This window comes from Symphalangus syndactylus, chromosome 6 (assembly GCF_028878055.3).
Source record: "Symphalangus syndactylus isolate Jambi chromosome 6, NHGRI_mSymSyn1-v2.1_pri, whole genome shotgun sequence".
Classification (NCBI taxonomy): Eukaryota; Metazoa; Chordata; class Mammalia; order Primates; family Hylobatidae; genus Symphalangus; species Symphalangus syndactylus.
The window spans coordinates 117,461,045-118,490,977 of NC_072428.2; the positions used below are offsets into that span (position 1 = coordinate 117,461,045).

At 44.4% G+C, this 1,029,933-nt stretch overlaps 11 protein-coding genes, 4 long non-coding RNA genes, 2 other non-coding genes and 2 pseudogenes across 62 annotated transcripts; 10 read left to right on the forward strand and 9 right to left on the reverse strand.

The window, feature by feature from the left end:
- The first annotated feature begins 11,237 nt into the window (after positions 1 to 11,237).
- On the forward strand, positions 11,238 to 32,548 carry LOC129484028 (uncharacterized). The gene is made up of 4 exons (XR_008658343.2): positions 11,238 to 11,332; positions 28,557 to 28,724; positions 30,918 to 30,989; positions 32,363 to 32,548. It is a non-coding gene; the product is annotated as an uncharacterized lncRNA (long non-coding RNA).
- Positions 32,549 to 133,410: 100,862 nt separating this feature from the next.
- GCC1 (GRIP and coiled-coil domain containing 1) lies at positions 133,411 to 138,403 on the reverse strand. The gene is made up of 2 exons (XM_055283886.2): positions 136,934 to 138,403; positions 133,411 to 136,090 (listed from the first exon to the last, which is right to left on the reverse strand). The coding sequence occupies exons 1-2, from the start codon at positions 137,963 to 137,965 to the stop codon at positions 134,795 to 134,797; spliced, it is 2,328 nt and encodes a 775-aa protein (XP_055139861.1). The 5' UTR covers positions 137,966 to 138,403; the 3' UTR covers positions 133,411 to 134,794.
- A 113-nt stretch (positions 138,404 to 138,516) lies between these two features.
- On the forward strand, positions 138,517 to 140,128 carry LOC134737044 (uncharacterized). Its single transcript, XR_010121597.1, has 2 exons — positions 138,517 to 138,661; positions 139,990 to 140,128. It is a non-coding gene; the product is annotated as an uncharacterized lncRNA (long non-coding RNA).
- A 1,019-nt stretch (positions 140,129 to 141,147) lies between these two features.
- Positions 141,148 to 144,469, forward strand: ARF5 (ADP ribosylation factor 5). 2 transcript variants are annotated; one of them, XM_055283889.2, is made up of 6 exons: positions 141,148 to 141,355; positions 141,873 to 141,953; positions 142,276 to 142,385; positions 142,839 to 142,910; positions 143,734 to 143,859; positions 143,984 to 144,469. In XM_055283889.2, the coding sequence occupies exons 1-6, from the start codon at positions 141,289 to 141,291 to the stop codon at positions 144,068 to 144,070; spliced, it is 543 nt and encodes a 180-aa protein (XP_055139864.1). In that variant the 5' UTR covers positions 141,148 to 141,288; the 3' UTR covers positions 144,071 to 144,469. The 2 variants fall into 2 exon arrangements, with proteins under 2 accessions (XP_055139864.1, XP_055139865.1); XM_055283890.2 differs by lacking the exon at positions 142,276 to 142,385 and having other exon boundaries at positions 141,163 to 141,355; positions 141,873 to 141,952.
- Positions 144,470 to 146,481: 2,012 nt separating this feature from the next.
- Positions 146,482 to 154,592, forward strand: FSCN3 (fascin actin-bundling protein 3). 2 transcript variants are annotated; one of them, XR_008658577.2, is made up of 7 exons: positions 146,482 to 146,758; positions 147,896 to 148,592; positions 148,924 to 149,042; positions 151,232 to 151,391; positions 152,175 to 152,345; positions 152,991 to 153,191; positions 154,418 to 154,592. XR_008658577.2 is itself a non-coding variant. In XM_055283887.2 (7 exons), exons 1-6 carry the CDS (start codon positions 146,615 to 146,617, stop codon positions 153,189 to 153,191), a joined length of 1,497 nt encoding a protein of 498 aa, XP_055139862.1. In that variant the 5' UTR covers positions 146,483 to 146,614; the 3' UTR covers positions 154,418 to 154,592. The 2 variants fall into 2 exon arrangements, 1 of the variants encoding a protein (XP_055139862.1); XM_055283887.2 differs by having other exon boundaries at positions 146,483 to 146,758; positions 152,986 to 153,191.
- Positions 154,593 to 163,644: 9,052 nt separating this feature from the next.
- On the reverse strand, positions 163,645 to 192,664 carry PAX4 (paired box 4). Of its 20 annotated transcripts, XM_055281436.1 has the most exons (15): positions 192,623 to 192,664; positions 187,859 to 187,936; positions 186,560 to 186,622; positions 171,311 to 171,742; positions 170,594 to 170,772; positions 168,549 to 168,660; positions 168,034 to 168,164; positions 167,513 to 167,728; positions 167,116 to 167,191; positions 166,439 to 166,564; positions 166,133 to 166,215; positions 165,703 to 165,772; positions 164,782 to 164,837; positions 164,373 to 164,514; positions 163,645 to 164,044 (listed from the first exon to the last, which is right to left on the reverse strand). In XM_055281436.1, the coding sequence occupies exons 6-15, from the start codon at positions 168,559 to 168,561 to the stop codon at positions 163,902 to 163,904; spliced, it is 1,056 nt and encodes a 351-aa protein (XP_055137411.1). In that variant the 5' UTR covers positions 168,562 to 168,660; positions 170,594 to 170,772; positions 171,311 to 171,742; positions 186,560 to 186,622; positions 187,859 to 187,936; positions 192,623 to 192,664; the 3' UTR covers positions 163,645 to 163,901. The 20 variants fall into 20 exon arrangements, with proteins under 20 accessions (XP_055137411.1, XP_055137415.1, XP_055137416.1 ...); XM_055281440.2 differs by lacking the exons at positions 186,560 to 186,622; positions 187,859 to 187,936; positions 192,623 to 192,664 and adding an exon at positions 171,956 to 172,249 and having other exon boundaries at positions 171,311 to 171,533; positions 171,631 to 171,742; XM_055281441.2 differs by lacking the exons at positions 186,560 to 186,622; positions 187,859 to 187,936; positions 192,623 to 192,664 and adding an exon at positions 171,956 to 172,249 and having other exon boundaries at positions 171,311 to 171,543; positions 171,631 to 171,742.
- A 12,541-nt stretch (positions 192,665 to 205,205) lies between these two features.
- Positions 205,206 to 650,524, forward strand: SND1 (staphylococcal nuclease and tudor domain containing 1). Its single transcript, XM_055283891.2, has 24 exons — positions 205,206 to 205,562; positions 242,652 to 242,801; positions 250,853 to 250,973; positions 254,898 to 254,976; positions 257,272 to 257,432; positions 258,545 to 258,636; positions 259,280 to 259,438; positions 260,959 to 261,065; positions 263,620 to 263,710; positions 277,477 to 277,590; positions 364,861 to 364,950; positions 401,993 to 402,093; positions 447,423 to 447,533; positions 464,563 to 464,635; positions 488,817 to 488,958; positions 548,490 to 548,599; positions 632,418 to 632,606; positions 639,303 to 639,444; positions 642,661 to 642,784; positions 643,639 to 643,708; positions 644,874 to 644,987; positions 647,418 to 647,621; positions 649,772 to 649,816; positions 649,928 to 650,524. Exons 1-24 carry the CDS (start codon positions 205,485 to 205,487, stop codon positions 649,991 to 649,993), a joined length of 2,733 nt encoding a protein of 910 aa, XP_055139866.1. The 5' UTR covers positions 205,206 to 205,484; the 3' UTR covers positions 649,994 to 650,524.
- Positions 415,629 to 430,769, reverse strand: LOC129484111 (CD2 antigen cytoplasmic tail-binding protein 2-like; annotated as a pseudogene).
- On the reverse strand, positions 584,479 to 589,009 carry LRRC4 (leucine rich repeat containing 4). Its single transcript, XM_055283892.2, has 2 exons — positions 588,326 to 589,009; positions 584,479 to 588,153 (listed from the first exon to the last, which is right to left on the reverse strand). Exon 2 carries the CDS (start codon positions 588,051 to 588,053, stop codon positions 586,092 to 586,094), a length of 1,962 nt encoding a protein of 653 aa, XP_055139867.1. The 5' UTR covers positions 588,054 to 588,153; positions 588,326 to 589,009; the 3' UTR covers positions 584,479 to 586,091.
- Positions 650,525 to 727,743: 77,219 nt separating the features above from the next.
- Positions 727,744 to 733,137, forward strand: LOC134737045 (uncharacterized). The gene is made up of 3 exons (XR_010121598.1): positions 727,744 to 728,005; positions 730,337 to 730,423; positions 731,853 to 733,137. It is a non-coding gene; the product is annotated as an uncharacterized lncRNA (long non-coding RNA).
- Positions 733,138 to 803,017: 69,880 nt separating this feature from the next.
- Positions 803,018 to 817,174, forward strand: LEP (leptin). Its single transcript, XM_055281456.1, has 3 exons — positions 803,018 to 803,046; positions 811,222 to 811,393; positions 813,958 to 817,174. Exons 2-3 carry the CDS (start codon positions 811,250 to 811,252, stop codon positions 814,315 to 814,317), a joined length of 504 nt encoding a protein of 167 aa, XP_055137431.1. The 5' UTR covers positions 803,018 to 803,046; positions 811,222 to 811,249; the 3' UTR covers positions 814,318 to 817,174.
- Positions 817,175 to 850,284: 33,110 nt separating this feature from the next.
- On the reverse strand, positions 850,285 to 898,630 carry RBM28 (RNA binding motif protein 28). 5 transcript variants are annotated; one of them, XM_055283902.2, is made up of 19 exons: positions 898,334 to 898,561; positions 894,000 to 894,158; positions 893,594 to 893,688; positions 893,089 to 893,164; positions 892,617 to 892,709; positions 891,495 to 891,566; positions 890,214 to 890,397; positions 889,907 to 890,042; positions 887,649 to 887,722; positions 884,866 to 884,975; positions 879,836 to 879,909; positions 878,528 to 878,663; positions 877,486 to 877,550; positions 875,241 to 875,399; positions 871,971 to 872,120; positions 871,670 to 871,744; positions 868,782 to 869,038; positions 867,149 to 867,248; positions 850,285 to 857,316 (listed from the first exon to the last, which is right to left on the reverse strand). In XM_055283902.2, the coding sequence occupies exons 1-19, from the start codon at positions 898,449 to 898,451 to the stop codon at positions 857,173 to 857,175; spliced, it is 2,277 nt and encodes a 758-aa protein (XP_055139877.1). In that variant the 5' UTR covers positions 898,452 to 898,561; the 3' UTR covers positions 850,285 to 857,172. The 5 variants fall into 5 exon arrangements, with proteins under 5 accessions (XP_055139877.1, XP_063498313.1, XP_055139878.1 ...); XM_055283903.2 differs by lacking the exon at positions 850,285 to 857,316 and adding an exon at positions 864,046 to 864,590 and having other exon boundaries at positions 887,649 to 887,721; positions 889,903 to 890,042; positions 898,334 to 898,630; XM_063642243.1 differs by lacking the exon at positions 892,617 to 892,709 and having other exon boundaries at positions 887,649 to 887,721; positions 889,903 to 890,042.
- Positions 898,631 to 898,739: 109 nt separating this feature from the next.
- LOC129485543 (U7 small nuclear RNA) lies at positions 898,740 to 898,801 on the forward strand. The gene has a single exon (XR_008658687.1). It is a non-coding gene; the product is annotated as a U7 small nuclear RNA (small nuclear RNA).
- Positions 898,802 to 905,308: 6,507 nt separating this feature from the next.
- PRRT4 (proline rich transmembrane protein 4) lies at positions 905,309 to 917,471 on the reverse strand. 11 transcript variants are annotated; one of them, XM_063642235.1, is made up of 7 exons: positions 917,086 to 917,427; positions 916,585 to 916,701; positions 914,648 to 915,371; positions 914,457 to 914,561; positions 913,988 to 914,107; positions 907,425 to 907,654; positions 905,309 to 906,390 (listed from the first exon to the last, which is right to left on the reverse strand). In XM_063642235.1, the coding sequence occupies exons 3-7, from the start codon at positions 915,297 to 915,299 to the stop codon at positions 906,208 to 906,210; spliced, it is 1,290 nt and encodes a 429-aa protein (XP_063498305.1). In that variant the 5' UTR covers positions 915,300 to 915,371; positions 916,585 to 916,701; positions 917,086 to 917,427; the 3' UTR covers positions 905,309 to 906,207. The 11 variants fall into 11 exon arrangements, with proteins under 11 accessions (XP_063498305.1, XP_063498302.1, XP_063498304.1 ...); XM_063642232.1 differs by having other exon boundaries at positions 905,309 to 907,654; positions 917,086 to 917,471; XM_063642234.1 differs by lacking the exon at positions 907,425 to 907,654 and having other exon boundaries at positions 917,086 to 917,428.
- A 23,294-nt stretch (positions 917,472 to 940,765) lies between these two features.
- LOC129484975 (uncharacterized) lies at positions 940,766 to 946,405 on the forward strand. Its single transcript, XR_008658582.1, has 2 exons — positions 940,766 to 940,891; positions 945,959 to 946,405. It is a non-coding gene; the product is annotated as an uncharacterized lncRNA (long non-coding RNA).
- On the reverse strand, positions 946,338 to 963,999 carry IMPDH1 (inosine monophosphate dehydrogenase 1). Of its 11 annotated transcripts, XM_055283906.2 has the most exons (17): positions 963,746 to 963,967; positions 963,440 to 963,469; positions 963,279 to 963,356; positions 959,824 to 959,922; positions 957,770 to 957,818; positions 955,098 to 955,199; positions 954,900 to 954,974; positions 954,415 to 954,621; positions 954,177 to 954,264; positions 952,487 to 952,686; positions 951,006 to 951,096; positions 950,674 to 950,769; positions 949,210 to 949,353; positions 948,962 to 949,106; positions 948,525 to 948,668; positions 948,347 to 948,430; positions 946,338 to 947,084 (listed from the first exon to the last, which is right to left on the reverse strand). In XM_055283906.2, exons 1-17 carry the CDS (start codon positions 963,889 to 963,891, stop codon positions 947,063 to 947,065), a joined length of 1,800 nt encoding a protein of 599 aa, XP_055139881.1. In that variant the 5' UTR covers positions 963,892 to 963,967; the 3' UTR covers positions 946,338 to 947,062. The 11 variants fall into 11 exon arrangements, with proteins under 11 accessions (XP_055139881.1, XP_055139880.1, XP_063498315.1 ...); XM_055283905.1 differs by lacking the exon at positions 963,440 to 963,469 and having other exon boundaries at positions 963,746 to 963,977; XM_063642245.1 differs by lacking the exons at positions 963,279 to 963,356; positions 963,440 to 963,469 and adding an exon at positions 947,791 to 947,807 and having other exon boundaries at positions 963,746 to 963,966.
- Positions 964,000 to 991,060: 27,061 nt separating this feature from the next.
- LOC129484973 (large ribosomal subunit protein eL37-like) lies at positions 991,061 to 1,014,121 on the reverse strand (annotated as a pseudogene).
- On the reverse strand, positions 1,001,114 to 1,001,175 carry LOC129485544 (U7 small nuclear RNA). Its single transcript, XR_008658688.1, has one exon. It is a non-coding gene; the product is annotated as a U7 small nuclear RNA (small nuclear RNA).
- Positions 1,014,122 to 1,014,178: 57 nt separating the features above from the next.
- Positions 1,014,179 to 1,016,782, forward strand: HILPDA (hypoxia inducible lipid droplet associated). The gene is made up of 2 exons (XM_055283919.2): positions 1,014,179 to 1,014,389; positions 1,015,562 to 1,016,782. Exon 2 carries the CDS (start codon positions 1,015,630 to 1,015,632, stop codon positions 1,015,819 to 1,015,821), a length of 192 nt encoding a protein of 63 aa, XP_055139894.1. The 5' UTR covers positions 1,014,179 to 1,014,389; positions 1,015,562 to 1,015,629; the 3' UTR covers positions 1,015,822 to 1,016,782.
- Positions 1,016,783 to 1,029,933: the final 13,151 nt, after the last annotated feature.

A 1,029,933-nucleotide genomic window follows, 5' to 3' on the forward strand; every position in this document is an offset into this window, starting at 1 on the left:
ACATAGTGCTGGAAGTTCTGGCCAGGGCAATCAGGCAAGAGAAGGAAATAAAGGGTATTCAATTAGGAAAAGAGGAAGTCAAATTGTCCCTGTTTGCAGATGACATGATTGTATATCTAGAAAACCCCATCGTCTCAGCCCAAAATCTCCTTAAGCTGATAAGCAACTTCAGCAAAGTCACAAGATACAAAATCAATGTACAAAAATCACAAGCATTCTTGTACACCAACCACAGACAAACAGAGAGCCAAATCATGAGTGAACGCCCATTCGCAATTGCTTCAAAGAAAATAAAATACCTAGGAATCCAACTTACAAGGGATGTGAAGGACCTCTTCAAGGAGAACTATAAACCACTGCTCAATGAAATAAAAGAGGATACAAACAAATGGAAGAACATTCCATGCTCATGGGTTGGAAGAATCAATATCATGAAAATGGCCATACTGCCCAAGGTAATTTATAGATTCAATGCCATCCCCATCAAGCTACCAATGACTTTCTTCACAGAATTGGAAAAAACTACTTTAAAGTTCATATGGAACCAAAAAATGCCCACATCGCCAAGTCAATCCTAAGCCAAAAGAACAAAGCTGGAGACATCACGCTATCTGACTTCAAACTATACTACAAGGCTACAGTAACCAAAACAGCATGGTACTGGTACCACAACAGAGACATAGATCAATGGAACAGAACAGAGCCCTCAGAAGTGATGCCGCATATCTACAACCATCTGATCTTTGACAAAACTGACAAAAACAAGAAATGGGGAAAGGATTCCCTATTTAATAAATGGTGCTGGGAAAACTGGCTAGCCATCTGTAGAAAGCTGAAACTGGATCCCTTCCTTACACCTTATACAAAAATTAATTCAAGATGGATTAAAGACTTAAATGTTAGACCTAAAACCATTAAAATCCTACAAGAAAACCTAGGCAATACCATTCAGGACATAGGCGTGGGCAAGGACTTCATGTCTAAAACACCAAAAGCAATGGCAACAAAAGCCAAAATTGACAAATGGGATCTAATTAAACTAAAGAGCTTCTGCACAGCAAAAGAAACTACCATCAGAGTAAACAGGCAACCTACAGAATGGGAGAAAATTTTTGCAACCTACTCATCTGACAAAGGGCTAATATCCAGAATCTACAATGAACTCAAACAAATTTACAAGAAAAAAACAAACAACCCCATCAAAAAGTGGGCAAAGGACATGAACAGACACTTCTCAAAAGAAGACATTTATGCAGCCAAAAAACACATGGAAAAATGCTCATCATCACTGGCCATCAGAGAAATGCAAATCAAAACCACAGTGAGATACCATCTCACACCAGTTAGAATGGCCATCATTAAAAAGTCAGGAAACACATGGATACATATGTAACAAACCTGCACATTGTGCACATGTACCCTAAAACCTAAAGTATAATAAAAAAAAAAAAAAGAAGAACTGAAAAGACAGTAAGCTAATGGCACAAAAAAAAAAAAAAAAAGTCAGGAAACAACAGGTGCTGGAGAGGATGTGGAGAAATAGGAACACTTTTACACTGTTGGTGGGACTGTAAACTAGTTCAACCATTGTGGAAGTCAGTGTGGCGATTCCTCAGGGATCTAGAACTAGAAATACCATTTGACCCAGCCATCCCAATACTGGGTATATACCCAAAGGACTATGAATCATGCTGCTATAAAGACACATGCACACGTATGTTTATTGTGGCACTATTCACAATAGCAAAGAGTTGGAACCAACCCGAATGTCCAACAACGATAGACTGGATTAAGAAAATGTGGCACATATACACCATGGAATACTATGCAGCCACAAAAAATGATGAGTTCATGTCCTTTGTAGGGACATGGATGAAACTGGAAAACATCATTCTCAGTAAACTATTGCAAGGACAAAAAACCAAACACCGCATGTTCTCACTCATAGGTGGGAATTGAACAATAAGAACTCATGGACACAGAAAGGGAACATCACACTCCGGGGACTGTTGTGGGGTGGGGGGAGAGGGGAGGGACAGCATTAGGAGATATACCTACTGCTAAATGACGAGTTAATGGGTGCAGCAAACCAACATGGCACATGGATACATATATAACAAACCTTCACATTGTGCACATGTAACCTAAAACCTAAAGTATAATAAAAAAAAATCAGCAGCATTTCTATAAACCAATAATGTTGAAACTGAGAGCCAAATCAAGAATGCAAACCCATTTACAATAGCCACAAAATAATAAAATACCTAGGAATATATCTAAATAAGGAGATGAAAGATCTTTACAAGGAGAACTACAACACGCTGCTGAAAGAAATTATAGATGACACAAACAAATGGAAAAACATACCATGCTCATGGATTAGAAGAATCAACATCATTAAAAGTCCACACTTCCCAAAGCAATCTACAGAGTCAAAGCTATTCCTATCAAACTATCAGTGGCATTTTTCAAAGAACCAGAAAAAACTATTCTAAACTTCATATGGAACTGAAAAAGAGCCCAAATAGCCAGCTATTCTAAGCAAAAAACAAAAATCTGGAGGCATCACATTACCCAGCTTAAAACTACACTATAAGGCTACAGTAACCAAAACAGGATGGTACAAAAACAGTCACATAAACCAGTGGAACAGAATAGAGAATGAAGAAATAAAGCCATATCCTACAGCCATCTGATCTTCAACAAAGTCAACAAAAATAAGCAATGGGGAAACAACTCCCTATTCAACAAATGGTGCTGGGATACCTCACTAGCCATTATGCAGAAGAATGAAATTGGACTCCTACCTCTCACCATACATGAAAATTACCATAGGATAAATTAGAGATTTAAATATAAGACTTCAACCTATAAGAATCCTAGAAAAAAACCTAGGAAACACCATTCTGGACATCAGTTTTGGGAAAGAATTTATGGCTAAGTCCTCAAAAGCTATTGCAACAAAAACAAATTCACAAGTGAGAATTAAACTAAAGAGATTCTGCTCCACATAAGAAACTATGAACAGAGTAAAAAAAACCCTAAAAATTTGGAGAAAATGTTCACAAACTATGCATATAATAAAGGTCTAATATCCAGAATCTATAAGGAACTTAAACAATTCAAAAAGCAAAAAACAAATAATCCCATTTAAAATGGGCAAGAGATATGAATAGACACTTCTTAAAAGAAGACATACAAGCAGCCAACAAAAATTTGAAAAAAAAATGCTCAACATCCCTAATCATCAGAGACATGCAAATCAAAACCACAAGGAGATACCATCTAACGCCAGTCAGAATGGGTACTATTAGGAAGTCAAAAAACAAAAGATGTTGGCGAGGCACAGAGAAAAGAGAACACTTATATACTGTCAGTGGGAAAGTAAATTAGTTCAACCACTGTGAAAAGCAGTTTGGAGATTTCTCAAAGAACTTAAACCAGAACTACCATTCAACCCGGCAATTTTATTACTTGCTATATATAAAAAAGAAAATAAATCACTTTACCAAAAAGATACATGCACTTGCATGTTAAACACAGCATTAGTCACAATATAAAAGACATGAAATCAACCTAGGTGCCCATCAATGGTGGGCTGGATAAAGAAAATGAGGTACAGAAGATGGCTGAATAGGAACAGCTCCAGTCTGCAGCTCCCAGCATGACTGATGCAGAAGACGGGTGATTCTGCATTTCCAACTGAGGTACCTGGTTCATCTCATTGGGACTGGTTGGACAGTGGGTGCAGCCCACGGAGGGTGAGCCGAAGCAGGGCAGGGTATCACCTCACCTGGGAAGTGCAAGTGTTTGGGGGATTTCCCTTTCCTAGCCAAGGGAAGCCATGACAGACTACCTGGAAAAATGGGAAACTCCCACCCAAATACTGCGCTTTTCCCAAGGTCTTAGCAACCGGCAGACAAGGAGATTCTCTCCCGTGCTTGGTTCGGCAGGTCCCACACCCACGAAGCCTTGCGTGCTGCTAGTGCAGCAGTCTGAGATTGAACTGTGAGGCGGCAGCCTGGCTGGGGAAGGGGCATCCGCCATTGCTGAGGCTTGAGTAGGTAAACAAAGTGGCCAGGAAGCTTGAACTGGGTGGAGCCCACCACAGCTCAACAAGGCCTACTGCCTCTGTGGGCAGGGCATAGCTGAACAAAAGGCAGCAGACAACTTCTGCAGACTTAAGTGTCCTTAAATGTCCCTGTCTGACAGCTCTGAAGAGACCAGTGGTTCTCCAGCGTGGCATTTGAGCTCTGAGAATGGACAGACTGCCACCTCAAGTGGATCCCTGACCCTGTGTAGCCTAACTAGGAGACACCTCCCAGTAGAGGCTGACAGACACCTCATACAGGTGGCTGCCCTTCTGGGTCAAAGCTTCCAGAGGAAGGATCAGGCAGCAATATTTGCTGTTCTGCAATATTTGTTGTTCTGCAGCCTCCGCTGGTGATATCCAGGTAAACAAGGTCATCTGGAGTGGACCTCCAGCAAATTCCAACACACCTGCAGCTGAGGGTCCTGACTGTTAGAAGTAAAACTAACAAACAGAAAGGAATAGCATCAACATCAACAAAAAGTTCATCCACATCAAAACCCCATCTGCAGGGCACCAGCATCAAAGACCAAAGGTAGATAAAACCACAAAGATGGGGAGAAACCAAGCAGAAAAGCTGAAAATTCTAAAAATCAGAGTGCCTCTTCTCCTCCAAAGGATCACAGCTCCTCACCAGCAACAGAACAAAGATGGACTGAGAATGACTTTGATAAGTTGACAGAAGCAGGCTTCAGAAGGTCGGTAATAACAAACTTCTCCGAGCTAAAGGACGATATTTGAACCCATCACAAGGAAGCTAAAAACCTTGAAAAATGATTAGATGAATGGCTAACTAGAATAAACAGTGTGGAGAAGACCTTAAATGATCTGATGGAGCTGAAAACCATGGCACGAGAACTTTGTGACACATGCGCAAGCTTCAGTAGCTGATTCAATCGAGTGGAAGAAAGGATATCAGTGATTGAAGATCAAATTAATGAAATAAAGCAAGAAGACAAAGTTAGAGAAAAAAGAGTAAAAACAAACAAACAAAGCCTCCAAGAAATATGGGACTATGTGAAAAGACCAAATCTACGTTTCATTAGTGTACCTGAAAGTGACGGGGAGAATGGAACCAAGTTGGAAAACACTTTTCAGGATACTATCCAGGAGAACTTCCCCAACCTAGCAAGGCAGGCCAACATTCAAATTCAGGAAATACAGAGAACACCACAAAGATATTGGATCTAATTAAACTAAAGAGCTTCTGCAGAGCAAAAGAAACTACCATCAGAGTGAACAGGCAACCTACGGAATGGGAGAAAATTTTTGCAACTTACTCATCTGACAAAAGGCTAATATCCAGAATCTACAATGAACTCAAATTTACAAGAAAAAAAAAAACCCATCAAAAAGTGGGCAAAGGACATGAACAGACACTTCTCAAAAGAAGACATTTATGCAGCAAAAAAACACATGGAAAAATGCTCATCATCACTGGCCATCAGAGAAATGCAAATCAAAACCACAATGAGATACCATCTCACACCAGTTAGAATGGCCATCATTAAAAATTCAGGAAACAACAGGTGCTGGAGAGGATGTGGAGAAATAGGAACACTTTTACACTGTTGGTGGGACTGTAAACTAGTTCAACCATTGTGGAAGTCAGTGTGGCGATTCCTCAGGGATCTAGAACTAGAAATACCACTTGACCCAGCCATCCCATTACTGGGTATATACCCAAAGGACTATAAATCATGCTGCTATAAAGACACATGCACACGTATGTTTATTGTGGCACTATTCACAATAGCAAAGAGTTGGAACCAGCCCAAATGTCCAACAACGATAGACTGGATTAAGAAAATGTGGCACATATACACCATGGAATACTATGCAGCCATAAAAAATGATCAGTTCATGTCCTTTGTAGGGACATGGATGAAACTGGAAAACATCATTCTCAGTAAACTATCGCAAGGACAAAAAACCAAACACCGCATGTTCTCACTCATAGGTGGGAATTGAACAATGAGAACTCATGGACACGGGAAGGGGAACATCACACTCCAGGGACTGTTGTGGGGTGGGGGGAGAGGGGAGGGACAGCATTAGGAGATATACCTACTGCTAAATGACGAGTTAATGGGTGCAGCAAACCAACACGGCACATGGATACATATGTAACAAACCTGCACATTGTGCACATGTACCCTAAAACCTAAAGTATAATAATCAAATAAAAAAAAAGATATTCCTCGAGAAGAGCAACCCCAACACACATAACTGTCAGATTCACCAAGGTTGAAAAGAAGGAAAAAGTGTTAAGGGCAGCCAGAGGGAAAGGTCGGGTTACCCACAAAGGGAAGCCCATCAGATTAACAGCGGATCTCTCGGCAGAAACCCTACAAGCCAGAAGAGAGTGAGGGCCAATATTCAACATTCTTAAAGAAAAGAATTTTCAACCCAGAATTTCATATCCAGCCAAACTAAGCTTCATAAGTGAAGGAGAAATAAAATCCTTTACAGACAGGCAAATGCTGAGAGATTTTGTCACTACCAGGCCTGCCTTCCAAGAGCTCCTGAAGGAAGCACTAAACATGGAAAGAAACAATCAGAACGAGCCACTGCAAAAACATGCCGAATTGTAAAGATCATCGATGCTAGGAAGAAGCTGCATCAATTAACGGGCAAAATAACCAGCTAACATCATAATGACGGGATCAAATTCACACATAACAATATTAACCTTAAATGTAAATGGGCTAAATGCCCCAATTAAAAGACACAGACTGGCAAATTGGATAGAGTCAAGACCCATCAGCGTGCTGTATTCAGGAAACACATCTCATATGCAAAGACGCACATAGGCTCAAAATAAATGGATGGAGGAAGATCTACCAAGCAAATGGAAAGCAAAAAAAAAGCAGGGTTGCAATCCTACTCACTGATAAAACAGACTTTAAACCAACAAAGACCAAAAGAGACAAAGAAGGCCATTACATAATGGAAAAGGGATCAGTTCAACAAGAAGAGCTAACGATCCTAAATACATATGCACCCAATACAGGAGCACCCAGATTCATAAAGCAGGTCCTTAAAGATGTACACACAGACATAGACTCCCACACAATAATAATGGGAGACTTTAACACCTCACCATCAATATTAGACAGATCAACAAGACAGAAGGTTAACAAGGGTATCCAGGACTTGAACACAGCTCTGCAGCAAGCAGACCTAACAGACATATACAGGCCTCTCCATCCCAAATCAACAGAATATTAATTCTCAGCACCACATCACACTTATTCTAAAATTGACCACATACTTGGAAGTAAAGCACTCCTCAGCAAATGTAAAAGAACAGAAATCACAACAAACTGTCTCTCAGGCCACAGTGCAATCAAATTAGAACTCAGGATCAAGAAACTCACTCAAAACCGCACAACTACATGGAAACTGAACAACTTGCCCCTGAATGACAACTGGGTAAATAAGGAAATGAAGGCAGAAATAAAGATGTTCTTTGAAACCAAGGAGAACAAAGACAAAACGTACCAGAATCCCTGGGACACATTTAAAGCAGTGTGTAGAGGGAAATTTATAGCACTAAATGCCCACAAGAGAAATCAGGAAAGATCTAAAATCGACACCCTAAAATCACAATTAAAAGAACTAGAGAAGTAAGAGCAAACAAATTCAAAAGCTAACGGAAGGCAAGAAATAACTAAGATCAGAGCAGAACTGAAGGAGATAAGAGACACAAAAACCCCTTCAAAAAATCAATAACTCCAGGAGCTGGTTTTTTTCAAAGGGTCAAAAAAATTGATAGACCACTAGCCAGACAAATAAAGAAGAAAAGAGAGAAGAATCAAATAGATGCAATAAAAAATGATAAAGGGGATATCACCACCGATCCCACAGAAATAAAAACTACCATCAGAGAATATGATAAACACCTCTACGCAAGTAAACTAGAAAATCTAGAAGAAATGGATAAATTCCTGGACACATATGCCCTCCCAAGACTAAACCAGGAAGAAGTTGAATCTCTGAATAGACCAATAACAGGCTCTGAAATTGAGGCAATAATTAATAGCCTACCAACCAAAAAAAAGTCCAGGACCAGACGGATTCACAGCCAAATTCTACCAGAGGTACAAAGAGGAGCTGGTACCATTCCTTCTGAAACTATTCCAATCAATAGAAAAAAAGGGAATCCTCCCTAACTCATTTTATGAGGCCAGCATCATCCTGATACCAAAGCCTGGCAGAGACACAACAAAAAAAGAGAATTTTAGACCAATATCCCTGATGAACATCAATGCAAAAATCCTCAATAAAATACTGGCAGACAGAATCCAGCAGCACATCAAAAAGTTATCCACCACAACCAAGTCAGCTTCATCACTGGGATGCAAGGCTGGTTCAACATATGCAAATCAATAAACATAATCCATCACATAAACAGAACCAATGACAAAAACCACATGATTATCTCAATAGATGCAGAAAAGGCCTTCAACAAAATTCAACAGCCCTTTATGCTAAAAACTCTCAATAGACTAGGTATTGATGGAACAGATCTCAAAATCATCAGAGCTATTTATGACAAACCCACAGCCAATATCATACTGAATGGGCAAAAACTGGAAGCATTCCCTTTGAAAACTGGCACAAGACAGGGATGCCCTCTCTCACCACTCCTATTCAACATAATGTTGAAGTTCTGGCCAGGGCAATCAGACAACAGAAAGAAATAAAGGATATTCAAGTAGGAAATGAGAAAGGCAAACTGTCCCTGTTTGCAGATGACATGATTGTATATTTAGAAAACCCCATCATCTCAGCCACAAATCTCCTTAAGCTGATAAGCAACTTTAGCAAAGTCTCAAGATACAAAATCAATGGGCAAAAATCACAAGCATTCCTATACACCATTAACAGTCAAACAGAGAGCCAAATCATGAGTGAACTCCCATTCACAATTGCTACAAAGAGAATAAAATACCTAGGAATCAAACTTACAAGAGATATGAAGGACCTCTTCAAGGAGAACCACAGACCACTGCTCAATGAAATAAAAGAGGACACAAACAAATGGAAGAACATTCCATGCTCATGGATAGGAAGAATCAATATCGTGAAAATGGCCATACTGCCCAAGGTAATTTACAGATTCAATGCATCCCCATCAAGCTACCAATGATTTTCTTCACAGAATCGGAAAAAACTACTTTAAAGTTCATATGGAACCAAAAAAGGGGCTGCATCGCCAAGTCAATCCTAAGCCAAAAGAACAAAGTTGGAGGCATCACGCTACCTGACTCCAAACTATACTGCAAGGCTACAGTAACCAAAACAGCATGGTACTGGTAGCAAAACAGAGATATAGACCAATGGAACAGAACAGAGCCCTCAGAAATGATACCACACATCTACAACCATCTGATCTTTGACAAACCTGACAAAAACCAGAAATGGGGAAAGGATTCCCTATTTAATACATGGTGCTGGGAAAACTGGCTAGCCATGTGTAGAAAGCTGAAACTGATCCCTTCCTTACACCTTATACAAAAATTAATTCAAGATGGATTAAAGACTTAAATGTTAGACCTAAAACCACAAAAACCCTAGAAGAAAACCTAGGCAATACCATTCAGGACATAGGCATGGGCAAAGACTTCATGACTAAAACACCAAAAGCAATGGCAACAAAAGCCAAAATTGACAAATGGGATCTAATTAAACTAAAGAGCTTCTGCACAGCAGAAGAAACTACCATCAGAGTGAAGAGACAATCTACAAAATGGGAGAAAATTTTTGCAATCTACCCATCTGACAAAGGGCTAATATTCAGAATCTACAAAGAACTTAAACAAATTTACAAGAAAAAAAAAACAACCCCATCAAAAAGTGGGCACAGGATATGAACTGACACTTCTCAAAAGAAGACATTTATGCAGCCAACAGACACATGAAAAAATGCTCATCAACATTGGTCATCAGAAAAATGCAAATCAAAACCACAATGAGATACCATCTCACACCAGTAAGAACGCCAATCATTAATAAGTCAGGAAACAAAAGATGCTGGAGAGGATGTGGAGAAACAGGAATGCTTTTACACTGTTGGTGGGAGTGTAAACTTGTTCAATCATTGTGAAGACAGTGTGGTGATTCCTCAAGGATCTAGAACTAGAAATACCATTTGACCCAGCAATCCCATTACTGGGTATATACCCAAAGGATTATAAATCATGCTACTATAAAGACACATGCACACTTATGTTTATTGTGGCACTATTCACAATAGCAAAGACTTGGAACCAACCCAAATGCCCATCAATGATAGACTGGATTAAGAAAATGTGGCACATATACACCATGGAATACTATGCAGCCATGAAAAAGGATGATTTCATGTCCTTTGCAGGGACATGGATGAAGCTGGAAACCATCATTCTGAGCAAACTATCGCAAGGACAGAAAACGAAACACCGCATGTTCTCACTTATAGGTGGGAACTGAACAATGAAAACACTTGGACACATGGCGGGGAACATGACACACGGGGGCCTACCATGGGGTGGGGGACAGGGGGAGGGATAGCATTAGGAGAAATACCTAATATAAATGACGAGTTAATGGGTGCAGCAAACCAACATGGCACATGTATACCTCTGTAACAAACCTGCACATTGTGCACAAGTACCCTAGAACTTAGAGTATAATAAAAAATAAAAATAAAAATGAACTTCAACTCTTTACAAAAAGTAACTCAAAATGGATCATATACCTAAATGTAAAAGCTAAAACTATAAAATATCTAGAAGAAAACTGAAAATCTGGGAGTAAGATGGCCCAATAGAAGCCTCTATCAATGGTTCACCCTAGAATACCAAACTGAAAAACTATCCATGCAAAAAAAGAAAAAAAAATGCACCTTCAGAAAAACAAAAAATCAGGTGAGTAGTCACAGTACCTGGTTTTTACTTCATATCACTGAAAGAGGCACTAAAGAGGCTAGGAAAGACAGTCTTTAATTGCCAGCCCCACCCCTCCTCCACCCCCAGCTGCAACCATGTGGCATAGAGAATCAGTGTGCTTGAGGGAGGGAGAACACAGTAATTGTGGGGCTTTGGAACTCTGTGTTGTTCTGTCACAGCAGAAAGGAACACCAAGCAGAATTCACCCAGCACCCACAGAGGGAGGATTTAGACCAGCCCTAGCCAGAGAGTAATAGCCCATCCCAGCAGTCAAAACCTGAATTCCAGCAACTCCTGCCACCATGAGGTAAAATGCTCTGTTGTTCTAAATAAGCTTGAAAGACAGTCTATGCCATAAGGACTGAAATTCCTGGGCATGGCCTGGTGCTGTGCTGGGCTCAGAGCCAGTGGACTTGTAGGGAATGTAACCTAGTGAGACATTAGCCAGGGCAGCCAAGGGAGTGTATACGCCACCCTCCTCCTTACCCTAGGCAGTGCAGCTCACAGCTTCAGGAGACTCCTTCCTTCTACTTGAGAGGCAGAGCAGGAAAAGTAAAAAGGACTTTTCCTTGCAACATGGATACCAGCTCAGTCACAGTAGGATAGGACACCAGGCAGAGATTTGAGGCCCAATTCCAGGCCCTAGCTCCTGGATGAAATTTTTAGACACATCGTTGGCCAGAAGGCAACCCACTCCCTTGAAGGGAAGGAACTAGTGCTCGCAAGATGTATCACCTGCTGACTAAAGAGATCCTGGGCCCTGAATAATCATCAGTCGTAGCACTGATGAATAAGCACCAGGTGGTGCTCACCGTGGGCCTTGGGTGAGATTCAGAGACACACCAGCTTCCCAGCTGTGGTCACTACAGGGAGAGACTCCTTCTGCTTGAGAAAAGGAGAGGGACCAGTAAAGAGGACTTTGCCTTGCAGCCTAGGTGCCAGCTCAGCCACAGTGGTTGATATAGTTTGGACATTTGTCCCCACCCAAATCTCATGTTGAAATGTAATCCCCTGGAGGTGGGGCCTGGTGGGAGGTGTTTGAATCATGGTTGTGGATCCTTCATGAATGACTTCAGCCATCTCCTTGGTGGTAAGTGAGCTCTCACTCTGAGTTCACATGAGATCTGGATGGTTAAAAGTATGTGACATTCCCCTCCCCACTTCTGTCTCACTTGCTCTTGCTTTTGCAATGTGACATGCCTGCTTCCCCTTTGCCTTCTGCCATGATTGGAAGCCTTCTAAGGCCTCCTCAGAAACTGAGTAGATGTGAGTACCATGCTTCCTGTAAAGCCTGCAGAACTGTGGGTGAAGTAAACCTCTTTTCTTTACAAATTAGCCAGTCTCAGGTGTTTCTTTACAGCAATGCAAAAATGGCTGAATTCAGTGGGGTTAGAGCACAAAGCAGACTCTTGGGATCCCTAATTCCAGGTCTTGGCCCTTAGAAGACATTTCTGGACCTGCCCTGGGCCAGAGGGGAGCCCACTGCCCTAAAGGGAGAGTCCCCGGCCTGGTAGCATTCACCACATGCCGATTGAAGAGCCCTTGGGCCTTGAGTGAACATCAGTGGGAGCCAAACAGTACAAGCCATGGGCCTGGGGTGGTGGCGGCCACAGGGATAGATTCCTCTACTTGTGGAAAGAGGAGGAAAGAGTGGGAAGAACTTTGTCTTGTTGCATTGGTGCCAGTTCAGCCACAGTAGAATAGAGCACCAGGTAGATCTGCCTAAGATGTCTGACTCAAGGCTCTGGCTCCTGGACAGCATCTCTCGACCCACCCAGGACCATGAAGAACTCACTACCCTGAAAAGCAGAACACAAGCCTGACTGGCTTCACCACCTGCTGATTTTAGAGCCCTAGGGCCTTGATGGAACATTGGCAGTAGCCAGGAAGTGGTTACCATGGGCCTTATGTAATATTGACTGTTGTGCTGGCCTCAGGTCTGACCCAGTGCAGTCCTAGTGGTGTGGCCACGGGGTATTTGTGTCACCCCCTCCCCCCGTTCCAGGCAGCTCAGCACAGAGAGACTACATTTGTTTGGGAGAAAGTTAGCGATGAAAACAAGAATCTCCTCCTGGTAATCCAGGGAATTCTTTGGGATCTTATCCAATACCACCAATGCGGTACCTCTACAAGTCTGCACGAGCTACAGCATTACTGGACTTGGGGTGCCCCCTAATGCAGATATGGTTGCAGTGACCAAAATTTTAGATGAAAATACTCAAGTCCCTTCAATATCTGGAAGGATGATTACAAACAAGCCCAGATTATGAAGACTACAATAAATACCTAACTCTTCAATGCACAGACACCAACAAACATCCACAAGCACCAAGACTATCCAGGGAAAGATAACCTCACCAAACAAACTAAATAAGGCACCAGGGACCAATCCTGGACAGACAGAGATACGTGATCTTTCAGACAGAGAATTCAAAATAGCTGTTTTGAGGAAACGCAATGAAATTTAAGATAACATGAAGAAGGAATTCAGAATCCTCTCAGAAAAATTTGACAAAGAGATAGAAATGTTTAAAAAGAATCCAGTGAAACTCTGGAATTGAAAATGCAATTAACATACTGAAAAATGCATCAGAGTCTCTTAAAAGCAGAATTAATGAAGAAGAAAGAATTAGTCAGTTTAAAGACATGTTATTTGAAAATACACAGTCAGAAAAGACAAAAGAAAAAGGATTTAAAAGAATGAAACATACCTAGGAAATCTAAAAAATAACCTCAAAAGGGCAAATCTAACAGTTCTTGGCATTAAAGAGAAGGTTTCCTAGAAGAGTGTATCCAGTGAAAATATCCTTTAAAACTGAAGGAGAGGCCAAGCCTGGTGGCTTACGCCTGTAATCCTAGCACTTTGGGAAGCTGAGGTGGGTGGATCACTTGAGCCCAGGAGTTCAAGACCAGCATGGGCAACATAGAGAGCTCCCATCTCTATTAAAAAAAAAAAAAAGAAAGAGAAATAAAGTCTTTCCCAGACAAACAAAAGCTGACAGATTTCATCAACAGAAGGATCAATGAAGCAAAAACTTGGTTTTTTGAAAAGATAAACAAAATCAACAAACCTTTAGCCAGACTAACAAAGAAAAACAGAGAAGACTCAAATAAATAACATCAGAGATGAAAAAGGAGACATTACAACAAATACCACAGAAATTCAAAGGATCATTATAGGCTACTAAAAGCTGCTATATGCCAATAAATTGAAAAACCAATAAGCGATGGACAAATTCCTAGACTCATACAATCTACCAAGATTGAACCATGAAGAAATCAAAAACCTGAACAGACCAATAACAAGTAATGAAATTGAAAGTGTAATAAAAAGTTTCCCAGCAAAGAAAAGCCTGGGACCCAATGGCTTCACTGCTGAATTCTACCAAACATTTAAAGAAGAACTAACATTAACTCTACTCAAGCTATTTCAAAAAAAGAGAGGAGGAAGGAATGTTTCCAAACTCATTCTATGAGTATTACTCTAATACCAAAACCAGGCAAAGACACATCAAAGAAAGAAAACTACAGGCCAATATCTTTGAGGAACACTGATGCAAAAATTCTCAAGAAAAAACTAGCAAACCAAATTCAACAACTCATTAATAAGATCATTCATCATGACCAAACGGGATTAATTTCAGGAATATATGGATGGCTCGACATATGTAAATCGATATGATACATCATATCAACAGAATGAAGGACAAAACCACACGATCATTTCAATTGATGCTGAAAAAGCATTTAACAAAATTCAGTATCTCTTCATGATAAAGCCCTCAAAAACTGTGTATAGAAGGAACACACCTCACCAAAATAAAAGGGATATATGACAGACCCATAACTGCTATCGTACTGAATGGGAAAATACTAAAAGACTTTCCTCTAAGATCTGGACAAGACAAGGATGCCCATTTTCACCATTGTTATTCAACATAGTACTGGAACTCTTCACTAAAGCAGTCAGACAAGAGAAAGCTATAAAGACACACTTCCTTTCCTTCTGAATTGGAAAGGAAGAAGTCAAATTATCTTTGTTTGCACATGATATGATACTATGTTTGGAAAAGCCTAAGTTTTCCACGAGAAAACTATTAGAACTGATAAACAAATTCAACAAAGTTGCAGGATACAAAATCAACATACAAAAATCAATAGTGTTTATATATACCAACAGTGAGCAATGTGAAAAAGAAATTTTAAAAGTAATCCCATTTACAATAGCCACACATAAAATTAAATACCTAGGAATTAATTTAATCCAAAGAAGTGAAAGATCTCATAACGAAAACTATAAAACACTGATGAAAGACATTGAAGACGACACCAAAAATGGAAAAAGATTCCATGATCATGAATTGGAAGAATCAATATTGTTAAAATGTGATTACCACCCAAAGCAATCTACAGATTCAATGCAATCCCTATCAGAATACCAATGACATTATTCACATAAATAGAAAAAACAAACCTAAAATTCATATGGAATAACAAAAGACCCAAAATTGCCAAAGCTATCCTAAGCAAAAAGAACAAAACTGGAGGAATCACATTACCTGACTTCAAATTATACTACAGAGCTATAGTAACCAAAACAGCATGGTACTAGCACAAAAATAGACACATAGACCAGTGGAACAGAACACAGTGCCCAGAAACAAATCCACCTACCTATAGTGAACTCATTTTTGACAAAGATCCCAAGAACATACACTGGGGAAAAGACAATCTCTTCAATCAATAGTGCTGGGAAAACTGGCCGTCCATATGCAGAAGAATGAAATTAGACTGCTATCTTTTACCATACACAAAAATCAAATCGAAATGGATTAAAGACTTACATCTAAGACCTCAAACTATGAAACTACTACAATAAAACATTGGGAAAAATCTCTAAGAAATTGGTCTGGCAGAAATTTCCTGAGCAGTACCCCATAAGCATAGGCAACCAAAGCAAAAATGGGTAAATGGGATCACATCAAGTTAAAAGGCTTCTGCACAGCAGAAATATATATACATGTATATATTTTTGTGTTGTATTAAAAAAACTTTGCCTAACCCAAGATCAATAAGATTTTCTGTTTTTTATTTTTTAAATTTTTGTGGGTACATGGTAGATATATATATTTACAGAATACATGAGGATTTTTTGGTCTTTTTTTTTCTTTTTGTGGAGAACAGGGTTTTGCTATATCGTCCAGGCAGGTTTAGAACTCCTGGGCTCCAGCTGTCCTCCTGCCTCTGCCTCCCTAAGTGCTGGGATTACAGACATGAGCCATCGTGCCTGACTACATGAGATATTTTGAAACAGGCATGCCTGTTCGTAGGAGATATAGTCATAATAGCCCAAAACTGGAAACAACCCAAACATAGGTATTCATCAACTGATGAATAGATAGACAAATTGTGGTATATTCATAAAATGCGATACTACTCTGCAATGAAAAGGAACAAACTACTGATACAGGAATGAACTTAAAAAGCATTAGGCTAAGTGAAAGAAGCCGGACACAAAATATTTCATTTCTATGAAATCCTAGAAATAGCAAAATTATAATGATAGAAAGCAGATTGGTTATTACCACAGGCCATGCTGTAGAGTATTGGTGGACACGTGTGGGAACTTTTTGTAATGACATAATTATTCTATATCTTGATTGTAGTGGCTGTTACATGGTTGCACACATTTTTCAAAACTCATTGAATTGTCCACGTCAAATAGGTGGATTTTATTGTATGTAAATTATACCTCAATAAAGCTGATTGAAAATCCTCTAGATAATAATAGTTTCTTTTTTATTTTTTTAGATAGCGGATGAAAGAAATATTCTGATGCGAGTGTTTTGATGTGGATGGGGAACTGGCTTTATAAAGATGGGAGATGACAGGATAAATACTGAGTACAACTTTCCCTGGGTGGAGATGTGTCAAGAACAACATTTCTTCCCCTGGAGATTAGTGCTCAAATTGATCTTATTTAATGCTAATATAAAGAAAGGTGATTGTGTAGAAAGCAGAGTTTGCAGATAAGTTTTAAACTTCCTTCAGTAGTGTATGTCAAGTGGATGAAGATGAATTGCTGGATGATTTCATACTGAGTGTATAAAGATAGGTAATGCATTTTAGGAAAAGCCATCTAAGCCTACATTAATACTATCATAAGGGCTCAAGTTATTTTATTGGAATATGTTAAACTGTTTCCTGAAAATATTAATAACTATTGTAGACATGATATGGTATTCTGGTTAAAAAAGAATTTGTTATCTTTAGAGGTAAATACTGAAGTATTTATAAATGAAGTTATAGGATATCTGGGGTTTGTTTTAAAATAATTCAGTGGGGTTGTGGGGAGAAGTTAGGGGTGGGAGTGGCTAGGAACATGGATGAAATAAGATTAGATACGTACTGATAATTGTTAAAGCTGAGTGATGGGCACAGGATGTTTACTTTTCTGTTCTCTTTATTTTGTATATGCTATAGTTTGAATATTTATCCCCTCCAAAACTCATGTTGAAACAATCCCCAATGTGGCAGTATTGAGAAGTGGGGCTATTGAAAGGTAATGGAATTGACTGACTAATGGGTTAATGGATCAGTGGGTTATCATGGGAGAGGAACTGGTGACTTTATAAAAAGAAGAGAGACCTGAGCTAGCATGTTAGCATGCTCAGCCTCCTTGCCATGTGATAACCTGTGCAGTCTCCAGACTCCAGAAAGTCCCAATCAACAAGAAGGCCCTCATCAGACGTGGCTCCCCTGACCTTGGATTTCTCAGTCTCTATAACTGTAAGAAATAAATTTGTTTTTTATATAAATTACTCACTTTCAGATATTCTGTTATAAGCAGCAGAAAATGGACTAAGACTAAGACAGTGTATGTCTGAACATTTCCATAAAAATAGGTTGATTTTGTTTGTTTTTTAGTTTTCTAGGAAAAAAAAAAATCTGTCTTCACTTAGATGAGCTTGGCCTGGAGTCACCCTGGACTCAACTACATGGTCCATAAGGAAATAAAAATAAGTTGAAACTAGGCTCTCTAAAAGTGTTTTTTTTAGGTCAAGGGAATGGGTTAGACAGCAGAATTACCAGGGGTGCTCATCTATTCTATGCTGAGGGTCTCTCCAGAGGATTTAATTTGATTGGGTGGCAAGTTCAGCAGGTATCACCTGGCAGAGGTGACACCCAAAGTCTGATGGATACGGGTTTGTGCTTCTGAACTAATCTGGTTCTGCGCTATTTGAACTGGGTCCCAAGGCAAAAACTGAGGCTTTAAAAGACAGTATTCAAACCCTTGGGGAAATGAAAGGGCTACGTAGACTTGTAGGATCCCTGCCAATGAGAAATATTTTGGGAATATCCATAATCAATGGGAAGGGAGAGGATCACCACATCATTCCAACAGGCTGCTGTGAATCATAAACCCAACAGAATGCTAGGATCAGACACAACATGGAACATAGAATTATTCCATCCCATACATTAATTGCCAATCCCCAAAAAATACACATTAGAAATTAAAGAAAAATTAGAGAAGGATAACTAATTATTTTATTAGAAAACCAGCCATAAAAAATGATGAGTTCATGTCCTTTGTAAAGACATGGATGAAGCTGGAAACCATCATTCTCAGCAAGGACAAAAAAACCAACTATCGCAAGGACAAAAAAACAAACATCGCATGTTCTCACTCATAGGTGGGAATTGAACAATGAGAACACATGGACACAGGAAGGGGAACATCACACACCGGGGCCTGTTGTGGGGTGGGGGAAGCGGGGAGGGACAGCATTAGGAGATATACCTAATGTTAAATGACGAGTTAATGGGTGCAGCACACCAACATGGCACATGTATACATATGTAACTAACCTGCACGTTGTGCACATGTACCCTAAAACTTGAAGGATAATAAAAAAAAGAAAGAAAGAAAACCAATGGAAATCTATGACAACAAGAGACCAAAATATGGCAGTTTTGGAGATTTGAAGGCTGTAAATTCATAGAAATGTAAACATGGTAATATAGACTTTTTCACTAAATCCTAATATGCCAGATTAGGATTAGAGGATACAACTCAAAGCTTAAAAGACGTAGTTTTATCTCAATGAAAGGAGGTACTACTTTATAAGAACATTTTAGCTAAAAACAGGAAAATGCTCATGCAGGATTTAACTAACAAATAATAAAATATAATTAAAGTAAGGCAGGGTGTTTGAGAAAAAAGAAAATCCTAAACATTTTGAGGCTGACATCATGGAAGTCATCTAAGCTTTTTACTACGTATCCATTGGCACTACTTCCAAGGCTGAATTGGACAGATCATCTGTGTTGCCAAATATTGCAGTTTTTAAGTTTTCAAGATGTGAATAAAAGCCATGAGTCACTGCTAGAATGGCTATTGGTCGTTGTATATACAAAGAGTCTCCATTTCTAGAGTTAGACATAAGAATACACTTTAGCCAGGAGCAGAATTATGGGGCATTGTGCCATCCCAGCCACCATCCCCTGAAAACCTGCCCTTCTAGATATGTAACTGTGTAACAGCTACCACAAAACTTAGTGCCCTAAAACAGCATCCACTTTGTTTCATAATTTTACGAGTCACAAATTTGAGAAGGGCTCAACTAGGTGATTCTTCTGCTCCATGTGTCATCAACTGGGGTCACTCGTGCTGTGCTATTCAGCTGGTGCCTGGGCTAGGCTGGAGTGCCCATGATGCTTCTTTCATGCACCTGATGTCTCAGCAGAGATTGCAAACGGCTGGGTTCTGCTGAGCCCCTCTCCCTCATTATGTAATATCAGGGTCTCTCCACACGCTTACATCAGCAGAGTAGTTAGACTTCTTATCTGATAGCTGATTTAAATCAGGTGCCAAGAACAGAGGACGCTGTCAGACCTCTTAAAATTCAGGCTCACTACTGGCATCATGTCACTTCTGTTGTACTCTGTTGATCAAAGTAATCCAGGCCAGCTCAGATTCAAAGGGAGAAGAAATGGATCTCTCAATGGCAGGAATTTTAAATAACTTGAGGCCATCTTTAATTCACCACAGATGCCCTTAAAAAAAACTGTCAGAAACTGAAAGATATCCCCATCTGCATTTAAGGAAAACCAGAACGAAATTTTCCTGGACTAAATTCTTTTTCAATTAAAAAAAAAGATAACTAGTTCTACATACCTTAATATTCCTGTCATTTTTTGTTTTGTTTTGTTTTAGATGGAGTCTCGCTGTGTCGCTCAGGCTGGAGTGCAGTGGTGCGATCCTGGCTCACTGCAAGCTCCACCTCCTGGGTTCACACCATTCTCCTGCTTCAGCCTCCCAAGTAGCTGGGACTACAGGCGTCTGCCACCATGCCCGGCTAATTTTTTTTATATTTTTAGTAGAGACGGGGTTTCACTGTGAATATTCCTGTTCTTAACCCAAAAAAAGAATATTCCCAGGCACATATGGAAGTGTTCTGTTCCTCAGTTTGCCCATATGTATATATGCATATGCATCATATGGAATATGCGTTCATCATATTCACGTGTTGAAATTCTCACCCCCAAGGTGATGGTGACCAGCCTGGCCAACATGGCAAAACTCCATCTCTACTAAAAATACAAAAATTACTTCATTGTAAGTAAATTAGCCAGGCATGGTGGCAGGCACCTGTGGTCCCAGCTACTTGGGAGGCTGAGGCAGGAGAATCGCTTGAACTCAAGAGCGGGAGGTTGCAGTAAGCCGAGATCATGCCACTGCACTCCAGCCTGGGCGACAGAGCAAGACTCCATCTCAAACAAAAAACAAAAAGAAGAAGAAAAAGAAGGAGTGAGGCTTTCACGAGGTGATTGATTCATGAAGGCCTTCATGAATAGGATTGGTGCCTTATAAAAGAAGCCCGAGAGACCCCTCGCCCCTTCTGCTGTGTGAGAACACAACAAGAAGGTGTCATCTGTGAGCCAGAACACAGGCCTTCACCAGACACCAAATCTGCTGGTGACGTAATCTTTGACTTCCCAGCATCCAGAACTGTGCAAAATAAATTTGTGATTTTTGTAAGCTACCCAGTCTATGGCATTTTGGTATAGCAGCCCAAATAGACTAACAGAGGCATCTCTTAATACATTGCATTACATAATCATTACAATAACTTGGCAAGCAGAGATTATTAGCCCAGCATCACAAACTATGACCTGAATTTGAAGCCAGGTTCATTATGACTGTAAAGCCTACAGTCACATTACAAATGTAGAGAAATAAGTATTGGCAAGAATTTGAAGCAACAGGAACTCTCCTACACAGCTGAGGAAAGCATATGTTGTCGCAGTCATTACAACCAATTTGGAAAACGCTTATTCAAAGGCATATCTTGGGTGACCCAGTATTTCCAATACCAGATAAATTTCCTAGGGACACTCATGCACATGTACACAAGAAGATGTGTACATGTATTTGTAACTTCATTGTTAGTAACACCAAAGAAACAGGAAACAAAACAAATGTCAATCAATAGTAGAACAGATAGCTAAGTGGTAGTGTGTTCATACACTGGAATATGCAGAGGTGAAAATGAAACACATGGAACAGCATGCATCCACAAGGATGAATCTTAAAAATCCAATAATAATAATACACTGGAGACTCCAAAGGGGAAGGAGAGAGGAGAGGGCTAAAAAAAAGTACCTATTGGGTACAATGTTCACAATTTAGGTGATGAGTACACTAGAAGCCCAAACCTCACCATCATGCAATATATTCCTGTATATCGGCTGAATTTTGTGTTCTATGTTTTATCACTTTACTTCTTCATAGTTTTATCCTCAATGTTGTATTTTAACTAACATATTGTTCATTTTTTATCTTTTTAAGCTTTATACAAATGGAATCATAGGTATTTATCTGTTACATATCCATGTAACAAACCTGAACATGTACCCCTGAATCTAGAAAAAATAAATAGATAGTAACATGAAAAAAATCTAAAAAGAACAAAAAAGGAAATCTAATACTGAGACACTGGAGTAAGCCAAAGATGAATCCCTAGCTAGGATTCTATTTGCATAAAGCATAAAAACGGGAAAAAAGAACAACATAGTAGTTTAAATGCAACATAGAGGATAAAACTATGAAGAAGTAAGGTGATCAAACATGGAATTCAGCCAGGAAGAAGAGAGATGTGATCTGACAGGAACACACAAGGGGCATCTAGAAGACGACAGCGTTTTATTTCTTGACCTAGGTGGGAGTTATTTCACTGTTTTTCTTCTGACTAAAAGTTCATTCTTTACACAGCTAACTATCTCAGTTGTTCTCCTACCACGTTTCAATACCCACAGCTACTTAGCCACACTGCAGCTATCTGTCGATTGCTTTCCCATCATCCATCCCAGCATGACTGGGCAGGATGAACTACCGTGATTGATGTCCCTGCTCCTACACTGGCCAGCTCCCGCTGAAGGTCCATTAATACACCAGGGCAATCTGCTTTACTATGTGTTTGAAGATCTGTTACAAAAAAGGATAGGTTACTGTTTTTCTAATAAATCTCCATGAAAGAACATTTTTTATTTTTTAACTTATTTTGGTAAAATATTATTCTCAAGTTTTCCTTTGCATCTCACTTTTTAAACCATCACCACATGCCACTGTGAGATATGTTACTTTAGAAGCAAAAGACTCATTATATCTATATAGAAAGAGTAACCATAGTCTTCATTGTAAGTAAATTTGTCTATGTTTGTCATGTACAAAGAACAGGAAAAACATGTTTATAGCTTGATATTGCAGATAGATGTAATGAAAGAGGATGGGAAATTTCACTGCCCCAGTGTAGAAAAACAAAATCATTAGAAAAGTAAACAATGCATTTAAATAATGCATTCTGTTTTACTAACAGATATGCTAGAGCAAATACAGATTTCTAAAATTATCAGTTTTCCACATCCACAAAGGAAATAAATATGATAACTAGAAAAATCCAAGTGAAATATATTTTATTTCTGCTTGTTGGCATAAAAGCAAAGCAGAAAGACTTCTTAGGGGTTTTTCCCCCTTTAACAATAAGTTAATGTCAAAATAACTGAAGAATTTAACATTACAACTCTCTCTCCCTCATACCAAGGCCCTAATAGCTCTTAGTTCAACAGGTAACTATTAAGTCAAAACAAAGCAAATTAAAATCTATTCCCTGGAGGTCATACTTCTACCAGATTAAAATGACACAGTAAGTTATGCATCAGGTAAGAAAAATTATGCTTCTAGAGCAATTTAATAAGAAAGTATTTTTCTCCACTCGTGAAACCTTTAAAAATTGGCAGTTTGACACTGTTGGTAAACTAGCACAGCCACTGTGAAGAACAGTGTGGAAGTTCCTCAGAAAACTACAAATAGATCTACTATATGATCCAGCAATCCCACTACTGGTCCAAAGAAAAGGGAATCATTATATTGAAGAGATACCTACATCCCCATGATTATTGCAGCAGTATTTACACTAGTCATTATATAGAATCAACCTAGGTGTCCAACAATAGATGAATGCCTAAAGAAAATGTGGTGTATATACACACACACAGTGAAATACTATTCAGCCATAAAAAAAGAATGAAATCTTGTCATTTGCAGCAACATGGATGGAGGATATTGTGTTAAGTGAAATAAGCCAGGAACAGAAAGTTAAACACAGCATGTTCTCAATCACGTGGGAGCTTTAAAACAGTGAAATACTATTCAGCCATAAAAAAAGAATGAAATCTTGTCATTTGCAGCAACATGGATGGAGGATATTGTGTTAAGTGAAATAAGCCAGGAACAGAAAGTTAAACACAGCATGTTCTCAATCACGTGGGAGCTTTAAAAAGTGGATTTCATAGAACTAAAAAGTAGAAGAGAGGATACTAGAGACTGGGAAGGGCAAGAGAAGGAAGGGATACGGAGAGATTTGTTAAAGTACACAAAACTACAGCTAGATAGGAGGAAGAAGTTCTAGGGTTCTCTAGCACTGTAAGATTACTATAGCTAACAAGAATGTATTATATAGCTTCAAATGACTGAAAGGAGGATATTGAATGTTCCCAACACAAACAAATGATAAATGTTTGAGATGATGGATGTGCTAATCACTCTGATCTGACCACTATACATTATATACATCATATACATCAAAACATCACTATGCACCCATGAATACATACAATTAGTTTTTGCCAATTTACAAAAATAAAATTGGTAAATTAAAAACAAAAACAAGTAATGGGGAAAGCAGAAAAAAGGAAAAAGATAAATCTTAGAAGCCACATGAGACTGGTGTCAGTCTCTACAAAGCTGGAAGTGGGTAAAATCTGTCCTCACCTTCTCCAGTTACCCTCTCTGCTCTTCCTCCTCTGGTTTCCCTTGTGAACTGCTCTTCTACAGGTCACAAAGGATGAATCTTCTCAGGGTTTGGTCCTGTGCCCTCTTCTCTTCTCTCTACATTCTTGGGTGCTTTCATTTATCCCCACAGGAATACTGTGTCTTATATTTACCGAGAGCCTATTGGCCCAGGGCTTACAGTCCATTGGATAGTCACTTGAATGTCCTAAAATCAACACATTCCCAAATGAAAACCTCACCTTCTTTGTGATCCTCCTTTTAGATTGGTGGCATCAACTTTTCGTTATCTCGCTCCCACGTGCAATGATTCCCTAAGTCTTATTGATTATACTTCTGAAATATTCTTTTTTAAATGTGTCTTATGTCCAAGCTCACAACCTCTGTTAACTCTAAGAGACAACCCTCTAAATAAATGGTCTTTGAATCTCGAGGAACTTTCTCCCAAACTGTGTTTTTTTTTTGTAACAGTTTCCTCAAAGTTATGTTTTAGAACTCAGATCTAATCATGCTGTTTTTTCTATGTAAACAGAAAAACAAAGAACAAAAAATTGGTAGTTTGGCTGGGCACGGTGGCTCATGCCTGGAATCCCAGCACTTTGGGAGTCTGAGCCAGGTGGATCATGAGGTCAGGAGATTGAGACAATACTGGCCAACACGGTGAAACTCCGTCTCTACTAAAAACACAAAAATTAGCTGGGAGTGGTGGTGCATGCCAGTAGTCCCCCCTATGCGGGAGGTTGAGGCAGGAGAATTGCTTGAACCCAGGAGGTGGAGGTTGCAGTGAGCTGAGATCGTGTCACTGCACTCCAGCCTGGTGACAGAGCAAGACTCCATCTCAAAAATAAATTAAAAAAAAAAAACTTGGTAGTTTGACATATTCTTGACATATTCCATTTCTTTTTAATTTTACAAAAAATACATTCCCAAATCATGTGATTTTCTATTACATATGCTTAAGATAACTATTTTCAAAGTAAAGAACAAAATCAAGATATATGATGAGGGTTTATGTTTGCCTTTAGTAGTATTAAATAGGATTCCCTAGTAACACTCATTATCATTATTAATATAATACTAGATTTCCTAAATCTTTCCTAGACAATAGGGAACATAAGTAATATAAAATCAATTCTACCATTTTGTGCTAAGCCTTGTATATTATCTCTAATCCTTAGAACATCCATGCAAGGTTGAACTATTCCCACTTTATACATGAGGACATTGAGGCTTAGAGAAGTTGAACAACTTGCTCAACACTGCATTGCTGGCAAATGACCTGATGGGGATTTGAATCCAGATCTTCCATTGTTCCTGTGTTATTATGGAATGTGTTAAAGTTGTTATAATACAAGAGCTTTATTTATACTTATGTCAGTTAAAATATAGCTTTTGGGCCAGGCGCAGTGGCTCACGCCTGTAATCCTAACACTTTCGGAGGCCGAGGCAGGCAGATCACTTGAGGTCAGGAGTTCGAAACCAGCCTGGCCAACATGGTGAAACACTGTCTCTACTAAAAGTACAAAAAACTTAGCCAGGCATGGTGGTGGGCACCTGTAATCCCAGATACTTGGGAGGCTGAGGCAGGAGAATTGCTGGAACCTGGGAGGCAGAGGTTGCAGTGAGCCGACATCACGCCACTGCACTCCAGCCTGGGTGACAGAACGAGACTCCATCTCAAAAAATAAAATATATGTTTTTTTATTATAACAACTTTAACACAGCAATGCCTGCCACAGATGAGAAAATTTGTAATGTTCCCAAAAGACCATCATTTTTAAAAGTTTCGACTCTCAAGGAGTGTTTTCTGCTATTTAAAACTTGATTAGAACACAGATTCATTCATATAGCTACTACCCTTACAATAACACAAAGGTTGATGGTGGTGAATGTTCTAGAATAGCAGTCGGTTGTAAATATTATTGCTGACAGTTAACTAGAAACACAGTATTCAATAAAGATATTATATATCCACTAAAACTCAAAGCACAATTTTAAACTGATCTTTACTTGATGAGTTTAAACTCAGAATCCTACATAAAAGAGACATCTTTGAAAAATAATATAACCACCTGCATTTTCAAATAGATTTGCACATTACTGTTTGAGATTTTGAAAAACACTGCACTGACAAAACTCCCTTTGTTCCAGTAATAAACAAGATTCTGATTCTGGACATACTGCAGTTCTCACAGTAGGAGCAGAAGGAAAAAAAAGGGGAAAAAAAGAAGAAGAGAATAAAAATAAGGAGGAGGAAGAGGAAGGATGCGGAAAAAAGGGAAGAAGGAAGAAAAGGAAAATAAAGAAGAAGAGAAAGAGGTAAAGGAAGAAGAAAAGGAATGATGGAAGAAGAGGAAGCGGAGAAGAAGGAAGAAGAAAAGAGGCAGGAGAATGATAATCTGCTATGATAGTCTAATGCCAGATAACCATTTGGAATTCGGTTCACAGATCTTTGGAACACCTCCACGTTTTTCTGAGTACTTGATTTACATCGCTCTACTAGACCCTACTTGGGGTTAGACCAAAAAAAAAAAAAATGACTAAGTCATCTCTGTCACTAAATATAGACACCGCCACCAGAGAGCAGACTCTGTACAATAAGTTGGGGCTGGCCTCATTAGGAGTATGAAGTTCAACTTACCAAGAGTGGAAATAGAACTAATATTTGTTGATTACCTACTAGGTTTCCGGTCTTATGTTAAGTGCTTTACATATATTTTGTCACTTGTATTATTATTAAATTATTATCATACTATTATTTTTATTTTATTGGTACATAATTTTACATAATTACAAGGTACTTGGGATATTTCAATGCATGTATATGTTGTATGCATCTCTTGTTAAGCAAATCATGGTTATGGTACACCCATCACCTCAAACATTTACCATTTCTTTGTGCTGAGAACTTTCCACATCTTCTCTATTAGTAGTGATCTTGACATATACAATAAGTTATTGATAACTATAGTCACCCTACTATACTATTGTAGACTAGAATTTATTCCTTCTATCTAACCATATTTTTGTACCCATTAACTAACCTCTCTTTATCATGTCCTCCCCCTACCCTTCCCAACCTCTGATAATCATTCTACTCTACCTCAATGAGATCAATTTTTTTAGCTCCCACTAAGAGTGAGAACATGCAATATTTGCTTTTCTGTGCCTGGCTCATTTTATATTATCATAATATTATTATAGTTGTTTACAGATTGGAAAACTGTGACTTGGAGAGATTAAGTAACATTTCCATGGTTGCACCCAAGTAAATGGAAGCTCAGAACTTAATCCTGCTTGACTTTATGTTTATCTCCTACCTCACTGCCCTACACATGTACACTGTTTCTTAGTGATATATTTTAAATAGTAGCTCAAGCTCCCCTTCCACCTACTTCTCTTTGAGGAGAAGAGCTGATGTGGGTAGAGACCAAAGTCAATGCAACTGGGCTATGGGATTATGGAGTGAAGTTTTCAGAATAAGTCAAAGACTCTTGTGTCTACTTTGCTTGCTGCCTTCTTTAGCCACCCATTCTTGGCTTCTCACTTGCTTAGACTTAAGTACAGTGTGAGCAAAACTATTTGAGGGGAGGGATAGCCACGTGTGCTATTGTCCATTGTCCTGAAACAGCATGCACATTATGGATTGCTTCTCTAGGAACTAGATGTGGCTATGGACCTGGAATAGGGACACCAAACCTAGCAGAACCAGATGTGATCAAAGGAAACTGAAGCACAGAGTTGATGGCTTGAACAGCACTGTCCAATAGAAATTTCTGCAATGATGGCAATGTTCTAATTCTGCACTGTCTAATACAGTAGCTACTAGCTACATGTGGCTATTATGCTCTTGAAATTTGACCAGTAGACAACTAATTGTTTAAGTTTATTTAACTGTAGCTAATTTATATTGAAATAACTACATGTGTACCATATTGGACAACACAGGTTAGATCATCAATACTAAGCTGTTTACTGAAAACACAAATTCTTGGGTACCGTGTAAGATATACTAAAATCAGAATCTCTGAGGTAAGCTCAGGTATGGGCATTTTTAACCAGAAGTTCCTGTGCTTATTGATGTTTGAGAACCAATATCCTACCAGGCATTTGTGTCAGCCTTCTAAAAGTCCCTACCTGTGCCCACTAATGCCTGCCACTTTCACCTCGTCCTCAGGTCCGTCCTGACTTAGCGTGTTTAATAGCCGCAGCCTCACTGTCAGCCTTGCCTTCAAACCTGGACCCAGTGGCTCAGGATGGTTGCAAAGCTTCCACAACCACCACCCCCCACCCACCCTGCATTCCAAGATTCCTTGAAGACCAACTTTAAGGGCACTCATGACAGGTAAAGTCTACACACCTGACTAACACTGCCCTAAGCACAGTACTCCCAAATTCATATGCTGTTTGTCCTCCTCTTCCTGCATTTTTGTCTAGTCCAGAGAAATAGGCATTTGCCTTGTCTCTGCCTTCTTAAGCCTCTTGTCCTCACCTTAATCCCCTCGGTTCTAGGGCTAGTTCCCATTCCTCTGCCTCAGATGGATCCTCATCTCCATAATCTCCCTCCATGGTCAGGATGTGTGAAAAGCTCTCATGACCTCTACCCTCCTGACTTTCAAATTAACTCACCTAGAATGAACCTCTATGATCTGAGGAATGACCAATTTATCCATTAATTTGGTAAATTTTTGAAATGCTGAGCATTTGACTCCCAGTTCTCTGTAGCTGAGTCCATTTCTCCAAGCTTCACATCTTTTCACCTCCCAACTGATCCCGTTATCCAGGTTCCAGCATGCTACACTCCTGAGTGCACCTGAGTTAAGTATGTTTAATGTAATTATGACAGCCAGAGGTAAAACTAAACAATTATTTCCAGGACTGTAAATTCAATGTCTATTAAGGTTTTCAAGTACATGCCTCCCCATCACAATTCGCCAACTGCCACCACCCATACACACGCAGACACACACCATACAACATTTACACTGATGTAACACTTCAAAAATAATTTCCCATGTATTGTCACGTTTGACCGACACAGTGTATAGATTATTACACTAATGGTTCCACATAAACAAAGCCTCTACCCTCAGCATCGTTCCTTCTTTCATTGACCCTGGGCTCAGCCATGTGACTTACTTTGGCTAACAAGATATCAGCAAATATGACACAAGGAGAGGATAGGTAAACACTTGCACACTGGGATTTGCCTTCTTGAAATCATTGTCATTGTCATGTAAGAAACCTGGTCTCCACTGCAAAAGCAGCCACATAGAGAACTGAGGTATTCTGCTGACAGTCTCAGTTGACTGCCATATGAGAGTAAGGCCAGCTTGGATCATCAAATTCCAGTCAAACCCCCAGATCACTGTGTCTATATGAGGGGCCCCAGGAAAGATCAGCAAAAGAACTACCCAGCTGAACCCAGTCCAAATGTAAGCAAATAAATTATTGTGTTTTAAGCCACCAAGTTTTGAGATGGTTTATTACTTAGCACCAGATAACTGATACATAAAATGACTCTGAGAAATAGTATTATTATTCCTATTCATGAATTAGGAATGTGAAGTTCAGATAGATTAGGAAATTTATCCAAGGTTCTAGAGCTAGAAAGCAGCAAAAAGAGGCCCAGAACTTCAGTCTGTCCCCAAGTTCAGCACTTCTGCACTACACTAGGCTGCATTTATACAAACTCCACTCAACTAGTAAAAGGTCACTGACAATCCTAGTCCTCCCAGATCCTATTTGCTGACCTAGTTACCAACCTCCGGCACCGCTTTATTGAGAAAGAGTCTCCTCCCAGCTCCTTCCTGGCCTGCTAGTGAGTTTGCCTTGTTACTTTCTGCAAAAACTAAAGCCAGGAATCATTTTTAGTGAACCAATTGAATACAGTTAGTAGAAACATAAAAAGGTAAGACCTATTTTATATGAAAAATGAATATTCTGGTTTCCATGTTGATTTAGAGCATCATAATGAGAAAAACGGAAACAAATTTACATGGTCTGGAGGAAAACAGTAAGAATTATCAAAGGATTAAGAGAAATTAATCATTAGTCAAAAACAGATTTTAGAATTAAAGTTCTTATTCATAGAAAACATTATGGTTTATGTTAGTTCCTGAGGAATGAAATTGATTCAAGTGACAAAACTGTGAACACATGCTAGAAAACTGGATAAAAAATTTAAATGGAAATCTCGGATTAAAATAGAAGGAATAAGGCTCTGCTGAATGTACAATGAAAAATCTCATCTTTTAAGATATTTGTATAGAAATTATCAAAAGAGAAAGAAGATGCGAACAGGTTATCCTTTATTTCTTCCCCCAATTTTTTAATCACATCATCGTAACCATTGGGATAATTCACAGATTTTATTCTAGGTGAAGCAAATGACTTGTAAAAGCCCCTGCCTCTCAGCTAGAGGTGTGTTTACTTTGCTATGAACAAAAAGCAACTTAACCAGTCTTGCAAGTTTTTGATTTGAGAGCCCAAAACAATTTTAAAACAAAAATCTTCATATCTAAATGTTATTTTGCAGGTGGCAATTAAACAGTAAGAAAGCATCTGGCATAAATTAAGTGAACAGATCACCAAATCATTTGGAAAACAAGTAAGTCTTAGTGCAATGATCTAAAGTCATTATGAAAACTGACTTGTCCACAGAGTTTGAATGACAGAATAGATAAAACACGTGAAGTCATACACAGCTTTCTCTGAACAAATTAATTAGCTTTCCTGCATCCCTCCGTCCATGCCATAGAGAGCAATCACACAAGTGAATCAAGCAGCCACGCATAGCCTTGCTCAGTGTTTGTTGCAGGAGAACTTGTGTGCCCACGTCATTTCACTCTAGGAAGGAAAACAGCATGGGATAGTGGGAGGATGCTGCAGCCTTTAACCAATCACTTAACCACTGTGTGGCTCACTGTTCTTATCTCTACAAGGTGGGTAGAAAAATCCATGCTTCCTACTTCACAGAGCTGTAAGCATAAAAGATGTAAACAGACTATGAAAAAGTTAAAAGAGCTGTGCAAATACAAGGTGGTTTATACTTGAAGAAGAGTATAAAAAGGCAGAATCTGTGATGTAGCAGCAGCAATTCTACCACCCAGCCACAAGGCTGCTGGTGATGTCTCACATGAAAGCAAAGGCATTTTAAAACACAAAGACTTAACAGAGAGCAGGAATGAAAAGACATGCTGTTTGCAAAACTGGTTGTGTTTAGTCTGGGGTTTTCACATAAGAAAATAGTATTTTGAGAAATTGTCATGTTAAATTTAAGCTGCTCTTGGGTGACTTCAAACTATGAAATTTGCAAGTAGCCCATGAGTAACTCTGTCCTAGAAGAATTCCTTGAATTCTCTTTCATGACAATAATCTTGCAAAATTTAACTTAGCTCCACTTACAAAGACTTAGGCACAAGGTTAAAATAATGAATCAATGATTTTTTTCACCTACTTTCTGAATAATGATTCTCTTTCTTCTGCATAGCACAAGGCTTCTAAATCTTGTTTACATATAAGCCACACATTTTTCCCCAAATAATTGTATCTCCATACATAATTTTGCCTGCACTAACACTGAAAAAAGGAGTGCTCCATATTCAAGCCAGTGTATTTCATTCAATTCAACAAATGGGGCTGGGCAGTGACTCACACCTGTAATCCCAACACTTTAGGAAGCTGAGGAAAGAGGATCACTTGAAGCCAGGAGTTCAAGATCAGCCTAGAAAATATAGCAAGACCCTCATATCTACAGAAAAAAAATTTAAGTAGCTGGGCACCTGTAGTATGCACCTGTAGTCCAGCTGCCTGGGAGGCTGGGGTGGGAGGATTGCTTGAGCCCAGGAGTTTGAGGCTGCAGGGAGCTATGATTACGCCACTGCCTTCCAGCCTAGGTGAGAGAGTGAAACCCTGTTTCTGAAAAATAAATAAATATATGGGTTTTAAAAATTATATGTGGTGCTTTTCTTGTTCCTACAGCACATTTATTTGGCACTGATTTTGGCATTTGGAGGGAACACACTTAGGAGTAAGGGTCTGCATCCAAGAAGCTTACATTCTAAGAGAGAAAAGAAGATAAAGGTAAATAACAATGGAAGGCAAAATGGAAAGATTGTAAGGGTGGTTCAAAAGGCTCTGAGTGGCAAAAAAAAGAGATCACATCTTGTTGGTGTGAGGTTTCAAAAGGATGCTTTCTAAATAAATTTTGAAGCGGAAATAAAGATAGCAAAGAAAAGATACATTGCTTGCCCAAACTATGTTATTTCAAAAAATAATAAAGGCATTGGTGGGAGAAGGAGAAAGAGCATCTTGAGTCAAGGGAACAGCAGATGCAAAGGCTTTGAAGTAGCCAAGCAAAGAACATAGACAGGATCCACTGGTGGTAAACTCTGGCTGGAGTTCAGGGCACCAGTGCTTTACAGGGGAGTGGTGGAAACATAAAGCAAAATAAGCTCTTATTTTGAAGATCTTTGATTGCCAGGCCAAGGATGTTAGAGGATCTTTGAAGACTGGAAGGCAGGAAAATAAAAAACGCCACCCCTACAAAATCCCAGCTCTTTCTATTACAAAATCATTAACACAGACAATGAATTAAATGACACAAACAAATGTTTATGTTTTCATTAAAATCCTTGTTGGTTCTTGAGGTCAGGAGTTTGAGGCCAGCCTGGGAAACATAGCAAGACCCCATTTCTACAAATAAAAATTTTTTAAAAAATTAACCGAGCATGGTGGTGTGCACCTGTAGTCCTAACTACTAGGGAGGCTGAGGTGGGAAGACTTCTCAAGCCCAGGAGTTCCGGTTTGCAGTGAACTATGATCATGCCACTGCACCCCAGCCTGGACAACAGAATGAGACCCTGTCTCTTAAAAAAAATACTGATCGGGGCTGGGCGCAGTGACTCACACCTGTAATCCCAGCACTTTGGGAGGCCGAGGAGGGTGGATCACGGGGTCAGGAGTTCAGGACCAGCCTGGCCAAGATGCTGAAACCCCATCTCTACTAAAAATACAAAAATTAGCCAGGCATGCTGATGGGTGCCTGGAATCCCAGCTACTTGGGAGGCTGAGGCAGAGAATTGCTTGAACCTGGGAGGCGGAGGTTGCAGTGAGCCAAGATCACTCGACTGTACTCCAGTTTGGGTGACAGAGTGAGACTCCATCCCCCCCAAAAAAAATACTGATTGGGTACTGCTTTGCTCTTTTTCTTACATATTTACAATATTTGTGTTTGCTATAGTTATTATTAATCCTACAGTTATTACTAACCCTAGCCCTAACCTCATCAAAATTATTATCAGACATTTCACATTCTGGTTGTCAACTGCTAGCTAGTTATTAGTAAAGTTTTCCCCAATATAATTTCAAATTGGTATCTGGATTTCTATTTCCATCAGTATGATGAATAAAGTACCTGATTGGTTCTCCTATGGAAAACAAATCAAAATACTGGGTAAAACACAATAAAAAGATTTTAATACATTAACTACATGGCTAATTAGTAAAGGGAACTTGATGAAAGTAGACCCAAAGAGTTAATCAGAGAAATAAAGCCATCTTGTGCCTTGTGGACCATTTTTCAAGCTGAATGTACTTCACCTTTGTGCTTTCCAGCTCTATAAAGCTATAGAATAGAGAAAATAAAGCCCAAGATTCACTCAAGATCCCTCTTTATAAAACAAAGACTGCAAAGGGCCACATCTCCATCATAAAAGTGAAGTAGGAAAACATTCTGCCACCCAACACACCAAAAGCAAGATTGCCTAATTAGAAATTTAGCAGTGGAAAGAGAGGGACTCGTCCCTGAAACTACTAACCATAAGTCAGTCTTCATGCAGTTTTGCATGCCAAATTCACACTTCTTGGCCAAGAAATCTCAAGCCAAGAAGTCAGTTGAAGTTGTCCTGGGCTGGTAGTTTTCCGGCTTCCTGGCAGAAACAAATTCAATCCTCTTTGGAGTATTAGTTTTATCACAGTCTGAAAGAATTCATGCAAAAAAAGTTCACAAAAATATGAGGCCACAGTAAACACTGTATTTGTTCTCATGTTGCTAATAAAGACATGCCCGATACTGGGTAATTTACAAAGAAAAGAGGTTTAATGGACTCATAGTTCCATATTGCTGGGGAAGCCTCACAATCATGGCAGAAGAGGAAGGATGTCTAAATGTCAGCAGGCAAGATGAGAGCATGCGCAGGGGAGCTCCTCTTTATAAAACCATCAGATCTCGTGAGACTTATTCACTATCACGAGAACAGCATGGCAAAGACCCACTCCCATGATTTAACTACTTCCCCTCAGGTCCCTCCCACAACACCTGGGAATTGTGAGAGCTACAATTCAAGATTAGATTTGGGTGGGGACACAGCCAAACCATATCAGCACACACACACACACACACACACGCACACACACACACACACACAGAGAGAGAGAGAGAGAGACAGAGCAAACAGTATGACGAACAAACACCAATAGAACAGATCTTTGTAAAAATGTCTAAAAGGCTTTATGTCTAAATAAATTTAAAAGTGATTTAAAATATAAGGAAAGGGAAAGACACCATAGAAATGAAGCAGATTTTTTTAAAAATATATAATTCTAAAAATTTTAAAATACAATAAAGAAAGCTTAAAACTCAATAGACAGATTAGAAAAAGCTGACATGTGAAATCGAAAGATAGATCCAAATAAATCATCCAGAATGCAGCATAGAATGATCACGATAGAAATTATAAAACAGAGATCGAAAGATATGCCAAACCAGAGCTCTAAAAGGACAAGAGAGAAAAAGGATACGTGAAATAATATTTCGATTGATGGTTACTGAAAATTTTTCAGAAATAATAGAACACTTCTCCACAGATTGAAGAAGCCAGTGAATTCCAAGCTTAATAATAAAAAGAAACTCATGGCTAAACACATCATAGGGAATCTGTAAATAACAAAGACAAAAGAAATATCTGAAAAACAGCCAGAGAGAAAAGACAACTAAACTTTAGCTGAAGGACAAAGACAGACACAATGAAAGCCAGAAGAATGCAGAGCAATATGTTCAAAGGGCTGAGGAAAAAAAAAATTTTTTAATTATTTTAAACATCTTTCAAAAAGTGGGACAAAGAAAGATATATTTAAACAAAAATATCCTAATAGACTGCTATAAATAGATACTCAGTAAGAGAAATTCTAAAGAATATATTTTATGCAGAAGGAAATTGATCCCAGATGAAAGATCTAAGATGCAAAAAGAAATGATCAATAAAGAAAACAGTAAGTATATAGATAAAACTAAATAAACATTGAGATAAATATATAGCTAAAATAAATACAGAGATAAAATAATATTATTATCTGGTGGGATTAAAATAAAAATAAAATAAACCTACAATGCATGACAAAAATAATACATTTCAGGAATGGAATCATTAGAGTTCACGCATTTTAAGATAATTGTATTGCTAGACAAGAGGGTGACAATATGATTGACTTTAGCACTTGAGAAGCCAAATATGTATGCTAAAATGTCTAGCATAACAATTAAAAGAATAGAAACAAAGTATATAGCTTCTAAATTAGTAAAAGAGGAAAATAGAATGAGAGAAACAAACACTCTGTCCAAGAGAATCCAAGGAAAAAAATTAAAAAGAAACAGAAAAGCTAGGACAAATAAAAAGCCCATGATAAGATGGTAGAAATAAATCCAAACATATTAATAACTACAAAAATAAATGTAAATGAATGAGATATCTAAGTGGAAGAAATATATTTTTAACTGTATTTAAAAAAAAATAAGTGGATATCTACAAGATATCCACAGAAGAGTATATAAAAAGGAAACGGCATGTACCCTTCATAAATATTAAGAACATGAAAGAAAGACTGAACAAATGTTCCTGGTCAAAGAGACTAAAGAAACATGACAAGTAAATGTAATATCAAGTCCTAAATTGGATCCTAAACCAGAAAAATATTTTTCCTTTGAAATATAGGCTACTAGGGAGCCAATGGTGATATTAAGATAAAGTCTGAATATTAGGTAACAGTATTTGATAAGTGTTTATTTCCTGATAGTGCCTTACCATGCCATGAGAAGCACGTGCCCTTTCTAGTCTCCTGATCCAAGAAGGGTGAGGGACATGCAGAGTACAGTTGCCCCAGTACAGCCACATGTATGCAGTGAGAGGCTGAGGTGCCCCTGCTGCCACAGCCTGAAACAAAGCCACCCAGCCTAGATCAGCCAGCCCCTAGATGACTCAAGATTCCTGGGAATAAATACGGATATACATGACGTTGAGATTTGGGGTTGTCTATTTTGCCGCAATAAGTAACTGATACAATGACAAAGTTAGATTATTCCAGGAATAAAATTTATTTTAACCTTAGAAAAATCAATTGGTCCAGTTGCAGTGGCTCAGGCCTGTAATCCTAGCACTTTGGGAGGCAGAGGCGGGAGGATTGCGTGAGCTCAGGAGTTGAAGACTGGCCTGGGCATATATATATATATATATATATATATATATATATATATATATATGAAAAATTAGCCAGGCATGGTGGCATACACCTGTAGTCCCAGCTACTCAGGAGGCTGAGGCACAAGAATTACTTGAACCCGGAGGTTGCAGTGAGCCAAGATCGCACCACTGCACTCCAGCGTGGGTGACAGAGCGAGACTCCATCAAAAAAAAAAAATCTATTGGTATAATTTACTATATGATTAGAGTAAAAGAAACAATATGAACATCTCAATAGGTACTGAAAAATATCATTTGATAACATTTAACATTCAATTGTGATGGTTAAAAAAATTAGGACTAGGAGAGCTTGCTCCAACAGATGTGTACCTATTATGAAACTATAACAAGTCAGATTGGTATGGTTTGGCTGTGTTCTCACACAGCCAAATTTCATCTGGAATTGTAGCTCCCATAATTCCCACGTGTTGTGGGAGGGAACTGGTGGGAGATAATTGAATCATGGGGGCGGTTTTCCCCATACTGTTCTGGTGGTAGTGAATAAGCCTCACGAGATCTGATGGTTTTATAAGAGGAAACCCCTTTCTGTTGGTTCTCATACTCTCTTGTTTGCCACCACGTAAGATGTGCCTTTTGCCTTCCATCATGAGTGTAAAGCCTCCCCAGCCACATGCAACTGTGAATCCATTAAACCTCTTTTTCTTTATAAATGATCCAGTCTCAGGTACATCTTTATCAGCAGTGTGAAAATGGACTAATACAAAGATGATGTAGTATTTGCACAGAAATAGCCAAATAGAAAAAAATGAGAGAGTCCAGAAAAGGATACACTAATATATAGACAATTTATAATGAAGAGAGGTAGTATGGCAGTTTAATTAGGAAAAGACAAGTAGGCCTTCAATAAATGGGAAAGTAAGTTATTCAAATGAAAAATATTAAATTGCACCTCTATATCACATGATATATAAGAATCAATTCCAGATGGATTAAAGATCTAAATGTAGTAAGGAAAAAACGCATAACATCATACAAATAACAAAGGAAAATATATTTATGACCTCAGGATAGAGAAGTATTCTTAAACAAGACATAAAAAGCAGAAACTGTAACAATAGAGACTAATAAATTATACTACATTAAATAAAAACTTCTGTTCATGAAAGACACCATAAGAAAATGAAAGCAGCCACAGAGCAGGAAAAGATATTCACATCATCAGCGAAGGACTGGTATCCAGAATATACAAAGCACTATAGTTGACAGGAAGAATAATGAAATTAAGAAAAATTCCAACTAGCAATATGGAGAATAATAGCTTTTGGTTTTATTAAAACTGTGGAATCGCTGAACTCAGTGCTCTTTAGAGATCATCACGCTAACTACCCAAACTCTTTATTTCACAGCGGAGCACGCCAAGAACCAAGGAGCCCAGAGCAGGCTGCACGGCATGCCCTGTGCCCCAACCACACTGCTTCCTCTTCTGAATCTCTGCACCCCCAAGTCTGGTTCAATTTTGAGCTTCAGGCATGGTCTCATCCCTTTGACACTTCTTTTTTCCAACCAAAAGTTCTCAGCTTCAAAAAAAAAAAGATGAGCATGTTCAATGATGAGAAAGTCTGTTTGATGGAAATCTGTAAATTTGCCACATAAAGCATAAACCTTACCACATAAAGCTTAAAGGAGTACCTACTGAATTCCAACTGCGGAAGGCCGTCCTGCCCTTTCTTTATGATCCCCAAAGACAAGCTTGTTTTATGTCACATTATTTTCTCCCCTCTTTATGGGCCAGATTCAATTTGTCACTATTTGGATATTGAACACTTTTTGCAAATTAAAGAGAAAGTCACCTCAGGCAACTTTCAAATAGAGGCTTATTGGGGACTTGATGATACTGCAAATCATTAAAGAACTTAGGTTCTGTACCCCTGCCCTCACTGATCAAATAGAGGTCACTGCTTTGAAGCCAGCAAGGACCCATGGGACTGACCCAACGCTTTTTGCCTTCAGCTTCTGAAGCTTATCACATTACTAATGTTTGAGTCTCTAATCCAGCTGGCTAGTTTAATCATCTTGAAGTAAAACAATACTAACATTGTTAGAAATGATTTATCCTTCTCTGCGCTGTTACCCTCTGCTTGATTCATTCATTTTATTTATAATTTTGCAATTACAAGTTTCCTTCTCAGAATCGTTCTCTTTCTCATTGTTAAAAGTAAAGACTATATCATCCTCTTTCTTTTACGATACTCTGTTGCTATGGAAATAGAGTTTCCAAACAGGGATTAATGATCCAGGGATAATAAAGAAAGAAAAAAGGTATTCTCTAAGAGAAAATTCGTTTCCAAATATAATCCCTTTCAATTAAGCTGTCATATAAAATTATACAATTATTGGTTGAGCACAGTGCAAGTAGAAAGGTGCTAGGTCCTAATGAAAACAGAGAAGATAAAGACCAAGAAATTGTATTTTAGCTAAGGAAATAAGACACATGACACAATGTACAAGCAGTATGTTACTGTTCATATGTAATTTGGGTGTAAAAATTTGTGTTTGAGATCATAAAAGCAGTAAAAAAAAATCAAAGTATACAAACAAAAACAGATGGGCTTGATATGAACAACCACTGGAATAAGATTTAAAGCCAAAATCAGGAATTTTAATTTCATAACTAGAAGTTAGGATTGGAGATAAAGTGTAATATGATCAGCATGCTACCCAAGGAAGATGACTTTATTTGTTCATTTGGTGAACATTTTCTGAAGGCACAGTAGGCTTCGCGTCCTGGGCTAAGCATGAGGGCGTGGGACAATAGAAATTGTCAATGAAATAATAGAATTGACAATGAAATAATGTGGTCTTGAGTCATCTTCCCTAGAAGCAGAGCCTGAGACAGGAATTTGGGTATACATGGCTATTAAGGCAGTGTTCTGAGAGAGGGAATAAGGAAAATGGGATAGGGCAGGGGAAGTAACTAAGTGGTATCCACAGGTGTCTAGCTTCAATCTATCCCACAGAGAGCCCTAGAACATGAACATTCACCCAGGTAGTTCCCATGTTGAAGCTAAGGGGAAAGTCTTTTGTACTCTTCTATCAGCCAGCAATTGGCTGGAGCCTGCCACTAGGGGAAATAGGTGAGTAATTTAACAAATGAGTTAGCTCTCACTGAGTAAAGAGCGATTATTTAGAGGGGCAAGAGTGAGCCAATGCTCACAACAGTTGAAGGATGGATGACCTAGGGTGGTAAAAGGGATCTGAGTGGGGCACCAGCAGCGTATAAAATGTCTTCAAATTATTAAGATAGGTTACTTTGAACTTAGAATACTATACCTAGCCCTCAAGCCCATCTCTGAAAGAACTACTGGAGGGCACTACTATGGCAACAAGATACATGAATTCGAGAAAGAGGACTGTATGGCGTAAAAGAAAAAATGACGATAAAGAAATGTGAAAAATTTATAGTGAAGTCCAATAATTGATAATGCAGAACGCAAGAAAAAATGGGGAACTAAAATCCCAGATGATTACAATATGGCAAATGGTGATGAAGGACGGGAAAGAGAAAAATCAAAGTGTCCTAACATTAGCAGCAGTGTATCTGGTGAGAAAGCAATAAATACAGATGAAGTCTGGACCAATATGTTGTGATGCTCTCCAATATGGTTGTTATGGAATGAACAGTGTCCCCACAAAATTCCTCCATTGAAGTCCTAACTCTCTACATTTCAGAATGTGACCGATTTGGAGAAAGGACCTTTAAAGAGCTGATTATGTTAAAACGAGGCCCTTAGGATAAGCCCTGATCTAATCTGACTGATGTCCTTAGAAGAAGAGATTAAGACTCACAAGGAGATACCAGGGATGCAAGCACACAGAGGAAAAACCATGTGAGGACGCAGCGAGAAGGAGGCGTCTGCAAGGCAGGAAGAGAGGCTTCAGAAGAAACCAGACCTGCCGACACCTTGATCTTGGACTTCCAGTCTCCAGAACTTTGAGAAAATTAATTTCTGTTATTTAGGCCACCCAATCTACAGTATTTTGTTATGGCAGCCCAAGAAAATTAATACAATAGTAGTCAGTGGCTACATGTGGCTATTTAATTTACATTAATTAAAATTAAATAAAAGTAAAACTTCAGTTTCTCCCTCATATTAGCCACACATCAAGTACTCAATAGCCACATGTAGCTAGTGGTTACTTTACAAGACAGTGTCAGAGATATAGAACATTTTCATCATTGCAGAAATTTCTATTGGACAATGTTGCTCCTCTAAAGGCAGGTTGAAAGCAATTTTTGTTTAAATATATGGGATAAAAATTTTAAACATAATGATTAAGAAAATAGAGATACCTATAATCCTAGCACTTTGGGGGTCCAAGGTGGGTGGACTGCTTGAGCCCAGGAGTTTGAGATCAGCCTAGGAAACGTGGTGAAACCCCATCTCTACAAAAAATACAAAAAATTAGCTGAGCATGGTAGCATACGCCTATAGTCCCAGCTACTCATGAAGCTGAGGTGGGAGTCTCACTTGAGCCCTGGAGGTCAGGCTGCAATAAGCCAGGATCACACCACTGCATTCCAGCCTGGATGGCAGAGTGCAACCCAGTGAGAGAGAAAGGAAGATGGGAGGCAGGGAGGGAGGGAGGCAGAGAGGGAGGGAGGGAGGGAAAATATATCATAACCAAATAAGGCTTATTGCAGGAATGCAAAGATGATTCAACATTAAGAAATCTCATTAACAAAGGGGAGAATATCAGGATTTCCCCATTTTAACAATAATTAATATTCAAAATGCATTGTGAATATAACAACCTTTTTGAACTAAAAATTACATTCTACATTTTAAAAAACTTTTTATGAGGTAGGAATGGAAAGAAAATTTTGTTCCTGGATAGAAACTAAATAACTATCAGAAACACATAAAACATTTTGGATGGTGAAATATTGGAGGCATTCTAATTGAACAGGACAAAGAAAATGTATCAAATAAGAGTTCTTGGGTTGCAAGCAACAGAAATCAATTCTTTTTTTTTTATTATTATACTTTAAGTTCTAGGGTACATGTGCACAATGTGCAGGTTTGTTGCATATGTATACATGTGCCATGTTGGTGTACTGCACCCATTAACTCGTCATTTACATTAGGCATATCTCCTAATGTTATCCCTCCCCTATCCCTCTACCCCACGACAGGCCCCAGTGTCTGATATTCCCCTTCCTGTGTCCAAGTGTTCTCATTGTTCAATTCCCACCTATGAGTGAGAACATGTGGTGTTTGGTTTTTTGTCCTTGCGATAGTTTGCTGAGAATGATGGTTTCCAGTTTCATCCATGTCCCTACAAAGGACATGAACTCATCATTTTTTATGGCTGTATAGTATTCCATGGTGTATATGTGCCACATTTTCTAAATCCAGTCTATCATTGATGGACATTTGGGTTGGTTCCAAGTCTTTGCTCTTGTGAATAGTGCCGCAATAAACATGCATGTGCATGTGTCTTTATAGCAGCATGATTTACAATCCTTTGGGTATATACTCAATAATGGGATGGCTGGGTCAAATGGTATTTCCAGTTCTAGATCCTTGAGGAATCGCCACACTGTCTTCCACAATGGTTGAACTAGTTTACAGTCCCACCAACAGTATAAAAGTGTTCCTATTTCTCCACATCCTCTCCAGCACCTGTTGTTTCCTGACTTTTTAAATGATCTCCATTCTAACTGGTGTGAGATGGTATCTCATTGTGGTTTTGATTTGCATTTCTCTGATGGCCAGTGATGATAAGCATTTTTTCACGTGTCTGTTGGCTGCATAAATTTATTCCTTTGAGAAGTGTCTGTTCATATCCTTTGCCCACTTTTTGATGGGGTTTTTTTTTCTTGTAAATTTGTTTGAGTTCTTTGTAGATTCTGGATATCAGCCCTTTGTCAGATGAGTAGATTGCAAAAATTTTCTCCCATTTTGTAGGTTGCCTGTTAACTCTGATGGTAGTTTCTTTTGCTGTGCAGAAGCTCTTTAGTTTAATTAGATCCCATTTGTCAATTTTGGCTTTTGTTGCCATTGCTTTTGGTGTTTTAGTCATGAAGTCTTTGCCCATGCCTATGTCCTGAATGGTATTGCCTAGGTTTTCTTCTAGGGTTTTTGTGGCTTTAGGTCTAACATTTAAGTCTTTAATCCATCTTGAATTAATTTTTGTATAAGGTGTAAGGAAGGGATCAGTTTCAGCTTTCTACACATGGCTAGCCAGTTTTCCCAGCACCATGTATTAAATAGGGAATCCTTTCCCCATTTCTGGTTTTTGTCAGGTTTGTCAAAGATCAGATGGTTGTAGATGTGTGGTATTATTTCTGAGGGCTCTGTTCTGTTCCATTGGTCTATATCTCTGTTTTGCTACCAGTACCATGCTGTTTTGGTTACTGTAGCCTTGCAGTATAGTTTGGAGTCAGGTAGCGTAATGCCTCCAACTTTGTTCTTTTGGCTTAGGATTGACTTGGCGATGCAGCCCCTTTTTTGGTTCCATATGAACTTTAAAGTAGTTTTTTCCAATTCTGTGAAGAAAATCATTGGTAGCTTGATGGGGATGGCATTGAATCTATAAATTACCTTGGGCAGTATGGCCATTTTCACAATATTGATTCTTCCTATCCATGAGCATGAAATGTTCTTCCATTTGTTTGTGTCCTCTTTTATTTCATTGAGGAGTGGTTCGTAGTTCTCCTTGAAGAGGTCCTTCATATCCTTTGTAAGTTGGATTCCTAGGTATTTTATTCTCTTTGAGGCAATTGTGAATGGGAGTTCACTGATGATTTGGCTCTCTGTTTGTCTGTTATTGGTGTATAAGAATGCTTGTGATTTTTGCACATTGATTTTGTATCCTGAGACTTTACTGAAGTTGCTTATCAGCTTAAGGAGATTTTGGGCTGAGACAATGGGGTTTTCTAGATATACAATCATGTCATCTGCAAACAGGGACAATTTGACTTCCTCTTTTCCTAATTGAATACCCTTTATTTCTTTCTCCTGCCTGACTGCCCTGGCCAGAACTTCCAACACTATGTTGAATAAGAGTGGTGAGGGAGGGAAAACTGAATCCGGCAGCACAGCAAAAAGCTTATCCACCATGATTAAGTGGGCTTCATCCCTGCGATGCAAGGCTGGTTCAACATACGCAAATCAATAAACGTAATCCAGCATATAAACAGAAACAAAGAGAAAAACCACATGGTTATCTCAATAGATGCAGAAAAGGCCTTTGACAAAATTCAACAGCCCTTCATGCTAAAAACTCTCAATAAATTAGGTATTGATGGGACGTATCTCAAAATAATAAGAACTACTTATGACAAACCCACAGCCAATATCATACTGAATGGGCAAAAACAGAAATCAATTCTAATTTAATCCCCCCAAAAGGAAGATTTACTGGAAAGCTTTTAGAAAGCTTACAAAATCAACCAGAAGGCTGGAGAAAAGGCTCAAAAGCAGACATGGAATTACTTGGTTTCTGGAAATAATAAATTCTAGTTTTTCTTGCTTGCTTACACATGAGTTACTTTCTTCAAGAGCCAAAGTCCTAGGACAGTAACTCCAATTGACTAGGCTTAGATTATGGGCCTTCCCTTTGAATGTGCAGAACCACTGACGGAAGAGATGTAATGAAAGAAATGTCCAAGATCCCTTCCATCCATGATAGGAAAACGGGGTCCCCTGGATCTACCTTTCTTCAATGACTGCCTACAATAGAGGAGAGATAATTTCAAAAAAAAATCAGTCGACTGGTCAAGGCACTGTAGGATGCTGGGATACAAACAAACAAACAAACAAAAATTCTTGCACAACTTCCTAGCCTGTCTCATAAGGCAAAAAAAAAAAAAAAAGAGAGAGAGAGAAAGAAAAAGGAAATAAGTGGTAAATATCTCGAGAATAAATTAAACATTCATTATTTGAAGATAATGTAATAGTCAAGATGGAAATTCTAATAAACTGAAAATTATTAATATATTATATTCATAATTAGTACAAGTACACTAAAGTGGCTGAATCCAAGATCAAACCAAAAAATCAATAAATTTCTTATATACCAGCAATCACCAAGTAGAAAATGTAATGAGAAAAAAGTCCATTTACAGAAACAGCAAAACCTAGGAAATACTCACAATCTTAACAAGAAATGCATACAACTCATCTAAATGAAAATATAAAAATTTGCTGAAGGATATTCTGAAGAAGGCCTAAGTAAATGAAATATACCGTGTTTCTGAATGGGAAAACCCAACACTGTAAAGCTACCCAATAAATCTATGAATCCAATAAATCTCAATGAAGATGCAAGTGTAATTATTTTATGAAACTTACAAGCTTTTTACAAAGTTCATCTGGAAGAGAAAACATACAAGAATACATTTGAAAAAGAACATTCATGCAGCATTTTCCATACCAAGCTTCAAAGCTAAAGCTTTAATATTTAAAATATGTAGTATAGACAACAGAGGACAAGAGAGATTCTAGAAATAGAAACATATTCATAATTTCTGTTGTGAATCAAATGGCATTGGTAAAATTGGCTGACCATTTGGAAACAAAATTAGATCCCTACAACCTATGTTCCACAAAAATAAATATACATAGATTAAAGAGCTGAATGTAAAATCAAAACTATACAAGATAATTTTAATATAATCTTGAAGTAGAAGGTTTTTATCAAACTCATAGGCCATATATTGACCATTTGACTATACTAAAATTTTAAACTTTTATATAATAAAAGGTACCTTTAAAAAGGGGGGAAAGGGGGCAACACACTGTGAGAAAGTATCTGTAAGAGCTCCTAAAAATCAGTAAGAAAAAGACAAACCAATTTTAAAGTAGGCAAAGGATAAAAGAAGAATTTTACTAAAATGTTTCACACCACACATGTGAAAAGATGTTTAATATTACTGTTGATCAAAATAATGCAAATAAAAGCAACAATTGAATATTTTTACAACTGGATTTGCAAATGTTAAATATTTGGTGTTGGTATAAAAATTTTACAAAACAGTCTTTATGGAAATACAAATTGGCTACAGCTTTTTGGCAGTCAATTTGGCAGTATCTGCTGAAATTTTAAATGCGTATGCTCTTTGACCCAGCAATTCCATTTCTAAGCATCTACCCAACACAAATACACTCTCAATTTTGATACAATATATGTACAAAGATTTTTATATCAGCATTGTCTGCAACGACCAAAAAAAGAAAAAAATCTAAATGTCCATTAGCAAGAGAAAGAAAATTAAGCCTATGCTACGTAAAATGCAGCCATTTGAATTATGTGGATATGTTTATACTGATACGGAAAGTGTGCCATGATATATTAAGAGAAAAAGTGAACTTGAGTGAGCAGTATAGTCCCATTTATGTAAAATCTAATCCTGTATTTTTGTTTATGAAATAAGTGTATGTAAATGCATATGAAAAGAACTGGAAAGATGCACACCAAATCGTTCATGCTGATTGCCTCTGGAGAAGAGCAGGATTGGAGAAAAGAGACTTTCATTTCTTGCTCAACTGTTTTGTTTAACATTTTTACAGCAAAAATATGCTAATGTCTGTTTGTATGATCCTATTACAAATTTCAAAAAATAAAAATTATTCCAATGGCAGAGTAGGAAAAACTAAAGAGGAGTAAGATTAGAAACAGGGAGACCAATGAGAAGGATGCTGTCATTATGCAAACAGGAAAAGATGGGAGCCCAGGGTGGGAGTGGCACTGGGATAAAGAGGACATGGATTCAAGAGAGATAGGAAAGTGGAAATGGTGATTATTCAAGTGTGGGCATGAAGAGGGAGGAATGCTAAAAACTATGAAAGTAACTTAATTGGTGGAGGGTACCATAAACTGAAAAGGAAAGCCTTGGAGGAGAAGCAGGTTTAGGGAAAAATATAATGAGTTCAGTTTTAGTCATATTTTGGGATGCCGTGGAGAACTCAAGTGGAGATGTTTCTTAAAATTAGGTTGGAGGTATAGGCACAAATAATTAGTGTGCAAATGGTGCCTGAAGCTATGGGTCTAAATGACATGCCCCACAAACTTCATAGAACGAGAAGAAATCCAAGCAGAATGCCCGAGAAAACACTAACCTTTAAGGGGTAACCAAAGGAAGAGCAAATCATGAGAAACACTGAGAAGGCATGACCATGGAGGATGGAGAAAAATTGAGGAAAAATGGTGTCACAGAAGTTAAATGAGGGGAGAATTTGAACAAGGAAGAAATGGTCAACAGGACTTATCACCAAGAGGAAAAGCAAGAACCAGAAAATGTAAAAGTCACTAGTAAGGGACAGGATCAACTTCAGTGAAAGGGAGGAGCTTACACCAGACCACAGAGGCTTTCAAGGGGATGGCTGTGAAAAGGGCAACAACAGGATTCCTGCCTCAGTTTGTTATGGCTGCTATAATAAAATACCTTGGATCAGTAGCTTATAAACAACATACATGTATTGCTCACAGTTCTGCAGGCTGGGAAGCCCAAGATCAAAATACCAGGATATTCAGTATCTGGTGAGGACCCACTCTCTGGTTCAGAGATGGCCACCTTCCGGCTGTGTCCTTACATAGTGGAAAGAGCAAGGGGTCCCTCTTAAGCTTCTTTTATAAAGGCACTAATGCCATGTATGAGGTCTCCACCTTTGTCATCTAATCACTCCCCAAAGGCCCCACCTCCTAATACCATCACCTTGGGGGTTACGATTTCAACACATCAATTTCAAGGGGACATAAATATTGAAACCATAGTAATCAAGAAAAAGGAAAGGATGAGCTCCAGTTCAATGGGAGAGTGGTACCATCTCTCCCATTAAGAAAAGAAGAAGAACAAGGGCAGATTGATGTGTATTTCTTGGTGAAAGAGAAGAATTTTTCCAGGGAGTTTTCACCTGATAGCCTCTATTTGCATTGCAAAATGAAGGCAAACTCTCCGAGAGTTGTGAAGGAGGCAATAGAGAACAGAGTCGAAGACTGAAGGGAAATTTTTAAATAGCTGTGGAAGGCATTGGGCACATTGAAGAATTGCTAGACAATATAGAGCATTAGCTGTCAAACATTGTTATTCTACATTAAGACATACATTTTATATTATGGCCCAGCACACACATACATATATATGTATATAACTAATTTTAAAAATTATGAAACAATACTTACACTTAATTTCTGAAATGAATATTTTCTACTCTATTTACTTTTTTAAAAATTCACTATTCATGATAAAAAACCCTCAACAGATTAGGGATAGAGGGAATGTATCTCAATACAATAAAGATCACATATGACAAAACCATAACTAACATTATTTTCAAAAGTCAAAAGTTGAAAGCTTTTCCTCTAAGATCAGCAACAAGATAAGGAAGCCCACTCTCACTACTTCTTTTCAACATACTACCAGAAGTTTTAGCAAGAGCAAGTAGGCAAGGGAAAGAAACAAAGGCATCCTAATAAGAAAGGAAAAAGTGAAATTGTCTCTATTTGCTGATGACATGATGCTATATATAGAAAACCCTAAAGACTCCACCACAAAAACCATTAGAACTGATCAATGAATTCAGTAAAGTTGCACAATACAAAATCCGTACACAAAAATCAGTAGCATTTCTATATACTAATAATAAACTATCTAAAAAGGAAATTAAGAAAACAATTCACAATAGCAACAATTTACATTATCAAAAACAACAACAAAAATACTTCAGTGTAAATTTAATCAAGGAGGTAAAAGATTTGTATATTGAAAACTATAAGACACTAATGAAAGAAAATTTATAAAACACAAATAAATAGAAAAATGTCCCATGTTTATGGATTGAAAGAATTAACATTGTGAAAATATACATACTACCAAAGCTTTCTACAGATTCAGTGCAATCTCTATCAAAATTTCAATGCCATTTTTCACAGAAGTAAGAAAAAACAGTCCTTAAATTTGTACAAAAGACTCCTAATATCCAAAATAATCTTGAGCATAAAGAGCTAAGATTGAGGCATCACACTCTCTGATTTCAAAACCTACTTTAAAGCAATTGTAATCAAAACAGCATGGTACTGGCATAAAAACAGACACATCAACCAATGGAACAGGACAGAAAGCCCAGAAATAAATCCACATGGTTATGATCAATTGATTTTCAACAGAGGTGACAAGAACACACAATGCAGAAAGGACACTCTCGTCAATAAATGGTGTTGGGAAAACTGGTGAAAAAGAATAAAATTAGATTATATTTCACACCATATACAAAAATCAACTCAAAATGAATTATACTTAAATGTAAGACCTGAAGCTGTAAAACTAGCAGAAGACAACATAGGCAAAACAGTTCCATAACATTGGCCTGGGCAAGGATTTTTTGTATATAACCCTAAAAGCACAGGAAACAAAACCAAAAGTAGACAAATGGGATGGAATCACACTAAAAAGCTTCTTCACAGCAAGAGAAACTAGTAACAGAGTGAAGAGACAACCAACGTAATGGGAGAAAATATGTGTAAATCATACATCTAATAAGGGGTTAATATCCAAAACATATAAGGAACTAAAACAACTCATTTGCAAGAAAACAAATAGCCCAATTAAAAAATGGGCAAAAAGCCTGAATAGATATTTCTCAAAAGAATACGTACAGGCCAGGCACGGTGGCTCACATCTGTAATCCCAGCACTTTAGGAGGCCAAGGCAGGTGGATCGCTTGAGGTCAGGAGTTTGAGACCAGCCTGACCAATATGGTGAAACCCCATCTCTACTAAAAATACACACACAAAAAAAATTAGCTAGGCATGGTGATACACTCCTGTAATCCCAGCTACTTGGGAGGCTGAGGCAGGAAAATCGCTTGAACCCAGGAGGCAGAGGTTGCAGTGAGCCGAAATCGCACCATTGCTCTCCAGCCTGGGCAACAAGAGTGAAACTCCTACTGAAAAAAAAAAAAAAAATACACACAAAGAGCTAATTGGTACATGCAAAAATGCTCACCATCACTAATCATTAGGGAAATGCAAACTAAGACCATGATGAGATATCACCTCTCACCTGTTAGAGTAGCTTTTATCAAAATGATGAAAGATAACAAGTATTGGCAAGGATGTGAAGAAAAGGGAACTTTTGTACATTATAGGTGGGGATGTGAATTAGCACAGCCATTATGAAAAATGGTAGAATGTTTCTCAAACAACTAAAAGTAGATCTACCATATGATCCACTAATCCTACTTCTGCATATATACCCCAAGGAATTGAAATCCGTATCTCAAAGGGATATCTGCCCTCCCATATTTACTGCAGCATTGTTCACAATAGCCAAGATATGGTATCAACCTAAGTGTCCATTAATGGATGAACGGATAAAGAAAATGTGGTATATATACACAATGGAATGCTATTCCACTTTAAAAACAAAAGAAATTCTGTCATTTGTGACAACATGGATAAACCTGGAGAACATTATTCTAAATGAAATAAGCCAGGCATGGAAAGACAAATACCACATGATCTCACTTTTATATGAAATCTGAAAAGTTGAACTCACAGAAGTAGAGAGTATAAAAATGGTTACCAGAGGCTAAGGGATTGGGGAGGGAAGGAATGGGGAATTTTTATCAAAGGATATAAAGTTTCAGAAAAGAGGAATAATTTTTTAGATCTATTGCACAGCAGGATGACTACAGCCAATAATAGTGCATTGTATATTTCAAAATAACAAAGTAAATTTCAAATGCATCACCATAAAAAATGATAGGTAAGCAAGGTGATGGATATGTTAGTTTGACTTATTCCACATTGTGCACATATATCAAAGCATTATATTGTACTCCATAAATGTATGCAAGTATGATTTGTCAATTCAAAATAATGTTAATTCCTGAAAATTCACTAAATTTAGTTAATGATCCATCAATGGGCTGTGATCCAATGTTCAAAAAACACTAGTATAGAGCACCTAACTTCAGTTGCATATAGTTTTCTCAGTTTTCCTGATCCACTTACCTGACATGGGACCAGAGATCTAAAGGAGGATGTATCAGAAGGACAAGGGTTTATATATTCTAGGATAATGGCAAGAGAATTGTACAAAGATAGACACTGGTTGAATAAGAAAGAAGTCAAATGAGAACAAACGGAGAGGCCCAGGAACTGCAGGTCTCAGTGTAACTGAAGATTAGCAGGTATTAGAAGGAAAAAAAGAGCTGAGAACTAGTTCTTAGACTTAAAGTGCCAGAGGCAGAGTGATTCTGGATGATGACAAGCCCAGGTATGACCCTGAGATTCTGGACGCTTCATGGAAATAGATGCAAGTATTGAGGAATCAGACAGAAACCATAAAGTGTTTGTTGCAAAAGTCTAGACGTATTGTGAGTATTGCCTAGGTTAGTTGGTGGAGAAAATTAAAAGCTCAAGATAAATATGAGAAATGTTTTAAATCAGCACCATCCAAGAGAACTTCCTCCAATGATGAAAGTGTTCTATATCTGCCCTATCCAATTCAGTAGCCACTAGACACGTGAGGCTATTGAACATTTGAAATGTGGCTAGTGTGACAGAGAAACTTAAATTTTAATTGCATCAATTTCAATTAATTTAAATTTAAATAGTCACATGTGGCTATTTAGTGGATGTAATAGTAGGCAGTACAGTTCTAGATGAAGAATTATCAGGAAGACATAAAGTCAATTAAAAGTTCCACAGTGGGATGCTTCTATAGCACTGGGGACCTGTTGGTACAATTTCTTTGATAGGAAAAAGAAATGTAACCTTTTTATTTTACTTAATGGAATTTTAATCATGCAGAAATGTCCTTTAGAGATCCAGAATCCTTGGTTGGCAGAGAATATAAGATATTGGGGCAAGAGATGTAGAAATACAATTTATCTTTGTAAGCTAATACATAAACCCATGAGTGGATGAATTCCCCAAGACAGTGAAGGTGATTGTAAACCAATAGTGATTCATGTGACCACTATCACACACGTTGGGGGACTTGTAGATTAATAATGTGGGAGTGAAACTGAAAGATTTCATAGAGGGATATAAGAGGAAATTTTAAAATACTTCAACAACTTTCATAAAAATGTATTTGCATACTTATAGCTCTTTCTGTTAAATTTTTCTACTTATTCCCATATGGTTTCTGTTTCTTCATTTAACTCTAGGACACTCAGTTATCATTAAAAGATATCATATGTTTTGAAGCAAACATTATCACAGCCTGAACTGAGCCACAGCTCACCAAGCAACTGCTTCCCAAGTCTAGAGATCTCAAATACAATGAAACATCACACACGTTGTAGTCTCCAGGCAGGAACTCGAGCTATAGAGAGAATAAGTACACTTTGTAGAGTATACCTGTGGGGAAACTCAGGTGAACCCCTGAGCACCTAAAGCTTTACCACTCTGCCCATATCATCAAATTTTATGGGACCTGTGGCGTCCTAAATTCCAGGCGGAAGGTGTTTGTCTTAGAGAGATACTCTTGACTTTATGGAATTAGACAGCTAAGAGAGAAATCTCTTTCATTAAGTTCTCAACATTTGGCTTTAAGCACAATGCTTACTTTGTACATGTGCCTCTAGACTCTCCTTCCCCCAATTTTTCCTGGCCCGAAGCCTATTTCCCACACTGAAGGTGTCCTATAACACTCCCTGTAAAAGCAGCCCCTTCCAGAAATGAAGCTTACTCAAATCTTAGGATTCTACCTTTCGTCATTAAGTTTCTTTCATAGCAGTGCTATTTGCATCCACGTAATTCACTTGCTCTGTCTCAGTTCCACTCTGTTGAGTGTATGATCAGATGAGGAAAAACTATGCCAACCAGAGTAGAATTCACAAAAGGTCACTTATAAAATTTGTACTAATTTTCAGGCTGCTATGCTCTGACATTTACTAGGACCATACAGTTTAACAACAACAACAACAACAAAAAACTCACCCTAAGTCACAGAATCATAGAATTACAAAATTACATCATTCCCTTACATCATTGTACATACATGGTACAAATCAATGAAATTGTAATACTGAATTCTTCTTTACTCCACATCCAAGAGCCAGCCTATCACCAGGGGCCCTGGTCCTTCCCCTCCTCCCCGATATGGCCCAAGTTTTAGTCATTTGGCTACAAATTACTGAAACAAGTAGGAGGAAAGAAAGTCAGGATTTAAAAACACATCATCAGTGTACTTTTTGGTGTAAATAATCATTACAAACTTTTAACCAAGCTTAGAGGATGGAGGTTGAGTCTAATTACTAAAGCACACTTGGAAAATTCTCTGTCTCCGTCTCTATGGCATATACCCCTGCCATCTCCTCCATCAACACCACAGATGACCAAGACCAAGCATAAATGATGCCTCCTTTGAAAAAATGGCCTCCACTTCCCCTTACAGAGTTTTGCTTCAGCTCTCCTTGTTCTAGCAGCACTAGGCTTGGTACCTACTATATTCTAGTAGTTGACATACTGTATCTTAATAATTTCCAGGTATGTCCTGCCCTCTAGTTTATGAGTGCTTCATAGTTAGGAATCTGTCTGATGCATCTCTTACATCTGTCTGTATCTCTTGTGCCAGCCACAGTGTTTGAGACATAGGAGATAAGCAGACTTTTGTTGAATAAATGGTGTGACTTTTTTCAGCAGTTTTTCACTTTTGACCAATCTTGCTTGGTCCACTATGTGTGCCTCTTCCACCACCCAAGGAATACAAGTTTATTCCTTCCCTTTTTGATGCCAGTTCTCTGGATACTACTTACCTCCTTATTCTTTTGCAGATTGACATCATCCCAATACACTCCCTCTTCATTCAAACTCAAAAAAGAGGAAGAAGCAGGCAGGAAAGGCAAAGGAAATAGGAAACTTAGTTCCATAACTGTTAGGAGCCATGTAATTTGAACAGTAGCTATATATACTCCAGGCCTTATAAACAGTCTGAAAATTTCCAGGGGATGTGTTTTGAAATTCTAGCACTGGGAAAATAAGCAATCCTTAGAATGTTGCAAAAGAATTAAGTATTGAAAATATGTGAACAACATAATAATAATAACTAACATGTATTGAGCACTGAATCTGGATCAGCTCCTGTTCTAAATAATTGTAATTGTACTATACCATTATAAATGGTCCTGATATCTGATAGGACAAGTCCCTCATCTTGCTGTTCTTCAATAGTATCATGGCTATTTTTGGTTTGTGGCTCCTTCATATAAAATTTACATTCAGTTTTCCTTTTTCTTTTTCTTTCTTTTTTTTAGACAAGGTTTCACTCTGTTGCTTAGGCTGGAGTGTAATGGCATGAATATGGTTCACTGAAGCTCAACCTCCTGGTTTCAAGTAATCCTCCTGCTTCAGCCTCCCAAGTAGCTGAAGCCACAAGTGTGTGCCACCACCATACACCACCACGCATGCCACCATGCCCAGCTAATTTTTTAATTTTGTAGAAATAGAGTTTCACCATGTTGCCCAGGCTGGTCTCTAACTCCTGGACTCAAGCAATCCTCCCACCTTGGCCTCTCGGAGTGCTGGAATTACAAGTGTGAGCCACTGTGCCCAGCCTACAATCAGTTTTTCAAGTTCCACCAAAATGTTGAAAATTTTTATTAAAATTCCAGTGAAGCTATAAATCACTGTGGAAGGAATCAATGTCTCATGATAGTGAGTCTTCTAATATATCAACATGGTATATCTCTCCACTCATTTAGCTCTTCCTTAATGTCTTTCTATAAAGTTTTATAATTTATTTCAAAGGGGTCATATACATCTTTTGGTAGATTTATTCCTAAGTACCATATTTTTTGTTGCTATTGTAAATGAGATTTTCTTTCTTCTGTTGCACTTTCTATTTGTTGATGGCAAAAAAGTTTATACAATAATATGATATCCAACCATCCTCTCATTAATTCCATAAGAAGCCAATAGATTCTTTGAACTTTCCTGGTAGACAGTCACATTATCTGCAACGACCATTTTGTGACTCATTTATTTCTTGCCTTACTGAAAATCCAATAAAATGTTGATGAAAACTGACAATGGTGGAAGTTTTTTTGCCTTTTCCTGTTCTTAAAAGAATGCTTCTAAAATGTCACCAAGAATTATTCACTAAGAATAATGTTCTAGTATTAGAAGTCCTGGCCAGAGCAATCAGGCAAGAGAAAGAAATAAAGTGCATCCAAATAGAAAGATAAGAAGTCAAACTATCCCTGTTTGCAGATGACATGATTCTATACCTAGAAAACCCCATAATGTTGGCGCAAATGCTCCTTCAGCTGATAAACAACTTCAGCAAAGTTTCAGGACACAAAATCAATGTACGATAATCACTTGCACTCCTATACACCAACAACACCCAAGCTGAGAGCCAAATCAGGAACACAATCCTATTCACAATTGCCACAAAAAGAATAAAATACCTAGGAATACAGCTAACCAGGGAGGTGAAAGATCTCTCCAATGAGAATTACAAAACACTGCTCAAGGAAATCAGAGATAACACAAAGGGAAAAACATCCCCCATGCTCATAGATAGGAAGAATCAGTATCATTAAAATGGCCATACTGCCCAAAGCAATTTACAGATTCGATGCTATTCCTATCAAATTACCAATGGCACTTTCACAGAACTAGAAAAAAATATTTTAAAATTCAGACAGAACCAAAAAAAGAGCCCAAATAGCCAAGGTCCTAAGCAAAAAGAACAAAACTGGAGGTATCATGTTACCTGACTTCAAACTATACAACAGGGCTACAGTAACCAAAACAGTGTGGTACTGCTACAAAAACAGACACATAGACCAATGGAACAGAATAGAAAGCCCAGAAATAAGACTGCACACCTACAACCACCTAATCTTCAACCAAGCTGACAAAAACAAGCAATAAGGAAAGGACTCCCTATTCAACGAATGGTGCTGGGATAACTGGCTAGCCACATGCAGAAGATTGAAACAGGACCCCTTCCTTACACCATATACAAAGTCAACTCAGGATGGATTAGTGACTTAAATGTAAAACCCAAAACCATAAAACCCTGGAAATAAACTAGGCAATACCATCCTAAACATAGGAACTGGCAACAATTTCATAAAGAAGCTGCCAAAAGCAATTGCGACAAGAACAAAAATTAACAAATGGGATCTAATTAAACTTAGAGCTTCTGCACAGCAAAAGAAAGTATCAACAGACATGGGCTACATTAATTAATTAATTTAATTAATACAGAATGGGAGAAAATATTTGCAAACTATATATCTGACAAAGATATTAATTCAGTACCTAGAAGGAACTTAAACAAATTTACAAGATAAAAACAACCTCGTTAAAAAGTGGGTGAAAAACATGAACAGACACTTTTCAAAAGAAGACATATATGCAGCCAAAAAGCATGTGAAAAAAAGCTCAAATAATAATGATCATTAGAGAAATGCAAATGAAAACCACAATGAGATACCATCTCACACCAGTCAGAATGACTGTTATTAAAAAGTCAAAAAATAACACATGCTGGCAAGGTTTCAGAGAAAAAGGAAAACTTATACACTATTGGTGGAAGTGTAAATTAGTTCAACTATTGTAGAAAGCAGTGTGGTAATTCCTCAGAGAGCTAAGATCAGAAATACCATTTGACCCAGCAATGCCATTACTGAGTATACCCAGAGGGATATAAATTATTCTGCCATAAAGACACATGCATGCAAATGTTCACTGCAGCACTATTCACAATAGCAAAGACAAAAATCAGCCTAAATGCCCATTGACAACAGATGGGATAAAGAAAATGTGGTACACATACACCATGGAATACTATGTCACCATAAAAAAGAACGAGATCATGTCTTTCCCGGGAAAATGTTTGGAGCTGCAGGCCATTATCTTTAGCAAACTAACAGAGTAACAGAAAACCAAATACCAGATGTTCTCACTTATAACTGAGAGCTAAATGATGAGAACACATGGACACAAAGAAGAGAACAACAGACACTGGGGCCTACTTGAGTGGGGAGAAAGTTAGAGGAGGAAGAGAGGCAAAAAAAATAACTGGGCACTGGGCTTAGTACCTGGGTAACGAAATAATATCTACAACAAATCCCCGTGACATGAGTTTACCCATATAACAAACCTGCATGTGTACCCCAAACCTAAAGAAAAAGTTAAAAAAGAAAAACAGAATAACGTTCACTGTAGGTTTGATTTGGTTTGGTTTAGATACCCTTTACCTGGTTAAGGAATTGTCCTTCAATATTTAGCTTCATGCAAATTTTTAAAATTGTGAATGGGTTTTGAATTTGTCATATGTTTTCTGCTGACTTCTCTTGCAAGCTTGGAGCTCAGTTTTCCCAGGTTGTCAAAATCAGTTGCCACTCATTCAACTGCTTTCCACCTTCCTACTTTTGACTGCTATTGTCTCCTCACTTTTCCTATAGGTTTATATCTTTTAAAAAACATCCATTGGTTGTCATTTTTATAATTTGGGGGAGGGAGTGAAGTGAATGCATACATTCAACCCATAATCTTTAACTGGACATTTTCCATCCTTAAAATTTTTCCTTCATATTTAAGTTAAATTCTAAAGTGTCACTCCTAGGCAACCCCCCCAACTTACATGCTATTTTTACCCTTTGCAATTTATGTTACTGTTGTCTATCATTTAACTTTAATTTTTTAATCCCCACAGAAGACATTATCGTTTTAGATAGATAAGATTTGTTAGATTACCAACTTTTTTTGCCCACTGGACCTTCTTCTATTTCAGACCTTACTCCTGGAGGTATTTTTCTTATTCCTTCAGAATCGTAGTCTCAAGGTGTAGTTTATGGACCTGTAGGGACCCTGAGACCCTTTCTGGGGCCCACAAGGTCAAAACTACTTTCATAATAATACCAAGATGTTACTAGTCTTTTTCACTGTGTTGACACGTACACTGGCGGTGCAGAAGCAATGGTGGGTTCAAACCTCTGGTGACTTAGCATGAATCAAGACAGTGGCACCAAATGATGCTGGTAATCTTGCATTCTTCACTGCCGCACGCTCACAGTAAATTTCTAAAATGTCAGTTATGCTTAACAATGTGCTTGGTGAAGCAGAAAAAAAATATTAATTTTATTAAATCTTGACCTTTAAGCAATGTCTTTTTAATATTCTCTGTGACAAAATGGGAACTACAAAAGGCACTTCTTCTGAATACTGAAGTATGATCGTTTTCTCAAGGAAAAACACTTCTGTGATTGAGTTGCAAGCTGACATAACCAGTTTTTTCATGGAACACTATCTTTACTTAAAAGGATGACTGACAGATGAACTATGGCTATTCAGACTTGGATAATTGGCAGACATTTTCTCAAAATGGGACGAAGTGAGCCTGTTACTTCAAGAAAAACAACCAACAGAACTTGTTGCCAATGATACAATTCAAGTTTTTAAGCAAAAATTAGAATTTTAGAAAATTTGTATTTGCCACCATGGGTCTGACAGCTTCCCAATACTTGGACTTTTCTAATGAGATCAGTGGTGATGTTAATGAACGTAATTTTGGCATAAATGTTTGGAAGATCTACCTAATTCAATGAATCAATATTTTCAAAACAGAAAAATATAATTGTTAAAATTTTTTAAATTAATGGGTTAATTAAACAGTAAACAGTTGAAGAGAGAATTATTGATATATGGATTTTTTAAAAAGTACTCATAATACAGCAGAGAAAACAAGGAGATGGAAACAGTGAAAGACAATTTAGCACAAACAGGCCTGTTTCTATTTTGCAAATTCTGTGTGGTTTCTTTTATATATTCCTGCTTATTTTGGGTAGTTTCTTACTGCTTTACATTTCTGTGAGATATCTGGGTATACATAATTGTTTGATATTCTACATCTTGATCATTCCAAAATCAGAATTCATGAGGACTCTAAATCCTTCGTTTATGGTTTCTGCTGACTCTCCTCATGGTGATACAGAGGCTTTTTCTTCTGTCATGTTGGTGATCTTCGATGGTGAGCCCATATTTGGTAGATCTTCATCTATGGAATCCTGAGGGGCTGATTGAGGTTGACTTCCTCCAGAGCCGCTTTATCCTTGCTTCCACTGGGGGCCAGGGGGCGCCAGACGTCAGCTGCCTTATTCCCTTCCAGGTTCCATTCACTGGCCTTGGGTTGAGCCCAAAGCTTAGTGTCCTGATTGCATTTGCTTACTGCTCACTGCATCTCCTTTTCAGATTTCAACAAAGTATTCTCTCTCTCCTTTTTTTTAACACGCTTGGATATTTCTCTCATTTCCTACAAATCTAGCACTGCATTTGAAATTACAATGTTACTCAAGCAGATATAATGTAATCAAAATACAACTTTATTTTTTCCTCCCACTGTTCCATTAGGCTTTATTTAGCAGCAGTAAAGTTCCCCTGAGCCTAGATGAAAAACAATCTTGATTCAGAAACTAGATTGTCCAATTCTGTATAATAATTATAACTCTGGCCTTGACTTACAGTAAAACTCCTCCTCCCCCAGCTTGCTTCTGCTTCAGGCTGAAAGCCTACAATGAGAAAGAGTAGCTGATTAGCTTCTTCCTTGATTTACTGCCTTGTGCTTCCCTTCTCCCCCTTCCCCTTCCCTCTTCCAGCTGTTTTCGTGTCCTCAAAGTCAAAGCAGGAAGATGGTAGACAGGAAAACGACAAAATATTCTATGAACTGATATCTTCATGCCCTGACGGTCATGAGCTCTTCGAAGGTTCCTATCACTGTACTCCTTTCTCCTGCAACTTCTAGCCCCAGGTAGGAGCATTTCTAACCTGAATGATCATGCATGATCCCTCTCTTCATTTTTGTACATCAGCGGTACGTAACCAGCTTCTATCTTCAGAAATCACTCCTTTCTTCCAGGTGGCAGGCTCTAAGAGAACCCATGCTGGCTCTCAGTACCCACACGTAGTCCCTTTGAAACAATGAGACAGGCTTTGCCAAAAAACAAAACACAAGAAACCCTAGGCCAACCCCTTCCCACATCTGCCAAGAGAGTGGTTAGTCAGCTCTTTTCTTGCCCTCTAGATTTCCAACATCAGAGTCAAGCCCCAGCCCACACATATCAAAGCTCTCCAGGTACCATGGTAGTCCTCCTCAGTAGACCTCAGATGAAGAAGAAAGTATCTTCCTCTGTGTCGGGGGAGGAAGTGGGACTTTACTGTTTTCTCCAAAGATACTTCCTCACTAAATGCTTTTCCTCTCTCCTTGCGCTAACCCCATTTCATATTATTGGTCTACCACGTCACGGAGTGGGTTCTCCAAATATTCACATTCTCCTTGGTATCTATCATATTGGTGTTTCAGTCAACCTCAAGGGGAAGGATTTCAGTCCAACATCCTGTTACTCATCATAAATATGTTTTATCCAATCTCTAGCTGTGTATTTAGTTCAACATAGTGGAGGAAGCAGAATACTGTTCTAATAAACTTGATGTGAAATAACTCATTTACGTTTCATAAATATATGACAAACTGATTTAAAAATAAGGACTTTGGGAGGCTGAGGCGGGCAGATCATGAGGTCAGGAGATCAAGACCATTCTGGCCAACATGGTGAAACCCCATCTCCACTAAAAATACAAAAAATTAGTCAGCAGTGGTGGCATGTGCCTGTAGTCCCAGCTACTAGGGAGGCTGAGGCAGGAGAATCACTTGAACTCGAGAGGCAGAGGTTGCAGTGAGCCGAGACTGTGCCACTGCACTCCAGCCTGGTGATAGAGCGAGACTCTGTCTCAAAAAAATAAAAAAATAAAAAATAAGGAATAAGGCTGCAGTGTTTATTTAGTCCTATGCTAAAGGCCCTGAGCTGTGAAGAAGAGTGTAGCCATAAATCAATGTCATGTCCAGAAAATAATGATCAAGAATACTATAGAGAAGGGCCTGGTTTCTTCATTACACATTGTGCTTCATATACCTCATTTGGATGCACATGAGGCCATTTATATTCCTCCAGATACACATTGAAGAGTTATTTTCTGCTCTAGTAAATTAATAGCTTAATTAGCACCTTCATTTGATTTTAAAGGCTGAAAAATATAGGTAATAGTATATTCTTTTTAGAGAAAAATTCTAAATAATCACACTTTGTGTCTAGTTATTAAATATGCAAACTGCAGTTTTTATACAAAAATAGAAAAAACCAATATCTACTAAAAGCTATTTTGGGCAATTAGGAGGAATTCTCTTGTTTACATTAGAGGAGAAATAGTACAAAAGTAACCGAACACATGACAGAATAATTAGCAGGCTCTTGGTTCATTTAAATTATGTGCACATTGCCATTTTAATGCATTTTTTAAATACCCACTTGCAATTCTATTTTATTTTTGGAAGAAAATTAGTAGCTTTCTACTAGGTATGATTAGTAAAACCAGATTTGTTTCCTGTTTTCCTGAAAAACATAAAACTTCCTGGCTTTATAGACCCACTTTTAATAATAATTAAAAACATAAAATAATAATAATCATAATTTGGATTTGTACAACACTTGTGCCTGAAAACTGGAGGCATTCTTTTTTGTAAGATAATTTCTGTGTAAGAATATTATGCTGTTTCTTCATGCTCACTATATAATATGTTGATTCTAAGGATCATCTAATATTAATGATAAAAGGATTAAGACTGCAATTTTCTTTTTTTAGGAAAATACCCGAGTGACCTCCTCAAAACAAATTCAGGGCATGAATTTTACACATTTTCTTCTAAATTTAAGGTCTCTGATGATTAGTTACAAAGTAATGATTAGCAAGAAGTGCACCAATTAGCATGCTTTGTATCCTAAGAAATAAAAACAAGAGAGCAAAGACAGAAGATAGGCATTTCTCTTTTCGAAGGCATAAATGCAGAGAATTTAGTCAAAAGGATGGCAGACACACTGATCTAAAAGCCATAATCTAGACCAATAAAATTCTTATCATTAAAATGTCACAACATACGCAGCTCAGCTAAGTAGCATACATGCCTCACTCAGACTTCAGAATACGTGGAAAACATAAACACCACCTGTCCACAGTTATCCTGTGCCCAATCTGCTCTAGGCCCCAACCAGGTGCCATGTGAGGATGCAAAAGTAACTGTGACAAGGCATGAGCCCTTCAGAAGTTTCCAGTCTGCTAAGAAAGATGACTGGTGTATAGATGGCTATTATATCAAGGTAACTTCAGAAAATCTCTAAGAGAGAATCAAAGTGCTGAGGAAATTCACAGAAGGGAGCTACTACTTTTGCAAGGAGGGACCGGGGAAGTCAAACACTGCCCTCAACCAAATGGCCATACAAAGCCATAGGAAGGGCCCTTTAAGGCTAACGTGAACATTTGTCACATTCAATCATTGGGCAGGGACACAGTCCCACTTCATTCATACAAACTCTGCTTGCAGAAACTATACAAAAATAAAATTATAAGGGTATGTCTATCATGGAAACGTCTACAAGCAAAAGATGGTGAGGCAAGTTCAGAAAATATGATCAAGTTACCCAAAAAGACAAAAGCAGAGACCCTGGTGGAGTAATTAATGTCACACAGGATATTTTATTTGGGGTCCTTTAGCTCTAGATTCACATCTTAAGTAGGATATTTAGAAGGTGTGATCTGGTCCCACCTAATCTGGATACATAGTGTTAGGGAGCTGTCATCTAATGAAGGAGTCTGCGTGTCATATAACATTTCTGTGCTCTCTCTAAGACTGAGAATGAGGAACGACTAGCATATTAAGTTGAGACCAAGTGAAAGGAGGAAACTTCACTGTTAGCTCAAGAACACCGAGGTTTTCTGCCTTCATTCCCTTGTTTGCTTTGAAAGAAAAATGCTAACTACAATGGTATCTTCTTTACTTTTGGAGGTTTATTCCTGTTTGGTGATCTACAATCAAGCTACAATTATGGAGAATAGATACATCACTGAGGTTCTTGAAATTATGCGTTCATAGTTTTCAAGATATGTGTGCAATCATATTCATACTATTTTATCATATTTTTGACAACAAAATAACATGTATAAAATATTCTCTTTAATAATTTTTGCAAAAATATAAAGATATGATTACATACAGTATTTTAAAACAGCTCTTCCAGCACGTGTAGCTTCTAGTTTGTGAGCTGATTTAATTTGACATGTGAAAATTAATCAACATTCTATCTTTGATCCATGCATGTAATTCCATTGATTTCAGTGGAATCTATATCTTCAAGGGCTAAGCGTAGAATTGCTCCATAATTATCTTTACCAATACAGTTGCTATATTTATTGCAAAAGCCACTCCACTTTCCATACGGGCTTTTTGAAGCTCAGAGTACCTACACTGTATTCTATTGGATTTGTTTCTCCCATATGCAGAATGTAAAATCCGTCATGAAATCTGTAATATAAAATAACCAGAAAAAGAATTTGTCTGAATTGATGACAGTGAATGCTCCTGAATATTTCAGAGGAAGACATAAGTTTGTGTTTACTTCTTTATTATGTAACCTGGGATGGAGTCAAAGGCATCGGATTGTTCCCTCTACCAGTCTGTTATTATCATTCAGCATTAATATTGATATGCATTAATATATGTAAACCTTATGTTTTTGTCTTTTTTTTAATTAATTTTATTTTAAGTTCCAGGATACATGTGCAGGACATGCAGGTTTGTTACATAGGTAAATGTGCCATGGTGGTTTGCTGCACCTATCAATCTGTCACCTAGGTATTAAGCCCCGCATACATTAGCTGTTTTTCCTGATGCTGTCCCTCCTCCAGGACCCAGTGTGTGTTGTTCCCCATGTATTCTCATTGTTCAGCTCCCACTTATAAGTAAGAACATGTGGTATTTGGTTTTCCGTTCCTTTGTTAGTTTGCTGGGGATAATGGATTCCAGTTCCATCCATGTCCCTGCAAAGTACATGATTGTGTTCCTTTTTATGGCTGCGTAGTGTTCCATTGTATATGTACCACATTTTCTTTTCTTTTATTATTATTATTATTATTATACTTTAGGTTTTAGGGTACATGTGCACAATGTGCAGGTTTGTTACATATGTATCCATGTGCCATGTTGGTGTGCTGCACCCATTAACTCGTCGTTTAGCATTAGGTATCTCTCCTAATGCTTTCCCTCCCCCCTCCCCCCACCCCACAACAGTCCCTGGAGTGTGATGTTCCCCTTCCTGTGTCCATGTGTTCTCATTGTTCAATTCCCACCTATGAGTGAGAACACGCGGTGTTTTGTTTTTGTCCTTGCGACAGTTTACTGAGAATGATGGTTTCCAGTTTCATCCATGTCCCTACAAAGGACATGAACTCATCATTTTTTGTGGCTGCATAGTATTCCATGGTGTATATGTGCCACATTCTCTTAATCCAGTCTATCACTGTTGGACATTTGAGTTGGTTCCAACTCTTTGCTATTGTGAATAGTGCCGCAATAACATACGTGTGCATGTGTCTTTATAGCAGCATGATTTTATCTTATCCTTCAAGATGATATCGTTAAGCTTTTACGATCTCTTCCTGATCCCTTTCCAAAATTCATTCTATCACATGCCTCAGCAGTACCTTCTAGCCATAGTCCAACAATATGACATGGAACTTAGATGCTTAACCACTGAAAAGGGCACTTCCCACTTTCAAAACCAGAAGAATGGGTACTGAAATAACCAGTACCAAGAAAATTAAACCAGTTCACAGAGCTTTCTCATAAGGCATCAGTTAAAATTACTCAAGCCCATAGCAAAACAAATTGAGTAGGATGTTGTCGATTCAAAATGTCACAGAATCTTTTTCATTAGTTTTCTTCAGAAAAGAACTACAAAGTTACAGGTACATATGAAAAAGGGTCCAGGACTATGACCAGGGTAATCAGGAACATTTTGGATTTCTTTCTGCTATCAAAACCTGCGATCAGCACTTTGGGAGGCCGAGGCAGGCGGATCACAAGGTCAGGAGTTCGAGACCAGCCTGGCCAATACGGTGACAGTCTCTACCACAAATACAAAAATTAGCCAGGCGTGGTGGCATGCACCTGTAGTCCCAGCTGCTCGGGAGGCTGAAGCAGGAGAATCACTTGAACCTCGGGGGCAGAGGTTGCAGTAAGCCGAGATCGTGCCACTGCACTCCAGCCTGGGCAACAGAGTGCGACTCCATCAAAAACAAACAAACAAACAAAAAAATAAAAAAAACACCTGCCATGAGGCACAGTTTATCTGCAAAGTACATAGCTACATTGGAACCAACTGACAGTCTTACTAAACTAGTGTCATCATCAATACAGTCTTCAGGACCCAAAAGATATTAAAATCAGCACATATCACCTAATTTTTCCTATTAAAAGTATCTATTTCTTCTATAAAAATTTGCTCAAAATTGATTATGGACTTCCATGTAAACATAAAACTATAAAACTTTAGAAACAAGAACATTGAAGAAAAACTTCAGGTCTAGGGCTAGGCAAAAAGTTCTCAGACTTGACACAAAAAAGCACGATATATATAAGGAAAATGTGATAAATCGAACTTTATCCAGTTAAGAACTTTTGCTTTCAAAAGATAATGTCAAGAGGATGAAAAGTAGGCTACAGTCTGGGAGAAAATATTTGCAAACCACATATCTGACAAAAGGCTAGTATTTAAAATTGTAAAGAATTCCCCGAATTCTGTTTTTTAAAAATCTGTTAGAAAATGGGCAAAAGCCATGAATGGATATTTCAATGAAAAGGACACATGAAATAAGAGCATGAAAAAATGTTCGATGTTATTAGCCATCAGGAAAATGCAAATAAGAGCCAACCACAATGTGATATCACTACACACCTAATCAGAATGGCTACAGTGAAAAATGGTGGCAACATCAAATAATGCTAGTGAAAATGCAGAAAAAAAAATTACTCATACATTGCTGGTGGAAATGTAGAATGGTTTGGTTACTCTGCAAAATAGTTGGGCAGTGTGGGAAGCTGAATGTTTCCCCCCCAAAGATGTCCATGTCCTAATCTCCTATACCTTTGAAAATATTTCCTTATATGGCCAAAGAGACTTTGTAGATGTAATTAAGTTAAAATCTTGAGATGACAGGATTCTTCTAAATTATCTAGGTAGATATGTAGGTGCAATATAATCACAAGAGTCCTTCTAAGAGGAAGGCAGGAGGTCAGAGAGAGGAGGAGACGCTACAAACCTGGCTTTAAACGTGGAGAAAGGAACCACAAACAGCCTCTAGAAGCTAAAGGAGGCAAGGAATAGATTCTCCCCTGGAGCCTCCAGAAAAAAAATTAGCCCCTACTGACCCCATAAGGCTCACTGCAGACTTCTGACCTCTAGTCCTTCAAGAGAACAAATTTGTGTTTTCTTTAAGCCATCGAGTTTGCAGCAACAATGGGAAACTAATACAGGCAGGTTCTTATAAAACTAAATATACAACTCCCATACAGCACAGTAATTGTACTCTTGGGGATTTATGCCAGAGAAATGAAAAACTTATGTTTGCACAAATTGTTACAGCAGCCTTTTTTGTAATAGTCAAAGCTGCAAACAGTCCAGATGTCATTTAACAGGTGGGTTAGACAAACAGTGGTACATACATACATCATATCTACATACCTTTAATTGCTGAAAATATTACTCAGCAATAAAAAGGAATGAATTATTGATACATGTAGCAACTTGAATGAACCTCAATAAAATTATGCTGAGTGAAAAAGGCCAATCCCAAAAGCTTACAGACTGTATAATTCCATTTGTCATTCTTGAAATTACAAAATTATAGAAATGGATGACAGATTAGGAACAGAAGGTATGGCAGGAGGGAGAAAGGTGGGTGTGGTTATAACAGGTCAACATGAAGGATCCTTGCAGTGATGGAATTGTTCAGGATCTTGACTGCAGTGGTGGGTGTGTGAACCAACACATGTGATAAAATCATAGAGAACAAAATACACACATACACAAGTACAAATAAAACTTGAGAAATCTGAAAAAGAAAGGAAGGGCCAAGCACAATGGCTTGCACCTATAACCCCAGTGCTTTGAGATATCAATGTGGGAGGATCATTTAAGGCCAGGAGTTTGAGACCAACCTGGACAACATAGCGAGGCCCTACCTCTACAAAAAAATATATATTTTTTAATTAGCCAGGTGTCATGGTACATGCCTATAGTCCTGGCTACTCAGGATACTGAGGCAACAGGATTGCTTGAGTCTGGGAGCTTGAGGCTGCAGTGACCTGTGATTGCAACACCACACTCCAGGCAGAGTGACCTAGTAAAACTTTGTCTATAAAAAAAAAAAAATCAAAACTTAAAATTTAAAAAGGTAGGTTTTATCAATGTCAGTGTCTTGGTTGTGATATTGTACTATAGTTTTGCAGGATGCTACCATTGAAGAAAACTGAATAAAGGGCAAATGGGATTTCTCTATATTATTTCTTACAAATGTATGTGAATTTATAATTATCTCAAAATTTCAATTAAAAGAGATATTTATTAAAAAGGAAGTCCTGTCATTTGCAACAACCTAGATTAACCTGGAAGACATTGTGTTAAGTGAAATAACCCAGGCACAGATATGGCATGATCTCACCTATATGTGGAATCTAAAAAAGATGAACTCACAGACGCAGAGAGTAGAACTTCTTCCAACCAGAAGTTGGAAGAATGTTGGCCAAAATGAAGTAGGAGGTGGGACTCAACTCTAGGCAGGGCTTGGATCAAATTGAGGACTAGCTAAAACAGGGACAGGGTGGAAGCAGCTTACAATAAGAAACGCCTACCATGGTGCCATGTCAGTTTACCATCGCCATGGCAACACCTGGGAGTTACCACCCCTTTCCATGACAATGACCTGACAACCCAGAGGTTACCACCCCTTTCCTAGAAATTTCTGCATAATCCACCCTTTAATTTACATATTCTGAAAAGTGGGTATAAACACAGCATGTTCTCATTCATAAGTGGGAGTTGAACAATGAGAACACATGGACACAGGGAGCGGAACATCACACACCAGGGCCTGTTGTTGGGTGGGGGACTAGGGGAGGGATAGCATTAGGAGAAATACCTAATGTAGATGACGGGTTGATGGGTGCAGCAAACCACCATGGCACATGTATACCTATGTAACAAATCTGCATATTCTGCACATGTACCCCAGAACTTAAAATGTAATTAAAAAAAAAAAAGAACTAGTAGGGGAATGGGGAAGGGAGACAAGAAAGGAAAAATGAGCAGATTATGAGTGCAAGCAACTGGGGCTCAATCCCACTGGGGACCTCTAGGAGACAGTGAAGAACATGACTCAGAGTTCTCCCACGTGAAGGGTGAGGGTGCTGGATTATTTATTATAAATAAAGATACAGGGAACAGAGAAAAAATTAAAAATTAAAGTGGGTATAAATATGAGTGCAGAACTGCCTCTGAACTGCTACTCTGGGCACACTGCCTGTGGGGTAGCCCTGCTGTGCAAGGAACAGTACCGCTGCTGCTGCTGTACACTGCTGCTGCTGTACACTGCTGCTTCACTAAAAGTTGCTAGCATTACTAGCTCATCCTTGAATTCTTTCCTGCACTTTCACCAGACAGTTTCTTATGCTGTCAACAATAGCCACAGGAACAAAGCCTAAAAGAAACTGGACTCACCCAAAAATAATTCTGTCTGCAAGCTTATCATCATTCAATTAAAAGTTTAATATCCGCGGGGCGCAGTGGCTCACACCTGTAATCCCAGCACTTTGGGAGGCTGAGGCAGGCAGATCACAAGGTCAGGAGTTCAAGACCAGCCTGGCCAACATGGTGAAACCCTGTCTCTACTAAAAATACAAAAGTTAGCCAGGCATGGTGGCATGTGCCTGTAATCCCAGCTACTTGGGAGGCTGAGGCAGGAGAATCGCTTGAACCCAGGAGGTGGAGGTAGAAGTGAGCCGAGATCGCACCATTGCACTCCAGCCTGGGAGACAGAGTGAGACTCCGTCTTAGAAAAAAAAAAAAAGTTTAATATCCAGGTCACCACTTTGCATAATGGTCTAAAGAACAGCAGCCTAGTGATACATGTAGATCAGCCTCTAACAACATGTGCTTTTGGTCACAGTATCAGGCAGTCACAATGAAAGAAATCAACTGCTTATCCTACTCTTGGTACTCTCAGAGCTGCACAAATCCCACAAAACCACTGGGGCCAAGGACCTGTAACACCTAGGCATGAGGCAAGAAGAATGGAACATACCATAGATCTATTGCATCTCTTAAGTCAGCATAAATTTTCAAAGGACACAATGGATCCTGATGAAAGGGTAAATATGGCATTCTTAAGAGCCAGTGACTGTGTCCAAAAAAATATATATTTGCTAACATTTAGCCAATTTATTCTTTACCATTAACTAGCCCCTCCCTGCACAAAACCCTGGTCCATTCCAAGACATTCATTATCAGACAGTTTCACCCAACTGCTATCATGCTGCAGTTTGTTGCAAAAAGATGTATCGAAGTGGCATCAACTCTCCTCCATTCTCATGATCAGATGAAATTTCCAGAATGTAAGAAGCTATTCTCTGTACATAGAAAAGCTTTCATTATAATGAACTTGTGTTGACACTTTTTAAGGGGGAGAGGTAGCTGACAAAATTCATACATTAAATCAGAGCCTAAAAGTATGGCATGAGAGGAGACTCCCAAACCCTGCTGTGTATTGTATCACAACACTGACATCTGTTGGATATAAGTGTACTGAATCCTCCTTGTGTCCTGTCCCTTCTTTCTCTGCAGCTTTCACAGCTCCTTCTAAATCAAATCTCCTACTGACCCTAAACCATTTAATGTGTGTTATGTCCTTCATTCCTAAAAGATTACAAACTCATATTCGTGGTTTCTCATATTAGCTTTTCACTCTCTTAGAAAATAAGATTTTATGCCATGTTAATTCTTTTCTAAATCAAAATCAAACACCCATTTATGCAACAGCCCCATTAACTCAGGCACAAGCTACACAAATGAGAACTGTCATGTTACTGATAGAATTATAAAAGGTAACCTATGAGAAAGATTACACACACATGTTTTTTGAAACATCATGTGTTCCCATATAAATACTTCCTGCCATGCATGCTGCTGACTACTTTCTCCTCCTTGACTCTCCTCTAATTCTCCTTTCTTTACCCCATCCTCCACTAAGTGTTCTTCTCCTCTCTGTGATCTTACACTCCTTTTTTTCCTCTGCCTACTAACTCTGGGGATGCAGAAAAACCCCCTATCCAGCCCTTCAGAGGTTCCCTTCCAACACTTAGTATCTAGGGGACTGCATCTAAGCATATGGTTTAATTTGCAATATAATCTGAATGCACAAATCAATACCTGCAGTCCTGACCTTCCCTTCTCTCTCCTAGTCAATATCTCCTGATGTTTCAAAGGCTTAGAATAAGAGGATTACCTTCACAGTCCCTTCTTTGATGCAATAATTTTATACCCTATCAATATCTATTGCTTTAACGGCTAAAAATTAAGAATTGTCTCCCTACTGAATCATCACCCTTTTCCAACTCCCCTATTTCATCAAATGCAGCATAACCTTCCCAGCCTTGTCATGGATACGAGGCTGGCTCCTGTCTTCCCCTGTACCCCTTCCTACAGTAAGAGTTCTAATCTCAAATCCCACTGCCTTTCACCTAGACAGAAATAATGGAGTGCTTATCTTCTTTCAAGAAACCAATCACGATGTACTGATGACTCCCAAATCCCCATCTCCAGCCCAGACCTCTCACCTAACCATCAGACCTACATAATCCAAACAGTTACTGGTCATCCTCTCTTGGATAACCTCAGGATATCTGAAATTCTACATATCCAGAATCAAATTTCTATTCTCCCCTTTCCCCTCCACACCTGCCTCCCTACCCCCTGCACCTCCCCCATTCTTTATCTCTCTAATGGAAGGACCAGTGATTTATTATCCAAGCTGGAAACCTGGGAGTTATCTACAACTCCTGCCTGTCCTTCAGATATCATATCCAATCAATCACAGAAGTTTAATGTGCCTGTTGATTCTGGCTCCTGAGTAACTTTATTTCATTCATGGCTCACCAACCCAACTGTGGCAGAGACTGCTGTCTGACCATCCAAGATTTGTGCTCCTCTTCTGTAGTATGGAATTGTTACATGGAAACCACTAGTGTCTGGGGTGGAGAAGGGAGCCTATGAGTAGTTCTTGCTCATGGAGTGTAGCTGATGTTACTTGTACTATTTAGTACTAAAGAAGCAGATGGGCCTTCCTCAGGCTGTTTCTTCATCCACCAGCTGAATGGAGCAGACTCTCAAGTCTCAGAGGACCATAGGGCCATGAAATAGAAGGAGCCTGGGTCTGTGACTGAGCACTTAGAAGGCCATCTACAGGGAATACCCATGTTGGGCTGTGACATAGCATAAAACAAACTTTATCATGTCAAGCCACGGAGAAATTTGGGCTTACCTGTTACAGTGCCTACAACACTCTGACACTACCTAGTTCAGGCTACTATCATTCTCCCCCAGACAATTGCAGGTGGTCCCAGTTGATCTCTGTGCCTTTGGTCCTTATCTATGTCCTCCTCTAGATTGTAAATTCTAGGAAGGCAGAGGCTGGATCTGCCTTGTTCACAGTGTACCCCCATAATGCAGCACAGAGGCTAATACGCAATAAAAATAACCAGGATCTTTCTTCCCAATTACTCCCTAGCTCATACCCTCCACTCTTGGATTTTACTACCTGATGTTTCTCTCCCCATCTCTTATCCCAACAGACACACACACACACACACACACACACATTCATGGCGGGTTGACTCGAGCCCTCCTTCTAGTCCCAGTTGCTGGTGATTCCCTTATATCCCACCCACTCTCATTCCTTCCTATAAAGGCCCATAAATTTTTCCCTGACTTCATCCAAAACTGATTATTCTAACACTGAGTTATCCCATTGCCTTATGTACCTTGTCCTAGGCTTCTCCTTATGTTTGTGATAAGTCCTTTGTGCCTGGTGTGTGTTCTTTCCTCCCTCACGGTATTACACAATCACAGAGGAAAGCATCAAGGTTCACTCTTTATAGAGCTTCTCTGTGAATGCTCAAGAAATGTCACCCACTGAATCCAATATTTTGCTTTGTGTACTATTCTATCTGGCATCTTCTGGAGTACCTCTGGGTCCAACCTTTTCTTAATATACTTCAATGTGAGGGATTTTAGTGGAAATTCTACATAAATATAAAATGAAACACAGTATTTACAAAGAAAGGGATCTTTCTATTACCTCCTTTGTGGCTATGTAGTTTTCCACAAAGGGGAAATCGATTGTTAGAGCATGAAATAAGCAATTAGGTATACCGTATAATTAATATTAATATTAATGACAATTAACAATAGTAATTGAATGTCTACTAAATCAGTGTCTAGCACATAGTAAATACTCTATAAACATCTCATTTAATTCCAACAACAACCCTGTAAAATGGTCTTCCTTCTGGCCTGAATTTTATCTGCCTTTTCCCGGGATTGCTTTCTTGAAAGAACTCGTCACTGAGGAAGGGGGCTTCACTTGAGACATCTGAAAGGCTCACTGCCTAGGGCTTCCCAAGATAAGGGTATGCCAGAAAACAGCTGAAGAAGAGGCACCTGGGATCAGCCTCAGAGAAGATGCGTCTGTCTTTGTAAGGTAGCTGCTGGGGCAGCAAGGAAATCCTGGCAGTGTGAGACCTATTCCTAATACCGCCATCATCACCACCACTGCCATCCACCCAGTCCCTGTGCTCCACTCATCACACTACTCTATACACCAGTGTCTGACATTTGGTCTTCCCAATGGTTATGGGTCATCTTAACCACACAGAAGCTGTGCACCCCATATTCCTGGGATGTCAACACACAGGCCAGCCCAGGACCAAAATGTCTTCAAACTATTCAATTTAGCCCTCCTCAAAGAGATGTAACCTAGCTCTCAAGTAAATTTGTTAAAGCTTTCAGGCATGCCTCACCCTGTTTTTGAAACATTATTTTTCATTTATGTGCTGTACATTATTACTTTGTGTGCAGGCATTATCTATATTGTACTGCACAAAAATAATTGATTACTCATGAGTGACAGAATAATTGGCACTACTCTGGTTATTCAGCTATTTTTATGCATTATAATTATCAGCTTCACTACACTAGACAGAATTTAATGTTCTTGAAAATTAATATTATCTAAGGACTTGATACAAAAGAATGTAATGTTCTTAAATTAAAAACTTGTCACACACTGATAGAGTCTCACATTGTTGGGTATTTATCAACATTTTGTTTTAATCATTTCCAACCCTTTATCAAATTGTAGAGCTTGTAGTCCAAACCAATTCAGTACAACTGAATTCTAGTAAGTTTACGATCTGAATTAGTGTTTGCAATGGTAATATTACATGTTTACAGCTGTACACGTATTGAAGACCTAGAATCTTTTGCCTACTGACCTGCATTATAACTCTGAGTTTCTTGAAAGCAAAAAAAAAAAAAAAAAAATGGATGGGGGTGTTATTTATATAAGATCCTAAGTGCCTCATGTGCTAAGGCTGCTTGAAATATATTAAATAAGCGGAATAATGTACAACTATAATGCCTAAAAGCTAGAAGAAATTCTATCCTCTGCACTGTGGTCTAGCTGTCATGCAAGAGAGAGACCTTTCCAGGATAAAGGCATGGTATGGAGCTGGACCTGGCTCTTAGTATCATTCTACCCATGGTGGCAGGACCCAAATAGGATATCTGTAACTATGCTTTTGACTGTATAAAGGGAACCCTCCTTTAAAATGCCAAAATGCTAATTACTCATGAAACTTGGTATTCTATTCACCACTGTGTATAATTCCTATGTTTATTCCAGTCTCTTTCTTTCCTCTTGTATTGTCTACCTTTGTATTTTTAACAGCACAGGAATGTTTACATGTTTGTCATCAAGTGCCACTCATCAGGATGGGTCCACAGTCCTCCACTCCCTATTGCTCACCCCCTTGTTGCCTCCCAAACCATGTGCACTGCCATCTGCATGACAGGAATGATTATCCATTTCTCTTCTTTTTCATTTTACCTCATCCTTCCCTCCCAATCCCTTCTATCCTTTTTTTTTTCTCAGCAGTTGGTCAAAATATACAACTACAGCACTTCAATAAAGGCCATCCAAATAGGAAGAGAAGAAATCAAACTATCCCTGTTTGCAGATGACGTTATTCTATATCTAAGAAACACCATGGTCTAAGCCCAAAAGCTCCTTCAGCTGACAAACAACTTCAGGAAAGGTGCAGGATACAAAAATCTATGTACAAAAATCACTAGCATTCCTGTACACCAACAACAGCCAAGCCGAGAGCCAAATCACAATCCCATTCACAATTGCCACAACCTAGGAATACAGCTAAGCAGGGAGGTGAAAGATCTCTACAAGAAGAGCTACCAAACACTGCTCAAAGAAATCAGAGATGACACAAATGCATGGAAAAACACTCCATGCTCATGGATAGAAAGAATCAATATCATTAAAATGGCCATACTGCCCAAAGCAATTTACAGATTCAATGCTATTCCTATCAAATTACCAACGACATTCTTCACAGAACTAGAAAAAAATTATTTTAAAATTTAAATGGAACCGGCCGGGCGTGGTGGCTCACGCCTGTAATCCCAGCACTTTGGGAGGCCGAGGCGGGCAGATCACGAGTCAGGAGATCAAGACCATCCTGGCTAACATGGTGAAACCCCGTTTACTAAAAATGCAAAAAATTAGCCGGGCGCGGTGGCAGGCGCCTGTAGTCCCAGCTACTTGGGAGGCTGAGGCAGGAGAATGGCATGAACCTGGGAGGCAGAGCTTGCAGTGAGCCGAGATAGCGCCACTGCACTCCGGCCTGGGCGAAAGAGCGAGACTCCATCTCAAAAAAAAAAAAAAAAAAAAAATTTAGATGGAACCAAAAAAGAGCCCAAATACCCAAAGCAATCCTAAGCAAAAAGAACAAAGCTGCAGGAATCATGTTACCTGACTTCAAACTACACTACAGGGCCACAGTCAAGCAGCATGGTACTGCTACAAAAACAGACACATAGACCAAAAGAATGGAATAGAGAGCCCAGAAATAAGGCCGCACATCTACAGCCATCTGATCTTCAACAAAGCTGACAAAAACAAGCAATGGGGAAAAGACTGCTGTGCTGGGATAACTGACTAGCCATATGCAGAAGATTGAAACTGGACCCCTTCCTTGCACCAGATTCAAAAATCAACTCAAGATGGGTTAATGACTTAAATGTAAAACCCAAAACTATTAAAACTCTGGAAGACAAACTAGGCAATACATACCGGACTTAAGAACTGGTAATGATTTCTTGACAAAGATGCCAAAAGCAATCGCAACAAAAGCAAAAACTGACAAATAAGATCTAATTAACCTTAAGAGCTTCTGCACAGAAAAAGAAACTATCCTTTGGGTATATACCCAGTAATGGGATTGCTGGGTCAAATGGTATTTCTTGTTCTAGATCCTTGAGGAATCGCCACACTGTCTTCCACAATGGTTGAACTAATTTACACTCCCATCAACAGTGCGAAAGCGTTCCTATTTCTCCACATCCTCTCCAGCGTCTATTGTTTTCTGACTTTTAATGATCGCCATTCTTTTTTTTTTTATTATTATACTTCAGGTTTTAGGGTACATGTGCAAAATGTGCAGGTTTGTTACATATGTATCCATGGGTGCAGCAAAACAACATGGCACATGGATACATATGTAATGATCGCCATTCTAACTGGCATGAGATGGTATCTCATTGTGGTTTTGATCTGCATTCCTCTAATGACAAGTGATGATGAGCTTTTTTTCATATGTTTGTTGGCCACATAAATGTCTTCTTTTGAGAAGTGTCTGTTCATATCCTTCACCCACTTTTTGATGGGGTTGTTTTTTTCTTGTAAATTTGTTTAAGTTCCTTGTAGATTCTGGATATTAGCCCTTTGTCAGATGGATAGATTGCAAAAATTTTCTCCCATTCTGTAGGTTGCCTGTTCACTCTGATGATAGTTTCTTCTGCTGTGCAGAAGCTCTTTAGTTTAATTAGATCCCACTTGTCAATTTTGGCTTTTGTTGCCATTGCTTTTTGGTGTTTTAGTCATGAAGTCTTTGCCCATGCCTATTTCCTGAATGGTATTGCCTAGGTTTTCTTCTTGGGTTTTTCTGGTTTTAGGTCTTACGTTTAAGTCATTAATCCATCTTGCGTTAATTTTTGTATAAGGTGTAAGGAAGGGGTCCAGTTTCACTTTTCTGCATATGGCTGGCCAGTTTTCCCAACACCAATTATTAAATATGGAATCCTTTCCCCATGGCTTGTTTTTGTCAGGTTTGTCAAAGATCAGATGGCTGTAGATGTGTGGCATTATTTCTGAGGCCTCTGTTCTGTTCCATTGGTCTATATATCTGTTTGGTACCAGTACCATGCTGTTTTGGTTACTGTAGCCTTGTAGCATAGAAGATTGGTGGACATGTAAATTAGTTCAACCATTGTGGAAAGCAGTGTGGTGATTTCTCAAAGAGCTACAAATGGAGCTACCATTCGACCCAGCAGTCCCATTACTGGGTATATACCAAAGGTATATAAATGATTCTGTCATAAAGACACATCCACGCACATGTTCATTGCAGCACTATTCACAATAGCAAAGACATGGAATCAACCTAAATACCTGAATAAAGACTGAATAAAGAAAATGTACATATATACTCTGGAATACTACATAGCCATAAAAAAGAATGAGATCATGTTCTTTCAGGAACATGGAACATGGAGCTGGAGGCCATCATCCTTGGCAAACTAACACAGGAACAGAAAACCAAATACCACATGTTCTCATTTATAAGTGGGAGCTAAATGATGAAAATACATGGATAAATGAGAGAAACAACAGACACTGGGGCCTACTTGAGGGTGGAGGGTGGGAGGAAGGAGAGGAACAGGAAAAACAACTATTGGTTACAAGGCTTAGTACCTGGGTGACTAGATAATCTGTACCATAAGCCCCTGTGACACAAGTTTACCTATATGACAAACCTGCAAGTATACCCCTGAACCTAACATAAAAGTTTAAAAAAAAAAATAAAGTACTTAATACTTAAGTACTCAGTTATTTAAATTGCCTGTTCCTAATGCAAGAACTAGATTGGTGGACTCTTTTTTTTTCAGTCTTATCTTATTTTAAATGATAATTAGGTTGATTCCATATCTCTGCTATTGTGCATAGTGCTGCAATGAACATACAAGTTTGTGTGTCTTTTTGGTAGGACGATTTATTTTCCTTTGAGTATATATCCAGTAATGGAATTACTGGGTCAAATGGATGTTCTAAGTTCTTTGAGAAATTTCCAAACTGCTTTCTACAGTAGCTGAACTAATTTACATTCCCACCAACAGTGTATAAGCATTCCCTTTTCTCTGCAACCTCATCAACAGCTGTTATTTTTTTACTTTGTAATGGCCATTCTGACGTGCCCATCAATGGTAGAGTGGATAAAGAAAATGTGGTCCATACACACCATGGACTACTACGTAGCCATAAAAAAGAATAAAAGCATGTCCTTTGCAGCAACATGGATGCACCTGGAGGCCATTATCCTAAGCCAATTAATGCAGAAACAGAAGAACAAATACCACATGTTCTCATTTATAAGTGGGAGCTAAACATCAAGTATACACAGACATAAAGATGGCAACAATACACACTGGGGACTACTAGAGGCAGGGGGGGAAGGGGGTGAGTGTTGAAAAACTACCTATTGGGTGCTCTGCTCACTATGAGGGTAACGGGATCATTCATATACCAAACCGGCAACAGACAATTTACTCATGTAACAAACCTGCCCATGTACGCCCTGAACCAAAAATAAAAGTTGAAAAAATAAAATAATTTGAAAAAAAATGAGTCTTTTGTAGGAAAATATAATAAAATGATAAAGTTACATTTTCTTTCTGTGGCTTCTGAATTTCTTTTTTTTCCCCTGTGAATTAGCAAAGGCTCCTTGACAGAAATTATTTCCCACCCCAACATAACGGTTTAATAGATGTGAATCAAAGAATCAGAACATTTACTATTATTGGCTTTAGAAAAATTAAAGTTAAAAAAGACAAAGCTAGGATTAATCCTAAATTTGGAGTCAAAATTCTATTTTTTGAACTATCAGATTAATAGATTAACATAATTGCAAGTAATTGACTATACTGCTTAATATACATCAGTTTAGTAATTGAAGTGATATCTGCCAACATGATTAACTCCCATAAATTTGCATAGAGGTGCTGGGCACAGTGGCTCACGCCTGTAATCCCAGCACTTTGGGAGGCCAAGGCAGAAGGATTGCCTGAGGTCAGGAGTTTGAGATCAGCCTGGCCAAGATGGCAAAACCCTGTCTCTACTAAAAATACAAAAATTAGTTGGCGTGGTGGCATGCGCCTGTAATCCCACCTACTCGAGAGGCTGAGGCAGGAGAATCGCTTGAACCTGGGAGGCAGAGGTTGCAGTGAGAAGAGATCATGCCACTGCACTCCAGCCTGGGCAACAGAATGAGACTCTGTCTCAAAAAAAAAAAAAAAAGTGTGAATAGAGAAAATGCTCATTACCTCATATCATATATAAAAACTAGCTCAAAATGGATTATAGACCTAAATGTAAGAATTAAAACTACAAAACTCTTAGAAGAAAACACAAGAATAAATCTTTGTGACTTTAGGTAATATTTTCTTGGATATTACTTTAAAAGTGCAAGTGACAAAAGAAAAAAATAGATAAATTGGACCTCATCAATATTAAAAACTTTGTGCTTTAAAGGACACAAGAAAGTGAAAAGACAACCCATGGAATGGGAGAAATATTTGCAAATCACATAATTGGTAAGGGTCTAGTATCCAGAATATATAAAGAACTCTCAAAAGTGAACCCAATTAACAATGGGCAAATGATTTGAATAGGTATAGCTCCAAAGATGATATACAAATAGCAATAAGCGCATGAAAAGATGCTCAACATAAACTGTATTTTCCTAATAAAGGAAAATACAAATAAAAACATTTATGAGATACCACTTCACACCCAGTAGGATGGTTACAATAAAAAAGATAGATGATAACAAGTGTTGGCAAGGATACAGAAAAATTGGAACCTTCATACATTGCTGGTGAGAATGTAAAATGGTGCAGCCACTGTGGAAAACAGTTTGAAAGCTCTTCAAAAGCTAAACATAGAGTTACATATTACCCAGCTATTCCGATCCTAGATATATAGATATACATACAAAAAAAATTTGAAAACACACATCTACACAAAAACTTGTACATGAATGTTCATAGCAGCACTATTCACAATAGCTAAAAAGTGGAAATAACCCAAAAATGTCCATTGATTGATGAATACATAAATAAAATGTGGTATATTCAATGGAATATTATTCAGCTTTAAAAAGCAACTGATTCGTGCTGCAACATGGGTAAGCCTTGAAAATATGCTAAGTGAAAGAAGCTAGACACAAAAGAACCTGCATATTATGTGATTCCATTTACACAAAATGTCCAGAATAGACAAATTCATAGAGACAGAAAGTGGTTGCCAGGGGATGGGGAAGCAGGGTAATGGAAACTGACTGCTAAAAGGTGTGGAGTTTCTTTTTGGAGCAATTAAAATACTCTGGAATTAGAAATCAGTGATGGTTGCACAACTCCATGAATATACTAAAAACAACTGGATTGTATACTTTAAAAGTGTGAACATTATAGTATGTCAATATTATCTCAAAAAAGCTGTTATTTCTCTGCAAATGCTTGTTGATAGGAAGAGGATTGTGTTCCTAATCAGCGAAGGAGTCTCCAGAAAGAGATGGGAGTGGGGCTCCTAACCCCTGGAGGGGTTAGAATTTCATTCCTCTCAGAGCACCAGGTTCTTGACCCTGGCCTTCCCCTCTCTTTCTCTTTTTAATTCAAAAAACCAGTGGTGTGTTGATGTTACTTTAGGTAAATTAACTTCTTCTGACCTCAGTTTTCTTTTCTAAAGTATTCACCCAAGGGAGTCGTACCCTAGATATTAAGCACACACAATGGACTCAGCAGGGCTACTATTTTAATCTCAGCTCGTCCAGCTGGGAGACTCTGGTCATGTTATTTAACCTTGCCAGCCTCACTTATGCTCACTGTAAAGTGACGGATAATTATACCCACCTCACACATTGTAGAGAATGAAACAATCTACAGAGCACTAATTGGGGTCTTGACAGGGAGTGAACACTCTGTAATTATAGCCATTATCTCAGAGGCCCCTTCCAGTTTTAAAATTCTCTGAGATGTCAAATAGAATTATATTTAAGTCATATATAGTACAAAAATAGTAATCAACATAGAATAATAGCTTATGATGACATAATGCAGAACTTAATAAGAAAATGTGGAAGAAGTCTTCTGATCATTTTGCACAAACACTTCCATTACGACACTGTGTACTTGGTACTTTTTTCCATCTTTTGCCAGTTGCCAGATTTCTCAGATGAGAAAGAATGCCTAATAAGGTTTGATGTGTAGTTCAGTTGTCCCTGAATACACAAACATTTTCTTTCCATAATGCAGCTAAATTCTGGGCCACGACTCTCTTATTGCTCTTGTGGGTCACAAAATTGATGGATGTGCACATGTGAGTCTGTGGCAGGTCACAGCAACAGACACTGTTGTCTCTGCCCTTTATGTTCCGAGTCAGACAGAAGACACTTTGATGATGGCCTAGCAGGTTTTTTTCCAGCTAATTTTGATGCCTGTGTGCTTGAGATGCTATTACTTACATCATCAAGCAAACATTACTGGCATAATTGGAAAAATGACAAAATTACGGGGATGTCTCTATTTACTGTTTTGACAGACTGACTTCTTGTTCTCAAGGTGTCTCCCCTTTCCTTCAAGTGGTAATTTACCAAAAAGTTAGTTACCAATAGTTCCCACATGGACCTAGCCCAGTAGTCTAAATTAAGAGTGAAAAAAGAGGAAAATCATATAGCTTACCCCCAGTGCAGCCACCAATTTTTCTCAGAAAATAGAGAAACAGAAATTACTAAAGGAGAAATTACTATTAATTTCATTAATAATAATAATGCCAACAATAACAATTCCTGCAAAAAAAAAAAAACCCTTAGACTTAGTCGTGAGATAATGAAGCCCCATTTTATTTTTAAGTGAATACATGCTGCATGAAGAAACAGCAGCTTGTGGTTAAATCTAGAGCCATTCAAATCTTTCCAAGCCTACAAACATACCATAAAATAAAAAACATTCTGGTATTCCTAGGTAAGCACATCTGTAGTGAATTTGCTAACTAGGGAAGACAGAGAACAGATACATGCATGCTTCAGATAATTCCTCTAAAACTTATTAGGATTTCCACATCAAGCTTGTCCTTCATCATCAAAGGTCCCATGGGAAAATAACAATCAGTGAACGTAAACAAATGACACATTCTAATGAACTCATAATGTCAAATAAACGAAAATGACACAATTCAACAAATTATTCCCATTGTTTCCCTAAGATGGTGGATTAGAGGCTTTCATCATGCCTCGGCCACTTGCAAATAGTAAGATAGTATATAAAGATCAAATCTGTGAGCTTTAATTCAAGAAGGAAAATGGGAATCCACCAGAATCATAAAAGATACCCCAGATCCCTGAGAGGAGAACGCCAGCAAACAGCCCCTGTGACAATGTCTGGTTGACAAAAATAAGTGAAGCCCCAGTACATGAGGAGGCAGAGACCCCTTTCTCTGTGACTCACCTTTCCACTGGGGCTCTGAGCAACCCAGGCCGAGGGAGACCACTTTGTTTCTCCCAAGCCCTGGAGCTAAGTTGGGGAGAGGCTTGGAGATGCTGTGAGGGAAAGACACCAGGAAAAGCTGCAGACATTTTTCTAGACCCAGGACTGAGAGCTGGATGCCATTCTTAATTCAAACACATAACAATCAGCCACTCTTAGGCAGCGCGGCAGCATGGCCACGCAGGCATTTTAGTCTCAAGCACCTACTCTGAACTATGGAAGGGGCCTCAACAGCCAGAACTGTCGAAAGTGCCTCAGCAGTAGGGCTAGAATTGGGCTCTCTCCAGTCACAAGCCTGGGGCAGGAAGAGGCTACTACAGCTGCAGTTTCTCCTTGGCAAAAAACAAGCACAAAGTAATCTGAAAGCTAGCAGAATAAAAGAAATAACTAAAATCAGAGCTGAGGTGAATGAAATAGAGACCCGAAAAATCAAGACCTGAAAATCCATAAGAAGAATCAACAAAACCAAAAGTTGGTTCTACGAAAGTATAAACAGGATTGACAGACCGCTAGCTAGATTAACAAAGAAAAAAAGAGACAAGGTCCAATCAGGCACTATCAGAAATGACAAAAGTGACATTACAACTCATCCCTCAGAAATACAAAAGACCCTCAGAGACTATTATGAACACCTCTATGCACACAAACTAGAAAATCTAGAGGAAATAAATTTCTGAAAACACATAATGTCCCAAGATTGAATAAGGAAGAAATTGAAACACTGAACAAAGTAATGTCAAGTTCCGAAATTGAATCAGTATAAAAAACCTACCAATCATAAAAAGCCCTGGACCAGACAGATTCACTGCTGAATTCTACCAGATGTACAAAGAAGAGCTGGTACCAATTCTACTGAAACTATTCCAAAAAAAAACAAATAGGAGGGACTCCTCCCTAACTCATTCCACAAAGCCAGCATCACCCTGATACCAAAATCTGGCAAAGACACAATGAAAAAAGAAAACCACAGGCCAATATTGCTGATGAACATAGACACAAAAAGCCTCAACAAAATACTGAATTCAAAAACACATCAAAAAGTTAATTCACCATGATCAAGTAGGCTTGTTTCCTGGGATGCAAGGTTGGTTCAACATATGCAAATCAATACATGTGATTGACCACATAAACAGAATTAAAAACGAAAACCATAAAATCATCTTGATAGATGCAGAAAAAGCTTTTGATAAATCCCACATCCCTTCATGACAAAAACCCTCAAGAAACTAGGCATCAAAGAACATACCTCAAAATAATAAGAGCCATCTATGACAAACTCACAGCCAACATCACACCAAATTGGCAAAAACTAGAAGCATTTCCCATGAGATCTGGAACAAGACAAGGATGCCCACTCTCACCACCTGTATTCAACATAGTACTGGAAGTGCTGGCGAGAGCAACTGGGCAAGAGAAAGAAATAAAAGGGATCCAAATAGGAAAATAAAAAGTCAAGTTATCTCTCTTCACTGGCAATATAATTCTATACTTAGAAAACCCTAAGGACTCTGCCAAAAGGCTATTAGAACTGATTATTTTAGCAAGGTTTCAGGATATAAAACTAATGTACAAAAAACAGTAGCATTTCTATACTTCAATAATGTTTAAGCTGAGAATCAAATCAAGAATGCAAACCCATTTACAATAGCCACAATGCAAACCTAATTACAATAGTGCCCCCTGCTGACACACACACACACACACACACACACACACACACATACACAAATACCTAATACCTAGGAACACATCTAGCTAAGGGAGTGAAAGAACTCAACAAGGAGAACTACAAAACTCTGCTAAAAGAAATCATAGATGATACAAACAAATAGAAAGACATTCCCTGCTCGTGAATTGGGAGAATCAATATTATTAAAACGGCCATACTACCCAAAACAATCTACAGATTCAAAGCTATGCCTATGAGACTACCAATGTCATTTTTCACAGAATTGGAAAAAAAAACTATGCTAAAATTTATACAGAACCAAAAGAGCCCAGATAGCCAAAGCAATTTTAAGCAAAAAGAACAAAGCCAGAGGCATCACATTACCCACCTTCAAACTATACTATAAGGCTACAGTAAACAAAACAGCATGGTACTGGTACAAAAACAGACACATAGACCAGTGGATGAGAAGAGAGAATCAAAAAGTAAAGCCATACACCTATAGCCATCTGATCTTTGACAAAGTTGACAAAAATAAGCAATGAGGAAAGGACCGCCTATTGAATAAACAATACTGTGATAACTGGTTAGCCATATGCAGAAGAATGAAACTGGACTTTCATCTCCACCATATACAAAAATTAACTCAAAATGAATTAAAGACTTAAATGTAAGACCTCAAACTAAAAGAATCCTAGAAGAAAACCTAGGAAACACCATTCTAGACATTGACTTTGGGAAAGAATTTATGACTAAGTCCTTAAAAGCAATCACAAAAAAAATCATTGACAAGTGGGACCTAATTAAACTAAAGAGCTTCTGCAGAGCAAAAAAAACTATTAACAGAATAAAAAGACAACCTACAGAATAGAAGAAAATATTTGCAAACTATGTATCTAACAAAGGTCTACTGTCTAACAAAGGATTCTACTATCCAGAATCCATAAAGAACTTAATTCAACAAGGAAAACACAGAAAACCCTATTTAAAAATGGGCAAAGGATATGAACAGACACTTCTCAAAAGAAGTCATACAAGCCACCAACAAACATGAAAAATGCTCCACATCACTAATCATCAGAGAAATGCAAATCAAAACCACAATGAGATATCATCTCACACCAGTAAGAGCAGCTATTATTAACGTCAAAAAAACAACAGACGTTGGCAAGGTTGTGGAGAAAAGGGAATGCTTACACACTGTTGATGGGAATGCAAATTAATTAAGTCATCATGGAAAGCAGTTTAGAGATTTCTCAAAGAACTTAAAACAGAAATTCCATTTGCAGCAATCCCATTACTAGGTATATACCCAAAGGAAAACAAATCATTCTACCAAAAGGACACATGTACTTGCATGTTCATCGCAGCACTATTCACAATAGCAAAGACAGGGAATCAACATAGGTGCCCCTCAGTGGTGGATTGGATAAAGAAAATGTAGTATATATACACCATAGAATACTACATAGCCATACAGAAGAATGAAAGTATGTGATTTGCAGCAATATGGATGCAGTTGGAGGCCATTTCCCTAAGCAAATTAACATAGGAATAGAAAACCAAATACCACATGTTCTCACTTATAAATAGGAGCTAAACGCTGGGTACTCATGAACATAAAGATGACAACAATATAGACACTGGGGACTACTGGAGCAGGAAGGGAAAGGGGGGGACAAGGGTTGAAAAACTAACTGTTGGGTACCATGTTCAGTACCTGGGTGACAGGATCATTCTTACCCAAAACTTCAGCATCGTGCAATATATCCAGGCAACAAACCTGCATATGTACCCCTGAATCTAAAATAAAAGTTGAAAAATACATATATTCCATAGTACCAGTAAATTATGCAGGATTTCTCAAAACAGATAACACACACAATGACATTTAGAATCATATTACTCTATCTTGATACCATTGTGCCATCTGCAAGACTCTACAATTAATGCATCCTGCTGTAACTTTACTATTTTGTCAAACTGGAATATTGCACGTAGGTCCAAAGGCTTTGTGATATAGACACTTAATGGATAAACTGATTTAGAAAAGGGAACCAAGACAAATTCCAGGAAATTCAGGGCATGTTAAAACATTTGGCATTCAAATAGATGACCTGTTATAAAGCCTACGTATTTGTATACTTTTTGAAAGGGACTGGACCCCAGAGCCAGATGAACTAAGTTCTACTAAGCTTTGACACTGGAAAATTTAACTTCTCTGTGACTCAGTTTTTTCATTAGTGAAGTGGGGATAGGAGCAGTACACATCATAGAGTTGTAAAGAGAACTAAAAGTGAGTTAACATGTGTAAAACACTTAGAATAGTGTCTGGCACATAGTAAATACTATATGGGAATCAGCTGTTTTTACTTCTCAGTTACTAGAGGTAGGAGCTCCAGTAAGGTGCCATTTCAGCATGACCAATACAAACAAATCCCTTGGCTTGGCACTTCAGGATTCCTGAACCCAAAGATCCAACTGGGCTAATGATCTAAGCTAAAAGATGAGCCCTTCTATTAGCAACATAATGAGTTTGGAGTTCTGTCTCCTCCAAATGCCTTCAACCCTAAACATCTAGGTGCTGGAGAAGAGCATGCTCTGGATCAGCAGCCAGTAATTAATCAAGAGACACCATTAGGAGACCATCTATGGGTACCACTTTGCAGAAAACAGTGATACAGTAGAGTCTACCGATAATAACACTTATAAAACATTTTTGATAATTGAAAAGCACTTCAAGATTCAATAATATTTCAGAACTGTTGTTATGAGCATTAGTTATTGATATGGTTTGGATTTGTGTCCCTGCCCAAATCTCATGACGGATTGTAGTCCCCAGTGTTAGAGGAGGGGCCTGGTAGCAGGTGATTGGTTCATGGGGACAGACTTCCCCCTTGCTGTTCTCATGATAGTGAGTTCTCACGAGATCCTGTTGCTTAAAAGTGTATGGCACCTCCCTCTTCTCTCTCTTCCTCCTGCTCTGGCCAAGTAAGACGTGCCTCCTTCCTCTTTGTCTTCTGTCATAATTGTAAGTTTCCTGAGACCTCCCCTGCCATGCTTCCTGTACAGCCTGTGGAAGAGTGAGCCAATTAAACCTTTTTTCTTTATAAATTACCCAGTCTCAGGTAGTTCTTTATAGCAATGCCAGAACAGACTAATACAGTTATCACCATATTATAGAGATACCAGCATGCATAGAAAGATAACAACTTGGCTGGGTGCCAGGGGCTCATGCCTGTAATCCCAGTGCTTTGGGAGGCCAAGGCAGAAGAATTACTTGAGGCCAGGAGCTCAAGACCAGTCTGGGCAATATAACAAGACCCTGTCTATACAAACATAAATTTTTTTTTTAATTAGCTAAGTATGATGATGCAAACCTGTAGTCCTAGCTACTCAGGGGGCTGAGACAGGAGGATCACTTGAGCCCAGGAGTTCGAGGCTGCAGTGAGCTATGATTGCACCATTGCATTCCAGCCTGAACAACAGAACAAGACTAAGGAAGGAAGGAAGATAGGAAGGAAGGAAGGAAGGAAGGAAGGAAGGAAGGAAGGAAGGAAGGAAGGAGAAGGGGAAAGGGAAGGGGAAGGGAGGGGGAAGGGGAAGGGAGGGAAGGGGAAGGGGAAGGGGAAGGGAGGGGAAGGGAGGGGAAGGGAGGGAAGGGAAGGGAGGGAAGGAGGGAGGGAGGGAGGGAGGGAAGCTTTACTATTTTACGTTGCCACTAGCAATATATGAGTGATTCATTTTGTCCCCATCCTCACCAGTATTCATCACTGTTATTTTTCATTTTAGCCATTCTGATAGGCATGTAAAGAAATCTCATTGTGGTTTTTACTTTGCATACCTCTAATGCCTTGTTATGTTGAACATCTTCTCATGTGCTGATTTGACATCTGCGTAGTTTCTTCAGTGAATACTTTTTCATGCCTTTTGCCCATTTTCTAATTGAATTATTTGGTTTTTATTTCTATGTTTTGAAAATTCTTTATATATTGTAAATACTGGTCCTTTATCAGATATGTGGTTTGAAAATACCTTCTCCCAGTCTCTAGCTTATCTTTTCATCTCCTTGACATAGACTTTCTCAAAGCAAAAGTTTTCTAGATCCAATTTATCAATTTTCCCTTTTATGAATTATGCTTTTGATGTCAAATTTAGAACCCCACAGTAACAGTCATCACACTAGAAGTAGGGTGACCTATTCATCCAGGTTTCCCCAGGACTTTCCTGATTTTAGCACTGAAAGTTTCACATTCTGGGAAACCCTTCAGTTCCAGAGAAACCACGACAATCACCCAAACTGGAACCTGCCCCTCTTTTGCACCAAAGCAACAGTGAAGGGGCTAGTTCACTTTTAGGACCAGGAAGATAGCAGTAACTGTGACTTAGAACCAGTACGTGAGATCACTATACATCAGTATATTGTGATGCTGCAAGGTTATGCCATGTGCAGTGGTAACTTTGCCATTTCCTCCTTTACTATAATGGGCTTGATGCTCTAGAAAGGTGGGCTGGCAGGGAAACAGAGCTTCACTTACATGCTCATCCCTTAGATCCTGAGCCCCCCATTCTGGAGTCTGGACCTGGGACAGCTCTTCTCCCAATTCCCACCCACATCCTCCCCCATGTAGTTCAATCCTCTGAGCCGGGGTCCTCTATCCTGGCTGCACACCAGAATCCCCTGAGTAGCTCTGCAAAAATGCTGATGACTGGGCTTCCTCCCCAACCAGTTAAATTTGATTCCCTGGGAGTGGGGCCCAGGCATTTATCAACTGTAAAAAATCCTCAAATGATTCCAGTGTGTGGCTAGGGTTGAGCCTCCCTGCTCCAGGCTCTAGGAATGTAAACCGAGGGGGAGCAGGGATGAGATCTGTCTGCTACCACTGTACCCACAGCACCTGGTACAGCACCCACCTGTAGTAGGCCTCTGATATATATTTGGTAATTTTTTAAATGAGTGAATAATACAGAAATGATCAAAGACTGAGACCAAATACCACTTACTTTGTCTCTGCCGCTTGAAACTGAAGAATCAAATCAGGTGCAAGATAAACTGTTAGATAAGCCTACCTAAAACTAGACTGTCCCCACACCCTTCCTAATCTCCCAAAAAAGCTATTGGAGTTGAAAAGTCAAGAAATTCCTCATTGCATCAATGGGCATTTTTATTCCCATCATGTTACAAATGGATATTTGGCTCTGGGACAATGAGAGTGCACCTCATCTCCAGGTGAGTTAGAATCCAGAGCCCCTGGCAGCATCAGCCTCACCAGGGAGCTGGCTAGAAATGCAGATTGTCAGGCCCCATTCCAGGTCAACTGAATTAGAATCTATTTTAACAAGAACCCCAGTCATCCACATGCTCACCAAAATTTGGAAAGCACCCATCCAAACCAAATGACTGAGAAGTGATCGTGGGAGAGAATCAGGTAGCTGTCCTGGGAGAGCAATGACCCCGCATCCCTCCCCCCAACCAAGCCTGTGAAGGAAAGAGACCCTCAGTGAGATCGGGGAAAGAGAAAGGGGTGGAGCCATACACAGAGGTCAAATGACTGGCCTTCACAAAACCCTGTGAGGCATCTTAGGACTTGAATCCTTAACCTTTCAAGTCTAAGCCTTGAGCTTGGAAGATTCATGAGCAAGCAAATGGATGCAGCAGAGAAGAAGAACCTGCAGATGCCGTGTCGTGTGTTTTTAATTTCCTGAAGGATTTGGGTGACAACAGGGCTAAGTATCATCCTGAGATGGATTGGAGAACGTGGCAGTGTCTCTGAATTACCCGGCAGCAGAGGCAAGCTCCCTGGAGTTGCTGTGGGAGGCAGGGTGGGTGGGCCTCCTCGCTCCCTCCCCCACGTGGCCAGAGTTTTGTAATTCCCACATGACGTCCACCATGCTGGGCAGTCCCCTCACACCACAAGGCCCCTTAGAAACCCTTGCTTGTCTCTGTCCCAGCTAGCATTTTAGTTAGCATGTCGGCATCCTCACCAGTGTTTACAATTGGGAGCTTATTATTTTCATCACTTACTTCTTTCTAAAAGCAGCCATTGCTGGAGTTTGACGATGAGAAGGGATGGCTATGGTCATTTTGTACATCAGGGGCACTTATACCTGCAAGGAAATAATTTATTTTTTGCAAATTCTAGATACCTGATTGTACTCCTTTATGCAATTTTCTCTAGATTCTAGTATTATCTATGCATCCCTTCCTGCAGAGATAATAGCTTATGCCCACCACACGTTTACAGAGAACAGCTCCCAAACCAGGATAAACATTGATGAAAGAGCTAAAACCTCAACAAACTTCATCCGAAGTCCCTCTCTGCCCTCAACCCTAACCTGAGTGTGGTGGCAGAGACACAGAAGCACCAGAATGGGCTCTCTCAGGTAGAAACTGTACTGAAACAATTATGCTTTGCTCTTGATGAAATTGCTTAAACTATTTGCTGCTTTACAACATCATATACGGAAAACATTTTTCTTGCCTAGACATGGCTTGAGGTGGTTTTTGCATTTTGCATCAGGAGGAAATTGATTAATGTGAATGTTTTAGCTGTGGTTGTTGTTTGTGTATAAACTTTTGTCGAAACAAGTACGACAGAATAAATGACCTTTATGTAGACACCTATTAAGGCACTAAAAGGCTTGGCTACATTCATCTGAGACGCGTACACATAACGAGTAGAACAATAAGGGGATCAGCAGCTGCAAGGAGTTGAATTGAATTCTTCAACAATAGAAAAGTTTTTCAGACCCAAATACCAGCAATCAAAGAGAATTTTTGCAGATAATCCAAGAGAAAGAAAATAAAAAAAAAAAAATGCTAGCCAACTTTGCACCAGTTAGCATAAGGTTGCCATCTGAAACATGTCAGCTTAAAAGCAGACCATACCTCCATTCTTTTGCCCAACTGCAGTATTCAGAACTGTTTCCCCAAATAATCCCAGATGGCATGCCACAAAATTTCAATTCATTTTAAAAGCTTTCTTTGCTGTTATTATGTGATTGAAAGTGCAAAAGCAAGTTGCCATTCTCATGGCACTATTTGCATTGGCTATTATCCCCTAAAATCCCCTTTAAACAGCTACATTGTCAGCCCATAGGCCTCATTTAGAACTACAAAAAAGCCCAGATTAATTCGATCAAAGAAAGAGCCAAGTACAAAATGCACTTTTCAAACTGTATCAGAGTGGGTTCGCTTTACAGATCGCTTTGGGGCAAGAACCGCAGGGGAAAGAAAGTCCTGAAATAAAGCTTGGTTACGAAGCGAAATAACTAGGTTTGGCTCCCTGATTTATTTGAGCATCTCAAGGCGAAATCTCCAATTAAAAATTCTTCGAGGGAAATGTATTTAAATATAAATGCTGAAACAGATCCCCACAAATTGCAGCATCCCATTTGCTTTCAGCCACCATTCTCAGGGGCAGCTTGAAGCCCTGCCTGGGTAACCTGGTTAGTAGGAGGCATTTCTGAAATCTCACACCCTGAATCAAGCCAAAGTACTTTACACTTGTAAAAATGTCTATCTGACTTTTCTCAGCCCATCCCAGAGGAAATGCTTTACGTTACCACAAGAAAATAAATTGCTGGAAAACAATGATGACACCATTTCTTTCAGCAAAACAAAACATGCTAGGATTCAGGTCGAATTGCGCGATGATCCGCGTGCTGCAAGCCCAGGTTCTTACGGGAACGCTGACCGGGCTGTCTGCTGGTGGCGTGGTGTGCTGTTTGTTTTAGTCTCACCTGGGGGTCTGAAGGTTGGGGGAGAAGGTTGGGGTGAGCCAAGCTGGAGTTTGGATTTCTTAGGGACGCTCCATTAGTTTCTTAGGCAGGGTTTGCAGCCTCTGTCACCACTGAAGATGGTGCAGCGGCGCGCTGCAGCCGGCATGCTGCACCGAAGCTGTATCCTTCAACGGCTGCTTTTGTGTGCTGAGAACATTTTACTGAGGAGGGAACGGCTGCACAAAGGTAGGGCTACAGGGCATGTGCAGCAAGATGTGCAATTGCCTCTTCAGGGACTGAGCAGGACCCAGAAAGCACTGAAAATAGGCAGCAACAGCAAATATGGAAGTCATCCGCAGGAAGGAGCAACCAGGGATGATTTTCGCCGTTTTTTTGGGCTCAATCTTTTGCTCCAGAAGAAATGAACTCAAAATCCTGGGCTGTCTGCTGCTCCCTAAACCCACTCTGGAAACAAAAGGCCATCATGCTGCTCCAATCATCACACAAAATGTTTAGACAGGGCGCTATTACAAGGGGCTCCAGTCTTAATACCCTGATCCAAACTTCTTGGTCACATGCTTAGCTAGAATTTGACAGAGCTAATAAGACATTCAAATTGCACATAGGTGTTCACCACCTCCAGCCACCAAATCCTTCTAATCATCTTGAGAATTATCTAGAGAAAACAAATATGGATGCAAAACTCTGCAAACTGAAAATGTTACCCCACCTCCACCCCTGGAGTCAGGAAGGCAGGGAAAGATGTCAGTGGTGAGCACATACACAGGAAAGGGAATATGGAATTGAATTGTTTTCAGCGATAGAAAATATTCAGTTTTCCCCAAATCTTCTAAATTATTTGCAGTCCTGATAGTCCTAACTATTAATTACAGCAATACAGTACAAAGAAAAAGAGTTCTGATTTTTTGAGAGCTGTATAAATTTTCTGAAATTCTGCAAACCTAAACCTGTCAAGGAAAGGTAGAAAGGCAACCACATGTGTTGATTCCTTAGGTGACAAACTATGTCACTGTGAGAAAACACACTGCAAGGAATTTATTTCTAGTGAGTTTCAATAGGGTGTTAACTGGTCGGAATGAGAATGTTTACCGTGACTTTTTAAGTTTCACTGGAGCCCTAGATGAAAATACAATGACTTCCTTTTGATGATAAATATTTGTTTGATAATGAGTCAAGAATATTCCAAGCAAAACAAGACAGGAAGATCAGCGCCTTCCTCATTACCACCACTGCAGGCTTCAGAGACCAAGGTGATTCCACCAGCGCTCACGAGAACATTGTTGAAGACAAATCTAAGCAGGTTTGTTTTTTGGGTTTCTTTTTTTTTCTTGGGAATGCGAGAATAAGAGAAAGGATGCCATGCTATTCTGTAAAACTCTTCTTAGGAGCTCTGAATTCTAGTCCTGGCTCTGCCTCTAAGTAACGGAATGACCTTGAACTAGTCACTTTATCTCTCTAGTCCTTACTTTCCTCATCTATAAAATGAGAAAGCTAAACGAGATGATTTCCAAGGGCAGCCCCAAACATAACATCAAAGAATGATGAGGGCATCCCTGTGGAGAGTGCATGTGATTGTAATATAATGGTTCTAGAATATGCTTCTTGTTTTGTATGCTTTCTACTTAACGGAAACACCTTCCTGGCACAATATGGAGATTTGAAGGTTTTCTCTTAGCCTCCTAGAGGCTCCAGTCCTCTCTGTGCTACACAAATGAATTAACTTGAATGTGGTCAATTTAAAATTTTCAGCCATGTTAGTCACGACTAACTGAACCAACTGACCCAAAATCCGAATCCTCCTTAGGAAATCCTGCATTACCTCTCAGGGCCACCGGCCTCCAACTGTTAGTCCTCTGGAAACAGCCTTTATGTCTTCTTCTGTCAAATGGGAAAACGATGCCATTAAAAAAAATTATTCGACAAATATATCTCTTGGGCATTTTGTATTTATAAAGAAGAAGTCTTTAGTTATAAATACTTCCATTACCAGTATCAGTATCCATGAACTCATTCAAGAAATATTTATTTATTCATTTATTTATTTTTGAGACAGAGTTTCGCTCTTATCACCCAGGCTGGAGTGCAACGGTGCAGTCTTGGCTCACTGCAACCTCCGCCTCCTGGGTTCAAGCTATTCTCTTGTCTCAGACTCCCAAGTAGCTGGGATTACAGGTGTATGCCACCATGCGTGGCTAATTTTTGTATTTTCAGTAGAGATGGGGTTTCACCATGTCGGCCAGGCTGGTCTCGAACTCCTGATGTCAGGTGATTCACCCACCCTGGCCTCCCAAAGTGCTGGGTGGCATGAGCCACCACACCCAGCCAATAAATATTTATTATTGAGTGCCTAGTTTGTACCAAGCACTCTTCTTATATTTAGAGGTAAGTAAATACAAGAGCAAAAAAGAATGACAAGTTCTCTGCTCTCGCGGAGCTCACGCTCTAATGGGGGCAAGGCAAAGAAAATAAACAAGCAAAGATAAAATTATAGATAGGGAGATGTGATAGATACCCGGTGGACTCTTTGAGATGACCTTTAGGCTAAGCTACGTATCACAAGAACCAGTCATGCACACACTGGGGAGAAGAGCATTCTGGGCAGAGGGAACAGCTAGTGCAAATGATATAAGATTTAAAAAGAAATTATTTAGGCAGATAGTGAGGGTATGGGAGTCCTCGGTAACGTTTTCCTTTTAATGAAAAGCAGCCCCAAAATCATTGTCTTTTCTAACAAAGAGCAGCCTGTAAAATCAAACTGCAGACATAGACAAGCAAGCTGGAAGCCCACATGGATGAATGCCGGCATTTGTGCCAATAGGAAAAGGCCACCTGGGACTAGGCATCTTCAAAACGGCAGCTCCACATTCTCTTCTCTTTGCCAGCCACATGTACAGTAAGGAGCAGATAAGATGGCACTGACCAAGTGGAAAGTCCATTAGCATAATAAGATTAGGGTGGAATGGCCAACCTTCCTTCATGCTATGTAAACATCACACCTGGTCCAACCAATCTGTGGGCCCTACATAAATCAGACACCGTCTCCTCAAGCCTGCCTATAAAATCTGGTGCACAACTGCCTCGGGCCAGATTTCCCTTTTGGGCGCTCCTCTCTCTTGCAAGAGAGAGAGCTGTTCTCCCTTCTCTTTCTTTTGCCTATTAAACCTCTACTCCTAAATTCACTCCTTCTGTGTGTCCGTGTCCTTAATCTTCTTGGCACAAGATGACAAACTCCGGGTATTTATTTACCCCAGACAACGACGCCACTTCACAAAGTCCTAAAAAAAAAAAAAAAAAAAAAAAAAAAAAGAGACAGAAATCCAGTGTGGCTAGAGAGGAAAGCAGGAATCAGACCCTGTCCATCACTCAATTTTCTGCTAACTACAGGAGGGAGCATATTAGAGAGTTTTAAGCAGAACAGTGACATGATATACTTCAGTTGTTTTTGTTTGTTTGTTTTTTGAGACAGTCTCGCTCTGTCACCCAGGCTGGAGTGCAGTGGCGCCATCTCGGCTCACTGCAAGCTCCGCCTCCTGGGTTCACGCCATTCTCCTGCCTCAGCCTCCTGAGTAGCTGGGACTACAGGCGCCTGCCACCACGCATGGCTAATTTTTTTGTATTTTTAGTGGAGACAGGGTTTCACCATGTTAGCCAGGATGGTCACGATCTCCTGACCTCGTGATCCGCCCACCTCAGCCTCCCAAAGTGCTGGGATTACAGGCGGAAGCCACCGCGCCTGGCCTGCTTCACATTTTTAGAACATTACTCCTGCTGCTATGTGAAGAATGGATTCTAGGCAGAGCAAGTGTAGAAGGAAGAAGTATTGGGAAGTTACTGCAATAGTACAAGTAAAGGAATGTGGCTTTGTCTGGGAAGCAGTCATAAAGATGGAGAAAAGCAAACGGAGTCAAGATATATCCTGGAAGATTTGTTACTGAAGTAATGGGGGTAAGTGGGGCAGGGGGGCGTGGATACCAAGGGAAAGGGAAGAACAAGTGTTAACTTGTAGAGGTTGGAATTGAGCAACTCAATGGGGAAGAAGCAAGCCTGATGCAGTGGGAGGAATAATGAGTTCCATTATGGCCATGTTAAGTTTGAGATGTCCTATTAAATGTCCATGGAGAGAGATTAAGTAGGCAGTTGGACACATGAGTTTGGAGTTTCAGGGACAAGTCAGGGTTGCAGATGAGATTTGTGCATCATTAGGATAGGGTGAATGATTCTCACAGTCGATTCTAATTAAGACACTTCATCTTGGAGATAAATGCCACAGAAACCCTCTGATCCGATTCACCCAGGACCTGTAGTTGATTGATAAGCCAGACATCTGTTCTGTGCTGCTTCAGGGCTGTCAGTCTCACTTGAATCCAGGGATTTTGGTCACTTGCTTTGTACCCAGCTGCCAACCCAACAGCACTTACCTTTGTGCCCTTATCCCACATCTGTCACATCCAACATCCAAGTTTTCCAGGCATCCTCCCTATTAATATACCAAAGGCCTCCTGCTAAGGTAGCCCTGCTCAGCCCCCACCTAGTAACATTTGGGAAATGCAAGGAAATTCATGCCTGGTGGTGTGCATCTTTGAGGTATGATGACAGCTGACAGATAAATTCTCCCTTCTACCTCCATATGGACTGCCCTGAAAAAAAAGTGATCCCACGAGATTGAGAAGTCTGTCATTCTCAAGTACGAGTGGTGACCAGTTGAATAATAACACATTTGTCTTTTCTCACTCTCTTCTCCCACCTCACTCCCACTTTTCCCTCACCCTTCTCCCCGTGATTGCATTCAAAAGGCAGCAATCCACTCAGGGGTGCAAGCTGCTCTGCCACCTTATCACTTAGCAGATCTGCTGGTGCTGGAAGTATATCTGGTATCCGTAGTGGATAAGAATAATTCATGAAGCATCTGAAAATCCTCAATAGGAGTGTTAGCTAGGGTTCTAAAGCAAGGCCACAGCTTCTGTGGCCAAGAGCTATTTTCCATTTGTAAAACAGCTGCTGGTATACCACTGAGACCTAGTAGAGATTGAGCACCTGACCTTGGGGCACCAAATAACTATGCAACTGAAATTGCCCATCAAGCCGGATATGAGCAGACTCACAGAATCATGAGCTCAGGCAAGCAAAGCGGCAATTCACTGTGAAAATGGTATATTCAGGTTTGGGCCTGAGCAAGTCCAGAAGTAATGAATAAATCACATGAATAGGTAGCCCAGATTCCCAATCACCTAACTCCATTGCACTAACACCTCTTCCTCAACTCACTCTCACAGCCTTGTAAAGGGTTTGCTAATGCCAATTAACAGAGGAAGGGAAAACTCAGCCATGATTCATATAATAGACAGTCAATATAATACATTGGTGGTAAAATAAAATAAACTATGCTGCAGCTGCATTATCCAGGAGCAGGCCTAAAGGACAGTGATAAGGAAAATTCTACCTGTAGGCATAGCTGTAAGCAGTATACTTGGTGATTCACTCTATATGAAATGGTCTGAAGTAAAGATATATATTGATTCCTAGGAAGTGGCAAAAAAAAATGGTGTAATTATTTGGTCAGGGTCCTGAAAAAAATAAGATTAGAAAATTGGAAATAAGGAGGTCTGGGGAAGAGGCATGTGGCTGGACATATGGATATAGTACTAAGTGCCTAGATCTTTGTGTTCCACCAGAGAGCATCCCTCCTAGACAAGGCTCTCACCATCTGGATGAACAGGGTGACTTGTCTTATGAATATTTTTGGTCACCACAGTGCTGGTGCAATAGACCCATGCCATTTGGCTCATACATAGGCTCCATCCATGTTGCCATGCCAAGGATGCACCCAATAGCATAAATTGCTCCTCACTAAGGTCAGCATAGCTAATATCACTGCTGAGTGCCCAACCTTCCAACAGCCGAGACTGACCCTGAGATATTGATATGGCACCACTCCTCAAGGAATTACACTTACATCACCTTCTGCCTCAGATAGAAGAGATCTTTTCAGATTTGATACCTGCTTTAGATTAGGTTTGCCTTTCCTCTCCATAATGCCTCCATCATCCAAGCCATCCAAGGTTTACATATGCCTATTCTGTTGACATTGTATCACACATAATATTGCCTGGTGCAAGGGACCCATTTTACATCAAAGGAAGGTGACAATGGACATGTGACCATGAGCTCCACTGTCTTACCACACACTTCATCGCCCTGAAACATCCAGGCTAATAAGACAGTGTAATAACCTGTTAGGACTCATTTAATGTGCTAGAATAACACTCTGCAAACTTACTGTGCTCTTTTCCAGTTTGTGATCTAGGCATTGAACCAGCAAGCAGTAGTACATGGTTCTGTGTATCCAATAACTAGAATATCCAAGTCCAAGAACCAGTGGGTAGAAGAAGGATTAACCCTTTTCATCATAATTCCCAGTGATTCACATAATGTGTGCTTCCCATTCCCTAAGCCTTAGGCTCTGCTTAAACTAGGAGGCCTGGTCCTGGGTGGGGATACTTCCATCAGGGAACAGAGTAAGATTTCTACTGCCTTGAAACCTCAACTCCTCCTTGCTCACTTTCATCTCGTCCAGGAGATCAACAGGCAGATGCATGAGTTTATTTCTAATTATCATGAAAAGCTAGGTGATGCTACACGATGGGATTGAGAAGGAGTATGTCAGAAACCCCAGGGGACTCACTGGGGTACTTCCTGGTGCTTCCATGTCCAGTGATATCAGTAAATAGACCATTGAACAACCAGTGCCTGACCAAGCTAAGGCAACTAAGGACGAGGCCCCTCAAGGATGGTCTGGGTCTCTCCACCAGCAAAGAAACCCAGACCGGTCAAAGTATTGGCCAAGGGAGAGGGAAATCTGGAATAAGTGGTAGAGGAGAGAGATGATGGGGCTGTAGTTCATTTTGCTCTCTCACTAAAAATCTTTTCAGAAACTGCAGCTGGCCACGCTTTTGAAGATGACTCTGAATTTTTGACCTTGTACCTCATTTCTCAGGGAAGACATAAAGACATCTTCATATCACAAAAATAAAGGCCACATACTATAGTGTGAAAGACAGGTATAATTGGTGGGGGGGGTGCAGAGCTGATTTGAGTGATGAAAGGGGAGAATTTTATCAGTATATCTTATGTGCCAGTTCAGATCTTGGCCTTCCCTCACCCCTGGGCCTTTGGCTGCTTGTTTCAGACATAGCTGCAACTGTAATGACCTTCTCCGTGTGGCCTCTGACCCACTTCAGTCAAAGAAAACCTGGTAATATCTTGCCCCATGCCTGTGCTGCACACTCCTACCACTTGCCTCAGTGCATCCCTATTGACACCAAGATATGATACAAACAGACCCACTTAGTGCCCATTAGAGCCAGCTGCATGACTTTCAGGTCCCAGTACAAACTAAAAATGTGAAGTCATTTGTTCAAAAAGCAGGAAAAAGCTTTTTCCTTTCTTCCACAGTGTATCTCTTGACCTCTCGTGGTCTATTTTATTTTCTATTTAGTGTTGCGCTCCCTGGAGCACAGGATGAGTGCGAACACTCCCAGGAGTCAAGTAACCCTCCCCATGACTGAGCATACCCAACACAGTCCTCCCCATGCTGGAGTCCACATCCCCACAGAGGAAGAGGGCTGACGCAGTAGGAGTAAGGAAGCAGGCTGCTGAGAACACATCCTCCTAAAAGGCAGGGAGAAGCAGGGGAGACAGGACTACCTGTGAGCCCTGGCTCCAACCCACCAGTGCATACTTTCTTGTCCCTCAGACTTCACTTACAAAACACAAATTCAGAGATAAAATTATTAAGCATTTCAAAACAGTGACTGCAAAGCATTAAACCCCAAGAGTGGGACCTCTTCTGATCCCAGGGCCCCATATGACTGCACGGGCCAGCACCCATGAAGCTGGCACTGGTCCTCATGCATGCCCAACTGTGAGTGTAAGGGAATTAATGCCCCGTGGAACAAACTTTAAACCAATGGGAGATGGATGCCTGCAAGTAAATGCTTCTTTCTTCTTACTGTATGTACCATCCTAAGAAGCACTCATTTACATAGCCTCTTGGAAACTGCATTAGTCCATTTTCACACTGCTGTAAAGAACTTCCCTTAGACTCGGTAATTTATAAAGGAAAGAGATTTAATTGACTCAAATTTCCACATGGATGAAAAGGCCTCAGGAATCTTACAATCATGGTGGAAGGCGAAGCAGGCACCTTCTTCACAGGGCAGCAGGAAGGACAGCAACAAAGGAAGAACTTCCAAACACTTATAAAACCATCAGATCTTGTGAGAACTCACTATCACGAGAACAGTATGGGGAAAACTGCCTCAATGATCCAATTACCTCCCACCAGTTCCCTCTCTCTACACCTGGAGATTACAATTTGGATTACAATTCATGATGAGATTTGGGTGGGGACACAGAGCCAAACCATATCATTCTGCCCCCGGCCCCTCCCAAATCTCATCCCCATTTCACATTTCAAAAATCAATCATGCCTTCCCAACAGTCCTCCAAAGTTGTAACTCATTCCAGCATTAACCCAAAACTCCAAGTCCAAAGTTTCATCTGAGACAGGGCAAGTCCCTTCAACCTATGAGCCTGTAAAATCAAAAGCAAGTTAGTTACTTCCAAGATACAATGGGGATACAGGAATTGGATAAATGCTCCCATTCTAAATGGGAGAAATTGGCCAAAACAAAGGGGCTACAGGTCCCATGCAAGTACGAAATCAGTGGGGCAGTCGTTAAATCTTAAAGCTCCAAAATAATCTCCTTTGACTCCACATCTCACATCCAGGGCATGCTGATTCAAAGGGTGGATTCCCACAGCCTTGGACAGCTCCACCCCTGTTGCTTCCTGTGGCTTTTCAGGGTTCAGTCCCTGCGGCTGTTCTCATGGGCTGGCATTGAGTGCCTGCAGCTTTTCCAAGTGCATGGTGCAAGCTGTCCATGGATCTACCATTCTGGGATCTAAGGATGGTGGCCCTCTTCTCACAGCTCCACTAGGCAGTGCCCCAGTGGGGACTCTTTGTGGGGCTTCAAATCCACATTTTCCTTCAACACTGCCCTAGCAGAGGTTCTTCATAATGGCTCTGCCCCTGAAGCTGACTTCCTGGACATCCAGGCATTTCCATACATCCTCTGAAATCTAGGTAGAGATTCCCAATCCTCAATTCTTGACTTCTATGCACCTGTAGGCCCAACACTATGTGGAAGCCACCAAGGCTTGGGGCTTGCACCCTCTGATGCAATGCCCTGAGCTGTACCTTGGCCCCTTTTAGCCACATCTGGAGCTGGAGCTGGAGCATCTGGAACACAGGGCACCAAGTACTGAAGATGCACACAGTGGCAGGGCCCTGGGCCCAGCCCATGAAACCATTTTTTCCTCCTAGCCCTCTGGGCCTGTGATGGGAGGGGCTGCCACCAAGATTTTTGACATGCCCTGGAGAAATTTTCCCCATTATCTTGGTTATTAACATTTGTTTCCTTCTTACTTATACAAATTTCTGCAGCTGACTTGAATTTCTCCCCAGAAAATGGGTTTTTCTTTTCTATTGTACCATCAGGCTGAAAATTTTCCAAACTTTTATGCTCTGCTTCCCTTTTAAATATAAATTCCAGTTTGAGATCATCTCTCTCAAGTTCAAAGTTCCACAGATCTCTAGGGCAAGGGCAAAATGCCGCCAGTCTCTTCGCTAAAGCATAGCAAGACTGACCTTTGCTCTAGCTCCCAAGAAGTTCCTCATCTCCATCTGAGACCATCTCAGCCTGGACTTCATTGTCCATATACTATCAGCATTTTGGTCAAAACGATCAACAAGTCTCTAGGAAGCTCCAAATTCTCCCACATATTCCTGTCTTCTTCTAAGCCCTCCAAGCTGTTCCAACATCTGCCTGTTACCCAGTTCCAAAGTTCTTCCACGTTTTCACGTATCTTTATAACAGTATCCCACTCTCTGAGATACCAATTTACTATATTAGTCTGTTCTCACACTGCTATAAAGAACTTCCCTGAGACTGGGTAATTTATAAAGGAAAGAGGTTTAATTGACTCACAATTCCACATGGCTGGGGAGGCCTCAGGAAACTTACAATCATGGCAGAAGGGGAAGCAGGCACCTTCTTCACAAGGGGGCAGGAGAGAGAGCAATGAAGGAGGAATTTCCAAACACTTATAAAACCATCAGATCCATGAGAAGTCACCGTCATGAGAACAGCATGGGGAAAACCACCCTCATGATCCCATCGCCTCCCACCAGATTCCTCCCTCTACACCTGGGGATTATAATTCAGATTACAATTCAAGATGAGATTTGGTTGGGGAGACAGAGCCAAACCACATCAGAAACAGTTGTACCAGATCAATAAATCAGTCACATGAATCTAAGTGCAGTCCAGAGCAATTCAGCATTCTCATGTTAGCTCTCCCTCCGCTTTTCTTCATTCTGTTTAAATAGCGTTCCTCATTAATAGCACATAAGCCATTTTCATATGCTCTGCATTTTTATTATAGTAACCCAGGCTAAGCAATCCGTTAACTGAAAAAGTAAGGAAGCAAAGAACACACCAGGCATATTTTAATTTAAACATTTTATTTTAACTTAGAATGTTAATTTAAAATGTTTAAGTATGCACTCATTTGCCAAATTTCCAAAGGGTTTTTTTTTTGAAGATTGGATCCACTGATTAAAGTTCTATATTGTCTTTATTGACTAAATCATATGATTCTGCCCCTGGCCCTCCCAAATCTCATCTCCATTTCACATTTCAAAAATCAATCATGCCTTCCCAACAGTCCACCAAAGTTCTCATTCCAGCATTAACACATCATTTACAATTTATAGACTTAATTTATTTAAAGTAAAACAATAAAGTCTCTTTTTAAAGCAACTTGAATGTATAATTGCTTTAGATATAGATATATGGATATATCTAGGTAAATAGATAGATAGATAGATGATAGATAGATAGATAGATAGATAGATAGATAGATAGATAGATAGATAATTTATTCTGATATTTAACAGTGGCCCCACCAATCTCACTTGGTAGCTTTATTTTAAGGAATACCTACATTAAGTTGTTACAAAGTATTTGATTTAGTTTTCATAGAAACAACTATTTTTTCAACTAAATTCTCATAGATGAATATAGTATTTAGTTAAATTACACAATGACAATCAGAAATACAATACACATAATCAGCGTAAGAACAGATACAATTGCTTCCTATTAACATTCAGCTCTGCTGATAAAAACCAAAGGCTATGGTGTCCTAGATCAGTAGTTCCCCAAGTATGTCCCCAGACCAGCAGCATCAAAGTCCTGAGAACTTATCAGAAATGTCAAGTTCTCAGGCCCCACTCCAGACCCACAGAATCAGAAAATCTCAAGGTAATTCTGATGCACATGTAAATTGAGATCCACTGTCCTAGAGAACAGTTTAATAGCTGGGAGTATGCATGTGATGGCCATGATTAGCACAGTTTACTAAGGAGATGGAGAGTCTGTTAATTTAACTAGTTTATTGAAGATCAGTTAAAAAAAACCACTGTGTTTTAGTTAGGATTAAGTTTGGTTCCATATAATTAAAAAATTAAAACTATAGTAGCTTATATGAATATAGTTAACACTGCTGAACTGTACACTTAAAATGGTTAAGATGGTAAATTTTACTTTATTTTTACTACAAAAAATAAATTTAATAAAATTAAAATTTTTAATTAAAAAACGGTGGCTGAAACAAATTAGAAATTTATTTATCTTACATCAAAGAAATCCACAAGTAGACAGTCCATGACCTGTAAGGCACTCCACTAAGTGACCAAGGACCCAGGAACCTTCTGGCTTACTCTCCACCATCCCTCATATGGGGCCCTCGTCCTCATGGTCCAAAACAGCTACTAGAGCTTCAGCCACTGCATCTACATCCCAGGCAAGAGAAGAGAACAAAAGAAAAAACAGAGGTACCCCCTCCCTTAAAAAGAGGCTTCCCAGAAATCCCATACAACACTTTGTTTCAATATCTCATTGTCTAGTAGTCACTTGGTAATGCAAAGGAGCATGGCAAATGCCTTCTGGCTTGAGGCAGCAGTATGCCCTCTTAAATCCTGAGATGCTATTCCTAAGGGAGAAGAGGTGAATAAATACTGGGAAACAATTAGCAGACTCTATCACACACTGTAATTGTAAAATTATACTGGCTGTTATCCAACCCTAAAATGAAGAACTCTCTCGTGTAAACATTTCTAGACATTGCTGTAGGAAAAATACATACAGATTCAGCTTTTTAAAAAATTCATTAGATTTTTTTTCATGAAAGTGGGAAGAAAAATACCCTTTGCTGAGACCTGTTACATGTTGATCATTGTGCTTTGCATCTGTCATCTCACTGATTGTCCATCACCAGGTTTGATGGGAAGTCTAACTTACTTTCTGTGATAAGTAGGATGGGCTAGATTTGATGCAGTAAAAAGAAAACTCACTGGTTACTTGTTAGGAGAGAGATAAGAAGGAAGGGGAATCTTCCCCAGGTTCCCTGTCTTAGTTTAGGCTGCAATAACAGAATACCATAGCCTAGGTGGCTTAAACAACAAACATGTATTGTTCACAATTCTGGAAGCTAGAAGTCCAAGATCAAGGTGCCAGCAGATCTAATGTCTAGTGAGGGCTCTCTTCCTGGTTTAGAAACGGCTGCCTTCTTGTTGTATCCCCACATGGCAGGGAGAAAGGTGGGGGGTTGAAGAAGCCAGGTGTCTTGTGACTCTTCTTATAAAGGCACTACTCCCATTCATGAAGGCTCCACCCTCATGACCTAATTACCTCCTAAAGGCTCTACCTCCTCATACCATCATGTTGAGTGTTAGGATTTCAACATATGAATTTAAGGTGGGGAAACACAAACATTCAGTCCATAACAGTTCCTGTAAGTCAAAGCAAAAGATATAACCAGGCCTAACTTCAGGCAGGTGACCAAGTGCCCAAGGAGAACTGGAAACATTGATGACTAGTAGCCCAGGCTCATTGAGGCCAGAAACAATGTCTTATTAACTTGGTATCTATCATCTATCCCACATCCTCACAGATCTAAGGATTCCAGTAAATGTTGAATTGTTTGCTCAATGGAAGTTTAAAAATCCCCTCAAATTATCTTATCGAATCAATTGTCTTTCTAGGACTACCCTCCAACCCCACCAAAATTAGCTTATGCAACATTTATTTCTAGAATTCATCCAGGCAGTGAAAAAATTAAAACTTGCTGAAAATTAGATTCTGCCCAACTCCATCACCTGCTACCATCCGGGGGAAGGACTTTCCAAAACAGACCAAGCACCAGCCCTCTAGTGGAAGAAACACTTATTTTGGCTTTTGTGCTGCAGTCCAATTTGATGTGTCAAAATTCTGTCTTTAATCTGCTCTTCTACAAAACAGTAATAACAAATGTTTTTATGGGAATTAAATTTTTCAGATGATTAGGTTATATAGCAGGATAATCACTTTTGCTTTAATGAAGAATAAAGTATACGACACTGCTGGCATTGTTATTAGAGATTGTCAAATAAATAATTTAAGATGCGCTGTTTATGTAAGTCCCTAATTACTTCTGGGATTTGTACAGTAAGGTAGAGTTAATGGTCTTTTCTGTCATTTCCCTTCTAATTGCATAAAATAAATAAGGCACTCTGTTAAAGAAAAATGGGTAACTAAATCATGATGAGTCAAAACCCACCTAATTAAGACATGAATGCCAGAATTGAGCCCAAAGCTGCTCATGGGCACACTTCAAATCATTACTGGATATCTCAAAAACAAACTGTGCTTAATATACCAGGGGAAATAGCCAGTGTTATCCATCCGAGTATCTTCATCAGTACATTACTGAGCCTGTAATGTCAGAACCTCAACATATTTAGCAATGAAATGTTGGAATTAGATAAGTTTACACCATATTTGGAAATAAATTTTATTATGTGGGTTTCCATCCAATTACGGGAAAAAAGGGTCTTGATCCAGACCCTAAGAGGGGGTTCTTGGATCTCACACAGGAAGAAATTCAAGGCGAGTTTCAGAGCACAGTGAAAGAAGCAAATTTATTAGAAACTACTCCATTGCAGAGTAGGGTATCTCCAGAAAGCAGGCCAAGGAACACATCATCTCTGTTTTAAGTGTTTCTTATATGGGGGTCTTGTCTATGTAAAGACTAAACTAAGCTGTGACTACATGCAGGTGAGCAGAGAGCATAACAAAATGTATTATTATATTGATTTAAAGAAACTATCTTTGACATTTTACCGTGTGAGTACATCAAAGCATAAATATAATTATCTTGAAAGCATATATTGTTATGGGTATTAGGACATCTGGACTTTCTGTTGTAGGAATGTGTCCTTGTAGGTTTTCCTCAACTATAAACATCTTAGGACCATTGGTGATGACTGGCAAGATATGTGTCGTGCTAGTTTCGAGATGACGCTGAACTTAAAATCTTGTCACTCTGGCTCTCCTAGGCTCTTGATTCCCTAATGATCCCACCACTCAACTCTCCAGTTCCATTCTGGATCCATAAACACTCTAAAAGGAAAAACTGGGCTGGGCACGGTGGCTCACGCCTGTAATCCCAGCACTTTTGGAGGCCAAGGCGGGCGGATCACGATGTCAGGAGATCGAGACCATCCGGGCTAACACGGTGAAACCCTGTCTCTACTAAAAATACAAAAAATTAGCCAGGCATGGTGGCAGGTGCCTGTAGTCCCAGCTACTTGGGAGGCTGAGGCAGGAGAATGGCGTGAACCCAGGAGGTGGAGCTTGCAGTGAGCCAAGATCGCACCACTGCACTCCAGCCTGGGCGACAGAGCGAGACTCCGTCTCAAAAAAAAAAAAGAAGAAAAGAAAAACTCGTCCTTGGAGCACTGTAGGCTTTTTATCTTTCTTATGATTTCCTGAATGTGTTTGCTTGGACTCTGAGGCAAGAGGGTGGAGAGAGAAGTGTGGTGGCCTTGAGGCACAGGACTCAGGACAATGGATCGATAAGAGGTTCTAGGTTCATCCACCTGCTGGTATGTACCAAAAGCAAGGCTAGGAATTTGTCATTACAGACAGGATGGGCAGAACCTAGCTGCATGGTTGAGGAGGGGACAGGAAAACACTGCTTTTTCATCAGAAGACTTCAAAGGGCTCAGCCTGGCCTGACGGTGAAACAAGGTGGCCAAAAAGAGTGGCCCCTACTTCAGGTCTGAGAATCAAAAAGGAGAGAGATGAAAGGATCTGGAAGGAGCTATAAGATGTGTTACACTTTGACCTCAATTTCCTCAACTGTGTATATTTTGTGTCCTAAAATCCCCTTGTATCATATTGAAAGTTTGTACAGAAAACTAGTTCAACCATTGTGGAAGACAGTGTGGCGATTCCTCAAGGATCTAGAACTAGAAATACCGTTTGACCCAGCCATCCCATTACTGGGCATATACCCAAAGGATTAGAAATCATGCTGCTATAAAGACACATGCACACGTATGTTTATTGTGGCACTATTCACAACAGTAAAGACTTGGAACCAACCCAAATGTCCATCAATGATAGACTGGATTAAGAAAATGTGGCACATATACACCATGGAATACTATGTAGCCATAAAAAAGGATGAGTTCATGTCCTTCATAGGGATATGGATGAAGCTGGAAATCATCATTCTCAGCAAACTATTGCAAGGACAGAAAACCAAACACCGCATGTTCTCACTCATAGGTGGGAATTGAACAATGAGATCACTTGGACACAGGGTGGGGAACATCACACACCAGGGCCTGTCATGGGGTGAGGGAGAGGGGAGGGATAACATTAGGAGATATACCTAATGTAAATGATGAGTTAATGGGTGCAGCACACCAACATGGCACATGTATACATACGTAACAAACCTGCACGTTGTGCACATGTACCCTAGAACTTAAAGTATGATAAAAATTTAAAAAAAAGGAAAGTTTGTACAGATAAGCTTTGATAGTCTATTGATTGGGTAATTCCTGCACTGCCACCAACCATAATTCTTTCTGTGGTTTGGGGGTTTTGTTCTTTTTTACTTTCTCCAAAACTGCCCAGTATCCATCTTTTTAATCTTAATTAAAAACTCTGCATGAATTCATTCTGAAAGAGGGGAGTCTATAATTCTAGCCAGGGGAAGAGTTAAATTGGTAAATGGTTTGGAACACACTGAGTCTGAAGTGCCTGGCAGTCCTAGACGGAGACATTGCATTGACTCCATGAAAATGAAGCTTAAGAGAAAGCTCTGAACTGGAGCAGAGATTTGGCAGTCATGTGGTGGATGGCAATTAAAGCAAGGACAATGGATGCTTACCCAAGAGAGCTGTTAAAAGAGAACCAAAGACAGAACTCAAGCAAACACACATTTCTCAGCAAGGTCAAGGAAGAAGAGGCAATTAAGTCATACATATAAGAGAAGAAGTTACAGGAGAAAGAAGAAAAGAGGTATTGCTGCCTAGAAGAAAAGTTTCCAGAAGGGCTGGTTAATAGTGTCAGAGGCCACAGGGATCCAATGGATCAAGAATCTGAAGGAGAGGTGCTTCTGTATAGAGGTGCAGGAGACGTAACTCTAGAGAAGAAAAGGTAGACACAAACCATGGAACCATGAGGCAGTCTTTGCTGGAGGAATCTATACCTTTTAGTCCCTTCAGATAACAGCACAAGGGTTCACAAAGAAATACCCCTTGGGAGAGCCTTCACCGTAGGAAGTGGAAGGAAGGAAGGAGTAACCTATTTTATTACCTATACTAATTACTCATTGATTTTTGGACCATATCAGCACCCACAAGTATGAGGCACAAGCTCTAGGCCTTAGAGCTTCCAGGGAACAGGAATGCCCATAATCCCTGGCTCTCAAAAGGACATATACAGCTAAGTAGCCCATACCCTTCCAGCATTGTCCTCATCAAATGTATGTTTCCCAGGGCTGCCATAACAAAGTACCAGAAACTAGGTGCCTTAAAACAACGGAAATTCATTCTCACAAAATTCTGGAGGTTAGAAATCCAAGATCAAGAAGTTGGCAGAGCCATGCTCCCTCTAAAGGCACAGGGAGGCTTCTTCCTAACACTGGTAGCTCCCAGCTATCCTTAGTGTTCTTTGACTCATAGCTGCATCACTCCAACCTCTGCATCACTCTAACCTCTACCTCTGTCTTCACATGGCTTTCTTCCCTGTCAGTGTCTGTGTCCTCTCCTCTTATAAGGACAGCAGTCATTGGATTAAGGTCCATTCTGATCCAGTATGACCTCATCTTAACTAATTATATCTGCAAGACCCTAATTCCAAAAAAGGTCACATTCTGAGGTCTTGGTAGACACGAATGTTGGGGGACATGATTCAACCTGCTAGACTGAATGTGTAAGCACCTCCTGGGAAAACCAGTCACAGCTCGAAGAGTAGGACTGGCTGCCAAGTCATCTCCTTCCACCTCTTCAATCCCTCTTTTTTCTCATCAATGTCCCCTGTTAGGCCAGGGAATAGTTCCAGAAGCATCTTGTTAGGCCTGGCTGCCTATCTTTAACAGTGTGTCATGGGAAGTGTGCTACCCATTGTGCTCAGAATCAGAGTCCTGGGACTCAGGGCCTCAGAATTCACTCCTGATTGACTCAGTTGCTCTGGCTTGTATAGCCTTAGCTCCTGCTCATTTTCAGACTAACTCTCATATTTGACAGTAGTGTGGGTACACCTTCAGTTCCTGACATTTGGCTGTGTGTTCTGGATGCAAAACTTACCTCGACTCTCTGAGATGATGTCTTCATGGATCAATCATTCCCTAACAGCTATGTGGACGTGGGCCAGGTTGACTGCAGGCTCACTCATTGCCATTCAGTGTCCTTAAGGGCTTCACTCACTCTAGAACCAGAATGTGCACTTCTGCTCCATCACTTCCATCTTTTTAGCCACCCACCCAGGACTTTAAAACTATTCTTTCTGAACAGGTAAATATAATCTTTCCAGAAAGCACTGATGATACAGGTGATGTCTGATTACTACCCGTCAAGAAAGGCATATTGAATGACACTCATCTTTTAAACAGTCCAGCCAGGAAAGAGATGAATGCTATGATGTGGGTGAGCACATTCTTTTTGCTGAGGACAAGGGAGTTAATGAAGCTCTTATTTTATATTTTAGAATAATTTTATATTTACAGGAAAAACTCAAAGACAATGCACACAATGCCCATATACCCAAGCCCAGCTTTCCCCATGATGAACGCCTTACAATAGTATAGCACATTGTCACAATTAATGTTGACAACATTATTATTAATTAAAGTCCATACTTTACTCATACAAATATCCAGCCCTGAAATATCATTAGTTTTTACTCAATGTCCTTTTTCTGTCCTCGGATACTATAATACATTCAGTCATCACATCTCCTTGGGCCTCTCTTAGCTGGAACAGTTGGGACACTATCTTTTACAATGTCTCTGCCATCTCAGACTCAACCTCCATGCATCTCCACACCACCTAGACCCCAGGAACCCATGATCACAGGGAGGAAGGTCATAGAGGAAAATAAGTCATTCAGTGTGATGCATGGAGCCTGATCCAAACTGTAGGTTCTAAAGGCCTCCTAGAACAAGTGAAATAAATTTTACAATGGTGTTAAGAGCCGTATCTTGTCCTGTAAGAAATAGTACTTTGGTTTCTACAGCACAAGATGAGAAACAGGAAACAGATCAAGAAAAAAGCCACATGGCTGGGAAGGAGACATCAGAATGTGTGTTAATGAGGAAATGTTCTATCAAAGGGGACAGAGAGAAGGTAGACAGCTGGAGGGCCCTGGGTGCAGGCCAACCAGGGAGCAAGGACAGACACTACTAGCTCTCCACTGTGGAGATTAGGAACACAGTTAGCTTTGAGCATTCCCCGCTCCAAGATTCCTCACTCTCCAAACAGATGGGTAAACTGTGTGGCGGGCTCACAGGGCCTGGCATCCCAAGGGCATTTGTTCCCCAGAGCCAGAGGGGCCTCTCATGTGGGAACGCCCTCAAGAGTAAGGGGCATGAATCCTATTCCATTCTCTATTTTCATCAGCACATTCTCCATTTTCTCTGCATAAGGAATAGAACTGCCAACTCTCTCCTTGTCTGGGGTCAGAGTCAGCTTCACATAGTGAACATTCTGCTGATTGTAGTAGGGGTGTAGGAGAGGGAAAGTAATACATGGGGAAAAAAGGGACCACTCTGAGATCTGAAGAAAGAACCCAAGGAGCAAAAAACTAATTGGAGGCACTTTTCTAATCTCTCGTTCATGTCCTCTAATTACTTATCACTCTTTTTGTCTCCTTGATCCTTTTGGTATTTTTTAGTAATTTCATTGAGATACAATTCACATACAAAGCAATTCACCCATTTAAAGTATACAATTAAATGGTTTTTAGGGTTCCTATTACATCTACAAAGTTGTGCAATCATCACCACTGATATGGTTTGACTGTGTCCCCACCCAAATCTCATCTTGAATTGTAGCTCCCATAATTCCCATTTGTCATCGGAGGAATTCAGTGGGAGGTAACTGAATCATGGGGATGGGTCTTTCCCATGCTGTTGTCGTGATGGTGAATAAATCTCATGAGAATCTGATGATTTTATAAAGGGGAGTTTCCCTGCACATGCTCTCTGGCCTGCCACCATGTAAGATGTGCCTTTGCTCCTCCTTTGCCTTCCACCATGATTGTGAGGCCTCCCCAGCCATGTAGAACTGTAAGTCCATTAAACCTCTTTTTCTTTATAAATTACCCAGTCTTAGGTATGTCTTTATTAGCAACGTGAGACCAGACTAATAACCACCATCTAATACCAGAACTTTGTCATCGCCCCCAAAATAAACCCTGCACCCACTAGCAGCTATTCCTAATTCCCCCTTCCCCAATTCCCAGGCCCTAGTATCCACTAATCTGCTTTCTGTCTCTATGGTTTTGCCTATTCGGGACATTTCATACAAATTAAATCATATAATATGTGGCCTTTAATGACTGACTTTTTTCACTTAGTATAGTGTTTTCAACTTTCATCCATGTTGTACCATGTATCAATACTTTATTTCTTTTTATGGTTGAATAATATTTTATTGTATGGATATACCACATTTTGCTTATCCATTGATCAGCTGATGGGCATTTGGGTTGTTTCTACTTTTTGGACTTTATGAATAATTCTACTATGAACATTCATGTACAAGTTTTTGTGTGGATATACATTTTCAATCCTCTCGGATATATACCTAGGAGTAGAATTGCTGGGTCACATAGTAACTCTATATTTAACTTTTTGAGGAACTGCCAAACTGTTTTCCAAAGTAGCTGTATCAGTTCTTTCACAAGAGCAAGAAATAAATTTTTCTGCTGTTTAATTCACTATTCTTTAGGGTTCTGCTGTTGTATAGTTGCTGTATGTACAACTGAACCTAATTATAACTAGCACACTTGGCCCTTAAGTCTTCAGTGCTTTGTAAATGAGTACATATGCTTTAATCACTAGAGTGTGTCTCATCTGCCCAATAAGACTGGAAGCAATTTGAGGACAGGGATTACATTTTTATCTTTCCACATCTTCCACAGAGCCCAGTATGGTGCCATGCTCCAAACAGAATTAATTTAAATACCTCTGGATAAATGCACAGATGTGGGGGCTCAAAATGAATCAAAAGGACATACAGAAGACAGAATTGCTAGCCTTCTTTCTCTTTGAATAGTGAGAATTTCCTTTCTCCACCATCAGTCACTGAGCTTAATTACAGGACACTTTAAATAAGCTTGCTGTTGAAATTTATTTGGAGAGACACTAGGTGTTGCTGGTTACCCATGAAAAGGATATTGTTAGGATTCATTCAGCAGTACCTGAAGCAAATTAGGAAGAATTTTGACTTTCCATTGTGCTTTTGCCAAAGTTATTTCCAGATAGAAAGTGCACAAAATATATATTGGGTGGTTGGACTAATGGCCCACTATAGATGTCCATGTCCTAATCCCAAGAACATATGACCATGTTAGGTTACCAGGCAAAGGGGAATTAAAGTTGCTAATTGGCTGATTTTAAAATAGGGAGATTATGCTGGATGATCTGGATGAGCCTAATTGATATGGTTTGGCTATGTCCCCACCCAGATCTCATCATGAATTGTAGCTCCCATAATTCCCACGTATGTCATGGGAGAGACCCAAAGGGAAGTAATTGAATCATGGAGGAAAGTCTTTCCAATACTGTTCTCATGATAGTGAATAAGTCTCATGAGATCTGATGGTTTTATGAATGGAAGTTTCACTGCACAAGCCCTCTTGTCTGCTGCCTAGTAAGAGGTACCTTTGTTTCTCCTTCACCTTTCTCCATGATTGTGAGGCCTCCCCAGCCATGTAGAACTGTGAGTCCATTAAACCTCTTCCCTTTATAAATTGCCCAGTCTCAAGTATGTCTTTATTAGGAGCATGCAAACAGACTAATACACTAATGTAATCACAAGGGTCCTTAAGAGTGGAAGAGAGAAGAAGAAGAGAGGGGAAGATGTGACTACAGAAGAAAGGCACAGAGCAATGTCACGTGGCTGGCTTTGAAGATGGAGGAAGGGGACCATGAGGAAAGAAATGCAAATGGTCTCTGGATGCTGGAAAAGGCAAGTGGCCTCCAGAATGGAATACAGCCCTGTCAATACCTTGATTTTAGCCCAATCAGACCCCTTTCATGCTTCTTTCCTCCAGAACTATAAGATAATAAATTTATATTGTTTTAAAGCCACTAAGTTTGTGATAACTTGTTATGACAGCAATAGAAAATTAATATATATACTAATAATGTTTTTCCATTTCATTTTGAAAGTGTGAAACCTACTTCTTAGGGAGACGGTGAGATGGGGGAGTCAGGGTGGAGGTGGGAGTTAGGTGACAGTTCACCCACATAGTTAATTGTATTATGTTATCTAATGTGTATTATGTCAGGCATTAATAATAATTGCATTTTATGATATTTTACACTTTCCCAAGGACTTTCAACATATTGTTTCATTCAATCATGACAATAACTTTGAGAAGCTGTGTAGACACATTGCTTCCCATTTTGACAGGTAGAAAACAATGAGTCACAAAGAAGGTCCCTGAGACAGGTGATGACAGAATCAGCACCTTGTTTTTATCTCTTTCAGGACTTGTCTTAGCCTTTTATATCTTACTCTTTCAAAGAACTTGGGTCCCAGAGCACAAGAAACAAAAAGCCCACCTTCCTGAGGATACTTGTATATTTGTAGGTATTCTGCCGCCATCTCTGGCACTTAGGGAAAGAGTTCCAAGACATCGAATTAACGTGAAGTATTAACCATCTGGCTTCTAGACAATGGCCTGGAATCAGGCAGAAAGGCAGGGCTTACATATTCCAGATGGATTTGCACCACACATGCTTCCCAGGGCAGAAGGGAACTGTCAGACCCAAAGATTCTCTCCTGCAGGGATTTACTCCTCACTCTCCCGCTCCTTCCACCCAGCCTCCACCTTCTTCTGAACTGGTCCCAGCCCTGTAGGCAGGAGCTTCACCATTTGACTGACATCAAGAATCTCTGGCTTGAAGTCAGGCGGGGTAATTCCAGCACTTTGGGAAGCAGAGGCAGGTGGGTCACCTGAGATCAGGAACTCGAGACCAGCATGGCCAACATGGCAAAACACCATCTCTACTAAAAATACAAAAATTAGCCAGGCATGGCGATGGGCACCTGTAATCCCAGCTACTCGGGAGGCTAAAGCAGAGAATCACTTGAACCCGGGAGGTGGAGGTTGCAGAGCAAGACTCTGTCTCAAAAAAAAAAAAAAAAAAAAAAGCATGTCTGGCTTAAACTCATCCCTGTAGTCCGTCCTACTCTGGACCCCTGAAATAGAAAATACATCCTGTTTGTGGCCCCTCAAAGCCTAATTCCCATACAAGTCAAACAGACACAGTCTATAATATAATTTATCTCACCTGCCGCCTCCTCAGTCCTCAATCACCTACCTTCCCCCTTCCACCTTCCACTTTCCCTCTTTCCTTTCTTCTGTCAATAAATATTGAGGAGCATATTTATTTTATGCCCTGTACAGTGAATTAGGGATGTTGTGGTGAGGAACAGGCCCACTCCCTAGCCTCTGGGCCATACAGCTATTGAATGCACACATATGTAAAACAATACTTTCTAAAAAGGGAGAAGCACCGGGCACTGGCACTCACTTGGCAGGGAGGCTGGCTCCCACTCCCTTAACAACATTGGATTTGGTTATTTTTAACTCAGTGATGCCATTCCAGAGAGGCAGTGGTTAAAGGACCCAGTCTCCAAAGCCAGACTTCCTGGGCCCAAATCCTGAATCTATCACTTGCTAGCTACGTGATCTTGGGCAAGTTATTTAACTTCTCTTTGCCTCAGTTTCTTCATACGTAAATGGGGATGATGATAATAACACTCAACACTTTAGATGTTTTTGATGATTTAGTTAATACATGTAAATGCAGTACCTGACATATATTGGATTGAAAATCATATGAAATTGCTGTTGTCAGTAATTGACAGCGACATCAGCAACTCCACGTTTTAATCTTAGCAAACACTATATAAATGTTCATCACTGGCTTTTCAGCAGGGTGGTGAGGGAGCATGCAAGGGGCAATGGAATGAGTAGCTAGTGAGGCCGTAAGAAGCAGGAAGAAGAAGGCCTCTTCCCTTTCTTTAATCAGTAAAGCCATTAAAACAGGCCAGAATGAAAGGGACACAGACAAGTAGAAAATGAACACGTGTTACAAGATAATCTCAGGTAAAAAGCAAAACACCCAGTTATAATGCATAATGCTACAATTAGCATCAAGAAAAGTATTCTATGGACAGACATCAGAAGGGAACATCGAAGTGAAAACAGTCACTGAATTAGATGCCAGGAATATGGGGAAATGTTTAAAAGCTTTTTACAATACTGTTGTAAAGTGGCTTAAATAGCTTTTTTTTTTTTTTTAAGTAAAGAAGTGTGTTCATGAAAAGAAGGCAAGCATAGGCTGAGGAATTGGAGTCTGTTGATGCTCTGTGTGGGCAAGAACCAGTTGCTCTTTATTCTGAAGTTAGAAAGCCTGAGTGCAAATCCCCACTCTAGGGCCGCATATCTGTGTGGCCTTTGGCAAGTAACTTACCTCTCTGTGCTTTGGCTTCCTCTTCTTGAAAATAAGAATAGTGTATTAGTCAGGATTCTCCAGTGGGACAGAACTAATAGGATGTATGTATATATGAAAGGGAGTTTATTAAGGAGAATTGGCTCATACAGTCACAACGTGGAGTCCCATGATAGGCCATCTGCAAGCTGAGGAAGAAAGAAGCTAATACTGACTCAGTCTGAGTCCAAAAGCCTCAGTAAGAAGGGGAGCTGACAGTGCAGCCTTCAGTCTGTGGCTGAAGGCCCAAGAGCCCCCGGTAAACCACTAGCATAAGTCCTAGAGTCCAAAGGCCGAAGAACCTGGAGTCTGATGTCCAGGGGCAGGAGAAACAGATGGAGGCATCCAGCATGGGAGAAAAATGAAAGCCAGAAGGCTCAGCAAGCCGGCTTAACCCACCTTCTTGCACCTGCTTTGTTCTAGCCATGCTGGCAGCTGATTGGATGGCGCCCACCCACATGGAGGGTGGGTCTTCTTCTCCCAGTCCACCGACTCAAATGTTAACCTCCTCTGGCAACATCCTCACACCCAGAAACAGTACTTTACCAGCTATCTAGGCATCCTTCAATCCAATCAAGTTGACACCTAATATTCACCATCACAAATAGAAACTACCACCACTAAAGGCTCTCATAGATACTAACTGAAGTAATAAATGTAAAACACTTGGAGCAGTGCCCGACATATAGTGTGAGCTTTTAGTGTTATCATTCCCAGCAACTAGCAAAAGAGCAATGTCTTGGAACACATCACAGGGCTTATAATCCAGTGACAGACAAACATATGACAGTAATAGTAACACCTAACACTAAGTGCTTACTATGTGTGACACACTTATTAAGTTATTCATAGGAATTCACTCATTTAATTCTTCTCTTTTCTTTTTTAAGAGAGATAGGGTCTCACTCTGTTGCCCTGGCCGGAGTGAAGTAGCACAATCATAGCTCATATAGCCTCAAACTCCTGGGCTCAGGTGATCCTCCCACCTCAGCCTCCCAAGCAGCTGGGACTACAGGTGTGCACCACCATGCCCAGATCATATTTAAATTTTTTGTAGAAACAGGGTCTCACTCTGTTACCCAGGCCAATCTCAAACTCCTGGCCTCAAGTCATCCTCCCACCTTGGCCTCCCAAAGTGCTAGGATTACAGGCATGAGCCACTGCACCCGGCCTTACTAATTTAATTCTTGCAACAACTCTAAGAGCTAAGAATTATTATTACTGTCATACTATTGATGATACTGTTGAGGCACAGAGAGGTGAACTAGCCCAAAGTCACACAGCTAGTAAGTGATGGATCTTTTGCTATTATAGTATAGAAAGGGTCTTAGTGAGGTAATTAACAGATGCACTGAGAATAGCCTATCCTCATCCATGGATACCGTATTTGCAAATTCTCCTACTTGCTAATATGTATTTGTAACCTCCAAGTCCATACTCTCAGTGCTGTCAAGGTCATTCACAAACATGCACAAAGTGGCAATAAAAATGTGAGTCACCCCATGTGCATGTTCCCGACGAGATTGAACAAGGTGACATTTTGCCTTTTTATTTCCATTCTCATACTATAAACAAGTGTCCTTTTCAAGGTCCATTTAGTGCCACACTTTTTTGTATCCTTATGCTTTTTCTTGGTGATTTCACTGTTTATAATGGCCCCCAACTTAGTGCTGAAGCACTGTCTAGTGTTCCTAAGCATGAGAAAACTGTGATGTGCCCTGTGGAGCAAAACAGGTGTTTGGATAAGCTTCATTCAGGTGACTCATGGTGCTGTTGGCTATGGGTTCAATGTTAATGAATCGACAACATATTAAAAAAGAAATACACACAGAACAAGGTTATGCCTTTAAACAGAAACACACATAGAACAGATTACGCTTTAATCAGTTGATGACAATGCATTGACCAGAAGCTTACAGGAACCTAACCCTGTATTACCTCTAGGAACCATGGCTCAGTATTTGCTAATGCAGTGCTCATGGCAACTTTCTAGAATGTAACTACTGTGGATAATGAGAATCAACTGTACTTAGGAGGCCACTTCCCCCAGACTCAAGGGTCAGGAGGGTTCTAAGAGACCTGAGGTAGGAGTGAGCCAGAAGTGACAGATGGGGGAAAGAGTGTCCCAGGTAGAAGATACAGCAAGAGCAAAGCCCTGGAGGCCTCAGCCACAGCAGAGACTTTGAGGGGCTGAGGAGCAGTGTGATTGGCAGGGAGTTGGAGGAGGAGAGGCCGGAGGACTAAACTAAGGGCCAACCACACAAGAACCCATAAATCCTATTGAAGGTGTGGGATTTACAAATTTAAGCAGCTGAGCTCCACAAAGTCTATACCATTCACATTAAAATTCACCGATGGCCAAATCTGTGGGACTCTGACAAATTTAAGCAGCTGAGCTCTGCAAAGTCTATACCATTCACATTAAAGTTCACTGATGGCCAAATCTGATGGTGGGTTCTCTGTTTCCACAACCCCTGACCCCTCAGCAGGTAGCTTTTGACACGGCAGCCCCTGCTTCTTGATGTGCTTTCTTGTTTGGGCTTTGGTGACTCCATGCTCACCTGGTTTAATCCCTACTTAATGGGCTTCCCCCCTATCTCCTATGCCAGCTCCTCCTTCCCTGCCCACCTCTAAAAGCTGATATGCCTCAAGCTCTGTCCTCTCATCTCCTTAGTGGCTTTCATCCAGGCCTACAGCTTTACTATCAGGTATATGCCAATGGCTCCAGCGTAAGTCAGGATCCTAGCAAGAAGTGTATGGCACCCTCCCTGGGTCATGAGACAAGTTTAATAAAAGGCAGGATTTAGGGAAACCACAAATGACAGTTCAGCCCTACTGGGCTAATAACAGTGAGATACATTATCACCCCTAGGCTTGACGGGGAATGGATGCAGTAGTTCCTGAAACTTGGAGACAGGAGCTGTGACCTTCAGTTGAATGACACAGTCAGCCCTAAGTGATACTACATAAACAGAGGGCTAGAGGAATAAACAGCCCAACCTCACTCTCCTCGCTCCCTTCCCCCAGATCTTCCTTCAGGGCTCTTTATTGGCCAAACACAATGGGAAGCCACAGGACAAGAGAGCCTGTTGAGTCAATACAGGTCAGATTATTAGGGTTCAGTGCAGGGTAAAAAAAGAGTGGACAGTGGTTCTGAAGGGCAAATTGAAGACACACAGCACAACTCCCAAATCTGTCTCTGGTCTTGACCTCTCCCCTGAGGTCAAACTCCTACGACCAACCTTTAACCCAACTCCCCAACTTGGCCTATCTAAGAGCATCTCAAACTTAACTTTTGACAAATCAAAACTCTTGGTTTGCTGCCCCCTACATTCACCTCCATCCTCAAACCTGCTTCTTTTCCTTAGTTTTCTCCATCTCTGTAAATAGTACCACTGTAACCTACTTACTCAGGCCAAAACCTTGGGAGTCATTATTGTTTTCTCTCTCTCCCTCACAGTTGACATCCAAACATTCAGTCAATCACACAGGCTCCTTCCAAAATATATCCCAAGTCTCATGACTTCCATTGCTAAAACCCCATTTCAAACCATCATCAACTCCTCCCATGACTGCTACAATAGTGTCTTCATTGGCCACCCTTCTTCCACTGTTGGACTCCTTCCACTCAATCCTCCAAATAGTAGCCAGAGAGGACTTCTCAAAGGATAAACCAGAATACAGCCTCCTCTGTTTTACATGGCTTCATACAGTAATTTGAATAAAATCCAAACTCCTTACCATGACCCCAAGGCCTCCACGATCTGACACAGTCTACTTATATGACTCATCTCTTATTCCCTTCCTCCTCTTTCCTTTCACTATGGCCAGTCTGGTCCAATTTTGTGTTTCTCAAAAAATTTGGCCAGGCACAGTGGCTCACACTTGTAATCCTGGCACTTTGGGAGGCTGAAGTGGGTGGATCCCTTGAGCTCAGGAGCTCTAGACCAGCCTGGGCAACATGGTGAAACCCCATCTGTACAAAAAATACAAAAATTAGCCTGGTGTGGTGGCACATACCTGTAATCCAAGCTACTCAGGAGGCTGAGTTTAGAGGATTTCTTGAGCCCAGGAGGTCCAGGCTGCAGTGAGCCATGTTCACACCACTGCACTCCAGTCTGGGTGACAAAGCAAGATCTGTCTCAACAACAACAAAAAAATCAAGTCTGTTCCAACATCAAGGGTTTTGTACCTACTTTTTCTTCTGCCTGGAAATCTTTCCTTCCTGAAAAATCTTCAAAGGGCTGCTTCCTTCTCATCAAATATTTACATTTTAATTCAGTTGTCGTGTTCTCAAAAATGCCTTCCATTTTACTTGAAAATAATCCATCCAGAATCAGGGAGGGGTAAGAGATGCAGGTGTAAATGAAACAACATGCGGCCCTGATATAATAATGGTCAATGATGGATGATGGATGTGTGGCTGTTCATTATTCTGTTCTCTTTATTTTAAATACATTTGAACTTTTCTGTATAAAAAGGCTTCTAAGGGATCCATCCCCTCCCTGCACTCAGGCTCTCTCTTTGCTCTTCTTACTTTCTGCTGCTTCACCTGCTCATGCCTGTTGGGCATGTGGTACTGTTTCCTCTGCTTTGATTCTCTGCTCACTCTCCAGAACAGCTTAATTCCTACTCATCCCTCAGGTCGCAGATTATACACGCCTTCCCTAGGGAAACCTTCCCTGACTCATTTATGTTCCAACTTGCCTTGTTCACAAGTGAGAGCTCAAACTGGTTCAGGTAACTGTAAAGTCCAGAGTTAGCTTCTGGCTTGATCCAGGCCTCAAGAAGTGTTACCAGGACTACTCATCTCTCCATCTCTTGGCCCCATTTCCTCCGTGTTGGCTCCATCCTCAGAGAAGCTCACCCTCCATAGTGGTAAGATGACTGCCATGTCTCCAGCTTTCTCCTTCACATTCAAATCTAACATGAAGAATGGATTTATTTCTCCAACAGGGTTCCAAAAAAAAGCCCCATAGCTTATTCTTACTAGCTTGGGTGACTTGACTCTGGGCATAGTCCTGTTTCAGAACCAACCATTGGTGCTGTGGAAAAGCAATGATCTGATTGACCAAACAGGACTGGGTCTTCCCTGACGCTGATTGATAGATTATGTGTGGGGTGAGGTTGCCAAACCCCAACCGGAATTGTAGGAAGTCTGAGGATGAATCCTGGAGAGGCAAACAACAAATGTCCACCAGGAATTTCTTTTTTTTTTTTTTTTTGAGATGGAGTCTCGCTCTGTCGCCCAGGCTGGAGGAAATTTCTTAACTGTTTGCATAACAACTTGTCCTCTTTAATAGCACTATGATAATTATACACTTATGTATAATTTGTTTAATATATGTGTCTCCCATAACACTGTACGGTCAACTTGAGAGAGACTCTGTCTCCTTTTTTCACTGCCATACGCCCAGTGCCCAGCACAGTTTTGGCACAGGGTAGATACTCAGTAAGTATTTTTTTCAATAACTATGGTACTAACACACACACATACACACACACACACACACACACACACACAGCAGGACACAAAGCAGTAAAAAATAAAGAATTTTTTCAAAAAACAATTTATCCTTAACCAAGTTAAGAAAAAACCCAATCCTCCCATTTATCCCTAATTTATCCCTTACTAAACGTTCTTTTTTATTTTCTTCACAGTAAGTATCACTGTCTGAAGTCATATCTCACATATTTACCTATACGTTTATGGTCTGTTTCCCTGCCTGTCCCACGACCATCCCTTGCAATAGATTAACTCCATGACAGCCAGTGTCTTTGCCTTATTTACCACTCAACATGTCACCAAGGTCCAGCACAGTGGCTTCAGAGTGAATGTTTAATAAATATTTGACCAATGAAGGAAGAAAGGCTGGGAATGGTGGCTCATGCCTGTAATCCTAGCACTTTAGAAGGCCAAGACAGAGGGATCACTTGAGGCCTGTTCCTGTTCCAGGTGGGAGTTTGAAACCAGCCTGAGCAACATAGTGAGACCATGTCTTTACAAAAAACTTAAAAATTAGTCAGGTGTGATGATTTTGCCTGAAGTCCCAGCTACTTGGGAGGCTGAGATGGGAGGATTGCTTGAGCCCAGGAAATTGAGGCTTCAGTGAGCCATGATCCTGCCATTGCACTCCAGCCTGGGTGACAGAGCAAGACTCTATCTCAAAAAAAGAAAAAAGAAAAGAATAAATGAAGGCTCCAAAATTTCCATTCATGGCCATGAGCTCTCTCCTGAGTTCAAATCTATCCTTGAGCATTATTTCTAGACAACTTCACCTGGATCCCCACAGTGGTCTTAAATTCAGTATACTCAAACTAGATACATCCAAAATTGATCTCAATATGGCCAAAATCTTCCCCCAAAATGTGTCCTTCTTCCTCTGTCCCTTATTTCAGTCAAAATAAAATTTGAGAGGGCTGAAATGCATTTCTCCCTGGACTTCTTTAATGTCCTTCTTCTGATTTTCTCTTCCTTTTCTGGTTGGGCCTTGTTATTTCTTGTCTGTCTCTGTGTGCTCTTCTCACTGCCTACTTTTTAAATGTTAATGAGATATTTAACACTAATGAAAGATTGAAAAAGCTCCATCCCAGGGTTCTTGCAATAGAAGAAAAGAAATACAAATATGGAATGGGGGGTGGTAAGGAAAAACCTTGTGAACAGGAACTGGAATTAGAGATATTGGTATAAATTCATGATTTCTAAAATGTGTATGTGTATGTGTTCATGTATAGTTACATGTGTACATATGTATTATATACTTATATACAATACACACAGACATTTCCTACCTCTGTCTGCTATAGGAACCTAGGAACAAGCCACCCCAGTAGCCATGAGCTCACATAACCATCCAGATATTGGTCTCTAATACTAGTCACCACTAAAAGGAACCAGAAATCTGTGGGCAAACAGCTGATTCTAGGGCTGGGACACAGAAGGTGTAAGGTGAGCCAGAAACACATTTTTGTTTGTTTGGGATTTTTTTTTTTTTTTTTTTTGGATGTTGTTTCGCCCAGGCTGGAGTACAATGGCAAGATCTTGGCTTACTGCAACCTCTGCCTCCCAGGTTCAAGAAATTATCCTGCCTCAGCATCCTGAGTAGCTGGGATTACAGGTACCCACCACCACGCCTGGCTAATTTTTTATATTTTTTAGTAGAGATGGGGTTTCACCATATTGGCCAGGCTGGTCTTGAACTCCTGACCTCAGGTGATCCACCTGTCTCTCTCTCCCCAAGTGCTGGGATTACAGGAGTGAGCCACCACGCCTGGCCCCAGAAACATGTTTTTATGCAAGAAAGTAAGACAGTACTCCAAAAAATAATGGAGGTATATCACAAGAACACAAGAGTTTGAAGGGACTCTTGTTCTCCAAATCCAATTTGAAAGGGAATTTTGAGCACAAAATAATTATGTAAAATAACGAACTGCAAACCATTGAGAAACTATTAGTCCATAGTTATGATGAATGGATGGATGGATGGACGGACGGACGGATGGATGGTAGAGAGGGGAGAGTTCTTGCTTAAGAGGATGTCAAGGACTAAAAGGTCAATGCAGTGCAATGCTAAAGATGAAAAATCATCATTTTGCAATCATCATAGCAAAGATTGGACTATCAGTAGATGCTAAATTTAGGAGGGGAACTTTGATGAGGAACAGAATATTTGCATGGACTTAAGTGTCTCCCCACAGATTACTTATTAGTAGCAAAACAGACTATATTAACTATAGTGAAGAAATCAGACATCTTGTTCAACTGATCAAAGTTAACATCACCAATGAGGAGCAGATGAATACACTTTGCCTCTGGATCTGATACCTTAAGAAGATCACAACGTCTCTGGTAGGGAATACATAACCTGAATCTAATCATGAGGAAACATCTGACAAACTCAAAATCAAGAACCTTCTATTAAAAGGGAGTGGGAAGTTGTATTATTTTTAAAATGTCAGTATCATAAAAGACAGTGAAAAAGTGAGAAACTATTCCACATTAAATGCAACTAAAGAGACATGACAACTAAAAGCGATATGTAATCCTAGACAGGATTCTGTACTAGAGAGGGAAATAATCCTGCAAAGGACATTATTGGGTTAATTAACAAATTAGAATGCAGATGGTAGATTAGATCACACGAATAAGGGAGGAGACCACCCCTCATATTGTCTTATGCCCAATTTCTGCCTCCAAAGAAAGAAGTAAAAACTAAAAGGCAGAAATGGAATCCACAGGCAGATAGCCCAGCACCGCGTCCTGGGCCTGGTAGTTAAAAAATCAACCCCTGACCTTACTGCTTGTGTTATCTATAGATTTCAGACATTGTATGGAAAAGTATCATGAAAATCCCCGTCCTGTTCTGTTCTGTTCTGATTACCAGTGCATGCAGCCCCCAGTCACATACCCCCTGCTTGCTCAATCTATCATGACCCTTTACACGGACCCCCTTGTAAGCCCTTAAAAGGGACAGGAATTGCTCACTCAGGGAGCTCAAAAGCCCTTTCCTTCTACAACTTGGTGTCTGAGGGGTTCTTGTTGGCGGCTCGTCCTGCTACAATACAACTGTAAATATTAAATTTACTGAAGTTGATAACTACACTGTGGTTATGTAAGAGAATATCCTTGTTCTTAGGAAATACTCACTGAAGATTTAAAGGGCAGAGAGCCATGACATATATAATTTACTATCAAATGGTTCAGAAAAATATACATATGTGCACAGAGCGAGCAAATGATAAAGCAAATGGAACAAAATTTTAACAATAGATGAATCTGAGTAAAGAATATGTGAGTGTTCTTTGTAGTATTTTGAAACTTTGCAGTCAATGTGAAATTACTTCCAAAAAGTTTTTCTCGAAGGGGGCAAGTGCCACTCTTGGCCCTCTTGTCTCTAGATGCTACACATTCCTCGAGTAATCTCACCCACACTAATGCCTACATCACACACTATGACAACCTTTATCTCTATTCCAACCTGTGCTCTTGAATTCCCAAACTCTATTTTCAACTCACTTCTAGACATCTCCACCCAAATGTGTCCTGGGTGAAACACACCCACATCCTAAAGGCATCTTCTTTCTTCTATGAAATGGGCACCATTCTCCTCCCAGCTGCTTGGGTTCCTCAAAGGGAGCTGCACTCCCTTTGCCACATCTGGGGAACAGGAAGACACTGGAGCCACACCAGAAAAATGGAAGCCTCGCTGTGACCCACTCTCTCCCACTCAAATCAGTTCTTGATTCTAATCTCCAATGTAGCTTCAATTACCTTGGGAATCCTAGTTGCAAGAGCAACTGACATTGTTTTTGATGTGCTAGTCTCTGCAATCCAGGAAAACAGAACCACAAGGACACTGGAACAAATGGAAGAACTAATCTACTCCATCTGCTACATTCCCCCCTGCCCATTGTCACCACCTCTGCCTGTCCATGTGGCTAATGCCAGTTGGGCCTAGTCTTACAAAGCTTGCAAAGTGAAGTGTCACTTTCACTTGAGTTTCTTGATTCCTTGCTGACAGAATTTCATGTCCTGTCCCTTCTTCGTATTCCTCCATTATAGCACTTGCCACATTGAATTATAATCTTTACTCTTTGAGACTATATCCTGGGCTAAACATTGACAAGATGCATTTCTAGTGACTAGAATAGTGCCTGGGATAGAATAGGATGAATAAATAGTAACACAGTCATGTGCCACATAAGGAAATCTCAGTCAACCACAGACCACTTATACAACAGTGGTCCCATAAGATTACAATGGAGCTGAGAAACTCCTGTTGCCCAGTGATGTCACTGCCATTGCAATGCTAAACCATCACGTATGTTTGTGGTGATGCTGCCAGTCATATAAAAGTACACAATACACAAATAAAAGTACACCCATATAAAAGTGCACACAATTATGTACAGTACATAGCACTGAATAACAATAATAAATGACTATGTTACTGGTTTATGTATTTATTATACTACACTTTTTATCATTATTTTAGAGTATACCCCTTCTACTTATATTTTTTTTAAGTTAACTGTAAAACAGCCACCAGCAATTCTTAAAGTAGTATTCCAGAGGAAGGCATTGTTATCATAGATGACAGCTCCATGCGTGTTATTGCTCCAAAGACCTTCTAGTGGGAAAAGATGCAGAGGTGGAAGACAGTGATCTTGATGATCCTGACCCTGTATAGGCCTAGGCTAATGTGTGTGTTTGTGTCTTTTTTTTTTTAAGACAGAGTCTCACTCTGTCACCCAGGCTGGAGTACAGTGGCGCTATCTCAGCTCTCTGCAACCTCCACCTCCCAGGTTCAGGCTATTCTCCTGGCTCAGCCTCCCGAGTAGCTGGGATTACAGGCACCCATCACCACGCCTGGCTAATTTTTGTATTGTTAGCAGAGACAGGTTTCACCATGTTGCCAGGCTGGTCTCAAACACCTGACCTCAAGTGATCCGCCTGCTTCAGCCTCCCAAAGTGCTGAGACTACAGGCATAAGCCACAGCACCCGGCCTGTGTCTTAGTCTTAAACAAGAACATTTAAAAAGTAAAAACATAAGTAATTTTTAACATAGAAAAAAGCTCTTAGAATAAGGATATAAAGAAATAAAAGGCTAGGTGTAGCAGTACACACCTGTAGTCCTAGCTGCTTGGAAGGATTGCTTGAGCCCAGGAATTTGAGTCCAGCCTGTGCAACATAGCAAGACCCTGTCTCTAAAAATAAATAAAATGTTTTTGTACACCTCTACAATGGGTTTGTGTTTTAAGCTAAGTATTATTATAAAAGAGTCAAAAAGTTTCTAAAATGTAAAAGTTCATAAAGTAAAAAAGTTACAGTAAACTAAGGTTAATTTATTATTAAAGAAAGAATAGGCTAGGCACGGTGGCTCATGCCTGTAATCCCAGCACTTTGGGAGGCTGAGGCGAGCAGATCACTTGAGGTCACGAGTTCAAGACCAGCCTGGTCAACATGATGAAATCCTGTCTCTACTAAAAATACAAAAATTAGCCGGACATGGTGACACACATCTGTAATCCCAGCTACTCAGGAGGCTGAGGCAGGAGAATCACTTGAATCCAGGAGGCAGAGGTTGCAGTGAGCTGAGATCATGCCACTGCACTCCAACCTGGGCCACAAAGTGAGACCCCATCTCAAAAAATATATATAATAATAATTTTTACAAATTAAGAGTAGCCTAAGTATACAGTGTTTATAAAGTCTACAGTAGTGTACAATAATTCCTAGGCCTTCATATTCACTCACTCACTCACTCACCCAGAGCAACTTCCAGTCCCATAAGCTCCATTCATGGTGAGTGCCCAATACACATGTACCATTTTTATCATATAAAAATTTTTTTTCCTTTAGTACTGTATTTTTTTACTGTACCTTTTTTAAGTTTAGATATACAAATACTTAGAATTGTGTTACAATTGCCTATAGCATCCAGTACAGTAACATGCCATGTAGGCTTGCAGCCTAGGAGCACCAGGTTGTCCATATAGTCTAGGTGTGCAGTCGCCTATACCATCTAGGCTGTGTAAGTACACTCTATGATGTTCACACAATGACAAAATTGCCTAACAACACGTTTCTCAGAACACATTCCAGTCATTCAGCAACACATGACTATATAACCTAAATGTTCCAGGCTCCACCTGTAGGGTTAAAATTTTGGCCCATAAACACTAGCCCTCACAGGTGGGAGTTCCTGGGTAAGTTATCCTCAGTTGGCCAAATCAATAGCATCATCCTTCTTGGGTCTCCCCTTTCTCTTCTTCTTTTTTTTTTTTTTTTTGAGACGGAGTCTCGTTCTGTCACCCAGGCTGGAGTGCAGTGGCACGATCTTGGCTCACACCGCTTCCCCAGTTCAAGTGATTCTCCTGCCTCAGCCACCCAAGTAGCTGAAACTACCGGTGCGCGCCACCGTGCCCAGCTAAATTTTGTAGTTTTAGTAGAGATGAGGTTTCACCATGTTGGCCAGGCTGGTCTCAAATGCCTGGCCTCAGGTGATCCACCCGCCTCCACCTCCCTAAGTGCTGGTATTACAGGCGTGAGCCACCATGCCCGGCCTCCCTTCTTGTATCTCTTTAAGAGTCCCAGGAGCAGTGGCAGGGGAGGAAAGGGAAGGCTGGCACATCAATGGAGCTGCTGCCTTGCTGTCCCCCTCCCTCTCTGTGCCTACTGCTGCTCTGCTCACCCAGACTGACAGTGCACAAACCCCTCATGAACCTGGCATCCTACTCTGCTAGCCATCCAACCATGACCCATCACTCTGGACAAGAGTTTCTACTCTACTCCTAAGCCAGACTGGTGATAGAGCCAATTTGTCCTGTGTGGGTCTTGGTTTCCTCTTTTGTTAAGAGAGGGGCATGACTGAACATGCTCTAATATCCCTTTCAGATCTAACATCCTGTGATTCCACAAATGTTGTTCTCCCTCAATATTCAATCTATTAACACAATGGGCTTGCACAGTCTGGGCCTTTGGTCCATGCTTTTCTGCTGTGGTGGATGCACTTCCCCATCTAAGCCATATTATGCAGGTCAGATCATCACTCACAGCCAGGTTCATATCCTGAAGCCTTTCTTCATCACCCTGGATCACTCCCTGCCTCCTCACCCTCATACGATCCATTGATCAACCACTCTCAGCAAACAGAGTCCTCCTGGAATTGCAGTCTGGATGCACATGCTGTGACCCTTGACAGACTGTAAACAACTTCAGGGAAGGAATTATGATTTATATTGGAGAAGCAAAAGGGCTGAAATGGAGAGAGGAGGAGAGACGGGTACAGCAGCATCACTCATACTGGGTTAGCGAATCTCCTCTGGTTGGGAAATCAGGCTCTGATTCTCTGGGCCTGTTGGCCAAGTCAGCCACCACAACTTGAAAGATACATCCAGATACAGCCAGAGTCATCCTCAGGGCTGAATGACCAGGGGCTGCTGACTTGAGTGATTTGGGCCCCAGGTGTCTCAAAACTATGGTTCACTGACCACTGAAAATACATTTCCTTCTGTACCCAGGGGACTCACTGACCACCAACCATTCACAAATACTAACCAAGGCACTAGAAGGGCTCCCAGAAAGTGCCCTGAAAAGACTTAGAAGAGAAAGAGCACACCATGGTTGACTCTTACCTCATGCCAGACAAGCATATCTCACCTAGTCCCTCTCCAGAAGTTGGGTGCTGGTCTGAAGGAGCAAGTGTCAGCTCACAGAAAAATACCAACTTTTTTTGTCTATGACTGAGCCTAGGCATCAGAGAGAGAACAAAATTCCATTTGTCAAGAAGTTTGCCACAGCCATAGAAAGACAAGAAAGGACAATCCATAATCCCCTTGAGATCAGGTAATGGAGGTGCTTATTCTATGCAGCCCTCAAGTCCAGGGGCCTCTAATATACAGGTTCCCCATCAGGGAAGCTTATTGTTGGAGTCTTCATCAAGGGTAAGACCTGAGAGGCCAGGCACAGTGTCTCACACTTGCAATGACAGCACTTTGGGACGCCAAGGTGGGAGGAATGCTTGAGCCCAGGAGATCTAGACCAGCCTGGGCAACATAGCAGGATGCCATCTGTAAAAAATAAAATTAGCCAGGCAAGGGCCGGGCGTGGTGGCTCACACCTGTAATCCCAGCACTCTGGGAGGCTGAGGCGGGTGGATCACTTGAGGTCAGGAGTTCGAGACCAGTCTGGCCAACATGGTGAAACCCTGTCTCTACTAAAAATACAAAAATTAGCCTGGTGTGGTGGCGCACACCTGTAATCTCAGTTACTCAGGAGGCTAAGGCAGGAGAACCGCTTGAACTCGGGAGGCAGAGGTTGCAGTGAGCCGAGATAGCACCACTGCACTCCAGCCTAGGGGACAGAGGGAGACTCCATCTCAAAAAAAAAAAAAAAAAGAAAATTAGCCACCCATGGTGGTGCACACCTGAAGTCCCAGTTGCCTAGGAGGCTGGGGCAGGAGGATCACATGAACCCAAGAGTTCAAGGCTGCAGTGAGCTATGGTCATGCCGCCACACTCCAGCCTAGGCAACAAAGCAAGACCCTGCCTCAGGAAAAACAAAAAAAAAATCCTCCAGATATGGGGGTAAAAAATAAAAATTTAAAAAATAATAAGACCTGAGACCCAAAGTTTGGCTATATGCCTGAGCCTAGAGTCCCTGCCACATCTTATTTTCTCCTTTTCTCGGCGATCCTCCAATCAGCTCTGAAGAGAATTCCTTGATGGGACCAGGACTAGCTCCCCAAGTTCTCCAACAACCAAAGGAAACTATTTTACTTAACATCAATTATAGTCATATTCCCAAAGTCAATTCTAGTCACGTTCACTAATATGGCTAAAGAAAAAACTAGTAGGAAAGCAGACCAGTGGGAGAAAGCAATACTAGCAAAAATTAAATCTCTCATTCTGAAGGTACAAGATTAGTATTTTTCAGTCTCTTGTTGATTCATTCAGCTATTTATATTGAACACTTACTATGTGCCAGGATATGAAAAGTCCTGAGAGCACAAAGATGAATGGGGCATGGAAGTGACCTTCAGGGATTTATAGGGCAGTCAAGGAGACAGAGAAGTAACTAGAATAATGAAAGTACAAGAAATCACTTCTGTGTCCAAGCACTGAGCAAAGTGCTGGAGGACCTCAGAGGATGAAGACCCTGGGTATCAGAAAAGTCAGGATGGAGGAAGTGACATTTCAGGTGAGTCTTAAAGGATAAGATCATACTACAAAGGTTTGGGATAGGGGCGGGGAAGGACTTTGAAGGCAGAGGGAACAGTGTGCCTGAGGATTCTAGATGTGAAAAATGTAAACTTGCTGAGTAATACAGTGCAGGCACTCAAAAACACCAAACCAAAGAAGCTTGGCCTCCAGACTTACCTCAAATCTCATCTCGGCTGGCTCGGGCTCCATTTTGGACAGCTATTCCAGTGGAGTGGAGTAAACGGGATACCAGGGCAGAATGCCCCCAAGGGGCCTGTGAAATTGCCTAGACTGAGGCTTCCCTCATGCTCAAAAGCCTGGTAGCTGTTGAACTAAGGGAAAGACAATGGACTCTACTCTAAATACTACCCCTTCATACATTTTGACTGCGGACAGCACAGCCTCAGTTAATATAAAATGTATGGGCCAGGTGTGGTGGTTCACGCCTGTAATCCCTGCATTTTGGGAGGCCGAGGCAGGCAGATCATTTGGGGTCAGTTCAAGAACAGCCTGGCCAACATGGTGAAACCCCATCTCCACTAAAAATACAAAAATTAGCCAAGCGTGGTGGTGCATGCCTGTAAACCCAGCTACTTGGGAGGCTGAGGCAGGAGAATCATTTGAACATGGGAGGCGGAGGTTGCAGTGAGCTAAGAGCTGAGATTGCGTGGGCAACAGAGGGAGACTCAAAAAAAAAAAGTATGAAATGTATGTGTAAACCTACATTTAAAAACTCATTCATGTAAAGTGGTATCAGGATTCAGATTCCTTCTGTGAGATATGGAAGGAGATCATGGCAATAGATGAATTTATACTGAACCAGAGATGCTTTCCTTGCTAAAGTCAAGGGATGGGGCATTTCTTCTTAGGAGGGTCATTTTCTCCAGGCATCCTTTGCTTTTATGGGCTCCCTGCAGTGTGAGTCTGTCAGCACCTTCAATATTTAGGTTATCCAGGAGATCTGGGTCCCAGGAAAAACAGTCTGTCACTATTCAAACTCTCATAAAACTGACTTGTAACAAGAGTCCATTTCATAAATTTCAGTGTGTAACAGCTCTGCTGCTAGGAAAGTAGGTTTCCCAGAAATTAGGAGGCAGTCATTTGGCACTGAAGAGAGGACCACCTGAACAAGGACCCCTTCTTCCCTAGCCCGTGCCAGCAGCTCAGCCCCCTAAATTTCTTAGTGAGCAACACTTCTTCAGTGTTCCACGTTGCCCTCTGCTGGGAGACACCACAGACATCAGAAAGGGCCTGAGCCTTTTGGTCCATGTAAACATGTCTGATTCCTGATTCTGCCATGACTGGCTCCGGCCCTTGGCCAATTCATCCCATCTTGCCAAGTCTCCACTCACTCATCTGCAAAACAGATATGCTTCTGATTGTTGTGTGATTTAAATAAGGTAGGGGAAATGTTAGTAGTCTCCCTCAAAGCACAACTTGGATAAAAGACAGTCGTCATTTTTCCTTTTGTTTACAGCCACACTTGTGACTAAGAAACACTGGATTTAAATCCAGAAGGCCTCAGTCTGATTTCTAATTCTGCTACTTAACATTCCTGGTGGAGGTAAAAAGAGTGTTTCAGCACTTACCTTGTTTCAGATACTACGCTGGCTATTTATGTAATTAGGGGTTTTTTTGCTCCAAAACCCATCCATCTGAGGTCACCAGACTGCCTGGGGGAAAAGGGGGATGAGGGGGGAGAAGAGAGTAAAGTGACTTATTCATTAGGATTCTATTTCCAATTCCCAAAACTGTTTCCCCGGTTTTTCCAGAGCTGATAGTTGGAACATACTGTAACACCAGCTAGTACCCAGTCCTCTTTTATTGTGTTAGAATTACCCAAGTTCTAAAGTTAGCAATGATCTGGAAACTGGGGACAGAGCAGCTTTAGGGCTCTTATGAAGAACCACTGTTGCCTGTTCAACCCTATAGCATAGCAACTTTGCTTGGCTGCAATTTATAGCTGGAGATGTTCTCTCCATTTGAGCCAGTCCAGTCCAGCCTAGAGAGCAGTCTCCCCATCCCTAGAAATCTAGGGAGAGGCTCTGACCCTCCCAAGGGCTGAGGAGGCAGGAGCATACCCAGATTAAGTAGGCTTTGTGGCTAATCAGACCTGACACAGACATTTACTAGTTATATGATCTTCCACAAATTTAACATCTGTAAGATGGGGGGATAATAGCCCCTGGGAGGAGTAAATGATAAAAATGGGTGTAAATGGCTCAACATGACACCAGGACACTCTACAAGAATGAGCAAAAATGATCCTTAGTAGCAGTAGCTTCACAAAACAAGGTTGAGAGCTCAAGTCCTAGGTAACAGACAGGGATTTAGCAACAGCCAGGGCATGATACAGGGACAGGTTTATTCCCCAGATGGGAGGTGCCCAAGAAGGGGTCAGACTGCCTTCCCTCCACATTCTCCATCCATCTCTTCTTCATAGCAATCCTCCTCTGACTTGCGTGGTAATGGTTAATCACATAAGGCTCAGCCTCATTACCTTACTGACACATCTCCTATACTGTCTGATATTCTGGGACCAGGGCCCAAGGAAAATGTGTTTTTCTCTAATTCTGATCTCAATTCTTTCACCCTCGCTCTCCCTTTCCTTCCTTCAGTATCTGTCACAGGCAAACCAGCCAAATAACTGGAAAACTTGTTTCAGGGAAGGGTGTGGGAGATAAGGAATTTTGAATTTAGCATGTCTGCATTGATTTTGTCTGTTTCTAGACTGTGTCAAGGGTAGGAAGGGAGTAAGTCTTTTAGTTTCAGTTGGGAGTCTTCACAGCTTTATGTATCTCCCGATTTTTAAAACTATTAATCAGAAATTGACTTGCTTCTTTTCCTGTTTGGTATCTTCTCAAAAGTCAAAAGCACAGGGATTATTAGTCCTAGGAAAGCAACTGTGACTATGGATCTTTCTACTCTGTCCACAGCTACCTAGAAATAACAGTTACAAGACATCCTACATTTAGAGAGAACAAGGTAAGAAAATTAAGCAAGTTTATTACTATTTTTTAGTTTAGCTTGATGTCCTGAGACACTTTTTCGGGATACTATGAATCCTGATTTTAAGAATAATAAAGTATTCATAAACAGATTACTTATAGAGGTTGAAGTGTAATTATGGAAGTTTTAAGCCTGCCTACTAAACCCATAAGAAAGCATTTTCCAGCATAGGTGGCCACACACAAACATATACACACACAATTCCAGGATAAGAAATGTGTTATAACCAAGGTGGTTAAAGCACCGAGGTATTCTTCCCTGGATTCAAGCTCATGGATTAACATATGAAAACATTATTTCCATCCTTTTCATTCACCATTTACATTCACAATCTATTTTTGTCTAGATATATAGATACCATTAAGGTGCCACACAGGTCAAGTCACTCAGGTTTAATGATTCCATCATTTGAACACATAAACTTCTGTTCCATTTAAGTCTGTTCACTGTATATAATCCAGGTCACCCAGCCTCCCAGTAAGATTTAATCAGTTTTCTGCACCCCAAACCTTCACAAAACAGACCTCTATGATGAAATCACAGAAAGATATATATTAGTCCAGTTAGTGGCCAAACATTGGTCTTTAGAGTCCAAAGACCTCTATAACCAGTAAGAGTTGTTGGGAGAAAAGAAGGAACAAAGAAACTGAGTTTTCTGAGAACCCCCTTTCCAGACTGCCTGAATAAGTTGCCTTTCCTTAAAAGAGCAGGATTAATCTACTTATGCCAAGACCCACTGGGCAGAAAGCACCCCAACCCAGGTTTAGCTGATCTTTACCACTGCCCTGTGAGAGCTGCAGCAATCTTTTGGAATTTTCTGCAGCAAATTTTCCCCTTTTGCTGCCCCTACAAAGGCAGAAAAGCTAGGGGCCAATCTCTGAGCTAATTCCTTGAATCCAGGCAGGATGAGCATTCACCATTTGGACCCCTCTCTGTAAGAAGCTAGGACTTTATTTCTTAATGAAAGTTCAACACTGAGGAAAAGATAGCAAAATCGTTGACTCACAATCTCAGGCCAACCTCAGGCAGATAGGTTAAGGCAGGGATAGGCAAGAGAGGTCTATTTTAACCCTATCCAGGCAAAAAGCAGGTTACTTAGGAAATCCCTAAGATCAAGCTGGTGCTCAGGGCCCTCTCTAGGATGGTCATAAGCAGTGTGATTGCATAGGTCATCCCCAGGCACTAACTAGACTAAGCTTCCCAGTTCCTTCCAGAATAAACTCACTATTCCTTAGCCCTTGGGACTAGTGGATGATCTGTCACTATTTCAAACTTCCTGGTCCCTTTCCAGCCTGGCTTTATGTCCCCAGAGAATTGGGGCAGCAATGGACCAGACTCAGACTGTGATGAGAGGGAGAAAATAGCTGGTTTTTGTGCATTTCAGAGATTAACTGAACTCCCTTTGGAGTCACATTTACTCCTAGCTTTGTGCCAGGAGCATATTATTAAAACAAAACATCTTATTTTAAAACAGCCCTATCACTGTTCCAACTTTTGCACTTCTCAGTCCTAACCTCATCTTCTCCTCACATGCACACCATCAGAAGATACTGCCCCAGGACTTTCAGTATCTCTAGGGCCTAAGGATAAAGCAGCATTAATGGCATCTGGCAGAAAATCCCATCCCACATTTAAGACTCCTCCCAGCTCAACACAGTGAAGAAATAAATGACAATGTAAGAGAAGAGGCAGCAGAAACCAGAGCCTGCCCCTTCCCACATAAAAGAGGCACAGAAATTCCACGAATTCGTGAAAATGGCATCATCTCTTGCCAGAAGGCCACCAGCTGGCACTAGTTGGGAGTCGCATTATCACTTGTTTCTCCTCTGGACTGAAGTGCAAGATAGTCAGTATGGCTGTGAGAGTCTGCTGGCGGCCCAGGGAGTCAGGTAAGGTCAGGAAGCGGTAGATGATGTTTTTGAGGTACTCCAGATTGGCTCCCTCCCTGCTCTGGTCCCTGATGTTCTTTTCAATGTGGCTCTGCAGGGCTGCAACCTCCTCACTATGCCGTTCGCCCTCCTCCAGCAGCCGATCCTGCAGCTGATGCACCTCGACCTCCAGCCTGTGCTTCTGCTTCCTCAGTGATGTGATCTCCACCTCCTTGCGGGCCAGTTGTTCAGCGTACAGAAAGAAAGTGGGCTCATTGGCCGCTGCAAGTTGTAATGCTTGGGTCAGACTATCAGAGGATGATGTGTCAGCCGGGTCCCCAGGACCGCCACCACCCACAGGACTTCTGCGTCCTGGCAGCCCAGAGGCCAAGGCCACAGACCGCAGTTGCTCCAGTTCCAAGTCCTTCTCGGTGAGCACAGCCAGGGCACGATCCCGCTGCTTGTGCAGCTCCTCCTCCAGTTTCAGTGTGCGGTCCCTGAAGTCCAGCTGGCACCGCTCCAGCTCCTGCCGGTGGAGCTGCTGCAGCCGGACCAGCTCCTGTTTCCAGTCATCAGCCTCCTGCTGGTGTTGGTGCTCCAGCTCCTCGCAGGAGAGCCGCAGGGAGATATACTTCTCCTTCAGCTCTGCAAGCTGTTCCTGGGCTGCCTCCAGCTCCTTTCCCAGGTTACCATCTTTGGTATTCTTGCTTTTGAGGACGACCTGGGCTCTCATCTTGTACCTCTCAAACTCTTCCTTCAGCTGTTTCAGCTCCTGTTGGTAATAGAGTGCAGTAGCCTTCTCCCCATCAGCAGCCTCCGAGCTGGGCATTATCTCCAGGTCACAGAGCTTCTCCATATCCAGGGTCACCTGGCTTTTCCTGGCCGCAACCTGCAGCAGCCTCTTCAGCTTCTCCATCTTATCTTTCAGGACACTGACATCCAGACTGGACTCCTCTCCATGGCTGTCTAAAGGAGACCTGCTGGAGGCTGCTAGAGCCAGTGTCTTGTTCTCCAGGTCCAGCTGCAGAATGCGCTCCTTCAGCTTCTGAATGGCCAGCTGGTCCTTCTGCTTGGCTTTCTCATAAGTGCCTAGCAGCTCAGACACCTCAGATATTTGATTCTCCAGGGCTGCCACCCTCTGTTCTTCCACCTGAGATTGCTGACGGAGTTGATCCTCTGCAAGAGCTGTCTGCAAAACAAGGGAACAGACAAAAATGCATCCACAAAAGCCCCACAGCAAACTCTGAGAAAGCAGGAGAGGGGAGCAAAAGGGTCACAGGTTTGGGATGGCCTGGCAAGAATGCTAACTAGGGATTTTTCGGTTGATTCAGGAGCTAACAAAAGTTCCTATTACCTGCTTGGGTTCTGCAAGACACATATTATACCGAACAATATTAAGCACCTTGGTACATCTGCTATTGTTCTGCTTTCCACCTAACCACATATAATGTGTGTTACTGTTGTTTCTCAAGTGCTTCCTCAAATCCTATTAAGAAATCATACAGCATTCTTTTCCTTATCCAATATTCCTGGAAGTTCAAAACTGTGCTGGATCTCCCTCTCCACATTGAAAGGAGGCACCCTTTCAATACCTGTTCTGGAAAATAGCACTTCTCCAGAACAGGCAAATCTTGAGTAAAGGCAATGACAAGAGGTTACTTCTGAGAAAATCCCCTTTGCCTTCAGCCACCCTCCCTAGAGGCACATACCAACAGAAGACACGCTGCCTTTTACTGTACAGCTGCCACTATACTGCTTCATAGAGCACAGCTGGTAAGATGCCAATGCCCAGAAGTGCAGAGCTGTCTGGCTTCAACCCAGCCTACACTGAGAAGCTCCACATCCTCCTGGAAGCACACATGTCAACACCACATAGAACAGGACTTCCCAGGTTCACTAGTGGAACTTCTCAGGTAGCATCAAAAATGACAGTGTAGATGCTTAGCTCTAACTAGCAAAGGAGGAAAAAAAAAGCCTAATATTTCTCACTTCAGGTCAATGACTGATGTTTGAAAGAGATGTGGATAATTACCTTTCTCATTTCCTGCTGTAACTGAGCCTGGAAATGGCTCTTAAGGCGGGCAGCCTCTTCCTGAAGTTCTTGCAGCCGGGGGTCTGGCTGATTCTTCTCATCTCGAATGGCCTGCAGTTCACTTTTCAGCTCCTCCACCTCACGGGTCAGCTGCTTGGTCTGCAGTTCAAATCCTTCCATCTGTTCAGCTGCATATGCTCGTCCTGCCAGGGCTTCTCTGGTCTCTTCTAACCTAAGCTCCAAGTCCTGGCGCTGGGTCCTCTCCTCCTGCAGCAGCTTCTGGAGCTCACGCAGCATCAAGGCATGGTCACTCTGTTCTTGGGCCCGATCATGCTGCTGCGTGATAAGCCGGGCTTTGGTTTCTGCTATTTGCTCCTGCAGCCCCTTCAATTCTCCCTCCAGGCGGGCCCTCTCCTCCTCTGCCTTGTTACTAGCATCCTCTAAGTCCTGCTTCATCTTCTTCTTGTCAGCCACGTAAGAAGCCTCCATGCGGGACTTCTCCTGAGTGACTGTGGCCAAAGAACTGGTCAAAGTAGCCAACTGAGTCTTCATCTGGTGCAGTCTTTTGTCCACCTCCCCACCTGCAAATGGCCCATCCCCACTGCTACTGCTAACGCCACTCTCGGACCCACTGGCCTCTTCGGACTTTGGAGGTGGTGGTCCACGGGCCGGTATGTCATCTTCTACCCCAAACTCACCCTTGGTGCTGGTGAGACTGGCCGCAGTATCCAAGCTAGTGGCGGTCCCAGTGCTATCCTCGCTGTGAGTGGAGCACCGGTCATCCACAGAGTCAGGAAAGGTGAGGCCTGGAAGCTGGACACCTGCGAGGCCCACATCTGCCTCGTGGGATACCGACAGCACCTTGATGCTGGCCTCTAATGCCTCTTTCTCCTTCAGCAGGCTTTTATAGGCACGGACCACATCTTTGAGCCGTGCCTGGTACTGGAGAAGCTGTTTCTTCTGCGTCTCTATAGTCTCCAGCAAGTTTTTCTTGCTCGGGCCGCCCCCGAAATTCATCCCAAACTTCTCCATGGAGGGTCTGAACGGATTGCCCCACGTCAGCTTTCCAGCAGAACGGGAGAGGGCCGCGAAGACGCAGGCGGGGGCTTAAAGAAACAGCGAGCGGGCTGTCCGGCGGCGGGCCGCACACCTACCCCACCTAGTTATCCCGGATCTAACGCGGATCGGCCGGACGGACCGGCGAAAGCGGTGGCCAGGTCCCAGGCCCGGAGGGCTGGGGCTGATTCTACCCCGGAGGCGGGGCGACACTGGCACCAGAGGGGCACACTGCCAGGGCTCGTTAGCGCTGGCCCAGAAGCCGTTCCGCACTCTCCGCTCGTCTGGGCCACAGCAGCCCGGGCCGGCCCCTTCGGCCCACGTCGGCCAAAGGGTTATGCTGAGCGCGGCCCCATAACGACTTCCTAACTAAAGCTGCCTGCCGACAACGGCGCTTCCGTGTCCGCTGGAAGTGACGTCAGCGAGGCGCCGCAGGCTCCGCCCCGAGTAGGCGCAAGGTAGGCGGGGCCACGTCGGCCGGCGGGTGGGCGCGGCCTGTTGAGAACGCAGTGGGGCCGCGAGCGGCAAAAACAGGCTTGGGAAAGGCGAAGCCAGCAAAGTCGAAGACACCAGAGTGGTACTGGTTTTGTGAGGGCACCCACGCTTGACCTCAGGCTACGATCAGCGAGCGACAGAGAGCAACGTCGCACTGCATTCTTACCAAACACCCAGGTGAACGACGCATCCAACGATTTGGGAGCTCAGGACCCATGTCCCTAAAAGGCAACAATTAAGACTCCCATTTAGACCACGAAAACTGCAGTCCTCTATAGCACAGTGCTTGGTACCTAGTGGGCATACAGCGTAATAGTACCCTTCCCTAGTTCTGCTGAGTTGATTCCACAAATATTTACGGAGGGCACTGTATAGCCATGTCTATCCTGAATGCCAGCTATATACCAGGAGCTCACAAGAGTTTTGCTATTTAGTCTTTACAATAATTCTTGTAAGCACTGTACTCATTAGCACTATTTTACAGATATGAAAACATGACGCAGAAAGGTTATACGTAAAATGCCCAAGGTCACACAGCTAGTAAGTTTAGGAGTTCTAATCAGTCTGATTCTCAACGTATCACGTGCTGTGCCAGATGGTAACACCATTAAGAGACACGACCTTGCCCTCAGGGAACTCACAATCTAGTGAGGAACCAGACATACAAATATGTCCTGCAATCACACCAGTATGTCTGGGTATATACAAAGTGGTATGAAAGTTAAGAGGAAAGAGGCCTGTCTAGGTGAGGCATGGAAGGCTCTTGGGAATAATACTTTGGGATTTGAAGGATGAGTCGTGATTGTCCACCTAACCAGAGATCAGGGAAACTAGCATTCCAGGCAGGTGGAAAAAAATGCAAAGACCTGTAGGGTATCAGAGTTTGACTCACCCAGAAAGCATTCAGTAGCTTAGGGTATGTGAAGGAGGTGACAACAGAGGGGCTGGCACAATAGGTAGGGACCCAACTTATGGCATTTAAATTTTATCTTGGGTTATAGTAAGGCCCTAATGGATTTTAATCTGAAAAGTGGGATGTCATCAAGACTTCTATGACATGTTGGAGGGAACAAGGGGCAGGAAACCTGTGAGGAGTCTCTTTCAGTCATGGGGAACAGAAGGTAGTGACAACAGAGATGGAAGCAAAGAGGCTGATAAAAGAGCTAAATGTAGAATTGACCTAACTTGGTGAACACTAGTTCTGTTATTACATTGGAACTCTCTAAAATGTACTCTTCAGCCTCGTAAAAGCCTTCTTAAGGATGCAAGTCTATGACTGAAGAGAAAAGGAAAGTCATGCACTCACTCACACCTGTTTCCCAAAGTCTGTCCTTGTTACAGACTTTGCAGATCAGGATGGGGCAGGCCCTGGAGGTCTGTTCAGACCCCGTTTCTCAGTGGCCCAAATAACATCAAGCTGTATTATACATACCATTCAGTCACATTATCAAATCATTTTAATATTCACCATAACCCCTTAAGTTAGAACAAGTCTCCTTTTATAGATGACGAAATAACAGAAGAGTTATGAGGAGTGCTGAAGCCAAATCCTCAAGAAATGGCAGAATTAAGATCTGAACTAAAGCCTGAAATCATGTGCTGGCACGTGGTGGGTGCTCAGTAAATATCTGCTGAAAAAGCAAATGAATGAGTGAAGGTTTTTTTATTCCCAGCTCAGTTTACCTCGAGTCCATAAACAATTGATCCTAGAAGCCCACTGGGAATCCAGAGTAGACATAACACCTGCCCTTGCTCCATTGAGAATCTATCAGTCCAGTTCAACTGAACAAGCATTTGTTAGGCCTAATAATGCCTGGCAATAAGCCAGTTTCCACCGCAGAATAATTTCATTCCTATTTTGCTATTCTCCTCTCAGATGTTAAAATGAGGCAGGGAAATGACATGTGAAGCTCTTTGGGTCTACGGAGTCAAGATCCTCACAAAATCCTGAATGGGTGTGCAAGAATAAGCCAGGTCCACAAGTCTGTGGCAAAGTGAGGAACTTCAGCAAAGCGGCCAGCGCCTGGACTGAGAGGCGGGGCCCGCAGGGCGATCCAAACGAAGGTGGACTTCTCCAACAGCCTAGGAGTGGGTCTGCCACTACGCCGCCCAAGGCCGGGAATCTTACACTGGTTCTGCGGATTGGGAATTAGGAAGTAGGCGTTTTGAGGAACCATGGAAGCTAGCTAGCACTCGGGCACCTTCCCCTACCTCCCGCGCACTCTTCACACGACCACCTACTACGCGCAAGTCCCTCGGTGGAAGATGAGGCAGTAAAGGGAGGACCAGGACCTCTCCCTAATCGCAGCTTCCGCTCCCCAAAGAAGAGTGGTGCACACGTTCAGTGCTACTGGTTCCCAAGGGCTAAAACCGGAGCCCCTAGGGGCCTGGACGCAACAAACCAAAGCCCAGCGGCCGGCCACTGAAAATGCGGGCAGGGGCCGCGGCGGAGCGATGAATCCTTTCCTCAGCCGCGCGCGGGTTGCTGGTTCGGCGGCCACAGGCCTGGCAGGCGCGTTAGAGACCCAGACCCGTTCCCCAGTAAGGGCCGCGCGGGATGCAGGCCAGCAGCTGCAACTCGCGGAGCTTCGGCTCCCCGAGGAGCCAGAGCCGGGGGGGGCGGGGCCGAGAGCCGGGGGCGGGGCCCGGGCGGGGGCCGGCCCGCGGTGACGTCGGGAGGGCAGCGACGCGCGGAGGCGGCGGCGGAGCCTCCTCCTGCTGCTGCTGCGCCCCATCCCCCCGCGGCCGGCCAGTTCCAGCCCGCACCCCGCGTCGGTGCCCGCGCCCCCTCCCCGGGCCCCGCCATGGGCCTCACCGTGTCCGCGCTCTTTTCGCGGATCTTCGGGAAGAAGCAGATGCGGATTCTCATGGGTGAGGCAGATCGAGCGCGCGGCCCGGACCGGGGCGCCGGCCCCGGCGCAGCCCTTCCGCCCCCGCGTCCCTCCAGCCCCGCTCACCTGGGTCTCTGGCCCCGAGTCACCCACCTCCTAACGCCTCGGGGCCTCTGGTCTCTGGCGGGTCCCGGTCTGCAGCGCCAACCCCGGGGCCTGACACCCGGAGCTGCGGGCCTGGGTGGGGTGAAGCTCCCTCCGCCCCAGCCCGGCTAGTAAGAAGGGAGGATTCCGCCCTTGGAGACGACTTTTAAAAGGAGCGCGGCCCACCTTCCGTACCCCTTGCCTCCCAGCCCTCTCCCCCTCCGCGCCCTCTTTGGAGTTGGCTCACGCCACCCGACTGCCCTCCAGGCCCCGAAGGTAGATAACGACGCGCACCTGGAGGCGCTCCCGCTCTCCGCCCCAGTCACCATCAGCTGTTGTGGCCTCTCCCTTTCCCTGGTCTCTAGGGGGCTCCCTCGCTCCCATCTCCATCCCTGTGCCCCTCTCCGTTGCAGTTGGCTTGGATGCGGCTGGCAAGACCACAATCCTGTACAAACTGAAGTTGGGGGAGATTGTCACCACCATCCCAACCATAGGTGAGCCCGGGGACGAAGCAGGGAGCGGGAGCGCCGCGGCGGGCCCTCGCGGGGTCTGCTCCCAGTTCTGCCACTTTTCTGGAGCTGACCCTGACACTAGATACAGCTATTTGAGAAGTGGGTCAGGGTATCTCTACGTGGATACCGGAGGCGTGGTGGATGTGACCTAGCCCCGCCCTGTTGACTGCCAGTTCTGGGGTTCTGTTCCCCTGGGCCTTGATCATTGCCTTCTGGTTTTGTGTCCCTGCTGAGATCTAAGTAGTTTTAGTGAGTTCCTTTCTTTCAGGAGTTTTCTCATATTTTTTTTTCCAATTATCTGCAGGCTTCAATGTAGAAACAGTGGAATATAAGAACATCTGTTTCACAGTCTGGGACGTGGGAGGCCAGGACAAGATTCGGCCTCTGTGGCGGCACTACTTCCAGAACACTCAGGTGGAGTGTTGGGAGGGGACTTTCTAACCCCACGGGAAAAGGTGTTAGGGCTGGGAGAACAGAATTGTTGGCCTAGGCTGGGCCCCCAGGCCAAGGAAAAAACCCTTCTACCCCTTCTGTTTGGCTACCCCCTACTCACTCTTCAGAACTCACCTTAGTCTTCCCCAGCTTGGACTTCTCTTTAGAAGCAGGATTCTGGGGCCAGGCTGCCTGATGTAGCCCTCATCACATGTCTTTATTTCCTTGCACATCTTTAGATAAACTACTTCCTCTTTGCAGTGGGGTCTGTAGTTTGTGCCATGACTCCTGTAGAGCTTCTATAGAGTTCTGTAAACTTCCGTAGTTTACTAGATGAGAAGGATTGACACAATTACAGATGGGAAGAAAACAGAAAGGGCCACACTACGGTATGTCCCAGGCAGAAGTGATTGCTTCTCCTTCCTTCCTGCCCAGGGCCTCATCTTTGTGGTGGACAGTAATGACCGGGAGCGGGTCCAAGAATCTGCTGATGAACTCCAGAAGATGGTGAGTACCCAGAGCCCTGGGAACTGAGCCCTCAGCTTGGGGACAGAGTGATCTCTGTAGTGGTATAGAAGTCAGGGAGCCCCCCACAGGCATTGAAGACCAGGAATATAAGTTTTTCTTTGTGGACAGACACATTGTGTATCTCACCCTGTTTTGGATGGGAGTGACTTTTTCACTTTTTCTGTGCATTCTCGTGTCTTTTTTTTTTTTTGAGACGGAGTTTTGCTGTTATTGCCCAAGCTGGAGTGCAGTGGTGCAATCTCGGCTCACTGCAACCTCCCCCCCCCGAGTTCAAGCAATTCTCCTGCCTCAGCCTCCCAAGTAGCTGGGATTACAGGCGCCCGCTGCCATGCCCAGTTAATTTTTGTATTTTTAGTAGAGACGGGGTTTCATCATGTTGGCCAGGCTGGTCTCGAACCCCCGACCTCAGGTGATCCACCCGTCTCGGCCTCCCAAAGTGCTGGGATTACAGGCATGAGCCACCGGGCCCGGCCGCATTGTCATGTCTTTACATCTGAGTCTGAGAAGTTGTGGGGGAGATGGGACTTATATGTGGTAAAGAGAAACATTTTACATTCTTGCCTTTTCCATTTGGAAATGTTGTCATTTTGCCTAGGCAAGTACTCAAATTAGGAAAAGGTCTTTCTTTTCTGGACTTACGGCTCAGGTTACCTCAAGCTCATTTACAACTATGTCTTGTCTTCAACGGCAGACTACACAATACTTTTTTTTCCCAATCAAGATGCTAGGAGGTAGAAAGGGAATTCCCCAACACAGTAGAGGAGACGCAGCCTGGGTCCCACCTTCTCTTCTCCTCTCTCAGCTGCAGGAGGACGAGCTGCGGGATGCAGTGCTGCTGGTATTTGCCAACAAGCAGGACATGCCCAACGCCATGCCCGTGAGCGAGTTGACTGACAAGCTGGGGCTACAGCACTTGCGCAGCCGCACGGTAGGGGTCCTGCCCTCCTGGTGCTGAATCGTGCCTCTTGAGGGAAGCTGCGGTCTGGGACAGGGATATAAAGGCATCCCTTTTGTTCCTGGTTGCTGACCTCTTTCTTTCCTTTTCCCCACAGTGGTATGTCCAGGCCACCTGTGCCACCCAAGGCACAGGTCTGTACGATGGTCTGGACTGGCTGTCCCACGAGCTGTCAAAGCGCTAACCAGCCAGGGGCAGGCCCCTGATGCCCGGAAGCTCCTGCGTGCATCCCCGGGATGACCAGACTCCCGGACTCCTCAGGCAGTGCCCTTTCCTCCCACTCTTCCTCCCCCACAACCACAGGCCTCTGCTCCTGCTCCTGCCTGCATGTTCTCTCTGTTGTTGGAGCCTGGAGCCTTGCTCTCTGGGCACAGAGGGGTCCACTCTCCTGCCTGCTGGGACCTATGGAAGGGGCTTCCTGGCCAAGGCCCCCTCTTCCAGAGGAGGAGCAGGGATCTGGGTTTCCTTTTTTTTCTGTTTTGGGTGTACTCTAGGGGCCAGGTTGCGGGGGGGAAGGTGAGGGCTCCGGGTGGTGCTATAATGTGGCACTGGATCTTGAGTAATAAATTTGCTGTGGTTTGTACATGGTGTTGTCTGTAGCCTGCAAGGGAGAGGCTGGGTTACTGGGTACCAAGAGACAACGTGGGAGAGGATCAAAGCAGCTAAGGCTGCAGGGCAACCCCACCCACACATACCCTCAGCTCAGCTTCTCCCTCCTTATTCTTGGGCTGGAAATACTGTAGGGTTTCCAGTGGTGCAAATCTCATTCCTTCCCAGCTCCAAGGAGCCTTTGCTGAAGATTACAGGATCTCCCTTCATAGTTCCATGAACCACGTAACTGTTTCCCATCGTTCTCGTAGCTACTTAGAGCAGTTCTTCATGTTTGCCTTGCACATTAAAATTAGAGGGGGAAGGAAAGCGCATTAATAATACTAATCCTGAGGTACATTTCAGAAAATGTGATTCATCAGGACTAGTCTGATGCCCAACAATATGCATCTTTAAAATTACCCAGAGGAGGCTGGGTGCGGTGGCTCACGCCTGTAATCCCAGCACTCTGGGAGGCTGAGGCAGGTAGATCACGAGGTCAGAAGATTGAGACCACAGTGAAACCCTGTCTCTACTAGAAAAAAAAAAATACAAAAAATTATCCAGGCGCGGTGGCAGGCACCTGTAGTCCCAGCTACTCGGGAGGCTGAGGCAGGAGAATGGTGTGAACCTGGGAGGCGGATCTTGCAGTGAGCTGAGATCGTGCCACTGCACTCCAGCCTGGGTGACAAGAGTGAGACTCCGTCTCAAAAAAAATTATAAAAAAATAAAATTACCGAGAGGATTCTGCCACTAATAGTCTATTACCCTTATTTTATAAGACATCGGTGGGGTCTGGGGCTTGTAGTTCCTTGCTGCACACCACTGAGACTTGCTACTTGGGAAGACCCCTCCTATGGGGAATAGGAAAGCAGGTATAAGGAACCAGGGGCGGCTGGGCACTGTGGCTCATGCCTGTAATCCTAGCACTTTGGGAGGCTGAGGTAGGAGGATTGCTTGAGCCCAGAAGTTAAAGACCAGCCTGGGCAACATGGCAAGACCCCATCTCTACAAAAAACAAAAATGAAAAATTACCTGGGCATGGAGATGCACACCTGTGGTCCCAGCACCTCAGGAGGCTGAGGTGGGAGTATCGCTTGAGCTTGGGAGATCAAGGCTGCAGTCAACTGAGATGCACTCCAACCTGGCTAGCAGAGCAAGACCCTGACTCAAAAAAAGGAACAGGGGTGTGGCCTATTCCCCAAGTGTGATCGACTGCCCGTTTTCCCTTGGATCCTAGCCAGGCTTAGGCAGAACTCATCATCACTTCTCTTTGCCTTTGTTTTTCTTTCATGTCACTTTTTCCAGGTTCTGAGCTGGGTTTTCTCCTCAAGCTTTGCAGGAAGTGAGTCCAAGAGACTATAACTCAGAGATTCTTTGGAGGGGAAAGATACCCTTGCAGGAGCTCTGACTATCTGCCCAGCCAGATGTCCTACCCACCGGCAGAGCAGCTGGGGTTGAGGAGGGGTGCTTGGCGCTCTCTCCACCTAGGCCCTTCTCCTTCCCCAGGTCCTGAGCCAGCCTTCCTGATGAATATGAGTAATTTGACGTCAACTGATTAACTAGGGTTTCCTCATACTCTCTGCAAAGTAACATCTGGAACATTTTGACCTCATCCTCCTAAGGGCCATAAAAACTGATAGATCTATTTCTTGGATATCTTGAAATTAAAATACTTGAGTTGCAAGGGAGCCAGGCAGAACTCACTTCCTTGGGAGGAAGGAGGTTGCTTTCTATCGTGTTATCAGAATGAGAAATGGAGGTAAAGAGAGGAAAAAACTTGCTTAAATTCACATGTTGAAGTTCTGGATCCTGGTCTCAGCTCAGCCTACCTTGGTGCCCAGAGGGGAATAGGAAGGCAAACACCGGAGGCTCTGCACCTGCTTCCTCTAGGCCATGGATTAATGCTGCTGGGCCAGGGCCCTTTCCCCACTGTGGTGGGATAAGAGGCTGCCCTCACAGTCACAATGCTCCCGGGTCACAGAGGTGCTGGGCCCCAGGCCAGCCTCTGCCTGGGAAGTTCTCTCTGGGAACATCTGGTGGGTACTACAGTCCCTATTCCAGGCCCTATGGCCTGTGGAACCTCACCACGGGGGGGAGGGCTGGGCCAGACAGAGACATCACCTGTGGTGTCGGCCCCATGGATGAGATGGAGTGGACACACAGACATCCCAAGGCTGAGGACCTAAGGGTTGGGCTCATCAGCTGGGCAGGAACCTACCTCACCTTTGAGGCATGCAAGAATACAGTCACTGCAACTGCGAAGAGTTTGGGCAGGAGACAGGTGACAAAGCAAACCCATGCTAGAACCAGTTTTCTGAGTGGCCAAGCTGTGTGTGTGTGTGTACTTGCCTGTATATGAAAGTATACTGGAACCAGTTTTCTGAGTGGCCAAGCTGTGTGTGTGTGTGTGTGTGTGTGTGTGTGTATGTGTATGCACTTGCCTGTATATGAAAGCAGGGTGTACTCTCAACCTAATCACTTTCCTAGGTTCTGCCAGTGCCAGGCCTGAGACTTTTCTACTCTAGGCTTTTGTTCACAGACCCTATTGCCCCATCTCCCACCTCTCAATTTATTCCACAAGGTGAAGCCTCAGCCTTGCCCTTGCTGCCTTGTCTTGCTCTAACTGTCCCTATTCCCCATCCCAGCACAGGGTGGTTGTGTCAGAAAGAGGAGAAGTGGAGAGCCCAGGTGGGAAAGCAGAATTGTGGGCATCCAGGGGAAGTTGGACCAGTGGAGTTATTGCAAAGCCTATGTTTCTGTTCTGGTTGTGGTTTGAGAATGCGGAACTCCAGAAGCCCTAGCAGTGTCGGTCTTCATTCTAGAGAGGAATGTAGGCACCTCTGGGATGGCTGCCAGAGTGAGGCAGGGGCGAAGTTCTTCCTCTTATAACAAGGTTAATCACAGCTGAACCAGGCAGTTGCATCTGAACTGTTTGTGCTCCCATCTTCATCCCTGGAGCCAGGCCTGCCTGTAAAAGCTTTTGCTTCTGTCTTGCCATGCTGGAAGGCAATCTCTGGGGATGGAGGTATTGGCTAAGTGTGCTCTCTGCGGACTACAGTGAGGAAGAAAAAAGTAAGACTTACACCAAAGCATTTCTTTAAAAATTAGGTATTGAAGAGTGGGATTAAGAAAGGAGGGAGGTTTACCTTCTGTTAGCTGAAGGAGGTAGACATCTAGAACTTCTCTTTGGATCTTGCTGTCTGGCTGCAGGGGTGGAAGGGCCCAGAGATCTCTTGATGAGGGGAGAGTGGGAAAGTGGAAGAGTTGACAGCAAGGAGATACCAGGGCTGACGTGGAAGAGGAGATGGTTGGTGCTGATGAAGGTGCCAGGGTGATGCCAGCCATGATAGTTGCAGGGCTCCTGGGTCTCGTAACTTCGTGATACTGATTTCCCTCTTCTCCTTCCTGATGCCTCCAGACCTGGGAGATCCTGGTGAGCAATGAGCATGAGACACAGGCCGTGGTGCGACTAAAGAGCATGCAGGGCCTCTACCTGCTGTGTGAGTGTGATGGCACCATGTGTTATGGCCGCCCAAGGACCAGCCACCACGGGTGCTTTCTACTGCGTTTCCACCGAAACAGCAAGTGGACCCTCCAGTGCCTAATCTCTGGTCGTTATTTGGAGTCCAATGGCAAGGACGTGTTTTGCACTTCCCGGGTCCTCTCAGCTTACCACATGTGGACCCCCCGACCAGCCCTCCATGTCCACGTGATCCTCTACAGCCCCATCCACCACCGCTATGCCCGGGCTGACCCCACTATGGGCCGCATCTGGGTGGATGCAGCAGTTCCCTGCCTGGAGGAGTGTGGCTTCCTGTTGCATTTCCGAGATGGATGCTACCACCTGGAGACCTCTACACACCACTTCTTGTCCCATGTAGACCGGCTGTTCTCCCAACCCTCATCACAGACAGCTTTTCACATGCAAGTGCGGCCTGGAGGGCTTGTGGCACTGTGTGATGGAGAAGGAGGCATGTTATATCCACAGGGCACGCATCTGCTCTTGGGCCTGGGCTGCAACCCCGTGAGGGGTGAGGAGTGGTTCATCTTACAGCACTGCCCAACCTGGGTCAGCCTCAGGTCAAAGACTCGGCGGTTCATCTCAGTCATCTACGGCAAGTGCTGGACCCAACACAGCGATGGAGGGAGGGAGGGCTGGCTGTTGAAAGAGGAAAATGTGTTTGGGATCAGCACAGATTTTTGTGTCTGCTAATAAGGAAGATCCTGGAATCCCAAGGGGATCTTTTGTGCCATCGAGGACAGAAAAGCATGGGTATGGGATTTAGGGGAAAGTTGCCCTGAGTCTTCTCCAGACCTACCATGGTCCAACAGAAAGTGATGAAGTTTGAGGAGGGAAAGAGGAGGGATAGAAGCCCCGGTCATAAAACATGGAGGAGGGGCCGAGACTGAGGGGGAGGCTTTTACTGACGTGCGCTTCCTCTGCAGATGGTGAGGTGCGTGCTGCTTCTGAGCGCTTAACCCCAATGTCCTTGTTCCAGTTTGAATGTGACAGTGAGAGCCCCACTGTGCAGCTTCGTTCAGCCAATGGCTACTACCTAGCCCAGGTGAGACCTTGGCTTCCTGAGCAAGAGAAACCTTAAGCTCTGAGCTCTCCCTCCCTAGACTTCCTTCTCCTTTTTTCAAGGCAAATGATGAGAGGATGATGGGGGCTGTGGAGGCACTTGTTGATAAACATTCATTTTCACCCAATGGGGGCTCCTTTAAAAAAAAATCAACTTTATTAAGGTATAATTTGAATGTATGTAAATTATATAATACACATATGTATTAATTATGTATATTTTTACAAATAAGTATATTATGTATGTTTTATTAATAAAATGCCCCCATTAAGTATAAAATTCAGTAAGTTTTGACAAATGTATCCATCCATGCAACCATGCCATAAGCATATCACAAGTGAGAGAATATTTCCAACACCACAAAATTTCCTCTTGCTTCTTTGCAGTCAGTTTCCCTCCACCCTTGCCTCCCTCTCCCGACTACCGCTGGTCTGTGTTCTGTCTCTGTGAATTAGATTTGCCTACCTACTTTAGCATTTCTGATCAATGGAAACATACAGTATGTATGGTACATATGTTTCTTTTGCTTGGCACAATGTTTTTAAGATTTGTTCATAATGTTCGTGTATCAGTAGTCCATTCCTTTTTTTTTTTTTTTTTTTTTTTTTGAGAAGGAGTCTCGCTCTTTCACCCAGGCTGGAGTGCGGTGGCGCGATCTCGGCTCACTGCAGGCTCCGCCCCCTGGGGTTCACGCCATTCTCCTGCCTCAGCCTCCTGCATAGCTGGGACTACAGGCGCCCGCCACCTTGCCCGGCTAATTTTTTGTATTTTTAGTAGAGACGGGGTTAGTCCATTCCTTTTTATTGCCAAGTAGTATTCTATAATGCTGCTCATAAACATGATTTATCTATTCACTTGTTGATGAACACTTGGGTTGTTTCTAGTCTGGGCTATTATGAACAAAGTTGGCATAAGCATTCATGTACAAGTCTTCTTGTGAACATACATTTTCATTTATCTTGGGTAAATATGTAAGAGTGGAATTACTAGGTAGTATAATAGATATGTGCTTAACTTTGTAAGAAAGTGTCAGTTTTCTAAAGTGATTATACTATTTTACATTCTTGTCAATAATGTATGAGGGTTCTAAGAATTCCATATCCTCACCAGCAGTAAAGCTGGCTTTTGGATTGTCTTTTTTATTTTATCCACTCTAATGGGTGTGTAATTTATGGATTTAATTCACATTTACCTTATAATTAGTAAGGTTTAGAATTTTTTTTTTTTTTTTTTTGAGATGAAGTCTCGCTCTGTTGCCTGGGCTGGAGTGCAGTGGTTCAGTCTTGGCTCACCACAACCTCCGCTTCCTGTGTTCAAGAGATTCTCCTACCTCAACCTCCCAAGTAGCTGGGACTACAGGCATGCGCTACCATGCCCGGCTAATTTTTTGTATTTTTAGTAGAGATGGGGTTTCACTACATTGGCCAGGCTGGTGTTGAACTCCTGACCTCATGATCTGCCCACGTCAGCTTCCCAAAGTGCTGGGATTACAAGCGTGAGCCACCGTGCCTGTTTTCATGTGCTCATTGGCCATTTGTATATCTTCTCTGTGACATATCTGTTCAGGTGCTTTGCCATTTGTTACTGGGTTGTTTGTCTTATTAATGAGGTGTAAGAATTCTTTATGTGTTCTAAATCCAAGTCGTTTGCCAAATATATGTATTGCAAAAGTTTTCTCCCAACCTGGGGCTTACCTTTTTATTTGTTTAATGGGTCTTTTGAGAAGCAAGTTTTTAATTTCAGTGAAGTTCAGTTTATCAATTTTTAAAATGGTTACTGCTTTTCTTGTCCCAAGAAATCATTGCCTACCCCAAAGTTGCGAAGAACTTCTCTTATGTTTTCTTCTAGATGTTTCATAGTTTAACTTTCACTTTTATGCCTATGATCTACTTCAAAATGATTTTGGAGTCAAGACTGAGGTTTATTTCTCTCCCTATGATATCCTGGCATAGTTTTTATGCTGTGCTCTGGGATACAGCACAGACTGGGGGAAGAGGGAGAGCTGAGGTCCCAGCACATCTTCCAAAAAGGTTCTGAAAGCATCAACTCTGGGAACATGAAAAAGGCTGATGGGTGGGATGTGGGAAGAGGGTCTAGGAATAAAACTGGTGGGAAGAAAGCTGAGATTGTCAGTCCTTACTCCTCACCTCTGTTTCTGACATTCTTTCCAGAGGCGCCACAGGGCCGTAATGGCTGATGGGCACCCCCTGGAGTCTGACACGTTCTTCCGAATGCACTGGAACTGTGGCAGGATCATCCTGCAGTCCTGCAGGGGGCGCTTCCTGGGCATTGCACCCAACAGCCTGCTGATGGCCAATGCCATCCTTCCAGGTGAGTGGAGCAGCCTTCCTGCCAGATGATTCCAAGTCAGGGAGAACTTTAGAGGGAGATGGAATATGATTATTAAAAAGAGCACTGAAGGCCGGGCGTGGTGGCTCACGCCTGTAATCCCAGCACTTTGGGAGGCTGAGGTGGGTGGATCATGAGGTTAGGAGTTTGAGACCAGCCTGACCACGTGAAACCCCGTCTCTACTAAAAATACAAAAATTAGCCAGACGTGGTGGTGCGTGTCTGTAGTCCCAGCTACTTAGTAGGCTGAGGCAGGAGAATTGCTTGAACCTGGGACTTGGAGGTTGCAGTGAGCCAAGATCCTGCCACTGCATTGCAGCCTGACTCCATCTCCAAAAAAAAAAAAAAAAAAAAAAAAAAAGCACTGGAGTTGGGGTCAGAAGATTTGGGTCTGTACTCGTTCAGTCACTGAATTTTTGTCATCACTTGAGCAAAGCACCTCCTTGAGCCTCAGTTTTGCCGTCTATAAAAATGGACATTTCATTGTCTGCAACTCTGCAGCCTCACAGAGTTGTCATGAGGATTAAACACATCAACACATCTCAAAGGAAGGAAGAATATTAAAGCTTCTTGGGTTTCGCATGTGCTAGGCACTCTCACAAACATTTCACAAGCACCTAGCATAAGACCTGACACATAGTAGGTGTTCATTCAATGTTAAAATATTGACCACACCCTTCTGCAATTAGCGTCCCCCCTCCTGCTTCCACTTGGAAAAACACCTAAAGGCAGTCCATCTCCATAACTCCTTCCTATTTCTTTCAGGCCCAAATGAGGAATTTGGGATTTTATTTGCCAATCGCTCCTTCCTTGTATTGCGAGGTCGTTATGGCTATGTGGGCTCCTCGTCGGGCCATGACCTCATACAGTGCAACCAGGATCAGCCCGACCGCATTCATCTACTACCCTGCCAACAGGGTATCTACCACTTCCAGGGTGAGTGGCTCCTCTTCCCTGCCCGAGGGTTCACAGTCTAGTCCCTACCTTAGCCCCAGCTCAGACTTCAGGGCCTGCCACTCAGGGCTTGCTCATTATAAAAGGAAAAACAGGCCAGGCGCGGTGGCTCACGCCTGTAATCCCAGCACTTTGGGAGGCCAAGGCGGGCAGATCACGAGGTCAGGAGATCGAGACCATCCTGGCTAACATGGTGAAACCCCGTCTGTACTAAAAATACAAAAAATTAGCCGGGCGTGGTGGTGGGCGCCTGTAGTCCCAGCTACTCGGGAGGCTGAGGCAGGAGAATGGCGTGAACCCAGGAGGCGGAGCATGCAGTGAGCCAAGATCGCACCACTGCACTCCAGCCTGGGTGACAGAGCGAGACTCCGTTTCCAAAAAAAAAAAGGAAAAACAGGACCTCTGTTTGTTTTCACACTTCAAAGCCCCAAGGTGGGTTGGCAGAACAGAAAACAGTGGAATCCCTATTGGCACTCCTGCATTTCCATAGAAGGACCTGCCAATGCAGGCAGGATGGGGCAGCCAGGGGAGGGTGGCATGCCTCCACAAAGCCCCTCCAAGGCCAGATCGCTGGAGGACTCCCCTATGAATGGCCCACCAACCTGAGCTCTTCCTTCTCCAGCACAGGGGGGATACTTCTGGTCAATAACATCCTTTGGCACCTTTCGCCCTTGGGGCAAGTTTGCCCTCAACTTCTGTATCGAGCTTCGGGGGAGCAACTTACTCACCGTACTGGCCCCCAATGGCTTCTACATGCGAGCTGACCAAAGCGGCACCCTGTTGGCAGACAGCGAAGACGTTACCAAAGAGTGTATCTGGGAATTTTAGGTAAGGGAGAGGAAGAGGTAAGGGGCTAGGGGAGCAGAAGCCATGGGGCAAGAGGAGAAGGGAGGTGGGTGGGGAGGCATGTGATGGGAAGACCAAAATGCACTCCCAGGCTGACTTCTGTCCCGTAATTTGATCAACTCCAGACATTTATTCCGAATCTGTGCCATTTCTTGAAAGCTTATAAACCTGGGCTTGGTAGAGAGGGGAGACAGTTTCCTACTGCTATGCCACACTGACAGGTGGGCTTGGAAGCACACCTGGAGGGGACAGGGTGAGGTGTTCTTGTACATTTCTATCTCCATTAAGATGCAGAATTTCACTCTATTTTTAGGGAAAACAGGTGACTTTGATCATGCGTGTAGGTGAAAAAAAAGATGTGCTTTCTATCCTTTGCACTTTCTATCCCTACCTCTTGGACCCCTGGGGCTCTTGAATATTTGTCCCCAGCCCCAACCCTTCTCCTGACCTCTAATGTCATGTCTCTCCAACCTCCTGATAGACAGTTGACTGACTTCGTCCTGCCAGTTCCTAAAAATCAACATAGCTGATATCAGCCTGCTCATCTTCCCTTCCTAAGATGATCCTGTTTTCCTGCCTTCCCCAGGGCCATCTTGGGCATTCCCTCCTCCCAAATGCTCAGGCTCAAGAGCTCAGCACCATCTCTCCACCCTTTCTTTCACTTCCTTCATCAAACCCTGCAAATTCTTGGCTACTTCTTTAACAATGCCTCTTGTGTGCTTGCTCCTTCTTAATTATCATTGCCACCACTTGGCTCCAGGCTTTTCTCCAGAAGCACTGCTTCTAGGGCTCCCCCGAAGCATTTCCTGCTGCCAGATCCATCCATCCAATCTCATCTCTGACATCCAATCTCATCTCCACACTGTTTGCTTTTATAACGTGCTGCTTCCCTTCCATCATTCCCTGTCCACACACTTCAGGGCACCTTGTTGCTCTTGGTCCTGTCCCTTCCTAATGGACCTCACTTTCCTGACTTATTGTGCAAAGTGCTTTGTTTTTGACATCACACAGACCTGGAATCAAGAGCTATTAAGCTTCTTCCTGTAAGTTAACTTCACATATGTCTAGGGTGGATCCCTCATCAAGAATGGGATAAATCACTTCATTCTCTTTCCTCCCACAGGATCTTACCCAGTGTTCTAAAAGCCAGAGATCAGCAAATGACTGACTTGATTGCTGACCATTTATATTTACTCTTTCCTCTCCAGGTCAATGGGATGTCACCTACCAAAATCCAAATCCTCCAGGAAAAACTACTACACTAAATGGAACAGGAACCTCAGAGTCAAGATCCAAGAGAAGAATATCTGTTACAGCTTTTCCTACCCAGTTTAGCAAAACACCTGTTTTGTGCAACAATACATCACAACAGGCCACCCCCAAGATCCTTGTGTGCATCTTACTCGGTATAGAGTAGGGGTCTGGATGAGGGTTGAAACAGAGGCCCCAGGCTGCTCTAAGTTCTATCCAGGAGAGACCAAATGGCACGCAGTTCTTCCACTGATCTTCCCCGTCCCCTTCCAGAGCTGCTAGACTTTTTCCAGTGAACCCATGAGCAGCCAGCATTGCCCTGAAGGGTTTAGAATCCAGTTATGACTTTAAATATCTTTTTGGTTTAGAAAAAAGGAAAGGTTATTAATCTTGTGGGCACAGGATAATGGTAATAACACCTCATGCCTGTATAGGCCACTTTACCTCCTCCTACCACGATTTATTCAACTTCCCCACCCATCATTACCTTTTTTCCAGTGAAGTGGGTACTTCCTCCACCACTTCTTACCTTTTTTTTTTTTTTTTTTTTTTTTTGACAGAGTCTTGCTCAGTCACCCAGGCTGGAGTGCAGTGGCAGTGGTGTGATCTTGGCCCACTGCAACCTCCGCCTCCCGGGTTCAAGCAATTCTCCTGCCTCAGTCTCCCAAGTAGCTGGGATTACAGGCGCCTGCCACCACCACCAGCTACTTTTTTTTTTTTTTTTTTTAGTAGAGACAGAGTTTCGTCATGTTTGCCAGCCTGGTCTCGAACTCCTGACCTCAGGTGATCCACCCGCTTTGGCCTCCCAAAGTGCTGGGATTACAGGTGTGAGCCACCATGACCGGCAGACTTCTTACCTTTCACAGACAGCCAAAGTGATTTGCCCAAGATCTCATGACTAATCACAACACAGCTAGGCTTCTGACTCAAATCCAACTCTAATGTCCACCATTCTTTCAATCAAAGCAGGATTTCCAAAATGTCTGTCATTCTTACACTGTCTTTGTGATTTTGGCCTTTACCTACCATCTGCCCTATTAATGTTTTTATTGACGTAGACTCAAATACATTTATTTAGAAAGGAATATTTTTTCACTATCATAAAATGGAAAACCAGAATCACTTATCATAAGTGGAAAATGACTATAAAAATAACTACAGGTATACCTCAGCGATATTGTGGGTTCAGTTCCAGACTACTGTGGTAAAGCAAATATGGCAATAAAACAAGTCACACAAATTTTTTGGTTTCCCCAGACATATAAAAATTATGCTTACACTATACTATGAAGTATGCAATAGCATTATGTCTTAAAAACAATGTACATACCTTAATTTTAAAATACTTTATTGCTAAACAATGCTAATGATTGGCCAGGCACAGTGGCTCACACCTGTAATCCTAGCACTGGGCATTAGGGAGGCCTAGGCAGGCAGATCACTTAAGGTCAGGAGTTTAAAACCAGCCTGGCCAATACAGTTGAAACCCCGTCTCTACTAAAAATACAAAAAACTAGCCGGGTGTGGTGGCAGATGCCTGTAATCCCAGCTACTCGGGAGGCTGAGGCAAGAGAATCACTTGAACACAGGAGGCAGAGGTTGCAGTGAGCTGAGATGGCGCCACTGCACTCCAACCTGGGCAAAAGAGCAAGACTCCATCTCAAAAAACATATAGATATGCTAATGATCATTTGAACCTTCAGTGAGTCATAATCTTTTTGCTGGTGGAGGATCTTGCCTCATTGTTGATGGCTGCTAACTGATCAAGACGATGGTTGCTGAAGGTCGGGGTAGCTGTGGCGATTTCTTAAAATATGACAATAAAGTTTGCTGCACTGATTGATTCTTTCACAGAAGATTTCTCTGTAGTATGTGATGCTGTTTGATAGCATTTGACCCACAGCAGAACCTCTTGAAAAGTCGGAATCCTCTCAAACCCTGTTGCTGTTTTATCAATTAAGTTTATGTAATGTTCTAAATCTTCCATTGTCATTTCAGAAATGTTCACAGCATTTTCAGTAGGAGTAGATTCCATCTCAAGAAACCACTTTCTGGCCGGGCACGGTGGCTCAGGCCTGTAATCCTAGCACTTTGGGAGGCCAAGGCGGACGGATCATGAGGTCAGGAGAACAAGACCATCCTGGCTAACATGGTGAAGCCCCGTCTCTACTAAAAATACAAAAAATTAGCCAGGCATGGTGGCGGGCACTTGTAGTCCCAGCTACTCGGGAGGCTGAGACAGGAGAATGGCGTGAACCCAGGAGGCGGAGCTTGCAGTGAGCCGAGATTGCACCACTGCACTCCAGCCTGGGCGACAGAGCAAGACTCTGTCTAAATAAATAAATAAATAAATAAATAAATAAATAAATAAAAAACACTTTATTTGCTCATCCATAAGAAACAACTCTTCACCGGTTCAAGTTTCATCACAAGATTATAGTAATTCAGTCTCATCTTCAGGCTCCACTTCTAATTCTAGTTCTCTTGCTATTTCACCACATCTACAGTGGTTTCCTCCAATGAAGTGTTGAATTCTTCAAACTCATCCATGAGGGTTGGAATAAACTTCTTCCAAACTCCTGTTACTATTAATATTTTGACCTTCTCCCATGAATCATGAATGTTCTTAATGGGCATCTAGAGTGGTGAATTCATTTCAGAAGGTTTTCAGTTTACTTTGCTTGGATCCATCAGAGGAATCACTAATGTAAGACAGGTATAGGCTTATAAAATGTATTTCTTAAATACTAAGACTTGAAAGTCAAAATTACTCCTTGATCCACAGGCTGCAGAATGGATGTTAGGTTAGCAGGCATGAAAACAACATTAATCTCCTTATACATCACCATCAGAGCTCTTGGGTTACCTCTCAATTAAGGCATTGTCAATGAGCAGTAATATTTTAAAATCAATATTTTCTTCTGAGCAGTAGGTCTCAATAGTGGGCTTAAAATATTCCATAAACCACGCCATGAATAGATGTGCTGTCACCCAAGATTTGTTGTTCCATTTACAGAGCACAGGCAGAGTAGATTTAGCATTATTCTTCAGGGCCCTAGGATTTTCGGAATGATAAATGAGCACTGGCTTCCACTTAAAGTCACCAGCTGCAGTAGCCCCTCACAAGAGAGTCAATGACTGTCTGTTGAAACTTTGAAACCAGGCATTGACTTCTCCTGTGTAGTTATAAAAGTCCAGTGGCATCCTTTAATAGAAGCCTGTTTTATCTATATTGAAATCTGTTGTTTCATATAGCCACCTTTATCAATGATCTTAGCTGGATCTTCTGGATCTTGCTGCAGCTTCTATAATATATCAGCACTTGCTGCTTCACTTTGCACTTTTATGTTATGGAGATGGCTTCTTCCCTTAAGCCTCATGAACCAACCTCTGTTAGCTTCAAACTTTTCTTCTGCAGCTTCCTTACTTCTCTCAGCTTCATAGAATTGAAGAGAGTTAGGGCCTTGCTCTGGATTAGGCTTTGGCTTAAGAGAGTGTTGTGGCTGGTTTGATCTATCCAGGCCACTAAAACTTTCTCCTGTCAGCAATAACACTCTTTTACTTTCTTATCATTTGTAGGTTCACTGGAGTAGTCCTTTTAATTTCCTTCAAGAACTTTTCTTTTGCATTCACAATCTGCTAATAACTGTTTGGCAAAAGAGGCCTCGCTTTCCACCTATCTCAGCTTTCAACAGGCCTTCCTTACTAAGCTTCATCATTTCTAGCTTTTGCTTTAAAGTGAGAGACGTGTGACTGTCCTTTCTTGAACACTAATAGGGAATTGTAGGGTTATTCATTGGCCTAATTTCAATATTGTTGTCTTAGGGATTAGGGAGGCCTGAGGAGAGGGAGAGAGAAGTGGGAAAGGCCAGTCCATGGAGCAGTCAGAACACACATCACATTTATCAATTAAGTTCACCATTTTATTTTATTTTATTTCAGACAAAGTCTCGCTCTGTCACCCAGACTGGAGTACAGTGGTGCAATCTCAGCTCACTGCAACCTCCGCCTCCCAGGTTCAAGGGATTCTCCTGCCTCAGCCTCCCAAGTAGCTGGGATTATAGGTATGTGCTGCTACACCTAGCTACTTTTTGTATTTTTAGTAGAGACAGGGTTTCACCATGTTGGCCAGGTTGGTCTCAAACTCCTGACCTCAAGTGATCCACCTGCCTCGGCCTCCCAAAATGCTAGGATTACAGGCATGAACCACCAAGCCCGGCCAAGTTCTCCATTTTATACGGGTGTGAGTTGCGGCGCCCCAAAACAATTACAATGGTAACATCAAAGACCATTAATCACAGGTTACCATAACAGATAACAATGAAAAAGCTTGAAATACTGCAAGAATTACCAAATTACCAAAATGTGACACAGAGACAGAAAGTGAGCACGTGCTCTTAGAAAAGCAGTACCAACAGACTTTCCACAAACCTTCAATTTGTTTTTTTAAAAAAAAAAAAACAGTATCTGTGAAATGCGCTAAAGCAAAATCAAAGTGCACTAAAATGAGGTGCACCTGGATAACGAAAATAAAGTGATGATATCAAATCCTAGTTAAACTTTTCTTCCCTGCCCAAGGCTCAGAGCCTGAGGTTCCTTTTCCCTTTACTAATAAAGGAGATGAACAACTTTTTTTTTTTTATTTAGACAGAGTCTTGCTCTACTGTCCAGGCTGGAGTGCCGTGGCATGATCTGGGCTCACTACAACCTTCACCTCCCGATTCAAGCAATTCTTCTGTCTCAGCCTCCCGAGTAGCTGGGACCACTTTTGTATTTTTAGTAGACACGAGGTTTTGCCATGTTGGCCTGGCGGGTCTCAAATTCCTGACCTCAAGTGATCGGCCCACCTCAGCCTCCCAAAGTTGGGATTACAGGTATGAGCCACCGCACCTGGCCAACAACTGTTAAAGTGGCACCAAAGACTAGGACCAAAATGAAACTTTCTCCTTGATACAATCAGAATTGAAAGGAATTGAAAAGGGAATAATTTTCTCACTTCTGACTCAATATTATTTGAATCAACATACACACACCTCCTAAAACATTCTTAAATACCAACAGTACTTCCTATTCTCCACTTTGGAAAAATTGCCCCATACCATAATGAATGTCTGATTTTTAAATCTGTTGACAAGAGAAGGCTGAAACTGGAACATAAGAGAGATTCAGTTTGGATAGAGGAAAATGACTTTATTTTTGTAAGTATATTACCCCTCAGGAGATATAAAAGAATTTTTTAAAAATTTCAGTCCAGTAATAGGTGAGGTAAGTGAAAAGTGAGAACACTGGAGATGAGGGCATCTCCTTTCCTAGAAAGCATTAAGAATAGGCCACTTGCTGGGTGCAGTGGCTCATGCCTGTAATCCTTGGGAAGCCGAGGCAGGAGGATCACTAGAGCCCAGGAATTCGAGAACAGCCTGGGCAACACAGTGAGACTTTGTCTCTACTAAAAATACAAAACAATTATCCAGGCATGGTGGTGTGCACCTGTACTCCCAGCTACTTGGGAGGCTGAAGCAGAAGGATTGCTTGAGCCTGGAGGTCAAGGCTGCAGTGAGCTGAGGTTGCACCAGTGCACTCCAGCCTGGGCAACAGAGAAATAACGTGTTTCAAAAAAAAAAAAAAAAAAGATAGTGCTCTATTAACCTTGAAATTTAATATCCACATATATGCAGTGGGATATGCTCTTCAGAGAGATAGGACCTTGGAGGTCATTTAATGCCGAATCTCTCCCTCAGTATTCTAATCCCCCCAGCTACCTGCAAGGGATGCATTTAAGACTTCCAGCAGATACCTGAAACCACAGATAGTACAATATCATACATATACTCTTTTTTCCTATACATACACACCTAAGGTAAAGTTTAATTTATAAATTAGGCACAGTGAGAAGTAAACAATACTAATAGTAAAATAGAATGATTATCACAAATGCCACTATCACGACTCTTGCACTTTGGGGCCATTATTAAGTAAAATAAGGGTTACTTGAACACAGGCACTGCAATGCCAAGACAGTTATCTGGTAATCAAGACTGCTACTGACTAGTGAGCAGGTAGCATAAACAACATGGAGATGCAAGATTTCTGAAACTACTCAGAATGACATGCAATTAAAATCAATGAGTTGCTTATTTCTGGAATTTTCCATTTAATATCTTCAGGTTGCAGTTAATCACAAGTAACTGAAACCCAAAAAGCAAAACCATGGACAAAGAGGAGAATACTGCACACACTCAGATGCATGGGCATGCATGTGTGTGCACGCATGCATGCACAGGCATGCACACACACACACACACACACACAATCTTATGCCCTGTTCCCCACATGGCCAACTGTCACGGGATCCTTGAGGGGTTGCTTTTCCAGCCGGAAACTTCTGTGGCTAGTGGTGCCTTTGCCTGAGTTTTGCTCAGCCTGCTGGGCTCATTCCACACAATCGGACTGGCAGGCTGCACTCAGCTCATGCTACTGTCCTGGATCACCTGCCAAGAGCGAGCCAGGAGTGGAGCAGTGAGGGGTGTGTGAACAAGTGGGGGGTCTAGCCACTGTGCACAGCCAGGCATGCCGGCTGTTGGGGGCAGGCAGCTCCAGGTGCTGGTACAGATGCCAGCTCTGTGCAAGGCTTCAGCAGGACCGCAAGAAGCTTCCACTGCAGGTGCTGGGGAATGCAGTGGTGCCTGGAAACTTGGAGATGCCAGGAACCACAGGGCCCCAAAGAGGGTATCACAGCCCTGGCTCGAGGAACCCCTAGGTCTGGGGTCCCTGAAGAGCCACAGCTCTTCTCTCTTTCTCATCACCCACAACATGGTGAGTGTGTGTGTGTGAGTGTTTCAGTTCTGTTGGTGTTACAGCTCTTTCAGTCCCACCATTTGGTGGATCTGGAGTTTTTGTCCCATGTCCAGGAAGAATGAGGTATGTGGACAACTGCAGGGTGAGCAAGGCAGAGAGGAGCTTCACTGAGCAACAGAACAGCTCTCGGAACACTGGAAGTAGGTAGGTCCTTTCTGCCAGGAGGTCATTTCAACTAGTCGAGGACACCTGAGGTGGGTAGCTCCTTCCCGTAGCTGGTAGTCCCAATGTCTGTGAGACTCTGGCTGAGCCCTGGGGTTTTCATGGGCTCAGAAGGGAAGAGTGTGTGCTAACTGGTCCGTAAGTGGCCATGGGTAGGTCTGGAAAAAGCACCATCCGATTGGCCAAAGGGTCATCAATGAAGTCCTCACTCTGGGCCTCCTACTTCACCCAGAACTGGCAGCCTGGCCTCCAGGCTTCAGGCTATTCCTGGCTTAAAGGTGTGGTTTCTCTGCAGAATTGCACCTTACTGCCCAGGGGCAGAAACTGTCTGCCTCCCACTATCAGCATGCTATCCGTGGCACCCAGGCTGTTTGTGCTGAGGGGTGCCTGCAGTCCCATACCAAGATGCCCTCAGTCCCCTCCCTCTGGCCTTTCTCCTGCACATGTTGGCACCCAAAGTCTGGAGGGGGCCAAGGTGGTAGGGGGGCTGGTGTGTCAGTGCTGCCCAGACCATGCACACACCCAGCCGGGTCATGACAGTGCCCAGGTGCAGCCACAACTTTATTCCACACCCGAGTGGACTCTGGGGGCAAGGAGAAGCCAGGGAGTGGGAGCAGGCACTTCTAAGCCTGTGGGGCAGGGGCTTCCTGTGCCCCTGAGAGTGCAGGGATGCCTGGGTCTGGAGCCACAGCTAGGCAGCTGCAGCTGTGTCCAGGATGTGCTCCCATTCTGCCAACTCTGTTGGGGGCATGGCTCCTGCCTGTTCTGGGTTCCCGCTGTCCTTGCAGAGCACACAACCCCAGCCATGCCTCCCCATCTGCAGCCAGCATCTCCACAGCAGCAGCTCAAGATGGGCTGCCACTACCACCACAACCATGAGGCCTCAGCTGAGACAGCTCCTTCTGTGACCAATGCCAGTCCTGTCGCTGAAGTGAATGAATGCTTGTTCTCAGACTACACCGTGCAGATTGTCACCCCATAAAACCTCATCTCTTTCTGTTCTGCCTAGCAGGACCTCCAGCTTGAAAGTAGAGAAGGCAAGGCAGGGGCAAGATGTGCTCTATTACCCTTGAAATTTCATTCTAGAGCTGTGCAGTGTCATAGAACTTTCTGCAATGACTGAAATGCTAGATAGTCCTTACAAGCCACATGTAACTACTGAGCATTTGAAATGTGGCTAATGTGAGTGAAGAACTGCATTCTTCTTTTTTTTAATGTGAATTATATTTAAATAGTCACATGTGGTTGGTGACTACTTATTTAACAGCACAGTTCAGCACAGCACAGTATTTGATAATGAAGAGGCCTCTTGAATGACATCTTCTGGATCAGTACCTATCCCAGATAGGAGTAAATAACGCCCCCACCTCCCCGCCTGCCGACCAGCATTGCACCATCATTATCCATCCCCTGCCTTTCAAAAGGGAAAGAATTTGGAAGGATGAGCCTATCCTCCTTGCTGAATATCCCATTCTTCACCTCCTTTCCCCCATATTCCTCCCTTTCTCCACATCCTGAGACTTCTCAGGAAGGGCCTAGACCTCTATTTGAAGGGACAGAATTGAGAAGGTTTGGAACTTACTGCCAAAAGAACGAAGCAAACGTGCCCCTGGAGCATGTATAAATAAAGCACATATAAATGGAAAGCAGAATATGAAAAATGGCATTTCACTCTGTTTGCTGCTACGACAAAAATACATGTGCAGTTAGGGAATGAATGTCTATTTTCTTAGATTAAGAAGTTACAGTAAATTTTCTTTGATGTGGATATAATATTGTGATTATGTAAGACAAGTTTCTTGTTTTTTGGGATGCATGCTGGAAGATTTAGGAATAAAATGCCATGATATAATATGAGTGTGTGTGTGTGTGTGTGCACACGCACACACACACATGTGCATACATGTAGGCATATGAGCACCCAAACATCAAGATAGACACATATGTAATACACGTATAGATACATACATAGAGTAGATACATTGATGCATTGACAAATACATTGTTTAGATACATGTATTGCCTACATACACACATACATGCATAGATTAGATGGTAGATACATAGATGTTAATAAATGATAGGGCAAACTGTCTATAATTGTTGAATATTAGAGTGGGCATAGGGGTGCTCATAGGGAAAACATGATGGACAACAGAACTACTACTAATAAAAACTGCTTTTATTACTGCTGAGTGGAGGCCTCTTAAGGCCAGTGTGAGAAGTGAGTGGGTGTTGCTTTACCAGCCCCTCCAATCAGGTGATGTGCCGGAGAGGCGTCGAGGCAGGGCCAGGCAAGGTCCACACAGGAGGGAGCAATCACAGGAAGGAGGAAGGAGCCACAGTCTGTATGGGCAGGACAGTAAGGACAATGGGCAGGATGGTATTAGATCCTCCCTATGCCATCTCCTTCCCACTCCTGCCTTATTCCAAGCCATACAGTAGTGGGCAGCCAGGCCAGAGCAGGGCCTGAGAGCCACTAAGACTGGCCAGGGGACAGTGGGAGGAAGGGCAAGGAAGGCAAAGCAGTCGTGAGTCCGGGGAATTCGGCTGTGGGGGCGAGTGGCCTGTGGGGACAAATAGAGAGAGCTTGGGGTTATTGCTCCCACCCCACCTCTCAAAGTCACTATGGGAGAGAGGCTGAGACATCAGTTTCCCACCCTGCATATACACACTTGAATCCCAGTCTCACACCCTTTACCTGCTATGGCTGTCAGTGATACCATAGACTCAGGGGTTACTAGTCTCCGTAACTTTGTGGACCATGCAAAGAATGAGGAAAGCTGTATTGAGATTCCTTTGATAATCCCCAGTGGAGATCCACGCCCTCCTGGAGGTTGAGTCAGTCGGCCCTCCCCACACCCTCCAGGACTGAGGTCTGGCCTGAATTCTTACCCCAGCAGGGCTTGAGACAGGCTTTAGGTGGGGTGTCACTCAGACACCTTTCTGGTGCTGTTGCCCAGCACAGCTGATAGCAGGAGGGACCCAGTGGTTCCAAGGCAGGCAGGGCTGCTGTGGGCACACTGCCAGGGGACTGCTAAAAAAAATAGCAAGAGAAGAACCTTAGCTTCCAGTGATGCCTCCTGTAGAGAAGGCCAGGACCCCAGAGCTGCCTGCCACCCAAGTAGTATCCTGCACAACTCCAGAGGGCACAGTTCATATAGTAGACTTCGGGATAGTACTTTGTTGACATGAACACTGTGGGGACCTGGAGAGCCAGAGATCCTGGCTCAGGCCAGAAATGGAAGAGCCCATGAGCCCTTCAGTCTTCCCAGGGCACAGACTCCCCTCTCCTCCCGAGTACCTGTGCAGAGATGATTCCTGGGGCAACCCTTGGTACAGTCAGCCCCTGGGAAGCACCTATAAAATGAGAGTGAATCCACTCAGAAGGAGGAATTGGGGTTGGGGACAGGAGGAGTGTGGTGAGAGGCAGGAAGGTTGGATACAAAGAGGTTCTAGGAAAGTCAGCCACTTCTGGCAGGGGTGTGAGCAGATGGCTATTTTAACCCAAAACTGTCCTCTTCCCCAAGACGGGTCCTTGGGAAACTGGAGAAGAATGATTAAATTCCAGTGATGGTACTGGTGACAGTGCAGCCTTAAGAGTGGGGACTCTGTGTGCCCAGCATCTAGCACAGGGCCTGGCATTTGGGAGATGCTGAGTAAATGTTGGATGGATGGGTGGATGGATGCATAGATTAATGGAAAGATGGATGGATGGATGGATGCATGGGTGCATGGGTGGCTGGATGGATGCATGGGTGGATGGATGGATGAATGCATGAGCAGATGCATGGATGGATGCATGGGGAGATGCATGAATGAATGGATGGATGGATGGATGGATGGATGGATGGATGAATGGATAGGTAGATAGGTGGGTGAGCAGGTGGGTGAGTGACTGGCTGGCTGGCTGGCTGGATGGATAGATGGGTGGATGGATAAATGGATGGATGGATGGAGGGATGGATGCATGGATAGATGGGTGGATAAATGGGTAGCTGGGCGGATGGGTGGGTGGGATGGGTGGATGATGCATGGATGAATGGATGTATGGATAGATGAATGGATGGATGGATGGATACATGGGTGGATGGATAAATGGATGGATGAATGGAGGATGGATAAATGGATGAATGGATGGAGGATGGATGGATGGATGGATGGATGGATGGATGGATGGATAGATGACTGAGCAGGCAGATGGATGATGGTGCAGAGAAATCACCTGGCAGCTGCATTTCCCACTTGAGCTTCTCTTGCCGACGCCATTTGGCTCTTCTGTTGGAAAACCAGACCTGAGCGAGGACAGGGACAATGCAGCTGGCTGTACTTTATGCTCCCTGTCACCTGCTGGTCTTACCACATGTTCCTAGCCTGAACTCAGAATGTTGACCCTTCCTTGGGCCTGACATCCTCCCTCCCTGCTCTAGCTTTTGCTCTCTGGACCCTTCCTCAACTCAAAGGTTTGGGTTGGGGAAGAGAGGAGAGCAGTCAGCAGAAGGTGAACAAGGAGGATCTCATCTCTGATTGTTGCTCCAAACAAGTTTGCTTCCAATTTCTCACCTCCCCTCTCCACCTCATTGGAACCCAAAGCCCTGGCCGGCCCAGACTCTTCCTCCTTGTGGTTTGTGCACAGTATTGCAGAGGTCACTCACCCTTACCGTGTCCTCAGGCAGAGAGGTGGCAGCAGCCAGCTTTCCACGGGCCACTGAATCAGGATACTGCCCACGCTGGAACTCTGCAGAGATCAAGGCTCACAAAGTAAGGGCACCGGGAGAGGAGCAAGGCATGGGTCTTGCTCAGGCAACACTCCCCATCTGCTACAACCCCAAACTACCTTCCTCCTCAAGGCAGGGCCACTCACAGCATGCACCTCTCAGGCTTTGCCCACAGGCGTCAGGGCCACTGTCCCTGTGTCACACTGAGGACTCTCTGACCCTCCATCTGCCCCAGCCCAGCACCTTTCTCCAGTGCCTCTGCTTGGCTTGGGGAGAAGATAGTCCGATTCCGGTGGCCGGTCCCTGGGTGGGGACCCCGGGGAGTCTCAGAACCACTATGGGGAGTGAGGAGAGCTGGAGCCAAAACAGCTGAAAAGGAAGACAACAGTTTGTAGTGGTTTGTGATGGTAATTCCTCTGGTCAGATGGGGTCCCTGAGTCTCTGGGGCTGCAGCCAGGAGACACCATGGGTAGAAGAGCAGAGCCAAGCTGGTGGGGCATTCATAGTTACTTAGAGGTCACTGCAGGGTCACTTGGTGGAAAGGGTGCTCAATACCATGGTGGGGTTCACGCTTAATGTGCAAAGAACATGAATGATGCTCTAAGAAGCTATGCACGGGGCAGAGGGAGGGCATAAGATGCAGTCCTGCCTCTTTTTCAATAGATCCTGTGAACCCAGGGGCTAGGGGACCTGGGTTCTGTTCCAGGGCCTGCCATCAACTAGCTGGCGAACTTGGGTAAATCACTTCACTTTTCTGGACCTCAATTTTCTTCTGCTGGGAGAGAATGAGACTCCCTGCCTGGTCCTCCTTATTGGGTTGTTGTGAGGGTGATCCAAGAAAGAACGAGAAAGGGCTTTAAGAACTACAAAATGCTGGAGATTTGGTTCTGATTAGCCCTGGGGACAACTCCAAGGCCCACCTGGTGACCTGAGCTGTGTCCACAGTAGTCCCTGGTCCTCCTGTAATGCCCGCAGGACTCGGTTGATGGAGGAGACCTGGGAGTGTCAGGGTGTTGAGTGGAGAGATGGTGCTTAGACTCAGGTCTATACCCTGAGGACATTGCCCTTAATATCCTTTTCCCCATCTGTCTCCACCTACACATTGCTCCCAAGGGCAGCCTCGTCTCTCTCTCTCTATGCTTTCTCCTTCCCAATTCTTTTATTAACACCACTTCTCAAAAGAAAAACTTATGGGTCAGAAGAGCCCAGGAGCCCTGTCACCAGCTTGGGATGCCCACATTGCCAAATAAGAAAGGTTCTTTGTCTCCCCAGAAAGCCTCTTTTCCAGCCCCAGTGTGGGGAGGGAAGGGTACTTACACTGGGAGTCTTGTCCTGGGTGCAAAGCCCTTCAGCACAAAGCTGGCGTTGGATTTCCCAGGCAAAGAGGGCTGGACACTCACCCTTCAGCTGGGCAATTCGAGCCACCACAGGGGGTGTAGCCAGCCGTGGCTTGCTTCCCCCAATGCCCTTAGGCTCCAAGACACCTGTGCGGTAGTAACGCCCTAGGATCTTGCTCACACAGCCGTTAGATACCTGATTCAGGTGAGAAGCAGGGACAGGTGAGGCACGATGGGCAGAAGGAAGGAGAGTGTCCCTGGGACAGGAGGAGGCTATAAGACAAAGCCAAGACTTACTGGACCAGGCCATGGAGTTGGGAGTCCAGCCTCACCTTTGAGGGCCTGAAGCTCCCCTTTTCAACCTCCAAGAGGATCTCCCAGGAAGTGACCCAAGTCCCAAAAGCCCTCGGAGCCTGCAGCAGCCCTGGGCTCTTGCCTTCAGGGGAGCCCTTTCTCCCTGCTTCCTGTCCCCATCACTGGGTAAAGGTGCTGGCCCATTACCTTAAGGCTCCGTGAGATGTCACAGGGCCGCATTCCACTGACTGCTAGCCGCACAATCTGCTGCCGGGTATCCAGAGGCAGGGGCCGGCCATTCACAAAGAGTCCCCCCAGCTGGTTCATGCTGCTGATCCCTGGGCATGAGACAGAGGTGTCCACACACCACCTCTCCCACTGCCCTGCCTGCCTGTGGAGAGGGTCACTCAGACCCCTCCAGCCTGGCTTCCCACCACTGAGTGCATCCTCTCCTGGGAGACTGCATCCTTGCTGCTCCCAGGCTGTCAACGCAAGCCACTTTCTTTAAGAGATGGCTCACAGGTGAGTCTTTGTTCCTTGCCCATACCCGCCAACTCTCCTGATCTAAGGGAAGCAGGACAGGGCAGGAAGGGAGGGACTGGAAAAAGCTTCCCCAGAACATTGGCCAACGGCAGATGAAACAGTTGATGGAAGCAAAGCCCTGAGGTCTTCCCTTGTCTCTGTTTTCCTCCCTGTCTTCCCACTTCCCCCAGGCTCCTCACCGTCCTGATGCATGCTCCAGGCTGACCCTCCTCAGAAGGATGAGACTCCAGCTGGGAAGCCTGGGAAGGGAAGTTCCTTCTAGGAGCTCCTTTTCCAGCTTGGGGGCTGGCTCTGCAACAACGGGGGGTTATCTGGGTGAGGTCTTTTGCTTGAAATCGTCCTGGGAGGTAGTGTTTTGTGATAGAGGGTCAGGTTTCTAAAATTTGCCAGTGGGTTGGCTAAAATCAGAAAATTCTAATTCCTTTTATTTAAATCTTTGTGGGATAAAAACTAAAACACTGCAGGTTGGCTGAGGACTGGATCTTTCTTGAAGTCCTGATAAGGGGCTGGGAGGATTGAGAGGGTTCTCATTTCCTGCACATTCATTACAAAAGGTTGGGGAGGTAGAACGGGATGATGCTTTCAGATATTCAAGATTTCCCCATTCCAAATGGACAGCTGTTGTCTCCAGCTGCTCCTAAGCCTTCTCAGCCCTGGATGACACACCTGAGCCAGAGATTCTGGGGTCCTCAAGTTCAGGGGTCCACCTTCACTATTAGGCAGTCCTCAGTTGGGCTCTCCAAACTGCCAGCCAAGTGCTGCACTTCAGAAAGTCTTGCTCCTGTTTTTTTATACTCTCCAGGAAGCTCTAGGGAAACTGGGACTCAGCTCTAACCCACCAGGCATTGAGGCTCTGGTCCTACACACTGGGCATAGAGACGAACACGCCTGAAGAGTCGACTTCTCCTAGGAGACTCATCTCTTAGCATCTCTAACCTGCTGAGATTGTTCATTCTGTTCATTCTCTGAAGAGTTCTAGATCTCACAGTGAAGCTTCAATTTCAGAGACCATCTTTCTGGTATCAGACACTCATTCATTCAACTAACATTTATCAAAGGCATATTGAAGGGAATGAGAAGCAGGAGAGGACTGTCCGCTGACCAACACAGAAACCATCATGAGCCCAAGAGAGACTCTGAGCAACAAGGGACACAGGTCCCACAGGCCACCATACCTCTTCTACTTTCACTAGTAATTAATGGGAGTTGAAGATGCCTCCTTTCATGCCTGGAACCCTGGTAGTGCTGGAGATCACCCCAAGGAACAGCTTATGCATAGAATTTTCTTATAATAAGCGTGCCATCTGGGCTCAGTTAATTCATCTGCAGTTATATGCTGAATAAGGTATTAAGCACCAGCACATTGCTGGTTGTTCAGGATGAAGGCAGTAAACAGAAAAGGGTAAAGTCATTGCTCTCCAACAGATTAGAGAGCAACTGGAGAAAGGAGACTAGCACCAGTGAAACAAAGAATTACAAAGAGTTTGGAATCCAGAGTCTACTTTTTAAGTTCAGTAGCTAAATTGGCTTTTACTCACTTGTTTCTAGGTAGGTAGAGATACAGACCCCTTCAAATTCTCATCTTTCCAAAAAGTCGGGAAAGAAGGCAGAGGTTTTCCAAAGAGAAAACTGAGGCACAGATTGGCATTGCCACAAGTCAGGGGCTGTCCAAAGACTAAAATTCAAGGTTTAGAAGCCAGTTCCTCACCAGAAGCTACAATTTCTGGCTCCTAATCCTGGGCTCTCTTTCTCTTCTCCCACCCCCGCTTCATGTTTGTGTAACTGCCACAAAAACAATGGAGAGAGGAGAGTCAAGCAGGACGGTAAAGGGCTGTGCCAAGACAGGGTGAAGGAGCTCCAAATATCAGCCAAACCCTAAATCCTTCATGGGACTCAGTTCTCCTAAGTGACCAGAATTCAAAGGAGCAGTAGGGATGCAGGTTCAGTATCCAAACCTAAATAATCTCCAAACCTAAATCATTATGCCCCAACTCACAAACAGAAACCCCATTCCCAATAGCCACACCACACGTTCCCAACATTCATATTAACATGTCTGAAAAGATAACTGGTGCTTCCAAGATAGAAAAACAGGAAACGGGGTGGAAGGGGCAGGAGGGTGGTAGCTGCAAAGGCAGAGTGGGAGAGAAGTTGGGTTTGGCCACACAGAAGCATGGAGACAGCGTGAGAGGCAGGGCAGACAATGAGCCTGCAGGTGAGCTACCTGTGTGGAGGAAATGAGGTGGGAGCTTCAGTGGGAGGTCTCAGCTTCTGAGACCCCTGCAGGCTCCAGGGGTGATGATGGTCTGGTCTTGGTAACAGCCTCCACTCTGCTCCTGCTTCAGTCCTGCCAGGGGGTCCAGAGCTACAGAGATCCTGTGCTCAAGAGCAGAGGGCAGCCTTCTGGGAGTAGCCAATGATGTCACAGGCCATGAGCAGAGGAGAGAGGAGGAGGGAGGTGTGCATGGGCTGACTGACACCAGCCCTGAGGCAGGGCAAACCACAGCCAATGACCCACTGTGTCCTTCTATGGGGAATCCTCAGAGCCCTCTTTGTGTCCATCTACCACCCTGAAGCAGGGACAGAGCCATTCTCATACAGGCAAAAGTGTACCCACACAAGCACCAGTATTCCTGAAGGGCGTGCTGAGCATGGAAGATGGGGAACTTCAGGTTGTGTTCTTAAGGCTTTGAATACACAGAAGCAAAAAGATGCCTTCCCCAACCACCAACACAGCTTCCCAGCCAGAATGCACATGCATGGGCTTTGGGGTCAACTCCTGAGTCATGTGTGTTGCTATAAAAGATAAATGAGTATACAGACTGTTGCCTAAATACTCACTGAGTTGGCTCCTAGCACTCTGAGATAATGAGAGTGAATGGAGAAGAGTGTGAAGAGTGTGTGTCACCTAGCACCAGCTGTCCCCAGAGAGTGTCCTCACCAATTCTCCAACTGACTCCTTGACTGAGGTGACACCAAGGGTGAATTCTTGCCTGGAAATGGAAGGATCCTGGACTTCAGAACACTGACAATGGTAGTGGTGGTGGAAATGAGCCTCAGGATAGTCAGAGATGCATGTGGGTGTTTATAAGGAGGCTTGCAGCAGGATTTTCCTTCTTCCATCTTTAGATGTTATCAGGCTCCATTCTGTTAGGGATCTGATGCTTTTAGACTCTAAGTTAGTAATGGCACTGCTGTTTCCACAAAGGTTACCTGGGTCATTGGCGAGGTCAGAGGCATCGGTAGCTGGGCATGTGGTACCTGTGGAGTGGGATGCTGGAAGTGAAACACAGCCTCTAGTGCATGGAGTTTTTGTTGCCAGTCATCAGGGTCTTGGGCAGATGGCCTTTGGGTCCATTCCACACCTCAGAGTCTGTGAAACCATGGCAAAAGTTAGACTAGAAGTAAGCAGAGTGTAGGGCAATAAGACTAGACCCAGAAATCAGAGAATGGAAGACGTATGTCGTTGGTAAATGTTTTGAGGTTTTGGGGGTGAAAGTGGTTGTTGTGCATTCAGCTTGATCCTAGGGTTGGGAACTCTTGCTCTCAAAGGCCAAATATCACATAAGTGAGTTTTCCACTTTACCCTGACACATACTCTCTTCCTCTTCCACCCTCCTCCAGCATCCTCAGGCTGGTCTTGGGGTACAAGGGAGACTGCAGAGGGTGATTTCAGGACCTCGGGCAGGATAGCATTTGCCCAAGTGTCCTTACAGCCCATTCCATCCCCGGGCAGCTGGGGACTGCTGGTCACTCTATTTAGCCATGCCTGGGTGGGAGGAGGTCCCCAGTAAGGCCTGTGGTAGCCCTGCTCCTAGTCCCCCATTCCTGCCTCATCCCTCCCCGCTAGATCTGCCCCTGCGTCTAGGGGCTCAAGGCTTATGTCCTGACCAGCTATTCCTATAGACAGCTGCATGAGGGTGGAGATAGGGGTATCAGGGGGAGCAGGGACAAGCCCTGGCAGATGGTGGTGGCAGCGATTTACCCCATAAACTACCCTCTCCCTCCGCCTTTATGACGCGCTCTTGGGTCTGAACAAACAGAGGCTTTCGACCCAGAGGTGATGGGGGAGGGAAAAGTGGTAAAGGGCCCTGGCAGGGGGGCCTAGAGAGCCCAAAGGCTCTGCCACTCAGCCCTCTGCCCAGCGCGCTAGACTGTTTGAGGAGCAAATATCTGCCTTCACTGTCTGACTCTCTCAACCACCCCCACCAGGTTTGGGGCTAATTGTCCCTCATTAGCTGGGCCCAGGCCCCGGGCTGCCGCCAGCCCCCGCCATCTGCTCACAATTATACATTAACTCAAAGGTCTTGCCACCCGCCAACAGGCTGTGCGCCCCTCTCCGGGGCCAGCCGTGGCCATTCCAGCCTGTCCCTCGCCCTGATGTAGAGCCCTGATCTCTGGCTTCTTCTGCCCTTAGGAGTCCCTGGTAGAAAGGCCCGTGTCTGTAGGGAAAGTCCTGTCCTCAGGAAAGGTGGCTGGAGTTCCCCTGCCTTCCTCAAGGGACCAGAGTGCGAGCCAAGCCCGTGCGTAAAGCTGGAGAGGACTGGGCGCGGCCAGCGCAGAGACCCGCTGGCGTCGGTCTGACACCTCGTCTTGGGCTCTTGGCACCTGTTGTGGGAGGTAACACCAGCTCTAGGCTGTTTCCACCCCTCCCTATGGTGCATTTTCGTAGGCTGTGGGGTCCTGGGCCCCTTCTTCTTTTTCTCCGGAAAGCCCCATCTCCTGCCAGCCCTCAGCTTTCCGGAGCGCACGCGCCACCTGTCCAAAACCGCTCGCTGGCGGCCTGTGCCTCCCACTTTAAAGTCAAAGTTATTTCCTTGCTACAAAAATACGGGGGCTATTCGAGTTCCCTGAAAATTCTGAACTTGAGACCCTCACGCTAAAGTCGCGCTACCCCCGCAAAGCTTTATGCAGTTACCCTACTCTCCCAGCCCAGCCCCTGCTCTGACACCAAAACTCCCTCCCTGCAAATCCCTGCAGTCTCCTGCTCAGCTCCTGGGAGGCTGGCACCCGGATCCCTCCCTCTGAACGCCCCAGGGAGAGAGGAAGGCGCACACCCTCCCAACTGTAACTTTGAACTCGGGGCACAGAAGAGCCCTCCCTTTCCCCCTGTTTTTCACCATGAGCTTCTAACCTCTGAGCTCAACCTTGCCTCATACTTCTCTCAGGGCTAGGGTAGATGAGGCGGGATGTTGAGTCTGCACTTCCCCAGACTAACTCCCAACAGAGCTGGGTTGTTCAGGGGCCACAGCCTAGGGCCTAAGGCGGCCAGGAGGAAGCCCATGGGGGATGTGAAGGGCAGGCTGTGCAGAGCCCAGCCCAGAGCCACCAGGACCCGCAGCCACCATGCGCCTCTGACCGCCCTTGGAGAGTTTCTCCTCGGGTCTGCCTGTGCACCAAACCCGCCAGTGTGGGGAAGGTGCTGCTTCAGGGCTGCGGTGTTCACACCCACGCTGATAACTGGAAACTGGAAACCTGAAGTTCGTCTGTTCCATGAGATCTGCCAGCTCTGCCCTCCTAGAAGCTTTCCTCACCCCACTGTGTCCCACTTTGCATGGGGTGGAAGATCTGGGGAGGCAGCTGCAGTTTGTTTTTCTTTCATTTTCTTTCTTTCTTCTTTCTCTTTCCTTTTTTTTTTTTTTTTTTTTTTTTTTTTTTTTTTTTTTAAGACCTCTATGGTTTGACTCCGGGATGTTTGTTTTTAAGTAAACATTATTTCAATGAATCTTATTTTTTAGGACAGCTTGAGATTTACAGAGACACTTCAAAGATAGTACAGACAGTTCTCATATGACCCACACTGCATTCCCTTCATTATTAACATCTTACATTGGTATGGTACATTTATTATAACTAATAAACTAATGGTAAATATGTTATTATTACCTAAAGCTCATACTATCTTCAGATTTTCTCAGTTTTACCTGAATGTTCTTTTTCTATGCCAGGAACCCATCCAGGAGCCCGCTTTCCATTAACCACCATGTCTGTGGCTCCTCTTGGCTGTGACAGTTTCTCAGACTTTGCTTGTTTTTGATGACTTGGACAGTTTTGAGAAGTCAGGTATTTTGTGGAATGTCCCTCAGTGGGGATCTATGCTTTTCTCATGATTAGCCTGGGGTTATGGATTTGGGAGAAGAAGACTAAAGAGGTAAAGTACCATTTTCATCATATCATACCTGGGCTTTGGGGTCAACTCCTGAGTCATTACATCATGTTAAGGGTATATACTGTCAACATGGTGTATCTATCACTGTTGATGGTGACCTTGAGCACCTGGCTAAGGTAGTGTTTTTCAGATTTGTCCACTAACATTACTATGCCCCCCTTTCCTAATGGCACTTTTCTGAAGGAAGTCATTGTGCACAGCTCACACTTAATGAGTGAGGAGTTATGCTCCACTTACTTGAGAGCGGAGTGTCTGCATAAATCATTTGGATTTTTTCCGCTGGAGCGATCTCTTTTTTTTCTCCCATTTATTTATATCAATATGGACTTATTTTATTCTAAAGAAATGTGTTTTATTTTGGGGTGTTATAATACAATATACTACTTTATTTTGTTGATCAAATTATTCCACCTTTGACAATTGGGAACCCTTTCAGTTGACTCCTGTGTCCTTTGGCATGCCCCCATTATTGTAGGGTTTGAATTTTTTTGTTTGTTTCTTTTGGGGTTTTTTTTTTGTACTTCTTTACTTTCTGCAACTGCAAGATGCTCCAGGTTATCTTGTATATTCCCTGCCCCAGTCCTAGAATCAACCATTTCTCCAAGGAGCCCTGGTTCCTTCTATAGAAGAATGGTATGAGAAACCAAGATCTGGACCCTAGGTATGTTTGTTGCTACTGGGGTGTTAGTGCTTCTCTGTTCTCTCAGTTGACCAGGCAAAGAAATATATGTGTGTATACTGACCCATGTATATACACATATCTTTAATATTTCTATATGTAACCACTTGTATCTAAATTAAGCTATTCGTGAGTTCACACTGATGTCTCCAACTCTAATCCATTATTACATGGATCATTCTGGTTTCCACCCTGCTTATCTGTAAGCTCCCACTCCAGCAGTGAGACACCTGGCTCCCATAATCCATCATCTATTACTTAAGTGCCCAATTCCAGCATATATTATTGTGGCATCTGAATTGTTAACACAAACCATATAGAAAAATGAAACAACTTTATCAACTGGAGTACAATGCTTTTGTACAATTTATTTTACCTTAAATTTACAGACTCTGTTCATTCCCAAAGTTACTTAAATCAGTAACTTTACCCCCACTCCCTTCAATTAGGTGGTTTCATATATCTGTAATACAGTTAGATTATTTTATCACATTCTGCATTCTATTTTAGGATCCCCTGACCTTCGATATGGCTTTTAAAAATTTGCATACATTAAGGTTCACTCTTTGTGCTGTAAAGTTCTATAGTTTTTGACAAATGCATAATGTTATGTATCCACCGCTACAGTATCATACAGAATAGTTTCACCATTGTAAGAAACCCTGATGCTTCACCTGGTAACCATTGATCTTTTTACCATTGCTGATTTTTTTGTTTTTTGGGGTTTTTTTGCCTTTTCCAGGATGTCATATAATGGAATTAGAGAGCATATAGCATTTCCAGACTGGCTTCTTTCACTTAGCAATATGTGTTTAAGTTTTATCCATGTCTACTCATGGCTTGAGAGCTCATTTCTTTTTAGTACTGAGTAATGTTTTATTGTATGGATGTACCACAGTTTATCCACTCACCTATTGAAGGATGCCTTGGTTGCTTCCAAGTTCTGGCAATTATAAATAAGGCTACTATAAACATTTATGTGCAAGTGTGCAAGTTTTTGTGTGAACATAAATTTTCAACCCATTCAATTAAATACAAAGAAGCACAATGGGTTGTATGGCAAGACTATGTTTAGCTTTGTTAAAAAAAAAAATCTGCCAAACTGTTTTCCAAAGTGACTGCACGATTTTGCATTTCTAGCAACATAGATGATAGTTCCTGTCACTTTGCATCCTTGCCAGCAATTGGTTTTGCCAGTTTTTTGTATTTCAGCTATCCTAAAAGATATAACGGAATTTCATTGTTGTTTTAATTTGTAATTCTCTAACAACAAATGATTTGGGGCATCTTTCCGTATGCTTATTTGCCATATGTACACATTCTCTGGTGAAGTTTCAGTTCAGACATTTAACCCATTTTTGTTTGTTTTTAAGAGATGGAGTCTTACTATGTTGTCCAGGTTGGATTCAAACTTCTGGGCTCAAGTGATCCTCCCACCTCAGCCTCCCAGGTAGCTGGGATTACAAGCATACTCCACTGTGCCCAGCTTTGCCCACTGTTTTTTTTTTTTTTTAGATGGAGTCTCACTCTGTCGCCCAGGCTGGAGTGCGGTGGTACGATCTTGGCTCACTGCAAGCTCTGCCTCCCGGGTTCACGCCATTCTCTTGCCTCAGCCTCCCGAGTAGCTGGGACTACAGGTGCCTGCCACCACGCCTGGTTAATTTTTTGTATTTTTAGTAGAAACTGGGTTTCACCATGTTAGCCAGGACGGTCTCAATCTCCTGACATCATGATCCGCCCGCCTCAGCCTCCCAAAGTGCTGGGATTACAGGCGTGAGCCACTGTGCCCAGCCTGCCCACTTTTTAATTGGATTTTTTTTATTTTTGAGTTTTAAGAATTCTTTGTATATTTTGGATACAAGTCCTTTATCAGATATACATTTTGCAAATATTTTCTCCAAGTCTGTGGTTTGTCTTTTGATTTTCTTAACAATGTTTTTTGCAGAGCAGAAATTTTTAATTTTAATAAAGTCCAATTTATCAATTTTTTTCATTGGTCATGCTTTCGGTTTACATCTAAATACTCATCACCAAATCTGAAGTCATCTATGTTTTCTTCTGTGTTCCCTTCTAGAAGTTTTAAAGTTTTGCATTTTACATCTAGATTTATAAACCATTTTGAGTTAATTTTATGAAATGTGTAAGATCTGTGTCTAAGTTCATTTTTTAACATATGTTCCAATTGTTGAACATTTGTTGAAAAGACCACCCTTTCTCCACTGAATTGCCTTTGCACCTTTATCAAAGATTAACTGGCTGTATTTGTGTGGACTCTCTATTCTGGGCTCTCTATTCTGGGCTCTCTATTCTGTTCCTTTGATCTATGTGTCTGTTCTTTGAACAACACCATACTGTCTTGATTACATAGCTTTATAGTAAGTCCTGAAATTGGGTAAAGTGAGTCCTCTAACTTTATTCTTCTTCCACATTGTATTGGAATCTGTGTCCTTGCCTTTTCATATAAACTTTAGAATCAATTTGTCAAGATCTATAAAACAGTTTGCTGGGATTTTGATAGGGATTTCATTGAGTCTATAGATCAAGTTGGGAAGAATTGACATTTTAATAATATTGAGTTTTCCAATCCATAAACATGAACTATATCTTCATTTATTTAGATCTTCTTTGATTTATTTCATCAGAGTTTTATAGTTTTCCCCATAAATATCCTGTGTATATTTTGTTAGATTTATATCTAAGTACTTTACTTTTTTGGTGCTTCATTTTGATAAATGCTATCACTTAAAAAATTCTAATTCCAATTGTTTATTGCTGGTATAAAGGAAAGCAACTGGCTTTTATAAATTATCCTTGTATCCTCAGAAGTACTATTAATTAATTCCTGGAGGTTTTTGTTTGGTTGGTTGGTTCTTTGGAATTTTACATATAAACAATCATGTCTTCTGTCAACAAGGACAGTTGTATTTCTTCCTTCCCAATCTATGTATCTTTCATTTCCCTTTCTTGTCTTATTGCGCCAGCTAGGACTTCCAATATGATGTTGAATAGGAGTGTTGAGAGAGAACATCTTTTCCTTGTTCTCAATCTCGGGTAAATGTCCAGTTACTCACCATCAAGTATGATGCTAGCTTTAGTTTAGTTTTATTTTTTTATCTTCTGGAAATTTTATTCTGCTCATTGCTTATTTCAAACTTATAATTGTGCTATAATGCATTTTATTCTTTATTCTCTCTCTTATTTACTTTATTTTTATTTTACCTATTTCTGTTTATTTTTAAATTTTTCATCTTTTTTGGTTTTTTATATTTCTTTTTATTTCTTTTTTATTTTTTGTAGAGATGGGGGTCTCACTATATTGATCAGGCTCATCTCGAACTGCTGGCCTCAAGTGATCTTCCTGCATCAACCTCCCAAAGTTTTGAGATTACAAGCCTAAGCCACTACACCCTGCTTATAATGCATTTTAATATAATAGCTGGAAGAGCTAGTACCCTTTTCATTACTCTTTATTCAGAACTTTTCTTATTCGTCCACTCAAGTTTATTTTTCAGTTGAGCAATAGTATCATTTTGTCAAATTAAAAATTTTGAGCCAGGTGCGTTGACTCACACCTGTAATCCTAGCAACTTGGGAGGCCAAGGGGGGTGGATCACTTGAGCCCAGGAGTTAAAGACTAGCCTGGGCAACATGGCAAACCCCACCACTATAAAAAAAAAAAAAAAAAAAATTAGCAGGGTGTGGTGGAGCCTGCCTGTAGTCTCAGCTACTCAGGAGGCTAAGGTGGGAGGATCACTTGAGCCCCAGAGGTGGAGGCTGCAGTGAGCCATGATCATGCCACTGCACTCCAGCCTGGGTGACAGAATGAGACTCTGTCTCAAAAAAAAAAAAAGATTGGACTGTATAATAATTAATTTAGAGAGAATTGTCATCTTCACAATATCAAGTCTCCCTGTCCAAAGCAATGTGTATTTTTTAATAGACTTTACTTTTTAGAGGAGTTTTAGGTTCACAACAAACTTAAACACAAGGTACAGAGATTTCTCATATACCCTTTGTCCTACACATGCATAGCTCCCCGTTATCAATATCCCCAACCAGAATGGTACATTTGTTACAACTGATGAACCTAAGCTGTGGGATTTTTGTAGATTTCTTTATCAAATTGAGGAAGTTCTCCTCCATTCCTAGTTTGCTGAGCATTTTTATCATGAGTGGGTATTGGATTTTGTGAAATGCTTTTTTTACGTCAGCTGATATGATTATATGTTTTTTTCTTCTTTAGCTTGTTGATGTGGTGAATTACATTGAATGGTTTTTGATGTGGAGCCAGCTTTGCAAACCTGAAATAAATCCCACTTGGTCATGGTGTATATTTCTTTTTATACAGTGTTGGATTTGATATGCTAATATTTTGTTGAGAATTTTTGCATCTAGGTTCATGAGCAATGTTGGTCTGTGTTTTCCTTTCTTGCAATGTCTTTATCTCTTGTATAAGGGTGATATTGGCCTCATAAAACAAGTTAGGAAGTGTTTCCTCAGCTAGCCAGCTTTGAGGGTGAGGATTTATCAAGCAGACGTAACTCAGGCTGAGAGACACATGAAGTTCATCTCCTATAACAGCATCTAGGACAGTATGGCTCAGTAATTAACAGTGGGAATTCTAGAAACATCAAACTTCAGTTCCTATCCCAGCCCTGTCATGCCATCTGCATGATCTTGGATCAGTTAACTGTTAATTCAACAAATAATTATTGAACATGTGCCAGGCACTGGAAAAACAGCAGTGAATAAAAAGGGCAGAAATCTCTGCCCTCTTGGAGCCTACATCCCTTTTTAAGCTTACATTTTAAAACTTTCTGTGCTTCATTTTTCTGCATGTGTAAAATAAAAATGACAATAGTAGCTACAACATAGGATTGTTGTGAATATTATATAAATTAACAAATGTAAAACATTCTATATAAGTGTTTTATATTATTACTATTAATACTACTATTGTGCACCGACAGTTAATATTATTATTTATTGACTGAGTTCAGTAGTTATAGTCTAGGAGACTCCCAGGCCATCCTCCCTGCTTTAACTCTGTGCTCCCGTTATTTCTGTCTCTCTGCTTCTTCAGTTGGCCTTTTTTATCTTTGGGATCACTACCCTATTATATGAAACTCCTTCTCTGGCCTAGATTTATCTTGCCTAGGAGATAGTTGGGTGGCTATCTTTCTGCTGCTTTTGAAAACTACCAAAACTTTGCCCGGCGTGGTGGCTCATTCCCATAATCCCAGCATTTGAAGAGGCTATGGTGGAAGGATTGTTTGAGGGCAGGAGTTTGAGACCAGCCTGGACAACATAGTTTTTTGGTAGAGATCCCCATCTCAAAAGAGAGAGAGAGAGAGAGACAGAGAGACAGAGAGAAAGGAAAGAAAGGAAGGAAGGAAGGAAGGAAGGAAGGAAGGAAGGAAGGAAGGAAAAAGAAAGAAAGAAGAAAGAAAGAAAGAAAGAAAAGAAAGAAAGAAAGAAAGAGAAAGAAAGAAAGAAAGAAAGAGAAAGAAAGAAAGAAAGAAAGAAAGAAAGAAAGAAAGAAAGAAAGAGAAAGAAAGAAAGAAAGAAAAAGAAACACAACAAAAAAACCCTGATAATTGTAATACCAGCAGCCTGGCAGACCGGCTGCACTGGCATCACCCTGGACTAGTTAGAAATGCCATAAAAGCTTGACCCATCCCCAGATCAGGAAGACAGATTTAAGCATTAGCCTCCTGTCTCCTTGCCAGTCTGCTTGCAGTAAAGCTTTCTTAAAAATGGCTGGGTGCAGTGGCTCATGCCTGTAATCCCAGCACTTTAGGAGGCTGAAGCTGGAGGATCACTTGAGCCCAGGAGTTCAAGACCAGCCTGGGCAACATAGTGAGACCCCATCTCTATAAAAATTAGCCAGGCATGGTGGCACACACCTGTAGTACCAGCTCCCCTCCCAAGGAGGCTGAGGAGGTAGGATTCCTTGGGCCTGGGAAGTCGAGGCTACAGTGAGCAATGCTTGCACCACTGAACTCTAGCCTGGATGACAGAGTGAGATCCTGTCTCTAAAAAAATAAAAAGAAAAGAAAAATACCCAAACTTTTGCATTTTTTAAAGGGAAGGGGATAAGGAGCATAAGCCACCAATAGTCCAGGTCTTTGCCTGTGTGCTTTCTAAAGGTTGTGGAGTCTTGGCCTGGCCTAGGTTAGAGTGGCGGGGGGCGCTGTATTTTCTCTAGCCATCACTGAAAATCAGGCTGTGTCAAGCCCCACATAGGAAAGCTCAGTATTCCAGCTTGGGTAACTTTCCACTGCTTAGCAAGACCCAGAGGAAATGGGAAAGAAAATTCACTCCCTAAGGATAAGGGTCCTACCTCTCTGCCAGGAATCCAGAGCTCTTCAGCTTTACTGTGCCCACAAAGGCCCCCAAAGCAACACCTGCTCAGCCCAGCGAAAGCATTATACTACCCAGAGAACAAGCTATGCAAAGATAGGTGATTATAAATTAAGTCTCATCACTATTTTCAGCTTGGCATCATTGAATGCAATAACCACACTTGAAAGGAACCATTGTCCCAGGTTTCATTATTAGTCTAGCTGGCTTCTCCTCCACTGCTAATCCCGGCTCATCCAATTCCTCTTCACTGGTCCTCAGGTCCACTTCTTGGTTCTGGATCAAAACAGCTCTTACTCTCTGAAGTCTCCGTTACCTGAAATCAGTGATGTAAGCCCTCCCTAGCCTGCTCCACGTTTCTTTTTTTTCTGGAAGACAGCCCAACACTAATGTTTACAGGAAACTTTTTACTCTCTGATTTTATTGCCTTCTCCCACTCTCCAGCATTTAGACCTTTCATGGCAACCCTTTCTTTACTTCCTATGCTGGTTTCTCTTCAGCATTCTATTTTTATAATTGAATGCATAATTATAATTGTCTCAACCAGTGTTTGGAAAGAAAGCTCTGTAGAGCTGTTTGACCTTACCTGGATAAGTCACCTGGGGTCCTGGCAGATACCCACCAGGTCAGCACCAGGGCTCCCCCTGCAGCCTGCCCAGTGCTCTGCATTTGCAGAGACAGCCTGAGCGTAATTGTCAGCAACCCAGGCTCCCTTCATTGCCACTTCTCCTGAGAGCCTCAGCAGTGTGATAGGAAGGGGAGACACCACTGAAAGGGCAAGAGGACGTGCAGACTTGGGAAAGAGATGGCTGCAGTGAGTGCTCTGAAGTCCCAGTTCCCCTCCGGCACTGGATCTCCGGACACCCCCACCCTGCACTGTGTGCCTGACTTTCTTTACGGATGGAACTGAAAGGACAGGCTCTGGAACCCAAGAGTTAGATTCTCTGGGTGTTGGAGGAAGCTGGGTCTGAGATTGGAATGCTTCTTCTTTTTCTCGAAAAAATGAGGAGTTTATTTTAAAACAACTGATAAAAAGATCGATCAAATTATCTAACATGATTGTCCAAAGGTGCTAATCTTTTTTTTTTTTTTTTTGAGATGGATCTCTCTCTGTCCCCTGGAGTGCAGTGGCAAAATCTCAGCTCACTGCAACCTCCGCCTCCCAGGTTCAAGCAATTCTCCTGCCTCAGCCTCCCGAGTAGGTGGGACTATAGGCATGCACCACCACACCTGGCTAATTGTTTTGTATTTTTAGTAGAGACGGGGTTTCACCATGTTGGCCAGGCTCGTCTTGAACTCCTGACCTCAAGTGATCCACCCGCCTCAGCCTCCCAAAGTGCTGGGATTACAGGCATGAGCCACTGTGCCTGGCCCAAAGTTGCTAATCTTAGTAACTCGGAATAACAATTATGTTGGATCAGTAGTAAAGAATGCTAATTTTCACTTGAGCCCAGGAGTTTGAGACCAGCCTTAGCAACCTAGGCAGACCCATCTGTACAAAAAAAAAAAAAACCCCAAGGAAAAAAAAAGAAACAACAACAACAAAAAACTAAAAACAAAAAATTGACTGAGAGTGTTGGTGCACACCTGTAGCACCAGCTACTTGGGAGACTGAGGTAGGAGAATCACCAGAGCCTGGGAGGTCAAGGCTGCAGTGAGCTGGGATGGCATCACTGCACTCCAGCCTGGGTGACAGAATGAGACCTTGTCTCAAAATAATAACAATAATAATAACAATAATTTTATTTCTGGAATTTTCTTGTCTTCTTTTTTTTTTTTTTTTTGAGACGGAGTCTTGCTCTGTCACCCAGGCTGGAGTGCAATGGTGCGATCTTGGCTCACTGCAACCTCCGCCTCCTGGGCTCAAGCGACTCTCCTGCCTCAGCCTCCCGAGTAGCTGGGATTACAGGCGCCCACCACCATGACCTGCTAATTTTTATATTTTTAGTAGAGATGGGGTTTCACCATGTTGGCCAGGCTGGTCTCGAACTCCTGACCTTGTGATCCGCCCACCTCGGCCTCCCAAAGTGCTGGGACTACAGGCGTGAGCCACCGTGCCTGGCCCCTCTTTTCTTTTCAATTGTGGTAAAAAATACATAACATAAAACTTGCCTCTTTAACCATTTTTTACATGTACAATTCATTGCTATTAAGTGCATTCACAATGTTGTACAACCATCACCACCATCCATCTCCAGAAGTTTTTCATCATTCCAAGCAGCCACTCTGTACCCATTGAACAGTAACTCCCCAACCCTTCCTCCACTCAGCCCTTCGTAAACTCTATTCTACTCTCTATGTGAATTTGCCTATTCTAGGTACCACATATGCATGAAACCATACAATATGTGTCCTTTTGTGTGAGGCTTATTTCACTTCCCATGATGTTTGTGAGAATAGATTTCTTATGCATGCTTTCTCTCCCCTCCTCCTTACCGCCCTTGCCTCAGTTAAAAATGAAAGCTTGGCTGGGCGCAGTCGCTCATGCCTGTAATCCCAACATTTTGGGAGGCCGAGGTGGGCAGACCACGAGGTCAAGAGATCGAGACCATCCTGGCCAACATGGTGAAACCCCGTCTCTACTAAAAATACAAAACTTAGCTGGGCATGCACGCCTGTAGTCCCAGCTACTTGGGAGGCTGAGGCAGAAGAATCGCTTGAACCTAGGAGGTGGAGGTTGTGGTGAGCCGAGATCGCACCACTGCACTCCAGCCTGGCGAAAGAGTGAGACTCCATCTCAAAACAAAAACAAAAACAAAAACAAAATGAAAGCTGCTTTTGGAGCTATTGGTAGAGCCTTGGGCAATAATGAAGATGTCAGTCTATGAAGATGAATGGTAAAGGTAAAACAAGTGTGCAAAGGTGTCAGTCTATGAAGAACAGACTCCCTTAGAGTTTACATATCTTTTTTTTTTTTTTTTGAGACGGAGTCTCGCTCTGTTGCCCAGACTGGAGTGCAGTGATACCATCTCAGCTCACTGCAAGCTCCGCCTCCTGGGTTCACACCATTCTCCCACCTCAGCCTCCTGAGCAGCTGAGGCTACAGGCGCCTGCCACAGCGCCCGGCTAATTTTTTGTATTTTTAGTAGAGACAGGGTTTTCACCGTGTTAGCCCGGATGGTCTCAATATCCTGACCTGGTGATCCGCCCACCTCGGCCTCCCAAAGTGCTGGGATTACAGGTGTGAGCCACCGCGCCCCGCCTTTTTTTTTTTTTTTTTTTTAACTTTGAGGCAGAGTCTTACTTTGTTACACAAGCTGGAGTGCAATGGCATGATCTTGGCTCACTGCAGCCTTAACATTCTGGACTCAAGCGATCCTCCTGCTTTAGCCTACTTAGCTGGGACTACAGGCGTGCACCACCACACCAGGCTAATATTTTGATTTTTAGTAAAGATGAGGTCTCAGTATGTTGCACAGGTTGGTCTCAAACTTTTGAACCCAAGCGATCCTCCCACCTCAGCCTCCTGAAGTGCTGGGATTACAGGCACGAGTCATCACATCCAGCCAGAGTTTACATATCTTGAGTTCTGGCAGAGCCCCATATGAGACAGAAGACATGGCAAGAGCAATTCATCAGCCCACAGAGATACCAAGCAACTCAAACAAGAAATGGCAGCTTGCCTCTCTCCCCATGTTTCTTCTGGCCAAACCTGGGTTGGAGTTGCCCCAAGCATCACAGCAGGGGAATTCCCACAAGGGAGAGCCCAAGCCATCCTGAGATGGGGCTGGTTGGGATTCCAAAGAAAGAAGCACTAAATGCCAGGATGATGAGTCCAACGCATCTATTAGGGGGAACTTATATACAGAGTGGCCTGCAGCAATGCTTGCGGCAGACAGTGAGAGAAAAGGGAAGGTCTACCTAGGTATGTCCATAGCGAGGGTGTCAGGGTATGGAGTCTATACGAGGAATTTGGCTCAGGGCTGGGGCCAGTTTCTTTCAGTGTTTTGGGCAACAACCTAGATACCTTTATTAGTACCTGGGAATGTTCAAGGCCCCAGGCTGGGTTCAAGCCTGCTGGGGAAAATCTGTAGCTGGCTGGATCACAGCGTAGTCAAGGCACTCTGTGATTTTTGGTCTGGACACAGAAAGAAAGTGGGGGTAACTAGGGGACCCAGCACCTCAGATACCTGGATTTCTCTGAACTGAAGAGTGAGACTCCCTGAGCTCTGATCGGGTTAGCGAGGCAATAAAGAGTTAGCAGCAAAATAGAAGAATTAAGGTCCCAGAGTGAGTCCTGCCTCCTAGTTCTTTCTCTCCCAATCCAGTATCATTTTTTAGAAGACATTAAAGCTGTAATCTTCAAAATTCAAGGAGTAGGAGACAAAGGGAGAAAGTTTGAAGTAAGAAGAAGGAGCATGTGGGAGGGCAAGGGAGAAAAAGAAAGCACAGGAAACTCCCTCTTCTGGACTTCTGGCTTCTTCTGTCCTGCCATCCAGAGACAGTGGGAAGACACCATTGTCAAGTGTGTGGAGGGAGGACATTGCCTAGAGAAACTGAGTTAGGCCAAACTCTGCTGCTTCTTTTTGTTGTGAAACCTCAGCTTTCTATGAATAAACTAACCCTAGTTCATCCTTTTCTTTTCATCAAAGGGAATTGTGTTCTTTTGTTATATAGCTGCCTAACAAAGTACTACAGACTGAGTGACTTAGACTACATAAATTTATATTGCCTCACAGTTCTGGGGGCTAGAAGCCTGAGATCCAGATGTTGGCAGGGCCATGCTTCCTCTGAAGGCACCAGGGAAGGATATGCTCCAGGCCTTTCTACTAGCTTCTGGTAGTTCCTTCGCTTGCATCAGCATAACTGAAATAATCACGTGTGTGTGTGTGTGTGTGTGTGTTTCTGTGTATCTCTTCACTGTGTCTCTGCATTCTTTTCCTAAGGACACCAATTGTATTACTCCGTTTTCATGCTGCTGATAAAGACATACCTGAGACTGGGTAATTTATAAAGAAAAAGAGGCTTAATGGACTCACAGTTCCACATGGCTGGGGAAGCTTCACAATCATGGCAGAAGGCAAAAGGCACGTCTTACATGGCTGCAGACAGGAGAGAATGAGAGCCAAGTGAAAGGGGTTTCCCCTTATAAAACCATCAGATTTCATGATACTTATTCCCTACCACAGGAACAGTGTGGGGAAAACCACCCCCATGATTCAATTGTCTCCCACTGGGTCCCTCTCACAAGCATGTGGGAATTACAGGAGCTACAATTCAAAATGAGATTTGGGTGGGGACACAGCCAAACCATATCACCAGTCATGTTGGATTAGGTCCCATCCTATGCCAGTATGCCCTCATCTTAACTAATTACACCTGCAATGACCCTATCTCCAAATACAGTTACCTTATGAAGTACTGGGACGTGAGGACTTCAACATGTGAATTTTGGGAAGACACAATTTAACCCATAACAGAAATGATTCCATTGTTTTAATTAGCACCTCTCTTACAGTAATCCCTTAGCACTGAGGCCCAGAGAGAGATCGCCGGGCCCCTTCTAAACCACATCCCCAAGAACCAAGCATCTTCCCTTCTGTTCTTTCCTTCCTGGCGCCAAAGATGAGGTCCTACTCTATTTCCTAGGCAAGAACTGTAGAGTGAGTGCCCAGCAAGGCAATAATTCTCCTGGTTCTCACCAACATGCCATTTATCCTTTCACCTTCCCCACAAGCACTTATTTGGGGGCCGCTCCATGGGGCAGACATGGGGTCAACACCACTTTCTACCGTCATCATGTTCTCGGTGGTGCTTTTAGATTTCAGTTTAGATTCATCCTCTCTTTCTCTGAAAGTTCCCTGAAAGTTCTAGGCCTCAAGGTGAGGAGAAGACCAGGAGCTGTTCAGAGTCCATCTGACCAACACAGTCTTCAAGTTACTTGCTGCCTCCTGAAGACATCTGACCATAGGACCAGGATATATGGGGTAGAGGAAGAGGCCAGAGCACTGGGTATGCATGCCAGCAAGGCTTCTGCTGGGCAGCCTGAGGGCAGCATTTGGCCTCTAGCATTTGACCTAGAGGGAAGAAACCTCTAAAAGGGGGCAAAGGCTCTGATAATGAGCATAGGGTTGAGACAATCAAGGACTATGAAAGCAAATCCCCTTCTTAAAAAGCACTCCTAGGGCTTCCGAAATTTCTCAGATACTGTCATCTCTGTCTTAACCCAAGAAGAAGATTAGAGTAGACTGGACTCCCTCTAATCTCTAAATTGTAGGAACAGAAATTTTCTTGGAAGATAAAGGACAAACAAGTTGGATAAAAGGGAAAAAACTTACCCAAGGTGCTGAATAAACGTTTCCGTAGGAGGAACATAGAGAATTGCCACAGTAACTTGAAGCAATGACTCATCCAGCCTGATGGAGAAAACAGAGATGGGTGGGCAAGAGGCCTTGTGGGATAAGAAAAAATGGGCATATGTGGTGAATATCATGAAATGAAGAGGTCTTTGGCAATGCCCCAGGCCGGTGTGTGTGTGTGTGTGTGTGTGTCGGGGGGCGGGGGGGGGGCGGTGGATGGTCTCTAAGAGACTTCCAAAAACAATGACTCATGTATAGTTTAACTGGCAGAAGGACTATGAGCTTGAATTTAGGAGTCAAATAAAGTGGGTTGGAATCTTGACCTCCTGAGCCTCAGTTTTATTGTCTTTATAATGGAAATATGTCTTCTATGAGATAATTACAGTAATTTCATGAGATAATATGATTATATATATAAAATATCTAGTAATGTGCCTGTCCCATTGTAGAGATTGAATAAATGGTAGTTTTTATAATTTACTGAAGCACCAATAGAAGGCAACAAGAGAATTCTTAGCTATCAAAAATCACAAGCATAGGGTTTATACAGGTACACTGAAATAGTGCACAGCAAAACAAGGCTAAGCAAAAAACTCAAATAGCAAAAAGTCTTTTGCTGTTTTTCTAGGCTGCTGTTTTATGGTCACATGGGATTCACGCCTATTCATTCTTCTCACCTAGGTGAATTCTACCTGGAGGCTAGAACAGTATAAACATCAATCATGCTGTCACTGAAGAGAAGCAATTTGCTGTCCTTCCAGGGTGCACTATGGATTGTTTTGGCCAGGAGACAGGGCTGGTGGGACCAAGGCCTGCAGTGTAGCAGTGACACTATTCCCCGAATGAGTAATTAAAACTGAGTTTGGGGGCTTTTCTCTAGCATTATACAATCAGCACTCCCTCCTTCTTCCCCTCTGGGGAATTGACCCTGAGAAATGCCCTCCCTCTCTTTGGAGGCTCGGGGTGGAGGGAGGTGAGGACCTCTGTGAGCACCCAAGCAGTTCAGGGCCACCTTTTGGGGAAAAGTTCCACAGTGCCACCTACTTTCTAACCAATTACAATCTTTTCTGTGAGCATTGATTATGCTCCCACTATGTTCTGACTCCTTTTCTCTCTCTTGCTTTTCCTGGTCCCAGAAAGTTCTTACATTGATATGAGATGCAGGCTGAAAATCTTTAAGGAAAATTATGTATTAAGGTGGAATATATTTTTGTGGGGTACTGTTTAGTTATAATTTGTTTATTTTTAGTTTGGGGGAAGAGACAAAGCCATTTAACAACATGGAGAAGGCATAAGCAAGAAATAAGATGAATCGGAGGAAAAGAGAAAGAAGGGAAGTGAATGACTAGTGGAGTCTGTGTACCTATAAACATTAGAGTAATTAAACAGATTTTCCCATTTGTCTGTCCTGGCTAGGAAGATGAAATTGGTCTCACATCTTAGGAAATAGCAAGCTAGAAATCTAACTTCCTTGAAATTCCATGAGTAGCAACCCCCAGGAAGAGAAACCGTTCTAATCCTTCCAGGGGAACTCAAATACCAAGACGGAAATGTTTAAAGTTATAGTTAAAATGAATGAACATCCTTGTGTTTGCTCCTGAATCTAGGGATCCAGAGTTCAGAAGAGACATTCCTCTTAATCACCTCGTCCTGACTACAAGGGCCAGATGGGTGGGGAAAGTTTATGTTTGTTTGACTATCACGGTGAAAGAGGTGGAGAGCCACAGCTTCAAGTGGAGCTTGGTCTGGAGGAGAGGTCTGGGCTGGGGAGATTGTAGTGAGTAGGCAACATAAGTATTTTAGACCTCTTCTGTAGAAGTTGGGTCCCAAATGACTTAGTCAAATTAGGCTGCTTGAAGAATACAGAGTTTGAATCTTCTAGTGCCTTAGGATTTTGATTTTATCATTTGATTTGTAATTAAGAACTTCTAAGCTCTAGGAGGAGGAGAATATTTGAGGGTCAGATGCTTTCTTTCTCTCCTGCCTCATTTTGGATTAGAATAGGACATAAATGGCTACAGTCCCAGAAGATGACTTAAGGGAGGACAAACAAAATGATCTTACAGTATCTCCTGGAATTATTGCCATTAATGTGAAAGGCAAAATAGTAAAGCTCCTAGAAGATATAAGAAAATATCTTTATGACCATATGCCAGATACATGTATTGTAAAATGCTCAACCCTGATTAGAAATCAGGGAAATACAGGCCAGGTGCAGAGGCTCATGCCTGTAATCCCAGCTGAGATTAATTTTGGGAGGCCGAGGCGGGCGGATCACTTGAGGTCAGGAGTTATAAAGAGCAGCCTGGACAATATAGTGAAACACCGTCTCTAGTAAAAATACAAAAAGTAGCCGGGTGTGATGGCACACGCCTGTAATCCCAGCTACTCAGGACGCTGAGGCATGAGAATCGCTTGAACCCAGGAAGGGGAGGTTGCAGTGAGCCAAGATCATGCCATTGCACTCCAGTGTGGGCGACAGAGCAAGACCCTGCCTCAGAAAAAAAAAGAAGAAAGAAAGAAAAGAAAAAAAAAAACGAAATCAGGGAAATGCAAATTAAGACCACAGTGAGATACTGCTATGCATCCACCAGAATGACTGAAATTTGAAAAGACTGACAATATCAAATGTTGGTGAGGATGCAGACCTAGAATTCTCATATATAAAAATACAAAATTAGCTGGGCGTGGTGGCACATGCCTGTAATCCCAGCTACTCAGGAGGCTGAGGCAGAATTGCTTGAACCTGGGAGGCGGAGGTGGTGAGCTGAGATCACACCATTGCACTCCAGCCTGGGCAACAAGAGCGAAGCTCCCTCAGAAAGAAAGAAAGAAAGAAAGAAAGGAAGGAAGGAAGGAAAGAAAGAGAGAAAGAAAGGAAGAAAGGAAGAAAGAAAGAAAGAAAGAAAGAAAGAAAGAAAGAAAGAAAGAAAGGAAGAAAGAGAAAGAGAAAGAGAAGAAAGGAGAAAGAAAGAAAACAATTCACTATGAACCCTAGAAACATTACCCAGCAAACCAACAGTACATTAAACTCTGCTGTGTCTCTAAAATTCTGTTAGGTTATTTCTAATGTACACATGTCCTATCACTGTGTTGTAATCGGTATGCAAAACTGTTTTGTGTCCTGGCTTTTTATATTGCACTTGATTTACATAAATATGACTTACATACATGTCATTTAAATAGTTACCTAGTATTTCATTCTGTTTATATACCATAAGTTTTCTTAGCTATTTTCATGTCTTTGGGGCTTTGAGTGGTTTCAAACTCTCAAGATCATCATCATATCACTAACCTTATTAAGAACTCCCTAGATCCCAGGCACTCTAAGTAGAACTTTTCATTCATTATTTCACTCATATTGGAGACCAACCCTGTGAGCCAGGCACTATTTTTATTCCCATTTTACAGATGAGGAAACTGAGATTTGGAGAGATGAAGTAACCTGCAAGTTTCACAAAGAACTTTCACAAACAATTCTTACCCTGACAAACACATTCCATTGTCCTTACTCTCAACCCCTATGTCATAACACTTGCTTTGAACTCCTCTGTTCTTCCCTGGTAATTTTGTTTTTTCCCTTAGAGTTCCCAAAGTGGAATTGCCAGGTCAAAAGACTTGAACAATTTTTGAAGGCTCTTATGCATATTCCAGTTTCTTCTCCAGCTACTCTGAACCAGTTCGCAATGACATCAGGAAGGTTTATGTGAAGACTCAGAGTCATGTCAAGTGTAGGAAACCCAACTTTAGGGTCTCTCTGTACAACTTCCCTCACTAAGATGGTGTGCGCTGGTGAATGCCTAAATATTACCCTCTTCATTTGACCCTCTTAGAATGTTTTAAAAGATCTTGTTTTCCCTTTATTACATGTTTTGTTTGACTGTCAGTACCTAGTAAGAGAGAATTAGATATTTTGGCCCTTTTATTTATTTATTTTTTGAGATAGAGTCTCACTCTGTTGCCCAGGCTGGAGTGCAGTAGCATGGCTCACTGCAACCTCTGCCTCCCGGGTTTAAGCAATGCTCCTGCCCCAGTCTCCTGGGTAGCTGGGATTACAGGCATGTGCCACCACACCCAGCTAGTTTTTGTATTTTTAGTAGAGAGGGGATTTCACTCTGTTGGCCAGGCTGGTCTCGAACTCCTGAACTCAGATGATCTGCCCACTTGGCCTCCCAAAGTGCTGGGATTACAGGCTTGAGCCACTGTACCTGGCCTTGATCCTTTTATTTTTAAGCAGAGTTTTTGCTTTTATAGTGATTTCTGTTTCTTACCACAGAATCTTTCACTGAATCACAATTCAGCAAATTCCTATAGGTTTTATGTGAACTTTTGTAAGAAATAGCCACATTTCTGCACCTCTTACTAACCTCTGTTAAAAAACATTGCCTATTGGAGCTATCATCTCACCCCAGTTAAAATGGCTTTTATCCAAAAGACAGGCAATAACAAATGCTGGCAAAGATGTGAAGAAAATGGAACCTGTACACACTGTTGATGGGAATATAAATTAGTACAACCACCGTGGAGGACAGTGGTTGTACTAATTAAAAATAGGCTAATTAAAAGTTAAAAACAGGCTGAGTATGGTGGCCCATGCCTGCAATCCCAGCACTTTGGGAGGCTGAGAGAGGAGGTTCATTTCTGAGTCCAGGAGTTTGAGACCAGCTTGGGCAACACAGTGAGACCTCATCTCTACAAAATAAAAATTAAGTTAAAAAATTAGTTGATTGTGGTGGCACATACCTGTAGTCCTAGCTACTGGGGAGGCTAAGGCAGGAGGATCACTTGAGCCCAAGAGTTCTAGGCTGCAGTGAGCCATGGTTGTTCCACTGCACTCCAGCGTGGGTGACAGAGCAAGACCCTGTATCAGTAACAACAACAACAAAAATTAAAATAGAGCTACCATATGATCCAGCAATCTTGCTGCTAGATATATACCCAAAATAAAGGAAATCAGTCTATGAAAGAGATATATGCACTCTCATGTTTACTGCAGCACTATTCACAATAGCCAAGACTTGGAAGCAACCTAAGTGTCCATCAATAGATGAATGGATAAAGAAACTGTGGTACATATACACAGTGGAGTACTGTTCAGCCATAAAAAAGAATGAGAACCTGTCATTTGCAACAACATGGATGGAGCTGGAGGACATTATGTTAAGTAAAATAAGCCAGGCACAGAAAGACAAATTTCACGTTTTCACTTAATTGCGAGAGCTAAAAATTGAACTCCCAGAGATAGAATGATGGTTATCAGAGGCTGGGAACGGTAGTGGCATGAGGGATTGGAGGAGGTGGGGATGGTTAAGGGTACAAAAATATAGTTAGATAGAATGAATAGGAGCTAGTATTTGATAGCACAACAGGGTGACTACAGTAAACAAGAATTTATTGTACATTTAAAAACAACTAATTATAATTGGAATGTTTGCAAAACAAAGAAATGATCAATGTTTGAAGTGATGGATACCGCATTTACCCTGATGTGATTACTATACTTGTATGCCTCCATCAAAGTATCATACATACCCCATAAATACATTCACCTATTATGTACCCATGAAAATTAAAATTTGAGAAAAAACCAAAAAACATTGCCCATTATAGTACTCATTGTTCTTTAAATAAACAGTCATGTAATGAAAGTCTTCTGGAATTCAGTGTCAAGGGAAATGTTTGTCTCTTCCCATTAAATAATATGCTTACTTTGATCAGACAGTGAGAATTATATAACCTTAATGTGTCTTCTTTGTTTTTGCCTTGGTTACAAGTACTTCTAATTCAAATTTGAAGTTTAACCATTATAATGATCTCATCCTGAGTTTCTGATATTAGAATGTGAGCTCCCAGAATGCAGAGATTTTGTCCATTTTTGTTCCCTGTTCTAGGGACAGAGCTCCAGGCAGAGGGAAACAGCTCAAAGGCTCTGTATTGAGATCTTAAAAAAAAAAAAGTAGGCCGGGCGTGGTGGCTCACGCCTGCAATCCCAGAACTTTGGGAGGCAGAGGTAGGAGGATCACAAGGTCAGCAGTTCGAGACCAGCCTGGCCAATATGGTGAAACCCTATCTCTACTAAAAATACAAAAATTAGCCAAGAGTGGTGGCGGGCCCCTGTAGTCCCAGCTGCTTGGGAGGTTGAGGCAGGAGAATCGTTTGAACTGGGGAGGCGGAGGTTGCAGTGAGCCGAGATCGTGCCACTGCACTCCAGCCTGGGCAACAGAGCAAGACTCTTTCTCAAAAAAAAAAAAAAAAAAGAAAAAAGTAAAAGGCCGGGCGTGGTGGCTCACACCTGTAATCCTAGCACTTTGGGAGCCCGAGGCAGGCAGATTGCCTGAGCTCAAGAGTTCAAGACCAGCCTGGGCAACACAGTGAAACCCTGTCTCTATTAAAATACAAAAAAATTAGCCAGGCATGGCGGCGAGTGCCTGTAGTCCCAGCTACTCAGCAGGCTGAGACAGGAGAATTGCTTGAACCCAGGAGGCAGAGGTTGTAGTGAGCTGAGATCATGTCACTGCACTCCAGCCTGGGCGACAGAGGGAGACTCCATCAAAAAAAAAAAAAAAAAAAGAAAGAAAGAAAGAAAGAAAGAAAGAAAGAAAGAAAGAAAGAAAGAAAGAAAGAAAGAAAATGTAAACATTACATAACTCATTGGTAGTTTAGCCTGTTTCAATTGCTCATAAAGCAACATCTTATCCTCTGAAGCACTCTTAAGAGAGCAAACTCTATTAACTGCTGTCCACTGAACAACAGAGTATGGTATAAATAGCAAATATACTTTGATATTTCACAAAATCATTTTATATTGGAATTTATGCCACTCTCAAAAGCACGAAACAAAGACTTGGAGTAAAGAGGAAAGAGATGATTTTCCACTTTTTGGTATCTGTGGTATTTGTGTGGAATGTGGCTGAAATAGATCATTATTCTACCTGAAATAGTTATCCTCCAGGAGAATTAATATGGAGGAGAGCCAGAAAAAGGCACCTGAAAAAAATGCAAGGACCATCCTGAAATCCGCCCTGAGTTGACTGTGCCCTTTCAACTGCTGCCTGAACCCTGTCCCTATCCTCTGACTCCCAGCAATGACAAATCTGTCTTCTTGGTGGTAGCTCCACCCTCAGCATTCCAGTTACCCTGTCTCTATTCACAGGCCCTGGGGCCCATTCTCTCATTTCTGGGCTTGCCCCTGCACTCCTGACCCTTACCATTCATCCAGATCCTGACCTCTTTCTTTGCTTCATCTTCATTGCTCTGGTCCCTAAGCTCTGACAGCTGACAGCAGTTGTCCTAGTGGTGACCATGCCCACCCAGTCCAGAGGTCTGGCTTCGGTCTGGATCCACTACTGGATTCCAGGGCCTGCCTTCCCTGGAAAGGGCTTCATCTTCAGTCTTGGGGTCACTGACTCTACAGAAATTCATCCTGTCTTCTGATTCCCAAGTCCTTCCACTTTATTTAGAAGATTGAGAACATCTAATGCGACTATCTCAACATCTATCTTCTCCTCCTTAAAATGTTTCTGCATCATTACATGACCTCTTCGTTTGCTCTTGACTTTATTTCATTTATTTATTTTTTTTGAGATGAAGTTTTGCTCTTGTTACCCAGGCTGGAGTGCAACGGCTTGATCTCGGCTCACTGCAACCTCCGCCTCCGGGGTTCAAGCGATTCTCCTGCCTCAGCCTCCCGAGTAGCTGGGATTACAGGCATGCTCCACCATGCCCAGCTAATTTTGTATTTTTAGTAGAGACGGGGTTTCTCCGTTGGTCAGGCTGGTCTCGAACTGCTGACCTCAGGTGATCCGCCTGCCTCAGCCTCCCAAAGTGCTGGGATTACAGGTGTGAGCCACCGCACCTGGCCTGCTCTTGACTTTAAATGAGAACTGTTTTGCTATTAGAACTCCTGTTAGTAGATGGGAGAGCTGCCACCAGCCTCAGTCTTTGGATGATTATGTGAGGAAAGTCACCATCCTGGGCTGTTGTGTAAGAAAGAAATACACCTTTGTATTATTTAGGTCACTGAATAATTGTCAGTTCTTTTGTTCCCACAGCCGGCCTCCCTTATCTAATATACAGGAGCAGGCTATAGTTAAGGTATGTGTGGGTACAGGAAGAAGTGCAGACACATTCTATTGTTGGCAGAAGTTAAATAATATTTATGATTCCATGAACTATACTATGTTGGGATCCGTCCAATGATAGTAACCCCCACTAAGATCCTTAACTTTCACCCTAACTGTACCTGACACTCTTAGGTTCAATTTCCAGAAATCACAAAGGATATAAAACAGATATAAGGAATGCAAAGAGAAGGTAAATAAGTCATCTCAGACATTCAAACAGACTGAATACTTCAATTTAGTGCAAAATACACTTATTGAGTGCTTATTCTTTACAAGGCAGTGCCAGGCCTATGGAAAACACAAAAGTTAACAAGATTCATAGGAACTTATTGCCAAAAAGTTTACTGGTCAGTTCAACTGTTACACAAATAACTATGACACGAGGAGAGTGCAGTGCACACCACCAGAAGGGCATTATCTAAAACGTCTGGGGATAAAAGGGAAGGAAGAGTCACTTCTGATTGGGGGCCTCTCAGATAACTTTATGGGGAAAGCTGTGTCTGAACTGAGCTGTAGAACGGCATTCCAAGTGGAGGGAATTTGGAGTAGGCAAAAAAACAGGGACGGAAAGCTCTAGGTGTATTTGGGGTGAGATTTTTAGTGTGGCTATTGCTGCTGGAGCCACACTAAGCAAGAGAGGGCAATGTACACAGGGTTATGTCCTTCCGTGGACAGGAGGCCTTCCTGCAGGCACAAGATAGCAGAGAAGTGGAGGAAGCTGGTGGTCCCGGGTCTACACGTTCCCTGAGGCAAGCCTTTAGTACTGGGAGCCCTGGACCAGAGACAGCAACCATGAAACACAGGCTTACTGCTTTTGGCTTTTTGGGTCTGGAGAGAATGAGAGGCCAGGATTCTGCCTTGAAAGAGAGAATGGAGGCCAGATGCGGTGGCTCACGCCTGTAATCCCAGCACTTTGAGAGGCTGAGGTGGGCAGATCATGAGTTCAAGATATCGAGACCATCCCAGCCAACATGGTGAAACCGTGTCTCTACTAAAAATACAAAAATTAGCTGGGCATGGTGGCATGCGCCTGTAGTCCCAGCTACTCGGGAGGCTGAGGCAGGAGAATTGCTTGAACCTGGGAGGTGGAGGTTGCAGCGAGCCAAGATCATGCCACTGCACTCCAGCCTGGTGACAAACAGAGAAAGACTCCATCTCAAAAAAAAAAAAAAAGAAAGAGAGAGAGAGAGAATGGAGCTTGGGAATAGGCCAGAGTTCTAGAAAGGCAGAATTGGCCAGAAGAAAAGAAGAGGCCCAAGGTTCAGGCCATCCTAATACCCATTTCTGATTCCCTCTCTCTTGTCAATCAGAGTGCAATTTTCAGCCGGGCACGGAGGCTCACACCTGTAATCCCAGTACTTTGGGAGGCCAAAGCAGGCAGATCACCTGAGGTCAGTTTGAGACCAGCCTAGCCAACATGGCAAAACCCCGTCTCTACTAAAAATACAAAAATTAGTCAGGCATGGTGGCATGCGCCTGTAATCCCAGCTAATAGGGAGGCTGAGGCAGGAGAATTGTTTGCCTTCCCAGCCTCCCCTGCAGCAAGGAGAGGCCTTAGGCCTTAGGATAGGCACTTCTGGGAAAACTTGCTCTCCTGATAAAACTGAGCAGACGTTTCTGGCATTGGTCTTTTCCCTCTTCTTTTTGTTGCCTCCTTCTCCTCTTCCTCCTCTTTTTCCTTCTTGTTCCAGTGTCTGGAGCTGAAGCAGCTGTTTTGCAACTACAAAGGAAAAGCCAAGGAAATTGCTGAGATGCCTGCACTGAGATGGTTGAACTTTTAAACAAATACCTCCAGCTTCTTGATCTGTAAGAGAAAAATGTATAGTAGTGCTCGCTGTGATCTGCAGTTTTGCTTTCTGCAGTTTCAGTTACCCACAGTCAATTGTGGTTGAAAAACATTGAGATATTTTCAGAGAGTAAGAGAGAATCATTCATATAACATTTATTATAGTATATTGTATAATTGTTCTGTTTTCTTATTAGTTATTATTGTTAATCTCTTACTGTGCCTAATTTATAAATTAAACATACATAGGTATGTAAATATGCATAGGAAAAAACAATATATATTTGCAATTACTGCAGTACCATCTGCAGTTTCAGGCATCTGCTGGGGGTCTTGGAACATATACCTTTCGGATAAGGGGGGACTTCTGTATGTTTATGCCATGGTTAATCTAGTTTGCTGTTACTTGCTGAAACTTTAACTCTGAGTTTGCTGACTTTAGGACCGACTTCGGGATTCTGGGGAGAGAAAGGAATCTTCATAATATCTTGATCATCTCAGTTTACAGAGTCTCAGAACAACATGCTATACCTTATAATAAGAGTGGTACAATTGCATAAAGTTTTTTTATGCCTTTTTTCTTAGAAATTTGTGTAGCAAGCAAGGTTGGGAGTGATACAACGTGACAGTGGCCAAAGCCAACAGCTGCAGCAGGAGCGAATTAATATACAATTATCTAAGGCTACTGAGAACCCAGAGGCATTGATTAATGACATTTGGGAGAATAGAATGAAGTTTGGCCTTGCCATTAAATGACAACAGGACAGGGTACAAAGTTGATCCATTAACTAAAAGTTTTGTAATTGTTACCCGGTCATAGACTTACATAAATGAGGATTACACTTTCGTAAGTCCTTTACATTGAGTTATTATATAGATAGGGCAAATTGGGAAAAGCGCACTATTATCCTTATGTTGAAATAATTTTTTTTCTACTATGAGGTTTGAGAAATAATGTCTAAGCCTAAAGCATAGGATTTTTTTTCTTTTTTCTTAACAGTATGTGTGCATTCCACTTTTAATGTTACAAACTAAACTTTTTTGTTGTTTCTTAAAACTTTTTTTAAATGATGGGTTATGCTATTACTCATTTTAACCAAGTTTGGGCTACACAAAGGATACAGAAATATTTTTTAAACCTACATAGAAGATTATGGTAACAGATATGACAGCAATATTCAAATTTAATCACCTAATCTGATGCTATGCAATAGTCACTAGCCATATGTGTCACATTAATTAAAATTAAACAACATTAAAACTCTACTTCCTCAGTTGCACTAGCCACATTTCAAGGGCTCATTAGCTGGTGGCTACTGTGTTGGACAGAGCATATATATGACATTTTCGTCACTGCAGAAAGTTCTTTTAGATAGCACTAGTTTAGACAAGTTGGGTTTGTGAGGCTTTTCTCTTAAAAAAATATACAGTGTATCTTGACTCCATCCTTACTAGTTGTTGACCTAGAGTTGGTTGGTCACCTTTTCTAAGCACTAATGTCCTCCTTTGTGGAAAGAGATTGATTATATCTACTTCATAGGGTTGTTCTAAAAAAAAAAAAAAAAGGAGGAGGAGTGTGAAAGGACAAGCTGAAAAGTAGGTCAGGGCCACGTGGTGAGGGTGCTATGCTATGTGGGGTGGGGGGTAGTGGGGTGGGGGAGGCACTGCAATTTTAAGGAAGCAGTTGATGTGATTGAAAATTGTCTCTCTCTGTCATCCAGGCTGGAGTGCTGTGGCACAATCTCAGCTCATTGCAACCTCTGCCTCCCAGGTACAAGCGATTCTCCTGCCTCAGCCTCCCTAGTAGCTGGGATTACAGGCGCATGCCACCATGCCTGACTAATTTTTGTATTTTTAGTAGAGACGGGGTTTTGCCATGTTGGCTAGGCTGGTCTCAAACTGACCTCAGGTGATCTGCCTGCTTTGGCCTCCCAAAGTACTGGGATTACAGGTGTGAGCCTCCGTGCCTGGCTGAAAATTGCATTTTAGAAAGAACATCAGGTTAGCAGTATGGGGAATGGGTTGAAGCTGGAGGTGGGCTGGGAACAATGGAGGCAGAAAGTTATTCCACAGTGTTGAGTTTTCTCCTGTTTTCCCAAAGGAAACTTACTGGAGAGTTGAAAACTGTTTCTTTGCTCAGCTTCTGAATTCTACAGGTGCAGGCCCAGGATGACAGGAACATGCTTGGATATCTTGGAAGCAGGCTAGTCAAATAGCTCAGAGAAGACTATTTATGGTAGAAAGTTCTACGTTCAAATCTTGACTCCATCCTTATTAGCTGTTGACCTAGAGTTGGTTCATCACCTTTTCTAAGCACTAATGTCCTCCTTTGTGGAAAGAGATTGACTATATCTACTTCATAGGATTGTTTTAAGGGTTAAATTATGTAATGTAGGTAAAAGCATGTAGCACAGAGTCTGTTTAGTGCATATGTTTAGTGCTCAATATATTCAGGCCATTATTACTGAGAGGAACATATTTCCTAAATTTATTTTCAAGGAAGTTCAAGAAATAGGATGCTTTGTTTGTTTCAGTGAATCTTGTGCATCTTCAGACTACATTCTGTGTTTGTTCTCCATTGCACACAAAAAAGTCTTCTTTAAGGATTTCAAAGTCCCTTTCCTTCCTGTAAAGGCACAGGGGAAAGATCATGAGCTTTAGAGTCATAAGAGCTAGTGTCAAATCCCTTCTCTATTAGCATTCATTAAAAAATTAACGCATAGGTCTAGGCAATGTTCTAAGTCTTTAACATTTACTGATTCATATGATCCTGCAAACCAAAGCAACCCTATGAGGTAGGTCCTATTATCATTTTTATTCTACAGACAAGAAACCTAAGGCACAGAGATACTACACAACCTGGTCAAGGTATACAGTGTTGGGATGTGAACCATGCAGTCTGGTTCCAGGGCCTGTGTGTTTGAGTGTGCTGCTGTAGATCCAACAGATTTCCAAGATTGACTAAGGAATGAGAAAGAAGGAAGGGGGAGGAATCACAGATGACACAAAGGCTTTAGACTTGCAACTGGGTAGCTTCAGGTACCATTGTATGGGCTGAGACACATACTAAGGCAGAGCAGGTTTGGGAGGAAAGAGAATTAGTTCCTTGTGAGACATGTTGAATTTGAATTCTTCAGGTGATAGGCATGAGCAGATCTTTTTTTTTTTTTTTTTTTTTTGAGATGGAGTTTCGCTCTTGTTGCCCAGGCTAGAGTGCAATGGTGTGATCTCGGCTCACTGCAACCTCCACCTCCTGGGTTCAAGGGATTCTCCTGCAGCCAAGTAGCTGGGATTACAGGCATGCGCCACCACACCCGGCTAATTTTGTATTTTTAGTAGAGATGGGGTTTCTCCATGTTGGTCAGGCTGGTCTCGAACTCCTGACCTCAGGTGATCCCCCTGCTTTGGCCTCCCAAAGTGCTGGGATTACAGGTGTGAGTCACTGCGCCCAGCCCAGCCATGAGCAGATCTTTAGAGTATCGCTGGACAGATGGGTCTGGAGCTCAAGAGAGATTTTAACAGGAGTTGTATATATTTGGGAGTCATTGGTATGCAGTTATGGAAGTAGATACGATGTCTTAAGAATGTTTAGAATTAGAAAAGAAGATGCCTTCCGGAGAACCCTGAGGAACGTCAATACTAAGGGGCAGGCAAAGGAGTCATCACAATGGAGATGAGAAGGAGCAGCTAGGAGATGGGAGGGATACACAGGTATAGTATCTCAGTAGAAAGGCATTTCAAGGGGCAAACAGTGTCAAATGCTATGGAGACCTCAGCAAATTGAGGTCTGAAAAGTGTCCACTGAATGTAGTAACAAGGAGGTCATCGGTGACCTTGGAGAGAACTGTTTTGGTAAATTGGTAAGGGCAATAGTCAGAATGCGGAGGGCTGAGGATTGAATATGGTGTGATGAAGTGAAGGCAACAAAGAGAATTTTAGCAAGAATATTTGCCGTGAAGGGAGGAGAGATATATGGAGATGGATGTGGAATGAAGGAAAAATTTATTTAATTAATTGACTTTTACAAAGAAGAAATTTGAGAATACTTAAATGCTAATGAGGCTGGTCTGAAGGTAGTGTTATATCAACTGATTGTTCACTGTCAGTTATAGATTGAACTCCTGTTCTACTCTTTTTTAAGATTAAAAAAAATTTTTTTTAATGCTAATGAGGAGAACCTAGGATAAACTGAGAAGCTGTAAAAACCGGAGAAGGAATGATTGGAAATGTGGAGGGGGCAGATCAAGAACTAAGACGAAGAGTTTAGCCTGAAGAGTAGGAGGGAGTTTTTTCTTTGTAATGTGAGACAAAGTTGCAAATGTAAGAAGCCATGTTTCCTCATTTCTGCTTCTCAGCAGAATTTCACAAAGCCCCTGACTGTGACAATGACACACCGCTATCCTGAAAGATGCTCTGAAGACAAAACAGGATAAAGCACACGGCCCCCAATGTCTCTTGCCTGAGTCAATATAGTCCATAAAAGATAAACGACCTTAGTCCTTGCCTTTCCCTGCACATAAGATAACATCTGACAGAGTTAGCGGTTCTGCTTCTACCATGTATAACCAAATGTACTTTAGAGATCTATAACCAGATGTACTCTTAACACCCAAGCTTTGATGTGATTTTGCATGTACTGAACCTCTACCTCCTATATATAAGCAATGAGCTGGAACACTGTGCAGCAGCAGTCTGGCAACTGCTCCTGGGCTATATGTAGTCCTTGGGCCTCAGTAAGACTTCTGGATAAAACTAATTCTTTAAAAGCTTGATTTTTTTTTTCCTTTAGTTGACAGGAACAAGGGAGAAGAGAGGAATGAGAAGGAAGATAAGATTTTAGATTCAGTGGTGGGAAATTGAGGGAGTTCTTGGTCTCCCAAGTAGGAGGCCTTATCATTTTCAGAGTATGGGAGACAGCGGAGTCAGTTAAAACAAACTCAATAGAGTTCAAGGCTGAACTGACTGAATAAAGAGAAGAAATTCCAGACACCGTGTGAGGGCCCATTAAATTAATTCACTGTGGCACCAACCTGCAGAATTGAGTGTTTTCTCCAGGTAAGTGGTAGGTTTGAAGAAAGTAGAGAGCTATAGAGGGCCTAGAGTTGAGGTTTTGACAGGTGGGCCCAGTGAAAGACAATGGGAATTACAGATGAAGATATTGGTAGGAAAGGGGCTAAAATGATGGACAGTGCATGGAGTCCAGCCAAGGATCCAGGAGAAGGCAGAGGGGAGCTGGTAAAGCAAGGGTAGTGAGTTCAGGGACTTTAAATTCTAGTTAAAGCTTGTCCTCTGTTCTCTCTCGCTTGCTCTGATGGAAACCAGTTGTTATGTTGTGAGTTGCCCTATGGAGAGACCCATGTAGAAGGAAACTGAACCATTGAAAAACTGAGGCTCTTAGTCCAACATCTCGAGGAACTGAATTCTGTCAGCAACTATGAGTCAGCTTGGGAAGCAATCTACCTTCGGCCAGAGGCGGACCTTCAGATGAAACTACAGTCCCCTTCCCAACTCCCCTTGACACCTTGACTGCAGATTTATAAGAGAAGACCTGGAGGAAAAGGCAGGCACCCAGCCCAGATTCCTTACCCACAAAAACTGTGAGATAAATGCTTATTGTTTTCTTTAGTATTTAAGTTTTGGGGCAAATTCTTATGCAACTAATACAAGATACAAGATAATTAATGGAGTGAGAAGGGAGAGAGGACAGCAGTTATGATCAAAGACAAAGTGTTTGAGTTTACAATAGTATCTATGAAGTTATGGTGTTTTATCTGTCTTGGAGAACGTCCTAAATTGGTGCAGAGGTCAAGTTTACTGATGAGGTCAAGGAGCAAAGAGGCCAGGGTATGGGATAAGTCATGCTCATAGATATTGAAGTATTTCAGGATTATTGGCTGAAGACCGTGCACCAAGTGTTAACAGTTTCAATGAATGACAGGGTAGAAATAGGGGTACAGTAGATAAAAAGCCACGAGATGGAGAGGGGTATAATCTGATGGAACGAACTTCCACAGAGGTTTTTTTTTTTTTTGGAAAAGGGTGGCAAATTGGGGATCTAAGAAGGTGACCTCAAAACTTAACCCTGGGATATGTTTAGTGTGGGAGAATAAACTTACAATCTTTTAAGATAGCAGGGGGCCAGGCACTGTGGATAATGCATGTAATCCCAGCACTTTAGGAGGCCGAGGTAGGAGGATAGCTTGAGCCCAGGAGACCAGCCTGGGCAACAAAGTGAGATCTCAGCTCTACAAAAAAAAAAAAAAAAAAAAAAGAAAATTAGCTGGGCGTGGTGGCGCGGACCCGTGGTACCGCGGACCCGTGGTACCAGCTCCAGCAACACGGGAGACTGAGGCAGGAGGATCGCTTGAGCCGGGGAACGTCAAGGCTGCAGTGAGCCGTGATCGTGCCCCTGCACTCCAGCCTGAGCGACAGAGCGAGACTTTGTCTCAAAAAAGCCACAAAACCAAAGAAACAAAAAGAACTGCAGGGGAAGTACTGTCTTCAGTGTAGAGCCAGTTTTACGATTAAATGACATAACACATGCAAAGTCCTTGGTTCCACATAGTGGGCACTCAACGAATATTAGTTCTCACTAAACAGTCACTTAAATATTTGTAGGCCCTGGCTCTCCCGTTCCTTCCCCCACCTTTTTACTGGGGCTAGGGAAGGTATCCAGTGGCTGGAGGCGCTTCACACTGGGTCGGGGGAAAGCGTGAAGCGAGGCTTTTCCCTAACGTCACGGGAGCAGCTGGGAAGAGACCGAAGAACAAGGGTCACTCTCCCCTGTATACGTGGCATGTCCTTCCTCTAAGAGACATTTATTCCTCCCACCAACAAACATTAATGGAACGCCTCACAAGTGCTAGACCCCAGCGACACAAACAAGAGCGAGACACACTCTGACTGCAAGCAGGACGCGCGGCCGCGTGGCAGGTCAAAGCCCACATCGGTAGGAGGTTCCACAAAGCTCTGACTTTTCCAAGTTCTCTCCATACTTTTGGCCAACGTAAAATGTCAGAAGTCGAGTGGAGCGGGTACTGAGATTCCTCCAGGACTCTGCCTGCGTGGCTCCACCCTCCCAGGCCGCATTCCCGGGTACAGCGGCGCCCACCTAGGTGGGTATACAAGTGTGCGCCTCTGAGGCCAGCGGAGAGGGGCGTCATGGGCGGGGTCACGCGGGAGGGCGCGGCTGGCTCCGCCCCTGGGGCTCCCATGGCCCCCCGCGCCCCGCGGCCAGATGCTGACGTGTCCTTTCCTTCCCACTACACCTCCCGACATTACCTACTCCGGCTGCCCCGGAAGTCCCGCCCCATATTTAGCCCATCCTCGCAAATCAACTCTTTCAGCGCTTCCTGGAACTCGCCACCGTTTTGGGGACCAAGGGGCGGGGCTCCGCGAGCAGGGTGCCTATTGGCCTGAGGTCCGGCGGGCTCTGGGCGCTAATTGGCCGGAGGGCGGTAGCGCTCTGGCACGCTTGCGCGGCGAGTAGAACGTGTGGCGGCGGCGGAGATCGCGTCTCTTTCGCTCCGTGTCCCGCTGCTGCCCCTGTGAGCGCCGGGCGAGTCCGTCCCGTCCACCGTCGGCAGCTGGTAGCCAGCCTGCCCCTCGCCTCGACTCCCTTTCACCAACACCGACACCCACATTGACACCTCCAGTCCGGCCCGCCGCTCCACTCGTTGCCTTTGCATCTCCACACATGGCGTCCTCCGCGCAGAGCGGCGGCTCCTTCGGGGGACCCGCGGTCCCCACCGTGCAGCGGGGCATCGTCAAGATGGTGAGAACGGGCCCCGGACACCGACCCCTCTGCCTGCCTTCGGGCGGGAGTCAGGCATTGACTCCACCTCCCGCCAGCCTGCTCCGTGTCCCAGATCCCCTTTCCTCTGCCCCCTTCCTCACTTTTCGTCGATTCTCCGAATCCTCTCACTAGACGGAAGCAGACACGGAGTCCCCTTGTTCCCTGCCTCCCGGACACCTTGACATCAGGGGTCACAGTGATTTCCGAGGTTGCGGCATTCGGATCTCCTGTCTGTTACCAGGACAGATCGATTACTGATTGATTAACAGAGACAATTCATTGATATCTGTCCTCCCATCCCCCGTCTTTCTGTTCATTTTGACATATGCTGAGTATTTAGCAGTTTCTCGAGATCCTGACATCGGCTCTTCTCTACGAGTGCTTGGCCATCGTGAAACTTTTCTGTTCCCACAAACGCTGTTATTTGACTCCCAAGTTTTCTCACTCTGTGGCCCTCTTTTCCTCTCTTTCCCTCCACCTCTTGTGTCGACCTGAAAGCTCCTGATCTTTGTGTACTTTTGACTTCTAAAAGGTTAGGCCGGCAAGAATCTTAGTAATCATTATTGTTCTCCCGTCCCTTAAAGATAAGGAGATAGGCTTGAAGAAGGCAAGTGACTTGCTTAAGGTCACATGGTGGTTTGAGTTGGAGCCATAGCAAGAGCCCAAGTGTTCGGATTCCTGGTCTAGTGCTCATAGCACTGTAGATTCTGCCTGATTTTATATACCCTCAACTTTTTGAAAATTCTTAAATTTTGAATTTGAACCTGCAAAGTTTGTTTTTACAATTTACTCCTAGCTCCATGATAACTAGATAATATAAATTCAGTTTATCACCTGCCCCCAGTTGTCCTCCCCAAAACCCTCCCAAATCTTGGAACCTGACATTTCTTGGTTTTACCAATTTTCCGGTTTATGATGACTGTAAACTTTTAGATGTCGTTTCATACTGCAGTTCTGACATTTCTATCTGCAACAGCAAATATCCTTTGTGATACTTTCTCCCAAAGCTCCACAAGTTTTGCTGTTGCAGAAAGTTTTGAAAAATTCTATTTTAGGCCCGGTGCGGTGGCTCATGGTGGTAATCCCAGCACTTAGGAGGCCGAGGTGGGAGGATTGCTCGAGGCCAGGAGTTGGAGACCAGCCTGGGCAACATAGCAAGACCCAGTTTAAAAAAAATTCTATTTTATTATCCTGTTCGCTTTCACAAGATTAAAATGTTCTGCAGCTTATGTGTGTGTAAAGCTGATTTTAAGATCCCCTCACCAAATTCCCATGTGTTCATTTCTTAAGGTAATAGTCTGCCACCAGTCAAGATTCTTGGGATTTTCAATACTGCCTTTTCCTTTTGTTTATGTGTAATGGAGGGTCAGAACTGATCTGAAACTGAATGAGAAGAGAATTTCCAAGATCTGCATATATTTTTCCTCTGAAATACTGACCTGACCCATGAAAGGATTATCCTAAAGTGGCTCTTCTTTCGTTAGCTTTTTCATTTGCACTGATCTTCTCTTCACCATAAGAACAAAAACATCTCTTGGCTGTCCAGTGTTGGGTTTGGCAGTAAGAAGAGTGGATCTTTCTGAGATTTCTCCTTGCTGAGGGTTAAATTGTTCTTAAAGGTCTCTCTCATTTGTGGAATGGAAATAGAATGAGGCTGAACATAGTTTTGTTTCCGCCAATGCTGGAGGCTTTTAGGGCATCTGGATTCTGTGCGGTGACTGCCCACAAATTACCCCCATGGATACTGAATATCACCAATTACTTGTTTATTGTCATGTCTTGTGCTAATTCTGCTCATATTGTCTCATTTGTAATACCTAACAAGTAGATAACGATTATCAGCCACATTTTACAGTTGTGTAATTTGAGGTTTAGAAAGAATAGTTTACCCAAGGACAGGTACCTTATATTGGTAATAAGAGGCAGAGCTGAGACTTGAATCCAGGCCTGTCTGCCACGGCACATACTCTTCAATATCATGCATGATGTCTCTGACTCCAGGGTATTACTTTATAACATGGAGGGTGGGGCCAGTGATGCATAACCACAAATTGCAGGAAAGTGAAGCTGTCTATAATTGAGAAAAGATTAGATGTTACTCCTTGTCTTGTCTGGGAGCTGCTGTTATGGTAAATGACTTCATTTGGTGCTTATGATCTTCACATAGGAGTATGGTGTGGAAGATGATTGAGTCTGGGAAGTGGCATATACAATTCAGTGATTTGAGCCATCTGTACTGAGTACAGATTGCACTGCCTTCTCTGACCACACTACAGGGGATGGGTGAGTTACAGGCAGGGATTAGGGGAGGAAAGCTGAGTGAACTGCAGAGTGACAGGCAGATTTATGCCAGGCTTAGAAGCCTTGTCTGGAATGAAAAATTGACCACTGGCAAATTGCTCTGTGTGAAGCTCTTCTGCTAAGCAAAGTTGTATTTTCCTGTAGAGTAATAGTTTCCATTGGTACTAGGAACTGCTTTGCAAGAACTCTACAAAGGAAGATGGAGCTCTGTGACAGATGAAAGTGAGAAAGAAATGGTTTGATGAATAGGAAAACAGGAGACACTACTTTTCTGCCTTTTGGGAGAGAGGTAGAAATTGGAACACTGACCTATGCTTTTCATTGTGAACTCTGGATTTATCTGGACTCAGGCTGAGCTGAAGGTCTGAAATCGTCTAGGGTTGAAGTTTGCTGCTGTAAAGAGGAATAGTCCTTCCTCTTTTTTGGCAAAAGAAAGTGTTGTAGGGCCGTGAAAACCACGTTTCTTCTGGTTTCTGCTTTGCTATCCTATTAAGTCCTACATTATTTTGTTTAAGGTTGAAGAACTTGGGAATCCAGTTGTAAAACACTTTGACCAATTTTTGAAAAACGAGGGTGATGTTAACACCTGTGTCTGCTATTGAGAGTTGGGGTGAAGGGACAGAGTTGGTTCTGGAATATTTAAGGAGGAAGTGGACAGTAAGTTGATACAGATATTTTGGAGTTGTTCTGTTACAGAAAAAATCAGTAAGGATGATGGAAAAACTTAAGATGGATTTGTATTTTCTGAGTTGGGATGAGACTAGCAAGTATGTGGGTGGACAAAATATAACTCGGATAAATACATGTCTTCTATCAAATCAGATCTTATTTTCTTGAAACCCTGAAGGATTTAAAATCTGGGTTTCTTTGAATAATTTGCTTGATATTCTTTAACTGCAACAGAATATTGTCAGCAGATGTTAAGTAGATGAGGTTGGGAGAAGTGTTGGGGTACTTAGTATAAATTGAGTCACCCCCCTTAGCTTTGAGATGGCTCTTTTCTCTGGTTTTACTGACCTGGTTTACTCTCTGTTCTTTTCTCTTTGGGTATGTTCACATGTCTTGTCAAGCATTTGCAACAGCAGAATGAATCTTGAATTCTTGAATCTTCTGTGCTTATCGGAAGCAGCCATGGAGGCAGCATATCTTATCCTGCTTATGGTGTGGAAGGCTGAAGGGAGGACAGACAGTGCCAAATCCCAGTTCCCATTTCACTTTACCCTCCCCCCACCCACTTAATTGCCTCAGAAGGGGAAAGGAATGTCTCTGCCAGTCTTTTATTTTATACTAAGAACCATGATTCTCACTGAGTGACCAAAGCAAAAGGACACAAGAGAGGAAAGGGCCATAATTTTCTCCTTCAATGGGACTTATGCTGTCAGGTTGTTGTAAAGCAAGATGTAGACTTCTTGCTGGGTAGCTTAGTGGAGATTCCTTGAGTGTACAGCCTCTAGGAAATGCCACCTATAATTCAGTTCATTGTAGCTAAATGTTTCTTAGGTTTCTTTCTTTTCCTTTTTCTTTTCTTTTTTTTTTTTTTTTTTAAGATGGAGTCTTGCTTTGTCGCCCAGGCTGTAGTGCAGTGGCGCTATGTTGGCTCACTGCAACCTCCACCTCTTGGGTTCAAGTGATTCTCCTGCCTCAGCCTCCTGAGTAGCTGGGATTATAGGCACGTGTCAGCATGCCCAGCTAACTTTTGTATTTTTAGTAGAGTCATGGTTTCACCATGTTGGCTGGTCTTGAACTCCTGGCCTCAAGCTGTCTGCCTGCCTCGGCCTCCCAAAGTGCTGGGATTACAGGTGTAATCTTAGGTTTCTGAACTAAGAAGTGTGTGTCTTTGAAAAGTTCAGTGGGGACAGAGTAGTTTGTTGACCTGCTCTTTCTTACGTCTACTTATCTCATGCAGGAATGTTGTGGGAAGTCAGGGACCCCGAATGGAGAGACTGGCTATGTTGAAATATTGGGGGCGGGTTCCCCCAACAGGAAAAAACAAACAAAACCCACCTTTCCTAAGCTACTTAAAATACCCTTCTACTATTCCAAGGGATAAGGTAGCTGAATAACAATATTTAGAAGGGCCATTTGTAAAGAAGTAGATAGGCTAGGGTGGAAGGCTTTTCCCTGTGGTCTTAAAACGCCCATTTCCCAGCAGGTAAGCCTGGTAGCTTTTAATCAAGATTGTAAGTAAAGGAACACTAAGTTTTTACTGTATCTTAAAGGTTTTCTGTCAAAAGGAAGCATCCATCTGGCTCTAGTTACGTTAGCAGTGTAGTAACTAATGAAATAGAATCGTAAGCAATCATACTTCCTTTCTTTCTTGAACAAATATTTATTGATCATCTGCTATCTGTCAAGCTCTGTCTGGGCAATGGAGAAACAGAATTTAAAAAGTAGATCAAATTTCTGTCCTTATGGCTTATGGAGGAGTCAGACAATAAAGAAGTTAACAAGAAATAAGCATGATCATACAAGATAGTGATACCAGGTAAGGGACTGGGACAGAGTGGTTGGTAGTAAGGGAGAAGGTGGGTCCTTTGGATACTGTGTTTAGGAAACACTTCTCAGAAGATGGCATTTGTGCTGAGATCTGACGGACATCAAAAACTAACCATAAAGGAAGTGCGTTCCCGGCTGAGGAAACAGCAAATGCAAAGCCTCTGGGGTTTCCACCATTGATGATTTATTTTTTATTTATTTTTTTCAGTCAGGATTTTGCTTAGTTGCCAGGCTGGAATGCCGTGGCACAATCATGGCTCATTGCAGCCTTGAACTCCTGGGCTCAAGGGATCCTCCTGCCTCAGCCTCCTGAGTAGCTAGGACTACAGGTGCGTGCTACCACACCTGGCTAAACTTTTATTCTTTTTTGTAGAGATGGGGTCTTGCTATGTTGCCCAGGCTGGTCTCGAACTCCCAGACTCAAGTCACCTTCTCCACTCTGGCCTCCCAAAGTGCCGGGTTTATAGGCATGAGCCACTGCACTTGGCCTGTGATTTATTTAGTGTTTTTATAGTAGCTCTTCAGTTTCTTCACGTTCAGTATCCCATGTAAATAGTTTGGGTTTAACCTGAGTAATTATGTAATATATGTGTTTAAGAGTGATAAAAGGAAGAGAGGCAGTGGAGGTGGTAATTTTGCTGGTACCCTGGTGAGATGAACAGCTGACATTAAGTACACTGAATAAATATTAAGAATGGGAGGCTGGCACAGTGGCTCATGCCTGTAATCCCAGCACCGCAATCCCAGGCCGAAGCAGGCAGATCACCTGAGGTCAGGAGTTCGGGACTAGCCCAACCAACATGGTGAAACCCTGTCTCTACTAAAAATACAAAAAAAAGTAGCCAGGCATGGTGGTGCGTGCCTGTAGTCCCAGGTATTTCGGAGGCTGAGGCAGGAGAATCACTCGTACCTGGGAGGTGGAGGTTGCAGTGAACTGAGATCGAGCCATTGTCCTCCAGCCTGGGTGTTAGAGTGAGACTGTCTCAAAAAAAAAAAAAAAAAAAAAAAAAGAATGGGAGACTGATAAGAAAAAATACTTAGTCATATGCTTGTTTCTAATAGGATTAAGACTAAGATTTTCTGACTATCAGCTAGTCCTGTGTATTCCCAAGGTCACTATTTTTCTTCTAATGGAGGGAAAAACATGGATTTAAAAAGAAAATGCCAAAAGTAGGCTTTGTAAGAACTAAATAGCATCTAGAACTTGCCATTGTTTATAGTTCTCTTAGCATTTTGTTACTACCTGGAATTTACTGCTGCTCTGGCCTCTGGCAGTACTTTTTTGCCTAGCAAGCTTTAGTGAACTGTGTTAGTGAAAAGCAAAGTAGCATGCTTCAGGGATCGAAACTAATTATCAGGTAAGAACTCGCTTACGCATCCTGTGGCTCATTAACATGAGTGGGAACTTCTGAGGCCAGTGACTAGTGCTAGCAATAGTGGGCAAATGATTTGGTGAAGTCTATGCCCCAGTTTATTTGGAGGATGAAATTTGGGGAGCAAGTGAAAATTGTGATTTCTGTTTGTAGGTTTAGCAGAGAAAATTGGCCAGGTTTTTGAATTCAGGTAACAAGGTATCTAAGGCCTGTTGTCCACTCACTTCTCAGCATAGGCTAGCTATCCACCTGACAGGTGTAGTTCTAACAGGGGCATAGTAGATATCCTTTGGAGTCTAATCTTTGGATTTATTTCGTTTCTCCAAGAAGAGCATAGGTACATACTGTAGGAAGTTTTGTGCCTTATCAGGGAAAACAAATGTAATGAAGGAACTCAACTCTTACTGGGCTTATCTGGCTTTTCCTCTTATTTCTTGCTGGGAGATGGATACACAACCCAGTTTCTGTTGCTACTTCCTCTCTTGGGAGACTGACATATGCTTTTTGCTTTTACAGCAGAAATTTATGTGGAATCACAGGTTGTGAACATTCGATATAGATGGAAGGTTACGGGATTTCACTTACTTTCATTAGACTCAATATGATACATTAATGATCTTTTTCTTCACTCTAAGAAAAAAATGAACAGTGGTTTCAGTTGGCATTTTTTAAAAATTAGGAAGTTAAGCAACTTATGGGAAAAATAAAACTAATTAAAATTTTGATGTCATTTTCAGATGCCATTTTTCAAATGTGTAATCTATGATATAAACTGGTTTGGCACATTTTCTTCACTTATGTGTTTATCATGCGTGACTTAAGGTATCATCTCTATTCCTCAACAAATTTTGAGGCTCTTTGAGTTCTCAGTTCTGTTTATGTGGCAAGTAGTCTGCTTGGGATGGTCTTGTAGCACCAACCTCATGTATATCAAGAGGAATAAAGGAGATTTAAGGAATCTGTGCTTGAAGTTAATAATCTAATTTATTAACTTTGTCCCTGGAAAGCAGCATGGCAGAGAGAAGAGATCATTGGCCTAGAAGTCAGGGAACACAAGTTCTGGCCTGGGTGCTGCCATTTGGGTAATGTTGGGTAAGATATTCCACCTCAAACTCTCCTTTTCTCTATCATGAGGTTGCTGGATGCATTGTCTCTAAGCATTTTCCAGTCCCATAAGGCTGTAATTTTATAAGAAACCCTGTGTTACATTTCATTTAGGCATGCTGAAACAAAGTTGAGAAATCTCATACCTTAATGGCTTGACTTTGAATTGCTGTTTATCTTGCATAAAGGAGGTTTTCTGTTCCTATTCTTTTTTTTTGTTTTTTTTCTAATCTTTAGTCTGAGAAAGAAGATTAGTGGAAATATGGTTTTCCAGTGTGGAAGACCAGAGAGTTAGAATGAGACTAAATGATTGAATGGTGGAGTGGAGAGAGGGTAGATAGAAGTAAGGGGAGTTCTTGGTTTCCTTTCAGTAGCGTATCATGATAAACTAGTGGGAGTGTTGCTTGAGACCCAGAGGAACATGGTTCTGGTGGGTTTTATTCACCTAGTACTATCTCTACTTCAGAATACTGTGACATTTTCTTGGTGCAGCAGATCTTGACTTGAGAAGGGAAGGAGAGAGGAGGCAACTTAGGGAGCCTCTGGCTCATAGGGAGAGTCTATTCTTGCCCTGCTCTTTACTGGGAGACTGTGGTGGGAGTGTGGGGGCTAATAGGGTCCTGAGCTCTGTTCTTCTTGCTTGGAGCCAGGACTTTGGTTTTTGTTTAGTTTTTTTTTTTTCCACTTCCATTTTATGCACAGGTACAAGTTGAGTAGCCATTTTTCACTTCCATTTAATGCACAGGTACAAGTTGAGTAGCCCTTATCTGAAATGCTTGGACCAGAAGTGTTTCAGTTTTTGGAATATTTGCATTATTCTTAGGGCTTAGCTTCCTTCATCTGTAAATCTGATACTCAAAATCCTCCAATGAGCATTTCCTTTGAGCATTATGTTAGTGTTCAAAACATTTAAGATTTTGGATTTTTGGATTAGGGATGTTCCACCTGTATAGGAATTATTTTAATCTATTCTTGGCAGTTGCTCACACGGTTTCTTTACTTTTGAGTTTATTTTTTATGGTAAGCCTTCTTAAATCCTTTCTGGGAGTAGATTCAGAGTGAGAGAACGGAGCCCAGTGATTTCCTAAACAGGTCATCGCATCAGGACAGCCTAGAAGATGTTTCCCGGGCATTGAATTAGAAGCTCTGGGACTGGCCTGGAAAGGTCTATTTTCAAAAAAAGCCACTCCTAGGCTATTCTGAAAGAATCAGTTTGGGATTGATCTGGGGCTGGCATGTGAGATACACTGATCTTGTTTAACTCCTGTACTGTTTGTAGTTGAAGGGGCAGGACATAAATGATAAATGAAATGTATGTATGTGGGGGTGGGTGCACCAGAATTTTATGAGGGGAGGATAGTGGTTTCTCTCTCTTCGCATTTGTCTTGATGGTTCCCAGGGTGCTTTGTTTTTAATTTGTGGCTCAGTATTGGGCTGGGGTCCTCAGGGTCCACTTATAGTGACTCAGATCCTATTCCTAGGTCACAACTGACAGCTGAGAAGTTGTTTTAGATGCCTGATTTAGGCCATATGCTCATTTTAACACTCATCTGCGACTTTTCCTTCTGTTTGCATAGATTCCCAGGATCTTCCTGTAATTTGGCACCAATAACTTGGCACATTATTTCAATGGAAGTCTTTAGTGTCATTTACAAAACTAAGATTTTAAATTCCTCACTTTCTGTTCTTGCAATCCTGAGGAGCTTCATCCCTAGGCCTTTTGGATCTCTCCTGTTTCTTATTCATAGGCCCCATTCTTAACAACACTAAAACCCCAAATGATCTACTCAGTGGTCTTAGCCTTTATATTCCACTAGCTTGTCTAATATGGAAGTAAAAATAATTATCAGGTCTTATGAAGTCCTTATGATTAGGGGTCACATTTACAGTTCCCTTGATGGCCTTTTTTCATTTTGGTCAACAGTTTTCCAGTTTATCCTGGAATTCCTTTAAAGCGTTCAGGTGGATGTCATCCAGTATTAGTAATTGAATAATTGGTATTTCTATACTAAACCTGCTGTTAAAATTTCAAGCAGTAGAGAGGTATGAAGTCAAAAACAAAAATCCCTCGCTGGGCATGGTGGCCCACGCCTGTAATCTCAGCACTTTGGGAAGCCGAGGTGGGTAGATCAGTTGAGGTTAGGAGTTCGAGACCAGCCTGGCCAACATGGCAAAACCCCATCTCTACTAAAAATACAAAAATTAGCCGGGCATGGTGGTGTGTGCCTGTAATCCCAGTTACTCAGGAGGCTGAGGGATGAGAATCTCTTGAACCCAGGAGGTGGAAGTTGCAGTGAGCCAAGATCACACCACTGCACTGCAGCCTGGGCGGCAGAGGGAGACACAGTCTCAAAAAAAAAAAAAAAAAAAATTCTCTCTCTGCCCTCCTTGCCCCTCAGTTTTCTACCATTCACTCTCATCCTCCCAGCAAATGTCAACAGTATATTTGCTTCCAAAATGTTTCATGCAGATACATACCGTCTCCTTTTTAAAAGAAACTGAAATAGGGTCAATCTCTATGTGTCTGGCAATTGTCTTTTTTTAGTAAATTGTCATGACTATCTTTCTATGGTAGATCTAACTCATTCTTTTTTAATGGTTGAGCAGTATTCCACAGTTTGGATGTATATTATCTATTTTTCTGTTGATGTATGTTGTTTTTAGCTTTTCATAGTTCTAAGCACTATTGCACTGACTGAACTGTACATCTTTGTGCTCTGATGCTAGCATTTGTATAAGATTCTGAAAGTGCAGCCACTGGTACCTTTTTTGTAACCTTTTTTGTTTTTGGTGGTGGTTGGAGTGCTTTACTTGTACCTTACCTGTTTATTTCTTACAGGTGTCATGTTAGATAAAATTTAGGGTAAAATACTGCTTAATAGCTCATTACTCAATAGTTTTTTTATGTTTGGTGGTTTTATTTCCCCAATAAGACTATTCCTGAAAGCCACTTTGCCTTTCCTATGGAGCGCAGGGCCTAGCACCTGGGCCTTGGTAAATAATTACAGTTGTCCCTTGGTATTTGGTCCCAAGACTTCTCTGACCTCCCAATATCTGGAGATGCTCAAGTCCCTTGTATAAAATGGGATAGTATTTGCACATAACCCGTGCACAACCTCTTTTATCTTTTTTTTTTTTTTTTGAGACAGAATCTCTCTGTCACCCAGGCTAGAGTACAGTGGCACAATCATGGCTCACTGCAGCCTCAACCTCCCAGGCTTAGGTGATCCTCCCACCTCGGCCCCCTGAGTAGCTGGGACTACAGGTACATGCCACCACACCCGGCTAATAAATTTTTTGTGGAGATGGGGTCTCCCTATCTTGCCTAGGCTGGTGTTGAACTCCTGGGCTGAAATGATCCTCCTGCCTGAGCCTCCAAAAGTGCTGGAATTACAGGTGTGAGCCACTGTGCCCAGCCTCCTGTATGCTTTAAATCATGTCTAGGTTACTAATAATACCTAATACAGTGTAAATGCCATGTAGATAGTTGCTATATTTTATTGTTTTAAAATTTTTTTATTATTGCATTATTACTCTTACTGTTTTTTTCTTGAATATTTTTGACCCATGGTTGGTTGAATCCACAAATGTGAGGGCCTACTGTACTACTTCTTTTTTTTTTTTTTTTTTTTGAGATGGAATCTTGCTCTGTCGCCAGGCTGGCGTGCAGTGGCACAATCTCGGCTCACTGAAACCTCCACCTCTCGGGTTCAAGCGATTCCCCTGCCTCAGCCTCCCAAGTAGCTGGGACTACAGGCGCATGCCACTATGCCTAGCTAATGTTTGTTTTTTGTATTTTAGTAGAGATGGGGTTTTACCATGTTGGCCAGGATGGTCTCCATCTCCTTACCTCGTGATCTGCCCACCTCTGCCTACCAAAGTGCTGGGATTACAGGCATGAGCCACCACGCCTGGCCTTACTGTACTTCTTAATTGGTTGCCGGCCCCGCCAACCCCAGGTGTCTTAAGGTCTTAATACTGACAGGTGGAGTAGGTCCTTTTTGGCTTTGTTTTTAATCTGCTTTCTCTGGGTTCTGGAGAGTTCCATGACTAAGGAAATTTTTGACTTCCTGAAGTGCAGATGACAGGTGGAGGTGAGAGTCAAAATCACGTGAGAGAAGTCTGACTCTTTTCCTATTTGCTGGCTCATAGGTCTTCCTCTTTTTCCTTTTTCTTCTTGGATAAGAAGGTGGTGTGTGATATTGTGATGTAAAAATAAATATATATCTGGTCATGGTCTTCTTGGCACAGAGCTCCTAAAACTCTAGTCATTTCTTTTTTGCTTTTTTAGAGACAAGGACTCTTGCTCAGGCTGGAGTGCAGTGGTGCGGTCACAACTCACCGCAGCCTCAGCCTGCGAGGCTTAAGGGATCCTCTGGCTAATTTTTGTATTTTTTGTAGAGGCGGGGTCTCTCTGGGCTGCCCAGGCTGGTCTTGAACTTCTGGGCTCAAGTGATCCTCCTACCTTGACCTCCCAAAGTGTTGGGATTACAGGCGTGAGCCACTCTGCCCAGCAAACAAGCCCCTTTGAACCACACTTGAGTTAATGAGTGACTCTGGGAAGCTCCTGTGAGTGGGGCCTGGTTGCTAGAGATCGAGTTCAATCACTGATGGCCAGTGATTTAATAAATCATGCCTATGTAAGGTAACCTCCTTAAATGATGGGGTTTGGAGAGCTTTGGGGTTGGGGAAAATGGTGAGGTGCTGAGAGGGTGGTGTGCCCAGAGAGGGCATGGAGGCTGTGCACTCCGCCCCCCATATATTACCTTATGTATCTCTTCCATCTGGCTGTTCCTGAGTTGTATACTTTTATATAAATCTAGTTACTAGTAAGTAAGCTGTTTGCCAGAGTTCTGTGAGCTATCCTAACAAATTAATAAACCCGAGAAGAGGCTCATGAGAACACGTAATTTATAGCTGGTCAGTCATTAAGGGTGGCTTGAGCTTGGCATCTGCAGTGGGAGGAGTATTGTGGGATGGCACCTTTAACTTGTGGGATCTGACACTAATTCCAGGAAGACAGTGTCTGAATTGAATTGAATTGTAGAACACCCAGTTGGTGTCTGCAGAGAATTAGAGGATTGCTTGATGTGGAAAAAAACCCACACACATTTGGTATCAGAAATGTTTGTGTGACTATAGAAGAAAGTTTTTTGTCCTTTTTAGCGTGGTAGGTGGTAGTAAGAATGACAATATCTGGCACGGAGAACACTTGTTTTTTAGAGGTGTTTGGGAAGATATCACTGGACCGGGGATCTGGTTTGCAGTCTTTCTGGATACTGGGAAGTGCTCATCCTAATCCTGATATTCGTTTACCCAGAGTTTCCCAGGCTTCACCTGTTTCTGTACTCCTGCAGTGGTTTTGATATATCACTTTATTGAGTTTTGGAAATCTTTTTGACAGTCAACATTTTTTTTTTTTTTTTTGAGACAGAGTCTCGCTCTGTTGCCCAGGCTGGAGTGCAGTGGCGCAATCTTGGCTCACTGCAAGCTCTGTCTCCCGGGTTCACGCCATTCTCCTGCCTCAGCCTCCCGCATAGCTGGGACTACAGGCGCCCGCCACCACGCCCAGCTAATTTAGTATTTTTAGTAGAGATGGAGTTTCACCGTGTTAGCCAGGATGGTGTCACTCTCCTGACCTCGTGATCTGCCCGCCTCGGCCTCCCAAAGTGCTGGGATTACAGGCGTGAGCCACCGCGCCCGGTCGACAAGTCAACAATTTTTAAAATTTAAATAATTTTATTTTTAAAGGTGACTTAAATTTCACTATTGAAAATGGAAAGTCAATATTAAAGAAAAAATTATTCATGACACTTGTTAAAGATGGTCAGGCAGACTTTATTCAAGGAGGGCCATGGCGATAGGTATAGGGGCCACTGCAGTGGAGTCTTGCGGTGGGAAGGAGCGATTTAGAGGTATTCGTTTCCCGTCTCTGAAATAACTAAAGTGATGTTATTTTCAGCCTTAGGAATTCTGTTCCAGGAGAGGGGGAATTACTGTTTTATAGCCTTTAATACAAGGACATTAAAAAAATTTTTGGTAATAACCCAAAACAGAATCATTGTGCCAAGTGACATTTATCTGCTTGCCTATCAGGACTCTGTCGCAGGTTTTAATGAGAAAAGTGGTGCATTCTATTCCTCCCCGCGTGTAAGGTAGAGGGACACTCCTGAGTACCTGGGTCCTGAAATCCCGCCGTGATCTATTATTGTGTGTGGTAATTACTTGCATTATTGCTCTTGGCAGGTGAGCCCTTTCACAGCCCAGAGGCCAGGAGGCTGCCTCTATCACTTAAAAGCTGAATTATCTTGTTAAGCTGTTCTCTTGTGAGGGCTTTAGAATCTCCTGAGATCTCCCCACAAGCTCTCAGCAGGACACAGGTCCAGCTCCTGGCTAAGCCCGCCCTGCCCTTGTATTCAGCCCCTGAACCGTAGCTCTAGAGGAATAACTTGCCATTACATTACAAGTAAGGCGGTGTGGGGCTGCTAGACCGGACTGCTTGGTTTCCATTTAATCCTTAAGAGTTCCCATGTTGGTGCTCTTAATGAAAGTTCTTAGGAGAAAATGTGTTCCTTTGATTATCAACAGGAGGAGCTGAAAGGCAATGTAGAGAGAATAATAAGCTCAGGACTCAGATTATCCGAGGAAAAGGGCCTCAGAAAATTGATTTTTGGTAGTGGTTGATGGCACAAGGCTAAGCATAGAGTAAAGGTGGCCCCTGAGTCTGAGCTGTCCATAAACTTTCATTTGAAATCTCTGCTTTATATGTTAAAGAGTTTAATTATTTGTTATTCATTGGAGAGAGTGCCCCCCTCAAAAAAAAAAGGTGTGGACAATCACAGAGCTGCGTTTAGTGATAGCATAGGGAAGGTAGAATATTATGAGTGTTTTTAATAAAAATGGATGAGCAGTCTCTTTTATGGGCAGTACTTGCAGCGCCGGGATCATAAACAAGTTCCAGATCATGCCGATACAGCTGCCTGTTTAATATCTTGATGTGTGCAGATCTGTGTTTGATGACAGAGGGTGGGAAGGGGCAAGGACACTGGCATCGTGGTGGGGAAGGAATGACCAGTTCTCTTGTAATCGCCAGCTGAGTTAGATGACCAGGGACTTGAGTTTTTATTCCTTTATGATAATCTCCCTAGGATTTTAATAATGAGGAGAATCCTAGGATGGTACCTTAATTCAGCAATAATGGACTTTAAAATGTTTATGGTAGACTTGTGATTTGTACTTTATTTTGACATCTAAAATTGACTATCAGTATTTCAAATAGGAAGAATTTCCTATTTGAGTTTGGGAAATAAATGGGGAAAAGTCATGCTTCTCGTGAGTATCATAGAAGCTGAGTTATTTCCTCAAGCTGTATGGTCAGCTCTGTATATAAACCCGAGTAAGTATATTAGACATTCTTTAGAGATGATTCATTCTGAGTAATACTGAGTATTATGCTTAACATCACTATTTCTATAGGTCAAGTTTAGGGAAAAGTGTGCATGACTTTACAGGAACAAAGCTGAGGAAGAGTAAATGCAGTTATTTTCATTTCTCTAAGATATTTCAAGATCTCTATTCGGCTTTCATTTAGTTGTATCTGGTATACAGGTCCCCTACCACGTTTTATCATTTTATTATGATTTGCTATTTTGTACAGTACATTTCACTCAGGGACACAGTGATGGCAGTGCTGTGAGGAGGAGAGATGAGATGACAGCAGCCATTGCCATTACGGCTAGTAACGCAGTGGCTGCTCTCCCCCGTCCCTGGATCAGAAACAGCAGCTGCTGTGCTTCTCTCCTTTCTGTGGGCCTTGGAACTGGGGAGGAGGAAAGTTAAAGTTAAAGGAAGTTAAAGGAAGGGGTTGCTGGTCTTAACGGTTTTCTGGTAGTGCCCAAACTAAATCTTTAGACTAGGGCTGAGTCCATCATTGTTTGGTAAACAATATTACAGATCAGGCGTCGAAAAATATTCAGAAAGCACAGTCCTTGGAATTGTTAATCCCACTCGTGACAGGCACAAGAACACGTCTGTATTACAGACATATGCACATACAGTGCTTAGTTAGAATAGGTCTTTATGTCAAAATCAGAGTGTAGAATTTGGTGTTTTGAGTGGCTGCATTGTTTTCCATTATGTAAAATGCTGTTGATCAACTACACTTTGAAAGCACTGAAGAGTTAAGTTATATGACTGCTAGTCAACATGGCTGCAGACTCAGGGGAAGAAAAATGACTCAGTTAAATCCCATCATCTTTCAATAGAAACAAAAGAAAAAGGCAGAATCGAAGAGAGGCATGTGCAGAAATCTTCTGAAGGAGACTATAGAACAGTAATCACCTGAGAACTTGTTAGAAATGCAGACCCTCAGACCCTACCCCAAACCTAGTAAATCAGAATCTGCATTTTTACAAGATCCCCAGGTGATTGATGTTTGCACAGTAAAGTCTGAGAAGTGCTGTCCATTAATTCCCTGCCTCTATTCCCCACTCTAACTTCCTCATTCAGAAACATATGTTCTCCAGCAAATTCTGCTTAAACTTTGGCCTTCCTCAAAGAGGACTCCCCAAACCCTAGACTAGATCAGATTGCCCTGCTGTATGAACACCATACTTCTCTCCCATAGAACTCGTGACAATATTACATAAGAGAATAATTGTTTAGTATCAGTCTTCCTCTCTATGCTGGATGCTCTGTAAGGGCAAAGACCATGTCTGTCCTATTCACCATAGTAAATCCAGAGCCCAGAACAAGACCAGGAACAAATAAATATTTTTTCGAATAAATAAATGGCTCTACTGCATATCGAGTACAGTGCTAGACTCAGGAGACGACAAACACAATTGAGACATGGTCCTTGACCTTACCACAGCTCATAGCTTAGTGAATTTTTGTTCAAATGAATGAAAGCTGAACTCCTAAGAGCATGTACTGCACTCACAGCTGCTTTACCTATTTCTCTGCCAAATGACAAGAGGTGGCCCTAATGTCTCTGGGGCCTTCCACTCCCTCGGCATGATCTCTAGGCAAGCATGCCCTCACCTCTTTCTCCCCTCATTTGGATTCTCCATTTCCATGGTGCAGTCCCCTGTCCCACCTTCTCCCTCTGCCCTCTTTAATGCAACTCCAACTTGCCTCTGCATCACTGCATTCTCCCCTCAGTAGTTCATGTTATCTTTGACAACGTTTGCTCCAGTCAGATTCCCTCAGCAGTGCCTCCCCCCCACTTTTTTTTTTTATTAATTTTTTTTTGCATACAAAAACAATAAACATTTTCTAAAAATACATACAAACAAAAAGATGCGTATCAAACATATTAGGAAGGTTGCACATGGGAAGTCGGGGAATAGAAATGGGGGTGGGAGTTAAAATAAATGAGAGAGGGACTTTATATGGATCAGTGATAATAACTCAATCCTCTATTTGACAAAGAAGAGGGAGAAGGAAGAGGAAGAAAAAGAAAGTGGGATAAAGGATCAGAAAGGGAGGAAAATAGAAAAAATTAGAGTATGACTCCAGGGTAGACCTGTTTTGTTGTCATTGAGTTGGTTGGTTGGTTTGTCTGTTGTATTCTTCATGTTTCGCCAAGTTGGCCAGACTGGTCTCGAACTCCTAGCCCGAAGTGATCAACCCGCCTCGCCCCCCAGAGTGCTGGGACCACAGGCATGAGCCAACACGTCCAGCCCCCACATTGCTTCTGGCCTCCGTGGTAGACCTCCCAGACGGAGCGGCCAGGCAGAGGAGCTCCTCACTTCTACCCAGACACGGGGCGGCCGGGCAGAGGGGCTCCTCACTTCCCAGACGGGGCGGCCAGGCAGAGACGCTCCTCACTTCTTCCCAGACGATAGGTGGCCGGGCAGAGGCGCTCCTCACTTCCCAGACGATGGGTGGTCGGGCATAGGCGCTCCCCACTTCCCAGACAATGGGTGGCTGGGCAGAAGCGCTCCTCACCTCCCAGACGATGCGTGGCCGGGCAGAGGCACTCCTCACTTCCCAGATGGGGCAGCCGGGCAGAGGCGCTCCTCACTTTCCAGACGATGGGTGGCCGGGCAGAGGCGCTCCTCACCTCCCAGACGATGGGTGGCCGGGCAGAGGCGCTCCTCACCTCCCAGACGATGGGTGGCCGGGCAGAGGCGCTCCTCACCTCCCAGACGGGGCAGCCAGGCAGAGGTGCTCCTCACTTCTTCCCGGACGGGGCGGCCGGGCAGAGGCGCTCCTCACTTCTTCCCGACGGGGCGGCCGGGCAGAGGCGCTCCTCACTTCTTCCCGGACGGGGCGGCCGGGCAGAGGCTCTCCTCACTTCTTCCCGGACGGGGGCGGCCGGGCAGAGGCGCTCCTCACTTCTTCCCGGACGGGGCGGCCGGGCAGAGGCGCCCCTCACTTCTTCCCGGACGGGGCGGCCGGGCAGAGGCGCTCCTCACTTCCCAGACGGTGGGTGGCCGGGCAGAGGCGCTCCTCACTTCCCAGACAGGGTGGCCGGGCAGAGGCGCTCCTCACTTCCCAGACGATGGGTGGCCGGGCAGAGGCGCTCCTCACTTCCCAGACGATGGGTGGCCGGGCAGAGGCGCTCCTCACTTCCCAGACGGGGCGGCCGGGCAGAGGCGCTCCTCACTTCTTCCTGGACGGGGCGGCCGGGCAGAGGCGCTCCTCACTTCCTCCCGGACGGGGCGGCCGGGCAGAGGCGCTCCTCACTTCCTCCCGGACGGGGCGGCCGGGCAGAGGCGCTCCTCACCTCCCAGACGATGGGAGGCCGGGCAGAGGCGCTCCTCACTTCCCAGACGATGGGTGGCCGGGCAGAGGCGCTCCTCACTTCCCAGACGGGGCGGCCGGGCAGAGGTGCTCCTCACTTCCCAGACAGGGTGGCCGGGCAGAGGCGCTCCTCACTTCCCAGACGATGGGTGGCCGGGCAGAGGCGCTTCTCACTTCCCAGACGGGGTGGCTGGGCAGAGGCGCTCCTCACTTCCCAGACGGTGGGTGGCCGGGCAGAGGCGCTCCTCACTTCCCAGACGGTGGGTGGCCGGGCAGAGGCGCTCCTCACTTCCCAGACGGTGGGTGGCCGGGCAGAGGCGCTCCTCACTTCCCAGACGGTGGGTGGCCGGGCAGAGGCGCTCCTCACTTCCCAGACGGTGGGTGGCCGGGCAGAGGCGCTCCTCACTTCCCAGACGGTGGGTGGCCGGGCAGAGGCGCTCCTCACTTCCCAGACGGTGGGTGGCCGGGCAGAGGCGCTCCTCACTTCCCAGACGGGGTGGCCGGGCAGAGGCGCTCCTCACTTCCCAGACGGTGGGTGGCCGGGCAGAGGCGCTCCTCATTTCTTCCCGGACGGGGCGGCCGGGCAGAGGCGCTCCTCATTTCTTCCCGGACGGGGCGGCCGGGCAGAGGCGCTCCTCACCTCTTCCCGGACGGGGGCGGCCGGGCAGAGGCGCTCCTCACCTCTTCCCGGACGGGGGCGGCCGGGCAGAGGCGCTCCTCACCTCTTCCCGGACGGGGGCGGCCGGGCAGAGGCGCTCCTCACCTCTTCCCGGACGGGGCGGCCGGGCAGAGGCGCTCCTCACCTCTTCCCGGACGGGGCGGCCGGGCAGAGGCGCTCCTCACCTCCTCCCGGACGGGGCGGCCGGGCAGAGGCGCTCCTCACCTCCTCCCGGACGGGGCGGCCGGGCAGAGGCGCTCCTCACCTCCCAGACGATGGGAGGCCGGGCAGAGGCGCTCCTCACCTCCCAGACGATGGGTGGCCGGGCAGAGGCGCTCCTCACTTCCCAGACGGGGCGGCCGGGCAGAGGCTCTCCTCACTTCCCAGACGGGGCGGCCGGGCAGAGGCGCTCCTCACTTCCCAGACGGGGCGGCCGGGCAGAGGCGCTCCTCACTTCCCAGACGATGGGTGGCCGGGCAGAGGCGCTCCTCACTTCCCAGACGATGGGTGGCCGGGCAGAGGCGCTCCTCACTTCCCAGACGGGGCGGCCGGGCAGAGGCGCTCCTCACTTCCCAGACGGTGGGTGGCCGGGCAGAGGCGCTCCTCACTTCCCAGAGGGTGGGTGGCCGGGCAGAGGCGCTCCTCACTTCCCAGACGGTGGGTGGCCGGGCAGAGGCGCTCCTCACCTCCCAGACGGTGGGTGGCCGGGCAGAGGCGCTCTTCACCTCCCAGACGGTGGGTGGCCGGGCAGAGGCGCTCCTCACCTCCCAGACGGTGGGTGGCCGGGCAGAGGCGCTCCTCACTTCCCAGACGGGGCGGCCGGGCAGAGGCGCTCCTCACCTCCCAGACGGGGCGGCCGGGCAGAGGCGCTCCCCACCTTCCAGACGGGGCGGCGGCCGGGCAGGGGCTGCAATCCCAGCACCCTGGCAGGCCAAGGCAGGCGGCCGGGGGGTAGAGGCTGCCGCGAGGCCAGACCACGCCACCGCACTCCAGCCCGGGCAACACCGAGCACTGGGTGAGGGAGACTCCGTCTGTAGTCCCAGTACCTCGGGAGGCCGAGGCGGGCAGAGCACTCGGCGTCAGGAGCTGGCGAGCAGCGTGGCCAAGATGGCGAACGCGTGCCTGCAGCGAAAGGAGAAAAGGCAGGCAGCGGTGGCGCGCGCCGGCAGACCCAGGCAGTCCGTGGCGCGGGCAGCAGCAAGCCGAGTAGATTGTAAAGGGAGGCGGTGGGGCGCGCCCGGAGACCCAGGCAGTCCGCGGCACGGGCGGCAGCAAGCCGAGTAGATTGTAGCCTGGGCCAGAGAGGGAAAGAAAGAAAGAAGGAAAGAAGGAAGGAAGTCCACTTTTTTTTTTTTGAGATGGAGTCTCGCTCTGTTGCCCAGGCTGGAATGCAGTGGCATAATCCTGGCTCACTGCAACCTCTGCCTTCCGGGTTCAAGCGATTCTCCTGCCTCAGCCTCCCAAGTAGCTGGGACTATAGGCGCTCGACACCATGACCAGCTCATTTTTGTGTTTTTAGTAGAGACGGGGTTTCACCATGTTGGCCAGGCTGGTCTCGAACTCTTGCTCAGGTGATCCGCCCACCTTAGCCTCCCAAAGTGCTGGGATTACAGGTGTGAGCCACTGCGCCCGGCCAGCGGTCCCCTTTTTACAGTATATCAAATTTCACTTGTTACCCACTTCAGTAATGTTTTACCTAACTCATTTCTAACCACTCAATTGATTATTTCCTGTGAGCTGTCAAGCCTACTCTATTCTCAACCAAAACCACTCAAATCTATACAATATCCCTGACCACTTTGGAGAATCTCTCAATTAACTGTTCAATATTCAGTTGTCTTCCCACTTTCCTCAGTCACTACCTATATCCTCCAAAGGGATGCTTGGTGTCCGAGCAAATGCTATAATCTCTTCTATGATTATATTGTCCACGAGTCTTACATTTGTTCTTGCTTCCTAGGCAAGACTCTCAGATTTACCCCAAAGCCTATATCCAATACCATGGTAACAAAAATACATCTGAATGCCTACACTGAGAGCAATGACAGAGTAACAGTATTTCCTTCCTGTCCCCTCCATGTACTGTGCTGACTAAAAATATTACTCTGTTACCTTTGCATTTTGATCCAGACAGCCTGCATTTTAGAGAATATCAAAGGTGTGGGGACAGGAGGAAGAAGTGTTAGGATTTGATAAGGAAAAAAGGAAATGAAATTCAGCATCTTGCAGATTAACATAGAGAATTTCTCTTGGCATTCTCAAAGCATCTTTTCTTTTTGTTTCTAGTTTAGACTGGAGGACTTAGGCATTGTTATTTATGTATGTATTCAACTAATTCTAATTTTTTTTTTTTTTTTGAGACAGAGTCTCTCACCCAGGCTGGAGTGCAGTGGCGTGATCTTGGCCTACTGCAACCTCTGCCTCCTGGGTTCAAGTGATTCTTGTGCCTCACCCTCCTGAGTAGCTGGGATCACAGGCGTGTGCCACTGCATCTGGCTAATTTTTGTATTTGTAGTAGAGACAGTTTCACCATGTTGGCCAGGCTGGTCTCGAACTCCTGATCTCAGATTATCTGCCTGCCTCAGCCTCCCAAAGTGCTGGGATTACAGGCATGAGCCACCACGCCTAGCCTAATTTTAATTTTTCTTTTTAAGATATCTGTGTTGCCCAGGCTGATCTTAAACTCCTTGGCTCAAGCCATCCTCCCACTGCAGCCTCCAGAGTAGCTGGGATTACAGATGTGAGCCACTGCTCCTGGTTCTCAGGCATTGTTTTTGATAATACGATTCTTTTTTGAAAATAAAGACATCCAACTCTCAAGAGTGAAGGGTTTGCGGCCAGATTGGAAAACTTCACTTAAACCAAAAATAGATTTAATAGTCTTGCCTCTTATAGAAAGTTCTCAGTTACTTTAACTCTGAACTTCCATGACTTGTTTCTCAAATCTTTTGAGACACTAAGGGGTTTCTAGCTTTTCTGAATATAAAACCTAATTAGATCACATTTATTTCTTTATTTATTTTTAATTTTAATTTTTCCGTAGTAATGGGTGTCACTTTGTTGACCTAGCTGGTCTTGAAATCCTGGCCCCAAGAGATCTTCTTGCCTTGGCCTCCCAAAGTGCTGAGATTATAGGCATGAGCCATTGCGCTCAGCCATAGATCACGTTTATATGCAATTTAAAAAAAAAAAAACAACCATGAGATAATTGGCATAGGAAGGAAAAGGGATATCTCTAAAACCCAAGATCTTTTTTGGGGCATTAGTCTTTTTCAACAGCACACTCAGAAAGTTTGGATTCTGTGATTTGAAAGCGTCTGCCATTTTATTTCATTTGGAAAAGATACTGAAACAGTGCATGGATCACACAGAAAGAGTTATGGTCCATGCAACATAATAATAGTTTGATATTCAAATTCCTAGAAGTTGTATGTGCATGGAGAGAGGGAGGACTGGGCTAGGGAGAGACAAAGTTTCAGAACCACCAGCGAGACCTAGTTCCAGTGATTTGTCTATCATTGAGGCTCTACAACAGCCTTTAGTATGTTTAGCATCTTGAAAGGTGTTTTAAAAAACTTCTTATTGTGAAATAATTTCAAACTTTGAGAAAAGTTGGAATAATAGAGATAACTCCTGTATCCCCTTTACCAAGAGTCCCTAACTGCCTTATCATCCTCTCTATATTTATTACATCCAATCATTATTCATTCACAGTAGTTATGTTCTATAAAGTTGCAAGCACTGTGAATCTATGAGTACTGATGGTTAGATCCTAAGCTTCTGGTCACATTTTCATCAACTGATCAATACCTGACCTTGTTCTATGTGCACGTTCCTTGTTGGTTTGTTTTGTTTGTTTGTTTGGAGATGGAGTCTTGCTATGTTGCCTGGGCTGGAGTGCAGTGGCTCTTCACAGGCTGAATCATCATAGTACACTATAGCCTTGAACTCCTGGCTTCAAGTGATTCTCCTGCCTCAGCCTCCCGAGTAGCTGAAACTACTTGCAGGTACCACTGTGCTTAGCTATTTGTGTACTTCTGTTTAAAGACACTTTATTTAATATATATTTTTGATTCTTTAACTTTGAATTCAAAGCCAATAGCACTATAACTCATGACTGAATGAAGTTTATCTGTCACTTACCTGTTTTCTCTGTAAGGTACATCACAGCAGCTTTCTTGTGCTAGGGATACTAGACAGCAACTCAGAACTACCCTTTGGGGCTATTTTAAACAGTGCAATCAACAGTAGCACTAAAATGTAAAAAATGTGGCACTAAATAGACCACATAAAGAACACTTGTTTACTGTGTGAAAGCCGAAACAAGAAGGCAGAGCATTTCCCTGCTGGGAACGAGGACATCAGGCAACTCAAATTTTTGCCACTTTTTGTGTGTACATGGCCCGTAAATAACAGTAACAGTGCCGAGAGTATTGATTTGGGGGTTACAAATATATTATAGTGAGTAGGCAAATTGGAAAATTCAGAATCTGAACAGTGAGGATCTTCCGTATCCCATATACCATATCCCTTTAATACTTTAATACTTCTAACTATTGTCTTAAAACCGGGGATACCCATCTATAGGAACACAATAAAACCATCAAGATCAGAAATTAACATGGTTATGGCAGGTGCAGTGGCTCATGCCTGTAATCCTAGCACTTTGGGAGGCTGAGGCAGGAGGCAGGCAGATTACTTGAGGTCAGGAGTTCGAGACCAACCTGTTCAACATGGCGAAATCCTGTCTCTACTAAAAATACAAAAATTAGCTGAGCATGGTGGCATGTGCCTGTAGTCCCAGCTACTCGGGGCTGAGACCGGAGAATTGCTTGAACCCAGGAAGCAGAGGTTGCAGTGAGCCGAGATCGCACCACTGCACTCCAGCCTGGGCGACAGAGCAAGACTCCATCTCAAAAAAAAAAAAAAGAAAAGAAAAAGACATTAACGTGGATACAATACTGCCACCCAACTGGCAAACTTCCTTCAGATTTTGCCAGTTGCCCCAGGGTCACCTATTAGCTGTCATGTCTCTGGTTTCCTTCATTCAGGAATAATTCCTCAGTCTTTCCTTGATTTTCATGATCCTGACATTTTTTCCAAGAGTAACTTTATAGAATGTGCCTTGTCATGAGTTTGTCTGTTGCTTCCTTATGATTGAATTTAAGACTGTAATTTTGGCAGAAATACCACATAAATGATGCTAAGTTCTCCTCAGTGCACCATATCAGTGAGGCACACCATGTCACTGTCACATTACTAGTGTTGATAACTGTAATTACTTGATTAAGATGGTGTCTGTCATGTTTCCTCAGTGCAATTTTAGGTATTAGTATTTTATATAATAAGCTATTTTATGTAATAAGTAATACATATTTTAACCTATTCATTATTTAATAATGTATATCCTTCAGTAGGAGATAGCTAAACTATAATATTCTATGATATATATAATATATATCATATAAACATATACTATATATTATATGATATATAATAGATATCATATAATGTTATATATACTATATATATTATATAGTATATATAAGTAATATGTAACTAGTACTTTGTGAGAAGCTATTTTGAGATTCTACAAATATCTTATTTATTTTTTTGAGATGGAGTCTCGCTGTATCGCCCCGGCTGGCTTACAGTGTGTGATATCAGCTCACTGCAGCCTTCGCCTCCTGGGTTTAAGCAATTCTCCTGCCTTAGCCTCTCGAGTACCTGAGACTATAGACACACGTCACCACGCCTGGCTAATTTTTGTATTTTTAGTAGAGACGGGGTTTTGCCATGTTGGCCAGGCTGATCTCCAACTCCTGACCTCAGGTGATCAGCCCACCTCAGCCTCCCAAAGTCCTGGGATTACAGGTGTGAGCCACTGTGCCTGGCCTCCATTAATGATTCTTATTAGTGTGATTTGTTGGCACACAATTATTTTCTAATTCCATCATCAATTCTACATTTATTAGTTGTTGTTCAACTGTAATAGAGAACTTTCTCTTCCACATTTTTTATTTACGTATTTATTCAATGGATTATAATGTATTACTATTAATTATGTTGATTTTCAAGTTGTCCCAGTTTGGGCTAATGAGAGCTCTTGTAAGCTGGTTCTTATATCATTTTGTTATGTCCCCATTATTTGAGCACTTTCTTCTGACACAGCAAGGTATTCCAGGCTCATATTATACTTTCCCTGCCCCAACCCTGGAATCAGCTGTTTCTTCAAGAAACCTTGGTTCTATTTAGCAGAGAAGAGTTTTCCTTCCTTCCCTTTCCTTTTCCTTCCTTCCTTCTTCCTTCTCCTTCCTCCTTCTCCCTCCCTCCCTGCCTGCCTGCCTCCCTGTCTCCCTGTCTTCCTGCCTTCCTCTCTCCCTTCCTGCCTTGCTCTCTCCTTTCCTGCCTTCCTCCCTCCCTTCCTGCCCTCCTCCCTCCTTCTGTCCCCACCTGCATTCCTGCATTCCCTCCAAGAAACAGGAATGTTTAGCCAAGATCTGGGTACTAGATGTGCCCATTGCTACTAGGGTATCATAGTTTTTGGGCCCTCTTCTTTAGTGGATGGAGCCAGGAAATATTTGTATATATAAACAACACACATATATCTCTCTATTTTTATATTTATCTATATATATTAAAAAGCAAAGGTTTACTTCTAATCCAACAGGATTTTTTTTTTCTGGCCTTTCTGTATCTGTAACTCTCCTCTGAGAAACCTAGCTGTCATTATCCTCCAGGTATGATTTGCTCAGTTCCCCTGTAGGTAACAAATCTGCTCACACTAGCTGAGTCTTCAGCTTTCTGTGACCTGCCAGCAAATGCTGGTTTAATCTTCAGGTCCTAGTACCCTGCCAGCTTGCGCTGACCAAGGGGAGTGTTTATAGCTTTTTTGACCTGTTGGTAGCTTAAAGTGATTTAGCCATAGGATTAGTCACCCTTAAAATAAGGACTGCCTAGCATCACAGCAGAAAATTAGCATCTCTTTTGTTTTTGGAGGAAAAAAATGCTTTGCTTTTAGGCATTTTTTTCTTTGAAATATTTCCACCTTCCTTTTAAACTTCTTGGAAGGCTTGAGCTGGGTTTATTTTTTTCCTCCAAATTTAATGTGCTTTTGGTATTTGTCTGGAATTGAAATAAAGTACTTTTAAAAATGATCTCCAGTTTTTCTGTGATGTATTTAGTGTTTAAAACAAACACTTTATTTTGGCCGGGTGCAGTGACTCATGCCTTAATCCCAGCACTTTGGGAGGCCAAGGCAGGCAGATCACCTGAAGTCAGGAGTTTGAGACCAGTCTGGCCAACATGGTGAAGTCCCGTTTCTATTAAAAATACAAAAATTAGCCGCACTTGGTGGCACACGCCTGTGGTCCTATCTCCTTGGGAGGGTGAGGCATGAAAATCACTTGAGCCTGGGAGGTGGAGATTGCAGTGAGCCGAGATCGTGCCATTGCACTCCAGCCTGGGCAACAGAGTGAGACTCCATCTCAAAAAAACCTTCATTTTTTTTCCTTATTAAAACATGTTTCTTCACTAGAGGTTTATACATTTTACCCCAATAGTATATGTTTGATTCCTTTTTCCCATCAGAATGTTATATTTATGAGTTGTGATAACTGTTAGACCTAAATTCTCAGTGGCTGTTCAGAATCAAACTTCTTGATTTTTAGTGTATACGTTTAGATGCACGCTCCAGAAATTCTGGTTTCTCTGACTTGTTAGTATCGTTATTCAAGGAAATAATATGTAGTAGTTAATCTTACTGAGTGGTTTGGTGCTCTAGTCTGTCTTTATGCTTTGTTTTCTCAGATTACAACACTTAAGGAAATTCAGAAATGCTCCTTTCTGAAGGGGAACATGGGAAGAGAAAAATGAACACTGATCACTGCAGTAACTTTCCCTTACCTTTAATAGCCTGAGTACTTGACCCTCGCCATTTGATAGAGGAGAAAGTCCCCTCTATATAATGATACTCTTTTTTATGTCCTGGAGTCAGTTAATTTTTGGTTCCTCCTCTGGTAAGTTAACACATAACTGTTACGTATCCTGAAAGATTTTCTTTCGACAGCTGGGCTAGATTTCTCTTAAATGACACTTCACATTTGTCTGCTATGTGTGGTTAGTTCTTCCTGAGTTGTTTTGTCTTATTTCTGAGTAAATAAGCCTTGATCTCCCAGGTCCTTGGCAACAGCAGAGCTCAGCGTGAGGTAGTGAGGACCTGGCTTTGCAGAGGACCATTGTCTTGGAGACAGTCCTGACCCTGGTTTCCAGGAGGTTGAGTGAGTTCCTTCATGGTGAAGGCTTCGATTGTGAAGTCTAAGCTACAGTCTTGATTGTGTTCTTTTATGTAAGTCATCGATATTTTGGCTCATGATTCTCATATCATAGATTTAGTATTTGGAGTTTATTAGCAAGTACACTGGGAAAACCTGTGTTCTAGCCCTCATGCCATCTGACTGTGCCATAGTTTTCTCATCTGTAAAATGAGGATAAGGGTCCCTGTCTTGCTTCCTCAGGGCATTGTTGTGAGGTTGAGGAGGGGAGGAGAGCAGGGAAGGAAGGGAAGAGAGATTAATGTTCCTTTAACATTTATTGAGTTACCTTCTTGGTTTCAGGGAGTCAGGGATCTTATGTAATAATCCAAATAACCCAGAGGAGATAGTGGTATTATCTTTATTTATAGATGAAGGAATATCACACTGTTCAGAATGATTTTCACTCGAGTTTGTGTTCAGGTGTGAGCCACTGCGCCCGACCATGATATTTTCTTCTATATCCCTAGAGAAATGTCCATCTTTTTCTATTGTACATACTCTTCCAATCTTTATAGCAGACCACACTTTGAGCCATTTCTTATAACAACAATGTTGGCTCTATTTATTGTGTCCTTGGGCTGGGCTCTGTGCTAAGTGCGTTTATTTTGTTTAGGTTTCATAACAACTCTTTTATTTTTATTTCAGCAACAGATTGACAAACTGGATCATAACAACTTATATATATTCTTATGTATTTATTTTATGAATGATGAAATGGAGGCTAATGGAGCCAATTAAATAACTTTCAAAGGTCACTGCTGACACTGATTTGATTCTGAAACTAAATTCTTATTGCCATATACTGCAGCTCCTTCTCTGATTATAAAAACGAGCAGTTTGTGTAACTTGAATTGGTCCAGAATTTATTTTTGCCATGCACTTGCTATTTAGACGACCATAAAACTAGTTTTCATCTCACTCGCTTGTCATAATGCTTTATATCAGGGGTTGGCAAACTTACTCTGTAAAGGGCCAGGTAATAAATATTTTAGGCTTTGCCAGCCATATGGTCTCTGTCGCAACTACTCAACTCTGCCATTCTACTGCAAAAGCAGCCCTAGACAATACATAAATGAATGAGCTTGACGTGTTCCAATAAAACTTTATTTATGGACACTGAAATTTGACTTTCATACTCTTTTGCATGTTACATAATCTTCTTTTGATGTTTTTCCAACCTTTTAAAAATGTAAAAACCATTTTTAGCTCATGGACTGTACAAAAACAGGCAGTAGGCTGGATTTGGCTAGTAGGCTGTAGTTTGCCAATCCTGCATTTTATCGTTTTGAAGTTTTCTTCTTTGCGTCTACTTTTTGGGTGTCCTTTTGTAATATTGAACTCTAAGTCAGCTTGCCTTGCAGATGGTACGGTTTAATAAATGTTGGTATGATTTGGGACAGCCAGCTCATGGAAGCTTTACTTGCTTAGTGGTTTGGTCTCCAACACCTGTTCTACTGGCACATATAAACAGAGATTTTAATTGGGAAAAAGATTTAATCAGTAGGTAACCTCAGATACCATTTTGACAGAAATCAGCTCCCAAATGCTTGTTTGTGGAATATCAGGATTGGGAAACTTCAACCCCAATCCTTGCTCTACTGTCAATCCTGGTTATTTTAGGCAAAAGTTGCTTTACCTGTCTTGCTCTCAGATTTCTCAGCTGTAAAATAAAAGGGCCCAGATTAGATGCTGTCTTTATGTGAAGTCTCTCTGTAGATGATTGTTAGGGTCCTCCTGAGATTTAAACTCCGTATGTGTAAACTGAGGCCCGATTTTTGGCACAGTTGGCTCGGGAGCAGCGACTTGTGCTTGTATCTGTTGGGTCTGCAAGTGTATCCAGAGCCAGTGAGTCAGCACTGCCATGAGCTCCTGGGCTTCTGGTTCATTGGGTTTGAATGTTGGGCCCTCTAATTTAGGTTTGCCTCTTGTTCTTGCCAGGAAAAAAACAAAAAGCAACACAAAAACACACACGCACACACACATAAAGCAAACAAAAAACTGGCTGTGTTGGTGAGTATTCAGGGAAAGGCCTCCCAGACCACACAGCTTATGTTGTTTTGGGATTGCTTGCTTTGTCTAAATGACTTTTTAATTTTCAAGAGATGATTCTTCCTGTGGAGGCAACAGCTCTGGCTGCCAGGAAGCTTTTTCCTGATATGCTTTTTGAAATATTCCCCAATTGAGTTTCCTTTTAGTTACTCTTCCTTTCATTACATTTCTTTAAATGTTTTCATTTCATTAAAGGGGATCCAGTAGGACCAAACTTTGCCTCCTCTTTTTACAGCAGCTCCTTCCCCATCCCCTGATGGTATTTTTAGGTGTAGAAAGCACCTTGTCCAGAGGGGAGTCCCTGGCCTACTGCTTTGCCACTCTGACGTAGAGTCCCTGCATGTGCAACCTTTGGGTTGTGGCACTTGAAGAATGGCATCATGGACCCTTCAGCTCAATGACTTTCCTGGTTCTCCTTTCTGTGTGACACACAGGATGCTCACTATATTGTTTCTGAGAAAAAGCTTATATTGCTTCTGGCCATTTTCATCCTCTTTAGAGCTTTGTAGATTTCACTGAAGTTCTGTCTTTTTCCTGTGGCTTCCTACCTAGTTATTTCTAGAGGATTTGAAGGTTTATACTTATAGCCTCTTCTGGGGTGAGTCACCATGCCTGACTTTTGCTTCTCAGTCAGCTGCTATTTTAAAAAAAATTTTTGTTAATGTTTTTCAGCTAGCATCTAATCTTCCTGCAAGAATATGGAAGTCTCTATAGTGAAACATACATTTTATGTCCCCATGTTTTTGTACTTTTGTATTGGACCTTAAAATTTTTTTTTAGATATAATTAACATACCATAAAGTTGACACTTTTAAAGTATATAATTCAGTGGCTTTTTACTACAATCATATAACAATCACTACTAATTTGGAATATTTTCATCACCTCCAAAGAAATCTGTATCCGTTAGTGTATTCCCCACTCTTCCCTCCTCTCAGTCCCTGGGAACCACTAGTCTGTGTTCTGTCTATGGATTTCCCTATTCTGCACATTTCATATAACGGGAACAATTCAGTATGTGGCCTTTTGTGTCTGGCTTCTTTTACTTAACATAATGTTTTCAAGGTTCACGCATGTTGTAACATCAATCAGTACTTAATCTCTTTTTATTTCTGAATGATATTCCAATTGTATGGATATACGACATTTTATCACCAGTTGACAGCTGTTGATGAACGTTTATTGTTTTCTCTCTTTTTTTTTGGCTATTATGAATGATGTTGCAATGAGCATTGGTGTACAAGTTTCTGTGTGGGCATATGTTTGTATTTCTCTTGGATATATACTATTGGGGAACCTGTCCCCGATAGTCACGTAGGTTCTTTTCTATTTTCCCTAAGCGTCGGCCGGTTTGAGAAATAAAGGGACAGAGTACAAAAGAGAGAAATTTTAAAGCTGGGCGTCCGGGGGAGACATCACATGTCAGTAGGTTTCGTGATGCTCCCTGAGCCGTAAAACCAGCAAGTTTTTATTAGGGATTTTCAAAAGGGGAGGGAGTGTGTACAAATAGGGTGTGGGTCACAGAGATCACATACTTCACAAGGTAATAGAATATCACAAGGCAAATGGAGGCAGGGCGAGATCACAGGACCTCGGCGAAATTAAAATTGCTAATAAAGTTTCAGGCACCATTGTCATTGATAACATCTTATCTGGAGACAGGGTTTGAGAGCAACCGGTCTGACCAAATTTATTAGGCAGGAATTTCCTCATCCTAATAAGCCTGGGAGCGCTGTGGGAGACTGGGGCTTATTTCATCCCTATAGTTTCAACCGTAGAAAACGGCCACACCCAAGGGGGCCATTTTAGAGGCCCACCCTCAGGGACGCATTCTCTTTCTCAGGGATGTTCCTTGCTGAGAAAAATAATTCAGCGATATTTCTCCCATTTGCTTTTGAAAGAAGAGAAATACGGCTCTATTCTACCCGGCTCACTGGCGGTCAGAGTTTAAGGTTATCTCTCTTGTTCCTGAACATTGCTGTTATCCTCTTCTTTTTTCAAGGTGCCCAGATTTCATATTGTTCAAACACACATGCTCTACAATTTGTGCAGTTAACACAATCATCACAGGGTCCTGAGGTGACCTACATCCTCCTCAGCTTACGAGATGACAGGATTAAGAGATTAAAGTAAAGACAGGCATAGGAAATCAAAGGGTATTGATTGGGGAAGTGATAAGTGTCCATGAAATCTTCACAATTTATGTTTAGAGATTGCAGTAAAGACAGGCATAAGAAATTATAAAAGTATTAATTTGGGGAACTAATAAATGTCCGTGAAATCTTCACAATTTATTTTTAGAGATTGCAGTAAAGACAGGCATAAGAAATTATAAAAGTATTAATTTGGGGAACTAATAAATGTCCGTGAAATCTTCACAATCTACGTTCTTCTGCCATGGCTTCAGCCGGTCCCTCCGTGCGGGGTGCCTGACTTCCCCCAACATATACACCTAGGAGTGAAGTCACAGGGTCATATGATAACTGTTTAACTTTTGAGAAACCTCCAGGCCGTTTTCCAAAGCAGCTATACCACCCATAATATATGAGGGGTCCAGTTTCTACACATCCTTGTCAACACTTGTTATTGCCTGTCTTATTGATTTTAGCTATCCTAGTGGTGGTGAAGTGATATGTCATTGTAGCTTTGATTTGCATTTGTCTGATGACTAATAATGTAGAGCATCTTTTCATGTGCTTTTTGGACATTTATATTTATTTTTTGGATGAATGTCTCTTCAACTTACTTTAATTGGGTTATTGTCTTCTTATCGAATTATGATAGTTCTTTATTCTGGGTACTAGACCCTTGTCAGATATACGAGATAAGAGTCTAGTATTCAGAATTTGCATATACTCATATTTTTTTCTTTCTTGGTAGTGTCCATTGAAGCACACTGTTTTTAATTTTTATGAAGTCCAATTTATTTATTTATTTTTAAGTTGCTTGGTTTTGGTATCACCTAAGAAACCATCACCTAATGCAAGGTCATGTAGATTTACAGGTTTGTTTTCTTCTAAGACTTTTATAGTTTAACTCTTAAATTTAGGTCTCTGGTCCTTTTTGAGTTATCTTTTGTATATGGTATGACGTAGTGGGCCAACTTCATTCTTTTGCACATGGAGATCTAGTTGTCCCAACACATTTTTGTTGAAAGGGCTACTCTTTTCCCCATTGAATTATCCTGGCACCCTTGTTGAAAGTCAGTGGGCCATATATGTATAGATTTGTATTGGGCCTTGTTTTTGTAATATTTATCATCAGATATCTGCCCTTGTTCTTTATGTTGGTTCTTCACGCAGGTAGATATTGCTGTTATAGTACACCTACTATACTGTCTTAACTAGCGGATATGCCCATTAAACCAGTCCTCTTTGCAGAGCTGGTAAGATGCCATTCTCAGACCAAAGTGATTTTTGCTCTTGGGCTGGGAAAAAATATTGGCTTCATTGACATACAAATTTCTGTACCATCCCTTTCTTTGCCCTTAGTGTGGCTGGGTTTTTGTATAAGAAGTTTTCTGTCTTCTTCTGTCATTGGCCCGGGAGTTAAAGAGTTAAACCAAGTCATTTATCAGAATCTAGTGAAGATTTAATGTGGTGTTCCTGTTGCTGGGCAACATTTTAGTGGCTGCCCATATAGTGTTTCACTGTAGGTAAATCTCCCAGTAAACCTGTAAGTGGGTTTGAACAATTTGAGTCCCCAATTTTCCTTCTCAGCTGCCTTGTTTCAGCCTTTGTAACCGTGTGACTTGTGCCCTGAAGCCAGGTCCTTTGAATCACACCAGGTCCCTCTGCAACCTTTATTGGCAGAACTGAGAAATGTCTAATCCATAACGTCAATCAAACTGACTCATTGTGACACCTGGTTTCACAAACCTCCTGTTGTATCAGGTAGTCCTAAGATCATTTTTCTAGAATGTCAGTTTATTAATATAATTGGATAAAGCAGTAACCATTTGACTTGATTTCTGTGCTCTATAAATTAGCAATTAAGGATAATTACTGCATCCATGAAAGTTTGCAACATGAATCAGCACAGCTTTGGCAGACTAATTACCCATGACAGTTTCTTCTCAATCTTAAGATTATTCTACTGAAATTAAAATTCTGGTAAACAACATATTATACTTACATGTGATGTTTATTGTTTGTCTGTCTCCCCCTACTAGAATATCAGCTCCCCAAGAGCAGAAATTTTTGTCTACTTTGTTTCACTGAAACATGCCACTTGCCTAGAACAATGTCTGGCACATAGTAGGCACTCAGTAAGTTTGTAGTGAATTAATAACTGAATAAATCAAGGAATAAAATTATAACAATAATCAACTTGGCAGGTCTTTCTGAGAAGAAAAATGGCTTGTTTTGGTGCCATATGAGATATAAATTGTTGAGCATATAGACCCTTGGCCCTTTTCATATTTTACCTAGACATTTAAAGTATTTTTCCCCCAGAAGGTATTTCTCATTGGTTTTATTTGGTGGCGACTGTTAGCTACAAGAAGGCCATTACAATGTTTTCATTGAGGAAGAACTTGAATAAAGACTGGTGAGTAAGACAGGTGAGAGAGTTTAACATTGGTTGGCAGATGAAGTGGAAATAGCAAAAAGGAGGTGTAGTGTGTTTCTGTTTGTTTCTTTGTTTTTTGAGAGAGAGTCTTGCTCTGTCACCCAGGCTGGAATGCAGTGGCACAACCATGGCTCACTGCAACCTTGACCTCCCAGGCTCAAGCGATTCTCCTACTTCAGCCTCCCAAGTAGCTGGGACTACTGTTGTGCACCACCACACCAGCTACTTTTTTTGATTTTTAGTAGAGATGAGGTCTTGCTGTGTTGGCCAGGCTGGTTTTGAACTTCTAAGTTCAAGCAGCCCTTTCGCCTCGTCCTCCCAAAGTGCTGAGATTACAACCTTGAGCCATTGCACGTAGCCTGTAGTGTGTTTTGAATGATTTCAGTTTCTGTGAGTGGTAGGAGGGAAACTAGTTCTTCCCTATTAGAAATAGTTCTCTTACTTCCGTAACTGTGTACAGTCAGTCTTTTCTTACCTCTCCACCAAGGCAATAGCCAAATGAGGGGAAGAGAGTTTCAGAAGAAGGGTGCACACATGCCAATCCTCTCCTCCTGGAGGAGTAGGAATAGCAGTACCTGCCACAGTGAATCTATTTCTTTTGCTTAGGAAGTTGAATTGGTGACAGCTGCTTGAATTCATATATTCAATGGTATAAAAGGTGTAGAGAGCCTATAGAGTAAAAATCGTCTCTGTAACATTGATTCAAGCGTTAACTGAATGGCATTTTTGGTACAACAATGCAAGGAAGTTCTGACAGCAGCCTTTAGCATTCAGGGAGAGGAGAGGGCATACAAAGGAGTTTTGCACAATTACTGTGTACAAGTTGTTTGCCAAAGCCCTTAATGGGGCCAGGATAATAGTTGTAGACCCATTGTCCCCAGGGATCCGGTTTACTAGGCAGAGGCATTAGAGAGGCAATACCTTTCTGATATTTAGAGATGAGGGGCTCTTCTCATCAGTCCCTCTGTTCTTGAGCTTCTCAGTTGCATTTGTCAGGCTTGAGAAACAAAGATGGTTTCCTAGGCTAGGTTAATGCTTGCTTATCAGAGTTCACCTTTGTCAGAGAGGATGAGTTTTCTTGTAAATAGGCCTTAGCTTTTATGACTGGGCTTTACCAGGAGGTCTCCTGGGAATGCGTTATTACTTTTTTTGTGTGAAAACTTGACCAAAATTGAGCAGCAAGCACTAGAAACAGATGTTCTGGTTTGTGTGCTGTATGTAGTTTGGCTGTCCTCAGCCTCATTTGGAATTTGTGCTTGAATGATTTCAAGTGCAGGTATTCTACACTATGCTCTTCTTGCTGCGTGTTTTGTTTCTGCCACTTGTGAGAAAGAATTGAATATAAATGAGTCAGATCCAAGCTCTCCTTTTCTTCTTTGGCCCTTCTTATTCAGGAACTTCAAGCAGCCTCTACTGTAGTATACCTGTTCTTTCCTGGCTTTGTTTGGTTTGAGAGCTTATCTTTTGGAATGTCAGTTCCCTGGGATAATGCCTAGGACATGAATTCTCAGGATAGGGTGTTAGCATGGTTATTCGGCTAGAAGTTTTAGGGTTTAATTGCTGATAACAGGCTAAAAATGAAAAGTGTGCCTATAACTGGATTAGGAAGACAGTCTTTTTGTGTGTGTGTGCCATGGTATATAACCAGGGATTAAAGTGACTTAGGCCAGGGCCTGTGTGCTTAAGGTGTTGGGGATATTGAGACATTATCAGAGTACTAATTTAATGTGAATTAAATATTGTGTATTGGAATGTACAATTAAATATTGTATATTGGAATATACAATATTGTTTGATAGAATTTCCATAAAAAGGTAGTATGGATAAATGAATTGTGATATATTCATACAAAATCCTTGGTCAGGGTAATGGTGGGGTTCAAGAGAAGGGACTGCAAGTAGAGGGGGCACATGGAATCCAAGATTCTGGCAGTGTGCAATATTCCAGTTCTTAACTTGGGTGGTGGTTGCTCAGATGTTTACTTTTCTTATTCTTTAATTTGTACATGTGGGTTTAAATTCATTTGTGTATTTATATCAATATTTAACACTTGAAAGCATTAGTTAAGGTAGAGAGGTGGGGAGCAATGCACTCTAAGTGAAAGGAGCAGCTTCCTTTCATTCTCCTTTTTCTCTTCCTTTGATTCAAGTTCTTCATAAGGATTATTCCTTTACTGAGAACTCCATGGTCTTGTCTGAACAGTGTTCTGTGTTGACAGAACCCTCCAACCTTCTCACTGCTAACCTTTCAGAAGCATTCTTTATTAAGCGTGAAATTGAGAGTCTTTCAGATCTAGTGAAGCCACGGCATGAGCCCCCGCCTGTTTGTTGTATTGAGTCTCTTCACAAAGACAATTTGAATAGCTTGGGTCGTTTTTCCCTTATGCCTCTTCTTCCCTTCTTTCACTTGAAATCCTTTCTTCTTCTCCCCTGCAAATACTTTAAGGTTAATGCCAGTGAGCTTCAGAGCTCTTTTCACAGTTGCAAGTGGGTTCTATGCCTGGCATCTTTGATTAGAGAGATGAAAGGAGCCACTGACTGCACTTGGGAGCCTTAAGGTGCTTATTAGATTCTTATGTTTTAATCATGTAGGGCATGGGTTTTCTAGATTACTTCTGTATTTCTCTCTTGTACTGTCCACAAGGGAAACTCTAGGTATTGCATCCACCTTAGCCTTGGGCATGTTCAGTTCCTCCCAGGGGTGTGTAGGGACTTCCTTCAGCTTCTCCTTTTTTTTCTTTTTTTGTTTGAGACAGGGTTTCACTTTTGTTGCCCAGACTGGAATGCAATGGTGCGATCTTGGCTCACCACAACCTCCACCTCCTGGGTTCAAGTGATTCTCCTGCCTCAGCCTTCTAAGTAGCTGGAACTACAGGCATGCGCCACCACACCCAGCTAATTTTGTATTTTTAGTAGATACAGGGTTTCTCCATGTTGGTCAGGCTGGTCTCGAACTCTCGACCTCAGGTGATCCACCCGCCTCGGCCTCCCAAAGTGCTAGGATTACAGGTGTGAGCCACTGTGCATGGCCGCAGCTTCCCCTTTTCTTAAGCCTTTCATTGTTCGCTTCAATCTGAGAATGGAAAGTGTTGATGGAGATATTAATTTCTTAATAATTGGAAAGAATGCAAGGGGTGGTACTTGCTAGGATGAAATTATAGAGGTCATTAATCTGTATGTCTCACATGCCTTTTTACCCCTGTCTGTTTATTCTATGACTTTTCTATTGTTGGATTTCTGGGTCAATCATTTCAGAATTTGGCCCCAGGCTTTACGTAGGTATTTCTCTTATAAAATTAAAAACAATCCTGTTTATTTAGTCATTCAACAGATGACTTTGCATGCCTTTGAAGTGCAAATGCTATTTGAAATGTTGGGGATACGGTGGTACACAACCTGCATTATGGTGATATGGCCTCTGGACCATTGATTTTCTCCTTCTTCCCCCTACGTAGGTCCTCTCAGGGTGCGCCATCATTGTCCGAGGTCAGCCTCGTGGTGGGCCTCCTCCTGAGCGGCAGATCAACCTCAGCAACATCCGTGCTGGAAATCTTGCTCGCCGGGCAGCCGCCACACAACCTGATGCAAAGGATACCCCTGATGAGGTAGGTGTTTCGCGAGGCCATCGTGAGCCTGTGGACCTAGGCAATAGCCCACTGTCTTCTGTGGCTGATGCTATTTTGATGTACTCTTTCTTTGTATTTTGAGTATTTTTATATCATAGAACTGCTGATTCTGGATGTGCCCACAAGCAGCTTGTATCTGTTGTTTATATGTTTACTACCTTTAGTGGCAGTCGAAGTCTTAGAGCTTTTTCTTGTACCTTTTCCCATAGACAGATTTGTCTTGTTTTCACTACTACTTTTCTTGGAATAGGTTAGGAACATTTCCTGGGTAGCCTCAAGCATTTGAAATCACCATTGGTTATGGCAGAGCTCTTTTATTAATTTATTTTTGAATTCTTCATTCATTTACATTATTCAAAATGCAGAAGGATATATAGTGAAAAATCAAGTACTTCCCCTGAGACACCTGATGTTACCAGGGTCTTGTGTCTCCTTCCAGAGATAGTTAAAACCTGTATGATCAGACACTTTCATTTTCATAAATGGTAGCGTGCTATAAATGCTAGGCCCATATTTTATTATTTTATTAAAGATTCTTTTTCTTTAAGGTTCAGAGGATACATTTGCATGTTTGTTACACGGGTATATTGTGTAATGTTGGGGATTGGGCTTCTAGTGTATCCATCACCAAAATATTGAACATTGTATCCAATAGATAATCTTTTAATTCTCACCCCCCTCACTCCTTCTCCCCTTTTGGAGTCCCCAGTGTCTATTATTTCCATCTTTATGTCCATGTGTACCCATTGTTTAGTTCCCACTTATAAAAGTTAGAACATGTGATATTTGATTGTCTGCTTCTGAGTTAGTTCACTTAGGATACTGGCCTCTAGCTCCATCCATGTTGCTGCAGAGGACATGATTTCAGTCTTTTTTATGGCTGCCCATACTTTATTACTGATTTTTTTTGTTTTGTTTTGAGACAAGGTCTCTGTTGCCCAGGCTGGAGTGCAGTGGTGTAATCATGGCTCACTGTAGTCTCAACCTCCCAGGCTCAAGTGATCCTCCCACCTCAGCCTCCTGGGAGTAGCTGGGACTACAGGCGTGTGCTATCATACCTGGCTAATTTTTATTTTTATTTTTTTTTAGTAGAAAGGAGGTCTCACTAGTTTGCACAGCCTTGAGTTCCTGAATTCAAGCAATCCTTCTGCCTCGCCCTAAAGTACTGGGATTACAGGCGTGAGCCACTGCCCCTGGCCTATTCCAGATTCTTAATCTGGGATCCATGCACCTGTGAAGGCATATATAAATCCCATGAAATTGCAAAATTTTGTGTAAACATGAATTGTTTTAGAGAGGGAGTTTTAAAAATCAGTTTCTTAAGGGAACTTATGGCTCAAAAGTAGTTAAGAACCATTGTTTTTATGGTTATTTGAGAACCTTCTGTGCCTAATGGTGATTTGAGAACTTTCTGTGCCTATGTCCCATCATCTCCTCCATCCTTCCCTCACACCCCTCAGCCTCTAATGCCCAGCCCCCTTGCTTTTGTGGTCTGCCTTTGACCCCTTAAGTTTCTGCTCTTCGGGCAGCTGCTATGCGTACCAGTTTGGCATTGTTTAGTCTTTTTGGCTTCTACACTTTGAAATATTAGTGCTTTGCTGTCCTTTAGCAGTGCTTTGGCTATCAGAAGTGAAATTTCTGGGCTGGTCATGGTGACTCATACCTGTAATCCAAGCACTTTGGGAGGCTGAGTGGGATTGATTGCTTGAGCCCAGGAGTTCAAGACCAGTCCCGACAACTGACAACATAGCAAGATCCCATCTCAAAAAAAAAAAAAAAAGAAAAATTAGCCGGGCATGGTGGTGCACACCTGTAGTCTCAACTACTTGAGAGGTGGAGGTGGAAGGATCGCTTGAACCTGGGACTTCAAGGCTGCAGTGCATCATGATTGTGCCACTGCACTGCAGCCTGGGTGACAGTGTAAGACCCTGTCTAAAAAAAAAAATAAAAAAAAAAAGCAAAATTTCTGGATTCTAATTATTTGTCCTTTGCCCCAACTTGATGATGTTGGGCAGGTGGGTACCTCAGCTTTTGTGTGCTATTCCCTACCAGGGAGGTAAAGAAGAAAAAGCAAGAGTTTATGTGGATCTTTTATTAATATTTAAGTAAAGCATTTAGTTTTTAAAATTATAATAAAGGACATTTTATTTTAATTAAGAAGTTAGTGAAGCAACGATATAGATAAAAGAGATAGAGAAAAACTCTCATAATTCTACTACCAACAGCAATCAGACTAAATAGATTAAAATAAATTTAAGTAGATTAAAATCAGTTCTTTTTCACTGGTCCTCCATCAGGGACCACAAATATTGAGAATATTAGCATATACCTCAGGGTTGTTTAATGAAGATTAAACAAGATAACATGAAGTGCTTAGTGCATGCTTATAAAATACTTAATAAATATTAGTTGTGGTAATCACTACTACTGCTTGCTAATTTCTCTTACTACAGATACTCCTAGTACTGTTAGATCAACCACTGAAGATTAAATATCTTTCAGCATTTTTCACATTTTGGGCATTAACGAATGGTTGAACCAACATTTTGAATAGTTTCTTTTCCTATTGTGTAACAGCTTGATTGCTTCCAAGTGAAGAGTGTTGACCCTTCTTGGAGCTGACCAAGTTCATTTGCCTGGAAGGAAGAAGTAGTGTAGCCTCTAAGAAAGAAGGGTTGGATTTTAATTTCCTGTTTTGTGGATGAGAATCTTGGGCAGAGAAATACAAGGCCAGTTGGAACTTGTTCTAAAATATCATAACTGTGTCCCATGTTAACAGGACAGTGAAATCTTACCAGAACTATCCTAGATGAAAGGATACTGTGTAACCTGATCCTAGCATTCGAGTATAGTCCATATATTTATACAGTCTGGTGCTTTTTGCCTCTCCCAGACTAACTCAGTCTCACTCTTTCTCCTGGTAACTCTTCAAAGATCCCTGTGAGATGAAATATTTGATAGCTGCAGATTTCATCTTTTCCTAGCCCACAGTCATCATTTCTCCTTCCTAATAATCCAATGTCTCCTCACCCTGCTGTGATTTGGTTTTCCTCCTACTGTACCCTCAAAGCTGCATCGACACAAGTTACCAGTAATGCCAGCTGATTGAAAAACCTGATTTCCCTGCTCTCATTTTGACTTCCCCACCCCCCACCCCAACGCTGACATCCAGGCCTTTAACAAGGCCTAGAGATTCTGCCTCCTTAAAACCTCTCTTATCCATCCTTGACATTTGATTAATACTGCTATTCTTTGTTCGTCTCTGATAGAGTGCTTAGATGTTGAAATAATAGTCTCTTTGCCCTCATTCTCCTTCCCTCTTATCCTTTCTCCATATGCTCTCAGATTTTTTTGAAACATAATTTTATTTTTTCCCAGACTCTTCAGTGGTTCCTCATATTCCAAGACACTTTAGTGATTCTTCATTACCTCTGTGACAAATCTAAATGCCTTAGCCTGGGTTACAAGCCCATTTGTGATTTGACTTTTAGACTTCTCTTACTGAAACCCCTCTGGGATGCCAAGCCCCCACCATGCTGAAGAACTGAGGTCTTCTTACAGGCTGGGGTCCTGCCTTCTGCCCTCAGCTTATGCCGCCTCCTCTATCAGTAGTTCTTTCGCCACCTCTGTGGCTGGTGAGCACCTGCTGTCTTTTAAGATTCAGCCACTTAAGAAATCACACCTGACATTTCCTTTCATCATCCCATCTTTGTGCTGTCATAGCATTCACAACATTTCATTGCATGTTTACACGTTTATATATCTTTCTCTACTGGATTTCAAGCTCCAAAGAAGAGAACCTTTCTCTCATCTCTGTGTCTTTGTGCCTAGTAAGTACCTGACACAATACAGGTAAGCAGTGAATAAACATTTAAGTGAATAATGAGGAAAAGAACCTGAGTGTCTCCGTTTTAGGGGTTGAAAGATTGTGCAACGTGGCACTACGCTTTCTCGCTGGCTTTCTATTTCTTTGGAGCGTGTTTAGCTTTTTCACATTCAGGAATAATCAAGGACCTTATTGCTTATTTGCATCCCTTTGTATCACTGTCCCAAATATCTTCACGTGATTATTCTTTGCCTTCCGTCATGATATCGTCTTTCAAAGAAACTCAGCTGTCTCTTAAGTCCTGTGGCAATGAAAGCAGCCCCACTGTATGCCCCCAGCCATCTCTTCCCTGTTCCAAGCTAATCCCCAGCGTTGCCTAGCTACTCCAGGCAGCCTAGATACTGCATTGATGGGCACTGTGGGAATTATATATTTATTTCCCACAGAATTATTGAGCTCCTGCTGAGGGTAAAGTTGTTTATGGTTTCATGAGAAATATAGAAATGAGTGTCACAACCATTAAAGAACTTACCCATTTAACTAAACACCACCCATTCCCCAAAACCTATTGAAATAAAAAAATTAGGAAATACTATCTTTAAAAAATAATAAAAGTGGCCAGACGCAGTGGCTTACGCCTGTAATGCCAGCACTTTGGGAGGCCGAGGCGGGCGGATCATGAGGTCAGGAGTTCGAGACCAGCCTGGCCAACATGGTGAAACCTTGTCTCTACTAAAAATACAAAAAAAATTAGCCGGGCGTGGTGGCGCATGCGTGTAGTCCCAGCTACTCGGGAGGCTGAGGCAGGAGAATCGCTTGAACCCTGGAAGCGGAGGTTGCAGTGAGCCGAGATTACGCCACTGCATTCCAGCCTGGCGACAGAGCGAGACTCCGTCTCAAAAATAAATAAATAAATAAATAATTAAATAAAACAAAATAAAAGAAGGTAAAAAATAAATATTTTGCTATTTTTGTTTGTTTCTGAGACAGAGCCTTGCTTTGTTGCCCAGGCTGGAGTGCAGTGGCGCAATCTCGGCTCACTGCAACCTCCACCTCCCAGGTTCAAGCAATTCTCCTGTCTCAGCTTCCCAAGTAGCTAGGATTGCAGGCATGCGCCAACATGCCTGGCTAATTTTTTTTTTTTTTTTTTTTTTTTGGATTTTTAGTAGAGATGGAGTTTCACCATGTTGGCCAGGCTGGTCTTGAACACCTGACCTCAGGTGACCTGCCTGTCTTGGCCTCCCAAAGTGTTGGGATTATAGCCGTGAGCCTCCCAAAGTGTTGGGATTACAGGCCCGGCCATGTTTTGCTATTATTTAAAAAAAGAAATGAATGTCACAATCCTGCATTCATTGGAGCTGTTGAGGACTGGGGTAGCTGGGGAAAGACAGCAGAGCAGGATTATCAGTTACATATCCAGATGGTACGGTGGGATGGTTGGAAGAGAAAGAGGGACAAAAAGTATTGAGTGTTGGGCCATGTACATAGTAACTAGTTAAGGTTTTACGTTCTGGGGTTTCATCTTGTCCTGGTAGTTTGAAGAGTCTATCTGGTCAAAGAGAAGATTAGAATTAAAAGCTCAGTTTCATTGTGGTAGACATGACAACCTTGCTTGGGTCTGGAAGTGCTGAGCAGGCTGTCAGATTGCCTGCAGTTGGGCATTCTAAAGGAAAGAGTAATTTTGAGTCTCAACTACTTAAAAGCCACTTGTTTCTTAGATGGGACTCTGGGGCATCATTTGAATAGACCACAGTTATTCTTCCTGTTAGACCATTCTGGCCCTTATTTGAATAAATGCTTGGAGCAAATTTCCTTATACCTGACTTTTAGAGTTGTTCTGCAAGCTTCTGTTAGGATAGACTTCTCCATCAGATAGTCCTCTGCCTGGCCGTCCTTTGTGTGGACACATGGGTAACACTGGCCTCACTTCCACAAGGGTTCTGTCCCAGAGCACTCTCTTGCCCTCGGAGGAGTGATGTGGTCAGTTGCTTTCCTGTATAGCTCTTTGAGTCTCTTGATTGCCTCTTTTCTTAACTAATGTCTTGTCCAGTTATTGAATTTGCCCAACTCTGGATGGAACACAACTTGAGAAGGCTTATTTAGGAAAGGAAGATTGCAGAAACTAGGTTCTTTTTTCTTATACGGTTAGGCATATGTCCTTTGCAAGACCTCCAGTGTGGTTTTCTCTTATTGACCGGTAACTAACCAGCTGGAAAACATGAGGTCCTAAGGGGAAGGTGTTTCTTCAGCGAGCCTTAAAAGTTTTTTAGAAAAGTTCTGTCTGGTTGGTAGAAATTGGAAGTTTCCCTGCAGGGGCTAGTTATTTTCCTGTGAACTGACCCTTTGTAAAAGTGAGTTTTCACCAAAGTCTTGGCCTCTTTTAGGAGCACTGGTCTTGTCAGAGCTTTTCCAAGTATTTAGGAAAGTTCTATGTTACTGAATTTTAAATATTAATACTCAGGACTACATCTTAAACTTATCTATAGCTGCGTATGTTTTTAGAGTAAGTTGATCCCTAAGGTAATAAAAATTTGGGAGGCTTTATTCATTGGTTCGGTGCTGTTTCTGTGATATGGTTGGTAATTGGGATCATTTGTCAATCATCAGACTCTTTGGTGACTGGTATCTGATTTTATTTTTAGAGATTGGAGTGGGGGGCAGAAATGAGACATAAAATCAAGGTGAACTTGATATTGTCATTGAGTGAATTGGGTTGGCTGGTGCTTTGAAGAGAGGGCATGATGTGAGCAAGTATCCGTTCATTTTTGCATCTTTAAGAACCCTTACTGAGGATCAGTTCTCTAGAACCTCATGATTTATGTTATGTAACAGTACTGTTTTTATGAATACCAGCCCAACAGGTTGGTGGACCTGCCACCTTTTGATTGGTTTCTGGTTTCTTAGAAGTCATATGGATATTTTTCTTCTAGAAAAGCTTGTTGGGTGACTTCATGGAATAATTAGCATGGACCAAAAAGGTTAACAGAGGCTTCCTTTCAGGCCATCAGTTTACTCTTTTGCCTTTACTATGTGTAGCATGAGTTCTGTGGTTTGAAGAGATTATAATAGACAATGTATGCATATTGTATATCACTTTTCCCTTTTATACTTCACATTTTTTTCAGCATGTGAGCTCCTACTGATCATACGCTCCTTGAACACCTACCCTGTCCCTCCCCATTTCGGTACTAAGGGAACTTGGGACATTAAACCAGGTCCAGACTATAAATTCAAGTGCCAGTGGCCACTGTGCCAATGGCTTCAGAGGAGAATCTCCATTTGTCTGAACCATCCCAGGAGTGATAGGATGGGGAGGGGCAAAACCACCCCTTTGTGTATTATCTTGAGATGACATGGAGACTGTGCTTCTACTGTGTGGATGTGTAGCTCAGTCCTCGTGTCTGCATGGAACGGTGAGAGGAAAGAATCACCATTATCAAGGTGATCCTTTGTCAGGGGCTGTTACTGGTGTCCTCCCAAGGATGTTGGGACCTAGTAAAGGCTTCAGACTAGAGCAGAAGTAGAAGAAGAGGCATTTTGGGGGATATCTTCTTACTGTTGCTGATCTTCAAAGAGGGGAGTGGAGATGACTTAAATAAGGCTCACTTGAGCAGGGGATTCACTCTGAAATAAGAACACTAGAATCATGTACCTCTTCCAACAATGGCTTTAACTGGTTTCAGGCTAGTTTAATAGGCAGTGAAAGTGTTTTAGAAACTGGAAAGAGGCGGAGAAATGGAGGTGGTAGTTGTTAATTATGACTTCCCTCTGCCTAGGTGGGTGCCTGGAGCCTGGACTTCCCATTTAAAGGAGTGGGTTGATATATATACAGCATTTAGAGCAGTGGCTGGCACATGGTATGTGCTATAAAAGCATTGGCAAAATGTTATTCACAAAGTAAGCTATAACTGAACAGACAGTGATAGGGAAAAAGTCCTGCTGCCAGTGTCTGGAAAACTCTGAGGCCTGTTTTTAGTGTCTGTGTTAGTTAAACCAACTGCTGGACCCTCCTTTTTTTAAGAGCCCCCTAAGTGTGCGATCTGCATTGTGTGCATTTCATTTTTATATTCTCAAAGTCCAGCGCAGGGCCAAGACCGTGGTAGGTAGGTACACAGACATTTACTGAAGGAATGAAGTTGCTTGAATGCTGATTGGCATCTGAAACTAGGCAGTTCTCATATGACATATTTGTTTTGTCTTTCAGCCCTGGGCATTTCCAGCTCGAGAGTTCCTTCGAAAGAAGCTGATTGGGAAGGAAGTCTGTTTCACAATAGAAAACAAGACTCCCCAGGGGCGAGAGTATGGCATGATCTACCTTGGAAAAGGTGAGCTGCAGGGAGAGGACTCATTTCTCTCAAGTCTAAAGTTCCTTTAAAGATCAGTTTTCTTATGGTGGAAGGCCAATGTGGGTTCTGGTGGAGGAAGCTCTAGGACAGTTGGCTGAAGGCATAAATGCAAATACTTTGGGTCCTGAGCACATGGAATATATAGGTACAGAGGCATGCCCCCGGTGTTCCTGTTCCTTGTGTACCCCTTTTCCTGCTTTCCTGGCTTGGTTTAGGTGCATGTAGTATGGAGTTGCTTTCTTCCTTGTGTTTAGGCCATTCACTCATGGAGCTCAGTGGCTCTGTGCTTCTAGGTCAGAATGCTAATTGAATTTCTATAGATTTCCTTTTGCATCTTCTGTTTCTTTTATCTATCTTGTGGCTTTTCTTCTCTTGGGAACTCTTTTGGAAAGGAAGATTTGTTGAGGGCCTATGGTTTTTTGCAGCCTACATGTTTTGTAATGGAATGGAAGGAGCACAGATGTCGGGGTTGCATAGATGTAGGTTAGAATTCTGATTTCTTACCATGTGCCCTTACTTAACCCTTAACCTCTGTAAGCCCTAGTTTCTTCATTTGTAACTTACTGAGAGAGTTGAAAGAAATATATAGGCCAGGCACAGTGGCTCACCTGTAATCCCAGCACTTTGGGAGCGTGAGGCAGGAGGATCTCTTAAGCACAAGAGTTCGAGACCAGCCTGGGGCAACATGGTGAAACCCCGTTTCTATGGAAAAATTAGCCAGGCGTGGTGGTGCACGCCTGTAGTCCTAGCTACTCGGGAGGCTGAGGTGGGAGGATCACCTGAGTCTGGGAGGTCAAGTCTGTAGTGAGCCATGATCATGCCACTGCACTCTAGCCTGAGTGACTGACTGAGATGCTGGTCAAAAAACAAAAAAATAGTATATGTAAAGCACCTCACTCTGGATATTTGTGTGTGTGCATATTGTATAGCTGGGCCAGATGGTTCATGGGATATTAGATGTTCTGGGCTTTTTGGATTAGGTAGTAAGAGAATAAGATTGAGGAATGGAGTTGGAACAGAAATAGGACATTGAAAGAGGAATTGGTAGGATGTTCTCCAGAAAGCAGCCAGATGAACATGAAGTTATGTTCATTGAACTATTTGTGGAGCAGAATTTTTTTTAAGTTTCCTATGATTCTTTGATTAAAAACCTTTCAGATAGCTCATGTAACGGAGTTGATTTGGATAATGTATTTGTGTTGGATAGTCAGTGCTAGCAATAAGCAAGCAGGGTAGAATGACAGTGCTAACAGTATTCTGCTAAGACTCTGTTTTTAATGATACAGGTCTCAGAAAAATGAGTTGAGAATGACCTTGGAGGCATCTTGTTCAATTTCCTACCTAGTAGAGAAATACCTCTTTTTAGTCTCCCAGAAAACGGCTAGCTGCTTCTTATTTGAATGAGAAATTCTAGAAACCTAAGGCCTCTTTTCAAAAAGGGAAATAAGTTTGCTTTTTACTCATAATTTTTTATAATATAGCAAGAAACAAAACGCTTAAAGATAATTATTGAGTGGTTACTGGTTAGAAAGAATGTAAGAGGAAAAGAAGTGTATTATCTTCAAAATGCAATTGTTAAGGATTTCATTACCTAAAAAATTTCAATTCCATGACAGCTGATCAGTCTTCTGTTACCCCACAAGAGACCTTACGGAACCACAGATAATTGTGGGCACAGATATTTCTATATGTAGACCACCCCTAGGAGTTCATTTTAATACCCTTGGTCTTCAACCAAAATGGCCAAATTGTTTATTCTAAGAGAAGCTGATATTTTTAATTATCTGTAGAGTTGTTTTTTAAAAGTTTACTTTTTAAACTGACTCACATTACAAACTGGGTGTAATTTAGTATGTTAACACATTAGTGTTTAGAATAAGAACTGGCACATAGTAGGTGATCAATAAATATGTACTTAAAGAATGGTTGGAATTACCTATATCTTTCCATTTTAAAGATAAAGAAGTGGTTTAATGTTTAATATTTTCACTAAGGTATTTTAACTAACTCTTAATGCCAATTCTATTATAATGAAAGAAAACAGTGGTTTAGATAATAAGCATTTGTATATTTATTTTATTGCTACCCACTATTTTTTATGATGGGAGAGAATGGTAAAATTTGAGACTTTGTGGTTAACCTAGAACTTTATTAAAGAGATGATTAGTTTTCTGACTTTTGAAGACAATATAGCCACCCACCTGCTCTGAATACTGTCTCCAGATGTGACTTGGTCAAATTCAGAATTTGATAAGTAAGAAGCAAGAATAAGATCCTTGGCCTACAAATTCCTGTTTCACTTTCCTATCCACCACATTTCGTTGCCTCCGTTGAGGGTTCACCCCAGGGGAAGATACTTTTCTCCTTTTTGTAGGCACATTCAGAACTCACTTTTTAGAAGTGGGCCATTTCAGCATGCTGTGTGCCAAGAAAATGTCTGGCTTATCGGGTGTGCTGTTGATCAGCCCATTTTATGGTCACTCACCTTGTTTGTACCTGAGCTTCGTTCTTTCCACCCCCAGATCTCCTGGCACTTCACTGCTCAATTTTCCCTTAATCGTTGAGTCCTTCCTTTTGACTTTTCACTCTTTGGGATTCCTGTTGCTTGGAAGAACCAATGCAAAATTTACTAATGTGTCTTTGGCTGGCCTCAGCAGTAACCTTAATGGAAAGGGTCAGGTGATCCACACTCACCCTCGGAACCTGAACCTTCTTTGTATAAACTTCTCAGTTCAACTTTTCTTGGTAGGAAAAGAGGCTTAAGATTTGCCCCTGCAGAAATTTGGGCATGATAATGGTGAGGCAATTAGGTTGGGCTTGGGGGGCGGTGTATGTACCTGTTACTGCTTGCAGAAGTCGATGTGTAGTGTGCCGAATGTAAATCTTACAGAATTTTATTCTTTGCTGGCATTACCTATCAGACTGCTGTGTTTCATGTTATCTTGGAGTTTGTTCTCTGCCATATTAAAGATTTTTATGTGGTTATTCCCTCAAAGATATCTTCCTTTATGGTTTTGGCCGACAAGCAGAGATTTAAGAGAAAACACTGAGCCTGAAAGCTTTTTCAATAGCCTCAAACTACAATTAATGTTTCAAGTGCCTGGGTAGAACCTAATCAGATTGGGTTTTATGTTTAACTTTATTTTTCTTGCTAGGTCTGATGGCTGCTTTGTGAGAGATGAGAAATCTGCCAGTGTTCTCTCAGTATCTCTGTGAGAGCAAGAGAAAGTCTTTGTCAAATGGTGTAGCTTGTTTTGGTGTCCTCTTGGAGCAGAGAATAAGACATCCCTGAGAGGAGTTGGACTTTCTGGCATAACATGTGATAGGCAGCCCTAAATGAATCCGTCTCTCTGATCGTACATGGTGAAGGGACTAACTTTTTCTAATTCTTGCCATGCGCTTGGCACTGTGCTTGGTGATTTACACACATTACTATTTAATTCTCACAAGAACCCATCAAGGCAAGTGCCCTCCCCACTTTAGAGATGAGTAAATTACGATGCTGGGAGAGCTTGTCGAAGCTATTAAGCAGCCGGATTTGTGTTCAGCTCCAGGCTTCTATTCCTCCAGTCACCACTTTATACTCTCTTGAGCTGCCAGCTGCATGTGTCTTGCGTTCTTGTCTGTCTCCCATGGTTCCTGAGATGCCTTTGGCCTGGAAGATACACTAGAAAATTAAAAACAAAGTCCTGAGAAGATTGATAGACCTTTGGGTCCTAGAGACTAGATATTATGGGAAAAGAGGTTTTCTGAAAAACCCAATGCTACATTGCTGCCGTGTCCATTTCTCTGGCAGCATTATTCTCCTTGAGGAGCTAAGTGTGAAAGTGGTCCCATTTGGGCTCTGTTGCTGTTGGAGGCAGGTTTGAATCTTGTTTTTAAATCCCCCCTTTTCCTCCTCAGATACCAATGGGGAAAACATTGCAGAATCACTGGTTGCAGAGGGCTTAGCCACCCGGAGAGAAGGCATGAGAGCTAATAAGTAAGTATTCATTACTCCGCTGTCTCTCTGACTTCCTTGAGACGTCAAGGGAGGTTGGGTAGTCAGCTGTAAATTGGCTTTGCTGCATTTTTTCATTCTTGCCCCCAGACATGGGTAACTGCAGGGGCTTTCACAGCTTCGAGGACATTCTTGCCCAGGTATGGATTATTCTGAGCTAGGAAGTCACTCAGCATTCATTAATGGTGTTTGAGGTATATGACTCTTTTAAACACAGGCTTTGAGACTAGGCAATTCTATCCTTCATATTGATAAGAGTCAGCAAGTCTTAGACTGTAGATATTTAGTTCCAGAGTATTTATCTATCTGTCTAGCCAGTCCCAAATATTTATTGAGCACTTACTATGTGCCAGGCAGTTTTCTAGGCACTGAGAATATAGTGTGAATAGACTTAGCTTTTGCTGACATTTTAATGGGGAGACAGGCAGTCTCCTCATTACAATCAGTGCAAGGAATAAGTACAGTCAAAATTAAGGGGGCGAATAAATAGAATACAAAGCAAAATCTGTTGTTTAGAATCTGGAGAAACTGACAAGGCCTCACTTGTTCTGTTTTGAGAGTCAGGAAAAATTTATATCTCTTCAAAGTCTTTCAAGTCTGTGTTGTTTATGTATCTGTAGTTGCTTAATAGGTAAAATGTATTTGTTTAGCCAATGGCAATGTGAACCTGTTAGAAAGGGGTTGTGTGTATATCAGGTTTATAGTATGTATATCATGTTCAAGTTCACTAGTGTTGGCTGTCAGTAGGATGGATTGAAGCTGGCTTTCATTAACACTTTAGTCTCTGAAAAGTGCTGCATCTGTAATTTGGAGGCTGTAATAATGCTGTTTTATATCATTAAGTCCCTGCTGTCTTATATGACTGTCATAGCTATAGGAAAGGCTTTAGAGAAACATTCGCATGAGGTATACCAATGATGAGGATGAGCAAAGGCAAAAATGTGCCTTTTGCATTCTTTCTGCCTTCACAGACATAGGGGCCAGGTCTTTCACCATAGACTTCTGTGGTCCTTTCTGACTGCGAGGAGACATTTGCTGGACTCTATAATTGGGATGTGCCAGTGGGAATTTGTTGAATTAAGATACTTGTTTTGGTGGTGTGTTTGGACGTATGCCAAATTTGTATCTTAAGGACAATTACTGGCTTGATTACCATTTCAGTATTTTTTGGGAATTCAGTTTGCAATTGGAATGAATAATAAAAAAATCTCACGGCAGGATTGGACCATCTCAACAAATAAATCTCCCCTGGAGTACCAGTCCTTTTTCCTCCAAAATTGTTTTGACTTCAAGTCAAAACAATTTTGTGTTTTGTTCAATCTCTTACACTATTTTGTGTTTGGTTCAATCTCTTACACAATTTTGTGTTTGGTTCAATCTCTTACACTACATTTCTTCATCTAATTTTGACTGTGAATTTGGATCCCTGAGGGTGTGGTTGCCTTTTGGGGTAGGGAAGGGAAGAGAGGTGAAGACTTCTGGCTTGAGAAATTGGTAGGTCATCCTTGCTTAGGAATCCCTCCTGCTGAAGATGAGGAGATTCAGTTTATGCATACAGTCGTTGATGGCACCGGGTGTCTGAGATTATGCAGAAGCCATGCAGTTCCATGCTGCCTTTAGCTCAGATATAACAGAGAAAGAGGAGCCATTTCTAGCCTTTTTTAAAAAACTTGATTTGATTTGTCTACTGATATTTTGGCTGCTCTAGTACATAGTTTGGTTTCTTGCCTGATGAAGGAGGAGGCTTCCATTTTCAAGCTGCTTTTGTCTAGCTTGCCTTATTGAATGTGTGAGTAGTTTGGGGGTAACATTATCTGTGATAGCAGTATTCATTCCACATTCCTCAGCCTTGTTCTGTAAACTGAGAAAGAGAAAGAGTGGTTCTTAGTCGGCCTCTCTGCACTACTGAGCTGTGCCTGGGATTCCAGTTCCTGAATCTGGGATGGTTAAATGAAGCTCTACCCCCTGGAGCAACTCTGAGCCACTAACTTGTTCTCTTCTAATTGGTGATGGTGGCAGTGCTGAGATGTGTGTTCTTTAGATTGTCTCATTAAATACTCTTACTATTTAACCTTTTGTTTGAAAGGACAAGTCTGGAATCTAGAAATTGCAATCATGGTGATTTTCTGGTTATAGGCTTGGGTCTTAAGCCATAGATCTGAAACAGACCTTTGTTGTCTTCAAGGAGTGAAGATGCTGAAGAAAACCTATGTCAGAGAGCCTCGTATTTCTGTTTGTGAACTCACTAACCACTCTTGTTTATTTTTTATGTCACAGTCCTGAGCAGAACCGGCTTTCAGAATGTGAAGAACAAGCAAAGGCAGCCAAGAAAGGGATGTGGAGTGAGGGGAACGGTTCACATACTATCCGGGATCTCAAGTATACCATTGAAAACCCAAGGCACTTTGTGGACTCACACCACCAGAAGCCTGTTAATGGTGAGGCTGGCGGGAACAGACAGATATGACTCAGGGTGATTTCTTTCTGTTTGCACTCTTTGCTTCTTGAGGTTTGTAAAATCTAGTAAGCCTTTCTTATACTTATTTAGTATCCATGGGAAATCCTTAAGGTTAAAACAGCACCTTAGTATTTCAGAAGGGAATTTGGATTCAGTTCATGTAGGTCACATCAGATATATTCTGCAGAGGCTAGTCCTGTGCTGTTGCAGGGTAGTAAATTGCTGGTATTTTGCACATTGATTGTGTTCTATTCTCTAAAAGAAGGCTACTTAAATACCAACCCTGAAACTTAGAGGTAGCAAAATGTATTCTGTATACATCTAAACAGATATAGTCATGCTTCATTGGGGATTGGTTCCAGGACCCTACCCTGCTCTTCCTCCTGGGAATACCAGAATCAAAGATGCTTAAGTCCTTTATATAAAATGGTGCAGTATTTGCCTATAACCCACTCACATCCTCCCATATACTTTAAATCATCGCTAGATTACTTACAATACCTATTAGAGTGCCTACACACCACTTCATTTGTGTGGACTCAACATAATACTTGGTGTGTGGCAAATTCATGTTTTGCTTTTAGGAACTTTGTGGAATTTTTTCTTTTTTCTGAATATTTTTGACCAGTGGTTGGTTGAGTCCATGAATGTGGAACCCACGGATATAGAGGGCTGACTGTATGTGTATTTATATGCTGTATAGTTTTTGGCCCGGTTTTGAGACCTTGCTAACTGCAGACTCAGTAAAATAAGATTTTTACCAATCTTAAGTTACTAATTATTTTTTGTTGGGCACCTGGTACTCAGGTGAGCATCCTAGCTTATGGATAACAAACCTTCAGTGTGAGCCATGAGGTCCCAGAAGGTTCAGAAGACAGAGAAGCAGGTCTAATCTGCATTCTCCAGGAATCGTTTGTGCAAGAGTCTTTTATGTAAACTCTCATGATCTGCAAGTGCATCCTTACTTTTCAGAGGGAGGCTTTCTCACGGTTTTTGGGGAGAGGAAACTGTGTTAAGTGCAGTTTGATTGGGCAGTGTTCATCCTTGTTAGGATGTTTGCTAAGGACTTAAGCTGTTTATTCTGTCACGCAGCTATCATCGAGCATGTGCGGGACGGCAGTGTGGTCAGGGCCCTGCTCCTCCCAGATTACTACCTGGTTACAGTCATGCTGTCAGGCATCAAGGTCAGACCATACTCTTGGCTATGTGGTGGGTTTAGAGTTTGTGGATGTTCAGTGATGGATTCTTCTACTTGGGGACTCTGGATCTGCTGTTTCTTCCTAATGTGGGCCATTAACATTGACTTTATACTTGTTTTAGTTTAAACTTTGTAGTGCAACAGTTCTAATTTGATCAAATAACTTTATTTATTTATTTTTTAAAGTATTCTGGGTCTGGAATGGGCTGTGCTTAGGGTTGTTAAGTATGTAAACCTAGAGAAATGGAACAATGAGAGGCTATGAAGTTTGCTGAATATGGCTTGCATTAAGCATTAATGTAAAATATTCATTTTGGTTTTTAAAAAATCAGAGATTAAAAGCTGAGCACTGGCAAGTCTTTTTTTGGTAAGGGGCCACTTTTTACTGTAATTAAAATTATTGTCCTCACGATAATGTGAGTTTTATTGTCTACCTTTGCCAGGAAGTCTGAGATGATGATATTTCCAGTCCCTTTTTACCAGTGTGTTTTAAATTAGAAGGGCTGATTTAAGACCTTCCTGAGTTTAGCTTCGTGGCATGTGTGTTTTTTGGAAGGCTTAGTGTGGGGTGAGAGTGCCTAGCACTCACATTTAGGCTGCATTACTCACCTACCTTGCCTTTGCTTTAGTGCCCAACTTTTCGACGGGAAGCAGATGGCAGTGAAACTCCAGAGCCTTTTGCTGCAGAAGCCAAATTTTTCACCGAGTCGCGACTGCTTCAGAGAGATGTTCAGATCATTCTGGAGAGCTGCCACAACCAGAACATTCTGGGTACCATCCTTCATCCAGTGAGTGTGTCTGTGCAGACTGGGTGGTGATGGGCTAGGGATGCGTTTGAGGTTTGAAGAACAGGAGTTTGCTTCTCTTTCTCTGTATTTAACATCCATTAAAATATTGGCCAGTTGCCGTGGCTCACGCCTGTAATCCCAGCACTTTGGGAGGCCAGGGCGGGTGGATCATGAGGTCAGGAGATCGAGACCATCCTGGCCAACATGGTGAAACCCTGTTTCTACTAAAAATACAAAAATTAGCCTGTTGTGGTGTCGTGCGCCTATAGTCCCAGCTACTCAGGAGGCTGAGGCCGGAGAATCGCTTGAACCCGGGAGGCGGAGGTTGCAGTGAGCCAAGATTGCACCACTGCACTCCAGCCTGGGCGACAGAGCAAGACTCTGTCTCAAAAAAAAAAATTATGGCAGGATTATTATTAATATCTGCTGATTTTTGAGGCATTTTCTAGGGAATTATCATTTGTCTTAAGGAATTGGACAATTTTCTCACCTTTAGGAAATTAATCTCAAGTGTTACTGGGTTCATAAGAAGAAGAGAAACTTGATCACATATTTTATCTAACTGTTTGGTCCTAGGGGTTGCTACATTCGTTAGAAGTAGAACTGAAATTTGTAGAATAGGGTTGATGGGGTCTAGAAGTCAGCTAGCTGAAGTATTGATAGATCAATGATGAGGAAACTGAGGTATGGAAAAATTATGTTTTGTATTCCAGGCTTTATCCAGCTACCTCCTAACTCTGCTTTTAGCAGGGAGTAGGTTCTTTATGTTCTTATAGTTCCGATTGTTGGATGTTTTACCTTATTGTGCACTTTGATAGTTGGGTTATTCTTAGACGTAAGATGGCCTTCTTTTTAACACCTAAAATTGAATGGATTTTCATTATTTTAACCTGTGTCCAATACAGAGCTAAGCTACTTACTCTTTGTCTAGATAATTCTTCCATGATGGCAGTTGTGGAAGGTTGAAAGGCTTGGTTTGGGGTGTGCCAAGGTCATGTCTGTTTCTCCTGGAGTGCTGTCTGGCTGTGCCCTGCCAGATGGCTCTGTGTTACAGTAGAGTGTGAATTTTAATTCACTGGGCAAAATGTAGCTTCCGTTATTCCCTGCTCAGCCTGTTCTTCAGCTCTTAAGAAAGGGGGAGGAAGTGCTGATCTTAAGGGAGGGAAGAATAAGGTGTAATCTCTATTAAAGATTAACATCCTCCTCTGCCCACAAGAAGAGCTATTGAAATGTCAATTCCATTCAAAGCCATTCAAAGCATTTATCCTACTTCTATTAAGTAAGTTATTATGGTGGATATTGTGGGGATACCAAGCCAAGGCTATTGAAAGGAGTCTCAGAGTGGCATCTCTCCCATCTTAGGAGTGGTTTCGTAGTGAGAGAAGCTACTCTACTGTAAACAAACAAACAAACTGCAGACTAGTTTGTGACTGTGTTAATTGTGTCAGAAGTCTAGAGAAATGGTTTCTTTTGCAACAGAGTCTAATCTATGCCTGCCTCTCATGTACCTTGTTTTTCAGAACGGCAACATCACAGAGCTCCTCCTGAAGGAAGGTTTCGCACGCTGTGTGGACTGGTCGATTGCAGTTTACACCCGGGGCGCAGAAAAGCTGAGGGCAGCTGAGAGGTAAGGTCTGTCCGAGAGGCCTTCCAGCTGTGGATCTTGTTAAGGATCTTTAGAGAAAGAAATCTGGTGATTTGCTCACACCTCTGTGTGTCAGTGTTCATTTTACTTCAGTAAAGGTGTAGGGCAGTTCCTTATAGAGGAGTGACTTAAATATTGGTCTTCAGGTTCAGTCTAATTGAATGCTGGATGGTAAGAACTTAGAGTTTTCACTTAGACATTATTCTTCACTTGATTTGCTTTTTTAATGTTTTCAGGTCATTTTTTTCCCAAGCCCCTTGCTTAAGTTCTGGGTTTTAGACATTTAGAATGTAATAAACTTGAAGCTTATTTGAGAAAGATGAAATTGCTTATTAGCTGCTCCCAAACAGACAGACAACAGCAAGGATATGATGGAAAGACAGAGCCTGTGGATTTTAAACCAGGACCATTCAATATTGTTGTGAGGCCTGTTCCCTAGCTTATTTAAAAGTGTGTTTCAGTTATAAATGCTAATATAACTCTGAGATGTTATTGTGTGTTTTTGACTTGTTGGCTATCATTAAAGCAGATATAGGAATAACTTGTTTCTAGAAAACTGCATGTAGAAATTCCAAATATTAGTCACCATTTCAACTGTCAGGGTCAAGATGTAGATGTAGATGTAGATGTCGGTGAACTTTCTCCATTTGATGGGTAGATGGAAGAAAATAAAGCAGGTAGCAACAGTAGATGAATGGAAATGATGCTCAGGAAAGTCTGACTCACCACCTTGCATGATACGTTTAAGCAAAGACAGCACACAGCTGATGACAGTAATCCACTCTCAAGGCTTGCTGTATGACTTGTTTCAGAATCTTAAAGTTATAATGGTCTTGATAACTACATTTTTGTGACTGAGATATACAGCTAAGAGATGTGCAATGACATGAATGAATAACTAGTATTTGTTCCATTTCTTAGGTCTTTTTCATCCTTGAGTACCTATAAGCAGAAGTATTTGCAGGTTTTTATAAAAGTAGATATTAATCTAGGCCATTTGATATGGCACATCTGACATGTGTATTGTCTGATGGAAAAGAACAGTGATTACTTAGAATTTTTTTTATGTTGTTCTACAATTAAGTTAGAAAGATATAATAACCGTATCAAGTACAGTGTTTCAGATACTTCTGATTATTCTACAATGCTCAATTTCTTTTGGTTCAGAGAATCCTGTTATGTTCATTAGTATTCTAAATTAATTTGATTTTTTTTTGCATTCTTTAATTTCTTGCCCCCTCCCCCCCTCTTTTTTGAGACGGAGTCTTGCTCTGTCGCTGGGCTGGAGTGCAGTGGCACGATCTCCACTTACTGCAACCTCTACCTCCCTGTTTCAAGCGATTCCCCTGCCTCAGCCTCCCCAGTAGCTGGGACTACAGGCGCATGCCACCACACCTGGCTAATTTTTTTTTGTATTTTAGTGGAGACTGGGTTTCACCATGTTGGCCAGGATGGTCTCGATCTCCTGGCCTCGTGATCCGCCCGCCTTGGCCTCCCAAAGTGCTGGGATTACAGGTGTGAGCCACTGCGCCTGGCCCAGTATCTTGCCTTTCTTTGAAGAAAGTGAATGCAATGAAAATAATATCTACATGTTATATGACATCAGTAGAAGATTTTATGGATTTTTTGGGGGAGTGCTCATCATTAAAAAATAAGCTTAGACCAGAGAATGCAAATCCTATTTTGATAATATGTGATTACTTGTCTGCTGTTTTGCATGCTGTATTTGAGCTACTTGAATTGTAGGTAAAATTGCATCTTCTGTATTGAATTACTTCTTGTATTTTACAACTACTACATCCTGCTTTGTGTTTTTCTCATTTTAGTGCTTCTCTAAAACAAAAGATTGGAATACTGTTTTCAGAAATAATAGTTCCTTTTCACTGCACATGTATCCACTTATTTGTAAGTGGTTTAAGACAGCTGTTCATTGATTTTTTTTAATCTTTGCACATATTCCATTTTCCTACTCATAGTCTGGCTCAGAAAATATCTACTGGGCATAATACTTCAAAATAAATTTCTGGCTACATAGCTTTTTTTTTTTTTAACTCTTGTCAGTGAACTTATAAGGATTTTGTTCATTTTCTAATTATTCTATAGATGCACTGTCATGACAGTTCTTATATATACGATTTGGTAGCTGGTAACCTTTTTATAATTCAGATAGAAATTGAGCAGGTCTGTGCTTTTTAAGAAAGATGTTTGTTTAGATGTGTGGGTTCTTCTCATTTTTTGTAGTAGTCACCCAGGACATATTGGATAAACCAGAGTTAATAATGAAGGTGGACTTGAACCAACTAGGCTCAAAAAATTGTATGCCTGGACCATAGTCTCCCAGCTGTGGGCTTACAGTATACATATGTATCTTGCATGTTTTCATTTACTCTCGCTCTTTGTTCTGGTTTGACTGGTAGTCTTCCTTCTGGATACATCTACAGGGTAGAGTAGGATGCTGCACCAACTGTGCCCCCATGGTAGTGGTGGATTCCATTTGCTGAGTCTGAATGATCCTGCATCCTTGCTTTGTTGTCAGGTTTGCCAAAGAGCGCAGGCTGAGAATATGGAGAGACTATGTGGCTCCCACTGCTAATTTGGACCAAAAGGACAAGCAGTTTGTTGCCAAGGTGAGTCATTCTCAGCATCTTGATATGCATAGTGGACATTGCCAGGCAAGTAATAATACAAGGATTTGAACAATTAGAAATGCTGAAGCTCTTGAAAATATCAAGGCAAGCCAGTAGGAGTGTGTGTGTGTGTGTGTGTGTGTGTGTGTGTGTGTGTGTGTGTGTGTGTGTTTATTGTAGGGGGCTTAGAAACCATTAGACTATTTAAATTTCTTTGTAAATTAGCTAACTTCAAACTAGCTTGAAATATCTCTCATATTTTAGGACTTCTTTTTTATCTGCCTAGCAAATAGCATTGTCTTAAGATTTCCTATGTCCAAGTATAGATGGTCCCTGACTTATACTGGGTCGACTTAAGATATTTTGACTTTACAATGGTGTGAAAGCAATAGATTCAGTAGGAACCACATTTGGAGTATCCATACAGCCATTCTGTTTATCACTTTTGGTCTAGTATTCAGTAAATTAATTAAATGAGATATTCATACTTTATTATAAAATAGGCTTTGTGTTAGATTATTTTGCCCAATTGTAGACTTATGTAGTGTTCCAAATGTGTTTAAGGTAGGTTAGGCCAAGCTATGATGTTTGGTAGGAAGTATTAAGTGCCCTTCCTCCTTCCCTCCCTTCCTGCCTTCCTCCCTTCCTTCCTGGCTGAAGAGAGATAAATGCATTTTCAACTTACAGTATTTTCAGCTTATGATGGGTTTATCAGGAGTTAAGCCTGTTGCAAATCAAGGAGCATCTATAGATATATGACCTCAAGTTTCTCTTCTTTCTGTTTTGGAGGTCTTGGTTTTTTTTTTTCCCCCGCCCCAAGAGTTCTCCATTGATGTGTCTCAGGATAGACTGCTTTGAAGGAAACTAGAGCTATTATCCTTGGTGGTATCAGCAGTGCTGTAAAAGTCTTTTTTCTTAGTTGCATGGTTTTGTAACTTGAGTAGCAGACCTGTTCTCTGTGTCTTCCCAAAATGCTGTAATGTTTTCCAGCCTGTTTTTACTTTTGCCCAGAGATGCTAGAAGTTTTGTTTTTATGGGCTAAAAGTGGTTAAGTGCCAAATTCTTGGACTGAGAGGTTCTGTCAACTAACCATGAGTTTAGCATGGAAAGCCACTAGGTGGCACTGTGAGCCTGAGAGATCCTGTCTTTTAGCAACCTCTGAGGAACTGGCTAAATTTCTTCACTCTCTTTTTTATGATGCCCAAAGTAATAGGTCACAGAGTGGTCTAGTGGCCTCTTTCCCCTCTTTTTGTAGGTGATGTCCAGGCAGCTGTGAGGTTAGCCATAATCATTCCTTTTGGTAGGCATGAGTGGGAGTTGCCCCTGGTGGGATATCCTGGCATCCTCCAGGTCTTGATGCAGACCCAGAATGTCCCTTCTGTGTGAGGCGTGTACCTGTGTGGACACTTGGACATGGCTTGCTCTGCCTACTTGGAACTCACTCAGTTGTGCTTATGCTTCCCATAGTTAGCATAGCTGTGTTAACATAGCTACAGAATGAAAGGATGATTTTTCACCCAAAAAGGGAGGCAGGCCTTCAATTTTTCGCCATCTTCACTTTGAGAGTCTGTGACATTAGTGATGTAGATGAGGCGTATGAGGATCTTAATACCCTGTCGTGTTCCTACCAGCCTGTCCTCGATTAAAACTGAGTGTGTAGAAAAACCTAGAATATTTTGAAGCGTTTTGGGCCTTGGCTGGTTGGGGAGTTAACTGAAGCACTGCATAAGAACAAAATTCAAAGGATTTAGATTATTGAGCTTTGCATTTATCTTAAATATGACTTTATTGGTAATTAGAAAAGGGAGACCTACCTGTAGGAGAATTTTTTCCATTTTTAAAAATCTAGGATCCTAGGATATGTTTTTTCTTTAAAAGAGAGTGAGGCTTTTATCATGACAATGAAGTTTTATTCATTACAGTGCCAAAGTAGAGGAGATTGCCGCTAGGAATCATCTGATGGAGGATTATGAGGAATAACCAATCTTCTGTAGAAATTGAAACATAAATTGAGGCTATTTGGGTATATGTCCACTTAGAGGGTAGAGAGAAATAGGAAAAGAGTTTTTAAAACTTGACTTTAAAAAATTCTTTAGCATTCGTTTTACTTTTAAAACAGGAAAAAAACATAAAGAAGATAAGCATAAATACCCATACTACATGAAACACTATGACTTGGCCTTGTTTTTTAATTTTTCTTTTTTTTTTTTTTTAACAAAATTGATCATAGTGTCTGTCTCAAGGTTGGCAAGCTATGGCCCATGGGCTGAATTTGGCTGGGCACTTGTTTTTGCATGATATGTGGATTTTACATTGAAAAAAATGGATTTTGCATTAATAAAAAATATATCGTGGCATGTGAAAATTATGTGAAATTAAATGTCAGTATCATAAATAAATTGGAACATAACTATATGTGTTCGCTTGTGTATTGTCTGTGTCTGTTCTTGTGCTATAATGGCAGAGGTGAGTAGTTGTGATAGAAACCGTGTGGCCTGCAAAGCCTAAAATATTTGTTATATGGCTTTTTACTTAATAGTTTGATGATCTCTGATCTATACCAGTCCTACTCAAAATGCCTTGATAAAGTGACATAAGGAGCTTGGGCCAGAATGTAAATCAAGGCATTGCTTCCTTCATCAAGAAAAGCTTACTACAAAAAAAAAAAAAAAAAAAAGTCAGCAATGTTCTTAGTGATGTAGTTGATTAATGTTCTAGTACAAGTTCCTTATCTTACTGCAGACTGGCAGCCACTTTGAATAGCACTGATCTGTACTCTTTTGTGTGTAATTTTTAAGTTTGCACATTTTTATTTCACTCTTCCTTGAGGCAGTCACTTTCAACTCTTGGCTAATTCATCTCTGAATAAAACATTTACATGGCTATTTCTTAATTTTTCAGCTTTAGGTACAACTCCTTCCCTTCATACCATGGAAGAGGAGGACTTAGTTTTTTCACATAAGCACACATACTCATGTGGGCGCACAGTGCTCTTACCCAGTTCTTCCAATATGATTATGTCGTAAGTTAGTTAATATTCAGTATTTTTTTAAATGATAATCACCACTGTGCTATATAGCATATTATGGCTACTTTTAGTTTCCTGCACAATTTTTTTGTTTTCCCTGGAGTTAATAATTTTTAAAATTTACATTTTTTTACGTACTTATTTTAATTCAGCCTCCAAACTCTGTCTAAATCTCCTCTCAAGAGGAGATTCATTCAGTCTTCTAACAGTATCTTGGAGCTTTGCAACCTGCATCAGTCTGGACTGGTTTCTCTTTTTGCCTGTTTTAGAGCTGTCATCTTTGGATTTCTTCACCATTGTCCTGAGGGATTTCTTTGTCTTACTCTTGGATTGGAGCTAGGATTGCTGGATCTCACAGCTTCCTCTTTATAATTTGCTGCTTTGTTTTAGTGGCCTACATTCTCTAACTTCATGGCAAAGAATGCTTGGGAGGTAAATTTTCTGAGACCTTTCGTGTCCATTCTCTACGTACACTTGATAGTTTAGCTGGATATAGAATTGTATTTTAGAAGTCATTTTCCATTAGAATTGTATCTATCAGTATCACTCCACTGTCAGTAGTTATCAGAAACTTTTTTGATTTCTTGTTTTTTTATGGATCTGAAACCATCCTGATTTTTCATCCTTATATATTTTTTCTTTCTGAAAGGTTTTAGCAAATTCTTTTTGATCCTAGTGTTCCAACATTTCATAGTGATGCACTTTGTTTATCTATATTTGAGCATATTATGCCTCAATGTTTAGTTGTTTTGTTCTGAGACATTTTCTCCCAACTCTTTTGTTGGTTTCCATCTAGAATCTTTGTTCTCTTTTTTGTAGAACTGCTATTATTTGGTTGTTGGATTTTGTGGGCTCATCTTCCAGTTTTTTTCTCCTATTTTCTATCTCATCTTCTATTCTTTTTAGATTTCTTTATAGTTATCTTTCAGTAGTTTTATTGACATGATACTGTTTTATTTTTTATTGTATTTTATTTTTTTGAAACGGAGTTTTGCTCTTGTTGCCCAGGCTGGAGGGCAATGGCGTGATCTCGGCTCACCGCAACCTCCACCTCCTAGGTTCAAGCAATTCTCTTGCCTCAGCCTTCCCAAGTAGCTGGGATTATAGGCATGCACCACCAAGCCAGGCTAATTTTGTATTTTTTTTTTTTAGTAGAGAGGGGGTTTCTCCGTGTGGGTCAGGCTGATCTGGAACTCCCAACCTCAGGTGATCTGCCCACCTCGGCCTCCCAAAGTACTGGGATTACAGGCGTGAGCCACTGCGCCCGGCCTGATACTGTTTTATTTTTTAAGAGCTTTTTTTGTTCTCTGCATGTTTCTCTTTTACTATTTTAAAAAATAAAGTGTAATACTGACTTCAGAGATAAAAATCATCTCTTAGCTTTCTGTGAAATTGATTTTTTTTTTTTAGTTTCATTTTTACTGCACACTCAGTGTGTTCTTCAAGCCTCTCCTCTCCCCTCCTTGGGTTATTTTGGTCCCTTATTTTTCATATTAGAGGCTTTCTTCAGATGTTTGCTGAGTCTTGGTTTTCTGTCTTATTTGAGAATGAGATATTAAAACACTGAGTTTAGAAGCAATGACCCTAGTGTGGGATTTAGGGTATACATATTTGCTTGTTTGTTTTTGAGACAGGGTCTTGCTCTGTCACCCAGGCTGGAGTGCAGTGGTAGCATCACAGCTCACTGCAGCTTCAACCTCATGGGCTTAAGCGATCCTCCTGCCTCAGCCTCCCAAATAGCTGGGACTACAGGTGCACGCTAACACACCTGGCTAATTTTTAAATTTTTTGTAGAGACAGGGTCTCCCTATGTTGCCCAGGCTGGTCTTGAACTCCTGGGCTCAAGTGATCCTCCCACCTTGGCCTCCCAAAGTGCAGGGATTACAGGTGTGAGCCACCATGCCTGGCCAGAGTATACATCTTTAAATCCATCTGTTTCTTACAAAGATTTGAAACCATTCATCGTTTTTGGTCCCATTTTCATTCCCAATTGAGATGCTTGATTTGACAGTTTCTGAGTCTTGGCAGATTAGGGAGAGTGGGACTGCGGTATAAATCAGATTGGCTATTGTGTTTTCTCGCCACTGTCTCAGGATTTAGCTTTTGTGAGTCAGTGGAGTAAGTTACTACTCATCCATCTGCTTTCCAGCTTCCAGAGTTTTGTTGCAGTGTTCTCTCTCATTATCTTCTTCCTTTTGGGCTTATGTATAGATAGGTTTTACAGATCCCTTTTATCTAGAGGTGTTTAGAGAGGGACCCAAAATAAAGAGCTTACTTCTTTAATTGATATGTAGTATTTCATTGTAGGCTGCAACATAATATTTTTGACCAGTCTCTAATAGGTTTATATTCATGTAGTTTAGAATTTTTTTCATTATTTAGAAAGTGGAATAAATCTCCAAGTAATTGGCAGTTATTTCCTTAGAAATGATTTGGCTCACATTTGCCAAAAATGTCTTTAGAAATGTTAACCAGTATATACCACTAAGTGTGTTCATTTTCTAATATGTTGTAAAACAGGGATTGGACAGCTTTTTCTTAAAGGACCACATTGTAAATATTTTAGGCTTGGTGGCCATATGGTCTCTATTGCAACTACTGAACTCTGCCATGGTAGCAGGAGAACAGACATGGACAGTGTGTAAACGAATGGTTGTGGCAATATTCCAGGAAAACTTTACAACAATATGAAGTGGGCTGGATGGCCCTTGGGCCATAGTTTGCCCGCCTTTCTTGTAGAACACTGGATATCAACATTAAGTTAAAAATGAAAAAAATACATACATTACTTTTCATAACCTGGAACTCAACAGCAGTTATGTATCATTTTACCTGATTTAAATTATCTGTTAGTGGCAAACAGCTTTTTTCAGGGAATCCTAAAAAAGTTCTAAGGTACCTGGGACCTTCACATCGTCTGAAAGTCCTGCAAGTCTTCCCTGAGTGATTGTGCTTTAAAGATCATCTGATTGTGAAGCCTTAACAAATAGTGATTCTCTCTTCAACAGTCACCCTGTTTTTTAGGAATTAATTGTACAGGGCCCCGCTAAAAGCCTCAAAAGTGCAAAGGGTAACCTATGGCCTCTAACTGGATGCCTCTGGGGCTCTACAGTTGATTTCTGGAACTGAGGCAAAGCTGTAGGTCAGAGTGTCAAGAGGCTTAAGCCTGAGAAATGTGAAACTTGACAAAGTATTCTCTGATACATGGGGCCTATTGGGAGACTGGTTCCCTTTGTCTGCTTAAGCAGTTTTACTTCTTGAGAAATGAAATGCAAAGGAAGGGCTCTCCTTGTCTTTCTAGGTTAGCAGAGAAGCATGTTCACTTCACAGCGATTAGCTGAGCTTGCCTGAGACTTTTGTGCCTGTCGTGGCCTGCCAGTTCCCTCCCTGCCTTCCCTGTGGCGTTTTAGCTGATCTGTGCTGTTTGTAGCCATATGTCCCCTGAGCACGTGGCTTGGCTTCCCTGTTCCTGCTGCTGGATCCTTGGGCATTGCAGATTTCACAGACCTGAATTACATTGTTGTGGGGGGTGGGGGAGGGATGGAGTGGAATCATGTCCTCAAGAGGTGTCTCCTTACCACCCTGCCTGGTTAGATGCTTCTTGCGTGGTTCTCTGTACCTATATATAGATTAAGCAGAGCCCTGAACTAGGTGCTTTGAAAAGATATAAAAGAACTAGAAGTGGTTCCTGCCTTCAAGGAGCTTACCTGTTAGGGCTTTGTCTGGGAGCACTAAGTGGTTAACTAGCATTGGTGGCCAAGTCCGGTTTTGGAGATCAGGATATAAACTATCCATGAGTACAGTAGATTTTAAAATGTATTTGGTTTTACCCTGATAGTTTTTTGCTGTGCTTCCAGTCATAGCTCTAGATGGAGTTCATTATCATGTCTCTGAGAATTTTTTTCCTCAAATTTTTTATAATGACAAAATTCACAACATAATATGTAGTATCTTAATGATTTCTAAGTGTACAGTTCAGTGGTATTTATATTCATATTGTTATGTAGCTATCACCACCACCTATCTCTACAACTCTTCATTTTATAAAACTAAAACTATACTATTAAACAATAACTCTACATCCCTCTGTTTCCCCTCTTCCAGGCCCTGGCAACCACAATTCTACTTTTTGCTTCTGTGATTTTGACTAAGTAATTCATATAAGTGAAATCAGACAGTCTTTTTGTCATTGTGACTGGGTTATTTCATTTAGCATAGTGTCCTCAGGGTTCATCCATGTTGTTGGATGAGTCAGAATTTTCTTCCTTTTTAAGGATGAATAATATTCCATTGTATGTGTATACATTTTGCTTACAACCTGTTCATCTGTCCATGGGGATACACTTGGGTTGCTTCTACATTTTAACTATTATGAACAATGCTGCTATCAACATGGTTATACAAATATCCCTTTGAGACCCTGTTTTCAATTATTTTGAGTTTGTACCCAAAAGTGGAATTGCTGGATTATATGGTAATTGTATTTTTAAGTTGTTGAGGGAATTACTATATTGTACCATTTTACATCGGTGCACAAGGGTTCTACTTTCTGTACATCCTCACCAACATCTGTTATTTTCTGTTTTGGTTTTTTTTTTGTTTTTTTTTTTATAGTGGCCGCCCTAATGGGTGTGAGGTGATGTCTCATTGTGGTTTTCATTTGTATTTCCCTAATGATTAGTAATGTTGAGCATCTTTTCCTGTGCATTTGCATATCTTCTTTGGAGAAATGTCTATTCAAGTCCTTTGCGCATTTGAAAAAGAAATTTCAGCTTTTCTTTTAGATTCGGGGGTACATATGCAGGTTTGTTACATGGGTATATTGTTTGGAATAGGAATGATCCAGTCACCCAGGTCACGAGCATAGTACCCAATAGGAGGTTTTTCAGCCCTGGCCCTCTCCTTACTCTCCCCCAGCTGCAGGAGTCCCCAGTGTCTATTGTTCCTGTCTTTAGTCCATGTGTACCCAGTGCTTAGCTCCCACTTACAAGCCTCTTTGCCTGTTTTTTAATTGAGGTTTTTGTTTTTCTGTTGTTGAGTTTTAGGAGTTCTGTATATATTCTGGATATTAATCCTTTGTTGGGTATATGATTGGCAAATATTTTCTCCTGTTCTGTCAGTTGCCTTTTACTTTGTTACACAAAATTTTCATGAAATCTGATTTGTATTTGTACTATTGTTGCCTGTTCCTTTGGTGTCATATTTGAGAAATCATTGCCAAATCCAATGTTGCAAAGTTTCTGCCCTGTGTTTTCTTCTAAGAGTTTTGTAGTTTTATAGGTCTTATATTTAAGTAATGAATCCATTTTGAGTTCATTTTTAGTTTTGGTGTTACATAAGGGTTCCACTTCGTTTTTTTGAGTGAGGATATCTAGTTTTCTTAGTACCATTTGTTGAATACTGTCATTTCCTCATTGATTGGTCTTTGCACCCATCTCAAAAATCATTTGACTGTATATGCAAGTGTTTATTTCTGGACTTCATTCTGTTTCATTTGTTTGTATTTCTGATTTTATGCCAGTACCATGTGGTATTGATTACTGTAGCTTTGTAGTAAGCTTTGAAATCAGGAATTGTGAGTTTTCCTGCTTTGTCCTTTTTCCGGATTGTTTTGGCTATTCAGGGTCTCTTGAGATTCCACATGAAGTTTAGGATGAGTTGTTCTGTTTCCATAAAAATCATCATTGGGATTTTGATAAGGGTTGCATTACATCTGTAAATCACTTTTGGTTAGTATTGACATCTTGACAGTATTGTCTTCCAGTCCATGATCGTGGGATGTGTTTCCATTTATTTATGTCTCTAATTTCTTTCAACAGTGTTTTGTAGTTTTCTTTGTACAAATTTTTCACTTCCTTGGTTAATTCCTAAATATTTTGTTCTTTTTTGATGATACTGGAAAAGGAACTATTTTCTTTTTTTTTTTTTTTTTTTGGATTGTTTATTATAGAAATGCAGCTGATTCTGAGTGTTGGCTTTATATCCTGCTACTTCATGAATTCATTTATTCTAACAGTTTTTGTGGAATTATTAGGGTTTTTTACCTATACATCATCTGGGAACAGTGATAATTTTATTTCTTTCCTTCCAATTTAGATGCCTTTTGTTTCTTTTTCTTGCTGAACTTCTTTGGCTAAGACTGTCAGTACTATGTTAAATGGAAGTGGCTCTCTGACATGGTTTTTAAGCAAGGATGCAGCTGAATATTTTTGGCATTATCTGGATTTCTCCAGTATATTCCTATGTGGTAATATGGAGAGAATCAAAAAATACCTGCCACTTCCTTGCCTTTTGCCATTTGACTTTCAGTTGGAAAGGAAGTTCTGGAGATTGTCTCACTAGAAAGGTGGGCTCTGATGAACCAAAAAGGGATCAAGACTTGGTTTGCAGCTTGTACTAGTAAACCAGTGTGCTGATAAGAAAAAGAAAGTGATTGAGTTAGAAGAGATTGAAAGAATATTAACCTGGCTTTAAAAATTAAATTATTAGAGACTTCATTTTCTAGGTCACTCTTTAGATTTACAGAAAAATTAAGCAGGTAGCACAGAGTTCTTGGATTACTCATCCACCCTCAGCCCAGTTTCCCCTGTCATTAATATTTTACGGGAGTACTGTATATTTGTTATAGTTAGTATATCAATATAGATACATTGTTATTAAGTAAAGTTTATATTTTATTCAGGTATTCATTTATTTATACTTTATTTCTGTTCCAGGATACCTACATTGCATTTAGTTGTGCATATCTCCTTAGGTTCCTTTTGGATATGCCAGTTTCTCAGACTTTTTTTTTGTTTTTGATGACTTTGACAATCTTGAAGTACTGGTCAGGTAGTGTGTAGGACGTCCCTCTGTTGAAAGTTGTCTGATGCCTGATTTCCATGTAAGTACATCTTAAGAGTATCTGGTTTGGTTGTGCTTAGGTGCCTGGAGGTGCCTGCATCAGGATATTGTTGTAGTTTGTTTTTGTTGAGGGCAAGGGTGGCAGCTGTACTCTTCTGGGGGACTGGGGAGAAGAGACATAGCATACAACCTTAGGGAGTGGGAAAAACAGCCAGATGTCATGATTTCAGAGAGAAGAATAGGTATCTGTGTGTCATTCTCAGTGAACCTCATCAAAGCACAGTCCCTGGTCATGCCTGTAGAAGGCCCTTTTGGGCTGAGAATCCTTTTGTTTCTATCTGGTACTGGAAATTTTGGCAGCATTGGGACTATTGGTGGTTATGTCCACAGCTCAGGAGGCTGTTGAACAAAAAGGAGGCTTTTTTGTTTGTTTTATGTGTGCTTCAGGGTTTTCAGAATCTGAATAACAGCAGCCTGTTGCATGCAGTGAGCACTGTGGATGGGCTGTACAGATGAGAGTGTGACAGAGGCTGAAGATAGGCATGGATGTTCACCTAACAGAACTCTGTAGTTTTCTTGACTCATGGCAGCCCTTAGCCTACACCTTGTTATCATTAAACCATTTTTTCCTTTTATGATTGGGCTTCAAGAAATGGGGAGGGAATTGGATTTAGCGCATGTATTTGAGTCCAGCTGGTGACTTTTTCCATGTAGACTTCTGCTGCGATGCCTTAGGTTATCTCTTGGTGTGTGGGGTGTGAGCATGCATGGGGTTGGCTTGATTAGGGATCTGTAGCTAGCAGAGAAAGTGGGCAGTGTGGGCATACTTCAGTTATCCTGATGAAAAGCACCAGAAGAAATATCACTGTTAAAATGTGATCCGTAACGGTGCTGATGAGCTGGCTTCAGATAGTAATCCACTCTGCATCTCACTTACTGCACAGTACGTGGCTATACCCAGTATTTTATTGCCGATTCCATGTCTCTAAACAGGAGCTGCTTGTTCTCTGGACAGTAATGACACGATTTACAGAGGAATAAAAAACCATAAATCCCACTTATACACACACGTGGACACGCACACATGCACTCACCCTTCCTATCTTCACCAGCAAGCCAAACCTTGCTTAGCTGGCAGTGGCAGAGTGCACAGTTCCTGAAGAGGAGGTTTCTAATCAGGGAGATGCTGAGCAGCAGAGAGAGTCTGCTGCTGGGGCCTAAAATTTACAGCTCCAAGAATTCATTGCTGCCGCTGCTGCTAACATATTACAAGGGGTGCCTAATTCCAGTAACTTGTTACAGGACATCCTTAGGTCTTCATGTTCTGTAATCAGCAGGTAAAGGTGTGAGCACTATGATACTTTGTTTGGTTTTATTACTCTCTAAGCATGACATTACTCTCTAAAGCATGCTCCATGACTAGGGAGCAGAAAACGTCTAGATATTTCTCGTGTCTTGATTATAGGAATTTCCTTATGTTTTTGGGAATTCACAGTAAGAATTCGTTTTGGTTTGAGAGAAGGTGTAGATCTGTCCAGTATTAAGATTTGGGAAATCCTGTGATGTATGTGCCTTTGATACATCTGACGGTTACCCTCTATCCTTTGGGTATCTGTTTGGAGGAGGAGCGGTATTGATTTGCTATAGTAGCTATTTTGCTTAGTATGTCTTAGTGGAATTTTTTTTCTTTTCTTTAGCTTGAAATTAGGATACCAGAATAGCAGATATCATGGAAACCACCCCCCTGAAATGTTCTGTCATCTATTTTATAATATCTTTCCCTTCATCCAAATGTGGGATTTTGAAGGACTGGGAAATCATTAGCTGGGGTCTTTCTTTTTGGTCAATTGTCCAACCCACTACTGGAATTCCATTACTGTGGACATTTTTACTTGGCATTAGTGTGTTTAGATGGTAATGGGAATAAGATGTACTCTATTTTTTCTTTCAGTGACTGAATCTGTATTTTTGGTTATACTGTCTAGACAGTTTTTAAATTCTAAACTCACGAATGTGTTTTTGTGATTGGGCTGGCATTAAGGGGCTGTTTGGTTTGGGGTAACTAGCCCTGACCTTGGTCCTGGTATGATCACTCATCCTGCCTTTGATTACCATTGATCTTCATGTTTTTCTGGCAAGATGAATTTTGGGTTCTGGCTCTCTGGGTTTTCGTGTTTAGCTTATGATTCTCAGATCTGTCAAAAAGGTTATAGGAGAATGGTTATGGTTATTCGAAATTGTCGTTTTGCTGTTTTCAGGGTTGTAAGTTAATTTTAAGTACAGTAGAAAATTAAAAATTTCTCCTTCTGATCTACTCAGTTCTTTCTTAGAACTTTCATTACTTTTCTGATTGCTGGGCTGTTCTCTACACTGCTTTCATTGCTTACAGTGGTAAAACCCAGGGATATCTTCCCATCCACCAGCCATAGTAAACCTTCTATGGACTTAACAGATTGATTCCAGCTGTCATCTTTCTTTTTTCATTCATTCTGTTTGATGGCACTTAACTCCTGCTGTTTTCTGTTATATATAATTTCTCACTTGTTTATGTTTTATATCCTTCTTCAGATTGTTTCTTAAGGCATTCCTTACTCTTTGGTGTGTGGTTGGCTGGTTCTTTGTGTTTCCGGTGTGTGGCTGGCTGGTTCTTTGGAAAAGGTAGAGAATTGCTGTTTTTGGAGGAAGCTGCAAGTAAATGAATACATTCTGTGCTAGAAGATCCAAGGCCTTTCAAGAAATAGTTAGAGAGGCCTCCTTTAAGATACTTATCAGTGTGACATCCATGATGGCAAAAAAGAGTCTACCTCCTTTTGTTTCACGTGTGAAAGAGGAGGGAAATTTTGCCAGTCCACCCTCGCTGTGTGGCAGCTGACCCTGTAAGTTTGTTCAGTCTGGTATCTCTTAAAGAGGCCCGATTGAAGCCTAGAAGAGTTTGATTTTGATTCTGCAGATGAAGTAGATGGTGATAGTGTTTTGTAGTCTGTAGCTACCTTGTAATAAAGTGTTGCTTGAAAGGAAAAAAAAAGGCATTGAATATAATTGGGCGAATTGTAGACTGCTGGCTGTATTATGTGTTCTGGTTACAACACTGATGTGGTTAGATCCCAGTTTGAATGGAGTTTTATTCTGTACACATTGTAGAATGTTCTAATAACCTTCACAGAGGAATATTTATGCTTTTGTCCTTTGACTACATACCCTTGTCATTTATCCCAGACTAGTTCTTTTTCTTCTGAGTGTGGGGTCCTGTGTTACTGATCTTGGGTTCCAAAACAAAGATGTCCATAGTAGTAGTGCTCTGAAAAGGTGGCTTTCAGAGTATCTGAGGTAATATCTCAGTAATTTCATGTTTCTGCCTGTGAGATTAACAGCTGAGCATCTCCTTTCCCATGCTGAGATGACAATTCTTTTTGCCCTTCACTTGCCTTTGATTTTTCTGCTCTCTATTGGGGCATCCTATTTTGGTTCTTTCTCATCTAGTGCTGGTATCTTCTTCAAATCCAACCCTTGCCTCTTTTTCTAGATTCACATTGAGATTTGATTTGTTTAGAAGCTGTTTCAAGGAAAATCTTCAATTACATGTAAGAGACAGGATTTCCAGTTCTTAAGCTTTGTAGTGAACCACAAATCTTTGTCAGGGCAAAAATAAAAAAAGATTGGCCATCTTTGTGAATGATACAGATTTTGTCTCATTGAGAAATCATAATAAGTTCTCTGGGAACTGATAATTATAGCATAGTTTTCTCTGACATTGTTGCACCATGAAAAATGATACTGTTTTTCCCACAAATGGCTATTGATCTCACTTTCTACCTGTGAGGGTGGTGGGCCTTGCTCTTGGACATGTGGTGGGGGACATAGAAGCAGGTTTAAGCATATTCCTTTTTGCTCACAGGTGATGCAGGTTCTGAATGCTGATGCCATTGTTGTGAAGCTGACCTCAGGAGATTACAAGACGATTCACCTGTCCAGCATCCGACCACCGAGGCTGGAGGGGGAGAACACCCAGGTAAGAATAGGGAAGCAGCTGCGCCTCTTTGCATAAACCAAAAGGAAGAAGTTGGAGAATTAATTAATATATGACATATATAATACATATATGTGGGAATGCAAAGGGACAAGTATTTTAAATCACCACAGTATTATTTTCTAATATTTTTAGCCTGACTACCATTGGGCAGGTCTCAGTGTCCTGTGGCCCACACCCACTGCTCTGCCGCATTTCACATGGGCACTGTTGGCACCTCTCCCTAGGGGGCTTGAGTGCAGTGAGGGTTGGGATATGTGAGATGGTGGATGAGTTTAATTAATAAGATCTTATTTTTCTGTGAATAAGGAGAGGAGAAGGTCTGTATATCGTGTACATTGTAATAGGACCCGTTTCTGCTGGTCATTTTGATTTGATAGTTCTTTATGTTTTTGCTCTAGGAAGAAATGAATCTTGGTATATATATTCACTGGGGTCATCTACTCATTTTTTGCAGGTAGTAACTATAATTAGTAGTTAAACTGTTTGCTATTTTTTGGATCTTTTGGCAGATAGGTTGGTGTATGACTCAGGTATATAATTTTTGAGAAATGCTTTGTATGAAAACTAACAAGAGTTGGTATTACATGTGCAGATAGACTGATTATTTTGGAGTCATGACAGTTATGTAGCCATAAGAGTTATGAGAATTGGGAATAGGGATTAAGGTTGAACATTTTTGGGGGTTTGGTTATGTCGTATTTTTACAGACATCTTTCCCGCTTCTGTTTTTGTCCTCTGATAACTAAAGTGTGTGATTATGTTAACTAGTTATAGAACTAGTTCCTCAGTGAGAACCAGCGCCAAAGGCAAATATTTGGACAGTGTTCAGTCATTAACTATTGTGGATTGAAGTTACTGCTGTGTGTAGTATCTACTGCCTCCTTTTTTTGTCTTTTTTTTAAAGAAACAGGGTCTTGTTACGTTGCCCACACTGGAGTGCAGTGGCTATTCACAGGTGTGATCATTGCGCACTACAACTTCAAACTCCTGGGCTCAAACAGTCCTTCTGTCTCAGCCTCCTGAGTAGCTAGGACTATAGGTGTGAGCCACTGCACCCAACTTATCTACCTTTTTTTAGTTATCCCTTTATACAAAAAGGATGGGATTAAAAAAAATCCCTTTTGTATAAAAGGATTACTAAAAAAAGGTAGATAAGTTGGGTACAGTGGTTCTAAAGGTGTGAAATTTGCTTTTCTGATGTTTTGCACATATACATATCTTGGTGCATTCACAAGTTGAAATTCATGCATTGTTTTCATTTGTGTGAGAGTTTATAGACAGCCCGTAAAAGTAAAATAAAAATATGATTGTCTTTTGAATCAGATCATACATAAAAACCATGTACAGGATGGGTGATTTGAATGTCTGGCCAATCAGTTCTTTCTCTCTCTTTTTTTCCCTTAGAGGAGGCAGCTTAATGCAGCAAACAGTATTATGGTAAGGTTGAGAATTTAAATGCATGAAAGCCTAGAAATGCCAAAATAAGATTCTCTCAGTAACTGTAGCTCTGCCTCATTGCACAGAGTAAATACACATCTCCAATTTTATCAGTATTGGGAGTAGTCCACAATTCTGCATCTGTGTCGTACAGTTGGAATTAAGGTTCCCACAGCAACCACAACTTTGAAATTCTTGAACGTTAATTTTTGTGCCTGTATCATCAGCCAGTGCATTATGTTAATGTAGACTATATAGCTGAATTTTAAGCAGTTTTTAGGGGGATGGGGGTGTTATAGCTTAGGTAGGATGATAGCAGGTTTTCTGAAGTAAGCACTAACCTACTACTGAGTATTTTTAGTTTTCCCAGTATCCTTTGGAACTCATCAGTGGGTAAAAGATGCATTTCCCTTAGCCTACTGGCTGACGGGAAATTGTTGGAATTGGAGTATTTCCTAGTTTAGGCAGAATCCTGATTATAGAATTTCTTGTCTCTTACAAGGCGTGTTACCTCTTTTTTTTCTTCTTTTTTCTTTATTCTTTCTTTTTCTTCCTGTTCATTCCTGAGATCTTACTCCATTTTAAGACAGTTCTAAGTAAGGCTTAGCTGCAATAATCTACAACATATGGCTTGTGAGGAAGATAGAGGAATGATTTCCATTATTTGTCTGTTAAAGTCCTTTGGAAGAGTTTACTGAAGGGCCACATAAGAAATAAGTTAATATAATGGGGCTGGGTGCGGTGGCTCTCGCTTGTAATCCCAGCACTTTGGGAGGCCGAGGTGGGCGGATCCCGAGGTCAGGAGATCGAGACCACGGTGAAACCCTGCCTCTACTAAAAAATACAAAAAAAAAAAAAAAAAAATTAGCTGGGCGTGGTGGCGGGCGCCTGTAGTCCCAGCTGCTCGGAGAGGCTGAGACAGGAGAATGGCGTGAACCCGGGAGGCGGAGCTTGCAGTGAGCCGAGATTGCGCCACTGCACTCCAGACTGGGCGACAGAGCGAGACTCCGTCTCAAAAAAAAAAAAAAAAAAAGTTAATATAATGAACCTTGAATGTAGTGGTAGAAGGCACCCTGAAGAGTAGCCGGTTTTGGTGGGTGGTCTGGGTGATCTTCTCAGGTCAGCTGTTGTACCTTGTGAGTGTCAAGGGTGAGAAGTGAGTCAACAGGAGGAATGGCTTTCTAGGCCAATGCTGTCCGACAGATATATAAATGTGAGCCACACATGTGAGCTCTATTTGTTATTTTAAATTATCACATAACTATGTTAAAAAACTAAAAAGAAACATTAATTGTAATTTTTAAATTTGACTTATATCCAAATTATTATATCATTTCAACATTTAATGAATATAAAAAATAAATGAGACATTCTCCCCCTTTTTAAAACTGAATATTTGACATATGGTATATATTATACATTGGCACTACATTTTAATTCATCATAGCATATTTCAAGGACTCAATAGGCACATGAGGCTAGTGGCTACCATTATGGATAGCACAGCTTTAGAAATTTGCGTGAACAGGTAGTCATTGTTGATATATATTTACAGATACTTATTTTATGCCAGATACTGTGCTGGGGGTGCAGCAGGGAATAGACAGATGTCCCTTCTCTGCCTCATGGAACTTTAGAGTCTAGTAGGGGAAATACACAAGTAATTTCATTTATGTTAAGTGCTATGAAAGAAAAGCTTAGAGTTTAGCAGAGTGCATAGTCTGGGAAGGCTACTTTGAGGAAGTGACATTTGAGGCCTGAAGAGATATTAGGAATTAGCTAGATAAAAAGTGGGAGAAGACAGTTTCTGACCTGGAGAGCAGCAATGACAAGAATTAGGTGAGTTTTGGGGACTAGAGAATGGATGGCTCCTGTGGATGGTGCATGAGTGGTATGATACCTGTGTGATACGAAACCATAGGCAAGGCCAGATCAAACATGTCCTGAGAACATCTCAGGATACTCAGGAAGGGAGAGAGAAAATGGGGCATATGATGAACTGCAAGTGATTTTGTATGACTGGAATAGAGGATAAATTTCGGGGGAGTGTTAAGAAATGGGCCTGGGAGTTAGACAGGGGCCACTTGTTGAAGGCTTATAGGCCATGCATTTTAGGTTTGTCTTGAAGAATTTTGAACTGGTGAATGGCATGTTTGGATTAAAATACTCTTGTTTTGGTTGTTTGAATTTACAAGATACGAAAGCAGTTTGCATATAGAGAGAATATTATGCCTGGTAAAAACTTACTTTAGCAAGGAACTCTGGGTTTTCTTTTGGTAAGTCTCAGTTGACCAAAGACCTGGAAAATGGCGTGATGAAGAGTTAACGTCTTACGAGACGTTAACTCTTTCAGGCTGATGAGTGAGAACTGTGGGTGCTGCTCCAGCAGTCTTTCTTTATACTTGCCTTTTGACTTAAAGAATTCCCCCCGCCCCCACAACCCCTGCCCCTTTCCTTGGCCTGGGATTACTAAAATAAAAAAGAAAAAGAAGAAGAAGAAAAAAGAATTCCCCAGAGCTCTTATAAAGAATACAGGATCCTGCTCTATGCTTATCTTAAAGTTACCAGAGATTTACAATATGGGTGTGGTAAGAAGCATCACCTGGGCATCCTAGTGTGACTGTAACTATATGTGTTTAAAGACTGAGCAACAGGCATCCTCTTGGAGTCTTAGGTTTCTGGTTTCCTTTACTACGTACCAGCTGTTACAGTCACAAGTGGAGCCCAGTCAAGTGTTCATGGCATAGATGTTGGGGCCAGGACCTCTGTTAGCTCATATGGCATCTTTGTGGAAATTTAGAGAAGGGTACTGCTTCTTCCTGTAAGCATCATGCCAGGGGCCATGGCTTGGCAAGCAGAATGGAAGCTAAATTTTAGCTCCATTTGTTCTCCCTTTGTCCGCTTTGCCTGGTACCCTTCTGCAAGGCACAGCATGCGCAAAAATATGGGCCTGCCCTAGTTAGAACAGGCTGGTAGAATCTCCAGGGAAAACATCAAGGGCATTTTTTGGGAACTAAGGAGTGGTTTTGTAGTTGCGGAAACATGGAGTGCTTGAGGAATGTTAAGAGATGAAGGTCTGTGATGGATGGACTGTGGAGGGCCTTGAAAGAAACACTAAGGACATTTCCTTCTCTCTAATTACAGGACTCTGCCTGGGGGTCAGTGGCTTTGGCATGGAAAGGATAACCTGGTAACTTATGGTACCAGAGGCTTTTCTAAACCAAAGAACAAAGCGGGAGAGGGTGCAGAATAAGGAACTAGATGAGTAGGAGAAGAGGGAAAGTCTGTGGCATGGGCTTCCTCAAGGACAGGCAGATGGGGCAGACATTCCTGCTCTAGGGCAGGCCTCCACTGCTAGCTCCCAGATGAGGACTTAGTGGGACTTTCCCTTCAAGGTAGCATGGGGGAGGTTCTTTTAATATTTTCTTCCTCCGAGATAACTCTACATTTGGAGGATAGTAGAGCAAATTGGTTTTTTCTGTTTTGTACACAGAGACAAGTTCATTTCTCTTAAATTATACTGGAAGATGAGCTTTTTGCCTATGGCTAACCATATTTCCGCTCCCTTAATTTGGTTACTTTCTAATTGGAGCCAGAGGAAGTACTTGGACAAACACTGTGATCAAAGGAACTGTTTTCACCCTAGGCTTTCCAATATTACCCAGAAATTCATGGGTAGCCACTTCTGGATTTTGGTTGGGGCTTGGTTTGTTGCTAGGTAGTGTTATGGGAGAGTTAAAAGGAGGGATGTGCAATATTTCCCTCTGTAGGATTCTAGCTGGATATGTCTGATGTTGATGGTGTTTCTGTGGCACCCTGCTTCTGGATTAATCCAGTGTCAACTCGTAGGAGACGTTAACTCTTTCAGGCTGAGAGCCAGTTAAGAAAGCTGACGTGTGATGCTCTTGTGAACCTGGCCATGTGTCAGGGTTTCTCTAAAGGTGTAGTTTGTTTTATCCAGTTGTTTGCTATAAAGAAATGTGCTAAATCTTGGAGAAAGGCTATGCGTTTTCTGAGCTGCTGCCTTAAAGGAGATAACACATTTTGCGATCTCAGGACTTCCTAGAGAGTGCTTGGCTTTGATCTGAAACTGGAAAGCCTAGTGCTGTATTGCCCAGGGCTGCTGTGGGCTTTGTGTTACACTTGGAGTGTTAATGACAAAGGAAACAGCCCCCAGGCATCCGATGAAGGGGCTGACTTACTCTCCCTGAAGTCTGTTCTTGCGGTGCTATTGTAGTTGACTAAGAGATACAGAGCTGCAATTTACCTTGAAAACAGGTACATAATTTACCCAATCCCCAGGTGTATAAATTTGCTTTAGGTTGCTGGGCCTTTTTCTCGGATTCCTTTTCTTAGCTCTCTGTCTCTCCCATTCTCTCTCTTTGTATCTGTTTCTCTGTCTCTGACAGCCCCCACTGCCAGCGCTCCCGCTTAGTATTTTGGGAAGAAAGTGTGGAAACCCAAAGGTGGAGTCTTTCTCTCAGCTGGTAGTCAACCCCTGCTACCAGCCTCTATTCATTTCCATCACCCTGTCTTTTAGTGTCCTCCTTGTGAATTTATTTACCACATAAAGGTTTGTTCACACCAGGGCCTCCAAATATTCAGACCGGGGCACTAAAGGATCAGTTTTGTTAAAGCTGCCATCTGCTGAAGCTCCCAGTGTCTTTGTTGCCTTCGTTCGGGGAGTTCATCTCCCAGACCTGGCCCGCTTGGCTCTCCAGGGCAGGCAGGTGGGAGAGAGGAGCTGAGATAGGTGCATTATTAGTGATGCCCTGGGATTCTTAAGGGCTTTTTGTCAGAGGCAGGGTCATGTAAGGCACTGATAACTCCATTCATGTATGGGGCTCTGGGATGCTTTGCCATTAAAAGCGATTTTCAACCTATTCCCTCCAGTTTAGATTTCTAAAGGCAAAATGACTGGTCTCTCTGGACCCTCAAGCCGACTTTGCTGACTCTGAGACGCATGCCAACAGAAAGCTGTGGGGTTAGAGACCCTAAGTGAAATTGGAGCAGGCCAGTAAACCCACTCACTCTGATCTCCTGCTTGTTACTGGGAGCATAAGGCAAATAGCAAATTAGAGAGGGACTCTAGCTTGGCATTAAGGACCTTGGAGAAAAGCAAAAGCTCTTTGAAATGGATATAGCATTTCACCAGTCTCTAGTGGAGAGATTTTGGGACTGCAGCAATGTGATCAAAAGATGCAGAATATGTTAGAGGCTGGCGGAGGCATTCTGTACGAGTTTCAGATTTGTTTGATCTGGGCATTTTTGGAAGAACACTTGAAATCTTCTTTGTTAGAAGACTGAAAAAAAATTACTATTAGAAGACTGTGGGTGGGTCTTAGCTCATCTGTTTAAGATTCCAGGATATATATGTCCTGATTTTTAAGATTAATATCTGGGTACCAACACTTAAAACATCCCTGTGACCTATTCCTCAGCAGTAGAGGTCATGGAGTAGGGGGACAAGCCTGCCTCCTTCTGATGAGGTCAAGACATGTGGTATCTGGGTAGATAGCAGACTTGGCTTAAGTGCACATTTCACTGATCTCTCTAAGTGAATTTTAAACTGGAGGAGACAGCATGTGCCTATCTTGTTGCCATTTGATTTCCTTGCTTCTCCCCATTACAAATTATATTTTCTTTCATTTCCTTTAGTTATATATTCCCTTTCCCAGGATCTTGCTTATCTCCTTCAAATAATTTTTTGGGATTTTGACAATCTCCTACAGGGTCTTGGTGGTTTGTCCCTGAACTGGGTGCATTTACTTCTATCAGTCCATATCTCTCTCTTCCTTTAATCATCACTGTCACACAGTTCTACATTTTCAATTTATCTAAATCTTTCTAGTGCTGGTGTGTTCACATTTCTTGTCTCTTCTCAGTCTTGTGAGCTGCAGTAATTCTATGTTGCCTCCAGAGTTGTCAGCACCATCATATTCACTGCCCTGTGAGCATTTACTGTACTTGCTGTGCTGAGGTAACCCTCTTTCTTGACCTAGTTCTTGAAGGCCCCTTTAGGCCAGAGACTTCCATATACACCATCTTTCCCTTCTCTGTAGCATCGTGCATGGTTTATTTGTGTACATCTCTACTTTCCATTGTGAAGTCTCACCTCTACCAAGGCCAGGAATGGCAGGGTCTTCCCAGCTTCATATCCCTTCTTTCAGAATCTTACAGAGTGCTGTGAATAAATAAACATTTAATAAATGTTTGAATCAGAATATCTGCTGAGGCATAGACCTAATTCCATATATTGCTTGTGAATGGGCATCATTTTTACCACCTCCCAGTCCATGGCTAACCCCCTTGACTGCTCTGACAGCCATGTTGGCTTGAGCCAATATTGTGGTATCTATCTCCGGAGGGAGGTTTTGCACTCCTGTTTTTTACTGCTTCCTAATTGGATTGCTTGTTTTGCTGGCTAGGTCACACATGGCTGTTTTCTGTAGGCACTTCTTCTTCTACACTCCCAGTTTTAATCTAGTTGCTGCCATTGGGTTGACTCACCCTGCCTCTCTCTGTATGGTGGTTTTCCTCATAATGTGTATTCCATTAGCACAGTGAAGATTGAGTTCAGTCCACCAGAGGGGTTAATTTCAGGATTTTAAGTGCTTTTGAAGATTGGTCCCCAATTGACTTTTTTTCAACACCTCTACTCTGATTCAGGCTTTTCTGAATATCTTCCTTTCATAGTAGTTCAGGTATCTTGATTCATTGAAGTTTATAGTTGCAGTTTTTTCTGAGGGGTATATATATATTTTACTGTTGTCGACCTTGTTGGTTGTCAGATTATTTCTTTGCTTGGAACTAATTTTAAAATCAATTAGAGATCTTTCCCTTCATCTTTCTCTTTTATTTATGAGATACTGATTGCAGAGCTACCTACACTGTGTTTAGATAAATTACTTTTTTTTTTTTTTTTTTTGCATAATGTTTATATTCAAGGCAAGTTTAGTGCATTCATCCAGTGCTTCACATTTTTGCAGGCCGGGCTGTAGGTTTCATTCCTTGGTGGGCTAATTAGCTTTGTACTGGGAAAATTTTGTGCAATTCAGAAACCAAACATTTAAGTTCCTTGTGTACTTTAGGCACTGTAGGTCTGGGAAATTATTTTTATGAATAAGGTGTTTATAATTTTAGGATCCATATCTCTAATCCTGACAAGTATGTGTGTGTGTTGTGGTCGGTCACCAGGTAGACTTTAGACTGGATGATGGATTATGGATGAAGCAACATCATTTCTGTCACTGTTCTAGAAAAAAGCTTTTTAGAACTGAGACTGGAATGGGAAGCTGAAGGACACAAATGATTTCCCTACCAAATGACAGGCCAATTGCTTAGGCATATTTTTGATGTCACTTTTCATTTTAGCCTTCCTCTGAAAATCTACGGTCAGTTTATGGGTTGTTCACATTGGACAGCTCTTTATTTATTTATTTATTTAAGATGAAGTCTCGCTCTTGTTGCCCAGGCTGTAATGCAATGTGGCAATCTCGGGTCACCACAACCTCTGCCTCTGCCTTCAAGCGATTCTCCTGTCTCAGCCTCCTGAGTAGCTGGGATTACAGGCATGTGCCACCACATCCAGCTAATTTTGTATTTTTAGTAGAGAATGGTGTTTCTCCATGTTGGTTAGGCTGGTCTCAAACTCCGACCTCAGGTGATCCGCCCGCCCCGGCCTCCCAAAGTGCTGGGATTACAGGCGTGAGCCACTGCGCCCAGCCTGACATTGGACAGCTCTTAGTCTCACTATCTACTCTGATATCCATCTGTTTTTGGCAAATGCCTTTGCCTGGTTTAGTAGTGTCCAAGGAGTATTGCTGTTTCACAGTAGGATCTCTATTAGCTGTGAAGACATTCTGGAGACTTTGTGTTCCTTGCCTTTTCATTTCTCTGCTAGTAGCCACTTGATGTAATAGCCTTCATCCTTGTTTCACTTTATTGGGCAATTAGTGTGGATAAGCAGAAATATCCCCTTTATGTGTGTTCAGATACTGGTCTCAGAATCTGCTTACCTCTGCTGTCCTGCTGGTTCTGGATAGCCCACATGATGGATGCCTGTAGTTCTGCTGTAAAATACTTTTTCATTTTTTTCTGCATTTTTTTCTCCTTCTCTACTCAGTTTGATTTTTCTGGGTCATGTAGATTTGTCATTTCTTCAGATCTGTTGCTAACTAAATGTCTAGCACATAGTTGATACTCAGGTGTTAGTGTCTCATTGCATTCTCATTGGGGGTCTTTACTCATTATTCATAATTTGGGGATATAGGGATGGGCAGAATATGCTGACACTTGGCTTTCTGATTCTACCACTCTGCTTTTCCTAGGACATGTTCCTCATCACTACTGGGAACGCTAGACTTTTTTCACATGCTGTTGTCTTTTGTAAGGTGGGCCACAATTAGGAGAAAGCCACATTCATATTCGTATGGAGCTGCCTTTAGCAGCATCTGCTTCTCCAGCTGGAGAGGCTTGTTTTAGAACGACTGGCATGCGGAAGCGGTAGGTGGAGGTCTGGGAGGGGCTGTGTAGCCAGGGCTCCCCTTCCAGCCTCCCGTCTCCCTTAGGCTCTTTCTGGCCTGAGGTGTGGTCGCCATGGGTGGGGGCACTGCCCACCCGATTCTGGTTGGACCCTCTTTCCTCTACTTCATACCGCAGCTGCTGTGAGCGAGTGCACTGTGTTCTGCACAGGAGAATTGGCAGACAGTTCCATATGCTGGTTTTGGCCATTGGGACATCCAGGATTATTAGGCCAGTTTGTACTTTAAGAGGAGGGAGACTTGACATTGCTCAAAGCAGTTTATTTTATTTATTTCTATTTCTTATAAAGGGGAAAGAAGCTAGCTCAGCCCTTCGCTGTTCCTTTCAACGTAGCCGGCTCAACGTTTTCCTTGGGAAAACATGCAGGGTTCCTCACAGCTGCTTGAGCCAGGCTCTGTCCTTCCTTCGCAGATTGCCCTGTGGTGCCTGCCTCTTCACTCTCCTAAAGCTTTTTGGCTTTACCTTCCTTCCCTCACCCCTCCCAGTCTTCCCTCAGAAGACTGTGGTTCTTTCAGCCTAGACACTCCTGTTTGCGTGCCAAGTTACCCTTCTTCCGGAGGTGCATAGCCTCAGCACTGTCAGAGTTCAGGAAAACAGAAGCTCCTCCGGTGAGAAGCCAGTTAATAACAGCTTTTGGACCCATTGTTGTTATTATTAGATACCTATAAAATCTAGCAGGTAGAGAATCGTCATTGGGGCTCTGCTGGAGAGATATGTCTCAATCCTAAAAGATACAAATTAGTCCCAGAGTACCTGATACCGTAGATGGAACCTGACAAACTGGAAAGTCAGTGTGATAAAATCCTACAGCCTTTCATCTCTCACCCCCATCACCCAGTAAAAAGTGCATTCTCAGGGCAGAAGCTGATGGTGTTGAATGTCTCTCTCTTGTCTCTTTGTCTAGGAATATAGTGGAGTGTGCTCCGGTGGGAACACACTGTCTCCTTGCCCTTGTGCCCACCCCAGAGATGGAGGATCTGGAGACTTCGGCCCTTTTGGCCAAGCACGTTGTCTTCCTCACCTCATGGTTCTCAAAAGTTTTGTTTGTTTCTTTGTTTGCTTTCGTGTTTTGACTTGCCAATATTTCTGAAAGTATCTGAATGGTAAGAGTATAGGTATGTGCTCCTGCTACTTTAGTTTTCATCTGGATTTCTTTGAATTACCTTCCCCATGCCACACTGTGGTTCCTTCCATTTCCACCTGCTACCCTCCCTCTTGGAGTGCAGAGGGAATTTGTAAACTTGGGCATTTCTGACCAACACAATTTGGTCGTTCTATTAGTTGTTCCTGCAGACCTTACAAAGGAGTATGTTGCTGTTCTTATATGCCCTTGTCTTGTGTTGTTCAAAAATCTTCTGTGCTATGCGTTGGATGCTGCATGAACCTGCAAATGAATGCTTAGCATTGTTGAAGTTGACTGCTGCCCTTTAGCTGTCTGGCTTTGGGTTCGGCCAGAAAGAGTGGCATCTTTAATCTGAGTCACTTTTTAAAACGTGGACAACAACAAAACTCTATTCTAGTTTTCTTGAGCAACCGCATTTAAGCTGCTTATTAAATACAATTTTATATTCTAGAAAACTACATTTGTGCAGTTTAAGCAAGACCAACATTCTGCTCCTAGAAGAAGTTAAATAAATTTATATCTTAATTGGTAAAATCTCTAAATCTGTAGCTTGTAGGTATTGATTTCAAGAAGACACCTCACTGATCACAGAAACGAGTGAGTGGATGCTGCATGCTCATGGTATGGCACAGTGTTCCTCATTCTGGCTTGTTTGTAATGTCAGGTTTCAACTTTGGTGTTTGTAGATAGTGGCAGGAGGTTTCAAAACTACAGTTGTTTAGAGACTGTAAGATTTACTTCCTTGATGCCTATGGAAGGAATCAGGCTTTAGACAGCTGTGGTTCAAGATACTTTTTTCAGCTTCTTTCTCATTCCCTTTTTCACACCCATCTTTAACTTTCTCTCTCCCTCTTCCCTCCCGCTAGCTTGGTCTTCATTATTACTGTCTTGGTGTTGGTCAGGATTAATATAAGGGAGTGAGGAATGAAGAGGTTAGTTTTATTTCCCCCTTTCTCCCTTTACCTTAAGTCCACATTGACTCTGTATTTTCTGCCTAATTGTAACCTACTGCCATGGATAATTGAGGGATAGAAAGTCCCTCATGGTATTTGAGGTTACTGATCTTAATGCAGTACAGGACTGGGAAGACGTAAAATCTCAGGAAGCAGATTTGACTCTCCCATCCCCATGCTTTGTATATCTTTCAGTGATCATGTTGTCCCTAAAGTAATTTTTGAACAGTTCTGAAGCTAAGGAGTAGGGACTCTGTTATTTCTGGCTGCGATTTGACTTTGGTACGTCTGTCTTTTACCTAGGTCCCCTTCCCTGCTAGGGAAATTATGTCCATATGTATGGTTCTAAGGTATCCCCTGATGCAAAGTTTTACAAGGGCAAATCATTTGATTGTTAACTGTTAGATAGATTCACTGCAAATATGGCTGCCCAACATTATTGCTTCTCATTTGCTACAAACAAGCTCCAAGCCTTCTGGGTTTACACAGGACTGCTCTGAGGACAAAGATTAAGTGGATTTCTGTTGATGCCATATATTTTGATTGCACAGCAGAGTCGCAGTGTGTATTTGGGGCCTGCCACTGACTGCCACTGCCCTTCTTTTCATGGTTTCTCTCCCTCCCCTCCCTCTAAGCCCTAGCTGAGAGGCACAGGTGCATGCCCTGTTGACTCTCATGGTGAAATCTAGTTGAGCTTTTCCCCTAGAGTAGAGGCCAGATCAGTTTTTCTTAAGATGTAGTTCATAAGCTACTTGTGTTAAAATCTCTGATCGGAATGTTCATTTTTCACAATTGCCAGGTATCTCTATTGCACTTCAGCTTGAGAACCACCGTTCTAGATTGTTGCTCTTAGCAATGGAAGAGTTCGGGCTTACTAAAGCTCTATCTCCAGGATTTTGGTCTCTGACAATGCAATTTTTCTTTTCTGAGCCAGACTTCAGTGCAGTAATATCTCTGCAATTTCCTGTGTGAAATTCCCCGCTCCAGGTCTCAGAGCCAGATGCTAAGCAGACATGTCCCTCTTAGCTTAGAACATCTCCTGAGGATTCCCGTGAAAGGAGATATAAGAGTTCTGCCTGAAGAAATTTATCTGCTTCAGAGAACAGAGTTCTCTAGGGAATAGTAGAGTTTCTTTGGGTTTATAACATACTATTTGAGCTGATGTTTAGGTGGGGCCCGCTATTTACAGTTTCAGGTTGAATTTTACTTCATGATAAAAAGAGAAAAGGTTTATGAAGTGGTGCCTTGTTAGATCTGGGGTCACACCTCATGTGCGATTATATTAGCTGAACTCGGTAAGGCAGAGAAAAGGATGCAGGTTAAAGAATGTGCTTGCCTCTGGTGTGTGCAGGCAGCCCTCAAATGGTTGGAAGGAAGTACAGGTGCTTTATGGTACACACAGAGAATGTAGGAGCTTGATGGCGGTTCAGGATACAGCACAGCAAAATCCTCAAGCGCCTTCTGAACTGTGACTGGCACCCTAACACAGTGTGCAGGTTTAGTGCTAGCGGGCGATCTGTATTAGGACTGATGGAGGAAATCTTGTCCTTGTTCTGAGGCCTTACAGTTTTCTTCGGCCGAGTTCTTTTCAGAACTCAGCTCTGAGCATTACAGGATGAGAAATGCTGTCTGTTAGACTAATTATCTGATTTATGCTAAATAAATGCACAGATGTGATTTAAAAGTCAGTTTTCGGTTTATTAATTTATGATGCAATTTCCAGCTGCCAAACAGACCAGAATATTTTGATGAGCCAAGGGCGTTCTTTTTGTGGAGAAAGTTTGCTTATTATTTACAGAGTCTGAGTAAAGGAGGTTGCTGGATACTGAGGAAAACTGAGGTGACCCTGAGTATGTGCCTGGCCCAGGTAGAGTGTGAGGTGCTGGTCATGCACTATTTTGTTGACTCCTCTACCCCGTCCTTGGGAGAATAATGACAACTTACTCAGGGTTCCTTCTCTGGTAAGTGGAGGAACCAGGATTCTAATTGCCTCCAAAAGTGCCACCTGGACCCTGGAGGTTGGTTGGGTGGGTTGATGGCCTTCTCCTTAGTGTTGACTGGACTTCTTCCTAAGCTCCTGTGTTTCAGGATTTCCGCTATCTACCAGAAGCTGTAACTGACTGTCTTTGTTACTGTAACACATGCTTTCTTATTTCAACATATTTTTACAAATGAAAATATTTCTTACAACCACTTTTGGAGGCACCATAATTTATATCAAGAGAGGCTCTAGGGCTGGGCATGGTGGCTCATACCTGTAATCCTAGTACTTTGGGAGGCCGAGAGAGGAGGATTGTTTCAGGCTAGGAGTTCCAGACCAGCCCTGGCAACATAGTGAGACCCCCTTCTCTATAAAAAAGAAAAATATACCTTTAATTAAAAAAAAAGAGGCTGTAACTTTTCTAAAGGGTGACCTGTATTTTTTTTTTTTTTTTTTGAGACAGAGTCTCACTCTGTTGCCCAGGCTGGAGTGCAGTGGCATGATCTTGGCTCACTGCAACTTCCACCTCCCGAGTTCAAGTGATTTTCGTGCCTCATCCTCCCAACTAGCTGGGATTACAGGCAATGGCCACTATGCCTGGCTAATTTTTGTATTTTTAGTAGAGGTGGGGTTTCACTGTGTTGGCCAGGCTGGTCTCAAACTCCTGACCTCAGGAGATCCCCCGCCCGCCTCGGCCTCCCAAAGTGCTGCGATTACAGGTGTGAGCCACTGTGCCCAGCCTGACCTATGTCTTTTAAATTGTCCTGTCTCCTTTCTGAAGTTTTCCTGGCAATGATCTCATGGTTTAAAAGAGTCAGGCCAACTCTGTGAAGAGACTGAATTCTCCCTTTTTAATAGAGAGTCCCAATACTAGTCATTTTTGTACAGTTTCTGAGCCCTGAGAGCACCTGCTTCTAAATAGTTCGTTGTCAATTTAATTTTCATTCGTTATTTTCACACATTAACCCCAATAGATAGATGGCTTGCGTTTCTGCTTTCATCTTCTCTACCCTAGAAATTTTCCTGATTATAAATGTGACATAATCACTTTATAAATTTGGGAAAATTTAAAGAAGAAAATACAAATTACTTAAATTTCACTGCCCAGAGGCAACATCACAACTGTTAATAATTGCATGGCCTTCTCACTAGCTTCTCTGTTCATGTTTTATAACTGAGAACTTCTTCTGGCCTTTAAATAATTTCCTGAAACATGATTTTTAATGGCTATGCAGTTGTTAATGTGGATGTGTCATAATTTAACCAGCTTTCACCTATTTTTAGATATATCAGTTATTTCCAATTTTTATGATTATATCTTCGTTCTTAAAATGAAAATTTGCCTTGAAATACAAAGCATTAAACGGTCCGTTCAGATCAGAGGTAGCTCTTAGGTAAGTTGTGCTGTCGTACAATGTATGCGGTTCGTACCACAGATATGTGTTCCCAGAGGGGCTGATATTTAGTCCTGCTGGCAGTACACTCTCTAATCACCTAATTCCTTATCTATTTGTATTATTTAGAAGCAGGCTGTGATCCAGGCCCTTTGTGTTTTGTTGCCAGAATGCCCATCCCCCCAAACAGCTGAACTTGCTGCTTCTGAAATAAAGGGTAGAGTGGATAGGTACATCTTCTCCTGGGCACCACTGCTCTTTTCTGTTGCCCTGGCTGGGAACCAGTGAGACGTTTTATGGGAACACAGAGGCTCCCGTGGCAGCTTCATGCATGCAGCCTGCAGTATTTACTTGTTTTGGCCAATAAGCTGCTCTGTCGGGTACTTCTATAGTGCACTTGTGAGTATTTGCACAATTACATTACAGATTATTAAATTGCACCCTATTGTGATAAAAACAGTCACCCCCAAGTAAGTGTATGTAAAGCAATTATATGTAATTAAAATGTAAAAGCATAAGTGACCAGTAGATAATTAAAATCACTGTTGCTAAAGAAATACACCACACCCTCACCTTGAGGAGGATGATGCTGCCAGTTCAGGGCTGGCAAGAAATTAGACAAATGAGGGTTCTCCCCAGCTGTTCTGTCTACTGTGCGTGAAGTCTGAGCACTGTCAACCTAGTCTTGTTTGTTCTCAAGAAGTGGTATGGTGGCTGGGCACAGTGGCTCATGCCTGTAATCCCAGCACTTTGGGAGGCCAAGGGAAGTGGATCACCTGAGGTCAGGAGTTCGAGACCAGCCTGGCCAACATGGCGAAACCCCGTCTCTACTGAAAATACGAAAATTAGCTGGGTGTGGTGGCGGGCATCTGTAATCCCAGCTACTTGGGAGGCTGAGGCAGGAGAATCACTTGAACCTGGGAGGCAGAGGTTGCAGGGAGCCGAGATCACGACATTGCACTCCAGCCTGGGCAATAAGAATGAGACTCTGTCTCAAAGAAGTGGTATGGTATGTATAGGAGGGTTATGGCTCACATTGTTGAGATCTCTGCAGGTTTAGTATCCCCTGTCTAAAGTGATTGGGACCAGAAGTGATTCGGATTTTGGATTTTGGAGTATTTGAATGTGCTTACTAGATGAGGATCCCTAGTACGAAAATCTGAAATCTGAAATGTTCCCATGAGTATTTCTTTTGAGTATTATGTTGGCATTCAAAGAGTTTAAGCAGTTGAGCATTTTGATTTTTGGATAAGGGATACTCAACCTGTATAACCTACAGTCCGCAGCTCAAATACACTTTAAGGCAAGAAGGCAGCCATTGACAAATGCAGACCCAGGGACAGTGTACTGTCTGTGTTCCATGTCACTCAACAATTGAGGTGCTCGTTTTTTACTGGCTTAATATTCTGGTTTGATGCCTGGAAAGCATAGAGAATGTTACAGTAATCCAACCCGGAAGTGACAATAACTCTATATGGTTAACATGTGTATGGCATTATGAGAAAACACTCTCAGATCCTCTAGAGTGTTCACATGTTCAGCTTCGTATCTTCTCTAATTATTTTTCATGTGTCCTTTCTCACTGTGGGCAGCTTCTCCTCCCACTCCCAAGGACTGGTACATTGAGTACTCCTAGTGCATTCTCTTAGCCACTGGAAGTCTTGCTCTGGCCTTCCTAAAAGGTGTTTCTTTTTTTTTCTTTTTTCTTTTCTTTTTTTTTTTTTGAGATGGAGTTTTGCTCTTGTTGCCCAGGCTGGAGTGCAATGGCACGATCTCGGCTCACTGCAATCTCCCAGGTTCAATCGATTCTCCTGCCTCAGCCTCTTGAGTAACTGGTATTACAGGCACCTGCCATCACGCTCGTCTAATTTTTTGTATTTTTAGTAGAGATGGGGTTTCACCACGTCGGCCAGGCTGGTCTTGAACTCCTGACCTCAGGTGATCCACAGGCCTCAGACTCCCAAAGTGCTGGGATTACAGGTGTGAGCCACTGGTTCTGGCCCTGAAAGTTGTTTTTTTAAGGCTCATGTGTTTATCTGGGAGAAGTCCATTGGTAGGAGGGGAGAAGGCCCAAACGGAAGTTGCATCTGTTTGCTGCTTTTTTCCTGAGGTCTTTTTCTTATCTCTCTTCCTCTCAGAGAGGATCATCTCTTCAGATAAACAGGCTCCAGGGAACCTAGGAGACCAGGGGAGGATGGGGGAGGTAAGAGCTAAGTTACCAGCTTCCGGCTTGCTTTAGGGGGTCACCCTGTGTGACCCTCTAGGGTGGTCTCCCAATCATTCTTCCTACCTTCCTGCCTGCACTTGTATACTTTCCCACTGTTCCTCTCTTTCTGGCTCTGGAGAGCTAGACTGATGAGCCAGTAGAGGGCTTTGGAAGGACACTTGCAGGGTGTGTTTGTGTGATGCACAGGAAGTGTGAGTGGAGGTATTTTAATTTGTGCACAGGTGTGTAGCTTGGAGCAACATTGGCTCCCTCTGGTTCAGTTCTGATGAAACAGAGCAGTGGGTTTGTGCTGAAATGTGTCTGCAGTTTCAGTAAGAGAAAGAATGGGTTCAGGGCTGGTGATCATTCAGTGATACTGTGTCATTTGTATAGGTCCTTCCCTGTGGTTCTGAAGAATAAATTAGTCTCTTGGTCATTTGAAAAAGTAATTTTAGCTCGTAGACTTCCTGTCACACTCAAGTAACTTTTGGAAAGTATAATATTTTTACCCAAATCCCTTTAAATGTTAGGCTCTCTTTCTATATTCCCTTTACTGTCCTTTTACTGATTAGTGAAATATTTGTGTGAACCCAGAAGGCTGATTTATTTATTTTATTGTCTTTTTTAATAACTTGCTTCTCCCTAGTGCTGGGTGCTGAGGCCCAGACAACCATCATGATTTCTTTGGTGATAATCTTCTGCCCTCCCCTGGCCTGCATCCTCAAGGGATTACTTGGAGCTTTCTTAGCTTTAATGAAGCCTCTAGCTGTTCCGTCCCCTGGGTGGGTGGTAATAAATCTAACTAAAATGCCTAGCAGGGGAGAGTGTAACTCATTTTAGGGCGTATGGCGCATTAGTGGCTAGGACTCAGCATCCTGACTCCTGACTCCCAGGGACAGCCATGGAAGAGATGTGGAAGTAAAATGCCACATTCCAAGTTGGACTTGGTCCTCTTGCCCAGGAAGCCTATTTCTTGTCCTAGGTCTGAGGGTTTAGTACATGGTTAAATTACTGGCCAAGGTGCTTCAGGTATTCTTTAGCACCTGCCTCTGTCTGGACAAGGAATCAGGCAGGGGCTGATGAGAGTGGTCTCTGATATGTGGTCTCTGGAAGTTCTTTTGGCCCAAGTCTTAAGGTCATGGTGGTAAAAGGTTGACTAGAAGAGAGCTTCTGAGTGGAGAGACATCCTATGCACAATGCTCGTTCTCTTCTCCCGCTTCTTATTGCCAGCATAAACAGTTGCACTTCTGGCTGGCAGATTTGCCCTTGCTAAGTCTGTGCTCAGGTTGCTGTCCATGATTAAATTCTCACTGCCTGCAAGCACAGATTCCAGGTGTTGTTTTAAGGTTCAGGGCAAAACAGTTTTCTGTAATCTCTCCTGCTGTAAGGGTAACTGGCTATATTTGTTTGTAATGGACACATGTCTGGCTGTGTGTGTGTTTGTGTGGACTACCTTTCTTTTATTCATTAGGCATCTATTGAATGGATAAGGTTTGTAAAAAAGCCATTTTCTTTAGCAAGTAGCTTGGGTATTTTTTTAAGCATTTATTTTTCATGTGTTGATTTGGAATAAAAAGCACACACAACTTGGAATGAAATAAAAGACTAATGAGAAACAAAGCCATGAACTCATCGGTGTCTCAACTCCATAAAATTAGAGTCCCCAAAGAATCACAGCAACTCATCTGTGTATCAAGCAGCAGAACCGATTATTGCCTGCTTTGGGTCTGACTCTGTAGCAACATGGCTCAATCAGCAGAATAATGCAGAGGAAAAATGTTAAGAATAGATGCTTTTAATGCAGCTCTCAACCCCGGGCTGCACATCAGAAATCACACAGGTAGCTCTTAATTAGTGTACATGCCCCAGGTCTACTGAATCAGAATTTCCAAGGGGATGGGGGGTGGTCTAGTAGCTTTTCTTCCCTCCACCCTCCAAAGCTCCTCAGATGCTTCTGATGTGCAGCTAGGATTGAGAACCACTTTTTAGTATGTCCTGGGTGTCTGTGGTAGAAGTGGAGATCTGGTGAGATTGATTCTGGATGGGAGTCCTAAGCTTGAAAGCGATGACATCAAAACCAAATCAACTCTTATAGATGCAGATGTTGTTTAGCCTGCTTCAAGACTTATATGAAGTAATCATATTCTTTTACACTTTGGAGAATTTTTACTTATTCCATAATAAAGGTGTCATAGCCACTCATTTCTTAAACGATGAATTTAAATATTTCCCATCTGGAACGCTCTTTCCTTGAAAAGGTTTATTACTTCTCTGTCTCCTCTGGAAGTAGGGAGAGAAAACCATTAACATAGTAATAGTGTCTGACTTCTCTTCTCTGTCCTATGGTTTGTGCCAGTAGTTTCCTTAAGAGCCATAATGTGGCCTGATTTATGAAACTTACCTGGGAAACTTATTCTCCCATAAGAATACCTGTAACATAATCAGGATACTTAGGTGGGTAAATTTCATTCCAGGCTTGATTTGCCTTATATATAATTAACTTTCTCAAGAAGTAAAATCTAAAATGACTCTTAAATATTGAATGTGATTTTGTAAGATGGCTCCTTGGAATGCCCTTTCCCCCCTTTTTCCTTTACCTGTTTGTTTTTTTGTTTGTGTGCTTGTTCTTTTACCTTAAAATCACCTGGGGGAACTTGAAAACAAAATAAAACAACCACTGCCCAGGCCTCAACTGAAATAATTAAAGCAAATCTCTGGGAGTGGAGTACAGGCCTTGTTGTACCGCAGGTGACTCTAATTCTGAAAGAGGCTTGCAAGCCCCTGTGTTGACTGTTGCTTGGTGAGGTGCTTCTCTACTAGCTCTTTCTCCTTCTTCCTCACTCTTTGCTAACGTTGCCTTCCGTTGTGTACCTGTTATGGCCCTTAGGAGACCTAATCATTTCACTTCTGCAGGTGACTTTAAAAGGCCCACTTGTTAGAATGGAACACAGATTCCTGTATTTGAACTTTGCTTTTAATAAATGATGACACTATGTGCTTTTTTAGTGTTCTGTTGGGGTAGCTCAGATCTCCTTAAAAGCCTTATTGTTAATCCCCTCAGTGTTTCCCGAGAGTGAGGTCAGGGTTTCCTTGTTATTAAATCTAATACCCTGAAATTGCTGGGCTCTGTTATCTTGTTCTCAATTGTTCTGAACTTGAATGCTCTCCCTATCGGGTTGGACAGTTTCCCAGAATGCCTTTCTGGTAACCGAGCATTAAGATTTACAATCTAGCTTTTCTTAGCCAGAAGGTAAGTCTTGCAGGGACTTCAGAAAGGTGTTCTTTCCCTAGGTATTCTTAGAAGAAGGATGTTGTAATGTTAGTGTTAGTGTGAAAGTCTGCATGAACACTGGGCTCATCCAAGCCAGAACCGATGAGTCGAGAGGACATCTTGTGCCACCAAGATGTGTCTCTGGCTGATGTTTAAATTGCATCAAATTAAAGGGTATTTCTCATTTTCCATTGTGGTGTCACCAAAGGGCAGAATTAGTGTCATTTTCAGTAGCTTTGAGCCTCTGCAACTGTCACTTTCCCTGAGGGTCACTAGAGATAGTAACTCACATTCCGAAGAGGCCGGAAACCTCCCTGTTGGATGACTTCTTTGGAGAATTATTATTCCAGATCCACTGAACCCTACTCAGCTTTGTTTTTCCTGCAATACTTTTTTTTTTCCTTTTTTAAAATCTAGAGTAGGAAATACTTCCTATTAATGCCTGTCTGTCATATTAATAGGGTAGAAGATATGGGCGGGTGGGCAGTGGGATGGCAGCAAGTACCATGTACCTTTTCTTGTGTGAAAGTGCTCCACAAAGAATGGCCCATGGGAATGTTTTAACTGTCTAGTCATTTTCTAAAAGTTTAGTTCATCGGGTGGTTTCTTCGTCTTTCTTTCCTCTGAGTGTTGTATTAGGCATGAGGAGGGGCACAAAGGTATGCAAGATGAAGCCCCTACTGTGTGGTGGTGGGAATAACTCAAGCACATGCTAATCAAGGCAGCATGTGATAAGATGCAAGAGGGACACACCCCAAGTGGTGTGGGGATTCAAAGGAGAAAGAAATCCCCTTTGACTTATTCTTTACCACTTGGATTCTAGTGGTGTTCCTGGTTTATCTCTTGTGAGGTAGAAACCAAAGTACAGGGCATTCAGAGACTTTATCACTGGGCACGGTTACGGAGGTAACTAACATGTTAACCCCATTTTATTCTTGCTTCAGAAATTTTTGTCTCTGTTTTCTCCTTGTAAACACTTTTGCCATCCCCATTGTTGTAGAAGCCAATCTCCTATCCAGACAAACAAACTTAGCTTTTTTGGTGGAAATTGTTGGTGAGCCTGTTACAAGGGATGGAACTAAATTGTAAGAGGGTCCAAATCCCATGAACCTGCCAGGTGTTGGTCATTAGGTACATGTTTGAATGTTTTCAATTTGAAGAGATTCCTTTACAGTCTGTGGGAACCTCGGTGTGCAAGGTGTTTTCCCTTGAAGCTTTCTTTGCCTCTTACCTAGACATTTTGTGAAGGCTTCTCCTCAGGCAGCCCTTGTCATTTTGCTGAATGTCAGCAAACATTTACTCACTGCTCTGATGTCAGAGAGGAAGGTGATGCTTTTACTTTCTAGCAAAATAGCCCCCGACGTTTTGGTAGCACTACGTTTAAAAGTCACCACCCTCTCTCTCCTTCTCTTGCCTCCTCTGTCCTCATTGTCATCTTTATAACCTGTCCCTTCTGAAAGTTGTTTTTGAAAAAGCATTGAAGCTGTGTTTTAAAGTGATTGGATTCAGTAAGTCTGAAGGTGCTAGTGTTGATGGTGAACTTAAGATGGTCACCTTGTTCCTTAGGAGGAAGTTCATGGTTTCTGGCTCTTGGAAGAAAGTGGTTGTGTGTATGTATGTGTGTGTTTTAAGGGGAATGTTTTTGGCTTGAACTATGTACGCCTATCAGGCTTGGGTTATTTCACAGTTTGAGCATATTGTAATTCTGAGTACTTTTCTTGTTGAAATTGGCCAAGGCAATCATGGCTATGGTAGAAGTCGTATCTGCTGGTGACGTCACATTCTGCTTCCCAGGCCTTCCACCTGTATTTTATCGACGGGCATGTAAACTGCACATAGATAACAAATATTTTTCAAATGTGTAATGATGCTAGTTCTAATGAAGAACCTAGAGTTGCTGTAAAAATCTCTTTTAAATTAAGTTTGTATGTGATTTTTAATGATAGTAGATTATAATATATCTTTCATGATGGTGATTAAGTTGTAAGTTTAGTCAAACATCTGTTTATTTAGCAAAGTGATCATGAATATTCCCTTTGCAATTAACACTGATTTAGGGAAGATCTATATTTATAATTAATAGATATTGAAGGTGTGCTAAATATATTTGGACTCCTGGTTTTTCATTTTTTTTCCCCGTTTCTTTCATGTTCTTTTCATTCAATTTGCCCTTTTTGGGTCGGCTTAGAGACCATCCAGATGACCTGCTTATGTATACTTCCCTTTGTGTATATATACTGTGATTGTTTTATTTTAAAAAGCAGGGTACTTTATGATGAAACCCTTACTCGCTAGGTACGTCACAGTTTTTATTCTTGTACATCCATACAACACCAAGGTTGAAGTTGTTGCATGTACAGTGGGTGGAAGTAAATACTGTTGCTTGACGGGGCACTTATACAGGATAGGCCAAGAAACATAGAAATGTTTCTTGGCCTATCCTGTATAAGAGACATTTTGAACTGGGCTATCATTACATGATGATATGCTCATTTCTCCTTAGCTGCCCTATGCTTTTTCTCAAAGGAATCACCTGTGTGTGATCATATTTTCCCTTTTTTGTGTTCAAGAAGATAACGTACTTGCTAAAGTCCCTTGTCAGATGATAACCTTTAATCTTGGTCCTTTTGCCCTAAATGCAGAAATACAGGTGCAAAAAGGGAAATGATTTTGGAGGAGTGCAAATACGTAGAGGGAAGGAAGAGTTTAGAGATACAACAAATACTCCTGTTTGTAAAGACACACCCACAACTCCCCTGAATGTTTAGATTGCTGCTTGGAGCAAACTCTGAGATGATCACTACTGCAACTGATTATTCTAAGTATTGTCTCACTTGCATCTTGCAAATTGTGTAATCTCTGAGCAAGGTTTCCCTTTTAAAACTTCTGTTACATTCATAAACTGATAGGAAGTTTAATTCCGAGAACCTTAAACTATAAAAATAATACCCTGAATTCTGTAAACATCCTTGGTAAGTAGAAAGATACTCATGGGAAGAGATAAAGTTATGCATTGCCCAACGATGGGGATACGTTCTTGAGAAGTGGGTCATTAGGTGATTTTGATGCACAAGTGTCGTAGCGCATACTCACACAAACCTAGGTAGTATAGCTTACTACACACCTAGGCAATATGGTATAGCCCGTTACTCCAGGCTATAAACCTGTACAGCATGTTGCAGTGCTGAATACTGTAGGCAGTTGTAACATAGTGGTATTTGTGTATTTAAACATAGAAAAGGTACGGTAAATTTTATGGGACCACTGTTGTATAAGTGGTTCATTACTGACTGAAATGTCATTATGTGACGCATGACTACTCAACTGTGTGACAACTGGGAAAAGGATGGAAACGAGACTTGATTCAGATTTTTTTATTTGTTTGTCTGTTTTGTAAACAGCTTTAAGAATCTTGCTGTTTCTTATTTTCAGAATTCTACTGCTTGGGTTACCAGAATCTTCCCTGATTAAAATACCTACCATAGCATGCCATCAGTGACTAATGATAGCGAGACGTCTTGTTAGCACCAGGGGAAAGTCAGATCAGATTAGGTGCATTTGACTTTGTGTGAGGTTATGATTCGTACAAGCTTCCTGCTCTTTTGCTAAGGGCTGCCACAAAGTTACCTAAAAGTGATTTTATTTTCTTTTCATCACTGAGTGGCTTGATCATAGACTTAGTAAGTTTGTGAACCCGTTCTCCTGAACTTCTAAAACCTTGTGTAGTCTGATTGAATACTGACTATAAACAATAGTCCTGGGTGGCCTGAGCCATTTAAGGGTGCGTATCGTTGAGGTGTAGCGATCATGCCAAGGCATCTCCAGCAGAGGCCCTAACTTCAGCTGCCCTCTGCCTGGTTGCTTACACTGCTTATTCTGATGTTTAGAAACCTTTGAATCCATTTTGGGGTAGTCAGCTCCTTTATCTGCTGAGGAAGCTGTGACCTGTGTGTGTCACAGTTCAGATTTTTGGCAACACAGAACATTGTCACAGGACGCACACAGATGTGACTTGTGTGTGTCAGTGTTGTGTGTTGCCTATAAGCACCTGTGGGGAAACGGTAGGGAGTACCTGGAGGGAATGGTCGTCTTAGAACTCCTTTTTTACTTTATTTCATAGCATAGTCTCTGCTTGCGAGTATGATACATTGTAATTTTATAAGTTCTTTTAAAAAATAGATAGTTTTGACTGTAATTATCTTATAGCAACAGGCAGAGGTCTTAATTCTCTTATAGAAGCAAGCTTGAAGATTTCATTCTGCTTTCCTGCTAGCTACACCAGCGTTTTGAACCCTAGCTCATGTGTCCTTACATTCATTTCCATAACAACTGTTGTTGAGCCTCAAACTCCAGGGATTATGATTTGAGGTGGGAGTGAATAGCAGGAACCAATGAATGCTTAAATGAGAAATCTGTTAGTAATGTCACAGACTCATCAGAGGAGGGCATTAGAGAAGGAAAGGAAGAATGGAAACGCCACAGGCATCCTGCTGGTACAGTGAAAATGTCCCTCTTTTCCAATTTTCTGTGCCTTATTTCATTGGGAGATATTTTGATTGGCTTTATGTGGGTGGCCTTTTCTTAGTAATTCCTTTCTTCCTATGAACATTCATCTTTTGAGTATGGTGGTGTCTTAGGCTAGAAAACTGATGTCTGGCCTTTGTAGGTATAAATACCTATTTATACCTGGCTTATGTGATGCCTAGTCTGTGGTCCCCTTCAGTCCATAGCACTGACTGGCCACTTTGAGCATATGGTAGTGAGCTGCAGATATGACTAAGTAAGGCTGCTAGCATTCAGTCTTAGCCATTTAAGTAGTCAGCCTATGCTAGTAATGTTTGTATTCAGTATAACTTGGAGGCAAGGTGTTTTTTACTAGCACATTTTGGTTTTCTGATTGTTGTTATTGTTATTAATTTTTTAAAAGAACTTACATTGGGAATAATTGAGAATAAATGCCTTTGCATTCAACATGCATGAGATGTATTTTGCTTGTGTATAGGGAAGTTGTTGCTTGGGTGGAAGAGTTAGAATTTGTATGTAGAAATGAAGGAAAAATGTGATTTGCAGGGCTACTTTCCAGGTCGACTACGTTCTTCAAAGCGACAAACATCTCTGTTCCTTTGAAAATTATAGAGATGCTGGTGTGCCCTATCATTAAATGAATTGTCAAAGGCCCTGGATCCTATGGTTTGGATATAAATAGCACATGTGGCTGTGGAAAGGACTCTGTTGAGTGTAGGATTGCCTATGCAATTCCTGCCCTTGTCTCTCTGAGGAATCATGGACCTGAAGTACTTTCTGCTTGTGCTTTACATTGTTTTTATTCAAGATTCAGATGGTATTGCAAGGAATTGGCATTGGGTATTGAGGGACATTTCTGTGAGGATAAGTTCTCTGGATAAGAATGATTTCTCTAGCTACAGTCTTGAAGGAAAAGTGGAGTCAGATAATCCAAAAACTTCATGTCCAGCCTGGAAGATCCTTTAGAAAAAATTGTTTTTTCTACTGACAGCAGTTATCAGCACCTGGTTGTGACATATTTGACAAGACTGAACATCAGTGCTTTAAGGAAATGACTCTTACATGTATAGGCCCACAGCATGGTATTTTCTTATAAGAATTAATTTTTCAGGACATGCCACTATGATAATTTTTAGCAGTGCTTTAACTAAAGGCGACTTGTGCCTTTCCATTGTCAATGTCACCGTGTCGTATTGTCACTTACTTGGGTTTTCTCTCCTTCCTTTGCTTTTATTTGTCTAATGTAGGGACAGACTATAGAAGACAACAAGGGAGAACAGGGTTTCTTGATCCTTGTAGGATTAGTGTGTTTGTGTATGATGATGGCTCAAATGTAGTCAGTGTCCCCCCTTCCCACCCCTTTTACTTCATGTATGTGTTATTGCTTTGGATCAAGAAACATCTTGGTTTGTTTCTGTCTTTCTTTTTTGTTTGGTTACCAACTGGCCAAGTCAGTGTTGACCTTGTTTCTGGCCCAGTGGAAACACAAACTTGCATGAAAATAGGATATTGAAGTGAGAATCTAACACTCATGGGAATCATTCCATGTTGTCTCCACTGTGCCTGTGATTCTTTGTTTTGCTTGCCTGGCCTTGTCTCCTGTATCTTCCTCTTGACAGGTTGTTTCCTGCCTTTTGATTCCACACAAACGATGGTACCATAATATGCTTACTCAGACTGGGTCTTACACTTTTTCCTAGGATGCTTGTGTACAAGGTACTGTCCTTTCAGAACACGCTCATCCCCCTTTGGGTTCTGGATCGGAATCAGATTAATCAGGTGTATGCTGGTAGTTGCATGTCTGAATTGGTAGTCATGAAGTCTGATGTCTGGATCAGAATTGCGTCATTAATCTGATGTAATTTTAAAATCAAGATACCCTAATAGTATGAGTGAGAATTGGGCTAAGTATCTGGTGAGAGTAGGAAAGAGATGAAATATTTCTTCTTCGCCTAAAGGAATTTATAACCTAACTGAGCAATAAGCTTAAACACACAAAATGTTTTTAAAAGTAAGAAGAAAATCACGCATTAGAAATCATATTCCTACTTCAGTAGAAAGTGAACAAAACTACATGAATCGGTCTGTTAGAAACTGCTATAATTGTTAAGAGGCAGGAGAAAGTGTTTCAGGATGGGGTGGAACAGGGTGGTTTAGTAGAAGAAATGACATTCAAGCAGGTCTTGAAGGGTAGCTGATTGGAAGGTGCAGGCCTATGTGGGTGCTGGAAGTAAACAGTTTTTTTAGACTAGTAGCCTCCAAACCTTGAGTATAGACTCACAGAGAAGCTTTAAAAAACAACACCCAAAACCAAGAAATACCAACAGTAACAAAACAGATTCCTGTTGTGCGCCCCCCATGAAGTCAGAATTATCTGTGTAGGAGGGGGATATGCAGACATGGATATATTAATGTATTTTTTTCTTTCTTTTTTTTTTTTGAGACAGGGCCTCACTCTGTCACCCAGGTAGTACAGTCATGACTCACTGCAGCCTTGAACTCCCAGGCTCAGGTGATCCTTCTGCATCAGCCTCCCAACTAGCTGGGATTATAGGCATGAGCCACCAAGCCCAGCAATTTTTTGTAGAGATGGGGTCTCACCATGTTGCCCAGGCTGGTCTTGAACTTCTGGGCTCAAGCAATCCCCAAAGTGGGATATATTTCTAAAAGCTTTCCTGATTCAGATATACTTCTAGCCTTGAAAAGATAGGCCTGGAAGGTAGTTTGGATCCCAAATGAAACAGTCTTGAAAGCTATCTATCCTAAGGGTGTAGCTTTGGCTTCCTTCTGTGGGCTGTCATTGAAGGCTTTTGAGCAGGGATTTGATGTGATTACAGTGTTATGTTAGGAATATTTATCTGTGGTGAAGAGGCTGTTGGTGGTATTAATGAGGTATGGAGAGGCTTGATTAGGCAGTGTACATGGAAAGGAAGGAAAAGATACAAGAACGTTCACACCGGGAAGAGTCAACAAGGTTTGTTGATTGCTGAAATTTGGAATGGGATGGTTAAGTTGTAGATTAGTGGATGCAGATTTATCAATAGAGATTTAAAGTTTTAATCCAGGAGGACAGGAATTAAATTAATAAAAATTGGTGGAACTGGTTTAGGAGACTCTGGGAAACCACAAGAAGTTCAGCTTCAAACATGTAGAGTGGGAGGTATGGCCTCCAGTTGGGAACCTTCAGATGAGAAGTTGAATCTGGGTGCGGTGGCTCAAGCCTGCAATCCCAACAATTTGGGTGGCCAAGATGGGAGGATCAGTTGAAGCCAGGAATTCTAGACCAACTTGGACAACATAGTGAGACCGCGTTTCCACACACATAGACGCCAGGCTTGGTAGCATGTGCCTTTGGTCCCAGCTATTTGGAAGCCTGAGGTGGGAGGGTCATTTGAGCCCAGGAGGTGAAGGCTGCAGTGAGCCATAATCATGCTACTGCACTCTAGCCTGGGTGACAGAATGAGACCCTGTCTCAAAAACAAAGCCAAACAAACAAACAAAAAAACGAGTAAGTGAAGTTTAACCTAAACAAAGTTTTGTATGGCAACAACAATTTTGATTTGGTTATGTAAAGATTCATTGTTCATCCAGTAATGGGTTGCACAGACTGCAGGTAGGTCATAGTGTAAGTACTGAGAAGGGCTGAAGGTTGAGTTGGAGGATTTATAGGTCCTCCCAATGCTGGTTCTTATGAGTGGAAAGTTTCAGAGCTGGACCACTGGTGGGAATGCTGAAGAAGATTAAGGTAATGTAGGTCCACAGTCTCTTTTCACAAATCCTTAGGGATTGAATTCAGAAGTTTATGAATTTTAGGAAGGTTATATGGTACGTGTGTGGTAGGTTAATTACATACTACCCTCAGTGGGGTTGTGGGTAGGAACCCCATAATTAAACACATTAAAATTTATTCAATGAAACATAGGAATACAGGTTGAGTATTCCTTATCTGAAATGCTTGGGACCAGAAGTGTTTTGGATTTTTTTGGATTTTTGAATATTTGCATTATATTTCCCGGTTCAGCATCCCTAATCCAAAAATCTGAAATGTTTAAATGAACATTTCCTTCGAGTGTCATGTCGATGCCCAAACGTTTCAGATTTTAGCTCATTTTAGGTTATGGATTTTTGGATTAAGGATATTCAACTTGTATTCACACCAACTAGGATAAGGGCTTTAAAGTAACCTCACATCTGTTTTGCAGCAAATAATTTCAGGTTAGGTTAAGTTTTACCACTAAATGTATTGTAAAAAATCATAAGAATGAGTTTATACTAGTCTGTTTGGACTAGTGTAAAATAAATGTTTCTCACATTCTTCTCTTCCATTTAACCTAGTCTTCACTCTGGGATGCATGTAATGATAACCTGTATCTTGTCTGTTTTGGTGGTAGAATTTTTTTGGTTTCCTGATGGCTCTGAAGAGGTAGAATATACTTTATTGATATGACTGAAGCAGATCTAAAAAATTAATATAAGCAAACAGCTCTGTTTTAAGTGTTGTTGGTGTTTTGTTTCCATGGTAGGGTTTGTGTGTGTGTGTTTGTGTGTGTGTGCGCGCGCGCGCGCGCGCACGTGTGCTGAAATCCATTCAGTGTTCCCTCTCTTGTTGAATGATGTAAAAGCCTAGCTAGATTGCAGGTTATGGATGACCAGACTTGGTTCAAAAGAAGCATTCTTAGCATTGCTAGGGGGCTTTTGCAGATTTTGGCTTGTCTCTGATACTTGAGTCATTTGATATTGTAGCCCATGAATTAGGACAGTGTAGTTTCAAGAGCTGAGTCTTGGCTGTTTCCATGGTAGAGTGGTATGCATTGTTTAGAATGTCAGGTGAGCAGTGGCTTTTCTGCCTGTGCATTGCCCATATAGCAGACTCTCTGGTTTAATACTACATAGATGAATTGAGCCATGGTTTAGAATGGGGAAGGTTTTCTGAGGCAGATAAGCTTACCAGTAAAAAAAGGAAGTTGGCTAGAGAGAGAGTCTTAGGTTATAGCCTTCATTTGGCCTAGGGACATTCCTTCTAGAGAGACAGGCCTCAGTGTCCTCATTTGTTTGAAAGATAGTGATATGGGGTTCTGTGTGACTCGTAGCAACCTCCCTGTTCCAGCAAATCTGTGGGCTGGGCAGGGTTTGGAAAATAAGGAGAGTCCTTGCGGTTTTGCAAGGCTGTTGTTGTGAACAAATGACCCTATTGCATTCCCTGGTTACTCAGCACCCTCTGGACACTGGCCTAGTCATGGGCAATTGGCTGTCCAAATAGCATGGACTGATCTGCAGCCAGAGCTCTTAGTGAGGATGAGGCACGACGCTTCCCCAGCTGACTGCTCGCGGGAGCATTACCTGGTGTGCAGCTGTTGCCTGAATCCCAAGTAGCATCCAAGTGTAAGGCTGGCGTGCTTGCCTCTTCCCATCTTTTTCCTTGCTGCTCTGTGAATATCTGATCGATGGGGCCAGTTGTTGGCTGGGATCCAGCTAAGCCAGCCATGTTGTTAGATGTAGCATTTCTACGTCTACCCTTCTCATCTTTTCCATTTTGTCACATCCTAGGATATTGTCTTCCTAATAGAACTGGAGAGTTTATTCCAGTGGGAATTGTACTTGACATGCTGGTCTCCATGTAAATGATAAGAGTGATTTTTATTTCACTCTCTGTGGTGTCTTGTGGTTTCAAAAAGTGAGCAGGTTGAAATTTGGAGGGGGTGGGTGTGTTGGTAAACCCTCTGTGGTGAGCTTTGTTTTGCAACCATCATAATGCTTGTGTTCATCAGCAGTTCAACAAAACACATTTATTACTCCGGGGACTGTTGTGGGGTTGGGGGAGGAGGGAGGGACAGCATTAGGAGATATACCTAATGCTAAATGACGAGTTAATGGGTGCAGGAAATCAACATGGCACATGGATACATATGTAACAAACCTGCACATTGTGCACATGTACCCTAAAACCTAAAGTATAATAATAATAAATTAAAAAAAAGAAGTTATTTGAGAAAACAAGACTCTAAAAAAAAAAAACACACACATTTATTAAATACCTATTGTGTGCCAGCTATTGGAAATAGAAAGATGAATATGGCCACTTTTCTTCGGAGATGACCCAGCCAGCCTTTCACTGCTGGACAGGCTGCCTATCTGGGCTGCGGGGTTGTTCCAGTGGTAGTGCTGGAATTTTAGGTTGTGCTCTGTTTCCTTTGGTAAGTGAAAGAGGAATTTAAAAAGCATAATGCAGGGGCCAGGATACTTGATTTTCTATAAAGGGCCAAATGATAAATATGTAAGCAAATATTGAGATTTGTGGACCATGCACTCTTTGTCACAACTATTCAACTCTGCCATTGTAGCTGAAATTAAACGTATACACTAACTGCCTGAATGACTGGATGTGGCTGTGTTTCAGTGAAACTTTATTTTCAAATGCTGAAATCTGAATTTCATAAATTTTTCACATCTCCAAATATTGTTCTTTTGATTTTCTTTCAAACCATTAAAAAACGCAAAAACCATTTTCAGCTTATAGGCTGCACAGAAAGGCCAGATTATGTTTACTGACCCCTGGTATAATGCCTTTGTTGAGCATTGGCCGTTATACCAACTCTGCCTCCTTTTCTTCCATCATTGTCTAAGGAATATCTGCTTGAAGACAGCTGGCTTAGCATTGATCAGGTGCTGTTTTCCCAAACTCTGGTTTGTGTGGTTTGGCAGCATGGAGATAAACATGGTATTGACCCAGTGATCTTAACTCACTCCCAGTTTTTTAGAGGCAAATAGTGTCCCCCATCAGAGCTGCAGAGTGCCAAAATTTCAGTGCCTGCTCTTGGATAATGAATTCCTGTCAAGTGTCTTGTTTGACTCAGAGTTTGATGTAGAAGAGACTGGGTTCAGGCAGAGGTGTTTTAAATTCTTACCGAAGTGGCTTATGCTTTGGGGGGATGATCCGAATGGAAATTTTTACCAACAGTGACAATGATAATAGGAAACGGGGTACTTTTATGTCTTGAAAAGCAGAGACAGTGCAGAATAGACCCATTGGAGCCTTGGATGCTAGGAGCCAGATGTTGTTTGTAGCTGTGTTTGGCATGAAAATTGAGATGTTGATTTTTTTTTTCTAAACTTTTTTTTTTTTTTAAACGAAAGGCCTTTCTTCTTCCCCTGCCACCAAAGATGAAATGCCAGTCCCCAGTCAGATCCTTGCTTATTCTGTTCTTATTGGTTACATAACACAACTGAGACCAAAGTAAGCAAGAGAGGCTCTTAGGGTGCCTAGGTGTATAGTGGACCTTTCATTTCTGACAAATATTTTGATACTTTGGCAGAAAATCCAGAATGTGTGAACAAAGTAAGGTAGAGCAGTCTGGTGTTGTGGATTTTCCTTCCCCCCTTTATTGTGTTCATTAGAGCACTGTCTATTATTTCCTGCTTTCTTTGGGCTCTGAAGAATATTTTTAGCACTGAAATTTGTCTTTACTACTGAACCCTGCCCAGCTAATACAATTTTGTAACAATTGATTACCGCTAAAATGGTTACCTCCCTTTGTCAATACTACACCCATCCAGATCTCAGTGAGGAAGTAAGATTTCAACACCTAAAGAACCAAAATAGATCCCTTCCCAAAAATTAGCTTTCACTAGAGTCCCCTTGAACACTCAGAGCCTATTTATTAGTATTTTATTCACATTTAGCCCAAAGTAGATTATCAATTAGAAGTGAATTGGAACTAGCATCCTGATAGCAAAATAGGAAGCAGAGAAAGATAGAACAGATATTAGACTCTCTGAATGTGATGTGTCATTTTGTGTCACAGTATTCTCTATTTGGAGAATAGAAAATGATTTCTCTGTTGGAATTATATAGATTATCTTCTTGAGTGAAAATAGGGCTCAGATTGAGGAGGTCAGATAGAATAAAATAATTTTTCTTTCTTAAAGTGGGCCATCATGCTTTGAGAGATCCTATTGTGCCTCTCTGATTGGATGTTTTGTTGCTTTTCACTACAGCATCAGTATCCTTGCCAGAACCAAATTTCCTATAGGCTTTATGTAGTCCACTAAGGGTAAGTCATGTTGCAGTAACAAAAGCTCAGTGGCTTTATAACAATAGAGGTTTATTTCTCACTCATTTGTCCATAATAGGTAGGCCGTGGTTCTGCTTCATGTTTCCTTCACTTTGGGATCCAGGTTGACAGATCATTTGTTATATGACATTTTACCCTTATCACAGTGGAGGGAAAGAGAGATGTGGCAATCAAGAGCTGACTCTCTGTGATTTCACTGGCCACTCCCAAATCCACCAGGCCAGGGAAGTGCTGATGGTCCTTCCCCAGGGAAGGATACTGAAAGCTACATGGCCAAGACCAGCAGTGGGTTGGGAGGTTGTTATTCTCTCCCAGAGATGGACAGACAAAATTTTGAAATAATACCACAGACTTGATGGTTGGCCAGATTTACGCAGTCTGAACTGGGGAACCCATATTCTTTTGGAGCACCAGTTGTTTAAAAAACAACTTTTGGCTTGCAAATATTTCAGTGGTCTGATATTAATCAGCATTAAAAGCCTAACAGAGTATAGTATTCAATTTGTTGGTCTTATTTTCATTAGCATTTTCATGTTTCCAAAAGCCTTATTTCTTTTAGACCCAAATAAATTACTTTGGGTCTGTGGGTTGTTCTGATTTGCATGGCTCTACTTAGTTCAGGGGCTAGGTTGTAGGGATGATCTCTGCAACCTACAGAAACATTTGGCATATGATCTTCCACCTATCACCAATTTGTATTTTGGGTAAATGATGCCAAGAAGTATATATTATAACTAATATCTACTTCCTATTGCCCGAAATACCTGAGTAGATTCATGCTAACTCTTCACCGTATCATTACTTATCTGTTGATTAGCAAGGAGCCCAAGAGAAGAGTGACGTCTTGTTCTTCCATAGCCAATGGAGTGGCAGCTAACTGCCCCTACCTCTGTTCAATTGTAGTGTGAGGCATCTGATTAAAGCTGAAATGAGGAAGTTCTGTTCAAGAAGGGTTCATTTTTCTTCCTCCTTTCTCCCTCTTTGCTGGAGAAGAATAACATTTGCTGGTTTGATAGGAGCCAAGTGCTGATGCTAAAACCCAGTGTAAAATCGGACCACATCTTTTACCCTTGCCAGCCAAACTGAGGACTTGAAAAAGTCAAATCTGTCTTGTTTCAGAGACCTCTCAAAATATAATTCTGCTGATGCTGGGCAGCCATAGGTGCTTTGGCATTTGGGAGTGAAATTTAAAATCTCTTGCTGCTGGTGAATGATAGGATGGATGCGGAGTTTCTTTGTCTGTGCCCTTCAGAATATGCAGCAGCCGGCTGCAAATGATGGTCTAATTTGATGTGGTGGCTCCGTTTGAAAGCGGAAGCTGCTGGTTTCAGACCGGCTCCCTGTAAGATAATGAATTGTTATGCCTCTGCTGATTATCTAACAAGTTTGTACAACGTGTAACACAAGCTGACAAGACAAACAATTTTATTAATTTAAGCCTGCTGCTAATGGGATTGCAGTGCTATATGAATGTAGGAGTATTATACACAAATACAAGAGTATGGTACTCTACACATACTTGTAGTCTGGGTTTGATAATGGGAATAGTCTATTAATTTTTTTAAACAATGTTTAGTGTTTCCATTTGTTTTCAAAAAAAATTCATTTGGATTTGAATTGAAAAATATTTATGAATGCTTGGGGATTTATGGAGTTTAAATAAAATGAGCTTGGACTATCAGCCTTTGAAGTATTAGAGCTGATAAATGCCAGTGGGCAGTAGATAAACTTTTGGTTGTTATAAACCAATTACACTAGAGGAGCTTTTGTCTTAAATGTGTCTAGAGTTTGGTTGTCAGTTGGGAGAGTGCTAGGGCCTGTGGGGAGATGGATTCTATTTTCAGTTTGCGGCCTTTGATCTGCAGTATTTTTTTCAAATCATCTCATGTTCTTATAAACTTGATAATTAAAGGTAGTTGAATCTTGAATTGTTGACTAGGATTGATTAGCTATGTTTATGAAAGGAATTTATCATCTAGGATAAACTGGGCTCATCCAGGTAGATAAGAAAGGGGTTTTCTGTGAACTCTGTATAATCTGATTCTGGGATCTGAGATATGTACGCCCAGCAGGGAAAATGACCCAGCATAAGCACTAGGCGGCTTCAGAACCTGTAAGACTTAACAGACGTTGGGTAATTTTAGCAAGACTGGTTATATTTCAGAGGTGGTAATGGGATTTCTCCTTTGAGGACACTGGATAAGGAGTGTAGCAGGCTCTTGTCACTTGTGCGGCCAACCAACATGAAGATGCTTAGAGAGTGCGGGCTATAACCTGTGCCAAGTTAATGCAGCAGGCAATCAAGAATTTAAGGCACATTTTAAAAGTCACTTTCTTTGTTGTGAGTGAAGCCTCGGCCTTAGTAGTATCAGCTATATCATCGTGTCTTGGAACCATAGGTGCACTAATTGCTTCCCAGCAATTATGGTGTTTTTGCCTATTAGCCCTCCTTTCCTTTTTCCTTGGTACGTCCCTCACAACATCCACTTTAGTGCAGTACCTTATGTACTTCAGACCTGTGTGTTGTTTTAAAGCATATAGGGGCAGGGGAGCAGAGAGGGGACTAGAGCCAAGCTCTGTAAGTGTGTTTTGTGTAATTAAAATGATCACAAACTAGAAAATAATATAGTGGGGGTATGTGTTCCTTTTTATCTTCATTCTTGTGAAGCGGAAGCTGTGTTGTAGAATGTAGCGCCTTTAAGCCTTCCACTGTCCTTAACTCTGCTTCTTGTTGTATCTTCCTCCGTATCTAGAATTCCTTTTTCCCAACAGCCTCTTCTTTAGCCATTCCTCTGGGATCTTGCCCTCCAAGGCTTATCTTCTGCTAGGATATGTGGCGACTTAGAATCTGAGCTTCCCCAAATCATGTACCTGTCCCCAAACAAATTAGATATACAGCTTCTTCATTTCTTAAGAGGTAGAATTGCCAGATGCCACCAGGAATAATTTGCATATATTTGCACAACGGTACATATTTTAAGAATTTTCAGGTTCTCTTCCTAATACTAATAAAAATATTATTTGTTTAAATGTAAATGGTATTACTCTGTGTATCTTTGCCACTTTCTGAAAGCTTTTTTAAATTACTTTTTAAATTGAGGTCAATATCCAGTCATTTGTATACTGTGCAGTAATCTTAAATGTAAATATATGTACAATTAAATATATATATCTATGTGCATAAACCGGTGTATCTACCACCTAAATGAAGACATAGAAAATTTTTAGCATCCCAAAAGTTTCCCTCATGTCCATTTCTAGATGGCATTGTTTATGCCTTGAAATAACCATTATTCCACATCAATTAGTTGTGCCTATTCTCAAACTTCAGTAAGTGCAATCATACAGTAGACAGCCTTTAATATCTGGCTTTTTTAATGCAATGTAATGTCTGTGAGATTTATCTTTGCTGTTATTTGTATCACTAGTGGTTCTTTTCTGTATAGTATTCCATTGTTTTAATAAACTACAATTTGTTCTCTTATTAATGATCGTTTAGATTGTTTCCAGCCTGAATCTATTATGGTAAAGCTGCTAATGAACATTCTTGTGTCTGCCTTTTGGTGTATGTGCATATTCGTTTGTTTGTTTATATCTAGGAATGATATTGTTGGGTCATCCGGTAGATGAATGTTTAGCTGTGGTTAGTACTCCCAAACACTTTTCCAATGTTACTATATGGAAAGTTGTTCCACATCCATGCCAACACTTGGTGTTTTTATGTTGTTAGTTTTAGCTATTCAGATCTGTTTATAGTGGCATCTCAGTTGGTTTTAATTTACATTTCTTACATGGAACAACTTTTTATAAGGTTATCGGGCATTTAGATATCTTTTGTGAAATGCTTGTTCAGGTCTTCTAAAGATTTTAGTTTTTGGAATTGGGTTGTTCATCCTTTTCTTATTGATCGTTAGGAGCTGTTTGTATATTCTGAATGTGACTTTTTAGTTGAGTTGTTTTGTGAATATCTTCTAATTTATAGTTGCCCTTTCTACTCTCTTAATGGCTGACAGTGTTTTTTAAATGTTTCTGAAAATGTTTCCTGTGTTCTTAATTTCTTTGTGTTTGAGAAGGCATTCATTTCTTATCTTCACTTTATTTTTGAAAAGCTTCCCTGCTGTTGATGCTCCTGCCATGCTGGAATATACGTATCAATGTAACTGTAAGCAATTGCTATGCTGCAAGATCTTCCTGACTCTCAGGGGAATACCAGGTTTCCTTATAAGGCACCCACACAAAATTTACTTTGGAGAAAGTTAAATTAATGTTATTGCATAAAAGTGATAATAGTTGCCATGTTATTGCGAACTTGCTATGCAAAGTCTAAGCATTTTTAAACATGTATTCATTTAAGTCATAAAACAGTATTGTTGATTATGTACTGCTAGTACTATCCACATTTGACAAACAAGGAAATCAAAGCTCACAGAGGTCTCCTGTGGATAGACTACTAGGCATGGTATTGTTGATCTTGCAACATTATGTCCTTATGTCATTCACAGCTGGGAATCTGTTCTCCCTACTTACTTTAGTGAGATTTTACTATGTGCAAAGCGTATCTGTAGAAAGTCAGTTAGAAAAGACACATCCCCTATCCTCATAGAATTCCATGTCCTATCCTGTGAATTGCTTCTGTTTAGTTAAAAGGTTAATAGTATATCAGGGGATTTTTGCATATATGACTAATGGTTTTTTTTTGTTGCTATAATATTTTCATTATAAAATATCTGATGTATATGGCAACTATGTTGAAACCTTGGTTTGATTTCAGCATTTACTACTACCTGATCATATGGTTTTGATATTTAAATTTTTATAGTAGAACCTTGCTAATATTTTAAACTAATATGTAATCCATTTTGATTTAGTGAAAAATTGACATAGCAATTTTCAAAAGGAGGAGATACATTTGTTTCAGATTTTTAAAGTAACAGGCTAGGCATGGTGGCTCATGCCTGTGATCTCAACACTTTGGGGAGGCTGAGGCAGGAGGATCACTTAAGCCCAGGAATTTGAGACCAGCCTAGAAACATAGGGAAACCCTGTCTCTACAAAAAATTAAAAAATTAGCTGGGCATGGTGGTGCATGCCTGTGGTCCTGGCTCCTCAGGAGACAAAAATTGGAGCATCGCTTGAGCCCAGGAGGTTGAGGCTGCAGTGAGCTGTGATTGTGCCACTGCACTCTGGCCTGGGCGACATAGCAAGATGCTGTCTCAAAAATAGATGGATAGATAGATAGATAGATAGATAGGCAGGCAGGCAGATAGGTGGTAGCGGATACATACTGCTTAGTAGACAACTTGCAGTCAAGTCAAATGAATGGATACATACTGCTTAGTAGACAACTTGCAGTCAAGTCAAATGAATAGATAAGAATCGTCAGAATGTAGTATGTGACTTAAGATGGTGTCTGTCAGGCTTTTTTACTATAACAGAATGTTCTCTGATCAAATAATAAACATTTTGTGGGGCGGTGCCTTGAAACTATATAAAATCAAATTAATTTTTATCAATATGGACTCTTGGTTTGATACTTTATTCAGTGAGTTATAATACATTAATTTTCGTTTGTTTGTTTTCATACTTAAATTGTCCCTGATTCTGCCAGTGAGAGCTCTTAAAGCTGGTTCCTGTGTCCTTTTGATGTGTCCCCATCCTTCTTTGATCCATTTCTTGCCTTGTGGGATGAGGCTTATCTTAAACTATCTCCAGGTCAGCCCTAGAGTCAGCCATTTTGCCAAGGAATCTTGTTCCTTTTAGTAGAAAATGGTATCTAAAAGTGAAGACCTTGCCATCAGATATGCTCATTGCTACTGGAGTGTTGCTTGCCCCCAGACCATCTCAATTGATAAGCTCTAGAGAATACATAGATGCATATACATCCATACATATATTTATGTCTATATGTATTTCTGTAACTCCATATTTATGTTGCAAACCATATATCCACACCAACACCTCCAGTTCCAATCCAGCACCACAGGGTTCAGCTAGTTTTCTCCCTTTCTGTATTTGTAACTCCCTTCTCCAACAGTGAGAAGCCTTGCTTCCGTTACCTTTAATGTATTTACTGATTTTATCATTTCCCCTGTGTGTAACAAACTGTTGCATTTCTGCTGCCAGCCTCTCCTCTAGGAATGTACCCTATAGTGCCCCAATCAGGACCTTCCTTCTCTCCCCAGGTGGGCAACCTGCTCGACATACTTGGGCTCCTGTCTCTCCCATGTGTCTCTCTTACCTGGCTTGGGTTCAGACTCCTCATGACAGGCTGCTCTCCCTATGGATTCCCCTCGGTCTACTTACGCTCTGGCACCAACATGCCAGACTTGCTCTGGAAATGTCATCTTAGTCCCTTCATGATTTGGATTTGCACTTCTTTGACTTATTTCATTCATTAATCATTAATCTGTCTTGTTTATTTATTATGTGAGAGAACGGATGAGGAATGGAAAAGGAATGGACTTTAAAGGGTGGGCTAATTGTGTCGGAAACCAGCTCCATCGTTAGTTCTTATTTAGTTCTCTGTTTGAAGGCATAAAGTGGGCACCATAATGATGACTTTTCATGGTTGTTGCTCGGTAAATGAAGTTGAATAAGATAATACACAGAGGACATTTAACAAACATTACTATCTTTTTGTTTGCTTTCAAGAGGAATCTAATCACCTGCTCATAGCCTGTTAAGGGCAAAGTATTTTGTTTGACTTTAATAACACTATTAATTTTGAACTTTCCTAGCTTTGCCTAGGAGAATCATGTGCTTTGATGTCAGTAAGAAAGATTAGTTATGAAGTTAATGTATAACTTTTCAAGAGTCTAAAAAGGCACCTCTCTGCCATACATTTCGCCTTTCTGCCTTCTCTTTGCCAACATTAAGGGAAGAGCCTCCACAAACTTTTTTTCCTTAACCTGATTATCTTTATATCCAGTAGACCTTTGGTATTAGCTTTTCATCTGACTTTTCCTTTCTTTACTTAAGTTGCTTACTCATGCCTTCAAGCACTGAGGCCCTACTAAGTGCTGGGCCATTTTGTAGTTGCCGATATTGCAAGGATGCAGTCTTCATGAACCAGAAACTACATGTAATCGCAAACTGTATTCTCAACGAAATTCTAGATCCTCAGAATTCTGATTTATATCATAATCTTTAGAGAACATTTAAACCATATAAAAAGATTTCAGAAATAGATTTCAAGTGGTATATTGCTCTCCATATATACCTTAACTAGGACTTCTGGAAAGCATAGTTTTCATCACATCTCCATATGGTTTTCTAGGCCATCTTCCTCTATCATCTTGGCCATCAAGTACAAAATTAGCATGCTGAAGAATTTTGAGTATTTTGCTTGCATCTCATTACAATTCAACTTCTCTGACTTCAGCTAAGTTAATCTTCCCCACATCCCAAAAGTTTCTTTTTGTATGAGGGTTTTGGGGAGGACAGCACTTTCAAATATCTATATGTAAATTCCTTTATAAAGGAAACCCCAATATTCAAAAGCTGTCTGTGGTTATCATTTTCTCAGTTACAGTTTGATAAATTCTTAGAATTTCGAGGTGAGAGAGCTGTGGTCAGCATGTCATCAAGTATATTGGGGTATTTTACCCCCTCAGTTAGCTGAGAAAGTATCAACCAAGGGAAGAAAGCTATACAACACCAAAAAAATGAATATGATGAGGGTAGAAGGAGATTTACAGACTTTAAACACATAGTCGTATACACACTGTTCTGTAACACTCGTCTCTTCTGTCTTTTCCTAGAAATTTTTAGTTTTGAAAACCTGAAAGTTGTTTGAACTTTTATTATCCATGGTTCGAAGCTAGCATTCATCTGATTTTATTATTGATCATTTGGCCCCGTTCTTTATACCCATCTTTCCTTGAAACCTGTTAAAATTAGACTCCTCCCTCTGCCAAAAGCAAGTTTCTCTTATTTGCTCATAGCCCTTGATTTTTAAAGTTACCATTTTTTAGTTTTCCTTTGAAGGCACATCTTCCGTATAGCGGTATGATTGTTTCAGTATTTTCCAGAGGCTTCTACATTGGTACATTTTTGTTCAAAACTACTGGCTGTTTTTGAGCATGCTCAAGAACCGTATTCCAGAAATTAATTGATGTAAGGTTAAATTGTAAGTCCTTCATATTGATGCTTGGAAATACCTGAGGCTCTCATTTATAATTATTCTAGTAATATGGTGGAAGGAGTTTTGGTGTGAGAGGAAGAGATCTAGATTTTCTTCCTTGATCTTCCATTACCTTGCTTTGTGGGCACAGGTGAAAACATAGCCACACCGAGCTTGATTTTATATCTATAAATGAAAAAGTTTACAGTAGACTGGGGGAACACATGGAAATGTCCTCAGGGCTCAGATTGATAACTTTATTAGTTTGCTAGGCCTACCATAACAAAATACCATAGACTCAATGGGTTATACAACAGAAATTTATTTTCTCACAGTTTGGGAGGCTGGAAGTCCAAGATCAAAGCATCTCTTGTTGTCCCTTGGTCTCAGGTTTGGTTTCTTCTGAGACCTCTCTTATTGGTTTGCAGATGACTGCCCCCTTGCTGTCTCTTCACATCCTCTCTGTACATACACTCCCTTCTTCTCTCTGTCCTAATCTGCCCTTATGGGAGCACCAGATTAGGACCCACCGTATTGGCCTCATTTAAATGTAATCACCTTTTTAAAGGCCTCTCTCCAAATACAGTCACATTCTCAGGTACTTGCTTAGGGTTAGGTCTTCAACATATGAATTTTGGGGAACATAATTCAGTCTATGACAGTTACCTAAACATAGTAGGCAGCTTAGTCTAGTAGAGAGAATACTTTGCCCTTGTCTTTATCTCTGAAACTGTGACTAAAACTCAAGTTTGTCTTGGTATGTGATGCTGACTGTTATGGGTCTCAGAGTGTCTGAAGCAAGCTTGACACTCTTAAGTAACTTCGAAATTCAGTTAGTAGCTGTTACAGGTTTGTAAAATTCTCTGCATTTTATTTTTAAGGAATAATTATAAAAGAAATTGTATATGCAATGACATCATGTTTTGCTGTTTGGGACCATGCAGTCAAGCTGGCTAAATATGTAGGTAACTTCATCAAATGTACATAATCTGTATCAGGGTAGTCCACCTCTGAAAGCCCTAAGGAAAAGATTTAAAGAGCCAAGCTTTGTGCCTAAAGATATTTACTATAACCTGGTCTCTCAGAAAAGGTAGAAACAGTCTAAATAGCCAGAAATAGGGGAATAGTGAGCACATTCAGGTGACAAAACTCCTATAACTCATGTGACATAGAAATATGTAATGCTGTCATTCTAATCTGGAATAATTCTGGTATAAAATATATATGAATGTTATTTAAAATCAAGCATCTGAGGCTGGGCATGTTAGTGCACACTTGTAGTCCTAGCTACTCGAGTTCTTTGCACTCAGAAATTTGAGACCAGCCTGAGTAACATAGTGAGAACTGTCTCGTAAAATCAAGCATATGTGCACATCATATGTATACATTCAGTCAAATTAATTTTTTTTTTTTTGAGACACAGTCTTGCTCTGTTGCCCAGGCTGGAGTGCAGTGGCAAAATCACAGCTCATTGCAGCCTTGATGTTCTGGGCTCAAGAGATACTCCTGCCTCAGCCTTTCAAGTAGTCAGGACTACGGGTGCACACTACCATGCCCAGCTAATTTTTTTATTTTTTGAAGAGATAGGGTCTCACTTTGTTGCCTAGGCTGGTCTCAAGCTGAGCATAATTTTTGTTTCCAGTTATTTCTATTAATAATAATTTGATACTTGTTAAATTGATTTATTGATAATTGACAGCAAGTGATCTTTTTTTTTTTTAAGGAAAAACTTATGGACAAAAAACCCAGGACTATTCTATTTACTAACTTAATTTTTGGTATCATTCTTATTTTAAGTAGTTATGAGGATACTTTTTCTACATTATGTTTCAGAAGCACTAGTGTTCTAGAAAAGGGTAGGGCCAGGCAGACATGGTGGCTAATGCCTGTAATCTCAGTATTTGGGGAGGCTGAGGCAGGAGGATTGCCTGAGCTCAGGAGTTCAAGACCAGCCTGAGCAGCATAGTGAGACACTGTCTCTACTCAAGATTAAAACAAATCAGCTGGATGTGATGGTGCATGCTTGCAGTCCCACCTACTTTGGAGGCTGAGGTGGTTGCAGTGAGCTGTGACTTAGCCACTGCACTCCAGCTGGGGTGACAGAGCAAGACCCTGTCGCAAAAAACAAAAACAAAAACAAAAAACAAAAACAACAGAAAGAAAAGCATAAATTGAGACCTACTGACATACATTGCCAATTCCTATTAATTTCAAATAATGATACTGTTTTTTATGGGATAGCATGTAATTCTAAACTGAATATTAGCGATTTCATAAGAGCAAACTGAAAGTTGCCATTGATTTTTTACTTATTGATAATAAAAAACACTTTTTGTTTCTTTTGCCATAGGAACTATCTCCTACCCTGTGGCCATTCCCACACATTATGTGTACTTCCACATCTCTTTTGGTTAGCTCCACTGAGTAGGTACAGTGTGTATGTGAATACAAAGTATTTTAGTAGTGCAATTTGGCTTTTCATGGTCCTTAACTCTGGAAGGAACTCCATACTCATTAAGTTTGTGGTGTCGCTGTATTGCAGATGCTGCTGAAGGCTTCCTCTGCCCTGGGCTGCCATCTTTAGTTTGCCTGCATAGAGTAGAGTAACAAAACCAAACCAAATCAGAACTTTGACACCAATATGGCAGGCTGTGCTTATTATCAGAATATCTTTTAATGTTTATGTATTTGAGTTTTTGTTGAGCTGATTTTCAGAAATGCTGTCTTTTTAAATTTCCCATTTGCATTTCTGTGTCAAAGTGAAGGATTTGGAATCTGAAAAAGAATATTGTCTAACAAATGATGTTTCCAGGACTGGTTTGAAGGATCAGATGTGAGTTTTTCAAATTGGAACCTTTTCTAATGGGCCCCTGGGAAATGTCTTAGCTAAATTGCAACAGTGACTGGTGAAGTCGATCAACGTAAATTGCTCCCATTGCTGAGGGTTCAGAAACCAGGCAGTAGAAGCTAAAATTTCAGGGGAAATCGGGCGGAACTATTGCAGATGGTTTCCCCCTTGAATAGAGATGGGGGTTGGTGTCGCTGTTGATGAATGGGAGGAGATTAAAGCCTGATTTTTGCAATGAGTTGGTAACATTCTCTTTGGGAGACTAAAGAGGAATTTATGAGAAGACCATCAGAATCAGTTAGGTGATTATTTTCAATTTTGACTACAAATGACATCTAGGAACACACCATGATGCCACTGGACTCTGTAGTGGTCTTTATTAGAAAAGTAGCAACAAGAGACTTTTTGTGATGTTTACCCTCAGTGAGCTCAGAGGTTGAGGAATTGCCCAGAATCTTGCAAATTTTCATTTAACAGTCAACCACTGAGCATTTCTGATTTGCATTAAAAAAAAATGAACCTGGCTGGTTTTGACTATTTGTGGTGATATGCTAGAATACAGATCCTCACGCAAGTATTTGTGATTGGCACATCTCACTCAGACATATGTCTCACTCAGAAATCTACTTTGTGTTTGAGGAAGCTCCTTAAGCTCTGTGCACAGTGAGAATAGTAAAATATCACAGAATCATGTGGCAACATTAGGTCCTTCGTAACTGGTAAAACTTGATACTAACAACATCTGTCTGTCCATTTTTCTCGATCTCTTGTAAGTGCTGAGAGTACTGAAGTAAGGACCAAGCTTTAAATCCTTCAATTAAATATTTCGAAGCTGAGGCCTAGAGGGAATTTCTTGTATTTTAGCTCCCTATAACTCTTGGAAATTCTTCCTTTATAGAAGTTTTAGAACATTAAGGCCTCCAATTAAGAAAGATAAAGGATCTGATGGCTCCCTTAGCTGATGAGCATTGTGTAACCATCAATTGAATGGGCTGAACTTAATATAATTAATAGGTTTGCAGCACTCCCACACCCATTATAAGATCATATTTTGACTCATTTTTCATTTCTTCTTCATAAGCATTTAGATGTTTATGTGGCATTCACATTTTAATATTCCTTGGATGAACATGGCATCATATGATTAGAAAACCAAAATTCATTTTTGATGGCTGTGTGGTCACATCGTGTCCTCTAAAATTCATGTGCTGGAAACTTAATTTCTAGTGTTAACAGTGCCGAGAGGTAGGGGCTTTGGGAAAGTTTAATGGATTAATGCCCACATATAAGGGCTTGCTGGAGGGAGTTTGGGCTCTTTGTTGCCCCTTCTATCCTTTCTGCCGTGTGAGGACGCCACACTCCTCCCATTTGGAAGATGCAGCAAACAAGGTGCCATCTTGGAAGCAAAGACTATGCTCTTACCACACATCGAACCAGTTGGTTCCCTGATCTTGGACTCCCAGCCTACAGAACTGTGAGGAAGTAAGTTTCTGTTCTTCATAAAATTACTGAGTTTCAAGTATTGTGTTATAGCAGCATAAACGGACTAAGACAATGCCAAAGGTGGCACTTGCAATATATCTGCTATGATGATATCAACTCTTTGCTTTCCAGGAGTTAAAGCTTTGGATTCTGATGGGTTGATTTTCTTTTGTGTGGACCCCTTGTACTGGTTGCTATTCAATAGTTCTTTTCTTATCTTAGGCTGGGCACGATGGCTCACGTCTTTAATCCCAGCACTTTGGGAGGCCAAGGCGGGCAGATCATGACGTCAGGAGATCAAGACTATCCTGGCTAACATGGTGAAACCCCGTCTCTACTAAAAAATACAAAAAATTAGCCAGGCGTGGTGGCGGGCACCTGTAGTCCCAGCTAATCGGGAGGCTGAGGCAGGAGAATGGCGTGAACCCGGGAGGCGGAGCTTGCAGTGAGCCGAGATGGCGCCACTGCACTCCAGCCTGGGTGACAAAGCGAGACTCCATCTCAAAAAAAAAAAAAAAAAAATAGTTCTTTTCTTATCTTACTGTCTTCTAGAATTGCTATTGCCAAAATTTGGTGCAACTATGTATTTTTCTGTTTTCCCCACACTGTTTGTATGTAATTTAGGCTGAGTTCCTCCAGGCTCTGGTGCCCGCGTTTTGTGGTTTGTAAAGTGCTGTGTACTTTTATAGCCTCTATAAATAACAAAATACAGCTCATGGCAATAACACTGTGGCACCCTAGATGTTTAGATGTAGTGTGTGTTAGAAAGATGGGAAGAGAGAGAGATATCTACGGTACAAAGTGGCTGGCTTGCAAAACTATTAACCCTCACTTACTCATCCTACTTCTCATTTTCGTTCATTTGTTGATGACATTCCTTTATCTTTGGGACATTTGATATGTAATGACTAGGTGTGGTGCTGTTTTCTTTTTCTCAGTATCCCTTCCCCCATCCCTTCCCATTGTTTAATGTAGTAGACATGAAGAGGAGAAGAGCTGGTTCACAGTGTGGTGAGATTTCCAACCAGATGCTTGCATGCTGGGGGCCCAGCTTCCTATCCTGGTCTTCCTGTTTTGTTTCAGTAGATCACCACAGCTGCCTTCTTATATGTGGGAGATGTGAAGCTAGGCACTCGAAGCTATTTCTATTAGCCCCATCAATATAGTTTGATAAAATGCAAATGTCTTTGAAATGGTAGACTTCCAATTAAAAGGTTCCAGCAGGGAGTCTGTTTTGATAATGAAAGTGATTAAGAAGGTTCTATTTTCTTCCATTGGTATGAATGTTTAGCTAAAATAGCTTGGCTTTTTGTCTGTAATTGGACTCTGCTAATGAGGTTCTAATAACTCTTAGGTTCTAATAATGATTCTAACAAATCTATTAATTCTCTTCATTGATCAGTGCTGGGGACCAGAACACAGTCTCTGGATAGCAGTGTCATATAAGGTTGTAAATGTCATTCATTTCCCTTTCTCCTTCATTCTAAAGAATCAATAGGAGCAAATGTTTATTTCCTTAAATTCTATAATCTTATATAGATACATCTTACCTCTGAGTAGAGCCAAACGTATATGGTATATCAGTACTCATGTTAGGAATTGCCCTCAAACCCTGCAATTTATATTAGGCCTTGAAGCATTGGTTTTGGTGTGGAAAGAGGGTCTGCAGAATAAACACATTCACAGAAGAAGACTAGGCACCATCTGAAGCCTAATTTTTAGAATGTTCATTCTGTTCAACCCCTTTCCATACGTACCTGTCAGCCCCTGGTAAAACTAGGCTTGATAATTGAATATGCCGCAGCTCTTTAGCCAGCATAATCTGGGACATAGAATAGGTTGGTGGGGGTGGGCTGCCATGGTTATCTCTCACCACCTCATTAGCAGCCTGTCACCCTCCATCTTTCCTTATTAGAGGCAATGTTTGTGTTCTCTGATTTTAATCAAAATCTGTCTTTTAACTGACTACTTTTCTATCTTGTTCACTGTTCATTCTCAAAGGGCCTTATACTTTTCCCTTATAACAAACTTGTGAGGCAGAATTAAAAGTAGGAGAGGATTACGAAGGGGTTAGAGTGGCAAATACCTGTTTTGGGTATGCTCAGTGACTCAGAATGGCCACCAAACTTGCTTTGTTATGTAAGTTCATAATTTCCATTTATAATTGTGGCCTTGTCAGTATAGCCATCTGAATCACTGGGGACTTTTATGGAACAGAGAGGTTTTCTATGATGTTGATAGTTGCGGAATGTTTTCAAATGAAGGGATAAAACTGACTAAAAATTTAGAGACGATGAGTCTTTATGTGAACATCCCTGTGGTTGGAAGAGCCATTTTTCTCAGGTTTCCAGCTTGTATAGATGGTGTCATATTATCTATAGCTAATCAGATAGCAGAGTTGTGGTTTTTATTTAAATATCAGAATGACAAATTACAATAGAATTATATTTTACCCGGGGGTAGAATCTAAGGTCAGAGTATGAGACGAAAATTGTATATAGTGAAAATTATTCTTGAAAATCCATTTAGTGTCATTTTGCTCAAACTGAAGTGCTTCAGGATGGTCAGATGCATTGTCTAGGATCAGGAACAGGTTATAGTCAAGTCCTTTCTCTTTTGAGTACAATTGGGAGGGGACAGGGCTGGATGGATAACCATCAATATTTAAAGTTATTTCCCACCTCCCTGACTCCTCTCCTACCTTCTTTATCTCAGAGAATATAGTTATATACCAATAAGTTAAATATGTGTATATGGCAAATTCTTTGTCTTCATGGTATCTCTGGAGTTTATAAATGAATTGCTCCTGGATAAGTTAACGCTGCCGTATGGTTTGTGTATCAGGAGACTGAACTGGGGATAGTGAGGTCTTGATACTGCTGGTAAAAGTGTTAGCTGCTGGCGTAGAATTAAGAGTGGTCAAGAGAGGGCTTGGGTTTGTTTCTCGAAGCCCAAAAGTATTAGGTAGAGTGTTTTTTTTTTAGAAGTGACAGTAGTAAACTGTTTCCTCAGGGTGCTAACTAATCAGAAGCCTGGGCTGTCTGTCCCCAGGTCAGGGAGACGGATGCTCATCTTTGCCAAAGGGCAGGATGTAAACATGTTTGCCAGCCCTGTTGAATTCTTTGTGCTCTTACTTGGTGATTTCTCCTACCTAGAGTATTGAGTTCCTGCTGAATTCAGAGGACTGAACTTAAATTGCTATTTCTCTCTAGCAATCTGTCCAAATAATTCTGGTCACCTCTTTTTCTGGCAGTCCCTCCCTGGTTTCTCTCTGTTACTTATGTTTTGACCAGCTTCCATTCCTTGTCCAGATCTGTTTATTCCATGTATCTTGTTCCTGAGTGGGCTTCTTCGAAATGTCTTTTCTTTTCCTTGTATAATGTTGATGGAATCTTTAAAAAAAAATTTGGGTGTTTGTGTGTTGTATATGTGTATATATATAAATATATATATAGATAGATGTATTTAATGAGGAATTCCATATATATGTTTATATTCCCTTTCCTTTTCCATTACAAAGGCAACTGTATGAACCGGAACAGTGCCCTTTTTGTAGCCCACTGCTGGAGTGTGCATTGCTTAATCCTCTATTGCTTTTTAACTCTCGGCCTGTAATGAATTAAATAGTTTTTTACCCTTCTTGATAAGGATATTTATGGGTCAGGTGGCAGAATTCCATAGTAGCACATTAGTGTCTCCTTTGAGTTGACACATTCATGTGAGGCATCCTTCTGAATGGAGGGAAATGGAAGTGCTTTGGGACCTTGCTGCTGCCTAACCTTCCAGCTTTGTGCCAGTCACTGTCACCAGTGTTCAGGGTGGCAGGCAGTGGATGCCAGGGCCCAGAAGGTCTTAAACCTGCAGAATTGTGTGCACTCATTGCTCAGATATTTCCTTAGCACAACTATAGAACTTAAATATTTTTCAGTATCATGTTAGCCACCAGGGAGTGGAGACACGAAAATGTTTCTGAAAGTAAATGGGGATGGTGGGTGGCTGAGTCAGGGTGAAATACAAATAAATACAATGTATTGTAGAATAAAAGTACTTTAAGAGAGGCACACAAATAAAATAACATTCAAAGGATGAAAGAAATTTGAGGCTTGGAATCACATAGCTTGATATTGCCGTAACTGGTACTAAGGATAAATAGCAATATCATTTTGCATACCTGCACTAATTAGATCACTTTACCTGAACTGTCTAATTGGTTGCTGACAAAGTCAAAGCCCTATAATGTGAGGGCTTTTAAAATCTTTATTTTTTATGTCAGGAAACTGAGGCTTGGACAGGTTAAGTTACTTGTACAAGGTCTAATAGCTGGTAAGTGGAATCTTTGGGACTAGAACCCAGTCCTGACCCAAAGGCTGTACTTGTAACCACTATGCCTTACTCTTTAAATTTTCTCAGTTTTCAATTCAGCGCCTTATCTAGGTAACCAGTTCTTTCAATTAAAAAAAAAAAAAAAAAGTGGTGGAATGAATGTGTTGAGTAGTTTGTGTTGTGCTGAATGCTTACTGCTATTTCATGCCATACACTTAATTGCTTCTATATGCTTATTGCTTAATTACATAAAATGCAGTAGTCCCTTTATAATATTTCTCTAAAAGTGCCTCACCTTTACTGTGATTTAGGCAGACCAAAAAGCAAGAGAGTGTGCTAATTTTTAATTTTGGTGGCCAGAGTTCTTTTTGGTAATATTTTCTTTATGAGTACACTGATACCTCGTTGGTTAAAGCATGTGACTGGTCGTAATGCAACTATTCAGCATGGAAGCATCAAACAGCTGTCACTGTGTAGCATCTTTTCCAGGCACCAGGATGACATCTGGACTCAGTATTTTCGTGTAAGAGAAATGGTTCTTGCTAATCGTGTTGTCACAGAATCATACATCAAACAGAGCTAGAGGCTGTGTGCCTCTGCCAATTGCCTTCTGATCATTATTCACCCTGAGTTAATGCAAAGAAAATGATCAGCTTGGGGGCCACAGGCTAATTCTTGGCATACGTATACTATTGGTTTCCCAAGGGACCAAATTTAAGGTTTTTGTTTTCCATAGATTGGTGTAAGTGACATGAATGGGTGATGTTTGGCCAAGCTGTGAGCTAGTCAGGTGCCTTACATGTTCATGTTCTTCCAAATAGTTGGCACAGTATACTCTTAACTCATTGAGGTCTACTTGCAGGTAGATTGATTATACTTAATATGAAACATACGGAATGAATGTAAAAGGTAGGATTAACTATAAAGTAGTTTTTGCCAGTCGATTTTCCATCTGTGATAGATTTGTAGTGTATTCATGAAGTGTATCCTGCCTTCTTACCCTTATTGGAGATATATCATCAATTAAAAAAAAAAAAGTCTAAAAAAGCACCCCCCATACACATACATACACGTAGCATATTAGAATTTGAGATGAAACTTAGTCACAGTTGATGGTGGTACATAAAATAATACTGTGTCTTACAAGTAGAATCTTAAATTTGATATTGTGTCTTACAAAAAGTGGAACCTGAACTTTAATTAAATATGATACCTCTATTATGCATCATTATTTGGTTTTAACCCCCAACTCTCATCTCTATTTCTGTCAGCTTGGTAAATTACCCAGCAGATTTGGATCACCTCGGTGGTTTCACTTCTGGCTGGGCCATCTATTTAAAAAGATGTGTGTTATTCACTGTTCATCACTGGTACTTTCCTGTCCATCAGATAATGTATGCAACACTTCAGAGTTTATGTAACGTTTGAGAATTGTGGGTGATAGAAAAGACGCTAATTTAAATGCATCGGAAGCATAGTCTTCACAAATGTAATCAATGCAGAGGGGCATTAGAGTTGGGGAGTGGAACATATATGTCAGTGAAAACTCATTTAGATTAATGCTGTTTACATTCACCAAAATAAAGAAGGAGCAATCACTATGTCCTTGAATCTTACAGGCTTAGACCTGGAGGAGACTCTGAGAGTATGTGTCTTTTCTCACTAGCCAAAATTAGATTTAAGTACTCAGATGAATGGTCCTTTTCCATGTGAACAAGGGCTTAGTATTTCCTCACTAATTCGGTAAGAATATTTGCTGTGCTCACAAAACCCTTACTGTAAATAGTGGTTGTCCCTTCAGTCTTAGAGAGATGCTTCTTTGCGATCTTTAAAACACACACACACACACACACACACACACACACACACACCCAAAACAGAAGTAATGTCTGTGATTTGTTCCCTTATACATGGTAATTTTCAGGGTTGGAAGAAATGGAGTATCTCAGATCTGGTGTAGAGCTTTACTCCTAAAACATAACCATATTTTGCTCATTGTCAGAAATCATCAAAAAAATATTCCCCCAGTATCTCATCTGTGCTATCACAATGCAGAATGTTAAAAGGATATATTTCAGAGGGCCATTTTGATACTTATTTACATGTTGCCTAAAAATCAACAAATTATGAAACATGTAATTTCTTTTTTTTAATTACCAAGGAATATTCTAAACAAACATTTCCAGCTACTATCTTGCAAGCAAATCTTATGAAACAGTGACATTTGTTTGATACATTTGCCTTGGTAGCAGAATGAACCAGGAATCACGTCACCAAAGTGTCAGTCTCAGAATTTATTTCAGTTTCTTCCTTTTTGATATAATAGGTATAATTATTTAATTTCACTTAACAAGTATATTTCACTTTCTAATAATGAAACTTATTTGGTTTTCCGTTTGACAATTTGGGTGATAGTCACCAAGTTTTTATTTTCCAGATTATGCTAACCTTATTTGGTTGGCATACACCACACACTGAATGGAGAAGCCACAGTGAAAGCTTTTTCATTTTAGTACTGAGTTAAGAGTTTGTTCTAACAGTAGTGTTGTCTATGATATGTAAATAAGCATATATACAAAAGGAGTGTCTCTCTCCTTGAGTATGAAAATTCTTGGCCAGGCATGGTGGCTCACGCCTGTAATCCCAGCACTTCGGGAGGCCGAGGCAGGCGGATCATGAGGTCAGGAGATCTAGACCATTCTGTCCAACATGGTGAAACCCTGTCTCTACTAAAATGCAAAAAATTAGCAAGGCATGGTGGTGCACGCCTGTAGTCCCAGCTACTCAGGAGGCTGAGGTAGGGGAATCGCGTGAATCCGGGAGGCAGAGGTTGCAGTGAGCCGAGATTATGCCACTGTACTCTAGCCTGGGTGACACAGCAAGACTCCATCCCCCACAAAAAAATTCTTATTAATGAGAAGGAGTCAGGTTAGAATAATGGTTTGGGATGTTTGTTGCAAACATATTTTGAAATTAGGAAAAAAAAAGGAAACTATTTTTTGCATTTTGTCAGCCATTTTGAGGTTTTTGGATTCAGTATGAAATGGCCATCACTGGGTATGTAGAAGAATAGATACTTCTTGCAGTGTTAACTGAGCCCTCTTTTTCTTTACTGTCTCCTTGAAAAAAATCTGCTGTGGGTTGAATTGTGCCCTCGCGGAAGAGATCTTAAAATTCTGCTTTTTTGAAGTGACATTTAATGATCTACTTTAATGAAGGTGACATTATTTGGGACACATAACATTTTGGTCAAGGACAGACCACATATACTCTTTTATGATGGTGGTTCCATAAGATTATATTGGAGCTGAAAAATTCCTATTGCCTACTGATGTAGCCTTTGTAACGTCATAGCACAATGAATCACTCACATGTTGGAGGTGATGCTGGTGTAAACAAGCCTACTGCACTTCCAGTCGTATAGTAATAATAAACGACTACATGACTAGTTTCTGTATTTACGATACCATCCTTTCTATTGTCGTTTTAGAGTATACTCTTTCTGCTTTTTTTTTTTGAAAAGTTAACTGTAGAACAGCCTCAGGCAGTAGGTGTTTTAGAAGAAGGCATTGTTATCCTAGGAGATGACAGCTCCATGTGTGTTATTGCCCCTGAAGACCTTCTAAGTGGGACAAGATGTGGACATTCAAGACAGTGATATAAATGCCCTTGACCCTGTGTAAACCTAGGCTAATGTGTATGTTTGTGTTTAAGTTTTAAACAAAAAACTTTAAGAAAATAAAACTTTAAAATTGAAAGTTTATAAAGTAAAAAAGTTATAGTAAGGCAAGGTTAATCTATTATTGAAGAAAGATTTTTAAAAACTAATATAGTGTAGCTTAAGTGTACAGTGTTTATAAAGTTTATAGTAGTGTACAGTAATGTCTTAGGCCTTCACGTTCACTCACTGCTCTCTCACTAACTCACGCAAATTAACTTCCCTCGTTGCCCCAGTCATGGAACATGCTGTAGTCACGGTAAGTGCACCATACAAGCATATCATTTTTTATCTTTTTTTTTTTTGAGATGGAGTCTTTCTCTGTCGCCCAGGCTGAAGTGCAGTGGCACAAGCTCAGCTCACTGCAACCTCCGCCTCCTGGGTTCCAGCGATTCTCCTGTCTCAGCCTCTTGAGAAGCTAGGATTACAGGCACGTGCCACCACGCCCGGCTAATTTTTATATTTTTAGTGGAGACTGGATTTTGCCATGTTGGCCAGGCTGGTCTTGAACTCCTGACCTCAGGTAATCTGCCCACCTCAGCCTCCCAAAGTGCTGGGATTACAGGCATGAGCCACTGCGCCCATTTTTTATCTTTTATGCTGCATTTTTACTGTACCTTTTCTATGTCTAGTTACACAAATACTCACCATTGTGTTACAGTTGCCTACACTATTCGGTACTGTAGAGTCTTTGCAGTTGTAATCAAGTTAGAGGCAATCATACTGGCTTAGAGTGGGCCCTAAATCCAGTGGCTTGTGTTCTGATAAGGATAAGTTAGGACATAGAGATACACAGAGGGAAGAGAGCGTGTGATAATGGAGGATGATCCAACTGTAAGCCAAGGAATACCAGGGATTGTCAACAAGGACCAGAAGCTCGGAGAGGCAAGGATGGATTATTCCTTAGAGCCTTTAAAGGGAACAAGGCCCTGTTAGCATCTTAATCTCTGACTTCTGGCTCTGAGTTGTGAAAGAATAAATTCCTATTGTTTTAAGCTAGAGAGTTTGTGGTAATTTGTGTGGCACACTTCCCCACCCCCACCTTTTTTTTTTCTTTTTTTACAGTTTCCATTTTGTGATTAAGAATCACTTTCCCTTTTATAATAATAAATATAATAAACAAAAAAAACCACACAGTTTTAAAGCAAATATCACATATATCAAGGGTATTCATTTGGATTTCCAAAATACTGCTTTGAATGTTTCAATAGATCATAAAAGAACTGACATTTCTGGAAATTGCTAGACGGGCCAATTTCCAAACATTGTTGTACAACGTTTCCCTTCATACTTTACACCTGGGAGCACCCTGGTTCCCCCAGTGAAATTAGGAAAACATTTCTCTACCCTATCTGCTTGTATCTCTTCCTAAGCATCTGCCCTTTTCCAAACATCTTGTTCTAAGTGTTTTTTTCTCATGTTGGTGCTAGTGAGACTTCTTTTTGAGATGGGGTCTTGCTATGTTACTCAGCTGCCCTAAACTTCTGAGCTCAAGCAGTATCACCCACCTTCAGTATTCTGTTATATATAGCAATACAAAATGGACTAAGACAACTTAGAAGCAGTGTCTGGCACCTTGGGAGCTATCAACAAATGTCTATCACTACCATTCAAACCTCTGTTCACACACACTTTGCATATGTATTTATAAATTAACAAAGGAATCAACCTTCAGTGAGACTCTACCCAGATCTTTCACACATCATGAAATACCCACCAACGTCCATGTTAAAGCCAATTTTCATTTTTAGAGATGATTAAACTTCTGCACTAAACAACACTGGGCGCCAAGTGTTTTGTGACTGGGTAGTTTTTGAATTTCAGTAGGCTTCATGAACATGTGACTGTTCAAAAAAGCAGTTTGTTGAGTGAAAAAAATAGGCTTTCATCTAGCAGTTTTAAAAGGATGGTTTGGGATAAGCTAAATGAGATGGGGCACCAATCACAACAATATCAAGAGTAGGTTTCTAAAAAGAATGTTGATTGTTTTATGGCATTATGATAAACTTCCAGTGGTTATCACAGACTTGAGCATTAAACAGATAAATAAATGAGGGGCAGGGTGGAAAAAGTAAGATTTAAGAAAGATATTAAGTCCAGCTGTGAAAAAAACAATAAATTTATGATGTAAAATGGTGTGTAACATCAGAGACAAGACTAATATTCTAGAATATAAAAATGAAAAAGTTCTGCAAAATGAAGTGTATCTTTAAAATAAAATATAGAAAAGTAAATAATAAAAAACCCATACAAAAGTCCTCAGAAAGATACAACTTTATAGCCAATAAAATAGTTCCTCTTATTTAAAACTAATCAAAGGAGGTAGATATTTACACATGTGAACATGATAGTACCTGTATATATAGGTGTAGTTAAGAAATTAAGGAGAAGAGAGAGCCTTTTGTATGTGTGATTCCAGTTACTGTGTCACTTAGACATCCAAGTACAGGGGTGGTATAAAACACTGGATATTTCTTTTTTTTTTTTTTTTTTTTTTTTTGAGGCAGAGTCTTGCTCTGTCACCCAGGCTGGAGTGCAGTGGCCCAATCTCGGCTCACTGCAAGCTCCGCCTCCCAGGTTCACGCCATTCTCCTGCCTCAGCCTCTCCGAGTAGCTGGGACTACAGGCGCCCGCCACCACGCCCGGCTAATTTTTTGTATTTTTAGTAGAGACGGGGTTTCACCATGGTCTCGATCTCCTGACCTCATGATCCACCCGCCTCGGCCTCCCAAAGTGCTGGGATTACAAGCGTGAGCCACCACGCCCAGCCGACACTGGATATTTCTTACAACCAAAGGTTCAAAGCCCTTATGTTAATGGCCAGCAACAGGAGTGAAGGTGTTGGGATTGCATTCACTCTCCCAGGCTAAAGCTCAAGTAGACAAGGCCCCATTTAACTGCAACTCAGAACAGAAATTTCTGCTAGGGGACCAATTAGTTTTAAGAATGTCATAGCCTTTTCCCTTTGGGATCTGTGGGTTCAGGGAAAGCACATTCCTCTTCACTCCTGTGGTCACCCACAGAATTGTGATACATTTCTCCTGTAGACTGCTGCATGCTCACCTCTTGGTTTTTAGTCACTTGGGCCCTTTTCATCCTCATTCACAAATAGTGAATTTTATAACTATTAGGTTAAGAAGTTATCCAGTGACCCAGCTTGTTAAGAGGAAAGGCAAAGCTGTTCCACTGCATTTTATGATCAAGGAACTTGCTGCACTCTCCTGTCTACCTCCCCGTAACGAATGGAAAGCAATCACTGAACAGAGGAAACGAAGCCTTCTTATTATGGCAGTAGGGACTGAAAAAACATTGATATTTTTCCTAACTCTTGTAAAACTGAGATATTAATGTTATATGCAAAATATTGTCTTGGAGTTGACAGCTGTAAATGTTGGAAAACTCAGGAAGAGTTGATAAAGTTGTTAAACATTAGGGAGGATTTGGTAGAGGAAAGATTCTTTCAGCTTTGTAGCACAGATTTGGGTGTCTAGACTTTGTCTTAATTGGATAAATTGAAGAGGAAGTTTGGTTGTCCATATTTGGGGATGGAGACAAGGTCAGGAATGGGCAGTAGGGACATGATAGCACTCTTAAATATTTCTGGATGAGATGAGATATTACATTATTGATTTCCAAAACACACAACCACGATATACTATAGTGTGGAAAGTATGCAAAGGGAAAATGTGACATATTATTTGTCAGTTTACTAAAGAAAATCAATTGGTTTTGAGATTTTTATGATTGATTGAGAAGGGGGTCTCCCTGTTTGGACCAGTCTGGTGTCCAACTCCTGGGTTCGAGCAATCTTTCTGCCTCAGCCTCTTGAATAGCTGGAATTACAGGCCTGTGCCACCTGCACTTGTCTCTGATTTTGAGATTTTTTTTAGACTACAGAAGAGAAGTTGTTGTTGTTTTTAAGCAAATATTCATATAGTTCATGAATGAAAGGAGAAAGATGCTGTGTTTTTGTTGTGTGTTATCTGTACCTCTACCTTTTACCTGGAAGATAGCCCAAAGACTTTGATAAAATGAGGTGCCCTTCTTTCTTCACAGCTACACTGGTTCATCCTAGTAGCTCTGTTGGGCTTTCTCAGAAGTTAGCACTCTGTTTTACATTGTGCCCCTTACCTTCCATCTAGAGTTTCAAAACCATAACTGGTCATGTTTGTCTACCTCCTTGCCAGTCCCATTTATTTGTGTCTTTTTAATTTAATTTAATTTATTTATTTATTTATTTATTTATTTTTTTGAGATGGAGTCTTGCTCTGTCGCCAGGCTGGAGTGCAGTGGCGTGATCTCGGCTCACTGCAACCTCCACCTCCCGGGTTCAAGCAATTCCCCGGCGTCAGCCTCCCAAGTAGCTGGGAGCACTACAGGCGCGTGCCACCATGCCTGGCTAACTTTTCGTATTTTTAGTAGAGACAGGGTTTCACCATGTTGGACAGGATGGTCTCCATCTCCTAACCTTGTGATCCGCCCGCTTTGGCCTCCCAAAGTGCTGGGATTACAGGTGTGAGCCACCGCGCCTGGCCTATTCGTGTCTTCTAAATGCTTTTCTTGTCATCTTATAGTAGTGTCTGAATTGAATACCATAGAAAAAGGACAGTTAGTAGTCAGACTGACCTGGGTTTCTGTGACTTAGGAGTGACTAACCTTGGATGAGTTATTTAACATCTTTGAGCTCTGGTTGTCTTGTCTGTAAAACGGTAATATTGTTGAATTCTTAGCTTATGTGAATATTAAGTGGGTCTCATGTAGTGCTTATGCATAATAGACATTTGAATGGTACATAGTTATTTAGTGGTTATTACTGTCACTCAAGCTTACTTAGTGGCTCAGAGTTCACTTTAGATTCTTAACTAAGAAGGCACCTATAAGGAGCCTCTAGCTTTTCATTTACTGCCCATCCACCTCACCTAGCTTGGAGCTGCTGGCTGCCTCCCAGGGCCCTGATGGATTCCCTTAGGTCTGAAAGACTTAGACTAGTAATCTTGGCTTTCATTTTGAGTTGCCTGTTCTCAAGTGTCATTTTAAGTTCATTTGTTATGCTAATGCCTTAACAAATACCGTGTTTCCTAATTAGTCCATATGTAATAAGGCAAGGTACCTACTTGCATACTTGAATACAAAATTTTCTATGCAAAAAACCCTTAGTTCCACGTTGCACTATGGGGGGGATTGTTGCAGCACATGGAGAAATCTTTTTTTCTTCTGACATGAATGGTAGTGACATATTACACTAGAGCAGATCATGAAAGCTAGGGATATGTGGTTGTTGGAGTCATTTAAAATTGGTTTGGACAGTGTGCTGTTGTACAGAACACCTTTTGAGTAGTTCTGGTCCTAAATACATGTTTCCTTGACTGCTGTAACAGCCAGTCCTAACTGGCCTCCTTATTTCCAGTTGTTCTGCTTCTCTAATCCAGTTATATGTATAGGCTGCTACATTAATCCTGAAATATACCTCTGATTCTGCCACTCTCCTTATTCTCAACTTTTAAAAAGGATCTCATTTCCTAGAGACAATGGCCATATTCCCATGATGTGGCCTAAGCTTCCAAACATTTCCTACAATGGCCTTTATATACTGTGCTCCAATTTAGAATGGTTCTTAACAAGGGGCCTTTGGAAATGTGTAGAGACGTTTCTAATATGCAGGTCACTGGGGACACTTAATGGTTAGGGGTCAAAAGTGCTCCATGGAACAGTCCTGCCTACTGCAGATTTGACCAAATGGCACTGGCACACCCACTGAGCAATACAGCACAAGTTCGCCAAACTGGATTGTGGTTTTCCGTATATGCTCCATGTGCTCTGTCCTTTTTGCTTTTCCTGATTTGCCTCCTGCCTGGATTGCTCTTTCTCATCATTTGTGTGCAAGTGTTACCCACTCTTCATTATTCAAGCAGTTGGGACCATCTCTGTGAGGCTTCTCTGGTCCTTTGTGTCAGAAGTAATCTCTCTTACTGAGCGGCCATAGTACTTTATCCGTGTCTTGTTTTATGGCGTTGTTTTTCTGTTTTTGCACTGTGGGCACGTCTCATCTCCATTACTAGACTTTTAGCTCCTTTGAAGGTAGGATTCAGGTTTGATTCGTTTTTGTATCCTCAGCATGCAGATGGTTCCTTGAAGATCATAGACTCTTGTTTTGAGTGGATGAAGAGGTCCATTCCTACCTTGAAGCAATAGCAAGTTCAGGAATCGTTGTTTGTTACTTGAAAACACCCACCAACGGGACTGAATCGTTCGTGTTAGTTTTGGTTTCTCATACGTTTTATATGTTTCAGAATAACTTTCACATCACATTGATTTAAAGTATGGTAGCTTCTAGTTGTGAAATCTAGTCAACGTGTAAAACAACTAGAAGATCTCATGGTAAGTGGGATCTTCTTTGGAGGAAGCAATGAGATGGGTGCCTGAGTCAGAATTCTTTTCTTCAGTTAGAATAATGGAGTATCAAAATTGTCATGGCCTTTTAAAGTACCTATGTCCAGTGTCCTGATATTACAGATAATGTATGAGGCCCAGTGAGGCTAACTTGTCCAAGGTATGGATCCCATCAGAAATAATTTCATCATTGTTGTATTTCTGTTTTCTTTGACACCTAAGAGTTGGACTTAGAATCACCTGCCTCTTCAAAGAGAGCTTCCTTTGTAATTTTTCTTCTTGACTTAATGAAAGCCTGTCCCAGTGTTCTCTGTTTAGGGTTTTGCTCACCAATCATAATGACACCATTATTCTTTTCTCTTTTGCTAGAATTGCTTCAGTGCCTTAACAGGCAAATTAGACAATGAGAAGAAGAAATTTTTTTATTTTAGATCCCTTTTTATCCTATTTGGTCATTTAGAGCAACAGGCAGTCTATCTCCTAAAGAATGAGTTTCATAGTGCACTGGGGATTTAGTTGCCTAAGGTGTCCTGTGGCTGAGAAGTGAGTTCTTTATGATTTTGGCAGCATTTAGAATTCTTCTGAGCTACAGAAAACTCAAGTTTTATGACATCTTTGTTAGGCTGCATTGCAGAGACACTGTAATATCGCCTAGTCAGTGAGAAAGATTACTAGGTTTGTTCTGCGGGACATCAAAGAATAAAAGTAGGATCAGATATATGGGAACATATTTCTGCTCAATGTGAAGAAAAGAACTTTTCTAAGAAAAGTTTCTGGTAGAAGAGAGTGACCTGCTTCAGGAGAAGGTGGGAACATGGAGAAGATTTTACGGTACATGGGAAGCTGAACTTAAAAGACTTTGAAGTTCTCATCCAATGCTCAGACCCTGTGATCCTATGATCTTATAAAAACAAAGAGACCAATTAGTTCACCATAGAAATAATACGTTATTATTAGTATTTCCACACATTGATTGCAAGTGACTTAGCTGGTTCCTGTTGAAGCTGCCTTCACTATGTGGTAATCATCCTTTCTTTCCACCCCCCCCTTCATTATACTAATATATATAATAGAACACAGAATTCATCGAGAAAAATGGAAACTGACTTTATTGCCTTGTGATACTGACTTTCCTTTATAATTGTAACTCATCGCAGTTATGCCAAGTTGCTGGGGCAGAGATAATAGCAGCGCTTTGGCTCCATAGGAGTTAAGAAAGGAAGAAGAAACTTTTTTGTTCGTTTGATTTTTTTTTTTTTTCACTTGGAATAGAAATCCGGTTCTGAACCTTGTTTCATGGTTTGATTTATAAGTTCTTCCTTTTATCCAAGGAGTATCTTTTTGCTAACCTTAGAGCAAATTAGCCAGATGCTTATATATTTGATAGACCTTTTCCTTCTTTTATTAATAATTAAAGTAAAAGCAATAATAATGAAATGTCAGTTCAGTAATAATGAAAATGTTCCAAAGCATGTTCAGATTTGTAACGTCATAGAATACATGGGAATAATTACCTGGATTATTCCCAGTAATCGTTTCATAGAGGGAAAGCCCAAGATACTGAACTTAGGTGTAATTATTTGCAGTACTTATTCCCCTTTTTCACTTAAGACAACATCCCATAAAATTTTCGCTTGGGTTATATACAATTAATCTGAGTGGTGACTAGTTTCTTGATGATCAAACTGTAATATCTGATCCTACTTAGGTTGCATATCTTTGAGGAGGCAGAGAATAGTTTCATGCCCTGCCTGGCTGGATCCTCAGTAACTATTCTTAGTCCAGTGCCTTATTTACCTGTCTGACTTCCCATTGTTTCTTGATTGTCTCTCCCAAGCAGGGGAGATTAATCTAAACACACTGACCTCCTTTATGGTTGTTGAGGATGATCACAGTTGAGGTCTGGTTGTTTTCCAGGCAGAAAAGGGAAGTTAATTTAATAGGATCCTAATCACAATAGTGGTTTCTGTGATCTATGTGCATGAGTTTGAAAAGCAGTCCTGGGGTCCTGCATTCTCACATTGGCCTGCACTGCCTTTTGCCAGGGACTCTGATAAGTTAACTGGTCTTCAGATGAGGAATGTATTTCTTTTCATGTTAAGGCATCATTAAACAGCCTGGGGAGCTTATTTTTCTATTTAAGTCTCATTCTGTCATAGGTTACAATCCTTTGGGGGGCAGAGATGTGTTGTTGGTTTGCTGAAAGTAGAATTTAATTGGCTATTCTACAGAGTAATGATTTTTAATTTGGCAAGAGAGTCATGATTCAATCAGCCTATTAGGTCTTTAAAGTTACATGGAAGTTAAAGAAAGTAACCAAACTTTACTTGGAACACTTGGCTCCTCCCTCTGCAAAGCAGGGCTGTAGACCTCTGTGTGTGATTGTGGGTTGGGCACACTGGAGCGTCTGGCCATCATGAGTAGCTGTAGTGGGGGCAGGGAGAGTGAGGGTTGTCTGCTTCACCACTGACCTTTTCCAGTGGCTTGGACTGAGTTTTTCAACTGCCGTATGTGTATTTGTTATAGAAACGCTGAAGACTACAACTGCCCAGCAAGTGAAGCATTATCTTCCTTCCCATTTTGCTAAATAGGAAATAGACCTATTGCAGCACCTAGTGTAGTAATGTATGTGGCAGTGATTTCCTCTTTAATTCAGCAAACATGCTGCAGGAAAATGGGGACTCATGGTAAGATTCTGTGCATTGGAAATTGGGGATAGAAATCAGTTCTTTAAAGAGTAGTTATCACATGCCTTCTGAGGATTGCATGAGTCACCTTCTAGTGTGGCACCCCTTTTCATTTGGGTATGTAGAGCCATAGTTACTGTTCCCAGCAGACGTTGAACCAGATGTGCCTGCTATTACAGAAGTGAAATCTGACAGCTGTTACCTAAACTCTTCAGTGGCCCTTATTCTATCTGCCTCAGCCTGTTTTGATTTTTGAAGGCTTATTAGATACAACAATTTTTGCCCATGGGGAACAGGCTTTCTCTTTTTGGTGATTGACAGGATACTGGTCAGTAGACAATGATTAGCAGGATTCTGTGATTCTCTTTTTCCCCTGATGAATATTGTGTTAACAGACTACAGCAGCTTTGTGCTACAGCAGATTCATTTGATGTCATAGGGAAATGGATTTCCTTCCACTTTAGCTTTTATCTGCTTGTATTAATACCTAGGATTAGAGAGGCTGCATGCTGTTAACACATTGATAATTAAGATTGCCATGTTAAAGTGGGTGGTTATAGGCCAGACATACCTGCACATTGCTGAGGATCCTTGTAGCAGCTGTACTTGGAGTTTAGCTTGAGGTTTTCTTAGCTCTTTTGTTTCATGTGAAATTTTATGAGAAGAAAAAATTCTCTTTAATCATCAAGCACTTATTGAGCACCTACTGTACCTAGATCTTTTTATGCTGTGCCTTGGAGACTTAAAAAATTTTCTACTAGTTTGGTGGCAACTTTGGTCGTGTATGAAATAGTATGGTTTAGACTTGGATAATTAATGTTCCTTAAGGTGGGGACCTATACTAGTTATTTTATATTGACATTTTCATTGTGTTGATAGGAAACATGTTAAATGGAAACCCTTGGGTTCTTAGATATTCATGGATTAATGTTACCACATCTAATGGATATTCCAAGGTATAAAGAAAACAAAGTGAACAGGAGGTTACTAACTTTTGTTGAGTTTCTACATATGGGTTATACTGTGCTAGGTGCTTTATATGTATAAACTGATTTAAACTTCTGGATATTATCTCACAGTTCTGCCTCCCCCTACCATTGAAGCCTTTACCTCTAGACTCATTTATTACACAAGGTTTTTGGCTCACTGTTTCAAATATGACTGTTCACTTCTTCTTTGTAAAATTCAGAGCACATCTCTTCCCTTCCTAAAAGTTTTCTTCACTTTTGCATTCTACAGGTTAACGTCTCTGCCGGGCAAACAAAGCGAGGCCCCTGCTGACTTGTCCCCTGGCTCCCTCTGTAGCATGACCTCCTCCTGTCGTATTCCTTTTTGAACTCTCCATTCTTTTCTACTGCCTATCCTTCTTTCCTCCCTCTGGAAAACTCTAAGTCTTCCTTCAAGTTTGAAAGCTTCAGAAAAGTACCTCTCCCCTCTCCTACTTCTGAAATCATTATTTCTTAAAAGAAAGAACAACTAATTCTGAAACATGGAAAAGGTATAATTTCAGAATAATGGACAGTCCTTCAACCTGGAGTAATTTACAATAAATTTATCCATGCCCATTCCCACCACATTGTTCTCCCTTTTTTCATTTTGTGAGAACTGGGAAAAACTTCACCACAAGCTCTCCCTTGTTCACGGTCCTGTATTTTTGAGCCTCTTGTGTACATAGTGAAAGTGGTAGAGAGACTGGAATTGGGAGAATGTGAGTGAAGCAGGAAAAATATAAAAAGGTTTTATTTATTGAAATATAGAATATTTTGGAAGAGAATAGTTTTTAGAGAAAGGCACGGGTAGTATGAGAGCAGAAAGGCATGAAGAAACCTCATGATCATGAAAGTGGGGGCTGGCTTAAAGGAATGCTTTTTCTTGTTTTTTGGTTTTTGGTTTTGTTTTTTGTTTTTTTTTTTTTTGAGACAGGGTCTTGCTCTTTTGCACAGGCTGGAGTGCAGTGGCACAATCACGGCTTACTGTAGCCTCTTGACCTCCTTAGCTCAAACGATCCTCCTGCCTCGGCCTCCCGAGTAGCTGGGACTACAGGGACACAACACCACACCTTTTCTGGTAGAGATGATATCTCACTGTGCTGCCCAGGCTGGTCGAGAAGTTCTGGCCTCAAGTAATCCTTCCACCTTGGCCTCCCACAGTGCTGGGATTACAGGAGTAAGCCACCATGCCCAGCCAGGAATGCATTTAGATTGACCAGTGGAAGGAAAGAAGGGAAGTCAAAGTAGAAATTAATTGGAAGATGAACAGCATAGAGAAACAAGGGCTAGTCATGAAGCCTTCCTCCAAGATTCTTTAATAACTGCTTGAGTTTTGTGGAATGATTCCTGAGTATGCAGAGACAGAAGTGATATTGATTCATCTTGTGAATTCTGATGCATGCTCTTGACAGAAGGAAAGAGAAAAATCTTAACAAGTTTATTAGTGGTGAGATGACATTCTTTAAGAAATACCATCCTTGATGGCCATTGGGGAACTTGAGCCATTTAAGCCTTTTGGCCTAAAAGTAATCTAACAATTCAATATCTTTCTGGGTGACTGTAATTGCTAGATGTTCGATAGTCATGAAATTTAGTTAGCATTCTTGCTGTTGAATTGATTCTTAGTGTTTATTTGCAAAACCTCAAATGTGTATCTAAAGCCTTGAGTGCTTTCTCATATTCATTGTATACTCAGTAGATATGAAATATCAATTTTACAGGCTACCAGAATGGTATTTAATGGTGGCTGACAGGATAGTGTTTGAAGACAATATGTATTGGATACTTAAATTTTTCTATTATCTGACTCTTGGCACAGATCATTGAATTTAAGTTATACTGAGATTGCAGAAGATCTGCCTGCCTTAAGAACCCCAGCTATGCTGCATGTTTATTTAGTCCTGGTTCCTTCCTGTGCCTTCTGCTTTCTAAGCATGTACAGAAGAAAATAAAACAATTTTTTGGTTTCTACCTTAACATCTGCTTGCATCAGGAAAGATGTCTAAAAAAAATTTGAGGGACATTTTTGCGGACACTTCCTGAAGCCTGGACCAGTTTTATGTGATTTGTTGACATCCTCTTTTTTTTTTCTTTACCCTTTTCTAATGCCTGCTTCTTCAGTTATCCTTAAAGACCCAGGGTTTTACCACATTGCAACTTAAAATTTGAGGGTAAATTTGGTAAATCTTGAGCTCCTTAAAAGATGATCTGTTTTATACCCATTTCATTTTTCTCTTGAATTTCATTTTAAATTGATCTCTATGTATTTTAGGCTTATGCATTGCCCTTTTAATGGCTTCTTAGATAAAATACATTGTTCAGTTAGATAAGTAAAGAAGTCATCTGGGTTACTGAGCATGACTCACTTAAAATCTCATTAGGAACAATTTCTCTGCCCACTCCTTATTAACTGTATATTCTGCTGGTATGCAGAACTTAACTGTTCTAAAGAGTTAAAATAAGCCATGGAGATCAGGATTTGGGGTAACAGCCCTCCCCTCAAGACAAGGACTATTTTCTTTACTCCACTTTTTCCTTGACAGGCTCTTGGTTTTCCTTATCCCTTTTGCTATAGGTTTCTTTGCTGCATGGTGTTTTTTTGTTTTTGTTTTTTGTTTTTGCTTTTTAGAAAGAAATTAGCATATGAGTTAAACTGCAAGGAAGTTTGGAGTGATTAATGGATGTGATGTCCTGTACATAACCCATTTTTTAGTGGCTCTCTGCATAAGAAATCCCTTTGTGACTGGCCCAGATTGCATATTTGCTTGTAGTTTCTACCCCGTCTGCTTGTGAGGGAACCTCTGATACATACTTTAAACTTCTCATCATTGTCATCTGCTCATTGGAACACCTTTTCTTCTGTCTTTTTATGCTTTTTGCTTGTTGGTTTTTATTGTTTTTCCTTTGTTTGTTTGTTTGAGGGGGGACAGGGCCTTGCTCTGTTACCCAGGTTATAGTACAGTGGCTGTATCCTAGCTCACTGCAGCCTCAAATTCCTGGGCTCAAGCTATCCTCCTGCCTCAGCCTCCCAAGTACCTGGGTCTACAGCTGTGTACTACCATGCCTGCCTAATATTTAAATTTTCATTGTAAAGTCAAGTTCTCACTATGTTGCCCAGCCTGGTCTTGAACTCTTAGGCTCAAGGCAGTTGCCTTCCAATTTTTAAGGCTGTGTAGCTTTCCTGATAATAATGGGAAGTTGGTTTTTCATTTGATCCTCTGAGAATCTGTTGATTTTTGTTGATGTTTTAATGTGCCACAAGTATTTCCTGCTAGCTGCCTGCAGATACAGAAGACTTTTGAAATTTGGGTCTTTGTTCCTTTTCCTTCTCTCTCTGTTCTTCCTTTCCTTCCTCCCTAGCTCCCAATTTGGATTAAAACTTAACGGGTAAGAGTCCTAAAAGACGTAAGACATTTACACAACTGTAGATTTATTATCTTTGAATTTTTGAAAATGAACTTTTAAAGGCTTCTTTTCTATTTTTTAAGGTTTTCAAGTCATGCCAGTGTCTGTGCAGACTGACAACTAGCACTGGGGGAGGTGAGGGGAAGAAGTTACATTTATCAAAACATTTTCTGAAGGGATCTAACTTCGATTTCTTTTCTATGACCTGATTTAATGGAGACATTTCCACCTCAAAGGAGGATTTCAAGAATGCATATATTCTCACTAGTAGGCGAAACCGGTGCTGCTTTGATGTTCTCACACCCTTGGTTGAATGTGAATGTTCCAATGTGGCATGTTTTCCAGGAATCATAGGGAATTGACCCATTTTATGTAACATTTACAGGCCGATGGGCATTTAGAGTTAGAAGGAACATCATTTAGATCTAGTCAACCCTTTCTCTCTCTCTTTTTTTTAAACAGAGAAGGAAATGAAAGTCCAGAGAGATTAAGTAATTTTATTCAACAAATATTAATTGAGTGTGTACTGTGTGTCAGACTCAGTACTAGGTGCTGGAGGCTACAGAGATGAATAAGTTTGAGTCCCTGTTGGAGACAAATACATGGTTCCCAGATCATACAGTTTGTAATTAGCAGATTAGGGAATAGAATATTTATGAATCATTCATAATCCAGTCTTTCTGTATCATTGTGACAGTTGTCCTTTTTTCTACCTTTTAATTTACTCATTTAATAAAGTTGATTTTCACTTTAAAACAAAATAAAATCCATGTTCTCTTTTGACCCAATACCCTCCTTTAGCTGCCATTCTTTCTTGAAAGATTCGTGTACATTAATCATGTACATTTTATCATCTGGGCGACCCACTAAAATCTGACTGAAACTGCTCTTGCTGAACTTCCAGTGGGCATGTTTTGGTCTTCAGAAATCGCTTTGAATGTTTTAAGTCTGTTGTCGTATCTTCCTTCTTCAAATTCTCTTCTGTTTTGGATCACTGGTGCCCTGATTCTTCTGGCTCTTTTCCTTTTTTGTTTTCGTTTTCCTTAGAGTTTCAACTGCCCGCTTCTTATTTCTTAAATGAGCCATACATTTGCACATGTCCGTAGCCAGTGGTCGTCCATCCTTCAAGACTTAGCTCAGTATCATCTCATGAAGCATATCTGACCTTTTCAAGCATTTAGGCACTTCCTTCCCTCTGTTCTTATAGTACCTTGTATATATTTCCTCATCTTGCAAGGTTTTGGTCTATGTGTTAAGCTGTGTCTTCTAGTTTTTCTCTCTTGAGAACCACATCTCCAGTGATTGGCACATACATTTTAACAAATGTAGTTTTACCCAGAAAGACTTCACACTTGCTTAGGCAAATATGTGTGCAGGCCTCTCTGCCTACCATCTACCCCCTCCACCCTGCCCCCAGCAGTGGGTCTCTGTCTGTCTCCCCCTCTCTACTGGGTTCTCTGAGCTAGGCCAGTGTATTGCTGCCAAGAAACAGCCTGTGATGATTCACTGTTAATGGTAGATTTATAGTTCTATCAATTGTCTGTCAGTATATTAACCCAGTTAAGAAGCCTAAACATAACCCTTAGTTACACTCAAATCGATTGCCAAACCTTTTTTAAAAATTCATCAATTACACATGCATAAATGTGAGCCTAGCCCTGTCTGATTAAATCTGAGTTCATAATTAATGTGAGACAAATAATTGAACTTTTTTTATAGCTAAAATTAGGGAATTTCATGTTTCTCACTACGGTAGAGAGACTATCCTACATAATGGCATTGTTTCCGTATTTAATTGTAAGCTAAACATTCATGGTCTTCAGCATGCTGGCAGCACCCAAACAGGCAAAAGACACGTGTCTGCTTTTAAAGAAACCCAGCACACTGCAATAAAAAGGCATGCAGGTTGGTTTTCCTTAAAGCCTCATCTTCAACTTGTTACGTGGCCACGATAGTTCTTTCAGGCCTGATAGCATGCTGATTCATTTGCCGAGGTAGAATGTGTTTTCTCTGGATTCCTCATTTTGTTTAGGTTGTTGATCCTTCATCCTTTGCTGTGCACTTTTACTGGATCAAAATTAGCTGAATAGAAATAAATCAAGGGAAAAAGAGGAGTGTCCTCAAAAGAAATAGTGTTACCACTAAACCATTCAGAAAGAAATATTTGTGTTTTAAAATTATAGCCTTTTCTTTTATTTCTAATTAGTTCCAATGTTAAACCTCCTATCTTTAGAAGTATAGAGGTGGTGACGTAGGTTGTTAGGCTGGTGGTTCAGAATTGTTTGTTTGTTTGTTTTTCTTATAACCTCCTGGTCTTGGGTGGTGTTCAAATCTGTAAGATTTATTAGGTGAACATTCTGTAGCTAGGTGGCATGATGTTCTGGCTTCTCATTAGCAGTGACCCTGGAGAGATTCTCGCATTCAGCAACATTTGTTTGGAGCCGCCCAGCATCCTTGTCATCGAGTGGTGAGGCAGAGCTTGGGTTTGGGTGAGGAGGTCACCTTGTACATATCTCTGGAGTAGGGAGTGGTGCTGTGTGGGGGATGCTTAGGCTCCCTGGCTTCCCTTCTCCTTAAACACGATCTGCTCTTCTAGGACAAGGAGCTGAGTGCTTGGAGGAGAGGAAAAGGACTGTTTTTCTCTTGCTCAAAATCTTAAGCTGTTAGAGAGGAATCATAATATTGTTCGACGCCCTGTGATAGCATCTATTGGCCATGGATTTTGGAATTAGTTAAATTAGAGTTCAGCTTTTGCTCCTGCCATTTTTAGTGGTGTGGCCAAGGGTCTCTCAATTTCTTTGAGCCTCTTTTTCTTCATAAGTAAAAATATAGGTAATATTTGCTGACTCTTTTGAATTGTTTTGAGGGTTAAATGAGCATAGTGGTATCAAAAAGGTGAGCAAGATGCTGTTTTTAATTTCAGGTAGCTTGTAATCACCTGTGGGATTACAGATGCATAAATACTGTGTTGGGTTAGATATATTACGAGAATACAGGATATTTTATTAGAAAATTCACAGAAGGCTTCCTGGAGTCGGTAAGCAGCATTCGAGCATATCTTGAAGAATATTTGGCATCTGAGTCAACAAAATATTTCACACTGCTGTGGCAGTCACATCTAGGCAGGAGAAACAACATCAAAAGAGGACCATAAGATCCATTCATGGAGCTTGTTCAGCAAGCAGTTTGGAATATAGTTGTCAGGAGCAGAACTGGGCTAGCATGCTTGATTGTTAAATAGTTAACTATCTTTGCAGTTAACCAAAGATCAGGGTTTTATACTGAACATTTTTATATTAATGTGGAAATAGAATTTGATAGCATTCCTGATGCTTCTCCCAGATTAAAGAAATCAGCAGAGTATTGAATGAAATGAGCTTTACCTCTTCCCCCCTTTTTTTTTTTTTTTTTTTTGAGGCAGGGTCTCACTCTGTCCCCAGGCTGGAGTGCAGTGGTGCTATCTCCACTCACTGGGCTTTCAACCTCCTGGGCTCAAGCAGTTCTCCTACCTCAGCCTCCCAGACAGCTACAACTACAGGCACATGCCACCACACCCAACTAATTTCTGTTTTTACATTTTGTAGAGACAGGGTCTCACTCTGTTGCCGAGGCTGGTCTCTAACTCTTGGGCTCAAGTGATTCACCTGCCTTGGCTGCCCAAACTGCTGGGATTAAAGGCATGAGCCACCATGCCCAGCATTACTTTTTTTTTTAATTGTGGTAACACATATATAACATAAAATTTGCCATCTTCACCATTTTTATTTACATCTCTGAAATGTTAAGTATATTCACATTATTGTGAAATGTATCTATAGAACATTTTCGTCTTACAGAACTGAAACTGTCCCCGTTAAACAGTGATTTCCCTTTTTCCCTTCTCCTAGCCTTAGTTATGCACCCAGCTCCACTTATTTTTGACAGCTAGCTTAAGAGAAGTTCCTAGACTTCATTCAGAAACGTTGCATGATAAAATATGTGATAACAAATCTGGGATTTTTTTCATCTTGCTATAGTAGAAAAATGACATTTTGCTGGTATTTTGGGCTTCCCGTGATTTGCCATCTCCGTTAACCCTTACTTTATTTACATCCCATTTTATGCAATATAGTAACCACCTTGACACATTTAAGCTAACTTTAGTCTTCCATTTCTCTCATGATTGCAATTTACAAAGCCATGAATGCAGCCTTCCTGTGATTGGGCTTTAAAACCACAAAATGATTCACTATCTATAAGAGTGTTCAACAGCATATTAGGTAGAAAAAATTATAGGTTATTTTGTTCTCTTATTGTGTAATTTTTATATCTTGCACATTCCATGGATTAGACACATACTGTGACTTGAAAGTCTTCTCTTTGTGTTACCAATTGTTGAATCTTGTGAGCATTTCTCGGCCATCACATATTTTAACTGTGGAAGCTCTTTATGTGTACTAGTTACTTTTTTATTGGATCTTTTGTGCATATCTGCACAGTGTAGGTGGTCATGGTATGTGGGGGCAGGCAGGGTGAAGGTGGTGGTATGGAATAGGTAAGAGGGAATTTTCTCTGCAGAGTGTTGTTTATCAAGAGAGGTGGACTGCTGCTATCTGATGGTCACTTTTCTTTGTCCAATTGTGACCTGCAGAGAGGGTGCTTTTAGCTACTGTGTCAGGATCCAGTAGGGAGACAGAAAGCGCACCAGTTATTTTAACAGAGAGAACATAATGTAAGAAATGATTAGCTAGATGTGGGAATACTAACAAGGTGAAAAAAAGAACCCTAAGGGTAGCATGGAGGTAATAACTACATGATGCAGCTCCTACCCCCTAAGGTTGGAGGAGTAAGAAAAGAAAACATGTAAGAACATAGAAATTTAGAGGGAGACCATGTGAAGCTGGGACATAGACTGCTGTTAACTGATGCTTGTGTCTCTAAGCTTGGAGACTAGGACTGGGACTCCAAGGTCTTGGAACCCAGACCTCCCAGGAGTGCTGCCAGTTGATTGGTTCTGATGAATGTGAGGAGGTGTGATAACCTATTTCTGGGAGTGTTGGGAAAACAGCAAGCTGAACTCGCTTGCTGCTGCTGGAACAAGCTACCATTGCTGGGAGGAAGAAGTAGTGCTCTGGAGCCACTGGCAGGAATAGGAAAGATCTGCCCCTTCTTCCTGTTCCGGCTCCCTCTGGCACCCCCTATTGGCAGAGCCTAAGGAAGCCAGCTGGCAAGGCCGAAATGGAGTTTGCAGGTACCCTGCCCCAGCATCACCAAGGAAAAGTTTAGAAAGATCAGTTTTGAAACTGCATCACAATAGCTTCATAACGGGCATAACTACTAGATCCAACTTTTTCCAGTTTGATGAGTCTCCCAGGGTGGGCAAGCATGCATTACATGTTGAAATTAATTGACCTTTTCAGGTCTAGGGGACATTGTATGTGGTGAGTGAAAAGCCAGTGGGTAATCTGCCAGTTCTTGCTACCACAGCAGTTGGGAGGCAGATGATAGAAACTGTCATGGGTTCTGGAGCAGACAGATCTTTGTGGGAGCTTTTTGCTCTGACATATATGATATTGGGCATGTTATTTCTCTGGGCACCTAACTTCTCAGGTCTCTCTGTGAAGTAAAGCTATCATAATTCCAGCTTTATTTGCTATCGTGAGGATTAGAATTAATATGTTTAATGTGCAAGCAGATAGCACCACTCAAATAGTTAGTGGTGTTTGTTTTGTTTTTTAATGAATTGTAGAAATTTAGAGTGGCGCCAACCCTTTGTGTTAAGGGAGTTAGGTTAGGGTGCCAGCAGTAGGAAAGGTAAGGGTGTCATTGTCACAACGTGATGGTGATAGGATTGACATAAAAACATTGTTAAATAGGCACCATTTCAGTTCTTTTATGTCTGGAAGGACAAGGGTATTTAGGGTGACATTACATGAAGGAGGATATAAAACTGTATTCACATAGATCAAGGCACCAGTCTCACGTCCCATGTCATTCCCCACAGACGAAACAGCTATGAATAGCTACCGCAGTTATAGAGCGAGAAGTTCCCCATTCTTGCCCTCTCCCCTCCACCCTCACCTGACTGTCCTGTGCACTGTGACTTGCCTGCCTGTTTACTAGGTGCAACTAACTGGAGAAAAGAACCCCAACAAATTCCTGAGTATGGCTTCAAGTTTGTTACGGTCCCTTCACACAGTAGGGCAAGACATGCTATATGTATATAATGAAATTGCTATGCCAGCTGGGTACTGCATCTACATGTCTGTGCTGTTCATAGTTCTTTTATTTGCCCATATTTCTCCATGATAGTAGTGGGTGATAAATGTTGAAGTTTTCTGATTGATGTCAAGTAGACTGTACAGTAAAAGAAAGTCATCTTCCTTCTGTAAGGTTAGACTGATACCTGTCCTGAAAAGGTACAGGCCTCATTTTACTGAATATTTATGCACAGGCTTAGAATACTTTGAATTTGGTGGATAAAATATGTGGCACTAGACCTGGCATCCTGATTTAGACCTTGGAGGGACGCAGCAACCAAGCAGAAACCCAGTGTCTAAAGGGAGACCTTTCTGCCTGCACTTACATAATTCAGTCTTGTGTTTTGAAATGTACAATTCATTGCACAAATTTGACTGGAAATCTGGCTCAGTTGAAGGTTCCACTGGCACCAGCTAAATAATGGTGTCATATCCAGCCTCATTTTCCCTTCTGTGTTCTTCCAGGAAGAAACTTTAATAATAATTATTATTTTTAATATGGCGAAGAAAGGAAGATATTCACAAAGAAGTATTTCTCTAACAAAATGACATTATCCTCTGAATGGGCTCACCCGCTCCTGCTGTCTGTTACAGAGAAAATTGGTTTCCTGTTGTCAGAGATTTATTTTCTTTTCCTCCTGTTCTTTTCCCCTCTTCTATAACTGTGGGAGGGTTTGTGGCACATCCCTGTGCTGGATGGGTTTCATCTGGCTTGGTGCCTGTACTTTAAGTAACGGGGTTGTCTCTTCTGAGGGCATTGGCTCTCCATTTTTAGCCTGGGTATGAACAGTAAGAAATGTGGGAGAAGATTTCTCCATTACTAGAAAACATGATCTGGGGCCACCTGGTTAATTATGAGCTTCCAATGAAAAGGAAAGTAGTGCCAGAAGGGCATAGCCAGTTGTGATATACTGGTCCTTTCTGCCACCGGTTACCATACTGGTTTCCATAACCTTGAAAACCTTTATACCTGCTTTTGTCTTTGAAGGCTTCTTTCTCTCTGCTCATTTTCCTCTACTGCTTTTAAACTCTGGCTTCTTATTTGTAGATTTTTTTAAATGTCCTTTCCAGCAAAGGAATTTCCTCCTTTTAATGTTGATTCATGTTTCTAGTTGATCTTCACAACTATTAGCTAGGTAGAAAGATGCTCTTCTACAGAGACACTAATTATATTTTATTTCTTCTCAGCTCTACTTGCTCATTTAAACAGCACCCAAAGAGTACATTTCATTCACCAAAACTTCATGCCTGTATTGCTGCAGATGAGTCTTTCCAGAACAAAGGAAGAGCTCTATGATCTTTCACTACCCTTTCCTTCTTTTCTTCCAATTTAACCTCAAAATATACCAACCCCAGCAACTGTGTTTACTTAGGGTTAATCTCAACTTCATGAGTTTTTTTGAGGAAGCTAGTTCTTTTGATTCCACATTAGAAAATATTCCTCTTTATATGGTAGTTTACTATCATATTTATTTTAGCGTTGAACTGTCACACATGAAATATGTTTAGTGTATCAGTTCAGCTTTACTTGAACTCTGAATGGTATTATATGTGTTCTGTAAGGATTTCTGCTAACTTAGCTAATAATAGATTAAGGGTGTGTTTTTTCAAGATCATAAGTAATATAATTCATTACGTCACACTTGTAGGTGTACAGAGAATAGAAAATTGTTTTAAAGTCTTAGGTCAAAAGAGAGCATAGTGATTATTTGGATTTTGTAAATTTGGATTTTCTCTAACATTAGACACAGGCTGCTAAGAGTACTACTTTTTCATTAGCGATTACAAAGGGTCTAGGTTTTGCAGTTGTACAATGAGATATCTAGTTAAATGTTTTCTAATCATTTATTTATTTGTTTATTTATTTATTTATTTTTGAGACAGAGTCTTGCTCTGTCACCCAGGCTGGAGTGCAGTGGCGCGATCTCGGTTCACTGCAAGCCCCGCCTCCCGGGTTCACACCATTCTCCTGCCTCAGCCTCCCGAGTAGCTGGGACTACAGGCGCCTGCCACCACTCCCAGCTAATTTTTTATGTTTTTAGTAGAGACGAGGTTTCACCATGTTAGCCAGGATGGTCTCGATCTCTTGATCTTGTGATCCTCCCTCCTCGGCCTCCCAAAGTGCTGATGTTTTCTAATCTTTTTTCATTAATGGACTTATCTAGTATAGTATAAAATCATATTTAGTAATAGTAGCCAGCAGGTTGAGGAACAGTTTGTATTCAACTAGTATAGTATAAGCGCCTTCGTTCTATGAATTTGCTAACAATGGTATAAAGCTGCAGTGATACAACTGCCCCCCCCCCTTTAAAGTTCACTTTGAGATTTACTAACCAGATTTATTAAATCCCATAATCACAAGAAATAGAGTTTGAGTTGTCAAAAATAAATTTTTTAGATAGGTCTTTCTATATTCCCCATTATATTCCCTCAGTATTTTGATATTTCTAGGAATGTGGCACTATGCTGGGCGCTTTCTAGGTACCATAAACAGCTTTTTTTCTCTTTCATAGATCTTCCCTCATGTAGTCTGGCAGAGGCAGTAAGACCTGTATGAAGTAATTAAATTACAGTAATACAAGGCAGAAAGTGATTAGTGCTATAACTTTGGCTTATCTCGTCTTCTGTCCCTTGACATTTTTGTTCTTGTTAACATCCATGTTAGATGCTGTAAAACTTAGCTAAGTAGCTTTGCTTCTTAGCAGCAGTAAAAGTATAGATCTGGTTTTCTCACGGAGTTTATATTTGCCAAAATGTTCCTTGAGTGTGAACTTAGAGTTGCCTTAATTTGTACTAATTAGTCCATTTCTGATTTTTACAGTTTTGAAATAATTTTGCTTGGTTTTCACCACAAAGTCGTAAGTAAGTCCAGATAATTTTTATTTTGCTGAGTCTTTTTTTTTTTTTTTTTTTTTTTTTTGCTATTGAGTCTCTCTCTGTCACCCAGGCTGGAGTGCAGTGGCATGATCTCAGCTAAACGCAACTTCCACCTCTTGGGTTCAAGTGATTCTCCTATCTCAGCCTCCCGAGTAGCTGGGATTACAGGTGAATGCCACCATGCTGGGCTAATTTTTGTATTTTTAGTGGAGACAGGGTTTCACCATGCTGGTCAGGCTGGTCTTGAACTCCTGACCTCAGGTGATCACCCACCTCACCTTCCCACAGTGCTGGGATTACAGGCGTGAGCCACCATGCCCGGGCTATTTTGCTGATTCTTAAGAGGAAACCGAGGCAAGCCACCAAGTAGGAGGCCAGTAGGTTGGGCCACAATCACTGTGTAGAGCCCAGGTTTCTAGTAGATCAGCATCAAGCTGCCTGCTACTCTTGGTCATTTGTTTGCCATGAAATATTCAGGGAATGTTTGATTTCAAGGTTGAGGGCAGCTCTTTTCCTCATTGCCTTCAGGAGAACTGAACTGAAGCCTTATTCTCTTCAGGAATTGATGCCCTTTTTGCCTCATTATCCCAGGCTTACTGGCTGAATCCTCACTGTTCCTGTAGGAAAAGTAGCACAGACTTCATTCCCTTTTGGAGCAGATTTTTACTTCCAGAGCACTTGAGGGGTGGGAAATGTTTGTGTCTGGTTACATGTTGGAAGCCATGCCTGCACAGGGAAAGGAAGATGGGGCAGGGCCCCAGTATCTTTTTGTTTTCAATTTTCTTCAGTGGGTGTGGGAGCCACTTTGCTGCTGGTGGCCCAACTTCTTGTGAACCTTCAGGTCCCTTTGCATTTAGGTTTGTGAGGGGTGATGCTGTTCTTTTATTTCACCTTTTTCCCCACTTGCAGTAGTATTTGTAGCTAAGTGAAGGGACCGCATATGGTTTGCTACTTGGATAATGGTTTGGGAGTCCCTAGAGCCTTTAAGCTATTTAAAGTCCTGACAGGGTCTTGGGGGGAACAAAGACCTCATGCTTGGCTCCTGTTATTTCCTCCCCATCCTTCTCTCTGTCCTCTCCCTCTCTCATCCTTACTGCGTCTGAGCAATAAATAGCAAGTGCTTCTGAAATACTCTTCGTTGGCTAATGTAATTGAGTAGAAGAACACTCTTTAGAGGCAGATTTTTTTTCTTACATGATGGTCTTGAAAATGGTACTTTAATTTCAGGATGTGCAGGTTCCTGTGGAATATAATCATATGCTGTGCACCGGAGATAACGGGTCAGGCTCTTTAAGGACATGAGGCTGCCTAAATTTGCTTTACTTCTTCCCTCTTTTGGTCCTGTGAAACTCTTGTTCTCCTACTGGCAAGCTGCCAGGAGACATTTGTAACCAGGACTGTTTCTTGGAATTGCCACTGCATCTTCTTTTCTGCCCTCACCGGGGCTAGTGTGGGTCCAGACCCCTGGGTGGCTTTGTGGGCTTGGGCAGGAAAGGAGACAAGACATGCCTACTCGTGCCATTCCTATCATGGCCAGGTTGGTTTGCTGTCTTAGATTCTCAGATCCCACACCCAGGCTTCCAGTAGCTGGAACTAAGGAATATTTGGAAATTTTGTTTTGTCACTGTTACTACAATGTTTCCTGGTGTCTTATTTGTATAGAAGTTGGAGGGGTATTGAATTCTCCCATTGTTATTAACCTACTTACTTTTTTTTTTTAATTGAACTATTTTGGCATTAATCAAGTTCTCCAGTGTGGCTTTCTGCCTTCAATAAAATTCTGATCCCCCTCTTTGTTTTATCGCCTTTGATTTTAAAGTCATGGGGCCAAGTGCCTAAAATATAGACATTTTTGTGGCCCGGAGACCTCCTTGCTACTTATTTAAAAATGCAGGTGGCCAGATACGGTGGCTCATGCCTGTAATCCCAGCTCTTTGAAAGGCTGAGGCGGGAGGATCACTTGAACCCAGGAGTTTGATATCAGCCCTGGTAACATAGCAAGACCCTGTCTCTACAAAAAATTAAAATAATTAGCTGGGTGTGGTGATGCATAACTATAGTCCCAGCTACTCAGGAGGCTGAGGTGGAAGGATCACGTGAGCCTGGAACGTCAAGACTACAGTGAGCCCTTGTCATGCCATTGCACCAGGAGCAACAACATAGCGAGACTGTGTTAAAGAACAAAAATTAAAAAGCACGTTTGTGGGAATCACACCAGACCTACTGAGTCAGATTATCTGGTGTGGGCTTGGTAGTCTGCATGGTTATAAGCTCCCACGAGATTCTTAGGCACACTGAAACCTGACAACCACCGACAGGTGGTGATTGTCTTTTGGCAGTAAAAAACCAAGAGCTGCAGTGCCTGGCTCACAAGCCATGAGCCTCTGGGGTACCTGGGATCAAAATCCCAGCTTTGCTATTACTAGTTATGTGACATCAGGCAAGTTACTTAAACTGTAAGCCTCAGTTGCCTTCTGGTAAAAGGGGGATCATGATCCTTACCAGGTAGGACTGCTATTAGCATTAAGCCTATTTGATAGGGTTATCTATAACTATTATTATTCTTTAAGTTCTAGTGCTTTTCACACATGCTAATAGAGCCTGAAAGATGGGATCAGCAGGATCAAATAGGGTTGTCAGAAAGATTGAGAAATTGGAGGGTCCTACACAAGCCACAATGAAACACTTAAGGGAGGTAGTTATCTTCATAATCACCTCCTTCTAACCTCGCACCTGTACATTTTATCATGTAGATTCCAGTTTTTAAAAAAGTTGGATTTCAGTTTCTATTGTTTTCCATTTCGTCTTTGCTTCCTGGAAGATATGCTAAATGTATTGCGTTGCTGTGAATTTGGCACTTGCTCAGATCATGTCTCTGTTATAGACTGTATTTACTTTTAAAAGGTATTTTGAGTGGAGAGAATGAAATAGAGCTGGTTGGAAATAAAGCTGCTTTTTCCTTGAGACAACTCTTGAGGTGTTTGGATCTGTGAGGCTTCTGTGTATGCTCCTTTAGGAATAGTTAGGTATCTTAGGAAGATAAAAGATACCTTCTATTCGGCCAAGGTGGTTACAATTTTAAACCTTCCTCCTGCTGCTAGCTTGTAGCTTTCTAGTTATCTGACCTGCCTTTTATAGAAATGTGGTACTGTATGTGTTAAGGACCATAAAACAGTGGCTATCCCTGTGTGTTCTGTCTCCTGGATGCCAGGGGAATTGAAAGGTCCTTAATTGTAAATATGCCCAGGGCATGTGGTAATGCTCCTATTTTAAGTCTGTAATTGAAATGGAAATTGCAGCCTTTGTTTATTAAAATGGCATGTGTGGCAGGGCAACTGGGACTGGTCCATTATTTACTGTTTGAAATCTTACCCATTTTAATCTGATCATGTCTGTAGTTCTTATTTTAATTCAACAGTCAGTTTTAAGATCATCATGGAGTATAATTCCATTTGGGCACATTAATTCACATATTATAGTTGAGTCTCCTTTTAAAAATAAAAATCAAACTTGTTTTTGACCCTGTTTATAGAACGTTTGTAGTTAAATTTATTTCCTCTGCCCCACAGAAGGATATATCTGTGGAAGAGTATCCTTTTTTTGAGGAAATAAATGGAATTTAGTACATTTCTTATGAGGAAAAGAATGGCCAGTTATTCTGCTGAAGAGAGGAATAAAAGTATGAAATATTGGGAGAAATGGGAAAGGATGATCAAAGAAGCTTTGGAGATTTTCTCTCCCTCAACACTTTTGTCTTAAAAAAGAAATCTAAGTTTATGGAATAACATAACAAACATCTGGGTTACTTTTTCAGCCTTGATATTCTTCCCTGTGTGCTTCAGAGCCTTGTTTTTTTCCTTTTTACTGTTGTGTGTTACAGACACAATTGAAAGTCTCTGTGTACTTGTCCTCAACCCCATTTTGAGGTTTTCTCTTTCTCTTCCCACCCATTCCACATCAGTAACCATTGTGCATTTTTATTCTTTTGCTGCTTACACAGCTCTATCAATAATATACTATTGTTTGTATCTGTTTTTAGTCTGCATTTATATGGGATTTTCCTATATCAGTCTACAACTTGCTTTTCCAGCTCAATTTTGTTTTTTTAATCTGTCCATTTGCTATGCTGCTCTAAATCAGCCAAACTACTGTGTATTCCATTGTGTGACCATACCATATCCAGTGTTAATATGGATGTTGTTATACTTGTCTTGCACGTATGAGAATTTTCTTGGGCATATACCTACCTGTAAGTAGCATTTCGTAGTTAGAGGTATGTGTGTTACCACCTTTAACCAAACAGTGCCACATAGCGCCACATCAAAGTGCCAAAGTATTTAACCTTTTTATAGTCCCATCAGTGGCTAAGGGGCATTCCTATTTCCCCACATTCTTTAAAATATTTGCCAATATGTTGGAGGTACTGTATCTCAATTTACATTTTTCTGACAATTATCAAGTTATACTTTTTTGCATACTTAATGTGTACTTGGAATTCTTTAGTGAAGTACCTGTTTATATCTTTTGCCAATTCATCTATGGGTTTATTTCTCTTTTTCTTATCGATTATCAGTTATTTACTGAGTAAATCAAAGTAATCAGAAGAGAACCCCCACCAACTCTCAGTACCACATCTATCCACCCACCTACTGGAATCTGCATCCGTATACCTGCAGATGAACTACTGGTGCTCTGTGGAAAGCCATTCTGTCCATGGCATGGACATTGCTTTAGCAGTTCTCTCTCTCTCCTTTGCTCACCACTAGACCATTGCCTATTATTTCTCCAATCTGAAATCAAACCCAAAAACCTTATCTTCACTCTGCCGCCTCCTTGCCAGGGAAGGTGCTCTCCACCATAGTCTCTTCATACTCCTTCGTGACACAGCTTTTGAAAGGACTGCGTATACACTTGACCCCTGAATAGTGTGGGGTGTAGGAGTGCCAGCCTCCACATGGCCAAAAATTCATGTGTAGAACTTTTTTTTTTTTTTTTTTGAGACGGAGTCTCTTTCTGTCGCTCAGGCTGGAGTGCAGTGGCGCGATTTCAGCTCACTACACGCTCTGCCTCCAGAGTTTACGCCATTCTCCTGCCTCAGCCTCCCGAGTAGCTGGGACTACAGGAACCCACCACCATGCTTGGCTGATTTTTTTTTTTTTGTATTTTTAGTAGAGATGGGGTTTCACCGTGTTAGCCAGGATAGTCTTGATCTCCTGACCTCGTGATCCACCTGCTTTGGCCTCCCAAAGTGCTAGGATTACAGGCGTGAGCCACCGCGCCCAGCCCTAGAACTTTTTACTCCCCCCAGAATTCAACTACTAATTGCATGCTGTTGACCAGAACAGGAGAGGTTGGTCTTGCTGTCACAGGAATGGCAGGGGCAGGAGAAAATCCAGATATAAGTGGACCTGCCCAGTTTAAACCCATGTCATTCAAGGGTCAACTGTTCTTGCTGTCCTCAGGTTTTTTCTTACCATTCTCTTCTGCACTCATTTGTAGTTTCAACCAGGCTTTTACCCCTAGTGCTCTACCAAAAGTATCCTCGTCAAACTAGCAATGACCCACACTTAGCTAGATCCAAAGTGCAAATCTTAGTTCCCATTTTGCTTGCCTTCGTTTGTGGCATTTGACACAGTTGATCATTCCTTCTTCTCCACTCATTTTCATTTCTTGGTTTCCAGAACACAGCATTCTGGTATTTTCCTCCCGCCGTGCTTACTGGTTGCTCCTTCTCAGTCTCCTGTTGCATACTCATGACCTTTTAATGTTAGAAGATACTACCTATATGCCAACAACTCCCAAACGTATTTTGCCAGGTCCAAACTCCATGTTTGTATACCCAACTGCCCATTCAACATCTCCACTCAGGTATCTAATAGCTGAAGCTTAGCATGTCTCCTGATCTTACCCTTCTCCTTTTGTCTATTCTGCTGGTGAATCTTCCCCATCTTATTTGATGACCCCAGCCATCTTTACATTTGCTCAGATAAAAAAGGAGTCATTCTTGATTCCTCCTTTTCTTTCATTCCTAACGTTCCATCCGTCTTCTTGAAGAATGTTTCCAGTTCTGACCACTTCTTGCCTTCCTCACTGCTGTTGCCTTGATGTAATCTCCCATGATTTCCTGCCCAGATTACTATCATAATCTCCTAATTTGTCTCCTCTGCTCCATCCTTTTCTTGTCACAGTGTCTGTTCTCAACACAAAAGGCAAAATAATTCTTTCAAATGTGAAGTCAGCTCTGTGTCTTCATTCTTCATCTCCTGCTGCTTCCCCCTCCTGCATTCTGCTCTAGCCGCGGTGGTGGTGCCTTTGTTGCTAACATGCATTGGCTGTTATCTTTGCCTTTCTTTGGATGACTGGGCATCCCATACCTCTTTGAGTTTTTGATAAAATTAATCTCAGTGCGGCCTGCCCTGATCTCATTACAGCTGTGGCCCTGTACCCCTGTTCCCTTTCTTGCTCTCCATGTTCTTTTTTCCATTTCAGTTATCCCCACTCTCAGTGCTTTCTTTGACTTTTCACTTCATTCATGATGTCTTTTCAGTACAGAACTTTTAAAATTTTAGTGGAGCCACACATTTCAACCTTTTTTAAATATATAATTTGTGACTAATAAAAATTTTTTATTTTTTACACTTTAAAAAATGAGATCAAATATACATATAAAATTTGCCATCTTCACCATTTTGAGCGTATATCAGTGGTAATCAATTTATATTCTTTTTTCTGCCTTCATTTTTCCCTCATTTATAATAATCCTACAGTGTCCCAGGGTCATTTAGTTTTGTGGGTACAATGTTTAAGAATGGGCTAGGTAAAATTAGGCCTGAATGGGGGTTGAGAATAAGGACTTGATTCAAGTTCTCTTTCATTCCCTCCTAATGAACATTGGCCAGACTCCCAATTTTGGCAACCAGCCAAAAGTACCTTCCTGAAAAAATGCTACCTATATCTTCAGATGCTGAGATGTGGATATTGGGCCTCCTTCCCAAACTGGTGAGAGGTACAGATGACTGACGTTACCTCTTCCATCTCTAATGTGAGTCATTGCAGGGCCTACATGCAATGTCATTTCTCAGGATGAACAGTGATTACAGCACATATTGGTTTGTATATTCATCCACAAGTTTATAAAGCAAGCATTTTTTCCTATTTTTATTTTTAAAAAAATATTTCCATGTAAATTAGAATCTAAACTAGACAGTTCTTTTTAAGCAGGCAAGATTCAGCTAAAATCCTGCTTTCTGAGAATACATTCCATACCTCAGTTGCCTCTTGGAGATTTCAAAGGCTTTTATATACCTGGTAATTTGCAGGAATTGCTTTTATTTTGTGGTTTCTCGGGGACTTCTAATATCTCTCTTGTAAGATGTTTGCAGATGTCAATAGCTACTAGCTCTGAGGGGTTAGAGTAACAAGATCATTCTGTGGTATCTTGTTTTCTGCTTGTGCTATTAGTTCTAGCTTCATGAGAGACATATAATCAGACTCTGGAGGTGCCCTGTTTTTTATTGGGGTGTTTGTTGATACATTTTTTATTTTCCGTCATTCTTTTGAGGGTATTTTGTCCTGTGGAGTGTCTTAAAAGCAAAATTCTTACTTAGACAACCATTTTCAAACATTTAGTTGTACCTCATCCCATAATCTTCATTTGAAGGCTCATTGGAACAGTGTTTCTTACCTTTTATTCCTAGTTTTGGAATTACAGCCAACTGACATTCCCATCTACTTCTGTGCTGTTTCAGAATATGTAGGCAGACAGATAAAGTGGCGCATGCCTGTAGTCCTAGCTACTCAGGAGGCCGAGATGGGAGTACTGCCTGAAGCCAGGAGTTCAAGACTAGCCTGAGCAACATAGTAAGACCCCATATTTAAAAAAAAAAAAAAAAAAAAAAAAAGAATATGTAGGGTAAGGTCTGCAGCTTACCCAAAATCCTGCATTTTGGGTTCTGAAGCAAATCATAAGGCTCTGTAAGGTCAGTGTCATTATTTTGTTCAATTCATTTTTGAAAATGTTCACTTAGTCTTTAGTAATGACAGAGCTACCCTCAGAAAATAGAATGTCCACTGTTGTTTGGTGAATATGAATACGCTGACACTTCTTTATTCCTGAGGGCTGGTTATGATAACCATTGATTTTGTCTTTATTAAAAATCCTGTTTATTACTGGCACCTGGTGTCTTCTGTCTGGCAAGCATCCTTATGTATGATTGAGCGCCATCACCAACTCTGCTTTACAGCTTATATGTTACACTTGGCTCCTTAAGAGATCTCTGATTTGTAATCTATTTTTATAAAATATCCATAATCCTGTACATCTGTCCCTTGTGTTAACCAGCATTCCCCTAACCCAGGCAATTTCTATGCATCCCATTTCCTTTATTTTCTATAAGAAAACCTCAATGTTATTTTTTTCCTCTAAAGATTCTCATGTTTACGGTCATATCCTTCCCATTAGACAGTGATCATGACACACCTGGGCCTTGATCAGAGCTCAGCCACCCCAGAGGCTTCTATTTGGAGTATGTTGACTTCCACATATGATCTGGGAGAAGGAGCTACCTTAACTTTTTAGAAGAGCACTGGAATGATGATCGTTATGCCCTCTGCCCCCACTTTTTTTTTAACAGGAAGTACAAAACAGCTGAATAGTGAATAGGAAACTCAAATTTCCTTGACAATGAAAGTGTTATCTACATTCTCATAAGAGATTTTCTTGGTCATAGTCAATGAATTGAAATGTTTGTATGTGCTGGGGCATGGAGGCTTAGTTTGCATCTAGGAGGAAACATCTATTTCATAGATCCCCTTAACCATAATATCGACCTTAGGACGATTTTTAAGTGGGGCATTAAAATGATGAAGGCTCTTTACTTAAGAGTAGTGTCTATTTAGGAAAAAACGTAATATCTGCTTTGAGTACAGTTTGGACTACACAGAGGTATCTTGTTTTGTCAGGTGCATAATAGATGGCAAAGGTTCGGCCAGATTGGATAAGCATAGAGGATGTGGAATCAATGGTGTACATCTAGGGTAGGTAGGGGTTAGTCCTTGATTTTCTCCTTTCTTTCTATACTTTTTGCAAATATTTTCCTGGAGTTTCTCAAGTCTGCAAAGCAGTCTTGTTCTCCTAGCATACTTGATCTTTCTATATCAGTCTGCATGTTTCTTTGGAGCTACTTAAATCTAACTGTAATTATTGAGTATGTACTAATGAGGGAGGTACTGTACTTGGCTCTGGGGAGTTAAAGAAAAACAAATGGGTGGGTCTTTTTTGTCTTGGAACTTACAGGCTTCTGGGAGGGAAACATTAAAGTAAAGTATACCAACTGGTGTAGTCAGGATCTCTTATTTCTTATACAAAGACAAAAGTCTCTTGACTTACGCATGTCATCATGATTCCACATTGGATTCCTACTCCTTTATCCTCCCTTTCTACACCATTGTCAGTTCCCGTTAATTCATTTCTTCAAGTGGTTCTCATCATCTCTCGGGCTCCTGTCCCTTCCTACTTCTGTTACCTTCATCTAGATAGACCCTCTTGTATCATCTAAGAATGGCATTGCTTAGAGTAGCCACCTCTTTTAGGAGAAGTCTGGGACCTGTGAGATAATGAAGTAAGTGTGTATGTGTTGACATGCTATTCCTTCCTGCCTCTCTTCTTTTGGTTTTTCTGTTTTTTCCAACTTTAATTTGCCTCCTATTTCTTTACTATCCTGCAAACTTATTAAATCCGACCTTGTCAATGAAACATTTCCTGATTACTTCTTTCCACTTCCCTGAACTCTTATAGCATTTAGTCCCTAGTCTGTATCACATGTATTAGCATAGCACTTAATCAAAACGATTGTCCAGGTGTGGTGGCTCATGCCTGTAATCCCAGCACTTTGGGTGGGAGGCAGAGGCAGGCGGATCATTTGAGATCAGGAGTTTGAGACCAGCCTGGCCAATATGGTGAAACCCCATCTCTACTAAAAATACAAAAATTAACTGGGCATGGTGACACATGCCTGTAATCTCAGCTACTGTGGAGGCTGAGGCACAAGAATTGCTTGAACCCAGGAGGCGGAGGTTGCAGTGAGCCAAGATCATGCCACTGCACTCCAGCTTGGGCAACAGAGCAAGACTCTGTCTCAAAAAAAAGGAAGAAAAAAACTGCTTTGTGTTGCTATTTCATATCTGTAGGATTTCTGCTATTACTATTTTAAGTTTCATAATTTTTGAGTCCAGGATTATATATGTATTTACAGAATGCTTTGTATAGAACTAACAGTTGGTAGGTGCTCAGTAAAGATTTTTTGAGTAATAGAATTGGATTTAAAATATCTATAAATATTTGAAGTGTCCTAATACTTAATTGAGCTTCTTCTGTAATACAGTTTATGCCTTTATGTCTCTGTTAAAGAACATTTGTTTCCAGTTTGGGTAATTACAAACTCTTCATTTTTTATTTGTGAGCCTGTTGTATGAAAAAGGTAGCCCTATTCTCAGTAAAGCATTTCAACCAAATACTTTTTAATCATTTATTATGTGTCGTAACACATTTAATATTTGTGATACTAAGAGATAACCAATTTCAGACACATTCCTATATCTTGTGCTGTTGGACGTGTTCATTTGATTTTGTTCATTCCTGATGTCATGTTTTATTTTACTTTTAGGATAAGAACAAGAAACTGCGTCCCCTGTATGACATTCCTTACATGTTTGAGGCCCGGGAATTTCTTCGAAAAAAGCTTATTGGGAAGAAGGTAAGTAATTGATGACAGAAGCATATTTGCAAGTGGTTGGGCTTAAGCTAATCTTTTGGAGGCAATTGTTATAAGCTGGGCCCTTTACCAGCAGATGACACTCCTCCATCAAGTCAACTGGAATTACTTTGATATGAAGAGAGGCGTGTTTATGTGTCAGAAATGGTACCCCATGGGAGAGATTTAAAATTGGGGCCCTGACCACAGTTTGATTGCCAATAGTCTCACAGCAGGGTCCAGGCTCAATTCCAGTTTTAATAATTGCATATTGCCCTGAGCTCCATTCAGTTGGCTCTCTTATTCTCTCCAGCCACCTTCATTAAATGTCCAGGGCTATGGAATTTACTAGTGAGGGAAGGTTGCTGCTTTTTCATGCTTCCCTTACTTCTGAGGGATAGGCTGGCTATAAGGGGAACAGGGGATGACCTGGACTAAGAGCACGCCTATTGTAATGCACTGTGGCATCAATGCTCCCTCTATTCTTCTGGCTGGCAGAATTTCCTGTACCCTGTAGGAGTGTTTTTTTTTTTTTTTTCGGGAAGGGGTGTGTGGCTTCCTGATAGTTCATGTGCAGATTTTTGTGTAGCTTGATGGCTTTTTTTTTGGAGACAAGATCTCACTCTATTGCCTATTCTGGAGTGCAGTGGTGTGATCTCAGCTCACTGCAACCTGAGTTCAAGCATTTCTACCACCTCAGCCTCCCGAATAGCTGGGACTACAGGTGTACACCACCATGCCTGGCTAATTTTTGTATTTTTTGGTAGAGACGGAGTTTCACCATGTTGGCCAGGCTGGTCTTGAACTCCTGATCTCAAGTGATCCACCCGCCTCAGCCTCCCAAAGTGCTGAGATTACAGGCATGAACCACCATGCCCAGCCGCATGTTGACTTTATATTTCTAATGTAACAGTTTGGAGGCCATACATTTCATTTATTTGTGTTCTTTGTTAGAGTGTAATATTCTGTGACTGTCCACAGAATTTGCATTCTGGGAATCTGATAGTAAGCTTTTGAGCATCCCCTCATTTTTCCTCATGTCCCAACCCTAAGAGTCCTGGGTAGTTTCTTATGTCCTGGATCAACAAAGAACATGAATGGGATGGTTCCTATGATAGTAATTGAAAGAATGCTATCCAAGGAGGTACTGTGATTCATCTTTTCCTCACTTAGTTTCAGTTTGGATTTTAGGAGAAATATCATATTTTGGGTCAATATTTATTGTATCTTCAGAAAGGCAAAGCCATTTTTTTTTTTTTTAATCTGGCCATAACACACTAAAGCCATATTAGCATTCCTTACCTGAACCATCGATGCTGTGACAGGTTTTGTTTTTGTTTTTGTTTTTGTTTTTTTGAGACGGAGTCTTGCTCTGTTGCCCAGGCTGGAGTGCAGTGGCGCAATCTCTGCTCACCACAACCTCCGCCTCTTGGATTCAAGCAATTCTCCTGCCTCAGCCTCGCAAGTACCTGGGACTACAGGTGTGTGCCACCATGGCTGGCTAATTTTTCTATTTTTAGTAGAGATGGGGTTTCCCTGTGTTGGCCAGGCTGGTCTTGAACTCCTAACCTCGTGATCTGCCCACCTTGGCCTCCCAAAGTGCTGGGATTACAGGCGTGGGCCACTGCACCCGGCCTTGTGACAGGTTTAATAAGGCTCTGACTTTTGAGCTAATACCAAAATAGTGTATCTTAATTATAAATACAACTATTTTTGTTGTATACCATAGTCACTAGGATGATAATTATAGTAAGAGATTTTGAAGTTGGACATAAGGTAAAATTGCTAATTTTGAGGAATGGAAACCAAACTGGATTCTCGAAAATGAGTATAAGATCTACTCAGGTTTCTTCAGAGAATAGGCTCATTTGTCATTGTAGAAAACTTGACAGCATGCTGTATTCATTCATGAAGTGGAGTACGAATGATGGCTTTAAGCTTCTTTCAATTTCTAGATCTCCTGTTGTGTAATCTAATGCCTAACATCTCTGTTCCACCAAGTTGATACCATTTTGCTCATTTACTGGCTTATAAACAATTGCTTACAGATAGCCAAGGAATTTCTTCACAAGTGTGGGTTTCTATTGAAATTTATCTAAAATCACATTGAAAGGAGTGGCAGCACATATCTGATTCATGTGTAGCCAGTTGTGTGGCATGTATTATGGCATCCACCTGGTTTCTTTGAATATTGCCTTAACCCTGATTGTATTTCATCCCTGGGACCATAGATCATAGCTTATTGCAGCAGCTGCTGAATGGTCTTGGAAGGTTAGACCAAGGCTTTGCTCTCAAGGACTGTATGCCAGGCCATTGTAAAGTGCTCTGTCACAGGATAAAAGGACTAACCTCCAGTGTCAGATATGGAGTCAATTCTTTTTTTTTTTTTTTTTTTTTTGAGACGGAGTCTTGCTCTTTCGCCCAGGCTGGAGTGCAGTGGCGCAATCTCGGCTCACTGCAAGCTCTGCGTCCCGGGTTCACGCCATTCTCCTGCCTCAGCCTCTCCGAGTAGCTGGGACTACAGGCGCCCGCCACCACGCCCGGCTAATTTTTTGTATTTTTTAGTAGAGACGGGGTTTCACCGTGGTCTCGATCTCCTGACCTTGTGATCCGCCCGCCTCGGCCTCCCAAAGTGCTGGGATTACAAGCGTGAGCCACCGCGCCCGGCCAGATATGGAGTCAATTCTTAATCAATCAGGTTCCCTCTTGGTGAGAGAAGCCTCCTTTATTGGTTCCTGTGCAACAGAGTTGATTGTATTCTATTTGTGCTGAGCTCAAGTTTTGTTCCCCAGAGTGACATTGTATAAATGATGAATATTGTATCCCTGAGTAGTGAGTAGGATGCAACTCAGCTCTGCTGGGCTGGAACATTCCTGATGCAAACTGCTTTTCCTGACTCACCACCTGAAACCACTTGCCTGTCTTCTGGGCCTATCACTTGCCACAGTGAACACCCATGTGCTCTGGCGTCTGGGAGCAGGCAGGGCAGTTGCTGCCTCAGGGGAGTGGCTAGCACGTCATTGCACATTTCTGCCAATTCCTTTCAGACCTCTGCAGCTGTTCAGCATGGCACATGGTGATTAAGAGGCACCACGAGGGAGCATGTGTGTCTTATGTGCCTGTGTGCACGAAAGCTGATTAGGGCAGCCTGTCACAGCTTAAGAAAGATAATGGAGGTAAAATCATCCTCTCTGCCTAGACTATTATTTGACCTTCTCAGGGATTCCATAATATGACAATTTTGAGGAGTTGCTAGAATGCAGAGAAATAAGATTGAAGGTAAACTGCTAAGGTGTTTTGTTGGCTTTGATGACCTCCATCCTAGTTTTTGGAGATGGGTTCACTTCCTAGATTTAATTCTGGATTAATGCCTTTAATTAAATTACCCATACTTCTCTTGGAGGCTTTGTTTCGTAATTTGTGAACCGGAACTATTATTTGCTTTCCTTCTCTCATGAAGTTGAGTTATGAGAATCTAGAATGATAGTAGTATTTCATGTTTGTCCAGATGCCAGTAAAGTATATGGTTTGATTTTGCTTAATACTGTTTTTATATAGAATCTATCATAGCCCTACTTTTTCAGTTATGATATATTCCTGGTTTTGAGATTATGAGAAGTGCATCAGCGTGTGACTAATCTGACATCATGAGGAGTATTTTTCCCTTTCTTTGTTGGTTCTGCTGACTTTATTGCCTTTTCAACCCATTGCATGAATTCCAAGTGTTATTTAATTAGATGTGCATGAGGGCTTTAGCTTTCAGAAGATGAGTATGTGCTGGTGCTAAAGGGTGTGTATGTGTGTGTTTCTAATTGAGAGAGTGGTAGAAGAATACTGTGTGTATCCTTGAAGCATTTTGGAAACTCCCTCAATTGCCATACTGCCTAGTAGAACTCCCTTCCCATCTCCTGTTTACCATCTGCCCTCTTTCACTAAAATCTTGACTAAGGAATATTCACAGCAAAGAGTTCTGTGTTAATTTCTTCACAGGCTCATCATGAAATGGAATTTGTAATAACTTTAACATGTTTTCTGGTTTTCCAGAATGATTTTCTCACTGTGTGAATAAGATGGTGAGACTGGTGTCCTTAGGCTGTGGTCTTCTTCTGATAGCAGGGCAATCTTTTTCTGTGTTTATAATTTTTTTCCCTTAATGCTTTGAGATCAGTTTACATTGCCCTAGTCATTTTGCTTTCAGGAGAATAAGGTAGTAACTGGGATCTTCATTGGGATTTCCCTCCAGCTATCTTATAAAATATTTAAAGTTGAGACTCAGTATGGTTTATCCATGTGATACAGTTTTTTAAAATGACATATGAGTCATTTCTATAGCTCCTGTCCCTTAATTGCAGAATTTCTATCACCATGGGAACCATTGTATTTAAACTTGGAATTTGTTTGGACAACTGGAGTTTCAAAAATGATGGAAAAGATGGAATCGTAAGAAGCCAGCGTGCATTGAAGCTTCTGTGCTGACAGTAGATGCTCATTGTAAACTGTTCTATAATCAGAGACTGTCCTGAAAATATATCCCTATTGCTTTAATGTCTCTTTTACTATTTCTTTTGATGCACAAATATTGGGGATGAGCGTCATTTGTAAACTAGTAGCGGCCTTTGTGTGGTTTTCATGCCATTGAAATTTGTTGTCTGAACTAACCCAGCTCTTTTTAAGCACTTAAAATTGGGCATTTTTCTTGATTAGTGCAGACATTTGGGAAGTTATGGGGCTATAAATCATTTAGTGAGTTATTTCAAATCCAGATTGCCTTAGATTGTTGTTCTCTTTTCAAAATCTGTCTTTCTTGAGGTATGTACTTTTAGGGTGTGGAGATGGGAATGATCTCCATGTGCACCAGACTTATAAATCCAGAATTTCCAAGACTAATCTCTTGATCCTCTGGCGGACAGCTGGCTCTCCTCCAGTGTTATGGGAGTTACCCCATTATCTATTGCTGTCAGACATCTTTGACACCCTCTTATTCCAGTCCCTCACCCAGTTCTGCTGGATATATATCTGAATGATTCCTCCTTTCCAGTGCACTGCGCCTACCTTGCTTATATCTCATCTAGCCTGGACTCCTGTGTGGCCTTCCTACTGGTTTTGCCACAAGAATCAGGGTGTTAGACTGCCTCCTCGTATCAGTAATCCAAAATCAATCTGGAAATGGTTAATATATGTAATGATATTATCTCTATTCTGGGTAAATGTGCTTCTGTGAGCTAGGTTGGCAACCCAACTACTGTTTATAGCCTTGTTTCTATGCAATAAAATAAAATATTCTAAATGTCTAAGCAGAGTTTTGGAGATGTGGCTCATTTGTAATTTGGTGGCTACCATTTTATGATTTTCATGCCGTTGAAATTTCTTCTGTGAAGTAGACAGACTCTTTTTTTGGTAAAGCATTTGATAGAATGCCGATTATATCTTCAAGGGTTAGGACCGCTGTTTATTGGGTTCTCTCTTCATAGTAAGCACTGAACTCTGAGAGCTTTGTTTTCACTTTCAATTTTCGCCTCCACCCTGCAAGATCTACATGTTGTTCTGGTCTTTACAGGTGAAGAAACTGGAGCCCACAGAAAAGTACTTTACTCAGATGCCGATGCTTTTAATTGCTATGCTGAATTAAAGACTTTTGGAAATGTTTGCTTCCCTCTTGTGTATACTGACTCAGATGTAGACAGGGTTGTGGTGTTTTTGGAATAATGTCTGTTCCTGTGTATAATACATTACATGCTGCTAGAAAGTAGATTCTTCAGGTAGTCTGTGGCTATCAGGAGGTGGTAATAGCACTATATATCTGCCTTCAGAGTGCTTTTAGCCCTCTAGACATTATCTCATTAGTCTTTGAGATGTCCCTGTGAAGCTGTGTTTCATCAAGTCGTTCTTCAGAGAAAGCAGTGTCAGATTACATGTTCTTCCCCTAGATAAACAGACAATGTGAAGTCCTCAATAACATTGCTAAGCCAATTTTGAAGCTTGATTTCTCTTTCTCTTCATTCCCTTGGCATAGGTGTGACTTCTGGGAGCATTAGAGAGAAAGGAAGGACACGTGTTGCTTTTTTTTATCTTGGCACAGGGTCACGGAGAAGTTGAGGGGCACTGTAGGTGCTTGTTCCACTGTATGAGAATAGATATCCGAAGGTACCGGGCGTAACATTCCTTAGCAGGAGCAGTTTTTCACTCTGCTAGTGAGAGCTCTTCAAGGGCACAGAGCTTTCCTGAGGAGTACTCCACCGTTCTCCCTGGCTATTTATCAGGGTTGTCCTTTTCCTTAAAAACACTTGTGTGTTCTGTCTGTTGCAGTGTGTTACCTAATCAGCTGTGTTAAGTACAAAAAGCTGGGATTCTGGGGATTCTTGTTCCTAATTACCTCTGTTTAAGTTTGGATTTTATAAACATTTCTTTTGTCATCTCCACATTTTTCACCTCATATTAATTTGATTCATTCATGCTATGGAAAAGTCCTTTACATTAATGATCAAAGCAGGCCCTAAGGTTGTGAATGCATTGTGATTTAAATTGACAGGTTTTTACAAGGTTGCTTATCCTTGCCTCCTCAGTGCCAGCTGTGAACAGCCACTGAAGTGTGGCTGTAAATTTTTTGAACAAATGACTGAAGATATTTGCCAAATTGAGAGCTGTTTTGAATGACTTGTAATTTCCGACCATGCATTTTTCTAGGAAGACTTCTCCCACTTGGAAGTGGTAGTAATGTGTCAACATGCATTGGAGACCATGCTTCATTTTAGATGCTCTTTACCCTTTGGGTTTTGGGAAGGATCCTAATCTTTTACCCCTTGATTCTTGAGCTCTCTTGTAAAGAGAAGGTTAATTAACAGAAATGACTGGAGTTTCCTGTTTCTGGAAGCTCAGCAAGGTAGCTTTCTTCCTGCTGCCACCTAAATGGCCTTTTCGATAATGAGTTTTTGGTTGTCTGTTGTTGTTTTCCCTGCAGATTCTGAAAAGTACCTCTGTTCTTTGAGGACCATCAGGGTGTGGAGCTGAGCACACATTTCTTTGGTGAAGTGTGTTATTTGTTGTTGTTGTTTTCTTGAAACGGAGTTTTGCTCTTGCGGCCCAGGCTGGAGTGCAAGCAATGGCAGGATCTTGGCTCACTGCAACCTCCGCCTCCCAGGTTCAAGCGATTCTCCTGCCTTAGCCTCCCAAGTAGCTGGGATTATAGGCGCCTGCCACCACGCCTGGCTAATTTTTTATATTTTTAGTAGAGATGGGGTTTCACCATGTTGGTCAGGCAGGTCTCGAACTCCTGACCTCAGGTGATCCACCTGCCTTGGCCTCCCAAAATGCTGGGATTACAGGTGTGAGCCACCGCACTCGGCCTTGAAGTGTGTTATTTGTGTGATGTATATTGTAATATCCTCTTTAAAAAGCATCTCTAAGTTAAATGAAGAAACTAGAGTTTTCAACTGCATTCGTGGAAATTTCTTCTGTATGCTCACCTGAGGGAAATGATTTATTAGCTACCAGAATCCTCGAGATTCTCATATCTCTGGGTAATACTCTTATATTAATTTGCTTATTATTAAAGACTTTCTTACTTGGACTCCCAAGTTGCTCATAGTTTTCTGGTGAATGTTCCCATATTTATAACATGATTTGTGGTCGGCTTGTCTTAAGCCACCCACTCCTGATCTTTTCAGCTAGGTTTCTGAAATGTCGTCCTTGGGGCTGGAACTTTCCATGCTTACTCTCTGCAAACCAAGATTTTATTTTAGGGGAGATTTGTGCTGAATCAGCTCAGCTGTGTTTGGGGGTAGGGAGAGGACAGGCTTTTTTTCCCACTTTAAAAATAACCCTGATGTGCCAAAAAACCCTATAAAATGTGCTGAATTGCAAATCTTCCAACTTCCTATACCTCCTGGTTTACAGAGAATAGATTCTTTTGAGCTTGGGCTTGATGATACTGTGCAGAATATTTTATGTTGTAGATGAATGTAAAGTGAGGCTGGATGCAGATGTGCTCATTTGGAAAGGAAACCTGACTATTGATATCTTTTTTCAGTATTTTTTTCTCCAGCATACGAGCAGTTTTGTCCACTTACAAGGATCTATATAGGGATACTAGATATAAATTTTCTAATGAGAAAAAAGTTTTCTTGTGTATCTGTAAAATAACCCATATCATTCAGAAAGAGTCCAATTGGAAAGCACCAACATTCCAGGGTTTCTGTGTAAGTGGATCTCTTTTTGTTATGCTCTGTAAAGTTGGGCTAATTGTTTAGGTTGCTTGAATATTTCTTTCCCAAGGGTATGAACAATTTGTTTATGTGTGAGAAGGTAGGATGCACAAGTGTCTGTTGGTTCTAAGGTTGAAATTTGTCCACTTTTTATAGTTGGGTGATAGAAGTGATATTTTAAAGGCTACATCTTCGTAATTGGGATCATATAGTTGTAAGTTAAAAAATGAGCCCCTTGTTTTAATGTATTTAAAATCTGAGTGATACTTTTTGCTCTTATGTGAAAGAAATTATTTTTATTGATACCCAGAATTGGCTTTTTTTTACTTTTACCTGAGCAGTTATCTTCTTCTGGTAAAGCTTTAGGTATCCCTAAAGTGTAACAGTTCTATCCCATGAGTATTGCTAGCTTGGACAGTCCTTCCTCCTGATGTTTTCATGATGATATATGTCGTGGGTTGCACAGCATCTCCCCAGAATACCCATCCTTCTCGAACCTTAGAATGTGACCTTATTTGAAATAAGGTCTTTGCAGATGTAATTCGTTAAGGTAAAATGAAGTGATACTGGATTATGATGGATCCTAAATTCAATGACCAGTCTCCTAATAAGAAGATGATCCATAGCCAGGCGTGGTGGACTGCATCTATAGTCCCAGCTATTTGGGAGGCTGAGATAGGAGGGTTGCTTGAGCCTAGGAGTTGGAGGCCACAGTGAACCATGATCATGTCACTGGACTCTAGTCTGTGCAACAGAGTGAGACCCCAACTCTAGAAGAAGAAGGAGGAGGGGAGGAAGAAGAGAACGAGGAGGAGGAGGAGGAGTATTGGGCACAGAGAGAAAGAGACCATGTGACAATGGAGGTAGAAATTGGAGTAGTTTTAGCTACAAGCCAGGAAATGCCAACAATTGTCAGGATGCACCAGCTAGGAAGAGGCAAGGAAGGATACCTCCCTGGGGCCTTTAGAGGTATAATGACCCTGCCTACACCTTGATTTTCAACTTGGAGCTTTCGGAACTTTGAGGGGGTAATCTGCGGTACTTTGTTATGGAAGCCCTAGGAAAGCAATTTAGCTTCTTGTATCTGGCCACTTGACTCTTGGCCGAACCTCTTGTTTCTGGGTTTCTACTTCAGTAGTTAGTTTCTTTACCAAGTAATCTGTGAGATAGGGTTTGATAATGTCAGCATTCTTTCATCTCCGATTTCGTGCCTGTTTTGTCTTGCTTCCTTTATGTTTATTCTTACTGTCAATACTCCTCCTGGGTGGCAATGCCTTCCCTCCTGCAGACCAGCTGACAGTTGGTGTGGAGGAATTAATACACCCAAGCACATTTCCAGTGTTTCCGTAGGCTTACCTCCAAACCAGTGTCCTGTTTTCTTTCCTCGAAGCATGAACACTAATGTCCACTTAAGAAGGCTGCCCTGTCTCATGGCCATCCTAGTCACAGGGCCTCCATCACTTCTACTTAGTAATTAGCAGCATTTTGAAATATGACACACCCTGGGAGAAATCATTCCTGGCAGGAATGGGTACCTTTGTAGAGGTGCAGTAAAGATGAATAAAATATCATCTCTGTTGCAAGTTGCTTACAGTCTAGCTGGAGTAAGATGACATCCGTCGTATGAGAAGTTGAATAAGAACAGATTTGAATAACTGGTAAGATAACGGAAATGTATCACTTGATGGTATTTGATAAATATTAATGCAAAGTGTACTGATTGTGGTTATCTTTCACAGATAGGAGAGGTCTCACCTGATGGGTGACCTTATGTATTTAATGATCTCAGCTTCCAGTCATAACCTTGACTCTTAGGAATAGGAATATTTCCCCTCCTAACTTCTTTCTCTGCTTGTAGACTTGCCCTGTTTCTTCTGTCTATGCCATCTTGCAGATTACTATCACAGTTGCTTTCAGAATGCGTAGACCTGACCATGTCACCAACTCTGCTGATACCCACTTGCCTGCAGAAAAAAATCTGAGTCCCTAAATGATTATATAATAAAAAGCAAAGGAAAGGCAGCTGTATATAAAATATTATAACTTCAAGTGAGCATCTCGCTTCCATTTCCAGTCTGACTTCCGGCATTGCTGTCCACGTAATATGTCACAAAGAACTTCTCACCATTCCATGGACATGCCAAGCCATTTCACAGCTTCTTTCCTTCGTACCTTTTTTTTTTTTGTGGGGGGAGGGGGGGTGGTCAGGAATCTTACCTCTGTTCTGTGTTCCTGGCTCCCCATGCGAAGTCTGATGTTCTTTGTCCTCCGATAGTATTTTTGTGACCCTTTCTGTTGTAGTAGTTCCCAGGTCTGACCTACCTCCCCACCCCTATAGGGCAAAGAGCCTGTCTTGTCTTTTCATCAGCTCACAGTTCCTAAGACTGTGCTTGACATTGAGAATGAGGTCGAGATCCTCAATAGATCTTTACAGAAGGGGTGGGATTTGTCCTGTGCTTTGTCATATGGAAGATTTGGATATGGAGAAGGCCTGTCATATAGCTCTGAGCTGGGGAAATGGTTTCCTTGTCACCTGCTTTTTAAATTTCCTCATACTCCTATATAATAATATAGACTTGGAGCCCTAATTCAGGGAGATTTTAGCTATAAGTACTGTCTGGTTGAAATACAAACCAAGACCTTAAAAATAGGTTGGATAAATATGTTTTCTTTTGTTTTGCTATGTATTAATTGAAATTGTTGGATTATCGCTCCATCTGATTGGCAGCATGCTTGTTGCCTAGTGTGAAGTCTTCATGAGGGAAGCTGAGCAGTCACTCCTTAGTACTGTAGGTCTGATTTGGGGCTTTTCTGTGTCTTTTTCGTTATTGAAAATGTGCATCATTTGTATCCTGTTCTCCTTAAAAATCACAGAAGGATTTACTCAACTAATAGGCAATAAACTAATATTTTTTGGCTTGAATTCTCTATTATTATTTTAAAATTCTAAGTAACTTAAGGTTGATGGACCTTGACTGAACCCTGCTGTTCCCATCTCCCCCTCAGCCCCTGGCTTGGGATTCTTAATGTTCCTACTCTCCAGTAATAGTGCAAATGAGTTGGAAGTCAGTACGTCAGTGCCTTGCTCCACTCTGCTGTGTCCGCATTGTATGATGGACCTTTTTGCCTGGCAGGTTGCTGCTGAGCCCAGCTCCTCAGAGCCTGTCCTAGTAGAATTTGATGCACAGGGTGGGCAGTGAAACAGCAGAGTTTCCTCCACCAGGCTCGGTTTCCACCATCTCCAAACCTTTAACCCCCATTTATTTAAAAAAGACACTAAAAGAAAAGCAAGGAAAGGAGAAGTAAAGAATGGAAGAAAGGAAGGGAGAAAGTCACAGAGGTGACTTGGTCTTTGATTAGAAGTTTAGGTGACCATGTTTTGGTGAGATGGTGTCACATGCAACTAGAGAGCTGGGGAGGCTTTTTTAGCTTTCTGATTGAATCTCTCAACATTTGAGTGAGAAAATCATAATTTGATGGTCTCTGCATTCATGACACCTCCATTTCTTCGTTTATAAAATGGACATCATGTTTGACACCTATAATTCCTTGGGTTTGTAATAGTATAGGGAGAGAATGTAAGCACACAGTCACATTAGGAGTAAATTTGAGCAGGGCAAAACGGAAGGAACTGTTTTATTTCTTCAGGGTGGAACTATAGAAGCTAGTATCTCAAATGCAGACCCACAGCCTTGTCCAAAATTTGTCAGGCTACATAAAAATGAAGAGATGAGACATTTCTGTGACCTCAGAGTCAGGAAGATATGCAGTTGAAGATTGTATATCATCACATTCTTACACTTGGGATGAATTCATTTCTTTCATTGTTCCTCATTTTCTTAATTTGGAAAATTCGGAGGTTACTTTTGTCTACCCTCTAAAAAGATGATCTTACTAAGGTATCCAGAAAGACTCAATTTGTCTTCCTGGTATTTCTAATCAGATTCTGACTTAACAACGTTTACTTTTAAAAATGTAGTTTTCCTAGTATTGACTCTGAGGAGGGCCACCATAAAGAGGCAGGTGGCCCCACCTTGTAGGATGGGCTGGAGGTCGAAAAATTCAGGAGTCTGGAGTCCTGGCCTGAAGTGCATCTAGTCTTTGTTCACCTCACCCCCTTTTTATTTTGGCCCTTAGTTAACCCCTCTAAAAACAGAAGGAACCATCAAGCCACCTCTGAAGATCAGTTCATAAACCCGTTTGAAGATTTGTTGCCCTGTTTTGTATTGATTGGACTACTTTTAGGGTTCCAAAAGTTTAATCTTTTTGTCATCAAAGATTGTTTTATTTTAAATATCAGTGAATTTGATGAATATTGATGTGATGGCTATGTGTCACACACAAACCCCTGAGTCCTGTGGCCACTGAGTGATTCTTTGAACTTACTGTGAACACTGATTGTTAACGGCCTGTTTGCTGAGAATGCTATAATATAAATCTCTGCTATTTCTGTGCAGTGACTTTAATTATCTTAATCACCCATTATGCCCGCCGTCTCCCAACCCCCACAAGCTAGGAGATTGAATTCATTCTTTCTCCACCTCTGCTTGTGTTACCAGGTTGGGGTCAAAGCAGATCTTTTTATCTGAAATGTTTAAGTGGTTAGGCTGGGGTTACAATTCGGTTAGTTATTGGGGAAAGGAATTGTTTCCTCTTTTTCTAAGATGTGTGGTTCCCAATGGTTTTCTGTCATTTGAGGGCTGGTGGTGGTTTCCTTCTGTCATTTGTCAGTTCACTACATTTTGAAATAATGGCTTTAGGAATCTAATGCCATCAGAATTATTGACTTCTTGACATTAGCCAGGTGCTTTTTCACATTTTTCCCTAGTTTCTCCTATTGCCAGTGGTGGAGTTTGCTTGCTGTCAGCAGTCTGGAAGCAAAGCAGCATGTAGTTTGAACTCCACAGCATGGGAGAGTTTTTGAAGATCAAAGACAAAGATGAGTCATGTTGCTGTTCTTCGGTATTTCTGCTTTGGTGTAGTTAATCACAGCATTCCAAGGGGCAAATGGTAATAAGATCACTAAGTCTAGATAGATTTATGATGTCTCTCTCACCATTCAGAGACTGAAAGTAGAATTGATAGTCTTTTTTACGTTACAGACACAAACTTCCCCTTCCTTTCTTTCTCTCTAAACTCATTTTCTTTCGTCCTTCTCTATCCTTCCTTTTTCCCCCTTTCCTTCTGCGTTCCATTTTCCATCCTCCTCCTCAAAGTTTCTTAGACCTCCAACATGAAATTGTCAAAATGCTAAGCTTGTAGTAGCATTCACTTTCCAATGTATATGCTCCATCTGCCTTTATGTCTGACTTGGCTGTTGTAGTGGATCCCTGGGACCTTTCTGGCCTTAACAAGAAAAAAGTGATTTGCTAAATGCTATTTTTTCTTGTTTCTGTTCTTCTTCCAGCAGCATGAAGCTTGGTTGAGTACCAGAGTTGACAGAGCATTAGCTTTTCTCTGAAACAGGTCCGCTTAAGTTTTTGCTTGATGGCTCCAGTTTATTCTTGGCCTTGGATCCTCCTGAATGAACACTCAGAATGTTCTCAGTGAGATGATATTGTGTAGTACATTTAGAACTCTCTGCCTTCTTTAACTGTCATTTTCCATTGTTTTTGGAAAAGAGAGAACATGGACAAGGAAAATGTTGCGCCAGTCATTCCTCTTAGTCCAGGTTTCCCTTCCTGAGGAATTCTAGTTGATGGTCCAGTGTATGTGTGTCCTTGCTGGGTGCTCTAATGATGCAGTAGCCTGATGCTGCCCCAGGCACAAGTAACATGCGGGGTGCTTGGACATTGTTTCAGCTAGCAAAAGAATACCTGTTTGGATAACACTGACCTGCTTCAGAGTATGTTGTTTTCCTTGGATGACCCAGCTTTCTGTAATTCACATTTGGATGGATTGTTTTTTCCTGGATTCCATGTCATCATCTCTGCTCTCCAACTGTTGTCTCCAGGTTGATGGGTACCAGTACAGGATTGATTTCTCTGTGTCCTTGTTTTTTCTGTTTCTTTCAGGGATTGCTTTTTATATTGGGATGATTTCTATGGTCAGGCAAAGGTACTTTTCCTTACAGGATTTTTTTAAATTTAGTTTTTAAACTGCCAGGAAGATATAATTTTAAAAAAATTTTTGTTTTATATAACATAACTTGTTCTTTACATTTTAAAAATAGATGTAGAAAGGATGTGTTAAAAAAAAATAGCTGCGTAGAAAGCACATATATGGATAAAGCAGTGATTTTAAAAAATTTTTCTTCTAAATATTTTAAAAGTCAAATCAAGAAAGTAAATGAATTTGGTTGTTTTATTGCCGAAACAGACATTTTGACGTCATTTGGCAGGAAAGCCGTTATGGAAACATAGGATATTTTTTGACAAGCTATTATATAAAATGGGCAGACATTTGAATTATTTAACATCCCTTGTATCTTTTAGACATTTTTATTTATGGGGAAATCAATATCATTTTAAGGTTTTCTCTTATGTATTCAGTTTTTATTTTAATTATTATTTTGAGTAGATGATGCATTTAATTGGTTTAAAATTCAAATGCTAATAAAGACTATAAGTTGGAGACCTTTCTTTTGCCCTAGTCCTTCACAGGTTCATTTTACCACCCAAGAAGCAATTAGTATTACGATTTCCTTGTAAATCCTTTCAGGGTTGTTTTAGGCCTACACAGGAAGATATGTTTGTGGGTAGGTATTCTCCCTTTTTACACATATGCTAGCATCATAAATACAGTTTAAATTTCATACATACCACCAAAAATAGTATCTTTGCATTTGTGTTTCAATTCTATGTGCTTACAAGTAGTAAAGGATTATCATATTTGATCTGTACAACTTAGAGAAAGCTTGCAACTTTCCCGTAAAATTTTAGTCTAGTTTTCTCTATGGCCATAATTTTCCTACTTGAAAATGCAACTGTGAATTCTACTAATACTGGTGATATTGTTCATTCTATCTTTGTTTATGATACTGCATTTTTTTTTGCTGTTTTGTTTTAAATAACATTTACTGCTCATTTTTTCAATCATAAAAGCAGCACTTGTTTATTCTAAAAATGTTTTTTGAAAAAAAGAGAAGATAAAGGGAAAAAACCCCTACCACTCAGGGTAGCATCTGTTAATACTTGAGTGTGTATTACTTTAATCTTTTTTTAAATGCACTTGTGTTTCCATAATTTTCAACTTAGCTAGTAATTATATGTTACTTACTGTTTTGTAACCTGCAATATGATGGTTTTTCCATGTCATTAAATAGTCTTCTACATGAGGTACTTTATCATTTAATATCATTGAATGTTTAATCAATATCCTGTTGTTGGCTATTTATAGTGGTTTAGTGTATGGACTTTGAAACCAAATAGACTTGAGTTTGAATCTCTGGGGTAGCATTACCTAAATCAGTCCTGTCATGACCATTAAATGAGGTAATATATGTTAAGCTTTTAGTGCAGTGCTTGGGCACATTGTAAGAGCGTAATCGATAACAGCAAACTACTGAGTCAGGGTTTAGGAAAATTAAGAACGAGAGCAGTACACAATATGACAAATAAAATGAACTAGTTCTGGGTCCTGGTAAGGCTGAGAGAGAGAGAGACAAGGGGATGGGCAAAGTGAGCAGTGTGGTCGGGGGAGATACAGAGTGAGTTCTTATGAGGAAGAAGGCAGCCAGCCTTATTTCCCTTAAACACCCCCACCTCCTAGTTGCTTTCAAAACCAATCCAGCAAGATTACAGTCTATTGCGTGTCCCTCTTTAGGAAGTCTTTTTCACTCCCAGGTGCTTAGTTCCCCTGACTAGGATGTTATGAGTCTGGGAGGAAGTGGGAATGGCCTTGGGAAGGGGGAGCTGGGAGAGAACTCAACATCTTATTTCCTTATTTTCTGAGTTTCTTGACGCATTTTTCACAACCAGGTAGGGTTGCCATGGGAATTGGCAGGACATCTGAGGGGGACTTAATTTACTGTGACCCAAAAGAAACTAAAGAAAGGGTAAAGTATGCACCCTACCAGCAGATTTTTTAAAACCCGAGTTTCTCTGAAAGTCTCAGACTTACCAAAGCTCAAAATTAAAGATTCTCAATCCCCTGAACTTACCTGTCTAACCATAAGTTTGTTTGATCATCAGTTAGGAACAAATGTTGGATGCCTTGCCTCTCTCAACATTTTTGAGCTCTGCAAATGAACGCTCAATTAATTAATCCAGCATTACAAACTGTTCTTTTTTTTTTTTTTCACTTTGACATATTTGCTTTTAAAAGTCAGACTTAATTGAGGTATTGGCGAATTCAGGTATTGATCAAATTTAGATAATACTATAAAGTGAGTTTATTTCTAATCCCATAGGTAGCATATTTTGTTTAAAGTGACCTTGATATTTAAAGTGAAAGATTTGTTGTGATTTATGTTATAGAGTGATGCATTTTATTTACTCATATCATAGTCAACACTTAAGCAATGAAGGATTTACCCTGGTATTAAATATTGAGTATGACAACAACAAAATGAAGCAGAAATGCTGCTTTATTAAAAAATGTAGGCAAACTTTTTAAAAAAGTAAATAACTACTTTTGTAAATACAGTGCTATATTTTTATACTATGCTTTTCCCATGGTGATATCTTTAAGTTTCCACTGATTTTAAATAATACCCCTTTCAAAATTAAGTGCATATTAACTGCACTAGGTAATAGGAAAAAATCTGATTTTATATACATCCACAGCAATAGTGTTACTTGTCATCTCAGAAAACTTATCTACCAGTTCTTTTAATTCTTCAAGGAAAGGCAGTTGGTGCTTTATTCTTAGGAAAGTATTGAGGTTTTATTTTGTTTTTATAAGCCATATTCCGTGATGTAGATGAAATCTGTTTTCTCTCCTTGTTCATTGGAGACATAACAAGTGTTCAAGGCCACCTCTGTGGTTTTCCTTCTTGCTACCTGATTCTTGATAAGTTGTTTATTCTAAGGACTAAAGCAATTAGGTTTAGGATCCATTTCAGCTCTATAGCCTAGAATGAAAATTCTGATCTTTACCCATTTTCATTGTCCCAATCACTTTATCTTTTCTTCTCTTCCATCACTTCAGCAAGAGTAGCAGTCCCAGTGCTAAAAAAAAAAAAAAAGATGGAGTATTCCTTTAATGTTTGCACATATATGAGACTCCTCATGCATTCTTTTTTTTTTTTAAGCTTGCTTTAAAAAATACTTGATGAGCAGTGGAATGTCATCATTTTTAGTAGTTCTAATCATTTTGCTGTTGTTTACCATCCTGTTTTCTTAGTTCCTGACCTTGGAAAGCTTTACAAACCTCTAATCTGCATCTTATTTGTGACTAACCCCATTGTCTTCCACCTTAGGTGGTGTATTTGCCAAATTTTTGGTCTGTTTTCTGGAATGTATGTACAACTATAATAGTTTTGTTACTTGAAAGGAAGTAGAAACATGTGGACACTGAATAAAAATTGGTGGGTTGATTATAAGCCTGTTGGAGAATCATATGTAGGGAATCTAATCTCCCTTATTGACAGTAATATATGTGTCACTGCTTTTTAGGAATGACAGTTACTAATGTTACCTTAAAACATATATATATATATTTTTAAATAAGAGACAGAGCCTTGCTCTGTTGCCAAGGCTAGAGTGCAATGGTGCGATCTTAGCTCACTGCAACCTCCGCCTCCCGAGTTCAAGTGATTCTCTTGCCTCAGTCTCCTGAGTAGCTGGGACTACAGGCGCATGCCACCACGCCCGGCTAATTTTTGTATTTTTAGTAGAGATGGGGTTTCACCATGTTGGCCAGGATGGTCTCGATCTCCTGACCACATGATCCACCTGCCTTGGCCTCTCAAAGTGCTGGGATGACAGGCGTGAGCCACTGCTCCCGGCCACCTTTTTTTTTTTTTTAAACTGAATTTTGTTCTTGTTGCCCAGGCTGAAGTGTAGTGGTACGATCTTGGTTCACTACAACTTCTGCCTCCCAGGTTCAAGCAATTCTCATGCCTCAACCTCCCGAGTAGCTGGGATTACAGGTGTGTGCCACCATGCCCAGCTAATTTTTGTACTTTAGTAGAGACGGGATTTCGCCATGTTGGCCAGGCTGGTCTTGAACTCCTGACTTCAGGTGATCCGCCCACCCCGGCCTCCCAAAGTGCTGGGATTACAGGCGTGAGCCACTGCGCCTGGCCAGAACATACCTGAACCATGAATGTCTTCCATGTCTCTTCTGTATTTTTTTCTGATTATAAAAGCAATATATGTTTATTATACTAAGTTTGACAAGTATAAAGGAAAAATACAAGTGATTCAAATAACATTTTGGAGTATTTTCTTTCACTTATACATTTATATTCTAATCTGTCTGCGTATCCTTTTTTAAAATGGACAATGGAGGCCGGGCTTGGTGGCTCATGCCTGTAATCCCAGCACTTTGGGAAGCTGAGGCGGTGGATCACCTGAGGTCAGGAGTTTGAGACCAGCCTGGCCAACATGGCGAAACCCCCATCTCTACTAAAAATACAAAAATTAACTGGGCATGGTGGCAGATGCCCATAATCCCAGCTACTTAGGAGGCTGAGGCAGGTGAATTACTTGAACCTAGGAGGTGGAGGTTGCAGTGAGCCAAGATTGCGCCACCACATTCCAGCCTGGGCCACAAGAGCGAAACTCAGTCTCAAAAATAAAATAAAGTTGACAGTGGATTCTGAACATCTCCTCACATCCTTAAATAAACTTTTATATATTGATTTTAATGGCTTTATGTTATTTTATTCCATGAGTATATAATTTATTTAACTGGTGTATGTTCATCTTATTTTTTTTGAACTATGGTGATGTGGTTTTATTTTGTTTTAATAAACAAGGCATACTGTATATTGGTATCAACTAGATTCACTAAGCCCTACAAAATTATAGTCATCTAGATTTGGGAGGATGTAAAGGTTAGAAGAGTTAAAGACAAAAATCTTCTATGTCTATTTATTGACAGTGTTGAACACTTTCTTACATAGGATTTGGTCATTTAAGAAGCTTGATAGCTTTTTCCCATCCTTTTATGTCCTTGTATTTTATCTCATTTAAAAAGTCAACGTTTTTTGTTTCCTGGGATTTTACTTCTCTCATATTAAACCTTAATTTCATTCCCTTTTTTATCTTAAATACCGTTTAGCCTAGGTACTAATGATTAATTTATGATTCCCTTATTTAAAAACAACATAGCAACAAATACTCCCTTTTTTAAATCTTTAAAATTTTTGATGTGCTTTTATGCAGATCAGCAAGAGGTATAGCTGTAGGGTGGATAGTTCTGGAGAGAGCCAGAGTCATTTAACAGAATTTGGAGGTCTCTGTATGTCAGTCTTCTTACGGACTACCCTCTTAGCCATCTCCCTGTGTCATTCATTTCTTTTAAAGGGTAGCTTCTAAAATGACTCCAATTTGTAAGGCCCTTGGGCTGGCCTTTCCAGACTGAAGTTCAATCCAGGCATAAAATAGACTTTCTTTATTGAAATGATGTTGATACTATACCTTTTACTGTGGTTTCCTATCCTGACACTTCAGATATTATTCTGATATTTAGGATCTTAGTTATAACTCTTTTATTAACTAGATGTTTAAACTTGGGGAAGCCACATAACTTCTGAATCTGTTTTCTCTTATAGTGTACGAGTGCTCTAGGTGATAACTGTGACCCTTTTCATTCCGATTTAAAGTAAAACTTTCATTTTAATTTATCCCTTAAAAACTCACTTAACCAATTAAGAGTTGGAATTTAAAATGAAATCTTCCAATAATTAAATCGTTACAAATTTAAATATTGATCATTTTTTAAAATTAATTTTTCCTATGCAGATATATTTTGTTTTTACTCTTTTATAACCTAGCCTAATTGCAAATTATATGACTTGGCAATTTATATTTCACGTCTCTTTCAAAAGACCCCTTTTCATAATTTGGGGGCAAATTGTTTAACTTCTGTGAATCATTAATAACACTTGTATTGTCATTGTAGATGTTATTGATGTATCTTTCCACTGCTCCCTAGCCCTATTAACTATGGATTGTTTTTCTAGACTTTTTAGCCCAGACTTATCATTGGATATTACTTAATTTATTCTATTCTTATGTTTATCATGATGCATATTCACAGGAATTATAGCAGATGTCACTAATCAAATACTTATTAGATCTGATATGGCATTTCATTTTATAATCTTCTGTCAGTTTTAACCATTTATTATGTGGGTTTTATTAAGAAGTATCATTTTATTCTCAACATGCCTATGCATCTTGGTTTGTCTTTTACAGAGAAAAATAAAGGAATCGTATATTATGCACCTATTTTTAATATTTCAGATGTAATTATACTAGATATAATTAACCTGAAATGTAGTTGTTCTTTAATAACATATATAGTTAGCATTTTTCTTACTATTTTTCTAATGTAGCAAGTTTTTTTGGTTTGTTTTTTTGTTTGTTTGTTTGAGGCAGTCTGGCTCTGTTGCCCAGCCTGGAGTGCAGTGGCAGGTTCTCGGCTCACTGAAAACTCTGCCTCCCAGGTTCAAGTGATTCTTCTGCCTCAGTCTCCCAAGTAGCTGGGATTACAGACGCCCACCACCATGCCCGGCTAATTTTGGTATTTTTAGTAGAGACGGGGTTTCACCATGTTGGCCAGGCTGGTCTCAAGCTCCTGACCTCAGGTGATCTGCCTGCCTCGGCCTCCCAAAGTGCTGGGATTACAGGTGTGAGCCACTGCACCCAGCTGCAAATTTCATTTCTATTTCCTATACCTTCTGGTTGTTTTTATATATATATATATATTCTTTAAGTGGTGGGGCTTTGGATCATTCTTTTACTTTTTTTTGAGATTGTTTGACCACCCTTATTTAGAGTGATGTCTGTGAAGATCTTGGACAGCGATTACAGTAAATTCTTGTCTGTAGTTGGAAACCTCATTTGAGGATTTTCTAGTGTTTGAAAGTTGGTACTTTTGTATAATCTTGGTTATTGTATCATGATGCTTCTCTTACTGCCTGGGCATTTTCTCTGGAACTGCTACAAATTTTGGCTTTGTTCTTCTTTCTCGTAGAGTTGTCTAAAATTTTCTGGAAAATCTATAGTGTCAAAATATTATTAAATATCATCACTGCCTTCTTGGGCTGGTCTTTTGACAACCAGGATAATAAATTTATAGCTCAAAATGTTACCTCCAGAGCAAACACAATTCTTCTATTCTTGAGGTATTGACTTATCTCCTGGGCTAAAAGACCCAGAGACCTTTCTTTAATAGCCCAAGAATAAAAATTCTTTCCATATTAAATCATGGAGCAGAGCTCCCTGGGTCATTTTTGTTTATTGCTTTACTACTGTCTTGTAGAAGAATGTATCATTAGTTTTCCACCTGACCTCTTAGAGGTAGGGGCGGAAGAGGAGTCAGGTTAGCTGATCTGAAGAGCATCACACAGGAAAGACTGCAGGTGATGCATCAGGGAGAGATTTGTTGCTGTGTATACTCTAGCGATACATTCAAACAGGGTATGTATTATTAACTAAGATAGGAGAGTCCTTAAAACCCGAATTACAGTCTGATTCGTTTGAATGAGTATGTGCCAGGAATCTTGGAAGCAAATGCAGCAGATGAGGGAAAAGCCTGTAGGGATCCCGCCCCCTGCCCCCTCCCCCACATAGTTTATATCTGTGTCTTGTTTGCATCCTGAGCAGTGGCTGTACTCTTCATCTGGAGCAAAGGACCTGCTGTGAGGCAGTTTCATTTCCTCTGAGATGATTGGTAGGTTGGTTTATTGTTTGGACCATCCCTTGAGACACTGAAAGATTTCTTCCTCATTGTGAGAGACTTTTAATTTAAAAAAATGGATTTGGTTGAGGTTCTCTGAAGTGGACAGATTAGGAGATTAAAAGACTCCTTTTATATGGTTTGACTCTGGTAGCTTAGTTTGTGTTTGTCAATGAATACTCTTCTCCTTAGGCCACTGATTGCTCTCAACTGATTCTCAACACACTTTCTCTTATTATTAAAAATAATATTATTACAAGATTTTTTATTAAAATGGTTCTCAGCATACTTTCTCTTATTATAGCTGCAGTCTCAAAAGTACACCTTAGTGGATAAACAAAGTATGGTATATCCTTACAATTAGTACATTCTGTCCTAAAAAGGAATGAAGTCTGCTGTATACTTCAGCATAGATGAACCTGGAAAACTTGTCCCAAGTAAAAGAATTTAGACACAAAAGACTACATATTATATGATTCCATTTATAGGGATCTATAGGTGGTTGATGGTTTCCAGGGGCTAGAGGTAGGGGAAGTTGGGAAAAGAAGTGACTGCTTCATGGATATAGTTTCTTTTCAGGGAATTGGATAAGCGTGATGTTGCACAGCATTGTGAATATACTAAAATCCACTGAACTGGTACACCTTAAAATGATTGAGATGATGGATTTCATGTTACATAAATTTGATCTTAATTAAATAGTAAATCTGTGTGTTAATGCTGTGGTTGCTGAATCAAGAAGGGCTTGGTGGCTGGGTGCGGTGGCTCATGCCTGTAATCCCAACACTTTGGGAGGCCCAGGTGGGTGGATCACATGAGGTCAGGAATTAGAGACCAGCCTGACCAACAAGGTGAAACCCCATCTCTACTAAAAATACAAAAATTAGCTGGGCGTGGTGGTGGGTGCCTGTAGTCCCAGCTACTCGGGGGGCTGAGACAGGAGAATTGCTTGAACCCAGGAGGCAGAGGTTGCAGTGAGCCGAGATCGTGCCAAGAAGGCCTTGGTGTTTCTTGGTGCTAATGCTGGTTGTCATTTTAGCCAATTGGTTAAGTGTTGGTGAGTGTGGGGAGAGGAAGTACCTTATAATTGAACCTTTGAAGATAATTGGAAGTACCTTATAATTGCACCTTTGAAGATAAGCCCGTCTACAGTGCCAAGTATGTTCCTCTGGATTCTGTTCCATGTTTCCCTCACTTTTGTTCCCCTAATAGGATTACATCATATTTATCATTGTTCATTTGCTTTTCTATTTGGACATCTTTCCATAGCAGAATATATCCTTCTGTTAATGATCTTCCTCATTAAGAGAAGGATGTATGTGTCCAGTGACCTTTTAATTCATGGAAAGTGCTGTTGGATAATCATCTTTACATTCTCATTATCAATGGGAATATGAGGGGTTTGGTTAACCTGCTTGACTGATTCCAGTCTCTTGTGCATTCAGTATCTTTTACCTAAACTCTATTGAAACTGTTCTGCTCTCCCTCTTTTCACAAACTAGCTCCTGGTTTGCTGTCTAGGAGTAGATAACAAGCCCTATATTTATTTTGAGGCTCTCTGGGATATACAGTTATAAATGTATGAGTTCGAGTTCTAGTAAAAGGGGCAAATTGGGAGGCAGTTTATTTGTACATGAACCCTATTTTTCCGTATTATATTCTCTTCATCAGATGATCTGCTGCTCAGAGAAAGGGCTCCATGAACATGAATTCTTGACTGCTGATGCCACACCCTGTTCTTACCTCAGTATTAAAGTATAAAACAAAACTCCATGGTTTTTATTGACTGTATGTGATGGTTAAGGGAGACAAAATGAATCCAGTTTGTTCTAGTGGGAAGTCTGGGTTCCTTTTCTACTCTGCTGATGAGAAACAGGATCAGAGGGCACAAGGGGGATGGGACACAGCCCCTCACATATTACCAGCTGTCTTAGAACTGGCTGGCTAACCCACTGCAAAGTGTTGGGTCTTAGTGAATGGTCAGTAGGCAAAGCATTATTTTATATCCTTCTTCCACTCTTTTCCAGCTCTCTCTGAAGGGCTGCAGCTAGGGATAACAAACATCAACCAGTAGTATTAGATTGTCAGTGATCAGCATGCCAAGATGCAGTTCCTTGTTACGTGACAAGTAGAGAAAACATATGGCAGGCAGGTGGTGGTGGCAGGATCATTATCAGCTCAGAGTGAGATTGGCAGTTCATTTGCAGATAGTGATGCCCACCTGCCATGGCAACAGTACACCACTGGGCACCCGGAAGCCCTCATGATCATGTCCTTCTAACAGTGTTTAGCCTGCCCTGCATAATCCTTACTGGTTGGCAGACATTACTGAGCAGTGACCATGGCCTCAGTGTGGGAACTATTGTGATGAAACAGATGCTCAAAGGTGAAGACCCTGCTTGTGAGGAGGCTACTTTTTTGTGTTTTTTGCTGTTTTTTTGTTTTTAAAGGTAGATGTTTTCTTTATATATTTACTTAGCTCACCATATTGTTTCTCTTAAGACTTAATCAAATTTTTCCCCTTTCCAAATGTAATTTAAACATTTTAATCCCTGTGGAAATGTACGATGTGAAAAATTGGAAGTACCTTATAATTGCACCTTTGAAGATAAGGCCTTCTACAGTGCCAAGTGTGTTCCTCTGGATTCTGTTGCATGTTTCCCTCACTTTTTTTCCCCTAATAGGATTACATCATATTTATCATTGTTCATTTGCTTTTCTCTTTGGACATCTTTCCATAGCAGAATATGTAGCTCCCACTTGTTCTCAGCAGCTACATCATATTTATTCAGAAGTATTGGTAATATGTAGGTGAAAAAGATAGGCAAGATTTCTGCCAACTTTTAACTCACGAGATTTAAGATTACTGAAATCTCAACTTGTAATTATGCATTTGTGTTAAACCACTATGAATGCAAAAGACACCACGTTTGTACATACATCTTTGTTTCTGTAGATTGAATTCCTAGAAGTGGAACTGCTGGGTTAAAGGACATCCACATATTAAATATTAGTAGAATTGCCAGCCTGACCTCCAATGATGTTATAATAATTTAGACTCCTGCCAACAGTGAAAAATACCACTTAGAGAAGCATGTGGAAATTGGAAGTTCGTTGGACAAAAGCACAGACAACAGTGATTAAATTCAGCAACTAGAGAAGTAGATAGAGGTGGGAAAATGATGGGGAATGCACTGAAAGTTCTGTAGATCTGCACGTGATGTATCTCTAAGGCAGACGATTCTTCATAGAAAAATTCTGTCACAGCACAGGACATCAAAATTTGTCAATTTTATAGGAAGTCAATGAGCCATAAACTATTCTTATCCCCCTTCTACAACTGCCTCTGAAAAATGGTAAGAAAGGCATATTTGGGTTGACTTGTGGTACCTAGGCATGCAGCTTGTGCCTTAGAGCAAGGGTCCCCAAGCCCCGGACTGCAGACCGGTACTGGTCCCTGGCCTGTTAGGAAGCAGGCTGCACAGCAGGACATGAGCAGCAGGCCAGCCAGCGTCACTGCCTGAGCTCTGCCTCCCGTCAGATCAGCAGCAGCATTAGATTCTCGTAGAAGTGCAAAGCCTAGTGTGAACTGCACGTGCGAGGGATCTAGGTCTCATGCTCCTTATGAGAATCTAACTAATGCTTGATAATCTGAAGGTGGGACAGTTTCATCCCGAAATCATCCTCCCCACCATCCATGTAAAAATTATCTTCTACGAAATCGGTCCCTGGTGCCAAAAATGTTGGGGACCACTTTCTTAGAGTGTTGACTCTTCTCAGAATGTAAGAAAATAGCCAAGTGTATCTTATATCCTGAGAAAGGTGGCCTAAAAGGTAGACTATTTTATCTTATATGACAACCAGAGACTTCTGTGTCCTTATTTAGGGGTTATTGAACATGACTTGTAATTACGGTTTTGGGAAACCATCCATATATTTTCTTGGGAATGTGATTGAACTTTTTTTTTTTTTTTTTTTAATGAGATGGGAGTCTTGCTCTGTCGCCCAGGCTGGAGTGCAGTGGCGCGATGTTGGCTCGCCGCAACCTCTGCCTCCAAGATTCAAGCGATTCTCGTGTCTCATCCTCCCGAGTGCTGGGACTAAAGGCACATGCCACCATGCCTGGCTAATTTTTGTATTTTTGGTAGAGACTGGGTTTCGCCATGTTGGTCAGGCTGGTCTCGAACTCTTGACGTCAAATGATCCACCCACCTTGGCCTCCCAAAGTACTGGGATTACAGGCATGAGCCACCACACCCAGCCTGAACTGTCTTAGTGAAGTAACCAGTAGATTCAGGAGTTAGCTGGGTTTGGGTTCAGAGTTGCCTAGCTCCTGCCGCTAAGTTATTGACTAATGTGTGGGCAGAACAGCCTGGGAGAAAGAGAGAGAGAAAGGCAGATACATAAAACAAAATTTACCTTCTTATTCAATTTTAAGTGTACAGTTCAGTGACATTAAGCACATTCATTCACATTGTTGTGCAACCGTCACTGTCCATCCCCAGAACTTTTTCCTCTTGCACAATCGAAACTCTATACCCATTAAATAAATCTCTCCATCCCCTGGCAACCACGCTCCTATTTTTGGTCTAAGAATTTGACTATTCTAGGTACCTTATTTAAATGGAATCACACAGTGTTCTTTTTTGTAAGTAAGTTTTTTGTTTTTTGTTTTTGTGGCTGGCTTCTTTCACTTATAATGTCCTCAAGATAATGAGAATTTCCTTCCTTTTTAAAGCTGAATAACATTCTATTGTATGTATCTACCATATTTTGTTTATCTACTTATCCAACAATGGGTGTGTCAGTTGCTTCCACCTTTGGCTGTTGTAAATACATTCTGCTATGAGCCTGGGTATTGAGATATCTCTTTGAGATCCTGCTTTCAATTCCACTGATACATACCTAGAAGTGGAATTTGTGGATCATGTGGTAATTCTATATTTAATTTTTTTGGAAAGCTAAGCAATATTTTTGCATCATGTTTCTGATAATTTAGGAGTGGAAACTGGAATACTGTGGAACTGAGAAATGGTTTGATCTAGACTTATCCTCCAGTGGTAACTGCCCAATTTGTGAATGTGTGTAATTGTAGGCCAAGGAGTTGGTTGTGTACCTGTTTATTCCAAAACAATGACTGTAAATCAAGAGACCTGAATTTGAAGGGAGACGCAGATACAATGCAGGATGGTCTTTGATCAGTGTCTGTGACTTTAGTTGTCATTGTTCTATGCACACCGTGCCTTTGATCATGGAACCTTGCTTCATTTAGTAGGCCTCTACTTTGTGAAACAGAGGGATGGTGTGGTATGTTTACAGGAAGAAAGGCTGATATTGATACCTGATTTTCTTGGAATGTTTACTTAGCCACAAAACTGAGAATTGATATACACAATTGCTGTATCCTTGGGCTATTTAGTCATTGGCATGCATTCCTAAAGAATTATTGTGTTTTTTCTTCATGATTTTCCTTTGACATCATTATATACATCCTTGAGGTCAACTCACCATTCTAACTTTGGCCTTTATTTAATTTACCTAAACATATATTTTCCTTGTCTGAGTGACTTCTTGATGCCAGCTCATGGCCATGCTGGAGAAATGGGAGGGCTCTGAACTATAGTGAATGCAGGATGGCTTTTCTGTTCTGGTTTTGCTCACCTAAGCAATACCTAGTCCCCAGGGAAATAGGAGTCGATTGCAACTCTTGGCAGGGTGAATACTTTAGTCCCCACTTTTATTGATTAGATTTCCCTGGTATTTTGGTGGTGCAGGCATTCAAAATCTTTATAGACAGAGCAAATGTAATGTAACCTTTTGTTTTTATCCATTTCTTAATAATATCCCCTTTCCCCCCACTAATTATTCTTAGAAGCCATTAAGCAAGTCTCCTTTCTTCATATTCCTGTTCCTCTCATCACAGTTTCATTACTGCTATTGTTTTAAAGATTGGGTGACATTGGCTGTATTTGACATAAAGGCAGAAGTATCTCCATGTAAAATTTGGGCTGCTTGTGTGGCTGGAACTCCTCCAGGGAGAGTTCTGGAAAAAGTGATTTAATTTCTCTTGACTGCTGGTGACCTCGGAAATTTTGGCCATAGATGACTGTGATTGACGCTTGTATAATGGAGAAAAAAGACCCACCCTCAACTTTCTTCCTTTAGAGGAAGGCAATGGGAGATGGCAGCTCTGGTAAAGAATAAGAAGGGACATGCAGGCGACACAAGGGACAGTTTCCAGTAGTGCCTCTGAAACCTTTTGACATTCCTCCTTAGGGGCAAGCAGAGTTGTATTAAAACTAGGTATTGGTGTGAGTTATGCCTGTGATAAAATAATGAGTAAGATAATGGAGCATTAGCACAAACACACATTATACTTTTTAAGTATGTTTGTAGGATTATAAGTCCCGGAGAATCAAGAGATTTAATGAAACTGCTGGAAGCTGGGATCACTATTTTCAAATAGTGATCTCTCTGTCTTTCTCTAAGGTACCCCTCAGATTTATTTAAAATATTGTCATTTGTCCAAATTTGATGTTTATATGTGCCTATTATTTACTTCCGTATAGAAACTGTTTGGTCAGTATATTTTCAGATCATTTTATTATGTTTGTTTTCAGGTTGTTATCACTACTTCGAGAAATCTTTGCCATTTTCTAATGGCCCCTTACCTAAAATGTTTTAATGTTTTGTGGATCTCGAGTTTGTGTATGCACCTAATTAAATATTTACCAAAGTGAAGGTTTATCAGGGAGCAGTGATGTCAACTTAAATGAATGCGTGATGTCAGATAGAGACTCTTAACATCTCCATGGATGCTGTATTCAGCTGTATTTTACCTTTCCCCTCAAAACAGATAAAAGCATCTGCCCATCCCGGGAACAGGGGAGTGGTTGGGGTAGGAGACTCATTTTGTCAAAAATGTATCAAAGAAGAACACTTTTCTAACTGTGCTTATAAAGTTTTATAGGCATTATAGATTAAAATTCCATTGATGAAAATGAAATGTACTCAAAATAGTTTTGGAGTTTGGGAGTGGGAGGGTGATTTTAGATGGGAGAGAGCAGCGTAAATACATGTGAATAAACAACCAGCCTAAGCACCTAATTACAATGATTTGGAAGGGGGTGTTACAGAATACATCTGGGCTGGATTGGAGAGTTAGGAAGGGAACGTTGGTTTGTATCTCCTAATCTTTGTAGCGTAGATGAGACAACAAAATGTATAATTTTTTCTGAACGTATTTGTAAAGGTTGTTGCAGAGCTCAAAGATGTCCTGATGGAAGAGGTAGATTTCAGCATTTTATAATTATAAAAATTTATAAAAATAAGTAGGTTACATCTACCAGTTATTCATTTTCTTTTTAATAATATCAGCAGTTAACAGAAGCCTCGATTATTAACTACAAAAACAGTTATTTCTTAACCTGGGTTTCTGGCCACAGCCACCATCTACCCACCATCCATCCATTAGAATAAACTTCAAACACTAAGGTAAAGAATTCTAGAATCATGTTGACAAATCAGGAATTAATTAAATTCAGCTATTGAATTGGTAGAAGGAACTGAAAAATACCTTCACCAAACTACTGAATAGAATATATTTTACAATAGTACAGACTAAGGGATTTTTTCCCCCAGTGTATAAATTTATCCTTACACCTGAAATTCTTTTTTTGAACTAAAAATGTATGCAGCTTATCTTTGTAATCTAGTCAGATAATAGATTTGAAAAAGAAAATGAAGGCTAAATATTTTATTTTTGATACCAGGGTTTTTATGTCATTTTTTTTCATATTTGGTTTAAGAATGTTTACAAAGATTCTTAAAACATAAGTTCACAGGGAAAAATACAGAGAGAAATCAGAACCACACATAGGATAGAGGAATGAGGCTAAGACTTGTGCCTTAACTGATACTCTAGGAATGCCCAGTGAGTTTTAAGCACTGCAGTGTGGCTGGTCCAAATTGAGATGTTTGTAAAGTACACACCAGATAGTAAAGATTTAATACAAAAAAAGATCTCAATACTTTTATAATATTTGTTATATATTGACACGGTGTTTTAGAAATTTTGCATTAAATAAAAAATCATATTAAAATTAATTTCACTTGTTTCTTTTAAATGTTCCAACATTGCTACTAGGAAAATGTGAACATATACATGTGGGTCTCATTTGTCACTTATTATATTTCCATTACTCAGTACTTGCCTAGAAGGAGGTAAGTTTAACATCCTCTCTTGAGAGATGAGCAGTTCCACAAGGGCTAATGTCTGAATTAGCTTGGAGGTAAGCTCAGAGCATGCCCAGAGACAGGACCAACAGGCTCCTTAGCAATTTGTTTTGAAGCTCTTCCTGTACCTCGATGAATGGGTGATCGATGTGTGTTTTAAAATGTTTAAAAATATGTATCACTTTTATAAGTTTAGAATGATTACATAATATACTTTTAACAGAGAAAAAATATTAAAACTACATTATTTAAATATTAAGGAGCACTTTGTATGGAAGGTCCTGTTGTTATAAATAAATTTTCAGTGCTGCAAGAGAAATAGCACTCGAACACAAATTTAATTTTCTCAGCAAGGCAATTTTTACTTCTGTAGAAGGGTGCAACTCCCGGATGGAGCAATGGTGACAGCACACTTCAACAAGGGAGGGGAAGGGGCAGGTAGCCCCTACTGCTATGTTGTTCCCCTGTTGGCTAGGGTTGGACCACACAGTCTAAGCTAATTCCGATTGGCTATTTTAAAGAGAGCAGGGGTATGAGCCAGAGTGGCGGAGTGAGTAGTTTGATGGGAAGGGCTTACAGAACAGGTGACTCAGGGTGATTCAGTTCAGAGCAGGTGACCAGGGGTGACTCAGGATGGAGCAGGTGACCAGGGGTGACTCAAAAGACAGAGCAGGTGACCAGGGGAACAAATGTCAACTACTGATTAGAACTGGTGGAAAAGGTTGTTTACTGAAACTAGGGGCAAGGAGAATGAGGAAGTTAAACTTTAAAATGGAGAACAAAGAACAGGGGAGCTGAACATACTGATGCACTGGTTCTTTGGAGAGGATCTCAGAACTCATCGTACTTAACAATTTACAGGCTAAAAACCTTTGAAGAGAAATTTATTATATCCTACACTGTTAAGCCCAAAGCGAACGGAAACTTGGTTACTATTTATGTTCATTGTCTTCCTAATTTAGTAAGACAAGAAGCATCCTGCCCCAAATATCCCTGGCTAACCTGTTATTTGAGATGGTTCACAACACTGTGCTTCAATTGTCTTTGGTAAATAAAATATCCAATAACTGGTAGCTGCAAAATTAATCTGTTAAATATCTAAATAAATACTAAATAGTGTATCATTCTTTAAAATAAACCTTACTTAGCTCTAAGTTGGGATAAATATGTATGAGGTACTACATATTTTTTGTTTGCTGTGGCTCTTTAAAGAGAAAAGTGTATTTAATTTAGTCTTTCTGCCTGATGATTTCCAAAGTCTAATGATTTAAATCAACATGTATCTGATTTATGCATGTATGTATTTGTGTAGGTGTTTATTTATCTCATGGATACTTATTTGGCACTTAACTCTGTGCCAGACACTGCCCTAAGAAAATTAGTATGTTTATCTAAAAATAACTGACACTTAAATAGAGCATACAGTGATACAAGCACTGTTCTAAATGATACATATATATCTTCCTATAGCAGTGAGATACGCACAGTTAATGTGTTAAACGTAAGCAGAGAAGTTAGGTCGCTTATCCAAGTTCACACAGCTCCTTTCTAGAATTGCTGAGAATCAATCACTGCAGCCTGGCTGTTCTGAAGTGTCCCTGTTCTTATCGAGCCTATGTGAAACATTTTGTTTTACTTACTTTTGTTTCTAGGCGGCATCAGTGGGACTTAGGCCAGATGGTGTCGTCTTTTCCGTATTAGGGGTGTATAGAGGCTTTCCATAAAGTCTGGAAATTCTGTCATGAGAGGGGTTATAAAGGGGTTATTTTGAGAGGCAAGGTGTTTATTATAGCTCTTTGTGAATTTATGAGTGGCTATGTGGAATAATGGGTGGTATTATGTGGTGATTATGCCCCAAAGCCTTATGTAACAGCTCTAGTTATATTAAATCTAAGCTCAGGCTACAACCTGGAAATGTGGCTCTGCAGTTGTTTTCCTTCCTACCTCCTCTAACCTTTTATGCTTAGGTAGTTCACTTTTTGGCGTTTTCTTATCATCAGCATCAGTCTGTGAAGTTCTTTGGTGGTTTGATACTGTTCTAGTCACACGTTGTATGAAGAATATCCAGACAGCCTGAGAATTCTGTTGTGTGGCCCATAGCTGTTCTATTCTAAACTATTCCAGACTTTACAAGCAATTAATATATAAATTTAGTTTGAAGTTACCATCTTAGTTCCTCTGAAGGGTCCCTGAAATTGCTTTCAAGGAAAATTCTATAATCTAATAGACCAAGGTTGCCTGCTACCCTCTTATCTTTGAGTACCTCTTTGAGAAATAAATAATATGAGAAAGTATGTATGTTTCATATTTGGCTTGCTTCATCTCTCATGGTTGTTTGCACTAGAGCTTTATCACAGTTTTAAAATGTTGCTCCTCCCTCAGTTCCTCCTCCCTATCCCCCACGATTTAAATAAATATATTTTTACTATATAAAACAGCAGAATGATCAACAGCTTGATAAAATGGTCCTCAGGATGCCCTGCCTTCCCACTTCAAAGGTATCCTTCATAATATTATGTCTGAAAAGATTCTTGAGTATATATTTACTCATGCAACAAACATTTACTGCATAGTCTCCTACCTTGCAGGCCCATGCCAGCTCTTTGAGTGAATAAGACATGGTCTCCCCACTCTTGGAGCTTACAGTTGGTGTGTTCCAACACATTGTAGTAAATGTAAGGTAGGAAATACAAAGATTTAAGAAAACAGTATATAGTACCCCATGTCTGACTAAATTATCTTTTAGAATTCTAGAGTGAAATGATGCTCTGATGTTCTACTCTAGTGCTCTCGTTTTTAAGGTCAAGGGAAACTGAGACCCAAAGATGTTGTGTGCCTCATTTGTAAGGGAGCTTCAAGTAGCACCAAGCAAGAGCCCAGGGCTCTTTGTGGTCAGTCATTGCTATAAACAGGGATCAGGGTCTGAGTCAGTTATACAGCCTTTGGTCATGTATTCGTAAAATACTTGCATACAAAATATTTCAGGAATGTCTTAAAAAGGAGAACCCATCTATATTAATCAGTTTCTTCTCTCATGCCGTTTTATACATACTTACCCACAAACACAAAATTCAGGTTATCATTTATTTAGACGAAGATGTTGCTAAGATTTACAGTGGTTTTAATTGAAGCTGTTAAAACCATGGTTCTTTTTCAAGTGATTGACAAGTCAGTGATGAGTATCTTGAGATGAAAAATTCCAGGGTAGAGGAAGAGATCACAGAATCCACAGGGGAGGGACACAAATGCTAATTACACATTGACTTTAATTCCTGATTTTTCATAGCTGCCTGCAGGTGTATATCTTGGCTGTGGGCTATTCTCAGGGCCTCATTTGTATTTCAGATTTTCTTTAATAATGTTGCATCCACAAATAACTGTTTAATTTCTGACTTGCTTACAGTTCTCATTCTCTCGATATGGGAAACAATTAATTGGCAGGTGAATGTAGTTGTTTCTTTTGGTTATTGAAGATTAAAATTTTTTTATCTTCCCATTGATTTCCCTGGAAGACAGTTTTGGAACAGCACCTCACTTTGGCCTTCTGGCCTGAGAGATACACTGGTGTTCACTTTTGTTTGTTATTCCTCCTATTATTATTCCCACACATGTGGCATGGTGAATTAGCCCTCTTGATGAATTAGCCCTCTCTCTGGGTTGAGAGCTAATGTTCCTCTGTGCTAAAGAGCTGCTGTCCCACCCCGTCTGCCTGCTGAGAAGGAGGTTTGGCATTGGGAGGCGCAAGGTAACCTTGAGATTCACTTAGTTTTTTTTTTTTAAGCAGTGCTGATTTTTTCCTTAGGTAGTAGAATTGAGGGCTTGAGCTTGTTAGATGGATTGGGTGAAAGCACAAAAGATACATGGACCTCTTTCCTCATTTCCACATATTTATTAACTTCCCAGCGAATGCCCCCTAATTGGACCATACCCTGTGGCCTTGTCCTATTTAAAATGGGCCCTGAGATACTTTACATGGTATAGCCACCTTCGCTGTGTACCTTCTGTACACTCGTGGTTTTTTGCCATGACTCCAGCTATCTTGTTTTCCTCACCTGCTTCTATAAGCTAGTTGTGAGGCCTTGTCTGAGGAGAGTTCCAGGGTGTATTAGCATCAAGACCACTTCTTCTCTTCCCTGGTTCTGCGTTACTCAGGCCTGTCTGTGTGCAGCCCTCTCATTCCTTGCCCTTTCTTTGGCCTATATTAACGCTGGCCAGCAGCATGCAGGGAAAGTATTAAAAACCTTTTTGTTGGAGGGGACTAGTTGTTCAGTCCCCCTGTCTGATCACATTTCTCACATTTTTACTCATTTCCTGAGTTTTAGAGTAGTAGTTAAGACCTTGCAATCATTTAAAGCTAGGTATCTAATTTTAGGAGTCATCTTTATATCTTCTTATTTTCTGTGTTGTTGTGCTATGACCATACTTCTCATAAGAATGATTTACCTTAACCTCAGCCCTTAATTGGCTTGGGCTCTGATATGGCTCCATTCTGCTGCTTCCAAAGCATGATTCAATGGAGTGTTCAAGTGAGTGATCTGACAGTTGGAATTTTGAGGCATCTGTCCTTTTCCAGATTTCCATGTTCATTTTCAAACTGAGTTTTTGAAGAGAAGACAGTTTGAAAGGATTTTAATGGTGCTCACTAGCAGTGTGGCTGAACTCCATGCTTCTGCAATATGCTGTCTTTAAGCTGATCAGTGAGAGCTGAAGATGTATTTAGAAAAGGGATTCCAGACTGTGGAGATGGCTTCAGTCTCCTTGATCCCCATGCATCTCTTCAGTGTGGATTTGTAAACCTTGGTTTTGACCCAAACCAAGCGTACACCTTCATACTGTAAAGACATGCCCTGTATGTTTGCTACAGGATACCACACTTTTATCTTCAAAGTTTTCATAAAGAAAAAGCGTTGCTTAGTGTGTCCATATCCATTTATTTAGTGTATTCTGGGGTTATACCATTTTCCCATTTTATGCTTCTAACTTCCTGTCTGCAAAATTAATTCAAAATCTAAGGATTCATCTAGTCCATTCTATCTCCCCCACCTCCACACTGCTTAACTCTCAACTATGTTGGTGTTAGGCTTAATTAGCTGTATCTTTTTGATTTACATACTGTGAAACCAATTCCAAGCATCTTTGTTATCTTGTTTGTTCTTTTATTTATTTATTTATATTTTTTATTTTTCAGAGAGATGGGGGTCTTGCTTTGTTTCCCAGGCTGATCTTGAACTCCTGGCCTCAAGCAATTCTTCTACCTGGGCCTCCCAAAGTGCTGCAGTTATAGGAGCAAGCTATTGTGCCCACCTTGTTTGTTCTTAATAACTCTTAATCTGGTCCTTAGGAAGCTACGACAGACAGATTATATGGAGTTTTTCTATGGAGGCAGTTCATATTTTTAAATACAGGTTTTCAAAGTAGTCTGACCCAGAAGAAGTTAAAGCACTGCTTTATCATAATGTCTAGGAGTTCAGCAGGGATGTTGCAGACCTCTTCTCTGTAAAGTAACATTGCTGTGGGGGCCTATGTGTTTAGTTGTTTGATTTACGTCTTTGGTTATCAGCTTTTTTCTTTCTTCTTAAAATGGACTTTTTGTTTTAGAGCAGTTTTGGATTAACAGGAGAATTGAGCAGAAGTTACAGAGATTTCCCATATACCTTCTGTCCCCCACACACAATCTTCCACACCAGAGTGGTATATTTATTACAGTTGTTGAACCTACCTTAACACATCATTATCACACAAAGTCCATAGGGTTTGTGCTTGGTGTTATATCATCTGTGGGCTTTGATATATGTATAGTGGCATGTATTCACCATTATAGTGTCATACAGAATAGTTTCATTGCGCTAAAAGTTCCCTATTCTCTTCCTATAACTCCTGGCAAAATTCCCTCTCTCCTTCTAACTCCTGGCAACCACTGATATTTTTATTGTCTTTGTAGTTTAACCTTTTCTAGAATGTCATATAGTTGGAATCATACAGTACGCCTTTTAAAGTGTCTGCTTTCACTTAGTAATATATGTCTAAGCTTCCTCCATGTCTTTTCTTGGCTTGATAGCTCATTTCTTTTTATCACTGAATAATATTCTGTCATCTGGATATACCACAATTTATCCATTCACCTACTGAAGGATATATGGGTTCCTTCCACATTTTGACAGTTATGAACAAAGCCACTGTTAACATCCATGGGCAGGTGTTTGTGGAAGCATGTTTTCAACTCCTCAAGTAAATTTCAAGGAGCTGTATTCCTGGATCAAATGGTAAGAGTACATGTTCAGTTCTATAGGAAACCACTAAACTATCTTCCAAAGTGGCTGTATCATTTTGCATTCCTACCATCAATGAATTAGAGTTCTTATTGCTCCACATCCTTGCCTGCCTTTGGTGTTGTCAGTGTTCTGAATTTTGACTATGCTACAACGAGCAGTGGTATCTCATTGTTGTTTAAGTTGGCAATTTTCTAATCACATATAATGTAGAACATCTTTTCCTCTTCTTATTTGCCACCTGAATGTATTCTTTAGTAAGCTGTTTAGATCTTTTGCATTTTAAAATCAGGTTGTTTTATTATTGTTGAGTTTTAAGAGTTTTTTTGTATATTTTAGATAAATGTTCTTTATTAGTTATGTCTTTTGCAAACATTTTCTCCCAGTCTGTTGCTCAGCTATTTCTTTTAATTGGTTTTTAAAATCTTAGATTCAGAAAACCAAACTGGAGTGAGCTGATCTTTCACAGTTGAGCAGGCACATGTGGCTGCTAGTGAGCTTTGTTGCAGACTCTCAACCCTAACTCCCTTGATTCTTTGTTTCCAGGTCAATGTGACTGTGGACTACATTAGACCAGCCAGCCCAGCCACAGAGACGGTGCCTGCCTTTTCAGAGCGTACCTGTGCCACTGTCACCATTGGAGGAATGTGAGTGTTCTGGCTGTCAGGGACTCAGCTGTCATCTCAAGTAGCTAAGAGTTCTTTGCTCATTTGAGTCTTTCCTTCCTTTCACTCTGCTTTTGCTTTCTCCTGCTCTTAACTCAGTGGTTTATAATTATGTGCATGTGTAGCACTTTATATTTGTAAGTACTTTATAATCACTCATTAGCTAACCGTATACTTTCAATATTGTTGTTATTTAAGATTTATTGGGCTCTGTGTGCCTGGCACTATGAAGTACACATCATTACTATTAATAATGCCATTTATTGAGTATCAAGCAGGCCCTAGATACTGTCCAAAATGGTCTCTGCATATTGGTTTAGGAAGTCTAGGTATAGAATAGCAGGTAACAAGAAGGGAAGAAGAGGAGAGGTTAATTGGACATTTTCTTGTATGTAATCAGTAGATGATGAGGTCATCCTATTCTGCTGTACTGGCTGTAACCTGGTTAGATTCCAAAGTCTCTTGGCAGCCAGGCTGAGGAAGAGTCTTTCAGGGGAGGTATCTGATAGGGGAAGGAGGAAGCCTGCTGGGCCCTGCTTCCACAATAAATATTACAACAGTCAGCCAGTCCCCATTAGCAATTCTTACTTTGCATAAAATATACCAATATGGTAATTGTCTCCTTTTCTGTTTAACAATCTTATATGCTATTTGTTACCAAACTGTTATTTTTCATTTCTTTTAAGGGGACATATTAATGGGGAAGAAAATAATAGGTTTGTCATCAAAACAAGGATTGTGTTACTGAAAGTACAGTGAAGCCACTTAGGAGAAGTACCTCCAAGCTATTGCAGGCCTCTGAAAGGAATAAGCATCTTGTAGCTGCTTATCTTCATGAAGGTCTCCTAACAGGAGCCTCTTTCACCTCATTCGTGCTTTCACATTTGGAAATGACTATTTTTAGCCATTGCTACCGATCCTATATTTATTAATATTGTTAATGTTCACACAACAATTGGAGGTTTCATCTTTGCCAGGAGGCGCTCAGTATAGGCATTTGATGTTTACCTTCACACCATCACAGGTTTTGTTAGAAGCAGGTTCTTGACAAATCAAGTAATATTTTTGAACTGGGAAAAACTAGGACATATTTTGGTTATTCTTCTATCTGTATAAATTACAGTAGTTATTTGTTACCAATTTGTCACAACTTCTTGGGAGTCAGTTGTATGCTTCCCTATTGTAGAGACCTGGAATCTTAGTATTCTATCTAAATATTTTTACTGCCACAGAAAACCATCTCCATAGATACTGCTGCTTTTAAGTACTGGTGAAAACAACTTCACTGTTGTACAAAACCATGTATCTTTATTTTTGGCAGGTGGCCTCCACCAGTATTTAACGTTCTTTTAGAATAGATTATCTCCTTTAGTTACCACTGAAGAATATTTTAAAAATAAGTTTACACTGCTTAAAATGAGATATTCAGGGAGTATTTTATAGCAATCTTTTTATTTTTAAGACAATCGGAGACAGATAATTTAAAATACTTTACAGGGCAGAGTGTTGTGGCCATGCTTTGTGCCTTAAAACCTTGAGATTTCTACTGTGTTTATTTTGGCTTTGACAGAGATTACTCTTTCAGCCTTCCTCTCTGCAAATGTGGGGTAGCTGTCTGTTCTAGTCTGGGTTTCTATTACGTTCTTGAGTCCTTGTAAGAAGGTGTCAACTCTGTTGGCTGTTTAACAACACAGGTTGGTTGGTCTTAATTGACAACCTACAATATCTGTACTCCAGGTTTGTGCCAGAGATAATGAACTTGAATTTTCTCCTTCCCAGTTCTTGTAATTGGATTGTATGAAATATTCTTTTTTTTGTGATTTACCAAAGTAAATTTTTTAGAAGTTTAGAAGCATGTACAAATTTAGAAGAATTTTACAAGTACTCTTCTAGATACTTAAATTGTCTCCTTGGATTACACCAGCCTGGCAGGTACCTGGAAAGCATTATGAGTTTCTTCATAGGGTTTTTCATCCTGAACTATACTTTGTGGTTAAATGGGTAGGCTGCAAACAGGAGAAATGTAAGGAATTTACTGATACTGAAACCATCCTTCATTAGACTGTTGTGTCCCTAAAGATAGGGAATTTTGTGTCTTATTCCCTGTTGTAGCCCTGGTATCTAGCATATGGTAGGAACTCAATGAATTTGTTGAGTGATTTGTTAACTTTATTGCAAACTCTTCCTTTATGAAGCATAACTTGGATGTTAGTAGCATCTAAGGCATGACCACAGGTTTGTTTTTATCTAATCAGTACTGTAAAACTTATAACTGATAATTTTATTCTGTTTTTTATTTTTCTTTATCAGGCGGCCCCCAGAATCACAGCAGATTCAGAGAGACTCCCAGATACTTTTATTCTTTTATTTGATGATTGGAAGCTCACTGCCAAAGAGAGGCCATCTCTAGCAAATAGACCTAGCTGCATACTTTGTGTTCTAATCTTAGTCACCACTTCTGTTTATTTTCCTTTTACCTTGCTTTTGTTTTTATTTATCCTTTTTTTTTTTTTTTTTTTTTTTTTTTTTTTTTTTTTTTTTTTCTGAATTTTCTATACTTTAAAAAATCTTGGCCAGGCGCAGTGGCTCACGCCTGTAATCCCAGCACTTTGGGAGGCCGAGGCGGTTGGATCACCTGAGATCAGGAGTTTGAGAGCAGCCTGACCAACATGGTGAAACCTCGTCTCTACTAAAAATACAAAAAAAAAAATTAGCTGAGCATGGTGGCAGGCGCCTGTAATCTTAGCTACTTGGGAGGCTCAGGCATGAGAATTGCTTGAACCCTGGAGGCAGGAGTTGCAGTGAGCCAAGATCGTGCCACTGCACTCCAGCCTGGGCAATAGAGTGAGACTTTGTCTAAAAAAAAAAAAACTCCATTAATATTATAGAAAAGTTGAGGTATTGATAATTAAGAATCTCCAAATATTTAGCTTATTTTCAGAATTAAGTTATACTACTAAGAGCCTTTTATTTTACTTAATGGTGATTCATAAACACTAGCCAGAGAAGAGGCTTTTTTAAAAACACTACATCTTAAATATTTTATTTTCGTTTTAAACATAAAAATGTATACATATTTTTAAATCTTTGCTGTCTGGGCAGCATGGACCACCTATTTGATATCTTGTTGAATTACATAACTTCCTGTTTGAAATGAGGACTTGAAAAACACTAATTATAGAACCTTATATTTTTGTGATTTACATCCCCCTCATCTGTTACAGTTGTCCCACACATATTTATTTTGCAGCTACTTTAAAGCCTTTCCTCTTTATTAAATTTTTTAAAGCATGTGTTATCGAGCAGTGGGCTCACTGCCCGAAGTGCCTAGATGCCAATAATACGGCACTGGTTTTTGGGAAAAGAAAGGGCTTTATTGTGAGGTCAACTGGCAAGGAGACAGGAGGCAGGACTCAATTCTGTCTTCCCAATCTGGGTGTTAGGTCAAACTTCTATGGGTTACGGAGGGGAATTTGGTGCGCCGAAGTGCTGGGAGGGCAGGTTTAACTGGAGGACTTTAAACTTGGCCATTTAGGATAAGGTATGGAATGGTGGATTTCAGCACCAGATCTTTCTAGATCATTGACCCTTTACTTCTAAAAGGATTCTGGTACTCAGGTTTTGGTCTTGTCCTGGCCTTCTTGTTTCCACAGGGAGGAAACATTGGTTCTGAGTGTTACAGGAGGCAAAACCTTTTTCTGTTGCACATGCCCTGTCTCCATGATTTGCAATTTGTGCTCTGCTGCATCTGCAAGACAACTTAAACAATGCTTAAACAATAGAGTTGAACTGGGTTGAGCTGCCCCTGTGGTTACACATGCGAGTGTTTTAGTAAATACACACTCTTTTGTGTGCTTGTATTTCAATGATATTTAATGAAGTATGTAATTAAAACAACAAGCACAACCAGTGTAAACTAGATTTGGGGACAAAAACAAATGGCTCATCTGGTTGGGACAGAAGTGCTCAGGTGTTGTACAGTGGCTCTCAGTCACTCTCACTGGCATCTGCCAGTACCCTATGCTGAGGACATAGAATGTGCAAGTCAGTTAAGGGAAGGGTTAGTAAAGAGAGCTTCTATGGCTTGCATAGCCTCTGAAAAGTGCACTCTGTCCCGTCTTGAAGAAATGTGAAATTAAGAAGAAATCTTATCTAAATTATGTTTGTTGTAATCTGTGGGCTTATATACCTACATTTAGGCCTTCACAGCACCTAGTGGCTTTCCTTTATTAAAGAGAACTGCAGACTTCTGTAACTACAGAAGAGCTTCTCTGAAACTAGTGATTTTAGGGGACTGAGAAGAAAGAGGCAGATGAGATGGTGTCTCTTAAAGGGTTATTTCGAAGCCAAAGTTTAGATGCATTTCACATGCAGAGAGTGTGAATTGTCTGTATCTTCTATAGGGTTTAGTCAAATCCTTTTTTCCTCTCGATGTATGGGAAGGAGTCACATCACAGGATGCTGGCAGGGCCTTGCTGGTGTGACATAGGCTTCAGCTTCCTATGTCTTCCCCCTGGGGAATCAGTGAAAACAAGGTTCATCATTCCTCTAATAGATTAAAATTTTTTTCTTGAATAACTTCACTGTGGAGTTGGCAAGAGTTGTTATCTGTTAATCAAAACTGTTTAAATAAAAAATAAAAAGATAAAGCTTTGAGTCTTTTCTCATTCTCTGGTTCCTGGATTGGGAATTAGCTGATCGTTTTAGGCCTGGTTTGTGACATGAAGCTGTCAAGATGGCGCTTCCTGTTAATTACTTTTTATTGTATTTAAGACACTTAAATAACTCTTCTTGTGATTTGGTCGTCTATGTAATTAGCTGCAGTGATTAAAATCTCCTTCTTTCGTTCTTGCCAGAGCCTTCTTGAAGAGTGAGATTTTCTGAGGTGACCTTTCCCTGTGCTGGACTTCCCAATTACTTTGAGCTCTAATTTGGCAAACGGTTAGAATCTATTAAGTCCTTGCTCATGCCTTTCTGCATATCACATTTTCAAAGAAAAGTGTTCGAAGAAAATGTGTTCACATTTAGAAAGGGACATCTACAAAATATAACTAGGGTAAGCCGCACAGATACACACACTCATTCTCACCACCACCTCACCCCTCAGCCATGGAAAACTGTCACATATCCAGAAGATACAGTCACTAAGACACTTCCCTATTGTTTCCCATTATGTGAAGTATTTCAGGATGATAGGAAACAAGACACATGGCCCATTTTGTGAAAGTTAAAGAATGGCACAGAGACGGAACGTTGAAAGGTGAGCAACTGAAAATTCCTGTTTATTTTCTGCACAAGGTCACATCTTTTTAGACAGGTGACTTTGTTTTTTCTGTTTATTTTTCTCATATTTTCCTTCTGTTGCTTCCCTGCATCTTCTTTCCTGATGCATGCATCACCACTGCCACCTGCCTTGATGGCTGTCAGAGCATGAGACCTTGCTACCAGAGGTACTGTCCAAGTTCTGTGGGGGCTTGGGACATCTTAGATAACTCTTTTCCCTAATGATTCCCATGCAGCAGTTTCAAGGCCATCTTTATGAATATCCTTTCTGTCTGTTTAGTCTTTGTGGATAGCGCTTACCTTTATTGTATTTGTATGAACCAGACTATTAAATTTGCAAAGAATAAGACTGCCTTTGCTTTTGCTTTTTCTTTGGTTCTAATTTGCAGGGATACTTTTTTTCTCCCAGCTGTTCTATTAGTGACTGAACCATTAGGTTGGGTCTTATCCTTACTCCGCTAGAATAATCCTTTTTTAATCCTAGTTTGGTTTTTCTCAGTCACAGTAGGAATAAGTGTCATACAGCCCCCAGCTTTTCTGACTACAGTTCTATAGCTTTGAAGTTTTTCACTGTCAGCCAAACCTCCTATCTCTCAGAGTTTTCAATTCTTAAAACACATTACTAATATCTGACTTTCAAGCTACACTTGGGCAAAAGCAGCCTCTTGAGTCGCTCTTTTCTGGCCTAGACGTCTTACCCAGAGAGACCCACAACATCCTGAAGTTCCTTTTCAGCACTTGAGAAAGTATGGTTACAGTGTTAATAATGGCAGTGGCTCTCCCGGGAGGTAGGGTCTGCATTATAGCCAACCCTTTTTCCCCACAGATTGATGATTTACACTTTATCATCGTCAATGAAAAGAACTGCTGAGCCCCCTTCCTGCCCTGCTTTGAAGGAACACAAGACATTAGAATGAGGGTTGTTGTTTTTTTCCACTTAAATCAGTAACAAACCACTAACCAACTCAACCCAAACCTTCCCCCTTCCCAAAAAGAGCAGTTTAGATTGTTTTCTGGAAATGATACGCTGCTGGGTTAATATAATTGTGCTGCTTCTCCTGTGTTGAGTAGTAGAAGTGTGCCTATCCATTCTGAGGACATCAGAAACCTATGTGGCATTTAGTTAACAATACTTGAGAAAGAAGTAGTTGAATAACAAGGCCTGTCCTCTGCCAGCTCAAGCATAGCAATCATTTTAAGACACTTGTCCCATAACACACTGTAAGAAGGAGCTTGGCTGTTGCACAGGGTTCAGGATTACAGTCAGGAAAATATTGTTGAGTTTCAGACAAATCTGTCTCTTTTGTTCAGATATTTCGTGGCTGGCTATCTATGGCAACCTCATACTGCCAAGTCTTATTTCCTTAAAAATGTTTCAGATTACTTTATTACCATCATTTCTAGATGGAAGTTCAATTTAGCTTTTCATAATGGCACCCTTGAATCCTACAAATCAGCAAAATCCTTTACTGAAGTATGTGAGAGCTTCTTCTTTTCCCCTTTTTGCTTTTTATACTATCAATTGAGTCGAGTGCCAAGCTGTGGATGGATGACTTGAATATTTACTGCACTGATCCTTGGGAAGCTCCCCCTTGTCAGTTTCCCAAAGCATACCATGGAGAGCCCAGGAGAGAGTAAGGCTTTTCTCCAAATCTTTTTATGTTGTAACTTTTGCTTCATGTCTCATTGTAATGTTTCTCTAAATATTTTAAAACTTCCTTTGCTTTTTTTGTTCTATATTCAAGGAGATGTCTTCAACTTGATCTTTCAGGTTGTATGCTTAGCCAGACAGCTGGCCAATCATGCATATTGACTTATTTTCATTCATCCACACTCTCTTGTTTATTTATTCATATCACTTATTCATTTAGCCACTCACTCATTAGTTCATTTATCAAGTAGTGGAATGCTTGGTATGTACTAAGGACTGTGTTAGGCATCATGAATATATTGGTAATTCTAAAACTGAAATTATTTCTATGCTCATAAAATTTACAGACTGTTCTTTTAATCTAGCCCATTTTATTGATTTTTCTTTCAGCATTTATATTTAAATTTTTGTTCTTTAATTGTTCTGTCTTAATAGCACCCTGTTCTTAGTTTATGAATACAATTTGTCTCTAATATCTCTGAGAACATTTAAAACTAAAAGAAATAACATGCTTGGCTGGGCGCGGTGGCTTGTGCCTGTAATCCCAGCACTTAAGGAGGTGGAGGTGGATGGATCACTTCAGCCCAGGAGTTCAAATCCAGCCTGGGCAACATGGCGAAACCCCTGTCTCAATTAAAAATACAAAAAAATTAGCTGAGTGTAGTGATGCATGTCTGTTATCTCAGCTATTCGGAAGGCTGAGACATGAGAATCACTTGAACCCCAGAGATGGAGGTTGCAGTGAGCCGAGATTGTGCCACTGCACTCCAGCCTGGGTGGTAGAGCAAGACTTGGTCTCAAAAAAAAAAACAAAAAAAAAAACAAAAAAAAACCCTGGGCAAGATGGCTCACGTCTGTAATCCCAGCACTTTGGGAGGCCGAGGCAAGCAGATCACTTGAGGCCAGGAGTTCAGACCAGCCTAGCCAGTATGATGAAACCCCATCTCTACTAAAAATAGGAAAATTAGCAGGGTGTGGGCACCTATAATCTCAGTTACTTGGGAGGCTGAGGCAGGAGAATTGCTTGAACCCTGGAGGCCGAGGTTGCTGTGAGCCGAGATCGCACCACTGTACATCCAGCCTGGGTGACAAAGTGAGACTCCCTCTAAAAAAAAAAAAAAAAGAGAAAAAGAAAAAGAAAGCTGGGTGCAGTGGCTCATGCCTGTAATCCCAGCACTTTGGGAGGCTGAGGCGGACGTATCACCTGAGGTCAGGAGTTCAAGACCAGCCTGCCCAACATGGTGAAACTTCATCTCTACTAAAAAATACAAAAATTAGCTGGTTGTGGTGGTGCACGCCTATAGTCCCAGCTGCTCGAGAGGCTGAGGCAGTATAATCACTCAAACCCAGGAGACGGAGGTTGCAGTGAGCCGAGAACACGCCACTGCACTCTAGCCTGGGCGACAGAGGGAGACTTGGTCTCAAAAAAAAAAAAAAAGGAAGAAGAAAAAGAAATAACACCCTCTTCTGTTGTCTGAATTATCTGTTTCCTCTTAGATTAAATGTTGTCTTTATTTTGTTCCTTTTCTTTGATAAATCCTTAAATATTTGTAAACTTTCATCTGCATTTATGAAGGAACAACTTTACTATTTGGGGTAGGCATGGTGTTTCTCTGCAGTTACGCAGGTCTACTTCTCTTGGACAGCTTCGTCACAAAAGCGAGTAGGGAGGCAGGTAGTATCAGAGGCAGGCTTCCTTGAAGGCTGCCGGAAAGTATCTGGTCCTGCAGCAGAGAGGAAGCAAGCAAATTATAGACCCCTCTGAAATTGTCGAGGGAAAGAGGCTCTCTGTAGAGAGCTTTCATGTATTTTCCAGGATTGTTTTGCAAGTGGGGGCTCGGGGTTGACTGGGATGTGCTTTGCAGAAGCTGTCTCAAATGCTGTGGCCACACGTCCATCTAAACTTCTTCCTGTGTTAAATTAAGGGACAGCTTTAGTAGTATATAGATATAGACTTAAAAAGAAAAATCTGAGTATCTAATGTTGAGAAATCTGCAACAGTAACTTCCTTTAGTGTAAGTGTGACTATTTTGTGGCTTTGAGAACTTTAATGCTTTCCACCACGTTACAGGTAAGCTTGGTAGCAAGCTGCAAGGAAGAGCTGTGAAGACATCCTTTAGTATTAAAACAGCGGGTTAATGAATGGTCTCTGTTAGAAGCAAAGTCCTCTAGCACCTCCTCTAGAAGAGGAGAAAGGCATGAGGGCCCAGGGTTTAATGCTGCCCGGCTGGTAGAGATTTTACTGGGCTTGTATTTTTATTAGGGTTGTTTTTACTAGTGCCTGGGCTTCAAAGTTCCATAGGGTTTACTTAAGTCATCTGCCCATAACCCTATTTTTCTCACAAGCCCTTTTTATTTAGGGTTTTCTGTGCAGTTTTGTGGTAAACATATGACACCAGTTATACCTGTGCTTTTGCCAGTATCAATACCTTTTGCTCCTAGCTACTCTGTGGGCATCACAGGGAAGTGGAGGAGATTCTGGCTGGCTGGCCAAGCTCTTCTGAGGGTGATTTCTAATTAATTACTCCGATGATGACCCTAAAGCCTACTCACTGTGGTGCTTTGTATTTATTGATAAAGGCCCTTGGAGTGCTCTTACTTCTTAGTATTTGTGCTACCATTTCTCCACTAGTCTGATCCCATCTGCTTTCTGCCTTTCAGGGTTTGCAAACTTTCTGATGTGCTGCTAATACACATTCTTGTTTTCTAGCATCATTAGGGCTTTGTTCGTTTTTTGTTTTGTTTTGTTTTGTTTTGAGACAGAGTCTCACTCTGTTGCCCAGGCTGGAGTGCAGGGGTGTGATCTCAGCTCACTGCAACCTCTGCCTCCCAGGTTCAAGCGATTCTCTTGCTGAGTTCAGCCTCCCAAGTAGCTGGGATTACAGGTGCCCACCACCACACCTGGATAATTTTTGCATTTTTAGTAGAGATGGGGTTTTGCCATGTTGGCCAGGCTGGTCTTGAACTCCTGACCTTAAGTGATCTGCCTGCCTTGCCTCCCAAAGTGCTGGGATTACAGGTGTGAGCCACCACTCCGGCCAGGGCTTTATTCTTTTCCATATCTGTCTTTCTCTTATTTCTTTTTTTTTTTTTTTGAGACGGAGTCTCGCTCTGTCGCCCAGGCTGGAGTGCAGTGGCACAATCTCGGCTCACTGCAAGCTCTGCCTCCCGGGTTCACGCCATTCTCCTGCCTCAGCCTCTCCGAGTAGCTGGGACTACAGGCGCCCGCCACCACGCCCGGCTAATTTTTTGTATTTTTAGTAGAGACGGAGTTTCACCGTGGTCTCGATCTCCTGACCTCGTGATCCGCCCGCCTCGGCCTCCCAAAGTGCTGGGATTACAAGCGTGAGCCACCGCGCCCGGCCATCTTTCTCTTATTTCATGGGGACCTTGTAAAGGATGGTGTTTGGACATAAGTTCTCAGTAGATCTTGCTGACCTCCTACTAGCATTCTCTTTATTTATTTATTTATTTATTTAGAATAGTGCTATTGATGTGATAAGGAGAGGGGGCATTTGACATGGTTACCAATAAGCAAAACTTCTGGGTCTTTTCTATGCCATTTCTCAGCCCCTTTCTCTTTATAATTCCTGTGGTCAGCACAGCACTAAGTGTTAAGGAGAATAGGAATGGAGTTTTTATAGATTTTTGTAACTCACAGTAGTGATTCTGCTTAAAAGGGATTTGCTCCCTTTCATTCTGAGTGATCTTTTAAAAAGTAATAAAAATTGTAGTAACATTTTCAAAAGAAAATAGGGGGAAATTGCCTGTTATTTCATCCTGCTAATCTAATAGCTCCTATTTTGGGGGTACTTCTTTTGAGTGCTTTTTTTTTTAAGAATATAAAATTTAGAAGCAGAAAAACTTGGATCACTTGGCATAAGGTTGAGATGACGTCTAAGGCAAACTATTGTTGATATTAAGATTCTATGGAATTTTTTTTGATACAGGGTCTCACTCTGTCACCCATGCTAGAGTGCTGTGGTGCAATCATGGCTCACTGCAGCCTCAATCTCTGTGGGCTCAGGTGATCCTCCCACCTCAGCCTCCGAAGTAGCTAGGACCACAGCTGAAGCCACCCCACCTGGCTGATTTTTGTAGAGACCGAGGTTTAGCCATGTTGCTCGGGCTGGTCTCGAACTCCTGGGCTCAAGCAATTCTCCCACCGTGGCCTCCCAAAGTGCTGGGATTATATCATGAGCCACACTGTACTGGCCTGGGTATTTTTTTAAATGTAGAGTTTGGACGTAAATAGGTATGAGGTAAAAAACTCAGCTCTACTATTAGATACTGTGTGATCATGGACCTTAGTTTTTTTTTTGTTTTTTTGGTTTTTGTTTTTCCAGCTGTAAGTTAGAGATAATAGTATGCCTCATAAGGATATTGTGAGGATTATAGGTGGTACTGCATTTTAAATGTTTAGCATAGTGACTAAGACATAACAATCAAATACTTAAGTGAGCCCTAAGCCCTCCGGAGGGGAGCTGCTCACCATTGACCTAATTTTAAAATCTAATAGTCTCTTCCATCTTTCTCTGTCCTCTTTCCCACTTCTCTCTCACATGTCCAGCTATTTCTTTAAGCTCAAACTTGATTTTATATTCTGTTCTCTTTTTCTTCATCACACTCCCTGAGGCCAACTCATCCACTAATGTTATTGCTACCCAACAGATTCTTTTAAGGATGAATTTAGTAAGTAGTAGCTACCCAAGGTTTAATTTACAAAACAAAACAAAATGCCTCATTGGGTTATGGTTGAGGACTCTGTGGTACTAGGGCATTTTATTGTTCCATTGGAGGCACTTTGGTTTGTATCAGTCTCCTCACATCACTTTTTCAGTTTTCCTGATGGCGAATTGCATTCATTTTCCCCCTAAGTATTGAATGTATACTGTTTCCTTAAGACAGTAATGATTGATAAGTACTTGCATACAGGTAGAAGTAATGGATATGCATGAGTAATGCTTAATGTTTCAGGAAGCTTAACACATATTTACCATTTAGTAGGCACATAATTTATTCTTTAATAAAAACAGTATATTAGATACATTTCAAATCAAGAGATGTGCTAGCCCGCTACTTCCCTGGGTATGCTTGCTCTAGCTTGTAAGCCAGCTATCTACTTTACCTGTTTATCTGAGGTGATGAAAAGGCACAGGGCTACCAAATTAGTGTTTTCGGAAATGTTTTTACTCTACCCCCACCTGAAGAGGCTTAGTCAAAGCCGTAGTCCATGGAGCTTTTAGAATGGCCTTTCCTGCTGTGATGCCTTAGTTAATTTTTCTGCCTTTAGTGAAAATGTGTTTTAAACAGGGAAACAAAAGGAACTTGGAAGGATTTAGCAAATATTGCGATCTTGGAGGTGAGTATGTGTGGTAGGATTGGGAGATGTTTAAGAGCATTAGCTTCATAAAAGGAGTTGGGCTGCCTTCTATCAGATTTCCTTTGTTGGTTTTACATGGAGTCTTCTGACTTTCTAATATATCTGCTTACATAGAAACTGGAATTCAGCAGACTGTTGCTTTATCTATTGTGTTTAAAATGTGGTTTATAAGCCATCACGCATTAGGTCAGTAGCAATGGGAACTATATGACAGTTCTCATACCATCCCTCTTCCTTCCCAATGAAAAAGGGATCATTTTGGCATTGACTACAAAATCCCCTTTTCTTTTTCTTACACCAAGAAGCAACTAAACAATTCATTTATTCCTGTCACCACTTTTTCAGAAATTTCCCTCTGAAATGTTTATATTGCTTCTTGTGTCACTAAAGCCCCTCTGCAGCTGTGGAAAGATCAGATCATTGAGTGAAGGTTGACCACAGAGTCTTTGTAGTGGCTTACTGTCTTTCAAAGCAAGGAACCAAAAATACCCCTTCTTTCCAAAGAGAAGGAGAGAATTTCAAAGCCCTTAAACTTTTGCTGGGCTTATTTATTGCTTGTACTAGAACTATGAATCATTAAGTTAAAAAATATTCTGGTTTCCAATTCTTAGGAAAAATGTCAACACTTTTTTTTTGTTTTTTGAGACGGAGTCTCGCTCTTTCGCCCAGGCCGGAGTGCAGTGGCACTGTCTCGGCTCACTGCAAGCTCCGCCTCCCCGGTTCACACCATTCTCCTGCCTCAGCCTCCTGAGTAGCTAGCTGGGACTACAGGCGCCCACTACCGCACCCGGCTAATTTTTTTTTTTTTTTTTTTAGCAGAGATGGGGTTTCACCGTGTTAGCCAGGATGGTCTCTATCTCCTGACCTCATGATCTGCCCGCCTCGGCCTCCCAAAGAACACTTTTTTAAAAATGTATTTTTGTTTTCACTTAGTTTTGTAAGTGGGGTTTCTTTTTTTTTTTTTTTTTTTCATAGCACAGTTGGGGGTGTTTACTTGGCAAGTAGAGTCCAGGCAGGGAGGCCACGGAACCCCTGACAGGCACCTCCAAGGAGGATTTTCATAAGAGCAAACACTTAGGAACCAAAGTGAGTCCAAAGGGGCTGTGGAGAGGTTCCCTGGCTTCTGGCCACCCGCACAGCCAAGGCCCCACAACTAAAGGCTTTATTGGGAAAGGGAAATTGACTGAAAAATGGCCTCCAACTTCCTCACTGCCTGAGACACTTGGGCCTCCTCCACAAAGTTCAGGAAAGAAGGGTCCACCAAACTAGGTCCCCAGCAGTCTCAGGTGTAGAGGTCAAAGTCAATGCGTTTGGAGTTGTAGAACTCACTACCAAGGGGGTCCAGCTTCTGGCAATAAACACCATCAGGAAAGTAGCCTTCGCTCACCCAGGTCTGCATCTGGGTGCTGGTGAAGGACCCATGTAGCTCGGCATCCCCCAGGTTCTCCCACTTATATTCCCACATCACATCCACCAGACCATCTCCCGGCAACTCTGCTTCTCCTCTCTGGGTAGAGGTTGGGGTCTCCAGTTCCCCCTCCGCCACTTCCTCAGCGAACATGTCCAGGGAGTTGTGGGGGTGTGGGATTGTGGGGTCCCTAGGGCCTGGTACCCCAAACCCTTCAGCCACATGGCCAACTGTTCCATTGTTTCCTGGTGCATGCCAAGGTTTCCCCGGGCCACCATCTGGTTGGCCAATTCAGAGAGCCATTCCGGGCGCTGCGGGGAACTGGGTCACCCAGGCCCCTTGCTGTTCCCTTTGCCTCCTCCTCGGGCCCCCAGATGCCTCAGTGCCCTAGCCACTATCTCTCTAGGCAATAGGAGCTCCAAAAGTGCCTCCAAGAGGGCTTGGGCACTCACTGGGGTCTGGCCCAAGCTGTCCTCCTCTTCCAAGTCTGAGGCCTGGCATGGGGTCTCATTTCTAGAACTTTTACTTGCAGAAGTTCTGTACTTTGTTTATGCAGTACAGATCTAAAGCACCTGCCACAATCTGTACCTTAGCAACACTGACACTGGGTTTGGTCCAGTTGCTAATGGACTCTGGGGAACAAAAACACCACTCTCCTGCTCCTGTGATGCCAGCTGGCTAGTATGTAGGCCATAAACCATAATGGACAGGTAGTGGAACACCTCTTCCTGGATGTCTTTTTCCTTTCTGACCAATATGAAATAAAACTTATTTTGACCTTCTACCCTAACAAGTGACATGTGCTAAAACAAGTTTCTTCTGACAAATTTGTTCTTATCTAGAATGATTAGATTTGGTAGAAGAACGTAGAGTTATACTTCCAATTAGCAGTGGCATGGTATTTCTCTGAGTAGAATGATAGTCGTCTAGAATCTAGACTATTACTTCAGTTTCTTCCTCTGAACAAGACGTTGTTTATGTATACCTGCATTTACATAAACTATAGGGGATGTGAAAATGACTCTCTGAGGCTGCCTTTCTCCATTTTGGACCTTTCTAGACCTCGTTGGTTTGGCTGGTTCTGCTTTCACTGTCAGAGCAGATCATCCCAGATGCCATTATGTAATTTTCTGTCTTGGGATATGTGTTTGCATGGGTGGGTGGTTTTGTTTTGTTGTTAAGTGATGTTTAATGTCAAGCCAATAATAAACTGGGTATGTAGGCTTGGTTTTGTCATAATGGCCACAAGTTAGCTTATTTATCCTTATTTCCCAGAGACACAGAGGGCCACCCTTCCCCACCCCTACATAATGTCTACATTTTGCAGGGGGCTCTTGTCATCACAGCTGCCTAGGAAGTACAGCATGGCCAGTTGGCAGTTCTATTCTGCAGAGACAAAGAGGAGGAATCTTCTCTCTGGTTGCTACCACGACTGATTGGTTGGCTTCCTGTGACCTAAATAGAACCAATAGGAATGAGTTTGCTGTTCCTGAAATAATACCAAAGTTTGCTCTATTTCCTTCCCAGAATTCTCAGGGCCTTGTTCTTTGGGAAGGCCAGGTGATATGACACATTTATGATTCTGGGGCCTTAGGTTGTGTTACATCATTCTTGGCCCTTGATTTCTTGAGGAGAGTAATATTTGCTGAAGTTTTCTGTCTGGGTAATTTTTCACAAAACTTAATAGAATCACCTGGAGCACTTACAAAAAATAGTGATGCCCAAAATTAAAATCTAAGTACTGATGCTTAGTGTTTTATCAGTGTAAATCTTCACCCCTAGAGGTTCTTGTTTTTGTCTGGTGTGGGGTCTGGCATTAGTGTTTTAAGTGGTGATTCTGATGTGCACCCAATATTGTTAACCACTGAGAAAGGGAGTCTAAAGGAAACAGGAGGGGCCGAAACCAACAATCTTCTCTGCTCTCAGATGAGGTCTGCAGCATAGACACAGGTAATAGGAGGAATAAGAAAGACATTACAGATGTTTATGTTCTCAGATCACTTTTACAGCTCTGTTAATTTCTTCAATACCACCTCTGTTCAGAAGATGTACATGATGGCAGAGCAGTGGAGGGGTCAATGGGGAGATGGTTATTTCTAGCTCTGCCTCCAGGTTAAAGTGTGACCTTGCAAGTCAGTTAACCTCTTTTCCTAAGGCCCTTAGCTGACCTTATTTGAAAGTGGCATAAACAGTACTGTCAACATTATGCTTCTTCCTTAATGTGTGTCTTCTTGGTAATGTAAAATTCCTTCAGACCTCTTCTCAGGTTCTTGGTAAAGGGGATTTCAGTGGTGGGAATGTTTATGGGTGAGACAAGCAGTAGCAATGAAGCCACAAGTTTCCTGTTGGCTGTAACATCTAGTTGTAGATTTTCCCATTTGTAGCTCTTCCTTCCCAGGCTCTTGATTTTCAGTGATTAGTTTACTTGGAAGTCTGGATTTACAAAAGTCTGCTTAAGGTGCTTGTTCTTCATTAATGTAATCAGACTTTACCCAAATAGTTAATTCTTAGTGATCTCCACCAGTTAACTCAGTGGCCTGATTGCCATTAGCCACTGATGTGACCTTAGTTGAATTGCTTATCTGAGAGAGCAGTGGTGTAGTGGAATGGTGGTGTAGTGAATTTGGACCTGTAAGGTTCCTTTTAACCCTATTTGTAACTGATTTTCAAATTCATCGATTTTATCTGGCTAGCGACTGTTTATTATTACTGTTGTTTTAAAACACCCTCCTAGAAGGAATCCTCAGGCAGTAAAAGGCGTTAATCTCTTTTGTTGTCTCTCTTATTGCTAGCTAACCAAAACTGTATCTCCAAGTAATAAATATTTGTGTATCTCAAAGTAATAAATATTTGGGGTGATGAAATAAATTCAAGTATAATCATTTTTCAGGCTCAATGTCAGTTGGCGGGTTTATAAAGACTGAAGCCCAAAATTAAATATCCAAGAAGCCATAGAGTTTATGGTGTTCTATTTTGGGGGATAGCCTTATGTATATGAAATTAATAATGTGTATTTTGATGACCAAAGTATAATTATTTGGCAGGCTTTAATCCAAACTAATATGCTGGAGAAGATTGGCTGTTTTATGTTGATGCGCTTCTAGATATAACCCCATTTATGACCCCAGCTGTTTTCTTTCACACCTTTCTGAAAGGGGCTTTTATTCAGCCAGTAAGCACAGGTGTAACAAACTAGCCAGTGCCATATGTTAAATATCTTGAATATTATCCATGTTTATAACATAATATTTTAAGAATTATATCACCTGGTCTTAGATAACCCTTCAAGGTTGCTTTTCAGGGAGAGATGTAAATCATTGTATCATGAGTTGGCAGAGAAGAGAGAATCAGGACTGCCTATTTCCATTTTGGTTTGCATCCTTTGAATTGGAACTATTTTCTATACCTCACCTTGCACTGTTGAGGTTTGTGTGTTTAGTGTGGCTGAGAATCATTGCTCATGAAGGGATGCTCTTTGCCCATCTACCTGGTGTCATTCGTTTGTTTCTTTTTTGTTTGTTTTTTGAGACAGAGTCTCACTCTGTTGCCTAGGCTGGAATGCAGTGGTGCTGTCTTGGCTCACTGCAACCTCCGACTCCCAGGTTCAAATGATTCTCCTGTCTCAGCCTCCCAAGTAGCTGGGATTACAGGTGCCCACCACCACACCCAGCTAATTTTTATATTTTTTAGTAGAGATGGGGTTTCGCCATGTTGGCCAGGCTAGGGATCCTGACCTTAGGTGATTCACCTGCCTCAGCCTCCCAAAGTGCTGGGATTACAGGCGTGAGCCCCCGCTCCTGGCCTTATTTGTTTTTTAATTAGTGCACCATTCCATGCTATAATCTAAAACAGTAAGTAGAAGTCTGGAGGCCGTGATTTTTACATCCAGGAACTCAGGGGAAGAATGGAGTGTATAGGCAGAGCATGGCCATGTCCACTTGTGCCAGGTTTTTGTTTTTCACTGTGCTTCATCTTTAACACATTTGTTGAAGACTTTTTCACATTGATAGACTATTTCTAGCAATAAGACATTAGTATTCATTGTGGATTAGAAGGTAATCCCCACATTATTCCCCTCACCTTCTGCAGTTTAGCTTTGATTTCACTACCTAAGAGGTCTTTTTCTAGAAAGTACACTTTTTTAATGTATGGCAGCTTCAAAAGCAGGAGCTGAAGAATGCATTCAGTTTTCTTAGTCTGCTAAAGGCAGGGACTGTGGAAATAGAATCAGAATGTCGTTATTCTAAAACTTCTCTAAATCAAATTTATTTCCCAAGCATGAAGTGTTAACAGCACCCTACCCACTAGAATATTTTGGGGGACAAAAGAAATTCTGACTTGATTACCAGGACTCTCATCTCCCTCTTAATATGTCTCTAAGAGGTTTTTTGCCCAGAATCCGGTGCCCTGTGATCTTAGGACAATTCCCCATTTGCAGCAGAATTTATAAGTTACGCATTCTCTCTTTCCCCTGTAATAACAAAATTGCTGTGATAGCCATCCAACCAGTTAAAAAAAACTCAGGTAATTCATTTCTAAATTGGAACTTGTTTCTTTTAAATCAGCCTTGTAATGTATTACAGACATCACTCTCAGCATTGGCTACAGAAGTGATTTAATGCTGGGTTTTTAATGACTCCTTCATTAATCCTGGTATTCTGGGATTTAACACTGACTGGCCTTTGACCACTGGAAATGATGAAAACTTTGATTTCATGCATATTGGATAACGCTGGGCTGTTGCTGAAGCCATGAATCTTGCCTCTGCAGTGGCATGTGTGATTGAGAGTGTTGTGGATGGATGGGTGCTCTCCCAGGCCGTGCACTGCTGCTGAAGAGGTGAACACGATATCTTTATCAGCTCAGGGTGACCTCTTCCCAGCACAGTTGCATTTGAAGCAAGAATTTGCACTGACAGCTTCGTCTCCTAGATCTCTGGACTTGTGAAGTCAGGCTTCACCTTTTCAACTATTTCCTAAAAGATTCTTTCTTTGAGAACATGTCCCTTGATGTCAGTATTTTGGATTTTTTTCTTCTAATAAAGTCATAGAATTTTTTAGTAGAAAGACATTGATAGGACTATCTAGTCCACCTCCCTCATTTTGCAAACAAGGCAACGGAGTCCAGGAGGAGTGACATAACTAGGCCAATGCTAATAATAATGAAAATTAATAACAACAGCAGTGACCGCCAACATATATAATGCTTACTGTGTGCCAGGCACTATCTAAATGTAGTAATTCATTTTTTCCCCACAAAACCTTCAGGAGGTAACACTGCACAGCAAGTCCAGTATCCCACACAGCTTCTTTCTGTACCTCCTGCTGCTCTTAAAAGCAGAGAAGACAGTGTTGGTTGCATTCCTTACTCTTTTTTGTTTGTTTGTTTGTTTGTTTGTTTTTTATTATACTTTAGGTTTTAGGGTACATGTGCACAATGTGCAGGTTTGTTACATATGTATCCAAGTGCCATGTTGATTTCCTGCACCCATTAACTCGTCATTTAGCATTAGGTATATCTCCTAATGCTGTCCCTCCCCCCTCCCCCCGCCCCACAACAGTCCCCGGAGTGTGATATTCCCCTTCCTGTGTCCATGAGTTCTCATTGTTCAATTCCCACCTATGAGTGAGAACATACAGTGTTTGGTTTTTTGTCCTTGTGATTGTTTACTGAGAATGATGTTTTCCAGTTTCATCCATGTCCCTACAAAGGACACGAACTCATCATTTTTTTGTGGCTGCATAGTATTCCATGGTGTATATGTGCCACATTTTCTTAATCCAGTCTATCGTTGTTGGACATTTGGGTTGGTTCCAACTCTTTGCTATTGTGAATAGTGCCACAATAAACATACGTGTGCATGTGTCTTTATAGCAGCATGGTTTATAGTCCTTTGGGTGTATACTCAGTAATGGGATTGCTGGGTCAAATGGTATTTCTAGTTCTAGATCCCTGAGGAATCGCCACACTGACTTCCACAATGGTTGAACTAGTTTACAGTCCCACCAACAGTGTAAAAGTGTTCCTATTTCTCCACATCGTCTCCAGCACCTGTCGTTTCCTGGTTTTTTAATGATGGCCATTCTAACTGGTGTGAGATGGTATCTCACTGTGGTTTTGATTTGCAATTCTCTGATGGCCAGTGATGATGAGCATTTCTTCATGTGTTTTTTGGCTGCATAAATGTCTTCTTTTGAGAAGTGTCTGTTCATGTTCTTTGCCCACTTTTTGATGGGGTTGTTTGTTTTTTTCTTGTAAATTTGTTTGAGTTCATTGTAGATTCTGGATATTAGCCCTTTGTTAGATGAGTAGGTTGCAAAAATTTTCTCCCATTCTGTAGGTTGCCTGTTCACTCTGATGGTAGTTTCTTTTGCTGTGCAGAAGCTCTTTAGTTTAATGAGATCCCATTTGTCAATTTTGGCTTTTGTTGCCATTGCTTTTGGTGTTTTAGACATGAAGTCCTTGCCCACGCCTATGTCCTGAATGGTATTGCCTAGGTTTTCTTGTAGGATTTTAATGGTTTTAGGTCTAACATTTAAGTCTTTAATCCATCTTGAATTAATTTTTGTATAAGGTGTAAGGAAGGGATCCAGTTTCAGCTTTCTACATATGGCTAGCCAGTTTTCCCAGCACCATTTATTAAATAGGGAATCCTTTCCCCATTGCTTGTTTTTGTCAGGTTTGTCAAAGATCAGATAGTTGTAGATATGCGGCATCATTTCTGAGGGCTCTGTTCTGTTCCATTGATCTATGTCTCTGTTGTGGTACCAGTACCATGCTGTTTTGGTTACTGTAGCCTTGTAGTATAGTTTGAAGTCAGGTAGCATGATGCCTCCAGCTTTGTTCTTTTGGCTTAGGATTGACTTGGCGATGCGGGCTCTTTTTTGGTTCCATATGAACTTTAAAGTAGTTTTTTCCAATTCTGTGAAGAAAGTCATTGGTAGCTTGATGGGGATGGCATTGAATCTATAAATTACTTTGGGCAGTGTGGCCATTTTCACGATATTGATTCTTCAACCCATGAGCATGGAATGTTCTTCCATTTGTTTGTATCCTCTTTTATTTCATTGAGCAGTGGTTTGTAGTTCTCCTTGAATGGAAGCATTACGAATGTTCCGTGGAAGCGAGGTGCCAGTTTATTTACTGTAGAGTCTTACGGCCAGAGTGTTAATATACCTTGAATAAATGCCATGTTCTTTCTTCCCTCAAAAAAAATTAATGCTTAGTAAAGAGGAAGTCACCTTATCCTTAGAGTCTTCTCAGAGGCTGTCATATTACAGTGTGCTGCCTTAGTTACTTTGTTTTGAACATATGAATTAACCAGTGCTATATGAAGATCATATTGGCAGAATTGTAAAACAATAGCTAACTTTTTTTTACACTAATACAGTAATTATTCCTGTGAGTGTGACCTCCTCATTACAAGCACCATGGAAAGTAACCTGTTAAAGCTCACCTTGAAGAGCAGTGCTCTAAGGTATAAGTTGGCAAACTTTTCTTCAAAGGGCCAGATAGTAAATATTTTCAGCTTTGAGAGTCATATGGTCTCCCTTGCAGCTATTCAGCTCTGCCTTTGTAGCGGTAAAGCAGCCATAGATGATGTGCAAGCAAATGGGTGTGGTGTCCCCATAAAACTTTAACTCCAAAAACTGGAGAAGAGTTTGCCTGCCCCTGTCCTAGGTTATGTTGTGGAGATAGGAATATATGGTATACTTGTAAGACAAATGATAAAATTTCAAAGTGAGACAAAAGTACCTCAAAAAGTGTCTCTATTGATGGTGTATACTCTGGTGTTGAATACACCCATACCGAGTGCAGCTTGAGCAGAACTTTTCTGAAATGTATACTTAATGATGTATAAATGTTATAAACACTTTATTTGATTAGTTAGATATTTAGGATAAATAAGAAACTTCTCTCATTTTTCTAAGTCTTCCCCCACACCCCATCCCAGGAAATTAGGTAGCTCTTTATATGCAAGCATGTTTTCTTGTCATCTTTTTCTCTTGAGCCCTATCAAAGACTCAGTTTATGAGGAAATGGCATGTTTTGGAAATTGTTTTCAATACAATCTGATGGCTTCTCACTTCCTTCCAATTGAGCTATCTCTACACTGGTCACTGGGGGTAGAACAGTTCACCACTTCTGTTTGGTGACACCAGCAACCATCCATCCACTTCTTGCTGATGGTGCTTTTCTCCTGGTTATTTGAATCTGTGAGCATGTCCTTGTTTTTCTGGGTGTCTGATTCTCGTATTTTGTTCAATGCTACGTAAGTCTTGCTATCTAGAACAGTTCTGAATCTGTAAAACAGCAGAGTCTTTCCTGTTAGAATTTTATTACTTTGCTGCCAGTTTAATTTTCTGATTTCTTTCTGGTGTCTTTCTCCCTTTTTTCATTCTCACCAGTTCAGTGCTGACTAACCCTTTTCTTTGTTTACCTTGTCAGAGTTTTTAATGTGATCTAATTGAAGGCACTTCCCTGCACTATGGATTTTGCTCGTCTACTAGAGACAGTTTTTCTTTATTTTCAGCGTGCCCCTTTTCAGATGCATCTGGAATAACAGCTGCATTCCCACTCCTGAATAAAAGGGGTTAGGAAATCTTCTCATTGGCAAAGCACCTGGATTCTTTGGCAAGATTGGAGGTAAACTCCAGACCAGATCCATCACCAGGAGAATGGGAGGACCAATTTTTATAGGGTGGGGGTAGGCCATATGAATGAGGATGTGAGTGAACTCGTGTTATAGAAGCACCATTTATATCTGTTAAATTTAAGGGATTAGATAATCTGTCATTATGCTAATTCTGGGTAACAGCTGGTGGAGAGTTCTGCATCTCAACAGCAGTATTCACCATGGGGGAAATTAGCTTGCACCCAGATCAGCAGTCAGGCAGGAATTCCATTGAGAGAGAAGCACTATTGATGATTACATTAGTGTATCCCTCTGAGAGCATCTACACATATGCTGGGTTCCTTCAAATTATCTATCGTTGACATATGCTTGGCCATGGCCCTTACTAAATTACCGGACCTCTGTCCTTCTATTAATAAAGAATTTGAGGTTCATTTAGGAAGATCAAGATTGGAAGTAGGTTAGGAAATGTGGCACAGAGCATTATTGTATCATACAGTGTTTCTTCAAAGAAAGATGCCATACAGATGTCAAAAACATTGTTTGTCCGTCTTTGGAAATGAACTCCAGAAATGAAATGAGAAGCAGGAACTGGATGTGTTCTTTCTAAGTGCCATACCTTGTCTTTGGTACAAGATTAAACAAACAAACAAACAAACAAACAAAAAAGATTTAATTAAGTCCTTTGGCTTCACATTCTCTAAGGGACTGTCTTGATTCTGTAATTTTTTTTTTCTCCTTTGTGGTTTTGTTTTGTTTTGTTTTGTTTCGTTTTTGAGACAAGGCCTTGCCCTATCACTCAGGCTGGAATGCAGTGACACGATCATGGTTCATGGCAGCCTTGACCTCCTGGATCCTCCTACTTCAGCTTCCTGAGTAGCTGAGACTACAGGCATGCCATCATGCCCAGCTAATTTATTTATTTATTGTTTTTTTTTTTAATAGAGACAGGGTCTTGCTATGTTGCCTAGGCTGTGGTATTTTATGTGGTATTTTGTTAAATCATAACTTCATCTACCCTTTGTATGCTGATGATTGTCAACTTTTTATTTCTCCTTATCTTTTTTACCACATACCTGCTTTTCATTTCCATTTGTATCATCTTACTCTCATTTCATAGCCAACATGCTTAACTCTAATGCTGATTAAAATGAAGGTTTCAAACTCCAGTGTGCCCAAGAATCACCTGTGTAGTTTATTAAAATACAACTTAGGCAGTGGGTTAGACCCAACTTTTTTGGTACTCATCAAATTAGAGTCTTCTCCTGTCAAATGATTCTTTTCCTTTTCTTATCGACCAGACATACTGAGCTTGAAGAGAAGCCAAGAACCTAGACAACTCATTTTGACGAGCTGTCCAGGTTGATTGGACAACCATTAAAATGTATCACCACTTGTACAGGGAATATTCCAGATGTGCTTTAAGTAGGCATAGTCATTCATATTTAATGAGTTACTAAGTTGGATTATGAGCTGTGGTTCAAGAAGCATATAGCATTTTGGATTGGGAAATCTAAAAGCTAGGGGCTGCCCATCAATAATAGCTTTGATTCCCACCAGGAGCTGAAATAATTAAAGGTGTTTGATGCTGCCTAGGTGTTCCTTGGGGTATTGAGAGAAAGCGATTTCATTAGGAAGGTAGTGATTTAGTTATTAATATGTTAAAGAATTCTCTTATCAGTTCTTTTCTTCTACTCTTGCCATCCCTCCACTCCATGCACTCAACAAGGCAGATCCAAGCATTTCGTACCTGCAGGTTTTCCCGCTCTTCAGATCTTGCTGCATAATACTCCTGGATTAATTTTCCATAAATGCTGTTTTAATGGTGTTATTTCACTACCATGGCTATTTTAGACTTTGACTGCTTTTGTCCACTAAGCACCCCTACTTAACTATACCTCTTCCTATCACTGTCAGCAGTCTTATCTCTTACTTTATGGAGTAAATATAGGATTATCAGGAAAATGCCTTTAACTTCTTGTTCTCTCAGCTTCCAGTTTGCCTTCCTTATTATGCTTGCCTTCTTACCTCCTGCCTTCCCATCTCCGTAGACAGTTTCACCTTCTTCTTTCCAAACTAATTGTTCTGCCTACATGCTCTGGATTCCAGTTCTTTTGTTCTCCTTGGGATTTTGTGCTATTGGCTATTCTCTTTTTAACTAATGTTATTTTTAATTGTCCTTCAGTCTTCTATCCTATTATATCTGCTTTTCTTCTTCTTCCCTTCTCTTCATAGCCAAGTTAATTAGAACAATTAAAAGACATTTTAATTCTGTCCTGTTTGCTATTCATTCCTTTACCTTCTAGCCTTGAACCTTCCCCATCATTCACCAATGCTTCCCTCAAGGACACTTCTCAGTCTTTACTTTTTACTTGACCTCTCTGAATACTTATCTTTTAAAATCTTGTTTTCTACCTTTTCAGTATACCACACTTTCATGGATTTCCTTCTACAACTCTGATAACTTTTTCTCAGTCTGCTTTAGGGCTCCTTAAATATTTGTGCTTCCTAGGCTTCTGTCATTGTCCCTCTTCTTACCACTATTCAGTCTCTGGGTGATCTCTTGGTGTTGCTGCTGACTTCCCTATCCATGTCTCTAGCAGGCTTCCCACCTATATCCTTTACTCAAATGATCGTGTCTTTTGACGGTGTCACCATTTACATAGTCTTTTAGTCTAAAGATCATGTTGTCATCTTTATCTCCTCCTCACTCCCAGTACATAATTACCTACTGGTATATCAGGTTCATCCTATCCTATCTCTCCTCACTGCCTGGTTTATGCTGTCAGCATAGAATAACTCAGCAGTTCTTTTTACTAGCCTCTCTATTTCTAGTCTCACTGCCCTCCAATCCATTTTCTACATTACTGCTTTAATTCTCTTTTTGAAACACACATCTGATTTTTAGAATCATTCCATAGCCTTAGGAGTGGAGTATACGGAGCCATGACCTGGCCCCTCCCTACCTCTCCATGTTTATATTTACATTCCCCTGTTCTCATTCACCATTCCTTTAAAAAAAAAAAAAAAAAAAAAAAAAAAAAAAACTTAAATGCATTATTATTTAACTTAGTCTGCTCTCTGCCTGGAACATATATTTCATCTGGTTAGCTCTTACTCATACTTCAGTGCTTCAGTTCTCAGGAAAGCTTTGCTGTAGGTACTCTGTCTACAATCTGAATTGTGCATCTTGTGTGTGTCTTCCCTCAACACTTGGTGCTTACTTATAATAAAACTCATAGTAGGCCAGGCATGGTGGCTCACGCTGGTAATCCCAGCACTTTGAGAGACCAAGGTGGGTAAATCACTTGAGCCCAAGAGTTCAGGTCCAGCTTGGGCAACATGGTGAAACCCTTTCTGTACTTAAAAAAAATAGCCAGGTGTAGCAGCATGCGCCTATAGTCCCAGGTACTCAGGAGGCTGAGGTGGGAGGCTCACTTGAGCCCAGGAGGTGGAGGTTGCAGGGAACTGTGATTACACCACTGCACTCCAGCCTGGGTGACAGAACCAGACACTGCCAACAACAACAAAAAAGACTCATAGCACATATGGCACTAGGTGACAAATATCTATTTTATTCCCAGTATGTAATATCTTTTCTGCCTTATAGAGAGTATTTGAGTTAACAAATGCTCGTGTCCTTTCCATGGCTCCCCGTGGGGTATGTCTTTATTTCTAGGCTTGGCTAAGGTTCAAAACACAGATGATGCCTTATGTGGCATCATTTAGAGCGTTAGCTTTTTCTACCACCCTAGAGGTCCTTCAGGTCAAGTTAGTCTGCTTGGTATGATAGAATGGAAAATATGACTTAAAAGGTAAATGTCTTTCTCAAGTTTCATCTTACTAAAGCCAGACTTGGAATTTAAAATCTCATGTTTCCAAATGTAAGTAAAACTCAACCTCATTTGCATGTTATCTCCAAATTGCACCTGTTTTCTTAGGCCACACAAACATTATATGGTTGTTTTATTTTTTTAACTTTAGTTTGTGGGGGTTTTTTTTTCCTCCATCTCTAGTCAACAGATTATTTACTGAATTGAGTACATGACATTGCCAGGCGCCAGCTCTTTGCACTGGGGATAGATCAGTGAATATAATAGAGATCTATTTTGTGCGGCACTGACATTCCAATGGGGGCAATCAGATAAAGAAACAGTAAAGATATATAGGTGATGAAAAGTGCTATAGAGAAAACTAAAGCTATGAAAGAGTTGAGGGGTGCATTCCAGGGTTAGGAGGGGGAAATTTTTTAGTAGGGAATCCAGGGAAGAGTCAGGGAGGCCTCAGTGGCAAGGTGTCAGGAGCAAGGACCCGAAGGATGGGAAAAAGCAAGCGGCAGAAGGCAAAGGCAACGCTAGAGACAGAGGTCTTATGGTCAAGTGTCCTGGATAGCAAAGAAGGCTTTAGGGTTGGAGCAGAGAGAGCAAAGGTGGGGGTGGTGGGAGATGGGGTTAGCGAAGGAGGGAATGGGGACAGCAGACCTGTAGGCTGTACATGGCCTTTGCTTTGAGTGAGACAGGAACCATTACAGAGTTTGGAGTAGAGGGATGGTGACAAGTTTTGTCTACTTTGACCTTCAGAGATTTATTCTGTTTGAGAACTATTCTGATTATTCTAGGTGAGAATGGAGTTTAGAGTCATTAATGCTTTTCTTCTCTCCTTTTAGTAAGTTAAAATCCCATTGACTTTTTAAAAAATAATTATAGATTCACAGAAGTGGCAAGGGTAGCAGAGAGAGGTCCATCCCATGTACCTTTCACCCAGTTTCCACCAGTGGTTAGATCTCATATAATTATAGTACAATATCAAAACCAGGAAGTTTACGTTGATACAGCGTCTTTGTATAGTTCTATGCCATTTTATCAACTGTCGATTCACATACATCGCAATGAAGGTAGACAATTATTCAGTCATCACAAAGGTCTCCCTAGTGCCACCCCTTCTACCCCTTTCCCTTTCCATTCATCCCTCTGACAACTGTTTTCCATCTCTATAGTTTTGTCATTTCATGAACATTACATAAATGGAATCATAATACGTGATTCTGTGAGATGGACTTTTTAAATTTAGCATAATGCCCTTGAGATCCATGTAAGTCACTCGTTATATAGTTTGTTCTGGTTGACTTCTAATCTGTGTGTGAATGTAGGAGACAGGCTGTCATGGTGGAAGGATGCCTGTTTTATGACTTGAGACCTGAGTTCTAGCCCAGGTCCATCACTAAATGCTACTTACTATCTCTGGGTCTCAGTTTAGCCACCTATAAAATGAAGAAGAAATTACAGTCAAGATTCTTTCAGTAATAATTTTTTGGTGAGAGGACTGTAGTAGTCACTGACTCCATCTGCCTTTTTGATACTTACTATACGATAATCTCCTATGGTCCTTAGTATATTGTCAAGCTCATACTGACCACTCAAGAAACAGCTCATAGTAGTTTTATTGACATATTGCTGCTACTTGTCTTTTTCAAGTATAAGCTTGATAATAGGCCAATATACTACTTAACAAGCTATAGCCATGCATTACTTAACAATTGGGACACCTTCTGAGAAATGTGTCCTTAGGCAATTTGGTCATTGTTCAAACATCATGGAGTGTACTCACAAGAACCCTGGTGGTATAGCCTACTACACACAGAGGCTGTATGGTATAGCCTCTTGTTCCTGTACTAAAAACTGTACATCATGTTGCTGTACTGAATACTATAGGCAGTTATATAACACAATGGTAAGTATTTGTGTATGTAAACATCTAAACATAGAAAAGGTGCAGTAAAATTAGAGTATAAAAGGTACTTACCATGAATGGAGCTTGCAGGACCGGAAGTTGCTTTGGGTGAATCATTGATGAAATAGGAAGTGAATTGTGAAAGCCTAGGATGTTACTGTACACTACTGTAGACTTTATAAACTGTAGGCTTAGGCTACATTAAATTGATTTGAAAAGGTTTTCATTTTCAATAATAAATTAACCTTAGATTACTATAAATTTTATTTTATAATGCTTAATTTTTTTAAAAGAAACTGACTCCTTTGTAATAACACTTAGCATAAAACACAAACATTGCACAGCTACAAAAATATTTTTTATATCATTATTCTGTAAACTTTTTTCTATTTTTAAAATTTATTTATTTATTTTACTTTTTGAGACTCGTTTGTTGAAAACTAAGACACAAACATACACATTAGCCTAGACCTACACAGTCAGGATAATCCATATCACTGTCTTCCACCTCTACATCTTGTCCCACTGGAAGATTTTCAGGGGACAGTAATGTAGATGGAGCTGTCATCTCCTATGATAACAATACCTTCTTCTGTATACCCCCTGAAGGACCTACCTGAGGCTGCTTTACAGTTAATTTCTTTAAGTGGAAGGCGTGCACTCTAAAATAACAATAATAAGTATGGTAGTAAATACATGCACCATTAACATAGTCATTTATTATTATCCATTACTATTACTGCCTGTAGTTAATTGTATGTGCTATATACATTTATAGGATTCACAGTGCAGTAGGTTTGTTTTTACCAGCATCACCACAAACTTGTGAGTAATGCATTGTGCTGCAGGCTATGACTACGCGGTCTCTAGGCCATAGCAGATTTTGTAGCTCCATTATAATCTTATGGGATCCACTTGCGTATATGTGCTCCGTCATTGACCAAAACATTATTATGCAGTGCGTGATTGTATGTAAATGTGAAGATAAGTGTTTGGTTTTTCATTATTTTCAGTGATAAGATGCAGAAAACTGTATCTTATCACTGAAAATAATGAAATTCCTCCTGCTGCCATAGTGCTCCAAACTAGAAATGTGTAAGGTATGCTTAATGCTCATTGAAATGATACATAATCTTGTTGGCCTCAAACATTATCATCAAGTGTCATTATAAAGATATGGATAGAAGTGTGAATCTATATTGAACATGCACTGCATGACTATTAATAAGTAGATCCTAGTTCATGTTAAAAATTAAATTATAGGCTGGGAGGAGGGACTCACACCTGTAATCCCAACACTTTGGGAGGCCGAGGCAGGAAGAACTCTTAAGATCAGGAGTGTGAGACCAATCTGGGCAACATAGCGACACCCCATCTCTACAAAAAAATTTAAAAGATTAATCAGGCGTGGTGGTGCATGCCTGTAGTCTAATTCATCAGGAGGCTGAGGCAGGAGAATTGCTTGAGCCCGGAAGTTCGAGGCTGCCGTGAGCTAGGATTGTGCCACGTACTCCAGCCTGGGCAACAAAGTGAGACCCTGTCTCAAAAAGAAAATTCATTATAGTATGTCTGAGCTAGAAGCTATTTTGTAGAGCATTTAGATCTAGTATCTCATTTTATAGGTATGGAAACTGGCACAGGCTTAGCACATTTACATGAGGTGAAACAGCTATAGAGAGAGCTGGGGTTAGAGCCCAGATCCTCTGCTCTGTGTTCCTGCTCTGTGCCATGAAGGGTTTTGTGAAACAGGCTCAGAATTGCTTTCTGGCCTGAGAGGGCTGGAGGAAGTGCATAAGATGACTTTCAGTATTGAAGAATAAATACCAGTGCTGTGTGTAACTTCTTTCTTTTGTTGGTATGGATGATGGAGAATTAATTGATCAGTGTTTATTCCCAGCATTTCTGTTTGGCCATACACATTTGTTTTGCTGTGCTCTTCTCACTCTTCACCTATTTTTTATAATTTAGATGAGGATTTTTTTTTCCTGTTAAAGTGTTGATATGACACAGTATCTTACATTAGACCTTTTTTAAAACACACACACACACACACACACACATGACTCTGCCACGCGGTGAATCTTTTTTAGAATGTTGGTTTCCTCTTTTGTAAGCTTTAGAAAACAAACATAATAAGCTAAGCTCAAAGCTGAATATATTTTTCGTACCTACAGATGGGAAATTATTTTAACTGGTGAGAAGTTTACTGTCTGTGATCGATTTTTTTCTATTAGGAAAATGAATGTAGTTGAGGCATCATATTTGGTTAGAAATGTAAAGAAAATAACTAGGAGAATATCTCTTTGACCAACAACAGACCTACCTCACGTTTACCTTGTTCTTTCATTCTTAAGAGCACCTAAATTGATCTCTTTGCTGGAATATAGTGATATCTTTGTGAAAACCAGAGATTGATATGTTCTTGACTTTAAGGTACTCATCTCTTATATATGCCACCCTTTAATATGCCGTTCACGGATATTTCTAAACTTGCTTTTATTCTTCACCCAGTGGCAGTATCCTTGAAGCCACCTTCACTTCATCACCAGTCTTCTCTTGCCTTTCTCCTTTTTCTGAGCAGGGTGACTGAAACTGTTGGGTTTCAGGTGGGTTAGGGAACCTCACAAAAATTTATGTGTTCAGGTAGAGAACACGTCATTAAGTTCCTAGTCAGCTGGTGGTGAGGTGACAGAGGAAGACAGAGTCCTTCCCTCTTACTCTATCTTAAGTACCTAAGCAGAGGATTAAAGATTAAGCACTACCCAGCCACCTTTCCTGGACTCCGTAATTGGAGTGGGATTTGCCCAACCACCTACCTTAGACACTGCAGCTGGAATGGGAATTGGGTAATACAGGGCAAGCCCGGGAAGAGAAAATCCTGTTGTATGTCCTTACCTGAGTCTTCAAGACTTCTTGAAGCCTAACTGTGTCACCTACCTCTCACCCTGGGCCTGGGCTCCTGTGTTTCCTAGTTTAGAAGAAAGCATGGCCTATGCAACTCAGGCTTAGGGACCATTTATTTTTATTTTGTTTTGTTTTGTGTTTTTTAAGAGACAGGCTGTGTTGCCCAGACTGGAGTGCAGTGGCCATTCTTAGGCATGATTATAGCACATTGCTTCCTTGAACCCCTAGACTCAAGTGTTCTTCCCACCACAGCTTCCCAAGTAGCTGGGACTACAGGCACATGCCACCACACCCAGCTGGACTTTTTATTATTTAACTCTTGAAATCAAACCTCATAATGTACTGTTAAGATCCTTCTGGTTGCAAGAAACAGCAACAACTCTGACTATTCTAAACAAAAGGAAGATGTATGGGACATTATGAAGAGCTAGTAGAACTCACTGGAGCATCAGGCTTGGAAAATAGATGGGGAACAGGGCTCCTGCAAAGGGCCAAGAAGCAGGATGCAGAATTGTTGTCTTTAGTTAGGAGCAGTCTGGCCAGGACACCCTCCCTTATGGTGTGACAGGGGCAGGGCACCACTGTAAATGAATTCTGACTGTTCCCTCTATTTTGTATTACTCTCCATGCAGAAGCATTTAATAGGCAAAGACTGTTACGTGTCTCTGCCCCACCTGCCAGGGACAGGGACAGGGTAGTCATGTGATGATTTCCATCTTCCGTGGTGTGAGTACAACAGTATGATATGTTAAAAGGGAGATAACAGTTGACTGTTACATCCATTGTTTAACATGTGAAAGTTGACTTTCAAACACATATTGGAAGACCATATTATGCACAAAAGTACGAAATGACTATAATCATTTTTTGTATCAGGACTCTTTGAGGTTACTGACTTGAGTCCGGAGTCTAGGACACTGGTGGAATAGAGAAAACTCCCCTGAATGACTACACAAACTCTCAATTCCGACTCCCACATCACTGACTTGAGAGTAGCTGAGGGTGTTTTTTGATACTTCTATTCACACTCCCCATACTGATCTTTTTTGTGAAATTTTGTTTCTCGAAGGATAGAGGAGCAGAAAAAAAATAAAGAATGAAGGAAACATACCTAGATCTACAATAAACATTTCTACTTTACGTTGGAATATATCTTGAGAAAAAAGAAGGGGTCATCAGACATTTTCGAATCATTTCTCCCATACCCCTCAAAAAAATCCTCTGAATCCCCAGAAGGCCTGCAAATTATTGTAATTAAATGTTTAATATATAATTTAGCTAACATATTAGTACTAGAGTGCTCAAATTTCCAATATGTGGATAGATTATTTTTAATATGCTAATACATTTTTAATATATTAAGGGCAACCTAGATAATTCATGTGCACAGTATACTCATTTCTATTATACAGAATTATAAAAGCACAGCAGTGTAATAAAGGGAAACAGGCTAAGAATCAGAAGGCTCTTAGATGCCCATTATGCTGGTGTCACTCTGTTTTTCTTTTAGACAACAACTCATTAAAAAATTTCCTTGGTTTCTCTCTGGATCTGTCTTCATCTGCGTATGAAGGCATTTGGATTAGTTTATCTCTGTGGAGTCTTTTTGCTCAAAAATTCTATGACTCAGTCAGTTATTACTTTGTTTTCATCCAACAGCCCACAGAACCTCCTAGGAACTCAGTGAGTAAAATCAATCAGCTAGCCAATAAATATTTATTGAGTGCCTACTAAGTGTTTTTGCTCTTCTTGGATCTGTAGGGAATATGATCTAGTTGGGAAGTCAAGATATGTACCCAGAAAAGATAATATACAGCAATAAAAGCTGAGTGCCAGATGAGTGGTGCAGCAGCTACAGGCACCAGCATGGGGAGAATGCCAGGTTGGTGGCTAAGGAGTAGTCTGTTCAGGCTAAAGCAGAAAGTTGGAAGGGATTTAACGGAATAGGGTCAGAGGTATATGAGGGTAGATTGTAGAATACCTTTATAGTCTGTTGCCCTGTAATTGTGGCACTGTTGAGTCAAAAGAAAACTGGGTTTGAAATCAGAAAACCTGGCTTCTAATCATGGCTCTGCCACTTACAAAATGATTACATGTGGCAAGGCTGCAACATTTTTCTCTTCTTTGGAAGCAATATATACTGCCTTTGTATTCTGTATTACTAGGATGATTAGGTTAATGTGTGTTTAAACGCCTGTTCCATGGTGGACATCCTGTAGATGTTCATTAAGTCTGAAATATTCTTTTGAGTAAAAATGGATGAGAGTTGTGTCATCAGATGTTTTCAGATTATAGGTTGGACAAGGTCATTGGCAATGTCCTTTTTATCACGGAAGCACCATGTTTCTACCTCCAGGCCTGTGTGTGCCTCCTTCTTGGTTCTTTTCCCTTACAAGCTTTGTAACCTTTCTGTGCTTCAGGTTTCTCATTTGTAAAATAGGGAATAATAATGGTCCCTATCTCATCAGAATTTTGTGAAGATCAAATGAGTTAATAAATGTACAGCGTTTAGAATAGTGCTCAGTAAACTTTAGTCTTCCTCCCCTCCCCTATCCATTTCCTTTTCCTGCTCCCCTTTGCCCCTCTCCTTCTCTTTGTCCTTTGCTCCTTCCCCCTTCATTGTCATTATTCAGATCTGATGCTAATGATTGTCTTCGTATTAGAAAATTTCTAAAAAAGTTTTCTGTGGTGGTTGTGGTGTGTTTAAGAATGAGGATTACTTGCCAACCTAATCCTTTAAGAAGATTCAGCTGACAGTGTTTGGAATTGGTCAGCATCGCCAGGAGACCAGGTAGGGGAGGCTGTAATAGTCCATGTGAGAGGCAGTAGGAGCCTCAACTGGGGTAGAGAGAGAGAATCGAAAAGAAAATGTTCCTGGGAAAAACACTGTAGGTTTGAGTTCGGAGATTTTTATACAGGAATGAGAGAGATGTCAGGCCTAGGTGCTGAGAGTGTGATGGTCCTCCAGATAGGGCTGTTGGGAGGAGGAGCTGATTTGGTAAGATTCAAAAAAGCTTTTATCTAGGGAAGTGAGTTTTATTTTTGAAATGCTGAGTTTTACACAATGATGAATCATACAAATTCACATGTCCTGCAGATAGTTGAAAATGTGAATGCATGGCATATTTAGCAGTGAGTGGACCAGTTTAGTTGGATTGGAAGTGCATGTAGTTTACTTTCTTCAAGCTTGATCCAGTATTTGATTGGTCTAATCTTACTGTTTTTGAAGTATCTATTTGTTTCTTTCTGGGAAAGAAGTATGTTTGTTGTATAGCAGGAGTGTCACTTTGGGGACATTACCCCATGTTCTGTCATTTAGAGAGATTCAGACAAGTCTATGCAGTTTCTTTCTATTACACAGGTTTCTTTTTCTTGTTTTTCTTCTCTCATTGTGATGATTGAAGATCAAGGAAAACATTAGCTATTTGAAGATAGACATTGTTTTATTGCCGCTTATATTTAATATGCCCTGCATACTTCAGCCAACATTCATCATGTCCTAACTTCCCTAGATATTTTGCTGACATGGAAGTGCAGTGGTATTCAGAGAGGAGCTGGCGTAGTGGAGTCTAATACCAGTTTTACTTGTCTTATAAAGCCATAACCATGATATTTCTGAATAAATGAGACTGTCGAATAAGAGGTGGCAATAAGATTACAGTACTGCAGAAATCCTGGGGGCAGAATAAAATTGTCTATTTACTAAGCATAACTATTTGATATAACTGTTTGATGTTATGCCTTCTTCCTCCTCTTTTGCTAAATTGCTTTGACCCATATTTTTAACACTGTATTCTCTACTTGCCAGCTTTATAAAGTGGGTTGGTTGTTGAATTCTACTGCTTCCATGTATATTTCTGTCTTATCTTCCTCTGCCCGTTCATTGTTCTTTCCTGAGATGTCAGGTAGATGCTGACCAATTCCAAATACTGCCCTCCTAGGTAGGAAGGGAATGAGTAGAAATGAGGTCATGGGTATGCTATTTCTCAGAGATACCTTGGAGCAGACCAGTAGCTCTTCTGGCTGGGGGATTATGAAGTGACATTTCTTTATCATCCTTCTTATTTTTTTATTTATTTATTTATTTATTTATTTATTTATAAGAGGTGAGGTTTTGCCATGTTGCCCAGGCTGGTGTCAAACTCCTGAGCTCAAGGGATCCACCCACCTAGGCTTCCCAAAGTGCTAGGATTACAGGCATGAGCTACCGAATCCAGCCGATCACCCACTTTTAAAACCCCAGCTATCTTTGGTTTTATTTCTTTTCTTCCCAAACTGAAGGGAGCTGTTGGTACTCAGTGAGATGTGGCCTCTGAAGCTGGAGAGGTGTTTGTCAGGGCTCAAATGTAAGCTGCTTATTAATAATGAAGTTTCGATGGGTATGTGCTGTAGGGATTCAAGGGTGTGTTTGTCTACAAAAAAGTCTTATTTTCATTTTATGGAATGACTTTTTTCTCCCCTTTCTCTCTCCCCCTTCTTCTGTTTCCCCTTCCCTACCTCCCTTGTTTCTTTCATGAAGCATTTCTACCAATGTTGTTTATGGGTGTCCTTTGGTTTCATTCTAACCATGCATCATTTTGAGTTCTTAAAATAGGAGTAAGTCCATGTATCAATCTTCATTGTTTTCTTTCCACTTCCTCCCCCCCGTGAGGAAGAATGATTAGGATTCATTAATGCACAGTCATTGTTCCTATGAGTTCTTGATTTTTGTATCTCCAGTATCTAGAAAATGCTCTCAACTCTCAGTTGTATTTACAGTCACAGACCTGTACATACTCTGAACGCTCCTTAAATGTGAACTAAAACTTATTAGAGAGATTTGTTTAGGAGAATATTCTTTTTGCTTTATTTGCTCTAAGTTCCATACCTGCCCATTCATGAGTCTGATTTTTCGGGGTCATGCCTTTATGTTGCCATATAACCACAGCTGTGCTGGTGGGTTGTCAAAGGGTATAGACAATTGGCTCTCACAGCCTAGAGTAAGGATGCCCTGCCCCAAGGCGCTGCAGCTCTTGACAACCCTTGGTTTTCCCATCACTCCACACCAGTTACCAAAGCCTGGCTAGGGATGTCGAAGCATTTGTATTTTTCTCTGTTTTCAGTCGGTATTATGAATTCTGGGAAAGTCTCTAGCCACTGTTTTGATCCTCTGGTGGTTTTCTTGGTGGCAGGACTTGTTAAACAGTGAATGGGCTTTAAATTGTTAATCAGTGTAAACGGATTTAAAAAATCAATTTCAGTCATTTTTAGAACTACATAAGTTTAAGGGGGAAGTGAAAAATAGTGAAGAAGGTGGGAGAGAGATTTAGTAAATCTATAAACCATGTGTGCCACCTCAAATGTTTCCAATTATCGAGGCTTCCAAAACAGAATCTCCTGTCTACGGATGCAGCTTGGTTATGTGAGAAGTACCTCCTAGATATATATGAAGAACAAAAATGGGGACAAAAATATCGATGATCCAGATTCACAGGAATTCAACCAGTGAAGACTGGAGAATAAAAAACACTGGGTGGGAAGGGTGTGGTGTGACTCCTTGAAGATGCCATCATACTAGCTTTTGGAAGTTCCCTGTTACTTTCTGTGACTTTTTCCTTGTTGGAGACCTGGTTGGAAAATGTAACTTAATAAAAGATATTTGCACATTGTCCATTGTCTCTAGATCTCTCTCAACTATGATTTTTGCCCTTACCCTTTAGAGATTTCTTTTGTCAGCTTACAGAAGTCAAATCTGTCTCAAGTCTGAAATGGTCAGGTTCCTGCTTGAAGGAACGTGGATGTTAGACATCTTAGTCTGAACTTGCAGGGAAGATCTAAAGAGAGCTTTGCTTTGGGCCTGTTCACCATGGAGCATTTTTCCTACTTGCTAACTGTCTTTTGGGATAGGTAGCCCACATCCTCCATATATATGAGCAAAAGAACTAATAATCTGAAGAAAATAGTTTTTCAGTCTTCTGAGCTTTCTACCCTGTTGTTGAATCCTGTGGTGATCTTCCTTACTCGTTTCTAACCTAGTTGCAAAGAAAGATATCAGCACCCTGTAGCTTCCCTTCTAGATCAGCCCCATGGTAAAACATCCCCTGCATAGCTGACGATAAGTGAGATCAGCCAGGTGGCATGTTGGGAATCAATATCGGAACTCTGTCACCTTCAGACCTCCATCCTAGCTCTTCTGAGAATGCCTGTAATTGTGGGGAAAGTATAGTCAATGTGTAAAGGGAGTAGAGGCAGTTTTTCAGCATTAAGACATTGGAGTTTTTGAGGGTCATAGGTGACAGAGGCCTAGGATACATGCCTGATGTCTTACAGTAAACAGCCATGAGGTGCCTTTTGTGCTTAGTTTATAAGATTTTATCACAGGGCCTTGAAGTTACCGTAAATAATATGTAATAAATATATGTGTGTGCATGCATGCAGGCATCTGCATGAGATATATGCCTCTACTATCAATAAAGTAGTAGTTCCCCTTGACCTGCAATTTTAGTTGCCCATGAGCAACCACAGTCTGAAAATGTTAAATGGAAAATTCTAGAAATAAACCACTCATAAGTTTTAAATTGTGTGCCTTTCTGAGGAGCCCCATTCAGTGAAGAGATATCTCACCTTCCAGTGTAGGCTATGAATCATCACTTTCTCCACTGTATCCAGATTGTATACACTACCTGCATCTTAGTCTCTTAGTAGCCATCTCAGTAATTAGATCGACTGGCTATGGATGCTTGCATATTGTTATAATTGTTCTATTTTATTAGTAGCTATTGTTGTTAATCTCTTACTGTGCTAAATTGTAGGCTAAACTTTATTATAGGTATGTATGTATAGGAAAAAATACAGAGTTCAGTACTATGTGCAGTTTCAGGCATTTACCGCAGGTCTTGGAGCATATATTTCTTGCAGACAAAGAGGGACTACTGTATTATGGATATACTACCCTATTAATGATATTTCATTTCTTTCCTTTACCCGTGACTAAAATATATTGCAGGCTCACTTCTTTGTAGGTTTACTTTATTCTGAATATGTGCCCACATGTGTTTACCTTAAGGAAAATATTCGGCTTTTCTGATCTCCATGGATGCCTCAGAGACTGATAAAATGTAGATAGTTTGTAAGTGAAAAATGTTAAGTTCAAAGAGCTAGATAAAGATCTAAGAAACAGAGCCACTGAGTTATCTGCATCCTTTTCAGCTGGAGAATGCAGGGGTGTATGTGTGGCCGGGGAGGGGGGGTGTATAATGGTGTTATTCCCTGTGCCCACTCTCTTGATACTGTTGAGGCCCAGAACGTGATACCCCACAGGGTGACATTTTGACATGCTGAGAGGTCTCTAATTTTGTCTGCCTCACCCAGCTACCCACCGTCTCCCACAATGCAGGGAGGGACTCTTTCTGGAATTTCCTATTTGACTAAGATAGCTTCTTTCCAACAGAAATGCAATTGTCTTAAATCCCCTTTCTAGAGATGTCACCAGATAATCAGGAAAGATGTACCACTGGAGTATAGTAGAGAATGGGCACCATCACCATGCTCAGACTTTTCATCTGTAGTTCTGAGGGCAGCTCTGAGGGATTAACCTGGGAGACTATTGGCTTAATAAGACAACCTTTGTTTCTGTGCAGCTTCACTTCTCGCCTTCCAGTAATGTCTGCCTCCCACTCTCTGGGTCCATTTATTCTCCCTGAAGATTTACTGCTCCTCAAAGAATTACCACATTCCCCATCTCACCCCTCTGCTATGAAAAGGGGTACATGAGCTTCTGTTCCACCCTAGGTTATTGGATAATCATTCTATGATTCCCTCCATGCTATGCACATTAAAATTAAATTTTATGTGCTCTTTTGTTGATCTACCTTTTGTCAACTGATTTTTAGGGAACCTCCAGAGGGCAAAGGGGAAGTTTACCCTCAGCCCCTATAATATCTTTATTCATTTAACCCAGGTTCTTTTTTATCAAGTAGTATATTCCTTTTAAGTTAGCTCTACTTATGGGCACCAAATCTTCAAAGTCACAGAATGCATGAATGAGTGAGAAAGAGTATATATGTATATGGGGAAAGTTTTATCTTTATTGTCCCTGTGGAAATATGCATTACCTTTGGCTGTAAATATAACTGGACAGACAAATGCATAACACACAGTCTGGTTCTCTCATTGAAAAGCTCGCTCTGCCTCTTCATGGTTTGACTCTATGGAAAGTTAGTGGTGGTTGGTGTTTGGTGTCGAAAGGAAACAATTTTTTTTTTTTTGAGACAGTTTCACTCTGTCACCCAGTCTGGAGTGCAGTGGTGTGACCATGACTCACTGTAGATTTGATCTCCTGGACTCAAGAGATCCTCCTGCCTTGCCCTCCCAAAGTGTTAGGATTATAGGCGTGAGCCACCACAACAGCCAAAACAATTCATTCTTAAAGCAGTTGGGGCAGAGGCTGGACGCAGTGGCTCATGCCTGTAATCTCAGCACTTTGGGAGGCCAAGGTGAGAGGATCACTTGGGCCCAGGAGTTCACAACCATCCTGGGCAATATAGCAAGACCCTGTCTCTACAGTAAAAATTCAAAAATGAGCCAAGCATAGTGGCATGTGTCTGTAGTCCTAGCTACTCAGGAGGCTGGGGTAGGGGGATCCTTTAAGCCCAGGAGTTTGAGGCTGTAGTAACTGTGATCATACCACTGCACTGTAGCCTGTGTGACAGGGCATGACCCTGTCCCTTTTATATATATTAAAAAAGAAAAAGCAATTAAGGCAGATCAAAGGCATATGTGCTCAGAGGGGTAGTCTGGCTTGGGGTGTCAGAGCCCCATAGGAGGGGAAGGCAGGCAGGCAGGAAGGAAGGGAGGGAGGGAGGGAGGGAGGGACGGAGGAGAAAAGAGAAGAGGAGAGGGGAGGGGAGGGGAGGGAAGGGACGGGAAATAGAGCACTGGAACATTATTTTCCTAGCCAAGTTTTCCCAGCATGTAATCAAGGACGATAACTTTCTGCATGCTTTCCCAGCTTTTGTCTTCCTCCTCTCAATTATCTGGGACTTCAATTTAAAAAGAGAATGAAAGGGAGGGAGAGAAAGTGGAATTAGCCTAGATCCATGTGCTTGACTGTCTCATTCATTTCTTTTGGCTGCTAATGAAAGGTCAGGAAATTTTCCCCTGGCTAAAGATGGCTCAGAACCTGACACTACTGAGTTGATCAGTTGCCCAGTAAGAAAAGAGAACATTAAATTGTGTGCCATGACATTATGCTGCTTTAGACAAATTTATAAATCCTGCTTTCTTGAGTGTATCAGTAATTCTACTCCAATTACACATGTCTGGCCTGAATGGATAATTCACAGTCGGCATATAAAAAGGTACCTAACAACCTTGGAAGTCTAACAGTAAGGCATCACTCTCCATGTCAGCTAGAAACAAAAAGAGAATTAGTGCTAGGACTGAAATGCTTCTCCAAACTAAAAGAGATGTTTAGGGTTCTATTAAAAGTCAACAGTTTCCATTAGGCATGATCAGGTGGTTCCTGATATAAACAAACACAAGTGACATGGGTCTCACAGGCAGTCTTGCTCAAAAGATAGATGAGCAGTTGACTTCTTCCCCTCTAGTTAATTTCCATGCAAGCAGGTTGTAATACAAGCTCAAACTTAGCCACTATAAGATAGTAGTGAAACCGTGGGGTCCAATATTATGCCAACATGGAGAAAATATGTTCCATACCCATACAAAAGAACAGGAATCCTAGGGGGTAAAATTCAATTGTAGTAGGCCTTAATTGTTTGATCATGTTTTTGCCTGCCTTCCCTACCTCTAACAATATTGGAAGTAACAATATATTGACAATTGATAATTTGTCTAAAACTGTCCAGTTTACTTCACAATGTGTGTTTGTGTTAATTTTGAAACCACTTAAGCTTATAGAAAAGTTGCACATAACTGTACAAAGAGCATACCTTTCAACTATTTAAGAGCAACTGACCGATCTATTGTACCTCTCCTCAGATAATTTATTGTGCATTTTCTATGAGGCAGGACATTTTCCTGCATACTCAAAAAACATTAGAACTTGGATATTAACACATTGCTATCATCTAATCCACAAACCTACTCAAATTTTGCCAACTGTTCTAATGGAATACTTCGAGAAAATGATCTAGTTCAGAATCAGGTGTTGCAGTTAGAGGTCATGTCACTCTAGTCTGGAATAGTTCTTCAGTCTTTCTTTGACCATCATGGCCTTGACACTTTTGAAGAGTACAGGTCAGTTATTTTGGTTTGTCTGATGTTTCTTCATGATCATAAAGTTAAGCACTGATTCATCATTTATTGATGATGGTAATCTTGATCATTTGATTTGGGTGGTGTCTACCAGGCTTCTCCACTGTAAAGGTACTATTTTACTCTTTCTAATTAATAGATATTTTGTGAGGAGACACTTTGAATTACATAGTTTTCACCTCTCATTAAACTCCCAAGTTGTGTGTTTGTTTATATTAGAATGAATTCATGGAATCTCATTTTATTCAAACAGTTATAATCCACTACTACTGTTCTTTGACACTCAAATTGTTCCCAATTTGGCCAGTAGGAGCCAGGACTTCTGTGTCCTTTGGACATGTCTCCTATCTTTTTTTGAGAACTTCTTTGTTTTCTGGTACTACGTGTTCCAGGCTTATCTTGTACTGTCTTCCCCAGATCTGAAATTAGCCATTTATCTAAGGAGCCCACATTTCCATCTATATTTATTTTTATATGTTTATTTCTAAATCTATCTATATCTGTTGAAAACCATGTGTGGCAGTGATGAAAATGTGCCTCCTGGATCTCCAACTGCAGGAAGCATAATAGACTGACAGCCCAGCTGCTGTGCTTTGAAATCAATCACTGGTACTTCAGCCAAGGCTATGCTTCCCACCAGCTGCTCCCAGCCAATAGCAGAGCGCAACAGAGATACTAAGGCAGGCCTATTGCTGAGGGACATAGGGTTCCTCTGATGGACAATTTTGACTTCTTGTCAAGCTTTGACGAAACTCTTTGGAACAGGCCCATAGCTCAGACGTTCCCTATCTAACCTTCCTTCATTCCCTCCATTCTGCACAGGACCTGCATTGCAGTCTGTTGGCTCTTCCCAGGCCTCCTGGGGTTCCCTTCGCACCTTCCTTGAGATGAGTTTTCTCCAATTAATCTCTTGCACATCTAATCCTTCTTGGCACGTGCCTCTTACAGAACCTGAACCAACATACCATGAGTTCACACAAATACCTAAAATTCCAATCCGCCGCTACAGGGTTCATTTTAGTTTTCTTCCTTTCCGTATTTGTATATACCTACTCTGACAGTGAGAAACCTGGCTTATCCTTAGTACTTTCACTGGTAGGATTGATATTCCTTAGTGTAACCAATCTTGTAACACTGATGTCACCCCTCCCAAGTGGACACTCAGTCTTTAATGCCTGGCTATGGAGCCACCTTCCATGTGGATGTTTGCACCCAGCTTGAACTCTGATACCTTGTGTGAGTGATCATCCTTACCTTCCTATGGGGCTCTTGACACCCCAAGCCAGACTACCCTATACTTTGTGCAAAATACTGTGCTTGGAACTGGGATACAGAGCAAGAAAAGCATGGCCCCTGCCCTCACAGAGTTTATCACTCACCAAGGAAGATAAATGATGAATGAATAATTGCCATATATTGTGATGATATATCACATGGGGAACCCACCAAGAAGAGAACACATGTGATTCTCATATGCATGGCACGTAGTAAATGCCCAATAATGATGGTTGTTATCATTTCATGTATTTTTACTCTCGTTACCGCTAAGCACCAGCATCACAACTGTTCCTCCAGGAGAAATCTATAATTAGGGGATAAGAAGCTAAGAGAACATGGCTTAGATGCTGAGCTTTAAAGGAAAGAGAGAAGAAAGTTAGTGGGCAGGGTGTGGAGTGATTTGGGAATCTAAGGCCTCAGGAACTCCATATGGCAGGTCTTAACTGGCTTGTAGACATTTGCTGATAGGATAAAGAGGGCAGGGACAAGGAAGAGGAGAGAAAGTGCCCTTGGTTTTTCCTGGCCAGGAAGGTACTCAGTAATTCTGTGAATTGATTTGAGCAGCATTAACTGGGGTGGATCATTAAACATTTGTGTTGTTTTTCTTTATATATCAAAGCTTGTTTGTGTGAATTTTTCCTTGCCTGCTCTGCCATTCCCACTTTCTCCTCCAAACCCCATGTATTTACTGTAAAATGTCAATGCTCAGTAATTCAAAATGCAGTAACAAATATTTCTTTGTTTTCTTGGCATTTAAAACAGCCAGGACATCTCAAACTATCAAAAGTGGAGTTGTCCCCCATGCCACTCCCCAGCCTTCTTACTAGCTCTTTGATGGGTGGAGCCTCTCTTGTTCCCTGCTAGGGCCCCTTAGTGACAACCTTAGTTAAATCCTCACCGTGTATCAACATCTACATCTGCTGATTTGAGGCTGTTGCCTTCTCCATGCTGCCAAACACAACTCTGCGGTAATGACAGCATTTGCCAGCACGCTTATGTGGTGACTCAGGAGACAGGGTGGCCAGCAAAGCAGCCTCTTTGTAGGAGTGGATTTTGAGAAGTGCTAATTCCGTGGCGGTTTGGAGATATTAATACCGTGCTGGCAGTAGATAAACAGACACCAGAGGGGCATATAATGAGAAGATAATCAGCCACTGCATCTTTTCCTCCTTGCTCTACCAACACATTTATTTTTTCTTCTTTAAAGAAAAGCATATTCTCCTGGGTTTTGACGAATAGAGCCCTTAAATTGCGTAAACATGCACAGATACTGGTTGGTTCAGCTCCCAGCATCCCCACAGTATGACTTTCTAAGAACCACTGGTGTGTTAGGAGTTAACCACATTTGCAAACAATACTCAGTCATAGCATATGGCACGGTAGCCTATTGCTTACCATAGCCTCTCCCTAAAGGGCAGCAAACCAGATGGTTTAAGTAGGGCCTTTGGTGTAATTATGACAGACACAAAGAAAGACATAACCACCATTCTCCCTCAATAATATCATGCCTCTTGTTTTCCAGTATTTGCTATAGTTAATTATACTTAATTTTTGAAAATTTGTTTTTGCAGTTTGATTGTTCATAACAAAGTTCCCTTTCCAGGTTGGGGAGGAACCATTCAAATATGTATCATTAAGTGTCTGCATATCATTTCCCATTCATCCTTCTCTAGTTAGTAGATGCAGGCCACATAGAGTGGCATCTCTCATTCCCAAGTGTGAGCAATTTTCTTATTCCAGCAAAAAAAAAAAAAGATTTGTTGCATTTGAGAATTACTTTGCATTAGAGTCTAACCTGAGATTTTTTGTAGCTCCCATGGAGTATTGCTCCAAAACTGGTCATCTCAGATTTTATACTGTTTATTTTCTTTGTTCCCCACCTTGATTTGCTTTTTTCTTTCTTTTTTGAGATAGGGCCTCATTCTGTTACCCATGCTGCAGTGTAGTGGTGTGATCACAGCTCACAGCAACCTCAAACTCCTGATCCTCCTCCCTCAGCATTCCAAGTAGCTGGAACTATAGGCATGCACCACCACACTCGGCTAATTTTTAAATTTTTATTATGGAGATAGGGGTCTCATTGTGTTGTCCAGGCTGCTCACAAACTCCTGGGCTGAAGTGATCCTAGCGCCCGGGCCTCCCAAAGTGTTGGGATCATAGGCATGAGCCACAGCGCAAAGAATTTCCTTTCTGCTAGAATGCCTCCCTCCTGCCTGCCCCTTCTCTCTTCATTCATAGTCTTATCTTTTCCAAGCCCACTTTGGGTAGAAGATCTACTCTCAGGAGTTCTTGTAAGAGAAACACTTCGTTATGTAAAACCAATGTTTCTAACGTTGCCAAACGAAAAGAGGACATTTTCTGGTTGTTCTGTCGGCTAGAAAGATTTTGAGAAATTTAGGTCATGCTTTTATATGTTCCGTTTTTTCTCTATGTGCCTAATATTTTATAGCAGACTTTTCTTGAGGGCAGTGGCTTGTTTATAATATTCTGTAAATAGCCTGGTGCAATGTGGGCTTTTTACAGATTTTTTTTTGCTAGTTTTTGATATATGGATTGATATAGCATCTGACTGTACTAACCAGAAAAATGCTGAGCTAGGGAACTTTGTTATTTAACCTTTTATTTGGATTTCTAGCTTAGCAACTCATAGGTCTTGAAACCTTGGCTTCTCCCTCCCTCTGCCAGAATGCGTTAAGACCTCCAGGTGCTAACTGTTATTATTTCTGTTGACTGAGCCCCATATGCACTTCTAGTGCTCACTGACCTATCTTTTCTGTTGCAGAAACATTGCTGAGGCTCTTGTCAGCAAAGGTCTAGCCACAGTGATCAGATACCGGCAGGATGATGACCAGAGATCATCACACTACGATGAACTGCTTGCTGCAGAGGCCAGGTAAGACCAAACATTACTAAACACATGGGGACCCACACCCTCACTTTTTTCTTTCCCAGTTTTGTGCCTATACCTGAGCAGAATGTGTTGGAAAATAATATGTTGAGAAAGCGTGTATTATTATTCAGATTTTCCCATGAAAAGAAGGACACATTTTGAACTTGCTGTGTAATTTTGGTTAAGTGCACTTGGTCTTCCATTTAAAAAATATATGTAAAATAGATGTATATTAGATATGATCTCCCTTTGTAGCTGTATAAAAGAAAGCATGAATGAGTGCTCTATGGGAGATATGTTTATCATCATTCTGGGACTAACAGTGAAGCCGTGCTTATGTCTGTAGTGCATTTGCCTCTGTTTCTTACCCCAAAGGCCTCCACTCCTAGCCCCTCCCATTTACCATCTCTAGACCTTTTGTCATGTACAAAGGAAAGAAAACATTTATTAGGAAATGAGTTTTGGTTTCAAACACTTCTGACAGCTGGCAGGAGACCATTTGAGAAGCCCGGTGACATTTTAATTTGTCCTTCATCCCTGTGGCTGGTTGCCCCAAGGACGTGCATGCTGCTCAGCAGTATTTCTGGCCATTGTCATCCCTCAAGGCTCTTACTCAGGGAGTCTTTTGTCACTGGGTAGTGTGGTAGTTGAGTGATTCCCAGACTTCTTGGGAAACAGAGCAAGAACTGAGCTACTTATTGCTGAACTGACTTGGATAGCTCAGCAGACTGCTTGGACTCAACCAAAATATATCCATTGTTTGAATGTGATTTCAGAGGCCTGCCTCACTCAGCAGTTTTTCCATAGCCTCTAGGACCCATTTAGTTCTAGGAGTTTGGTAATTGTCAGGTTATTTTCTACAGAGGAGGAGTGATTCTGGGCACATGTTGTCTAATCTCGGCTTCAGATTTTGTCATTGAGATCACTTCTCTTGCTCTTTGGCCCATAACATTGCCCTGATATGTGACATTTACCTCTAACACCGTGTCACATCCTGATGGATAGAGCATCTGTAGAATGTCACACAGAATGTCAGCCGAGAAATCAGTCTGTCAGGCTGCTGTGGCTTTTGGATTCTTTCTTGTGGGCTTTTCCCAATAGACCCTGTGGAGGACCTCATTCTTAAGTACAAAGAGTCCAGTGAAAATACTCACATCTTTGGTTGTTTAAGGCTCATTAATGCTCATTTAAAATACGTAGTTCGTGACTGGTGTTTTCTCATAAACCTGCTTACTTTCTTCTCTTATCAGTAAGCAAGAAAGTCCCAAAGAACTCGTGATGAGAAATGTGACTTCACGCTTCTTGGTTCTGGTTTTTTTTGGTTTTTTTTTGTTTTAATTTTTTTAATTTTACTTTTTGTGAGTATATAACAGGTGTATGTATTTATGGGTTACATAAGGTGTTTTGAGCAGAATGTGTTGGAAAATAATATGCTGAGAAAGCATGTATTATTATTCCAGATTTTCCCCATGAAAAGAAGGACACATTTTGAACTTGCTGTCTAATTTTGGTTAAGTGCACTTGGTCTTCCATTTTAAAAAAATATGTAAAATAGGTGTATATTAGATATGATCTCCCTTTGTAGCTGTATAAAAGAAAGCATGAATGAGTGCTCTATAGGAGATATGTTTATCATCATTCTGGGACTAACAGTGAAGCCGTAATAATCACATGCAGTGCGTAATAATCACATTATGTAAAATGGGGTATCTGTCCTCTCAAGTATTTATCCTTCATGTTACAAACAATCCAGTTATACTCTTAGTTATTTTAAAATGTACAATTAGATTATTATTGACTATAGTGACCCTGCTGTGCAATCAAATACTAGGTCTTATTTATTCTTTCAAGCTATTTTTTTTTGGTACCCATTATCCATCCCTACCTCTCCTCCACCTTCTCAGTACCCCTCCCAGCCTTTGGTAACCTCTCTACTCTGTGTTTCCATGAGTTCAGTTGTTTTGATTTTTAGATCCCACATATAAGTCAGAACGTGCAATGTTTTTTCTCTCTGTGCCTGGCTTATTTCACTTGGCGTTATGACCTCCAGTTCCATCTATGTTGTTGCAAATGACAGGGTCTCATTCTTTTTTAATGGCTGAATAGTACTCCATTGTGTATAAGTACCACAGTTTCTTTATCCGTTCATCTGTTGATGGACACTTAGGTTACTTCCAAGTTTTGGCTGTTGTGAACAGGGCTGTAGCAAACATGGGAGTACAGATATCTCTTCGATATACTAATTTCCCTTTTTTAGGCGGTATATACCCAGCAGTGTGATTGCTGGATCATATGGTAGCTCTATTTTTAGTTTCTTGACGATCCTCCAAACTTTTCCCCATAGTGGTTGTACTAATTTATATTCCCACCAGCAGTGTACGAGGGCTCCCTTTTCTCCACATCCTCGCCAGAATTTATTGCCTGTCTTTTGGATATAAGCCATTTTAACTGGGGTGAGATGATATCTCATTGTAGTTTTGATTTGCATTTCTCTGATGATCAGTGATGTTGAGCACCTTTTCACATGGCCGTTTGCCATTTTTATGTCTTCTTTTGAGAAATGTCTATTCAAATATTTTGCCTGTTATTTTAATTGGATTATTAGTCTTGGTACTGTTTGATCATCTAGCTCCAGTAGGAAACGGAACAATTACTAAACTATCCATGGGATTTGGGGGGTGGGTCCGTGCTGGACATATTCAGCCCAATCTGATGGTAACTTGAGGAACAGGTTATGCATTTCCAGAGTAGCAGGAGCCCTCAGCAATACAATGGAATGTATAGTTATATTTTCCATGCAGGCTTCACACTGCCACCAGTGAATATGTAATTCTGACAGGCAGGTAAGCATGGAAATAATTTGTAGGGCTGCTCTGGAAAGTGAGGCCAGAATAAGCTCTCTTATTATGCGTTAGAAATAGCCATGTTGTGCTATAATACTTAATGAGTATTCATAGATAGTGAAATTTTTTAAGTTTTAGGTTTTAAAATGAAAACAGCCTTTTTAGTCTAGTGCTTATTTTGTGCAGAAGTAATGTAACAAGATGCTTGCTTGCTAAGGCAGTGAGCTGCCTAGAGATAATTGTGTTGAGCCATTGCTTTCAGACTGATGGTGAGAAAATTGGCTTCAGGGTCATTGCACTGTTGTAGGTTGAGTAAACGGAGAGAATTAACCACTTCCCTATGCCCATGAGGCATTGCCATAAGGAAATACAGGCCCCATAAAGAATGGGGAGAAATACTCAGCATGAACTGTGAGTGAATTTTTGTTTGGAGCAGTCTTGTCAGTGAGCCCCAGGACACTAAGCCTAGTGCCATCTTCTCGATGCTAACCCCCAGGAAAGTGAAGTCAGATTCAAGAAAGATCAGAATGCTTGCTAGATAGGAATGGTGGTTTTGTAGCCATTAAAAAAGATTTTCAGTGCAGAATTCCCATCCTCATGGTTTGGTGTTTTGTTTGGTGGCTGTGGTTGTTTTGAGACAGGGCTTTCCTCAGTGTCCAGGCGGGAATGCAGTGGCACAGTCATGACTCACTGCAGCCTCCCTTTCTTGAAAATGGTAAAGTTGACCACTTTTCAAGACCACCTATGTCCTGACACTGGCTTATTTGAGTTTGCCTTTAGTTTGAAGCACCTCGTTCTCCTGTGACACATTCCCCATGTTCCCTTAGCATTCTTCTCACCTCTCTCACGTTACAGCGTGTCAGAGCTCTTTCACTGCTGCTTCTGCCCCTTATCTGGCCAGGTATTGAATATTATCTGAGTTTAGGGTTGTTTTTCCCTAGATAGATAAGCTGTATGTTTTCTAGGTGAACTCTGCTTTGTGATTTTATGCCCCTGTCAGTGCATTTTCTCTACCTCCCAGCTTTATGTCCTCTGCAGATCTCATTAGTGAGTTGTTTACTCCTTTTCTGGGCCCTGAATAAAACCCCTAAACAAGAATGGCTTTGGTGTTAACCCCAAGTCTCTCACTGCTTGAACTGTCACTTCACTGTCTTTTGTTTATCATCCTTCAGCCACTTTTTAATCTTCAGCGATTGTGTACTGAACCAAGCCAGTTTGAATTAATTTCCCAAGCAAAATTTCTTAAGGTACCATATTTAATGCTTTGGCAAAGGCCAAATTCATAACATCTGCCGCATTCATATCAGTCATTTGTTCTGACACTCTTTAGGTAAATAATAGACGGGTCAGGTGGCAAGGCATCATTCTGCTCTGTTCCTCCCTACCAGGGTGTTGATTCCAACAGACTTCTTTGACCCTGGTTATTGCTGGTGATATTGGCAGTGGTGCAGCGTGCTCTTCTGTTGGCTTTGCTTTCCAGTGCACTGCTTGGCCATTAGTACTTTCAGAGAAATATCGTAAGCTTTGGGGAAAGGGCAGCCCGTTAAACTTGTCTGACTTAGGTCAGCACAGCTGCCTGCCTAGAAGTTGATGAGCTTTCTCAGGGCTCTGCAGCCCCTACTTCCTTTGCAAAGGGATATGATCTGCCAACCTTTCTCATATCATTTCATGGACGCTCAGGGAGTGATGCGGTAGGCACTCATTGGGAGACCAGATGAGACAGGGGGAAGAAGAATACCAATTTGCAGTTGGCCTGTTGCTTTCAAGCATATCCACTTGCCTGCATAGAAACAAACTCTACCACATCAGCATCTCTGTTCAGTTCACTGACCCTTCAGCGCTCCTTTACTCAGGTGCCTCTCTGCTTCTGGGAAACCCTCATTATGTCTTAAATACATGGCCCATCTAGAGGAAGCCACATCTTTTTTTGTTTAAAGGGTAAATAAACCTCACATTCCCAAAAGGCGGCCTTTCGGCCTTCTGGCCTTCCTTTCCAGCTCCGTTGTCTATAATCAGCTGCCCCCTCCCTCATTACCTTATGTCCTAGCAAGATAAGGTTTTGGCATTTTCTCATGTACTCTCAGGCCTTGTTTATCTCATAGGCTTCGTTGAAAAGCCCTTGATGTTGTCCCACAGTCCTGAGAGTTCCAGTGTGTGTATTCTCTGTTTTTTGTTCCCCCCCGGCCCCCGGCACCCCGCCGCCTCAGAATTTAGGTGCAGCTGACCCATAGTTCTCTGTGACACTCCTGAACTTGGTCTCCCTTTTTAGAAGCATCATATGGACTCCTTAGGGAGTGTGAATCATTATTTCTGTTCTGCATGATCCTGTTTGATTCCCATATTGACTTTCCAGCATTTCCAGTTCCTCTTGTTGTTTTAGTGTTTCTCAGCTGGCCTGCTGCATATGCCTAGTCTTGACGAGTCTTCCAAACTCTAGGCAGAGCTTTTAACTTCTTCAGGGAATATTCCATATATCCTTCTGCGGTATTTCCAAGATAGTGAGTCATTACCGGGACCCTTTTTACTTTCTGAAGTGTCATAAAAATCTTTCATATGCTCTATTTTATGTATTTGGTGTAACACATCCAAGTTTTGATTTTGGAGAGGCCAGAATGTGAATTTCATCATCATGCTAGATGTCTTCCAAGTGGAGCTTTTGTTGAGCATGTTGTGGACACTGAATACAAGTTGGTAATGTTTAGAGTCCGATCAAAGCGTGGCTGTGTGCTATGTTTTCTTTATACATGGGGGATATCATCTATGTACATCTTCTGATGCTACCAGTAGCTTTATTTTAAAATGTAATATTTTAAGAATTCCTAGAAATTGTTAGAATCTGGCTCTTTGCAGGAAAATACAGAAGTTATGTTAGTTCAGAAGTTGGGGCTTTATTCCTTTAAGGTATCTTTTAATTCTAAGATTTGCAATTTCAAGATCGGATGTATATATTCGGAAAAGAAATTGATGCTCCAGCCTGACTGTAGGAAAGCAATTGTATTGAACAACCTAGTGTCTGAGCAGATTTAAATGAATTTAGATTCATTCTGGTCATACATAATGAAGTTAGGGTTATCTCAGGAGAAGAGAAAAGGGCAGGCTCTCTCTTATCTTTTCATGTGTATTCTATTTCTTGCCTGGCACACTGCAGATTTAGAAAACCGTGGTGTTGTCATCCATCTTTGAGAGGCAAGTGTGAACCTGCCCTCATCTCAGCGTTGCCTTGGCTACTTCTCTTCCTGGTCCCCTGAAGGACTCATTTTTCTGATTCAGCAAACCCTCTTTCTAAAAAACAAAAAACTAGCACTCCAGCCTTGCTGTGTTCTACATCTCCAATCTCCAAACTCCAAACCCCATAAGCACCAGTCTCTCACTTTTTTTTAGTGAGATTGGCAGTGCCCTCATATTGTAGGCTTCTGTGTTTGAACCTGTAGGAAATCTGTGCTGGCATTTCTGTCACAGACTTTAGTCAAAAAGCTATAAACATATTGATAACTCTTTCTTTCTTAAACCAATATCCCTGGCCATTATTAAGAGGGATTCAGTATTCATTGCATATCTCTCTCGGTGACGCAATTAATGGGGGCCACAGTGGGCTTTCTAAGTTCCATAGTTTGTAGCAGTGACTTGTAAATATATTTTGCAATTCCATTGAATGAAGAGGTTCCACTGGGAAGGAAATGCTCTTGGTCTTCCACCCTGGAGAGCTAGAGGAGCTCTCCCTTTTTTCTGATTTATAGGAAAAACTTATGGAAGTTTTTCCATAAAATTTCAATAAATGGAAAAAGTGACGTGTGCCTTAAAAAAAAAAAAAAGAAAAAACTGTCAACTGGTCCTTCATATCTGTGTCTTCAGTTTTACTAGCATTCACATACTGGTTATGAATGGAATGTGAAGAGTTATTTGCCAGCATTTTCTGTTGCTAAGTTAAAAGATACAATTTTAGGACTCTGAAATGGAAGAGGAGTATATTGGTTTGACATTATTGTGATTTGTTAAATGTTTTGATAAGAAAATTTCATTTCTATACCAGTCTGTTTAGACAATTGGCATTGAATTTATGTGTTTTGAAATTTTAAAACTGATATATCCTATCACAGAGTGTAGATTAAATGGGTTAATCAGTTCTCCAAGAAAGCATATCTTTCCTCTGTCAGAAACAGTGGTCAAGGCTGGTCTGTGTTGCATGTGATGGCTTTGCATTCATTTCTTCTCTTTATTCCTTTTTTTTTTTTTTTTTTTTTTTGAGTATATCCTGAATTCCAGGCATGGGCGATAATAGCGGTGAACAAAAAAGATAGTAGACTCAACCCTTTACAAAGCATGCAATCTCGGAGGGACAGGCATTAAATAATTTTATTAGTACTGCTGGATATTGCTGTTTTTCTAATTTCTTCTCTTTTCTTACCTGTTTTCTTAGCCCTTCCTCTTTCCTCCCTCTTTATTTTTAACACTGCTTGCCTTACATCTTTTTTATTCCATCTCTCATTTCTATTAAATGGTCCTATGAGAGTATCTTCCTGAAATTCATCTTTTCTGTCCAGCCTCTGTTCTTATCTTCTCAACAGTTTAATGGTATGGCTTTAAATAAACCATGATTTCTCACTTTCAATCTAATGACCTCAACAAGTGAAAATTCTTTTTGAATAAAAGTGGAACCTATTGAATACTGTGAAAAACAGAGCTCTTACTTGAAGTTTAATGGTAGATTCCTGTAACACCAGGGTACTGTTGGATTTTTAGCTCAAGCATCATAGGAGGCAGTAGTTGGGTGCCTTACGACTGCCCTCTTCATCCTCTGCATTACATCATGCCAGTACAGGTTGAAAGCCAGCACAGAGGAGGAGACTGGCCCTTCTCTTAAATGTCTTAATGGCTTCCGTTCTTTTTTAACTTTGGAAATGCACATCCCACCCTACATTTTGGGGTTGCAGTTAAGTGTCACGGTCATGAGTTTGCTAACCGGATTCAGCACGTGTCTTTATGTGTCAGTGTGGAGGGTTTCGCTTTTGGGGAGTAGGGAAGATCAGTTTTTGCAAGTGGATGTGATAACAGGAAAATGCATTAAAAGAGCTGGTGTTGGGAAGTGATTTGACGATGCAGCTGAATGTGGGGAAATTTAGCTTTTCCCTTTCTTCAGAAAAGATGATGCACTCAACATCCAAATAGCAGTAATCAATCTGCATTTAAGGCAGCACAAATGGCCACTTCTGGAGAGCTGTATAATGTCTCCATTTCCAAATAGTTTTCTCCTTCAGGATATTAAGAGGATCTGTTCACTCCCTCCATCCCATCCTTCTCTTCCCTCCCCACCCCTAGTTCCTTCTGACGTAACTCATGCCGTGAAACTTTTCTTTATGATTCATGAGGGGCTGGAGTATAGCTGGCGCCCTTTAGCTTTATCTCCTGTCTTGACTAGCAAGCTGTGGGTAGTCCTGCAGATCATGGGTGGATGATTAACTGCTGGAAAGCAGTCCTCCTTGGCTCTGTTCTGTAATCATTAGTCTACACTGGTTGTATTCCTTCAGAGAGGACATTGTTCTAGGCTAAACTTCCTACATGAATTAGCCATCGTTGTGTCTTCCCCCACCCCCATCCCCCAAAATAGGTTCAGCTATGACCACTTACCTGTCCAGAGTCACTTGTCTATTTTCTTCCGTCTCACTGTCCTCTTGGCTAAGAGGCTCTTGCTTCTTTCACACAAACCAAAATATTTGATATGTTGGAAAGTTCTTGTACTGGGAATATCATTTCAGTCCAAAATAAATTTTAACTATAAAGTGATAACACTTGACCCTTGACTTTCTTGAATGTCTTATAACTTGCTTCCCTAAACCAGTGTCTCTCAGACCAGCCACATAACTGTTGCTCAGAAACTTGTTAGAAATGTGAATTCTCAGCACCCTGCCCCTTGCAGTCTAACACATTCTTTAGGTGATTCTGATGCACACTAAAATTTGAGAAGCACTGCCCTGATCAGTTCCTGATCATTGTAAAACGAATCAAAGTGTATGCCCTTTCATGGAAGATTGATCATTTAATCTTCATTGTAATTGGAATTACAGTCATGGTTATAAGTAACAGAGAACAAAGCATGGAATGGACGAGCTTTGGATTTCTATAGTATGTCCCAGCTCTTTATTCCCCTTGACTCCTGTCTCTTTCCCCCTTCCTCAGACTCTTGAGTTCGTGGCTCCTTAATTCGATTCCTTCTGAATAGCCTCCACCAGCTCTTGGCTAATTTAATGTGAAATCATCTCGAGTCTTACAGTGCTTGCTTGCTTTGGCTCATCTGCAGCGTCAGGTGGCTGAGTGGGTCGGAGAGCTGAGTCTGTATTAGGCATATCCCTATCCTGCTTCTGCTCTAATCCTTAGAAATCTCTCAGGAGGACTATAGTTCAAATAATTAATCACTGATACATCAATGCACAGAATTTTATAGCTGATTGTGAATGGGAAATCCGCTTCATAGCTTTCTTTCATTTGCAGGATCCTTTACATCTAAATTTCTTGTAAACTTCCTTGTGCATTTCTGTTTTATCCTAAGCAGCTTCTGACTCTGCCTCCCGCCAGCACCCTCCAACTTTGGGCCCAGAAGTTGAGAAGAATTACTTCCCATTGCTCTTGCTTTTGCATCAAGGTCAGAGAGCCAAATATCTGGGGTATGGCAATGAATTTTTTCCAGTAAGTCAGAATAAACGTAGCTCACATTGGAAAACCATTTTCCAAACTGAACATTGTCACAGAATTGTTGCTTTTCACTCAGTCAAAAGACACATTAAAGTTTTCTGTAACTGATGTGTTTGTGTTATGTAAGAAGTATTTTATCAGGTATTTTGGGGGTAAAAACAAAAACACAGGATCTAGTGGTGATTTCAGTGAACAAGTAAATAATTACAAATATAGTTACAAAAATGGAGAATATATGTGGGTAGTTGGGATTCATAGGGAAGGGAGCACCCAAATTGATGGGTTATCCATCAGTAGAGTCCACAAGAGAAGGCATATTCTGTTTGGTTTGCCTTGGTAAAGGGAGATGGAAAGCAAATGCCAATTTCTTGCCCTATGACAGCAGTTTCTTATCCTAAGGAAGTAATTGGCAAGGTGCTCTAGAAGTTATTCCTCATGGCATTATCTATAGTAGTAGAACTATTCACATAAATATCTAGCAACAGGGGATCGATTAAAATTTTGAACCATACGTTCATATATGATGGATTTCCTGTGCACCTATTAAAAGTGGTACTTAAACGGTGTTTTTTTCTTGAAATAGGATTATGAGTCATTGTTTCCTGAAATTTTTTTCTGATGAACTTTGTAACCAGAACAGCAAAAACTATAAAATCAGAGTCATTGAGGCAGTTTTGAGTAATCTACCTTCCTGAGGCCCCATCCTCTCAAGAAGACTTTAGACTGCTCATAACCACTAATACCCAGCTCTAATATTCCTTTGATCCTAATCTGGGATAGTAGAGTTTGTAACTGTGTTCCCCTCATCTCTAGCATTGAGTTGGTTGTTCTCTGCCTTGGAGTTCACAATCCCTTTCCTCCCCCTTACCTGCCACTGCAGATCCATTATCATACCCAGCACAATAGCATGTGTCTTCATTCCTTCCTTATATTAGTTTTAGACGAGATGATGACCTAGAGTTCTTTGTTATTTGCTTCACTGCCTCATAATACCTACTGACTCATTAGTCCGCCCACCTCCCCTTGACCGTAGGACTCAATTTCCTCATTTCCAGTCTATGCACTCTCAATCTTTTCTGTCTTTCTCATCAGTAATTCTCAATTTCGTTGAAAATGCAGCTGCATAATCTTAGTGCCCCCACCTACCATTCTGCACCTGCTCCTGCTCTGTATCTTATTTTCTGAGTGGTGCCACCCTGTCGCTTCCTCCAGCTGCCAAGGAACCAGGAGAAAGGCCGGAGGAATTGTTTATTGCTACCATGTTGCACTGATATCTGTATTTGGTTCATGCTGAAAAACCATATTCCTCAGCGTGACCTGAAACAATGAGAAGTGCTTCGGAAGTTTACCAAGTTTTTTACTCTTTGTTCTGCTTTTCAACCTTTTCTGTTGGAATTAATTTTTCTTCCTACTGAGTCATTTTTCCTTGATTATTTAGTAGGTATTCCTTACAATCCTGCTACTTGGTTCTGTTTTATTGTTTACAGTGGTCAAGCTTTGCTCCCACTCACTGCCACTCAGATTCTTGCCCATCTCCCGCAGTTCCAGGAGACTTGATGTGGGATGTGATGCTTTTGTTCTGGATGCTCCTCCGCTTCTGTTTCTACTCAGAGGCCAGTCTTTAGCTGCTTCTGCCCTGGAGCATGGATCATGAAGCTGTGTATCCGGGAAAGCCGACAAACCTCATTTTTTTGCCCTACAGTCACTTTGGCATTGTCACTGTCTCCAATTTGAAATATTTTCACTGTTCCGCATTAATCAGTCAGTTACCAAGCATTTGTTCAGCTTTACTTGACACACTTTAATTGAACTAGATGGCCCTGAATTTATATAATTATGGAAAGATAGCTGTCTGTTAAATACTATAATAAAGATTAAGGGCAGAATACTAACCCTCAAGGGACCTGTAGTCTAGATACAGAAATAAAGATTAACACATGAAACAATTTGAAAGTCATATGTTGCAGTTTATAATTACATGCTGAACCGAGTGATACCTGCACACAACACACACACACACACACACACACACACACGCACGCACGCAAATTATACTGCCATTTCAAAGGAGTTCACCTAGGACCCCAGGTTAAAAATTTCTGTTGTCCCAACTATTTTACGATTGTAGTGAGGTTGTGGCTACAGATAGGTGATACTCTTTTCATTGTAGTGTTGACTAGAACGACAAGTGGAATCAAGGGGGAAGCAAAAGCCCAGGGGACACACATAATTAATTACTTGCATGTAGGGGGCATGAAGAAAACGGGCCTAATTGGATTAGGAGTAATGTGGAAATCATGTGGATATGTAAACTGGGGCCACATGGTTGGGACCCATGAAAGCCAAGTCTGAGAATTTCCACTTAATTTCACAAGCTGGTTGGTTGTCTTTGTTTGGAGTATAAGTAGGGGAGGAAAATGATGATGTCGATTTTTATTGAGAAGTGATGTGGGAGTGGTGTGCAATATTCAGTCAAAGTGTGTGTAGCTTCAAAAGGGATTGCATGAATTTAGTTAAGATATCCCTGATGTTATCTTGAAATAAATTGGGGAGGGCCTAGACCAAGAGGGTTCCAAAAGGGCCAAATGAGCACAATTATGAAAGAAGAATGTTGGATGTTGGGGTAAAGCAAAAGCAGAGTGAAGAGACATCGTGGAGCCTGCTTACCAGGAAAGCATTGTTAAAAGGAAGTTACAGATGAGGAGACATGTTCAGGGGTCCTGATCTCTCTCAGCTCTGTAGCCTCCTTGCCACATCATCTCCGTGCCACCTATAGCATGCCATTTCTGCTTTGTGTCATTTTATTTTCTTTAGATCTCTTTCATGTATGAAAGTAGTTCTTTTTGTAAAACTCTGTTGAAAGCTCCTGCTCCCTCAGAAAATTCACAGATACTTTAGGGTGGATCAGAGATATTTCTAGCGTCTGAGCTGACGCGCACTATGTCCCCAGGTTAAGAATTCCTGATGTGATAACTATTTTATGATTGTGATAAGGTTGGATCTAGCCATAAATCCTTTGAGTTTCTTTGTAAGCTCACAAAAATATTTGTTCAGAATAGCAATCTACCATCATTGAATTGGCAGTAAGATGGAGGCCTGTTTGTTGGCATGGGAGGGACTGTGACTGCGGTGCTCAGACATCCAGCTTGGAGAGCATTGGTCTTGAGATTTTCTGGATGAACTAGGGACTGCAAACCTAAGAGCAGACTCTTCCTTGGCATGAAATGTGTGCAGATTCTAATCTTGTGCTGAGGCCATGGAGATGATCTCCCTGCAAAAATGTTGTCTGCCTTTGCAAAGTTGTAGGTTTTTTCTTCTAGAGGAAAAGCAGCAGCTAATATGTGAGAATTTCAAGCTTTGCTGTTTAAAGAAAGCAGAGTTTTCCGGTGGTCTGAATAGAGTTCATCTTCCCACACTGTAGTACCATACAGCCCTGTGGCTCCTAGAAACAACCTAGAAAGCTGTGTTTTCATCTTTCTGTTGTCCTGCCACTCCTTGGCATGTGTGTGGATATATACTTACTTTCCCTGACTGGTGATGATGTTTGTCAGTTATTGACACTGGTAGTCTTTGCTGTCTTTGTACTGCTGCATCTTGGAGAAGAAAGCTGCTGAAAGGAGTAGGCTATGTTCTGCCCCACTGCTTCCTTTCTCCTGGCTGGCCTGCACACTAGCCTGCCTTTGTGAGGAAGCGGCTATTAAGCAGACACAGCAGGAGAGGTTTAGAAGTCAGGAGTTTCATTCCTTGCCTAATGAAAAGGGATGCAGAGCTGTGGCTGAGGCCCACAGGGAAAGGCAGTATGGGGAGCGGGAGTTAGCGTTTGCTCTGTGGAGCAGATACGGTGGAAGCCAGCCTGCGGTCTGCCTGCCTTCTCACATCTCAAAGACAGAGCTCCACAAATCTATCCCAGAGAAACTGGGTTATGTGAGATGCAGAGGAGAACCCCACTGAGAAGTGGTAGCAAGGCAGTACACCTTGTTTTCAGCAGAGCCTGGGTCTCCATGTCATGTATCCTTATAGCCTGGAATAAAGATGGTACTCTCCCTTTGCAGATAGCGGTGGCAGGCCTCCCCTCTTGGCATTTGCTCCTCTCCTCTGTGAGATTCATTCCTGAATTCCTACTTCCTCCAGATACTCTTTCGTGGAGAATCTCTTGCTGTGGCATCAGACTTGTGACAAGCAGAGGGAGGTTTTCTGGAAATGGCTCACTCAGCGTCGTTCCTGAAGCAGTGTGGGAACCAGAAGCGAAGAAGCCTCTGCACAGGGAAGGAGACCTGTGCTGCCGCAGGTTATTCTGCTCTTTTCTCACAGATCCCTCCCACTTTGCAGCCTAGGTCTAGTGTGCTACTAAGAGGCTAGAGTGCTTCCTAGGTGGGCATATTTGAATTTAGTGGTTAACTACCTATTGTTAACTTTGAATTTTGCTTTTCTTTTATGAAGAATTAACAAAATAAGGGCTACTTCTCAGTTTATATATGCTGGTACAGTGCTACTTTCTTGCTGCCTCTTGAATGTGCCAGAAATTGATCAAGTTTAACGGTAATATTTTAAGTGTGAAAAAATTGTCTTTGAACGTTTTCCCAAAATTTATGCCAGAACACAAATAAGTATCCGATAATATGCTTTTTAGAAACAGGGTAGAGCATGAATAATATTAATACTAAGACAATTTTAAAGAATCGTTTTGCTGTTATTGTTTTAAATGTCATATGTACACTATTATCCACGTCTTCCAGTTTCTGATGTTAGTTTTTTCCTCTTTGGTAGCATATTTAGTTTTGGTTAAGTCCTAGATTTCTGCTTATAGCACAGAGCTACTTTGTGGTCACAGAAAGAAAGCAGAATTATAGTTTTCCCACCTCACTGCTTTTGCCTCGAGGATCTTTGCTTTCTAACTTACTGCTCAGGCCCTGTTCGTTTTTTCTCATAGCATATGAGATGTTCTCCAGCCCCAGGAAAGGCCACAATTTCAGCAGTGCTCTAACTTGAACCTGTCTGTTTACAGAACAGATCTATTTATTTTGGTTGTCCTTGTTGTTAAAGGATAAGGCTGTAGGCATTTAGTGCCCCATAGGACCTGCAGAATGCTCTGCAGTCCTTGCCTTGAAGGAGGTGAGGTACGGTCAGGGTGGGAAGGAGCTTGTCTTGCATCACAGAAGCTTCAATCTTAAGGCTGCTCCTTCCAATTTGCAGTAGCAAAATAAGGAGAGCCTGTTGGTGGCAGAGGAGGTTATAGAAATAGGACATACAAGATGTAAGCAGGGCTTTGGGGAGGTGGAAGAGTTGGATTGTTAGTTGGCTTCTAGCCACCAACCTCTAGTCTTTTACTGGTAGCTTGCAAATCCCAAGGGGTGAGGGGCAAAGCTTGAGAATCGCCTTGGTTACTGACCACTACCAGGATCCCTGAATGATAAATCACTAGAGGAAATTGTAAAGGGAAATATTTTTACCCATTTACAATTTCTTTTACTTTTTTTTTTGAGACAGAGTCTCGCTCTTTCGCCCAGGTGAGAGTGTAGTGGAGTGATCTCGGCTCACTGCAGCCTCCACCTCCTGAGTTCAAGCAATTCTGCCTCAGCCTCCCAAGTAGCTAGGATTACAGGTGTGTGCCACCACAACTGGCTGATTTTGTTTTTTGTTTTTTGTTTTTTTTATTTGAGATGGAGTCTCTCTCGCCCAGGCTGGAATGCAGTTGCGCAACCTTGGCTCACTGCAACCTCCGCCTCCCGGGTTCAAGGAATTCTCCTGCCTCAGCCTCCCGAGTAGCTGGGATTACAGGTACCTGCCACCACACCCAGCTAATTTTTTTGTATTTTTAGTAGAGACAGGGTTTCACCATATTGGTCAGGCTGGTCTCAAACTCCTGACCTTGTGATCTGCCTGCCTCGGCCTCCCAAAGTGCTGAGATTACAGGCTTGAGCCACCGCACCCAGCCCGATTTTTTTTTTTTTTTTTTTTTTGGTAGGGACAGGGTTTCGCATGTTGGCCAGACTGATCTCGAACTCCTGACCTCAAGTGATCTGCCCGCCTTGGCTTCCCAAAGTACTGGGATTACAGGCGTGAACCACTGCACCCAGCCCCATTTTCAGTTTCTTAAGCTGAAGCCCTTGATTCAAATTCAGAAGGAGCCACGGGATTCAAGGAGCTTGGAAGTGCTGTCTTTTAGTTAGCATTTCAGATCAGAGTGAGAGAGAGGCTATGATTTTTATTTTCTTGTTAATTCAGTACTTGCCCTCATCAAGGAGTAGAAACTAGATAGTAGGAAAACTTTTGTTGTTTCTGAACCAGAAGCATTTCAAATGAGTTGAGTGAGGGACACATCCCCTGGGATGAAGCAAGGGGGCTCAGGTGGATGATAAAAGCCCAAGTATGAAAGAAATATGACTATTCTACCTAGCACTGAGCAACACCCACCCAATTTGGCTTATAAGGGTTTACTTTAGAAAGTGATGACCCTGAAAGTAACCCCTGCAGAAGTGTGTCCTCTACCCCTGCTCCTTGAGTGAGTTCCTGAAAGGGAAGAGGTGAAAATGTGGCTGACAGTGTGAGGGTGCCTGACATTTGGCCCTGGGCTGGGCAGCTTTCTCAACACTTCCTCTGGAATTCAAAAACCCTAAAAAGTCGAGTCTCCGTAGACAAGATTTGTGGGAACATCCCCTAATCTCTAGTTCTCTGTCTCTAAGCTCAGAACTCTTCCCTGCTGATGTCTGCAGGCTGGCAGTACACAAGAAGGCCTCATCCAACAGTGTACGGACCAAGTAATTCACCTGTCAGCTTTTATTCTGTGGTCCTTCATTGTTATACCAGTGATCGTACCTAGTGAGGCGTAGGCTTCTGTCCCCAGAGCTACCACTCAGAGGATTGGGTGATTAGAGCAAACCAACCCATGGCTGAGGTTGGCAGAGTCCCAGAGTTCCCTGTTAAATCCCCTCTTATTATAGCTGAGACTGATTGAAAATGAGACTTAATGTCAGTTATGTAGCATTTGCTAATTTTTTTTCCTACTGTTAAATGACTTTTCTCTACAGTATTGCTCCATTCAGGGCAACTTATCTTTTTACCTGGGAGGAACTTATTTCCATTAGAATTGGAACACTAGCCACATATTTTGCATTTAAAATGTTTCATGTGATTAAACAAGGAAGGAAACGTTATTACTTCTGTTTCTTAGGCCTGTGCTCCTCTACCTGATTCTTCTTTTGTGCCTGGAACAATGCCTTTAATTTGAAAACAAGTAAGGCAGCCCTCTGATTACTAAGCACACTGTTAGTGGAAACTGGCAGCCAAGTGCTAGTAACAGGGCTTAAGAGAAGAGCAGCTTTATAATCCCCCCTCCACCAAATCCTCTTGCACAGACTGGCTACTCAGCAGTGTACAGTGTCACTTGTGTAGTCATACATCCCCACTTTAACAACCCTCGCTTCTCTCTTCATTTTCACACCCTCCTACCCCTTCCCATTGTGATTCTTATTTTAATCGGTTTTTCTCTTCTTCCTTAACAGAGCTATTAAGAATGGCAAAGGATTGCATAGCAAGAAGGAAGTGCCTATCCACCGTGTTGCAGATATATCTGGGGTGAGTCCAGTCCCTGAATCAAGCTGTGTGGCTCAGAGGCTCAAGAGCGTGTCTGCATATTTGCTGAAGTACTTCAGCTTATGTGTTTTCTCTAGCTCGCTCCTTTTCAGGCACTGACTGTGACTACCCCTCCCCCTGCCCCAGGGGCATCTACTTAGGTATCTATGGGGAGCCTGTTTTATAATCTGGAAAAGCAGAATTAACTTCATTCTTTTTCTTTACCTGAACTGTCTCTATGTTGCTTTTTCACTTTTAATTACTGTATTTTGAGTTTGGAAGGTAGTTCTTCTCGGTTGTATTAAAATAAAATTGCCTCTTTTTAAAACTCCTGTCCAGTTCTTGCTATGAGTAGGAAGTCTTAGTGGCAAAAGGTCAAGTATAGGTTTCAGGAGAAGTATATGAATTCATCATGATTTCCTCATGACCTCTTGTTCCTCTGCTTGCCTGTAAGTGGGACAGAATGGAGAAATGTATGAACATCCTTTGAGATAATACATGTAGATAATAAAGAAGAATCAATGGCACCAATATTTTAGAGCTCCCAATAGGCTGTGTCCAAATGATTCTTTAGCTGTAAGGACTTTACCTTTGAATGTTTAGGGTCTCTTTGGTTGAATAGATCCATTTGATAGTTGAGCTAGTTTATTCATTTAGTCAACAAGTATTTATTGAGTGCCTGCTGTATGCCAGGAATTGCTCTAAGCTCTGAGAATATAACAGTGAAGAAAACTGCTGAAGGTCAGAAAGGGAGGCAGTTGCAGTGTCAGGTAGCGAAAACTATTGTGAAGAGAAATAAAACTGGCTGAGAGGATAGTGAGTGGTATAAGTGCTGATTTTGATCAGGTGGCCAGGAAAGGCACTCTCTATTGCCGAGACACACACCATCCATTTCAACACCACAGTCACTAATGGTTAAGCAGAGGATCAGGTCTGTGCCATGCATAGGGAAGATGCCCAGGGGAGATGGAGCCCAGGGGAGATGGAAGGAGGAAGAGCTGGTAAATCTTAGCTTAGGCACTCAGGGAATTTGCCTTGGGCCCTGAGAAGAAAATACTAGTATAAACAAAAGTGCTAGAGCTCAGCCTAGGCTGCAGGAGAGATGAGTCAGAATGTATTATCTTCCTGTTATGTGGTATGCCCAGGCCTGGCTGAGGCTTTTTCTGTTGCTCCTGGTGATTGCTTGCTACAAATGTGTCTGGCAGGCTCCCCCTTGCTTAGGTATAGTGGTTCCCTGCTCATCTTAAACAGTGGGACTCTGTTGAGCTTTTCTTTCTCTATAACCAGTCACTGCAGATTATAGGTTAAACAATGTTACCTACAACACGTTAACTGGACTTCATTCTAGAGGTTGGGGCCTCTGTTAAGTGGGTAAAATAAAGTGATATGCACTTGTTGTGGCTTAGAATCCTGAGAAGCCCAGAAACCTGTAGCTAATGGCCTTTGAGCCACAGGTAACTATGGTGTATCTGCTAATGTTCATTTTTAACAGGTGTGACTCACCCAGTGCGATGTTACTTGGCCTATTTTCTGTGTAGCTTACCCGGCTGAGTTATTCTTTGCATATATATTATTAATATTTTTTATGTATGTGCGTGGCTTTCTCAACAATGCTTTCCTTAATATTTGTCTTGGTAAAGCTGTTATAGTAATAAAAGGGCAAATTTTTGGCGGTTCATCAGCAGGAGCAAAAAGTTATAAATGTTTTGGAAAATGCAATGAAAGCCCTTCTACACAAAGGGCCAAATATGCCCATCCAAAAGCTTATGTGGGGCCCATACTCCAGGGCCTTCCAGAAGCTGATTTCAACCTTAGGGATAGGCTCTCTCCTTGGGCCCACCTGAGTTCATTTCTAGTTCTGATTTGGCACCAACAGTGAGGTGAAGCAACTCTAAGGAGGTTTTGAGGTTCAGGCACACCGGTCTCAGGGTTGTCCTCTCCACACCTCTCAATGTGGTGTCCTAAAGATCTTTATTGCTGTCTCTGAATCTTATGCTGCCTCCTGCCTTGATGATTTCTGATGCTTTTTTTATTCCTTTATTTCTGTTGTCATTAGCAGTGGGTCTTGTGAAACTTGTCTTCATTTATTTATTTACTTTTATTCCTACCCCACCAATTCCCCCTTAAACTCTAGCTCAGTTTCGTACCAATTTTTATTATCTTTTCTGTCTCAGTATTGGAGGATTGGTTTGCTCTTAAGTTAAACACAAATGCCAATTAAATTTCTCTCAGTCACCACATAAATAAGAGTAAAGCTTGAGCAAGTGGGAGACTGAAAGTGAAAAAGCTGTTCGATTTAAATGGATGTCAGATGTGACCTTCTCTGCCTGAATCACAAATTATTCACCTAAGATTGCAGTTTTTTTGGTGCCCTCTTTAATAGAGGAGTTTTGTCTTCTCCCACCTTCTAACCTTCCCTTCTTTCCATCACAGTGTTAAGTCTGTGTGTATGTTGGGTGCCCTTGCTCAATTTAAGTGAGTTGTGTGGGTTTTCTGCTTCCTGAAGCATGCTGGCAATTTTGCTGTCTGTGGGACAGGTGTGAGGTCAGATGGGCAAACGGCTTACAGCCAGATGAAAAATAAACAGGGAAAAAGACAATGTAATGTACATATACGTAATGGTTTCACAGAGGTTTCTTAATCGTTTTTTAATCTTCAACTGTGTTACCTACTGCCCCAGATTGATCCCCCTCTTAGTTGCAGGCCATGATAAATGGAGGTTTTTGTTGAGCTGACAGTGTAGGCAATATCTGCCGAAATAATTTATAATGAACTGATGTACCACCCTCCTCTCCATCCCAGTACACATCGTTGGTGAGGACAAAGACATGCTTAAGTGTACATTCTGTCTCCTAAACACTTTTAAGAAACGTGTTGTATGGAAGAGATTATATCATAATGGTGGGGCAAATAACCTGTAATTTTGTTCTAGTGTTAACTGCCTCCATCTTTAGGAGTTGAGTTTCTACTCCTTTTCCATTATCTCTTCTCTTGCTGTTTAAAAAATGATTTCACAGAGTAAGGGTCAGAGTGCATTAAAATGCTTTTGTATGAATACCTGGCAAATACAAGACCTGCTTGGCTGATTGCTTACGGTTGGAAGCGACTCATCTAAGCACAGGAGTGTGAGGTCGATGGCTTGGAACGTAAGATACCAGCCTCTGTAGTGGCCAAATAAGCCGGCCTTTTTGTTTGTTATTACAGATGGGTTTTGATGTCAAAGTCAACTGAGTTTTGAGTTGTCCATAAGTTGGACAGAACATCTGCATATAACACCAACTGAATGAACCCCAGTTTGTCTAGGGCTTTGATAAAAACTTGACCCACTAGACCAGGTGTGGCTCACGCCTGTAATCCCAGCACTTTGGGAGGCTGAGGTGGGAGGATTGCTTAAGGTCAGGAATGCAAGACCAACCTGGTCAATGTAGTGAGACCCCGTATCTACCAAAAAATAATAATAATAATAAATAAATATGTGTGTGTGTGTGTGTGTGTGTGTGTGTGTTGACCCATCTACATCTCTTACACCTATTTTTAGGGTAACCACTAAAGGAAGAAAATTACATACTCCCAAGCTGGTACCTTAGATCCTGAAGAAGTTACTGGTTTTTTGTTATTTCCAATTTTTCACAGTGTAGGAACTGGGCTATTAGAAGTACCAGCTACTGCTGCCATTTCTATCATAGTCTAGTTTCCTTTCAAGCCAGGATGTTCCAGAGTGTAGAACCAGCTGAGAATTTGACTGACTTGGTACTAGGTCTTACTTGATTTGAAGGATGGTTCTGTGGTGACTGACTTCATACATCCATGTTTTCATTATTAGTTGGTTTTGTTTTTCATTGATCCTGTCTGAGCTCCCTCCCTCGCCAGCAGGGAAAAAATTGGAATATGCGTGTCAGTGTTCTTTATCTCAGGTTTCTCAGCTGTTCTTTATCTTAGGTTTATTATTGTTTTTGCTGTAGCCTGCTCCGTAATAAATACAATCTCCTGCAGATACAGAGTGTAAAACAGGCAATAAAATGGGGCTGGTACATGGCTTACTGTTGTTCTGGTAGATCAGACAAATCAATTATGGTTCTGAGATTAGAGAGAGCTCCCCACTCCTCAAGTTGCAGCCAGCCCTGCGAGTGCTGATTTTACCTTTTACCTTTACCTCCACTTCTCCATCTTCCTCTTATATGGGAGTAGGACTCAATGAGTCATAGTGTATATCTGAGTTCTCTGTCCTTTTCCTTTTGTGTCTGTCCTCTGTGCATAAGGAGTTACGATGTTTGTTTGATGGTACAAGAAGATAGCATCCTCTTCAGTCTTATTTCTGAAAGTCCCAGAATAGGGGTTGTCTTCTTTTGAATATGTTCTGCCTTTTCATATTATGTAGTCCTGACAGCTCCTCTGTTAATTGCACTATTACAGTATTTGCCCTCCTAATCCATGGGTCTTTTTATCTGTTTGCTGCTGTGCTCCTTTGGACGTTTATCACATCGTGGCGTGGTTTCATGCTCATGTTACATAGCACTTTTTTGTAACCACCTTTCTCTGTGACTGATTTTGTTAGAAATACATAATATTACTGATTTTTTTTTTCTTTTAAGGAGACGGGATCTCACTTTATCACCAAGGCTGGACTGAAAGTACAGTGGCACAGTCATAGCTCACTGTGGCCTTGCACTCCCGGGCTCAAGCGATCCTCCTGACTCAGCTTCCTGAGTAACTGGGTCTACAGGTGCACACCATCACACCTACAGGATCTTGTTGTGTTGTCCAGGCTGATCTGAAACCCCTGGCCTCAAGTGATCCTCCCACTTTGGCCTCCCAAAGTATTGCTATTATAGGCATGAGCCACCACCCTAGCCTAAAAATTAAGCCATGGTTTGGAGTGATCCAGTGACTAGCTTTGGGGAAGGTGCGGGGCACAAGGGAAGAAGGTCAGGCATTTGGGGCCCTGTTATTCATGAAACAAAGTCTTACAGAGTTGACCAGTAGGATTCTGACTTGCTAATGTGAAGGATTGAAGTGTTCCTTTAAAACAGTTAGATAAGATTAAATCAATAGATAAGAAATAGATTGGTAGACAGGGTTGGATTTTCTCCAGCATCTATCTGCTCCTGACCTCTGCCTTCAGTTTCTGGTTTTCATTGCCGTCTTAAACTTTAATAGCACTGTCATCCTTTCTTTGAGATTTCTGTAGGTGTTACCTTTCCTTAGCTCTTTATTAATATTTAGGCCTTGATGGAAGCATAAGAAAAAAATTATTATTCTTTTTGGCTAAAGAGAGTTTTAAAAAGCCCAGGCACAGTGGCTTATGCCTGTAATCCCAGCACTTTGGGAGGCTGCGGTGGGTGGATCTCCTGAGGTCAGGAGTTCAAGACCAGCCTGGCCAACATGGCAAAACCCCATCTCTACTAAAAAATACCAAAAAAATTAGCTGGGCGTGGTGGTGGGCACCTGTAATCCCAGCTACTTGGGAGGCTGAGGCAGGGAGAATTGCTTGAACCCGGGAGGCAGAGGTTGCAGTGAGCTAAGATAGTGTCACTGCATTCCAGCCTGGGTGACAGAGTGAGACTCCATCTCAAAAAAAAAGAGAATTAAAAAAAGAAAAAAGTGGTTTGCCTGGTAAGTCTGAAGAAGGTAAAAGGAGCAAAATCACCCAGAGGTTTTATGAGTTAGGTCTGTGTTAAATTGCAGTTTGTCTTATATGTTCTCTGGCCCACCTAGTTCAGATTTATTTTTCTTACCCTCATATGATTCTAACGTTCCTTTCAGCTTTATGTTTTTTCTGGTCTCTGGTATTTGATGGCACAAATGCTCTCTGAGTGTATTTGTTTTCTGTTGTTTTAAATAGCCCTTCCCTTTTTTACCCCCCCTTGGCTAAAATCATGGCCCTACATCATGTTCTCACATCTCTCTTGCCAACTGCAGTCTAAGTTACTGTACAGATGGCACAACATCAAGGCCTATGGTTCTGCCGGGTGGGTTTCTGTGAACTAGAGGGGTTGCCTAGCACTGGAGCTTCATTCACACAGTAGCTGCTGGTTCCACTGCTGGGCTCTGCATTTGCTATCCTGAGAAAATCCCAAAGGAACTCTGGAAGAGCCAGCTCACTGTCTGCGGAACTTGCTCTCCAGAGCAAGCAGTGTGTGCTCTCTAAATATGGTTGGCCCCTTGCCTGGAAGCCATGGTTGGTGGGAGTGTTGGGTTATCCTGGTGGCTTCCTTGCATCCCTGTTGTGTTTCGTAGCTCAAGTTGTCACTAATTTAGGAAAAGCTGTTGCTCTATTTCTTCTTCTTTCTTCAAGCAAAGTTTATTGAACTCTAGTTGGACTACAATGTGCAGGTGACTGGCTTGGATCCTCGCTGCACAGAAACATGCCATCACCTCTGTGGCACACAACCTCTGATGCCAAAGTGGCAGCCACCTCATAAGTTTCTCCCAGACTTTGGAAAAAACTTCAAACTCTTTCTTTTCTTTTCTCTTATATTTTCAATTTAATTTTTTATTTCAAAAAAATAGAGATGGGGTCTCACTTTGTTGTCTAGGCTTGGTCTCAAACCCCTGGGCTCAAGTGATCCTCCCACCTCAGCCTTCCAAAGTGCTGGGATTGCAGGAGTGAGCTACCATGCCTGGCCTCTTTTCTCTCTCTCTTTCTCTCTTTTGTTGAGATGGAGTCTCCCTCTGTTGCCCAGGCTGGAGTGCAGTGGCGCCATCTCAGCTCACTGCAACCTCTGCCTCCCAGGTTCAAGCAATTCTCCTGCCTTAGCCTCCTGAGTAGCTGGGATTACAGCTAGTTTTTGTATTTTTAGTAGAGACGGGGTTTCACCATGTTGGTCAGGCTGGTCTTGAACTCCTGACCTCATGATCCACCCACCTTGGTCTCCCAAAGTGCTAGGATTACAGGCATGAGCCACCGCATCCGGCCCTCTTTTCTCTTTTCACTTCTTCTAAAACATGTCTCTGCTAAAAATTGGATATTACTAAGAAGACTTTGATCTTGATTCTACCAGAGAGTTGCTTCAGCCAGTTGCCCTCACCCTTATCATGGAAGACATTGCTTTATTGTGTTGGAGTTTTTTTGTGCATGGTTTGTTTCTCTCTCTCTTTCTTTTATTTCTTTTTTAAGATGAGATCTTAACTATGTTGCTCAGGCTGGACTCGAACTCCTGGGCTCAAGAGATCCTCCTGCCTCAACCTCCCAAGTAACTGGGACTTACAGGCATGAGCCACAACACCTGGCTGCCCACAGTTTCTTTGTTCATATGAATTCTGTGCAACCACTTTCTGTTTTTTGAAACTCCCCTATTCAAATTTGCCAGAACTACAGGACCATCCCTCTCTTAAATAAATTTGAAAGTATTTTTTATTTACATGGGAATTTTTTCAAAGTTTCATCACAGCAGGTACCACAGTTAATGATGGTTGTGTTTCATTACCTCCTTTTATAGATTTTAGTCCACTTTTTGACTGAGTTGTGTTGTTTTTCGAGGGCACCAAATTTAGGACATGGTTTCTCACTTCTCTTATTTAGCTTCATTTAGTTGGGCTGTTTTGCATCTTTGTAGATAGAGATGTAGAAATGTAGTCCTGAAGAGATACAATTGATTTCCACCCTGTAAGAGAAATGATTTCAAACTTTACATTTTTATTCCCTAGTTTGACTCTGTTTTTGCATCTGTAGCAAATTCACCTCAGTATTCCTGGTAACTTATCTATATCTGTTCTTTAGTCTCTTTGAGCCTTTCTGGTTCCCTCATTAATTAGTGGGGTTAAAATGAAATTTTCTACATGAGTTTATTTTATATTTGAATAAGAGTCAAGATTTTACCTTATTGAAAATTATCTTTTAACAGGGGAAACAATTGTAGAAGCAAGAGAAATACAAAACCACATATATAGTGGGCAATAAAAGATTATAGAATTATATGCTTTGAAAATCTTAGTTTTGCTGCCTCCTCTGTACCTGGAAACATGAACAATAATTTGGTTGTGAAAGTTCTTAAAAAAGAAAAATTTAGAAAGTGAGTATGTCTCTTTCATCTGCATCACGTCTGGTTCCAAGTCTGAGTCTGTACCTTACTTGGTTTAGCTTTTTGTTCAGAACAGTCTTGTCTGGGAAAATTCAGGCACCAGAGCAGATAACCTTGAGGTAGCGAGCTAGGATCGGACTTTGAAAGCAGGGCACAGCTTCTTGTCCTTTGATGTGAGTGTCCTAGCTCTGCAATTCAACACCTCTGAGAAAATGTTTGCTCAGGTGAGCTGCCCAGAGGTGGAGCACTGTTAAGAGACAGGGCTTCTTTATTTGTTCGTTCTTATATAACAAAAACATCTTCCTCCCAGTATAATCAGTAGCATGTCACTGTCGTGGATTCTATTATCGGGAAACTTTCTGCCATAAATTTTTCTAGTTTCTTTCTGCTTCCTTGTTTAACTGCCTTCACAAACAGGAGTGCATGCAAGTGAGCTCCTCAGCAACAGGGTCCTAGCTTTTAGTGAAGTGTACTGAGCTATAGTGATTTTTGCCTTTCTTCTTTGTTCAAAGCCATAAGAAAGGAAATTGAGGGAGTTAGGAATATTTTTTCCAAATAAAGTAGCATATTTTTCCAAAGAGAGTTCCTCTGGCCATAGATTCGGCTATAGCTGGTCCATGCTCTTCGGTTGTTCTCTTTCCCATTCTCTGGGTGCATGTAGATAACACTCTATGATTCTATTTCATGGGTCAAAATTGGTTAAATGAGCCCATTACAGGGATGATTGTAAGTATATTTTGGAGGCAGTTGACAAAATTTCTGATTCCCAGGTTGAGGTGTGTGATTGGATTGTCTGATCTGTCCCATGGCTGCTGAGTGATGTGATAAAATTTGAAATATTTCTGCATAGCCCCAGATTCACTCTCCACTTTACCATCGTAACACTACTTAGCCTTGGATTGAACTCATTGTGTCCAGTGGCTATTGCTTATATAAACATTTCAAAGTAAGTAATTTTACTAACATAGACATTCTGCTTACTTGTATTTTAAGTCTTTATTTAGCATGCTTACAACATATTCCCTACAGAATATGTCGTACAGAATTTTGGACACTCCTTGCAGTGTTAACATCCACATATTTTGAAATTAGAGCTCAGGGTTGCTTTGAAATGCCCTGGTAGTTTTCTGCCTCAGTTGTTCAGGAAATGGTGTTCTCAGGAAGAAATTATAGAATTCCTAATACAATATCGAATTTGGAAGGGGTCTGAAAATGTAAGCTATTACCGAGATTTCTAATTTGGAGGAAGACCTGTGTTCTATTGATGTGTATTACTGCAACATCCCCAGATACTTCACCCGCAGTAGAGCCCATTTATTTTCTTTATATCATATTCATCTCCTCCACTACTTAAGGTCCTCAGTTGACTGACTCTGACTTCATTGTTCATTAGCATTTGTTGAATCACATTTCTTCTTTTTGCAATGCTTTCTCTTCTCCCCTGCTGGCCATGCCTTCTTCCCTGGTATATGTCTCTTCTTCCAGGTAATTTCTCCCTTTTTATCCCCATTGCCTTCTGATCATGCCCTTCTTCAACATTTACATAATCATATTACCATGATTTTGTGCTTGTTGATAAATTGATAATTTCATAAGTTGTTTAATATGTGTGCATTGGTTTTCCTTACTAGTTTCTAAACTCCTAAGAAGGGGATCTTTTTGTATCTCATTATAGTGCCCAGTTTACATTCAGTTTGCCAAGTGATGGGCTCAGACAGCGTGAACTTGTATTTGGAGAAAAGTGCGCCATTCTCCAAGGTACAGGATTGGCTGTACTGGTTAGTAACTATAAGTGGGCTGGTTAGTAAAAGAACGCAGCAGAAAAAGGGTGCATGTCTTCTAGAATATAGTGGCGGTATGGGGTCATGATTATTAGCACTGGCTCTAACATTAGATTACTGGGGTTCAATTGTGCCTCCATTGCTTAGTACCTTGACGCCTTGGGGAAGTTATTTTTTCTTTCTGTACCTCAGTTTTCCCCTGTGGGAAATGGGTATGATAATGGCACTTACCTCATTAGATTGTGGTGTGATTGAATGGATTAATACATGTAGCTGTTTTAAACAGTTGACATAAGAGCTCAACAGAGAGCAGTGGTTCACATGCCAGTGTTCATTATTTTTTTTTTTGAGGCAGGATCTCAGCTCTGTTGCCCAGGCTGGAGTGCAGTGGCACAATCTCAGCTCACTGCAACCTCTGCCTCCCAGGTTCAGGTGATCCTCCTGCGTTAGCCTCCTGAGTAGCTAACTACGTGTGTGCCACTACGCCAGGCTAATTTTTTATTTTTTTGTAGAGATGGGGTTTTGCCATGTTGCCCATGATGATCTCGAACTCCTGGGCTCAAGCACGAGCCGCTGCACCCAGCCTGGTGTTCATTATTATTAAATTGCTTAGCATTCTGCCTAGCACACAGAAAGTCCTCTATAAATGAGAGCTGTCATTATCATCCTCAATAGTATTTACATTGCAAACTCTTCATCCAATTCAAGTCCCAAATCCTACCGCTCCCTCTCCTGAGTTCTTTTACTGCCTCTTTATCTCTTTTTTGACATTTAACATATGCCATCTCTGTCTTGTTTTTTAAATGCATTCCTCATGTTGAATCAGTGAATGAATGATCAAACAATAAGTATTTATCGAGAGCTTTTCATATGCCAGGTGGAATGCTGAGTGTTGAGAATATATTAAACAAGACAGCTATAGTTTTTACAGGGAATACACAATTTGTTATATAATTATAATTGTAATGGGAGTACAGAGTCCTGGGAGAGTGTATACTGGTGGCCACAGCTTATTCTAAGTGGTCTGATAAAGTCCTTGAAGTGATTTCAAAGTGAGACCCAAAGAAGGAGTTAGCAGAAGATCTTGTTCAGGGCCAAAGGATAAAATGTTGTATACAAAGGTCCTGAGGTGGAAGGTTGCTTGTGTTCACAATGGAAGACCAGTCAGCATTGCTGCAATGTGAGGATAGTAATGGGAGAATGAATAACTGAATAATTTGAACGTTATAGTCCTTGAAAAGGATTTTGAATTTTATCTGAAGAACAGTGAGAAATCATTGAAATGGGAGTAGAATAATTAGAACAGCATATGTGTGTGTGTGTGTTTATGTGTGTATATGTACATATATATATATAGAGAGAGAGAGAGAGAGTTAGCTAGGTATATATCTATAAATTTTTCTTTTTTTCCATTGTGGCTGTTATTTGGAGATAGACTTGAAACAATGGTTAGGGGAGAATTTGCAGTTCACCTGGTGATTGCTGAATAGTGGCTGGAACTAGGATTGTGGCAATGGAGGCGGAAAGATAAATGTGAGATCTATTTTGGTATAAGAACTGGTAGAATTGAGTGGTTGATTGGATTGGGGTCAAGGAAGGGAAGTGACATCAAGTGTCATGCATGAGCTTTCCAAATGTCTGGCACAAATATCTGGTTGATGGTGGTGCTCCTTTTCTGATATTGTAAATGATGGCAGAGTAGATTTGCAAGGAAAATTAAGACTTTCTGAACATGTTAAAATTGAGGCACTAATGAGCCGTTAGTGGCCTAGGCTTCATGCATGAGTTTAGGACTATAGGACACCTAGATGTGAGTGTACCAAGTTACCCAGAGAATATTAAGAGACAAGAGTCCCTAGGCCAAGTCCTTTATTTCAAGATTACGTATGGATGGGGAGTGTTTGAACAAACAGACTTTAAAAAGTTGCCACCCAAGCTGTCGGAGATAAATCAGGCGAGTGTAATGTACAAATTAATAGGAGAGTGAGCTTCACAAGGCAAGAACTGAGTCTTCAGCTTCAAGGTAAAGTAAGATGAAATTGAAAACTATCCAGTGGACAGTGCAATTCCGTGAGTTACTGGTGACCATAGAGCAGTATTTGTGGAATGAAGGAAAGCAGGGGGGCAGCAAAAGCTAGATATCTTCCCACCTGAGTTGTCAGCAGAAACTGTCTTATCTCTAGATCTGTAGTTTTTAGGAGTTTCCTAACAATAGGAAATGCATACATGTACATAATGATGGCGTCTATGTAGTTTTGAATGAGTGAGGAATCTTGAGGGCATCCATCAGCACGTGTGCACTGATGGAGAAAGAAATGACAATGATTTGAGATCCTTAATTGAACAAACTAACTTATGTTATCTTCACCAAAGCTATCTCAGTTCTCTGCCATCACTTATGCACTCTGTGGTACATCATTTTCCACTGATAGACAAGATCCTTAGGGTCTCAATTCTAGAACCCCAATATAATATCCACATGTGGTTACATCATAACAAAGTTGTAAAGCCACTGGATGGGGTAAGATTAATTCTATATTTTCCTTAAGAAGAATTAGAATTCCTAAATACACCCAAAGCACTAACTATATTTCTAACTACTTTAAAAGTATATTTCTGTAAAAGTAGTTTCATTATTGTTTAAGCTTGTTTTCACATATTTGTATGCATGCGTGTATATGCCTTATTAAATCTATTTCTGAGCCTGACTGTTGGGCTTTTTACAAGTTGCTCTCTTTACTAGGAACAAATTTTTATTCTTACATCATATTAATGTATGGTTTTTGTTTGTTTTCTACCCATTGTCCACACTATTTTTTGCGCGAGTAGCTGTGACTTCAGGCACACTACCACACCTGGCTAATTTTTTAAATTTTTTTTATAGAGAGAGGATCTCTATCCTATGCTGATAGGATCTACTATGTTGCCAGAGCTGGTTTAGAACTCCTGAGCTCAAGTGATTCTCCTCCCTGGGCCTCCCAAAGTGCTGGGAACACAGGTGTGAGCCACTGCACTCAGCCACATTAAACTCTTAGTCCTTAGAAAGAGGCTACTTAGTTTGGTGTCATTAGTACCATAAAACACTGTGCTTAAATCTGTTTTTGATGGAATCATAGAGCAAATTTCACATGCAGCTTCAGGTCAAGCTGTTTCCACATCAGTTTACAGACTTTATTATGGCATCAATAATATTTATTTGTTTCAAAATATATAGAACAATTAATTATAAGAACTAATTCACTGCAGTGAATGTTGAATGCTGACACTTACAAACTAAAGGGACAATTAGTTATCTGACCTTTAATAATTTACAAGTTTATCTAGGCAAAGCTTAATCGGCCATAGATTTTTTTTTTTTCTTTTTCGTTTTTAGAGAGTCTCACTTTGTAGCCCAGGCTGGAGTGCACTGACACAATCCCAGCTCACTGCAACCTCTGCCTCCCCCAAGTTCAAGTGATTCTCGTGTCTCCCGAGAAGGTGGGATTATAGGTGCCTGCCACCATACTCAGCTAATTTTTGTTGTTTTTTTTTTGTTTTTTGTTTTTTGTTTTTTCAGTAGAGACGGGGTTTCACCGTGTTGGCCAGGCTGGTCTCGAACTCCTGACCTCAAGTGATCTGCTTGCCTCAGCCTCCCAAAGTGCTGGGATTACAGGCATGAGCCACCGCCCCCAGATGACTTTTTTCTTTTAGAAACAAAACCTTAGGCATATTTTTCTTTATTCAAATTTTCTGTCAAAGTTTCTGTTTTTAAATGCATCAAATATAAGTGAGTGAAAAGAATAGAAATTATCTGTACTACTAACTCTTCTATTCACCAGAATGTGGGTTTCCTTATTTATTTCTTTTTTCTTTTAAGTATTGTAAGCTCTTTTCAGGATGGGAGGCCTTACTGTGTTATTCTTAACTATACAGTCAGGTCCTAGAAGAGTATATGGCACCAAGTAGGTGCTTAGCAGATATTGTTGGATGAATGAATGCTGTAAATTATTCTACTAGAATTGATTAATCAGCCTTCTATTGTTGGATGTTGGGGTTGTTTTATTTTTTTTTTCTTCTCATAAACATTTGTTCCTTTAGATAAATCATAGTCTATAATTATTTTCTCAGAACATGTCCATAAAGTAGAAACCTAGGCCAAAGAATAGCATATATTTTTTAACAACATCATCCTATAAATCTTTATTGAGTAAAATGATTGGGTTTTTAATTGGATGCATTTGTTGTTGTTCTTCAAAACATTGACCACCTTCTGTTTTAATTAGTAATAAATTTCTGTCATAATTGTTGCCATTTTTCTCCATGTTAAAAAAAACTGGAACTTTCTCTTCTGAATTGTATAATTATCCATTTTTATTAATGCTTTAAAAATGTAAGGCTTTTAAAAGACTAATTAGACATAAAAATAAAACTTTCACTTTAGTTTTATTGAACCTATACTGGTATGTCTGCAGGCAAAAATGAATGTTCAAAGTACTTTTAGGAAGTATTAAAAGTGTTTTAGCCATTTAGCCTTTACTAACATTTATTTTGATTTTAAGATAATTTTTATATTATAGGTTACTTGCTGACCTTTTTTTTCTCTGTTCTTTTCTGAAGTTGCATTCTTGTCTTGGGTGGGGCACAGTTAAGTGTGACATCAATTTCCTTGCCCCAAGTTCTTGATTTGCCCATGAAATGAAGACTTGTGCCTCATCAGATGTCTTTTAAATTCTTTACTCTGCACATTTTATTTTAACTATCTCTCAAGGCATTTTCTGGTTCTGTAATAAGTTCTTACCTCTTGCCTATAGAGACTTTGGAAGTGATAAAAATTGATCTAAAACTGTTAAAGAAAAAAATAGTATTTTAAACCTAAGTTATTATTTAATCCTAGCCTTGTAATTGATGTGCACAGTTGTAGATGGTGGTTGATTTGCTTTATTTCGTATTCTCAATGCCATATACCATGTGTAAGCTATGTTTTTAGCCCAGTTTCACGTCTCAATTCTGAAAATGTGGAAGATGTTTCTTGTAGTATTCCTATAAAAATTCATTATCATTTAATTCTTAGAAAAGTAACTCTAGAGTTGTTAAAAGTCTAAATGGCCTTTTTCTGTGTTTGTCTTTACCAGTTCAAAGTAGAAGTGCTGCTTTTAACTATTACAATTTAATGGTGTATTTGATATAAATTGGATGTTTACAATTTGAGTAAAGTACCTGCTTTTGTAGAATATTTTAGCTGAAAATAATTGGAAGGTATACCTCCCCGTGTGTTAAACTCTCCTATAAACATTTTGTGCTTACAAATTGGTATTTCTGAACCACTATCTCTTATTCCTATGTTTGAGTAGATACAATTAAGTTTCATACTAAAATAAATTTTCTTCACATCATTACTAAAGCATTCAGTCATTTTAAAAATATAGTACATTACTATACTGATGAATAATGGAAGAAGCTTATCTGTTGATTCAACATATTCAAGAGTAGGATAGTTTTTCTCCTGAATAAAACTACAAAATCAATAGTATATTTACTTACTTGACCTCGAAGAGATAAGACATTTTGTCTATGAAATAGTTTGTAGTTTTTTGTTTGTTTGTTAAACAAAAACGAAGGGAAATAAAACAATAAAGCATAAGGCATGGATCGAGGAAGGAATCTGGGAAAGGTTGTGAAAAGAATTGCCAGAGTCTTGGCCAAGGGGAATCTTAACAAGCCACCCTGCAGAGGTCAGCAGGAGGATGGAAGAACTCTTGGGAGGAAGCTCTCTAACTGGAGGGCTATCATTTACAAAGCCATGATATTATAAACACTGAGTATTGAGTTAACAAAAAATTGTAAGAGTAGTGTGTTGAGAAGTTAAGAGTACGGAAAAAAGGGGAAAAGGGACAGTTTGGGAGAGGTAGGGAGGCAGATTTATTCATGGAAACTTTTCTATACAGCAAGAATTATGAGCCATACCTTTCAGATAGTTCTGTGGGTTGGCAGCCCTCATCACCTGGCACCTTTGGCACTGCCTTGATGGCTGCCTCTCATCCAAGTTAGAGAAAGAGGATTGAAGACAGGAAAAAAGCAAGCTTATGTGCTTGATACTTTATCCTAAGTATATTCTTATTTCCGCCCTTTTCACTTGAGGCACAGATGCACCATCATCTGCACTTTCTGTGCCTAACTTATCTTACAAAAAAAAAAAAAAAAAAAAAAGATTCTCTAGAATAAGCCAAGGGCATTGTATTTTCTGTTGATGATAAGATGCAGATTTTTACCACTAAAAGGCAATGACTTCATTTCTAAAGGTTAAATTGAATGGTTCTCACAGCATAATTTCATATGGTTAAATTTGGGAAACTGAAAGTCATTCAATAAGAGAACAATCTCTGAGCTTGTATAGAATTTTTATTTGATTGAGAATTGGGTATTTATTCACATTAAGCTGTATCACATGATTTTATTTCAAGGTAGAAAAGAAATGTCAGTAGGCATAGGTACTCAGTAGAACTTTTTTCTTTATTTGAACAAAATCTGTCCTCTTTATGGCCTATGAGGATGACCTCATGCTCCATCTAATGCTTTCTTTTAGCTATTGCCCAAGAGTTTAGACTTTCTTATGCTGCTTTTGGGGAACCAAGGAGACTTTTTTTCTGTGCTTTACTAACCCCTTGCTTTCTCATCTAAACCATTTTCTTTTTAAATTTTTTAAGTGCTTTAATACACTAGTATTCAAAGTAGTGATCAAAGTAGTTGATTTAAAACATAATGAATGGGTGGTTAATTTTGAACTTGATACTCTCTCCAAACTACTTACAGATTAGTTAGGGGAAAAGTTTTCTTGAGTTAAAAATTAAAATATTGTATATTCTTCCTGTGCACATTGTTTTTATTGTTTTGGTGTATATTCTTAAAGGTATAATTTATATACAGTAAAATGTTCTCATTTTTAGCATATAATTCTGTGAGTTTTGGCAAATGTGCATTTTGAGAAACATTTATTTATGAAATCATCACCACAGTCAAGATATTAGAACTGTTCCATTGTACCAATTCCTCCATTCCTTTTAGAGTCAACTTCTAGTCCCTGGCAACCACTCATGTTTTTCTGTTTAACTATAGTTTAACCTTTGTCAAAATGTCATACAAATGCAATCATGTATTTGAGATTCATGCATGTTGTTGCCCGTGTCTTTTTTAGCGTAGAGTAGTATTCCATTGTGTGGTGTATTATAATTTATACCCAGTTAAGGGATGTTTAGGTTATTTCCAATTTTAGTGATTATGAATAACGTCCAGACCGTTATCTTTGCTTTGCCTTGCTTTGTTTTTTTTTAAAGAATGAGGCAGGGTCTTACTCTGTCATCCAGGCTGGGAGTGCAGTGGTGCGCCATCACTGCTCACTGCAGCCTCGACCTCCCAGGCTTAAGCTATCCTCCCACATCAGCCTCCTGAGTAGATGAGACTACAGGTGTGCACCACCATGCCCCGCTGATTTTCTTTCTTTCTTTCTTTCTTTCTTTCTTTCTTTCTTTCTTTCTTTCTTTCTTTCTTTTTTTTTTTTTTTGTGAGGCAACGTCCCACTATGATGGCCAGGCTGGTCTCAAACTCCTGGGCTCAAGCAATGTTTTTGGCTCAAGCAAAACATTACAGGCATGAGGCCACCATGCCTGGCTCAGACGATTTTCTGAGGGTCCCTAATCTATTCCTCTAACATTATTTCACTTTATTTTAGTGAACTGCGGTGATTGTCCGAATGGTGCTTTGCATATTTTCATTCTAAACATAGAGATGTGTCTTCTCTTCCTAAGTATTTGCCAAGTTCTGGTTTCATTTCTCAGTATAGTACACTGTGGAAAGGAAAAAATAAATGGTGGGTAGGACCAACCAAAAAAAATATTTGTAGATATCTGACTTTCTTAGGGCTCCTTAAACTCTTAGACAATTTAGTTCCTTGCAAGTCTGATTGGAGAGTAATTGTTTTCTTCCATATGTTGGAGTGCTACCCTTGCACTACTTTGCCCTGTGGCTTCCTTCTTCCAGTTGGGCAAGCATACCATTCCTGCCCCCTTTGGAAACTTTGCTTAGCCAGGATATTTCTTTTAATGATTGTAATACTCTCTGTTGAGGGCGTCACTGATTAGAATGACACATCCTAAGCTCAGGGCTTTCTTCCAGCTTAATGCTCCTACAAATGTCCAAATGTCCTCTTGATCCATGCTCCCAGAACTGGAGCTCAGAGCCTTGGCTGTGGTTTCTCCTCTGTTCAACATTTTGCAGGCCTGAGTGAGGTGCTTTACCAACCAAGTAAACAGTGTGAGAATCTGTAAACCACAGACAACACTTAATGATTTTTAATTTTTTAAGAGACAAGGCAAGAGTGTCACCCAGGCTAGAGTGTTGTGGCATGATTATAGCTCTCTGCAGCCTCAAACTCCTGGGCTGAAGCAATCCTCTTGCCTTAGCCTCCCAAGCAGCTGAGACTACAGGCCCATGCCACCATGCTTGGCTAATTTTTAAATTTTTTGTAGAGATGGGGTCTTGAACTCCTAGCCTCATGTGATACTCCCATCTCGGCCTCTCAAAGCGCTAGGATTACAGGCATGTGCCACCCTGCCCAATTATTGAAAGACAATTGATGGCCTAGCTTTAGCACCTTTTTTTTCTGTTGTAATTTTTTTGTCTGGGGGTTTGTTTTTGTCAGTGTTCTCCTCTGTGTTCACTTCATTCCTGTTAAACTTGGAATTCACTGAAGTTTACGCCCTCCCTGGTCTCTCTAGTACACATCTCACCACAAAGCATTGATAACCAGCCAGGGAAGAGCAGTTTCAAATTTGAAAGTGCTTTGTGGTAACACAGGAGCTCGAGGGCATTCCCAGAGTATCCTCCCCCTGCAGGGTTCCATGTATTTCAAGAGATGATCATGCTGTACAACTGGCTCTTCATCGAATCATAGACTCATTCTATGAATTAAAATGGCACTTGGGGCCATAGCACCCAAGATGTGGAAAGGAGGAAGAGTGTGGAGCGATAGGTGATGGTTTTGCCTTGCTGATAGGAGATGTAGTTGTGATTTGTCTTCCACATAGCCGCAGAAGTAATTCTCCTGGTCTGCACAACCCAGAAAAACATAGATAACTATGGCAGTGAATGATCACCATACACCATACACTTAAAATGAGAGAGCACATTTGCTTCAGTATCCTTAACGATTCGTTCTGATCTCCGCACTTTTTTTTCCTGTGTCTGTCCTCTTCTTCACAAGGATTTTGCTCCTTTAGAGTTAAGATTGGTTAGACCCAAACAGCATTGTGCCCTGGAGTCCTTTACCCTCAGGTCAGCCCTGGTGGGACCATGCAGTACAGAGGAAGAAACATCCTGGGATGGGCAGTAGAGCATATGCTTGCACCTCTAGGAAGGCCCATCAGGATTGATGGACTTCTTTCTAGCTGTTTCTCAAGTGCTGGTAGAATATACTTCCCCAGTAAAAAGTTCTGCATGTATTTGTTTTTAGTTCGTTGTCCTATGATGTTAATCAAAGAGTGATTGTGATGAGGAGAACTAATTCGTGATCTTCATTATTAACAATTCTCTGAGTCTTGCACATGATAATCCTGAGTGGTTAATTGTTAACTAATAGGTTTAGTCTATTCCCATTTTCCCGTGCTGTTTTGTGTGCTGTTATGTTTACCTTTCACCAGCCCTTTCTAGTTTCATGCCTACTATTTGGGGACTTTCATTGGAGAAATCATGGGAATCACTTTGCATACATCTAGTGCACACCGACAGCCTAAACCCTGTTCCAGAATTCACAGAATTGTGATTTCTGTAGTTCAGGTCCTCTAGGAAGCAGGTGACCTGGCTGTCTGGGGTGGTGGTCTTTCAGACGCTTCTGTGCCTGCTGTTCAAGGATTCTGCTTCCTCTGCTCTCCCACCTACCCACCCAAATCTCCCATTCTCCCAAACCTGGGAATTCATCATACTAAATTATTTTAAACATGTATTTGTATACTCAGCAAGGTACTTTATAGAGATAAGTTCCAGTCTAACTGCTGAAGGGGATATCTTATAGCCATAGATAGATGTACCCACATTTAGAAGAGATTTGGCCTGACAAGCCAGAAGTCAGGGCAGAGTGAGAGTTTATAATTAAGGTGTTTTTATAACCTTTGCTTCTGTGCTTCTCTCTAAGGGTCATCCTGCCATTCTGGAGGGTCATTCAGAACCCTGTTCCTCTAAGTTTGAGATATAGATATTAACATCCTTTGAAATGAAGTCACCCCAGGCACATTTGTTGCATCATTACTTCTCAATTTCAAGGTGCATTGAGGAGGCAGAAACATTCCTTAAAGAGATGCCATCCACAATAGCAGGTTAAATATAGCTAATGCAATCTTAAATTAGCTTTTCTAAGAGTACAGGAAAATACTTATGTATAGTTTGTTGTAGAGCACAGGTAATGTGAAAACTACCAGTGCAACAACAACAACAAAAGACTTCTCTTATCAGAAATCCAGTTGCTTCCTGATTATTTACACCAGTGGAGGGGAATATTGGTGTAGATAACAGAAAACCACAACTAATTTATTAACTTGATTTCTCAAAGCTATGAGCCAACATAGTGGCAGAAAACTGGCAAATAGAATCCCAGACCTTACGTAAGGAAGCAATAGCAATGAAAACTGAGAGTGAAAGCCTTAGCATATAGATATATAAGCAGAAATATTTGATATTACCTTGAAATGAGCATTCTGTGTAACAAATCCTGTAGTTGTTATCTCTTTAAATCTAAGGTCTTAAATCTTTATTTATATATATGGTTTTGGGTGTTTCTTTTTTTTTTTTTTTTTTTTTTTTTTTTGAGATAGGGTTTTACTCTTGTCACCCAGGCTTGAGTGCAATGGCATGATTGGGCTCACTGCAACATCTGCCTCCCAGGTTCAAGCGATTCTGCTGCCTCAGCCTCCCAAGTAGCTGGGATTACAGGCACACCCTGCTACACCCGACTAATTTTTGTATTTTTAGGGTTTCACCATGTTGGCCAGGCTGGTCTCAAACTTGTGATCTCAGATGATCCTCCTGCCTCCGCATCCCAAAGTGCTGGGATTACAGCCGTGAGCCATTGCGCCCGGCCAGGTTTTTTTTTTCTTTTTTCTTTTTCTTTTTTTTTTTTTTTTCTAAGAAAATCTCTGTCTCCCGGCTCTTATTAACCCTGGAAATGTGTCTAAGAGACTGAAGCACATTGCTACTTGCACTCTCTCTTTGGAAGGCAAATTACTTAACTGAATTCCATCACTTTTATAATGTTATAATGAGAATTTCTAAAATAAATAATTTCCATAACTAAATTACCAGGGAGGATTTATAGCTACATCACCTGAGGAAACGTGCCAGTCTTCCTAACCAGTGTTTTCATTTGAGCCACTGAAACAAATATTAAAGATTTCAAGAATGTTTGTATTGAAAAAGGACATGTCAAGCAAAAAAGTGCTTGAGATGACAAGGAAAGACATATACCTTTGTGTGTCTGTGACTGAGATTTGAAAGCGCCGACATCTTTGGGTTCTTATAATCAATTTCATTGACTTTATAAGAACTTAATATTCTGTCAGCTTGGATGAAATATCCATCTTTCCCTTAATGACTGGTCCACAGGCATATCATCTCATCCAAGCCTTTGGAATACTTGCCTCAAGAATATGGGGACCTCCATGTTCTTACCTTATAATTTTTATCTGGAAATAAACATGGCCAGTTCTGATGAGGTTTTAAATTTTGCTGTATGCCTTTGATTTTCTTGTTCTTTTTTTTTTTTTTTTTTTTTTTTTGTCGGAGTCTTGCTCTGTCGCCCAGGCTGGAGTGCAGTGGCACAATCTTGGCTCACTGCAAGCTCTGCCTCCCAGGTTCATACCATTCTCCTGCCTCAGCCTCCCAAGTAGCTGGGACTACAGGTGCCCACCACCACGCCCGGCTATTTTGTTGTTGTTGTTGTACTTTTGGTAGAGACAGGCTTTCACCGTGTTAGCCAGGATACTCTCGGTCTCCTGACCTCGTGATTCGCCTGTCTCGGCCTCCCAAAGTGCTGAGATTACAGGCATGAACCACCGCACCCGGCCTGATTTTCATAGTTGGCTTTCACTTCTGATCTTTGCCATAATCAGTGACATGTCATCCTCTTGGCTATCTTCCCATTTGTCATTTCAGGAATAGAGCTGTTGAGTTGTGCATTGAGACTTGGGAGGAGTCAGGAACATGTATTGGTTTTTATGACATGGGTAGCTCTAAGGTCCCTTTGAGGCTCCTTGATTATTCTCAGTCTGAGTAGGTTTCTCTCTTTATAAAGTAGGTAAGAGTTTAGCAAAAAGGAAGAGAGGGTGCTACAACCTTCTTGTTAGTTTAAACATGAAAGGCATGCCTGTGTGTGTGCCATTGTTATTCCTATAAGCATTTTTTCCAGATAACTACATCCAAAGGACAGTGATGAGCAGAAGTCTATTTCTGAAAAATATAGCTTGCTCTGATCTTGAGGAAAAAGGCCTTCTCTTCTGAGATGTTAGGTTGCCTCATGATTTGCGATAATCAATTTGATAATTGTTGTTGACTTACTGGTTCAGCTCATGAATAATGTCCCAGATTTAGACTAGTATGGCACAAGGATTTTAATCAAGTAGTGCTTTCTTTCCCATGGAGCATTTATCTTGCTTGACTGTTCTGGACTTCAGCCAGCTGCCAGACAGGCATTTTTCATGCCGTATATGTGTAGGAGAATGTGTTGCTTAAGTGTTCAATGGGGAAGTTTCCAACCCACTAAAGCTCATGGTTACCTTGCCTTTTACCACTGTACTGTTAGAGACACTGAGAATGGATCGCTGTCTCTCTTTTTCTCTAAGAATCTGTTTGATGGGAAGCATGAATCTTAGTTATTATAAGTACTGTTTTCATCCCAGCCTACCTTACTGCTTCTGAATGAGAGGGGCCCCTTTGGCTGCTCTGAAAACTCTTGAAATACTTGATGGCTTGTTATGTTTTCATTATCTAATGTGCATTAATTTAAATAAAATAGCTCTGTTGTTAGAAGAGTCAAAAAGGAAAAGCTTGGCTGGGTGCAGACTGCTTGTGTCACAGAAGTCAGGAAAGTTTGCAGAACTTCGTGTCCTCAGAGGGAGTTTTCAGTTCTGCTGGCTGGACTGAAAACCTAAAACTCTAAAATCCAGTGACTATTCCCCTAGCATATGCGATGTGATATTTTGATGCTCGCTTACTCTATCACCTGTTTAATTAACTTGAGAGACTGAAAGGATTTGAAGGCCCTTCGCGTCTATATGAATGAGAGTTCTGAGAGTCGAAATGTCCATGATTTGGCACTCTGGAGGATGGAGCGCACAGACTTTGTGTTGATGCACAAAAAAAAGTTTTTTAACTGCTATTCCGTTTTACGTGTTTTTATTATTTCTATAATGATTCATGCTGACATAACGTGGTATTTGTCTCCGTTGACCACATCCTGCTGTTCTAGATTTCCCTGGATAGTAACAGTATGCCCCAGGTATCATCTCATCCCCAAAATGAACATAGAGCAGGAGTTGCTGTACTAGTGCCTGGAGAAGGCTGGCCTCTTCTCAAGGTTAAGAAACTGTGAGCTCTGAATCTTACATAACCTATTTAAAGATAAACTACTTTTGGCTTCCTAGGACAGGGTTGTAGGCACTATGTGAGATGGCCTAGGCGTCGCTTTTTTTTTTTTAATGAATATTAAAGGTTAAATGGAAGGTTAATACTAGTCTTCTTACCTCAATTTTTTTTTCTTTCTTTTTTTTTTTGAGACAGAGTTTCACTCTTGTTGCCCAGGTTGGAGTGCAAATGGCGCGATTTCGGCTCACTGCAACCTCCGCCTCCCAGGTTCAAGCGATTCTCCTGCCTCAGCCTCCCAAGTAGCTGGGATTACAGGCATGTGCCACCATGCCCGGCTAATTGTTTTTCTATTTTTAGTAGAGATGGGGTTTTGTCATGTTGGCCAGGATGGTTTCAAACCCCTGACCTCAGGTAATCCACCCCCTCGGCCTCCCAAAGTGCTGGGATTGCAGGCGTGAGCCACTGCGCCTGGCCGCTCAATTTGATGTTAAAGGAAGATGAGCTCTTCTAGCCCCAGAGAACTCTGGTGTGAAAGTCTCATTTTCCAAGCACCCTTTTAACTGAGTATTTAAGTCAATGAGAATGTTCTGGAAACTGTTGATTAACTGTATTTCTTCTACTGAGGCCTCATGGGTATCATGTCTATGTCTTGGTTTCAGAAATGTCTATAAATAGGGTTATTTGCTTAGCTTCCTGCCAAACTTTTTGTCCTAAACTATAAAGAAAGAAACTTTGGGTTTTATTACTTTCCAGTTACTCTTTTCCTCTTTTCTCCATCAGGATACCCAAAAAGCAAAGCAGTTCCTGCCTTTTCTTCAGCGGGCAGGTCGTTCTGAAGCTGTGGTGGAATACGTCTTCAGTGGTTCTCGTCTCAAACTCTATTTGCCAAAGGAAACTTGCCTTATCACCTTCTTGCTTGCAGGTAAGTCTTATGTGTTACATGTTACTCTGAGCTCAGAAGTCATCCCTGGAAGCCACATACCCTCCTTTCCCCCTGTGTTCTAGATAGACCCTAGAGCCCACCAGCATGCTCTTCCTCTGTGGTTGGGATATGCAAACACAGTTTCTAGATTGGATCCTCCCGTCACTGCAGACCCAGCACTGCACCCCCTTTCTGCTCCTCGTTTCTACCAAGTGCGGGATGTAGGAGTAGAGCAACTTGCAAGCACGCAGCCCTTATAGAGCTAGAGCAAAGGAAATTCCAGACCTAGGAACATACCAGCCATGGAATTCTCAGAGTTGGCCTTTATTACCCACTTGAAACAAACTACCCATGCCATGTTAGTTGTGGGGAGGCCTCAGAGGAGCCAAGACACTCTTCCCCTGTAGCTTCCCAAGCAGTGCCGTTTGTCTCCCTTTCATTCTTTTCAAATGCCATTAAGATCCCAGTCCTTTATGAAACCCCAGCTGTGACATTGCTTTCACACGCTCTTCCCACATCGATAGTATTTCTTGTTGTGCTAAGGTTGACGTGCTAAGGCAAGCGATGCTCCTTTCTTTGCTGACTTAATGTGTATCTTACCCTGTCTTTTCTGGTAGCTTAATATTTCACAAGCCAGAAGGCTATGTATAAACTGTGCTCTTTGAGCAATTTACATTTATGCATTCAAGGAACAAACTGCTTCATTTCTTTGCTGCTGGCAAATAATAGTTACTTATTTCCAGTTGGTACTTCTCAGAGACTGCAGTCTTTGAGGGAAAGCTGTCATTTTACTTCCACCACCACCCGCACCCCGCCCAGCCACCCCTGCACACACAAACATTCATTCACTTGCAAAAGACATATCCCGCCATGGTCCCCAGATGCACATGGTCCCCACCCTGCCTTTTTTGTTACTGTCCTGTTGTCTCAGCACTTCTTACGTTGAATTATTGAATAGAGTTTGCTATGGGGAAAGAGAAACGGGAGTCATGCTTGCTGCCTCCTGCCAGATCACCTTGGCCTCCTTTTCCTAGAAGGCACAGGTAGTTTCTTGTCTGGATAAGGGTCTCCCTCAGGCCCCCACTAAATGGATTGAGTTATGTGAGATAAATCACTCCCTGAACACATGACCATGGAGCTCACTGCTGCTGCTTGGCTGTCACTTCTCATTGTGGCTCTTGTGCATACTCTTATGAACTTGATCACTGCACAGCTCTGCAGGCCTTCTGAAAGGACTCATTGAAGTGACACCAAGCTCAGGGCAGCTATGCAAAAGAAGAGATGCAAAAAAATTCATGCCCTATTGGAGGGCTGTGCTTTTATTTTTGCTAATGTGAGTTATGGTAAACTGAAGGGCAGTGTGGCAGTGTGTGAGAGAGTCCTTTTATGCAGCCGTTTGTACCTTTTTACTAAGGTTTCTATACCCATGAAGTTTCTTGGTAGTGAACTTTTGCTAGAGAGTTGGAGGCACAGGCATATCCAGGTTTATTGCACTTCTTTTTATTGCGCTTCAGATATTGAATTTTTTTTATAGGTAGGAGGATTGTGGCAACCCTGTGTTAAGCAAGTATGTCAGTGCCATTTCTCCAGCAGCATGTGTCTGTCACATTTGGTAATTTTCACATTTCAAACTTTATTATTATTATATCTGTTATGGTGATCTGTGACCAGTGATGTTCGATGTTATTATTTCAATTGTTTTGGGTCGCCATGAACCACAGTCATATAAGATGGTAAACTCAATTGATAAATGTTGTATATGTTCTGACTGCTCCACCCATTGAATGATAAGAAAACTAAACAAAGCTGGGTGCAGTGGTGCATGCCTGTACTCCCAACTACTCAGCAGACTGAGCCCAGGAGTTACAGATCAGCCTGGGCAACATAATGAGACCCTATCTCAAAATAGAAAAGAACTTGAAACAGCCTTATTGCTGATGTGGAAAAATTTTAGTGGTCTGGATAGAAGATCAAACCAGTCACAATATTTCCTAAAGCCAAAGTCGAATCCAGAGAAAGTCCTCTGGATTTGACTCTCCTCAATTCTGTGAACACTGAGAGGTAAAGAAGCTGCAGAAGAAAAATTTGAAGCTGTTAGAGGTTGGTTCATGAGGTTTAAGGAAAGAAGCCATCTTCATAACATAAAAGTACAGGGTGAAGCAGCAAGTGCTGATGTAGAAGCTGCAACAAGTTATTCAGAAGATCCAGCTAAGATCACTGGTGAAGGTGGTTACACCAAACACCAGATTTTCAGTGTGGACGAAACAGCCATCTACTGGAAGAAGATGCCATTCCAGGATTTTGATAGCTAGAGAGAAGTCAGTGCCTGCCTTCTGAGTTTCAAAAGACAGGTTGACTCTTGTTAAGACCTTATGCAGCTGGTGACTTTAAGTTAAAGCCATTGCTCATTGACCATTCCAAAAAACCTAAGGCCCCTAAGAATGATGCTAAATCTACTCTGCCTGTGCTCTGTAAAAGGGACAACAAAGCCTGTATGACAGCACATCTGGTGACAGCCTGGTTTATGGAATATTTTAAGCCTATTGTTGAGACCTACTGCTCAGAAAAAAAAAGATTTTTTTGCCAAGTGTTATTGCTCATTCACAGTTCTGCAGCTAGCTGGTCACCCAAGAGCTCTGAAAGAGTTGTACAAGAAGACTGTACATGCCTGCTAACACAGCATTCATTCTGCAGCCCATGTATCAAGGAGTAATTTTGATTTTCAAACCTTACTATTTAAGAAATATGTTTTGTAAGCCTAAAGCTGCCATAAATAGTGATTCTTCTGATGGATCTGGGAAGCAAATTGAAAACTTTCTGGAATGGATTCACCACCTCAAATGCCATTGAGAACATTCATGATTCATGGGAGGAGGTAGAAACAGCAACCAGCATAAACATGAATTTGAAGGAAGTTGATTCCAAGCCTCGTGGTTGACTTTGAAGAGTTCAAGACTTCAATAGAGGAAGTCACTGCAGATATGATAGAAATAGCAAAAGAACTAGAATTAGAAGTAGAGCCTGGGGATAAAACTGAGTTACTGAAATCTCATGAAAAGAATTTGAACAGATGAGGAGTTGCACCTTATAAATGAGCAAAGAAAGTTATTTCATGAAATGGAATCTAGTCCTGGCAAAGATGCTGTGAACATTGTAGAAATGACAACAAAGGATTCAGAATATTACATAAACTTGATGAAGCAGCATCAGGGTTTGAGAGAATGGACTCTAATTTTGAAAGAAGTTCTACAGTGAGTGAAATGCTATCCCACAGCATTCTATGCTACAGAGAAATACTTGGTGAAAGGAAGAGCCAGTTGATGCAGCAAACCTCATTGTTTTTTTTGCCACAGCCACCACCTCCATCAGCAACTACCACCCTGATCCGTCAGCAGCCACAAACGTGGAAGCAAGACCCTCCAGCAGCAAAAAGATTATGACTCACTGAAGGCTCACATGATCATTAGCATTTTTTAACAATAAAGTGCTTTTATTAAACTACAGTATAGGGTGAACACTTTTGTATGCCCTGGGAAACTAAAAATTTGTGTGACTTGCTCTATTGCAATATTTACTTTATTGCAGTGGTCTGGAATTAAACTCGCAGTATCTCTGAGGTATGCCTGTATATATTCATCTCATCCTCTGCTCTGTAGCTGAGAAAGAAAAGCATCCTTTTGGCAATGTAGAGCTTTATCCCAGAGGTAAAAAAGAGAAACAGTATTATTCTTCCTAGGAAACTTGGCCACAAATGTATAGGGGAAAGAGAACACTGAAGTTTTGTCTTTTAAACTCTAAACTACCTGAATGGAGCCGGCTCAGAGCACAGACCATCTTGGCTGGAGTTTTCCGGCAGAATTCTTCTAGTTTTACGTTGCTTAGACACAAGCAGTCTGATCACTCGACTCTGCATCAGCCAGTTCCTGTGTGTATTTGGCATTATTTTAAGCTTAGCAATTCAAAAGGCATTGCCTGAGTTAACTTACATTGTGAAAGATAGATTACACAGAAGCAAATACGTGATAAAAATATAAGCCTTTTACATTTTTCTCCTGCCATAGTATATGCTGTTATATTATGCATCTTTTGGTTTCTTCAGAAACCTGGCAAGAATACAGGACAGGGAAAAGTCTTAAGAGAAAGCAGATCTCAGTTTGCATCATGGCTCTACTGTGTATAAGCAGGTGACTTTAACGAGGTTATTTACCCTCTTCAAGCCTCAGTTTACACATCAGTTATAACTGGGAATTGTTTCCCGCCTCATGATTGTTGCAGTTTAATGAGTTGACTCTAAAACAAGCCCATTATTAAGCAGATCATCAATAAATATGATCCTTCCCCTTGCAAAGAGTGTTTTTATAACGAGAGTTTACCTTGCCCCTCAATTTGGAGTGGCATGATTGTGCAGCATGTATGCACATAGCTATGGCTCTACCATAGAAATTGTGACCTACCCATTACTGGAAATAAATCACGAAAAGGAGCTATGCCAGCCTTCTTCTGACTAAGCTTGCTGGAAGGAAGACTCCTGGCTTTTCCCTCTGAGACTTTGGAGCAAGGAACTCTGCACTGTCCTAAAACCCCATCCCAAAGAATACACAGGTAAGACACAGTCCTAGGTCTCAGGAAACACCCAAGGGAATACAGGTATGTAAACAAAATGTAAAGTTGGGTACTAGATGAGAGAATAGAATTACGGGCAAGGTCTAGAAGTAGCACTGAGGAGGGAATGATTATTTCTTTAGGTGGACATCAGAGAACACCTCCCTAGGTGCTGGTATCTTGAGCTGTGTTTTGAAGTACATATAAGAGTTTACTGTGTTGGGGGAGGGGAGTAGGAGGAGATGCACATTCTAGCTAGAGATAGCAGCGTGTACAGAGTTGTAGAGGTATGAACATCTGCATGGATCTGGGCAACCACGTAGCCCTTGTTACTGGTGGAGTATAAAGAGTAAGGAGGGTAGAGTGTGGGGTCAGGCTGACAAGCGAGACACGAGCTAGTCCTTCTCTTTTAGATTATGCAGTGGACCCTCAGAGTCACTGGAAAGTATTAAGCAAGGGGGCGTCATGCTCAGACTCGGGTTAAGTAAGTTCATTTTGGTGGATACATTGGAATAAATGAGGCACAAGAGTCTGGGAGAGCAATGAAGAGGCAAGAGAGTAGTAGAGGTCTGAAATCTGGGGAGAAAACTGGAGAGATTTGGAAAAGTAGGAGGTAGACTTGAGATTCGGGGAATGCCTGGTCTCTTTTTGGTCAGGGGTGGGGGGTGGTGTTGAGCGGAGGGGAGAAAATGAAAGCGTCCTAGGTTTGAGCAATCGGGTAGATTGAGATGTCCACAATTAAGAGCAACACAAAAGTAAGAATAGGTTTTAGGAATAGGTTGTTGGTTTGGTTTTGGAATATCCATGAGAATGTTCAAGCTCAGCAGAGGAGCCTACGCAAGTATTCAGGTCAGGGAGCCATCAGCATAGAGGCAGTAATTAAAACTGTTACAGTGCCTAGAGGACAGGTTTACAAGGAGTAAGCACCCTGGAAGACACCAACCTGCATGGAGCGGGCTGGGTGTTCATCATATATGGGCAGAGAAGATACGATCAGAGCAGTAAGACAGTCGTGAGATAGCATTCTTCTGGAAGCCAACGGAGTGAAGAATTCCCAGGCATCGTATATAAAAACTGTAAAGTGCTTTTATGCTGTTTATCAACTAGTAAGTCGCAGGTAACCTCTCTTGGTACAGTTTCATCAGAGTTGAGTCGATTAAAGGTAAATTACAGGTGACTGGGAAGTAAAAGTGGGAAGTAAGAAACAGACTTAGTAGGTACAGATTGCACTTCCCTAATATCTAACAGAGAATGGAAAAGTAGTGCAGAAAGTAAAAGCCAAAGGGTGAAGGTAACATTCCGAGGATGTCAGCATCTTGTGTGCTTTTAGAACTGTAATTCTTATTCAAGAATCAAGAAGGTATGGATAGCTGAAAAGGCTATTCAGTACACCTATTGTTTTCATAATATCAATTTTAGAATGTAAAACTCAACAAAATATTGGCAAATGAGGTTATAAAAAAGATGGAGTGAGAGATTATCCTGGGGAAGATGAGGTTTGAAATATTGAGAAGCACTGGTCTGAATTCTGAAGAGAAGGAATCAGGAAAGGCTGCACAGGGATAATGAATGGAGCAGTGACCTAGAAGAAGCCGAAGGGATGAGATGCACGGAGAATGTGGTTTGAGGGAGTAGGCTTGGAGAGAGAAAGATCCCTTGGTCTTTTAAAACTACCTGCAAAGCTGAAAGTGAGTAGGCATGCTATTCATGTTGTGGGATTATTCGCCTGGGCAGCGATTGTCCTGCTAGAGCTTTGCAGATATCTGTCGTATGCACCCTCCATTATGTAAGTGTAGCATTCTGCTGGAAATGTCTCTTTGCGGTAAGGAGGGAGTTTGGGTTGTGATTCTCAAGGGGAAAGTCAAGATAACTGTTGGGAGCAGTCCCTTATGTGCTGCTCTCATTAATCCCAGCCTTTTGGAGAGCCTTCTGTACTTCGAGGTGGGGTGGACACTTTCCATTTTTATGTGGCCTTTTTTCAGGCAGACGGCCCCACAGCTTGATAGGGAGTGGCATTTGGCCCAAGCCAGCTGGCCATTCTGTCACGGTTCCTGCACCCCTGTATGTAGAATGATCGCTTGGTCAGATGGGATAGCAGGTGGGGCTAGAGAAGTCAGCTGTAGCCAACAGGTCAGTGCCTCCTGAACGCTCTTGCCCTCTAGTCCTTTAAGCACCTGCCTTAGGCTTGGCTGGTGAGCAGGTGACCTTACAGCATCAGAACTGAGACTGTTCAAGGTCTCTCTGCCTGCTGCTGTAGGCTCCTCCTAAGCGTGCTGATTTCAGTCTCAGAGGCAGTCACAGTCACTTCTTGTCCATAGTTAGCAAGGAAGCCAAGATCCCTGAGCAGCCTGCATTTGTTAAAAAGCATCCTTTTTCCTCATCTGGCCTTTAGTGAGCCCCACACGTTTCCTTCCACGAGAGCAAAAGTGGTTCACGCAGTTTTTATTTTCACTTGTCATGTGTGTCCCATTTTACTTTAGTATTTTGTCTAGAGGGAGATTGAGTCACATATTTGAAATTATTTGGCTCTCAATTCATGCTTTTATTTTTTACTTTCTTTTTCTTTTTTCTCTTTTTTTTCTTTTTTTGGAGACAGAGTCTTACTCTGTTGCCCAGGCTACAGTGCCGTGGCCCCATTGTAGCTCACTGTAACCTCGAACTCCTGGGCTCAAGTAATCCTCCCTCAGATCCTGAGTATCTGAGACAACAGGTGCATGCCACCACACCTGGCTAATATTGTTTATTTTTTGTAGAGACAGGGTCTCAACTGTGTTGCCCAGGCTGGTCTTAGGGTCCTGGCCTCAAGCAGTCCTCTTGCCTTAGTCTCCCAAAGTGCTAGGATTGTAAGCATGAACCATGACACATAGCCTCACATTTTTACTTAAAAGCCCCCAGTGGGTGTGGAGTATTTGCCTTATTACTGTGACCTTTATGTTGAGTGTCCTTATTGTAATTCCCTTATTAGATCTTAGGTATCAGGGTCATGCTGCAGGCACAGTTCAGGAAGTGGCCCTGTTGGGTAAGCATAGCAGGTATCAAGGCATGGTGCCTGTAAACCAAATACTTTTCTCCTGAATTGGAAGAGAATAATAATTTGAGATTTCAGTGCAAAGTGATCTAAGGAGCCTTGTATCAGATATTTGGAGTCTTCTGCCAACTCACTGAGTGAGTCCACCATGCCGCGTTTGCATTTCCTTGGTGTTAAAGGTGGTACCGTAGTAAGTTTGAGGAATTACAGGGTGAGGCAGGCAGGAAATGGATGCCAGTCACCTTGCATGGAACTCATAGTACAAACCATCTAGAAGGCAGCAGCCACTTGGCAGGGAGTTCCCATGTGGATCACAGCAGGTGACTTATAATTAACCAGTTACCTATTCATATGAAATAAGACAAGAAAATGAGACTTCCCTTTTCCTGCCCTTTAACATTTTTCTTTCCCTCCCGCTTCCTCTCTTTCCCTCTCCCAACCCTTCTCCTTTCTCCTCCTCTCCCTCTCCCTCCCCCTATCCCTTCTCCTCTCCCTCTCCCTCTCCCTCCCCACTCCCTCTCCCTTTCTGGAGCTGGATTATGACAAGGGAGGCATTGAGAAAAGTTCTAAGTGTCTAGGATTTGATAAATGGTGGTGGGCTTGTGCATGGTGAACTAAAGGTTTGGCTGTGTGTCCTTTCACCCTGAATGCCTTTGAATGAAGTTCCTCATTTCCTTCTTTTCCTTTAAGATCTCTTTTCCAGCCAATCCTCATTGGAATATCAACTGCCTGTTTCAATAGACCAAAAACTTCTAATGAGAGGAGGGAAGGGAAGGTGAACAGGAATATCCTCCTCATCTCCTGGTCTCAGGAATGGTGGGTCCCCATTGATTACCAGTGCCTAACTAAATTACACAATTAAAGCCAATGTATGTTTAAGTGAGAAATCCCATTCTGCTATCACAGAGGTGCTAATGAATCAGGCTGTTATTGTGGTTGTGTTTGCTAGGGTTCTATCCTTAATTAAGCAATTACAGGGTCTGCTGATACTTATGAATTCCTTTCAGATGCTTTAATTGAATTGCAACTTAATGGATATTTGTAAAGTGGGGTATTCTTTCTCTTGGGACATCCCAGTTTGATTCTGTCTCCACTGCCTACTTTCTGTTGGGTCCCATTACTAGAATTGGGCAGCTTAACATGAGACTTTCCTGGAGCTGCTCTAGTTCTTTACTTTTAAAGATATCATTATAGGAATTATAAGAATTATGTTCATGTCCGGGGATCCTGGAGAGTCACTTACAGGAAAGAATTAACACAATGAACAGATTTGGGGAGTGTTTTTTAATGAGTACAAGATTTTTACAGGCACAGATTAAGAAAGGTAGTCTTCAATAGATAAATTTTGGATGATACATAAATTAGTAGGATAACTTCTCCCTCGAATATCTTTTAGTCTAGTTATGTAGATGGCCATACAAAAAATGTAAACAAGGAAATACAAAAGAGCAGTTATCAAAAGCATAGGCCACCTAGAATGAGAATACAGAGCAAATAACAATTGTTGAATGGAAAAGTTTTCCTCAGGGCGATGGCATTTGAGTTTCCGAGAAGATCTGCTACATTTTCTTTGGGCAGGCTGGGTTTGATTCATCTAGGCAGAAGAAGTTGGCCTATTTCAGATCTCAGGAAGAGTTGCCTAAAAGAAATGGACATATTCATCAATCATTTTTCTCTCTGCTTTTGTATTGGTGTGTAAATCTCCATCTTAGCTCTCCTGCTATTGAGCATTCACTGCTCCACCTTCAGCTCCCTGTCTGTGCAGGCACACCGTCACCCACTGGTCATGTGAATGAAACCTCCAATTACACCAAGATTATTTTCATCTTTACATCATGAATCATCCCCAGAATGAGCCTCATCATGCTTGTGGGTCATTCAATTACATGGTTATTTAATAATTTTTTTTATATTCAGTGGGCACAATGCTGAATACAGGAATACAGAAACGCATGATACAGTTCCAGCCTTTGAGCAAAGTAATTGTGTCTACTGGAGTAAAGAATGTATTGACATGAAGAAAAAAAATATTTTAAAAGCGTAAGGGTAAGCAAAACATGCCTTAAGTACTATACAAATGAAAACAGCTCAGATTTTATAAAACAATAAGAGTAAATACGTAACTGCTGTCAAAAAGGCTGGTTCAAAACTCGGAAATACAGAATGCAGAGAGGAGTGGAGCCAGGTACTGACCCAGCCCAAGTCATTGCATTCCTGGTGGTATGGTGTACCATCTGAGGACCATCCTTTTAGGAAGGACATCAGGAAACTGCAGGTGGTCAGATCAGAGGAGGATGAACGAAGATGCTAAGAGCCTCAGCATGCCAATACCTGAAGACTGGGAGTAGGAATTAAAAGAGAGACCTCCATGACATAATCTAGTGTTTCAGGGTAAAAGAGAAATATGATTTGTTCAGTACCGATTCCAGAGTAATAAATAAAGTCATCACTAAAAATAAGATTTGTTTGGCCTGGTTTAATGGCAGTCACAGACCTTGGAGCTAAAACACTTAAAGATGAACTCTTGCCCTCCTGCTTCCTAATTAATTATTTCCGTCAGACTGGCCTGCTTATCTTGGTGTGATGCTGGTGACCTGGAGGTGAGGGAGACAGCAAGGCCGATATGGCATTTATGTGCCAGCCTATCTAGGGCCTCCTATAACTAGGAAAAGATAGTCCTAGTGGTGTCATCGCCTTCTATGGAGTCAGTCAGACTGTGGAGGATGGTGCAGCCTCCTGATTGGGGTGTTCAGCCCTTACCATTTACTGGGTTTTATGTGCCAAGAAAAGATAGATGTTGATTTACCCTTGCTGTTAGATGATAGGCCTGTGGATGAGCTTTGGATGGGTAGGTCAGTGAGGAGTTTCCTTCCTCCTGAATTCTCTGACTAGTGTTTCTACTCTTCTACTCTAAAGCCTTCTATTGTGCCTTTTACTCTTATGCTTTCATGTTTCAATACTGATGAGACAAGGGGAGAAAACATCCTGGATAGAAAGTGAGGCCTGGCGTATGCAGAGCTAATGAGGCCAGTGGAGTAGTAGAGAAGGTCAGTCCTGTGAGCTTTTCCCCAGGTGTTCCTTTTCGGGCCCTTCTCCTTCCCTCCTACTTTAAAGCTCCTTCTTTCTGAGTCTATGCAGGGTTGTCTGGCTTGCCTTCCACCTGGTGGGCACTGGGTGATGGAATGGGAAGCTTCCAGAAATCTGATGGCTTTTCTCTGTTGGATTATTTCCAAAAACAGCACCTGTCTCATTGGTTGTGCCCAAATGCCTCAGTTCTAAGTCCGTTCTTGTGGCTTTCCCAGAGGAATACATTTCAATGTAGATTATTCAACACTATCTTGTCAACCTGTGGGCATTTCCCAGCAGCCACTTAGTAGTAATGTTGACAAGCTACTATGCTGCTCACCAGCACTCCAGCCCTGTGGGAGAGTCCATTTGGTCAGATTAACAGTAGAAAATGGCAGGACCTGGATGCAGGAGAGGGAGTGTAAATGGTTTGGTAATTTGAAATTAAAGGTTAATGCTTTGAAATCTGGTAATGGGCAGCCCCAGGGTGAACAGTACCCACTGCTGTAAGACTTAATCCTGGTTGCTATGGAAACTACCTCACAAGTCCCCCACCCCTTTCAAACAGATTTGACTGGGTTTAAAAAAATAAATAAATAAAACCATTCTTCATCATTGAAAAGCTGTTTGCCCCCTTCCCCAAACTCCAGGTCATTGCTCACCTTGAGTTTCTTTCAAAAGTTTTCCTGAGGCCTCCCCAGTCAGATGGGCTGGATCTGTTCGAGTTTGGGCCTGGCTCTTTGTGTGGAATTTGAATAAATAGCACTAACATGGGAATTAGAAGACACTAAGTGTCCAGTGTGGGCAGCATGTGCAAGTTCGCTCTCCTGCTGGCCTTGAGGAGGCGTCATAGTTTCAGTCCTGGCACTGCACAGGGCCACTGACCACAGAATGCACTTCCTCTTTCCCCATGCATGGGGGGCTCTGAGGAAGCCCAAGGAGCTGCTCTTCGTCTCAGTGCTGTGGAGTGTTCCCAGATTCTGCTGCAGGGCTGCCAAGCACCGGCCTATGAGGAGCAAGAACAATCCACAGAAGTTCCTTTCATGTTTGGAAGGCATCTGAGACACAACTGCATTCTCTCCGTCATTTTATTTCATCATTAGAGCTTTTTCCATTTTGCTTAAATGACCCTCTTAATCTAGACCTTGTAAGTTTTTGGGCTTTTTTTAGCCAAAGCTTCTTCACCCTTTGCCTATGATGAAGTAAATGAGATCTACATCTCACTTGGCTCCCTGCAAGATTAGCTTATAGGCTTCTAAAGTAGGCTTTGGAGAAAACTTTCTGTTCAAGCTTTCTGGATTCTCTGTAGTTTTTCCTTAATATACTTATTATACTCTGTAATGCTGTTACAATAGCATTCCTCAATAAACCCTCGTAACTCCCATGCTTACCTTTACTATGAGTAGGAAAATATTTAAATCCACTGGTTAGTCTGCGGCTGGTGGAGAAGTTCCCATTTCCCTGCCCTTGTGTGCCTCCTTTTCCTGAGCTTGTACATCTGCTAGTGATTTTTCTAGGGTTAATTTGGGTGTTTTTATTTTTAAATTGGAACATGGTGTCTGTCTCTTCTCTGTGTGTGTTTTGGATGCAGCCCCTGTGCTAGGCATGCGGTTATTAACTCCACTGATATACCAGTTCGCTCATTAGCATTTGCATTTTAAATTACAAGCTAGAGCAGACGACATTTATGCTATATTTGTACCATTGCCTTCTTCATGAATGATGTCGTATGTGCAGGGAATGCAGAAATAACTCTTCTAAAGCCGTGATGTATTTTAGTCTCTTTTTTAGCAAACTGCTATTTCTTTTTTACTCTTGATTCTTATTGTTTGATAGGGAGTTCTTTTTTTTTTTTTTTTTTTTTAATTTTCCAAGTTTAGACCTGTTTGTGAGTGCTACTGATTGGGAAGTGCTAACGACAGACCAGCCCTTCACATCAAAATAGGCATATTGCGTAGAGTGGCCATTTTTCCCTTTCACGTGGTGCTCCTTGTAAGCAGCCTGCCTTGATTTGAGAGGAGGGAGTTTTTTCCTCCACAGTTTGGTGGGTGGGAAGACATGGTAACAGATACTTGTTCTTGCTAGTATTCTTGCTCACATCCCTCTTTTTTATAGTTGACTAGTCAGTGGTTATTTAACACCTGTGAATTACTTGACACTGCAAGGGGAAAAAAGGAAATAGTGTATGCCTTCAAGGATCTTATTTTTGACAAGCATTTATATTGCACTACAGTACAGCATATACTTAAATATTAATATTGAGTGTAAAATACCAAGTTAGAGGTGAGTCTTTTAAGTGAGATTTGCCAGGAGCGAAGGTCTCGTGGAGCAGCCGTTGCTCTTGCTAGATGGTACAATAGCTTCAGCATCTGCATCTCAAGAACCGAATCAGAAATGCACAGTCATAGATCATGGATCTGTGACTGAAGCCTTCCTAGGCTTGCCTTATTGTGCCTAACATAGTGTCTGGTTTCTAGCAGCAGGATGAGGGCAGAAAGCGAGCCCTGGTAGATAGGTCTGTGTTCGTGCCGTTTTGCTTTCCTCTGTGAGCTCTAATTTTAGTTCTCTGAGTTCTGTTGCATAGTTTCTTCCTGTTGGTGAATGCTAACTTTTAAAACATAACATGAAAAATACAGGGAAGTCATACTGGAAGTAAATGTGCATTGTTGGTAGGCAAGCACAAATTCTGCAGTTGATAGAAACTATTTTTATTTCCCCACTTTCTCCCTAAAGATTTTCTCTGATATAATCTTCATTCTTCTAATAGCTGTTGGAATAACCAAGACACGAAGAGTTGATTTTGATGCTAATAATCCAAGTACAGATGATACATTAATTCAGAACCTGATCCCTTTAAGGAGTCTCATTGCTGCACATGGCATATTATACATTAATAATATGGGGTAATAGCATTCTGAGCCTCTTACGTGGATCCATTTCATGCTATGAGGTTGGCCTCACAGTGAACATTGCCATATCATACTCACTCCTTATTCCCTTAAAGAATACATCTTACTATTGGAATGAGTGCTGGGGGGTTGGTGGCTTTGGTTCCTTCAACATAGTAGCACTTGAGCTGTGCCACTTCACAATCCAGTTCTACTTCATGTTTGATACAGCTTTGTATATTTCTTTTGATTCTATTAATTATTGTAATAATTTCTTACCTGGAATCTATTGATTCATAGTTTCTAAGAAATCCATACACAGCACATCAGAGCTCCAAGTGGGGTGCAAAGTCATGTGAGGGGGTCCTTAGTTCCCACCTCAATCTTCACATTAGTTCATTTTCCATAAATAAAAGTAGTCATGAAATTCTTTTGAAAAAGTGATGGGCAGGAGGACAAGACAAAATTGATAAAGAATTGTTACCTATCTCTGTATTTATCCTATGAACATGGTCCATTTTGGGCCCATTGTTTGCTGTGCCCTTCTGTGGCTTCCATGAAATCCAGGCTCCAGACATAGGCCTTCGTGCCTCAGTCTTTAGCTTCTTTTGGTCTCTGTGCCTGTTACTGGCAAAGTTGTTCTCTAGAAACTAGTCAACTGTGCCTACGAGCACAAGTCTAGATCTCATGGAGGAGATGAGTGGGACCCTAGAGACTTGGGACAGGTAAGGCAGAACAGGAGGTGCCATTGGCTGGGATTATCTGTGCAATCAGATGAAGGTGCATTTGGATGGTGTGGCAGCAGGCACCTAGATGGCACTCGGCATGTTCATTCGGTAACGTTTAGAAATGCTCCTTAACTGTGCTGATGAAAGCAGTTTTGACGAACAACTCACTAAAGAGCCATGGATTCCCACAGAATATGTTTCATTTTTTCATTACATTTGTTAACCCGTTGGAGGGCTGATTGCTGCCAGTCACTCCTCATCCTGCTGAGCTGGTGCCTCAGAGGAGGGCGGATGTGGCTTGACTGCGTTCCCTCAGCTGCCAAGCCATCCAGCCCTCTTGCAGTTCTCTGCACCTACCTCCACTATGCCATTGGCTCCTGACGGAAACCTTGAATTAAGTGGGTTAGAAATAAACTGCTTGAATGCATTTGTGCAGATAGCTTCTCTCACCAGCTATCTGAAGTGCTTTTTGAAATACACGGAAGCCCTTTGTAAGCTGCTTTATAAGCTGTGAAGTCCATTGTTGCTGCTCTTTGCAGCCAGCGTGTCTCTAACCTAAGTAATGTCTACCTGGCTGTGGGCCAGGGCTTGGTATTGGAAACTGGCGTAAGCAGCAAAGCCGCCCACCAGAGTCACTAGCAGCTGTTGCAAGTTGGAGGATTTGCAGAAATTGAGATTGCTGTTCCCAGATATTGGCACTTGCCTGGTGATGAATGACCGAGTCTGTGCAAGGGGACTCTGTATGCTTTCCTTCGGCCTTTTATTCTCAGCCCTCTATTGTGGCGCCTGCTCAATGGCCCCGTTGTGGAGGAGGGCGGCTGAATGGAGGGGTGAGTGGCCTGCCTCTACTGTCATTCCCTCTCTCAGTTGGCCTAAACTGAGACATTAATAATAGCTCTTTGATCCCCTGAACCGGTTCTTGGGGCAGGAATTTCATGGCACATAGCACAAATGCCAAAGGCTAAGAATCCAACCTTGAGAGAATAGAGAAATGAACTTCACCTGAGAGTGAATTGAGCCCTGCATTGATTACTCTAGTGCCCTTTTGCCTTAATCCACCCATCTGCTCCAGAATAGCCAGGGAGGTAAGACCAAGACCAGAAAAGGTCTATTCTGATAAAGGGTAGTGTTTATTTCTGATATGATTGCCCAAGAATGAACTTTTCAGAGGGTAATGCCACTTCGTATAATTTCTTCTTATCACATATTCCCATGCATATTCATATATGCATATGCTGAAACCAGTCTTACAGTGCCATCTTCCTAGAGATTACACTGCAAAGAAACAGCCTCAATTAACTGCCATCCACCTCCTGACTACATCCCCCTCTATCACTCCCTCTGACATCACTGTTTCATCATCAGATTGTAAGATGCTTGAGGGTAGGGACCTTGTCTGTCTTGTCACTACTGAACCCACCATAACACTGCCTAGAATAGTGCTTCACCAAGTCAGCACTCACTAGAAAGTTCTTGGATAAATGAATGAGCACTGATGTTTCTTGGTTAACATTTTGACTCTTAAAATTTAGAAAGGCTGTGCGTGGTGGCTCAACGCCTGTAATCCCAGCACTTTGGGAGGCCGAGGTGGGCGGATCACGAGGTCAGGAGATTGAGACCATCCTGGCTAACACGGTGAAACCCCGTCTCTACTAAAAATATAAAAAATTAGCCAGGCGTGGTGGTGGGCACCTGTAGTCCCAGCTACTTGGGAGGCTGAGGCAGGAGAATGGCATGAACCCAGGAGGCGGAGCTTGCAGTGAGCCTAGATTGCACCACAGCACTCCAGCCTGGTTGACAGAGCGAGACTCCATCTCAAAAAAAAAAAAAAAAAAAAAAATTTTTTTTAGAAAGCAAAATAACCCTACGGTTGCCATAGAGAAAGAGTGCTAGAGCCACAGCAGCCCTGCAATCACATACGGAACCAAACTGGTTGTCTCTCAGGAGAACTGGATTAATGCCTAGATCTGCCCCCAAAGTAACAGAGCGTTGAACAGGTCACAGAGCCTCACCAGGCCTCAAATTTTTTCACAGAATAAGTGGTTTGGATTAGGTTTCTCTAAGATTCGTTCCACGTCTGAGTTTCTAATAATAGTTTTCACTTAATGAGTACTTACATGCTGTGGATTAACTCATTTGATCCTTACCCACAGTCCTGTGAGGCAGACACCATTACACTACAGTCTCCATTTTGCAGATGAGAAAACTGAGGCCTGGGGAAGTTAACTCACTTACTAAATAGATAGCAGAGCATATTTTCTTGATCTCCTCATTTAGAATGCAGTGCCCTAATTGACATTGAACATACTTACCTCCAGGTAACAAGGGACCTTCCCAGTCTTCCCTCCATTCACTGCATCTGCGTGTGCTCTCTTATTGGTTAGGAATCAATCTGGTACTGCCTTTCTTTTGGGATGACCAAAAGCAAAACATAAGAATGGGACAGTGGCAGTGACCCTAAGTAGGAAGTGTAGTAATGAAGGTATGAATTTTTAGTTGTTTGGAGGTTTGGATTTGTTTTATTGTCCCCAGAGATGACACCAATAGGAACACATCTAAGATGAGGGCATGGCTAGGACATGTGATCATAGAGCAAGAGAGAGCAGGTCAGACCTGTGGGATGGGTTTATGAGCTGGGGCATTTATGGATAAATTAAACTTTAGCCCTGAGTAAGCGAAGTCCTAAGCCAGTTATTACTGCTCTGGCACTTCTAATGGGCCCTATGCAACCCTTATAAATTATTCAGCTACTTTATTAATAAAAGACCAAGCAACTTGCCTAGTCCTGGTGATACTTAAGTGTATAGCTTAGAGAGTACAAGTTAGAGGAATAGAATATTTGCCGTCCACCAAGGAACCCTCTTTTCTAATATGGAGGTGAAAGGGTTAAACTGACTACCTTCAAGAGCGGAGTTTTGAGATAGAGTATGTGAAACTGGCATTGAAATGTTAACAGTGTCTGCTAACAAAGGGCTTTCCTCTGAGGAAGTGGCTGTGGAGATTTCCTGAACTATTGCATCTGATGCACCTTTCACAGAATGGCATGACTATGGTGAGTAAGTGTCCCAGGAGATCCAACATTTAAGCCTCAAGTTTTTTATTTTTGTTTTTAATAATTCTTATGCCTCTTTATTTTGATATAATTTTACACTTTCAGAAAAGTTACAAGAATACAAGTACAAAGATCTTCCATTTACCTTTTATTAAATTGTTAACATATTGCCTGCCCCACTAGCTGTTTATGTATTTTTAGAACCAGAAGATTTTGGTCAGATTGCTTCTCACATCCATAAGAAAAGAAAAGAATGTTTTTCCATCTCATATAGAAAATACTTTTTTCTAGAAGTTCAAGGGGTCACCATTCTTGTTTCACGATATTGTTCCAGCTTGAAAGGCGACTCATGGCAGTTGTACATCCTGGCTTTTCCAGGGAAACTTCTGCTTTCAAGTTCTCTGTTCAAATTCCAGGCCAACTGTGAGGCCAGTGAGTCTTTTTGGATAAAAACTTAGCATTTTAGCAGCTTTGGGCTGGGGCTTCTGTCAGGCTGAGATGTTTTCAGAGGTGAAAGAACCTAAAAGTATACTAGCATTTAAGTAATGTAGTTTACAGCCCTGTCTGGAAGCCTCTGGAAATGTGTACATCTCAGGATATTTGCATATTTGCTGTCTGAGTTTTTCATGCTGCCCCTAGATATGACAGGAGCTTTATAATGTTATATTCTTTCAGATTTCAGGAAATAATGAGTCAGAAGTATGGCAAATAATCCACTTCATATACGCTTCGAAGCATGTTTGGATTCTGTTATTTAATGGCACTATGAGAATATCAGTGTTTTCTTGGTGAACTATAAATATTAGCTGAATGCCAACCTGGTGAATGCAGATGGACAGCACAGAGATGAGAGGGCCCTCAAGGCTGGCGCTTCCCAAGACGCCAGCTACAGAGGTACGGATGGTAACTAGTACCTGAGGACTCTGGGCGCTGGCCTTACATTTCATGGCACAGGCTAAAAGGAAGACTCTTATTTTTTTCAACTTTGCACACTCTTATCATATTTGCAGTTCCCATCCACTCTGAGTCTTGTGTCCTTCTGCATTTTCACTGAAATGAATACTATGTTGGTATGTGTCCTTGTCCTCATTGATTATGTCTCTTTCACCCTCAGCTGTTTTCCCACCCATCAGTGAATAGTATGGATTTTATGGCCAGTTGTTTTATTGGCACCAGAGATGACAAGCATGTGCCAATAATGACCCCACCATTCTTAGCTTTTGTACTTCTTTTGCCCCCATTGCTATCCATGATCCTATAAAGTCTGCAAGGAGACTGCTACTTTTGGGTACAACAGGACACACACAGTGTAGTAGGGTTGAGGTAGGAAACCTAATTCAAGGGGAATAAAATAGGTGAAACATGAGTTGGAAATATTTTAGAGGGAAGTTGATAATGGAAAGTTTAGTGAATAAGAAATTGGAAGACCTTATTTCTCACCCAGACTGTACTGATTCCTGTATGGCCTTAAAACAAAGCTCACACAGGTATCTGCCCCCACTTCTCTGATTCTCACTGTCTGCCTTTATAGGCTGTACCTCCGCCTGAACCCCCCATTGTTAACTCCAGGTTATAGTCCTAGCTATTGGCCCTGGATTATATTAAATGATTAAATGGTAGCTGATGTTCTTTTTTTTTTTTTTTTTTTTTGAGACGGAGTCTCGCTCTGTCGCCCAGGCTGGAGTGCAGTGGCGCGATTTCGGCTCACTGCAAGCTCCGCCTCCCGGGTTCACACCATTTTCCTGCCTCAGCCTCTCTGAGTAGCTGGGACTACAGGCGCCTGCCACCACGCCCGGCTAATTTTTTGTATTTTTAGTAGAGACGGGGTTTCACCGTGGTCTCGATCTCCTGACCTCGTGATCCGCCCGCCTCGGCCTCCCAAAGTGCTGGGATTACAAGCGTGAGCCACCGCGCCCGGCAGCTGATGTTCTTTCAAGGGCTAAAATGCCATGATCTTATGAATCCTGCTCCTTACTCTCTTACATTTTGAGTTTGAAATCAAGTCAGCTGATCAGTAAATTGAGTTGATTAAATTTTTGCCCCGACATAAATGTAATCTGTATGAGTAGGAGATGACAGCTTAGAAGACAGTCTGTGTCCTCCCATAGTTCATCAGATAAACACTCTAATTGGATAACAGAGCTCAGTTTTAAAGTAGACTGAGCTCAAAGGTGAGCTAGCCAAGGGCTAATGCTAATGCCATCGATCCAATTCTCAGAAGAGCAATTAGGGCCCTAATGAGATGAGGACCTTGGGCTTTGGTGATAGCACCAGAGAGAAGTTGAGAAGCTATGTTGAATGGCCCTACCAGCTTCTTTGGGGCAAGCCGCTTGTTTGGGATTCACCCATTGCTCAAATGTCTCCCAGATGTTTGTGCAAGATCTGGACCCCTGCATAGCCCAACCCTCTTCCGTTCCCAGGTCTCTTCTTGTTAGGATTATAGATTCATGGTGCTAACCATTTGATTTATCTTTGATTGTCTTTCTTTGTCAGGTGCTCATTTTTAAGGCTACAAATTTAAACACATAAGCTGAGAAATAAGTTTCAAGTTCTGTTAGAATGCTGTTTCGCCCACTTCACACATGTGGTATATTAAGGGTTCACCTTTAGCAGCAGCCAATTAGTAATTGCCAATACTGCTTATGTGCGGTGTAGGATTCTTAACAGTTGCTATGAGAACCTTAACTTTGCATTCCCTGACTCATTTTACATGAACAATGCAAATGTGAAGAGATTTGAAGGGGAGGGATGAGAAGACAGGGAGCTGGCAAATAAATGAAGCCCTGTTCGCTCTTAAATCACTTTGAATGGTAAGTTCTTGGTGCTCATTCTGTTCTTGCACCTCAAGCTCTCTCATACACGTTTGTTTTCCCTGAACCCTTAAGAAAAAAGTAAAATAGTTTGACCTTTATTTGCATCAAACTTAAAAGCAGTTCAAGTTCAATACTTAGCAAGAAGATTGCCTTTAATGAGCCAAGTTTAGAAGAGCTGGATTTTAATCTCTTAATGTTTGGAAGGAGATGAGATGTGCATACACACTGAGAAAGTAAGCTTACAGCTTTAACTATTAAATTCAAAACTGAATTACTCTCCCAGCAGCACTTAAGAACAAAAAAACTGTGTGGGTTTCTTTTGTTGTTTTTTGTTTTGGGGGACAAAAAGCATCTCATACAGCATGTGCCTGTGTGTGAAATCTTGCATTTTGAAAAACACCCTTCCCTCAGCAGACCAGAAGTCATCTTTACTTGTTTTGAACATCACCTGAGAACAAAATTTCTCTTCCAATCCAAGGTCCTTTGCCTTATTTGAAGCTGCCTCCCAGCTTGGATTTGGCCCCAGCACAGGGTGAAATGTGGGTTAGATCCTCTGAAGAAGGAAAAGGTGCTTCCCTCAGCCTTTGTCAGCGCTAATGGCCAGCTGTGTTTTGTGCTCTATCACTTTGTTTTGCCTTTCCCTTGTCATTTGGTGGGCCAGGCTTTATGCTGAATAGAAGATAAAGAGTGCTTATCCTCCACTCCCCTCCCTCTCAGTTCTCTTCCTCTCACTGTACTTGAAAGAAAACTGGAATGCTGAGACAGAACTTCTTGATTTGCCCTTTAGAGTAGAAGCTGTAAAGAGACTGTGGTCACCAGGACCCCATGAGCTTTAGGATCCCAAGAGCTTTAGAATAGTGCTTTCCAAACTTATTAAGTGGCTCTGGAGTTGGGCCAGAGAATTTGCATTTCTAGCAAGTTTCCAGGCGATGTCAATGCCAGTGATTTGCAGACCCCTCTTTTGAGAAGAAAGGGTCTAGACTTCCCTCCCCCTTTTTTTTTTCTCTAGGTTTGGGAATTACGAAATATTCATTGCATACACAAAGCGTTAATGGCTAAGAGAACAGGTTCTGGAGCCAGTCCCCACCTAGTCTAAGTTTAGGCTCCCTAACTTGATAGATAGTGAAACTCTCAGTTTCCGCATTAAAGAAGTGGAGAAAAAATAGTGTCATTGTGATCAGCAGATCATCCTTGTGATGTGCCTCTTAACCAGTGACACAGCATTTGTATGATGCAAAGAAGGCTCCAAGTGGCCATTTCGATCCAATACTTGATACATGAATTGAATCCTGTCCACATAAATGCTATTGTCTGGGAAGGCCTTTGCCTTATGACATTTTAGGGCATATCCTTGAACCAATACTGTACATGACTTTCCCTCCCATCCATGAAATGAAACTACAGTCCTGTTACATTCCCTTCCTCCTGCCCAGATTCGCCCTTGTTTGGTAAGAGGTGCAGAGCTCTTAGTGTGCATACTAGGCTGGTCTGTCATTGTGGCCACATCTTACAGAGATGTAATGGTAGTTGCAGATTAAATCTCAGATGTATATAGGATTACAGACTCTTAAAAAAGATTCTGGACCTCATACTCATTAGGATGGCTACTATCAAAAAAGTAAAAGATAGCAAGTATGAGCAAGAACCAATTTATTATTTTTTTAAATCCCCAAACATTTGATATGCAAGCAAGCACCAGTTCAGAACAAATCTAGATTTGGAACCCTTGTGCACTGTTTGTGAGATTGTCACATGGTTCAGCTGCAATAGAAAGTAGTATGGAGATTCCTCAAAAAAATTTTAAATATAATTACCATAAGATCCAGCAATTCTGCTTCTGGGTATATATCCAAAGGAAATGAAATCAGTATCTTGAACAGATACCTGCAGTCACCTGTTCATTGCAGCACTTATTCACAATAGCCAGGATATTCAAACAACCTAAATGGCCATCAAGGAACCAATGGATAAAGAAAATGTGGTATATACCTACAATGGAATGTTATCTAGCCTTAGGGAAAAAAAAGGAGATCCTGCCATTTGCTACAACATGGATGAATCTGCAGGTCATTACGCTAAGTGACACAAGCCAGTCGCAGGACAAATATTGCATGATTCCAGTTATGCGAGGTAACTAAAATAGTGACACTCATAAAAACAGAGAATAGAGTGAATGGTGGTTGCCAGGGTCTGGGAGCCGTGGGAAACAGGGAGTTGCTGCTTAACAGGTCCAAAATTTCAGTTATGTGAGACAAGTAAGTTCTAGAGATCTGCTATACAATATTGTGCCTTTTGGTAAGAGTACTTTATTTAAAAATGTGTTGGGAGGGTAGATCACGTGTTAAATATTCTTACATTTATATGGAAGGGGATAGGGAGAGATTCTCCTTCTTAAAAGTAATTTCAGGCCGGGCGCGGTGGCTCACGCTTGTAATCCCAGCACTTTGGGAGGCCGAGGCGGGCGGATCATGAGGTCAGGAGATCGAGACCATGGTGAAACCCTGTCTTTACTAAAAATACAAAAAATTAGCTGGGCGTGGTGGCGGGCGCCTGTAGTCCCAGCTACTCGGAGAGGCTGAGGCAGGAGAATGGCGTGAACCCGGGAGGCGGAGCTTGCAGTGAGCCGAGATCGCGCCACTGCACTCCAGCCTGGGTGAGAGAGCGAGACTCCGTCTCAAAAAAAAAAAAAAGTAATTTCTTCTTGTGAGTAAAGCTAATTTTGGGGGACAGAATGTGGTGGTCCAAAACGGGGGTTGGAAATATGAGGCTGAATTGATTAAAGAATGTGCCTGAGATCAGGGTCCATTGCACAAATCCTGGTCCCTGACCCTCTTTTATTAGTATGTGTGGGAGCCTCAGCAAGTGACCTTAGGTGTTGTCTTGTGTCATTGAAAAAGCAAAAAAAAAAAACAACAACAACAAAAAAACACTTTCTCTAGCTGAGGATCCTTTCTTTCTTTTCCTGGACTTATTTGGACCTGCATGTTACAAAATCTGCATTGCTACATAAAAAGAGGTAGCTCCTATTCATCCTTCACTTCTCAGTTTAAATACCACTTTTTCCCAGAGCAGAATAAGCCCTTCCCCCTCATCATGGGTTCTAGCTCCCTGTAGTTCCCCTCCCTTACTTATTTCCTATTTAGTGGAGGCTTTCTCCAAAAGACTCTAAACTCCTTGAAGTTTTTGTGTTGCTTGTCTCTATTGTATCCCCACCTAGCAGTCCTTGTCACATAGTAGGCACTCAGTAAATATTTGTTGAATAAGTGGAAATTTCATCTATACAGGAAAGCGATGTATATTCTTATATACAAGTTTATTGCTTAGCAGGTTTTGATCTTGATTTCTGTGGGATATCATTTCTAAGACATTAATAGATGTTTGTTTTGTAGTCATTTGTGGCACCAATGTGCATTTCTGAGAATCTCCTGAGAGGCTGTTCTACCTCTAGGAATGATGACTGCACATAAATAGAGATCATCACTATTTCCAAAGGGCAGACAACAACCATAGAGGACGCAAATTGACGGAACAAGCTCAGGGAGCAGGAAAACGCAAACATCTCTGAGAAACTGTTCGCTGTAGGCTGAAAATTAGGAACTCTGAGCTTTCTTGTATTTTTTCAGACCCCATGGCCTAGCAGCCCCTGGAGATTCCTCAGTAGATCCATCAGCCACTGAGGAAAGCAGCTGTGTTAGATTTTATGGCTGTTTGCTTTAGCTTTCTGTGCTTGTAACTCATTTTTGACATGACAGTTAACAACAATCTAGATTATTTCTGAAGTTGCTTATCAAAATTGAAAGTGTCAGATACCCAATATTTTGAGGCCCATAATTAACGTGAACATTTTTACTTAATGTAGATGCCTGTAAAACATCTTTTATCAATATAATCTCAACCATTTTTTCATAGTATGGGTGACTGTAGCACAAGTAAGAGAAACTTACAGTCAGAAGAAAGGGGCTGGCTGCAGTGGCTCACACCTGTAATCCCAGCACCTTGGGAGGCCAAGGCAGGAGAATTGCTTGATCCCAGGAATTCGAGACCAGCCCTGGCCATATAGTGAGACCCCCATATCTACAAAAAAATTAAAAATTAGCCAGACATGGTGGTGTGCACTTGTAGTACCAGCTACTTGGGAGGCTGAAGTGGGAGGATCACTTGAGCCTGGGAGGTCGAGGCTACAGTGAGCCATGGTCACTCCACTGCACTCCAGCCTGGGTGACAAGACCGTGTGTGTGTGTGTGTGTGTGTGTGTGTGTGTGTAAAGAAGAAAGCATCTGTAATAGGGTGTTTGATTCCTCACTTGCCAACATCAAGATCTGCTAACGGGAGTAGAGGTCTTGTCCTGGATCTCTTTTCTGTCCCCTGAACTTTTCCTCCCTCCTATTTTACCACCCCGCACACTTCTCATTCTAAAATTCCTCTTCTAGTCTTTTTGACTTTCAATCTCTTTTCCCACCTACTTCTATTTTTCCTGCCTTTTTTTCTCCCCCACTCCTTCCCTCTAATAGAAAAGGAGGGCAAGTATGAAGTAAACATTTGTATGTGCATGTGGACTGAACCAGTTAGTTTCTGTGTTCGTGGCTTTTATATGGATTACACACTTAATCTCCCTTAACTCTCTCAATCTGCCCTTTCTTTAGTTTATTGTCATAATGTTACTAATTGGGGCAGTAAAAGAAATGTCAAGTAAAAAGTGAAAAGTGCTTTTGATGGAGAAATGTTTTTCCTCGTTCATTCCACCAGCAATCATTTTCACTTGGATTTGAAGGTATTGGAAAACAAGTCTTGTTAATTTTCATTTATTCAGTGACTGCTTATCCAATTTGGCAATTATCACTTCCTTCTCTGGTCTCTCCTGCTGCTACTCTTAGCCTTTTCACGGTTCCTCTTCCACCATAGGGAAGGAGAAAAGGAAGGAAATGAAATTTCAGCATTCAGTGTCGCTACTTATTTTTTAATTTGATCAGTTGATTTAGGCAGTATATAGGTTTGAGATGAACTGCATTTAGATTTGGGAAATTGAATTGGCTTTAAAAATATATATATTTGCTATCTTACAAGCTCCTCATGGGGTTGTGGGCAAAGATGGACCTGCTGATTGATGCGGACTGGACAGTGGATAGGGTGGCTATGTGAGCACCTCTCAGTGAAATGAGTCAGGCAGAACCTGCTTTCCTTCCTTACTCCAGCAAATATTTGTGGAATGCACACTGTGTTCTGGGGACACAGCAGGAAACAAAACAAAAGCCCACCTTCATTAAGCTAACAGTGGGGTTTTGTATGGAGATGCTGTACTGAAGATCTTATCTGTGAAAATATCTATCTTTACTCCCCCCAAAATACAGACTATAAACCTCATTACTGCCGGAGCCCTTATTATTACCTGCTTGGGTAAGATAGGCCCTCCCCCATTTTTGCTTGAGTTCTGCTTCTCCTTGATTAAATAATGGCTCCGATGGTCTCTGGAAGCAGGGTTGAAAGAGACTCTGGGGAGGTCGTCTCATCTTTTAATCTCTTATGTCTTTGGCTTTGTATGGAGCAGCCCTCTCTCTCTTTCCCTGGAAGCTCAGGCTCCATCCATGTGACCACTCTCCAAGAGCTTTGTGTTTGTGTTGGCAGAAGTTAGGATCTGGAGAGCAATATTTCTTACAGATTAATTGCCACAGTAATTATATTGTAAAATAATATGCATGATTGATATTTAATATATCCCTCTCCAGGGAGCTGGAGAGCTCCATTGATTTGGGAAGATGAGCCAGTTGCTTGTTTGGGAGCAGAGCTTTGTGTGAAAAGCCAAATTGATGGCCTGGACCTAAAGACAAAGAGCAGGTGATGGGAGGTGGATAAAGCACAGCCTCCAGAATCATAAAGGGTGTTGCACCAAGAAGTCTCCCACCAGTTCCACTTCCAGAAATCACAGATCTCTAGGAGATGACAGGCAGCAGGTTCTCTTGCTGAGACTCATGTCTTGTTTAGAATGAGTATCCCTAGTATCTGCAGTGGGATCCTGCCAATAAAGAATCTCCTCCCTGCCCCCTTGCTGGCACTGGTTTGAAGGATACTGGCTCAAGAGCAGTATTGGCACCTCTGTAAAGTCTCTTCCTCTCCTTTCTTGTTGAGCAGGGCACATGCAGCTTCTCTGTGTGGGCAACGTCCACATAAGGAGAATGCCTTATTTATTTTGGGTCCATGAGCTTGCGTAATGTGCCTATTTAACACCCTCCTAAAAGCGCTTTTCAGCACATGAGCAAGTAACGAAGCCCACTAAATCCTGCCTCTTCTGGGCACACTGGGCTGTTTAAGGTTGTTCCTGCGCTGTGTATTTATGGACAGAAGCTGGAGTTATGACATTTATCTCTGTTGCTTAGGGCACTGATATATATCTGCCTGCATCTCCCATGGAGAACCGCACCTTATCTTGAGAGAGAGAGATGAGAGCATTCCCATAACTCATCCTGCCGAGCACTGGGACTGTCAGGGTGGGAAGCTACTTCTCTCCTCCCAGCCAGTGGAGTTGGGGGGGTGGTACGTGGTTATGCAGAGAGACTTCGGTGGTAAAATTATCTAGGATTTAAAACAGGAGAGAGAAAAATGTAGCTCCTAATAAGCTCTCCTTTTGCTGTCATGCTTTGTTCAACCTGCCCCCTAGTCCCCTTTCTCAGGCAATCCTTGGGGTCTATATCATCAGCAATCCTTGGGGTCTATAGAATCAGTTTATTCCAGTCTTTTGCTCTGACAGGATTCTGTCACCTAACCAGTCTTCTTCTGTTCTCATGACCCCTCTGGCCTGTCTGCCTTGTACAAGGGAGACCATTCTAAGACACATATCTGCTCACATCATGCCCTGCTTATAACTTCTCATCAGTTCCTTTGCCTTCAAAATAAGATATACATGGCCTTCCATGGTCTAAACCCTGTTCATCCTTCTAGCTTCGTTACCCACATTCCCCCACCATCCACTCTTCCTGAGCAGGAGCACTTGAAGAGTCCAAAACTAGTCTTGCTGGCCTCAGGCATCTAACCCTTTCTGCTCTCTACTTGGAATGCCTGTTGCCATCTCTCTTTTTATCATCACCTCCCAGAACCTGGTGTAAGTAAGTATATGGCTCCAAATAAACCTCAGTTTAGCATACATGTCTCTCTTCCTCTAGCCTGTGTTCCTGGTTTATCTCCATATGCCCAATCCTTAGCACAATGCCTAACTTGTAGCAGATGTTGCATCTGTGTATGCCGAATGAACAGAGATTGTCATATAGTGATCTCCTGCCAAGTCTGTGCTCTCACCTCCTTGCTCTATAACCATACCTGCTCCCTGAAATCCAGAGCCCCAGTATGTCACTTGCTCCAATTGCCCCTGCATTTATAGCAGGACTGTGGCAGATACATCTGGATACTTTGTCTCCAGGAGCAAGTCCATGTTGAGGAGGGTGGTACACTTGGTAAATCAGATTAAATACTCCCTTAATATTTAATTAACTCTCTTTAGCTCACTCCAGGCAGTGAGCATCTGCATAAAGGTGAGGTGAGGTTACAGAACATCTCTGAAAGTTCATGTGAGAAAGAGGAGACAGGGCTGGAATGGTCAGGAGAGGCTCTACGGATGGCCTAGAGCTTCAGCAGATCCCTGAGGCCTGTTTCCTGCACTGCCAATGATTATTATTGGCCTATTGCTGAGTTCCAAGAACAGGAGCAAGCTACAGTTTAGGGCACATTATCTCTTAGTTATCCCAGGCCTGAGTGCTATAGTTGGGGTAGTTTGATGATATGTGTTTACACATCTGCACATGTGCATGTGTGCATAATTTTTTGATGCCTTCTTCCTTGACACTATCTCTTATTTATTTTATTGGGTATTACTTATCACCTTCTATCACACTGTATAATTTACTTGCTTATTTTATTATCTTTTCCCCCCCTTCAGAATATAAAGTTCATGGAGACAGAGATTCTTGTCTGTTTCAGTCCCTGTCATATCTTTAGCACCTAGGACACTGCCTAGATCAGAGTGGGCATTTAATCAATAGAGACCATTTCCCTAAACAGGAAAATCCTGAGAGGCCATCTAAGAAACCTAGTATTTACCAGTCTACTATTCAATGTTCTGTGGCCAGTAGAACAGCAAATTATTAAGTTGCATGATCCTATAGTTCTGTCCCCAGGTCCCCAAGAAGATAGGTCCAAGAACAGTTTTTCTTCAAAGGTATCTTGTTACGTTGTCCCTGCTGCTTCTGAACCATGGGAATAGCAAAATGACAATGTTAGCACCATGTTGGCATCATTTGGAACTAGCAAAGCAGCCCGGTTGGCATTTCACTAACTAGTGCCCTCTCCTGTAGAAGTTCTCAGCATGCTGATGAGAATCTGGCCCTGTGTACGTTGTAGCCAGTTAGATGGCCCTATCATTGTGGGGGTGTTTCTGATGAATTGAAATTCATTCCTTCATCTTGTTCTGCTGTTTCCGTAACTGCCACCTTATTGATTCAAAAGAGACTGAGAATATGACCTCTTGAGTTTCAGTGTCTGACATTGTGTTTCTTGGAAGGCTGTTGTTTCTATTCCACTTGTTATGTACCTTTTAAATAGCAAAAAGTTATACCCTTGCCTTGCTAGCCTTGGCTATACAGTACATATTCTGGGTCTTCCAGAGCTGGATTTCTCAGGATTCTTAGACTAAGAATTGTGTGATAATAATGATGGCTGCAGTTATTTTATTTATTTATTTATTTATTTATTTATTTATTTATTTATTTATTTATTTTTGTGAGATGGAGTTTCGCTCTTGTTGTCCAGGCTGGAGTGCAGTGGCTCAATCTCGGCTCTCTGCAACCTCCACTTACCAGGTTCAAGCAATTCCCCTGCCTCAGCCTCCCAAGTAGCTGGGATTACAGGCGCAAGCCACCACACCCAGCTAATTTTTTGTATTTTTAGTAGAAATGGGGTTTCACCATGTTGGCCAGGCTGGTCTCAAACTCCTTACCTCAAGCAATCCACCTGCCTCGGCCTCCCAAAGTGCTGGGGTTACAGGCGTGAGCCACTGCCCCCAGCCTAGCTGCAGTTAATTGGACTGTGATCACCAAGTGTTCAGCTATTTCTTCAGCTCATGCAGGGGTCCGTGTTGAAGGCTAGGGTGCATGAGGATACAAAGTGAACTATGTGAAACAAAAGGCCAGTAGAATCTGCTGAAAGCTGAGTAGTATAGGGCCAACCCAAATCCAAGATTCAGATCAGCCATTGGGAGCTTCTTCCATGTCAAATCTCACTGGTCCCTGCTACCCAGTGATTTAGGATGAATCACTCTTCTGAATTATGTTAGTAGGCACTTAATGTTTACCAATGCTGTTACATGCTTCATAGTAAATTATCTGATTTAATACATACAATAACCCTATTTTTATTTTCACTGTTACCCTTATTTTGCTGGTGAGGAAACTTTGTCCAGTTGTCTGTGTCCGTATCAACTCTGAAACTATTCAGGGCCTGGACTGCATAGCCATGCGTGGTGGCCCTGAGATGCGCAGAACTAGGGCTAGCCTGAGCCACTTTGCTCCACCTTTGAGTGTCAGGATTGGCAGGAATGTTTAAATAGAGTCATGTAAGGCTAGAGTCCAGGTTCCTCACAGGGATTTGAGCTTCTGTGTGAAGGTATGTGAACCCCCTGGATAAATATGACACATCTTAGCTTGACCATTTTACCTCACTTTCATCCGTGCTTATGTCCAGAGTGCCTGTCCCTTATGGAACTCTGCCTGCTCCATTTTGAAAGAGGTAAGTGGGGCTCTCCTGCCTTCCCCTCCTCTGTAGAATACATAGAGGAGTGCTGCAGAAGAGTAAACCACTGGACAACTTTTGGGAGGCATTAGGTATGAGTACCCAAGTAAAAGCAGTGACTTCTCTGTCCCCTGAATTTTCTGCACACATAGAAAGTGTGACCTGAGATGAGAGTTGAGGGTACAGGGATGATGAGAGCATGCAGCATGCTGGCAGGTTCACTGATTGCTACTCTTATTACGGTTCTAAGGCAGTGTTAAATTAGCCAATTAATAAAAATGAACACACCCTTGGAAGCTACATTTGTGTGGGCCTTTTTGTTGTTGTTATTAAACTGGCTAATTTAACACCATCCTAGAGTGGTAGTGATGGTAATAGCAGCAGTCCACGAGTTCAGAAGAAGGTGGGGGTGATTCCCTCCCGAGCTTTCCCAGGCATTGTTGCTTGCTCTATGTCTTTACTCTGAGGAAATGGGATAAACAATAGCTAGACGTCCGCTGGCAGACTTGGGACTCTGCAGTGTGCTAGCCAGATCCCCATCATCATGGCTATACCACTTAGGAGTGTTTCCCTGGCAGACTGCATTGCAGTCATTTTTATATACACATTCCCACACATGTAGCTGTCTATGTATTTCTTCATCCCTGGGTACCATTCTAACAGTGACTTTCCATTTGACTCAGAGTGCAAGCTGGGTTCTTACTGTGGCCTGGAAGTGTGGCCTGTCTTCCCTGTGTTTTGTTTCCTCTCTCTGACCTCATCTCTTGCTCCTCCCACTTCACTGCCTCTACTCCTGTGTTGGGGCCTTTGCACTCTCTTCTGGATATCCTTAGGTTCAGTCCTTCTACTACTTCAGATCTTTGGTCAAATGCTACTTTATCAATAAATGTTTCCCTAACCCTCCTCTTTAAAATCGCAAAACTGCCCCATCCCCTCTCCCTCTTCTATAGCACTGTCACCATCCAACATAGTATGTATTTTACTGGCTTGTCTGTCTCTCTCCACCGGGATGTTAAATTGCGAGAAGGTGAGGATTTTGGTCTGTTTTGTTCATTGCTATGTATATCTCCCTAGCATATAGAACAATGCCTGGCACGTGGTAGGCACTTGATACATATTTGTTAAATGAATTGACTCTAGTAGCCATAGTATTCCCCTATGATATGGAAATCTATGTTGTATCAGTTTTCATTTCATTCATTAATGGATAAACATCACCCAGCAGAAGAGTTCACTGATGTTCCCTCTGGTTCTCCTGTTGCCTCTCGTCTGCTATCTATTCTTGCCCAGGTGGAAAAGAAGGAAGTGGAAACAGATCTGTTCTTCTAGCTGCTGGCCATTCGTCTCTGGAACTTACTGGGTGGCAAGATCAATCTAGCAGCACCTCTGCTTCTGTCGCTGCCTTCCCAGGCTCACATTACAATATCTAGGCCAATATTATCATTGCTGTCACAGACACCCTGTTTTTCTTAAGCTTCTAGAATGGATTCTCATTGCTAATTTCCTAGCACAATGGTGGGCATAGGCAGTACCTAAGACAGATAGTAAGTGCATTGTGTGGGACTGCCCGCATTCACTTTATTGGTCCTTCCTCACTAAATGCCATTAGCAGCACACCGTCCCACCCCAGCTATTGCTGCAACCAAAAATGACACCCAGCCCACACACAACGTACACATTAGAAAACACTCTGGAGGTTGATACTGTTCCTCCTTGCAGATCTCGAATCTCTGGTAGAAGAAAGCAAGCACTGAATTACAGTCATCTAGAAAAGGGTGGAGTGCAGAAGTTTTGCTGAGTATTGAGTCTCCACCTGAGGTTAAGTAATGATGAATAATTAATAAAGTGCAATCAGCCTGGTTATATGAGGTTCTCCATTCAGCTATATTCTATAGCCCTAGGCTTATCAGTAGCTGAGAAAATAGACATTAAATCTGTATCCACCATGATTCCTTTGTGTTGATGTAGGAAGAACAAATGGACCAGGTTGCAATCTATATTCAGATCTTCCCTGTGTTATATTTTAGGAGAGAGATTAGGACCAGACTGAGAGTCTTTAAGGGATTATATCAGGTGCTGCAGTGCTACGGTGAAATTGGAATGAAAACTCAACTTCTGTGAGTTTCAATACTATTCTGCCAGCTGCCCAGAAACATCCTGGGATAAAGCTTAGGGGAATCCCAAAAGAAGTTTGGTCTTCGGAGAAGAATTTTTTAGTACCAAATGTGTCCGTTCCTCTCCACCTGGACTTGGGAGGTGTAGGCACATCACTGGCAGAGGGTGCCTCAAACCCTAACAAAGTCAGCTTTCCTTCTTCCTGGCAAGAGAGGGCATTAATTAAACACAGCCCTATCATTTTGGACAGTGTAAATTCACTCCTGTGTGGGTCCACTGTAGGTTTTTCCACAGCCCTAGCATTTTATCCTGATTGTTACTAAATGTGTAAATAATGTAAAATATATACATACCTGCTTCACAAAATTGAAACTACAATACTTGGTTAACTTAGGAAGATCTAGTTGTAATATATTATTACCTAAGTGTATTTTCTAAAAGAATCAATGAGAATTTTTTTCATACAGTAACTACAAATGGTGTTTACTTACATATTTTCTTCTTTACAAATAAAGCTTTACGATAGTAAGATCTAGATCCAGGCATCTTCATTCTGAGCCACTTGAAAAGCAAGCCGAAACTTGAGAACAGAAGAAACCTTAGGATGATAGCACAACAAATAAAATTAAATTCTTTGATTAAGTGTTTGCCACTGTAAAAAACACGTGCAAAAGCACTCATTTTCAAGAGAGGAGGGAAGAAAGCAGAACCTAAAACCAAAACAACCAAAATTTAAATACTACTTTTGCCATGTGAAATTGTCTAATCAGCCTCATTTTCTTCTATTGCCGTCATCAGCTTCTGTTTGTTCTGATGCTTCATTTTTAGTATCGTTGTGGGCTTATGAAAGCAGAAAGATTGCCTGAGTTGGAACAAGCTTTTCTACCATTTCCTATGTGTCTATTCTCAACCAGAATAAATCAGTGCAAATGCCAGTGTCCACTCCCTCGCCAGACCTTTGAGACCTAGTTGGAAGAAAAATGGTATATTTTATCAAGCTACGTGAAAATCAACAGGACACCCTCCTGCAACAACAGAGTTGCCCTTTGTTGGCTGAAGCGCCTCTTATCATTACCTGTGAGAGCTGATTGGCGTGAATGCTCTCAGCACCTGCCCTGTGCATCATATGATCTGATCCTATAAGCATCCTAAGATCATATTGCACAAATCTTAGAAATGAGTGAGAGAATTTAAAGGTAGAACAGCTACATTGGTACACATAGTGTATGCTTTTTCTTGCTGTTACTAAAAAGAAAAAGTAATTCCAGAGAGTTCTAATATAAAGCTGAGGAACTCTTTGCATAAGGGAGTATGATGTGTTCTCTCTCTGCTTAGAATTGCTGTGGTGGAAGGAAGATGGGGAAAGGGAATGAATATAGTCAAATAAATTAAGCCTTGAAACCCAAATAGTGCTGTGTAAGCAAACTGACTGCAAATCAAACAGAGGAGTGTTAGTTAAAGAATACATGATTTTGGTTGAGACTGAACAAAAACAGGTTCTTTGTATATATGTATATATTTCTCTGGACGTGTGCAGAGTTTTTGCATTTCCACTCCCTTAATCTCAGACATCTTTGGCAAAATGTGTTATCTGTCCATGAAGAAGAAAACTGAAGAGTGTATTTCCCCCAAATGGCAAAGCGTAGGCTTTATCAAATGTAGACACGCCTGTTGGCAACAGAAAGCAGGATGTGTATGGCTTTTCTGTCTTTAGGAATGCCCATGTTTCCCATGTTTCTTACCATTTTTCTGGCTAGCATATAAATCTGGAAGGTTAGGTTATGGTGTGGGTCATAACCATCAGGCCCAGTCTATTCTCCATCCCCACTCTGCAGGCAGCTCTGACACCATTTCTGGAGCAAGCATTGAAAACTATCCGACTGTCTGGTTTTGTGGATGAGGAAACAGCACAAAGAAATGGAGTGGCATTCTCATAGTTACAGACTGTGTCAGTGGCAAAGCAGAGGCTTCATCCACTGGACTTTCAGCTCTACAACTTGCAATCAGGCATAACGTGTTCTTAACTTGCCTTTTTGAACAGACACCTCTCCAAGCCAAAGCTTCTCTAAGCATCAGTTCAAAAGACTCCATAATCTGTTAGAGTCTGTAAAAAACTTGAGAGTAGAACATATTTTCTTCCTTCTTAGAACCTCAAGTCAAATCAACAATTACTTTATTGTGATGATTGCATTCTGTTTGATCTATTTTTCTCTAAGTTGTTAAACAGCCTTTGGCCAAAATCATTATGTTCTGACCTGAACAAGGAGATTGGAGCAGCTCTATTCTAAGCTGTGTGAAAATGCAAAGCATGGGCAGGGTGCAGCAAGTTGTTCACTTTGGATGGAATGTGGATGGTGGCTGAGTACCCAGAGATAAGACCGGAGCGGCATATTTCTAACGGGGCACTAGTGGCATTCGGGTGGAACATTTCCTCCTTGTGGAGGACTTCCCATGAATTGCAGGATGTTTACCCCTTAGCTTCCCTTCCCAAATCCTGTAGCACCCTTCTGCAATCAGAAACACTGAGAACCTCAGTCAGTCACCCTAAGTTTTCCCCATGCTCCCAGTGGGTGTTCCACAGTCATTAGATCTGTTGGTTGGTTGGTGAGAGTGCTGGAGAAGGCAGAAGGTTGAAACGGAGGCAACTGAAAACATAGTTCTCCTGGTTTAGGAGCTAGCACTCCTTCTCAGTAGGATCAGTATTTATTGACATGGAATCCAGAGAGAAAACTCTCATGCCACCTTGATGCTTCATGCACAAGTTCGTGGCAGAGATGGGGGTGGTGGGAAAAAATGTGTTTGCTGAAATCACGATGGAGCAAATCAGCAAGGAATGTAATTTCTGCTTTCATGTAACTATCACTTGTTGCCATCCATGCTGTATCTTTCAGGGAGCACGAATAACTATGGCTTGATGTACTCCCTTCCTGATTTCCCAGCTGTTGTCTGTTCTTCATGTTTCACAAACTTCAGCCAGAAACATGTCCTAAGATCTAGGAGATGCAAGCCTTTTCTTCCTACTCAGCACCCTACCCCTGCTGGCCTATCCTCACTCCTGCCATGCTCTTTAGAATCCAAAGTATTGTCTAATTGTGTTGTATATATTTATCCATATTCAGTTTTTCTTGATATACCCTGCTTTTACATTAGGGTATGGTTACTGTACATTTGCCAGGAAACTATAGTTGCTAAAAAATATTTCCAAGAGATATCTGTTGAAGTTAGTGAGGTCATTAGCTCTCTCATCACCAGTGTGGCCACCTTTAAGCCCTGACTTGGACCATAATTAAATATGCTAAAACTCATCAGGAAGATTATCCTCCATAAGTATTAATTTATATAATAACACATACTTCTTAGGGTGTTTTACTATACGTATTTCCCCCGGATACTTATTACAATGCTGTGGGGTAGGAAGGGTTGCTCTTACCACCATTTAACAAGTGAGAACACTAAGGCTCTGCGAGGTTATTAATTGGCCAGGGTCACACAGCTAAATTAGGGATGGACCTGGCACTTACCGCTCCACCATTTCCTCTCTCTCCTTTTCAGGGACTGAGGGAGGAGACCAATTTGATTTGTCCTCTTTAGATGTCAGAACAATGTTGCTTTTTTTCCAAGAATATTTTAAGCTTTTCAGTTTCAATCTTCCATTGAGACAAGTTCTTTATTCTTCTGCTGGCAAATTGTGACCTCCTGTCAATCAAATATCTCTGTCCCCTTTCAACGACTCTACATTGGGTTTTGAAATTGGTCTCAGTAACACAGAGATCTGCAGTCTGTGTTGTCTGATATATGTATGTAATGTTGGGAAAAGCCATTTCCACAATAGTAGGAAGTTAAAGATTTTCGTAAAGTGGGGATGAATTATAAAATAGTCCACTTTTTACTCTTCTAGCTCCCATTGAGTTTCTTTTTGTAAGATTTGATTAGACATCGACAGAGGGAAGAAGAATGCTGGGATAATGGTTCTCAGATCACAATTTAAATTAAAACCAAATCTGATTGATATTGTGAAATGCTGTGTTCATATAGTTTGCACACAGAGTCTGAATAATTACCTTTTTCAATGTCTAAGAAATTAGAATTTGTTGGAGGAAAGAGCACGTAGGATGCAGTTGTGTTTCACAAAGCCAGTTCCTTTTCTGGCTTAGAAGCAAGAGTAGCAGGAAGACTCTGTCTTGTGCTCTCCCAAGCATAACACAACAGATCCAGCATCTCCTGAATTGGGCTGTGGTTCTCAGAAGAAACTCAAGGGCCCTGGCAGGGCGCATATAGTTTGTTTTTGCCCCCAACCCCCCAAACCCTTGGCTTCCTTCTATTGTAAACATCTGGAGCAGCATCAGCAACCACCCCCACAGTTGTGCTTGAGGTATGGTCCTCTGGACAGCTTTTACTCAGTCTTTACGACTCAACTCCATCCAGAGTTGCCTCCTGCACGTCCGTCTCTACCTCCTCTGTGTTCACCCGCCATCTTTTGCTGCCTCTGTTATTGCCTAGCCCACTACCTAGTAACTGTTCCTTTGCCTGGAGTTTTGACACTGGCAACACAGTAGAAGTAAATAGTTGGTGGTGAGTAGGTGGGTTCTGAGTCCTGAGGAAGAGTATTACAGTAGAATGTACATTTCTCTGGTTAGTCATTGCGAGTGCCTTGAACCTGGGAAGGGAAGAGGGTATACCGAGCTGCTTCCGCCACATGTCCAAGCAGAACCAGCTAGCCCGCTTTCTGTCCCCTCTAACACTAGTGCAGTAACGTGCTGTGTGGGAAGAAGTAAATGATTTAATATACAGATGCCTGGTTTCTGATCCTAGCACCATTCGCTCGTATACAAAATGAGAAAGTTATACAATAAGAACTCCAGCTTTAGGCTGGGCGCAGTGACTCACGCCTGTAATCCCAGCACTTTGGGAGGCCCGAGGCAGGCGGATCACGAGGTCAGGAGATCGAGACCAGCCTGGCTAACATGGTGAAATACCGTCTCTACTAAAAATACAAAAATTAGCCGGGCGTGGTGGCGGGCACCTGTAGTCCTAGCTACTTACTCAGGAGGCTGAGGCAGGAGAATAGCGTGAACCCAGGAGGCGGAGCTTGCAGTGAGCTGAGATCGCTCCACTGCATTCCATCCTGGGCAACAGAGCAAGACTCCATCTCAAAAAAAATTTAAAACTCCAGCTTTGGAAATTCAGTGATATATTCCTTTTTGAGGGATGCACTTTACTGTATTCATTTCACATGTGAATTTTAGAATCACAGGAATAGTCTCAAATTCTGGATATGCCCTTTATAATCCCTGTGATCTAGGACAAGTTGCTTAACCCATCTTTGCCTTAGTTTATCTTCTATAAATTAGAGTTTCTCTAAGTATTACATAGCATGATGCCTTTATTTAAAAAGTGCTTGATCCAGTGCCCTATGCAGCAGAAGGGTAATTTCACATTGTGGTCATTATTGTTATGTCAGTTTCTTCTCCAGTAGTCTATGTAGTCACTTGTTATACTTTAAAAAACTTTTAATTGCATGTGAACCTAGTTTTGATAATACAGCTATTTCCTATGTTTTTTTAAAGTCCGTCATAGTCTATCAGATTATCTGTTCACTTGGGAAAAGACATCTAAAAACAGAATTCCTTCGGATAAATCAGGTAACCTAAGTAATATAAAGTGCATTCAACCTGAACTGACGGGATACAGTGGAAAGAACAACTGCCTGTTAAAAGATAGGGTTTATAAGCTGCATTTTATTGCCAAGTTGCCATGTGACCTTGTGTAAGTCATTGAACTTCTCTTATTTCCAGTAACATCCTCTGTAAAAATAAGGAGTTTGGACTCGATTTCTAAGGTTCTTTCTCCAGCTATAACATTTTGTGATTCTATGAATGCTTAGGTGATACATGAAGATGTCTTTGCTGTCACTGTCTTTTCCTTTTTAGGCAGGGAAACCTAGGAAAGATAGGCAGTGTGATTTTCTTTCTCAAGTTTTTTTTTAAGTTCTGTGTGTCACAGAATGGTAGTCAGATACATATTTTCTAGGTCCTTTATACATGAACTTGTATGAAAGTATATCACTCCCTTTTCAGTTTTATCTTGGTAACTTTAACCCCTGATTCTTGCCTGATTGAGTCTTTGTATGTTTGTTCTCTCATGTGATATGTTTATTAAATACATACATCTGCAATGCCTTCACCTCAGCTGTTAATAAAAATCCTGATTAGGGCCAGATATGGTGGCTCATGCCTATAATCCCAGCACTTTGGGAGGCCTGGGTGAGAGGATCACTTGAGCCCAGGAGTTTGAGACCAGCCTGGGCAACAAAGCGAGACCCTGTCTCTATAAATAAATAAATAAATGTTTTAAAAAATAAAAATCCTGATAAGGCCCCAGTGTGGATTGCCATCACCTGATCATTTTTACAGGACCACAAAGCAGTGAATTCAAATACTCAGATTTATTCATTCCTTCAACAATCTTTACTGAGCTTCTTCCCAGCCCCAAGCCACCCTTTGCAGACTGATTGTTTTGCTGGAGTTCAGCACAGAGTTATTTTGATGTCACTTTTCCCTGTGGCTCAGTTTCTTTGCTGTTAGGAGTGGTCACCAACAATTTTACAAATCTTAGAAGGCTATAGGCTTTCTCCCTAGAAAATGCCAGATAGATGAAGAAAGAAAAAGGTTTGTAATCAGCAAAGGAAGGAGAGAGGGCTGTGAAAAAGCATCATTATTCAAAAGGATAAATAGTTTGTTATGGCTGTCATGTCTGCTAGAAGAGGGACAGTGGTTAAAGGTAAGTTTGGAAAGTCAGATACCCCAGTCTTAGAAGGGCCTTGTGTCTGTGCAAGGTTGTTTAGATTGTACCACATAGATCAGTTGTTGGTGACACTGAGTCTTAGACATTCTCAGTAAATAATGAATCTGAAGAGTACAAGGTAATCTTCAGAAAATACATACAAAGATGTTCATATAATTTCATTGGGTTTACAAACACCATCCTCTCTCCCCCAAGCCCATTCTTGACCCCTAGTTTAGGAACTCGTAAGGTAAGTTATCAGAAGCAATGAAAGATGGGTGATATATTGTCATTAAAATAAATTTAAGTGTGACTTACATACAATAAAGTACACAAGTCATAAGTATACACCTTGCTGAATTAATTTTTTTTTTTTTTTTTGAGATGGAGTCTCACTCGGTCGCTCAGGCTGGAGTGCAGTGGTGCGATCTCAGCTCACTGCAACCTCTGCCTCCTGGGTTCAAGCGATTCTCGTGCCACAGCCTCCCAAGTAACTGGGATTACAGGCGCCCGCCACCACGCCCAGCTAACTTTTTTGTTTTTTCAGTAGAGACCAGGTTTCACCGTGTTGCCCAGGCTCGTCTCAAACTCCTGAGCTCAGACAATCCACCCACCTCGGCCTCCCAGAGTGCTAGGATTACAGGCGTGAGCCACCACGCCTGGCCAGCTTGCTGAATTTTTATATATGAACATAATTTCAAGTAACCACCATACATGAAGATATGAAGTATTTCTAACACTCCACAGGACCCTCCTGGTGCTCCCCTCAAAGATAACCAGTACCCTTTCCGACCTCTGTCATCATAGACTAGTTTTGTCTAGTTTTTGGGTTTTTTGGGGGGGGAGGTGAGGGGGGTTGTTTTGTAGAGACAGAGCCTTGCACTGTCACCGAGCTGGAGTGCAGTGGCACAATCTTGGCTCACTGCAACCTCTGCCTCCCAAGCTCAAGTGATCCTCCTGCCTCAGCCTCCCAAGTAGCTGGAACTATAGGTTCATGTCACCATGCTAATTTTTATATTTTTTATAGAGACGGGTTTCGCCATGTTGGCCAAGCTGGTCTCGAGCTCCTGGGATCAAGTGATCCCGTCTTGGCCTCGTGAAGTGCTGGGATTACAGCTGTGAGCCACAGCACCTGGCCCTATCTTTGAACTTCAGAAATGGAATCACAATCTTAGTTTACCTTTTTTTCTTGAGACAGAGTCTCGCTCTGTCACCCAGGGGCCCAATCTCAGCTCGCTGCAACCTCTGCCCTCTGGGTTCAAGCAATTATCCTACCTCAGCCTCTCTAGTAGCTGGGATTACAGGCATGCACTATCACACCCGGCTAATTTTTGTATTTTTAGTACAGACGGGATTTCGCCATGTTGGCCAAGCTGGTCTCGAACTCCTGACCTCAAGAGATCCACCTGTCTTGGCCTCCCAAAGTGCTGGGATTACAGGCGTGAGCCACCGCACCTGGCCAGTTTACCCAGCTGTTGTCTATGAGATTCATCCATGTTACTGCTTGTAGCAGAAAGTCATCTTTTTTCATTGCATTATGTAATTTTCAAAGATCCCTTTGACCACAGTATGGAGACAAGATTGGAGAGGGCCCAAATGAGGTAAGGAAGTCTGGCTGGGAGGTGGTTGCCATGTGTCTGAGAAGAGGTGTGCAGCCTGCCTAGGCTGCAGAGTGGGAATGAAGAGGAAGGAGCAGCCCTGTTTAAGGAGGCTTTAAACCTGGTTGGTGCTTTGATAGTAGAGCATGAGGAAAAGAGAGGTCAGTTTTCTGGCTTGTTAATAACACAAGGTTTGATGAGGTCAGTTTTGACAGCTTGGATGTTAGATGGCTTTGAGTGTTTGCAGGTCCAGATGAATTCAATAGAAATGTCAGAAATGGAGATTAAAACTTTGAGAGTCATCAGCTTATAGTGGAGTTGGAGGCACAGAGAGCAAATGATTGCCTAGGGACTGGATTTGGAATGGGAAGCAGCTAAGAACAGACCATTCTGATGTTCAGAGGCTTCAGAACTGTCAGAAAAGAGGATCTGACAGCAGAGACTTAGATTGAGAAGAGGTAGGAAGGGCACTAGGAGGAAGGGCAAACAAAGCAGCCAAGCCAAGGGCAGAGGAGTGGGTTAGAACTGTCAATGTCAATGATTTGGGAAGAGGAGGCTTTGAAGCTACCTGAAGTGAGGTGGTCTCTAACATCTCTCCTTTTCCCAGCCATCCCCATTCACTGCTCCTGTTCACCAACCTCATTCTTTTGGTTCTGCTCTACCTATAGCTTTGTACTGTGTCTTATCTATGTGTGTGCCTATCTTCCACAATGACCTGTGTGGATTCTTGAAGGAGAGACCATATTACTCCCCCTTCTCATTCCTTTCCAAAATTTAGCAGAGCCAACCTTTTATGTAGTAAGTGGTCACTATGCCCAAATTGCCTTTGTTTCTAAAGCAGCCCTGAATTGAGTGGCCTTCCCTGGCCTGACCACCTGAACCTCTGTGGGGGCTGTCTTGCTAAGGAAGCTTGTGCACAGCCTGGCTATGTTCCTGCGTTTTGTCAGGGGACAGGGAGGTTGAAAACCCAGCTCTGCAGAGTCTCAGTAGCAGCAGACAGTACTGCCTTTCTGGGAGTGCTACTGTCTTCCAGCAGGCTAGGTAGCTTCTTCACTTACATAAGATGTGTGTGTTCTGGCAGGGAAGAGCTGCCTGAGTGAGTGTTTAGCAAAAATGATTTGTGTGGAGTTATTTTGAGACCCCAGGGAAGGGAATGGCAGCCAAAGCCTGCAGTATTTTAAACCACATCACTCATCCACAAAGATTTAATACGATACAGCACCTCAGCTAGAATATTGGTGAAAGGGAAGTAAGAATGTTAGGGTCCCATCAGATTATAAATGCCCATTATCTCCATCCACGCAAAGTGAATTTGGAGTGGTTTGGATCAAACTTGGTACTTGAAGATTCGTTCATGCTCCTTCCTTGATCTTGTCTGCCCTGGAAATACCAAGTAGAAGACAGAGTTGCTTGCTGGGGGGTTTATGCTGGTCCAAAATACTGACATTATTAGGTGATTGAGCTTCTTCAAATTCCAGCCTGTCTAGGAGAATTCTCCTTCCAAAGCATTCACCTTTCCTCCTGACTCAGGCATAAACAGCTCTCTGCTAAGAGTGGGTGAATTCAAGAATATAGGATTTTCCAGTTTAGTGACATTAGGGGAGACAGCCTCCATATGAAGCACTTCTCTTGTTTTTGTTTTTCTCTTGGCTGTTAGGCTATGAAATTTGCCTCACCGCTCCCCCGCCCTTTTGCTGACAGCTGTCCTCTTTGCCATTCAGGAGCTGGTGTCTCCCTAGGATGGCTGACTGAGATAGAAAAGGCCATCTTCCTTTGTCCCCTGGGTCTTGAGTTGTATTGCTGAAGAGCATCTTGTGCCAGGAGATCTAATTGCCTTCTGACCTGGGGGGATCCATTTGGGCCAGAGAGTGTCCAGGCACTTTGTAAATTGCAGAGGGAGTTACCGAAAGAGAAAAAGCCCTATTTGTGACTGGCCACTTGATTTTGTTTGTTTTGTTTTATATTTTTAGAGGGCATACAATTACTTTAATGATAAAAACTATGAAAACCAAAATATATTGTTAAACAAAAGAGGCATACACAAACCATACAGCTTTTCAGACTCCCCAAATTTCCCTACAAGACATGCAGCCCATCGTTTTTCCGTTAATTTAGGTGTTTTTGAGCAGGCCACTTGTTTACACCCCAGTATTGAGTTGAGTGTAGTAGGGAGACACTCAGGAGAAGCATTACTTGTGTTTGTGTATGTGGGCGCATGCGCGTGTGTGTGTGAGAAAGAGAGATTGACTCCCCTCGTGTGTGTGTGTGTGTGTGTGTGTGTGTGTGTGTGTGTGTGTGTGAAAGACAGATTGACTCCCCTCTGCTTGCACCCCGGAGCAGCCAGCAATCAGAGTAAAAGGCTTCAGCTAAGTTTCTTTCTGCTTGTGATACTAGACAAGAATGGCCTGACAGAGAGCAGGATTAAGATATGGTGGAGAGGGAACAAGGAACCAAAGTGAGTGAAAAGGCACAAACAAGCCAGCATCTACCAAAGTCTGCAGGATGGACAAAGGGAGCAGAGCAGGCAGCCAGCCTGGGGCTTTGGAAGACATGTGAAGGGTGTGAGGCTGGCAGATCACTGCAGAAGGGGCGGCTCCTCTCTTTTGCCCTGGCATGAGACTTTCTTCTGTGCACTGTGCCGAGCACGCTACCCCGTTCTTCTCTCTGCTCCATTCCACTCTGACACCTCCACAGAGGTGCTCATGGCTGTCAGTAGGCAGGTCCAGCGCCATTCAACATTCTTCCTACATTCTTCCCAAATGCCAGTTTCTGATTTGGGTCATTGTGACAGTTGCTATGTCCCACCATGGGCTTATACATGAGAATTCAACCCTCAGAGATGGCCACTGTGGTTTCCTTAGCCCCTCCTCCGCCCTCTTCTCCTTTCCTCTCTTATTCCCCACCCTGTTTCCTTGGGTGAGTGAGCACAGACAAGTGCACAAGCTCACACACACCCCTTGGCTGTCACAGGCACCAGGAACCCTGGTCGGGGAATGTGCTTTGTGGAGAGCTGTGTTAAGGAAGTTTCCTCCTCCTCTCCGTAATCAGTCCTCGCCACTCCCTCCCCTGCCTCACCCTTATTCGAAATCCTGATTTCTGGCAAGCTTCCCATCCTGGTGCTGTCCTTTTGTGCGGTGCACACTGGAGCAGCTTTCCTCTCCCTTGAAGACAGGCACAGCCTGATGGCACAGGTTGATACCTCCCGAATGGCTGCAAAAATAAAAACCAGATGCGGGTCTGTTGGGTACCTGATTTTCTCCCTCACTGCCCTCCCTCTTTTCAACTGAAGCTTTGTGTCCAGCATGACAGTTGAAATCCTGGTGCTTTGGTGCACTGTTGCCACACTGTGACAGGGGCTAAAAAGCTTCCGTTGAGTGCATTGCTGTGCCTTCCCTGTCCACTGGCCACAGTGGTGACTGAAATAGTCATGTCTGCAATGTTGCATCAGTGGAAAGTAAAGGATGCAGAAGTCCTTTTCTTTCCCTCAGGTCTCCCAAACAGGGAAAATCGTCACTTCAGTAGAACAATCTTTCCCTGAATTCTGCAAAGTGAATTCTGGGCAGTGGTTTGGATTTGCTGTTCCTTTTGATCCCTGAGAGCTCAGTGAATGAGAGAAGGAAATGAATAGACTGCTTGTCACAACACCACCAGGGTCTCCACAGTGCCTGGGGCTGCTGCTGAGAGACAGAGAATGAAAGCTGGAATGGAGGCCGTGGAGGCAGGAAACCTTTGCTGGGACAGGCTCCACCTCCCCCACATGGTGTCTTGAGGGCTTCCCATTTCCTTCAGTCTGGGGATTCCGCCCGCACTAATGGAGCTGTTTCTTGCTGCAGCATGCTGCCTGGAGGAAAAGTCCAACTCTGCCTGGCCACACAGAGAGAAGACTGATATGCAGTCTCTCCACACCCCTCCCCCATTTATCCAACACAGCGGCACATTTCACTGCGAACGCTTCCGGAGTCAGCTCTCAACAGTGCAGAAAAAGGGATGCTCCCTGTTGCACACTCCACCACCCCCATCGGACGTTTTTAATTAAATCAACTAGAAAGATATTTTCAGTTTGAAGATTCACTTCATCTTATGTAGGTTTAAAGAAGAAAGAAAAAGAGTAGAATGGTAGGAAATCAAAATTCATGTCTCATGAGGACCTTAGAAATGTTCAGCCCAGAGAAAATAAGACATGAGAATGAGAAGAAATAGATGTTGCAAGTCTCTTCAAATATTTGAAAAGGTGTCAAATGGGTAATGCATGTTTTATATGGTCCAAAGGAATTGGACCAGATCTTAGAAGGCCTAGAATGTCAGATTGTGGAGTTCTGATTTTGTTTGGAAGCAAATTTAAAAAAAAAGAAAATAAGAAGCAGAACATTGTGTTTTAGGAAGATTAATTTGGTAGCTGTGTGTATAAAGAATAAGTATAGGGAAAAATCGAGGGCAGGTACAGGTAGATCAGAAGATTCTTGGCCACAAGTGACAAGAGCCTGACAAACAGAGGTATGTTGAAGATTGAGAGGAATAACTATAGAAGGGAAAATAATGGAATCAAGAGGATGTAGCAATCACTGGGCTATGTGGATACAGTAGGGAAGAAGATAAGAGAGGTTTTCAGCCCAAGAGGATGGTAATGCTGGAACCAGAATGGGGAACTCTGGAAGAGGAGGAGGTGGCAGAGGTTTAGGAGGAGAAGATGAGTTTGGTTTTAAGACATGTTGAGTTTGAGGTCTTGGCAGGACATCCAAGGGGAGACGTGGGCAGTTGTTAGATGTTTGGCAATTGGGTATAGCCAGGATTACATGTCTGAGTTCTGCATGATCACAGTGAATAGAGAAGGTGAGAATGGATAGACCTGCCAAAGGATAGTGCAGAGAGAAAAAAAGGGCCCAGTGCGTGACTGAGGGCAACAGTAAGAAACAAAACAAGCAGCCAGAGAGATAGGACACCTAGAAGAAAGAAGCATCAAGGAAGAAAGGATCTCACTAAGGGGTTGGCGCTCAGTGGTAAATACCATAGAACAATCTAGTAGGAATGCTATCATTTAGTTGAAAGACAAAGTCTAAGGACAACATCTTAGGAGCAAAGGACTTCTTCACAAGAAATATAATGGTGAGCAGATTGGTCAGGAAGTGGAGAGAAGCAGTTATAATGAAGAACAAAGAGTGGCAACTCTGGCATTTTCAAGGTTTGAGCTTATGGAAAGTCTGTTTTGAATGGGGAAATATGCATCTGTGGGAGGACAGTGGGAATAAAATGGAATGATCAGAAGTACAGGAAAGTGGACATTCATAGAACAGGGCTCAGGAGAGAAAGGTTGAGGGCACATACCTGCGGTTAATGTCAGCTGCCTCTGGCCGTTTCTCCTAAGCCATGTTTTCATTCCTTTTACCTTCTAGGTCACATGACCTTAAGATTTTTTAAATATTATTTTTATTTATTATAATTTAACATTTTATGCTGTCATCTGTACTGACAACTAAACATCAGGTTTAGTTACCCTGTACTATCGGGTTCAAGCGATTCTCCTGCCTCAGCCTGCCGAGTAGCTGGGATTACAGGCGCACACCACCACACCTGGCCAATTTTTGTATTTTTAGTAGAGGTGGGGTTTCACCACGTTGGCCAGGCTGGTCTTGAACTCCTGACCTCAGGTGATCTGCCCACCTCGGCCTCCCAAAGTGCTGGGATTACAGACGTGAGCCACCACACCTGGCTGCCTGTATTTTTTTTTAAACCACCATGCAACATGCTTCAGAGCGTGTTGGCAAGCTTTTTCTAGAAAGGGGCAAACAGTAAATATCTTAGTCTTTGTGGGCCTTACGGTCTTTGTTACAAATACTCATGGTACAACTCTAGCCCTGTACCATGAAAGCAGTCATAGACAGCAAATACATGTGGCCATGTTCTAATAAAACTTCATTTATTGACACTGAAATTTGAATTTCATAGTCTTCACATTGTTGGAAATAAATTTTCGGTGTGGCAAAATAAACAGCACTCGAACATAAATTTTCTCAGCAAGGCAATTTTACTTCTGTAGAAGGGTGCAACTTGCGGATGGAGCAATGGCGAGAGCACACTTGAACAAGGGAGGGGAAGGGGAAGGTAGTCCCTATTGCTGTGTTGTTCCCCTATTGGCTAGGGTTGGACCGCACAGTCTAAGCTAATTCTGATTGGTGCTTTTAAAGAGAGCAGGGGTATGAGCTGGAGTGGCAGGGTGACTAGTTTAGCAGGAAGGGCAGTTACAGAACAGGTGACTCTGGATGAATAAGAACAGAGCAGGTGACCAAGGATGACTAAGGTCAGGGCAGGTGATAGAGGCTAGGAGGGGGTTGTTTACTGAAACTAGGGGCTAGGAGAACGAGGAAGTTAAACTTTAAAATGAATAACAAAGAACAGGGGAGCTGAACATACTGATATTGGTTCTTTGGAGAGGATCTCAGAACTCATTGTACTTAACAATTTACAGGCTAAAACCTTTGAAGAGGAATTTATTATATCCTACAACACGTCACAAATATTCTTCTTTTGACTTTTGTCTTAACCATTCAAAAATGTAAAAATCACTCTTAGCTCATGAGCTGTACAAAATCAGTGGGCAGACTTAGTCTTCAGGAAGTTGTCTGCTGTTCCCTGCTTTAGAGTATGGTAACTAAAAAATAAATAGATAAATAAGGCAAATGCCATTCTTGACCCACAGCTGCCCCAGGATTCAAGCTACTCAGGATAGGACGTATGTAGCTTGGCCTGTGCTCTTGGAGAACCTTGACTTTTCACAATTCCTTTCCCTTTTTGCTTGCTTTATTTTATTTTATTTTTTTTCCTTTTTCTTTAAAGTTAGTGAGGTGAAGGGCTCTTGCTAAGAGTTTCTCAGCCCAGAGGTTTTTTTTTATTCATGCTCTTTGGTTCTTAAGTCTTAATATTCCTGACACTAGCTGGTTTTTCCTCCCCATCCTACTGTAGGCTAAGTATACTAATCTCTAGACATTTGGAATTCACTTGCCTCAGGAGGAGGAGCTCAGAGCAATTTTCTTTGAGTGAAAGCTCAAAAAAGGCAATAGTTTGGAAGTACACTCCACACATCTCAGAACCATTTTGTTCAAATAAAACAGCTTTGTCTAGAAAAAATCACTCTAAATTTATGCAAGTAAGTAGCTTTTACGTTTGGCTGCCAGGTGTGTGCCAGAATACCTTACGGAAGCGGAGACTTGCAAGATCCATAGGGGTATTTCCTGTGGCTTTCTCTTCACCTTGTAGCAAATCTCTAGCAGCCTGGACAGTAGATTCAAATTTTTCTCTTTATTAATTAACATGGAATAAAAAAGACCAAGAATAGGAAACTTTGGTGCCAAAAATCAAAAGGGAGAAAAATATGTTTTATTTGATTTAAAGATAAAGTCCTATTACTTTAAAATAAGTCAGAAGAAATAAAAGTTGAGGTTCTCATAGAAACCAACTCCTCCTCCTTGCTCAGACGTGGCATTTGTGCCTGTTAGATGCTGTCTGCACAGTGCCACTGTGTTACATAAAAGCTTGAGCCATGTAGGAGCTTTCTTGTCATTCAGAAGACTGCAGCTCTAGCTTTTGACCTCAGATATTTTGTTTTCTGTGAATTTGTTAATGAAGGTATGAGGTTGTTGTTTTGGTATGGATAATAAAGAGAAACCCACGGGGGAAAAAAAACATTTGAAAGGCACAGGTCTCTCCCATGCCCAGTTGTTCTTTCTCCTAGTAGCTGACGTGACATTATTGCAGCTGCTGCTTATAGCAATCCCCAAAAATGAACATGGGCATTGGGAAGCAGACAGCCCGCCATCTCCAGTCCCCTTCCCAAACACACCCCCAGAGACAGCCTGGCAGGGTGGGTTACAGCCTGCTCTTGGGATGCCACAGGAAGGGAAAGGCCTCGTTAATCAGTAAGAGGGTTTTTTTTTTTCTCTCCTTAAAAATCATTGTTTTCAGATCTTGCTCTGCAATGGGGAGAATTATAAAAGGTTATTCCCATGCTGGCCTGATTGTTATCTTCTGTACCAGCTCCATCTAAAAATGCTTTTTTCCCATTTGGGAGAGATTGTCTGGTGTCTAAAGCTAACAATAAATCAAATTCAGTGAAGCTGGTTTTGTACATTGCCTGGCTGGACTGAGAGCAAGATATTCAGTATAAGGCCTCTAAGTCATCCCTTCCTTGCCTCTTCCACTGGCTGTGGTCAATGATTGAGCATTTAACCACACACTCACCTTTAAGTCCTGAGAATAAGCAGTACTAGAATTCCTCATCAATACTCCACATGTTAACTCATATGCATCCAGGACTCTTGGAAAAGCAGGTTGTTGTAACAGGTTTGGTGTATCTGTTTTTGCTAGATTTTCTCCTCTCTGGCATTCATGTAGCAAACTGAATTATTGAGAATCTTCTGTTTGCCAGATACCGGGGATGTAGAGAGAACTGGCATATCCCTTACCTCAAATGACTGTAGAATAGGGATCTACCATTAACAGGCGAACAACTATTATGACTTGTATCAGAAACTTAAGGCATGTTTAACAGCCAAGCACTGCACTTCCTGTCTGTAGATGCTTCTCTTCTCTTCCCCTTCCTTTCTTCAAAGAGAGCTGCAGTTTCCATTGCATTGTGAAGACTTGGTTTTCTTGTTCCTATTCCAAATTAACTTCAGTGCCTGGTCTTTCAACAAATGCATCAAACATTACAAAATCCGAACAACCTAATAAAAGCCTATCCTAAAAAATTGGAGCTGTGACTAAAAACAGCTTCAGTCTCAGCTTCTGCCCAGTTCTGACTCCCCTGACTACAATTACCTGAGGTATTTGATCCCTTTAATTAGGATCCCTTCATTCTTCTTTTATCCCTTTATTCTGATCATTGAAAGAGCTTTAGCAGTGACATGTTCCAAAATTGGCCCACAAGATGCTACCTCCCCGAGGTAACAAAGTAGGGGTTTAGAGAACAAGGGAGAGAATAAAGAATTTGAGACAATGCAAAATCTTTGTTTTACTTCTAAACCTTTTAGTACAAACCGTAGCCTCATATCATGAAGAATGAACTCTTGGGAACCAACTGGTCTGCCATTTCCCTTTTTCTTTGGGCCATTTTAGGAATGTGGAAATACGCCCTAAGTGAGATGGTGTGCAGTTTTCAATAGTGAACTGACTCATTGACAGCGTTTGCAACCTGAGCCATCCAAATTCTTTCTACTTTAAAGCTTATGAGCAAGAAGTACAAGTTTTTGGTGTATGAGCTATTACAGGTCTGAGAAGCAATGGCATGAACTGATTTGGCTTTGTATGTTATTTAAGTGATAATTACATTCCTTAAAATTAGGCAGATGGTCTGTCTGACTCTGCCTTTCATGTTGATGGTTAAAAGTTCTTGATTTTGTTCTTGATACTTAAGGAGGGAATACCTGTCTATATATTGTTAGCACTGAAGAATTTTTGAAATCGGCCTGGACAGACTTGAAAGTGTTGCTTTTCTCAGCCTTTATATGGAGTTTAAGTATCTTACAGTCTATGTGTAGTGGGGCTTTTTACAATTTTGTTTTGTTTTTTGGTGGGGATAAGGGTGATATGGGAAAATATAGAAATGGAACTAATTGGGTCTAGGGGTAAAAAACTGCTGGGAGCCTGTGGATTACAAATCGAGTAGCTGCAGCAGCAGGTACTCAGGCAGAGGTATGGGAGTGCAGTCAGTGGGACAGGAAGCTTGTTTTGGTGTTCTTTCTGTGTCTTGTCCTTGACAGTGACTCCAGGGGGCCAAGTGCAGTCTGTAGAAAGGAGAGGTGTCCATAGTTTCCTATCTGGAAAACTTTTACAGCATTCCTGCCTGGGGTCTTAAAGACTAGGAAGGAAGATGAAAACTAGATGAGATACTCTTGCCTCCTGTTCCTCTCCCCACTGTCCGCCCCCTGCATCTGCACTGAGCCCCCCTTTATCTGCTAGCTAGGTACGTGGCTAGGGAGATAAACCCTGTTTTGTTGTGAAAGTTCCATGGAGCATTATTTAAAGCAGAGGTATTGAATATTATTAATTTGCCTAAATATATAAAATAAAATCACAATTCACTGGCCTGGGCTCCTCACTGTAAGCAGAGGAGTGGACTTAGTGACCATCTTTCAGCTTTAAGACTGAATAACATTTTCCCTTCCATTGGGAAACTTATTTATATCCCAGTAGTCATCCCCACACTAAGTTTTTCCGATATGGTGTCAGATTTTCTTTCCCCTAATAATTATACCCCCTGTTTTCAGGCTAGGCGTTCTCCCTCCTTTCTTGTGTTTACACCTGTCAAATATTTGCAGATTGTTATCGTGTCACCCTCTTAGTCACCGCTTAGCTGAGCTGTACAAATTTAGCACCTTTTATCTTCCCTTTAAAGGCAGGTCTCCAAGCCCCTGAGTCATTTTCCCCTGCTCTCTTTAAGTGTGCTCCAGTTTTCTGCATTTCCATGTGGCCACATAACTTTCCTAGAACTGAACATAGGTCATGAGTGAGAATTGTTTTCCTCCTTTGGCATATCAGAAGCTAAACATGTCTGCTATGCTCCAGCCTCAGGTCTCTCTGACATAGCTGGTCAGTGTTGACCACTTCAACTCTGTAGTTAAACCCTGTTCTCTAAATGTGCCAATTTAAAGACCAGTGGGGTAAAAGGGTGTAGCTATGCTATACTTTGTTTAATCCTTGAAGTGTTATGTAACCATGGGAAAGTGGGATGTATGTAGTTATGGATTCTGTTGGCCCCTTTCCTGGTATTTGCATAAAACACCTCTGTTCTCCAGGGGCATCAGACTAAACCTCATCGCAGCTCTGCGCCCTGACAGTTCATCAACCATCTCTTTCTCTGTGTGTTTACATTTTTCAGAACTATTTTTCACTAATATTCATTCAACATTTATTGAGGGTCTCCAATGCCACTATGTGCTACATTGTATGTTAGGTGCTGGAAAGATTAAAATCTGAATATGACACAGTGCCTGCCCTAAGATGCACTGTTTTAGTTTTAGTTTTAGTTTTAGTTTGGTTGAAAGTACCAGATCCTCACAGATTGGCTTACAGTGTCCATGAGGGAAGAGAGCAGAGGAATATCCATGAAAATCTAATAGGAGCCTAGGTAGGGTCAGATGTCACAGATCCTGGAACCTGGGGTGATTCTGAGTCTGAGACTGCTCCAGGGACCTCACTGTAGATCTCCAGTGTTAATGTCAGTTCGTCCCCTCTGCTTATTGCCTCCTTCCTCTGGCTCATGCTGGGCTTGTGTTTTAAACACTGCTCAGTTCAAATTCCAGAAAGAGACTCTTATTGGCTCACCTGGCATCTGCCGTTTCTGTTTGAATAGAGCTGTTTTTCCTATTGCTGGCCTGACTGCACATTTGCTACCCTTGAAGCTGGTACAGCACCACTCCCTCCCTCTCTGCCATTCCCCACCTTCTGCGCAGACTTCCCATTCCCAGCTTGTGGTGTGTGGAGAGAAGAGAGGTCATGTGCTAAAAAGCATAGCTGCCCAAGGCTGTCTCTTTAGTGAGGGATGTGTCCTGTTAAGCCCCGTGATTGTGTTGTCCACTACATTCTGCCAATAGCTTCCTAGCCACACATGCATCTGCCTAACATAATCCAGTTATCTATCATGTAGTATTTCTTTTCTTTTTTTTTGAGACAGAGTCTTGCTCTGTCGCCCAGGCTAGAGTGCAGTGGTGCAATCTCAGCTCACTGCAACCTCCACCTCTGGAATTCAAGTGGTTCTCCTGCCTCAGCCTCCTGAGTAGCTGGCCCTACAGGCGCACACCACCATGCCCTGCCAATTTTTGTATTTTTAGTAGAGGCGGGGTTTCACCATCTTGGCCAGGCTGGTCTCAAACTCCTGACCTCAAGTGATCCGCCTGCCTTGGCCTCCCAGAGTGCTGGGATTACAGGCTTGAGCCACTGCGCCCGGCCATGTACTATTTCTTAACATTCTGCAACATACAGGCCAAATGGCAAATCCAGTCACCAATAACATACCTTTTACAATAGTAGAGGAAAATAATCTTTCCTAGCTGGTAATTAACTTCATGAGCACAAAGTGTTTTCATCATTGAATCCTCATCTTCCACAACAATCCTCATCTTCCTGGCCCAGAGTAGACATAGACAAGTATTAGTTAAATGGAGAGTGGAGGTCTGCTAGATGAGCTGGTGGATTTTTCAGTGTACCCAATGGACAGAAGGCAGGTTCTGCATGCCTCCTGTGCCACTGTGATGTCTGATGCAGTAGTGAGAACACAGCGGGCATGCAGTAGACACCGTTGACTAATCCTTCAAACTGTTTTTTGTTTCCACTTGAGTTTTGTCTCCTTCAGCTAATGCCTGGTCTCTTATTGGTGGAATAAGTGCCACTGGGAAGCTGTCACATACTTCCAGCTAAGGCCAATTTGTCACACTTCCCTTAGCTCCCACTGCCCAATAAAGGAAAAAGTGAATACATTTTGAGTCCTGAGACTTAGTTATCATAAAACTCGACAAAGAGTGTAAAATACTCAGAGCGATACGTAAGTTTCACATAGCCATCAATGGAATCTCTTACAGAGCCCATTATCTTGTCATTAACAAGAATGTGTACTTCTTGTTCCAAAGCTGACTGACCAGAGTATTTGTGTTAATTGACCTAGTTAGTCAATGTCTCTAAATGTATAATTTCTTTAATAGAATGATTGCTCCATAGCCCAGCATTTTGTTTGATATTTGTACTCCATGAGTCAAGGCTTGGGTGAGGAATCTCAAAAGGGTATAACCAAAATGGTAAGATTTTGTGTCCAGAGAAGGCCTTGCATATCCTTCATTTTATAGACAGATGAAGCCTGGGTAAGTTTAATATTCTATCAGTGGCAGAGCAGAACCCAGAGTCATGTTGTGCTGATGGCTAGCAGTGAATTTTCTCTCCCTAAACTGTACAAAGTCAGGCAGAAACCTCTTTTTACTTGATTTTATTTCCTTTTGTTTTGTTTTGTTTCAAATAGCCATGGTCAACCATTCATATCCCAGAAAGTCTAGAAAAGGTGTGAAAAATAATGAGTTTTTGCTTATAGGCAGATGGACCTATAGAGTTTGAAAGAGGTCAGGAGCAGCAGCCACATGGAGCAGGAGGTGGGGCAGGCATTTGTCTTACCTGTCTCTCCTGTGCCTGCCCTTGTGGAAGTCAGCTGAGTCCCCCCATGGGGGATCTGTCTTTGTTCTGGCACACCCCATAATAGGGAAGGAAAATGCTCAGGAATTTTGGGGATTTTTTTTTTAAGTATAGTGTTTTGTCTTGTTTTGTGTTTATTAAAACAAAATAGTTTGTTTCTTGAAGGCTTGTGTCAGAGGTAAGCTTGGCACTTCTCTTGCACCTGTGGCATTTGAGGCACAGCTGAGTTAATGTATCTTTATCAGCAGGCAGCACTGACTGGTATGTTATCAGAAAAGACAGCTATTAGTGGTAACATGCAGGATCCAGCCAGGCACTTCCTCAACTGGCTGGGGAGAACTTCTGCAGCTCCAGTGATACCTCACTTCATATTTACAGTCCGAGGCCCTGTGTGGCTTGGGAGCGCTCCATTGCTGCCTGTCAGCCTGCCCAGCTGAGCATCAGCAGCCTTGGGTTTGCTTTCTTAGAACCCAACTTTCTTTCCCTTCATCTGTTTTCTTTAACTTTTATTTTTAACATCCATTTTATTGCATCACCAGCCCAGCAGTGCAGGCATTGCTTGAGGAAAGGTGCAGCATGGATTATTAGGTTGACTTGCTCCCTGAGCTCTTGGGAGAGGAGGGCACAGCATACCTCTGCTCGCTGCCAGCATGTGGCTTCACCTGGCTTTCAGCAGCAATGACAACTGACTTTTTGGCTTCAGAATGTTACCATTTGTGTGGTCTCCTCTCCATCAGTGGACAGCATATTGTTTGCTCTGTTCCTTGGTCGCTTAGTACACAAAAGCAAGTCTAGAAACTGGATAAACCCTCAGTTGGGGCCCTTTTTAACTCTGCAAGAAAGCCATCAGGACCTGCCCTGTCCTTCCATCCTTCTGTCTTTACACCTCAGTCAATACCAGTGTTTTTCAAAGTGGATATTTGTCCCACTAGAGGTTTTAAATCAATTCAGTGTCATAGCCATTTTGTTTTTTTCCTTAATGAAATGGTGAACAGAAGAGAGACTGTCAGTATAACATATACTGACATATATGACTAACATATATAGTCAAGATTAACCATTGTTTTGTGGAAACGTAATAATTGCTAAGCTAGCCTCCAATAAAAATAACCCCCCAAATAAATAAATGAATACATAAACACTGCTCTGCAAAAGGTAATACCAAGATGGCAGAGAAGGAAACCTCAGGAAATGGTCTTCCTGCCTAAACAACTGCACTGGCAGAATCTGCCTGATGTGACTGTTTTGAAACTCTGGAATCTTTTTTTTTTTTTTTTTTTTTTTTTTGAGACAGAGTCTCGCTCTGTTGCCCAGGCTGGAGTGCAGTGGTGGGATCTCGGCTCACTGCAAGCCCCACCTCCTGGGTTCATGCCATTCTCCTGCCTCAGCCTCCCGAATAGCTGGGACTACAGGCACCCGCCACCATGCCTGGCTAATTTGCTGTATTTTTAGTAGAGATGGGGTTTCACTGTGTTAGCCAGGATGGTCTCGATCTCCTGACCTCGTGATCCACCCACCTCGGCCTCCCAAAGAGCTGGGATTACAGGCGTGAGCCACCACACCCAGCCCAAAAACTCTGGAATCTATTGAAGGCGTCTTACTTCCAGTGGTTGTCTACAGGTGTTTGTACCCATATGTAAATGTGTATGTGGGTCACAGTAAGAATAAAAAGTTTGAAGAACGCCTATCTACAGTATCTTCTATCTGTAGATGTAGCTCAGCTCGGCAAATTTCTAATGCTCAGACACTCAGATATCATAAAGCCTGTCCTGCTCTCCTGGCCCTGACTTTGTACCTTAGTCTGGGAATAGATTCTGTCTCTGCCTGATGGGAATGGATGTGAATGGATGTTTACTTATTTCCACTTGAAAAAGGGCACAGAAGCACCCTACTTCAGCTTCCTACTCTTGTTGTGCTAGTGAGAGGTGACAGCGTGCTGGCAGTCCTCACAGCCCTCGCTCACCCTCGGCGCCTCCTCTGCCTGGGCTCCCACTTTGGCGGCACTTGAGGAGCCCTTCAGCCTACCGCTGCACTGTGGGAGCCCCTTTCTGGGCTGGCCAAGGCGGGAGCCAGCTCCCTCAGCTTGCAGGGAGGTGGGGAGGGAGAGGCACGAACAAGAACAGGGGCTGCGTGCTGTGCTTGCGGGCCAGCTGGAGTTCCAGGTGGGCGTGGGCTTGGCGGGCCCCGCACTTGGAGCAGCCGGCCGGCCCTGCCGGCCCCGGGCAATGAGGTACTAAGCATCCAGGCCAGCGGCTGCAGAGAGTGTAATGGGTCCTCCAGCAGTGCCAGCCCACCGGCGCTGCGCTCAATTTCTCGCCGGGCCTTAGCTGCCTTCCTGCAGGGCAGGCCTCGGGACTGCAGCCCGCCATGCCTGAGCCTTCCCCCGCCTCCGTGGGCTCCTGTGCAGCCCGAGTCTCCCCGACGAGCGCCACCCCCTGCTCCACGGCGCCCAGTGCCATTGATCACCCAAGGGCTGAGGAGTACGAGTGCATGGTGCAGGACTGGCAGGCAGCTCCACCTGCAGCCCCCGTGCGGGAGTCACTGGGTGAAGCCAGCTGGGCTCCTGAGTCTGGTGGAGAGGTGGAGAACCTTTATGTCTAGCTCAGGGATTGTAAATACACCAATCGGCACTCTGTATCTAGCTCAAGGTTTGTAGACACACCAATCAGCACCCTGCGTCTAGCTCAGGGTTTGTGAGTGCACCAATCGACACTGTAGCTAGCTGCTGTGGTGGGGCCTTGGAAAACCTTTGTTAGGTCTATACTCTGTATCTAACTGATCTGATGGGGACGTAGAGAACCTTTATGTCTAGCTCAAGGATTGTAAATGCACCAATCAGCGCCCTGTCAAAACAGACCACTCAGCTCTACCAATCAGCAGGACGTGGGTGGGGCCAGATAAGAGAATAAAAGCAGGCTGCCCAAGCCAAAAGTGGCAACCCGCTCAGGTCCCCTTCCACACTGTGGAAGCTTTGTTCTTTCACTCTTTGCAGTAAATCTTACTACTGCTCACTCTGGGTCCACACTGCTTTTATGAGCTGTAACACTCACCACAGAGGTCTGCAGCTTCACTCCTGAGCCAGCGAGACCACGAGCCCACCGGGAGGAACGAACAACTCCAGACGCGCTGCCTTAAGAGCTGTAACACTCACCGCGAAGGTCTGCAGCTTCACTCCTGAGCCAGCGAGACCATGAACCCACCAGAAGAAAGAAACTCCGAACACATCTGAACATCAGAAGGAACAAACTCCAGACACGCCGCCTTTAAGAACTGTAACACTTACCGCGAGGGTCCGCGGCTTCATTCTTGAAGTCAGTGAGACCAAGAACCCACCAATTCCGGACACACTAGGGCTTAACTGCTGGGAAGTGGACTAGCAACATAACAAAGGCCCTTCTTTGCCTTTGTGTCTACATAGAGTGATTGGGATTTGGTTTTCACAGGCCCAGAGGACTATCTCATGAAAAATGTTTTGAATATATTTCTGCTTGATTTGTTTAACTCCCTGGCCCACTGAGCCATCATGTTTTCTCAATTTAATCACTTGGTGGTCTCCAGGATTCAGGGGAGTGACTGCAATCTCTGTAGCTTGACCAACCTGGTGAGATTTCAGAATACCAAGAGAGTGACAAAGGAGTAGAGTGGTACTCAATAAGTGAAGCTCGGAAATCTTTTTTGCCCTCATACTGAAAATTCAACCCCTTAGTTCCTGCTGCCCAGTGCAGTACCCTAGCTACATCCCAGTGCTAGTCCCCAGTTCGTAGCAGCCCCACCCAGCAGCGCCCCAGTCCTGTCCTGCCCAAATGGCTGCTAAGAGTCAGAAACAAACTGAACGCTTGTTTTAGCATTATGCCGTTTCTGCAACAATGCTTTTTCTGTGGTTATGTGGCAAGATTGTTCAATGGAATTGTTTATTTTTCTCTCTGATGATTTTGTTCTTGCTTAGTTTGCAGATATAAAAAGAAAAGTGTTTTCGGCTATTGATGTAAAAAACATGGGCCATCTTTCATTCCATTTTTCTCTAGCCTCATCTCTCCCTGCAGGGTTAATCTCAGGCTCTTTGGCTCATGAGTTTATTGCTGTCTTTTACAAAAATACGTTCCACCCCTCCCTTGCAGGCCAGCACTGAAGTGCCAGGAATGAGGCAGCCCTGGTGATCTTCTTTGCCATGTGACACTTGGGTGGGGCCTTCATCTGTCCCATCTTTTCAAGGGTGGCAGAATGGTTCTTGCTGTCACCTCAAGCTGCTGTCCTGCGGCAGTCTTTCTCCTGGCCTAGCATTTTATTTGATATGGTGTATTCCATTTGTAAGGCCTTGGAGCTCAGAGAGAAAGCTCCGTTCTTTATCTTCTGAAAGCCCAATATATAGCCTATTCCCTTTTTTTCTGAGCTTTGTCATCTTGAATCAATGCCCTGGCCAGAAACATGAGCAGCACCTAGCTCTATTCATACACAGAGATGTACCTTCTGTCCTAGCAGCAGTGGGACCTTGTCTCCCCCAAGCAGGTGTTTACCATCACCGAGACACCCTGCTTCTGCTGCCCCTATGCCAGATCTCTTGTATGTTCCCTTGAGGGTGTTTGTAAATAAAAGGTAGCACCTCTTAGTTCTGCCTTACTGCAGCAGGAGAGACCACCAGTGATTGAGAGACACACATACTCCATGCATCCTCCCCCAGATCTTCATCATTTTCATTTCCTATGTCTCTAGCCCAGTTCCACTTTTTGTGGAATTATGTCTGTAATTATATAGCGTCATAATTATAGCTACAGTGTGAATTTTTTTGAAATATTTGTATAAGTCTCGGATATCAAAACATAGCATATTTCATGGTCTGTCACAGATGACCACTGTTAGTGGTAAATATACTTGCAAAACGAACGGGTTGACTCAGAGAAAGAAAAGGCAGTCTCACTTGGTTAGTGAGCACTTTGTACAGAATCCTGTGGTTGGATACAAAAAAAAGTATGAAGGATAGGATTCTATCTTCAGGGACAGGTTGGTTGTGGGGGTCAAAGAGGATTTTGAGGTTTTGAGCATGGGAATTGCTAAGAGTGATAATGATGATACAGATAACATTAATAATAGGATATAGTGAGCCTCTGCATGTGGCAGGCATCGTTCTAAATAATCTCTCCTAGTTCACACAGCAACCTTAAGAAGTGGATATATTATAATATCTGTTGTATAAGATATTCAATAAGTAGGGAAACTGAGACTTTCTGAGTAATTTGGCTAAGGTCACACAGCTAATAAGTGATAGAGCTGGGATGTGAAACTGGGTTTCTTTGGCTCCAGGCACCTAACTATTTCATCAGTATTCTGAGGTGTTTTGCTTTTTTTTCTGTCTCTCATTCTGAATGAAAAGCCGATGATACTATTTCCAAAATACACCCAGAGTTGAGAGGGGAGGCTTATTTGAAGAGAAAAGTGACACTGAATTAACACTTTTGAATTTGGTGTAAAAGTCAGATAGCAAGGAGAAAATGTCCAGGAGTCAGTGAGAATGGCACTTAGGAGGCAGAATGGCTGGGATATCAGTAGGCGAGGGAGCCATTTCTGTAAGAGATGGCTCAAGCTGTGAGACTGTGGGACCATCAGTTGGAGCAGTGCAGGATGAGGAGTTCCTCCTCATCTCACTTGGAAGGCTCCTTTCCCCATGTGCTCTTGATAATTCCCGGATGCCATGGCTGAGAGCTCCTATCCATTGGTGCTGCTGTGATAGTGTTGGTTTTTTCCACCTGGGGAGAACTAAACTCCTCCTCTACTTCTCCCATTACCTCTGTCTTTGTCTCAGATAGAATGGATGGAAGTTAGATGTAACGCCTGCTTCATTGGACATGTCAGGGGACCGTCCTTATTGGACAGCAAGCCTAGTGGGCACCTTTTCATCACAGATTCTCCTTTTCTCCTGACACAGGCATCGAATGCCCCAGAGGAGCCCGAAACCTCCCAGGCTTGGTGCAGGAAGGAGAGCCCTTCAGCGAGGAAGCTACACTTTTCACCAAGGAACTGGTGCTGCAGCGAGAGGTAGGATGTCTTCCTGTTGCTTCTTCTGTGAGGAGGGGTGACAAAATAAGGCTCCCTTGGTCTGCCATGTCAGAGATCAGTCTTTTGTTTTTTCCACTGCTCAGCCTTGCACATCCATAATTCATTCTTGTGTCTGCCCACATCTTATTTCCCTGAGCCCTGCTTCATTGGCCAGCCACCCCCAAATTGCTCCCCTCTACTGGTGGCCTGGGATGTGTGGTGGACACCAGGCCAGCCCAGCCAGGCTCCTGATGCAGAGAGCTTACATCTTTGCATTCTTCCTCCTTGGTGAATTAGCCTGAGCTGCCTGCCTCCAGCTAGATTTAGAAGCTTGACTAACCCTGTCAGGGGCCAATTTTCTTTGAACATTTATTTGTATCTTTGAGTAATTGCATTTTCTGTAGTGAGTTTTCTGACTTAATTTAATTGTATTTCTGTTTCTGCCTGTTGGGCTGGCTCTTGCACGCAGGAGTTAGGATCTCAGCTGCTGTGGTGCCCTTCTACGTGTTAATTTTGCTCAAGCCTTCATCAACAGATCCATCTTCTTTCCAGGAGCATGCCAGCCATTTGTCCTGCTAGGTGGGCACAAGAAAGGAGCAGCGGGAAGGTTTGCTTGGCTCAGCCTTAGGATTTTTGAATCTGCCATTGTCCCCATTTCCTTTACAGTCATCTATAGGGTCCCTCCAGCTTTCATAATACTCACAGAGGTACAAGATTATAGGGTCCTAGAGGCTGTCTCTCTAATGAGTCTTCGTAGATCTTTGAGAGCAGATGCGTGGACTTCTTTAGGATGCTCAGTGATAAAAATACCTGTTTATAAGCTTCAGCCTCTCAAGCTGATTTGAATTGCTAAGAAATACATGAGGCGTGAGAGAACAAGAGAACACGCCAGTCCGAGATGCTTATGTTGGACTGTCCTGGCCTTGAGAGAAGTGTTGGTTGCCACATCTTTGATTCTTTACTGCTTGCCTTCTTATTTTGTAGAAGAAAGTGGAGTGGCCTAACAAATCCTGAATTCTCAGTTCCATTTCCCAAACATCAGCTACAACAATCTGGGTATCACATGTGCTTTGTTGGCTATCCGTACAATGATTGGGGGATTGGGGGGCTTAATTATATCATCAGATTCACATTGCCCTCCATTTTATTTTTTGTGAAGATGCATGCGAAGTAAAAATCCTTATATTGACATGGAAGGTGCTTCCCCCTCTCCCGTTTTGTAACTACACAATGCTGCCTGAATTTTTATCAATTAAAAATAACCCCGTGCAAGAGAAGTATTTCAAAAATCCAAACACTCCAGTTGTCTGTAAGTGCCTGTTGCAATTTTTGAAGTGGCCCAGGGATTAAGTGGATGGGGCAGATACTGTAGAATTTCCCTCTAATTTTGGATAATGAACTGCAAAGTAACTATATTGGTAAAAGCAGGTGAGTCTGTTCAAATTCATAACTTAAAGACATTGCCAAGGATGCAGCAACAGACTTTTGTTTGTTTGTTGTGCTTTGGTTGGAGGAAGGAAATCCCTTCATTAGATTGCCCAAGACATTGGTTGGTGGCATTCTCATCATTTACTAAGTCAAATTTCTCACCATCGTTGTCTTCCCACTGTTTCACATCTCTTAAAGTTTCTTTCCCTTTCTTTTTCAACTGTCTTTCCCAGCCACCTTTCTTCCTGATCATGTTTCTGGCCCACTGATGAGATCCAAAAGTACAAGGGGGTCAAAGAGAATACTGATCACTAAAAGGAGTGAGTGGCCCAAAGCTCTTTTACTCTCCCATGGTTATTGCGACCTTACCTTTGTCTTATATTTGCTAATACTTGACTGTTGAAAAAGATTACAATTTTCCCCCGTTTTCTTTGGGGAAGCTCTTTGGTGCTCTTGGTATGTAATTGAGTTTGCAGATCTTTAGTCTGATCCAGAGTTGATCTTTCTTGATTATAGTGGCCCAATCTTTCATATCCCTAGGTTGAGGGTCTCAATAAGAACCTTTCTGCATTTTCTTAGCTACTTATATGATTACTTGGGCTGGCTGTTTTGAAAGTTCTTTACACTGAGAAAATGTGAGTATGCCCTAAACTATGAATAATTCAAAAATCTAACTAAAAGATCCAGTAATACCCTACTGTCCTGAACATTTCCTTTATATTATGTATGAAAACTGTTTTCTGAACAGTGTAGGAATGGAGAGGTTTGTGTTTTGTTACAGGCTTATTCATTTACTTTTACCTATGTAGTACCTCCATTTTTATTTCGTAAGTTGTCTTGGGGAATGCTTCTCTTTGTCCTACTCCCCCAACCCCACAAAGATCTAGCAGAAGAGGAAAGTCCCAGTACATTGGTACTCCTTGAGGCAGAGGTCCTTCCCGCCCTCAGCGGAAGTCCTGAGCAATGCGTGGATGCCTGAGTGTGGGCCCACGACCTCCCACCTCATGCAGCTCTTACCTTCCAGGCAGCCTCTGTCTTGCCCACAGTGCACGACAGTGCAGGAACTCTCCTGGAGCTGAGCCACTGCTGGGATGGCCGCAGTTGAACTGGTTTTTTGCACGTTTTACCTGTTCCCTTGATCATGAGTTTTAGCTCAGATAACCAGGTATTTTGAAGACGTGATTGTCCTTGGCCCTGCCCTCATCACTTCCCTTTAAAGTTTTAAATTTTTTTCATGTCTTTTCTGTGGCCAGAATTTCTCTATGCCCCGCATGCCTTCCTTGGTTACCATAAATCTGCATTATCCTAGGAAAGATGAAGCCCACAGATTGTACGATTTCAGAGTACCTCCTGGGCCCCTTTGTGTGATCCGACAGAGGCCTGGTCATCAAGTTGGACTTCCCTATGTGAAACCATAAACTGACCTGAGGAAGATACAGAGGGGAGAGGGGCTGTGTAACGGTGACTGCCTCTAGGCCAGCCTTCTGCCAGGCAGAGAACAAGGAAGCTGGCATGCAGGGTGTCTGGCACTGGTAAAATGACACCATGTTTGTAAGTGCATTGTCCTGGCTTTTGGTGGGCTGTGCAGGAATTCCTGCCTGAATTATAGTCTTTCCATCTCATATCTTCATGTGGAGCCCTCAAGCTTTAGACAAGTCTTTTATCTCCGTTTTCAGGTGGCTCCCATTATCTTGAGACCTCATAATGCTGCTTTCCTCAAATTTGTTTTACAGTGACGCTAGTCAGCACAGAGCTGCTACTCACATTTCTGGCCACCACTTGGCTCCATTATCTTGACTTCTCTCCTGCCCCCTTACATTGCATTTCTTCTTTTACACCACCGTTTTACATGTTGCTCCTCCTTAGCCATTGGTTCCTGTTGGCTTTTGTTCTTTTACCAGAGTTGGAAATCTGGGAAGACAATTCCAACTCACTGGTCTGGGCATTCTGGTGGTGCTGCCAGCCCCAGGGCAGGAAGAACAGTGAGTGAGACACTGTGCCATTACCTGCTTCCCCGGCCTTGAAGCCCAAAGCAGCCAAGGAACTCTCAAATGACGATCACTTTTACTTAAAAAAAAAAAAAAATACAGTTAATTCAGTCTTTCTTTCTAGCCTGACTCCGCCGGTATTTAGGACGGGTGGGCAAATCTGTGCCACTGCCAGTTTTTACAATAAAGTTTCATTGAAACATAGCCATGCTAATTCTGTTTTTTGTTGTTGTTTGTTTGTTTGAAACAGAGTCTCGCTCTGTCGCCCAGGCTGGAGTGCAGTGGCGCGATCTCAGCTCACTGCAACCTCTGCCTTCCAGGTTCAAGCAATTCTCCTGCCTCAGCCTCCCGAGTAGCTGGGATTACAGGCCTGAACCACCACGCTCAGCTAATTTTTTTTTTTTTTTTTTGTATTTTTAGTAGAGACGGGGTTTCATATTGGCCAGGCTGGTCTCGAACTCCTGACCTTGTGATCTGCCCACCTCAGCGTCCCAAAGTGCTGGGATTACAGGCATGAGCCAACCGCGCCTGGCCTGGCCATGCTAATTCTTTCATGATCAGCCAAGTTGTGTAGTTACGACAGAGGCTGTATGGCTTGCAAAGCCTAAATTATTTACGATCTGTTCCTTTACCAAAAAGTTTGCTGACTACTGCTGTATATGGTATGCTGAATTGGGTTTAAATGGCTTGTAACAGCCCTGAAAATTTAAGTTGGCTCTCCTGTCCCCTGCCGTTGAGGCTGGACTGCATGAGATTATTGTATCTGTTAGCTGTAGCTGTGACTATGAGCTGAGTGCCATGTCCCATTGGATAGCATGTACTTGGTGACCCATGACCCACATACAGCTGACTCTTTAAGGCAGTTCCCTGCCACACAGTCAAGGACAGGAAGATCTGGTGTGATTTCCCAGATGGGGAGTTGTGCCTGTTACTAGCTTCCCCCAGAAGTAGTGAGAGATAGCATTAGCTAATGGGTAAATAACTGGCTTAAAAGTGTAAACTCCTAGGTTTTCACACTCCAGTTTTATGTGGTCCTGGATATGTGATTCTTTTCTGCCTTGGCATTCCTGCCTAAAACACTGATCTAGCAATCCCAAGCCATCCTTTCCTTTTTGCGGCCCTTGTTCTGAATAAAACAGTGATTTCATATCTCTTCTCACTTTCTTCCAGAAGGCAGCTAGCCAGCACATACTCACTGACCAGTTGCTGCCTGCACAGCAGTGTTTTCACTGCTGTGTTGGAGAAACCCGAAGTCTTAGAGAAAGGGCCATAAGGTATTATTTAAAGAGATCAGTGTCATAGTTTAACTGTCTTCACAGTTCCAGGCTGTAGGAGGTACAGTTTCTGAGGACAGGGGCAATGTATGTGGGTTTGGTGATCATTTCTAAGGCCTTTTTCGATGACCCCTTTGTCTTCTCTGAGACATAAGAATTGCTCTTTGCTGCTGCCTGAAAAATGATGTCCTCATGCTGGACAGCCCCAGCTGAAAACTCAGGCTGCTGCCTTGACCTATTTCCCTTCTCTCTGCTGGCATTAAAAGGGAGGATGTCCCCCGGGGAGCTCATTCTGCAGGCTGCAGTGGCCAGGGCAGAGTCCTGGGTTTCCTCTCTCTCTCTTACTGCCTGCTTTAAAAAAAAAAAAAAAAAAAAAGATACAGAAAAACATTGTAAGCAACTGTTGTCGTTGGGAACAAAAAAAAAAAGTATTTACGTTTCAGGGGAATGTAGCCTCAGCCATGAATATTGGTGTGTATTTAGGAAGGGGTGTATGTCTGGGAAATAAAACTTAGAATACAAGAAAAAGTTATTTCATTTCTTTCATCATAGCTCCAAGTGTGCTGTATTGTGTCTGAAACAGATAAACTGCTCTAAGCAGTTTCAAGTTTATCTCAATCTCTGTCCTTGTGCCCTCGGTCCTTTCCCTACATCACCCCACAAGCACTGTGGTGTATGCTCTCTTAGTCCTTCCCATTCCATCTGTCTGCACAGGCTCCTTCCCTATCGAGGAGACCCACAAGAGAGGGAACACTAGCAAAGTTGTATCTCTGGATCAAAGGAATGAGGACAGTTCAAGCCACAGGAAATTCCAAGAAAGTAATGGACACCCAGTGAGGGTGAATCCAGTGCAACCTACTCTCCTGACTCTCCCTGATGGCCATGTCCCTTGGGAACCCTCTCTGAGCCACTAATAATTACCTGCCGGAAAAGCAAGCAGTCTGTCCGGCAATGTTTCATTTATTTTCACAAAGCCCCCTTATTCTAGATTATCTCAGCCACTGCCCAGGAAAAAGGGAACATGTTATGGTCAGCTTTCTAAATAGCTCTCTCATCCCACAAGCTTTTAAAGGCTGTTTGGGGGCTAAGGCCTTTATCACCTCCCCACACATGCTTGACAGTTCATCACCCACCAGTGGTCTTTAATTTCAAGAGGTTTATTCTTAGTTAAGGGCCATATTCTTTGAAGAAGTCTCAGGTAAGAAAAACTCCTGTCTTAATAGTGATCAAACCTTAATTTTATATAGCATTTTCTCATTTTAAAAGTGTTTTCATGCATAATATTTCATTTTAATCTCACAGCAAACCTATAAGAAAAATATTAACCCTGTCTTACAGTTCAGGACACCAAAATGCACAGTAACTTGCCTCTGTTCGCAGAGCTAATGGTAAGACATATACTAAAACTCAAATATCTGCATTCCAAATCAAATGCTTTTTCTCCTTAAATCTTGCCAGTTTTGCTTTTAGAAGGCAGTAATTCTTTTAGCCATATTTTACCATTTTTCAACCATAGAATATCTGGAACTGGTTAAAGGAATAGTAGAGGACGTCCCTGAAGGTCCCACACTGACTAAGAGTCAGTCTTCTATAGGGAATGGATTCTGATCCTGGATGCTTCCAAGACTGCAGAGAAATTTGAAGGATTTGCTATGCCCATGCCTTCCCTAAATATTTACTCTGCTCTTGCCACAGCTCCTGTGTCTATTGATTGTCTGATTCCTGCTTCATCTGCTGTTTGATTTTTGTGGGCCTTACTTTTTCCATTTGCTCATGTATATCTATATTCCTATATCTAATGTTTCTTAAAAGACAAATCTGACTGTGTAGGTGCATTTGTTTAAAAAATATAACTCCCCATTGCCTCTGGGATAAAGTCTCATCTCAGTTTACATATATTCTTGATAACCTCTCCAACTTTATGTCTCGCCACCCCCACTCACTTCGTAATTCGTGCCTTATCAGAACGGACCTGTTATACTGGCAGTTCACCATGTATACCATTACATTTTGTTTATCCCATCTCTCAGGTAGACTTACACTCTGAGCCCAGCACATCAGTCATCCCCCTTGCTTGCTTTCCTATTCACTCCTGTTCTGGAAGGTGCATCACCTTTTCTTGGAAGCCTTCCTTTGCTCTCCCAGGCTAGATGAGGTATCCTTCCATCAGTTCCCACAGCACCCTGTGCATATATCTGTTGTGCACTTACCAATAGTATATAAGGGATCTATGACCCAAGTCTCTCCCCACTAGCTTGTAAGCTCCTCACAGACAGGAACCATGTTTTGTCTCTGTACTCCAGTGCCTAGTATATAAGAGATACTCAATAAATAAGTATTTGTCAAATCAACTAATTGATTCCTTGTGACCTAATTCTAGAGAATGGGAAGAAGGCCTGTTATTTTGTTGTCCTTTATGGTTCTTTAGGAAAGCTCTCCAAGCTCAGCATTTGTCAGGGTGGGAGGAAAACTGTTGAAGTATTAAGACTGGACACATGGCTGCTAATTCATCAGCTTATCATTGAAGAAGTCCATAGCCAAAACCTGACTGTGCACTTACTATAGGACCCTGACCTGCCTGGGTCTCCCTGTCTCTCCAGCCAGTATATTTAAAGGTAATGAGATAATGATGAGTGTTTTGAAAAATGTTTAGTGTTCAAATAGAAACCATTCATGTCCCTTCACTCTCTGAACATAGTCTGCAAATCTCTCCCTCTCTGGTATGTTTCTGTTTTGTGGATTAGACTGCTAAATAAGCGAAGAGTTAATTTTGAAGTTCAGGTCAACAAATTCCTGTTTGGAGATGGGCTGTTCCCGAATACCAGGTGTTATCTGTCTAGTACAGCCCCTTCACTTCTGGGCTCCTGGCCCTTTGCAAAGTACTTCCAAAAGCCTAGAGAGAGGGCCCTCAAATCCCATTCCAGCCCCTAAATGAAAGTGGCATCACAAGGAGAAGAGTGGAGGTAGAAATGTACCGTGGGGGACGTTGCCCCATTGCCTTTCTTCCCCTGACTACTGGGCTTCCCCTATCAGCTTTTAACGTCTGGAAGTAGCTGAGTCTTCAGTCACTGGTGGCCTTCCCTAAGTGAGCTCAGCAGCATGTGCTGATAGGTGCCAATACTGTGCTGGCTCCAGTGGGATTCCTCTCTGCAAAGCTGCTGGCTCAGCTCGGCTGTTTCCCTATTCCTCTCCTTAGAACTTTCATAGCCAGTCAAGCATAGAATTGCATCCATTCTTCTGTAATAGGTACTGTGCCTAATTTTTCATTGGCTTGGCCAAGATCCTGTTACCTGTAATTATGGGCTGACTGGTGTAGGTTTGATAGGCCTCACTGCTCTCCAGAGGCTAGTGTTCCTATCCCAGGATGGCTGCTGGGATTAGGAGTGGAATGAGGAATAGTTTAGGACCACAAGAGATTTGGCCTCCTTGGAACATGTAGGAAGGCCTCAAGGATGTAATTCTAGCCCAGGGAAGAAAATCCTTTTCAGCAGACGCTTCCCTTCCCTTCCCCTAGGGAATGGGTCCCTACTATATAGTAAACTCTTCCTTAAGAGAGTTTTATGTTTTCTCTGTCAGATCAATTTGTTTTTCTTAATGTTGTTCCTATCAAAAAAAAAAAAAAAAAAAAAGGAAGAAATACAGTCCTCAGACCTGACAGTTTCATTTTTCCCCCCAAGTAGAAGCAATAGAAACCTTAGCAGTTCCAAGACTCCTAGCACTCACTTTTCCTCTCCATCTTTAGGTCTAACCCAGCTCAGCCCAGAGTAAAGACGTAAAAGCCTCACATGTGATTTCCTCTTGCATTTTTTCTGCTAGAAGGGTCCACAGTACTTACTTTATGCCTCATCTCAATTGAGGCTGGATGATGAGGATAGTGGGTAGTGATTGCAATTGGGGAATGCATGTACTGGATCACATAAGGTCATGAAAGTCCTTGAAACAGAGCCTTGCTAAGCAGAACCCTTGCCACTCATAGTATTCGATACAGTCTACCCATCTGACATGAAATGATATTCTTAATGAGCCATTCCTATGGAAGATAGCTATTGCCAGGCACATTCGTCTCCTGGTCTCCCTCTCTTATAGCTATGTAGGGCCTATGACCTAGAATAAATGGAAAAATGTTATCAGGAGGAAGAGACTGCAGGACTCCCCTGACAGGTAGGGTTTGTGCTAGGAGAGCTGGGTGCCATTTATTTCATTTTGATATATCAGGTGCTCCTAGTAACAATTCCTGGTTTCTCTTACCTCTTTAATCATCCTGAATAGTCACTGCTTCTTGAGCTTTGGTGAGTGTTCTCTAAAAAAAAAAAAAAAATGGAAGCTAATATTTTTAATAACAAAGTGCTGAAGAAAAGCAGCTCGGAATTTTTATTTTTCAGGTGAAATACATATTGTGAAGTCTATTAACTTTCTTCTGGAAGCCTAATTTGGCAGTATCTACAGACAAGCAGATAATTTCTTGACAAACTAAAGATGACCTCACACAGACCTGCCCACTACTTGTTTTCAGAAGAACTTCTGAACCCAGAGCATTGGCCAACACCCATGCAGACTTGAGTGTGAGCTTGCTTTGCTTTTGCTTCTTTTTTTTTGAGACAGGGTCTCACTCTGTCGCCCAGGCTGGAATGCAGTGGCACAATCATGGCTCACTGCAGCCTCAACCTCCCAGGCTCAGGTGACCCTCCCACCTCAGCCTCTCAAGTAGGTAGGACTACAGGCACATGTCCCCATGCCCAGCTAATGTTTTGTATTTTCTGTAGAGATAGGCTTTCACCACGTTGCCCAGGCTGGTCTCAAACTCTGGGCTCAAGAGATCTGCCTGCCTCAGCCTCCCAAAGTGCTGGGATTACAGGCATGAGCCATTGCACCTGGCAAGTGAACTTTAACTTGGCATGTTTGGAGTGTCTTCAGGCCTCAGGCCTCCCTGTTCCATTTGTCCTAAACATTGCAAGCCATGCCCATTGTCTGAATATCCCCTGTGGAATTACATAATTCAACTCATATCTTTTTAGAACACAGCTCTTAATATATAATAGCAAGGCTACCTGAGCCACCAGCAGAGCACAAGCAGACTGTAGACTGCATTTTTTCTCCAGGTAATACTAACATTGTAGTGTTTCACATGTGACTCCCCCAAGGACACAGGACTGTTCTGGTGGATGAGCTGACCTTCACCCTGCCCTGTTCTTGCCATTAGCATGCCCACACCCTGTGTCTGTTGCCAAGGACTTGAAGAGAACCTCCATGTTCCAAACCTGGCTTTATTTATGAACTTCCCACTTGCTACTCCACCCGTGACAGTTTCTGGTCAGCTGCACTTAAATGGATTTTGAAAATGAAAGTGACCAATGGTCTGTTAAGAAATGCTGTGGTGCATGAAATAAGATTATGAGCAAGCTTGAGAATTAAGAACAGAGATACCCTAACCTGGTCAAAACAACATGTTTCACATAGTGAGAAAGGAATAGCTCATTCTTAGACTCTTCTTTAGGACATTTAAGGGTGTCTTTTCCTTCTTAACGAAACTCTGTTAGCATGTGAAAAGTCAAACCTAGGTTCTCATTCCACCTTCACCATTTGCTGTCTGACCATGGACACATTCCTTAGCCTCTCTAAACCGAGGGCAATCTTAGTGCCTATTAGAATTTAATATGAAGGCTATCCCTAGCATTGTGCAATGTAGCCATCCTGCTAAACCTAATTGCCTCACCTATGTAAGGAGAGTACCTTCTCACTAGGGTTATTGTGAAAATTAAGTGTATGTGTAAACTGTTCCTCACAACCCAAGATATTAAACACTCAGTGAATGGTAGCTTGCAGCATCATTTTTATTATTAATAGAAATTCTCTCAGCCAGGCACAGTGGCTCACACCTGTAATCCCAGCACTTTGGGAGGCCAAGGTGGGCCGATCACCTGAGATTGGGAGTTCGAGACCAACCTGACCAACATGGAGAAACCCCGTCTCTACTAAAAATACAAAATTAGCTGGGCATGGTGGCGCATGCCTGTAATCCCAACTACTTGGGAGGTTGAGGCAGGAGAATCACTTGAACCCAGGAGGCAGAGGTTGCGGTGAGCCAAGATCGCGCCACTGCACTCCAGTCTGGGCAACAAGAGCGAAACTCCGTCTCAAAAAAAGAAAAGAAATTCTCTCAGGGCTTAACCGAAATTTAGGACTTGAACTTCAGTATGTACAAAACCAGAGTAGAGTTCTAGGCTGGATCTAGGTATGTGTGTTGTGAGCAGCATTCAGATTAGAATCAACAAAGAACAATCCTCCCAGTGCTCTTCACTCCCCCAGCCTGTCTAAGCCAGTGATGGCACATACGCATATGCTACCCCTATTCGGGTTGTCCACCCGTGGCAGACATTGCCAGTCAGTCACCACGCTGCTGTGGCTCAGGGCTCAGATCCTTCTCAAAACAGGGATCCTTGCTACTACTACCAGTTGAGAGGATTTGGCACTTAACGGAAACCTATTTTCCATCCTTGGTCTAAGTTTGCAAAGGAGTATTTCTTTAAGTACCCTCAGGACATCAGCCAGTCTTTTATTCTGTGAAGTAAAATAACATAAGGTCTCTTTGTCTCTGATTCCTCATGGTCCCACACATTAGGCAGTATTACGTTCAGTGGAAAACCAAAGGTCTGGAGGTAATGCCAGCAAGTCCTAACCTATGCAAGATGCCTTTTCTAGACTTGGCTATGGACTGATAAGGTGATCACCAAGGGAGGGGTGACACCAGGACTCCACACATACCTCATGGATGTCTAAGGAAAAATGGTTTGACCATCTTTGCAGTGTTCTCCACTTGCCATGGGGGTATTTGGAGACTAATCTGCCAACAGTGAGGGCTCTCTGCTTTCTCTCTGTTGATGCAGGTCTTCTCTCACAATGTCACAGCAACTTGAAAATGAGGGATATGGGTATGAACTATCTAGATCCTGGCTGGTACAGGCTTCCTTATCCTCTGACAGAATAGCAGTGCTCCTTTGTGTCTCCATACTTTCGTACCATGACCAAAACAATCCAGGATTGCCATAGATTTGTCCTTGACCTGCATTAAGTTGAAGAGTTGGAAGATAGATAGCACAGTGCCAGCAGAAGCACTAAAGAAAGAACTAGGTGGTAACACAGGCTGGGCACAGTGGCTCACGCCTGTAATTCCAACACTTTGGAGGCCAAGGCAGGGGGATCACATGAGGCCAGGATTTCAAGACCAGCCTGGCCAACATGGCGAAACCTTGTCTCTAATGAAAATACAAAAGTTAGCCTGGTGTGATGGCACATCCCTGTAGTCCCAGCTACTCGGGAGGCTGAGACCAAGAATCGGTGGCAGAGGTTGCAGTGAGCCAAAATCGTGCCATTGCACTCCAGCCTGGGCGACAGAGCCAAGAATCTCCAAAAAAAAGGAAAAAAATGCAAATGAAAAAGAAAGATCTAGGTGTTAAACAAGACTGAAAAGGATAGGAAAAGGCCTCCAAGAAGAAGCGTTTGGGTCACTGTAGCAAGAACAGGTACCTCTTGAACCGGGAATGAAAGAAGGAACTGGAAATGCTTCACTGTGCTGTTTTCCTTTTCAGCTTAACATAATGCCTTCCTCTTCTCCCCTTTCCCTTCTCTTGATGCAGTTGAATTCTTTTTAATGGTTACCAGAAAAGGATTTGGCATTGGGTGTACAGCTAGAGGTGGAAGATCATGCAAATAAGACCAACAGGTCCCTCCATTCCCCACCAGCAGTCTGCATGTGCCATTTCACTTCACGCATCTCTATAATGCTTGCGGTGCTGGGGTGCCGTTACCTCTCCAGTTAAATAAATCTCAAACCACTGACCCAGGGTTTTCATAGCAGTGCTGCAGCCATATATGAGGAAATGCAACAAACAGTCCATTAGCACTGATTGGATATGGATTTTTGGCCTGGCCACCTGCCACTTGGTAATTTTAGAATAGGGTCACTTTCGGAATTGGAAGATTCCTTGTAGGAGGGGACTGGTGTTTGCTAAATAGCTGTATCTTACCATCATGCCCTTTCACAGCCAAGCTCCCTACCTCTGGAGTGAGGGGCTAGTCTTATGGCCTGCCTGGCAGAGAGGGCTAGAGCTCCTTCTTCATCAGCTTCCAGGGCTGCAGACGTGGCCATTTCCAAACACCCAGGGTGCACTTAACCACTTCCTCCTCTTAATCTCAGCATTTCCACTCTAAACACATCAGCAGCTTTGTAACTTACTTTCTTTTTTTCTTTTTTTTTTTTCCCCTATGTTTTGGCCCTTGATGTATTTGTGGGAGGAAGATGGGCAGACTGGCTAACTGTGATATCAACTGATTTCAGAATGATACAATTATACCCTGAGTCAGTTTCTGGAGCATAAGCAAGGGCGCCAGGAGTGTTGTGAAGGTCTCTCATTGTTTTTACATGTCAGTGACTGCCTACCTTGGTTTTGCCAGCTGCAAAATGGGGGAACTAAGCCCTCTTTTGCCTTGAGAATGCTAAAAGGTGAATACTCCGGTGTGGTGGGGAGGTTTCTAAGGAGACCCAGACCCCAGATGATGCACTAAGAGTGCTGTGTGACCTGAAGAGGGACCTCTGGTCAGAACGTTTTTTTCTGTCACCAGCAACTGAATAATTACGCCCAGTTGGTAGAATAGGAGAACTGTTGGTCGAATAGGAGAACTGTTGGTCTGGGACCCTGAGATCTGACCATGATGTTCCCCAATGGACTAAACTTTGGCCAATATTTCCTTTTCTCTATGCCATGAAATCCTTTTCATTGCCTTTTTCTGGACATGAGTAGAGTACTGACTTTGGCTTCTGATAAGCAGTATATCCTAAAGAGAATCTGTCCCGGAGGACTTAGGGGTTCCTTCAGTCTTTGCCGCTCTGGTTGCACTATTCCTGAGCTGAAGATGAAAATCAGACATCAGATGTTCGTCTTTGTGTTATGTGTTGTTATCCCCAGCCATCATAACCCTGTGTCTTATGTCCTGGTTGTCTGCATAAGGCCGTATTTATTTGTCATCTTGCCTGTGTGGTCAGTATCCCTTTCACCCTAGGTTTACAGCCAGACCTCTAACATTTTGACGCAGGCCTCTGATATTCATGCCATGTCTTTTGCCCAGAGTGTTTCAAAGGACAGGCCTGTGCCCTAGATGCCATGATCTTTGTTATTTTCAAGTACGAAGCAAGATAGTTTTGCCTTATTTGCAGTCTGTCTATATTTTCTTGGCATGTCAGCCAGGGAGTGAGGTTAGTAAGGTATAGCTAGAGATTGCCCTTGAAGCTTTTGATTCTTGCTTTCCTGTCCAGAATTATAGTCAGTTGTTGAGATAGCCTATCCCAACACCACTAACGTGTGACAACTTCAAAAATTCATGAGGCCTTGGGATTCACAGCACCTCTCAATAATCTAGCCTTGTATCAAGAGAAGTAGCCCTGCTGGAGCATTGCCAGCATGTGAGGTGCAGAGGGGCCCTCCGTAGCCAGCCCTTCAGCCCTTCCAGGTGTGAGAAAGGGCTCTTCATGCCACACTCAAATGTGCACCCACGCATGTGTAACACCCAGTGACTGGAAGATTGCCTCCAGGGAAATACAGCAGGCTTACACCGCCCAGACAGTCTTTCATCTGTCCTTCCTCTTTCATTCTTTCACCCGCCCCCTTGTGTTTCTGTAATTTGTACAGTATCGTTGAAAGGTGTTGAAGAGATCAATAGCAATTCACCTTTTCCCTTATTGATTCAAGCGATGGCAAGAAAAAATGGCAGGCAGTACCAATTCATTTGTCATGAGCTATCCATTTCCTACCAAGCCACCAGTGACCTCTCCCAATGCCTGTTATGTTGCTGATTTACAGTTGGGATTACTACTTTTTCCAACCTGCTTTGATAGGAATGAGAGAACCACTGTGTTTGACTCCTGTAATCAAAGCTGGGTGAAGAAGGAGACTGCAGGTACTGAATAGGAAAATTGCTGTGGAGCCTGGTCTCCAACTCCGAGGCTTGCTTTATTTGAGGAGCTCCCCACCTGTGCTGGGCTCTCTAGCAGAGGCAATACAGCATCAGCTGATGGAGTTGCAGTCTCCCCCAGCACTTCTCAAGTCCCCACCCCCAGCCCCCGACCTTTTTCTAAAGGACACAGCCTTTATTATCTTTTTCCACAGAATGTAAAGTGAGTGTGCTGAGTGAAAAGTCCATGACCCCTGCGAACTGGCTCTTTTGCCAAAGGTGCAAAGGTTTGTCATTCCCTTCATGAGCCTTCAGGTAGTAACTTCAGCTCACCCTAGGGGAATGTGAGGTGCCCAGGGTCCGGCCTTAGCAGGGCTGTGGGTGAAGGAAGTGTTGTTGTTCTTAGAGGGTTCTGTATCCCCCAGGAATGTAGAGTGGAGACAGTTCTTCTCAGCTTCTTTTTCTGCCCTAGAGAAACAAGCATGGGAAGGGTGCCTGTCGGGGGGGCAGCCTCACTGGGAACAGTCTCTTGACTTTCACTTGGAAAAGGTAATGGTGGATCCTCGTGTGTTTGCGTGCACGTGTGTTTTGATCAGCCTCACTGGGAACAGTCTCTTGACTCTCATTTGGGGAAAGGTAATGGGGGATCCTCCCCCCACCTCCTAAATAGGACAGTTAGCTGCCACACACTTACATGCACATTTTAAAAACTGTGCATTGCGAATGGCAAATATGCATTAGTTCACTCACCTGGTGGGACGACCAGGGTTCTTTGAATCCCAGGACTCTTAAGAGGGAAGTTGGCACTGACTGCAAAGCCAAAGCTTGGTTAGCCCAGCTGCTGCTTCTCCTTTATGTACCATATTTTGAAGGTTGTTAGTTCTTACACAGAAGCAACTATTGTCCCCCACACCCAGTGTGGTCACCAGGCCCTCTGAAGTCCCATCAGTGCCGAAGTTTGCTGCTGTGGCATAAAGTGAGCCAATTCTCAGAAACTCCTGCCTATGTAGACTTTTGGCAGAGAGGCTGCATTTGGAGGGCTACCCAAATTCTCTGGAAGAGAACCCTGCTCAGCCACTTACCTGAGTGGGCAGTTAATGGTGAGCAGTGGGAGTGGCAGTTCCCAGGGCTGGTTGTTGCCAGCATGGAGGTCGCAGTCTTTGTGTCAGCCCGAGCACACAGCCAGACTTCTCCAGAGGAGCACTGCCATTTCAGTCTTGTTTCCTGAGCGCCGAGTGGGTTGAGGTCACTATTTTGGATGCCCCTCTCCCAGTAGCGAGATTTCGCTAGAAACCCAGTGTTGCCGTGTCAGGTAGCTCTGCGGTCTGCGGATGCCAGGCCTGGAGAAGGCGGCCAGCTCTCTGTGAAGCTGGTTAATTACATGTGAAGCTGCCAGCAGGATGATTGTTTTTTTCCCATGGATCATTAATAAACCATTCTGGCCTGGCAATTCCATCATCTTCCTCAGCTTTGTCAGACAGATCTTCCTCCTTTTTAGTATAAAGCTTTAAAAATGGCTGGGAGTGGCACAAGGGAGGGAAAAGAAGAATCTACTTCCATTTAATGCACATGTTTTTCCCTAAGCTGAAAAGTGGCTCCCTGCTTTCAGATCATCTTGGCAGCCAGAATACAAAGGGTTCAAGGCTTGCCATGGGTGGGAAGTGGCTCGGCTCCTAATATTTGCAGCAAACTACAGACCAGGCCTGATATGAAGACGAGGCAACTAGTGCAGCAGATGGCAAATAGTCCTGCTCCACTGGGGCTCCAGATATGCACCATCTTCTTCCTTCAGCCAAGGCAGCCTCATTCCTGCTATGCCTGAGTACAGAAAGCATTTCTGGTTTTTTAGAAACTCCTTTTTTAGGCAAAGATGGAAGAAGGCAAAGCAAATATAATATGGGAAACTCAATCTAGTTATAGACGTTTCTTTGTCAAACAAACTAAAATAGAGCTTTTCCTTTGTTGGTTAGAAAAATTTAGGAATGGAAATCTACATTTCTCCAAAGAGCATTGAGTGCAAAGATAAAAACCAAATTATAAATAGAAGTATGACCCATTCAGTTTCCAAGGACTTGAGCATACAGCCTTCATAATACTGAATTATAGTCTTTCATAGATAGAAGGGATCTAGAGGTTATATAGTCCAATCCAAACATTTCACAGTAAATGAGAAAACTGAGGCATGAAGAAGTTCATCACTTGATGTGCACTTTCACATGGTAAATTCATGGTAGATCTAAAGTCTCCACATTCCTACTGTATTGCTCTTACCTTTATCCCCACAGTGCCTCCCAGACAACAGCCTCATCATCCACCTGAAGTACAAGTAATAATTTGAGAATATGACAGTGGCATATAAAAGGGAGTAGGTGATATGATGGAGATAGACAGAAGAGATAAGCGGGTGCATTCTCTTTCAATTGTATTATTTCAGTGAGAAAAGGATGGGAGCCTAAGTTAGAGAAGTCATCCAGGGCTTTGGCCTTCTGTAAGGAAACTCCTCCTAGACAGGGTTGCAAAGATAACCGCACACAGATTGAGAACGTGTGCCAGAGGAGGAGGAGTACAGGTGTCTGACAGACTTGGAATTTTCCATCACTTTCCCTGATATGTAGTTGTAGAAAAGCTGCTGTCTATTCGTGCCAAATCCAAGCTTCAGATAAGCCCAGAGGAAACCAAGGAATGCTAAACTCTTACAAGTTGGGGGCTTTTTCTTTCCTTTTTTTTTTTTTTGGAGGGGGGTTGCATTGTTTTGATTTTTGAATCGAGAGAGTTGTGGGAAGGTCAAAATGCCCATCCAGGATTGCCCTCAAACTCCCTAGGTGGGACTCCAGCTCAAGCACTCTGTTCTGGTCAAGTTGAGGCAGGACACAGGGTGGGCCTATGAGTGCCATCCCTTTCCTCCAGTATCCCATGCCCCTGGACCCACTCCCTCTACTCTCCCACAAGGCTGATGCAGGACTCATGCCATGCTGTCAGGGTCTGGGGGTCTCTCCCACCCTGTGGCAGAGGCTGGTTACCCTTCTTGTTAGCAGTGATGTCTGTTTGTCTTTTAAGGGGTTGTCCAAGTGGGGGAGGAACAAATCGCATTTTCCAGCAATTTAATTTTGTTAACTCTGATTTTTTTCCCGTTTTCCAAAGCACAGCTAAATGGAGCTAAACATAGACATGAGGGCTATATTTAGTCCTGATGGTGTGGTAGAGTAGAGAAGGCACAAACATAGAGGTTTATCTGCTACCTAGTAAACATGGGGAGGTGTCAGGACTGGAGAATTCAATAGTAATAATAAGCATTTTTATGGTGCAATGACAGCTTTGATACAGGGCATAATTTTCTCGGGATTGCTATTAATTGTGCTTCTGCCTATGAGCAGCCCCCTGGTGAGGGACTTGGAACACCACACAAGTTAAGCTATATTAAACATCAATTAAAACAGCATAAAATAGAAACTGAATAAAATATGCAAAGGTCAGAGTGGCTGTGAACATGCAGACAAGGTATTGGGGAAAGAAGGGTTAGGGCCTGGTGAGCCTGGTGCACTGGCGGATTCATGCTCCCAGCTGCTGTTAGCTTCTTTGGAGCCCAGGTTTAGTAGGTTTGTTGGAGAGTGAATTATGGGACCCTCTAGCTTTTCCAAGTTCAATTATCCTCAAAGATGTTTCAGAAACTACTCGTTGCAGGCAGCAAGAGATGAAAAAAGACAACCAGATTCTACCAATGCTGTCCAACAGAACTTTCTATGTTGGTGGAAATGTTCTTTGTCTCTGCTGTCCAGTACAGTAGCCACATAATGGATATTGAGCATTTGAAATATGGTTTATACAACTGATAAATAGAATCTTTATAAAATTTAAATAATTTCAATGTAAATAGCCACATGGGGCTAGTGGCCACCTTATTCGACAGCATAGGACTCTAGACAAGTCCCCTGCACATTGTGCATGCTGGCAATGTTAGGTTTGCATTGTGTTCTTCTGAAAAAGTCTGCACCTTCCCCCATGCCAGTGAGTGTGTTTTCTCAATAACTTTTTTTTTTTTGACCCTTATCTCTCATGCTCTTGACACAAACTTCCACATTTTTTCATAAGGGTCACACACGATGCCAAGAAATGAGAAAGGAGTCAATGCCGGATCAAGACAGACAACCTTGTCCTTATCCTTGCCTCCTTTTCTCCTGAGAGCCCCTAGTCAATCTAATACCAAGTGTTTCCCACTCCCAGAGAGAAAAGAAGGGAATGGCTTTGGATCTCTGGCTGAAGATCACAGACTGCAGTCGACACTGTTCCCACTGAACATCTGATTAAGTTGCTGAGTCTGACCCTTGAGTTTCCCAGAACTTGCCGGGATTCAGAATTCCCAGATCATCCAGGCAGCACGCTCCTGACAGTCTTTGGTCCTTTTGGCACCTGAACTGAAAATCCCTTTTCCCATAGCTCTTTCAACACTTGTTGAATGCTTATAATGAATCCATTCATTAGGATGACACAGTATAGTGGAACAAAGCACTACACCTATAATCAGAAATCCCATGTTTAAGTCCTGACTCTTCCATTTACTATCTCTGTGACCTTGACAAAATCATTTAACCTCCCTGAGGCTTCATCTTCCCCAATAAAAATGAGTGTGTTGGACTAAATGACCTGTGGGTACTAAGAGGATGAAGAAAAGAGAGCCAGAGAAAGAGGCCCTTATTGCAAAGCCTGTGCTTCCACATAGCCTCCCGCTTCTGATGTCAGCCTGCATTTAAAGCAGCCCTTTCCTGAGGCCACGGAGAGGCTTCCAGCGAGTCTAGTTACCACTCATCCCGCCCACAGGTTGTTCAGCACCACAGACACCATGAGCCAGACTGCATGGCATTACTGCCTCTGGTGGTTATTGTACTCATGTGAACCTCAGGGAAGTCAAGACTGGTCCCCTATTACTTTGGGTTATCCTCAGAGATGCCGTAAGAAGGCAAGAGGTTCCTTCGCTTGGGCAGTGGGTCCATAAAGCAAGAGGGGTTTGGTAGTTACCCGAAGTATGCAGATCTCCATGCTGGCTCAAGGGCTGTTTGCCAGCCTTCCTTTACCCAGTAGTCACTAGTCACTGCTCCAAGGATTTTCCCCAGCCGCCCAGAGCCCCTGTGGAGCCGCCAACACTGCACAGCTCACAAAGGGCCCTGTAGCATCTCTAATTGAGGAGCTGGTGAGCGGACGCCCTCAGCAGAGGTATTTTTAGCTACAAGGATACAGCCTCATCTTTTTGCAGGACGTTTTGTTTAGTTATTTTTTTAATGAAATAAATAAGTAAAATTGAAGACTGTGGTACTTACACAACCCAGTGCCAAGACCCAAGAAGTTTTGGCACACACCGTCCCCCTCACCCCCTAAACACACACACCACAGGCCTATATAATTAATCCTCTCTAAAACCAGGTGCTGAGGCTCAGAGTTTGCCAGAATATTAGGCCAGAGAGACAGTGTGTACAGAAGCAAGAAGAGCTAGAAATAGAGTGGAGGAATGATGCAGACTGGCCCAGTGCAGAGGTGCTTGAGGGCCCTGTGAGCTGCCCACGCAGCTGGTAACTACCCTGGTTCCTGGTGTTCAGACCTTTGATGGATTTGGTGGCTCAAGTGAGTGGGCCTCAACTCCTGGGGAGAGAGTGCCCTTGTAGTATACAAAGGATTCAGTTCTATGTCTTGCTGACATTTTAATGCTTTTGTTTTCCTTCTCTTCATCCTGTCTGGCATGTCACGTTTTCCTTGGCACATGTGATCAGGGGCTAAAGGACATTCGCAGAGCTTGCTTCAGATCCCAGAGCAGGATCAGGGTAGTGGTTCTTACCCCAGCTGCACATTGGAATCATGGAGTGCGGAGGCTTAGGAAAGCTACTAATGCCTGGGCCTCCCTCCAAAGATTCTGGCTTCATCAAGCACCAGCTTTTTAACTTCCCCAGATTTATTAGTTGATACCAAGGAATAACTTTGATAATTTTGGTAGGCATAATAATGGCATTGTGGTTATGTAAGAAAATGAACATATTTTTTAGAGATGCATACTAAATGAAGTGTTTATGGTTGAAAATGGCATCATGTCTGGGTTATACTTTAAAATGCCTCCACAAAGAAAAGGGGGATAGAGATGAAGCAAATATGACAACTTTGGTAATTGTTGGATCTGGATGGTGGTTATATGGAAGTTCATTACTGTCCTATTTTCAGTATTTTGAATTCTTCACATCAGAAAAGGATTTTAAATATATACATATATTTTATATAAATACATATTAATGTTGAAGCTCCCCAGGCAATTTTATTGTAGAACTAAGATTGAGAACCACTAGTTTAGGGGATTAAATTTGGATCACCACGCCCTAAAAGATGAGTTTTGTCTTTGGACTTTGTCTAACCTAAGCCTGATCTTTCTGCGTAAGTTTTCATGAGTAATCTGGACTCTTGGTAGGTGGGGGACAGGATGGCACAAAGATTAAATTAGACCTGTATCTGGAATCTGACTTCGGGAGCATACAACTAGACAATATTGTCTCTTCCACTGGATGAACTCACTGTAACCGCCCAGAGAGTTATTACACCTTGGAGTTTACCTGCCTCGTTACTTGCCAGCACTGCATGTTCCATCCTATGGACCTCTCTGGCTACACCAGGGCAATGGAAGACAGCTGCAGCTGCATTGTAACACATGCCACAAGACAGCCCCAATCCCTTAGGAGTGCTCAGCAGTTTCCCAAGTGGTATTTGCCTAAAGCTGGGGCAAGAAGACTGAAACTTGTACCTCCCCCCATTCCCAGGAGTCCACATGCCCTCAGCTCTGCATCTGTATGTGTATGAAGCCTCTTTTGTGTCCTCAGTGCCTATTCCAACTCCCAAGCACTATTTTGCTCTGGCTGCTCAGCAAGTGGGACGAGCAGCAGCTTGCTGTAGCCAACCTAAATGGAGCTCTGGAGCTCAGGCTGGAAGCTTCCATGCTTCATTTACATACCACATCCTTGCTCAGGACCCTAGCTGAGCACCTCTTCATTCAGGGGTAGGCTGCTAGTTCTTCTTTCTTGGGGGGTTTTGTGATTTACACCTAAACAGTAAGCTATAAATAGTTTATGTTTTGCTAAGCAATACCGAAGCAGAGGAAGAGTTATGGACTGTCCAGGTCACTCAGCCAGCCCAAAGGTTCGCATGGCACCCTCCTTCCCATTCCCCCCGGACCCCTGAGACAGCCCTTTCCGCCAGTGCCTGCCAGTGCACAAGTCACCCCCTGCACCTCTGTAGGAGGGCCTGGCTCATCTTTGTTTTCCTCACACAGTCAGAGTCAGCGTTGGTTCCACACTGTCCAGTGCTACATCCAGACTCCAAATGAGGGGGTTGCTTCCTCAGCCCAGTCCTAAGAACAAGCCTACTGTGTGGCCTCATCTGTGTTTCTTCATGGGACTCCAGACAGGAGGAGGCAGGGGCTTTTCCTGACTCTGGATCACTCTCCAGAGTGCTCCCCCTTTATATACCTCCACTGTCCCACTCTTAGACCACATTGTCATTGTGTCGGCCCAAGTGCTGAGTGCCTCGAGGGCAAGGACCAAGTCTTTCATCTCCATCATTCCCCAGCACCTGGCAGGGTGCGGATCACTATACTGGTTCTAAATAAGCAAACTAATGAATATGTGAATCACCGAAGGGCTATGGCAGGGAATGCCTTTACACTAAGGGTCGGAATCCTCACATTTAAAAATTAGTTTCTCAGTCATTTGGGATTATGAACCTAAACTGTGAGATGATCTAGAGCAGCAGTCCCCAACCTTTTTGGCACTAGGGATCAGTTTCGTGGAAGACAATTTTTCCATGGACTGGTCGGGTGAGGCAATGGTTTGGGGATGAAACTTACACCTCAGATCATCAGGCATTAGATTCGCATAAGGAGCACACAACCTAGATCCCTCGCGTGTGCAGTTCACTGTAGGGTTCGAGCTCCTATGAGAATGTAATGCCAATGCTGCTGATCTCACACGAGGCGCAGCCCTGGCAGTAATGCTCCCCGCCCACCACTCACTACCTTAGGCAGGGCTGTAGATCAGGGGAGACCCCCGCCTACATTTGCTTGTAGAGCAGCCTGTGACTGATGAGGGACAGCCTGTAGCTGGTAATAGCTAGAGAGAAATAACCTATTTGATATTCTTCCTACTTGGCCTTTGGAATAAAGGGTAATCTCTCTGTGCCTTGGTTTCTCCCACTTGATATTCACAGGTCTCTGAGCAGTCTATCCTCTCTCCTCCCTTGCCTGGGGCTCTGAGGAGAGTGACCTGCTTGTAGGAGGGTTTCCCTATGTTTTTCCAGGGCAGTCAGTCAATTAACACCTGACCAGTTATTTTGGAAGTTACTCCTCCTGAACCTGAATGAAACTTCAGGAACAGTCACTCAGCTTAAGCACAACCATGTACAACAAGCGCTTCTGGAGTCAGTGGCAGTACTGTCCCGTCTATCAGAAACCTGTCTGATCAGTAAGTCTTCTTGCCTCCCTTTTGAGTCTAGAGGCTCTCATCCTGGGTATACCTTTGAATCTCCTGGATGTTTTTTAAAGCATTGAAGGAAGTCCTGTCACCACCGCTAGAGATTGCAATGTATTTGATATAGCATCTAGATTTGATCTACACTGGTATTTTTAACAGCAACAGTGCTGATAATATGAGCCTGGCGCTGAGAAGCACTGTCTCCAAGAGTCCTCACTAGAAGGAGCTGGAGTGGCACTTGTCCCCCCGAACAGTCTACTGCTGGCCTCCCTTTCCCGAAGGTGGGTGGGAGAGCAGAGCACCTGTGTCATCCTCCTTAGCTAGTTCTGAGACGGGACTCCCATATTGCGCACTTGGTGGTGCAGCGTTCCACCCACCCACACGCCCACATACACATGCACACAAAGCCCACTGCTTCTTAACTTTGGGCAGATCTGTGGAGGGGAGATAGATATATCTGTGGATCAAGATTCGGTTTTGCTTTGGCGGGCAGTTGTGAGAGAGAACAGTCCACAGCTGTGTCTGCAATTTGTTACCAGAGATGAAGATTTTTTTAAATTCTAGCTCAAAGAATGCTTCCCTGTATCCATCCCACCAGCTCCCAAGCATCACATCCTACCCATTGGTAGCAGAAGAGCCTGCCTTAGCAGTGAGAGGCAAGGCCAGACACCAGTTGAAATCCCAGACAGCTTCCTACCCTCCCTCTATATCTTGTCAGATATTTCAAGCTTTAAGTCCTTATTCGTGCTCTGCCTACTTGGCTGGCTGTTCTTGCACTTGAGCGGCTTGTTTGCCTGGACAGGTCCAAGCTGTCTGAGCCATCAGCAGCTGCACCTCCTCCCTCGCGCCTTCTGTCTGAGCCAACCTTGATTCACAGTAGTGCAGATGGCCCCAGCCATACCCAGGGATGTCTGCCACTCCCATCCCCTCTCCTGCCCTGCTTTCCCAAGATGAAGGGGCTGGGTCAGGCCTTGCCTGCAGGTCAACCTGGGGCTAAAATGAAGACCGCTCTTAGTTCATGTTCTGGCGTATTAATCAGGGTGACATGATAAAAAGAATTTATCGGAAACTCATAGAACAGGGCAAGGTTTAAGTTCATATTTTGCAGAAAACACTTTCCAGCCTTCATCAGCGCTAATCTGTTTTTGAAAATGGCCTTAATCCCACCCACTTTGCTCCCTAAGTATTTACAGGAGCTGAGAGTCAAAAAAGCAGGTGTCAGAAATCACCTTTCTTCCTTTTCCTACCCTTACCTCATTTTAATATAGACTTTGGCAACTTCTCAAAGTACCAGTGCTCAGTTTTTCAGTCTGGTTCAAGGTGCTTAAAGGTAGTGCCCTGTAATACACCATTATAATCAATTAGTTTCCCTTCTCCTTGTCCCTTTCCAACAGAAGTGAAATGATTGGTAACAAGTATGAGAGGGGTCATGGGTGACCTTGCTCAAGAGAAAGATATGGCTGCAGCAGCCCCAGGACACCACTCTGCCTTTACTCATTGCTGGCTTATTGGTGAGTGCAGAAATTTGGAGCTGTACAGGAATCAGATGTCCCACCTAGCAGGCTCTGCCGGAGCCAGACATAGCCATCCACTCTGGCAGCAGCCTACTGAAGGGAGAGAATCCTGGGGCAGCAGCCTACCATGCTGCCCCTTCCACTTTAGATAGGGCCATGCAATGTAAATACATCATCTATATTTACATTTGGGTCATCTGCAAACCAAAGGGATCTCAGCAGCTGTTGGAATGCCATTGGTACAGCCATACCAACATTTATATTATTCACCTTGATGTCTAGATTGCTATTACTGACATTATTTTAAGGCTTTTTCTCCCTTAGAGAAAGCTCTTCCAGCCCTAGGCTGCTTAAATAGGGAGGAACAACTTCTTTTTTTTTTTTTTTAAGAGACAGAGTCTTGCTACGTTGCCCAGGCTGGTCTCAAACTCTTGGATTCAAGAGTTCCTCCCTCCTCAGCCTCCCTAGTAGCTAGGACTACAGATGTGCACCACACTGCCCAACAAAAATCTTTTTTTTCAATTGAGGAATATTAGGATTGAGATACATTATGGACTTTCTATACAACTTGGGCTGTTTTCTTCAGGATAAGTATATTTTTAATCTTTAATAATGATAAAATACTTTACTGGCACCTAAGGAAGAATAAAATACTAAGAGGCCTGAAGAGGCATCTGCTCCTATCTCTAGAATTTGAAACCAGTCGTTTGGTGAGCTCTCATGCTGGAGTGGGCATGAGGCCGTGTGGGTGGCAGAAAATCAAGGGGTCTCATTCCACTGAAATGTCATAGTTACCTCAGCCTATGGCTGGTGTCTGCCCTCTTCTCTCCAATTCGGTAAGGAAGAAAGCTCCTTTACCAAAGAAAGGGTAGAGCACCTGGGCAGAACACCCAGGAACCTTTTTCTCTCTCTAAAGTCACATGATAGATGTCACCACAGCAGTCAATTTCTTGTTCTTCCTAACTGCCCCTACCCTTCTTGTGTAGATTACATGTCTTTTTCTCTTCCTGTTACAATTATTATTTAACCTCTTAACCATAGGAAACTTGCTTTCTTGGATCCATTATTTTCTTGTGTCTGACCAAATCTTAGTGATCTGCCTGCTTTTTTGATCCAGAAATTCTAGTCATTTGGAAGTACTGGACAGAGGGTCAGCTATAGACATAGTCCAGGTTCTTGAGGTATAGGTCTCAAGGACCTGAATTGACAATATTTGTCTTAGTCCTTAAAGTAACCGTCAGAATCACTGCCAGAAACTTTAGCCAGCAACAAAATGTGGCAGATACACTACCACCCCCACACCCCTTGTTATGTCAGAGAACATCCCTGAAGCTGCTCAGCACAGTGTAGAGGGGACAGCAGAGCTCCAAGAGGGATCCTGCCTTCCTCATCCTGCAGTGAGGTGTGACTCAGAAGTGCATACAGCACGCCAGAGGCTTGTAGGTTAGGGTAGGGAGGTTCTTCCCCCTGTTCTCATGTGGCTTACCTATAAATCTGCCTAGATGGGGACTTACAGAGGGCTATCATCACCCTAGAGCTGCTTGGACTGCTCAGATCAACTAGGTAGCTGCTTGCTACCAGGATGTCCAGGACATGAGGGGGCTGCGTAAGTACAACTATTAATCGCCCAGGAAGATGTTTTCTTGTTGTCCCAGTACAGGGCCACCTCTCAGGCTCCATGTGTCGCATTCACTGAAGTTTTAGACGTGAGAGATGGCTCTGTTCTCTCTGGGGGACAAGTCAGGAAAAGATCGCCTAGCTGACTCTTCCCTGGTCTCAGTTCCGAATGAAAAGCCTGCCATGCAGCCTTCAGCATCTGCTACTCCCCATGCCACACCTGATCCCATCTCAACTCATTTTCACACCAGCAGAGGGAAGCCCTGTTCCAACTCCAGCAGCAGCACCACTCGGGGAGGGGGGAGGCAAACTCTTTACCCTTGTGGTATTTTGCAAACTGCAGCAGCGAAGCCTGAACTTCCAGGAGGGAAATGAAATGACCTTGTCAGGTAACAGGTTCAGGACAGCCAGTATTTGTCTTGGTTTTTGGTTTCCACATGTTAAATGCTTCCAGTTGCTCCTGACCTTCCTTGCCTGCCTTTGTTGGTCAAGTCCTACAGGCACTGTGGCATTTGTGCAGGGAGCAGGGGAGAGGAAGCTTTTCTGCTTTACTCTGGCACCTGACAAGGGCTCTCTATCCAGCATTGGCATTGCCAGTGGGGAACTGCTGAAGTAGCACTCTAGAGAATCACCCGGGAGACCCCTCTGTCTCCTGCCAAGCTAAACAAACCCTGCCCATGCACTCTTCTGAATCACACCTCACTGCAGCTTTGTTCCTTCTTCCCCGGTAGTGCTCAGGGCACCGCCTTATGGGAAAGTCCTGTGTGTCAGCAAGAGAAGCACTTGAGGAGAAACAAATTGATACAGGAAGGGGGAGTGCCGCCCAGTCATCTTTTAAGTACAAAGAAAAGGTCATCAGAGCTGTATGGGGTCCAGGTTGGATTATTGTTGACTCTGCCTTGCTGTGGCAAAAGGGCCAGCTCTCTGGGTCCAACCTTGGGCATTGCCAACCCCATCCAGCTGCTGGCAGCCCAGCACAAAGAAAACACATGCTGTGTACACACAGATGGGTTTGCATGTCAGCATGAGCCCATTTTTAGCCTTTGCCCAGGAAGGGCAGTTCACAACACAGTAATTTAATTAAATTTGCCTCCCTCCATGGCCCACATATTTGAAGAGGTTTGGGGGGAAATGAATCTGGCTGAGGAACATTACCCTGCCGCTCTGGCACTGCCCCAGAGCCGAGCCACAGTACCATAAAGGGTCTCACCATCCTGAATACGACCCAGGGCATCTGTCTGCACTGCAGGCTCTCTGGCTGGGCTGCCTGCTGGCACATCTGGCAAGGCAGCTTCTGGAAGCAATCCGTCTCTATCACAGGGAAGCCACCAGGGGCAAAATAAGGGACTCCCTACCCCCTACTCAAGACCTGCTGGCAACAACTTTAGCAGTAACTCACAATATTAGCTTTCATCACAGATTTCAGTGTATTTAGAGTGGAGAGGGCAGAATAAGAGAACCCCCTACCCTCAACTCACACCGAAGCCTCAATAACAGCTATGATCCTAACTTCATTGCTGTTAAGGCCACATCCCTGTACGTCTGTCCTGGAAATGACCAGTATTTAGGGACCTGAAATTGAATCCCTTACCCTTACTTCCCATGCACTTATTACCACATTTCACATCTCAAATGCCCATCAGTTTTGTCCATTATGTCTGAGCTTAACCCACACTCCAAACTCCAAAGACCTGCCCCTCCCTCTCAGCCAGCTAGTTCCTCCTTGAACTGAGTTCATCAACTCATCAGGAGGCCACTTCTCTTGTGGTCACCCCCTGGTCCAGAGAATCCGCCCGTGATGGGTAGTCCTTTCTTATTGCTAACCTGTAACCTCTCGGTCCGCCTTTTCTGTCCTAAGTCAGCTGTACCAAGGCTGCTAGAGAAGAGCATTCTCTTTGGTTATCTTTCTCTCTCCCCATCAGTAGCACATCCTCCTGGCTAGCTAATGTCTCTTGTGTAATGATAGCACCTCTGAGAGAAAGGGAATTTCTCTGGCACAGTTCGTCTCAACACCAGCAGAACACAGGCTGTTGCTTAGGAGTGGGAATCATTAGAGTCAGGCCGTTATTGGAGGGGACCGGTCTCTAGGGGAGCTAACAGAAATTGCCGCTCCTTAATAGATGGAAACTCATTTGCCTGAAGCCCCCGCCCTCCTCTTTATTTTCTCTGCATTCCTCACCTCCCATTGCTTCCCAGCTTTGAAGTTGAAAAGAGAGGTAACTCCACCCAGTGCAAGACGGCAAATTTCTGCTAAATTAACTTCGTTGGAAGAAATCCTTGCCTGAAAGCACTGTTCTTTTAGAATGTTTCTATTGGGACTTCACTTGAAACCATCATGAAGAAGACAAATTCTAATTAAATGCATGTGATAAAATTATAGCCAGGGCCACTCTGTTCCCAAGAGAGGATTTGTTGAGATGGGAGGAAGAGGAGACAATTTCCTAGCTTCCTGGACCCCAGTTTCAGGGTAGGCCCGAGTCAACCTGGGCTGCCAGAGCTTTCCCTCTGAGGGTCCCCTTGCTTACACAACACTAGGAAGGCCAGGGAGGTAGAGCAGGAGTCCAGGCTTCTCTGCTTCTCCAAGGGTCTGCATGACCTTGAACAGACCTCTAACATGATTTAGCTTTCTGTAAGCCCTCCTGGCATGTTGGGATAGATGTTACCTTACTACCCTGCACTCTTGTAGAGAGAAGGGGAAGGCCATGGAAGCAACACATGCCCCTTTTGGTTTATTAGCCGTGGGGCTGCCATCAGAACACACATGCCCTGAAGAGAAAGGAAAGTTGCCTGATTTCTCAGCTCTTCCTGTTTGAATGAAATCATGAGTGGGCACCATCTGTCTCAGAGCATTAAGCACAGATAACAGTACTGGTGGGAAAGGCCTTCCCGCCTCCCAAAAGGGAACTACAAAGGACTGCACCAAGCTGCAGACTCCAGGGGGCACTAATCACTTTGCCATTTCTGTAAATGGTGCCCCCCCTGGAGTTGTAAGTCATGGTGGCCCTGCAGGTGCTCAGCAATTGTGCTAGGTTGGGAACCCAGAGACCACAGGTAGGGTCTCTGCGTCACCAGCTATGTGACACCTGGGCAAGGCACATCTTCCTCGGCTTCATTTTCCTCATAAATAAAATGTGAGGGTTCAACTAGATTTTCTGAATTAACTTGGAAGTTCTCATTGCTCTCTCCACATCCCGGAAGTTAGGAACCATGAACCTGTGTTCTGTCTCAGTGTCCATTGCCATCCCCAGGTCGGCCAGCCTTGATAACACACCCAGAATTAGAAGGCACCCTCGGCTGACATAACACCACTAGTCGGAGTGGATGTGGACTTACACATGAAGGGGGAAGGATTAAGGAAAGGGAAAGCCTGCAACGGGCACAATGGATGAAACAGCGAGTGCACAGAATGGGCCAATGCCTTATTCTTCTTGTATTCATCCTTCTCTGCGGCTTCAGAGCCTTTTTTCTGACACACATGCACACAGCATCTCCAGTGCTTGCCGTCTCTCCCCCCCATGAGAGAAACAAAATGAAATGCAAACATGCTTTGAAAGAGCACAGTCTTGTCCTGTCCCTCTGCATCCCCTCTCCTCATTTCTAATGAAAAAAATAGTCTTCCCTTTGCCTGGTTCCTTCAACAGTCTCTTCCTTAGGTTATTTTTTTCCTCCCTCCTTTCCTACTCCATCCAGACTTCCCCCTGCCTAACCTTAAAGAGATGAATTGGAAGAATATGCAGTGGTGTCAGAAGGATGCCATTGTCCGTTCACACAGGCAGACACTAATAGGATAAAGTATTATCTGACTTCCTTTAAGTCCAGAAATTAAGTCTTCTTGCAATGGTAATAGATTATAACTTATAACCACTGTGGCTGGCAGGCTGCAGAAACAGGTTGTTAGTATCTGAAGCCTCAGCTCCATTTCTGGGCCTATTGTGAGGGATGCACTCAGCATTTCTCCAAACACAGCTGCATGATCCACGGAACTGGCACTTGGCTCCTGGCTGGAACTGCCTCTGTGGAGAGCTGCCTATAACTCATTCAGTTCACCTGCCGTGGGAGAAGCTGTCTGAATGGTCTTAATGAACCTGGATGAGTGGGCAGGTAAAGGGAGGAAGCCAGGGTCTTGAAGATTGGGAAGAAGTAGCCCGAGGCAAGGAAACCAAACTTTGCACAGGGAACAGTTAGTGTGTGAAGCTCTTCTCAGTCATCCTTGCTGACTCATTGAGCAGGTAGTAACTTATCTAGTGACTAAATCAGCACCAGCTTAGAGACACAGGGAAATGAGGGTTGAGACCTTAAGGGAACTGTAAAAGACTACAAATTAAGGAGTTGCCTTGGAGAGGAAGTATCATGAGAAATGTTAGGAAGAGCCATCATTCTTCAAAATGGAGGGTCTCATGCAGGATTTCCTAGGTCCTGTCATGGCAGATGAGTGTACTCAAATGGGGAATATGGGACAGGAAACCTGATACAATAATTAATTGAAGGGTTTTTTTTATTAGTGGGGCTATAAGAAGGTAGGTGGGGGCCAGGCACAGTGGCTGACGCCTGTAATCTCAGCCCAAGGCGGGTGGATCGCCTGAGGTCGGGAGTTTCAGACCAGCCTGGCCAGCATGGTGAAACCCTGTCTCTACTAAAAATACAAAAATTAGCCGGGCGTGTTGGTGCGCACCTGTAATCCCAGCTACTCGGGAAGCTGATGGAGGAGAATCACTTGAACCCGGGAGGCGGAGGTTGCAGTGAGCTGAGATCACACCACTGCACTCCAACCTGGGCAACAGAGCGAGACTCTGTCTCAAAAAAAAAAAAAAAAAAAAAAAAGGTAGGAGGGTATGAAAGAAACAAGTAGATCAAGTACTGTTTCTTTGGTATCCTATAATTGATTTAAACTGTAGTAATTACTCTAGTAATTGTTCCTGAGTGTACAGAATGAATGAACCTGAAAGCCTAAGTACTATCTTGGTCCGTCTAGCTCCCACACCTTGCTTGAGAATAGCCTCTCATATCAATGCTTCCCTCCTATAGTTTCAAAACTCTTCTTGATGGGATAAGTGAGCGAAGATCATGCCATCGTCTCTAATGCTAACTTCCTTTGACAAGACAGTTTCTCCCAGGGATATCCCCCACAGGCCTAGGCCAAATCTCTGACTCACTGCAAGGGTCCATGTGCACTGAACTCACAGACATCACTATTTTTATTGGAAAACACAATTTATATAACACTCTCCCTCTGGAATAATACTCTTTTTGTGGACAAATACCAAGTTGCTCCCTCTCTTCTCCCCAGCACACCCCACCCCCCTCCCCATGACTGTGTTAATAGAAATGAGGAAATGGGTTCAGAGCAGATCCCTGAGTGAGCCTGTCAGGGTCAGGATTAAATTACATCCCTGAAGGCTGGGTTGCTTCCCCAAGCAGTGGACAGCCTCCAGGATAGGGAACAGGACTGTTGTGGGTAGGTGGTTTGGCCCAAGTACTGACAGCAAAGCTGGCGTGTACCAGAGGATAAAACCTGTGATCATCCTAAAATCTAATTCTAGCCTCTCATTAGGAAACCAAAATGCATTCTTTCTTCGCCTCTCTTGGAAAGTTGATCTCTCTGCTTTTCTTCTCCTGTTTCATGCCATGAATTTCGCACTAACAGTCCTCCCCCATCCAGGGTCCAGCCAGCCTCTTGCTTACTAAGGCAGAGGAATCTCCCTGGCTTTCCTCCTTGACTGCATTGCAGCCCCTTAGCCTGTGTATCTGCCATAAAGCTCCATTCTTCTCTCATTTGCTCCAATTATGGTGCTTTTTGTCTGCCTTTCTTTTCTCCTAGCTCTGCAATACTGCTCGGAAGCCCCATCGGCCCTCTCGCTGCTACCTTCTTCCTCCTAATGCCTCCCCACTCCCCACTCCCAGTCCTGGTAACACTTAATGGTCAGGGAGGATTTCATCACTGACCTGAGTAATAAGGCTATGATTGCTCTGTGCCAGAGAAACATGGGTAGGGGAGAAGACATAGGAAGTTTACCTTTCTTGGTAAGGGACCTAGGCTCCCAAGGTCCCAACCCTCAGCTTATGCACCACCATCAGCACCTTTACTTTCTTCTGGCTCACCACAAGGAAAGGTTATCTATTCCTGGACTAAATCAGTGCCTTGGGACAGCTATAGTGCTGGTGTAGGGATCAGAGTACGAGGCAAGGTTTTCCTGGGAGGATAAGTATAACCATGTTTTTCACAGTGATCAGGCTTATAGATACTATTGTCTCTAACTTCTAGATCATCATCCTTCTTCTCTGGAGTAGCACAATAGGCATGTCTCTCTTTGGACATATGCAATGTTCAAGAATAGGGGTGGTGATGGCGGCTTCTCTGTTGATCTGTGTGTTTGTGTGTATTGTCAAATAACTGTTATCTAGCATTTGCTATATGGTGTGGAGCACTAAGTGTGAGATCTATATCACAGACATACATATATAATTATGTATGTAAAATTTCAATTCTCACAACCTGTGAAGTACTGAGGTAGACAGTAATATTGTCTGTATTTTTTAGGTGAAGAAACTGAGTCTTTTTCCAAAGTCACACAGCTAGTAAGTGATGGAACTAGGATTCAACACAGGAAGACTGGCTACAGAGTCTGTGCTTGTAAGCACTATGCTGTATTGCTGTGTGTGTGTGTATTTCACTGATCTAGTTCCTGAAGCCCTTATCACTGCTCCAAGAAGTAATTTATTTCATTTTAATTTAAAGCAAAGATGAAAACAACATTAACCTACTGTCCAAACCATTCCCCTTGCATAGGAGAGGGGTGCTTCCTGAAAGGAGTGAGACCAAGAGAGTTGCTTTGAGCCAAAAGCTGCCTTGCAGTTTAGCTGAGGCAGGATTTAGAAATGGCGTGAACAGTGCCTGCATTAGCCGATGGCATGGAGTGCTGAGTGCCAGCAGAGGAGATAAAATCAGACATATGTTTGGATATAAATGTTCCTCTCTCTCTCTTTTCTAATTTTAAGCCCCTGCTGCTTTGTTGCAGTGAAATGATGGAGCCTCAATTATAGGCCCTGGCCCCCTGAGGTAGAAGCCTGGGGTGAGTAAGGCCCACTTAGCCCTCTCCCAGTCTCTACCCATTACCACGGAAGGAAGCCGGAGACCATAGACTGACCCTCTTCCCAGACAACAATAGGAATTGTCTTGCAGGGACTCTCTGCTGGTTGTTCCACCGCACCCAGCAAGTTGCTGGCCTCAATACACGTTAAATAGCCATGATGAAGCTAATGTCTCTAGGCCTTAGAAACTAGCCTATCTACCTTTACCTCCGTTGATAATAGGATGCAGCTGAAGGGTGTTAAAAAGTCCTGGAGCACACTGTAGAAGTGGCAGCTACAGCATGGCACTTAAAGAGCTAGAGCTGGGGTAGATACAGTGGAGAAGAGGAGTGAAAGACCCTCCCAGTATTCTCATTATTGAGCCGGGTAAGCAAAAACCACTCCGTTATGGGGAACCTCTGTGGTCCAGTACGTGTTTTAAGACCTCCTCTACACTGCAGAGTTTCCAAGGCTGGGAAGAGGCCAAGCCACCTTTTCTCACTGTAAAACACCAAGTCTTACCTACTTCACTCCTTCCCCTTTAGCTGTCACCCTGTGGGATCCTGCAGTTTCTGTCTGCCATTGGGCCTAAGAATCAGGAAACGGTTATGTAGAGTCCTGATAATCTAACCCCTTAGCACATGAGAAGGCATTATAGCCAGTTCTAAAGAGAGTGAACAGCTCTAAGGGATAAGGGAACACAGACGTATCTTAGGAAGGTCCCATTTTAACTGTTTTGCTAGTTAAGTATGTTCTTGATAGCCAATAGCAGCCTGGGTGAGAAAGCACATTGACTCAGGAGTCAAGAGACCTGGGCTTTTAGTCCCACCTCCTCCACTAGCAGTGTGACCTTGGATATGTCTTTTAATTTCTCTGGGGCTCACTTTCTTTGACTGTAAAATGTGAAGGGATTAGACTAAATGATTTTTCACGGCCTTCAGTTCTATAATGAAAATTCTCTAACTCCATATCATCAGCAAGAGTCTTTACATCCAATGTGTTGCTATAACTACCTCCCAAAGAGCTACCGACCCGTGTTCCATTTCTAGGTAACAAACCTTGGCCTGGCCAAGGATGAGTCACAGCATTCACGGCTGCATTTTTGGTACTCACGGGATGCCTCTCTGAAAAGCTGTCCCAAGTGCCTGCTACAGAGGAGGATATACCCATGATAGCAAAGGAAGGTTACTGCTGTAAAAGTGGAAACTGCACAGATCAAAGGGCAGGCCTACTGGGGTAAGGAACTCTCCCTGCAGCTCTGAGGATACTTAAATCTAGGATCCATATTCTTAGTCTCCCCCAACTCCTTTGAGGTTCCTTTCAAAAGTCCATCTCCCACATATTGGAGCTGAATATAGTCTTCCTTGGGACAAATGCATTTGTCCATAGGACTCTTTCCCGAGATTGTTTTAGGCCCATTTCTGTACCTCTCCCCTCAGACTGTTAGCCACAGACCCTTAGTCATTGCAAAGTTACTGCATAATTCCCTGTCTGCTCAAATAGTTGTCAAAAAAAAAAAGGGGGGGGGTTAGGAAATTGGCTCCTCATCCTCATTTCTGAAACAGCAACTTCCTCCGCAATTTCCTCTGAATGCATACCCAGGAAGCTGTTTTAAACAGCCTGAGTTGTGTCTTGCGGCACTAGGAAAGGGAGTAATTTCTTGCCTTTTCACCTGGTCCTAGCCAAGTTCCACCCTTTGCTCTCCTGCAGTTTTCTTTTTATTGGGGGTATGGTAAAGGAGAGGCAGGAGGAACGGATCTTTGGTGCCTAGAACTGTGAGTGGTAGTTTATAAGTGTGTGCCCATACATATGTGCTGGCACACTGATACCCAGAAATGATGTATATACCCAGGAGGATTAAGAATTGGCCCTTTCTTAGCCAACTGCTGCAAAGTGCTGCCTGCCTCTCTTTCCCTCCTCAGTGCCAAAGAGTTCACACCCACTCAGTCCCAATTCCCTGCATTAGTATAAATACTAGCACTGAAGAAATGCAGGGTCCTGATTCATGCAGCCTCTCTGGACATTATTACTTGGTAAGCATCAGGAGACAGACACCTACCACCAAGACATGTTTGGATTATTTAGCACCCAGAGAACAGAAGCAACACTGCCTGTGGGAAATTTAAGCCAAACTACATTATTGCAGACCTCTGAAATCCAGGTCCCCCAGGTTCCTCGGGTAGAGCTGGTGCTGCCTGACCAGCAGCTTCTGCTGAGGTGGCATTTAACTTTTGGCCAGGTCCCAGGAGCTGAGGCTGACCCATTTCCCCTGCTTTTCCAGGGCATAGGGAATTTGATTATACCCCCAACAAAGCCAGGGACTAACACAGTTAGCTTGTGGAAGGTGCACTAGAATCGGGGTGCTTTTATTTAAGCTAAGGAAAGGTTGACAGCTTTAGCATTTTCCCATACTTGAAAATAATTTAACATTTGTCTTTCCCCCATCATACCTCTACCCTCCCCTCCCCGCTTTTTTATTAAATAGAAATGATTGGCTCATAAGAATCTATAGGTTCAGGGTCTTATTCAATTTAACCCTTTGGGGACATTGAATTAAAAATTCAACAATATTTATTAAAATACAAAAATACACTTTTCTCACATTACAATCAGTGTTCTTTTGTTGGCAATTCCCCACCCCCACCCATACCACCCCCTTTCAAATCTGAACCCCTTATTTCCTTTTAAAGCTAAAATAATAACTGAAAGAAGTTACATCATTAAATGGACCAGAATAACAGAGATCTCTGCCTTCCCCACCCATGCCCACCCTTTCTCTTCCACCTTCTCCTGAGGTGGCCTGGGAGAGGGAAGCTTCCCCTCAGTGTGCTCCATTCAACAGGACCCCATGTGGAACTCCATGTGTGCATGCGTTGTCACTTGTAACTGTGGATCTCACAGCTTTTTTGTGAACCATCCTGGTTGGGAAAGGCTTCATTACTTTACATGATTAGCCTGTACCCTTTTTCGTCTCTCCCTTTTCTTTGCTACTCATGTTCTGCCCCCACCCCATCACCACAACCAGTTGACATCCGCTGTAATAATCCCTAATGAATCAGCATTTAGAAGAGTCACCAAATCACAAGCATGAGAAAAGCTTCCACTCCCAAGCTCCCCAATTCAGGCTTCTCCTCCCTCTCCACCTTAAAACAAACAAAATCTTTTTTAAAAATCATAAAATGCCATCGTCTACAATCATGTGTCAGATTCCAGGAACAACAGGTGGACATGGCACAATGCTAATTTATGGCCTCCTGTGAATACATTCTCTCTGCTTTACCCTACCTTCCCACCCCCCTGCTGCTGCACCCCTTCAGGGGCCTCCTCCTCCTCCTGGGAAACCCTGAATAGACACATGCCTTGCAGAGTGGGTTAAGCCCAACTGCAGGAATCTGGTGCAATGTGAAAGCATTAGACTGAGAGCTACGCCAGCTCCCGTCCTTCTCTGCTCCTTCCTAAGCATTCTGTCAGGCAAGGCACATGTGTGTCCCAGTGCACAGACCCCCAAGACTTGTGCACATGGACAAAGACTCAGCCCCTTTATGGGTTCGTTTGAATTTTGGTGGTTTTCCTGCTTAAAATACATGTACAGATCTATCTTCCCCTTAGCCTCTGAAGAAAAATATTATTGCCACTAACATTTTGGCACAGTACAAATTCATGGTGCTTTTTTTTTTTTTGTATTTTTTTAATAAGATAATTCTGCAAAGACAGCTCTCGGCTTAAGAAAGATGTCTGTAGAAATGGATATTCCTGTGTCCTATGAAGCATCTTCTAAAAAATGACAGATTCAGTCTATCCCTCTTGCCCCCTCAGCAGCCCACATCCTACCTCTTTAGGGATGTTTGTTGTTTTAGTTTATTTTATCTCAGCAATTTCAACCTTATACCAGAAATCCCTTCTGGCAGCATAGCAAGTTAACTTGTGGCTTGTACCCCACAACGTTCCCAGGATTCCCCCCACCCCCTTTAAATAGAACTTACAAGTTAGAAAATATTTTTGTTTTGACTTTTTGTTTTTAAATTTTAATATAATCTGTTTTTTTAACCAGCCCATAGATTTAATATATAAGCATATACAAGAAAAAGTCTCTCCCCACTCTGTACAAAAGTTGCTGTCTTTGTGTGCATTCTATTGCATTTTATAAGTTTTTTGGGGGAGGGGAGTCATATTTGAGTTTCCTGTACCTTGTCCTTGGTATGGGTCTGAATTATATAAGGTTCAGAGATAGTGGTGACTGTGGGGTGCAGAGAGTTCCCCAGGCTGTTTTCTGTCCAGTGGGCCCCATGTGCTGGTTTGTAGGTGTTGTAGTTAATATGGTCATGAATTGTGGGCAGCACTACTGCCCCCTCACCTGATACACCGGACGGAGCTGCTGTTGCTGCTGCGGATGTTGCTGCTGGGATGTCTTCGTCCACCTGGATAATCTCAACAGTCCGGGCAGCTGTGACTGTACTCCGCTGCTGGTGCCGCTTACGAAGTTTATAGAAGACAATCAACATGGCGGCAGCTAGCAGAGTCACTGCCACAAAGCAGCCAATGATGATCTTGGTGGTCTTCATGACTTCATCCAGGCTGGTCTGCATCTTGTCAGTGGTGTCTGTCGCGGGTACTGCCACCTGCTTGGGCACACGGGTGGTCTGAATGAGCACCGTGGTAGAGGTGGTATATGCCGGCTGGTAACCAGTGGACGTGGTAGGAACAGGCTTGTACTTTCGCGTTGTGTCCTCAGGCGAGATCTCCGTGGTCTCCACTGTTACTGTGGTGAAGAAGCTGTAGTTGGAGGTGTTGAGCTCAGCCGTGCTCACATTGAGGTAGGCCGAGGCGTTGGAGTTGCCTGCCACATTGGTCACCATGCATGTGTACACCCCAGTGTCTGAAAGCAGCACGTGGGAAAAGTTCAAGGTGCCGTCGTTGAGGACAGAGATCCTTGGGTGGCGGGAGGCGTGGCTGAGCACTGTCCCATTGGGCAGCAACCACTTCACGGAGGACATAGGGGGAGTCCGACACTTAAGCTCTGCCATCCGACCCTCAGAAATGTTGAGGTCTCGAGGTGCATCCATGATGAAGGGGGCAGAGCACTGGAAGGAGGCCTGGTCCACCTCCACGAGGTAGCGGCCTCGCATGTGCATGGGAGCATGACAGCGGCCACAGCAGGTGGAATTGGTGGGTATATACTCTCGAAGCCACCAGGCTAGCCACAGAATGTCACAATCACAGTTCCAAGGATTATGGTGTAGGTGCAACTCCACCAGGTACCTCAGTGGGGTAAAGAGGTCATGGGGCAAAGAAGAGAGGTTATTGTGGGCCAAGTTGAGTTCCACAAGTGAAGCCAGCCCGTCAAAAGCATTCCGCTCAATCAGGCTGACCTGTGAGTTCATGACCCAGAGCTTCTTGAGGGAGCTCAGGCCATGGAAGGAGCCAGGCCTGATCTCAGGGAAGTGGTTCCCTGACATCTCCAGCTCCTCCAGCCCCACCAGGGGGGTGAGATTGGGCATGTCTTTAATGTTGCACATGCCCAAGTTCAGGTACTTGAGGTTGAACAGCCCCTCAAAAGCTCCCTCAGAGATATACTCCAGCTTCTTGAGCTCCCCCAAGTCCAGGCGCATGAGGGAGGGCACCCGGTTGAAGGCGTAAGAGGGGATGCTTTCGATGGGGTTGTTGCGAAGCCAGAGCTCCCGCAGCTTGGACAGGTATTCAAAGGCTCCGCTAGGGATGACTGTAAGCCAGTTGTCGAACAGTTCCAGGGTGTTGAGGCTGGCCAGGCCGTTGAAGGCCCCCACCTCAATCTGCCGGATGGAGTTCCTGCCCAACTGCAGGACCTCCAGGTGGTGGAGGTGGCGGAAGGTGTCGGCCTGGATCATCTGGATGTTGTTCTCCATGAGGTTGAGGTACCGGGTGTTCGAGGGAATACCCTGCGGGACCTCGGAGAGGCCCCGGCGCGTGCACACCACCTTGCTGAACTGGTTACTGCACGAGCAGACGGAGGGGCAGTTCTGGGGCCCGGCTGAGGCGGCAGCAGCGATGGCTGCACACAGAATCCACACTTGCGCCGTGAGGTAGACGACCGGGAGCAGGATGGCATTCCAGGTGTGGTGGTGCACAGTTACCTGCCACAAGAGCTTCATGGTGTGGCACGTTCATAATTCACCATCGCCTGGGATTTTGGCTCGGAAAGGAGAACCAGCCCTACCCCGGCTTAAGTGAGCTAGGAGCTCCTCTTTCCATCTGGAGAAGGAGGTGGGGAGGGGGCGATTAGAAAGACGGAGCGGATCGGCCGAAAAAAATCCTGCCAAACTCGAGCGGCCCCTCGTCTCCCAACCCACCCTCAAGGCAAGCCCTCCGAAAGCTACGACTCTCCCACACTGCAACCGTCCCCACCCAGTTCGCCGTCACCTACCTCGGAAGGAAGGCAGGAAAGCACTGGCGTGGTGTCCTTAAGCTTTCTCCACGGGAGCTGGGCACCTCGTTCCCATTCCGACTTCTTAGTTTTAATTAACAAAAGGGGGAAGTGGTGGGGGCGGGGAGGGCAGAGGGGAGGGGAGGGGAGGGGAGGGAAGGGGTGGGGGAGACAAAATGGCCTCTAGTAAATCCGGAGCCGAAGCCGGCGAAGCCGCGGAGTTGAGGCGCGCCTGGGAGAGCCAAGGCCTGGCGGGCTATGCAGGTGCATGCCCCCCCCTCCGCCCGAGGAGCGGCGCCACCAGCGCTTCCCGGCTTTGTCCTTGGACCCTGGCACCGGCTCGCTCCAGCCGCGGGGGAAGGCGCTTCATCGCAAAGTGCGCTCCGGCGGCCCCGGCCCGCTCTCCGGGCCGCCGCCGGAGGGAGTGCGGGGGCGCCCCGAAGCCGCCCAGGCCGCACTCGCTTGATGCTGCGCTCCCTCTCCCGGCGTTGGCCGCTCCGGGCCGGCGGCAGCTGATTGCGGTCGTGAGCTCGCCGGGCGGCGAGAGTTAAGAGGAGGTGTTCGCGGCGCCTTCGCCCTCCCCAGACACACACCCCCTTTCTCCTCGCCTCTTCTCGGAAGGTGGAAGAGACAAAAACGGGGGTCAGTTCTCCAGTCCGCCGGCTGCCGGCGCGCAGGGCGGCGATCCGTCCGGCCCCCGAGGACCAGCGGCGTGGCGGCTGCGCCCGGACCCGGTCCGCCGGCCGGAGGAGCGCGCGGCGCCCGCGGTCGCGCCCGCACCGCAGGCCCCTTCAGAGAGTCCGGGGGCGGGCGCGGGTCCGGCGGCGGCGGCCGCAGCCCCCGGCGGCGCGCAACCGCCCGTCGCCGCCCGCCGCTGCCCGGCCCCCGGCGCGCCGCCGGCTCCGGCTTTGTGCGGAGGGAGCGAGTTCGCGGCTTCGGCTCCCGGCGCCCTCAGTGGCCGCGCCGCCAGCGGACTGCTGCAGCGGCGTGAGCAGCGGGGGTCGCGGCTGCGGGAAACGCTCCGGAGCCCGGGAACATAGTCTCCGCTGGCTAGCGGCGGCGGCGGCGGCGGCAGCAGCGGGGCCCCTGCGCGCGGCGCCCACCGTCTCCTCCTCGCGCCGGGCTCGCGGTGTTGCAGGCGGCAGCCACGCAGACTGCTCTCTCATCCTTTTGTCCTTCAGTCAGAACGTGAATGTACTGCTGACGCATACTGTTCTGGGAGAAGATTAGCGTGATGCAGTGCTCTTATGTATTAGCGCCGCTCCCCCTCCGCCGCCTGCCTCGCGGGGTTAACGCCGGCGCCGGCCGGCGCCGCGCAGCCCCGCGCCTCCGGCCGCCAGTCTTCCTCCTTCCTTCCTCCTCTCTTCCTCTCTCCCCCTCCCCCCTCCCCCCTCCCCGGGCCGCTTCCTCCCCGCCCCCTCTAGACTAGCGGAGCGGGGCCAGGGCGAGCGGGCGAGCGAGCCGGAGTGAGCGTCAAGTGAGGGGCCGCGCGCAAGTCGCAGGCGTTCGCAGCTATTTTGGGCCGGTCGGAGGGAGCAGTTGGGTGGCCGCTGATAGGCTGGAGCGGCGCGGGGCTGCGGCGGGAGAGCCCGCGCCGGCCCCCGCCCTCCGGCCCGCACCCAGGGCCCTCTGGCTCTGAAGAGCGGGGATCAGGGGCCCAGCGGCGCGCGGCGGGGATGCTGCATTTAGCCTGCCTCTCGCCCGGCCCGCGTCATCCTCACCCCCGCTGACTGCTGACGGGGCGCCTCGCCGCGCCGCCCGGGCCGCAGACTCGCGCTCGGAGTTCGGAACTGCGTGGTGGGGACTCGGGGGACAGCGGCGGGGGCCACGAGGCTCCCAGGACCGAGAGCCCGGGCTTCGCTGCTGCACTGCCGCCGGCCCCTCCTTCGCTCTGCCTCACCTCTCCTGTGCTCTCACTGGGGCTTTAAATGAGAGTTTCCCTAATGAGGGTTGCGGGGGCGGGAAACAGTGGCAGGAATGACCAAGTGCGATGAGCTGGGGAATGACAACCTGGGACAGCACAGAGGCCGGCAGGAAGGATTGAGGTGAACTCCCGGAGCCCACGACACAGCCCGTTCATTCACGGAGCTGCAGCCGCGGCTTCTCAGTCTTCGCTGGCTGGAGTCGCCCCTTGCTCCCCGCTGTCCCCAGAGAACTGGGGGAAGGGAGGCGGGCGGCTGAGCCCCCTACCCTGTGAGCTCTCCAGCCCTTCCTTGGCTAGGACTCTGAGAAGAACTGCGTAGCAGCCAGGGGTAGCGGTTGGGAGTGGGGGTGGAATTCTTGCTCCTATTTCTGGTAGGAGACCTTAAGGCATTTGACACACTAGTGTAGGAGAACAGGACTAGGTCAGCTTTTTCCCACCCGCCCTGAAAAAAGACTGCCTCTTTCTCTGCCGACTGTGGGTGGGGCAATCTGTAGCTGAGTCCTGGGAAGCCGGTCCAGTAGAATATAGCGTGGCTTAATGTCCCTTCCCTTCAAGAGCTGCCTCCAGACTCCTCATCCCCCACCCCTCTCCCCGTGTGATTTCTGGCAGGCTCGCTTGATAAACCCGCATCACCTGCGCGTGGGCTGTTGCTTAAGAACGAGGAGGTCCCAGATTTCTCAGCTCTCTGGTTTCTACCACACCCATTTCTGAGTATTGGCTTTTGTCCAGTAACCTGAACCTCTTTAAATACGCCATGGAATACTTGAAGTCCTGGAAACGGTTCCTTTGTAGGCAAGTTGGAGTCCCCATTCTTTACCAAGACCTTTCTGTTACCATTTGCTGTCAAATAATAACCTTGATAGTTTCTATTTATTGAACCCTTACTCTGTATTCCACTGCAGTCCTATTATTTATTTTATATGAGTCAAACATGTTGCCTAGGGTCACTAGTAAGTGATAGTGGATTTGAGCCTCAGCATGTCTCAGATGTCAAGAAACTTGGATGTGGAAGTGATTCCCCAAAGTATTCTCCTAGTGGGATGAGAACTCAGGTTTCATTCATCCACTTCAACAGTCATTTACTGGGATGCTTATCTACTATGTACCATCCACCATACCAAAAACTTATATCTGTTCTTGTTTAATCTTCATTTACCCAGTGAAAGTAATTGCCACACTTGTCTCCATTTCACAGATGAAGGCGCTTAGAGCTCAGGCGGGCAAATAACTTGCCCAAGGTCACACACTAGAAAGTAACAGAGCCAGCCTTTCCATCCAGCCTTCAAACCCTGAGTCTGATGTTTTCATCACTAACAAGAATGCCTGCTGTGTCTACTCTGCATAGAGTAAATGGTGGAGACAAGTGGAGGGGGGAGGAGAGAAAGACTGTAGGAAAGTTCAGTGAAGGATGTGTCAGAGAAGATGAAGGGTAGGAGACGGGCTGAGAAAATGAATTCTCATCAAGAAAAAGAATGAGGGAGACATGGAGGTAAATCAAACCCTGATACTAATTCCATCTGGGCCCCTTAGCAGCTCTTTTTATGTCTTGACTGAAACCCCATCCGCATATCCTTAGTCTCAAGCAGGACACTACCGTCTAGTAGACTCAAATGTGAACCTAGCTTGACAGGACTGTGGAGGACACTCAGACTTTCTGGTGAGAGGTTCTGCTCCTTTATAGCTGGCACGGACCTAGTAGAGTCGTCTATTGCCCGAGGAGACCCCTGGCGAGGGTCTAGATGGCAACGATTAAGTATGACTATCCCTCCTTCCTCAGGCAACAGGGGCTCTGCCTGGGCTGGTCCCCTGCTACTGTAGGCAAATTCAAACCCTGTCTGTTCAGCTCCAGGCTCCACAAATGAAAGCTGCTGCCCCACACTATAAAGGTAGATGAAAGTGGGGGCCAACCTGGGTCAGACCAGTACTTAGTAATGAGGTTGTCTCTCAGTAAGTATTTGTGACTGCCATCCATGAAGGTGACTATGCCCAAGCTCTGTCGAGCTCTACACCAGGCTTCTTTGCCCCCTGTAAGCCAGCTGGGCCAGGAAAGCACCATTGAACCTGCTAACTGGACTACAGAGGAGGCTGTGGGGCTGTCGTTGCACACAGCCCTTCTGAGCTAAAAGTGGGACTGCAGCTTCTCATTTTGGTAACCCAAGTACCATCTAGCCATGGCATCTTGCTCCTCACCGCCCGTGGCTCTGACTGCTTCTTGGATTTGGAATGGTGCCACCAAAGAATAAGAAGGGAAGAAGGCTACTTAAACCCTAAGAGGAAGAGACACTGGATTCAGATTGTTTTCACTTGCAGTTTCACACAGGGAGACTGCTGTGATAATGCCAGAGAGAGCTTAAAAAGCCAGCAGTGATTGGGCAAGGCCTGTGTCCGCAGCCTGGTATTGTAGAATGAGCCCTGTGCTAAGATTGGGATACCTGAGTTCTAGTCCCCTTTCTGCCACTGATTAGACATGTGACAAATCTTAAAATAGCTCTAAACATCAGTTTTTCCATTTATAAAATCAAGGAAATGGATTAGAAAGTTTCTTACCACTCTCTTAGTCCATGATTCCTGCCCCATCTCAGGTATGTAGCTCTGTGAAGAAGGTTGATCCTTTAGGACTGTAGCCAAGTCTTGGAAACGGGCCACAAAGTTAAGCGAGAATGCTTTCTTCATTTAATCTAGAGATCCACAGTGCCGGAGCAGAGCAAATCGGACTGTGTTTTCCCAGCTACTAAAAAGACACGTAGATCACAGAATGTTAAACTAAAATGGACCTTGGAGATATCTGGATTTAACCTCTCACTTTGCAGATGTCACTGATAAAGCTCAGAGAGGCAGAGTGACTTACCTAAAGCTACATGACTGATTAGTATCAGAGTCTGTCCTTTCCAACCTCAGTTCCTCAGTCAAAGTGACAATGTATGGCTAATTGGCATTTAAACCTGGGCCTTGAACATATTTCCAAATGCCTGTCTAATGTGGGCTTATATGCCAGTGCAACTATGCTTTGCTGGATTGGGATAAAGAAGAGTCTTAAATAGCACCAGTCTGCACTTCCTAGTGACTTTGGGTCCCCAATAGAAAATGACAGAAATGGTCATCTAGAGGACCCAGGACTCTCCCACCCAGCCAGGATAATTGGGTTCCTTAGTAAAGCCCAGGGCTAGACCACTCCCTAACCTGATATGCATCCCTGAGGCATTATCCTGAGCAGCCACTAGATGTCCATAATGCCTCATAGGGTGTTCCAGGAGTGAGCGGGGTATGGTTTTGCCACCAAATAGGCTTTGGGGCCTCTTTTAAGGGTTGGTCCATCAGTGGCAGGAACAGAACAGGAGCAAAGACATAAAAGGAATTTGGGAAACTAGAAAGAAAAAAGTAGTATGGAAATTGCCCTCCACAAAGGGAAGGAAAGATATCAGTTGGTGAATCAGTAATAATAAAAAGTAGGAATGGTCTACATGGAAATAGTGACTGCCTTCTTTCCAAGGTAATGAACACATTGTGTGTGTGTGTGTGTGTGTGTCTTAGTTCCACCCACGTGTGCAAACACCTATCAGGGACAACTAGCCACGAATTTTCTGTTTAATAAGTAAAATCAGAATTGCAAAGGGAAGGTTATTTTTCTTGCCTGTGATCCCATAGTGAGGCTGGCTGTGCCATTACTACCCACAGTCATAAAGGGAATGGATTTTATTCCTGGAGCCTGATGATTCAAGGCAAGACAGCTGTTCTAGAGTTACCCACTCTTCTGAGTGTGCTTAGAATCCACTGTTCTTTTCCCCCAAGGACTCAGCTCTTTAAGGAAGTCAGAAGGGAGTGGACCATAAAGGATAAAAAAGCGTTCTCCCTCCAGGTCCCATCAAGAGCAATTTTTAAAAACCTTGGCTAAGAAAAGACACAGTGCTTAGTACAAACGGTAAAGAGATAGAATGGAGAGGCCTTTCCCTCTTCTCTAAGACTAAGTTTCTAGGGCTTACAGTTTCTTTGTGGGCTGTCAGGCTCGAGTGATGGGGCAAACCTCCCAGCTAGCACTCTGCCTCCTCTTTTGGAATAGTTTGCACGTGGTCTAGCCACAGTCACTTACGTGTTCAAATTGAAAAGAGAGGTTCAGCCAGGAGCCCTGAAAATGCACTTCTGTAGGTACACTGGCCCATTCCAGGCCCTTGTGGCTTTTCGTCTTTAATTGCCTATGTATAGCAGTAATAATGGTTTTAATAGCAACATTTACTGCAGCGTTGATAGGTACTTGGTACTGCGTTAAGTTACACATCTTTGCTCCTCACAACAGCTCTGTGAGACGGGTACCATCAGATTTCCCCATTTTGCAGATGAATTTAAGAAGTGTTCTCAGGATCACAGAACTGACTACTAATGAGTGATTAAATTTTTTTCTTGAGGCTGCCATAACAAATCACCACATAGTTGGTGATTTAAAGCAGAAATATATTCTCTCACAGTTCTGGAGGCTAAAAGTTCAAAATCTGGCAGGGCTGCACTCCCTCCAGAGGCCCTAGGGGAGAATCATTCCTTGCCTCTTGCCCCTGCCAGCTTCTGGTGGCTGTCAGCCTTCCTTGATTTATAGCTGTATCACTTCAGTCTCTGCCTCCATGGCCACATTGCATTCTCCTTTTCTGTCTGCCTGTCTCCTCTTTGTGACTTACAAGGACACCTGTCATTGGATTTAGGGCCTACCTGGATAATCCAGGATGATCTCCTTATCTCAAGATCCTTAATTTAAATGGGTCTTTGCAGACATCATTTTCAAATAGGTTAACCGTCACAGGGTTCTGGGAATGAGGCTGTACCCCTATTTTTCTAGGGGTTCATTCAGCCCATTACAGTGATAGAGCCAGGTTTCAGTCTCAGTACAGAGCCCAAACTCAACCACTGTGATGCTGTGATGTGCCATTTAAGATGAAGGGGAAAGGGACAATGCATCTGACAACCAGCAGGTGACTCTTCCCTATACCTGTGCCTGTGAAGGGTAGGGGAGCCAAGCAGGAGCTGTGTGGCTGTTGGGTCTTCCCACTGGGAAGGGAGAGAGTCTCTCAATCAGGAAACATCACATGAGCCAAGAGAAGGGGGCAGGCTGACAAGACACAATCAGGAGAAATCTGTCTCTTATTTTCTGTTTCTTTCTGATTCCATTCTTAATGATTTTCTCACTTTCTCTTTACATTGTCTCTAGATTTTATCCCAAAGATATTGGAACACTTAAGCATTTACCAGTAGTAACACCAAAAGTACCTCCTGGCATTGCCACCAAATTTGGCTCTGCTGTATCTAAGTCTTAGAAATTTTGAGCTTCATGTTCATTGGAGACTAAGGGATACCTCCAGATCAGGGCCAGCAGGTACAGATGTGGAACTGAGAGCTATGAATAGAGTGGCTTTTCAGGTATCTGAAACATAAATGTGATCATTAATCCATGCCTACGCTTACAATTAGCCTCTTCACAGACACACAGTGTATGCTTAAAATTATTCAGATTTTCGTTGGAGAAGACCCAAAACAATATTTTTTCCCAAATGGACTAATACAAAATTTGCCACATAAAAGCACATGCGTGTCTGTGTGTGTGCATGCTAGTGGGCATTATGGTGTACTGGTGGATGCAGAGCATCTCTCGAGTCAGACAGACCTGAGTCTAAACCCCAGTTCTGCCTCTTACATACCGCGTATATATAGGTTAGTTGTTTAAGCCTCAGATTCTTCACGTGTAAAGTGGGATTAATAACTTATTTCATGCTATTGTTGAACTAGAAGCAAGTAAAGGAAATCACAATCTCAGCAAATAGTAATGGTCGTAGCATCTATTATTTTCTAATATGGAAACCGGTATAGAAGAGGCTGTCTTGTTCAAAGTCAGTTATTGAGGGGATTCTTTTCTTCTAGATACCTGCTTTTGTTATTGCACCTAATTTATAACTTTGAATTCTTCGTTTAAGGTATGAAATGTTTTTCATTATTTGTTTTTAACAGTTACTGAGTTGGTTTTTTTTTTTTTTTTTTTGAGGTAATTTTAGACTTATAGACAGGTCAAAAATAGTACCGAGTTCCCATATGTGCTTCACCCAGCTTTCTCTTATGTGAGTTAATATCTTACATAACCACAGAACATTTATTCAAAACTAAGAAATTAATCTATTCAAGACATAGATTTTTACACTTGCCCTCTACAGTCTCTTCTCCATAGCAACCAAAGTGATCTTTGTGACAGTAGATCAGATTATGTTATTGATTTGCTTAAAATGCCCCAGTGTCTTCCTCTCATAGTTTGAATAACAACCATACTGCTTCCCATGGCCCACAGGCCCTAAGCCTTCATCCCTGCCTGCACCTCTGCCCTCAGGTTTTATCGTCTTCCTCCTCATTCCCTGCACTTCAGCTACACTGGTCTTCTTTCTTTTCCTGGAATACTCTTACATGGTTCTCCCCATTAAGGCCTTTACTCTCCCCACAACCTAAAATGTTCCCCCACATCTTCAGGGGGCTATCCTGTCCAGAGTAGCCCCACTCATCACAGTCATATCACCCAGCTTTATTTTTCTCATTTTATTTTCCATTATCTGAAATTGTCTTGTTTATGGGCTGTCTATTGTGCATCCCCACAAGAGCAGAGGCCCCTGCATCTTGTTTCCAATACTTAGACCATAGCAGTGAGTTTATTATTTCAGAGGGATGAGGACTGTTTTTGATGTCCCACGTGGGTAAGAGCTCGGGCCTTCCTAATTTTATCAATAGCCCTAGCCCTACCCTGCTCTACTTACATTCTTTGAAGAAGCAGGTGAGAAATTGCTAGCCTGATTTTTTATTTAATACTGGAAAAATGAAGGAGAATCCTAGTGACCTTGAGGGTCTCCAGTTCTCAATTTTTAGAATTCCTAGCCCCTTGCTGACAGATTTATGAAGGAGAGTTTTATGGAGGTATCATAAAGGCTCACAGGTTCTTGGCAGTTGTGAATATGTGAGGAGTGAGCATAGTGCACAAATACATAATCTGTGCTCATGTACACATAAGCCTGTCATTTTCAAATTGGCTCAAGTGCATTTTCTCCAAAGGGAGTGGGGGCTGTTGAGCCTGAAATAGGGAACACCAGGACAGTAAGATCAAATGCTTTGAAAGTGGCTGTGCCAACGCTTTTTGCTAATTAAAGAATGTTAGGACAATCACCACTAGCAGCAGTAAAGGGCGCCCCATTACCTCGCTTTATGGAGAGCTGGGTAAATTTAAAGGCAGCTATAAATATCCCACTGAGTGCCGGAGCTATAGCACAGTCGGCGGGTACCTGCTGGGCAAGGAGAGGAGCCCAGAGCTTGTGGTCCCCTCTGTCTAGGGTCCTCATCTCTATTACCTGTCAGTCCCCGAATTTTGCTTGACTGAAGAAGAATTCCATCAACAAACCCTTAATTTAAAAACACTCGGGGAGACAGCAGACAGCTGTGTGTTGAGTCCGCCTGGGAGCCCAGGCTACCTGGGTCCTTCTCCAGCTTTGTCAGTGACTTTCTTTTCCTTTTGCCTGGATGGAAGATGTTTCTTCGTGTTGTGATTTTGTTTCCTTGAAACACGGGGTGTGTCACAGAAATTTAAAAAAAAAAAAATCCAGGTGCAGTGCTTATGCTTGTAATCCCAGCACTTTGAGAGGCCAAGGTGGGGGAATCGCTTGAGCCTGGGAGGAGGAGGTTGCAGTGAGCTGAGATCGCACCACTCACTCCAACTCTGGTCATCAAACAAAGCAAGGTCCTATCTTTTAAAGAAAAAGAAAAATGTGACATGGTTTAAGACCTTTTTCCTGGGAATATTCTAGAGTCCCTTAACTGAGCAACTCTGTGCTCCAGAGAAAATTTTAGCATCTGTAAAGTGGAAACAAAATGGGAACATACTTTTTATACTTATCCTACGGAATTTCTGACTAAATTAAAGATCTTTAATCAGCTTGGAACTTTCTCCATGTTTTTAATCTATTCAATTTGGCTTGAAACCTATTATGTCCTTTTCTGGGGTTTCTTCTTGTATCTCTTCCATGGCCTCCAAGCCGTTCTAATCCCTTGGTTTGTAGAGTGGTGCCACATTGGCACTGCCTCCTCTCTACCAGCTTTCTTGATCTGTCATTCGTTTTCTTTAGACATCAGCATCTGTAGCCATCAAGCTGCCTTGCACAGTTTGCTAATTGTTTTCAATTGTGTGCTTCCAGCTTGAGCTATGGTTAGGATTTGCCTGTTCTAGTAGTCCACTCAGTACTGGCCTAGTAACGTGAGTTCCTTGGCAATTTTATCTGTCTCATCTAAGGAGTTCCAGGGAGATAATTAAGGGACCCATAATGGAAATGTGGGCTTGAACTTTGTCTCTCCGTAGCTGGTACTCTTCATCCCACCCCTTCCCATCTTTGAGCAGAAGGACAAGCACTATACCTTAAGAGTAGAGGGGGCCCCGGTACAGGGGCTCCTGTCTATAATCCTAGCACTACAGGAGATCGAGGATGCAGGATCGCTTAAGCCCAGGAGTTTGAGATTAGCCTGGGCAATATAGTGAGACCCCCCCATCTCTAAAATAATAATAACAACAATTTAAAAAATAAGAGGTGGAGGGCAGCGCAGCATTGGGAACACCAGGAAACCAGCCCAGCACCCACACCACTGGCTTCCCCATGAGTCATCAAACAACCAATGGGTGAATTGGCTAACACCCAGGTTCCTGGATGCTGCGTTCCTTTTTTATTATGACTTGAGCTTCTTCAGGAGTTAGATCTATCAAGCCTCCAATCTGCTCTTGCTCCATGTTTTTAGATGCAACTCTGTCTGCAAATGCTTCCAGTGGAAAATCACCTTTATATCTAGAGGAATTGGGGATAGGTGGACATCATGCTAGAACTCTCAGCCCCTCTATCAGATTTAGAAAGGATGAGAATGTCCCCAGTTTGTTGGTTGGCTAGTTGGTCTATTCATATACATACTCTCTCACATTTACATACTGAGTTTCTTTCATACAGCTCTGTATTTGGCTAGAACTGACAGGTAGATTTGTTTGCTTATTTCTTTTTAACCATGGGTAACATGACCACCTTGAAACTTGTTCTGCCTTATCCCAACACCACCACTCCAAGCCATGAATCCCCATCTTTCAACGTTTATCTCACTACTAGCTAAGACTGCTAAGCAGGGTGTTCTGGGGAACCTTTCATCTTGGTCCACCTTAAACTATTTCTCTGATGATCACCAGACTGAAATGGCTCTGGTTCTGATGGGGGGTGCTAAATCCCCAGCCTTTGTGCAACTACCAGCTGGGGATCTGAGGGGTCTCCTACCATGATGCCTAAACGCTGGCAGCCTGGCTAGAAGAGCTCTCATTCTCTATCACTTTCTTGGTGACTAGGGACAGTTTGTATGGCAGCCCAGTGAGGCTACTTGATTTGTATTCAGTGCACAAACCCTGAAAAAAAACCCGTGAGGAGCCCTGCCAGCCAGCAACTCTGAAAGGATGCTTTGTGTGAGTGAGCAGTGTCTGAGATGGACAGGGACTCTCCTCCCTTCCCTGAAAACAGCCTCTCTGGCCCAGCAACTTATTGGTGCTTTGGATCTGGCACAGAGCTCCTGGGGATCCCTCCCCAAGAGGAGACCATCTTGAGATCCCAGATACACTGAGCAACTTACACCCTGTCCTTCCTGCCCTGGCTTCTGGCAGTCAGCCTCCATGAGCCAGTCAGCAGGATCCATTCAAGGTAATGCCCGAGTATGCAAGAGAGACAGTAAGTGGAAAAGGGGAAGATGAACATGAACAGACCAACCAGCCAACAAACTGGGGATGTCGTCATTCTTCTCAGATGCCTGCAAAGGCTGTAGCCTCTGCTCAGCACTGCTGCCCGTCCTGCCAGACTGGTCCTTCACTCTCTCCCCAAGCAAGAGCTATGGTACCCTGAACCTGTTTGATTTCCTAACCCTTCCTTTTGCACCTATTATCTGAAAAGGGGCAGAAATAAGAATTCTGCTCCTGAACATCTGGTAGCTGCAAGGTAAAATTCTTTACCAAATTGAGACCAAGAGGTCTTCCTGCCTGATGGGAGACCAGGCCTGTCAGCACCACCACTAACCCTGTCCTGTTTTTAATGTCACTGGAGGAGTTGGCTCCTGCCAGCTGCTATCTGAGTCTGTCTCTTTTAAGATGTTATTTGTTATTAATGAGTTTTGTAAACACATAACCTTGACTCACTTGCTTAGGTGAACAAGACCATTCTCATTAAGTACTGTTTTCTGTGAAGGGAAAGAATTAAGCAGGTATTGAAGAACTTTCTAAGGGCTCACGCATACATGAGAGCCTAGAAGACAGCATCACTGGCACGTGAGTGGCAGGCTGGGCTTAGTCTTCTCCCCCCTGAACATCTCCATCTTAGGCCACATCTCTTTGTGAGAAAAGCCAAAGAGGGTGGCTGAAGTATGTTTAATCAGGTGCCCATCTCAGAGGTTACGCCAGTTCTCCCCTCTCATATTTCGGTGATGCTGGGTTTTTTTAATACCAGCCTCATCTTTACCAAATTAAAACCCTCCTTGTATCTTGTTTGCCCTAATTATTTTGAATTTAGTCCATCATAAATAATATACATGTAATAAGGCCAAGGCAGGCAGATCACTTGAGATCAGGAGTTCGAGACCAGCTTGGCCAACATGGTAAAACCCCATTTCTACTAAAAATACAAAAATTAGCCAGGTGTGGTAGCATGCACCTGTAATCCCAGCTACTTGGGAGGCTGAGGTGGGAGAATCACTTGAACCCCAGAGGCAGAGGCTGCAGTGAGCCAAGATTGTGCCACTGCATCTAGCTGGGTGACAGAGGGAGACTCCATCTCAAAAAATAAATTTTTATATATATATATATAAATTTATATATCTGAAATATATAAATGGTGGTGCTGACAGGCCTGGTCTCCTATCAGGCAGGAACACCTCTTGGTGTCAATTTGATAAAGAATATTACCTTGCAGCTACCAGATGTTCAGGAGCAGGATTCTTATTTCTGCCCCTTTTTAGATAATATACCTTTATATATGTATTTTTATATATGTGTGTGTGTATATATGTGTGTGTATATATATATATATACACACATGTAATAAACATTGCAACACTTAGAGTGTCTATTAAATAGGACAATGTAACCAAACAAATATTTTTCTTCCGTTTTATTTTAGAAGCCTTTAGAAGAGGGATAGTGCAGAGAGAAGGGTTGTGGGCCTGAGAGGGGCTGTGTCTGGGGACAGAAGGTAGCAGAGTGGGAATAAAGATGTGGCCCCAGCCAAGGACTTTACCCCAGACTCATTGCTTTCACATCTGGGTATGTGGAGGAGAAGAAAACCCAAGAAAGTGTTTCCATTTGGCTGAACGAGAGTTTTCTCCCGACCCACCTCCTATCTAAAGTGTCCTGTCGCCACACTTGGGTCAATGGCACTTGTGGTTTGTGTGTTATCACTTCTCCTCTCGGTGTGGTCAAGGAGCTTTGCAGCCCTGACTTGTAGCACAGAAAGATTTATTCAGGCCGCATCCACAAAGGGACAGGCAGACGCCTAAAGAATCAGGCTTTGTAGGCAAATGCAGCCCTGCCTGATTACCAGAGACCTTTGTCCCCTGGGATAGGTAAGATGAGCAGAAAATCTGAAACCAGTGGCTTGAAAACTGTTTACCACAGAATTTCCTGTATGGGCCCCATACGTGTACAACACACTTATTTTGAAAATTTTTTCTTCCTTGCTCTTACCTTGCTGAAATCATTCATTGTTTTTACAACAAAGAAAATAATCAAAAAGTGTTTAAAATAAAAGAGGAGCTCATCTTCTTCCCCACTCCCGTTTCCCCCCCACCCCTGCCACACACACACACACACACACACACACACACACAAACACACACACACACCTTTTATCCCTCTTCTCATTCCTACTCCTAAACAATTTAAGAGAATCTTCAAGTTTAAGCCATTTTTGAAATGGTTTTGCTCTCATCCCTGGAGGTGTAACAGCCTTTTCCCATTCAGTACTTTATTTTTCCAGATAGTTCATATGAAGTAGAAGGAACATACTATATCTGTCTCTGTATTGATGGATCGTGTTCAGTTGTGTACATTTGTCTCTGAGGCTTGCTAATGCCATTTGAGTTTCTAAAATCCTTATTTTTGCAAATCCATTTGTGTCCTGGGTTTAGCTCCCGATTTTAGGATTAGCAGAGATTATAGAGTCTGTCTGATGCCTTCTCCAAGCTTTGTATCAGATTTAGGGCTATGAATTGAGAAGTTTGCACATAGATAGCATGGAAACTAGAGGCAGATACGAGCTGATGGGAGAAAAAAGCAAAAGGAGCTCTTGTAAAGAATTGGAGTAGTTATCAGGCCAGATATTTGGATCAGAACCAGTTAAGAACCTGAAAACGCCAACTGTCTGTTTCTTGACTTCACAACTGTGCTGGGCTGCCTGTTCCCTCTTTTCCAGAACAGTTTTCCATGGACCCTGGCTGTGCCTTCTCCCCACCCCACCCAGTGGCTGCCCCCAGAAAAGAGTTCTAAGCCATGCTGCAGCCCTTTGGGTGGCATCCTTTGCTAAGAGGGCTCTCTCCTGTCATCAGCAGTCCCTATGGCTTCCATCCTGTCAGTTCTCATTAGACAGCTCTTCTGCTCTACATTGAGGAGCCTGAGAGAGTGGAATAAAGGACAGAGATGGGTTTGGGGCACAGATCAACCCATGCCACTCCTACCCTGTGATGCAGAATATTAGGGAGATTCAGCCACCTAATATTTTCTGGAAGTGGAAAAAGACATATGTAACTCTGGTAAAGACTCATGGGTCACTTTAGGCTATATGTGTTTTATGCTGCAGCACTAGAACGTAGGAGCAGCTTAAATAATCAGATTTATCATCTCACATAAAAAGTCAATCCCTAAGTAGGACAGCTCCAGGAGAGGGGTGGTTGGTTTAACTAAGATATGTCCCCAGGTCAGAATCAGGCACTTTGGTTTTTTCCCTCCTTCTATCCTGCCATTCTCTCCCCATGACCACAAGTACCTTTCTTGGCTGCAAGATGATTGCCATAGCTCCAGGCATTGCATGCTCATACACCAATCGCCAAAGGCAGGAGAAGCATAGTTTCTTGTTTTGTGCCTTTTTAAAAGTTTAAAAAGAAAAGGATCCTTCCCCACAAGCGTCTCAGCTGACTTCCTTTTACGACTGATTATCCAGATCTGGATGACACGTCCACTCCTAAACCACTATGTGAAACCAGGAAAGGGAACTCTTTTCCTCCACCCCAATGATTGGCTGAGACTAGGGATTTGGAGGAGCCACGAATTTGGATACGGAAAATTTTTCTCCCTAAAGCCAGGGTCTTGCTCTATCACCCAGGCTGAAGTGCAGTGGCACAGTCATGACTCACTGGAGCCTCAAACTCCTGAGCTAAAGCAATCCTCCCACCTCAGCCTCCTGCCTAGCTGGGACTATAGATGTGTGCCACCATGCCAGGCTAATTGTTTTTATTTTTTGTAGAGATGGGATCCTGCTGTGTTGCCCATGCTGGGATTTTTGGGTTTGTTTGTTTGGTTTTGGTTTTTTGTGGGTTTTTTTTTTTTTTGAGACAGAGTCTCACTCACTCCGTCACGCAGGCCAGAGTGCAGTGGCATGATCTCAGCTCACTGCAACCTCCACCTCCCGGATTCAAGTGATTCTCCTCCCTCAGCCTCCCAAGTAGCTGAGATTACAGGCATACACCACCAAGCCCAGCTCATTTTTATATTTTTAGTAGAGATGAGATGTCAGCATGTTGGCCAGGCTGGTCTCAAACTCCTAACCTCAAGTGATCTTCCCGCCTTGACCTCCCAAAGTGCTGGGATTACAGACGTGAGCCACTGTGCCCTGCCTCCCATGCTGGTTTTAAACTTCCATCCTCAAGCAGTCCTCCCGCCTCAGCCACCGTAAGTGCTGGGATTACAGGCATGAGCCACAGCACCTAGCATGTCTTTATTTGTATTAACTGCTAAGACTTACTATTTCCTTTGAATATGAATTAAGCAGCAAATCAAAGTAAAACTAATTTATCTATTCATCACCAATAGAAATAAAGAATATATTCATATCATATTACAGTAATTGTAGGAATTTCAGAATATTGTTTACTCTTACCACTTCTTTGAAAGTACAGTAGTTTTTAGAGCTGATGTTAGTTCTCTTAGTGTATTGATAAAGAAATACATGTACTTATATCCTGATTTCGATGGGTTTTTATAAATATTTTCGTAATTTTCACTATGATTGGTTTCTTTTGCAATCCTATATATTTCATGTATGTAAAAAGATTATTATTTAAAGGGGTCCATAGGCTACCCTCAACTGCCAGAGGGGTCCATGGCACAAAAAATAACTTATACCAGTCAGCATTTTCCTGAGTCACATACGAGCAAAAAGGATGGGCACCTGCCAGCAGGGAGAAGGTGGAAATGGCTGTTGATCAGGCAACCCGTGGACCTTTCCGCGAGTGCCTGTGGACTCAGGCAGCCTAAGTGCCGCTCAGTGGTCCCTTCCCTGCTATTGCCCAGCTCCATTTACAGCAGGATCTTCCAAACTTCAGATATTTTTATACCATGCCTGTGCTTTAGCCAAATCCATGTACCACCGATTATTTCATTAATATTTTTCTTTAAATCACTCTGTTCTTTCTGAAATCTCTTTTTTAAAGGAAGCTTTCTTAAATGGAAAAATACCACTTACCATAAATGAAAGGAAATCTTAAAAATAAACACATGGAGTATAGAACAGTGTTAGTGGATTCTGGCTAAATCCTGTTTCCCTGTAAGGCTCTGCTCCTCTTTTGTGGAAGAGATACTAAAGACAGGTTAGTGGCAAACTAAGACATAATCAGAGTTGAGAGATCTTTGAAAAGGGTGTAACTTAGTTTGTGGTTTCCATTTTGTGCCCTGTCATTGACCCAGCTAAAATAATTCAGTCCCTGGGCAGGTTTAAGATAGACTCCTTGTGTTACAGACTAGTGACCCACCTACAAAGGAAATGAGATTTGTATGACATTGTTTATGAACGTGCATCTTTTTTTTTTTTTCTTTTTTTATTTGAGACGAAATTTTGCTCTTATTGCCCAGGCTAGAGTGTGATGGTGTGATCTCGGCTCACTGCAACCTCTGCCTCCTGGGTTCAAGCAATTCTCCTGCCTCAGCCTCCCAAGTAGCTGGGACTACAGGCGCCCACCACCACGCCCGGCTAATTTTTGTATTTTTAGTAGAGACAGGGTTTCACCATGTTGGCCAGGCTGGTCTCAATCTCCTGACCTCGTGATCCGCCTGTCTTGGCCTCCCAGAGTGCTGGGATTACAGGCATAGGCCACTGCGCCCGACCGTCTTCTTCCTCATTCCTATCTGGACTTCAGAGAATGCAAGAGGCAGAAGCTCTGGGAGATCCTGAGACCACAGAGTTTCCAGGCTCCAAATTGGAACTGGCAGTGATTTTTTTTCTTTTTTTTTTTTTTCCAATTCAGGAAAACTTGTTGAGAAAGACAGGCTGACATTTGCTGACTACGCTTTGCAGAATTTCTCCTTAAGCTCTGTTAGTTGTGTGCATGTTTACACATTGAGTGTGCCTTGTGCTCATTTGTGGGCATGTTTGCATGTGAGTGTGCTGTGATGCCAGAGCAGGCCTCATGCATGACGCCTCAACTGAGTCACTCTTCTTAATGGTTTGAAACGACAAATGTTATTGTCTTTGAGTTAAGTGGTTCAATTAGCACTGATTGGAAAGAGTAGGATGAACTGGGAAAAACACACAGCCTGTTTGGTAACAGCCTTGGGAAAGGAGGGAGGGAAGGTATAACCCCTGAAAACAGCTTCTCGGTGGTGGCCTGTCCAGCTGCGGTGGCTGTGGAGAGTGCTGCTGGGACCAGTTTTTGTTTTGGAAGGCGAGAGAGCAGAAAGCTATTAGAAAAGGGGCCACAGCGAGCTCTCAAGTGATGCAGGGTATATGTGTATCATCCCTGCTGCTGTAAGAGATCCTCAGTTCTCCAAATAAAATATTCATCACTCCCCCATATGTCTTCTCTACCCCACTGGCTCTTCTGCAGTGCACTTTCAGTCAGTAGAGAGAGAATGCTCCCTCTGGTTTACAGCTCCTTCTTCCAGCTCTTCACACGGGTGTTTGTCTGATCTGTCTTTCTGTCTGCGAAAGAGCAGGACTGTTAGCAGCATTACAGAGCCTTTTGGAGCTCTTTCTAAGCAGCCTTGGCTATTTTGGCCCCACAGTCATCTCAAGGTAGAAATGGGGCCAGAACCTTTCCCCTTCAAGGTCTGCTCCTTTTGCAGTGTTCCCTCCTAACCCCTCGTGCTACCCTTACCTGGAGCAAAACCAGCATGATTTCAACCTGCAGATTTTCTCACTCTTCTCTTCCCAACTCGGCCTGAATTTTATAACACCGTGGAAGGCTCCACAATTGATGAAGTCAAGTTCTGGGGGGCTTGATCCACTCTGTCAAGCACCCCAGAAAATTTTCTATATTCTGGATAAAAGAAACAAGTCCCTGCTCCGCCATGTTGTTATATCCCAGCCCCGCTCCTTCCTGGCCTCTCCTCTCTTAACTGCTCTTTCCCCGAAACTGCCCCCACTCCATCCCTCCAAGGCCTCCCGACAAGGACAGTTTCCTCTTTAGGTGCCATTCTGACATGAAGCCCACCAGTTCCCCCTCTTCCTTTCTTTTCCTCTCAAGTCCATCATAGTTCGAAGAGCACTCACCTCCCCAAGCACCACCTGTCATTGATGAGACCAGAAGACTTGAGGAGCTTCGAGTCTAGTGAAGTGTCAGTGCAGCAGGATGGCATTATGTTCAGCAGCATGGACCTTGGAATCAGAGACCTGTGTTTGAATTCTGGCCCTGTCACTTACTAGCTGTATGGCCTTAGACCTAAACCACTTAATCCTTTAACCTTCAGGGTCCTGATCCATAAAATGGGGATGATAATATTAAGAAGAATTATGGGAAGAAATTGGCCAGAGTGTCCCAGCAACATGAGCAGGAGAGGATAGAATGATGAGGTCCAGGGAACAATGGATCTCTGGGGCAGTGTGAAGGTAAAAGAGATTCTGAGCTAATGTCTTAGAATCATCAAGTAAAAGCTTGGCTGGAATTGGGGAGGCTGGGGTAAACGCACACAAAGGAAAGGGTTCTTAGCACTGCATTCTGAATAAAAACAGAAGTGACCTCAGTGACATTCTCTGTCTAAGGCAGATAGCCTCAGAGACTGCATGGTTGTTTCCACTGGGTTTTTGTAAGAAGACTGAACCAGACATGCAGGTACTTACTTACATGTATGTGTGTGTAAAGGAGACATTAGCAGGACAAGATATGGAGCACTCAATTTACCCAGTTCTCCCTCTTCTTTCTCACTTCCCTCTTTTTACCATGAGGATGGTTTTTCTGTTTGAACGCCTCTATGGAGGCGTTTGCAAAAGTCACTGTTTTCTGGCCGTCTTTAATGCATGTTTATGTCATTTGCAGACAAATTGAGGCAGAAGGATCCAGCAGGTCCTAAAGAAAAAAGTTCAGTAGAAATCCCATACCTCATTGTTCTTCTCCTTACCTCTTTTCCCCAGATAACTTATCCTCACAGCATTGACTCTGATCCTGAGAAAAGAAAGCCTCTGCAAGTTTAGCTTCACTGATGTGAGCAGTTCAGTTACTGCACTGTAGCAAGGACTTCATTAGTTACCGACCTTATTGCTGGTGTAAAATCTGGGAGCTAGACCCCAAATGAGTTCCACATGTCCCTCAGATCCCCAGCAGTTTTGCCATTGGAGCAATACATGAGAAAAGCTCTCTTTAGCCTCAAGTTTCTGGCTGATTTTTTTGGTCTTCCATCTCTTCCCCCAGTCTTAGGGCCCAAATCTCTCTTCCATTTATCACGTCACCTGCAAATCAAATCTCTGTTCTCTGCATTCCCACAACCATCTACCTATGACCCAGCCAGCCTTTTCCAGAAACATTCCAGACTTATTTGACAGAACCATTGTTAATCCAAGAAGATAGGCAGAGCTGCCATGATGAAGGGCTCTGGGAGGCAGCAGGGCCAAGTCAGTCCTCCGGAGCTGAGAAAGAGCATCATTTCCTAGATGCCTCTGAGCTCTTTTCTGTGTCATCTCCATTTTGACCATAGACTCCACCAAATCCACCTCTGGGCCCATGCGAGTGGCAGTAGCTTCGCTTGCTTGAGTGAAAGCCCCAGATCCAGTAACTAGGAAGGAGGGGGCTCAGGCTTTCCAGAGGGTGGAGTGCAGACTGCTCCTTCTCTGGTTCTGCCCTGTGTGCTCGCTTCCAGAGCTTCCCACAGCTTCCCAGTGCAGGAGTTTTCCTCCTGGACAGTGTCACCAAATCCTTCCCATGGGGTATCTTGGAGCCACTGTGCAAGTTCATGTTTCTGCCCCTGAGTCCACCCTCCCGAAGACAAAGGCAGAGGCCCAGGAAAGACATTTGAGATGAACAAGACTTTTTACTGTTAGAATGGAAAAATCAAAGTTCAATATCTCCTGTAAGTATGAGAGAGAGAGAGATGGGCTGCAGCTTCCAATGTGAGATGGCCACAAGTCCCATGTTTAAGTTCAAAAATCAGTTACACCATTACAAGATGAAGGTGACCTAGCTTGACAGCAACTTGCATGAAAATTACCCCACAGGGTTTTATTTACCACCAACTGTAGTTAACAGTGTGAAGTGACTGATAAAAATTGCATTCATAGAGAAATCATATAGATCGAAGGAGGTAATTATTCTGCACTGCCTAAACAGCATCTGAGATATTGTGTTCAGTTCTAAGCAGTGTGTTTTTAGAGGATTCCTGATAAATGGAGGGGCATTCCTAGGAAGGGACCTGGGTGGTGTAGAATATGGGATCCAGGTCCAGGTAATGGAATTCACTCGGGATGGAAAGAAAGGACAAACACTGATAATACCAATGGTTGTCATGTGGAAGGAGGCAAAGAACGAACACTTGTGTACCTACTATTGCTAAGTGCTGTGCCCATCCTTTGACCAAACTTCTCTTGTTTAGTCCTCAAGGTGGCCAGTCCTCTGAGCTAAGTGATACTTGGGTTCAGAGAACTTTCTAAAAGTCACCCACTGGTAAATAAAAAAAACGGATCAGATTTGTTTCAAATTGCTCCAGAGTACAAAACTAAGACCAGTAGGAAGAAGTTCAAGTTAGAGGGCATTCACTTGAAAGAGGACTTTTCTAACAGTGAAATGGGCTTCTTTGAAGGAGATCGAAGTTGATAGACACTGATTTCAGAGGTGTAAGGATGACATTTGGTTTGGGGAGGAAGCATTGGGACAGATGACCTTCAGTTCAGTTGGAGTGCTCTGGAATTCCCTAGGGCTTTTCTGAGGGCAACATCAGGCCCAGAGGAGCTGCCAGGCAGGACAGAAGGCTGGGGCTGCCAGTGGCCCATTTCTTCTGCTTGGACTTACGGATTACAGGCCGTTTATGTCCAGCTCTAGCCCAGTGCCCCAGCTTTAGCCTAATGCTCATCTCAGCTGTTTGGACAAGCTCCCATTCTGGCAGCTTGTCCATCAAGGTTGGATCTGTCTCTCCTCCCCTTTGTGACTCCACTTCATTGCCACAGCTTGTCTTCCCACCCAGGAAAGGGTATTTGGAAGAAGCTCCATCCTGTCTCCTTTTCCCCATTGGTGCAATCTCCTCCTAGCAGCATCCGCTGAAAGGGGTATAGTCATCCTGGCCCCAGACAGAGCTGTCTTCCAAGTCACGGATGTTGACGAGGCCTGTGTGTGTATCTGCATGCTCACACCACAGCCTGATCGATGCCTGTCAGAGCTCAGCATCAGAGTGACAGCTGCATACCAGGCTGTTTGCCGAACACAACTCGTCCGTCAAGGGAAATCAGATGAAATCCATCTCCTTGTCCAAAGCCTGGCCCGATGGGCTGTGTCTGGAATGCCAATCTTGTGTCCCACCCTACTTTTGTGCCCTGAAAATCATTCCCTCGGATTTCAGTGTCACTTCAATGGGTCCCTTGGGGCAGAAACATTATAGTTAAGAAAATTATGTGAAAAGACCAATAGTCAGCCCTACCCTTTAGGAACTTCTAGTTTAGAGCTGGTACCTACTGTATGGATAGTGCAAGTCTAGAGCACACAAGAATTGGCATATGATTATCTTAAACTGGTTGGTATAAAAATAGAGCATAAATCAAATGCATTGAATAAAAAAATTTGCTTACACTTATTGAATAGGCAGTAGCCAGATTAAATAGTGTGTTGTAGACAATTGGTGGGGAAGGGTCTCTTTAGAGAGTCTCATTAGAGACACAATTATGGGGTTTTAAGGCTTTCAGAATTGACAAGGACAAGTTTTGGCAGAGGTTCTATGTTTGTAAACCATTTAGGGCTGCAAGAAGCTTTGTCACCCCATGTCTTGGCAGTAAGCCAAATAGCTGCTTCTGTTTCCTCTTCCTAAAGCCTCTTTTATCCCATACAAGCATGTACCTGAAACTTCAAGAAGCCCCTCTCTAGCCTCAGCCACTCCAGCACTTCCATTTCCCAAGGCGTTGGGCACTTAAATGAAGAACTGCCCTGTTCCCAGCTCTGTGAGATGCTGTGAGCTAATTCTCTCCCCTTAGCCTGCCCTGTCTTCAGGGGTCTGAATGACTGTCAGGGTCCAAAGAAAAATGGTGCAGGAGGCCAGAGACTTTGGAAGGTAATATTTCCCCCCCACTACCTGGAAAACTGTGGAACGCAAAATTGTTTAAAAGACAGAAGTGAGATACCTGGGCAATGGGGGAAAGAAATCAGTCCAGGAGCAAGAGGGTGGAACATAGCAGCTGAGAGAGCGTGTTTTCTGGGGTGGAAGGGGACTTACAAAACCCACAAGCAGAGGATGGGGATCCTGGATAAATGGGAGACCAGGGAAAAGCCCTAGTTTCAGAGCGGCACCTTTTTCCTGCTAGTCCTCAAAGGGCCTTTCAGACTAGGGAAGGATTCTCTGGTATTGCTTCCCTGGAGATACACTAGCCAGAATCGGCCCCCTGCTTGGGCCTCCACTCTCCACGTTGTCCTACTCCGGCAGGCTGAGCTTTTCCCCGACCCCAGGCCTGTGGAGTGCAGCAGTCAAAGCTTTATTGTCCACACACTGGAGCCGCTCTGCAATAAAAGAAAATAAAACAAGGTAATGGGAATGGCCGGTACAGGGGGCGGGCCCCTGGAGAAATGGGCCTGCTGCTGCCCATCTTCCCAGCACCACTGATCACCGCTAAGGCCACTGTCAGTAAGTCATCGGCAGTCCCCTGGGTCTCCTTTCTGGGGCTGAGTGAATGACCTGCACGGTGGTCAGATGGAGCGGCGGTGGCATGTACACATCGCTTACTTATGCAGACCTCTGTAGACCACAGGCCTCAGTGCCTTCTCCAGGAGACAGCCCTCCAGTGGCAGGAAGGCAGAGAACAGAGATCGGCATCTCACCTCCTAAGGCAAGCCAGAGTGGGGAGGAAAGGAGTCCCACCCAGTGGTGCCCTAAAGGTGGCCAGGAACAGAGGTTGGTGTTCTTAAAGACAATCTTGGCTGTACTATATCTATGGTAAGTGGTGGTAACACAGAACTATCTGGCAGGAGGGGAGTCTGGAAATGCCCAAAGGGAAGTGGAGGAAAGCACGAGCACCTGGCTGCCTATCCTACCAAGGTCCCCACCTCACACATAGATTGTTCTGCATAGCAGATATGAATGCCTTGCACGGAGGTTGGCATTAGCAATGGTTCAAAGTCTCCAATAATTTTCATTTTGTCATGTGGCGTGTCTGGCCCTTTGACCAAAGAGCTTTTAAATTCCTCCTCTCAGCCTCCTTTTTCTTCTTCCTCTCCCTGGCTCCTCCATCCCCAGGCTGGATCCAGACTTGTTGATGAGCCTCAGCTTTTCTCTCCACACGAGGCACTAAATCTTCCCTGCCTGCCTCATGACATACCATCATTTCCCAAGCTCACCTACGCCTATGAATACTTAATTTAAAACTTCTGCTGCCTCTCAGTAGTTTGTAATTCTGAGGCCGAACTCAACAGAGGAAACAAAATGGGCTGATGAATGTATTGAGGAAGGTGAGCAGAAAGTCATACACAGCATCTGTGTGATGTGGGGAAAGCCTTTCTTAAGGATTTAGTTTAATAAGATGGATGTCTGCAGTGTAGAGTTACTCTAATAGGATGGATATCTGCCTGATCTGTTGGCCTGCAGGATGGTTATGAGTTTTAAATTTCCTCATCTCCAGGGCAATAAATTCTCTGGGGTTTTAAATTATAAACTTTGTGGGTTTGGTTTGGTTTTGTGTTTTGTTTTGTTTTGTTTCCGTTGGGAAAGCTGGAAGGATTTTGTTTTGGTCAGAGCATGACAAAGGTAGATCCAGTCAGGGGGTTGGGAGGCAGGAAGGTGGGCCGGGTTCTGTTCTTCTTTCAGCTTTACCTTGTCCACGGCCTGTGCTCCTCCCCCTGGCAGCTCTGTAGGACCATGGTTTCCCATGTTCTTGTCATCTCAGTGTGGCTGATGTTCCCACCACAGGGATCTAAAGGAGCCCCTGTAGCTTCAAAGGTTAGAGCCCCTCTCTGGGTGTCTGCTGTAGCTTTCCTCTGCAGAGTAATGGCAGCAGGGGAGGAAGGAAATGGGAACCTATTGGCCGCACAGCAAGGGGATGCCCTAATCTGACCACCTCCCAGTGCAGGTCCAAGAAGAAGAGGTTGCAGCCAGTGGCTCCCAGGTAGTCAGAGAAGTAATGATGAGTTTCGGCGCTAGGCTCATGCTGAGCAACCAACAGAGAATAGATGCAACGAGCCCCAAAGGGTAATGAGCCCAGAATGCTGCTAACTGGAGTGCTCCGCCTGGGATCACCGAGGAAAGGAGCTCCGGCAGTTCCGTGCTGAGGGAAATTGAAGCTTCCTTAATGACTTTTTTCCTTTATACTGACACATCACTCCTCGGCCCAAGAGCAGAGCAACCAGGGCCAGCAGGAAGACAGATGCCTCTCCCCAGGTCTGCTTCCTGGCCTTTCTCAGCATGCCATCATCCCCCACTCGCTGGGCCAGAGCCTCTACCTCGGCTGCCTCAAAAACTTAGACATCTGGGAGTGTGCTGCTCCCAGATGTCAGCAGAATCATGCTGCCCGCTGACTAGTGACAAGAGCCAGGCTCTGGAATTAGGCAGGACTGAGTTCAAATTCTAGCCTCTCCACTTATCAAATGACCTTGGGCAAGTTCTTCTCTAAGCCTCCATTTTTTTATTAGTAAAATTGGACTTAACCACTTCACAAAATGGTTGTTAAGGATTAAGTAAAACAACACGCATGTCTTTGTGAACTTAATTCAGTGTGTAGCACACAGCAGATACTCAATAAGTGTTAATTCTCTTCCTCTTCCCTGTAACAAGGAGCTACTGGTCTTTCCTTCAGACGTGGAATTGGACAACTGCAGAGCCTCTTGCCTAGAGCATTTATGATCTATCCCCTGCCAAGCCTGGCTGTTGGACAGAACCTGTGTTCAGGGGCAGTAGCTGGAAGGGCGCAGCCATAATGAGCCAGCCTTTGCCCCAGATACTATATGCCATGGACTGTGTTTGGATCAGTAACAAAAGAAAAAAGGGCCTTGTTTCTCTGAGATTATCCTCCCTTTATGTTCTTTGAATCAAACATTCTTAAAAGCAAATCAAGAGATAAGTAGCAGTGATTGGCATCTGTATTTCCATTTCATTCAATTCATTTAGCAAACATGGCATTGACCTTCTACTGTGTGTCAGGCGCCGTGCTAGAAGTTGGGACCACAAAGTCAAATAGTTTTCTGCCACAAAATCAAGCTCTGTTTTCTGCCATCAAGGAGTTGGCAGACTCATGAGCTCATCAACAATCAGAATACAGGGTGGTACAGTAGTCCCCCCTATCCACAGGGGATACATTCCAGGACACTCAGTGGATGCCTCAAACCACAGACGGTGCCAAACTAGACGCATACAATGTTTTTTTCCTATATATGCATGCATATAATTTATACATAAGGTATTATAAGATTAATAACAATAATAAAACAGAACAATTATAACAATATGCCAGCATCACTACTCTTGTGCTTTGGAGAATTAAGTCAATAAGAGTTACTTGAACACAAGTACTGTAATTCCATGACAGTCGATTTGGTTACAGAGAGGGAGAGGGTTACTAAGTGAGTTATAGGCGGGTAGCATCTACAGCCTGGATATGCTGGACTGAGGGATGATTCACGTCCCAGGCAGGAGGGCAAGAGGTTTCATCACACTACTCAGAACGGCACACAGTTTAAAACTTTGAATTATTTCTGGAATTTTCCATTTAATGTTTTCAGACAACGGTTGACCATGGTTAACTGAGACTGTGGAAAGGAAAACCGCAGATAAGGGGGACTCCTTTATGTACTCTGTGGTGCACAACTGTGGCTTCAGAAAAGATTTCCTGGAGGAAGGACTGCTGAGGCTGAATCTGTAAGAATTAGACATCTGCCCAGCCAAGGGGAGAGGAAGGACATGAATTCCAGTGAGAGATTCAAATGCAGCCATTAGGAATTGCATTTCGTCGCTGGTAATATAGATCAAAAACAGCATTCTTTTAACAAGATTAAAGTTTACTTTTTTCTCATAAAGGAAGCCCAGAGGTGGGCAGTTCAGAACCAATACAGTGGCACCTGGTATCAGCAGGGATCCAGGCCCCTTCATTCTCCTGCTCAGCATTTCTTGGCACATGGCTTACATTCGCAGGGTCCAAGGTGTCTATGGATCTCTAGCCATTTACCTCATCCTTCCAGTCAGGAAGCCAAAACACAGGAAGAAAGCACAAAGATAGCAAATGCTTTCCTAGAAGTCCCACCAAGAAATTTCTGCCAAATCTCGCTAGTGTGGCCAGTGAGAAACGAGACTGGGGATTGTAGTCTTTCAGCTGACCATACTGATGCGTGCAATAAAAGGAACAGAAAAAGGAGAGAATGGAGCCAGGGAGATAGATCTCTACCACACACAGTGTGTCCAAAGGCACAGAGATGTGAAACTTCAGTGTCTGTTGAGGGAACACAGAGATCAGTCGACCCAGATCAAAGAGTCTCTGTAGTATAAGGCGAGTAGGAGGTGGTGGAAATGAGACTAGAGACGCAAATCCACATTTCCCTGCAGGTACTAAAAGTGGCCAGTGCTCAGGCCGGGGCTGGGCAGGCAGCATCTGCCAAAGGACTAGTCCCTTAGCCTGGCTATCAGGCCAGGATTCACAACCTCTAGTTCACCACACCCTGCCCTCTCTCAGAGGAAAGCTCCCATGTAGTTCCAGAAATCATAGAGACCTGACCCCTTGCCAAGGCTAGGCAAACAAGCTGGGCTATGCATCAGCCAAAGGCCTGCAGTGTTCCCTTAGAGAACAACAGAGCTCAGTCACTCTGTGACCTAGGTACACTCAACATACGTTTCTATTCTCACTACATGTGCTTAGCACAATGAGAAGAGCCAACAGTTATTGAGTTCTTACTGTTCTAAGAGCTTGATGTATATTAACTCATTTAAACCTTGTGAGGGAGATGTTCAGCTTTATTACTCCCATGTTACAGCTTGAAGAAACTGAAGCACAAAGTCTTAAAATAACTCCCTCCAGGTCCCTGAATGGCAGAGGCTAAATTTGAACTCAGATAGTCTGGCTGCAGAGCTCTCGCTGGGTACCTCTGTGCAGTTCTGCCAATGGTTATCACCCTGAAATCAAGAGGAAAATGTTGGACTAGAGGCAGGTAGGTGAAGGCAGGACCAGGCACAAAGCATTTTGCTTCTCTTTTATGCAGAGAAGGATTGAAAATTCATTCAACTGACCACATCTGGTAAAGGCTGGGCCTTCAGCCTTTTTCTCCTCTTTCTGACTCCTTTGATCGCTCTTCTAAACATTCTGACTCCAGTTCAGCATGGTCCATTCACAAGCTTCCACATGCATCATTTCTTCCCATGTCATTCTCCCAGCCATCACAGGATTTTTATACGTGTTGTTCAGGTTCCTCTCATTCCATCCCTCCTTCCCTCCCCTCCTTCCTTGAATCCAGCCCCTGTTTCATCCATCCCAGATCTGTCTCAGCAGGTGGGTGGGCTCTGACTGTGCCCCTTGACCATCCTTCAAGTCAGCTCTCTCCAGCTTTTCCTCTGAGCTGCTTGCACCTTCTCCTGGCTTCTGCTCTCCCCGTCATCCCCTGTGTTTCTCTCATGTCTACTTGCACCTCCACTGACCTCAGCATGGCTTTCTGTCCCAAAATTCTACCCTCGTTCCTTCTGCTACCCTACCATTTATGCACTATTTCTAAAGTGTGACCCTAGACATTCCCTATGCTGGAACACGTCTGCCTTTCTCCTCACCTGTGAAGTCCCATCCTTTAAGGTCCGATCCTACCTGAAAGAGTTTCCCAACTCTTCAGTGCTCAGAGCTGGCTCTCTCCCTTGAACCCCCCTAGTACCTGCTGCCTGTACCACTCAGCAGTCATGTGTTTTACATGGCATTTTGTCCTTGACTGACAGGATGTGGCTTTATCGTGTCTTCTCATCTAAATAATAGGCTCTTTGAAGATAGAAGTGAATTTTCTCCTTTTAGACCTACTGCAGTGCCTAATACAGTGCTTTTCTGCTTAGAAGATAGCAAAAACCCATTTCTTGGTCAGTTGGTTAAACTGAATGTTAGGTCTCTTTACATACTCTTAATGATTTTTGTACATGCACGTGCTCTCAACATGTGTCTTCTCACTTTGAGGAACCCTAATCATTTTTTGAATGTTGTCATATGTTTCATCAGCTCAACTAGGCATCCCAGTCCTTCTCTAGCCCCGCTGTCTTTCTGGAGATGCAGTGCTGAACCACAAGCATCCTTCCTTGCGGTGTACATTGTACTGTGGTACAGCTTTAACTTGCATTTTCTGCTGTTTGTCTGGCCTTGGAAGCTGGCTTTGTTAGGAAAGCTCTGGACAGCAACCAGGAATGTAGCCACACAGAAGGTGCTGCTCAGAAACAAAAGAGCCCTGCCAAGCACAGTCTCCCCCAGGAATCCAGCACCTTCTCTTTATGAAGCACTCTGTAGAATTCTGCTGCACATGCCCCAGCTGTGGGGACTGGGGCTGGATTTCAAACAAACAGGAAAATAGCCCGTTCAGAGGGCTTAACATGTAAGAGGTAATGGATTACCAAGAGCAAGTGGATATAGGACAACATGAATGCTGAGATGGAGTTACTTGTTAGGAAGAGTGGATCAGGGAAGGCTTCCTGGAAGACAAAAATAGTGGGTGTGGGTTGCCCCTTGCAAGCAGTTGCAACTATTTTCATTATGCACTCCTTGACAACACGTTCCTGAAGATGATGGCTTAGCACTCCTTTACTGGTTGATGAACAGATCTCCTTCTAAGTGGGCTCTGCCTCCCTCGTTGGCATGCGGGAACTGCAGCTTGTCTGGCCTCTGAGCCATGATGCAGTATCATGATATCAGGGACTGGCAGGGCTGTAGGAGATGAGTTGGGCAGCTCACACAACAAGCAGATCAAATGGGCCACAGCAGAGGGTCTGTGAAGGAGAGTCAGAGGAAATGAGATTGGTGACATGGAAGCATGACACCACTGAATATGCTCTCTCTTTGAGAAGATACAAGATGCTGAGAATCTCCTCTGAGTCCTTTTTTATTTTTTCCTGTCTTCTCTGCAGTGTCTTCACAAGCACCTGCTTAAAATAAAGGATGGGCTTGGCCTTTCCCTTCCTCCTCCCTGCTCCTTACCTTCCCACTCTGCATTTTCCTGCCTGCTGCCTCTAGGCAGCAGCTCAGGAGCAGTGGGCAATTGAGAGCAACTCCTGAGAGCACTAAAAGAAGTCACATTGCTTAAATGGTATTTACACCAAGGGGTGGGGTGGTAGTGGCAGGAGTCTCAAAGCTTTTTCCGAGGGCACTGTGGCAAGAAGTCCATGGTAGGAAGAGCGGCATCCAGGTGTCCTCTATCCGAGGAGGCAGCTGTTCTTATTCAAGGGTGAGGTCCGTTTTCTTCCTCCAAAGTCAAAGAGATTCCTTTAAAAGCTCAATTGTGACTTCTGGGACATCTTAGCAAGAGACACTGAGCGTCTTCCTCTCTCCATTTCAGGACACACCTCCCTTGGAGGAGTGCTTTCTACCTGGAAAGCAGCGCATGTATCAGTGGAATTCTGCTCAGCACAACAGAATTGGGAAGAGGAGCAGGGAGAATGAGGCCACGCTGGCCCCACTGGGGGGCCACAAGACAGCTGCTTCATGCCTGAGAACAGGGCACAATCAGGCTGGGCAAATAGGGCTGAGGGACTACCCGCTGCATCCTATGACCTTGTTAATTATATTTGGGACATTGGTTTGAAGTGGAGAGAGAACAATAATTGAAATTAATGAAACCCTGGCTCCTGTCAAGCAGATGGGCAGACTCACATCAACACCCATGCTGCTGACCCATCCTACAGATTGTTCTTTCCCATCACCAATATTTCTCCATATCTTACCTCTGATCTCATTGCAGTGGCTTTGAGAACTTTTAGGAGCTGATCACAAGGCCCAAAAGAACATCAAGAGCCCCTGTCCTGGGCAGTGGGTAAAGTGGAAGAAGGAGTGTGGTCCCCTTGTGGAGAAGCTGTGGGGTCAAGATGCCCGGGCTAGGCAAGGACCACTGGGTCCCACAGCAGAATGAGGAAGGCCAGAGGCAGCACTGCTCATTGTGACCTATACGTATCTGGGTCACAAACTGCAGCCCTGCACTAGGAGTTTGAGAGGGCTCCGGCACATTAGAGCTCCACTCTGAGGGTGTAAGCCATGCCATATTTTAATTGTCATTAGCAATAAAAAATTAGCAGTGAGGAAACCCAACCTCCACACAGAAGAGGGCATGGGCCAGGGTCATTAACCAGGCTGATCCAGCCTCTGACATGCTGCATTTATCCTTATTTCACGTGTATGTGTTCAAACCTTATAATTGGTAGCTTTTACTCACAGGCTTTTCGTTGCATTACTGAGAGGCTGGAGCAATCCTGGGCCCCCTAGGTCATACCGAGCAAGAATCCAGTTGTCCTATGCATAGGAGGGTGAATGCAGAATAGCCTTCTAGCACTGGCACTGCAGGAGCTCAGAGACCAGGCTCAGGGGCTCAGCATCATCTCAAAGGCCTCTTCACTTTCCTTGCTGGGTTATAATAGGTTTGAAACAGTTTGGGAACATGCACAGTCCCCCACAGTGTCCAGATCTTCTCTCTACTGTGCCTAAAGGCAGCTCCTTAGTGGGGTGAGAGGAGAAGCTTGGACTTTTTATTCTGTGTCCGATCTAGAGTGTAGGTTAACGGGGCTGCTGCCTGCCTGCAATGGTGCTTTTGTGTGGATCAGAAAAAGTTGCCCTCTCTGGGCCATTGTACCCAGCATATACTATGCATGGCTTGGTGAGGAAAGCAGGCCTGTGCCAGGCTTTCTGCTTGGCACATGGAGGCAGGGTAGATTTAAGGACAGGGGCATAGGACTGCCTCAGAGGGGATGGTACCTTCAAGCCAGCCTAATGATAAAGGAGGCATGAGGACAAAAGGAAAGAGAAGGGGCAAGGGAGTCCCTTCCTTTCACCCTCTGGTGCTTTCAGCTGTGCCTTTCATGCAGTTAATCAAACATTAGTCAGAGGGGATGGGCATGTGTTTGGTTGAAATTGTTTGGTGTTTCTTATATTCAGTTTTATGAAACAAGTAAATTGCCTGATCCCTAGCTGAGAGTATAGAATTATCTCTGTTCAATTATCTGTTCAAACAGATTTTTCTCTCTGGTGCCTTCTTCTGGCCTGCAAGAGGGATTGGCGTCTGTGTCCGTTTTGCCAAGAAATCAGATGGTAAAAGAGAAGGTGCTCCACGTCCCCTTCCCACCCCGACATGGGACACTGCTGTCTTGTCCTGGCAGCTTTTGGCCTCCACGCCCACAGCCCAGTTTTGAGAACTCTGAAGGGATTGAGCTAGGGGTTGGCATCCCAATCTAAGCCCCGGATTCCTTCAAACCCAACAGCAACTGCCTTTCCTCAAAGGTTTCCTTGTTCCAGAGGGCTGGAGACCAGCACCTGGCAGGTGACTTGTAGCTTCCAGCCGTCTCAGCCCATGTACTTAGATGCTTCCTGAGGTGACTGTGGCCTGACCAGCACCACCTAATCCCTTGCTTGGAGGGCTTCACACTAGACAGTGGTCTGGGCCCCGGGGGTCCAGGCTTCATGGCATCTGTGGCCTCACCCCACCTCCCACCTCTGCTCAACGTCGTTAGCTCATGCCCTGTCCTCACAGCTCTTCCTAGGCTCTCTCATGTCCACTTTTGCTCTTCACCCCTTCCTTCCTTAGGGATGGGTGGTGAGGAGGTGGTAGATGTGTGGGAGACCGGAGGGAGGCACACGCGGCTGCTGCCTGCACTCCTGCCTGGAAAAACAGAGGAGGCCATCCCGACTCCAGTTATAGTCAGTCAGTACAGGCAAAGCCAAGTGCAAAACAGCCCCTTCTGTTCATGGCATCTGGGCTGTGCTGCCTCTGAGTCACCACTGCTGGCCTCACTGACTGAAGCCGGTTTCTGCCCCTCTGGGCTCCCACAAGCATGCTTGTTGTGGCAGGGGCAGCTGAGGGATGGTCCTCTCACCTTAGAGGAGTTCTCGAAATAGGCCTTCTCCAGTCAGTTTGGTGCCATGCATGTACCCAAAGGTAGTATTCTGTCCAGGGACTTTCCTTCTCCCACGTCACTGCTGGTGATCTGGAGAAGCTAGAATCTTTTGCGTTTCCTCATCTAGTTATTGAATGCCTACCAGGTGCCATTAATAAATGCCCATTGTAATACTGTCATGGTGATATGAACAAAATGCTGTGAGAACAAGCCCTACCCAGATGAGTAATGGAGTGGTTCAAATAAAATCAGATCTATGCAGAATCCAAGGGGTAAGTTGGGTAGGAGTTTACAGGTGATGAAGTCATAGGACGGAACATTCCAGCCAAAATGAATAGCATGTGCAAAGGCCTGGAACCATGCAACTTGTCTGTGGAGCTGGGAGTTGTGTGGCCTGACTAAAGCAAAATAATGAAGGCCACAATGGCAGGACTTAAAAGCAGGAAGAGCCCAGCTCTGAGGCGCTTATGCTGTGCTGTACTGAGGAATTCCAACATTAGTGGAGAACAAGGAAAGGATTTCAGCAGAAGGGTGAAGTGATAAGATTGGGAAATTTTTTTATTTTTTAAGTAACATTTATTGAGCACTTACTATTCGCCAGACTCTCCTTAAGTGTTTAACTTGAATCAGTTCAATTCCTCTTCACTGAAGCCCTTTGAGGTAGGTAGCATTCATTATTATACCCATTTGACCACAAGGTAAACCTAGACGCAGAGAGGTTAAAAAAAAAACCCACTCTAGATTAAGTCAGTAAGTAGTAGAGCAAGCCCAGAAGGAGGTGGTCTGGCCCTAGAGCCTGCATCTGACAGTGGTGCTGCACTGCCTGTGATGAGCCACACCCTCCAGTATCATGGAGGGGTCCTTAGAGACAAGTCTGGTACAGGGACAGCAGTGGGGGACCTGTTACTCAAAGCTGGACATGGCAATAAGGATAAAAAAGAGGGGAAGAATCCAAGAGCCATTTCTGAGGTAGAATCAGTGTGTACTGGTGCGGACCTACCTATGGAGCCCAGGGGTGATTCCTGTGCTACTCATGTTGCGGCCTGGGATGAGAAATGGAGGTGGAAGAACAGGTTTCATAGTAAAGGTGACAGATTCAGGATGGGACTCATTACATTGGAGATTCGCCTGGTGGAGCTGAATTCTGAAGTGAGCGCTGCACTAGAGGTGAAAGTTGAGTTCTGTAATTCAGAGAGCGGTGGGATGCAGGGACTGTCTATGGCTTAAAATACCCCTGGGGAACATTCATATTGAAGGGCCATGTTGTTGGGGAAGAATTCACAATTGCTACTAAGAAAGCAGGGAGAAAAAGCCAAGATTGGGAAACACAGGCCTAAAAAAAGAAAGATTCAAAAAGGAAAGGGGGTGCTTGACTTTTACAGATATTTAAAAGGTCAAAAATGATGAAATCTCAGAAGAAATTATTTAAATGGCAATTAACAGGTCTTTGAAGTAATAGTGACATTGGAATACTGACTGGTAGCCAGCTGCATTGGCTACAGAAGTGAAAAGGGGCTTGCAATGTGCAGAGTACTCTCCGGGTAAAGAGAAAGAGGTAGACTTGATGGGATGTGAGTCAAAGCAAGACTTGCTAAGATGGGCAAGATGTTTGCAGGTGAAGAGTTAGATGCTGGTGAAAAAGGAAATCAGGAAGGTGATGACAGAAAGAGGTAACTGATGGAAATGGGTGCCTGAGGAAGCAGAAGAGGTTGTGATCTGGAGCCAAGTTCATTTCTTTTTCTGCAAGATGGATGGAAGGGAATGAAGTAATCATGGATGCTAAATGCTTCTTAACAGCAAAGTGTGGGTCTCCATGGGAAACCCACAGTTGTTCAGGTATAGGAGCCATCCACTCTCTCCTTTGGGTGCCCTGAGTCATCAAGGGGAATGTGCATCCCCCTGCTGTCTTTCTCTAGTCTCCATTTCTTAATTATTTTGCCCCCAATGCCCTCGTCTCCCTTATTTAAGCCAGCCTTACCAGAAGCAGCCTCCAGTGCACCTTCTCCCGCCTCACCCTCCCCGCAACTTCACCATGACCTGGAGGAGGCTTTAGGAGAGGGACCTGGGTCTTCAGCTTTGCGCCTACTTAGCACTAGGCGCACTCAAGGTCCATAAAGCAGAGCGGACTGGCCCCATTGGGGGTCACAGGTCAGCTACTTCCTGCCTGGGAACAGGGCAGAGGTCTGCACTGTCCCACAGCAGGCCTTGAGGTCAGTTATATAGGTACAGGTACCTGCAGAGGGGAACTGACACGTGAACTTGACCTGATTGGACAACATTTGGTTACTTTCAAACCAAGTCAGAGATTTAATAACCTCATGCAGTTACTCCATAGATCATACACCGATTTTCCCCAAGAAAAGAGGCCAACTGTCTTCTCACACCCCTAGCCCCATCCCTTTAGGGCTTGGGTACAGCTCTAAAGCCGTAGAGGTTCTTTGGCTGGGCCTGGGAGAACATGGGCCACTGCAGCTGACTCCATGGCCCAAACCAGTGTTCAAGATAAAGAATGGAGGCACCGAATGGAAGGCAGACTTCTCTCCTGGTTTTTTGCCTGGGACTGCCCTTCACTTCACCTGAGAACATGAGGAGGAGCTGTGCCATTCAGGCATGCCTGCTCTCAGAAGGCATTCCAGACCCTGCCTCCGGCTTGGGAGACCTTTGGGAAGATGGGTGGGGGACAGAATGAGGGCCCCCTGATTCTAGCCACATCCCTGGCACCAGCCTCAGGGAAGAGTGTTAAATCTCCCTCCAGCTTCCAGCACGGGGTTTTCCTGGGAAGATGAACAGTCTGCTTCCTTATTGCCTGCACCAAAGGAACAGATTGCATCAGTTTGTAAACTGTGTTAGCGCTCGCAAAGGCCTGGAGTCAGCAGGTTTGCATTTCCCAGCAGACCCAGATGACGCTGATGGCAGTGGCTGCTGCCTCACTGCCTCAGGCTGGACCAAAGCTGCCCCCCCCCACCCCTACCATCCCACCCCTCATCCCTGAGGTAGGGAAAAGGCATTCCAGGAGGGAGAGAAAGCCACCCTGAGCTTCTAGAGCCAGCTCACCCACAGCACAGGCCTTTCCTTTTCAGGAGCCTCTTGGCCCCTCTTGCTGGTGTGCTAGCCCAGGCCTGATTTCCAGGCATTCCTAGCACTCCAGTGCCAGAAAAGAGGTTTTCTAGAATAGCAATCCACTCTGTGAGCTGCGCTCGAAAGAGTTACCTGGTCTGGAGGTGATGGGGCATCAGGAGCAGAGGCGTTGGTGGGTATCAGAACCACACTGCCCCAGTAGCACATGGAAAATCCGTGCTGCTGCCTGCCTCTAGCCAGCCCACTCCCCACGGATGCAGATGGTAATGAGACCCAGGAGGCATTGCATAGGCACAGCCTCTCGCCTTCCACAGCATTGCCTTATTAATTACATTGTTAATGTTCATCATCTCTGAAAGAAGTCGGTGTGGCTGTGTGTGACCAGGAGTGGAGGGGATGAGCTGGCTGTGTTAAACTGCTACTGTGTTAAGGTGAGGTGTCTCTTCAAGTTCACAGCTCTGGCTGTGGCAGCATGCTACAGCCTTCATGCAGCATCAGTAATGGTGGAAAACCCAGCCTTGGGCAAGGCTACCACTGCATGGCAGGAAAGGACCCAAGCTACACTCTGGTTACTCCAGAACACTATTCACATTCTTGAAAAGAGCTGCAGCTAGGATGAGTGGGTTGGGAGGAGACAGGAGTACCTTGGGCTCAGAGTTATTATTCAGTTCCCCTCTCTCCATTTCCCACGCCCCCCTGCAAGTTCTCCTACAGGACTTGATCGTTAGCAAATGGAGGCTTCCCTGCTTGCCCTTCTCTCCCGTGGAACTGTTGCTTTTCATTTCTCCTGTTGGCTTGCAAGCACAGCTGTCAGCTTTGCTACCCCCATCCTCTGACCTCAGAGAATGCAGAGCAGAGAGAACCTTAGAAACTTTGTTCAACTCTCATTTCGCAGATGGAGAAACTAAGCCCAAAGAGAGATGCAGTGTGCCCAGCCCATAAGAGGCAGTATTGGCACCTGGATTACAGTTCTAGCCCAGGGCCTTTCTCCGCTCCTCAGCTTCTTCTCCCCATCCAGGCCGCTTGCTGTGCTCGTTGCTGGTTGCTTTGGGAATATTAAAAGCAGGAATATGGCCAGACAGCATGTGGAAAGGATGGAGACTTCTGCCTCTAAAGCCTGTCCGTGGGGACTCTGATGTCACCTTCCCACAGGTAGCCCTGAGCACCCCCACCCTGCTACCTGGAAGAACTTATAGCCAGCACCCCACTTTTTGCAGTGACTCTTCCTTCCCAGATGCCTCAGGGCAGTGGCGCCCTGTGCTGGGCTCTTTTCTACCTGGGATCTGCCTGTCCTGCCTGAGGCAGCCCACCTTCCTTGGTACGGGAGCATCCTCCACAACTGTTTTCAGGCAACCTGCAGCCTCACGACCTAGGGCTCTGAGGTTGGCTGAGGCTCAGTAATTTTCTCTGCTGCCTCAGGCATTGTGCACTGCAGTAATGCCTGTGCACTTGGGGAAGACAGTACCTCTTCTCCATCCTCCCGGAAAGTAAAAAGGGAAAGACTTGTATGTGTGTGGGGTCTCCCTGTCCTCCCCCCATTGCTAGTAAATCCCCTGTGTGAACTCTCTCCTTTGGGTGCCCTGAGTCATCAAGGGGAATGTGCATCCCCCTGCTGTCTTTCTCTAGTCTCCATTTCTTAATTATTTTGCCCCCAGTGCCCTCGTCTCCCTTATTTAAGCCAGCCTTACCAGAAGCAGCCTCCAGTGCACCTTCTCCCACCTCACCCTCCCCGCAACTTCACCATGACCTGGAGGAGGCTTTAGGAGAAGGGACCTGGGTCTTCAGCTTTGCGCCTACTTAGAAGCACTAGGCATCCAGCTTGGCTGCAGGCTCCAGGAGAGTTAAGGACAGACACAGCTAAGTCCACCCCCAGGGCAGTCAGAATTTCCTCCGTGGTTTGAAAGCTGAGTTCTTAAATAATCTCCCCTACACTTACCACATGCGTGCACACACTCACTCTCTCCCTCCCCCAACCCCAAACCCTTCTTTCTTTAGGAAAGATTTCAGAATCTGAAGTCTAATTGCAGAGGGCTAGAAGAAGTCGAGGATGTTGACATTTCTAAAGCCACCATCCATTGCCTGGCTTTCACTTCTCTTCCTTTCTCCAGACCCCTCAGAGCTCATTAAGCAGGGATTGGCCGTTTCTGATGAGAAGACCCTTGTACACAGCTCAGCAAAGCAGGACAGCTGCTGAATGTAACCATCCCACCAGGGCATCACTGGCATTTGTTGAAGGGAAGAGGAAGCAGTTTTGTTACCTCATTCAGTGCACAGGACCCCTTCTCATTTTACCATTAAGGAACCAGTCTAAGAGAGGCCAAGAATATGCCTCACTGACTAGAGAAGAAGGACTTGGTCCCCACTGCCTGTTTGACTGAAGTAGTGTCTGTTTTAAGGAGCTGACAGAATCCAGACAATGGGGAGAAGAGAAACAGTTTGGAGTGGGAACAGGGACCAAGTGTATATTTCTGGAGCCCAGGGCACTGAGACTGCTCAGAAACGGGCCACAGGAAATGAAACAAGTTCCTGGCCACCCCCTTCCTCCCTGTTTGATTTCAGCCACGGAGCTGGGGGCTGCTCCGTGCTCTTCTTTTCTCCTCCCCCTTCTCCCCTTCCTCATCTCTGGGAAGGGTGAGACCACAGCTCGGTTGGGTGATCACTGAGGTGTGTGTGTTGCCTGGGCATGGGGAGCTCTTCCTCGGTAATTAGGAGACATGCAAATTAACAGCCTGTGCCGTTTGTATTAATTTGGTAAATAAGCCAGAACAATTTCATTAGTGGCACATTAATGTGCTTGGGAGCAGGAGGACGTGTCCCACTGTGAGGCAGCAGGGCCCACTGGCTGCCCTGGCCCACAGTCAGGCCAGGTCCAGCGTCGAGCTGCTCTCCTGCAGGGCATGGCTGGCTGGCAGCACCCACCGCTTTGGCCCTGTGATGGGGAAAGACCTCCACTGAAGAGAAGGGGATCTGTCTGTGCAGGTAGTACAGGGGCAGTCATATACTTGAGCTCATCCTATCAATCCCACTTGCCTTACCTTCACTCTGTATTTTATGGGAGGACTCCCCGGGTGTAAGAAACCCAAAGCTTTCAGAGTCAGGGAGAATAAAGGAGCTCATTAAGCAGGGATTGGCCGTTTCTGATGAGAAGACCCTTGTACACAGCTCAGCAAAGCAGGACAGCTGCTGAATGTAACCATCCCACCAGGGCATCACTGGCATTTGCTGAAGGGAAGAGGAAGCAGTTTTGTTACCTCATTCAGTGCACAGGACCCCTTCTCATTTTACCATTAAGGAACCAGTCTAAGAGAGGTCAAGTGAATTACCCAAAAATTCACAGCTAGGACTAGAAGTTGATATCTGACTCCAGAATCCATGCTCTTTCTGCCACCTCATGCCCCAGTCAGTGTGCTCAGCTCTGGAGAAATTTCACAGTCTGGAACAAGCTTCATTCCCCATGGAGCTGACAGTCTACTTGGAGAATGAAGACATTTAGAAATGAAATAACTGCCCCTACCAGGAAGTAAATAATTTATGATGATCATGTTGAAGCATTTATATGCCAAGCACTTTTCTAAGTGCTTAACATATTTATATTAGTTCATTTAATCATAACAAATCCTTGAGGTAGATGCTGTTGCAATCCCAGTTTTACAGTAAATAGAGGCACAGAGAACTTAAGTGGCACCCCAGAATTCATGCAGGTCTGGGTTGTCTGGAGCCAGAGTCCACACTCATAACCTCCATGCTGTACACTGCCCCACAAATGCCAAAGGGAGGGTGAGCCCATAGGCGTTCAGAGGGTGATTCATGGTAGGCCAGGGATCAAGGAAGCGTTCCCGGAGAAAGTGGCATTGAAGCGGGCAAAGGCGCAGTCCAGGTATTCAGCAACCTCAAAATCCCCACCCACTCTGCCAGCATCAAGAGCAGAGAGCAAGAGATGCTGGCAGACCAGCAGGGCTGCAAGTGAGGCAGACTGCAATGGCTGTCAACATCTGAAGGTCACAGTGACCTTCAAGCCTCTAGGCTTTTCGCTTCTTAACCAGTTACCACCAAGCCCCTTCCTCAGTGTGGCACCACCTGCCCCTTCTTACAGTCTCTCAGGAGGTACTCCCCTCCCCCAGAACCATGTGTCTTCCTAGGTCTCAGCTTCAGCGTGGGCACTAAATAGAGGGGAATCAAGAGGAGAGCCCTCATCTGTCCCTCGCCAACGCTGCTTGTGTACATGCACATACATACTCTGGTGCCCTCAAGGCCATATCCACCCACATGTGTGCACGCCAGTGCATGCTCTCATACGAAGCCTGCTCCCAGCCTTCTAGCAGCCTGTGGTAGTCACCTAAGTCACCTAAGGCCTAAAGTCACCTGCCATTATAGGAGGCCTCCTGTGGAAGCTATTGAGTCCAGAGCTCTTCCTGAAACACTCCAAGATGCCCAAGAGATGAGTGGCTATGTTATAGCAGTTTGCAAATTACACAACGCTCCACCAGTAGGATCTCATTTAATGCTTGCAGTAGCCAGTTGGACAAGAAGAAATTTCTTGTTTATTTACAGGAATGAGCCTCTTCTAACGTGTCTTCTGTTTGAGGCAACTTGTGGGACATGTCTCTTTATAGTCTCTAGTTTGAGGCAACTTGTGGGAATTAACTCTGTGTCTATACAGTATACAGTCGATCTTCATTATTCACCGGTTACATATTTGCAAATTCACCAAAATCTATTTTTGTAACCCCAAAATCAATACTCATGATACTTTTGCAGTTATTTGTGGATATGCACAGAGTGACAAAAAATTGAGTCACTTGGCGGGGCACATTTCCATCTTAGGTGGAACAGGGTAGAACAAGACAACACTCTGCCTTCTTGTTTCAGCTCTGATGATATAAACAAGTGTCCTTCTCACAATCTATTTAGCGTCATGTTGTTGCATTTTTCGTGCCTTTTGTTGGTGGTTTCACAGTTTTAAATGGCCCTCAGCATAGAGCTGAAGTGCTGTCTAGTGTTCCTGAGTGCAGAAATACTGGGATGTGCCTTATGGAGAAGATATGTGTGTTAGATAAGCTTCATTCAGGCATGAGTCATTGTGCTGTTGGTCGTGCGTTCAATGTTAACGAGCCAGCAACACATATTAGACAAGGTGTCTTTAAACAGAAACACAGAACAAGGTTATTTATTGATTTGATGAAAATATTGTGACCAGAGGCTCACAGGAACCCAAACCTGCATTTCCCCTAGGAGCAGTGGTTCAATATTTGCAAATTCTCTCTATAGAACAAAATTACCATAAATAACAAAATTGAACTGTATGTATATATCTCTGCATGTGTGTATCTTTTAATTAAGAGAAAATGTCAGAAAAATTTGAATCTTTGAGTCGAACAAAGAAATAATACTTGTACATAGACCCACATAATGTTACAGTTAAGTCATAACTTCCTGGCAGTCAATATAAAAGAGAAACATCAAAGGATGATCACACACATACAACCTGCTTAAACCTCTGCTAGCAACCTCCATAATTCTCCCAGAGTTAGAGAAGAGTCATACCGAATTCCACAGCCTCGTCCAGGCTGAGGTTTGTGGAGAAGGATAGACACCGCGTGGGGTTTGGCTAGAGAGGAGCCAGCCCACCTTCCCCGAGTGCCTTTGTTTGATTGAGAAATTACTGTGGCTGTGGCAGCTGTAATAAAAGGGAACAGAGCCCCATGGGTGACAGCTTTATCGCCATTTACAACCCAAGATGGATTCAGTGGCAGCACTGTGCCTAAGGCCAGAGATTTCTTTCCTCTGCGGCTGGCTGGGCCCAGGGACTTGTCAAGCCCAAGTTAGCCTACTGATTGCAGGCGATAGGCTGGTTAAGTGGGAAGTTGGTGCTCACCTGCGCAGGAGAGCCTGGCTGCACCCTGCAGTGTTGGCCTCAGGTGTGGCTGCTCATTGCTGGGTTCCTTCTCATGTAAGCCCTGGAGAAAGGCGAGCATGTGGACTGCAGCCTCAGAGAGCAAGGGGTGAATGTGGGGTTTGCCACGTGGGTTGGGGTCTGAGCGTGGGCACCTCACAGGATAGACAGCAACTGTGCGTGCCTGGTTGCCTCTGCAGCCTATCTCTGACGTTCTTATACCAACCCCAGCAACCCAGTGCCAAGAGCCACACTGGCCCACCACAAGCTGTCTAGTGGCCTGCCAGGCCTGGAGAGAGGCCTTGTGTCCAAGCAGGGCAGACGTCCTTGATTTTAGGGAAAGGACACTTGGCTACTAAAATTGTGGAAGACGAGATGTCAGGGAGTGCGGAAACTGATGTGGGCCTGGGCTCAGTGTTGGCTGGGAACTGTACCAGCCTCATTTGCTTTTGGCCAGACGTGTCCAGAAGCCCCTAAACACAAGGCAACCTCTCTGTTCTTCCTTCAGCTTCCCCAGAATTCCTCTAGGACCTGCTGCTTCTTGACCTTAGCATGTTTGATAAAGCTTGGCAAGTTAAGATGAACAAGAGACAGTCTTCTCGTGTATCATTTTGCCCCTCACAGGTCTTGTCCACTCCTACCACACTACCCCCGCCACCTCCCCCAGCCACTGCAGGCATGACAGCCTGTTCCCCATTCCTGGCCTCCCCCTGGAGGAGGCGCTCAGTCTTCCAGTGGCTGAGCTTCTCCTTTGTTCCAGCGCCCTGGGCATTTGCAAGGTGGATCCAAGGTGTTGAAACCTGAGCAACCTCAGATTTTTGCCTACCTGCCCTTCTCCCCTACAAGAGTAGGTCCTTCAGTAGGTTAGTTGCCAAAATTAGAGACAGGAAAAACCAGTTTTTAACACCCACAGACACTGTACTCTGTCGTGAATTCAGGCACTGGGTCAGCCCAGCCCAGAATTGGGGCCAGCACTTTCACCCAGGCTCTACTAGTGAGCTGCATGGTCCCATGGTCCTGGATGGTGGAGGGGGCAGAGGTGTGGCAGTGGAAGGAAGGGCTGCTCCTGAAACAGAAGGCTATGGAAAGGGAGTATTAGGGAGGGAGAGGGTCTTTTCTGCCAGGAGGCAGTGTAGAGAAGGCATTGGGGAAACCTGGATTCTGCTGTCAGCTCTGCCCCTTAATAGCTACACTTCTCCAATGCCACCTACAGAGTCAACATGGACTGGACCTATATGTTCTCCATTATCTCTTTTTCATTAATAACTCTAATAGACTCCACACGTCCCCTTCTATACCACACTCCAACTTCAGTCATCATTGAACCTGCATTTCCTCTTGAAGGATTAAATGTGGGCCTCAAGGACGCAGAGGGTATTCAAGAATGGGAGGAAGTGAGAGTCCTGCCTCCCAGGCCCTGCCTGTTTTCCTCCCCGCTACCTTCTCTCTGCACACCCAGACCACCTCCGTATCCTTCTGGGGAGGCATGTCACCCAGTATCCCTCATCCCTTCTAACCTTCTGTCACTAGCTCCAGCTCAGACCTCGAGAATTCCCAGGTATTTAGACATTCATTTTATTGCCTAATCGAGCTTGAAGGCATTTAAATTAATACAAGTTTTCATATTTGGCAGCAAAGACATTTATAGGCCCCTTTAGCAGGGAAAGAAAGAGGTCAGGAGAGAATCAAAGAAGGAATTTATCCTGGGCCGTGGCCTTCGTGATGTGGGAGCAGATCAGCTACCACAAGGGCCACGATCCTGAGGCTGCCCTTTTAGAAAAGTAGTCAGTGCTAGGTCTGGGATCCTGGGTCCTCGGGATGAGACAGTCAGTGGAGGAGGCCTTGAGGCCCGTGGAGATTCCTTGAGGGCTCTGGGGTTCAGCCACAGCCCACACCCTTCCGGCCACTCCTTCTGCGGGATTGTCGCTCACTGCCCTTGCACTGATGCATTTCCTGCCCACATCTTTCTGCCTCTCCTGTCCTCTCCCCCTCTCCTCTCCTGCTTTTCATGCAGCCACTTTAATTACCTTCATTAGACATGAATTCGTTCAGCTCTACCAGGAAAAGCAGCCTCCCTCTCCCCAGGGATTGCCTCGCTCCATAAGGACCTGCCTGTCTTCTAGCACAGAGCTGGGGTGGGTGCTGAAGAGTGGGAGGCACCAAGACCTCTGCCTGCTTCTTCACTTGTTCCTGACCTTCAGCTGCGCGTTCTCTCTATCTCTGTCTCTCTCAGGTTAAGGAGAATCCCGTTTGCCCCGGTAGCTTTCTGCCACAAGGAGGGGAAGGGGCACTGAGAAGAGAGGCGAGTTTTGGGGTGTGTCTGTTCCCCTGAGAGGCTGAAATTGAAGGGTTCTAGGGGTTCCCAGAGGTTGGCAGCGGCTGCCAAGGCCTGTGAGCCCAAGGCTTCGGCGCTGCTGTCCTCCCCACAGGCACAGCCCCTGCACGCTCAGGCCTGGCCCCCGCAGGCTTAACGCCTGTCTGTCTGTCCCAGGTGGAGGTGGAGGTGGAGAGTATGGACAAGGCCGGCAACTTTATCGGCTGGCTGCACATCGACGGTGCCAACCTGTCTGTCCTGCTGGTGGAGCACGCGCTCTCCAAGGTCCACTTCACCGCCGAACGCAGCTCCTACTACAAGTCCCTGCTGTCTGCCGAGGAGGCCGCCAAGCAGAAGAAAGAGAAGGTACGCGTGGCAGCCCAGCTGTGCTCTCCCTGCCCTCCCGTCCTCCTCACACGCTAATGCTGCTGCCAGTGGAGAACAGGAGGAAGTCATTCTCTCATCCCCACACTGAGTAGCCCAGGAAGGTGTTGGTCTCAGACCCCACACCAAGGCCACACACAGGCGAGGAGAGGCTGCCAGCTGAGGTGTCCTCAGCCACAGCCTGTTGCAGACCTGAGGTGGGCCTGGGCTGCCAGCCTGGAATGTCATCAGTGATCCCAGGCCTGCTCAGGTGGGCCTGAAGCAGAAAGCTGTCTAGAGCTGTCTAGGTGACCGTGGAGCCATGGGACAAAATGCCTGAGGCACCCCTCCCTCCCCAGCCCTGACCCTTCTCTGTCAGTGCCCTCAGAGGGACTGGGCGGCTCAAGCCCACATCTAAATTTCCTTCACATTGCCCTGTGGGGAAACAACCCCAGGAGAGGCCTCTAGCTGTTAGACCAAGAGATTTACAGCCCATCAGTCTCTGTGGGCACCGCATTGAAGAGACAAGGGTGATGGGGTGGAAAGTGGCTTTTGGAAACCAATTGACAATTGAGGAACCCAGTGGTTTGGAGGTGGGAGCGGGGCTCACTCAGCCTGTTGCTTTTGACTTATAGCCCGGCCCTGATAATGGGGATAAATCAGCCAGCCACCAATTTGTCAGGGCTCCTCTGAGCTTGAGGAGGATTCGTGGGACAGCCGTGCTGAGCCATAAATTTGTTCCAGGAATAAATGCTTCCTTCCCCATGGGGCAGCCATCTGGCTCAAAACTCACTTCCCAGAGCCAAGGTGTCCAGACACCTGCCAAAAAGAGTCAGGGGCTTTGAGGCCCCAGAAGCACCACATTCTTCACCAGCCCCAAGCAGCTGCCTCCTCATTCAGGGCTTCTCTTCTCCCCTCGGGACTGTCCTCCTGTCTCTCTCTCTATCTATCCTTCCCATCCCCTGTGGATTGGGGCAGGCAACCAGCCCCTTGATGGTAGAGGAGAGGAGGTGGAAAGACTCCAGGGAAAGGTGGAGCTCCACAAAGCTAGCACAGATGAAAGGGACGGTCAGTGCCCTGGAGGAGGCAGCCACCATGAGACCTCAGAGGAGATTCCCACCTCCTGCTCACATCAAGCCTCCTCCTCCCAGAATGAGGGGGAAGCAGGCAGCCTCAGCTCCTACAGGAAAGGAGTCACACGGCTTCTTCCTGGATTTCCTGCTTGTGACAGCTGAACTTAAGACCGCCACCCCCATGTCCTCTGCCTGCTGCAGGGAGAGGGGGGAGAGGCGGCGCTGGGGCCTCCTGTTTAAAGGTTGGCACTTTCACAGAAGAGTTAGCAGCTGGGGGTAGAGCGGCAAGCCCCAGAGTCTAAGGCCCAGAGGCCAAAAGCGTCTTCGTCCTTGCCCTGCTTCCTGGCTTCTCAGCAGTGAACCTGGAAGCCACCTTTTCAGAGCTGGGCGATCCTCTACCCTCTAAGAGTAGAGACTCTAGAAGAACCCAGGGGAGCACAGGGAGGGGACTCTGGCCTGAGATGGAAGGGTGGGTTCCCTGCCAGGGGCTGTGCTGAACTCAGCATCGTTATTTACTGCACAGTGGGTTTGTCTGAAAGAGCCCAAGTCACCATTTTGCTGGTACCAGTTGATGATGCCGAGGAGTAATTACCAGTGATTAATTACTTACACGGCCTGCGTGTTTTTGTTCCAGTCCAATTAAAATGCAGTGCACAACTCTCAGTGCTAGGGCCTGCCGCCTCCTGGGTCCCTCTCCTGCAAATCCCTGTCTGCTTGTCAAGGATCCTGAGGAACGGAGACTGGCTTTCCCCCTCCTAGAGGGGCTGTTTCCCAGGAGCAGCACTAGCAGAGCTTTGTAGCAGCTCTCAGAGTTGGCTGGACCCTGATAAGAGCATCTGGTGGCCGGCTGGGGGACAGTAACCTGAGTATCTGGGGTGTACCCAGCCTTGTCCCACTTGACCCCACAAGGGCTGCCTTACCTGTCAAGAGACAGTGGTTACAAGATCCTGTTGGCATCAGGATGCAGGAATGTTTGTGCCTGTAGCTAACCAAGGAAAGGTAATGCTGAGAGGTTCTGTGAGACCAGGAAGTGCAGAAGGCTTTAGGGAGTGTGATTATGTGTGCGTGCATTCGTGAGTGTGTCTGGGGGAACCTGAGAATGCTGGTTTCCCAGCTACGAGGGCTTAACTGCCTCCCTGCTGAATGTAATTCCTCCCTGTGCCCTGTGGATGCCTCCTCAGTGAAGAGGCTGATAGGGCCCTCCACTTCCTTGGCAGGAGGTAACCCCCACTTCCTCCTCAGCGGCCCTGGGCAGACCTGAGGACCAAGGAGGGAACCACAGATGGCAGATGCCTGTCCCCCCTCCTTAACCCCACCTCACACACATGCTCAGCAGGGCCCTGCACAGGGCTGGATTGGCCATCGATTGGCTTTTATTGAGCTTGGCTTCCCTGCTGCAGGCCTAAAGACCTCCACCACCTTGGCCTCTCGCCAGCCCCACCCCTAGAGCCTTACAAGCAGCAATGTTAAACAGGATTTAGAAAGGAAAGACTCCAGCCAGTGGATTCTCAGTCCACAGTCCCCATCACCTGCCAAGAGAAGGACCTGGGCCTCCCTGAGGAGGAAATGCAGGGAAGAGAGAGGGCCAGGGCGGGGAGAGGACAGGAGAGACAGCCTCCATTCCTGACCTGCCTGGTCTGTGCCTGGCTTGATGGGCTCTTTCCCTCAGGGTGGCCGCAGCAACAGAACACAAGGAGCCCCAGAGTATAGAGGGGACCCGAGCAAGACAGGAACTTGCATGGCAGAGCAGCCTGGAGCAGATGAATAGGCAGGAGGGGCCTCCATCCACCCTTCCCAGTCTTGCTCTGTAGCCGGGGCCATTGGGGGTGCCAGCAGTGCCCCGCCACGGGCAGAGCTCCACCCTGGCCTTGGCCTGGAGAGACACTTTCCCCACCTGACCACAAACCCTGCCATCAGTCAGCTGGGACAGCCTCTCCACAATAGCAGGCTTAGTAACAGCCTCTCCACGTGCTTAAAGGTGGTCCATGAGCAAGGGCAGACTGTCCTGTGGTTGGCTCTCCCAGCATTCCTGGGCCCTGCTGCTTAGGTCAAGCTCAGGACCCCTGTCCTCTGCCCAGCTCTTTGGCCATAGAGGCTCTTCCCCAGCCCCTCCATCTTTCAAGAGTCTGGGGTAGAGCCATACAGCACTAATTTTCTGTGTCTGGGTGTACAACTACTGTTCCTTCTGGAGTTCTCCTTGTCATCTCCTCAGAGGTCCAGGAAGAGGAGCATCTACAATGGGGATTCCCAGAAACCAGCTTCTTGTGGGAAATCTGAGCTGTGAGGGGCTGAGGATGGCTGTGGAAAGTGGCTGGGTCTGGCAGGTGTCTTGCCAGTGAGTGTGTCTCCTCCATGCACCGTGGCTCTGCAGAAGGGCAGCCTGAGCTAAATGCACCCTTGTTCTAAGGATGGGGACAAGGGCAACCACACCTGTCCCAGCTGACTGACTCCTTCCCACCAAGGGGCCACCTGGCCAGCCTGCATGGACCAGCTTGCCCGTGTGGCTGCAAGTCCCAAGGAACAGCTTGTCACCTCCATCCCCACAGGGAAAGAGGGAAACGTCATGGCTGCACTGCCTGAAGGGCCAAAGGTCAGCCTCTCCTAGAAACAGAGTTCCTTTATCTGAGGAGGCAGCTGTCTCTCTCCTACCCTCTAGATGCTTCTTAGCAACCTCGAGTGCCAGCCACTTTGTGTATGGAGACACCTTGCTTCTGCTGTCTTCTCAATTCAGGTGGCAGTGTGCACTGCCCCACCCACCACGAAGTGAGCTGTGGCACCTTGTCACAGCACTGGCCCTAGTGCTGGGGGCTGAGGGCCATCCCCAGGGCTTTGGTTTGCATCTTCCGTGACCTCACGCCTGCTGCCCACCTGAACCTGCTGGGAAAGAAGCTCCACCCCACTCTCCCCAAGGAGGAGACCTGGTGCTGTCGCCCAAGGCACTTTACTTGAGGAATCTTTAGCAGTTTCTGCTTTCACGCTGTCAGTGTGTTCCCAATTCATCAACACTGCTGAGGGGCCGCCTTCCCCCACAGCCAAAGGAGCAGGGTGGGGCTAGGATGGGAGCCCTCAACAGCTTGCAGGCTCAGGGGCCACGGCCCACTCAGGAACCAGCACAGAATGCCAGTCTCTGTTAACAAGCTCAGTGCTGGGAAAGGAGGGAGCTAGCAGGAAGAGGGAAGAGCCCCTGAATGGGATGCAGAGCAGAGGACGTGCTGAGGGATTCGGGACTGCAGGGGTGCCTGCTGGTAGGAATGAGGGGGCAGACTCCTGGGTCAGGAGGGCTCCATCCCAGCTCACTTAGGGTAGTGCTGACAGTCTCGTCTCTGAGGCTGAGTGAGTCCCACTGATCCTCAGAGCTGCAAGGGTCCCAGAAGGGCTGGGAGCCCAGGTGTCAATAGGAGTGACTGGCTAAGTAGATACCAGGGAAGTTCCAGCTCCGGAGGCCCAGGGGGAAAGCCTCAGGCCCATCAGGACATAGGCTTGGCCTCGGAAGCATTTATGGCTATCCCCTGGCCCTTTCACAGGGAAGCCCACAAGCTAGAGACCCACTTCCCCACATGGGCAGCGAGGCCCTTGAGGGATTAGGGCCTCTCTCCTGACTAGAGGCAAAGCTGTGGGTTAAAGTCCTGCTGCCTGCCTCCTCTCCTCTGGCCAGCCAGGGCATACGGGACTAGAAGCAGCAGCGTGTACAGAGGTCTCTGGTGATGGGGACAGGTGTTAGGGTATCGGGAGCCTGGAAGGTGAGAAGGGGTCAGGAGCTATTTGGGTAGGAGGCCAGAGCCCCATACCAGGGGCTCACAAGCCCAGCCATAGAAGGCACTGCTTGGTGTAGGATGGTGGAAAGCTTGGGCCTGGGAGATGTCTCAGTCATTCCCCCATAGCCGCTCCTTCTAGTGGAAGAACACACGCTCAGGCCGCGTTAAAGGCAGAAGTGTGGAGTCTGGGTTGACCCAAGGTGGTTCCAGAATTCCAGCATTCCTGCCCTTCTGCTGTGTCCTGAAGCTCCTGAGGAATCTGCATTTCAGCTGAGAGAGAAGAAAAGGGGACCCAGAAAAGTTTGACCAATGTCAAATGGCAAGTTCAAAAACAACAGGGACATGAGGCCTCATCTCCCTCCCCACCCCCCACCAACAAACAGCTTTTTCCTCCTGGTTGGTGGTGTTTTCTCAGGGATACCTAGTCAATGCCAAAATGCCCCTGGAGGAGCTCTAGTGCCAGGCTGCCTATGTTTGAATCCTGATTTCACTACTTCTAGCTGCAAGCCTGTGTACCTCAGTTTTCCCATTTGTAAAACAGGGATAATACCAAGACCTACTCAAAGGGTTGTTGTAAGGACTAAATGAATTAATATTTGGAGAATGTTTAGAATGGTACCTGGCACCTAATAAGCACAGAAGTTTTGGGCAAATACTTTTAATCATCCTTATTCCTGTGTGTGTCTGTGGGACCCCACGCGTGATCCAGTCTCTGCACTCTCCCACCCACCCTTCCTGCTGCTCAGCTGGAAAGCCACCTCCCTCCCCTGCTCTGACAGACCTCACCATTTGGATAATCTCCTGGCTACAGGATTGGACTTGACACGCTGTCACGTCGAATCAGCTTCTGAGCCACTGCAGCCCTGACAGCACAGGGCTTGGGGAAGGAAGGGAGAGAGGGAAGGGTGGAGAGCGCATGGCCCAGCTTCTGAGCTGAGGTCAGAGCAACCTGCTGGAGGTGAAGAGGATGGAGAATGGGAAAGTTGCTGAGCAGAAGTGTTCTTGGTGAGCTCTTCCCCAGCCTAGGGCTGTGGTTTGGACTGCCTCAGGAGTGCCAGGGGCCCTGTGACAGCAGGAGGTCCTGCAGAATTCAGAGGTGCCCTGCAGAGTGCCACAGGGAAGGGAGATGGGGAGCCGGAGCAAGAGAGGTGCGGGTGTGAGGAGGCCAGAGCCGGAGTTCATGAAAGCAGGGCTGTCACACCCGGACGTGCATGAGGTAGCCTGGGAGTCTGGTTTTGCTCTTTCTTTCTCTCTGGGATGCCCAGAACAGATTGTAATTTAGTAGGCCTGGGGTAGGATCCGGGGCCTGCATTTTTAATAAATTCCCCTGTTGGTTCTGATGCCTGCCAGAATTTGAGAACTGCTAGATCAGAACTTTAGAGAACCCACCTTTCCCCTCTGAGATAGAGGGCTTCAGGGGCTCAGCCTGGTGTGAATCAAGTGCCCCACAGTCACTCACCCAGGGCCGATCCCATTTGCCCAAAACCCCTTTCCCAGTGTCTTTTTTTTTTTTTTTTTCTTTTTTGAGACGGAGTCTTGCACTGTCGCCCGGGCTGGAGTGCAGTGGCATGATCTCGGCTCACTGCAACCTGTGCCTCCCAGGTTCAAGCAATTCTCCTGTCTCAGCCTCCCAAGTAGCTGGGATTACAGGTGCCCACCACTGCACCCAGCTAATTTTTTGTATTTTTAGTAGAGATAGGGTTTCACCATATTGGCCAGTCTAGTCTTGAACTCCTGACCTCGAGATCCACCCGCCTCGGCCTCCCAAAATGCTAGGATTACAGGCATGAGCCACCACGCCTGGCCTCCCAGTGTCTTTTATGACTTCACTTCCTCGCCTTCCTCTCACCTCTGCCGACTGAACATGCCAGGTCTGGGCCCACTATGAGGAACAGCCCGTGGAGGAGGTGATGCCAGTGCTGGAGGAGAAGGAGCGATCTGCCAGCTACAAGCCCGTGTTTGTGACCGAGATCACTGATGACCTGCACTTCTACGTGCAGGATGTGGAGACCGGTGAGTGCTCAGGCCGCTGGCTCGTGGTTCCTGGCTTGGTCCAGCTGGCGCTGCCTGGGGGTAGGGGGCCTCTGCCCAGTGGGTGGGAGGAACAATGCCTAAGCAGTCCAGGAGCCTCCCCTGAAGAGCTCACGTTGCCGCCCCTGTCTCCCTGCCTTGTCCCACTGCTCCTCTGGGCTTGGAGTTACTTCAGGAACCTTCACATGAGCCCTGGCGTGGGCTCAGGCATGGGGGTGCTGCCGGACAGGTCTTCTGGATGCAGGTGAGATAACCAGGTTTATCTGGGTGGAGCTCTGAGTCTCTTAGGTGATTGTTTATTCCCACACACCCCTGGCTATGCTGGGCAGGAGGATTTGTAGCCCCCAGAGTCTGTCAGGCACCAGTCAGGTACTGCTCAGCCCTTTCCCTCTGGGGGAGCAAGGAGTGGTGCTGGGTTTGTCTCTGCTGGGATTTCTCCTTCTCTTGAGGTTAACATAGCCCTGAGTGATAGCCAGTTTCCATGGAAACAGGCAGCGCTCTAGGGGAAGACATCCCCGGGCAGTCTCTGAAGGACCTTCTCCTCCTTCCATCCTGAGTGGTGTGCACTGTGGCCAGGGTCCCCTAGGCAGAGACCTGGGGTTTCTGGAGGCCAAAGGGCAGGAGAGAGCTCTGGCAGCCACTAGCCCAACTCCACCTCCACCCACTTACGCTTTCCACCCTGACCTCCCTTTTCTCATGGCCACCCTGTGCAGGGAAACAGTTGAGTTTGGAGCAGAAGGAAAAGCTCTTAGAGCTGCCTCTGGGTCCCAGGAAACAAATCATGGTGGGCAGAGGGGGCTGGAAATGTCAGCAGCACTTGGGTAGTCCCCTAGATGGCAGGACACAGCTCTGCCGAGCCTCCTCAGCCCACCCCAGGCCCACTCCAGCCCCATCTCAGCCACTTCCCTCTAATGCTATTTCCCAGGCAGCTGCCTTTGTGACAGTGTCATTTCATCAGGAAAAACTTGACCATTCCTAGCCCTGGGCTGGCTGTGCATGAAAAGGAAAAACGTGAGGGGGAGGGGTAGAGATGGAGCCGATGAGCCTTCGGGATTAGGTTCTCTTGAGGTCAGCCACAGTCCTGCTGAAAGCTGCTCCAGCAGTTGCCTGAATGAACCCGGGTGGTGGCCAGCCTCTAGGGCTGGGTCATGTGACAGGGAAGGAGTCTTGTAGTGGCGATCTAGGTAGGAACAAGAGCTATTCCTGGGCAGAGGAACCACCCCAAAATCCCTGCCAGCCCCCCGGAGAACTTGAGCAAAAGGATGCCATCACTCCCAGGCAGGCTCCACTCAGCCTCTGGGTCCTGCTGGGGAAGACCCGTCTTGACTCAGAACAAGCCCCTGAAGTCTTAGCAGAAATCTGAGGCAGAAAACATGAGAAAAGAGAAAACCGTGTGTCCTTAGAATGCTGGAAGAGAAGGGAGTGAGGCCCTTCCTGGCAGGCCACCTGGGGATTTGTGGTGGGCTCCAGAGAGGAAGGCCCCTGCCCTCTGGTGGCTCCATGGTATCCATGGAGATAAACCTCAGGATCCACAGCCCCCCTCTGCTGAAACCTTTCATCCCCTCTCGGGGGGCATCCTCTCACTCTGTGTCCCTTCTTTCAATTAAAGTCTGTCTTCAAGAAGGATCTGACAAAAACATTGCCATTAGCTGCAAATGACCAGTGAGGCTCTGTGAGGACCTCCCAGAGGGCTTTGCCTGTTGGCAGGAGGCAAAGTCCTGCTTCTGTTGCCTTGGAGCAAAAAAATGAAAGTAGACCAAGTTAGGGAGGAAGCTGTCTGTCAAGGCTTCTTAATCGCTGGAATTTCAGTCTATGGCAGGGAGCACTGTCTAAAGAGAATTATAGAGGGCTGACCACTGGGTAGGGAGAGGGGCAGCTGCTACCTTCAGGCCTCTGTCATGCAGATGCAGGACCAGTGGCCTCTGCAGCAGCCTAAGAGTGGACATACATCCCTGCATGCCTATGCAGAGTTTATTTTCAATGCAGCTAAATTATTAAGCACCCTGCATGCATTGGGGATTCTACCAGGCTTTGTGCAAGTAAATAGAAAGAAGTGAGCTATGCTCTATGCCCTGAAGGAGCTCACAGTGTAGTAGCAGGGAACTTATAAGGCTGACTGTGGCAAGTGTAACAACAGACATATGTTGCGCCCTCCTTACAGCACTGCCTTGGGCCCTGAAGATAAAGAGATGAGTCCCACACTTAGACTACACATCCATAGTCACCCTCCTTGCTTCTGAGAGGGAAGGGGCAAAAAAAGTCTGAGACTGAGCTAGAATCAGGGCCAGAGGGGAGAGAAAAGGGGAAGCCACAGGGGACTGATGCCTCCCAGAGTCAGGGTGGGAGGATTCTACAAGGAGCCAGGGAGAAAAACTGAGTAGGCCCTGGGTGTTGCCAAAACAGGCAAAAGCAGCAGATAAGCAGCAGGGCCACTGACCCAAGCTCAGAGTGCTTAGGGAAAGACAAGGCAGGGAATCCCTCCTCCAGTGGAGCAGGGGCCCTGAGTAGCAGGGTGGGACAGTAGAGCCCCAGCCCAGCAGCACTGGAAGTCCTGTTCAGCATGTATCTTGCAGGGTGACAAGGGTCAGAGGGGCCAAGTTTGTATAATACTGAGGCTGTAGGCCTTGATCCAAGAATTCCTTCCCCCTCTTCCATGGCTTCAATTCTGGGGCCTTTTCCACAGTGGTGTGGGGCCCATCCTTCATCTCTACTTTTGCCCCCTGGGAGGCAGTGGACAGTGGCTTCTGTCAGTTACCACCTCTGTGGCCCAGGCCAGGAGCTGGCCTTGCAGGAATGGGGTACGGGCTGGCCAGCTCTCACCCTGGAGGAGGCTGTTTGGCGTTGTCCTTGCTCCCTGTCTCCTTGCTTTCTCCACCTCCTTAATCAAAGCTCAGGCACATCCCAAGGGCTCCCACACCCTGGGCCAGCAGACTGGAGAGCTGAGATGGCAAGGCTGTGTGTGCCTTTAAGGCCCAATGTGTCAGCAAGTCACCAGTCCCACTTCTGAAGGCAGATGGCATGAAACCTCTAGACTGAGGACCAAGAGGGCTTCCCCACATGTGTTGGGGACAGAGCCAGTGCTGCAGTGCCCCCCGGAATTTTACATTGAGCCCCCTCCCCAACCCCTCCCAGAAAAACCCTATTGAGCTGTCGAGAAACCCAGGACCCAGGTCTCACTGTCCTCTTCCTCCCTGGCAGGCACCCAGTTGGAGAAGCTGATGGAGAACATGCGCAATGACATTGCCAGTCACCCCCCTGTAGAGGGCTCCTATGCCCCCCGCAGGGGAGAGTTCTGCATTGCCAAATTTGTAGATGGAGAATGGTAAGCCACTAGGAAAAGCAAGGCAGAGTCTTGAGCAGGAACGATAGCAGGGCTGCCCTCAGGCCTCGGGCGTTGCCTTAGCAGTCTGGTTTCCCCAGCTGGTTAATGATGGCCCCCAGCAGCTCTCCTGGGTGTCCGTCTTCATTGCCCACAGCCCATCTGGGGCCTCGCTCTGGCCTGTGCGCCCCTGCAGTCCAGCCAGACAGAGTGGCTCCTTCCTTCTCTCCTGGCGGATTCCAGGGTGGGAGCCCTGGCTGGCTGGCTGGCCAGCCAGGCTGTCCAGCACACCCCTCACCCCACCCAGGAAGAATGATGTTACAGGGGGCTGAGGTAGAGGCTGGGCCACAGTAAGCCTAGACCAGCTGCCCGACCCTCTTCCCCGGCTGTCTAGGACATGAGCAGCAGTGCTCACAGGCCAGAAGAAGGTCGCTGATGTGTAATCTACCAAGGGAGGGCCCATGGTCTTCCCAGGGTGACGAAGTGACTTGGATGTGTTCCCTGCTGCGGCCTCCCAGACAGATCTGCTGGCTAATTACAGCTGCTGTTTAGTGCACTGGGTTTAAACAGCAGACATCAATCTAGTCATTAGTCTTGTTGCTTTATGCCCCAAGGACACATTAATCTGCTCCACATGCTCCTTTCTCCCTCTTCTGCTCCCAGCTATGCTCTGATTCCATTAGGTGGTGGCCACAGTGCCCGAGGCTGGGCCTAGATGGAGTGCAGTAACTGTCCCCTGTGACACCCGTTGAACCCAGGCAGGGAGATGCTGTGCCCCTGCCCCGCCATTGCTGAGACTCTGGGAGCCCAGACTCCTCAGGGCTGTCTCTTGAGCTCTGCCCATGATGCCATTGCAGGTACCGTGCCCGAGTAGAGAAAGTCGAGTCTCCTGCCAAAATACATGTCTTCTACATTGACTACGGCAACGTGAGTGTTGGGGACCAGGGTGTTGGAGGGGCTATCAAACACAGCAGCCCCCGGGTCAAATCCATCTGATCTCTCCAAGGTCCCTCTAAGCTTACCAATAGAACAATGAGCATTGGGGCATCTCTGCTGTGCGTGTAACAGGCCAGGCCCCCTCAGTGACCTGGCAGAACTGGGGTCTATGACCAGTGGCTGCAAGCACTGATAGGTCCCGCATCCAGACCCCACGGATGAGTGTCCGGCCACACCCACAGTTCCTCTTCTGCCTGAGGTCTCTGCAGAATGGGGGCAGGGCCTCTGTAGCACATGGAGGGCCTTTACACCCACAGTTCCTGGTGTTCAAACTGGGTGTTTGTTCTATGCGCTAATCCCCGGCACATCCCCAAACTCAGGCTTGCTGGGAAGGGACAGTCACAAGGTGACAGTGACTGACTGGCACCCTTGGGAGAAAAGTCTCTCTGGCTGGGCCTGGGAGTCTGTTGACAACTCCTGGGAGATTCTCTTGAGCAACAGCAGCGAGCTGGTGAGAAAGCTGTCGTTCAGGAGGGTGAGGCTCCTGAGTCATGGCTCTGCGTGTCTGCGTACCTCCCATGCCTTCCTCAAGTACTAGGACTGAGGATCTGTTAGTACAGAGCCCAGAGTTGGGCCGTGCTCCCAACCCATCTCCTGGGAATACACAAAGGAAGAGGTCCTGCCAGACAAGGGTGAACCCAGACACCTGGGCCGGAACCACAGGCAGGCCCGGTGACCACAGGGATACTTGTCTTGGTGTGCTCACCTAGCCAGCAGCTGGAGCACCTCCTGGCCTGTGGGAACGTAGTCAGGGAACCCATGTCACAGACAGAAGGGCATTGGGAGGAAATGGAAAAGCGATTAGAGTCCAGTTATACTGTGATTGTTTTCATGGGAACCACTAGGTGTGCCAGCACCAGGCCCAGAGTGAGGGTAGAGCCACAGCTCCCCATCTACTGCTGGACCAGCAGAGCACATTCTCCCCAGGCTTCACCCACTGGGGAGCCTTTGTACGTTGCAAAGTGGAACCAAGTCATGGGATGAACAGGGTGGCCCAGAGTTAGCATTCCCAGAGGCCTGGCCACAGAGAGCTGTCCTGTGAGAGAGCAAGGGGGCAGCGAGTATGTGACATGTTGGCCTGCTGCTTCCTCTGCAGAGAGAAGTCCTGCCATCCACCCGCCTGGGTACCCTACCACCTGCCTTCAGCACTCGGGTGCTGCCAGCTCAAGCCACAGAGTATGCCTTCGCCTTCATCCAGGTGCCCCAAGATGTGAGTCTGGAGTCTTCCTTCTTCCAAAGGGGACTGTCCACTGACACTTAGCCGCTGCTGCAGCCCTCATGGGCTGACAGGAGAAGATGGAAACTATGATGGTCTCTTAGTAATAGTACTTAAGAGATGGGAAGTTGAGGAAGATGCCACTGAGGAGGTAGTATTAGAGCATTCCAGCTAGTTCATAGAAGCAGGTAGGCCAGGGTGCATTTGGACAAAGACTAGACCACCACAGCTGGATCCCAGGGGGCTTTTGGGCAGTGGCAGGAGGTGATCAGGCAGTGGCAGGAGGTGAGACGGGAAAGGCCTTGGTGTCGTGGGCTTGTCTACCCTGGCAAGGAGTTTATTCTTTGTGCTGTATAGGCAGGAGGAATGTGGCACCATTTCTAGGAGAAGTGTGACATGGTCCAGTGTGTTTCTGAAAGTTAGTTCTGATGGCACAGTGAACAGAGGGACTAGAAGGAATGGGTGGGAGACAACTGTAACAGTCCAGGCTAGAGACGAAGGTGGTGCTGGGTTTCTTATGTGTGGATGTGTTGCTGCTGGCCAAGAAGAATGAGAAGGAGCGAATTTGGGCAGTGGGACCTCCAGGCAGCCTTACAGTTTTCAGTTGGGGAGTGAGATGAGACCTGGAATTTATGGGTCTGTGTAGTTAAAACCATGCGGTGTACAAGATTGCCCAGATTGAGTATGTGGAAGGTGTGATGGGGAGGAGAGAGAGTGTTAGGAAGTGCTGGGGTCCTGCCACCTGAGAACAGGAGCCCAGAGGCAGCATATGCAGCCAGAAAGGAGAGAACCCATGCTGAGGGTCGTGGATACCCTCTATCCCCAGAAACAGAAAGCCAGTCTACAATGTCCAGATCCCCCGGGAGCTCAGGCAGGTTGAGGCTTCCCAGGGGCTGCCCTTGGCTTCAGCTTTGAGAAGGTGCCTGGTACCTGGAGTCAGAGCTGCGTGAACACCATGGTTGGCACTGTCACCAGATAAAGGGTGCAAATGAAGAATAAGCAAATTTACTCTCTACCTTTTCACAAAGTTGCTGAAGGTCAGGAGAGACGCAACAGAAAATGCTGAAGGCAAGTATCACAAAACAGGTCGGTGAAGACAGACATGTGGAGTCAGCTGCAGTGGCTCACACCTGGAATCCCAGCGTAGGAGGCCAAGCAAGGAGGATTGCTTGAGCCCAGGAGTTCAAAACCACCCTGGGCAATACAGCAAGACCCTGTCTCTAAAAAAAAAAAAATTAGCTGTGTGTGATGGCACATGCCTGTAGTCCCAGCTAGTCCCAGCTATTCAGGAGACTGCGGTGAGAGGATTTCTCGAGCCTACAAGTTCAAGGTTGCAGTGAGATGATGGCACCACTGCACTCTGGCCAGTCCCTATCTCTCTCTTTTTTTTGTTTTTTAAGATGAATTCTTGCTTTGTCGCCCAGGCTGGAGTGCAGTGGCACAATCTCGGCTCACTGCAACCTCTCCCTCCCAGGTTGAAGCGATTTTCCCACCTCAGCCTTCCGAGTAGCTGGGATTACAAGTGCCCGCCACCACGCCCAGCTAATTTTTGTATTTTGAGTAGAGACAGGGTTTTACCATGTTGGCCAGGCTAGTCTTGAACTCCTGACCTCAGGTGATCCACCCACCTGGGCCTCCCAAAGTACTGGGATTACAGGCATGAGCCACCACACCTGGCCTAGTCCCTGTCTCTTAAAAAAGAAAAAAAAAAGACAGAGACACAGGATGTCATGGGCTTAGTGCACTGGAGCAAGGTCCTGCTGGAGGTAGGAAGTGAAAGGGCACCAAGTGTAGCTGAGCTTTGAGTGGGAAGAAGTCACTTTTCCTCGGAGACACAGGGCAGGTGGGTGGGAGCACAGGGTAGGAAAGAAAGGGGTCACTTGCAAATAGTCTCTGGCTGAGGGCAAGGAAAAGAAAAGAAAAGGGGAAGGCTTCCTATCCAGAGCCTGTTTCTGCCTCACTAGGGTTCTTTCTGGTTTGTGTTTTTTGTTTTTTGGGGGGTTTTTTTGAGGCCGAGTCTCACTCTGTCACCCAGGCTGGAGTGCAGTGGCGCAATCTCGGCTCACTGCATTCTCCGCCTCCTAGCTTCAAGCGATTCTCATGCCGCAGTTTCACAAGTAGCTGGGATTATAGGCATGCACCCCATGCCCAGCTGATTTTTGTGTTTTTGGTAGAGATGGGGTTTCACTGTGTTGGCCAGGCTGGTCGCCAACTCCTGGCCTCAAGGGGTCCACCCACCTCAGCCTCCCAAAGTGCTGGGATTATAGGCGTGAGCCACCGTGCCTGGCCAACCTCACTAGGGTTCTCTGGGGAGTAAATTACAGGCCCCTGCTAGCCAGACTTTTTTGGGAGTCCATGGACAGGAGCTGGGGCCCAAGTGGTTGTTCTCTGGCTTGCTCTGACCTGAGTGTGTCTCTGCTCCAGGATGATGCCCGCACGGACGCCGTGGACAGCGTGGTTCGGGATATCCAGAACACTCAGTGCCTGCTCAATGTGGAACACCTGAGTGCCGGCTGCCCCCATGTCACCCTGCAGTTTGCAGATTCCAAGGGCGATGTGGGGCTGGGCTTGGTGAAGGAGGGGCTGGTCATGGTGGAGGTGCGCAAGGAGAAACAGTTCCAGAAAGTGGTATGTGATGTGGAGAGGTGGCCCCAGCATTGCGCCACCACCCTCACAGAGAAAGGGAGTGTTCCACAAGCCAGGAAGGGAGCAGGGAATCCACCATCCTGCTGTTCCTGCTGGGGAAAGATAATGGATTTGGGTTTGTTGGCATTTTTTTGTTTTTGTTTTAAAGCTAATTATATCCCAAATTAATTGGCTGCGGGTTTGGCTGAGAATGCAGCTGCAAACTAGAGCGGAAAGCTTCCCTCCCCACGTACCCCCAGGTGACAGGCGAGAAAGCTTTGCCAGGGGCGATGTGGAGAGGGTCAAGGCCTGTCCCTCCCGCTCTCCCAGTCTCACTCTCCAACAGACAACTTCCAAGTCAATAACCAACTCCTAACACCCAGTGCCACCCAAGTCGGAGGTGTCGAGGAGGCAGCACCAAAGGGCCCAGAAAGACTCTGCCACACAACCCTCTGGCTATCTGGAAAGCCCCTTGGACTTGGAGTCCTGCTCCCACCGTTCTGAGAGGAGAAGCCAGCCTCCTGAGCCCCATCTCCCTGCTTGTGAAGTGAGGGGAGCACTAGCCGCCTTGCCACTTCTCAGGGCTGATCGTGATAATCAGTGCGCTCGTACCTGGGAAACAGCTTGCACTGCGCAGCCTTTGGTGATTAGCTTTGGGCTCTGGATACAAGGCAGCCCCTTCCACCCAACAGTATACATTTCTGAGTCCCTCTCTACCCTCTCACCAGGCAGCCACTGAGGCCCTATTGCAGACCAGCCCTGCTTCCCAGCTGGGCTGAATCAGCGAACCATCCAAGAGGGCCGGACTTGGGGAAGCTCAGGCCCCCCACAGAGCTGCCGTCTCCCGGCAGAAAGTGATGAGAGGGCAGCAGGATGTGGCCAGCTTCTCCCTATGTTCCCTCAGAGACAGGGGCAAGAAAGGCGGGGCATGAAAACCAAACACTTTCCTCCTCTTCATCTCTCTTTCATTTGCCCACTGCTCTCCCTTCTCCCAGCCCTCCTGGCCTTTCCTCTCTCCCCACCGCACCGCAAGCCCACATAATGTGTTGGTGGCTGTGCAGGTTGATGACTCACTAGAACAAGACACCCCTGTGGACTGCCACTGTGTCTCAAGAGAAGCCCGACCCCTAACCCCTCTGGATAGACCCCCACTTTCCTTAGGAGATGGCTCCTAGGAGGTCAGCTTCAGCCTCCCTATAGAATTGGAGATCTTAATGTACTCCCATATGAAACTGCCCATAATGCCTCTGCTATCTAGAAAATTCCTTCTGCCGCAGTCCCTGAGATAAACACCTAACATGTTCATTTATTTATTCATTCTATCAGCAGACATTTATTGAGGGCCTACAGTATATCAGTGAGGAAGAGACAGCACCCCTGCCCTGAGAAGCTTACATTCAAGCATGAGGAGACAACAATTACAATGAACATCATAAGTAAATTAAATAGGATATTAGAAGATGATAACCGCAGTGAAAAAAATAGAAGTGGAATCCAAGGAGTCAGGAATGGGAGGGGAAGGTTGTATTTGTATTGCTCTTGTTTGGTTTGGTTTCTTTTGAGACCAGGTCTGGAGTACAATGATGCAGTGCCGGAATCTCGGCTCACTATAGCCTTCAACTCCCTGGCCCAAGTGATCCTCCCACCTCAGCCTGCCAAGTACTGAGACTACAGGCATGCATGGGCCACCATGCCTGGCTAAATTTTTTAATTTTTTTTATAGAGATGGGGTCAGCCTGGTCTTGAACTCCTGGGCGCAAGTGATCCTCCTGCCTTGGCCTCCCAAAGTGCTGCAATTATAGGCATGAGCCACCACACCTGGTCTAGGTTGTAATTTTAAATGGGGTTGCCCGAGACCTCATTAAGAAGGAGATACTTTAATCGCAGACCTGAAACAGGTGGGAGAGGTAGCCAGGAGGACGTGACTGGAGGAGCGTTCCAGGCAGACGGAAGAGCTAGTGCAAAGAGTTAAGGGAAAAGCCAGGAGACTAATGTGATTGTGTTTTGCCTTTTACTCTGAGGGAACTAAGGCTCCATTGGACAGGCTTGAGCAAGGGAGGGCTCTGGCGCTGACCTAAGCATTCTGCAGGGTCCTGCTGGCTGATCATTTGAGGGCAACTCTGACCACTCCCTTTCCTCTCTCGTCCCTCCAGATCACAGAATACCTGAATGCCCAAGAGTCAGCCAAGAGCGCCAGGGTGAGTTCTTGCCTTGGGGGCCCCCAGAGGGTACCGAGTTGAGGGGTTTGGCCCTCTGAGTTCTGGTGGGTCCCGTATCCCTGAAGAGCTATTGTCTGTTTTTTCTTACAGCTGAACCTGTGGCGCTATGGAGACTTTCGAGCTGATGATGCAGATGAATTTGGCTACAGCCGCTAAGGAGGGAATCGGATTTGGCCCCCAGCCCCGCTCACGCCAGTCCCTCTTCCTCTGCCAGGAGGGTGTTTTCAACTCCAAACCCCAGAGAGGGGTTGTAGATTGGGTCCAGCTTTGCTTCAGTGTGTGGAAATGTCTCGTAGGGTGGTATTGGGGCTGTCGGGGGGGGGGACCCCAAGGCTTTCTGGGGCAGACCCTTGTCCTCTGGGATGACGGGCACTGCTATCCACAGTCTCTGCCAGTTGGTTTTATTTGGAGGTTTGTGGTTTTTTTAAAAAAAGTCCTCAAATCAGGAAGAAACATCAAAGACTATGTCCTAGTGGAGGGAGTAATCCTAACACCCAGGCCAGCCGCCAGCTGGCACCTGCCTCTATCCCAGACTGCCCTCCTCCCAGCTCTCTGTCCAACTGTTGATTATGTGATTTTTCTGATATGTCCATTCTCAAATGCCAGTGTGTTCACATCTTTGCCCTGGCCAGCCCATTCTGTATTTAAAGCTTTTGAGGCCCAATAAAATAGTACGTGCTGTCTGCAGCCCTTATTGGTCACAGTGTGGTCCAGAGCATGGAGTCTTGGCAGCTTCAGCCAGGAGGAGACCTGGACACTTGAATGACCCCCAAGATAGTCATCCAAATGCCTGGACATTCTCCCTAAAAATAGAGGCAGATGGGGAAAGCAAGGCAGATCTTCAGAGTCTGAGCAAGCAACTCCTGGACCCAGTGGGCACTGCTTGGCACCATGGCCATCATGCAGAAGGCTACAGGTCTTATTTGACTTACTGCACATGGCTGTTTTCCAGGACCTTAGAGAGTTACAGCAGCTTCGCCAGCAGCACCCAGGACAATTTATCCGCTGTGAATTGCTGGGCCTGGCCTTAGGCAGACCCTGCCAGATCCCCAAGAAAGGATTCAAAAGGGAATCAGCTGAGAGAAATGAGGTGATTTCCCTAATTCCTGCTGTGGCTGGGATAGAGTGGATTAGAACGCAGGCCCCCTGGTTCCTCCCTGGAGACCAGAGCTAGGAGGACCGGCTTCTCCAAGAGGGACCCAGGTCCCAGGTCAGAGGCCTGTCTGCTCCAGGTTAGCCATTGCTCATGTCTGACTTGATAAGCTCTCCCCAAAAGTCCTCAGGTAGAACTGGCCCTGGAGCTCAGAATCCTCAGGCTGCATGTAGCCCATGAGGGAGGAGCCATGGTGGTGTGAGGCCAGGAGTCCCGGGGAGAGAAAGTCAAGTGTGAGAGTCACCACTCCCCACGCCCATGGTGTCCAGCGCCTCATTATTCCTCCACTGACGGCATTACCTGTGTGCCCTGCCCCTCCCTGGCACATACTTTGGTAAAACTTGGTGGCACGTCTTTCTGACAGCACCACATCCCACCAACATTCTAATCTGGGGTGATGCTCCAAGATGCCATATAAAATTGACCCTTTGATCTTGGGGGCTACAGGGACAGTCAGTGGAGGTGGTAGGGCCTGGCTGGCCAGATCTCATTCCTCAGCTGGAGGTCCTGCCGTAACACACACTTGTTCTGGCCAGGGCTCTTACGGGGTTCTCATGTGTGCTGCTTATACTCAAGGTGCGCTATAGTTAAGAGAGGTGAGGGTGGGAGGGGCCATGGGGAGAAATGTTGAGTCAGTTCAACTCCAGAAACACTAGTTTCCCTTGGTCCTCTTGGGGACTCACAGTTTCTACTTGCAGCGCCTCCGGCTTAGCCAGAACAAGTGCTTATACTGTCTGAATCAGACCCTTTATGGTCCAGTAAACTGTGCTTCCCTTGACTACATGCAGCCCCTTAGGGGGCCCGGGAAGTCAGGAGGGGTGTGGATGATGACTTGGTGTGATTCTCTTCATCCCCACTCCTGGAGAAGCTGTCCTGCCCCAAGCAGAGAAGCACACTCTCACCGTGGTCTCTGATTTTATTTTTATCCATCAAGAAGAGAATGTCCATCTCACTTATTTCTTGACCTCCAAGGTGCTTCTGGTAGGGTGCAACGTGTATTCACAGTGAACACAATCGGCAGAGGGCAAGATGCCAGCCTGCTCTTTTGTGAAAGGGTCTGAAATCATCTCGCGGTCTTCACAGTTGCCTTGGTTACATCTGCACCCAAGGATAAACCCTCCTTAGTTTTCCAGTTGAAATTATGCCTGAGCCTTCCCACTTCTGGTTTTTTTCTCTTCCAAGGCTGGTTGAGACAAAGGTCAGATCAGTCACCAGGCAGGAAGGTGCTACCGCAGCTTGTCTGGTTTTGACCCCAACTTGGTGTTTCTCTCTGCATCACATCTGCCAAGTTCCTGAGGTGTGACCTGGATAGGGCTGGGACCAGGGTGAGGCAAGCCACACGCCAAGGGTGCAGATTTGAAGGAGGCACTCAGAGAGTGCGCACACATCGGCATGTTCTATTTTCATCTGTAGCTGTCCACTCAGCACCAGCCCTTGCACCAGTAGCCAGAAAAAGCTCTCCACAGGTTCCTCCCACACCCCCTGAGTTATAAAACTTGCACCTTGGCCTCAGGATCGTGGGGCTTCTCCATCCACCTTTCCTGTTGAATAGTGAAGTCTCTTGAGCACCTGTTACCCATCCATTTAGGCTTCCTTCAAGCAGGGATTAAGACCCAGATGGTGCCAAGCACAGTGTTGGGTCCAGTGAGTGCCAAGGTCATCTCTCTGGGCTGTCAAGGAGGCAGCAGATGCCATGCTGTCTATAACAAGCCACAGCAGTGGGTGGTGCTCTGGGACTTTAAGGGACAGAGGCCCTGGCCCAGGTGGCTGGGAAGTTTCCCAGAGGAAAGGAGAAGAGCTGGGGCTAGCAGATGGCGGGAAGGCATCGCTTATCTCTGGGCAGGTTGAGGAGTCACCTGGTCTCTGAGGGTGGATGCAGCAGAGCCCAGGGCTTGGGAAAGCCACCAGGGAAGTATTGGTGGCTGAGACTCCTCCGCAGCGACCTCATCTCCCTCCTCTTGCTAGTGTACAGGATCAGTAGCGAAGGCGGGCAATGGAGAGAAGGGCTCCCGCGACTGCCTCCATTTTATTTATTGGTTTGATTATTTTTGCGTCCTGGGGAGAGAGTGGACCCCTTTTTTTTGCATTAGCCCATATTGGGAAGCAATGGGGATGGGCTGGAAAGCTGGTGCCTCAAGAGTGGTTATTGATGTCCTAATTACAAGAGGATGCTAATTTAATTTGAACCTAATTACAGTGCACTACCCTGGGTGGCATGTGTTTTAATAATTACTGTATTCAGATGCGTAGGAATATAATATTTACACTAGGTTGGCCAGCAGCCTGGGGAGGCGGGCTGGGGGCGCATACACCACCTTCTCCCTGGACAGCTTGGCTGCGAACAGGTGGGGAAGAAGGCACATGGGTCCTGGCTGGCGAGTATCTTGTCATCCTTCCCAGGGAACATGCTTGGGCCTCATTTCCAGCCACTTCCTTGACCCAGTAGGCAGCTTTGCTCTGTGGGGCACCAGGCTGGAACTCTGGAATACATCAAGACTGGCAGGATCAGGTCTCTGGGCTCCAGCCCTAAACCCACCTCCCCAACCCCACTCTACCACACAGGCATGTTTCTGGCCTCCTCAGCCTGCCTGGTCCTATCCCGGGAAGGGCTTGTTTAAGGGGGAGTTTAGGAGGGAGGAAGGAATGCTGCTTGGTTTTTCTTCATTCCTGTAAGGGAGGTAACATTTATAAGGAAATAAACACATTCGAAAAGGTGCGCAAATGAAAAGGGACCGCTCAAATACAAAGTGAACATTACCCACATAAACAGCACACACACCAAAAAGCATCAGCAGCCCCTCATGCGCCCCTCCACAGCCTCTCTCACCCCCAAAAGTAACCCCTCTTGACTTCTATCCTAGTAGATGATTTTGGCCTATTTTGTTTGTTATGTTTTTATGTTGATTTGTTTTGTTGTTCTTGGTTTGCGTGGCTTTACATTTTACATAAGGGGACTCAAACCATATGTATTCTTATGTGCCTGATGTCTTCCACCCAGCACACCTGTGAGATTCATCTGCGTGGTTAGGTTCATTTTAGCTTGTGCATTTTGTGTGGTCCATTGTATGAATACACCACTCCTTGATTATTAGAAAGAAGTCAGACATTGGGCTGTCTGCTAGGGCTGTGTCAGGCCCTAAAGGAGAAATCTGCTCATCCTAATTATGCAACTGGGGGCAGAAGGTGACATGAGATGAGAAGGGGAAGCAAGATGATGGGGCAAGGCAGTTCCGTCCCCAACAATCCCAGAACAGTGTGCTTGTCCGTGTGACCCATGTGCCCAGCCTTTCTGAGCCTCCACAGGTAGAGTAAGGGCCTACCAGCAAGTCCAGAAGCCAAGCAGAACCAGGGGCTTCAGAAATGGGCCATGGGCACTGTGGTGTCTCCACCAGGTCTCACTAGGCACTAAGTGTGGCTGGCAGGCCAATTACATCAGAATCACCTGGGGTGCTCGTTAAACTACAGCTTCCAAAAATAGTGCCAGAACTATATTAGGAGTGGTGGGGGGGTAAGTGAGCTGAGTCCTCATCTATCATAGCAGGAAGACAATGGGTAATGTCTGAAGTTGATAAAACAAGAACTAGCTTATTATTTAGCAATAAGATAGTAACCATCAGATCAAAAACATGATTAAAAGTGGTTGCCTGTAGGTAGCACACTAGGGGTGGGAAGCGCTTTTTATTATAATCTCTGTCTACTATGGAATTTTTTAACCATTTGTGAGTGTTTCCAGTGGTCTTTTTAAATTCATTGTCATGTAAATATACATGTATCTAAGTGCCACTCCAGACCTACTACCCCAATCCCCATGGGGTGGGGCCTGGGGATCCACTTTAACAAGTTTCCTAGGTGATTCTGATGAGTTCTCAAGTTCAAGAATTGGCTATCACTGTCCAAACTCATTTTATAGGATGAGAAGGGAGACAAAGTGACTTGCCCAAGGTCACCCAGTTTATTAATGGCAGGGCCAGGAATAGAAAACAGGGCTCCTGGCCCCAGGCCTATGATTTTTCTCTCCGTCATGGCTTTCACCTTGGAGGGTGTCCATCCCAGCAGGCCTGGCCCTCGGGGCCTGCAGGGTGAGCTGTGGTCCCAGTTCAGACGAAGGAGGCTAGGGTGTCATTGCACAGGGCAGAGGAGTGACTCCTGTCACAGGCCCAGAGCCCTCAAGCAGGCAGAATATTTCTAACCACTGCATGTTGACAGTGCCCTGGATTTGTGCAGATCCATTGCAGGAACCAGCACATGCAAAAATGCGGCTGCTCCTGTGGCTCTGCCAGCAGCAACATCTTTGAGGTTTTTTTCCCCAGGATGGGAATGAGTCTGCCCTGAACAATCCATAGCCCCCGAACATTCAGGCATTTAGCATTTCCTGAGCTGCTCCAGGCACTGTTCTAAGGGCTGGGGGAAAAAGGTAGAGTTATCTCTGGCCTCTTGGGGCTCACAGTATACTGATAGAAAGACCTGATTGATGTAATTGATGTATGTACAAATGCTGTGGCCTTAGCTTGTGGAGTTGACAATGGCCATGCCCCATGACCCAGCAATTTCCTCCTGGTTCTGTGGCCAGGGGCTATTTGCATGTGTAAGAATAACCCACCGGCTGGCGCGGTGGCTCACACCTGTAATCCCAGCACTTTGGGAGGCCGAGGTGGGCAGATCACATGTCAGGAGATCGAGATCTTCCTGGCTAACACGGTGAAACCCCATCTCTACTAAAAATACAAAAAAACTAGCCAGGCGTGGTGGCGGGCGCCTGTAGTCCCAGCTACTCAGGAGGCTGAGGCAGGAGAATGGCGTGAACCCAGGAGGCAGAGCTTGCAGTGAGCCTAGATCGTGCCACTGCACTCCAGCCTGGGTGACAGAGTGAGACTCCGTCTCAAAAAAAAAAAAAAAAAAAACCCCACCAGGACCCATATGCAAGAATGGGCACTGCAACTTTGTTCCTACAAACAGAAATGAGGCACTACAGGCATGGCAAGGTATTCACACAATGGAATATTACTCAGCAATGAAAATGAACTGGCCACACAAAGCAAGGATAAATCTCAGAAATAATGTTGAATGAATAAAGCACATCTCAGAGAACTTCATATCATGCAATACCATTATTCTAAAGCTCAAAACCAAAAATACATTGCTTAGATATACATGTATCTAGGTGATCATTTAATTTATTGTCCAAATAGGGATGTTTTTGCGAGCAAAAAGGAACACAAATTCTGACATTTGGACTGCAAGTGTAAGCTGACACTATCTCCAGTAAACTGGGACATGTGGACACCCCACGTATATGTATATAAAACATAAAAGCAAAGGGACAATAAACACAGAAATCTGGATGGTGGTCACCTCCAGGTGGGGCAGCGGACCCCAGGGGTGAGATAAGGAAGAATGCTGGGGAGACATAAGTGACTGGGAATGTTCTGTGTCTTGGTCTGGGAGGTGGGTCTATAGATGGCTATTACATTATTAAATTAATAAAGTGTAGGAACTCAAAGGAGAAAGCTCTTCCAGGGAGGTGAGGAAGGTTTTGAGGACAGGGTGACAACTTCAACAGTTTACCTGATAATGGGTCTTGTTGAGGGAACTCACTGAGCAAAGCCCTCTCTTGGCTGGTGGCGCTCTTCTCAGAAGGCTCTCTGCATTCCAAGTCTAGTGTGTGGCCACAGAACTAGGGAGTTTGTTCTCACCAGCCCTGGGCACTGACCAGCTGAAGCCCCACCCTTTTGGGAAAAAGCCATCCAGGACAGGGAGAGCTGACCAGGCCTGCACGAGACACTGACTTCAAGGTACCCTGCTCACTTCAGATTAAAGTGTAACTTATGGGAAGTGCACAGATCTTAGGCATATGTGGATTTTTGCAAATTTATATAGTGAAGCTACCATTTGGATCAACTGTAGAACATCAGCATCCCTGAAAGCAACAACATTTACCCCTATCACCATAGTTTGGGCTGTTCTTGGTGCTAGGGTCTTTTAAAAGACATTTTTTCCCTGAAATAGTCCTGACGGCCTGATGGGACCATACAGTCTCTAGGTATCTTTGCCAGAGTGCCTGTGCCTGGGGCTTGAATTGACAGAAGGTAGAATAGGGGCTTCAGGGCCCCTCCCCCCAACCTCTTCACAGCTGCCTCAGAACCTTAGGCAAGGCCACCAGGAGACAAGGGTCCCTCACCCTGCTGCCTGAGGGCCTTGGCTGTGTCTAGCCAGGCAATACAGACCTATTATCCCAGCTCAATCGAGTCATTCTAGGCCCTGGGCCCAGTCACTGCCATGGATCAGGTGATATTGATGCAATTCAGTGAGCAGGCAGCTTCAATCTATAGAAGTCATCTGGCCTGGGAGATAGGCCAGCTCCCCCTCCACTCGGGCAGATCTCGCTCTCCTGCAGCCACGTGAATGCCACAGGTCCAGGACAGATCCTGTGGTGTTACCATTTTGTGTTCTCAATTACGTGGAAGGAGATGAGGCCAAAGCTACTTAGGGTTATTCTAAATGATACTTCTGTTTGGCTTCGCAATGCATTTACATGCTTGCCTCACCTGTGGTCAGCAGTGTCTCAGCCTCAGAGATTTCACAATAGAGAAAATGGTATTGATGGAGCCAAGCCCTCCCTCCAGCCCACTGCAGAAACACCAAGCCTGAGTTGGCCACCTCCCTCCAGCCTGTCCTAACACATGGTCAGGACAGGACCTGACCAGGGGGTAAGGAGTTTGGATTTCAAAGAAGCAGAACCACAGGCTGACTTCAGAGACTAAATCAATAGATAGATAGGTGTCAGACAGACTAGTAATTATCAGGCCGAGTTGGTGCTGGTCGAGAACTTGGCCATGAGATTGATCTCAAGGAGTCAGTGGTGGAGGATATGGTTGGTTCTGAAGGCAGATGGGCTGAGCTTGAGTCCCGGCGTGCCACGCGCTAGCCGAGTGCCCCAAGTGCGCTAACGAACCTTTCTGAGGCGGTTCCCTCATCTGTAGACTGAAGAATAAAAGATAAAAATTCCTACATCGTAAGGTTAATAAAAGAATTCAGAGGCCAGGCGCGGTGGCCCACGCCTGTAGTCCCAGAACTGGGAGACCAAGGCGGGAGGATCGCTTGAACCTAGGCATTTAAGACCAGCCTGGGTAACATAGTGAGACCCCAGCTCTACTTTTTTTTCAATTAAAAAAAAAAAAGTAAAGGAATTCAGAAAGATTTGTAAAGCACTTTACACAGGGCCCAGCACAGATTTTATGTTCAGTGTTTGCTGTTATCACCCAGATAGGAGGGTGCAGGCATGGAATAACCTCTCTGCTCTTGAGAGCACTGTGGGGTTGAGGCCAGAAGGGAGTCAAGGTGTCAGGAGGTGGGGGGTGGGGAGGCTGAGGACTGGGCTGAGTCTCTGGCTGTCCCGTTGTGGAGTGATGGGAGGCAGGAGTCATGCACACCCAGGGCAGGGGGCTCCATCCCTTCACCTTGCTGGCGTGGAAATAGTCCTGTGGCTAAGGTGTTCAGCCCATGTGCACTGAGTACCTGTCGTGCCAGGCACCATTTGGGTGCTGAAGTTACAGCAGCAAACAGCACAGAGCTCCTGGCTGCATGGACTAGGGAGAGGACATATGCCCATACTCACCTGGCATGGAGGACACCATGCCCAGCCAAAACTTACACATAGACACTTTGCCTCGGACCTGAAATCTAGATTTAGACAGCAGAAGGAAGTTAGTGGTAGGAGTGGGGTGTGTGTGTGTGTAGATGCCTCTTGGAGGAGCCAGTTCTGATTCATGGACCTGAAAACCAGCAGCAGAAAATGACTCCTCCCTGCTGATGTGGGTGTAGTTCTGGAGAAAGTCCTATACTGGGGCTGAGTGGACCATGGGCAGGGAGTGGGGTGGATCAGGGGCAGTGCTAGGGGGCAGGATGCTGCAGTGTACCCCACCCACCATGGGAAGCCCCGAGATGGAGTTTACTGCGGCCTGGATACAGGGGGAGCAGCCAGTATCACAGCTGCACTCCTGCCTCCTGGACTCCAGCACATAGGCCTCACTGGCTGTGAACAGGGAAACACGAGTCTCAGGTTCGCAGGGAGCAGAGCTGGAGCCGAGCTATGCAGAGGGAGCCCTCCAGAGTCAGGCAAAGGGCATCATGCCAGGCAGGAAGTATTAGCACTGATGTGGGGGCACCTCCTAGGCTGTCCTCATGTCCACTGTGTGAGTGGCACACAGTGCATGACATTTGGGGACATTCCCATTTGACAGGGTGACAAACCAGAAGAGGTGGGTGCCTGATTCCAAGTTATACAGGGTGTGAGGAGATAAGGCGTGAGCTGCACAGAGGCCACCAGGATGAGCCACTTACATGACCTTGACCCCTAGTGAGAAGGACCCGTGTGGGCAAAGACAGGTCTGAAGCTGCAGTTTACTCAACAGCTGGGGAGGGCCGTTTCCAGAAGGGGCTTCACAAGGTGCAGTAGCACAGGCACTCGGGTTTGCAGGGAGGAGGATGTCCTGGGGAACTAGCCTGGCGGCCTTGTCTCATCTGGCCTGATCTGTAGAGGGCAGCTCCCAGGGGGGAGACCCGAGGCAGAAATCACAAATAGTGCCATGTCTGATCAATTGATAGTGGCTCCCTTGGGTGCTCTGTAGTCAAGGATTCTAAGGTCATGCCAGAAATTCAGCTGTAATCAATTATTAATGTCTACCAAGGGTGTGGGAAAGGGGGATGGTCATGTGTGTCCCATGTATTTACCATCCTGTGTCAGTGCTTTCATGGGAAGAGAGTTCAGGAATCTCACTCCATCAAAGTAGGGGGCACTTCCACAGCATCCTTGACGCAAGTATACACTTCTGCTTGCAGAGAGGCCTGGAAACTCCCTCTCAAGGAAGCGGCGCCCAAATCAGTTCTTACCTTGTTACTAGTATCGTGTACCAATTGCAAATACTGTTTTGCAGTTCATAAGCAGAGTTAAACACCTACTCTCTGCTGGGCACGAGGGACCCACAGCTGATCCAGTCAAGTCCCCTGATACTATCTGCAGATACTTGAACCTGGTAAACTTCAGCGAGACCACTTTTCTTGGGGAGAGGGAGAGGCCCCTAAAGGCAGGGACAGAGAGTTCTCCAGAAGCAGGAAGAGTTAAGGCCCTGAACCTGGAGGTGGGTCCTTGGGCATTTCCTGAAGACCAAGCTTCCATTTTCCTCTGGTGCCTTCCAGGCCAGCAGGCCCTGGAGCAGCACTTCTCAAACTTTAACTTGCTTGTGAATCATCTGGGGATCTTGTTAGAATGCACATTCTCCTTCAGTAAGTATGGGGCAGGGCTAAGAATCTGCATTTCTAACCAGCTCCCAGGAGGTGCTTTGGGCCAAAGGACCACCCTGAGGAGCTATCCCCTCCCCAGCCCTTTCAGGCCAGAGGCTACCAGCAGGAGGTAGTAGGTAGAGAAGCCCACCTGGCTCCCACAGAGGGCTCCTGGGAGGTCTGACCAAGGCCTGAGTTTGGAGGCAGGGAGCAAATAAGACTCATGCTACCTAAAGCCAGGAATATAAGGGAAACAGCCAGACCCTGGCACAGCTCTACAGGAGAAGCTGCCTGAGGGGAGGGGCTGGGGCTGAGGCTGGTGAAGAATCTCTGCTCTAGGATCTCCAGGGCCAACATAGAATACAGGCAGAGCTCGGCTCTGGAGTGTAGGCTCTCTAGACTGTACACCTCCAAAATTATCATGATGTCAGCAGCAGCTAAAGATCTGTGTGTTCCCACAAGGGGCTAAGCACTTTATGGGTAGTCTTATCAGGGAAGGACCTTTCCCCCGGTTTTACAGATACCCTCTGGAAGACAGGCCTAGAGTCCATGATTGGCAAGTATTCAATAAATGATTTATGAGTGAATGAATGAATAGCTAAAAGTGCAGCTGGGTCCTGGCAAAGGGCATGGGGTCCCACCCAGAGACAGGCAGAGAAAGTTCAAGTCCCAGGATTGGAGGCCGTTCTTCCTCACCTCCCCACCAGGCCCAGGCAGGGCTTGATCTGAACGGAGGCCTGGGAACCTGTGGCCAGCCTTTACTTGTTGGAAAAGAGCAGTCCTTAAGCTCAATTGCTCCAGGTTGATGCTTCCCTACCTCTTTTTTTAAATTGAGACAGAGTCTTACTCTGTTGCCAGGTTGGAGTGCAATGGCGCGATCTCGGCTCACTGAAACCTCTGCCCCCCGAGTTCAAGCCTCAGCCTCCTGATTAGCCTCCTGAGTAGCTCTGCCTCAGCCTCCTGAGTAGCTGGGACTACAGGCGTGCGCCACCATGCCCGGCTAATTTTTTGTATTTTAGTAGCGACGGGGTTTCACCACGTTGGCCAGGATGGTCTCGATCTCCTGACCTCGTGATCCTCCCGCGGCACCCGTAAGTGCCGGGATTACAGGCGTGAGCCACCGCGCCCGACCCCTAGTTATTTTTTAAAAACGCTAGATCCGTCCGCTTCGCTGAGTGGAGGCGGGGCAGGCCTCCGTTCTCCAATTGGCCTTATCCACGGAGCTCTTCCCTTGTGCCCGGCTCTGTGCCAAGCACATCACACGCTGTATCCTGCGGCCAGGTTGCTGTGGTCCAGGGTCATACCCTGGTCCAAGGTCGCAAACCAAGGTGAGATTCCGATCCGGCAACCACGCCCATAGCCCAGAAACCGCCCCCCCTGAGGCCCAGGAGAGGCCGGGCGGTGAGCGGCTGTGCAGCGGAGCGTGGGCAGTGTGGATGCTGCCTCTCGGGGGAGGCAGCCAAGGACGGAGGGCGAGAGGCGGTTCTTCCAAGGTCACCCTCTTCCGGGTTGCGAGCAAAGGTGAGGGGATCCTGGAATGGTTAGTGCAGGAGCTTCTCTGTGCCTTCCACGTCCTAGATCCTCAGAGCCTCAGAAACGGAGATCATCGTCCCCACCCCCATTTTACAGATGAAGAAACTGAGCCAAGGAAGGGAAGCGACTTGGCCAAGGTCGGAGAGCTCATTCGTTGCAGGGCGGAGTTTGGAACCCGGGGTCTGGCTCCCGGCAACGCGCCCTCGGCCCAGCCTCCTGCCCCCTGTGCCCCGCTTCGGCCCCCAGCGCAGCCGCAGAGGGGCCCCCCTCGACGCACACACTCAAGAGCCGGAACGCGCGGCTGAAATCGCGGAGCTCGGAGCCGCGGCTGGCTGAGCGATCGCGGTTCCTGCGCTGCGTGCGCGCCCCTTGGAGCTGAGAGGAGCGCCAGGATCGGGGGCGCTGCACCGGCCTGGGCCCCTCAACGCTCGCAGACCGGGCCGGGCTGCAGCTGGAGACGGCAGCAATCCCGGGAGGCCTCCGGGCCCCTTCAGGGTGCGTCCAGGAGGCGGGTTCCGTGCGACGCGGCTCAGCCCACCCGCCCGAGACCACTTAACTTCGCGGGGGACGCCTCGGGCGCTCGGAGACGCGGAGGCCCAGACTGCAGCCTCTGGATGCTGGAAGCCCAGACTCCCTGGGGTCACCGGCTCTCCCGCCACCCCAGCTCCAGAGAGTCCCATTGCTTCACCGCCCGGAGCTTAGTCTCCTGGTTCCTCTACCAGTCCCTCCCCCCGCAGGTCTCTGGGGACTTCTGACCGCCTGTTCTTACTCTCCCCCTGCCCCCATACTTCCCGCCCTTGTCTCAGGAACGGTGATACAGTCACCGGATTGCTCTCCATCTCCTGTTAGTCTGCACTGCACACAACTCAATAATCCGCTCCCTTCCATCCGGGTGACAGAGACACAGATAATCTGAGCTAGTGGTGCTCAAAGTACCGGTCCCAGAACAGCAGCATCAGCATCTCTTGGGAACTTGTTAAAAATGCGAATTTGGGGGCCCCACCCCGGATCTACTGAACAGAAACTCTGTGGAGCCCAGCAGATGATTCCCATGCACACTAAAGTTTGCGAGCCACTGATCTAAACATTCTTTCATTCATTCGTTGTTCACCTGGCCCACCCAGCATTGCCAGTGGGAGAGACACCCGCAAAGCACCAGGCTGTGAGCCCCACCGCTGTCCACTCTGAGACACTGTCCATTAGCTTTTGGATGGCAGGCAGAGGTACTCCAGCTTGGTCTAGTGCACACCTGGGAATCAGGACCTGGAAAGGAGGCCCCAGGTGCCAGCCAGCAGGTTAGCTAATTGCGGCCAAGTGTTCCCCTGGGGTGGGGAGTGGGGAGAAGCTGCCTGGTTTGGCCCATGCTGCTGCACTCAAAGCACCTACCTTTCAAAGCTGCAAGAACAGGAAAGTGACCCTCCTTTGCCCCCAGTAAGTGATGATGGAGTCTCTGGAAGGCCAGACAGATGGGATCTTGCTCTTTGCAGCAGTGAGCTATCCTGACTGGGTAGGTAACCAAGGGGAAGGGCTTTCTGCAGGAGAGAAAATTCATTCCTTTCTTCCAAAGTAAGGGCTTCTACGGCTGTCTGCCTGGAAGGAAACCAAGGCAAAGAGATTAAATGTGGAAAAGGTCAACGTTCTGAAAGGGAAGCTTTATGGGGTCCTTCCCATACAACGAAGGAACTAGGGGCAGCCACATAAGCCAGATGGATCAGGCCACTGGGGCTTAAGTAGAGCCCAGAGCCCAGCTTTCCTTGGCTGCATTCCCACACGCAGGGGCCAGACACAGGGATACACTGCACCTTCCCTCAGGTCGGAAGGAAGGGGATGGAGCTCCTCCTGGAGGGCTTCAGGTGAATATGAAACTAGAGCCCTCCCCACCCCAATCTGTGGCATCACATGGAATCTGATGTTGATGGCATTTCGGGTGTCCCACAACCCTGCCTGCCATGAAGTCATGGCTGATATTTATGCCCTGGCCCCACTCTGATCTCAGGGAGAATATCTTACCATAAATTGGCATGCCATGGCAAACAATTAAAAGAGAAAAATAAACCTCAGTGCAATCTCAGAGTGCTCGGAAATGAGGAATTACAAGGTGGTGGCATGAAAAAATTATATAAAAATCTATTTTTACATCACAATAATGTGCTTTTATACGGGTTGTAATTTCTGGATGTGCAATAAAGTGGCTTTTACATCAGGCAGAATCAGAGTTTATAGGCAATCGGTGCTTTTATCTGGGAAAATATAGCTCACCCATCTTCACACCATCCATCCCGCAGGCAGCAGGCCTCATCTTCCCCAGCACCAGTGTCATTGGGGAAATAATTATGCAATTAAAGTGTCAGCCCACCAACCACCCACCAACCGCGCCCCCACCTCCACCCTGGGATCTTCCAAGCACATCTTCCGGCTTCTGTCATTGGCTTCTTCCCAAAGATGGAACAAGCCATGGGTCCAGGACAGGGTGGCTGAGGTACCAGACAGATGCTGGTCACTGTCTCCATTGGGCCAGGGAGGATCCTGATGGGCTCAGAGAAAATATCTTAGGGCCAGCAAGCACTCCATAAACTCCAAGGATCTGCTATGGGCCAGGCACTGTGCTGGGAGCCGAGGACCCTGTCACAATTCTGTAACCGTCATGATGCAGGCAGGGAAGCGAAAAGCTCTGGCAGAGGTCAATCCAGGGAGCTGAAGGGCCACAGAGGAGGAGTTTGGGGTGGGGTGGAGTGTGGCACTGTACTCTGGAGGCAGGCAGGTGACACAGGGGAAGGTTTGAAGACAAGTGTGTCCCAGAGGGGAGGTGCCAGCCCATGGCATGTTTCTGATTGGGGCACTGAGACAGGCATATTACAGGACGTGGTAGCTGTCCTCAGACACCGAATGTTAGTGCCAAAACTGTCCTTCAATATTATGTAGTCTTGCCCATCATTTTATGTATTCCTTTAACATATCAGACACTATATCATCAGTCAGGGGTCCAGCAGGAAACACAACACATTCCATTCAATAAAGGAATATGCACAAAAGCATATGGGCAGAGTTTAGGGAAATCAACAAGAGATGACACAGTACCCAGGGCCCGCAAGAGACAGCAGTGGTTACCACCCAGAGGCCTGAAGTAGCAGAGACTGGACACAGTTAATGGCACCCTTTGAGAGGAGCTGTGTGAGGGCCATCAGGCAGGTGACCTGGCTTGCTGTCACCTGAAAAGTTGAGCAAAGAAGGCCTAAGTGAACGAGACACGTTTTGAGGGGAGAAAGGATCCAGAGGAGTAAAGCCCTGCTCTCCTCTCCTGCTCCCCCGCCCCTGCCAGTGCCTCTCCATACTGCTCCCCCGCCCCTGCCAGTGCCTCTCCATAGCCATCACCAACCAGAAGCCAGAGATGGAGGGAGTCTGCTGGCGCCACCCAGACAGATCTGCCTGCAGGGCAGAGAGCAGCGTGGAGGGCCAATCTGGATGTGCAAACGGGAGCCTGTCAGCACAGGCACAGATTGGGAATGATCAAACAATCTGGTCATTTGGCAAAAATAGAACAGTACACCAATGGCTGTAATTTTTATGTCTCTATAGTGCAACTTTGTAGGTTTTCTCATTGCACATTTTTGGCTCACCACAACCTATACTCAGTGTCAGCTTTGACAATCTTACATGACACTGTGCTCTGTTTCACAGCTAGGGAGCCTGCATGATATGGTGGAAAAGAACTCCATGAGGCCATGTAGGTGGGGTGGAGGCAGGGGAGATGGCAGTCCTGAGACAAGTGCGGAACATGCCCACCCTGAGGTCCTGCATGTCTCTTTTTGGCATGTACCCCCCGCAAATTCCTCACATGCTGTCATAAGAGGACAGGGGTAGGATATCTATGGTAATATTCCTTGAGGTGGTGGGAGATGGAGGGCCCACTCCAGGGAGACTGGATGGGTAAGATGCAACAGAAGCAAACCACGGGACTCAGCAGCAGGAAGGAAACTGTGGTTCACATAGAACATGCAAGAGTTCAAAGCAGAGCAGAGTAGAAAGAGGAAGAAAGAGGTGAGATTTGTAATTCTGAACCACTCAAATAGGTTAAAAATAGCACACACAGGCAACAAACACATACGCATGCACACACACACACACACCATTTTGCACTCTTACAAACCAAAACACTTTAGAATGGTTGGCTTTTGAAAGGAGAGGGAGAGGAGACGAATGGCACTGAAAAAGGATAAACAACCCCCTAAATAAAAAGAAGAGAGCCTAGACTCAAGAGACAGAACACACCTGGGCTTCCATCAAAGAAGCTGTACTGTGTGTGACCTTGGGTAGGCGTGTTACTGAGTTGTTTCATCTTGCAAACAGGAGGAAACAGTAATAAATAGATGCCGAGGCATGTCAATGTGACCTAGCTAGATCTGTCTGAGACGCTGATCCACCAAGACCTGTTCCCAGGTGGGTTGACAAAGGCCTGTGTCCCAACAAGTGTAGGGCAAAGGGCAGCCTGGGCCACTTGGAGGTGAGCCAGCAGCAGCTGTGTGTATGTGGTCAATATACGCGACACATCCAGAGCTCTGACAAAGCCCCTCAATCCAAAAATATGTCTTGCTGCCAGCATCAGGGGTTCCTTTCTTTGAGCTAAAGCCTCTTCTGTATCGGGGGAACCTGCCCCCAATATTTCAACGTAGGCTCTTTCTATTTTCCATAAGTGTCGGCCAGCTGAGAAATAAAGAGAGAGTACAAAGAGAGGAATTTTACAGCTGGGCCACTGGAGGTGACATCACATATCAGTAGGACCATGATGCCCACCTGAGCCTCAAACCAGCAAGTTTTTTATTAAGGGTTTATAACGGGGAGGGGGTCTAAGAACGGGGAGTAATCACATGCTTCAAAGGGCAAAAAGGAGAAACACTGATAAGGGTCTGTGTTCAGCGGTGCACATATTGTCTTGATAAACATCTTAAACGACAGAAAACAGGGTTCGAGAGAAGAGAACTGGTCTGATCACAAATTTACCAGGGCGGGGTTTGTCCCTACCCTAGTAAGCCTGACGGTACCACAGGAGACCAGGGCGTATCTCAGTCCTTATCTCAACCGCATAGGACAGATGTCCCCAGAGTGGCTGTTTATAGACCTCCCCCCAGGAATGCATTCCTTTCCCAGGGTATTAATATTAATATTCCTTGCTAGGAAAAGAATTTAGCAATATCTTCCCTACTTGCACGTCCATTTATAGGCTCTCTGCAAGAAGAAAAATATGGCTCTTTTTGCCCAACCCCACAGGCAGTCAGACCTTATGGCTGTCTTCCCTTATTCCCTAAAATCACTGTTATTCTGTTCGTTCTCAAGGTACACTGATTTCATATTGTTCAAACACACATGTTTTACAATCAATTTGTACAATTAACACAATTATCACAGTGGTCCTGAGGTGATGTACATACTCAGCTTACGAAAGTAACAGGATTAAGAGATTAAAGTAAAGACAGGCATAAGAAATTATAAAAGCATTATTTGGGAACTGATAAATGTCCATGAAATCTTCACAATTTATGTTCCTCTGCCACGGCTCCAGCCAGTCATTCCATTCGGGGTCCCTGAGTTCCCACAACACTTCTACACAGAAATGCAAAATATACACACACACACCCCACCCCGCCCCTAGGACTCATTTGGTTAGCAATCTTTAACAGTTTCAGCCATTAGCTCTCAAGTTGGTTTGAATTTGTTGGTAGGATTAGCTCCCTATCACCTGAAAAGCTGAGAAAAGAAGGCCTAAGGGAATGAGACACATGTCTGAGGAGAGAGAGAGAGAATGTGTGTGTGTGTGTGTGTGTGTGTGTGTGTGTGTGTGTGTGTGTGTGTAGGGCAACTACTGAAGGTGGGTGGGATGCTAGGGGCCTGGTTTCCCCAGGGAAGGCCCTGGGTTTGAAAAGGGCCCCAGTTGAAGCCAGGATTGCTGAAGACAAGCATGTCAGTTTGCCAAGAGCTGCCCAGGGATCTGAGGTGTCAGTCCACCCCTCTGCTCCCCACTCAGGCAGGGGCAGGTCCGGAGCTGCAGCATGACAGGGAATTTCAGGCCTGGAGGTCTTCCCACTTGTCACCTCTGTTTCTTCTTCTCTGCCCAGGTGGCGCACATTCTGAAAGGCTCAGATTTCTTTCATTCAACCTCCTTTCTTCCTATTTTTTCTTATTGTCTGGCTCTTTCCTGCAGAAGGAAGGAGAAGAGCTTGGCGTAAACCCTGACTCTGAGCTGAAGGCTCAGATGCTGGCTGAACTTCTCATTTGCACCAGGTGTAGGAGGAAAGTGGGCAGCCCAGCACAGAAGCAGCTCTCTGGCAAACAGCTTCCTCTGTAGGCCTCATGCCCTCCAACTACAGTGCCCTCTGACCTTGTCACACTGCAGGTAGGGGACAGAACTAAGGAGCATCTGCACAAGCACCTGGCTGTAGTGAACTGAATAGTATTCCCCAAAAGATATGCCCAAGTCCAGACCCCTAGTACCTGTCCATGTGACCTTAGTTGGAAATAGGGTCTTTGCAAATGTAATTAAGATAGTACTTGTCTTAGTCCATTCAAGCTGCTAAAAGAAAAAAATATCACAAGCTGGGTGGCTTATAAACAACAGAATGTATTGCTCATAGTTCTGGAGGCTGGGAAGTCCAAGATCAAGGTGCTGGCAGGTTCAGTGTCTGGTATGGATTTGGGTTCCCTCTCTACTTCATGGATGGCACTGTTTTGCTGCGTCTTTACATGGTAGAATGGGATAGTTAGCTCCGTGGGGGTTCCTTTTTTTTTGAGTCAGTGTCTCATTGTGTTGCCCAGGCTGGAGTGGCCCAGTCTTAGCTCACTACAACCTCTGCCTCCCAGGTTCAAGCAATTCTCCTGCCTCCCGAGTCTCCTGAGTAGCTGCCTCTAGTCTCCCAAGTAGCTGAGGCTACAGGCATGCACCACCACACCTGGATAATTTTTGTATTTTTTTGGTAAAGACGGAGTTTTGCCATGTTGGCCGGGCTGGTCTTGAACTCCTGACCTCAGATGATCTGCCTGCCTTGGCCTCCCAAAGTGCTGGGATTACAGGAATAAGTCTATGCACCTGGCCTGTGGGGTCCCTTTTATAAGAGCATTAATCCCATGAGGACAGAGCCCTCATGAACTCATCAGCTCCCAAAGGCCCCACCTTCTAACACTGTCACATGAGGGTTCCAGTTTCAATGTATGAATTGTATAGAAAACATTCAGACCACAGTCATAAGAATTTCAAGATGAGATCCAGGTTGGGCCCTAAATTCAGCGACTGCTGTCCTTATAGGGGAAAGGAAAGGGCGATGTGAGACACAGCAGGGAAGACTGTCTGAAGAAGGCAGGCAGAGCTGCAAAGATTTAGAGTTATGCAACCCCAGCCAAGAAACACCACAAGCCACCAAAAATTAGAAGAGGCAAGCAATTCTTCCCTAGAGCTTTCCCGTAAAGAGAGCATGGCCCTGCTGATTTTGCAGAAAAGGGAAACTGAGGCACCAAACTACATCAGCACTCCCTGGGCATGGAAGGCTGGGCGCACAGCAGCACCAGCCAGGGCAGAGACGGTGCTGGAAGTCGATGCCCTGCCTCCCAGCTGAAGCCTTCCTACCGCCTCCCTCAGATGCTATCCTTTCACTCAGCCCCTTCAGAGCCAGAAGGCGTGGCCCACAGCGGTGTCGGAGTGCCCACGGCCCTGAGACCCCTGGCTGGAACCACACCCTCAGCTGCACCCTGAGGAGACATTGCCTCCTGTCCCTCTCCAGCAGCAGCGAGGGCAGTGCCAAGCTCACACCCTCCCAGAAGTGATTTCATGCCCCATAAGATGGGCAATCAAAAATAATAGACACACAGCAACCTGCCTGGGGCCTGCTGCTGCAGCGGGCGGCTGCTGAGGTGGCTACCTGGAAGATAAACCAATTCCCAGCCCCAGTGGGGAGAAATAACAGCATCAGCAAGGAGCAGGAGCTTCATCTTAGTCTGCAAAGCCCCAGCCAATAAGTGGGCTAAAAATAAGCACCTCTCCCAGTGGCAGCAGCACCCTCCCTTTCCTGACACGAGCCGATCACGTGAGTTTCTCAGACTCTGGTGGGTTTCTCATGTCCAGGCAGGTGTCTGTCTGCTCAGTGGCCTTGCCTCAGGTCTGGCTGGGGTGGCCTCAATGTGGGGAGCACAGGCTGCGGAGTGGGCCTAGGGAAAGGGTATGAGGACCTTCTGACTCCTCCGGGCTCCCTGTGGGGCCTTGGCTTGCTCATGCAGCCCCGGGCTGCTTCCTGTCTGTACTGAGCATCTGATTGTCACTGCTGAAGGACATTCTGAGTGCCATGCCGGAGCTGGGCACCCAGGGCCATCTGTCTGCACTTGGCGGGGAGGCGCGTGCAGACCCCTTGCTGTGGCTGGTTCTCTTTGGGCACGGTCTGTGATCCACAGAGAGTAGACCCTGGGTGGGCCTGTGTGTCCAGCATGTATTATGTGTGCCTCCAAAAAAATGAGTTGGGAGAGGTGGGGATGGTTAATGGGTACAAAAAAAAATAGAAAGAATGAATAAGACCTACTGTTTGATAGCACAATAGGGTGATTATAGTCAATAATAACTGAATTGCACATTTTAAAATAAAAAGTGTCATTGGATTGTTTGTAACTCAAAGGATAAATACTTGAGATGGATACCCCATTCTCCACGATGTGCTTACTTCACACTGCATGCCTGTATCAAAACGTCCCATTTACCTCATAAATATATACACCTACTATGTACCCACAAAAATTAAAATTTTTTTTTAAAGAATGAATCTGGTTTAAAGCAAAACAAACCAAAGAACCAACATTTTAGTAAGGAATTGGGTAAGTGAGGATTCTGAGGAACACCCACCTGGGGTAGGGGTTAGGATGTGGATTTATCTCAGTTCTGCTGCCCTTGATGAGAAAATATTTTAATAATGCCTCTTTCGAAATAGAGTCAAAATATGAGCCCCACAGAAATATTCTTTATATTGCTTCTTGTCACACGCTGCATGAACTCTCAGGGGGACCTTTTGGCCCCCTCACCTTGGGATCATGCACACCCAGGCTCCCACTTGAGCCATGTCCTGGGTCCAGCTGGCTTCAGGTTTGCAACGTCTCTTACCTGGAGAACCGCCAATGTCTCCTCACCATCTTCCTGCCTTCAATCGCTGTCTTCCTCCCCTTTGGGAGTTAGTCAGTCCACTGTCCAGCTTAAAAAAGTTCAAAGACTTCTCCCACTGCTGGGCCTGACCCTTTCTAATCTGTGGCCAACCTCCTGCTTCACCCATGCCTGCTCACGCATCTTGTTCTTCAGCAAAGGAGACTGCATGGAGTCTGCTCCATGCTCCTCATTTCTTCTTGCACCCTATGTCTTTGCTAAAGACAGACCCCACTTTCTAGAACACCCTGTCCACCTTCATTGTCTCTTGAAATTCTACTGTATTTTCAAAGCCCAGCCTGTGTGTTACTCTCTATCCCCAATTCTTCTCAGAGAAGAATTGGCCACTCCCTCTCCTTGGGTCTCCCTAGCACTTTCCACGGCTTTGTCACAGTGCCTGCATTTCTCGTTATTGTTAGTTTCATGTATATCTCCGTGGCTGGATGGCTCAATCCTGAAGGTCTGACAGAAAACAGTGCCTGGCACATAATAGGTGGCTAATAAATGAAGCCAGACTGCATTGACCTGCAGACCCATGATACAAATGCTTTTTATTGCAAGCCACTGAGATTTTTGAGAGTGCTTTATTACACAGCCTTATCAAGCCAAGAGCTGACTGAGACAAATTGCCAAGGGAGCCTGGGGCAATATGGGACTACGCACTTAGCACTGGCAGAACGCCATTCCAAAGGCATGGTAGGGCTGAGTGCGGGTGTTAGGTGTGAGGTAAGGTTGCTCTTGACATGGTGGTAGAGGGCTGATGTCATGTCAGACCACCCAGGTTCAAGTCCTGGTGCTGCCACTTGCTGCTGTGTGTGTGTCTCTGATAGAGTTACCCTCTCAGCAACTCATTTTTCTTTGTCTATAGAATATGAGTCATAATACAAGGATCTGTCTCACAGGGTTGTCGTGAAAAACAGGGGAAACCATGCTGAGCCCAGTGCCTGGCACACAGTGGGGGCTCCATGAGTGTCTGCTCTCAGTGGTCATGCATCATTAGGAGTGACTGTCATCGGCTCCTCCCTCCCTGTGTCCAGCCTGCCTGCTCCCTGCCCAGTTCTGTGCAGGGTGTGCGTGTCTGTCGAGAGAAGCTCAAAGGGGCACGGGGGCGGGGGGTGGGGGATGATGTTTCTCTGTTCATTTTCCATGTTTCCTCCTGAACTCCAGTGTTTCACGAGGGGCTGGTAGCGGCCGGTCCTGTCTTCCCCTAGAACTGCTTAGCATGGCTCCAGCTGTTCTCCATAGAGCCAGAACAGGAAGTCACATCTCAGAAAGCAAGGGACAGGGACAGCAGTGACAGTGATGACTTCATTCTCCCGGCTCTTATGGGTCGTGTGGACCCACTTCCAGGACCACCAGTTTCTAGAGATGGACAAGAGTCTTGAAGGGGCCACAGTCACCTCCTTGTTGGTAACATCAGCAGATAGTCATTCTAACCACATTCCCAGGAAACGGGGACTGTGGGGATTCAGGGACGGGGTGGCATAGACTCTGCCTTCTGGAAGCTTCTGGTCTGGCTAGGGTGGCCCGAGGGACATAGGAAATAGCTGAGTGGGTCACAGCATCGTGTACTGACAGGACTCTTGAAACTGCCCAGCCAAATGTCTCTTGAAAAAGGGACACCAGAATCTCCCAGGAAACACCTGCGAGGCCTGTCACGATGGCAAGGGCTTGAATAAATGAAGAGGGTGGCTGAGCTGCGCGGGCTCCCCTGGGCTTGCTGCTGTCCTTCTCCTGATGATCCACCCTGTGGAAAGCTGCAACTGTCCCACTGCCACCAAGGGACCACAGCGGCTGTTCTTTCACTGGCTCTTCCTAGGAGGGAGCAGCCCTCCCCAGCAGCCTCCTTCCAGGCTGGGTTGCAGATGGCTCCCAAACAGAGAGACCCCTCCTGGGCTGCCATTTCCCAGGGATCTCAGTGCTCCAAAGCCAGACATGGGGAGGATGGAGGAATCGGCTCCTGTAGATCTCTGATGCTGGCATGAGTGGGCAAGCCCCCAGCTCCCTGGACTCCTGCCCCCTCTGCAAATGCAGGAGGAGATAGGATGATGGCCGAACATCTGGGCTGGAAGACTGTTAGGCGAGGAGGGTGGGGCATCTGAACAGACAGGTTGAGTAGCTTGCCCAAGGCCACACAGCTGGTGAGTGGTGAGGCCCGATGCTAGGTGCTCAGTAGATTCCCCCGGAGTGACTGCAGGTGGGAGCATTAGAGGCAAGACTAAGAGAGCCTTGGGAAGGAGACAAAGAGAGACACCTCCAGGCAATCTAAATGGACTAACACCAACAGAGGCACCTGGAGCTGAGAGCAGACGCCAGGCCAGGGGAGATGGGCTAGACACGGAGGCGGAGGAAATGCTCTTCTGAAAGTGATGTTGAAGGGCAGAGAAGAGAAGCACCCTAGAGAGACAGATGGAGAGGAATCAACAGATGGGCCCGCTGTCCCGCAGGGCGCCGGCCCTCTCGCCATGTGGCCCCTAAGCTTGAAGGGAAGCATGTGGGGAAATCGCAGTGTGGGGGATGGGGCAGTGAGGGCCGCGTCCTGACCAGAATTGCCCAGGCTCCTGGTGAGAGGAACCAAGTGCAGCGGGGGCTGCTGGCCAGGCCTGGGAGCCGAGGTTTTGACTGCCACTTGCCTACCATGGACACCCCCCGCCAAAATGCCTCTTTTTGTCAGGACCAATAGACAACCTCAGGGGCCATTTTCGAGGGGTTTCAAACCATCTGGGCAAGTTCCTTCTGTGGGTGAGCAGCCCAAACGGCAAGGTTGGGCACAGCTGTCCCACCCAGCCCGGCCGTGCAGCCTCGCATAGGCAAGGGCATAGGCTCCTGTCACGCCTGAGAGCTGTGGCTGGTGTGGGGTGGGGAAGGCCGGGCAGGACAGGAGGGCAGTAGCAGGCCAAGCCAGACCCCTGAGGCCTGTGCCTGCAGCCTGTGTCCCAACCTCACAGTGTCCTGGGACCGTCCAAGCCCACTCACTCCTGTCTGGCAGCCAGCCTTGGATGTCACAGAGCACCACTCCCTGTGCCCTCGGCCAGCACCACCGTCCGGCCTCACCAGCCACAAAGGGCCGCCCAGGTTCGAGGGGAGGGGACATTGACTCCCTCACGTCACTCAAGGTCACACTGTAAAAAGAGCAGATGAGATGGGAGATAGCATTGTAGCCGTCCCCAGAGTGTGTAATCTGCCACACCAGGCTATGCCCGCAAGACAGGTAGCCCTTCCTTTCACGTTCCAATTATCATGAGTCCCCAGAATGCCTTCCTCCAGTGTCTTATTCCTGCTACTACAACAGAATACCACAGACGCAGTAACATACAGTGAAATGAAATTTACTTGGCTCACTCATCTGGAGGCTTCCACCACATCCAAGACCAAGGGGCCACATCTGGTGAGAGCCTTCTTGCTTCATCATAACATGGCAGAAGGCATCACACGGGGGAGACAGATGGGGAGAAAGAGAGAGGCAATCAGGCTAAACTTGTCCTCTCATCAGAAGCCTACTCCTGAGATGATGGCATTAATCTATTCACGAGAGTGAGCCCTCATGACCTCTTAAAGGCCCCAGCTCCCAACACCATCACAATGGCAATGAAATTTCAACATGAGTTTTGGAGGGGGACATTCAAATTATAGCACCCAGGTATATCTGTGAGCATCCCAAAGATACTCCATGTCTCATTGTCCTATGGGAAATGACCTTGATGCCATGGTGGCCTCTGTATGCCAGCCATCCCAGAGGTCACAAGACAGGGAAGCTCATAGATGAAGTGATGATTCTCAAATGACACGGCTTATTAAACCAATTAAAAACACACAGCAGGAAGCAAGGGGAAACAGAAGGGTGAGTGAGCACACAGGCTAGGGTGCCCCTGGGGTGGATGGAGCACACACACACCCCTGACTCCTGGGTGCACGACGTTCCCATGACCTGTTCCTCTCTGCTGCATCAGCTTTGTCACTGGTGCTGGGGCTGCAAGGACCAGAGCCAGGCAGGCAAAGGGGTTCAGCAGACGAAAATGCCCGGAGCGTGCATGCACTTGCTGCAGCAGAGGGGTGCAGGGGCAGCTCTGGCTTGCCAATTAGCCTGATGAGCAGCTATTAGCTTTTTTAAAGATTCAAACCCATTTGGTGCTTTATTTAGATTATAGAAAGCATTTTCCACAGTAAGAGTTAATAGAAGTTAGCATCTGGGATGTTTAAGTAACGAATTTACTAATTTTCTTGGGCATAGGACACGTGAAGCCAGAATGTGTCACCCGTGGGTGGCCAATTTAAGATCTCATGAATATTGAGTGTGTCGAGTGCCCTGTGGGTGTTGAGTACATCATGGATATTTGTTGCCTTATTGTTTCTTCCCCGCTTCCTACCTGTCAGTGATACTCGTTTCATTCTTTTTAAATCTCTGTTCAACGTACATATATTCTGTATACTCTGTGTTTACTATGCATGTTTCACCAGCTATTTGCTTCTGTAAGTAGCTTCTGTCATGTTTTACATCAGAACTGAATATTCTTAAACCATCTGGCCAGCACACAGTCCACAGAGACACTGGGAAAGGCTGCTGCAGGTGTTTGACCCGGACTTCATCTTCTGACATATTCTTGCCTCTCCTTCCAGTCACCGCTCTTCTGGATTTCCTGCTACTACAACAGAATACCACAGACGTGGTAATTTACAATGAAAAGAAATTTACTTGGCTCACTCATCTGGAGGCTTCCATCACATCTAAGACCAAGGGGCCACATCTGGTGAGGGACTTCTTGCTTTGTTGTGACATGGCAGAAGGCATCACATGGGGGAGAGAGATGGGGAGAAAGAGAGAGGAAATCAGGCCAAACTTGTCCTTTTATCAGGAGCCTGTTGATACCTTCCTTCCGGATACCCAGGCCTCTGCTGGTGGCCATGACCGAGGACCTCACTCCAGCATGAGGCAGGGGCTACTCCTTTCCTCTTTAGCCCTGCCTCTGAAACCCAGGACAGGCCTCCCAGCTGCCATTGGAAGTGGCTACCCTTGTAGCCCACACACCCCAACCTGCTCGGCAGGGCCAGCTCCCTGACTAGCACAGCTTGCTGCACAGGCCAGAGACCAGCTCGCCAACCTGAAAGTGTTCCCAGCAGAGCCAAGCCAGGCTCAACAAAGACCTCCCCATTCTCAGCTCTGGGCCTGCCTCGTTTCCTATGGGGCTAGCAATAGCCATGCCTTTTAAAGGGAACTCCAGTAAGGTGTGGTTGGCCCCTGTCCTATAAGAGAGTCCCCACAGCCCAGCAATGTCCTTCTAGGCCCTGGTTTATGCAGTCACATTCCTGCATGGTGTCACTAACCACCCTTCCCATGCTGTGCTGGGCAAAGGCCATCCCAGTTCTTACCTAGGTCTTTTCTTGAGTGCAAGGTAAAGAGGGCCTACCTCACCCCTTCCTTGACCATATTGCCTCCTGTGAGCAAAGGCTTCTGTTTAATTCAGTCACCTGACATTTACTGAGCATCTACTATGTGCCAGACACTATTCTAGCTTCTGGTGATTCAGCAGTAAACAAAACAGACAAAATCCCTGCCCTCATGGCCTTTACATTCTAGTGGGGGAGTGTTATGAACTGAATGTTTGTGTCCTTTCCTAATTCATATGTTGAAATAAAATCCCCAAGGTGATGGTATTTGGAGGATGCCTTTGGGATGTGATTAGGTCATGAGGGGAGAGCCCTAATGCATGGGATTAGTGCCCTTTTAAGAAGAGGCCAGGCTGGTGCGGTGGCCCATGCCTGTAATCTCAGCACCTCGGGAGGCCTAAAGGGGTGGATCACCTGAGGTCAGGAGGTGGAGACCAGCCTGGCCAACATGGCGAAACCCCGTCTCTACTAAAAATACAAAAATTAGCTGGGTGTGGTGGCGGGCACCTGTAATCCCAGCTACTTGGGAGGCTGAGGCAGGAGAATTGCTTGAACCCGGGAGGCAGAGGTTACAGTGAACCGAGATCACACTGCTGCACTCCACCCGGGGCAACAGAGTGAGATTCTGTCTCCAAAAAAAAAAAGTGGGGGGGCGCCAGAGGGCTAGCTCACTTTCTTTCCACCATGTGAGGGCCCACAAAGTCAGCAGTCTGCCACCCAGATGCCTGAAGGTGCTGGGAACCTGATCTCAGACTTCCAGCTTCCAGAACTGTAATAAATACATTCCTGTGGGTTACAAGCCACCCAGTGTGTGGTATTTTGTTAATAGCAGCCTGCACCAAGTCAGGGAGACCAACAAGACGCCACATAAATACATGCCACAGCATTGGAAGGTGCCGAGTACCATGGGTGGGCCGGGGAGGACTATACCAGGGAAAGGGGTGGAGATTGTGGGGCCCGGAGTTGAGCTGCAATTTGAGACAGGGTGGTCAGGGAAGGCCTCAGTGAAAAGGCGATGTTAAGCGAAGTCTCGAGGTGCAGGAGAGCACTTGCATGGGAATATGTGGGAAGGGTGCTCTGGGCAGGGAAGCAGCCAGTGCAAAGAGCCTGAGGTTTTGTGCAAAAACAGACATATCTTCTGGGTTTTAGATTTTAAAAAAAAAATAATCTCTGCCTCTGCAAGGGCAAGTTTTTCCCAAAATGAGTAAAGGGAGGATCAGTCAGCAGAGGCCAAGCTTCCACCTTTGGGTTAGGCTCTTGGGTGGGTAGGCATCTACCTACCCAGACTCACCAAACAACGAAATGGCTTCCCAGAGGGCTCCATTTCAGAGCAAAGGGAAAGTTGGTCCCAGAGACAAATCCAGATTTCTGCCCTTCAAGGAAGGAGTTGCTTTTAATCCGGAAAGAACAATCTTTCCAACATTCCCACATTTTAAGTGCAGTCTTTCTTGGACAGCCTCTTGGCATTTATTTAATATTGGGGGGCCAGTACACCTGTGAAACCCTTTGAAGTATGATGATTATTATTCCATTTTGCAATTTGAGAACCGAGGTTCAGAGACAGTAATTCCTATGCCCAAGGACACACAGCCAGCTGGTAATAGAGCTGATGTGCAGATCCAGGGTGCTCCCTCTGTGGTCCTTTCTGATGTGGGTCCCTTTCCAGAACTGTTGTTTGGGATTCAGGCAGAGGCTCTGGAGGGCCCTAGCCTTGACTGCCCCTCTGGCTGGGAGAGGGTTCTGGGACACAAGTGCCATGGCCCTTGGGATTCCTTGCTGAGCCCAGCCCCAGCTGCACCCTCCTTACTGCAGCCAGATGGGGTTTTTCACCCCCGCTTCCATTAGAGGCTGCGTATCCTTGGCCTCAGAGCCTCAGGTGGCTCTTCTGAGAGATAGGAATAACGCCTGTTACCAAGGTAAGGCATCTTGGCACACAGCAGATGCTAGGTTAATTGTTAATATTATACCCTTTTCACTCTGGGGTGGGTGATGAGGGCTCTGGGTGCATCAGAGGTGGCCGTGCCCAGCCCCCCTCCCCCAGTAAATCTGGCCTTGAGAGTCCCCGAGGGAACACACAGGACACACGGGGGCCTCAGGGCTGGGCTGGCTCCTTGAGTCTCTGACCATTTTCCATCTTCCCTTTCTTCACAAGCTACAATAATTTAACAACCTCGGGAGCGAAAAGATAGCTTGGGGAGCAAATGTGGACTCACTGAAATTAAAGTTAAATTGGAATAAATTAAATTAAATGGCAACTTTCCGGAGCTCATCTCTCAGGCCAAATTATTGTGCAGCGTTTCTGGCTGCAGAGGAGAGGGCTTTGGCGGTGGATTCTGGCACTTCCTGGCGGCTCCCCCAGACGCCAGAGTGTGGGGTGGCCCTGGGGAGGCGACTGCCTTTGGCAACTTTTCCTAGCTCAGGGAGGAAATAGTGGCGAGCACAGGCAGCCGGAGGCTTAAGCTGGCCGCGCCCACCTCCGCCTCTCCACGCTTCCTGCTTCCACCATGAAGCCACTGGTACGGTGAGGCATGACCGCGCGACTGGCAGTCCCCAGCTCTGGGCCCCTTGGCTTAAGGAGGTGCAACCCTGACTGGCAGCCATGGGGCTTAGAGCACCCACTAGGTTCACAATGATCGTGACTCCTTAGGCTTCTAAGGCATAAGTTATAGTTGGGGGAGGTGGGAGTCCCAGCCGCCCTGGCTGCCCCGTCTCTCCTAGCCTGCCCTGCACACTTCAGGCCAAAGCAAACCAGATTCCAGGCCAGGCTGGGGCTCATGGGCTGTGCTTTCTTCAGCTTCCCATCCAATTCCCCCAGGGTTCAAAGAAGAAAATTCGCCATAAGCACAGAATTCTTTCAAGTCCCAGTTTTTAAATTCATGTGCACGTTGCCTTCTGCTTGGTAATGTATTCGTGTTGATTTTAATGTGTAATGTTTGACACTATTTACCAATGAGTAAAACCGACATGCCTGGAGGCTGTGCCCCTTTATCCTGGATCTTCCGGGAGGCCCTGGCATGAGGCCTGACAGCCAGCCCCTGGGTGAGAATGAACCACAGGGTCTGTCTGCCCTTCTCCCCCGCACCCCGCCCCACCCCCGCCCCCCTCCGGCCGGCTCCCAGGCTGGACTCCTAGAAGGTAAGAAAATCCCAAAGTTACAACAACGTGTGAACCTTGAGGACAGTGTGCTAAGTGAAATAAGCTGGTCACAAAAGAACAAACACTGTGGGATTCCACTCAGATGAGGTGCTTAGATTGGTGAAATTCACAGGCAAGGAAAGTAGAATTGTGCTTGCCAGGGGCTGGGGTCTGGAGAGGAATGGGGACGTAGTGTTTAACGGGTGTAGAGTTTCAGTTTTGCAAGATGAAAAACAGTTCTGGAGGTGGAGGATGGTGATGGTTTCACAACATGAATTACTTAATGCCACTGAACTGCACGCTTGGAAGTGGTTGAGATGGCACATTTTACATTACATATCTTGTACCACCATTTAAGAAACAAACAAGGCCATTGAGGGGCAGAGGTGGCCTGGCATGTTTACCCACCCAGGGTCTCATTGCAGGGCAGGGCCAGGGTCAGGGTCAGGGGCTGACCTTCCTATTCTTGAAGAAGATCCCGGACCTGCCCTGCTCTCTAAGGAGGTGGCAGTAGATGCAGTAGATGTGGCTCTCTAGCCAGCTGGGTTGTCCCCAACATCGGGGCTGGAAGAAGCCCTGGAGAATAGTCATTCCAATCTCTGCATTTTACTGATGAGGAAACTGAGGTCAGGAAAGGGGGAGCCACCTCTCGAAGTCACACAGACAGCGATGGCCAGCTTAGAGGGCTGATTTCTCTCTTCTGGTGACCCAGTGGCTATGAAAGGCCAGAGTAGGTCACGGAAAGCCCTTCCTCACAGCACCAGCCCCTTGTCACTGACCTGGCCCCTCTTCTAAAAGAGCACCAGTAACCTTTGCCGCTCCTCAGGCTGCAAGCCAGCTGATTAATTAACTAACCCTTGTTAAGGGCTCAGGCACAGGCTAGTGGGCAATAGGTATTCTCATTATTATTTTTAATCAGACTATGCAATTTTATAGCTCCCGTCACCCAAGGCTATTGCGTGTCTCTGTGTCTCTGGAAGTTAATTAAGACTGCCAGGGATGCGCTCACAGAGGGGTAGGAGGCCCAGGGCTGGGCTGCGGGAGAGCTCAGAGATACTGATTCCCCTCAGGGCCCCACTTAAGAGGCAGATGTGAGAGGGTTGGCAGAGGGCGGGTCAACCTGCCCTCTGAGCCCCAGGGTCACCTGACGGAGCCCACCCCAGGGAGGCAGGAAATGAGCTGCAGCACTCATAGCCCCAGGTCCCAGTCTCTGGCTCTCTCTCACAGAGAGCATCTGGGCTACGTGAGCTTAGGAAACTGCTCTCCTGCAGGGCACCCCAGTGGCTGGGTAGCCTTGCTCTGGCTCTGTCATCCAGGCTGGAGTGCAGTGGCCCCATCAGGGTTCACTGCAGCCTCCACCTCCTGGGCTCAGCTTTCCAAATAGCTGGAATTACAGGGAAGCACCACCATGCCCAGCTAATATTGATTGATTGATTGATTGATTGAGACAAGGTCTTGCTCTATCACCCAGGCTAAAGTGCATTGGTGCAATTATAGCACGCTGCCACCTCAAACTCCAGGGCTCAAGGGGTCCTCCCACCTCAGCCTCCCAAAGAGCTGGGAATACAAGCATGAGCCACCATGCCCAGTCTATGGAACACGCCTTATCACATCACACTTCTCTAAAGATCACACTTCATAGCTCTTCCTACTCTGGGATCAGAAAGATCCAGACTTTCCATGAAGGGAGAGCTGGAAGGAGCCTTTTATGAAGACAGCAAAAGGATTCATTGAAAACTACAGGAATGAGACCGCTATATGGTTTGCTGTGAACTAAACACAATTATTCACAACAAACTATGGATAATATATAAATTAGCCTGATATAAATTTATGTTTTTTATGATTTGAAGGAATTAATATATCAATACATGAATCTATTCACCTTTAAAATTATCAAAAATAAATCTAAAGTCTCCATTAACCCAACAGTTTTGCCCCTCTCCTATCTCCAGAGGTAGACCACTATTATGATTTTGGTGTGGATCCAAAAGATTAAAAAAATTTTTGAAATTCATTAGCTATACCCACAGAAAATAGATAGTATTGTTTGGGGTATGTGTTTTTAAAATAATATAAATGGTATGCATATTCTGCAACTGTTTTTTTTTTTACTTAATGATTTTTTTTTTTTTTTTTTGCATCTTAGATTTGAAGATTTTAGATAGATTTAAACCAGGTCCATTCCTTTTGGAATGAGGTGCAGCAGAGTCTTCTGTCCTAAAAATATATCACATTTTGCTTATCCATTCCACAATTTTGCTATTTCAAAAATACTTCAATGATCATTCCTGGGCATGGTTCCCCATACACATGTGTGAGTATTTGTTTAGTGCTGACACACAGAAGCATAATCACTAGGTTATAGGAAATGCACATTTTCTGCTTTGAGTAGATACGATCAAATCACTCTCAAGAGTGGCTGAGATTCACACTCTTCCCCCAGCGGTTATATGAGCATGCTCATTTCCACACGCCTCAGTGGCACTTGATGTTAATAAAGAATTTATTTTTTGTCAAGCTGATGATTAAAAATAGTATCTCCTAGGAGTTTTGATTTGCATTTTCTTGATCACTCTTGGGGTTGAGCATCTTTTCATGTGTTTATTGGCCATTTATATTTTCTCTTTTGTGAATTACACATTAATATCCTGCTCATTTCTTTTCTCTTGGGTCATTTTTCTTTTTCCTATTGATTTGTAAATGCTCTACAAATGATGAATTTCAATTCCTTTTCTGTACACTTAAAATGTTTGTCACCAGTCACCAGTTAAAAGGCAATGTTGATTGCCTTTTAAATGTGTTTATAGTATTTTGTACCCTGTACAAATTTTAAATTTTGATTTGTAAAATTTTCTTTATGATTTTTAGACTTTGTGTCTTGTATAAATAAGCCCTCTTGGCTGGGCACAGTGGCTCACTCCTGTAATCCCAGCACTTTGGGAGGGCGAGGCAGGCGGATCACCTGAGGTCAGGAGTTCAAGACCAGCCTGACCAACATGGTGAAACCTACTAAAAATGCAAAAATTAGCTTGGCGTGGAACATTCCTGTAATCCTAGCTACTCAGGAGGCTGAGGCAGGAGAATTGCTTGAACCTGGGAGGCAGAGGTTGCAGTGAGCCAAGATCACACCACTGCACTCCAGGCTGGGTGACAAAGTGAGACTCCATCTCGAAAATAAATAAATAAATAAATAAATAAGCCCTCTCTACCCCAAAGTGAAAAAAGATGGTCTTCTTAATTTATTCTAATAATTTTAAAGTGCTTCTTTTTTACATTTAGATCTTTAATTCATCTGGAGTACACTTTTGTGGCAATAATGTCTCAGAAATAACTACATTTCCTAGTATCCTTTGAAGCTAGGGACTCCCATGTGACCTAGCTCTGGCCTAGAAAAAGCAAGAAGTCTATGGGGGAATTTCTGGGAAAGTTTTTCTGCTATAGGCACTGCCCCTTCCTTTTCCTAAGTTCCCTCTTTCACTTCCTGGAATGTGGGTGTGTTATTCTTCAGTAAGAATTTCAGAATTTGTGTGTCAAGTGTCATGAAAAATCTTATTGAAAGTTTTATTGGGATTTGTATCAGCTTTTAGTAACAGAGGCAAACAGATACTTAATATAATAGGATTTTTAATTTTGCATAACAGGTAAATCCAAAGTGCAGACCAGAGCTAATGCAGAGACCCCACGGTGTCCACAAGAAACTGAGCTTTCTTTTTTCTCTACTTTTGTCAGTATTTGGCTTTTATCTTCTTGGACCCAATATATACTGGGCACAGCATCTTAACAGCAATATAAACTCTAAAACAAACCTAATAAAAAATGTACAAGACCTATAATGGAGCCTTCCCACCCATGAACACCGTATCGTTTCTATTTGTTCAACTCTTTTCTTGCATATTCTTCTGGAACAACCCTACTTGGTCATTGATTGATTAATAATTCTGTATTTGTGTGCGTAAGTAGAAGTGGCTGTAGTTTTCCCTCTTGTGCTGTCCATGTCGATTTTTAGGATCACAGTGATCCTATTATCAGAAAATTAAGACTTTCCCATCTCTTTTCTGTATAAACTGAAAGTTTATCCAAAATGAGTATTATGTAATAATTTAAAAGTTTGGGCCAGGCATAGTGGCTCACAACTATGATTGCAACACTTTGAGAGATCAAGGCAGGAGGATTGCTTGAGGGGCCAGGAGTTCAAGACCAGCCTGGGCAACATAGCAAGACCCTGCCTCTAAAATAAATAAATAGACCAAGTGTGGTGGCTCACACCTGTAATCCCAGCACTTTGGGAGGCTGAGGCAGGAGAATCATTGGAGCCCAGGAGTTCAATCCCACTCTGGGCAACAAAGCAAGAACCCATCTCTAAAAAAATTTTTTTTAATCTAAAATAAATAAATAGATAAATAAATAAATAAAAAGCTTCGTAGAACTCACCTCAATATACCCTCTGGGTCTGGTACTGTCTTAGTTGGGCAGCTATTATAAAATGCCATAAACTGGGTAGCTTATAAACAACAGAAATTTATTTCTCATCATTCTAGAGGCTGGGAAGTCCAAGATCGAGGCACCAGTAGATTAAGTGTCTGGTGAGGGTCTGCTTCCTCATAAATAGCACCTTCTATGAGGTGGAATAGAAGCAAGCTAGCTTCTCACATGGTGGACGGAAGTAGCTAGTTCTCTGGGATATCTAATGCCATTCATGAGAGCTCCACTCCTGTGACTTAATTACCTCCCAAAGGCCCCCTTCTTTTTTTATTTTTTTCTTTATTGAGACGGAGTTTCGCTCTTGTTGCCAGGCTGGAGTGCAATGGTGTGATCTTGGCTCACGGCAACCTCCGCCCCCCAGGTTCAAGTGATTCTCCTGCCTCAGCCTCCTGAGTAGCTAGGATTACAGGCATGTGCCACCATGCCCAGCTAATTTGGTACTTTTAGTAGAGACAGGGTTTATCCATGTTGATCAGGCTAGTCTCGAACTCCCGACCTCAGGTGATCCACCTGCGTCAGCCTCCCAAAGTGCTGGGATTACAGGTGTGAGCCACCACACCCGGCCCAGGCCCCCCTCTTAATACCATCATGTTGGGGGTTCAGATTTCAACATATGAATTTTCAGAGAGACACAAGCATTCTGTCTATTGCAGGTACTTTTCGAATTTGGTCACTAATCACGATTTTGGATTTTTCCATGTTTCTTAGCTTATTCAGGTATTTTACTTCTTCCTGAGTCTATTTTTAAATTTATTTTTGTGTAGGTTTTCACATTTATTAGTAGAAAATTGTATATTCTTTATATTTTACTAGTCACTTTTGTTTTAGATATACTTATTTTTGATTCCCGATGCTGTTTGTTCAGCCTTCTCATTTTTCTCTTTATTTTACTTATCCAAGGTTTGTCTGCATTGATAATGTTTTAAAGAACCATGTTTTATTTTTGTTCAGCAACTCTTCTACTGTTTTTCTTTCCTTAAATCTTGCTTTTATCATTATTCTTTCTACTTTTTTCATTATGTTGTTCTTTTTCTAGCTTCTTAATTTAAAATCACAGTTTATTTCTTTTTAGTCTTTCTGATTTTCTAATAAATGTATTAAGACTAACTTTTTCTCTGAGTACAATTTTGGCTACCTCCTGCAAGTTATGTAGTGCTCTCATTTTTATTCAGTTACAAATCATTTATAATTTTCATTTTTGCCTTTTTCTCAACAAAAGTTATTTAGAGGTTGTAATTCTTGCCATCTTAAAATCCATTTTGGTTGATATTAACATTGCTAATTCTGGCTTTCTTTTGAATAGATCTAATTGTATCAATATCACTTAAGATTTTGTAGGTACAGGCTGAATATCATTTATCCAAAATGCTTGGGACCCGAAGTGTTTCTGATTTCAGACACTTTTGGATTTTGGAATATCTGCATACACAAAAGGAGCTATCTTGGGGATGGGACCCAAGTCTAAATATGAAATTCATTTTTTTCATATACACCTTATGCACATAGCCTGAAGGTAATAACTTTTTCTCTGAGTACAACTTTGGCTACCTCCTATAAGTTATGTAGTGCTCTCATTTTTATTCAGTTATGAATCATTTATAATTTTCATTTTTACCTTTTTCTTAACAAAAGTTATTTAGAGGTTGTAATTCTTGCCATCTTGAAATCCATTTTGGTTGATATTAACATTGCTAATTCCGGCTTTCTTTTGAATAGACCTAATTGTATCAATCTCACTTATGTTTTTGTAGGTCCCCTGTTCCTCTCAACTTGTAAGGCTGTGGAATGGACCTATTTTCTACCTAAGCTCTCATATGCATTGTCTCCTGATATGCTTTGGCTTTGCGTCCCCACCCAAACCTCATCTCGAATTGTAATCCCCAGGTGTTGAGGAAGGGTCCTAGTGGGAGGATCTGATGATTGGATCATGGGGGCAGTTTCTCCTGTGCTGTTCTCATAAGAGCGAGTGAGTTCCCACGAGATCTGGTGGTTTTATAAGAGGCTCTTCCTCCTTTGCTGTGTCTTCCGCCACCTTGTGAAGAAGCTGCTTGCTTCCGCCTTGCGTTCCGCCATGATTGTAAGTTTCCTGAGGCCTCCGGAGCCATGTGGAACTGTGAGTCAATTAAACCTCTTTCCTTTATGAATTACCTAGTCTCAGGGAAGTTCTTTATACCAGTGTGAAAATGGACTAATACATCTCCCCTGAGACAAATACCCAAATTCTTGCTGCCTGACCCAAAGTGCAGTGTGTGTGTGTGTGCATGTGTGTGTGCGCATGTGTGCACTCACATTCTGGCAGCTTCAACCAATCTCCAGTCAGGGGTTCCTGGGTCTTTCCCGCCCAGAATCCTCCTCTGGTCCTGAAGCTCCTTCTGGTACTGGGAGACATCCCAGGATATGTTTCTAACTGTGTTGACTCAACTTGTCCTTTCAATATCTAGATTCAAGTCTTCTCTTATTTCAGGAAATTTTTTTTCAATTATATTTTAAATATCTTTTTCAGTTTCATTGTTTCAGTTTTCTCCTCTGGGGATTATAATTATGCAATGTTTGCCTATCTTATACATCTGTCATTTTCTCTCTAGTTTAAAAAACCACTTTATTTATTTTCTCATTTAAGGGTGTCTGTTCTCCTTTGTATTCTTTGTCCTTGAGTCTTAAGTTCTGAAATGATTTTTGTCATTTCTATTATGGGAACTGGAAGTGGGATTTACATTTTAACAGGATCATTCTGGCTGCTGTGTGGTGAATGGAGCATTTGGGAGCAAGAGAGAAACCAGGGAGGCTGGGTAGAAGACTCTCACAGATGCCCTAGGAAAATGTGGTGGCTTGGACTGGAGGGTAATGATGAATATTGTGAGAAGTAGTGATTTGGGGATGTGTTTTGAAGGTATGACTGTAAGAATATGCCATTGAATTAGATATAAGATTTAGAGAGAGAAATCAAGCAATTGGGACACTAGATGGAAGAAGCTGTCATTTTCTTTAATGGAAAACACTGGGGAAGGAGCAGCTTTGAGAGAAAAAGTGGAGTTTCGTTAACTTTGGGTTACCTATTAGACATGCAATTAGAGAGGGCAATTGGATGTTTGAGTCTGGAGTCAGGGTGGAGGTTAGGGCTGGAGATAATTTAGAAGTCCTCAGCACATGATATTTAAATCCCCGGACTGGAAGAGATCACTTCGAAAGTGAGGGAGGAGAGAGAGGAGAAGAGGTCTGAGCATGAGTCCTGGAGCCTTTCAGTACCTCGGGGTTATGAAGATGAGGAGGATCCAGCACAGAAGACTTAGAAGGAACAGCCAGCAGAGTAGACACAGCAGGGGAGGGTAGACAGCTGCACCCAGGGATGCTGCAGGACAAGGAGGCAGGACTGGGAGAAGGGGCCGTGGGAAAGTGGTTGGTGAATTTGTATTGTTTCCTGATTTGAGGGGATTCAAGAAAAAAATGAATCTTCCCCTTCTGCCTCCCCTCCCCTTCCCTTCCCTTGCCTCCTTCCTCCTTTACTCCCTGGATTATTCAGTCCAAAAGCCACTGGGTAGGGCTGGTTCAGGTAGGTACCTATGGCTAGGGGTTGGGTGGGGCAGCCTGGTACTGGGTGTTGGAGCATGAGTGGGTAAAGAGGGCATCTGTGTTTGTGTGCGATGGCAGCATCAGTAGATTGGTCACAGATGGAGATTGGTCAAAAAGCTAGTATAGTGAGGAGAGTGGGGGTTGTGCTTCTCACTGGTGGGAAAAAAAGTTATAAATAACAACAGTGGAAAATTAGAGAGAATCCTATGACATTAAACTGGAATTGGACTCAGCAGTATAAACTAATGGCAACACACACACACACCCACACACACACAGAGAGAGAGAGAGAGAGAGAGAGAAAGAGATGATAGATAGATAGATAGATATAGATAGATAGATAGATAGATAGATGATAGATGATAGATAGATAGATAGATAGATAGATAGATAGATAGATAGATAGGTAGATAGATGATAGATAGATAGAGAAATCGAGATGAAAATCTGTGGAGAGAGAGAAATTTCTCACTGTCCGCTGAGAGGGCCTGGGAGCAGCACCATCCAATGCAAGGAGCATGCTGAGCACTCAGGTCTTGGCCCCTAAACACCACTGCCCCCTAAAAGGAACCAGGTTCCTGGAGAAATGGCTGATTCCAAGGCTAAACCAGAAACAGTACAAGATAAATCTGGAATATCTTGTACCAGAAAGTAGGGAAGGGCTCAGGGACATGGAGAGCCAGAGCGCCTGAATGGGCTCTCATAGGGCTCTCACATGCCAAATGTGGGAATATTTGAGCATCAAATTAAATAACAATAACAGATTATAACCCAGTAAATAAAGTGGAATCCATGAGCCTATACTGAGAGAAGCAGGGGCAGGGAGAGAGAGATAGAGAGAGAGGCGATGACAAAGCTTTTTCTTATAATAGAATGCCAACTAATAAATATAGAAGGAACAATGGAATTAGAAAAGTTGGCAGCCCTCATAGTAATAACTTAGCCAAGAAACATCAATGGATGCTAAAACTAGTAAGTGGAAGTTTGAAGAATAACAGGATATTACAGAGCTTCAAAATACTTATTGATTACCACAGGGAGAGAGGCTTTCAGTGGTGAAACCTGGCAGTCAATACCTCAATCAACTAATCAAGGCTAACAACGTCACTATTGGACAAATTGAAATCATGTACCACCTGCCAGGACTCAATGAGGAACACCAGCATCACTTCTGTGATAGTCCTGCCAGAGACGCATAGCCTGAATTCGGTTCACTCTACAAAATAACTGGCCTGTAATCTTGAAAAATATCAAGATCATGAAATTCAAGGAAAAACTGAGGGACTGTTATAGACTGAAGGAAACGTGATGTGAAAACTAAGCAAAACATTATGATCTTGGATTGGATCCTTTTGGTAGGAAAGACATTATTGAGAAAATTGGTGAAATGTGATTGGCAGTGCAAATTAGGTGGCAGAGATGTATCTATGTTAATTTCCTCATTTTGCTGGTGTATTGTCCTTATTTGTAGCAAATGTGCATTAAAGTATTCTCGAGTGATAGGACAACATGTCAGCAACCTATTCTCAAATAGTACAAGGAAAAGAACATTTTTAATACTGTTCTTGTACCTTTTCAAGTTTAAAATATTTTAAAACAAAAAGAATAAAACAAAAAACAGATACACAAAAAAAATGGATGAGGAAGCCCAGAGACAATTCCAGGAAGCGGTTGGCTGGGTTTCTTCAAATGCCAGTGAGATGAGAAATAAAAAGGCAGGATAGAGGGGAGGAGCTGATGTAGACTAACAAGATTCATACCAGTATAGATCCCGATTCCAACAGACGAGCCCTGGAAAGACATTTTAAAGATAATCAGGGATATCCGAATATGGACTGGCTATGAGATATTACCAAGTTATTCTTGCTAATATTCTAAGTGTGAAAAAGCCATTGTGATTATGTAAAAACACTTGGGGGTATTTTTCAGATGCATATTGAAGCACGTGGGAATAAAATGACATGAGGTCTGGCTAATACTTGACAGAAAAGGGAGAGACACAACAAATAGAGAAAGACCTTTGATAATTATTGAATCCGGATTATAAGTGTTGTGTTAGTCAGCTCAGGCTGTTGGAGTGACTTTAAAAAGCAGAAATTTATTTTCCCAGTGTGCAGGCTGGAAGTCCAAGATCAAGGTGCCAGCAGGTTTGTTTCCTCCCGAGGTGTCTCCACTTCAAGACAGCCTCCTGGCCGTGTCCTCACAGTCTTCCCTCAGTCTGTGTTGTCTGTGGTCCTAATCTCTTTTTCTAAGGACACTAGTCATATTGGATTGGGCCCATCCATATGACCTCATTTTACCTCAATTACCTCTTTGAAGGCCCTATCTCCAAATAAAGTCACATTCTTAGGTACTGAGGGTTAGGACTTCAACATGAATTTTAGGGGATGCGGTTTAACCTATAACAGGTATATGGGGGTTACCATAGTCTCTCATTTTGATGAATGTTTTTCATAATAAAAATTTTCATAATAGGCCAGGCACAGTAGCTCACGCCTGTAATCCCAGCACTTTGGGAGGCCGAGGTGGGCAGATCACCTGAGGTCAGGAGTTAGAGACCAGCCTGGCCAACATGGTGAAACCCCATCTCTACTAAAAATACACACACACACACACACACACACACACACACACACACACACTAGCCAGGCGTGGCGGTGGGCGCCTGTAGTCCCAGCTACTCAGGAGGCTGAGGCAGTAGAATCACTTGAGCCCAGGAGGCGGAGGTTTCAGGGAGGCGGAGGTTTCAGTGAGCCGAGAGCATGCCATTGCACTCCGGCCTGGGCGACAGAGCGAGACTCCGTCTCAAAAAAAAATTATAATAAAAATAAATGCAGAAAGAGTAAGTTGAGATAGCCACTGTAGACGGGTCTTTTGAGGAGTTTTGCTGCAGAAAAGATCAGAGAAATGGAATCATGCCTGGAGGTGGATGGAATATGGGGACAAGGGAGTTTTTGTTTTTTCTTTTAAAATGATTATTATTGAGGCATATTAGTACGCTAATAAGGAGAATCCAGTACAGAGAAAAAAAGTATGCACAATGAAAGAGAGGGAATAATAGCAGGTGAAGGTCTTTAGTTGGCAAGAGAGCATGGGGTACGGGTAAGAAATGGAGATACCACCCTGTCTCTGCCAGGGGCTCTGTCGAGGCGGCTGTGAGAGTGAGGAAATCTCTTCCAACTGATGATGTTCCTCAGTGAAAAAGGAAGGAAGGGCATTCCAGGTCTATATTTTATCATTTAAAAAAAAAAAAGGAGCAAAGGCATCTGTCAGTGAAGACTGAGGGAGTGTCAGAGATTTTAGGAGAGGACAGAAGATGAGAAATGCTCAATGAGGAGGTGAGTGGAGTGAACTGAACGCAGAAGTAATGCCAGAAATCAGTTGGCCCCTTTGGAGGGCTGCCTTCATGAAATTAAAGGAGTGCCAGGTGGGGCGCCTCATGTCTGTAATCCCAGTACTTTGGGAGGCCAAGGCGGGCGGATTACCTGAAATCAGGAGGTCGAGACCAGCCTGGCCAACATGGCGAAACCTGGTCTCTACTAAAAGTACAAAAATTAGCCAGATGTGGTGGTAGATGTCTGTAATCCCAACTACTTGGGAGGCTGAGGCAGGAGAATCGCTTGAACCCGGGAGGAGGAGGTTGCAGTGAGCTGAGATCGCGCCATTGCACTCCCGCCTGGGTGACAAGAGCGAAATTCTGTCTCAAAAAAAAAAGAAGTACCGACAGTCAGCTCTCTTCAGTGCCTCAGGAGGGTGTGGAAGACCGAAGCTCTGGATTTAATCAAAGTTGGAGTTTGGTTAGGAAAATACAATGAGGGGGCGGGACACCCAAAGTGAAGGATGTAGGCAAGGGAGTGATTAGAAACACGTGGGTCAGAACACCAGCGGGAGCTTGATGAAAATTTAGGAGGTGGTGGTGGTCGAGTGGGATGGTTGAAATGTAAATTTTGGAGGGATGTGGGAATAATAAGGACAACGTCTACGATATGACCGTGGAGGGGCTACCGCGCGGGGGTAGAAATTACTGGAGAAGAGGCCAGGGATCAAGGGGTGGAAGAGCTGGATGGATTGTCTACGTGGGTTTCGGAGCCCGTTATTTTGGCAGTCACCTTTCTAATTTTCTAAATTCTTACTTGTTCCCCCTTCAAAAGCATTCTGTTCTTGTTCTGTGGCTATAAAATTTTCTGAATCTTTCTAAGGATATTAGAGCGTCTCTCTCTCTCTCTACACACACACACACTTTTGTTCTTCAAATCATCTTTTTCTTTGCAGTTGGTTGCACTCCTGGTTTATCTAGATCATTCTCATTTGATGAAACACCGTGGTGAAAACCTTCCTACCTAGAGCTTCGCCCTCATCACAATTAACCATGTGGCGAGTCTTTAAAGGCCAGGTGACGGCCCTTCCCCTCTCCTGGGAAATCACGCCAGCGCTGATCCTCCTAGGAGAGGGGAGAGGGGAGAGAATATGAATGAGAGAGACCTTGCAAGCAGGAGCCTCACTTTAGGGTCATATTTGGAAAAGCCCCTGTCTTCAGCAGCCACAAAAGCTCCCCCTGGGACCTCCTCAAGCCAGGAGCAGGCTCTGAGAGGTTTCCCTGGAATGGGGGTCTGGGTGCCCGCCACCCCCGTTTCCATCTCCCGCCTGCACCGCCGGGAGCCCCGGAGGAGTTCCCAGGGACCTAGAAACAGCTGCGGGAGCGCGGGAGGGGACAAGCTGGGGGTCCAGGCCAAAAGGGGGATGAAGGGGCGAGGCTTCTAGAGGGTGGGAAGGGGTCCCAGGGACCGAGCCAAGTGGAAGGCTTGTCCAGGCCCCCGCCTGCTCCCCTGGATCTGGAGGGAGCCTCCACGTGCTTCCGGCTGGGGCGGCACCGCGCGGTGCCCGGAGCCCCCACGAGGGGGCGCGCGAGCTCGGCGGCGGCGGCGCCGCGGCGGGAGCGGGAGGCCACGGGGCACAAAGAGCGGCCGGGGCGGACCCTGGGGCGCCCGGGTTCCCTGTCCCGTGGGTCCCCAGCAAACCGCAGCGGTAGGAGGGGTGGGCTTTGCCTATGAAGCACAGCAGGCCCTTAACAAGTTTTCACGGACTGAATGCGTGAGCTATGTACGCCCTGCCGCATCGCGACGTTAGAGGTTTCCCAAGTTACGCCCCCGCAGGCCCTCTGATACTGACATATTAAAAGAAGCCCGGAGGAAAAGGGCGACGCACGCGGGTGGCTTTAGCCCGCCTATTTGGGGAATAAATGACAGAAGGGGCGTGGTGGGGTGGGGAGGAAGCGGGTCCCCGCGCCCTGGGTTCCGATTCTGGCCGGAGGCTCAGCTAGGATGGCCCCAGACCCCAGAGGACGTCCTACCTAGTGCCCGTTTCCTCACCTCCCCCTCCCGCCCCGGAGTTCCGGGTTAAGGAGCAAGACTTGGCCAGAGAAAACGTGAGACGGCGCCGGGGCAGGGACCTTCCTGCCGCAGCACACATCCCACCCTCCTTGCTCAGACACAGGTTTTTCTGGCTGCTTGTGCTTCTAGGAGGCGCCATTGCGGGAGTCAGCCGTAGGAGGGGTGGGCTTTGCCTCTGAAGCACAGCAGGACCTTAACAAGCTTTAGAGGACTGAATGCATGAACTGTGTACGCCCTGCCGCACCGCGACGTTAGGACCCCCTTCTCCAGGAGGGGTCCTTAACCAGCTCCCCCTCCTCTGTGGTGATGACAGTGACAACCCCATGTTCAAATCCCTGTTAACCGGCCGGGCGCGGTGGATCATGCCTGTAATCCCGGCACTTTGGGAGGCCGAGGCGGGCGGATCACGAGGTCGGGAGATCTAGACCATCCTGGCTAACACGGTGAAACCCTGTCTCTACTAAAAATACAAAAAAAAAAAAAAAAAAAAAAAAAAATTAGCCGGCTCTGGTGGCCGGCGCCTGTAGTCCCAGCTACTCGGGAGGCTGAGGCAGGAGAATCGCTTGAACCCGGGAGGCGGAGGTTGCAGTGAGCTGAGATCGAGCCACTGCACCCCAGCCTGGGCGATAGAGCGACACTTGTCTCAAAAAAAAAAAAAAAAAAAAAAAAAAAATCCCTGTTAACCACCTGGGGGAACTCTCCAGGGCTCCCTTTCTCCCCAGTTACACTGAGTCATGGGACTAATTAAGGCACCTGCCACAGGAATCATTGTGAGGGTTAAATGAGGCGCTCGAGGCAGCTGGAAAGGGAGAATCCTGTCTGGGAAAGGAGGCAGCTGGGCCTGGGACATCGGCCTGGGGCAGGGACTCCCTTGAGCCACGTAAGAGCGGGCCTTACCTGGCCCGTCCAGTGGAGGCTCAGCTAGAGGGATAAGCTCTCAGCTGGTAACAATGGCGGCTGCCAGTTTTCTGCTTGGGTAAGAGGTGGGCACCAGCCCTGTGAGCGGCCTTCATTGCCTCAGAGATTTGGAGAGTTGCACGTGCCGTGGGCCATAAACCTCAGCCATGAGTAAACATCACACAGAACCCTGTGCTTAGAGGCCCCTCCTCTGGGTTCTTGCAAACATATTGGTCAACTAATATGTCCCTGGCACGTGCGAAATGCTACAGCGGCAGGAATTCCTGACTCACCTTTCTTTCTGCCTTTCGTGCCCTCCCCCAGATAGCTGCGTGGCTCTATCACTTCCTTCCAGTTTCTGCTCAAATGAACCCCCGACCTGTGCAACCCTTGTCCCCTTATTCTGCTTTATTTTTTCCATAGCACTTATTACCACCTGCCAAATTGATTTATTTATTGTTTATCCTTCCCCATTAATATTTAAACCCCACAAAGGCAGGGACAATGATTTATTTAAAAATCTAGTTCTAGATTAAGGGTCCTGGGAGTACCAGCTAGAGACTATAACGGCAAAAAATGCCACAAAGAGAGAGGTGGACATAGAAAGAAAGAGAAAAAAGCCTAAACAAACGATTGAAACCCCCCACTGAAAATTATAAAATACATGAGGAATTCTAATGCTAAGAAAGACAAACAAAATCTACAGTCAGAAGATGAATTCACTGCAGATGACATTAATTTTATAGACTAGTTTGACAAATATTGTAAGTAAATGTGTTTGAGGAGCTTAAGGAAATGACTGAAGGAACAACTTCTATTAAATTAAAAAAAAACCAAGACATTCAAGTAGGCAGAAATGAACCAAGAAGTAGATATCTTAGAAATAAAATAAGTATTGGCTGTTGAAAAAAAAGTTATAGGATGAATTCCAGAATAGAAACAAAGAGTATATTAGTAAATCTGAAGATGGTAAAAAAAAAAAAAAGAATTAGCTTAGAATGAGACTAAAATAAGAACGAATTAAGACACATGAATGATTGATTAAAATAGACTCTGATTATGAAAATAGGAATCTCAGAAGAAGAGAATGGAGAAATAATATTTGGAACAATAAAGCTAAGAATTTCCTGGATTGAAGAGGACATGAATTATTTGATTATAAGTGCACTCAAGGTGCCAAGCAAGGTAAATAAAAAGAAGTCTACACCTGAGCACATTGTCTGCAACTGCAGAACATAAAGGATAACAAGACAATAGCAGAAGCTATCAAAAAGAAAAGATAAAATCCACCTAAAGGCATGTCTATTAGACTGTCAGCCTACTCCTCATAAGCAATGGAATAATATCTTTAAAGCCCTGAGTTTACATTAAACTAAAGAGCTTCTGCACAGCAAAAGAAACTATCATCAGAGTGAACAGACAACCTACAGAATGGGAGAAAATTTTTGCAACCTACTCATCTGACAAAGGGCTAATATCCAGAATCTACAATGAACTCAAACAAATTTACAAGAAAAAAACAAACAACCCCATCAAAAAGTGGGCAGAGGACATGAACAGACACTTCTCAAAAGAAGACATTTATGCAGCCAAAAAACACATGAAGAAATGCTCATCATCACTGGCCATCAGAGAAATGCAAATCAAAACCACAGTGAGATACCATCTCACACCAGTTAGAATGGCCATCATTAAAAAATCTGGAAACAACAGGTGCTGGAGAGGATGTGGAGAAATAGGAACACTTTTACACTGTTGGTGGGACTGTAAACTAGTTCAACCATTGTGGAAGTCAGTGTGGCGATTCCTCAGGGATCTCGAACTAGAAATACCATTTGACCCAGCCATCCCATTACTGGGTATATACCCAAAGGACTATAAATCATGCTGCTATAAAGACACATGCACACGTATGTTTATTGCGGCACTATTCACAAGAGCAAAGAGTTGGAACCAACCCAAATGTCCAACAACTATAGACTGGATTAAGAAAATGTGGCACATATACACCATGGAATACTATGCAGCCATAAAAAATGATGAGTTCGTGTCCTTTGTAGGGACATGGATGAAACTGGAAAACATCATTCTCAGTAAACTATCGCAAGGACAAAAAACCAAATACCGCATGTTCTCACTCATAGGTGGGAATTGAACAATGAGAACTCATGGACATAGGAAGGGGAACATCACACTCCGGGGACTGTTGTGGGGTGGGGGGAGGGGGGAGGGACAGCATTAGGAGATACACCTAATGCTAAATGACGAGTTAATGGGTGCAGGAAATCAACATGGCACATGGATACATATGTAACAAACCTGCACATTGTGCGCATGTACCCTAAAACCCTAAAGTATAATAAAAAAAAAAAAAAAAAAAAAGCCCTGAGTTTATATGCAGCCAAATTATCATTCAGGAACAAAGGCAAAATAGAGATATTTTCAGACATACAAAGACTAAGAGGATCTACCTCCCACAGATGTTCACTACAAGAAAAGTAATTCAGCAAGAAGAGAAATGAACCCAGAGAGAGGATGTGGGATGTAATAAACAATGGTCAGCATGGACATTGATAAAATGTTAGTACATTTAACTAATTTCCCACTTTAAAAAGAAAGTTTTTGTGACTTAAAAAAGGTAAAATGAAATTCCGAAAAGACAATATAAGCATAGGGAGGGGTGGTGTTCTGCTGGTGATTAAAGTAAACAAATGGACTTGTATTTGGGAGGAGAATAGAAATACTAAATTTTTGACAGTGTCAGAATAGTTTATAGTGAAGTGTGCATATTAAAAATGTAAAAGTAATTGTTAAAGGAAAAGAAATACAATCCTTTCAAATCAGCAGAAGAAATGCAGAAAGCTTGATAATCCAACAGAAGGCGAGAAAGAAGAGAAAAGAAGCAAAGAAAAAGGATGTAAACATATATGACAAAATAAGGTGGTAGAAATGAGTCCAAATAATCAGTAATCAAATTAAATGAAAACTGATTAAATTCACTAGATTGCATTTTTTAAAAAAGCATCTATATACTGCTTATAAGTAACATGCTTAAAACAAAGCCATGAAATATAATTGAAATTAAAGAAATGGAAAATATATGTCATAAAAAATACAAAACAAAGGAAGTTAATATAGCAATGCTAATATCAGACAAAGTTAGGTTTTGTTGTTGTTGTTGTTATTGTTTTTGAGACAGTGTCTCTTTCTGTCGCCCATGTTGGAGTACAGTGGCATGATCGTGGCTCACTGCAGCCTTGGCCTCCCAGACTCAAGCAATCCTCCCACCTCAGCCTCCTGAATAGCTAGGACTACAGGTGTGCGTCACCATGATGGCTAATATAAAAAAAAATTTTTTTTGTAGAGACAGTCTCACCATGTTGCCCAGTTCACCATGTTGAACTCCTAAACTCAAGCCACCTGCCTGCCTCAGCCTCCTAAAGTGTTGAGATAATATGTGTGAGCCACTGACCCAGACAATTACATTTTTTTTTTTTTTTTTTTTTGAGAAGGAGTCTCACTCTTTCGCCTAGGCCGGAGTGCAGTGGCGCTACCTCGGCTCACTACAAGCTCTGCCTCCCAGGTTCACGCCAGCCAGTTACATTTTTAAATGATTTTAAATGTAGTAAAAATAAACCAAACAAACAAATACTGATATGGTTTGGCTCTGTGTCCCCACTCAAATCTCATCTCGACTTGTAATTCCCAGGTGTGGAGGGAGCAACCTGGTGGGAGGTGACTGGATCATGGGGGCGGTTTCCCCCATGCTGTTCTCCTGATAGTGAGTGCACACAAGATCTGATGCTTTAAAAGTTTGGCAGTTCCCCCTCTTCTCTTTCTTTCTCTCCATCCCTGCTTCCCTCCCTCTCCCTTTCCTTTCCCTTCTGCCTCTCTCCTACCACCTTCTGAAGAAGATACTTGCTTCTCCTTTGCCTACCGTCATGATTGTAAGTTTTCTGAGGCATCCCCAGCAATGTGGAACTGTGAGTCAATTAAACCTCCTTTCTTTATAAATTACCCAGTCTCAGGTAGTATCTTTATGGCAGCATGGGAACAGACCGATACAAATACCATTTTCACATTTTGAGAACCTTAAAGTAATTTACAGTTTGAAGAAGAAATCAAATGAGATGTACAAAGTATTTATAACTGAAAAACAATGAGAGTTCTACATATCAAAACTTATGGAATGCAGTTAAAGCAGTGCATGATGATAAATTTATCATCTTAAATTTATTAAGGAACAAAACAAAATAATAATACTTGAGTTAAGCATTCACTTCAAAGAGCTGGAAAAAACCAACAATTAAAAAATAAATGGAAGGAAATAATAAAGACATAGAGATTAGTGAAATAGAAAACAATACAAAAGATTAACAACATAAAATCAGGTTGAGGAATAAAAGTCGTAAGTTATTTTAAGAATGAAGAGGAGTATTAGTATTACTACAGATAAAGGTAAAACTAAAAACTCATCAAATTAGCCAAGCACATAACAGTCTAAACTTAAAAACTACTTTCCCCAGACTCCCTTGCAGCTAGGCAGGCTCCCATGAATCTGTTCTGGCCAGTGGGATATAAATAGAAATGATGAGGCCTGGCACAGTGGCTCATACCTGTAATCCCAGCACTTTGGGAGGCCAAGGCAGGCACATCATGAGGTCAAGAGATCGAGACCATCCTGGCTAACATGATGAAATGCTGTTTCTACTAAAAATACAAAAAATTAGCTGGGCATGATAGCAGGCACCTGTAGTCCCAGCTACTTAGGAGGCTGAGGCAGGAGACTCCAGCCTGGGCGACAGAGTGAGACTCCATCTCGAAAAAAGAAAAAAAAAAAAAGAAATGATGTGTAAAACTTCTATAAAGTCCCATTATAAAGTCCTTAAGGGGATGGCAGGGGAATGCCCTTCCCGTTCCTTTTTCTCATTCCTGCATCCTGGAATGCAGACTTGCTGGCTGATGCTAGAGCAGCCATTTTGGACCATTAGATGTGAGCCTCATATTGAAGACGGAGGAGAAAGAATGGAGAGAGCCTAAGTCCCTAAGGATTTAGGAACTTGCACTCCAGCTTGGGACTGCTGAAATAAATAAATCTGAGCCCATTGTGGTGGTGCACACTTGTAGTCCCAGCTACTCAGCAACTGAGGCTGAGGCAAGAGGATCACTTGAGCCCAGGAGTTCAAGGCTGTAGTACGCCGTGATTGTGCCTGCAAATAGCTAGTGCATCCCAGCCTGGGCAGCATGGCAAGACCCCATATCTATAAATAAATAAACTTCTAACTTGTTTAAACTGCTCTTTTGTGCTATTTTCTGTTACTTATAATCAAAACATAAACTTGTGTAATGAAACTGGCAAAATGATCTATCAAAAAACTTGTGGCAAACACAGCATAGGAGTCCCTTTGGAATCATTCTTACAGAAATCAGAACCAAGACAAAAATTCCTGCTAGCACATCTACTCAGAATTGCATGTGAGAGCCTATGCAAAATGACAAAAAGGAAAAAGAGCAAGAAAAGATGTAAGAATAGAAAGAAAGAGAAAACACTGTTCTTAGTTGCAGATGTAATGATTTTCTACATAAAAAATGTAGGCTTTCAGGCAAAGACGACAAATTGAATGCATGAATCTAATTTCTTTTTCCTCCTGATATTCCACTAAAATTACAGCAAAGGGATTTTAAAATATAACTCTACAAGGACAAGAAAAACAGGAGAGAAGTTACGAGCAACAACATTTTAGAAACTGGGAAGCAGATGGGAAAGAAGTTGCTGACTTAGCAGGTCCAAGAATGCCATATCCCAAGTTGACAGTGGTTAAGTAGGACACCACCTGACCTACCCAGCGACATCCTCACAGCCTCTGCCACTGCTGGGATGGGGTGTGATGGATGGGGATAAATAGAGATAACTGGTTGGAAGCTGTTTCGGAAGCAGTTAGACCCAGGATCTCAGCACTCTCCTAGTTTTACACTGCAAAGCAATGCCCTCTCCCACCCTGGCAGAAGCTGGGGGGATTATTTTTCTGGACTGAGAAATCCAGTTATGAAGACTGTATCCAAGAAAGAGAGAATTATTAATATATGCTTCACGAACGCTGAAACTGTCTGGCGTTCTTTGCTATTAGGTTCCCAAAAAGAAAGACCTAAAAGTACTGACACTGGGCTCCACCAAACCATCCATCCAGATGGCTCCACAAAGAAGCTTGGAGTTGACATTCCCACCCCGCCTCCCACCCCTCCCATGGGCTCAGAGCTTTCAAACAGCATTGTGGCTTCTCGCTCTTGGTCATAAGCAGACAACCAAGGATTATCAACGTCTGAAGAAAGCCTCTAACATGAAAACTAGGGGCCAATAAAGAGCAAGCTGGCAGAAACAGACTAAAAGAAAAGAAAAGCTTTAAGAAATAAAAAGAGCTATCATACATATCTTCAAAGGCAAAAGAGACATTTTGCATGCATGAAATGAGAACAGGATGCAGTCTGTTTCCTACCAGGAAGCTGAACTAGCACAGCTTCTGGCTCCTTCTCTAGAGATCAATGCTAGAGAAACCAAGAAAGCTCTAAGGAACCCCTGAGAACTGTTGGAGTTGTTCTCTTGCTTCTTCTCTGCTGTTACTTTGGGAGCTTAGTACCTGCTCTGTGCACAGCTGCTGTGACTCAGACCTTTGGTCCAGGGGTTATTGAGAGTAAAATTAGAAGCCCCATACTTGTGAGGAGCCAAGAAAAATATATAGGGAATAACCATCCTTGGGTAGTATCTTTTTTCCCCCTTATTCTACAACCTCCTAAGGCTGATACATTATAATCTAAGTTTCACCTCCTAATGCTGCTTTTTCTCTAGGGAGAGGAACAAGGGTGCAAAGAATGATGCCTTGACACAAGAAGTTGTTTTGTGGGTGAAGACTGAGATTTTTCTGATAACTGGGGCTTTTCACCCTAAATCTCATCTGCTCTACCCTCACACCCACAGAGGTAATTGCAGTCAAAAAGCACAGAGGCCTGGCCTTCAGCATTGCCTGACAGAATAGCCAGTGCCCTAGGGAAAAATCAGCACTGAGAAGCACAAATATTTCACAAGAAAAACAACATATTGTATTTTAGATTCTAGCAGAAGCCTAAATATTAAAACAGATGGGCGAAAATCTTCTAATTTGCTTTATAAACATAGAAAGATAAAGATATAAGCAAAATAAAGCAAAATAAGAAAACATAAAAAAGAACCTAGGAGAAGCACAGCATTAGGTTTGAAAAATATAGTAGTTGAAATACAGTATTAGACATGGAAAATATCATAGTTAAAATAAACAACATAATACGATAATTACAGGCTGAGGAATGAATTGGAGTGTCAAATGAGGAAATCCTCAAGAAGGAAGAAGGAAAGGACAAAAAAATAGAAAACAAAAACTAAAAGACATGGAAGTCATTAAACTAAGCTATATTCAAGGGGAGGGGAATTAGGCTCCATCTTTTGGAGGGAGAAATGTCGAATAATTAGTGGATATTCTATATATCACACTCAGAGTGGATTTTTTTTAAAGGTATGATACTTTGGATAAATCAAGATTGATATTTATCAACTTTAGAAAAAATTCTCAACCATTATCTCTTTAAAGCTCCCCTATTTTCTCCCCTGGAACTCTTGTTAGACATCTATCAGATTATTTTATATACTTAACCTCTTTTATAGTTTCTATATCTTAATCTATCTATACTGAACTATTGGTAGTATCTTCATATTTACCTTCCAGTTCACTAATTCTCTCCTCAACTAAGTCTTCGATTGGGTCTAATATACTATTCACCACATTCTGGCTTATTTTTTTCTTTTTTTTGAGACAGGGTCTCACTCTGTCAACCAGGCTGGAGTGCAGTAGCGCAAACACATCTCACATCAGCCTCGACCTCCCAGGTCAATTCTCCTGCCTCAGCCTCACCAGTAGCTGTGACCACAGGTGTGTGCCACCACACTCAGCTAATTTTTACAATTTTTGTTTGTAGAGATTAGGTCTCACTATGTTCCCCAGGCTGGTCTCAAACTCTTGTGCTCAAGCAATCCACCTGCCTCAGCCTCCCAGAGTAATGGGATTACAGGTGTGAGCCACTGCACCCAGCCTGGCTTTGTTACTTTAAAATTATATTTTTTACTTATAAGAGTTCTACATAAGCCTGGGCAACATGGCAAAATCCCATCTCTACAATAAATACAAAAAATTCGCTGGGTGTCGTGGCGCCTGTAGTCCTGACTATTCTGGAGGCTGAAGTGGGAGGATCACCTGAGCCCAGGAGGTTGAGGCTGAAGTGAGCAAAGATCACACCACACTCCAGCCTGCATGACAGAGTGAGGCCCAGTCTAAAAAACAAAACAAAACAAATGAAGACAAAAACAAAAAGAAAACACAGAGAGAGAAATAAATAAATAAAAGTTCTACATATTTATCAGTGGATGTCAGTTCATTCTTATTAGTAAATTTTGATAGTATTTTATTGCTAGTCCATTTTGCAATTTAATATTTTTTTCCTTACATATTCCCTTACACAGTTATTTTACGTTACCTGATGATACCAATATCTGATATCCTTGAGGACCTAATTCTGTTGTTGATTGTTTCTCCTGGCTCTCACTCATGGAAGTTTGTCTCCTTGTGTTTTTGGTGACTAAAAAAAATTTTTTTTAAGAGACAGATCTCACTCTGTCACCTAGACTGGAGTGCAGTGGTGCAACCATGGCTCACTGCAGCCTCAATATCCTGGGTTCAAGTGATTCTCCTGCATCAGCCTCCTGAGTACCAGGAACTACAGGCACGTGCCACCATACCTGGCTAATTAAACGATTTTTTTTTTTTTTGTAGAGACAAGGTCTCACTATGTTGCCCAGCCTGGTCTCAATCTCCTGGCCTCAAATGATCCTCCTGCCTTGGCCTCCCAAAGCGTTGGGATTACAGGCTTGAGCCACCACACCTGGCCTTTGGTGATTATCAATTGTGAGTTCACATTGGTAGATATTAATCTGTGAGAATCTTTGGGCCTTAATTGGGATGACTTTCTCCAGATAAGATTTACATTTACTTTTTCTGGGTGCCAAGATGCCAAGCTGCTCACTTTAGCATCTTCCAGGGTCCCAGCTTACCGCCTGGGTCCTGGTTTAGCTGCTTCTTGCTGCTGGCCCAAAGTTTAGTCTTACAAAGTTATCTTGCTGCACTTACATGTGTGGACATCTGCACTCAGGGCAACCCCATTTCCCCTATGTGGTTGGTTTTTCCCTTGGTTTCAGCTCGCTTGGTACCTTGGAGATTTCACTTATTTCCTGCAATCCCAGCTGTGCATGAGGAATCCTGTTCCAGCAGGATAGACATGATCGTGACAAGACTTGTCAGGGTACCTAGGCTGCTACTTGCAGAAATGGAAGTCCCAGGAATTTTTTTCCCATGAAAACACCCAGAAAAACAAACAGAGCTAGTGAGAGAATTCAGCAAGTTTACTGAAAGAGGCCAACATAAAAAAATTCATATTACCCCTATACACAAGTAACAGCCAATTAGAACATATAAAAAAAATCATTTGTAATGATAATACTCTTTAAGATACTTAGGAATAAATCTAGCAAAAGATATACAAGATCTTTAAGGAGAAAAAATCGCAAAAATATTATCAAAGGACATAAAAGAAGATATGAATAAATGGGAATTATTAAATGCTCCTGGGTAATACACGTGAGTTGGAAGATACTATCATAAAGGTGTCAGCTCTTCTCAATTTAATCTATAATTTTAATACAACACAAATGAAAATTTCTGTAGAATTTTTTGTGGAACTTGGCAAGCTGATTCTAATATTAATGTGGAACAACAAAAGGAAAAGAAGTGCTAATATAATTGTGAAGTGTGTGGGAAGGGGACTTTCCATACAAAATATGAAGATTTATTATAAAGTTATACTAGCTCAGACAGTGTGGTTTCAGCACAGGGACAGAAAAGTAGCTCTATGGATTAAAATAGAGTCCAGAAAATAAACCTCGTCATATTTGGAAACTTGATATATGAGAGAGATTGCATTACATTTGTGGGGGAAAGAAGGACTATTTAATAAATAATGCTGGGAGAAATTGTTATCTTTATGGGATAATAAATCTCCATAGATATTATATAAGAACTCTGTGTGGATTAAGGGCTTTAATGTGAAAAGCAAAACTTTATAATTCTTAGAAGAAAATATATCATGATCCTGACATATCTTTGTGTCCTCAAGTTGCAAGGGGAAGGATTTTTTTTTTTTTTGAGAGACAGTCTCACTCTGTCGTCCAGGCTGGAATGTAGTGACACGCAAACAGCTCACTGCAGCCTCGACCTCCTGGGCTCAAGCGACCCTCCCATCTCAGCCTCCCTAGTAGCTGGGACTACAGGCATGCACCATAATGCCCAGCTAATTTTTGTATTTTTTGTAGAAATGGGGTTTCACCAGGTTGCCCAGGCTGGTGTCAGACTCCTGAGGTCAAGCAATCTGCCTGCCTTGGCTTCCCAAAGTGCTGGGATTACAGGGGTGAGTCACTGTGTCTGGCTTGGATTTCTTAAACAAGACACAGAAGCTCTTTTTTTTGTTGTTGTTGAGACAGTGTCTCACTCTGTCGCCCAGGCTGGAGTGCATTGGCATGATCTCGGCTCACTGCAATCTCTGTCCCCCAACCCCCCGCCGGGTTCAAGCGATTCTCCTGCCTCAGCCTCCTGAGTAACTGGGATTACAGGCATGCATCACCACGCCCGGCTAATTTTCATATTTTTAGCAGAGATGGGGTTTCACCACGTTGGCCAGGCTGGTCTAAACCCCTGATCTCAAGTGATCCACCCACCTTGGCCTCCCAAAGTGCTAGGATTACAGGCGTGAGCCTCCACGCCCAGCTAGAAGCTCTTAATTCAAAAAAAATGATTGATACATTTGACTTCATTAAAATTTAGAACTTTAACACAATAAAAGATACCATGAACGTAAAGACAAGACACAGATTGGAGAAAATTTTGCAATGCAAATAAGCAACAAATTAGCATCTACTATATATTAAAAAGTCTTAGAAATCTTAAAAAAAAAAAAATTTGCATCACAAATGATGCAAACAGACATTTCAAAGAAGTGGAAGCCCAAATGGTCAATAAGCATCTGAAAAACTGCTTGACCTCAATAGTAATCAGGAAATTGCACATTAAATATACATCAAGATAGTATCGTCGGATATTAAACATTTAATATTAATTAACGTTTGCACTCTTAAGAGGATAAACTGGTATAACCACTTTTGAGAGCAGCTTAGCAAAATCTAGCAGAGCTGAGGGGTATATCTCTACACCCAGCAATTCCACTGTAGGCACATTCCCTAGGGAAGTTATTATACGTATTCATAAAGGGACTGTGTACAGGAATGCCCATACTCCCCCAGCACTGTTTGTAATAATGAAAACTAGAATCACAGGAGAATGGATAAATTGTGATGTATCCACATAGAGTGCAGTGCAGCAGTTAGAGTAAATGAACAAGAGCTACATATATCAATGTAGATGCCTCTAAACCCACAGGATCTAAATCAAGCAAGGCAGAAGAATACATACTGTACGATGCCGTTTATAAAAAGTTTCAAAATATGTAAAAATATGCAAAACAATTCTATATATTGTTTATGGTTATAGTTACTATATAAATGTGTAGGAAATGTATAAAAATCTGGATGGGAAGTAAATACAACAACATGTTAAAATTGATAAAAGCTGAGTATTTGATAAGTGGGCACATGGGCATTTTAATATATTATTCTCTTTACTTGTCTCAAGTTTTGAAATGTTTCATTTAAAGAAAGCATTCTGTAGCTGATGGAGAATGGATTCGAAGAAAGGGAGATACGGTGGTGGTTTTTGCAGTGGGATGGGTGGGAGAGGTGGTGGAGAGACAGGGAGGGAGGATGGATTTTAAATTTGGCCTCGTGGATGTGGGTTTGTTGTTGTTGTTGTTTTGTTTTGTTTTTGTCTTGAACAACTATGTGGATAGAGGAGGCTAAGTAAAAAGTTTTAAAGTGATAATTTCAAGTTTTGTCATTGGTGTGGGGAAATATCACCTTTGCCAGTGCTGGCCTGGGTATAAATTGGCTCACTGGCTTTGCTGGCAATTCAGTGGTGACTCCACTGCTGGTCAAACCCATGTGCAGGCCAGGCACAGTGGCTCGAGCTTGTAATCCCAGCACTTTGGGAGGCTGAGGCAAGCGGATTGTGTGAGGCCAGAAGTTCAAAACCAGCCTAGGTAGAAAAGTGAGACTCCATCTCCACAATCAATCAATCAATCAATCAATCAATCAATATCCATGTTGAGGCAGTCCCATGAATAGACATTCAGTGCAGCAGCAATCTCAGTGTCCCACCAAAGAAGAATGGGTAAGCAGACTAGGTACATCCTTGGGTTGGCATCCGATGGTACCTGCCTTTGGTCTTTGCCAGACTGATGCCTTAGAATCTTGACTAGACCCATGGCACAGGGAGTAGAACAGGAAAGTGTCTTTTTTTTAAATTTTATTATTATTATACTTTAAGTTTTAGGGTCCATGTGCACAATGTACAGGTTTGTTACGTATACATGTGCCATGTTGGTGTGCTGCACCCATTAACTCGTCATTTAGCATTAGGTATATCTCCTCATGTTATCCCTCCCCCCTCCCCCCACCCCACAGCAGTCCCCAGAGTGTGATATTCCCCTTCCTGTGTCCATGTGTTCTCATTGTTCAATTCCCACCTATGAGTGAGAACATGCGGTGTTTGGTTTTTTGTCCTTGCGATAGTTTGCTGAGAATGATGATTTCCAGCTTCATCTATGTCCCTACAAAGGACATGAATGCATCATTTTTTATGGCTGCATAGTATTCCATGGTGTGTATGTGCCACATTTTCTTAATCCAGTCTAGCGTTGTTGGACATTTGGGTTGGTTCCAAGTCTTTGCTATTGTGAATAGTGCTGCAATAAACATACGTGTGCATGTGTCTTTATAGCAGCATGATTTATAATCCTTTGGATATATACCCAGTAGTGGGATGGCTGGGTCAAATGGTATTTCCAGTTCTAGATCCCTGAGGAATTTGCCACACTGACTTCCACAATGGTTGAACTAGTTTACAGTCCCACCAACAGTGTAAAAGTGTTCCTATTTCTCCACATCCTCTCCAGCACCTGTTGTTTCCTGACTTTTTAATGATGGCCATTCTAACTGGTGTGAGATAGTATCTCATTGTGGTTTTGATTTGCATTTCTCTGATGGCCAGTGATGATAAGCATTTTTTCATGTGTTTTTTGGTTGCATAAATGTCTTCTTTTGAGAAGTGTCTGTTCATATCCTTTGCCCACTTTTTGGTGGGGTTGTTTGTTTTTTTCTTGAAATTGTGGCAATAATCAATAGCTTACCAACCAAAAAAAGCCCAGGACCAGATGGATTCACAGTCGAATTCTACCAGAGGTACAAGGAGGAGCTGGTACCATTCCTTCTGAAACTATTCCAATCAATAGAAAAAGAGGGAATCCTCCCTAATTCATGTTATGAGGCCAGCATCATCCTGATACCAAAGCCTGGCAGAGACACAACAAAAAAAGAAAATTTTAGACCAATATCCTTGATGAACATTGATGCAAAAATCCTCAATAAAATACTGGCAAACCGAATCCAGCAGCACATCAAAAAGCTTATCCACCATGATCAAGTGGGCTTCATCCCTGGGATGCAAGGCTGGTTCAACATACGCAAATCAATAAATGTAATCCAGCATATAAACAGAACCAACGACAAAAACCACATGATTATCTCAATAGATGCAGAAAAGGCCTTTGACAAAATTCAACAACTCTTCATGCTAAAAACTCTCAGTAAATTAGGTATTGATGGGACGTATCTCAAAATAATAAGAGCTATCTATGACAAACCCACAGCCAATATCATACTGAATGGGCAAAAACTGGAAGCATTCCCTTTGAAAACTGGCACAAGACAGGGATGCCCTCTCTCACCACTCCTATTCAACATAGTATTGGAAGTTCTGGCCAGGGCAATTAGGCAGGAGAAGAAAATAAAGGGTATTCAATTAGGAAAAGAGGAAGTCAAATTGTCCCTGTTTGCAGATGATATGATTGTATATCTAGAAAACCCCATTGTCTCAGCCCAAAATCTCCTTAAGCTGATAAGCAACTTCAGCAAAGTCTCAGGATACAAAATCAATGTGCAAAAATCACAAGCATTCTTATACACCAATCACAGACAAACAGAGAGCCAAATCATGAGTGAACTCCCATTCACAATCGCTTCAAAGAAAACAAAATACCTAGGAATCCAACTTACAAGGGATGTGAAGGACCTCTTCAAGGAGAACTACAAACCACTGCTCAATGAAATAAAAGAGCATACAAACAAATGGAAGAACATTCCATGCTCATGGGTAGGAAGAATCAATATCGTGAAAATGGCCACACTGCCCAAGGTAATTTATAGATTCAATGCCATCCCCATCAAGCTACCAATGACTTTCTTCACAGAATTGGAAAAAACTACTTTAAAGTTCATATGGAACCAAAAAAGAGCCGGCATCGTCAAGTCAATCCCAAGCCAAAAGAACAAAGCCAGAGGCATCACGCTACCTGACTTCAAACTATGCTACAAGGCTACAGTAACAAAAACAGCATGATACTGGTACCAAAACAGAGATATAGATCAATGGAACAGAACAGAGCCCTCAGAAATAATGCCGTGTATCTACAACCATCTGATCTTTGACAAACCTGACAAAAACAAGAAATGGGGAAAGGATTCCCTATTTAATAAATGGTGCTGGGAAAACTGGCTAGCCATATGTAGAAAGCTGAAACTGGATCCCTTCCTTACACCTTATACAAAAATTAATTCAAGATGGATTAAAGACTTACATGTTAGACCTAAAACCATAAAAACCCTAGAAGAAAACCTAGGCAATACCATTCAGGACATAGGCATGGGCAAGGACTTCATGTCTAAAACACCAAAAGCAATGGCAACAAAAGCCAAAATTGACAAATGGGATCTCATTAAACTAAAGAGCTTCTGCACAGCAAAAGAAACTAACATCAGAGTGAACAGGCAACCTACAAAATGGGAGAAAATTTTTCAACCTACTCATCTGACAGAGGGCTAATATCCAGAATGTACAATGAACTCAAACGGAAGTGTCTGTTTCTAAGGTGCAGCAAATGCTTATAAACCCCTAGGCTCGAATGCTGGGTACGGATGTTGGGAGTAGACACAGCCACCTCCAAATGGTGAGCCTAGAATCCTTTAATCTTCTAACCACGTAGCATCCTCACTCCTTACACGACACTGTGAAAGGCAGGCACTCCCTTCCTATCCCACTGGGGTAGGGGTGGGGGCAGGTATGGAGTGTAGGGATGAGCCAGTTCTGTGCATTTGCACCATCAAGAAGCCTTGAAAGAAAACTTAGTCAAGTCCAAATTCCTCTCTCCAACCCTTGAAACTGGGCAGTTTCCCAGTGTTTAGCCTCTCACCCTACCTAGCAGTTATAGGAAATGAGTTAGAACAAATATATAGCAACATGGGTAGATCTCAACAAATAATAAGGAGTGAAAAAAGCATGGTGCTGAATGAAAAGTGCAGCATGACACTGGTTTATGTAAATAAAAACCGCATAACAAAGTTGCATATTTTCTGTGGACACAATTATGTACCTGAAACGCAGTTTTTAAGATTGGAAAGAACTCATCAAATTCACAAGAGTGTTTCTCCTGGTGGTGGGAAGGGATTAGGATGGGAAGGTGGTGGAGGTCAGGGGAGATGAGTGGAAGTGGTGGAGGTCAGCTTTATTCATTATGACTAAAATTTTTTGTTAAGGGACACTGTATTCTTATTTATATACTTTTGAAAAGTATAAACATAAAATACAAGGCAGAGGAGCAAAAATGCCAAAATGTTATACAGAGGTAATTTCTTGGGCAGGAGAGTACAGATAATGGCATCTTTATCTTTGTACTTTTTTTGTATTAATTTAACTTAAAACCTTAACTGTTTGCTATTCAGAGAGGTTATGAAGATCAATTAAGATCTTAGACATAAACTGTCCTGTGGACTAAACAGCGCTTTATAATGAGAGTCCCCAATAAATATTTGCTGATTTGAAAAAGTAAGTGCAGATAGAGAGGTGGCAATATCTGCTTTGGAGAAGTCTTGCAGTGAAGACTTGCAGAAGACGCTGGTCTTCTGCCTTGCTGGGGAGGAGGAGGTGGGTGTGGTGAGCATGGGGATGGAGGCGGGTCCTGGGTGGGGTGGGAATGGGCTTGACTGCTGTCAAGAACCCAGACTTTATGGCTGGGTGCAGTGGCTCACGCCTGTAATCCCAGCACTTTGGGAGGCCGAGGCAGGTGGATCAGTTGAGGTCAGGAGTTCAAGACCAGTCTGGCCAACATGGTGAAACCCCGTCTCTACTAAAAATACAAAATAATTAGCCAGGCATGGTGGCTCATGCCTGTAATCTCAGCTACTCGGGAGCCTGAGGCAAGAAAATTGCTTGATCCTGGGAGGCGGAGGTTGCAGTGAGCTGTGATCATGCCACTGCACTTCAGCCTCCAGCCTGGGCAACAGAGCAAGACTCTGTCTCAAAAAAAAAAAAAAAAAAATCCAGGCTTTTTGAGTAGGATCCACTTCGGTTCAAATTCTTACTTTGCCTCTAAGTAGCTATATAAATTTCTGAAACATCACTTAAACTTCTAGAGCCTCCGTTTTCTCGTCTGTATAATGGGGATAATATCGCTTACCTTGCAGAGGTGCTAGTAATCACTGACCCAGCCCCAACCACATTAAGAGTTTCGAATTTCATCCCCTGCTTTTCTGGGCTTTGAGGGGGTATAGAAAGGTTGGGGGACATGGAACGGCTGTGTGGAAAACCACATGGTGGATTGCACCAAGCATCACCCCTGCTGGTGATCACCCAGCTGAGGGGAATGCTGGCAGAATGGGCAGCGAGCAGACCTAGGTATAGGTGGTAGCAATAACTGTTAGAATGGAGGGGAGGCCCTCCCAGGCGATGACTCTGCTTTCATCAGGGTCTGGGCTTCACATAATCCTTCTTTAGTGGTCTTTGCCAGGTCTACCCTCTAATCTCTTTTCAGGCTGGGCCCCTCCTCTTAGGAAATTGCCTTCTCAGGAAATCCCTTCTCCCTCCTCATTTATTTCATAATAATACTTGAGAGCTCATTAACCCCAGGGAATGAATCAGCCTAAAACTCATTCCCCTTTCTGGGAAGGTTTAAGCTTACAACCCTTCCAGGGCAGTAAAGGGAGGCAAAAAAGAAGACCATCTGAACACTCACTCCTGAAGCAAAAGGAACCAGGATGGTACAATGCCTGGTGCATTGCAAGTGCCCATTAGATTATAGCAAAAGTGCCCTCCTACAAATCTTGGATAAGCAACATATGAATAGGTATCTAACAAACTGGAACATTGCTGATTTAAACAGGTTTATTGCAGGAATTGTTTGAACCTCTCAGTTCTATGCACCTTGTGAATTTCCAAGGAGAAATTTAATAGGAGAACTGTATACAGTTCCCTAAAACTTCGTGGACTATGGGGCTCTTGTTCAAAGAACACCTGTAAATCTCCTGTAGAACTAGAGTCTCAGGAATGCCATTATGGAAATTGGATTTCTAGGTAAATAGGTTATATGATTCAATTCCAACAATCTTTATCACCATTCTTTGCTATCTCAAGCCTTGGGCTAGGTGTGGGACCGTGCCCCAATTCCAAAGCACCCGATTTCATCCTTAATCATGGGGGTAGGAAGGACAGGGGTCTCGTATTTTAGCTACCTAGAGAACTTCTTCAACTCACATCTCCTCCACCTCCATCTCTACCTTCCCCTCCTCACTTGTCTAAGAGCCCAGAGACCTGGGTTCTCCTACACTCTCCCTTCAATCCCTAACACGGGGTCTGGTACAAAGTTAGTGCTCAGTACCTGCTGGTTTAACCATTAACACAGTTCTTCACCTGGTACCCTCACTTTTAAATGTTTAAAAGTATTTTCTTAGTTCAAGGGTGGGGTAAATTAAAGCTCCTCAGGTTTGACAAATGGATGATTGTGTTTTGCTAGTAAGGGGAAATATTTGTTAACTTTCATTTAATAAACAATTTTAGACACAGATAAAAGCAGAGAAAATTGTTTAATGAACCCAGTGAGGGGGTTTTGCTCTGAAGGTTAGGAAGCCCCACTTCCTGAGTGGGGCTTCCCAGCCAGAGTTTTTGGGCTATGTTTTTTAATTCAATGAAATTTTTTATTTTGAGATCATTGTAGAGTCATACGCATTTGTAAGAAATGATACAGAGAGATTTCACATGCCCTTTATCCACTTCCCCCAATGGTCAAATCTTGCAAAACCACAGATACAAGATGTATCTTTCAATGTAGGCAAGCTACATTGAAACAATCTACCAGTCTTACTCCAGTTTCCAGTTTCACTTGTACTCTCTGTGTTCCTGTGTGTACACGCGTGTTTAGGTCCACACCACTTTTTTTACCACGCACACGTGTTTAGGTCCACACCACTTTGTCACCGTACACGCGTGTTTAGGTCCACAGCACTTTATCACATGTGTAGGCTGTTATATCCACCACCATAGTTAAGATACAGAACAGTTCTACCATCACCAGGATACGCCCCTTCCCCCTCCTTCAACCCCAATCGGGGGTTTTTGAGTGAGTGACGTCAGAGACTAAGAAGAGGATGGGAAAAATGAGGCAAGACCATTGAGGCACCTGGAGCAGAGAAAGAGACTTCCCAGAAAGAACAGAGAAGTTGAAAGAGGATTTCCAGTTTTGCTGGGCAATGAGTGATATGCTTCCACAATTCCCCCACAAAATCTAGACTCAGCCATCAATCCATTTGGAGTTGGATTTGGTTGTAAGCAGGGGGTGGATACTGAAGTGCCAGGTCTGGTGGGAATTCTTGATCAGGTTCAAGTTAAATCTCACTTGATCCTCATCACTATCTGGAAGGGGATGAGCAAGAAATAATATCTCCATTATTGAGAGGACAAAAAAGATTGAACAAAAGTGATATGCCTGAGGTCACACACAGCTTATAAGTAACAGCCTCTGGAAAAATCCAGGTGTGGAGACATCCTACTCCTTGGACTTCAAATCGAGCTTGGTTAAGTCCATCAAGATGCAAACTGAAACCAACTCGAAATGGTCCAGCTGCAGCTCCTGCTTCCTTCACACCTACTCCTTTACAGCAGTCTTTTGCAGTAAATGGCACCATCATTGAATTATCCTGGACCCTGCTGTCTCTCACCCCTGTGCCTTATATGTCAGCGTGTCCTGTGCCCCAGCCCCAAAGCACATCTTGAATCCTCTCATCACCTTCACCACAGCTACCCAAGTCAAGCCTTCATGCCCTTCTGATGGTTTCTTTTGCAAAAGCCTCCTAAACAGTTTCTCTGCTTCAACTTCTCTGCTTCAGTCATTCTTCCTGAGTGATCCAAATCAGAGCTCCACCAACTACACCCTGCAGGCCAAATCCAGGCTGCCAGCTGGCTTTGTATGGTCCATGAGCTAAAAATTTTTTTTATATTATTAGATGGTTGAAAAATCAGAAGAATAATATTTTGTGCCACAGAAAACATGAAATTCCAATTTTATTTTCTGTAAGTAAAGTTTTATTGGAATACAGCCACACTTATTTTCTATTTTATTTTCTGAGGCAGGATCTCGCTCTGTCACCCAGGCTAAAGTGCAGTGGCACAATCACAGCTCACTGCAGCCTCAACCTCCCAGGCTCAAGCAGTCCTCCCACCTCACTCTCTCAAGTAGCTGGGACTATGGGGGTGCACCACCACACCCCAGCTATTTTTTTTTGGCAGAAATGGGGTCTTCCTACTTTGCCTAGGCTGGTCTTGAACTCCTGGGCTCAAGCCATCTTCCAGCCTTGGCCTCCCAAAGTGCTGGGATTACAGGCTCATGTGAGCTACCGTGCCCAGCCAGCCACGCTCATTTATGTGTATATACAAGGCTGTTTCTCTCTCAGGCCTCTGAGCCACTGCCTCTCTGGCTGGAGTGCTCGTGGGAAATTATGTCAATCTAGGATACAGAAGTCTCCCTTCTAGAGAAATAGACACACAACTCCTAGGCTAAGAAACGCGTCATTCTCTCCAGGTTTTGGTTTAAATGGATCAGCCTCACCTATTCAGAAGGGCCTTCCCTGTCCACTCCTTCCCTCAGCCATTCTGTCTCAGTCCCTGTTTATTTCCTTCATTGCACTTTTGTCCTCATGCTTATTGTCTGACACCCCCACCAGGACATAAGCTCCATCTGGGCAGAACATTTATTAAATGCTCAATGAATGTTTGCTGAGGAACGAATGAATGAGGCCTTTCTTAGCCTAGGAGTTGTTTATCTATTTCCCTAGAAGGCAGACTTCTGTATCCTAGATTGACATAATTTCCATCAATTCCGGCTGGGTATGGTGGCTCACATCTGCAATCCCAATACTTTGGGAGGCCGAGGTGGACAGATTCCTTGAGTCCAGGAGTTCGAGACCAGCTTGGGCAACATGGTGAAACCTTGTCTCTACAAAAAATACAAAAAGTAGCTGGGCATGGTAGCATGCACCTGTGATCTCAGCTACTTGGGAGGCTGAGGTGAGAGGATCACTTGTGCCCAGGAGTCTAGGCTGTCTGCAGTGAGCTGTGATCATGCCACTGCACTCCAGCCTAGGCAACAGAGCTGGAATCTCTCTCAAAAAAAAAAAAAAAATCCCATCAGTTCCTTCTCAGTATTTCACTCTCCTCTTGCATTCACTGCTGTTATTAACCACAAGGAGTTCCTTTTCCAAATGTGTTGTCAGCCTTAAGGTCATTATGCAAGGAAGCAAGGAGACAGCTGTGACTTAACCAGTGTAAGGAAGAAAGATTTCTCCTTCTCAGCAGGTGAAGGGGCCCCCTTCTTCTAGTATAAAAAGTCCCAATCTATATAAAAAAAAGATTAGTCATGTCAACATCCAAGTTTAGTGATTGTAACAAATATAGAAAGTTTCAACTCACCTATTTTTCTAAGTAACAGGAAACAGCCTCAGCTATTAAACACAACAGATAGCAACATACACACGGTAAGGCTGGGGTGTGACTATGTGAAAGGCTCAGTCACCCGGCCAGATTGACTAGATTATGCTGCAAAACAAAACAATAGCCAAATCTCAGTGTCTGAAAACAACCCAGGTTTGTTTTATGCTGTCATTACACCTCCATCAGGGGCTGACAGGGGCATTGGACACGGGGACACTTAGGGATTCAGGAAGGTGGAGCAGCTGCATCTTGGATGTTGCTGGTTGCCGTGCTGGAAAGAGACCTCTGGATGTTCTCACATCAGCAGCTGGAGGAGTGCAGGGGGGCAGCCAGACCAGTGATGTGGGCTCAGCCCCAATCACAAGGGACAGGCCATGCAATCCCCTCTTGTGCCTGGAAGGCAGAGAGCAGAGGGCTGGGAGTATTTGATGAATGGCAGTAATGACAACCACACAGGTGGAAGAAAATGCGTTCCCTTTAGAGGCAAAACAAGACCAGGGTAGGAGAGGAGAGGGCGAGAAAGATGGGAGCTGGGAAAGTAAGATCTTGTAGGCGCTTCCACAGCCACCCACCACAAGTCCTGTGTCATTGTGGCTAACAATCTGGTCACGTGCTCTTGTTTAGTTAAGCTGTAAATTCCTGTGTGTCATCTATTGTCATGGTGTTTGAAAAGCTGATTATGCACTATTCATAGCTCTTCAACTACTCTTTGCTCTTAAACTTGTATAGCACCTTTCTAAATAGGTAAGTTACCGCAGTCCTCCTCAGGTAAAATTATCCTCCAAGCTCTTGCTTCAGTGAGCAGAGGCATATAATTGCTGGGGACATACCAAGCCAAGACATGAACTCTGTAACAAACAGTTGCACACAACATTTCACACATAGGTAGCTTTAAGGACTGTGAAAGAATCAAAGACAACTCCGATGTTCTTCAGGGCTAACCCTAAGACTTCTTTTCAATTCATGTCCGGTTGGGTCAGTATCTTTGTTTGCATCAGTGCTGTCTAACAGAAACTTCTGCAATAATTGCAATGTTCTCTGCACCGTCTAATGTGGTAGCCCCTAGCCACACTGGGCTACTGAACACTTGAAATGGGGCTAATACCACTGAGGCACTGCATTTTTCATTTTATTTATTTATTTATTTTTAGTTTTAGTTTTAGTTTTAGTTTTAGTTTTAGTTTTAGTTTTAGTTTTAGTTTTAGAGACGGAGTCTCCTCACCCTGTCGCCCAGGCTGGAGTGCAGTGGCACGATCTCGGCTCACTGCAACCTCCGCCTCCCAGGTTCACACCATTCTCCTGCCTCAGCCTCTGGAGTAGCTGGAACTACAGGCACCCGCCCCCATGCCTGGCTAATTTTTTTGTATTTTTAGTAGAGATGGCGTTTCACTGCGTTAGCCAGGATGGTTTCAATCTCCTGACCTCGTGATCCACCCGCCTCGGCCTCCCAAAGTGCTGGGATTACAGGTGTGAGCCACTGCGCTCTGCCATTTTATTTAATTTTAAATAATTAAAATTTAAATAGCCACATGTGGCCGAACGTGGTGATTTATGCCTGTAATCCTAGTACTTTCGGAGGCTGAGGTGAGAGGATTGTTTGTGCTCAGGAGTTTGAGACCAGCTTGGGCAACATAGTGAGACCTCGTCTCTACGAAAAATCAAGACAATCGGCCAAGTGTGGTGGTGCATGCCTGTAGTCCCAGTTACTTGGCAGGCTGAGGCGGGAGGATCTCTTGAGCCCGGGAGGTCAAGGCTGCAGCGAGCCGTGGTCACGCCACTGCACTCCAACCTGGGCAACAGAGTGAGACCCTGTTTCAAAAAAATAATAATAATAAGATAAAATAAATAGCCACATGCGGCTAGTGGCTACCAGATAGGACAGTGCAGCTTTGGAGTAAGAAGGAAAATCATAGCTTTGTATTCAGCCCTATCTTTGCTATGGCAAGAAAAAGCTAGCTGTGTGCCAGGAAGACCAATGTAAATGCCCGCTCTGGTGTGTTTGGTTCCAACATTTTCTTGTGACTTACACTGCCCTGCTCACAGTCTCCCGTCCAGGGAAGGTGTCTAGACTGTTCCTTGCAGAAGAGTGGCCTCTAATTGGATAGAGAGGTGGACTGCTGACCAAAAGGCATTCTTCTATCCGCCGGTTGGCCAGAGTGAAAGAAGGTGGCCTATGATGGTGTCTCTGAAGGGAGCAGTGATGATTGGCTGAGCCTATCAGGTTGCTTTCTTTAGAATTTTTAAAGGTTTAGCCAATCAGCAGTGAGAAGAGAGAAACAGAAACAAGGACATTATGGCTGAGAGGCCTGGGTCCCTGACTGCTGTCATGTCTTAATCCCAGCTCCCAACCACCTGTAACCCTAAACAAACATGCAAATAAAATACCCTTTCCCTTAAGGTGGATGGAGGGACTGCTTGCTCTTTGTTTCAAAAGAAATTAAGTAACTAAGATTCCTCCAACTCAGGGTATCTCAGCCTGGGCACTATTGACATTTGGGGCCAGATAATTCTTTGTCGTGGGGACAGTCCTATTAACTGCAGGATGCCCAGACGTCCCTAGCCTCCACCCACCAGGTGCCAGTAGCACCCCACACCCACCCACCGCCAGTTCTGATAACCAAAAAATGCCTCCAGACGGTGTCCAATGTCCCGGGGTGGGAGTGGATGGGAGCAAAAATCTTCCACCCTTGAGAATCAGTTCTTTAACTGTATCCCAAATCCACCTCCTCGGGCCTTCTTAGGAGGAAAAGATAAGAGCAGCAGTTTATTCCTAGCAGAATCACAGCTCTCCCTCCTTCTCTTCTCCAGGCTAAATAAAGATAGCTTTTGTAGTCTTTTTCCTAGACTCTGTTTCACAGATATTGATGGAGACATCTAAAGATGAGACTTGGAACCATTTGGTTGGGAGGGACTCTTCTCTTACTGTACCTATTTATAGAGCTGGGGGTGGGGTGGGCAGCAACATCTGTGCAGCCCTGTGACAGTGGAAGCTCCCTGGTCAAGGAAGTGGCCGTGCTAGAAAGGAGCATCTCCAAGCTCAGCACTGGGGCTGAGAGGCAAACGGCTGATTTATAAGAAGTGGGGAAGCGATCCTCTGAGGCCAGCAGGAGTTGTCTCTTACCATCCCTCGGAGTGTTCCAACTGTTTCGGGGCTCTCTCCACTTGGTATTCTCAGGGACACCTCAAACTAAATCAAAATAGAACTGCTTGTCTTCTTTCTCAGATCCATGCTTTTGCCAGTGTTTTCCACCGTGGCCACCCAGTTTCTCAAATTGAAAACCCGAGAGTCTCCTTGTCTCATCCCTCTCCCTCACTGCCACATCTAACCCAACACTGAGTGCTCCAAATTCTTCCTCTTTGAGTCTGCCCCTCCCTCCTTTCCCTCCACCATGATTTTTGTCCCTGGATTATTTGATCAGCCTTTGAACTATTCAAATTGTCTCATTTCTCCCCTGCTCCCATCCACTCTGCACACTGCAGCCACATGATCTTTAAAAAATGTGTGAATCTGTTTCATGCCTGTTTAAAACCCTCCAGTTGCTACCCATTGTCTTAGGATGAGATCAGAAGTTCTCAACAGTGCAAGGCTCCCCGGGATAGGCCTGCTCTGCACCCAAGTCTCACCTCCTTTCACTCTTCCTCCCAAGGGATCGCTCCAGCCCCCATGGTCTTTGTTCAGCTCCTCAAAGATGCTATGCCCAGTGTGGACTCTGGGCCTTTGCACATCTGGGCTCTGTGCACATCCATCCTCCATCTCCTCCTCTGGAGAACTCCTAGCTATTCTTCAGGTCTCTTCAGTTTAGATCACCTCCTAAGAAGACCTTGCTAAGGAGGCCTTAGGGAGTCCAACCAGGTTCAATCCCCTTGTCATACCCTCTCGTAGCACCACATAATTTTATTGTCTAAAGTTAGGTCCCCCCAAAACAAAGTATGGGTTAAAGACTTAGGAACAGGTCGTGTATTGGAGATGCAAGCACAGAAATCAAGAGTACAGAAATAGGGAGAGATGGAGAAGGAGGAGAGGCCCGTGGAAGGGAAGGGGGTGTTACTAAGGTTGCTGGGTTTACAAGGAAGCTGACTACTCCAGGACTCTCTCCTGTCATTTCCAAGAGGGCTCACACAGAGCTGGGGAAGAACCTGGGGCAGAAAATGAAAACCTGTCAGTGCACAAGCTTCAAGGGGGCGACTTATGGCAAGGAATGAATTTCTGCTCATGCGGGACTGTCCACCACAGCCATGGCTGAAATCAGAGGTGGGTCAATGGCTGGGCACGGTGGCTTTTGCCTGTAATCCCAGCACTTTGGGAGGCCAAGGCGAGTGGATCACTTGAGGCTGGGAGTTCGAGACCAGCCTGGCCAAGATGGTGAAACTCTGTCTCCACTAAAAATACAAAAATTAGCCGGGCATGGTGGTGTATGCCTGTAATCCCAGCTACTCGGGAGGCTGAGGCAGGAGAATCGCTTGAACCTGGGAGGTGGAGGTTGCAGTGAGCCGAGATCATGCCACTGCACACCAGCCTGGGTGACAGAGGAAGACTCTGCCTCAAAAAAAAAAAAAAAAAGGTGTGTCAAAGGAATCCAAGATGAGGAACCAAAGAAACAGAGAAACACCTCCCACAACCATCTCATTGCACTTGCAATTACTAAACCTGCTTAATGCTTGTCTTCCGTTATTCATGAGCAAAGAGCCTGTGTTTGTTTTCTTCATGGCTACATCCTGATGCCTGGCCTACGGTCACAGAGAATACTCAGGCACACAGTAGGTAATCAAGTAATAGTTGCTGAATTACACTGAATTGAATTGAACTGGGGTTAGGGGCGGGGTGCCTAGGAAAAAAGGGCCTTGAGGTTCTACTCAGAATTTGACAGCCCCCTATTCCTGTTGAGATTTGTAGTCAATTCATGAGTTGAATGTTGGCTTTATCATTGCCTCTTTGTTTTTGTTTTTCTCTTGTCAGTTCAGGTTTTCTTTTTGCTTTAGAAATAGACTTGCTTGCCTCACCTGCACCATCCCATCCTACCTTCTTAGCAAGATCACATTTCTAACTCCCTAAACTAACCCTTGTTGAGCTTGATGTTTAAAAATGCCAAGAAACATCCTTACTAGTTTGTGATAGTGGAACGTGATGTAATTAGTCCTCCTTTAAAGCATCTCACTCCACATTTGTCCTCTCATTCTACCAGTTCTGGAATGAATGTCCCTTTTCCTAGGTTCCTTTAATCCCAGCTTTTGAGGGTTCTCTATCTGCTGCACATGTATTTGAGAGTTGACTGCACCCCAGGAGTTGTGCTACATTTTGTGGCTACAAAGACGGTCAGCTCTGTGCTTGCCTTCCGGGAGCTCAGAGGGGTGATAAACTCATAATCAACTGTAAAATTCTAAAAATGTGATAAATGCAGGGGTGAAGCAAGGATTGGGGCATCATGGGAGTGCCCTGGGGAGACACCTAACTGCCCTTGTGGGTCAGGGAAGATTTCCCGGTAAGACAGTGTCTGAGCTGAGTTTGGGAGTTAATCACACCAAAGGGAACAGGTGAAGGGCGTTGCAGGTAGCACAGTGGTGAGGCCCATAGCTTCAGAGCATTTGGGTCAATGTGGAAGGAAGACACTGGCAGAAGAGTCGGGAGAGAGAGACAGCAGCCAGCTCAGGAAGGATTTTGTGTGTTGTGCAAAGGTTTCTCCATGGTGGTGACTGCCTCCTTTCTCATTAGCCGCTTCTTCAGGAACTCCCTACATTTGACTTGCATCCCCACCAGGCCACTCTAAATGCTCCCTTGAAAGCTCCCATCATATTTCCAAGTCCCACCCAGAGGGAAGGGTTATGCAGGTGTGCATGCCAGGAGCCAGGACTCTTGGGACCATCTTGGAATTCTGCTTACCATATAGCCCATGAGTCTATGCCCTATTGCCTAATTTTTCAAACTCAAAACATTTTTTAAAAATGTTCCCAAATTGACTCCATGTTTCAAGTTCACCATTTAAGGAAATGAGGCCATGGCAGAGACAGCTCTCCCTCAGTATCTGAATTCCTCTTCTTTTTGAGACACAGTGCCTACTCTACCATAGGGAATGCTATAGAATTTTTAGCTGAGTACAAGGCCACTCTTAGCTTCCCTTGCAACCAGGTGTAGCCGTCAGATTAATTTCTGGACAATGGAATGTAAGTGAATGTGATGAGTTGCTACGAGGAACCTCACTCAAGAGATCCTGGCTTTTGCTTTTTGCCAGTTCTTCTTTTCTTTCTCCATGTGGATGCCGGAACCCAAGTGCCACCATCTTGTACCATGAGAATAGAGACCACACCCTAGGGATGGCAGATGAGTAAGCCAGCAGGGCCCTGTGTCTCCAGGGACTTTATGGGACAGAACTGCCTTGCCGGCTTTGAACTGCATACTTCTGAACTTTTAACTGATAGGGATATAGACTTCTATTTTGTTTAAGCCACTGTTGATGTGAGTTGTCTGATGCTCACAGTTAAATATAATCCTAACCAACACAGGGTTATTTCCTTAGTCCCCCTAGACTTGAAAACTTAAATTTATTTTTCTTCTTTCAATCTCTGTAAGCTCTTATGTCCACCAATGCCCTAAATCCTGTTGATTCTTCCTTTGTGCTTCACCTCACACTCATCCCTGCTTTTCAATTTCCATGGCCCTTCTGGTCCCACATATTCTCTGGATTCCATCCCCCTCTGTCCAATCAAGGCTGCCAACCCCCCAGATTCCTGAGGTATTACGTTCATCCTGAGGCATTACCTCAAACCCCTCAAATATGGGCTGCTATTGTGCTTAATAGGATGGAGTCCCAACATCTTGACACATCATTAAGCCATTCCATAATATTGTCTTAACCCAACTTTTCTGTTTCTCCTCCCTCTGATACACACCTTCCCCAACACCCAAGAGAGCCCCCAACACAGCCCATTTTGTTCAATGTCTTTGCCTTTGCTTTATCCTAGAGGGTTTCCACCCTGGCCGCACATTAGAATCAGCTGCAGAGCCATTCAAGATGGTGCCCTGTGTGTTAGCGCACAATGCTGGAAGGCATTCTCTCATGTGAGCCACGAGACTACCCTGTGAGATGTAGTACCATTACTGTTACCATTCTACAGAGGAGGAAACAAGAAACTTAGGAAGTTTAGGACATGGTTCCTGGTCAGATGGCCAGTGAGTGGGAAGCCAGGATTTCAACAGGTAAGATTTCCCTCTAAACCACTACTCTGTAGTCTCTTGAACTATATTACAAGTTAAAAAAAATTATTTCTGATAGCATACCACATAATTGCCAATAAATCACAAAGTATGAGTGAAAATTTAAAAAATATAACTGCTTAGATCTTACCCCAAACCAACGGCATCTGAATTTCCGAGGAGTGGAGCCCGAGTGTCTTTGCATTAGCTTTAGGGTCAGCCCAGCCTTACCCCTAAGTGATTCCAATGTGTAGCTGGGGCTGAGAACACTTCTTTATCCAGTTGCTCCCATCTATCTGTCTTCCTCTAGTTCCTTCTCTCCACCCCACATCCTACTGGCCTTTGGGTTTCAGTCTAAGTGTCATCTCCTGTGTGGACCTGGCCTGCTTTCTCCAGCCTGTTGGAGTGCTCCATTCTCTGAATGCCAGGTGCAAAACTTGTCCACCCCAGCTGAGCTGGCACCTATTCTGCCCCTCGGCTGGAATTTAGCACTTGATTTTATGCCAATGGATCCCTGGTAAGTTTCCATATTTAGTCATTTGCTTCTCAGCTACCTCCACCTCTGCCCCAAAAAGAGTGACAAGCATAATCATGCCTCTATCTGAAAGCAAGACTTGAACTCAGGGTTCTCCCAAGTGGTATTTTTGGCTCAGGGCTCCTTTCCTAGGGATTGGAAAGCAGAAACATGTGGGAAAACAGATTGTGACTGAGGGGCAGGGGCACCAGCATGGCAGAGGAGTGTGGAGAGGGCCCTGCATGTCTCTCAGATGCAAGCTTGGAAAGTGGCAGGATGATGATGGAATGATGGTGCCTCTAGGGACTATTTGGACCCATGTGCTAGGAAATGTTGAGAGAAAAGCCTGGGCAGGGCTTGGGTTAGAATTTGTTGGTCACGGAAGAGGAATTGAGAGAGGAACAATTTCGGCATAAGTGACATTGGGCCAACTGAGGTTGTTGAGTGACTGAATGAATGGCTCTTCAGTTGTATTGTTAGGAAGAATTTAGGGGGCTGCAGCACCTTTGCTGCCAGACAAGAGAGGCTAAGAAGGGGTCAGATGGAGGGTCTGTTGGAAAGGAGAGGGTCTGTGGCCACCAGAGGCCCAGCCAGCCAGAAGCCAAATCCCGAGAGCGTATCTCACTCTGCCACCTGCCCACCTCTGGCCCCTGGATTCGAGGGCCATTGATTCTTTGGCTGGGCCAATTTCCACTGCAGTCGAGGTCATTGCCAGGTTTCCATGTCCGTGCTGATAACTCTGCTTGATGATCCCTTTCCTCCAGTGTATGAAGGAGGTGGTGAAAGGAATTGCAGGGAGGGAGCATCACTTATCTTGAGTTATACCAGGACCTAATTGCAGTCCTGGAATCAGAAGCCACATCTCTTAATTCCCTGACCAGGCTCTTTCTTCTTGACTCTGTTGCCCAAGTTAATCACCTTGCCATTGTGGGGCTCAGAACAGGGCCTCTGATTGGGGACTGGGGGCTCTCCTCTTGGCCCATGTTCAACAGGAGGTCCTGGGTCTTCCCTGGCTGAGCCTATTCTTGCAAACTATGTGGGGGCTGATGTAGGACATAGAGCGGCCTCTGGGGAGACAGGCTTGTGGATCCTCACTAGGTCATTGGCCCTTCTGGCCCCATTGCCATCAGCGTCATATAGTGAGATCAGCTGCCTCCAAGCCCCATGGGAGGCCTGGTGTGAAGAGATCAGATCAGCAATGAAACCTATGGCCCATGTGATCAACAACATCCTGATCTCAGCAGGCTGCGGGTAGAGGGAGAGGTTAAGACCTATTCCAGAGCATGATTGGATTGGACAGGACAGCCAAGGTGCTCAACACATCAAAGAAGTCTTTCCACAAATGTGGCCATTCCTGCAGCACTGCCATGGGGAAGCCACGACAACTTCAGTTCAGGCAACAACGCTCGCCCCTCAATTCTACTCCAGCCCCGGTGACTGGGCCTGTGGGGAATGTCTGACCCAACGGCTGTGATCTCTGGACATCCCAGGAGCCTAGAAGTGGCCTGAATCAGAGGCTTTCATTAACCTGGTGCCGATCTGAGTCATTCTGATTCTCTCCTTCATAGTAATTTGAACTGGAGATGTGGCGAGAAAGCCAGAAGGAGGCAGGGACAAATGAGTCATGAGCAACCTTCAGCACAGCACTCCAGCCTGGCGTCTTGCAGCTCCTGCTGCCTCAGAGCTACAAGATAGCCCAGGGAGTCAATAGAGCCCCCAACGCCAAACAGCATTCCAGGTCCCCAGCCTTCTTCCCCTGGCCCCAACCTGCTGCATTCCAACGACAGCCAAGTCTGAACATACCTGGACTCCTAATTCCCTCCTACCTTTGTGCCTCCTCACAATGAGCCTGGTTACCTGAAGCAGCCTGTTACCAAAGGCCCCCTCAGTGGCAGCACAGACACTACTGGGGAAGAGCATCTCAGAGGCAAAGTGGGGTGCAGCTGTCCCTCCCACACAGAGAACTCCTCTACTCCCAGCTTGGAGGATAGGGAGTGTTACATGAGGAGACCCAGCAGACCCCTGGGACTCACAGGCTGCCGTCGATGTGCTGACAGGCCTGGGATGCAAGGCTGAACAACCTGGGGCAACAGTGTGTCCAAGATAGGGCTGGGCCACAGAGAACCAGTCACAAGCCTGCATGTGTGTGCTGGGAAGGCAGCTGCCACATCCTCGCTGGCTGAGTCAGACCCCTTGGTCACTGAGTGTCCAGTTTATTGTTTTTCACTGAATAACAGAAGTTTCTGTGGGCCCAGATGAAACTGGGGTCTGTCTGTCTTGTGATTGTAAGGCACTGGCTTTCCTGCCAAACAGCTCATGCGCAGATCCAGGGCCTCTCTCCTTGGAGCTGGGTGAACTCCAGCATCTCCTGCTGAAATAGCCAGGCCTCTCCTAGCCCAGGTCTTCAGAGATAGCAACATCAGCACTACTCTGCATCTCAGGACAGGCCCTCGGCTGAGAGACGGTAAGCAGACCTGCAGAGCTTCCTAGGCACCTACTGTGTGCCTACACTTCCTAGGCACCTACTGTGTGCCTGAGTGGCACAGCTGGGCCACATGGAGCACATGGAGATGGGTGAGACCAGCTTCCAGCTCTGAGAAGTTACAACCCAGCAGGGAGATGTGCAGCTTAGAGAACTAATCATCCCACATTCAGGCTGCAATGTGATCAAAGCCTTAAGAGCCACTCCCCATGATCCAGGGACTAACGGTGGGTGAGCTCATAGCTCTGGGGATCAGAGAGGCCTGCACGGAGGAGTCAGCATTTGACCTGGGTTTTGGCAGCTGCATGGACTTCGACATGGAGAGGTAGATGGGAGCAATGAACTGAGGCAGTAGGTTCCCAAAAAAGGGACTTTGAATCTTTGCTGACACAACATTAATGTCAGTTGTGCCCAGGACTGTGCCAGAAGCAGCTGGGGGAACAGAGGTGAGTGCCATGTGGTCCCTGCCATGAGAGAGGCCCAAACAGGCAGATTTTGGCTGCAGCTCAATGGGACAGGAGCTGCAGGTGAAGGAAGGGCAGCAGAGGTGGAGCCCAGCAAAGCAACCTTGGTGAATGTCTTGCTGGGAAACAAGCACAGAGAGAGGGAGGTGGAGCCATAACCTGACCCTCCCCATCTCCACTTGATTGAACCTGAACCTGAAGGCACTGGAGAGCTGCTTTCGGAAGTCTGGAGCAAAGGCTGATGATATGGAGGGAAGGACCACAGATGCCATCCTTTTGGGGGCCAGGCTCTCAATGTCACTATTCTCCGAGTGTCCCTTGATCAGGTTTCCCCAAATATGTCGCCAGGGAATATGCATATGGTGGCAAGTGTTGGTTCACTCACTGCTGAGAGAACGGTGCACAAGGGCAGGGGCAGGGGCAGGAAGAGGGCATCTCATTTCTTCAGCACATTCTAGGTACTATTGTTTGTCATCTTCACAACTGCCTGTGGGGTGGGCTCCATGACCCGGTTTTACGGTCGAGGCCCCTGCAGCTCAGGGCGAGACCAGCGGGGCACATGCAGAGGGAGGGCCAGGCAGTTCCCAGGGGGCCAGGCCAGGCCTGTCCTCTGCAGAACTTGTTCTTTGGTGGGCTCCTACCTGAGGCGGGCAGCTGGGTTTGTTTGTCCACGAAGGTCAGTGCGTGGTTGCCTGTTCATCATCTCTGTGGTCAGCAAGAAACAAAGGCCAACAGGAGAATACCTGGGGTCAGGGGGCTGGGGGAACGGCGTGCTGTGCAAGACACCAGTAGGCTCTGTGCATGCACAGAGACCTTGGGGGACGTTCCCCTAAATTTCAGGCACACTCTTACACCCTCTAACCCCCCGCTACCCCCCCGCCAGAAAAAGAAGCGGCGAGACAAGCCCAGGGTGAAATGAACCAACAGGGACCTCTCTGCGCCCGTCACCCGGTTCCTCTGGGAGGAAGGGGAACACCAATGCCCGGGAACGGCCTCTGGGAGGAAGGGGAAAGCTAATGCCCTCTTAAATGCTCTTCCCTACTTCCCGCACCTACTCAGGTGCGCGAGGGAGCCCGCGGAACCCGCTCTGCCTAGCCGGCGCCCCCTCGACCGCCCTCGGAGTTCCGCGGCTCCACGCGCCGCCTCCCCGCCTCCGCCGACAGTCCGAGGCTCCGCGCTTGCCATTTCCATCTGGAGGCGCATTCTCCTCACCCTCGGAGAGAGAGACTGGGTCAAGGGCCCAGGCTGGGAAGAAGCGACAGCTAGTAAATGACCTCTGCCCGCCTGGCCGGCGGAGAGCCGCAGAGAGAGGACGCTCAGAAAAGTCGGTCGCTACCCGGCCCAAACGACTGTGGAGCCGGCGAGAGCAACCGGTCCCCCAATCCTCCTTCCTGGAGGAGGTGCGGGGACGCGGCAGGCGGGCTTGGCCCGCCCCAGCCGAGGAGCTTGTGGGGACAGCAGGCGGCCGGCTGGACCCCTGCAGGGCTTCCCCCACTTTCGGGAGCCCGAGCGGCAGAGGGAGAAAGGGCAGGGGCGCGCCGCCGTCCGTCCGGGAGAGCAGCTCCTCCCAGTCGGGCCCGCAGGTGTGGGTGGGGAGGGGCCGTGTCAGTCTCCGTGCTGGGTAGAGAGTGGGAGGAGGGACCTTGTCTGTCCCCCTCAGCTGGGTAGGAAACTCCGACTCGGACCTGTCCTTGCGCGCGGGGGATCTGGGCACCCCCTCCCCCAGCAGGTTCCAGAGAGTCCGCCCGAGGGTAGACAGACCTAGGCGTGGTGTGCACGCGCGCGTGTGTCTGTGGGTGTGCGTGCGAGCGAGGCAAGAGGGTCTTGGCTTCCCCCGCACCCTCTCTGCCGGGTTCTATATTTTGCCTTTCTTTGTTCTCAAAATAGTAGGCGAGCGCGGCCGGCGCTGCCCTGGCGAGGGGTGGGGGCCCCGCGCTCGCTCGCGCGAGCCGAGTTAGCTGCAGGGTTACAAACAGTCTCTCCCTGCTCCCCCGGCCTGAATTAATGTGTTACTATTTCGGGCGAGCCAGTGTTTCCAGGGGAAACCTAATGACGCAATGACGTCAATGCAGGTCAGCAGCAGACTCTCCGGGAGGGCGGGCGGGCTCCCGGCTTTCGGGCTCGGCGCAGTCTGCGGGCGGGAGGGCGCCGGCGAGGTGGCGAGGGCGGCGGGCGCGGGGGCGCGGGAGCCCCGGCTAAGCCCGGGGACGGAAGGGCGCCCCCTCCCAGCGCCCGAACCCGGGCAACTTCCCGCCGCCCGGGCAGGAGTTTCTCCGTAGCCCACGGACATCCGGGAGGCTTGTGGAGGGCAGGCGGGTAACCCCCACTCCCACCCCACCTTTATCCAGGGGCAGCCAGAGGAGCCAGCAGGTCGGGACTCGCTGAGGGGGCTCCACGCGGGGCCTCCCACGCACAGGTACGCGCTGGTCCTCGGGGTGTCCCCAGTTTGGGAGGGAGACACGCACAGTCGCTCCCGTCCACACTCCTCTCCTGTCCTGGCTCCATGACTGGGAGTCTGGGGAAAGAAGAATGGGTGTCTGAGACCTACCCCTCCGCCGGTGTCGCCCCGCTCTTTCTGGGCGTAGGAGCGGGCTGCCTGCTCCTCTCCCGCACCTTCCTGGTCTTGGGCTAGAACTGGGGCTTCCCATCGGCTGCGCCTCCCTTAGGGGCGCCATCTGAGGTCGCAAGCAAAGCTGGAGGGGCGTCCAGGCCAGAGGACGCGGGCTGGGGCGGGAGCCTCGGCAGCCTCGTGGGAGCTGGTGCCCAATGCAGGGTGCGTGTACGGGGTTGCCTGCGTGTGCTTGGTGTGTGTCACTTCTGGGAGCGTACCCCGTGTGTCCACGGGGTGTGTATGCGCCCACGGAAGTCCTCTGTGTATGCGTGTCTGTGCCATAGGCGTGGGAACACCTCGTGCACCCATGGTACTTGCCCGGAGAGTAGGAGGCCAGCGAGGGAGCGGCCCTGCTCCAGGGTCTCTTCCCTGCTCATCCCTGCAGCTGGCCCAGATTACACCCTACTCACACCCGGGTCGCGGCCCACTTTCCCCACAGCCGTAGCTTCCGGCGGCTGCACACTTCTTAGTGCTCATCCCGCCTTCTCGCCCCAACTCGTTGTGCCCTTCCCTCCTTGGAGAGTGAGTAGAAGAGGGGATGGGGAGGAATCCGTTTCCATCCCCCGCGACCCCCTCACCTAGGGCGGAGGCGCAAGCTCGGCTGGGTGCTCTCCGCCCCCTTGATTGCCGCTCTCGGTTTTCAGCACCAGGGTCCGGACAGCTCCCCACCCGGCCCTGAGGGGCCTCTTTCCTGGCCCCGGCCTGGAATGCCCCCGCCCTGGCCTTTATAGCTTCCAGCTAGCTCCAGTACCCTATCCTAGACCCTCTTCCCTGCCCCCAACACAAACACACATCCGGCCTTCCCATCCCGGACCTCTGTCGGGTGGCCAGGAGCACCCAGGGCCAGAACCTGCCTGGGAAATCTCTGAAACTGACTGGCAGGCGTCACCACATCACAGTCTGTCTTTCTCCAAAGGGCAGTAACTGAAGAGAGACTGCTACAGCCCTGCTACAGGCTCCCTTTCCCACCTCAGTTCATTAAAATAAGTGAATATAGCCAGATTCCTTCCCCAAAAGGCTAGCCAGACTTCAGAAGGCACTCTTAGATCTAGGATTTTCTGGATTCTTGAAACGCAACTGGTGGCCCCTGGGACCCCCTTCCAGACATTCTCACAGCCCCTCCTTCCTCTCTTTTTCTAAATCCAGGCCTCCGCCGGTGGAAGGGGATGGAATGAACCCCAACCATCTCTCCATTTCCAGCAGCAGAGAGGGTTCAGATGATGTCATGGCTTTGGGGGCGCTGGATGAGATGATGTATGTGCAGATTCTCACCAGATATGTGCCCTGGGCTCCCCAAGACGCCTCTAGAGGTGACTTTTGTGGGACCAGGGCTCTGTGCAGACTGCTTTCACTGGGATGTGGCCACCCAGAGACCTCTGAGGTGGCCCCCACCCCAAGTGGAATCCAGGATACAGCAACTCTACCTGTGGCTCTCCCCACTCCTTTAGCTGACAAACACCAGATATGTTGCTGGAATATCTTCCTAGACACCTCTCCTTAGTGAGAGAGAAAGGTGTCTCCTTAGTGTCATCCCAAACCCTCCAGAAAGAGCAGAAAGGGTCTGTGTGATGCCCTAGCTGATTCAGGAATGGGTGAAGAAAGTCAAGGAGAAGTCCCCTCTCTCCATCCTGCCTACCCTGCTTCTGAGAACTTTGGTAAGCTGGAGATGGGGAGCCCTTCTCCTACCAGGGAATCGGGCAATTTTTCCTCTCTCCACATTCTTCTCTCTCAGGCAGCAGAGACTAGGCCAACCTTGTCGGATCTGGCCCGGGGCAGATCCATGTGTTGTCTTTGTTCCACTGAGGCAAAGGGCAGGAGAGGAGATCTGGGCTTGGAGAGGAGGGTGCCTCTTTGCAGAAGCTCTGGGACCTGGGGTGAGGCATGCATACTCTCTGCACGAAATGGCCTTTTCTCTGAAGCAGCCATTGTTCTGCCTGCTGCTGAGCTACCAGAGAGAGGAGAGAAAAATCCCCCCAGGCTGGGGACAAGGGAAGGAGAGGCAGCCACCCCAGTCCAGTGTCACTTCCTTCTGACAGGGTAGAAGTCTAAGCCCAGCTCCTGTGACATTCTCAGAGTGTCCAGAGGCCTTAAGGGAAGCCTGAAAATGGCTGTTCTCTCAAATGAATTACTTTTCAGACAAAAAGAACAGCGTGTGACTCAGTTAAGGAGGTGGCAGTGTGGACAAAACACACAGAGAGCAAGGGGATGAGCCTTCCACTAAAGGTCAGTGGCCTCCCCAGGGTCTTTCAGCCCAAATTCAGTCCCCTGCGAGTGCAAAGCTGCCACCATTTGCCTAGCCCCATGCCTGACCACTTTCCAAGCTTCCCTGGCTCCATGACCTTCCTCTGTGCTCAGCTGGGTAACATCTGGCTGCAGCCTCATGGGAAGCCTGGCCAAGGTCAGGCAGGTACAGGGAAGTTTGCTTGTGGATATGAGCATGGCTTCTCTGGTTTTGCACAGCAGAGACCTTGGAGAGGAAAGCCAGGGAAGGTGTACGGCCCCACCCTGCAGGGAGCCAGCACAGTGACATTGTACTGGTCATTGGGGAGAGAGCCCAAGCCTCTGCAGTTGTCCTTGTCTGACTGCAGACATCATGGGCCAGAGGAGCTTCTGGTCTCTTAAGTGCCCTGGGTCAGGTGCTTAGCAGGGAGCTGGACTGACACAGCACCATGCCCAACACAGGGGGCCAGATTCTCCCTTCAGCCCCATGCTGTTTTCTTAAGCAAGTCCTTATGACGAGCCTCAGTTTCTCCATCTGCATAACGGGGATTAGCTGAAGCAGAGAAGGCACCCACAGGCTTGTCCTGAGTGTGTCTGAACAACATTTTATTAGCATCTGAAGTCAGAGCTTGTCAGGAGAGCTGGCTCCTTTGTTCACTAAAATGTCTGGGTTCCTGAGAGGCTCGGGATGCCTTCGGGTACGGGAAAGGCTGATTCAGGTTCAGTGGTAACTTTATCATCTCCTGGCCAAGTTCTCTTCCTGCCAGGGTCTCGGCCTCTCCCTGTAGATGGAAGCCCATGTCCCACTGTTCAGAAACCGGGGACCCACTGTGCCCACAGGAAGCATGTATAGAGAACAGCTCCAGGCTGGCCAAAACCACCCCGCCCTGACTCCCAATCAGGACTCCAGCTGGCAGCCCCTATGCCCCAAAACAAAGACGGGAGGATCTATGGCAAAATGGAAAGAATTCTAAAGTTTACTCTTGGGGACAAGAAGCTCAGGGTCTTCCCTCCTACAAGAAATCATGTGGAGGCCTCGTGATCACCTCACTGTCTGGCAGCTGGACCCCAGGGCAGAGTGGGGGCTGAGCCAAGGTCTGAGAGAGCTGGGATAGGTAACTAACTGTGCACTCGTCCCCAAGTAGAGCTTCCCAGGATACCTAGATCTCATGCCCAAGGCCACTGTTTGGATTGTGCAGCCGTCACAGGAATACTCACAGTGTGAGTGCCCTCGAGCCATTTTATTGAGGGTGAAGTCCATGAGACTGGGAGGGCATCCCCTCAGCATAGAAGCACACCCCGTGGGCAGTGGCTCTGCTTCCCCAGAGGCTGCAGGGTGCAGGTTCGGTGCTGACAGTGGGTAGGGGGTGGGATTGACCTAGCCCTATCTCTCCTGGCGGTGTGACCTTGGACTCAACATTTCTTCTCACAGTATGAACATAAATGAAGCACCAGCCATGGCCCTTCATGGGGCTGTAGTTAGAGCTGATGAGATACAGTGAAGACAAGTGTGTCATGGGAGTGGGCAGGTACTGTTGACCCCGAGAAGACCCCAAATGCTGTTCCCTCCTGGCAAGCTCTCCTGCTGCCAGGGTCTCAGCCTCTTTCTGTGAATGGAAGCCCAGGTACCACCATTCAAGAACACAAGGAGGTCCCCTCTCCAGGAGGGGGGGATTTAGGATGTGTGTTAGCATCAGAGTCCACAGCTTTATTAAGTGACCTGTTCTGGCCACCTCCTATCTGCCCTGTTGGTAAACAAGGGTTTCCCTGCCCTAAATAGTATGAGATGGCTGAACATACAACAACGGACAATGGCAGATGAGATTGGCAGCAGTTTATTCGCCACCTGCCTTCACAGCCTGGGGGAGGAGGACACAGCATGCCATGAAGGGCATATGAGGGTTGCAGCCGGGAGTGGCACCAGGAGCTGAGCCAACAGCAGGGGCTGTGGGAGGCAGCTTTATAGTGACAAAGGGTGTGATATTCCTGGTTCCTGCAGGAGGTCTGTGATTGGCTTGTTTGAATAAATTCGTGGGCTGGCTGGGTAGTGAAACCCATCAGGCTGAAGACCAGGTGCAATGCAGCTGTCCTGGCCAATAGAAAACTAGCCAGGTGGGGAGCTTTTCTCCCTGGGTGGGAAAGAGCATGTCTGGAGAGAGCTGGGGAATTCGTGGTTAGGCCTTTGGGACTCAAAGATGTCAAGACAGCCCTTGCATTGTAGGCCTTATAATAAAGTGCTTCAGGCCCTGTGCCCAATCTCACTAACCTTTGCAACATCCCTGTGAGTTACATTTCACAGATGAGGAAACTGAGGCAGGGTATGAACCAAGACCACCCAGGTCAGGCTTTGTGCCCAGGTCTCCTGACTCCACAGTACATGCTGTCTGTGTCCATCAGGGAAGACACCTGTAAGCTGCAATCACTTCCCAAAGCTGGCACAGCAAGTGGCACTGTCTCCGGATGCCCTGGAATTTCTCTGCCCTTTTCAGAACAGGATTCTCTGCAGGTTTGTTTCTAGTTGGGATGTAATTGAACAGAACCTCAGACCCTCTTTGGTGCCTACTGATTGCAGATTGTGGAGCTGGTAAATGGATTTGCATATTAAGTCAATGATATTTCTATTCTGAAGGTCAAGGCTTCCGAGTGTGGAGTTGAGCTGACCAGATTGGTGGGGAGACCTGGGTTCTGGCCTAGCCCAGCCCCTCCTTTGCTGTGTGGCTTCGGGCAACCTTTCCTCCTCTGGGCTCAGACTTCTCAGCAGTAACCAGAGGGGACTAGATGGGCTTGAAGACGCTTTCAGTTTTGTTTTGAGATGGGATCTTGCTCTGTTGCTTAGGCCAGAATGCAGTGGTGCAAACATAGGTCACTGCACCCTCGAACTCCTGGCTTCAAGCAATCGTCCCACCTCAGCCTCCTAAAGTGCTGCGATTACAGGTGTGAGCCATTGTGCCCAGGTGGCCTTTCAGTTTCATTGGGCGGTGAATCCTCGAAGTCTTTACCTGTAGAATAAAAGGTCCTATCCATGCAAGGCAGAGGATTAGAAGGCAAGTGGTGGGAGGACATTTTTGTTCCTGTGGAGTCGGGAAGAGTCATGTTGACTTCGTCTTTTGGGGTGAATAGATGGTAAGATGGTAGGAGTGTAAGTCTGAATCTTTCCCCAGCCCCCAACCCAGCCTAGCCTCACCTGCCTTAAGAAATTGACTGTACTTTGCTGGCTAGGGCCTATTTCCAGAAAATGCTCTGAGGACAGAAAAGTCTGTGAAATTTTGCCACCTGGTTTTTAGAGCCCTGGAGCCCTGAAGTTGTCAGTCCAAACCCAGCTCAGCCTGGCAGACCCTCACCTCCAGACCCATCTCTTGGGGTGTGGGCATTTGCTACACCTTTTAATTTCTTCCTTCCCCTCCTGTAGGGTTGTTGGATTTAGCAAATAAATGCCCAGTGAAATTTTAATTTCAGATAAATACAATTATTATTTTTTTAGATACAGGGTCTTGCTCTGTTGCCCAGGCTGGAGTGCAGTGGTGCAATCATAGCTCATTGCAACTGCAAACTCCTGGGCTCCAGTGATCCTCCTGCCTCAGCCTCCTGAGTAGCTGGGACTACAAGTGCGTCACCTTGCTCGGCTAATTACAAAAAAAAAAAGATTGTAGAGACAGTGTCTTGCCATGTTGCCCAGGCTGGTCTCCCAAAGTGCTAGGATTACAGGTGTGAGCCACTGCACCCAGTGTCAAACAAGTTTTAATGTAAATATGTCTCAAGATTCCCTGTTCCTAGGACCCAGAACCTGTCCATACCGGAATCTGTCTCCTCTGTCCTCAGCCTCTTGCACTTTGAGGCCCAGGGTTTCTTCTGCCTCCAGGGACAGGAGTGTGTCAGCTTGGCCCAGGGACTTGGTATATGTGTGTATGATGCTGATAAAACAGAAAATAATAACAGCAGCTGAGAAAGCTGAGTTCCAAGCTCACATCACCAGGGGTGGGCTAGAACTTGAGTTTTTGTGTTGTTTTGTGCTCTTCTTTCAGTGCCAGGGTAGATTTACAGAATCAGCTCACAAGAGAGGAATCTGGTGCAAAGCTGTAGGCTTATTGGCGTGGGTCAGGTGGCAGCGCCGCTGTGTGTGCTGAGAGCAGCGGGTGGGCCCTGTCCCTGTGCAGGGCCAACCAGCCCACCATGCAGTATTCAGGCTGCAGGCCAGATTGCTTTGCAGGGGTTGTGTTTGATTCCACCTCTCAGTCTGCCGACGAATGCAAGTCCTCGTGACTTCCCCTTTGGTGGCCTGGGCTGTTACTGAACCATCTGCTCCCTAGCTGGGCTTGCAGCTGGGAGTTCATGCGTGATAGAAACTTTTCCTGCCAGCGTTTGGCGTTTGAAGCCAACCTGATGGGTTAGGATGCAGTGATGTCCCCCATATTTCGGGGAGGTGAAGACAGGCTCCTATGTGGGCACTCGTCCAAATTCCATTTGGGGCTTGATGACTTCCAGACATCTCCACTAAAATTGGGGTAAGGAAGTGGGAGCATATATTTTAAATCTCATTTTGGAGATGAGGCTAAATTAACTTCTCTGAGATGACACAGTGCATAGCTAGAGAGCCTCAGGCCTGACTTCACACTTACTCTTCCTTCTGGAGTCATGATCTCTCATATCTGTGGCCATTCCTTGGAGGTAGAGCCTGCAAATAAAGGCTGTCACCCTGGCTACGTATGAGAATCACTTAGAGAGGTTTACAAACACTCAGGTTCAACCTGCAGAGATTCAGATTTAGTTCCTCTGGGTGCTGCCAGGCACCAGTGGGTGGTGAAGGCTCCCAGGTGATTCTAAGGTGCACACAGGGCTAAGGGTCATCACTGAGGACGTGAGAGATGGCGTAGGCCAGGGGCTCCCAGACCTTACTGCACATTGGAATCATGTGGGATCTTTAAAAATACTGACAGCTGGCTCCCTCCCCCAGACATTCTGATTTGATTAGTGTAAAAATCAGGCTTTTGGCCAGACGTGGTGGCTCGAGCCTATAATCCCAGCGCTTTGGAAGGCTGAGGTGGGAAGATCACTAGAGGCCAGGAGTTCGACACCAGCCAGGGCAACATCCCCTGCACCCCCATCTCTATTTTAAAAAATTAAAAATTAGCCAGACATGGTGGCATGCACCTGTATTCTTAGCTACTGGGGAGACTAAGGAAGGAGGATCCCTTGAACCCGAGAGTTCTAGGATGCAGTGAGCTATGATGGCACCACTGCACTCCAGCCTGGGCGATAGAGTGAGACTGTCTCTAAAAAAAGAAAATTTAACGTCGGGCACAGTGGCTCATGCCTGTAATCCCAGGATTGTGGGAGGCCGAGGTGGGCAGATCACTTGAGATCAGGAGGTAGAGACCAGCCTGGCCAACATAGTGAAACCCCATCTGTACTAAAAATACAAAAATTAGCTGAACATGGAGGCAGGTACTTGTAATCCCAGCTCCTTGGGAGGCTGAAGCAGGAGAATCACTTGAATCCAGGAGGCAGAGGTTGCAGTGAGCCAAGATCACACCACTGCACTCTGGCCTGGATGACAGAGTGCGACTCCATCACAAAAAAAAAAAACAAAAAAAACTTAAGATTTTTAAAAAGTTCTTCAGACAATTCTAATATTCAGCAAAGTTTGAAAACCATTGGCACAGGATAGGGGCCTTGCTCCTCTGAGTGTGGTTAGCAGACCAGCAGCAACCAGGTCACCTGATAGCTTCTTAGAAATGCAGAATCTCAGGCTGCACCCGGACCCATTGAATCAGAATCTGCATTTTCTTTCTTTCTTTCTTCTTTCTTTCTTTCTTTCTTTCTTTCTTTCTTTCTTTCTTTCTTTCTTTCTTCTTTCTTTCTTTCTTTCTTTCTTCTTCTTTCTTCTTTCTTTCTTTCTTTCTTCTTTCTTTCTCTTTCTTTCTTTCTTTCTCTTTCTTTCTTTCTCCTTTCTTTCTTTCTTTCTTTCTCCTTTCTTTCCTTTCTTTCTTTCTTTCTTTCTTTCTTTCTTTCTTTCTTTCTTTCTTTCTTTCTTTCTTTCTCTTTCCTTTCCTTCTTTTTCTCTTTTTGAGATGGAGTTTCGCTCTTGTCACCCAGGCTGAAGTGCAGTGGCACAATCTCACCTCACTATAACCTCCGCCTCCCAGGTTCAAGAGATTCTCCTGCCTCAGCCTCCCGAGTAGCTGGGATTACAGACATGCACCACCATGCCTGGCTAATTTTTATATTTTTAGTAGAGACAGGGTTTCACCATGTTGGCCAGGCTGGTCTAGAATCTGCATTTTAACAAGATTCCCAGGTGATTTGTATACCTGTTAAAATGTGGCCTAGGGAATGATATGATGATGAGGCAGATAAGGGTGTAATTTTCAAGCCAATCCCTCTGCTCATTCATTTATGCAGTCATTTTACTGACAATCACTGACTACATGCTCTGTGCTAGCACGTGCCAGGTGCTGCGTATTCAAAGAGGAACAAAGCCAGGGGTGAAGCAGGCACACAGCTCTTGGTTATAACACAAGGGTAATACCAGCACCTATGGAAGCTTGCAGAGCACACTGTGCGAGAGAGCACAGGAATGTGCCCTTCACTGCCTGGGGAGCAAAGGAATCGTCTCGCAGGGCCTGGGATGTTCGGGGGTAACAGATGCTCAGGACAGCTGCAGGAGAGGTGAGCAGTGCAGGATAATGAAGGGCGCCCCTGTCCTTCAGAGGAGCCTTGGCATTTGCTGTGGACAATGAGGCGCCTCCGGAGGCTTTAGGTAAGAAGGAGAAGAATGTTATGAGTCAGATTGGCCTTTGTGGTAGAGAACTCTAGAAGAGAAAGTGGAAGAACTGGAATAGAGAAAACCTGGTGGTCATCGACACCAGTAGTTGGGACTCAGAAAGAATCCAGAGGCTGGCTGGGTGTGTGGTGGCTCACACCTGTAATCTCAGTGCTTTGGGAGGCCTAGCAGGGAGGATTGCTTGAGGCCAAGAGTTCAAGACCAGCCTGAGAAACGTAGTGCGACTCCATCTCTACAAAAAAAAAGAAAAAAGAAATAAACAAAACAAAAAAAGAATCCAGAGGCCTCTTGATGAGGAGGATGGCAGAGGGGGTGGAGAGGAGGGCCAGGTTCAGGAGATGGTTCTGAGAGAGGATCTAGGTCCACAGGATTTAGGCAGATTGCATACAGGGTGAGAAGGAGTGCGGATGAGCATGACTCCCAGATGTGTAGTTCAGAGAGCTTCGTGGAGGGGGCACCGTTCAGTGAGATAAAGAACTCTGGAGCGCTGGGCACAGTGGCTCATGCCTGTAATCCCAGCACTTTGGGAGGCCAAGGCGAGTGGATCACGAGGTTAGGAGTTCAAGATCAGCCTGGCAAACATGGTGAAACCCCGTCTCTACTAAAAATACGAAAATTAGCTGGGCATGGTGGCGCTTGCCTATAATCCCAGCAACTCAGGAGGCTGAGGCAGGAGAATCGCTTGAACCCAGGAGGCGGAGGTTGCAGTGAGCCGAGATCATGCCACTGCACTCCAGCCTGGGCAGCAGAGTGAGACTCCATCTCAAAACAAAAAAAATGAAAAACAAAAAACAAACAAACAAACAAAAAACAGAACTCTAGAGGCAGAGCCTGGGCAGGTGGAGCAGGAAATTGTGAATTCAAGACTGGAGCTGAGAAGCTGAGGCTGGAAGTAGATCAGGGTGTCAGCAGTATCCAGGGGGCTGCTGAAGCCATAGGAGTGAGTGGGGTAACTTAGGGTGGGAAAGGGAGAGGAGAACAGACACTGGGACCACATTATTCAAAGGCGGATTGGAGAAAGAGGAAAAGGAGAAGCGGGGAGGGAGGTTGGAGAGTGGGAAGTAGCCAACGAAGACAAAACTTGAAAGAATGGATCAGAAGAGGGAACAGAACTCCTGGAAACAAAAACACATTCAGGAGAAAGAGCATGACTGTGGAGTAAAGTGCTGCAGAGAATGTAAGCAGGAGAGGGGGACTAGCAACGGGGTTTGATAATGAGGCCATTAGCCAGTTTCTGAGCTAAGAGGAAAAAGTTAAGTGGTTAAAGATGCAGAAGGAGAGAAGGTAACTACAGAGCCGCATCTCCAGGCGCTGGGAGGAGATGGGATTCAGAGCACAGAGAGAGAAATGAATCTGGGAAAGCAGAGGGAGATGGATGTTGTTCCCATCAGTGTTCTCTGACGAGGCACAAAGGCATCTGCTGACAGCTGGGAGGAAATGCTGGGCTGGGCAGCCTGGGTAGGTGGCTGGGCCTCTGGGGAGTGGGACAGAGGCGGGAGATGGGGCCCCTGTCTGCAGTGGCCCCAGCAGCCTGCATTGCATGGTATTTTTTCCAGCTACAGAGGCTCAGGAGGTGAGCAGAATGAAGGTGGGTGGTTTCCCTCAAGTTTGGGGATTAGGCAAACCGAAGGGCAAGAAAGGAAGGACAAGGGTGCTGTGAGAGCACCATTGGCACCACCATCTTCAGGGTCAAATTTCCCTGCCCTTTGTCTCAGGAAGGTCAAATGCAGGGGCAATCATCCCCACTCAGTGAACCTTCTTCCTGGGGGATGATGGCTAATGGGCTGCTGGTCCCTCAGCAAGGCTGGTTCTGTTTGGAAGGAGGAAGCCCCACAGATGTCCCCAGAGGCAGCTTCTGCTCTGTGTCCTCCAGCCCAGATGGCTGTAGAGAATGGAGATCAGCAGGCTCACCTGCCCCAGGGTTGACTCCCCAGCTCCTGAAGGAATCCAGGGATCCCGGGGTTGGAAGAGACCTTAGTGAACAACTAGTCCAGTGGTTCTCAGGCAGTGGTGACCCCTACAGGCATTTTGGACATATGTGGGGATATGTCTAAAATGGCACAACAATTAGAAGAATGCTCCCCATATTTAGTAGGTATAGGCCAGGTATGCCTGGCCTTGTGCAATGCACAATTCAATCCTGCACAGCAAATTCTGTCCCTTACTCCCATGGCTTTATTTACTTGTTTATTTATTTATTGAGAGACAGGGTCTGGCTCTGTCACTCAGGCTGGGGTGCAGTGGCACCATCATAGTTCACTATAACCTCAAACTCATAGGCCCAAGCCATCTTCCTGTCTCGACCTCCTGGGTAGCTAGAACTACAAGCAGGTGCCACCATACCCAGCTAATTTTTTTTTTTTATAGAGATGAGGTCTTGCTACGCTGCCCAGGCTGGTCTCAAACTCCTGGCCTCTAGCAGTCTCCCCGCTTCTGCCTCCCAAAGCGCTGGGATTACAGGCATGAGCTACTGTGCCTATCCTTCCATGGCTTCTGAATGCCTTGCCAAGCAGTAAAAAAGTGTTCAGACTCTCTATGAACTATGGTTAACAGAAAAACAGTTTAATTGTCTAGGAATGTTTCTGTGTATAAATCAAGGAGTACTGAGCATGGTGTGTGCCTGTAATCCCAGCTACTGGCAAGGCTGAGGTGAGAGGATCGCTTGAGCCTAGGAATTTGAATCCTGCCTGGGGAACACAGCAAGACCTCATCTCTAACAACAAAAAAACATAGCCATAATGTTGGTCCCAGAAAAGTTGAGAGATTGTATGTCAAAACTTTACTAAGAGTTATGTGTCATTTTGGAAAATCACATCTCTGAAGGCAAAGCTCCCAACAGTAATTGAGTGATTAAAACAACACCTCTGTATCAGTCTACATTTGCATCACATGCATTCATGATGATTCTACATACAGGCGCAAGCACGTCATTATTTCATTCTATTATGCATAATCATGTCTGAATGTTTACACGTGGAAAAGCATATTCTTATAAATTATGTCATTTTAGTTTTACATATCAGTTAGGGAATTGTATTGATTTTTAAAAATATGTCAGTTTTTTAAAAGTAGGGTTTTACTCTGTTACTTTATTTCAGGATAATAAGAGGATATTATCAAATATTTGCTATAAAAGAGGGTGTTTTTATTCTGGTGGTTAAAAAAGGATCTCATTACAATCTTTCACTCGGTGAGTTGAATTCTCTCTGCAGTAGCTCTAATAACTGGTTGCCCAGCTCTGCTTGAATATCTTCAGGGCAGGGAACTCATCCCTTCTCCAGGTCATCTGTCCCATCATCAGGGAGCTGGCTGTTGGAAAGTGATCACACACAAGGAGCTGAACCTGTCATTGAGCATCTCCCACGTCTGACTGGTCCTGGTCACGCCTTTCAAGGCTACATAGAACATGTCAGCTCTTCTACGTGAGATATCCTTGATAGTTGTAGATGACTGTATTAGTCCATTTTTGCATAACTACAAAGAAATACCTGAGACTGGGTAATTTATAAAGAAAAGAGGTTTAATCGGTTCATGGTTCTGCAGGCTGTACGAGAAACATGGCAGCATCTGCTCAGCTTCTGGGGTTGCCTCAGGAAACTTACACGGAGGAAAGTGAAGGGGGAAGCAGGCACATCTTACGTGGCTGGAGCACGAGGAAGAGAGAGAGGGGAGGTACCACACACTTTTAAACAACCAGATTTCCTGAGAACTCTATCATGAGAATAGCACCAAAGGGATGGTGCTAAACCATTCATGAAGGATGCACCCCCACAATCCAATCACCTCCCACCAGGCCCTACCTCCAACATGAGGGATTACAATTGAATGTGACATTTGGGTGGGGACACAGATCCAAACCATGGATCTGTGTGACCCTTTACCCCATGCTCCCCCACTACTGTCTTCTCTTCTCCAGACAGAATTCACCATTCTGTATGTGACATTCTTGTGCCTCTTTGTTATCCTGGCCAATCCAGGCACTGTACTAAGCATGAGGGATTCAGAGAGACCAGTAGGTTCAATTCCATTCAATGTTTATTTTACAGACTGTTGACTGACCTATGCCATTCACTGTGCTCAGCTCTGTGGACACATAGATGATTTAGAAGCAGCTGTTGTCCCTGGTAGCTCAGCCAGCAGTGAAACAGTCCCACGAAATGGAGAATTAAACACATATTCATCTCCCTTTTCTCCCAAGACATCCTCTAGACTTATAGGAAGATTTAAAAGAAAACATTAACACACAATGAGGAAAAGAGGCCATCAGCAGATGAAGATTCTACCAAGTTCTAGAAGAGCAGGTGGAGCAGAGGTGTGGGATAGCAGTGTAATAGAGAGGAGGAAGCATTAGCTTAGAGCACTCAAAGAAGGGGGTTTTGGAAAGAAGGAGCTTATTTGCCCCTGGAGAACCCCTAAGAGGGGGTCCCCTAAGGGTCACGTGTGGCAGAAGGCAAGAAAGAAAGTGGGCACCAGAATAAGGGGATTATTTGAAAGGCCGCTTATAAAGCAGTCAGCTCCTACACCAAATGCAGTATTTACAGGCAGAGCCCTATCCCTAGGCCAGAACACTGGAAGTCTCTTCTCAGGATGACTGAGTTGTCCCAGAGAACAGGCATGTGAGGATGCCACTGAGCCAGCTCCCACTGAAAACCCAAAAGCCTCGCTCAGCTCCTAAGAAAACCCCACTCCAGAACACACAGCTCCCACATGGTCAGTGTCTTATTCTTAAATATATAAATATATAACCAAAGCTAATCCACCCCCAAGGAAAGTCCAGTGTGATTGAGACCGAGGAGAACAAAGAGAAAACCCCTGAAGAAATGGAAATAACATAAGGAACAGAAAAGAACTGAAAACAAACAAAACAAACCTCACTTTAATGTCCACAATACTAAAAAGGAAACCTCAGAGGACAAGAAAGTGCTCTTAGAAATTAAAATATTTTAAAAATGACTGCCGCCCAAGTAAAATATTCAGTAGAATTAGTGATAAAGTTAAGGAAATCCCCCAGAAAGTAGAAGATAAGATTTCAGCAGAATTGGAAAATGCAGTTGAAGAAATCTCCCAGAAAGCAGAGTAACAAGACAAAAGGAAAAGATCATAAAAGTGAAAAAAGAATCAATTTGATAGGTTTATATTGGACTATAGGAGTTCCAGAAAGAACAGAAAATTGAAGGGAGGAAGTTATCAAATACATAATACTGGAAAATTCTCAACCCTGAAGTTTAGAGGCCTTTAAAGAGTCCACTGAGTCCACCCAGCAGAAAGAATGAAAATAGATCCACAGCAATGCATGTCAACCTAAAATCTCAGAGTATCAGAGACAAAGAGAATAACCAAAAAAACTTCCACAGAGAAAATATAAAATCCCAATAAATGTTACAGTGGCACGAGAATTCTTTGTTTTGTTTTGTTTTTAAGATCGGGTCTCACTCTGTTGCCCAGGCTGGAGTGCAGTGGCGAGATCATATGCTGCAGCCTCGAACTCCTGGGCTCAAGCAATCCTTCCACCTCAGCCTCCCGAGTAGCTGAGACTACAGGCATGCACGACCATCCCCTGCCAAAGAATTCTTAATGACAACACTAGGCCCTAGAATGCAGGGCAACCTGGGCTTTCAAAACCCAGAGAGAAAGTAAATTTCAATCCAGAATTCAGCACTTGGACAAAGTATCATCATCAAGCATGAGAGTAGAATAAAGATACTTTTCAGATATGTCAGGACTCAGCACCCTATTTATGGAAGTTATTATTCATGTGTTCCAGCAAAATAAAAAAGTAAGCCAAGAAAGCCAGACTGAAAAATTCAGAGACAATGGCTCCATTCTGGAGTGCCGCTGGGAGAAGTCCCAGGCTGATAGCTGTGAGGGGAGCATAGGGAGCTGAGGACAGAGGGCTCATGGCAGGGAGTGCCCTGAAAAGACGGAGACTTTAGATAAAGTCCCTAGGTGCCAGAGCTTCTCAAGAAAGCAGAGAGGAATGTTTAAAGGAGCTCATGAAAAAAAGCAAAATAAAGACAATTAGAAATCCCTGGAAAACCAAAAAATCAAAATCTACACACACAAATAAAATGTAATCTTGTACCTTAATTGATTCTGCAGCAACAAGGTTAATATAGTCACAATAATGGAAACATTATTTAACCAAAGATAGTGATAGAATAGGACAGGCAGCATGGTAGAACTAAGCCCTCCTCTCTTATGTAAGATGTAAAAATGACATATACATTTGATCAATTAGGAAATAATTGTATAAATATATTATTTAGAGATATGAAAATAAATACCAAAGAAACAGCTGAAGAGTTAAAAGTGGTTGCCTCTAGGCAATGGACCTGGGATGGGAGAGATGGACCTGGGTTGGATTTTATCCATTATCAATCTTTTGATAGTTTGACTTTTTTTAACCATGTGCACATATTGGTTTGATAAACATATAAAAACCTCAAATCAAAATGTGCTAAGTGGTCAGGCATGGTGGCTCATACTTGTAATCCTAGCACTTTGGGAGACCAAGGCAGAAGGATTGCTTGAGCTCAGGAGTTATTGACCAGCCTGGGCAACGTAGTGAGACCTCAACTCTATATAAAATTAAAAAGCGGTCCGGGTGCAGTGGCTCACGCCTGTAATCCCAGCACTTTGGGAGGGCGAGGCGGGTGGATCACCTGAGGTCAGGAGTTCGAGATCAGCCTGACCAACATGGTGAAGCCCTGTCTCTACTAAAAATACAAAAATTAGGTGGGTATGGTGGCAGATGCCTGTAATCACAGCTACTCGGGAGGCTGAGGCAGGAGAATGGCTTGAACCTGGGAGGCAGAGGTTGCAGTGAGCCGAAATTGTGCCATTGCACTCCAGCCTGGGTGATAGACTGAGACTCCAGCTCAAAAATAAAATAAAACAAAATAAAATAAAAGCAAATGTGGTAAATGACAAGCAGCATGCATTGAGGGAAGATGCAGGCAGCCTGGACCGAGAAGCTGGCCAGTGGTGAAGATGACCAGTGTGGTATTACTAGCAGGCTTTAGTATCCCTGGAGCATGATGTCCGAGATGGGCTGCCCGGAAAATGAGGAAGGCTGGTGGGACCAGGTCACAGGAGCCATGTAGACTCTGGCAGAGACTTAGACTCCATCCCTGTGGCAATGAGGAGCCTCTTAGGGGTTTTCAGAAGGAAAGTGATGTGATTGAATTTGGGTTTTAGAAATACACCTTAATAGCAATCGTTCTGGAAGCTGATTCTAAATGGGTCAGCAATCGAAAAGGAAAATCCATTTAGGAGGCCACTGCAGCAACCCAGGTAGGGGAGGATATGGTGGTCTGAATCAAGTGAGTGGAGGGTCAGGGGAAGCAAATTAAGGCAAATATTTAGAGGGTAAATGTACGGCAAGATTGATTGATTGAACACACAGGATGAGGAGGCTTTACCTGGAGGAATGGGCGGATGACCAGGCAACTCACTAAATAAGGTAGAGGTTTGGTGGTTAAGATGTTGGTTCAGTGTTGAATATGCTGAGCTTGAGGTGCTTTCAGGAAACACCATGAAGATGTCTAGGAGCCTGCTGAAGATACAAATTAGATGCCCCGGGGAGAGGTCAGTCTTGGAACTGTAGACTTAGGGGCCATCAGTCTTTGCTGGGCAAGGGGGCAGTGGCCCAAAGAGCAGCTAGTGAGAAACACGGTGGACCAGGGACAAAAACCCAGATTTTAGCATTTAAAGGGCAGGCTAATAATGCCCTAGATAAGGTTGAATATCTTTTCATCTATTCCTGAGTCATTTTTGTTTCCCTTTCTGTGAAATACCTATTTTAGGTTTCAATCATTTTTCTATTTCTATTAAATTAAAGCTAGATCCATTGTCTAGCTGAATGATAAAACTATAGAAAAATATAATGAAACTCCCACCAGAGTAAGGAGCACTTACGTGAAGTATTAAATAAAGCAGTTAAATAGGAAAAAAGAAATGAAGCACCAAATTAGAAAACAGGAAGTAATTTCATATCAGTAATATGAAATGATGTGATTTCATAACTTAAAATCCCAAGAGAGTCAATGGGAAAAAATATAAATAGTAAGAATTCTATACAATTTCTGATATGAAATTAATATGGCAAATTAATAGCACTCCCATATAAAACAATAGGAAGTTTAAAAATACAATGGAAGCTGAAAACCAATTGTAATAACAATGAACATGCAAGGTTCATGTGAAGAATTTTAAAACACTATTGAGGAACATAATAGAAGAACTTGTGAAATGGAAATAAGAAACTCCATTCCTGAATTGGAAAATGTTGATCTGAAGTATTATAAAGACATTAATTCTTCTAAATTATGCTTTACACTTAAATACCTAGATAGCTTTTTTCTTGCAACCAGACAAGCTTATTCTTAAGTTTATACAGAAAAATAAATATGCACAAATATCCAGGAAGTTTTCTTTAAAAAAAAAACCCATGAGATGAGATCAGTTTCAGCATATATGAAAACATAATTAAAATAGAGAAGTACGTGGGAATATTTGGTCAGATCAACAGAACAGAACGAAGAGCTCAGAAATAGACCCAAATTAATATGGGAATTTAATGTGTCATAAAATGGCATCTCATATCAGAGGGGAAAAGACAGGTGGTGCAATATATAGGGCTGGGACAGCTGAAGATACATTTAGGAGAAAAGATGATTCCCACATTACTCTTTACATCAAAATAATGGAGAAAATATTCAAGTTAAAGGTGAAGTCATAAAAGCACTAGAAGAAAACATGGAGCATAGACACACACCAACACCCCGTACACACACACACACACACACACACACACAAAGTCTTGGAGTAAAGAAAGACTCATGAAGCCATAGCACACACAAAAATTAAATCAGCCAGCCATGGTGGCTCATGCCTGTAATCCTAGCACTCTGGGAGGCTGAGGCGGGTAGTCTACTTGAGGCTGGTAGACTGCTTGAGGCCAGGAGTTCAAGACCAGCCTGGGCAACATGGTGAAACCTCGTCTCTACTAAAAATACCAAAAAAATTAGCTGGGTATGGTAGCATGCGCCTGTAATCCCAGCTACTTGGGAGGCTGAGGCAGGGGAATTTGCTTGAACCCAGGAGGCCGAGGTTGCAGTGAGCTGAGATTGAGCCACTGCATTCCAGCCTGGGTGACAGAGCGAGACCCTGTCTCAAAAAAAAGAAAAAATTAAATCAACTATATAAAAATGACTTATTTCTGCACTGGAAAAAAGCCACATATATAGGATCTTACATTATGATAAATTGGGAAAAGATATTTGCAAGCATACATGGCAGACAAATAACTGCTTTTTTCTATATAAATAATTTTGTGTAGATATAGGTTACCTTTGAAAGGACACATACAGGTATCCCCCCTTTAGGGATCTCTCCCTCCCTCCTTCCCTTTCCTCCCTTCCTTCCTTTCTTCCTTTCTTCCTTCCTTCCTCCCTCCCTCCCTCCCTCCGTTCCTTTTCTTTCCTGCCTTCCTGCCTGCCTTCCTTTTTTCCTCCTTTCCTCCTTTCCTCCTTTCCTCCCTTCCTCCCTTCCTCCCTTCCTTCCCTCAAATGAGGAGAAAACCGCCTTCATGTTATCCCGGCACCATTTCTTGAATAGCACCTTCTTTCCCTCACCAACTTGAAATGCCAATTGGATTTTATATTCTGCTCCTTTGATCTGTCTGTTTCCTCTGACACCAGAATTTTACTGCTGCAATTACTACAGATTTAAAATATACCTTTTTCATACTTGGTATGACAAGTGTGCCCTGTTCTAATTCAGTCTTTTTCCTCGACATTTTCTTATGAATTTCCTCATACTTATTCATCCAGATTAATGTGAGATTCATTTTATCAAATTCTACTCAAAACTCAATTGAGATTTTGATTGCAATTATGGGAAATGCATTAGGTGAATTTGGGCAAGATTGACTTTTTTACAATATCAAGTCTCCTCATCTTGAAACAAAGTATGGCCTCCTCTTAATTCAAATTGTTCAGTAAAGCATAAGGGCTTTTCTTTATGGAGTCTTGCACTCTTCTTGTTAAAATTCTTCCCTAATATTTTATATTTTAGTTGCTATTGTGAATGAAATTCTCTTTCCCATTCTATTTTCAGGTTGGTGGTTGCCACTGTATTTAAAAGCTATTATCGATCTTTCTTTTATAACTGCCTTATTAAACTCTTATTAATTATAATTTTCACTTGATCTTCAGATTTTCTGTGGAGTCAATCAGGTTTTTGACTCCCTCTTTACAATAATTAAATCACATTTTTTTTAAAAAAAGAAAAAGTCTCTTTTTTGTTGTTGTTCTTTTTTAAGATGAAGTCTCAATCTGTCTCACAGGCCGGAGTGTAGTGGCCCGATCTTGGCTCGCTGCAACCTTCGCCTCCTGAGTTCAAGCGATTCTCCTGCCTCAGCCTCCCGAGTAGCTGGAATTACAGGTGTGTGCCAGCACACTTGGCTATTTTTTGTATTTTTAGTAGAGACGGGGTTTCACCATGTTGGCCAGGCTGGTCTCAAACTCCTGACCTCAAGTGATCCTCACGCCTTGGCTTCCCAAAGTGCTGGGATACAGGTGGGAGCCGCCATGCCCGGCCTTATTTTTCTTTTGACTAGAACTCACTTCCAAACAATATTTCATGATAGCGTTCATCAAGGAAATTCTTATGCATTCACAGGTCAGAGTTTTATCTTTAAGTATAACATTAGCTCTTGGTTTAGATCTGTTCTTTATCCTGCTTTGGGATTATCTCTTTATTGCTAGTTTAGTAAGAATTTTTTTTTAAAAAGTACATTGGATTTTATCAAATGTCCTTTGGGCTTCTATCAAATGATAGTATGATTTTTCTCCTTTCATCTATTCATGAGATAAATTGCATTAAGAGATTTCCCAAGGCTGGGCACAGTGGCTTACGCCTGTAATCTTAACACTTTGGGAGGCTGAGGAGGGCCGATCAGCTGAGGTTGGGAGTTTGAGACCAGCCTGACCAACATGGAGAAACCCCGTCTCTACTAAAAATACAAAATCAGCCAGGCGTGGTGGCACATGCCTGTAATCCCAGCTACTCGGGAGGCTGAGGTAGGAGAATCGCTTGAACCTGGGAGGCGGAGATTGCAGTGAGCCGAGATCACACCATTGTACTCCAGCCTGGGCAACAAGAGTGAAAATTCCATTTCAGAAAAAAGAGAGAGAGAGAGAGATTTCCCGATGTTGACAATTTTCAAATTCCTGGAAAAAAACCTTTATTTTGTCATTATATTATTATTTTTATTATTCTTCTGCTGAATTCTATTTGTAATATTTTATTTTTGTTCTCACTAATGTTGGTATCTGAGAGTATAGATTGCTCTTCCAAAAAGCTTAGCTGAGGTGGGGAGAAAAGAGAGGGCCAGAACTCTAGAGAGACCCATGGTGGAGGAAGTGGACATTGCGAGCATATTAATAGGCTTTGGGGATGTAGCCAGGAGGAGGAAGAACTTGGGGATATGAGAGAAGGAGGAGAGCAACGAGGCACCAGGGGAGAGAAACGGCAGCGGGGCCAGCACACCAGTGTCCTGGAGCCTCCAGCAGGAAGAGAACAGAACCATCACCTGGACTGTTCTGGAATGAAGGAGGACAAGGCGGGTGGCATAGATTAAATCTGCAGAGGGTACAGGACGTCAGAACAGGGCACAGCTGGAAGCTTTGGTGGGCGTCAGGGCTGTGGGATCAAGATTGTCTGCAGGGTTGGTAGGTGAGGACTTGAGGCAGGTTATGAACATTGAAAACAGTTGCCAAGAGAAGTGGGGACAGCCCAGAGGATTGCCAGGGGGTGCAGAGGCCCCACTGAGGTTAAAAACCATGGCTTTAGGTGGCATCAGTTTGCAAGGTTATGCCATTATTCCTTCTAGAGGCACTGTGGGAGTAGGGCTGATCCGGATTGGGTATTGATGGATGAGTGTGGAAGGCAGACAGTGAGGCCAGGGAGTTGCACAGGTCCCATGTCAGCCAGGGAACGGCAAGGAGCAGAAGAGGACACACACAGCACACAGGCCTCTCTGCAAGACGCTATCATAGTTTGTCTTTGCTTTATATTTCCACCTTGAGGCAAAATTTTCCATTTCTGCCCTGTCACAAAACAAACAGGATGCACCATGGCTTAAGCTAGATCACTTATGTAACGGATTCCATGCTCTGCCACGTTCTTGACAGTTACAAAACGTCTGTGCTGCTGGGACATCATGTTGGGACAACAGGATGTGTGTGCTAATGTGGAGAGCATTCTGGGACAGGGGGCACCTGAGCCCCTGCTTCCACTTCGGGCAGTTAGGGCATTGACAGGGGAGTGGCTCAGGTGATCAGGCAAGCAGGCTGGACCAGCCAGGGTGTCCCCACTAGCCTGATAGGCTGGGAGCAAGGGGACTGGGGAGGACAGGGCTGCAGGGAGCTGGCTTGGGTGTGGGTGCCTTAGGGAGCTGGAGGCACGGGGCCCAGGAGGCTGGCCCCAGGAACGGGCCTTTATATGGACACTGAGGTCACCCTAAATGATGCCAGGGCATGAAGTGGATGGGGTGCGACCTGAGTGGTAGGGTGGCACACACCCAGGTCTGGGGCTCCTTAGAGGACAGCAGGTGGCCTTCCTGGTGAGGGTGTGACCTGTGGGCACCTCCTGTCCTGCAGGACCTAGAACCTGAGCCCTTGCTCTTCCACTTCAGGCAGTTAGGGCATCAATGAGAGAGTGGCTCAGGTGGCCTGCAGTGCAGCTCGGCCCAGACGCTGCCATCATTCCTCCTTGCCTGTGCCTGAACTCTGGGTGGCTGGGGAAGGTGTCCAACCCTGAATGTTCCCAGGCAGCTGGGGAACACAGCGCAGCCTTCTAGGACCAAGGGACCTGCCCCCATTTCACAGTGACCAAGCCCTCGCCTCCCCTTCTTGGCATGTTCTTCTGGGGCTGGCCACCTCCAGATGCCAGAAGCGTACAGTGGCTGTGAGATTTGGCTTCCAAAACACTGGGTTCAAATCCTGACTGCACCATTGCCAGCTGTGTGACCTTGGGCAAGTGGCCATCTCTGAGTTTCAGTTTTCTCATCTGCAAAAAGAGGACAAGACTTAGATTTCCCTTGCCAGTCACTTTCCTAATTAAACCAAAGAGTCTGTGTTCACTGTTGGGTTCCCTGAAAGGGTGAGTGGCACATGGGGGTTTATCTGGGCATGCCCTCAGGATCCACACCTGCGGAGGGGAAGCAGGATTGGGCAGGAGGAGAGGCTAGACTGCAGCGCAGGCCCTGTGAAGACCTCCCTGACCCCAGGGAACCTCTGAAGCAGAGACGGCCCTGCAGAGCTCTCCAGAGTCAGCTGCTGAAGTGGTTTGCCCCAGGAAGGAGGTTTGACTTTGGATAAGGTGACTTTCTTTAGTCAAGGACAGTTCCTGAAGAGGGATGAGGCCTGTCAGGGTGGTAGCACTCCCAGCAGCTGGGGATTAAGTCCTTCTGTTGTAAAAGGGGATCTGGCCTGTGCATCTCAACGCACCGTAGTGCATTCATCAAACTACACTATTATTAGCATGGCTGCACACAGACAAGCAGGAACTTGGCTGGGATGGGCTGGCCGATGCATCGGTCATCGGAGCCTGTCCTGGGCTCAGCTCCTGCGTGGACTGGCTGATTTGGAGGGGCCATGAACCCCCTAATACCATGTGAAAAAAACCTGAATATCTTTTCTGAGGTGAGAGTCCAATTTTTATCAGCTTCCAAAAGGACTCTGTGACCTTAATGTTTAGGAATCATTACTCTAGGGTCACATTTCAAGTAGAGAAGGAAGTTTCCTTTACCTTCCGCTCTACATCCTGCCTCTCTCAGGTAACCATGTCAGGGAAGCCCCCTCCAGACCTCTAGAATCCTCTAGAATCCCTTCCCCCTCCGGCCTCTCCTCCAATCCCGTAACAGCTACACCAGTCCTAACCTAAGAGTTGTGTGTTGGCATCTGGATCTCAATCCTGCCCTGCCATTCACAATCCACATGACTTTGGCAAGTTTCTGAACTTCCATGAGCCTTAGTCTCATCTGTGAAATGCAAATGGCTATACCGATGTGATAGCTACATCCTGAAGATGGATTCTATGAGATGGTTGAGGGAAGAGCCCTGCACATCATGTAGACCAGAGCAGGTAATTCATAAGCAAAAATCATTCTCTTTTGGGGGTTCAATTATCCTTTCCCCTTTCCTGTCTGCCTCTCCTAGCACACCTGAGCATAACTGGATAGTGCCTCAAAACCAGGATGGCTCAAGTCCAGCTGTTCCCAGCACAGGCCCTCACAGTTGGGTCTCTTCTGTCTCCCCATTTGCAGTCCCCACATAGAAGCTGGAGCCCTCAGCAGGTGGCCTTGTTCCTAGGATCCAGAGAAAACACTTGATTCATAGGAACCGCAGGTTACATCTGATGAATCCTTAAGCATTCCCAAAGGGCATACCCACCTGGCTCTCATTGCATCCTTGTGTGGTGGGCAGGGCAGGGATTACTTCTCTGTTTCCCAGAGGGCAGATGGCATTCCTCCAGGCATGTCCAGCTTCCCAAACGCATGTGGCTCCAGTGGTGATAAGGTTTGGCTTTGTGTCCCCACCCAAATTTCATCCTGAATTGTAATCCCCAGGTGTTGAGGGAGGAACCTGGTGGGAGGTGATTGGAACATGGGGGCGGTTTACCCCACGCTCTTCTAGTGATAGTGAGTGAGTTCTCACAAGATCTGATGGTTTTATAAGGGGCACCTCCCCCTTCACTCCTCACTCTTCTCTCTCCTGCCGCCATGTGAAAAGGTCCTTGCTTCCCCTTCACCTTCAGCTATTATTGTAAGTTTCCTGAGGCCTCCCCAGCCATGTGGAGCTATGAGTCAATTAAACCTCGTTCTTTTCTAAATTACCCAGTCTCAGGTATTTCTTTACAGCAGTGTGAGAACAGACTAATACCAGTGGCCAAACTAAATTCTCCTTTGGATGTCGTAGTGTAGTGGTTAAGAATGACATGTCAGCCAGACTTCTGGGTTCAGATCCCAGCTCTGCTACCTACTAGTTGTAGAACTCTGGATGTTTCATGTTACTTATCTGTACCTCAGTTTCTTCATCTGTAAAAATGGGGAAAATAATGGCTTCTTTGTCATGGGCTGTCCCAGGAACAGATGTGCCTGCTATTGTGTAAGTGCGAGCTCTTGTGTGAATGGCATATTATTCACACTGCACCTTCCCGGGGTTGGAGCCCACCAGCCCTTTCTCTCCACATTGAAGCATCATTCACTATATTCCGTTTTTTTCTCAAAATGTGTCAGTATTTTCAATGGGCTTCCAAGGGCTTCATTTGAGCCCTGGGCCCCGTACCCGCTTGACTCCTTAAACGTCTTGCATTTTCTTCTGTTTTTAATCATTTTCCCCAGCATTGCTTCCTTCCCCACAGCAACAGCTCTCCTCAACCATCACCCTTCCCAGCAGCTGCGCGCAGCAGCTTCCCAGCTTCCATTCCCCTGACCAGGAAGCTTCTAAATAAAACAAAACCCCTTGGGCTCCTTGACTTCCCCCTTTCCCCTTACTCAAGCCCTGACTGTGGGCTCTGCGGGGGTTTATTTCCCTGAAGCTGCTGTCTTGAGGTCCCCATGGCTGTTCATGTCCTTCCTCAGAGCCCTCTCTCCTTGGCTGGCACCGCCCCTCCTCCCCACCATCCCCCTCTTCTTCCCTTTGTCCTCCTCCTCCTCCTCTACCAGGCGTCCATTACACTCTCCTAATCTGACCCCGGATTACCAGCCTGCTCCCCATCTCTAGCTCCTCCTCATCCCTGGGCCCCGTCCCAGTCCCCAGCGGGCTGTCCTGGGACCCCCTCTCCTCCCCCGTCCACCCTTGGTGGTCCCTGTGCTCTGCTCTCAGCTCCTCAAATCCTCCTGCGCTAACTCAGACACTCTGGGAGCTCCAGCCTCGGTCTCTGGCTCTGGGCGGGACTCTTCCCCTGCCGCCTTATTGGGCCCTCAAATCAAGGAATCCAAGCACCAGATTAACATTTCCTCCTTGCCCCAAAATTAGCTCCTCCTTCTGGTTTCTTTTTGTGACGGTGGCTCTGTCCTCCCAGGCACTGCAAGGGACATCTGGGCCGCGAGGCCTCCTGCCCGCCCACACGCCCCCACCTCAGACGAGCCCTGCCCCCTCCTGCACATTGCGTTTCTGTTCTTCCTGTTACACATCATTACCTAAAAATAATTATAAAGTTAATTTTTGTTCTCATGGCGAATTCTCATGCTCATGATAGACAATTTGGAAAATAGAGATAAAGACAAAGAAAACAATAGAAAGTACCCACGATTTCACCAACCAGAGAGACAGAATCACTGTTAATATTTAGGAAGATGGCCTTTCCTCTTTTAAAAAATTTATGCTGAATATAAAAAAATATTTTTAATTCTTTCAAATTAAAACCATCTATTCAAAGGGTTTTGTATCCTGATTTTGAAACCTATGTATCATGAACATTTCCACCTAGTTAGATATTTTACTACACCTATACATTTTATTCTAAAAATGTAAGCAATTTGTGCATTGGATAAAAACTTTAAAACATGTCATAGGTAGAAAATGAACGTGTAAGGGAAGATTTGTGCTACCAGAAATCAAAAACTATCCTAATGCTACAGTTAAGACTGTGTGTTAGTATAGGAATAAACAAATAGATGAAGAGAAGTGCATATGTGAAAATCTAATTCATGACAAGAATGAGCACTGCAGATCTGTTGGGATAGATTGGGCTGTTCAATAAATAGTGTGGGGACAATTGGTTTTCAATATAGAAAATAAAATAAAACTATGCCCATACATCACATTCTTCACAAAACTCAATTCCATGTATACTCAATACTCTAACTTAAAAGGCAAAATTGTATAACTTTTGGAAGATAACAGATTATCTTTATGATCTCAGGCAAGGAAGGGTTTCTAAACAAGACACAAAAACATAAGCAATAGAGGAGAGAACTGGTAGATCAGACTACATTAAAATTAAGAACTTCTGTTCATCAAATGAATCATAAGTAGAGTGAAAAAAGTCAAAGTCACAAATTGGAAGAAAATATCAGCCACATATGAAGACAGCAAAGGCCAAATGCAGCTAATTATATATAAAGACCTTCTACAAATCAATAAGAAAAAGATAACGAAAACAGCAATAAACAAAAGACACAACATTTTGCTCATTGTTCAGGATATATTTATTGAAACCTACTGTGTACTGTGCAGTGTTTTTGCATTCTGGGGTATATTAATAAATAAGCTAGTAAACCTCTCTGTCCTCATGGAGCTTGCTTTCCAGCACGGCAACACAGACAATAAACAATAGACATAAGAAATAAGCAAATTATAAAGTATACTAGAAGGTTAAAGTGCCATAGCAAAAACAAAAATAGAGGCATAGAAGCCAGTAGAGAAAGCGAGAGAGAAGGCAGTTTGCAGTATTAAATAAGGGCATCAGCACATGCCTTGTTGAGAAGGTGAGATGTGCGCAAAGACTAGAAGGAAGGGAGGGAGTGACCCAGGGATATTTGGGGGAACAGCATTCCAGGCAGAGGGAACAGCCAGAGCAAAGGCTTTAACATGCCTGGTGAGTTTGAAGAACAGCAAAGAGGCCAATGTGACTGCAACAGAATGATGGAGGGGAAGAATGGAGGAGAGGAGGCTGGGGAGAGCATGAGCCAGCACAACATGGTCTTCTCGGCTATTATAAGAATTTCAGTGTGACTCAGAGAAATGGGAAGCCATTGCTGCAAACATGAGCCTCGCTGGTGATGCATGCCACGTGGAGAGCCTGAGAGGAAGGCCCCACTCTTTCATTCTGACTGTAGCTTCCCCTCCCAGTGTTTGGTTACTATACTGCTCCTAAGTCCCAGAATGCTGAAATAATATAGCATGAGTTCTCCAACTTTAGTTCCTTTTTCAAAATCGGATATTCTAGGTTCTTTGTATTTTTAGACAAATTTTGTATTTCTGAAATATTTTAGCTTTGTTGAAGGACACTTTATAAACAATAAAATCCACTCACTTTAGGTATACAGTTTGATGAATTTTAGTAATTGCATGCTATATGTTTCATTTTTAAAACCACAATATTGATATAGAGCTGTTCCATTTCACTAAAAAAATTCTTTACACTGGCTGGGCACGGTGGCTCACGCCTATAATCCCAGCACTTTGGGAGGAAAAGGCGGGTGGATCACCTGAGGTCAGGAGTTTGAGACCAGCCTGGACAACATGGTGAAACCCCATCTCTACTAACAATACAAAAATTAGCTGGACGTGGTGGTAGACACCTATAATCCCAGCTACTCAGGGGGCTGAGGCATGAGAATCACTTGAACACAGGAGGCAGAGGTTGCAGTAAGCCAAGATCACGCCATTGCACTCCAGCTTGAGGGAGAAGAGCAAAACTGTCCCCTCAAAAAAAAAATTTTATTCACACCCCTTTGTAGTTGATACCCTCTCCAGATTCCTGGCCTCAAACCACCACTGATCTGCTTCCCATCACTATGGTTTCACACTTTTAAAAAGCTCACATAAATTGAATCATATAGGATATAGCATTTTATGTCTGGCATCTTTCACTTAGCATGTTTTTGAGATCCCTCCATGATGACGCATCTGTCACTGGAGCTCTAGAAAGTAGAATTTGCTTCCTTAATGCATCAAGTCTGATTGCCTAATATTGTCCTACTTCATGTAAAATGTGAGAATTTACAATGGAATTATTCCACACTCCCTCACTTTTGTCATATATTTCACTTCTATATATGTTATATACCCAACAACATGATGTTATTATTTTTAACAGTTTTCTTTAAAATAATTTTTAAAAAGGGCGAGGCACGGTGGCTCACACCTGTAATCCCAGCACTCTGGTAGACCAAGACAGGTGGATCACATGAGGTGAGGAGTTCAACACCAGCCTGACCAACATGGTGAAACCCCGTCTCTACTAAAAATACAAAAATTAGCTCGGTGTGGTAGCAGGTGCCTATAATCCCAGCTACTTGAGAGGCCAAGGCAGGAGAATTGCTTGAACCCAGGAGGTGGCGGTTGTGGTGAGCCAAGATCACGCCACTGCACTCCAACCTGGGAGACAGAGCAAGACACACTCTCAAAAATAAATAAATAAATAAATAATAATTAAAAAAAGAAAAAAGTCAGTCTTATATTTACCCACGTATTTATTTTCCAAGTGTTCTTTCTTCTTCCTGCAGACCACAGTTTCCATCTAGTAACATTTCCATTCAGCTTCAATAACTTCCTTTATCATTTTTTGTATGCATATCTACTGACAATGAATTCTCTTAGCTTTTATTTTATTTTACTTTTTGAAACTGTATTCCCTCATTTTTGAAAAACATTTTCACTGGATATAGAATTCTGTGTTGATAGGGTTTTATTTTCTTTTAGCAGGTGAAGGATGTTATTCCAGAGTCTCCTCATCATCATTGTTTCTTATGGGAAGTCAGCTGTCACTTGTAGTGCTTAATGTGTCCTTCTTGCCCTCCCCCCACCTCTGGATGTTTTTAAGATTTTTCTCTTGTGTTTTAGTTTTCAGGAGTTTGATTATGATGTGGCTAGTGTGTTTTTCTTTGTATTGACCCTGGTTGGAGTTCCCTGAATTTCTTAGATCTGTACATTCATGTTTTTCAGCAAATGTGTGGGAATTTTCAGCCATTTTTTGCTGAAAATATTCTTTTCTGCTCATTCTCTTCCTCCTTTCTTTCTGATTCTCCAATTATATATGTTAGATAACTGTTTTAGTCTACTCACCTGCTGCTGATAAAGACATACCCAAGACTGAGTAATTTACAAAGAAAAAGAGGTTTAATAGACTCACAGTTCCATGTGGCTGGGGAGGCCTCACAATCATGGTGGAAGGTGAAAGTCACGTCTTACATGGCAGCAGGCAAGAGAGAAAATGAGAGCCACGTAAAAGGGGAAACCCTTACAAAACCATCAATCTCTTGAGACTTATTGACTGCCATGAGAAAACTATGGGGAAAACCAACCCCATGATTCAATGATCTCCCACTGTGTCCCTCCTTCAACACGTAGGAATTATGAGAGCTACAATTCAAGATGAGATTTGGGTGGGGACACAGCCAAGCCATATCGATAACTTATATTGTTTCATGGGTCACTGGGTCTCTGGTCATTTTTTAAAAATTATTTTTTTCTATGGTCTTCAGACTGGATCATTTCTATTGATCTGTTTTCAAGGTAACTGTAGGCCCTTTCTTCTGCAGCCTCCAATCTGATATTAAGTTTGTCCAGGAATTTTTAATTTTAGATCTCATAGTGTTCAGTTCTAGAATTTCCATTTGGATCTTTTTTATAGTTTCCAATTTTCTGTTAAAATTCTTACATTTGCTTACTCGTTATGTATATCTTTTTCTTTTAAATCCCTGACCATATTTATAATAGCTGTTTAAGAGTCTCTATCTACTAATTCTAACATCGTTGTTATTTGGGAGCCTGTTTCTCCCAAATACGTAACCATAGTTGTTACAATAAACAACTGTGGGTCTATTTTGCTTATCATGGGCCACATTTTCCTGCTTCTTTTCATGTGTAAAGATGTTTTATTATATGCCCAATATTATGGATGATGATACATTGTAGGGAATCCAGTTTATATTTTCTTTCTTTAAAAGGTATTGAGTTTTGTTCTGGAACACATTAAATTACAGGTGGCTCATCCTGATCCTGCCAGACTAGTTTTCTTTTTTTCTTTGCTATGTGTTTTTTCCTCAGTCCCAGAGTACAGCACCTACTCTAGGGCATGGTTGTTACTCCTAAAGGTGTGGTTTTTCTGAGATTACTCCTAGATGCTTGAAGTGCTTACTGAGGTCTCACCACTCTTTGCTGGACTGGAACTTTGTCTCCGGGCCCTGCATGAACTGTGGTAACCCTGTTCAGCTCTCAGCTCACCGCAGCCACTCTCTGCTGGGCTTTGTGAAGTCTTTCCCTGTGTATAGCAACCTAGCCCTTAGCCAATCACCCACCAGGAACCCCTGTAGATGCTACAGTTTCCTTCTCACAGTTCTAGAGGCTAGAAGTACCAAATGAAGTTGTCTCTCTGTATGTCCAAATTTCCACTTAGAAGGACACCAGTCAGATTAAATTAGGGTCCACCCTGACAATCTCATTTTTAACTTAATAACCTCTTTCCAGGCCTTATTTCCAACTATAGTCCCATTCTGAGGGACTTAAGGTCAGAGCTTCAACATACATATTTTGGGGGGACACAGTTCAGCCCATAACAGGTATACTGGCCCTCAAAGTCCAGCCATTTCAGCAGCCCTGCAATCTGCAATCTGATCCCTGCCATCTAGGAAGTGCTGTGGGTAGAAATGCAAGGCAAATGCAGGTCTCACCTCATGGATTCCTCTTTCTCAACAATCACAGCCCTTCGGTGAAATGCTCTGCTATGTGGAAAACAAAAACCAACACCAATTCCAGTCCTGTGCTGCCTGTGACCCAGTGACTGGAAACAGTTGTTCTGTATGTTTTGTTGTTCAGGTCTTGAGGGCGACTAGTACTAGTGACTCCCCAGTACTAGTGACTCCAACATTGCCAGCAGTGAAAGCCCAACTGCAGGTTTTTGCCTTCTCTGCCCCAGCTAAGTGGTAAAAATTACTCCCAATGTCAAATGGACTTTCCGCACCGTGAGTTCAGGTTTTCTTTCCCTCATGCCACAGTCATGCTGTGGCACCCAGCAAATGGCTGGCACCCATTGGTCTCACTTGCCTCAAGTCTCCGCCCCAGTGTGCCTCGGTCTCCCCGTCCTACAGACCTTGCATGGGGATTGGGCAAAAAACACCTTCCCCTTCAGTTTTGTCATCGCTTTTCCTCCTTTGGCTTTATTTATTGCCCCCAGAAAGAAGAAAGTCAGATTGCTACTGGAGCTAGGTCTGATGGGGAGATAGGCAGAGAGACAGAGGCAGGGACAGAAGAAGAAGACAGAGACCTAGAGAGGGAAATCCAAAGGAAAATAGTGAGGCAGAAGGAGAGGGGAGGTATAAGAGGGTGGGAGAGGCAGCAGGTGGCTGTTCTTCAGGGCTTCATTTAGGCTTGTGCTTTGGGCCCAAAGTCTGGGTACGACCTTTGCAGAGACAGAATCGTGACTTCCCATCTTTTCTCCTAGGGATGTGCCAGGGTCCAGGGCCCTGGCTGGCTAATAGTAGAGACAACCTGAAGGTGGGTTTGCCTCCTGACTGTGGGTAGAAGGAGGTCAGGAGTAACTTTCCAGGGCCTGTTACATTCTTGTCCAGCAGCTGCCCATGGCTGAGTCTGGAACCGCAACCCAGGAAGCTGTGTGGGTCACTGGAGGCCTTCTTGCCAGCCCAGATGAGGTGACTGTGTGGTGGGCAGGGCCTGGAGAGTGAATGCCTCTTCCAGAGCAGGCTGCCTCCTGGACAGAGCTGGAAAACCAGCCCAGATTCTCTGCTCCCCTCTCCCTGTCCCCAGACACTCTTTAGACCAGCTCCTCCACTTGCATCTGTTTGAGCCGGCCCCCAGCTACCTGGCCATCCCCTTGCCCACAGTTATGAGCCCCCAGAACATCTCTGAGGGTTTCTCCAGGCAGGTCCAAGAGCACAGCTCCCTGGGCCACTCCTAGGGTCCAACAGCATAGTTTCTGGGGCCACTCCCAGATGCAACAGCACAGCTCCCTGGGCCATGCCTAGGGTGCAGTGTGTTCACCAGCTGCGCCATTCTGTGTTGCCTCTTGTTCCCTGCAAGTTCAGGGGATGGTGCCTCCAGACCTGGTCATCACTTGCAATGGGGAAGAGTTCTTTCTGCACATGTGAATATTTGACCTTTGAGAAAAGTTCTTTCTCCTTGAGGTCTGATCCCCCCAGTGAAGGATGACAGCTTTCAAATTTTGAGGCCCCTCCCTTACCTCACAGTCCAAATTCCCAGATATAGCAAGTTCAGACGGGTGGAGCGGGCGTAGGAGGTTGGATTTCTATTAGCATCAGAAAGAAACCAGGAAACTCTAAAATTATTAATAGAATGGAATTCTATAAACAGCCATATGTCGATGCATACACCATTCAGGGTATACAATAGTTATTTTTATCCAAATTATTTCCTGAACAAGAATAAGATTCAGATGTTAAATTAAACAACTGTTACTCTATTTAGTTTCATTTTATGGCTAATGAAACTATGAAGACAATAACAACTTACAATAGATCCAGAAAATATTATTACTGAGCTGATAAAAAGAGTATAAATAGTGGCCTACAAATTAATGAGTAAAACTTGAATAAGAAATATTTCTGTTTTGCCGGGCACAGTGGCTTATGCCTGTAATCTCAGCACTTTGGGAGGCCAAGGCGGGTGGATCAGTTGAGCCCAGGAGTTTGAGACTAGCCTGGGAAACACGGCAAAATCCCATCTCTACCAAAAATGCAAAAATTAGCTGGGTGTGGTGGTGTGTGCCTATAGTCCCAGCTACTAGGGAGGCTGAGATGGCAGGATCACTTGAGCCCAGGGGGTTGAGGCTGCAGTGAGCAGAGATCACGCCACTGCACTCCAGCCTGGATGACAGAGTGAGACTCTGTCCCCTGCACCCCTGCGAATAAAAAAAAAAGATAAAAAGAGAAATGTTTCTGTTTTAACATGAACTAAGGATGATAAACACTAAATGGAGAAAATTACCAGGGACAGCTTGTTCTCACGCAGGTGATAAATCAAGAAATATGAAACTAAAATGAAGAAAGATGTAAAAAGTCACTCACCAGGTGGTAAAGTCACAATATTATAATGCCTACTATGTAACAGCATCTATAGTATGCAGTAGTAGGTGGGATGCCCATTTGAAGAGACCCCTTCCCAGAGCCCTCTGGAAAGAGAAGGTCATTTGAGGTCATAGCAATTATAGCAGGAATACAGAGGCTTTAAAGGGAGATCTCAGTTACTGCTGGCAAAACCCACTGCCACTCATGAGGGCCCAAGAGCAGTAAGAGTCAGCCTCTGTAAGTGGCAGCAATGTGGCTCGTAGAACAAGACACAGGTCCAAAATCAGCATTTGTGATGAGGCCTCACCCTTTGGGAGGCCAAGGCTGGCAGATCACTTGAGGTCAGGAGTTTCAGATCAGCCTGACCAACATAGAGAAACCTCATCTTTACTAAAAATACAAAAATTAGTCAGGTGTGGTGGCGGACACCTATAATCCCAGCTACTCGGGAAGCTGAGGCTGGAGAATCACTTGAACCCAGGAGGCAGAAGTTGCTGTGAGCCAAGATCGCACCACTGCACTCCAGCCTGGGCGACAGAGTGAGACTCCTCAAAAAAAAAAAAAAAAAAAAAAAGAGGAAGCAGCAGCAGCAGTGGACAGAAAGCACCCAGATTAGAACTTGGGCCCAGTGCCTCTGCTCTGCCTCTGTCCCCTGGTGGAGAGGGATGAGCTGTTTAAGGTCAGTTTTCCACAGACACTGACCAATCTTCTGCCTTCTGTTGACCTGAATCTTAGAATACTTGCAGACTCTGGATCCAGAGATGACCTCCAGTTTCCTGCCTCTAGACCTTCCATCTTACCTTCCTCCTCCCCTCCTCCCTTTATCCCTCTCTGTCTCCTCCTTTCCATCTTTCCTCCCCTCCTCTTTTCTTTCCATCCTTCTGTCCTTGTTTAATTCCTCCCTTCCTTCTTTCATTCCATCAACACTAACTATGGGTACTGGGCATATAGCAGCTAACAAGATGACACTTCTGTCCTCATGGATTTATAGTCCAGTGGGACAGACATTAAACAAACAAAACTATCACAGTGGTACATTATGTATTTGCAAAAGTAGATTAAGTGCTAGGAAGTAGTACAGGGTGCTATGTAACCGACTAACAGGGTGGATTGAATTTGGGTGCTGGGAAGGTCTCTCAGGGGGAGTGATAATTAAGCTCCCTGTGGCAGGCTGCATGGGAGTTATCCAGGCCGAGTGGGAGGGAGGCCATTCCTGGCAGAGGGGACGGCAAGGGCAAAGGCCCAGAGGCAAGGAGCTGGAAGGAAGCCAGTATGGCCAAAGCACTGGGAGACAGAGAAAGACTGACACAGGAGGAGCCGGGGAGTAGGCAGGTGATCAGGAGTGATTTAATTTTAAGAGCGGCAGGAAATGATTTAAAGGTTTTTTAGGCAGTGGAGGAGCTTAAGCAGATTTGCATTAAAAAATTAGAGCCACTTGGAAGGCTGAAGCAGAAGCAGGAGGATCCTTGAGCCCAGGAGTTGGAGTCCAGGCTGGGCAGCATAGGGAGACTCCACCCCCTGCCCCATCTTTAAAAAAAAAGAATTTAAAAAGTTACTGTGGATGCAGAGGAGCGCATGGATTAGTGGGGCAAATGTGGGTTTGGAGTGACCAGGAAGAATGCCACTGTGGCCAATAAGATCGCGAGGGCACGGTGGTCTTCTACAGGGCAGGGCAGTAGGGTGGCAGGAGACACGTGGGTAGATTCAGAAGACGTTTAGGAGTTGGACCCTGAGACTTTTAAGAAACGGGGGGTGAGGAAGTGGAGGTGGCCGCGGTGGCAGGAGCAGCCAGGAGGATGGAGGCTCCCTTCACTGAGGTAGGGACACCCCCTCCTTTGTGTCTGAAATTCTGCCTGTTTTACAGTTAAAAGGCGTTAGCGCTGGCCTTTGAGACAGACTCACTGAGCCCCCCAAGGTCACCCGGGCAGCGGGCACAGTTGGGAGTGAACGCAGGGGCTCTACTGGTGCCAGGTGTCCACCCCTCGGTGGCGCTCGGCCGCCTGACCTCCGCTTGGAGTTCCCGGCTCAGAGCAGGGCGTCGCGTCCCTGCGGTCTCTGGAGGCCACGCCCCACCCGGGCCCACGGGGTGGGAGTGACTCCGTGGCTCCCTGGGCGCTGAGGCGTCTCCTTCCCAGGTGGGCGGGGCTCCTGCTGGGTCCGCGCCGGCAGGCTGCCCGCTGACCCCCGCCACTTGGCCAGGCTGCAGGGACAGTGCGAGGGGGCGCTCAGCCTGGACCACAGCGGAGGTGTGCAGGACTCAGCGAGGCCCCCAAGCTTGTACGCCTCCTTCCTCCGTCAGCTTCTATGTCTGCCTCCCTCTGTCCCTATTTTGCCCTTCACAGATCGTCGTCATTATCAAGTCCTACACTTTGAGAGCAGAAAGCGACCCCGTACGTGGTGGGTCTCCGACATCTATTTATTACGTTGGACCGCATGCTGCATATGATCCAGCCAGCTCGCTCTTCTCCTGTGGCTGCCCTTCGTCCTCGTCGCCGGGACCCCTCTCCCTGCCTCCCAGACGACCTGTGTCTTATCCCTTCCTGTCTCTTATATTCTCATACATTTGCTGCCTCCTCTCCTACGTCCGTCCTTCGGGGTCAGCCTCCATCCATTACCTCTCAGCAGCATTGCGAAGCCTCTGTTTTCTCCCCGACCTGCAGCAGCCTCTCCCTCCTCCAGTCAATTTCGCAGGTTTTTCCCAAAACCTTCAGAGACTGCCCATTGCCTGTAGAGGAAATGCAGGCTCTTCAGCCTGGCACGGACCACCAAGATTTGCCTGAACATCCTTTCCCACCTTTTCTCTCACTTCTCCCCTTCCTGTGCCTACAAATCAGCCCCTCTGTGTATGTCTCGGCCTTGAGCCTTGGCTTCTGCTATTCTCTCTCCTCCTCGTCTCAGAAATTAAAACCCCTCCCATCCTTCCCAGCTCCGCTCAAATATTACCTCTTTGGTGAAGCCTCCGTGTCTCCTCCCCTTCACCCCTTTCAGCCTGGAGAGTCTTCTTCCCTGGGCCTTGCAGTACTGGGACCCTCCTCCGGTCCCCATGGATGCTGATTTTGCCCCATCATTATTTGTGCTGGTGCCATGGGAAGAAGCGGCCCAGGAGAAAGATTAGGCTCCAGGAGAGGCTGATGCGCTTGCTGCAGGATGTTTAGTTGGAAGAGCTCCGGGCCCCCAGGGAGAAATGTTCACACTTCCCTTCTAATCTGGGGGCCCCTGGAGGACAGGGTCCGTGGTGGGCTTGTCTCTACATCCCCAGCTCCCAGCACAGAGCAAGGCTGCGCAGGCACTCACTGACATCTGCCAAGCCAGCAACTGAGGAGCAGATGTAGGCCCCAGAGGCACCAGCTGCAGGGATTCAGGGAAAGGGATTAAGGTACCAAGGGAAGTTCCAGGAAAGAGGAGAGATCGATCTGTCTCCACTCAGCAGGCAAGGGTTTGGATGGAGAAAGAGAGGAGGAGGGTGGATGGTGAAGACTTTCTGACAGAGGGGGAAGGAATTTCTGGAGGAGAGGTGGGAGGTAAGCTGGGACTGTGGCTGAGCTTGGGAGGAGGGACAGTGCAGGATCTGGTGGTCCTGTCTGTGCAGAGGGTGCCAGGTGGAGGAGCTGGGGGGACAGGGTGGGGCACACATTTGAGCCAGAAGGAGATCCAACCTCACCACCCTGTGCCCTGTGTGATCTCAGATGCTGGTCGGGGTCCCTCACCCCTTATCCTCTTCAGGGGAGTGGCCTGAGGAAAGTCCTTTTCAGAACCTGGTCCAAAAGCCTGCGTGGGAAGAAAGCAGGAGAGGGAAGCTGAAGACCTCTGTCCATGCGCCAGCTCATGTTTTATGCTTGCCAAGTCCCAGGAGGGACGCTGGGAAGGTGGGAATCTCAGCCAAGTACACAGCTTATTCCCGGAGGGGCGACGGGCCACAATTGGGAGGTTGGGCTGGTGGGGCGGGTGGCAGGGGGTCCGAGAGGCTTGTGGAGGCAAAACCTGAGGACTGACCTGAAACAGGGGCAGGGGGAGGAATCACAGTTGGCAGAGAGGAGCAAGCCTGTGAGGTGTGTGGCTGTGTCCACTGTCCTTGAACAGAGGTGATTGCCAAGGGGACAAGCTGGGACTGAAACCAGCTCTGGCTACGAGCCCGGCCACACTGGCAGGTCTGGGAGAGGGTGCCCCTTTCTCTCATTTGCACGAAGGCTCTGTTGGGGCTAGTGGGGCCCTGCTTGGGTCCCCTTTTTGCCCTCCCCAACTCCCCTACCCTCCCTTGCCCCTCCTCCTCCCTTTCCTCCTATTTCAGAGCTCAAAAGCCTGTTTCCCCCTCCCCACTCCCACTTCAGTGAAATGCAGTGAGTTCTGAGGAAAGGCTCCATCTCAGCCATTTTCACCTCCATAGGAAGATGCTTCCTGCTCTGTTTCCTGTTACCTTTGCAAGGAAACCTTCCTCCCTATTAAGTGGAAGTGGGAGGGAGCAGTTTGGAGGGGTGAGAGTTGGGGGTTTCCTACAGCCCCCTTGTCACTTACAGGGAGAAACCCTCCTACCACGAATGCCTAGACTGGGTCGAGTGTTGGCCAGAAAAGCTCTGGAGAGTTGCTGGTTTGGGAGGAAAGGCTGTGAATTGTTTTCAACAAGCATAGGCTTCTGCAGCAGGAGGACCCACACATGGGCTGGTTTCTGTTAATGAAGCAACTGGAAATGTGAGCCTTTGACATCGGAGCCAGGCTGTGTGGATGGTCCAAGAAGCAGCGGCGGGCGGCGGGGGGGGAGGGGGCGTGGAGAGAATGAGGCTGATGTTTAGTTGCTCCACACATCTGAGTGTTCTCTGTGTTTGCCAAGCACAGTCTCAACCTTGGGTTCATTTCATCTGTGAGTTTATTCAGTAAATACTTATTAAGCACCTACTATGTGCCAGGCACAGAAAATGTAGCAACGATGAAGACAGATGGGGTCTTGCCTCATGGCAACAAATTATAAAATAGAGTGTCTGGTCGTGAAAAGAACTGTGAAGTCTAACCAAGTAGGTGAGGGCATAGAGAAGGAGGACACCCACGTGTGCACACATATGTATAAAGACATTTATTGTAAGGAATTGGCTCACACAAATATGGAGGCTGACAAGTCCCAAGAGCTGCTAGGCTCAAGACCCAGGAAGGGTTGATGTTCAGTTCAAGTCTGAAGGCTGGAAAAAAATAATGCCCCAGCTCGAAGACAGCCAGGCAGAGAGAGTTCTCTCTTACTCAGCCTTTCCGCTCTGTTCAGGCCTTCAACTGATTGGGTGAGGTCCACCCACATTAGGGAGGATATGGTTTGGCTCCGTGTCCCCACCCAAATCTTATCGCGAATTGTAATCCCCACATGTCCAGAGAGAGACCTGGTGGGAGGTGATTGGAACATGGAGGTGGTTTCCCCCATGCTGTTCTCTGATAGTGAGGGAGTTCTCAGAGATCTGATGGTTTTATAAGGCAGTTTTCCCTGCTCTTGCTCTCTCTCTCTTTCTCTGTTACCTGCTGCCATGTAAGACATGCCTGCTTCCCCTTCCGCCATGACTGTAATTTTCCTGAGACCTCCCCAGCCATGCGGAACTGTGAGTCAATTAAGCCTCCTTTGTTTATAAGTTACCCCGTCTCAGGTAGTATCTTTATAGCAGTGTGAAAACAGACTAATACAGAGGGCCATCTGTGTTATGCAGTCTACTGATTCAAATGTCAATCCCTTCCAAAAACACCCTCAGAGACATACCCAGAATAATGTTTGACCAAATACCTGGGCACCCTGTGGCCCAGTCAAGTTGACACCTAGAATTCACCATCACAGCTTCTCTGAGAAGGTGTCACTTTGAGAAGAAACCTAGTGAGGAGTGGGGGTGAGCCATGGGGTTGAGCCATGGGGATCTGTAGGAGAAGAGCATTCAAGCAGTGGTGACAGCATGCACAAAGGCTCTGAGGCAGAGGCATGGTTGGCCATGTGAGGCCCAGCAGGGAGGCCAGTGTGTCTGGAAAGGAGTGAACATGATGGGTGGAAGGGGAACATGGTCCAAGAAGCATCAGAGAGTGGGGTCTGGGTGGGGTGCACACAAGATTGTGCCTAGCTTTATCATCCATGGTAGGGACTGTGGATTTTATTCCGAGTCAGATGGGAAGATACTGGCAGGGGAGGGGGGCAGAGGGTTTAAGCAGAGGAGAGACTGGTCTGATATTGTTTTTGTTTATATATATATATATATATATATATTTTAAGAGATGGGATCTCACTGTCACCCAAGCTGTAGTGCAGTGGTGTGACCGCGGCTCACAGCAGACTTGAACTCCCAGCCTCAAGCCATTCCCCCCACCTCAGCCTCCTGAATAGGTAGGACTACAGGTGCGTGCCACCACACCCAGCTAACTTTTTAATTTTAATTTTTTGCAGGGACAGGGTCTGCTGTGTTGTCCAGGCTGGTCTCAAATTCCTTGCCTCAAGCGATCCAACTGCCTCGGCCTCCTGAATCACTGGGATTACAGGCATGAAGACACAGTTTTCAAGGGATCACTCTGCTCTGTGGAGACTAGACTGTGAGGAGCAAGCCTGGAAAGGGTAGAGTTGTTTCGAGGTAAGAGATGGTGGCTGGTGGAGGGGGTGAGAAGCAGGTCAGAGTCTTTTCAGAGACATAACAATGTTTGCTGATGGAGAGGTAAAGTGACAGGAAGGAGCCAGAGAGGACTCAGGTTTTTGCCCTAAAGCTGGAAGTAGGACTTTCATTTCCTGATGTAGGAACAGGTGAGATCCCACAGGGAAAGCCCACAGCACTGTGCTTCGAGTGAGCACTGGATACACGGAGGTGCCGGACATGCAGAATCCACGGAGGAGAAGCCTTGGAAGAGGAGGCCCCCGGGGATGCCAAGGAGAGAGCACCCTCGGTGGGGGCAGGCCCCTGTGTAGGTGCCGGAGGGACCTGCCATGCTCCCCGCTGCCCTCACTAGCCCTGCCTAGTGGCCCAGGCTCTTTGGCCTGTGTGGCTCAGCCCAAGCCCACGAGGAGGGTGTCCGCGCCCCACCACCACCAATCAATATTGTCCCTGTGTTGGTTCTGGCCCAGGCTGCAGCAAAGAAGGTGGGGCAGGAGGGAGTTAGGGACTGGAGTTGCAAGAGATTTCATGGGAACCATGCTGGTGGGGGTGGGACCCAGCGATCCCAGGGGCAGCCAGTGCGGAAAGCTGGCTGTGGGCAATTCTCCGTTCCGTGGAAGACCACAGTGCCCCCTCAAGGTGTACCTGGCTGCTGCCCCAGAGTCGCTGCCAGGTACAGGGGCTCAGGCTCCAAGATGAGCAGCTAAGAAGGGGAGGCCTGCTCCATGGGCAAGAAAGGGTTTTCTCCTCTTACTCCTGAGAGTAACCCAGGCCAACCCATAGGGAGGCAGATGGACTCCTGTCCCAGCACAGGCACCCTCAGAGTCTCTCTGCTCCCAAGTTCTCCACTGCAGCCTGCTCTGCAGCCACACCCTCCCATCCATGGCTACACACTCACATTCTGGACCTCTTCCCTGGACCAGATTGCAGAGCAGGGCTGCTCTCTCCAGTGCCTCCAGCTGGCCTCTGCTGACAAGCCCGTGTTGTGTCATATTGGGAGTCTGGGGAAGGCATGAGGGCCCCTCTCCAGCAGGTCCCGATGGCTCCTCCACACCTTCAGGAAAAGCAAGAGATAAACCATTGCATCCTGAGCTCTGCAGGGAACTGGAGGCGGACACCATCCATTCTGCAAACCTGCAATGTTGACCCTTCTGGGATCTCCTCGCCTCTTCCAGGGCTGCAGCCTCTAAGGCAGGTAAGACCCAGGCCAGGCTGGCTCAGGGACCTCTGTGTAGCATTGCTGACCTCATGTTATGGAAGCAGGAGGCCACTGTGAGACGCAGGGTTGAGCTGCCACCTTGGAGAAACAGCTCATTTGAGACAGCCAGGAGCAATTTAATCAGGCTAAGTTGGCCTGGCCCTGGGACCCCTGCCTTCTCCATGACAGCAACGTCTGCTGAAAGCACAGCAGAGCCCACACTTGCAAGTTCAAAGATGTCTGTCCCCAAGGTCTCAACCAGGGATGGCATCTTATTCTTGGGGCACTTAGCATTTTGGGACTCTGGGAGAGTCCCCTGTGGGAACTGGGTGTGCTGACACTGTGGAACTAAGGAAGCACCAAGGCTGCAGAGAGACCCTGGGCCAGACCATCCGAATGAAGCCCAGGCACAGCAGGGGGATCTGAGGAGGTGCAGGATGCAGGAGATGAAAGGGGAAAATGAAGGGGAGCCGCAGGTTCAAACTGCCCCTTCCCAGGAGTGAGCTACAGCTTGGCCACTTCTGTCTCATAAGAAGGAGATTGTGACTTTGGGAGGTGGAGGGGGTTTACAGCTGGGATTCCTGTTGCCTGCCTCCTGCCTCTGGGGCTCTCAGCTTTCTCTTCTCCCCAGGACCCTTTTCTTCCTCTCCTCCCCCGCTCCCCTCCTCCCACCAGATCCTGGCTCCGCCTCCCCGACCGGATCTTCTTGGTAGCAGCTAAGCCCTGGAGGGGCCACAGCCTCCCCTCCAGCCCCCCTGCCACAGGGTGGCTGCTGTCTCCTTTGGATCTTTTTGCGGTCTGGGCTTGCTGTTCCTCTCAACAGTAGTCAGGAAGCCCTTACCCCAAAAAGTATCTGCGGGAGGCCTTGTCCACAGGGGAGGCTGCCCCAAGGGCTCCAGGTGAGTCACAGCAAACCCAAGAACAGTGTGAATGGAACTAGGGTCTCCTGGCTCTCCCTTAGAGTTCCTGAGTGACTTTAAGTCCAGCACTGAGCCTCTCTGGGCCTCACTTATGCCACTCTTTTCATCATTTACCAGTGGGCAATGTCAAGTGAGAGACTCCACAGATAAGAAAAATAAAGGAGTGGCTCAATTACGGGCCAGGGAAAACCACTTTGGTGGATGAAGGTCGCACAGCTCTCCCAGCATTCTGTCCTCTGTATACAGGTGATCTCCTTCCGAAATCCTTTTGGGGATGACCCCCTTCCACACCATGGACACTTCTGGGTGGGTTGTCACTCAAGAGGTCCTGCCCTCTTCTGCCCACTGGGTGGATACAAGAATTGAAATCTGTAAAGGTTATCGAGATTGGGAACAAAATAATTGATGCTGATTGATCCCAGCAGTGTATGGTGAGAAGATGACGAGTTTCCACTCCCTGTATCACTGACTTGCCTAATGTCTGCCCTGCCCTGGCCTGGATCTTAACCGCGCCCTTCACTCTGTGAACTACCCCCAAATCCTTCAAATGAAGTCCTTGATTGCTTGCTAGAGTCGATAATATTGCTTGCTGAGGATACAGAGACCTCTAGAGAGAGGAGGTGGAATTGCATACCCTGGGAAAGAGGAAGGTGTGAGTTACCATCCCTGGGGGAGGCCCCACAGGTGTCAGCCCCCAGAGGGCAGGGGACTGACAGGGGACAGAGCTGAGAGCAGGGGTCATATACAAGAGTTGTGTTGGCGGCCTAAGGAAACTTCCCCAAAGGTGAGAACCATGTTGGGATAAAGGACAGAGGAGGACCTATATGATACGGAGAGATGTGAAATACAGCTAAGTGGAGTCCTCACCTCTAAAGGGGCCAGGGGCCGGGCGCATCTGTAATCCCAGCACTTTGGGAAGCCGAGGTGGACAGATCACTTGAGGTCAGGAGTTCAAGACCAGCCTGGCCAACATGGTGAAACCCCAACTCTTACTTAAAATACAAAAATCAGCTGGGCATGGTGGCGCAAGTCTGTAATCGAAGCTACTTGGGAGGCTGAGGCAGAGAATCGCTTGAACCAAGGAGACAGAGGTTGCAATGAGCCAAGATTGCGCCACTGCCCTCCAACCTGGGTGAGAGAGCAAGACTCCGTCTAAATAAATAAATAAATGGGGCAGAAAACAGGTTATGCCAATTACAAGTGGTTGTAGATTCCCAGTCCCTCCTCCTCATGCCGGCTAGCTGGGGGATCGACACTGCAGCCGCGGTGAGGCCACAGCAGGTCAGGAATGACCACATGGACATCCATCTTGTTGTCCACCACTGACAATGAGATGGATGACCAGGCTCCCGAGTGCCGCGTGCCGTAGTGCTCTCCGGCCAGGAAATGGCCAGGGGCAGGGACCCTCCTTATCTGGAATCCTCCCACTTGGCCCTGGGGTAGCCACTTGTGCTGAGACAGCCCAAGGTGGGGGGCGTGCCATCAGGCCTCCCTAAGGCCTTTACTGCTGCAGAGCCACAGCCCTCAACAAGGCCCCTGGAAGATTCCTTCCCTAAGCAGAAGCTGCTGGAGGCCATTTTAAGGCAATATGTGAGCTGGCGTGTCGCCTGCACTGAGTTCAGAGGTGCTAAAGGATCCTGAGTGGGGCTGGGGGTTTGCTGTGGAGGTTCAGGAAGAAGAGCGGGATTTACGGGTCCAGGAACAATTACTGCAGGTTTGTGAGGCCAACCGAGCCCCCACTAGGTGACAGCCAGACAGCAGTGGGAGAAGAGACGATGGCGACGAGCAAAACGGCAGGGCTGAATAACACCTGTGACCACGGGAGCTCCTGACCCTGATACTATCCTGACCCTCCCCATCCCACCCAGCTGCAAAGCAGCTCTTGCTCTGCCACCTGCTGCCAGCCTGCGGGTGGGAATGCGTGTGCAGCTCAAGGGTGGCATCGTGTGGTCATAGTCGGGTAGTGCACTGCACAGCTTCCAAAGAGCTTCGTTCTGCAGAGTCAGTCAAGGAATTTCGAGTCTATGTGCCAGACTCTGTTCTAGGACTGCAAGATCTTTCCTAACAGAAGCAGAGTTTTTGTGAGGAGCAGTCCTGAGGGGTGCAGAGCCTGACAGGGGAAGGGGAGAAGAGAAGGAGAGAAGGAGGGGAGGTGGGAGTGGGAGGGTTGCTAGAGCCCCTTGGTGAGCGTGTCTACAGCCAGGCTGCTCTAGGGCACCTTTCAAAGTGGCTTCTGGGTCCACATCTGAGGCATTTGACGACTTAACCCTTTGCATAAGCCTCGCAAATTGCAACTCAAATCCCTGCCGCTCTAGAGAACCTATTCCCTCCAGAGGGAGAGGGACTCGGGAGAGGCATTATTCCAAAAAGGCTCCTGTTCCCAATGTTAATGGAAAGAACCCAGACTTCAGAATCAATCCGATCTGGATTCAAATCTCAGGTTGTCCCTGCGCCAGCTATGTGGCCTCAGGAAAGTCCTTAGCCCTCTCTGTGCCTCGGTGTCCTCATCTGTAAAACAGGGAAAATCATGCCCCTCTGACAGGGCGGTGGGTCCTAGTCAGTGAAATAATGTCAGGACAACAGATGGTCCCTACCACAGAAAGCAAGGCCCCCGATTCTGTGTCCAGGGGTATCAGCTCTGGGGGGCATCTGCTTGGCTGCTCATGAGTGGCTGTCTTTCCACAGTTGTGTGGATGTGTCTGGCATTTGGCAGTCGGTTGTTTGAAATCAGCCATGGAGTTTTGCCCCCTGCTTTACTGCTCCCAAGCAGGTTCCTCACCTGCCGACAGCCTGCGGCTGTGTGCCAAAGGCTGAGTGCGCCACAGCGAGGAGCAGCTGCCAGACCTGGAGTGAGCAGAGGGAGAAACTGGATTTCAGAATAATCAGAGCTGGATGCTAATCTCAGGTACCTCCTGCACTAGCTGTGTAGTCTCGGGAGAGTCTTACGGGTAGGAGGGACCTGGGCCTTGTGGGCTGACAGGCTTGGGGAAGCCAGGGGGAGCCAGGTCCCCTCAGTGCTCTCGAAGAAGTGGCAGTGGTGTTGGAACTCCCAGAGCTGGAGAGGCTCAGGCCGGAAGGGGCTGTCCTGACCTGTGGGCCATCATGGCCTTTCGGGGAGGGAGGGAGGAGATGGAGAGGTGGCACAGAAGTGACAAAGGAAAGGCAGGAATGAAAAGGAAGGTGGGGGAGTGCCCCAGCAAAGGCACCTCGGTAAGGTGTCCCCTCTCCCAGGAGGCTGAGACCGGGATCTGATCCAAGTTGGGCCACCTGGAGAGAGTGGCCTGAACTAGTCTCCATCATGCTCTGGGCCTGGGTTTCTGCATTTGTAAAATGAGAGGAATGTGCTGGATCAGATACAATCTCCTCTCCCACCAGGCCCACCCCACACTCAGCAGGAAAGCAAGGACTGGGGCCCCAACAGCTGTCCTTGAGAGTGGGAGACGCTGAGGGCACGGGAAGGAGTTTTGAGGGCGGCAGGCGGGGAAGCAGGCAGGATGGGAACACCAGGTTCTCGGGGGAAGGAACCAGATAAATCATCAGCAAGGAAAACCTATAGGTTTCCCCAAAGTACAATTTGGATAGAAATGTCAAATGCACCTGGAGTTATTATACCCTGTAATCCTAATGACATGTAATCCTATACACCAACAGGATAATATCACGAGTGTGTGCAGCAACACTGCCGCATGTTAATCCTGCCTGCCTCCTGGGATGATCTTTCTCGTCCCAGCAGAGCCTACAGAGCCTCCTTTGTTCTTCCCAGAGGTGGCCTCATTGGGCTGGACCTGGGGGAGGTGACCAAGGAAGTGAAAGTCAAAGAGCCCAAGGAATGAAGCTGGTGTCAGGGGATGGACAAGTGTGGTTTGGTGCTTTCATTTTTTGCCTAATCTGGATGCATCCTAAGTCCCCTGGAAGTTGCCAACCCCACATCAGCATCTGTGTCCAGGACCCTCTTCTCTCCCCACCTACCCCCGCCCCTAACCCATTCCTTCTCTCTCATTCTTCCTTTCCTGTATCCTTCCCTTTCTTCCCCAGCGTCTATGCTCTGTTCTGCCAGGAGCACTCTTGGAGATATGGTTCATTCTCTTGAATGGGGAAGCCCCCTGGGATTCGCGTGCCCCCATCCTGTCCGGCTGTGCTCCTTAGTTGCAGGCTCTGGAGCCAGGGAAGGTGGGAGTGGACTTTTGCCTGAGGCAGCAGCTGCGTGGTTAGTGGTCTGTGGTCAGGGGGGCAGTCAGGGTAGGGCACAGAACTTCCAGGCCACTGCACCAGCCCAAAATAGAGCCGTGGTTTGTTTTATCTACCGTGTAGCCTGTGCTGGTCCCCATGACATAAGCTTCTTTTGCTGTGAGACAGGAAATCTCTTTCTAGGCTGCTGGGGAGATGAGATTTTTCAGGTCAAAGTTGCAGAGTCATTCACACAATCCAGGAATCTCTTCCCAAACTCCATACTCCTATGCTCAGCCCTCCAAGGCAGTGATTCTCAAAGTGTGAACCACTTCAAGACCAGCAGGTCAGCACTACCAGGGATCTTATTAGAAATGCAAATTCTGCCAGGTGCGGTAGCTCACACCGGTAATCCCAGCACTTTGGGAAGCCGAGGCGGGCAGATCACGTGAGGTCAGGAGTTTGAAACCAGCCTGGCCAACATGGTGAAATCCTGTCTCTACGAAAAGTACAAAAATTAGCTGGGCATGATGGTGCATACCTGGAGTCCCAGCTACTCAGGAGGCTGAGGCAGGAGAGTCGCTTCAACCCAGGAAGCAGAGGTTGCAGTGAGCCGAGGTTGCACCACTGCACTCCAGCCAGGGCGAGAGAGCAAGACTCCATCTCACAAAAAAAAAAAAAAAAAAAACACAGAAATGCAAATTCTTAGATCCCAGTGCCAAGGGTGGCTGGAGACAGTTTGTATCATCTTAGGAGAACCAATTGCACATGTCTCTTCCCTAACTCTACATTTAGTGACCATCACACTGGGGGCTTGAAATCAACCACGGTGGGAGTGTTTACACTGTAGAATATTACAAATCAGTGCTCATTTTTCTTTCTGAAAGCCCATTGTTAAACAGTTTCCAGCACACCACTGGACCCTACCCAGACCTACTGAACCAGAGCCCTGAAGGTGGAAACCCGCAATCTGTTTCAATAAGCTTTCCAGGTGATTCTGATGCACATTCAAGTTTGAGAATCACTGTTCCCATGGGCCAGCTCTAGTGGAATCATAAGAAAGAAAGGAATATGGGGGTGCCCAAGGAGTAGGATTTCACAAGGAAACTTTGGAAAAGGTAAAGAAAGAAGACAAAGTAAACCAGGCCCTGGGGCCTTCCTCCAGGCAAAGAGGCAACCAGGCACTTGGCAGGAAATTCCCCTGGCCGGAGATGAGACCTGCAGCCCCAGGGAATGGGAGGAGGAGAGAGAATCTGGTGAGTAGGTGGGATGCAGCCAATGTCAAATAGGTCATTTTTCCACGTATCCGGATGAGGGAGATGGCGTCAATTGCTCTAAGTCATGAGATCGGAAGGGCACAAGATAATTGGCTGGAAAAATGCTCCTTTGGGTGCATGTTTCTGTAACAAAGAAAAACACATTTATGAGCATTTGTTTTGTTTGTTTGAGACAGGGTCTCACTCAGTCGCCCAGGCTGGAGTGCAGTGGCACGATCATGGCTCACTGCAGCCTCAAACTCCTGGGCTCAAGCAATCCTCCTGCCTCAGCCTTCCCAGTAGCTGGGGCTACAGGTGCACACCACCATGCCTGGCTAACTTTTGTACTTTTGGTAAAGACAGGGTCTCACTGTCGTGACCAGGCTGGTTTTGAATTCCTGGGCTAAAAGGATTCTCCCACCTCAGCCTCTCAAAGTGCTTGGATTACAGGTGTGAGCCACCATGCCTAGCCATGAGCATTTCATTGAAGATACAAGGAAGAGAAATCCTATGAAGTGTTTTTCAGGGAAGGGATGAAAATGGAAAATCCTGGTAAATGCTCATTACTACTCATGTAAATGTGTGCAAAATGCCACTGGAATTTTCTTTCCTTTTTTCTTTTGTGAAATATTTCAAACATATAGAAAAAGACAAGGAGTAATATAACAAAAGCCTTGTACCTACCACCAGAAATAGAAAGTGCTACCATTTTGCCACATTTATGTCAGATCATTTTTTAAAAGAAAGAAGACAGGCCAGGCACAGTGGCTCATGACTATAATCCCAGCACCTTGGGAGGCTGAGGCGGGAGGATTGCTTGAGCCTAGGAGTTTAAGGCCAGCCTGGGCAACATAACAAGACCCCATCTCTACAAAAAACAAAAAATTAATGGGATGTGGTTGTTCGTACCTGTTTCAGCTACTCAGGAGGCTGAGGTGGAAGGACTGCTTGAGACTGGGAAATTGAGGCTGCAGTGAGCCATGATCACGCCGCTACACTCCAGCCTAGGCAACAAAGTGAGACTCTGTCAAAAAAAAAAAAGGAAAAGAGGAAAGAAGAAATAGAGAAAGAGAGAAGAAAGAAAGAAAGAACAGAGGAGAAAGAGAGAAGAAAGAAAGAAAGAACAGAGAAGAAAGAAAGAAAGAAAGAAAGAAAGAAAGAAAGAAAGAAAGAAAGAAAGAAAGAGGGAAGGAAGGAAGGAAGGAAGGAAGAAGAAAGAAGAAAGAAGAAAGAAAGAAAGAAAGAAAGAAAGAAAGAAAAGAAAGAAAGAAAGAAAGAAAGAAAGAAAGAAAGAAAGAAAGAAAGAAAAAAGAAAGAGAAAACCTCACAGACACAGTTGAAGTCTTTGTGCCCCTTTTCCTTCCTCCAACTGTCTTGAAGTTGGTAGGTATTCTCACACTGGTGCTCATACTTTACCATATATGTATTACTCATAAATTACACCTAGCATTGCTTTGAGTGCTTCTTAATTTATGTAAGTGATGTCACACTAAACCCACCATTCTGGAACCTGCTTTTTTTTCAGCTAACATTGTGTTTCCAAGATCGATCCATGTTGATGCATGATACATTCATTTTTACTGCTGAGTAACATGAAACTGTACGAAGATACCACAATCCATCCACTAACCTACTGACAGACATTTGTTTCCAGTTTTTCACCATCACAAATAATTCTGCAGTGGACATCCTTGAACATGCTTCTATAGAGTAGACCCCTACAAGTGGTGTTGCTGGGCCGCAGGGAAGATGCATTCCAGTTATTAGACATGCTGTCAATTTACTCGCTAGCTTGGCTGAGCCAGTTCACGCTTGTGCCAGCAGCAGACAAAACAACCGAAAATGTTATTTATTCAGTGTGCTCTTGGATTGGGCTCTCTTCTGAATGCAAAACCAATTATAAGGATTTTCTCTAGTTCATTCCCGACCTTTGTTCTCCAATTCTACTTTCCCTTAAAGTCTTAAATTCTTTAGCCATAAATTCTTCTACAACTAGGGTTTTCCAGAATCTGACCTAGTGGCCAAGAAGAAATGACTGGTATGTGTGTTACAGGATGGAGTCGGGTATGTGTGTGTATGTGTGTGTGTCTGTGTTTGTAGCTTTGTACCAAAGCCAACAAGAAAGAACTGGAAGGACAAGACTTTCCATAGCATCTTTTAAATAATGCATCAAACCCAGGAAAGAGGGGTAACCAGTGTGACCCAGAATCCACTCTCAAGCTATAGGTCCTTTTCTCCCCCTCTTATTTGTTGTGGGTCAAGGGGGAGTTGTCCCAGGACATTACTCTGTGGCTCCATCTTCCCTGCTCCCCAAACCCACCAGACTCCAGACACTTCTCTAAGCTGTGTAAACCCAGGGGCGAGGGAAAGAGGTACTCTGTGCAGAGGAGGGGCAGCCCCATGTGTTCATCTGGGGTAAAGGGCTGACTTTTGGCCCCAGGCCTAAGAGCTCTCTGTCCATGCCAAAGATTCCTCCTGCATCTGGGCCTGTGGGGTTGGGAGAGCTGCCAAAATCCTAGACTGGGCAGTGACAGTGGAGAGCCTATATCTTGGCCACTGAGCCGATTCCTCAGCCCCAGGACCATATAGAAGTTGTCTGGAATTCCTTCCCTCCCAGGCCCTGAAGCAGGAGCCTCCAAGGCCTCTGAAGTTGACTTGAGAAGAGGGGATGGGGGGATAGGGAAGGGGATAGGGATTAAAGGGCCCACCACAAAGTTGCCTGGCCCAAACCAAAGACATTTCAAGAGGCAGGAACCTGAAGCGAATGAAAAAGTGCTATTCACAGTTAAGGGAGAGTAGGGAGGGCCCTGACCCAAAGACTATTTTTGTGTTTTTTGTTTGTTTGTTTTTTAGGGTTTTTTTGAGATAGGGTCTCACTCTGTCACCCAGGCTGGAGTGCAGTGGTGCAATCACAGCTCACTGCAGCCTCCACTTCCAAGGCTCAAGCAATCCTCCTGCCTCAGCCTCCCCACAGCAGGGACCACCACAGCTGGCTAATTTTTAAAATTTTTTGTAGAGAAGGGATCTTGCTATGTTGCCCAGGCTGGTCTCGAACTCCTGGCTCAAGCAATCCTCCTGCCTTGGCCTCCCAAAGTGCTGGGATTACAGGAGTGAGCCACTGCTCCTCTCTTTCTTTCCAACAGAAAGATTATTTTTGGGTGGGATTTCTCCCCCAGCAAACACTTGAAGTGTGACCTACAGGAGTTGTTTGTTTGGAGGGGGGCGTTTGTCCTTTATCAAAAAGATGAAACCTGGTTGGGTGTGAGTTTCTTGCCTGTAATCCCAGCACTCTGGGAGGCTGAGGCAGGAGGACTGCTTGAGGTCAGGAGTTTAAGACCAGCCTGGGCAACATAGGGAGACCCTGTATCAACAATAAAAAAAAAAATTAAAAATTAGCCAAGCGTGGTGGTGCACACTTGTAGTCCCAGCTACTCAGGAGGCTGAAGTGGGAGGATCTCTTGAGCCCAGGAGAACGAGGCTGTAGTGAACCATGATCACACCACTGCACTTCAGCCTGGGCAACAGAGTGAGACCGTATCCCAAAAAGGAAAATGATAAAGCGTGAACATCTTGGCATCCTTGTTCCACAGACTGCTTTTGGCCCAGAACAATCTGCCCTTTGGGCAGCAGGTGGCTTGCTTCAGCCTGGAGGCCAGGAGGCCTACTCAGGCGCCCAGGGCGATTCACCAAGGTACCTCACCTCTGAGCCCCGCCCACCATTCAATGAGGACGCGCGGAGGTGACATCGCTGCATCCTGTTGCCCAGCCCAGCCCAGGAGAATGGGACAAGCTGGAGAAAAGAGCCAGTGGAAGTGCCGGATGCCACGAGAGAAGTTGGGAAAAAAATGGTGGAGGGCAAATGAGTCAGCAGCAAGTTTAAGCAATGAACCATTGCATCATGGGGTGTTTCTCAAATTCTTGTCTACTTTTAGAGAAAGTACGCAATGACATTCAGTGGGCATCTTGATTCTGAAATAGCTAAAGAAAATGTTAAAAATGCAGTGGGTGAAGATGTGCCCACATTAACCTCTTTTCTAAAACAACAGTTGACAATTGTGCTACATGTCCTTAAGCAAATATTTTAGCCTGCCTGTTCCTTAGTTTCCTCATCTGTGACATGAGGGGAATGTATGAAAAATATCTCTGGAGATTTCTTCCAGTCTAATATTCTGTGATTTGATGATTGATATTACGCTCACATTCTTAATACTCAGGCTGTGTCTACACAGTGCCAAGACAACTAGCTAATTCAGTGAGTATGGACAAAATGTTCTTCCAATCAATTCTTTGGCACGCTGTAGACAAATTCGCACTATTTTTCATTTTACACCTGGTTGCTCCAGCTTCATCTTGACCAGTGCTTCTTCAGTGGTGGTATCCTGACATGCTGCATGCCTGGAGCACTTAGGAGGTGTGTCCTAGACAGTTGGTTATGGATAATGAACTGTTGAGGTTCTCAAATGGTTGATGACATTTTTTTAATCAATTAGAACAGATTCAATATAGTCCTATAGTAATGCCCCTGCTGCTTAGTTGCATTCAGATATGCCTCCCTGAAAGGAAGAAGTGGTGGAGTTACAGCTGCCAGACAGAGACTGCCTGCAGCCCTGACCCTGTTGGATGCCCATGGGAGGGTATCATGTGTCATGCATGTGAATGTCATTTATCATCTGCAACACAGCACTTGAGAATGACTGATGGAAACCCCTGAGACATGGTTGGACATCAAGGCACTGGAGACCCAGGCCCTGGAGCAATCTGAGCCAGCATCCTATGACGCAGGTGCAAACCAGGAAGAGAGCATTGAACAGAGTGCAGAATGGAGGGCCTGTTCATTATGCCTTTCTCTTGGTCCAGAATGAATGATTTCACCATAATCTGTTCATAGCTGGGGAAGGAAAGGGAGCATGAAATAGCATTTATTAATCATGTAGGGGCCAAGCCCAGTGCCAGACCCTCGTGGCAGGTTTTAGTGTTGCTCGCCATGTACTTTTTATTCTCAGCTGTCCAGGGGGATTACACTTCCTCCCTCTTGTGGTTTGGAAGAGTAATGTAAAATTCTGGCCAATGGGTTGTGGGTAGAAGTACCACGTGCCAACTCAATGCCAGGGCATTTCGCTGATAGTTTTAGACCCTCCAGAGCTCCCTCTCCCTCTAGCATGGGAACTGGCAACAGTCTGGTGGCTGTTCCATCACCAGCCGGAATCCTGGAATACTAGGAAACCGAGCTCCCAGATGAGCCGTGAGGCGTCTGTATCATGCATTGCACGTGAGGATGGAGTAAAACTTTGTTGTTGTAAGCCACCAAGATTTTCAGGCTGCCTATAACTGCAGCACAACCTAATTTTGTGCTGTCTGATGCCATGTTTTATGTAACATGGTAGCGTAGTAGAAAAATGTGAGCCTTAGAGTTTAAAATGTTGGGCACGGTGTCTCATGCCTGTAATCCCAGCATTTTGGGAGGCCAAGGTGAGAGGATGGTTTGAGCCTGGGAGTTCCAGACCAGCCTGGGCAACATGGTGAGACTCCATTTTATTTTACTTTTTAAAAAAATAAAATAACAATTTAAAAAATAGAGATTAAAAGACATGAGCTAAAACCTAAACACTCACTGACTGTGAGCAAATCTGTTAGCTTCTTTGAGTCTCAGTTTCTTCATCTATAAAACGGCACAATGTTTTTATTAGGTTCGGAAATAATATTTAAAAATACCTAGCACAGGATTTAGCACATAGTAGATGCTCAGTTATAATGATTATAATTTCATGTATTCCTCAAAATAATACTCTGAGTAAAGAGAAGGTATAGGAGTAAGAGAAAGGATAGTCATTGCTGATGTTTCAAATGCCGTCATACACTATGGAGAACACTGACCAGGGACCCCAAGGGTAGGGGAAGGTGTGAAGTCGTCTGTGCCCACCCTCCCCTGAACTCAGAGAAGTCCTAGAAGGGAAAGAAGGCCTGAAGATACCATTTATAATTTAGCCTTTCCGCTGCCAGAGGAAAAGCAGATTCTACTTATGGTAGTGACTATTGACACCTTCAGCATATAAAATAAGAATATAGCAATGGCGTCAGTTAGTATCCCTGTTAGTTTCACTGAAGCTTGTTATCCTAGCAAAGCGCCAGCCGAGCTCTTTCCCAAAGGCGCAATGAACTAAACTCTTCTCTGAAATCAGCTTATTAGTATTATCATGACCACTTCAGCTAGCTCACCCGGGACCTGGGAATGAGCTGGAGAGTGAACTACAGAGGAAGGGAGAGAAAGAGAATATCCTCGAGGCAGGAGGGGATTGAGGGGTCCTTTGTCTCCTCCTGCTTCCCAGCAAGCCTTGCCTGATGGAGGAGCAAGAGCAGTCAGAGAAGGGGGTGGGGGAATTCCAATTCTGTGTGTCCTTCCTTCACCATGCCAGCTGCTCTGGAAGCCTCCAGTTCCAGGTCAGATGCCTGCTGCAGTTCCCACTTATATTTAATTTGGTAGAGTATATTACCTCCAATCCCAGTTTTCTCCAAGGTCTGCTCCCAGATCATCGTTTGCCTCTTAAATACCACATCCTAGCCATGAACTTGGAATTCTGAACATTCAATGGCCTGCCCCCTTGGAACGCCTCAATTCTGCCTCTGGGATGAAAGTTCTCTGCACGTTTTCACACACATAGAGTGCAGACAGTCACTGAGGACCAAAGGAGAACTTGAACACCACCTTGACCACCTGTTATCAGCAGGAAGTCAGGCTGGAAGCACTTGTTGAAGCCCCCACAACCTTTGGTGAATGAAAAATAGAGATGTTCCATTCCAGACAAAGCACCGCATGCTTGGGCAGTTGTTTCACCTGCCGCCAATCCAACCCGGATTTGCTCTTGACTGACTTTTCACTTTTCCACGCAGACCGAGATCCCATGAAAATGCCCATAGCCAGCGGGGTGACTCTGATTTCCAGCAAATGTGTGGTCTTTCTAAATTTGGGAGGTTTACCAGAAGCATGTATTAGACGAACATGGATTTGTGACCTGTGCTCAGGGTTTAAAGCATGGCGAGAATGGAAACCGGATGGTGAGATTGAGTCCTGGTGGGGCTAGTTGACCTCATTTTGATAAAGATCACAGATTTTACCCTGACCCAGGTTAAAATCTATAAAATGGGCTTTTGTGACCATGAGAGACACAAGCAGTGAGGTGCAGGAGCAGACTCATAGTGGCTTGTGAGAGCCAGGTGTAAAATATTTTGGAGCTTTGTAAGCCAATTTTTAAAATCAATAGTAGCTTGAAATCTATTATGGTGCAAGTATTTATACTATGGAAATTGGTAAACCCCTACAAATTGGGGTTTCACTTTCTCCTCCCCTCCTCCTCCTCCTTCTTTGTGAGAGCTAGTTTACCAAGGCATGTGTGTCTTCTCGCAAAACCATTCTTTCATTGGAAAAACTATTCTAGATATGGGATCAGGGGAATCAGTTTTGTATATGGGAAGAACATAGCTCTCTGGAATCACAGACAGCTTTGAGAACTCAAAAAAAAAAAAAAATCAACAACCAACTTTTAACATTGATAGAAACTTTGATTAGATACGGAGTTGTGGCTTCAGTGACTGTGCTGAGATTTTAAATTTAAAAGATCTTGCTGAAGTGAAAATTACATGTAAATTTTGGGTTGTATAGCACTGTAGGAGTCTATAAAAAGAGCTGTAGTAATGTTCTGTAAAAAGTCTTTATTGAAGTCTCAGTAGAGCAGTGATCTCTCACTGATGTGGCTTCCAGGGAGGGAGCATCTGGCCCCCAATCCTTGCAGAGAGGGGCTGACACCTGGATTGCAGCTGACTGTGCCCACTGCTGTGGGGGCTGCTGCAGGGGGGAAAAAGAGCTTTGAATAATCTGTTATGAGCTCAACCATGTCCCCTAAAATTCATATATTGAATTCCTAATCTCCAATATAACTGTGTTTGGAGATAGGATCTTTAAGGAGGTGATTAAGGTTAAATGAGGTGGGGCACTAATCCAGTCTGACTGATGTCCCTATAAAAGAGGAAATGTGGACACACAGAGACACACTGGGGATGAGCGTGCATAGAGAAAAGGCCACATGAGGGCACAGTGAGAAGGTTATGTCTGCAAGCCATAGAGAGAGGCCTCACCAGAAACTAAGTCCGTGGGCACCTTGATCTTGGATTCTCAGCCTCAAAACTGTGAGGATGTAAATTTCTGTTGTTTAAGCCAGCTCATCTGTGGTATTCTGTTATGGCCGTCCTAGCCGGCTAATACCATCTGCAATCCAGATTGCTTATTTCTGTTCTTATCTGTTGATTGATCAGTTTTAGAGGGTAATTGACCTTCCTCCACAATTCTTCAGGCTCTCCTAACCCTGCCTGAGATTCTCAATGTGCCTAGTCACCCAACTGTGACGCCAAGGGGTGGGGCCGTGGAGACTGAGTCAGAACTTGGCAGGTTACCTTAGGGGGTGACAGTCAGGTTGAACATGTGTAGAACTTGGCTCTGCCAGCATTTAGCTGCAGAATCATGAGCAAGCCTTTGTCCCCTTTATGCCTCAGTGTCCTCATCTGTAGAATGGAGGCAAAAATACTCTTCTTTATAAGATTATGTTGACGATAAAACAAGATCATGGAAGGATAAGCACATAGCACAGTGCTCAGTGAGCACTCTCTTCTGAAGCGAAGCAGGCCTGGGACAGCCTGGCTTAGAGATGGCTCTGCTTGCCCTAGCACTGGGTGGGTGGAGGAGGCATCGGGGGATGGGGAGGGTGCCTGAGAGGGCACTGTGGGGAGCAGGTCACCTCACTAGGACAGTTCCTCCTGGGACCAAGACCTTCCCCCTGTTGAATTTTTCTCCCTTTGGTTGTTCCCTCACAGAACATGCTCTTCATGGAGAATATTGTGTGTCTTAAGAAAATAAGATAATCAAGTAAAAGTTTCACAGAGAGCCTGGCTTTCAGCAGGCACTCAATACATGGTAACGATTTCTACATCTGCAGTTCCTAAAGCAGTTTTCACGCCACCCCCCAGGGCAGCTGTGGCCACAGAATTGAGGCATAATTTGGACACCGTTGGTAGAAACAGCATTGGGTAACTTTATTAACCAATTTGGTTCAGCCTTATTAAGGAGGAGAGCTCCATTCATGCCAAAGGCTTCTCCAAGCCCTTCTCAAATAGCCAGGATTCAACAGCCTGAACTCCCCCAAGAATGACTCCCTGCCAGAACATAGCACAACTCAGCAGTGTGGCCCCTCCTGACTCTCCCATCCTCCTTGCCACACGGGCTGATGGAGGCTTAGGCTCTGTGGCTTTAGCGAGCTCCAACTCTCTTCCTGCACTTGAGCAAGAGCACTTGGTGACCTGGTGAGACAGTGGGAATGGACACCAGCCCTGACTCCTGACAGGAGACTTCAGACTTGCAGCATGTGCTTAAACCACAGGAAACAGTGTGGCTCACAAGTGGTCTGAGCCCAGGAATGATGAACCCCATGATGCTGGGAGTTCGTCTCATCGAGTCAGCTCTATGACATTTGGGCCATGGAGCTGTGGACCCAGCTCTCCAGGAACTTCTGCCTGCAGTGACTGAAAGCTCTTTTGATATTTTTCTATTTTACTATCCCCTGGGATCCTGCTGAGCACACAGGGAGGCTCCAGTAGAAGTCACTTTGTGTCTCTGTGTCACTTTCTGATTAAAATAACTTTAAAAGTCATGTTCTGGGCCATGCATGGTGGCTCATGCCTGTAATCCCAGCACTTTGGGAGATTGAGGTGGGTGGATCACCTGGGGTCAGTTCAAGACCAGCCTGGCCAACATGACAAAACCCTGGCTCTACTAAAAATACCAAAAAAATTAGTCAGTCTTGGTGCGTGCACCTGTAATCCCAGCTCCTCAGGAGGCTGAGGCACGAGAAACACTTGAAATCTGGGAGTAGAGGTTGTAATGAGCCGAGATCGTGCCACTGCACTCCAGCCAAGGTGACAGAGCAAGACTCTATCAAAAGAATCAAAAAGAAAAAAAAAGTCATGTTCTGGAATGGCCTGCTTTGTAGGTATAAAAGAGCAGGGTTTGCAGAGTCAGGCAAAACAAAGGGTCGGCTTGCAATCTAACCTCATCAGAGACCTGGTGGCTAAAGGACCTTTCTGTGGAGATTTGTGAGAACCTACTCAGCAGAGAGCTGAGGCTCAGAAAGGAATTCAGGTAAGGAAAATCCTCTGCTGATTCAGAAAAACGGCACTCACGAGTTTCTAACATTCTGGAAACATCACATGTTACTCTATTTACTCCCTATTTACTCTCTTTCTATCTGCAGGGAACAAAGCAGGATGGAGATAAAGATGCTCAGAAGAAACCAAAGCCTTCTTGGGGGAAACTGTAAGAAGTTAGGAGGGAATTCTAAGATGCTCAGAAGAAACCAAAGCCTTCTTGGGGGAAACTGTAAGAAGTTAGGAGGGAATTCTTTATGAGAAGTTGAAGATCCTGCTGGGCGCGGTGGCTCATGCCTGTAATCCCATCACCTTGGGAAGCCGAGGTGGGCAGATCACCTGAGGTAGGAGTTCAAGACCAGCCTGGCCAACATAGCAAAACCCCATTTCTACTAAAAATACAAAAATTAGCCAGGCGTGGTGGCATGCACCTGTAATCCCAGCTACTCAGGAAGCTAAGGCAGAAGAATCACTTGAACTCGGGAGGTGGAGGTTGCAGTGAGCCGAGGTGGTGCCATTGCACTCCAGCATAGGCAACAAGAGCGAGACTCCATCTCAAAAAAAAAAAGAAAAGAAAAGACAAGAAAAGGGCTGGGCACAGTGGCTCACGCTTGTAATCCCAGCACTTTGGGAGGCCAAGGCGGGCAGATCACGAGGTCAGGAGGTTGAGACCACGGTGAAACTCCGTCTCTACTATAAATACAAAAAATTAGCCGGGCATGGTGGCAGGCGCCTGTAGTTCCAGCTACTCGGAGAGGCTGAGGCAGGAGAATGGCGTGAGCCCGGGAGGCGGAGCTTGCAGTGAGCTGAGATTTGCGCCACTGCACTCCAGCCTGGGCGACAGAGTGAGACTCTGTCTCAAAAAAAAAAAAAAAGAAAAGAAAAGGAAAGAAAAGAAAAAAAAAGAAAGAAAGAAATTGAAGATCAAGGCTGGAGACCAGGACTCTTGACAAATTGACCAGATTTGATACACACCTAAGAAATGTAAGACTCAGAGTCTATTAATTCTACATGAGCCTAAGAATTAAACCAAATAAAGAATGACAGCACAAGTAATGAGGATACTGGCTTATGCCTAGGTGTTTGTATTTCTTTAGGTCTAACTCCAACTGTATATCTTATTTTAAATTAATATTTGTTATTCTTTATTTTTTGTTATTTTAATTTAAATATATTTAAATAACATTAGCCAGACGTGGTGGCTCATGCCTGTAATCCCAGCACTTTGGAAGGCTGAGGCAGGTGGATTGCTTGAGCTCAGGAGTTTGAGGCCAGCCTGGCCAACATGGTGGAACCGTGTCTCTACAAAAATACAAAAATTAGCCAGGCATGGTGGTACACACCTGTAGTCTCAGCTACTTGGGAGGCTGAGGTGGGAAGACTGCTTGAGCCTGGGAGGTTCAGGCTACCATGAGCCTTGATCAGACCACTGCTCTCAAGCCAGGGCGACAGAGTGAGACCCCATCTCAAAATAAAACAAAAAGAGAACACCAACGCCATTAGAAAAGAATGCTTTCATTACTAACACCACTGGGGAACCAAGCAATTCAAACCCGCCTGACTCCATGTGGCAGCTTATTTCAAGTACAGGCAAGGAGACTCAAAGGAAATAAACAGTTTGTGGGGGTTCTAGCGATGCGAACCTATAAGGTTCTTGTAACTATCATAATGCTTGATCAATACTTATTAATAAACCACATTCTAGGAGGAACAAGTTTTAAAAGCCTGAAAATTGGACAGCCAACATCCTAAAGGTGAGTGAGTAGCAGTGAGAGAGAGACCAAACACAGTGTGTCCCTGGGGTGATGCTGCTGTGCTTTAGGTGAAAATGTCAGTAAATGGTTTAGTCTTCACACACAAAAAAGCACACCAAATTCTACAATAGTGAAAGGTGGAGGCATTCTGTGCAAAGTCAAGTTAGACTCCTTGGAGGTTTCAAGAGCTCAGAGGAGACCCTTGGGTTTTGGAGATATCCTGGGGCAAATTGTTTGGTTAAAAAATGTAGAAAAGGAAACACTGGGGGCCCACAAAGAGATGAAAAACTACTCTTTTGTGGAAACTTTTATTTCTCATCAAATATCCGTGTATCCACCCACTTTTCTGACCCTCTTCCATTAGTTAGGGGCCATGTGGCTGATAAAAAGGTGACTGATGCGTGTAGGAGCTGGCACCCAACATGCCAACTCAGGGGCCACATGCTGAGGTGTCAGGGCAGGATGTGGAATAGAGCTCCTCCTACAAGCTGACTTGGGCGCGCATTGTGTAAGCATGCAAGAAGCCTGGGAGGTGCAAGGCCTCTGAGATTTCAGAGGTAGTTTGCTCCTGCAGTTTAGCCTCACCTGATCTGGTGTGTACATACCTCATTCCTCTGCCAGTCTCAGTAACCAGGCAGGGAGGCAATAGAACCTCTGCCATTAATCCATGTGTGAGCTTGAGGAAATCACTCTTCTCTTGGTGTCATTTTCCTCATGTGGAAATTTAGAGTTGGGTCAGTTGGCCTTTCTGCTCTGTTAGTCTCCAGTTTGGTATTTTTGAAAATTTCCATCTAATAGTGTCTGAAAAGTTGCCAGTACTAGTGTCTGTCTATCCCTGTCTATTATCTACATAGACACCTCCCCATCCACCCATCTGTCTATGTTCATCCATCCATCCCTCCCATCCATCCATCCTTCCATCCATCCATCCTCCCATCATCCATCCTTCCATCAATCCATCCTCCCATCCATCCATCCTTCCATCATCCATCCTCCCATCCATCCACCCTCCCATCCATTCATCCTCTCATTCATTCATCCTCCTATTCATCCATCCTCCCACCCATCTCCATCCTCCCACCCATCTCCATCCTCCCATCCATCCATCCTCCCATTCATTCTTCCTCCCATCCATCTCCATCCTCCCATCCACCCATCCATCCTCCCATCCATCCATCCTTCCATCCTCCTATTGTCCATCCTTCCATCCATCTATCCTCCCATTCATCCATCCATCCTTCCATCCATCCATCCTCCCATCCATTCATTCTTTCATCCATCTTCCCATCCATCCACCCTCCCATCCATCCATCCTCTCATCCATCCATCCTCCCACCCATTCATCCTCCCATTCATCCATCCTCCTATTCATCCATCCTCCCACCAGTCTCCATCCTCCCATCCAACTCCATCCTTCCATCCATCTCCATCCTCCCATCCATCCATCCTTCTATCCATCCATACTTCCATCCATCCACCCATTCCCCCATCCATCCATCCATCCATCTATCCGTTCATCCTCTCATCCACCCATCCTCCTATCCATCCATCCTCCCATCCATTTATCTGCCCATCAATCTCCATCCTCCCATCCATCCATTGCTCCATTTTACTCCTGTTTCATTATGAAGGGAGCTGGGACAGCTGAAATAGTGTTTGGGACTCAACAATTTGCCTCCCCTTCCCTACATCCCTTACTGTGATGGTTAATTTTATATCAAACTGGCTGGGCCACAGTACCAGATAGCTGACCAAACACTATTCTGGGTGTTCCTGTGAGGGTGTTTTGGATGAGATTAACATTTAAACCGGTGGGCTTTGAGTAAAGCAGATTACCCTCCACCATGTGGGTGGGCTCCATCCAATTAGCTGAAGGCCTGATGACAACTGGCAACAGCAAAACATCCTCAGAGACACACACATGAGCAGAAATGCAGGAGCCTGCTCTGAATTTCCTAACATAAACATAGAAGGGCACACACCCCACATGCTTACAAACAGGAAAAATTCAAGGTGCTGCTCAGAAAGTGCTAACACAAAGCAAATGCTGTCACAGTACCTCAGCATTATCCCTCCTGCCCGCACTCCCACTCTGCCCAGGGTCATCCAGTGCCTCTTGGCCAGTCAGCATCCCCTGCACCAACTCTGCCACCCCCATGGCCCCTTCCCGATGGTGCTTCTCTGATTGGTTGCAACATGGACACTCAGAGTTTGGGAAGAGGAAGCAGTGATTGTGCTGTGCTTTGCAACCCCTCCCCCTGCCCCCACTCCCCAATTCTTTTTTTTTTTTTTTTCCAGAGAACTTAGCAGTAAAGGCGAATTTATGAAGTCCCTAAAGATTTGAACTTTCTGCAGAACTGGCTGCAGTTTCCAGTGGGTTAGAGTCTACTTGGAGTAGAGCAGAAGCTGTGAGCTGTGCTGCCGAGAGGAGGGAAGGAAGAAGCCACAGCCCAGGACCCACAACAGTCCAGCATCCCCAACAGCCTTCCTCCCCTACAGAGAGCTCAAAGATGACACCGAGTGTTAGGTGTGGGGTAAGAGGGACACAGGGTGTGGGATGAGATCCAGAAGAGCAGGAAGGGGGAGGCGTCAGGAGCTCTGTGGTTGGAGGGACCACCTCCGTTACTAACATCCCAGTCAAATTCAGAAACTACCCAAGCCCTGGAGGCTCCTAAAAGCACTTGCTCCACCCTTGTACCATCCCAGCTCCCTCCCAAGGTTGCAAAATCAAATCCAGTTTAAGGCTACTCCTTGGATTTTCTCATGTCATGGGCTGACGCCCACTGCTGGCACCAAACATTCAATCCCCACCCCATGAAAGCCAAAGCTAAATTCGCTAAGGATAAATTCACATTAAAAATAAGAGGTTTAGAGCCAGGTATGGTAGCTCACGCCTGTAATCCCAGCACTTTGGGTGGCCAAAACAGGAGGATCTCTTGAGCTCAGGAGTTTGAGACCAGCCTGGTCAACATAGTGAGACTCCATCTCTACAAAAAATTTAAAAATTAGCTGAGCATGGTGGCAAGTGCTTGTAGTCCCAGCTAGTTGGGAGGCTGAAGTAGGAGGATCACTTGAGCCCAGGAGGTCAAGGCTGCAGTGAGCCAAGATCGCACCATTGCACTTCAGCCTGGGCAACGGAGCAAGATCCTGTCTCTAAAACAAACAAAGAAACTAGAGGCTTTTTTTTAAATTATTTTTTAATTCTTCTTATTTTTTTTTGGAGGTGGAGTCTCGCTCTGTCACCCAGGCTGCAGTGCAGTGGTATGATCTCAGTTCACTGCAACCTCTGCCTCCTGGATTCAAGCGATTCTCATGCTTCAGGCTCCCGTGTAGCTGGCAAGCACCACCACACTCGGCTAATTTTTGTATTTTTTAGTAGAGATGGAGTTTCACCATATTGACCAGGCTGGTCTTGAACTCCTGACCTCAAGTGATCCACCCTTCTCGGCCTCCCAAAGTGCTGGGATTGTAGGCGTGTGCCACTGCACCCAGCCACCAAAGCAGAGGCTTAATTTTCTGCTGAAAATAACAGAAGAGCGAGGCACGGTGGCTCACGCCTGTAATCCCAGCACTTTGGGAGGCCAAGGTGGGCGGATTGCCTGAGGTCAAGAGTTCAAGACCAACACGGTGAAACCCCATCTCTACTAAAAATACAAAAAAAATCAGCCAGACATGGTGGCCTGCGCCTGTAATTCCAGCTACTTGGAGGCTGAGGCAGAGGAAATGCTTGAACCAGGGAGGTGGAGGTTGCAGTGAGCCGAGATCGGGCCACTGCACTCCAGCCTGGGCGACACAGCAAGACTCTGTCTCAAAAAAAAAAAAAAAGAAAGAAAAGAAAATAACAGAAGAGACTCTGCCAGCCCATCTCACTTCCTTTTCCTAGAGCACTTACTTTTGGAAACCTGTAATCAGTAGTTCTTTCTCTGTCTCTTTTAAATGTATGTAAATCTTTTGAAAAGCTAAATAAGCCTCTTGCCAACTTTAGGACCCAGGTATGTCTTTCTCCAAGGACCTGGGAATCATCCCTTTGAAAGGTAATCATCAAGGAACATAGCTCCCCATCTTCTAGTCTCTAGAGAAGCATAGGAGCCTAACTTCAGCTCCAGCTTGCAAAACTACCTTTTGCCATAAAGAAATAAGAAGTTTATTTTTCCTTTGGATAAAGGCAATTAGCAAACACAGATGGCCACTCCAATAACCAGGTGACTTTAGGATGAACTATATGTGACAAATAGAACTAGTCCCCTGAAAACTAGTTACTGTTTAACGTGAGAACACGTACGTAACAGATTGGAGCTGCTTGGCTGGACAAAAGGTAAGACTCCTTTCTGTCTTTGCAATCTCTTCGCAGATCACCTGGCATGTGCGTCCCATCCTGGTTGAATGCTTGTGCAATAATAAAACTGTTTTCTTTCTTTTCTACCTTTGTGAAGAGGTTTTCTGAGTTGAGAGGAGATTTTGTTTGTAATTATCGTTCCCCAGCAATTCTTGTGCTCTGCTGAAGAAAGGATACCCAGGCTGAGGTAGCACCACTGGCAGGGGAGGGAGGGAGGGAGGAGAGAGGAGGGGCATGCAGGCCCTGCCAAGGTCAGACACAGCTGGTATAGTGGAGCCTGGGCATCATCCAGAAGAAACAGGCTCAATCCATCCTGGACTGTTCCCCTGCTTCCCCAGCCCCCAGCCCCCAGCCTGTCTTCCTTCCCAGGCTCTCTGCCCTGGGTTCACTTGCCCTCCTTTATGCATCGAATGTTAAACTTCTTTTGTTTTCCCCTTCAGCAGTTCTTGCCCGCTTTGCATACAGATGCTTTGTGTAATAGATGCACGGTAAGATTCCATTCTCTACCTGTCCGCCAAGTCCCCTTTGTTTCCGCAGTGAACCTCATTCATCTGGACCCCATTCATGACATTTTCAAAAATCACTTTCCTGAGCAAAGACTAAAGTGTATTTTGCTTTTTCTGTAAAGGAAGTTGATGTCAAGTAAATTTATCAACAAACTTGCTGGGAGCCACTCAATTGACTTGATATCAGGAATTGTTTTTGAACATTTGATGACATCTTTGCATACTGGATTGTCAAATATTGATTATTTTTCTCCTCCACCCTCACTCCCCACAGCTTAAATGGGACCCCAGGCTCTGCCCTAGTCAGGCTGGGGGCTAGTTGGCTACCTAAGGAGAAGGCCTGAAGAAGCAATTTGGTTTAAGCCTTTGAACTCTGATTCTCAACACTGGCTGCATTTCAGAATCACCAGAGGAGCTTAAAAGTATATATGTGAATGTGCAGATCCCACCCCCAGCGTTTCTGTCTTAATTGAGGCGTGGTGGTGCCCAGGGCAGCATCTGCCTTAACAGCTCCCGGGTGGGAGTCTCTATCACATCTGTCAGTCAGTGCTCCCTGTGAGTTCAGAAGCCTAGAGGTAAAGGCCTCTCAACTCTAGATGCTCATTACAGAACCGAGAGAGCTTTTTAAAAATATGAATGCTGGCCCGGCGTGGTGGCTCATGCCTATAATCCCAGCACTTTGGGAGGCTGAGGTGAGTGGATCCCTTGAGCCTAGGAGTTCAAGACTATCCTGGGGCAACATAGTAAAACCCCATCTCTACAAAAAATGCAAAAAATTAGCTGAAGGTGGTGGCACAGGAGGCTGAGGTGGGAGGATCACCTGAGCCTGGGAGGTCGGGGCTACAGTGAGCCATGATCAAGCCGCTGTACTTCAGCCTGGGCAACAGAACAAGATACAGTCTTAAAATAAAAAATAAAAGAAAAAACAACCAACCAACCAACCAAACAAACAAAACAAATTGAATGCCTGTCACAAAGCCCAGTGATTCTAGTTTTATTGGGCTGGGCTGAGACCTGGGCACCAGGAGCCTCCAATGGGTAGCCAGAGTGAGACTCACTGGGACAGGGGAAAGAACCCTGACTTCTCAGTAAGACTGACTAAGCCTAGAGTTTAGGCTCTGCTGGGTAACTGTAAGCAGGTTGATTCACCTCTCTGAGCCTCAATTTTCTCATTTCCAACATTGGAGTGCTGCAACCCACCATGCAGGGTTGACCGCAGCTGGTGTCCTCCACCAGCATGGCCTGCGTTAGCTCTCTCAGTAGTTCTCCTTGTCAGAAAGTGGACATTTACCATCAGTAATTAACTATGTTACCAATAAGAATTCAGTTCTTATCAATAGAAAGGTGCTGCTTTGGGGGATGTAAAAAAGAAGATGCCAGGGCCCACCTGTCCTCCCAGTCTTTGACAAGTGTCAAGACAGTGGCTCTTTTCCGTCTCTCATAAAATCCTGTTTCAGGAGGCCAGCTCTTTTGAATCAAATTGTACTTAATTAAATCCTCCCTGAAACTCAGGGGAGTTTCATAGGAACTCTGCATATATTTACAGCCTTTGGCCAGGCACGGAGGTTTGCGCCTATAATCCCAGCACTTTAAGAGGCCAAGGTGAGAGCCTTGCTTGAGCCCAGGAGTTCAAGAACACCTGGGCAACATAGGGAGATCCCCTCGTCTCTACCAAAAATAAATAAATAAATAAAAAATTAGATAAGTGTGTTGACATACACATATGGTCCTAGCTATTCGGGAGGCTGAGGTGGGAGGAGGGACAGAGCCTGGGAGGTCGAAGAGGCAGTGAGCTGCGATCTTGCCACTGCACTCCAGTCTGGGCAACAGAGAGAGATGTCTTCTAAAAGAAAAACTGGCTGGGCATGATGGCTCACGCTTGTAATCTCAGCACTTTGGGAGGCCAAGGTGGGTGGATCACCTGAGGTTGGGAGTTCGAGACCAGCCTGGCCAGCATGGTGAAACCTTGTCTCTACTAAAAATACAAAAATTAGCCAGGCGTGGTGGCAGGTGCCTGTAATTCCAGCTACTCGGGAGGCTGAGGCAGCAGAATCGCTTGAACTCGGGAGGTAGAGGTTGCAGTGAGCCAAGATCATGCCATTGCACTCCAGCCTGGGCGACAAGGGCAAAACTCCATCTCAAAAAAAAAAAAAAAAAAGAAACCCAAAAAACAAAAGTTCTGCATGCTGAATCTTATTGTAAAGAATGCATTTTTTTTAAGAAATAATAACATTTGTATTACAAAATAAATAAAAAGCAAGTTAGCTCAGGATCTGAGCCTGGAACTTACTATCAGATCACATGGATTCCAGAGCATCTGTGTGTGCCTGGCTAACACCCCTCACCCCTTCCAGCCTCCATTTGCTCCACTAAATTTTAGACTGTGATTCTGAAAAGTGGGGTTGAAAATCCTGTTGCTGCTACGAAGACTGTGCAATTCTATAGCTCATTCCTGATGTCACTGTCAGCAGGCCGAGGATGAAGTTTCACAGCCCTGCTGGGTGTGACCGAGAGGTTGTCTCCAAGTGTGCCCTTTAATTAAACTTTCTGAACCTGCTATTGGCTTTGCACTCAGCGAGGTGCAGAAAGGGATAAAGATAAAACAGATATGGATTCTGCCTGCCTGCCCTCAAATAGATTGAGGTTTGGAAGTTCAGACAGGTCATGCATGTAACTAACTGTAACACACAGTAGAGAAGAGGTCTGGCTGGGAGTCTGGGCAGGCTTGCTAGAGGAGGGAGTATTTTAACTGTGCATCAAGGAGTAGCGGAGTATGGGTAATGGGGCAGGTGATGCCCTTGTCCTAATGTCAAGGATGCCAAGGCCCAGGATGTAAGAAGGCAGGAGGCAGTTCCCGGAGATCTTGGATTATTTTTAGGAGAGGTGAAATAGCTGGTCAACAGGTACGCATGTTTTAAGGTCTTTGCTGCACCCTGCCCAAGTGTCCTCCAGAAAGGATGCTCCAATGTACACTTAGCCAGGCATTAAGATGCCTGGAGCCTTGGTCTGAAAATGCAGGAGGAAGAGGTGCAGGGGCTGTGAGTTGGAGTGGAGTTTGTCCTGTCAGCTCAACAAATATTTTTCATCACTGTGGTGTCTGTGTGGTCTGCAAATATGAAGAATGGACACATTCCTGCCCTCAGGGAGCTCAGCCTACTGGGAGAGATAGATCACAGCCCAAAAGTGTGGGCAAACCTAGGGCTCCCTTGAAAGTTATAAGCAGGTGTTGTTTGTTTGTTTTGAGAAAGGGTCTCCCTCTGTCGCCCAGGCTAGAGTGCAATGGCAAGATCACAGCTCACTGCAGCCTCAAAGTCCCAGGGTCAAGCGATCCTCCCACTTCAGCCTCCCAAGTAGCTGGAACCATAGGCTCATGCCACCATACCCAGGTAATTTTCTTTTTTTCAGAGACCACGTCTCACTATATTGCCCAAGCTGGTCTCAAACTCCTGGGCTCGATCAATCCTCCCGCCTCAGCCTCGCAAAGTGCTGGGATTGCAGGTGTGAGTCATCCAGCCTGGCCTACAAGCAGGTTTTTGAGCTGAAAAGAGTCTGTATTCTCCCTCTTTGAGGCACCTCATTCACCTCAGTGGAATTATTCACAGGGTTCCACCAGGAATCCTTGGGTTCCCTGACTCTCCAAAAGGCATCTAAGCTTCCTCGCTTCACATTGGCTGACTCTACTCCCTCCCACATTTCTTTGTCCCAGCTATTTAACTTCAGCACTGGAGGAATCTTCAAGGTGCTTGAAGAGTTCTGCCCAGCTTCCTGCAAGGCTGTGCCTTCTCAGGTCATCGAGCAAGGAAGCCATCCCTGAGAGTCTCATCGGAGAGCCCTTGCAGTGGGCATCCAAGGCCATAAATATTTGCATCCTGTGAACCCAGCTTTCAGAAATGATCTTAAGGAAATAAGCATGAGTATTTGCAGAGATTTATCTATAAGACTATGCATGAGAGCCTTATTTATAAAAGAGAAAAATCATTGAAAATGATCTAAATTTTCATTCATAGAGTTTGGCTAAATAATTTATGGCATATTCACACAATGCAGAAGTTGTAAATTACATCACGGAAGAATATTTAATGACATGAAAAGAAACTTAAGGCATTTGCAAAATAGTGTGTACTACATGATCCTATTTCTGATAGAAAAAAATATACACAAATGTAGAGACACAAGGGAGAAAGAAAAGTCATGTATCAAAAATACAAAACATTCATGATTTCAGGGTAGTGGATTAATAAGAAATTTTAATTCTCTTCTCTGGATGTTTTCTATGATGTTCACTATTTGTTTAATCAGAATAAAAGATATTCTATTTTTGAAAATGACATCTCCTGGCACAGGACAATGATTCCCATCTGAGGCACATGCAGGTAGGAGGTTGGTGCTGGGTGTGGGGAGCTGCACTGCTTAGGCCAGGAGAGTCCCCCTGAGCTCCTGGCTGCTGGGACACACTTCTCAGCCATGCCCTCCTCTGCAAAGTGCCATACAGCAACCCTGGTTATGCAACAAGCTGCCTCGGCCCTGGGCAAACAGATCCGCTGACTCCTTAGCTCCATTACAGGCCATAATGTGACAAACCAGACCTCAGGCCCGATGGTTGCATAAAAGCAGGATGGATAGATTTTTCTGGTCACTGCGTTCACCCAGCTGAGCAGGCACATTCAGACTCCTTCCCCGCTGGACTGCGTAGCTCATGGAAAGCAGGCGCCTTCTTCAGGCAGCCTTCCGGACTAATTCCACTATGCCGTGTGCTTCAAAAGCCCCTGCTCTAATTCATAATGAACACTTGCAGAGTACTTTACTTGTAATAACCCAAATGATCCTCATGACAACACTATGAGTGGGTACTGTGATGCTTTTGTGACAAATGAAGCAACGGAGGCAGAGAGAGCACAAGCGATTACCCAAAGTACCACGCAGAGCCAGGATTCAAACCCAGGCAGTGCGGCCCCAGGGTCAGCCCGGGAGACACCATGCCATGCAGCCCCCTGGCAGACAATTGCTATCACATCCACATTTCCATGGTGATTCTGAGTTTTTTCCAAATTTTTGCTGGAAGACTATGGATTCCTCGAAGGCATGAACTGTGACTTTCACTTCCGTGGGACCATCCAGGGCCCAGCAGAGCACTGAGTGCACAGGGCCTTCCCAGGGGCTTGCGTTCTCGGCTCCGAAGCCCACCTTCTTTCCTACTCCAGCTGCAGGCGCAAGTGGTGAATCCTACTGAGCCATAATCTTGCTGCTAGAGGCATATCTAGAGGTGCTTATGCAAGCAGTCTGGCAAAGCACCTCGTTAGGGACAAATGTAGAGCTGGAGACTGGGGACGCCTCGGGATGTGTCAGATCACAGCTTTCTGCAGGGCTCAAGGCTTCTCGCTGCTTCTCCAGAACATCTCTCCAAATGCCTGTGCAGCCCTGGGTACCTGGGCAGGGTCCAGCTCTACAAAGGATCATGGCTCGAGTCCTTCCGCTCCAGTGGGAAAGACCAACCAAGTGAGAGAAAGAGCATGCCGCCCAGAGGGGGAGCTGGTTGCCATCATCCTCTTGGCTGTCATTTGTTTCTTCAGGGTTTCCAGGCTGGCTTCCAACCGAGGATGTAAGAGGCTGTTACCAAGTCTGGGCAGATCAGCACAAACATATTAACAGGGGTTATCTCAGCGTGGTGTGATGAGAGATGACTTTTTTCATGGCTTTGCTTCTCTGCCTTTTCTAATTTTCTGCAATGCACATGATTATTTGGGCAATTAAATAATTACAGGGAAGGGAAAGTCACTGTTCTTGCTTTGTCCCTTGCAGGACTCTTTCCCCACACTTATATGGGCCGCTAAGCTCCAATGTGCCCTCTATTGCATGTGGCTTCCACCGAGCTCTTTCTGATCTTCACACCAGCAAATTCCCATCTCTACTCTGTCCTTTCCCCACCCTTCTATGTGTACTGATCTGCTCAAATCCTTGCAGATTATAAAATGTTTCACTGGCCCAAGCCTGCTGGTCCCCATAACCCTGATTTCAAAAGAAGTCATCTTTTGTGTCCTTGCAGAGCGTGCCTGGATTGTCTCTATCCTTGGTCCCTTACCTGGACTGTAGCCCCAGTTAACTGCTGAATACCAGCAGCTGGGTGTCCTCAGCAACCATGTTCACATGAAGCATCTTAGTCTCACCCACTCCTTCTGTGTCTCTACAAGCAGCATTGAGCTGTAAATGGGAAAGTGTATGGAAATATGATCACTTTTTCCCTAGGGCAAAGAGGGTTGATGTTCTTTTCTTCAAAATTTATTTTGAATCTGTCTTTTCTGTCTCCCCACTACCCCTCACTCCTGCTCCTGAGTCACTGCTGAGGTCCAGGGCTGTGCCTTTCTCATTTTGGAATCTCTAGGATCTAGCATAGAACCCAGTGCACAGTATGCCCTCAATGTATGCCTCTTGGTTCAATGAATGAACAAATGGGCAAATAAGTAAGTTTTAATAATTTGTCACCTTGATTTTTATTTCTTGCAATCCTTCCTGTATTTCTTGCAATCCTCGTTTTATTCCTTGCAATCCTTCCTATATGTCTCCGCCAGTTGAATCTTCCAAAATGGTGACTTGATCACGTGAATCTCCTCTGGTGCCTTGAATGGCTCCCACTGTCTGCAAAGGCCTTTCAAAACCCAGCCACTTGTTACCTTTCTTTGCAAGGATTTTCTCTCTCACTCCTCAAAGCTCCATTCTGGCTGACTTGGCCTCTCTGTATCCTTTCCTGCCCTTGTTGAGTTGCCCTTTTCTCTGTGTAGCCACTTAGCTGCCTGTGCTGATGCTTGCTGCTGGCTAAGCTTGTCATAAGTTCAGTGTGGCACCCCTTCCCGTGATGGGCTGATTACAATAAGGTCCCAATCTGGTGGTGCCTCCCTCTATTGCTGGGTTGGGTAATCTCCCAGTTACTCTGGGTTTGACCATGTGACTTGCTTTGGTCAACAGGAAACAGGAAACAGGATGGTAGCAGAGACTCGAAAAGTGCTTGCTCATTGGGGTTTGCCATCTTTGCTGCTCTTGGGAATCCAGCAGCTGTCACCATGTAAACGAGCCCAGGCTAGACCAGTTACCCTCATCATCTTAGCTGATAGCCAGCCAGCCACCATAGGCATGAGTCAGGCCATATTGCTGGACCCACGGAATTACGAACTAAATAAATAGTCTTGGGTTAAGCCACTAAGTTTTAGGCATAGTGTGTTATGTATCTCACAAACATGTAAGACTGTGTGTTTGTTGACTGGAGGAAGAGATGCTATAAAGACCACCTTTTGAAACTTCCCAAGTACTGCCACTGATGTCCTGATGGAGGTATGAAAACATCCACTAAAATTTGTGGTTTATTCATTTTTCATTATTTTGTTTAAGGAGGTCTATAGTGGAAGAGGGAGATATTTGGGGAAATTTGGTATAGACTAGCTTTCATGATGTTAGGGAGTTATTATTGTGTGATAATGGTCTTGCAGTTACACAGAAATTCTTCCTTATTTTTTGGGAAGCACCAAAGTAGGGATAAAATGTCATGATGTGTGCAATATGCTTTAAAATATTTTTGCCAAAATAATTAATGAAGCAAATATGGAAAATAATAATTGTTAAATCTAGGTGATGGGTATATTGTAGTTCATTATATTATCGCACACTTTTCTGTATGTTTAAAATTTTCATTTAAAAATACGTTTTAAAAATGAAAAACTTTGAGCTAGACACCAGGCTATGAGCTAGGAGCCTAGCAATGACCAAATAGACCCCTACCAACTCAAAGAATGCACGTTCTCTGGGAAACATGTTTCCATTAGAAAGTCTCAAATGCAATGTAACTGTGGTCTCCAGGACCTGTGTGATCCTGGCTTTTCCTGTTCCCTCCACATCATCACTGCAGGTGTATTTTCCCAAGTTTTAAACATTTACCCTCCCAGTGGCCTTGCGTCTAGAGGAATCCCTGTATAGTGGTACATGAATATAACACATAACAAAAATCATCTCTATGGTGTGTGTTGTTCCTGGAGTTCAATTTAGCAAATTTTTCCTGGGCACTCATGTGTTCTTGGCACTGGAAAAGTACCAGGACTTAAAGTAGATGGCCCAATCCCTGTCCTCTTAAAACCTAAGGGAGGAGATGGAAAGAGGCACCCAACCCAGACTGAGAGACAGGAATTAGCTGCAAGGGGAACCAGGACAAGCTTCTTTAATGATGGAGAGACTCTAGCGGAATGGGGAGATTCTTCCGGGAGAAGCGATGGATGCACAGTTGGGCATTCCCACAGAGGTACTGGAAAGAAAAAAGGCCTGGAGGAACCAATGTGCAATGTATGTTTGTTCCCTGGTTCAAGGGCTGGCAAACTTTCTCTAAAGGGCCAGACAGAAAACATTTTAGGCTTTGTAAGTCGAGGCAAAATTGAGGATATTACATGGGTACTTAGACAATAAGAATAAACAATTTCCACAATTTTTTGTTGACAGAATGCAAAACTTTATAGACACAGAAATGTAAATTTCCTGTAATTTTCCCATGAGAACTATTCTTCTTTTGTTTTGTTTTGAGACAGGGTTGCTCTGATCCTCCCGCCTCAGTCTCCCTAAGTGCTGAGATGTTGCGGGAAGTCAGGGACCCCAAACAGAGAGATCGGCTGGAGCCGTAGCAGAGGAACATAAATTTTGAAGATTTCATTTTAATATGGACACTTATCAGTTACCAAATAATACTTTTATAATTTCTTATGCCTGTCTTTGCTTTAATCCCTTAATCCTGTTATCTTCATAAGCTGAGGATGTACATCACCTCAGGACCACTGTGATAATTGTGTTAACTGTACACATTGATTGCAAAACATGTGTGTTTGAACAATATGAAATCACAACACCTTGAAAAAGAGCAGAATAACAGCAATTTTTAGGGAACAAGGGAAGACAACTATAAGGTCTGACTGCCTGCGGGGTCGCACAAAAAGAGCCATATTTTTCTTCTTGCAGAGAGCTTATAAATGGACATGCAAGTAGAAGAGATATTGCTAAATTCTTTTCCTAGCAAGGAATATTAATATTAATACCCTGGGAAAGGAATGCATTCCTTGGGGGAGGTCTATAAATGGCCACTCTGGGAATGTCTGTCCTATGCGATGGAGATAAGGACTGAGATACGCCCTGGTCTCCTGCAGTACCCTCAGGCTTACTAGGGTGGTGAAAAACTCCACCCTGGTAAATTTGTAGTCAGACCAGTTCTCTGCTCTCGAACCCTGTTTTCTGTTGTTTAAGATGTTTATCAAGACAATACGTGCACCGCTGAACACAGACCCTTAACAGTAGTTCTCCTTTTTGCCCTTTGAAGCATGTGATCTACTCCCTGTTCTTACACACCCTCACCTTTTGAAACCCTTAATAAAAAACTTGCTGGTTTGAGGCTCAGGTGGGCATCACAGTCCTACCGATAATGTGATGTCACCCTCGGCAGCCCAGCTGTAAAATTCCTCTCTTTGTACTCTTTCTTTTTATTTCTCAGCCAGCTGACACTTATGGAAGATAGAAAGAACCTACATTGAAATATTGGGGGCAGGTTCCCCCAATATCTGGTGCCCAATGTGGGATACTGAGATTACAAGCATGAGCAACTGCATCTGGCCTCTTCTTTTGATTTTTTTTTTCAAACTTTTACAAATGTAGAAACCACTCTTAGCTTTTGGGCAGTACCAAACCCAGCAGTGGCAGGTTTGGTTCACCAACATCATTTGCAGTTCCCCGCTTTACGTGATGGGTTTTGTTTTTTTTTTTTTTGAGACAGAGTTTCACTCTTGTTGCCCAGGCTGTAGTGCAATGGTCTGATCTTGGCTCACTGCAACCTCCACCTCCCAGGTTCAAGCCATTCTCCTGCCTCAGCCTCTCAAGTAGCTGGGATTACAGACACTCACCACCACACCTGGCTAATTTTATATTTTTAGTAGAGATGAGGTTTCACCATGTTGGCCAGGCTGGTCTCAAACTCCTGACCTCAGGTGATCCACTCACCTTGGCTTCCCAAAGTGCTGGGATTACAGGCGTGAGCTACCATGCCTGGCTGGGTTGGCTCTTAATGGAGTGGTTTGTTTTTGGAGCTGCTCTGCGCAGTGGGGACCAGAATAGGCCTGGGTTCCTAGCCCATCGCTATTCCTTACCAGTTGTGGATTCTAAGGAAAGTCATTTAACCTCCCTGGACCTTAGATTCCTCATCCCTTAAGCCCAAGGATAAAACAAAACAAAACAAAACAAAACAAACCAACCCATCATGTAAAGCAGGGAACTGCAAACGATACAGGTGAACCATGCCTACCACCCCACTCACAGGCTATGATGAGGAAAACGTGGCTACATCCGGGACCACCTCCCAACCCCCACTTTGTACATAGGAAATACGGAGTTGAGGATGGAGACCCACAGTGTGTCCAGAGCGTCCCCAAAGGCCACAGTGCCCGCCTGGAGCCTTCCAGAGAGCGCGCACTCCCTGGAGTGCCAGCCAGTTACAACTCGCCCTGAGGCTTGGAACTCGATTCTCCGAGTGCCAGAGAAGGGGTGGGACTGCAGAACCCCCAACCCCGCAGTCTGGGTCGGGGAGCCTGGCGCACTGCGGGCCGCTCCCTCTAACCCTGGGCTTCCCGGGCGTCCAGGGCCGTCGGGGCCGAGTCCCGATTCGCTCCCACCCCGAAGCCGCGCCAGGGCCAACGAGGGAGCTGCCGGATGCCCCAGCCCGCCCCGCGGAGCCCCTCACAGCCACCGCCGCCCCGGCCGCGCCCGGCCGCGCCCGGCGCGGCTCGAAGCACCTTCCGGAGGGGCCGCTCCTTGCGCCATAGTCACGCCGGAGCCTCTGGCGGGACACCGAGGATTTCTCGCTCCTGCAAGCCACCCCCAAATTTTTTGGAGGTACCCGAGGGTGCGCGCGTGGCTCCTGGCGCGCCGAGGCCTTCCCTCGAGGCCCCGCGAGGCGCACACTGCGGGCCCGGGGCTAGCAGCCGCCCGGCACGTCGCTACCCTGAGGGGCGGGGCGGGAGCTGGCGCTAGGAATGCGCCGGGGCCTGCGGGGCAGTTGCGCAAGTTGTGATCGGGCCGCTATAAGAGGGGCGGGCAGGCATGGAGCCCCGTAGGAATTGCAGCTCCAGCGGTTGCAAGGTAAGGCCCCGGCGCGCTCCTTCCTCCTTCCCTGCTGGTCTTTCTTGGCAGGCCACAGGGCCCCACCCGACTCTGGATCCCGGGGAAACTGAGTCAGGAGGGAGGCAGGGCAGATGGCTTAGTTCTGGACTATGATAGCTTTGTACCGAGTTCTAGCCAGAGAGAAGGCTACCGGGAGCTGGGGAGCATTGGATTTGCTGCTGGGCTGTGCCGGTGCCCAGAAGGCAGGACCTTGCAGAACCAGCCAGGTCCCTGGGAGACTGTCAGGCCCACCAACCTTGTGGCATTCACAGAGCTGAGATGCATTGGAAATTGCCTTGGGCACATCCCCAAAGATCAGGGTGTCCCACCCCAGTCTGAAGGAGATAAAGTTGGGGGTAGGAGGGACGCAGATGCAAGTGATCAGTCTCAGTCCTAGACATTGCCTTGCTCTGCGGGTAGGAATTCAGGCTTCATTTTCCAGGGAAGTTCCTGACCTCTGAATGGGAGAGGCTGTGTAAGGCCAATGTCTAGGAGGAAGGCAACGATGAGTAGAGGTGGGGGGAAACAAGTGTCAGGAAGACTCAAAATCTTCCAGAGAAATCATGCAGGGTCTTACCAGATCTGTCCTCATAGCCATGCAAATTGCCCTCTTTGCAATGCACACAAGGGAGCTGTCTCTGGGGGTCAGAACTGGTTATTAGGGAACTTCTAGCCAGGACTGCTAAACACGTGCTGTTGGCCCAGCAGGCTCACCCATAGCCTTCCTTCAGTCTGGGCTTGGCTTGGATTTCACTGTGGGTGCTGTCGCCTTTACACTCCTGTTTCTATAGTTTAAAGATAATGGTGCTTTGGGAAAGTGACTCCTTAAATACAGTTAGGTCCAAGTGAGACAAGTGGCCTGGCTGTCATTTCAGAATAGCAGCTTCGAAGAGGTGATTAATTTCTGTTGGAAGGGTGATCTTTGGGGAGGTGGGTGAAGAGCAGAGACTTGGTGGTACCGTTCCAGGAGCACAAGCTCTCTTCCTTCGCAGTGCAGAATGACCTCTGGCAGCCGGAGTTGTGTTTGTTCTGTAGGATTCTGAGGTGGGCCATGGGCAGCTGGAACTGGGAAGTGTTCCCAATCTCTTTCCTATTAGGATTGTCTGCAGAACCAAATATGGAGGCTTCTAGCAACGTGGGTGCTCCTGTTCTAATGCCCTTAGAAACAAGAAGGCCACACTGATCATTTCTCTCACTTAGGCAGGGAGACAAGGCAAGAGAGAAACAGTAGATGCTTTTAGGTTCTTTCCCTTCGCAAGCAGTTGTGGACATTGGGCTGAAGGGAACATTTCCACGTTGGCTAAAGGAGCGTCCTCCTCATATTTTGTACATTTTATACCCAAAATAACTCTTCTTGGTATTTGGGGAAATATTTTCCTCCCCCTCCATTCCAGGAAATGGCTCCAAGTGCCAAGGACAGAGCCAGGGAAGTTGCAATGAATTCCTGCCCGTCAGCCCCAGGCAGATGCCTTGCGAATCTGAGTGGCCCATGCAGAGCATGGAGGTGGCCGCCATGGAACCTGGGTCAATGTCCCACCCCCGCTTAGATGTCACCAGGGGCGTGGGAGCCAAGGAGAGAAGAGGGGCTCCAGGAAGGTAGAGTCCTTGTGTCTTGTGCATCTGTGAACAGCACTGGTATGATTTAAAGGAAAATTGAGCCAAATTCTCCGGCAGTCAGTTACCCCATCCCCACCGGGGTAGGAGTCTGGCAGCCGCAGCTCCATTCTGGCCAGTCGGCAGAGAGCCTTGAAATTCTTCTTTGTCCACACACTTGTCTCAGAGAAACAGAGAGGTTGTTTCTGCTTAAAAACAACACACTTGGTGTCTGGGCCCACAGACTCCTTTGCACTTATTCCACGTGTGACAGCCGATGTGCCTCGTTGCTTAGCACACAGCATGTTACCGTCTTTCCTGCTCAGTTTGTTAGCTCTCTGGAATGGAATCTATAATCAGTGCCCATACCAACATTTCACTAATATCATAGGAGATTTAGTCTCCATCTGGGTGTACATTACATTTGCTCTGGGGTGCTCCAGGCTGGGGGGTTGCCAAGGAAGAGAAGAGAAACCGCAGAGAAGATGGGAGGGCAGAGCAGGGGTCCCTGAGAAGGGCAGGGGTCCCAGAGTGCAGGAGCAGGAGCCAGGCTCATGAAAGGGGCCATGGGAGAGAGTACCCAGGGACAGCAGTCAAGATGGAGCAGAGCTTAGGAAGCTGAAGGGAATCCTGGCCTACCCGGGTGCTAGAGGGCACATAGGAAGAGCAGGAAGCAGACCAAGGTCCCCAAGAAAGGGAGACCTGGACACTGAAGCATTTTCTGTCTTTATTAAGACAACTCCATAAGAATTCCTGCTGGGCCAAAGTGAATTCTAGGATATGACTTTAAGATGGAAGCAAGTGAACCACTGAGGAGGTAGGTTACCCTAGTTAGCCAATGCAGATCAAGAATGGGAAATCTTTCATTTATTCATGCAACAAACATTTAATGAAGCCCTGCCGTGTTCCAGGCCTGTGATAGATGCTGGAACAGGTACAGGTGTCATTAATTGATCAGGGCAACCTCTCCTTGAGTCTTGCTGGAGCTTCAGATGCCCCTCACACAGAGCTCGAGGGAGCCTCAAAAATTGATCAGAGGCCAGGCACCATGGCTCACGCATGTAATCTCAGCACTTTGGGAGGCCAAGGCAGGTGGATCACTGGAGTCCAGGAGTTCCATATCAGCCGGGGCAACATGGCAAAACCCCATCTCTATAAAAAAAAATAAACAAAAATTAACTGGATATGATAGTGCACACCTGTAGTCCCAGCTACTCGGGAGGCTGAGAGGTAGGAGAATTGCTTGAGCCCGGGAAGTTGGGGGTCCAGTGAGCCTTGATCACACCACCGCACTCCAGCCTGAGTGACAGAGCGAGACCCTGACACACACACACACACACACACACACACACACACACACACAAGATTAGAGCTGAAACAGGAGTAGAAACCTATCTGTATCTCTGATGAGATCAGATCTTTCTGATGAACATAAAGAATGTAACCCCTGTACTCACACCCTGTCTGCCGGTTACATATGTTAACACGATTTCTCAGATGAGGCTTTTGGTTGCAAATAAGAGAAAATCGCTCATGCTGGCCCTGTGTTTTTCAAATTGTATATTGTGATCAACATTTGAAAAAAGAGCCGAGACTCTCAAGAGTGCATTAGCCATGGTAAGGGTGAATTTTACTTCTTGACACTTATTTCTCTTACATGTATCTATCTATGTCTCAAATGAAAAATATATTTAGAAAGTTGAAAGCTATCCAAGTGAGTATAAGAAAAGAGTATCTCGCCCTGAAGGCTAAGGACAGGGAGGGCCACCAGTCCTCATGAGGACCCAGGAACCACAAAGAAGGCTAAGAAGGAGCACAGGCAGTGACCATACTCTGGCTCAGTGGTTATGTGGGCTCTGGTCTCTCTCAGCTGTTCCATGCACATGAGGCCAAATGTGGCTACCCTAGAGCTTCTGAGCCCTCAACAGAGATGAACTGGACTCTGCAGCCCCACTCTAAATTCCTAAGAAAGAAGTTGATTGACCCAATCAGGGTCAGGAGAAGGAAGGGAGGAGGAAAGGGAGGAGAGAAGAGCCTCTTGGTCTCTCGCCTACCACTGGCCAGACAGTTGTAGCCAAGGGGGCTGGAGCATAAATGCAAACATAGCCACCAAGGGTTGTGTATGTGTGTGTGTGTTTCTCTGTGTGTGTGTGTGTGTGTGTGTGTGTGTGTATATGTGTGTCTCTTGGGTAGGTTAGATCTCCCAGGAGGTCCCTACTAAACAGACTTAAGCCCCCCAAATTTTAGCTCTCCAGCCTTATACACTCCACCCCTCTACCATATTGAATTTTCCCAAACCAACCATGGCTTTCCCTAACTCCAGAGCTTGGCCTGGAATGCCCTGCTTCCCCTCTTTCCCCTGGGGAATACCTGTCCTTCAGGCCTCAGTTCACATACTGCCTCCCTTGCAAAGCTCTCCTCCCATCCCCAGAGTCCCTCTTCCCCTTTGATCTTTGGATTCTATGCTTCTTCCCTCATAACCTCCACCAGGTTGTGTTAAAATGGGTTGTTCAAACTTCTGTCTGTTCCACTAGATTCTGAGCAACTTGGAGAACCAAGATCCAAACTTTGCTGCCTTTATTTCCTCCTTTGTTCTTTCCTCATCCCCAAGTCCCTTCCAACTTGGAGTTATGAAGAAAGGAAGGAAGGAAGGGTGGGAGGGAAGAACAGGAAGGGACCCCACAGGAGAATGTGTATAGGGAGAGGACTCAGACTAGCTGAAGCATTTCCCTCATAATTAATAGCAAATACCACGTTACCTGAATTTAATTCACAGTAGCATACAAAAGACTCACTTTGTTCTCCCCATTGCTGTCATCAGAGGGCTGTAGGCAGGCCTGATCTTGGCTCAGGAGGCCCTCCAGCCTGGATCTAAAGAGCAGCAGACAGGCCGGCCTCAGTGGCTCATGCCTGTAATCTCATGATTACAGGCCCTGTGTTTTTCAAATTGTATATTGTGATCAACATTTGAAAAAAGAGCCAAGACTCTCAAGAGTGCATTACCCATGGTAAGGGTGAATTTTACTTCTTGACACTTATTTCTCTTACATGTTTCTATCTATGTCTCAAATGAAAAATATATTTAGAAAGTTGAAAGCTATCCAAGTGAGTATAAGGGGAACACCTGTCCTTCAGGCCTCAGTTCACATACTGCCTCCCTTGCAAAGCTCTCCTCCCATCCCCAGAGTCCCTCTTCCCCTTTGTTCTTTGGGTTCTATGCTTCTTCCCTCATAACCTCCACCAGGTTGTGTTAAAATGAGTTGTTCAAACTTCTATCTGTTCCACTAGATTCTGAGCAACTTGGAGAACCAAGATCCCTCCCATGGCCCCTTTCATGAGCCTGGCTCCTGCTCCTGCACTCTGGGACCCCTGCCCCACCCAGGTACTAAGACTCAGGTGAACCAAGGAAGACTTAATGCTCACTCTTTTCTGATGCCCATGTTGGCATGTGTTAAGTCGGTTAACATTACGTTTGGCTGCATTTAGCAGAGACCCAAAAGAACAGTGGCTTTTAAAAGGCAGAGGATATGTCTCTCACACACACCCAGCACAAGTCCAAGACCAGCATGGCATCTCAGATCCATCAACCTCAGAAACCGAGCTCCTGCAGCTCCCTGCCCTGCAGGTGATAAGGTGAGGTCTTCATCCTCCTGGTTCAAGATGGTGCTAGAATGTTGGCTACCATATCTACAGTCCAGGCATCAGAATGGAGCAAGGGATGAAAAAGGAAGAGATGAAGGCACATGACAGGTTCCTGAGAGCTGGCACAGGACACTTCTGCTTATATTTCACTGGCCAGAATTTAGTCACATGGTCACACCTAGTTGGGAGACTCTGAGAAGTAAAGTATTTATTCTAGATGGCCATATCCCTACCTAAGACTTGGAGTTTTCTATGACTGGGGAAGAATGGAAGACAAGATATTGGGAAAGACTAGCAGCCTCTACTAAAAGGGTGATCTGTGTTGATGTGTGTGTGTGTGTGTGTGTGTGTGAGAGAGATGTGTGAATGAGCATGTGTGTTATGTGTTGTGTGTTGGTGGGGCAGATTCTTGCGAGCACTTTGCTCTCAGATGGACCTGCTACCAGTTCTCTCTGCAGACCCCCATAGGTTTCCCCAAACCTGGCCTCTCCTATTAGGCAGCCATACTCAGCGGCAGCTTCTTAGCTCCATGTTTTCAAGGAACCACAATTTATTTCCAGCATCCACTGAAGCATATTATCAGTGGTGATAGAGAGGGCTTGTAAAATTGTTTTTCCACTTAGGTATTAGAGGGTGGCCATTATTTGAGAGTGACTATGACCACAGTTAATCTGGTAATAAATTCTCTTGGATAGGAGGGTGTCATCAACACATGAATCTTAGAAAAGGAGGCAAGCTGATCTTGTGCCACATGGGGAAGACCCAGAGACACCAGGCGCCCTGTTGAGATAGCTCGTGGGAGGCAGTGGGCCAAATGCTTGATTCACAATTGGCTACAGGTAGTGTTGCCCAGCGTTTCAAGCCCTGCCTGGTAATTGTAATAATTTACTCCCCTCAGCCTGCTCTGGACACGCACACCATGGGCAGGGGCTTCACAGGTTCATCTCATTTACCCTTTTGAGCCAGGTGGTGGTGTTAGCTCCATTTTACTGAAAGGAAAGGATGCTTTAAGGAAGCATCTTGCCTGGAGACACAAAGCTAACAAGAGTGGAGCCTGCAGCTGGAGCCGCAGAGCCTAATCACTACACCCGCCCATCTGTGCTAGGGTTTCATGACATCGTATCGGGGATTAGCACTATTTAACTCTGTTGCACAAACATTTGGTGTATTACTCAGGTAACAAGTAGCTAATAGAGGAGGTTTTACTTTTTTAAGACATAAATTTGCCTTTTCCCAAATTACTTGGTACATAGTACTTTCCGTGTTTGAAGTTGAGATGTGGGTACAATACCGTAGCTTCATTCCAGAGCAGGGTATTTGTTTCCAAATGCCATGTTCCTAGCAGCTGCCCTTGACTGGGAATTGGGGTGTGATTTGGGCTTTTCCTTAAATCCTTGAGGGGCTGGAGGGGTGGGTGGCTCACACTCCTGCTTCCTGGATCTAAATCCTGACTCTGTCATGGACCTGTTTGACTTTGGGCAAGTTGACTCCTCTTCCTGAGCCCCATATTTTTCTCTTCTGTAAAATTCAGATTAAAAAAACATGGCTTTGATCAAACATTATAAATAATATATAGACAGACTGCTTGTTTTTATTGTATTGCCAGAAATGAATCCTACTAATATTGCCATCTATGGACAGAAAATATATTACCTGTTTTTCATCAAGACCCAGACGAGGAAGAACACAAAAAGCGGAGATTAATTTTACTGCCATCTCCAGAACCTTCATCCTAATATTTACTTACATTTTATTATTATTTCAGGCTCATGCACATACACTTAGCATGGATCATTGGCCACAGACTCACATACATTTAACTTTATTACCTTTTGCCTCATGTATCTCATTAAAACTTTGCTGCTTAATCAAGGATCTGCATATTATTTTAATTTTAGAATTCACAGTTCCAAGACTTTGAAAGTTTCAAGCGTTCTGGGTGAATGTGTTATGCTCTCTCCTGCCGCCATGTCTTTATACCCCCTGATTTCTCAGCCACTGTGACAACCACTTTCTAGTCTTAGTAGCCCATATTCAGTCCAATCCCCAGCTCAGGAGACACTTCTTCCGGGGAGCCCCCATGCGCTCTGGTGGTATCTTGTACCTGCCCTTTTTGCAAAGCTCTTTCCTCCTGGCTTAGAGTGGCCCATTGACCTGTTTGTTTCTCCTATTAAACTGTAAGGCGCTCGAGGGAAGAGAGCATCTGTTGTTCACCATTGCATCCTCGGTGCTGAGCACTGCGTCTGACATATTATTTAGAAGGTCAGTAAGTGCTAGTGGGATTCAGGCTCCCAGTGGGTGGGAGAGAAAGGAAGTAAGGAAGCAAGTGGTAAAGGCCCTCACAGAGTATCGGCAGGCGGGTGTGAGGGAGCAATGCAGAGGACAGGTGAGTAGCATAATCACTAATGATAGGGTAATGATAGAGCACATTTCACAACACCTTTAAGCCCTTTCACATGCATTAGATAATTTTATCCTCATAAAAGCCTAGAGATAGATCTATTACAGGGATGAAGGTGGAGTATTTTGTGGTTATGTGACATGCTTAAAATTACGCAGTGAGTAAATGACTGGGTTCAAACCAGACCTTGAAAGTCCGTTATTTTTCCCTTGAGCATGCAATGAAGTCTACATCATCCCTACCATGTCCATTTGATCACACCCTGGCCTCACAGCCCTGTGGTCTACAGGATACCTCATGGTGGTTTTATTGACCAGACAATAATCCTCTTCCTAAGGGGATGCATTTCATTAATACATATGTAGATCATGAATTGTCTTTGACTTTGAGGGGATGGTAGCCAGGGCAGAAAGCAAAGCTGATTTTCATCCCCATCCGGTAATGTGGTTGGTAATGTGGCAGATGGGTGTATTCTGAGATACCGGCTCCTTGCAATGTGTGGTTCCTTCTGTTTTCAGGCCCAAGAAGCACATCCTGGGAAGGAAAATGCATTGGGGAACCCTGTGTGGATTCTTGTGGCTTTGGCCCTATCTTTTCTACGTCCAAGCTGTGCCCATCCAAAAAGTCCAAGATGACACCAAAACCCTCATCAAGACAATTGTCACCAGGATCAATGACATTTCACACATGGTAAGGAGAGTATGTGGGGACGAAGCAGAACGGCAGCCAGCCCAGCACTGGCTCCTAGTGGGACTGGACCCAGATAGTCCAAGAAACATTTATTGAATGCCTCCTGAATGCCAGGCACCTACTGGAAGCTGAGAAGGATTTGAAAGCACAGGGCTCCACTCTTTCTGGTTGTTTCTTTTGGCCCCTCTGCCTGCTGGGATTCCAAGGGTGGGTGGTTCTAATTCTAAACCACTCCAAGAACATTTGATTTTGCTACATGTTTCCATTTAAAAATCATAGGATTTGGGCTGGGTGTGGTGGTTTGTACCTGTCATCCCAGCACTTTGGGAGGCCAAAGCAGGAGGATCACTCGAGCCCAAGAGTTCGAGACCAGCCTGGGCAGCACAGGGAGACCCCATCTCTACAAAAATAATAAAAAATGTTAGCTGGGCATAGTGGTGTGTACCTGTAGTCCCAGCTAGGGGAGGCTGAGATGGAAGGATCACCGGAGCCTGGGAGGTTGAGGCTGCAGTGGGCCCTGATCATGCCACCGTGCTCCAGCCTGGGTGACAGAGCGAGAACCTGTCTCAAAATAAATAAATAAATAAAAGTCATAGGATTTGATCAGGCATGATGGGTCACATCTGTAAGCCCATTGCTTTAGGAGGCCAAGGCAGGAGGATCAGTTGAGGCCAGGAGTTCAAGACCAGCCTGGGCAACATGGCAAGACCTCTCTCTCTAACTTTTAAAAAAATAAAAATTAAAAATAAGAAAAAAATCATGGGATTCTCTGATATCATGAGGCCTCACGTGCTTATTTTCAACCTACCAAGGGGAAACCCAGGCCTCAGAGATTAGCTGAGCCACATGGAGGCACAGCCACTGTCTCTTTCCTTCCTGTCCCCTCTGTCCCCACCTTCTGCACTCACCTTCCTCCCTGACTTCACTTCCTTGAATCTTAGTGCCTATGACCAGAGGGAGCCGTGAAGTTCCTTGTGTCCCATTGGCAGGTGCAAGACCCCAGCAGCATCTCCTCAGGGCCTCTATCCCATCTCTAGATGTGCTTGTCATTAGGGTTCTTGTAGTTCCAGCTGATCTCTGGCCCTGCCTCTCAAAGATACCCAAAAGAGCAAGTCTACTCTTTTTCACATTCAACCCTCTACTGATTTGCAAATAGCAGTCAGTGCTGACCCTGGTCTTTTCTCTGGGGTCCAGCAGGCCTAGACCTTCAGCCATTTTCCTGATGAGGTCTGTATTTGAAATTAGGAAGATTAAGTTTGAATCTTCACACTTCTGATGTCTGTGAGATCTTCAGCAAGTTCCTTAATGTCTTTAAGCCTTGCTTTCATCATCTGGATAATGGGGATATCACACTATTCACGAGGTTGTTATGAGGCCTAAATTAGCTAAAGCAAGTGAATCCTTGTTACCCCCTGCATGGAGCTCTCTGGAGACTTCCACATCTCCTGGTCATTGTGGGTGTTTCATGGTGGTCTTGGGCAGTTAGGGAGAAGTTAGGTGTCCAGAAGCAAAGATGGCTCAGAACTAGATAGAGTCTTGGGCACTTTATAGATAAAAAAACTCTTGTCTCCTTTAAAAATAATAAAAAATATTAGCTGGGCGTATTAGCCACTCAGCAAGACTGCATGTGATAGACCCCGAGTGCCCCACCTTAGGTGGTGTCAATACACGATATCACAGGAGCCCCAGGTGGTAACCACGGAGGTGTCAGCCTCAGTGCTGTGGGCAGATGGATGGGGAGAGCCCTCCTGGAACTGGAGTCACTGGAGCAGGGTTGGGGGGCCTCACTGAGGGTACGGCCTTGATCTCTAAGGAGGAGGGACTGCCTGGAAAAGCTGACTGGGAGGGAGGACTCGGCTGGGGGTAGAAGGGACTAAGGAAGGCTGGGGGTGGGGGTGCTTATGGAGGACCTCAGATGCCTAGGGAACAGACTCCACTAAATAAAACATAGGAAACCATGGCTGGTTCTTCAGCAGAGGCCATGTAGAGAAAGGAATGATTGGCTGGGTGTGGTGGCTCAAGCCTGTAATCCCAGCACTTTGGGAGACCGAGGCGGGTGGATCACAAGGTCAGGAGGTCGAGCCCATCCTGGCTAACATGGTGAAACCCCGTCTCTACTAAAAAACAAAAAATTAGCCGGGCGTGGTGGCGGGCGCCTGTAGTTCCAGCTACTCAGGAAGCTGAGGCCGGAGAATGGCGTAAACCCGGGAGGCGGAGCTTGCAGTGAGCCGAGATCGCGCCACTGCACTCCAGCCTGGGTGACAGAGCAAGACTCCTTCTCAAAAAAAAAAAAAAAAAAAAAGAGAGAGAAAGGAATGACCTAGGAAAGTTGGTCTGAAAGTGGAGGGAAGGATGGTGTGGGAAGAGCAGGAATCTCGGAGACCAGCTTAGAGGCTTGGCAGTCACCTGGGTGCAGGATACAAGGGCCTGAGCCAAAGTGGTGAGGGAGGGTGGAAGGAGGCAGCCCAGAGAATGACCCTCCATGCCCACGGGGAAGGCAGAGGGCTCTGAGAGCGATTCCTCCCACGTGCTGAGCACTTGTTCTCCCTCTTCCTCCTGCATAGCAGTCAGTCTCCTCCAAACAGAAGGTCACCGGTTTGGACTTCATTCCTGGGCTCCACCCCGTCCTGACATTATCCAAGATGGACCAGATACTGGCAGTCTACCAACAGATCCTCACCAGTCTGCCTTCCAGAAACGTGATCCAAATATCCAATGACCTGGAGAACCTCCGGGACCTTCTTCACGTGCTGGCCTTCTCTAAGAGCTGCCACTTGCCCTGGGCCAGTGGCCTGGAGACCTTGGCCAGCCTGGGGGGTGTCCTGGAAGCTTCAGGCTACTCCATGGAGGTGGTGGCCCTGAGCAGGCTGCAGGGGTCTCTGCAGGACATACTGTGGCAGCTGGACCTCAGCCCTGGGTGCTGAGCCCTTGAAGGTCACTCTTCCTGCAAGGACTACGTTAAGGGAAGGAACTCTGGCTTCCAGGTATCTCCAGGATTGAAGAGCATTGCATGGACACCCCTTATCCAGGACTCTGTCAATTTCCCTAACTCCTCTAAGCCACCCTTCCAAAGGCATAAGACCCTAAGCTTCCTTTTGCTTGAAACCAAAGATATATACACAGGATCCTATTCTCAGCAGGAAGGGGGTCCACCCAGCAAAGAGTGGGCTGCATCTGGGATTCCCACCAAGGTCTTCGGCCATCAACAAGAGTTGTCTTGTCCCCTCTTGGCCCATCTCCCCCTCACTGAATGCTTCAATGTGACCAGGGGTGATTTCAGAGAGGGCAGAGGGGTGGGCAGAGCCTTTGGATGACCAGAACAAGGTTCCCTCTGAGAATTCCAAGGAGTTCCATGAAGATCACATCCACACACAGCAGGAACTCCCAGCAACACAAGCTGGAAGCACATGTTTATTTATTCTGTATTTTATTCTGGATGGATTTGAAGCAAAGCATCAGCTTCTCCAGGTTCTTTGGGGTCAGCCAGGGCCAGGGGTCCCCCTGGAGTGCAGTTTCCAATCCCATAGATGGGTCTGGCTGAGGTGAACCTATTCTGAGTGACTCAAGGCTTGGGTTCGTCTGAGCAAGGGCTGGCAAAGGTGGCTGTCCAGTTAGTTCTCTCGTAACTGGTTTCATTTCTACTGTGACTGATGTTAAATCGCAGTGGTTGCAATGTTATTGCCCTGAGTGGATCTCCAAGGACCAGGTTATTTTAAAAAGATTTGTTTTGTCAAGTGTCATATGTAGGTGTCTGCACCCAGGGGTGGGGAATGTTTAGGCAGAAGGGAGAAGGATCTAGAATGTGTTTTCTGAATAACATTTGTGTGGTGGGTTCTTTGGAAGGAGTAAGATCATTTTCTCATCTTCTGCAATTGCTTAGGATGTTTTTCATGAAAATAGTTCTTTCAGGGGGGTTGTGAGGCCTGGCCAGGCACCCCTGGAGAGAAGTTTCTGGCCCTAGCTGACCCCAAAGAGCCTGGAGAAGCTGATGCTTTGCATCAAATCTATCCAGAATAAAATGCAAAGGGCTGAAAGCCATTTGTTGGGGCAGTGGTAAGCTCTGGCTTTCTCCGACCACTAGGGAGTGGTCTTTCCTGTCATGGAGTGACGGTCCCACACTGGAGACTGCGATCTTCAGAGCAGGGGTCCTTGGTGTGACCCTCTGAATGGTCCAGGGTTGATCCCACTCTGGGTTTATTACATGACAGTGTTCCTATTTGGGGCTTGCATGCCAAATTGTAGTTCTTGTCTGATTGGCTCACCCAAGCAAGGCCAAAATTACCAAAAATCGTGGGGGGTTTTACTCCAGTGGTAAAGAAAACTCCTTTAGCAGGTGGTCCTGAGACCTGACAAGCACTGCTAGGTGAGTGCCAGGACCCCCCAGGCCAGGCCACCAGGATGGCCCTTCCCACTGGGGGTCACATTCAGGAAGATGAACGAGGAGGTTTGGGGTTTGCCGCCATCCTACTGCTGTGTTTTTGCCATCACACAGTGGGTGGTGGATCTGTCCAAGGAAACTTGAATCAAAGCAGTTAACTTTAAGACTGGGCACCTGCTTCATGCTCAGCCCTGACTGGTGCTATAGGCTGGGAACCTCACCCAACAAACATTAAGATTGAGGCCTGCCCTCAGGGATCTTGCATTCCCAGTGGTCAAACCGCACTCACCCATGTGCCAAGGTGGGGGATTTACCACAGCAGCTGAACAGCCAAATGCATGGTGCAGTTGACAGCAGGTGGGAAATGGTATGAGCTGAGGGGGGCCGTGCCCGGGGGCCCACATGGAACCCTGCTTGCACTTTGTAACATGTTTACTTTTCAGGACATCTTAGCATCTATTATAGCCACATCCCTTTGAAACAAGATAACTGAGAATTTAAAAATAAGAAAGTACCTAAGACCATAACAGCCAACAGATGGCAGGACCAGGACTTTAGCCCAGGTCCTCTGATCCCCAGAGCATTACGTGAGCCAGGTAATGAGGGACTGGAACCAGGGAGACCGAGTGCTTTCTGGAAAAGAGGAGTTTCGAGGTAGAGTTTGAAGGAGGTGAGGGATGCGAATTGCCTGCAGAGAGAAGGCTGTTTTGTTGGCAGGTTTGGTGTGTGGAGATGCAGAGGTGAAGGTGTGAGCAGTGAGTTACAGCGAGAGGAAGAGAAAGAAGAGACGGGAGGGAAAGGGCCATGTTGAGACCTTGAAGGGTAAAGAAGTTTGATATTAAAGGAGTTAAAAGTAGCAAGTTCTAGAGAAGAGGCTGGTGCTGTGGCCAGGGTGAGAGCTGCTCTGGAAAACGTGGCCCAGATCATCACAACCACCTAATCAGGCTGAGGCGTCTTAAGCCTTTTGCTCACAAAACCTGGCACAATGGCTAATTCCCAGAGTGTGAAACTTCCTAAGTATAAATGGTTGTCTGTTTTTGTAACTTAAAAAAGAAAAAGTTTGGCCGGGCGCAGTGGCTCACGCCTGTAATCCCAGCACTTTGGGAGGCCAAGGTAGGGGGATCACAAGGTCACTAGATGGCGAGCATCCTGGCCGACATGGTGAAACCCCGTCTCTACTAAAAATACAAAAATTAGCTGAGCGTGGTGGCGGGCACCTGTAGTCCCAGCCACTCGGGAAGCTGAGACAGGAGAATCGCTTAAACCCGGGAGGCAGAGATTACAGTGAGCCGAGATCACACCACTGCACTCCAGCATGGTGACAGAGCGAGATTCCGTCTTAAAAAAAAAAAAAAAAAAGTTTGTTTTTAAAAATATCTAAATAAAATAACTTTGCCCCCTGCTCTCTGTTTCCTGTCGCCGTTCTTGGAGGGGCTTTGGGAAAGCTGTTTGTGTGTGACAGGGCAAGGCCTGGCTGGCCCCCATCCATCACTGGGGTCAGCTCCGCCCCAGGCTTGGCCACGGCCAGCCGCCAGTTATTCAGGCAAAAGGATTACCCTGTAAAGAAAACAGAGCTGGGTTTGGACGCTGAGAGGACTGGGAAACAGGTTGCAGGGAGGCGCAGGAAGCACACACCAAGACCCAGAGAGAGGCCTCTGTGCTATCCCAAGGAATGAGGACAAAGAGAGGGGTCCTCGGGACGAAGGGATCCACTTCGGGGAGGCCCCTTAACACGGGACAGAGCAAGGACAGAAAGAGGCATCCACTGGGATGGAAGAAGGACAGGATCCACAGGGAAAGAGGGATGAGGGGAATGAAGAGAGAAGAAATAAAGAGTTCAGCATCACCTTATGATGCAACTAATTTGGCACAATGCCCAGCACAAGGCACCCCTCCATTCTGATTTGGTGGCCAGAAGAATTGAGATTCTTGGGCCGGGCACAATGGCTCATGCTTATAATCCAGCACTTTGGGAGGTCAAGGCGGGCGGATCACTTGAGGCCAAGGGTTCGAGACAAGCCTGGCCAGCATAGCAAAATCCCATCTCTACTGAAAATACATAAAGTAGCCAGGCATGGTGGCACGTGCCTGTAATCCCAGCTACTTGGGAGGCTGAGGCAGGAGAATTGCTTGAACTTGGGAGGCAGAGGTGGCAGTGAACCGAGATCACGCCACTGCACTCCAGCCTGGGTGACAAGTGAGACTCTATCTCAAAAAAAAAAAAAAAAAAAAAAAAATCGAGATTCTTGAGATTCTTGGATAGCAAGCCCATTATTTAACATGTAAGCAAATTCTTCAAAAAGCTTAAAACATACCTATAAAAGGTTAGACTCCTTATTAGTATTCCGCTTAATCTTAATTTGTTCAACAAACCATTCTGAGTTCAAATAGAGGTCCAAATCAACTGTATAAAAGGTAACTTTGAGATAATGAAGAAAATTTAAATGTGGGCTCTGTTTTCTTTCTTTCTTTTTTTTAAACTTTTTTGCCAGTGACACAACTTCAGAAGGTCCTGAGAACATGTGTCCCAATTTCATTTCAGATGCTGATAAGAAATTCTAGTTAATTTTACTAGGTATAATGATGGCATGGTGGGGTAGTTATTCTTCAGTGCTTCCTTATGCATTCGTGATAGATGCAAACAGAAGTTTAGGGTGAAATAGCACAATGTCTGGGATTAACCTTAAAAAACTTCAGCAAAACAATTTAATATATCTTATAATTTTTTATAAATATTATATAAACTATATATATAACTATATCTATATCTATATATATATCAACAAGATCAGCAAAATGTTGAGAATTGCTAAAGCTAAGTGACAGATACATGGGAATCCATTATACCAGACCCTTTCCTTTTGGGTGAAATTTCCAGAAAAAATACTTTTTGGAAATGTCCAGTTCATCCTGGCCCGTCCCCTGCCTGGGCAATGTTGCATTCCTGGGAAGGAAGGAGGGGAGGTGGGGAGAGAAGAGGGAAAAGGAGAATGTGACGTGGAGCTGAGCTGTATTTAAAGTGCACATTTGATTTCACTGCCTGGCAGATGTCCCGGGGCCTTGGGGGGACGGCAGACTGTCAGTGCGAGTGTGAAACAGTGAACTAAGACAGGGATTTAGCAAATCAAACAAGGAAGGAATGGTAAGAACCAGCTGCAAGGGGCAGGGAGAGGCAAGTCCTGAAGCTCACAGGAAAAAGCCAAAGCAGCAGACATCAGGGCCTCAAGCTCTGCCGCAGTCCTGCTGGGCCTCAGGTGTCTCACAGAAGCCAACTCCCCCCACCCAAGGGGGCATCGTGGTATTCCTGCTGTGGAGCTGTCCCTCCATATTAAATAATACTGTGTAGAGAGAGAAGCCTTTAGACCATTTGTAACCGTGCGATGGGTTCACCTTGCCTGCTGCCTAGACAGAACCGATTTATCAAGACAGGGGAATTCCAATAAAGAGTAATTCATGCAGAGCAGGCTGTGCAGGAGACGGTAGTTTTACTGTTATTCTAATCAGTCTCCCCGGACCAGGGGGTTTTAAAGATAATTTTGCGGGTAAGGGCTTTGGAAGTGGGGAGTGCTGATTGGTCAGGTTGGAGATAGAATCACACCGGTCAAGTTAGGTTTTCTTAATGTCTTCTGTTCCTGGGTGCGATGGCAGAACTGGTTGGGCCAGATTACTGGTCTGGGTGGGGTCAGCTTATCTATCTATGGAGTGTAGGCTCTGCACAATATCTCAAGCACTGATCTTAGATTTTACAACAGTGCTGTTACCCCCAAGAGAAATTTGGGGAGGTTCAGACTCTTGGAGCCAGGAGCTGCATGACCCCTAAATTGTAATTATGCATGACCCCTAAATTGTAATTTACCCAGGAGCTACATGACCCCTAAATTGTACATTGTAAGCCTCAGAAACGAGGCTCCTATTTCTCCCTTCACAACCTTGATCCAGCAGCAGCCTGTGGCCGGCTCGTCCCAGCTCTTCCCTTGCTTACTTAGAGCCCTTCCAGGGCCAGGGGCAGATCACTACTCACATCCTACCCCACCCACCCCAGACAGAATCCTCCTGAGTCCAGGAGATTCCGAGAGTGCAGAAGGAACCACCAAGGGGCCTGTTCAGAGGCCTGCCAGCCTTCCCTCTGGGGTTTCCCTTCAGCCAGCCTAAACTGGGCCCTCCAGCACCAGAGGCTTCCAGACACAGACAGACCCTCCCTGCAGAAGGTTGGTGTTCCATCTGGGGCAAATGTCCCCAGTCACACCTCAGAAAAGCACCCCTGCCCCACCCTTTTCATGCCTTAATTTCTGAGGAAACACCAACCGTCACAGCTTCACGCTTCCTGTGTAGAAAATGTGTGCATTTCTCTGAGGGAGAGCCGTAGGCGCTGTGCCAGCCATATGGAGCAGAGCCTCCCCAACGCAGGCCCGAAACAATCACAGAAGTGGGGGTCCCTTCCTCTCATGGGCTTGGACTTTGCCTCTGACCCAAAATCTGGAGCCGGTCTGCACAGCCCAGCAATGATCTGGGGCTCATGGAAACAGTCTAGGAACCCCCTCCACACTTCAGGATGGAACAATTGAGGGTCCTGCCCAGCCTTGGGGGAGCATGTCAATTTAAATGGATGATGGAACTGAGGCTTAGAAGCCTCACAAGACCTGCCCCCAAACAACTCGCATCTGAGGATTAGAACCTGACTTGCAATGCCCAGGTGACATAGGTATACATGTAGAAATACAAAGACAGAGATTGATGGATATTTCTTTACTTGCCCCATCTGTGTCCCAAACACATACAAACAGAGATTTCCAGCCGTCTTCTGCTTGCCCACCCATCCCCACCTCTTCCCCCAGAGGGACATCCATTAGGAAATGCACTTGCAGGTCATGTCACTGTCCTAATGTTGTTTTTTATTTGTTCTTATTGTGCTTTTTTCTTTGGTTTAGCGATGGAGTCTCAATGTCGCCCAGACTGGAGTGCAGTGGTGCCATCATAGCTCACTGCAGCCTCAAACTCCTGGGCTCAAGTGATCCTCCCACCTCAGACTCCTGAATGGATGCAACTACAGGAACATGCCACCATGCCTGGCTAAGTTTTTTTTTTTTAGAGGTGGGGACTTGCTATGTTGCCTAGGCTGGTCTTAAACTCTTGGCCTTAAGTGATCCTCCCATTTCACCCTCCCAAAGTGCTGGGAAGTGTCCTAAAGTTGGGCAGCTTACAGCCTGGATTGACTGTACACACACACACACACACATATGCACACACACACACAGAGCTGGCTCTAGGGCTCACCCACAGGTCTGCCCACCTTCCCCACCAGCACTGCTGGAAGCCCCTCCATTAGTCTCCTGTCCTGCTCCTTCTCTGAGATGAAGAGCTCTTTAAATCATGGTCATTGTGGCTGGGCACGGTGGCTCACAAATGTAATCCCAGCACTTTGGGAAGGCAAGGTGGGTGGATGACCTGAGGTCAGGAGTTTGAGACCAGCCTGACCAAATGGCAAAACCTTGTCTCTATTAAAAATACAAAAATTAGCCAAGAGTGGTGGCGCATACCTGTAATCCCAGCTACTTGAGAGGCTGAGGCGGGAGAATCACTTGAATCTGGGAGGCAGAGGCTATAGAGAGCCAAGATCTTGCCACTGCACTCCAGCCTGGGTGACACAGGGAGACTCCATCTCAAAAAAAAAAATCACAGTCATTGTTTTCCTGTTCCTCACCCCATCCACTCTTCTTCATTTTCGTATATTTTACTTGTACATTTGTTTATTAATTAATATCTACTCCAATAAGAATGTAGGCTCTGCCAGGCGCAGTGGCTCACTCCTGTAATCCCAGCAATTTGGGAGGCCGAGGCAGGTGGATCACCTGAGGTCAGGAGTTTGGAACCAGCATGGCCAACATGGTGAAACCCCGTATCTACTAAAAATACAAAAAATTAGCCGGGCATGATGGTGGATGCCTGTAATCCCAGCTGCTCGGGAGGATGAGGCAGAAGAATCGCTTGAACCTGGGAGGCAGAGGTTGCCGTGAGCCGAGATTGCGCCATTGCACTCCAGCCTGGGCAACAAGAGCGAAACTCCATCTCAAAAAAAAAAAAAGAGAATGTAGGCTCCCAGCAGGCAGGAATTGTCTTTTGGTCTGTTTTGTTTCCCGCTAGATCCCCAGCATCTAGGCTAGATCCTGGCACAGAGTAGGTACAACCTGTTGGCTGAATGGGTCTCTAACCTCAAGAGCTGACGCCCTATGTCCCCTTTGCATTTGGGTACAAAGAAGCAGCATGAGGGGAGGTGGAATGCTCAGCAGCCTGTCCACTTAGAGGATTCCAAGCCAGACATGGTTGCCAAAGTCTTGTCATGTGGACAAGACTGGAGGGAGATTGGGGATCAACAGGTAGAATGTGGCAGAAGGCAAGCTTTGGCTTAGTCTTACCATCAGAACTACTCTCTGATAGAAGGGCTAGCTGGGGCAGGCTGTGGGCAGATTGCTGTGGCAATGGCGCCCAGCTGTGACTCCTGCCTTCTGGTGTCCACCCCCGAGGTAGGCTCCCCGCAACACTGACACTGGGCTTGGCCATATGACCTGCTTGCCACAGTGGGACAACAGCAAACAAGACACAAGCGAAGGTTGGAAAAGTGCTTGCCCATGGGGGCTTGTCCTCTCTCACTGCAGGGAAGTCTCCAGCCACTATGCGAAGGAGCCCAGATTAGCCTCCAAGAGGATAAGCGACCCTGTGGAGAGGGGCCCCAGCCCCAGCCATCCCAGCTGTATTAGTTGGTCTTTTTTTTTTTTTTCCTATATTTTCTGATGCTGTGACATCTTGGGACCTCACTGAATTGCAGGGACCGATCCTCCCAGGGTTAGCTAATTCCCAGAGATAGCAAAGAGCTCAAGGGGTGCATACCTTTCAAATGCAAACCAACCAATCTAGAGCCCACACCCCACCACCTCCTCTATTGGGCTGTCGCACTCAGAGCCACTATCCCCTGCCCTAATCTTCCCAGGGCCAGGTACCAGACAACTAGAGCCAGCCCCCATGCTCCAGAGCCCACTGAAATTACTCAAACTAGCCAATCCTAAACTTGCTTACCCTCACTTGCCTTGCTTTTCCTATGCAGTTGAACCAGTGTTCAAACCACGTCAACAGGAATCATTCTCCATCTCAGCTTTGTTTCCTTTGGCATTGGCTTTATTCTTAGACGGTGGCAAAGGTGATCATCAAAAACTCCAGGCCGATACCTTCCAGGTTGGCAACTCCCCAGGAAAAAGAGCTCTCCTTCCTAATTGTTCCAGCAAAAGTCCCAGAGCTGACTCCCATTGGTCTGGCTTGAATCACATGTCTATTGCTGAGCCAATCACTGGGACCAGGAAAATGCGGTACTCTGATTGGTTAGATTTGAGTCAAACCAAGGAAGGGGTCAATTGCACTTGGAATGAGAATGGGGATAGAGTAATTTCCCAAAGGAAAAGAGGGTGTGTTACCAAAAAGCAGGAGAAATGGGTCTTGGGAAGGAAGAAACAACAGATTCCCTCCAGGAATGCTCTGAGCCTTTCTTTCCTGGCCTGTCTGATTCCTGACAGCTTTCTGGAACCTTGTCCCAGTCTGGATTTCTTTCTGAGAGAAGGAAGAGACTCACTCCCTTTGACCCTTTACTTTTGTACTGAGAACCAAAACCTGCTCTGACTGGCTCTTAACTTCAACCACACGGCATCAAATAAAAAATAATGTTTGACCCCGGACTTAGAAAAGGGTGGAGTGATTGTCCTTGGCTCTGACAACTGCTTCTGATAAGAATGAAGAACATTTTTGTTATTGGTTATAGTGGATTGGGGCTTGATATTAAGTCATCCAAATTGCTATTCCTCTCATTGGGGTTATTTTACTAGTCTTTCTGCTTTGTCAGGGGTCACTCTTTTCCACTGGGAAATTTGTTCTTTTTTTCTTCCCTTATAATGGAGGTCGTGTTGTTGACACCTTATGTTATAGGGATGGCTGTTCTGACTGCTTTACAAAAAGCGTAATGATCAGAAGGATTCCTTACAGCAGAACAGCACCTTGCCATCTATAAAGCACTTTCACACACGTTATTACATTTGATCTCTACAATAAGCAGCGTTGAGGAGAACAAATAGTATTAGATCCACTTTCTATAGATATGGAAATAGACCCAGAGAGGTTAAGTGACTGGTTAAAGGTCACAGAGCTATGTTGCCTTAGGTAGCAGGAAAATATTGGCAAGGAATAAGCAGGCATTTATTTGAGGCTTGATTTATTTAATAAGACAAGCCTGCCGGGCGCGGTGGCTCACGCTTGTAATCCCAGCACTTTGGGAGGCCGAGGCAGGCGGATCACGAGGTCAGGAGATCGAGACCATGGTGAAACCCCGTCTCTACTAAAAATACAAAAAATTAGCCGGGCGTGGTGGCGGGCGCCTGTAGTCCCAGCTACTCGGAGAGGCTGAGGCAGGAGAATGGCGTGAACCCGGGAGGCGGAGCTTGCAGTGAGCCGAGATCGTGCCACTGCACTCCAGCCCGGGCGACAGAGTGAGACTCCGTCTCAAAAAAAAAAAAAAAAAAAAAAAAAGACAAGCCTTTATTGTTACAAAGTTCATCAGGGCTAACTCCCCAGCTCCCTTCTTATTTTGGTACACAAACTACATAGCTCCAAAGGGACACACACACACACACCGTGGGCCACCAATAGCAAGGTTACAGCCCAGCCAGGCATAAGCATGCAGGCTCACCCACAAGCAGGTCTGGGAGATGCAGGCCTGGCCCACGGTCAGGTGCCCAGGAGCCCACAGCTTGGTTCAGTCCTCCCACAGAGCTCCTCACCCCACCCAGCACCTTCTCTCCTCAAAGCGGGTGGTGGCTGGGGCTATGGGTAAGGCTGGGGCTTTGTCAGGAGGGAGGAGGCAAGTCTGGTAGGGCCTGGGGGGCTGTGGAAATTTCCTGAATGGAAACTCCAGGCTGAAATGCTGGGGGCATTCCTTCCAGGGACTCTCCTCTCCCTCCACATCCTTGCCTTTTCTCTCTGTGCCTGAACCCTGGACAGAAAATGAGTAGACTTTATGGGTCACGTGGAGACCAAGGGGTAGGGCTCACCCACAAACAGGTCACAAGACAAAAGCAGAGAGCAAGGTCACCAGAGTAGGTGCTATCTCCACCGTCCCTCCTGTCATGGGAAGAAGGGCCTCGGGGAAGCCAGGAAGACCCCCACAACACCCCTTGCTGTGATCCTAGGAACCTCCAAGCAATCCTCTCGATTCCAACACTCTGCCTGTGTCCTAACAAACAAGGTAAATGGCAACCCCTGCAGAAGTGGGCCCTGACCCCGACCCTGTCATCTCGCCTCTAGGACTCATCGTGGAAGTCCTGGGCATTCAGCACGACAGACTGGCCAGCGGGGAAGTGACCAAGCCCCAGAGCTCTCCGGGAAACCTCTGCATTGGCCCCTGACCCCGCCCTGGGGTTTTCACAGGTCCAAGCACTTTCCTAGCATCCAGGTGAAAGGCCCAGCGCTTATTAAACCCTGCCCAACCTGGCCTGGATGCTTCCTGGATGTGCACTGCTGGGAGACTTCTATTCTGGAAGATCCTGTCACAAAGAAGAATAGGAAATGCCAGAAACTCATCTATCTGATAGGATTTGTTTTTTCCCCATAGGAGAAAAACCCAATCACACCATCTCCCGCGTGGAACAACTGCAATTACCCACTCCCCATAAGTGGAAGAACACCAGGGCTAATCAAATGACACCACTCCGGGAAGCCAATGGGTCCCAGTACCCATCTTTTTGAAAAGCCCATATGGAAAGCTACAAATTCTATTTGTCTTGTCTGGGGGGAAAATGGGTTTTAAATATGTTGAATCAAAAATGATACATACCAGACACTACTGATCCAGAACAAACGCCTTGGGAGAAAAACTACTCTGAAAATGTTCAGTATTCAGGTTGCCAAAGAACTGGGAATTTAGGCTGACATATACAAGCACAGAACATTCACACTGGACAGCCACATGCCCCTTACTGGGCCTCAGTGGAATTGATCCTCAGACAGAGCCCTGGTTCCTGAGCACTGGCCTCAGCAGCTTCCCCCAGGGACACTCCCTGCCCACCTCCTAGTGAGCTTCAATGTCTTCCTGCTGGGCCAGGCTGCCAAAGCCTGAAGAACTCAGGTCTGCCCTATGCAGCCAGCCTGACCGGGTTGAGGAAAGGCTGGGGAGGTAAAGAAGAGGTCCGCTTTCCACCAGATTCCCAAGCCCAGCAGACAATGATGCCATTAAAAAGTCAGTTTACAAACCATGGAGGGCACTGATTGTTCTCTTCCAAGACAAACCGGTGAGGTAGGAAGCTCCTGGGAGTAGGCACTGGGAGACCTGGGTTCTAACCCCAGTTCCACTAGTAGCTGCTAGTGCCAAAGGTCTTGGAGAAATCCCTTCTCCTCTCTAGTCTTTAGTTGATAAAATAAGAAACTGGATTTAAATGCTCTCTTTCGATTCTACAACCAACATACTTTTTTCCTTTTTGCTCTTTCAAGAGTCTGTAGAAAAGGATAGAAAAAGATCCCTCCTTTTTTTCAAGAAGGTAGAGAATGGTGAATAAGAGCAGCCTTTCAAATCAGCCTGCACGGGTTTGAATCCCAGCCCGGCTGCTTTCAAACTGTGTGACCCTGAGCAAGTAACTTAACCTCTCTGTGCTTCCATTTTCTCTTCTCTACCATGAAGATAGTAGTATCTTACTAACAGCCCTGTGAAAGGACACAATGAATTGGCATTCAAAGGCCTTTCAATAGCTCCTAGCACATAGCTATTATTTCTTCAGCAACTACTGGATACCATGCTCTGTCCCAGGCACTGCAGATACAGAAGTGATTGAGAGCCATGGTCCTTGCACTCCAGGATCGTACTGTCTCCTAGGAAAGTGTTGCCCTGGCAGCCTCTCTCTGATGGTCATATGTTTGCATCCCTAAGGGTGGGATGGTTCCTGGCCTTCTGCCCAGACATGGGTTTGGGCATGAAGCAAGTCCCCCCACAGGTCTCTGAGGCGCATACCAGCTGCCTGACTCTTGATTTTTTCTTTCCCTGCTTCTTTACTGCTTTTCCCCTCCCGATTCCACTTGATGTCTAACTTCAAAGAGAATAGAAATAAATAAAAGCTCCTTCAAAAGAGGCTGTCGTCCTCCTCCCTCTGCATTCCCTCTCTAATATTCTCCCCAGTCTCTCCGCCTGTTTGTATTGCATCACTCCTGCTCACAGCCTCGCTCCATTTGCCCCGTTTAGGGAGCTACGAGATCCCTCGGTGCCTCCTGCCCTCCTAAGAACACACTCTGGCCTTGCTCTTCCTAGAACCCGACATGGCCATAATCTTCTTGGCTGGTGAGGACATTGGCTGCAGGAACATTCAGCTGTGTTTTCCCCGGGGATGGGGGTGGGGGCCAGAGAAATTGTTCAGCTCCTGCACAGTCAGCAGGGAAGGTAATCGGGACCAATCTGAGCACTGCCAAATGCAGACGAGTCCCCAGCCAAGGAGGGAGGGCAGGCAGCTACTGTCTCAGGGGCCAGCTGCTGCTGCTGCCAGGGGGTCCGGGGATGAGGAATGAGGCGCTGGCACAGATCAGAGAGCCCCAAGCGGTTTGGACAGCATCGTGGAGGTCTGGGGCTGCCCAGCCCAGTCTGGCCAGGAGGGCTGCTTGGTAGCTGCCTTTCATGGCATGTTGAGAGCTGGCAGGCTAACTGTGTATGCACAAATGCACACTGGCTGTTTGAGGAATTCCCAGATCCCTTGCTAGAGCCTAGATTATGAAAAACAGGATTCTAGAGGAATCCTGTGGCCTCCCCGGCCACCATGCTCATTCTTGGGCTGCCAGGGGTGGGGGGTGCTGGGAGGAGGAGTGCAAATGGCAGCCCTTTGGCCAATTCTGGCAGGTTCTGGGTCAGATTAAATGATGGTAAGCGAGGAGCTGGGCAAATATTTCTGAGTACCTACTATGTGCCCGATGCTGTGCCAGGCTCCAGAGAGACAAAACTGAACAAATAGAGAAGCTCATAGCCTAGTGGGAAGACAGTGGCACAGGGGGACGCAGAGGCTCCCTGGGCTGTGGGAAACATGTGGAGGTGATCTTTGGGGTCCTGGTGCCCTTGCCACCCCCTCCTCCATGCCCCTCATCCCTGCAAGTACCATAATCCTTTTACAGTATTAGTGGCTGATGGAGAGTTACTTCCAGGATGATTTGTTTAAAGAGGAAATTCTTGAAGCCCTCAAACCCTCCAGTGGTAACAGGGGGCAGGGGATCAAAATGGCAACGTTTTAGGCCTCCTGCTACATCTGGGAAGGGGGAAGAAGTAATCACCCACTGACCTGAGGTCAGGATGTCGGGGGCCTGGTCCATGCCCTGTCACTCTAGGCTGGGTGAGCTGGAGCAAGTCACTAAGCTCTCAAAGCCTCCCTCCCAGGTTTCTGTGCAGCTTAGAGGAGATGCTGTAATTGGCAGGGAAGGGGCAGACTCTGGTGTGATGCACTGCAGGAGGCTCCCTGTCTTCATCTGGCAGCAGCCCTGTGGCCCTTTCCTATCCCTGGATGCACACTTGCTGCTGAGTTTCCTATGGGTCATGTTCACATTGATTTATGTGTAAACAGTTGTTGAAAATAATACAATATTTTATGAGGCTAAACAGAAGACAAGGGGCCCTAATAAAAGCAGATGCATAAACCAGTGGAACAGAATAGAGAACCCAGGAATAAATCCACACATCTACAGCGAACTCATTTTCAACACAGTTTCCAAGAACATACATTGAGGAAATGTATTTAATAAATGGTGCTGAGAAAACTAGCTATCCATATGCAGAAGAATGAAACTAGACCTCTGTCTCTCACTATAAACAAAAATCAAATCAAAATGAATTAAAGGCTGAAATAAGACCTCAAACTGTGAAATTACTACAGTAAAACATTGGAGAAACTCTCCAGGACACTGAAGTGGGCAAAGACTTCTTGAGCAATATCCCATAGGCACAGGCAACCAAAGCAAAAATGGACAAATGAGATCACATCAAGTTGAAAAGCTTCTGCACAGCAAAGGAAACTATCAACAAAGTGAAGACAGAACCCACAGAATGGGAGAAATATTTGCAAACTACCCATCTGACAAAGGATTAATAACCAGGATATATAAGGAGCTCAAATAAATCTATGGGAAAAAAATCTAATAATACCACTTTTAAAATTGGCAAAAGATCTGAATAGATGTTTCTCAAAAGAAGACAAACAAATGGCAAATAGCTGTATGATCCAAAAGACAGGCAATACCAATGCTGGCAAGGATCTGGAGAAAAGGGAATCCCATACACTGTTGGTGGAAATGTAAATTAGTACAACCACTATGGAGAACAGTTCGCAGGTTTCTCAAAAAAAACTAAAAATAGAGCTACCATATGAGATCTGCACTCCCATGTTTACTGTAGCACTGCTCACAATAGCCAAGATTTGGAAGCAACTAAGTGTCCACCAATAGATAAATGGGGCTGGGTACGGTGGCTCGCAACCATAATCCTAGCACTTTAGGAGGCCAAGGCAGGTGGATGGCTTGAACCCAGGAGTTTGAGATCAGCCTGGGCAACATAGTGAAGCCCTGTCTCTACAAAGAAATACAAAAATTAGCCAGGTGTCATGGCAGTGCCTATAGTCCCAGCTCCTTGGGAGGCTGAGGTAGGAGGATCAATTGAGCCCAGGAGGTTGAGGCTGCAGTGAGCCATGATTGTTCCACTGTACTCCAGCCTAGGCAACAGAGTGAGACCCTGTCTCAAAAAAAAAATAAAAAATAAACAAATGGATAAAGAAAATGTTGTATATATACACAATGGAGTACTATTCAGTCATGAAAAATGTGAGATCCTGTCATTTGCAACAACGTGGATGGAGCTGGAGATCATTATGTTAAGTGAAATAAGCCAGGTACAGAAAGACAAACTTCATATGTTCACACTTATCTGTGGGTGCTAAAAATTAAAACAGTTGACCTCATAGAGATAGAGAATAGAAGGATGGTTACCAGAGACTGGAAAGGGTAGTGGGGGTGGGGGGAGGGGTGATGGTTAATAGGTACAAAAAAAAATTGAAAGAATGAATAAGACCTAGTATTTGCTAGCATAAAAGGGACACTATAGTAAAAATTAATTTAATTGTACATTTTAAAATAACTAATGCTTGAGGGAATGAATAGCTTATTTACCTTGATGTGATTAGTACACATTTGCATGCCTGCATCAAAATATCTCATGTAACCCATAAATATGTACATCTACTATGTACCCACAAAAATTAAAAATTAAAAAAAATTTAAGGCCAGGCAAGGTGGCTCACGCCTGTAATCCCAGCACTTTGGAAGGCCGAGGTGGGTGGATCACTTGAGGTCAGGTGTTTGAGACCAGCCTGGCCAACATGGTGAAACCCCGTCTCTACCAAAAATATTTAAAAAATAGCTGGCTGTGGTGGCGTGTGCCTGTGATCCCAGCTACTCGAGAGGCTGAGGCAGAAGAATCGCCTGAACCCAGGAGGCAGAAGTTGCAGTGAGCCGAGATCGTGCCACTACACTCCAGCCTGAACGACAGACTCCGTCTCAAAAAAAAAAAAAAAAGAGAGAAAAAAGAAAGAAAGAAAGAGAAAGAAAGAAAGAAAGAAAGAAAAAAAAGAATTAAAAAAGAAGACAAAGGACCTTTGTGGGGTGTGGGGAGGGAGTCTCTGTAACCCACACATTCTGTGGCCAAAGGGGCCAAGTATCTGAAAAGGCAGCCTCAGGATCATTTAAAATAGGCTTGATGGAACCAGGTACCCCCGGGGCCTGGACAGGGGAGGCCGTGGGTCTCCAATACGCGCTTGCCAGTCCTTTAAGCTGATTGAACCACGGTTTGTGCCCAGCGCCCGGTGGCTACCCAATAAACGTTGGCCCGTGCTCCTCTCGCCAAACTCAGCCACCGCATGGGTCGGGGCCGCGGTGCCTCAAGCCCTTCGTAGGCTTCCACCGCCAGGCGGCGCTCGGCCGAGAGGCCCAGCCTAGTCCTCCACGCCTGGATATGGAAAGCGCCCTCCACCTTCTCCGGGTCCCCCTCTGCCTCACCGGGAAACCGCTACGGGTGCTGGGCAGAGGCAGTGTGTTCCCGCTCTGCCTCGCGGCTCTTCACGCGGCTGAAAGGGGTGGGGGTTGCAAAAAGCAAGGTCCGGGGCAGGGACGCCGTCTTGGTCAAGGCTTTCCACGCCGGGCTGCGGCGAAGAGCACAGCCACGTGGGAGAGTTAACAAGGGCGCCCGCACTGGGATGCCAGCCACCAGGAGTCTAATCCTGATGCTGTGTGGCCTGGGCACACGTTTTCCCCTTTCTGGGCCTGCTTCCTCAGCTGAAAAATCGCATCCTAGACCCATTTGCTTTGGTCGATTCTGCACCTACAATTCCACGATTCAGTAGATAGGTGTATCCGGTAGGATGACACCCACTCAGACCCCCCCAGCAGCCACAATCCTTTGCCTCTGAGCCAACATAACACGTTTGGAACACACGTTCTATTTGCGGTGCCAGCCGAGCTCTGAGGCCACAGCTGGGTCCAGTGGGAGACAGGAGAGTACAGGGTTAAGAGCTGGGCCGGGAGGCCGGGAGGCTGACGCCTGGGTTCTAGTGCCAGCACCCTGTGACCGTGAGCAAGTTACTCAATCCCTCCCTGCGCGGGGCATGGTACCGTGCTGGCCCCGCGGGGCTGGTCGTGGGAGTGGAATGAAACGATGCGCGCCAGGTCCGCTCGCGGGCCCGGCAGAGTCCTCGCTCCCCAAGCAGGAGGACTGCCTGGGCAGACGTGGGAGGGCTGGGAACTCCAGTATCATCCCGGCTGTCCGCCCAGTGTCTCCCAGAAAAGGGGAGTAGGAATCTCTCACAAGGAGTTGAGTCGGAGGAGACTCGAGTCCTCTGGAAACCGCTGAGCTGCTGGGGTGCCTTTTCTTTTTGTCCTGGAAGAAATCTATCAGTACAGGAAATGTCTTCACGATCCCCACCCCTGACTCTTCACAGAGCCCACCCTGTGCCCCTTTCTGACCCGGTCCGGGAGGGCTGGGGCCTCTCCCCAGGTGCCATCTCCGGCCTGGGGAGCCACGCGCGGCCGCGGTCGGTGTCGGCAGGTGCAGAGCTGCTCCCTGACTCGCCCGGCTGGGGCTGGATGATCCCACCCGCTCAGCAAATTTCCCTTTTTTATTGTTGGTTTTGTCTGTTGGCTTTTACCCCCTTTCCTTTTCCTTCTTTCCCTGAGTCAGCAATGCTGAGCCCAGGGAAGCACAGGGGGCCAAAGGGAGAGACACACGGAGCGCCCCTGGGTCCCCCAGCCTTGGCGGCCCCCGAACCCCCCAGCCAGCCTCGAGCTGCGCTTCTAGGCCTCTTTTCTGCCAAGACCACTGTATGTCCATCCCCGAGGGCCCAGTCGAAGAGGATTGGAGAGGGTCAGGGTGGGAGGTGGGGCGATGGACAGCGGTGCCAGTGGTCCCGTGAGCGCTCCTGCTGCCCGCAGGTCCGGTACCCTCAGCTAACTGTACCTGGATGACTTCGGCCCCTTTAACAAGCACTTTACATTTAACTCATTTCATCATCTCAATTCTGTGAGTGGGTCCTGTTATCCCACACTGTTATTGTCAGCCACCAAGTCAAGCAATAACCATAACATAACAATGAAAGCCCAGCAAACCGTAATTTTTCATCTGAGCATTAAGATTTGAAGAGAATATTTGGAAAGTTCCTGCCCACAAAAATATCACCCTACACTCAGGTCTAAATATCTACCAGTGGTGATTTCTTCATTTGAATTAATTGCTGTTCTTTGCCAGGCTTGAGAAGACAAGTCTAGCTGTCTGAACTTTACATGCGTGTGCATGGGAGTGTGTGCCATGCAATAACACTTACACTAAAAATGCATCTGTTGTTTATCAGGGGCGTATTTACACTAAAAAACGATCTGTGGATAATCTGAAATTCAGATTTAACTGGGTGTCCTGTCTTTTTATTTGCTAAATATGGCAATCTTAGCCCTGTTGGCCCTGCACTAGGTCTCATCCAACTTGGATCTAGGTTGACCTAAGCAATGAAGTTGGATTCCTAGGACCTCCCCTCCCTAGAAATTCCCTCTCCAGAACAACTACAGAGCACCTAGCTGTGGAGGAGCCCCCAGGAAGCCCTCATTTCTACCCCATTCTGCAGTGAAAAAGACTTGAGTCTAGAGACCTTTATTCTGCCCCGAGCTGAATACGCTCCCAGGGATCTCAGAAAATGCCAGATATGTGAAGCCTCCATTCCTTCATCTGTAACACAGGGATAATCACACCCAGCTCACACTATTATAGTGGGAGTTAGACTAGAGAAGGCGAATGCGCGAAGACTGAATTAGGGACAAAACTGCAGATCTTCAACATTTCTGCTCCCTCACCTGCACTGACTGATTCAGGCTCCAGTAGGGCAGCATTTACACCTTAGTAGAAACATCCCCCAGTGAGCATTTAATAGAGTCTTGAATGACAATAGTCAAGATCCAAATGGGCCACAGACTGACCCTTCTGGAAGCCCCCAGCTTTGCTTTCTGACCCGCTGCTGACTCAGACAGCAGATGCCTCTCCCTCTAGGTATTGGCGTTGACTGCATCCTGCAAACCTCCCCTGAGTCTTCTGCCTTGTGGGACTCAAGAAGTCCTCAGCCCAGACTCTAGGATCCCATACATGGGCCCATCCCTTGGGCCCCAGCATGTGTCTCTTTTGGAGCACACTTCCTCCTGGGACACCACCACGAGGCCCCAGCAGTGCCAGCATGGGTGGGAAAGACAGAAACTCTGCACTGCAAGGCCAGGCACCGTGGCTCACACCTGTAATCCCAGCACTTTGGGAGGCCAAGGTGGATGGATCACTTGAGGTCAGGAGTTCGAGACCAGCCTGGCCAACATGATGAAACCCCATCTCTACAAAAATACAAAAATTAGCCGGGTATGGTGGCATGCACCTGTAATCCCAGCTACATGGGAGGCTGAGGCAAGAAAATCGCTTGAACCCAGGAGGCGGAGGTTGCAGTGAGCCAAGATCATACCACTGTACTCCAGCCTGGGTGATATAGTGAGACTGTGTCTTAAAAAAGAAAGAAAGAAAGAAAGAAACTGCAACTCTGCACTGTAGTGAACCTCCCTGGTACTGCAGAAGCACAAGTGGAGTCAGGGTGCTCTTACGGAAAACCCCAAAGCTACAGCCTGTCTCCACTGACTCTTTCCTGAGACACATATTGGACACTTCCTTCTCCTCCAGCACTGGGGATGGGAAGAAAAGAACAAAAGCAGCCTGGGCAACCTTCAGGAGTTCAGAAGGTCTTTCAAGGACTTCAGGTCTCTCAAGCTTTGCCTCTCCTAAACAAAAACTCCACAGGGCTATGAGCTGGCAGCTTCCCACTCTCCACTGCCTCCCACTATCCCAGATTCTCTGAGACACAGGGTCTTACCCAAAGCCCTTCCCTACATTCCCCTATAATCCCATCCCGATGTCAGAGAGGAAAAAGACAGGGAAAGGATGAGAGGCTACACAGTGAGGCTTCGAGGTGCCTGTGCTGGATTCCCAGTGGACTCTGCCCAAGCTCCAGCAGATCTTGGTTTACTTTTTTTTTTTTTTTTTTTTTTTTTTTGAGACGGAGTCTCGCTCTGTTGTCCAGGCTGGAGTGCAGTGGCGCAATCTTGGCTCACTGCAAGCTTTGCCTCCCGGGTGCACGCCATTCTCCTGCCTCAGCCTCTCCGAGTAGCTGGGACTACATTATGCAGCACATTTGTTGGCCTTTCCTGTGCCAGGCCTGGGTGAGGCCCTAGGGTACAGGAGTGAACAGAACATAGGGAGTTTACAGTCCAGTAGGAGAAGAGCTTAGATCAATAGCAACCATATGATGTGATGAGGGCTATTCTGGGAGAAGTGAGGCTGCTATGGCATAAAGCAGGGGTCCCAGTCAAGCCTGAGGGTCAGGGATCTGGGTCAGAAAAGTGCCCCCCAAAGAAGGGATAATCAGACCTGAGGGCTGAGCAGGAGTTCTCCAGGTAGAGGGATGGAGGGGGCTTGCTGGGGATGGACAAACAGTGTTTTTAAAGTTCCCAGGCAAGAGAGAGGCCCTGGAACCTTGAAAACAATATGTTCAGTGGAAGAAGCCAGACACAAAGGGCCACATGCTATGTGATTCCATCTGTAGACAGTGTTCAGGATGAGTAAATCCACAGAGACAGAAAGCGGGTTGGTATTTGCCAGGGTTGGGAGAAGGAATGGGCAATAACTGCTGATAGGCAGAAGTTCTTTTGGGGGTGATAAAAATGTTGTGGAATGAGACAGCAGTGACTGTTGTGCAATCTTGTGAATATATGAAGACCCATTGAATTTTATACTTTAAAATGGTGAATTGTATGGTATATGAATTATATCTCAATTTTTTAAAAAGAGAAGCCCTGAGGCCCACTGAGCAACTGAATGAAGGGCAGCTCCCTTGGCATGAAAGGGTGAGTTGGGCCAGGCCAGATCTTGCAAGGTCCACTTCAGATGGACTTTGTGCTGAGGGCTGGGGGAACCAGTAGAAGGCTCTAAGCTAAGAGGTGACATGGTCAGATTTGCACTTTAGGAAGGTCACTGTGACTGAAGTGTGGAGAATGCATTGGGCGGGGGATAGACAGACCAGTTAGGAGGCTGCTGCCATAGTCCAGATGAGGGATCCTGGTGACCAGAACCAGTGGCAGCAGGGAAGGAGAAAAGAAGGCTTCAAGGGAGAGGCAGGAGCAGAATGGACAGCTTTGGTGATTGCTGGGTGCAGGGGTAGGGTGAGAAGAGTGGCTGAGGCAAATGGGACTGGGGACCACTGATTGTGGGAGGAGTGGGGAAGAGGGGCTGAGCTCTGTGGGCTTGGGCCAGGTAGAGTTTGAGGCACCTACAAGAGCCCCAAGGGGACTTGAGGAGGAGGTGTTCTGCTCCAGGGGCGGCACTGAGGAGACAGCCTAGATAGGCAGGGAGATCTGGGGGCGAGGCACCAGCAGGCAGGATCACCCTGCCCTGGGAGAGTATGGGGGAGAGAGGGCCGAGGGCCAGGAAGAGCCCTGGGAAATCCCAAAATGTGAGGAACAAAGACAGAGGAAGCAGAAACCAGGAACCAACCAGAAGAGAAGGGCACATGGGGGCCCAGAGAGGGAATGTCTCGAGAATATGGCGGGCCCAGCTGTGCAGAACGTCAATGGAGATCACACAGGTGGGATTCGGGGACAGTTCAGTTGCTGGAGACCCTGAGGAGGACAGCTTCAGCGCTGTGGTTGGACTTAAAGGAGACCAGAGTATATTGAGGAGCGAGAGTGGAGGAGGAAGTGGAAACCGGTTCTTGGAACAAGTTAGTGAACGGGAGATGTGATGAGGGAATGGGAAGGAAAGCTTGAGGGGGAGGCAGGGCAGACTGGAGCATGCGCCCGGGAAGCACATCTGTTTGAATTCTGAGAGCCTGGGCCTGGCCATCACGGTGGCTCATGCCAGTAATCCTAGCACTTTGGGAGGCCAAGGAGGGAGGATCACTTGAGGCCAGGAGTTTGAGACCAGCCTGGGCATATTGAGACCCTGTCTCTATCAAAAATTTTAAAAAGAAAAAAATTAGCCAGGTATGGTGGCACACACCTGTGGTCCTAGCTACTCAGGAGGCTGAGGCAGGAGGATCGCTTGAGCCAGGGAAGTTGAGGCTTCAGTGAACTATGATCACCCCACTGCACTCCTGCCTGGGTGACAGAGCAAGATCCTGTCTCAAAACAATAAAATAAATAAAAAGAAAATAAAAAGAATTCTGAGAGCCTGGAGAGCAGGAGGGATAAACACTGGGCTGAGGTGTCTAAGGAAGTGGGGGGCGGTGGGGGACAGAATTCAGAGCACCAGGTGCTCTGGCCTCAGATGGGAGGAGGCTTGGGGTCTTTCCTTCCAGCAGGAGGGTGAAGGCAAGCACAGACCTGACGTGGTGGGCGTGCAGGTTTGTAGACTCGGAGATGATGAAAGAGAATTGTCATGTGGCTACTATTTTGCCGCAGAAGCAGGGGACAACGTCAAATGCTGAGGTTGTGGGGAAAACTGGAGGAGCTGACCAAACTTATGTCAGAACCTGCTGAGAGAGCCATGAACTGGTTGTTAAACATCGCTATTTTAAAAAATTAAATTACAATAGATCCACGCAAATATGCCCAACTGATTTTGACAAAGGTACAAAGGCAATTCAAGAGAGGAAGGAGAGCTTGCTTGCTTGCTTTCTTTCTTTCTTTCTTTCTCTTTCTTTCTTTCTTTCTTTCTTTCTTTTTCTTTCTTTATTTTCTTTCTTTATTTTCTTTCTTTCTCTTTTTCTTTCTTTCTTTTCTTTCTCTTTCTTTCTTTCTCTTTCTCTTTCTTTCTCTTTCTCTCTCCTTCCTTCCTTCCTTCTTTTTCTTTTTTTGAGACAGAGTCTCTATTGCCCAGGCTAGGGTGCAGTGGCAAGATCTCGGCTCACTGCAACCTCCGCCTCCTGGGTTCAAGTGATTCTCCTGCCTCAGCCTCCCGAGTAGCTGGGATTATAGGTGTGCACCACCACACCCAGCTAAATTTTGTATTTTTAGTAGAGATGGGGGTTTCACCATGTTGGCCAGGCTGGTCTCAAACTCCTGACCTCAGGCGATCCACCCACCTCGGCCTCCCAAAGTGCTGGGATTACAGGCGTGAGACAATGCACCTGGCCCTGGGAGAGCTTTTTCAACAAATGTTGGAGCAACTGGACCTCATAAAAATTAAAAAACTTTTGCTCTGTGAAAAATCTAGTTGAGAAGATGAGAAAACAAGCTACAGACTGGGAGAAAATATATGCAAACTACATATCTGACAAAGGACAGTATCTAGACTATACAAAGAACTCTCCAAACGCAACAGTGAAAAAACAATATAATTTTTAAAATACGCAAAAGACATGAACAGACTTTTCACTGAAGAGGTTATGAAGAGCACGCACATGAAAAGATGTTCAACATAGTTAGACATTAGGGAAATGCACAGTGAGCTATCACTGCACACCTACCAGAATGACTAAAATAAAAAATAATGATAAAACGAAATGTTCTCAAGGATGTGGAAAACTGAGGCCGGGCGTGGTGGCTCACTCCTGTAATCCCAGCACTTTGGGAGGCCGAGGCAGGCAGATCACCTGAGGTCAGGAGTTTGAGACCAGCCTGGCCAACACATGAAACCCTGTCTGTACTAAAAATACAACAATTAGCCAAGCATGGTGGCAGGCACCTGTAATCCCAGCTACTTTGGAGGCTGAGGTGGGAGAATCACTTGAACTGGGGAGGCGGAGGTTGCAGTGAGCTGAGATCACACCACTGCACTCCAGCCTGGACAACAAGAGTGAGACGCTGTCTCAAAAAAAAAAAAAGGTTATGGAAAACTGGATCACTCATCATGTATTGCTGCTGAGGATGCAAAATGGAACCGCCATTCTGGAAAAGCATATGGCTGTTTCTTACAAAGTTAAACATGTGCAAATCATATGACCCGGCAACTGTACACCTAGATATTTATCTGAGATAATGAAAACGTGATGTTCACACAAAAGCTTGCATATGAATATTCACAGCAGTTTTATTTGTAATAGCCAAAAACTGGAAACAACCCCAATGTCTTTCAGCAGGTGAATGGTTAAACAAACTGTGGTACATCCATACCATGGAATATTAATCAACAAGAAAAAGAAGTGAACTACTGATACATGCACCAGCTTGGATGAATCTCCAGGGCATGTTGCTGAGTGAAAAAAGCCAGTTCCTCAAACATTACATACTGTTTGATTTCACTTATATAACATTCTTGAGATGACACAATTAAAGAGGTGGAGGACAGATAAGTGGTTGCCAGGTGTTAGGAATGGAAGGAGGTAAGAAGGCAGGTGCAGCTTTGAAAGGGTGACAGGAGGGATCCCTGTGGTGATGGCAATGTTCTGCATCTTGACTGTATCAACATCAATATCCTAGTTGCAACATTGTATTAGAGTTGCATAAAATGTTACCATTGGGAGAAACTGGGTAGAGGTACAAAGGATCTATTATTTCTTACAACTCTATATAAATCTACAATTATCTCAGAATTAAAAGTTTAATTAAAAACACATTCAAAAGAGGTTACATACTGTATGTTTCCATTGATATAGCATACTTGAAATGACAAAATTATAGAGATGAACAGATTAGTTTCCCAGGGTTTAGACGGTGGGTGGAGGGAAGTGGCTATAGCTATAAAAATGTAGTGGGGGCTCCTTGTGATGGAGCTATTCTGTATCTTGACTCTGGTGGTCACCATGAATCCCCACATGTAATAAAGCTGCATAGAATTAAATACACAGAGACATACACAAATGAATACATGTCACACTGTCACATTGATGAAATCTGAGTAAGGCCAATGGATTGTATCAGCATCAATTTCCGGGTTGTCGTATGGCACCACAAAATGTTATCACTGGACGAAAGATGTAAGAGATATCTCTGCATCATTTCTTACAATGGTATGTACACAAACAATTATCACAAAAATCAGATAAAATTACAATAAATAAAGTATATTTTTAAATATGTTTAAAATATATTAAACATATATATTAAAATAAATTTAAAATATTGAAGGACATCTGCATTGTTTCCAGTTTTTGGCTATTACAAGTAAAGCTGCTATGAACCTTCAAATGCAGGCTTTGAATGAACATTAAGTTTTCATTCTCTGGAATAAATGTCTGAGAGTGCAATTGCTGGGTCATTTGGTAAGCAAACTAAAAACTCATCACTTTCTAATTATTTTACTACCTTTCCCTCCTATCTGTGTCCTTGAGATTATTTACATCTATTGTATCTATCTGGTGGCCGACTGATGTCATGTTGGTATTTTGTTGTTGTTGTCATTGGTTCTGTTTTTGTGATGGATTATACTTATTGATTTGCATATGTTGAACCAGCCTTGCATCCCAGGGATAAAGCCAACTTCATCGTGGTGGATAAGCTTTTTGATGTGCTGCTGGATTCAGTTTGCCAGTGTTTTATTGAGGATTTTCACATTGATGTTCTTCAGGGATATTGGCCTGAAGTTTTCTTTTTTTTGCTGTGTCTCTGCCAGGTTTTAGTATTAGGATGATGCTGGTCTCATAAAATGAGTTAGGGAGGTGTCCCTCCTTTTCAATTGTTTGGAATAGTTTCAGAAGTATTGGGGGAACCCGCCCCCAATATTTCAACGTAGGTTCTTTCTATTTTCCCTAAGTGTCGGCTGGTCTGAATTAAAGAGTACAAAGAGAGGAATTTTACAGCTGGGCCACTGGGGGTGACATCACATAGCGGTAGGACCATGATGCCCACCTGAGCTGCAAAACCAGCAAGTTTTTATTAGGGATTTCAAAAGGGGAGGGGGTGGAGAAACAGGGAGTAGGTCACACGCTTTAAGGGGCAAAAAGCAGAGCAAAGATCACATGCTTCTGAGGAAACAGGGCAAGGACAAAATGAGAACTCCTGATAAGGGTCTACGTTCAGCGGTGCACATATAGTCTCGATAAACATCTTAACAGAAAACGGGGTTCGAGAGCAGAGAACCGATCTGACCTCAAATTTACCAGGGCTGGGGCTTCCCAATCCTAGTAAGCCTGAGGGTACTGCAGGAGACCAGGGCATATTTCAGTCCTTATCTCAACCACTTAAGACAGACACTCCCAGAGTGGCCATTTATAGACCTCCCCCCAGGGATGCAATTATTTTCCTAGGGTCTTAATATTAATATTTCTTTTTTTTTTTTTTTTTTTTTTGAGACGGAGTCTTGCTCTGTTGCCCAGGCTGGAGTGCAGTGGCGCAATCTCGGCTCACTGCAAGCTCCGCCTCCCGGGTTCACGCCATTCTCCTGCCTCAGCCTCTCCGAGTAGCTGGGACCACAGGCGCCCGCCACCACGCCCGGCTAATTTTTTTTTTTGTATTTTTAGTAGAGACGGGGTTTCACCGTGGTCTCGATCTCCTGACCTCGTGATCCGCCCGCCTCGGCCTCCCAAAGTGCTGGGATTACAAGCGTGAGCCACCGCGCCCGGCCAATATTAATATTTCTTGCTAGGAAAATAATTTAGCGATATCTCTCCTACTTGCATGCCCATTTATAGGCTCTTTGCAAGAAGAAAAATATGGCTCTTTTTGCCCGACCCTGCAGGCAGTCAGACCTTATGGTTGTCTTCCCTTGTTCCCTAAAATCACTGTTATTCTGTTCTTTTTCAAGGTGCACTGATTTCATATTGTTCAAACACACGTTTTACAATCAATTTGTACAGTTGACGCAATCATCACAGTGATCCTGAGGTGATGTACATCCTCAGTTTACGAAGATAACAGGATTAAGAGATTAAAATAAAGACAGGAGTAAGAAATTATGAAAGTATTATCTGGGAACTGATAAATGTCCATGAAATCTTCACAATTTATGTCCTCTGCCACAGCTCCAGCCAGTCCCTCCATTCGGGGTCCCTGACTTCCCACAACACAGAAGGAATGGTACCAGTTCCTTTTTGTACCTCTGATAGAATTTGGCTGTGAATTGTCTGGTCCCGGGCTTTTTTTGGTTGATAGGCTATTAATTACTTTTTTTTTTTTTAAAGATAGGGTCTCAGTCTGTTGCCCAGTCTGGGGTGTAGTGGCACGGTCTCAGCTCACTGAAACCTCCACCTCCCAGGTTCAAGTGATCCTCCCATCTCAGCCTCCCGAGTAGCTGGGATTACAGGCATATGCCACCACACCCAGCTAATTTTTGTATTTTTAGTAGAGACAGAGTTTTACCATGTTGGTCAGGCTAATCTTGAACTCCTGGCCTCAAGTGATCCACCCACCTTGGCCTCCCAAAGTGCTGGGATTACAGGTGTGAGCCATTGAGTCTGGCCTCATATTCATATTTTTGTGGGAATACTTATACCACAAGAATGGGCAAACACTACAAATCAGGGCTTTCCCCACCTCTTCTAGAGCCTGTTGTTAAGCATCTGCCAGCACACCACTGGGTTGGCCTGCTTGTCAGAGTCTGAGGATGTGGTGTGTGGTCTTTGAGGATGGAAGCAAGAGCTGAACTAGGAGCAGCAGGGTTGCTGGATGCTGCTGCAGGCCCAGCTGAGGGAGGAGACCACAGCTGGACAGGGCCAGGCCTGCTGGCATTAGCAAATGCCATTGGCTGCATTTGTTGAGGACTGGAGTTTTGCCAGGTGCCTGTAAGGGAAGAACAATGGGGAGAGGGAGTTTAGAATGGAAAGAGTTAGTGTTTGGTGCTGGAGCATGGATTTGAGATGGAAAGGGAGAGATGTGGAGAAATGGGGATTGAGGGATGGGGATGGCATGGAGGTGTCCACGGGCTGAAAGTCCCAAAGAGCCAGAGGAACAGTGTGTCACAGGTAACCAAGCTAATCTGCTAGAGTGGAGGCTGCAGTCAGGTGCATGGCTGAACGTGCTGTTTCCTGGCAGGTGGGTGGCCCCTCCAGGTGCACAGCATGGCTGCTGGCATGGGCTGAGGCAGAGGGAGGAGAGGGCCCTGAGGATGAGGAGTGAAGGAGGTGAGCAGTCAGGAGCTGGATGGGATGTGTCCAGGGAGGCTGATGAATCCTGGGGTTGTGGCAGGACTTGGAGCACAGAAGGACAAGTAGAGAGGGAGAGGGGAGAATAGAGAAGGGAGAGAGGGAGGGAAGAGGAGGGGAGGGAGAGAAGAACCCAAGGGAAGAGAAAGAAAAACATTTATTTTGGGCAGAGGCAGGAAAGGGAAACTAATGTGTCAGGCTTGAGGCTGTTTGGGGGCATCATTTAGTGATAGTAAATGTCTCTATTTTAATCAATAAGGCTAAAGGACTTGATTGAGAATGTAAACCACCCCAGGGACCAGGCTAAATGTCTCCATTTGCAATTCTTAAATTGTCATAAGAGTGTGAAATGATCAGACTCTTCAGAGGTGTCCCAGATCACAGGACAAAGGGTACCCAAGAAAACGAAGAGTGGCTGGGACAGTTCACAGGGCCCAACCCGGCTGGCAGCCGCACACAGCTCCTGGCCTGAGGCTAATCTGAGAGAGGAGGCTTCAGAGGAAAGGGGTTGAGACCAGAAGGCAGGGGGTGGGACCAGATCTCAACTAGAAAACTCTGGTCCCTCCAAGGACCCAAATGGGGACCCAAGAAATTCTCTCAGTCGGCTCAGAGAGTGAAAGAATGATGAAGGTTCTTTCAAGTTGCAGAAATCATGTTTTCCTTACTCAAATGTGGATTTGCTATACCCAGCCCAGTGTCTCATATAGAGCAGGTGCTCAATAAATATTTGTATAATTAAGCAAAATTGATTTAACAGAAATAAGGAGAGGGTGTGTGCATGTTTCAACCTATTGGCTGGAGACCTGATATGTTCCCCTTCCAGACAGACTTTAAATTTAAGGGGCATATGTTTTCAGGATCTCCTGGGGCTGTATCATGGAAAAAAAAAAAAAAAAAAAAAAAGAAGAAAAAAGTTTAAAATGGAGAAGGAAGAAGGTATCAGTACAGTTAACTCTCTAATAGAGGACTCCCAGCTCTCAGTTGATGGTTTTCTTCTTCTTTTTCTTTTTGTTTTTTTCTGTTTTGTTTTTTGTTTGAGGGGTGGGGGTTGAGACACAGAGCCATGACTTTTGAGCAGTCATGATCACAGCTCACTGCAGCCTCCACCTCCCAGGCTCACACAAGCCTCCCACCTCAGCCTCCTGAGTAGCTGGGCCTAAAGGTGTGTGCCACCACACTGGCTAATTTTTAAAATTTTTTGTAGAGATGGGTTCTTACTATGTTGCCCAGGGTGGTCTCAAACTCCTGGCTCAAGCGATCCTACTGCCTTGGCCTCCCAAAGTGCTGGGATTACAGGCATGAGCCACTGCACCTGGCCGAGTAGATAGCATTCTATTCTCTTCATGGAGAACAGGTGGGAAGAGCCTTCCTTTGCTTCTTAAATGACCCCTGACCCTGCAGTGCAGCAAGTGCAGCTGGCCACACATGTAGCCCTCACTCAGCTACTGCAACAGCTCTGAGTGCTGGGCACCGTGCTGAGCACTTTCCAAGTAGCTGGACTTGGTTCAGCCTCACAGCACTCAGAGAGGAGGTTATTACCATTTCGTGTATAAATCAGTACCTTCAGGTCAGAGAGGATGCAGGGTGACACCACTGGCCAGGGTGGGCCTGAGCCACCAACCTTCTTTCAGTCCTCAGAGCCTGGGCCCACCATCCACCGTTGCCTGCCACAAATGATGGACTGTAGTCACAGCAGTCGCCCTCTTCTCCTCACCTGCTTGGAGCTGGTGCCCACCGATCCCTTTGGACAAATGCCTGCCCTCTCTGGTCACAAAGCCAAATCACTCTCCTGTTCTGTAGGTAGAGGCAGGGCATGGAAAACCCCAAAAATTCCACTTCGAAAAGAACTTCATTTTGCAGCAAAGGGAGGGGTAGAGGGAAGAGAGAAGTATAGAAAATGATTCAGAAACAGCTGAACTTTGAAAAACGAAGAAAAATCTCTCAGGCGCTGCAGAGAAGTGCAGTTTTAAATGAAGCCTTGCCAAGGGACTGAAAAATTGCTTATGAGCAGAGGACATCGGCTCAGGGAGCAGCTGAACTGACAGGGCAGACAGAACTGCTGGGATGACAGTTTGTTCAGCAGCAGCAAAGGAAACTCGAGCACGCTCTTTCTTAGTCACTGGATTTCAGGAGGCCACTGAATTCTACAACCACTAAATCGCATGACCACGAAATATGATCGATTCCAAATAGGATAGCCACTGAGTCCTATGGTGCTAATACGTGAAACTAAATACTAGAGTAACTAAATACTACAGATATGAAATACTACATGTCCTAAATACTACAGCCACTTAATTCTACAGCCACGAATACTGTAGCAACTGAATCTACATCTCAGACGTAAAATATTGGTTGTTATGACTCCAGTACACCGGGCTGAAGGAAAATCAGTAACTTTGTTAAAAGAGTAACAGCCTTGGCTGGGCATGGTGGCTCATGCCTGTAAGGGAGCCTGGGAGGCCGAGGCAGGCAGATCACCTGAGGTCGGGAGTTTGAGACCAGTTTGGCCAACATGGTGAAACCCTGTCTCTACTAAAAATACAAAATTTAGCCCAGCGTGGGGGTGCATGCCTGTAATCCCAGCTACTTGGGAGGCTGAGGCAAGAGAATCACTTGAACCCGGGAGGTGGAGGTTGCAGTGAGCCAAGAACACGCCACTGCACTCCAGCCTGGGTGACAGAGCCAGACTCCATCTCAAAAAAAAAAAAAAAAAAAATGGCAATGAACTCCCAGAAAGGGCCCCCCAGTCCAGCAAGAGTGGTAGATGCTGGGGAAGGAAAGGAGAAAGGTTTCCAGAAAGAGTGATTGCTGAGCTGAGAATCAGCTGGAAGGAGGAGAGAGAAGGTGGCATTCTGGAGAGAAGCACAGAAAGGAGAAATCACATATGAGTGGCAAAACCTAGCAGAGCTCTCTGTTGCTGAAGCCTGAAGTTTTAAGTTAGAAGAGCAGGGAAATTTGGTCAAGCAAGCGTGGACCCAATGGGCAGAGTTCTTAGTGCATCAGGCTAAAGTTGAGCCTTTATTCCACAGTTGATGGGCAGCCACCATGAGGCTTTAGGTCAGGGAGAGGGCGACATGCCTGTTAGGGAGGTGACTCTGGCCAAGGCTGGCGTTTGAGATGGCTGGTGTGGAAACCATGGCACCTGTCCAGGGCAAGAAGTTTGAGAATCTAGGCAAATGTGCTGGCAACAGGCAGGTCGAGGTGGGGCGGTCTCAGGAATTATTTAAGAGTAACATTTTACACCCTCCCCAAGAATCGGCAGAGCTTGGCTAGTGACATGGCATAGAGGTGAGAGCAGAGAAGTCTCCGACAGCCGAAGTGTCTAGTGTGGATGATTGTGGATCATGGTGCCACAAACTGGGACAGATGATGTAGGAAAAAGAGTGAGCCAGAAAGTGTTTCATTTCCCTGTATTCCTGCATTAAAAACCTTCCTAAAATGTGGACTTAAATAACAGTTTATTATTTCTCATGATTGTGTGGGCCAAGAAATGGTCAGGGCTCAGCGGGGCAGTTTTACTCCACACAACTTTACCTGGGGCCATTCTCTTGGCTGTGCCCAGCCAACGGCTGGGCTGGAAGGTCCATGTGTCCCTCACATGCTCAGCACCTTGGTGCTCCTCCACATGTCCCCTCTCTCTCCAAGTGGCTAGCTTGGGCTTCCTCACAGCATGGTGGTCTTAGGATAGCTGAACTTCTTCAATGGGGTGGCCTCCCAGAGGGTGTATTCTAAGAGTCAAAGGCAGATGCTCTATATCTTCCAAGTCCCAATCTCAGAAATGACACAAAGTCACTGTGCCACGTTCTATTGGGTACAAGAAGTCACTGATCCAGCCCATATTTAAGAAAAGGAGAAACAGCCTCCAACTCTGAATGGAAGGAGTAGCAAAGAACGTGTGGCCATTTTAACCCACAACAGCGGGTGCGGTGAATGCTGTGAAGTGCCACCCAGGTGCCCCTTCAGAATGGAGGCACTTGGTTCCCTGAGGATGTATTGGCTGCTCATACCTGGGTCCCTCTCCAGGAACTGTCCTCCCCTAAAGTCACATCCCCTCTCCAAGGAGAGTTGCTATCCAGTGACTGGTGGTTGCGGGCATACCACAGCCCAGCTCCCAGCGTCTCTCTGTGACAATTCTGAAGGATCATCTCAGCTCTAGAGCTGTGAGACCAGCTGATGGCTCCGTGTGTCGAAGTTCAAGTTCTCCCTCTGCCTGGTCTGCTTTCCTTACTCCCTTTGGATGCTGCTCCTGAGTCCTCCCCAGTCATCTCCTGCACTTAAATGCACCTCACAGCATTTGCCAAGAACCTGCCCAAGGTTGAGGAACCTGACCTCCACCAAGAGGCTGAGCTCTGACTGGGTGTGTAGTGGTTGGACAGCCTCTGCAATAGTCAGAGCCTCTGCAGTGGGCAGGGTTTGGGAGGCTGGAGGCTGGAGTCTGAGGGAGACATCTGGGCCTGTGATGGAGTCAGCAGAGTAAGGGGATTGGGAGGCTGAGGTGAAAACCATGTGAACATTTACTCAAACAATCCGCTAATGGTTTTTTTTTGTTTGGTTGGTTTTTTTTGTTTGTTTGTTTTTTGAGACAGAGTCTCACTTTGTTGCCCAGGCTGGAGTGCAGTGGCATCATCTTGGCTCACTGCAACCTCTGCCTCCTGGGTTCAAGCGATTCTCCTGCCTCAGCCTCCCAAGTAGCTGGGGTTACAGGTTCCCACCACCACACCCGGCTTATTTTTGTATTTTTAGTAGAGACAGGGTTTCACCATGTTGGCCAGGCTGGTCTCAAACTCCTGACCTCAAGTGATCCTCCCACTTCGGCCTCCCAAAGTACTGGGAATACAGGTATGAGCCATACACCCAACCGAAATCCGCTAATGTTAATTATCCGGTTGTTTCCAATTTTCATTATTATAAATATAATACATGGCCTGATACCTAAATTCTTTCATTCATGGTTCTGATCATTTTTTTTCTCATATTTTTAGAGACTATGTCTCACTGGGTCTTGCTAGGCTGGTCTTGAGCTCCTAGACTCAAGCAATCCTCCTGCCTAAGCCTCCTGAGTAGCTGGAATTACAGGCGTGCTCCACTGCACCTGGCTCTGAGCCCTTTTTTTAGTGAAAGATTTTGAGTGAAATGATTCATTGCTTGAGTGAAATAATGAATTAAAGAATATGAGCATTTTGAGGCTACCAGGATTTTCCAAGGCCCCTTTGCACACCGCATTTACACGGCATTCTCCTTCAGCCAAATTCCCTAAATTCATAAGAGGCCTGATTTAGGGAAGGTCACTGATTCAGCTGGAGAGTTAATTATTCATTTGAATTGGTTTGTGCAAAAAGCTCCAGAGAGCCCACAAGAATAAATTGAAAAGCTATTAGAACAGGCAAATTTAATAAAGTGGCTGGATGCAAAATTCAATAGCTTCCTCATCAACTAGCAATAACCAATTAGAAGATATAATGGGGGTGGGTGGATGGGGAAGCAGAGATAGCAACAACAACAAAAATACCTCAGATCTACTGCATCAGTGTTAGAAATGGAAACTATCTCTTATAACTTTGTAGACTTTTTTTTAAAAACCCATGAAACAATTAATTCAATAGGAAATCATGCCATGTTCCCAAATGGAAAGGCTGCATGTGCTGTAGAGTTGACCTGTAGGTTGAACACAATCCAATTAAAAGTCCAAGGAGATTTGCTGCTTTGTTGTTGTTAAGCATGCCACAGTTATTCTAAAGTTTACTCTGAAGAAATACATAGGCAAGAATAGATGAGAAAAAAAAATGTGAAGATGAATGAGGAGGAATTTTGCCTTATCAGATATTAAATATACAATAAAGCTAAAATAATGAAAATAGTGTAGCCATAATGCAAGAATTAGCAGACACATCAGTGGGGTCATATCTACAAGCAGGAGTTCGTGTACAAGAGGCTAGTGGCTAATGAAGATGGAATCACACTGCTGTGAGGCGAGGTGGCATTATTTGGTAAGTGGTACAGAGAAAATTGGTTAACAATTTGGGGGGAAATACTCTCATATCTCACATTCAAATAAGTACATTCCGTGTGGATGAAAGAGTTAAACGCTGTCATGGGTTGACCTGTGTCCATAAAAAAAAATATATGTTGAAGGTCAGAATGTGACCTTATTTGGAGACAGTTTCATTCCAGATGCAATTAATTATGCTAAATTGCGGTCATAGGAGAGTAGGGTAGGCCCCTAATCCAATATGACTTACATGCTTATAAGAAGATGGCATGTGGAGACAGAGGCAGGGACTGGGGCTCCACGCTGCTACCAGCCAAGGAAGTCTGGGGCTACCAGAAGCTGGAAGTGGCAAGGAAGCATCTTTCCTCTATGGGTTTCAGAGGGAGCGGCCCTGCTGACCCTTGATCTCAGACTTCCAGCCTCTGGAGCTGTGAGACCATACATTTCTGTTGTTCTAAGCCACCCAATTTGTGGCACTTTGCTTCACAGCCCTAGGACACTAATACAAATGTCTAATTATAGAACCATGTTAAAAATTCAGAGGAAATACAGGTAAAAAAAATGTATATACTGTACTTGCAAAAGCAGTAAGAAACTTTGGGAATGATAGCAAGAGGAGTCTAAAAATTTTAAAAAATAAAGCATTTTTTAAAAGCAGTAAGAACTTTATAAGCATAAAAGCAATGGAAAAAATCCAAAAGAAAAATCAAACTTTATATAAAAAACAGGTTTACCAAAATTAAAAGGTAAACAGCAAGCTTGGAAATTGAACCGCTACAAAATGACAACATGGCCACTATTCTTAATGAGTAAGGAGAACCTTAAAACCCCACTGGAAAATTGGGTGAAGAAGACCAGGCATGGTGGCTCATGCCTGTAATCCCAGCACTCTGGGAGGCCAAGGTGGGCGGATCACCTGAGGTCGGGAGTTTGAGACCAGCCTGACCAACATGGAGAAACCCTGTCTCTACTAAAAATACAAAATTAGCCAGGCGTGGTGGCACATGCCTGTAATCCCAGCTACTTGGGAGGCTGAGGCAAGAGAATCGCTTGAACGTAGGAGGCGGAGACTGTGGTGAGCCGAGATCATGCCGTTGTACTCCAGCCTGGACAACAAGAGCAAAACTCTGTCTCAAAAAAACAAAAGAAAGAAAATTGGGTGAAGAAGATGGACAATTCACAGAGAATATACATGACTATAAACATACAAAGGATCCAACCTTGTTAGTAATCAAATCCATATAAATAGAAGACATTTTTTGCCTTTCAAATTAACTTAATCATGAGCGGGTACAGTAAAACTTGTATCCTTGTATGTCCCTCCATAATACCATACATGGTATAAATTTCTACAATTTTTAGAATATAATCTGGTGCTATGTATAAAGAGGCTTTTTAAAATTCATACTCAGTAATTCTCCTTCTAAAAATCTATCTTAAGGAATTAATTAGAAAGTTAGACCAATGTTTATCTACAAAGATGTTCATCACTGGACAGTGGCTCATGCCTGTAATCCCAGCACTTTGGGAGGCTAAGGCAGGAGGATCACTTGAGCCCAGGAGTTTGAGACCAGTCTGGGCAACAAAGGGAGACCCACATCTCCACTAAAAATAAAAAAATTAGCTGGGCATGGTAGCACACACTTGTGGCCCTAGCTTCTCGAGAGGCTGAGGTTGGAGAATCACTTGAGCCCTGGAGTTCAAGGCTGGCAATGAACTATGATTATACCACTGCACTCCAGCCTGGGTGACAGAGCAAGACTCTATCTCAAAAAACAACAAAAAGATGTTCATCACTGCATTATTTATAGTAATAAAAAATTAGAAACTGCCTCAATGTCTAAAGGGAATCATGGCACATCCATGTGATGTTAAATTATGCAGCCATTAAAGGTGATGATTTCATTGTATTTAATGACATGGAAAATACAATTAAAATGTAAAATTCAAGAGCTCAGTATTACATGCATAGTATTATTAGCCAAATTTTATAAAACACATATCTACCGGGGAAAAAAAGTGTTAAAATCAGCCAAAATACTTATTGTTTCCTCTGGATACCATGATTTATAGATGGTTTTAATTGTTTTCATTCCAGTAAAATATATGTAACAAAATTTACCACTTTAACCATTTTTTAGTGTATAATTCAGTAGCATTAAGTACATTCACAATATTAGGTAACCCATCACTACTATAATTTTCCAGAATTTTTTCTTTCATCTTCCAGGACTTTTTCATCTTCCCACACTGAAACCCTGTACCCATTAAACAATACCTCCCTCCCCATTGCCCCTTACCCTCAGCCTCTGGTAACCTCAATGGCACTTTCTGTCTCTCACAAATCTGCCTAGTCTAGGTACTTCATACAAGTGGAATCATATTATATTTTCCCTTTGTCTGGGTTATTTCACTTAGCACAGTGTTTTTAAGGTTCATCCATGTTGCAGCATGAATCAGAATTTCATTACTTTCTATGGCTGAATAACGTTCCATTGTACATAACTTAAATATCCCATTTTGTTCATCCATTCATCTGTTGATGGACATTTGGGCTGTTTCCCCTTTTTAACTACTGTGAATAATGCTATGAACAGTAATGTACACATTTATGTTCACATCCTTGCTTCCAGTTCTTTTGAGTATATACTGAAGAGTGAAATTCCTGGATCATATGACATTTCTATTATTAATTTTTGGAGGAATAGTTGGTTTTTAATTTTTAAAATTTCCTTGTGTGCTGCGGGAAGTCAGGGACCCCGAACAGAGGGACCGGCTGGAGCCGCGGCAGAGGAACATGAATTGTGAAAATTTCATGGACATTTATCAGTTCCCAAATACTTTTATAATTTCTTATGCCGGTCTTTACTTTAATCTCTTAATCCTGTTATCTTCGTAAACTGAGAATGTACGTCACCTCAGGACCACTGTGATATTTGTGTTAACTGTACAAACTGATTGTAAAACATGTGTGTTTGAACAATATGAAATCAGTGCACCTTGAAAAAGAACAGAATAACAGTGATTTTTAGGGAACAAGGGAAGACAACCATAAGGTCTGACTGCCTGTGGGGTCAGACAAAAAGAGCCATATTTTTCTTCTTGCAGAGAGCCTATAAACGGATGTGCAAGTAGGAGAGATATCACTAAATTCCTTTCCTAGCAAGGAATATTAATATTAATACCCTGGGAAAGGAATGCATTCCTGGGGGGAGGTCTATAAACAGCCGCTCTGGGAGTTTCTCTCTTATGTGGTTGAGACAAGGACTGAGATACGCCCTGGTCTCCTGCAGTACCCTCAGGCTTATTAGGGTGGGGAAAAACTCCGCCCTGGTAAATTTGTGGTCAGACCGGTTCTCTGCTCTCAACCCTGTTTTCTGTTGTTTAAGATGTTTATCAAGACAATAAGCACAAAGCTGAACATAGACCCTTATCAGTAGTTCTGTTTTGCCTTTTGTCCTGTTCCCTCAGAAGCATGTGATCTTTGTTCTGCTTTTTGACCTTTGAAGCATGTGATCTTTGTACCTACTCCCTGTTTTACACCCCCTCCCCTTTTGAAACCCTTAATAAAAAATTTGCTGGTTTGAGGCTCAGGTGGGCATCACAGTCCTACTGATATGTGATGTCACCCCTGGCGGCCCAGCTGTAAAATTCCTCTCTTTGTACTCTTTCTCTTTATTTCTCAGCCGGCCAACACTTATGGAAAATAGAAAGAACCTACATTGAAATATTGGGGGTGGGTTCCCCCAATACTTCCGTATTTTTCAGATTCTCTTTACTGAGCATATATTATTTTTATAATACAAAAAAAATGAACATATTTATTTTCAAATGCCTCCCATTGCTTTTCTTTAAATATACGGAATATATTCTTTACAAATAAAGCACTGCTCCTTCAGAGCCAAGCAAAGGATCACTCATTTTCCCCTTAACTGAGAGCAAGGCCTGTGCATGAACAAAACGCCTGCTTTAAAATGTACCCATGGCCGGATGTTGTGGCTCACACTTATAATCCCAGCACTTTGGGAAGCCAAGGTGGGTGGATCACTTGAGCTCAGGAGTTCAAGACCAGCCTGGGCAACATGGCGAAACTCTGTCTCTATAACAAATACGCCAAAAATTAGCTAGGCATGGTGGTGTGTGCCTGTAGTCTCAGCTATTTGGAAGGCTGACTTGGGAGGATCACTAGAGCCCAGGAGGTGGAGGCTGCAGTGAGCTGTGATTACACCACTGCACTTCAGCCTGGGAGACAGAGTGAGACCCTCTCTCTCAAAAAAAAAAAAAAAATTTACCCAGATTTGTTTTCATCGGGTATGGTAAGATGACAGACAGAGAGAAAACGATCTCTGCAAGAAGAGTTTGTTATGCAGTTCCCAGGAGGAGAGGTATGTCACGCCTTGCAGGGCAACACAGGAAGAACTTGGGTTAGCCAGGAAGCAGAGGGGGTGAGGGAAAAGCACGACCCAGTGCCTTTAATGTAGTTTCCAGCAGAAAGGCAAAGCAAGGCAGGGAAGCAGGCTTAGGATTGGCTAGTCTGTATAACTTTGGCAGGCCCTGGCTATAGGGATGGTCCCTAGTTGTCCCATGCCTGGACCTGGAGTGATTTAGGGCAGGGGGAATATTGGCTTGCTGTGTCAGAGTTTGATAAACGAGATGACTGGGAGTATGGGCTCTGGATTGACTGGTTTGCATACGAAAGGCACGCTCCACAAGTTGTTTACTCTCTCCCCAAAGTAGCTAGCCCTGGGAGGGGCAGTCTCTCCAGGATAATGCATCATAAAAACAACAACAGCACCTGATTAGTATAATGTATTAGTATAATTAGTATAATTATATAGAATTAGTATAATTCTCTTCATAGCAGTTTGTAACAGCAAAGGTTGGAAACCTTTGAATGGGATTTCCATCACATAAAGAACTGGTTACGTAAATTATGTTACACTGATACAATCCAGTGAGCCTCCCTTCAGAGAGAGGCACCCTCATGGCCTAATCACTTCTTTAAGGCCCCCATCTCAATACTATCACATTGGCAATAACCTGAATTTTGGAAGGGACACATTCAAACCATAGCAGAGATGTAATCAAATTAAGATGAAATCATTGGGCTGCGCCTAAGCCAATATGACTGGTGTCTTTATAAGAAGAGGGAAATTTGGACATAGACCTATAGACACAGGGAGAAGATGGCCATGTGACAATGAGACAGAGACTGCAGTGATGCATCTATATGCCAGGCAATGCCAAGAAATTCCTCAGAAGGAACCAACCTTGCCAACACTTTGATTTTGGACTTCTAGCCTCCAGAACCGTAAGGTGATAAATTTCTGTTGTTTAAGCCACCCAGCCTGTGGTACTCTCTTACAGTAGCCCTAGCTGACTAATATAGGCCCTTTCTCAACTTTCCCTAGAAGCCCAGGTTTCCTTGCTACAACCCTGGCAGAGGCTTTGGCACATTTCACTCTTCCTCTCTTTGTGATTGGTTTTCACAAAGAAGCTCAAAGTGGAGGAATGATCTCTGGACATGAAGCCTGAGGACCATGCAAGCTCCTTCCTGCCAGAGGCTCTGTTCTGGGTTCTACCTGGCCTGGACTCTGAGGGCTCTGAGCAGGGAAGGGTTAGAACCCAGCATGGATCAAACATTTCAGATGAATCAGCACTGGAGCTCACTCTGCTCAGGACCCTCTGCAGCTCCTGGGGGAGCACTGGCACAGAGGGGTGCACAGTCAATATTCAGTTAACACTGGTTGGTTGAATGAAGAGTGAGCTATCTTGAGCCTGACTTTTCTGATCCTTCAATGAGCATGCTAACATCATCCAACCCCTGACCTTGTGGTGAGGATCAAAGATGTTAATGCCCACTAAATGCTTTCTACGATGCCTGGAAACAACTGTTATCAATACTGTGCTATGCTTTGGTAAAGAAGGCTGTTCCCTTACAGCAAAATTGGCAAGTGTGTCTCACCTCCCATGCTGACTCCAATTGTTGGGTGCGGTTGCATGGATTGATGTCAAAAGCCTCCCGAGGCCCAGTCTGGGCCAGACGCAGGGACTGTCATGATCCCTTAGCAGGGTTTGCTCTGGAAAAGGAGGAACACGGACCCGGGTGCCATCTCTTCACAGTGCTCCACCCCTAGGACCTGCTTAAATGGCACAGCCAGCTCCTCAGAGAGACAAGACACACTCTCCTTCTGCCTGCAGTTGTGAGGAAAGAAGGGGCACCAAGGAAGGTGGGTCACCCCAGAAGCAGAGCCTGGCTCATATTCTGGTATCCCTGCAGAGGCTGGAGATGTGGACAGCGCCACCTGAGGACATGCAGCCTTCCCAGGATTCTGGCGTGTGTTCCCACCCCTAGCAGGAGAGAAGTGGAAATTAGCCAATCACCCTGGAAGTGGGCAACCAGTCTTTCTCCCCTTTCCTGTGAATTCACTCAGGACACTGGGGACAAAAGACATCACAGACCCTATCTCCCGTGCTCTTTTACAATGGCTATTTCATTTAGTACTAGGGGGCTTTTTGCCTCTATTTTATAAATGAGCAAAGAGGACTAGAGGGTCTGAGTGATTTGTCCAGGGTCATCCTCTGTCCTTTGGCTTTTACCTGTGTCACCGCAGCCTCCTGGGGAGATGGGTGTGAAAGTGGGCAAAGGGTGAGTCTCAGCTTCACGGGGCTGCAGCATCAGCAACCTCTCTTGCCTGTCCATCAGCACTGACAGGGGCAACACCTGGCCTGGCGCAAGGCTCTCCGCTTCTTGCTCTCAGGACTTGGAGTCTCTTGGGAGGAGCCTCAGCCTTTCTCTCAGCTCCTGCTTTTGTCTCTAGCCTTCCTAGAGTAACTCAGATCAGTTCACACCCCTCTACCCCTGACTACCCAGGAAAAGACATGATCCCTCGTTAAGACCCAGCTATTGCCTAAGGGTCACTGAGGGCCTCAAACCCCAGAGGCAGGCACCTGGGAGCCCACTTGGTGGGCCTTGCCCTGGCCCAGACATCACAGACCACTCTCACTGCACTGGCTATTAAGTGCCTGCTCTCTACTAGGGATTCCCAGGGGGTGGCCAAAAGAAGGAAAGACACCTCCACAGGAAGGATGGGCCCAGAAAGACTTTCCATGGCTCCGACAAGGGGTCCTAAGGCACCCTATCAAAGTGCAAGTCCCTGAATCTGTGTCCCAAGCTCTGAAAATGCAAGAGGTGCTTGGGGCAAACAGGGAGTGTCCTGTCACTGAAGGTCTGCAAGCAGAGGGGTGAGGGACTGCTAGCTTTCTACAGATTTCCCTTCTTTTCTTCTGGGCCTCTAGGCCAGAGACAGGCATTTTACTTGACGAGATCATCCTCAGCACATACCTGACACATAGTAGGTGCTCGGTAATTGTTAGCTGTTGTTATTAACCATTACGTGAGTTTAGAGTGCCCGCCCTATTGCAGAGAGGGAGACAGCAGAAACAAATGGTGATTCTAAGAACCTGTCCCCTTCCCTGGGACTCACGCCAGTGGCTGGTCGCCAGTTGCACCCACACGTGGCTGGCTGCGGGCAGGAGAGCTGGGATCATTCGTTCTGGCAGCTGTCCCCATTCGTTCTGGCAGCTGTCCCTGCAGATGAGGATCGAGGGTATGTGACTGCCTGAGCAGCCACTTCAATGCTAATATCCCTTTAATAGCTCTCGTCAAATTGCCACGGCTCTCCCCAGAGATTTTCATGGCTATGGAAAATAAATAGCCATTATCTGACCTCCAGGGGAATGAAGATGTCTGCAGAATTCGGGGAAAAGCAGTTATAAAACTGAGTAGAGCCAGCCCACCCTTTCCCTATTAGCAACCTCTAAGGGAGTCCTAGCTTCTGCCTAGGAAATCACAAAATATGTATTCACTCCTCGAACTCTCTTTTTTCACCTTTTAGTATGTATATGTGTACATTTGGCTTGTGGTAGATCAGGAGAGAGAAAGAGAGAAAACAACTACAAAAATATGTAATGATTAGTTAGTCCTGGGGTAGTGGGAAAAGAAGCTGGTCAAGTAAAGGGTTTAATCCTTTTTTATTTTATTATTTTTTTAGACAGGGTATCACTCTGTTGCCCAGGTTGGAGTACAGACAGTAGTACAACCATAGCTCACTGCAGCTTCAAACTCCTGGGCTCAAGCAATCCTCCTGCCCCAGCCTCCCGAGCAGCGGGGACTACAGTGCACACCACCATACAAGGCTAATTTTTAAATTTTGGGCAGTTTCACTATGTTGCCCAGGCCGGTCCTGAACTCCTGGCCTCAAGGGATCCTCCCATCTCAGCCTCCCATAGTGCTGGGGTTACAGGTATGGGCCACCAAGCCCAGCTGGAAGTTTTTAAAACATTTCAACATTCAAAGAATGTGAGAATGAAAATGCCCTTCCTTTTCTTACCACCTAAATTGGAAAAGAGAAACTATTTTTTTAATCCCAAAAACATTTGGTATAGCTGGCAAAAAGTGTTCTGTTCTTATATATGAGACAGTTCCTGAAATAGGCCCTAGAGACAGCACTCAGGGCCAAGTGGGACCTTGCTCTGGTACTAGCTCAGGTGGCCAAGGGATTTCAGGAGAGGGTCTAAACTTCCCCACATCCTGCTTTCATCAGCTATAAGACTAGGTGCTGACATCTGCTTCTCAATAACCTTCACCAGGCTTGCTGTGAAGGTCACCTGAGATAAGAGACGTGAAAGGGTGCTGAAGATGCAAAAGCCTAAGCCAGGCAGCCCTGCTTGGCCTGGCCTCATGGAAAGGGGCAATGCCCCAGCCCAGCACACAACCAAGGCCTCATGATGACAATTCTTCAAAACTGGTCCTTGGCTGGTCCTCCCTTGCCAGGATGAGACTGTGCAAAGCCCCACCCACAGGCAGCTGCTCCAGGTGTTGTTTAAAGGCTCCAAATTCCTTCCAACTAAAAGTATCTTTCCATCCCTGTTGGTATAGTGGTTAGAGGAAAAAAAATTAAAAGAAAATGAACAATGTATTTTCCACGTCAAGATGCCTGAACTTCCCATAACAGCTGTCACTTTGAGAAGCCATAAGAGAAAGGGCCAGGTCTCCATAGGTCATTATTCTTACCAGGCAGGGTCAACTTCCTCTATTAACACCCATGCACGTATCAGAAGCTACCCATGAAAGGCCAAGGGCCTACAGCAAAGCTCCCACGACTGGAAAGTATTTAAGCATAAGGAACAGAATAGTTTCAAGGGAAGGGTAAGAAACAGAGTCTGGAAGGCTGGGCAGAACACTACTTGGACAACTAAAAAAGGAAGTGGGGACATCCCAAAGAGTGGTCTGGCCACTCCCAGAACCTGTGTAAGTAGGAAACAAAAAGCATTTATTGCTGGTAAATGCTTAACAACTGGCTCTCTGGGATAAAAATGTATATATGTACAGAAATTTATTATAAATTTCATTGATAAAAAGGATGTGCAGCACATAATTTATAAATAATAAAATATACAATGCCATTTATTGTAATTCTAGAAAAGTTTTTTACAGAATGCTTTCGTTGATTTTTGCTGACTCTTGTATCCAACCTGTTTGCAATTCAACCATGATATGACACAACCAGACTACAAATAAATGTTTGTTACTATCTGATTCAGGAAAGCAGTCACTCATTTCATGGAATGGATATGGGCTGTTACTCAGTGGAAAGACACATGAGATGGTTCAGTGCTAACTCACCCTTCTGATAGAAAATGCCAGAAAGTTTCCATCCCATTGACAGGCTTGGAGTCTTGAGTACCATCTGGGTGGGTGGAGCTGGCACTGGCACGATACCTCTCCACTGCTATCCTGACAGAGATGGGGCATGTGCTTCCCAGGGCCACTTGCCAACCTGGGGAGGTTTTCCATCTTGCTGGTTTGGTGAGGGAGGCTGCTTTCAGATTTCAAGTGGACACTGCTGGCCTGGATGGGGCTGAGGGGCTCTGCCTCCGAGAGGTGTTCTTTGCTTTGTGACATTACCTCTCTGAAGTACAGCAGGCCTGCTTTACTCCTCAGAATCTTGCTGCAGAGCTAAGGGCTGGACAATTTCATGTTCTCTGGCAACTGATGGCCACTGTGGTACCGGAGGAGGGATGTATGTCAGGGCACTTTCAAAAGTATGTTATTAGAAAGTTGCGCATCATGGCCGGGCACGGTGGCTCACACCTGTAATCCCAGCACTTTGGGAGGCCGAGGTGGGTGGATCACCTGAGGTCAGGAGTTCGAGACCAGCCTGCCCAACACTGGTGAAACCCCGTCTCTACTAAAAATACAAAAATTAGCTTGGTGTGGTGGCGCACACCTGTAATCCCAGCTACTCCGGGGGCTGAGGAAGGAGAATCACTTGAACCTGGGGGGTGGAGGTTGCAGTGAGCTGAGATCACCCCACTGCACTCCAGCCCTGGGCAATAAGAATGAAACTCTGTCTCAAAAAAAAAAAAAAAAAAAAAAAAAGAAAGTTGTGCATCAATCCTGTTGTCTCACTGTAAATAGCATAAGAACAATGTTCTGGCCCCTCCCTCCATTTGAGGTGCCAGGTTCTACGACAGGGTCTTCCCCACCATGGACCAGAATACAAGATAGCATTTTTTCTGCAGTAGTATCCAAAGCAAAAACTTCATCAGAAGGATGGCACTGGAGTCTCTTTCAGTTGAAAAGTGCATGCAGACAATTGAGTGCCAGATCCAGGGGAGAGGAAAAGGCGGCAGAGAACTGGGGAGACAGGTTGAGAGTAAGGAGATGAAGGGACATTTGAGAATCTGAATTTTTTCTTTTTTTGTAGAGATGGGATCTTGCTATGTTGCCCAGGCTAGTCCTGAACTCCTGGGCTCAAGTGATTTTCCCACTTTGACCTCTCAAAGCACTGGGATTACAGGCATGAGCCACCATGCTAAGCCGAGGGAACCTGTTTCTTACGGCTGGGTTTCTTGCACATCCAGACTTCACCATCCCGCCTTGTGCATACAGACTGGGAGTCCCTTGGGTAGCAGGGGGACAGGAACGGGATTGGCTTTGGCCATGAGGCAGATTAAGCAACATCTAAGGGGAGTTGCTAGTGGACCAAGGCCCAGACCACAGTGCAGGGGAGAGGGAGAAAAGGGGTGGAAGAGTGACAGGAACTGACATTTTTTGAGCAGTTACTATGAGAGGAATAAAACTGGGCAAGAAAGAAAGAGAAAATACATAAAACAAGCACAGGTTGTTCAGCATCTCTTCAGATGACGACTGTCTGGTACATCCTTTACCACCATTATCCTCAATCACCAATCACTAAGCACTGCCATGTACCAGGCCTGGGGGCTGGGACTATGAGAGCTAGTTCTTATAAGGGGCTCATGATCTACTTGGGAAAGCAAGACCTAAAGAAATGACAAGTAAGCCACAATGGCATATGCTTTGTCAAATGAGAGGATACCAATCAGTAAGTGTGCCAGGGACTTAGAGGAAGGGGTCACAATGCCCTGGGATGGCTGAGGTCCCCAGGGAGATGTTGGGCCTTGAGCCAGAACTTGAGTGCTGGACGGCACTTGAGTGGAAAGGAGGGGCAGAGAGATTGTCCAGATTGCAATGGACAAGGCATAGCAGAAAGTACATAGATGGTACACTCTAGGCACTGTGAACAGCAGTTTATTATTATTTTTTCCTTCATGCTGTCTTCTGGGGTCCTTAGGAAATGACTCTGTTGTCCTTCACAAGCCCAGCTAGGCCCTGGAACAAATGGCCTTTAGAGAGTTCAACAGTATGAAACTCCTACTACGAGTAAATCAATGTTAGGTGTTGTGGGGTATGTGGAAAAGTGAAAAAATAATAGTCCCTGCCTTGAAGGACAAGAAATGATTTTCCCTTTATCAAATGTCCAGGGAAGGAGACTGTGGGATGACACTGTGGCAGTGAAGTCTCACATCTGGTAAAAGGCAGTGGGCTCTGGGCAGCGTGGACAAGTTTAAGAAACACTGAATTTGCCATCTATCAAGATGCTCCATTTGGGGGTGGTCCAAAAGGTCTTTCAGTGACTCAGCAGTTCTCTTCTCAGAATTAGTTCCCAGTCTGTGCCTTCCAATCTTCCCAGTATATTCCTTTACCAGCACGAAAACTCATGTACAGCCAATGACCAGTTCAGAATCAGATGCCAAAGTAATCAGACTACACCAGTAGCTCACCCCATGTCTGGTCACCGAGTAAGCCATCACAGACTCTGCAAATAATCCTGGAAAGGAAGAGGTACCAGGACAAGTATGAAAGAACCAAAACAAGGATGTGAATAACTTCTAAACTGGTCAGCCTTGGACAAAAGGAAATCTGGAAATCTCAACTTGACCTGAGAGAAACCTCATCCTGGCCCTTAAAGTGCCAATTAAGGCTGAGTTGAAAAGGAGTTGGGCATCACCAGAGACAAACTACAAACAAACTTAGCTTAGGCGCCCACAGTGTGATGATGTGGTTATTTCCATGAAGGAGCAGTCTATGGAGAAGTGCAGGAACTTTCAAAGTTGCATGGGCAGGGCTGCTTCTTATATGACAGAATTGGCAGCTGCCTGTCACTTCACAGTGGGTCACACAAATATGAAGCAGAGAACTGGCTGTGTGGGTCAGTGGGAGAGCTTAAGACTGCAGATTCTGGGGAATCAGCACTCACTGTGACACATGTGATCTACTGTCTCCTCAGACAACTGAAGGATGATGAGAAAGGGATCTCTGGAGCCTTGACCTTCTGGGCCCCGAATTTCTAGCTGGAAAACCTCTTTTCAAGACAAAAACATACCAAAGTACATTTCGAAGTATTTCGAAGAATGAATCACATGCCCTAACTTTATAATAGAGGAAGGCACAGATCTCATTTTTGTGACAGGTGAAACATAATCCTTGCCACAGGTTAACTCCAGAAGAAGGAACTGTACAGCTGAACAGAGCAGATTCTTAGAAACTACAAACTAACCAACAAACAAACAAGGCAAAGAACAGCTGCACATCATCTTAAGATTCCTTATTTAAAGGTTATATCTCTAAGCCAGGCTATTATGTAATCAAGCAGGAAAATACTACTAAAACTTGATAGTTATAACTGGTGGCTTTGTCTTGGATGTTAACAAAAAATTTGCTGTTGTTTTTCAAAATAATAGAGATGGGGGTCTCACTATGTTGGCCAGGTCGGTCTCGAACTCCTGACCTCAAGCAATCCTCCCACCTCCCGAAGTGCTGCAATCATAGGTGTGAGACTCTGTGCCCCACCTGTTGTTTTTTAACCAAGCAATCTGTAACTCAACTTTCATGTTAATTCAGAAAACTCCATTTTCTGACACATCAGGCCCTGAAGTGAAGGAGAAGTGAGCACAACTCTCACTGCACTAAAATTCCCAAGGCAAGGAGTCAATGGAGCTGACCAAATAGCCCATGGAAAGATGTTCCAAAGGAAGACATCACATATGGAATTTGACTATTAAGAAAGGGAAGATTCAACCTCATATAAAGAACTCTTTAAAGACCTGTACAACAGCTCTCCAAGCAAGTGAATGAGGTTTTAACATACTGAGTTACTCAAGTTGTTAAAAGAAATATTTGGATCTAAGAGAATCTGACAATGTTATCTGAACAAACACCAATTTTGATCTATTCTAAGTGTTAAGATATATTTTTGAATGTTAAAGATATTCGTGTACTAGGGAAAAAAGAGTGGTGAGCAGACGGAGAGTTGGCCAAGGAAAAACGGATCAACTGACTGGCAGGTTATAGCTATTCTGACACTCTTAATAAAGTCCCTTACTTCCTCCACACTGTACAGACCAGGCTGAGAAAGACATGTTGCCAGGCTACCGTAAGAATGTTTGACAACCCAAGTCATGTCTCGAGGTGAACTTGGAGATAAATCACCTGTCCTTTCGATCTCTCGAAAGGTTTAAATATTTCCTTGGCCTCTCCTTTATCCATTTCTAAACCAATCAAAGGCATTTCAGAGCATTCACGGATCCCCCAAGATATTGCAACGAAATAACCATGTCTCGACCAGGTGCGGTGGCTCATGCCTGTAATCCCAGCACTTTGGGAGGCTGAGGTGGACAGATCACAAGGTCAGGAGTTTGAGACCAGCCTGGCCAACATGGTGAAACCCCATCTCTACTAAAAATACAAAAATTAGCTGGGCGTGGTGGCGGCACCTGTAATCCCAGCTACTTGGGAGGCTGAGGCAGGAGAATCGCTTGAACCCAGGAGGCGGAGGTTGCAGTGAGCCAAGATCACGCCATTGCACTCCAGCCTGGGCAATAGAGCAAGATTCTGTCTCAAAAAAAAAAAAAGAAAAAAAAAGAACCATGTCTCTAGCTCAGCAATGGTTCTGTCAAAGCATTATTTCTAACACTCAACTAGACTAAGCAATCAAGAATTTTGGGCTATGTTCCCAACTTTTTATCTTGCCTACTGAATACTGTTTCTTCCTTTCCTACCTTATTTTTTTCATTCAACAAATATTTATTCAATACTTACTATATGCCTGAGTCAGTATTAGGCGCTGTGTCTACAGGAGTGAACAAGAGGGATAAAGTCCCGCTCACAAAGCATACATTCTAACTGGAGAGACAAACAATTTCAGATAGAGATTAGTGCTAGAAAGAGACAAATGATTTCAGATAGATATTAGTGCTAGAAAGAAACAGGGAAGCAGGCCAGGCCTGGTGGCTCACACCTGTAATACCAGGACTTTGGAAGGTCGAGGTGGGTGGCTCACCCCTAGTCAACATGGTGAAACCCCATTTCTACTAAAAATACAAAATTTAGCCAAGAATGGTGGCATGTACCTGTAGTCCCAGCTACTTGGGAGGGTGAGGCGGGAAAATCGCTTGAACCTGGGAGGTAGAGGTTGCAATGAGCTGAGACAGCACCACTGCACTCCAGCCTGGGCGACAGAGTGAGACTCCGTCTCAAAAAAAAAAAAGAAGAAGAAGAAACAGGGAAGCAGAATTCAGTAAGGGGGCAAGATAGAGGGGAGGGGAAGAAAAGCCCTACTTTAGATAGTCTGGGAAGAGCTCCAGGAGGAGGCGACAACTAGTGGAGATCTGAGTGACAAGTAAAAGATGCAAGGGAAAAACTCTCCAGGCAAACGGAATGGATACAAAGGCTCTGAGGTGGTCAAGAGTCAAGAGTCAAGAGATGGAAGGAAGGCCTGTGTAGCCAAAAGTGAATGAAGAAGAGAGTGGATAAAGACAAGCAGAGGTGACAGGGCTGGAGAGCCCAGGGAATCAAATGTTATAGAAGACAAGATTTCAATCAAAGTGAGATGTCAAACCCCTGGAGTTTTTCAGTAGGTATGAAGCCATCTTAAGGGGCAGACTTAATGAGGATCAAGTGTCCTCATTAAGGAGGACTTAGAGACCTAGTGGGTACAATGAAAAAGGCGGTGCTCTATGAGAGAAATGCAGGTCATCGCTAACCAGGCTAGTGTCTTTAGGCCACTGCAGGCCAATTCAACTGGAAATCCCCTCATTTGACAAACACATAAGTGCAGCTCTCTGCCAGGCCCCACCTCCCCCCATTCTTTTCCAAGTGTCTCCGCCTGTAGTGATTAGGTTAGAAAGCATTTCTCTCTGCTCTCACTTAGTCAGTTCCTGCAGTGTGTAAGACTACAGAGCTGAATTAGGAATGTCAAAGAATGTTCATACATAATAAAGGAGTCACACATATTAGAAATGACATTGTTACTAAAAAGCCACACACTATCTCATTTAGAGAATATGCTTAACAAAATATACATCTTAAAAATTCAGCACTCCAGAATGCTTTTTCAGGTGTTTCCATTTGAGAAATAAAGAATAAAAATTGGTAATAATTATAGACACAACTTCATACAATAATCTGGATAATAGGCAAGAAGCATCATGATGTCTTTCAGATATTTCTCTTTGTGGCTAATGAACCACACATCAAAGGATGGACCAAAGTTCAGATGTAAACAGTCCAGGGCACCTCCCAGCACAGTGGCAGTGCCCTCGGGGATTTTCTTTCCCTCAGTGAGAGACATGGGGGATGGGGAGCCCAGGAGTGTCACGAGCAGTACACAACCCAGCTTCTTACCCAGCCCGCTGGCATCATCAACTATCAAACCATTTGCTCCTCTTTGCAAGAGGTGCTCCTTTTGAAGGTCCCAATAATTTCTGCTTATATTGTTCGACCAGCTGGTTGAAGCGGGTTTCCGTCTTATTTCCCTTAGCTTTTTTCCTAGATACCTACAAATGAAAGGATTAGAAACATAATATAATCGATTTCAAAGACTATATATCACCTTACCCTCAGGACACCCAAGAGAGAACGTAAGTGGGACAGAGATCATATCTACCAGAAAGGGGTAGGTTTCTAGAGAGAGACCCTTAGAGAGAAAGGCTCAAACAGAATCATCCACTGGTAAGAAATTAGACCAAGAGTGAGTGCACAGGGAGCAGGGCCGACTAACCTCCCTGTCTGTTGGGGGCTCAGGGGCCTCTCTTACTCTAGCTCCCAAAGGCTCACTTTAGTCTCAAAGCAGATGAGCCAGCACAGAGTCCGGCCATTCTTGCTTGCCCGTTCCCTCCCCAAGAACACTGCTCAAGGGATTTCAGAGATCTCTATAACATAGTATGGTATAGGTCAGAAACTTCCCAGACACAGATTTCTTGAGTAGGATGGGAAGCTAATGCTGCTTTTACCCTTAAAGGAAAGAGACTAGGGAAGGGGAGAAGCAAGCTTGCCTTCAAGTGTTCAAGAATGTAGGACCACCGTTTTCTACTAAAAGGAACTAGGGCTCCTTGGGAAAATGCCTAATGTCAGGACTGGGGAAGAGGTACCTGAGCTGAGCCTGGGACATCCTGCACTAGAAAGCAAGGATACTACCAGACAAATAGGCCACATCAGAAAGACTCAGAAGCCAACCTGCAGGGCTTTCTGCCAGCCTTAGACAGAGTAAGAATAATGACAGTATTTGAAACATATCAAGCATATGAAAACTCAGGATTTCATAATACTAAAAAATGAGCCAGTATGGCAACAGCTCATTACTCTGAAAACTAATAGAGAGAAAAAAAAAAAAAAAATCAAGCATTTGTCCTGTCTTTCCTACATAAATGATATTTTGTGGTAACCAAATAATTGACAAAGGAAGATTTTTCTTTCTAGAGTTCTAATTAAAAATGCAAAAGGATAGAAGTTTAAATAATCAGCATTCTGTAACCCATAATGAAATAATGGATCTGGTAACACTCATCAATAATTGCTAAGGCCATTACATGAAAGGCTAATTGGAGACTTCATCAATGGAAGGATAAGGCAGATAATCCTGAAATCTACTGATCAATCTCAGAATCACTAAAAATGGGCAACCAGGTAGTATGTGCCTCAGGTGATATAAGGAAACACACACACCACCTATGAAATACTCTCTTCAAGAAAACTGAACTTGAAGGCCGGGCGCGGTGGCTCACGCTTGTAATCCCAGCACTTTGGGAGGCCGAGGCAGGCGGATCACGAGGTCAGGAGATCGAGACCACGGTGAAACCCCGTCTCTACCAAAAATACAAAAAAAATTAGCCGGGCGTGGTGGCGGGCGCCTGTAGTCCCAGCTACTCGGAGAGGCTGAGGCAGGAGAATGGCGTGAACCCGGGAGGCAGAGCTTGCAGTGAGCCGAGATCGCGCCACTGCACTCCAGCCTGGGTGACAGAGCAAGACTCCGTCTCAAAAAAAAAAAAAAAAAAAAAGAAAACTGAACTTGAGGCCAAGCACGGTGGCTTACGCCTGTAATCCCAGCACTTTGGGAGGCCGAGGCAGGCGAATCACCTGAGGTCAAGAGTTCGAGGCCAGCCTGGCCAACATGGTGAAACCCTATCTCTACTAAAAATACAAAATTAGCTGGGCATGGTGGCACATGCCTGTAATCCCAGCTACTTGGGAGGCTACTCCAGGAGGCGGAGGTTGCAGTGAGCCCAGATTGCACCATTGCACTCCAGCCTAGGCAACAAGAGCAAAACTCCATCTCAAAAAAATTAAAAAAAAAAAAAAAAAGAAAACTGAACTTGATCAAGCTACCGGACTGAACTACCAGGTGACAGGCAATATGGGGGTGTCACAGAAACAAGTTAAATGACACCACAAGGAAGCAAATGGCTAAATTAAAAATGTAACACAAATGACCTGGTTTCTCCAATAAATGAATAGTATGGAAAAAAGGGTGGTAAGGAAGAATGGATATTAGTGAAGAAAAAAATGATTTAAGAAATTAAAAACCCAAGTATAATGTGTGGACTTTGGATCCCGACTCATACTAACCAAATATAAAAAAATTTTTTTCAGGCAATTGGGGGAATTTTAATATGGCTTTAATGTATCATTTGTGTAGTAGATGATAAAGGACTTATTAGTTTCATTAGATATTATAATGGCATAAGGTGTGTGTGTTTAAGGCCTGATCAGTTAGAGATGCACTCTGAGGTTTTACTGAGCAATATGTTTCATTTTCATATGAGACACATTTACATGTGAAATGGGCTTTGCTTTAATATACTCTAGTGGGGAAAGCATGTTATAGGGAATATGTAAAACAAGGAGACTGCTGAAACACAGGAACAGATACACGGAGGTTCATTTTACTTTTTTCTCTCCACTTTTATGATTGTAAAGCTCAACATTCTCTAAAAAGTTACCGTCCTACACAGAAGTCTTTCTTTTTTTCTTTTTTGCTCAACTAACCGAGGTACAAACATGGCTACGACCTGGCAGAACTATGCCATACCAAAGCTGTATGTCCTGCAGCACTCACCTGCTCGGAAGATAATTGCTGTTTCTCCTGCTTCCACTGGTTTATCTGGGGCTTTGGTTTTTTGGGATGGACGGGCTTCACTTTGCCTTTGTCCCGCAACCTGAAATAACATGGCTGAGTGTCACCTTGAATCCTTCTTCTAATTTGACACCTCTAGGTTCTCTTAGCTCAAGAGATAAAATTCCTCTTTGTACACTGGCCCTTCCCAAGCCCATGATAAGTTAAGTCATTCTAAAAAGGGATACTGCAACAGACCCTCTGAAAGCTCAACATTTGTGTACTTAGGACTGCTTGATGCCAGGAGTTTGAGACCAGCCTAGGCAACATAGCAACCCCCTGTCTCTACTAAAATGAAATTAAAGAGTCCCAGCTACTCAGGAGGCTGAGGCAGGTGGATTGAGTCCAGGAGTTGAGGTTACAGTGCGCTATGATCATGCCACTGCACTCTAGCCTGGACAACAGAGCAAGACCCTGTGACATGGTTTGGATCTGTGTCCTTGTCCAAATCTCATGTTGAATTGTAATCCCCAATGTTGGAGGCTGGGCCTGGTGGGAGGTGACTGGATCATGGGGACGACTCCTTCATGAATGGTTTAGCACCATCCCCTCAGTGCTGTTCTCGTGACGGTGAATGAGTTACCGCAAGATCTGGTTGTTTAAAACACTCCTTCCCCCTGCTCCTGGCCATGTGATGTGCCAGTTCCCACTTCACCTTCCACTATGATTAAGTTTCCTGAGGCCTCCCTGGAAGATGAGCAGCTGCTGTCATGCTTCCTGTACAGCCTGTGGAACCATGAGCCAATTAAGCCTCTTTTCTTTATAAATTACCCAGTCTCAGGTTTTTTTTTTTTTTTCTTTTTTGGGATGGAGTCTTGCTCCGTAGCCCAGGCTCGAGTACAGTGGCGCAATCTCGGCTCACTGCAAGCTCTGCATCCCAGGTTCAGGCCATTCTCCTGCCTCAGCCTCCCGAGTAGCTGGGACTACAGGTGCCTGCCACCACGCCCGGCTCATTTTTTGTACTTTTAGTAGAAACGGGGTTTCACCGTGTTAGCCAGGATGGTCTCGATCTCCTGACCTCATGATCCGCCTGCCTCGGCCTCCCAAAGTGCTAGGATTACAGGCGTGAGCCACCGCGCCCGGCCTCAGGTATTTCTTTATCGCACTGGAAGAACTGAGTAATACACTGTCTCTAAAAATAAAATAAATAAATAAATAAATAAATAAATAAACAAACAAACCCCATGGATATCTCAAAAACCTTCATTTATTTAACAAATATTTTGTAAAGATTTATTTTTGTAGAGCACTAATCTGCTGCCCCAAACAGAAACTACAACTGAACCTCAAGTATATGGTCTCAGCTAGCAGAGATGGCCATCTGGACAAGAGGAAGCTCTTCAAAAGAGGACAAAAGGGGCACAAAAGCCTGCCCTAGGAGGCCCCTCTGCCACTGATCTAAGAGTGACATCTCTGATGGTGTTGAAGACTCGTGTGCTAACCCCGTGTGTGGGAATACATAGCACCAAGCATCCTTTTCAACGAAACAAATGCCACAAAGAGAAAATAACTCAGCAAAAACAAACCCGCTTAGAACCCACCCACTGTTCTATGCTACCGCCCTTCTGCATCTCACCTGATTTTGGGGCCTCGGTGTGAGGGGAGCGCCAGGACCTTTCTTCTCTTCTTTCCATCAGGCAGCTCCACCTGCTCCACTTCAGCCTTGGTCTGGAACCCAGTCCATGAGGTAGAGCCCGCCTTTCCCTTCTGCTCTGGGGGCACCTTGCTTTGTTCCTCTGTGTGGTGTTGAGCTGCCTTCTGTTGCTGGTCTTTTGCAGGCTCTGGTTGCCCCTTCTGAGGCTCACCAGTTGCAGGCTTGGATCTCATTTTTTGCTGCATAAAACAAGAAAATGTCATCTGGTTTCTGGATGAGCTTTATTTGCTGCAAATACTCAGCAGAAGATGAGCTTTATGGGAGCTAGATGAAAGAAGAGGAATTCTTCCCCCACACAATTGGTGACTAGAGGAAAGTGAATACATGTAGTTCACAAGCCCTGCCATAGTAACAGATGGTTACTGGGTGGGGGGCACAAAATAACCATTCCCCTTCCCATAACACAGAAATAAGGGAGAGTGCATGCCCAAAATTCAAAAGCCAGTAGGTGGGACAATTATCAAAGGTGTAACCTATGTAGAAGGAGAATACAAGAAGAAAGCAAGCAACAGAAAAGATAATGAAGTAATAAGGGCTGAGAATTTTTCAAAAGTAATGACAGTCACTAAACCACAGATCTAGGAACTCAGAGAAGACCAAATAAGATAAATACTAAACAATTTACAACTAGTCATATCATAGACAAACTGCAGAAAATCAAAGATAAAATCTTGAAAGAAGCCAGACAGGGGAAAAATTTTACCTACAGAGGAACAAGGATGAGATTACATCAAATCTCTCTCTCTTTTGTTTTTAATAGGCACCCTCCCAAACCAGAGTAGGTTGAGAGAGATTTCCAAGACTTCTCTTCAGAAACCATGTAAGCAAGAAGGGAGTGAAGTGAGATATTTAATATCTAAATTTTTAAAAGAAAAATCACCAACCTACAATCCTGTATCCGATAAATTTATCCTTCAAAAGTGAAGGAAAAGACTTACGCAGACAAAAGAAAATGGAGGGAATTTGTGCCAGTAGACCTGTCTGCAAGAAATACGAAATAAATCTCTTCAGAGAGAAGAAAAATGACATAGGTCAGAAACTCAGATCATTTTCAAGAAAGGTAGAACATCAGGAATGGAATAAATGAAGTGAAGACAACAAGGAAAAGATGCTGTGGGAAGGAAGGCATCAAGGAAGTTATAGAAGCATTTGCACTGAAGTGGAAGAAACAGAAGATTCAAGTGAAATTCATGTAATGATAAGTGTGTGTTGTTCTTCCCTTTCACCTTAGAAATCTAGATAGGTACAATGATACAATGAACATTTATTATATGCCTAGTATGTGTCAGTCTGTTTCCAGGATACAAAAAAATACTGTATACCCTTCAGGACTCACAGCCAGGTGGAGATAAGAGATGCATACACAAATAAACCAAAGTAAAAAAAACTACACAGCTTAAGGAAGTTCATGAAAATCAAGTAAAGAGGGCTTTATATCTTTTGAGAGAGGTGGAGGAATGCAACTTGAAAGAGATCATTTGATCTGCATATGTAAAGTGAGTAGAGGCATTTTTACACAGAAAGAACAGTATGACTATAAATCCAGGCAACAAATAAAGTAATTTGGATGTTAAAAAACAAACAAGGCCGGGCTCAGTGATTCACGCCTGTAATCCCAGCACTTTGGGAGGCTGAAGCAGGTGGATCACTTGAAGTCAGGAGTTCGAGACCAGCCTGGCCAACATGGTGAAACCCTGTCTCTACTAAAAAAATACAAAAATTAGCCGGGCATGGTGGTGTGCACCTGTAGTCCCAGCTACTCGGGAGGCTGAGGCAGGAGAATCACTTGAACCCAGAAGGTGGAGGTTGCAGTGAACTGAGATTGTGCCACTGCACTCCAACCTGAGCAACACAGCAAGACTCCATCTCAAACAGACAAACAAACAAAACTGGTAGCTTCAGAATCACCTCTGAAACAATGGCTAACAGTAATAAACAATTCTATTATCTGGGGAACAAAGTTGCCTTGAACAATAACCAGATCCCAGATTTTCCAACCTAGGGCCATTGCATTAACCACCAGAATGGCTCATCTGTTGGTAATCCTCTTGGTATACACCACAAAGACTACAAATGTTTGCTGTATATGCAAGTGAACTTTGCTGTGCAATATCAATGAAAGCTCTAAGAATGACAGAGTCAAGAATAATCTGGCCCTGTATGTCCTGGGGGAAGATGGGTAAGAGAATGAGTACTGACTGTGTGCTGACCATGCAGTATGCCAGACGATGGACATGTATTATCTCATTTAGTGCTCAGCAATCATGTGAGGCAGATGTTGTCCACCCATTTTACAAACTGAAGTTCACAGTGGTAATAACTGAAAAGGAACATGCAGCAAAAAGGGCAGAGCCAGAGTATTAGCATGAGTACACCTATTCCTAAAGTCCCTGCTCCACCTTCTATACCACACCAGATTAAAAACAGTACTAAAACTATCAGGCTTCACACTTCTGGAGCCAACTAATAGAATATGGAAGAGATAACTGAAATCTACAGGTAATGGGAAACCTTAACCTCAACCATTAATTTTGGCACGTACTATCACCAAACACTGTAAAGAACGGCTGACTGGAAATAACATTGGTCTGCTTCCTCTCTCCTTCCTTTCCCTTCTGCTGTAGAGCTATCAAGACATGGGCCAGCAGATAAGAAGATGGCCTGGAGAGGCTTAGGGAACTGGGAGTAAAGGGAACTGGGAGCAAAAAAACCTAATTGAGGGGAGAACTACTCCAAGAGGGCAGAAGCACAAAGTGAACAAAATAGAAGAGTTTATGTCCTTAAAAATATGGACCATTTAATTTCTGTACCAAGCTGCGCTGGATCCTTAATTCCTTCATTTTAAGTTTTCTTCGATCTTCTAAAGAGAACTCCACTATTGGTCTCTGTCAGAGGGAGAGAGAATGCCAGTCATTAGATTTCTTAATCTGTGCATGCAATGAGCTGAGTTTTTCCCCTTCACACATCCTCCCCCAACCCACCTTTTTCTTTTTGTCCACTTGCCACTCTTTCCCACCCCTCAAATGTCAGAGGACACTAGGCATAAAGGAGAAGGCTGGTTTCCTGCAAGTGGTCCTAAGGGAACAAGTCTCCCCAGAGGACAAGGCCTACCTTCAGAGGCCCAAAGATTTCTGGATTGTTGTTGATGAGGCGGAGGGCTTTCAGGGCATGCTCGTGCTCTTGGAACTCTGCAAAGGCGTAGCCCAGGGACTGACCCTTCATGTTCCCATGAACTCCTTTGAGGTCTCGCATCACTCTACACTATGAGTAGAGCAAGAAAAAAATCAGTTAATTACAGAATGAGACTTGCCTGACATGAACTGCTTTAATAGAGTCAATAAGAAATCAGGCTATTGGGTGGGCATGGTGGTTCATGCCTGTAATCCTAGCACCTTGGGAGGCTGAGACAGGAGGATTGCTTGAGGCCAGGAGTTTGAGACCAGCCTGGGCAACATGGCAAAACCTTGTCTCTACAAAAAATACAAAAAATTAGCCAGTGTGGTGGCACCTCAGCTACTCAAGAGGCTGAAGCAGGAGGATCACCTGAGCCTGGGGAGGTTGAAGTTGCAGTGAGCCATGATGGCATCACTGCACTCCAGCCTAGGCAAGAGTGAGACCCTGTCTCAAAAAAAAAATAATAAAAAAAAAATAACCAGTCAGGTTATTGAAACATAATCTTCATTTATACCACCATCACAAAAATCACACTGGAATAATACTTATGTGTGTCCATCTTATTAGAATTTACCTACTAAGACTATAAAACAGATTAAAATTATATTTTCTAGCTTTCTACTAGTTTATAGACATCAACAAAGACCTTAAAAAAAGCACATAAACAAAACTTCCTAAAGAAAATTTATAAAGCGGTTTGGATGTTAAAAAACAAACACAATATGAACACAACTGTTCACGATAATACAAATTGAGAGGTACATGGTATTTTAAGCGTGAAACAAGTTGTTGCCGAGGATGGAGTACTGTCCATAGATCTTACAACTGAAAAAAGCCCTCAGGAAGGAAATTATTGAAGAAGGGAAGGAGGAAGGCCTGATGGCTTTAAATAAGAAAGACATTTCAAGCATAGGAAAAAGTCTCTCCAACATACAGGCTCAGAAATATAGGAAGAAGTTTCAGCTCTCTTTGCTTGCAGCTAAGATCCTCTCTAGTGTGGTTTTCCCTTAAATCCTTAAGCCAGATGTAGTAAACATCTGGGGCACCAAAGTACGGTAGGGTTTTTTGAGAAAATTGATCATTTACATGCCATTACTACAAAAGCTGTCGTTCTCATGTATCGGAGACGGCTAAGTATTGGGGACACATGGATGCCACATTTAGTTTATGTCCAGTGTCCACTCTGTGCCTAGAACTGTCATATACTGTAAGGGAATTAAGAGAAGCATATAATGAAGACCCTGTTCTCAAGATGCTTACCATCTTACTGAGACACTACACGTACACATAGGAAAGAATTAAGAGGAAAATTCAACATAATGCAAAATATTCTAGAATAAACATAAATTTCTCTAAATTACGACAGGTGTTAAATGTGCAGACACTAAGTATTCGGATGATATGAGAAATTACACAACTGTCCCTCCCCTATAACCAGTAACACCGAGCAGTTTTACTAACTGTGGTGTCAGATATGTGCTGATATATTCACATTCTCTCAAGTAATCTCCCAAATACCAACCCATACATTTTGAAGAGGTTTTCAGGGATTAGGAAAACAGTTTATGGTGGTGAAACAGAGCAAAGCAGACCCAAAATATTGGCAATGGTACTTTTAAAATAAATATTGACCAAGAGATGACTATGTACCAGGTACTACACCAAGGATTGGGGATAACAAGATAATGCTTGCCTCAAAAACTCAGTCTAGTGGGGAGAAGTGACTGACAGACAGTTTGAGGCCAGGGTAATAGTAAGCAGTATGACAAGAGATATGCAAGGCCAGGCCCAGTGGTTCACACTTATAATTCCAGCACCGTGGGAGGCCGAAGCAGGGGGATCGTCTGAGCTCGGGAATTTGTGACCAGCCTGGGCAACATGGCAAAACCCTGTCTCTGCCAAAAACATAAGAAATTAGTCAAGCATGGGCTGGGCGTGGCTCACGCCTGTAATCCCAGCACTTTGGAGGCCGAGGCAGGCGGATTACTTGAGGTCAAGAGATCGAGACCATCTTGGCAAACATGGTGAAACCCCGTCTCTACTAAAAATACAAAAATTAGCTGGGCGTGGTGGTGCGTGCCTGTAGTTCTAGCTACTTGGGAGGCTGAGACAGGAGAATCGCTTGAACCCGGGAGGCAGAGGTTGCACTGAGCCAAGATCATGCCACTGCACTCCAGCTTAACGACAGAGTGAGACTTCGTCTCAAAAAAAAAGAAAGAAAGAAATTAGCCAGGCATGGTGGTGTGTAACTATAGTCCCAACTACTTGGGAGGCTGAGGTGGGAGGATTGCTTGAGCTTGGGAGGAGGAGGTTGCATTGACCTGAGATGGCACCACTGCACTCCAGCCTGTGACAGAGCAAGACCGCATCTTTAAAAAAAAAAAAAAGAAAAGAAAGAAAGAAAGAAAAGAGAAATATGCAAAAGGGAATGTAGAGGCAGAGAGGTTCTGTACTCACACAGAATCTAACCAAGTTGGTGTGAACCCAGTGTTTTTCTAATTCAACTGCTGAACATCTACATGGCTTCCTGTGTTGACCACAGGGCATAGGGGACTCTGACCATAGGGTAAGAATCTAACTAGGGGTAAAATACTCTTCCAAAAAACAAAGCAGATTATTTTCTCTGCAAGAAAGTTCACATGATAGCACAAAGTATAATGCTAAGCACACAACAGGCATTTAATAAATGCTTGCTAAATTAATTCATGCAGACAGACTTCCTTGCATTCTGCTGTAATTCAGTCAGATGTAAAAGACAATTCTTAGAAGATAAAGAACAAAACCAAGAAACTGCTAAACGCAGCCATGCATGCTGACAACATACCCAGAAGAAAGTCTGTTGATGGCCCGGCCTGTAATCCTAGCACTTTGGGAGGCCGAGGCGGGCAGATCACTTGAGGTCAGGAGTTCGAGACCAGCCTGGCCAACATGGTAAAATCCCTTCTCTACTAAAAACACAAAAATTAGCCAGGCGTGGTGGCGCATGCCTATAGTCCCAGCTATTCAGGGGGCTGAGGCAGGAGAACTGCTTGAGCCCAGGAGGAGGAGGTTGCAGTGAGTCAAGATTGCACCACTGCACTCCAGCCTGGGCGACAGAGTGAGACTTCGTCTCAAAACAAACAAAATCTGGCACTACAGCCTGAGGGAAATGCTTGATCTGACCCAAGATCAGAATGAAAGTTCCAAAAGGACAGGGCCACGTCTCACCTCCTTGATGCGCACCCCTTTCTCTCCACTAGTAGCACTCAGCAGCAGCTTTCTGAGCTGTTTGTCATCTACAGCCTTTGGGAGATTGTGCAGGCAGAGCCTGGTTCGGGAGACAAAGATATTCTGGTCCTTGAGTTTCTGATGCTTCAGCAGCTCAAACTGAAAGAACAACCAATGGTTAACAGTACAACCCACTCTTTTTAAGAGGCAGGCTCATAATTCTCCAAAAGGAAAGAATTATGATCCCCATCCCATAACCACACATATAGAAAACGGATGGAAACTGCCCACAACGCAGCTTTACAATGCCTAGTATAGGGAAAGAAAAGTCCAAGGGAACAAGATGGTGGGTGGGTAATAGTAAAATCATAGGCTCTGGAGACCTACCCCTAACTGGACAAATTACATAAAATTTTAGAGCCTCAATTTTTCATCTATAAAATGAAACAGTAGATCAAAGTCTCTGAGCACTGAGGTGAGGCCAAAATGAGATAATATAAGGCTGGGCAAGGTGGCTCATGCCTGTAATCCGAGCACTTTGGGAGGCCAAGGCAGGCAGATCACCCGAGGTCAGGAGTTCAAGATCAGCCTGGCCAACATGGTGAAACCCTGTCTCTACTAAAAATATAAAAATTAGCCAGGCATAGTAGTGCATGCCTGTAATCCTAGCTACTTGGGAGGCTGAGGCAGGAGAATTGCTTGAACCTGGGAGGCAGAGGTTGTGGTGAGCCAAGATCGTGCCATTGCACTCCAGCCTGGGCAACAAGAGTGAAACTCGGTCAAAAAAAAAAATCCCTAGCTCAAAATGTAGCCCAGAACAACAAATAATACTGTGGTTAACATCTATGCCCAGTCCTCATCTACCCACCAACTCAACTGACTATCTAATCCTTCCAAAAGGAAATGGAACTTATTCAAAGAATACTTGACAGAATGCTGTCTTGTCTCAACTCTGCCACCCTGAGGCAAAGGAATATCAATGACCACAGAACCATATTTTGCTCTTAGAGCAATACGCTCAAATATGCTGCCACAAAACCCCAGTTCCTGCGTGATCTGTCTAAAATGAAATGAAAGATGACATTCTTCTCCCATTTAGTTTTTTTTAAACCAAGTTGGTAGAAAAAAGTTTTCAATTAAAAGTTTTTCTTTTGTCAAGTCTTCTCAGTCTTGCTGCTTCTTGTTTGGTAAAAGTACCAACAAATCACAAAATAAACAAATCCCCTGGAAAATGACTATTAAAGGAACATCTGAAAAGGCTATCATGTTTAAGTTCAACAGACTATTTTTCTGTCAGGAAAAGCTGTGCCTGCTGTGAATTTATAATGCATACCTATCATTGAATGAGCTTTTTGCTAACAAAATTAGTTTTAAATTAAATATGTCATTATTGCACTGTGGTCAGACAAGGGTATATAAGGCCATTATAAAATTGAGGCTTTAAAATTTTATGTAATTTCTCCAGTTAGGGATGGGTCTCCAGAGCCTATGATTTCCAGGTGTTCACTATCAGAAAAGTTGAAAACACTAGTGCAGAACCTGTACACACTGAAAAAAAGACACACTGCCTCCTGCTGTCATTACACTCTCACCCCTGTTCCTCATCTGCATGTTAAGGTTCCATAGCTAATTCTATCATGCATCTTTACCATTCTAGGCTGGCTTGGCTTTTTGAAAGTAAGTTATATGAGAAAAAGTAAAAATTACTGGGAACATTACCAGGCAGCAAAGGAATATAACGGTTACCGGTTAACATCGGAAACGTCCATAAGATGGAGTTTTTCTAAAATGATTTTATAATCTGGAGATACCAACTCCTCCCAACTGACAGCTACCCCTTTCAAGAGCCATATCTTCTTCCTTCCCTAATAACTCCAGCCCATTCTGATCTTCCCCTTTTACGTTATTCTGTGTTTATACTGACACCTAGTTACACGTAGCAATAGCCTCTGACTGTCTACTGCATGATGTAGCAGCATGTGTTCAGCAAACATTTACTGCCAAGCACTAGGGAAACAAATAATAAGGCACAGTTCTTTTATACCGGCATAGAAAGCAGATAGAATACTATGTATAATGTTGGGTTACTTGCTGTTTCACCTATGTGCTTTTCTCTCTAACAGGGCAATAAGTATGGTCTGTGACCATACTTGGCTCTTTGATGAGCACATCTGGCATTCGATAACTATTTTTGATTGATTTATAGGCCACGCAGAACCTGAAGGTCAATGCCTAATCTACTCACCCGTTCTCTTTTGGCCATATCAGCAGCACTCACACCCTCTGCAGCCTTCGTCCCAGCACGAATCACTGCAGAAAGAGGGAAAAAGGCCAAGACATCAACAAGGGAATTTTCACTGAGCAACAAGAGGAATGTGATTTGAATGATGCAAACTCTTTGTACAGGGCCCAGAGGACTATGTTGGCCAGGACACAGTGGCATTTGGTTAGGTCCAGAAATAGGCTACAGGGCTAAGTTCTGGGCTCAGAGCTGCTCTCAAGGACTAAAACTCTGAACATTTTGTGATTTTATTCCTCTTCTCCTTCTCTCCCCTCAAAGAATCTTCACGTACATGCCCAAAGTCAGAAAGAAAGGCCTGGAAGAAGTATGGAACATAAGTACATTTTAGGCATTTAGAATGCACAATGTTCCACCTATAATCTGCCCTTGGAACTTAACTTTGCTGTTCCTTATATACTTGAGGTCCATTACTAAGCAATGAGATAAGCCAGCCGAAAACAGTTATGTTGCCTGTTGCCATAGAGGGCTGGTGTCGAAGGCTAAAGGACATTACTAGTACAGGCTGTGAAGCTATGGAGGAGGTGAGCTGATAAATGCTGTGTGACCTAGAAGAAAGAATTTTTTTTTAAATTTAAAGCTAATTTTTTTGTCTTTCTGACACTAAAGGAAAGTACTGGGTGCACATTTTAAATCCATGAATAATCCAAAAGAGTAATTTTAGTCATAATGAAAACCTCTTATTAGAAATGATGACAAGAAGCAAAGGTATTTTGAGTTCTTCCTCCCTCTTTGCCTTGCCAATCCTCTATTGAAAAAGACTAAAGGGAACCAGGCAGAAAAGATAATGGGACAGTTAATCCACAAAAATGAGTGAAGGTTTACTAACAGAGAGCCACATTTATTAAAGTGGAATGATCATATAACACTCTTAAAAAGAACATTTGGGTTTTTAATTTGAAACATGCTCCCAAACATACTATTGCCGGATCAATGATATGGCACAGGGCCAGCTACTTAGAAGCCTGGGTTACATCTCCCTACTCACAGCCTTCTCGGGCCAGATAGAGATTCCGGGTGCCAGTCGGCTTCTTCACCTTCGTCGTCTGAAGCTTTGCAGCCTCATCACGGGTCACCGCCAAGTCAACCTTGAGCTGCCGGCCATCCAGTTTAAGCCCACCAGCCTGTAACAGATCACAACCCTTTCTTAAAACACATAATGGCCGGGCACAGTGACTCACACCTGTAAACCTAGCACTTTGGGGGGCTGAGGCAGGTGGATCACCTGAGGTCAGGAGTTCAACCTGATCCTGAGGTCAGGATCACCTGAGGCCAGGAGGCCTGGCCAACATGGTGAAAGCTCGTCTCTACTAAAAATACAAAAATTAGCCGGGCATGGTGGTGTGCGCCTGTAATCCTACTCGGGAGGCTGAGGCAGGAGAATGGCATGAACCTGGGAGACGGAGCTTTCAATGAGCGGAGATCATGCAACTACACTCCAGCCTGGGCGAGGGAGCGAGACTCCGTCTCAAAAAAAATAAAATAAAATAAATAAATAAAAAAACAAAAACAAAACAAAACAACACATAATGAGTAGAAACTAGAAACTAAGCACCTGACAATAACACCACAGAAAGGGATACAGCAAACATCAATTACGCTATGGAAGCCAAGCCCTACGACGTTTCAGTCCAGCTAGCTACAAATGCATCACTGGGCCTCACAATACTTAGTATAGCTGTGCAAAAGGCCACATGTGTATTTCAGGCAGTCAGCAGTAAAGAATTTATTTTCTGGGAGTTGATTAGTCCCAAAGTAGACCCAAACTGAGGAAAATTATCTGTAAACAGGCAAATGTCTAGTATTGTAAAGAAAGCTAATGAAATAGTAGAGTACTTACTCAAGAGGACTTAAGAAATAACAGCAATATTAGATAACATTATACTCGATTATAGAACAAATGGAGTAATTCTCCATCACTCACACACATTCTCTCTCAAACATCTACCGTGCTTCACAGACGACCTTAATACCTTCTTATCCTAGTCTTTCATGTTATCAGTCTAGGATAGAGGCTGACACAGATACCAAGCAACAAATATCAGATATGTTATTATCCCCTTTTCCTCACCTATGAAGTAGAGACCATAATTCTGCCTACCTCAAAGGGCTGATGTAATGATTAAATAAGATAATGCATGTAAAGTTCAGTGCCTAACACAAAGTGCTAAATAAGTGTTAGTTTTATTATTACTGACAATAATAATAATAATAAAGCTTTGTATAAATATCAGATGTTGCTCCTAAGAGCCAAACTGCCTCCTGTGTTATAAGGTAAAGGAAATATCTTCCTTACCTCATTCTCTGGAGAAGCAGCTAGAAGGCATTTCTGAGCTGCTTCTTGAGTCGTGAACTGGGCAAATGCGCAACCTGCACAAGGAGACACAATTCAGTGAGATCCCAAACTCCCACAGATAAACCAAAGACAATATTACAAATGGCAGCAGACTGACACAGAGTGGAAGGGGTAGGTGGCATCTATTTATTAAGTACAGCCATGTAGCCAGACACGGTGGCTCACGCCTGTAATCCCAGCACTTTGGGAGGCCAAGGCGGGCAGATCACGAGGTCAGGAGATCGAGACCATCCTGGCCAACACAGTGAAACCCTGTCACTACTAAAAATACAAAAAATTAGCCAGGCATGGTGGTAGGCACCTGTAGTCCCAGTTACTTGGGAGGCTGACGCAGGAGAATGGCGTGAACCTGGGAGGCGGAGCTTGCAGCGAGCTGAGATAGTGCCACTGCACTCCAGCCTGGGCGACAGAGCGAGACTCCGTCTCAAAAAAAAAAAAAAAAAAAAAGTACAGCCATGTACTTGCATAAGGACATTTTGGTCAGTGACAGCCTGCATATACAACAGTGGTCCCAGAAGATTACAATGGATCTGCCCTATACAGGTGTACCATTTTTTATCTTTTATACTGCATTTTACTATACCTTTTCTATGTTTAGAAATATTCAGATACACAAATACTTACCATTATGTTACAACTGCCTACAACATTCAGTATAACAACATGCTATGCTGTACAGGTTTGTAGCCTAGGAGCAATAGGCTATACCATATGACCTATGTGTGTAGTACGCCATACCATCTAGGTTTGTGTGAGTACGCTATGACATTCACACAATGACAAAATCACCAAATAATGAACTTTGCAGAATGTATCCCCATCATTAAGTGACGCATACTGCACTATGAGACAGGCACTACATTAGGTACCAAATAATCAAGACAAAGATACCACTGCTCTTAATGAAATGTTATTATTACTTCCTTCATCTGTTCTAATTCTTCTTAGAACTTTAGTCTCATGATCTCTCTTAATAAGAAATATCCACGTGAAGGCTGGGTGTGGTGGCTCACACCTGTAATCCCAGCTCTTTAGGAGACCAAGGCAGGAAGATCGCTTAAGCCCAAGAGTTAGAGACCAGCCTGAGCAACATGACAAAACCCTGTCTCTACGAAAGAAAAAAAAAAAAAAAATTGGCTGGGTGTGGTGGTGCATGCCTATAGTCCCAGCTACTGAGAAAGCTGAGGTGGGAGGATGACCTGATCCCAGGAGGTCAAGGCTGCAGTAAGCCATGATCACTGCACTACAGCCAGGGTGATAGAGCGAGACCTTGTCTCAAAAAAAAAAAAAAAAGAAAAAAGAAAAAAGAAAAGAAAGAAATATCCATATGAAATGGTAGAGAAATTCCAGCCTAACACTTAATTCAGCATCACTTATGAAGTACCTATTAGAGGACTAAAAAATAAAGCAGGAACCACTTAACCCTGAACTTAATTACAGATCTCACTGTCTCATCGTCACTTGGGAGGCTTCAGATATGGGCAGATCTGCTTCTCAGAGTAAAAGTCTCTGTCCTCTGCTATATGAATACAGCAGGGAACCAGAAAGCCAGGAGCTCAATTCTTGGCTCATACTCTAGAATCTCCATAAGACATGCCTTTCCTTGATTAGATGCAGGACCAATTAACCCATCTCTATTTCTGCTATTGATAAAAAAACATTTTTTTTTTTTTTGAGACGGAGCTTCGTTCTTGTTGCCCAGGCTGGAGTCTAACAGCACAATCTTGGCTCACTGCAACCTCCGCCTCCTGGGTTCAAGTGATTCTTCTGCCTCAGCCTCCCAAGTAGCTGGGATTACAGGCAGGTGCCTCCATGCCCAGCTAATTTTGTATTTTTAGTAGAGACAGGGTTTCTCCATGTTGGTCAGGCTGGTCTTGAACTCCCAACCTGATCTGCCCGCCTTGGCCTCCCAAAGTGCTGGGATTACAGGTGTGAGCCACCGCACCCAGTCAAAAAAAAACAACTTTTATAAGCAAAGAAAGTAAGTTTACCTTTCAGTAGATTCCAAAAAAGAAATACAAGTTCCATAATTTTGTTTAGTATTCCTTTAAATTTTAAATATTCTCTCAGATACTGCCATATTTCCTAGAGCTACTGGGGGCATTGATCTTCTGCCTCCTATAAAAATGAATGGCACAGACTAACTGAAAGGACACATGCACCAGGCCAACACAAAGGTCACCATCTAGGAGCTTCTGTGTCCCCTCCTGCCTCCTATCCTCCACTCACATCTTTATTATAGCACTAGTCAGGTGACATCTTCCCAAACAGAATACCTCAGGAAAAATGACCACAATTCTTGTCTGTTTCTATATCCCTAGCACCTACCATAGTATACAGCATTAATAGATACTCAATAGAAAGAAACAAATAGGGAAATATGGGGAAAATGTTTCTAATAGGCAGATTAAAATGAATCTAATTAGATTGAATATGAAGAAAATGGGTGCTTCTCTCTGAATGGGTTAAGAATTTTATCATTGGAGTTTCCAGAGTCAGTACTGGGTTCAGTCTTAACATTTCCCTAAAAGACTGCAGTTAATACTTAGCTCTTCCAGGTAGTGAAATGGCATGCTGAGAGGGATAAATTATAGGAGCAACACGAGGCTGCATGAGTAGGCAGAAAAGGTATCAGAAAAATTTAATGAGCTAGAGAAGGACAACAGATTTTTTTTTAAAATGATTAAAACTATGCTTATTAAGATCATGAACTCTGTTAACATTAATAGACCACAAGGGATATCTAGTCAGTCAATTGTATGCTTCATTCTAAAAGTATTAACCCAATATACTACTGCACTAAAAAAGAGACAAAAGATACTACCGCCAAAGTAAAGCAATATCATACCACTAACTTGGAACATTCTATGCAATTCAAATTGTCTAAAAACATTTTTGAAATGGAAAAGATCCAAGTAGTATAACTAAGCATGAGAGCTGCAGGTACCTTAAGTGATTACTCGAACCCACTCATTTTACAGATGAAAACCTGAAGCCAACAGTAGTTAAATGATTTGCCAAAAATCACCCAGTTTATCTGTAGCACAGCTGGGATTAGATCCCTAACTCTGTTCCACAGTGCTGCCTTATTCACATCTTTTTTTTTTTTTTTTTTAAAGAGATGGAGGAGGTCTTGTTCTCTCTCACAGTCTCGAGTGCAGTGGCAATCAGAGCTCACTAAAGCCTCAAACTCCGGGGCTCCGCGCAGCCTCCTAAGTAGCTGGGATTTCAAGCACACATCAGGTCTTACTTTTTTTTTCTTTTTGAGATGGAGTCTTGCTCTTATTGCCCAGGCTAGAGTGCAGTGGCATGATCTCAGCTCACCACAACCTCCCCGTCTCAGGTTCAAGCGATTCTCCTGCCTCAGCCTCCCGAGTAGCTGGGATTACAGGCATGCGCCACCACGCCTGGCTAATTTTGTATTTTTAGTAGAGACGGGGTTTCTCCATGTTGGTCAGGCTGGTCTTGGACTCCCAACCTCAGGTGATCCGCCTGCCTCAGCCTCCCAAAGTGCTGGGATTACAGGTGTGAGCCACTGATCCCGGCCAGGTCTTACCTTTTTTTTAGCTGAGTAAAAATCAAAAGTGATTAGGTTCTATCAATGTGAAAGATAAAAAGGTTGAGAATGGAGGCTCTTAAGCTGTGGATAGGCTCAAGAGAGCCCACACACCCTCCAAAGCAGCATTTTTCTAAGGAGGGGATTCACAGTTTTTGCTAGATCTCAAACGAATCATGAATCACAATAAATTAAGAACTTAGGTCGGGTGCGCCTGTAATCCCAGCACTTTGGGAGGCCAAGGCAGGCGGATCACGAGGTCAGGAGATCAAGACCATCCTGGCTAACACAGTGAAGCCCCATCTCTACTAAAAATAGAAAAACAAAATTAGCCGGGTGCGGTGGCGGGCGCCTGTAGTCCCAGCTACTCAGGACGCTGAGGCAGGAGAATGGCGTGAACCCGGGAGGCGGAGCTTGCAGTAAGCCGAGATGGCGCCACTGCACTCCAGCCTGGGCAACAGAGTGAGACTCCGTCTCAAAAAAAAAAAAAAAAAAAGAACTTAGTGCTTTAGGAGAATGACTGCAATAGGTGAAATCAAAGATTATGAATGGGTTGGAAAGATGCTTACCTAACAACAGTATACTAGAATGAAGAATGGTCAATCCTTAAAACTCAAAAGAAATCGCTTTTGGAAAAAAAAAAATCTAAGGCAGCACTCCTGCAACATAGAATTTTCCTTCTAACGGCTGCCACTGCAACAGAGTTTCTCTGTCAGCTTCTACCTCTAACAAAAGCAACAGGAAAAAAAAAGATCCTGGTAATTTCAAGCAATGTGGAGTGATTAGTACCCATGAGATACTATCACATTTGAAATGCAAAGAGCAAAAATGGAATTCATTACCCTAAAGTAAATAAGCAAGGGCTTAAAAAGCTTAGACAAAATTATGGCTAGCAGCACCATTAAAGATGCTGAGTTTGACACCATTAAAGACAACCTCAGGATGTCCCTGGTACATTTTTTTTTTTTTTTTTTTTTTTTTTGTGGAAACAGAGTCTTGCTCTTTGGCCCAGGCTGGAGTGCAGTGGCATGATCTCGGCTCATTGCAACCTCCACCTTCTGGGTTCAAGCAATTCTCCTGTGTCAGCCTCCCAAGTAGCTGCGACTACAGGTGCACGCTGCCACGCCCGGCTAATTTTTTGTATTTTAGTAGAGACGGTGTTTCACCATGTTGCCCAGGCTGGTCTCGAACTCCTAAGCTCAGGCAATCTGCCTGCCTCGGCCTCCCAAAGTGCTGGGATTACAGGCGTGAGCCAGCATGCCTGGGGTCCCTGGTACTTTTATAGAACCCAGAAACCTGGGCTGGATGGACTGTGAACCCCTCAAAATGGCACACATTATGCTCTTGTAACTTAGTCAGTGCCCACGGCAGTGGTCTCAACCCTTTTAGGGCCTGGCCAGCTGACAACACATACCTTTAGAATGCTCTGTGTCTGGATGCAAAACAATGCGAACATATTTGAGTTCTCCAAACTGTTGGAGAAGCTCCCCAAGTTCTTCTTCTTCTGAGTCAAAGGACAGATTTCTATGGAAGATAACCAGATGATCACAAGAAAAGTCAATTACATAAGTGAGATGCTATGTTCCAGGACAATGTGAGTTAGATATCAACTCTCCCTTGTTCAGAAATAGCACTAATACATAGGGATGGCCCCAGTGACCCTTGGCCCCAACTGATTTTCCTTTGTCAATGAGGTTCTCTTTCTCAGGAATCTGAAAACATAAACAGACACATACAAAGACCAGAAACTGTAGGTAAAGATTCATTTCCAAACACCGGTGCCCCCCGCCAGGGAAACTTCTGGGGTGCTGGAAATTTCTACATCTTGATCTGGGTGGTGGCTACATGGATGTATACATATAAAATTTTAACTGAGCTGTATGCTTAGATTAATGTACTTTACAGAATATATGTTATACCTTAAAAAAAAATAGGCCGGGCGCAGTGGCTCACGCTTGTAATCCCAGCACTTTGGGAGGCCGAAGCGGGCGGATCACGAGGTCAGGAGATCGAGACCATCTTGGCTAACACGGTGAAACCCCATCTCTACTAAAAATACAAAAAATTAGCCGGGCGTGGTGGCGGGCGCCTGTAGTCCCAGCTACTCGGAGAGGCTGAGGCAGGAGAATGGCGTGAACCCGGGAGGCGGAGCTTGCAGTGAGCCGAGATTGTGCCACTGCACTCCAGCCTGGGTGACAGAGCGAGACTCCGTCTCAAAAAACAAAACAAAACAAAACAAAAAAAAAACAAAAAGTGGTGGCCCCAGAGAAAAGACCCACAGCGTCCATCACCTAGGGCCCCAGAACTACCCAGATTTTCACCCTCTTCCTGAGGCTTGCTCTTTGACAACTTTGATTCTGAAACCCTCTTTTTTCACTTAAATTGACCAAAATTCGTTTCTCTTACTACAAACTAGAAGACTCACAGCAGACTAGTGAGAAAAGTCAAATTATCTCTCTCAATTAGCCATTTTTTCCTCTGTGTTGCTATTAAATCCAGGTTTCAATTAAAATCTTACTAAAGTCAGAAAAATCCCTCAAAATAGTAACACAAAAGCAAATACAGTAAACTTTACTAAGTCCAAAAAAAGAAAACTACTTACTTCTCTCGATGGGATTAAAAAAATTTTGGAAGGAAATTTTGTTGTCCTAAAATTTCAACACAGTATAAAGATTCCTCATTTCCCCAACTATGTAAATCCTTCCAGGGGTAAGAAAAACAGTCCCTAATAAGTATCTGTAATTTTACTTCTCTTATATGCACTGAATAGCCCCATGAATGATTCTATTTCATGGATAACCCAGATAAAAAAGGTTTTCTGCAATAAAACATATCCTAGCTACATTATTTCTTTTAATTTGCCTCATCTAAGATAGACATGGTTTTCTCTCTTCCATCCCTTTATTTCCCTAAGTTCTTTACTAATTAAAAGGTGTATAAGGAATGGTATCCTTAGTACTGAGGTCACAGGCTTCTTCTTCACTGTGACATTTCTTCCTTCCTGTTAGACAGATCCTCCGCAAATACAAAATTATTTATACAGCAGTTCCAAATGATACAGTTTTTAAAATACATGGAAAGACATGCAGTTAGGTGAGGAAATGGGCTTCAGTATAGCATGTATAAATTCATCTCTGAATTTTTATGATGTGGGCATGTAGTGTAGGTGTTCTCTGAGTAGTGATTAAGGTTAATTTTTTTGACTTTTTGCTCATGTATTTCATCAATTTCCTAGAATGAACATAAATTGTATAAGAAAACAAATTTTTTTTTTTTTTAAGACAGAGTCTTGCTCTGTCGCCCAGGCTGGAGTGCAGTGGCACAATCCCAGCTCACTGCAACCTCCACCTCTGCGTTTTAAGCGATTCTCGTGCCTCAGACCTCCCGAGTAGCTGGGATTACAGGCGTGCACCACCATGTGCTAATTTTAGTATTTTTAGTAGAAATGGGGTTTCACCATGTTGGCCAGGCTGGTCTCGAATTGCCCTCGAGTGATCCATCTGCCTCAGCCTCCCACGGTGCTGAGATTACAGGCCTGAGCCACCGCACCCAAGAAAATAATTTTAAAAGATTGTACAAGAAGATAAAATATATACCGCTAAAATTGGATGCAAATGACCCTAGTACACTGGTACTTAAGAAGGACTAGAAGGCAGGCCTGAGGTATACTGAAGACATCCTGACCTCATAAAACCAGCAATCTATTGCAGTCAGTAGAGCTAACAGGCAACAGCAACACGAAATAAAGCCTATCGCCACCCCCACTCCCACCTAGTTTTCCTGGAAACAGATGAGATGCCTTACTTTATTCTGGACACTGCATCAGAAGATAAGTTAGGCATAAAGACAGAAATCATTTGAGACAAGCAGTGTCAACCCTCCCCAGCACTCCCCCTAAAACAAAGGCCGGAAGCAAGATGCTTCTAACAGTGGAACTGATTTCTTCCAAATGATGCCAACCCAATTACGAAGCATGAAATCTAAATGAAGACGTGATGTCAGGACCCATGCTATCTGTCTTCTGTGTTATAGTTCTGATTGTCCTACATTTCTCATTGTTTAGTATGTTCCTGGGACCAGATGTGCTTGATCTAATTTTCTGGGCTGGGTAACAGAACTAGTGCCAAAAAGAGAAGGAGAGGGAAGAAAGATCTATGAACACCACGCAAAAGCAATTCTGGAGGCAGAAAGACATACCTGATAAAAACAGTTTTCCCTTCATTCACATCAGAGGGTAATTTCCTCTTCTTTTTGTTTGAGGCTTGCACAGCTAAGGTAAAAAGAAAAGCAACAAACTGAAAGAGATTAGTGTAAGCCACATGACAAAGAGCTAACTTCTTAAGTATATAAAGATCGGCCTGGCGCAGTGGCTCACGCCTGTAATCCCAGCACTTTGAAAAGCCGAGGCGGGCTGATCACCTGAGGTCAGGAGTTCGAGACCAGCCTGGCCAACATGGCAAAACCCCATCTCCACTAAACATACACAAATTAGCTGGGCATGGTGGCAGGTGCCTATAGTCCCAGCTACTCAGGAGGCTGAGGCAGGAGAATCCCTTGAACCTGGGAGGTGGAGGTTGCAGTGAGCCAAGATTGAGCCATTGCACTCCAGCCACGGTGACAAGAGCAAAACAAAGTCTCAAAATAAATAAATAAATAAAAATAAAAATAGACAAAGGACACGCTAAGTACATGAAAAGATGTTCAAACTCACTCTTAATTAAAGAAAACATAGCACAAGAAATGAGATACTATTTTTCACTAACAGATTGCAAAATCAAAAAGACTGATAGAATCCAATGTGGTAAGGGTATGGGAAAAAGACATTTCCATATACTACTATGACAGTGTAAACTTTCTGGAAATACTGTATAGGACATAGGAAACTTTGAGGAAAAGACATACACATAGTCACACATAAATTATAAATACACTATAGTTTGAATGTGTATGTGTGTGTATATGTGTACATTTTGCTTATCAATCTATTAAAATATCTCTAGATACACAAGAAACAAATAATCTTGGTTGTCTCTGGGGAAGATCCCTAAGAAGCTGAGGATCTGGGTATAAGGGAGACTCGCTGTTTGTTTTCAAGAACAGACATATATGCTTATACATACAAAGAAAATATCTGGAAGGATACACAAGAAACAACAGTGATTACTTTGGGGAATTGTTGGGATTGGTGAGAAACTTTTACTTTGTGTATTACACTCTTGTGTATTGTGTTTTAACTTTTTATCATTATCATTTATCTGTCCTACAAGTTTTTTAGGTGAAAGAATGGCATGAGACATGCACGTTGTAGAATACAGGATCTCAGCGTCCCTTCAGTGTAAAAGCTTCTTTGATTCTAAGGTGTATACCACTCTCTCCTCACAGAAAAAGCTTATTTCCTCAGATTTCTTGTATGGTCAAACCAACATGTCAGACTTACTGAAATGGAATCAGAATAAAAACAGCTGAAATAAAAATTTCCACCCAGACAAATCAAAGAACCAGTTATTAGCCATTTCTCATTCTGTAATGACCTGCCTTCCTCAGTAAACAAGTTGAATTTATTCTCAGTAAAGGTAGCAATAAGGATTGGCTAAAATTATACAACATGTTCAAAGAGGTCCTTGTTATGGAATGCACTGTGTTCCCCCAAAATTCATACACTGAAGCCCTAACCCCAAATATAACTGTCTTTGGAGACAGAGACGTTAGGGAGGTAACTGAGGCTAGCTAAATGAAGTCTTAAGGTTGGGCCCTAATCTGATAGGATTGCTGTGCTTACAAGAAAAGAGAGACCAGAGTACACTGTTACTTGTTCTCTCTCTCCCCTCGTCAAGCACACAAGAAAAGGCCATGCAAGCACATAGCGAGAAGGCAGCAGTCTGCAAGCTAGGAAGAAAGCTGCACCCAAAATGAATCAGCTGGCACCTGGGACTTCTAGCCTCCAGAACTGTGAGAAAATAAGTTTCTGCTGTTTAAGCCACCTAGTCTATGGTATTTTGTTATGGCAGTTCAAACTGACTCAACAGTTCTTTATCCCCATCTCAACTCAAAGGAGTTGTTTAAAATCTACCTTGATGTTGAGATGGTTATATCATCTGTTTCATCTATATTATCTGTATAAGATGCTGTTTATCTGGTTATTCAATCAAGTTGGACAATCCAGAGAGAGGTAGAACCTCAGCAATAAGCTAGGTTTTCAATTCCCTAAGAATCTTAACCCTCAAACACCACTCCAAAACTCACTTAAAAAACAAAACAAACAAAAAGGAAACAACAAAAAAACCTTTGGAGGAAAGGAGTATAAAGGTTTCCTTTTCAGCACTTAAACATAAATTTGATAGAACACCTTAGAGTCCTATTTAAAAAGAGATCTAAGCAGAACTGATGCTCATTTCCGTAACTTCAGTAACTTTTTTAAAGTCTAAAGACATTTATGAAAATCCAAACAAACCTTTTTTATCCTCTTGCTCCTCAGTGCTGGTATCACTCTGAGCCAGTTCCTCTCCATCATCAATACTATCACTTTCCTCTAGGTCACTGTCCTCCTCAGAATGATTACTGCTTTTTTCAGGGGCTGCTCTCTTGACTGCTCTGCAATGGCACAGATCAGAACTAAGGATGTGGGCTGACAGAGGGCCTATTCAATTTCATTACACATGTCAATTCTGCAATAATGCAGACAGAAAAAGATAGGAGAATTTTTCCTCTCGGAGACAATCTTGAATCTTCCTCTGCTGTCTCAGAACAGGATGAGCTGCTTACCTCTTCTGAATTTGCACAGGCCTGGTCACCTTTGATTCTATATTCTCTTCCTCTTCATCATCAAAAACCCCATCTTCTTCATCACCATCATCATCATCGTTTTCTTCCTCTTCCATATCCTCTTCCTCCCTGCCCTTCTTTTTAACTGATTCCTGATGTTTAGATTCATGGCTCTTTTCCTCACCTATGGAGGGAGGTAAAGAAAGTAGGAATTCATTTAATATCCAAAACAATGTTATTTTAACAAAAGTAACCAATACTCCAAGTTCTTGGTTTCGTCGGTTTTACAGAATTTCGTATATTTTTCTTGCTGCATATAACAAGAGAAAGTATAAAGAAAAGAAAAAGCAAAAACAGAAATAAACAAAACTCTCATTACCCAGATTCCTTCAGAGTTTGTCCCATTCATCAGCCTGAAGGTTCATCTGGCCCAGACTGAAAGAAGTAGCAACTGAGCCTCTCCAAACAGTCTACCATTTGTACATCATAGCCAGCAAAATGCTCACTAGGGGGCAAAGCCAAGCCATGAACTTTAATCTCAGTTCGTTCTATTCTCTGAGACCCTGGTGGCTTACCAGCCAATTGTTTTCTAAATAAACCCCAAGTTTTATGTTTCTCTATTCTTAATGTTCCATCACTCCTATTATGCACAGCCTGGAAAGAACAGCAAGTAAAGAGGACAATGAACTCAGGCTCACTCACAGCCACTCCCAGGAGGGGACTTAGACTCAAAAGAGCCTAGATTTTGGGACCGGAGCACCAAATGGTACAATATGAATTGACAAAAACAGACCTGGACTCACTTCTGAGCCAGCAGGAATTCAGAGTTTTCCCTGAAAGCCCAGTCTCATTCTTTTGGTTAATCTTCCACAGTAGTCTTACTCTGATAAGCAGGTTCTCTTACATTTTTTTTTTTTTTTTTTGAGACGAAGTCTCGCTTTGTTGCCCAGGCTGGAGTGCAGTGGGGTGATCTGGCTCACTGCAACCTCTGCCTCCCAGGTTCAAGAACTTGCCTCAGCCTCCCAAGCAGCTGGGATGACAGGCGCCCACCACCATGCCCAGCTAATTTTTGTATTTTTAGTAGACATGGGGTTTTGCATGTTGGCCAGGCTGGTCTCAAACTCCTGACCGCAAGCAATCCATCCAAAGTGCTGGAATTACAGGCAAGAGCCACTGCACCCAGCCTATTTCTTACACTTTTATCATGAACACAGGAGTTGTTTCAACACTCTCACCCAGGTTATACAACACCCCTACTCACCCAACACTACCACACCTTACCTATAGCAGAAACAGACTGTGTATCTTTATATTTATCCTTTGCCACAGCCCAATCCACAGCCACTGTCCGGCCTGTCAAGCAGAAAAGTGGCATCAGCAAGGCTCTCCTTTTAACATCCCTACCTCTGTAAATGACCCCTAGTCATCACAGACAATAATGGAACCAGTAGAGACAAAGAAACTGCCAATTCAGGGAATGCTGGTCTTTAAATAAAGCTCCTAGTCACTGTCTACTCCTTTTAACCCTTAACCTTTCTATCAATGAACAGAAATTTTGCCTTTCTACATAGCCACTACACCTGGGATAAGACGGTGTAAAAAAATAAAGAATTAGAACTATGTTTCCTGTTAGACTATCAGGAATCAAAACAGGCATTCTGGAATCATCTGCACCCTACTTGGAAGCTAGGACATCTCTACGGCAATAACTTCTTTTTTTTTTTTTTGAGACAGAGTCTCGCTCTGTCGCCCAGGCTGGAGTGCAGTGGTGCCATCTCAGTTCACTGCAACCTCCGCCTCCAGGTTCAAGCGATCCTCCTGCCTCAGCCTCTCGAGTAGCTGGGATTACAAGCGTGCACCACCACACCTGGCTAATTTTTGTATTTTCAGTAGAGACGGGGTTTCGCCATGTTGACCAGGCCAGTCTTGAAATCCTGACCTCAGGTGATCCACCTGCCTCCTCGGCCTCCCAAAGTGCTACTAGGATTACAGGTGTGAGCCACCGCGCCTGGCCGGCAATAACTTCTTCAGGCACAGTACTTGATAAGTCAATATATAAGTCACAGTCAGTTTAATAAATAGCCCACAGATGCTGAACAGTGATATAACCAAGGAGGAACCTAGATACCAACCTGCATCTATCAGCAATTATCTCAGGGACATTTTTCACTAGGGATTTAAAAGGACACTCTCACCAAATAAAAGAAAGAATACTGGCAAGGGTTCTTTCAAGTTTAACCCTAAGATCAAGTTCTAGAGTATTTCACCTAAATAGCTACCATATTAGCAATGAGACTCTTAACAACGCAAACATCTTTTGAAAATGCAGAAAGTGCATTACCATACTAATTCACCAAAACACCAGAAATATCTGGGTCAATGACATGGGTATAGAAAGCTTACCTTTTATCTCTTTCATGTTCATGCCTTTGAGAGCTTTACCTGCTTCTAGGAGGTTTTTGAACTGAACAAAACCAAAACCACGCATCTTCCCATCTGTGTGCAAATGCACAAAGAAGTGAGAGGCAGCAGGAGGTAGCCAGAATACTAAGAAGTAAATTACTGCAATTCAGGCCCACAAGATGGCCCAAATTCTGCCAGCAGGTCAGCCCCTTCACCAAAGCAATTGCTTACATCTTCTTACTGAGTATACTCTGACTTGGACTTGGGGAGAGCAAAACACTTTCTCAAACTAACTCACCTTCTAAAACTAATTCTGATCCAACAGAAAATATCATCAGGGGAATAAAACCATTATTTGGGTTTTCATTAGTTGTCAAGCACTGTGCCAAATACTTCATATATATCATACATACTTGTTCAAGGGTAATATGTTAACTAACGTAATCCACACCAAGTGAAGGTTCATTAGTACCTGATTTCCTAGGGATATTTACTTCCAGGACAGCTCCAAATTGAGCAAATACTGTCTTCAAGTCATCTTCTGAACACTGAAGCCAAAAGTGAAGAAAGAAAAACAGAAATACAATCACAGCAAATTAACATAAAACATCAACTACTAAATTCATTAATTATGAAAAACATAAATATGTTTACTTCTTTTTTTATTTTTGATACTAGGACATCAAATGTTTCTAAATAGAAGACATTTTACTTTGTACCTAAGAGGCAAAAAGACAGATGTCTGAGAACTTTTTCTACCTTTTCTTTCTCAGTAGTAGTTTCCCCAAAAAGGAAAGCAGCTTCACACTTAGTGCCCTTATTACGCAGGCCCACTTTCTGAATTCAACAGGGGTAAGGTTGATTCCCAGAAGGAATTAAGCCCAATTATACCATCTTGGTGAGGAGTTCTACTAATGATCACATCTTGGCTCTAAAAGCCTTCAAAATATGCAATGTTCGTTTTCTCTCTCACTTACCTTAAAGCTCAGGTTCCGAATAATTAATCTGGCTTTCTTATCTGCCACTTTGGCTTTTTTAGCCTTCGGCTCCTTCTTTAGGCACTCTGAGTTTTCTAAAAAATAAGAGGTAATGGAATAAGTACGTGAAAATCACCCGCTTCTACGCCAGAACATCACAGAAAAAAAAGCTACTGGCGACAGATGGCATTTACCACAGGGTTAAGTGTGGCAATAATACCAAGGAATACCAGATTTTTCCAAAGAACTAAAATGAGTATCACAATACACTGGATGATTTTGGAGATCAAAAAGAAATGCAAAAAGCTTTAAGTTCTAGAAGCTACCTCCATGCCTCCCTCTTTCATTTTCATAGTGCTCCTCTTTACCCTGGGAGAAAAACTTCCTTCAATTACTAGAAACTCACCATTTTTCCCCTTTTCCTTTGTCTTGTTCCTCAGTTTTTTCTTGGCAACAGTCACATTGATCTTGCAACCTTCAAAGGTGGTAATCTCCTTGAGGGCCCTCTGAACATCTTCCAGCATTGAAAAAGTGACATAGCCAAAGCCTCGACATGCCTTACTCCCTGGAATAATGGAGGGGGAAGGGAGTGGAGGGGCAGTGTGAAAAGGAGAGAGAATTATAAGCCAAAAGCACTAAATGAGTAAATCCTCAAAGCCTAAGCTAGAGGATATACTGCCAACCCATCTTGCTCTCAGTTTGCCAAAAGTCTCAGGAGGGTGAGAAACAAGGGTGGTATCAGTGGTTCCCTCCCCACTTTGCTTAGAAACTGTTAGCCTTCCTCCTCTTTTAATTTGGTGTCTTCGCTATTAGCTCCTCTTCTTCCCCCTTTCTTGATAATCCCAAGAATACAGAGAATCCATGACATATGAGGCCCTCAAAGAACTCAACATTAAAAAGAACAAAACATCACCAAAGGCAGGAAAGGTAAGTATATGCTATGGTTTGAATGTGTCCCCCAAATTTCATGCGTTGGAAACTTAATCCCCAATGTAGCAGTATTGAAAGGTGGAGTCTTTAAGAGGTGACTGGATCAGAGGACTCTGTCTTCAGGAATGGATTAATCAATTTATGGATTAATGGGTTAATGGATTAATGGGCTATCATGACAGTGGAGCTGGGGGCTTTATAAGAAGAGGAAGAGAGACCTGAGTAAGCACATTAGCATGCTCAGCTCCCTCACCATGACACCCTGTACTGTCTGGGGATTTTGCAGAGTCCCCACCAACAAGAAGGCTCTCACCAGATACAGCCACTGAACTTTGGACTTCTCAGCCTCCAGAACTTAAGAAATAAATTTTTCTTTACAAAGTACCTAGTTTCAGGTATTCTCTTACAAGCAACAGAAAATGGATTAAGACAGTATGGTAGCTTCAAAAATCAGAACACAATAATGCAGTCACTCCTCAAAACAGATCAGCAATAAATGCCTGAGGCCCTGACAAAAGAACCTGAAACAATAAATACTGCTCAGAGAGACTGCAGATGTTATGACCACTATTACCAACGCCTTAGCTGTCGATATCAAATTAAACCTTTCCAAAGCAGTTGTGAATTCCTGTCTCATTTTATCTTTAGAACACCTCAAAACAGCTAAAGCAAATATTATCACCCCTTCTTTCCAAGTAAGTAATTTGAGATGGAAGAAAGTAAGTGAATTGGTTAATGTCACACAGGGTGTTAGTATCTGAATTAACTCCTCCTTACCAGCCCCCATGTTCTTCCATAGGACTCCACAAATAATAATATTAGGACCAAGCAAATGAAAACTACAAATATCAACTGTAACCCACCTTTGCCCTTTTTGGTTTAACATTTTGTATAGTAAAATTTTAAATAATTTATTGCATCAAAAAGGAAAAGGACAGATCAAGAAGTCTGCCTTTACCTGAAAAGCACACATAGTTCATATGCTCTGCTTCTCTTTCCACTGCATTTGAATCTCCTTCAGGGTTTAAGCCCTTTGACACAGGACACTGATCTACATAAACTGGTTAAAGCAACATAACATCAGTTTTTCTCTTCTCTTGAACTCCTTATCATAAAAGCTGCCCACTCGGCCGGGCGCGGTGGCTCACGCTTGTAATCCCAGCACTTTGGGAGGCCGAGGCGGGCGGATCACGAGGTCAGGAGATCGAGACCACGGTGAAACCCCGTCTCTACTAAAAATACAAAAAAATCAGCCGGGCGTGGTGGCGGGCGTCTGTAGTCCCAGCTACTCGGAGAGGCTGAGGCAGGAGAATGGCGTGAACCCGGGAGGCGGAGCTTGCAGTGAGCCGAGATTGTGCCACTGCACTCCAGCCCGGGCGACAGAGCGAGACTCTGTCTCAAAAAAAAAAAAAAAAAAGCTGCCCACTCACCTTTCAGAAAATGAGAACAAGAAAATTCACAGCCCTTCCTGATCAGTACAACCAAAAGTAAAGCAGCTGAAATATAAAGGAGTTTGACACCCAAATGAAAGGACATAAATACCACGCATTTTACATGTCTGCATAAAGCATGCTCACGTACATTTAGAGTCCCTGACAAACCTGTGAAATTATTCCCATCTTAAAGAGGTGAAGTGACATGCACTGCTATTGAGGAAGACTTCAATCCACATACCCTCCCTCCTGTTTCATTAAGTGCAGCACTCTTTCCAGTACATCTCAGCTGTCTGGATAGGAAAGTGCATAGTTTTTTAAAAGGAAGTAAGAGATTTTTAAGGATTTAAACCAAGTACACAAGGTTTAAGGTAAGGTTGCATGTAGCCTATATTCTGAGGACTCAAAGGAGAACTCCCATTCAATGGCCTGTTCTTCCCTGGAATACAACCATCTGGCACTGTGTAGTACTCACAGTATGGAATGCAACTTACACTGAAACCCAGTACATATATATATTATTTATTTAAAACTTAAATAAAACTTTTACAAATAATTATCCTTTACCATCTATGGATGTACTCCTATACTATTTAATTTTTTAAGAACTCTAGGCCAGGTGTGGTGGCACATGCCTGTAATCCCAGTGCTTTGGGAGGCCATGGTGGGAGGCTCATTTGAAACCAGCCTGGGCAACATAGTGAGACCCTGTCTCTACAAAAATATTCAAAAATTGGCCAGGCATGGTGAAGCACGTCTGTAGTCCTAGCTACTTGGGAGGCTGAAGTAGGAGGATTGCTTGAGCCCAGGAGTTTAAGGTTACACTGAGCTGTGATCGCACCACTGCACTCCAACCTTGCTTGACAGAGCAAGACCCTGTTTCTAAAACAAAACAAACTCTAGTCATGACCCACTCAAGATTCACTAATAGGTAATAATCTGCACTTTAATAAACATTACTGTACAGCACTTTCGGTCTCTCTCTATTTTAAGTATATAAGCTTTTGTCCTATTCTCCAACAGTCTATTCGCAACACACCAGCCAGAGAATCTTTCAAAACGAATGCCAGATCACACTTACTGCTCTCTGCTTAAAATCAGTGGCTTCCTATCTCTGAGTAAAAGCCAGAGTCCTTGCAATGGTCTATAACATCCTACACGAGGTGGGCGGATCACCGGAGGTCTGGAGTTCGAGACCAGCCTGGCCAACATAGTGAAACCCCGTCTCTACTAAAAATACAAAAATTAGCCGGGTGTAGTGCCACTCGCCTGTAATCCCAGCTACTTGGGAGGCTGAGGCAGGAGAATGGCTTGAACCGGGAAGCAGAGGTTGCAGTAAGCAGAGATCGTGGCACTGCACTCCAGCCTGGGCGACAGAGCAAGACGCAGTCTTTAAAAAAAAAAAAAAATCTTACATGATCTGCTACTCTAGATCTCGTCTCCTAATTCTCTTCCCTTCACTCACTTCAATCCAGTTACCCTGTCCTCCTCACTACACCTCCAATATACCAAAAACACCTCTGTTTCAGTACCTTTGAGCTTGCTGTTTTCTCTTCCTGAATTGTTCTTCCTCCGGAGAGGCATGTGTTCACTCTCTCACCTCAGTCGGTCCTTCTCTGGCCACCCTATCTATATTGCCACTCTTCACTCCCTCTTCCCACTACACACATGCATATAGACTTCCTAATCCCTTTCCCTGGCTTATTTTTCTCCTTAGCATTTGACATCATTTTCACAGTTGGCTTGTTTAATGGCTGTCTTCCCCACCTTGAAGACATAAAATCAAAGATTTTTTTGGTTTGGTGTTGTGCACTGCTGCATCCCCAGGACCTACAACACTTCCTGGCACACAGTAGGTATTAAGTATTTGCTGAATAAATGAATGAACAAGTGGATAGCATCCTGGCTAAGATGTCCAGGTCTGAGGATCAAATTGGGGGTCCACTACTTAACAGCTGTACAAACTTAAACTAAAGTTACTAAATTCCCCTAAATCCCGGATTCCTGTCTGTAAAATGAGATTAAGACTCTCCATCCGGTAAGATTGCTGAGAAAATTAAATGAGATAACCTGTATCAAACTGATCACGGTACCTGCCAATCACGTGACTCTCAGTGTTACTGATGCTCTAGTTAACTATTTTCATTTTTAGCGCGCATAATCAACAGAAAGCGCTATAGAAACGTAAGGGAATGCTTTGCCCTTCATAAACTGACCCCTATGAACGCACTAAAGCAGAATCAGTTTGTAAAAGAAACTCAGTTCCCTGTCCCTTCTCTTCGGGGCGGGTAAAGAATGATATGGCTCCCTGAAGTTTGGGAAGGTGCCCTCGCTCGCAGGAAACCCCAGCCCTATCCTCGACCGCCCCGCCCCCTACCTTTTTCAGTCACCACGAAGCACTGCTTCACCGGCCCCACCTGACTGAACAGTTCCTCCAGCTGCTCACTGCGGGCCGAGGGCGGGAGGCGGCCCACAAATAAGGTCAGGCCGGCCATGAGGCCGGGAAACCCAAAGCGGGTGAGGACGCGAGCAAACTAGGCCGGCGCACGCGAGCCGGGAGGCTGGCTTTGATAGGACAACCAAGCTCACACGCCGAGAGATTCCGGAAGTGCTCGTTGCTCAAAAGAGACCGGAGGAAAACATGGTCGGGAGGTGGGATAAAACGTTCCGGAATGAAAAAATAATGGCGCCCCGGGGCGTAGCTTCTGGAGCGGGGCTCCGCCCCCTGTCCTAGCATCGCCCTCGCCACTTTTGTGTAAACTTGGCATCAATAATTTCTACCCTAGTGTTACAGCTTTTTTAGAATTTGCCTAGCAGGCTTTCTGGGTTTTGCCGGAAGGCCTCCAAAAAGTAATTTTTTTCTTAATATAAAAAATAAAAATAAATCCTTTCTACCATGTTTGAAAAATCTCACCTCCAGATCCTCCCCAAAGTTAGCAGGACAGGCAGAAGAAGTTGTTTTTGCCCCGGGCGTAACTCAGGATCTGATATACAGTGGGTGTTTGATATTTTCTGAAGTGCCTCCACAAATTCCCAGATTACATGCATAAAACACAACCGGAACACTAAGACGCAGACATAGATATATAATATACATCATTCGGACGATTCTCATTTTCGGAGAACATCAGCTGTCTGTCACCTTAGCCTCACAAATTGTAGCTACTAAAATACACGTAGACACAGGTTGTACACAATTATTCTTTCAATAAATATATACTGAGCTCCAACTATGAGCCAAGCATTAGGGATAAAACTGGTGAGCAAAGAAAAGACAGGGTCCCTGCCCTCATAGATATTACAGTCTGGTGGTGGAAACAGATTTTTTTTTTTTTTTTTTTTGGATAGGGCCTCACTTTGTCAACCAGGCCGGAGTGCACTGGCACGATCTTGGCTTACTGCAGCCTCGACCTCCCAGGTTCAAGCAGTCCTCCTGCCTCAGCCTCCTGAGTAGCTGGAACTACAGGTGCACCACCACACCCGGCTAATTTTTGTATTTTTTGTAGAGACAGGGTTTCACCATGTTGCCCAGGCTGGTCTCAAACTCCTGAGCTCAAGTAAGCTGCCCCCCTTAGCCTCCTAAAATGCTAGGATTATAGGTGTGAACCACCACACCTGGCTGGAAAGACTATTAGTCCAAAAATTCTTACAAATAAATCACAGCACACACACTGCAGGACCACATCAAACACACTCAAAGCAAACATAACATCCAACTTATACATAGAGACCTAGAACCCAGGTCCTTCTAGAAACAGAAAATCTTTGCCTCAAGTCAGCTCATCAGACAGACCCAAAGCTGAGAGATCTTAATTGGCTAGGAGATCTGGGCGCTCCTGGTTCTGGAACACAGGGAGTGTTTGCCATGCCACTGGGCTCAGGACCTGAATAGGTGTGCAAGAGAGCTACACCTTGCAGAACAACTAGCTCAAGAAAAAGTACCCAAGGCCATTTTTTAAGTAATTTTTTTTTTTTAGCAGACTCTTGCTCTGTCACCCAACTTGGGGTGCAGTGGCACCATCATGGCTCACTGCAGCCTTGATCTCCTGGGCTCAAGCAATACTGCCACCTCAGCCTCCTGAGAAGCTAGGATCACAAGTGTGTATCACCATGCCTGGCTAATTTATTTATTTATTTATTTTGTACAGACAGCTCTCCCTGTGTTGCCCAGGCTAGTCTTGAACTCCGGGATAAACCAATTCTCCCACCGAGGCCTCCCAAAGTGTTGGGATTATAGGCGTGAGCCACTGAGCCCAGCCAAATCATTACTTTTAAATGATAGTAACATGGCAGATAGAAAACTCAAAAACTTTATAGTTTTAGTACCTTTTATAAGGCACTACAGTGAAAATTAAGTTTCATGATCTCCTCAAGCCCCATTCACTTTCAGTACATTTTGGATGGCTAGATGACTGGTTGATAGTGATGGGAGTGGAGATTAGGGGGACACTAAACATCAGATTTATGGAGCTCTAGTTCGAAGTAAGTAATCTATGCTTAAAATAAAACTTCACAGTTATTTTTAAAAAATACAACTCACGGCCAGGCGCGGTGGCTCACGCCTGTAATCCCAGCACTTTGGGAGGCCGAGGTGGGTGGATCACCAGATCAAGGGTTCGAGACCAGCCTGGCCAACATGGCGAAACCCCGTCTCTACTAAAAATACAAAAAGTAGCCGGGCATGGTGGCACATGCCTGTAATCCCAGCTACTCAGGAGGCTGAGGCAGGAGAATCGCTTGAACCCGGGAGGCAGAGCTTGCAGTGAGCCGAGATTGTGCCACTGCACTTCAGCCTGGGCAACAAAGGAAGACTCCATCTCAAAAAAATATAACTCACTTTGGCAGATCAAGATGGGTAGATCACTGGAGCTCAGGAGTTCGAGACGTCTGAAAATAAAATATAAGTTTATTTTTCTTTTTTTTTTTTTGAGACAGAGTCTCACTCTGTCACCCAGGCTGGAATGCAGTGGTGCGATCTCGGTTTACTGCAACCTCCACCTCCTAGGTTCAAGCGATTCTCCTGCCTCAGGCTCCCGAGTAGCTGAGATTACAGGCACCCGCCACCATGCCCGGCTAATTTTTGTATTTTCAGTAGAGACAGGGTTTCACCAAGTTGGCCAGGCTGGTCTTGAACTCCTGACCTCAGGTGATCAGCCCTCATTGGCCTCCCAAAGTGCTGGGATTACAGGCATGAGCCACCACACCCAGCCTAAACCTTATTTTTCAACATTAGCTCCATCAAGTTCAAAACACATTTGTAAGCAATGATACCAGCCACTTAGTCCATCTCTAAAGAAATTAAGGTCTTTGGAACTTAAGCATGTCAATGCAGTCTCTCTCTCTCTCTCTCTCTCTCTCTCTCTCTCTCTATATATATATATATATATATATATATATAAAATTGAAGAAAAATGTGAGCCCTTTAAAGATTTTTTAAGATTAGGAAACAGGCCGGGCGCGGTGGCTCACGCCTGTAATCCCAGCACTTTGGGAGGCCAAGGCGGGCAGATCACGAGGTCAGGAGATCGAGACCATCCTGGCTAACACAGTGAAACCCCGTCTCTACTAAAAATACAAAAAATTAGCCGAGCGTAGTGGCGTGCGCCTGTAGTCCCAGCTACTCGGGAGGCTGAGGCAGGAGAATGGCGTGAACCCGGGAGGTGGAGCTTGCAGTGAGCCGAGATTGCGCCACTGCACTCCAGCCTGGGTGACAGAGCCAGACTCCGTCTAAAAAAAAAAAAAAAAAAAAAAAAAAAAGATTAGGAAACAAAACCAAGTCAGAAGAAGCCAAAATAGGACCTTAAGGTGGATGCCTAATGGTTTCCCATTCACACTCTTGAAAAATTGCCTTTGTTTCATGAGAGGAGTGAGCAAGAGCACTGTGATGGAGAAGAGCCCTCTCTGTTGAAGGTTTCCCCTAAGCATTTTTCTGCTAAAGGTTTGACTAACTTTCTCAAAACACTCTCACAATAAGCAGATGTTATCATTCTTTGGCCCTCCAGAAAGTCAAACAAACAAACAAACAAAATGCCTTGTAGGCCTGGTGTGGTGGCTCATGCCTGTAATCCCAGCACTTTGGGAGGCCAAGGCGGGCGGATCACCTGAGGTCAGGAGTTCGAGACCAGCCTCGGAAACATGATGAAACTCCGTCTCTACTGAAAATACAAAATATTAGCTGGGTGTGGTGGCATGCGCCTGTGGTCCCAGCTACTCTGAGGCTGAGGTGGGAGAATCGCTTGACCTGGGGAGGCGGAGGTTGCAGTGAGATATCTCGCCACTGCACTGCAGCCTGGGTGACAGAGCGAGACCCCATCTCAAAACAACAATAAAAATTTAAAAATAAATTTAAAAAAATTACTCAGGAAAGGAAGCTTTGAAATACAAAACAGATTTCTAAGGCTACTATGTTAATCCTATCCAGGATAAAGAGAAACAAATAGACAAAGGCAATGGGATGGGTCATGTAACAAAGTTGGTTTGGGACTCCACATCCTCCCTCTTCCTTCTCCTTCCCTCCTGCCCACTCCTATCACCTTAGGAATTAAAATTCCACCCCCAAAGATTAAATTGTGAGCTTCAGAACCCCAGCTAAGGGGAAGCCTTCCTAGTCCTGGCTGCAGTCTGTACAAGGAAGACAATCCTGAGAAGATTGTTCCAATATTCCTTTGTGAGACCCTCCACAAATGCTAAGTTTTAAATAGCTCTGATCCAAATCTTCCTTAATTGAGGACAAATCTAACTGTGTCTCTATGCCCATCAGGGGGCAGCAGCCACCCACAGTGCAGGGTTCTGTGCCCTTCTGGGAGGACAGCGGTGCAGCTGACCCTTTCTACCCTCCCCACGGTTCAGACCTGGTTCCCCGATCTGTCTCTCAGCCGCATCCCCTCCAATCCATTTCTATCAGGGCAGGCAATGGTTCTTTCCTCAGGAATATTTGCTCATCCATCTACCCAAGACACATGCAGCATTCTTTATTAAACAGCAGGCGCTGTGCTACCCTGCATCACACCAGCAATGTGGCTTCCAGGGGAAATAAACTGCTGGCCTCCTCCTCATCCATCACTGTGCAGGAGCCAGGAAAGGAAGTAAGAGAGGCCTGGGCTGTTCTCAGCCAGCCTCTTCCAGATCCCATCCCTCTAGCTCCACTCCCCCTGGCAAGCTAAACCTTCTTATAATACAGAATAGTTCTTGGCTTTAGCACTTGTCACAGCTATAATTAATTACTTGTGCTATTGTGATTATTTATGTCATTAGTTGTTTAACACCTGCCTTCCCCCAACAGGCTTTCAATTTCATAAATTCATGGCTGGTGTCTACCTCGTTCACCTCTCTATTCCCAGCACCTAGTACATCATAGGCATTCAGTAAATATTCTTTAAGAGATTGAATGAATGAATAAATGAATGAATGTGAGTTTGTCTTTCAGTCCCTACAATACCAAGACTTGGAACTGAAGTGTTTAGGCATTAGGATCTACCTGGATTCTTCCTGGGAAACCCACTCTGGGTAAGGGATGAGGCATGAGACAAAATGAAAGGGTCCTCTAAACAAAATCTTGGCCTCTATGAAGTAAAAGGGCTGAGGTTATCCTTACTGAGGAAAATCAAAGAAGTGTTGGAGCTGGTGAACACCGAGCTGTATTCCCTCAACTCCCTCCTGCCTCCCCCCAACTCCATTTAGAGCTGCCACACAGAAAAGGAGTGTATGTGCACGTGTGTGTGTGTGTGTGTGTGTGTGAGAGAGAGAGAGAGAGAGACCAACAGACAGGCCAACAGAGAGACTGGCTGGGGTATTCAGGGCTTGGACTGCTCTTTTGGGAAGTGTGTGCATGAACCCAAGGACCCTTGATGCGGAGAATGAGCGAGCGAGAGAGGAGCTGGCAAGGACCAGTGTGAGGAAGAGATGGCATTGAGGAGCTCAGTGTGAGCAGAGGCAGATGAGAGGCAGATGGAAGAGTGAGTGGGAAAGAAAGGGAGCCGTTTCTCAGAGCAGCAACGCTCCTTGCATGACACAAAGCAACTCTGATGCTGGGCCCACTGCAGCCACTACGACACCAGTGAGAAATGCTCTAATTAGGAGGTTGGCAGTTCTATGGGCCTCAGCCCAGAGTGAGGATGCAGCAAGAATTTCTGAGCCAAGCTGAGCCAGGTGATGGAGGAGACACAATCAAAACCATTCTAGTCCCATCCTTCCACCGTACCAGCACCACCTCCCTCCCATTTCTCTTCCCCACTGTGATTCTCCCTCTCCTCCAAACACAACTGATTCCCCTCGTCCATCTGCTGTCCCAGGCCCTGGACGCGTCTCTCAGCCAAGACAGATGTTCATCTGCAAGAAGAGTAGTGCTTGAATTCTTCCACTCCTGCATTGGACCTGGTCTGGCCGAGGGCCCTACCCTCTCCTGGCTTCCCTGCCTACTTCCCTCTTGGCTCCCAAGCCTCCCTTCCAGTCCCCAGCAGCTGATGGGCAAAGTTGGAAGAAAAAATCACGAGGTTCCTGTGTTTCCACTTTGAGCCTAGTATGTATGCTCCTGCAGGTCTCCCTGTGATATGCAGGACAGCTGCCAAAACACTGTCAGATTTTTGTTTTCAAACCTAATCCACAACCCTGTTTTTGTGCTACTCGGAACCACTGCATTTTAGCCAAATGACAAACACACATCACAGACCGCAGAGCCAAATGCTCCAGGCAAGGGAGGGATTACAGAGTGCCTGGTGGTTGGATGTGTTTGTGGGTCTCTCACTGTGAATTTTGCTACAGGAGCTGGCTGGGCTGGACAGGCTTTCTCCAGGGAGGATCTGCACCTATTAGAGATGAGAGTTCTTCGGGAGAAGGGGGAGCGGGTTAAAGAGCCCCTGTTGGTGGGTGAACAGGTAGAAAGGTAGTTTCCTCTTTGTGGATCCCAAACTGTGGGAACATGGCAGGGAGGTTGCTGGGGATCCCAGCTCAAGGTGACCAGGACCTTTTACATGCGTCTCAATATTTCCATGAAGGACTTGACTCCTAACTAGTCCCCAGCCAATTGTCTACCAGGACCTGAAGCCGACTCCTAAGAATGCGGGCATTTCCACCAATGACAGTAGAGTTTCTGCCTCACCTCCCAGGGCAATGTCCCATCTCTGCGAAAAGCCACCTCCCAACGATTCAGAAGAGTCTTCGAGGGGCTGCTCCCAGTAACCCCACTCATCCCAGAAACAGGACAAGACTCGTTGGTCTTGTATGAAGGTCCCTAGGGTCTGGAATGGACCCACCCCACCCAAGAGCTGCTTCTCTTCCACTAGTGATGGAATCACTGGTGCTGTTGCCCAATCGAGTTTTCCCAAAAAAGTCAGACCTTGCTCCTCTGAAAATATTTTATTGATAAATTAACTTTAAGAGCATTCCCCTCCCACCCAACTGCTATCAAGTCTCCTAGATGGGTCATGGACCCCTGTGGGTGTCACATGAAGGACAGGGAGTCCCACTCACACAGGGGTAGGATTCCTAGGCATGGCAGAGGTGGGTAGGGGGCCTGAGGCAGGTCCCAGGGTCCTCTGAGGACAGCCCCTCTCACTCAGCACCAGAGTGGGGAGTGGTGGTCAGGAGTGGAGCACCTTGGAGCTTTATTGCTGGTGAATGCCAAGGAACATGGGACCCCTGCCAGCCTAGATTTGCAGCTGAGGGCATCAGCACCCAGGGCTCCAGAGAAGGTGGCACTGATTCCCAATCAACAGAGCCTGGCTGCTGACCCACCCACCCAGGGACCCCTGGATGGGGAAGGAATCTGAAGAGGTATCTGAGCCAGGCAGGATTGGGGAAGGGTTACAGTGTGCAGGTCTCGGGCAGGGCAGGCGCCAGAAAGGGGCATATCGCAGGGTAGCAAGGTGGCCACCTCTTCACAGGTCGATGGTGTCGCTCCCCACGCTCAGCTCGTCGATCTGTCGGCAGGCATCCAGGAACTGCTCCTGCAGCAAGGCCTCCTCGACCTGCAGCTCAGAAGCAGGCTCTGGGGAGTCGCGAGAGGGTGGGGAAAGGGCCTGGTAGGATCCTGAGGCGGGGAGGCTGGGGCTGCTTCCTGAGGGCCGCGGGGGACTGAGGACGCAGACCAGAGGGCAGCGCGGGGGCCTGTCGGGGCTGGAACACAGCAGCATGGACGAGCTGTCCCGCGAGAGTCCGCAGAACGAGCCAGATGAGACGCTGCTGCCTGCGGGCCAAGCCCCGGGGGAGGGGAGCTCCGGGGGCGCAGGGGGGCCAGGGGCCTCCCCTGATCTCTCACTGGGCCTGCCCCCGGTCCCCAGCGAGGCGGTGCGGTAGAGGCCGAGCCCAGGCAGAGCGTCCTCGACGGCAGGGCCCTGGAAGAGGCCAGGCTCGAGCAGGGCCTCGCTGCAGAGGGCCTCCTCGATGCTGCGTCGCAGGTTGATTGGGGAGGGCGGGCAGAAGTCCACGGTGTAATCGCTGCAGGGAGAGGAAGCCGGGGACGGGGCCGGGTTGGCCGCCGCGCCTTCGAAGCCCCGGCAACCTCCGCCCTGGAGTAGGAGGTCTGGGCCTGGCCCTGCCAGCGCGCACAGCTGCAGCAGCTCCGCGTCGCCGCGAGCGATGGCGCTCCCCAGGGGTTCCTTGTCCGGGGGCCCAGTGACCCAGCCTCCCGGCAGCAGCGGAGCCGCGTGGCCCGGGGACAAGCGGAAGAGCTTGGCCCAGCAGCGCGGCGGCACGCGAGGACTGCAGAGTGCGGGGTAGAGGCCCAGCAGCGCCAACGGGAGCGCGACGCCCACCTCGCCCAGGCGCAGGCCTAGCTGGAAGGCCCACCAGGGCCAGGGCCCTTCCAGGCCGGGTTGGCCGCCGTAGCCCAGGGCGTGCAGCACCTCATAGCCCTGCAGGGCTCCGCTCAGCAGCCCGAAGGTGCCCGCCACCGGGGCGGTGCGCGCCGCGCGCCGCCAGGACTCGCGCGGGGCGAAGGGGCTGCGCGCCTGTGGCAGGGGTGTGGCGCCCTTGAAGCCCGACCCCCCCAGGGGCGCCCCGGCCCGCCGCCGCCGCCCGCCCCAGCAGGAGAGCGCCAGCAGCAGCCCCGAAAGGAAAGCGGCGAGGAAGGCGTGCAGCCCGCGCAAGGCGAGCCGCAGGGGCCGCAGCGGGCGATGCGCAGCGCTCCCGAGGGCGGCGGCGGCCGCCAGCCCCAGCCCCAGGAGCAGCAGCGCAGCCAGGCCGGCGGGGCACCGCGGCGGGCGCGGTCGGGCCAGCAGCAGGCAGGCCAGCCCCAGGCCCGCAGCCAGGCAGGGCAGCGGAAGGTCCTGCAGCAGCAGCCAGGCGAGCGCGGGCAGTCGATCCCTGTGCCCATAGGCGTCGTAGAAGAGCGGGAAGGCCCGCGTGGTCCCGGCCGACAGCAGCAGCAGGTCCAGCAGCGCCAGGCAGGGGGCGCCGGGCGGGCAGCGCCAGGGCAAGAGGGCCAGAGCCAGCAGCGCCAGCAGGGCAACCAGGCCGAACAGCGCGCCTACCCCGTACACGTGGGCCTCCCAGGCCAGCCCCCAGCGAGCCCTGGCCTCTGCCCAGTCGGCCTCCAGGGTCAGGAAAAAGAGGGGCCTCGGCGCCTCGGGAGGCTGCCCCTCGCGTTCAGGCAATTCTCCCACGCTGCAGGACCCTGGCCCACACTCTGGCTGCCCCGAAGGGTTCCCGAGGCTGGCGGGAGGAGAGAGGTCATCTGGGCCAGAGGTGGGGACTGTGGGGTCTGTGGGCAAAGAACGTTTGGCTGAGGCAATGATGCAGCCCTCCCCGTACCCACCCCACAAGCAGTAGCCTGAATGCCAGTCAGAGTCCCCTAACGTATCCAGGACACACTTGTCTTACATATGAGACTCACCCCACCTCTTGGCCTCTCACCTTTACCTCCCCCGCTCCCCTATTCAATGTCTTCGCTGGAGTTTCAGCTGTCATCCTTCCCCTCTTCCTTCTCCTACTTCTCCCACTCTGCCTCGGCGTCCCCAGCTCCCTGCTTGGCTCGTTTGTGATTCTACTAAAGAGTTTCTCTTTGAAGTCACAGAACTTTACAACTGGCCGGGCGTGGTGGCTCACGCTTGTAATCTCAGCACTTTGGGAGGCCGAGGCGGGCGGATCATGAGGTCAGGAGATCGAGACCATGGTGAAACCCCGTCTCTACTAAAAATGCAAAAAATTAGCCGGGCGTGGTGGTGGGCGCCTGTAGTCCCAGCTACTCGGAGAGGCTGAGGCAGGAGAATGGCGTGAACCCGGGAGGCGGAGCTTGCAGTGAGCCGAGATTGCGCCACTGCACTCCAGCCTGGGCGACAGAGCAAGACTCCGTCTCAAAAAAAAAAAAAAAAAAAAAAAAAAAAAATTTACAACTGGAAGGAGCCTTAGACGCCCCCTCCAGTTCAATCCCCCCACCAGAAAGGAAGCTTTATGAGAACAGGGATTTTTGTTTCTTTGCTCACATCTGAATCTCCATACTTAAATTAGTTTCTGTCACACAGTTGGAATTTAGCAGATATTAATGACTAAATGAATCCCTGTACTTGCTGGATGCAGATACTGAAGCTCTTCTGAGAGGCAAAGTGACCTGCCCAAGGTCACAAATGGGCAGAGCTGCACCTAGAACCCAGGTCTGAACATCAGTCTGAGCCCCTTTCTGTGACTCCAAAGCCTCTAACATTAGTGTGCTTATCTCTTGTTCTGCACCCCTGACTCCTAACACCCAACTTAGTGCTAGGAGGAGCTTCCTCTGCCCTTTTTCAACTACTCCCCCACCTTGTCTCCATCTCAAGGAAAAGCCCACACGTGTGCATACACACACACACGCACACACACACACACATACATCAGGGGAGAGGTAAGACAATGCTGTCTCAGCACTCTGAGGAAGACATCATTTCTCCTTATTCATTGGCCTTCCTACCTGCTACACCCCAACCCTTAGCCTATCCATGGCAGTGACCCCTATCCTGCCTCATCCACAAAGCCATTGGTCTAACTGTCTTAATATAGATGCCTCCATGCTTCTCCCCACACTGTACAGAAGGTGACATTGAGATGGACTCCCCCAGGTCTCAAAAGGTGCCCTTAGGAACTCCCAGGGAGAAACTCTTGGGGACATCATAGTGGGATGAAATGCCATCTAAGTAAGTGAGCCCCTCAGTTGCTCTGGGGTTTGCTATCTTGGGTCCCTAGCCCCATCCTGTGCTCCAACACCTTCCCATATCCCTTGGAGAAAGGGAAGTCAACTAAGAGAGGGTGAGGAGTAAGATCCTTAATTCTACTCTTCTGGAGCAAGAGAGGAGTTAGGTAGAGTTAGACTCAAGGATTCTCCCCAGGGCCGGGTAGCAAGGGAAGATGCCAGAAGCTGAACCTCTATCTGCCTTCACCTATAGATTCAGCAGGACCGCAGCCACAGGCAAGGGTGGAAGAAGAAAGGGTGGTGGTGAAGGATGTGGACAGCCTGGCAGGGATGGGTAGGTGGACAAAAGACAGATGTGGAATGTGAGGGGAGGGTGCCTGACAATCACTCAACTGCCTGGCCCTGCCTTGGCCATGCCCTAGCTGGACAACACAGGAAGACCCCAGCAGCACCCCCAGCCACAGGCAGGGCCAGCTCATGCAGGGAACACTCAAAACATAACAGTTCTAGGCTGGGCGCGGTGGCTCATGCCTGTAATCCCAGCACTTTGGGAAGCTGTGGCAGGCAGATCACCTGAGGTCAGGAGTTTGAGACCAGCCTGGCCAACACGGCAAAACCCCATCTCTACTAAAAATACAAAAATTAGCCAGGCATGGTGGCACACGCCTGTAATCCCAGCTACTCTGGAGGCTGAGGCAGGAGAATCGCTTGAACTGGGGAGGTGGAGGTTGCAGTGAGCAGAGATTGCGCCTCTGTACTCCAGCCTGGGTGACAGAGCGAGACTCTGGCTCAAAAACACACACACACACAACAGTTCTTAAAAATAATAAATACATAAAAGATAAACAAAAAACAGAGTTCTGAGAACAAGGAAAAGGAAGGCGTGAGGGAGCTGGGAGGTGGCTCTGAGAGAAGGAAAGGGAAGATGGAATTGGACAATTGGGAAGGGCAGAAAGGAAGCAGCCAAAACATTAAATATACACAGCTCACCACCAACTGCAAGTGGCAGCATGCACCCTGGTTCCCATTCCATCACATCCTCAAATCTAAAATGAGTAAGAGTACTGAGCCGAGATCGCGCCACTGCACTCCAGCCTGGGGGACAGAGCAAGACTCCGTCTCAAAAAAAAAAAAAAAAAGAGTACCTACTGCATAGGCCTGCTGTGAGAAAAATGAGACAACGTGTGTAAAACTCTGGAGAACCTGGTGCATAATGATCCTTCAGTCAAGATTGTGTCGTTATCATGATCATCAGCTAATGTTCATCACTGATCAATCATCTGTTTGTGCACGTGTCAGTGTGACTACCTCTGGTCTCAAACAGGTTCTTGATTCAGCTAACTAAAGGCTGCGGTCTGTTTTCAAAGCCTTTCACAGTCCTAAACTTGCTTAGAAAGACAACAATTAGTCAGATAGTGAACATCTACACATTGTCTCACTTTATGAACTCTGTTTAACTAATACCTTTGGGTTTTTGTTTGTTTGTTTGCTTTTGAGATGGAGTCTCACTTCATCGCCCAGGCTGGAGTACAGTGGCATGATCTCAGTGCACTGCAACCTCCACCTCCCAGGTTCAAGCGATTCTCCTGCCTCAGCCTCCCAAGTAGCTGGGATTACAGGTGTGTGCCACCATGCCTGGCTAATTTTTATATTTTTAGTAGAGACGGAATTTCACCGTATTGGCCAGGCTGGTCTCGAACTCCTGACCTTGTGATCCATCTGCCTTGGCCTCCCAAAGTGCTGGGATTACAGGTGTGAGCCACCGCGCCCGGCCAAATAATACTTTTCTGATGGCCTACCCACCCCTTAACACTAATAAAGACACCAGCCATCAATTAAACGAGAAACTACTTAGCTGGGAATGGAGAGCTTGCCGATCAGGTGGCATAGGTCTGGCAATGGCAAGATCAAATGCACACACCACCTCACCCCTCATTCTTTGGTCCCTTCAGATGCCCTTGCCCAACCCACTTCCTCTGCAAAGTGATTGGGTTTGCTCCATCTCTCTTTGGCCTCTGTGGCCTCTGCAGAGGGGCAGGAAGACATGACCTCGGAGCCCACAGTCTGCCCCAGCCTGTCACCCCCTTACCACACCCTCTTTGATCACTGTACAGATAAGTGCAGCTGTCGGAGGTTGGCTCCAATTCACCCTCTTCCATCTTTACTTCTCACCCATGGGCCACAGGAAACCTTATCTCTCATCTCTATACCTAAGCTCTATGGCAACTACAGCAAATTTCAACATTCATAAGAATCCAGGCTGGGCTGGTGGCTCACGCCTGTAATCCCAGCACTTTGGGAGGCCGAGGCAGGCAGATCACAAGATCAAGAGTTCCAGACCAGCCTGGCCAACATGGTGAAACCCCGTGTCTACTAAAAACACAAAAATCAGCCGGGCATGGTGGCAGGCACCTGTAGTCCCAGATACTCAGGAGGCTGAGGCAGGAGAATCGCTTGAATCCAGAGGTTGCAGTAAGCCGAGATCACACCACTGCACTCCAGCCTGGGCGACAGAGCAAGACTCTATCTCAAAAAAAAAATAATAATAAATAAAATAAATCCAGAAAAGGAACAAAAACCAGATAATAGGCAAAGTACAGGGATGGCTCAAGTGTCATAAAAGGAGTTCTGAATTAGAAAAACTGATCCCATACTCTGCATGCCCCACACTGGTCCAAGTGTGAATGGGGACAGGTGGAAAAAAAACCTGGCTTCTGCCTTTGTAGGGTCCACTTGACCTCATCTCCCATCTCCCCATTGGAGGCTTCTCCAGAAAGAGTCTTCAGTTTTCCCCAAAAGAGTCCAGAAGATAGTCATCTCTGTTTCTCCCTTCCAGGATCCCTCTCCAGAGCAATCCTCCTTTACTGGGAGGTCCCATTCTGGCCCTGTGGGCCCTCTTGACCTCAGTGGCGAGGAGGAGAGGAGATATCAATGTGAATAACTGGTGAGGCAGGCGCTGGCTGGGGAGGGGTTGTGGGAGAGAACAGTTTGATTCATGGAAAAGTCAGGCCTGATTATCCACCAGCTGCCCAGATCAAAGGGCTGGGAATCATGTCTCCACTCTGGATGCTGGAAGCTACAGCCCATTCAGTGGCCTGGCCCCATCCCTCTCCCCACCCCCACTTCCAGGTTCATGGAGGGTGGTTACACTTTGTAGGGGTGACACTCAAAATATTTAGCAACTGAGTTGGCACAGGTGCCAGCCAATCAGAACTGACACCAGCCAGAGTGGTCAGGGAGTGGAGGGGAACCCTCTGTGGACTAAGTGAGATGGGCACTGATTAACTGGTATGAAAGCCACACACTGATTAACTTGATAACTGTTCTGGTATGTATGGACTGAATACAGGCTCTGTCTGAGGTGAAGGGGACCTAATGCAAGGAGGGCCTAGGAGTCAAAGGTTAGTTGCATTTAGGTTAGAAAGATTCTAGAGGCAACACAGAGAGACTCCCTTTGTATGGTAACTGCTTGATACAACTACACACATACACACACACACACACACACACACACACACTGCTGGCAAGAGCAAGGCCCACTGGCGTTCTCTCCAGGAGGCCTATAGCTCTCCTGAGTTTATTCAGAGGGGCAGTATCAGAGGCTGGGTTCCTGCAGCTACCAGGGAGGAGGGGGAATGAGGTGGGGCCGCCAGCCTGCCGGGCTGCACTGCCTCTGATACTGTCCAGACTCATTAAACCTGCCTGGCCAGCGCTGTCACCAAGGCCGACAGACTGCCAGCCAGCATCCTTCCCCTGAGGCACAGAACCTGCCCCCCACCCCCAATCACATCCTGCCCCTGCTGCACGCTGGGCTGGACAGGGGCATAGCAGGCCCCTCACCCACCATCCAAGGGAGTGCAGTGAGTGTGGCTGGAGCGAGCCAGAGAACCAGGTCATGGGTTAAGTCAGGAGCTGGAAGAAGCTGGGGAGACCAGTGGTTTCCACTGCCGAGCCTAGTGTGGGGTGACTGAGAAGTTTCACAGCCACAGTAAACCTTTTGCAGAGCAAAGCTGGGCCTGAAAGCCCCTCAGTCCCTCTCCATGACTCCCTGCCTCATCCACCAGAACCTCTCCTCCAGCAGCTGTGCCCTCTGCTGTGTGGTTTGTGTTGTCCCACCACTGCCTGAGGCCAAGGCTGAGGTTTCTGAGAGGTAGGGTCTGGAAGTGGATTTGGGATGCAGTGGGGGACAGAAGCAAGGTTAATAGCTACTATTTAATGAGCCTCTACTTTGTGCCCAGCATCATGCTAAGAGCTTTGCAATAACTAGCAAGTACTATTATTAAACCCTGGGTCTATGAGAAAATTTAGGTTCAGAGAGGTTAAATAACGTGCCCAAAGTCACTAGCTAGTGAGTAAATAAATTGTGATTCAAAGCCAGGTCTCAAGATTCCTGAGCCTGTGGTCTTTCCTCTGTACCACCAGCTTGTCCGTGTGCATGTTCTGAAAGGCTCCCTTGAACGAAGGTGGCATCTGCCTGCTCAAGGTCTCCTCCTCAGTGTCTTCCCAATGAGAGACCCAGCTCTGCCCATATCTGACAGCATGTCATGTCAGATCAGATGGCAAAGGAAAGAGCCCCAAGGTTGGTGGGGAGTCAGGTCAGGCAGACTGGAGTGGAGGGTGGGGTTAGTGCCAGGGCTGTGGAAATCATAAAGAAGTTCCTGTGTCTGTTTGTCCCTGAAACATCTGTCTACATCCTGCTCTGCCTCTCAGTGCAAAACTCTCAGGGGACCATTACTTAACTCTGTGTGGGACTTTCTCCAGCAATACTTGTTCTCAGACCATTCATATATATCTCCATGGTGATGATGAAGAGAATGATGATTATGATTATGATGACAACAAAATAAAAAGGTCCCAGAACACTGATGAGTGACTAGCATGTAGTAAGTGCTCAATAAATAATTGTCAAGTTCAAATGAATTGGATACTTACCTAATGATGTTGTTGCAATCGAGGCAAAACTTAGGGAAGCAGCTGGGTCCAGAGGACTTGGGCTGGAGAGCTTCCTCTCCAGGGAGTATGGGGGCGGGGACAGAGTGGTACCAAGGAACCCTGCAAAGGGAGCACATGGGGCTCAAGTGCCACCCCACCAACCAGCCTTGCCTCTGGGAGTTTGGAGAAAATTATGTCCTTCCCCAGAGTTTGTCCTAAGGAAGTCACTGTCCCAGGAATTGTAGCCACTTGCTAAGCTCATGTACACCATGAGCTAAGCTACAAAGAGCAAACCAGATTCAGTATGGCAAAGAGAATACTCCTTCCGTGGAAGTAGTAGCCCATATCCTAGGGCCTGGAAGAAGCAATGCAAGAAAGTAAAAAAAGAAAGGTACTTGTTAGGCTCCTAGCACAGCACTTGGCACGTAGAGGTGTTCCACAATAGTTTATTGCAATGAAATAAACTCACCCAGAGAACCTGAAACTCCAGAGGCAGAGCTTGTGGATGTAGTTTCACCTGAGGGGCTCAGGCCAGAGAAGTTCCGGAGTGGGGACAGAGTAGTGCCAAAGAATCCTGCAAAAGAAGCCCAGGCTGAAGCTGCCTCCTACCTGCCAGGGGTGCCCAGCAGGGGCTTTCCTTGAGATGGGGTGGTTACTCACCAAAGGGTCCCAGGCGCCCGGCAATCTCTGCCAGGCTGGCCCGCAGGCTGGGCAACAGGGGCAGCGTTCGATGCCCAAGCGTGGGGGCTGCACCTGCTCTCAGTGCCATGTCAAACTTCAGCTCCAGCTCGCTCTGATGGGGCCTGGGAGCACTGGATGGAAGTGCTGTCACCATCAGAGCAGTGTCCCAGGTCACAGTGCTCCTCCTGGGCTGATAGGGGGCAGTGGGCCCGTCGCTGGGCCCAGAGCGCCGGGATGTGGACTCTGGAAGCAGGGAGGAGGCCCGGGTCTTTGAGCCGCCTTCGGTGGAGTCCCACTCAGTGAGAGAGTTCCCTGAGGAGCCCACCAGCAGTTCCCAAAGGGGGTCTGTCCTCAGCCCACTGGCCACCTCTTCCCCTGGCTCCTGGCCTGGCCCAAGAGAGAGTGGCTGGGTCTCTGTGACTGGACTCCCCCAGACAGCAGCAGGTCCCCGAAGATGGAATTTGAAGTTAAGTCCCAGGTTGAGAGACAGCATAGAGGCCTCACTTTGAGGTGGGGGCGTCAAAGTGGTGACAGGAGCACCTGGGATGGAGGAGGTGGGCTGCGGGCCCACAGTAGCAGCAAACAGGATGCAGCAGAACAGTCCCAGCGCTAGACAGCCATGCCTGGCCATGGCCCCACCTGGCTTCAGGTGGCCTTGGTGGGCAGGGACTCAGTTATTCAGCACCTTTTGAGCAGGAAGGTCCTGGAGAGAGGAGAGGCCCCGTGAGCCCTAGCTGGGGCCACCCTCTTCCCTTTCCCACGATTGGATGCCCCAGAGAGAGGCTTCTGATCTCAGAGGAGCAGGTAGTGTGGGCAGGATGCAGTGTCCTGCCCATGGCTCTGGCTCTTCTTGCCGGGCCCTTCTGTACCTTCAGGCCCCAGTACAAATCCCTGCCTGGAGGTTCCTCCTTCCCCCTCTACCCATGCAGAAACTGGGGTCTGACTGCAACCAGGGGCCTTCATCCTTAACTAGTAGCAAAAGGGATGGACATGGGCTTCCAGAGGTGGATTCCTCTCTTCCTTCCCTCTGCTGAGCCTCAAGTATTTACGGAGGCTTACGGTTGGCCAAGCACCCTTCTGGGCATATAACTGTGAACAAGCAAGCCCTTCCACGTCTTGACCTATTCCAACCCCCACCTCCCGCCCCAGCCAGAAGTGCTGGAGCTCTCACTCTCAGACTCCAGGGGCCACAGGGCCTCGGGAGGGGTGAAGCCAGCGCTGAGTGATCTGGCCCAGTCAGAAGTCCGCCCAGGCTCTGGCCAGAGAAGCAAGATTCCCAATCTGGCAGAAGCACCTTCCCTCCCGCCCCTCCCCTTTCCTGGGGCTGGGCCTGTTCCCTTCCCTAGGACCCTTGAAGTATTCTGGGAAGGGGCAGCTTGGCGATCTCCGGCTTCCTGGAGGAGAACGCCAGGCAGGCAAGCTAGGCGAACCGCAGGCAGCTGCCGCGGACTCCTACCCCCTCCCCAGAACTCTCTCCTCCATGCGCACACATCTGGTGGGGGAAGGGAGGGTGAGCCAGGGACACACGTGCACCCAGCACCCTTACATCACACACATAGCCACACCTAGCGCCCTTGACACACTCACCCTTCACACACCCCTGCCCCTGCACGCGCGCGCGCACACACACACACACACACTCCGTCCTGCCGAACCCCTCTCCTCCCTGCATGGGTTCAGACCCAAGCTCTGTGAGCACCCCCCCCGGCCTCCCCTGTCACACACACACACACACACACACACACACAGCATGTACTGTACAGAGAGATGCATACCCCCTACACACATTCACACACACAGACACATGCCACACACCGCCATCCCCCCACACTCGTACACGCCCACCATCCCTCGCAGGCACACAGGCACACACGCGCGCGCACACGCACACACACCCCCAGCCCGGATCGGCCGACCTGCTCCCCGAGGTCTCTCCCGCAGGCAGGTCTCCTCGCCGAGTCTCGGAAAAGGGGCGGTCGTGGCGGCCCTGGCGCCCAGCTGGGCAACGCTCCGTGGTGTCTCACCGCTTCTCTCTGTTGTGCCCAGCGCCCCGACTGAAGATCCGTACTCCCAGTTTCCGGCGCCCCCTCGCCTAGTCCAGAGACCGCAGCCTCGCCGCCCCGCTGCCCCTGATCCGCCCCCGGCCCGGCCCGCGGCCCGCAGCGCTCTCACCAGGCGGACGGCCCGGCCCCGCGCTCCGCACTCCGCGCTCCCTCCCCGCGGCGCCGCCTCCTGGCTCCGAGCCTCGCTCCCCGGCGAAGCCGCCAGCGCCGGGGCTCCGCGGCAGCCGGCTCTGACGGCCCTCCCGCCCGCCCGCCCTCGCTCCCGCGCCCTCTCTCCTCCTACTCCTCCTCCTCCTCCCACCCAGCCCGCCGCCCGCGGTCCCCCCACACCCGGGCGGGCAGGCAGGCTCTCACAGCAGCGCAGAGCGGCGGCCGCCTCGGTGCCGGTCGCCTCCACGCGCGCTCATTCACCCAGCGCTGTCAATCAGCCGCGGCGGGCGCCTCGCTGTGAGCCTGGCGAAGGCAATCACACACTCCCAGGGCGGCCCAGCACACACATCCACACGCGCGCCTTGCCCAGGAAACACACTCGCAGGTCGTAGGGCGCGCGCACACATGGCAGCCTTCCCCAGGATGGCATCCCGGGCAAAAAGAGCCCCAACGTTTGCTAAGTAGAAGTACAATGGGCAATTCTACTTCCTTTATCTCATGAGTCCTCACCGCAACCCTGTGTATGTCCCCACCTTGCAGACAGTTAAATGAAGACACAGAAAATTACCTAATTTGCCCAAGATTGCACAGCTTGGTAGAAACTGGAACCGTCTCCCTGCCGGCCCTCTCCACCACCTGGTGGTTTTCAACAGTTGAACTGCTACACAGCAGTGCCTCCAACACTTCACAGGTGAACTGCCAAATGCCAATCCCTGTGTGACATGTCTTTTCGCTAAAACTGATCTCTCAAAAATACTATTTCAGAAATGTCTGCCAGAAAGAATGGTGAGCTAAGCTGCTTATGAGCAGTGGATTACAACTGGTTTCTAGTAAGAGGTGTGGGGAGAACAGTAAAATCAAAGGCTGGGCTCAGTGGTTCACACCTGTAATTCCAGTGCTTTGAGAGGCTGAGGCAGGATGATCGCTTGAGCCCTGGGGTTCAAGAACAGCCTGGGCAACATAGCAAAAGATAAAACAAAAACAAAGAGCGAGCAAGCAAGCAAGCAAGCAAGAAAGAAAGGAAGAAGAAAGAAAGAAATTAGCTGGGCGTGATGGGGTATGGTGGCAGGCACCTGTAGTCCCAGCTATTTGGGAGGCTGAGATTGGAGGACTGCTTGAGCCTGGAAGGTGGAGGTTGCCGTGAGCTGTGATCATACCACTACACTCCAGCCTGGGCAACAGCAAGACCTTGTCTCAAAAGGAAAAACAAAGAAAAAAGAGCGTGACCCTTCACAGAAAGTAAGAGAGCTCAGGCAAAAGCTGACACATGTTGAAGATGACCAAGAAAACTGAGCAGTCACTATGTATACTTCATGAAACCTGTTAAGTTGTAGTAGTGACTAATTTAAGTAGTACTGACTCATTCATGTGGCTTTGAGTCTCTAAATCCCTGCATGTTTTCTTCCAACAATGATAGTAATTTAAAAGTATCAGAACATGAAACACTTCTGTCTCCCTGCACCATTTAAAACTTTCCCTCAAAATCTAAACATCTAACTGTGTGCCAAGAATGATGGTAGATGCTTTATAAGAGTCTCCTTACTTATTCATCATCACGAGCCATAGAGAGAGAAAAATTATTGTCACCATGTTATAGCCTTGTATATGACCCTGAATTCCCTTCCCGTCTATATCCCCTCTCTTCTTCTCTTGAAGATTGTGGGAGTTGCAGGGTGCGGGGTGGCGGGTGGGGGGTGCTGGTGTTGCTTAAAGAGTTACCTAGGGCAGATTCTGTCTCAGTAATTGAGAGCTAGCTTAGCACTTTGTGGACATGGTCCATGACTATTTGATAAGTGAACAATGATGAATGGTTCTGGGGTCCATATGGGCAATGGGTTGCTTTTCAGAAAGGCATCTTCCTTATCACAGAGCCCTGCCAATTCATGTAAAATCAAATCAGGCCACCAACTGAATCACTCTCAGGGTCATCAGCGATAAAGTCTGGGATTTATTCCAGGTCCCTTAACAAAGCATTGCAAAGGACATCTCCAGATGTACCCCCAGGGGTTATCATACCCTGCCCCCACCCCCAAGTCCATTAGGGGCTGCCCAGAGGCTGCAAACTGGGATTCAGCCTCTAATTTTCTCTCATATGCTTAATAAAAGTTATCCTACTGGAGACATTTTCTTTGAATCCTTCTCATAGAAAAGCCCATTTCCTGCTAATCATGTTCACTTAAAGACTTCTACATGGAAAGACAGAAATAAACATATCCCAGTACATTAAGACAGCAATCCTCCATGACCCAGTGGGGTTATTCCCAGGAATAATTTTTAAAATATATTGAAAAAGGAAGTAAGGGTTCTGGGTTAAGATGGTAATTGAATGCATGTTCAATTACCTCCCAAAACCCCACTAAAACTTCGGTAAAGAGATTTTCAAATTAAGAGATAAACCTACAAGGTTGCAAAGATCAGGAAAGGAGAAAATAGCAATAGTATTTTTGAGACAGGATGGCAGGCAGTCATGCGGTTACTGACTTACCAGCCCCAAGGAAAAAGACATCCCAAACTGGCAGTGGGGAAAACCGAGAGCCAACTTGATTTACATTGCAAGGCTCTCAGAAGGCACAGAAACTGGCATTCCAAGGTATCTCCAGAACTGCGGGAAAGGTTGCTAAAGTAGGGACTGAGCTGAAATACAGTTAGGTCCCTAGACCTCTTCCCTAACTCCGAACCACTGGGCAACAGTCTTTCTCATATCGCAAGAGTCTGGAGGATTTTCCTCTGAGGAAGATAAGATTGAAGGTATCTGGACCGGGGAAACTTCCGGCACAGTTGTGAACAGATATGCCAGACTGAAAATGCTGAAAACAAGGGGATTAAGTAACCAAGTCATATTGAATGCTGAATACAGAAACCCTGAGCCTTCTCCCGGAACTGTTTCCCAAAGTCGTAGGAGCAGGACCTTTGCTTCCAGGCTGGAGACTAGAAGATTCTATACTGGGGCATTTTACCAGCCTAAGAGGAAAGATCTAAAGATTCTGACATGGGGGTTCTCCAAAAACAACCTGGTTAGATCACCCTACTGTAGCAAACCCAACATGTGAGCTTGGAGTTTCCCACCAACCTCCTACCCCCATCCCTCAACCTTAATCATGACCAAAGATTACCAGATATGCAGGACATTTTCTAACACAGAAGTGTGAGACAAAACAATCAGAAAGAGTAACTGAGAGAAACAAGTTATACAAAGAGAACAGGGCACCGAAAAGATCATTGTTAATATCCTCAGAGACGTGAGAAGATACTGTATCCATGAAACAAGAATAAGATGCTGTAGAAAGGAACATTCAGAGAACAGTAACAGTAACAATAATGCCTTGGAAAATAAAATAATGACAGCATAAGCCAGGCACAGTGGCCCCATGCCTGTAATCCCAGCTACTTAGGAGGCTGAGACAGCCAGATGTCTTGAGCACAGGAGTTCAAGACCAGCCTGGACAACATAGCAAGACCACCTCAAAAAAAAAAAAAAAGGTCATGACGCAGAAATAAAAGCCCTCAATAGAAAGATTAGAAGATAAAGTTGATTAAATCTCCCTAGGAAGTAAAGCAAACATACTAAAAGATTGAAAATATAGGAGAGAAAAGATAAGAGCATTAAAAGATAATTCCAGGAATTCAGCATCAAGATAAATGTTCTAAAAAGAAAAAAAGGGCTGGGTGCAGTGGCTCACATCTGTAATCCCAGAACTTTGGGGGACCGAGGCGGGAGGATCACTTGAGCCCGGGAGTTCAAAACCAGCCTGGGCAACATAGTGAGACCTGGTCTTTCTAAGAAATTTTTTAAAATTTGCCAGGCCTCGTGGTGCATGCCTGTAATCCCAGCTACTTGGAAGACTGAGGTGAGGATTAATTGAGTCTGGGAGGTGAATGTTGTAGTGACCCATGATCACACCACTCCAGTCTAGCCTAGGGAACAAAGGGAGACCCTGCCAAAAAAAGAAAGAAAGAGGGAAGGAAGGAAGGAAAGAACGAAGGAAGGAAGGAAGGAAAGAAGGAAGGAAGGAAGGAAGGAAGGAAGGAAGGAAGGAAGGAAGGAAGGAAAAAAACAAAGAAAGAAAGAAGGAAGGAAGGAAAGAGAAAGAAAGAAAGAAAGAAAGAAAGAAAGAAAGAAAGAAAGAAAGAAAGAAAGAGAGAAAGAGAGAAAGAAAGAAAGAGTCCTGTATCAAGTTGATCATTGACACTTCGAATGCACTTATGGCTCTGGGTTCCTCCCAGGGCTATTAAAAAATGAAAAATGATGAAAGAAAACAAACTGAAAAAAAAAAGAACCAGAGGAAAACAGAAGAGAGAAAATAATCAATTATCGAATATGAAGAAATTTTCTAGAACAGAAGGACACAAGTTGCCAGTTCATAAAATGGTCCACCAAGTCCCCAACACTATAGATTAAAATAAACCCACACCAAGATGAATTAAAGAGAAGAGTCTAGAAATTTCCAGATAGAAAGAAAAAAACATAATATACAAAGACTCAATTATCATAAATGTTTTGAATTTCTCAACAGCAACACTGGAAGTAAAAAGCAATACCTTCAAAATTTTGAAGAAAATGCTTTCAACTGAGAATTTATACCCATTCAAACTATTAATCAAGTAAGAAGTTAGAATACAGTTATTTACATTCTTGGACGTATGAGATTTCAAAAGGTTTGCCTCCCATGCACAGTATCTGAAAAAGCTACCAGAGAAAGTGCTCCACCAAAACCAGAGAGTCAACCAGGAAAGTAGAAAGCACAGGGTGCAAGAAATAGAGATCCACCACAGGGTAGAAGCAAAGGGAGGCCCTGGGAAGACAGCGGAGGGGGATCCCAAGATAGCAGCTGTGCACCACGTGCAAAGGGATCCCAGTTCAGATTGGAGCAGTGTTACTAACTCGGGAGACAGGCACACTGGCAGCTATCACCACCAAGACCACTGCTATCAGTGTACCATTTTTGGAACCTGACTCAGATCAGAATGTCTGGTGAGTCTGGCCCTGATACTGAATTGTACTAGCCTTAACTTGACCAAGTGCTATAGAGCTCATGTTCTTGCCACACCCTGCTGCCTGATCAGAAAGTTTGCACTTGACCTGCCCATGAAAGAAGGAGATGGAAGTGAGCTTGCAGGCGGAAAGCACAGAGCAGCCAGCTGCCCCTGACTGTATTCCATCCAGATGTCCAAGGTCTGGCTGATGCTACAGCCCGGCCACATGCCTTCATTGCAGGGAGTCCTGTGCTTCCCAGGACTGTAGATTAAAATAATCCTGAGAGTCTTCATCTAGCACAAAATTGTCCTTTCCTTTCATATTAGGATTATGTTTGCTTCCCAATATTGTTTAGGAATATACACATATGCGGTAAAGACCATAGACAAAAGCAAGCGAAGGATTAACCTAAAAGTCAAGAGAGTCATTCCCTGGGGTAAGGAAGACAAGGAGGGAGTGGTTATGACTCAGGAGGGGAACCCAAGGGGCTTCTAAGATACCAGTGATGTTTTATCTCTTAATCTATGAGACAGATACATGGATGTTCATTTCCCTTCCTTCCTTCCTTCCTTCCTTCCTTCCTTCCTTCCTTCCTTCCTTCCTTCCTTCCTTCCTCTTTCTTTCTTCTTTTCCCTTCTCTCTTCCTTCCTTCTTCTCTTTCTTTCTTTTATCGAGACAGAGTCTTGCTCTGTCACCTAGACTGGAATGTAGTGGCACAATCACAGCTCACTGAAGCACCAACCTCCTGGGATCAGCCTGACCCTCCTACCTCAGCCTTGCAAAGTTCTGGAATTACAGTCATGAGCCACCAAGTCCAGCCCATTTTCTTATTTTTTTAAGCATACTTATGACACCCAGATATATAAAGCAAATATCATTAGAGCTAAAGAGACATATAGACCCCAATACAATAATAGCTAGAGACTTCAACACCCCAGTTTCAGCATTGGACAGATCATCCACACAGAAAATCAACAAAGAAAGAGCAGACTTGTTCTGTACTACAGACCAAATGGACCTAGTAGATATTTACAGGACATTTCATCCAATGGCTGCAGAAAACACATTCTTCTCAGCACATGGATCATTCTCAAGGACAGACTATATGTTAGTCCACAAAACAAGACTTTAAAATTAAAAAAAAACAAACTGAAATTGTATCAAGTACCTTCTCTGACCACAATGGAATAAAACTAGAAATCAATAAAAGGTACTTTAGAAACTATACAAACACATGGAAATTAAACAAAATGCTCCTGAATAACCAGTGGGTCAATTAAGGAATCAAGAAGGAAATTGAAAGATTTTGAAACAAATGATAATGGAAATACAGCATACCAAAACCTATGGGATACGGCAAAAGCAGTACTAAGAGGAAAGTTTATAGCTATAAACACCTACATCAAAAAAGTAGTAAAACTTCAAATAAACAACCTAATGCATCTTAAGGAACTAGGACAGCCAGAGCAAACCAAACTCAAACTTTTTTTCTTCTTTCATTTTTTTCTTATTTTTTTTTTACAAGCCAAGGCGACAAACCCAAACTTGGTAGAAGAAAAATAATAATACAAATCAGAGCAGAGGCCAGGCGCAGTGGCTCACGCCTATAATCCCAGCTCTTTGGGAGGCCGAGGTCGGTGGATCACTTGAGGTTAGGAGTTCAAGACAAGCCTGGCCAACATGGTGAAACCCTGTCCCTACTAAAAATACAAAAATTAGCCAGGGGTGGTGGCATGAGCCTGTAGTCCCAGCTACTTGGGAGGCTGAGGCAGGAGAATAGCTTGAACCAGGGAGGCCCAGGTTTCAGTGAGCCAAGATCGTGCCACTGCACTCTAGCCTGGGTGACAGAGTGAGACTCTGACTAAAAAATAAATAAATAAATTAATTAATTAATGAAATTGAAACAAGGAAAACAATATAAAAGATCTGTGAAATGAAAAGTTTTTTTATTATTTTTATTTATTTTTTTTTTGAGATGGAGTCTTGCTCTGTTGCCCAGGCTGGAGTACAGTGGCTCGATCTCAACTCATTGCAACCTCTGCCTCCTAGGTTCAAGTGATTCCTCTGCCTCAACCTCTCAAGTAGCTGGGATTACAGGCATGCACCACCATGCCCAGCTAATTTTTTGTGTTTTCAGTAGAGACAGGGTTTCGCCATGTTGGCCAGGCTGGTCTTGAACTCCTGACCTCAGGTGATCCATTGCCTCAGCCTCCCAAAGTGCAGGGATCACAGGCATGAGCCACTGCGTCCGGCTGAAAAGTTGTTTTTTAAACATAAACAAAATTGACAAACCCTTTAGCCAGACTACCTAAGAAGAAAGAGAAGACCCAAATAAAATCGGAGATGAGAAAGGAGACATCACAAATGATATCACAGAAATTCAAAGGATCAGCCGGGTGTGGTGCCTCACACCTGTAATCCCAGCACTTTGGGAGGCCAAGGCAGGCAGATCACTTGAGGTCAGGAGTTCGAGACCAGCCTGGCCAATGTGGTGAAACCCCATCTCTATTAAAATACAAAAATTAGCCAGGCATGGTGGCATGTGCCTGTAGTCCCAGCTACTAGGGAAGCTGAGGCAGGAGAATCTCTTGAACTTGGGAGGCAGAGATTGCAGTGAGCCGAGATGGCGCCACTGCATTCCAGCCTGGGTAACAGAGTGAGACTTCGTCTCAAAAAAAAAAAAAAAAGACTTAAATCTAAGACCTGAAACTAGGAGACCACTAAAAGATAATACTGAGGAAATTCCAGAACATTGAACTGGACAAAGATTTATTGAGTAATACCTGACAAGCACAGACAACAACAGAAAAAATGGACAAATGGGATCACATCAAGTTAAAAAGCTTCTGCACAGCAACAAAACAAAGTGAAGAGGCAACCCAAAGAATAAGAGACAATATTTGCAAGCTATTCATCTGAAAAGAGATTAATAATCAGAATGTATAAAGAGCTCAAACAACTCTATAGGGAAATATCAAATAATCCAATTTAAAAATTAGGCCAGGTGCAGTGGCTCAAGCCTATAATCCCAGCACTTTGGGAAGCCAAGGCGGGGGGGATCACCTGAGGTCAGGAGTTCGAGACCAGCCTGACCAATGTGGTGAAACCCTGTCTCTACTAAAAATACAAAAATTAGCCCGGTGTGGTGGTGTGCACCTGTAGTCCCAGCTACTCGGGAGGCTAAGACAGGAGAATTGCTTGAACCCAGGAGACAGAGGCTGCAGTGAGCCAAGATCATGTCACTGAACTCCAGCCTGAGTGAGAGAGACACTGTCTCAAAAAAAAAAAATTAAATTAAAAAAATTAAAATGAGCAAAATATCTGAATAGACATTTCTCAAAAGAAGACATACAAATGGCAAACAGGTATATGAAAAGCTGTTTGACATCATTCATCACCAGAGACATGCAAAGCAAAACTACAATGAGATCTCATCTCACCCCAGTTAAAACAGCTTTTATCCAAAAAAACAGGCAATAACAAATGCTGAAGAGGATATGGAGAAAAGGGAACTCTTGTACACTGTTGGTAGAAATGGAATGTAAATTAGTACAACCACTATGGAGAACAGTTTGGAGGTTCCTCCAAAAACTAAAACTAGAACCGCCATATGATCCAGCAATCCCACTGCTGGATATATACCCAAAAGAAAATTAATCAGTATATAGTTGGGGGCGGTGGCTCACACCTGTAATCCCAGCACTTTAGGAGGCTGAGGTGGGCAGATCACAAGATCAGGAGTTCAAGACCAGCCTGGCCAACATGGTGAAACGCCATCTCTACTAAAAATACAAAACTTAGCCGGGCGTGGTGGCGTGTGCCTATAATCCCAGCTACTCAGGAGGCTGAGGCAGGAGAATAGCTGGAACCCGGGAGGCAGAGGTTACAGTGAGCCAAGATCGAGCCACTGTACTCCAGCCTGGGTGACACAGTGAGACTCTGTCTCAAAAAAAGAAAGAAAAAAAGAAAACTAATCAGTGTATCAAAGAGATATCTGCACTCCCATGTTTATTGTGCCACTATTCACAATAGAGAAGATTAGGAAGCAGCCTAAGTGTCCATCAACAGATGAATGCATAAAGAAACTGTGCGGCCTGTCAGGGAAGTGGGGGGGAGGGAGAGCACCAGGTGGAACAGCCAGTGGGTGCTGGGCTTAATGACCTGGGTGATGGGTTGATTTGTGCAGCAAACCACCATGGCATACATTTACCTATGTAACAAACCTGCACACTCTGCACATATACCCCGGAAATTAAAAGTTGATAAAAAAATTTTTAAGAAAAAATTTAAAAAGAAAAGAAACTGTGATACATATACACAATGGAGTACTATTCAGCCACGTGAAAGAATGAGATCCTGTCATTTGCAACAACACAGATGGAACTGGAGGTCATCATGTTAAGTGAAATAAGCCAGGCACAGAAAGACAAACTTCCCATGGTCTCACTTATTTGTGGGAGCTAAAAATGAAAATAACTGAACTCATGGAAATACAGAGTAGAAGGATACCAGAGGCTGGAAATGATAGTGGCGGCGGGAAGAAATGGGGATGGTTAAGGGTAAAAAATATAATTAGATAGAATGAATAAGATCTAGTATTGATAACCCAACAGGGTGACTACAGTCAACAATAAGTTATCGTACATTTTTAAAAAACTAAAATGGGCCAGGCGCAGTGGCTCACGCCTGTAATCCCAGCATTTTGGGAGGCTGAGGTGGGTGGATCACTTGAGGTCAGGAGTTCAAGACCAGCCTGGCCAACAGGGTGAAACCTCTTCTCTACTAAAAATACAAAAGTTAGACAGGCATGGTGACGTGTGCCTGTAGTCCCAGCTACTCGGGAGGCTGAGGCAGGAAAGTTGCTTGAACTCAAGAGGCAGAGGTTGCAGTGAGCTGAGATTGCGCCACTGTACTCCAGCCAGGGTGACAGAGCAAGACTCTGTGTCAAAAAAAAGAGTGAGAGAGAGAGAAAGAAATAGAGATTCTATCAATATTGACGTTTAACTTTGTTTTACAATTTGTAGCCAATGCAATAAGACCAGAAGAACAAGGAGGAGGATAAAGAGAATAGAAGGAGGAGGGGGAGAAGATTAAGGAGGAGAAAAAGAAGGAGGAGGAGAAAAAATAACTATAAAACATTGGAAAAGAATAAAGGAAAAGTTAAAATATTATTATTGGCTAAACAAGCCTCCTAAGTAGCTGGGACTACAGGCGCATGCCACCACACCTGGCTAATTGCATTATGGCAAAACCATGTCTCTACAAAAAGTATAAAAATTAGCTGGGCATTGGCCAGGTGAGGTGGTTCATGCCTGTAATCTTAGTAGTTTGGGAGGCCGAGGCAGGCAGATTACCTGAGGTCAGGAGTTTGAGACCAGCCTGGCCAGTATGGTGAAACCCCTTCTCTACTAAAAATACAAAAATTAGCCGGGTGTGGTGGCACGTGTCTGTAATCCCAGCTACCCAGGAGGCTGAGGCAGGAGAATCGCTGGAACTGGGAGGCGGAAGCTGCAGTGAGCTGAGATCGTGCCACTACCCTCCAGCTTGGGAGACAGAGTGAGACTTCCTCTCAAAAAATAAATTAAATAATTAATTAACTGGGCATGCCTGTAGTCCTAGCTACCAGATAGACTGAGGCAGGAGGATCACCTCAGCCTAGGGGGTAGAGGTTGCAGTAAGCCGAGATCAAACCACTGCACTACAGCCAGGGCGACAGAATGAGACTCTGTCTCAAAAAAAAAAAAAAAAAAAATTATTTTGTGAAACAGAAAACTATTAGAAAAAAATGTGATTAGATTAAAGCTAAATATCCCATTCCATATAAACAAAGCGCATTAAAGACAGAAATAAGTTTATGTTTATCAAAAAATGAAAAGAACTTTTGTGAAGAAAACCATACAACTTTATTGAGAGAGATAAAAGAGGTTTCGATAAATGGAGAAACAACTCTTATTTATGGATAGAGGCCCTCAAAATTTTATAAGGTTATTCTCTCCAACTTGATTTCTATTTTTAGTACTATTTCAATTAAAATATCAATATATGCCAGGAGCGGTGGCTCACACCTATAATCCCAGCACTTTGGGAGGCCGAGGCAGGCAGATCACTTGAGGTCAGGAGTTCGAATCCAGCTTGGCCAACATCGTGAAACCTCGTCTCCACTAAAAATACAAAATTTAACCAGGCGTGGTGGCCTGTAATCTCTGTAATCCCAGCTACTCGGGAGGCTGAGGCAGGAGAATCACTTGAACCTGGGGGGCAGAGGTTGTAGTGAGCCAAGATTGCGCCACTGCACTCTGCACTCCAGCCTGGGTGACAGAGTGAGACTCCGCCTCAAATAAAATAAAATAAGATAAAATAAATTATCAATATATATTTAAAGTTTGAAATAATTATTTTAAAGCTCATTGGTGAGAATAATGGGGGAAAATAAACCCTTTTGAAAAAGAAGAGTAGCAAGTGGGATGTATGGCAGAAACTTGCTCCTTTGGATGGTTTGTATGTATTCATTTAGTTAAACTATACTTACAAAGCTACAATGATTCTGTGATAAATGAACAAACAAACAAAAACTGTGATCCTGGCATAAGAATCGCCAGGAAGTTCAAAGAAATGGGAAGCAGCACTAATCAAGTTCCCACCCCATTTCCCTGCTCTTCCCAGCACAGTTGTCTGCATGTATCATCTCCACATTCTCACCCCGTACTCCAGTCTGGCATCCATCTTACTGCTTTACCGAATAGCTCTTGCCAAGTCATTCTGACTTTTAGGCTGCTGTGTCCAGTGGAGCTGGGTCTTCTTCCTCGACCTTGTTGAAACAGTAGATCTCACTGATCACTGTATTTGTCAAGGTTCTCCAGAGAAACAGAACCAAAAGGATATATGTAGGTATGTAGGAAGAGATTTATTATGACAGATTGGCTTATGCAATTAGGGAAGCTGAGAAGTCCCACAATCTGCTGTCTGTAGGCTGAAGGCCCAGGAAAGCTGGTGATATAGTTCTAGTCCAAACCCGAAGGCTGAGAACTGGGGAAACCAATGGTGTAAGTCCTGGTTCAAGCCTGGAGAAACAGGAGCACCAATGTCCAAGGGCATGAGGAGATGGATGACCAGCTCAAGCAGAGAGAAAATTCATCTTTCCTCTGACTTTTTGTTCTCTTCAACCTCTCAAACAATTGGATGATAGCTATTCTCATTGGTGAGGGTAAACTCTACTCAGTCTTCTGATTCAACTGCTAATCTCTTCCTGAAATACCCTCACAGACACACCCAGAAATAATATTTTACTAGCTATCTGGGCACCCTTGAGCCCAGTCAAGTTGATACATAAAATTTACCATCACAATCATTTACTGTTTCTTCTTGAAGACTCACTCTCTTGCCTTCAGAGACAATGCGTTTTCTTGGCTCTCCTCCTTTGCTGCTCTGCCTCCTCCATCTATAGTTTTTCCTAGGTAATCTCATCTATTTAGGGAATGCCAACTCCGAGCTCTAAACCGCAGACTGATCTTATCTAATCACCTACCTGACATCTCTACCTGGCTATCTAAGAGATATTTCAAACTTGTCATGTTCAAAATAGAACTATTTTTTCTCAACCATTTCTTACCAAAACAACAACAGCAATAGTCAATCTCTCTACCAAAAGACATTTTCCTTTCAGCCTGTAATCCCAGCACTTTGGGAGGCTGAGGTGGGTGGATTGCTTGAGCTCAGGAGTTTGAGACTAGCCTGGCCAACATGGTGAAACCCCATCTCTACAAAAAATACAAAAATTAGCTGGGCATGATGGCACATGCCTGTGGTCCCAGCTACTCAGGAGGCCAAGTTTGGGAGGCGAAGGTTGCAGTGAGCCGAGATTGCGCCACTGCACTCCAGCCTGGGCGACAGAGCAAGACTCCGTCTCAAAATAATAATAATAATTTAAAAAATAAAGTGTTAAAGATTATAATAAAATGAAAAATAATTATGTTACAATGTTAATTTTTCAAGCCAGGTGGAACTAAAATACTAAGCCTGCAAAAGAGAAAAAAAGCAAGACATAAAAGCATATATACAATAGCATCACAATTATTACATTCATTTTTCTGTGTATTCCTAATTGTCTGGCCTGAACATAGATTTTTTTTTATATATAGAATACTATTTTATTTGTATTTGTGCTTTTAATTTACATGAATGGCATTGGGTAATTGGCCTTACTCTGTTTCCTTTTTTACTCAATACTTTAAAAAAATTGTTAATAGGCCGGATGCAGTGGCTCTTGCCTGTAAGCCCAGCACTTTGGGAGGTGGAGGTGGGTGGATCACCTGAGGTCAGTAGTTCAAGACCGGCTTGGCCAACATGATGAAACCCCGCCTCTACTAAAAATACAAAAATTGGCCAGGCATGGTGGTAGGCATCTATAATCCCAGCTACTCAGGAGGCTGAGGCAGGAGAATCGCTTGAACCCAGGGGGCGGAGATTGCAGTGAGTCAAGATCACGCCACTGCACTCCAGCCTGGGCAACAGAGCAAGACTCCATCTCAAAAAAAAATTTTTTTTAATAGACTTTACTTTTTTACAGCTGTTTTAGGTTCACAACAAAATTGAGTGAAAAGTACAGAGATTTCCCATAAGCTTTCTGCCCACACAGAAGCACAGCTTCCCCCATTATCAACATCCCTCACCAGGATGGTACATTTGTTACATTACAATAAACGAACTACATTGACACATTGTTATCACCCAAAATCCATAGTTTATCTAAGGGATCTCTCCAGGACTGTACAGTCTGTGGGTCTGGACAAATGTATAATGACACGTATCCACCATTATAGTACCATACAGCACAGTTTCACTGCCCTAAACATTCTCCATGTTCCACCTACTCATCCCTTCCTCCCCTCTAACCCTTGGCAACCAATGATCCTTTTAATGTCTCCACAGTTTTGCCCTTTCCAGAGTGTCATACAGTTGGAACCACATAGCGTGTTGTCAGATTGGCTTAGTCATATTCATTTAGGTTTCCTCCATTTTCATGGCTTGATAGCTCCCTTTTTTTTTTTTGGAGACAGGGTCTCACTCTGTCACTCAGGCTGAAGCTGGAGTGCAGTGGTGTGATATTGGCTCACTGCAACCTCTGCCTCCCAGGCTCAAGTGCTCCAGTGATCCTTCCACCTCAGCCTCCAAGTAGCTGGGACTACCAGTGCATGCTACACGCTGGCTAATTTCTGTATTTTTTTTTTATAGAGACAAGGTTTCACCATGTTGCCCAACCTGGTCTTAAACTCCTGAGCTCAAGCAATCCACTTGCCTCGGCCTCCCAAAGTGATAGGATTACAGGCATGCGCCACCATGCCCACCCTACCTCTTTTTAGCACTGAATAATATTCCGTCACCTGGATGTACCACAGTTTATTTATCCGTTCACCTACTGAAGGACATCTTGGTTGCTTCCCAAGTTTTCAATGATGGATACAGCTGCTGTAAACACCCTTGTGCAAGTTTTTCTTTTTTTTTTTTTTGAGACAGAGTCTCGCTCTGTGGCCCAGGCTGGAGTGCAGTGGCGCAATCTCAGCTCACTGCAAGCTCCACCTCCCCGGTTCACGCCATTCTCCTGCCTCAGCCTCCCGAGTAGCTGGGACTACAGGCGCCCGCCACCACGCCCGGCTAGTTTTTTTCTATTTTTAGTAGAGAAGGGGTTTCACCATGTTGGCCAGGATGGTCTCGATCTCCTGACCTCGTGATCCGCCCGCCTCGGCCTCCCAAAGTGCTGGGATTACAGGCGTGAGCCACCGCGCCCGGCCTTTGTGCAAGTTTTTCTGTGGACAGTTTTCAATTCATTGGGGTATGCCAAGGAACACAATTGCTGCATCATATGGTAACAGTATGTTTAGTTTTATAAGGAGCTGCCAAATTCTCTTCCAAAGTGGCTGTACCATGTTGCATTCCCACCAGCAATGAATAAGCGTTCCTTTTGCTCTACATCCTTGCCAGCATTTGGTGTTTCGGATTTTTGCCATTCCAGTGGGTATGTAGTAGTTTCTCACTGTTGTTTTAATTTGCCATTTCCTAATAACATACGATGTTGTGAATCTTTCATATGCTTATTTTCTTTCTATATATCTTCTTTGCTGGGCTATCCTTCCAGCTCTTTTGCCCATTTTTAAATCACATTGTTCTTTTTCTTATTATTAAGTGTTAAGGGTTCTTGGCCAGGCACAGTGGCTCATATCTATAATCTCAGCACTTTGGGAGGCCAAGGCAGGCAGATGAGTTGAGGTCAGGAGTTCGAGACCAGCATGGCTAACATGGTGAAACCCCATCTCTACTAAAATACAAAAATTAGCCGGGCATGGCCGCAGGTGCCTCTAATCCCAGCTACTCAGGAGGATGAGGCAGGAGAATCTCTTGAACCTGGGAGGCAGAGGTTGCAGTGAGCCAAAATTGCACCGCTGCACTCCAGCCTGGGCAACAAAAAAAAAAAGAAAGGAAGGAAGGAAGGAAGGAAAGAAAGAAAGAAAGAAAGAAAGAAAGAAAGAAAGAAAGAAAGAAAGAAAGAAAAAGAAAGAAAGAAAAATTTTTCATAACAGTCCTTTATCAGCTACATCCTTTGCAAATATTTTCTCCCAGTCATGGCTTGTCCATAGACCACTTTTTTTTTTTTTTTTTAAAGAGACAGGGTCTCCCTCAATTGCCCAGGCTGGAGTATAGTTGCATGATCATAGCTCACTGTAACCTAGAACTCCTGGGCTCAACGGATTCTCCTGCCTCAGCCTCATAAGTAGCTATGACTACAAGTGTGTGCCATCACGCCTGGCTATTTTTTTTTTAAGTTAGCCCTACGTTGCCCAGGCTGGTTTTTAAACTCCTGGCCTCAAGCAATCCTCCCACCTCGGTCTCCCAAAGTACTGGGATTACAGGCATGAGCCACTGCACCCGGCCCAAAGGTTACATTGTAATCACAATTTAAAGAGTGATATTTAGAATCAATACCAAACAAATCCCCCAGGTGTATATCTCAACACCCTGAACACCTCTGTCATCTAAGAGCCCTGTCATCTTTCTGGGTCCCAGACTCTGATTTCCCTCACCCCTCCCAGTGGCCCTAGCTAACATCTTTCCAACAGCCGCTTCCTCGTCTGGCCTCTCTGAGCTCAGCAGTTTGCACTTTCTCCCTCTTTCAACCACACTCTGAGGCTTTCTGTCCTTCTCTAGGGGCAGAGAGTGAGGCCACATTCTAGGGATACTCCTGCAGCTGAATCCCTTCTGGGAGGGGCAGTGGACCAGGAACAGCACAGAACTCAGGCACCAACCACGTGAAAGTAGAGTTTGTTTTGGGTCTGGGAGTCAGAGCAAAGGGAAGGCAGAGGGGAAGGACCACGGCAGGGATGTCAAGAAAAGACAGGCCTGGAATGAGGGCATGACAGGCCTGGAATGAGGGCACCTCAGCCCAGCTCTGCAGGGCTGCCCCCTCCAAGGCAGGCCAGAACACCTTTCCCAGCACCCACAGGGCCAGGCCCAGCTCTCTCCCAAGAGAAATGAAGAAAACTGGAGGTGAACAAGAAGCAGAGTGGTTAGGGGGGTGGCTTGAGGAATACGGCCTGGAACCCAGGAGCCCTGCTGGCCTTCTCCCCTCCTGCCCTGGATTCTAGGACTGGAGAGTGGGAACAGGCCAGCAGAGGGGCCCTCCAGTGGGTACCTGATTTTTATTTTATTTTATTTTTTTTTGAGACAGGGTCTCCCTCTGTAGCCCAGGCTAGGGTGCAGTGGTAAGATCTCTGATTACTGCAACCTCTGCCTCCCGAGTTCAAGCGGTTCTCATGCCGCAGCCTCGCGAGTAGCTGGGACAACAGGAACGTGCCACCATGCCCAGCTAATTTTTGTGTTTTTAGTAGAGACGGGGTTTCACCATGTTGGCCCGGCTGGTCTCAAACTCCTGACCTCAAGTGATCCACCTGCCTCAGCCTCCCCAGGTGCTGGGATTATAGGCGTGAGCCACCGTGCCCAGCCCTGGGTGCCTGTTTTTCATCCCTTTGTGTCTTTAGCTCTTGGGGATCAGGAGTGGGTAGGGCAAGGGTCAGGGAAGTCTGCTGCACACATTACTTTGTAATGACAAAAAACAAGTCTTTTCATCTTTGGATAAGGATGACTGCTCCCAAGGCCTGCTTTGCTGGTCTCTATCTCCTTCCTTCTTCAGCCCTTAGGCTTAACTTACTGTTTCCCAATGTAACAGATTTCTCATTTGCAAAATTGGGGTAATAATTGTCTCTCCCTCCTAGAGTTACTGCCACCATTAAAGAGTCAATATATACAAAGTGCTTTAAACAGTGCCGGGCACATAGAAATGCTGTCTGAGTGTCTGCTACTGTTCTTACTACAGCAATAGGATTCCAAGGAGTGAAAGATGAAGCCGCTGGGTGCAGTGGAGGAGGTGGACAAGTCTGGGTCAGTGAACAGGAGAGATTGGTAGTGGGGGGCACCAGGACAGGGGCCGGGGGGCAAGGAAGAGATGCAAGTGGCCAGGAGAAGAGTCTTACCAGGGGCTGGGCCACAAGGCACACTCTCACCAGCAGGTAAAGAGGCGAGGAGGCTGGCAGCTGGGAGGAGCTATGCACCATCTGCAGGACTGATCTGTTTTGTAGGGCAAAGTAGGCCCCAGGGCAGACTGTCCTGGTTCTCCTGTCACTGTGAAAAGGCACACAACTTGCCCACTTAGAGCAGAGTCCCCCACTCCTGCCCCTCCCACCCTGCCAAAGACCCCTGGACCACCCAAGCACAGGGTAAGGGGGATGGGGTGGTAGGTCAATATCAGCACTGGGGGCTTGGATCCAAGCCCCTTCTCCTGCACCAACACCAAAGTAGGAACAAACCTCAGTGAGGCTTTGGCTTTTGACAGCCTGAAGGCTTTCCACAGGTGCCAGGCGAGCTCAGCTGTTTCTTGCATCAGAGGAGTGGAGACCTCCTGCCTGTGACCCCCTCCCCTCCCAGGTCATGATCCCTCAGGTCCTCAGAGAACAGAGGAGCAGCTGAGGGGCCTGTGGCAGGGGGAGGACCACAACAAAGCCACCAGGTCAGCACCCACATGAGGCCTAGTCAGGGTGTCGATGCATAAAGGAACACCTTATGCTCCCTCTGGAGCCCCAGTCAGGTCCCCAGCTGACCTCTGCAGGCCTCGCCACTCCTGCAGCCAAGAGCTGGGGAGGAACCTCATGGCAATCTCTGGCTCCTCCTCTCAGCCCTCCTCCCTGTCTCCTCTGAGATCTGAGGCCTTCGTGATGTAAGTGGCAGGATTGCTAAATGGCAATGTTGGTGTTGGGGCCACTGATCTCCCTGACCTGTGAGAGAGCCTGTCTGGGCAGGGAGGCTGGGAGCAGGGGCTGGTGGGGGACATGCTCTGTGCCTGGGGCTGCTGGGGGAGAAGAGAGGAGCCCTTCCGATGCCCTCCATTCCTTTTCTCTCTCCCCTGGCCCCCCAGCCCTCTCCTGGGCAGTAGGTGGGCTGCTGGATATCTGCAGTGCAGGCTGTGCGTGCAAATAGCTTTCGGTCTGCACGATTCTGCACTCCCCACCCCACCACAAGCGGAGCCCTGATTGTGTGGCCTGTAGGGAGCGCTAGAGGAACCCTTTCTAAGACCTGCCTAGGAATGAGGGCTTGGGTGAAGGGGACACACCCGAAATACTAGTGCCTCCGGCTATTGGAGCAGATTGCTCAAAACACACTTCCTGTTTTACAAGGTGTAATAAGCCATTCATCAAACTCCACCCCAAATTCTGAAATCCTAATAAAGTGTCTGGATCAGCCTTCCCTGGGAATGGAGAGAGCTGTGTTCCAGTCCTGCATTGGCAAAGCTGCGAAGGCCGCTCCACTCTCCTTCCAGGCGGAGTCACTGCTGGTTGATAGGAGAGTGAAGTCATGTCTATGAGGGCCAAGGGCAGGAAAAGCTGGGAGGGTGGAGACCACAGAGACGCAGGGCTGGCAGAAGCATGGAAGGTGACAAGGAAGCCCAGCGGAGGAGTGCTCGCTTCATCCTGGCGCCATGAGCAAGGCCATGCCCAACCCCCGAGGGACCAGACCCTGCCAGGGAAAGGAGAGTGGGCAGCCACTCCCCCCACCCCCCGCCAGGCCCTCACAGCCAGTACCAGGGGTGAAGCTGGCGGGGGGAAGGTGGCGAATGACATATTGTGGGAGCTCCAAAGATACGAATCATTGAATGAATGCAGAGGAGAAACGGACGGAAGTAGGCCCAGGTCCTCTAGGTCCTCGTATTCAAAATGTGGCCATGGACCAGCAGCACCAGATGCTTGTTAGAAAAGCAGACTCTTGGCCAGGCGCGGTGGCTCATGCCTGTAATCCCAGCACTATGGGAGGCCATGGTGGGTGGATCACTTGAGGTCAAGAGTTCAAGACCAGCCTGGCCAACATGGTGAAACCCCTGTCTCTACCAAAAATACAAAGTAGCCAGGCGTGGTGGCAAGTGCCTGTAATTCCAGCTACTTGGGAGGCTGAGGCAGGAGAATCACTTGCACCTGGGAGGCAAAGTTACAGTGAGCTGAGATCACACCACTGCACTCCAGCCTGGGTGACAGAGCAAGACTCCATCTCAAAAAAGAAGGAAGGAAGGAAGGAAGGAAGGAAGGAAGGAAAGAAAGAAAGAAAGAAAGAAAGAAAGAAAGAAAGAAAGAAAGAAAGAAAGAAAGAAAGAAAAGCAGACTCTTGCCCCCTACCCCTGCAATCTGCATTTCAGCAAGGGGCCACCTGCCTCACAGACAGATGTGAGCAATCTAGAGGAGAGAGCAGGGTTGCACTGCCATCCCTACCCGTGTCCCTGCACACATTTGGCTGCCTTGGTGACCTGCCTTGGCTTAAGGTGGCCCAGAATGTTCCCCTGCCTTCTGGCCAGACAGGTCTGAGTGGGTCCTTCTGGAATGCACAACAGGTGTGGAGTGGGGGCAGCGTGGAGCAGCCTCTCATCCCACTCCCTCTCCACCATCCCCCGCCTCATCCCCTGGTGCTGAGTGAGCCCTGGTGACAGGCAGGTTCAGAGAAGGGAGCCCAGGAAAGGGAGGATCGGGGGCAGCCCAGAACAGGATTATCTTGATCCTTGGAGGTGGAGCTTCCACTGAAAATCTGGTGGAAGTTCTGCTCCCTCTGCCAGAAAAATGGACAGACCACAATGTTGCAAATATGGCAGGGGAATCATAGATCCTCCAGAGCCCACTTGTCCCACAGCCCACAAAATCCTCTGTTTCCTTCCACTCTGATGGTGGCTGAGTGCCTCCTCCTCCACTCCCCATGCCAGGGCCCCTCTGCCTCAGGGAGCTTGTAGGCCAGACCAAGATGCAAACCCAAGGGAAGCAAGCCAAAGCAGAGGGTCCGTGGGGGAGCTCCAGGTGGGAGGGGTTTATTTCCAATCTGGGAGGCAACCTTGAGATTGCAACAAGGCCACAGGCTTTGGAGTCACCTAGGCTTGCCATATGTACTGTGGTGATCCATGCTGCCCCACAAGGATGGCATGAGATCATGGTAACGTGTTGAGAACTGCTCCCTCTAGTTAGGGAGGAGGTCACCATCCTAGCTAGGTATGGCGCCTACAAAGATGTCCAAAATCCAGGGCCTGTGAATGTGTTACCTTACATGCCAAAAGGAACTCTGCAGGTGTGATTAAGTTGAAGGTTTTGAGATGAGGAGATTATCAGAGGTTATCAGGTGGGCCCAATATAACCACAAGGGTCTTTATAAGGGAGACAAGAGTGTCAGAGTCAGTGCAGGTGTGAAAATGGAAGCAGGGTAGAAAGACAGGGAAATTTAAAGATGTTATGTAGCTGGTTCTGAAGATGGAGGAAGGGACAGCCGCTAGAAGTCAGCAAAGGCAAGGAAATGGGTTCTCCCCTAGAGCCTCCAGGAGGAACGCAGCCCAGAGGACCCACTGCAGACTTCTGGCCTCCAGAACAGTAAGATTGTGCATTTCTGTTGCTTTCAGCTGCTAAGTGTATAGTGATTTGTTACAGCAGCCAAAGGAAACTAATACGCAGGGCCTTGTCAGGTAGAAGCCAGAGCCTGCTGTGGAGCAGGAGGGAGGTCAGAGGGGAATTTTGCAGAAGGGCAGGGCAAGGGCTGAGCCTGCAATGAGAGGGAGGAGGGGCCAGGCCCCGAGTGCTCAGCCTATGACCTCACCCTTGGCCAGCTGAAGCTGCCTTGGCACCCGGATGCCTGTCAGCCTGGGCTTATATGCCTGACTGGACCAGAAAGGGATCCCTGTGTAGCCAGTCCTGAGGCAAGGGTGGGGGTGTGACAAAGAAGTTCGATGCCAGAGAGGGAGTCCAATCAGCCCCAGGGCTGCAGAGCACACAAGCAGAGGGAGGAGGCTGGTGGGGCTGGCAGAGTGCCCTGTCGCCCAGGGTCCCCTGCCAGCTCAGTCCTTCTCTACCTCTCTCCTACTGACAGGAAGAAACTCCACCCCACTCTTCTCTTTCCTTTCTCCATCCCCAGGCTATTCTGCCCTACCCCAGGAGAGTGGGAGGAGCAGGGACTTTGGGGCTAGAGATTGAGGCTGTGGACCAGGTGGTGGCTCATGCTTGTAGTCCCAGCATTTTGGAAGGCTGAGGCAGGAGGATCACTTGAGGCCAGGAGTTCGAGACCAGCCTGGGCAACATGGTGAAACCCCATCTCTACACAAAATACAAAGAAAAAATTAGTAGATGTAGTGGCATGCACCTGTAGTCCCAGTTAATCAAGAGGCTGAGGTGAGAGGATCACTTGAGCCTGGGAGGTCAAAGCTGCAGTGAGCCATAATCATGCTACCGCACTCCAGCCTGGGTGACAGAGTGAGACCCTCTCTCAAAAAAATAAAAATAAAAATAAAGAATGAGGCTGGGTCACAACCTCGGCTCAGTGGCTGAGAAGCTAGGTGACCTTAGGCAAATTACTATGCCCCTCTGAGCCTGTTTTCTCCCCTGGAAATGAGGATGATTGTAGTCCCCACTTCCCAGGGCTGTATTAAATGGCACCATGCATGTTAACACAGTGTCCAGCATGGAGTCAACCCTCCAAGTGCCATCTTTGTGTTATGATCCTGTATACACTGTATTACCCACAAATACAAAAGAAGGTTGGTCTCCCCCGCCAGCTGCCTGGTTCCTCAAGAAAGCACGTGTCCTCTAGATATCTTTATATCCTCAGCCTTGCTGTATACTTCCTGGTGTGGACCGGGTGATGAATATGTTTTATGTATTCATTCAGCATTTAACAGGTATTTATGGGTGACAGCGTTTTAGGGGATAAAAACACATAAGGGAAAACAAACACTGCATATATTTATTTATGTTTTAGAGTCAGGGTCTGGCTCTATTGCCCAGGCTGCAGAGGCACAATCACAGCTCATTGCAGTCTTGAACACCTAAGCTCAAGGGATTCTCCCGCCTCAGCCTCCTGAGTGGCTGGCATCACCATACCTGCCTTTTTTTTTTTTTTTTTTTTTTTTATTGTAGAGACAGAGTCTCACTGTGTTGCCCAGGCTGGTCTCGAACTCCTGGGCTCAAGCCATCCTCCTGCTTTGGCTTCTTAAATTGCTGGGATTATAGGCAGGAGCCACACGCCACACAGGCCCGGCTCTATGCATACAAAGAGAGAGTATGTTTGTGTTGTGTTATGGAGAAAAATGAAGCAGGAGGGGCAGGGATGGGGTCAGAGAGTGAGAGTGTGTCGGGGGTGGCAAGAGGGTTCAGGGAAGGTCTAACATGATGCCCTTGAGCAAAGACCCAAAGAAAGTGAGGGAGTGAGCCACGGGGCCTGGGGTGAAGAGGAGGGCACTGGCATTGGAGGACAGCAAGAAGGCCAGCATGACCAGGACAGTATGGGTAGGGGAAAAGCAAGAGAAAGCCTGAGACAGTGGAGGCCTGATCATGAAGGACCTGTAGGCCCCAGCAAAGACTGACTTCTACTTTGACCCCAGGGAAACCAGTGGAGTGTTTTAAGCAGGGGAACGACCTGCTCTCACTTGCATTTTAGAAGAATCACCTTGGCTGCTGTGTATTGAGAAAATTCTGGAAGGAGGCAACAGTGGGGGCTAGGAAAATTGGAGCCCTTTGCAGTAACCCAGGTGGAAGATGGTGATGGTTGGAGCAGCATTGTTGCAGAAGAGACTGGAGGAAGTGGTCAGACTGAAGGCAGTGCTAATGGGATTTGCTGATGGATTAAATATGAAGTGTGTGCCAAGAATGATGGCTCATGCCTGTAATCCCAGCACTTTGGGAGGCCAAGGTGGGAGGATCACTTGAGGTCAGGAGTTCAAGCCTAGCCTGGGCAACAAAGTGAGACCCCGTCTCTACAAAAATAAAAAATTAGCTAGGAGTGGCAGTGCATATCTGTAGTCCCAGCTACTCAGGAGGCTGAGGTAGGAGGATTGCTTAAGCCTGGGAGGTCAAGGCTGCAGTGAGCTATGATTGTGCCACTACCCTCCAGCCTGGGAGACAGAGCAAGACCCTGTCTCTTAAATAAGTAAATAAATAAATAGTGAGAGAAAGTGGAGTCAAGAATTACTCCAAGGGTTTTTGTTTTCTTTTCTTTATCTGAGCAACCAGAGGAATGAATTTGCTAGTTTTTAAGACAGGGTAAATTTAAGGAGGACCAGGTCTGTGAGGGTGGCAGGGAATGTGATGTTAATTATATGTGTCAACTTGACTGGACCACAGAGTGCCCAGGTATTTGTGTAAATATATTTCTGAGTGTGTCTGGGAGGGTGTTTCTGGATGAGATTTACATTTGAATCAGCTGATTGAATAAAGCAGACACCCCTCCCCAATGTGGGTGGCCCTCATCCAATCCATTGAAGGCTTGAATAGAACAAAAAAGGCTGAGTAAGAGAAAATCTGCTCTCTCTGCCTGTCTTCGAGCCGGGACATCAGTCTTCTCCTGCGTTTGGACTCTGGACTTACACCATCAGCTCTCCTGGTTCTCAGGCCTTTGGACTCGAACTGGAACTACACCATTGGCTCTCCTGGGTCTCCAGCTTGGCAACTGCAGGTCTTGGGACTTTTCAGCCTCCACAATGATGTGAGCCAATTCTTTATAATAGTCTGTCTCTCTCTCTGTCTCTACGAACACACGCATTTTTCTTTTTAGGAAAATATTGTATGATTGGTTCTGTTTCTCTGGAGAATCCAGACTACTACAGGAAGTCTGAAATTCAGCATTGGTTATGGTCAGTGTGAGATGTGGAGTAGGGAGAGGAGAGCTCAAGGGAGCAGACAGTAGGTAATTGAACTGGATTTGAATCCTCCAAATCTGTCCCTTGACCTACTTGAAGTCGGTTTTCTCCTCTGCACAGTTCCTGGAATGGAATCCCTTCCTGCATCTCCTCTCCCCAGGTAGTCCTGGATTCCAGCTTTGTGTCCTCCTTGGCAAGCTCCCCTGTCCTGAAACTGCAGAGGGGCCATATGACCTCCACAGTCTGAACTGCTATTCCCTGTCCCTCTGTGGTCCTTTGCCAGGAGAAGGCCCCACCACGAGGTCAGGGGAGACCCTGAGCAGAGGGGTCTCCCCCCACCAGGCCAAGCAAGGAAAGAGCTCAGCTGGAAGGGGCTGGATTCATTCTCGCCTCTCTCCAGCCACTCCTGCAGCTCCTGGCTTCCTCGCAAGCCTCTCCACCAGCGCCCTCACAGGGCTTGGACACTTCACAGCTGCTGGGAGAAAGAATGGAATGGACCTAAGGACATCCAGGCAGGCCCAGGCCCTACCCGCTGGCAACTCGGAGAAGTCACTTTCTCTCTCCGAGTCTCGTTGTCCCATTCATCATAAAGGAACAGGCATTACTGCTATAGGGTTGCTGAAGATAAGATGCACCTTGTACAGCATAGTAATGAATGGTGGCAGAAAACAGGTCTTTTAGGCTCCTCTCCCCACCTAGCCAGCCTCTTTCCTTTCTGGGAGATGAGATTAGTTTACCCCCAAGCCCCGCCTGTCCTTCAGAAGCCAAATTTTACTACGGATGCAGGCAACCAGGGAATGGTTGCCAAGGGCCGGGCTTTGAAAGGAAGGGCTGCTTGTTGCCTAGGAAACTGCCCCACTCCGGGTTCCCTGGGGTCCCACTGGTCGATGGGTCTTGGCGCCATCTGCCGGACACAGTACCACACTGCTTCTGAAGCTCCCAGACCCGGAGTCCCACAGCCTAGAGCAGGGAACACTACTCTTCCCCTGCCCATTCTGCCCCACGACATCTCCACATGAAAGCTCTTTGCTCCTTTTGCCGCCAGACTTTCCCAGAGATTAGAGGCATGGGAAGGAGTGGAAGTACTGTGGAGGGTGGGAGCGGTGTCTTTCTCTACACAGAAAGAAAGAGGACAGGGAAGCAGGACTCCTGGTAGCCTGAGGTCCAAGAAAGTCTCTCCCCTAATTGCTTTCCTGAGGCTTGCAATCCACTTGGAAACTTTGTTTCCCACTGTCTGCCTTTCCACAGGGAGGGAGCCATGGAAATGAAGAGGTTAAAGTTGAGGTAGGAGAGTGACATGTCGCTCACCGCAAGGTCCTGGTGCAACATCCCCTCCAGGGGAACCGCTCAACTCCCACTGCTCCTGGACCCGAGTCCCCTTTTCTTCTCTGGGAGAACCTTCCTACCCACCTGACAGTTGCCAGGTGAACCCCTTGGAGCCTCAGATCGTCCTGCCCACTGACAGAAGAGGGAGAGGCAGAAAGGTGCCTGCTATAAGACCAGGATTCCTGAGTTCAATACCCGCCCAAGGCAGACCCTGGGCTTGGCCACCCCGAGATCAGCCTGCCCTGAAAGGTGAAGGGGGAAGTGAAATATCTGAGGTTGAGATGCCTGGGGGTGGGGGTGTGCCTCTTTCCCTTTTAGGATCACAAGTAGAGAAACTGAGGCACAGAGTGAGCGAAAGGCTGCTCTTTACCTGCTCCAGGCTAATACCACATCTTGCTATCTAGATGTCCCCTCTCCAATTCTAGCTGGGCTGGGGTGGGGATGGGGGGCAAAGTTGACTTGGAAGCTGACACCCTGGCCCTCAGCCCAGAAGCTGATGCTGTCAATGGGCTTAAGAGCAGGTGGAGCAGGAGGCTGGGGACCAGGTCTCCTGGGTCCCTGACCCCACCTGTTTTCCCTCCTGAGCTGAGCCAGAAGGGTAAGCAAGGAGGAGGCTGGCAATGATGATGCCTGCACCCTGCAGGTGAGAAGCCCTGCCCTGAGGACAATAGGTGTGAGAGGTGGGGCTGGGTGCTCTGGCCTAGAAGAGGCTGCATGTGGCTGGAGGCTCCGACCTGGCCACTGCCCTCTGCCCAGGTTCCCTGCCTCCAAACTCTCCTCAGCAGGAGGCAGGAGGGCTTCAGGAGTAAGGTGAGGTGGGCAGGGTTGGCCCCCCAACCTCCTGATTAGCTGAGTCTGCGTGTCAGACTATAGTGGGGTCAGAGAGGCTGAGGTTGGAATGTGACCCTTCCAAGCCAGAAGGGATCCTGAAAGAATAAAAAGCTCCAAGGAAGGGGAGAGGGAGGAGATACCTCCCCCAACCTGCCACGCCCCAGTGGCTGGGTCCGTCCTCTCCAGCCCTGACTCCAGATGTGAGGAGAGGGGTGGAGGGAGAGATTGAGGGGAGCTGAGTGGCTCACAGCTGGGACACTGCCCCTGCCTCCCCTCTGTGGTGACTGCCCACTTCCTGACTGGCACTGGAGCCACATAAGCTGAAAGGAGCCTCCGAGGGCTAGTCCAGTCCCCCCTGAATGATTGGATCATGCCATCTGAGGGCCGTTCTCAGTCCTTGGAGCCTGGGAGACGGTGAGGCCAGAGGTGAGGGCCACCCACTCCTCCTCCTCTTGGTCCCCCAGGGGGCACCAGAGATGGCCCCACTGCTACCCCGTGGGGGTAACTTGAATCTCCTGCTCCACACACCTGCACTGAAGCCCGGGCCTCCCAGTCCCCTGGCTCTACCCGCTACCCTGTTCCTGCCCTGGCTGGGGGCAAGGCCAGCTGCCTAGGCTAAGTCCCTGCAGCTCCACCTGGCCTGCAGCTTTGACGCGCTGGCTGGGAGAGTGCACTGAGCTATTTCTTTTGCGGTGGGCTGGTGCAGGCTGCCTGAATGCTGATGCTGCAGGGACCCTGGGGCACTGGCTGCTGCACGCTAGCAGTGCACCCTCTCCCTGGGTGGCTACACCTTTGCGCAGATGCCACTGCCCACAAGCTGGAACCTGGGGCACCACAGCAGCATGGTTCAGCGCCTGTGGAGCCACATCTTCGACAACCTGGTGGTGAGCAGCCTGGACCACATGGTGCTGGGTGTGTGCCAGGGAGGGGTGAGGGGGCACCTGTGCTGCACAGACCTGGTTGAACCTCAGGGGGGCAGGTAGTACTGCTGACCAAGGCATCTCTGATCTGCATTTCTCCCAAATGTGGCTCTGGGCTGCCTCTGAATATTCACCTGCTGTGGCCTTCCTACCCAGAGTGTCTCTCCCTTTGTCCCACTTGAGCCTCTTGCACTGTGGCTGAATTTGTAACCCACAGTGTGTTGCCTGGGTCCAGACTTACATGCGTTTATCACCCAGGCAAGGGCAGGGCCCATAGGACACAATAAGACTCATTTACTCACACCTGTAATCCCAGAACTTTGGGAGGCCAAGGTGGACGGATCACCTGAGGTCAGGAGTTCAAGACCCGCCTGGCCAACATGGTGAAACCCTATCTCCACTAAAAATACAAAAATTAGCTGGGTGTGGTGGTGGGCACCTGTAGTCTCAGCTACTCGGGAGGCTGAGGCAGGAGAATCGCTTGAACCCGGGAGGTGAAGGTTGCAATGAACCTAGATTGTGCCACTGCACTCCAGCCTGGGTGACAGAGGGAGATTCTATCTCAAAAAAAAAAAAAAAAATAGACTCATTTACTGAGCGCCTGTAACCTTCCTCGTTCGTTCTCACATAATCCTTGCAATGAAGCCTGGGGGTGGGTGCTGTGTCATCTGCTTTTCTTAGGACGTGTGCTGTGGCAAGTCTCAGACCATATAACTAGATGCATGGAATTCCTCTAAAACAGTAGTTCATTAACTTTAGAACGTATCAGAATTGAGGGGCTGAGGAGCAACCCAGAGGCTCAGATCCCATCCTACTACGGCAAGCCTAGGACTTGTTATTAGCTCTCCAGGTGATTCTGACACGCACCAAGCTTGCAGGGCCACTATGCTAAAACCTCCTTTAGAAGGGCCATACTAATGCTACCATACCTTAAGGGGGAGATCACTGACTTACAAGGTAATTCATCCTATTGGTCAGCTCTATTAACCAACTAGGTTTAGTTCAAAACGGAACTTCTCCCTTTGAACCACTCACGCTCTTGATTCAGAGTGACTTGGAATTTACCTGAAAACACTTAGATCTTTCCCATCTCAACGGCTGGTCGAGCTGCTTCCTGCATGATTTTTGTAAACCAATGCACAAGACAAACCATGAAACATGGCCCTGTTTTGGTCCATCCCCTCTCATCTTCAACCATCCCCTGGGACCTGGGCATTGTCCTCCCTCCCCACTGGGTCACCTCTGACTCAGGTGCTCATCAAGGCCAGACTCCAGGGCACAAGGCCTCCCAGTACTGTCAATGACCCATTCACTTTGCAAGAACTCCTGGAGCAGATGTTGAACCAGCTCTGAGCCCACCTGATAGTCCTGCTGTCCAGTTCTTTCCTTTTTGTCCCTAGAAGCACAAAGCTAAAAAATGATGCAGTGAAAGGCTGGCCCCTGAGCAAGTAGCTCTTTGGCAGAAGGGGCCTGGGAGAGGGCAGGTATTAGCATGGCATGGCAGCAGGGAGCTGAGGGGCCCCTCCCTTCGCCATAGGAGTGTATCCAGATCTTCTCCTTGGTCTGCTCATTCTCGCCACCCGAGCATCCCCCGGCCATCTTCCCTGCCTCTGCCCACTTAAGTGGTATCTGTACCTTCGATGGACAGCTTTGTGCCACTGCCCAACAACAGAGGCATAGGAAGACAATGTGAATGTTCCAAAACCCCTCAACTCTAGGGGTATTCAGCAGCCCATGTGACAGTACTGTCTCCACCAGCCGGGGTTGAGGCTGGGAGGCAGGTCCTGAGCCACATATGAACAGTGGGAGCTGACCCACTCTGCTTTGTACCTACAGGTGTGTTTCAGCAGATGAGACCACAGGCCCTGGCCATGCTGTACTGCCACCTGTGCCCTGGCTGCACCACGTGGCATGATGAGGCTGTGGAGGGCGTTTTCCGGCAGCTGGGTGTGAGGCCCGGATGCTGGAATTCTACAGCCGTGATGACCCTTCAACAATGCTGCCTGGCTGCAGGAGTTGCTGAGCAGCTTGCAGCAGGTGAAGCATGGGAGACCTCCTGACATGGGGCCCACCTGCACCAGCACACCCCCACCCCACCCCACCCCCAGTACCGCAACACCCTCAAACCTTCCTGGGGAGGCAGGGCCTGGTGCCATACCCCCCAACTCTGATGGGGCTCCAGCCACCCAATGGACAGGGCATACAGACAGGATGGTGGAGGCGTTGAGACCTGCTTGATTTATTCCGAGTATTTAATACACAATGACGCGACTGTGATCCCAAGTGTGCAAAGTTAAAGCCTTCAACTGCAGCTGAGGAGAGGGGAGGAATGGTTCACCTGGGGACGGTGGTGAGTCAGGAATGACAGGCAGGCGGCCATGACCAGGGGAGCCTCCTCCCCAGGGCCAGGGACAGGGGAGTGGCCTGAGGAGCAGGACCCAAGGGTAGCCCAGGGCCGGGGAAGGGGGCAGAGACCTCCCCTTTGCCTAGGTCAGGAGCTCAGAAGTGCCACATGGCTGAGGGGCAGCGGCCCGGGAAGGGCCAGAGGCAGGGCCAGGAGAGCACCATTTCCTGGGGGGCTAGGGGCAGGGAGGTGCCCTACAGGAGAAGCCAGGAGGGGCCGCCTGCCCCTGGGGTGGGGGCCAGGCTGGAGCAGGCTGCAGCAAGAAAGACCTGAGGCAGGCGCAGGGCCTGAGAGCCTGGCTGGCTGGGCTTGGGGGGGCTCCCAGGGCTGCCTGGCCCAGGGAGCAGTCCTGGCTCTGCAGGGGATGCCGAGTGAGGGGCAGCAGTCCCCTCAGGACCTCCCCTCCTCTCTCCCTGGAAAGGAGCTGGGGAACCCGTAGTGCAAATCTGTGGACCACTCAGTTATGGAGGGAGGCTGTGCCTGAAAGTGGACACTGGGGTGCATCCCCTCCACCACCTCGGCCTCCACCGCCGTCCTCAGTACAGCCGCTTCTCGTAACTGTGGGGACAAGGCAAGAGGGGGAACAAGAGTGGGTGTGTGGACCCTGCTCCCTCCCGAAACCCTTTCCCCAGGGCCCCCAGATGCAGGAGAGAATGGAGAGCTGAGGAGCCCTGAGATCTCAGCCGTAGGGGGCAGGAGGAGGGCCTGGAGCAGGCCCTAGGCCTCTGTCCTCTCCCAGGCCAGCGTTCCCTGAAGAATCATGCTGGGTCCAGAGATGGCCATGCTCCTTTGGGCCATCGCCACATCTGAGTGGACTGTCCTCAGTGCCCAGGGTGGAGGGACAGCTCAGGCAGGCATGGCCCATCCTCATGGAGCAAACTCCAACCTGGAGCCGAACCTCTGCTGCCCGTGTCTGCACCCAGCCCCAGCCCTGCAGACACAGTGGCCTAGGCTGCTTGTGGTCACTGGGTCCAGTCTAAGATGGGGCAGCCTTAGGCCTGAGGTCACGGGCATCTCTGCAGCCAGAAAGGGATATGTATTTCAGCTGGATGAGGGGACATTGCTGGTTTCCTCCATCATGGTGTTGGAGTTAGGGGGCCGGGGGGCCCAAACCCAGGGTCCACGTCTCATGGTCACACCCCAGCACCCTCCCACCCCCACCCTCCCACCCCCACCCAATACCCACCCCCCACCTCCAGCCCAGGCCCCACCCAGACTGCCCCTGCTCTACTCTACGCTTGGCCCGGGCAGCGCGGTTACTTACACGGCAGAAAGGTATAGCTACGGAAGGGTGGGGCGGAAAGAGACACAGGTTAGACGCCTGCTGATGCCTGGGGACAGGGCTCCTGACCAGGGTGGGGCACATGCCTGCAACTACTGCTGCCAACGAGCACTGCCCCCGCCCACGGTTGCCCCAGCGCTGGCCCTGGCGTTCGTCTCTCAGCCCTTGTCCCCGCCAGAGGGGTCACACCCGCATCTTCTGCCTGGCTGCCTGGTGCCACCACAGCCCCTGCCACCAGCCACCAAGCTTCCTGAGCAAGCAAGGGCTGGGAGTCCAGGTGCAGTGAGTGGCCACACCTCCTGTGCCCTGCTCGGGAGAGGCCCGAGGGGAGGGGAGGGCCTGCTTGCATGGGGACTAAAGGACAAGGAATGGGGGGCTGGGCCCTGGAAGAGAGGGTGAGGGGCCATCCTGCAGCAGCATCTGTCCCTGCTGCAGGTGGTCCATGGAGTCCCTGGAACCTCAGCTTGGCCTCAGAACCCTGGCCCCACCTGCCCAACCCACTGCCTGCAAGTGACAGCGAGGAGGCCACCACACTTACGAGTGCAGGCCATGGACGCCACCCTCGATCTGGGCCGACATGGTCCGCTTCTCAAACTTGAGCTCTCCTGAGTACATCATGGACCTAGGAGGAAGGTAGGTGGAACAGGTCAGGGCCACCAAGGGTGGAGAAGAGCGAGAGAAAGGAAGTAGGAGCCGCCCCCAGTCTCAGCACTCACCGAAGGACAGACAGGCTACGGGCCCCGATATCCTGGCAGCCGTGTTGGATGCCCGCTATGAGGTAGGGCACGAACTTCTGAATGGATCCTTTGTCCTGGATGGAGCCCGAGACACCCTGCGCGATCTTCACTTTATCCCCCTCGCTGCGTGGAGGGTGGAAGACTGAGCCCAGCAGCTTGAAGCTCAGAGGACCCCACCCCACCTCTCTTAAGGGCAGAAACGGGATACCGCCCAGGAAGGTCCCCCAGGCCGCCCCTTGCTGGGCTCTGAGTCAGGTGGCCCAGGGACAGATCCTGTGTCTGCTACTTATGCCCTGTGCCTCAGTTTCCAGAACCACCATATGGGGACTGGCTGCCATCTGGGGAAGTCAGTGGCATGGGTGGGCCCTGAAGGATTGTGGGCTGATCTGCCCAGGTGGGGCCCAGGGTCAGGGAACCTGAAGTATCGTTTCTGGCTGCTGCTGCTCTTCTCCATGGCATCCAGTGAGCCCATGCCCCGGTACTTCTTGAGCCGCACCCCGTCTGAGAAGAAGTACTCGCCAGGGGCCTCCGTAGTGGCGGCCAGCAGGGAGCCCATCATCACTACAGTGGGCAAGGGATTAGTGCCTCCAGCCCACTAGTGCCCCCCCCTACATCCCGGCTTCCAGCCCTCGCCTGCCCAATCCCCAGCACATTCTCCCCTCACCTGTGGAGGCTCCAAGGGCCAGGGCCTTGACCACGTGCCCCACGGTCTGGATGCCGCCATCGGCTATGATGGGCACACCAAAGCGCCGGGCATACTCAGCCACCTTGTACACAGCAGTGCCCTGGGGCCGACCACAGGCCATCACTGGGGGAGGGTGGGGTGCACAAGGCAGAGAAGAGTCAGCAACTCAGGGGCCTGGCGCGGGGCCAGCCCAGCTCTTCCTCCTGTGCACTACCTCTACTCAGGAAAAGGGACAGGGCTGGATGGTGTGTCTGAGGCATAACATTAAGTGCTGGCAAATACCACCAGGATGAGTGTCACTCCAGGGATCTGGGCCACCCCACCCCTAAGAGCATGACGGGGGATTCTGATGGGGGAACCAGAAGTGGCCTTCAGAGCCCAATGCCCCCAGACAGGTGGCCCCAGCCTCACCTGCTCTCAAGGCACAAGTTCTCCTTCAAGGCTTTTGTTTGCAAAAACTGTTACCAGGGTTAGGTACTATGGTCCCCTTCGGGATACTGGTTTGCATTTCTTCAAGTCTAAGTGTCCAAGGTCCTTCAGTGTTAGGTTTTAGGTGGAGACTATAAGGAACCACACCTGTCTAGGGACGGATGCAAAGCTGGATAAACCAGAGATGGCACCTCTCATTTGTTTTGTCCCTACTCTACCTCAAAGCTTTGAACAGTGCCTGAGACAAGTAGGTGCCTAATGAATATTTGTTAAGTGGGTGAGAGAGGGCCCTCATTTCAACATGGTGGCCAGCTAAGGCGAAGGGCACAAACCTAAATAGCAGAGGCTCTGAGGACCAAAAGGGAGAGCTGTTTGGGGCAGGAAAGGCCAAATGCATCACTCAGTGTTTTGGAGAAATTGCCCTCACAGGAGGGGCCAGGTACATCTCCTCAGGCCAAGTGAGGACCCAAGTCTTCCAGGCAGCCACCCCACAAGTCAGACACCAGCCTCCAGGGAGCACCTCAATAACCACACGGGGGACACATGTCAGGCTCCCCCCTTCCCACTTCATGTTCAGGAACCCACCCTGCAAAAGGGCTTTGTAATTGGGTGGCACTCCCCATGCCCAACCACATGGTGAAGCAGGTGTATAGCATATGCTTATATATTCAGGGACATGTCGTCTCTGTGTCTTAAATATCTACCTTGTCACAAATCAAATCCAAACCCTGAGGTTCCAACAAGCCCCTTGGACAGTCACACCAGCCCCAGGCCCCAAGCCCCAGGCGGAGCCCCCTTGACCACACTCTGAGAAGCAGGCTAGAGCTCTCGCACCCTACTTACACCTGCCTTCCCCTAAGTCAGTGGGCCTGACGGGGTGGGGCCTGTGCCTGGGTCACCCCAGAGCCCACCATGGCAGAACAGGGCCTGGCAGAGAGAGTACTTGATATGCATCTGGGGAACAAAGACGAGGCCCCTGGGCCAGCGGGCACTCGCTCACCTCCTGACACCCACCTTCCTGGGTGATACAGATGGAGCCGCAGCCCATGCCCACGCGCAGCCCGTCCACACCAGCATCAATCAGGTTCTTGGCCTGGGCTGCTGTCACCACTGGAGGTGGGGATGGGGCACAGAAACAATGTGAGGATGAGATGCCCCTGCCTGCCCAACGGCCTCTTGGGACTCCAGTCTAGCACCCCCTAACCCCCCTACAGTGACCAAAGCCCATCATGCTCCCTGCCACCCATGCCAGGAGCCATACCATCACCTAGGGATGCTGAAGGACAGAAAAGGGTTACTCAGTGGAGGGGCAGGAGCAAGCGAGTGAGAGGCAACCCTGCACTCACCGTTCCCCCCAATCACCTGGAGGTGGGGGTACTTCTGTTTGATGTAATGCACCATGGCGATCTGATACACAGAATTCCCTTGGGATGAGTCCTGTGAGAAAGGATGGAAGAGCTTGGACTTAGACAGCTGAGGACTCTCAAGGCAGGAGGGAGAGCCTGAGTGGATGAACCCCTCAAATCCTGTGAAAACTGTTATGAGAATGCTCTTTCCTTCTGGTTTTTTGTTGTTTTTTTTTCCTGGAAATTCACTTGACAACTTTCAGTCAATGCTCAAAGGGGACTGCTTCCCTGAAAAGTTAACCAGCACTAATGCAGTCTTAAGAGTAGATAAGGCCTTTCCTATCCGTTGTACAGACTGATCCTTAAAGCAAGGAGACACTGCCTGGAGCCATATCCTGTTCCCACCAACTCACTAACCAAATGAAATGACTTAACTCCTTTAAGCCTGTTTCTTCATCTGAAAATGGAATGGCGATTGTTCCTCAATGGGCTGATACACATAAAGGTCTTGACGCAGTGCCTGGCAAACAGGCGGTTCTCAGTGAATATGAGCTAAGTTATTAGGGTCAACTTATGAGCCAAGAAGGCCCTCAGAGGCCTTTGTTTGCAGTCTGTTGTGAGCTGTTGAGAGGGTGCCAGTGACCCTCCTAATTTCTCTTCCTCCTAGTCATAGAATACAGATAAATCTACATGTATGGTCCAGATCACTCACAAGGGATCAATAAGCCTTTATCCTTATTCTACCTCCCTTTATTGGGGGGTGAGGGGGGATTCTTGATTTGCAATTGTTGCTTGCAGCAATTTGTCTATTTTTTTTTTTTTAAGGATTCAGTGGGTACAATGTGCTTGTTGCTTAAATGGGCATACTGCATACTGGTGAGAATTGGGCTTCAAGTGTACCTAATACCCACATATCGAAAACTGTGTCTGATAGGCAATTTTTCATCCTTCGTTCCCCTCCCACCCTCTCCCATTTTGGAGTCCCCAGGGTCTATTATTTCTATCTTTATGAACATGTGTACCCTCTGTTTAGCTCCTACTTATAAGTGAGGGCATGCAGTATTTGGTTTTCTGCTTTGGAGTTAGTTCACTAAGGATAATGGCTTCTAGCTCTGTCCATGTTGCTGCAAAGGACAGGATTTCATTCTTTCTTATGGCTGTGCCATTGGAGAATTTTAACTTGTTTTCTTTGTATCTCAGATGACACAAACCATTGTTTGTTTGTTGAGACATGGTCTCGTTCTGTCCCCAGGGCTGGAGTGCAGTGGCACGATCCTAGCTCACTGTGACCTTGAACCTCTGAGCTCAGGCAATCCTGCTGCCACCCTCCTAATTCTGACACGAGGGAGCACTCAGAAGCAGAGAGGAAGAGTAGCAAGGGACGGGCACAGGCTTAATCAGAGGTGAACCTGGGTCCTCATAAACCTCCACTCTGCTGAACCACTCATCCACCTCCCCCACCACTCAGGCGGGGGCCTTACCAAGACTATGACGTCGACGCCCGCCTGGGTGAGCAGGTCCAGACGGTATTTGTCATCCTCTCGGGTGCCCACAGCTGCCCCGCAGAGCAGCTGCTTCTGGGAATCCTTGGAGGCCAGAGGGTAGTCTCGGTTCTTCTTCAGGTCGGTGCGGGCGATGATGGCCACCAGCTCATCGCGATCATTGACGATAGGAAGCTTCCCTGACAAGGAATGCAGGGGTGAAATGAAGCAGGCTTGGTGGGGAGAAGTTTGGGAGATGTTTAGGAGAGTGAGGATGAAAGTGGACCACTCCAGAGATTCCACTGAAGTACCCCAGCCAGCCACTAGGTGACAGCACCCCCCCCCAGGAAGTGTTCCTAGGGACCTAGCCCTCTTCCCAAAGAACAGGGAGCAAAGAAACCTCTCAGCCCAGCAGGTTCCTGGGGGTCTGTGGATGGGCATTCCTGTGGCCTGGGATGGGCAGCCCCTGAGCACTGGCAGCCTTTCACCTGCTGGGCCACAGTGGCCGAAATATCCTAGCCAGGAGTGATGCTGTCCTGCAGGGAGAAGCATGTGCCCTGTCCAATACAAACACCAAACAACCTTCCAGTATGGACCAGGGAAGCATTTCCCAGTATAGCCAACAGGGACCTGGTGAATATTTAATTTTTCCTTTTTTTTTCTAACAAGCAAAAGCCAGCTGGGTGTGGTGGCTCACAGCTTCCTCACTTTGGGAGGCCGAGGCAGGTGGATCACTTGAGGCCAGGAGTTCAAGAACAGCCTGGCCAATATGGTGAAATCCCATCTCTACTAAAAATACAAAAAAATTACCTGGGTGTGTTGGTGTTTGCCTGTTGTCCCAACCACTCGGGAGGCCGAGGCAGGAGAATTGCTTGAACCTGGGAGGCAGAGATTGGAGTGAGCCAAGATCACACCACTGCACTCCAGCCTGGATGAGAGAGCAAGACTCCGTCTCAAAAATAAATAAATAAATAGAAGCCAAAGTTGTGGCTGGGCACGGTGGCTCACGCCTGTAATCCCAGCACTTTGGGAGGCTGAGGGCAGATCGCTTGAGGCCAGGAGTTCAAGACCAGCCTGGCCAACATTGTGAAACCCCATCTCTACTAAAAATACAAAAAAAAAAAAAAAAAAAAAAAAATTAGCTGGTATAGTAGCACATGCCTGTAATCCTAGCTACTCAGAAGGCTGAGGCATGAGAATTGCTTGAACCCAAGAGGCGAGGGTTGCAGTGAGCTGAGATTGCACCACTGCACTCCAGCCTGGGTGACAAAGTAAGACTCTGTTTCAAAAAAAAAAGCTAAAGTTGTTTCTAGCTGGTAAATATTATAGAAACAGCTTAGTGTCAAATAAATTTAACTGAAGGACTTCTGAGAGCATTTAATAAGTGAATTGCAATTCTTTATGCAAGATAGGGGATAGAGAAAGGAGTTATTGCTCAGGATTTTTTTCTCATGAGCATCTCATAGGACTAGTTTTGGGAAACATACTGTGAAGATGCTGCATTAGGGACAAGCTTCCCTAAGCTAAGAGAAGGATGGCAGAAGTTGTGCTCTGGCCTGCCTGAGGTTATTCGAACCTTCCCCAGGGCCCAGTCTGGTTGCTGGGATAACCTGCGAGGCTGTGAAGGAACAACAGGGCTGTGGACAGGGAGTCAGGCTGGCGGCTGAGTTTTCAACTAGCTCCCTGGTACCTTTCTTGCTACGCTGCAGGATCTCATTTGCCTCTTTCAACGTCACACCTGCTGGAGCCACCACCAGCTCAATCCTTGGCGTCATCACCTGTGGGGCCAGGAACATTTGCCTGCAGGTTGGCAGGTGAGAGAGAAGGAGCCAGGCCTCCCTCTGGTCCCTGGTCACAGGCACCAGTCTGAGGCCCCAGCGTGAGGGTCCTCTCTGCACCCAGCCCTGCTTCCCCTGCCCTGCAGGTACCTCACTGAGGAGGGTGGTGTGGTCCTTCTCGGCAAGAAAGTCGATGTCTCGGGAGGTGACGATGCCCACCAGCTTGCTGCCCATGGTGCCTGTCTCAGTGATGGGGATGCCAGAGAAGCCATGCCGCATCTTGGCCTCCAACACATCGCCCACAGTGTGCGAGGGGCTCAGCACCACGGGGTCCGTGATGAAGCCCTGTTCAAACTTCTGCGGGCAGAGATAGGGGGAGGAAAAGGCTGGAAGAAAGCCAGGGATGAAGTCCAAGCTGGCCACAGGGAACAGGGGATGCAGCTGTGCCGCAGAGAAGCCAGCACCCTCAGTGGGATGAGGAGCCAGTGGGAAAATGAGGGCTCGGCCCCAAGGCTCCACTGAGAGGGAGGACACGCAGGGAGTATAACAGTGCCGGGCTGGCAGGGGAGGCTGGGAGGGCCTCTGAGGTGGGGACTGCCAGGTGGCATCTTGCTGGGGACAGGCCTGGTACTTGCCTTGACCTTCCGCACCTCGTTGGCCTGGAACTCTGGGGTGCAGTTGTGGTGAATGAAACCAATACCTCCCATCAGCTGATGTAGAAGGGAAGTGTGGTCAGAGCTGGGGCCCATCCCTCCTCAGCCCTTTCCCTCAGCACAGCCCACCATGGTCAGTTCCTGTGTGCCCTGGAGTCCCCATGCAGGTGCGTAACTCACAGCCATGGCAATGGCCATGTCAGCCTCTGTCACAGTGTCCATGGGGGAGGAGATCAGCGGCGTCTTCAGAGTGATCTTCCGGGTCAGGGCTGAGGTCAGGTCCTGAGGATGGAGGCACAGCCCATGTGAAGAGTTTATCACCCACTGGACACTCATTCATTGAGCTCCTACATGCACCGGCACCAGGACAGGCCCTGGGGACACGGCAGTGAACAAGGTGGATGAGTTCCCAGCTCATCTAATGGAGCTTATGTTCTACTTGGAAAGAAAGATGACAGACACAGGACACATGCTCAAGATGACTTCAGTCAGGATGAAGGCTGCACAGAAAAACAAAAAGGCCAAGCGACCACTGGCAACAAGGTGACTGGGGAAAGCCTCTTTCCTGGGAGGTGACTGGTGGGAGCCGATCAAGTAGAAGTCAGAGGGGCTGTCACTCTCGGCTAAGGGGCTGAGTGCCACCCCGCCTCAGGGTCCAATTCTTTCAGAGGCACATTTAAGAAAGAAAAAGAAGGCCAGGGGAGTGGAAGGAAGGGAGAGACGGGAGGAAGGCAGGGGCAGCATGTATGGCCATGAAGACCATGGACAGAGCTCAGATTCGATTTGGAGAGAAGCCACTGGAGGGTCTTGACAGAGAAATGATCTGATTTATGTTTCAAAAAGGTCACTCAGGCTCCAAGGTGGAGAATGGATTCTGGGTGACAAGGGCTGAAGTGGGGGTAGGCACGGAAAAGAGTCTTTTAGGCATCCAGGAAAGCAAGCAACGAACGGTCTGGAGCTCAGGAGAGTGGTCAGGATTGCAAGTGTCCATTTAAAAGCCACCTGCCCATGGAGGAAAGGCCAGAGCACATACCCCTCTGAGGGCAGGCCAACAGTAGTGGATCCCAGTCCCCAAGACATTTGTGCAGACTTTGCTGTGTAATTTTTTTAGATTCAAAGTCCCTGAAACCCATCACTAACCCTGGTTCAGACCTCTGACCCCATGATCTAGAAAACACCATCCTCTCCTCTTTCATCATGCCAAAGAAAGGCCACAGCCTTCCTGATGGAAGCCACAGGACAAGGAGACCCTTGCCGGCCAGGTAGGGGTCTTTTTTTTTTTTTTTTCTCTGATGGAGTCTCATTCTGTCACCCAGGCTAGAGTACAGTGGTGCAATCCCGACTCACTACAACCTCCACCTCCCAGAGTCAAGTGATTCTCCTGCCTCAGCCTCCTGAGTAGCTGGGATTACAGATGCCCGCCACAACGCCCAGCTAATTTTTGCATTTTTAGTAGAGATGGGGTTTCACCATGTTGGCCAGGCTGGTCTCAAACTGCTGACCCCAGGTGATCCTCCTGCCTCAGCCTCCCAAAGTGCTGGGATTACAGGTGTGAGCAACCATGCCCAGCTGGTAGGGGTCTTTTCAATCCCTCCCTTCCTAGCAGCCAGCCCAGGGTCTGACACAAAGCCACACTGGCCAGTAAACTTTGTTAAACTGAACAGCTGCACCAAGTAGGCTTCTTGGTTGTTGTCATAAGGGAAACAACCAGAATCATTCGAATTTCCCCCTGAAAATCTGTCTGGGTCAGCTCTGGCTACACACCAGCTGGATGTGAACTTCCCTCACATGTAAGTGATCCAGGCACACTCAGGCCCTCTGGCCTTTCATGAGAATCAGACCAGAATAAATAGCAATAATAATAGCAATAGAAAAGAAATGGTTTTTTTTTTTTAATGTATATTTATTCATCATCGAAACATGGCACTTTTTCTTGAAATGACTTACACCACCACCACTACCCACCTTGGCTTCTCTGAGTTTATCATATGTTAATTGTTCATTGATTTAGCTCATTGATGAGCCCCTCCAGGAAAGCAAGGCACTGCGTTTCCTTGTATTTATCCAAAATGTAACTCTTTTAAACCCTCTTGCCAGTTCTTGTACATTGTGTATCAGTGAACAAGTCTGTCTACCGTTTTCAAATCTCCATAATTTTACTGGCTTCTATCACGTCCTTGTTCAGCATTCCAGACAAAATCCAATCCTTATGGTCTCTACAATAAGGCAGCCACTCCCAAGCCCACCCCCTTCCCAGGCCTCTTCTGAACCTGCCCACAGGCTCTGTCACTGACAGAGAGCCACCCAGCCCTGGGCCAGGCCTCACTCAGGACACTCCTGTGTTCCCATAGCTGCCTCTGCCCCATCAAGTATAACCCTTTGATCTCTGCCTGTTTCTCTGGCAACAATAAAGGCTATATCCACCCATTCCAGCTGGGTGGAATCACCCCTGTAATCACAGCATCTTGGGAGGTTAAGGCGGGCAGATCACTTGAGCTCAGGAGTTTGAGACCAGCTTGGCCAACATGGCGAAACCCTGTCTCCACTAAAAATACAAAAATTATCGGGGGGTTTTGGCACGTGCCTGTAATCCCAGTCACTCAGGAGGCTGAGGCAGGAGAATCACTTGAATCTGGGAGGTGGAGGCTGCAGTGAGCTGAGATCACACCACTGCACTCCAGCCTGGGTGACAGAGCAAGACTCTGTCTCCAAAAAAAAAAAAAAAAAGGAGGGCTATATCCTATCCACCCATTCCCAAGAAAAGTCTCTCCATGCCCTGCCCCTAAGCAAGAAGTCAGCCTCTTCCACCCCACACACAGCCCCCTTCCCTTGTCAAAGGAAGAGGTACTCACCACCTCATCAGCTATGAAGTCTATGAATCCTGGGAGAATCAGGAAGTCGCTGTGAAGACAGAGAAGTGAGTGTTACTAGTGGAGAGGGGTGCCCCAAAGGGACAGAGCCTGCCCCCAGAGGAGGCAGCGGGGGGGGGGGGTACAGAAAAGCCTAGAGGAGCAGAGGCTACAGCCCCCTATCCCTACTGCCCCATCAGGGCAGTTCCCACCTCGTGTACCCCACTAGAGTCTGGCAAACTCCAGCCCCGAGAGCTGGAGCCAAAGACAGCGAAAGGTCTGCTGGGGCGCCATCAAGGCAATAGGCCCAAAATATCCATTGCCTTCAAGTCTCAGAGTTTGTCCAGCGACACAGAAGTTTCCATATCGCCACACACAGCAGACACAGTGCCTGCCTTTGAAAACTTCCCAATCTTGATGGGGAGAGAAAATAAGTAAACACTGGGAACAAACCTGAGAACAATTTTGTGGCGCTCAACACAGCACGAACATGACCCAGCACAGGACAGGCTGCAGGCCCTGGTGCCTGGGCTGCTGAGTCACACAGGGCTCAGAACAGCATGGAGGGACCCCGGGGGGCTGAGTGCAGGGCATGTTCTGACAGAGCAGAACAGAAATGGCTGGGATGGGAAAGGGGAGGAAAGAGGCCTTAGAGGTGGGACCAGGACACTGGGGCCCCAGCCAAAGCATGGCAGCTGCCAACACCAGGGTGGGCCACAGTCACAGCAAACCCCGGAAGGGAAGTGCAGGCCTGCATGGGTACATCTAGGTGCAGGGTCACAGCTCAGGGGCCCCAACCTGCTAAAATCACAGCAGGCCTTGAGAGACACACCCAAAAGCAAATATCCCACACTTCAGGAACACTCTGAACTGAGCTAAGCAAAGCAGCAGGCATCCCTAGCGCAGGAAGGAAAAGCCACAGGGTGGAGGGGGAGTGGGTCGTTAATCTACCCTAAGGCCTAGAGAAACTCCTAGGCATTTCCCTAGGGAGTTCTCCTAGAAGACTTCAATGACAACTGTATCAAACTCAATCTCATCACCAAAGACTACCAAAGAAACAAAGAATTTCGGCTGCTCCCAGCCTTTGGCAGCCCTTCTTCTGTATAGCAAGGAGGCCACAGAAGAAATGCTGGAGTCTGGGCCTCGTAGCATTTTCTAGGTATTCTATACACCCGTCGCCTACGGGCAGGCAGGAGGAGACACTCCTCAGGAGTGACTGGGTATCCTGGTGTTTAGGGAAACTGCTGGCCAAGCAGGAGTGCTTACAAGCCAGGGCAGGGCTGGCAGGAGACAAGACAGGGATGCTCTTGACTGGCCAGCATCCCCACTCTGCCCCTTCTGATGCTCCTTCCTGGCAGGGCACAGTCCTGCAGCCAGGAGGCAGAGCTAGTGCCAGGCCTGCAGCAGGCAGGGCAACTGGCCTAGGGCCCACGGAAAAGGCAAATGAAGCCAGAGGCAGACGGGTAGGTCTGTGTCCTCCTCCAAAACCCCATGTAGGGTGGGCTTAGGGGTGGCAGTCACAGAATAATTCGCGCCTTGGGAAGGGCACCAGTACCAACCTGTGGGCAGGGAGGGACACAACTGGAAAAAGCGCTGGACTAGACAGTTGGAAAAGAAGCTACCCCAACCACCTGGCTGGGCCTCTCCTGGGACCACGCGGAAGCAGCTGCTTAAGCTTGGCTCCGGGGACCCTCTGCCCTCGTGGTGAGGCTGGGAGGGGGCGTCCTGGACCAGCGGCTGGGAAAAGTCTCCCCATAATGCCCACATCTCCAGTTCCCACACGCCCGAGGGCCCCTCCATGCCCCTGAGGAGGAAGGGGACAGGCCGAGCCCGGATCTAGCCAGAAACGGGTCAGGGCTCTGAGGGCCGCGGTGTCGCCGTGCCACGTCCGTCTGCTCCGGCGCGGGCCTCCTTCCTTCCCGTGCCCAGCCCCCAGCACCCACAGCAGGCACTCGCACCGGGTCAGGAACGCCGGGGGAGCCGCGCACGTGCAGGGCCGGCCCGGGGGTCGCGGCGCGTGGATGCGCGCACCTAGGAGTACGAGCCCCCACGCTTACTTGTAGGTGAGGCCGTCGGCGCTGGCGAAGAGCTGCTGCGCGGTGAGCCCGTCCTCGGGCACGTAGCCGGTGCCGCCGCTGATCAGGTAGTCCGCCATGCTGCCGCGAGACCCCGCGACCCGACATAAACACCCGCGCGGCCGCCCGCCGCTGCCGCCGCTGCTGCTGCTACTGCTGACGCCGCGCCGCGGCCACGCTGCTGCCGCGGGCCGGGCGGGCCGGGGGCGGGGGCTGCGGCAGCGGCGGGGCGGGCCACGGCGCCGCCCTCTCCTCCCGCCCCTCCCGCCCCTCCCGCCCTTCTCGCCCCTCCCGCGGAAACCGCCGCCTCCGCCCGCGCCGCACAAAGGGCTCAGCCGCGCCGCGCGCACGCCCCTAGCCGCCTGCAGCGGCGCTGCGACCCCGCCAGCCCGGACCGGGTCAGGCCGGGACACGCCCCCTCCGCCGCTCCACGTCCAGCCTCCCAGGACCCCCAGCAGAGGCCCCACCCCCCCCCACCCCCGAGTTCTCCCCCAGCCTGGGCCACCCACCTTGCCCTTCTCCCCAGGGCACCTCTAACACGGTTCTGCCGTTCCCCAATCCCCAATTGGGGTCTTCCGCGGACCCTGATCAAGGCCCGGAGCCCTGAGAAACCGGACCTGGGCTCTCAGCTCCCCAGCACTAAGGACTTTGAGGTTGGATCGCTATGCCCCATCCTGACATCCTAGGGAGCGGGCATTCTTCACAATGACACTCCTTGACCTTTGGGTGGCCTTGGGGCCCTCTGCAGTTTACAAAGCATTTTTCATAAATGAGCACATTAACTCCACAATCTATTAATTGCCAAGTGTTGGGTACCCATTCCCTTGACAGAGGCAAAATCTATAGTTCGGAAAGGGAGGGAGGGGTACTGCTTCTGATTCATGGCCCAGTGCTTCAGCTCACCGCCCTATCTCCGGCTGAGAAAATGGTGTTGGTACCAGGGCTTTTAACCTCAGAGAGCAGTTTGTTATTTGGGAGGGTCCTGCGGTGGGAAGATGAGGGAGGATCATAAGCCTGGCTTAGACAAGTGTGCATACAAATAAGAACAAGGGCTAGGGAACTTCTGAAAAATCCCCAAAGCAGAAGTTGGTGGCCCTGGGTGCCCAGCAAGATCCAGATTTCTACATGTGGGCAGTGACTGGGTACAGACTGATTCACATGGGGAAAGGTGGGGTGGTAGGAGGTAGATCCTTCCCTCTTATGGGACCAGAACTGCCAGTGCTCTTCCCAGACCAAGAGTGGATGCCCCCACCCCGACTCCACAGCCTCCTCCCTGTGTCCTCCTGTGGCTCCCACAGCTCACTTGGGGAGAAGAGAATAAGGTGGCGTGGGACACAGTCCCTTCCCTGGCACGGTGGCTGGCTGTGGCCCTGGGAGGCTGGGTTTGTTTACTTCTCAGCAGTGTGATGGCAGCTAGGCCCAGGGGAGGCTTGGCCTCCAAGCCACGAGGTTCCCTGGGATGCCCAGCCTCCCCCATTGATGCCCCCGGGACCCTGCCAGGAAAACACAGACTGTTCCATCTGTGTGCAGAGGGGAGGCTGGGGCCAGATTGCCAACGATGCCTGGGAAGCACCTCTGAACCTTCAGCATTCATGGGCTCACGCGGGGAGCCCGGGCCACATGGGGGACCAGGGGAGCGTCCTGAGGAGCACCAGCACTAGGACCTTTCACTGGCCACGTGGAGCAGAGCAGTGAGACCAGCTAGAGAAAGTGCCCGACCACTCAGAGCTGCTCTGTGGTACCTTTCTGGCCACAGAAGAACAGAGCTATCATGCCAACTGCAGGCACAGAGCAGAGATCAGCACACAGCAGAGACCGGCCCAGTGGTCTCTCTGGGTCACTGGGTCACTAAAGGACCTGCTGTCCCCTACAGTATGGGTCAGGAATGGCTAGAGTACTATTCAGGATTCAACCAGAGCCGGGGCCCAGGAGAGCAGCTGGATTTGACCACCTCAGGTGACCTGACTGTGACATCTGCCCCAGCCTTCTTAGAGAGGCTGCCTGGCTGAGGCATGGGAAGGGTCACCTTCCCAGCGATTACAGACTTCATGGCCCCACTCCCCTCTCCTGCTCCCCTACGCACCTCCCGCTTTGACCTGTGTTGGGCTCCTCATCACTCTAAGCTGCTGGGCTCAGCCCTGGGTTAGGCTGTGCTTTTCCAGAGACTCCGCTAATCCACCCTCAACCCCCGCTCTCATACACCCTCTTCCTGATCTTCCCCAGCTGCTTCCTCCGTGGGGAGGAGACACCGAGGCAACCAGTGGGCCTCTGAAGCCGAGGAAGGGCTGTTGTCCCCTAAGACCCCCACCTAGCAGCTGTGGGGATAGGAAGGCAGGTCCAAGTCCCTTCCTCGGGGTAGCAGGGCAACAGTGCCCAGCTGGGTACTGAGGTCCAGGCAGGGAGCCCCGAGGGCTCTATTAGGCCTGGGGCTGTTTGAAGGAACAAGATTTCAAAACACTCTTGAGGGGAAGATGGGGGAAGGGGAGAAAAGGTAATAACATTAGCACTGCTGAGCTGGGACGGGGGCATAGCCTGTCCAAGTTCAAGCCAGAGAGCAATAACACTGGATTCAAACCCAGGACTGTTCACGGAATCCTGTCCACTTCCCACAGCTCCAGGTTGGCAAAGGCAGGTGGAGGTCTGACCAGCAGGTTTTGAATCTCACTACACCACCTGGCTGGGGCTCAGGTTTACACAGGCTCCCTGAGCCCAAGTTGGGGGTGCGAGTCGGGTTGGGGGTAGGGATGGCCCCTTGATGCAGAAGTGCAATCTGGAGAAAGGATGCACTCACATGGCTCCGGCCTGAGCTCTGAAACATTATGTTTGCAACCCCTGCTCTAACCAAGCACTGCCTCTGTCAAGCCCTAACCGGCTCCTTCAGCCCCTGTGGCCCCTCCCTATCACCCCGCGTCCTGAACCCCAGGAGCTGGATTTCTAGGATAGGAGAAAGGCTGGGGGTTGCCTAAGCCTGAGTCAATTCTAGAGAGGCAGCCTGCCGGGACAGGGGGGCCTAACTCAGCAGCCCCACTGCCGAGGAGCCCCTTAAGCCGTTAAAAGTTCTTACATAAGCGGCCAACCCCTGGGCAGAGCTGCCGGGCTAATTCCCCCAGACCACCCCCCCCAAACCCAGCTGCCAGGTCACCTCCCCAAGCTGATGAACACCAGCAGATGGGCAGAGAAAGAAGTCCAAATCCTCTGGACCGGAAGGACAGTGGGATTGCATTTCAAGCTGCGATACAATCCAGAAATTAGCTGCTGTCTCCTTTTCAGCCAGTCCCCCTGGGGCCTAGCTCACTACCCTACTCTTCCTCCAGTGTGCCTCATTCCCCTACACACCCCAGCATGGGGGCCTGCGTCTTCGGAGAGACCTTGAGGTGAGCTGCACTGGCAGCCTCATCAGATCTCAGTGCATGGTGAGGAGGGGAGAGTGTCCTCACCTAGCCCTGCGAAGGCGATCCATCTGGACACCAACACCTGCCAGTAAGACCACTGAAGATAGTTCTAGGAGGCAACAGCTAAGGAGGGGTAAGCCAAGTCGGACAGGACTCCAGCAAGCACTGTTTGAACCCCAGGAGTTGGAGCCACCTGAACGGGGTGCGTCGGGTGTGTAGCGAGGTCCAATCTAGGGCTAAGATTTTAGGGAAGGTTTTTACGACCTGTTCCCTCTCCTCTGCTCCCCCGTGCAACGAAGCACCTAATCCTTCGCACAGTGCCTGTCTGCATCCCCCAGCCAAAGCCGGGAGCGTGGCGTTTCGGGAAGTTAGAGGCTGAGGCGGTAAGAGGGGAAGGGTTTGTGGGGCCTGCCCCTCCCCTCCCCCGCAGCGTCGCCGGGTTCCCGGAGCCGCCGCGCCCTCCTCGGCCGCCCGCCCCGGATGCGCCCCGCGCGCTCTGCCCTGGGCGTCACCTCTCGGGCTCGTAGCCGGCCTGCAGCAGTCGGGCGCTGTACCGCTGCGCCGCCGTCTCGTGTCCAGGGTGTTGCCGGGCTCCGGGCTCCGGAACAGCCGCGGCTCCGCCTCCCTGCAGCGGTGGTGGAGTGAGTGGCCCCTCCATGCGGAGGCCGCAGCTCAGGGCGGGCGGGAGCCTCTCCGCCTGGAGGCTCCCGGGGCCCCGGCTGGGCAGTGAGCCCAGCCTGGTCGGATCCCGAGGAGGGGCGGGGCCGCCGGGGCGGGGCCTCGTGCCGGGGGCGGGGCAGGGGAATCCGGGAGTCGACTGGGCTCCGCCCTGGGCTCCCGGTTCTCCCCGGCGCTGCTACGCAGATGCCTAGACTCGGTTCGTCTCTCCCATCCCGGATTCAGCGAGGGTACATCGGGGGATGAGGGGAAGAGGTGTCCCTACACTGGTGGGACTGGAAAGAACCCCGTCCCTTCCCTGCTGTCTGGACCTTCCAGTGTCTCCTGGCCCCTTCCGAGGAAAACCAGAAGAGGAAAGGAGCGGGGCTCCAGAGACAGGGCTTCTCCTCGCGTCTCCTCGAGTCCGCTACTCTGGGGCACACCGACGACGCCAGGTCCCCTGGAGCGCCTCCTACCCGCAGGCCGCAGACCTCCCGCGCTGGGGAGACAGAGTCGTGCTCAGCCGACTCCACGTTAGAGAGCGGGAAGAGGGATTTCCACAGCCTGTAATCTGCCAGGGAAGGAACAGAACAGACAAGGCTGCGGGCTCCTTAAGGAACAGGACCTAGTCTTGCCTCGTTGTGGAGGTACTTTGCCTTGTTATGTTACCCCGTAACAAGGGAGTGGGGCAGAGCGGTGTACTCAAACTTGTTTGTCCACTTACTAGAAGGCGCACTTTTTCCTACTGTTATCATTGTGAACAGTGATTGAACACCTAGCAAAAATGGCAAAGAAATGTTAGAGTCCTTGCCCTCAGGCAATTTATTTCAGGAGACAAAGTAGATTAAAATAAACAGCTGATAATTCTCATGCCATATACAGATGGTCCTCGACTTACAATAGTCGACTTATGATTTTTCAACCTTACAGATGGATTTATCCAGAAGTAGCCCCATCTTTAAGTCGAGAAGCATCTGGACTTTTTATTTTATTTTATTTTATTTTTTTCTGAGACGGAGTCTCCCTCTGTCGCCCAGGCTGGAGTGCAGTGGCGCAATCTCGGCTCACTGCAAGCTCCGCCTCCCGGGTTCACGCCATTCTCCTGGCGCAGCCTCCCGAGTAGCTGGGACTACAGGCGCCCGCCACCATGCCCGGCTAATTTTTTGTATTTTTAGTAGAGACGGGGTTTCACCATGTTAGCCAGGATGGTCTCGATCTCCTGACCTTGTGATCCGCCCGCCTTGGCCTCCCAAAGTGCTGGGATTACAGGTGTAAGCCACCACGCCCGGCGCATCTGGACTTTTGTCTGGCAAGTCTGAGGGACCAAATGGTAAACACTGCGTGACTGAGGAGTGCTAAGATGTATTAGGGGTCAGACTTTCAGCAACGATTTCACAAAGGAAGCTGAATTTATCCAACAGTAAGATCTTGGACTTTATCCTTCATCGTGCCTCTTCCTATGCACATACACACCCACTCCCCAAAATCAGGATTCTTTTTAAAATTATTTTATTTAAGTTTTTTAAAATTTAGGTTGGGCGCAGTGGCTTACGCCTGTAATCTCAACACTTCGGGAGGCTGAGGCGGTCAGATCACCTGAGGTCAGGAGTTTCAGACCAGCCTGGCCAACATGGTGAAACTCCATCTCTACTAAAAAATACAAAATTAGGCTGGGCGCAGTGGCTCACACTTGTAATCCCGGCACTTTGGGAGGCTGAGGCTGACAGATCACGAGGTCAAGAGACTGAGACCATCCTGGCCGACATGGTGAAACCTTGTCTCTACTAAAAACACAAAAAATAGCTGGGCATGGTGGTGCGCACCTGTAGTCCCAGCTACTCGGTAGGCTGAGGCAGGAGAATCGCTTCAACCCGGGAGGCGGAGGTCACAGTGAGCCGAGATTGCACACTGCACTCCAGCCTGGTGACAGAGTGAGACTCTGTCTCCAAAAAAAAAAATTGCCAGGTATGTTGGTGCACGCCTGTATTCCCAGCTACTCAGGAGGCTGAGGCATGAGAATAGCTTGAACCCGGGAGGCCGAGGTTTGCAGTGAAGCAAGATCGGGCCACTGCACTCTAGCCTAGATGACGGAGTGAGACTGTCTCAACAACAACAAAAAAGCTAAAATTCATTCATTGATTATATTCAGTGTCCTCTGGTACTTTATATTCTGTCCCTTTTTTGGTGAGGGGCCCAATAAATTGATTGTGGACTCACCATTTAAAAAATACTACCCTAAAGCCAAAGGTTTCTGTTTGGAAGTAAGCAGATAAGGTACCCATATGTGTTTATAAAGACTCTGAAGGAGAAACTAGTCAAAACCAATCAATTACTCAACAGATGAAACTTAGAACTAGCTATAGCCTAAACTTTAAAAGATTGTCTGTAAACATGTTAAACTGCAGAGAAAACCCAAATCCAAATAAAGTTACCAGGACAGTAAGAATGACATGAAAGATAACTGTAACATAATTAAATGCATTATAACACAATGAACAATGTTGTCACATGAAGGCAATGTACTGAAAAAAAAGGGCCACAGAGCAAGTTTCTGTCTCAAACAAACAAAATTCATGGAAAAATGGAATTAAAAGAAGAAAAAATAAACTATTTTTCAACATAAGTTCCATTAAATTCAAGATACATTTGTAAGCCATGATACCAGCCATTTAGTCCATCTCTAAAGAACTTAAAGTCTTTGGAATTTAAGCATGTCAATGCAGGTTTTTTTTTTTTTTTTTTTTTTTTAGTGAGACGGAGTCTCGCTCTGTCACCCAGGCTGGAGTGCAATGGTGCGATTTTGGCTCACTGCAACCCCTGCCTCCCGGGTTCAAGAGATTTTCGTGCCTCAGCCTTCCAAGTAGCTGGGATTACAGGTGTGGGCCACCATGCCCAGCTAGTTTTGTACTTTTAGTAGAGACGGGTTTTGCCATGTTGGCCAGGCTAGTCAAGAACTCCTGACCTCAGGCAATCCACCTGCCTCAGCCTCCCAAACTGCTAGGATTAAAGGCGTGAGCCACTGCACCTAGCCAAGATTTTTGTTGAGATTAGGAAACAAACCCAAGTCAGAAGGAGCCAAATTAGGACTGTAAGGTGGATGCCTAATGATTTCCCATTAACACTCTTGAAAAAATTGCCCTTGTTTGATGAGAGGAGTGAGCAAGAGCACTGTGATGGAGAAGAGCCCTCTCTGTTGAAGCTTTCCCCGGGACATTTTTCTGCTAAAGGTTTGGCTAACCTTCTCAAAACACTCTCACAATAAGCAGATGTTATCATTCTTTGACCCTTCAGAAAGTCAGCAAGAAAAATGCCTTATGCATCTCAGTTAACTGTTGCCACGACCTTTGCTCTTGACCAGTCCACTTTTGCTGTGACTGGACCCACTTCCACCTCTTAGTAGCCATTGCTTTGATTGTGCTTTGTCTTCAGGATTGTAATGGGAAAGCTATGTTTCATCTCTTATTACAAGTCTTCAAAGAAATGCTTCAGCATCTTGATCCCATGTTTTTAAAATTTCCATTGAAAGCTCTGCTCTTATCTGTGGCTGCTTTGGGCACAGACCTCCCAAGCTAGGGCAAGATAGGTGGAAGATACTATCCATCTCCCTTTGCCTACTCAACAGACTTCAACTTAGATGGGAGAAAAACAGATTTTCCACATCCCTTACCTGCCATTGAGGAACAGTTTTGGCACCCATTGAGCAGAAAGTTTGCTCAATTTTAATTTTTTTCAGTCAGAATTGTGTAAACTGAATCAATTGAGATGTCTATGATGTTGGCTATTGTTTTTGCTATTAATCATCAGCCTCTTCAGTTGTGGCACAAACAAGATTAATTTTTTCGTTGCAAATTGATGCAGATGGTCTGCTGCTTTGGGTTTCATCTTCAACATCTTAACCCTTCTTAAAACAAGTTATCCATTTGTAAACTGCTGATTTCGCTGGAGCATTGTCCCCATAAACTTTGTATAAAGCATCAGTAATTTCATCATTCTTCCACCTAAACTTCATCATATATTTAATGTTTGTTCTTGCTTCAATATTAGCAGAATTCCTTTGCTTTGATGCTTTGATAGGAGCTCTTTTTTTTTTTTTTTTTTTGTGACAGAGTCTAGCTCTGTCGCCCAGGCTGGAGTGCAGTGGCGCAATCTCGGCTCACTGCAATGTCCGCCTCCCAGGTTCACGCCATCCTCCTGTTTCAGCCTCCTGAGTAACTGGGACTACATGCACCCGCCACCACGCCTGGCTAATTTTTTGTATATTTAGTAGAGACGGGGTTTCACCGTGTTAGCCAGGATGGTCTTGATCTCTAAACCTCGTGAGCTGCCCGCCTCGGCCTCCCAAAGTGCTGGGATTACAGGCATGAGCCACCGCGACCGGCTGAGAGGAGCTCTTTTCAAACTGATATCTTATCCTTTGCAGTGCCTCAAATTAGATCCTGTTCAGACACGTTATAAAAAGTTAGTATGAGTGTATTTTGTTGCAAAAAAAATTGAAGTCCAGGCATAGTTTTTTTCATAATATACATTTTCCATGAACTTTTTGAAGACCCTTCATATATCAAAGCAGACTAGGGCTAGATTCTGCAATTAGGTGGGCCTTGGTCCAAATCTGGGCTTACTATATAATTACCCAAGTCATGAACTCTCTCTGAGCCACAGTTTCCTCGTCTTTCAAATGGAGCTAATACTGTCTATAAGGTTGTTTTATAATTAACAAAATAACACATGGAAAGTTCTTGGTACATAGTAGGCTCTTAATAAACACGAGTAATGATTATTGTAAACTAAGTAAGCTGTAGCTAACTTCTATACTTTTGACCCCCAGCTCAATACAGTACACAATTTCTATTATATAGCCATTCAACAAATGTTTATTGGGCACCTCTCAGGTGCCAACTAGATGCTGGGAGTATAATGGTGAGCAAGATGTTCATTGTTTTTACTGTCATGGGCCTTAAAGTCCAGGGGGCTGGGAGACGAGCAGGCAACTAGAAGACAATGTGGGAAGGGCTCTGGCAGAGAAGGACACCCCTCCACACAGCCCAGACACCCAGGCAACACACAGACAGGGCCAGATGTTCTGAGAAAGAAATGCTTTGGGACCACTTTAAAAGCTCCTGGAGGTAGGCAGAATATAACACATAAATGAACACACATACATAATGAGAGTACTCAAGTAGTGGCTGAGACCTGGCACGCAATACAGAGCAGCTCTGCCTTATCTCCAGAGCTTGTTGGCTACAAATGAGATTTGCTAGCAAACTATTCATTAAAGCAATCATATTGTGATGGAATAACCTGAGGGCCTCAGCATTTCATATGAAGGGATTTTACCTACAGTAATGGCTAAGCCAGTAGTTCTCTGTGGGACATTTGGCAATGTCTAGAGGCATTGTTTATTGTTATGACTAAGGGGAGAAAGGGTGTATTCATGGCATCTAGTGGGTAGAGGCCAGGGATGCTGCTAAATATCCTACAGTGGCTTTTCACAATAAATAATTATTTGGCCCCAAATATCAATAGTGCTGAGATTGAGAGGTTCTGGTCTAGAGGAACTACTAGACAAAAGTAGAACTAGACCGGTGCAGTGGCTCACACCTGTAATCCCAGTTCTTTGGGAGGCCAAGACAAGCGAATCACATGAGGTCAGGAGTTTGAAACCAGCCTAGCCAACATGGTTAAACCCCATCTCTACTAAAAATACAAAAATTAGCCAGGCATGGTGGCGCACACCTGTAATCCTAGCTACTCAGGAGGCTAAGGTGAAGGATTGCTTGAACATGGGAAGTGGAGGCAGCAGTGAGCTAAGACTGCACCACTGCACTCCAGCCTGGGTGACAGAGCGAGACTCTGTCTGAAAAAACAAAAACAAAAACAGAAAATTGGAACTAAAGCAAACTATTTAGTCTTCTAAAAGCATGAGGACAATAGACTTTCAATCTTTCGTACATGAAAGAGCTATGTATCCTCACTGGGCCTCAGTTTCCTAATCTGAGAAATGAGATTATTGGATTAAATAATGTAGAAATTTCTTTCCGACTGGAAAAAATATATGAGTCAAATACAATTATAGGATTAGAATGCAGGCCAGGCATAGTGGCTCACGCCTGTAATCCCAGCACCGTGGGAGGCCAAGGTGGGAGGATCACTTCAGCTCAGGAGTTCAAGACCAGCCTGGGCAACATAGCAAAACCGCATCTCTACAAAAAATACAAAAATTAGCTGGGCATGGTGGTGCACCCTGTGGTCATAGCTACTCAGGAGCCTGAGGTGGGAGGATCACTTGAGCCTGGGAGGTTGAGGCTGCAGTGAGCTGAGACTGCACCACTGTACTCCAGCCTGGGCGACAGAGTGAGACCCTGTCTCCAAAAAAAAAAAAAAATCAATTAACATGGGCTACAAAATTGAGGAGGTGATAGGTCAGTCCAAGTGCTAGTCTGTCTGCATTCCCTCACCTTCCAGACTTCCTGGAGTCAAAAGCTGAGTCCTTTCATCAAAAATGCTTCTGTATGGGCCGGGTGCGGTGGCTCACGCTTGTAATCCCAGCACTTTGGGAGACCGAGGCAGGCGGATCACGAGGTCAGGAGATCGAGACCACGGTGAAACCCCGTCTCTACTAAAAATACAAAAAAATTAGCCGGGCGTGGTGGCGGGCGCCTGTAGTCTCAGCTACTCGGAGAGGCTGAGGCAGGAGAATGGCGTGAACCCGGGAGGCGGAGCTTGCAGTGAGCCGAGATTGCGCCACTGCACTCCAACCTGGGCGACAGAGCAAGACTCTGTCTCAAAAAAAAAAAAAAAAAATGCTCCTGTATGGAGCTCCCACTATGGGCAAGGCACTGTGCTAGGTGTTAGAGGAGTGCAAAGCATGAGGGGGATGGAAAAAGCAAGGATAGCTATGAGACCAGCACTAATGGTAGAAAGAAGATCAATGTCAATTTAGTATGTATGTGTCAGACACAAGGAGAGGCACTTGGCATACTTTCCTCATTAGTCCTCACTGCATTTTATTGTTTATGTCTATTTCTTAGGCAAGGAAACTGAAGCTCAGGAAGCTTAAGCAGGTTTTCCATAGTCAGACAGCGATGATTGGTGGAGGCCGGGTAAGACCCCCGGCCTGTTTACTCTAACTCTTGAGTCTTTTCTAACAACTTCTACTGCCTAGGCAGTGCCAAAGAAGAGGGCACAAAGGGCTCTTACGGTCAAAAGGAGGGAGATAGCCCAACCTGGAGAGAAAACAAGAGAGATTTCTTGGGCAGGTAGACATGCTAATCATTCTTTTAAATACCTTCTTACTAACTCTCCTCTTCCAGCGTACAGAACCTAACACATCAGCAGAGAATCTAAAACAAATCATCGCCCATTGCAGTGGCCTTCCAAGGATGGTTCCAATTATTTTGTGATTCAGAGTTCAATCTGAGTAAATATCACTTGAAATAAGTGAGTTTTAGTTTGGAAATATTTTTGTTGTATATTGCACTTATTGTAACAGAATTTCTGCAGTAGACATAGCAAAATTCCTTGCTAACAATTGTTCCCCACAATCTGATTGGGGGAAGACAGTGAACTAATGTTTTAGAAACAAATATGAATGTCTCCATCTCATATAGTGTAACTTAGGCCTAAGGTAGCTGTGATAACTTCTACTTGCAATTTTTTTTTAAATGGAGTTTCACTCTTGTTGCCCAGGCTGGAGTGCAATGGCACAATCTTGGCTTACTGCAACCTCCGCTTCCCAGGTTCAAGCGATTCTCCTGCCTCAGCCTCCTGAGTAGCTGGGATTACAGGCATATGCCATCACGCCTGGCTAATTTTGTATTTTTAGTAGAGACAGGGTTTCTCTATGTTGCTCAGGCTGGTCTCAAACTCCCTACCTCAGGTGATCCACCTGCCTCGACCTCCCAAAGTGCTGGGATTACAAGTGTGAGCCACTACGCCTGGCCTTTTTTTTTTTTTTTTTTTCCAGATAGGATCTCGCTCTTTCACTGAGGCTGGATGGAGTTCAGAGGCATGATCATAGCTCACTGCAGCCTCAAACTCCTGGGCTCAACCAGTCGCCCCCGCCTCAGCCTCCTGAGTTGCTAGGACTACAGGCACGCACCACCATGCCCAGCTAATTTTCTACTTGCACTTTTAATGCTTGAAAAGAATATACTGATTTGTTTAACAGATAATCGTGGAGCATATGACATGTATAGTGTGCTAGGCACATGAGGGCATACAAAGAAATCTGGCCAGGCAAATGAAACATTAAAAGCTAAATAACAGGCCGGGCGTGGTGGCTCACACCTGTAATTCCAGCACTTTGGGAAGCCGAAGGGGGAAGATCACTTAAGGTTAGCAGTTTGAGACCAGCCTGGCCAACATAGTGAAACCCTGTCTCTACTATAAATAAAAAAAAAAAAAATTAGCTGGTCATTGTGGCAGGCGCCTGTAGTCCCAGCTACTCAGGAGGCTGAGGCAGGAGAATCACTTGAACCCGGGAGGTGGAGGTTGCAGTGAGCCAAGATTGCACCATTGCACTCCAGCCTGGGTGACAGAGGGAGATGCCATCTCAAAAACAAACAAAAAGCTAAATAGCTAAATAACAATATAAAGTAATGATTCTCAGCTGGGGGTCATTTTTCCCCCAGATTTATTTGGCCATGTCTGAAGACATTTTTGGTTGTCACAACTGGAGGGGTGCTGGCAGCATCTAATGGTGCTGCTGAACATCCTACAGTGCACTGGGTGACACCCTACAACAAAGAATGATCTAGCTCAAAATGCCAATGGTGCTGAGGTTGAGAAATCCTGACATAAGAATTACATGCTCATTGAGTAGTGCCAACTCTGAGTGTTACAGAAGTTGAAAGTAGAAACCCAACACTATCAACTGGAGTAGTCGGGGAAGGTTTTATAGAGGAGAAAGGATTGGACTGTGTTTGAGGAAGAGCTAGGATTTAGGAAGGGAGAGGGCCTAGAGAGAACAGTCCAAGGAGGGAATATGGGCAGAGTGCTCGAGGGGAGTGAGCTGGGAGGTTTCTGGGAGCAGTGAGCAGGCTGTCCTGGATGGAGCATTCTCTCCACAGCCTGAGGGGTGGGTCAGCAGGTGACATTATCTCCACATGACAGATGAGGAAACCAAGGCACAGAAAGCTTGAGAAAGGATTCTGTGATTGTCTCTGAGCTAGAGCTAGAGGCCAGTCCACCTGTTGCCCAGGCCCAGACCTTTCCCCAGTATAATCTACTTCACCTGAGCTTTGAGCCCACCCTGTGCTGATACCAGCCACCAGGAGCCAAATGAAACCTTCAGGGGCATTGCCCAAACAAAGGCTTTCTTCTACCCCAAATCCAGCAGTCCTACTCTGGAACCTCAGTGTCTGTTTATTTGAAAGGATATCCTGTAGAAACTCCAGCACACACACACACACACACACACACACACACACACACACACACACACACACACACTCTTTCTCTCAAGCAAAAAATACAGAGGCAGGTAGAAAATGGAATCATGTTCCGAAGAGCACAGACACACAGTATGGAATACCAGTTAAGAAGAGAATCTGCTGGTGTAGAAGCCACAGAACAGCTTCTGGCCGGTGAGGCAGTCACTGTGAATGGAGATGCCAGCAAGCGTGGGAGAGTGGGGGGAAGGAGGAGCAGGAGCAGATGGGTGTTCAGCATTGCCAGAGCAGGAGCAATGGGGAGAAACCTCACTGAGTGGAGTGAAGGGGTAACTGGGAACTTCCCACTCAGACACTCCGAGGAGACAGAAGAGCAAAGGCTCGTGCGCATCTAAGGAGGGAGCAGTCAAGGTCCATAGGGAATTCGTATACAACCTCAGTTCCTGAGAGTCTGTTTTGACTGCCAGGGGTCCCTCCTCTCCATTCTACATTTAGGGATCCCAAGGTAAAGCAGCCTGGAGCATGGTCAGAAAAGGGTAGAAAGGAGAATGAAGAGCAGAATAAAAGAACAAGTAACTGGAGATGTTTTAGGCCAGAAGGGGATGGGATTTGGGGAAAGAGAGAAGTGGATTGCCAGGGGCTGCCCTGACTCCTGTGCCAGACATTGAGGAGCTGGGTGAAGTCAGTGGAGAAGGTGCAGCTGGGAAGAGCCATCTAGGAGGTGGAGCCCCAAACTTGGGTCTGTCTTCCCACCCCTGCCAGCCACCCATATCCAGGGGATGGGGGTTCATAGGAGCAAGCAGGGACCGAGGCACCAGTGTTATGACTCTTCTCCCTCCCTCACCCTTCCTCATCCCAGCAGCCCTGGCCTCTAGGGCTGAAATACAGTAGTCCCCACTTATGCTCAGTTTCACTTTCTTAAGTTCAGTTACCCACGGTCAACTGAGATTCAAAAATATTAAATGGGAAATTTCAGAAAAAAAGAAAAGTCATAAGTTTTAAGTTGCAAGCCATTACCGGCCATGGTGGCTCACTCTGGTAATCCCAGCACTTTGGGAGGCTGAGGAAGGAGGACTATTTGAGTCCAGGAGCTTGACACCAGCCTGGGCAACATAGTGAGACATTATCTCTAAAAAGAAAATTTAATTTAATTTTAAAAAATTAAATTGTATGCCATTCTGAGTAGTGGGATGAAATCTCATGCCATCCTGCTGCACCTGCCAGAGAGGTGTAATCATCCCTCTGCTCAGCGTATCCACACTATTGCTACCTGCTTTAGTCACTTAGAAGCCATCCCAGTTATCAGATGGAAATAACACAGTATATGTAGGGTTCAATACTATCTGAGGTTTCAGGCATCCACTGGAGGTCTCGCAATGTATGCTCTGAGGATAAGGGGGACCACTGTAATCCAAAAGCCTGGCTGTGTTTCATCCAGCTATGCATGCTTTTCAATCTCCAGTGAGGATGAAGTTGGGGTCATGAAGAGCTGGTGCAGTGGTGGAGATCTCTGGTCCAGGAAACATCTAGGCCGAGGCTATGACAATTCCTCCCACCCGTGCCCACAGCTGCTTCTGCCCTGGATCCCCACCAAGACCCCCTTTCCCTCACCCCCAGGGAAACAGGGGACACCAAGAGTGTGTCTTTAAGGATAGTGTGCTCACCCTCCCTCGCTTTCATTTTCAACCATTTCCTAGCCTGGCCTCATAAGAAAAATGTCAGCAATGTGCAGACTGCACACTTCTCTTGCCTGAGAGGCCCTGACGTGATCAGAACCACAACAAACCCTGGCCTTCACCCCAACCCGCTCCTGCCTCCAGCCCAAGGCTTGAAAGCAGAGGGACACAGGGTGCTGATGCTAATGTGTGGGACCAGGGCAAACCCCCATCCTGGTCCCTGCATTGCCTGGCCTGGAGGAGGTGCTGCTGTGGGTGATTTTCAGTCTGAAGGGTGCAAATGGGTCAGAAGTTGTTCCGGTCCATGTTCAGGAGGGCAATTGGGCTCCAAGTTCAAAAAGAGCCCCACCCTCCCTCCCTGTAGCCTAAGTCCCTGCCTCTTGGCAGGTCATAGGGTACAAGCAGGCTGCTGTGTTTTAGAACAGAGGGCAGGGGGAATGGAGATGGACTGGGGCTTCCTTCTCAAGGTGGGAGGGAGGGAGGAGAAGGGTAGGGTCCCAGCCACATGACAGGTAGTCACAGGCCCACCTCATTCCCCCAAGCCTCCCTCCATCCCCAGGCATAGCCTCCGACTTGCCTGATCGGTCCAAAGGCACATCTGGAAGTGACACCTCCCCACCCTACTTCCAGGCCTTGAGACCTTGTTGGTACCCACAGCTGTTCTATCTCCCTCCTGCCCGACCTACTCCCTCCCAGGAGCCAATGCCTGGAGAGGAATTCCCTGGGCTCCTGTTTCCACCCCTCAGTCCTCAGGGTGGCTGTGAGTGTGAGTGGGTGCCCAGGGTTTCCTGCCTGGAGACCTGGGTCTCTTGGCTGATCCCCAGGCCCTCCTGCCCTAGGCCTCCAGCCCCATCTAATTAATTACCTGCGGCCAGGAGCTGTATCCACAGCACTGCCATCCCCCCTGCTCAGGTGCCTCTGCAGCTCAGCCCAGAGCCACCTGTGAAGCGGGGAGGGCAGGCAACACCTCTACTCCCCTGAAGGTACAGAGGTGGGCCTGATGACCCCAGGCCATGTGAGATCTCGTTGGGAGCACAGGAAGCACTCTTCACTGCTCCTTGTCACCCTTCCATTACAAGTCCCATGTGGTTTTTCACTCTATCCCATATCAGGGCTGTGGAATCCTTGACATAATCCTACCCTACCTTCCAGGCAGGTCTAAAAGTGTATGTGTGTGTGTAGGGGGAGTGTGTGTGTGGTATGGTGTGTGGGGGGGTGTGTGTCTGTATGTGTGTGTAGTGTGTGGGGGCTATGTGTGTGTGTATGTGTGTGGTGTGGTTGTGTGTGTGGTGTGGTGTGTAGGGGGTGTGTGTCTGTGTGTGGTGTGTGGGGGCTATGTGTGTGGTGTGGTTGTGTGTGTGGTGTGGTGTGTAGGGGTGTGTGTGTATGTGTCAGTGGTGTGTGGGGGGTGTGTGTGTGTGTGGTGTGGTTGTGTGTGTGGTGTGGTGTGTAGGGGTGTGTGTGTCTGTGTCGGTGGTGTGTGGGGTGTGTGTGTGTGTGGTGTGGTTGTGTGTGTGGTGTGGTGTGTAGGGGGGTGTGTGTCTGTGTCGGTGGTGTGTGGGGTGTGTGTGTGTGTGTGTGGTGTGGTTGTGTGTGTGGTGTGGTGTGTAGGAGTGTGTGTGTATGTGTGTGTGGTGTGTGGGGTGTGTGTGTGTGTGTGGTGTGGTGTGTGGGGTGTGTGTGTCTGTATGTGTGTGTGTTGTGTGGTGTGTGTGTGTGTGCGTGTGAGAGAGAGAGAGAGAATGGATGCCCTAGGGCTTCCTCTCCCTCCATATACTGAAAAAAGAGAAAAGGACTTCATATCTGCAGTCTTTTTTTTTGTTTTTGTTTTCATTTTTGTTTTGTTTTGAGACAGAATCTCCCTCTGTTGTCCAGGCTGGCATGCAATGGCACGAACACAGCTCACTGCAGCCTCAACCTCCTGGGCTCAAGTGATCCTCCTACCTCAGTCTCCCAAGTAGCTGGGGCTACAGGGACACACCACCATTCCCAGCAATTTAAAAAACCTTTTTTTTTTTTGTAGAGACACAGTGTCACTATGTTGCCCAGGCTGGTCTTGAATTCCTGGGGTCAAGCAATCTGCCCACCTTGGCCTCCCAAAGTGCTGGGATTACAGGCGTGAGCCACTGCACCCGGCCTGTAGTCTTGACATGCTGTGAGATACTGTCCTGTTTAATTTCTAGCCAACAATATCAAGAAGAATTCTCCTCAGACTGAGAGCAGATTTAGGGAGAGGTTTAGAAAGCTTCTGTCACCACCAACCTGCAACAGAGCCGGTGTCTGTGGCCCCTAGCATCCTGAGCCAGCAGGGGAGGGTCTGGGGTGGGATATGTGTGACAAGCCCACTGCATGCATAGCTACTATGCCACTGTGTCCCTGAGTGCTGGCATGGGAGCCAGGCCTGGCATCTATCCTGGCATTGGCAGGCGGGAGGAAGGAGGCCTCGTGAGCAGATGGAGGCTTCTGCAGCAGCTCTCTCTCTGCAGGGCCCCTCTGCATGAGTGTGTCAGCTTCCCCTGCCCTGGCCCTGACCCTGTCACATCTTGGCCTCAGTTTCCTAGTGGTTTACACCCTTTTTTCTGAAGATTGTCATTGCAGTGGAATATATTAAATGCTAGGTGAGGTAACCAATGAAGTAAGTTACTTAAAAGTGCTTTGAAACGTGTCAGCAACTACACAAACACAGTCATTATTCTATTTTTTTTTTTTTTTTTGTGAGACGGAGTCTCGCTCTGTCACGCAGGTTGGAGTGCAGTGCACGATCTCGGCTCACTGCAACCTCTGCCTCCCGGGTTCATACGATTCTCCTGCCTTAGCCTCTTGAGTAGCTGGGATTACAAGCGCCTGCTACCACGCCCAGCTAATTTTTGTATTTTTAGTAGAGACGGGGTTTCACCTTGTTGGCCAGGCTGGTCTTGAACTCCTGACCTCATGATCCACCTGCCTCGGCCTCCCAAAGTGCTGGGATTTCAGGTACCGTGACTGACCAAGTCATAATTCTTAGTGTTTTCATCATCAAGGAGTACTACAGAGTTCCTTGCCAGATTGGGAGGGATGTGAGAGTTCACCTATTCCAACTCTTTCATTTTGCAAGTCAAAAACGTGAGGCTCAGTGAAGTGAAGTGGTTTTCCAAGGCCACACAGAGCAATTAAGCCAGGACTGGAATCCTGGGACACAGCTAGCCATTCACTGTGCACCCACAACGAACACTGTGCTGTACAATTTACCACATTACATCCACCCCAAACAACAATCCTATGGAATAGGAATATTAATTTTACAGATGACGAAAGTGGCCAAGAAAGGTTTTTTATTTTTGTATTTATTTATTTAATTTTTTGAGACGGAGTCTGGCTCTGTTGCCCAGGCTGGAATGCAGTGGCACGATATCAGCTCACTGCAACCTCTGCCTCCCAGGTTCAAGTGATTCTCCTGCCTTAGCCTCCCAATTAGCTGGGATTACAGGTGCACACCACCATGCCTGGCTAATTTTTTGTATTTTTAGGAGAGACGGGGTTTCACCATGTTGGTCAGGCTGGTCTCAAACTCCTGACCTCAAGTGATCCACCTGCCTCAGCCTCCCAAAGTGCTGGGATTATAGGTGTGAGCCACTGTGCCTGGTCTGTTGTTTGTTTGTTTGTTTGAGACACAAGTCTCTCTGTGTTGCCCAGGCTGGAGTACAGTGGTGTGATGGCTCATTGCAACCTCCACCTTGCAGGTTTAAGGGATTCTCACACCTCAGCCTCCCGAGTAGCTGGAACTACAGGTGTGCACCACCATGCCCAGCTAACTTTTGTATTTTTAGTAGAGATGGGGTTTCGCCATGTTGGCCAGGCCAGTCTCAAACTCCTGACCTCAAATGATCCACCCACCTTGGCCTCCCAAAGTGCTGAGATTATAGGGGTGAGCCACTATGCCCAGCTGGTTTTTAAAAATTCACTTACAGCTGGGCATGGTGGCTCACCCCTGTAGTCCCAGCACTTTGGGAGGCTGAAGGCGGGAGGATCACTTGAGCCCAGGAGGTCAAGACCAGCCTGGGCAACATGGGAAGACTCCATCTCTACAAAAATATATATATATTAATAAAAATAAAAATAAAATATACTTACAAAAACTGAGCTATAATTCACATGCCATAAAATTCACCATTTAAAGTGTACAATTCAGTAGATTTTAGTTTATTCACTATCACCACTATCTAATTCCAGAACATTCTCATCACCAAAAAAAGAAACCCTATACCTAATTAACAGTCACTCCCTATTCTTCCCTGCCCCCATCCCCTGGCAACCAGTAATCTACTTTCTGTCTTTATGGATTTGTCTATTCTGGACTTTTCACATAAATGGAATCCAACAATATATGGCCTTTTATGTCTGGCTTTTAATTCCCTTAAAATTTTTTATTTACAAACAGTAAAATTCACTTTTTGGTGGTTCTGAGTTTTGACAATGTAAAGTCGTGCAACCACGGACACAAGCAAGACATGGAACAGTTCCCATTACTTTACACTGCTCCTTTGTCATCAACTGTTCCGCCATCCTTCCCCCGACCCAACACCCCAATACTTGGCAACCCCTGAGCTCCTATAATTTAGTCTTTTCCAGATTGTCCTATAAATGGAATCATACAATACGGAGCTCTTTGCGCCTGACTGCATTCACTTAGCATAATGCACTTGCAGTTCACCCATACTGTTTTCTCTATCCACAGTGCCTTCCTTTTGATTGCTAAGTGGTGGTTCATTGTATGGACTTACCACAGGCTGTTTATCTACTCACCAGCTCAAGGACACTTGGGGTGTTTTCAGTTTTGGGCAAGTATAAATAAAACCACCATAGACATTCACATACAGGTTTTCATGTCAATGAAGTTTTCATTTCTCTTGGTTAAATCAGATTAGGATTGGGACGGGCATGGTGGCTCATACCTATAATCCCAGCACTTTGGGAGGCCGAGGTGGGTGGATTACCTGAGGTCAGGAGTTCAAGACCAGCCTGGCCAACATGGTGAAACCCCGTCGCTACTAAAAATACAAAAAAAATTAGCCGGGCGTGGTGGCACACTCCTATAATTCCAGCTACTTGGGAGGCTGAGGCAGAAGAATGGCTTGAGCCTGGGAGGCAGAGGTTGCAGTGAGTCGAGATGGTGCCACTTCACTCCAGCCTGGCCAACAGAGCAAGATTCTGTCTCAAAAAAATAAATAAATAAAATAAAATAAATAAATCAGAGTAGGATTGATAGGACATATGCTATGTTGTATCTTTAATTTTATAAGAAAGTGCTAAATTGTTTTTGCAAATTAGCCATACTATTTTGCATCCCCAGTTCCAGTTCTCTGTGGCCTTCTCAGCATTTGGTACAGTCAGTTTTTTGGGTTTTTTTCGCCATTCTGATAGCTGTGGTTATAAAATTTGCTTAAAATCATACATATATAGCCAGTGTCAGAGCTGCTATTTAATTTTAATTTACTTGTCTCCAAAATCCATTCTCTTTTTTTTTTTGAGACAGAGGCTTGCTCTGTCACCCAGGCTGGAGTGCAGTGGCACGATCTCAGCTCACTGCAAGCTCCGCCTCCCAGGTTCACGCCATTCTCCTGCCTCAGCCTCCCGAGTAGCTGGGACTACAGGCGCCCGCCACTATGCCCGGCTAATTTTTTTTGTATTTTTAGTAGAGACGGAGTTTCACCGCGTTAGCCAGGATGATCTCGATCTCCTGACCTTGTGATCCGCCCGCCTCGGCCTCCCAAAGTGCTGGGATTATAGGCATGAGCCACCGCACCCGGCCCTTTTTTTTTTCTTTTTGAGACGAAGTTTCACCCTTGTCACCCAGGCTGGAGTGCAATGGCGCAATGTTGGCTCACTACAACCTCTGCCTCCCTTGTTCAAGTGATTCTCCTGCCTCAGCCTCCTGAGTAGCTGGGATTACAGGCGCCCGCCACCACACCTGGCTAATTTTTGTATTTTTAGTAGAGATGGGGTTTCACCATGTTGGCCAGTCTGGTCTCGAACTCCTGACCTGAGGTGATCTACCCGCCTCGACCTCCCAAAGTGCTGGGATTACAGGGATGAGCCACCAAGCCCAGCCAATCCATTCTCTTTCTACCACACCTACTGCTCCTTAAATGATTCATTTACACCACCTTAACTGATCAGAGCACAGTGCCAGGTAGCTAGTAAATCCACTCTACCAGTTGGATAGCCTAGGTTATGCTGCAGTAAGAACAGCAAAAAACTAACTCTCACTGGCATAACAGAACAAAAATTCATTTCTCATTTACTCTGCAAGTCCATTGTGGGTCAGATGGGGCTACTCTAAAACCCAGGCTGATGGAGCAATCACTATCTGGAACCATGCCATTAGCTGTGGCAGAGGGGAAGAGAGCTCTGAAGGTCTCACAAAGTCAATAAAATGCTCCAGGCCAGCAGTGATACCATCACTTCCACTTAATCCCATTGGCCACAACTACTGTAGTCCATGGCCACACCCAATCACAAGTGACCAGGGAATACAATCATGGGGACCAGGGAATACAATCCTATCAAGTGGCCAGAAGGCAGAGAGGAGGAAAAATTTGGTGAACAGCTTTAATGTGTACCATGTGTATTACTAATTACTGTTGATGATTTAGAAGATGCAGGGCAACACTAAATGAAAAGAGTGCTTATAAAGGGTTGCATTATTATTATTATTATTTTGAGACAGAGTTTCACTCTGTCACCCAGGCTGGAGTGCAGTGGCACGATCTCGGATCACTGCAACCTTCGCCTCCCAGGTTCAAGTGATTCTTCTGCCTCAGCCTCCCAAGCAGCTGGGACTACAGGCACATTGCCACCATGCCCAGCTAATTTTTGTATTTTTAGTAGAGATGGGGTTTCACCATATTGGCCAAGCTGGTCTTGATCTCCTGACCTCGTGATCCGCCCGCCTCAGCCTCCCAAAGTGCTGGGATTACAGGCGTGAGCCACTGCGCCCGACCATAAAGAGTTGCATTATTACAAAGATTAATCCCATCCAGGATCTTCAACAACCTCTTCACAGTTGCCACAGAAAGCCTTGGTTGGGTGCAGAGGCCCAGCAACTACATAGGCCCTTCGGCTGTCCTTTCTTCTAGATTCAGGAAGAGCCCACATGGTTTATAAACACAGTTCCCATTAAGTCCAGCAACAAACAGGCTGGAAATCCAACTCTTATGCCCCTTACTCCATTCCTTGGATTCATATTCTTATTCCAGCCATGCCCTAATTCCACTTCTGGGAGTAGGTGACAGGTACCCCCCGGACCTCAGGTTCATCACACTGTAGGGCAGATCATGTGGGATGGAGCAGGGAGCTGTGGGAAAAGATATTCCTCCATAGTCCTGCCTGAGGCTTTGGAGTAGACCCCAGAGAGTCCCTTGGCCAAAGTTACTGGGACTAGCTGAGTGATGTGGTGAATGTCCATGAGCTTGGCAGACAGAAGCCTGACTGAAACCCTTAGTTCCTTCCATATTAGCTATATGACCATGGACAGGCATTCTGGGTTGTTTCTTCCTCTGGAAAATGAGGATGATAGCGACTTCTGTTAACATGCTATGAGGAACAGCAGTTTATTAATATTAAGTAAACACCTGGCACATAGCAGTTGCTTCATAAAGCTATTACCATGATAGTTGAAGCCAAACAAGCTGCCCTGAGCATTTTCATACACACTCTGCAGAGATGAGCTCTGGCAGCCTGAGACTTGGTTTCACTTGACCTCGGGCTGTGTTCAGAGTGAAAAGACGAAGTATTATTGTTAATTCACTAAAACTAGTGTTTTATCTCCTAACTATTGGAATGATTTCATTGTTATTGTTTTCCTTACATGTGCACACCTAACTTGCATGATGAAATATAAGCCTAGTATGAATACAGATGTCATAATCAAAGTCAAAATGGTGATTAAAAAGAAATCTAGAGAAATTTTTTTGCTAAGCTCTCTTACCAAAGAACCTTAAGCAAATTAAAAATTAGCTTTAGGCCAGGCGCGGTAGCTCACGCCTGTAATCCCAGCACTTTGGGAGGCCGAGGCAGGGGGATCAACTGAGGTCAGGAGTTCGAGACCAGCCTAACCAATATGGTGAAACCCTGTCTCTGCTAAAAAATACAAAAACTAGCCGGGCGTGGTGACAGACGCCTGTAATCCCAGCTACTCAGGAGGCTGAGGCAGGAGAATCGCTTGAACCTGGGAGGTGGAGGTTGCAGTGAGCCGAGAACGTGCCATTGCACTCCAGCCTGCGCGACAGAGCAAGACTCCATCTCAAAAAAAAAAAAAAAATTAGCTTTAAATTTTTAGTTTTTACAACACGGCCCTGATTTTAATCTTGAGTTTGTAATTACTTTGTGTACCATGGTACAGTGGCTAATAAAAATAAGTTAAATCTTTAAACAGTCACGTAAACTTTTTCAAAGCAAATTGGCTTGGATGGCTGCACCTGAATCCATGTCGGGGGTGCTGAGACAAGACTGCCCCCTTCTGGGACTCTCCAGTACTGCAGTGACTCCTTGCTCAGGCAGGCTCTTTGCCTTCATTCACCGGAATGGGGCCCTGGTAGAACCGGGGCTATCCCTATCCGTCTTCACGGCTGTGGGTCTCTCCATGGTGCTCAGACTGCTAGAGGACAATGGTCTTCAAGTGTCTTGGGTTTTCAGAAGCCTTTCTGGATCTCTCTTTGAGGAAAGAGGCCGCATCTACTCCTCAACATTGCCTTACATTGGTATAGGCTGCCCAGTTTAAAGAAGTTTCAGCTGGGCGCGGTGGCTCACGCCTGTAATCTCAACACTTTGGGAGGTCAAAGCGGGCGGATCATGAGGTCAGCAGTTCGAGACCAGCCTGGCTAACATGGTGAAACCCCATCTCTACTAAAAATACAAAAATTAGCTGGACGTGGTGGCAGGCATCTGTAATCCCAGCTACTCAGGAGGCTGAGGCAGAAGAATTGCTTGAACTCGGGAGGTGGAGGTTGCAGTGAGCCAAGATCGGGCCACTGCACTCCAGCCTGGGTGGACAGAGCAAGAATCCGTCTGGGAGAGAAAAAAGAAAAAAAAAAAAAAAAAGAACAGTTTTACACTCATTATTTCACATGTCATCATAATCCTATGACTTAAGATGAGACACAAATGATTATCCTCCTTGTACATGGAAGAATAAAGGTTAAGAGACAGTAAGTGGCTTGCCCAAGAGCACACAGCCAGTAAATGGGAAAGAAGTTCTAGAACCCAGGCCTTTGAATATGGGGTTTGCATTCTTTCTGCCTAACCATAATAAAAATATTACCTTTATTTCCACAATATCCTATTTACTATGTGGTAGGTCAGTGATTTTCAACCTTGCTGCACACTAAAATCTCCTGAGGTTCTTAAATAACTCTCCTATCTGGGCCCCTCCTCAACCAATTACATAGAATCCGTGGGTGGAGTTCCAGACGTCTGTGGGTTTATTAGCTCCTCCAGGTGTTTCTAATGTACAGCACCAAGTGCCATGTGTGAGGGCTTTATAAACACCTCATTTAAACCTCCTCACAAATCCCATCAGCTAGGTATACCAGCCACGTGCTGACAGGATACGTAAATTGCCCAACTGACCTTAGATAGCCCCTAATACCACAATTCACAAACTGTTCACTAAGGCATTCCAAGTCTCCACAATGGATTCACAGAGATTCCACATGATATTTGAAAAATATCAGGGAAAATCCAGGCGTGGGGGCTCACGCCTGTAATCCCAGCACTTTGGGGGGCCAAGGCAGGTGGATCACTTGAGGTCAGGAGTTCGAGACCAGCTTGGCCAACATGGTGAAACCCCGTCTCTACTAAAAATACAAAAAAAAAAAAAAGCCAGGTATGGTGGCAGGTGCCTGTAATCCCAGCTACTCAGGAGGGTGAAGCAGGAGAATTGCTTGAACCTGGGAGGCGGAGGTTGTAATGAGCCAAGACCGGGCACCAAGGGAACTCTTGTGCTAGCTTATGGTAGTTCACCATTTCTACAGTAGATGGTGTTGCATTCCTTCTAATGACATAATATCTTTGCAAAACTGGATTTTTCAGCCTGAAAATCGGCGTGAAATAGGATATCAGTGTGGTGGCGGTCAATCTGATTCCAAAGTTGGGGAAGTAGTACAGCGCCCAATAGGCATAGCTATCCCATTAGTAAGTAACTGGTAATTTAAGCAAGAAACAATTTTTTTTTTCTATTTATGTGCATTATCTTTTTAAATAGCCAAGTTGTTAGGACATAAATACTTATTAAGTTGCTTGGACCTAACAATTTACTTGAAGGTAAATTTGTGGTATTTTTTTTAAAGGCACTGACACACAAAGGGCACCTTCCTAATGCCAAGGCCACATGACAAAGGGGCAAAAGTAAGATTTGATCAGTCTGACCCGAGCCCGAATGTTTAACCATTTCTTTGAACTAGGCTCAATCAGTGATTTTCTTCTGTGCCCTATCCTGGATGCCAAACCCTCAGCATTGAGTTAGGGGTCAACCTGGAAATGACAGAGCAGACATAAATTAAACACTACTGTCAGGACCACAAGTGAGCACAATGTCCTTTGGCAAATTACATAACATCCCCGAATCTCAGTTTCTTCATCTGTAAAACTGGGATGACAAAATTACACTACAGGGTTGTTGTGAAGATTAAACAAGCTAAAAATCATCAAGTGTCTGGTTTAGAACAGGTACTCTGTTAAGAGTTTATTCTCTGCCTTTCTCCCCTCCTCACTTCCATGACAGACCTGAAGACATGAGGGGACACAAGTGTGCATGTAGGTGTGAAACACACACACACACATGCAACCACCAGACTGCCTATACACCGTCCTCAGTCTCAAGCATATTGTTAATACAGATACACTTACATGCATACATACATATATACATACAATCACAACACCTTGGCTGATTAAATAAGCACAAAAACGAATAGAACAATGAAGCAAATAAAATAAGCTCTTGAACTTGCTCTTCTTTCTCCACGTCCTCCATTGGGAGATCCTCCGCCAGCCTCACGGTATTGGGCAGGCTCAGTCAATCCACATCTGCCTACCTTCCCAGTTGCCCATTATGTCACTGTACGTATGCCACTGGACCAAAGAGACACTCTAGACCTAAAAATGCCTTCCATTTCATCTCCACACATGCACACACCCCTACCATTGGTTCTTTTTTTTTTCCCCTCAAGATGGAGTCTCATTCTGTCTCCCAGGCTGGAGTGCAGTGGTGTGATCTTGGCTCACTGCAACCTCTGCTTCCTGGGTTCAAAGGATTCTCCTGCCTCAGCCTCCCAAGTAGCTGGGATTACAGGCATGTGGCACCATGCCCAGCTAATTTTTGTATTTTTAGTAGAGATGGGGTGTCACCATGTTGGCCAGGCTGGTCTCGAACTCCTGACCTCAGGTGATCCACCCACCTCAGCCTCCCAAACCAAAGTGCTGGGATTACAAGCGTGAGCCACTACACCCAGCCCTACCATTGGTTCTTAACAGCAGCAGTTCCAGAACAGATTATCACCATCACCCCCAGGTGTTATTTGCAGGAGGAATACCTATACCCGCCAAGGTGTTTAGGTTTTCATCTTTTTTTTTTTTTGAGACATGGTCTCACTGTGTCATCCAGGCTGGAGTGCAGTGGTAAAATCATGCATGGTAAAAATTTTCACTTAAAAACTATTTACTGAGCTTTGGAGCCCTTTGGAGCCCATAGATTGTGCAAGACAGGAGGTTGGGGTGGATGGGGCTAGAAATCCACTCTCAACATGCTTGTCATCTAATGTCCACGTTGTGGCATGACATCCAGGTATGATGCCCCAGGCCAGGACTGATGCCCACCCCTGTCCCCACCTTGAGACCTTGAGTGATCTAATACAAAACACCCACCTCACCACCATCTTTACAAGTTGCTATAAGCAAAAGGCTCACTGCAGCCTCGACCTCCCAGGCTCAAGTGATCCTCCCGCCTTAGCCTCCCAAGTAGCTGAAACTACAGATGTGTGCCACTACATCCTGCTAATTTTTAAAAACAATTTTCTTTTTTTTTTTTTTTTTTTTTGTAGAAATGTGGGTCTCACTATGTTTCCCAGGCTGGTCATGAACTCTTGGGCTGAAGTGATCCTCCTGCCTCAGCCTCCCAAAGTGTTAGGATTACAGGTGTGAGCTACTGTGCCCAGCTGGCTTTCATCTTTAGATATTATTTCTTTGGGCTTGAAGGCTTTTATAAAATAGACCTCTCTCTACAAGAGGTAAATCTTATGTCTCACTCAGCAGATGGTTGAACTCTAGGTCAGCTACTGAGGAGGAACTAGAAGAAGCAGTGTCCCTAAAACATTCATCCCATAAATATCTGGGAGCATCTACTATGTGTTAGGCACAGGGGCATGGGCATGAACGAGACCCAGTCACTGCCCTCAAGGCTTTTAATCTAATGAAGGACCAAGGCTAGGAAACAGGTGATTACAAATCCTATGTGATGTATGCTAATCCAGGAAGGAATTACGGGAGCACAGAGGAGGGACACTGAACTAAGATTCAGAGCATTGGCAAAGACTTCCTGAAGGAAGTGACATCTAGACCGAAACTTAAAGGATGAGGAGGAGATAGGACCACGAAGGAGGTGTGACCATTCCAAGCAGAGAAAACAGAACAGCACAGGAAAAAAGTCCAGGGATGAAGAAGCATGGTGTGTGGGACTTGGGTGCACCTCGACACAAGTGTGGGGCATGGTTAGGACCACTTTTTTTTTTTTTTTTTTGAGACAGAGTCTTGCTCTGTCACAGGCTGGAGTGCAGTGGAGTGATCTCGGCTCACTGCAACCTCTGCCTCTTGGATTCAAGTGACTGTCCTGCCTCAGCCTCCCAAGCGCCCACCACCACACCTGGCTAATTTTTGTATTTTTAGGAGAGATGGGGTTTCGCCATGTTGGCCAGGCTGGTCTCGAACTCCTGACCTCAAGTGATCCACCTGCCTCAGCCTCAGAAAGTGCTGGGATTACAGGCGTGAGCCACAGCACCTGGCCAGGACCACCTTTTTAAGTCCAAAATTTAACCAAAAATTTTCACTTAAAAACTATTTACTGAGCTTTGGAGCCCTTTGGAGCCCACAGATTGTGCAAGACAGGAGGTTGGGGTGGATGGGGCTAGAAATCCACTCTCAACATGCTTGTCATCTAATGTCCACGTGGTGGCATGACATCCAGGTATGATGCCCCAGGCCAGAACTGATGCCCACCCCTGTCCCCACCTTGAGACCTTGAGTGACCTAATACAAAACACCAACCTCACCAAGTTGTTACAAGCAAAATTCATCAGAATAGAGACTCCCCCTGTCCCAAAGAGACACTGCTTCCAAGAAGCCTTTCAGCTCACCATTCAGTACTTGACCTGCTTGTGACCAGATGAGGACCTATTCCTTTCCCAGCTTTTGGCAAAGAGTCACTTCGGCCCACCCCGCCTAGCCCAAGTTGCTGACCTCATGGGTGAGGGTGGAGACATACCTGGAGAGGGATCTTTCACCTATTTCCCTGTTGCACCTATAGGTCCCTACAGGGTGCAGGTGCAGTCAGACTGTCACACGAAGACTCCTCTCGGGCCCTGGGGGAACTGGACTGGGCTCTACCATGCTAAAGGAGTTTACAATTCTGTCCAGTGTCAGGGGTACCTGGCGTTCCTCCTCAGGGAGCCCTGGGCCGCACCAACAGAAGGCATAGGTTGTGATGTGGCCACCTTCAGGAAGAGGGAGTGGTTGCCTCCCTGAGTTCTGGGACCATCCCTTTTGGAGGCCCCTCCACTCGGAGAACAATCTACGAGACCCCAGAAGCACCCACAGACTCTCCAGCTAGGACCTGAGGGTGGTTTCTGAGATGACCGGGAGACTGTTCCTGGCTATGGGATGGGGCATACTTGGTGGCCCCAAATCACAATCCCTGGCAAAGGAGCCCACCTGCCCCAGCTCCCGCCCCCGCCCCACAAGCAGGGATTCTGGTTCCTATGTCCACCCAGCCTCTCCCTGCCTCGATGTCTCAGTTGCAGGGTAAAGGTGAGGACAGACCCCTCCTTCCCTTTGTGGGCGGCCCAGGGCGGTTTCCGGCTGAGTCAGCCCCATGGGGAGAGCACTGCTCTGACCAGTGGTAGAACTGGCCCGCTCACTTCCTCCCCAAGCTGGGAGGTCTGGCTACCCTGGAGGCTGCCCTGAACTGCTGCTCAACCCCTGCAGGTCAGGGCGCCTGCTGAGATCTCTCCCTCCTCCTGGGACAAACAGTGTTATCCCCGCATTTACATTACTTCCCTGGCTCTGACTTTGCTAGTAAAGCAATTATTTACTGCTAAGAGGAAGGACTTTTCCCCATGAGAGCTCCCTTTGACTCTCAAGAGGCAGGGGGCAAGGGTATATACACACACAGGAGGCGTACAATGAGAGGGAGTGTGAGAAATAGTTAAAAGCACGGATTCTAGCATCCTAACTTGGACTTGTCCTGATTCTGCCATTTTTGGGGGCTCTGTTATTCTAGGTGAGTTCTTTCTCTCAGAGGCCAGTTTCCTCATTTGTAAAATGGCTAATAATTATGATGGCACTTTTTTTAGGATTACTATGAAAATTAAATGAGACAAAACATGGAACACTCTTACATGGTGCCTGGCACAGAATAGGAGCTTAGTACATGGCTTTAAAATGTGCCTTTCAGGACAACACTTAATCCCGATGGGTGGGGATTTCACACAAAGTGGAAGGTATGTTAGGGTAGGCAGGTTTTGTATTGCTGCCCACACTATATTGAATAGACTACAGCGTGCTTCCTGTGACCATTTCTGTTTCTTTTCTGGATATAACAGTCCTAATTAGAGACAAGCTGGGAATTAGGATGCAAATAGCATTTCCTAAAACTCCTAAACATGCCTCAATCAATCCCCATCTCTGTCCACACACAGAAGGTTGCATCTTGGTCCCCTGGAGCCACAGGCCAGAAGCCAACCTGGATGTCTCTTTGTTCCCTTTATATAATAAAAATCAGAGTCTATTGATCTTTTCTAATCATAGACTATAGATTCTTTCCTTCCTCTTTGTCTTTGTTGCCCTTGCCCAAACTACAGTCAAATTCTGGAGGCACCAAAAATCTCAGTGGAGGCAGAAAAGATGAATAAGAGCTCAACAGACAAAGAAAGGGTCATTTCAAGTTTTGAGAGCAGTACAAGCAAGGCTCAGAGGCTTCCCATGACATGGTGCTCCGTGGAACAAAATGTAGCTCTGTATATAGGAACAGAGGCCCAAGCGGAACAATATGGCATGATAGCTGGGCACACAAACATGCGGCTACACTGCCTGGGTTTGAATTCCAGCTCCATCACTTATTAGCAAGTTATTTAAATTCTGTGCATCTCGATCCCTCATCTGCAAAATAGGATCATAATAGTGCCCACCTCTAAGGGTTGTTGGGAAGATTAAATGTTCTGATAGATGGAGAGAACTTAGTATAGTGCTGGGGCATAGTAAGTACCCCGTAGATATTACTGTTCCCAATTCATATGTAAGTGTTGGGGCAGCCCACCCTTCACCATTCAACTCCAAGTCCACTTTGCACAGGAAGCTTTCTTCAATTAATCTGAAATGGCTGTCACACATCACCCCAATGTATTCACGCACTCTCATTTGTATCAATGTTTTGTTTTGGCTTTTGGTTTGTGTGTGTGTGTCAGGGTCTCACTCCTGTCACCCAGGCTGGAGGAGAGTGGCGCAATCATGGCTCACTGCAGCCTGGACTTCCTGGAGTCAGGTGATTTTCCCACCTCAGCCTCCTGAGTAGCTGGCACTATAGGCGCACACCACCACGCCTGGCTAATTTTTGTATTTTTTTTGTAGAGACAGGGTTTCACCTTTGCCATGTTGCCCAGGTGGGTCTCAAACTCCTAGGCTCAAGCAATCTGCCCACCTCGGCCTCCCAAAGTGCTGGAATTATAGGCGTAATATTAATGTTTTTACAAACTTATTCTCCAACTCTGGGTTGGGGATTGTCACATCAACAGAGAGGGAAGCTTACTGCAGAAAATTAGGGAGTTGTTTTGTGACACAATGACTCAGTTATGCATTCAACTTTCGGTCAGCAAATATTTATTTATTTATTTTTTGAAACTAGAACATTTATCACATGACTAGTCATTGAAATTCTTAAGATGAATTGGATGCTGCAACAGCTACCCTCTTGGGTTTAGGTGTGTTCCTTTTTGGAATCTGCGCCTCAATCTGTGGCAAACAATTTTTAGGTGTCTCATTCAACAAGCCCCGGTGGTATTTCGCCATTTAGCCTTGGCACGCAGTTATATTTCCTCTTGTGTTTGGCAGGGTAGCCACATTTGCCACAGGTCGTCTTCTGGAGGTGGTGGGCCTTAGAGCCACAGTGGTGGCACAATGTGTGTGTCTTACTGTGATGCTTTCCAAACGATGACATTCCCTTCATCATCTTGCTTCTGCAGCTGAGACCAAACAGACTGGAAGATAAGGCACTTCCACCACATCTGGTCAGCAAATATTTACTGAACACTTACTATGTGTCAGACACCATCTTCCTCATGGCTTCCCCTAAAGCTCCATGTAGGAAAATTAAGCATGAGGGTGATTGATTAAAGGGTCTCGGAAAAACAAACCTTTGTGGCTAACATCCCTCCTCCTAGCCACCTGCAAGATTTAGCACTGATTACCCATCTTCAAACCCCTTGTATTAGTCTGTTCTCACACCACTATAAAGAACAGCTGGAGACTGGGTAATTTATAAAGAGGTTTAATTGACTCACAGTTCCTCATGGCTGCGGAGGCCTCTGGAAACTTACAATCATGGTGGAAGGGGAAGCAAACACATCATTCTTCACATTGTGGCAGCAAGAAGAAGTGCGGGAGAAGCCCCTAAGAAAACCATCAGTTCTCATGAGAGCTCACTCACTATCTTGAGAACAGCAGCATGAGGGTAACTGCCCCATGATTCAATTACCTCCCACCAGGTCCCTCTGAGGACACATGGGGATTATGGGAACTACAATTCAAGATGAGATTTGGGTGGGGACACAGCCAACCCATATAATCCCTCTTAAAAATAATGCATTCTATCTAGGCTGCTGTAGCGGTTCACACCTGTAATCCCAGTGCTTTGGGAGGCTGAGGTGGGAGGAACACTTGAGGCTAGGAGTTTGAGACCAGCCTGTGCAACCAAGCAAGACCCTGTCTCTACAGACAAAAAAATTTAATTAGCTGGGCACAGTGGTACATACCTGTAGTTCCAGCTACTGGGAGTGGGGCAGGGTGCTGATTTAGGAGGATCACTTGAGCCCAGGAGGTTGAAGGCGCAGCAAGCTATGATTGCACCACTGCACTCCAGCCTGGGCAACAGAGAGATACCTTGTCTCTAAAAGTAAGTAAATACATAAAATAAATAAATAAATAAATACAGCTGGGTGTGGTGACTCACACCTGTAATCCCAACACTTTGGGAAGCCAAAGCAGGAGGATCACTTGAGCTCAGAAGTTCAAGACCAGACTGGGTAACACTGAGACCCTGTCTCTATAAATAAAAAAATTAAAAAATTAAAATAAAAAAATACAACTAGTGCATTCTGATTGGGTCAAGGTTCTAATTTACCCAGAGAGGTCATACATCAATTATCTAATAGCATAGGAATTCCATTATCTGATTAACTAATCTTCTGTCTACAGCTGTACCACCCTGAACGCCTGATCTTGTCTGATTAACTCATCTTCTGGAGCACATGGATCCATAACGGGCTCCAGTGGGGCTGAGAACACTAGAAATTATCTGCTTGTGTATCTGTACTATTTCCCCCTGGATTCAATTTCAGGCAGTATAGGAACTAGAAAATCAGACACTATTCCCACCTAAAGCATGACAAACATTCCTTTAAATGCATAGCAGAGCTTGAGGGTGGAGGAGGGAGGGAAAGCTACAGGGACAACAAATAAACAAACAAACAAAGCAAAGAAATGAGAACCCTGAAGCTGTGGCTGGGTTTGGGGGAGGGGGCGGGGAGGGGGCTGTTCAGTAATGTTGATAACCAAAGCCTGCCATAAAGCTGGGGCCCATCAGCAAAAGGAGGAGAAAGGGAAAATTTATCTGCTTCAGCCATAATTCTGGACCTGAAAAAACATTTCCACTGAGAATTTGCAATCCTGGGCTTCAGGCATATTTGCAAACAGAATGCGTACTGTGCCTGGTCTGGGCAAACACAAGATCAAACATGAACAAACATTAGCGGTGGATTGTTAGTTCTTTGAAGAAGCTTTGCAGAGATTCTCTGGAGGAGCTACAGTTAACCCAGGCTATGTATGATTCCCACACAAAAAGTTTGGACAAGTAAAGCTCAAATGCAAAAAATAAATCACACAGAAACAAGCCTACATGAGCAAATGCCAGCATACCCAAGAAACAGCTGCAAAATACCCTTTCCATTTTCCTATAACAGAATTATTAGGTATGAAGTAAAAAATAAAAATTTAAAAAATGTTTACAGAAAAATAAAAATAAACTGAAAACATGACAAAGAAGCCATATGCTATCAAAACAGATGAGATTTGAAAAAATAAATCAATAGAACATCTAAAACTGAAAGCCATGATGATCAAAATTAAAAACTCAATGGGCAAGTTAAACAGCAGATTAGATAGGATGGAAGACAGAATTAGTGAGTTAAAAAAAATACAGAAACAAAAACAAGCCAAACTCCCTCCCCCACACGATCTAAAAAGTTTGCAGAATGAAGCAGAGAGGGACAAAAACTTGGAAAATATGAAAGAAATATTAAGAGACATGAAGACCAAACTGAGTAAGATGAACATGCATCCAGTTGAAGTACTGTAAGAAGAAAACAGACGTTGTATAGCCGGGCGCGGTGGCTCACGCTTGTAATCCCAGCACTTTGGGAGGCTGAGGCGGGCGGATCACGAGGTCAGGAGATCGAGACCACGGTGAAACCCCGTCTCTACTAAAAATACAAAAAATTAGCCGGGCGTGGTGGCAGGCGCCTGTAGTCCCAGCTACTTGGAGAGGCTGAGGCAGGAGAATGGCGTGAACCCAGGAGGCGGAGTTTGCAGCGAGCCGAGATCACTCCACTGCACTCCAGCCTGGGTGAGAGAGCGAGACTCCGTTTCAAAAAAAAAAAAAAAAAAGAAGAAAACAGAATAGAGAGAGGCAATATGCTAAGAGATAGTGGCTGGAATTGTCCAGAAGCAATGAATGACATGAAACCCTCACCTTCTATCATCAAGGAAGCTAGATGACAAAGGAATAATATTTTTAAATGTATAACAGTAAATAACAGGTCAGGCATGGGAGCTTACACCTGTAATCCCAGCACTTTGGGAGGCTGAAGCAGGCAGCTTGTTTGAGCCCAGGAGTTTGAGACCAGCCTAGGCAACATGGTGAAACCCCTTGTCTACCAAAAAAAAAAATTAGCCAGGCATGGTGGAGCATGCCTGTGGTCCCAGCTACCTGGGAGGCTGAGGTGGGAGGATTGCTTGAGCCTGGGAGGCAGAGGCTGCAGTGAGCTGAGATCACATAACTACAATTCAGCCTGGGCAACAGAGCGAAAACCCTGTCTCAAAAAAAAAAAAAAAAAAAAAGTAAATAACTAGCAAACTAGAATTTTATACTTAATCAAGATAACATTTAAAAGCAAGAGGACCTATGGAATGGGAGAAGTATTTGCAAATCATGTATCTGATAAGGGACTTGTATCCAGAATATATAAAGAACTTCTACAACTCAAAAATAAAAAGACATATAACCTGATTTGAAAATAGGCACAGGACTTTTTTTTTTTTTTTTTTTTTGAGATGGAGTTTCACTCTTGTTGCCCAGGATGGAGTGCAATGGCACAATCTCGGCTCACTGCAACCTCCGCCTCCCAGGTTCAAGCGGTTCTCCTGCCTCAGCCTCCCTTGTAGCTGGGATTACAGGCACCCGCCACCAGGCCCAGCTAATTTTTTGTATATTTAGTAGAGACGGGGTTTCACTATGTTGGCCAGGGTGGTCTCGAACTCCTGGCCTCTGGCGATCCACTCACCTCAGCCTCCCAAAGTGCTGGGATTACAGGCGTGAGCCATCGCGCCCAGCCACTTTTTTTTTTTTTTTAAGACAGAGTCTTGCTCATCACCCAGGCTGGAGTGCAGTGGGGTGATCTCGGCTCACTGCAGCTTCTGCCTCCCGGGTTCAAGCAATTCTCCTGCCTCAGCCTCCCAAGTAGCTGGGATTACAGGTGCCTGCGACCATGCCCGGCTACAATTGTGTGAAGGATTTGAATAGACATTTCTCCAAAGGAGGCTTACAAATAGCCAATATCCAGATAAAAAGATGTTCAACATCATTAATCATTAGGGAAATACAAATGAAATCCACAATGAAATACTACTTAACAACCACCAGGCTGGCTAAAATTTAAAAAAGTAAAGACAATAACAAGTGTTGACAGGATGTGGGGAAATTGCAACCTTTATATATTGCTGGTAGAATTACAGAATGATGCAGCCACTCTGGAAAACAGTTTGGCAATTCCTCAAAATATTAAACACAGAGATACCATATAACCCAGCAGTTCTAATCCTAGTTGGAGACCCAAGAGAAATGAAAACATGTATCTACACAAAAACGTGTACACAAATATTCATATCAGCCTTATTCATAATAGCTAGGGTGGAAACTACCCAAATGTCCATCAATTGATGAATGGGTAAACAAAATGTGGTATATCCATACAACAGAATATTACTTGGACATGAATGAAATTCTGATACAAGCTACAACATAGATGAAACTTGAGAACGTTGTGCAAGTTGGAAGAAACTGAGGCAGGAGAATAGCAGAGAAAGCTGGGGCAAAGCAGATCCTTGGACGTAAGCTAGCTTAAGCAGTAGCAAAAGCAAAACATGCAAAATAGCAGAAGTAGAACATACAAAATAAGGGAGTAAGTAGTATGTACATAAGGGAGTAAGCAGTGAGTTGAAACATGCAAGATAAGAAAAATAAGAAGGACTTGCAGTAGCAATTTGGTCACAAAAAATAAAAGTAAAGACAAGCAATTTGGTCAAAAGAGATAAAGTAAGGTTGAGCAAGTGGAAAAAAAATATATATATAAAAGGCCATGAAATGTAACAAACTGGGACTGATACCACTTGCAGGTCAGCCCGCTCTCTCCTCTCTGGGAGTGTTACTATGCATAACAAATTTTTGCTGCTTTGCTATGCTATCTGTGTCACGTCCAGTTCTTTGTTTGGGACAACAAGAGCCTGGAACTACACGGTACCATCCATTAACAAAACCAGACACAAAAGGTCATATATTAAATTATTCATTTATATGAAATGTCCAGAATAGTATTCCTTTGTATGGAATCTAAAAAGTATAGGCCTGTTGCATGGCTCACAGCTGTAGTCCCACCACTTTGGGAGGCCAAGGTAGGAGGACCACTTGAGCTCAGGGGTTTGAGACCTGCTTGGACAATACAGAGAGACCCAGTCTCTACAAAAATAAAAAATAAAAAAATTAGCTGGGCGTGGTGGCGCACGCTTGTAGTCCCAACTACTCAAGAGGCTGAGGTGGGAGGATCCCTTGAGTTGTGGAGTTCAAGGCTGCAGTGCGCTATGATGGCACTACTGCACTCCAGCCTAGGTGACAGGGCAAGACCCCATCTCAAAAAAGAGTTGTTGGTGTGAGAAGAGTAGAAATGTGTGCCTTAGGGGAACCCAGGAGTGTGGCCTGTACCCAGAATTACTCCCTGGGTAATACTGATGAGGGAGCTGCTCTTCTGAAGCCTTGTTTCTTCTGGTCCCTTGCACCTCCGCTCCCAGCTCACCCTGGTCTGCTCCCAGATATCCTATACCCTACAAGTACAGAGGACACCCACTCTTATCACCCTTGTGGTAGCCAGTGTCCTATAGCACTATCTGCCTGCCTTCTTCCCATCCCTTCCCCATGATCCAACACAGCCTTCTGGTGTCCTAAAAGGAGTTAGTCTGACATATCCCCAGCAAATATGTAGATGGCGTCAACTCATGTCAAAATCCTTTCCCCTCCCTATTTTACAAACCACTCCGCTCCATCTGTATTAGTTTTCTAGGGCAGTGGTAATAAAGTATCACAAACTAGGTGATTCATAACAATATATTCTCTCACAGTTCTGGAGGCTGGAAGTTTGAAATTAGGGCATTGGCAGGGCCATGCTGCCAACTAGGGGAGGATCCTTCCTTGCTTTTTCCAGTTTCTGATGGCCCCACACATTCCTTGGCTCATGGCACCCTAACTCTAATCTCTCTGCCTCTGGCATCACATGGCCATCTTCCCTCTGTCTGTCTGTGTTCAAATTTTCCTCTTCTTATAAGGACACCAGTCACACTGGATTAGGGCCCACCCTAATCCAGTGCCCCCTACTCCATATCCTTATTTGCAAATAAAGAGAATACTATTAGGATTGTGTGTGCATGGAACATAGGAAAATGGGCACTTTCACACAGTGTGCCTAGGAAGGCTATTTCATAGTATGGAACAAGAGCCTAAAAAGGTGTGCTGGCTGTGTGTAGAGGCTCACACCTGTAATCTCAACACTTTGGGAGGCCGAGGCAAGAAGATGGCTTGAGCCCAGGAGTTTGAGACCAGCCTGGGCAACATGGTGAGACCCCCGTCTCTACAAAAAACAAAAATAAAAGAACAAAAGTATCAGGAGTGGTGGTGTGTGCCTGTGGTACCAGCTATTTGGGAGGCTAAGATGGGAAGATCGCTTGAGCCCAGGAGGTCGAGACTGCAACAAGCCGTGATGGCGCCATTGCACTCCAGCCTGGGTGACAGAGCAAGATCCTGTCTCGAAAATAAAATAAAAAAACAAAGGCATGCCTTCTGGCTTTTACTCATAGGTATTAATCTTAAGGAAATAATTGGGCAAGCGTACAAAAATGTAAGTATAAAGACATTCATTGCCGCTTTGTTTAAAACAGTAAAAAGCACAAACATTCTAAATGAATACAAAGGAGAATTTATTTGCTCTTAAAGAGGTTGCAATTCAACTGAATTCTTTACTTTTACCTATGTTTCCTTCTCTTAGAACCACAACCCACTTGCAGATATTAAAATGGTGTCCTTCTATGAAACAATTAGAAACTTGAATATCGTTTGATGGTATTAGGAATTGCTGTTGCTATTTTAGCTGTGTAATAGTGTTTTAGCTTTGTTAAAAATGTGTAAACTTTATTTTTTTATTTTTTTTTCTGAGATAAGTTCTTTTTGTGTCACTCAAGCTGGAGTGCCGTGGTGCAATTACAGCTCACTGCAGCCTCAACCTCCCTGGCTCAAGCTATCCTCCTGCCTCAGCCTCCTGAGTAGCTGGGACTACAGGTACTTGCCACCAGGCCCGGCTCATTTTTTGTTTGTAGAGATGAGGTCTTCCAATGTTGCCTGGGCTGGTCTCGAGCTCCTGGGCTCAAGCGATCCTCCCGTCTTGGCCTCCCAAAGCGCTGGGATTACAGGCATGAGCGGCTACACCTGACCTCAAGTCTTCAGCTTTTACAGATGCATACCAGATATTTGCAGCTGAACTGACAGGCTGTATAGGATGTATTTCAAATAATACAGGAATGGGGAAAGCACGTGTGTGTGAATGGGGCAGAATTGGCCATAGGTTAAGGGTTGCTGGTGGCTGAAGATTGGATACGTGTAAGCTATTCTGCTCGTCTGTCTACTTTTGTGTATGATCTAAAGTTTCCATAATAAAAAGTCAAACAAAGTATATATCTAGTTGAATTCTGTTTTTGTAGAATCTTTTAGGTATCACAACTTCATAGGCGGTTCTATCAACACTTCTCCATTATGTAATTTTTCTAAAATGTCTGTTTCTCTAACTTAATTGTTTTCCAGGATGAAATAAGTATGAAAGTACTTGGGGGACTGACAGCCTTCTACATATAAAAGAGATTATTAGGACTCATTAATGTTCTAAATATGTACTATTGTACTCTTTAGTGGAGAAAGAATTAAGTTAAATTTTTGGCTTCAAATAATTCATAGTCTAAAATTCTCCTTGATTTACAATGACTTTTCTCAAAAAGACACTGCAGGAAGGGATATAATAAGACCATGTGTGTAAATGAGGCTGAGTTTGGTGCTGAAAAACTCAGCTTCCTTTGATCAGTCAGATCCCTGGAACTGGGATGGGGCAGGGACCATGTGTCCTATTCATTGCTGCATTTCCAGCACCCAGCACAGCCTCTGGCACAGAACATAAGATAATAATAATAGTGGTGATAATAATAAAATAGAACGAACATTTGTTGAGCTTCAGTGCCAAACAATGTGCAACTGCTTTGCCTGCATAATCTCATTTCATCTTCAAAACACTCCTACGGGGAGTGTCTCAACATCACACTGAGAGAAAACTGATGCGAATACTGAGCCTCAGGAAGATTAAGTTACTTATCCAAGGTCATCCAGTCAGAGAGTGTGAGGCTGGCTTTGAACTCACTTCTGTTTGTCCTGGAAGCCCCTGAAATGCCAACGTGAGAAATTCGGTCCTCTTAGTGTGTCTCTTCTTGCAGGGACAGTGAGGACAGCAGGATATTGGAGCTTGGTGACACTTGCCTCTGCAATTCCCTAGGCAGCTCCCCCAGCTCAGATTCTACACCTTCAGGCTACTTCCTGTTGTCTTTTGAGTCCCCAAACAGACTTTTGTACAGAGAAAAGAAAACACTCACTAACCAATAAGCACAAGGCCTGGCGGGTTTATTTATTTAATAAATTGAAGTTAATTAATAAGTGTTTATATGTCAATTTTGTGTTTTTACTAATTTGAGTTATTGTAACTGTATATATTATATAGTATATTTTTATTAATTTTTTTTTTTTTGAGACGGAGTTTCGCTCTTGTCGCCCAGGCTGGAGTGCAATGGCACGGTCTCGGCTCACTGCAACCTCCACCTCCTGGGTTCAAGCAATTCTCCTGCCTCAGCCTCCTCAGTAGCTGGGATTACAGGCATCTGCCACCATGCCCAGCTAATTTTTGTGTTTTTAGTAGACATGGGGTTTCACCATGTTGGTCAGGCTGCTCTTGAGCTCCTGACCTCAGGTGATCCACCCGCCTTGGCCTCCCGAAGTGCTGAGATTACAGACATGAGCCACTGTGCCTGGCCATTTTTATTAATTTTTAACTTTTATTATACGCAAGTCATATATAAACTTAAGTGATTTGAGTGATAAGGCCCAGAGCCTTGTCATCTAGGGGTGTGATGATACTATCAAGCTTCCAGATCTATCAGTTAAATAATTAGGAGGTAGGAGGGAAGAAGTGTCCTAAAGGCAAGTAGTTCAGTCTCCAAAATGCCTTGCCCAGTGGTTTTTCATAGTTGACATTTAATAAATAGTTGTTGAATAAATGACTGTGAAAAAGAAGAAAATAGTCATAAACAAAATTGAAAGTAAATAGGCCAGGTGTTGTGGCTCATGCCTGTAATCCCAGCACTTTGGGAGGCTGAGGCAGGAGGACTGCTTGAACCCAGGAGTTCAAGACCAGTCTGGGTAATATAGCAAGACCCCATCTCTACTACTAAATAATAAAAATTATTAAAAAAAAAAAACTAAAAGCGGCTGGGCGTGGTGGCTCACGCCTATAATCCCAGCACTTTGGGAGACCAAGGCAGATGGATCACTTGAGGTCAGGAGTTTGAGACCAGCCTGGCATGGTAAAACCCCGTCTCTACTAAAAATACAAAAATTGGCCGGCGTCATGGCACTCACCTGCACTCCCAGCTACTCAGGAGGCTGAGGCAGGAGAATTGCTTGAACCCAGGAGGCAGAGGTTGCAGTGAGCTGAGATCATGCCACTGCACTCCAGCCTGGGTGACAGAGTGAGACTCTGTCTCAAAGAAAAATAAAACAAAACAAAACAAAACAAAAAAACTTAAAGCAAATAGGCAGGGAAATATTTTCGTAAGTACAATAACAAGGTCTCAATTTCTTAATATATCAGGAACTTGGGAAATTGATAAGAAAAGCATGAAATCTTCAAAAAATGATAATGCTAAATAAATGCAGAATGAATAAATGAAAGAATAAGTGGGGGCTAATAGAGAGATACCTTTCCTGGAATTTAACATGTTAATTTTTTTTAGGGGCTTTCCAGTAAAGACCTAAAGGCCTGCTAGACAAATTCTCAAAGAGCTGTAACACTAACACGTTAATTTTGCAAGAGTACATCGGGGACCATATGAAGATAAGGGGACCTCAGGTATGTGAAGGGGGACTTAGAAAATGCAAAGAGCTCAGCTGCAGAGCTGGCTTAAGCCTTTTTCGGATGAACAAGAGGACAGGAAAGGAATTGCTGCATGGCCTGGCAGAACGATCAGATGTCCCAAGTTAGGGAAAGTAGACAGAAAAATCAGAAAGTATAATACACTGGTGAGCTCCCTGCTTTGGAAGCAGGAATGTGGCTTTGCTGGGAAGCTACGCTTTGAGGAGGAAATCCAACTCTACAGGTAGACAGCAGTTTCCCAACAGTAGAGTTGGGGAGATAGCTGGAGGAGGAGGAGGAGGAGGAGATGGGAAAGGGCCTACCCGGAGTAAGGCCAGCTCTGTTCATCCCTGATGGGTGGGTCACAGTGGCCGAGCCTCTGGGACAGGGTTAGGGGAAACCTGGGCTCTGATGACAGCGGCAACTTCTCAGTCCTGTCTGGCACATAAAAATAGCTTTTCCTTTCTCAGTCCTGTCTGGCACATAAAAATAGCTTTTCCAGGTGATGTGACTCTGAGGCTTAGCCAACTGCAGGCCTGGTTACTGTGCTTGGTTACCGGCCTTTGCCCTGTCTCCAGATCTTGGAATGACTTTGGCTTTACACACTTCCCCCTAGGGGCCTCATAAGTGAAGCCTCATCCTCAGGAGACAAGGGTGACTTTTTATAGTGTACCCCCTTTGTGGGAAGGGTATGCTGACCTTTAGGAGTGCAGGAAGGGCACTTCCCTCCTTTCTTGGCTTAGAAAACGTAGGGGAGCTCAGCTAGCCCATATCTACTGTTTCCTGGGTAATTCACTAAGCCAACCAAAGAACCTGAACTTCCTGCAGTAATGAGGCCAACATACAGTCTCAGGTACACAAAACCACCAGGAGTGACATGCCTCTTGACTCAGAGACCTACCCCAGGAGTCTGTAAAAGCTGCACAACCAGGCCCAGGCCCTCAGGGTACCAGAAGTCACATGAACAATGAGAACATCAACAGGCCTGAGGCCATTGACAGATGCAAAGTTTCCTAGGGTACACACATTTGCCCTAATATACACACACCTGTCCTGATTTACATACTCAGAGCCCCCTGGGCAGTACACATCCCATGATGCCCTGAGCTCCTTATTTGGGGTAGAACCCCCTTTTAGAGCTAGTACCCAGGCTGCTCATTTTCCTTGCTATCAAAGGAGATTCTCCACATGCCTCTATTCCTCCTTCTCCCTGATTTCTCCCTGTTGTGCAGATAGAGAAGTGGCAAGGGACAATGGTGATTTTATTCCAGAAGGCTGAGGAACCAAGGCTGCAAAGACTCTATAAAAGCACTTAGTTATAGAATCTAAACAGCTAGAAGGAATGTTTAGAGCCATTATCGAGCTCAGTCAGTTTGTTTTCACGATAAGGATCCTGAGGCTAGAGAAGCAAAGAAGTTTACCCAATGCCCCAGGCTGGGCAGTGGCTGAGGCTGAATTTGATGATACAGGTGGGATGGGCAGGTTCAGTCTAGCTAGAGAATTTAGTTAGCTCAGGGGTGGGGTTGGCTTACTAATTTTTTTTTTTTTTTTTTTTTTTTTTTTGAGACAGAGTCTTGCTCTGTCACCCAGGCTGGAGTGCAGTGGCGCGACCTCAGCTCACTGCAACCTCTGCCTCCCAGGTTCACGCCATTCTGCCTCAGCCTCCTGAGTAGCTGGGACTACAGGCGTGTGCCACCACACCCAGCTAATTTTTGTATTTTTAGTAGAGATAGGGTTTCACTACGTTGGCCAGGCTGGTCTCAAGCTCCTGACCTCAGGTAATCCACCTGCCTTGGCCTCCCAAAGTGCTGGGATTACGGGTGTGAGCCACTGCATCTAGCCTGGTTTACTGATCTTTAGGGCGTGTGAGTGACAAAGATTGGTCCACTGATAACAACTGAGCATCTGGTTTGCACAAGGCACAGACTGAGAAGCAAATATATTTTTAAATCTTAAAACAACCCTCTCAAAGTTACAGGAGATAACTAATTAACAGAGAAGATCGATGAATACGGATGATGCTTACAATACATTTTTAAAATTTTATTTTGCCTGGGCGTGGTGGCTCACACCTGTAATCCCAACACTTTGGGAGGCCAAGGTGGGTGGATCACTTGAGGTCAGGAGTTTGAAATCAGCCTGGCCAACATGGCGAAACCCTGTCTCTACTAAAAATATAAAAATCAGCCAGGCATGGTGGCAGGTGCCTGTAATCCCAGCTACTCAGGAGGCTGAGGCAGGAGAATCACTTGAACCCAAGAGGCAGAGGTTGCAGTGAGCCAAAATCACACCAATGCACTCCAGCCTGGGTGACAGAGCAAGACTCCGTCTCAAAAAAAAAAAGTTATTTTGGATTCAGTGGGTACATGTGCAGATTTGTTACATGAGTATATTATATAATGGGCTTCTAGTGAACCCATCACCCAAACAGTGAACACTGCACTCAGTGAGTAGTTTCTCAAAAGGGACTCCCTTTGGAGTCCCTGGTAAGAACTTCTAAGAATAATACACAAGACGTTCTCTAGACAGAACATGCTTATCAACTGAGAGGTATAAACATCGAACGCCGTATCAGCAAGCGATACTCCAACATGCAAAAGAACCCAGGATGGGGGACTGGGGAGGTTTCCAGGGGTCAAATGGGAGAGCTGGGAGCCTAAGACACCAACAGTTTTAGCTGACTTTCAGGATCTGTCAGGCGAGGGGCTGAGGGGTTCGGTGTGGGTAGAGCTTTGGGCCTTCATCGTTGACAGGAGGGATTCTGACTGGAGAGCTTTTTCTCCAGTCCTTTAGCCAAAGAGGAAGGATTATCGAGAGAAGGAAAAAAGGGTGGAAGTCTCCTCAAAGACCAGTTGTCCTCTACCCTTCATTACCCTCTCTCCTGACAGCAGCCACTGTCCTTCTTGGCTAAGAAAAGAGGCAGCAGGAACAGCCCCCTGTCCTCCTCTAGCCGAGTTGGAGCACAGCCACGGAGTGAGTTGGCTGGCAACAGAAATGTCTGGGCATCTGTGTCTGGGGGAGAGGTGCCAGCTGTCTAGGCAGAAAGAAAATGTGCCCATGTGCACACACACGTGTGTAAAGGTAGGGCATGTGTGTGTGAACACATGCAGCAGAGGGAAGAGCAGCTGTTGTAATTGTGAATGACAACAGCACAGACACCAGGAGAACCCCGTTGTCTCCCAACCCATAGACTCAGACTCTGCCTCCCTGCCAGGAGCAAGACACCCATCTCCTCTGGTAGCACCTCGACCATCTACCAGGCAGCAATGGAGCTCATTTGAGGCCCGGCCCTTCTGCAGTTAACCTGGGCTCTCCCATGCTCATAGAGCCCACTGTGACCACCAAGAGAAGGTGACAGCAAGGAGGAAGGCTCCCTCTATGTTCTAACATTCAATGATTTTATGGTTCCATGAGGGAAAGAGAGAGCAACGTGTCAATACACAGATTTATCCTAAACTGCTGGATGGAAATAACTTGGAGAACAGCATAGAATGAGCAAACTCTTAAATACATGTCTCCAGTGAGTTTCCTTTTTGATTCTAATTACCTCCATAAGACAGAAGACTGTCCCCAAGCCTATATTGAGATGAGAAAATAGAGACTTCTTCACCCCAAATCTTTCCTAAGGTTTTCTTATTTACATACTTTTTCTTCTTATAATACATGCTCATAGTAGAAAAATTGAAACTCAGGAAACTATAAAACCTCCATAATCCACCCCATCCTCACTTTACTTCCACAGGCCCCAGATATGCCTGCTATGGGATGCCCCATCATGTTAAAATGCACCCACATCTCACATCTGAAGTTACTATGCTGAGTTGAAACTGTCTAGTTGGCCAGGCGCGGTGGCTCATGCCTGTAATCCTTGTACTTTGGGAGGCTGAGGCGGGTGGATCACTTGAGGCCAGGAGTTCAAAACCAGCCTGGCCAACATGAGGAAACCCCATCTCTACTAAAAATACAAAAAAATTAGCCAGACGTGGTGACAGGCAGCTGTAATCCCAGCTACTCAAGAGGCTGAGGCAGGAGAATTGCTTAAACCTGGGAGGCGGAGGTTGCAGTGAGCCGAGATCGTGCCACTGCCCTCCAGCCTGGGCGACAGAGCGAAACCCCATCTCAAAAAAAAAAAAAAAAAAAAAGAAAGAAACTGTCTAGTTAACATATATTTTACAGACCTTTGATTAAATGTTTATGAATTTTAGTTTTGTCACTTAAAATTTTTTGAAGCCAATATATTTTGTTTTGTATATCTCAAATATGTTTGAGAGTCCCTGAAAAGTCTATAGGCCCCAGGAACTGTGCTTATTGTGACTAATGAATAAGAGGACCCTGCCCAGTGAAAAATGTTACTATTTAAGAGTAGGTATACTGTTAGTCTCTCTCTCTCTCTCTCTCTATGCATTTATCATGGATAACTTATAGAGCCCATATAGTTTTGAATACTGTTTTTCTCCTACAATACATTGTTCATCCAGTATTTCGCAGACAGAGCTTGAGAGCAGAGGTCCGCTGTGTCAGTGGAGTCCCCCACCCACACCACAGCTTCTCAGTGCAGGTTCTAGGACCACACACCTCTTACGTAGAAAGGCTCTGAGAGAAACAGCTTGTCTCCCTCAGGACCTGAGCTTCACAGATAAGGAAACTGAGGCCTGAAGAAGTGACTGGCCCCAGGTGAGTGGTTAGTTAGTACCACAACCAGACTTAGAATTTAGGTTGCTGGCTCAGGTGGGAGGTGAAGAAGCCACTGCTTGCCTTGGGTGCCCTCTGCCCATCTTCCAGGGCCAACTCTCTGTGGGCACCTTCCTCTGGCGCCATACTGCCAGGCCCTCCCACTCCACTCCCGCCTCCCACTAGCTGCTCCAAGCTCTTGACCCAATTTCCCCATCCAAACTCCTGTGTTTGTTTTCCCTTCATTGTCACAATGTTGCTCAAGCTGTAAATTTATAAAATGTTAGTAAATTTTAATTTTTTTCTCTGATCATAAAAGTAACAGATGCACATGGGAGAAAATAGGAGGAAAAAAGGAGTTCATTATCATATCACCCAGAGATGATCACTGTAAAAATGCTGTGCAACAAACAGCAATAAATAGAATTAGAAATTGATCAGCTGCTCTGTCATTATTATTATTATTAATTTTTTTAGAGACGGGGTCTTGTCATGTTGCCTAGGCTGGTCTTGAACTCTTGGGCTCAAGCAATGCTCCCACATCAGCTTCCCAAAGTGCTATTACAGGTGTCAGCCACCATGCTTGGCATGTTCCTTTCAGTTATAAAGTATCTCAGATACATAAACATGATTCATTCATTCAACAAACATTTGTTGAGCATGTACTACATGGAAGGCATTGTTCTGGGTTTAGGAACATAGTAATTGACACAATAGTCCGAGTCCTTGTTCTCAAGGAGCTACATTCTAGCAGAGGAAGACAGATAATCAACAAATAAATATAAAACAGGTTTGTTGGTATTGAGTACTATGAAGAAAAAATAAAACAGGGTAAAGGAGAAGAGTAGGTGGTGAGTGTTACTGTACATAAAATGATTGGGAAAGCCTCCCTGAGAAATGACATTTGATCAGGGTCCAGAAGGAAGTGACAGAGTGAGCCAAATATTGAGTGAACATGTTTCAGACACTGAGGACATAATAGTGAATAAAAGTGACATTCCACTCTGGGCCACCGGTCCTCCTCTTCATTGTAGACACCTTGTACTATTTTACCTGATGGCCTGAAGACTGAATTGTACAGGAAGAGAAGGAAGAGGAAGAGCTACCCTTGACATTTTAATTTTTTTTGGTGGGTGCGGTGGCTCATGCCTGTAATCCCAGCACTTTGGGAGGCTGAGGCAGGTGGCTCACCTGAGGTCAGGAGTTCGAGACCAGCCTGGCCAACATGGTGAAACCCCAGCTCTACTAAAAAAAAGTACAAAAATTAGCTGGGTGTGGTGGCTGGCACCTGTAGTTCAGCTACTCGGGAGGCTGAGGCAGGAGAATCGCTTGAACCCGGGAGGTGGAGGTTGCAATGAGCTGAGATCGCACCACTGCACTCCAGCCTGGGTGACAGAGTGAGACTGTCTCAAAAAAATAAAATAAATAATAAATATAAATTTATTTATTTATTTATTTATTTATTTATTTAATAAGGTTGGTCTTGAATTCCTGACCTCAACTGATCCACCTGCCTTGGCCTACCAAAGTTCTGGGATTATAGGCATGAGCCACTGCGCCCAACCAACCCTTAACATGTTAATATACAGACTTAAAAAGTCTAAAATTGGCCGGGCGTGGTGGCTTACACTTGTAATTCCAGCACTTTGTGGGGCTGAGGCAGGTGGATCACTTGAGGTCAGGAGTTTGAGACCAGCCTGGCCAACATAGTGAAACCCCGTCTCTACTAAGAATACAAAAATTAGCTGGGCATGGTGGTGGGCACCTGTAATCCCAGCTACTCGGGAGGCTGAGGCAGGAGAATCGCTTGAACCTGGGAGGCGAAGGTTGCAGTGAACTGAGATTGCACCATTGCACTCCAGCCTGGGTAACAAGACCAAGACTCTGTCTCAAAAAAAAAAAAAAAAATAAGTCTAATATTAATCAATATTTACTTTCCTCCCAAATAAAAACATATTAAACTTTATCTTTGCTCACTGTTCCCATCTGAAATGTTTACCAATTTTTCAGTTTATCTTGTTATTTTTACTTTTCCAAATCAACCATTATTACTAAAAATAGTTTTGAGTAGTCATAATTTGTTTAGATACATCCATATGCTTTGTAAATATTTCCTTACCATTTTTTCTTGCATTTCCCTATTTCCTTTTGGGTTCAGTTTTCTTGTGTCTCAGGTTCATTCTTCAGTAGTTTCCACGGTAAGGGCCTAGGGCAGCTAACTCTGTTTTGTTTGTCATCTGAAGATGTCCTCAACTTGCCCTCCTTTAAAAAAAAAAATGACTTTATTCAGATATAGTTCACATATCAAAATCCACCATTTTAAAGTATACAATTCAATGGTTAAGTATATTCATAGACTTGTATAACTGTCAGCACTAATTTTAGAACATTTCATCACCAGCCCACACACCAAAAAAAAACCACCCTGTACCCACTAGCAGTCATTCCCCAGTCCCCTCTCCTCCAGCCCTTGGCAACCACTTACCTACTTTCTGTCTCTGTGGATTAGCCTTTTTTTTTTTTTTTTTTTTTTGGGACAGTCTCACTCTCTTGCCCAGGCTGGAGTGCAGTGGTGTGATCTCGGCTCACTGCAACTTCTGCCTCCTGGGTTCAAGCGATTTTCCTGTCTCAGCCTCCCAAGTAGGTGGGACTACAGGTCAGCACCATCATGCCCGGCTAATTTTTGTATTTTTAGTAAAGACAGGGCTTCACCATGTTGGCCAGGCTGGTCTCAAACTCCTGACCTCCAGTGATCTGCCTACCTTGGTCTCTGTGCTGGGATCCTCAAAGTGCTGGGCTTACAGGTGGGAGCCACTATGCCCAGCCCTGGATTTGCCTATTCTGACATTTCATATAAATGGAATCATACGATATGTGCCCTTTTGTTTCTGGTTTCTTTCACTTAGCATAATGTGTTCAAGGTGCATCCATATTATAGCATGTGTCAATACTTCATTTTTATGGCTGAATAATATTCCATTGTATCACGTTTTGTTTATCCTTTAGCCAGTTGACAGACATTTGGGTCGTTTCTACTTTTTTGGCTATTATGAATAATGCTGCTATGAACATTTGTGTACAAGCGTTTGTGTGTGAGTATACATCTTCAGTTCACTTGGGTATATATTTAGGAGCGAAATTGCTGGATCATACAGTAATTCTATGTTTAACTTTTTGAGGAACTATTCTAAAGCAGCTGCACTATTCTACATTCTAACAGCAACGTATGAGGGTTCTGTTTTCTCTACATTTTCATCAACGTTTGTTCTTTTCCAGGTTTTTTTGCTTGTTTGTGTTACAGCCATCCTAGTGAGTGTGAGGTGGTGTCTCACTGTATTCTATTTTTTATGTTCATTTTAACATAAACATAGCATACTGCCCACATACTATATACCCTTTTCATTTAACAATATATTGTGGAGATCTTGTCGATATGTACAGAACTTACTCTCTTTTTTTCTGGCTTTATGGTAATTCACTGTATGAATGCACCATCTTTTATTTAACCAGTTCTCTACTGATGGGCTGTTTTTTCCAGTCTTTCACTATCACAAACAGTGCTGCAACAACTACCTTTACACACTCCATTCTCTATATGTGGAAGGATAAATCCTAAAAGTGGAATTCTGGGCTAAAGGTCATGTGTATGCTTTTAATTTTATAGATATTGCCAAATGGTACTCAGTGGTCTTTTTTTTTTTTTTTTTTTTTTTTTTGAGACGGAGTCTCGCTCTGTCACCCAGGCTGGAGTGCAGTGGCGCAATCTCGGCTCACTGCAAGCTCCGCCTCCCGGGTTCACGCCATTCTCCTGCCTCAGCCTCTCCGAGTAGCTGGGACTACAGGCGCCCGCCACCACGCCCGGCTAATTTTTTTGTATTTTTAGTAGAGACGGGGTTTCACCGTGGTCTCGATCTCCTGACCTCGTGGTCCGCCCGCCTCGGCCTCCCAAAGTGCTGGGATTACAAGCGTGAGCCACCGCGCCCGGCCTCTCAGTGGTCTTTTTTAACACCTCAATGGTCTTGAGGTGTTTAAAAAACAAGTGGGGGTCAGGGAAACAATTATTGACAAATTGATTTCCATACTGAATGTACCAGTTTATACTTACCAGAAATGTAAGTACATGTTATTTAAATGAATACTGGATGATAAGATCAAATTTGTGAAAATACTTGTGTTCTTAGTATGGTACTCTTGTGTGGGTTGACTTCAGAATCACTTCTTTGGGGGAAGGGCAGCTTATAAAAAGCTTTCCTTTGTTGCAGTTCCAAGGAGGAGGTAGAGCCTGAAAAGGGCTTCTCTTGGGGCCCTTATCTACTTTTCGTTGGTGAAACAATGGGTACTCACTGAAGATGCTGGGTAAAATATTCATTATTATTCCTTCAGTCAACAAATATTTATCAAACGCCTACTATTTGGTGCTAGCTGCTGGAGATGGAATGGAAACAAAATCAGATCAAACACTGCTTTCACTGACATTTTCAGGCTTTTGAAGGGACCCAGACATTAATACAACTAAGGGTAAAGTAACACACTGGGAAAGAAATGTCTATCATGCCACTGGAGCCTGGAACAGGGTCCGAGGGTCAGCAAGGGTGACCAGAGGAAATATGTTTGAATTGAGATATGAAAAATGAGTAAAAGACTAGGTGAAGAAAGTCTCTTCTTCCTCTGGAGGAAAAAGCATAGTTAACAAATAAAGAAGGCTAGGTATGGTGGCTCACACCTGTAATCCCAGCACTTTGTGAGGCTGAGGCAGGTGGATCACTTGAGGTCAGGAGTTTGAGACCAGCCAGGGCAGCATAGAGAGACCCCATCTCTACAAAAAAAAAAAAGAAAGAAAAGAAAAGAAAAGAAAGGAAAGGGAAGAAAGGAAGAAAACAAAGAAGAAAGAAGAAAGAAAGAAAGAAAGAAAGAAAGAAAGAAAGAAAGAAAGAAAGAAAGAAAGAGAGAGAGAGAGAGGCCGGGCGCGGTGGCTCACGCTTGTAATCCCAGCACTTTGGGAGGCCGAGGTGGGCGGATCACGAGGTCAGGAGATCGAGACCACGGTGAAACCCCGTCTCTACTAAAAATACAAAAAAATTAGCCGGGCGTGGTGGCGGGCGCCTGTAGTCCCAGCTACTTGGAGAGGCTGAGGCAGGAGAATGGCGTGAACCCAGGAGGCGGAGCTTGCAGTGAGCCGAGACTGTGCCACTGCACTCCAGCCTGGGCGACAGAGCGAGACTCCATCTCAAAAAAATAAAAAAAAATTAAAAATTAAAAAAAAAAAAAGAAAGAAAGAAAAGAAAAGAAAAAAGAATTAGCTGGGTGTGGTGGCGGCAAAGAAAGAAAAAAAAAAGAATTAGCTGGGTGTGGTGGTGTGTACCTGTAGTCCCAGCTACTTAGGAGGCTGAGGTGGTAGGATAGCTTGAGCCCAGAAAGTCAAGGCTGCAGTGAGCAGCGATTGTGCCACTGTACTCCAGCCTGGAAAACAAAGTGAGACCCTTTCTCAACAACAACAACAAAGAAGAGAGGCAATAATATCTACCTCATAGCATCGTTAGAAAAATTAAATAATACATGTATTAGCAAAATGTTCAGCACGTATCAGTTACTTGAAGAATGATTATTTTGTTTCCACTCTTTCTTTCTTCTTTTTTTTTTTTTTTTTGAGATGGAGTTTCGCTCTTGTTGCCCAGGCTGGAGTGCAATGGCCTGATCGCAGGTCAGTGCAACCTCTGCCTGCCAGGTTCAGGTGATTCTCCTGCCTGGGCCTCCCAAGTAGCTGGGATTAAAGGCATGTGCCACCATGCCTGGCTAATTTTGTATTTTTAGTAGAGATGGGGTTTCTCCATGTTGGTCAGGCTGGTCTCGAACTCCTGACCTCAGGTGATCTGCCCACCTCAGCCTCTTAAAGTGCTGGGATTACAGGCGTGAGCCACCACGTCCGACTTCTTTTTTCTTTTTTTTCTTTTTTAAATAACCATAGTGAATGTTAAAATCCCAGTTCCCCAAGCAAAACATTACCACCCTAGTAATGTACTTACTTCTAAACTCTACCCCACACTGCCTTGAGTTGTTAGTTATCTTATCTTATTCAGGTCTTGTTTACTCAATGAGGTGACAAGCTTATTTAGAACAAGAATCTGGCTTTATACTTTTTAGCAAAATAATATCTACTATTTGTTGAGCATATATGACATACTCTTTATGGGCATTATTTCCAACCCTCACAACAACTCTGTTTTACAGATTATTTTCCTCATTTTACAGATAAGGAAACTAAAGTTCAAAGGGGTCAGTTAGCCTGGCCAAGGTGTTGAAGGCAGGACTAAATCCTGATGCAGGTAGCTACATTTGTAGCTGACAGATGGGAAAGCATAGAGCTACCCTCACCCAAACCCTTCTTATTTCCAACTGGCATGACCTTTAGACAGTGGCAGGGAATATGGGGAGAAAGAATTGTTGGAGAGGTGCCCATCCCTTCTTCCAGCTGTGTGAAGTATAAATTTAGAACTCAAACTAAGTAGAACTCAAACGGTCATTGTAGAATTCCTGCATTCATTCAGCAAGCCTAGGCTGCTAATGAGCAAAACCCCTCACTGGGAGTTTTGTAGTTGATGACACAGATAATGTTAACACTCATGGAATGTTTTTTATGTGCCAGGCATTGTTCTAAGTGCTTTATATGGATTAATTCATTTAATATCCAGGTTAAGACTGTTATGATCTCACAGAACAGCTGAGGAAACCGAACTACAAGAAGGTTAATGGGTTCGCCCAAGGCCTTCACCTGGCAAAGTAGTGGCGTTTGGATCTGGCAGTGATTTCGCAGCTTGAGACCTATTTAGTAACAGTGTGAGAGAAGGGTCACACAGTCAAGCAAAAAAAACAGAAGAAACTCTGGTATAGCGAAGGACCAAAAGTTCTGCGGGCTGAGCAGGAAAGTTGGTTCCAAATGTCTGCCTGCCTGCCAGCAGGCCTCCAGCCCCAACCTTCTGCTTTCCCGGCTTCCCCACTCCTCATTCCCGACAGACCACAGCCAGCCAGCCAGGAAAGGAGGGGAAAGGTCGCAGTGGGGATGGCTCCTCCCTCTCCGTCTTACAGCCCTTGTTCAGCAGAGCCCGCCGAGCTCGCTGAGATTTGGAAAGTCACAGGGTTCTTTCCCATCCGGCACGGGCCCTTGACCTGGGTACACGGAACCGCCAGTTCTAAAGCCACCAGCGGCCTTCCCTTCCACGGCGCGTACATCCCTTCCCGGGGTTCCTCCCCATTCCCAGTGTCTCTCCGGGACTCTACTTTCTGAGATCCCCCGTTGCGTGCTCTCAAGACAGATCGCACAGTCTTGGCGGGGTGGGTTGGGGGTGCTTAGTAAGGCAGCCCCGCCCCCAAATCTGGACATAAGGCTGGTCTGTGACCTCCTGACTCTTTAGTTCAAGCCGAAAGCACCCTTAAAAATCATCCAGCGGCCAGGCGCGGTGGCTCACGCCTGTAGCCCCAGCACTTTGGGAGGCAGAGGTGGGAGGATGGCTTGAGACCAGGAGTTCGAGACCAGCCTGGGCAACATAGCGAGACTGTCTCTATTAAAAAAAAAAAAAAAAGAAGAAGAAGAAGAAAGAAAGAAAGAAAGAAATCATCTAGTGGCCAACGTCTTCATTACAGATAAGAAAACTGAGGCCCATTTAAATACCAAGTGACTTGCCCATATGCAGTTAGGATCCCACACCAGGGCCAGGAGTATTTCACGTTTTCTTAAACGACACAACAAACTCTCATAGAACGCAGAGCTTGCAGGGCTTAATGTGGTGCACAAGGGCCTCACCATTCCAGAGATACCGATGGCGACTGAAACTCGGGATTTGGAATCTTGGTACCTCTATGAAGTGAAACAAAACCAGCTCTTCAGTCCTTGAAATGAAGAAAATAACGAGTGGGATGGGGTCTGGTGCCCTCTGACAATTTAGTGCTTGCCGAAATCTCTGGGGAAGAACCCACCCTCCACGGCGGGGCTTCACGGACACGAAGGCCGTCGGTGTTTTTCACCTACTGGGGAGGAGGGATATGTGCTCTCTGACTCCTTCAAATGTTTTCTACAGCAGAGATGGCAGTCGAGATTAATACACACGCCTCGTCTCACTCCAGAACACAATGACTCAAAACCACACGACGTGTACTTTTGGAAACAGCTCCGCGGGAGAGCACCTGGGACAATCCCCAAACTCCGTTGCCCGCGGGGTGGGGCCGCGGACGTGCGTCCCGTCGTGTGCGTCCCGGGCGTGCGTGCGGCCTCCAGTACGCGTGCGCGTGCCTTCCGGGGGCGTGCTCGCGGCTATAAGGGGCGGAGGCTGGGTGGCCTTGCCCCGGGCTCTGCGGCTGACGGCGCTTTTGTCTCCGTTGAGTTTTGTGGCGGGAAGCTTCTGCGCTGGTGCTTAGTAACCGACTTTCCTCCCGACTCCTGCACGACCTGCTACTACAGCCGGCGATCCACTCCCGGCTCTTCCCCCGGAGGTGAGCGGCCCTATGGGCTTCCCCGGCTCCCCACCCCCATCGCCAGAGTGCTCGCCGCGCTAGCAGCCTCGCGTTCCAGGGCTGGGGGTGCGCCGCCGGGATCCTCTCTCCTCGCCCCCGCCCCATCTGAGGTCCCCATTCAGCCGTCAGCCCTGTTTTGTCCTGAGGTGGTCCTAACTAGGATCCACGTGGCCCATCCCACGCCCACAGGTGCTGAGTTAGGCATCCCTGCCATGCCTTCCCAAAGCACCTTCACGATCTCCTTCCTGTCCCAACACTTAGCGCGTTGCGTGGTAACTACCCTTTGTCTATAAGGTTTGCCATGTAGCCCTAGTATCTTCCAGGGTACTTAACACATTGCAGATATTCATGGTATGTTTGTTAAATAAATGAACTTGATAGATTTGACCCTCAAAGAGTTATTTGGACTTGCAAAAAGTTTGTAGTTAACTCCAATCTGTGATGTGGGAGAGACTTCTAGGCAGGTTGCTTTCTCTAGGGCATGTTCTTATATTTCCCATTACCCACCACCCCCCTGCAAAAGGACTGGGCCTATTTCAGGAAGGTGACTGATACCTGCACTGTAGCACAGGGGTTGTACATTGTGCCTGCAGGAACAAAATTTTCAATAAAGTAAAAGTTTGTTTGTTTTTGAGACGGAGTTTCGCTTTTGTTGCCGAGGCTGGAGTGCAATGGCGCGATCTTGGCCCACTGCAACCTCTGCCTCCCGGGTTCAAGCGATTCTGCCTCAGCCTCCCGAGTAGCTGGGATTACAGGCATGTGCCACTATGCCCAGCTAATTTTTGTATTTGTAGTAGAGACAGGGTTTCACCATGTTGGTCAGGCTGGTCTCGAACTCCTGACCTCAGGTGATCCACCCGCCTCGGCCTCCCAGAGCGTTGGGATTACAGATATGAGCCACCGCGCCTGGCCTAAGAAAGTAAAAGTTTTAAGAAGTGTTCTTGAATTAGTCCAAGAAGCAAGACTGGCTCCACAGCCATGAAGTTTGCAATGTAAAATATTCTTAGAGAGTTGCTGTGCAACTTCCTGGTCCCTGTGTCCCTCACTGGCTAAGCCTCTCCCTCAGCCCTGTGAGAGGACAGAAGAGTCAGGGCTGAATGCATGCATATCCCCAAAAGGCTATAGATTCATCCTCTCCTCTTTTTCCTCAGGGTCCAGAGGCCTTTCAGAAGGAGAAGGCAGCTCTGTTTCTCTGCAGAGGAGTAGGGTCCTTTCAGCCATGAAGCATTTGTTGAACCTCTACCTGTTAGGTGTGGTGCTGACCCTACTCTCCATCTTCGTTAGAGTGATGGAGTCCCTAGAGAGCTTACTAGAGAGCCCATCGCCTGGGACCTCCTGGACCACCAGAAGCCAACTAGCCAACACAGAGCCCACCAAGGGCCTTCCAGACCATCCATCCAGAAGCATGTGATAAGACCTCCTTCCGTAGTGGCCATATTTTGGAACACTGACCTACACATGTCCAGATGGGAGTCCCATTCCTAGCAGACAAGCTGAGCACCAGTGTAACCAGAGAACTATTACTAGGCCTTGAAGAACCTGTCTAACTGGATGCTCATTGCCTGGGCAAGGCCTGTTTAGGCCGGTCGCAGTGGTTCACGCCTGTAATCCTAGCACTTTGGGAGGCTGAGGTGGGTGGATCACCTGAGGTCAGGAGTTCGAGACCAGCCTCGCCAACATGGCGAAACCCCATCTCTACTAAAAATACAAAAGTTAGCTGGGTGTGGTGGCAGAGGCCTGTAATCCCAGCTACTTGGGAGGCTGAGGCAGGAGAATTGCTTGAACCCAGGGACGGAGTTTGCAGTGAGCCGAGATCACACTGCTGTACCTAGCCTAGGCCACAGAGCAAGACTCCAACTCAAAAAAAAAAAGAAAAAGAAAAAGCCTGTTTAATGCACAGGTGTGAGTGGATTGCTTATGGCTGTGAGATAGGTTGATCTCGCCCTTACCCCAGGGTCTGGCATATGCTGTGCTTTCCTCAGCAGTATGACTCTTGACATCTCTTAGATGTCCCAACATCAGCTGTTGGGAGATGGTGATGTTTTCAACCCTACTTCCTAACATCTGTCTGGGGTTCCTTTAGTCTTGAATGTCTTATGCTCAATTATTTGGTGTTCAGCCTCTCTTCCACAAGAGCTCCTCCATGTTTGGATAGCAGTTGAAGAGGTGTGTGGATGGGCTGTTGGGAGGGAGAGGATAGAGTGTTCAGTGCCCATTTCTCATTTTACATTTTAAAGTCCTTCCTCCAACATAGTGTGTATTGGTCTGAAGGGGGTGGTGGGATGTCAAAGCCTGCTCAAGTTATGGACATTGTGGCCACCATGTGGCTTAAATGATTTTTTCTAATTAATAAAGTGGAATATATATTTCTACTGTGTGTCATGTTGACTTCTGCTCTTGAAATTCGTGGTAGGGAGGGTCTTAATTTCTAGACCTGAGGTTTAACATCTCAATACTTTGGAGCAGGAAAGTGCGTAAATCACTTTGTTTAAAACACAGTATCAGTAGACTTCTGAATTTGGAAGCAGTTGGGTCTGCCATGTATCAACCAGTTATGTCAGCCTAGGCCATGACTATTGCAGGCCTGTCATGACTAGATCTGTAAAGAAGAAGAAAAATGATCACCACTTCCAGCCCCTCTCCTTGAGTCTCTGGGGCAAAGAGGGCTATCAGTTCAGGGGGCCATGGCCTTTTTCTTCTGTACTCTTCAGCGTGTTTTACTTACCCACCAAAAAGGCTGCTTAATTCAGATTGTTCTCAGAGTCAGTTGGTAAAGTGTCCACACCACACAGATGATTATATCTGCTCTCCCAGATCTAAGCAACTTGGCCTTTACTCAAAAGTTGGAGGGTTTTTTTTCTTGTATCTACCATTCTTGTACTCCCTGTCCCACGTAAAATTGTATTCACTCCTTTGCCCGTCACAATATATTTATTTACACTCCCATCTGGGCGTGTGCATCATTTTATTAACTTGATTGACTTTTGCTAAAGTACAGCAATGGAGTACAGTGTCTTCTGTTAAGCCAGTTTTGCTTCCTGAGTGTTGTTAAAGTGTCACTACCCTAGAAGCCTGTGGGTTAAGCATCACTTTCATTTATTGCATGGTGGTTGTCACTAGTTATTTATCAAGTATTTCCAGTTTCCCACCTTCCAGGTACATGGTAAATTGGTCCCCTTGTGGCTGGCAGGGCTTTGTCAGCATAGTACTACTCTCAAATCTATTTGGCTTTTTCTCTGGTTTCAGAGTTTCATGTGCCAGTAGTTACCCTCTTCTAGTCATATTTCTTATATTTGATATATTTTCTCATTCTCATGCCTCTAATTTGGGGTATTTTTGAACCTTCAATTGGAGAGCCTGCACCTTAAGTCTCTCCTCCAAGTGGCTTAGTTTAATTGAAGTGATCTGTGTGCCACCACCCCCTTGTGGTTGGATGAGGCCATGTCATTAGTTCTGGCCAATGAGCTGTGAGTGGTAGTGGCTTGCGTTAATTCTGCGTGAGAGCATTTCAGTGCTGGAGAAACCTGCGAGGCCCTCTTTTTGCCTCTGTGCAGTGACCAGCAGTGCTTCCTATGGAACTGTTCATTAGTGTAGGTCCTGGAATGAGGATGCCATGGCGCAGGGCCCTTAATCTGTCCAATCTGACTGTGATGTGGGAGAGACTTCTAGACAGGTTGCTTTCTCTAGGGCATGTTCTTGTATTTCCCATTACCCCCCACCCCCTGCAAAAGAACTGGGCCTGTTTCAGGAAGATGACTGATACCCGCACTGTAGCACAGGAATTGTGCTACTGATATCTGGGGGTTTTGTTAACTGAAGTGTAACTTGGCTTATCCTGACTGGTACATTGTGTACAGCACCTATTGGATGCCAGGCATCAGCTAATACCTCATCGCTACGTGCCTCAAATGTACACAAGGTATTGGGAGGAAAGCATGTGAACAAATAATGTGTCATAGTTTTATGATAGAAATATGTATACAGGATAGTGGGTACATAAAGTTATTTGTAGGCTGGAGGGGGATGTTCAGGAAAAGTTTCTTAGAGGATCTCAACCACCACCTGTCTCAAAATGTACACAAGGTAGTTGGGGGAAAGCATGTGAACAAATAATGTGTCATGGTTTTGTGATAGAAATATGTATACAGGATAGTGGGTACATAAAGTTATTTGTAGGCAGGAGAGGGGTGTTCAGGAAAAGCTTCTTAGAGGATCTCCATTTTTTAAAAATGCGTAGGTTATAGGCTGCTGGCCAACTTAGGAAAAGGTGTCTCAGTGGAGGGAACAATGGGAGCAAAGGCATGGAGATGAGCCTATGCACAGCTCGTTTAGAAAACTGCAAGTGCAGGCCAGGCATGGTGGCTCACGCCTGTAATCCCAGCACTTTGGGAGGCCGACGCAGGTGGATCACCTGAGGTTAGGAGTTTGTGAACAGCCTGGCCAACATGGGGAAACTCCATCTCTATTAAAAATACAAAAAATTAGCTGGGTGTGGTGGCAGGTGCCTGTAATCCCAGCTACTCAGGAGGCTGAGGCAAGAGAATCACTTGAACCTGGGGGTCAGAGGTTGCAGTGAGCCAAGATGCGCCATTGCACTCCAGCCTGGGCAACAAAAGCGAAACTCCATCTCAAAAAAAAGAGAACTGCACGTACAGGGCAGGCACAGTGGCTTGTACCTGTAACCCCAGCACTTTGGGAGGCTGAGGCAGGAGGATTGCTTGAGCCCAGGAGTTTAAGACCAGCCTGGGGAACAGAGCAAGACCCCGTCTTTATTTAAAAAAAAATCATTTAAAACAAAATTTTTTTTTCCATTCAGGGTCTCATTTTGTTGCCCAGGCTGGAGTGCAGTGCTGGGATTGTGGTTCACTGCAACCTCCACCTCCCAGGCTCAAGCAATTTTCCTGTCTCAGCCTCCCCAGTAGCTGGGACTACAGGTGCACACCACCATGCCCAGCTAATTTTTGTATTTTTTGTAGAGATGGAGTTTTACCATGTTGCCCAGACTGTCCTCGAACCCCTTGGACTCAAGTGATCCACCTGTCTCGGCCTCCCAAAGTGCTGAGATTACAGGTGTGAACCACCGCACCTGGCCCACTACCCCCCCAACATTTTTTTAAGCGTTAGCTGGGCATAGTGGTGCACACCTGTAGTCCTAGCTACCAAAGGGGCTGAAGTGGGAGGATCACTTGAGCCCAGGAGTTTGAGGCTGCAGTGAGCCATGATCATGCCACTGTGCTGCAGCCTGGGTGACAGAACTAGACCCTCTCTTTGTTTTTTTTTTTTTTTTCGAGACGGAGTCTCACCCAGGCTGGAGTGCAGTGGCGCGATCTCGGCTCACTGCAGGCTCCGCCCCCCGGGGTTCACGCCATTCTCCTGCCTCAGCCTCCTGCGTAGCTGGGACTACAGGCGCCCGCCACCTCGCCTAGCTAATTTTTTGTAGAGATGGGGTTTCACCGTGTTAGCCAGGATGGTCTCGATCTCCTGACCTCGTGATCCGCCCGCCTTGGCCTCCCAAAGTGCTGGGATTACAGGCGTGAGCCACCGCGCCCGGCCCGACCCTGTCTCTTAAAAAATTAAGGCTGGGCACGGTGGCTCACACCTGTAATCCCAGCACTTTGGGAGGCCAAGGCAGGTAGATCATTTGAGATCAGGAGTTCGAGACCAGTCTGACCAATATGGTGAAACCCTGTCTCTACTAAATTACAATATAACAAAAATTAGCTGGGCATGGTGGCAGGCATCTGTAGTCCCAGCTACTGGGGAGGCTGAGATGGGAAAATTGCTTGAACCTGGGAGGCAGAGGTTGCAGTGAGCCGAGATAGTGCCACTGCACTCCAGTCTGGGTGACAGAGCGAGACTCCATCTCAAAATAAATAAATAAATAATAATAAATAAATAATTTTTCAAAGTGCAAGTACAAATTTTAAATCTTACTAGCTTGTGGCCTGAACTCTAGTGCCACCTAGTGGACCCTAAAGAAGGGAATATTTTATATACTGTATGCTGTGTAATGCTTTCTGAATTTGAATGACACTACCTCTGAAGCTTAAGATAACTATGAGAATATTAAGGGCTGGAAGATAAGATCTAGCCCAGCACTGTCCAATAAAAACATAATGCAAACTACATATATAATTTAAAATTTTCTAGTGTCCCATTAAGGAGTAAAAAGAAGCCGAAGGTATTTTTAACATATTTAACGCAATGTATTCAAGATATCATTCCAAAATATAACATAAAGTGTTATTAATGAGATATGTTAAATACTTTTTTGTGATACTAAGTTTGTATACTGGTGGGCATTTTATACTTAAAATATGTCTCTACTTGGATTTGCCACATTTTCTTTAGTTTTTGTTGGTGATTTTTTTTTTTTTTTTTTTTTTTTTGCGAGTTTTGCTCTGTCGCCCACGCTGAAGTGCAGTGGCGCAATCTCGGTTCACTGCAACCTCTGCCTCTGGGTTCAAGCAATTCTTGTGCATCAGCCTCCTGAGTAGCTGGGATTACAGGCACCCACCACCATGCTGGGCTAATTTTTTTTTTTTTTTTTTTTTTGGTAGAGATGGGGTTTCACCATGTTGGCCAGGCTGGTTTTGAACTCTTGGCCTCATGTGATCTGCCTGCCTCAGCCTCCCAAAGTGCTGGGATTACAGGTGTGAGCCACTGCGCCCAGCCTGGATTTGCCACATTTTAAATGCTCACCGGTCACATGTGGTAGGTTAGTGGCTGCTGCACTAGACAGTGCTGGTCTAGCCCAGTCTTTTTACTGCTGAGGAAATTGGCAGAAGATGACTAGGTCACTTAGACAGTATTATTGAGCTAATTAGTAGTCAATTCCCAGAATGCAACTCTATTCCCTCCTTCATGCTTTTCTTTCTTCTTTTTCTAAGACTCTGAAATGCAGTATAACAAAGGATGTCAGTAATGAGCTTTGTCACTCCCAGGATGTTCTTAGGTGGAACATGTTCTTATTACTATTTCCTTTTAGATTATGTCCATATGCATGGGGATTTTTATTTATTTATTTTTTTTTTTTTGACAGTGCCTCACTCTGTCGCCCAGGCTAGAGTGCAGTGGTGCCATCTCAGCTCACTGCAACCTCCGCCCTCTGGGTTCAAGCGATTCTCCTGCCTCAGCCTCCTGAATAGCTGGGACCACAGGCACCTGCCACCACACCTGGCTAATTTTTGAATTTTTAATAGAGACGGGGTTTCACCATGTTGGCCAAGCTGGTCTTGAACTCAGGCTGGTCTGACCTCAAGTGATCCACCCACCTTGGCCTCCCAAAGTGCTGGGATTACAGGCATGAACCACCGCACCCAGCCAGGAATTTCTATATTGTTTTAATAGCATGAATGCAATTTGGCCTCTTGTTTTCTTTTTTATTTACCATTATAACCTGTGGAATTAAATAATTCATAAAAGTAGGTAGTCCAATGTAATCTGAGGAATTCTAATTTGGAGAACATTATACTCGTATAAGACTTATTAGCAAAATATAATGTTAAATAAATACTATATAAACTTCTCAGGCTTTAATAGATCTTAGGTGCCCAGGGGTGACAGAAATTAATAATTGGATGGAAGAATACAGAGAAGGCAAGACAATTCATGCTGGAAATGTGCTAAAAGTGCTTCAAAGGGAAACTATTACCCAGTAACCAAAAAGAAACCTGCTTTCCTCTGCCTTTTTATGTAAAGCTTTCCCTTCTTTTTTGGATATTTCTTCTTGGTAGTGGTGGTGGGCTGCATTTGTTGGGGTTAGTATATTAGTTGTCGATTGTTGTGTAACAAGTACACCTTAACTTAGCAGTTTCAAGCAATTATTGTCTCATATAGTTGCTGATGGTCAGGAATCTGGGAGTGGCTTAGCTGCATGGTTCTGGCTCTGAGCCAGAACCTCTCATGAGGTTGCGGTCAAGCTGTTGGCTGGGACTGCAGTCATCTGAAGTCTCATCAGCAGCTAGAGGATTCATTTCCAAGTTAGCTCACATGGCTGTTGGCAGGCCTTCATTCCTGGATGGCTATTGGCTGGAGGCCTAAGTTCTTCACCATGTGGACTTCTCCACAAGGCTGCCCATGACATGGCAGATGGCTTCCCCTTGGGTGGAGTGATAGGAGGGCGAGGGCCAGGGTGAGGGTGGTACGGAGAGAGAAAAAACTACCAAGATGAAAGCTGCAGTGCCTTTTATAACCTAATCTTGGAAGGGACATATCACTACTTGTGCCTTGTCCTTTCAGTCACACAGACCAACCCTGATATGTTATGGATAGGGACTTGGAGACTGCTCCAAAGACCAGGAGGTGACGATCACTGGGGTCTTCTGGGAGACTGGCCACCACAGTTGCCTTTTCCTTTTCAGGTCACTTACAAGGGTCTTTGTTGCTATGGAAGTGGATGTGGGCATAATCAAAGGATACATGTTGTACAGGCCTTTATTATACAAACCTCTGCAGTAAAACAATGAATAACACATCACTGCCAAGACAGTTATACAGTGTTAAATTGGAATGGAAAGGAAGGAATCAGAATTTCATGTGATAGAACACTTAAAGTCTGCCTGTGCACACGTATGAATATGCATTAGGGAGAAGTAAAAAAGTGACCTGAAAATCTTCCTAAAGTAATATTGTCTAGAAAGTTTGAGCGGTTTAACTGTGGCTAACAAGATTTCCTGAAGATAAAATGTTCCTGGGGCCTTAATAGTTACAAGAACTTTACCAATCAAGAAAGCAAATGTATAGGAGTCTAAAACTTACTTAGTTTTGCATATTCATTTCAGAGTACCAATTATAACTTTATTTCTTTTTAATTTTTAAAAGTTTAGAAAAAGAACCAATTACAATGTTAAAAGGAAACAGGAAGGATAGATTTGAGGCCAATTATATTCCCATTTGGGGTTTTTGTTACTATAAAATGGAAATATTAAAGATTTTTTAAATGAGTGTGGTAATAGAGTACAAATCTGCAAATGATGAATCAGCAATTATATTTTTATTGATATTTGATAACGATATGTTTGTGATATTGATATAGTATTAATGCACTGTGAATTTATTGATTTATTTTGAGATGGAGTCTTGCTCTGTCGTGCAGACTGGTGTGCAGTGGTGCGATCTCAGCTCACTGCAACCTCTGTGATATGGTTTAGCTGTGTCCCCACCCAAATCTCATCTTGAATTCCTATGTGTTGTGGGAGGGACCTGGTGGAAGGTAATTGAATCTTGGGGGCAATCAATTCTTTCCTGTGCTGTTCTTGTGATAGTAAATAAGTCTCACAAGGTCTGATGGTTTGTTTTTTTTTTTCGAGATGGAGTCTCACTCTGTCACCCAGGCTGGTGTGAAGTGGCGCAATCTCAGCTCACTGCAGCCTCTGCCTCCCGGGTTCAAGCGATTCTCCTGTCTCAGCCTCCCAAGTAGTTGGGATTACAGTTGCCTGCCACCATGCCTGGCTAATTTTTGTATTTTTAGTAGAGAGGGGATTTCATCATGTTGGCCAGGCTGGCCTTGAAGTCCTGACTTCAGATAATCTGCTTGCCTCAGCTTCCCAAAGTGCTGGGATTACAGGCGTGAGCTACTGTGCCCAGCTGAGATCTGATGGTTTTAAAAAGAGGAGCTCCCCTGCATGAGATCTCTCTTTTTGCCTGCTACCATTTATGTAAGATGTGACTTGCTACTTCTTGCCTTCCGTCATGACTGTGAGGCTTCCCCAGCCATATGGAATTGTAAGTTCAATTAAACTTCTTTTCTTTGTAAATTACCCAGTCTCGGGTATGTCTTTATCAGCAGCATGAAAATGGACTAATACAGTAAATTGGTACCAGGAGTGGGGTGTTGCTGAAAAGATACCTGAAAATGTGGAAATGACTTTGGAACTGGGTAATAGGCAGAGGTTGGAACAGTTTAGAGGGCTCAGAAGAAGACAAGAAAATGTGGAAAAGCTTGGAACTTTCTAGAGACTTGTTGAATGGCTTTGCCAAAAATGCTAATAATGATATGGGCAATAAGACACAGGCTGAGGTGGTCTCAGATGGAGATGAAGAACTTACTGGGAACTGGAGCAAAGGTGACTCTTGTTATGTTTTAGCAAAGCGACTGGCGGCATTTTGCCCCTGCCTTAGAGATTTGTGGAAGTTTGAACTTGAGAGAAATGATTTAGGGTATCTGGCAGAAGAAATTTCTAAGCAGCAAAGCATTCAAGAGGTGACTTGAGTGCTGTTGAAAGCATTCAGTTTTAAAAGGAAAACAGAGCATAGAAGTTTGAAAAATTTGCAGCCTGGCAATGTGATAGAAAAGAAAATTCCATTTTCTGAAGAGAAATTTAAGCCAGCTGCAGAAATTTGCATAAGGAAGGAGGAGCCAAATGTTAATCCCCAAGACAATGGGGAAAATGTCTCCAGGCCATGTCAGAGGTCTTCACAGCAGTCCCTCCCATCACAGGCCCAGAAGCCTAGGAGGAAAAAGTGGTTTCATGGGCTGGGCCCAGGGTCCCCAAGCTATGTGCAGCCTGGGGTTTGGTCCACTGCATCCCAGCTGCCCCAGCTGTGGCTGAAAGGGGACAATGTAGAGCTCGGGCCCTGGCTTTAGATGGTGCAAGCCCCAAGCCTTGTGGTGTTGAGCTTCCATGTGGTGTTGAGCCTGCAGGTGCACAGAAGTCAAGAATTGAGGTTTTGGAACCTCCACCTCGATTTTAGAAGATGTATGGAAATGCCTGGATGCCCAGGCAGAAATTTGCTGCAAGGGTGGGGCTCTCATGGAGAACCTTTGCTAGGGCAGTGCAGAAGGGAAATGTGGGGTCGGATCCCCCACACAGAGTCCCTACTGGGGCACTGTCCTCCAGACCCCAGAATGGTAGATCCGCCGACAGCTTGCACTGTGTGCCTGGAAAAGCCACAGACACTCAATGCCAGCCTATGAAAGCAACCAGGAGGGAGACTGTACCCTGTAAAGCCACAGGGGCAGAGCTGCTCAAGACCATGGGAACCTACCTCTTATATCAGCATGACCTGGATGTGAGACATGGAGTCAAAGGAGAACATTTTGGAGCCCTAAGATTTGACTGCCCTGCTGGATTTTGGACTTGCATGGGGCCTGTAGCCCCTTTGTTTTGGCCAGTTTCTCCCATTTGGAATGGCTATATTTACCCAATGCCTATACCCCCATTGTATCCAGGAAGTAACTAACCTGCTTTTGATTTTACAGGCTCATAGGTGGAAGGGACTTGCCTTGTCTCAGATGAGACTTTAGACTGTGGACTTTTGAGTTAATGCTGAAATGAGTTAAGACTTTGGGGGACTGTTAGAAAGGCATGATTGGTTTTGAAATGCGAGATCATGAGATTTGGGAGGGGCCAGGGGTGGAATGATATGGTTTGGCCGTGTCCCCATCCAAATCTCGTCTTGAATTTCCATGTGTTGTGGGAGGGACCGGTGGGAGGTCATTGAATGATGGGGGCAAGTCTTTTCTGTACTGTTCTTGTGATAGTGAATAAGTCTGATGAGATCTGATGGTTTTAAAGAGAGGAATTTCCCCGCTCAAGCTCTCTCTCTTTGCCTGCTGCCATTCATGTAAGATGTGACTTGCTCCTCCTTGCCATCTGCCATGATTGTGAGGCTTCCCCAGCCACATGGAACTGTAAGTCCAATTAAACCTCTTTTCTTTGTAAATTATCCAGTCTTGGGTATGTCTTTATCAGCAGCGTGAAAACAGACTAATGCACTCTGCCTCCTGGGGCTCAAGCAATTCTCATGCCTTAGCCTTCCAGGTAGCTGGGACTACAGGTGTGGACTACCACACCTGGCTAATTTTTGTATTTTTAGTAGAAACAGGGTTTCACCATGTTGGCCAGGCTGGTCTTGAACTTCTGCCTCAAGTGATCCACCCGCCTCGGCCTCCCAAAGTGCTGGGATTACAGGCATGAGCCACCATACCTGGCCTGCACTGTGAATTTATAATCCCAGTGATTAGATGTGGATATTAATGTTATTCATTTCCTTTTTACCTTATTTTATGTTTGTTTTTAATAATAATAATTTTGTAACATTTGAAGATATAAATATCCTTAAATACTTTTACAGTCGTGTTAAAAATTCTTCAGATTTCAAAAACAATGAAAAACTTGATAATGCATTTGGGAATTGTAGAAATATGAGAGAGTCCTAATTTTGAAAATGAGGCACTCTGATACAGGTCAGTTGTACAAGGACATTAGTACTGTTGATACCTTCATGTTTGGCAATTATAGTCAGGTACTTCTTTTATGAATTTAAAATTAGTAATTTATTTTATGACCTACTTTTCAGGAGCTGTTATTGTGAAAGTCTTTTTGCTACTATGAGTTTTATCCAGTCAGAAACAGGAACCAATTGTAAACAATTACTTCTATTGCTGCAAACAATTTTTAAAAACCTGCTAAATATGCAATGCCTTGCTATTCAAAAGAAAAAAATTCATTGGTTTAACTCCATAGTTTTTTTGTTTTTGTTTTTGTTTTTGTTTTTTTGAGACAGAGTCTTACTCTGTTGCCCAGGCTAGAGTAAAGTGGCACCATCTTGGCTCACTGCAAACTCCACCTCCCAGCTTCAAGTGATTCTCCTAAGAGTAGCTGGGATTACAGGCCTGCGCCACCATGCCCAGCTAATTTTTGTATTTTTAGTAGAGACAGGGTTTCACCATGTTGACCAGGCTGGTTTTGAACTCCTGACCTCAGGTGATCCACCCACCTTGGCCTCCCCAAGTGCTGGGATTACAGTAGTGAGCCACTATGCCCCAAAAGAAAAAAAATTTCAAATTTCATACCTTAAAAATTATCTCCTTCATGAGATCAACACCTGTGGAAAGAAAAGAAAAAAGAAAACATTATTTCCTTCAAACTAACCTGATAAAGATTGGAAATACTATAAATCCTCAATATTTAAAACAGTGTAGTACCAGCATGTGAATAGACAGATCAAAGCAATGTAAAATAAATTCTGAAATTGGCCCATTATAGTTAACACTTTTGATTATGAGAAAGGTGGCATTGTCCTCATGAATCTCAATGAGGCTTAAACTGACCAGCCTATTTAATAGCACAACCTTCCACCACATCCATCCCCAACATTCCTGGTCCCCCTTATCCTGTTCTTTTCTTTCTATACCACTTACCACCTCCTAACACACTGTATAATTATTTATTGTGGTTTTTTTAATTGTTGGAATCCCCTCGCATAAACATAGTCTTTTTATTTTGTTCACTGATCTATCCCAAGCATCTAGGAAAGTGCCTACCATATATAGTAGATAAACATTTGATGAATCTCAAATCAGTGGTGAAAGATGTAACATCCTATACAATAAGTGACACTGGACAATTGATAGCCATCTGGGGAAATACAGACAAACACATTGGTTCTAGACTTTACATCACACACCAGGAAAAAATCTAGATGGATTAAAGGCTTAAATAGAAAGATAACAACCGTAAAAGTCATTCAGGAAACCATGGGGAAATGATTGTATAATCTTGGAATTGGGAAACTTTGTCAAAATATCATACAAAAATCCAAAAGCCATAAATGAAAATATTGATAAATTTAGCTACCAAAAGAAATTACTCAAGGCAAAAACACAGTAAACATATTCAAAGACAAATAAAAAACTAGGAAAAAGTCACAACTCAGTCTTTCCAATATAAAAAGATTGCCTATGAAATAGATAAGAAAAAGACCAATAGCCTAATAGAAACATTGGCAAATGTTATGAATTAAAAATTCATAGAATAAAAACCAATGAGATAAATGAAAAGATACCCAATTCAAATTACATTGAGATATCATTTTAAAAACTTTCAGCCTGATAAGTTCAAAAGCTTGATGACATACTGAGATGGTGGATTTATGAGAAGCACAAACTCTCAGACATTGTTGGTGGAAATTTAAATTTGTGTACTTGTTATGAAGTGCATCACAGTAGTATCCATTCGCATATACACTCTTTTTTAAAAAAAATATTTATTTGTTTTGAGACAGGGTCTCACTCTGTTGCCCAGGTTGCTTCTGGCATCAGAATAATATCCTATTACTGTCAAGTGGCACCGCCCCCCACCCCCGCCACTGTTTCTTCAAAGGCTGTGATAAGTTTTGCACAGATGAGGGCAGCAGAAAGGAGGTAGTTGCTACTAGACACCATCCTTCTCTGTATATTCCACACTGACCTTGCTCTAGGCAAAGGCCCCCACCACAAAAACAATAGGGTCACTGCTGAACACCAGCTCTTATACCTACCTCGCTGATGCCCAGAATGGAAAAAGAACATAAAAACAATAGGGTCACTGCTGAACACCAGCTCTTACACCTACCTCGCTGATGCCCGGAATGGAAAAAGAAGTGCTGATTTTCTTTTTCTTTCTTTTTTTTTTTAGACAGAGACTCACTGTGTGGCCCAGGCTGGAGTACAGTGGCACAATCTTGGCTCACTGCAACCTCCGCCTCCCGGGTTCAAATGGTTCTTTTGCCTCAGCCTCCTGAGTAGCTGGGAATACAGGCACATGCCACCACACCCGGCTAATTTTTGTATTTTTAGTGGGACAGGGTTTCACCATATTGGCCAGACTGGTTTCAAACTCGTGACCTTGTGATCCTCCCTCCTTGGCCTCCCAAAGTACTGGGATTAAAGGTGTGAGCCACCACACCCAGCCAGAAGTGCCAATTTTCATACATCCAACTGGGAAGTGATCTGATGTTGGATTCTTTTTTCTTTCTTTTTTTTTTTTAGACGGAGTTTTGCTCTTGTGGTCCACGCTGGAGTGCAGTAATGGCACGATCTCAGCTCACTGCAACGTCCACCTCCCAGGTTCAAGTGATTCTCCTACCTCAGCCTCCCAAGTAGCTGGGATTACAGGTGCCTGCCACCATACCCAGCTAATTTTTTATATTTTTAGTAAAGATGGGGTTTCACCATGTTGGTCGGGCTGGTCTCCAACTCCTGACCTCAGGTGATCCACCTGCCTCAGCCTTCCAAAGTGCTGGGATTACAGGCGTGAGCCACTGCACCTGGCCGTTTCTCTTTTTAAATATACAATTTTAGGATCCCTTTTTTTTTTGTTTTTTTTGAGATGGGAGTCTCATTCTGTCACCCAAGCTGGAGTGCAGTGGCACAATCTCTGCTCACTGCAACCTCTGCCTTCTGGGCTCAAGTGATCCTCCCACCTCAGCCTCCCAAATAGCTGGGACCACAGGGTGTGCCACCACGCCGGGGTAATTTTTGTATTTTTTGTAGAGATGAGGTTTTTCATGTTGCCCAGGCTGGTCTTGAACTCATAAGTTCAAACAATCCACCCACCTTGGCCTCCTAAAGTGCTGGGATTACAGGCATGAGCCACTGCGCCTGGCCTTATTATACTCTTTACTGTAAATTTCATATGACCAGTTGATTCTTACCGAAAGCTTTTGTTGATTTTTGTCAAACGCTGGTATTTCTAGCCAACGTATGGTTGCAACTGACAAGCAAGTATAGTTCTGACATGAATATTGGTTGATATTT

What these genes read in the sequence shown, in the direction of transcription:
- GCC1 (XM_055283886.2), bottom strand. Translation starts at nt 137,965, where the DNA reads ATGGAGAAGTTTGGGATGAATTTCGGGGGCGGCCCGAGCAAGAAAAAC. An exon ending in TACAGCAGGAAATGAGAAAG is followed by an intron (nt 136,091 to 136,933) that starts GTAATTATCCAC and finishes CTTGTTTTGCAG; the next exon opens with ACAGCTCTTGCAGAGGATCA.
- ARF5 (XM_055283889.2), top strand. Translation starts at nt 141,289, where the DNA reads ATGGGCCTCACCGTGTCCGCGCTCTTTTCGCGGATCTTCGGGAAGAAG. An exon ending in CACCACCATCCCAACCATAG is followed by an intron (nt 141,954 to 142,275) that starts GTGAGCCCGGGG and finishes AATTATCTGCAG; the next exon opens with GCTTCAATGTAGAAACAGTG. An exon ending in ACTACTTCCAGAACACTCAG is followed by an intron (nt 142,386 to 142,838) that starts GTGGAGTGTTGG and finishes CTTCCTGCCCAG; the next exon opens with GGCCTCATCTTTGTGGTGGA.
- FSCN3 (XM_055283887.2), top strand. Translation starts at nt 146,615, where the DNA reads ATGGATGAGATGGAGTGGACACACAGACATCCCAAGGCTGAGGACCTA. An exon ending in GTTCATCTCAGTCATCTACG is followed by an intron (nt 148,593 to 148,923) that starts GCAAGTGCTGGA and finishes CTTCCTCTGCAG; the next exon opens with ATGGTGAGGTGCGTGCTGCT. An exon ending in ATGGCTACTACCTAGCCCAG is followed by an intron (nt 149,043 to 151,231) that starts GTGAGACCTTGG and finishes CATTCTTTCCAG; the next exon opens with AGGCGCCACAGGGCCGTAAT.
- PAX4 (XM_055281436.1), bottom strand. An exon ending in CCCAGGACAAGACTCCCAGT is followed by an intron (nt 167,192 to 167,512) that starts GTAAGTACCCTT and finishes TGACACTCCCAG; the next exon opens with GTCTCCTCCATCAACCGAGT. An exon ending in GTGGGAAATGCAGCTGCCAG is followed by an intron (nt 164,838 to 165,702) that starts GTGATTTCTCTG and finishes CTCATTTTATAG; the next exon opens with GTGCTTCCCAGGGGCTGACT.
- SND1 (XM_055283891.2), top strand. Translation starts at nt 205,485, where the DNA reads ATGGCGTCCTCCGCGCAGAGCGGCGGCTCCTTCGGGGGACCCGCGGTC. An exon ending in AGCGGGGCATCGTCAAGATG is followed by an intron (nt 205,563 to 242,651) that starts GTGAGAACGGGC and finishes CCCCCTACGTAG; the next exon opens with GTCCTCTCAGGGTGCGCCAT. An exon ending in TCATCCAGGTGCCCCAAGAT is followed by an intron (nt 644,988 to 647,417) that starts GTGAGTCTGGAG and finishes TCTCTGCTCCAG; the next exon opens with GATGATGCCCGCACGGACGC.
- LRRC4 (XM_055283892.2), bottom strand. Translation starts at nt 588,053, where the DNA reads ATGAAGCTCTTGTGGCAGGTAACTGTGCACCACCACACCTGGAATGCC.
- LEP (XM_055281456.1), top strand. Translation starts at nt 811,250, where the DNA reads ATGCATTGGGGAACCCTGTGTGGATTCTTGTGGCTTTGGCCCTATCTT. An exon ending in TCAATGACATTTCACACATG is followed by an intron (nt 811,394 to 813,957) that starts GTAAGGAGAGTA and finishes CCTCCTGCATAG; the next exon opens with CAGTCAGTCTCCTCCAAACA.
- RBM28 (XM_055283902.2), bottom strand. Translation starts at nt 898,451, where the DNA reads ATGGCCGGCCTGACCTTATTTGTGGGCCGCCTCCCGCCCTCGGCCCGC. An exon ending in CTGCTTCTCCAGAGAATGAG is followed by an intron (nt 878,664 to 879,835) that starts GTAAGGAAGATA and finishes GATCTGTTACAG; the next exon opens with GCTGGTGGGCTTAAACTGGA. An exon ending in CACCGAGGCCCCAAAATCAG is followed by an intron (nt 867,249 to 868,781) that starts GTGAGATGCAGA and finishes ATGTTATTTCAG; the next exon opens with GTTGCGGGACAAAGGCAAAG.
- PRRT4 (XM_055283893.2), bottom strand. Translation starts at nt 915,299, where the DNA reads ATGGCCAGGCATGGCTGTCTAGCGCTGGGACTGTTCTGCTGCATCCTG. An exon ending in CGGGCGCCTGGGACCCTTTG is followed by an intron (nt 914,562 to 914,647) that starts GTGAGTAACCAC and finishes CTTCTTTTGCAG; the next exon opens with GATTCTTTGGCACTACTCTG. An exon ending in TGGAGTTTCAGGTTCTCTGG is followed by an intron (nt 914,108 to 914,456) that starts GTGAGTTTATTT and finishes CTCCCTTTGCAG; the next exon opens with GGTTCCTTGGTACCACTCTG.
- IMPDH1 (XM_055283906.2), bottom strand. Translation starts at nt 963,891, where the DNA reads ATGGAGGGGCCACTCACTCCACCACCGCTGCAGGGAGGCGGAGCCGCG. An exon ending in ACACCACCCTCCTCAGTGAG is followed by an intron (nt 954,265 to 954,414) that starts GTACCTGCAGGG and finishes CTGGCCCCACAG; the next exon opens with GTGATGACGCCAAGGATTGA. An exon ending in GGCCCTTGGAGCCTCCACAG is followed by an intron (nt 949,107 to 949,209) that starts GTGAGGGGAGAA and finishes TGCCCACTGTAG; the next exon opens with TGATGATGGGCTCCCTGCTG.
- HILPDA (XM_055283919.2), top strand. Translation starts at nt 1,015,630, where the DNA reads ATGAAGCATTTGTTGAACCTCTACCTGTTAGGTGTGGTGCTGACCCTA.